This window comes from Ictidomys tridecemlineatus, chromosome 3 (assembly GCF_052094955.1).
Source record: "Ictidomys tridecemlineatus isolate mIctTri1 chromosome 3, mIctTri1.hap1, whole genome shotgun sequence".
Lineage (NCBI taxonomy): Eukaryota > Metazoa > Chordata > Mammalia > Rodentia > Sciuridae > Ictidomys > Ictidomys tridecemlineatus.
In genome coordinates this window covers 191,167,594-192,321,026 of record NC_135479.1, presented here as the reverse complement: position 1 = coordinate 192,321,026, position 1,153,433 = coordinate 191,167,594, and the positions used below count along the sequence as shown (strand labels likewise).

The window sequence follows — 1,153,433 nt, the reverse complement described above, 5'->3', positions numbered from 1 at the left end:
TTTCTAAAATTTGGAAAAATTACATAAATCCAATTTATAGATTTTTATTCATGCTACCTGAGATTCTTTCTTTAAGAGAAAACAGCGGAGAAGTCAAATGACGTTTCCATCTATGGCTACCAAATATAATTTTTTCCCATAAAATTTTGCATCTGTGTTGTTTGGGAACAAGTTACCGCAGACGTCTCTGAATTCACTGTTTTCATAAAGTTTGGAGTTCAACTTACCCACTGAATAGGCCTTTAGAGTTTAAAGGTGTCTAGATTATTTTAATGTAGTTGGCACTTGACTTGCATGGAAATTCAAATAAATATTCAATGCTGGGAGAAGAGAGCTCAACTCTACTTCCTGAGGCAGAAATGAGTTTGCTGCAATTCCTTCCTATGTATCAACTGCCTACACAAAGTCTGAGGACTAAAAATAAATGAATAAATTGCATCTCTTATCATTTATTTAAAGATAGGAGGTTATTAAATGATTTAATATCATTAATCTGTCAAGTACAGTCTTCTTCATTAAAGAGGGCACTATTTGTAACAACAAATTTATGGATTGAAAGCAGTAATGTGCATAAGTGTCCGCAGAAAAAAAGAATGAGAAAGTGTGGAACATGTAGAAATAGTTAAAAAAAAAATAGAATGTAGAGCAAAAGGTATACCTGAAGGGCCTCACACCTTACAGCAATTACCAATTCAGTCGCTTGACATTGCAAGTAAAAAGATAAGTGGTGGAGTATGTTCAAATCCATTCCTTCCATTTAATCATTTAGACATAATACCTGGGATGAGGTAAGTAGAGGATGAATAGACTTACTTCTCTTGCTCCCGCTTCATTCATTCACCCCACAATTTCTTTATTATAAACATGTGGAGGATAACAAAGAAAAGCTGAAGACTCCTGAACTCAAGGGTTTTCTAACATGGGGTAGGTTAAATCAATATGGAAAAGATCCCATAGAGGATTTGCAACAACCTGATGATTTGGATTTTAAAACTAGGTTATTTAAAACAGTTGTCTCCCAGTCTAATTATTTTGCAAATGATCTAAATGGTCATGACATCAGGGAAGGAAGATACAAAAGTAGAATTTCAAAATGGATGGATTAACAGCCAACCATTCCCTCTTTGGTCGTGTCTTCATTTATAAAACCAAATAGAGCAACCAGTGATGAATAATAAGAAATAGTGAACTTTAGTCAAAAGAAACACTTTAGCTGTCACTATATTTCTTCAGTTGTAACACTCATTATATCATTAATGCCATTTTGGTGTGTATTTCTGTCACTGCAACATAAGGCATTATGGTTATATAATTTAAAGGAATATATTTATATTAGTTTTGATGTGGAATTTTTACTTCCGTTTAGTATAATCAAAGGGAAAAGTAAAATTAAGGTGTTCTGAAGCTGTTGAACTATTGTTGCTTTGAAATGAAAAAATTGAGAAAATACAATATGCATTTTTGACCTCTAAGTTTTTCACACCAATTTCGTTTTTCAATCCTCTCCTACACGTATGCACTGCAGGACTTCTCTGATCTCCCCATAATTATTCTATATATTTTGTTGCTCTTAATACTCAGAATTTCTTAATCTGCTCTAGATCTGTTCCCTTGACATTTTGATCTCTTCTTCCTGGTCTCATCCTATTTTGAATTTGCCGTCAGCCTCATGATGTGTCCTGTTTTGTTTCCACCATTACCCTTCAGATGCTGACATATCTTCTCTTAGCCATTTCTCTTATGACTTTCAAACTGTTATTATCAACCTCGAGTCCTTTGATGTGTTGGAATTTTGGTCCTGTTTATTCATGTTTAGTTCAAACATAGTGTTAGGTGATTAACATGATTGTTGCAATTGAAAGCAATAATGCTCACTTGGAAAATCTTCCCATTAAACCTGGATATGGTGGGTATTATTTATGAATTTTTCATACTCATAGAAGCCAAGGTTATTTCTGACCTATATATTAGAATCAAAAAGAGTAGGTATGTAGTAACTCAGTCCAAAGACTTTTTTTTTTTCAAAATCTGAGTTTAAGTAGATTTTCTATTTTTCAAATCTTTTTTCTAAGTTACTTATTGCCATCCATCAATCCATTCATCCATCCATCTATTAAATATTTCTCTGTGTTAATTATTGTCCTAAATATCGACTGAAGGGTTAAGTCTTAGTTATGAAAGGCCATATGAGAAAAGTAAGACCACTGGAGCCTCTAAACCAACAGCAAAGGGGAATCTCCAAAGTGCCTTGATTAGGAAATGACGAGATAAAGTGGAAAATGGATTGGAAGAATTAAGTGTGAATATGTGGGGACCAGTGTGTGGTGGTTGTAAGAAACTAGGCAAGAGATGATACCTTGAACCAGGATGATAGTACCAGGAATGGATATAAGTTAGGGAATTTGCAAAAGATTTGGGCACATGTTGCAAAGAATTAAGGAATGATTTAATATTGAAGGTAAGGATGGAATTTATTATAATAATTATTATAAATTATAATACATTGCTGTTTTGAGTAATGGTGGTGCCATATACAGACATAGAGAACAGGAATATAATAAATTTAGGAGAAAGGCAAGCAGTGTAGATAAGGTATTCTGGGATATGTTTTTTTTTTTTTTTTTTTATTGGTGCTGGGGATTGAACCCAGGACCTTGTACATGTGAGGCAAGCACTCTATCAACTGAGCTATATCCCCAGCCCACATGTTGATTTTTATAGGCAAAAGTGGCTATGTCAAGCGGAAATACCAGTATAGGTAGAATAATATTTTCTTAAATTCAGGAGAGAGCTCTGGAATGAAGATTGAAATTTGGGATACATCAGTTTTCTGGTAGTTACTAGAGTCAGAGGAGTTAAGGAAATCTCACATAGAGAGAAATGTAGACTAAAAGCAACTTGCTGAACTGAATTTTATAGAAAATAACATTTAAGGACAGGAAAGGGATATTTCTCTCTCTCTCTCTCTCTCTCTCTCTCTCTCTCTCTCTCTCCACACACACACACACACACACACACACACACACACACACACACACACACACACCAAGAAACAAGCAAAAGAGGTGGGAATAAAACCAGGAGAATGAAATGTGATGAATGCAAAGGAAGACAATGTTTAAAAGGGAAGGAATAGATAATGTGTCAAACGCTTCCAAAAAATAAAGATTGTGCCTATTAGTTTTGGCAGCAGACAGACCGTTATTGACCTTGGAAAAGTAATTGGAGCAGAAGCCAGATTATTGTGGATGAAAGAATGAATGGAAAATAAGGAGACAGAGGCGATGAATATAAAGAAATCTTTCAAGATTATCTCTCAGTGGGAAAAAGAATTAGGAAAGTTACTAGACTAGAGTTGCCGAAATAGATTTAAAACTTTTATATTCTGATAAAAACTGGTGCCATAGAGAATTGTAGGAGCATAGTTTTTGTCACAAATGAGTAAGGATAACATTTTTTTTTCAGGTTGCATCTTCTTGACTCTGAACTTTTTTGGGTATCACTAATAGCCACAGTCTGGCCATCAGTTATGTTATTTCCAAAAATGAATCTTACTCATATTAAAGAATAAACGTGTCAATTGGTTTTTCAGAATATTGATTTTTATTAACAAGTTTTATTTTTAGGACAATGTTAGCTATGTAGAAAGATTGAGCTGGAACTACAGGAATTCCTGTATATTTTCTATTGCCCTCACAATTTCCCATCTTGTGAATATATTATGGTCTTTTAATGACGAATGAACCAATATGGATATATTATTATTAACTAAAATCCATAAGTATTTCAAATTTTCTTAGTTTTTACCTAATGATCATTTATACGTTAGGGTAAATTTTCCTTAATTTCCTCGTTGGTTTTAATAATTTCTAGCACATTCCTTGTTTTTGATGACCTTGGCAATTTTAGGGAGTACTGGTTAGGTATATTGCAGGATATCCTTCTACTGCAAGTTCATGATTTTCTCATTTTATTGGCATTAAAGGTTTGTTATTTTTATCATATTGTATCTAAGGCACAGATCACCTACCTGATTGATGAACATTGATGTTCATTTTGGTCACCTGGAAAAAAGAAATGAGTGGGTTACAGCCTTAACCTAATCAGTGAATTAATCCCTGGTGGGTTTAACTGAGTGGTAACTGGAGGCAGTGAGGAGTGACTTCTTTATCTACATTCACTTTTTTGCATATAGATTTACAACTGTGCCAGCACCATTTATTGAAAAACCTACTTTTTTGATTTATTTGCCTTTGCTCCTTTGTTGAAAGTTAGTTGGCTATACTCGAGTGGATCTATTTTTGGATTCTCTATTTTATTCTATTATATGTATTTATCGAAAATATTATGCTATATTGATTATTGTAGATATTATTTTAATATTATAATTATTATTAAGATTCTAAATCATGAAGTCAAGTAGTTTTAGTCCTCTTTTCTTCTTGAATGCAATGCTGGCTTTATTCTTTGAAAACATTAGAATTTTTTTGATATTCACAAAATAACTTGCCGGGACTTTGATTGATTCACTTGAAATCTATAGAACAATTTGAGAAGAATATTTCAATAATAGTTGAAATATGCATAAACGTGGACTATCTCTCCATTTGTTTGGATATTTCTTGATATATTTGATCTGAGTTTTATGGTTTTTTAAAATATAAATCCTTTATATATTTGTTAGATTTATTCCTTAGTATTTTTTAATTTTTGGTGCTAATATAAATGATATTGTGTTTTTACTTTACATTTCTATTGTTCATTGTTTGTGTATAGGAAAACAAATGATTTGCTTGTTAACTTTGTATCCTTCATACTTGTTATAATCATATATTTGTTCCAAGAGATTCTTTGGGATTTTTTGTACAGACAATAATGTCATCTCTAAACAAATGAAATTTTATTTCTTCATATTCAGTATATATTTCATTTTCACTTCTTATCTTATTGCACTTGCTAGAATTTCTAATATGATGTTGAATTGAGTTAGTATGGTTCCCAGTAGGAAAGTATCTAGTTTCTAACTATTGAGTATTATGTTAGCTATAGGTTGTTTATAGATATCCTTAAGCAAATCAAGGATGTTCCCTTCTGTAATTAATTTGCTGTGAGTTTTCATCATGAAATGGTTATATGTCAATATTTATTCTGAGTCAATTGATAGAATTAGAGAAATTTTTTCTTTAGTGTTTATAGAATTGATTATATTAATTTAATACAACATGTTGGGCCAATATTATATTCCTACAATAAATTTTATATAGTTATGATATATAATTCCTTTTATATGTTAATAGATTTGATTTGCTAATATTTTGTTGAGGAACTTTGCATCTATGTTTATGAGAAATATTGGTCTGTAGTTTTCCTTTCTTATAATGTTTTAATCTGGTTTTCTATTTATTTTTAATAGATATTTCATTATTTTTAAAAGTGCAATAAATTCTACTCTATTATATCCAATTCAATTTGATTTAATTTAATTCCACTCAATGTCACCATTAAGTAATGCAAAAAGAGATTGTTATGTACTGAATACGATTTAGAGATAGATAAAGCAAGTTCTAGATTTTTTGAGACTGATAATCATATTGAATGTGCTCCCTTAAAAGAGTAACTCTAGATCAAATTCATTAATGAAGAAATAAGTTCTTTAAAAAGCCATTTAACAAAGCCTTAGTAGACAAATAAATGTGCAAATCTACTCAAGAATATTTAGATTCTATCTATTTTGTTTTTTTTTCTGTATCCCCAAGAGCTAGGAAAACTCATGGTATATGCACATATTAAATAACTTTTTTCAAAATAAAGAAATTAATTATTAGAATATTCCTGAATGAAGTACTGCAACTGTTATTTTGAATCTGAACAGCTTTGACTGTCACAGAAATGTTTTTCAGTGCTATACTTGGCCATTTTTAAAATAATACTCATTATAATATTTTCTTTTCTTGTCACAACATTTTAACATTATTGCAATTGCTATCTGTAAATATTTTTAAAATTATGTTTTGATATATTTTTGATTAATTTTTAAAAAGTCATATATGAAATTAATTTTCTTTTAAAATTAGCCTATCTCCAAATCACAAAAAGAGATTTATTCCTATTTTGGTGATTTTCTCCTCTCAGCTCATGCACAATGTCCATGGTTCTCCTCTTCCTTCTCAGTAAAATAACTTGCAGAGTGCTAAGTCCAATTATGTCCATGACCTTTAGTCAAAAGAAAAGAAATTTTGTACAAATTTCTTTTCATTATGCCTCTACTTTTCTTTTAGTTACTTATAGTACACTGTTCACATTTGAAAATTTAGAAATTGACATGTGACTGGCACTACCAATAGAAATGATAATATTTTTCATGAGTTGGGTCAAATAAAATGTATCATTAGACTGGGTTTGCCCGTTTCTATTTACTTTTTTTGGAGAAATGCAGGGACTAGAAAATTTTTAATTATATAGATGGCTCACAATATATTTTTATTGGACTGCATTGAAGACTATTGAGAATATGTGGGATTGGTCTTTATTTATTTGTCATTGGAAATAAGCTAATTATGGATTTAAACTGCTCATAATGCATCTGCTCACTTTTTAGATGCCCAGAGAAAAGCATAAGCAGCTTGTCACCCAAACATTAATGTTTCCAACAGGCTTTTCCAGTGGTAGGAAGAGATGATAAAACAATTGGTTGAGTCCATTCTTCATGAAAGATATGACCATGATAATTAAAAAGACATATCTAAACAACATACCTGAGTCGTTGTTGATGCTCTAATTTATGCAGTTTTATTTCCTCTCACATGAGCATTATCTATTGTTGAAGTATACTCCTAAGTTTTCAATTGCATTAGATTTTGGGGTCACATTCAAGTTATCTAGTTCCATTTTTACTTTTTACTAGAGGGGATAGTTTCTATATTACTCTGTGAGCATTCTCACTATCCATACTATTAACTCTTGAACACTTGTAAATTATTTCTTTAGCTTTTATGTCAATGCCTTTCATATTCTATACACTATCACACAATTTCCTCAAAATTGTTTTTCTCTCAGCAAGTTTCTCTTGTGTAATTTATGCTTCATTTACATTTTCACATAAATAAAACACTAACTCATTCATCATTTTGATTGCTATCCTCTGGACTATTTCCTATATTTATACTCTTCTGAAATAGGGAAATCTCAGTATTTTTCTTTTTAAAAATAAGTACAGACAACCTCTTTTCCTCAGTCAGGTTATGGAGGCATGGGGTTACAGTTGCCATTTTTATCCCAAGTCTAGCTTACCAGTTACATTCAACACAAAGTCCAGTGTCAATAATGCTACAAATATTAGCATTACATTCTAAAAGGTTTATATGAAAACTCATCATGATTTTTCAACTTGGTATGGCAGCAATGCATCCTCTTTTACTGTGATGAAATAGTTGAAGTCTCTTCCTGAATCCACCTGTCTTGTGGCAAGAGGAATGGAGAATCCTACTAAATAATGATGTGGACACCTGGGTCAGTTTAGGGATTTGAACAGCTGAAGATTAAAGAACAATGATATCACTTTTTGGGTGCTGGAACCTAAGAAAACAAGAATTCTGTTAATATCTATCTGATTATTTTCTATTTGTAAAGGTAAGGCAATACCAGTCTTCCCTATGTGATACCACCCTTTTCACCTAGCAATTTTAGAGCTGTAAGTGGATGATGAAGATAAATCTCAGTACAAAAGGGCTTTAAAGACATTGACCCACATTTCAGTAGGAAACCAGTTCCAGGCTACACTGTAATTATAGGAGCTGTGCTGACAACACAAGCTCTAAGATAAAAAGGAGTTGTTTTTATTCAATCTAGGGTAAGGGCTGATGAGGACAGTGCTCTGCGCATGACCAGGACTAAGAGGGGAGCAGGGTAGGTAGGGGTGTGGCAGCTCTAAGATTCTAACGTTTCCTGTTTCTTCTTCATTTCTTCTGTCTTCCACTAAGAGATGAAATGAGAAATGGAGAGAAGATGGATCAATAAGAGGAAGTCTTAGGTAGCTTGTAGTCAAGAAATAAAAGGGAGACAAAATCATTATCAAAGTTTTTTTTTTTCTGTTTTGGATGTTTACTCACCTTATCTCAAATTCCTTTTCCTCAAAAACTGAATATTTTGTATTACCTTCTTCCCCTTGTAAATGGTACTTTTAATGGGTTGTGATTTAATGAATTGAGGGTTCCTGGAGTTCACCTTTGTAACCCATATATATTTTTTAAAAGGGTAAATTTTTTATTACCATATTAAAATTTTTATTTAAAAAGTTTTTATTTGTTCTTTTTAGATATACATGACAGTAAAGTGCATTTTATTATACATACATGGAGTATAACATTCTAATTAAGATTGCTTTTTTTGTGGTTGTACATGATGTAGAGTTTCACTGGTTGTGGATTCATATATGAACCTAGGAAAGATATGTCCAATTTGTTTTAATGTCTTTTTAATTCCCATTTTGCTCCCTTCCCTTAACTTCCCTTTGTCTAATCCACAGTGTAACACCTATTAAAAAACATGTTTCTTGAGACATTGACTTCACTGAAAAAATAATAAAATAAGAAACAGTAACTCAAGGTCATTTATGATAGATGAGTATTAAGAGAGTTAGCTAGTTCTCTTTACTGTAAAATTTCATTTGTTCCCCGACATGATACATGTATTGTAACTCTCCAAATGGGAGATCCAATATTCATCATTCAACAATATTATTAGCCTGAGAATTCTATTTAAAACAGTACTCCCAAGATCAAGGACTTTTTCGAAATATCTTTCATTATTATTATCATTTTCCACGTGTTAAAGGCTAGGCTTATTCTAAAACATAAATCTAAGAGTTCAAGAGAAAAAGAAAAAACACTTTACATTCTGGAACTTGTCCTGATGAAGTGAGAAATGGAGAGAAGATGGATCAATAGGAGGAAGTAATCTGCATTACTTCTATAAAACCAATGTAAGAATCTGTCTGCATTATCTATATTAACCAACTTAAGTGTTTGCCTATCTCATGCAAATCATCCTCTGTCATGTGAAAAGAAGATATTTCACCAAAATTTTACCTTATTCAAATTACTTCACTAGACTAATAAATATTTATGCTATAATATTTTATCTTCTGTTATATTTTACTTTTCATGTTTTTGCTACATATTATTATTATTGTTCTTTATTTCTAACAGCTCCATTTTCTAAGGCTTGATATTCTTTTGCATTGGCCATTGTGATGGAAAAGTGTAATTAAGGATTTTGGAGTAGATCACAACTGGGCTTAAATTTTAATTGCACAATTTGCTAGATGTGTGATCTTGGGCAAATCACAGAACTTCTGTGAACCAAAATGACGCAATGTCTGCTTGCTTCCTGTGTTACCATGCATTCCATTCAGATTAGAGCCAAGTGTTATTTTAATTTTCCATCCTGGAATCTTTTGATCTTGAGATTGAGATCTCCCCTCCTCTCTCACTCTCTTCCTTTCTCTATCTTTTCCTTCCCCTTCCCTCTCTTCCTTCTTTTCTTCCTTCCTTTTTTCATTTCTTTATTCATTCTGGTTATAGCAAATAAAACCTCAAGTATCCTTGGAGGATATCTTTTTCAATATTGCATTGAGTTTTCCCAACTACCAATCTACTTCATGAATCAAAGAATAAGGCCCTTTTTGCATTAAAGCCAATTATTTCGTTAATGTTGACAAGAAATCACAAATAAAACAGGCTGTGAGAATATTAGAAATTTAAAGAAATGTTGTTGTTATAGTTGTCCCTTTTCTAGAGATTCCAATTCTTTGGCTTTCTTTCTATCTGGAAGTCCACATTAGACCTCTGTGGTTAACTCTCATTTTAAAGACAGTGATCGTCATATTGCCCTCCTCCTGTTAATTCTACTCTAGGAATGAAGTGGCCTTTCTTACACATTATATTAGAGTAATGCAGGTAAATTTTGGTCAGTTCTTGCTTCTCGCAGGGAAATGGCATTCTTGAGATCCATTATGCCATGTCAAAGGAATGCTCCAAGCATTCTCTCTCTTCATGAGACCTCTCTTCATATACTCCTAATGCCTTCCATATGTATGTAGGTGTACACACACACACACACACACACACACACACACACACACATATATATATATATATATTTTTTTTTTTTTGTGGTGCTGGGGATAGAACCTAGGGTATTGTGCATGCAAGGCAAAAACTCTACCAACTGAACTATATCTCCAGCCCCCCCGTTTATACTTTTGAGACAGGTTTTTGCTAAGTTGCTTAGGGCCTTGCTAAGTTCCTAAAGCTGGCCTTGAATTTGCAGTCCTCCTGCATCAGTCTCGTGAGTTGCTGGGATTACAGTTATGTGCCACTATGACCAGCTGTCTCTCTCTCTTTTCTTCCTGGCTGTCATGAAGTGCACAGCTTTCTTGACATGTGCTCCCTCCATGATGTGCTGCCTTAGTACAGGCCCAAAAGAAATAGTATCAATTGACCATGGACTGAAACCTTCAAAACTGTGAGCCAAAATAAGCCTTTCCCTTAAGTTGCTCAGCTTAGGTATTTTGTACAGTAGCAGGAAGATGCCTAACACATTGTCTTAGTTTGTTTTTCTTCTGTTATAACAGAATACCTGAAATGTGACAATATATAAAGAAAAGAAATTTATTTCCCACAGTTTTGAATTTTGACAAATCCAAGAGCATGGTGTTTACATCTGGCAAGGGTTTTTATGCTACAGTAGCCCATGGTAAAAGACAGGCAAGTAAGTTCATGAGACAGAAAAATAAATTGGACTGAACTTTCTTCTTTTAGGGTAACAATCTTATAATAATGACATTTATTCAATCATGATTTATGATCTAATCACCTCTGAAAGACCCCACATTAAAATGACACAGTGACAGCTAAATTTCAGCATTAGTTTTGAGAGAACATTCAAACAATAGGAGTCACTAATTCCATGAACTGATACCTTAGGTTAATTCAGGTTATTGTTTTTCTCCAGTATACTTCTGACTGCTCTGACTCAGATTTTAACTATCCTAATCTAGGGAAGCTCATGCCTAGCACCTTTTCCTTATTTGTACTTTTTCTTCATTTTAACAAACATTGATTTTTTTCTGCTTCAGCTTATCATTTGCTTATAGTTTTTTATTCTCTTGGTTATATATTCTCCAAAGTGTCACTTGGCTTAAAATATAATTTTGGATTTTTGCTTTCTAAATTATAATCTTTGTACGTGTATGAGGTCTCCATGAATGACTCCCTCCACTTCTCATTAAAATCTCTTGAGCTTTGTAAGGCGGAAGCAATTTGATGAAATCAGCCCACATCCAGGGGTTGTTTCATCAATGCTCCTCACAGATTTTCCTACAATGGGCTCCAGCATGCTATGTTAAGCAGGTAGACAGCATCCTGATAAAAGGTCATATTTGATTGAGTAAAAACAAAACAAAAAAAAAGCTAGGGACTTGTTTATTCACACTCAGCTACATTTGAATGAAAAAGCTTGCATTCGGAAACTTGTCTGTGTTGTGCTTCCAGGGAGAGTTAGATATTCAAGTCTTTGCTCATTTGTGAAGATATTCTGCCTTTATGAAAATTCAGATAACAAAAGTTTTGCTTCCACTATTACAAAAATAAACATTAAAGGCAAGACACTCAAACCAATATTCATGCAAATATATTCTTTGCTGTATAGTTAGAATTTGGAATAATTTCATTATTCATGACAGTTTAGTAAGACCAAAATGGCAATATTGTTTAACTTTCCATTTTTTTATTGCACTAAACCACTTAGAAGTTATAGTTCAAATTGAGTTCAGAGAAATTAATAATTGAATGACTGTAATATTGTTAAATCTTCTGAAATTTTACATATTTTTATTTTTACTTGGCATATAGTAATTATACACATTTGTAGGTGCACAGTGATATTGCAATACATATAATATATAATGATCAAATCAGGGTAGTTGGCATATCTATCATCTCAGACCCTTTTGGCATTTTAAATTCAAATCTTCTGTGCTCACCTACCAGCAGAAGTTACTAGAATTGTATTTTTTTTTTTTTGAGTTGTTGATGCTGTTAACATGATGCATTCATTTTTCAGTATGAGGAAGAAGAGAAAAATGTCTTGGTCAAAATAACTAAGACGTATCTTTTAAATTTAGAATCCCCTGTGGTTTGGTCTTTAGACATCAATTTTGTTATCTTCAGTAACAGTCACTGAAATGGGAAAAATAAATGAGAAAAGGAAAGTGGAGGTAAAATAAGTAAAGTGAAAGAAAAGAAGTGAAAACATTAAGTGCCAGTTTGCAGACTCAGGTACCTCAGAGGGCTGTTGTAATTTGACTAAGAACCAAGGACATAGAAGAAAGGATGTCTGTGAGGACTCTGGACTCCAGCAAGTCCTGAAGGTGCCCAAAATCCTAGTGGACAAAGGAACAATAAAAGATGCTGTGGAGTCTGCAGAGGTACAGGAGTTTCTGCTCTTGCACATGCTTAATTTCTTTCTATCCCCCAACTACTATTGTAGTGCCTTCATATACCATGAGGATTTTGTTCTGGAGATAAAAGCACTACAGTTTCACAAAGAAAAATAATGTTATCACATTTCAAACTAGGGATCTTTATTTCAATAATTTTGTTTGAAAGTAAAACTAATATATTTGTACAGAACAGGGTAATTTTTTAATATAAATATAAGTATCAACAAGCAGGACAACAACTGATTGCTACAAACTTTCCCTTAGTCCTTGCAATATATATTTAATGTAATAATTTGTACCCATCTATTGCATGGAATATTTTCAATAACTTGGAGTAATGAATTTCACAAATTTTCTCTGCATTTTGAAAATTTTATCTTTTTAAATTCTATTTCCTTCAAACACCAGAAAGTTATCTAAGTCCAATATTTTAAGACTTGGCTTAGTAAAAGCCACACTTTCTGAAGGCATTCACATTTTTAGATAAAGATATTTAAATTATTTTTTTCATAAATAGACATATACTCATTATTCATCAAGGATGCCTTTCTAGGAGCATACCACCACAGTTTCTTTTTTTCTTGAGGTGTGGACTCTCAAGCTCCAAAGACAATGACTTGTGTTTTAGTACACAGCCTCCTTTTTGACTCAATCCTTTTTGTTTTAATCCTTGTTCATCAAAGTACTACCTTCTAGCAGCAGTATATGTGATTCACATATAATAGTGATTTTCTGATAGATTATCTTCCTTTTTTATCCAATTGAAGCTTCTCTACCACTCTTATGTTGTTTCATTGAACTTAGTAATTTTGTTTTTGCAATTTGTCATTTTCTTTTCTATATGAAAAAGCTTAACTGTAAATTGGGGCATTTCACAGTGTCTCCCCTCTTTTTTGACATCTAAACTGTATTCTCGAAGATCTTGTTATCACTGATGTCATGGAAATAAAATCACCTTCTATTATGATTCATTTCTTTCTTTTAAGGCTATTTATGAGACAGAAACTAATACAATTTTATACTTACACAAAACTTATAATAGGAAGTGTGAAGTATAACTCCAATGGTACAGCTTTTTTGAAACTATTTTAGTCCATGAATCATGAAGTTAAAACGTATTCCCCCCTCCATAAAAGAAAAAAAAAAAGGTTAATCATGAGAACTTTTTAGTCACAAAGACGAACAAAATGTATTTGCTCATGGATCACTTCCTGGTGATGCTGTCCAAGTGAAACCTGTATGTCTTTTGAAGTTTTCTTTTTTTTTTTTTTTCCTTTTCTTTTAGTGGTTGGCTTGGAGTTTTGGCAGTTAGTGTGAAAAATCCTCGTCTACATGTGAACACTTGGTAGATAATGACTATATATACTCTAAGAACAGACATAAAGTATGATTCCATCTAAATCTGTCACTGTAGATCATAATTAGTATAATTCTATATTGTTTTAGTTGCATTACGTCATTTGGTTTTAAAGCAAACAAAAGACTTCATCAGAAGAAAGATGTGCAAACGTCAGCAAAGCCTAAAGCAAATTTTCTATGCCTTAACCTTAAGGAAATCTTGCATGCACAAGTGTAGAAACTTTTTAGATAAAGCTAAAATAAAAAGGGCAAGCATCACATCTTTTCATGCAATTGAAATAAATGTGAAGAGCCCTTATTGTAAGCATTGTAACAAAAAGAGACATCATAGTGAAATGTATGGATTTCATTGAACATCTTCAGCATGCTAGACACGTCTGGAATATGCAGCACATAGCATCAAAGAAGAAGTTTAGAAACCACAGGAATTTGACTTTTTGGCTTGCTTTGCAATGCTTTTCATTTTCAAAAATGAAAAGAAACTGACATTGTGTTTCCAGGGAATTCCTGACTCCCTCGGATGGTATTTGGTATGGATCTTCAAGTGTGTCCTCACTACCTCTGGGTAAAGAAGCATCTCCTTTTAAGCAAAAGGCAAAATTCTGCAGTGGCATAATCATATTTTTCTTTGAATACTGATTTTGGGAATGGCTGTGTTCTTTTGGATTCTCCCACAGTCAGGGAATTTTTCCTTAGGCAACTTTGGATGGATCCATGCTGGGCTTTTGAGGTTTGAGCTTTAGCTCTGAAGAAGGGGTTGAAAAACAATCTTTTTTCATCACCAAGTGAAAGTGCAAAGAGATATTTTTGAGGAACAGAACCTAATTAGCCTAAGTGGAATTGGGCCAACTAAGCAGCATTAACAGGCTAACTGTGCCCCCAGCTCTTAGAGCATTCCAAAGATGGGCTCATTCTTGACTGTTGTAAATAAAGGGTAGAACATCTACAAAAGTCTAAAATGGGTAAATGGAAAACATAAAAAGAGAAAGAGTTCAATTCTCTCACAAATTAAAGATGACAACTAAAGCTGGATACCCTCCCCCTCCCCGCCCAATCTAAAAATCCATGTGACTAATTTTTCTAAGTAGACACTGGAATGGTCCTGCTGGGAACAGGACAGATAATATATGTAGCTGGCACTCTCAACCAAGAGCAGCTATTGTTCTATTTGGGGAATGGAAGCCAATCCCCTTTGTGACTTAAAGAAAAACTAAATTAGGGTGCATCTAAAAGCAACTGAAATGAGAAAGGGGGAAAAATATCTCATGTTACTGTGCAGTGTGCCAGCTGACCAAATGTAAAACAAAACAATCTCCCCTCCTCTTGCGGGGGGCGGGGGGGGGGACAAAAAACGAGAGAAAACAGAAAAGAAAAAAAAGAAAAAGAAAGAAACATGTCCTTGTGCTTTCTTGCTTTAGATATATTTCCAAGTTTTAATTTTAGATGTTATAATTCCCCAAAGCAGAAATGTTCTTTTGTAAGTGTCATTTTTATCTGTTTCTGTTAAGCCCTTTAACAAGAAATCAAGGAAAACTGTTGCTTAACAAAAGAAGGAAGGACCCAAATGATTGCTGACTGTAAGATTAAAGGTAGGATAAATACAGTAAATTTAGCTAAAGATGGGAAAGATTTCTTTGGTTACTAGAAAAAAAGTCTGAGAATAGAGCCTTTCAAAATATGACATCTGGAACTTACTAGGACTAAGTACTTGATGGAAAAAACTATCCAGATTTTTAAAGAAATCTTTCTACTCATAAGTTTTATTTTATTTTATTTTATTTTTACCAAATGAAATTTAACCCTGCTTGCTATTTTATTTTAGGTGAAAAGACAGTATAAGTTCTGGAGATAAAGTTGGATTTATATGTTTTTGGAACTCAAAGGCAGTTTTGATTTTAGCATCAGACTCTTTCAGATTTTGGCTCACCATGAGACAAATGACTCAGGGTGTTTGTTTTAGTTTTTAGCTGAATCACTTATATGTGAACTTGAAAGAGAGGGTCACTTTTTTGCAAGGACATTTTATATTGCAATATGGGCTAGTACAGGGAACATTGGGCTGCATATTGAAACAACTGGATTTGAATCCCCAGCTAAATGACATTGGAAAAATTACATAACTCTCTGGAAAATGATGATAATATTTGATTTCTTATGTCACATATTTATAGAACACAGTAACATCTATCATTTTAGTTGATACAATGAATTTGAGAAAACAACAAAGTCTATAAAAATTGTGTCAAGTATGGTAATATTTTCCTTGGCATGTGCTCTCTTCCTAATGCACTTGCTTTGTATTATGAATCACTATTAGAATTTCAATCTCATCTCTCTCGAGTTGTATTTAGATTTCACTGTAGGTTTATTAAATAATAATTACTATGTGTTGTTTATATGGTTGAGTTTTTTCCTCTTCACTTATTACTGTCATTAATTTCTGGTTTAATTTTAGAGATTCTTGATTCAATATGTCACACAACTAATTCCCTGAAACTATCCATTTTCCTACTTTACCAAAATGTATGGGAATCATGAATAAAAAAGGAGGCAAGGGAGCCTGATATGTAACCACTTAAGAATACTACTGTAGTTTGAATGTTGCCTCCAAAACTCAAGTTGAAATTTAATTGACGTTGTAAGTTTTGAGATGTGAGACCCTCAGAAGGTGATTAGGTCATGAATGGATTAAAACTAATATGGCAGGAATGGATTAGTCATACTGCAAGTGGGTCATTTAAAAGGGGAAAAATTCAGCTGCCCACCCCTTCTAGGATTTTCTCTTGCCATGTGATTTCCTTTCACCATATTATGATGCAGCCCTTTGATTTTGGACTTCCAATCTTCAAGAACCATAAAACACATAGATTTCTATTACTTACGGTATACCCAGTCTGTAGTGTTCTGTTATAGCTGCAGAAAATAGAGTAAGAGAAAATGAATATTTATTATTAAAATTGAGGATATTGAGGAGGGGCAGCCCTAGATGAAAGAGCATGTGTGAAAAATGGTGGCAGACCTGTTAAGAAACAGGTAATGGCTTGGGGCTGTGGAATTAAATAGCATTTTTGAATTATCTAGTAATATCAAGGAAGACATACTCCTTGAATCTTATGAAGGACATCTCTGATGAGAGATTTTTGCATTGACTTTTAACTTTCATTTGAGCCAAAGGTGTCATCCCTTGAAACAGTGTTTCTCAAACTTTAATGTATGTGCTAATCATGGGTGACCTTTTCAAAATGCACAATCTCATCACATGCTTTAGGGAAGTGGCTGGGCTAGAAAGCATTCAGTGTTTTTACTTTTTTATTTATTTTTACTTATTTTTTTTTAAAGAGAGAGTGAGAGTGAGTGAGAGAGAGACAATTTTTTTTTTTTTTAGTATTTATTTTTTTATTTTCAGCGGACACAACATCTTTGTTTGTATGTGGTGCTGAGGATGGAACCCCGACCGCATGCATGCCAGGTGAGCATGCTACCGCTTGAGCCACATCCCCAGCCCCGCATTCAGTGTTTTTAAAAACTTTCTCAGTGGAAGCTAAAGATGTCAGTTTTCAGGCAGCAATCTGAATAACTAGGTTGAATGTCAGTATACAGAAGGTCACTGATTCACAATGGTTGGACTTGTGATTTTTTGATATTATGAGGGTGGAAAGAAATACACAGTCAATAGAAAGCATACTTTGAATTTTGATATGTTTCTGGGCTAGCAGTTTGCAGAATGATACTCTCCTGTGATGCTGGGCAGTGGCAGTGAGCCAAAGCTTCCAGTCAGCCACATGATCTTGACATTCTAGAGTGTACTGTGTTGCTAAGCTACAATGCTCAGTAGATTAGGCATATTAAATGTATTTTTGACCTACAATATTTTCATTTCATGATGGGTTTAATGGTAGATATCCTTGTCATAAGCCGAAGAGCATCTGAGATTATTTTTCCTTCACAAATAACACTCCAGGAATAACTATGTTGTAGAAGTTGTGGGGATGAGAGCTTTGTCTCACCAACGATTTCATTTTTATAAAGCTTTCCTGAGGCGAAATTCACGCAGAACATAGTGACATTTTCAATATACAATTTGGCATTTTGACACGTTTACAACCACAAAACCATTATGACAGTAGAGATAATGAACATTTCTCTCAATGTCAGTGATTTCTCCTTGCCCCTTTGTAATGTATCCCCTTTTCTCCTTCCCTCCATTTCTGTGCACCCACTAATTTTCTGTCATTTTTAGATGGTTTTGCATTTTTTAGAATTTTATTTAAGTAGAATCATGTAATCTATTTGCCCATAATTTGGAAATTGAAATTTTGCTGCATTATTGGACACATTACTACTCTTCTTATTACTGACTCCCATTGAAGGAATAGACCCCAATGTATCTATCCATTCAGCTACCAATAAAAATTTATATCATTTCTAGTTTTTGACGATAACATATAAAAATTTATAAGCATTCATGAATGTGTATTTGTATGGATATATTCTTTTATTTTTCTAATTAAATGCCTAGGTGTAGAATGACTAAGTTGCATAATAGGTGTAGGCTTAGCTTTTAAACAAATAATCAAATTATCAAGATTTCAAGTGATTATATGATGTTAAGTTTTCACCAGCAACGTTGATAAATCCAGCTTCCTCTCCCTTCTTTCTTGTTGTTATTAATAGCATCCAATTTTGGGTTTTCTAGTGGGTAGGTAGTGGTACCTCAATGTGCTTTTAGTTTTTAATATTTCCCTGATGACTAATGATGTAGAACAGCTTTTTAAAAGTTTATTAGTCTTCATATAGCTTCCTTTACAAAGTATCCAAATCTTTTACCCATTTATGAGAACTGAGTTATTGATTGCTGAGCTACAACTTTTTGATGTACTCTAGATCTGTCTGTAAAGGGCCAGAAAGTGAATATATTTGACTTTATGGGCCATATGATTTCTATTGCAACTACTCAACAATGGCCTTTATCATGAAAACTGGCTGTGTACAGGCCATAAATGTATGAGCACAACTTTATTTACAAAAGCATATGGCATGCCAGCTTTGCTCATGGGCCTTGGTTTGCTAATTCCTGTTCTAGGTGGGAACACTTTGTCCAATATATGTTTCGCAAATATTTGTCCACATTCATGGATTGTCCTTTGATTTACTTAAAAATATTTCACCGAAGGGAAAAATTTTATATTTTTATTAAATTTTATTAAATTCAAAATATTAAAATCTGTAAGTCCTGATAATAGTGTTCTGTTTTAGAATCTTTGCCCAATACTCTTTTTTCCCCCCTGAGATATGAGGTAAGGTTTCCAACCCTACTGTTAAATGGACCTCCTATTGTTCCAGCACCATTTGTTAAAAAAATTATCTTTGTGCTATGAAATTACCTTGGTATTTTGTAAAAATTAACTTTATGCTTTTTTTTCAGAACTTTCTATCCAGTTTCAAAGATCTGTATTTAGTTTTTCACTCATCTAACATTAAGTTGACTATTTGGGATAAAAAATAAGTCCTCAAGATAGGAAGTTTTGTATTTCAACCTTGTTGTCCTTTACAACTTTTAGCAATCCTGGGGAATTTGTACTTCCATACAAATTTCCACAGTAAAAACATACTGGGATTTTCACTGGGATTTTTCAAATCTATAGATGCGATTCACAATATACAGCTCATGTGTCAAACCTAGCACATACTCTGTTCTCATGGGGTACTTTTTTATATATGTAAAGGGATATACCAAACAAACCAAACAAAAACCAGAATGTACAAATGAGACAATATATAGCCTGCAAAGCCTAAAATACTCTCTCTGGTCCTTTATAGAAAAAAATTGACAAATCACAGTCAACAGATCAAGCTGGGATGAATTTGTATTTTAATACAGTTCTATCTTCTGATTACTAAATGTGTTATATCTATTTATTTATTTGTCTTCTTTAATCCTACAAATGGTGTTTTGTAGATTTTACTGTATACAATTCATACAACTCATAAAATTTCAGTATTTTGTAGATTTTAGTGTATAAATCTTCCTTAAAGAGTATAAAACTTTATTCATAAAAATTTAATATTTTTGATGCTCTTGTAAATAGTATTTTTCTATTTTATTTTATGTGTTTCTTGATATATTATTAAAATATTTCATTTTTAATATTAAAATAGTCAAGTAATTTTGCTAAACTAATTAATTCCAGTCATTTCTTTAAAGATTATTTGACCTACCACAATTCCAGTTCCTAGTTTTGTAAAGTTTTTTAATTATGAGTTGATGTTGAATTTTGTAAGATGCTTTTTGTGTACTGAGAATATCATGTTTTTAAAAACTGAGTTTGTATTATGATGATTTACACTATTTGGTTTTCAAATACTAAACAGGACCTCATCCTTGAGATAAACTTCACTTAGCCATGATGTAATATATTTTTCAAAATAGCTAAATTCCATTCCCTAAAGATAAGTTAACAATATGTTTGCAACTTAATATTATTATATATAGTTCTTTTATTTTTGAAATTTCTTTGGTCTTGGTTATCAGGGTAGCCCTGGCCTCAGCATGAACTGAAAAATAAATTAGTGTTATTTTTCATTAAATGTCTGATAGAATTCATCATTGAAGTATTTTTAACAGTTTTATAGTTATACATAGTAGTTGGATTCATTTTGATAAAATTATGTATACATGGAATTTAATTTCCTCCATGTTGGTCCCTGTTGCTCCAATTTCCCTCCCTTCTCTCTCTCTATTTGCCTTTCTCTTTTCTACTGATATTCTTTAGGCTCATCTATTTTTTTTTGAGTGGTGTGATTTTATTTGTATGGTGTTGTTAAATCATTCTTCATTTTCTCCCTTTCCCATTCCTCCTTCCTCCATCTTGGTCTACTTCTATTTCACTGATCTTCTCTATAGCCGATGACATTTAGTTCTCCTTTTTTTTTTTTATCTTATTTTGTTCTAGCCTCTGCATATGAAAGAAAACATTCAACCCTTGATTTTCTGCGACTGGCTTATTTCACTTAGCATGATGTTCTCTATTTCCATTGGTTTACCAGCAAATGCCATAATTTCATTCTTCTTTATGGTTGAGCAAAACTCCATTGTGTATATATACCACATTTTCTTAATTCATTTATCTATTGAGGACATCTGGGCTGATTTTGTAACTTGACTATTAAGTATTATGATGCCATGAAGATTGATGGGGCTGAATCACTACAATATGCTGATTTTAGTTCTTTTTGAACTAAAGAGTAGGATAGCTGAGTCATCTGGTGGTTTTGTTCCTACTTTTTTTGCAGAATCTCCACAATGCTTCCATTGTGGTAATGCTAATTTGCAGTCCCACCAATAAGGTATGAATATTCCTTTACTAACACAACCTCATCAGCCTTTATTATTTGTATTTATAATAATTGCCATTGTCACTGGAAAGAGATGAAATATTGGTGTCGTTTTGATAGTATTTTCTTGATTGCTAAAGATGTTGAATGTTTTTTTTTCCACATATTTGTTCATCATTTGTGTTTCTTCTTTTGAAGAGTGTCTGTTTAGTTCTTTACCATTTATTGACTATGTTAGTTTTTCTTTGGTTTTAATCTTTTTGAGCTCTTCATGTATTCTGGATATTAAGTCTCTATCAGAGAAGTAGTTGGCAAATATTTCTCTTCCATTCTGTAACCTCTCTCTTTATGCTCTTAAGCTTTAATGGTACCTACCCCCATAGAATGAAGTGTTGATTTAAGCAGTTTGCAAAATTTCTGGTATAATTTCTAACTCTTTGATCCACTTTTGACTTGACATTTGTGTAGAGTGAGAGGGATCTAGTTTTATTCTTCTCCATATGTATACTAGTTTTCCCAGTACCATTTGTTAAAAAAGACTAACTTTTCTGCAACATGTATTTTTGGCATTTTTTTTTCAAGTATCAGACAATTGTAAGTATGTGAGTTTTTCTCTGTGTCTTCTACTCTATTTCATTTGTCTTCATGTCTATTTTGATGCAAATACCATGCTGTTTTTACTATGTCTCTGTAGTATAATTTGAAATTAGGTATTGTTATGCCTCCTGCATTGCTCTTCTTACTCAGGATTACTTTGGATATTCTGGGTCTTTTATTTTTTCAAATAGCTTTTAGGACTGTGTTTTCTAGTTTTGTAAATAATGTCATTGGGATTTTGAGGAGGAATACATTTAATGTCTATATTAATTTTTTTGGGAGGTGGGTGGGTACTGGGGATTGAACTCAGGGGCATTCGACCACTGAGCTACACCCTGAGCCCTATTTTGTGTTTTATTTAGAGACAGGGTTTCACTTAGTTGCTTAGCACCTTGCTTTGTTAAGGCTGGCTTCGAACTCTCGATCCTCCTGCTTCACCCTGCCAAACTGCTGGGATTACAGGTGTGCACCACCGTGCCGGACTGTCTATATTGCTTTTATCAGTATGGGCCCTTTTGACAATATTAGTTCTGCCTGTTCAAGGACATGGAGGTCTCTCCATCTTCTAAGATTTTCATCAATTTCCTTCTTCAGTGTTCTAGAGTTTTCATTGTAGAAATATTTCACCTCCTTGGTTAAATTGATTCCTAAGTACTTTATTTTGAGATTATTGTGAATGAGATAGTTTTCTTAATTTATTTCTCAGCAGCATCATTGTGGAATACAGGAAAGCTATTGATTTATGAATGTTGATCTTGTATGCTGCTACTTTGCTGAATTCCTTTATCAGCGTTAGAAGTCTTCTGCAGTTTTGTTGAGTCCTCTAGAGATAGGATCATATCATCAGCACAGAAATAGTTTGATTTCTTCCTTTGCTATTTATATGACTTTAATTTCCTTCCATTACTTGATTGCTCTGGCTACAATCTTGAGAACTATATTGAATATAAATCGTGAGAGTGCACAACTTGTATTGTTCCCAATTTTAGAGAAACTGCTTTCAATTTTCCTCCATTCAGTATAATAAGGGCTTTGGCCTTGTCATATATAGCTTTTATAATGTTGAGATAACTTCTTTCTTTCTCTTCCTAGTTTTTCCCACATTTTTATCATGAATGGTGCCACATTTTACTAAAGGCCTTTTTTGCATTTATTGAGATGATCATATGATTTTCATCCTTTGTTCTAGTTATGTGATGAATTATACTTATTAATTTGCATATGTTGAACCAATCTTTCATTCCTGGGATAAAATCCACTTGATTATAATATATTATTTTTTTGATGTTTCTTTGTGAATGTAGTTTGCTTATATTTTATTAAGAAATTTTGCATCTATGTTCATTAGAGATATTGGTCTGTAGTTTCTTTTGCTCAATGTGTCTTTGTCTGGGTGTCAGGGTTATACTGATAGAATATATTTGGAGTTATATCTCCCTTTCAATTTCATGTATTAATTAGAGAAATCCTGTGTTACTTCTTTTCTAAAGGTGTGTTAGAACTCAGTTGAGAATTCTTCTGGTCCTGGGCTTTTCTAGATTTTTAGTTGCTATTTCAATTTCTTACTTGATATTGATCTGATTAGGTCTTCAACTATATTTTTCTGGTTCAGTTTGGGCAGATTGTAGTTTATTGGAGTATAAATTTTCAAAATAGTTTCTAATGATGATCTGGATTTCATAAATGTATGTGGTGATATTTCCTTTTTATCTCTAATTTTATTTATTTGGGTCCTTTCTTTGTTTCTTTCTTTTGGTTAGTTTGGCTAAGGGCTGTCAAACTTATTTAACTTTTTGAAGAATCAACTCTTTGTTGTATTGATCCTGAATATTTGCTTTTATTCTCAAAAAAAATTTTTTTTCATTTGGGCTGTGGTCTTAATTATTATCTCCTATTTTCTGCTGATTTTGGAATTAGTTTGTTCTTTTCTTTGGCCTATTAGTTGGAGCCTAGCTTATTTATTGGGATCTCTCTATTGTTTTTTAAATGTGGGCATTTAATGCCATAAATTTTCCTCTTAGAACTGCTTTCATACTGTCCCAGAGATTTTAATATGTTGTATCTGTGTTCTTATTTGTTTCCAAGAATTTCTTACTTTATTCTCTCATTTCTTCTATAATCCATTCTTTATTTAAAATAGTATTTTCCATCTCCATGTGTCCATGTAATTTCTACTATTTTTCTTGCTGTTGTTTCATAGTTTCATTCCATTTTGGTCTGATAGGTTACATAGGATTATATCAATTTTAAAAATATTTAGTAAGACTTAATTGTGACCTAGAATATTGTGTGTTTTGGAAAAGCCTCCATGTGCTACTGAGAAGAAAATGAATTCATCTGTTTTGGTATGAGACATTTTGTAGATGTCTATTAGGTCTATTTGATTAATAGTATTATTTAGTTCAGAAATATCTTTATTCATTTTGTTTTGATAGTCTATTCATTTGTGATGAAAGTGTTTTGAAACCAACCAGTATTATCATATTTATGTCTATATGGGAATTAATGTCAAGCAGTTTTTTTTTAAATGTAAGCATTGTGCACTAATATATTTGGGATATATATATATATTTACTATCCTTATTTCTATTTGTTGGATTGTTTCCTTTACCAATATATAGAGGCATTTTAAAAATCTCTCCTCATTGTTTCTTGCAAATCTGCTTTGGCATGTATGAAATTAGCTACTCCTGCATGTTTTCTAACTCCATTTGCATGAAATGTGTTTTGTATCCTTTTACTTTCAATCTGTGGGTGTCTTTTTCTATGAGATGAGTCTCTTGTAGATTGTAGACAGCACAGAGTTAGATTTTGTTTTTGTTTCATTCTGCTAAACTGTATGCTTAAATTGAGGAGATAAGACCATTTACATTTTGTGTTATGGAATATGTTTGTAGTTTTTGGCCATTTTGGCTTGTTTGCTATATTTAATTTTGTTTTTATTTTCATCTTTGGTTTTTTTTTTTTTTTGCCTTTCTAGTGATCTTCATTTATTTGAGAGCTTTAGGGTTTGTTTTTGAGTTTCTCTCTGTGCAGTTTATCTTTGAGTATTCTTTGTAGTGCTTGCTTAGTAGTCAAGGATTCTTTTAGTTTATCTTTGTCTTGAAAATTTTTTATTTCTTCATAGATTTTGAATTATAGTTTTGTTGGATATAGCAATCTTGACTGGCACTTGTTTTTTAGGCTTTGATTATCTCATTCTGACCTTCCTTGATTTAGGGGTCAAAGTTGGAAAGTCAGAATTGAGCCTATTGCCAGAGGTGGTGGTGCATACTTGTAATCCCAGCAGCTTTGGATGTGGAGGCAGGAGGAGTGGAAGTTCAAAGCCAGCCTCAGCAAGGAGTGAGGCTCTATGCAACTTAGTGAGACCCTGTTTCAAAATAAAAAATGAAATGTGTTGGGGATACGAATCCATGTTTAAGCATCCCTGGTTTCAATTCCTGGTAAAACAAAACAAAACAAAACCTTATTGGTTTGCCTCTAAAATTGACCTGAAATTGTTCTCTTGCATAATTTTGTCCTTTGCATTATTAACCTTATTTTCCGTGTTAATCATTTTGATTATTATATGTCTTAGAAAAATTCTGTAAAATTATGTTTTGATTATTTCTATTTGGGGTCCTATGTGTCTCTTGAATGTAGATGTCTATCTTACTTCTGATATGGGAAAAAATTTTCTGTTACCATCTTCTTAAAGATATTATTAATGCCTTTAACCTGTATCCCATTATTCTCTTCTATCCCGATGACTCTCACATTTGTTCTCTTGATGCTGTCCCTGAGTTCTTGTATATTCTGATCATGGTCTCTTTTTGTATTTTCTTTATTGTAATTTGAGTATTCAAGTTCATACACCCTGTCTTCAAGATGCACATTTCTGTCGTTAAGGCCTAAGTTTTATTTTCTATGCAATTGAATCTCTTGGTAATGCTTTCAAGTGAATTTTTATTTGATTCACTGTGTCTTCCATTTCTAGGAGCTCTATTGGTTTATTTTCATTACTTCTATTTCTTTATTGATAGTCTTTTATTGCGTGTATTTACGAATTAATCCATTCCTTAGATGTTTTAGTTTGGTGAACATTTTAAAAATCAGTTTTTCAGTTTTTCATAGTCTTTCCTTAGAATTTTAATCACTTCCATATCCGTGTGATACTTTTTTTTTGAAATGGTGAAGTTTGAGGGAAACGTTGCTTTCTTATTACCTCATGTTTCCAAAGGCCTTTTGTGTGTAGTTATTTTATTTTATTTTAGTTCTGGGACTTCCTTTGTATGGGAGGGACTGAGAGGTGAACACAGGGGCACTTATTCACTAAGCCACATCCCTCCTCCCGTTTTTTTTTTTTTTTTTTTTTTGATGTACGAGTAGATGTCCAGGCGTGGAACCTGAGGTCCCCCTGTAGTTGGTCCTGCTTGGGGTCTGGTTATTGGTTTGGGGTTTTTGTCTCTCCTGTTCTTTGTATAGATATATTATTGAGGCTCAGGTGGGGCAAGATTGTGTGTGTGTGGGTAGGAGGGGACAAATTTGTTGTTACTTGGCTGAGTTGTATTGTTCAACTGCAGAATCTGTACTTTGTTTATGTGAGGTGTCCTGATCACTTTCCAGCACATCTTAGAGGAGGGGGGGGAGCTAGGAATAACATTAATGTTAGCAACAGGTATACAGCATTAAGATAAATGTCCAGAGTCTACTTGGACATCCACAACACTATTTGCCATCTGTATAGGAACTAGATCAGGCATTAAACAATATATGTCGTCCACTGTGTTAATAATAGCAACATGAATTGGGTAGGAATTACATAGACTATAATTCTATTAGATAGTAGGATTACAGTTTTTTAAGTGAAGAAAAAATATGATAGGAAAAGAAGAGAAAGTTTGAAATATTTAGAAAGTGAAAAGAAGAGAAGTGAAGATAAGCCAGAGATAGGCAGAAGATAACAGTTATAAAGGAGGGGTAAAAAAAATAACTAAAAGTAATAAAAAATGAAATAGAGGAAAAGGAGACAAAATTTTGGCTATTAGTGTGTAAAAAGAGTGAATAAGGGACAATAACAGGGGAAAAAACTAAGGCATGAAGTAACAAACAAATGTAAGATCAAAACAACTCAAACCCACACATAATTTTATAATTTTACTCTGCCTAAGTAAAACCAAGTCTAAATAAATAAACAGTAAAAGGGTCAAGAAAACAATTAAAATCAAAGCAAAATTATATGAAAAACTATATAAATATAAATATATATATATATATATATATATATATATAAACTCTTTGCAATGAGAACATACACACTATCTCACTGAACAAAAAAGAGTAATAAAATAAAATAAAATTTGAAAATTTTTTTCAAATTAAATTAAAATATTAGAAAGAATGAAGGTTGAACATGGGGGATTGATAAAAAATTATTAGTGAGAAATAAAAGGTTTGTTTCTCTTGAGGTGGACAAAACTATTGGGAAGGATGGATTTTCCATTCTTTGTATTTATTTTTGGACTTTGTAAACCTTGTATTAGGATGGGGTGTTGCTCCATCCAATTCTTTGTGTTCTTCACATAGTTGCCATTTGTTGTGGCTAGAAACCAAAGTTGATTAGCTCTCAACTTCCTGTCTACCAGTATAGGATGGGATAGAGTGGTGAATTCTGAAAAATTGTGTTCTCTTGTATTCGAGTTGTTTTAGTCAGTTTTTTCACTGCGGTGACCAAAAGACCTCAAACCATAGATGATCAACTCCATTCAGATCCTCAGGATCTGATGTAAGGCAGGACATCATGGCAACAAAGTGCTGGAGGGAAGGGACTCAGGACATGACCACCATGAGCACATCACCAATGATCCTCCTCCTCTAGCCACACTTTACTTGCCTATAGTTACCACCCACTTTGTCCCTATTAGGTGATTAATTCCCTGATGAGGTTAAGGCTCTTATAATCCAATCACTTGACCTTTAAATTTTCTTCTCACACATGAGATTTTAGGGGGACACTTGATATCTAAACCCGTAGCAGGAGTGCTGCAGAATTCTAAATTGGAAGTTCTAGTAGTTGGGATTTAATCTTGGCTGATGTTGGAAACTCCATTGATGGGTATTTGAGAGTTGTTTCATAGCCTCTGTTGCTGGTGAGATATTGAATTCTGCTAGATGCCTGGGTTCAGGTGTCATGGTTTAAATATTAGGCATCTCCAAAGTGTTCATGTGTGAGACAGGGCAAGAAGGTTTAGAGGTGAAATGATCGGATTATGGGAGCCTTAACTTTATCAGTAAATTAATCCCCTGATTGGAGTTAACTGGTTATTACCTGTAGGCAGGTGGGGTGTGACTGAAGGAGGTTGGTTATTGGGTCATGACTTTGAAGTGGAGGAGGAAAAAAAGACAGGCAATATAGATAATAAATAATTGGGTTCCATTGGGAAGGTGGGAGTCTGGTTGGAAAGGAAAGGAAAATCAAATGCTGCCCTTTCACCCTCCCCCTTCCCAAACTCTCCCCTCTCCTGCTCCAACTTCTCCCTTGGGTAACCTGTCTCAGGAATTGTTCCTCCGTGCAATGAATTGCAGAAGCTGTTAATTAATGCCTCCTAGGCTGCTACCTTCCTTGATCATTCTACCTTTGGCCCACAATTTGGTCAGGTACACAGTATGGAGAAAGGAAAGGGAGAACCTCTTATATGTAATTTTGTGTAACATTGAGGGTCTCCTTCCATTTCCATACAATTTCCCTTCTCTCTCCTTTGTGAGGGGAAAGGGGGGCAGAAACAAGGGAGAGAATTGAACAATAGCAGATGAGGTAGAGAGGGAAGATGGGAGGGGAGGGGAGGGGGGATAGTAGAGGATAGGAAAGGCAGCAGAATACAACAGTTACTAATATGGCGTTATGTAAAAATGTGAATGTGTAATTGATGTGATTCTGCAATTTGTATTTGGGGTAAAAATGGGAGTTCATAACCCACTTGAATCAAATATATGAAAGATGATATGTCATGAGCTTTTTAATGTTTTGAACAACCAATAAAAAAAAGGAAAGGGAGAAGAGGGCAAAAGAACAAAGAAAATCTAAAATTTATAAAAAGGGGAGAACATTCCCATTTTTTTGGATATCAATTCTGGGTCCCCTTCTCTGCAGAGTAGTTTGTTTCTATTCTGTAAATAAAACTGTTTTCTACACTTACCTTAGTGTTTCTCCAGTGTTCAACCTTTAAATTATATATATAATTTATATACACACACATATATACACACATATATATGTGTATATATATATATATATATATACACACACACACACATATATGTCTATCTACAACTAAAAAATATATATGTGTTGTAATTGGACACAGTACCTTTATTTTATTTGTTTATTTTTATGTGGTGCCAGGGATCAAACCCAGTGCCTCATGCATGCTAGGCAAGTGCTCTACCACTGAACTACAACCCCACGCCCCTCCAGTGTTCAATCTTAAACATCTGGGATCACCTCCTCATCACCAGTATTCTGTGATATGAACTTGGGGTATACATTTTGTCCCTGGTGAATGCAGTCTCTCTTTGCTTCCTGGTGTGATGTCCTGAGTAACTTTCTCCCACCATAATCTTCCCCCATGATGTTTAATCTCCACTGGAGCTCCAAGGAATGGAGTTGGCAGTCTATGAACTGAGATCTCTGAAACCATACGTCCCCAAATAAACTTTCTCTCCTTTAATTGTTCTTGTAAGGTCTTTTGGTCACAACAATGAAAAAGCTGACTAAATCAAGGGGTCTCTAGTAAATTCCATTTTTAGGGTGTAAGGTCATAGGTTGCACATTCATTGCTATGAATGTGATTTATCCAGGATCAGCCCTGGAGTACAGATGCAGTTTAGTACACTCTGACTAGTACTGGCATCTTCCCAATAGCTTTATTGGGGTGCCTGTAACAAAAGGAATTTTCTGTCCTCAGTTCCCCAAGCCTGGATTGTCTTAGGTGTAATTCTCATTGCACCTGTTTCAGTCACTCCGGTTCAGACACACTCTGGGACCTACAATAGATGAGTGCAGTGTTTGCTGGCAACTCATTTATGAGTTTCTGATCTCTGGCCTCTTCTCTTGGACATGCAACACTTACAAATGGCTGCCACACCAGCAACCCGGTTCCCACCAAACTATTTATCCATGGGCTGAGTGATTTTGGTTGCCTTTCACTTAACAATTTCCCCCCATTGATTCTGGGTCCATTAAGACCTGCCTCCCTTTCTATCCACAGGTTCTCTCAAGCCAGTTTTTTGTTTTGCTTTGTTTTCTGCCATGCTTCTCTCTCTCTGCCTGCATTACCCTCCCCTCATAGCCATTCATCTCTAACCTAGTATTTCTTACATTATGTTCAAAGTTTCTGACTTTCTGTATCTCTGTGGTGTCTTTTACTATTCAGTATTGAATTTCAGTGAGTTCCTTTAACACATCGTGGAGAAACAGTCTTCCTGTTCCTTAGGCCTGGTGCTAAGGAGCTGCTGGGAATGAATTTTTCCTTTAATCCTCCATCTTCTTTCTCCCCAGTAAAGTCTTATATATACCTGGATTTTATGTCTTGGGAATCTCATGATGTACAAATTCAATCTTTAAAGTAGACATAGAGCTATTGAGGTTATCCATTTCTTTCTGAATGAAGTGTGATAGTTTTTTTTTTAAAGTTTTGTTCATCTAAGCTGTTGAAATTATTTCTATGAAATTGTTCATAATATCCTCTTAATATTTTTTTTATTACATTGACTGTAGCATTTGTAGTAAGTCACCTTCTCTTATTTCTAATACTGCTAATATGCAGTTTTCCTCCTTATTTTCTGGCAAAAGATTTGTTAATTATTAATTTTATTGACCATCTCAAATAAAACCTGCTTTTTGGAAAAAAAATTGATTTTTCTCTGTGTGTGTGTAAGTGTTGTGCGTAAATGTGCACATGTTTGGGTTTCTATTTATTCTTTGATTGCATTATGCTTTTTTATCATTATTTTCTTTTTCTTCTTACTTTGACTATAATGTACTATTCTTTTTGTTGTGTGTGTGTGTGTGGAAGCATAGTACCTGTATTTTTCACTATTCTGCTTTTGTTCTACATACACTTAAAGAGAAATCTATGTCTCTAAAAACTGCATTTGTTGCATTTCACAAATTATGACATACCAAATTTTCATTTTTATGTAGTTTATATATTTTCTATTTCCCTCTGTGACTTCTTCTTTGAACCATCAATCTTTAATAAGTGTGCCATTTTGTTTCAAAAATACTCATGTATTTTTCTTTTTTTTCTGTTATTGATTTCTAATTGAATTTAATTGTGGTAAGACAATAATGTACTTGCACATTTTAAAGCTTTTTACATTTATTAAACTTGTATGCCTCATAGCATGGTCTAATTTGGTAAATGTTCCAAGTGTGTTCTAAAAGAATGCATTTTGTTTTACTTTTTATCTTCAGGAATTTGCTTGCTTTCATCTACTTTCCTGGACATGTGGAACATATTTTTAATAATTGTTTTAACCTTCTTATCTACCAGTGCTGTCACATGTGTCATTTCTGTGTCTGTTTGTACTAATTGATCTTTTCCCTAGCTTTTTGCATGTCTGGTATTTTTTAGTTATTTATTTTTGTTTGAATGTCACATGGTAAATTTTATATATGGTGTACTAAGGTACTTGTTTCCTTTTAGCATATTGTTTTGGACTTGACTTTGGAAAGCAATAGATTAATGGAAACAAAGTGATCCTTTCAGAGCACTGCTGGGGAACAAAGCAGTGCTCTTTAAGGATGCTACTTGATGCCCTATATGATAGGGAATTTTCTCTATCTGTATTGATCATGCTTATGCTCACAATGAAGGTTCAAGGGGAAAGCCTCTGATGACACGTGGGTTTCTCTTTGGATAGCGATCCCTTTCCAGTTGTCTGTCCAGAGAATTCTAGCTGCCTCAGTCTCCCTGAATTCTGTATCTAGCTTCTCAACTTAGGAACAATTATACTCTCTCTTTTCGGTTTTGTTTTCCTTGGCTGGAAACTCCCTTAGGCAACAAAATAGGCAACCTTAAAGCTCACCTTGTTTTTTTTCTCTTCTCTGAAAGGTCATTGTCCTGTACTATCTATTTATTGTCCAATATTGGAATATCATTGATTTTTACATATGGCTTTTTTTTTTTAATAGTTGAAGTCCATAATGCCTGGAGGCAGAAGTAAAAGCTGTTTTTTGTTTTTGTTTTTTTCCTTAAGTGCACTCTTAAACTAGACATAATGGCAAAGTTTGCTTCAGGTAGGTTCGATTTCAGAAGTATCAAGTGATCAGTCATTTTGGTTGTTGCTTTTGTGTGGCCAGGGCCAAACCTAAGGTCTTGCACATGTGCTATAATATTGAGCTACACTCCCCGTCCCTGACCAATCTTTTGTAATGCTATTATATATACCTCTTCAGCTCCTCTCAGAGTTTTGCCATGATATACCAGTTTGAGGAGACAGTAACCTGGGTTAAATCCAAATCCATGTCTATCCCTGTGGAGTTGGAGTCACTAGAGAAAAGCACAAGAAGTAGGACAATCTTTACTCTTTAAACTCCATAATCATTAATATCATATCTGTTAAGATAGAAGACTGTCATCAAGATTGTTAGAACATAAATCAGTTAACAGAACAATTTGAAAAGTGTTACATAATCTTTATCTTCATAACTGGACATAGCAAAATTCTTATAAGTGAATTCTATTTATGTTCACTTCAAATCTCCACATTTGCACAAAGCTTTGTAGGAGATATTTTCTTTTCTGGAAACCAGTTTATGGAACAAGGAGCTGTGAATATACGGACAGACCTCATTTTGGCAAATGAGATCCTGAGACTATCAGAAAAATTAGAAAAAGAGGTAAGGGCTGCAGTGAACTGGCAGGCAATCTTGGACCTATTGCCTCCATTGGCAGAGATTTGTTAGAAATGTGAGATCAAAGCTTAGCTATTGGCTTGGGGCAAAGCCTAATAGAGCTCACTAATGGAAAAATGAGCGAATGGGCTATGTTAAATACAGACACACACACAAAACATTAGATGTTCATTGAATTCTGATTTTTATTTATGCTGAGTTGTTACCAAAAATGGTAGAAAGCATTTAATGCTAATATATTAATTCCATTTCATTTCAGGTGGGATTGAGTCACAATTAACTTATTCAAAATGCATGTTTACATGTATACTACATTTCTTAACTCTTTTCTTCTCCTACATATTGACAACCCAAGCATACAATAATGCTGAGAAATATACTCCTAAGTAATACAAAGACTTTCAACAGCATTTAAGACAAAACAAAACAAGATCCTTTATTGAAGATAGAAATGGACTGAAATAATATAAATGGTGACTTATAACATGTGCTCACTTCTTTATTTGTTTTTTTTAGATTATGGTGTTTCATACAGATCTAATTGAACTAATATAACTTAAATTATAGTTACAAAATTTAAGGCAGAGAAAAGAAAATAGTTTTGAAATAGTTTTAAATTGAAGGAAGCATTAATTCTTATAAACTATAGTTATCAAATATTAGAGATTTTAGTCTCATTTTCTGTTGATTTTATTTCAATCTGTTGTTATATTAGATCTGATCTTTGATCATTGGTGCCTGAACTCAGGCAATATTGCAAAGTTCTCTTGAGGCAAAAGTTTATTAGAGAATCCAAGGAATTTTCATGGGTCAAGTAACATCAGGGTGGGCCCTGAGTGGAGCTGCTGTGGGAGGTCTCTTGTTCACTGAGGAAGATGTGAGCTATGATTTGCTACTTTTCATCCTCCAAGGAATTTTAATTTATTTACAATGTGATCTCATCCGTCACTGTAATATCTGGCAGGTAGTGCTGTTAGAACACAGCTGACCAATAACAGAATTTCTACTAAATAAATGTGTTGCAGCTGCAAAATGTTTAGTGACTCCTTGGCCACGGTCAGTTACTGAGTCAGCATAGGGTCAGAAATAGAAATAGAAAATTTAATAACTTATATATCTTCAATATTTTTGCAGGACACAGAAAAACATTTCATGAGATGAGCGACGGATGACACGCCATGTCTTGGTGTTTCCCACTTGATTGCATTAGCTTACCTTCATTGGTTTTTGCCTCAAGTTAATTTTACTTATTAGGTCTGTGAAGAACATGGCCATGTCCTTGGGGCTTCTGGACATGCACACCGAAACAGATCAATTATTTGAAATGTCACAGAATGAATACTACCAGAATAAGCTCCTTGGGAGAAGAAAAGTATCAAATAATTCAAAGTAATTTATAAAAATCTGCTTTCAGACAGTATAAGACCTGATACAAACTTCTTTGAAGGAGGTTAAACAGAGCTGCCAATATTATGGTCACATTTTCTCTTGTTTCATGCCTAGAGTAATGTTAAGTCAGCAGAGTTCAAGTATTTTCTCCAGTATTGGCAGAACAGTGTAAAAATAATGTAATTACTTATAAAGGGACATAATATAGAAAATTACTTTGATTCAGATCGCTCTAGCTTGTAAAATAGAAATTTATTACCACGAGAATAGTGGAATCTTTGCTGAGATTTCAATGGTTTTCTTTGAGTATTGAAAAATATTTTTTTAAAGTCAGATTCCAAATATTTTAATGTAAATGCATGTTAGGTATTATATGGATATGATCAAATTTCTGTTGTACTGCTACCAAACACATAAACAATGCCAGTTAAAGGAATTTTGAGCACCAATGTTACAGAAACTGCAAAGAAGAATTCTATGAACAATGTACATTAAAAAGTGGAGAGAAATATCAATTCAAATAAATTGCATGAGTATTAAGGAAAACTTAATTGTGTAGTTCCTGAATTAAAAATCATGCATTTATACAAACATAGGAGGAAAACGAATAATTTAAGTTCAATACATGAAAAACAAAATAGTTTAATCTCAAGATGAATCTAAACTTGTCATTATGATTAGAAACTGACCTTGATAAAATGCTAGACTTTGGATGTTAACATTAGATGTGTGATAAACACATTAAGATAATAACAATCTCTAGAGGAGATCAGCCTTTGTAACCCAGTGGGTGAAGCAAGAAAAACATTATAAACATGTGGTGTAAATGTAAGATATTTTTCTGTAAGATATATGAAACGGATGCATCTTTTTAGAGATCTCAGAAAAAGTTACCCAATCTAGATTAGTGTGAAAATGAAAAAGTCTCTGAAGGGGCCTTATCTAGAATGTATCTGGAAAAGTATGCAGGAAAATGGTCTGGCATGTTAAAAATAAACAGTAGTCTTAATTAGCAATGTGTTAGAGCATGTTGTAGGCTTTGACTAATGGGGCATGGAGTTGATGGATAAATGCTTTCCTATTTCATTTCCTGGGAGATTAATGGAAAAAATTTTCCTAATGTTCCTCAGAAAATGTGTTAGAATTGAGTTTTAGTCACCCATTTTGGCAACCAATGACCCACTCTTATATTTACCTTAATTCCTTCTCTGTTTCACTGAGTATTTTTCTCATTTTTGATTCCTAGGATCACTTCCCAAGTAAACTACCTGTATTCAAGCTTAGTATGAAGCTCTACTTTGGGGAAACTAGGATAAACATACTACTACAGGATTAAATAATCTATTCCTCTACCTTGACTCATGATTTTCTTCCCATTTGAAATAGAATTATCTGAGTATATTCTTCTTCTTCCTTTTCTTTTTCTCTTTCAACTTGATAGTTAACATTATTACTATAAATTCATCCACTGATTTTCCATATCACCTTAAAAGTACATTGATGTATTTATTTAGGAATTCCCAGTTTAGACAACATTGACTAACTTTTTATGTAAAATGAAAATACAGTATTCTAAAAACTCTTTTCTGCGTTGTTTTTGTTTCTACCTCCAAAACTACTAAATGGATGTTAAATTTTTCATTCTACTCTCCATGAATCTTCAATTTTTTGTATTTTTCCTTTCTTTTTTTTTTGATGTAATTTATAAGAGAATTCCCTGACTCTTGTCATTTACATTTCTACTTAAGCTTTTGGCTGTGTCATTTTTATATTCAGTCATTTAACTTTTGATCTGAAAATTATATATTTTTAAGCAGCAAAGTCAAAAAAGTTATTTTATAGTTTCTTTGTGATCTTTTCTGTGTATATCAACTTCTGGCTCCTGAAGAGCCTAGAACATAAGGCTGGTTGTTTAGCAAATAAAAAATGCAGGACCCCCATTCAAATCTGAACCTTAGGGAAACATCAAGTGACTTTTTTTGTAAGTATATCCAACATAATATTTGAGACATACTTAAATTTAAAAAAAAATTATTATTCATCTGAAACTCAGATGTAGCTCGGTGTTCTGTAACTGTTAATATTACTATTTGGAAAATACTAACATATAAATATTAATTTAATGATTTAATAAAAGTATATTTTTAATTTTTGTGAACTTTTTGTTTTCATATTTTTATGACTCCATCAGTCTTTTTTTTTTATGGAGTCAACATTCTCTTGATATAAATGGGGTTTTAAATAAAACAATCTCTGAAATTACTGTTTATTAAATTTAGGATCAGTTCAATTTATCCATCTTTCATCTCCTTCTACCTGTTAAATCCCTTTAAGTGTTTGGTGATCTTCTTTGCCTGTTTAGTAATTACACTCCTGAAGGACTATCTTGATTGGGATTGCGATGGCTTGCTATTGGCCATCATGCTGGTTCTGTTTCCCCAAAGTGCCCTTCCTTTAGAGTGTATTGACAAGGAGCTGACACCTCTCACATGAGCAGCAGGTGTAATTCTATTTAATTAATGAATGAGAGTGTCATTTAACAAAGATATTTAAATACCAGCAAGTTTTGAATTTCAAGTGGAAGATGATGCATTAGATTTGGATTTATTAATTCTGAGTAAACTATGTGTTACACTGCTACAGAATTTAATTAATCAACTGAAAATAAATTTGGAATTTGAAAGTTGCAGCTAGAGATAAAGATACTGAAATTGCTTATTTACAAAAGTAGATAAACTTGTGAGAAATCCCTTGATATTCTATCTTAATATTTTGAGTGTCAGTCACAGGATCCCAGACATCTATTCACATTTCCATGTCAAAATAAAAGAGCAAAAAACAAATACACATCTAAATATTTAGATGTGTTCTTGAAGTCATTGTTGTAGGGACAGATGAGGCAAGGCACCGAAGATAGCAGGAAACAGTTTTATTTGGCTGTAGGCAGGTTCAGAGGGCACAACTTTTGCTGTAATCAATCAATCTCCTGAACCCTGAGTTCAGGTAGTTTCAAAATTTTATACCCATTATGTAAGGGGAGGGGCTCAGAAGTTCACAATCTGGAGAAGTTCACATAAAAGCAGTTTTTTTCTTTCACTGTTCTGGGCAAGTTAACCCTTCAAGGACAGCACCTGAGAAGGGGAGAGCTTCTTCTCCTGTTTCTTTCCTCTTCCTGCCAGCTGTTACCATGGATACCAAATGATAACTTCTCTTATCTTAGAAATGGAGACATCTCTGTGAAGCTCCAGCTCAAGGCTACAGGCCTTGTTTATACATTTCTACAAAATACTATATTGGATACATGTTTGTGAAAAACTAGTAAGGGGGTGTCCAGCACCTGAAGTGCTGATTTCTTCCCGGCCAGTGGCCAAGACAGGGCAACACAAAAATAGGAAGTTTATCTACGTTGAACTCTTCTGTAGAGACTCTTTTGCTGACAGTTCTAAAATAAGCCATGGTGAAGATTTCTGGAGAAGCCAAATTAAGACTTTTCTGTGGAGAAAGGGAGTGTCACTATATCATGATTAGGGAACTGAATTAATCAGGGTCTCATTGTTGCATCACTAAACACATTTCTGCAACAGTGTTGTTTGATTAAATACTGAAATAAATACATTGATGTTCCTTGTTCAACAAAGTAGTTTAATTTCAGAAAATTTAAGAAGTACCAAATCAAGACAACTATGCCATGTATGCAATGTTGTTTTCTCCCCAGAGGTTTTTAATGATAATTTTTTCTTTCTTGATCTCAAATTATATTTCTTTGTATTTAATACAACAGTATTAAATACTTTTGTGGTTTTTTAGAATATAATGGTGGAAAAGGTGGCTAACTATCCATCAAAATTGATGCATACTCTCATGGTATAAAATGGTGGCTGTTCCTAGAGAAGTTTTATTTTTTGGCCTTCCTTGAACCTAGGTGAGACTCATAGATGGTCTGGAGTGTGAGGGAAGTGAGATGTTCTAGTTACATTTAAAGAAGAAATTGTGCTTCTCTTGTCCACCTAGAGCCAAGTAATGTTGATGAAGCCCTTGGGGCACAACAGAGTCACAATCTAGAGAAAGTCTGACTCCCTAAACAACATCATGATCAGCCTCTGCCAAGCAAGAGTACAAACCTGTGAAGGAGAAAGAGCCTTCAAGTATATTAAGCTGCTGAAATTTGGAATCTATTTATGGCTTCAGCCTAGCTTATCCTAAATAATACAACCTTCCTACTGGATACATTTCAGGTCTTGAGCAAGAAATCACAAGTTAGAACACAATTATTAGAGAAAGGTAAAATAATTTTAATAATTATTTAATAATTTAATTTCTGTGATGCTGAAGTAATTTTAAAAAGATAGCTTACAAATTATAAGATAACAAGACTGACTATTTTTTGAGAATTCTTTTTACCAGTATTTTGATCTGTGTTTGTGGAGTTCTGAGGATTACAAATTTCCTTTTCTACTGAGCAGTGATCTGCAAAGTGGAAAATAAAATAAATTGTAATAAATTTGGCCTTGCTAAATGTGATGTTTTTTTCTCAACTCTCCATAATATGGAATTAATTTTGAGGAATATCAAGTTTCTTGTTTTTGTTTTATTTTTTAAAATCTTAGAATGTTGTAAATATTTCACTGTGAAATAATATGGAAAAAAATTAAGGTCAAAAAAAAGGACATATCATGTAACTGTGCAAAATATCATAGAATTTAAATGAAAACAATTCCAGGGCCAGTAAAAATGGAATTCCTATAACTTTTGTGTGTGTATGTGTGTGTACTTGTGGATGCTGGTGCTTTTTCAGAGAGAGGAAATTATAACTCGTGGGTGGCAGTTTTAAGGAAAGAACAAAAGAATCCTACTTACAGTTGATTCTCTGAATTCACAAATGGATACCTCTTTTTAATCTCTTGTTGACTCCTTTGGGTATAAATCAGTTTTAAATACTCTATTTGTGGAGCAATATATTGTAATGCAGTGATTACCCTGTTTATGATCAATTGTATAAAAATCATTAGGATAAAAACAAAAGTCTACTCTTTTCAAGCATTTCAGTTACATGCTTTGGGTTCTACTATTGTCAATAAAAATTCTACCTTAAAAGGAAAGTCACTATAAAGATGCTATGAGCAGAGACTTGGGAATTTCATATTATACAGATATGGAAGAGGGAAGGTGCTCAGTCATGTTGATGGAATATTTTGCAAAATTACTTGCTGAGTAATGTCCATTCTGAAAGCAGAAGTAAAAATATTTGATAAAAGTTGATTTTCTTGTACACAGTTACCAGAAATAGTTAGTCTTTGGTTTATTATTATATGAATTATATTTTCTGAAAAGGGGGGTAGGAAAGGGGAGAGGAAGAAGTCATACTGTCTTATTAAGTCTTGAAATTTCAAATTAAAAATGAAGTTAATTCAATTTGCAGCATGATGAGTTTACAATGCATGACATATCTAGACAGAATTTTAGCTGTTTGGTTTTAAATTGGTCAGTTGAGAATGTTAATACTCTGTAAATTAAGAAAATTTCTGTCATGTAACATCTATTATTTTCTGATTATATATTATTTTATCATGATAAGACAAAGCTTCTACATGTCTATTTTTGTTTACCCTAAGCTTGTATGCCATACTACAGTGGCAAGTTGCTGATTGAATAAAAATATCTTTGATTCATCCTATGATGCAAAGGCTCTTCTGAGATACTTCCAGTTCACCCAGAATGATCTATAATAATATCAGGACCATCTACCACTACCAAACTTGGCCTTCAAGATGAGTATTTTCACTTCAGAATAGGATATAAGACAGTTTTGCTGTTCTTTCATCTTTTTCTTATTTGCAAGAACTCTTTTAAGTTAGCCAATACATATTTTGACAAAGAGGAGAAAGACAATGTGCTTAGATTTCCTTAAATTAAAACTTCAAATTTTTATTACAAAATTTCTTGTAGAGGAAAACTGTATCTCTCTCTCTCTCTCTCTCTCTCTCTCTCTCTCTCTCTCTCCCTCTCTCTCTCTCTCTCTCTGTACTGGGGATTAAACCCAGGGCCTGCCTTGGAAAATTGTATTTTTCTCATGTGAACATATGCCAATAATCCATTTGCTATCTTTATATCGATCAGGGTTTATCTCATAGATCACAAAAGAAAAGCACAACTCTGTCTTTTTATCCTCACTCACTAAACTGCATGTCTATTCTTATTTCTCTAAGTGTGCTAGAAAATCTGAGGGCAAATGGCTCAAACTAAGAAGTCACTTTTAAATCAATCTTCAAATAGCTTGAAAAAAATGCCCCACTAATTGTTCTATTAAGTGATTACCCCCTTTCCTGGAATTATTTAGCAAGATGCAGCTATGCCTCTCTCAGTGTATGCACATTATGTCAATGTGACTGATGGCAAACAACTTGCTTTGGCACACTCAAGTGTTTGCTATCTGTTTTTCCTGCAGTCTCTGGCAGTTTGTTATCTTGAACTTCATTTGTTAGCTTCCAAATGTAGAAGTGCCAAAAGCATGCTTGATATTATTTGTATATATATATATATATATATATATTTTAATTTCAAAAAGTGAAATAGGCTAACATGTGGAAAGCATTAATAAGAACATGACTTTAAAGATTTTATGGAAGCCAAGATTTGGGATTATTTATTTATTTATTTTGCAGTGCCAGGGATCAAACCCAGGACCTTGTATCTGCAAGGAAGTGCTCTACAACTGAGCTACCCCCACCAGCACCCACAAGCCAAGATGAAAGAGAACCAATGGAGGGTGGAACTGTAAAAATATTTTTTAATAAATAGAATGATTAAAGGAGGCAATAATGTCGAGAGAGAAATGTGTGCCTATTAATAATGCAGCATGGGCAATTTTCTTCAAGTAAGTCATCCTTTTAGAACTTTTTTTTTTGCTTCTTCATTGTTCAGTGCCAGAAGGGGCAGAAAGTGAAATATGTCTTATCAAATGTCTAGGCAATGTGATCATGTTTTCCACAATAGTCAGTGTAATTCTAAAACACAAATTCATATGATAGAAGATTTTTTTAACCTAATAGCTGCATAACTCTTATTATGCTATAAAACTTAATTTTATGTGTGTTTGAGGTATATAGCAATGGAATTAGTGTTAAGATACTCAATATTCTTTGCTCTATCTTTTGCTCTTATCTTCTTTATACTTTAATGAAACAAATAATCATTATGCTATTTGTTGCAATTTGAAGGCAATTAGTGAGACAGAGCTCTATATATCCATAGTGATGGAAAACATCATTTAGTCATTGCAATTCAGAATGGGAAGCAATCTTAGAAATATGAATATGTAAAATTTAATGCCAATTTAAAAATTAACAATGAACAAATTGGACTAGACAGAGAAGTTCATAGTTCAGTACACTTCTCCTAAAGGCAAATCACATGGAAAACAAAGATAATCAGATAGTTGATGGTAGGAATAGAATTGGAGTAAGGGGAGTTGGTGAGAAGATTTTAATTGCTAGTATTATAGAGCTATGGAAGTCTAGTGAATGCATTATGCCTAGGTTATGAATGGAATGTTACTGAACTTTACTGTGGAAAATTGACCTCCTTAATTTGATTAATGTTATCTGTAAACATGTATATTTCTTCCCATTTAGTCATGCCACTTTATTTAAAACTATTTTGTAATGATCTTATGTGTTCTTTGTTAGGTTAATTCTTGAATTCTTCATAAATGTGTTGTTATAATAATAGAATGCTATTTTTTCACTTTCTTTACTTATAGGGAACATAAAGAATGCTAATTTTTGTCTTATTTTCATAAGACAGCAAGTATATGAAACACTTTCTTTATTGCTAACATTGTTTCTGGTCATTCTGTTGTAATGTTTAGATAGATGATCTTGTCCTCTGCAAATAAAGATAGTTTTGCATTTTTCTTTACAATTTTTACAATGTCCTATATTTGCTTATAGGATTATCTGCATACTGGGCTTGTCACTTCCCACTTGTATTAGTTGGGGTCTAATCAGGAGAATGAAACTACATGATATTTTGAATTTAAAGATAATTTAAGGAAGAGACAATTCATATAGGAAATTATTGACAGGAAATTAGAGTAACAAGAGAACAATGACTAGTGGGAGTAGAAACATTCTTAAAAAAGTGGGGTAAGAAAGAATTATCTAAGAAAGGAAACATCTAGAAGATTCCTCCCACCTTAAGACTGATTGATATTGGCATTTTTTCCTTTTAACTCCCTTCTGTGATGCTAGAAGCAGATTTCCAGGAGAAATGCTACACCTGTACAGCTACCCAAGGGGACAGGGAGAAACTGCTCACAGTCAGTGCGATGTTGTCAATTGTTCCTTATAAATCCTCCAAAGAAGAAGCTGGTAGCCGCTATCCATGGAAAACTGCCATGTGCTACGGAGTATCACCAGAGCCATGTGCTACAGAAGCCACACAGGCTGTAGAATCTTGTTACTGTAGAAATGTGCTGAGTGAGTATGTTATAGGGGCCAATTCAGAGGAACCCACCAAAACCAGGAACAGAATGCCTTCTTCAGAGTATTTCAGACCTCCTACTGGCAAAACTTAACACTATGCTGGTTGCAAAGGAAGAATGGAAAGGGTCTTGGGCCTGAATCGTGTCCTCTGAAATACATGTTGAAGTCTCAACTCTTAGTACCTCAGAATAGCACTATATTCAGAGATAGAATCTTTAAAGAGGTAATTTAAAGCTAAATGAAGTCATTAGGATGGTCCCTAATCCAAGATGGCTGTGATCCTTATAAGAAGAGGAGACTAGAACATGCACAGAGGAAAGACCACGTGAAGAGACAAGGAGAAGATGGCATCTGCAAGCCAAGGAGAGAGGCCTTGGAGTGAAACCACCTCTGCAGACACCTTCGCATCAAACTTCTAGCCACCAGAATCAGGAGAAAATAAATTTTTATAATATAATCAACTCATTCAGTGGTAACTTGTTAAGGCAGCCCTAGAAAATGAATCCATAAGATATGTTGCCATACTGAATAGCAGGCAATGAAGTGCAGATTTGAAGCTGAGACATTCTAAATTGATAATTAACCCACCAGGCTTGTAAGCTTAGAAAAGTCTGAAAATTCCCTGAACCTGTTTTCTTATATGTGAAACTGGGATCCTGGACTTTTGAAGGCTCTTTTCAGACTCTTAAGGATCCCTCCCACTTTATCCCTGACCTGTCAACCTCTTAGAGAGGCACTTCTTTATTCATAGAAGCAGTTTTAACAACCTTTTGAATCATAAAAATCTGCTCATTTTATTACTTACAAACTCTATGGACTTTTAACAAGTTACTAAATTTCTGAACTTTGTATGGAAATTGGAGGTACACCTTTTTCGTCTTAGCCGCCGACATGCCATCCAGACTGAAGAAGACCCGGAAACTTCGGGGACACGTGAGCCATGGCCACGGCCGCATTGGCAAACACTGGAAGCACCCAGGAGGCCAGGGTAATGCTGGTGGCATGCATCACCACAGGATTAACTTCGACAAATATCACCCAGGTTACTTTGGGAAAGTTGGTATGAGGCATTACCACTTAAAGAGGAACCAGAGTTTCTGCCCAACTGTCAACCTTGATAAATTGTGGACATTGGTCAGTGAACAGACACGAGTAAATGCTGCCCAAAATAAGAGGGAGCTGCTCCCATAATTGATGTAGTCCGATCGGGTTACTACAAAGTTTTGGGGAAGGGAAAGCTCCCAAAGCTACCTGTCATCGTGAAGGCCAAATTCTTTAGCAGAAGAGCTGAGGAGAAGATTAAGGGTGTTGGGAGTGCCTGTGTTCTGGTGGCTTAAAGCCACCAAGAACTCTGGAGGTTCATTAAATGCTATCAAACACTTTTCCTTTGTGGTCTAAGTAGGTTTTTTGGCACCTCTACTTAAAACAAATCTCTACATACAACAACTTGTATGTCATATGTTAGGAACCTACTTTATAGGTCTTAGACACATGGAGGGGAATAGGCTTTCTAAAGTGAAAGTGAGAACTGTTGATGATTGAAATATGTTAAAAGGCCCACTGGTATTGTACAGTGAATTTTACAGCAAGTGTGAGTGTATCCTTCACTTTTGTATGGGGCATGATCTTAACAAGACTTTGATCAGTCACACTAAACAGTGACAGTGTTAAGGTGAGGGAGCACTTTGACTTACTTCCTGAGTGTAAGATTCCCCCCTACCCCAATCTGGCTTTCTCATATTGGACCAAACCAATCTAGTTACAACCAGAATATTCTGAATCAGAATCTTTAATCTGGATATATCAAAATGCATTGGATTCAGCAAAGCAACTGTAAAGGATCTTTATGTTCAAAAAAATAATCATGAAATTGTTAATTTTTTTAGTCTGAAGTATGGAGAAGACTGAAAAATCTTGAGGGCCAGAAACCAGATATGTGTTTTTTAGGGCTGGTATTTTGCTGTTGTAAAACCCATGACCAATATTTGCATCCTCATTGGTGTCAGGATAAATTATGATGTGTTAACAGCTTTATGGCTTTTCCTGAAATTTTGAACTTTTTTGGACCCAGAATGAAGCTTGCATCTAGGATCCTGAGCAAAGAAGTGTAAGATGTTATTTATAATACTGTATAATGTTTTTGTTAGTGGAAGTGACTCTCAGCCATATGGAATACCATGATTTTCTGTGAGACGGTGTTATAGAGAATATTGGAGATCAAATACAAAAAACAGGAGAGAAACTTGATTGGATAGACTTGGATAAGAATAGGAGACAATTGTAAGAGGTCAGGAATGTTTTTCAGTGGACCCTCTTAAAACTGGATTGTCTGGCTTTGCATCTTAATATTCTGATGGGAAAAGGTGGAAATACAGGCTCTGCATTATGGTCTTCTTGAGGGCTTCTAACATGGAACCTGAGACCAAGGAACTGCACCATTATAATTAGGAAAATGATTTCTACCCAAGAACTGCATGACTTTTGAAGCTCAATCTAATTCCTCCTCTTTAAAATTCAGTTAAAATTGCCTCCTGTGCACTTTGTATAAATAAAATGGAAAGCCTAAAAAAAAAAAAATGGAGGTACATGTACACACATAATATATATTAATAGTGATGATGTAAAGATGAAATCAAAGAATATATATGCATTTTACATCTATCTAACTATCTATATCTATCTATATGTATATATATGTATATACGTATATACATATATCTATATATAGAAGAGAGAGAGAGAGAGAGAGAGAGAGAGAGAGAGAGAGAGAGAGAGAGAGAGAGAGAGAAAATGTCTTAGTTCTGTGCTCAGTGCATAATGATTACTAGGTAAATTGTAGATATTATTATTTTTCTAATACCAGTATTTAAAAGGGTTACTCACATAGTATATAAAAGATGTGTTTCTTTTATATACGAAGGACTTCCTGATAGGAATCCTTCACTGGGTGAACTTCAAGAATACCAATTGCCAGAGTGTTTGTTTGTGTGTGTGTGTGTGTGTGTGTGTGTGTGTGTGTGTGTGGTGGTGGTGGTGGTGGTGGTAATATAGGCCCTGCTGTGGCAGCTACAAGCCAACCTACTGGTCCCTGCTGAGAAATGAGTGGTGGAATGACAGTGGGGAATGGGATGGTGAGCACTGGGTTGGCAAGCATGGCCCATGGCCACGTGGAGCCTGCCATGCATGTGTGGCAGGGCTGAAGCACAGTGGGACAACAGTGAGCCAGGGCAATCCAACCCATTTCTTAGGCAAGCGGCCACATGCACCAAATGGAGATGCTCATTGCAGAAGTGCACTTCAGCCTGGTCAGGTGACCTCAATCTCCTGCTTCCTGGTCTGCCAGAAGAAAATGGAAGTGTGGCAGACTTGAATGAAAGTTGGGACTCAAGAATTGACCAATAGCAGTAGTATGTTTCCAAACCCTGATTAGCATAAGTTTGGACCAATAGCAGTGAACCAAATGAAATATAAAACCCTAGACTAGGACACTTGGATAGAGAAAACCTGCTTATCAGGTTCCCACTTGCACTGTGAGAGTTATGTTTTGTTCTTCAATAAATTCTAGTGTTAACACTCACATATCCTGGCCTGTGGAGTTCATTCTTCCAATTTACAAGACAAGAACTCAGAAAGGAGAAATCCACAGTGAGCTGCTGGGGTCTGCTGCAATCCTAGATGGCATGATTTTCCATTAAGAGCTGCAACGCTTCCCTGCTGCAGAGGCCTGCAGCTTGTGTAGACCCCACTCGCCAGCAGAAGCAGTGAACGGAGTTTCATCTCAAAACTCTGGTTCAGTGGGGTAATAGGTTGTATCTACCTGGTACCTTTCCAGTTGTAAAAAGGTCCCTGTTGCTTGCAGTGAAGCAGTTGTGGATGCATGCACAGCAGCATGTTACTTTCTAGCATTAAATACAATAATAGATAACAGGCCAAATATTCTAGAAAGAAAGAAAAGTCCTGAGACACACATAAAAACGATTCAAAGAGTAGACCCTAAAAGAGTTAATAGTTAAGAAAATGTAGTTATTTAAAATTCCTGAGAAACGAACCAGTACCAGAGAGCAAGAAATCTATCAAGCCTCAACTTGTCTCCAGAAAGTCCCTAATTAAACCATGGAGTTGAAATCCGACAGGTATAAAGCAAAATCTAATTTTAATGACTTTATTAACCTCATAGCTTTTGTTTGGGGACAGTTCTAATATGGGCTTCCTCACCATTTCATAATTAAGGGTCTTTCTCCTTATGATAAAGTGATAGAAAGCATATTTTAAGACATATAACACCTAACAAGGTCTCAGTCAAGTGATCGTTTCAAGTTGAAGTTGTACGTTAGTGCTGAGGCATGAAGTTACCACTGGACTTTGTAACAGCAGAGCATGATGAGAACACATACCATTAGGTGTTGAGATTTCCAGGGCAAAATCAGTAGCACTGAAAAATTTGAAATTTTAAATGTAGCTGCTCATTTTGTCTCTCAAGGTACAGGCAGTCACACACACACACACACACACACACACACACACACACACGATTGACTCCTTGATGTCCTCTTAACCAACAAAGGTGATTCTGTTTATTTAGGGGGAAAAAAGTCAAGTAGAAAGGTCATTATGTTGTGTCTGTAGCTCTCACTCCTAATCTGTGAGTCTCATTTATAAGTACAGGGAAAAATCAATAATCCTTTTAAATTGCCTTGGATTCCAAGTGCAAAATGCTTTAACCACTGCACTGTGGTGACTTTGAGTCACTGTGAGGTATTATGCAATGTCTCACCAAGAATCCAAACTGTCTTCAATACCCATTAATTGCATTGCTGAATCTGTCTTGGCTGGTGAGAAATATGAATAATGCTGTCATTGTTTTCTGAAAGTTAAAATGTTTTATTCATCAGTTTCTTTCTTTTGGTCATTATCTGGACAGTTAATTTTCTATGAATTATAAATTTATATAAACTATTTGGAATTACTAAAATAGGGTAAGAAGCAGGTCTAGCAACACAAGGGTCAAAAAATCTTCAAGCTTTTAGTTTATGTTCTATTAATATTTACAAAGTACCATCCTTATATAAGGTTTTATGTGCTAACTGGAGCTGCTGCCTAGAAATAAATAATTTTCCTGCTTTCCAGAAACCCTGTCTAGCTAGAGAGAATGAGTTAAGAATACAGATGTCTACATTTTGAAGTTCTACGTAAATGCCATATGAGCAGAAGAAAAACATTGTACTCAACGTTCAAAGATTCAGGGGAGCTGTTTCAACATGTCATTTTGGAAAGTAGACAAACGACTTCCCACATCTTGAAGAATGGATAAAAAGGTGTAACACAGCAAGACCCTGTCCCCAACTCCCTACCCCACGGGGGGGGGGGAAGCTATGAAGAGGCAAAGAGATCATCATTTAGAGGCAAGTGAAATAATGAGTCAAAGTTATGGTAGGATAAACAGTTGATCTTCCAAGTTGGGACTGCAGATAGTAGCAGATGAATTTTAGAAGTAGTTAGCCAGATTACCATTTGTGAAGAGTTTTAAACATGTTGCTTTTCTGAGAAAATTAGTAACACAATCAAGGCACAAGGAAGTAGCGGAGCAAACAAAATTACTCTAACCAATATTGTTAGGGAAGAGAGCTAGGCAAGTAAAGACATAAAATGTAGGTTAAATATCTGATGCCTCAGATACAATAAAGCATGTAGTATAGGGATCAATTAAAGATTTAAGAGTCTCCTGGAACAAGTCAAACTTGGGTTCACATCCCATTTCTGCCATAAAATGTGCCAGTCTTGTAAGAATAGTGAATGAATGAATGAATAAATAAATAAATACCAACTATGTGCCAGACACTCCATTGGACCTTTCACATGTGCCATTTCTAATATTCGCTACAATTATTTAGAGAGGAATTGGTGACTCCATTATATAGGTTAGGAAACAAGGCACAGAGAGTATAAGAACTTGACAAATGTTGGGCAATTGACAAGGAGCAGAGTTAGAATTTGAGCCAACTATTGTTGGCTAAAATCTATGTTCATCCAACCACAGGCCTTGTCAATTTCAACTTTGCTTTTAGCTCCAGGACTTTATTATTATTACTTTACATTTAATTTCCTTATGAATAAAATAATGTCAAGCTTGTTAGTTTCTCAAAAACTAAATTAAAATGATTGAATCATGGTGCTCCATAAACCTACTTTTTAAAGACAGAAGTAATAAAGGACATTGTAAAGGAGAATCTATAAAACTTGTTTGAACAAAGATATTCAGTAAAGGTTACCATTTACCAGTGTCCAAGAAACCTTTTATTTTAGTTCCTATTTCCTCTTTGTGATTCACTTCAATTTCAAATTATTGTGCTCTTCCAAACTTTTTTTAGTCCCGTTGTTTCAGATTATATACTACATATCAAGCAATATACCCATATCATATATGAATATGAACATATGCATACTCTGCATCTGTGTATAGGTACACTCAAAGTTAATATTATGTACTGAAATACATAATATTTCAGTACATAATACTCTGTTAATATTATGTACTGAAAATCCCTTTCCACAGTGAAAGTTTGGTTAACACAAATTATTTTCTTTCCCAATTATTTATTTTCATATGCTTTGGAAATGGGATGTGGGAGTATTTTCAGGTGGTTCTGGTGGAAAATTAGATGCACACTCTTGAACAATATATTAAAGGTGTACATATCAACATGAAAATATTTTAAAATGAAGTGTTCATTTTAAAAGTGCAATTTATATAAGAAAAAATAATTTATATACATTAAAAATACATTTGCACCAAAAGCTCACATTTTGAAAGAACCCAAACCTTATATTTTTAAAGAACATACAGACAAAATTACTTTGAACTCATTAGAACATTTGCCTGTGTAGGGAGGGGAGAGGGCAGGGACTTTGGAAATATAATCAAATGAATAAATGCATCAATTGTGGATTTTTGTGGGTTAATATTTAAATATTGTAAAATGTGCCATGATCAATAAGCCCTAGGCCCCTTAAGTCCACTCAAAACTACTGGAAGTATGAGTTACTCTCAAAGAACTCTCAAAGAGGAGTGAATCCAACTCTGAATCAAAAAAATTTCCAAAAGATGGGAGGTATTTAGAAAGATGGTATTTGATTATCTAGGGATCAACCCTAAATGAGCAGGGAGGGTTAGGATAGAAAGCTCTTTCTTAGCACATTACTCTTATTGAATTCTCTAAACTACTTCCCTTTGAAGCAGTGGGCTCAGGAAAGAGAATAGTGAACTTTAGAATTAAGAATTACTGGATTTAAATTTCAAAATTTATTACTTGTCAGTTGTGAAATTCAGAGCATGATACTCAATCTTTTTAAACTTGAACATCTTCAGCTGTGAAATAGGCACTCTACTGGGTTTATGTGAGAGCTGAGTGAAACACTCGGGTGTCTAGTACAGGACTATGCTCATGATGGACAGGCAGATCAATGGCAGTTGCTATACTCCCTGTCTTTCCCTGACACTCCCCACTTAGATTATTAATTCAGCAGATATTGAATGAGACATTACTATGGGTTTTGCACTTGATATGTAAAAAAGAAGATGGTGTAAGCTGTGCCTTCAAAATGATTGCAGTGTAGAGGAGCAAACAGAATTAAATAAGAATTATAGGCTGAGAAATGCAATGATGAAGGTATAGACGGGGTGGTAGAAGGACAGAGAGGAAAGAACTTAGGTCAAGACACCATTGCTTAAAATAGAAGATATCTGAGTACTGTCATGTGGCTTTAGTAAGAGACAGCATGGAAATTTCCAGAAGAACATGTTTGTGTAAAGAAAATTGTCAAATTCCTGTTCCATTGTAGGATTTTAAAAAATTCTAATTGATAGAAATGCACAGTGATATGACAAAACTGCCTTTCTGACTTTCAAATCTAAGCCATTTCCAAAGTACATTTTTTAAAAATATCTTTTTTAGTTGTAGATGGACACAATATCTTCATTTATTTATTTTTATGTGATGCTGAGGGTTGAACCCAGGACCTCACACATGCAAGGAAGGTACCCTACCACTGAGCTACAGCCCCAGCCCTTGAAAGTACTTTTATCTATTTTTCTTAACTTTTTTTTTTTTTTAACTAATTTCACTCCATTTTTCTAGGAAACTCAATTGGCATTTGTGGAGCTAATATTGTTTTCTATGAAGTTAATATGACTTCCTTATAGGGACTTGAAATCTCTGGGTACTATTTTTTTAAAATTCTGATGAAATCTATGTTACCCATTGCTTTTTGTTAAGTGAATACTATCTTAAACATACACTCATATATTTGTGGTGTGTGTTGTGTGCATGTGTGTGTGTGTGTATGAGTGTATCACATGTATTTCAGCATATGATCTTTTTTCCCTGAAAAGGAAAAAAAAAGAAAGATTATGTTTGGACAGGCTGGTATAAACTGAATATGTGATAGTAATGTTGAAAATATTTTTCCTTTATAGCTTCTACTGAAATGGCAAGACTTTCCTGAAACAACATTTAGTGTTTGTTTTTAAAACAAACCCAGGGGTTTATTTTGTAAAAATGCTTGAATGTTTTTCATTCATCCCATATCCTTTTCAGGGTTGTTCTTTGCCAAAGGAAATATGATTAGGGAAGTTCAGGAAGAGTTCCGGTCAGCACTAAGACACAATAGTTATATCTTGTGTGGGATTCAAAAGAAAATGAGGAAATTTGTTTGGATACTTTGGAGGGAACAAACTATAACTCTTAAACTCTTGTAAATGATAAGGCAAACTTTTAAAAATATCCCAGTTCTCAAATTAATAACAATAAATTAAATTTAGTTCCAATGTTTCTTTTTTAAAAAAAGTAAGAAATCTATGTCCTTAAAGTTTTATAAAGCCCAGTGGCAATACTAAAGCTGGTATTGACAAAACACTTAAATAGATTTATTCCCTGTGTGTTCACTTTTGTGCTTCAAATAGTTTAAGATGTAGTGAACTCTGGGATTTTTTTCCCCCTCTCCTTGCTTTAAGTATTGACAGTGCTTGAAATAAAATATGTTTAAGATGAAACCTACAAGGATGAATTCCTATGGAGTCCCTCCTCCTGACTTCAGAACCATCAGAGTTTACAACTTGCTTTGAGGTTGGTAGAAATGCTGCACTTTGCAGAGATACACGGGCATAAAGTGGACAAGGTTAAGAAAGAAGGGTGTTGTTGCCAAGAATGAATGTCTGCCTTCAAAAGTACTGTCACACAAAAGACGAGATGAATATCTTCTCAGAGATATATTTAAGACCAGTCAAGTCACAAAGATTCTTATTTTCCACCGTCTCTTTGGAAACCTAACAACTAATAGTTCTGCATTTCTCCACCTGTGCAAAGTGAATATGAGCCGAGTGCAGATCAGAATTCCACTCTCAGGGTTCTACTTCAACAGTTAAGTTGATGTGAGCCTGTTAAATTTAGTAACTGAATGAAATACACTGAAAAAAAGCAGTTAGTAAAAAGTGGAAGAGAATGTTGAAAAGTCTCTGTTGTGGTTTGAAGATATTGTCTTTGGAACCTGGATTTGGAAAAGAAGGAAGATGTTTTTGTGACTTTACAAGAAAATAAATATTAATGATGTTGGCTACCTTAATAATGAAGATTAAGAATACGGCTCTGTGTGTATGCGTATTTGTTTCAGACAAATTATAAAGTTCACACCTTCACTGGAATGTCTGGATGTCCCAGCCAATGCCTGGCAAGTTTGGAAAGAAAGTTGGTGGCATGTTTCACCTTGGCTTTGTGTGCTCCTTTTGTATGTGCCACTGTTGAAATTTGGTCTTGGTGATTGGCTGCAAATATCTAACCAATTTTGCTTTAGAACACCAGTACCTGTGATACCAAATGGCAAACACTTAATACAGAATCAGTTTTTCAACCCCAAATAATACTTTATCCATAATCATTTGATAACATGGGTTATCACCTCATATAATTTCAGAAACACAGATGGTATTTCATTTGCATTTATTTTTCGTGTCTAAATATGCAATTTTGATGAGTAGACCATTCTAGTTGTAAGTTGGTGTGGATAATCCCCTTAAATGTTTTCTGTTGAAATTCGTCACTAATTTAAATGTATAGATATTATTTCAAAATTAAAGTACATTAATAATTAGTGATGATTAAAAAAATATATATATTTATAAAGGAATTAATAACTGTAACGTTCTAAAGGACAGCAATTAGAACATAATTTTTCCCATCTTATGAAAATGAAATAGAAGTAGAATTTCCAACCAAAACATAACCAATTAAATCCCCCCAAAATAGACTTTATGCAAATCAATTCTTTTATAGTTCTGAATATATGGGGACTAAAAATTTAAATACGAATTTGTGGCAATTATTTTATAAACTGCTCAACATTTTTAGTAGTGAACACGAAGAATCTTCACTGATATTTGCATAAGTTGGGGACCCAAACTACTACAAAGTTCCATAAGAAGAAATGATAGAAAGAATTTTCTTGATTTATATTCTGCTTTCACATAAGATCACTAGTAATAGTATTAAAATTATTATGTTTGTGGCTTATATATGGCACATAGAGTCTTGTTTTATTCTAGTTCAAAAGCAGATGAAATTCCATGCTTCTGCCTCACTTATTGCTTAGGGATTCCTGAGTCTTTTACAACATACACTATAGTTAATCTGCTCAAAAATATATTTTCAGCATGGAATGCTTTATAGAAAGTGTCAAGAATTTGTCACCAAAAATGTAACAATTATGGGGCTTTTTGTTGTTGCTGTTTACGCATATCAGTTAGTTGTTCACAGAATAATTACAACATACTATTATCAGATAGCTGCACTTAAGTTAAAGATACACTACATGACATATCAGACTATGTGTATGCTTTTTCAAGGACTTTTCTGTATGTGCTTTACATATATTTTTAGATGGAAGATTGCTAGACCATTATTTTTAAATAATAATAATTTGAAACTATGCCATGCAGATAATGATATGAACATAGCAAGATACAACCAACGGTTGCCTATGGAGTACAGTGGCTGGAACTTGCTTGTGAAGTAACAAAACTGTGCCATATTTCTTATATGTTACCTGTCCTAATGATCTACTTGTCAATCTTTTAATGAACTGATGCTAAAATTGGTATGATGGCAAAGAAAGTAAAGCCACAGAGAGAAATTTTAAAATAGTATTGCTATCTTCAAATTCAATTACACTGTTTCATTGCCACAATTCAAAATCTAAGATTCAAGGGCAGATATTTGCCAAAGATTGCATGGAGTTACATGTTCATGGGAAAAAAACCCTATTGGAAATAAAAATATAAATAAATGCTGTAATTTTAAATTTTATTTAGTAACTTCCTTATTGAGATGTAATTCATAGACCATGTCATTCACACATTTAAAGTGGGCACTTCAAAATGACTCATTGTAGTGTTTTGCAACAATCATTACAATTGATTTTAGAATTTTTAGTACCTCAACAAGAAATCTCACACTCCCTAACTGTCATACCAGGACACTATGCTTTCTCATGCCCCTGGTATATATTTCTGTCTCTTGATTTGAATATTCTGAACATTTCAAATAAATGGAAACATACCATAAATGGCCTTTTGTAACTAGCCCTTTTTACTTAGTATGTTTTCAAGATTTATTTATGTTGTAGCATGGACTATTACTTAATTTCTTTTTATTAATAAATAATATTCCATTGTATGGATATACCACATTTTGTTGATCTATTATCAGTTTGTGTACATTTGAATTGTTTTCACTCCTTGGTTATTATGCATAATGTTGTTATGAACATTTGTTTACAAGTTTTTGTGTGAACATATGCTTTCATTTTTCTTGGTTGTATACCTAAAAGTGGAATTGTTGGTCATATGGTAATTCTATCTTTAACATTTTGATAAGCTGTCAAAATATTTTCCACAGTGGCTGCACAATTTTGCAATTCCACCAACAATGTATGAGGGTTCCAATTTTTCTATCAACACTCCTTATTGTCTGTCTTCTTTATTCCAACTATCTTAGTAGGTGTGTTCTGTCTATATTCTGGATACAAGTCCCTTATTATATAAATGACTGTAAAATATTTTCTCACACTTTATGGGATGTCTTTTCATTTTATTGATTATTCCCTTTGATTTTAATTTTTTGTGGCTTACTTATGATGTCATATTTAGAAATGGTTTTATATACTAGGTAGCAAGATTTACTTCCATGTTCTCTTCTAAGGGTTTTGTAGTTCCTATGTCTATGAGTTAATTTAATGTATGGTATGAGGTGTTCTTAATCCTCATTTGGATATCCAGTTATCTCAGCATCAATAATTTTATAGTATTCTTTTGCTGTTGGATTATCTTGGCACCCTAGTCAAAACTGAATGGAAAATGAAAGTCAATTGTTAAACTTGACAAAATGGTTTTATTTCTGGAGTCAGTCCTACTCAATATATATATAAATGTATACTTATATTACAGTCTATTTCTTATTATAACTTTGTAGTAAGTTTCAAATCAGGAAAAATTAATGAGTGCTCCAATTTTATTCTTTTTTAAAGGCTGTTTTGCCTATTTTAAGTCCTTTGTCTTTTCATATGAATTTGAGGATTGAATTGTCAATTTTTGCAAAAAAAAGCAGTTAAGCAGTTGAAATTTGATAAAGACTTTATTAAATCTGTAGATGAATTTAAGAAATATTGAAAATTATGTTTCCTAAAAGCAAGTGAATTCTCCTTTATAACCCTAATATACTCAATAGAATCAGAAAATTAACATTAATAAGGTACTATTATATAATCCTCATACCTTCAAATTTTACCAGTTTTTCTAGTAATGTCCACAGAGTAAAAAATATTTATTTTCCAGTTCACAAACCAAGTCAGAATCACTATGTATTAAGATATTCATCTGTAGATTTCTTTCAAAGGTTCTTCCTCTTTCATGGCCCTTTAATTTCTTAAAAAAGATATAACTTTTCTATGAATTTTTAAATAATTTATTTCCAGTTAAGTACTTTTTTTGTAAATAGATTACAAAAGCAATGCAGTGCTCTTATCAGTACAACTAATTAGAAGGCAGAAAATTTATCCCACAATTGATGATGATAACTTTGACCCTTGTTTAATAAACAATCAGTAGAGTTCTTCACTTGAAAATAAAAAAAGAGTCTCAAACAAATTAACAATTAAATAAAAGTGTTTGCAGCAATCTACCGTGGGTCTACGTAAATATCCTGTTCCCTGTCAAATATTGACTACTGATATTAATATTTGTAATGATTCTATAGCAAGATAGCTTTCTCTTCATCTCTGTTTTATTTGAGGCGTTATAGTACATTATCATCATTATTACTATTATTATTATTATTTCGATGCTCAAAATTTTGCAGGTTATGCCAGTGGGGACCGTTTTGGTCAATTTCTGTGTTCTTTTGAAATATCTCCATTCGTCTTTGAATAGCTTTCTTAACTTTTTCTATGACAGAATAGTCTAAATTAATTTTATATTTTCTTAGCCCCTGCCACGGAATCAGCCATTTTCCAAAAAACAAAAACCAGAAAAGCAAAAAAAAATCTGGTTTATTTCATTGGAGGATGGATTTAGTAAACAAAATTAGAGACCAGGTATATTCATTACTGTCAGTGTGCCATCTTTTTAGGGCATCTTATAGAGCAGCTAGAAAATATATGTGTGTATATGCTCTATTTATATATCTTACTTATGTTAAAACCATACATTCATACAGATACCTCCAATTTACTTTAAACTTTCTCCCCTTTAATGTTTGTACCTTTTTAAATTCAGCATCAGAAACCTAATTACATCATTCTGAGTTTATTTATTTATTTGCTCAAACCTGGGTCTTTAATCTCATCATTCTTTGGGCTTTTATCTTGGCATCAGATTTACAAAGATGCTGGGTACACTAACCAAGTTCTCCCCTAGCTCCAAAGCCACTGATTCAGGCTACTGAGCAGCTGGATTCCCACAGGAAAAGAGATGGAAAGGAGTTACTTGGAACATTTTAAAGAGACATTTTTCATTAAAGACTCATAAAAGAAATTACCTTAGCATGAATGAAATGAGAAAAAGAGGACTATGAATTCTGAAATGATAGAGATTATTTCTTTTTTTTTTCCTTAGAGTGCCTCTGTAGAGTGAGTGAGAAAAATAAAGTCTAAAGAGAATTAGTCTTATGTCGATTCTATTAGTAAGAATCAAGAACAGGGTTTCTGAAAGTTGCTTGATCCCCATTAAGGCATGAACCTTGAAGAGAGGTGATAGATGAGAAGCCAGTCAGGTGGTGAAGATTGAGAGATGTCTGTGAGGAAAAAGAAATCGATGTCTTGACACTGAATGGGACGGTGGAAAGGTATCGGTAATGGGAAAAAGGTTAGGAGATACTGCGAATCAGAAATGAAACTGAGTTATTCCAAATAAAATGCTGTTTCTTGAGCACTCAAGTTTATGGATTGAAATTCACAACCACCACAATGGAAATGGTATGAGATAACCATACAAATGTAAAATAAGGGAAATAACTATTCAATGCCCTTAAAATCCACATAACTAAGATTTTTTTTTTTTTTTTTTTTTTTTTTTACAGCAAACTAGAGAGTGAAGGAAATCATTACTTGTCATAGCCTGGAGCAATTGGAAGATACTTTTTCGTTCACATTACTAAAAGGAAAGTTGATATCAAACTATAAAATACTCTCTTCTCTTGATGTTTTTATGCTTTCTTTCAAATTTAAGTAATTGCATTACATGGAAAGTTGTAATGGCAGATTTCTTTTTGCAATGATCTTTGCATTTGCAAGTCTTCGTTCTTCCTAAATTATAATTCTAGACTGAGTTCCCAGGTGAGAATCACCATCTTTTGACATCACCTTGATAAATGCTCCATATTATTCAAATCTCCTCTGTCTCTGTCAATATCGGGAACAAACACTGGACTGTAGAATCTATTTTTGTCAAACAAGCTTCTCATTTGCTTTTCTTGTCACAGCAGGTTATCTTAGCCTTCACTTTGCTGACTCTTCCTTTTCCTTCTCATTCTGCATAATGCACACACAACATGTTTCAGACTTTTCAGCAGTTACAGAATTTGAATCACAAAACAATATGAGAATGTGTGTTTGTATCTTTTTGCTTTGACCTAAATGTGCAGATTGGTTCCTTGCTGATCTGTATCAACCTTGTTTCCTTTACTCATGTAGTTCCTTCACCAAAAATGATGTTTTGCCTATCAAAGCTCCAAATGAACTTAAGGCTTCCCCAAGCTGTATATTCTGAAAGGACATTACAGATATTTTCTATGCTAATAAATTTCTTTTCTTTTTTCTTCATTGCAACTTGTATTGCTAATATAATGCTTAATACATTTCTTTATATAGATCATAATTACCTGGGGAAATAGAACCCTAGAAAGGCAAATTCCAGAAAAAAGGTAAACAAAGTTTTATGGTGTAACTCTTTGGAAAGGAGAATGACTTTTGTGTACTTTAACAAATGCTTTGATAAATAGGAAATGTCCAAGAAAGACCTAAAGAAACACATACATAATTGTAGAAATCCAAGAATGTATAATTGGAGCAAATCAAATTGTTTTGTCAAGAGCTAAATAGTAAATATGTTTGCTTCTAAGGGTCATACTCACTGTTGCAACTACTCAGCTCTACGGATGTAGTAGTATATTAAAACTATAGTCAATACACGAATAATTGTGAGTGGTGTGGCTGTTTCAATGAACTTTTAAATTTATATTTATACAAAAACAGATGGTGAGTAGAATCTGACTTCTGGCTAGTTGGCTGATCCCTGAGCTAGAAAACCTTCTTAAAGAGGAAAAGAAAGTACTAGCTGACTTTTCCATAAGAATGATTTCAATATATTATTCTATCATTTGAATCAGCTTCCAATTTCCCAATGGATAGTTCTAATATATGTCCTTTAGCTACTTCATATATACCATTCCTAAAACTAAATTGATTTTCTTAGCCAGGACAAGAGTCCTTTTACCTCAAATATTACATAATTTTGCCAGCAATTTAACTTCTAAATTCATGTGCTTCTTTATTTACTTATTCTTAATGCTTTTCTGAGTACTCTCAGTTCTAAGTGTCTGTTAATTATTGTTGGGAGAGAATTCTCCATGGATCCCTCCTTTCTGCACTGGTAAGTAGCGGCATTCAGTTTTATCTAGACTGTCTTTGCAACAAGTTGTGTACGGCAAATTGTCTTTCATGATAGAAAAAGGGTAGTGATTTTAAAGAAGAAAGCATGTTCATTTGTTGTCAAATACAAGATGAGGTCTCCCTTGAGGGCAAAGATCGAGCAGGTTTTCTTATAGCTCACTGTAAACAATTGGAGATACCTGATTGGATTTCTCAGTTGTGACACATGCCTGTTGTTTATGCAGCATCTGCTTGGGCCCAACTGTATAATTACCTAAATTTAGGTGTAAACATAAACCTGAAGTTTTGTTGCCTGCTGTGCCAAAAGTAATAAAGTCTTTTGTTTCTGGCCAGGAGTCTCATGTCTTCAGCAGCATCCACAAAACTGGCAAGCTAATTTGTTATAAATAAATGAAAATCTCAGATCCTTCACAATTCTTAATAGTCTTTGCCAATATTTATTCCCCCTATAAGGGTAAGTAACTAAAATCAATCCCGTTATTTAAATCTCATAACCTTGTGATTAGATACTGTTATTTCTCACATCAGCTTTATTCTTTCTCATTGTAGAAGCGCTTATTCTAAATTGTGGCACATGGCTGCTCCTATTTCTTGGGTTGAAACTTGTACTTTCTTCAACCAGACAGAATTTCTTTCCTCTGTTGAGTTTTTTAAAAAGAAAAATATTCTAGGGAGGAACACTTATTAACCCCATTTGGTCTGTACCTATTTATGGGCAAATAAACCCTGAGTGAAGGTTGGAGTGGGGCGGATACCAAGGTTACATGAGAACATGATGATCTTTCTGTACTTAATAGTGCTCTGGTCCAGTTGACTCATATTGTCTCATTGCTTATTTGCTCTGAAATTCAGAGGGAAAAGAAATTATTTAGAAAAGAAGAAATAACGTAATGTTTAAGGAAAAAGAGAAAATATGATATTTGCTCATAATCTTGTGCAATAATGAGTAGTATTTGTGGGTTCCAAAATTGTCACTGGTGAATCAGCAACCTGCAAAGCCTAACTTCTCTTTGGAAACTGACAAAGAAGGTGCTAGACATTTGAGCCTGGAAACAACGTTGAATGAACTCTGCTCTACCTTTCAAATATTGCTAAAAGGGTTACCCGCAAACTTGAGTAACTTCAACAACTGTGTTTAATTTTAGCTAGTGTAACATCCTCAGTTGTGGGGTTTGAGAGTGACCCAGTCCTCCTGCATGGAGATGTTTACCATGCTCTAACTCTGCTTTTCTGGATTTGATTTTAAAAAATAGAAAACATAACTGAAGCAGGTAGTAAAATACTGAAGGGAACTCTGAAAAAAAATTTATAGTATGAATTATTATGGAAAGCTAAAAAAACAGAAAAAAATTGTCCTTTAGTTTGTTGGTAGATTAAACAATATAAATATATTTTCTCACACACCTGGATGTAGAAGTCCAAGCTCAAAGTTTTGGCATGTTTGGTTTCTTTTGAGACTTCTCTCCTTGACTTACAGATAACTGCATTAATTTTTTTGTAGTTGTAGATGAACAGAGTGCCTTTGTTTTATTTGTTTATTTTTATGTGGTGTTAAGGATCAAACCCAGTGCTTCACACATGCTGGGCAAGTGCTCTGCCACTAAGCTACAGCCCCAACCTCTGACTGCCTTCTTGAAGTGTCATCACACAGTCTTTCTTATGTGCTCTAAAATCTCTAGTATCTCTGTGTGTTCAAAAAAAATTTTTTTAAATGAGAACACAAGTCATATTCGATTAAGGCCTACCCTAATTAGTTGTTATTTTAAATCGATTACCTATTTAAACTCCTACCTCCAGATACAGTCATATTCTGAAACACAAGGAGTTAGAAGTTCAAACTATGAATTTCAAAGGGACAAAATTCAGCAGTAATGCTTGGTGAAGAGACTTATTTTGAAGAAGAGGATTGTTGAAGGATTCTAATATTATTATATAAAAGTATCAATGTGTGCAGTTAATCACTTTTGTTGGTGAAAGGTGGGAACAGGCATGTAGTCTCATTGGGTATGATTTTCATTTTTACTCCTATTTGTAAATAATAATATTGCTAACATTTAAACACAAAAGCAATGATGTAACTAGTACTTGTGTTCTTAAACACCTGTTTTTTTCCCTTCATTATTCTATACTTTCTGAATTTAATTTTCTCAAGGTAAGACAAAACCTCAGAATATTTGCAAGCTAGGGCTTTTTAAAAATTTTAAATAATTAGAAGATAATAAATTTATTTTCTTAATGTTCCTAAAATTTTCTTTCTTAACTTTATATTCCAGACAATTTCATTTATTCCCTTTTATACCAATTTTGCTTCCTGCTCTTAAGACTTCCTGGAACAATTAGCTACAAGTTGAACATATCCTCTAGAATGTTATTCTGTTTAATTTTAGTCCGCAGCTTCCTTCTTGCTCAATAATGATTCTAGATTTTGTGAATTTACATTCTTTCATTTGCCCTGTAACACATTCCTAGCCTGTTTAAGTACTTAACTTCTTATTCTGCTACTTTCAGTCTTCATGGCTGGCCTTATACCCTTATGTTTTTTCAGAAAATAAAAGATATTGTATTATAATCACCTCTGTTTTATATCATATTTCAAACAAGTTCTGTTTGTACCTACTTCTTCCTTTTTGAAAAATTCATTTGAGGAAGACTTATTCAATTATTTTCTTACCCTGTTTTTTCCCTCTCATTTATACAGTGATGATGATGATGATGATGATGATGATGATGATTTTTTTTGCTTATTTGGGGTATTTGTTTTTCAAATTTATTTATTAATTTGCTTCTAGAGGTCAATCTCACCCTTCTAGAAGCAATAGAAGCAATCAGGCTCAATCTCTAAATATGCATGTATCTATCCACCCATCTAATATCTATAATTTGCATATTCATGGTCCTTATAGTTTCATGATATAGTCTAATAAGAATATAAAAATATTTTTAGCCATTCACAGATAAGCTTCTTAAAGAACTTCTTAAAGAGGGAGATGTATCAAGGTAAATGAAGGGGCGTAGAAGCAAAAAAATGTCCCTGGCAAGGAGAACTAAATATCACTATGGGTTGAACACAGTGATATCACTTACAGAATTGGAAGGCTATAAGAATACAAGATAGGGACTTCTGGTTCTGGAAAGAAACAAACACCTATAAAGGACTGATTTTCTGCAGAAGATGAAGTCATGAGTAACATTGCTAGAGAGGTGTATCTGGTAAACTTCTCAACACCAAGTTGTACAGATGAGAGTATTGTAAAATGTTGGGGTGATATACAGATACTCATTCATTAAGCTAGTTTCAGAATTTTTTCTATGAATAAGATCTTGTTGTTGGCTTCTAAAATAATGTATTAGAATATAATATAATTAGATAAATATTTAAAAAAAAGAATTAGTCTGATGCTTAGAATTTTCATCATGGCCTAAGAATAATAGCAATGAAATACTAAACTCAAAGAATACTAACATTACATAAGAATAAAATTAATAAAAAATCCAATTAGGATAAATTACTGTGCATGTAACCAGCACCATGGAAATGATACAGAAATATGTGACTGGATACCATTTTTTTTTTTTTGCTGTTGTTCTAATTGGTTGTATAAGACAGTAGAATGAATTTTCACACATAGTACATAAATGGAGCATAACTTCTCATTCTTCAGGTTGTACATGATGTAGAATCACACCAGTCATGTAATCATATATGTACATAGAGTAATAATGTCCACTGGATACCCATTTTTAATTGAATCAAATTGGTGAAATTTGGAATCCAATTGTAACATAGAAAATTAAACCTGAGTTAGGTGACCACTGTTAGAAGGAAGGACATGTGGACAAGAGTGTAGTGATTCACTTGAAGACTAAAAAAAGTGGAGTTTGCAGCACATGGATTTCAAGAATGTCTTTAATAATATTTACGAAGAAGAGTAGCTAATTCACAGGTGAATTTCTTTTAAGATCCAGCTTATTTCAAGGTTTTACATTTTCCTAAAGTTCCCTGTTCATTTGCTTTAGGGTAAAGTATTCATTTCTTAGCAAGTAAAAAAGCCTTGGCATAATTTTGTTCCTGGAGACATGGCTATTCTCACCCAGTCATATCATATGTTCTACATACACACATCCCAGGCTTAATGCACTGACTCTTGGGCAATTTTCTGTATATCTCTCATGTTACTTTTGCAGATAATGCAATTTCTCCTGAATATATTTCTCATGTCTTTCTTAGTTAATGCCTACTAATTTTTAACACTGAACAGAAAATCCAGGCTTAGAAACCTCCTTGATCCTTTAGTCTACCTAAGTGCACTCATTTAAGATCTCTTAAATTTTGTGTTTACCTCTGATATAACACATGGTGAATGATTTTTTTCCTGGTATTTTTTCTCACTAGACTATGAGATTCTTGAAGACATAGATATTGTTTTATTTTTCTCTGTGTTCCCAGTGCAGATTCAGATTCAGTAGATGTAGGGAGTGACCTGAGATGTTGCTTATCATCTTAAGCATTTACATTGAAAACTTTGTACTAGTTGAAAATGGTGAGCAGGAGGTAATGAATATTGTAAATTTCCAAGTAAGATATAAGCATGTCATTGGGTGTGGTGACACACATCTATAATCCTAGCAACTTGGAAGGCTGAGGCAGGCGGATCCTGAGTTTAAAGCCAGCCTCAGCAACTTAGAGAGTCCCCTAAGCACCTTAGCAAGACCCTGTCTCTAAATAAAATGTAAAAAAAAGGGCTAGGGATGAAGCTTTAAGCGTGTCAAATAATAAAGGTTAAAACATGTTGGTATGCAATAACAGTGAAATTTCGGGGATTTGTGGTAACAGATTTTCTAAAACATGACAAGTTATTTCAGTCAATATAATGAAATATGCATACAATTTAGTGGGCCTCTTTGTATTTTAAAAGCAATATATATGATTTCAATCACCCTTCTCCAACTCATTTATTTATCTGGACCAGCAAAGGGAACTATATTGATCAGAATTCCCAGATAATTCGTAAGTTCATAAAAATTAGAGAAGTATGGCCTAAGACCATATCAGGCAGTGAAGGCATGAGAGTCTTGAGATAAAACTAGATAAGTACATATAAATATCTCTATTCCATCCTCCAAAATCTTATTGTGTTCCCACCATGATCCCATAGTGCGAAATACTCAACAAGCTTAAGTAATTAACTGATATTTATAATAAACATTGTTGGTCCACAATATATCCTCTATGAATTCTTGAGATTGAAGATTCCTTCAAAATTTCCAACAGGACTTCTATACGTTTTAGATATAACTTTTGTTTTTTTTTTCTATATGCACATGACTAAGGCATTAAACCAAATATAGGGAATCTAACAATCTAGTTTGCCACAGCTCTTGATCTCTCTCCATCTGTGTTTCATCTAATGATTTGATTTGATGAATTGTAATGATATTCTTTGCCTTGGACTACTCATGTCTCATCCCCTATAACAAAGAACTACTCTCCCATATGCTTTGCTTATATTAATAATTCCATTCTAGATTTCCATTTTAAGGGTCTGATTCCTACAGCAATTTTCCTGAACCAATTACTGTTATGAGTCAAAAGCAAATACAGCAAATGTAAATCTCAAAGGGCCCCAGGAAAGTACATTCTAACTAGAATATTTTGAGAACAGTTACCACAGGGAACTCTCTGGTGAAGAAACTACTCACCCAGGTCATGTCCCCTTCTTTGAGGCAGCCCAATCCAATAATTGGTCAACAGATAGATATAAAGACCTGCCCCCATGCCACAATAGAGAACAACCCTGAAGAACAATCCAGCTGGGAAGTTAGTCATAGAATCAACAACTGAAGTCTTGGTCATGCTATCACCAATGTTCAAATTCTCCCTCAATCTGATTCTACTTCTTAATTTCAAAGTGGTTCATCTTGAGCATGTCCACACAAACTTTCAACCCCCAGTCTCAGTGTCTGTTTCCAAGGGTACTGATACTGTGGCAGCAAGTACCAACAGTGGTCAGAGCAGAGTGCTGATGGAATATCAGAGGAACATGGAATAGGCTGAGAAGTGAATAACCAAGTTTACTAACTTGCCTTATAATAAGCTATAGAAGCAGATTTTAACAGCTATTTTTATGTTCCTTAGTTACCTCTCTATTTCCCCCTTTAATTTTTTATAAAGTGGTAGGTAATAATTCAGATTTCAGGTGGGAAGTATGTACAAATTAATATGAACCCAGTGATTTGGCAGTTGATGGTGTTTGTATCCTCAGTGTGGGGAGTAAAATCCTTCTAAGATGATGATGGATGAGTAGATTAAAGGGGGAGAAAGGATGTTCTGTCTCAGGTACCTTTTGCTTTACCAGAGGATCTATTCTTCATCTTCCTCTATGTTATTTTCTGTCCAGAGAGGCTGATTTGCAACTTATATCAATAAACTTTCTTGTCCTCTGGTTTATGTTTGATTTCATACAAAGGGAGTTGCAAAGAAAATATGGAGGAGAAAGGAGAGGGAGATTGATTATTTCCTATCTTTATTCCTGTGGGAAACTTTTGGGTTAATTGTTTCTATTGAAATTTCTTTCCTCTCAAGGAAACCCTTTGGAACAGAGGGTGTTAAAAACTCTTCCAATACCTACTTACCAATACTTACAGTGTTCTTGTTCGGTTTGTATACTTGTGCTTTTGTAAGTAGGTTTTTGTTAAACTCTTCTTGAATTACTCTAATTTGAATATGTTTTCTATTTCTATCCTAACACAAGTGAAGATTAAAGAAAAAAAAATAAGAATTGCTCTGTGTCTCATTGCTTATTCTGCTTATCTTTTCAAGTACATTTTTCATTTTGGATATTTTAATGGTATTTAGGCAGCATTCCCAACATGTTCCAAGAATGTTTATAAAATCGATATCTTTCTTCAAGAATTCATATCTTTAGACAGATCCAAGAAATATCATAAATAGCCTTTGGATACTTCCAAAACATTTCCTCACTTCTTTGGGTCCAGATAACAAATTCAAATTGTGTGTTACAGTTAACATGGAGAATATTTTAAAATTAATGGCCAAAATTCTATTTTGCAAGTATTGTTCTTGATCATAGTTGTCCTCTATAATCTTTTAATCCAAAGCTTAAACATCTTAGGTAATTTTTTTCAGTTCTTAATATAAGTTAAAAAATACAAGTTAAAAAAATTAACAGGTTTTAAAACAGGGATTGCCCATTAATTTCAACTTAGATGTTTCTTTCTCTGAAAATTTAGTCATGCACAAATAATGTCATTTTCAGCTTGGAATTTTTCCCTGAACAATCTAGTTGACCTGGTAAATTATACTTACTTTTTAATTTTACATAAAATTTCTTCATTTACTTTACTCTTCATTAAGTTGACAACTTATTTTAATTTCTCCACTCCAAGTAGTGATAATATTTCATTACTTTTAGGTACATTTTACATGTTTGACAATTTTAGCATCTATTTTGAAATGATTTGTATTAAATCAGAGAATTTATGTTTTTTTTTATAATCACTGTATTGTTTAGGCCTAGGTTAATTAGTTGTCACATAGAGTCTTTCAGAGAATCATATTTTGTATGGGTTCTAATTTATATTTACTTAATGTTTTTGCTTATTTGTTCTTTACTCAGTCTCCCTTATTTCAGTGCTAGTAATTAAATGCATTTATATTTTCAGTGTGAGTGAAGCTTCATATTTTTTTAATTGAAAATCAATGTTTCCAGTAATAATTTTGACCAGAATTGATTTTAAAGACTGGTAATAAAACATTTAATAATAACTCAAAATATAACATGCAACTTCTGTACATTCTTTATTTATTTGAAATAGTTTTGATGTGTAATAAGATACTAAATTTTTACCATGTTCATTCAAAGGGAAATCTCAAACTTTCAGTTAGCTGGGTTTAGATCAAATCATTTTTATATGATTAAAATCATCCTTATCCCTGTGACATGACAGGGATACCTCAGTCATTTTTTAGAATTGCATCTAATAAACAGAGTAAAACAGAGATCTTGTTTTGCTTTTCTCAATTTCTTATTTTTAGGAGTTTAATTTAAATTCCAAACTGCATTGACCAGAGTTGAATCTCTACTAAGGAGATAGACACTGCAGGGATTTATTTAACCTGTTTCAGTTGTGGATCTGTTGAGAAAAATTGCATCATGTATCTTATAAAATTTATAATTGATCAGAAATTATAAATTTTTTAAATAAAAAACTTTGCAATGTTCTGTTTATAAATTTTCCATGAAACAAGAAATGAGCAAAAGTTTGCTCCCTTTCACAGTTTGCCGCTTTTAAACATTTAGGCAACACTTCTCTTTGAGATTTTCCTCTTCTAATTTTTCAAATTTTTTGCCCTTTTCTTGAGCTCTGCTTTTGCTTTTTTATTTTAGAACATATCAAAAATTAAATTTATTTTTAAGTGATACAGAAAATCATAAAAATTGTACCGAATGCGGCACTATGTAATGTTTTCATATTCGTATACATTTCTGCTTTTTAATATCTCAATCATGCCATCAACTGATATTCATTCTCAATATGAAAGGAATTAAAGTTAAATATAATTATATAGAAAATATATAAAATTTCAACTTCTTTTAATAAATATATTAAGTGCAAGTAAGAATAAAAATTAAATTATTTTTATTTGTGTAAAAATAATTTTTTTCTAAAAGTCAAAATATAATGGGAAATTTAAAATTAATAAGTATAAGAGATACAATATTTCAGTAAAGCTTGAAATGCTTTTGATTTCTGGAAAATTTATTTAAATTATATAAAAACATTTATTACAAATCTAAAGTGTTTATCATTAACTGGATTTCAATGACCATGTGACTGGAAATGTAAAAACATGCATTACTTTTATATTAAATCTATATCTACTTTACATAAAGTTTTTCAGCAGTAAATTATGAAATATTGTCAAATAGTTCCTTAATAATCTTTAGAACTGCCACAAATACAGCCTTAATTTATAAGTAACTCATACAAATTGAAATACAAAAGAAGAAAACTGATATGTGACATTAGTGAGAAACCATATTTTACAATAAAAAACATTTACTGAATTTAGGTATTTGAAAGATTTTTAAAGTTAATTAAATCATCTCCCCACCCCCTTTCTTGTGTATTTCTTTCATTCAAATAGTTCTAATATCCTATCCCCACCTTCAGAGGTAAGACAAACCACAGATCTCAACACCCCTGGAATTCAATTGCCTTTGTGTAGAGCACTATCTTATTCTATTTTGTTCTGCTATACCAGAAAACCCAAGACTTGGTAATTTATAAAAAGCATATTTATTTCTCATAGTTCTGGAGCCTTAGAGTCTGTGATCTAGGCACTGGCATCTGATAAGAGTTTCTTGTTGTATCCTCATCTGGAGTAAAGTGGAAGGAATAGAGAGGACACATTTCATATTCTCACATGGTAGAAAAGGAAGAACAATCGACTCACTACAGATTGTCTTCATGTAGCAGTAGCAGTGCATCCGTGAGGACAGAGCCTTTATAACTTGAACCCCTCTCACCAGGTCCCATTTTCCAACTCTGTTGCCTTGGGGATTAAATTTAAAACACATGAGTTATGGGGACATGTTTAGGACATAGCAAAAGCAAGTACATAGTGACATGATAGGAAATGTTTCCTGAAGTGTTTCGGGTTTCTGGTCTTTCAAAAGCTAAGTTTCTGGTCTTTCCTGAGTTCACGTCTGAGTTCTGTGTAAAGGAGATGCCCAGTGTCTTCTTTACAAGAGTGTTGTATAGAGCATGCTTGACAAAGGGCCTCTCTTCCCTACATGTGGTCTTTCCAATGTATGTTAGTCAGATGTTCCGGGCTGTGACCAAAATGCCTGACAAGAACAACTGAGAAGGGAAAAGATTTTATTTTGGTTCACATTTTCAGAGGCCTCGGTTCATGGTCTGCCAATTCCATTGCAGAAACATCATGACAGAAGGTTGTGGTATAAGAATGCTCAGCTCATGGCCCCCAGAAAGCAGGAAGTGAGAGAAAGAGAAAGAGAGAAATAGGATAGTCAAGGACAGAGTTTAATCCTCAAAGGCCTTCTTTCAGTGACCCACTTCCTCCAGCCTTGCCCCAACTGCCTACATTTACCATTCAGTAATCCACTCAACTAATTCATTCATGGATTAATCCATGATTAGGTTACAGCTCTCACAATCTAATCATTTCATCTCTGAACATTCCTACAAGCCAGTTCCTAAGGCTTCTGACCCCATATCAATGACCCTATTTCTTGGTATCAATTTTTGTCTTAGTCAGCTTTTCCAGGCTGTGGCCCAAATACCTGACAAGAACAATTTAGAGAAGGAAAGATATAATTTGGCTTAGAAGTCTCAGTCCATGGTTAGTTGATCCCATTGCAGAAAAATCATGGCAAAACACATGGGAGCTGGGAAGCAGAGAGAGAGAGAGATAGATGGACTAAAAAGGGCCAGGTACAAATATAGTCCCCAAGGACATTCCCCCAGTAACGTACATCTTCCAGCCATGACTAACCTACCTACAGTTATCACCCAGTAATCCAATAGAATTTTTAATCCATCAAATGGATTAGCCTATTGATAGGGTTAATGGCCTCACCATAGAATCCTTGCCTAAAAGTCCCACCTGTGGAACTTGCTGCATTGCCTGACACATGAGCTTTCTGGGGAACATTACAGATCTCAGCCATAATGCAAGGATATGATCATTTACATGTCCATAGACGTGTCGATGTATTTTCTTTCCTTAGCCTCTCTGTTACAAGCAATGCTACATTTATTATCTCTGTATTCTTGTAACATCCTGCTCTTACGCTGATCTAACTTTCTATTTAACTTTTCCCCCATCACCTCACCTAAGCCAAACTCAGAATACTCTAGCAAATTTCTCTTTTGCTCTTCTGTTTTTATGCTTACAAACTTCAACTGTCTTCTATAAGAAGATGATACCTGTATGCACGGCCTGAGCTTGACTATAACATTTCTAGTTGTCTGTTGAAAACCTCTTCTGCATATTATAGCTCTCCATAATACCCTAAAACTGACCACATTAAAGTCTTTAACAGGCTTTTCATTGCTGTGATTTTTTACATCTGTTAAAGGCACCACTAACATCCTGCTCTTGGAGTTCAGATGGCTCTTTACCCCTCTCACGTTCTTCATGTAATTTCCTAATATTGCTGCCTTTATTTATTTTATATATGTCCCCTTTCATCCACTGCCTTTTTCTCCTCACCCTGTACATAGTACTTCTTTACTGATTATTTTCTGAATATTGGTTTTCTGCTTAAAGAGGACTTACTTTATATGAAAACATGCTGTAAATCCCAAAATATTGGCCTTGACATTCAAGGAATGAATTTTGAAGATAATTCTGTACAAGTTAGACAATTTAACTTCTTAAAAATATTATTATACTCTTGCTTTTTAAAATTATTTTTTTAGTTCTTTCAAATGAAAGGTCACAACCTGGTGCGACATTATTAACAAATATAAACAAAAGTACAAATCTATATGCTAAACACTGCAAAATTAAATACTCTAAAAAGGAACATTTGTAAGGTGTTCATACTCTAATTTATGCTATTCGGAACAATCATTTAGTTTATATTCAACTCTCTTAGTGTGTTTAAACTGCCTTAATCAAATACCATAAGCTGGGAGGTTTAATCAACAGGTTTGTTTTCTCACAGTTCTGGAAAGTTCAAGATCAAATTTCCAGCCAATTTAGTTTCTGGCTAGGTTCTCTTCTTAGCTTGTAGATGATTATCTTTTTTCATGTACCATGTGCAGGAGGTGAAGAGAAGAGTGAGTTTCTTTGGTGTCTCTTTGGATAAGGACACAATTTCTTATCCCTACCCTTAATTTTTAAGTTCCCTACCCTCAATTATTTCCTTAGAAGTTTTATCTCTAACTATAATGAGCAAACAAAAATGGCATTATTAACTGGGCATTAGGGTTCAATGTACACAAGGGGGCCCACAGATATTCAGTCCAGAATAACTACTTATTACATTTTATATCTGTTCTGAAAAAATGTCTGCATTATAATTCAACACTTACTGTGTGGATTCTAAATTTTCTGAAATTCAGCAAAAAAGAAATAATTAAAAGGAGCTTTATGTAGACTTAAGTGTATGTGGATACCTAAGCAGCACAGTACAATACACCAATTCTGTATTGTACTGTGCTGCTTCTTCTAGTTTTTATTTCTGTTATAAAAGAAAACTTTTCAATTCAAACATATATAAGTTTAACAACAAAACTAAAAGCCATGGAAAAGGAAGTCATGACCAGAGGTAAAAACTGAATTGCATTAAAGGATTTTGACTTTTTAAAATTAAGCTATGGCATTTCAGAATTACATATTATACTATTTTAGAGTAGTGTTTCACAAGGGCTTTAGGAAACAATGACACTCCCTCCTGATTTAAATAGCATTCTCATTTCATATTTGAAGATTTATATGTATTTTCAAAATTCTACTGAATAAAAATTGCAAAACAACTGCTTTGACATTCAATGATTGCTTGTCTATTAGAAGCCTTTTTTGCAACGGTGCCCAGGACAAGAGAATTAATGTAAATATACTTCAAATAATTCCCCTTTATAATTCCCGAGGGTTCACAATAGAAAAAGATTATGAAAATAATATTAATGTTTATATTTCATCTATCTGATATTAAATGGAATAGCAGCACATATTTCATAATTCCAGCTGCATTATAAATTAATCTTTGACTATAAGTGTTTCTTAAATTTTTTTCTATCAACTCATAAAAATGAATGTCGTTTAAAAGAAAGAAAAGTTAAAGAGAAAAGGTAGGGGAAAAACTGTTATTTCTATGATTTACTAGAATTTCCTCATTTTAGGTGGTTTTCTTTTCCTCTATTTCTTATTCACAAAAGAAAACTTTTCCATTAAAATATGTTTTGACAATGTCTAGATGAAGAAACTTACTTGCTTAACAATATGACCTCAAAACTTTAAAAAACATAGTTAAGAGAATAAAATAAAAATTTTCATAAATAGAAAGAGTGTCAGTAAGTCTCTGCAAAAACACATTTGCAGAGACTAATTTATTTTAAATTACTGATAATTAATCTGATTATTTGATAGTACAAAATAAAATCCTGTAGTTCACCTCTTGCCATTTTTGTTTGCTCATTAAAGACCTGAGTGTATTATTTCGAGTGCCTCCCAACAAATAAACAAAGCATTTCATACTGCTGCTCTTGGTATCAGATTTACACCATAAATCTATAATTTAGAGCCAATAGTTGTGTTAAAATATTCATAGCTGTATTTCAACGAAAGAGAGTTTTAATGACGCATCTATTCAATCACAGCCCTCAAACTCCCTTTGTGTCATTTATTTTTATTTTTAAAAACTGAATTTTCACTGTACATTAAGAAATCTGAACAGGAGAATAAATACAAGTTAAGTGTAAGAATGTAACAGATCATATTGAGAGTGCTCAATTATTAAGAAAAAAGCTCTGTAATGAATATTTTAATATTCAAATTCCTTGAAGGTATTTTTTACTGAAGAAATTATTTTACCTTTAAGCTCAAATCCATTATTAATGACTACTTTGGAGGATTTTGCTACAGTAAAGTTTATCTCCAAGTGTTCTTTTAAAGAAGGTAAACTTTTGATAATTTATTAGTTTATTATTTATCATTTATATATTAAATTTTATTGGTCAAATTTATTACAAATTAGTGTTATATTTATGCTATCACTATGATTATATTCCATTTAAGAGTTTCCTTTAATTAACTTAGTACATTTATGTGGCTTTGAGCATAATATTTAAATTGTAAGTGATTTTAAAGACTTTAGATATGTTTATATTCTATCTTTGCTTTCTGTAATAATGTTTAATATTGATAAATAATCCAATCTAGTCCTAAAACCTTTATTATTTAAAAATAAAAAATAAAATAAATAATAGTTTAACTCCTGTATTAGAAAATTAACATTTAGAAGAAAGTGAGTAATAAACATATTAAAGACTCAGAAAATATTAAAGGGTATATTTATAAATCAAACCAAATTATTCATTGTAAATGAGAGAAGTCAAGAGTTCTTTTAAAAAAGTTTTACTGAAATATACAGTTGCAATGAAATTATATGAAAAAGAAACAATTCTATCCCTCATGCACCATTTTGAACAATGTGTGGAAATGTATAAAAACTGGAGGAGATTAAAAAGCCACATTCGACAATTTCTTTGAATTGGTTATATAATAGATAAATATATATTATTAAAATAAAATCAGGAAGGAATAGAAAACTAAATATAACAATAACCATAGAAGAATATATGTATATATATATGTGTGCATATATATATTTTATATATATATGTAAATATATATAACATTTATTTATTTATACATGTAAATCTGGAGAGGTTTCTAAATTGCATTTTTAAAGCTAGCATAATTCTAGCATCAAAACCTGCCAAACACTGCACAAATGAAAACACTGAACCTTAACAATCATACTTACAGAGAACAGAATAACCTTAAATGCTTTAGACATAAATTTCACTTCCACTAAAAGCATGTCCTGAGATACATGGTTGCATCTATTTGTAAATACGTCATTGAAAAGCATGATCTCAAAAATGCAAACATGCAGTAAATATATAAAAATTTATACATGTGTAAATGCTTAAAAATATAGAACATGCAAAATCTATAATGTATGTATGCATATATATGACAAGAATTTTCACATATGATTTTTTGTAATATAGAATTTAGGTGATTTTACTTATCAGTCATGCTTGAAATTCTTTGTACTTCTTTCTAATTTCTATTTATATCATAAATAAATGATTAATTCATACTCCAATTATGATGGTATTCGTCTTATAGAAAAATGTAACACAAATTCTTAGTTCACACAGCAACAAAATGTTATTTCACATCAGTTTTTTTGTTGTCTGTTTCTTGTTATGCCTCTCCAAGGACTCACTACTTGCTGGGCTTTGGAAAACTTTGTGCTACTATGTGCCTCAAGGTTTCTATAAGATAGAGGACAAGTAGAGCAGGAGAGAGTGGAATTACCAGTCACTCAAGGCTGTGGATGTCAAAGTAACAGTCCTGGTCACATCGCCCCTGGGCTCTTCATTGATAGTTATAACCCGCAGTTTTGTTTTCAGCCTTCACTAGGTGCTTGGGGAATGATATGCTGCCAGTTGTTTAATTTCACTCTCTTTGCTTCTCATAATTTCTATTTAAGGTGTCATTTATTTTCAATTTTCAGACATTACTTTAAATTTGAAATCAGCAAAATACATATAGCAAAATCCAAAAGAAATCCAAAGTTACTGAGTGACATATTATGAAAAGAAGCTTTCTTTCTAGTCCTGTTTCTAAGAAGTCCTGCATCTAGAAGCAGCTATACTTTTTGGTTTTGTATATCATTCTAGAGATCATGTCTAGCCCTACAGTCATGTGCATAAATATAACTCTCTGATAAAAATTAACATTAACATATTATACACATATTTGAACAATATATGTTGGTGATTTTCCAATATTATGCTATATAGAATTGTCTGAGTTTCAGTAATGACTGCTTACTATTTTATAGAATGGCTACATGGTAACCTAATTAGCTTATCCCTTATAATGAACATTCAGAAAAATGAACAGAGGATGTGAAAAAGCATACAATGTATGAAATATGGAAAAATGTCAAACAGTCATGATAAAAGATAGTATATTTTGTTAAAATAGAAATATGAAAGTGGGGTTAGGTAACAGCTAGTACATCATACATATTGTTGCTAGAAATATAAATAGGCAAAATCTTTATGAAAGTTTTGACCACAAATAAAATTTAAAATGATCTTAACTGTTTTTTTAGAGAGAGAGAGAGAAGAGAGAAAGAATTTTTTTAATATTTATTTTTCAGTTTTCGGCAGACATAACATCTTTATTTTATTTTTATGTGGTGCAGAAGATCGAACCCAGCGCCCCGTGCATGTCAGACAAGCACGTTACCGCTTGAGCCACCTCCCCAGCCCAAAAAATCACCATAACTTTTGACCCAACAATCTTATTCTAAATCATAGCTTAGAAATGAACTTGCACATGTGCACAAAGTTTACAAATCGTTACTCAGTGTAGCATAATTTGCAAGAAAAAAGATCAGATCATTTTTAATGTTTTTTAGGCAAGATTTTTAGTCCAAGTGATAAGACAGGAAAAAGAGAAACTAAATAAGACAACAGGACATTCTAATTAATTACTTTTACTCCGTGAAAGCATTTATGCTTAGGGGGGTTTGGCAGGGCAAAAATTTTCAATGCAGATGAAACAGCTTGGATTACATTACAGGAGAAATTAATGTATACTTTCCTGTTTCCTTATAATCTATGGTCTGCCAAATATGTATAAATGTGACACTTTAATTTCACCCAGAAAACTAGAAAATTCTCCCATTGAATAGCTTATAGCTATATTGACATAATTTAGGGGAGGGGAGAAAAGAAAAGGAAAAAGAAAGGTCATTAAAATAAGAAAACACAGCTGCTCTTAAACTCTCAGTTTTGTCACTGGTCTGGTATTGGCACACCACGGGATTCCCAATGGCTCCTACCAAGGGTCCATTTCAAACCTGATGTCTCCTTACTCTAGGTACCTGAGTCCTGCTAAAAACATCACTCTCTTGGGATTCCCAAGGAATCTTGCTTCTCCTTTTCCCTTTAAAGACTTGTGTGCCATTTGCTTATTTCAAAACTGAGTTTATGTGACCATTATTATTTGTGTGTGTGTATGTGTGTGTGTGTGTGTGTGTGTGTGTGTGTGTGTGTGTGTATGTGTGTGTTGCTGGGGATTGAGCCCAGGGCCTTGTGCATATGAGGGAAGCACTCTACCAACTGAGCTATATCCCCAGCCCACAACCATTATTATTATTATTATTATTTTTCCCAGAACTGAATTTCCTTGTTTATGCTTTTTAAAGTACTTTAAAAAGGACACAAGTCCCAAGGGGATTCTGGCACTAGTCTGACTCTAATGTAGAGTTTAATGTATAAACCTTTGTTTCATTTCCACATTGGTTGTTTGCTGGCCAAACTTTAAATAGATGACTAGATTCAGACCAACTCATTTAATTTTTCCATTCTAAAACCAGTAACTGATAATTAATTATATGTACTGTATTAGCAGAGCTTGGCAGTACAGAAACATATATCCTAATGATATTAGTTATGTGTTTCAACATGTTTTTTTTTCTAAATTTGAGGTTGTGTTTTGCTATGTCCATGGACCCTAGATAAGAGAGACTCTAAAACATAATTATTTTGACATGTTTTCAGTTAATTCATTAAATAATGCTGACCATTTTGTTTTGTAAATCAATCAACATACATATTAAGTGATAAATCCATCCATACATCATAGTTTGTTATGAAAAGCTGTTTTTGAAGGAAAGTCATAGAATATGGGTATATTACACTGTAGCTACCCACCTACTCAAAGACTCAGAGACAGCTCAGGAAATTTGGTAATGCAGTCTGACTCTGATGCAGAGTTTAAAGTATAAACCTCTGTTTCATTTCCATATTGGTTATTTGCTGGCCAAACTTTAAATAGATGACTAGATTCAGACCAACTCATTTAATTTTTCCATGTCCCTGGGCCTCTAATTGCACTTTCACAGATTTGAGCTTTGAGTATGAAATTTTAGACAATTATTTATGTCATAATAGATCACTATTATGAACTATTCTATGTCACAGGCAGGACACAGTGTACAGAACACTCCATTAGAGTGAAAGTCTGCTCACTGCTCATGATAATCGCAAAAGAACCCAAATGGGAATTAAATTGGCAGCACATATCTAGAAATAAGATAAGAAAGAATAAACAACTTTACCTCTTTTTTTCCATTGTTTTAAAATGAGTTTAATTTGAAGAATAAGTAAAACAAAAAGATTTAAAGATGAGGCTTAATTTTATAATAAACACATTAATTGTCCATGAGCATCTATGGATCAATAGGACACAATTTTTGTTTTCCCTTTCCTTCCAATCTTGAGAACTTACTATTTCGTCTTAGGAAGGAGGTTACTGGATCTTTATATTAACTGCAATCTGGAATCTAAATAAATTTGGCAGTGGGAGTAGATACAATATGTGGCATTCCAAAGTGTTGTGCTGACTCTGTATATCTGGCCTTTTGGGCACATATGACACCCAGATACAGACACAGCTGAGAAGCAGCAGGCAGAGCACTCCGTGTGCTGTGGCTAGAGTCACTTGGGATGTTTCTTGCTCATATGGCAGTGAGTGTGTATACATTTGAAGGGCGATGATAGATCAAACCATGAGTTATGACTATTTTTTAGTGTAAAACCTCTGCTTTAGCTAACCTTCTGGAACTATGACAATTTCCACTTCCAAGTCCCTGTTTGCATAATTATTTTTTACATAATATGTTTACGTAATTATTACTCTTTTTACCTCTGGAAACTTTTTGCCTCTTTTTATTGGCTCTTACTGGTTCCAATAGTACTTTCTGCCTGGTTATTATCATTAAATATCCAAGCTCAGGACCCTTGATTATCTGAATAAGGTACTGCATACTACTCATAATTTTTTTTATAAATTACAATTTTTATTTTACTCAAACAATTTAATGTAAATACATATGTGTGCTCTTGTGTGGATACGTGTGTACACATTCCATATATAAAAAAGGATTATTAACTGGCAAAAGAAAGCAAGTACAATTTCTACATATTTGTGCAGTTCCCCAATATTGTTACATGGTAAATAGGGGAGAAATAAGGCAAGGATTTATGTGGCATCCCAAAGTCCAAAATAAAGGTTGCAACTCTTCATGGTCAGACTTTGAAATTCATCCTTAAAACTTTACAAAACTTCAGAAATCATAATTTATTCAACAGATATTTATTTAGTCCTTATTTTAGACCAAGCATATCCTGGATGCTACAGATATTTCCATGAATAAAACAGAACAAAATAAAATATTGAAGGATATGTTTCAGTGTAATATGAACTAAGTCAGCAAATAATCCAATGTTCTAAGAAAAGAAAACCTGGCGCTCACTGACAAAGGGATCACAACAAACTAAAATGCTTTCTGAGTGCAAAGTAAATCAACAATGGCCAGAGGAAATTATAATACCAGGCACAACTATATAAATAGTTGCTGAAAATATTTTATTTGCTATGAATATTACTCCATTATTTTCATACAGATGCTTTCCCATAAGTTTTCCTTTTTATTTGTATTCTATATATCATGAACTAGTTGCACATACATGTATTTAACTTCAACTTGAGATCCCAGTGTCATCAAAAAGTGTTCAGTGTCCAAGATTTCACCCTATTTTCAGTTTCATAAATTCCTAAACGTTGGCAGAAACCTTGAATGTCTGAATCAGAGACAAGAGACCGTTTATTGCTCACAGAAATAGCTCTGGATTGGTCACAGTATTGTTCCCCAGTATTCTTCAAGCCCCAATTTCTACAGGGTGATATGATGAGAGTGAAGTATTGCCTTCTCATTGCATTGCAGGAAAGGAATACTGATATTAGAAATCCCAGATCATATAAAAAGGGCTCCCAGAAAACCCTATCTTTCTCAATCTAGAATGAAAATCTGTTCCAGAGAAGGAGGACATCTCTATCTTTACTATCCTAGAATGTAGGATAGTACATTCCAAACATTCTTGAAAATAGAATACAAATTAGCTGTTAAGATTGTTCGCATCTCTGATAACTTGCAAGAAATGTTTGAGACTTGTGAAGAATTATTACCCTCAAAATCAATATATAAGATAGAGGATGTGGAAAGGGAAAAAGGTCTCAGAAGAGTGAACATTATCCAAACAGTAAAAGGGACTTGTATCTTCTGGCGAGAGTTTTAGGATGTGATAAGTAGTACAAAATTTATCACATTCTATTTCCCAGGAGCATGATTCAAGTACTCCCTTTATTTGAATTTCAGGTATGGTCTAAATATACATATATATATGAAAAGTAGACAAGAGTTTGACTGTGATTTCTTTTTTTTCTCTGTTAATTTAGTTTAAAGTGAAACTGTTTTTTTTTTTTTTTTTTTTTTTTCCTGAAAGGACCATTCAGTTATGGCCCATCTTAGGATGGGCCACAAGAATAATTTACATGAGAGTTGGAAGGTGTTAATGAAGCAGTAGGCTTCACCTTCTGAAAGCCAGTGCAAGCCACCAGATACTGTTATAGCTTTCCTGTGATTTGGGGGATCTGCTAATTCATCTTGTCGGTATGTGGCCTCATCCAGGCTAACAAGCCCTCCAGATCTTACTAGATCTTTTGCTTTTGTATTTCCAAGTTCTGGAACAAATACATTATCAGCTCTGTGGCAAGGATACCAGGTTATCTTACAGTTCTCTTATGTTAGCCGAGAGGTTGTGAAAGTTAAATGTGAACTCTGGTTTATCCTCATGAGTTCCTGTTCATTTTGTGTTCCATTTTATCTCCGCTGTATTCTACTCTATTGAGTGTAGATTTCTCTTCCAGCTGCTGGTCCTGATAACCAACAATAAATCAGGTACATTAGCCAACACAGAGGCAACAGCTCTTTCACCAGCTCCCATTGTTGTGTAAATCTGATTCTGACAATAATTCCTTTTATTCTGTATTTCTCCTTTTTTGGAGTTTCTCTGACCACACCCTGATTGATCCAACTCCCAAATATATTTTAGGCTAAATTCTTAAAGTACTACTTATTATAATATTTCTCTTAATATGGAACATTAATTTTGTTTTCACTAACATTTGTAGATTTTTATTCTTAAATATTTGAAATAACAGTGTCATCTTTTTAATTTAAAAACAGAAGAACCAAGCTCGGTGGTGCAAGCCATAATTAAAAAAATATTTAGATTATTAATAAAGTAGTAATTATCCTTTGCCTCTATTTTTAACCTCCTTTTAATATATTTGTCCCTAAAATTGTATTTTACTTTATGGAGTATTTGGCGGAAAAAAATTTTCAAAATCAAATTACACAGCTTTATGTATTTCCCTGGCACGGACCACCAAAGATGCCAGTTCGTACCGATGAAGATAAAGAACTTAAATCACCAAGTCACAATGATTTTGATCATAGTAGAGCTAGGTTAAATAAATGAATAAAACATAAAAGCAATGCAACTTCCTTCCCAATACATACATGGAATCCCAGCAGCTCGGGAGGCTGAGACAGGAGGATTGTGAGATCAAAGGTGAGGTACTAAGCAACTCAGTGAGACTCTGTCTCTAATAAAATACAAAATTGGGCTAAAGATGAGGCTCAGTGGTTGAGTAGTTTTGAGTTCAATCTCTGGTACCCCCCCGCAAAACACACACACACACATTAAATAAGTAAATAAATAGAAACATAAGACATTAGGCATTTTCTGAAATAATTTCATGTTTTGTATTATTCCAAATATGGGAGGAATAAATATTTCTCATAAATAAACTAGGCCGACTGAGTAATAGCTAATACAACTGTGAATATATAATTGCTTGAAGATTTGAATATACTTAAATACTAAAAAGGACTTGAGTGAGTTATAGTATACAAGAATAAAATAAGGAAGAAAAGAGTAGGGAAGAGAAATGAACATAAAATGAAATAGCAAGGTGTGAAAAGAAATCATATTCCCTTAAATATATAATTAATTATCTTTCATTCTCTGATTCTACATCAAATATATGATAAGAATCACTCTCTTTATTAGTCATTGACTGTAATATGTGCATATGATTTTTTTTGGTCAAGTGTACAAACCGATATAGCTCATCTTTAAGCTATTCTGTACCTCTTCATCACCTCCTGTGTCCTCTGTAATTTTCTATGCTTTCAATACAAGTCATGGTCTTCCTTTCCTTATAATCTCTGACATCATCCTTTTATGCTATCTGAAATTAAATACACAACACACACACACATACACACAGACACACAATCATATTCAGGGAGATTTAAAATTTTGGAAAAAATTTTTAAAAATTATTAATAAAATGGTAATTATCATTTGTCTCTATTTTTACCTCTTTAAAATATATTTGTCCCTAAAATTGTATTTTACTTTATGGAGTATTTGGGGAAAATTTTTTTCAAAATCAAATTACACAGTTATCAAGCTTTGTATATTTCCCCGACACAGACCCCAAAGTATGCCAATTTGTACCAATGAAGATAAAGAACTTAATCACTAAGTCACAATGATTTTGATCATGGTGGAATTAGGTTAAATGAATCAATAAAACACAAAAGCAAGGCAACTTCCTTCTCAGCACCTACATGGAATCAATATGTTAACAAAAAGAAAAGAAAAGCAACACCCACTATAGATTTAAAAAGAAGGAATAACAAGAAGTGGATTGATAAAGAGCCTGAGAGAGAAATAGAAAAAAAAAAAAAAAAGCATGAGCAGTAAGACTAGTAAATTGTTCTCATTTATTCATATATGTAAAATGCTTCATTCATCCTAAGTACCATTTTGGGCTGAGGCTACTAATCAAAATAAAATTCATGCAAATATATGTACATGATTTGCAGATGATCCGTGGCCTCCAGGTTTCTGGAAGGTTGCCAGTATTGTCCTTGATAATGCAAACTTTGGGCCTTCCAAAGCTCGGAAATTGTTTTTTTGTTTGTTTGTTTTCTTTTCTTTGTTAGAGATGCAGGGGTCACAAGCAGGGTAAGGGCAGAGAGTAAGGCAGAAGGGATCCTACTACCCCAGTCACAGTCTTTCTAAGAGGTGTGCCCTCAAGTCTTCTCTGTTCGAAATGACAGTTCTGACCTCTGGAATATCTAATATTTCCAAATATTAAAGGGATCTATTCAGCACACCATCAGTGTAAAAGAATACATATTCTTTCATGGACAGGCATTTAAATTACATCTATTTAAAGACTATTATTTTCTTAGACATTTTAAATACAAAAAAAAAACCAATTGCATAATTTAAAATCTATCTCATAAAATGTTTCATGGGATAATGTTAGTTGGAACCAGGTTATCTTTCTTTTGCTCTAATGAAAAGATACTACCGCATAAGAAGTATAACTAGCCTGAAACCATGGTGCTGTGAGGAAGCCCACACTAGATACAGAGTGGCCACATTAAAGAGAATCCAGTCTCTAGACATTTGAGTAAAGGCTTATTTGTCCTTTTAGCCCCAGGCGAAGCAGCCCAGCTTCCAAGCTCAATGCTGCTAAGTGAATGACCACATGTAGAGCAAAGAGCCACCCAGCGAAGCCTAATAAGGCTAAGACACCTGAGAAATAATAAACCTTGGTTTTAAGCCACTAAGTTTTGGAGCGTTTTGTTGCATAGCAATAGATAATTAAAGCAGGAAGGAAGGCAAACATGTGGCAAAGCTTCATACAGATGATCGTGTTTAAGTGTTTAAGACTGCACTAGAATTATCTGGGCAAGTAAGTATAAAAAGACTGTAATAGCATGTTCAAAGGGTACATGTTCAAAGGGCGCAGAGGCAAGAATGAACCATGATACTATAGTATTGCCGAACCGCTCTGCTTATTTCCTTCAATAATTATAATGCGAGTTTTTCTTGTTACACACAAGAGTCTATTTTAGGTTTGAGGATTCAGTGGAACACAGTTCATCTTCAGTCTTTTGAAACGTAACATGCAAGTAGGGGTGAGAAATAAAGGTGAAAGAATAAATAAGATAATGTCAAACAGTAATGAACGCAGTCCAGGAATAACAAGGAGACACAAAGATCACATAGGCTTGTGTGTGTGTGCATATGTGTGTTTGTGTGTGTGAGAGGTAATTATTTTGAGAGAAGAGTTACAGAAACCTTACTATGGAAGTGACATTTAACCCACATTGTGAAGAGTAAGAACGAACCAACCTGTAGAAGAACACACTAGGGTAAGGAATGGTGAGTAGAAAAGCACTCTGTAAGATTGGGCATTTTCACAAAAAGGAGAGAATATTGGCATTGCTTGAGCAGAATAGTAGAGATAAGTGGCAAGATGAGGTGAGAGGGTAACGAGAGATTTATTTAAGCAATGCCTGTCAGGACATGGGAAGGAGTTTGTGTTTATTCTAATGGATATTGGAAATATGGAAGTCTATTAATTTTATATATCTCCCATAGCAAATTGCCATGAGTTTAGTGTCTTAAAGTGAGGTTAGAATCTGATACGTGTCTCAAAGGACCACATCAAGGTAATAGGAGGACTATGTTCCTTTCTGGGGTCTCTTGGGGAGCATCAGTTTCTTTTCCTCTCCCAGTTTCTGGAAACCACCTTGACTATGACTGCTTCCTCTACCTTTGAAGCCATCTGTGTAACACATTCTGATATCTCTGCCTCTGACTCTTCTTCCCATTTATCATTACACTGGGCCCACCCAGAGAAGGCAGGAAAATATTCTTGTCTCAAGGTCAGCTGATAAACAATCTTAATTCCATCTACAACCTGAATCCCCCTTTGCCATATAAACTGATCATATAGATCTTATTGGGAAAGGCTATGCTGCCTACAAACAGGTGGAAGTGGGAGTCATCATGAATATGTGCCACCAATACTGGGCTATGCCGATTTTCATGTTAAAGTTAATCTAATTTTTACTAGATTAACAGCATAATCAGAATTATACGTATATGTTTAAATTATATTTGTATATGTATTCAAATTATTATTTGACAATCAAAAATTGTGATTGAACAACTTTGGGTATGTTTTGTTAAAAAAGCAAAATTGGAAGTTTGTGAGATTCAGCATAACATAACATCATCATCATCTCTCTCTCTTTCTCTCATCTGGAGTTTTTCTCAGAAAACAAAGATTTTGGATATGATTTGTTAATATTTCACTGAGAAATTTTGCAATTTTGTTCTTTAGGGATACTTTCATAGTATCTATTTCTGCTCCTTGTGGGTGTGTGTGTGTGAGTGCATGCATGTACATGTGGTGTGCTAGGAATCAAACCCATGACCTCTTACATGCTAAACATGAGAATGCACATGTCTAACATACTGATTTAATTTCCTCTACATATATATCCAGTAGTGGGATTGCTGGATGTTGTGATAGTACTATTTTTAATTGTTTGAAGAACCTCCATACTTTTATCCGTAAAATATATACTAATTTACATTTCTAACCAACATTATGCAAGGGGTTCCTTTTTCTCTATGCACTTGTGTTTGTAATCTTTAGGTTTTTGATAATAGCCATTCTTAGGAGACTGAAGTGTTAACTCGTTGTGGTTTTGATTTGCATTTATCCAATGATTAGTAATGTTAATTATTTTTTCATACACTTATTTGTCAGTTGTATATGACTTCTTTTGAGAAATAGCTTTTTGAAGTATTGCCCATCTTTAAATTGGACCTTTTTTTAAATTTTTTTGTTGTTGTTTTTGGAGTTCCTTATATATTCTGGATTTTAATCTATTGTCAAATAAATAATTTACAAATATTTTTTTCTCTACCCAGTAGGCTGCCTCTTCACTCTGCTGATTATTTCCTTTGCAATGTAGAATGTTTTAAATTTGATTTAATCCTATTCACCTATATTTGCTTTTGTTTTCCATGTTTTTGTAGTCTTCCCAAATATTCTTGCTCATCCCAATGTCTGAAAATATTTTCCCTGTTTTCTTCTAATAGTTTAATTTTTTTAGGTCTTATATTTATGTCTTCAATTCACTTTGACTGAATTTTTATGACTGGTTAATAGTATCATGCTTTCTTCTTTGTTTTTCTTGCTCAAGATGACTTTGGCTATTTGATTATTTTTATGGTTTCATATAAATTTTAGGATTATTTTTAGTTCTTTGAAGAATGTTTTTGGTATGAGAATTAAAACTGGTAGACTGCTTTGGGTAGTGTGGATATTCTTTCAATTAATGACAATGGGATATTTTCCATTTTGTGTGTATTCTTCAGTTTCTTCTTTTGCAGTTTTCGTTGTAGAGATGTTTTACCTCTTTGGTTAAATATACTCATTTATTTATTTTGCTATTATAATGAATTGCTTTTTTGATTTCTATTTTAAATATTTATTAGCATGTAGTGATCCTGTTGATTTTTGTGTTGATTTTGTATGTTACAATCTGGTTGCATGTATTAGTTCTAATAATAATATAGTCTTTGGGGGCATTCTACACAGTTCTAATAGTTTATGGACTCTTTGGGGTTTTCTACACAAAAAATCTTGTCATCTATAAACAGTGACAATTTGACTTATTCCTTTCCAATTTGAATGCCCTGTATTTCTTTCTCTTATTGTGCTTTTTAGAAATTCCAATATTATGTTGAATAAAAGTATTACAAGTGAATATCCTTGTTTTGATCTAAATCTTAGGAAGCTTTTGGCTTTTCCCTATTTTGTATAACATTTTTACTGAATTGTTATGTGTGGTATTTCTTATGTTGAGACATGTTCCTTCAATATCTATTTTGTTCAGCATTTTTATCATCAAGGAATGTTGAATTTTATTAAATGTTTGTTCTGCATCTATTGAGATAATCATAAAGTTTTTGACTTCATTTTGTTGATGTGGCACATAAATATTGATTTTGATTTTTTTTGATACTGGGGATTAAACCAAAGGGCACCGAGATACATTTCCAGCCTTTTAAAATATTTTATTTGGAGACAGGTCTCTCTAAGTTGGTTTAGGGCTTTACTAAGTTGCTGAGGCTGGCTTTGAACTTGTGATCTCCTGCCTCTTGAGCAGCTGGGATTACAGTCATGTGCTATGCCTGGTTTGATTTTGACTTTTAATTTGCATTCTATTTTTTGATATAGGCATTTATTGCTACAAACTGCTCTTAATACTACTTTTACTGTATTTCTTGGATTTTCTTGTCCCATTGACTATTCAGTAGCATGTTATTTAATTTCCAGGTATTTGTATAATTCCCATAGTTCCTTGTGTTATATCTAATTTTATTCCATTGTGGTCAGAGAAGACACATGAAGCATTTTCAGTTTTTAAAAATTTGTCAAGACTTGTTTTGTTGTCTAACATATGTCAATCTTGGAGAGTGTTCCACGTACCAATTAGAAGAATGTGTATTCTGCAGCTGCCAGATGAAATGTTCTGTAAATGTCTGTTAAGTTTACTTAGTCTACAGTATAGTTTAACTCCAATTTTTCTGTGTTGATTTTATTACTGAATGATGTGTTCATTGACAAAAATGGTGTTCAATAATTCAGCTATTATTCTATTGGAGTCTATCTCTCCCTTTGGATTTAGTAGTATTTGCTTTACATATTTGTGTGGTCCAGTGTTGGGAACATATATATTTGTAATTATTATACTTTCTTGCTGAATTGATCCATGTGTAATTATATTATGACAGTTTTTATTTCTTTTTATATTATTTGACTTTAATCTTGTTTTATCTGATTCAAATATTGATAACTCCTGCTCACTTCATTTGTCTTTCATGTGAAATTTTATTTTCCCCTCTTTCATTTTCAGTATATGTGTCTTTATTGGTAAAGTGAGTTCCTCATAGGCTACATATAGTTGGGTCTTGTTTTTCATGCACTTGAATAGCCTGTATCTTTTAATTGGGGAATTTAATTCATTTACATTCAAGTTTTTTACCAATAAGTAAAAACATACTCCTGTTATTTTTGTTAGTTGTTTTCTGTTTGTTTTGAAAACTTTTGTTATTTTCTCCCTCTATTATTGTTAATCTTTGTGATTTTGTGGTTTTGTGTAATGATAAGTTTTGATTCTTTTTTTCTGGTTTGTGTATCCACTCTACCAGTAAATTTTATACCTTTCCATGTTTTCCTAATGGTAGTTACTATCACTTTACTTTTAGATGTAGGACTCCCTTGAGTTTTTTTCTGTAAGGTGAGTATAATAGTAATAAATTCCCTATGGTTTTGTCTAAAAAAATAATCTATTTCTACTCTGAAGGATTGCTTTGCTGAGTATAATATTTTTCACTGACAGGTTTTTTTCCCATTTGATTTATTTTTCTTTTAGCACTCTGACTATATTATCCCAACTTCTTCTTGTCTAAAAGGTTTCTACTGAGAAATATGTTATTAGCCTAATGTGGATTTCCCTTAAAATGACGTGATGTTTTTCTTTTGCTGCTTTTAGAATTCTCTGTCTTTGACTTTTGACAGCTTGATTATAGTGTGCCTTGGAGAGTACCTCTTTGGGTTATGTCTAATGGGAGTTCCATGACTTTCATGAATCTACATGTTCATATTTATATCAATACTTGGAAAGTTTTCAGTTATTATTTTTTAACGTATGGCTTCTTGGCCTTTTCATTATTTGTCTTTCTGGAACTCCTATAATGTTCACATTTGTTTGCTTCTATGTGTCACAATTCTATAGGTGCTTTTTTGTTCTTTTCCAATTTTTCTTTCTCTGAGTTAAGTAAAAATCATATCTTCAAAATCAGAAATTGTCTTCTGATTCATCTACCCTGTGCCTCTCAAGTGTATTTTAAAAAAATTCATTGAATTCTTAAGCTGAAAATTTTGTTTGGCTCTTTTTTTTAACTATGTATTTTTGTTTAATTGCTCATGTACATCATGAATTGGTTTCTCGACTCACTTAATTGTTTGTTTATATTCCTTCATATCTGTTGACCTCTCTCAAGACCTTTATTTTGAATTCCTTTTCAGGCATTCAATTTTTTTCCTTTTCTTTGGGGTCTTTCTAAAGGAGATTATTATGCTTCTTTGGGGGTGTCATGTATCCTTACTTTTGCACATTTCTTGCCTAAGGACATTGATATCTGTGTACCCAGAGCAACAATCACAATCACCTCTTTTAATTCAATGGAGATTTTGTTTGTTTGTTTCTATAAGGTAGCTGTCTTACTATGAATAGTACTTAGATGTTGGTTGGTTAGCTTTTATTCTGGGAGGACTAAATAGTGCAATCGCTAAGGTTTCTTTAGCTGTAATCCTCAAGCAATGCCTGCAGTTATATTGGTAGCCATGGCTTGTGACTACAGTGCATGGAGTAATTTTAATGGGGAATAGGACTGCCCACCTGGTTGTCTATCTGGCTGGAAGTAGTCAACTCCAACCAGAGGCTGGGTGGTGAACTCTCTAGTGAGTATGACTGTCTTTGTTTGGCTCTTGGGCTGAGCTCAGGTTTGGGTTGGTGATATGGACTGACTGGCTATGTGTTGTACTCCATGGGGAGGAGGGTTCACCATCTGTATTGCTATTGACTGGGCTCGGGCACACGTAGGCAATGTGGGTCAGCTGGCTGTCTGGCATGCTCAGCCTGGGAGTAGGGCTTTGCTGGATTTTAGGCTCAGCTAAGATATATGCAGATGTTACAGGCCAGAAATCTGTGTGGTAGACTCTCCAGGAGAATAAGGTTGATGTCTGGCTGGTTGTTGGGCCAGGCACAGGTACACATATGCTGCCTACTATGTTTTTTGCATTGTGCAAGTTTATGTGTTCCCCAGAGGATGGCATGCCACATGGCTTTCGAAACTATGGTTTCAGCATCTTAGCTTGACCTAGGCTCTGAGCATCCAGAGTTGTGATGTTGTAGTCCCCATATGAGAATGGAGATATTGCTACTGCTTCTTGCCCTCCAGGTGAGATACACTGCGTAGTGGGACTGTTTTTAAGACAGTGCTAAGCCATTTCTCTTACTCTGGGGTCATACGTCTGCATAAATCTGGGCTATTCTCCAAACAGTGTTTGGAGCAGAAATGGGAACAACTGGAGGTCTGCATCTTACTTTTTCCCTGTAAAAAGACATATTGGCTTAGAGATGATCTGGCTCAGGGAAAAATGTGGGAGACAAGGTGCCTCCTTTTCATCTCTACAGTGCTATCTTGAGTTTTTACACTCTACAGGAGTCTCCACACTTCTCTGCCAGTCTCCAGCATGCTTGCTCTATCACTCTAGTCAGAATACTGTGTGTGTGCCCAAGGTCTGCGGGGAGGTCAAGTAACAGGCAACTTCATTTGGCTATTTTGCTGATTTCATTTCCCAAGATTTAAATCGAAAAATCAAATGTTCATAGGAAGGAGTGAGACAGGCTCTCTCTGTGGTTATATTCCTCTCCTAAGGCATAATTTGACCACAAAAGTTTGCCTTCCAGTATTTTGATTCAGTATTATTAATTTTATGGATATTATATTACTATAACATGACTCGAATATTGGTAAGTATTTAAAAGAATCCTTGTTCTAATATTTTGTATAAACAGAGTCATTCAATATTAATGCTAGGGAATTTATTTATTTATTTAGCTTTGTAAAACTAATGATGACATATTAAAAAATCACATATAATGCATCAGAAATAATTTAACTGCATCATCAGTTTTTATATTTCAAGAAGTAAAACCAAGAATATACTTAGTTTGTCTATTGCTAAGAGTCACAGCCAAGTAATATGATGCATGGCATTTTTGGTTGAAAGGTGACACCAGCTAGCCATTGAGATGATATGATTATGTTAAGATTTGCATTCATATGAATATTGGACTCCTGCTGTTCACCTTGGCCTGCTACAGGACTCCTGGAGAGTTCCCTTTGGTTGGGGAAGTGCATTAGGAGGGAATTCAAGGGAGGAACTTCCTCGGGGGTTCTGGGAGAACGCCGCTTGTGTGTGGATTGGCAATCTTTCCAGGGCGTGTACGGGGCATTGGCGGCAGTTTCAAAAATAAAGTTTGTTCCTGCTTGAGTGGCTCGTGATTTTGTGCCCAGCCAGACTGCGGCAATTGGTGGCCCATACAGGGAGCACCTGAAGCTTGGAGGTGAGTAAAATTGCTCGCCCCTGAGGGAAGGTGAGAGAATGGATGACCATTGCAAAACAATGTGTTCTTGTTTTGATTTATTTTGTTTTTGTTTCAAGCTGCCTATCCCTAGAATTTTCTCAGGCAAACTGGGAAAAATGGTTGGCTCAAGGTTTGAAGTTGTTCGGCCCCTAAGAAAGAGAAAATTGATACAACTATTTTTTGTTTCATTCTGTTTCGTTTTGTTTTATGCTATCTTATTGGGTTGTGTTACCTTTATAGTAGATTAGAAACTAGTAAAAAACAAACTGAAAGACTGTTAAGTAAATTGTTAGAGGTCCATACTATGATCGAAAACATGTTAGGTCAAGCAAAAGAGAAGGTCTCTCGAGCTAGTCAGACAGAGGAAAATTTAAAGAAAGAAAGCTTAGAGAAAAAACAACCATCAGGTGGGGAATTACAACAGGAGGCTGCTACTAACTCCATTCTATCACCAGAGGGTGTAATTCAACCAACAGCTCCATCTACAGCTGAGTGGCCCTCAACTCCTGTAGTTGATGGACGGAATCCTGAGGCAGGACCCCAAAGATTAACATGCCCTGTACTTGAGTAGGCAGGAAGGCAACAAATTCACCGTGCTTTAGATTTCAAAACAGTGAAGCAATTAAAGGAGGCTGTAACAACCTATGGGCCGTAAGCACCCTTCACTGTGAGCATGGTCTAATCCATTACCAACTTAGACATGATGCCAGCAGATTGGGCTAACATGTGTCGATCTGTGCTAAATGGAGGACAATATTTGTTATGGAAGGTTGCCAATGAGGAATTTTCCATGGAGACAGCTAGGTGAAATGCAGCAGCCAGTTAGTCTCAAAGAAATCTAGATATGTTATTAGGAAAAGGACCTTATGAGGGTCAACGGCAACAAATTGAATATGATCCTGGCGTATATGCACAAATTGCTGTAGATGCGGTTAGGGCATGGAAAACTTTACAGGGGCATAGAGATTTACAAGGACAATTATCTAAGGTAATACAAGGAACCAATGAACCTTCACTGAATTTGTAGATAGGCTTATTCAAACAGCTTCTAGAATATTTGGGGATACAGAACAGGCAATGCCATTTATAAAACAACTGGCTTATGACCAAGCAAATCGTTGCTGCAGAGAGGTCATTAGACCATGGAGACATGAAGATTTAAACACATATATTAAATTATGTAGAGACATTAATGAACAAGGGCAAGTCTTGGCAGCGGTACAACAGGCTTTAGATGCCAGGCCAAAAACATGCTATAATTGTGATCAAACAGGACATTTTAAAAGGAGTTGCCCCATAGGAGGAGGGTTTAACAAAGCTAGGTATCAAAGGAATAGAATACCGGGTATTTGCCCACGATGTCATAGAGGGAGACATTGGGCTAATGAATGCCGTTCTCAAACCACCATAGAGGGTATTCCATTATCAAAAAATGGACAAGGACCAAGTGTTTACCCATGATATTGTGGAGAAAGGCATCAGGCTCCATTGCCAAAAAACGGACTGGAGGGCCCAATGCTCCGGGACCCAAAACCACAAATATACGGGGCAATGGAGGAACCCAGCAGCACCATAAAGGTAGTGCCCAGGACACATTATCCATTAAATCCCTCATCAGACAAAGTAGAGGGAGTGCAGGGTTGGACATCTGCGCCTCTTCCAGAGCAGTACTAACTCCAGAGATGGGAGTTCAAATCATTCCCACAGGAGTAAAAGGACCTCTTCCCCAAGGAACAGTAGGCTTATTATTGGGACACAGTTCTTCTACACTAAAAGGACTTATGATAAGGCCTGGGGTAATTGATCCCGATTATGAAGGTGAAATAAAAATTATAGCTAGTTCTCTAAGAGGTATATCAGTAATTTCACCAGGAGATAGAATAGCACAGTTATTAATAATACCCAGCCTACATGATAAACTTTCCAGTCGTACTGTAGAAAGAGGTTCCAGGGGATTAGGCTCCACAGGTGTAGATTGGGCTATGCTGTCTTTAAATTTAGATTCTCGCCCCATGCTAAAACTAAATATTCAAGGACATGAATTTAATGGGCTACTGGACACAGGTGCTGACCTTAGCATCATATCTCATCAAGAATGGCCATTACAAAAAGCCACTCAAACGCTTCAAGGCCTAGGAGTAGCGACTAATCCCCATAGAAGTGCAGTGGTATTAGACTGGAAGGATCCTGAAGTATGTGAAGGAACTATATAGCCCTATCATCTTCCTATAAATTTATGGGAACGAGATGTCCTAGATCAATTAGGTTTGATATTAACAAATAACATCAATCCTAACGTGCCCACTACGAGGGCTAGACAAGGCTTTAGGAAAGAAAAAAGATTAAGAGAACAAGAACAAGGTATAGCAGCACCAATTCAAATAGATCAAGGAATAAATAGACATGGATTGGATTTTCAAAAAGGGCCACTGAGACAATCAAAATTATTTGGAAATCAGAAAGACCAGTGTGGGTTCCTCAGTGGCCCCTAACTAAAGAAAAGATACAAGTAGCCCATGACCTGGTCAAACAACAATTAGCAGAGGGACATATACAACCTTCTGTATCTCCCCATAATACTCCCTTTTTTGTCATTAAAAAGAAATCTGGTAAATGGAGATTATTACAAGATTTAAGAGCCATTAATAATGAGATGATTATTATGGGACCTGCTCAATCAAGGATTCCCCAATTGTCTGCTTTACCAAAAACCTGGTATGTTTTAGCTATAGATATTAAAGATTGTTTTTTTTTCAATTTCAATTCATCCTGAGGATAGTCCACATTTTGCATTTACTATCCCTGCACTAAATCATGAAGGTCCTGATCAGAGATATGAATGGAAAGTACTCCCTCAAGGGATGGCTAACAGCCCAACTATGTGTCAAATTTATGTTAACAAAGCAATCCAGCCACTTAGAAATCAAAATCCTGGACTACAAATATTTCACTATATGGATGATGTGTTATTGGCACATAAAGATAAAAACACAGATAAAAAAAGCTACAAGGCCGTTATTATTGTCTTATGTGTTGTATGTTATGTATGCACTGTTTTGTGTTGCATATCAGTATGTGTGTATGTCCATATTTTTATATGAGGAGCGCTCATGAAAAAACGGATCCGAATTTTTTTTTATTCACGTGATTTAAGTGGTTTAATCTAATTAGGTAAACAGCTGTTAATGATTGTTTTCAAAGGTGGTTAACAGATCTGTTTGTTTACTTTCACTTTTCCTTTTCATTATATTTAATAATTCTGTTCAGGATAATGTCTCTTTAACATTGCCAGAATTCCCATCTCCATCCCAGTGCCGGTGAAGACTAAGAAAACCAAACTACAGCTTCTATGATAGCTACCACAGTAAACTGTATAAACTGATGCATCAATGAATATAACTCAACAAGTAATGCTCAATCAAGGATTTTGTTTATTTTGGGAGGAAATGGACATATTGATAGACTCTTCCACTTTGAACTGCCTGCAGAACTTGCCTGGACTATATATCAGTTGCATGCATTGTGAACTATCGTCTGCTGCAGTGAATTGTGGTACTGCTGGCATATTTTTGCTGATGGTGTCGCCAGTGATGCAATTTCCTTGCCAGCGCACCCCATGTTAATTGTGGTAATGCTGGCATCTTTGCTGATGGTGTCACCAGTGACGCAATTTTTCCAAAGGAGCTGTCAATTGGCTTGGTGTCGTGGCATTTCTGTATCTTCCTCCCTTCTACTAGTGATGGTCTAAATTTGGGGGCCAACAGAGGTGAGGCAAGAACCTCACCCCCCACTGGCACCAAGGTTAAATTTGGGGGCCAACAGGTGAGGCAAGAACCTCACCCCCCCATTGGTGCTTAGGCCTATCGACAAGCATGGCTGAATGCTGGACCGGTAGTCAGTGACGGGTTGATCTGGTTGCAGTGGATTCAACCTAAGACAGGAAACTGACGTGTAAAGGTCAGTTCTCCCATGACGGGTAAGAACCACATGTTGTATTGGACAACCTACCAGGCACGGTCCTAAGCCACATTGCTTGTTGTTTAATTAATCAGAAGGGGGGAGATGCTGAGGGCCATTACCAAGTAGGAATGACACAGCATCGAAATTTCCTTGCCAAGCGTACCCCATGTTGCTTAGAGGACATTTGATGGGACATTGCATGCTTTAATAAGGTGACCTTGCTCAAGGACCAAGGCGGATCCGGGTTTAGAGCTGATCAGGTTTGAGGAAGTAACCGGCTCCTTGAGTTTAAGGCGTTGCCAGTTTAAGATAATGGGTTTTAGGGAAGTTGGAAGTTGAAGATTATTGCTGGGATTAGGGTGTTCCTGCTGCTTGTTCCCATTGAGTTCTCGTGAGATTAAAATGGGATTTGGAGAGAGCCTCGTGAAGTAGGTGAATTGTGCGGGAGATGGCAGAACACGATTGCCCCTGGACCTGTGTGGAGGTGGTGTGAGAGCGGGAATAAAGAATTGCTGTTTGAACCTACAAAACTGTGAGTGCCTCGTGATTCTGGTGCCAAGCCGAGACATTGGCCTTTGGCACTATGTTATGCCACACTTACAAATTTATTAAAAAATTATAATCTAGAGATAGCAATAGATAAAGTACAATTAAATCTTCCAATTAATTATTTAGGAGTTCTATTATCCTCAACCATGGTCCGTCCACCAAAAATTCAAATACGAGTAGATCAACTCAAATCACTTAATGACTTTCAAAAGTTATTGGGAGACATAAATTGGATAAGGCCTTATTTAGGCATACCAACAGGAGAGCTAGGACCTTTATTTGATATCCTAAAAGGTCCATCAGATCCAAATTCGCCCCGCATGTTAACGCCTGCAGCAAGAAAGGCATTAAAAATCATTGAAACATATATGGAAAATATGCATTTGGATAGAATTGATATAAGTTTGCCTTTATTATTTATTGTACTACCAACAAAAATATTCCTACAGGAGTATTTTGGCAAGAAGGTCCATTATTGTGGATACATTTATCTTATTCTCCTAACACTATTCTTACTAGATATCCTGAGGCTGTAGGACAATTAATACTCAAAGGAATAAAAGCAGTAAAGGGAGTGTTTGGGATTTCTCCCAATAAAATTATTACTCCATATACTATGGATCAAATTGATGAGTTAGCTAATGAGTTAAATACTTGGATAATAATCATGTGTAAATCTAATGTTTCATTTGATAATCACTTACCATCTAATCCTTTGTTGTCTTTTTGGTCTAAGCATCCTGTAGTTTTTCCAAAAATGATAAGAAAAACCCCTATCATGAATGCTCCAAATATATTCACTGATGGGTCAAATAATGGTACAGCAGCAGTAGTTACCCTTGATCAAACTTTTACATTTTTAGTACCCAAACAATCAGCTCAAAAGGTAGAGCTTAATGCAGTATTACAAGCTTTTATGATGTTTAAAGATTCTGTATTTAATTTACTTTCTGATAGTCAGTACGTAGTTAATGCTATAGTATCCCTTGAAGATGCTGGTAGGATTTCCCCTTCTTCTACTGTTTTCTCTTTGTTTTCCACTATACAAAGTCTAATCTGGGACAGAAAAGATCCATTCTTTATAGGACATATCAGGGTACATACAGGATTGCCTGGAGCCCTTAGTTTGGGCAATGAATTAGCAGATAAATCTACACATGACATACATATTTTCTCCACAATAGAAGAAGCTATAAATTTTCATAAAAGGTTCCATGTCAATGCTAATACTTTACAAAAGCATTTTAAAATAACTAAAGAACAAGCCAGACATATAATAAAATAATGTCAAAATTGTGTGACATTTTTACCACAAGCTAATCTTGGAGTCAATCCTAGAGGACTGATACCTAACCATATTTGGCAGATGGACGTCACACACTTGCCAGAATCTGGAAAATTAAAATATTTGCATGTTACAGTTGATACTTCTTCTGGATTTTTGATGGGCTCCCTTCATGCTGGAGAAAAAAATAAAGATGTTATAGCTCATTTCTTACAAAATTTTGCCCCTGTGGGCATTCCAAAGCAGTTAAAAACAGATAATGGTCCTGATTATGCTTCTACCTCTTTTAAACAATTTTGCTCATCATTGAGCATTACTCACATAACAGGAATTCCATACAATCCACAGGGACAAGGCATAGTTGAAAGAGCTCATCAAACTATTAAAATGTACTTATTAAAACAAAAGGAGGGAATTGGAAAGGGGTATATATCCCCCAAAGATAAACTTAAAATAACCCTTTTTACTCTAAACTTTTAAAATTTGAATTCATCAGGGCTTAGTGCTGCGGAAAGACATTTGTATCCAAAAAATGTACATAAGCCCAAGGTACTTTGGAAGGATATTCTAACAGGACAATGGAAAGGTCCTGACCCAGTGATTGTCTGGAGTCGGGGCTCTGTTTGTGTTTTTCCACAGGGAGAACAGCAGCCTATTTGGATTCCAGAGAGATTAACCAAAACAATTTCTACAGACCAAAAAGAAGATGATTTGACTCAAATCCATAACAGCTGATATCCAGAACTCCAACTTGGCTATTCTTACATCTGCGACAGTGATTAACCAGGATGCTTTTTTCAATATCTATTTTATTATTGCTTTTTCCCACATCATAAAGTTCTATTTTATTTTTGAGCTCATACAGACCTGGTTAATGCTTTTCTGATCGGTTTTATTTTTTGACCATGGAGTTTTTAAACATTGCAATGGAGATTTCACCTAGGTAAAGCTACAAGGCCTTTACTATTGTCTTATGTGTTGTATGTTACGTGTGCAGACTTTTCTTTTGTGTTGTATGTGTGTATGTGCGTATGTCCATATATCATATATGAGCAGTGCTCATGAATAAATGGATCCGAATTTTTTTTATTATTCACGTGAATTTAATGGTTTAATTTAAATTGGGTAAACAGCTGTTGAGGATTGTTTTTATATGTGTACAAATAAGCAGGTTAACAGATGTGTTTGTTTACTTTCACCTTTCCTTTTCATTATATTTAATAATTCTGTTCAGGATAATGTAAATTGTTCAAAAAATTGTTTTCTTAGTACCTGTTGGAATGTTACATAATTTTTTTTAGCATCATTGTCAGAATTCCTATCTTCATCCCAGTGCCGGTGAAGACAAGATGAAACCAAACTATAGTTTCTTCGAAAGTTATCACAACAAACTGTATAAACTGATGCATCAATGAATAATAACTCAACAAGTAATTCTCAATCACTGAGTCGATTTATTTTGGGAGGAAATGGACATATTGATAGATTCCTCCGCTTTGAACTGCTTACAAAACTTGCCTGGACTATGTATCACTTTTATGCATTGTGAACTATCTGTTGATACAGCGAATTATGGTAGTGCTGGCGTATCTTTGCTGATGTGTCACCAGTGTTGCAATTTTTCCTAAAGAGCCGTCAATTGACTTGGTGTCCTGGCATTTCTGTATACTCCACCCTTCTACTAGTGATGGTCTAATTTGGGGGGCCAACAGAGGTGAGGCAAAGAACCTCACCCCCCCACACTGGTGCATAGGCCTATCCACAAGTATGGCTATATGCTGGACCGGTAGTCAGTGACGGGTATGATCCAATTGCAGTGGTATCAACCTAAGACAGGAGGCTGGTGCCTAGAGGTCAGTTTTCCGATGACAGGTAAGAACCATATGTTGAATTGGACAAACCTAACAGGCACGGTCCCTAGCCACATTGCTTGTTGCTTAATTAAACAGAAGGGGGAGATGCTAAGAGCCTCAGCCAAGTAATATGATGCATGGCATTTTTGGTTGAAAGGTGAAGCCAGCTAGCCATTGAAAAGATATGATTATGTTAAGATTTGCATTCATATGGATATTAAACTCCTGCTGTTCACCTTGGCCTGCTATGGGACTCCTGGAGAGTTCCCATTGGTTGGGGAAGTGCCTTAGGAGGGAATTCCGGGGGAGAAACTTCCTCAGGGGTTCCGGGAGAACACTGCGTGTGTGGATCGGCAATCTTTCCTGGGCGCGTATGGGGCACTGGTGGCAGTTTCAAAAATAAAGTTTGTTCCTGCTTGAGTGGCTCGTGATTTTGTGCCCAGCCAGACTGCGGCAGTCTATATTGTGTTTCACTTACAATACAAAAAGGGACTTGTCTTTAAATCCAAACTTGAGATTCCCAAGTTTGCTAATGTTCTTGATTTCCCAGAAAGTGATGATCATTATTAGGAAAGACTCTGTAAGTTGTAGAGTAGGTACAGACAAGTTTCTTAAATGGATTTTTGGGAATTATTTTCATACTGAACTTTTCATTTAATTGTGGACTTGCTTTAACTAATTAAATAAGATTTGTTTTCAAATGTGATAGTTCATACATAATTTTGTTTATCTAATTCTATCCTAGAAGTAAGTGGGTTTGTATCTTTGCAAATGACTAACTATTATATTATACCATGAAAAGTGAAGAAACTCAGAAAAGACATTTTGAGTATTTGATTATTCAAACATGTTGTGAATAGTTTCCCCAGAAAAATTGTGTTAATAATAAGCATTATTATTCTACACAAAAGTAAGTCTTTACTTCATAGGGTTATCATCTGTCTTAAATATCTCATAGAATAGCTTTCTTGAATTCTGAATGGTCAGGTAGAAGAAATTAACAAAGTAACAAATGTTTTATTTCAGTTTGTACAAATTTGTTTTGCAAAAATAGGTTTGGATAAAAATAAAAAAATAGGAAAAAGATATGCCCCATAGGGCCACCAGAAATTTAGAACTATAAACAATATCATCAGTATTTTACTTAAAAATGCCCATTATTCTTCCCCAGTCATTTTCATTTAATCCAAATTTAATTTTTGTCCCACCAGAATTCAAGGCAGAACTCTGCATGCAGGAAACCAACAGCTTCTCGACTAAAGATTTTGTATAGCTTGCTAAATATCTTCCTATGATGGCAACTTCAGTCTACCCTAAAGTTCTTTTAAGTAATAACCTACTCCTTTCAGTATCAAGACCAACTACATCTGATGATTCTTCACTGAGACTATCATCCCTTTGATCTTTCCTCCAAAGATGTTATTTCTTTGTAGTTCATATATCCTAAACCTTTAGGGTACTAAAGGGGCAGTGGGGTGGGGTGAAGCAGGAACCACCTGCTGATTATATGAATGAATGGCCTTGGATAATTCCATAAAAGTCACCAAAATCATGAGAACAGAAGTGACTGGAAAAACCTACTGGGCCAAAATCACTACTATTTTTTTCCAAAAGCATCAAGTTTACGATGAGTATGAGAACATATTATGAATACCAGGGCACTGGAAAACCTCCAGCATCTTCAAGTTATTCATTAAAATTCAGTGCCACCAACTGAAAAGGGTATTAAAAACCTGGAGAAAAATATTTTTAAAAAGCAGTTTGTTCTAGCACATTTTGTGCAGCCATGCATTGCATGTGAACACAAGAATACTTCAATTTATCTTTGCAGAATTTTACTATGAAATATGTTCATATTAATAATGACTTATACATAATTGACACAGAGGAAACTGAACTTTCTCTTTTATTTGACTGCCCTTCCTATACTGCTAGTTTCAAAAATAGAGTAGCTCTCTCTCCCAAGAGCATTGATCTAATTAGCATCCAGAGAATATACATGTTCTCTATCTCTAGTCACTTCCCTTTGGAAGGTAAATGAACAAATACTGCACCAATGAGAGGATGTAAAAGACATCTAAGCATTTATTATTTTGAACATCATGACTTGAGTTTGGGAAAGGCATTATGGAAAAGTTTGAGGAGAGGAAGTGAATCATTCTACCATGATATTGGCAGTAGTAATAGGTAAATTATTACAGTCTTGATTACAGATGCTGCTTGATTTCTCATGAGGTTAGTTTTCAATAGACACATTATGAATTGGAATAATACAATACGTTCACCACATTTAACCTATCAAACTTCCTAACAGCCTAAATGTGCTCAGAAGAGTTACATTAACCTATAGTGTTATAGTGCACAGTCATTTAACATAAAGACTATTTGGAGTTGAATAACTCTTTTTTTTTACAGTTCTTTTTTTTTTAAAAAAATTTATTGTTGGTTGTTCAAAACATTACATAGTTCTTGACATATCATATTTCACACTTTGATTCAAGTGGGTTATGAACTCCAATTTTTACCCCGTATACAGATTGCAGAATCACATCGGTTACACATCCACTGATTTACATATTGCCATACTAGTGTCTGGTGTATTCTGCTGCCTTTCCTATCCTTTACTATCCCCCCTTCCCTCCCCTCCCCTCCCCTCTTCTCTCTCTACCCCATCTACTGTAATTCATTTCTCCCCCTTGATTTTTTCCCTTTCCCCTCACTTCCTTTTGTATGCAATTTTGTATAACCCTGAGGGTCTCCTTCCATTTCCATGCAATTTCCCTTCTCTCTCCCTTTCCCTCCCACCTCTCATCCCTGTTTAATGTTAATCTTCTTCTCATGTTATTCTTCCCTACTCTGTTCTTAGTTACTCTCCTTATATAAAAGAATACATTTGGCATTTGTTTTTTAGGGATTGGCTAGCTTCACTTAGCATAATCTGCTCTAATGCCATCCATTTCCCTGCTAATTCTATGATTTTGTCATTTTTTAATGCAGAGTAATACTCCATTGTGTATAAATGCCACATTTTTTTTTTTATCCATTCGTCTATTGAAGGGCATCTAGGTTGGTTCCACAGTCTTGCTATTGTGAATTGTGCTTCTATGAACATCAATGTAGCAGTGTCCCTGTAGTATGCTCTTTTTAGGTCTTTAGGGAATAGACCGAGAAGGGGAATAGCTGGGTCAAATGGTGGTTCCATTCCTAGCTTTCCAAGAAATCTCCATACTGCTTTCCAAATTGGCTGCACCAATTTGCAGTCCCACCAACAATGAACAAGTGTACCCTTTTCCCCACATCCTCACCAGCACTTGTTGTTGTTTGACTTCATAATGGCTGCCAATCTTACTGGAGTGAGATGGTATCTTAGGGTAGTTTTGATTTGCATTTCTCTGACTGCTAGAGATGGTGAGCATTTTTTTATGTACTTGTTGATTGACTGTATGTCCTCCGCTGAGAAGTGTCTGTTCAGGTCCTTGGCCCATTTGTTGATTGGGTTATTTGTTTTCTTACTGTTTAATTTTTTGAGTTCTTTGTATACTCTGGATATTAGGGCTCTATCTGAAGTGTGAGGAGTAAAGATTTGTTACCAGGATGTAGGCTCCCTATTTACCTCTCTTATTGTTTCTTTTGCTGAGAAAAAACCTTTTTAGTTTGAGTAAGTCCCATTTGTTGATTCTAGTTCTTAACTCTTGTGCTATGGGTGTCCTATAGAGAAATTTGGAGCCCGACCCCACAGTATGTAGATCGTAGCCCACTTTTTCTTCTATCAGATGCCGTGTCTCTGATTTGATATCAAGCTCCTTGATCCGTTTTGAGTTAACTTTTGTGCATGGCGAGAGAAATGGATTCAGTTTCATTTTGTTACATATGGATTTCCAGTTTTCCCACCTCCATTGCATGCTTTTAGCCCCTTTATCATATATAAGAAAGTTGTAATTTTGTGGATTGGTTTCTGTGTCCTCTATTCTGTACCATTGGTCCACCCACCTGTTTTGGTACCAGTACCATGCTGTTTTTGTTACTATTGCTCTGTAGTATAGTTTGAAGTCTGGTATCGCTATACCGCCTGATTCACACTTCTTGCTTAGAGTTGTTTTTGCTATTCTGGGTCTTTTATTTTTCCATATGAATTTCATGATTGCTTTATCTATTTCTACAAGAAATAACATTGGGATTTTGATTGGTATTGCATTAAACCTATAGAGAATTTTTGGTACTATCGCCATTTTGATGATGTTGGTTCTGCCTATCCATGAACAGGGTATATTTTTCCATCTTCTAAGTTCTTCTTCTATTTCTCTCTTTAGGGTTCTGTAGTTTTCATTGTATAAGTCTTTCACCTCTTTTGTTAGGTCGATTCCCAAGTATTTTATTATTTTTTTTGAGGATATTATGAATGGAGTGGTTGTCCTCATTTCCATTTCAGAGGATTTGTCGCTGATATAAAGGAATGCCTTTGATTTATGTGTGTTGATTTTATATCCTGCCACTTTGCTGAATTCATTTATTAGCTCTAATAGTTTCTTTGTAGACCCTTTTGGGTCTGCTAGGTATAGAATCATGTCATTTGCAAATAGTGATAACTCTTGTAATTTATTGTACACAGTACTAAAAGTGAAAAACAGAATGGTTGTATGGGTACACTTTGGCACCATCATAAAGTAAAAACATAATTGTAGATTGAACCATTGTGAATTGGAGAATATCTATTAAAATAGAAGTAAGAGACTTTTATAATTTATTAACAAATAATTTATAAACACAATATGTTAGAATCTCAGTATTAAGGAAATCTGTTACCTTAGCAATTATTGAGAATAATATAGTATGTTCTTTAAATATATTAAACACTTCAAAATACACTTTTTTTTTATTGTTGGTCTTTCAAAACATTACATCTTTCTTAATATATCATGTTTCACAATTTGATTCAGAATGGTTATGAACTTCCATTATTACCCCGTATACAGATTGCTGAATCACATCGGTTACATCAGTTACATTTCCATTGATTTACACATTGCCATTCTAGTGTCTGATGAATTCTGCTCTCTAACCTATCATCTACTATCCCCCCACCCCTCCCCTCCCCTCCCCTCTTCTCTCTCGACCACCTCTACTGTAAAACATTTATTCCACTTGTGTACTTCTTCCTTACCCCTTACTTCCTCTTGTATGTAATTTTATAAAACCCTGAGGATCACCTTCCCTTTCCCTGCAGATTCCCTTCTCTCTCCCTTTCCCTCCCCCCCTCATCCCTATTTAATGTTAATCTTCTTCTCCTGCTCTTCATCCCTACTGTGTCCTTAGTTACTCCCCTTATATCAAAGAAGTCATTTGGCATTTATTTTTTAAGGATTGGCTAGCTTCACTTAGCATAATCTGCTCTAATGCCATCCTTTTCCCTCCAAATTCTATGATTTTGTCGTTTCTTAATGTAGAGTAATACTCCATTGTGTATAAATGCCACATTTTTTTTATCCATTCATCTATTGAAGGGCATCTAGGTTGGTTCCACAATCTTGCTATCGTGAATTGTGCTGCTATGAACATCGATGCAGCAGTGTCCCTGTAGCATGCTCTTTTTAAGTCTTTAGGGAATAGACCGAGAAGGGGAATAGCTGGGTCAAATGGTGGTTCCATTCCTAGCTTTCCAAGAAATCTCCATACTGCTTTCCAAATTGGCTGCACCAATTTGCAGTCCCACCAACAATGAACAAGTGTACCCTTTTCCCCACATCCTCTCCAGCACTTGTTGTTGTTGGACTTCATGATGGCTGCCAATCTTACTGGAGTGAGATGGTATCTTAGGGTAGTTTTGATTTGCATTTCTCTGACCGCTAGCGATGGTGAGCATTTTTTCATGTACTTGTTGATTGATTGTATGTCCTCCTCTGAGAAGTGTCTGTTCAGGTCCTTGGCCCATTTGTTGATTGGGTTATTTGTTGTCTTATTGTCTAATTTTTTGAGTTCTTTGTATACTCTGGATATTAGGGCTCTATCTGAAGTGTGTGGAGTAAAGATTTGTTACCAGGATGTAGGCTCCCTGTTTATCTCTCTTATTGTTTCTTTTGCTGAGAAAAAACTTTTTAGTTTTAGTAAGTCCCATTTGTTGATTCTAGCTGTTAACTCTTGTGCTATGGGTGTCCTATTGAGGAATTTGGAACCCGACCCCACAGTATGTAGATCATAGCCAACTCTTTCTTCTATCAGACGCCGTGTCTCTGATTTAATATCAAGCTCCTTGATCCACTTCAAAATACACTTTTAACAATCAGTCCTCTGTTGATATCAAAAGCTTTATTTAACTAATGATTTAGATCTAGGATTACACAAACTTATATAAACATATGATTGGATGACAAAGTTTTCAACTTTGGCTTTAAAATATTATCTTTTCATCATATAGGAATATAAATGTAATTTGTTGAATTTTACACTTTAATTGGAGAGATCATTTATTCATTGATTGAATTTAACACTAGCCCAAGATCTTAAAGTTAATTAATAATCTTTGAAACTACACTTAAATTGGTCATACAGAATAACACAATCAAAATTGATATCTAGTGTTTGTAAGAGATATAACCTTTTATAATTTTATTAAGGTGAAATAAATGGAATGACTAAGTTCATATGATTTGCAACCCTGTCTCCAGTTTCCAAGGTCTTTTAAAAGATATTAATGTTTATCATTCAATTTAGTTAACCTCACAAATGTTTAGATTCTCATAATCTTAGATAATTTCTGTAAGTAGTAATAATTATCTTTCCCATAAATCCAGCAGAGATAATTTATCAAACTTCAATGATTAGATTAGCAATAAAAAAAATAATTCTTAGGTTTTACACAAAATATACTTGCTGCAATCGATTGCAAAATTTGCCCAAAAACTCCTGTACTGTTATGGTTTAGATATGTGATGTCTCCCAAAAGCTCATGTGTGAGAAAATGCAAGAAGGTTTAGAGATGAAATGATTGGGTTATGAAAGCGTTAACCCAATCAGTGAATTAATTCCCTGATAGGGTTTAACTGAGTGGTAACCATAGGCAAGTAGAGTGTGTGGCTGAAGGAGGTAGATTGATGGGGGTGTGCCCTTTTGGGTCTATATTTTGTTTATGAAAGAAGCTCTGTCTTTCTCTGCTTTGTGATGTGATGCAGGGCTACTTTCCTCTGACACACTTTTCTACCATGATGTCCTGCCTTCTCTAGGGCCCTGAGGAATGGAGGTGGCTACCTAGGTCTGACACCTATTGGTACTTGTCAGATCTTTAGGTTACAACAGCAAAAATGCTAGCTAACCATACCTGTTCTACATTATCCCCTTTTTATATGACCTAGCAGCTCCATCCATTGAGAGGTAAGAGAATTTTCTGAACTTCTTGAATCTGGGATTAAGCACGTGGCCTGATTTGGGCAAAGGAACAAATTAAAAATGACATTAGCAGAGGCAAAATGGAACTTGATTTTTTTTTTCTGATATTGGGAATCTTGCCATCACTGAATGGGCCTATGATAACCTGCTAGTTGAACAGACATGGGGGCAAAGTCATTCCTGAAACTGATAGCCTGATTATGAATGAGGCTATCAGAAAACATAGAGTACCTGCCAAGCTGGCTCAGAGAAAAACAAACAATGCAACCCCAAGAAGCATAGACAATAATAAATATGTATTGCTTAAGGCAAACTGTTTAACACAACAAGGGCTAATATATAAAAACTGGTACTTGGAGTGGGACATTGCTACAGCGAAACCTAAAATATGTACTGAAAAATACTAAAATATGTATTATTGGCTTTGAATTCAGATAGTAGTTGGAGGCTGAAAAAACAGTAAAGAAAATGTTAGTGGAGAAAATGTCAGTAAATTTAGGAAAAATGGCAAGCAAAATTATGTCATAGTAAAATATTTGGCAAAACTCTAATCTGCAGAAACTTTAAAGATAGAAAATGTACCCAGTGAGCTTGTGAAACTAAGGAGATTTTATGGTATGACACCGAAAGTGCCAAAAATATAGTCATATATAATATTTGTGAAAACGAGAGAAGCTAAAAATATGAATTGTTTTATTTGCAAAGGTTTTAGAAGAAATAAAAATAAACCAGGATTTTCTGGATTGAAAATTTGTTTTTTTAATTTTCAGTCTCCTAAACTGGTTTCTATTCACAAAACAGACAATAGCCTTAGGGTAAGTATACAGTTGAAGGTTTGGCTATGAGACCATTCTTTAAGACTTCTAAAAGTGCTATGCTAGATGTAAGACTGCTCAGTAAAACAAATAGGTTCTGAACACTCTTAAGGACATTTTTTTTTAATAGCAGCCTACCACATCCAAAGTATAGAGATGCCTGATTTGAAAACAAACAAAAAAATTGGATGTGAATTATAGTAATAGCAAATTTTAGGAATTATATAGAATAGATATGAATCAGATTATAGGCAATCCATGAAGTTTTGAAGACCAATATACTAAATAATAAAAGCATACAGGCTGTACTAGAAAGAATTGTAATAGTTCAAAAAAAGAAAGATTTCTGAGTCTCCAACATTTTGTAGGCAGAAATAAGAGAATTCTGCATATTTTTAGGTAAAAAAAATTAAAAATCTTATAAGAAATCCTATACATAGAGCCAAGAATCTCAGAGGAAAACAAACAAGCAGATTCTTCTTAAGGAGTGAATATAAACACTACTCAAGGAACATTCATAGACCCAGAGTAGAGGATCTTTCAACATGTACCTGGATGAATTTCAGAATTGATTAGATCAAATACTTTTATGTGCCTCCTATTCTTGTCCTTTCTGATTAGAAACATCCAGTGCAATTATGTTGATACCATTTCATCCTATGTATTAGGTAGATTGACACTAGTTGACTTACCTTTTTAGTAAACAGAAGAGAAGCTGCATTGAATGAGTCATCCTATCTCTTGTAGAAACACCACCCAGAACCCGGACTTCAAGTCAGATTTCATAATTGAGTAAGTCTTTTGGAATCCTGGGAGAAGTAAGCACATTTTTCATATAGGAGGAATACTCTGTAGTCAGAAAGCAGTTTGTAGATTGCAAATTGAAAAAAATTGATTCAACATTCATGTCTGTCTGTCTATCTATCTATCTATCTATCTATCTATCTATCTATCTATCTATCTATCTGCCTACCTATCTATCTAGTTACCTATCTACCTACCTACCTTTCTATCTACTGATACATATTTCAACTTATTTTGTAGCTTTTCCTACCAAGAGAAGTCTATTTCTTTAATTCATCTCTTGAATCTAGGCTTGGTAATAAAACCTATTTTTACAATGACATTAACAAATATGACATAGAGGCTCCAAATGATTTGTTTACTTGAGTATGCTCTTATTTGCTGTACTTAGAATTCTACATGTGAACAAGCCTAGGCTATTCTGCTGAATGATTATAGCCAAATCATCTCCATTATGTAATGTGACATTCAGGCAACCACCTGAAGCTATCCTAGACTATCTATCTTCAGCTGTAACAGGCTTCAAAAAGGAACTGCTCAGACAATCTATAGAACCATATGAAATAATAACCTGTTGCTTGAAGCTACTAACTATTAGGGTGATTTGTGATACTTCAGAAGCTTATATATATATTATATTCTTCATTATGATAAGAATAAAGAGAAGATGGTGTAGTTCCTTTAAGCCAAACCAATTTAATTTATTGAAATATTTACCTTCATTAAATGGAGTGTTACACAAATGAAGATCACCTACAACTCTTCTGTTTATTTGCCAAATACTAGATATTCTAAAGAAATTTTCTCTAATTCATTTAATTACTGTTATTAAGCAAATGCACATTTCAAATATGATTTTGTGTTTTATGATCAACTGTATTATTATAGATTTTTTCCTGAATATTCAGAGAAGGGTCTTTTTGTTATAAGAAAAACAAATTTAAGACATAATATTTTCTCACTTATTTCCATTAAATTTGGTGGAAATAAATTATATAAACTATTCAGTTATTCATGGAAAGAAAATTGTATAGTGTAGTTTCCATTTGGAGGAAGGCAAAGATAAACCAATTTTTTTGGGGGTGAGAATCTAACACTCATACAATGAAATAACTTTATCAAACTTATGGTCCAATCTGGGAACTTTTGTGCTGTCTTTTCTCTCCAAACTATATCATTTTTCCTGGCATTAAAATTTGGGTATTTAGACTGATTTTAACTTTATAATCTAGAAAAATATGCATAAGGGGTTATGGTTAAGATGGTTTTCACCTATTTTTTTTTCCAGAAAGGAGAGAGACAGTTTACTAAAAGATGTTTTACAGGTTTCTTTGGTAGTAATTAACTGAATATCATTGAGTTTCACACAGGCTAACAAATCATCCCCATTCCGTTGACCTCCTTATGTTAATACACTCTCAGACTCCTCCATAAAAAGATTGACATCAAAGCAAGTCCCTTCACACTCTAAACCATGCCAAACCAGGTTCTATTTCTTTAATTATTTCCAAGTCTTTCTACATTTTAGGAATAGGTCTTCATGTTTTAAATAGATACCCCTATATTGCATGGAAATGCAATTCCCATGATCTTCAAAATTTTAAGAACTCTTTCAAAAGAAAATGGCATCAAGCCCAAAGCTAAGTCTCTTCCTTTGTGACAATGAAAAAGAAGTATGGGAAGGTACTTTTCACTATATACAGAAAAGTCTGCATATAGAAAGGTCCATGTATACAGATAAGTCATAGTACTTAGCAACTTAAGATGGATTGGTATAAAATGAGACAGAAAGGTTGAAACCAAATATGACTTCCATGTTCTTGACTTTAGTAACTTAGAGGAAATTTTCGGTTGTTATTCATGGAAAGAAAATACATGAAGAAGGGAAAGAGTTAAGGGGAGAACATTAAGAGTCAGTTTGGGACATGTTATATTTTTGATGCTTGTGATACATCAAAATAGAAACATCAGGTAGGGAAATGTATATATGAGTCTGGACCTCAGAAGCTCAGGGCTGGATATACAAATTTGTGAGACTATAATGCTAAGGGAATAGATAAGATAACTCAGGGATAGTTTAAGAACAGGCCATGACGAGGTTTGAAACTAAGCCCTCAGAAATTATTTGATATGAACTCACAGAAATACAAGAACTTAGATGCTTCTACATTTGTGTTTATGACAGTGACTTACTGAAAGGAATTTCAAAAGAGATGGAATATATGTACTAAGATCAGTCAATGATGACATGTTTATCACAATAGTATAAAGCCAAGAATAGTCTCAAGTTGAAGAATAATTAAGAAAATCATAAACATCTTATGATACATTGCAATTCAGGGTATAAAAATATTCCATTGTGGACCAATTTATTTTTGGTATGTGAAACTATATAACATAGGAGATGGAAGTATACTCTAACATCTTTAAGTATAATAAATTACTATTTAAAAATAAATATAGGTTAAACAATGGAATGGAAGTACACATCAGAACATTGAGTGTTTATTCCTTGGCAGTGAGACTAGAGATATATCTGTGCTTCCCACCCAGCCTCTATTTTGTAGTAAGGTTTTACTATAATAAGGACAATCACATTTGGAAAAACTGCTATCTGAAGAGTTCAAATAGAAAAATATAGGTTCTGCATTCCTAATCTGAAAATCCAAACTCTGAAATGTTTCAAAATTCAAAACATTCTTAGTGCTGACATGGTGCCACAAGTGAAAAATTATTTTATGAAACTTTATTTCATGCACAAAATTATTAAAATATTTTGCATAAAATTATCATCATACTCTGTGGATAAAGTATATGTGAAGCACAAATAAATTTCATGGTAATATCAAGCACTTTAGATAGGAATACTTACTATAATAACAACAATAACAACAACAGCATACTTAAGTATAATGAAGGACATGTGGGAGGAACTTTCTGTTAAAAATAGCATTATAAGTTGTTGAGTGTTTATTTTTTGTTGTGTTTTATACTATGCTTAATCCTTTATGTGATTTGCCTAAGGATCATATGAGATTGTTATTATTACTTTTTAACAGCTGAAAACATCAAAAGAGAGAAGTTAAATAATTTGACAAATATCAACGATTACTAAATAGGGGAGATGACATTTGCTTATAAGTTGGTCTGACCCCAGAAACAGTTCTTCTCAGATCTGGAACACAAATTTAGATGGAATACAAGTCACCCACCTTCTGAGGGTTACCTCAGTAGCCCAGGGAGGTAGAGATTGTTCGTTTGTCTTTACTTCTCCAGAAAAACTAGTTACACAAATACGCATCCATGTAGAAGTGATGACAACCACTCAGTACCACACCACTATTTAATTTTAAGCTTCTTTTTTTTACCTTCATCATAATTATTTTTCATATACAAAAATATATTAATGGATATGGACCAACCCAGTGATGACATAGGTTTTGAAGAAATGAGAAGCAGAGAAATGACATCAGAGATCATCTCATCTAACAGCTTCCTTTTTCCAAAGAGAATGCATAACCTAAAGTAAAATGTCTGGCTGATGTTGTTACCAGAAATAGAAATGAAGACTCCACCATCTTTGTCTGGGACTCTAACTATTTTCAGTGTAATTTGGGTAGTCATGAGATCTCCTCAGGGATCCACAAGGTCACACTCTTTCTGTAACAATGCTCATGTGTTATTTGCCTTTTCTGTCTCATTTTCTTATGAGTAACAGTGGGGTTTCCAAAAGCCACATTGTGTGTGACCTCACAACAAACTGAAGGCACAAGCAGACATGAGAATACAGCCAGACAGTTCAGGAGGCCAATGAGCAGATTGACAGAAATATAGAACAAGGCTACTCTTCTCACTAATGTCTTTTGTTTTGGAAATAGTATGTTTTCATGAAAAAGTATTGCATATGTTGAAATACAATATGCTTATTATTTTTATTTTAGTAAATGAATAAATAAACATTTCAAAATTTTCTTGGCTTTCATTTCTAATAAAAAATATTGATAGGTATAATCAACATGAATGTAATTTGGGGTGCTTTATAATTTTAAAAAATGTAAATCAGTCTTAAGGTCAAAAAGCTTGACATTTGCTATATTAAAAATATTTTTATTTAAAATATTCAAAAACTCTAAACCTAGTAGAAAAACAGTATCAATAATTCTTGCACTTAAAGTGTTTCAAACTATATATTCGAAAACTTTTTAAAAATATTTTTGCATTGGTGATCAAGACTCTCTTGCTATAATTTATCTGTCTGCAAATCATATATTTCAATGTTCAATCATGCTTTCATATGATTAAATTCAATTGCACATAAATGTATTCTTATTTTCCTACATAATATTTCAGCATAAAAAACAATTTTATAATCTAAGATAACTTCTCATCTTTATTACTAATTTAAATCATATTTCTTGAAGTTAAAGAAGCATATTGTTTTAAGAAAATTACATGTGTTCCCTTGGTGTTATGGCACACTTAAATATATGCTAATATTGCAGTGAGAATCGCTATTGGGTCTCTCTATACAGTACTGAAGGGAAAACAATTAAAACAGCTTTAGAATATCAATAATTTATGAGGGAAAAGTCTATTCCTACTGTACTACGTCTTAAAAAAAAATCCAAGTGAGACAAGAGGAAGCCCACTGAATTCTTCCCAGGAGAGCCTCTTTCCCTGTTCTTTACGAGGGAGTTCATTTCAAACAGCCCTTGGGCTTCTCAAGTAGCTGTATATTTCCCTATTCTTCATCCATCTACTCCAGCAACTTAGAAATAGAAATGAAGCTTTCACAAGAAGTCACTGGTCAAACAAACAAACAAACAAACACAAACAAACAACAACAACAAAAAACCAAGCAGACAGATAGATACACTCCTGGTGAATACCCTCTGGGTAGTACTGATTAGCCAGCATAGCACCTAGCACATTTCCCTCCATACAGAAAGATCCACTAGACAGCCATTTGGACTTTTCATCCCCACCTACATTTGATATATTTCATTCCTCCAGCTCTGCTTCTTAGCTCTTCCACTGGCTTGAAACCTGGGGTTTCCTAAATGATCACTAGGCCTGCTGCCATATTCGATTTTTAATAGGAATCTCTAAAGTGAACTATAATTTGAAAATACGTAATCAAGAACACTGTGGGATTCTCAGCTTTAGGCAATATGTTTTGTCGGGTAGAAGAAAGCTCTGGCAGACAGCAAACCCAGATCCTTGCGCCAGCTGTGCCCCTGACTTGCTCTATAATTTCAATCAAGTCATTCTTGCAGCCCTTGTCTGTCTGTTTCACTGGTGGAATCTACAGCCGTCCTGGCTGCCTGACTCCTTTAACAATGATCATGTGAGGATTAATGAGATGAAGGCTGTAGAGATATGTTTTCCCCTTGAGAAAAGACACTCTGAAAATAAAGGTATTAGAGAAAAGCTCTGGCTCTGGCTTTCAAGAACTCAGATTCCCAAGTCTCATGTTGTATGCATGTTTCCTAGCAATTAGGTCATTATTGCTTTTTCTCTTGTAATGAAAACAATACCCCTTTAAAAAAAAAAAGGGCCTCCTTTTGAAATTAAACAAAGAAAGCAAACTTTTCTTTTGTTTCTTTCATGTATGATGCATTTTTTTTTTTAGTATAAGCATATTGCATTATAGCATGAATTGGCAGCTTTACTCTCAAATACACTCCCATCTGCTGACTGGACCTCAGTTTTACATGCTCAATTGCACATTGTTTAATTGCCCATCTTTGCAAGTAGCATAAATATATTATACATTTATGAGTTTCTGTGTAAGTATTTGTATGCACATATAAACATGTATTGACCTCACTTTTATTGAGTTCTTCGCCTGTGAATTTTTAAAAACATGATCTTGTCTATGCATTTTAACAGAAATAGACCCCCTCGGGGTTTCTGTTTAAAACCATGCCCACAGGCATAGACTGAGGGGCATGCCTGCTATGATTTCACCTTCACATACTTCAAAAGAATGTGTGCATGCTTATGTTTGGGGAATGGATGATATAAGGTAAAGGGGGTTAGGAAGCAAATCCTTTGTGAATGTAAAATATTCCCTATTTATTCTTCAGCATCTAAATATCCAAATTCAATGCTTTTGTATGATTCTTTAATTTAAAATGCTGATTTCAACTGTATTTTATCACAGCCTGTTTACTTTGAGAGTATCTAATCATCAAATACCCTAGACACACTTTCTGTTATGCATCAATCTCTAAAAATGAAAAAAAAAAAGATAACTTGTTCATAACTCTACATTAAACAAAGCTTTTGAAGAAATTGCAAAGTATTGAAAAATGGGATGGAGCATGAATATTCCTTCCAAATAAGCCAACAAATTGCTTTCTGTGATGATCCGTGATGAGGAAACCTGCTGGCTGTGTGGTACTCAAGAGAGATTCCAACAGCTTCTTCTGAGTTGGGGAGATACTTGTTTCAATAGAGTTCACAAGCTAACAAGCTTGTCATATAGTAAAATATCCTAAATAAGCTTCACTGAAGTAAAATCTTTATACTTGATGTCTGGTACTTTATATCACGGAGAACTACTGGTCTGAAGATTGTTAGTTTTGAAATCTAAAGTAATGCATTACCCCACAGGGCCTCATCCACGCCGGTTAAAACAGATGTGGTATATTTGTTTCTGGAGTAGGCTCTGCTCTCATTTAAGGATTGAAGGTTAAGAAAAATAATACTTTTGGATTGATATTTCTGTTATATTTCAATATTAAATAAACATGCATGACTTCTAAGTGCCTGAAAATAAGAGTATTAATACAGGAACACTATTACAATCCAAAATGTGGATTAGCACTTTCTTCTGTTGCAAAGTGACATTATATTTTAATAAACAGTTATAATGGAAGATTAACAAAATTAAGAAATTTCTGAATTAGCTATATAAGATGAGATTCAATTTACCACAAATGTTCTAGCCAGAAAATAAATGCTACACATCAAAGCAACTATGAAGTTCACATTCGTTCATAGACCATGAAATGAATTCTATTGCTTAATGTTCCAAAGCTTTTAGAGTTTTTCTAAATACACTTAAAAATGGAATAATGGTGACATCATTTATATAAATTTGTGTTTCAAAAAGAGAAAGAAGAGATAAGTTTACACAAGTTGAATAACACATAAATTAAGTCTTCAGACCAAATCAGGACTAAATTACATGTATTTAGATGGAGTTTAAATTCTTTTTAAAAATCTTATGTTAATTTCATTAATAGAACATCTGGGTCAGAAGATGACAAATTTTAAATCTAATTTCCCTTTCTTATAGGAAAAACTTTCAGTAACTCATTTTACACATAAAAGCTTCTAAAATTTGTGATCTCCTATTTCTTGCCACACTGATGGAAATAAATCAGCCCTTGGAGGGAGGCATTCTAGTGGAAATAATGCAAGAGTGTCAAAAAAATAATGTGATTTATCTCAAAGGAAATGAAAACCAGGGATATTCTATTCTAAAACCTAAAAGGAAAATGAGTCATAGTCTCCCAGGGTTTACACTAGGCCATAGTAGTTATACAGGCAACGCTGAAAGTTAGCGTCCCAGAAACACCATGTAATCTCTTACTAGATAATGTGTTCCAGTAAAATGAATGGTAACCTTGGGAAGAGGTTTTACTTTTCTCTTCTTCTTCTTCTTTTTCTTTTATTATTTTTTTAAAAGATGAACACTTTTTTCTCTACTGCTTTCTTTTTTTAAGGAAAAACTTCAATTTGCTATATGAGTTTTACATTTTTCTCCTCAAAGATATTTTCTAGCATAATATATGCTTCTGATGAAGTTGACACTTGCTGTGGAAAAAGAAGACAATGACTTAGATTTCAAAAATAAGAATTACCAAGAAAAGAGAAACATGTCCTACAGTCAGTTTATAAGGCTTTCTGTATCTTACTTTGGTTTTAACCTGTGTATTTTATAATGTAAGAGTATATCTTAGGACCATCTCCATAAATTGCCTTGGGATCCACAAGAGTAAGGGCCTGGAAATCTTCAGAAAACAGAGAAGAAAGTAAATTTTGTAAACATGAGTTAAGTAAAGATCAAGCAGACATTTTTACAAAGTTCACAGCATTTGCTCAGTAAAAGATAAAGTTATAGAATTTAAAAGTTGCATCCAATGATGTCCTATGATGGTGAGGTTGATTTATGAAAGGCTTTTGCATAAGTTGAAGTGCTTTAAATATGTTATATATCAAATACTATGTTCTAGAAGTTGTTGGTGACTCTTCTGGACACCTAAGAATTTCTTTGACTGCTACAGATGCTGCTGTTTAGGGCTTGGGTAATTGGAGCCAATTTCTTTCAACCTTGGCATCCAGGAGATTGTTACAGGAATACAGAGGCGTCCTTTCTTGCCAAAAGGGTGGAATAGACCTTGTGGTGCAGTTTCTGTTCCAGATGTTCCCACAGTAACACACTAGAGCTACACTTTGTCTAAGGATACCAGTGCTTAACTTCTTTCCCCTTCCTTCTCCTGTTTTCTTTATTGCCTTATATAGTTTTCCTGGGAACATATTTATAAAAATCATTTGCATAAGAATTCCCATTATAGTTCTTCCTGGTCATCCTCTCTAAGACACATAAGAGCAAAATTGGCAAAGTTCTCTGGGTTCCAAATAAAAGAAGTTTCTAACTTTATAGTTCAAAGTAGCTCAACTATATATTACAATTTTAAAGCTGGAAATGACAATAAAAAATTTAATTAATAAAGAAACTAAGTCCCTGAAATGACTTATACAAGGTCACTCACCAATTTAGTGACCAAGGAAAGACTAGCACCCTGATAACTTAAATCTTAATCTAGTACCCATTTCATTTCAATGCCATAAGAACATTTTTCAAAGGCATTTCCTTTTTTGTCAATCCATTGTCAACAAATTGCTTATTTAGTCACTATTTTCTTACCTAGCTATGAAAATTCTTCTTTTTAATGAAAGACTCCAACATGTCAGCTTAATTAAAAAAAAGAAAAGAAAATCCTGTATTTTTCTTATAATAGAGAAGTTCTAGCTTTGGTCATTTCTGCAATAAGAATACTAAAAATAATAGTTAAAATTCATTAAAAGTTTAGTATAAATTGAGTCTTCTGCTAGTTTTGTTGCATGCTTTACACCAGTAATCCTTAGAATGACTTTGATGTGAGGGGAACTATTGTAATCTCCTCTTAAGACTAAGAAAATTGAGGTTCATAAATGAAAATAAACATGCAATTATACATGATAAAGCCAAGATAAAAGGCCAGATCTGGACTTATTTGGCTTTATAGCCTCCAGACTATTGCCTGTGTGCTGGCTGGGCTGTACATCCTGCAAAGTAGACTTGGTGAACTGCAAAAACACTCCCTTTAATTGTTCTCATTGATGTTAATTTACTGATGAAATTAACCAAAGAATATATGCCAACATGCTGTTTTAAAAAAGAGTGGAAACATCACATAGTGCCCCATTAATATATGCAACTTTTATGTTTTTGTATATCGGTTTTAAAAATAATTTAATTATAAATAAGTCATCATTATTTTGATAAAATGATTCAAGAGAAAATTTCTACCCTTTTTTCAATTTTTAATTGAACAGTGACAAATTAAATTTGCATATATTTATGGGTGAAAAGTGATGCTATGAGATGTGTATATGATGTGGAATAATTGAATCAAGCTAATTATCATATCCATCACCATAAATACTTGTCATTTATTCCTCCCGTCTAACTTGAATTTGTTAAGCTTTGAGGGGTATCTCCCCTGTCTCAACCCTCGCTCTGGTAATAAGCATTCTACTCTCTGTTTCCATGTGCTCCATTTTTTTTTAAGCTTCCACATATATAAGAAAATGTAGTATTGGTCTTTCTGAATTTGTACCTTTCTTGGGGTAAACTAGAACATACTATTTGGGCACTGATCTCAAAACTATTTGCTGTTGTCTTGCTATAAAGGAAACAATTAACCCTTGACTATTTCAGAACTGTAAGAGCTCCATGACACTATGATAGGCTAAAGTTTAAAACGTCGTCTGCCCCTGTCTTCTGATGTACCCAAATTTTCGACAATTTGGAGTTATGTATAATTTTAGAATTTTTTTCGTAACTGACAATGCAAATATGAAATATCTGTGAGTAAATAATGATGTGCCATATCTGTGTATTGAGTAAGAGGGACTATGGGTTGCAAAGGCTGGTACTGTCAGATTTATTTTTGTTCCATCAAGAGGGACCCTGTACTCTGACTAGTGAAATATTTTCCTCATTAGATTAAATTTTCTCATAATTTGAATATTAACTCATGTTTTATGACACTTTAGAATAAGGATTCATTTTATAAACAGAATAACAATATACAAGTTATTTAATTTTAATTTGAAATTAATAAACTAACAAATGACATAAAATTATTATTTATAAATTACATGAAATAATATCATATATTTCTTCATTCACCCTGATGGAAAATTCAAGATTAAAGGTTGAGATTCCTATAATCTGCATTCTTTTTTTTCCCTAGTTTTGACTCAGGAGGTTATGATTGAACTATTGTTACTTCACATTTTCTTTCCCTAAGTGATATAAACATTTTGTATCTTATAACTTTCCAATCACATGAATGTCTCTCTCTCTTTTTTTTTATTTAAAATACAACTCCAAACACCTATTTGTTTTTAATTAACATGAGAGGCTTCCATTCCCTGTGAATTTTAGCATTTGACTGACATTTGGGTTTTCTTTTATAATGCCCTGTTTCCATGTGGATGGTCTGCATGCCCACTTCAAGGTCCCAACACAATTATATTCACTTCCATGTGGCTGGCTTGTACTGGGGAATGAAGAATGAAATCTAATAGAGAAAGTATCTCTAGGATGACAGTCTAGCAGAAATAAATGTATCAAATAGTATTGTTAGTCTCATGAGGATTAGGAAAACAACAAAAAATCAAAATCATGTTGTCAACTCCAAAGGCCACTAACAATAGTTAATTTATGAAAGGTAGTAGATACAGGAAAATTGTAAGAGTGCAATCTGAATATATATCTTGTTCACATGACATCTGTATTGACCAGTATTTGAGAATCACTTTTCTCTAGAGAAACTGGTGTAAGTTGGCTGCACTTTAATTTTACAGGAATCATATTCAGTTTAAATTCAGTCACCCAGGACAGACATTTTCTGTTAGAAGGAATAACAACATCTCATCAACCATCATACTTACTATTCAACCTTAATTCAAACAGGTCTCCAATTGATCTGCATCATTTGCTGTAAAATTGGTTTAAATTTTGCCATGTCTACCACTCTAATCTAATTCTAAACCACTTAAGAAATATCCACTCTGGAATGTTTAATTGTAGTCTGAACTCTCAACTTTGAATTATAAGAATCAGATTATATCCCCCATTTTGATACAGACAGCCATAACTTTGTGGCAAGTCACTTAACCTCTTCAAGCTTTAACTTCTTAACTCATAAAATATATGAACTAAAATTATTACTCTTTTAGGTTTACCATTTTGTGATGATGGGTGTCTAAGACCCTTAATTTATGCAGCAATGAGATTATGGGATCTGTGTCCCTCTAAAACTAAAAAGAAACGAAGAGAGGCCAAGAAAAAATATTAAATTAAAATAAAATAATTTTACCCTAAAGAAAATGTTCCATGGTGTCCCTAGGCATGTTTTTATTAGTTTTCTTAGCAGTTTATGAATGTACCCCTGACTTTTAAATATTTTAACTCCTTAGTCTTCTTTAAACCTTATTTCCTGAACTTTGAAAGTTCAGATTTTATGGTGGTAACAACAGTGTTTTTGAAAGAAGATCAAGAAAAGCTAATTCATGAAGTAGTATTATTTGAGGCTACTATTCCTAATTTCAAACTAAATGAATACCAAGAGAAGACTATTATTCTTGAAAAACTATGCCTTTATTTGACTTAGTTTTTTTTTTTTTTTTTAATTCTTTATCTCTTGAAGCATATTGCTGTGTTTATGTCAGGGTTGCTTTCACTATGCCCAAGTACTTTTCAACTACATTTGGCTGAGGGTTGCTCTAGAATAATGCAGTTCTAAAGTTGTCTGTTTGCATATGGCTGCCTCAGGAGGGATTTGAAGGCTAAATTCATTGCGTTCATACAAAGATCATCCTGTGTTCACCCAAGACAACCCCGCATCCCTCCCTCAAGTGATTTTGAGGGTGCATTTAGAAAAGTCATTTTTTTTTCAGTGTCTCTTGATCTAATATTATATTGGAAGAAGAGGCGTTGTTTAGACACATAATCGTGTACTACTGACTGTTGCTACAAAAATGAGTTTAATCTCCGCACAATTTTCATTGCTTTCCTTTGAAATCTGGTGTTTATTGCAACAGAACTTCAGATTTTGCAACATGATAGTCTGAAAGACAGGCCAACACAGGCGGCTCTTTGGAAACGAGAGACCTGGTACTTCCAACAGCCAAAAAGCTGGCCAACCAGGGATGGAGGACAGATGCATCAGGTAGGTTGTGCTCACTTCCAAGACTCTTAATTCTTTAATACAGGATTTCTTTTGACAAATTATGGATGCAATTTTGTTGTGCTGATGTTGTTAATGTTGGTCTTTGTTTCTGCTAACCATACTCTCCTGGAAGAGACTTCACCATCTGGATGTGGTTTTTGTTTCTGTGAGAAAGAACTTTTGTGTCCTTGACATGTTACTAGTATAAATAAATTATATGAGGAGAAAGAACATAGATCAAGATGTTATATATTTCCAGGTCAAATTAGGACAACAACAAGTTATTTGATAATTACAATCAAGCATGAAACCACAAAAAAATGTATTTATTACAAAAACATTCATGGAACATTCTGGAATAACTGACGTGAGTTTGGAACACTCATATAGCCTCCTGCACACAACATGGACATCTGTAGGTTCAAAGGCAACTAAACATGAGTTTATGCACTGCCTAAATCAGTTTTATTTTAAGATCCAGATATTCTTGTTTCATTGTGTAAACAACTATGATATTAGGATACAAATCTGAAATCTGCAGCAAATTGTAACTGTTATGGTTTAGATATGAGGTGTCCCCAAAAAAACTCATGTGAGAGACAATGCAAGAAAGTTTAGATATAAAAAGATTAGGTTTTGAGAACCTTAACCTAATCAGTGCATTAATCCCCTGATGGGATTAACAGAGTGGTGACTATAGGCAGGTACAATGGCTAGAAAAGGTAGATTGGTGGGGGCATGTCTTTGGGGATTTAATTTTGTCTGTGCTAAGGGAATCTCTCTCTTTATCTCTGTCTTTGTCTCTCTCTCCCTATTTCCCCCTTGATGGTGTGATGTCCTGAGCTGATTTTCTCCTCTATACACTCTGCCATGATGTTCTATGTCACCTCAAGCCCTGAGGAATGGAGTTGGTTATCTGTGGAATGTGGCTTCTGAAACTGAGACTCCCAAATATACTTTTCCTCTTATAACTGTTCGTGCAGGTCTTTTGGTTAAAGCAATGAAAAAACTGACTAAAACAGTAACAAAAAAAACAAGCTAAAAAACAAGTCCAAAAATAATGTCATATAAATTTTTCTATTCTTTACTCTTTATTCTGCTGGCAATTTTTCTTGCCATAATTTATCTCTAAATACTGCTCAGTGTCTTATATGAACAATGGCTTTGTTTTGTTTTGTTTTGTTTCTAAATTTAAATATTAAATAGCCAGAAATAGAGATTTTCTCAAATAAGTCAATCAAATGATTCATATTGTTGTTTACATAAAAGGCATAATTTTACTGTTTTAAATGTGAAATAAAGACAAAGATATTAGATTAATATTGGTTAATACTTTAATTAAGCTTATTTCTGTACCTTTGTTCCAAGGAGCTAAATCCTGTTGGGATGTGATGAAGTTCTATTACTCCTTATTCGGCACATGAAATGATTGAGATGAGGTTTTTGAAAACTACTTGGATTTGACAATGGCTTCCAATCTTCTGCCATTAGAATTTATATTTTTCTTGCCTTAGGTAGTAAAGATAATATTGTAGCACTTAACTCTGTATTTGGGATATATTATCTTCCCTTTCTTTACTACTGGAATTTCAGAGTCATGGAGATGTCACAAAAATTAGTTGTGTCTTTCTCATATTCTGTAAATTAGAAAACCTAAATGATAGTCATCTGAAGCCACAAAATCCCCTTTTAAATTCCCCTATTAAAACTAGGAAACTAATCTGTCTTGTTGATATAGAATATTATTTAAATGATTTTATTATAATGTAAAAGTAATCTAGATCAAATAATATTACACAAAACATAACATGTACATACTGAAAAGTTTCTGTAAATATCACTATGTTTTCAGAGTTTTACTTATTTTAGAGTCTATTGACTCTATTGATAATTGCATTTCTCACTTTGCGGCCCAATAGTTTGTCCTGTCCTTGGATGTCGGGTCTTTGTAAACATACCTCAGCCCTTTGAGATCACTCTGAAAACAAGTTGTTCTGAACCTGAAGGGATTCTGGTCTAGTTAAGATGTTTGATCAAGAGTCAGGTAATATCGCCTACTAGAAGAAATTTTGGAAATAAGAGCAGATGCTATAATTAGGTTTTAATTCAGTGCCATAGACTATGCAGTCATTAAAATGATCTAGATAAAGGATATTGTATTCTTAATTGTATAGTCTAAATATCAATATCAGGTATTTGTCATTAGACTCTGTAGTCTGTAGAAGACTCTGCTTTTAAAATATACATAGTGATGGATCACTTAAATCCAGACAACAGGAGCCCTTAAAAGCAAGACAAACCACAAGGAATTATTTCCTCTCAGTTGAAAAAACCTTCGACCTCTTAACAAATCAGTAGATGGTATATTGTAATGATTTTTATATTAATTTAGTATCTCTACTATTGGAACCGGTTGCATTATCCATTAAGTAAAAAAATAAATAGGTCTCTCTAAAGACAGATTGCTCCATAGCATCATCTTAATGGATAATGAACCAACTCTTCAGTTATTTGGAATGTCAGCTAGGGATCAGTCAGGAATTAGTATATTTTGATTAGCTATGTTGCACATGAACAGTATAATTCATGGTAAGACAATAAAATTTGGACCAGTCTACATTTAGACATTTTATTATCTGTAGCTTGTGAAAATATGAAAAATTATAGTCTTCTTTAGTAAGTTCTGCTATAAATTATCAGAGTGATTATTATACAATAGATTTATTAACTGATATTTTCAGACTCTCCTTTTCACTCTAGAGGCATGAGAATATTGTATATTTTAAAAGTAGTAGGAAAAAACATGAAAACAAATAAAGGAAGAGGATAAATCTCTGAATATAGGGGAACTAAACTTTTAGGGACATTAAAACATAGGTTGTTATATTTCACAGGGATATATAATATGATATTCACATCAACATATCCTGAGAAACTGCACAAAGTCATATACTTTAGTGTATTAAAGATACTCCTTTCTCCTTTATCAAGCACTTTATAACAAAGAACTTCTGTGTCAAAAGAGTTTATCATTTGAACTTTGGATTGCATCAGGACAAGAGTGATGGGTGCCATGGTCAACAGTCATGCTGAGTACAGTTACATGTAACAGTCCAGAAAGGCAAAGGCTCACTTCAGTCAGGTGAGCCAATTAAACAAACAATTTCCCATTTTAGAGGTCAGAACAAGCAGCAAATGAACTGTACAAACACTGAACTTTGAGCAGTAGATAATGTATATTTTTGAATTTTATATTCATATGCTATTTTTACTAAATTAATTAGAAACCCAGTCTGAAGAACTTATAAACAAAAGGTGGTATGGAATTCAAGGTAAAGTATATCAGTATTAAAAATGAGTACACTTATTTAGAGACTCCAAGTAAGAGATGGATAATACCAGCTGTGAAAAAATATCCTTCAAGATAATAATTTATTTTTTAATCAATGCAGGGCTTATAAGGGATAGACCATGCATTATTTCCAGTCATTTTATTTTCTTTCTAGTTTATTACTGTAGATATTCATTGTTCAAATTTTTCTTCCAGGCACTACCTTAGCTCTGTCCTGCAGATTTTGATACATAGTGTCTTCATTACTGAAATGATAGTGATGTAAGAGTAGTAATCAACAATAGTGCTGTCAAGTGTTTGATAAAATCTAAATATTTATTATTGATGGAAACTCAACATAATTTGAAAAGATGAATAAAGTGGCGAAATATATTCATCTTAATCTAAAATCATTTTCACATTAGTCAATGCCAAGAAAAATCCAAAATTATGGTAATTTAACCACTCATAGTAGTATGTCAAAGTGTTTATTAAAATGTTGTCTTTGACAAACTTCTAAGAAACACGTGGTAGCTTTAGTTTGTAATTATTACCTAAAAGTAATATTGAACATTTTCCAGGTTTAAAATAATTTTCTTTTCTGTGAATATATTCTTACAACTTTTTATATTTTCTAATCAATGATTATAATTCTGAATTTGTAATGCTTTAATAAGTTCAATATAATTTAGATCAATTTTAATTTGTTTTCTGCATTTCCTCAATGGTGTATTTTGTTATGCTGATTTTTTTTAATTGATAGAAACTTATAAATTATATTTTAATGACTTCTGGGTAATTTTTGTTTGATTTAAAGTGAAATGTTGATTTGCTTCAAAAGACAATCAATGCCTCAGGAATATTAGTCAATGAAACTAGAAAACATGATGAGATTAAAAATATAATTTTTAATTATGCATTTAATTGTTAATTATACATTTAATTAAAAATTTTAGATGATAAGATAAAATTCTTTTTTATGGTTAGCTTTTTATTGATTTTATTTTTTTAAATACATGACAGTGGAATGCATTATAATTCTTATTACACATATAGAGCACAAATTTTATAACTTTGTATATAAAGTACGTTCATGCCAATTCATGTCTTTATGCACGTGAGAACATAAGGTTCTTATATTGATTACTGTATTAATAGTTTATACTTGGAGAATTTTGAAGAAACAATGGAGACATCAGAATGATAATATGCAGAAAGGTGCCTCACACAAAATTTGTGTTTGGAAGTCAATAACCATCATATATAACCTGTAAACTAGGTAGAAACTATAATAGAAGAAAACCCCCTGTACAAATCACTACTAAATAAAATAACTGAAAATAAGAAGAAATAAATACAATATATATAAAGGAAATTTTAAGATGTTACTCTGGGATGTGAGTTTTGATTAAATGGAACTGTGTACCACCATTTCCTTGTGGAGTAAGCCTCAATATCATTGAAAGAATTATGCCTTTACATTAATCTACATATATAAAACAACCCAAGTAAATACATGAAAAATTTAAAATTTATATAACAAAACAGGATATAAAAGTTGAATTGAATTGAAAACTGAAAGATCAATGAAGTGTGAATAGTACTATCATATACTTAAATTAATATGAAGCTAAAATATAAAAATCAGAGTAATGTTGAAGTTGTTGTACACCAATGGAAAGGAATATAAATTTAAAAGTAGATCTCTATATATTTTAAAATTTAGTACACAATAAGCTGTCATTTCTAATCAATAGATAAATAGGGTTATCAAAATTTGGTGTAGGGATAGTGACATGGCAACATTAAAAAAATTAATTTGACACTAAACCTTATATTTTGCCCCAAATAAAGTCCAAAATGGTGAAATTACTAAATTTATTAAAAAGAAAAAAAAACATGATTTGAAAAAATTTTATAAAGTTTCTTAAAAACATTGAATTCTAATAATAAATTTCAATTATTATGAAAAGTTCTGTTAATGGCAGCCACCCAAAAGAAAGTCAAAATGCAAATCAAAATTGAGAAAACATATTTTGAATTGCAAAATGTGTTTATACACATGAAGAAAAATTCAGAAAACCAGGTGAAAAATGGGGAAACGATATGAGCAGAAAAGAAAATACATGACTTATAAGTATGAAATTTTTTCAGTAATTTGCATATTAATTACAAAGCAGACCTATCCTATTTTATCACTTGTGCCTAGCAATTTGAGAAAGATTCAAAGTCCTGATTATTAACTACTTTGGAAAAGATACAGAAGAACAATTAGTTTCATATTATTTACATTGCTATATTTACATTGCTATAAGATTTACAATACTATAATTCCTCAGAAGATTAATTTGTTGATATTTACCAAAATTAATAACATGCATACCTTTGACCCAGCAATCCAGAACTTTATATTGTATATAAGTGTCTTAGTAGGAAAAATAACATATATACCCAGCTATATAGTGAAGACTTTTTTTTTTTTTAGTAAGGATCAAAAAAAGTTAAAACAATGTAAAGTTTCTTCACAGAGAATAGAAGGAAGGTATTACACAGTCATTTGAAAGCATAAGAGAAATTCTGATATACTGATAAAGAACTCCCAAGTTTGCTATTAAGTTGAGTGTATATATGCACAATGGAGTTTCACTCAGCCACAAAGAAGAATGAAATTATGCCATTTTCTGGTAAATAGATGTAACTGGAGAGCATCATGCTATGTGAAGTAACCCAAAATCAGAAAGTCAAGGGTTAAATATTTTCTCTTACATGTGGAAGCTAGACAAAAAGAAAAAAAAGGATTAAAAAAGGGAGGATCTCTTGAAATAGAAGGGAGACCAACAAAGTAGAGAAAGAGAATTAAGAGGTAGGGAGGGCACAAGGAAGTACTGGAGAATGAAATTAACAAAATTATTTTATGTCCACATGCTACCATAATAAATCTTGCTTTCATATGTAATTGCAATGCACTAATTTAAAACAATTATAACAGAAAGGAGAATATGCTAGAGTAGAGAAAGGGATTAGGGGATGGAAGAGGGGAGGGAAGTGTGGGGTACTGGGGAATGAGATTGATCAAATTATGTTATGTACATTATAAATACAGTATAATGAATCTCACAATTATGTATAATTATAATACAGCAATTTTTAAAAGTTACTCATTCAAACATCTAAAAGGTACTCAATTCACATGCAAATTCTATTTTGCTGCAAAGATTAAAAATTTCTATATGATATGATTGTGGGTAAATGGACATACACATTCCCCTAAACTGGTTGTATAGTTTCATATGATTACATCTAAATAAGATAATCAGGCCTATGATATTCACGTGGACAAGTAATGACTATCATCTCTGTGGCTACAAAGTGCCTATCTACTTCTTTTTTTTTCTGATTTAAATCAGTTTTAACTTTAATGTCAAAATACCTGACTATGTTTGGGATCTCAACATTTTAAAACCTACATTTGCACATATTTGACCAACAAGGTGATACATGAAAGAGTATTACAAAATAAAACAAATAAACAATTGCCTGTGTGGCCAAAGAAGAAATGAAATTTCTGTCCTTTCATCTTGGCATCTTTTGGTATAGGGGTTGGAGTCAATGACCTATCTCAATGTATATAGGGCTCCTTCAATCTTGCTGCAACAGGTGGTGAATAAGCTTTATCCTCCACGATTTCATCCTCTGAGTGCCTAGCATTAGCAAAGGATTCCTGAAAAACAGATCCTTCAGAAATCTCTCTCCTTTTATATATTCTAGGGACAGCCCTGATCATAATTTCTTCTTAGACTGGCATATTTCTTTAAAAAAATACAAATTTTCTTCCATTCTTTAAAATGTCAATTTTTATGTTATATAGCAAATTTATATCCACCCCATTTAAATGAACACTCCCTGTTTCTGGGCACATATAATGAAGATTTATAATGCCTGATATTATTGTTAAAAAATAAGACAATTCTAGGTTTTAATGACATAATTTACTACATGTGCACTAGTAGTATATTTTTAAATATAAGATCTTATCAGACTGCTTAAACTCATTTTCTTTTCTTTTTTTTTTTTAAAGAGAGAGTGAAAGAGGAGAGAGAGAGAGAGAGAATTTTTTTTAATAGTTATTTTTTAGTTCTCAGCGGACACAACATCTTTGTTGGTATGTGGTGCTGAGGATCGAACCCGGGCCGCACGCATGCCAGGCGAGCGCGCTACCGCTTGAGCCACATCCCCAGACCCTAAACTCATTTTCTGTTATTTAAAATTTATATGGTTTCCCAGCTAGGCATTACAAATTTCCTTTCATTATCTAATGGCCTGGAGAAATAGATGTAAAAAGTATGTATCCAAAAGTCTCTTCTAATTGGTTCTAGGCAAGAGAGTCTACTATGTGAAGGACTCATTATTCAAATTTTACTTACTTAAATCATACAAAACTCCCATGAGGTATATTACCCCTCCAAAGAAAATGGCAATCAAGGGGGCCAGGTTTGTGGCTCAGTGGTAGAGCGCTTGCCTAGTATAGATGAGGCACTGGGTTCAGTCCCCAGCACCACATAAAAGCAAACAAATAAAATAAAGGTATTGTGTCCATCTACAACAACAACAACAAAAAATTTAAAAAAAGAAAGAAAATAGCAATCAAATAAGTTACACAGCCAGTAGCAGCCACATACAAACTTAGGGTCAAGGTGTATGCATTCCAAGTGCATCATTATTTTACCTGGATTCTGGCATAGAATTTTGAAATCCTATTGCTAGTAGCTAAATTCCTGCTCTTTATTCTCTTCTTCCCTTTTCCCTTTCTTCCTTAATTCCTTTCTTTTTTGATTCCAAGGGAATAAACTAAACATTTTTTCATTGCCCAGTGAGTATTTGTATTTAAAAATTTACAGAATTTCTGCTACAAGTTTATTATTTGCCTACCTCAGATTGCCATGCTATTTGTAATAAAATTTCTATGCCTTTAGACAGGGTTGACATAGTCCTTTTTTAAGTGCTGGGGCTGAGATTATGATGGAATCAGGACATGAGTCCCAGTTGGAAAGAGACCTAATCCACTTCTGTCTTCATGATTAGGCTTAGCGATGTAACACAAAGACACAAAACAGGAATTCAGTTTGAAACAAGAGTTTGGGATGTGATGCCAGGGTCACTAGCATGTTATATTGTAACTGTTTACAGACACACAAAACCTGTAGACCAGAGGAGCAAGAGACCAGAGGAGTCTTTTCATGTAATAAAATTTCAGAAGTCTTACATTTTGAACCAATGTGTAGTTAGCTATTTTAGAAGGGTTAGAGTAACATGTGGCCATCTTCCATAAAGTGATATTTGTAATTTTCAAGATGCAATTTACTATTCCACATTTTAGAAAAGCAATTGCATTTCCCTCATATGCTACCTTGGCTTGACACTGAATCCCAGTGTAAATGAGTCCAAATCGTATTTATTTCAGGAGACTTTCCTGTTGATTGTTCCAGAATAATCTGTAGCGGTTTAACCAGAACACTTTCGATGGAACTGCTGGTCCCTTCAACTTATACACTGGGTCATTTCCTGATACTGTCTTTGCAAGGATCAATGAAACCAAATCCTGGCCAGAGATTTGTGTATTTACTAAGAATCCAGTCAAATTGAATCTAGCTCTTCTATTATTCCCATTTGATTGGAAAATGATTCCATGTTTTATTATTCATTCATGTAAGAATTATAAAGAAAATAAAAATACTAATGTAACAAATCAAGATATGAACACACACATACACACACACACACACACACACACACACACACACACACACACACACTTAATTCTCCAGGTAAATCCCAATCTGAATTTGAGTGTCATTTCATATATTTAAATTATATCCAACATGTGTTTGTCTTACCTTTCTTACTTTCTGTGATTCCAGTTATTCTACAAATCTCCTGATATTAAACTTTTTCTCTATAAGTGTCTCCCCGAAATACACAATGAAACTAAATTGCTCCCTGAGCTAATATACCCAGAGTATTCCATGCATTGCTTTTTGTATTTCCCTGTTGAGGCTATGGTTCTCACCTGCAATCTTTTGAAATGAGCTTCAGCTTCTCAATTTTTAAGCAATTATCCTTTGGAAAAACTATTTCTCTCAATTTAGATCTGTTACTCTATAATTTTTAGCCATTTGCAGGTTGGCTGTGTCTCAGATCTTCTAAGCAAATCAACAGGCCTATGAAATGGAATCCTTCCCAAGACAAATTCTTCAAGCTTATTCCACTCTTCCAAGCTCAGTTTATATAATTCTTTGCAATTGATCTTTTCCCAAGATCAGGCAGTGTTAGACAAAGAATAGTGCCCAATGGCCTCAATTCTTCCCCCATCCATTAATGGGGCTAGGTGAAAAGAGAGACAAAAATGAGAGGCAACACATCAGCTTAGATTCTAGTTTTGATATTGAAGTTGCTGTTCCTTAATTCTTGTAGGAGTAAGGATGCCACAGCTCCAATTGTGTGATGGACAAGATAGGCTCCTTTAGGGCATAAATTCTTTAAATTTATAAATATGTCATATAAAAGATGCTAAAATACAATGTATTTTATAAATCTTTTATAAACATTTATTAATGTTTATGAGAAAACATAAAATGGCCTTGACACTGGGTATAGAAAAATCAGGAGAGATGCTAGGACAGTTTTTATGACCTAGAGCTTCCCAACTTCCACTCTTCTTACTCTCTCTGACATAGAGTGGCACAATCAGCTGTGTACAGATGGAGCCAGTTTAAATTTTAGTATTGTGTGCTTACATTTACTCAAAAGATAGAAATTGAGGGCGACACCATCAAAATTAGGGGTCACTCATAATATTAACTTTGATGTTTAAGGCCTTTTCTGTCTCCATTTATCTGTCTCTCTTTATATCTGCAAAGTATACTTTCTCTGCTTACTATTCTCAAACACCATGATCAATTAAATACTTAAAATAACAAACTGTGAAAGGTGTTGTCATTATTTCTACTTTGCAGATGAAGTTAACGCACAGAAAAGTTAAATTTAATTCAATAATTCATAAACCTTGTAAGTAGTAGAAGCAGGTTTTAAACACAAATAGCATGATTCCAAACCTTGGGCTCTCAAATATTGCAATGTAGCTCCTCTAATAATTCATATTGATGTGTTCAGTGTACAACTTTATGTCTTGGAGGGCATAATAAGTGTTATGCATATCTATGGAATGAAAGTTGTGCTACTATGTTATCAAAGTTGAAAAGTCAATAATAGTGTCAATGCTGCAAAGAAAACAAAACCGATTTTAACTGATAATGAAGTATCAGTGGTTTGGATAATATTAAAGAGAAGAGCTTGGGGGCCTCTGATACACTATACAAAGAACTAGAAAAAAAATAGTGTCGCACACCAATAAGGTGGACAATGATTATGTATTCTAGGAAACTGGTATTAGAGATTGACTTCTTATTTTATTTTATTTTTATTTCTTGCAGTGTGCTTTTGACTGACAAGTATCTTTACACATCAACTTACTAATGCCATTGCATCTTCATTTTGGATCTTGCTATTGTTACCTGTCTAATAGCTTTGAATTTAACTCTAGAGGAAGATAGTTTACAGAACTAATGGTGACTTGGCAAGTCTACAGTGGGTAGACCATGGTAACCTTATGCCCTGTAGATTCCCTGGATCTTACAGTGGTTAGTGAAAAAAGGAAAAGAAGACCAGAAGAAATTGTAAGACTTCATTCTTCCATTTTTCCATAAGATACATTTCTACCAAGAAGAATGAGGCATAACTGAGATAACAGATAAATGGCACATACTACCTAAAATATAGTGCTTATTCTTACCATGCTCTAACCCTTCATATGCCAAAATATGGCTTTCATATATTTTCTAATCAAGTTTTTTTTTTAAAAAATGTAGACTACTTAGCTTTTTACATCTCACGTATAAGCCACACGGAAATAAGGAAGGCAGTGAGAAAATAAACAGAAGGAGAATTTTCACTTGAAAATTTTGCTATGGACATCTACCCTCTAGACGCATCAGTGCTGCCCTATTTTTTTAGGCAGCTGTTAGATATTCTACTGGCTCTGTAAAAGTAATTCATTCTTCCAAATTCTTAACATTGCAGTAAATCAAGGCAATAAAAGATAGACAACCTGGTGGGCAAGTGAATAGGTGATAGTGAATGGGAAATTTAAGATCATATGAAGATACAATTTGACAAAAGAGAACCTACGTCTTGCTTCTACCTGTGATGAAAAGTTAGGAAACTCTGAGATTTCCCCACTCCTTCAATCACCTGAGAACTTTTACAAAAAGGTTTATTTTAGCTCACAGTTTTGAAGGTTACAGTTCATGATTTTTTGGCCCTATTGTTTGTAGGCCTGTGATAAGGTACACATCATGGTGGGAGTATGTACTGGAGCAAAACTTCTCAACTCAGGTTTGGAGGGTGTAAGATAATGAGAAGGAGGGGCAGGAGTTCCTGTATCCTCTTTAAAGTCATGCTCTCAGTGACCTAAAGACTCCCTACTTGACTACTGCTCTTAAAGTTACCACCCTCTGCCAATAGAGCCATGGCGTAGGGATCAAACATTTAACACATGGACCTATGGAGGACACTTACACAAACCACAGAAATCACAATAGTTGAACACGTTAGGGAGAACTCTATCTAGGCAATGCCATTTTGAAACACACCTTCAATCTTAGAACAACTATCACCCTTCTGTCACTCTGACCCAGAACAATGAACAGCCTGACCTAAACCCCAGACAATACCCTCTAATGAGCATTGTTATCTGGAATTAAAATCTTGAGAAGCACCTTGTTCAATATGGAACAGTGATGACAACAAAGAATAGTGGCGACAACCACAAGAATCCTTCTCTGGCAACCCCATAGCAACAGCCAAACTGAAAAAAAAAAAACAATTCCACACTCCTTCACTCTCGTATAACTTCCCTGGGATATAAGTTAGGGATGGGCTCCAGTCTACTCTGGGACCCCATACACAGGTTTTCCTGAATAAACTTGTATACAGTTGAGCTCCTCTCCTATCTTCCTCTTTGGGTTCTTTTTTTTAAACAGAACACACAGCATATTTCCACCTTTATCTTAAGAAAGCTCTTAGGGAGGAGAAACATATTAAGTCCATTATAGCATCCTATGAGTAATGGCCAGGGACTATGAATATATTGGTACCTGGAAGAAGTAAGAATGAGCCTCAAGAAGAGGACACATCTATAAGAGCCTTGAATTGAAATGTAAAAAAATGCAGACCATTTACAGAGCAGGGTAAAGAAACCCAGTCAGGTTGAAAGTGTCCAGAAAGCATCAAAAGTAGGAGATCATCAAGTCAAAGAAACTTGATATTATTAAGTACTGTAGGAGATAAAGACATGGTGAAATGCTGCCCAGAAAGATTAGAGTTCTAGAGAACCACACAGATACTCAAAAATATGGAACCAAAGCACAAAGGGAATGGGGACAGATATACTCTAAACATTCTCTATGGGCTTGTTTTCTCCCTGATTTTGTTGCCTATCAACAAAGCAAACAGCAGTGATGCCTGAGTTTTGCAATTGATGGTGTTAGCCTTTGGGACAAAGCATGGGGCAGAGAAGGAGAGACAAAGTCTCTGGAGGGGACAAATGGAGAAAACCAGTACAGGGGAGAGGGAAGATAGAAGAGGTAGTATGTCAAAGATCATTTCTTACATTGAAACGCTCTAGTGGGCAGGAATCCAAACCTCATACGGACTTTACACCTAAGACAGAATTTCTTTTATTTTCCTTTCCTATTTTTTGTTTGTCTCTGTGTAGCAACTGCTTTTAAGTTCAAGTGACTACAGATATTTTAAAGAAGACCACATAGTCTTGAAGCATTTTCAAGGTTCTCCATTATTCTTGGATGAAAAGAAAAAATGTAGAGGAATCCTTGAAGAACATTTAATGGGTGGCCCCATCAGAATTAAGTCCCTGAAAATTTGCAAGAGCTGAAAAGTATTTGAAAGTACTTTTATACAGGCAAGTCTTTATAAAATAAATATGCAGGGTATTTAATTACAAGAATTTTACCTGTTTTACAATTGAAGCATGCAGAGATTTATTTAGAATCTTGATCCCCTTTGTACAATTGTAAAGTAATTAATATGATATTAATGATGAAAGAAGTGACTTACTCATCTCTGTTGAGGTGGGATATTTGTTTGAGTCTTCCCAATAATAGATGGGAATATATATGAGATATTTTTGAGGAAGTTAAATTTTAGATGTCAACTGAAACGTTGTTAGTCCGAAAGTCACTAATTTCAGAATTGCTTCAGTGACTTTATAGCAGTTATGAAATGTCATTTTGTTTCACATACGTTTAGCTATATACGGGGGGCATTCTTAATAGACTTTATTATGGAAAAAGGTACAACACTTGACTACTTACATAAATATAAACATAAGCTATTAAAATTTTATCTTACATTTTTAGGCATTAACAACTATGTTTACTTTTTAAAAAATCAAGTAAGACCAATTATATTAGGCTAATTACATTCATAGCAAAACTTGGAAACATTCCTAGTACAATCTCAAGAAAAAGAAGTGAGTGGGGGAGAAAGTGAGTTCTTGTAACTTAAGCTGGGTAATACTTCATATGTAATTATGTTTTCTATTTTTTAAATTTTTAAATTATGTTCACTGGTTAGCTCTGTAAATGATCAATACTGAGTTGGTTCTGTGAGCTGGGAAATAGAGAATGGTAAGCAAAGAGGGAGACAGCACACTCAAATGGGGAAACAGAAATGACTTTAATGAAGAGACGATTTTACAAACATATGGAGAGCACTGTGTGTAAGTAATGACTTACCATAAAGAAACTAATGACTAGTAATATCGGGAGGACTTTGTCACTCCTGAGACCAAAAGAAGGAAGAGTGGGAGCAGTTATTGAAAACTATGAGTGCTGTAACTGTAAGAGAGGTACATCTGCCAAGAGATGTCTTTTGGTTTGTGCAACACAGCTTTTGCTAACCCTCTGTACAGTAAGAAGACAGCCCAGAGAACAAATACTTCTCTCTCTCTTTCCTTTCACCTTCCTTGCTTCCCACAGAGATGAACCAACTAGAAGTGAAGAAGAAGGCAGCCAGCATGCTGAGATCTAAACAGCTCAGTCCCCTAGATAGAGAATCGGGTCAAAAAGACTGGAAAATTGTACAGAATGATCGGGGGAGGGGGGGAGGAATCTAAAACATACAGCACAAAATGGAAGCTTGGAAGCAAGGAGACTCAATGCTATTTTCTTAAAACATCTACTTGGCATAAAGTTTCTGTATGAGGTTATATCTCAAAGTAGAGATCACTATTTATATTTGTGATAAGTCGAGTAAGAGAGGGCTAAATCAATTTTTAAATTCAATTTAGCGTGAGTTGCAAAAGTTTGGTCTTTGGCTCTACAATGAAGATTGCTACATCATTCTATAATTAATTGTTATTTTATTCAAATCAACAACAACAAAACAAAAACCAACCAACCAAACAAACAAAAAACAAAGTGCAATGATCACCAAAGCGTGATGTTATATTAAGCAATAACGGTTGTGGAGCCACATACCAATTTCCCAAATTATAACTCAAGTCTCTAGGAAAATTCCATATCCTCCCCCTTGTAAATTCGAACACTCTAAGAGATAAGAAAAATCAAATATGATCAACTGATTATATTTTCAGGTTTAGATGCTGAGAAAGTTGAAAAAAAGAGGGGGGGGAGGCTCCATCTCTGTCATGAGATGTGGAGGCACTTATGAAATCAAATGAAAAAAAAACCCCAGAAAATATAATAAGTGTTTTTAGAATTTAGGAGAAGCAGGGAAGATGGTGTGTGTGTGTGGGGGGGGGGTGCACAAGAGGCTGTGAAAAGGAGCTTGCAAGGCAGTGGATCATGACCTAAATGTTACTTTGTGTGAAGGTCTGGAGTGCTTTGGGAGTTAGTGTCTAGAAGTTCAAGGCTTCTCAGAGTAGTGCTCTAAATATAGCAATTCCACAGAACCTGAAGAGTTACTGAAGATTTACAAACAAGGGGAGATGATTAGCACCTGGATGGTAAGTAAGGTTCAGCAGGAAGAGGGAATGTTGTAAGTTTGTCTCTAGGCCCTTCCTTGAGCCTAAGCTTTCATAGATCATTACATTTCCCTTATATTATAGTTTAGTTTTGAAGTGTCCCCCCAAAGCTCATGTGTTAGACAATGCAAAAGTATTTAGAAGTGAAGTAGTTGGGTTACAAGAGCATTAACCTAATCAGTGGATCATCCCCTGATAGGATAACGGGGTGGTAACTGAAGGCTGGTAGGATGTGGCTGGAGGAGGTGGGTCATTGGGGGCATGCCTTTGAGGTACGTATTTTGTATCTGATGAGGATCTCTCCTAATTCATTCATTCTCATTCTCTCTCTCTCTCTCTCTTTCTCTCTCTCTCTCTCTCTCTCTCTCTCTCTCTCTCTCTCTCCCCCCCCGCACCCCTTGCTGGTGCCATTCTCATAGGTGCTTTCCTCTACCACACTCTTCTGCCATGATGTTCTGCCTCCTCTCAGGCCCCAAAGAATTCATTCTGCTGACTAGAGACTAAGACCTCTGAAACTATGAACTCCCCAATAAACTTTTCCTCCTCTAATCGTTCTTGTAAGGTCTTTTGGTCACAGCAGTGAGGAAGATGACTAAAACACCTTCTAACTGGAGATAAGGAGGTCCTTTCTAGGACATTCCTGAGAGGAGTCAACAAATTAATCTACGTGTAGGAGTTCAGTCTTTTATTTGGCTTCTAGCTATATATTCAACCCACAAATATGAGTCCTGGATCTTTGTTCTTTGAGATAAGATCAGAAAAATAGAGCAGATATTGAGAAAAAAGGAGGTAAAAGATATTCCAGACTGGGATAAAAGATACTGGAGGTCAAATTTTTGTGAAGACACTCAGTCAATTCTGCTCTTGCTAATAATTCACATCAATTTCATGGAAAAAAAATGACCGCTGGCTTCATTTTCATATTAGGAAGGTATCAACCATATTGCAGGACCCCAGTCTATGGTTTGGAGCTTACTTAATACCTACTGGGTTCCACATCCCTCCCTAGCAATTGGGGATTCCCTTGCTTATTTTCTAGAAGATGTCATGGAAGAATCCAGTGGCTGAGATTTGAAGTTTCATTTTTTAGTCAGCACACCAGAATCCCAACCTAAGTGTTCTTTCATCTATAATTCCAGAAAAAGGTGATGGTTTGACTTTGGTGTAAACAAAGGAACGGCTGACCACAACAATTTTGTCCCAAGCAAAGACAGAAGATGGAAAAATTGGCAGAGGTGATAGAGCATGTAAAACTATATAGAGCCAAGGCAGTACAGAGGATACCTGAGGCCCCTGATTAAGGAATGGTCTTTTGCCAGTTACCACATAGGAGAAGCTACCATGAAATGACTAAAAGAAGCACGTGAAATCATATAACTAGGTGCCTGTCCTCAGAAATGAAGGGTGTGTGTGTGTGTGTGTGTGTGTGTGTGTGTGTGTGTGTGTATCTTTCTCTTTCTCAGTCTCTTCTTCCAGTAAGGACTACAATTTTATAAGTGCACAATATGTTCTTATGAATTGTAATGTGCTCAAATCTAGCGCTTGCTCATAAATTCTGCCAGATTATCAATTTGCTCCCCCTCTTCTGCTTTTACAAGTATTCCAAGATCTCTCACATTTTCTTTCCTCTGCCTAAAGTCGCTTTTAAGCAAAGACTAAGGTAGATGCCCTTTTGCTCATCTTGTCCAACTGTCATACCATTTGCCCTTTCTTCCTTATTCTGTGACTTTATTTTCTTCTGTTTGTAGATGGATCACCTGCCAATTCTGGAATGTGTCTAGTTTTAACTGGTCATTAATATGCCATTAAACCTATTTCTGGATATTATTTTATAGATAACTTCTAAAATAAAAAAAAATTAGTTGTTTTCAGCCATTTTGAATATATTTCAGTTTTTTTCTTAAACTATTCACAACTGGCAGATTATTTTTCATATCCACATTGGTTGACATATTCTAGTGTGACATTAAATTCTTATTATACACATTCATATATACAATGAACTCTATGTAATGTGAGACTTAATCTAAAATGTTAATTGACTTGAATGCACCACTTTTTTTTTTTTTTACTATTTTGCTTAAAAATTATGACTCACTTTTAAGTAAGTAGAAATAAGATTCAGTCAGAGATGTCCTTTAGGAGGAAATAGAGAATTCTAGATGGATCAACAAAGATTCTTATTCAGCATTATTCATTGTCCAGTAATTTAGCATGCATTCATTTCTGTAAAATGGGTATAATAATGCGATCTCCTTAAACATTGCAACATTTAATGATTATGTGCTTTTGCATAGTGTACATTCATAAATTAATAGGCTAATAATGCACTTTCTCAGTGTACTTCATAAAAGCACATTGTGAGCTAATTAAACAGAATGTAACTTGTGCTTTTGGGAGAAGTGTTATCTAAGTGTAAATTAGGGAGAGAAGTGGCAACTAAATGTATACAACATATCTATCACCACACATTTGAGTCTTAACTCTAATTACAGACTGGACATGTGAACCACAGCTTGTGGGAGATGCCCACTCCCCTCAGAAGACCCTTCTTCCAAGTCTCTAGAAGAAGGCTATTCACTTAACAACCAAAATTATTAGCAAACCATTTTCTGCTCAGAACAAAAGGTTAGGGGGGAAAAGACCTCTTTCAAAGCTATCATGTTGGCAGGATTTATGGTCATCTTTTTGTAGACAGTATCTGAACAACAAGTGTCATGAGAAATGGAGTTTATAATTTAGTTCTTTGGACAGAAGAAAATATTTTTATGGATTGATAACTCTACCCAGAAAGGGCATTTGCACCTGATGGAAGAGGAAAATTCTGCAGACAGATTTGTGCCTGTCTTCAAACCTTTCACCATCTGAATAACCCCTGAGGTTAAATAGCTGGTAGACATCTGTAGGCAGAAGTAAGAGAAATGAGATCATCAAGGAACGATATCGTGCTTACAACATGTGGCGAAATGAGTGGCTCTTCACCATCTGTTATTTGTGTGTGTATTTTATTATGTAAATGTTCGTACACACTGCATTCTAAACAAAGGAACATTACTTCCACTTTGTTGGTGCTGCCAAGCTTGCGTATGTGTCCTGGAAAAGAAAGTGGCAGACAGAAAATTCAGGGTTCATCTGGCCACTTGTGTCCCTGTCCTTTCACCAAGAGGGTGAGAGACTCTAAGAAGGTTTGATTCCTTTTCTACATCCTGTTAACAAATACAAAGCTTGACTGTGAATGGAAAACAATGTCTTAAATACTATAGTTAGGGTCCAAAGCTTCTTTTGCTGGCGTCCACGGGAAAAAGATACTAGAAGCTAGGATGCCCTGGGATGGTTCCAATGTACACTAGTGATAAATCCAGGCTAGAAAATAAATTTGGACAGAGGAAACAAGCTCTGTTCAATTTTCTCTCATCTGTTTAATTCTTGGCACACATCTCTGGGTCATGGGAAGGTTCTGGTGGACTGCTGTCATTGTCTCCCCCAAAACAAGAGGGGTGTGTGTGTGCATGTTTGGGAGGAATAAAACTAAGGAGATTTGGGTGTCACATATTCTGGTTTGAATTTTCATAAAATTACCAATTTAAATTGAAATGTAATTATCTTAACTGGCATCTTTTTGGCAGCCGCTTAAAAAAAAAATCCCTCGGCTTTACTGTACCAAGCAAAAGCCCAGAGGAGTCCTGACACTGGCCTTTAATCAAAAGCTGAAAAGACACAAAAGCTTTCAGATAATCTATGCCAAGCTATCTTGGACAGCATGGAATTGCCTGGAGCACCCTTCTGGTGGCATTTAAAACACCTGGTGCCCTTAGAAAAAAAATACATCTGCGTCTGCAATTTCTCCTTCTGTAATTCCCTTAAATCTTTCTCTCTCAACCCATTCTCCTATCTTTTAAAAGTAAGGATGCTGCAGTGACAGTAAAATAAAGTAATTTTATTTACCAAGAGAATGATACTTGTCATTGGCTATGCCTGGAGGTGACAGACTCAGGTGGCCATCTGCACAAACACTTCCTCACTGTTTATTTCATGTGGTTTAATATAATTAAACTATCATTGTGCTCATTGATTCAGCGCAAATTTTAATTTGATAATTGGGGAAAAGGTGTGCATTTGAAATGGAGGCAATTAATTGACACTTTAAATGCACTTGAACAGAAATAATTTGAGTTGCACTGTACTTAGCGGTGACTTATACTGTTGTGTTTATGCGAATTCTTTCATTTAGCTTCTATCATTAATGGATAGAGGTAAATAACATCCCTCAGTCTAAGTCTTTTTGATACTGGCAGTTTAATTCTGAAATTTGGAATTTTTTTTTTTTTGCTGCCACAAATAATCCCATTCATTTCAGTTACTGGCTTTTCTAAAATACAGGCATTCTAACTTTGAATAACAATCTAATCATTCATAACTAGCCTCACACATATGAAACATAATTATGCAGATTGTCACATAATTTTGTCAATACACAGCCTGATTCTCATTCTAACAAACACCTTGCACAAAGAAATAATGAAAATAACAAATACACATTTTTTTTTAATTTATAATACCCATCTTTCTCAAGATTTGAATAAAAGGAAGAAAAATAACTAGTTCTCACTTTCATTTTTTCTCCAATACCAGTTTTAGTTGAATTCCTTTCAAGGGAATTTATATATTTTGGTGATCTTACTGGAATTTAAAAAAGAGCCATATTTATGGATAAAGCAGATTTTTTTGTGTTAATTATCTTCCATCTGGAAACAAATATGCTTTCGTGTTTTTTTCAGACTTCAAGAACAAAAGCTAGTTTGTTTTAGCAACTTGAAAAACCCTCATCATTTTTATAAGAGCTCCTTTATTCACAGACCCTGAAATAAATACTTTTAATCAAAACTGAAGCAAATTTAATTTTATAAAACGTTTGCTACTACAGATTATACCTGCAGTAAATGTTACTTAATGAGATATGTTTGTTGTTTCTACATATGCTCTGAGAAGACTTGTTCTTAATGTGAAGGGTTGGAACAAATGCTTTGATTTACAGATGAAACTTTAAGCTCTAGTTTCAATCTATTATTCAATATTTTTAATATTCAGTGTAACCATGGATGAACCTAAGTAAGTTTTGGCAGGTCACTTCAGTTAAGCAACCACGCTCTTTTTATTAAAGATGGAAACCTCATTAAAATAGGCTCTGAGAAGACTTTGTAAACTCCAGCTTCAAATCAAGGTTGGCAAAAATGCTCCCCTAGATCTTTTCATATAAATGTGGTTCTCTTGGCACTTGAGAGTTTCTGAAAGAAATGCTAAAGAGCATAAAAAGGCAAAAATCAAAGAAAACAAACAAAAGAACACACACACATCCAGAAGCATTATTGACCCCAAAGTACATCTATTTCTCATAGCCTTTCTTTCTATTATCTACTTTCAGATAAAACTCTTCAGAAACACCTTTGATAAATCAGTTTATAATAGTGATAAAAGAATAAAGATTATCATCTTAAATGTAACTGTTAACCATTCTTAAGTAATGGATTATTAACACTGAACCCCATAAATATGGACAATGAAAACAATAATAAATGATAAAAATGAGTCCTTCATTACTTAGCAGAATTGAGCTCTTCTAAAAGATCAGAGAATTTTAAGGGTGAACAGAAACTGACAGATCAGTTGATCTGATAACTCAGTAAACATCAAAAGAGAATATAGGCCAGAGATTAAAAGCCTGTGCAAACTCTGCAACTGGTAAATGGACAGGACCAGAGCTGTACAACAGATGTGGGCACTTCCAGAAATGAAGGTTTATCCTATATTGCATTGTTTGTAACTTTAACATTCTTGATTTAAATGATATTAATACAACCTGACATAATCTTAATTAGTAAGTTCATTCATAACTAGGATAATTTGTATTGTTTTATTTTTACATTTTTGTAGAAAAGTTAATTTCAAAAGTTTAGATCCTAAAATAGCTACATTTTATCATTAAACAACAATCACTGAAAAATTGTTGATAATATCCCTTATATTGTGAATTCACCAATAATCTTTTTTTCTTCATCTATATTGTTTCTGATTATTGACTAATTCCCAAAATAGTCTTTTTGCCCCCAAGATTGTCTTTACAGTATTGAAAACTTGTTTTAAAGCGTATTAATTATATTTAAGCAGTACTTGGGTAATTGAAGCTATAAAATCCTCAATTCATTGCTAGCTAATAGATAATTTCCCTAAATTTCAGTCTGTAATATTAATACAATGATTATTCTTTTTAAAAATGAAGAATCAAGTCAGGTGATCAATATATATCCTATTAATGCTTATCAAAATGGTAAAGGTCATCTCTCATAAAAAACCCCTGAAATTCCTCATTTTTTTTCAGTTTTATTTATCAGAATTAACACCTAGTTCTGGTCTGGGTTTTTAGGGAATGAAAGCAAATATGATAGACTTAATCATTTCAAACTCATTGAGCAATTCACATACATATGTAAAACTGCCACAAAGTTAAAGAAAAGTGCAAGATAAAAATATAAAAGTAATTAAATGTGTTATATAATTAACAACAGGTGTTAAACTAATTGGATTTTCTTATCTATTGAATAATAGAAAATGTTTTTCTATATCTCAATTTTTGCTTGTTCAGACTAAATATCAAAATAATGGTTCCATGAAATATCAAAATGGTTCTATTAAATATTTTTTCTGTGCTTATTTTTTATTTTTATTTTTTTACCAGAACAGTATTAGACACAGAATATGGAATAAAATAAAGCACTGTAAGTTTATGCAAGGAACCTACAACTTAACAATTGTAACTGAGCTAGAAATGAAAAGTAAAGAGTTGGATCACTCATAATTGTAGGGAAACAATTGAGCAAGATATTTTGAGCTATGAGGATATTTGAAAGATAAGTAAGGAAGAGATAGATATGATTTAATATGAATTCAGTGCCTAGAACAAAACAGAAAGATATTGAATAGTCCATAAATTACCTGTTGGTATCAGTAGTAGTGAGTTTCATGCTATTATTTTAAATGTACTTTGGGGGAATATTTGGAATGAATCTTTTTCTAAAATGTGATATTTTCTCAGAAATCCAAATTTTATTTACGTAATAACTTCTTAAATTTGGAAAAACATTTGATATAGTCAGTAAATTATAATTCCATTTTTGATGTTAGAAACAACCTGCAAGTAAGCTGAAACAACTCATGTGGCCCCTGAAAGATAACTGGTATTCTTGTAAACATTCCCCTAATTTTAAAAACCTTGACATTTAAACAGCAGCTTCTACTTAGTTATACTATCGTCTCCCTCTTTCTGCGTATTAACGTTGGCCTGCCATTTTACAAGCTTTCCAAGTGTGTAGGAAATTTGGCTGTGTTAGCAGTTTTGTTTTAATATATTCTTGGAAATTTTATCTGGAGCAGTAGTGTGTGCTTTCAGCAAGTGGCTAAAATGGATGCAGATTTTCTAACTCCAAGGAGGTCATGCCTAATAATACCATCAATTGTTGAAAATTCATGTAACAGCAGGTTCTGATGTTACAGGAGATGCGGCATGTGATTTACCTTGCCATCTCTCTCCCACTTGTATACCCTAGTTTCACTGTGATAAAATCAGGAAGATCTCTAGGCACTGAAGCTACTCATGCCACTTTTGCAAGCCTTAATAATTACACTGGCAGCTTAGGTGCCTTATTAAACCAAGAGATGCAATGTGTGCATAATTCCTTTTCTAAAAAGATTGCCAGTGGCAAAGACAGATGCTCTGGAAAGAATCAAACAGTGAGCTGTGAAACTCCTCTAAACATGTGTTTGTCCATTTACCAGCATTTCTGCCATTATCAGAATATGTTTACTTGTAGTCTCAAGGATGGCTTTCTACAATAAATGCAAGGATAACATGCACTCTGCAGGTTGCAGGTTACATTTATGTAAGGTGTATGCTCTTCTCTAATTTTTGTGCTCAGCATCCAGTTCAGGGTTAAAGTGGCTTTCTACAGTACTACTTCTACCATTTATCTCTCAGTACATACATACATGTGCACACACACGCACACACGCACACACACACACTTCCAGAACAGTTTGCATATGAGTGAGATCAGTTTTTCTCGAACCTGGTTTCTCACCCCTGATCTATCTAACAAATCACACTGCTAGAAAACTGGCTTTTGTTTCTAGGGGGAGATATATTCTGTTGACCATGTGGTTAGAAGATAGGCACCCCAAGTTGCCACTTAAGTTAAAAGTATAAAAAGCTTAAACTGACCTAACATTTAAATTTTATTCCCCAAAAGTTTAGATTTAGTATGTTCAAGACTAAGAGGCAAAATAGTCTGAGATGAAAGCTATTGTTTTTGTCTTAATAGGAATGGGGTATTCTGTAGCTAACAGCACTTCTGTGAATTCCTACCTTACTTTTAGTAGAGGAATGTCATAGATATCATATTTCATCAGCAATGATGTCTTGATATGTTCTGTGAACAATTACAATATCTTTTCATCTCCCTTTTGTTATAAGAAAACTTTATAGTAAAAGCTTTTAGATATGTAGGAGGAGTGTGTAATCCAAGTCATCGAATCTAATAAGAAATTGTTTTGGCAAGTACAAAATACTCTCAAAATACATGGGTTTGGAGTTTCATATCTAATTGAAACCTTTTAATGTTGGAATAGATTTGTCCTTAAGAAAACACTGTCATACTTTTAAATAATTTGGGGAGGGGCTGCTTCAAGAAATATGCAACAGGTTTCTGTAGCATCAAAATTATGTTTATTTAAAAACAGAAATTCTGTTGTTCTGATGTTTTACCATAGAGACAGACCAAATGGAATTAGGGAATTATATGCATATCCACAAGAATTGAAAGGCTTTGAAAAATTGCTTGTGCAAAAGCTTTGTGAGGAGATATTAAGCCAAATAATTTAAAAATGCCTTAGAGTGTCAATATGTATAGGGGATTCTGATCCACATGTTGATGTATAGGGAATTCTGATCCACATGTTGCCAATTGTGGTTTTTTCTAAAGAATATAAGCCATCTGTGGAAAGCCTAGTTTGGGTTTTTATTTCACTATTAACTTAGACCATCCTGAGATCATCCGACACCACATTTCTAGGTTTTTCTATTGAGAAGAGCAACCTCTCTAGTTTTTTGGAAAAAAAAATATTCTCCAAACCTAATTTTGGAACTTTCATCTGTACATCAAGGCATGTGTTTTATTCTTGTTAAGCATGAAAATAACTTCTCTTTCTTCCAATGTGTTTATGTTTAGTAGAAATGACTCCTATACAGTTTAACCTTAGTAGACTATTTATAAGTATTAATAGAAAGTATCCTGTCTAAACATTAGCTTCAAAAGATATCATGAATGTAATAAATCATAATATACCACATGGTTCCAAACCATTATTTATTGTCAATAACAAGCAAAGAATAACAACAACAACAAGCAAAGATTGTTTTGGCACCATCTTTCAAATTGGATTTTTGTAAAACTAGGTCTCAAAGATGAAAAGAGTTATGAAGAAAGTTTGACGGATGTGTAGCAGTGTACCCTGATGTATAAAAATATACTTGATCCCCATTTGAACTTCATGTTCTATTTTTGATAATGTTTGATTTATTCTTTTTAAAAAATGATTCAAATATTTTGAATTTTTTGAAGACATATTGACCTATCTCAAGAACTCAAAGACTATTTAGTTTTTAGTTTTAATATCTAAGTACAGAATTTTTCGAGCTAAATATTATATGTAATATTAGGTAAATGTCAAATATTTTATTCATTCAAATGTCTAGTTATTGCAACATTATTTGGATAAGACATTTTTATCCCTTCTTGGAAAATATTTATATATTTTTTTGAAAATTATATTTTGGGTCTATTTCTAGACTCTATTATTTTCTATTTATCTATACATCTATTTTTCTCCAAAACTACATTCTTGCAATTAATATGTATTTATAGTAAGTCGTGAAATCAGATTACTTATGTTCTCAGTTTTTCCTCTTTTAGAAAAAGAACTTCATTATTCTTGTTCATTTGCATTTCCATATAAATTAGAGAATCAACTTGTCAATTTCTTCAAAAACCTGCTGGGATTTTGACTTAGATTTCATTAAAACTATAAATTCACTTGGGAAAAAAATAGATTTTTTAAACAATACCTACATAACCACATATAATTAGCAAAATTACAATATTAACAAAAATAAAATACTATAAAATTTATAGAATTAATTCGAGATTATGGATTAGATTTTAGGTGTTCCCCAAAAGGTTCATGTGTGAGACAATGAAAGAGGGCTTAGAGATGAAATGATTGGGTTATGAGTGTTTTAAATTAATCAGTGAATTAATCCCCTGGTAGGGGTTAACTGGAAGGTAACTATAGGCAAGTAGGGTGTGGCTGGAGGAGGTGGGTTATTGGGGGCGTGCCTTTAATGTTTACATTGTCCTTGTTGAGCAGAACTCTCTCTGCTTCCTAGAACCACGTCCCCAGCTGCTTTCCTCCATCATGCATTTCTGCCATGATGTTCTGCCTTATCCTGAGGAACGCAGTCAACTATCCATGGACTGAGACTTCTGAAACCATGAGACACAAAGAAATTTTCCTCCTCTAATTGTTCTAATTGTCTAGTCTTTCTGGTCACAGAAGTGAAAATCTGACTAAAACAAGTTCCACCTATTGCCCTTCCAATGTTCTCTTTTTGAACCATTATTCAATCCAGGGTCATACATTACATTTAGTTTGTTTCTCCTTAATCTCTCATTCTGAATGAACTCTTCAGTCTTTCATTGTCATTCATGTCTTTGACACCTTTGAAGAGTAATAGCTAGTTATTTTTTTTGTTTTGTTTTGTGTGATGTTTTTTCATGTTAAATTTAGGTTGTTGTTTTTAGTTAAAAAACAAAGCAAAACATAAATGATGCCGTACCCTTCTCAATGTATCATATCAGTAGGAAGCAAGTATCACTCTATCCTGTTTCTGGTAATGTTGACTATCAAATGGTTAAGGTATAGACTATTTTCTATCCCACAAAATTACTAATTTTTTGCGTTTTGAATTAATAAGTATATTGGGGTATTACCATTTTTTCAGATTGGAAGTTTTCTATCAATATATTTTTAAATTTAAGGATGCTTTTGTTTTCATTTCCAATAGACTCTTCATCCTATTCAGTGGAGTGTTTATTTCAAATATTGAAATTTTTGGTTCTAGGATTTCCAACCTTATCCTTCTATTCAACATTGTCACTGAGCATTATTGTAGCTGCTCCTTTAAGGTTCTTGTCTGCAAATTCAACATCTGCTAACCCCATCATTGTTGTCTGTTTATAGTCTTTTCCTTTGAGACTGTATCACATTTTCCTGGCTACTTGTATGTGAATAATATTGGACTATATCCTGGACATTCTGAGTATTAGATTGTGAAGAATCTGGATTCTGTTATATTGCTTCAAAAACTGTTGATGCTTTTGTTTTAGCAGGCAGATTCAAAGTGCAAACAAGCATGTCTGTGGTGTGCGGCAGTTTAGATCTCAGCTTAGTTTCTTGAACCACAGCTGTGAGTTGCTTTCTGCTTGTCCCATTCAATATGTGGTTTAGTGGTCAGTAGAGATTTGGGTTGAGTTAAGCCCAAGTCACTGGACTTCTACTCCTCTGGCTTTTCTTTCTGATGTTCTTATCGCACTCTCCAGTGACCCTGGCTGTCCTGTGCCTCTTGCCCTTTTTCCCCTTAGCTTGGGAAGGTTTTCTATCTGAGTTTGAAACATCTCTACACCCCTGCCTCTGTGACTGTGGCTTTCCCTGGGGAGAAAAAATGCCAAAAAAGGAACTCATTCTCTTCTGATTTGCCTTGGCTCTGCTCCCAAATCTGCATATCAGAATTTGCAGGTTTTATGTTTGTAATTTTTCCGTATTACAGCTGTATTTAGGAGGATTGTTTTGGTGGATGGGTATTTCTCCACTAACACGACTTAAGAAATGGTTTGGGGCTGGGGGTGTGGCTCAAGTGGTACCGCACTCACTTAGCAATGCATGAGGCACCGATTTTGCCTCAGCACCACATAAAAACAAAATAAAGATATTGTGTCCACCTAAAACTAAAAAATAAATATTAAAACAAACAAACAAAAGAAATGATTTGGAAACTGGAATTTGAATGGTGAAAGGATGTTGTCCTAAAAATAGTTCATGTGAAGAATAAAGTGCTTGAGAAGGAAGACAAAACTTCACTTATACAATACAGTGGCCTCTACTGGGTATCCTCCAACTCACAGTGAATGACTTAATTATTCCCAGCCAGTTCAGAGCTCCTGTTAGCAATGCTATTTTAGCACCTAAAAGCCATATTCATGCAATGCCACTTCTCTTTCATAGCCAGACTTTATTAGGAAATAACTGGACACTACCTAGTCTAGGTCTAAGTCACTTTCTTGAGAAATAATAATCAGCATTCTGGGAGCCTATCCTGTGTTTTAATTTCTACTCTATCTACTGTATCTCTCTTCTCTTCTTCTGCCACCATGTTAGAAGAATTTTTTTTTAAGTCTACCAAAAACAACAACAACAAAAAATACAATAAATGCACAGAAAAGCAGAATGGAGAATGGAGAAAGAGTTATTCAGTTGCCAATAGTCTTCTAGTGTTCCTTTCTGCCCTACCTGAAATCTGGCTGAATATTTTCCTTAACTAGCATTGGATATTCTTGTATTTTAACTAGAAATCCACACGATCTTATGTTGGCTTTTATAATGTTCAAGTTTATGAATATTGACTAACCCAAACGCTTTACATGTTACAGGCATTATGAAAAGGTTTCTATAACTATAATGATAGCATACACAAAACAAATGTGCCCGGGAATGTTAAAGTAGCCCAAGATGAACAGAAATTATTTATCATTTAAAGTGAGGTAATTTCTAAGTAATTATGATTAAATTACCATATAGATGTTAGATAAAGATCCTGTCTGTTAATTTGAATGTAATTAGAAGAAAATAGAAGCAAAATATCCTATAAGCTATGGATTTTTTCCGCACTTACTTAAGTTAATGCTAAATAAGATAATGCCCGTTAGGTATAAACTCTCTAAATGCAATATTTCTGTCTTCTCTTGGTGCTTATTCTCCACCTCTGGGTCAATCCCATTATTATAATTAAGTTTCTGCTTAATCAATTTTATTTCTGTACTTAATAGAAAGAGGCCATTTTTCTAGATGTTCTGTTTTCCCAATTATATAAGCACTAAGAAATCAATTGCTTAACAAAAGTTACAGTAATATGATTTGAACATGAATTACTCTCCAACAGAAAGACATAATGAGCCAGATGAAAAATAAGAACCTGTCTCCCCACCCCCCAAACAAATAAATAAATCTCAGCAAAGGCAAAGCTTGAGAACTCTTGGATTTGTCAAACATTTCATGGATCTTCCAAAACATTTTGGCAGGATAATTCCCTAAAGTGATTCATTATCCATCAATTCATATTTCAATGTCACTTAATATTTGTTGAATATTCACAACATGCTATCATTGCACAGCTGCTGAGAACATGCTTCTGTCTCTCAACCTCACACTGCATGTTTTTTAAAAGATGAAAAATAACATATATTTTAAAATTTGTTAAGAGGAGAAAATTGGTTTAAAAACAAATGAACACACACATATCCTTCAAGAATTCATTTTGATACCATTTTAGAAGATATTCATTGATTGTGAAGGCACAAAAGAGTGACCCTTATTTTCATTTATATATTTTTTTAACTTTTTTATTTATATACATATAAACTTATAAAAACATGAATATGTTTATATATAAATCTTATTTTCAATTAATTTTGATATTCCTCTTTTGTATTCATATATCCTTCAATTCTACTACTTCCAGAAAAAGTTTTAGTCACATCCTAATTTTGATACACTATCTAATTTTAAAGTTTCTGTTTAGGAGTACAGACAATTCCATTACTTAAATGCTAAAATTTTCCATCTGTTCTTATATTTGATTATTAAGTATTGCTTATATACTTTCATATTCCATTGTTTCCTTTAAAAGGAAGCTCTCAATTTCCACTTGTCCCATAAATAAACAAATCTCCCTCCCTTGGTTCAAGTATCTGCTCAAAAACACCTTTTCAGACCACATTATATGAAATAACATACATGCACTTCTCTCCACACCCTTAAATCCCAAGCTTTCATTTTTTTTCTTTCCTGATATAGTAGATTGTTTTAGCGTTTGTTTATTTACTATCTCCACCAACAATAATATTAAGATCCTAAAAAGGAAATTTAGAGTCTTATTTTTCTTCTTCTACCTACGCAGATCAGCATAGTGTGTGACACCTATAGGCTCTTTGTAAATATTGTTGAATTAATAAATAAATTCTCTAAGAAAAAGTATTTCAAAATGCAACCCCATGTGAAAATTGGCCTAGGTGCTATCTCCTACCACATATGGTATCCAAATTTATTCCTTTTTATTATACATGTGTCAACTATGTTTATTCTGGGGAAAATATCTTCTGCTTATATTCTGGTTAAAGTCTTCTTTGCCCAATTTTTTTTGGTAATTAATTTATTAAGCAAGCCTATTTTAAAAATATGCATGGTGATTTTTGAGTATAACATACAAATGAAAAAAGCACATAAGATCTCCTGCTAGTTTATGAAAATAAAAAAAACATACAAATGAAATTCTTTAAAAAAGCATTTAGATTGAAGAATTTAAATACTCACATATTTGTATCTGATGTAGTTTCTCTGATATTTTCATGTATTCCAGAAAACTTCAATTAATCTAAATACAAAAAAAATTAAGTTTTGAAAATATGTGTGTTAGTCAATTTTCCCTCATTGTAATGAAACACCTGAGATAAGTCAATTGAAAGGAAGAAAGATTTATTGTGGTTCATAGTTTCTGAGGTTTCAGTCTGTGGTCAGATGACTCAATTGTTTCTGAACCTGAGATGAGGTAGTGCATTGAGGCAGAAAGGCAGGGTGGGGGCAGAGCTGTTCACCTTATGACAGGAAGGAAAGTACAAGAAAGCGGAAAATTGAAAAAGGGGTAAAGGGCCAGGAAGAAAATATACCTTTCAAAAAATATATACCCTTTACAGAAGTACATTCCCAGTGACCTACTTCCTCCTACCAAGCTGTACCTCCTGACATTTCAGCCACCTCCCCAATAGCACCACAAGCCAGGGACAGATAATACGAGAGTTTTGGGGGGCAATTCCAGATCTAAACTAAAATAATGTTTAAATAAATTATCTTTTGGGGTTTTGTTGTATTTCATTGACTCGAAAATGAAATATAGAAACATTTTCACTATTACATGGTGACACTCTTATTTCCTCCTAATAAAAGTAGAGCACAAACAATATGAAATTCTGTAAAAAGCATAAGATGTTGGCTTTGGGGAAATAAATGAATTTATTGTATGGATTTCTATGAGATATAATTCATTCAGTATGGATCTAGAACATTTCACTATTTTTTCTATACTCTAATTAAAAAAAAGAAAGAGGGAATGATGATGTGGTATTTCATTGCTTTTCTTTGATTTCTTTCAAGTAAAAATTATGTACTTCAGTCCAAATTTTTTTTAAAAATGCAGCATTTACCAGTGTGCTTTACCAAGCCTAGCATATTTTAAAAGGAAGCATCAGTACTGAGCATCATAATTATTCAGAAATAGTCCAAACAGCTGCCTTTCTTTTTAATTCTTCCTTGGAATTTCTTTTCACATTTTGAAAGAAAGGTAGTGTGAAAAAAACCTTTTTTGATTGAAATTATGTATTTTTTTTCTAAGAGTGGACATGTAAGGGTTATTATCTAGCAGTAAAGAAAACAGATTCTCACTCTTTCCTCAGAGGAGTATAGAAAAATAATGAAAGTGCACGATAATGATATCAAATCATTTTTGTTTTCCTGAGAAAAGAGTGCTACTTTGCAATTGTCTTTTTCGCTAATAGAAATAAGTTAAGGTGATAGCATCTGGCTATTTTTTTTTCTATTAATTTTTTGACTGGGAAGTCTATCTAATCCATGGTAAACTGACCACAGATAAATATCGATGCTACATACTATCATAGCACCTTATTTATATAATTCCTGAGAACTTTCTTTGTTGAATTATATTGATCTATTTATGAGCTTCCTCCATATTATTCCAAGAACTTTTAGAAGGCAAGGGTCATGTTCATATGTTTTCTTATCAAGTACAAAAACAGAACCTACTTCCTGGGGTGTTTTAGTTAGCTTTTTCATTGCTATGATGGGAAAAACAATCTTAGAAAGGAAAAGTTTATTTGGGGGCTCATGGTTTCAGAGGTTTTAGTTCACAGATGGCCAACTCCATTGTTCTTGGCTTAAGGTGAGGCAGAACATCATGGTGGAAAGACATGGAGGAGGAAAGCAGCTCAAAAATTGGCATCAGGAAGCAGAAAGATACTCAGCTCAGTTTATAAAACCGGTACCACAAAGGCACCCCTCCCATAACCCATCTTCTCTAGCCACAACCTACTTGCCTGTAGCTACCACCCAGTTAATTCCTATCAGTGGATTAATGCACTGATCAGGTTAAAGCTTTCATAACCTAATCACTTCACCTCTAAATTTTCTTGTATTGTCTCACACATGAGCTTTTGGAGAACACCTCATATATAAACCATAATGGTGGTGTCACTGTATTAATTGTTGGGTGAAGCTGTTTATTTACATGTGTCTAATTAATAAGTGAATGCATTTAAAGGAAAAGTTTTATCTCAAAAATTTAGTTGTATCTGTTTTTTCAAAATATTTACCAACGTATACAATGATATTTATAAGCAAAATCAATCATTTATATATCTGTTATATTTTAGAAATAACCTAGATATTTTTTTCCAGAGAATTTGCCTTAAAGATAAACAAATAACTTACAAATTAATTTTCTCTTTATTTAAATAATGAAGTGTTAGGAAGTACCTTGGGCTGGAAATTTTTATAAAATGTTATTGTTATTTTGGCCAACTTGCTATGTGATTGTGTAAAATTAGTTAATTTCTCTAGATTTTTGCCTTACATTCTGAAAAATGGGAAGTGTGGTTTATGTTGCCTCTGTGATCCAATTTGATTTCAAGATTCTCACATTTAAATTTAATTTATCATTTATCTGCCACAAAATGATGCATTTCAACTCTAATTACTTCATAGTGACAAATTAAAATTCATGTCACAAACTGATTGTTAGAAACCACTATCTTCTCTAGATAATAATAAATGATAAACTACCCAAGTCTATGTCTATTTTGTTCCTATAAATCATGAGTAGTCAGCTTTGAAAAGTTAATAAAATTTCACCTGTAATTATAAGCAAAATGTTGAAACAAAGCTCAATATTACTGCGATTAATAGCTATTTATTGAGTACCTAAGTGATTAGGTCTGTTATGTGGCTTTTATATCTTTACCTGAATATTAACCAGTTTAAGGCAGATATTAACATTTCTTTTCCTCCAATTATAACCAATTATATATTTGGAAATCAAAAGTACAGAGAAGCACAATGACATTATCTACCTTATTCAAGCTTATCTAGCAAAAAAAAAAAATGTCCATGTAGAGACTAAAATCCTGTTTTTCTTTTCCTAAATTAAAAATAAAAATATGTCAGACAACATCATGAATCTACAAAAACATGTATGTCACATAGTTTGCTGATGTTTAAGAATAAATGATATTTATAAAAGCATCAGGCAAATCAACAATTGCAAAGTAATTATTCAAAATTTAAAATATAAAATAGAAAGCGAAGTCAAATTTTTAGCACTTGGGCCTTTAGGAGGCATTTAAGATACAAACCATAATAGATACTAATAGAAACTTCAGTGTGGATAAATGGGCATAAGAAGAGAATGGACAAGGAGAAATTCACAAAAGATAAAATTGACCAGAAATTTCTGTGCTATATTGAGTCCTTTTTCTATTGGTGATTGTTGAGTTTATAAGGAAACCAAATTGCCCTTTTTACTGTGTCATTTTCAATCTACAATTTAAGGAAAGCTACTTAATAAGAAAATTGCAAGATTGATCTCAGATTAAAATAATAAAATAATAGAAATACAAAAGAATTATAAGTATATGACCATATGGAAATTTAAGGTCTAGGAAGATGAAGTTCTTATAAAACAGCAAATGTTTTAATATGATTTTGGATTTATCATGTGGATCATTTGGGGAAACAAACAAACAAAAAAAAATCCTGGGAGTGTGACCGGTAGGAGTGAATGGTGGAGGTGATCCAGAATGGCAAATTTTATGTATTAACTTGACTGAACATACATTGAAGATTGTTTCTGCATGTGCCTGTGAGGATGCTTTTGGGTAAGAATAGCATTTAAATTGGTTAGTCCCAGTAAAGTGGATCCTCAGTGTGGTAAGCATCATCTAGTATGTTGAGGGCCTGAATAGAAGAAAAGCCAAAAGAAAGAGAAATTTTCCCCTTTATCACTATATTATTTGAGCTGAGACATCTCTTCTCTAGTCCGGGGCCTGGGATTTACATCTTCAGATCTACTGGGACTCAAACCTTCAAACAGGGACTAAATTATAGCTTTTGCTTTCCTGTTTCTCCACCCTGCAGACGGAAGAGTGTGGGACTTCTCTGCTTACATAATTATATGAGCCAATACCTTATCATAGATCTCTTTTTAACATATTTATGTTTATGGATGTTAGATGGATCAGCCACATGGATGTTTGAAAAACTCAGTATGTTGGGAGGACTTAGGAACAGAGGCATCATGTAAGTTAGGTGTAGAGAAGTCTTACGGAAACTTGGCCTGAAAGTTAGTAGATGGAGATATTGAGCTTCAAAGAGGAGGAGGATTATAAGGGGATGCAGAACTGATTGACTGGAAATCTCAACATGGTATCAATTAGGAAATGAACCCTATTTCTGGATCCTGTCCCATCTAACTTGTGAAGGGCTTATTTAGTCTCCAAATGAGAGTGATGAAGGGGAAGTATCTTTCAGAAATTAAGGCTTGGATCTGTATACGGGGTAAAAATGGGAGTTCATAACCCACTTGAATCAAATGTGTGAAATATGATATGTCAAGAACTATGTAATGTTTTGAACAACCAATAATAAAAATTAAAAAAAAAGAAATTAAGGCTTGGTAAAGACAAAGATGTGCTGAGCAGATTCTGAAGAGAATTGCCAAGAATGAGAAACAAGTCAGACATCACAAACATAATACTTTACCCTTTTGCTGCGAATGGATGTCCTTCACAGATATGAAAAGCTGTGGTGGAATAAAGTATATAATTTCTCATTTTTTTCTAGGATCTATCAAGCTTTATGAAATGGACCTGATAATTCCACATTAGTGCTATCTACTAAAGACATGAATGCTTAATATGGGACAACTACAACTCTGCATTTGCATGTGATCACCTGAAGAATAGTTTGTGTCAACAAGTGTTTTCCATTGCCAGTTTTGCTCTCCTTTAAAAATGTACCTCAACCTTCAATATGGACGAAAGGGGAACAGGAACAATTTTATCTGTCTATAAACAAAAACAGTTCTGAGTAGCAGTATGAGTCCTCCAAAGATGGACTATATGTCTTTATTTATTTATTTTAAAGAAAAGACATCACTAACATTTTAAGGGGAAAAATAACTAAAGATTTTAAAACCATGAATAAAAATCCTTACTGATTTTTTTTTTTTGCTTTCCTAATTCAATCCAGCAGTCTGTACCATTTTACATTTTCTTTTCCAGACCACAAGTTCTGCTAGAGTCTTATTCATCCATTCACATGTACTTACACTCAGATGTCGAATAATGCCATAAAGTAGTATCAAAAAATATATTACCACATGGGTTCAGTGACTTTTCTATATATTTATGTCAGTAAAAAATAAAACCAGCATATATATTTTAGAGTCAGTTATACTAAGTAAATCATAAGCATCATGAACCAAAAGAAGTCATTTTAAATGGTGAATATAGAAGCTAAATTTTTGGCTCACTCTTGCTATTATGATCCATTCTTACCATTATTATATATCTGTGTTGCCTTAAAAGTCGCCAAACTCTTTGGTTAAGTAAATAAAAACTATAGACCCAATTTAATGAGCCAGTTATCTGTCTACTGGATAGAAAGATAAGCAAAGTGTGGTGTCAGGTTAGGTTGCCAGCAAATATATTCTGTCAAGGAGAGGTGCATTCAGAATGCTTACTGGGGTATGAGAAAAGGGAAGGACTCGATAGAGGGATAATATAGGCAGCCATGTAATTATATGAGACCTTGACTAATATTAAAAAGCTTTGCCCTAGAAAAGTCTTTCAGAGTCACACCAAAATGGGGCAAAATGCAGAGGGAGACTGAATATATCATTGCATTTCCATGATTTCAAATGTATTCTTACATTGCTCATTCTTCTTTTCAGATTCTTCAGCCTTGTTTCTGTCAAACCCTTGTTTACTTTACCAGTCTTACAAAGGCTCATCTGTCTTCGTGGTGTCTTTGTCCATTTGGACAACTATAATAAAATGCAATGAACTATTAGAAAAATGAAAATCAAAACTACTCGAATATTTTTTCTCACTCTAGTCAGATTGGCAATTATCAATATAAGCAAGAATAAATGTAGGCAAGGATAAGAGCAAAAGGTAAACTCTTACATTGCTGGTGGGACTGCAAATTGGTGCAACCAATCTGGAAAGCAGTATGGAGATTCCTCAGAAAGTTTGCAATGGAACCACCATTTGACCCATCTATCCCACTCCTTGGTTTATACCCAAAGGACTTAAAATCAGCATTCTACAGTCACACCACCACATCAATGTATATAGCAGCTCAATTAATAGCCAAACTATGGAACCAACCTAGGTACTCTTAAACAGATGGATGGATAAAGAAAATGTGGTACATATACACAATGAAATATTACTCAGTCACACAGAAAAATAAAATTGTGGCATTTGCTGGGAAACAAACAGAACTGGAGACTATCATGCTAAGTAAAATAATCCAATCCCCCCAAAATGAAGCCTGAATGTTTTCTCTGATGTGTGGTTACTAATTCACAATAAGGGCAGTGGGGGGCTAGGGAAGAATAGATGTATTTTTTTGGGGGGGGGTGAAGGGAGGGGCAGGGATATGAGGGTAGGAAGGATAGTAGAATGCATCAGACATTATCACCCTATGTACATATATGACTACATGACAGGTGTAAGTCCACATCATGTACAAGCGGAAGAATGAGAAGTTATACTCCAGTTATGTATGATGTGTCAAAATGTGTTCTACTGTCACGCCTAACAAATTAAAACAATTTTAAAAATGCAATGAACTGGTGACTTATAAGCAACAGAAATTTATTGAGACAGTTTCAGAGGCTCAAAAGCCCAGATTCAGTGTCTGGCAAGGGCCCATTTTCTGGTTCATAGATGGTGCCTTCTAGCTGTGCTCTCACAAGGTGAAAAGGGGAACAAGTGCCTGTTTCATAAGGGCATTAATCCCATTCATAAGGTTCTACCTTCATGATGTAATTACTTCCCCCAAAGCTCCATCTCCTACCATCACCAAGCGTTATGATTTCTACATAAAATTTTGGGGATGACACAAACATTTAGACCATAGCTGTGGATTTCATAGAACACATGATGGTGATTCTCTTAGAGTTGTATATGAATTTTATATGGCATTTTTCCCCACCACAGGTACCTCCTGTAACCTAGGGTCTTTTCGGTTATATGTTCCATGTGGCAGTGCTGTTTAAACTGCTGTGGACTCCTTTCTTGCATTAGGGTTTTTGTGTCACTAGCAAATGTGTTGAAACAGTACTCTAAATGGTTAAGTTTGCTGCTTTCAGAAGGTAAAGAATCCCTAAAGCCCTATCAGTTATTTTATTGCTTCTGAATGGCAGAAGTTTTGAGAAATAATCATTTTTCTTTTATTTTTGGAGAAAATGTTTTTGTATTTTCTAATCCTCTGAAACACTAAAAACTTCACTGATGTGGAAAGTTCATGAGTCCTAGTAGGGTTTCTATCCTGCCGCCTTATGTGCATATGTCTTACCAAAACTCTAATGTACTTGTCAGTTTTCGCTCACCTGGTTTGATTAGCATGATTTAATCTATTTAGTGGACCAGTGTGATGTTTTCCAGATGTCCAGATGGTCTAGGTCCCTTTGGGGTATAAGTCAGAGTGAGGGAAAGTTAATATAGCTCTGGGTCAAGATTGAAAATGATGTTCTTCATTCCACATGGAAATGATCTGCTTCTGAGCCTCCTTCCTGACTGGGATGGAAGTCAAAGCAGGTGCAAAGCCAATGACCACATGCTGCAGCCAGAGTCTGTGTTAATCTACTCAAGCAAAAAAGACAGTGGCTGAAATTAAGAGTACTATTAGCTGGAGGTTGCCATAAGCCATGGTTATTTACTATGATGCATCTTGTGTTTTTTTTAAAGAGTGAATCCAGTGAATTAAATCATGATATGAAAGGAGCCACAACTCTTGCATACTTTAAATTTCTGAGTATGGGTTAATTTCTGCATTTCCCCTGAAATACAGTTACTATATATAGATTTTGATTTTCTACTGGGAAGAGGGCACAGTATTGGAAGTTTGCAGCTGGCTTTCTTAAGATAGTTCTCATACACATCAAGCCATCAAAATGAAGGTCGTGTTAAAAATGAACTATATCTATTCAAATTATATATTTAGAAGGTGGATAAATTACTAATGAATGAGACTATGGATCCAGTGAACTCACCGTAATACTGACATGGGCCAGGATTCCATATATCATCTTGACCCCTACTTCTAACAGGAGCCATGGTAGTACCCTGGATATCAACATCAATTCAGAATTAAGATATTTGATAATCTGAGCAAAAAGCCATAGGTCCCTTTTGAGAGAGACTGAATAAATTACTACTGAATATGTTTTCTGTGGTGTCCTATGCATTATGGATCTGATAAGAGATCTGGAATTGTGTTTGGGGCTTCTACTTCAGACTCACATAGCCTGATTCCTTAATCAATACCTACACTGCCTATAATTCTTGCTCATATTTCTAGGGATATTATGTCTTATTTACCATTCCTATAGGTTTGTTAATAACTCCCCTGGCTACTGACTCTTTTTTTCCTGCCTACTATTTCAATCTTGTCACTTAATGAAATGATTACATGTGCTGAGCTTCTGTTGGTCCATGCCACCATCAGTAAGGAAAATACTATTATCTTTATTACAATCAGGGAGTTTAGTTCTGCAACAGTATCACCTGCTTTTAACCTAGCTTACAGATGATTCTTCTCACACAGCTTCTCAACAATGCCAGTTCCCCTCTTATCAACTCACTCTTTAATGCTGTAACAAGGATTGCTGTAAGAAATGGAGTATTATCTTATTGCTCAACTCCAAAGTACACTGTTCTCTGGTGAGTTTTGTACCTTAGATACATATAGTTAGTTAGGTATTAACTACCACTCAGTTAATACCTGTCAGGAGATTAATTCATTAGATATCCATTCTAGCATGCTAGCTTTTCTGAGACTTTGACTCCTTTCTTTAATATTTGTCACAGTTTTTTGACCCCTCCACTGTATATTTATGAATCACTACTTTCTCCAAGTTTCCAGGGCCTTCCTTGTTGGTGGTGCTCTATTAAATCCTTTATTTCAGTAGCATGATCCTAAATTGATAATTTTTTCCTTATTCAACATCAGATTTTGTTCCTTGATCCAGAGCCGTTGGTATCTGGTGGTTCTCTTCTTCCTGGTCCTACCAGAAGATATTACTCAGATTTTGCAATAAATTCGGTGCAAAATCCTTTTCTTCCCTTGAAATGCATAGTGCCTTCCTCACTAGGTTGTGTTAGAATTTCTTCCTTGTTATGGATCTGGATTTCCAGGATATTATTGCAAAATAAACCTTGTCTTACAATATCTTTGGTTCATATGAGCCCTGTGCATGACCTGAAATCAGAGTCTGAGGGTGAGGGCAGTTTGTCTTCTAACATGGAGAGCAGGCTATTTCTGAAAGCAAATGTCAGGGGAATCTGGAGTTTTGAGGTTTTTCAAATGCTTTCATCCACTAATCCCTATTCTTTGTCTCAAGGCTCTGCTCCTTACAGAGCTAGAAATAAAACCCTTGCTGCTGAAGACCTTTCAGGATTGAGAAGTCAACACTGAAGCTCCTTTTTCATTTAAGTCCTGAGAATGGTTCTTCATTCTCTCTGCCCTCCAGCTGCCTGAGTTTAGAATCTCCTTAAATGCTACCAAAAATTACTTATTGTCTTTCATGCTCTGTGCCTTGAATTTCTCAGCCTGAGCTAGCATTATCTCTAATCAGTAAACTCCAAGGATAGTAATCTATTTCCATTGACTTTATTGTTTACTTCATACTTCACAAACCCTAGAGAAATTATCACAGGCAGTGCATTCTCTTCCATTTGAGTCATACCCTATTCATCATAAGTGAATACTTTAACATTAAAGCACTAATTACAACATCGTTCTATCTATACTCCACCATCCATTAGTATTGGTGTCCTCAGTACTGGTGAATCAATGAATAATCCAAATAGAAAATTTCAATTTTAACTATGCTCCCGAAGCTACCTCTGTAACCAATAATTTTAATTTAGAGGTTCTCTAGAAAAAAAAAAAACAACTATGAGCAGACTTATTGGTTAGTGGTTTCAGGATTTATATTTGGAATATAAAGTGAGTGAGGAAAGAAGTAATGAGCAAAGCATGCTGAGTATTTGTATCTTAGTCAGCCTTTTCACTGCTGCAACAAAAAGACCTGAGAAGAACAATATTAGAGGAGAAAAAGTTTATTTTGTGGTGGGAGGGGTCACAGTTTCAGAGGTCTTAGTCCGTAGATGGCTGACTCCATTATTTGGGGCCTGAAGTGAGGTGGAACATATGGCAGAAGAGTGTGTCAGAGGAACTGCTCAGGACATGGCACTAGAGAAAGGAAGAGAGACGGAGAGAGAGAGCATGCGCACAATAGAGACAGACAGACACATACACACTAAGCTAAGCTCACAAAATATATACCCCTAAGGCACACCTTCAATGACCCACCTCATCTAGCCATACCCTACCTGCCTATAGTATTAGGTATTAACTACCAATCAGTTAATACCTATCAGGAGATTAATTCACTGATTAGGTTAAGACTCTCATAACCCCATTATTCATCTCTGATTTTTCTTGCATTGTCTCATACATGAGCTTTTGGGGGAACACCTGATATCAAAACCATAACAGTATCACTAACTGTGAACTATACCTTGGACTGTGAGCATAACTTTGTGTGTGGCCATGGACCATGAACATTCCCTAGGGCCAAGGGCCACAAGATGGATGCTTGTGACTCATAGAAATACTCTGAGGAGGGGATCTGGGGAAGTTCCACATCATCCATTATATGTAATGATGAAAATGATTGATGTCCTCTACAATCCTACAATCATAGCAAAATAAGGATGATACTTTCATAGCAGGGTTGTTTTTCAACACTGTTCTATGATCATGTAATATAATGTATTTAATCATCAGAGCAATTTAAGAAGTTGTTATCACTAGACTCCCCATTTCCTGAAGGAGAAATTGAGGCATAGAGAGTTTGGGTAATATATCTTGAGATCACATAAATATTAAGAGATGGAGACAGGATCTAACCCCAGAAGTTGGAATCTAGTGAGTGAAAAAAAAAAGAAATGTGCATAAATATGTAAAATGTGAACCCATTTCTGTCCAAATCACATAAATATATAGATGAAAATATACTTTATATTAGGATGATATATGTGAAAAATAAACATTCTGTAATATCTATGTGTATTTATATATTTGCATATGTGTATGTACAATCACATGAGTTTGTAATAATGAGTTCTATTAGAGGAATGAAAGTAAAGAATTTTTTCTACTATTCACTTTAAAAAAATTTTAACATTAGCCTATTTTATCTTTGTCAAGAATCAACCAAAAGAAAATTATTCAACCCCACAATTTCAGACTGTATCGTCACTTGGTTATTTATGCAGTCTGCCTCACTTAATTCACCCAGGGCAAAGACATATTTACAGATATTAGAAATTTCTATACCAATTTCCTCCAAGTTTTGTTATGATTCTAACTTTTCTTCCCCCTCCCCCCATTTATCAGACCTTCTTATTTCAACTCTGAATTCCTATCCATGGGGATTTTATTTATTTATGAGCTCCTGTATTTACTGCATGATTCATAGTCACTAGTTTTCATTTTTCCATCTGAGCTAATCTGTACATGAATATAGGTCATGTGGATTTAACTTCTTTAGCTGAGAGGAGATCGATTGCAGTGCCATCTTAATGTCTTTTTCTCCATGGAGTTTGTGTATATTTTGAATGATTGCACCTGCCCACAATGCGGGTGAGGGATGTCTTTGCAGGGCCTTTGGAGTTATTACTCATGACTTGGTGCAGAACAAGAAGAGCTAAGGGGATTGTCAAAGGGGCAGAAGAGTGTGCAGCAGCTTTCTGTGGTTGAGGACTGGTGGAGAGAGTGCAATCCATTTACAAAATCAAATGCCAATGTAACCAGAACCCTCTGAGTTTAGTACTTATCTACTTGACCTTGCTGACACCTCATTATTGCAGTTTCCCATCTTTAAAGGGCATGTGCATTTGGTATCTATGATCTCACTTCCTCCTCTCTCTGTTCTCTATGACTTAAGTTAATATGCCTTTCTCCTGTGCTTCACACTTAGCCCATTAATTTTCCTTTAAGGAAATGCATAATCTATCACTTACCTCAGAAGAGGAAATGTAGCAGCAAAACAGAGCGAGAAGTGAAGGAGAATAAGAGGGTCCCTGAATGAATCTGAAAAAAGAGAAATATCTTAAACCTTTAAATTGGACAATATATTCCATTGGAGTTTTAAACCTCATAATGATAATTATTTGCAAAAAAAAAAAAATCTTGCCCAAAAGGAGCATAAACTTCAGAGCAGAATTAGTCTTTAGAATTTCTCTAATCAATTTATTTAATTTCATAGATGAGAAAAAATATAAAGAAAATTTAACCAAATCTCTCATAGTCACACAGTCTTACAAGAAAGTAGTTTTGTAATCTGGTGCATACATAAAATAGGATTGAGAACTGGCACAGTAAACATCTACTCACAGAGTAAATATCAGTGTCTTGGTTACATACCCATAAAGGCAGGAAGAATCCAGTAATCCTGTATAGACTGAGGCCCAGAAGATTCTTCCCAAGCCATCATGGCCACAGGCTTGTCTGTTGTTTCCATATTCTTTCTGGAAATTTCTGGTTCATAAAGACATTGTATCTCATATTTCCAGATTTAGTATGACTAATGTTAAAGAGTATTCTCTTCCACACACAATCTTTCCAAGTCTTCATTGGAAGGCATTTATTTTTATTGAGGTTCCTTTTTTCAGGGCAGGGGAAGACCAGAGTCCGGAGAGAGGGAGGTGAGCTGACTGTTTGTGAATAGTTTATTCTCAGTATATGCTTCTTAACTGTTAAAAAAAAAAAAGATGTTCTTTTAGGGAAGGTAAGTGAAAAATCACTAGATATTTTTTTCAAACTACATGTAGCTTTTCATGGGTAAGATGCATTATCTTCCAGAAGTATTTCTCAACTATGGCTACATATTAGACTCAACTAGAGAGTTCTAAAATAGTACATATGACCAGCAACACTTAGAGACAAATTAAATCAGATTCTCAAGGATGAGTTCTGGACACGAACATTTAATATTGAAGAGATTCACATGTACAACCAGAGTTGAGAATTTGAGAACCTCTTCCTGGAGTATCTTGGGTAAAATTCCTACCCAATATCATTGAAAATCCCAGTCATTTTATGCTTTCATTACTAACTGAAGAAAGTTGAAGCAGAAAAATTTGGATATGAAAACATACTATTTCTTCAAATATGAGGCAGAAGCCTGAAACAGAGCTAATACAGGGATGACCAGAATATGGAATTTGCTTCAGTATCACTATTAATGTGAGAGTGATATCAATGAATGAGTATTTCCCCCACATTTGTCAGAAATAGGATAAGTATTTCACAATTTTATTCTAATATCTAGAATTATTGTTGTGAGAAAGTGGCATGTCTATAAGTAAATTATAATTTTAGTTTCTTGAGTTTATAATATCACTGCTGAAATTGATAATAGTAAAAAAATGTGAATTAAAATCATTAACAGAAAATAGAAACATGACATGTTTAAAATTCACCTCTTGAGTGAGTACTTCCAAGTTTACTTTTTGCAGCCAGAATTACCCTGGTGGTATAGTGAGTGGTATAGTCAACTTAGAAAACAACATGGTAATATGTCTAAAAACTAAAAAATGGAATTATCAGTGAGCTTCTGGGTATATACCGCAAGATATTGAAAGTAGTAGGGCAAAATGATGTCTCCTCTCCCTTGTTAATTGAAGCATTATTTAAAATAATCAATGTATGAGAGCAACCTAAATGTTCATTAATAGATGAGTGAATACTTGTCTCTCCATTTTCAAATGAAGAATAGGTACATAAGGTAATATCACTCAGCCTTAAAAAAAAATTCTATCATTTGTGAGAACATGTGTAAACATAGATGACATTATGTTACATGAAATAAGCCAGGCACAGAGAGAGAAATACCATATTATCTCACTTATATTAGAATCTAAAAATATTGAAATAATAGCAGCAGAGAGTAGACTGGTGATTACCAGAGGCTAGGGGTGTGGTGAATGGGGAAAAAAGACATTAGGCAGAAAGTACAAAGTTTCACTTAGATAGCAAGGATAATGGGACTAGGGATGTAGCTCAGTGGTGGCTCCTTAGCATGCAAGAGATCATGGGTCCAAACTGTAGCACTACAAAAAAAAAAATACCTTCTGATACATTTTCATGTTCTATAACACAACATGTGATTAAAGTTAGTAATAATGTATTATATATTTCAAAATAGCTAAAAGAATTTTATATGATCTCACCATAGAGAAATGATAAATGTTTGAGGTGATAGATATGTTAATTACCCTAATTTGATCATTCTCTGATGTGTACACTCCAAGGGACATTTGTAATGTCTGGAGACATTTCGGATTTTCACACCTGAAGGAGAGAGGGTGGGTATTATTGGTGTTTAATTGGTAAAGGCCAGATGTGTTGCCAAATGCATTATAATACACAAAACATCCTCCCTCTCAAATCCCTAAAGTAATACCACTGTTTTTTTATGAACCCAAACAGAAATGCATCTTAGGTTTTCAACACATTGACTTGTGTTTCCTAAGTCACATAAGCATTCTTTCTGTCCTAAAAGGGAGGGTCCATCATGTATGCTGATGTCTACTGTAAATGGTCATGCTCAACAGACATCCAACCCCCTGTAGTGTATGAAACAAACGAACAAAAAATAAAGGATAAACCACGTTTCCCAGACTCTCTTGTGGCCAGAGTTCTGGATGTGATTTATCATCTTCTGAGAACATGAACCAGCTTGGAATTTTGATTTGAAACTGAGTTATGTCGTTAAGGAGCCAGGGTGTCAGAAATCCATTTTACTGATGCATACACTAGCAAGTGCAGGGTCATTATTGTGTCAGTATTGGTCTGGCAACAGCTTCCTGATTTCACACATAGTTTCCTGCTTTTATAGCTTCTGGATCAAGGCAGAGAGTGTAGCTCCCTTTATGGCCCAATTGTGCAATGTAGCCTAATGAATGATCCCTGAAAACTCAATAAGGAGTTGGGAGTTAGCCTTCTAATGATCTTATATGGCATTTAATGCCCATAAGTAAATCTCCTTTGTTTAAACTAACTGTAGTAGATTCTCTTCTTTGCAATTGAACACTCAATGATCAGACATAACAAAAAGACAGGGTGAGGAAGAAATGCTCACTTGATGTGGCCACAAAGAACCAATATAGATTCTTCAACTTTACAACTTCATTCTCAGATGCAAAATGATGTTGTGGGAACAATTTGGTACATTATTGTTATTTATGTCATTTCACAAATAAATTACAAACTTGAGTTGCTGCTTTTTCTTCTCCTTTTATTGTCTTCAAGTTGTTTTTAAATCTACTCAAAAGCCAGCTGGCTTAACCTTCAAAAAAAGCAAACTTCTTTCAACGTCTCAAGAAGTTTCTGAAGAACACAAATTTCTCTTTATTAAATCATGAGAGAGTATAACACAAATAAAGAAACTCATTTTAAGCATTACTGAAATATCAAATTATTGTTTATGTATTAAGTTGAATTAATATAAGATGAAGTAGTGATGGTTATGAATTTAAAAAGATTTCTTCAATTGAATATTATAATGTTTTAAAATTTACTTTTTTTATTTTTACTTTTTAAATTGAACACAATTTGCCCTTCTTTCTCTTCTTTTACTTTGCAATCCTCTCTCATCTTCCATTCTCTTTTGCTCATTTATGTAATTAATCAACACTCGTTGAGCACTGTGCTAGTTTTCAGAAATAAAGCAGCCACCTCTGCTCTCATGTAGCTCTCAGTGTAAAGAGGTAAGAAGGAAAGTTAGCACAAAAACGAATGTAAAAATGTTTACTATGCTTTTTTTTTTTTTTGAGATAAACGCCGTAAGAGAAAATAATTAGTTTTCAAAATGAATAGCAGAGTTTAGGGATATGCCAGATTTAGAAGAGTGGGTCAATAAAAATCCTGTCTGAAGAAGTAGCCTTTGAATTTAGAACTAACACATGAGAAGAATTGACCAGATGCAAAAGGAAAAAACCAGGATTGCAGAGCATACTCTGAAAGAAGATCAGTGTGGCTAGAGTTCAGTTAGTAAAGGAACAAATGGCTAAAAGAGCAGGCCGAAGAGACAGGTGTGGGCAAGAATATGTGGGAGTTGTTGATTTGTAAAGAATTTTCATTTTAGCTTAAGTATAAAAGGAAATTATCAAAGGTTTCTGGGGAGATCTGAGACATCATATGTACATGCTGAAAGATGGTGCTATTATGTAGACCACGAACTGGAAGGTGAGAGAACAGGATAGTCCTGCTTAGAGTTATTCCAGTACCTCCAGGAGACCAAGACAGCAGCAGCAGAGTTGAAGATGGGAAAGGTGGATTGAAGAATTTTGGGGAACCAGACTCAATAGGATCAGAAGCCAGGTTAGATATAGTGGGTGAGTTGTGATGGGTTGAATTGTGTTCCCCCAAACTGTGTGTTGAAGTTCTAACCCCCAGTACCTCAGAATGTGACCTTATTTGGAGGAGGATCTTCACAAATATAAACCTTACCTATTTTAAGCTGAGGTCATCAAATGTGGACCACTAATCCAAAATGGTTGGTGTCTTTCTAAAAAGAGGGAAACTTAGATAGGGACATAAAATCATAAGACAGAAGCCATGTGAAAATGGAAGCAGAGTTTGGAATAAGTTGCCATGGGGTCAAGGAATGTCAGAGACTATGGACATACCAGGAGCTAACGGACACAGGAAGGATTGTCTGCTACAAGATTCAGAAGAACCTAACCCTGAAGACACAAAACATTTCTACTTATGCTTTTTTTGTTTCATCTTTTCTGAATTCCTCTGGTCTGTAGGGATTCCTGCTGTTCTTGATGCTCTTTTGAACTGAAAAATTATCATCCTGATGTTCATGTGATAGAAACTGGGAACAGCAAAGACTGCTAACGCTGAGTTTTGCCTTCACTGTTTTAATTATGAAGTTCTTAACATGAATGTATAAATGACACATCAAAGACAGGAATATTAGTTTCTAAAATTCTTAATTGTATTCAGACACATAGCATATAACAGAAATTATTTTATAATGAGATAATAGCTGTTAAGTATTGTGTAAACATCAGGCATTATTAGTACAAAGTGGCAAAATGGTAATTAAATTTAAGTTTTTTCAGATGTAAAAATTTTCCATTTGTTCTTAACTCACTTATTTACTAACTGTGATTATGGAAATTTAATTTTTATCTTTACTATATTTTTTGTGAGAGGTAATCTAACTAGACTTCATTGCTACACTGGGCACATGGTAAAAACTAAAATATTATTATCAATATTTCTATTAATTGAATGGAATTGAAATAATTGTAGTTCTGGGGGACTATAATGGCAATACTAAATATATTAAATGTCTTTTGTTGCATTAGGTGAAGTTAGGAAGAGATCTTCAATATAAACTTCTATGTTTGCAATTGGTCTATTGTGGTTTGCAACTGATGTTTGTCAAGGTCTTTCGGGGGGGTGGCTGTGTCTGTGTGAATCTTTATTAGTAGCTCAGTTAATTGGTCTCATTCCAGTTATCTCTTTATAATTTTTTAAATTTTTTTCATTTATTATTCCATGTGTATTTATTATTTATTGCACTCTCCTTTTACACAAATTACTCATAAATTTTGATTATAGTTTTTTTTTTTTGGTACCAGGGATTGAATTCAGGGGCACTTGACCACTTAGCCACATCCCCAGCCCAATTTTTGTATTTTATTTAGAGACAGGATCTCACTGAGTTGCTTAACGCCTCATCATTGCTGAGGCTGGGTTTGAACTCAAGATCCTCTTCTCTCAGCCTCCCAAGCTGATGGGATTTCAGGTGTGCACCACCATAAAGTAATTATATTTAATTGCATTTTTCTATTCTTGGTTTGGGTCCATTTTTTTTTCTGCTTATTGCATTAGCAGGATTACTTTTTGCTCATTTATGGTTCTTATTTTTCCCATTTAAAAAAATTGATTCTTCCTTGCTGCCCATATATGTACTGGATTATTCTTTGGTCTGTGAAACTTTACAACATTCACCCAATTAAATTATCTCACATAGGTTAGTTTATTATTTCTCTATTCCCATTATTCCCATTACTCTATTTTTCTCTCTCATAACACTTTGTCATTATAGTTTAAAACTGTTAACGTATTTCATGAAAACTCACTGGTCTGCCTAACAACAACCATGATATATTACAGAAATTTCCCAAGGAATTTATGTGATTAAAATGTCTGAATAAAAATACTGGTTTGGTTGCTTTGAAACTGTACTAAGTTGGCAAATGCAGTCATTCTGAAATGAGACTATATTCCTACATCCAAATAAAAATAAATTGCTTCCTTCAGAAAACATCATTTCCCCCCCCTGTGGAATAAAAAGTATTATATATTCATGAATCCCCCAGCCTACCAAAACCAATGTAAAATGGATTTTGTGTACTTTTAAAATATACCCACTTAAAGTATTTAGTGGAATGATTTGTTTATCAATTTATCATTTAGAAGTTTGTGTCAATGATTTATTGTCTCACATGTCTGCTTTAAGACAGGCGAGCCATTCCTAGCTATCAACCTGAGGTCATCACCTAGAAATTCTGGTTCACCTCTTCTCTGAAGAATCTTTGGCCTGAGTAGTAAATAGCTTCCTGTCATAGGTACATTGAACAAAACTCACAGTGGAATTAAAAACATTTATCATTGCCCCTTTTTAATCATCAGATTTCCCATCCAGAAAGTTTGTTAAAAGATACAAGTGTTTTGCCTTACAAGTACTGCATGAAAATATTGCCCTTTTAAAAAATCATAATAAAAATAAATCCCCCCTTGGCCATTACCTCCAAGTTTGATTTTCTTTTTCTTACTTCACAACTGTGCCTAACATAACTACCTGCATGTATTCAGAATATATGTTTCCTATATATCTAGGCATTTCCATGCACATTTTATCCTTAAAGGACTACGGATATTTTTGTTTCTACTTTAGAATCAAAGAGTCCTCAAATAGTCTCTACCAACTCATATTGTCAGCAGCAATGTATGGAGGTTGATTTCCCTACAGTTTTTCCTTAGGTTTGATGATACCAAACTTTTAAAAGATCTCGCCAACTTAATTGATAAAATCCTGCCCTTCAGGACTTATTAGCATATCGTCATGTGTTAATTGGATATGTGTGCTTTTCTGTGACTTCGTGTTAACACACTGGACTCATGTTTGTGTTTTATCATTCTAATAAGGATCTGTAGGAGATACTAAGATCTTTTCTGCTCAGGGCATGGTATGCAGACCTGTGATGCTGCCCTGCTGGTTTATAACTAGCCTATAACCAGATAAACAAAGAAATTGAAAACAAACGGACTGAGTAATTTTATGGTTATTCAATCTCACATAAGAAAAAGATTTACATTTGATATGTCCTTTTAATTTTATTTTCCTGAGAATTAATTTCTTATTGCATTCAATAAATGTAATAAATGTAATGATTAATAAAGATCAAAAATAAAAAAATATGGCATCCTATCACAGAGAGTTTGAGAAGTATTGCTTTGGAAGTTTCAGCATCACAAATAATGCAAACAGTTTCCCTTGGTCTTTGCTTATCACTTAATTTTGTTGATGGCATATCAATGGAACTCAGGCTATTAATTTTGGTTTAGTCAATATATTCATATTTTTATTTATAACTTTTGCTCTTTTGTCTAATTTATTTTATTCCATCTCATATCATAAAAGCATTATGCTATATTTCCTTATAACACTAAAATATTTTGCTTCATATTTATTGAATTCATCTAGATTTTCAATTTTATGATGCTTTTGATGTAAGATTTAACTAATTTATTCAAATATTTAGGCAATTTTTCCAATACCATTTATTGAACAGTGTTTTTCTTTAATGATTTGAAACGTCATTTTTTCAAACACACAAAACATATAGGGTTTTTTCTGTTCAGTTTTATAGACTTGCTAGTCTATTTTTGCATTAGTAACATATTCATCCAAAAGGATGCTTTTACATATTTTCACATTTAGAAACATAGTTTCTGTGTTGTGTTCATTTTTAGATATGTATCAGGTCTTCCTAAAATTTTATCTCTTGTATGAAATTTGGAATCAACCTACAAAAATCTACAAAATACTATGGATATAGATTTTTATTACAAATAATTTTAATATCAATTAGGAACTTTTTCTATATTGACACTTCCATCTGTAAAGACATTATATATATTTTTTCATTTATTTGGGCATGATCATACCATCCATAAACTTTTATAATTTTTTTTAGGAGTGGATATTCTCTTTATAATTTTTAAATCTCTGTCCTATTTTTAATCACATTTCTTTCTTTTTCTTAATATCTTATTTAAGACTTTTCCTATTTTTCCTGATCAGATTATATAATATTTGTATTATCAATCTTAATATTTTGAAACAATGCAGTTTTGCATTTTGGTCATCATTAATATTTTAATTTCATAAACTTTAGCATTTTAAAAAATTTATTTTCTAAAAATTTACCCTGAGTTATATCTGCTATAATAAGTTGAATACTTTATTCATCACTTTAATAACTTCTTATAAGATATGTTCCTAAGTACTTTATATTTTCTGTTATTACTGTGAAAGTGATTATTTCTGCCTTACGTTGGCAGGACTTAGGAATGTTGTTGACTTATAATGTACACTTTAATCCTACTATATGGCCAAATTCACTTATTAGTCCTATTATAAATATGATTGTTTTACCTATCACAAATATTTATAATATTTAGAAAATCCTATTTTCAATATAATTATTTTTGTTTTTGCATTGACTAAGACCTTACATATAATAACTGATAAGAGTAATGATAAAAACTAGAATCCTGTTCTTGACATTAATAAGAAAATGCATAATGTTTTTTTTATTAGCTATTTGAGGCTTCCAATGAACAGACATGATCAGAATAAGCGAGTTTATCTTCCCTGTTTGCCAGGAGACATTCATTTGCTTTTTGTGGTTTGTTTTATTTTGGCTTGTTTCATTTGAAAGCTTATCAAGTTTTATTACTTCATTGCCTGTTAGTGAATATGGCTAGAATGTATGAAACAATTTTGTTCAATTTTACTTTGTGGCTTCCATTTATGACTCTATATTTGGTAATTATTATATATTGGTAAAGATTGTATATTATTTCAACTGAGTGAATATTACCTTTTGAGTTCAGGATTGTTTATTATTTAGGTTATTTAAAACCTCTTTTGTCTTGCTGGGTTTTGTCTTGTTTTGTCTCTTATTTTCTGGGGAAAGTATGTATATCTTTTCTATTGTGATTGTAAAAATGTTAATTTCAATCTTTGTTACATTCAAAAGTTTTCAGAATTGTTATTTTTTTTAAAATGAGTGGATCTCAGAATAAAATATTCCATTTTATATTCTTTAATGATTTTCATCTCAAATTTTGGTTTTCCAGTGTTAATGATGCCACATTATTATCATGTATACTTATGATGAAGAACTCAAACAAGAAATCAATTCTATTAAAGGCATTAATAATGTAGTACACAAGAGAAGTCAAGATTTGGTGACACGAAGGACTGTCTGAAAAGAATAAAGATGTGATTAAGAGTTTGATGACTCAAATATATAATGCCCCTTTTCAGAGATAAATGAAATGAGACTAATGTGTTCAGTTTTGTTGAAATTAAGATTGTGGCAAGATATTTCTACTAGGTCTTGCAAATGGAGTTTAGAACTCATTCACAAAAAATAAAACTCTAATTTAGAATTTCTTGAATTATTTTCAAGAATTCTTCAAGATCGTTCAAGAATTCCACCGATCCACCCCCGCCCACCTTTGCTCCTGTATCATTTAAATAAAGTGTCTAGACCTCAATAAAGAAGTATGATCAAAGGTAAGTTAGCTTGGACTTGTAGGGGAAGTTTTCCAATTTTTACCTACTTTTTTTTTTTTGGTACTAGTACTTTTCACAATTTAAACCTACTCTACTCGATTTAAGCAAACAAGGAAGAAGACAATTTGCTAACAGGGTTTTTTGGTCTTTAATGACGCAGGCATCATAGATGTTAACACAGTAAAAAAAAAAAAAAAGTCTAAGGGAAAATTGGATGGAGATAAAGCAGGGACAGAAACCAGATGGTAGTGGGTGAGCGACTGGAAAAAAGAAAACACATGCTTTGGATGTAAAGTCTTTCAAATAATTTTTTCAGTAAATAATTCTATCAGAAGCCAGAGGTAGTTATTGGAAGTCATAGGTCATGGTGTTTACTTTCAAGGAAAATGGAGAATGAATGAAGTAGTGCTGAGCAGAGTTAGAAGTCCAAATAATAGAGACAGAATTATGAAACAATGTAAATATGAGGTAAAATAGAATAAAAAATAAAAGGCAGAAAGAAGATAAACGAAAGGACAAGAGAACTATAACTTTAATTTAAAACTCTTGTTTTGAAATTCTTCTCACCCTTTCTTCCCAAGTCAGTTTTCTCCAGACCTGTCATTCCCCAATTTTGCAGAAATCTACAGATCTTCACACACAATGTTAATGTTACTGGAAATTCACCCACTTATGTGTGAAAATTGCCCTGCGCACTCACTATTAATTAACCCACTAGTTCCTGCATTTTTAGAATAGAGTGATCAAAGGAAGATATAAAACCTATAATATATTATCTATTGCTCAGATAATGGAGAAGATGTCAGCTTGCAGCTCTGGGAGTTGCCAGATCAGCATAAATTATTTTAGGATTACGAGAAGGACATCATCCTCACACCTTTCCCATGCCTATCCCTCATCAATTTTCTTGAAAGAAGAGCCCGAGAACCCTAAAAGTATCTCTCACTCTTGAAATGGTGTAGATTAGCCCTTTAATGTGTATTTCTTGATTTCCCCCAAAAATCTCTGTGCCTCAATATCCAAGGCACCTAGAAATTTCTTTCCGTGGTATTTGTCAAGGACCTTATCGTCCTGCTTTGAAATCCCCCTATCCAGGACCTCCTCAGATCCTCTGTGGTGACAAATAGATAAATACTTTTATGGAGCACAGTGAGAGAAGAGCAGAAGGCTAAGGACTAGCACTTGAGAATGGGGAAAAGAACTTATAATCAAGGTGACAGTGGAAAACAGAGAGGTCTGTGGGGAATTAGGATGATTGAATCACTTCTAAGTCAACAACTTCTCTCATTCATATTATCAGAGAAAACAAAATGAGTCAAAGTGTGTTGTGGGTAGGTAGCGACATCTCACAAAATCCTTTCAATCTCCCACTTTTCTTTCTTCATCCTTTTGCAACTTGGAATCCCCCACACGACCCTCATCTACTCAGTGTCATCCCCTATGCGTATGATGTCAATTTCCAGACAAGGAACAGCCCCTGAATACAGGCCAGGCCACAGTGAAGAATTTCTGGAGTCTAGGCGCAGATCAGGGAATAAGTCAGACTACAGAGATGAAAACCAATCAAAGAGAGGAAGGAGCCTTACCGGGAAGTAGTTTATAATCAAGTCACAGACTGGCTAACCATGTCACTGTTTAGAGATGATGCCAAGAAAATTGAAAAGCCAGGGGAAGAGAGAAAGAGCTTTTCAAGATGGGAGCCTAAAGAGGAACACTGAGTGAAAAAAGGAGCATTTGTTTTGTAAAGGGCACTTCGGACATGCAGACTGGGCCTCAAGGAGTTGCTGAAAGTTCGTTTTGGCTTGTTTACCTCTTTATTTCTTGCTACAAAAATTTCTTTTCAGTCTATCCTCTTTCTGTTCATAGTCCCCTACTATAATCTTAGCTCTGTATTAGAAAGGAAAAAAAAAAAAAAGAGGAGAGATTGTCTTACCTAGCAATATTTGTGATGCACTTCACCTTTTTTTACAGAGTAATTTGTAAATTTAAAGGAGTTTCCCACCCTTCTGCAAACTCAGATGAGTCTCTAATCAGTAGAATGTGTTGAAGAAAGTTGAGCAAAACTCTGGGTTGAATGTCAGTAAATTGGACCAGTTTACTTAGTGGTTTCAATTTAACTGTTTGGCTCAGAAATCTGCATTTTATCAGGTTAAGCCTTTTTCTAAATTTGCATTTCCTTTAGTTTCTTTTACTTTCTCCTTTATTCTTAGTAGATTTATTTATTTATTTATTTTGAATTTTCGCTTTTTTCTTGTTAAATAAAAAGGAAGGATGGAAAAGGATGGTTTGGGTTAGTCAGTTTTCCATTCTGTGACCAAAATACCTGACAATAACAAATTAATGGAAGAAAGATTTATTTTGTCTAATGGTTTCAGAGGATTCGGACTGTGGTCAACTAGCTCCTCGGCAGAGACAACATGGAAGAGAGGAAAGTTGCTCATTTCCTGGCAGCTGGAAGAAGAGAGATAGAGAAAAGAAGGGGCCAGGGACAAGATTTAGTCCCCACGGGCATGTCCCCAAAGACCTATTTCATTCATCCATGCCCACCTACTACATTTTCCACTGCCTCTCAGTAATCCATTCAAACTATTAATCCATCAAATGAATGAATCCACTGGTGAGGTTAGAACCCACATAACCCAGTCACTTCCTAGAGGCCCTGCATCTGCACATTGCTGCATTGAGGACCAAGTCTTCAACTCATGAGAATTTGGCAGACATTCCAGATCCAAACCAGAATATTTCTGGGTCTTTTGGCACATGACAACTGTATGCCTTGGAGGCTGTAATAAGGGAAAAATTAAGAGGACCAAGTCAACAATGGAAAGAGGGGAATCACACAGCCATCCTTCTGTGCCTATGAGGATCTCCCATGCAGACGTTTCTTCTTTCCTCATAAAGTTTCTGTATATTTATTTCTAAAACCTGGCTTGCTATAATAATATTTTAAGAACCTGGCTACAGGGTCCCACTAAAATAGAATCTCCAAAATTAGTTCTCAAAATGTGCATAGCTCCCAAGTTCTTCAGATGATGCTTGAACAGTCAGCAAGGAATACTGTACATGATACAGTGAGGTAAAAAACTCTACTGTAAATCATTCATGTTTCATATTTGCATTTCCTTCAAATTCTTTGAGCACTGGAAAAGATCCAACTTGCAGAACAGAAGCCTTCAATTATTTCACAAGGACTAGGAATTTCCCAAATAAAAAAAATTCTCCCTAACTGGTTTATCATGGACAAAAAAATTCCCCAAAATTGATGTTTTCTTCCATATTAATGTTCCAAATATATTGTCAAATATAATTTTGTCATTACAAAAAAAACCCAATTTATAATTTTGTTCTGATTTCAGAAGTGTTCCAAAGTGTTCCCTTTAGAAGATTCCTGACATATAATTCTATCTCCTATATATTTTTTTCAAAATATATTTATGTTTTAGTTGTCGTTGGACACAATAACTTAATTTTATTTATTTATTTTTATGTGGTGCTGAGGATCGAACCCAAGGCCTCGCATGTGATCGGCAAGTGCTCTACCGCTGAGCCACAACTCCAGCCCTATCTCTTATGTATTTTGAGGTATAATTTTTATACTGTGGAATCTATAAGTGTAGTTTTGACAAATGCATGTATTTCTAGATTATTTTACATAATGCATACATTTGTATTAACTACATCTATGAACATAAAACATATCAATCACCCCTGAAATTCTTTTCTGTCAATTAATCCCTAGAGACAACTGTTGTCTGATTTCTATCATGATAAATATATATGTTTTCTTCTATTTCATAAATTCATATAAATAGGATATTTTTGAATCATTCAAGTTCTTGTATATATCATTAGTTTTATTCTTTTTATTACTGAATATCATTCCATTGAATGAATACACAACTGTTCATCCTTTTTTTCTGTGGAGGAGCATATATATTGTTTCTAGGTTTGTGTTATGATGAACATTCTTCTAGAAACTTTTAGTTGACATATACTTTTACTTACTTCTGTAACTACCAAGGAATGGAATTACTAAGTCAAATTGTATATATCATACATTTAATTTTAGAGGGAATCACCAGACAACATTCCATTATCAAAGTATGAGAATTTTTGTTGTTTTATGTCATAGTTCATTCAGGCTGCTATAATAAAACACCTTAGACAGGGTTGCTTATAAACAAAAGATACTCATTTCTCACAATTCTGGAGAATAGGAAGTCTAAGATCAAGGCAACAACAGGTCTGGTGTTTGATGAGAGCTTGTTTCCTTATTTCCTTGTTCATAAATGGAACTTTCTACCTTATCCTCAGCCTGTGGAAGGAATAAAGGCACTCCCTGGGATCTTTTAGAAGGGCACTAATAACCTTCATGAGGCATCTACCCTCATGTCCTAACCACATCCTAACACTATCAAACTGACAATCATGCCTCCAAATACATGTTTGCAGGGATACAAACACTTATACCATAGCACTCCCAATAGCCAAATATTCAGGTGGCCAAACATTTTAATTATAACAATTCTAGTTTGTGTGTGTGGCTGGTGACTCAGTATAATTTCTGTCAAGCTTACCTTTGGTAGACCTTCCTTATTTTTCTTTGTAAGGCATCTCCTCATGTCTTATGCCTATTTAAATAATTTTGGTTTTTTGTTTACTGAGTTGTTCGAAGTCTTTATTTATCCTGGATACAGGTCCTTTGCCAGATACAAAGATTCTAAATATCTCCCCCAAGCAGTTGCTTGCCTTTCATTTAAAAAAAAAAGTTTGTGAATCAGCAACTTTTTAATTTTAAGTGAAATACAATCTTCTTCTCCTCACTTCTTTTTCTTTGTTTCTCTCGTTTTCCTTTCTTGTGATTTACTTACTCTGTGCTCTGAATATTTTAAAGAGCTTAAATATATCCATCAACAATTTCTTGTATAAGCTTCATAATTTTGGTGTGGACATTAATATATGGTCCACCTTAAACAAACTTTTTGTTGTATGGAATAAGGTATTAGTGTCCAACATTTTTCTATATGAATGCTTACTTTGACACCATTTTATGGAATTTTTTTTAAAAACACGATCTGATTATACATTTTGCATCTCTTTGTCAATCTCTCTTCCATTTCATTAAACCTATTTGTCCTTATGCCAATTTAAATTGTGTTGATTAATGTGCCTTATTCTGTCTTAAAATAATTAAATCCTCCAAATTTGACCTTGGCAAAATTATTTTAGATAATCTGAGTACTTATTATTTTCCTATATAATTTAGAAACCTCTTGTCTGGTTCCACCAAAAATAAATTATAACAATTTTAATGGGATAAACATATTTAACTCAAATATCTCCTTGAGAGATATTTCACATCCTGGCAATATTGTGCCTTATCCTTTATTAATCAATTTTCCCACTTATTTAGGTATTAATTTATTTTCAGCAAAGATTTTGAAGTTTTCTGTGTATTGGTGTTCCAGATCAGAAAGACAGATTAGTTTTCAGGAAGTTTATTGCAGACTGTTTTCTTGGGGGAAAAAAAATCTACTTGTGGTACAAGTGATAGAAGTAGGATTAATTAGAAGTTGGATTAACCTTCAATTTATAGCAAAGTTTATCAGTTCAACTGATAGGGACTTTAAAATCTGAGAAAGCCCTTTAAAGTCTTGAATTAAAGCAAAATGACTGAGCTTTTATGCCCCTGTATGAATCAACTGTTGGTTGCGTGTTGCACTGGGAAGGGGTATAGCCTTAGGTGGAATGGATCTCTTTACCTGAGGATAATTGGCAAAGAGAGCTCTTATCTGACAGCTTTCTGACAGCACCACTTCCAGAAGATAGGAAGATAATTCCTTCAGTGAGAAAGAGCTGGGGTGCTGGGTTCCTGGGCTACTATGGATTGTATCTACTCTATTTCATTCTTTGTGCCACTTGGATCCACTTACTTCACAGATTCCTGAAAAAAGATTCATGAGGATGCTGATGGCCCTCCTTAACTTCAATAAGCCACTCTGGATGTCAGTTAGTCAGCCTCTGTGTGGGGGTGCATGCATTTGTCAAGTAGATTCTATTGCCATACTTCTTGCTATAAAACAAGTCCTTTTGTTTCATGCAAAGTCTGTGCTTGCAGACCTGATATTGTAAGCACTTAGATATTCATGGTAGCTGATGGGGAAACAAAAAAGGCTACCTATAAAATAAATGTCAGTTGCAACTCTCATTTCATTATTCAAGGTGCACTAGTATCCCTAGCAGAAAGGATGGCGTCTAATGTGTTTAAATTTTTACCAAGTGGCTCTTGGATCATTTCATAGAATGGTAGCATACTCTGGGTTGAACATTGCTTTCTGCTTTTGGTAAATTGGACAATATATGTGTATTCAGCCTATTTTCATTTGCATTAATGTCATCATCATTATGATTGGATTTATGTCTTCCATCTTATTATTTGCTTTCCATAGTACATTTGTTCTTTATTTCTTTTTTTCATTCTCATTAAATAAATTGCCTTGGGTGGGATTATTTAAGTATCATTTCAATCTACTCTCTTATATTATCTAATTAAATATACCTCTTTCACTTTTAATTTTTCTGAGGCTGATAAGATTCATCGTTATTTTATCACTATCTATCTCAAAGTAATTTTCTGCTACTTCTTATATAAGAATCTAATGACAATATACTTCTTATTCTACTCTTCCCTTTTTGTGGTACTGTATCATACCATTTATTTCAAAATGTGTTATAAACCCCCAAATCTATTGTTATGTCTATTTGCTTTCAAGAGTAAATTATTTTTCAACTAAGAAATGTTAAAATTTTATACTTAATCATATAATAATTATTTCTACTCTTTTTAAAAATTATTTATTTTTTTAGTTATAGGTAGACACAATATCTTTATTTTATTTTTTTTTGTTGTTGTTGTTGTTGTTTTTGTTGTTTGTTTTCCTCAGGTCACTTTATTTTTTTTAAATTTTTTATATTTTTATTGGTTGTTCACAACATTACAAGGCTCTTGACATATCATATTTCATACATTAGATTGAAGTGGGTTATGAACTCCCAATTTTACCCCAAATGCAGATTGCAGAATCATGTCGGTTACACATCCACAATTTTACATAATGCCCAATCTTTATTTTATTTTTATGTGGTGCTGAGGATGGAACCTGGTGCCTCACACATGGTAGGCAAGCTCTCTATCTCTGAGTTACAACCCCATCCCCTATTTCTACTCTTTATTCCTACAATAAATTTGAGTTTCTATATGGTACTATTTATACAAAAGAACTTCCTTTTTCATTTATTGAATTTTAATCTATGGAAGATAAATTCTCTCAATGTTAACAAAAATGTTTTTATTTTCTATTTTTGTAGGTGTTTTTCAGTTTGTTGATTTTTACGTTGACTTTTTAAACTTCAGCATTTAAAGATCTTACTTCATTATCTTACAGAATGTATAGTTTCTTACATAAAAAAATTTAATTATATCACTTGTAAATTTTTTCCTGGATGTAATGCATCTTTTGTATATGGGTGTTTTTAAGATTGTTTGCTATACTTTTGAGTTTTAAACATTCAACAGTGATGTGCATAGGCATGCTTTTTTTTTTTTACTCTTTTTTATTGGTTGTTCAAAACATTACAAAGCTCTTGACATATCATATTTCATACATTAGATTCAAGTGGGTTATGAACTCCCATTTTTACCCCAAATACAGATTGCAGAATCACATCGGTTACACATCCACTTTTTCACATAATGCCGTACTAGTGTCTGATATATTCTGCTACCTCTCCTATCCTCTACTATCCCCCCTCCCCTCCCCTCCCATCTTCTCTCTCTACCCCATCTACTGTAATTCATTTCTCTCCTTGTTTTTTCCCCAATCCCCTCACAACCTCTTATATGTAATTTTGTATAACAATGAGGGTCTCCTTCCATTTCCATGCAATTTCCCTTTTCTCTCCCTTTCCCTCCCACCTCATGTTTCTGTTTAATGTTAATCTTTTCCTCCTGCTCTTCCTCCCTGCTCTGTTCTTAGTTGCTCTCATTATATCAAAGAAGACATTTGGCATTTGTTTTTTAGGGATTGGCTAGCTTCACTAAGCATAATCTGCTCTAATGCCATCCATTTCCCTGCAAATTCCATGATTTTGTCATTTTTTAGTGCTGAGTAATACTTCATTGTATATAACTGCCACATTTTTTTTATCCATTCATCTATTGAAGGGCATCTGGGTTGGTTCCACAGTCTAGCTATTGTGAATTGTGCTGCTATGAACATCAATGTGGCAGTATCCCTGTAGTATGCTCTTTTAAGGTCTTCAGGGAATAGCCCCAGAAGGGCAATAGCTGGGTCAAATGGTGGTTCCATTCCCAGCTTTCCCAGGAATCTCCATAGTGCTTTCCAAATTGGCCGCACCAATTTGCAGTCCCACCAGCAATGTAGAAGAGTACCCTTTTCCCCACATCCTCACCAGCACTTGTTGTTTGACTTCCTAATGGCTGCCAATCTTACTGGAGTGAGGTGGTATTTTAGGGTAGTTTTGATTTGCATTTCTCTGACTGCTAGAGAAGGTGAGCATTTTTTTATGTACTTGTTGATTGATTGTATGTCCTCCTCTGAGAAGTGTCTGTTCAGGTCCTTGGCCCATTTGTTGATGGGGTTATTTGCTCCTGGGAGCAGAAAACCAGTATAGGCATGCTTTCCTATGGGTTTATTATGGTATTTTGAGATTATTGAGTATGTGGGGTGTTAGCTTTAGGAATTTTTTTGCGCATATACACTTCTGCTTCATATTGTGCTATAGGTCACTAAGGTATTTTTGTTTTCATTAATTTACAGCTTTTGCTTCTATTTGGATAGTTTTTATAACCTGTCTTTAATTCATTGATCTTTTCTTCATTATGCCCAATCTGTGATTTTTTAAAAAAAATTCAGATACAATATTTTTCAGTTTTAAAACATGCTTTTCATAGTTGTCATTTTCCTACTGAGATTTTTCTGTTCACTTAGTATAACCATTTTTTCCTTTAATTTCTTCAACATATTTTCCATAGCTATTTCAAGATTCTTATCTCATAATGCTAATATCTATGAAACCAAGTTATATTCTCTGTACCGAGTGAATATTCTGTATTTTCTCCATTTATTCACATTTGATACTTTGTTTTGAGTGCTGCACACCATTGATGCTACACTGCAAGAATATTAATTATGTAATATCTTTTGAAATATGAAGTTTTGTTCTGGCAAGTTATTAATTTACACACAGATCAGCTTGATCTTGTCAAGATTTGAGTATGTCCACAATAGAACTACTCCTAAAATTTGGTCTTGTTGAAGTCTAAAGTAAAGTCTGTGGTTTTCAGAGATATTTATTTTTCTTATTGGTTGGAGCTCCAGTACTCTAAACCCTTTAGAATTTTCATTCAGTTTACATTCAGTGTCTATTCAGGTTTCTTACAGACCCCATGAAATCTCACAAACTAAGCATTTCATAATGCTTAGTAGGCTTCTGTTCTCCCTGATATTCTAACCCATGAATTTCAGTCACATTAGTAGTTTAAAATCCTCCTGAATGCAGATTAACTGCCTAGCAATATTATTGTTCAGTACTTCTCTCCACTTTTCTGTGACTCAGTTTAAAGAATATTCTAGGAAAGAAATTGAAACAAATGTGGCGCTAACCTGTCATATTTTCCTTTTATTTTTTTAAGGATCACAACTATGCAGTTTTTTTTGTTTAGTTCTAAGTGGACACAATACCTTTATTTTGTTTATTTATTTTTTTATTTGTTGCTGAGGATCAAACCCAATGTCTCACACCTATGAAGCAAAGGTTCTACCATGGAGGTACAACCCCAGACCCACAAGTATGCATTTTCTGTGCATGACACCACCATCTTATAGATGCTTATGGTGAAAAAGTAAGTCAAACAACTGTTATTCCATGACAATAACCAAAATTTATTTCCTTCTTCTATAAAAGAAAATAGACATCTTTGTATGTGGCTAATTCTTTTCCAAGCACTTTCACATGTATTATTCCAAACATCATCAAATGAATGAACACTAATAGTAATAAGAAATGAAAAAGAAAAGTTTTAAATTCTTTATTCTGGTAAAGGTATACTGAGAGCTTCATGAAGAGGTCATAGCATTATAGATAAAATGGAGGGCAAAATGGCTTGGTTGGGTAGAAGGTAGAGAAAGAATGATTGAAATAACTGAAAATGTTGAACTGAAAAGAGAGCCCTGAGAGGACATGTACTGACTGTTTTAAATATTTGAAGTTATCTTTTGCAGGCTGGGTGGTAAGTGTTTTCTGGTATGCTTTATAAAGAATCACTAAACATCATGGTTGATGTTCTAGCAAGGCAAATTTTTAACTCAACATAAGTAGGATTCTTTTCCTGTTACACACTTTGGAATCAAAGAACTTAAGGTTGTAGTGGGATTCACATGTTTTCTTGGTTCTAGGAAATGAATGTGTTTCTTGGGAAATAGAGAAGCAATTTATGCATCATCTGGGATAACATATCAGAAGAGCTTTAAGTTTAAACCCAAATCAAATTCATAAAAATGTGGTTCAATCACCCAACAAATGTTTCTTTAGTTCCTAGTATGTGAAAACCTCTTAGGAAATAATTTTATGCTGTAAAGAGGGTTTATTTTCAAACTATCACTTCACAAGAGATTTAGAGATTTCTCCACCTCCTTATTTGGATTTGTGGCTTCCTTTAAGATGTATTACAACTGAGAATATTTGGTATTCGCGTGCACACATGAGAGTGTGCACACATACACACACACATACACACTCAGAGAAAAAGCAAAAAAAAAAAAAAGGTAAACAAAGAAAATTAACAACTATTGATCTGGTATGGTCTTTGCAGGAATTTTCAAAAAAGCCTCAAGATTTCATAAAGTAAATTATTAGGACAAAAGATAATAAAAGAAAAGATCAGGGAAAACACAAAATGTTAGATAAAAAATTTCAATGTACTTTAAGGCTTCTGTCTCTCTCTCAGCTTAAGTGCTTGTGACTTAAGCCCAGAATAATCCACATAACATAATTGGGACAAATTTTCACAAAATAATCTTTCGAAAAGATTCCACCCTCTGTTACACTTTTCAAACAGTTATAGTTTTAAAAAGTTACCTCTTGAACTGCCATTAATAAATATACAGTATAATATAAAGCAAAATTTCTTGTAAGTTTGAAAATATTCAGATTAGTAAATTTGAACTTTTATAGCCTCACCAGACTTTGAGTACACATGAGATCATACACTTGTCTAAATTAAAAAGAAAGAACATTACCATTCTAACACATGTACTTTAACTTCCTATTCTGAAATGTTCTTCCATTTCTTGCCCATGTTTTAGGCAGAGCATTTTATCTTCTGATGAGTATTTCCTGCTCACCGGGTGAGGTGGATACCTTTTCTGTTCCATGCAACCCAGATGTAACATCTCATTTCTGAGGGGTGCCTCAATCTTGCCTGAAAAGTAGACCTCTGCCATTCCACCTGGTGGTGTACCATGCACTAGCACAAATTGATTCCACTGCATTTGTTCCTCTGTTGTTCTGGGTGGCAGAGATATTTCTTTCAATTTTTCCTTGAGCCCATGGGATCCTGTGATTCTGTGAAGATCATGGAGGATTTAGAGAAAAGTCCTCTCCTCTTTGTGAGATCTGAGCATAGTATCTTGAGCCCTGGTGTGTAATATTTAGTAAATTCATTCTTTTATGCTCTGAAGAGAGGAGTCTAAAAGTACACTTTTTAAATGGACTATGGAGAAACCTAAAATACACCTTTATAAATATATAGTAAAGAAGCTTAAAAGTATACTTTTTTCACAATACTATAGAGAAACATCAGAGTATACTTCATTTTCTTTTGGAAATTGTACTTCAACCCTTCTCTCTTTCTAATATATAGCTATGCATGCAAGTCCTTGGCCCTGCATTGGATTTTTACAAAAGCCATCTCACACTGCACTCAAAATCTCTATTCCTTTCTGACAATTAAGGTCTTATAACTTGGTCGAAGTCAGTATTGCAGGATTCATGTTACTCCAATAATAGATTTTTTTTCCCCAAGGAAGATTCTCACTTACCATGCAAATAGGTGCTTCTCAATGTCCTGGAGTAATGTAGACATGCCCTATAAGACAGGATATGGCATATAGTAACACTTTTGATGAAAGTTATGATATTTGTAAATCATTCCTAGAGATTTTGAATTTACTGATATACAATCAAAAATAATCTACACAGCATACAGAAGACTAAAATGTAAGAAAGATTTTGTGCTATGAATAAATCAAATAACAATGAATGATGGTATAAAAGTATCCTATGTACAAATTATGTAAACTGGATAAATACAAACTAAAATTCTACTAAGAAAATCTCTTAATAATGAATAAAAGCTATATTGGCTTAAACAAAGGTGTTGTTAAGATATAGTATGTTCAAATTTTACTATAGGAATAACAGAATCTCAACTCACATTCCTACCTACTGCCATGATTTATTCACAAATGTCATGGGGAGAATGTTGCTAGTACCAAGACAAACTTTCCTAAAAGGGAGTATATAACAGGAGTCATAAAGGGATTGAGACAACTTTCTCTTTACTCAGTCAGCACTTGCTTTAGAAGGTAATGGCAAAACACTGATGATATTCTAGAAAGGGGGAAAAAGGTGAATAAATCATGGCAGTAGGTAGGAATGTGATGTAACTGAAGGTGGGTAGGTTGTGGCTGGAGGATTTGGGTCATTGGGGACATGGCTTTGGGGTATATATTTTGTATTTGTCAAGTGCATTCTCTTTCTCTGTTTTCTGGTCATCATGTGAGCTGCGTTCCTTTACCACACTCTTCTGCCATGATGTTCTGCCTCACCTCAAGCCCTGAGGAATGGATCCAGCTGTCCATGGATTGAGACCTCTGAATAAGCCCCCAAATAAACTTTTCCTCTTCTACGTTTGATCTTGTTAGTTTTTTTTTTTTTTTAGTCCTCACATCAAAATAGCTGAATGAAACACTCTAGATAAAAAGAAAGAAAGACAAGGTCGCTTGCAATTAGTCATCAGGGCTATTTACAGGATTCTTGTACATCTCTCCTTTCCTGTCAATAAACAATTCCACATCCCTCCTTCTTGAAATAGATTTTGTCATATTTCCTTTTTTCTGTGTCACTCACATGAAATTATGTGCCAACTGGAGAATCCATCAACCTTAAAACATGAATGACTATGATAAGCAGAGTTTCCATGCTAACCTTCAAAAGGTAAGTGAAAGCTTAACTTGTGTTATTAAAAAGTCATTGAGATTTGTGTGTGTTTGTTAGTGCAGTGCAGTTTATCCCATCCTGACTAATATACTCACTAATGCAAATAAAAAACAAGTTTCTTTGTTATGATACTATTTAATGTACAATCTGTTATTGAAATCTTTTTTGTATGAGGAACACCATCTGGTATTAATTTGGGAAGCAGATATAGAAATTAGCAAGATTCAGTTTTTGTTTTGAACATGTTCAAAACTTATATTCAGTAGAGTCTTATCCTTAGTAGCAGGGCACATGTTACACGATTTTGGGCAATTCTATTCTGCATGAATGAGAAATAAAGCATACGAATCATCAAAGAGTAATTTATTCATGTGTGCATATGTGTATGTGGGTGGGTGGGGGAATAGGACATGTTTGTCCAGCAGCCGATTTCTTAAGTACAAAGCATAGCAAAGCTAAATTCAAATAGTCTACTATTCAAGGCATTTAACCCCCCAAAAAGCATGTGGCAGAAAATGTAACTAAAGTATAGCTATTTACTACAGCAAAATGATGCTATCATATAATAATAAAAAAAGAATAATTCTGGTCTGGTATTGCCTTTCCTTGTCATGCAGATTTGAGCTGTTAAGTAACTTCTATGTGACTTAATTCTTTAATCTGCAAAATAATAATAATGTCAGCATCTTGTAATATGAGCATTAAATGAACTAATACCTATAAAGTATTTAAGATAGTTACTGGCATATGGTAAATGTTTAGCGAAAGCAACCCATCATTTTTATTGGCCCTCATTATCTGATTATTTCTATTCTGGAGTTTCAACTAGTGAGTGTTTGGTTCCACAAACTTTGGGCTATTCCAGTACAAATGATAGGTAAAGCAGCTGATTTTGTTGAAACAACAACTTGTGATGTTAGGTCTAATAATTAAACAAGTATTTTTTCTTTATTTGCTTGCATGTATAGTTTCATTATCTTGGTTAGATGAAAATATGTATTGGCTTTCAGGAGAGGATTTTATCAGTCTAAGGGCAGGGAGAAGGTATTGGTGAAACCACTATCAGTAGTTGCTTTTTTTTTTTTTCAATTTTTATTCCTTCCTCTTTAATACATTATGCTTTTTTTGGTATTCATTCAGTGAAATTGGTTAAAATTCTTTCTCCTTATTCCCACTTACTTCCCCCAAATCCACTTGCTATTAAGCCCAGTTGTAAATGTGGTGCATCAATATGGATTTTCTTCATGTTTTTATGATGCTGACATGAACAAATGCTAAGAAGTTGAAACTGTCAAGTTTTTATGGACTTTGATTACATATTTTTAAGCCTTCCTTTCTGCTATATGATTCAAGCAGTGATATCTCTATTTTCTTTTACCATGTATAAAATAATTTTAACATTAAAAAAGACAGTGATTAGCATGGCTAAGCAGGCACCCTGGCTCTAAGGGATGAAGACATAAGAAAAATGAAATGTACAATTTAGATTTAGCCAGTAGTATTTTAGGAGTCATGGCTGTTTTTGTCAATGATTATTTGGGTAATAAATATCTTGTCTTCTCTTTTAACAAAGCCAGGCAGGCTTCTAAGTCAGACAGCCTGGTAAACAATAAAGAGTTTTAAAATACTCTTTGCTCTCTTAGGATTGTGAAAAGGAAAATAGAATCTAAATCATTGTATATATTTAGTTGAAGTCATACTACAGAAGACTATTATTTGAAGGAAGAAGGGATTCTCATAAAAGAAGGCAGATGGGTAGACAATTATTGGGATTGAGTAGAAGCTAATTTATGTAATATGAAACAGTAATATTTAGCAATGACACATTATCAAGATGTGCCTATCTTCTCTCCTCTTTCTAAATATTAGGCATGCATTTTAGTTTATATGCCTATTTAAAATTCTCTCATTTATTTACATGAATCCTAACCCCCTGCCCCACTATTTTTTTTAAGATCCACTCAAATGTGTTGCATGCTTGTGAATTATACCCCAAGTGTGACAGACGATGACTATTTGGAGGATGCCAAGTAGCAGTTGCCCTAGCAACAATAACCAGGGGATGCTTCTCAGAACTTCTGCCTCCTCTCTTCCCCATCATTTTCCCTGTTTTGAGAGTAAGATAACATGGTTTCCAGAATTAACTGAAGCTGGTTTCCACCCCTGGCATAATAAAAGAGAGGAAACTTAGAAATGTCTCTCTTTTTTTTGACTATCAGGAGAAATTCAGCATATCTCTGCAGTCAAGACTGAACAGAAGGGAACTCTGTGAAAGAGTTATAATATTAATAAATGCTCAATGGTAGGAGAATTAATTGTCAGAACTGCTACAGCAAACCACTAGTGAGGAATGAATAAAATTATTATTGAATTTCCACATGTAGGCGAAAATAAAAGTATGTAAATTGCATTGCAAGATGCTATATTCTATGAGAAGAAATTTCTGGTCTGTTCCACTGAATCTGATATGGCACATTTAATATATGGCAGATTTAATTTCACTATCTCAAGTGGAAAAAATCTAATAAATGGGAGTGTAACCTCGGTAGTGAGATGGAAAACTTTTAATTACCCATGACTTTATTGATATTTACATCCCTCCCCCAACCCAAATAAGTTATCAGACTAAAACAGAGAATGAAGTTTCAGGAAACCAGTTTGTTAAGAGGAGGAGAATAAATCTCTGTGAAGCAAATAGGCTTAAATTCAGGAAGCTCCATGATAGAACACCTTCTAAGGCCCTGCACCTAAAGCATTGGTAAATTTATTGATTTTATTTTTGACCTGATTCATTTCCCTACCCCTTATCCCTCCAATTACATAAGCTTTTAAATTCTACAAATTCTGGATCCACTTTTGAAGCAAAAGGGAAATGTAAATGAGTTATTAGACTATATATGATTGCTATTGTATCCTTTTGTATGTCATTCAGCCTTCTAAACTTGTCGTTCTATTTTGAATTCTTCTGTCTGATTTTCTGCTTTTCATTTGGGGGACATTATAGATCTTCCATCAGTCTCATGTGTTTGCATATTTAAACAACAACAAAAAGTATGTAGTTCGCAGACATTACTGTATATTCAAAACCATTTGCTTAAAATATGAGTAGAAAATGAAATGGCAGATAATACAAAACAATTGGGATAGACCAAGTTATTTTGAAACATTTAATTAATTACTAACATGGCTACCTGTAGTCTCTATGTGATTTTTAAGGGAAACATTAGATTTCTGACTAGAGGAAGATTTTGTAAAATCTTAACAATAAATGACATCAAATAGATGTTTAATGGAGGTTTCTTTAGAATTTTTTTCATAGCCTTTTAATCAGTAGTTTTTAAAATCTCATGTATGCCCATATTATACAATGAATATACTTATGATAGCTTAGTAATTTACATAAACTAGGATAAAAAATAAGATGCTAGAAAGTTTTAGTAATTATGTAAACCCAACACTTCATGGCAACACAGGAAGATTTTTGAAATATATAGTAAAATTTAATAGTTTTGTTCTCAAATTTTACTACAATTTAGCTTTCATATAAACATATCTGGTACTTCCATTTAATTGTGTTCTCTTGGACATAGGATCTTTATTTTAATTTTATACCCCCAAACCACGATACCTTGCACCCATCAGGTTTTGATGTTTACTTTTTTTGTTAAATCTGATATAATAAATATTTCAAGAATTCTTCTCTTAAATTCCATAGCTTACAGAGCTGATAATGAGAATCCCATAATAGACACAACTGAGAATTTTTTTTTTATCTTTACCAATATATGTGTATATATTAAAATATTTAATATGAATGCTTTAATATTTTATTTATTTAAAATGAAATATTTAAGAAAAGGTAGTATATTCACATAGTTCAAAATTAAAAAGGAAAAAAGAAAACGTGTGCACTGAAAAAAAAAACTATTCTACTTCTGAGATTGTTTTAGGCATGTACAAACAAAAGGTTTTTACATACTTTCTAGAATATTATACAAAATGTACAAAATTTTAACCTTATTACTTAACACTCCTGAACATATCATGAAATCTTAAAAATAAGTGATGTTTTTATTCTGTTTTGTGGCTACACTGGATTTTTAGATTTGTAGTAAAATTTATTGAACTGTTTTACTTAACTGAAGGATATTTAGATATTTTTCCAAACCTGTCTTGCAAAAAACAAAATTGCAATGCAGGTTTAATTTAGTTTTTTTTTTTTTAGAATTTCTTTTCTATAATAAATAGTTTTTTCTTAATAAGTAGTTTTTATCTCACATATGCCAATAATATTCAATGAATATATTCCATGATAGTTATACATCAAAATATTCTGTACAATTCATAGGCCAATTCATAGATCATATTACAATTTCTTGAGTTAAAATGTCATGATTTTAATTTTGATAGATATTGCCAGGCTGCCTTAAATTTTGTTTTACAGAGCATAAAACTATTTTGATCTCATTCCTTATAGTCAATAAAAATGTGAAATATTTATTTGTGCTTTTTGTTCATCATTTTTGTTATTGTGTAAATAGATAAATATAATAAATAAGAAAGGAATAAAAATGTTTAACTACAGACCTCCATGCTATAGTTTGCAAACTGCATAGCTTTTCTGTTAAATGGCACACAAAATTTGCTATAATGTATCTTATCATTGAATGAGAATGCACAGCCATTTTCAGGAATCTAAATTATTTTAAATATTCATTTTTAATTAAGCATCCATCAGTCTCTAATCCTAAAATGAATATCAATTTAAAATATCTTTTGTTCCTGTGCTGTGTACATTCTTTTTAGTAGTCACTAACACATAATTAAAATGTATGGCAGATTTGTAGTGCATCTGAGTGGTTTGTGTCAAAAAATGGATAGGTTTCACTGCATTTTTAAGGAGATTCGACTAATAGTGTTTAGGTTTACTGCTCTTGTGAACATTACAATATAAAGCACTCAGGGTGTCAGGGTCTATCTAGTCTTATTAATTATATTAACTTACTAGAAGCTCAATCGATTATCCATAAATTTGGTTTCATTCTGAGTGTGATGCTGTACTTCTGAGGTGTTGTCATATTAATTTGTGGGATTTGCATTGAGGAAACCATAGAAAGGGGTGTGGAGATTTAGGTAGCTGGGCTATAAGGGTCTTAGATTCCACTGGAAGACAAAAGGTCTTAGAACACGGAAAAAGACGGCAGAGCTGGTGCTTTACAGTGAACATGCTGCTTTAAAACCAATTTTGAGTTTCCTTTCTGCATTGTAACTCTTCAGTGACATCCTTAAAACTTCAGGTCAATTTGTTGAACCAGATACAATCTTAAGTAAACCATTGTAAGAACACCTATATATATATGTAGGGTGAAATTAATGAGAAAGAGATGGACAGAGATAATTGCTGAAGAATTTCAGGTAGTCAAAATTATTAAGAGGTCATAAGTAACCACTAGATATATAAGTAGAATCTATTCTGTGGGGATCTCAGAAACCACAGAGATGGGGTCTGGATTTCCTGCCTTCATGGGAATGGGACTCAGATTATTGCTAAATCGTAAGGGATAAATCCAAAAGACTGGAAAAGATGGGGGTAATTAAATGTGACTTTAAGCTATGCTGATATATATCTGTAACAAACCCTTAATGTTCAAGGGTGGTTCTTATTTCATATTTCATGCTTGCAGAATGCAATTCCAGAAAGTTACTGCTGTATGTTCATGTACATAAGTATCTTTTCCCTAACAATATCATAAATTTCTTAAAAATATTGATTAATTTCTATTCATTGTGCTTATATCTCATAATATTTAGTATGGCATTGATATTACAGCAATTAACATATATTTATGAAATGGATACTTTATTGATTCTTCTTTTTAGGATTTACATTGGCTATAATTACACAAAATGGGATCTCAAACATGTTTTCCATCTCCCTTTTTTTTTTGGAATATGGACTTTTTACTTCTGATGTGTTTGTTTTTCTTTCATTGACATCATCATTATAAACGTCTTGCTTCCTCAATAGCATCTGATTTTTCAAGTCCTTCTAAAGAACATCAAGAAAACTTTGAATTAAGTTCTTCTCTTCTGCTAAGATAAAGTCAACAATTCCCATCTCAAGTCTATGCTCATGCTTTACTTATAATTCATGAATACTTAAGTTTCTGTGTCAAATGACTGTCCAGCTATTTATACAAACATGAAGTATGAATATGGCTTAAATCTCTGAACAGAGCTACTACCAGCTGATACTTTAAAATATATATTTTTTCCCTCCAGAGGACCTTTATCTTAAAGTTTCAAATAAAACCCTAATTGGCTTCTTGGAAATGGGAAAGCCTACAGATTAACAAGTGTCAGGAATAGCAGTGAACAAATACACACATTTTACCCTCCTCGGTAGAATGTGCAGGATAAAGGAGGAGAGAAAGTAATGGGGGGCACAGTCCTTGTACACAAAATCTCCTCCTTGAGGAGAGCCCTGCTATAGATCAGAAATCCTGCCTGCTCCAGTCCATGAGTTGAGAGAACAACCCAGCTCTGAGGATGGGCATGCTAATTGCTTTTCCAATCATCTTCAAGCATAATGCAAGTGGTACTTCCAATCAGGCTGTGTATTTCAGGTGGCTACATCATTGTTTTGAGTAGTAAGTTCCCAGGATTGATAGCTGAGAAAAGCGGTGTTAAAAAAAAAAAAAATTAAAACTGGGAGGAGGGTGGTCGGGCTCTGCTCCTGCTTCTGCTTATGCACAACACGTTTCCTAAGACTGTGCAGCTGACGCTCAGCAGACTTTTAGTTTTTGTTCAGGTCTGGTTTTGATCTGCAGTGTTCAGGGATGAGCAATTCCTTTCAAGTTATTTGCAAACCTTGTCAAAGCCTGATTGCAGCATGACATTGATGACAGACTGATTATTACTTGTCTCAAAAAGCAGTGTAAGAACATATTGGCTTTCATGCAAACATCCAGCTTGTCATTAGCGTACAGTGCAAATGGCAGCGGTTTCATACCGGAATTCTAGAGGCATAGGCGAAGGAGTCATCTCTGTTTCTGTTGGTTCTGGGAGGATTTCAATAAAATCCTAGAGATAATTTTTTCTCAAGTTAAATTCCCACTGCTTTATGACAAATATCATGTTTTGAAACTTCATGGGTTATCTTGAGATCTTCTAGTAGATTAGACAGGAATAAATTAAAGATATATAAAATACTATTAAAATATCAATAACTATTTTTTCCAGTAAAGCAAAACTACTAAAACTTAGACATGAGTGCAGTAGGAAAGTTTTGCTTGCTTGGAAACTCTGTGTACTAAGTGTTGATAATTCTCAACCACTTGAGCTAAATCTAAAAAGATAAAAAAATTTAGTTACTTTACTAAATGAATTAGACATTAAAGTAGGTACTTATTCTTTTCAAACCACAGAAACTTAGTTGTACTAAAGACACGTATAAATTCTAAAATCCTATCCTCAAATTAAAAACTCTGTCTTTGCAATTTTATTCAAGAGCTATAAAATTCAACTACATGACTACTTAATACTTGGGAAAAAGTTACTGGCTGAAAAATTAAGGTATCTATGGCTAGTATATTGCATTGTTTTTCTTTTGCTATTTCTTGCTTTTATTGTTTAAAAAGTAAGAAGTTAATCTCATTAAACCAGAGCCACTCATTCCCAGATGTAACAATTAAAATTAACTTTTACAGAGCTGTCTTGATAAGATAATGGCATGTTTCAAGTTAATTTAAACTTCTAATTAAAAAATAGTATATATGTATATATATAGAGAGAGAGAGATATAAATCAGCATAGGTAAACAAATATTTAAAAAGAGAAATCTTTATCCAGGAGCAGATTCCAATTACCCTATCAAAGAAATTTATCACTGATATGCACTTATTTTTCATTGTCAACCAATTTTTTACATATATTGAAACAAAACTCAGTGTGGTATTCTTAACCATGCTTTACTCCTTATGGCAATATTGGAAGCTGAATGAATGGGACATCAGCATTGCCTCACTCAGAAATGAGTGCTTATGGCAACAAAAAGTATATGCAGAAAATTTCCTGGTAACCTTATTTATAATATCCTCAAACAGGAAACAACACAATTATCCAAACATAGAACAATGAATATGGTATATTAGTATAGTGGAATGTTTTCTTGGTATATATGTTCCATGTATGCACAAGTACTCATAAGTGAAAAAACAATAAAAATGCAAGTGAATTAATGATAACCTGTGAAAGTAGTATTTTTTAAAAAAGAAGCAAAATGCATGAATGATCACTTGACCAACTAGGATATCCAAAAGGTCAGTAACCACATGAAAAGGCAGTCAGAATCTTTTGTATTCAACTAAATTTCAATTTAAGCCACAGGAAACAACACTATACCAACAAGCAGAATGACAACATGATTAAAAGTCTGAAAATACCAAGTGCTGTAAGAATACAAGTCAGGTTTTCAAAAAGTATACAAATTCATATATTCCAAAACTCAGTCACCACTTTGTTTGGAAAAGTGTTTGATAGTATCTACAAAAGCAAAATATACACATAACCAATCTATTCTGAATCACGTACTTAATAGAAATGAGTATTTATGGCAACAAAAAGCAAGTGTAGGAAATTTTATTTCCTAATTATTCATCACACTCCCCAATTGGAAACAACCTTATTATTCATAAGCAGGATGGTAAGTATATCCACTGTGGTATACTTACATAATGGACTATTTTGTAACACTAAATATTAGAGTTATTAGTGATAATGTAGAAGAAAAGAAGTTTCTTCACAGAAATGAGAAATCAGATAGAAGGAAATTTTAGATCTAGTATTTTATTCATGTGAAGTGAGCAAACAATAGATTTTTTTTAAAGATTTATGAATCAATTGAAATATATGAAGTGTGAGAATTCTGTTTAGAGTAATAACTAGAAAAAAGAAAAACAAGTGATTAGGTGGGAATTTTATTACTTTATTATTTTTAGTCAATATGTATGTATATTAATATTTTAAAATTATAAAATATTTCAAATTCAAGGCTACTGAATGTGAACTAAAAGCTGCAAGGCACCCATTTTGCTAGTGTTGACATATTTGCAAGTCCTTAGAAATACAACAGAAGACAAAACCTGTCAGTCAAGGACTCAAATAGGCCTTGACTGAAAGTCTCACCTTCTAGCCTTGGTGAAGACCATTCCCTGCAATCCTGCAAAACAAGCATGTGCATTAGTCAGAGTGTGAGATTCAGTGGGGAGGACTTGGCAGAAGGACAAAAAGGAGTCTCCAAACTTCTTTGGAAAGTGTTTTGCCACTTATCCTAAAGCTTTAACTCTGCCAACTGGAGTCAGTGGGCTATTATAAATTTATATATGCATTTAATCTGCCTGGAGAATTTTTTTACTTATATGGTACATCAACATTTCAAAACAACCTTTTAAGATACAGAATCTTCCAAGAGGAAGGTTCTTTATCTGTGAGAGGCAGCTTTCCTTCTGAGGGACAGCAATGACTAGTTTGTTTGAGTACAAAACTGACAGTTGGGAAAGTCTGAAATATAATTCTGGCTTTTCTACTTCCTTAGGTTGGCCATACAGAATAAAAATGAACCTGTCAGGGAAGCAGAATTTTGGAGGAAATATAATATTCAAAAAAAAAAAAAGCTAAGAAACTCCAGTATAATAGGAATTGTGGAAATCCCTTGACCACTACAAGAGTTAAATTGTCAGATTAGATGAGGTTAGAAACGATTGGCAAAATGAGCATGTAGGCTTCATGAAGCACTGTGAAGAGAACTGAAGAATATTAGGATTTTGTAGGAAAAAAATAATAATTCTGTGGCATTATTTTGCCTTTATAATCTGAAATGAAAGTCATTTAAATTATTGCTAATGAGTGAATTTTTTTCTTATTCATGCAACAATGTAATAACATGAAAATCAAGTTCTTATAATTAACCTACTTTGTTGCAGTCTGGGAGAAGAATCATGGTCTCCGTAGGTGCCTTGGATAGATACAGTCCTTAGTTCAGGGTTCTACAGCTGTCTGAGAGAGAGGGAGATCACTAATGCTGGTTAGAGCACAAAACAATTGGTAAGTTCTTCTTGGAAAGCATCAGCTGCTTTTTAGTTTGACTTTCTGTGACTGGCAAAACTCACCATAGAGTCCAAGAAATTTATCACAAATCATATCTTATGGAAAATAAAACAAAAAGAAAAAGGAAACCAAGCTCTCAACAGGAAGCACATGGAAGATCAAGAGATTAAATGAAGGATAAGGTGAGTAGAAAGAGGTGACAGTAGACAGATTTGAATAAGAAGGAGATTGGGCTGTTGCATGATCTCAAATTCCTTGACCTATGTTTATGATTTTTTTTCCAAACTAATCTACATAGTAGAATTTCTTCTCAGTCAAGGTTATTAATTCCCATCTTTTTTATGGTTTCTAATCTCTAGTTGTGATCTAACTACTGGGCTTCAGAGCATACATCAAGCCATTTACATCTACATTCAGATTTTCTCAAAAGCATAATTTCAAATTCATGATGTCTAAACTGAATTCACATTTTAGCCAAACGTGTTCCTATTCCTACAGGGAATAGGCCTGACATCTACCCCAAAAGTGGAGAAACTCCTTCTCTTTTCCACCTTATCCTGCTTGAACCTACCTTCCCTCTATAACACAGGGGGGATTATAATTCATCATAAAAATTAAATGGAAAATGAAGCTTAAACGCTTCATTTGACATTAAAGCATTATGATATTCAAACTCTTTTTTAAGAATGCATAAACATACCTATGCACACATACATGCACGTGTTGATTTTTTGTGTGTATATGTGACATAGATTACATATATATGGAGAGAGAGAGAGAGAGAGAACACAAGTACAAGTATCCTATGATATACTAGCATACATACACATGCAAAGTTCAATTCATGGAAGAAAAGTAAATAAAATATCTAATCAAATTTCAAAAATGCAGTGCATGAGAAGATTCTCAAGGGAAAAGGAGTAAAAGGAGTATAGAGCCAGGCACAATTGTACACACCTGTAATATTAGAGGCTACGTAGCCTAAAGCAGGAGGTTTGCAAGTACAAAGCCAGCTTCAGCAATGTGGCAAGGCCCTACTTAATTTAGCAAGATCCTGTCTCAAAACAAAATGTAAAAAAGGACTGAGGAATGTTATTGGGATTTTGATTGGGATTGCATTGAAACTGTATTGTGCTTTTGGTAGTATGGTCATTTTGGCAATATTAATTCTGCCTCTGTAAGAACAAGGCAGATCTTTCCATCTTCTAAGGTCTTAATTTCTTTATTTAGTGTTCTGTAGTTTTCATTGTAGAGGTCTTTTACCTCTTTCATTAAGTTTATTCCCACTTTTTTTTTTTTTTGAGGCTATTGTAAATGGGGTGGTTTTCCTAGTTTCTCTTTCTGAGGATTTGTCATTGATGTACAGAAATGCCTTTGATTTATGGGTGTTGATTTTATATCCAACTACTTTGCTGAATTAATTTTTAGTTCTATAAGATTTCTGGTGGAATGTTTTGGGTCTTCTAGGTATAGAATCATATCCTCTGCAAATAGTGATAATTTGAGTTCTTCTTTTTCTATTTGTATCCCGTTAATTTCTTTAATCTGATTGTTCTGGCTAGAGTTTTAAAAACCATGATAAAAAGAAGAGGTGAAAGAGGGCTTCCCTGCCTTGTTCTAGTTTTTAAAGGGAATGCTTTCAATTTCTCTCCATTTAGAATGATGTTGGCCTGGGGCTTAGCATAGATGGCCTTTACAATGTTGAGGTATGTTCCTGATATCCCTAGTTTTTCTAGAGTTTTGAACATAAAGGGATGCTGTACTTTGTCAAATGCTTTCTCTGCATCTATTGAGATGATCAAATGACTTTTATCTTTGAGTCTATTGATGAACCCTACTTGATCATGGTGCACCATCTTTTTGATATGTTTTTGTATTCGATTTGCCAGAGTTTTATTGAGAATTTTTGTATCTATATTCATTAGAGATGAATGATCTAAAGTTTAAGAGACCCAGAAGAGCCAAAGCAATCCTTAGCAAGAAGAGTGAAGCTGGTTACATTACTATTCCAGACCTTAAACTATATTACAAAGCAATAGTAACAAAAACAGCATGGTATTGGCACCAAAATAGACCTGTAGAACAATAGTACAGAATAGAGGACACAGAGACTAACCCACATAACTACAGTTATCTTACACTAGACAAAGGTACAAAAACATACTTTGGAGAAAAGATAGCCTCTTCAAGAAATGGTGCTGGGAAAACTAGATATCCACATGTAACAAAATGAAATTAAACTTTTATCTCTCACCATGCACAAAACTCAACTCGAGGTGGATCAAGGACCTAGGAATTAAACCAAAGACCTTGTGACTAATGGAAAAAATATAGGCCCAAACCTCCATCATGTCAAATTAGGCCCCAACTTTCTTAGTAAGACACATATAGCACAAGAATTTAAACCAAGAATCAATAAATGAGATGGATTCAAGCTGAAAAGCTTCTTCTCAGCAAAAGAAACAATCAGTGAGGCGAATAGAGAGCCTAAGGCTTGGAAACAATTTTTTACTTGCATATCAGATAGATCAATAATCTTTAGGGTATATAAAGACCCCCAAAAACTAAACACCAAAAAAATAAATAAATAACCCAATCAATAAGTGGGCCGAGGAACTAAACAGACACTTCTCAGAAGAGGATATACAATCAATCAACAAATATATGAAAAATTACAGAATTAGAGAAAAAATTAGCAATTAGAGAAATGCAAATCAAAACTACTCCAAGATTTCACCTCACTCCAGTCAGAATGGCAGCTATTAAGAATACATACAACAATAAGTGTTGGCAAGGATGTGAGGAAAAAGACACACTCATACATTGCTGGTGGGACTGCAAAAATATGCAGCCAATCTGGAAAGCACTATGGAGATTCCTTGGAAAACTTGGGATGGAACCACCATTTGACCCAGCTATCTACATATTCCTTCATCTACATACAAAGGACATAAAAACAGCATATTACAGGGACACAGCCACATCAATGTTTATATCAACACAATTCACAATAGCTAATTGAAGAACCAACCCAGATGCCTTTCAGTAGATGAATAGATAGGGAAACTTTGGCATATATTCACAATGGAACATAACTAAGCATTAAAAGAGAATAAAATCATGGCATTTGCAGATAAAGCCGAATCTTTTCTTTGATATCAGAATGCTGACTCATAATGGTGATGGGGGAGGAGCATGGAAGGAATGGAGGAACTTTAGATGTAGGCAAAGGGGAGGGATACAAAGGGAGGGATCAAGAGAGTACGAATGATGGTGAAATGAGTTAGACATCATTATCCTAAATACATGTATGAAAACACGAATGGTGTGAAAATACTTTGTGTACAATCAGTGGCTTGAAAAATTGTACTCTCTATATATAATATAAAATGAATTGCATTCTGTCATCATGTATAACAAATTATAATAAATAAATAATTTAATAAAGAAAAAAAAAGTACTTGGAATGAGAATGTGGCTAGGCACCAGTGGTTAGGCACCCCTGAGTTCAATGCTTATATATATTCTTTTTCTGGCTTTGAGAGAGTAATCTCAAAAGAGACAAAAAAAAAAAAAAAAAAAAAGAGAGAGAAACAGCACTCAAGCCTGGACCAACTTTTGATACTTACGGCAACTTTTTATAGTCCGCAGTTTTTACAGCAGTGTTCAGTATTCTACATATGTGTCACTTGATCTACTGGGCATGGTGATCTTCTCATATGCGGCTGGGTCCCTTTTGCTACAATCCCAGAAAAATGGCAAAGCCAACACCCCAGGGAAATCATATAGGTGAGTTTCAGAGTTGGGCATTCTGTACATGCAAAACTATGGAAGTCTGTTTTTAAGCTTTAAAGGAAGACGGTAATGGAAGTAAGGTAAACCTGCTTCTTATTAAAGACAGAAAACATGGTTGGGAAACTTGGCCTTTCTTATTTTATCTAATTTAGAGTCTGCCTCTTATTTTTATTCTATATTCAAGGCTATTTAATTTGAAATCTTTGTGTAAACCTTATTAAATAATAATATGCTTGTATTTACATAAGTATACTTAAATTTTTTAACTATATCTCTTTTACATCACATAATCATTTTTAGAAAACATTTCCATAGAATCTTTTAAACACAAGTGCTGAGAATAACAATTTTAAAAACTCAATATATATCAATATATTTTATAAGTGTTTTAATATTTGCTAGCAAAGTCTTCTGACATATGATTGCGCCCATCATTGTAAATCTAAAGGTAGAAATAAGACAAAATCGCCTATGTGATTTCATTATTCTAAAGAATCTGAAAGAGCTTTCTTTATTTCCTCTTTTATTTAAAATATGCACCTAGTGGGTTTGGAGCCAATGTTAAAGTGTTCTGAAATTTGTAGTAGCAGAGTTGGAGTACACATACTCAAAAATAGACATCCAAACTACAAGTATAATATGCTGAAGCAATTACAGAGGAGAAATGGAGAATACAAATAATGCAGAAATTCCTTTGATAGCTAGTATCAATCCTGATATAAGAAGGGATTTCACCAAACACTGGGATATAGAGTGAAACATTAATGTTTGAATAGTAATAAAGAAATCATGAGCAGGTTAAAAATGTTGGCAGGTTAAATATCTAGTAGAATAAATGGGATACTGGAGTGTATCTGACAGAGAGCTTGAGAGAAGAAAAATAGGAGAAAGAAAATGTTTAATAGACTTGCCATAGATTCTAAATGAAATAAGATATCATATCCAAGCAGAAGGTCTGGAATACTAATATTTGGAGCAAGAAGAAGAAAAAAAGATTTCAGAGTAAGAATTTCAGAGTAGTTTGTCAGTTGGCTCTGCTCTTTATTTTTGTTCTTATTAGTTGTCATCTCACAAGCCCTCTCTTCTTTCTACAGCCTTAGGTTTCCTGCTGATGCCCTTGGGCACTGCCATTTGGAATGCCAACAGCTGATTGAGGCTTCACTGCTTCACTTTCTAATGATTCAGCAGGTATGAATTTTCCAATACATGAAATTGTCAGGTAAGTAGCATGAAAGTGAGGAGGATATCTTTGCATCAAACACCCCAGATAACAGAGAAGTCCTGCACTGAATTTTGGCAAGAGTTATACAAAAACAATGCATTATTGTCAGTATATTATATCCAGAGGTACATAGTGATGAATTTTTCCCCCCTATAGAAGTGATGTCAAATTAATCCTTTGGCTAAGTTGTTGCTAGGGCAGCAAACCTCTACCCTCTTAGGGATTTTGGCTGAGTTTGAGGATTAAACTGACAGATTACCAGAGGGAAAGCATACAGATTTACTTAAGTTTTATATGATACAAGTAAAGACCCAAAGAAGAGGCAGAACCTAAATGTTTTCATATTAGCTGGAACAAAGAGACAGTTGTGAAAAACTAACTAAACTATTTGGGGAGGAAAAGAAAGATAAGATTTATTTTAACAAGCCCTATTTGTACAGAATTTTCTGGGTCTCAATTTCCTGTCCTTGGTGATAAGAATGTTACTTTGGTATAAGAAGAACATCTCCCATATGACAGTTTTATCTCCTACTTTTAGGAAGAAAAATGGGAGGATTGGAGTGACATTTCTGTACCTCTTTATTTTTTAATTGCCTCAAGTCAAAATAATCCTAAACCAAAGTGGTATGTTTTGGTGAAGTATAGTCTGTCATGCTTTGGTGGTGTCTGCCAGGTTTTCCCGGGGTAATGTTATCTTTCCTCTAAAAACTCAGAAGCAATTTGTGGAGAGATTCTTTGAGACTCTGAAATGTCCTCTTATTCGGTGGATTTTAGAATCCCTTGTTTATTAATGCAGGATTCTTAACTCCATTTTAATATCTCTTGGCATTTTACTATAATGAAAAGAAAACTTGCTCTCTTTTTCTTTCTCTTTGTCTCTCTTCCTTTCTTTAATTCTGTGTGAACCTAGAGATTCTCATTTTACTGAGTTATAAATCATTGTCAAAATGGCCACAAGTCAGTAGAAGATCACGTAAAGCCTATGTCCTTCTGATATGCTCAGACCAGTTTTTGAGGACTTCCTTATTTTTCTGGACAAAAAGTTGTTCTATAAGCTTATTTTTATCTATCTATCATCTATCTATCTATCTATCTATCTATTTATCTATTTTACTAAGATGTACTAGAATCCAGCCATCCTTGATACTTCAAGTTCAAGGGAAATAAATTCTGTTGGCTCTTCTCTATTTCCCTCCTGTGTCCCAGCCTGCAGAATCATAAATCTGCCTTATATTTCTCCATCAACATGAAATAATTTCCACTCCATCTAAGCAGATTATTTAGAGAATCTGGAGGATGTTTGACAGCCTTCTTAGTTTTCTCAGAAGATGAGTACTTTCCATGGTCTCTCAGTCTTTGCTGTGGGAATTAGGAGTGAAGGTTGTTACACAACCTCATTCACAATGGCCTTCCTACTGGAAGGTTGGTAAAAAATCAATCAATTCAGCAGATTATTTGATTCAAGTGACCACATATAGAAGGAAGGAAGGAAGGGAGGGAGGAAGGGAGGAAAGAAGGAAGGAAAAAAGGTGGGCGGAAGTTACGTTGACCTTAAGATCCTAGCGGGACACTGGATTCATCTCAGATGGTTCACGCAAAATGTTTTTAATAGAGGAACAATATAGATTTCGATCAGGCTTGAGATAGCAAATAAGAGCTGGTGAGACACTCAAACACTAGTAAGATTAGAGAGACTTGACCACCCTATGGGCCAAATTACAGAAAAGACACAGCATCATGGTGGACCACTGAAATGAAGACCATCCAGGAGGACTCTCTGGTGAAGGCACTGGCCATAAAGGGACACAAAGTCACATTTGTGGCAAAGCAGAAAGGACAGGAAGAGGAAATGCATATCATTCTCTCCTGCCATCCTTTTCCTCCTGGTGATTGCATTGGCAAATCAAACTGGAGTTTGGCCTCCAGAGGACTGGGGACATGCAGTTCATAGGAATCCTTTCTGTGCTCCTAGAGAGGGTGGGGGTAGGGGAAATAGATCCAGCAGATAAAGCAAGAAGAGTGGATGCAAATGTTCAGCCCTCTTCTTATTGCCTGGTGACTCAGTGCAGTGTCATCTTCAACAAAGCTGTAGATGCTGAGTTTTCTTGTGCTTAATGCCGAAAAAAATACACATTTAATCCAGTTTAAAAATTCTTCTGTACAGAGGTAGAATCATATTTACTTTATTAGGAGGAGCTTGTACCTGTCTCCTGCTCATGACAAATCAAATTTCTTATTCCACTGAGAGAAAGTATGTCAGGTAGGTGAGGGGCTAGGCAGCCATAAACAAGTCTATATTCAGCTCACACAATCTAACCCTGTTAGAGACTATCAGTGAGTTTATTTTCAAGGGATTGAAGTTGATTATGAGAACAAAGAAGCAAAAGTCATACTATATAATAAAAATGGAAATTAGTTTAAATTCTCAATTCTGTTTCCTTCACCAATGAACAGAAAGTTCATGTTCTGAGCATCTGTTTGCAGAGACAGATCTATAGTTATGTTAGGGTAAATGAAAATAAACCCAGATAGGTTTCTAAACGGGTCATCCTCAAAACTGAAAACAAGTATCTCTGTTTCTTCATGGGCAGATTTTGGAACATGCTACTTGGGGTTTTCATGCAGGTTATGATTTCCTCATTTTTACAAGAACTATAAAATTACAGTGTTTTCCCATTATGTTTTCCCTTTCAAGCCTGGCTAGCAAGCTGTACTGATCTGGTGCCAATATTATATCCTGACACGCTGAAGGCCAAATGTCTGCATTTTAGAAAATTTAATTATAAAGAAAAGATTTTATAAAAAGCCTGCTACCGATAGAAATGTTTTCATTAAGTCTATTTTCATCCGATTATGAGCCAAAAGCAGCTTCCTTTCTCTCCGTGTCTTTTTCCTTCTTTTCCTGAACCATTTTGCTGCTGTGTTTGCAGCCCGGTGCTGCAGAGCTGCCGCTAGCACAGGAGACCAGGAAGCAGACGTGACCAGACACAAAGGTGATAAAGGCTCGTCTCATTTCAGTGTTCAACCAGAGTGGAATGCAAATAGCAAGCAGGGCATGACAAAAAATAAATTCGATCTTTAAAATCCTTCTTTTAATAATCTGAGATGGTATGGCAGCTCAGGTAAGGCATTTATATGAGTATAGGCTTTTTAGTTCAGCAAAATCCCCTTAAAAGCCTGATAAGAGGTAATATAATTTTGTCCCTTTAACATAAATGATATTTCTTCTGCTTTCACAGTGCCTTTTAAACAAACACATATGCACACCTATGTTTTTCTAATGACTTATTTTTAGTATATGACTTAATATCACATTTCCATTGCAAATGTTTTTGCTTATCTACTATTATAAGACATTGACCTGGGAGGTAGAAGTTTAAATATCAACAAGAAATTTATTTGTCCTCTGATAAATAAATGACAAGTGGCTTGAGACAAATAATCCACTACAATATTGCAAAATGCTTCTCTACAGCTAGGAATATAATATACATTGGAGTACCTAGAAAGAGGTACGTTGTTCTGCCTTTTGGAATTAAAGACTATTTTGAGATCACATGCATTAGAAGTGGATTTTGAAAAATAGTGAGGAAGGAATTTGGCAGATGTAATAGAAATATATCCCAGACAGAAGTTCAAATACATATTATTCTCTTCTGAGTTCCATTCAATGAGATTTGAGGACAAACATTGAGACATATATTGGTATTGACTTGGGTTTGAATTTTGACCCAGATTTGGGTCAGCTGGTTGCTAAAAACTAGTGTTCTAATATCTGGAAATAATACTCAGATGATTAAATGGCACAACCTGTATAAGTGCAAAGTACCTGAGAGTCCTTTGCAAGCTGTAGCTTGGTATAATGTGATTAATACAGCTTTGGGAATCAGATCACCCTGATTAAATCTCTCTCATACTTACCCCTGAGTGAGCTCAGGCAAGTAGACTAACTTCTGAATGATGGGCTTCTCACTTGTAAGGTGAACACAGTGGAGCTTAGCAGCACTGTTGGAAAGATTAGAAGTACCGAAGGTGAGGCTTCTGGCTCACTGTGTAATCCATAGTGCTGCTCCATAAATGAGCAGTAGAAAATGGTGCAGAAAGGAAAACTTATTTATCCTATATCATGAGGCAAGGAAGGAGAGTGATACTATAATTGTATAAATATTTGCCTATTTCATTTTCTAATTTAATTGTAAATATTTGCCTAATTCATTTTTTAAGGAACCCACAAGCTTCTGCTGCTTTTTAAAAATAATATTTTACAAACCCCAATACTTCTGAGATAGCATTAACATCTGCCCTCTGTATCCCACAGTTTGTGGGCAAGATGATAGTGAACAGTTATTAAGTGTCAAGCAGAGGGTAAAGACGGGGCAGGGGGAGAGATGTAGACAGAAACAAGTGTTTGTTTTTACTATTCTAGAACCTTTATCCCCTATGCTCACCTTCAACAGAACAGGTTACTGACATAAGAATGTAATGGTTATGATATAACATGTTCTGAAACATTCATCTGAGATAGATTCAAACAGGGTGAGAATCTCTCTAGCATTTCCTTCTAGGAGCAGATTTCTTTGTCTCCTGTCACTATGCTCAAGCTGAGCATGTCAGCCACAGCAGAGGGAGATTTGTGATCTGAATCTCAGGCTTGAAGTTGTTTACTGTTGAGTATATTCAAGCATCATTGCATTTTCTTCTCTCTTTTTTAATGCTACTGGCAATCTGATGGCTTTAAGCATCTCTGTCCAAATGGAATCTTTTTTGCTTTGTTCTGCCTTCTCTGTGCCTCAGACACATGGCCACCTGGCATATGCTGTGTGTTCTCTGTGCAGAGACTGCCAGCAAGCAAACAAAGCCCATGTGGACACGCATGGGCAAAGCAGCCCCGGTGGCTGGGAATTCAGTCAACCCACTGGTCATTTGGTCAAACATTCAAATCAGATGGTGTCTTTGACTGAACTAACTGTAGGAACAGCAGAGCCTATCATGGATAGAGAAAAGAAGGGTAGCAATTCACAAGTTTCCTTTCAATGCTCCATATCACTGACAGACAATCTCCCAATGAATCTGATATTTTAAAAATTCAAATTAGATAATTATTGGCCAAAGCTATGTAATTACTTTAGAATTTACAGAGTAAAGAGAAGAAAAAAATCAAAATGGTTGTTTTAAAAGACAGTCCCCATCTCTCCTTAGAAATTACGAGGATTTTAAAAAAGCTAATAGATATTCTGTATATAAAAGGCAGTATTCAAGATCAGTATATTCCAGGTGGTTCTCTATATATCTAAGTTATAATAAACACCAATTTGGGAAAAAAAGGAAAAAACCTGCAAATAGAAGTAGCTACCAGGACTTTTTAAAGTGGTAAGCCACACACATTTTTTGCATTCTTTTTCTCTTGAGGTGATACTGTATGAAGCACAACTTGTTTTCCACAAAGCAAAAACATAATTAAAAGAGCATAAAAGATTCAGTGTCTTAATTTCTTGGTTTTCTAAATTTATATTTCACTCCTTAAAAAAATAAGTTTAGTATTTTTTGAAACTTCAGTTGCACAATCATTTGTATTTTTACTAAGAATAATTTGTTGGCAAACAGTTATCTCAATAAGTTTAGCATTAATCAGTGTATTTACAGTTATAATGAGATAGTGATTCCTCAAGCCAGCATTTTCCTTTCATCCATGTACAGTTTGGTTATACAACAGGGGTCACTGAACTCTAAGAACACATTGAAGCTAAGGGCTGTAGTTTCAGATCTTCAAAAGGCTCATTACATACATTTGATTAGTGACTAGCCTTCATAAGACAAACCACAGATAAGTCTAATATAGCCATAGATAAGTCTAACATGAACTGTAGCCTCATTAACTACCCAGCTGTGGTCAGAGCAATTCAATTTTTGTTAACTACCCAAAATAAATCATACCTTTATTGATTGTTTAGGTTTCAGAATGGATAATGAAGAGCCCTACCTGCAGTAATTTAACTGTCTTATATAAGGAAAGCAAATTAATGACACAAGATAATAGATGAAAGGTGCACAATCAATGGATTCTTTGGCTCATCTCTTCCCTTTTCTCATTTCCCCTACCTTGGTTTTCTCTAATCAGATACAAGATTATTAGATTGTGTCTTCTAAAAATTTATGTAATATGAATTGCAGTTATCCAAGTTCAGGCTGTCAAAACAAATTTTCTATACAACATCTGTATCCTTCTATTTAATTTCTTGACCTCAAGTTTGCCAGAATATAAATGTTAATGTCTATATCTATATTTGTTTCTATATCTTCAGATATACCAATATTATCTATTTATGCTTTAACATGTCCATATTTTCCAGAGGAAAAAATTATATGTGAATGCCCATGTTTTTCTAAGTCATCTTTCCTACATAGTTTATTATAGATTCTTCCCTATCAGAATGTGTGTATGTATATGTGTGTGTGTGTGTGTATAGCAACAATCCTTCAATATATCAATTTTAAACATGAAATATGAAATTACATTCTTTAATTGGACATTTATGATCTTCACCAATCTATTCTTCAAGGTGACATTCCTACCATGCTTAATATGGTTCTTTTTCTTACACTTATACTCTCTTAAACTGGCTCCTTATACTCAGAAATTATTTTTTTATCTTCCTGTTATTGATCACATGATGCCATATGCTAAGCATTTTCTGTCTTCCATTTCCATATTTGCTAATTGAATGCATTCTTCTGTGTCTGGCTGAAGTACAACTTATACCACAAAATCTTTCCTGATTTTCTTTTTTTTTTTTTTTTAAAAAAAAACTTTCTCTCAAATCAAACATAATAGAGCCATAGCATTTCCACATGCTATCTTGTGTTATTACTTTGTCATTGTATTTTTTTATTCAATTGAGAACCTACAATGTATCTAGCATTGCACTAAGAACTACATATATAAGGATGGAAAACATAACTCATATTATCACTACCATCAAGAAGTTCATAAGCTAGTGACAAGAGACATGATAATAGTGTGATTTCATATTGATAGGTATTGAAAATATAGAACACTAGAACTTACATAGAAAATGGCTATATTATAGTCTGGGACATTATAAAGTATATTACAGAGGAAAATACATTTGGACTAAAAACAAGGATGAACAGAAATTAAAAGTGAATCAGCCACAGGATATAGAGTGGTGTGTCATGGGACATTCCAGACAGTGTACCTGCAAAGGTACACATTTAAATACATATTTGAGGACAATCAAATAGCTCAAGTGGCTGGAACTTACATTGCAAGAAGACAAGTAATGAGAGCTAATATAGGGGAGGAACTTAGGAGTGCGAACTAGCTTACCTTGTATGTTTATCAGTAAGGAATATTATCAGATGTTCCTACTGGAAATGCCATTTTGAAGAAGTTATAGAACAAAGGGAAACAGTCAAACGGTTATTGGTTGGGAGGATGAGATTAGCTTCTTAACTCAAATGTGGGTAGTAAGGATAGGAAAGAAAGCAGAAGAAAAATTTATAAAGATTGCTTACATACATTCTGTCTCATTGGAGAGGGAAATGACTACAAAACAGGAGGCACAGGTTTGGGAAGTAGAATGGGAATAGCTACAAACTGGAAGATTTGGTCTAATCATTTTTCCGGATGTTTGTATATAGATTGTGTGGTCTACTCACAGAGTATTTTTGTTCCTTCGGGATAGAATCACTAGCTTTTTTTTTTTTCTTTTATTTCCTGTGTATTTACATTGCACGTAATCTATAGTCCTGTGGTGTGTCATAGGACATACCACAACTGTTCCATCTGGCAGTTTAGGGGACCTTGGTTTCAAAACAGACCATCTCTCCAATTTCAGCAGCAAAAAGAGTTGATGTGTCTATCACCTTCAGCCTTTGGACTTTCTGATGAACTTCGTGGCTGGCATGAAGGTATTCCTGTCTCTTATAATGTGGGAATTCCAGGGGCTTTTGCTAATTTATGTGTTATTAAGTGAAATAAAATAACTTGTTAGTGATCAGTGATGATTTTACTAAGTCAGGTCATTAATTTCTGGATCCCAGGTAATAGGAGGTACTGAGTAATTTTGAGGAATAAAAACATTAATGTAGCAATTTCTTAAAGATTAGGTCACTTATGAAATCCTAGGGAGTTTAAACCTGAGGTTAAATTCAAAGTCCCTTAAAAATGTATATTATATGGTGGAATGTGATGGACATTATTATCCAAAGTACATCTATGAAGACATGAATTGATGTGAATATACAAAGTATATTCAGATACGAAAAACTGTGCTCTATATGTGTAATAAGAATTGTAGTGCATTCCACAGTCATATAGACATAAAAAATTAATTAAAAATTCATATCATAAACATTTCTCACATAAATATTATTTGAGCAACAAAACTAGGACAGTGTTAAATTGAGATGATAATATCAGTGTGTCATATTGAGGCAGAAAATAAAGAAGTATTGGGAGTATGTCCAGCACAATATTTTTTTTTCAATTTGAGTACATCTCAGAATAACATCATAATTAATTAATAAATCTAATATATTTAATATTTTTAAGCCCAGATCAACTATTCTTGTGTTTCTGGTATCCTTTAGAAAAGTGATTAGTTTTATTTTTTATTCAATTCCTACCCAGTTTTAATAGCACTTTAAAATAATATTTTAATTTCAGTAGTTATCAGGAATAAAAACAATTTTTAATTGGTCAGATTTAAGTTTCCCAAAAATAACTTATACAAATCACAATGGTTTATGACATGTTTTCCTACAAAGCCACTTATCCAAATAAAGATATTTTCTAGTTCAGTTTTACAATTTGTCAGAATACTGAGGATAAGACAAAGGAAATACAATTTCACAATTTGAAGGGCTTTTGTCTTAGTGAGAGTCTTACATAAACTTGAGAGAAGGACAAATAATTTGATAAATCATTATTGTAGTGTCACAGTTTAGGAATTATTTGTAATAACATTATTCTAATTTGGATGTAGTTGTAATAGGCTTATACACAGGAATGATATGGTCATTTAACACAATACAAAAGAGGAGAGAGGACAAATATAAAAAAATTAAATATATTTGTGTATCATTTGTGTGCCACAAGGAAACACAAATATATCATAATGGAAAATTAAGAAGAGTAAATATTCAAAATAGGTGATATCCATGATAATTGAGGATAATTAGAAAAGAATTCCTCCCAGTAGCTATGCCCAAACTTCTGTTGGCTCACATGATAAAGCAGCTGTTTCAGCTCTATTGAGAAATGAGATGAAGTTTTTATTACCCTGAATGAATCTTGCTTTAAATAACATCATCCTTTTTTGGCTAAAATTTTCTGTGTCTTGGATTTTAGGGAATTATACAGTTTCACAGGAGATATTATTTTTTTAAAAAAAATCACAAAACACACATTCTCATATATGGGGAACAAAGATAATATATGAATTTGAAGTTGTATGGGAGTAGGACTATGTGGGACCATTTATTTAGGGATTGCTGATTCATGCCACAGTACAGGAGTAAAACATATACCATTTCTTAAATGAGAAAACCACAGTTCAGGAAAATCCCTGTGGAAAACAAAGTTCATTTAGATTTATGAAAGAAGAAATGTAGAAAGACACTCTACCAAAAATGGCACACCAGGTGGACACAGCCACTGTTTCCAGAGGATATATGGAGACTGTACCAATTTCAATCAAGCTTTCAAGGAGCTTCCTCAATCTGCATTTTGAGGCAAGGCTATTCATGAAAGTCACAGATATGCTTTTCTTTTTTTTGCTATTAAGGGAAATACCTGAGTATCAAATTTCCCTTTGTAGAGAAATAAAAAATTATTTTCTGAGGCCATGAAAATATTTTCATTGTATAACTGATTCTCTTTGGGTAAGGCTGCTGTAGACAACAAAAACTTTGCCTACTGGGATTATTTTTCTCATTTTCTCAACTGCATCAAGGCAGGAGAATTTAGAAGTTGTTATCCTTTAAGATACCTGCACCTAACCGGCCACCTCCTACCTTTTTCTCATGTCAGTCAAAATAAAACCATATCTGAACAAATATTAATACATGAGCACCGTTTATGTATATGAAGGTTGTCAAGAAAGTAAGTGGGATCTTACACTCAGGAGGCAATTCCATAAATGGTAGAGAGGCACAGAGTTTAGGTGCATAACTGTAAGACTCATGTAAGTCATATTATGTCATAGATTGCTATTTGACTGAAGCTAAGGAATATTTCTCAATTTTAATTGAACTCCCTTATGAGAAACAGAAAATTTTCTGGAGTTCACGCAAAAGTCTAACTACAATCTTCAACAGAATAAAGGTGATCATTATAGTTTACATTAAATGTATATATGAAATGTATTATTAACTTTTATTATTTCTCTGATGACTTAAACAATAGCTTGGGATTCATTTTTTAGTGAATTTTCTTATAGTTACTTCATTTAAACTCCTCTGAAAGCATGCTCTCTGATATTTATTCTTTACATGATTTGAATTTTATAATTTTGGAATTGGGAAAAACAGTTATTCATTATTTGTGTCTATCAGAGAAGCAGCAGAAAGAAGTGCTGATAAAAAGGTTGAATAATGGCTAGACTCCAAAACTATTTTCCTAGGATACAGTTTGGTGAACACTGTATTAAATCACAGACTCACAGAATATTAAAGGAAAAAAAAATTGAAGATCACCTAATCCAACCCCATCATTTTTACAGATCAGGAAATAAGCTGAAGGGATTAAGTGGCTCATGTACAGTCACCAGTAAATTAGTAACTGAACCTGAACCAAAATCCAAACATTCTATCTCATGGCCCAATGTGTTTGCCCAAATAATGCTAGTTTTCTAAATGGTGTATTTTAATGGTGTACAAAGGTACTATAATCACATGATTCAAAATGTATAAAAGGCATAAAGTGAAAAGTGGATTGTTCACTCCTTGCCTCTTGCAACTACTCACTATCCCCTTCCTTCAAGACTCCCTTATTGTAATAATGGCCCTCAAAATGTTGCTCAAAATCATCATCTCGTTGAAGTCTCACAGCTTTCGAGAGCTTTTTCATTCCTGTGAACAAAGACTTGACAAGAACAATATAGAGCAGGTAGTTTCAGAGGTTCAGTCCACGGTCCACCTGCTCCATAATTCTGGATCAAGGTGAGGCAGAAAATCTTGGAAAGGTGTGGAAGAGGAAAGCAGCTCAGGAAGGAGAGAGACAGTGCTCTGCTCAGCAGGGACAAAATATAAACATCAAAGTCATGCCCCCAGCAATCTAGTTCCTTCAGCCACACCCTAGTTGCCTATGATTACCCCACAGGTTTCTTCTCCCATAATCCAACCATTTTGTCTCTGGAAATTCTTGCATCATCTCACACATGAACTTTTGGAGGACACTTCATGTCTAAAACATAATGCCCACTAATACTTAAAATCAAAACCTGTGCCTTCAGCACTCTCTATCTCATTTACTTATTTTAATCTTTTCATCAAAGCAATAATATCCTGTCATATCATATATCTTGCTTCTTTTCTCACTCATTGTTTATCTGTTCACACTAGAACACAAGACACATGGAGGAAAGGGTCTTGTTTACATCTTAATTTTATATTCCCAGGGTTTAATGGGATCTAAATAAATATTTGCTGGACTGAATTAAATCAAATATAATGAATTTGAACTAGTGGGTGTTTAGTATATTACTTCTTAAATATTCTATGATTTCTACTTTCTGACATAATGTTCCGATGTTACGTACATGGACATAACTATTATATCATCATGGAGAACTACACCTTATATAGTTGTGACATTCTCCTCTTACATCTGCTATAGTTTGGATCTGGAGTGTCCCTCAAACCCCACATGCTAAATTCTTGGCTGCCAATCTGAAGTGCTATTGAGAGGTGGAACCCTTAGGAGGAACTGCCTGGTAGAAGGAAATTAGGTCACTGAGAGTGTGCCCTTGAAGGGAATATTGGGATACCAGCTCCTTCTCTCTCTTTGCTTCCAAGTCAGCATGAGGGGAGTGGCTTTGTTCCACCTGTACTCCCCACAATAAAGTTCTGCCCTGCCACGGGCTAAAAAGCAATGAAGCCCACCAACAATGGACTGAAACCTCTGAAACTGTAAGCCGAAATAAGGCTTCCTCTCTTTAAATGATTATTTCAGAGGTATTTTGTCACAGTGATAGAAAATTGATTAACAGAATACATGTTAATTCATGTTTTCACAAGTTCTGTCTTAGTTCATGAAGTCATGATACTGAATCTTTTTAGTTTTCATTAATGTCTACTCTGACCCATTCCTCTTTCATTGCCTTTTCATTTACTTATTTGATTTTATTTAAATTTTAATTTGTTACATTAGACAACAAAATGCATTATTATTCATATTACACATATAGAACACAATTTTTCATATCTCTAGTTGTACACAAAGTAGAGTCACATCTTTTGTGTCTTCATACATGTACTTAGGGTACATAACATTCCACCGCTAACTTTGTTATGTTTTCTGGGCTTTGTGTATGTGTGCATGCGTGTGTGTGTGCACGCGCGCATGGCATTTACTGCTTAAAATATCTATTGGGTTTTTACTATTGCTATAATTATTATTATCTTAATACCTTTTTGAGGGGGACTAGGGTTTGAAACCAGGGACTCACACTTCCTAAGCAAACACTCTACTACCAAGCTATACCCTCACCCTTTTGTTTTATTTTATTTTAAAGACAGAATCTCAGGACTGCAAATTAATGCGACCACTCTGGAAGAGAGTATGGAGATTTCTCAAAAATCTACGAATAGAACTACCATAGCACCCATCTATCCTGCTCCTTAACATATATCCAAGAGATCTAAAATCATCATAGTAGGGATACAGCCACATCCAGGTTTACAACAGCACAATTCACAATAGCTAAGCTACGGAACAAAACTAGATGCCCTTCAACAGATGAATGGATAAAGAAAATGTGGCATATATATATACACAATGTAGTATTATTCATTCAAAAGAAAAGTGAAATTAAGTAATTTGCTCATAAATGGATGAAACTGGAGACTATTATGCTAAATGAAATAAGCCAGACCCAGAAGGTCAATAATCAAATATTTTCTCTGGTATGCCGAAGATATTCTAAAATAAGAGGACAGATAAATACGAGGTATATGAGGTGGTGGGGGCAGGGAGAGAGAGAGAGAGAGAGAGAGAGAGAGAGAGAGAGAAGAAATGGGATATGGAGATGGGGTGGTATTCCACCATAATAAAAGCAATGTCAGGGGAGCAGAAGAAGGGGATTGAGGGGGAGGAAGGAGGGAAAAGATAAGGGAAAAACAGTGGAATGAATCTGTCCTACCATTCCTATACTACAGTAAGTCTCACCATTATGTGTATCTACAAGACATTTTTTTTTAAAAAAGCAAATGTAAGTAAGTAGCAGAAAGATCAGTAGAGTAGAGGAAAGAGAACAGGGGAAGGAAGAGAGGGGGAGGCTAGGGTAAGAACTAAAGACTGAATTGGAAATAATTGTATTCTATCTGTGCTTTTATAATGATGTCAAAATTAACCCCAAATGTTATGTATAGCTAATACAAACCAATAAACAAAATACAGAATCTTCCTGAGTTACCCAGGCTGATGTCAAACTTACCACCCTCCTGCCTCAACCTCCCATATGTCTGGGAATATAGGGGAGCACAACCAAATGAACCAGATAAAAATCTTTAATTTACTCATATTCACAAAGACACCAACCTAGCTAGCACCTCTATTTTGCTGTTGGTTTAGATAGTGTCTATCACTTCCCTTCAATAATACCACTGGTTCCTCTGTCTTCCTTGTCCTCTCTTCAATACTGCCATTATTACTCTTTATCTTTGCACTATTCAAAATGATGATTTATTTTACTTGAAAATTTTGCCATATTTAAGTTGCAGGATTTTCCAGAGGGGATAATCAGCAAAAACTGCTATATAGCCAATTCTATTTCTCATTTACCCAGATAAATTTTTGTGTTGTTTCTAATATAAGAGGTTGTAAAATTGATGAGAAAATAAATTAAACAAATTAGGGAAATTGGTAACTAATGAGTATTGATTGTCTACTGCTTCTATAATGAATTGCCATAAACTTAGAGACTTAAAGCAAATTTAGTCCCACAGTTCTGGAGGTCAGAAGTCCAAAAGAAATCCATACAGTCTAAGTTCAAGATTTTAACAAGGCTGGCTCCTAAGGGGAGCTCTAAGTTACAATCTCTTTCCATGTCTTTTCCAGACTATAGTCTGTCTGTATTCCTGGGCCCATGGACCCTCTGACATCCTCAAATCCAGCAGAGCAGCATTGTCAAATCTCTTTCTTTGCTCCTCTTATCAGGCCACCTTCTCTGACTCTGACTGAGTCTTCTGTCTCTGTTTTATAAGGACCTTTGTAATCACACCCAGATGAACTAAGATAATCCCTTCATCTGAAAATATTCAATTTTATCACACCCACAAAGATACTTTTGCAACACAGGGTGAAATATTCGCAGATACTAAGAAGTAGGATGTGGAGACCTTTGGGTGGGTGGGGGCATTATTCATACTAAAAATGGAAAAACAGTTAGTGAAATTTCCACTTACTTCAAATAGAAAAATAAAAATAAAATCTAGGCAATGATTCTATGTAGAATGGAAAGCAGTAAAATGTGATTTCAGGCAGTGTCAGAAGCATATTTTGGTGACTTTTAGCAATAAGTGACAATGTACTGAAATAAATGAGCTTACAGAGGTGAGGGATCATTTCAGTGCTGACATAGAAGGCAAGTGGTACTTGCCCTTTTCAGCCTCTACCTTGACTGTGATATCATGCCTGGCTAGTTTGTTCACTGCCTCGAGGTGGTTATAACTATTTATATCTATAGACTTGCTTCATGAAACTAAGCTGCCCCAGCCAACATGGAGATTGTTGAGAATTAGAGGTTATTGTTTTGCATTATTGTGGCAATAATTGAAAATATATGCAGTTGGCTCCTTATCCAACTAAGTGCAGACTGAAAATAGTGGGGAAATTGTGTATGCACTGAACATGTACAGACCTTTATCTTGTTATTATTCCATAAAAATTCAGTGATCATTAGGGTAAGTGAAGTAAGCCAGGCACAAGAAAGACAAGTTCCTCATGGTCTTGCTCATATGTGGAATATAAAAAAGTTGATCTCATAAAAATTGAGAGTAGAATAGCAGTTACCGGAGGCTGGGGAGAATAGTTGGAAGAAGAGATGGAGAAAGATAGATCAATGGGAACTAAATTATAGTGAGTTAGGAATAGAAAGTACTATACAGTTCAAAAAGCTCAAAGAAATGATTTTGAAATATTTACCATAAGGAAATGATACATATTTGAAGAGATATGTTCAATCTGACTTAAACACAACACAATACATTACATGTATAGAAATATCACATTAACTTGTATAATATGTATAATTTTATTTTTGTACATCAGTTAAAATAAATTTAAAAATAAAAATACAGTATAACAACTATTTACATAGAATTTATATACATTAGTTTCTATAAGTGATCTAGAGATGATTTAAAGTATATAGAAGTATATGTGTAGGTTATTGACAAACACGTCATCATTTTAAATAAGGGGATTGAGCATATATGAACTTGGGTGTCTGTAGACATTCCAGGAATAAATTTCATATGAATATGAAGAAAAGACTGTAAAGATAATATTACAAATAGGTATTTCATATATTTGCCTTTTCTCACTTTTATATTATTATTTCCTTTGGTTCCCAGATATTTCAGATGAGACAATCAGAAAATTAGTCTTCTATGAGTCTATTATAGTTTTTCTTTTATTATTTCTTTATTATCAGGAATACGCATTTGAATTCTCTAACTTCACTGTGTCACATTTATCTTGCAAATATATTCCATGCTTTCTGCCAGTTCTTGTGTCATGTTTTGACCATTCTTTCTTACTTAGTTCTTTTCTTCCTTGTGTATTTGTTTTAAGAAGTTCTCTTGGGAATAAAATTCCCAGTTTCTTGCATGTTTAAAGCAATTACCTGTAACTTTATATTTCAGTATGTCTTCTCTACATATAAAATTTGTAGTTTGTGCTTTCAACATATTAGTTCACTGGCTTTTGGTGTTGAAATTCCTGTGGAGAAATTCAAGACCAACTTGATTTGTTTTTCCCTTTACAAGTGCCTTGATATTTTTGACACTGTGATATCTTTAATATACAATATTTTTTACTGTCTTGGCTTGCTTTAGTTCACGTTTCTATGGCTCAATGTGTTCCTTTTAGTTATTGAAAGCTGTCTTCTTTTTTTGATTTTTTTTTTTTTTGGTGGCAAAAGACATATAGCAAAGTTTATTATTTTAATCATTTTATATTGTATAGCTCAGTGGCATTAAGTATGTTTACATCATTGTATGCTCCTCAGCAGCCTCTATCTGTAGAACTTTTTCATCTTCCCTACCTGAAGCTCTGTACCCATGAAACGAGAACTTCCCATTCTCTTTTCCCTGCACCCCTGGCAACCACCCTCCACCATTCTACTTTCTATTTCTAGAAATTTGACTCATTTAGCTATAGCAAATAAGTGGAATTACACCATATTTGTCCTTTTGCAATCTGTTACGAATTTTTAAAAATATACCTTAAATATATTATTTTTTTTTGTTTATTCTGGTTTGCTTTCTTCAATAGGCCTCCAACTATGCACATAGAATCATGCATACCTAATTTAAATTGCTAACATTTTAAATAATTTTAAAATCTTTTTTTTTCCATTTTTTTCTTTTATATTCTCTGTTTTACTTACCTCATTTTTCTAGTGACAATTCTTCTTTATTTCAGATTTCTCTGTATTTATGTGATTTTTTTTTCTCCTTTTCTGAGGTGAGACAGCTCACATTACAGCTCACATATTTTCTTGACATCTCTTGGCTGAGTTCTTTATTTGTGTTTCTAGTCTAATGTCATGGAAGCTTGTGTTTCATGAGGTTGTTTTTCTCAATTCATGCTGAAATATTTGTTCACACTTCTCATAGGCACTATGGTCACGTTTTTACTTGGCATTGTGCTTTATGTTTCATATGTATATTTCCTTATATAGTTTCTGTTCCACTTTGATTTGTATTTACTCCCCAGTGAATGTATGCAATTTTCCTGGGCCAATTATTTTCATAAGATTGCTATAGGTTAGATATTCTAGAGTATTTTCTAGATTTTAAAATCCAAATTTTTCTCTCTTTTTCTAACAAATATCTATATAGATTGATTCTTGCTAAAATACCTTTTCTAGGGCAGTGTGTGTGTGTGTGTGTGTGTGTGTGTGTGTGTGTGTGTGTGTGTCCCGCCTCTGGTTCTTTCATCTAAATTACTTTGAGTAGGGCTGGGGACAGCCTTGCCATCAGAGCTGCTCAGACCAGTTCCATTCCTGTTAATGCAAAAAGAAATATAATTTCACAATTCACAGTGAGCCACTCACTTTCAGGAAATATACTTTTGCTAGTACTTTCTGAAACATGCTGCCACTGAGCAATTTTATAACTCATATTATTCCTTGCAATTTCTGCTGTGTAGCTTCTGTTCAATGTATACATTTAAATTTTGCATTCTAGTTTACTTGAAAATGCAGTGACAGTGAGTTTTATTATCATCGTGGCTCTTGCATGATTTCTAAAAAGGGAAAAGGAAAAGATGCTGACTTAGGCAAGGAAATTCCCTTAATAGCTTCTTATCTGAGCTCCAAAAAGTAATATAAGTTTCAAGTAGAGAAATAAATAACCCTCATGTTGTGTTATAACCTATTTGAGGTTAGGTTCCATGATATTATCCGTAGAGTGATTCATGCATCACTTCTTACATTATCTTTGTATTTATCTTTTTACTTATCCTTGTTTCCCACAGAGTGTTTACAATAATATCATTATAAGGGCTTAACCAATATTTGTTGGAATCTAGTAGATGAATGAATAGTGAATTTTATATATCAAAATAATGGTGTAATTTTTATGCTCATCATAGACAAGATATGAGAATTCTCTACCTACCTGAGTCTTCTGAACACTCAATTAACCCTTCCTAATCAGTTAACACTGTATCTATGCAGTTATTTCTTAATTGATTTTTGTTTGATGGTAAGGCAATAATTTTAAATATGACTCTTGGTGGACTGTACATTTCAACAGCAGTGCTGACATACAAGGATATCTCCTGTGTACTACCTCGTCATTATATAATTAATTCAATGTACTGAAAAATTTAAAACAAGGATATAGTAAATGTTCTATATTTGGGTCAGAGAATTAACACAATGTTTTATTCATAGTATTTGAATTTATCTGTTTCTTTCACCTAGTTCAATAGTTTATCAGGATTCACACTACTGACATAAGCTGGTCAATAAAGATTTGGAACTCTTTAATATTTTCTCAGTAGGACATAGTATGTCTGTCCTTTTGATAGACTATGTCCCCAGTAGTAAAACAGTTGTTTTAAAAAACTTTTTAGCATTATTGCTTTATCTTTATGTGCCATCCAAAACTGACATGACATTAGAGAGGCAATTTGTGTAATTACAAAGAGTTTTGCAATCTCTGGATTTATACTGATATGTAATCTTCTCAAGATGAAATAAAAGCCCTTGGTTAGTATGCTGGTTAAGAAGATGTTAATTTCAATTATTAGCCAGTATAGACTCACCCTATTGAGCATGAATACTGTATTTTGTATTAATTATCTTAACTTAATTCTTTTTATTAATCTAAATACTTAACAAATGGGATCATATCTGCAATTAATTTTTTAAGAAGCTTTGTAGAGGTTTATCATCATTCCCCATTGAATTTTATTATAGCAAACATGAAACAAAAGCATCTTACATTTTTCACCTTTGCATATTTAAAAAAGTTAAATTTCTGTTTAAGAATAAAACTAAAATATTTCATTGATGAAAGCTGGTAACATCCATTCTTAAATGATTTTAAGTATTTGTTATTCCTAGGACATTTAAAATATCAAATATAAAGTCATTATTTGATTTATCTCCATCTAAGAAAAAATATAGTTTTTTTTCTCATATTTCATTTCACCATAAAGAGAAAAATACATACACACACACATCGACAAACATATCTATGTCTTTTTGTAACTCTATCTTTTTATTTATAGCTGAGCTCAAAAGTAATATAAATTTAAAATTGGGAAACTAGTAGTGCAAATATTTTAACAGAAAGTATTAGAGGTCAGGTTTCACAATTTATATTTTTGTTCTATAAAATCTTACCATATGTACATGGATATATAAATTTCATATTAACTGTAATCTTTGAAAAATTTAGAGTTAGCAGGATTTTAGTATCCTTCTCCCTCTACATTATGATCATTAGAATGGCTCTTGCTTACAAGAATAATCAACTTGTAACATGGTTTACAATAATTTCCACCTCCAGGATTTGACAACCTTGATAATTCCTTCCCCTTGAGAGGGATGGAAGTTCCTACTCATTTTAATGAATAGAATACTGTAGAGGTGATGAGATGGTACTTACAAAATTAAGTTTTTAAAAAAATTTTCCATTCCTTTGTTAGTGTCCCCCATCCCATTATTCCTGCTGGGGAAAGAAAGCTTTCTGTTATCCGTGACCCTGGGAAAGGCACCTACAGTATGAAGAATGAGACCCTCAATCCATCAGGCTTTAGGGAATCAGAACATTCTGGTGACCATTCCAGTGAGCTTAGAAGCAGATTTTGGCTCTAGGATGTGACCTTAGACGTGGACGGCCCACTTGAGCCACTGGTGCTCACTTAAATTGTGCCCAGATTCCTGACCCACAGCAACTATGAGATAATAAATGTCTTTATTTTAAGCCACTGATTTTTGAGGAGCGACTTGTTATACAGCCGTGGACAATTAATATAATTACTAATAATCTCCTTAAGTTAAATAATTCTTCTGACATAAGATTAAAAATTAACTTTTCCAAGTTTTATAGACAAGTGTTTTTTTTCACAAATATAAAATTAAATGGGTCATCTTTTTAAAACATTGACAGTTTAACAATGTATTTTATTAGATAAAATTTAGAAGTTAATAAAATGAAAGGGCAAGCCTATCTTTTAGCCCTTAAGATTTTTAGAAGCTATTTCAGAATATATACTTTTTCACAGGATGTGCAGCTAACTTTAAAACTAGACCAATGCAAGAGAAAAATAGCTCTTTACTATTTAATTGATAAGCTTCATATTTGTATATACAGCTACTTATTGAACATCTCTACTTGAATGTTTCAAAGTCATTTTACACATTTTTATAAAAATCTTTTCCAAACCTGCCCCTCTTCTGTGTTTTCTCTCCTAGTGAACATCTCCCTCATGCCTCTATTTTTATACACCAGAAAGTGAGGAGTTAGCTTTCATTAATCCCTATATTAGGGAAATAGGTTAAGTTCTGGAACAATCCCTAATTTAGTATAAGCTAAACAACAAAGAAGCAGATTTCTCTTTCAGATGTTTTCAAATTAAGTTGATCCCAGCCTCTTGGGGCTATCAGTCCTGCTCTCTTCTGCCAGGAAATCCGTTTGTGGTTTCAAGGCAGTTGTTCAAATGCTCGTCATCTATGAGTAGGAAAAGGGAAAGGACAGGCAATAGAATGTATAGTCCAAGCTGGGGCATGCATCACCACTGCTCACATGCCACTGGCCACAGCTTAGTCAGGAGAAAACATCAACTTGCAAGGAATGTGTAATCTGAGAAATATAATCTTTAGTTGGTTAACCATGATCCTAGCTAAAATGGAATGGGGCAGTGTAGTTTGAGTTTAAGATTACAAAGTGTTGGGATAGATTTCCTGGGTTCAAATTCCTGCTCTACCACTTATCAGCTGTGTGATCTCAGACAAGTTATTTTTGTTTCTCTGTGTAATAGATTCCTCATATGGAAAATGTGCACAATCCAATCTGCATCATGGGTGTCTATTTATAGGGTTTTTAGAAATGTGCTTGGTGTACTTCAGTGTTTTCAGGTTACAAGGAATGCTACTAAAGCAGGAGATCGTGGATATTCGTGAAAAGGAAGAAGTCCATTTTCAGTCCCTTATTTATTTTCTATATTTAATCCATAACCAAGTTTTGTTGATTTTTGTCCCTCCAACTTCTTTCACTCTACCCTAAAATATGCTTTTGACAATGTAAGATTATTTGAAAACAGAAGGATTAGCATGTTATTCTCAATCTTCATGATTTCTCATAACCTCTCATTGTATTTATTAAAAGAATCGAAGGAAAGAAGAGATGATGGTTGATAGAAGGAAGGGAAGGAGGGGAAGAAGGAAGGAAGAGAGAAAGGGAGGCAGGCATATAGGATCTTTCTCATGACCTGCAAGGATCTGAATGTACAGCCCTTGCCTAAATCTGGGGCTCCCCATTCTCCTGCCTCTCAACACTCTATCCCCAAATGTCTCTTTTAGTTTATTATACAGATATACAATGTTGCCTGCTTGCACATATCCTTTTCCCTTCCTGGAACATGCCCACTCTTCCTTCAACTGATACTTTTTTTTTTGAGATACAAATTAATTATCACTTTCTCTCTCAAATGTTAATTACCACCTGTGTAAGTACAGGTAGATCAACTATATGTCTCAAAATAATGTGATACCTTAGTTTTTTATCATTTAAATTTATTATTGAGATTTTTTAAAAAGTATTTGTTTCTCTTACTATATTGGAAACTTCTTAAAGATAGTGATTGGGTCTATTTTCTTGTTTTCCAAAAGGATCTCTGACTTCTAACATGTACCTTGGCACTTAATAAGCACTCAAGAAATACTTGTGTGGAAGCAATGAATCTCTTTGGGAAAAAATTATGTTATATTAATGATGAAAACTAATACAAATTAGCTGCTGAGAACCGACTCAGGGGTGTCAGTATGCAAGAGCCAAAGGTGTTACTTAAGGCAAACAATGAATAATGAAAATGACTCAACAAAAACTTTGTCATCATAATTGCACTATGGCTTTTAAACCATTTCTCCATTGAGCAATAAATGAGTGGTAATTATAAGATATGTGCCTTATTAAAATACAGAGCATTTCTCTTTGTATTTAGTAGAAAGTTTATGAATATAGAGAAGAGTAGAAAGTGCAATGAACACTCATATACCCATTACCAGTATCAACAATCATCATAATTTTGCATCGATCCATGTATCTTTATTGAGGGGTGCATTTGAAAGCAAATCTCTTAAATATTTTACTGTGTTTCTTTAAAATAGCAACAAAATCACCAACTTATATAACCATATGACATTAGCACATATAAAAAAATTATTCTATCCCTAGGCAATATCTAATACTCAGTTAATAGTCAGATTTCCTCTTTTGTTTAATTTTTTTTACACAATTCAAGATCCAAATAATCTATACTCTTTATACTTATATTTATTATGAAAATAATAATATTTAAAAATAAAATAATAAAAGTTTTATTTATATTTACTGACAGATTTCACAACTTATGTCTTTGTAACAGACTGGTTGGAATATATAGATTATTTACTTGATTTTTACTAACTACAACCATATCAAAATAAAATGGCTACAAATTTTTAAAATACCAGCTATTAACAATTGGAACCTGGGCTGGGGATATAGCCCAAAGGTAGAGCACTTGCCTATCATGCTCAAGACCCTGAATTCAATTCCCAGTACTGAAAAAAGAAACAAAACAAAAGACAAAAAACAAACAAACAAACAAACCAAACAATTGGAACCTGTGTCCTTTTTCTTTGACTTTGCCTTGACAAATAAACATGGAAGAAAGGCTATAGTGTGCCAGATTTGGGGCTCAAGTCTTAAGAAACTGGAAGCTTCCAACTTTTCTCTTGGCATATTGTCTTTGCAAATCCTGAGCTAGTATGTAAGAAATCTGACTGCGCTGAGGCCACCATTATGGAGACTCTGTACACAGGTACTTGAATCCCTGCTGAACCCAGCATTGCTGCCTTCCCAAACTAGACATCAAACATGAGTGAAGCTATCTTGGAGCCTCCAGACAAGTCCAGTCACCAACCAAATAGCATCGGAAAAGTATGTTTCAGAAGAACCACCACCTGAGCTATAACTAAATTTTTCATTGTGAAGTTTTAGACAATGCTTATTTACACCACATAGTTTCAGGATAATTTGTTAAGTAGAAATAGCTACCAGGAATCTAAAAGAAAATATAGTTTCTCAGATCTGCCTTGAAGTTTCTAAACCTTGTTTACTAAAAGTACTAGGTCATAATTTGCCTAAAATTTACTATACACGTTTAGTAGGACTCATTAATATAATTCAAGAATATAATTATTGAACTATGCCTTTTTCTTTTTTTTTTCAATCCAGAAAATCTCTCTCAATACCTTACTTTGGAATGAAGTACTAGTTAGTTTAGTCAACCACATCTTTTGCCAATAATATGCAGGTTTCTCCCTTTGTTTCCAAGTTTAACAGAGCTGTACTTTAAATATATATCTGAGTGAACAGCTTATAGAAGTACCCACTCAGATAAGGGTAAGAGAGAGATGGAGGAAAATAAATGTAAGACAAGAAGACATTAACTCTGTGGCAATTAGCTTCTACATTGCTTTCTGTTCCTAGATACCCTGTACAGGCTTCTGTTTGCTTTAGCATACAGAGTTTAACTAATTTCATCTTTTGGATAAGTTTTCTTAAGTCTATTAGAGAAAAATAAATAATTCTAAAATTCAAATTTTTAAAACAAATTTCCCCAAGAACAGCTAAATTCTTGTCTAAGGGCTAAAGTGTGAAAAAACTAGTCAAATAGATTTCTTTTTATGGCTCTGTGTCCAGGAAGTGATATTTCAAATCAAAGAGATGTTTCACAATTTCTAAATCTGTATAGTGTATTCTACTGAGAAGATATTTAGGTACTGTTAAGCATCCTCTGATTCTGGTCAGAATTTTTACTTCAGTATCTCTAGAAACACAAACATATAAAACTTTTCTTCCTAATGTTTCCTTGGGAGTATAGTTTTTTTCCTATAAGTATCTAAAAGTTTTCCTCAAGCAGTTGCTATAGAAGAAATAATCACATATAATAATTTTGAGAGCAAATGAAATCTTTTTGGGTCAAAATACATTGTGAATCCTTCTTTTATAGTACTCATTTTTCTCATCTTCAAGTACTATCTCCTAAATTTCCAACATCTTTTTCCCTTTTTGTTTCTTTGCCTTTTAAATAACTTCATGAATCTGATGACCAACTCTAAGTCCCGTAACCAGAGTATCTGGTTCTTGTTGAAACAGACAAGAATAAATTTCTCTTTGGAGTGATCAAAGGGACAGAGCAGTTGGCAAATTTCAAAGCATGATTATGGGTTAAACATTTTTTCCTTTTCCTTCTGAGGCCAACTGCTAAAAGAATTCATTGGCTAAGAAAGTCTTGGTTACTTTTCTTGGATAGGTTTGTGTTTTAATTTTATTTATCGGGACAGTAATAGAATGAGATTCTTTCTTGTGGTTGACAAACAATAAATTTCAAATCTACATGTCAATGCAGAATGAAAACATTAAAACATATAGGGAATTTTCCAGAAACCAAATGGCTGGTGTTTCACTGAGGTATCCACAGTTAGAAACCACAACCGAAAGCTCTGTGGCTATTCCCAGCCAACAGCAAGTGCTAACAGGTTTTCTCTCCAAATGTTCCTCATAAAAGACAAATATAGGGCACTTCATAATTGTATATCCCTGTGTGCCTTCTAAGAAACATCTGGAAATCTGGGACTTTTGTATTGTGGTACTTCAAATGGCAAGCAATATTGTAAACTTTTTATAGAAAGTGTAAAACATTGTCCATACCATCTTCGGGATGAGTGATTTTCAATTGTCCGATGTGCTGCCTCCTGTTTATGCTTAGTACTCAATTTGATGTACTTTATAAGGTTATTCAAAAGAGAGGTCTTGAATATCTGTGCATATATCAAAGCTCCTCTAAAGAGTTAAAACTAATTATTAGAACTAAATAATAAAAATAACTATTATTATTATTAAAAACATTTTTTATAATAATGATTACAGGAAAATGTTGAAAGAGATAGGAGAAATAATTTATGGATATAGGTTTCTTCATATTCAGTTTGCTACTTTGCAGTGAGCAGTGGCTGGGTATGTTTCTTCAGGGAGCTGGTCCTTACTAACATTATATAATGATACCTAGCAGATTGATCCAGACTTTTAAAACTAGGAATTGCTCTCTGCTACATAAGCCACCAGCCAAAAAGAGATAATACGTGAGCATTACTCAGTATCAGCAGACTCTATCCACGTTTCCTTATCTAATTAGAATTCTTATTAGCATTTTATTTTTCCCCAAAGTTAAAGTGGAATAAGAAGTAGGAAAAAGGGAGGAGGGTGACTAATGAACTATAAAGGTGCCTTTATGGTTTAGTCAAATAAAATCTAATCTTATAACAAAAATTTAAGGTTTCTAGATCTTTGGGGATCACTGTAATTGAAACATAAGACTTAGAGTGACATTATATAGCATGAGAGATAGAGCATCATTGAGATTAAAAAATAACGGGAATGAAATATTTTAAAATATCTTTAGAAAAAAATGATTAGAGAAAGAGAAGTTCATGACTTTAAAAAAAAGTCACCTTAAAATAAACTATCCTGCTTGTAGAATTATCCACCTATCTGTTTAATACCAACACATGGGTCCATTGTACAACATTCCCCTGAAAGAGAAGGATTTAAAAAAAAAATTAGGATTAGAAAAGAAACCAGCCTAAAATAAATTAGAAATTTAAAGTTGATAAATTGAGTATCAAATTTTATTTGAAAGTAAATAAATAAATAAATAAAAGTATTGATTCAATAGTCAAATAATGAATGATAGGGTTTACATAAAGCATATAAAACAGTATAAAAAGAAAAAATTACTATAATGAGATGTTTACCTATTTCCTTAATTTCAAAATCAGTGAGAATTTTAAAATTATACATAATGGTACTATTTTTAAAAATTACATTAATTTTTGTCTATAAAATATAGGTAGCCACTTATCTGCATCTGGACAAATAAGGATTGGTCCTGGAGACAGTGAATAAGTAGACCAGAGAGTGTAACAAGTCAGGTGGTCAGCACAGGTGATCATTCATACCACCAGGTGAGGAAAGGTTTCAACTCTTAGCAAGAAGGACTATACAGACTCTAACAAAATCACGATTCTTACAATTGAAACTCCTGAATAAATATCACCATTATTGCAAAATGTTAATAAAAATTGGTGAAGGCAATAATAGACTAGGGCTGGGGTTGTGGCTCAGCGACAGAGAGCTCGCCTCCCATGAGCGAGGCCCTGGGTTCGATCCTCGGCACCACATAAAAATAAATAAATAAAATAAAGGTATTGTGTCCAACTACAACTAAAAAGTAAGTATTTTAAAAAAATAATAGACTAATATGAACATCATTTGAGCAGCCGCTGAAAGCTGTGGCAGTGCTCTGGCCTGTCACAGAAACAAGTAAAAGCAGTTGTCACTTTAATGCTTTGGTCTGATTAGTAGGGAAGGTAGCTGAGTATATGAGGTATTCTGGGAAGCAGTTTTTATGGTAGCAGCAGCTTTGAATTTTCTTGGAGTACACTACTTGGAAAGGATCACATGGCCAATAATGGATATAGGTTTCTTCATATTCAGTTTGCAGTTTCTTGGAGTACACTACTTGGAAAGGATCACATGGCCAATCAGTATGATATGTCATTTATAAAACATTTTCATCAAGTCCTGCCACATAATAGGTACCCAGTGTTTAATTCCTTTCTCTTCTTTATATACAGTCATTCCTTGATATCCCCAGGCAATAGGTTATAGGAATCCTCTATAGATAACAAAATGTTCAATTCCTTCAAATAAATGGTACAATGTATATATACACACACACACATATATATATATATATATATACATATATATATTTCCAAGCAAGTCACCTGATTTTATGATCCATAATTTCCTCATAAAAAATCATGACAACAGCTTATTCATGGTGCCTTTTCCAGAAATCAAGTATGTGGCAATTTTTGAGGCACCTCAAAAATATAATTAGAAATCGTGAGTGAAAATGCTTAGTGATTCTCCCAGGAAGGATTCAGGGATTCACTTTAAAATTAACATTGCTTGCATTGTGTCTTTAAAGTGTCTTCTTGCCTCTGTAGGATTTTATATAATCTGAAGTGCAGGCAAAAAAGGAAAAATAATGACCTAACAGCAAAATGGCATTTAAGCTTAGCTCCATTACATTACTTAAGGTTCCTTTAAGAATAATAGGCACCAAAATAGGACAAAACCACCTCGACATTAAGGGATCATACAATATTCATTACCCTGGCTAAAATAATGCATAATGGAAGCATTCAGCACTTTTTACACCACTACACTTTCAGTTTGGCTGATAGCTTTGAGCCATTGCCTATGCAAGTGTACCAACTTTGAAGTAGATAACACGCATTACTAAACCATTATCTGTGTATCTGTATAAGCCACCCATTTTTTTGTAAGATCTACTAGCATTGGGCTTAGATATTTCAATGAAATTAACCATTTTGAGTCCTACTCCATGTCATTTTTTGAAATACCAAAATATAGTGCCCTTTTACTTTAAAAACAAAGAAATGAATTGGGAAAATGACTATGTTGGCAACATCCTTTGGGTCACTAAATAATGACCAGGGCATATCTTCAATGTTATCTGATATTAAACATAGGGGAAAAAAATTCTCCAAATAATTTGATCCTATTTCTCTAATATATAATGAAAGAAAGAAAATAATAATAGAAGAAACAAGCAAAATGAAATGCATTAAACCATGTTGCTACCTTGTATAAAGAAAACCAGGGCTGGGGCTGTAGCTCATTGATAGAGCACTTGCCTCATATGAGTGAGATGCTGGGTTCGATCCTCAGCACCACATAAAAATAAATAAAGATTAAAAAAATCACACAAAAAGTAAATATTGATGACTATTTTCTTCTTAAAATAAAAAATCCATAAAGTGCACTAACATTGCTTTTATATTTTGTCACTTTTGAGTAAACTTTTTCAATAACTTCAGAAACCCAAAAGCTTGAAACTATCCTTGGAACAGGTTCTGGCATATCAAATACCCCTGGGTCTGGGTCCTACTTCTCAGCAGGGGCAACACTGAGAGGGTTTTGATCTGGCTTTTATCTTTTTTTAACTTAACGTAGCCCACGCTTTCTCTGAACATTGTATAATGAAATGGAAGCAGAGGGAATCAAGATGAAGAGCAGAGGCTTCTTGGCCAAACCAGCAGAATAAGACTATGTGGAGATGTTGGTGAAACCAATAGCCAACAGCACTTAGAAAAATGACCAAGAGTGGGCACAAAGCAGTTGAGATCGGTCATTTCAGGATCCTGATCTATGAATGTGAATGTGAGCTTCTCTCTCTCTCTCTCTCTCTCTCTCTCTCTCTCTCTCTCTCTCTCTCTCTCTCTCTCTCTCTCTCCTCTCTTCGTGTGTGTGTGTGTGTGTGTGTGTGTGTGTGTGAATCTGTGTGTCTTATCAGGATTAGGTTAACTCCTTTTACAAGTAAATAAAACCATAGCTTGGAAAACCAAAAAATTTTAAATATGTAGAATGTAATATTCAAAGACAACTTAAACTAGAGAAGACTTTTGTTCTCAATTAAAAAAAAAAAAAACCTAAGCAATTCAAGCAGAGGACCATATGAAGAAAAGCAAATTTTACCAGAAATTGACAGGGTAGCATGTTGTTTAGTTATTGTTCTAGAATCAGGAGGAGTTAGATTCTAGTAATTGCTAGCAGATAGTAAAGATATGAATTTTTTTTTTTTTTGGTATGGGAGATTGAACCCAGGGGCAATTTGGCACAAAGTTACATCCCCAGCCCTTTTTATTTTTTATTTTGAGACAGGATCTCACTTAGTTGCTTTGAATTTCACTAATTTGCTCAGTCTGGCCTTGAATTTGCAATCCTCCTGTATCAGCCTCTCAAGCCACTGGATTATAGGCATATGCCACTGTGACTGACTGTGATATATATTTTTAATAGAATATCAAAATTTCTGACAAGATTACACTCTTCAATCCTAAATTTTTCTTCTTTTATTACAAAATTAATATCAGGCCCTACACTTTCACAAAGGCTAAATTTGTGTTGGTTCAAGAAACCTCAAATTCATGACTCCTAATATGGAGTACAACATTACCAAATTATGTAAAGAATCCTTCAGAGGCTTCATGAGAAACACTGCTTAAATGATAATGTCAAAATATGAAAGAATGAAAACTCTTGGCTGAATTCAATTGAAACATGCTGATATGTTTATTGAGCAAACACTTAAGTGACTCCTTTCTCCATACAAACCTTTATATTCAACTCTGCAAAACCGTACATCACAAAATGACACTGGGTCTCCAGAGTTTAACTTGAAGTATTCAGATTTCAGGTATTAAGTCACAGAATGTTGTAGTTCACTGTAAAGTTTTAGATTGCAGGGTCATTTTTATAAGTATCCATTTTGTATCTTAAATAGTTTCCAATCAAATTAAACATTCTTCGGAAGATCTTATGCTACAGAGCAAAACATTAATTGTTGAAAAATTACTTCCTAGAAGGGAGGCTGAGAAAGCGCTGATATTAGTGCAATGTTTATTGAGATAATGTAATAAGATCATCTTTATAGTAGTGTATTTTACTTCTACATTCACAACTTTGTGTAGTTAATACACACGCACATACATACATATGCGTATTTGTGGTGTTCTGTATGTTCTACTGAAGTGATTTTTATTAAATGTCCTGAAGATGTTTCCATTTACTTTAGATAATTTTATCTTATATGACTCTGATTTCATGAATATCTCAGTTTCTGAAATTCAGAGAATCCATTCAGATCTTCTATTAACCTTTCCACTAGAAAGTTCTTTCTGTAGTCCAGCTGGAATTTATCTTGTCTATAATTTCAGCATCCCCGTTTGGTCCTCTGTTTTAGTCTTCAGAGTCTCAATTGGAATCTGAATCCTCACACTGCTCAGGAACACGTTCTAAATCCTAACACTCTTTATGAGCAAGGGCATTCTTATTTATGTGTAACTTGATATTCTTTTGATGAAAGTGAAGTCAATCTTTGGCTCTCTTCTTAAAGAATCTAAAACAAAGGGGCCATCAAATACACTCTCTGCTGGATTGCCCAAACTATTATGTATGATGGAGTAAACTCCCATCAGTAGGCATGGAGATCACCTGGAATGTCCAGATGGTTCCTCAGAATGGAGGTTTTCAAAAGACCATTGCTAGACATATGTGTCTGGTTAAATGTTTAACCTTCATGGTCTTTAATCATGTAGCATTATGTGAAATGCCACTGGCTGAATGGCTTGATGGAGTGTTTTGAGGCTGTACAGTTTCCAGTCTCCTGACCACCACCAGAAGCCTTGCAGCCACTGGGAACATGGTCCCTACAGTCTGAATGGCTTGTTCCAATAGGTCTATGAGAAAAGAGAGCAGATGGGAGTCAGCCATTACATTGTGTTGCATGGGCACAACGAGTGGGGTGATCCCACAAACGTGCAGGGTATCAATACTAGAAAAGACAAGTACCATTAGGACAGGAGAAATGACAGAAGAAGGGTCATCCTATTCCATTTTGTCCCTTAATATTGATAATCTCAAAATATTTTTTTTAATTTTCTGAGGGTAAAAGTTATATCAGTATCATATCATGAAAGTTCACACATCACCAGTACTGATAAAAACAATGAGGATGTAAAAACCTGTAATTGTTCATGTCAAAAGTAAGGTTACCATAGGAGACATTTGAATCAGCATCTCTGAGATGTAGTTCAGACTCTATCATCTACCCCTGTGAGCTGGAGCAACTGTCTGAACTTCTCCGAACTTCAGTATTCTCATCTGTAAAGTGAGAATAATTTCAGGGTTGTAGAGAGAATTAGAGAAGCCGCATAAAAGACTTATCCCAGTTCCAGAAACCTGTGAACACTCCATAAAGAGAGCTATTATTAATTATTTATTAGGAAAATAAGCATACTGTGCTCCTGAGGAATTTTTCTGTAGCGGCAGAACATGACCTAGGATCCTTCTGTGTGTGTAACTGACTTGTCCTGAACAGGGTGCTGATTTGGGTCATATCAGTATTTATCTGACATGAAGTTTTTCTGGCTCTGATTTATTTTTATTTTTTTTTAAGTTGGTCACCAAATGTCCCTGTGATATTTCTGAGGAGGACAGGCTTGATGGAAACATCTCTTGCTTGCTGTTTAAAGTCATTATTCTACCTAAGTGGAAGCAGATGAGCCCTTTCTTGAATTTATTGAGGGTCAGCCTCTTTGTTGTTGTTGCTGAGACTCTGGGAAGAGAGCGATACATGGAGCAGTGCTGGCCAATTTGGCAGCATGCTTTTTCAGCCCACTTGGCTGTGCACAGTATTCTGTCTGAGTTTGGGAAGATCCGTCTGCTTTTTTCTTTTGTAGAGAGGCTATGAGAAATGAGGCAATGGATTTGCCTTATACAACAGCCTGGAAAAATAGGCCATGGCCTAACAAATAATGAGAGTTACATGGCCTCCTTCCAGAGAGTTGCTAGCTGGAGACTGGAGGACAGGTTGAGACGCCTTCTGATAGATTTTGCACTAATTGTCTTCTTCCCTTCAAGAAGTCTGTTTAAAGTAACAGGCAGGGAATAGGTAGGGAAGATGTGAATCCTTGTAGAGTATGATATCCTTTTAAGAAGGATCATTATTATACAGCTGTTGAGGGCGCAGGTCAAGTCACACATCCAAAGCACAACAGTAAATCATACAACTTTCCTATGTGGCAGTGAAGTGTGGTACAGTATAGTTTTGCCCAGGCACAAATGCTTCTCATTTGAGACTGGCCTAAACCTTCTCCTCATCATAGAGCCTTAAATGACCATATAATATTCTGTTTTGCTATGTTTATAGCTACACAAAACCATTTGTTCTTGTTGGTTCTGCCTGTTCCAGATTACTTGGATATTTTGTTCTTTGTTGTTTTCTTTTTCAGTAAGGAAGCCTCAGGCATGAAACTGACCGGGTGTTTCTCATCCAGCACTCGGTCCACCTTTACACACACACACACACACACACACACACACACACACACACACACACACACCATTTTGATGGTCTTTCCCAATGATGCCGTCTCTATCGGGCACTCTTTGTCATCTTGGTTGAGAATTTGAGGAATGGGAGAAGGTGGAATATCATCAGTATTGAGAGAGGCTGAAATGATGACTCAGCATCTGTACCAAGAGTATTGCTCTGAAAGAGATATGGTCCTCTTGTTCCCTGACTAACAAGTAGAATTTCTGTGTTCCCTTGTACTTCCTTCACTTAACTCCTTGACTGCCTGCGTTGATTGTGATGGCTACGGACAGAATCGCCATCTCTTCATCTCAGAATAATGTTCCCCCGAGCTGCTATATGGGGGCTATTCATAGATAAGAGCAATAATGAGCCCAGCAGCATTGCTTCCTTTTCTGTATTCTGTGACATTCTCATCTCAGCCGACTGCGTCTGGCAGCCGCACAATGAGGCCCTGCGTGTGTCAGAGAGATGGATGGTATCTGCAGTGTCTGCTGCTCAGCACCGACTCTCTGAGCTCCCGCTGAACTTACCTCGGGGATGTTGGCTTCTATGCCATTGAATTAGAAAGGCCCCCTCCCCCTCCTAAGAAATGTCTTATTCGCTCTCAATACAAAATACCTTAATGGAAATAATGACACACGTTAGATATTTGATGGATAGCACATTGTACTTTCATCCTCCCTATTCCCCACTATAGAACTTTATGTTTTTTTTTTTTTTTGGTCTCATTGTTCTGTTGTTATTTTTTCAAAGCTAAAACAAAGAGGCCAGTGGTGTGGCTTGTAGTGTTTTATATGCTTTAAGAAATACATTTCTGCTTGAGAATCAAGATATCCTCAATTGGAATTGAGAAAAATAAATTAAGACATTAATGAAAATTTGTTCCTTTATCAGGGCAGCAGCCTGTGAATTTTGAGAATGTCTGCTCTGATCTAAACTGACTGGTTTTTGTTTCAGCATGAAATCAGTTCTAAATCATACTCAAATGTGCCATGTGGGGGTTTTGGTAATGGCTTATTAGAAAGCATCTCAATATTCCAAAGATCATGCAGGTATATCTGAAACCAAAGAACTGGCAAAATGACTGTTTCCTAGGGCTGCGTCTAAGGTCATCTAACCTGTGCCATTTCAGAGGACCTTGCACTGAGATGGTGCAGTTTAGTACTCTAATCATCATCTGTAAGTTTTTAATAATCTGTGACCAGAGGATCCAAATATTCACTTTGTACTTGGCTCAGCAAATTTTGTAGATAGTCCTCTTGCCGAGACTTGCTGTAATCCTTTGTAAATAATAACTGGATTTGAGAATGGGACCTTTCTCCCCAGTTTTGATGTAGGTACAATCAAGGCAGATGTCAGGATGTCAAAGTGAGCATGAAGCAGCCTACCCATCCCACATGAAGGGCTCTACTGGAAGTGGATGTGAGAAATTGTTCAATGTCCTGGATCTCTCAGCCACCTTGAGAAATAAAAAAAGAAAAAAAGAATTAGAAAAGATTTATGAAGATGCCTTACAGACTGTCCTTTTTTTTTAATGGAAGATAAGGACACAAATGATTTATACTTGATTTATAGCTGAGAAAGCAACAATGGACTGTGACGTAGATCCATCTTATACTTGGAAAATGTTGAAGGGAAGACTGGGGATAGAATGGGGGAATCAAAGGGAAATGATCTAATGATAATGGATTAGAATTGGCTATGGACCATCAGGAAGACAGCCTTGGTATGGAACTACCTTTGGGATACGGAAGATAGAATCTGGGGACATGAAGAGACTCCAGAGGAAGGATATTCATCTTGTAAATGAGAGCTGAGGCCAGACTCTTAAGACCCTGGAACAGAGATGAATTATCTAGGAACAAGAGAATCATGAGTTAATAGCTAAAGAGAATATTCAAGGGACCCCCTCAAGCGGTCATCTTAGTCAATTTGGGCAACCATCACAAATAACTATAGACAGGATGGCTTCAACAACAAACATTTATTTCACATAGTTCTGGAAGCTTCTCAAGTCCTGATCTAAGACCTGGGTTCCAGTAAGGTCAGATTCTCTGCTTTCCAATTTGCAGATGGCCATCCTCACACTTACTCCTTATATGGTGGAGAGAGAGCTATGGGCTTCTTATTTCTTTATGTGGGCCCTAATCTGGCTATGAAAGCTATACCCTTGTAATGTCATCTGAACCTAAAAACATCCTAAAGTCTCCACCTCCAAATATCATCAAATGTGGAATTAAGCTTTAAAACATAATGTGGAATTTGTATTAATATTTAGTGTACAGCAGAAACCATGATGTCATCATTATTGTCTGTATGGCTCTTCCCAAACCTTCAACATTCTTAGAGAACCAGAAAACATGAAGCCACCTAGGAATTCCCTCTCCTCACTCTGTCCAACTTTGATCCTGAATTGCGACTGAGGAATGGGTGAAATGGGGAGCTGCTATGGGGACAGAGGGTAGCTGTTACACTATTGTAAATTCCAGTCTGAAAGAGGTGCCAGCTGCTTGAGGGGTTGAGTTACATGTTCAATCAGCTTTGGAGTTTCCAGTTTTATATAAAACTAAACAGTCTGTAGACTGGGTTGAGCACGTTTTTTCAATTTAAAGTAATACCTGGATCTCTTTTTACCTGCTAATGAAAAGAAAAGTAAGGGAAGCTGCCTGAGGGTCCCCTCCAGGGACAGCAGGTTATATCTGTTTCAATATCCCATCACACTTTATTCCGTGATCACAGTGCATGCGCTTCATGCTTATTGACATATTGATCACATCCTTATTATTCAATCTGCCCAATGTCTTAAACAAAATAAAAATTAAGAATTATGGAAATGAGAAAAAATAAGGAACAGAGAAATTGAGACTCTAGCAAATTAAAAAATTATAGAATTTGAATACAGGTTTGAAAGTTTCTCCAGATTTGTTCTCATAATCATTAGACTGATTCTCTCTCCTTAATTGGAAAAAACACTATTAAATACTAACTCTATACCAGGAATAGTACTAATGGTTTCACATATATTACATTATTTTTGCCTTACATAAATCATGAGCTAAGTTCTATTCCTGTAACTATAAAAGGAAGATGAGGATTATAGGGCTTAATTAACTAGTTAGTAAATAGTCTGAAATCACAAGAGTAGCTTTTATATGCCTGATCTCAAAATTTGTGGAATTCATTAACAGAGAAAGTGTGATGAAGAGAAAATATGTGAGAAACAGGGAGGGGAGGGACGAGGAAAGGAAGGGGGAGGGGAAAAGACATAGAAAAAAAAGAGAGAAACTGATTCTATCTGGTTTTCTGTCCAAGTCAGATATTTGCTAAAACAAAGTATATAAAGAGGTCCTAAATTTAGTCAAGTTTTCATTGCTGTGATGAAAATATCTGACAAAACAACTTAGAGGAGGAAAGGTTTATTTTGACTGACAGTTTCAGAGGTGCAGCCAATGATCAGCTGACTGCATTGCACTGACTGGGTCTAAGGTGAGGCAGAACACGGTGGAAGAAGAGACTGGTGGAGGAAAGCTGCTTAGATTTTGACAGCCAGGAAACAGAGAGAAAAAGCAATGTCCCAGTGACAAAATATAACCCTCAAAGCATACACCCTCTGACCTACTTACTCCAACCATGCCCAACCTGCTTACAGGTATCACCCCCAACAGTAATCCTTTCAAATTATTATTCATCAAAGGCTCTCATAATCTAATCATTTCACTTGTGAACATTCCTTCATTGTCTCACTCATGAGCTTTTTGGGGACATCTCATATCCAAACCATTAGAATCCTTCTGGTTGTGTAGCCTATAATAAGTACCCAAACCAACAAAATTATTAGCTAGACATGCTCCCACCAAGGGGTTACCAAGCATCTAGAAAGAGAAAAGTAATATTCATGACACTCTTATCCAATAATGAAGTGACTACTACAAGTTATTTACTCTATACAGGGAGATACTTTTTCCAATTTCCAGAATATTTGGAGAAGCTTTCATGGCAAGGTGAGTCATTAATAATAATTTTATTTTAATAATTCAAAAAGCAAAAAGAAAAGCCTCTAATGTAAGGATGGTAATAAAAGCAAAATCACGGAATTTGAAATAAGTGTGACATAAAAAGGAAAAGGCAGGGAAAGAATCATCCTTTTAGAAAGAGTCTGTTTATTCAAAAAGAATGAAACACATTGTGGCTACATTATTTATACAAAAACTTGAAGTCAGGTATGCGAATAGGCAGTGATAGAAAATGAGAGTCCTTTGAAAATTCTTCATCAGGTAATTAAGCAATGAAACTTGTGATTTAGAAATATTTGCCTGAGGGATATGCAGGCCAGACTGGAGTAAAATTGAGGATACAGACAGTGAGAGAGTGGTATAGTTGTCTTGGTATAAAACATCATCTCATTAAAGGATGACAAGGGTAGAATTAACCTAGAATACACACACACACAAACACACCCCCAACTCACACACAGAGTTGTCCCTCAGTGTCTTCAAGGATTGTTCCAGGACCCCTCATAGATTCCCAAATTCACGTATGGCTAAGTCCCTTATAATATAGTATGGCATGGTATCTGCATAAAGCATTCGCACATCACCCTGTATAGCTCAAGTCATCTCTAGGTTATTTATAGTACCTAATATTATATAAATGGAATTAAGTAGCTATTAAACTGTATTGCTTTTATCTACATTATTTTATTGTTTACTGGGTTTTTTTTTTCAAATTTTTAAGGCACAGTTTGTTTTTTTTTTAATTCATTGATGCTGAACCCATAGAGGCAGAGGGCCAGCTGTACACATATATATTACAGGTATGTATATATCTACAAACTAAAGAGAAGAACTAAAGCCCTGAAATAATGTTTTCATCATTGTATATATTGCATAATGCAAGTTCATAGTTCTCTAAGCTGAAAATAAAAGCAAAGAACACAGCAAATTTCAAATACCTATAGTAATGTACAGAAAAAAAATATTGTGATACTGGGAAGGAAAGAAGTGGTGGTGGAATTAACAGCAACTTAATCAGATTGTGCTTTCTTTTAAAACATGATATCTCTATATGGAGAAAATTTTGTCTTTTCTTTTTTTCTGAATGCTTTAAAATGAGCACACAATTCTAGTTTGTTACTTCTATACTTATACACGTTGAAATAGTCAAAGAAAATCCTATGATTATGCTGAACACTTGTTTTATAAATTCCCTAACATTCTTCCTGGAGTTGAAACACTAAATTATTAAAATCATTGAAAGCTTTATTGAAAAATATCAGGATGCTATGGAATAAGGAACAATGAGACAGGGAAGGGACTTTTAACTTGCCCACACTTCATCTTATAATATCTTGATAATAAGCTCTGATATACTCTTGGAGGAAGGGTAGGAGTGGAGGAAGGAAGGGAAGTGAAGCATTGATGTGGTGCATTTATCAAATCTCTAACTGGCGATATCCATATCATGGTTTGTATCTGAGCTGTTGGCAATGGAGGAAATGTATGTAAGAATGGCTCTATGGATCAGCCAATAAAGTTCAATTCGCCCTCTCTGTCCTTTCTGTTCTCACTAGCTACTTAGAGAGCACACATGTGTGTATTATGGGCACTGTCTGGTCTCTCAAATAATATCACTCATCTTGACTCATTTCAATTTGGAAAAAAGTTATTAAAAAGTAAGATCCATGAGGTCCCACATTTTGAACATGATGTTTGAGCCAATCAGAATTTTTTCAAAAAGGAACATCATTTTAGCAAGAGTTAAAACTGCCTGAGTGACATTTCTGAAAACTCTGATTGTAACTCAACCATTGACTAAATCTTTTACCAATTCAGGATCATGTTTGTGTGGGCAACATATTTTATTCCAGGTATAAATCCAGGAATAAATTCAACTGCATGTCCGTTATATCCACAGGTTGCACCTCACTAATAACTTACATAAGAACAGACAAACAAGTGAAAGGGAGAACACAAATTCACATCTGACTATAGAGATATATTTCTATTTCATTATTTCAAATAAATTATAATTCATGAGATTGAAATCAAATATTCCTGAGAGAACTAAAAATATTATCATAATGTTTTTTCTGGTCAAAAGCCCAAGTAGACTTGCACAGCTGTGTGGTTGAAAAGCATTCAAAGACTCTCAACAGGCATGCTTCAATAAGACATCCTACTGTTCTAGAAAATGCCTCAAGAGAAAGGTCAATTTTAAAGAAATCATTCAAAGGAATATGTCACACTTTAAAGAAATTTCTCTGGGATCCTAGGTAACCTGACTTCGTCCCTTCTGATTTGAATCTGCTTCGGATTAGAGACACTAAACAAGTGGATGTGAAGGAAAGGGCGATTTGAGCTTTATTGGCTGATAAACAGTCAGTCACTAGAAGTATAATTATAAAATTCTAGGTAAAGAATTACATGTTTCTTTACCTAGAAGGAAAAAAATTCTGCATTACCCAAAATTATAATAGCAGAGACAAAACTTTAAAAATGATGTTCAGATTAAGAAAAGTCATTCTAACAGATTTCACCTAGCATAAATGTCTGTGTATTCATTCAGATTGTTGTGTGCATCATATATTCATTCCTATTTATTGCTGAATAGTATTTTGTGGCATAATATACCATAACTAATCACTCAGCAAAAAAATTTTGTTCTTTTCACTAAGGTTTTGGTATTATAAATAATGCTGCTATAAGCATTTTCATTAAAGTTTCTACATGGAAAAAAAGTCATTCTAATATTATAAGATCCTATTTTATTTTTTATCTAGTATTGTATGCATATATATTATGCACATAAATATATTATTTTATTGATTTGTTTGATTAAACCTTTATTGAGTATCCAACACACATCCACATTTTGCTTGGTGATGACCACCTAATGTTGGATATGGAAAGTCTTAATCTCTAAACTTTGTGGTCTCCCTAATGGTATTCTCAAGATGAACAGGAATAGTATTTTTAACAGAGGCCAGAAAATCAAATGGCTTGTCCAGACTTTAGAACTAATGAGTATCCAAGACATTCTTATTCCTAGCTCAGAGTTCTGGTCAATACACTGACATTTCCCAAATTGTGTTCCACCATGGATAGTTCACAAAAATAACTTTCTGTTGCCAAAGAGCATTAGAGACATTTTCGATTATATCTTGTTCTGAGAAATTTAAAACACACATAAACACATTAAATATTCCTAGAAGTACTTCCGTTAAGGAAGATTTTTTTTTAACTCAGTGACTTTCAAACTATTAACCTCTCATGGTCTGTAGTTTTTGAGTACAACACACCACAGTCATGCATTCAAGGACTAAGCTTGTGAGTACATTTGCTTAGTTCCTAATTGAAAGAAAGTCAAACCCAGTTGGCCTCCCTGCCTGGCAGGTTTTTTTTTTTTTTTTTTCTGGATTTGAGCTCATTTTCATCAGAATTCAGTATTGGGTAAACTTGAAAACATCAAAGTGACTGTTATGATTTGAATCTGGAATGTTTTCCAAAAGCTCATGTATTGAAACCATGGATTCCAATGCAGCAAGGTTCAGACATGGGGCTTTGATGCCATGATTAGATCACGAGAGCTCTGACCTCATCAGGCATTGATAACTAGATGGACTCCTAGCTGGTTGGAGGAAGTAGGTCACTGGGGCATACCCCAGAAAGGGTTATTTTCTTCTCAATCCCTTGCTCCTGCCCTCTGTGTGCTAACCTGCCAGGAGCTGAGCAGTTTTCTCTGCCACAGCCTTCCTCCAAGCCTTACCTCAGGTGCAAAGAAAAGAAGCAGGTTGACCATAAATTCAAAACTGTGAAATCATATGTTTTCTCTTCTAGGTTGTTCTTGTCAGGTATAATTGATCACAGTGACAAAATGCTGACTAATAGAGTACATAAACTACTCTGCATTTTTCCAGAATTTTCTTTGTCTCTTTAGGAAAAAAAACCAAGTCTCTAAAAATTAGGTTTAATATTTCTAATGTTTAATGCTTTATAGGGAATTTGATTCTTCAAATATTACATGGTGACACAGTATTTTATAACCACACCAACAATACTCAACCTTCTAGAAAGGAATTCCTCAAACTAATTACATTTGGGTTTCATTGTCTTCTGGGTGGCTGAGAGGAACCAGTGACTCCTGTGATGTAGCACTCTGTCTCACTGCACATAACTTTGTTCCCCACACCCTTCATGATATTGTTGCCATAAAGTCTTTATCAAAGCACCCCCATGACAACCCATATCACAGTTTGGCCTAAATATTGAAAAGTGCCGTACCCATTGAGTCTTGCTATAGCAACATTTTTATATAGTGTAATATTTATTTAATTTATGAAATTGCTCATTTTCTTTCAAAAATTAAATAGTGGTAATTAAACTAGAGTCCACAACCATACTGCATTCTTTAAGATTTCAACATACATCCTTTGAAAAAAAAAAACTTGAGGAAAAATCTGATCTACTTATTGAACCTATTGAATATGCCATTCATTTGAAAAACATTATGTGATCAAACACTATGAAATACTCAGTATATGCAGTAACAGAAACTTAAGAGTGAACAACATAGAAAGGGAAACCTTAAAGCCCTGGAGCCCAGGGTTAAAGAGTGTGCATTGACCACGAAGAAAAAGACCTAAATTTGTAGCTCAGATGTGCTGCGGGTGAGGCAAACAATGTTGAGTAATTTTCTTAAAAGATTTTGAACCCCAGTTTTCTTATTTGTAAAGAGTGATATGAATATAACTTTGTTTGCCTCAGAAATACTAGGAAAGTATGTGTACTCATTTAAGACATTTTGTAATTTAAAATTTGTCATACTCTGAAAGTCACTGGCACTCAGTTAAATAAGGAAAAGCAAGCAGCTTGATTAAATTACTCCATGAAGTTATTTTAGTTCTTGATTCTTGAAGAGATAATGGAAAATTATTAGTAGAGGGACATATGTTAGGAATGGCTATCCTTTGGTAGCTAGAGCAAAAAAGACAAAACTATGAATTATTTACACAATAGGAGAGTATTTCTTGCACGTGTCATATATTCTGCCTAAGTCAGCAAAAGCTTCTGTTGCATATAAGCCCTAAGGGCCTGGCTGATGCCCAAAGCTAGCAAATAATGAATTTAGTGAAAGAAAAAAAATGCTGATAATAAGTATATAAAATAAATTATGTAAAATATTGTTTATGTTACCTTTATATTATTTTAACAATATAAATAATGTATATAAATATTTTAATTTGGATATTACATTATTATATTTGGGCAATTGTGCCTGCATATAACCTATAAATAAAAATAAATGTATTATGGCTACTAGTTCAAATTTTTGATATGAATGAACTTTCATTGACCAAAATATTTAAATACCATTGATATAATGAACATATTGAGTAAATTGAATTAAAATCACATTGTATTTTTGCATACTCGTATAGGCATATGTGTGTGCATATGTATAGAACAACATTTGCAATATTAAGTAAGATTTCTCCCTACTTCCACAATTGTCCATTTTCTAATGTTGATTTCCCTACTGCAATCTTTCTCTTTTCCTGCAGGGACAGAAACAGTCAGGGAAGAAAAGAACAGTGGCATGCTTATATATCCATCCCTGAAAGGAACTGATTTCTAATCCCCTTCTGGACAGGAGCAACTGCTAATAACAGAGCAATTGAACCCCCAGGTATTTGCAGAAAAAGAGGATGTGTACAGTCCTTCATGGATGTGGCTTTTGCTGTAGTCAACTCTTAGCATACTCTTCCTCTAATCTACTAATAACCAGTATAGTGAAGGGCAGAACAAATCACTGAAATATTATCATTTTATTCTGGGTGGGAAAGTATAAAGAAGACTTATAACATCCCAGCATCTGTTAGCAGGACACAGGGAACAGTGGTATTATGTGATGAGGATTTAAGGATCCCATAGAATACTCCTGATTCCAGACTGCACATGAGGTGCTAAATATTCCCTGAGCTCTCTGAAGTGTTGCAGAGGTAACTGAGACACCTGGGATACTGAATGTGCCACAGAAAATGGAAAGAAGGAACAAACCAGCTGTGATTTGTGACCTAGGGGAACAAGGGCCAGAAGGAACACCTGGTTTCTCATTGTGTGTTAACATTGATAGAAATATTGAAAACCACATGGGTTTTCCTCCACAATCCCAAAGCTTCAATATTTAAGCCCACTGGAATTTAGACACAACCCTAGAGGAAACATCAATACTTTACCAAAAAAAAAAAAAAAAGGAGATTAGATTTTCACCACCTGGAGGAATAGGGCCTCAGAAAAAACTGAGTTGTTATAAAAACAAAACCATATACTTTCCACATGTAAATTTGTGAATAAGAGTCACATTCTATGGGTACATGGGTGAAAGTGTGAATAGAAAATTTGATGACTAAAGAGAAGAATGAGAGAGACAAAAAAAAGAAATAGATTAACAGAGTAAGTATATGCATAGGCACAGAGCAATGATTCAATAAGTGTACATATTAGGTACATACCCATTGTAAAAATGTTGAGGTTACAGAAAAGAGCACGTATACTTTCTGTACTCAAGGGACACATGGTTTAATGCTGAGGTTTCAGTTTCCTCATAATTGTATTATTAAGTATGCTTTAAAAAATTGAGTAGTGAGAACAATTGACTTTGAAGTGGTCAAAACAGTTTCCAAACAATGGTGATACTGAAGTTGTCCCTTGCTGCGTGAGGAGTTTTCCAGGCTAAAAAAAGAGGGAAAAGGCACAAAAGCAGAGTATGTGCCTTTTCCAATATGCAAATCAAAAAGATAGAGAAGGGGATATTTGCACAACCAAAGTATTGTCAGTGTAGCAGAACTCAGAGGGATAGCTGCATATCCTGGGATGTTTCATATATTCTGGACTATAGAACACTTCGAATGCATCACGCACGCATTGAAAACCACAACCCGAATAATCTACTCACAGTTGGGAAGATTGCCATATCATTTACAAACTCTTTATAAATAGCTGGCTCTTGGGGTGTAGAGACATGTTGCTTCAAATGCTTAGTACTTTACATTGCCTACTCTTCTGAATTCAACAAAATGTTTTTTTCTTTAGCCATTTGTTCCAAAGTATTTCCATTTATAAGCAAGCAACTTGCATTCTAAATATTTTAGTCATTTAATTTCACCACTTGATTTTATATGCTAATTGACCTTACTAAGAGATCACCAGCTCTCAGAAAATATATTTCATAAAGAACATTCTATTTCTAAGACAAATAGTGATAACCTATTGGTAGTTATTTTCCCCACAGATGAAAGGGATCATTCTAGATGACTGCAATAATAGCTGTTTAAAGTAAATATTATCAATACAAAATGTTAAGGTGTTTTATAACCTCAAAATAAATATTATATAGATCAGTAGCAACAACAACAATGGTATGCGTGTACATGCACACACACACACATACACACACAGACACACGCATGCAAAATTTTCAATATCCAAAAGAATTTTCAGATAAATTATCTGATTTTCTTTGGAAAGTTTTCATTGAGGCCAATTATCTTGAATATTTGCAGTTTAAAGAGTTTAAGGGAATGTCACAAATCATCATGATTATGACCATCAATTTGTCTTGGAGCAAGAAATTCATATGGGTCTCTGGCACCAAAGAAAATTTTGCAAAATGTATGTTGTCTGGATGTCAGGACTTCTTACTCAGCTTTCAGATAATTGTAGTAGAAAGTCTAAATGGTAGAACGAACTCAGCCAGAAGGGTGAGAGACACTTTGCCCTCCCCAATATGCTCTTCCTCTCAGCTATCATCCAGATTCAAGCTGATTCAGGTCAAGTTCATTAAGAATATCTTTCTGAAGCCTGGATCTTCCTGGCCTAGAAAATCTGCCATTCTTGGACACCTGGTTTCCTTCCATATCAGGATTTAGCATTAAGAATATGTCCAAGGGTTCACAAGAAGCAGAACAGATTGTTATTTGCAATTTGTTAATTATTTCCACTGATTTTTTGTTTCATTGACATGAATATTTGAGAGGCACTTTGGATAATTTTAAAGTACTTTAGCTGAGAGAAGCTTCACTACCTCAAAGGAATGGACTTAAGTGATAGGGAATGTACTAAATACGTCCTTCTATAGTTCTGAATTTAACTGTGAGCATCGTAAGATAAATTGATAACAAATAAGTGGAAGCAGAAGTCTTGAATAATTAATTATAATTAATAGCACTTTGCAAGAAACAATAGTTTTTTATTTTTCATATATGAGATTATATATAAAATTGCTCCAGCATATGGAAATACAAAATGTCTAAATCCACATCATGGGAGATTTCTCTGGTGAAACTGGAGATGAAATATAATTCTCAGGAAAAACAAAAACATGACTTTCTGGTTTAAAGTGGACTTGTCACTGTAAGGATGTCCCTCCAAAGGCCAATATTGCAGCCATATCTTTCTATGTGGTCTTCAAAAAGGGATCAAGAATATCACATTTTATAAGCTTCCAATTTTTATTGAGTATAACATTCCAAAGTAATAATTATAGGGGAAGACTGCATTAAAACAACAGCTAAGTATCAAATCAACAATGTCTCTTTAAAAATCACTGCTCAGAGCCTGTGACTTCAACAGAAAAACTATCGATGGACAGCATTTTTTCCATTTACAGGATAAGACTTTCAAATGAAAACCAGTGAACCAATTATCCTAGCTTCAGCATGTATGGGGGAAACTGCCCGTCATATTTCCCAGGTCCAGGCCAAGTGTACAAATGGAGGCACACATATATCACATCTAAACATTGAAAAGTTGTATTTATGGAAAAGCAACTATTAAATAAAATAATTTATTATATTACTTGAATAACAGAAAACTAGAAATCTGTTATGGAAAACCTGTTAGCCAAACATCAGTGATTGTTAAATTGAATTGTTAGTGTGCATGGATGAGTATTTTGTTGATGCACTTAAGCTCTCTTATAAAATAAGCATATACAATACATACGTTATTATATATGTTTTCCATAAACTTATTTGTGCCTTGTTTCAGGAAAAACATGCACTATGCCACTATAAAGATGTTCACATAATTTGTGTTCTAATGATATTTAATGATGTGATGAACTAAAATAATGGCATTTAATTATTTTAGAGTTTACAATATTTGAATGCTTTTTCAGTAAGAAATATTCATTAAGGCAAATATAAATATGAAATGAAATCTAATTTTCTTTCACATGTGTTGCAGAAAGTTGTTTTTCCCGAAAAGCATTCAATATTATATACTAAAAATTGAAAGTCAGGATATAAAGTAAAATGAACTAATATTAATTTTAATTCTACATGATTTATACAGCTGAATTTTTATTAAACATTAGTAAAATAATAATAAATTATTTTATAAAAATAAAAATATTCACAAGTAATCCAGAGAACTGATATCATCAAAACATTCCTTACACTTTAAATAAGACTATAGCAAATATCATGCTCCTCAGTGAATATACTCGAACTACAATTTTGAACTCTGAGAAATAACATTCTATTATGTAAGAAATTCCCATAGTCATTCTTTTTGAGAATTTGACAAGTTCCTTTGTTCTTAAATGCTTCAATAATCAAATCCCCTCCATGCTGAGTCATAGGCATTTTCTATGACACCAACCCCGTGAATTTGAGTCTTGGCTTTGGATATAGAGCATAGAGAAAGCATTACCAAGCAGCATTTTCTTACAGCCTAAATACCATACAGTCAACACAACAGATGTTTGAACTTGCAGGTCATGTTGTGACAGAAGAGAAGGCAGAGTTATACACGTGTTCCTTTTTTTGGTGGTGGTGGGGTTGTACCTAGGTTTGAACTCAGGGGCACTCAACCACTAAGCCATATCCCCAGCCCTACTTTGTATTTTATTTAGAGACAGGGTCTCACTGAGTTGCTTTGCGCCTGGCCATTGCTGAGGCTGGCTGTGAACTCATGATCCTCCTTCCTCAACCTCCTGAGCCACTGGGATTACAGGTGTGCACCACAGTGCCTAGCACATGTGTTCTTTAATAATCTTGTATTTCATGTGTATTTGTAATATATGGTTCACTAAAGCACTGGGAAAGGACCACTTTTGCCTATGTTGAAAAGCTGCAATGTTTGTGGCACTTGCAGTTTTAGCATTTATTAGATGAATATGTCAGACTTTTCTTATGCATCTATAAAGGTTTTCTCAGCCACGCTTTTCCAGAGATTGTGACTGTTCTTCCATTAAAATCATTATGACAATAAGCTATATACAGGCTTCAAGGACTTCACAGGGAAGGAAATAGCTCAACCTTGCCCCCTTTTCTGGTGCATTCCTATTGATGATAAGGCATAAAATGCCAGGGAATCCTATAGACATCCTTGCTTTTCCATTACAAAAATAAACGTGGGAACACATGAGCCCTTTAATAACTCTTGTCCTTCCATGGGGAGTCCTGAGATTTATTCATTATAAATCTCTTCAAAGAATGGTCCAGAAAAATTACAGAACAGTTCCATGGGCTGATCACAAAGTGCTGATCAGCTCAATAGCCCTACCTAATATTGACTCTTTTCTTTCCCAGTCTCAGTCCCTCTTCTCTAACTCCTACTTCCTGACTTCACACTCTCTAATAATTTTTTTTGAATGAAACCTTTATCTCAGACTCTGCTTTCAGGGGAATCCAGGTTAAGAAAATATGGTATCTTAGGCAAATGAACTCCTCTGTGTCTCAATTTCCTGTTGTGGGAATGGGTAATAATAGTATTTATTCCTTAGAGTGACCACACTGATAAAATTCTTTCATACATAAAACACTTAGAACATTTCCTGACACACAGAGCAGAACCTGAAACAAAGATTTGTGTTCCAATCACTTTTAGATCATCTATTCCCTGTCACAGAATTTATTCAAATAGAAGTCAATGTTCTTGGTTTCATGACTATTTTTGCTTCATCTACATATGTTGAGCATAAATCTTGGGCCAGACATTATGATATATACTGGAGATTTCGATAAAGAACATAATTCTTTTAAAAATGTATTCGTAGCTTTCTGGAAGAGACATAAAAATTTAAAAAAAACCCAATAGATAGAGAATAATGAATACTGACAAAGCTTTCAGGAAGTCAGACACCATAAATGAGAGATTTGAAAACTCCTTTTAGATGAAACCATAATTTAGCTAAATTTTGAAGGACACATAATAGTTACCTGGGATAAGTAAAACACTGGAAGCATTTTAGAGAGAAAGCAATGGATGTACAACATTCAGGAGGCTTGGAAAAGAAGGGTACATTCAGGAGTTAAGGCAGTGCTACATTGTATATGCATGGTGGGGAGGAGAAACAGATGAAACCCAAAAGTATACACATGAAAACTTGTATGTTTCATCCTATGACTCCTTTTTCTTTTTTCTTTCCTGAAGACACTAAGGAGCTATAGAAGAAATGTAGACAGAAGAGACTTTTGGAAGAAGTCACTGATTGTTGGTAGAATGAACAAAAGGTTAATTCAGCAGGTTAGTACAAAAAGTGACCTGACTTCAGCATGAGATAGAAGTAGTGGAAAAGAGGAATTGAGTGATTTGAATTTTATTATGAGTGTAGATATAGATAAACAAATAGATGATAGATAGTACTAATTTATTTAAATATGTATGGTGATTACAAAACGGTGGATTGAAAAAATTCTACATAGTTCTCAGGTCTTGGATTCAAGAGGTGATGGACGGTGATACAAATAATATAAGGTATACCTGAAGAAGAGTCGTGTTTGGAGAACACATAAGGAATTTAATTTTGAATGTATTGAATTAGAGAAGTCTGTGTGATTAGCAAGACTAGAAACTAGAACTCCAGAGCATAGAAGGTAAGCTGTTGTATGGAATCTCCAGTGTAAGAAACATGAAGAGAGTACTAGAAGTTAAAAAAAGAAAAATACCATCAGGGACTTTGAAGATTTGTTTTCTCAAAAATTGTATAAATGTATTAACATTAAACTAAATGTAAATAAACCCTAATTGTTTAATTTTTTTACCCAATGTTTTCCAATAAAAACACTTAGAACCAATTTGCTTTGTTTCATAAGTCTTTTCTAACATTCCATAGGGTCAGGAAAAGGAACAATTTCAAAGTGTCAGTAGATAATTATCTCTGTACCCACCAAGAGCAAAAAACGATAAGAACAGTTGAGAGTTTCCAGGCATGTGGTACGTAGTAGAATTAGTGGTTAATAGTAGATGTCATATGTAATGACTTACTTAAAATAATCTGAGGTAGCAAACGTTCTGTGGAAACTACATAGATTTTTAGAAAAGGCTTTGTGATCATCAACTTTGTGTCACCATGACCAAATTCCTGACATAGCTTAGAAGAAGAGATTGATTTTGGCTCACAGTTTCAGTCTATGGTCGGTTGGCTCTATTTGGGGCTTTAGTGAGGCAGAACATTATGGTGGGAAGACATGGTGTTTGTGGAAGCCAGGAAAGGAGAGAGAAAAGAGACGAGAGAAAAGAGGAGAGAGGAGAGAAGAAAGAGGAGAGAGTAAAGAGGACAGAGGACAGAGAAGAGAGAAGATAGAAGAAAGGAGAGAGAGAGGACTGAAAGGGCCAGGGCCAAGGGCATGCCCCAATGACCTAATTCCTTCAATCCTGTCCCATCTATCTATAGTACCCACTGCCTCCTGGCATTCAAATTAGCTATCAATGGATTAATCTATTTATAAAGTCAGAGCCACCCTGATCAAATCACTCCCCCCAAGCCTTCAGCACATTGTACTTGGGTGAAACTTCATATCCCAACTCTAATAGGCATCTCAGGAAGTGATCTTTAAGCTAAAAATCTAGAAAATGAGGAAGCCCAACCATGCAAAACCAAAAGAATGTCGCCTAGAGAGAGGTTATGTAGAACATGGAACTACTAAAGCACACACTATTTTATGGAAATTATTCCTTTGTCCCAAAGGAAATGCTTAGAAACCAAATGATTTCTGTTGCATGTCTTCAAGGAACTGAAGCCAAGTGCTCAAATATGAAATTCATCTTCTTAATCACATTCAAGAATTGAATGCTTGGGCAAAATACTAACCTAGAACTAAATCACTAGGCTTTGGTTAATTATGAAAATCTCAAAATTCCACAGATGATAGCATAAAAATTACCCATGGTCTTCATTAGGGTAACTTGTGGTACCCATTAGGCTACTGAAATGTCTCGACTGTCTGAAGAAACACACATTAAATATATTTTAAGACATACAATTTCATTTCCCAGGGCATATGCCATAGATTTCATTTAGTTTGTATCAAAACCAGAGGGCTATTATCAAATGAAAATAAAACTGTATGACCTATATAAATTCTGACTCATTTATATGTGCAGTTTGAAAAAATTAAATACATCTACTACAGCCACAAGTTCATGGCAGTCAAACTTGGCTCTGTGAAAATGTAAAGTTACTGAACTGCCATTTTCTTTGGCAGGGTGGGATAAGCTTTAATATAAATACAAGTAAATATTCCTCTAAATTAATTATTAACTAACTAATCATTAATTAGGTAATATTTCCATCTAACCACTGGCTATTTTCAAAGTAAATCTATTTTCACTGAATTTTCTACACCCAAATGCCATAGTCACCAAAATAACTGAAAATAATTGAGGAAAGATAACAATGGTAAAACATTCATATACATATACATCAACATGCCTCTAAACAGCAGCATGATGCAGTATGCATTATGTACTCTTTTGGTTTCTATTGCCAGCTATTATATTCAAATACATATAAAACTTAAGTAGTTCATTTGAATATTTGTTGAAGGGATTACTAACATAAAAAATAAATAATTATATACCTCAAACAGCTTTCAATCTAATAAACTTAATTTAGAGTTCTTGGGCCAAATTATTGTAGTTTTAACAAAAGATGGACTAGTCTCCCCAGAATATAAATACCTAATTAGTAATATCAATCTTTTTTAGAAACAAATTCAATATATTTGCTTTCATATTGGTCATGTGACTGAAACATTGAAAATATCAAATTAAATTAATTTATTAATCTGAAGTTTGGAGGAAAACAGAATGGAAATCCATCATAAGGATGGTTACAGATAAGTAAACATTAATTAATCTGCACCTTAGACTTTCCCATTACAAGAAGCAGTTGTAATATCTATTTTACAGAAAAATCTTGAATACCTATTCCATCTATCAAGACTAGTTTATTATGCATTTTATTATATGTACATTTTTTTTTTGCTTAGAAATTTCTTCCATAACCTAGAGAAGTTTTAGGTTAGATATTCATTCTTTATTCTTACCAATTCCCAATCATCTTTAGATTCCTTCTGTTTTCCCAATAACATTCTCCTACTTTTTGTTGTTGTTGTTGTTGTTTTGAATGACAATTCCTTCCCTTACAGCTTTAGGTAATACTTCCATAATACCTAATGCATTCTGTTCTTTACATATGTTAATTGGCATGCATGTAATATATAACACATGTAATCATTTACATATATGTAAATCACAGAGAGATGCATTTTATAATTTTTGAGGTCTTAAAAGGCAAATACATTATTATTATCCTTATTTTAAGGATGGGAAAACTGAGGAAGAGGTATTTTGAATGTCTGGCCCAAAGGTACCCAAATAACAAGTGGTGAAAGAGGGCTTTGACCCACAGGCACTATGGCTCATGAGTCTATGCTCCTAGTCATTGCATTCTACTGCTTCTTCCTGACTCTTGTGATTGCATATTTTATTGCAATATTATCCTTTATATCACTATCTCCTCTCCAATGGAATTTCATAGTAAAAACTACCATCTTTTCTGTCATTGCATCTGCAGAGCCAATTATGCTCTCTGGAGTCTTGTATATATTGAAAAATATTATTTGAATAAATGAATTCATAATCTGGACTTAAAAAAAATTCCTTGCTAAAGGAATGAGCTTCTTAAATCTCCATAAAAAAGTGAAATTTATTAACATGATAATACTATCAAGATAAAGTTTGGATCCTGGAAACTTCAAAATTTCTATTATATGCAATGGTGATTAACTGATGATTAATTTCTATAAATGTAATTAAATATGACAGAAGGAAAAGTGTGTTTGTCAGATAAGCACTGTTTTCTATTCTTTCAGAAAATTTTGTGATATCTTTGGGTTACATTTTCAGTCTGGCACCAGCTCTAACTTTTCTTAAATTCACCATCAGTATAAATTTGTCTTAAATTCACCATCAGTATAAACTCTTCTCAAGAAAATACACTCTATTTCCTACTACCACCAGACAGATTGCTTTTTCCTCTTCTCCTATTGTTATTTTCTCAGCAGGTTATGGCTGGAATTTTGTTGTTCTCATGTGTGATGTGGGTGTCTGCTTCCCAAACCAGTTGTTTGTTCTTACTCATTCAGTCATAGGTTATCTGCTTAGTTTTTCATCATCGTTCATGTACTGCATATGGCCTCTTCAGATGAATTATAGGTCTTCTCAATTATCAGTTCTTCATTATGGGGAATCTTTAGAAAAAAATAGCAGGAGCTGAACTAGAGAGGATAGCATGAGTGTGTTGTCATGTGACATCAAGTTCTGGTTCATATTATATGGCCATCAAGTGTCAGTAACCACAGTTTCCTTTATCCCTTTTCAGTACATGATGTTGTTTATTTTTCAGGAAATAAATCATTCTGTAAGTATGTCTTCCACACAAAATATGTTGGATGACTACTTCATTTTCTCTACTTTCTCTCTCCTTTCTGTTTCTGCTGATTGAATTAAAGAAAAATGATTCAATTGTATCAGTGTGCTTTCATCTACACTAAAACTTCTGATGGTCTCCAAGTACATACTATTGCATGGTAGAGTCTGTCAATGATAGATGGGGAAGGCTTGACCTGAGGCAACATCACCAAGTCACAGTCAAATATGCAATGGGCCATGGGGTGCAAATTGAGTATTTGGTTGAGAAGAACTGTATAGTGAATCTGTAATTTACAAAGCTTGTATGAATTCCTAGCAGGATTATATAATAAATCCTATGTAATGGCTTCTTTTAGCATTAGCTTTTTAGTCATAAAATTAAGAATGCTCTTTGTAAGTCATTTAGAAAACGTGGAAAAGTATAAAAGAAAAAATTAAAAAGACCCACAGTTCTACTATCCCTAAATAATATGTTAATATATATTTTCAAATAATTGTGTGCATATATACAAATGATTAAGACCTGCATATTTTTATTATTTATTTTCTTTACTTAATATTATCAATAAATTCCAAAAGTATTAAGTATTCTTCTAAAATATAATTAAGAAGCTGCAAAGTATTCATGATATAGGCTGCCTATACACTAAAAATAACTAAACTCCATATTTGTGTTTATTTGGTCAATGTAGTAAATTCTCAATTCTTGAACATGATTTTTAAATAACTACCATAATTTGCATATTAAATGCATCTGATGTCCCAACCCCATGCATGCCCCAGGCCTCACCATTGATTTCAGCAACAACCACAGAAGTGTCATTTTGGCTTCAACTAACTGTAAGCAATTAGCAGTTCTCCTCTCACTACGTGTCCAAGAATGCTTGGGCATTGGCACTAATCTGTGCAAATTGCAAGGGGAGTTCAATGAAAGTGGAGAACAAAGGTAATGCCTGCCCAGTAGCCCTCCAACAATGAGCTCTAAGCCCTCATGGTGAATATAGTTTTTGGTTGATACTCGAAAGAAAAACTCTGTGAAACAATCTACAGTCTCTTGAGGTGATCTCAAGTGGGATCAAGCCTCAGTTGCCCCATGCAATGAATGATCTTGATGACAAATGTTTACTGTAGCTCTTTCTCTTCCTCTCAATCTCTCCTGTCCTTGATATTTGCACCTTGGTATCTCCACAAAAACACAAGGAGAAGAACCAGTAATTTATTTAGTGTCCTTTTGTAATTCTTTATGCTAATTAATAATTACTTCCATTAGATATATTGCTATCATTGCTGAGTTGAGATGACAAAGACTATGATTATCTCCATAGGTATATAAAGGCATTAGATAAAATTCAGCATCTTTAATGGTAAAAACATTGAATAAATTAGGTACAGAAAGAAGTCATCTCAACATAATATAATATTCATAATTAGCTTCTAGCTAAAGTTATACTGAGTGGGGGAAAGCCAACAGTTTTCTAAGATCTAAAATAAGACAAGGATGCAAACCTTCTATTTAATATATTCTTCTTTTATTCAACCTAGTACTGGAAATCCTAGCCACAGCAATTAGACAAGAGGAAGAACTAAAGGGCATCCAAATTGGAAAAGAGGAAGATATCACTGTTGGCAGATGACAACCTTATACATTAAAAAACCCCAAAGTTTCCACCAAAACACTACAACAACTAATAAACTAATTCAGAAAAGTTGCAGGATACAAAATCAACATATAAAAACCATTAGCATTGCTATTTGACAATACATAATTATCTGAAATAGAAATTAAGAAAGCAATCCCATGCACAAATTTACAAAAATAAATAAATAAATAAGAATACTCATGAATAAATGTAACCAAAGATGTGGAAGATCCTGCAAATGAAAACTTCAGGACATTGAGAAAGAAACTAAAGAGGAAACACACACACACACACACACACACACAAACACACATTATCTCAGATTTGTGGATGAGAAGAATCAATACTGATAGAATGTTCACACTACTCCAATGAAATCTAATCTACATATGCAATGCAATCGATTTCAAAATACCATATGCATTCTTCAGAGAACTAGAAATAAAATCCTAAAATTTATATAAAACCATACAATTTTTGAGCAAAAAGTAAAAGCTAGAAGAATTATATCACCTGTTTTCAAAATGATTAGTAAATCTAGAGTAATCAAAAGAGCCTAGTTCAGTGGAACAGAATAGAGACTGCCTGTGCAGCTACAGCTGATTGGTTTTTATAAAGATGTTAAGAACATGCGTTGGAAGACAGTATTTTAAATGAATGGTCTAAGAAACCTGGATACCCATATATAGAAGAATGAAACTTTGTCTATGTTTGCTTTTATTTCCTGTGCTTTTAAAGTCTTGTCTAAAAAAAAATCTTAAAACATTTCCCTTGTTTCCTTATAATAGTTTCTAGTTTTTGTTTTATTATTTAAGTCCCTAGTTCATTTTAAATCTAATTTAAATAACATTAAACTAAAGAATTTCTAAGGTGAAATTTAAACTTAAAACAAGAATTTTAATCCTTACTGTACATTGATAAATTTTGCAACAGAAAAGTATCCATTGCCTCATTATCATGTTTATCCTGAATGAATTTACTTTTACTATTAAAATTTGTTTTAGAAATTCTTTATATTCTGTATTTATTAAGCCACTAGCTATTTTATTATCTTTGGGGTAATCTTTAATCTTAGAAATACCATTCAAGAATGATATATTTGTTAGCCAAACTCCATAAAAGAGCATTTTATTTCAATGAAATGTCTTTCTCAAGCAAGAATTTCATTGACCTTTTGGGCTTAAATGTAACTAAATTTCTCAGAAAGAGTTAAATGCTGTAGAACAGTTATCAATATTTCATTTCCACTCTTTGAAAAATCAGTAGCTTTCACTGTTATTTACAGACATCTCTTTGTAGAGTTGTCCATTTACTAATTTGTAATCATTTTCAATTTGATTTGACAGTATAATCTCCCTGTGAAATCTATTCAAGAGAAAGATAGTTATTTGAATATCTATATAAATGCCATGCTTTCTTTGCCTATAGAGGCTTAACCTAATCATCCTCCTGAGAGTTCAGGTACAACACCATAATTTTTAATCCACCTGCTGTGGCTCACATTCAGTGGTCCTGTGATTACATCATGGCTCCAAAGTGATAAGCTGTTTCTTAAAGTCTAGTTCAGAAAACCATATGGCAGCTGCCACTGGATCTCAAAGTTAATAGGAACCTTTCTCTAAGAAAACGACTATTTATACTTGAAGGAGAATTCATCTGTATATACTATCTTAGGATTTCTTGAGCCTGATTTTAATTTTTATCCTTATTGTTTCCAGCTTTTTATTTTGCAGAAATTATATGCAACTTTAAGTAAACTATATAAAAATGAAATTGTTCTTTATTCACATTAATAGTTTATATATGCATAATAACACACTTGGACAAACAACTACATTCAACTGTGTTCATGATTATGTGTTTTTGAGTTCTTTTTATGGCATCCTTTAAATGGTTATTAGGATAGTCAATAATTGACTGCATAGTTAACATTTTTTTTTATTTATATATATTCTCATCCTCACAAGGATTTAATACGTCCAAGTATATAGGTATAAATAGAATTTTTTTTTAAAAAAAATATATAAACAAGGCAAAGAGAAAAATGTAAGTATGTCACCCACAATGGTGAATATATGTACTAGGACCAGAATATGGTGTCATTAAAGCAAAGAAGAAAAGGTGCTTCAAGAAGTAAGGAGCAGTAAAATTACTCAAAGTCTATACTGATAGAGAATTTTTACCTGAATTTAGCATCATGTAAATTGTAAGTGACCTTGGTAAGAGCAGCAGAAATACCATCATGGATCATACTTGGTGTAGGCGAAAAAGCAAATTGGAATTAAGAAAGACAGTAAACAGATAATTTTGATTAGGGTTAGAGCAAGATAGGGATATAGCTGAAAGGTAGTATAGGTATATCTAGATTTTATTTTAATAATTTGGTACGTATTACAGTATGTTCATATAAATGCCAATACTATAAAATTAATTCTTTTAGTTACCTGCCATAAAAATCAAGGACATACTTCCAAAAAATTATTGAAGAAGACAAAAATATTATTTGATTCTACTGATAAGGAATTTGATATGTAATATCAAAAAAAGGTAAATTATTTCATTGCAGTTAACTTGAGATACTCAGTAAAATAATTAGGACAATCTAGTGTTAGTTCACTTTTTCTCACTGTGAATAAAATACCTAACAAGAGCCACTTAGTGGAGGAAATTTATTTTTACTCATAGTTTCAGAGGTTCATTCCATGGTCAGATGACTCCATTGCTCTTGGCCCAAGATAAAGCAGGACGTCATGGTGGACAAGCATGCTGGAGGAAATCTACATCATTCATGGTGGTCAGGAAGCAGAGGGAGAGTGGTAAGAGTCATGATCTCAATGACCAACCTCCTTCAGCTATGCCCCACCTGCCTACAGTTACCACAAGATCAGTCCATTCAAATCATTCGTCCATCAAATGGATTAGTTCACTGATTAGGTTATAGCCCTCATAATCTAGTCATTTCACCTCGGAACATTCCAGCATTACACAGGAGCTTCTGGGGGGACATCTTTTATCCAAACCATAACAGAATTTTTCCCATAATAAACAGTGACAGAAGTTATCAATCTAGTGTTTTTCTAACTACAAATATTCCAGTTTAAATCCAACTGCATTCTCTTATGGTCCATTGGATCCAATAAAAGGCTACCCACCCTGTAACACCTCATCCTAGAAGTTCGCCTGAGGACCATGGATAAAGAATCAAAGACTTCTGTGCTTTAGAGAGTGAACTTGAATTAAAATATCCACAGTCTAGCCTGTGGTTTTGTCTTCTTTTTTTTTTCCTCTAACACTTTCCTTTCACACTCTATGTTTAAAATATACTAAAAAGCTGTGGAATGCCCTTGCCTTCATGCAGTCAGTAAATTCAGACTCAAGATTATTTATAAATATAAATAAATATTATTCCTGAATCAGTTTCTTCTATTCCTTAGCATAATGGCCTACTCTACCTGTGTTACTCAGCTTTCTGTCGTTATAACAAATGCCCCAAAATAGTCAATTTCCAAAAAGTAAAAGTTGATTCTGGCCACCATTGTTGGCACCATTGCTTTGACCTGTGGCAAAAAAACAAACAAACAAACAAAAAAAAAACCAACCAACCAACCAACCAACAAACAAAACCCCTGTGTTATGGTGGGAGTACATGACAGAGCAAAAGACCTTCTACTGGGACTCACTATTTAGTTTCCATTACCTCCCAATAGTGTCAAGCTGGGAAACCAGGCTTTTAATATGTGGACCTTTGGAAGGAATTTCAGATAAAAAAAACTATAGCACTATCAAATGTTTGTATGTTATTCATACTCATAATTTCTATCATAGAAATGTAAGGAAAGGGAGAAAAAAGCCTTTTATAATCTGTCTCTCATTTCCAGACTGGAATCTCCTCTTAACTAGGATCACATGTTATGTATGCCTGTGTTCCCTGAACTCATATATCACAACATTAAAAATATTAGTAAAAGAAGTAAAAGAGCTAATGAAGCCCCATTGAGGCACTTCTAAGATATTATAAGGATATCATATTCTTATCATTTTAGGCATCCAATATCTTCCTATTGAATCCATTAAATAAGTTTACCTACCCACTTAATTCTTCCCTGTATTCTCAGCAAAATTTTTTATCATTTATTTTTGATTTAAAATAATTAATTTTATAGTCTTTTTGTTAGTTTGATCTACTCATTTCTTTAATGTTTTTATTTTCTTGTAAGTGTGCACTATGAAAGATGATACACATTTGTGTTTGATGACTATCTTTTAATATATTTTAAACATTAACTTAGTTATTAATTACCATATTCATTCATGAGGAAATAGAAAAGTATGCAAAATGCTCTGAGATGTCTTTTGAATGGTGGACTTAATCAGGAGCATCTGGTGATCCCATCTCAGGACCAGGGTTAAATTGCTATTAAAATACCTGAAAACTAGTTAAACAGCACTTGAAACTGAAGGACTGACTTAGGAAACAGAAAACATTCCATATATATGTGAGAAATCACTGCCTTCACAAATCCAGAAGAAAGGTGAGGTAATGGGATTATTTGGGAAGAAAAACTAAATGAAACTTAATATGGTAAGAACATATGAAAGAACTATATTACAAATGTAATGTAAATAATATAAGTCACTAAACACCACGAAAAGAAGGTTAATAAAGTTTTCTTTAGTCATTTAAAGCAATTTTAAATAAAGACGGACACTTGGTGACAGGCATAAACCAAAATGGAGATACTGATGACAAAGCAACTGTGGGAGCTCATGCCGTGGTGATGTTCCATGATAAAGGGGACACTTCCAAGGGTGGGCATCTGATTTCATTCCTGCTCATAGGAAAAATTAGATGGGCTTTGAATGGTAGAAAGAAACCTTAAGGAAACAATCACAAGTGATGAAATTGAATTCCCTTCCCTCAGGGAAGGGAACAGAAATGTCAGCAAGATTTAGAAAATTAACTTTAGAAAGCTAATTGTGTCAAGTTAGAAAACTAGCACAATGAATTCTTGGGTTTCTCTTAGAAAATGGAGTTAAAGGAGGTTGACTATCAAAAATAACAAAGTTCTGCTCACTCAAAACCAAATCACAGCAGGATATTTGAATGTCAAGAAAGAAAAAAAAGAAGCCAGAATGATTAAACCCAGAACTTCAGATGAAGTTGAAAGGCAAATGAGAAGATCACACAGTTATGTTTAGGAAGAATATTACAAAAAGGACTATTTAGAACAAATTAAGTACCCAGTGATCAGCAAAAAGATATTTAAAGAGAAATTCTGTTTTAGATGTGTGTAAAGACACAATTAAGATGACACATAAATTTTCTTCATTTATTCATCCCACAGATGCTTATTAAGAGCCTGCACTGTGTAAAGCATCATATTAGGAACTGGACGTTCTCCCAACAGACAATACCTCTCCCTTGTGATCTTACATTCTTAAAATATAAGTATATCATAAAGGTTCACTAAAATGTCTTCCAACTAGCTCCTGATGTTTTTGTATTCGGATCAATTCTGTACACTTTCTACATATGTATTTTTGGTAATTATGATTCATGTCAATTCAAAATGATACATAACCTTTGGACAAAATCCTCTGTGAAATCTAATTACTCAGGAAAAACTAACGCATTTTAGAATAAGATGCACTAAAAGGTTGAAATGCAAACATTTCTTACTGTTTTTGTCATTATTCACTTAGATTATTGAGACATAATGGACACTAATTTCCCTTCAAAATATCTGCTCCTTTCTTCCTAAGAGTATTCTAATTTTTTTTTCAAGTAATCATTACCCTGCAAAAAATGCACACAGAGCTAAATATCTCCATGAGGTAAATCCACTCTCTGTCCAGGAAGAGACAAATGATTCAAGGATAATCCCATTCCCCCCACCAGAGACTGGCTCAGAATGTACACACCACCCAATTTTGGTTTATGAAGTAATTTTTAATAGAGGCTTCAATTTTTATTGTAGTTGTTCTAATTAGTTATATATGACAGTAGAATGTACTTTCCAATTTGTTTTTGAATATTTAAGTGAAACTATTGATAACACACTTGTAATCATACAAAAGGGGAAATAAATACACAAAAGGGAAAATCCTACTTTTAATCTTGTCCCTGATAATATGGAAGGCCCATTTTTTAAAAAGCCTTATTTTAAGAGTTTTGGGGGTTTCTTTCTTCTCCTCTATCACTTAGTTGCATTTTAAAAATCATAACTAACATGAGAAGGTCATGATTGCTTAGTTGAACAGTTTTCTAGGTGATTTAGAATTGATTGGTGTTCTATTTAACAGGCTCTTCTTCAATAATTTTACTCATACTTCCCAAATATTTACTAGGTCTCCAATGACTCAGACCTGGGCCAGATCTCAAGTTTCAGACTTTTACCATCAACTGTTTCTCTGAGAGTCAAATGCATGTCTTACTCATGCAGCAAAACTTAAAATATCTCCAAATGAGTCTATTATCTTTCTTTCCCAAGTCTAACATGCTACCATGGTTTCCTACCATGGTTTATAATACAGCACTTTCATCCTGTAGGTTGACTAGTCAGAAACTGTCACCATCCTATAGATTAACTAACCAGTCAGAAATCAGTGCCTCAGCGTCCTCTCTCACTTATGCCTGAAACAGATCGGCTACAAAGACTATGGTTTCTAAATTCAAATTATTTTTCCAATAAATCCACTCTCATTTCCCTTTCAGAAACTTTTGATTTTTGTTCAGGAATTTGTACATTTCTCTGGATTTTACATTAGTGATCTAGTTTGGCTTTTCCACCTCTTCTCTCTTCCTCATGCTACAATCAAGTTATTTTTTTTTATTAGGACTGATGGGTGTTTGTAGGTACCAGAAAATTGGCAGAACATCAAGGACATCCATGATCTGACATTTTTATACATTTTCCAGTCTTGACCCTTGTTATAGTTTCCCTTATGCTGCTATGCTATAATTAGTCCAGGACATTCAACATTTTCAGAGCATTCTTTCTCTCTTTTCCTTTTTCATAATGTGGGACATCTTTCCTTAGTTGTCTACCTGTTGAAATACCATACATACTAAAATATCAGCACAAATTTCATCTCACTTAGACATTTTTCTGATTTCCAAGGAGAGTCATTTTTTCTACTTGACATTATTATCAGGATTGTTTGGGGTTCAATCAGACACTTATCTGTCTTTTGTGGCACTGAAATGAAATACATACTGAACATGAATCATCAATGTATGGTTATTCAGTGAACAACCTAGCTGATTCTTAGAAATACATATTTGATTCTTATAAGTATGAAAATAATGCTTGCTCCATAGGCAACATTACAGTAGTATTTTTATTTATTTATTCATTAGTTAGTTTATTTATTTATTTTTGGTACTGGAGATTGAATCCAGAGTTACTCAACCACTGAGCCATATCCCCAGCCCTTTTTATATTTTATTTAGAGACAGGGTCTTGTTAAGTTGCTGAGGGTGGTTTTGAACTTGAGGTCCTCCTGCCTCAGCCTCCCAAGCCACTGGGATTACAGGTGTGCACCACTGCGCCCATTTTACAGTAGACATTTTAATCCCACTTTGCATTGTGTTAATACCAAGAAGAAAGGTGAGACAAAAATAATCAAGAAGTAGAAAACACCAGGAAAGGACAATTTCAAAGATCAAGGGTAATTTAATCTTATGATTACAACAGATGGAATGAGACCCAAATTGGACTCTCTCATTCAGCTCCACAGTTCAACTGTTCTATTAGAAAATATTTCCACAAAATCAGCACCTTCCATTCCACTGCCATAGCACAGGCCTCATGGTAAGAATTTGGTATCCTTATTTCAGTTTATCTCTTTTTTTTCCTAAAGCCAAGATCCCAAGTTCAATCCTTGTGACCTTCCAAATATTTGGCATAGCTCAAAAGAGGGTATAGAAAGGACTGATACTAGAAAATTAAAATAAATATTTATCAATTGCATATGACTTACATTGTTATTTGTTTGTGTACTTATCCATTCCTCTCCTTCAATAAACATGAAACATTTTTTAACAAAACGATTTTAGCTATTTTCTGCAGAACCCTTAGCACCTAGGACAGGTGTTGTTCTATGGGGAATCCCACAAGTAAATACCAATGAGTTACAATATCTTAGTCCAAGCTTGATTCAGAAGGAATGTTTTTTACTGATATCTTCTAAATACTACTTGCATATTACTAACCCAAACTGACATTTCCCTCATATTGTCTTCCTCATAGTTAGATGTGTCTATATGTCAACATTGTGGTCAGTGAAAAGTCTCATGATTTGGGGGACAAAGTTTATACCAGGGGAAGACCCCTCTTGTGTTAGTCAGCTTTGTATCATTATGACAAAAACATCTGGAGAAAATAATTTAGAGGAAGAAAGGTTTATCTCGGTTTATGGCTTCAGGGGTTTAGTTCATGGTCAGCAAGCTCCTAGGCAGAGACATTATGGCAGAAGGCCTTGGTGGAGGAAAGCTGTTTAGCGCATGTAAGCCAGGAAGCAAAGACACAGAGAAAGGGTACTGGGACATTTGTACTCCCCAAGGTTGTACCCACCAGTGACCTACTTCCTCCAGCTTATAGTTATCACCCAGTAGTCCATTCAAACTATTAATTCATCGGGTGGTATACGACAGTGATGAAGTTACAGCCCTCATGATCCAATCCTTTCAGCTCTGAACCTTGCAGCATTGCCTGATACATGAGTTTCTGGGGGACATTGCAGATCTAAACCAAAATGCACTCTATGATCACTTTTCCCTCCTGCTGGCTTGGAGCTCACAAGGGTTGAAATTCTTAGCCCTTGGAGGTTTGGTGGGTAGAATTCTGGGAGTTCATGAACTTGGATGTGAACAAATTACATTTTTATTTTAACTGCCTCTGAAATTTAGCATTTCTTTCACATATGAGGGCAGTCAACAAACTCAAGTACTTCTGTGACAGATACCTCAAAATGCAGCTTACTTTCATCTCTCTTTTCAAAATTATGTTGATTACAACTATGCTGCTAGATATAGTGAAAGCACATATTACCATACCATAGATTAATTTTATATACATTTATGTATAAATTATGTCAGGTAATTATTTTCCTTTCTAACCCTAAATATTTTGCTTTATGTATTTGAAGACATTATACTCAAAAAGGTCTTTAGGCTTTATCAGAACGAAAGATGTGTCCATGGCTCAAAAGCAGGAAAATGAAGAACCCTAAGCATGTAGTCACAAGAAGAAAGGAGCATAGGCCCCCATATTACTAAAGCAGGAGAGCTGTCAGTTGAAAAGTAGACTTTTCCTTAAATAATTAAGGGTACGAAAAATAAATTTCGATTTATTATATATTAGCTAATACAGATTATTCTATCAAAACTCTCACATTATACTACAACATTTTCTCTTTATGCAGTAAAACAGAATGAAGACAAAAGAATTAGAAAATACCAAGATGCTTCAAAGAATTATATGGAATAAATAAAGAAAAAGCAAAACACTCACAGAAGTATTCTAACTGTTCAAAGGCTAGCTGACTTTGGCCTGATTTATTACAATTACATTTGTATAATAAGATTCCTTCTAATTAATAACAGCTTCCATATTATTAGGCTTCTGAGAACTTCAGTCATTAATTCTCATTTATAGTTAGAATGATAGATTTTGTTTCTGTTACAAGAGGATAAGAATGGTTCTCTCTACTTCAGTTGTCATTTAAACAGCTCTAGCATTTGATGACATGCATCCAAATGGCAGTTTTAGCACTTTTTGCTGATATTAAACATGCAAATATATTGTCAAAGTTGTATAGCCTTTCATATCCTTTGTTTATGCACAGCTAAGCCAGATGAAGCATTTTTAGTTCTCTTTTTCTTTCAAATGTTTTAAGTTGGCCACAGTTCCCAAAAAAACAGATGTGATTCATTCTGAACAAGACTTAAACATTTAAATTTCACATGAGTTTAGAGGCCACTAAAGTCATGGAAGAAGCATTTCATGACTTATAAACACAATTCATTCTGGGCAAGTGACCAGTTGGGGTGATAAGGGCAAGAGAAATAGCTGAGCACTTAGAGTGAACTATGCTTGGCCAGACTGAAAACTAAATTCACAATTATTCACATTGTTATGTAATTGCTTTTTTGATTAGTCTCTCTTTCTCCAGCCTCCTCTTTAAGGGTCATCCTATGTTTTTACACAAAGTCCAAAAATCAGTCACATATTTAGGCACTTATTTATTTTTCTTTCTGACTTTGTGTATTGTTCTCTCATCACCCATCTGCCAGGCCTGCTTTATCCTACAAGACTCAGACTTTTAGAATTTAAAGGCAATAAATTTAAAACTGAATAATTTTAAAATGCCAATATACATAGGGTTTATTGTGTGGAGGTATGTGAAATTAAAACTAAACAGATGTGTATGTAGCTTTGTGTGTATGTACATTTTTAAATGAACAATTTTATAACTGAGCAATTTATTTTTTTTAAAAAAATTATCATATTATAAAATTGTCCAAATTTTACATTCAGGGGAAAAAATGACTCTAAGTCTCTAAAATATTATATCACTGTTATCTTTCTTCAAAATTAATAGGGCATAGCTTAGGTTTTTGATCAGGAATTGTTAAAAATTTCTTAGCTGCATTAAGATAAATTCAGTGTATTAATTAGAAAGTTCGTATAAAAGAAATTACCTATAGCAATTTTTTTACTCAAGTAAGTATTTTAATAATAAAGTCATATATAGAAACAAATTTTGGAGACATTTAATCTACTAATTTAATAGTATTTATAAATCCAGTTGTATACTTATTAGTGCAAGGCTGTGATCCATGGTCATGGGAATTTTATCATGACAACTGTCCATATTATGGAAACCCATTTCTTCATGGTAAAAATGCATATTCTCCAGTCAAAAAATTTATCTTACAACATAGATTATGCTTGTTAGGTAAATGTTTTTCTGAATTCTGAATTTTTCCTGACACAGAACAATGCACATCTGGGATATGGTTAAAGAGCAGCAGCCACAATCATACCTTGACTGGTAAACTGATTTGACCTCACAGTCCTGGGTTATGGATCCCATGAATGGTACTAGACTAAAGCTTCATTGAAATAGCTGTCCTTGTCATTTCTTCATATCATTAAAATATGAATAAAGAGCTAATTCACCAATTAAATGAGAAATAAAACATAGTAGGGCTATTTCTATGATTAAAATCTCATCTAATTAACATGAGGAAAAATTAGAACTGAAACACTGAAGGATCTTATTATTTTTAGAACTAAAAGAAAACTGTGAACCTCTCATTTAGAATTATTTGGCAGTCACAGCTCTTGCTATATATTTAGAAAACCTTCTTTGTAAAGAATCTGGTTAGTCCACAAATTCACATGAATGCAGAGTACATTCTTAGCAAGAATGAAAAGTTTTCATTATAATTTGAAAATATCTGAAGTAAGATTTGTTCCTACCCATCTATCCTCCTAATTCACTGTCAGAAACAATGGCAAATACTGCAACTAATTTAGAGTTTATTACTCCAGTAAGGCACCAAACAGAATGGATTTAAATTAAATGTGAATAAAGGGAAAGAACATGTTAAAGTATTAGTTATAAGTCCAACCTTGTATGTTAAAACTATTGGCTCTAACCTATTTAAGAAATTTATATAAATAAACAAGTATAAATAAAATTGAATTTGAAAATGACCAGGAAACAGTCCTGATAGTTGGGATAATATATAAAAGACTTTAACAGATGATTACCTTGTTTTTAACTTCTTCTCTTGTATCTTGTCATTGTAACTTACTAGAAAAAAATTCCATTTAGATATTGACATCTTAAATATTGTTATATCTAACACTAACTTTGCATCGCCTATAATGGTTTTATAAACATTTGTTGATCATTTTCCATTCTTTTTTTCCAATATTTTTATGGCATCTGTTTCCTTCATTTTTTTTCATCTGGTGATTTGAAAATTATATATCTTATTTCTCTTCTGAATAAAAATATTTACCACAAGCACAGTTTTACATCATTATCTATAATTTACAATTATTAATAACCTCTTTTCAAATAAGGCAAAATTTCATCAGGTTTTCACTTGCCTCCTATTCCACTCTACACATGCTGACATCCATGCTGAAATCATCTGGCTTTTTAGTTCCAGTGGTATTAAATACAAGTTGTATTTGTTTCGTTGTTTAACATTTTTCTTCTATTCCAAGTCATCTTCCTTTAATTTTTTTTTTAATTGCTTACTTCATCTTGTTTCGTTTTGTTCTAAGAAAGCTTTTAGAGAGGCCTCTCAGCTCCCCACCCTCTTTCTTTTCTATGTTTTGATTCCAAACTTGAAATGTCCAGAAATCATCCTTTTATCTGATAGCCAATGTTCTATGACTTTAAAACAGTACTTTAAAACGAAATGCAATGTCGAAACACGTGTGTATGCCTTAAGATCAACGAGGTCTCTAGAATTTTCATAATCATCGGGAGACCCTTCCAAAACCCAAGTATATGAATTATAATAAAGAAAACTGGGATTAAACACAGAAAACATCCTTAAAGTGCTCAGCCTAAATGGTTGGTTCTATAATGTTAAGAAAGGCACTAGACTTATAAGTCTGTACTTCTTTATTTGAAAAACAGATCATTTCAAACTTGATTTTCTCTAATATTCTTTATAAATCTAAAATACAATCTAGTTATTGGGGAGTATGTTACATTGTATTAAATATTATTTTATTTTATTTTTTTATTGGATGTTCAAAACATTACAAAACTCTTGACATATCATATTTCATACATTAGATTCAAGTGGGTTATGAACTCCCATTTTTACCCCAAATACTGATTGCAGAATCACATCCGTTACACATCCACATTTTTACATAATGCCATATTAGTGTCTGATGTATTCTGCTACCTTTCCTATCCTCTACTATCCCCCCTCCCCTCCCCTCCCATCTTCTCTCTCTACCCCATCTACTGTAATTCATTTCTCTCCTTGTTTTTTTTTTCCCATTCCCCTCACAACCTCTTATATGTAATTTTGTATAACAATGAGGGTCTCCCTCCATTTCCATGCAATTTCCCTTTTCTCTCCCTTTCCTTCCCACCTCATGTCTCTGTTTAATGTTAATCTTTTCTTCCTGCTCTTCCTCCCTGCTCTGTTCTTAGTTGCTCTCATTATATTAAACAAGACATTTGGTATTTGTTTTTTTGGGATTGGCTAGCTTCACTAAGCATAATCTGCTCTAGTGCCATTCATTTCCCTGAAAATTCCATGATTTTGTCATTTTTTAGTGCTGCGTAATACTCCATGATGTATAAATGCTACATTTTTTTTTTATCCATTCATCTATTGAAGGGTATCTGGGTTGGTTCCACAGTCTAGCAATTGTGAATTGTGCTGCTATGAACATTGATGTGGCAGTATCCCTGTAGTACACTCTTTTAAATATTATTTTATCTGGATGTCTAAAACTGGACCTGCTCTGGTTTAATAACGTTTCTATGATTTGATAGCACAGAATATAAAAAGCACAATAATAGGGGCTGGGGATGTGGCTCAAGGAGTAACGCACTCGCCTGGCATGCGTGCGGCCAGGTTCCATCCTCAGTACCACATACAAAGATGTTGTGTCCACCGAAAACTACTACTACTACTACTACTACTACTAATAATAATAATAAAATTCTCTCTCTCTCTCTCTCTCTCTTTAAAAAAAAGATGTTATGTCCACTGAAAACTGAAAAATAAATATTAAAAAATACTCTCTATCTCTCTCTCTAAAACAGCACAATAATAAAAAAATAAGGAAGATATAGTGGCACTTAATATATTTACACAATATGGATTTATTATAAATCGTCAAAAGATTCTATGTATCCCAAACAACTTTTTATTGTGTGCATGTGTGTGTGTGTGTATTAGAATCCATTGGAGAGTACATTGTATGTCTGTCCTTATATACATTAAATATCAGTCTATAAAACCAGACTAAAAATAAATCTTAATTGTTAAATAAGGTAAAAGCAGGGAATAATTACATTGAAAATCTTTTATTATAAAGGTAATTTCACATTAATTTTTCCCTTAAAAAGTAGCTAAAGGCATTGAGCTGAATGAAAAAACAGAGAAACTTCTTTTACCAGATTCCTTGTTGATCTGTGTATAATGCTGAAGTAAAACCACTCATCATCAGGATTAGTTCTAACAACATCTGCAGAAATCAAAGGAGAGGATGATGTGACAATTCTTTTAAACACATCCATCAGTGTCATCTGTTTCTTCTTGTTATGTCTTTCCTTTTCAAATATTTCCTTCAAATAAATTAGCTTTGTTCCATGAAACCCATGCAATTGTTACTGCGCTCTCAACTGTCATTACAATAGACAACCTCTTCCCTGTTACATAGATTGGGCTACCAAGTCAACACCAACCCTTCATTGTTAGCCCTTCTGAGAATGGAAAATGGAAAATACCTCTCAATTCATTTAAAATACAGAAGACATTATGTGATCTCTAAATCAAAATGATATAACAACCATCTTGTCAGACACAGTGGTACATGCTTGTAATCCCAGCAGCTAAGGAGGCTGAGGCAGGAGGATCTGAAGTTCAAGGCCAACCTCAGCAAAAATGAGGTGCTAAGCAACTCAGTGAGACCCTGTCTCTAAATAAAACACAAAATAGGGCTGGGAACGTGGCTCAGTGATTGAATGCCTTTGAATTCAATCCCCAGTGCCAAAAAAATAAAACAAACAAATAAATAAAAAGAACAATCTCATTACCCTGTTGTACATCCACCTTGTTCTTCATCTTATTCTTCTGGTTCCATAGGGCAAACATTTCAGTTCTTAATTTTTACAATTAATTATTTAATTATTACAACATCATGCTACAGTTTAATGGATAGTTGTATCAGTTAGCTTAATTGTTGCTCTGCCCAAAAGACCTGACAAAAATAACATAGGATGAGGGAAAATTTATTTGGGGCTCATGGTTTCAGAGGTGATGTTCTAAAATGGTTGACTCTGTAGCTCTGGGCTGGAGGTGATGGAGATCATGATGGCAAAAAGGTAGGGAATAGGAAAGCAGCTCAGAATGTGGCAATCAGGAAGCAGAGAGAGCTCTCCTCACCAGGGAGAAAATATAAACCACAAAGGCATGCCTCCAATAACCCATCTCCTCTGGCCACCCCTACCTATCATCAGTTACCACCCAGTCACTTCCTATCAGTGAAATAATCCACAAATTACAACTTTCGAAATCTAACCATTTTAACTCTGAACCTTCTTGCATTGTCTCTCACATGAGTTTTTGGGGAATACCACAGATCCAAACCATACCAATAGTCATTTTTAAAGTAATGTTTACAAATCTAATACTTAATACTTCTAACATGTGGATTCCTGAGAGTTAACTTCTATTATCATCTATTTTGTGGATTGAAAAAATGTAAAATAACAGACACTGAGTCCTAAATATAATAGGAAAATGTTAAACATATGTTTGGTATTCCTTATAATTCACAATATAAATAGAAATATATCAATGAAAGCTAAAAAATTTCAGCTTAAACTTGTGTCACAATTGGCCAGGTCACTTTAAAAGAGAATGTCAAATGTTTGCGTCTGTATTCATTGATCTGCTTGAATCATATTAAAAAGAAAAGAATACATTTTTGTTAGGATAAACTTTAAGAAAATATAATATATTCAGCAATATTATGTGGAATGAGCATCTTGGGAGCAGAGAGAACATGTAACCACTAGCATGTGTTGTCTGCTATAACTTAGAACTACATGAAAAAAATGGTGCAGGTTTTTTTTTATTGGTTGTTCAAAACATTACAAAGCTCTTGACATATCATATTTCATACATTTGATTCAAGTGGGTTAGGAACTCCCATTTTTACCCCAAATACAGATTGCAGAATCACATTGGTTACACATCCACGTTTTTACATAATACCATATTAGTGACTGTTGTATTCTGCTACCTTTCCTATCCTCTACTATCCCCCCTCCCCTCCCCTCCCATCTTCGCTCTCTACCCCATCTGCTATAATTCAATTCTCTCCCTTGTTGTTTTTTCCCTTTCCCCTCACAACCTCTTATATGTAATTTTGTATAACAATGAGGGTCTCCTTCCATTTCCATGCAATTTCCCTTCTCTCTCCCTTTCCCTCCTACCTCTCGTCTCTGTTTAATGTTAATCTTTTCCTCATGCTCTTCCTCCCTGCTCTGTTCTTAGTTGCTCTCCTTATATCAAAGAAGACATTTGGCATTTGTTCTTTAGGGATTGGCTACCTTCACGTAGCATAATCTTCTCTAATGCCATCCATTTCCCTGCAAATTCCATGATTTGTCATTTTTTAGTGCTGCAGAATACTCCATTGTGTATAAATGCCACATTTTTAATCCATTCACCTATTGAAGGGCATCTAGGTTGGTTCCACAGTCTAGCTATTGTGAATTGTGCTGCTATGAACATCAATGTGGCAGTATCCCTGTAGTACGCTCTTTTAAGGTCTTCAGGGAATAGTCCAAGAAGGGCAATAGCTGGGTCAAATGGTGGTTCCATTCCCAGCTTTCCCAGGAATCTCCATACTGCTTTCCAAATTGGCCCCACCAATTTGCAGTCCCACCAGCAATGTACAAGTGTACCCTTTTCCCAACATCCTCACCAGCACTTGTTGTTGTTTGACTTCATAATGGCTGCCAATCTTACTGGAGTGAGATGGTATCTAAGGGTGGTTTTGATTTGCATTTCTCTGACTGCTAGAGATGGTGAGCATTTTTTCATGTACTTGTTGATTGATTGTATGTCCTCCTCTGAGAAGTGTCTGTTCAGGTCCTTGGCCCATTTGTTGATTGGGTTATTTGTTATCTTATTGTCTAATTTTTTGAGTTCTTTATTTACTCTCGATATTAGGGCTCTATCTGAAGTGTGAGGAGTAAAAATTTGTTCCCAGGATGTAGGCTCCCTATTTACCTCTCTTATTGTTTCTCTTGATGAGAAAAAACTTTTTAGTTTGAGTAAGTCCCATTTGTTGATTCTTGTTATTAACTCTTGGGCTATGGGCATCCTATTAAGGAATTTGGAGCCCGACCCCACAATATGTAGATCAGAGCCAACTTTTTCTTCTATCAGATGCAGAGTCTCTGATTTGATATCAAGCTCATTGATCCATTTTGAGTTAACTTTTGTGCATGGCGAGAGAAAGGGAGTCAGTTTCATTTTGTTGCATATGGATTTCCAGTTTTCTCAGCACCATTTGTTGAAGATGCTATCCTTCCTCCATTGCATGCTTTTAGCCCCTTTATCAAATATAAGAAAGTTGTAATTTTGTGGATTGGTCTCTGTGTCCTCTATTCTGTACCATTGGTCCACCTGCCTGTTTTGGTACCAGTACCATGCTGTTTTTCTTACTATTGCTCTGTAGTATAGTTTGAAATCTGGTATTGCTATACTGCCTGATTCACATTTCCTGCTTAGAATTGCTTTTGCTATTCTGGGTCTTTTGTTTTTCCATATGAATTTCATGATTGCTTTATCTATTTATACAAGAAATAACATTGGGATTTTGATTGGCATTGCATTAAACCTATAGAGAACTTTTGGTAATATCGCCATTTTGATGATGTTAGTTCTGCCTATCCATGAACAGGGTATATTTTCCCATCTTCTAAGATCTTCTTCTATTTCTCTCTTTAGGGTTCTGTAGTTTTCATTGTATAAATCTTTCACCTCTTTTTTTTTAGGTTGATTCTCAAGTATTTTTTTTTTTTTAGGATATTGTAAATGGGGTGGTTGTCCTCATTTCCATTTCAGAGGATTTGTCGCTGATATACAGGAATGCCTTTGATTTATGCATGTTGATTTTATATCCTGCCACTTTGCTAAATTCATTTATTAGCTCTAGTAGTTTCTTTGTAGACCCTTTTGGGTCTGTTAGATATAGTATCATATCATTCGAAAATAGTGATAATTTAAGTTCTTCTTTTCCTATTTTTATGCCTTTAATTTCTTTTGTCGGTCTAATTGCTCTGGCTAGTATTTTGAGAACTAAATTGAATAGAAGTGGTGAGAGAGGGCATCCCTGTCTTGTTCCAGATTTTAGAGGGAATGCCTTCAGTTTTTCTCCATTTAGAATGATGCTAGCCTAAGGCTTAGCATTTATAGCTTTTACAATGTTGAGGTAAGTTCCTGTATTCCCTAGTTTTTCTAGTGTTTTGAACATAAAGGGATGCTGTACTTTGTCGAATGCTTTTTCTGCATCTATGGAGATGATCATGTGGTTCTTATCTTTAAGTCTATTGATGTGGTGAATAACATTTAACTACCCATTCTCCTTATGTATTTGAAGCAATGCATACTAGAAAATAATTTCAAACTGAAATCATAATCCTATAGTCAATTTCTGTCTCCCTTAAACTAAATAATCTATTGCCAAATACACTTAGTTACTTAACTTGGGTCTTTAGAAGCTAGTAAATTCAGAGGAAATATTTAAATTCTTCAACTTAAATTTTCCCTTTGTGTCTGTACCCAATTAATAATACAAATCCCAGTCTTAAACCAGAGTGTAATTTTCTGTGCAGTCTGTAATAGCAAGTCTCCAAATAGCAGGTACAGAATCATCTCTGCTTTGTTGACAGACTTAATTGAATATGCTCAATATTAAATTAAAAAATTAAAAGTATAATTCCCTTCACCTTGCAGTGATGTTTTAAATTTAATTACATGAACCAAAGAATAAAAAACAATCAGCCTCTTCATACATTAGAAGTTTTTTTCCACCAGTGCCCTCCATTCATTAAGAATCATGTCACGTATTTTTAAGTGTTTAGAGAATTTTCCTTTCATCAGTTCATGACTCGATAATGTAAAAATTCTGTTTGTCTCCTTTTCACAAAATTTAGTTTAGTATCTACATTTAAATAAAAAATATCAAGTCAACTTACTCTGTGCTAGACTATTGTACAAGATAGAACAGACTAGAAGTGAAGGAAAATATCTCCTGCTTTTTGTGGTGTCACACAGCTGAGGTTCTAGACTATGTGATGTTTTGTTTTCCCGTAGGACCAGAACTCTCATTTCATCTGGGATGTGCTTCCTTTTCAAGACAGAGGATAACATCTTTTGCCTTTTGTGTTATTTATTTTAATGTTTTTAAAATTTTAAAAGTGCAACCAATGTATATGCTTTTAACATGCATTAAATTGTGTTTAACAAAATCCATCAATCTCCTGTCTTTCCCATCCTTGATTTCTAGTGTTGGTCATCAAAGACAGTTGCCTTCAACAATAGATTTGGTGAAGAAAGTTGATAAATTCACTTTGAGGTATATTTGATTTGTCTAAATAGAAATGTCCAACAAATAGTTGAAGATATGGGTCTGAAGTTTAGGAGAGAAAGCTTGGATATACATACCACTTTGGGAATTGTCAATATGTAGGTGATATTTAAAGCTATGAAAATAATATCTCAGAGACTGATCATTTAATATATAAGAGCCCTTTGCAAAAGTATGACATAAATGTAATACATTTTTTAGAGAATAAGTAGGTCTAATGGTGGTAATAAGATGCTTGGTAACAAACCTTGGACACCTTGAAAGCCAAGAGCCTAAAGCAGTAAGAACACAGGAAACGAACTGGGTCAAGATCATGGCTCAAGAAAGGGAAGCAGGAGCAGAATAAAGAGGGAAAGAAACTGATTCAAACCTGAGGTTTCTTAAGACCAAGTCTTGCAGCAGTTCAAAATTTGAAAACAGGGGTTTGAGGGTAATGATTCCTTGCAGATTTTTGCTGAATGACCCATGGAATTTTATATGGACATGTCCAAAACAGAGTGTTTTTTTTCACAATGGCAAAAATTAATTCTGATCAAATCATATCAGGATATATCTCACTTCACAATTGCCCTGGGCAGCTAGGAAAGATAAAATTGGTAATATTTAAGTTCTTGTCAATGCCTCCTTGCACTTTATAAGATTAATTTGCATGTAGTACTACAATTACTCATCAGACATGGCTTATTAAATTGAATTAGTAAACACATAACAATCTTCAAAGAGATGGATTATTTGTAGATTTTAGGTGAAATAAGCTTAAAGCAAAAGTTGGCATTTGTTTCTCTCAACAGACCCATTACTAGAGTGACTTTCTGGTGACACATTTTCTCTGGTTTAGCCATCTTACACTTGCACAATATTCATTAACAACTATGACCACACAAGAATTAGAATTCCTGTCACAAAAGCTGTTATCAGAAACTTGATAATGGCTTTGGGTTTAGCATTCCACTACTCATCATATACCCAGGGACTTAAAGCAATGACTTTTGACCCAAGTAATTTTCTTCTAAGATGAAAGTGAATTGGATGGTGAAGACAGGACAGAGATCACTAAAGAATTTCAATTACATTCTCAGGCTTAAAAAGTATTTTAAATCATGTTTTCCCTACTTATGATATAGGCAGCAGTTAAATTATTTAGAAAGGTTTCCAAAGTAAATGTTCCTAATAGAATAAAAAAGCTATGCTTTTTGTGTGTTCTTGTCACTGACTTATTCAAATGTCCCAGACAAGACTTTTGAGACAAGTTTTAGCTGCACCTCTTTGGATGAAGTAAGCACATTGTAATTTAACACATCCAAGTCATAAAACTCACTGTTTTGTATGCTCTTAACACACGCTCATGAGCAGAATGCATTCTCAACTACACATTTGCTCTACATTCATTGATAAAAGATGCATTTGCTGGAATTAAATAAATTTAGCGACCTGATAAATACACAAAATATTCTTTGGTTTTACAAAATGCACACTCCAGTTTGGAACCCACTCTAGGCTAATGGGTGGTCTAAGTTCCCCTTATAACCACTTGGCTCAAACTCTAATCCTCATTTTCCCTCCCTATTATGGATAAATAAGAAAAACTTAAGCTATATAGGGCCAAAGATTCATTCAATTTTCATGTGTGTGAAGGAAGCAGCTCAGATCCTAGTTTAATATGAAATTTTTTATCCATCTTTTCTCTTTTTAATCTTTACTTCTTTCTTTCCCATTATTTTCTAGGCCACAGGTCACTTTTTATTAACTCTTCATCTCCTTCCTGTATTCTTGCCTCATGAACATTGAGTACATTTTAATATTAGCACAAAATGGAATCCTTTTATGTTAACAATTGCTTGACAAGTACCCTTTATGTATCTGGAAGTAAAATCTAACTGAAAGTTTTTTTTTTTTTTTTTTTTTTTTAAGGCAGGGAAGGGAATAAATAACTTGTGAGCAGGAGTCAGGGGTAGCAGAGACACCAATGTTCCTTATTTAAGATACTTTCATTTCTCTTCAGTATAGATGGTCTTGGGTCCATGATTCCTATATGTGAATCTGAATCCTGTAAGCCAGGCTTATCTCTCTGCAGCTCAGCTGCTAGATGGTTACCTGGTTTTGCTCAATCTGCAATTATAGCATTATTAACCCAGTTTATCCTCAGACTCAATTGTGACTTACTCTTTCCCAACTGTAGGTAGTTTCTTGACTTGCTGTTTGTTTTATATTCTTTTGCATAAATCTGAGTATGATTTTCCTGGGTAAGGAATGTTTTCTTATTAGGAATCATGGACTTTGTATTCCCATTCATTCTGCATCTTAGAGTGATTGGCCATGAAGTTACCTATTCTTTATAATGTTTTTAAAAGTGTTTGCTTCTAAAAAAATGCTTTTGAGACCAAGTTCATATAGCTGTAATTATACAGAAGATAAAATGATAGAATATTGGATATATTTGTATTGATGTATATTGGATATTCTGTACATTTAGGAGTGAGGAGAACTCAGCTATAGTTTAGTTCTTTGTGCCTATTTCTTCAGCATTAAATAGATTATAGTAATTTTTTCACTGCCTCAAACTTACATTGAGCTATATTGCATTAATAGTTCTAATTCTTAACTCCTCACTGTATCCGTGCCCTATGCTGTGTGATCTTGCTGTCCTTTCCAAAACAGAAAAGAAGTATATTTTCCCTCCTTTTCATTTTAATGTGGTCATGAACCTTGCTTTGTTCCAGAGAATGATTTGGAAATTAAGATGCCTCTCATGAACTTAGACATAAAAAAAAAAAGCCGTATATATGTCAGTGTTTTGCAATTATCCACATAGATTTCTATAACCTCAGAAGCTGTGGAGATTTCTCCCAGCCAGCAAGAAAAAATCAGTTCTGCAGTGGGCATTAGCTTGGTGCCTCTAATTCAATTTGATTGTGATACTATCTATCCAGAGATAACATCAAATCTCAGAGGTTGAAGGCTCAGTCCCCAAAACTGCCTCACCCTACTTCAGATGCCAAACACAAGATCCAAGTGTTTTACCTGTGTTTTTGACCAACTGATAACAGAATACCTTATTTTATTCCCCTTAAATTTATTGTGCTTCACCAGTGCTTCAGTTTTTACAAATTAAGATTTGTGGCAAACCTGTATCAAGCAAGTCTATGGGCATTATTTTTCAAATAGCGTATACCTGCATTAAGTCTCTGTGTCACATATTGCTAATTATCACAATATTCTAATCACAAATTCATGATCTATGATCAGGGATCTTTTGATGCTAGTATTGTAATTGTCTTGGAGCATCACAAGCTGTGTCCATATAAGACCACACACTTAATAAATGTGTGTTTTCTAACTCTTCTACTGACTGATCACTCCACCATCTCTCTACTACTTTAGGTTCCCTAGTGGCTGAAATTGAAATTAGGCCTGTTAATGACTTAACAGTGGACTCTAAGCATCCACGTGAAAGGAAAAGTCCTGCACCTCTCACTTTAAAAGTGAGAAATTATTCATATTATTGAGGAGGATGTGTCGAAAGTTGAGATAAAAGATAATTGTCTGCTGCCCAGTGGTTAGCCAAGTTGATAACACACACAAAAAAAAATGTTCTGGAATGAAACTAAAAGGCTACCCACTGTGAGCACATGAATAGTAAGAAAGAAAAACTGCTTTATTGCTGACTCGGAGAAGGTTTTATTGGTCAGTGCAGAAGATCAAACCAGATCTTCACTTTCTTCAGCTAAAACTTTATCGAGAACAAGGCTCTTAACTCCCTTCAATTCTATGAAGGCTGAGAGATGTAAAGAATCTTCAACTGAAACATTGGAAGCTAGAAGAGGTCAGCTCATAAGGAAAGAAGAAGCCTTCAAACATCAAAATGCACAGGGAAACAAGTGAGGATGGAGAGCCGCAGCCATTTCTCCAGAACATCCAGCTAAGATAATAGGTGAAAGTGACTTCACTAAACAAGGTGTTCATTTAGACAAAACAACTTTGTAATGAAAGAGGATGACTTCTAGGACTTGCATAGCTACAGAAGACAAGTCAATGCCTGGCTTCAAAGTTTCAAAGGACACATGGGCTCTCTTTTTAGGGTCTCATACCACTGGTGATCTTAACTTGAAGCCAATGTTCAGTTACCATTCAGAAAATCCTAATGCCTTTTAAGAATTATACTAAATCTACTCTTCCTGTGCTATATAAATGGAACAGCAAAGATTGAGTGAGAACACATCTGTTTACAACATGGCTTATTGAGTATTTTAAGCCCAATGATGAGCACTGTGGCCCATTAGAAAATGTTTCTTGCAAAATTTAGTGCTCATTGACAATGCATCTGTCATTCAAGAGCTCCAATGGAGATGCAATGAGATTAATGCTGTTTTTATGGTTGCTAACACAGCATCCATGCTGTAGCCCATATATCCAGGAGTAATTATGAATTTCAAGTCTTAGTACTTATAAAAATATATTTTGAGGTTGGGGTTGTGGCTCATTGATAAAGTGCTTGCCTCACGTGTGTGAGGCACTGGGTTCAATTCTCAACATTGCAAATAATAAATGAATAAAATAAAGGTCCATCAACAAGCAAAAATATATTTAAAATAAATAAAGAAAAATAACTATATTTTGTAAGACTATAGCTGCCACTCATATTATTCCTCTGATGAATTTGGGCAAAGTAAACTGCAAAACCTCTGGAAAAACACATCCTTTTAGATGCCAGTAAGAGCATCCATAATGAAGGGCAAAATATGCACAGGAACAGGAGTTTGGAAAAGCTGGATGATTTTGAGGGGTTCAAGATTTCCATGACGGAAGGAACTGCAGAAGTGGCAGAAATAACAAGAAAAGTAGAATCGCATTTGGAGTCTGAAGATATGACTGAATTCCTGTCATCTCATGAAGAATTGTTCCTCACTGAAGAGCAAAGACAGTGGGTTTTTGAAACAGAACCTGCTCCTGGTGAAGTGACAACCGAGGATTTTGAATATTACTGATACTCAGTTACTATAGCAAGCAGAAGAAGTGAGACAATTGACTTCACTTCTGGAAGAAGTTCTACTACGGCTAAAATATTATCAAACAGCATTGCACATGACAGAAATTATTTGTGAAAGGAAGGGTCAACTGATGTGGTAAACTCCCCTGTTGTCTTATTTTGACAAATTACTACAACCACAATTACCTTTCAATGGCAGCATTAAATGATGGCAAATGAATAGCCATCTTTTAAAGGACCACAAATTGGAATTTAAAAAATTCTTTAGTCTGCTCTGAAAATATTTGTTCATCATATACCAGGTGTTAAACACTATTCTTGAATAGGAGGAAAAATAATGAACCACATGAATGTCACTCCCTCATGTAAGAGCAGATCATAGAACATAGTGATTGCAGTAAACTCATACATTATCAAATGCTACAGTTTCCAGTACTCGCTAGTACTGTGAGGAAAAATAAAACAGGCTAGAAGAAGAGATAATGCTGGATTCAGGCACTGTATTTTAGATAGTTTCACAAGGAGGGGATTGTTCAGCAAATGCCCAAAAGTTTTGCAAGAAGATAATATTGTATAGTTGTTGGAAAATGTCCCAAGAAGAGATAAGTAATTTTTGTAGTCCCTGAAGGGAATAGTAAGACAAACTCCAGAAGTGTGGGGAGAGTCAGAAAAGAATATTAACTTATGTTTTCAGAAAAAGTAGGGGAAACTGGGAAACTTTAACTTAAATTTGAGAAGAATAAATTGAAGCATTTTTAACAAGGCAATGACAATACATATTCTCTAACATTATTCTTCTGCCAATGCCTGCTATATGAAAAATGATCTGTAATGGGGCCAGAGTTTTATAAAGAGATTTGCCACACTGTAGTTTTGGCAAGGGGAAGGAGGTTAGAAGTTAGAAAAGTGTTTGCGGTGATATTGGTGATGGAAAGAAATCATCTTAGGAGTGTATATTCTGAAGATAGTTAGGGCTTGTTAATGTATTAAATATAAAAGCAATTGATTGAAAAAAGTTAAGAATGAATCTTGATGTATTTATTTACACAATGGATGAATGTTGGTGAATGATGGTGCCAATTAGTAGATTCGGGGACAGAGATGTACAGAGTTGGTATTGAGTATATTTAGAATCAAGGGGGATGTATACAGTAGGATGGCATATAAAAGTCTAGAATAAAATAAAGAGTTCTGATTAGAAAAATAAATCTGGAAGTCATTTGCATGTGCATGCAGTTGCACTGGATCAGGTCACAAGGCACTGAATGAGGAAATAGAAGAAAAAGGAAAAAGGAAACCCTAAGGTATTTCAATATTTTGAGGATGGAAAAAAGAGTATGAAAAGAAGGGAAGGGAACGGCTAGTGTGTAAATGTGTATACTTATGTGTATATGTGAATATTATTCTAGAAACCAAATGAAGAACATGTTTCATATGCTACTAAGAGATGGAGCAAGATAAGGGCTGATATCTGAACATTGTATTTTTCAAAAGGAACACCATATTTAACTTAATATATGTGAATTCAGAAGTATAATGAGTATGAAAACCCAATTTTAGTGGAAAAATGAATAAGAGGAAACAAGTAGAAAAAAGTAAAAACAAAAATATTTGTAGTGTTATAAAAATTTTGCTATTATTAAGGAGGTCAAGCAAATTGGAACCTGGAGCACATGTTGTATCAAGATATTTTTTGGGTTTTTATGTTTTGTTTTTGTTTCTGTTTTTTTTTTTTTTTTTTTTTTTTTTTTTACCAGAGATTGAACCTAAGGCTCTCAACCACTGATCCATACCCCCAGCACTATTTATTAATTTATTTGTTTTGTTTGTTTGTTTTATTTTGAGACAGGTCCTCACTAATTTACTGATGCTGGCTTTGAATTCATGATCCTCCTGCCTCAGTCTTCCTAGCCAATGGAATTACAGATGTATGTCACCACACCTGGCTGTTTTTCTTTTTAATGATGGATAGTGGATATTTCTTGGTTGTAAAAGCTTTATAAGTATTAATTCACTTAATAATATCAACCATCTGATTTGGAAGATAGAAAAAACTATTATTTTTATTTATAAATAAGAAATTTTAGGGAGGGAGAAGTAATTTTATAAAGCATGTCCAGATAATAAGCAGCAAATCTAGAAAGTTTATCCAAGTGATTCCGATTCTATTGCTCAATACTACAATGTTGTACTATCTTTCAAAAACTTTGTGTGTGTGTGTGTGTGTGTGTGCAATTTTGAGCTAATTATAAAGATATAGTAGATAGGAAAAGATAGATAAAATAGATGATTTAGGAAACATAAATAGTGACTTAGACAATTCTTTTGTAGGAAAGAGGATGTTAAAGTCAAGTGCACAAGTGGAGGGCTCAGCTTTAGGAGGAGGGCAGCTCATGTACTACAGAGAGGTCAATATACACAAGAATGGAGAGTTTGTTTCCTCCTAGCTGCTTTTGTCTTTAAGGGAATAAAAACTGAAGTTGTCAGCTAAAAGAAAATCAATTTTTTGAGAATGGAGCATAAAGGTTTTAAAGAATCATTTAAGAAATAAGAAAAGTAATAGTAACACTTTTACCAAACCCTAAGGACCATCTGAGAGTTCTGAAATTTTGTGTGTGTGTGTGTGTGTGTGTGTGTGTGTGTGTAAAGAGGGAACAATAGCAGAGCTTCCTGTCTTTTCCCACTTCTTCAATGTGTTTGTGTTTTGTAGAAAGTTCAGCTTAACCTTTGGTGGAATTTATTTTCAACAAATACGATGGAGGAAAGTCTGTGTTGAGGTTCGAAGGCCAAGGGTGCTCATAGTGACGGAAAAATTGACTTCAGTTGGGTGAAGAGGAGAAAAATGACATTAGATGGCTGATGATGAAAAAGTGAGAGGATGATCAATGGTTTGGCAGTTTTAAAGAGCCTGAAAGATTGTTGGAATGGAACAATAGAGACCTGGAATGATAAAAACCCATGATCAGAGAGGAGGTAAAACTGCAAATATCCAGTTAATGTCAAGTTTCAGGGTCTGATTAAAGAACCCTGTGCTTTAAGTGAGTTTTAGAAAACAACATTACTGAAAGTGAGGTCAAGAAATTAAGCAGGCTAGGTATTACATTAAATTCCTATTTGGAATTTGATATTTCAAAGAATGATAACAAATGTAGTTTTAGGAAAGGAAGATCATGAACCCATTGCTAAAACATTCTATGAATGAGAAAGAATGGAGATTTGAAAAACATCCACACATGGAAAGATAATGATAGGTATAGCTAATAGCATGTGCTTCAATATAGCTAAGTTGATTGAGAGACAAGAATAGACAAATATTCCAGATGCAGCAATGATAAGCAAAGACCATACCACCTCTAACCTATCTCATTTGTAGAATGATAGAGAAAAATCGTTCTTTGCTTAAGAGATCTTCAGGGAAAGAAGTGACCTTGAAAATAGCTGTTTCAATTAGAACAAGTAAGTGAAGTGAATTCTCAAAGAAGATGGTGAGTAGACAAGCAATTTTGCTGATGACTTAAAGGCCTTTCTCAGGTGCTTTAATGAAAGTGTTCACAACATTAGGAGGTGTGGAATACTGGGTTGCATTAGTGAAGGAATGAAGAGAGACTTTAGGTATAAGTGGTAAGATGAAGATGGATAACTTTTGGAGACTGGCTGACTTCTAGTGATCAATTATATAAACATGATATAGGGCTTAATGGAATTATTCCTACTGTTTTCTTTGGGGAAGATGAAGAATCAATATTTATCATAACCTCCTTAGGATCAGTCTTCTAGGCTATGGTAAAGTGGTTTACGGAAAACAACATGGTAGAATAATTCTCACCTGATGCATCTTTTGCTGAGTTATAGCTCCAGTTTTGAGTGCCTGAATCTCTATAAGAAAACTTTTCTTATATCCAACTCCAGTTCTTCAGGCTTCCACTAACTTAAGCGGATAGGGGTTGTATATAAGGATGAAATTGATACTGCTATTACTTGGATATGGTTTGAGTGTCCCCCAGGAGTTCATATGTTGAAATTTAATCCTCACTGTGAGATATAAGAGGGTGGGAATTTGATCAGTCTATGGAATTTGGAGATAGGATCTTTGGGAGGCAATTAGGATCGCATAAGTTATTCAGGGAAGATCCCCCATTATTAAATTCAAGTGGCTGTATAAGGAGAGAGAGACCAAAGTATAACCATACATGTGTCCCTATGCCTTGTCATGAGACATTTTGCACTGCCCTGAGACTCTGCTAGTCAGAAGTTCATTTCCATATACAGATCCTGGGGCTTGATTCCTGGAACTACAAGTTAAAATAATCCACTTTTCTTATGAAATTTTCCAGCTGTGAGTATTTTGTTATACTAATGAAAAGTGGACCAATTCAGATACATTTTCTATAAAAACTCCAACTCACCAATCTAAAACTGGCTGCCAAGACACTGATATAAATGTACAGTTAAATCAAATGGGACTCTCCACAATTTACCTTATTAGGCATAAAGTCAGGTCAAAGGGTTAGAAACATAAATGGGAAATTCTCTACCTCATGATGAAGCTCCATCTTTTCTTTTTCTTTTATAATTACAGTTGTCTCAATGTTCTTTTTTAAAGATCAGATTTAAACTAGAAGACAGACACTGTTAGAGTCTGTAAACAAGTCAAGATGGTGCCTGGCATATTGCAGAGGGAGTGGTTTGTGAAGTAACGCCAGTGAGCCATTAAGTGTGGAAATTCCTTATTGGTTGACTGCTGTATCTAGTTTACGTTAATTAAGATAAGCTGTGTGGAATGTATATATACCCCTTCTGTCCTACAATAAAGGGCTCCCACTCCTGCTGTATCAATCTACACAAGTTGCTCGTCACCCCTCAGTTATTTTGCTGCAGCCGGACTGCGGCAAGACATCTGAAAGTGAAGATTAAATTTTGATATGTGGTTCATATGAAGAGCTAAAAAACTGGCTTACAACCATATTTAGTGCTGCTTGTAGATAGCAAAGCATGTGAACTACTGACAAACACTTCCCATACTGTTTTGAGTTAAAAGATCAATGTAATGTTCACATGTATAAAGTTCATCAAATTGAATTTTAAATATATTATATAAAATCTTTGAGTCTTGAAATAGGCTTATTTCAATATAGTTTAATTAACTGAAGGCAAAGAATGACCAACAACATGTAAAGACTTCTCAGAAGAAAAGTCTCATCATATTGTTAAAGGGTATGATTCAAGGTCAAAGTTATTCTATTTGAAGAGAGTACATTATAAAAATCTATAGTCCAAAGAAGTTATTTTAATGCATTTATGAAAATTAAGATGTCCTTAGGACAACTTTATTACTCATAAATAAAAATTAAATAGAAGAGTAAAGGGACTTTTTGACATATTCACCACTTTTAGAAGGAGCCTGATCAGTCTCAATGTTTTCAGATGTTAAAAAGTCACCTGTAACTTTCTATTATACTTAGAATTTTTTTTAAAACACAAGCTCTTGACAACTAATGGAAACTCTAAATTTCTTTTTTAATTTTTTTCTTTAAATATGACAGCAGAATGCATTAAAATTTTTAATATTGAGAACAATTTTTCATATCTCTGGTTGTATACAAAGTATATTCACACCAATTCATGTCTTCATACATGTACTTTGGATAATAACATCTATCACATTCCACCATCATTTCTAACCCCATGCACTCTCCCTTCCCCTCCCACCCCTCTGCCCTATCTAGAGCATGCACAAAACTCAACTCAAAATGGATCAAGGACTTTGGAAAAAAAAAAAAAACAGAGACCCTGCGTCTAATAGAAGAAAAAGTAGACCCTAATCTTCATCAAGATTGGGGATTAGGCCTTATTAGTCTTATTAAAGAAGATGGGATTAGGCCCCATCTTCTTTAATAAGACTCTTTTGGCACAAGAATTAAAATCAAGAATCAGTAAATGGGATGGACTCAAATTAAAATGTTTCTTCTCAGCAAAAGAAACAATCTGTCAGGCAAATAGAGAGCCTACATCATGAAAGCAAATTTTTACCCCTCACACATCAGATAGAGCATTGATCTCTAGGGTATATAAAGAACTCAAAAAGTTAAACACCAAAAAAACCAAATAACCCAATCAATGAATGGGCCAAGAAACTGAACAGACACTTCTCAGAAGATGATATATAATCAATCAACAAATATATTTTTTAAAAAGTCCATTATCGCTAGCAATTAGAGAAATGCAAATCAAAACCACTCTAAGATTTTATCTCACTCCAGACAGAATGGTAGCTATTATGAATAAAAACAATTATAAGTGTTGGCAAGAATGAGGGGAAAAGGTACACTCATACACTGCTGGTGGGACCACAAATTGGTGCAGCCAATATGGAAAGCAGTATGGAGATTTCTTGGAAAACTGGGAATGGAACCACCATTCAACACAGCTATCCCTCTTTTTGAACTATATCAAAGGAATTTGAAACTGCATACTACAGAGACACAGCCATATCAATGTTTATAGCAGCACAATTCACAATAGCTAAACTGTGGAACCAACCTAGATGCCCTTCAATAGATGAATGGATTTTTTAAAAATGTGGCATATATACACAAAGGAACATTACTCAGCAATAAAAGAGAATAAAATCATGGCATTTGTGGGTAAATGGATGGAGTTAGAGAAGATAATGCTAAGTGAAGTTAGCCAATCCCAAAAAATCAAATGCCAAATGTTTTCTCTGATATAAGAAGGCTGATCCATAGTGCAGTAGGAAGAGGGAGCATAGGAAGAATAGATGAACTCTCAATTTCTTAAAAGTAGGGATGTAGAAAATAATATCTATTTAAGGATTATAGCATACTTCATAATGAAAGGTAGAGTGCTATTGTTTTTTTTTAATGAAAGACCTGATAACATAGTCAGAGAATCCAGGTGTAAACTGTTAAATATTTCTCCACACTTATGCAATTGGTTTATATGGTTCTGTTAGTGCAGCTTATTGAAGTGTCATATAAACACTGGATGAGTTGTTTCTTATAATTTAATTCACACATTCTAAGTTCCAAAATTCTTTCTCTCCAGAAACGTATCCAATTTCTTATGCTGAAAATGATTCAATATAAATGGCCATGCTCTTATTCTTTAGTATCAACAAGAAAATTTTACCTGAAAAGCAAAATTTTAACATTTAGGGTATGGTGTTGGTGTATATGTGAGCTCGTGTGTAATTTGATGACAGTTTCTCATTTCTCAAGCAGCTTATTTTCTTAAGAATTACATCTATCATCTACCATTTGCATTGTTGGATAAATATTTTATTATCAAAACTAAAATTAACCCCTCAGTGTATGAACATGAATGATTAAAAAAAGCCTATAAATGATGTAGTCAGTGTACTTTGTATGGAGGAATTAAATTATCTTTGTTTGCCAGTCACTAAAAAGAAAAGAAGATGAAAGTAGAAAATAAATAAAGGGGCATTGGCCTCAGAGTGTCCACTAGTCCACATTGATAAATGAAACTATACATGTAATTTCATGTCCTGAGAGAATCAGAGGAATGAGTTTTTATAGGCATTTTCTAGCACTGGAAACTTTCTTAAAATTACAAATAAACATGTGGAAAATTACAAATTAGGGTATAAAGTGCAACCAAGGTAAATATATTATTACAAAATGATGTCATTTTATTTAATTTGTAACTTTATTAAAAGTTTTTCCTTTGCCTTATCATTTGAATGTAGAGTCCTTATGATTACTCTTTCTACATTTTCATCCTTTCTCTAGATGTATCTACAATAATAACTAAGAAAATAAGGGAAAACCTATTTCCAGCTACACAAAATTTACCTAGCCAGTTATTGAATTATTACATAGATGTAAGTTAAATTTTCACTTGATTTTAGAAGTCAACATATATTTGATTTTGTCTAATCCATAAAATAATTTGAATAACTGGAATATACAATAGTCAAAATATTTGTGTCTTATAGACATGGCTTGCTTGGATGATTGGAAAATGTAAAAAAAATATGAATGTAAAACATTCTTTAGTCACAGGTGCCATGTTTAACACTAGTAATGCAACAATGAAATATGGAAAAAAACTTCATAAAATTTCTTCCTTAACAATTTCACAATCCTGTGAAGAAGAACAATAGGCAATTAAAACACAGAATTATGTTAGGAAATTCATACATATTATATGGCGCAGCGCGGCTGGCTGGGCAAAATAACCCGGGGGTGACAAGCAACTTGTGTAGATTGATACAGCAGGAGTGTGAGCCCTTTATTGTAGGACAACAGAGGTGTTTATACATTCCACACAGCTTATCTTAATTAGCATAAACTAGATACAGCAGTCAACCAATAAGGAATCTCCTCACTTAATGGCTTGCTGGTTGTTACTTCACAAACCACTCCCTCTGGCATTTTGCCAGGCGCCATCCAGACTTGTTTACAGACCCTAACATTTCTCTGGCAAAATGCCAGGTGCCACCCTGACTTGTTTACAGACTCTAACAATTATAGAGAACCACAAAGAAGTATCTATTTCAAACTGGAAGGTGGTGGGTCTGGAGCCAAGATATCATGGTCAAGTTGAACTCTTAATGAAATTAAAGAAACAGGTGTCATTTGAGAGGCAACTGGTAATGTTGACAAAATTAAACTTTTAAGCATTAGAGACCTGGAGGTGAGAAAAGTCTTAAACAGTTACTCAAACTAGGTGAATGGATCTAGAGCACTATGTATGAAGATTTGAGAGGCAGAAAATATTTGAAGAAATAGCCAAACATGTTACAGCAATGAACAAATGAAAGCCAATATAATATTTTAAACATTTATGGGAGGAATAAGGTAGTGAAGACATTGATCAACTTGATCATATTTGCATTTAGAATAATATAATGAACTCTCTGGAAGTTGATTAGAGATTGGAAGAATTGAAAAGGTCATTTTGAAGAGATGTGGTTGGCAGAATTCCCAATGACACAGAATTACCCTTTCCCTTTCAGAATCTCTAGTCCATGTGTGGAGGTTAAACTCTAAATATGATTAGACATTGCTTCCCTAATGATATTCTGTTATATGACAAGAGGTTTTGGAGATATAATTAAATTTCCAAATCATCTGACTTTCCTATATGGAAATTATCCTGGGTGGACTGGACCTAGTCAGAGAGTCCTTTCGGCTAATTTGAAGATCAGCATAATTCAGTGGGAGAGAAATACCATGTTGCTGGCTTTGAAGATGAAGGAGACTACTGGACAAGGAATGCAGGTGGCTTCTAGGACTTGAAAGAGGCTTCTGGATAATAAGCAGCAAAGAAAAAAGAACCTCAGCCCTCAATGCATGAAACTTCATCCTGTCCAAATTGTATGCCCTTAGAAGGCAATCCCAAGGTCCACAGAAGAACACAGCCCAGGTGAGACCATAATAATTAGCCTTGTGAGATCCTTAGCGGAGAACCCAATGATGCCCAATCCTTATTTCTTGGCTATAGAACAATAAGATAATAAATGGGCATTTTGTATGGATAAATTTGTGAATACTTATATACAGAGTTATAAAAAACTGTGCTGTGATGAATAATTATGAATGTAATTCATTCCACTATTGCCATGTCTGTAAGAAATAAATTTAAAAAAATAAATAAAGAAAGAAAAATAAAATAAAATACTATTTCTAAGTATATAAAAACTTTTATTATCTTAGCTCATAAACCTGAATTATTTATCACCACATTCATTTTTATAGTTTTTTTTTATTTTAAAGATAAGCTTTATTTTTCCTAGAAAAAAATATTTCAAGGATTCTTCCTGTTATTATTAAGTTACCTTTAAAGTTAATACTTATTTTTAATTCATGATATTATAAAAATGAGTCTTTCTTTTTAGATGGGCGCCCATTCTTATGTATCATCACAAAACTCATTTCCACTGTAAAATGAGAAATACATGCTCAATTATTATAAACACCAGAAAATTTGAACTACAGAGAAAAATTAACTTTTTAAAAATTTTTGCTTATTTTTGTTGCATTTTATAAATATTTACAATTGCAATTATTATGATTATAGAAATTTTATACATGGGATGTTTACCATAACAATTTATATATATATATATAATTAATATTAAATATTTTTGTTTTACAAGTAAAGCTGTTTACTGAAATGTTACAGAATCCTATTAAATAATAGCCTCAAGGGTTATGTTCTAATGTTTATATTATAGTGATGGTTTATATTATAGTGATGAAGCAATGTTTATCTATCAGATAGTTTTCCTGGTTACCTTTAAATTACTACTGTCATACTACTCTAAGACAGCAGGAGCATATTATTCTAAAATGCTATTTCTTGGGTTTCCATTATAATAAGACTTTCCTTTATCATAGTTATTTATTATTATTACACAATTTCTATCCTCCACCAAATACTTTCATTTGGGCATTGCCAGCAAAAGAAATTTGTCTTGAGTGTAGCATGTACTTTAATTTCATGCCAAATAAAGTTTCATTCTGTGAATATATCTGATATATCTTTATACCTGGGAAATAAAACCATTATTAGAATTTATTATCCTAAAGAGATATTAGGCAAGAGATTTGGAACTAAGTAATAAAAACATGAAAAAATCTGGAAGGATAATATCTTAAATATGTGATTAAATATCACATTTATTTTTCTTTTTACTTTTGAGGAGAATGTGCTTTTAGTTTGTTACTTTATTCACCATAATTCATTTTATCAGTGGACTGTCACTGTACTCAGACATCTGGAACTCATCACATTGAAGAATTGCCAGGGCTCAGAACCAATAAATGAGGGTTTACTCTGAAGAATAAACATTAAGAATATGATCCTAGCTTTGTTATAGTAATTATGTGATGGAAAATATTTGGTCTTAGATCTTTATAATATCTTGCTGCCTGAAAAATTGTTATTGCCACTCTCTTGAAACCTTAAACAACATCATCTATCATTTAACTGAAAAATCCAATTTGTATGGATTTTTAAAAAAAACTCCAAAAGATTGTGTAAATGATAGCTAATGATGCCTTTCCCACCCCCAAAGTGTGAATAATATGGTATAAAACTTTAACCACAAGTTTTGAGAGAGACTCCACATAATTAACTTCTAAAAGTTTGGCCTCAATACTTCAGAAAACCACTTAAAACAAGAGAGCTTTTTAACTGCTCTCGACAGAATTCCATTCTGCTTTTATCTTTGAAGAGGATTTCCCTATAATTCTAGCAGTTCAGCCAGATTGTTTGCACATGACTGAGCAGAAATAACATATATTTTTTTATATCAGCATATTTAATATCACAGGTTCTTCAATGTACTGACACAATGTTGGCAGTATTAACAATGTAGACACCATTAGCTTTTAAAAGATCCATAATTGAAAAGTCAGACTGCAGAAAAATGTCATCTTGTGTGTACTATGCTAAGGGAATAAAGCTTTGCATAAGGGCAAATAAAACCTCAATTATGGCTGCAGTTGACTCTATAGGCACTCAGCTGCATTCAGCCTGAGCGTGCTGCTTGGTGTTTCCATCTCTGATGGAGATTTTCTCCTAAATTCTGAAAAACAGTTCATTCTCCATCTTCCTTGCTCTTTAGAAACCAGCTAGGTTAGAAAGCTATAGATTTACATAGTGGGTTTACAAATAGTATGTTTTAAAGTTTTGTGAGTCTCTAAAAATAATTTTACAGATTTCTTCTAGAAGCAGAATTCTTGGCACAATGTATTAATTACTTTTTGATTCAGTTATAGATGATCTTTAATTTCCATGTTAAAATTATATATTTTAATAAAGTCATAAATACAAAAATATTCTAAACAAGAAAAATTGCTTTGAAGTAAATATTCATTTCTTATTTCCTTTCTCTTCCTTTCCTCCCACCCCCGTTCTCTTTTTATTCATATTCCACTCCTGTATCTTACCTATACCTTATGATTTGGAGGTGGGTGGTAAAGGGAAACAAAGGTTTTTGAAATTCAGTAAAATAAACTGACACACCACAGATTTAAAGTTATTCTATCTGTGCTCTGTAGGCAATCCAGCTTAGAGAGATTTAAGACTAAACCTAAGTAGCTATTTTGGTTCACACCAGCTGTCTTGGGGCAAGCATGGTCTCCAGTGGGAGGTAGCTTTATGCTGGGATGGGGTTGAGCCAGCTCATGGCTCAGGTGTACAGTATGATCTTTGCTATTAATTTCACTCTATATGATACTAGTGTAGACTTGAAAAATTATATGACCATGTCTTTTGACTGCCAAGTCTCCCTTTAATTATATCTGAAAAAGCAAGGATGACAAAACAAGGAAGTTTACAAGAATGACGACTGACATGTGAAGTTAAGTAATGTGTGTATATATATAAAGAAGCTTTTGCAAATAAAAATTATAATATATAAATAAGATATGGAATTACTTTGCTGTGTACTTTAGAGTAATTTAATAAACACTTGAATTTGACTAACCTCTGAGCTAAATGATTTGGGGGTAAAACTAATAATGGGAACAAAAATTCTAGAGTCAGACTGCTTGGGTTTGAACCCCAGCTGTCCCACTTAATCACTGTTTGTATCTTTGACTAAGAGACATTTTGGCACCTTCTATTCCTCAAATTTAAAAGGGTAATGATAATTCCCATCAAGTCAAAGGTAATGATCACTCCTATTTTATGATTGGTTCTGAAGATTCAATGACTAGTTCATCTAAAATAGGAGTTTTTTACTGGGGATGATTCTCATCCACACACCCCCACCAACTTCCAGTCAAGGTAACATTTAGCCATATTTAAAAATTCTTGGGCTACTCATAAATGGTGTGTGTGTGTGTATGTGTGTGTGTGTGTGTGTGTGTGTGTGTGTGTCTGTGTGTCTGTGTGTGTGTCTGTGTGTGTGTTTGCATGGGATGAAACTGGGACCTACTAGAGAGAGCCCAAGGTGCAGCTGCACATCTTACAATGCATAGGACAACACCTGCAACAAAATCCTTCCATCCAACTTTCAGCAGCAATGAGGTTAAGAAACTCTATTATAAGTCTTATTATGGTTTTGATGTTTGGTGTTCCACAAAAGTTCATGTTGAAAGACAAAGCAAGGAAGTTTAAAGTGAAATGATTAAATTATAAGAGACTTAACTAATCAGTTCATGAATCCCCTCATAGGGATTAATTGGGTAGTAACTACAGGCAGGTAGGGTGTGGCTGGAGGAGGTGGATCCCTGGGTTTATGCTATTGGGATTTCTATTTTGTCCTCTTTCTCTGTTTCCTGGTGCCATGTCCCCAGCTGCTTTTCTCTGTCACACTCTTCGACCATGACATCCCGCCTTACTTCAATCCCCAAGTAATGGTGTTGACTATGGACCGAGACCTCTGAAACCATGAGTCCCCAAATAAGCTTTTTTTCCCATAACTATTAGTGTCAGATCCTTCAGTCACAGCAGCAAAAAAAAAGGTGACTAAAACAAGTTAGTGCCTCTATTGAAGCAGTATCTCCATTTTTTAACACTAAAAATGTTAAATATTATTTGAAAAAATATTAAATTGTATTTATTTTGACTTAAAAGACACAAACTTTTTTATTACTTTTCAATTTTTCCATTGCTTCTATATTTCATATTTTCCTGTGAGAGTTAAATCTTACATAGACCACCATTTCTTAAGCAGCTAAATCAAAATTTTGAAACATTTTTTAAAAAATCACATTTCCTCTGAGAAATGCATTCCCACAACACTAGATAGTGGACTTAAGTTTAGTAACTGCTGTCTCTTTTTTTTTTCCTACCCAGACCCTTTAAACTCTATATGCTTTCACAACAAAAAGAATTCAGCATATTTTTAATTTTAATTAAATTAATATTTAATTTCACAGGCTTCTTGCTGACATACAAATAAAGAAATGAGAAAGCTGGGTTGAGAATAAAGGCAAATGGTACCTACATACAATAAATTTACCTTACAGGTTGTCTGGCCCATTTTCATGTCTGTGAATTAGATGAGACTAGGTACTTTATAATGAAAAGAGGCTTTTTTTAGCTTACAGTTTTGTAAGCTAAAATACCAAATAGCATTATACTGGTTCTGGCGAGGGCTTCATTGGTTTCATCACATCATGGCAGATGGCATCATTGTGAGACTGTGTGTAAGAGGGAGAGAGAACATGGGAGACAGTGCCAGACAGTGGGGATAGGCTGGTCTTTCTCTTTCATAGCAACCCATTCTCATAGGAACTAAATCACATTTTGAGATCCATTACCACCTCCTAGGCCCCAACTCTTAAAGGTTCTATATCAGCTCCCAACATTGCCACCAAAAGGGTCAAGTTTCAACACATGATCTTCTGAGGGACAAACCCAAATCATATCTGAACCACAACCACATGAAACAAATGATTGAAAAAAAAATGTCTTCTTTATAAGGGATACAAGGGACAGAAACTGACTCAGGTCTAAGCTGAAAGAAATAAGTGAAAGGAGATCTGATTACCTGCACAATATACAGAGACATATAAACAAGGAAGCCAGATTCTCATCTTGAGAGTTGTCTGGTTAGGATGCCCCCACTCCACACGCTGCTGTCGTGAATATCGCTTTCTCAGAACATGTGAGGCCACAACTGCTGTATTGTCAAACACAACTAACTCTTGATCATACTGATAATCTGGATTATCAGTCCCAGACTAGGTCAAAAGCTCCTGTTTGTTTTTGTTTTTTTTTTTTTACAGCAACCAGATGTCAGAATATCTGCCCATTATACTTTCAGAAAGGAGGTATCATAAAATAGTACAGTGAAGGCTCTTAATAGATGAGAATTTCAAGAAGAGCTGGTCTAAATACCTGGGGATTCAATGCTACAGCTACAGTGAAGTTTGGGGGAGTGTCAGTCAGTGTATAGCTTTTGTTGATTCCTTCAATGAGTGATGTGGGACTTTCTCAAAGAGTGTATGAAGGAGTTGTGATTTTCATGGATTGTATTTTTAAATTACAGAGTTTCCATTTTAAAAATTTGTATTGCTGCTTGTAGGTCTGTGGACACAAGCCAACATGTGTGAATATATACATATGTATGTGTGTGTGTTTGTGTGTGTGTGTGTGTGTGTGTGTGTGTGTGTGTGTGTAACTTTTAAGGGCCTAGGTTATTTGTTAAATGGGAATTTCATATTTGATGAAAGGTTGTCAGATTTTGGCTAACCATTTGAAGATACAAACGTGCACAAACTGCTGACTCAGAGAAATAAAAGGAAGGAGGACCAGAAGACAGTACTAAAATGTTATTTTCTTTGTCTGTGTAATCTCAGTACACAAAAGCCTAAATTTAAAATTTTTACTGACTGTAAAATTTATATAGTACATTGCTAACAGATGTAATTGTTGGACAGATAACATGCTCATAAACCATTTTTTTAAACTTGAAAATGTGTCTCCAGGCAATAGTATCTGTGCCGATAGCCAAGGGTGTACATGCCTATCATTAGTCTCACTGGTAATGTTGACATGACCTTTGCATGACACTTAGCTGAGTTTGGCAAGACTAAGTGAAGGCTAGCATTCAAACTGCGGTTCCAAAGGGAAATTCTCCTGGATAGGTGACTATCACAACTCCCCTTAGAAGAAGAGCAGTAAGATCAAGTTTGTCTGATGGGATTTGAAGGGGCAAGGTCTGTTTTTGACATACAAATTCCAATCCATGAAGGCTTTTAGTTGGGTTTCTTCATTTTGTGATTCGAAAATTTCCTAATGCTGAAAGCATTTTATATTCTACCATTTGTGCAATGCTTATATATTGGCGAGCTATTGCTGGTTCTCCATAACTAATTAGATGTTTTAACAATTATAGTCTCCTGGTATTTGTTTTTCTCAATTTTATGTTCTTAAATATTGTATACATTTTACATACTCTTCTCTTATTATGCCAATATCTGTTATGCTAAATTTGTTTCCTCTTACTTCTTTTGTTTCCTAATTATGGTAACTTGTTTTTTGTATTTGGCATTTGTTAGTAATTAAGACTAGTTTCTGTTTTTAATAATTGAAAACTGGGCAAAGAGATTAAGGATTTCCAGACTATTCAAGTTACCTCAATTAATACCAAAGGCTGCAACAACCCAAAACTTATTAATTTCTCAACTTGAGAGGCTCTGACCTGCTCAGGTGGTCTAATGAACAAGTCAAGCCTATGCTTTTGTGTTCAGGAAACAGCATTTACCCCATCCAGAGCTGCAGTTGAGGCTTACAGCTCTCTGTCTGGTTCTATCTTTTAGAACACTTGTTTTAATCAAGACTCTCATTGTCAGATGTTCCTAGCCTTATGCAGGACCCAGGCTTAGCTGCCTGCCTTATGAGAACCCACAGGAATTAGTTACTAATTTCTACAAAACTCAAGTTTTCTGATAATAGAATTTGCTCTCGGGACAATCATAACTTCCATTTACTACTTTGATTCCAGCTCAAGAGGGGTATGTATGTGTGTGTGTGTATGTGTGTGTGTGTAAATGAGAACATGGCTTGGGTACCAGAAAATTGGGCTTGTACTTTAGATTTCAGGGAACAAATTAATTTAATATCAATTAGTAGTATCAGATTAATTGTGATACTTCAATCTTCCATGTATTACTTACTTTATGACTACTCGATCTATTTGCAGTTAGAGAGGCCAATAATAGTTACTCCCAATGAACTCACATTATTTATTCAAGTGGTTTCTTTATGTTTTTTGCTGTATATCTGCTGATGCTATAAACTTTTGTATGTAGAAATTCATCTGCTAGAATTTTGCTGTGGATTTTCCCTTACCCATCGCCATGGTCTGAACACTTGTGCTCCCTTAATAATTTTTGCATTGATGTCCTAATAGTAGTAGGAGGTAGGGCCTTTGGGAGATGATTAAATCATGAGGGTGGAGCCCTTATGAATGGGATTAGTGTCCCTCAAAAAGAGACCCAAGGGAGCTCATTAGCCCTTTACACCACATGGAAACACAGTGAGAAGTTGCCGTCCATGACTCAAGAAAATGGCCCTATCTCATACTGAATATACATTTGATCTTACACTTCCCGTCTCTAGAAATGTAAAAAAGAACTTCCAGCTTCTTTAAGGCATCCAGTCTAAAATATTTTGTTATAGCTGACTAGATTAAGACATTTTTATACAGTAATATATTTTATGCTATTTAGTACTTTTTGCCCTTGAATTTTCTTTGTCTGATATTGATGTTGTGACTCCTGGTTTATTTTTGTTTTTTTTGTTAGTCTATATTCTTATCATTTGTTTCTCAGTGCAAGTCAGTTTGGTTTAGATGATCCTCCGTACACACAATACAAATAAATATTTATAATGATCCAAAGAAAATTGTTAACCTTTTAACAAATGAGCTGTTATTTGCATTTTTTAAAAAATCAAGATGTTCTGTTTTAGTTAACTTTTCACAAATATAGCTTTTCAAATAAATTCTTACTATATGAGTAAATTGATTGTGATTTCCCTTCACCCCACATGTTATTTACCCTTTTGTTTGTATATTATTTTAGCTTTTTGTATAGCAATGTACTATGCTGTGTATGGGCTTTTTTTTTTTTCCCTAATGATTATCTTTAAAATCAGATTTAGGTTTTGTGGAATTTAAAGTTTACACAAGTAGGAAAAAAATGTTTGTTTTAGGAAGAGGAATAGAAAGTAATTAAGTAAAATTAACTCTCCAAGTCTATGGGAAAAAAACAAACAAACAAAAAAAACCAAGGAGCCTTATAATTTAAGCTTCATTAACTTCATTTTCAATACAGTAGAGTTTATTTCTTGTCTTCTTAATAACAGACTAATTTTTTATGTTAGGCAGGGTTTATGAACCCCTATAATAAGCAATGATATGTTTAAACTTGCTTCTTTCTCCCTCTTTTCTTTTCCTATCAATTAATTTTAGTTGATTATTGATTAATTTTATCATTTTTTATTTTTTCATATTTTATATTTAGGTTTTAGCCATAAACAAGAAAAATACTGTACTTAAATTACTAATACCTTCCTATTCCTTGGTTATTATTTTTTAAAATGGATTATTATTATTTATATCATCACTCTTGACCTATCTATTTTATCTGGATCAATATTTAAGTTTAGTCTTGTGGTCATTATCAATGCTCTTGATTCTTTTTTGTTGTTGTTGTTGTTACATGTTTCACTTGTTTTTCTTCTGGGTTACAAATTATAATTGGATTCAAATTACATATGAATCACACTTTCTGTGATCTTTACAATTTTTATTTATTTTATAATTTTTTGATCGATTATAAATTTTATATCCCTTTTCTTTCTTTTTTCTTCCCTGAGTTCTCTTTGTTTTGGCTTCTTTTTTTGTGTGTACTTTACCTGAATTGAAGTGAGTGCTTTTGTCTTGTGTTATATATTTGCAGAAATTTGTGGAAGGCAAAGGCCAGAAACATACTGTGAGCAATATTTCTATTAAGGCAAGAACTGTTTCTTCTTAGCTAGGTTAATAAATCAAATGAGTTCCGTGAACTAATACCATCTTCCCCTACCCTTGGTCCAGCCAATCAAGGTTGGCATTTGTGGGGTTGCTCAGAATTCAGTCCCTCTCACCCCCTCTTGCTTCAGTAACATATGTTTTACAAAATATGGAAGAAATGTGTTATATTGCTGAGTCTTTGAAATCAGTTTAATTAGAGGGACTCTTTCAAATACTGATTCTTTTATAAACAGAAAGTATTGGATTTGCACTTTAGACATATAACTATCATATGAAATTGTATGATGAGAAGATTTTTTTTTTCATTTCTGAGATCTGTAGATGTAGGTACCCTCTTTTACCATCTTCTTACACTTCATTTGGTGAGTAAATTGATCGTGATTTCCCTTCACCCCACTTTGTGTTTTACCATTTAATATATATATATATATATCCTTGTTTTGTTGAATATAAATTTTGTACATTTTTATTTTCATCTTTGTTGGTTTGGGTCCATTTCTAAGAGTATAAGGGGGAAATCATTATTTATCTCTATCATGTTATGATCATTTACTTTCTATCCATTATATAAAATAAGAATATTCACCATGAGAAAAGGTGTTCACAAAACATTTATTTGTTTTCTTGAACTTAATAGTAGGGTCCGAGTAAAAGCTAAGGAAATTTCTTATCCTGTCATTGCTATGGTTTATATACAAGGTGACCCCAAAAAGGTCATTTGTGGAACAATGCAAGAATGTTCAGTAGTGAAATGGTTGGATCCTGAGAGTTGTAACTTAATCATGAGGTTAATCCCCTGAGGTGGATTAATCCACTAATGTGGATTAACTGGGTGGTAACTGGGTAGGTGGGGTCCGGCGGCTGGAGGTCATTGGAAGCAAGACTTTGAAGTTTCTATTTTCCCTGGTGAACAATGCTCTCTTTCTGCTTCCTGGTTGCCATGTCCTGAGTTGCCTTCCTCTGCTGTACCCTTCCACCATGATTTCTGCCTGACCTGTGCCTAGAGCAATGGAGCTGGCTGACCATGGACTGAACTTCTGAAGTTGAACCAAAAGAAACCTTTCTTCTCTACATTGTTCTTGTCAGGTCTTTTGTCCATAGCAACAACAACAATGACAACAACAACACAAGTGACTAAAATAATAATTTTCCATTATGTTCTACACATACACATCACAAGGAACTTATTTAGTGGGTTAACCTGGAAGAAAAATAGCTCATGCTAGTACTGGATTTTTATCTACACCATCACTATTCTACGAATGCATCTCAAACGAGAATTTAAAAGGAGACCAATTTTTCCACCACTCACCAATAATAATTTTTTCTAAGGTACTAGGAGCTTTTGTGCCCAATCAAAATTTATGGGCTCTATCACTATATCAGGACTGTGAGAGACATGGTAACAAAATATTTATAAGTATTTATCCATTTGTGGATAAAAGAATCATTAGTTAATGTTGTTACATTTTGATGACTATATATTCAATGGGTCAAAGCCAAAGAACTAAAAGGGAAGACATAGGAAGAGACAGTCAAAAATGAGGGGAAAATGGTAATATGTCTTGGAATCAGGGGAAAAAAAAAACAAGTGAATGGAATGAAAAATGAATGAATTGATCAATAGAAAGACTGAGAATAAGGCCACCTGGTGGTCCAGATGTGGAAAGCTTAATTAATGGATAATGACAGTTGTGGACAAGATGATAAAAAGCTGTGATTCTAAAAGATTACTCAGAAGCAAAAACTTTGATAACTCATTTTTTAAAAGATCAAAATGACAGAAATGTTTTCTTTAGAAGTTTTACCAAGATTTCTCACATGAGTTAATAGAATTTAGTGTTGTTCCTTGTATGTTTGTAGAACTTTAAATCAGTAGTGATGACTTTGATTTCATACAAGTTGCATTAGAGATCACGGTGGGATGTCCAAATGTTGACTTTCCTGTGACTTTTAGATAAAATTAAATTGCTTTTGCTTGATTTAGAGTTAAAATAATCAAGGTCTTTCTATGGAAGTTGTGAATGTCTATTGGAAATAGAAAGTTTTAGCAAGTGTGGCTCTAGAAAACAGTAGAATAAAAAGACTCAGGACAGCCAATGTCTATTGCTTATTTTTAGGGGTAAAGGAATCCTCTTTTTTAAATATGTTTGGAGTTTGGGATGCCCAAACTCCAAATGCCCAAGATTTTCTGAATTTTAGCTCTGAACATTAATGTACAATATTTCTCACTACTTAGTCAATCAAGTGAAAGCCATTCAATGTTGCTTATTAAAATTTTTATTACAAAAGCCCTACTTGTTTATTATAAGTAAAAATAGAACACAGATTACCCAAGTGGAGAAAAGGTCTAAAACCCCTATTTATTTTTGTTACCTACTTGGTTAATCAATTGTTCACAGTGGCATTGTTTTAGCCAATAGTATGCAAAAATAATTTTAGCAACTGAATTCTCAGAACACTTAATATAACATATTTTTAGGTGCTTTTGGGAATAACTTTCTGTGGAGCATCATAAAGATGGATAAAACAAGAACAACATCATTTTGAGAGTTGGAAGTACTGTAACAAGTTTTGTTGTAATTCTACTACCAAGGCTTGATTTGTATAATTAATTACTAGTGATGATACTAGTACTTGGATAAAAAATGATACTTGGTCTCATAAATCTGCTAACTTCATACTACAAACAAATTTTAAAAACAGCTGGTATCTCTTCCTCTCAATTATAAATTTTTCACAGAAAACAGTTTTAATGTTTTTACTTGAAATTTCCTCTTGTCAGTGATTTGAGCCTTTTCATACCAGGATTTTATTTTTATTTTGCACTAAGATTTGCAAAAACTCATGCTGGAGTCAATTTACATTGCTTTTAGACTTTGCAAGAGGCTCAACACATTATCTGAGGCAATTTCAATAGTAAGTAAAAAAGAAAGGAGAATATGGTCCTTATGATAGATAGTGGGTTTCATTAGAATATAACTGCTATTATTTTACATTTAATGAAAAGTAGTTTGCTTCTGATAAGTGAAAGGTGCTTAATAAAGTCATATGTAATTTACCACCATTATTCAAATAGGACCATGCTGGGAAGAAAATACCAAAACCACCCACTGGTTGGAAGACCTCCCAACTCTGCATCTGTCAGTGTTTGTGAAAGTAAAAATGCCAATGATTCCTTTGTCTCTTTCTACTAATTTCAGGTACATACCATAATTTACAGGGATAGTCTACACTTTGTGTAGTGCTAGACAAAGAATCATGTAAGCAGAAGAATGTATATTTTCCTTGTATTTTGATCCAAACAATCACCTTTATTTTTAACAGAAATATCACTTAGCTAATGAAGAGCACTCCATAATTAGTGAAAAAAATGGTGAAAAACATTCCACATACTTTTACTTCTTTAATGAACATTTTATTTCAAAACAATTTTAGATTTGCAGAAAAATTGCAAAGGTATTCAAAGAGTTGTAGTGTACCCCTCAGCCAATTTTCCTTATGGTTAACATCTTAGGTTTTTATAGTGCAGTTGTCAAAATGATGATATTAATATTGGTATGTTACTGTTAATTTCTTACATAAACTCCAGGTTAATTTGGATTGCATCAGTTTTTAATTCCATGATTTTTTCTCTGTGTTCCCGGATCCAATTTAGGATACCACATTGCATTTAATTGTCCAATTACACTATTCTTCTCTTGTTTGTGAATATTTCTGAGTCTCTTTTTTTATGAGTTTGACTGTTTTGAGTAGAAATTTCCAGGTATCTTATAGCATGTTTCCCTACCTGGGGATGTTTTGTATTTTTCTCATGATGAGCTGAGATTGAAGATTTTAAAAAATGCCAAAGAGGTGAAACATATTTTTTGTCACAACATAGTAGTTATTACATGCTATTAACATGAAATCACTAGCATTGTTAACTTTATCATTCAGATAAGGTTATATTTGCTGGGTTTTTCAACTAAAGTGATATTACTGTCTCCACTCCCTGTTCAGTTCTTTGGAAGCAAGTCATTAAGTCTAGCCCACCTTCAGATGCAGGGCCCGGGGTGGAAATTAAACTCCACCACCTGCCAGGGCAATTGCCTACTTATATTATTTGCAATTCTTCTGTAAGAAAAACTATTTTCTCCTCTTTTTACTTAATAATCATTATTTTATATCTTATATATTCATTTATAATCTAATGATAAATTCCTGTTTTATTCCTAGAGTAATTCATATCTGGTATTTTTAGGTAATGAGTGGTATATAAAGCCAGGTGCTTTGGTGCACACTTGTAATCTGAGGAAGGAAGATTAAAAATTCGAGGCTAGTCTCAGAAATTTAGCAAGGCCCGCAGAAACTCAATGAGACTCTGTGTCAAAATTTAAAAAAAAAAAGGACTGGAGATGTAGCTCACAGGTTAAGCAAAGCATGTTCAATCCTTGGTATAATAAATAATAATAATTTTTTAAATGATATGTACAAACCAAGATGTGGGCTCTAGTTGCACTTGTGGCTACTGGAATATCATTGCTTAAAGACTCTCTTAGCACAAAGGGTTAGGATATGGATGTACAACAATCAACGAATATACCTTTTTTTATATTTGTTTCCATGCACATTCATTTGTATATATATTAAATTCAACCTGAGTGAGTGCATACTGATGTTTCTAACTCTAATCCAGAACAAGAGGTTAAATTGTAACTTTCCCTTCTTTCCCTCTTTTTAATGTGTAACCTCCCTCTGACAATGAGAAAACTGGCTTACCTCTCTATCTTCCCTTTACTTATTCAATTCTCATACCCTCTTGGGAAGCACATTTACCAACTAAAGTACAGTTTATGACAGTTTCTTTTGTCCTTATCTTAAAATATCAAGCAAAACATAGTTTACCAAACTTCTGTCAGCTTCATCTTTTTTTTTTTGTACCTACTCTCATCGGTGAAGTTATTTCATGTATTTTTTTATTGTTGGTCGTTCAAAACATTACATAGTTCTTAATACATCATATTTCACAGTTTGATTCAAGTGGGTTATGAACTCCCAACTTTACCCTGTATACAGATTGCTGTATCACATCAGTTACCCTTCCATTGATTGACATATTGCCTTTCTAGTGTCTGATGTATTCTGCTATCTGTCCTATTCTCTACTATCCTCCCTCCCCTCCCCTCCCCTCCCCTCCCCTTTTCTCTCTCTACCCCTTCTACTGTAAATCATTTCTTCCATTTATATTATCTTGTCTTACCCCTCCTTTCCTCTTATATATCATTTTGTATAACCCTGAGGATCGCCTTCCATTTCCATGCAATTTCCCTTCTCACTCCCTTTCCCTCCCACCTCTCATCCCTGTTTAATGTAAATCTTCTTCTCAAGCTCTTCGTCCCTACCCTGTCCTTGTTTACTCCCCTTATATCAAAGGGGTCATTTGGTATTTGTTTTTTAAAGATTGACTAGCTTCACTTAGCATAATCTGCTCTAATGCCATCCATTTCCCTCCAAATTCTATGATTTTGTCATTTTTTAATGCAGAGTAATACTCCATTGTGTATAAATGCCACATTTTTTTTATCCATTCATCTATTGAAGGGCATCTAGGCTGATTCCATAATCTTGCTATAGTGAATTGTGCTGCTATGAACATAGATTCATTTGTCACTGTCTGCATCCTGAGATACCCCAACATCCTTGTTGATGTTTCTTTTTTCGTTTTTCCTGCTCTTTCTTTTATGCATTAAAGTCTCTGTAATGCAAAGTTCTATGTATTTTAAAAAATTCATATGATAATGTCCACCAGTATTGTACAGAGTAGTGTCTTTCATCCTAAAAATATTTCACTGTGAGTACCATTTGTAGCCAATAAGTTCTTGTTTCCCCAAGGCCTAGCAACTGCTAATATATTTTTCATTCCTATAGGTTTTGCCTTACCAGAATGTCATATAAATGCATCAATATACTATGTAGCCTTTTGGATATGGTTTTCTTCATTTAGTAAAATGCATTTAGGCATTTATTCATGTTACTAATAGCATGCTTTTCTCATTATTCAGTAGTATTACATTGTGTAGATATACCAGTTTGTTTATTAATGGCCATGTTGAAGAATATTTGGCTGTTTTTAATTTTTAGTGATTATGAATAAAGTTGCTAAAAACATTCATATACACATTTTGAGTGGCCATAAACTTTTTAATCACTTTATTGCTGGGTGGTTTGCCAAGTCTGTGTTTGAATATGTAGGAAACTGCCAAACATCTTCCAAAGTGGCCATACCATTATTCATTACCACCAGCAATAAATGAGAGTTCCTCTTCCTCTATGCCACTGGTAACATTTGATATCAGCAGTTTTTTAGCCATTCCAGTAAATATGTGTTGCTATGTCATTATGGTTTTAGCTTGCTTTCCCTTAATGACAAGCTTGTCATTTGTACATCTTCTTATTCAGATTTTTTGCTTTTATGTAAATTAGATTGTTTGTTTTCTCATTGCTGAGTTTTTAATGCTGGTTATATAGTCTGATATGCAGTTTGCAAATATTTGCTCAATATATTTTAGTAGTGCCTTTACCAGAACAAATTGTTTTTAATTTTGAATAGAACAATGTTACAGAACAGAAGACACAGAGACAGACCCACCCATCTACAGTTATCTGACCCTTAACAAAAGAGCCAAAAATATACATCGGAGAAAAGACAGCCTTTTAAAACAAATGGTACTGGGAAAACTGGTTATCCATATGTAGAAGAAGGAAATTAGACTCTTATCTCTCACCATGCATTTAAATCAACTTAAAATCAATCAAAGACCTAAGAAGTAGATCAGAAACTCCTAGAAAAAACATAGGGTCAACACTCCAGCATATAGCCACTGGCAACAATTTTCTCAATAGGACCGCTAAAGCTCAAGAAATGAAGCCAAAATTTGATAAATGGGATGGCATCAAATTAAAAAGCTTCAACACAGCAAAGGAATCAGTTAGGAATGTGAAGATGGACCCTACAGAATAGAAGAAAAATCTTTACTAGTTACTCTTCTGATAGAGGATTAATATCTATAATATACAAAGAATTCAAAAAACTTAACACAGAAAAACAAGTACCCAAATAATAAATGGGAAGATGAACTAAACATACACTTCTCCAAAGAAGAAATACAAACGGCCTACCTATACATTAAAAAAATCCAACATTGTGAGCAATTAGAGAAATGCAAACCAAAACATTGAAATTTCTTTTCACACCAGGTAGAATGGCAGACATCAAAAATAACAACAACAATGAATGTTGAAGAAGATGTGGAGAAAAAGGAACAACTCTTGGTGGAACTTTAAATTAGTACAACTACTATGGAAATCAGTGTGAAGTTCCCTCAAAAGACTAGGCATGACCCAGCTACACCACTTCTCAGTATCATTAAGTAAGATGAATTAAAGTCATCTGACTACAGTGATACATGCATACTTATGTTTATAGTAGTACAATTCACAATAGCCAAACTATAAAACCAGTCTAGGTATCCATCAACAGATGAATGGATAAAGAAAATGTAATACATATACACAATGAATTTTAATTTAGCCATGAAGAATAATGGAATTATGTCATTTGCAAGAAAATGAATGAAACTTGAAACCATGATTTTTAAGCAAAGTAAGTCAAATTCAGAAGGTCAAGGGTAATATGTTTCTCTCTATGTGAAAGCTAGAGAGGAAAAGGTAAAAGAAAACAAAGGTGCAGGGTGATCACATGAAAAGCAAAGGGAGATAAGTAGAAGAGAGGAAAGGGACCAGGGGATGAGAGGAGGGGAGAGAGAGGAAGGGGAAGTGTGGTGGGGAAGGGATATTGGCCAAATTCTATTGTTATATTTTGTGCTTATATGAATATGTAACAATAAATCTCAGTATTATGTACATCAATAATGTACCAGTAAAAAAAAAGTGGAGAAGAAAAAATGCTTTCAGTATTGTACACTTTCAGATTTAAAATAACATCATTACATTAGGCTTCAGCACTAAGCATGCCTGCCAGTCAGAATTCTCTTAAAATGACTGGTCTATCTCAGGATCAATGTTGATCGCCTGTTTTAAATTAAAATGTGGACATTTTGACTTGGAACTTGATCTTCTGCATTTGGTAAGAATCAAAAGAATTATGATTCTTATAGTTGAGACCATGAACTCATAATTCACCTTTGTCATCCAGAATCCTCTCTCGATATTGTCATAATAGACATTAGCATTTCCTAATGATTTGCCTTATACAGCCAGCTGAATTCTTCTTGAAATCACTAACACACCTTGTCCAAAACTAATGCCCTCAGCAACCTCCAAGAGATATCTCATAGCTAGTTATCTATTGCTTGTTCCTTGTAAGACATTTGCCAAATTTTATAGTACTCATTAGCTATAATAATGACCTACTTTGCATCACTTCTGTGAACAACTCATCCTAACTTATAAAACTACATTTCTTTAAGAATGCAGCTGAAGAGAATAAGGAAAGCACCAAAAACCATAATCAACAGAACAAAAAACTTGACCTTACAGAAGAGCACGAGGCAATCCAGGTCCTCTAGATCCTCTCTCAGACTGTTTCCTTATGGCAGGAACAAGGTCAGGCATGGTTTCAGCTCTACATGTTTGCAGCTTTCTCTTCAAGGGGGTCAAGAGCTACTATCCTTTACTTCCAACTTAGAAAATTTCTGGGAACTAAACTGGACTATTCCACATGCTTATCTTTTAGAATATTCAATGTTTGTTTGACATGCTGTATTATATCAGAAGCAACCTACATTGTTTGACAATCTAAAATCCTGGAAAGAAAAAGGGACACCATGGTTGGCAACCCCAATATGAATGCATGCATGCAGACAGAAATCCTCCCAAAGTTGTCTTGTGCTGTTAGTTCAGGATAAAGATTGTAAAGCTTTCTTGGTGACTCAAAACACATGTTATAATAATAATTGTCATTATTACTACAACTTCTTCTACTAATACTGATATATTTTATTATGTGTGCTGGGCAACCACGGAGCTCGTTATTGTGGTTGGTAGAATAGGATCCCGTTATGAAGCTTTACATTTGCAAGAATTATTCTTTTTACATAAACTAGATCATATTCTTCACAACACTTTGAGGTAGGTATTAATTATCATCACTCTTTGTTTATAAATAAAACTAAGATAATTCAGTTGCTTGCCCCATTCATCATCAAAGTATAGTTTGTCATGGTCAAGCAAATTAGACTATACTCCAGATATTCATTGGAGGAATTACAAAAGAGAAACAATCTTTCTCTCTAGATTTTGGGTTAAGAGAATATAATCTAGACATATAAACCATCTTTATTTTGAGTTCTGGAGGATCTTTCTGAAAATGGATCAAATACACACAGGGGAAAGTAAAGTGAGTAGTCAGATAGATAGGGTGCCAAAAGAATTTCATTTGTGTCCTCAGATCTAGAATTTAATTTCTACAAAAATATTTGGGCTTAAGCTAAAATAACAACAACAATAAAAAATGAATTGTGTTTTTTCCTATAAAATTGACAAAATTCAACCTTATAAACACTTGTCAAAGGGGTCGTTCTTTGCCACTTCTTTAATTCTTCACTATCTCTGTCTTTTCTCCCCTCACCAATAATTCAATACTTTGGGGATCATAAATAATGTTCCTTATAAAATAGCCAGTTTTCTAATATTCTGTTCCAGGTTAAATGTGGAGAGTCAGGAAAAGGACAGATGACAAGTTTCCTCAACAAACCTCTGTGCTATACCCTTTTTGATTTTAGATGGTCTACTTCAGATAAAAATTGTGACCATTTGTTCAGGATTTTATTGAAAAGAGGGATATAAATCTACTTAAGAAATTCTGACATTTTATGCCAAGTTTTCTTTAAATTCAGCTTTATTGAGCACATGAAACCCAAAGAATCTTCAAGTCACTTTTGATCTACTTTTTGAGGCATAAGAAAGTTTGCCAACTCCAGCACCATCCTGAGGTAAAGTATCACCCTTGTAACTCAACCCACCTCAACCGAAGTTCTATTCCAAGATCTCCTTCCCCAACATAATTTGTGGTATTAATTTTTTCCTCATATTTGTTTTGGTTATAGATGACAGAAAGCCATCTCAAACAAAAATAATTTTATTAGTGTAAATGGCTTGAAAAGACACTAGAAAACTGAACAATTAATTTATATATATTTCCTCTCTCTCTCTCTCTCTCTCTCTCTCTCTCTCTTTCTCTCTCTCTCTCTTTCTCTTTCTCTTTCTCTCTGTGTGTGTGTGTCCTTTAACCTTTGTATATATGTCTGTAAGTTCTTTTCTCCTCTCCACTTGCATCTCTTATCATTAATTCTTTTTTCGAAGTGTGATTTTTCATGTGTCACTAAATGTGAACACAGGTGGCTCCAGCATTTGAACTTAAACCTCAAAAACAAAAACTACACCTTCAAAAGCAATGCAAGTAATTCAAATAAGGAATTCCAATTACTTTATCCGAGTCAAGTTGGCCACAATTTGTACTAATCATGATGTTTTGATGGTGTATGTTTCAGATTAGGTCTCATATATTCTCTTATGTTTGGGGAGAGACACTTAGAAATATGACTGACATTCCCAAGTTAGGTGGAGACAGGTAAAGTAGACTAAAAGCAAGGAAGATCTGCTCTAGACAGAAAATAGAGAAATTCTTAAACAGATAAAAAAATCAGGGATGTTCTAATTTGTCACACATTCTTTGTAATTTTATGGATTATCTGTGTGAAGTTGGTATTTGTGAAAGAAAAGGTTAAACTAGTCATGTAAATCTCAAAATGCAAAAGATTTTCCTTCAGAATGGAAAAATTTACCCCCCAAAATTCAAACGTAAAATAAAAAATAATTTCCTTATGAAATATTTTGTTTGGCTATAATATATTGATAATTGTGAAAATGAATCATCTAACTAACCCTGACGAAACATGGATGCTAGGTGATGTAACACATGCCTATACACTGGTGAGAGGAAAGCATGTGTACGTGTGTGTGTGTGTGTGTGTGTGTGTGTGTGTGTATGAGTGATTATATAATTATAATGTACTATAATTATGTATTGTAATGGGATTAGTTGCTATATTCTTATCCATGAACACAAGGGATTACCATTTTAATTAAAAATATATACAAGAAAAATAAGTATGTAAATAATCACAAAAGTGATAATTTTAAAAAGTAATTTTGAGTTATTTTCAAAGTCTGAAAATATTCTATATTTAAGACATTCCTGTGTTAAACAGAGAGATAGTCCTGTGTGGACTTAAGAACAGTAGTAAACACAAGTCATTTGGATGTCTACAAATTAATTCTTTGGGAGATTATATAAGAGAACATACTTTTGAAGTGAATTGAAAAGAAATCCATACTAAGCAACGTATTATATGAGTACTGGAATTTATGAATTATATTAAAATTGAGCCAAGTACTTTTCTTAAGATACCCAGAAATCCATATAATCATACTATTAGATATTCTCAGTCATTGGAGAGCAGTTTTTGTGTCACACAATCAACAAAGTATTTTTTATTATTATTATGTTAGATCTCACATGGGAAAAAATGTTCAGGATATTGTAGGTCATATACCAGGTATAAGAGAAGATAAATGAACTGTGGTTGTCTTCCAGTTAAAAAGACAAAATATAGATGCAGGAAAGCTGTCACACTGATCAACCCCCAGACATGTAATGCCCGGATGTGGGTACATTGCAAACTGCCCAAGAATGAGGAAAGGAGGCCTTTTTGTAATTGGTAGATGTAGAATGAACACAAAAGACGTGGACTCCTCAGAAATAAGGCCACATGGAACAAAAGCATATTAAAACCAAATAGAGGGCTGGGGTTGTGGCTTAGCTCTAGAGAGCTCACCTAGCACATGCGAGGCCCTGGGTTCAATACTCGGCACCACATAAAAATAAATAAATAAAATAAAGGTATTATGTTCAACTACAACTAAAAAGTAAATATTTAAAACAAAATATCTTTTAATTTTCTTCAATAATAGGTATAAAATAAACAATGTTCTCTATATTGCTAAGGTATTTTTACCAGCTTATTTGAGGAATGAAAACATGTCCTGACACATTCTAAGATGTACTTTTTGTTTATCATTACCTGAATTAGATAGAGTTGTCCTTTATCTATGCCTGTGATTAAAATAGGACTAGTAAGTAAATATTATGCCAAGGTTAACTCATAAATTAATTAAAATTTCGAAAAAAGAAACATGAATATTATTTAACATATTGTTGGATCTCCGGAGAATACATTTTCTCTTGGAAATAAGAAAACAAGAACCAATTAAAATGACATTCAATTTTTCTACTTCAGACCTCTGTTAACATAATAATGATCCATTAACAATGTACAGATATAATACTTAATTTCAAACCTAGAAATCATTAATATATCTAAGAAAGAAAGAACAAAGAAGGTCAGTAGGATTTGATTGTCATGCAATGCCCTCAATTGAATTTAAAGAAACATTAATTCCCCGGAGAGTGCACAAATGTATTAAATGCCTAAACAATTTCATTAATCTTAAAATACCCTAACAATTTATTTAATCTACAGTCTTGATAACAAAGGTAATTTCAGATGTACTATAGATTTTTTTACAGTGTACCAAATAAAAGTGTGTTTAATTAGAAATTCAACTGGAAAAATAAACTGACTTTTGAAAATGTCCCAGAATCATTGAAAAACATAGAAGGAATGTGAAGAGGGTCAATTAAAGCATCCTATATCTTTTGATATACATTTTTAATCCAAGATTGCAAAGAAAAGTTCTGTTAGATTAGAAAAAAATCCATCAACTGAAATTTTATTTTTAGTGTTACTAAGTTTTGAACATGATGAATTTTAAAACAAATATGTTCTCTTAAAGGGCAGAATTTGGTAAAAATCATAGAAGAAAAAGCTCAGGAAGCAAAGGCAGGGTTATGAATTAAAATGGGGCAAGAAAAATTCTATTTTCCACTTTTGAAGATGGGTAACTTCCTGTTGGTTAGCTAGTGAATGCTAGAGTACCATGTAACTGTGAATTTCCAAATCAAGACAATTTTACTTACTTTCATGCTTTCTAAGAAATATATTTGTACTTTTTTCCCCCTAGTAACCAGGATATTGAGGACTTCTCACAGACACTTTTATTGTCAAACTTCTGATTTTGAAAAAGGAATCATCATGCTGACATATATCATGAGGATATAACAGCAGATATTTGCTCTTCATCTTAGGATTATTATTCATTCTTAAAGTATGTAGCTGGGTTGATCCTGACAAAATCATACATGTTTGGAAATTGATTTCTATTAAGGTTCCCCATTTTTTCCTCCCTGCCCCCTCTCCCCATTCTCCTTCCTCTATTCTATTCATCTATTTAGTTTTTGTTGGTTCTTTCTACTTATACCTAAAAGTAAAATACCCTTTAGTATATTTATATATGCACATAACATGGTTTTTAAAAATTCATTCTGCATTCCACCCCTTTATTGTCCCTCCCCATTTCCTCTCAATTTCTTACTACCCCACTGATTTTACCTACAGATTTATGGTATCAGATTCTCCCCTCCTTCTTACTCTTATTTTCCTCCATAACTTACATATATGAGAGAGAACTTTCTTTCTACCCTTGATTTTCTGAGTCTGGCTTATTTTACTTGGCATGGTGTTCTCCTTTTCCATCCATTTACCAGCAAATGCTATAATTTTATTCTTCTTTATTGCTGAGTAAAACTCCATTGTGTACATATACCATATTTTCTTAATCCATTCATCCATTGATGGTTATCTGGTCTTGTTTCATATTTTGGTTATTGTGAACAGTGCTGCTATAAACATTGAGGTGGCCGTATCACTGTAATATGCTGATTTTAGATCTTTTGGATAAATAGCAAAGAGTAGGATAACTGGGACATATGGTAGTTCCAGTCCTACTTTTGTGAGGTATCTCTATACTGCTTTCCAGAGTGGTTGTAACTAGACTGCAGTCCCACCAACAATGTACGAGTTTACCTCACTAGAATCTATTATTATTTGTGTTCTTGATAATTGCTGTTCTTTCTGGAGCAAGATGAAATCTCAGTTAGTTTTGATTAGTGTTTCCCTTATTGCTAGAGATGTTGAATGTTTTTTTCATATATTTGTTGGTCATTTGTGTTTCTTCTTTTAAGAAGTGTCTGTTTGGTTCTTTTGACCATTTTTGATTGTCACCATGTTTTTGAGCTCAGTTTATTATAGCGGCTTAATAATCAACATATGAACACTTATTTATCTATCTGGACACTTGGGTTCTTTCCAGTTTTAGGTGATTATATGTTTAGTTTTCTTTAAAACCTTACACATATCTGATGATATGTAGATGAGTTCAATTTTGATATAGACCTAGGACTTAATTATTGAGTCATGGAATAAGCATATTCTTAGCTTTAGTAGATTTTTAATGTATTTTAAGAAGTGGTTATTCCAATAGAGACTCCCAAGAATACCCAGAGAAAGTTTGTCCTCATCAACTTGATGCTGAGTATGACTGTCAATGGATACTTTTGAATTCTCTTGTTAGCATCTTTCTACATGTCCTTCTGTTTTCTTTTGTGAACTGCTTTGTATTCTTTTGGGAACTGCTCTTTAAAGTGTTAAGTTCATTTATTGAAATTGAGTTGTTGATGTGCTCCTTATTGATTTGTGTTTTTCAGTATATTCTATACCTAAGTTTTATCATTTATAAAATTACCCCAAGTAGTCTTACTTATATTGGGGCTTGCTTTTCTTTTGCCCTCATGATAATCACTTTTTTAATTAAATTATTTATTTATACTATTTTGTTATGCACGATGGCAGAATGCAATTCACTTCATATTACACATACAGAGCACAAATTTTCAAGTCACTGATTATACACAAATGATTTTCACACCATTCGTGTCTTCATATATGTACTTAGAGTAATGATGTCTAACTCATTCCACCATCATTCCAACCCCCTTGCGCCCTTCATTCCCCTCCCTCCCCTTTTTCCTATCTAAAGTTCCTTCATTCCTCTCATACTCCGCCCCCCCCTACTCCTCCACCATCACCATTATGAATCAGCATCCTCATATCAAAGAAAACATTCCATTCAGCCTTTGGTTTTGGGGGGATTGGTTTGCTTCACTTAGCATTATATTCTCCAACTCCATCCATTTACCTGCAAATGCCATGATTTTATTCTCTTTTAATGCTGAGTAATGTTCCAGCATGTTGGATGTTTCCCTATCCATTCATCTACTGAAGGGCAACTGCGTTGGTTCTACAATTTAGCTATTGTGAATTGTGCTGCTATAAACATTGATGTGGCTGTGTCCTTGAAGTAGGCTGTTTTTTAAGTCCTTTTGGTATAAATGGAGGAGTGGGATAGTTGGGTCAAATGGTAGCTCCATTCCAAGTTTTCTAAGGAATCTCTATACTGCTTTCCAGATTAGCTGCACCAATTTTCAGTCCCACAAGCAATGTATGAGTGTGCCTTTTCCCCCACATCCTCACCAACACTTATTGTTCTTTGTATGCTTGATAGCTGCCATTCTGACTGGAGTAAGATGAAATCTTAGAGTGGTTTTGATTTGCATTTCTCTAATTGCTAGAGATGTTGAACATTTTCTCCATACATTTATTGATTGAATGTATATCCTCTTCTCAGAAGTGTCTGTTCAGTTCCTTGGCCCATTCATTGATTGGATTATTTGTTCTTTTGTTGTTAAGATTTTTGAGTTCTTTATATATTCTAGAAATTAGTGCTCTGATGTGCTTGTGATAAAGATTTGCTCACATTCTGTATGCTCTCTAATAACTTCCATGATTTTTTTTTACAAATAAGAAGCTTTTTAATTTGAATCCATCCCATTTATTGATTCTTGGTTTTAATTCTTATGCTAAAGAAATCTTATTAAGGAAGATAGGGCCTAATCCTACATAATGGAGATCTGGTCTTACTCTTCCATTAGGCACAAAGTCTCTGGTTTAATTCCTAGGTCCTTGATCCACTTTGAGCATTCCTTAGCAAGAAGAGTGAAGCTGGTGCCATTACTATTCCAGACCTTAAACTATACTACAAAGCATTAATATCAAAAACTGCATGTTATTGGCACCAAAATAGACCTGTAGATCAATGGTATAGAATAGAGGACACAGACTAATTCACATAAGTACAGTTTTCTTATATTAGACAAAGGCATCAAAAACTTACATTAGAGAAAATATAGCCTCTTCAACAAATGGTGCTGGGAAAACTAGAAATCTACATGTAAAAAAAATGAAATTAAAACTCTATCTCTCACCATGCACAAAACTCAACTCAAAGGGGACCAAATACAATTACTTTTGATAGGTAGTTTTCCATTTTAACAAAGTCCAAGAGATTAAGAGCAACATAATTATTTGAAATCCCAAACTGAGAACAATATTGTCTTAGAAGATTCATTATGTGGCTTTTCATATATTGGAATTTCAATCTAATTCAAATTCATACTTTGCTTCAAGATCAATAGGATTTTATTACACATTTTAAAATTATTATTTAATTTATCCTGCTCCATTATTGAAAATATTCCACAGATTTCATTGTACTGGGAACTCTATAATGAATCAGTTTAATATATACATGTGAATCTGGTTTTTCTATTCTAATGCATTTATCTATCTTTACTAATATTACACTATTTTAATTATTATAACTTCATAATAACCATTAATATTTGAAGAAGCATCCCAAATTAGTCCTCCAAGATAGACTGCTATTTTGCATTTCTCTATAAATTGTAAAATCAGCTTGACAATTTCTACCCAAAATATTCTCAGCATTTTGATTAGTATTATATTATAGGTCTAGTTATTGGGAAAATCTGAAATCTTAATGATATTGAATTATTCAATTCATGAGATGATAGATATAGTTATTTATTTAGATCCATATTGTCTTGTAATAGTTTTATAATTTTTATAATATAATTTTTTATAATTTTTGCACAATATTTTAACACATTTTGTAAACTGTCCTCCCATGTACATTTTTTGTTGTTGCTGCTGCTACTATTTGATGTGGTTTCTTTTATTTTTTCTTGCTGATGTTTAAAAATGCAATTGGTTTATAAATATTGTCATTTGAGGTGGTAAGAGAAATCCTTAGAACTTTGCCCACTATATAATAAGTGCTAAATACATGACACCTATTGCTATACTTTTATTTGAACTTATTCTGTTGTTCTTTTTAAAAAGATCTTCTTAAGACTTAGATCCTTAGCTCATTGATTTCAAGTATTTTATATCTCCAGCCTAAGCATTCAAGTATATGTATTTCTAAGATAAGAATTACTAATATTTTTTGTCTGCTTTGTGTACTTATGTTTTTATGTCATGACATTTATTTGTCATGTAATATTTAATGTAATTTATTTATTTAGTTATTTGTCTCAACAAATCAGAAATTAAAGCTCTATAAAGTCAGGTGTTCAAATATGTGAATCTTTATCCCCAACATGCAGAACTGTGACTGGCATAGTAAACTATAAATAAATATTTGTTTAATCAATGAATCCCTCATTTTATCCATATGGAACTTTTGTTTTTATTTTCACAAATGTTCATGTGTTCTATTTACAAGAGACTCATGAAAAATTGAAGGATTCAGTCTGGAAATGTTAATTGCTGCATTTGAGTTGTTAACATTTATTGCAACTGCTATTTTTAAAATTTTATTTCTACCAAGTTCTTACTGTAAACAAGTTGTCCCCATTCTCTATATTTGATATCACTTGCATTTGACTTCTTAGAAATGATTATTATTCTTTATTCCCTATTTTTTTTGTTGGCTTGGATTTTATGTATTGTTCCCACTTTAAATGTTTTTCCAGGAAGTGTCTCTACATACTGCCATCTCAAATATATTAATACTAGTAATCGTGTTCTAGTATTCTTCTAAACAATTCCAAGCAATGGGTCTTCTCTTATTTTCCTCCAGGTTGATTTTACCTACTTTAATTCCTTTTTATCTACCTATGATACAATACTAATTATATTATTCTATACAGTTAGTATTTAGACTTACTCACCTATTTAATTCTACTTAAGATATCTCCCTTCTCTCTTTAGCTTCCTGGTTATCTCTCTTTCCTTTCCTATTCTCCATATCCTTTCTCTGGGCTCCATTCTAAATTACTTCTTTAAAACATTTTTAGTTCATTAATTCTTTTCAACCATAATTTTTTTTTTAAAGAGAGAGTGAGAGAGGAGAGAGAGAGAGAGAGAGAGAGAGAATTTTTAATATTTATTTTTCAGTTCTCGGCAGACACAACATCTTTGTTGGTATGTGGTGCTGAGGATCGAACCCGGGTCGCACGCATGCCAGGAGAGCGTGCTACTGCTTGAGCCACCTCCCCAGCCCTCAACCATAATTAATAAACTGTTTAACCTATTAAATTTTCCTTTCAATTATGCTTTTCAGCTCTGGGTTCTAACATTTCCTTTACAAATTTACTAGTTCTTGATGAAAACTAACCAGTCTATTGTTAATGTGATAATATTAAAAGGAAAAAATTTATATTCTGTATTCAGCAATTCAATTTTATCAGTTTTGTGGGTAGAATCTTGTCTTCTGTTCACAAACTTAGTTCTTTTCAGTGCATAATGTCATATCTGTCTTGGATTTTCTCAATCTGCAATAGTTTTCTGAGTATATTCCTTGGAATGTTAATTGTCAATTATTTTGGAAAGAGAGAGGAACGTGGAATAAATATAGCCACATTTCTGCAATTTTTGTCTTTGTCTTAGTAGTATTCTTGTACCAATCCAAAACTTTTAACTAAACCACATTCTGAGGTATTTGGGGTCATTTAGGGACTATACATCCAGGCTGCAAACCCACACGAGAGCCAGTTTGTGATTACAAATTCCACGTTTGAATTAAATAATCGTCTTCAACATTTTGGGATCATAATTAGTGCTTCCCTATTTTGTCTTACTGTATCAGGTGCACTTTGGTTAATTTATAAAGTTTCTATTTCACCCTTACACAGATCAAGTGGCTTATAGGTCCTCAGCCTTTTGAGGGAGTTTCTTGTTCAAATATGACACCTTGGTAGGCCCAAAGAATGCATAAGTTCCCACAGTTTGATAAAATCATTCAAAGTGAATGCTTTTATCAAATTGTGGGAACTGGATACCACTCTCTCCTCACTTATTCTTGACAAAAGTATTTTGAAATCATTTTATAGTTCATGAAGTCTTTAAAACATATGTTATGAGAGATTTTCAGATGTGGATTTATATAAATGTCAAACAGTCATTGTGTAATCCTTTTCTTTCCACTTCTGCAGGAACTGGAAAAGGATGCCCCTGGGAGAGAAAGAGAGTGTGTCAAATCTCCATGCAAATGTGCTAAGGCTGTATCTTCTGCAAAGCAGCAAATTATATTTGCTAGTAGGAGGGTTCTTATTTATGGAATTCTGTTAGTAGGACAGACTTGGTTGTCTAGAACTGCCTATCATAAGCAAACTTAGAATCTATGGAATTATGTGGCATGGAAAACAAAAATGTCACTTAAACTATGTAACACTATGAATAAAAAATGGGAATATTTTGGGCTGGGGATATAGCTCAGTTGGTAGAATGCTTGCCTCACATGCCCAAGGACCTGGGTTTAATCCCCAGCACCACACACACATACACACACACACAGAAACACTTCATGATCCAAAATGTCTCCTACTATACACAGCGCAAAGGAGATTTATAAATTAATCAAAGTGCACTTGATATAGTAGACAAAACAGGAAAGCACTAATTATGGTTCCATATCTTCCTCTTCTTTGCTGGAAATTTATAATTAATTTCATCCATAAAATAATTAGTAAAAATTTGATATCGGGCATGAATTTTGATTCACCTGAGTCTATTTTGAGAATATGTACTCATGTGTTACTGCAAGGTGTTTTGGTGACATGGTTAATCTGGTACCTAGTCCACAATATTGTGAAAATGGAAATCCCAGGATACTAAATCACTTTTTTTTTAAAACAGATATAGAACTTTTTGTTGAATTTTTACTCCCAAAATATATTTTAATCCCCTGGAGTTGTACTAAAAACATTTTGAAATTGTCTATACAGCACTGTGCTGTATTACACGGGCAGTGGCCTCATATGTCTTGAGATCCTGTAAGTGTACTTTATGATGCTAGCATGGGACAACACTGACTCATGACACATTTCTCAGCTGCATCCTTGTGGTGGACATGAGGCTGCACTTTTCAGAAAAAACATAATGATTTTTAAAAAGGAAAAAGAAAAACCAAAACTACCTAAATATCTTCACAAGCCACGTTATATAATATATGACATTTAATATATACAAATTCTATACAAAAATAAAATTCAATTTAAAACTGAATTATGGGCTCTACCTCAACGAGGTAATCAAGGTTAATATCAAGAGTGATACATCATGTTGGTATTTATGTGACTTTGATATGATTTGCTGGGACAGGCACTTATCTCTGTGGAATTCCAAGACACATAATGCCAGTCTAATTGAAAGAAACCCAACAGACAATTCCCAATTGAGGGGTGGTCTACAAAATAGTTAATAATATTCCTCAAAATCATCTAATACAATGAAATCCTAAAAACAAACTGTTCCAATCAGGAGGAGCCTAAGAAGACCTGATGATAAAATGTAATATGTATCCTGCAAGGGGTCCTGGAACAGAAAAAAAGACATGAGGGAAAGTCTAGATAAAGTATGGATCTCAGTAATGCTGTATTAATATTAGCTCATAAACTGTGATAAATGTACCATATTAATATAAGATATTAAAAATATAATGTAAGATATTAATAATAGGGGAAACTGGCTATGGAATATAATAGAACTCTGTACATTATTGAAAATGTTTCTGTAAATCTCAGGCTACTGTAATGTGAAAAATTTGATTTTACATTAAAATACATTAATTAATGTCTAATAGAAGAAATTTCATTTTTATTGTTGCAGATAAGCAGTTATGTTGTTTTAATTTTTGTCCAATGGAGAATTTATGGGTTGGTTCCTGTATGCTAACTTAGTAATCATTAATTTGGATGCTTCCACAAGTTTTAATAGCTCCTGATCATTTGGGGTAATTTCAATTATTATATACAACTCAGCTACTAAAGGAAACTCATGTGCACACTAGAGTGTTTTTCTCTTCCCCAGACTCAGAGTTACAGAGATCTAACTTCATCCAAGTAATACCATATTAAGACACATGAAAATAGAGCAGAACACTTTGACCTGATTCTGTCATCCAAGCCTCAACTGCATCTGAGTTCCTGCCTTCCCAACAGAGAAGTATATAGTTCTCAGGCAGTTCTAAGGCGCCACTAATCTCTTTCCAACTCTACGAAAGCATTGGTTCTATTTTATCATATACTTTAAACCTCTTCTCTTCCAAAGCATCAATCCACAGTATTAACTAGGTAAATAATTATTCAAGCCCAGTGAAACTGCAGACTATCAAGCCCATAAGAGAAACCCTAAATATTTCTATATTTTATGTTTTATATACTGTGTCAGGGTTAGATAAATTAAACTACAAAAACATCCTGAATTCAGAGCCACCTTAGAATTTCAAATTATATTCAAGAGATACTGCATTTAGATCTTAAAATATGAGACATCTTTTTACTTCCTGCATTAATTTGCAGAAAGTGAAATATTTTCACAAGAGTTCTTTTTACAAACTACTTGGAAGAATTTTGCTCTAAGATTTTTTTTTTTTTTTGTGTGTGTGTGTGTGTGTGTGCATCGATGGCTCTTGAGATTCCTCCAGAAAATGGATTTATATTTTGTGTTGTATTTATTTTCAACAAAGGAAGAATTCATCATAGTCCTGGTGGAGGGTTTCTCAACCTCACCACTATTAACATTTTGGGTCTGGTCTTATTGTAGGGTCTCTATTAGGCATTGTGGAATGTTTAGCTCCCAATAGGTGCTAGAAGCAACCCCTCTCTAGTTAAGACACCCAAAAAAATATCTCCAGATGTTTTCAAATGTCTTGGGGCAGGAGAAGGGAGCAGAATCAACCTCCCTTGAGAATTACTTGTCTCATTAACTATCAGAATTCAACAGTATTGAAAGTGCTGAAATATTTTTATTAGGCTTTGAGAAACAATATATTCTATTCTTGACATGCAAGAAAGATACCTAAATAATATCCTTTATTAGATGAGCCTTTGTTAAAGACTCTCTGAATCCTTGTGTGCCATAAAAGCTCCAGAATTTCGTAGAGTGAGACACAAGAGACAGCAAGTTAGTTAGAAAGAGGCCTGTTCAACCTCTTTAGTTTGCTAGTGAACCTCTTCCTCAGAGCGATGTATATTAGAAAAAGCTATGTGGATTAGAGGTTAGCTTCATACTCCAACAATAAACCTCAACATCACCCATGTCCCTTTCTACTCCCCCAAAACCATGCTTTGGCTCAGCTCTGGTAACTGAGGTTAATAACTTGGAGCAGCTATGACCCACAGGAACACAGCCACACCCATCATTTTCCATATGCTCTGTGGCTACCTTCTTGCTCCTACCACAGATTTCTGTAGTATGAGAGATGATGGTCCACAAAGCCTAAAATATATACTATCTGTCCCTATACAGAAACAAATTGACAAGCCCTGTTTTAAGGCTTAAAATCTGTCAATTATTTGAACTGTCCAACCTAAGCCTTTGATCCCGTGCATTGCATCACAACCAAAATAGCAGCAGCCACATTGGTAAAAGCATCTGATTCTTTAAAAATCATGCCAGGGGAAGGATTAGTTTAGACACTGCCCTTATCCTCACAAGAATAAGCAGCCTGCCACTTCATATCCAAAGACAATTTTTACACCTGTGCTTATTCCGTCTTTCCATAGGCTCAGCAATTCTAATACTTGTTACTTTTTATTGTAAGTTTTCTTCCTCAGGGTCATAGGGTTATTCCTGCCATTTGTGGGAATGAAGTGAGAGACAGAAGGCACCTAAGATCCAGTTTACTGTTACTGCGTATGTTTATTTTCCTTAGGAAGGATTGGTGGGTAGAGAGATGCTAATGATCTGGGTGTAGGGACACTCTTCTTCTGCAGAATGAGTGGCCACTCTTGACACTTTTCTCCACTGCTTTAATTTTGTTCTACTTTTGTTGTTTGTTTCTTGGTTTATTTGTTTAAAAGGAAAGAATGTCCTTCTGAAAACTTTGTCTAGCAAGTCTGTAACATTTCAATTTTGTTTGTTTCTTTTCCCTAACCATCATCCCTCTGGGATGGTTTTCCTATTGCTACTAGCACTGTTACTATCTTTCTCTTGAGGTTTAAGCTATGCTCTTCAAGATGAGATTTTTTTTTAAAAGTTCCAGTCAAATGTTTAAGGTTTAAAAAACAGAACATGTAGATGACACTTGATTATTTGTAGTCACATGATATGGTGGAAGAGACACTGGGGAATGGAGATATACAATCAAACACAGTTTACTCTGTAGAGTATGACACTAAGATGTTTTCATTGTACTAGAAATAATCGTGTTAAGATATAGTGGCAAGCTTGTAATCCTATTTGTGTTCATTTCCAAAATGACTAAATTGGAAATATTAAGACTAGATTCAATATCAAAAGCCTGTTTGCATGCAATATTTACTTCCACCTATATTTTGTGTTTTTCCTATGATTTAAAAAGCTGCTGAGAGTATCATTACAGTGCTGGTGCTTAAAGAATATTTGCAATGGAAGAACTGTATACTTTTGCTGCTGCCTTTGTCATCATCTGTCCCTTTCCACCTTTGTGTGCCTAAGGGAGATAACTCTGTAGTCATTGTGGACTAGCACATCACCAGCAAAGATCAGGGCTCCTCAGTGTGGTTCTCACTCAGAGCCAAGATTTCATTCACCTTTGGAACAGATTCTTGCTAAATATAAACTTGAGTCTTCTTTGTATTTCTTTACAAAAGGGTTCGAATTTATATAAAATATAGAAACTTTTGCTACTAATACTGTTTTTCAATTGCGGTCAACATCTAAATAAGCTCCACTTTTGAAGTAGAAAGAAATGCCTCTAAATGATACTACTGTGTGCAGCCTACTTGAAAATATGCACTTCTAAATGAGTGTAGAGACCCGTTATAACTTTCAGAAAATGGTTCATAGGAGGGAGAGGAGAACATAATGAGTTTGAGGAAGAAGCTGAAGAAATGTAAACTATTGGGGAGGAGTTTTAAATGTGCAGAGTTGATTTTCCAAAGATTATCTTGGAATAACTTTGAAGGAGGAAGATGGAGAAGAAAAAAAAAGAATACTAGAGATAAGCTTATTTATCATCCTGCTCCAAAAACCAGTGAATTTCCATTTTTGTGGAAGAAAGATCCAGCTCTCATCCTATATTTAACTCATAGTTTGCTACCTAACTTTGGAATTGACCACCCCTTCCTCTTAATCATCATTGCCATGCCTGTTTCTGAAATTCAGTTCACTCTACTATACCTTCACTTCCCCTCTGGAATGTTCTCTCTTCTGTCCCTTACTCTCCAGGCTCCTTCTCAAGCCTCCTATTATTTATGAAATCTTTCCAGCTATATCCTGGCCTAGCTCTCCCGTCTCTAAACTTGCATACTAAACCATTTCATAATCATTCCGTTTGTGCTTTTGGACATCTGTTTAATTGCTCTGTTGAACTAAGTTGTAATATTTTTGTGTATTCATGATTTCCCTCCCTAGAAAGAACAGTAACTGTTACAAAGGAGAGCATCATGTCATTATTTTGTGATTATAAACCTGTGCACAGGGAATCTAGTAAAAGCACATGGAAAGACAAGATGTTATATACCATTGTTTTCTAGTCACTTCTAGGAAAGTTGGACTACCCAGCCACAGTTTCTGGTCAGCTCATTACATAAAATTCAGTATGTCAGTGCTCAATGATATTATAGGAAGTTGAATTGTTGCCCCCCAAAGGTATGTACACCTGGAACTTTAGAATAAAAAACTTGTTTGGAATAAGAATCTCTGTAGATACAATGAAGAAATGCCAGAAGCCACCAGATACTGGAAGAGGTGAGGAGGAGTCTCCTTGAGAGAATTCAGATGGAGTGTGGCCCTACTAACTACTCCATTTCAACATTGGGCCTCCAGAACATGAGAGAATAAATTTTAATTTCTGAAGATGTTAAAAGTATCACACAGAAATACAGATGCTACAAAATCTGTTTTATACTATGACTAGAAAGAAATAACATGTATTAAATTAGCACTCAATAACTTACTATTTTGCAAAAACAGGGGATTCAGATGCCACTATCATTACAAATAATCTGTGCAGCACAACAATAAAATAAGTGTCCCATTACTGACTGTGATGGATAAGTTTGGTCATCAACTTGACTGGATTGAGAGATGCCTAGAAAATTGGTAAAGCTCACTTCTGCCTGTGTATGTGAGGGTGTTTCCAGAGATGACTGGTGAGTGTATCAGTGAACTGAGTGGGGAAGACCCTCCTTGGACATGGGCAGCATCATCCAATAGTCTGGGTCCAGATGGAACAAAAAGTAGACAGAGGAAAGCTCATGATGCTGTGTCACACTTCTTGAGCAGGAATATTTTTTCCTTCTTCTATTTTATTTTATTGGCTGCTGCTATTGCCTGTGGACATCGGACTTCATATTCTTCATGCTCTGAATATAAACTTGTTCCAGTAACTTTCCAAGGGGCTTCAGGTATTCAGACTCTTACTGGGGCTGCATTGTTAATCCCTCTTGTTCTGAGGTTTTCAGCTTCTTGGACTTTGAAGCTTCTGGTTTCTAAGGCTTTCCAGGCTACATATAGCTAGTGGGGGATTATTCAGCCTCAGATCATGTAAAAATAATCTAATATCTATATCAATATAGATAAATATATATACATATATGTATGCATTCTGTTTATTTTTTTGCTCTGTAGAACCCAAATACATTGAATCTTAAGACCCATTAAAACAATAAATTTATAGTTGTATTACAGAACCTGGAACCCAGTGTATGATCCTCAGCAGATCATGACAATCTCAGCAAGTTTAGAAGAAACAGACTGGAATTCAAGAAGACTGAGAAGAACGGATGTACTGATTGAATCAGAGTTCTAAAGAGGGAACTCTGCAGAAAAAGAATGCCAGATATCTTAATGAGGCTCCTTGAGACTTATCAGAATAATAAGATGAATTTGCATAGGCCAAAATCCCCCAAGAATAAGCAAAACTTGTCTGGGAGCTGGCAAGTGAGTAGTAACAAGAACTCACATGGGGCAGAGGATCTTTTGAGTTTGCTCCAGCCAGAATGGAGTCCTCACTGATCCCTCTCCAAATTCAATAGAGCTATCAAAAAACAAAACAAAACAAAACAAACAAACAAACAAAAACACATCTTAGTAGGAAAGCTAAATGTACTTAAAGCCTACTCTAGGCATATCTAAAGAAAAGTAAAACCAGACCTCGGAAGCAAGCAAGATGAACTATTAAGTAATATTTGTTTTCTAGAACAAAGGCTACCAATCTTTAAGGGAAGACAGAAATTAGTACAAATCAGCACTGTAAATTAAACATATCTAGCATCCATTCATAAACTATTGACAAGCTAAGAAAAGGAATATTAAATACATAACTAGAGAAAAATTAACCAAGAGAAACAGAAAATAAACGATATAGATGATGGAATTAGAATACAAACAGCTACTAAAACAGCTACTATAGTTTTGTCTCATTATCTAAGAAAATATTTAGACATAATGTGAAGAGAGTAAACATTTTTAAAAGAACACAATGAATGTCTAGAAATGGAAGATAAAATGTTTGACATAAAAAATTTTACAGTACAGGATGAAGAACAGATTAGACACTGCAGAAAAAAAGATAGGTGAACTTTTAAGAATATCAAAACTATTCAAAATGAAACATAGACAGTGAAAAAAATTTAAATGAATTTCAATGGCCTGTGGGATAATATAAAGCAATATAAAGGCTGCAAAATTGCAGTCCCAAAAATGAGTGGTGGCAAAGCAAATATTTGAGAATCAATGAACAAATTTTACTAATTTAGAAAAAAATAAATATACAGAATGTTCAATGACTCCTAAGCAGGAAAACTACAAAGACAAATCTACTGAGGGATAATGCATATGTCAATAATATCAGGAATGAAAAAAAGGAGCATCAATTTAAATTCTACTTAAAATAAAAAGACAATAAGGAAATACTATGCCCAGTTTTAAGCCAAAGCATTAAAAAAACAAAGGAAATGAAAAATTCTTTGAAAAGTTAAAAAGTACTCAACTGACTCAAGAAGAAATAAAAATAGAAAATATGAATGACCTTACATAAATTAAAAATTGGGACAATAGTTTTAAAATGATGTCACAAAGAAATCTCTACATCAGATGGCTTCAATAGTAAATTTTATCACACATTTAAGGGAAAATATTCCCAGTACTGTGCAAACTATTCCAGAAAATTAAAGTAGAGTGAAAGATTTCTTAATTCATTTTATGAAGCTAGCATTTTCATGATTGAAAATGATATTAAAGGAAACGTATAGACAAATATTCCTCATGAATTTAGGCAGAAAAATTGTGAACAAATATTGGCAGATTAATCCTGCAAATCTTTTAAAAAAGAAATATAATCATATGGAGCCTTTCAAAAAAAATACAGTTAATTTAACTTTGAATATAAATCATTATAATTCACCACACTAGTAGAATAAAGAAGAATCCTAAGATCATTTTGAAAAAAAGCATATGATAAAATCCAACAAGTATGTGTGATAAAATATTTCAGTAAATTAGTGATAGAAAGAAACATTCTTAATTTGATAAGCAGAATCTATTTTTTAAAAAAACAAAAAGAAAACCTACACTTAACATCATACTTGAGTAAAAGGCTATTTTCTCCCTAACATCAAGAACAAGGAAAAGATCTTTGATGCAACTCTCCTAATCAACCTTGTAGTGAAGTTCAATAAAGGAAAATAGGGATTAAAAGACAAATGTGACAGTAAGAAGTAAAGCTATTGTGGTTACCAAATAACATGATCCATCTAGAAGCTCCTAATGAATTTACATGAAAATCCACTAGAACTAATGAGTGAGAATAGCAAAATTTTACAAGAAAGGATCAATATAAAAATCAACTAGATTTTTATGTACTAATAATAGAATAAACAATAGGAAATTATCTTTTTAAATTATTTACTTGTATGTAAACCATGAAAGACTTAAAACTTAACAAATTATAAGACCTGCATACAGTAAACTATGAAATTTTGGTGGGAAATTAAAGAAAATCCAAATAAACAGAGAATGATACTATGTCTATAGATAAGTGTACTCAATATTACAAGTTACCATTTCTCCCTAAATTAATCAATAGAGTCCATAGAATTCATTCAAAACTAGCAGGCTATATTTTGGGGGGAAATTCAGAATTTAATGTAAAGAGGAAATACAAAGGACTCAGGAAAAACAATTTGACAAAAGAACAATGTTGGAATTCTTAAATTTGATTTCAAGATTTTTTATAAATCTGCAGTAATTTAGATCATAATATTGGTGCAAAGACACATAAAAACAAATGGAACAGAATTAATAGTTCAAAAGTAGATCATTAATATTTGGTCATTTTATTTTGGATATAATAATCTAAACAAAATAACTTAATAGAGAAAGGTATTTTCCACAAATGGTGCTGGAAAAAATAATCAGAAGTTTACATCAATAAAGAAAAAAGCAAACAAACATTAAACCCTACTTCAAATTATGCAGAAAAATTAATTTAGAATAGATCATTGACATTGAAAACTAAAACTGAAATTACAAAACTTATTGGATGAAAATTTATTTTGATTTTGACATAGCAATGTGGTATTTTCATATAGTTTAAAAAGCATTAATCATAGCAGAAAAAATATACTTCACTGAATATAAAATTACTCTTCAATAGATAGTGTAAAAAATGAAAATGCAAACCACAATCTGAGAAACAATACTTATAATACACACATAAGAAAAAGATATTCCAAATAAAGAACTCATATGACTGTATGATTGAAAGTAAAGCAATTTAAATGCCAATCTAGTTAAACAGATTCTTCACAAAAGAAGATATACAAATGACTTCTAAATACATGCTTATAATAATTAGTCCTGCTTAAGCATCAGTGAAACACATACTAAAATTAAAAGGAGTACTTTATACAGGCACTAAATGACTACAATTAAACTGACTGAAAAATAACTGGTTTTTGTGGAGATATAGAACTACTGGAACTCTTATACATTGTACATTGTTGGGAGAGTTGAAAAGATACAATCACTTTAGAAAGCACTTTAGGAAATTTCTTGTAAGATGAAGCATACAATTTTTGTATGACCTTGCAATTTCACTCAAGGTAAATGAAATATATGCCACACAAGAAAGTTAGTGTTTGAAGGTTCTTAGAAACTTTGCTTTTTTGTTCCTAAGTGGTTCTAATTTAAATGAACCCAAATTTCTATGTGTAGCTGAGTGGATAAAGAAATTTGAATATATTTATAAATGAAATTATACTACTTTGTACATAGCTTCTAAAATTGTTCTTAAAGATCCCAGCTTCCTAAACGGAAGGTACTAGGGAATGAGATTGCTTCAATTATGTTATCTGCATGTATGAATATGAAATACTAAATCTCACTATTATGTATTAATTATAATGCACCCATTAAAAAAGGAAAAGGAAAGATCCTAGCTTCCCAATGTTCATGTCTGTGTGATCCCTCCCTTTGAATAATTTCTTTATAATAAATAAAATATTTGATTGTTGAGGGACATCAGTTAAATAGGTGGTAGCATCTTGTGAGCAGATGCTGCATCTAATAAAGTCAATTGCTACCCCCCAAGAGATTCACATGGCAACAAACTGAACAGCCACCTAGTATCTGAGGCCATCATTTCAGCAACCCAAAAGTAACTGAATGCTGTCAACAATCATATCAAGTGAGGCTGCAAGGGAACTCTTCTTTTAGATGATGCCTTTGTCTGGGCTTGCAGGCTTGTGAGCAGCCTTGAATCAGAGAATTCACATAAGCTATTCACAGATTTCTGACCCACAGAAACTGAGATATAAAATGTTTCTTTTTTTTAAGACACCAAATTGCAGGTAATTTGTTAGGAAGTAGTAAATAACTATTTCCTACACTCACCAACAAAAAAGAACAATCTTATGACATATATTCATTTTATACTGGTGTATAACAAATCACTATAAACTTATCAACTTGAAATAATGCCCATTTATCGTATCACAGTTCTGTGGGTCAGAAGTCTGGGTGAGACAGAACTGAGTTCTCTGCTCACTTCTCACCAGGCTTAATTCAAGATGTTGGCCAGCATTGCAATTTAATCTGAGGTTCAGGGTCCTTTCCTAAATTCATATTGTTGTTAACAGAATTCAGCTCCTGATAGTTGTGACATACGGAAGTCCCAGCTTTCTTGAAGGCAATCAACACAGGTTGTTCTCGGTTTCTAAAGGTACCTTGGGTTCCTTGCAACATGACCTTTTCTAAAAGACGGAAGTTTTCTCTGTAAGAGCCGTTATAGTTCAGATCTGAAATGTCCTTCAAAGGTTCACGTGCTGACGACTTGGTCCTGGACTGGTGACACTCTACTGTTGAGAGATGGTGGAAACTTTAGAAGGTGGGGCCTAGTTGGAAGACGTGGGCCACTGGGTTTGTGCCTTTGTAGAGTAGATTTTGTTCCCGGCCCCTGATCCCTGCCATGCCCTCCGCATCATGATATTCTGCGACCACAGGCCCAGAAACAATGGAATCAAGTGATCATGCACCAAAACCTCTGAAACCATGAGCCAAAATAAAACTTTCCTTCCTTTTCTGTTTTGCTTGGTACTGGGGATTGAACTCAGGGGTCTTAACCACTGAGCCATATCCCCATCCCTTTTAATATTTTATTTAGATACAGTGTCTTGCTGAGTTGCTTAGGATTTAGGCTGAGGCTGGCTTTGAACTCATGATCCTCCTGCCCCAGCCTCCAGATCTGTTAGGATTATAGGTGTGCATCAAAACTTTCCTTCTTTATGTTGTTTTTCTCATGTATTTTTGTCACAGCAACTGAATGCTAACAAAAGCCACAGAACTTCTCCCAGTCTTCAAATATCTCTAAATTCTTAAGCCCAGCTCACCCAGGTGGGGAGAAAATCCCTAAGTTAAAGTAAACAACGTGATTCTGCAATCTGCATTTGGGGTAAAAATTGGGAGTTCATAACCCACTTCAATCTAATGTATGAAATATGATATGTCAAGAGCTTTGTAATGTTGTGAACAACCAATTAAAAAAAAAGTGTTGGTGAGGATGTTGGGGAAAAGGTACACTCATATATTGCTGGTGGGACTGCAAATTGGTGCAGCTAATCTGGAAAGCAGTATGGAGATTTCTTGGAAAATTGGGAATGGAATCAAAAAAGAAAAAAAAATAAAATAAAATAAAGTAAACTTACTAGGAATCTTAGTTTTACCTGAAGAAACACTTTACAAAACCACCTAGATTAGTGTTTGTCTAAATAACACAAAGAAGATATGTAGAGCAGCAAGCAAGAATCTTGGGTGTAATCTTAGAATTCTGGCTATCATAAAATTCTGCCTGCAGATAAATTTCAAGAAACATTATGCTAAGTGAAGCAAGCATAATTTAATATGTTTAATTAAAAGCTGTGTGGACCAGCGTGGGGCATTATGTGGAAAGGGGCCTATTCCAGCACTTTGATACAGATGCTGGTTAAATAGGTTTATAATTTTATCAGAACTCATCAGACTATATGTTTACAGTGTACCCTGTATTCTATACAAAGTGTGCCCCAGTAAGTTCATTAGGAATAAATAAAATGAGTCATCCTTCTGGTCTTTATATCAACGTTCCCTTCTAAATTTGATACCAGGATATCAAACTGCACAAACCAAATCTTAACCAGAAACCTAGCTGCAGAGGAGTCTAACAAATGCAATTTTACTTTTATATTCCAAACTTCACATTTAAAAAAAAAGAAGAAGGAGGAGAGAGTAGAAGGTAGAACTAAACCAGGTTCTTCAGTTTGTAAATGCTTTTTCCTCATACCTTCATTATATTACTTCAGTCAGAATTAATGAATCAAACACACACAAGTATACACATGCACATGTGTACAAATACATATATATACCCAAACCCCATGGACAAACACTGTGCTCAAAAGAAATATAATTTGTATATTGAGAGCTGCATATAATAGGGAGTTCTGTTTGTTAGTACATAGATGAGATTTCATTCTCTCTGTATTCTTCCATAAGCTACGAGACAACAGGCCTGGTTTCTTGTCCTTAAGTTCAATAACCAGAGACAATACTACTATGAATAAATACCATTTACAGAGATCATCATTTCAGTTTTAAAATTGTGTTCCATTGTTGAAAATTAGGGATGAACTTATTCTGCAATCATACGATTCTTAATGGGAAATTTAAAACTGAGTTATATACAGATCCTGTAGAAACCTTTAAAATAATGGATTTTTTAAAATGTTAGAATCTGCTAAACTTATATAGCATTGATTTCTTCAGTAATGTCTATTTGAATAACAGGGGTGGAGTGGGAAGGGCATGAATCAATTATTCTCAAGGCCAAATAACCCTCTGGGATTAAAGAAGGGGTGTTTTCTACTCAAGAGCATGTGCACTTAATTACAAAAAAAAATAAAATAAAATATACAAATTAATGAAAAATTTTCAGCACATCTGGGAAAGATTTTCAGATGACGAGTTGCAGGAGCATACCACTGAGAACCACTGACACAATAAATTATATAAATAGGACAAAGAGCAAGATTTAAGCAAATTGTCTATGTTCATTGATTGTGTCTGCATTATGTATCACACCCAGAGAGAAAAAAATTAATTAAAGCAATATTATGTGAAAGATGTTACTTATTTGATTTTTGCTAAACCTAGGCAGAAAAATCACAATTGCATTTATCAACTGGTGTCCACAAAAATTACATCTCTGTCTTTAAGACAACTTTCCTGGAACCTTCTACCCTAGGCTTTAGGAAAAACTAACAAAGAAACAAACAAAATTATCTGATGCCATATGCCATTCAAGGCAACTCCCTTGCACTATGAGCTGAGATAGAATTATTGTAGTCGAGTGGTTTTAGGCATGCATGAATCTCACCAGACTTGGAAAATCATACACTACCTTTTTCCCTGGAGGGCAAATGTATCAGGACTGTGTTCAGTTTCAAGAAAAGCTATCAAACAGTGAGTTCAATAAGTAAGAAGTTTATTTGTCTCATGCAACAACAAGTCCATGAACAGCAAGATCAGGATTAGTACTGAGGCTCAAAGTCATCAAGGTCCAGGTTTCTTCTGTATTCTTATTAAAACCAACTGTTAAATGTGGTTTTAATACTCATGATTGCAAGATGATTGCTCCTCCGTGAATCCATCTGGGAGGGAAGCAGAGGGACCAAAGGACCATTCCAGTGAGTTTATCTCTTTGTAAAGCTTTCCTGGAAGCTCCATCCAGTGGCTTTCCTTGATTTTTATTATTGATCAGAACTTCTTCACATGACTACCCCTATTTGCATTGGAGGCTACCAGGGTCTTAGTGGGCCATATTTCTACTTTATGGGCATGGTTGTGAAATAAGAAATGGAAAGTGGATACTGAGTAGGCATCAGGCAGTATCTGCCATTGCTAGTAATTATCACTGATAAGGTCTCCTGCCTTGGCACAACTTCCTCCACATAACCCTTCAAATCACATGCATTTGTGTTCCCTCATTTTTCTCCCTTACATTCAGCTTCAGCAAATATCCCAGTTAGACCCACTCCCTGATAAGGTAAGCATATCCATTGAGGAATACAACAGTAGTATCATTTTCTTAGGTTTCTATATCTTGAAATAACATACTGAAAATCTCTGATTTTCAATTTGAAATTGTTAGTCTGACTTGAAATAAAAAGATTTGCCTAGCAGTCTTAACTAGCCTTGCAACATTTTTACAGAATTGATCAGAGATTAATATTCAATTCAACTGAATGTATTTTCATCAATATTTATTGATCATTAACAATGTGCTGGGCCCTGTGCTAAAGATAGCAAGAAAAAAGACTAAGCGTGTTCCTTTAGGTAACTGACTACCTGATACAAAACACAGACGTGTGAGCACAACAAAAACAGAGGGAGACATGAGCACAAATTAGAGGCTAACAAGTGGAAGAAGACTTAGTTTTATTAGGAGAAGGCACAAGGAAGATAAAAGTGTGACACTCAAACTGGGTGAGTCAAAGTTAGGATAAGTTTCCATGTCTGCTGATTCTCAGTCTAGCACATTTTCCACATTCTACATAAAACTAAATACACTAGAATAAAGTGTAAATAAATATTAATATAATATATACCTATAATATTGTTAGGAATTGCTTAATTATGAATACATTCTGAGAAATGCATTGTTAGATGATTTTATCGATGTGTGAACATCATACTGGCCAGGTATGATGTATAAATTTTGTGTAAGTATGTTACATCACCTATATAGTATAGCCCAGTAATGATATATACCATCATACATGTTCATAATCCACTGATATGTTGTTATATGGAGCATGACCATGTAATATAATAAATTTTAAAGTGTCAGTGAGAAACATACTTTCAATCACACTTTGAGTCCATTTATGAATAAGAATATAACCCAAAGTATTGGTCTGAATTTTGATGAATATTTGGACTACTGCTTCAGTTCACCCAAAATAGATTCTGTTATCTTCAGAGTTTGCTGTAACTTTCATAAATATAGAATATCTCACACTATGTTTGCACCTGAGGAAAAACAAACAGCAAAAGGTTTTAATAATTCCAGAAATTGTTGTTCACAAAATATGCTACACTTTTTCATGATGATATTGACAATGAAATTCCTATTTCTTTTCTTCACTAGGTATTTAAGAATAAGATTTTTTTTTATGTTAAAACTGACTCTACCATACCATAATGTTCTAAAACACAAGTGTGTTGTATCACTGTGGTTAGACTTGACCATCAAGATTCACCTTTTTGAAGGTTTATATGACCATTAACAGAGTTGCAGGGAGTTGGGTGGATTTCATAACAGTCTTTAAGGATTGTGAGTTAGGACAGTGTTTGAGTCAGCTTGTTCACTGCTGCAACTTAAAGACCTGAACAGAACAATTGTAGAGGAGGAAAAGTTTATTTAAGGGCTCATGGTTTCAGAGGTCTCAGTCCATACACAACCAACTCCATCATGGAAGAAGTATGGCAGAGGGAACAGTTCACATGATGATCAGAAGCAGAGAGAGAGTGCTCTCCACTTGCCACATAGAAATATATACCCCAATGGGCTGGGGCTGTAGATCAGTGGCGCTTGCCTACCATGTGTGAGGTACTAGGTTCGATCCTCAACACCACATTAAAAAAAATAAAATAAAATAAAGGAATTCTGTCCATCTACAACTACAAAATTTTTTTTAAAAAAGCATTAAAAAAAGAAGTATATACCCCAAAGCCACACCCCCAATGCCCCACCTGCCTTCAGTTAACACTCAGTTAATCTCATCAGAAATTAATTCACTCATTGGATTAAGGCTCTTGTAACCAAATCATTTCTTTGCACTTTCTTGCATTGTCTCACACTGGAGATTATGGGAGAGACCTTACATCTAAACCATAATAGACAAGTTTCCCTTCCCCAAACACTTGTCGTTTCATTAACACCTTCTACTCCAGGTGCCTTACCCCAAACTCAATGCTATTTGCTATAAGAACATTGAACATTTAGAAGAAGTTATTAAAGTTCTTTTTAATATGTTTTTTCTTTAATTCTCACAACATCCCTGTACGGTTGAATGGGCCGTACAGTTTTACATATGGGTTCATGAAGTTGAATTTGCTAAAGTCACATAGCTACAAAATGATAAAGCCAAGCCTCAAAACCTGTCTTCCCCACCTGATCTCAATGCCTTTTCCAGTACTTCACATTATTCCCTACTAGTTGGCTCAGGATGCACTGTGTGGAGCATAGCATTTTTTAATTGCTAAACAGGTATTTTCTCTGTAATCTCACCCAAAAAGGTAAACAGTTCTACTAGATTATCTTTAAAGCACACAACAGCACCAATAAGCTTCCACTTCATAATTTTACATTTGCAAAGTTTTCTTTTCCAATCAGCCTTTTCAAAAGTTCCTACTACTTTAAATATAAAATGCACTTTAATAATCCAGGTGTCTTTATTAAGAATCTAATTATGTTCCCAGTGCTTTATGAAGAACAGGGCAAACAAGCATAAGTTTCTGCCTTCTAGAAAATTACAGTTTATTTCACTAATGTCAGCATCAAGGTGACAGCAGTTTTTTATAAACATTGTGTCCTTAATGTCTAGAAGGTGCCTGATACTTCATATTTTAAAATAAGCAAATACATATAACATATAAGTGAATATTGAAGACTAAAGATATAATAGATATAACTGCATAGAAACTAAGGCAGCAATATAAGATAGTGTAAAATGGAAAATTAGTAAAATCTGAGCCCAGATGCCTAAATCATATCCAAGAAGGGAGTCAGCAATATACTTAGGATGCTTAAAAATCCCCTGAAGGTGTTCATAGTCATTATGGAGAGAAGCCACACCTCCTTTGAACAGCTGTACATCAAGAATCTTAAACTTTGAGTCACTTAAAATTTTTAGAAAAATTTCCACAAATATTAATATGAGCTCACAGGCATGATAAGTAAATCTCAGACTGATGCATTTGCATGAAAGTAATACCTTCTGAGTTTATGGAGCTAGAAGAGAATTAGGACCTGAAGAAAAGAAAAAGAAGATCTCTGGTCAAAGGAAAAGAGCACAATTTAGAAGTAACTCAGAGTATTATTTTACCCAAAGTTAGTACAAATTTCTGGATTTGGATGAAGAGAAAACTATGATAAATCTCCCCTGTATATTAAATGAAGTGACATGGGTTTGGATACTTACTGAAAGTTTTATAAAAACTACTCATTATTTTCATTTCTCATTATGGTTTAATCATTCTCAATAAATTCTGTTTGTCTTCAAAATATTAGGCTTTACATGTGTTTTCAGAGATAGATTCTTAATTTAAACAAACCTTCCCTGCCTATTATGAGTGGGCATGTTTCTCAAGATGTTGTCTCAGAAGCTGTGACATTAGATAAAATTTACTGAGAATTTTCTTTATATCAGGTAGAAAATGACACTGAGGCACAGTGGACTTGCCCACGCCTCCATAACCAGTACGCGCTGGGTCAGATTCTGAACCCAGGAGGTCTGGCTCCAAAGCCGGTGCTCTAAAGCCAGAGCTGGTTCTCTAGGGTTTGTTTGTGACTAGGTCTAGTAGTTGTGATGCAGAGATAGTCAAGTTTTATTTATGTGATTGTATTTTGCCTTCTTGATGGAATTTCCATGATGTGTGTTTAACTCCAGATTGATTTCCCCTTGCCATGAACATGAATGGTTTTGTGTTGCACAATGTCAACAGTTGTTGCATACCTAGAAATACAATTTCATTACCTACCTGCCATCAGCAAAAAGGTGGAATCTATGATGGAGAAACATGGAGAGTCATGTGCTACATAATAACCTTGGTGTCAACATAACTCATATACAACTTTAGTCCCACAAAATTGTACTACAGTGTAGGTTTATAGTAGGCTTTCCATCCAGGTTTGGGTAAATTCATTCTATGATCCTTAGACAACAGAATCACCTAATGATTCATTTATGTCTATATCTCCAATAGTTAAGGTATAAGACTATCTGCATGAAATCTCAAAATTCCACCCTGAAGGGGATAGGATAGAAGGTGATTAATAAAACTCTAGCTTGACTTTTCAATCTTTTAGGGAAATCTCAGAAAAATAAGAACATCATGGTGGTCACCTATAGAAAATTGGTATAAATTTGTTAAACTGCAAATTTAGGAGATTAAGATGAGTCCTTCAACAAAGTAATAACCAATGAAACAGAAAGAAAAGAGGCATGAAGAATTAAAAGTCATAAGAGTTTAAGAGTTTAATTAAAAGTTTAATTAAAGAGTTTAATTAAAAGTCATAAGAGTTTTCAACCAAGTTGTTCTTTAAGCCTGCACCTCCTATCAATGGCTTTTATTATGAGTTTCATCTTGTTAAAATATACATTGCTAGGTGTCATCCCCAGATTTCCTGATCCAATGGATTTGAGATTGGGCCCAAGAATATACAATGCTAACAATTTTCCAGATGAATATTGATGCTACTGATGCAGGGACCACACTTTGAAAATCAATTCTCTATAGTGATTGTTCTCAGTGCATATACAACACTGCAGATAAATGTTTACATCTAAAATGTCTACATTTGTCAAGATTATGCCTTTGAAAGGAGAATATATGCCAGAGAGAAAAGGGTGGGGTTACTAAATCCAGCTGCAAAACAAAAACTGAAAAATCCATCACTTGGAAAATCTATTCATGGTTATGTCCATCTGCTCTAAAATATTAAGTATTTTCCAAAATTTTCTTTTGCTCCTGGCCTATCATCAGCCCTGTTCTGGTCACTGTGGTCTGAGGTATGACCTACTCTACCTGATTAGAAAGGTCTGATTCCCTCCCCTCCACCTAGGGGTAGGCCAGTTCTACCCACACCATATAGAGTCACCTAAGAGTGGAAGAGGTGGATTTCACAGGGAATGAAGATGGGGGAGTGGGAGAATAAGGGTTGTTAATTCCACAATTCCTGCAATAGACATGTTTAATTCTGAGCATTTGGCCCAGTATACCCCAAACTAATTTGATCATGGGTCTCCTTTGTCTAATAACCTCAACATTGTTGCTGCACAGACTGTAGTATGGGAAGTTGCTTATGATCTACTGATGTTCCACAAGACAAAAACTCCTGAGTTTTAGATAACTAGAGGATTGGGTTGACCCAACCTCCGGAGTCAGTCACCTTGGAACATGAGTAGCCTTATTCAAAGTTCCAATCCTCTAGCTGACCCCATGTCTTATTCTATTCAGGATGTTATAACAAAATATCAGACTGGTGGTTTATGAACAACAGAAAGAGGCTGAGAATTCCAAGGTCAAGATCCAACAGATTCAGTATCTGGTGAAGATCTTCTTCCTCATAGCTGAGTTCTTATTCTAAATTTAATGGCGAAAAAGGCAAGGGGCTCTCTTGGACTTCTCTATAAGGACATGAATCCCATTCATTGAGTGTGCTGTCCCTATGACTGAATAACTTCTCAAAGGCCCCACTTCTTAATAACATCATCTTGGGGATGAGGATTTCAACAAACAAATTTTGTTGAAGTTAAATGTTCAGACCATAGCTTTATGATATGTAGAAATATTATTCTCTTTATTTTCCTGGACATAAAAAAGGTTGAAAAACATTGCACTAGTAAAAACATAAAGTATCACAAGGATAAAAATAGACCATGTATTTTCCAATTAATACTATCATGATCTAAGTGAAAACAACCACTTGAAATTAGGTGCAGCCTTGAAGGATACACTGTTACTCAAGTCAGGTAGATAGTAAGTTTCTTATAGAAGTGGGTTCTACATTCAAAGAAAGTAGAAAGAAGAAGGAAAAGTGGATAAAGAGGCCTTTGGGCACTAGGTCTTTCCTGTTTCAACCATGATCACCCCTATTTAGACCTGAGTGATGGAGATTTGCTTCTTTCTATTTTGCTTACAATGTTTGCTTAAGGTCAAAGTCCAGTAGGTACAAAAAGTTTGCAAAACATCATCTTCAGAACAGGCCTATCCCAAAACTCCTTTATTGTAGATGTGCCACCATTCTCTATAGGAATTCAGAGATATTTTTTAGTTAAACGAACAACAACAACAACAACAAACAAGCTAATGTTATATGAACCTTGTATCTTAAAATCCTCTTTTGTGAAAAATGCAGGGAATAAACTCATTGGGACTGAATTTTTGGTGTAGTTATGGTGCAATGGTTTAGTTAGTTTTAAAGACACAGATTTAACTAAAGCTCGGAAATGAACTTGTCATCTCCTCCTGGCTCACAAGAGCCCAAGCAGGGCATATCATGCATTGGTTTGAGACAATTCTGGCAATAGTCCAGTTTAAAAAAAAAAAAATGTATGCCAGATTCATGCTCAATTATCTTCAATCTTTTAAAATATTTTCTGAATAAAAAATTTTTAAAATGAGGGGACATCTTATAATAAAGATAACCAACAACATTTTGGAGAAATATTAGCTTTTATATACATTACTCCAGAATCACACAAAGATGATTTTAAAAGCCAAGTTTGGGAGTGAGACATACAGTTCTGGGTCTGCAACAAATTCTGACAAGATTTCACACACTGTCAGAGAGGTTCTTTTCTTTTGCCTGGCTTCCCTGCCGTGGAGAGGGGACAGAGCCAATGCCCCAACCTCCCTGCACTTTGGGAGCCACTTTGACCCAATTCCAGAAGCCCAAGGGCTGTCCTTAATTAGCATTGTAATTTATATTGCACAATTATGCAAACTGGGTACATAAACAAAATTATCCTTTCAGTTTGGCTTTGCTACCCAAGAAATGCAAAGCCAGTTAAAGATAAGAATAAAGAAAACAGAATACATTTACTTTAATGCAATGCACCATTTCTTAATTTATCCATTCTTTTGTTTTACTCTTTCACCTTGCACTTGGGGTTTTAAATTTTTTTCTTTTGCCCTAGTTTGCTTTTTCTTTTATGCCATTTTTTTTCTTTCTTTATCTATACTTGGCTCTTTTCCTTGAGAAATTTTCCATCTCATTAATTCTCCTGCAGGGATTCATAACTCTTTGGGCCAGGCCTTTGTGTTTTGATATAATTACTATCTCTCTGTAGTTTCCTTTTTCTTTTTTGCTCCTAGATTCTCTCCTTTCTGCTGGCATTCCGTTCCATTTTGTTCTGTTTTCTCGAGTTAGTTTGACTTCCTTGTGTAGCTCTATGATACTCCTTGCCAGATATCTAGCAAACGCCCTCAGGATCCAATCATGGTTTTTTTTTTTTTTTTTTTTTTTTTTTTTTTTTTTGTAAGAAAGCTGAAAATAAGCATGGCAAATAACAGAGCTTAGGAGATATGAAATTTTAAAACACAAAGCCCAGCAAAATCAAACTGGAAGCCAGTGCCTAGAGGTAATAGACAGTATTCAATAGGTATAATTTGCCAGGCAATCAATCAATAAATCAGCATAGCAAAGATAATTTTATGATATTGGATATTCCAATTGCCAGCCCTTTTGAACAGCCTTAAACTTATAAGGGAAATCAGGAAATCTAAAATACTGAAAACTAGCAGAAAATAAAACCTCCTCAATAGAGCTGGCTTTGCAACCAGAGTGGCTAGTGTGATTGACAATATTTGAGACTGGCTGCTGAGGGGATTTCTAACAGAGGTGCTTGAACAGAATGGTGAGAACAGAACTGTGTATTTCTTTATCTGCCCAGAACCATAGCTCCCAAGGGCAAATACTCCTTTTTATTCTACAGCCCTCTGGCTGCAGCAAAAGCCATCAAATTAAAACATAACCCAAGGGGTACTCCTCCCAACTTGGGCAAATCATAGAACCCTCCCTCTGGCTATAACATTTTCCATTTTGAATAACATTCAAATGCCTTGTAGGGCCTCCCAAGCATATTTTTAAGTCTTTGTCTGTCTTTCTGCCTCTGACTCATCTCCTACTTTTCTCCCATTCCCTAACCAAGTTCCAGCCATTCTGACAATATAATGTTCTCACATATTTGCTTTTGTACCTTTCATCTTCTCTGTCTCACTGGTCTGTCTTCTTTGATATATATATATATTTTTTTTTCTTTTTTAAAAATGTTTTGGTGGAGATGGAAGGACCTGGGTCTTCCTGCTTGCTAGATAAGCACTGTTCCTCTGAGGTATAGCCCTGGCATTTTTTGATTTTTTTTTTTGATGGCTTCCCTTTGTCATTTATCGTCATTTCTCTCTATTCAGGTGTCATTTAAAAAATAATTTTTGCATCTCTAACTAATGTCAACCTCTATCTTCCATCCTATTGCTTCTATGTATTATTGTTTTAATTTATTACTATTTAAAATTTGTTCACATATTCATTTTATATGTGTGTTCCTTCTCAGCTATTTATCATGTATTTCAATTTATTGATTGCCTATCTCTCCTCACTAGTACATAAGATCTTGTCTCTGTGGCTCACTGCTAAATTCCCAGTACTCAGGACAATGTAAGACACAAAGCATTCTCGAAATACTCATATCTTCAGTGCATGAATTCACAATTACTATAAAATGGGCAATGACCTAAACCTGGTCAGTTTCTCATTTCCTTTATTGTGAATTTTGTAATTGAAGTGGGTCAAGTCCTTCTGGACTAAATGATTTTCAATCTTGTAAACCAAAGTGAGCAGGCAAGGGTGGATGGTAGAGGAGAGAATTGGTAGGTGGTAGGAATAAGGTACTGGTAGGAGCAGAGGTGGGAACCAAGTATTGCTTGTGTTTATCCACTGTTTCAGATGTGACTGATGCTCCCTGCAATGTTGCTATGAAACCCCTTAGGGACTTTCTGTGGTCTTAGCTTTTTTTTTTTTTTTAAGCTAATGTGAATTGGGTTTCCAGACTTTACCATAACGTAAAATCTAACGATATAAAACAATATTATAATGTTATGCTTAAGAACTTAAAATCAAGGAGAGAATTAGGGTTTGAATCAAGATTTTGCTATTTATTATGTGTATCATGGAGGGTCCATTTCTTAATCTCTTCAAATTCTAGACTCCTTATCCAAAAAGTGGAGGTAGGTTTGGGATGGGTGGGCAGATGAGAAGAAGAAACTATAGGAAAGGGTGAAAAGCAAATAATAGAAACTATCTGATTAGGCACATTAGAAAGATTAAGTGTAGTTATACATAGAAAGTTCTTAAGCATAATGCCTGATATACACTAAGTTACTAATTAAGGAATTAAGGTAAACCTGTTTACCTTCCTCTATGAAAAGCTATGCTTATCAATTTCTTTTAGATATCTAGGGTGGTGGCATTTGTGAATGACCAAAGTATTTGATGCTAAGAAATTGGGGAAATGATGATACAGACTGATCCTCTTCAAGGGTAGGTTGGCAAGTCCCAGGTATCCCAGCATACAGAAAGAAAAGTATATTTACAAGATGAGGTTCTGGACAAATAGCTCATCCTTCCTCCTTGCTGTAGACAGCTTTTTTGCTGCTTTGACTAAGAGATCTGACCAGAACAATTTTAAAGGTGGAAAAGTTTATTTGCAGGCTCATGGTTTTAGAGGTCTTTGTCCTTAAAGGCTGGCTCCATTCCCGGGGGCTTGAGGTGAAGCAGAACATTATGGCAGAAAGAGTATGGTGGAGGGAAGCAGCTCACATGATGATCAGAAACAGAAAGAATCTCCAATTGCGGTAGAAGTACATACCCCAAAGCCACGCTTCTAATTCCACTTCCTCCTGCCACACTCTACCACTTCAGGTACCACTCAGTTAATCCCTATCAGGGGATTAATTCATTGATTGGGTTAAGACTCCCACAACCCAATCATTTCTCCTCTGACCCTGCTTTTCCTCTGACACAAGAGTTTCTGGGGGACACCTTACATCCAAACCCTAACACTCCTCCTCTTGGTAATGGGCCACTTTGCCTATTCTAGAATATGGATTTTTTATAATCAGAATAAAAGAGCTGTACATGAAGCTGGAGAAGGGCTTGGACTAGAGCAACTTTTGTGAATGAGGTTTGAGATACCAGTTTGCTGCTCCTGTGGTATAGACCTGTATTCTAATGTCTAGTCTGACAAGTTCCTATAAGTCAGCTCCACTGTCTCCATATTAATAAACTGGATAAGCTATAATAATTGAGTGTGGTGGGAGGGATGTCTCAGGAGAAAAGCATGTCCCAAGGCTAATCAGGCTGAAATTCAAAGAGGAAACCCCATAGCTTAAAACTCCCAGTCAGGATGAAAATCTTGATACTTTTGTACTCAAACTCCTTCTCCTGATGTTCATATTCCTTCCATATATGTTCACATTCCTTCTATATAAAATATAGTTTAATCTATACTTTAATACCAAATCACTATTGATTTTTTTAACTTTTTAAAACTCATAAGTCTGCTTTCCTAATGATGTTCATATTCTTATTCGGTTTTCTAAATATATTGCCACTATTACATAAATTTACCTATATGTTTGTTCACTCTTGTGTTCCTGACCCCTGCACAATGCCTGGAACATCATATACTCTTAGGAATTCTGGTTAAGAAACCATTGCAGTAAGACATGAGAAAAAAATTAACCCCTGAATGAATTGAAATTTCAATCCCCATAATACACATTGCTTCTATAAGTACATGTTACCACCACGCACTTTACCAATCAAGATTATGGTAAACGCACAGAGTGTATTCCATCATGATGGCCTAATCTCTACACAGACAAAACCACATAAAGATACACAAATGGGAATGAAAACTTTATTATTTCCCATGTGTTAATACTCTTGGGATGTGAGATGCTTTTCTGGATACTTGGAAAATGATCCTAGGAAAGAGAGCTTTTTTGCGACTAGGATGACTACGTCAAAATGATTCAAAAACACTTATATTATTGCAGTAACCATTTCATAATTTCTGACATGCAGTTGAGTGGAGTGTTCATCTTTATTTTAGCGTGAGGACAGAGAGAGAAGAGTAGGTCAAAGCACTCAGCTACAATCATCATGGAAAAACAAATTATAATCCAATTTTTCCAAATTAAGAATTTAGTCTATTTTATAAACTCTCTTTTACAAGAACATTTGTTAAGTTATATCCCTCATATTAGGATCACACAGTATTTTCTTTATTATCAAGCATGATTACTATATACTTTTCCTGATTTTATGGAGACTTAGACATTTGAGTTCGGAATATTAATCACATTAATCTAATTTAAAGGTTATCTGAATAGAGCTAAGAAATTATTGTCTCTAAAAATGATCTTTAAATATCAATTATAAGTATAATAATTATGATGCTTGATTTGAAATAAGAGACAATTAAAGAAGAACTCATATTTCAATTTTAGTGGCATTTTATCATAGGTATCTTTGTAAATATACTATGAAATGATAAATTGGCAAAACCATCCAAGATATGGTTAACATTACTTTGTAAGGACAGGCAGCAATCATCTATTTTATATAGGAAAACAAATAATCTTGATTCCACTGATTTTTAATGCAAAATTTGATAGACTTAATTTATTTAGTAAACATAATGTCTCCTTCAAAAGAGATGAAGTCTAAGATAAGACTAGATTAGCTTCATGTAGTTGAAACCTATAATTACTTTTGGCCTGTTCCTTGGTAGGTAAATTACAAACCTGATAATATCTGTTCATTTTTATTATTCATAGTGGTGTTCTTAATCATATTATATCTATGCTCAATGTATCTTATAGGCAAACAGCCTTCCTTATCTTGAGGATAGGTTCTCCATATTTCCAATGATATAATATAGCTTTATTAGAAAAAAAAACCAAATAGAATAAATTCTTGGACTTTCTTCACCTTACAGAAAATAATGTAAGTTAAGTGTCTTTTCTGGATTTTCACATAGTTTTCAAATGGTGCTCCTGCACTAGTAGCATCAGTGTCACTTGGGAATACTTAAAACATACATTCTCAGGATCCACCCAACCCCTCTGAATGAGAAACTCTGAGGCTGGGGCCGAGTCATCTTTGCTTTACCAAACCTTCTATGTGATTATGTTCCATTCTGGAGTTTAAGGATCTCTGACATAATAATAGTACCCTTCCCCAAATGCACTTGTTTTATTATATTTAGAAAACATTTTTTTTTCTGAATTAAAAGAAAAAAATTCCCAGGAAGTTCATGTTCTCTCCAGCATAAATAATCAGGGTACCAATCAACCTATTATATTTTTCCATTTCAAGCAAAGATTCATGACTGGTTTGCATCATTTTTCAATGCACACTGAAGTGATCATTAATTCCTTACATTTGCTTTCAAAAATTCTTTCAAGCAGCAGTGTTAGATTTCACGTGTACTTTACTTACCTCATTGAGATAATGTTACTATAATGATCTCACTTATATGTTGCATAATTAGGTCTAATGTCTTTCTAATGAGATACACCATGTTATTTGGAACCAGCTGTTCTATCATAGATGGCAAAGGACATTCTATGCTAAATTCACCAAGACACCTCAAAATAATAAAATGGTTATTTTATAAAAATATTTTTATTTCTTTTCTTTAAAAATCTAGCTGTTTCTGAGTTGATATTAAGATTCCCATATCTGAAGGATTAAGGGAGTTAGCTGGTTTGGGCAGGGAACATAATATGTAAAAATTTTTGGTATGGGATAATAAAGATTCTCAGTTATTATGAAAAAAATAACAAAACAATATACTATACAATGCTCTAACCTTGCATTTCTACACTTACATAACAGGTAAAAAATTTATATTATAATTTAGTAATCTTTTTCATATGAGGAATACATTCATTTTTAATAAGAAAGAGCAAGTGGCCTTAGGAATGTGGAAGTTATTTTGTCAGTAATTGCTTATGTCTGCTCATAAATATGAGACGGAAGTTAAGCAGACATATATATCAACGGAGTATGTTTCATGGGTAATTCTTCACATAAAAATACCTATGTGCATTTTTAATATAGACAAATGAATACACGATAGACATGTAGATATACAAAGTGAACTGCATGGGGGCCATAGCCATTAGTTTACATTCAATGGTATTCTCATCTCCCTGCTCAGTGTAAATACATAAGCATTTATCTAAACTGTATTTGCTTGTTAATGAAACCTGAGCATACAGCATTTTATGAAAGTGTGGTGAATTAATGGATAGGATTACCTCACCCCCTTACATCCTGAGTCTTTACAGAAGAGGAAATTAAGGGAGACAAACTGAACTGTGATGCTCAGGGACTCCCTTGATTCTGCCTGTCACCATTTGTAAGCCGGCTCAAGGCCTCAGGGGAGTCTGGCTGTTCTAGCCTTCCTCAGCCAGCCAGACGGTAACGGCCCACTGCTTTTATTCATTACCCTGAATGTAATGCACTAAATTTAACAAGTAACACACTCAGCGGGAATTTATTGGCCTTTTGCAGCATGATTGCAAGGTGGGATATGGATATGGATTCCAATTACTGTTGACACCCAGATAAGAAGAACAAAACCTGTATATAATTATTAATCAAAGTTGATATTTTAGGGAAATGAAAATAAATAAATATCTTAGTCTTTTTTGAAGCAAGCCTCAGGTTTAAAGGACTCTCCCAGTTACAAAACAGGAACATTCTAATTAAGTACAGCAATAATAAAATAGCAACACATAAAGGCAAAGTAGTCTTATGAAGCAACAATTTTCATGGAGAAGATATACAATAGAAAGAAAGCTAACAAATTTCAGAGACTCATGTGTAATATGTAAATAAATGGCCAAATAATAATCTTTAAATCAAGATTTAATATTATAATTAAAAAGAATAATACATGGAATAATGTTATTCTGGAAGGTAACTGTGCACATAGATCTATTAAAATGTGGTAGAAGTGATTTGTCTAAAATGTATTATGGTTTCCAAAGCTATAATTTGGAATTAACCTGATAATGTAAACTAAACATTGTTGGCATATAGGTATTTATGATGAACTTCACAAAGTCCTTAGCTTGCAACAACAAAATGTGAGAAGGAAATGGAATTATTGAGTCACTTCAGGCAAAGGTTTGTTGCTATGATTTGATTTATTTATAAAGGCCATAGAAACACAATAAGTATAAAGGCATAGAAGAGAGAGAACATGATTTCATTTTACCACACTATATGGGAATGAAAAATGTTGAATATATTATATGAAAGCAAAAGGGAACCTCACCTTCTCCATGATTAACCCAAATAATCAACTTAAATTATTGCAATAATAGCAGCATGAATCACCATGAAAGGCTTAAACCTTCCTGTTACACAGCTTCACATTCTGGTTTTAATAATTACTACCTCTTTGACCTTAAGCCACTACTTTAATCTCTCTTAGCCAGTTTTCACAAGAGTAAAATAGGTATGATTATAGTAGCTACATGTATTAGCACACTAAAATAAAATAATATTGATATTTAATATTGTGCTGCACACCCAAGTAAATATTCTATCAATATTAGTGATCTTATGTTATTCTGTACAAATTAACCTACTATTAAAATTCATTAATCCAGCTAGAAAATGTCATCATCTTTCTTTACAATTATGCTTCAGTATAAATTTAAACTAAAATATTTAAATGAAGAGAAGGAATATTTGGATCACTTTCAACTTGAGACCCATAGCTTTTTGGCACTGAGTTGCCACATAACTGTGTGAAGTTACATTTCTAATACTCAGTATTCCTAATACATAATATTGTTCTAAAGATACATGCTTTTGAAGACACATGGAAAAAATTAAGAAAATAAATATATGTGTGTGTATGTGTATGTATATGTATATATATATATATATATATATATATATATAGAGAGAGAGAGAGAGAGAGAGAGAGAGAGAAATCAGAGCATCAAATAAGACCATCAAACAAGCAGATATTAATTTATAAGGGATCTACAGAGTAACCCTTCTATTTAGTCATTGTTGTGGTTTGGATATGAAGTATGCCCCCCAAAAGCTCATGTTGTAATGCATGAGGTGACTATGAGAGCTGTAACATAATCAGTGGATTGAATCATTTGAGGGACTGATATTTTGAAAGGACTGCTATACTGGGTGGTGACTGCACTGGGTGGAAAGTGGTGTGTGGCTGGAGAAATAAGTCACTTGCGGGCTTGTCCTTAGGTTTATATTTTGTCTCTGGCTCCTCACACTTCCTCTCTGCTTCTTGGCTATAATGAAGTAAGCAGCTTTTACCACTATGCCCTTCCATCAGGATGTTCTGCTGCACCTCAAGCCCAGAGCGATGGAGTTGGCCTACCATGGACTGAACCTCTGAAACCATGAGCCAAAATAAACTATCTCCTATAACTTGTTATTGTTGGGTAAATCACAATAACAAAAAACTGAGTAACACAGTCATCAGTGCAATTCCTCTGGGTGTCATTCCTATTATATAGTAAATAAAATCAATGGTGAAACATGTTAATTATTTTTCTCAAGACACAGAATTAATAGTTAGAGAGCAGAAGCCTCACTTACCTGGGTCAAAGTGACCATATGTCCTTGTTCTATCTAACATAGTAACCAACTTCAGTAAGTGAGAAGATAAAGGCAGCTAACTGTATTTGTGTGTGTGTTCAGTGTGTGTCTGTGTGTATGTGTGTGTGTAAAAGATGTATGTGGTTGACAATGATAGATGATGTACCATGTGGGTTTTAAATAGAGTAGGTAAATGAAAATCATCTGTGTTATGAGATGGTTTATTCTGCCTTTCCAAAAATAATGTAGACTTTGCCTAATTAATGCCTTCTTAAATAATTGGAATAACGAGATAAAATTATCAACATAAGTATGAAGAAGTATTTCTATGACACTGTCACCTCCTGAAGCTTTGGGGGTTCAGTCTTCAAAAGGCCCATTAAAACCCAAAGAAGAAGTTAAGTAACATGAATTTTATTTAACTTAAGGAATCTCAGCATAATAACAAAATAATCAGTTAAACTGAATAATTAATCAAATCTATCAAAGAGTATCATATTATAAATAGGAATCTTCTGAATTTTTTTACCTTTAATTCTGCCATTGCACAAGAACAGTTTTACTCCACAATACATAGAATCTTCATATAAAACTGTTCATACAACTTACAGTTAAGACCTTATTTTTTGAATCTGAGACCATGAATAATATCTTTTTTTAAAAAAAATAGAAGAAATTAATTCAAATCATACTTTAAGCAGACTTATGCTTACATTGTAGTAAATTTACTCCTTCAATCATTCTAAGTATCTCCATTGCCCAGTTCTCTGCTATCACTGAGGACTTAGCACTGAATCAGGTAGATGATATTCAGTCCTTTAGCAGGAGAGAGATGAAATTGTCATACAATTACAATTTCGGTCAGGGTGTTGTCTAGAATGGAAGCCCATATGAAGATTTAAACCTTCTCTGGGCAGAAGGGCAGAAGTGTCTCAGTGGGAAATAAATTCACATTTGATAACTCATTTAGTCCTCACATCAGTCAGATCAGTATACTACAACTGCCCCTTTCACAGATAAGAAAACTGAGGAACAAAGGCATTAAATACCTTAAGAAATCATACAGCTGGTAAAAAGTATATCCAAGATCCAAACCTAGGCCATCTAAATTTGGATTCCTCTCTTAACCACTGTTTCATAAAAGTTCACGTGCATTTGAGAAGGAATAATGGAGATACACTCCAGATAGAAAGGCACATGGGAAGAATCTGAGGGAGAGAAAATGTCCTTGCTCTAGGCCAGAACAGCACTGTCCTACAGGAATGTGAGGAATCACATATGAAATTTTAAATTTTCTAGTAAGCAAATTTTTGAAAAATTAAAAAGAAACAGAAAAGTACAGCCACCCTGAAACAGAATTTCACAGTCTCTTGCAATATAAAATTCAATTAACCTATGACACAAAAATAGACACATGAGCATTTATACCAGATAGATGAAGACTCATGTTCACACACACACACACAAAAAAAAAACCACACAAATGTACTTACTCATTATAGCAATGTTTTATTCATAATAGTAGTATTACAAAATAACCAAATCTGGAATCAACTAGGGTGTTCTTCAACATGTAAGTAGTTGAATAAAACTGGTACATCTGTACCATGGAAAACTACATAAGGAACTATTCTGCATTTTGATGTGGTAGTGAACATATAAACCTACACTTATAATAAAATTATATTGTACAATAAAAACACATACAAACACATACAGACACATATAAAAACATAGTGCAATTAAAACTGGAAAATTACATATAAGATTGTGTCACTATCAATATCCTAGTAGCATTATTTTAACTATGCCTATGCAAGACATTACCATCTGGAAAAATTGGATAAAAGGTACACAAAATCTCTCTGTATTATTTCTTACAACTATTTAGAATTATTTCAAAAACATTATAAGAAAAATGTACATGAATTTATTTTTATCTTACTAAATAATATAAAAATTATTGAGATAATTTTACATTTCACACTGTCTATTTGAACCAGCTAAATCCATATTCTCAATAGGTACATATGGCTTTTGGGTCCATACTGGACAGCACAGGTGTTGCAGAACACAAGCTCAAGAGGTAAGTGGAAGCTTGACAGTAGTCATGGGTCAGTTTGCAGAGATAGCACTTGTCACACCTGGTTTGCAAGTTCTGATGTTAATTGTAAGCTCCCATGTTTTCTCTCTCAATCAGTCTTCTACCACAGTACTGGATTCCTTGCTTTTTCTGAAAAATGCCAAGCACACTCCAAACTCAGAAACCTTGTTCTTGCTGTTTTCTCCACCCGGAGTTCTAATCCCTAGACATGTCCCCAACATGCTCCTACACTAGGAATTGTCCTTTCTCAGCTGTCTGTCACAAAGTCTTTTCTAAACAACTTACATAAAATAGCAAATGTTACCCTTCACCAATATCCTCTATTATTCATGGTGCTATGTTCACTTTTTCCAAGAGCACTTATACCATCAAACATTCTACATATTTACTCACTTGTTTATTTGTCAGTCTCCCATAGAAGGCAGGAATTTTTTTAAATATTTTTTTTAGTTGTCAATAGACCTTTAATTTATTTATTTATTTATATGTGGTGCTGATAATCAAACCCAGTGCCTCACATATGCTAGGCAAATGTTCTACCACTGAGCTACAATCCCAGAAGGCAGGAATTTTGTCTGCATTATCTAGACTTTTTTCCCAGGGTCTGGAACAGTTCTTGGTGCAGAAAATACATTTAATGAACAGTTGCTGAATGAATTCTCTGATGAATTAATAAATCATGTTTAATTCTTTCACAATTCTCAAAATGCTTCAAATAAAATCTACATGCATTTTCCTTGAATTCAAAAGGTGACATAGTGAATTTCAGAAATTGAGCAAAATCTCCTGGGTTCTTAAAGTACAAAATACGGAAGCAATCTTTTTGCATACCATTAAGGTCAACAAGACACTTTTAATGCAAATATTATATTTTTGGCTAAAGTTTTATTTCTTAACATGGCCATTTATTGTGGAGAACTCTTATCTCTGATACAAGACAATATTTTTTTAACTTAACATTTTTTCTAAAGTCATGAATAACTTGTTTATATCTTTTAAAATTCACTTTTGTAACAAGTAAATTCATTTAGAAATTTTGAAATAATGTACTTATTATTCTCAAAAGTGCCATCCAAACTCTGCTGGTACTCTGCAGCCCTAGTGACATTACTTTTTTAGAAAAGCATTCTCCCAATAATACCAATTAGATTTTTCTCTCTCAGTCTTCCATCATTATACCAGCTATATATTCAACACCTATTCCAGTTTGCTTATATCAAAGATATTTATGAAAATATTTTCACTCCAGGAAGGCAGAAACTGTCTTTTTCCCTCTCAGTCACTAGCATAATGCTTTGCACTTCCCAGTTGGACTTCAATAAATATTTGATGAATTTCAATTGAATTCAAGATTTTTTTAAAATAATATGCACAGATTTTATAGGCAATCATTGCTTAAGATATCTCTTAAACACAAACTCAGACTGCCCAGTATTTTTTCACAGGAAAAAAACACTAATATTAAGCTCCTATGATGCACTAATAATTTTATATGCGATATCATTTAGCCTCTACAAAAATAAGAAATGAGCATTACTGATAACATGGTATCTATGAGGAAATTGAAGATTAAAAAGAATATATAATACTTCTAAGTTCCAATGACTGCAAACATCAGGGCTTTCTAAGTATTCCGATGCCAAAGTATTAAATATTATTTAACACCTTCTAGTGGGAATTCAGTATTTCAATATAGACATAGCTTCTGAAGACAAACAAGAGGAGTTATATATATTTTAAAAAGAAAACTGATAAGTTAGAGATCATTTAGGGAAATATGTGAAGATATGTTGAGCTTCTAAAACTATATCTCATGTAAGATGATAAATGATACTTCACAGAAAGAAAATTGGCCTCACTATAACAGGTTGAGCCTGTGTACCTGGCTCCTGGGAGGTAGCCACTGAACCCTTGAACTTTCCCAAGTGATAGGAATGTCTTTGATATTTATTGTGGGCCCTTTGGACAATCTAGTATAATACTTACTCACTTTACACCTATGTAATTAAACCCAAATAAAGATGAAACTCTAGATCCCAGGTGAGCTTCCCCAGTTGCCAATAGCCCATGTGTATGTGTCACACAAAAGCATGTGTTGGAAACCAAATCACATCTGCAACAGTGTTGGGAGATAGGCCTAATGAGATGTGAACAGGCCATGAGGGTGGTGTCAATGGAGTGACATCATTGTGGGAGTGGGTTCATTATAAAAGGGGGAGTTCAGCCACCTTTTCTCTCTTTCTCTCCCCACTCTTTTCCTTCCCCTTACCCTCTTGCCTTTCTGCCTTCTGCCATGGGATGATGCAGCAAAAAGGCCCTTACCAGACACTGGCTCCTCAGTCGGGGCTTCCCAGCCTCTGAAACTGTAAGAAATATATTTATACATATTATAAATAGCTCTCAGTCTGTGGGATTCTATTCCTGTAGCACAACAGAGGCCAAGACATATGTGATCCCACATAAACTGAAAGGGGAGCACACTCTGAAGACAATAGACTCACATTTGGAGTCTTTCCAACCTTTGTACCATGTGTCTTCCTTTGGGTGATTATCTGTATTATTTCCTTCTCATAAATGGAACTGTGGGCATAATAAGTTTTGGTAAGTTCTGAGTCTCATTGAAAACTGAAGACTGTTTTTGAAAACCCCAACTTGCAGGTGATGTCAGAAGTAACAGTGGTCTTGTGTGGACTCCTTCCTATAACTCTGTGATTGGACTAATTTACTACAGTCTGGCTAAAAATATCTCAGGTGAACTTTGTGATCTTAAGAACTGTATCCTTAAGTCCATGTACATGCATAATAGTTATGCCATAATTTTAAGATTCTTGAAAATTTATTATAGTAAATTAATGGTTTGTAGGATAGATGAGCATGAAAACTAACCTTCAATATGACTGTCATGTCATCATATTTGGTATTGCTCCAAAGACAAAATTTGGCTCAGTATATGAAAAACCTTTTCAAAAATTAGAGCTATCTGAAGATGTCATTGGCTGTGTATAAAATGCTCCACCTTAGAAAATATTAATTCTATTTCTAAAAGTTTCCAGGCTTCCAGGAGAAAGCAACTGGTCTTTAAAGTATCATAATTCTAAGATTCTACAATTTTGTTATTTGTTCAACATTTCAACTAGCAAACACCCCTTACATGTGTAATAGGTCAAGTTCTCAGATTTGAAACTTACAAAGATCTATTAGTTTTGTTTTACTTAAAAATACCAAATCACTTCAGGCATGTTGGCACATGCCTGTAATCCCAGTGGCTCAGGAGGCTGAGTCAAGTGGGCCATGAGTTCAAAGCGAGCCTCAGCAACCTAGCAAGGTCTTAAGCAACTTAGCAAGACACTGCCTCAAAATAAAATAAAAAAAGAGTTGGAACTGTGGCTCAGTGGTTAAGTTCCCCTGTGTTCAATCCCCGGTATCCACCCCCCCAAGAATGATCATTTTCAATACACAATCCAATTCACTGGTCATGCATAATTTTTAAAAAATAGAAGAAAAGAGGGCTCTAAGAGAATATTTAAACTTCTGAAGTGGTGGCTTCCTTCCTAGGTGACATCCTCCTATATAAATTTTCATCATTATCAGGATTATACTAAGTGATGCTTACTTTCAAGTATCAACAGAGAATATGCTTTTTTTTCTGATAAACTACTTTGTCATCAATATAGAATTCTGATAATGTACAATGAGAATAAGCATTGTTACAACTCAACCAAATTATAGAAAAACCTTTTCAAATGAATCATAAATGGATATTTAAAAATCTATAACTGTCACATAAGAACATAAACTGCACACATGACAACAATTGAATTTAATGCAAAATATATTTACTTGCATATTCAAAAAAGAAATTTATCTCATGAAACTTGTTTTCATACTACAATTACACTGAATGCTGTCAACATAAACAGCTGCTGAAATACACCTTCTTAGGCTTTATGAGTAACTGCCATGACTCTCTACTTAACTGAATTTAAAGTTATTGAGTAAATCTCTCAGAACCTGGGTTTAATTAAACCAATAAAAAGTAGCCTGCTCCCTCATATAAGCTGCATTTCACCAATTTCTGCTAATTTTCTAATCAGTATTGTCAGAGTAAGCAACACAAAATCACCTACTTTAATATAGCTAATTTCATGGGTCTGAGATGTTATGAAATATGAAATTAAAAAAAAATAAGAATCTCCTCCAATAAGTTATTACATTCCAAAATACATAAGAAACTCAGTAACAAAACATAATTAAAAATGAAATAGAAATTTGAACGAATGCTTCTTTAAAGAAGACAAACACATAGCTAACAGGTATTTGAAAAACTTTTAATAACACTAGTCATTAGGGAAATGCAAATCAAAACTACAAGGAAATACTACCTCAAGCCTGTCAGGATATGGATTATCAACAAACTAGAGAGGAAAAGTTTTGGTGAGGATGAGGAGAAATGGCAATACTTCTTTACTGTTGGTAATACAACATGGTGGAGCTGCCATGGAAAACAGGTGAAGGTTCCTTCCAAAACTGTGAATAATTCTATCATATGAGAATCAGCAATACCTCTGCTGGGAATTTATTGAAAAGAATTGAAATCAGAATTTTTAAGGGATATTACTCTCATGTTCATCGAAGCATTATTACTAACAGCCAAGATGTGGAAACAACCTAAATGTCCATCAAAAAAAAAAATAGATAAATAATGAAATGTGGTATAAATGATGGAATATTAGCCCACCAAAAAAGGAAGAATATTTTTCAATAAACAATACTGATGACTCCATCACTGAAAGACAATGACTACATGGCTTACCTAGGTGAGGAACAAAAAATGGTAAAATTTGTGGAAGCAATGAGTGGAATAGCAGTTGCCATCCTCTGTGGGTAGGAAGAAATGAGGAGTTACTATCCAACACACATAACATTTCAGATAAGCTAAATGAATAAGCCCTAGAAATCCACAGTGCAACATTTTGTCTATAGCCAATGACTATGTATTTTACACTTAAAAATCTGTTAAGTGGGTTGATAATGTTGTTTTCACCACAATAAAATAATATTTTAAATAAAATTTCCTGTCATATGATAAGTATAACAATCTCTGATTCAATTTTGTTCAGATTATCTTATTGCCATTGTTCTGTAGAAATTAAAAACTCAGTTATTTATGGCTGTTCTTGTCTGTTTTTACAACAACTTCAAACTTTTGTCCTAAAATCTCAGTCTTCTCTAGATTCCTAATAGTGAAAAGTTTAATATTACTTGATAGAATAATTTTAAAATCACATATAAGATGAAAGAGCTTAATTAACACATAGAAAAATGTATTCAAAATGTTAATCAGCTATAACAAGCAATATGTCGAAAAAAAAAGCAATATATCTCTATTCTTACTTTGGGACAAAAGCAATAGGCAAACAGAAATAGAAAAAGTAGGTCTTAGACTCCCATATTTCAGTTTGTGGATTTATATAACTCTTCCTGGAAAACCTTTTCAATTCCTGATGTGGAATTAAAATAGATTCAAAGAACCTCAGGTCTAGAAAAGAACTCATTAACCTACAATTCAGCTCTCCGAGTCAAAATAAGATATTCTCCAAGTGTTTCAAAATAGAAAAGAGGTCTAATTCTAGTGATGCATTGTTGAATAATTGGAATATTTGTACAAAAACCATAGTGTTGAATAAAACACATCCATATAAAAACTATAATAAAGCATGCATATAAAAACTATAATTTTATTAGCCTCAATAAATAGTGAAAAATGTATTCTAATATCTGACAAGTGATATATATGAGATTAGAGTTCTGTCATAATGAGCTAGCTAACTATAAATTATAAACCACTAATTTTTACAAGTTTTTTTTAAATAACAAGAATCAAAAAGGCAGTAACCATAAGGTGACTTTTTAAAGCCATACATTTCTCAAAATAATAATATGTACTTTTTTTCCATTTCCAAGAATATACTTATATTTATTGTGCTTTGCAAGGAAAATTGGCTTTTCATATTGTGTCTTCATATTTTTACCTTAATTCTGTTTTCCAGGACAGTGATAGAAATGCTTCACTTTCTTGGAGTAGGTGTGAATGGTTCATTTCATGCCATAATAAGATAATTCCAATGTTTTGACTTGTCCCTCTAATCTTGTTTGTATTGGTCTTCCCTGTGGGTCTTCCCTTATATCAGAAATTCTGGTCACCAAGAAGTCTGGTTCTGATACAACATTGCTCATTTTTTATTCTAAAAATGACATAAGATTATTGCAAAGTAGATAAATTCTGAATATATACTTGATTCAAAGCCACTTCCTGTGGAATTTTTTCAGAATTTAATCCAATTTCAGACATGTGAGTGGAATGATCCATAGCTGATATTCACTAGTGGGATGCTCTGGAACTTTCTCAGTAGAATCACTAGAGATTGAAGTGCTACTTTTGAAATATCATAAAATAATAACATATTAAAATTGAACATATGATCTTGAAATGTTTAACTCCTAGATAAAGTAACTATAACATATACTTACAAAATCACAAACTTTCTCCTACATCACATAATAAAGACAGGCTTTCTATGTGCTTCTTCCTAGGATGTGAACAATAATGTTTGTTATGGTATAGATATTAGGTGTCCCCTTCCCCCAAAGTTGATATGTAAGACAATGAAAGAATGTTTTGGGGGCTGGGATTGTGGCTCAGTGGTAGAGTGCTTGCCTAGCATGCATGAGGCACTGGGTTTGACCCTCAGCACCACATAAAAAATAAAGATATTGTGTCTACCTAAAACTAAAACATTAAAAAAAAGAATGTTTTGGGGTAAAATGATTAGATCATGAGAGTTGTAACCTCATTGGTGAATTAATTCACTGATATGGATTGATAGAATGGTAACTAGTTACAGGAATGGTGTGGCTGGAGGAGGTGGGTCTGGGGGTCTTGCCTTTGGGTTTGTATTTTGTCCCTGGTGAACAGAGCTGTTTCTCTGCTTACTGGTTGCCATATTCTGAGATGATTTCCTCTGCTGTGTCTTTTCACCTTGATGTACTGACCCACCCCAGGTACAGAGCTGTGGAATTAGTGGCCATGGAGTGGAACTTGGAAATCATGAGTCAAAATAAAAATTTTCGCCTATAACTTGTCAGGTCTTTTGTTCACAGCAATGAAAAGGCTGATTAAAACATTATTTATGAATGAATCTTGGTAAAATGAGAAAAAATAAGGACACCTGACTAAAACATTTAACCAATCTAATTTTTAGTTTACAGGAAATAAAGGGAAAGAAGAACAGGTCTAATGACACTGACACGGAAGGAATGCAATCAGCAAAAATCAGGATGAGAGAGATTAAAGGACAAATGACCCGGTTTCATCAGCAAATAATTTGCAGTGAATTAGAAAAAAGAGGAAACCTGTAGATTGAATGTAACTTTAGAAACAAGCCAAACAAATGTCACATGTGGACCTTGTTTGAATCCTTATTCAAACAAGCTAATTATACAAAGGAAAATGAGATAATCCCAAAATGTGTAGATTTATATGATATTTAGTTATGTTATGGATGTATTATAAATATTTGTAGGTGTAATAATGCCATCCTGGTTTCAATAACAGTGCTTATCTTTTAAAGATACATACTAAAAAATCTATAAGATGCTTGAATATTATAGGATGCCTGGATTTGCTTTAAAATCATCCAGGAAGTTAAGAATAGTAGGTATAGAGAAAACAGATTAGACATAATTTAATAAAAATTAAATCACTGAACCTCTATGTGTAATAATTACAGAGAGATTCATTATTCATAATTTGTATATATTTGGATATATATATACACATAATAAAAGTTTTTAAAATGCCTTTTTAAAATATATTTTCATTAATATTAGCACAAGCAGAAAATCAAAAGAAAATATAGCAAAATGCATACAGAATAATTCATTGAGACAGAGAAAACTCAACCCACTCAGAATGCTTGGAAGGTCAGGAAGGATTCTGAATTGGGTGTGGCTGAGGTGTTGCACTGATAAAATGTATATTCTAGAACAAAGCCCTCAGAAAGCAGAGCATTACAAGTGCTACAAAACCAACTGTATTTGAATTATATACCAATGAAAGCACAGAGAGAAAAATTAATATCAGAAGGTAGAAAGAAATATACCCCTTCTTACTTTACATCATGGACCCAACTCTTAGTTGTACTTCTGACAGATGTGCAGACAGCTTTATAGATTAAAGGGGATGGGTGGAGGAGACTGGAGGGTAAATAGGTCAAAACTCACATGGGTAGAATTCGAAGCAGCATATATTAGCTGTTTCTCCCAAACACGGAGGGTTTAGAACTAAAACTGCATTTTCATCACTTTCAAGATCCATATGTTTTTTCATTCGTTTCTTTCAGATCTATGTGCAATTTGTCTCAAACCTCTGTCAATATTTTGCCCATTATTTCACCAGTTTTGTACAACTGGCCTAGAACTATACTGCATGTGGCCACATAACATAAGGCATTCATGCTATTCACTCAAATTGAATGTTTGCCTTTAGACTTGAGTGAAACCTTTGCCCTGCTGTTGGCCCATTCCTGGTCTTGAACTCATTGGAGTGGGTTTGTTTGGATTATAGTCAGTTTGAACCTCCTTTTCAATCAATAATTGAACTATGCTCCTAAGATGCATTCTGTTTAACATTGAGGGAAAATAACACAGCTTGACCCTTGTGAAGTGTTATGAAGAGCTGCAGTCAAGTGGAACCTTTTTTTCCCTTTTTTTTTTTTTTTTTTGGGTCTGGTTGAAGTATTTCATTGCTATCTTAACCTTGAGCTGGGCAGAATTGTGAATAGTACATAAAACTCCTTTATCTTGGTTGCTTCAATGTTAAGAGGCCTTATTAACAGGAAAATGCTTAAACTGGATTGAGTCTGTAGCTAAACATTTAATTTTAATGCTTATAATAACTTAAACTAAGAAGGTAATAGCTACCATTTCCTGGGTATCCATTTTAGCCAGACACTAAGCTCCAAGGTGTATACATAGTATTACATTTGTATAGTTCCTCTGTAATTATTGGCATTGAAAAAGATTATCCAGCCAGTTGCTCTCATCAAGTTCACCACTCTTGTCCGACATTGCAAGGGCAGTGAGCAGAGTTACGAGAGAGACCTTAAATAGTATCCAGGGGTGGGCTGGAGCCAGCTTATACGAATTCAGATTATGTTTTCACAACTCAATATTAAGTGACGTCATGTTGGGAATTTAAAATGGCCATGGTGAATTTATATTACAGAAATCACTAAATATATTTTCCCCACCTCAGAGAGGTACTTGTTAAATTTTTGCCTCCATTGTATGCATCCCTCATCAGTTCTCCAAGAAGAAATTTTGTCATGGGGAATACCTGACCTGGCCCTATAACTGCCCTTGCAGGGAAGTACAAAACTAGGAATTAACTTGATATGAATAGGGGAAAGGAAAAAGATCAACTTCATATGCTGCTCACAGGTTCCACTTACATGCTCAGCTCTCTAGCCAGCCCCCAACTGGTTTCATTTCTTGAAAGAAGCCAGTTAGGAAACCATGATCCTTCAGGAATTTTCTCGATAATTGGGAGGATTTGGTGGTTAGCTGACTATGATTTGTGGGCTAAATCTTACCAATTCCTATCTTAAGAAATAACATTTTCTTGGGACACAGCCATGCCCCTTTCTTTATGTGTGTCTAGAACTGCTTTCACACCTCAACAGAAGTGCAGAGTAGTTGGTACAGACTGTATGGCTAAAAACATCCAAAAATACTTACTAACTGGATTTTTACAGAAAACAAGTTTCCATGAAGACAAGGATGGCGATGTGTTTGGTATATGGAGGATGCCTTCTTTTGGATTCAGTTCATATAACAACAAGATGAGAATAAACCAAATTTCTTTGTCTTACCTTAATTTGATGGAAGGAGCTGAAGAAATATAAACTATGCCTTTAAATTATATCCTGTGTATTCACCCAACCTCATTATGTTGGGAAAGATTCACTATGTCAGAAAAATATTCATGTCTTAGTTTCTCTTAGATTGGGACACTCAAACATTCTACTTAAACCTCTTTATTCAGTTATTCATTAAGTCATGTATTATTTGCACAAATATTTATTAGAGGCCTAGTCAGGCCCAGCTTATTAGGCTCTAGGCACTAGGGATATATCCAATGAATAATCAGAGGTCTGGATCAGAATTCATATTTTAGTGGGAAAGAGTGACATATTTGTTTGTCTTTTTTGTCTAAAATAACATTGAGAAGGGATAAGCACTATAAAGAAAACTTAAAGCAGGAAAGGTGTTGGAAATGAACAGGGTACTCTAAAGATGTTCAAGTAAAGCATCCTTAAGGAGTTGACATTTGAGCAGAGGGGAGAATAAAGGAGTAAGACAAGTGTTTCTGGAAGAGAGTGCAGAAAGAACTAAAACTCTCTAGCAAGCATATGCTTACTGGTTGAGGAAAGGGAAGGTAGGGAGCCAAAGAGAAGAAGTATAGGTATAGAAGATGATGTCAGCTAGATAGGTGAGGGCAAGGTCATATAGTGCTTTTAAGCACAGTAAGGATTTAAGGAAGTATTATTCTAATGACATAGAAAGCCAATGAACAGTTATGAGGAAGGTGCTGACTTGACGCAATTTGCATTTTAGTATAGCACTCTTATCTCCTCTATGTAGTAGAGACTACAGTGGGTAATAAAGGAAAAAAAAAACAGTTGCAGTGTGTTGCAATCATGCAGACAAGAGATACCTCATGTGTGTAGGAATAAAAAGTTATCAGGAATCATGAGAAAGCAGTTAAAGGAATTTTTTAACAGAAAATTCTTGTCAACTTCCTAAGTCTTTTTTTCTAATCAAATGCTAACTTAGTTCTTATTGTATGGAATATAGAATAGGGAAGAATTTATACATTCAACAAATGTTTATTGATCATCAGTAAGAGAATGTGTCTTTGTATTCAGATTATAAACTCTGAAAAATAACGGCAACAATTGTGTTCCTTACATCAACCAGCTCCTTCTCTTACTTAATAGAACCTCTTCTCATCCTGACCTCAGACCTCTCTATGGCTTTCTATCCATGGGGCTCATTTGGTGCAAAAACTGAGGCTGCTGCCATTGAGATGTTCTTCTTTTCTTGAGATTGAGAATGGAAGGAATGGATTGAAATAGAATACAGTCTAAGTGGTGCATGCAATATACATATACAATTGTCAAATGTTCTAATCTTCCAATTAACAAAATTCACTTATCACTATTAAAATTGGTGATTCTCTATCTGAAACAGCTGTGAAATTTCTTTAATTTATATTTATATTTAAATATTTATATTTAATATGGCTAACTACCCCTTGTTGCTTTCTTATCCCTCTATTAAGGTTTTTGGCAATATTCACCAACATTTTCAAACAAGTTTCTTTGAGGATCTTTCCCATTGCTTGACATACAAGGACATATATCTTCTTTCTCCAAGCCCACAGCTCTTTGCGTTGCCATGGGTATTGTGAATTTCACGTCTATTCCAAAAGTTGAGGTAATTCTTTGTTCTAAACAAAGGGCAGATCTTTGAACTGATTGAAATCTTCCAAATATAACCTGAAAAAGGTACCTGGTTTTCCAAACCAATAACATGCAAGCCCTGAGTGAACATTTTGTCATTTTAGTAGAATGGTGGTGGTATTCCCTGTCACATGGGTCTGCTGTCACTCCAAATGAAAACTTTCAATGTCAGATAAATTCAGGATATATAAATATATAGAGAGGGGCATGAATGTACTGGTAGGCAGTTCTCAAAACTGCAAATAAAAAAGTACCAAACTGGTCTGGGGTTGTGGCTCAGCAGTAAGAAGCTCACCTAGCACATGCAAGGTGCTGGGTTCGATCCTCAGCACCTATTTAAAAATAAATAAATAAATAAAGGTATTGTGTCCAACTACAACTAAAAAAAAAATTTAAAAGTTTTATTCCTAGAATAAAGTTTTTGAAATCTGAATACTGTCAGTTCCAAAATGAAACAGAGGACACATCAAGGTGACTTAAAATTTTATTAAAGAAGGTAAATATAATGACTATAAAAATTTTTTTATGTTGTGCAGAAAATGTGTAAATATCATATTTTTGATATAGTTTTAATTTTGAAAATATCCAATACCTACAATCTTGATCACATTTTCCTTAATGCAATCATTGGAGAAAAAAAATAAAAATGAAGACTTGGTAATCCTCCCCAAGGTGTGGATGAGCTGCATTGGACTTCTTCTATCTCACTAGCCAGTCTAAGGAGTATGCCTGGGGAGCTTGGAAGGGTTAAAGTTTTGTCTGTGACACTGAAATTGAGGCCAGCTGTAGGTCATATTCACGTCCCAGTCACAGGAAAATGAACCTGTGAGACAGAACCTAATTATCTGCTAAACCAAAAGCCAGTCTCAGTTCAATAACTTACGACAGAGCTAGCAGCCAGATATAGTGTTACCATGGCAACTTTGGAAAAAGCTCCACTGTGGTTGAGAATAAGGAGGAAGGGAAGGAGACTGTAACCCTAAATGTGCTGTAGCCGTTTGATCTCGGACAAGTGGGTTTGTCTAGAAAACCAGGTTATACTATACATGCCTACCCTTGTCTATCCACTTAAATTATCTCCTACAATTCCTGAAAAGGAATATGCAATTAAAATGTTCTTTGGGCTGAAAAATGATTCATTTGTTAACTGCTAAATGGGAATTGATTTTAAAGAAAAAAATTATAAGCTTCCTCTTTCTCCTCCTCCATGACATCCCCAAATACAGACAAAATAGGACACAAAGGGTGGGAATTCTAGAATACCTCATCATTGTAATGAATGAGGTTTGTGTCTATGAAATTCACTGTCTTTCTATTTTCCTTTCTTTCCAAATGCCGAGATATTTTTGAGGCAAAACTTTTGGGAATTGAAGTAGTGTTTACTTTTCCAAATGTTAGGAGTAGAACTGAAGAGTAGGGGAGAGATTTTTTTTTTTTTTTTTTTGTGAACTCTGCCTAAAATTTCAAGTGAATTAATTTCCTGGGATATTGAGTTAAGAAGAATCAAGCATTAGAGGGAGGTAAGCCCTGCCAGATTGGTCATTTTTCTTCTTGTCATTTCATCTTTGTAGCTGTTTCTGGAAGGACACTGGGTTTCTGAATTTTGGAATTGAGAGGGCTTTATGCACATACATATTTTAGAAGCCAGTTACCATGAGTACTGTGAAAATAGCATCTCAGTAAAAATATTAGCAGAAGGAGAAACAAGAGTTTACTACAGTCATTTTACTTAAAGGTAGAATTCAGAAATATATTCCTGTGTTTTTTAAAATCATTCCCAACGGAGACCAATCATGCTAAAGCTTGTCAGTTACAATTATTGGATCTCAATGTATTTGACAATTTTAATATGTCATTAATGATGTAATAAGACACATGTAGCACATAATATTATCGCTTAGGTTTGCTAGCTCTTATAATGCCAAAATTGAATCTCTTAGACTTCTATGTATAAATATATAGATATAGTAGTGTATTTATGTATAACCTATAAACACATTTTGTTTGAAGTAAGGAGAGGAAGAAATGTGGAGATGAATAATATCCTTTTCATATGTATGAATAACTTTGTGGTGATGCAAATGAGAAAACACAAAATGGAAAGTAGGGTTCTTCTAGCAGAAATATGACTAATAATATAACATAAAATTTGTCAATAAAGTCACTTGTGAATTTATTTACCTGTAAATTTTCTTTAAGATATCACATCTTTTAAAAATGTTTTACTTTCACCTATTATATTACATGTTGAGTATATAATTATGCAAATATGGAAACCCACCACTTAAAATCCCTGTAAAGTATCATGATAAATGAAAGGGAATTTTAGGATTTTAAGAAGATAAAGGGTGTCCTGTAGAAGGCAAAGGGACCGAAAAGCAACACCACAAGGCAAAATGAATTTTCTGATTAATTTCCAGGTAGGAGTAACCTAACCTCTGCTCATGACCCTAACTTAATTCCTTTTTAAGTAAATGGAAGCCAGAAGGTATATCCCTTTCTAAGACAGATGTTTCCGAGATCTGATTACTAAAAGGCTTGTGAAGATGCCAACTAAAAGGACAAAATCTAATACACCGTTTGGATCCTGTTACTCCCAATATAAATTCTTCTCTTAATCTTTCTACTTATATGAATTAATTAGTTAGGAAAGAAAATGAAGCAATTTTATCGGAAAAAGAAACATCTGAAAGAGCTATTGATTCAAATGCTTTTTACATGTTAGCCTTATCACACGTGATTAGCTTGCAGATATGAGATTTGTAATGATGCAAAGCACCAAATTTCACTGGATTCTCTGTTCCACTTGAATTCCCAGGAAGGATATGAGAGGCACTAACAAAGAAATCATACTGTTTTTCTCACAATGTTTTAAATCCATGATTTGGAAGAGCTATGCCATGACCTTACCTATCACAGTCTGCCTTTAACTATGCCATCACTGCTCATTTTCTTTAACATCAGAGCCAGTATTTCCTATATGTTTGTGTACTTTGTTTATTTCTATTGAGGATCCTAAATCTATAAGTGAGAATGGTGTGAAGCATAAGCTTCATCCAACATAAAGGCATTGATATGTGCAATTAACATGAAACAAATACAATTCAAAAAATATAGCTGAAAATAATTTTGCAATTTAAAATAATCAGCTTGACATATGAAAGATATATAATGTGTCTGTTGACTGAGCTAATAAATAAAAGGAACTCTTAAGGACCAAGAACTTGGTCATCTACAAAAAGACAAAAGGAGAAGAAGTAATCTTGAAAGAAATTTAGAAAATGGAAGACTAAACCCTAGGCTACCCTTGGGTAAATTACTAAGAAAAAATGTCCAGATTTTTAAAGGTTCTTAATTCAACCACTAAGAAGGAAATACAAAAGCTAATCTAGAAACATGGTTGTGATTATTGGATCTATCATTTTATCATGGACTAAGAATATATGAGGACTTAGTATATGATAAAGGTAGAGTTAGATATCTCTGATTTCTACTTTCTCCTTATTAAAGTGAGCACTAGTTTCTTGTCTTAATTAACTTCTGATAATACGCATCAGATTTGTTGGTCTTTTTTAAGTTTTTTTTTTTTTTTTTAGTTGTAGATGGACATAACACCTTTATTTTATTTATTTTTATGTGGTGCTGAAGATCGAACCCAGTTCCTCAAACATTCAAGGCAAGTGCTCTGCCACTGAACCACAATCCCAGCCCAGGATGTTGGTCTTTGGATATTGAAAAATGTAAGAAACTTTCCTCATAAGTTAAACCAAATAATTTTGCTCTTAGAAAGCTCAACTTGCTGACTAAATCCCTATATTTGGCTGGTGCTTTGGACCCTTTGAAACTTGATAGAATCTTCCATTTTTGTTAGTTAACCACCGATACCTCTTGCAGAGGTGGGAAACTTTTCCAGATCTCTTCCACAGTCGGCTAAAGAAGAATTTGATAAGTTAGGGGATTGGGGGAATGGTTGAGAGTACAAATGTATACAGTTCTTTCCAATTGTCATTCCTATAATCATATACAAACCTGCCTCTCCCATCTTCCAGTGGAAGGGACTATATTCCTTATGTCTTCATTTATGTGGTATCTGTTACCCCACTACCTACCCCCAGGGATGAAAACAAGGAATGTCACTCACCTATACCAAATTTTCTTCTTTCTCTCTGGCAGATGAGTCTGTTCACTCTTTCAGCCTAGGAAGTTTCATGGTGCTTTGTGTTATATGAAACTGCCTCTAGATCATATCTTATACTTTTCTCTTTTTTAAAGTTAACATTTATAAATTCCAAGATTCAGGCCCATATGATTAGGCTAATATTTCTGTCCATGCACTTTAGAAGTTAAAAGTAAAACCATTTCAGTTGGGCACAGTGCCACATACTGTAATCCCAATGGCTGGGGAGGCTGAGGCAGGAGGATTGTGAGTTCAAAGGCCAGCCTCAGTAACTTAGGGAGGCCCTAAACAATTTAGCAAGACTCTGTCTCTAAATAAAACATAATAAAGGGCTGGGAATGTGGCTCAGTGGGTAAAGTGCCACTGAGTTCAATCCCTGGTATAATCAATCAATTGATTGATTGATTGATTGATTGATTTTTTAAAAATTAAAATTAAAACATTTTATTCTCAAGATCCCATTTTTCCAAATCAGAGTAGTTTGAGATAATTTATTTTCTATAAATTCAAGAAAAAAATAATAATCTACTCGGTATTTCAAGTCTTCTGTTGACTATGTTTGCTTTTTTTAATAAATATTTTTATTTGTCGATGGACACAATAATTCATTTTTGGGGAATTGCTTATTTATTTTTTAATGTGGTGCTAGGATGGAACCCAGTGCTTCACAGGTGCTAGGCAAATGCTCTACAACTGAGCCACAACCCTAGCCCTTTACAATGTTCTTGATGACTTCCTCCTCCCCACTACAGCAATAAACCATTGAGCAAATGATTATAATTTTGGAAGGTAATAATCTTGGTGTAAATTTCAGATATTAGGATTCAATTAATCTTTTGGCTCTGTTTATTCTATCTTCTAAGTTTTTCTTTGATCTCTCCTGGTCTTTCTGATTCTACTGGCACCGTTTGCACACAAGCCATTGTCATCTATCCCAGTTAATATCCCAGGGGGATCATTATTATATAATTATATGAGACTTTATTTACCATTAGAGTACTGCTTATATCAGGTAAGAAAAAGGTGGAAAAAAATCTATACCTGTGAGCTGATCCATCAAACATACTTTAGTTAAAAAAAAGATGTAATGCACATATTATAAAATGATACACGAGAAATTTAATTATTAAATCTAATACTTAACAATTAAAAAGGAAATTACAAGCTGGGTATGGTGGCATATGTTGGTAATTTCAGGGGCTTGAGAAGCTGAGGCAGGAGGATCACAAATTCAAAGCCTGCCTCGGTAACTTAACAAGACCCTGTCTCAAATAAAAAAATAAAAAGAACTGGGGTTATGGCTCTCAGCTCAATTTCTGGTATAAAAAAAGGAAATTACAAATGATTATGAAAAAAATAAATATTAAGTGCATGTACATGATGAAAGAGTGAGAATAAATGATTACATCCTGAATGGAAAGAGGATTCATTTCCTGTGTGATTAAATTAATAATTGTTTTTGTTTTTCTATTTATCTGGAATTTCACATTTCATGATTTTATAAAATGAACAATCTGTTATCATTGTGCAGTAAGAGTTTAATTTGCTTTGTAAACAAACTAGTTTTCTTTAGATAATGTGAAAATATATTAAATTGAGCCAAGTTAGCTTGAGACTAGTAAGGTTAATAATATTGGACTAGTAGGTTTAAGTCCATTTGTGACCACAAGCACTATCTTTTCAGTTGCATATGAAAGAATTCAGTATTTTCATGATTTCAATCACCTAAAAGTGAACAACTCTGTGGAAATCCAATGGTCATCTTAAGATTACCTTAGAAATGGAAGTCATTCAAAAGACAGCAATAAGACAGACACTGAATAGATTTCTGGTTTCAAAAGTGTTCAACTATGTTTCTAGGAAAATGATTTCCAAAGCTATGTAATCACCTCTAAATTCCCCACTATTTCTTTTTATCTTCCTACAGTTTCACATTCATACTATGTGTGTAAGTCAGCAGACTGTTATGGTAATAAAACGCCAGAAGTAATAAGCTTATAAAAAGGAAAAGTTTGTTGGCTTTTTTCTACAACACTATCTGCAGTTGTAGTCCATAGTCAGTTGACCCTGTTGCTTTTGGACCTGTGGAAAGTCACCATATCATGGTGGTAGTGCTTGGTGGAACTAAGCTGCTCACCTCAAGTCATTGCACAAAAAAAGGAAGAAGAGGGGACAAAGGGCTGGATACCACTCTCTCCTCTTTAAAAACAGCACCTCCAGTGATCTGAAGAACTGCCACTAGGCTCTACCTCCAAAGGGTTCCTTTATCACCCACAGCACTAAGCCTGGACCAAATCTTTAACACATGAGCCTTCAGAAGATATTCCATCCAAATTAGAGCACCATGCATGTAATTTCTAGAATCCCAAAGCATTGTGTTTATATTTCTTTAATGGATCTGTTATGTTCTGAATTTATACTTTTTTGGCTCTCTTATTTTCTCATAAGAATATACTATACCAAAAGGAAGAAATTCTAAGTTCATTATGTATTCCCAACCTACCTTAGAATTTATATTTTGTATATATTAGGAATTAATGGATGAATAGGTAGAAGGATGAATATAAAATTTAAGAGTTGTAGTGTCCTGTCTATAACTATTTACAATTTCTCTTGTTCGTGGGACTGTATAAAACAATCAACTTAATAATTAAAGAGTATTCCTATTTACACGAATGAATTAAAACAATTTTGATGGCAAATAATGAAGATGAAGAGGAATCACTACCAGGAATCATGGTAATAATTCCAAATTTGATAAAACAGAGAGCAGTAATGCCCAAATTCTCCATTAATATTGTGCTTTGGAGACCTAAGACTTCTCTAAGTTTAGATCACTTTTAGCGAGAGAGCAAACAAAAATACTAAGTATGTGTAATTTTCTTCTTCTATGTCTTTTGAAGAAACTAGGGTATTCCCTTAAAGATAGAAGACAAGACAGAGTAAATTTTAAATTTTAAGTATTGAATACCAAGCTCCTAAAAGCCCTAAAAGAATTTCTTTTCACACTAGCAAACTGTGTAGTTACTTCTATTACTTGGGTATAATGGCCAAAATCTCATGAAGTTTAATATCTGAACCTACCTAACATAATTCAGTGCTTGTTATTCTACACTGGTAGTAGAATAGTTAAAACTTAATGCTTGAAACCTTCTTTTGGTATGCTAGAACATAAAAATTCAAATACTTTTCAGATTTTTAGGGTTGAGACCTGCTTAATTGATTTCAAAATCACTCAATATTGGACATGATTTATTATTAGATAATCAACAGTTAATCTGAATATATGTGTACATAACTTCTATTTTTAAGTCATAGATCATTTCACAAAAGTTTTGCAAAACTGAACAACAATTCCTGCTATTACCAACTTTATGCCAACAATGTATCATGGTTAAAATAAAATCTGGCTTACTAGTGATTTTTTCTTACTTAAAATTTTTAAAAATCAATTTCTCTATATTAAGGATGAAGATGGAAGTAAGAATATGGTTTTGCAGCTCAAAGAACTCACAATATAAAACTCAAATAATTCTCTGCTGATCATGAAATCTCAAACAAGGTTCAAGAAGACACAAGAAAAGGCTTGAAGTAGTAACCTAAGATTTGTGAAATGAAATTGATTTCCATTCTAATCAGGTCTTTTACTGTTCTTGAAAATGTCAAGGTGTTAGCCTTGGCCATTATGAGACTATGATTTATAGTTGAGACAAAGTGATAGTACCAGCTGACTGTCTGGAGCCATGGTATGGTGTCTGGGAAGGCTGCTGATGATAGCCATCACTTTTCATAGCCAATCAGCATCACTTAACTAAGACCCAGGTCCTTTTTCCTCCATCTTGATAAGGGACAGATAAAATACAATCTAGAAGATTTTCTTTGTGGGAAATAAACAAGCATTATGAAGGGAAGGAGGTATCATCCTTCACAGAATAAATTACAAACATTATTTATGCCAATCTGTATTTCAGCCCTTTGGGAACACATATTCATGAGAGGAACATAAACTGATGTTCCAAATACGACAACTTATTTTAATATACTGGAAACCACAGAATAATTTTATAATTTGATTAATTAGTGAGAAGAATGGTGAATGTTAAAATATATTTTCAAACTCTCTAAATTATATTTATAGCTTCTCATCTGCATCATAAAACAAAATGTTTTACATTAGAATCATTACTTACAACAAATTAATCTTTTTGTCATAAAGAAAGAACCCTGGGTAGTAGTTATTGATAGTGAAATGCTATAACTGCTAGGGCATCACCATAATAAACAAAAGTGCTAAAAAGGAAAGGATAAGGTACAAAATTCTAGCATCCTAGCCATATAATTGTAGCCATCATATATACATATATACATCTTTCACACACACATTCATTACCAGGGCCTTATTCTGTTAATCTTCTTGTAGTTCACTGGGTGTCTAATTATTGTAAACCTGGTTTGGACAGAGAAGTGGATTCACCAATGGGCATGTGATCCAAACAGAGCCAATCAGAGCCTTTCTGATCACTGAAATTTATGTTTGGGTAAAACAAACCCTTCTCCCTTCTAGAATCTCAAACTTCAGGAATGATGTGTGATGTAAGTCTAGAGTTAACCGAGGCTGTCATTTTTTTTCCACCACACAGCGAGAGTCACCTAAGAATGAGGCCAACACAGTAGAGAAAGAGGGACAGGAAGTGACATTGAATGGGAGACACAGGGGCAGAAAGGATATAGAGGACTTGGGGAGGCGGAAAATGGATGAATTAAGGAATGAACACTTATTTTGAGTGAATGAAATACATTTATGAATTGGTGAATTCCATGTGTCTTTAATTGTCAAATAGCATCTCTCCCCAGAACCAATAACGATGATCACTAAGCAATTTCATGCTTCTGGGTTCATTATGACTTGCAATCCCTGATGACATAATATCTATGTAAATTCCCAAAGCTTAAGAAAAACTTTCTAGGAATTCCATCCCTGAGTCAAGGCCATATTAACCTAAAATGAACTTTATAAACAGTTCTTTATGTCAACATAGAGACCAACAAAATAAATATTCTTACAGATGTGATTATTCCAGATGCGCATGCTTTGTAAGTAGGTAAATAAAGGACAAATAGAATTTTCTTACTCAATAAATCAGCGATAAAGTTGGGATCACTTTTTTAATCTCTCAAATTTATAATCATATAGTCTTATTATTCATTGCAATTTGCTTTTTCAGTTACTTCATTATGCTTTTTAAAATATTTAAATTAGGGCTGGGGATGTGGCTCAAGCAGTAGCGCGCTCGATTGGTGTTCGATTCTCAGCACCACATACCAACAAAGATGTTGTGTCTGCTAATAAATAATAAATATTAAAATTCTCTCTCTCTCTCTCTCTCCCTCTCTCTTTAAAAAATAAAATAAAATAAAATATTTAAATTATAATGTTGAATTTGTTGAAATAAACTGGGAATAACATATAAGCTGGATATTTTTCTTCCAAAATAGGTTGAGTACCTTTGTTATCAAATGTCCAATTGCTAAAAAAATATATTCTCTCTTTGTCCTATAGATATATTTGGTTGATTTTAGTCAGTTCACTAGATGGTCCTCACTAGAGACATCCTTTGGGGGAGAAAACACACTCTCTCTCTCTCTCTCTCTCTCTCTCACACACACACACACACACACACACACACACACACACACACACACACACTTTTTTTAAACATAAGATACAATTCCTCTGAGATTCTATTAATCATTTTTCCTCTCTAATTGAAAAAGTCACCACATACATGAGAGTACGAATTTCATTCTTCTAAAAAGAACCTTAAAAGTTGACATTTCTTTGAACAATTGTTTCAGAAATCCTTTTTTAAGTACATTTTCATTTTCTGGCATGCCTTGAATTGAATTCTAAACTTTCTGCTGCTTGTCCTCTAAGCCCCTCTGGTGAATTTAAATAGGCTTCCCTATATATTTAGTACATTCAAGAATTCTTTGTTGCAGGGCCTACTCTGCTTTATTATTAGAGGGCTGTCTCGGAAGTCCAGCAGCCAGTTTGTTTTCTGCCATTAATAAAAAAGTCTACTTTTTTTTCCACTTCTTTGAAGAAGTTGAAAAGGCTCCATGTTGGGTACAGGGGGGCCAGGAAGAGAGGGAGAAATGGAGGGAACCAACTGTGGTGTAATCCTCCAACAAAAAATACTGTCTAATATGGAGAACTCCCCCAGGTTTACAAATGCCAAGGCTGGGCTTTGAGTGTGATGTATAACAGAGTAATAACTTGGACCCAGACTGATCCTCCCTAAGATTATGAAGAAATCTGTGAGAAAGACATTGCACTTTAAAATGCTTCAAAGTCAAACACCTCAGTTGGCTAGTGTTTCTTACTGAAGATGTTCAGAAGCTGGGAAAACAATCACAATATAAATCTATAATTTGTTACACTTCATTTATATGTCTACAAAAATACATAGAAGGACTTCGAGGAAGACCTACTAATTTGGATATATGAAATATTTATGTTGACTCATGGCCTGAGGAAAGCTCTTTCGAAGTCTAGGAAAGATGATGCCAAGTTACTTGATGCTCACAAAATATCAGACACCTGCCCACAGAGAGGGAGAAACTTCTTTGAAAAGAGGAATGGTTAAATCTTCTCACATAAAAGAACCCAGAACACCCCATAACCTTATAGGACCCAGACAAAACCCAGAATTTATTGTGCATACTTACTTGACGCAAAATATGTAGTCGATGATTACTGTTACACATATTTTGATTGTTAAGGAATTAATTATGAAGGTAACAAACTTAAAATCACATTACTTATATCAACAATAAAAAATTAATTTACTCTAACAGATTTTTTCACTTTTAAATTATCCATAAAATATGCATGGAATTACCTTATATAAAAAAATGAAACAATTTAATCTTAAATTAATTAATCTCATTTACCCTCAAGTTACCTGATTTCAAACTCCCACAAGTAAAATATTATATACAAGTTAATACTAGCTGGTAATGCACTTCATCTGATAAAGCTACACTGAGCATAAAGAGAGGTAGGGAAAAGTAACAATCAATGAAATTGAAGCTAACTTAATGAAAAAATCACGTGGATGATTTTATCAAGATGCCTCAATTTTTACACTGTTTCTAATAAAACTACTTAAGAAATGAAGATATATGTATGTGTGTATGTGTATATGTATATATGAATAAACCCTTGTGCACCTGGTCACTGATAAATAAGAATACTAACTGTGAAGATGACACACAGATAATAATAGCAACTAAGTTTCTGAAAACTAAAAATATCTTTGCAAAGCTACACAAAAAACACTATTTTTCAAATGTTTACAAATGCCCAGGATTTTTTTTTAAATTTCTCTAAATTAGGAACTTTGTTTTCCTTTTCCAAATGCAGTTACTAAGGGATCAGTGGGATTTGAGTGCTAAGTTAAATGTCTAGTAAGAAATTAAACAAAAGAATCCAAGCAATCAAAATGATGCCTGCATTTGCTGCCCACAGAAATGTAGACTGCACTGCATGTGTAAATGGCAAGAAAATTTGGGCGTTAGCTAACCCTTTATGTCCTGCTTTTCTCAAAATTCACCCAATCATGACAGCTTGTAAAACCATTTACATATTTAAGGTGCATTAGACCAAGTTCAGATATGTTTACCAGCATGTCCATTTGAAGAAGAGTTTAAGGTAGAATGTACCTTTTCCAATTTCATAAGTAATTAATTTGGATTGTAATTCCCCTGAGATACTTATTCCTCTTCTAGACATTATTAATGTAGTCTAATGTTTGAATGATTTAAGAATATCTCTACTCTCTTCTGTGGCTTCACTGGAATCCTGAAGTGTTTAGGACTTTTAAATTGAGAAAGATATTGATCCCATGAAATATAATCATACTTAGATTTGGCAAAATTCCATAGTAGCTTTCTTGATGGATCCTAAAAGGCGTTCAAGAATGTCATTTTGGAAAATTGATGTTTTCCTTAAAGAGATGTAAAGTTAAAAGCATGAATATCACAATATTATAAGAGTAACACAAAAGAGACAAAAGAAAAAGTAATATTTCATTGGTCTTTGGTAGATGTTTAAGTTGAATAATGAATTTTGTTTTTAAAAGGAACTCAAAAGTTCACAGTAAATAAGCAAACAATATGAGAAATAAAAAGAATCAAGCGGGGGGGTGGTATAGTTATATAAAACAGTGATTTGCTATTTCAAAATTAAAATGTACAAATAAGCTGGTGTCAGAGAGGAGGTGATTCCTCATTTCCACCGCATTGAGCAAGCTCACATCGGCAGCAGACAGCTCTTAATGTATGCGTCTGGCTCTGGCTGTCCTCCCAACCAAGAAGCCATGGAATTGTTAATATCACTGCTTTTTTTGTATGCAACACACATCATTTTCTCGCTCTTTGTTGTAGATCTCCCTTTTATTTTAAGCTTAGTATGATCTGATTTTCCAAATCATATTATAAAGCCCCCAAACAAACAATATTATCCTGTCACAGCTGAAACAGAAGTGCAGAGAAAGTGGCATCTGTCTGTACACATACAGTATAAAGTAGCTTATATAAACCCAGTTACTCACTTATGTCTACACACACCTTTATGGACTAAGAGGAAAGCTTTATCAATAATACTCTCACAAAAGACAATTTACATAGCAAAGTTACATAGAGAGGTTCAAAGAATGCAATAAAGAAAACATACATAGTTTGCATGTTTACAGGAAAAATGAACAAACGTTGCACTCTAAATTCAGCTTTGCTGTATTTCTTTTATGGAACATAAGTAAATATATAATATGTGTGATTCATAAATATGATAACAAAAAGAAACTGTTTGCATTTAAAATATTCTGTATCTCATATTACTATAACCAATAAACATCTATCCCTTACCTTATTTTATAACCAAACTGAAAGAACATCTTATTCATATTTTGTATGATCATGTTAAAAACAAGTGTCAGTAAACATATACTGTATGTGATTGTTGTATAACAGGTAGTTGCTGATCCATTGTGTGAACAATGCTAGTAAATGTTTCTGTATGCATGTACATACACAGAAAGTTATTTGTAACTGAAAAAGTTTTGGCTTTTAAAAATGTTCATTTGCAAGAAGAGATAAAAAGAAGTAAAAGAAATATTTCTAAGGATCTTTACAGGTTATACTGTTTCCTTTCATTTGGAGTTTTAAAACATGTTTATACAAACACGTGCACACTGAAAATTTCAGAGTTTCTAGATAAATTAAATAGGTGATATAAACAAAAAAATCGAACCATGTATAGAGTAGATACATGGTTAATAATATTCTTGTGCCTTGTAGAGATAAGGACTCTCTTCACAATATTGTATTAATTTTTAAGTAATATAACTTTATAGGTGATTTGTGTTTTGTGATATTTTAAACACAAGTAATTCTATCAAATTCAAGAAAAAAATGAATAAAGACTCCATACAGTATTCTAAAATACAGTCATACATTTATTTTAACAATGCAGAAAATAATTTATGCTACCAATGTAAAGTAGTGGAGTTAAAAGAAGAAAGTCACTTTCTTTCTTCTTAATTGGAAAGTCTCTCATTTTCATTTTAAATCATGATATTTGTAATGTAACACTATTGTAACATTTTTTAATAGATTCAGTATACTGATTTGTCTCAAAAAAATACACATTTAAGGTGTCAATGACCAATAAATGTCCAAATGTGACATATTAGTTATGGTTGGAATACTTACTGCTAATAAAACTAAAATTCTTAGTAAACTGAAACTATGCAGTTCACATTCAGTTGTCAGAGGAGCCGGGACAGTTTGACTTCATAGGTGGGGTTCACTGCTTTATCTCACACAGGTCCTTGACACACCCACACACAAAGTAAAATGTGAAAACCAAAAGGTGCCATATTTTCCTAAATTTTTGAGGACAACTCTCATTCTTGGGCTCTTTAAACAAGGGAATTTCTGATACATTTAAAGTATTTTGTTTGGGTTAAAGACTGAGGAAAACTCTGGCAATAAATACCAAATATAAACAGCATTTTCCTTAAATCGGTAGTAAAATCTAATAGGGTCAGTAAAAAAGACTGTAAATCATTTTATTTCTAGGCCTCAAGCATCAGAGCTGTAGATTACATATTCCGAGCCATAGTTGTATGAAGACATAACAAGATTGATTTAAGTAGCCAATGTATATAATTCTATGCAAATGAAAAAAAAGTTATAAATATAAACAATTCTCTTCATTAACTAAGGAGATATTCTCTTACACAAACCACTTAAAATACACCAAAAGAAGCATTTAAAACCACTCGTATTTTAATTCTGCCTCTTACATAGATATCTACTCTGTTGCTTTCCTATGGTCTTTATAAAACAAATAGCTATTTCAGTGTAACTGTGTAATCACTTTAGACTACAGTTTCTGACAACAGTATTTTGGGGGGGAGTCATGGTGAAAACATTGCTGATTATAAAGAAATGCATTGTTCTTTTCTCCTAGGCAGGATCTAGGTATGTTCTTTTGTTCTGCTGGTAACTGCAGACAATCAATAAGGTCCAAAGCTGCTGGTTCCCCTCCGCCTAGGTCCCAAGAGCCTGACTTGTGATGTTACTAAAATACCTCACAAGTTAGGGTCTCAGGGACTAGGAAAAGTCTGGTTTGATGCAGTAGAATTCTTCTTCCAGTAATAAGGATGGTTTAGAATTACAGTTGGGTTCGGTTAGACTTTTTCCTCTAAACACTAATTAAAATACATAAGTAGACATATAAACGATAAGTAAAGGATGAGGTGACTAATCACGATGACCATTTACAGCCTAATTCCACACCTTCAAATAATGAAGAATATGAAAAACAATGCAGACAATGAACAGTTAAGAGCCATTCCATTAGATTCAAAGAAAGAGACTAAAAATGGGTTAAAATCTGCTGCTAGCCGATCTGTACAGCAACACCATAGCCACTATTGCATTAAAGAAGGGTTATATGCCAGTTAATGGAACCCTAATTGAAATTTTGCTTTCCATTACACTTCTATACATCACAACTGTTAAGGTGGGCCCAGGACATATAACCCTCTAAATCTGATTTACACATATACCGTTGCAGTTAAGAATCAAACAAAAACTTTTTTGCATGTCATAATTTAATACCTCTGAAGCTCAATTTTTTTCATTAAATCTCCAAACTACCCAGACAACAAATATTTCCATGCATACTCTGTAGTTATTTGAGCAATGCCACTTAATAAACATGTAACTTAAAATCCTGGCAACATCATAAGAAAGAAAAATGATTCTATTTCTTGAATAACTACATTATAATGCTCGATACTCTTGAAAACACACAATCTCAATCCAGTATATTCACTGAATTTCCTCCGATCTTTTAGCCTTGTTTGTGGTTCGAGAACAGAATTTGTACTTTAGGAATGATCCAAGGCTTAGTAGCACAGAACGCAGGGTAAAACAATCGGACCAGCCATAACATAAAAGTCCTGGCCACAGAAGTAGAATCTGGTTCTTCTGAAGTGGTTGATCTTAAAAGGGAAAAGAGGAGGAAAACAAAACAAAACAAAACAAAACAAAACGGAAAGAATTAGAATGTTTTCCTGTAGAACAGGTGAATCATCCATTTCCAAGTTAGCTGCAAGGAAAGCTATGCTGAACAAAATATTTGCTAACTGGCCCCCCCTCCTCCACCCTAGTACCACACCCCTTTCCAACCACCACCCCCCACCCCTGTCCAGATCTTTACTTTGCCTTGTAAGACTTTAAATATTCTGCTCCATGATGTAATGCATCATTATATAAGATCTCTTTCTGTTTATCATTTGATTTTCCATACTGAATTAGTTATGACTTAAAATAAATAGTTTAAAAAATCAAAAACATGAAAACAAAAAAAGCAGCATTCACAAAAAGCCAAAAAATAAAACAGTCCTTAGATATAAGTCCATGCTTTTCCTTAACACTGAATATGGCTTTACAATTTTTGACCATAGCATTACACCAATTATTAGAATGAAAAATCTCACCCCTCCATAAATATGACATTAACATAATTATACCACCCCCATCACGGAGACCCATCCTCCTTAGGGAATACATCTGATGCTCCAAAGATGGAAATCAGTCAGATTTTAGTTGCTCTCCAACGTACCTTTGCTTCTCACTGACTGACTGGCTTTTACCCTCCACGCACTCACACGCCACCCCCTCCCCTCGGCTAGACACGGATGCCCGAGCGAGCACGCGCGCGCACACAGGCATACAGACACACGGCGAGAGGCGAGGCAAAGCATCTGATGCTGACTCAGAGCGCTTCTGTGTGCAGGGGGTGGCAGCGGCTGGTATTTTCACTGCGCTCATCATTAACATTAACTCACAGTCTAGCATCCACCCTCTCCCAGACCTGCTGGACTGCAGCATTTGCATGACGCTGTCACTCTAGCCTTTGCAGGTCAGATGATGGGAGGGGAAAAGAAAGAAAGGAAAGGAGAGAAAAGAAAAGAAAAGAAAAAAGCCTCAAGGTTCTCATAAAATGCCTTCATTTCTTCCAGGGTTTCCTTATTTTTCCACCTTTCTACTTCCTCTGTGGCTGTTTCTCAGTTGTTTGACATCTTTCCGGAAGAAAATGTCTTGTACTTCAATGAGCCAGTCGTCAGCTGGCCCTCCCCTCCCCTCGTGCTGGCATCCCCACCCCTTTCCCCTGCTAATCAATAAGACAGATCTCCGAAGGCAGTTGTGGAAACAGGCTCTGACACAGTCTTATCCTGGATCCCCTACCTCAGAAGCAGGCAGACAGACTCACACGTGATAAAAATAATGTAGCAATTCTTTAACAGCCCTAGACTTTACGCCTTCATTTTTTTTACCCCTTGGCTAAAGAAAGAGCAAAAGAGTCTTTTCATTTCTATATGAAGCCCCCCAAAATAGCCCAAGAGATACATGAGTGAGGCCAATCTGTTCAGAGCTATCATTTCTAGTAATAATAATAATAACAATAATAATAATAAACAGCTATGATTTTAATAAAAGTAATTGCTTCATATTTTTATTAGCTGTGCTCTCATTTCACAGGAATTATAAAACTAGCCAGATTCTGAATCATCAATATGATTTAAACTGTGTTGAAATCCTAAATTGCTGGAATGAAACCAACTAACAGAATATTAGTCTATTTCAATTTTTTAAAAATGACTTAAAAATTACAGCACATAACTGTGTTCGTGAATATGGAAAAGTCTTGGAGATTGAGACATTGTTTGCAGGCTATAAATATTAATGATTGGATATGTATGTCTAAATAAAATATGGATTCTTGTACATATGTAGGAACAATCTCCTATATGCATTATTACAGAGGAAAGTAAAATATTTGACTAAACACAGTCATGTTTATGCTGGTGTCTCACAACACACAAGGCAGTAAACAGGTTTTTACCCAGTTCCTTTGTTCTTCAATTGCTCCCTGTAATGACAGAGTGTGGTAAACTGCCTACCTTTCCTTTCTACATGAGCAGTATTTCTGAATTACTTGCCAGACAGAACTAGCCATTGGTGACTGCAGCAAACACGAAATACATACAAAGAGAAGCAAAGCATGCAGTCCTCAAGCCAACACTAATGCTGCCCGTGCTGTAGATATTTCAGTTTACTCTCACAGACAGATCCCAGCATGCAGTGCGGCACTGCAGGACCAACTAAGGTAGCAGTTTGGCAACAGATCTGTGGCAACAAAGTGGAGAGCAACCATTCGCAGAGGCTCCAAAGAAAACATCCCACAGCCCACAAAGAGATAGAAGCATCTGTAGTAGAATGTGTATCTCTGGAATCAGCTCCTACAGGCTCCTGATTTGAAAGAAAAAGGAAAAGGAAACAGGCATGGGAGGGGGACCTCAAACACAAAAACAAAAAGAGAGAAAAAAACAAAGTGGGCACCACCTGGAAGTGTGGAGCTAAGTTCATACTCTCATGAGAAAGAGAAAGGCAGGAAGGAAAAGAATTAAGAGTGAGGGAAAAAAGAAAACACAGAAATGGGAAGAGGGAGGGAAAGCATGAGGAAGGGGAAGAAAGGAACAGCTAGGGAAGAATCACTAAGCATGAATCAACAAATATGATACGAAATTGAACTCCAGAAACCGAAGACTGAGGACAAATGTTCAAGCCTGGAATCCAATAGAAACTAAAACAAAAATTAACCCATGCACAGCATAGCGTAAAATACTTATTGTCAGTAATAGTGAGATGCCTGCTGAATTCTTCCTGTCCTACGTGTGTGTTAAATTGATTATCTCTTAATCTCTCATCGCTCAGACCCATCTTTTATTTTATTTTTACTTTTTTTCCCCCTTAACTCTCCCGCATCTGTAACCTTTATTTATATTATTTTTTTTTCTAGACAGTTGCCCACAATACTCTGGATAAATTAATGTCATGACCTCACTATGGCTATCAGACATAAAATGTCGACTATTTTAATAATTGAACATGCGCTTACAGCCACTGCCTACTGATATGCCGGCTCTCTGGACTGCCTCCATGAGCACCTCACTCCCAGCTCTTCGAATCAGGAACAACAGATGCAAATACAACTCCCCCCACCCATCACTGCCATTATTTTATTTTTTTTTATTACACACAAAGACAATCACACATGACTTTACAGAAGGATAAAAATGTTAACTGAGGAGTTTAAAAACAAAACAAAAGAAATACAGGTTTGAAGAGAAATAATAATTATGATTGAATAGCCCTACATGTAAAATATTTATATCCAAACGGGTTAGCCAGTTCCAAGTGCCCAGGCTTCTCTCAGGACATCCTTTAGGGCCAATAAGAAGGCAGACTTGAATAAATCAATATTTATTTCAAAGGAGATGTTATAAATCAGTGCAGTTACCACTGTCATAAATACAAATTTGTCTTTTAAGTCTCAACTTCTAATCATTAATGCTAACATATTCCTAAATCAGACTTTATTCTTTGACTATGGTGAAAATATTTACAAAGCAAAATTTTGACTCTGTTTTACATTTAATTTAAATAATGCAATATATGCATAGTCTTGCTAGATCAACTATTTGTACACAATATTGTAGATTTGTTAACTTTAAAAGAATAGTCAATATAGGGCTGAATGCACAGGAAATGACATATTCAGTAAAGGAACAACCACTCTGAAGTACTTTCATGCCACCTGTCTTCTTACTTCCAAGACAGGAATCCTTTATTTCTTACAAACATTTGAAATCAGTGTGATTATATCAATCATATTTAAAGTCATGGGTAAAATGTGGGATGATGAGGATGGAGGACAAAATATGATCCACAGTTCAACATTTATGGATGTACAGAATATATTATTATCTGTACAATATTTTCTTTGCTTTACCTAACCTGTATTCTCCAATAAGCTGCAAACAGCTAAATACATTAAAGATTAAAGTGAAAAAAAAACTAAAATGAATTTCCTCTGTTTCCCTAGCCATATTTCAAGTGTATAGCAGTATATATGGTAGGTGACTACTACATTGGACAATATAGATATAAAACACAGCCAACTTTGCAGAAAGTTTTATAGGACAATGCTGACTTAAACTGTTATTGTAAAAAGCTGTATAGCATAACTGGTCATTGGATCCCAAGATTTCTCTTCCAATCTATGTTAAAAGAATAATACTGTGTTGACTTATTTGGAGATCTAAAATACAGAATTGGCTGAAGAGCAACTTGTGCTTTTATTACAAACTGGTTTGAAATATACAAGATTGCTTAAGGGGGGGGCTACATAAAAACTTTCAGATAGTTGATTTTTAAAAATCAAAAAACACTAAAGCTACTCATGTGAAAGTCTCTAAGTACATCTGAGATGCTTATTTCTCTAGCCTTTCCAGAAATGACAGCCACACTCTTTTCAGTGCCAAACAATTTATATTACACATATCTGCTTCCCATAAAGAAAGTATGTAATAGCAATGTGAACAGCAAAAATTTAGAGCAAAAAGTCCTTCTGAACAGGTCCTATTAATGTAAGAAAGGAAGAACAATTAGGAACATAAATAAACATGGTTAAACCTTTTTTCTTTCTTACTTAATTTTAAGAGAAAAGAAAGAATAAAGGGCAGGGAGACAAGGGTCAGACCTCAATAAACTGAGATAGTCTTATTAAGAAATTTCCTGTGAAATAAAACACTGGGAAAGTAAAAAAAAAAAACAAAAACCAAAAAACACAAAACAGAAGTATATGTATGTGCACATGTGTGTGCACAAGCATGGGTATACAAAAATGTGTACACACCTATATACCTTGGTATGATAATTTGAACTACAAATCAGAATCTAGAACCAATTATTTTAAGCAAAGTTAAACTAAAGGAAAACATCAATGTACATGAGCTATTGCTTTAAAAATTTTATGGTAAATGAAACAGCTAGATTTTTAAGTAGGAAAAAAATCTGACCTACATATTATTTTAGAATTTTATTATTTGGACTAGAAGATGATTCAGTGTTTAACGCCACACTTTATGACTGGGATGCTAAAGGTTTATTTGTCAATATGAAATTATTATTTTTTTTTATCGTTTGATTTAAATGTAGAGCATTATGACTACCGCAGGAAAATACAGGGATTTCTCTTCCTTTTAGGAATGATCTGGCAGGTGAATCTAACCTTCATTCTTGTATTCAGTAATGCAAAGAGAGCAACTGTAACTCACTGTAGCAACCTCTTTTTCTCCAGCCTTCCCAGCTGGTCCTTCTTTCCTTTTCCCTTTCTCTCCTCTTTGGTGCTCTCCTGGAAGTATGCAACCCATTTTCTGATCCAGACTGCCATCAAGTTCCACCAGGCTACCACTTTCAAAGCCACACCAGGAAGAGAAGTCTGGAGGACAGCAAGTCCAAGAAATGAATCAGGAGCAAAAACATTGACTTGTGGGAGGTCTTGAAGGGACTGTGTTGTTCACTTTGTGGGGCAGTCATGCACAGGCACAAACAGCTCTGGAGGATGCTGGTGAAAGTTTCTTTCAGGGAAAAGGCGGGGCATGATAATGAGGGGCAATTTTGAGACCACAGAAAATTAAGGCAAAACAAATTATATTAAAATATGGAAGACTACTTTTCAATAGTTCACAGGATTATACATACAAATAATAGATTGTTTTTGCTATGTTTATCTACTTTCTAACAGGTGAGAGGGTTTTTAAGACAGGATACAAGTGAGAAGGTTTTAAATGATACCAAATAATTTCAGAGTTCTGATTGTACTTACAGTTGGATTGTTATGTCACAGGATTGAGAACTATTTATTTTAGGCTAAGAACTATAGAAAAAATATTATTTTCTGTATGGTATTATACAAAACACCTTGAAAAAAAGTAAGGAAGTAGAAAGGCAACCGATCTAAGATGCAGAAAAACTGACTCTAGGGCCAGTTCTGTAATTAATAAAGTTTATGATCTTAGATAAAGAATTTAAGTTTTGGAATTTTAGTTCTCTTATCTTTAAAATTAGGAGAGAGGAGTAGGTTATCACCAATGCCCAATTTAGTCTTCACATTTTGTGCAATGGAAGGGCATTATAATTGAAACCAATAATCTATTATTTAGAAAAATGCTTACCTAATTGTCTCATTTAATGCTCACAATAACTGTTTCATAGTATATAGTCCAAAAAAGAAAGAGAATTCTTTTGCTGATGGACTAATAACTGAATATCCAATATTGACTACAGAATATGGCAATATCAAAATTTTATATAAGATCTTTCATTTCATGTGGATTAGCCTATTTACATTTAAATTTTCACTTATTTGAAAAAAGTATGAAATGTTTTTATTTTATAACTAGAGAGATAATAATTTTCTAGAGTTTAAAAATTGTATATACACTGATATAGTACATGCAATGAGAATAACTTATTATTTCCTTGGATAACTGTGTATTTGAGTTAAAAAATACAGTATTCACTGATATAATAGACCTTTTTTTTGCTTTAAATTGCATTTTTTAAATGTCAGGATAAAATAGCTCAGTTTATTAAACGTCCTGAAATAGATTTTACATATTTTGAATAACAAAGAAATCAGAAAGTCAGGTGAATCATATGTTAAAAAAAATATGTCAGCTATCAAAAACTTTCTTTTTTTTTAGAATACTCATTTTTAAATGTTGCTTAATTGAAGTATAACAAGTTATTAATGAAGTTATTCTGATTGTGCATAATCACTTTTATTCTAGATTTTCTAAATTTTCTTCAATGAAAAATATGTTAATTTGTGGAGTTTTTGACTGTAAAGAAAATTTTTTTATTTACTGAATATGTCAGGTAGGAATGATGCACACCATAAAAAAACAACAGTAAATTACTTTAAATCAAAAGGTGTTTTTCCTTATGGATACTTTTGTTTCCTGATTTTTTTCCTATAAAGATAATTCATACACATTCTAATATTGAATTTCATTTTGCTTTCTCTATGGTTAGGTTCAGAAATTGTTTCATGGTTAATACACTCTTAGAGGTATAAATACTAGGAGGCAATTTTAACTCTTAGAAAACATATTCTTTGATGAAGAATGACACTATACCATACTCTCAAACTCTATTGTTCATGTTTTCAATCTAGTTTGAAGAGGCTTCCCTTTCATGAGGCTAGTGGAAAATGCTTCTAAGCATTGTAAACATTATTTAAATATTTCTGAACAGTGAAGGTTCAAGTGCATACAGCATTCTCAAGCTTTCTTCCTATTTTTCCAATCAATTGTATTGATTTTGTTAAGGGTTAGAGGGTGTACATTCATTGATCAAGGAAATAGCCTGACAAAGAAAAGAGTCTGCCAATTCAAGAGAGATCAATCCTACCTTTATCTCTTTTGGATACCTTATGGTTATTTATTTGGTATCACTAAGTTTTATAATATATTTGTCAGTTTAAGAAAGAAAATTGATCAAGAAAAGTCTATTTTGGAAAATATGAGACATTCATGGGTATTTCTCTGCACTGAGTTGCAAGTGAACTTTGGTGGACATTGTTACACCTGATCAAGGGTTTGGCCTCATTTTCAAGTTTCCTGAAGAATTTGGTCCCTTTTCAGATTGTGTATAATGTTATTTTTTTTTTTTTGCCCCAAATAATGGGTTTGTTAGAAAGCAACATCTACTTGAGATAATGGAAATGAAAACATATGTAGCCATCTTTTCCAGAGCCACTATTCATTTCCTTTAATGCCTCAATGGAACTGGTTGAGCTACAAAGAACTCAATTGATTCTGACAGCTCTCTAACTTAAAGACACTGAATGACCCAGCCTGTGCTAGCTCAGAAAATATAATGCAAATGATCAAAAAAAAAAAAAACCTCATGCAATATTATATTAGTATCCTTAAGACACTGCATATTCCACATATTAGCACCTTTGACTTTTCAAAACCATGAAAAGTTACATGTTTTTCCAAGCTGTCTATAAAGTTTATTTAGATAATAAAGGCAATATTCATAAATTCAAAACTCTCATGCCCTGAGGAGTCAAAAAGTACATCAAGTCTTTTTGTAGTAATGCTGGATTTTAGTTTTTTATTGAAAAAATTAATTAATTTATCTATTATGTTCCACGAGCCATAATTCATTCAGGAAAAGGGTTAAATTAGAATTTTTGCTCAGAAACTTTACTACTATAAACACTGAATTTAAGAAAAAATGTATTCTCACTCCCTTGCCTGACAAAGACATGTTTCAAGTACATATTAAGCAAAAGAAAACTGCTTTTCAATTACTAAATGCAGTGCTCAGTAGGACAGAAAACGTACTGCTTCTCTTAAATGCTAGACCTTTAAAACATTTGCTGGATGACAGCATGATAAAAAATACAATTTCTTTAGTAAAGAATTAAAGCTGAATATGCAACATTTCTTAGGAGCATTGAATAAGTCTATTTGTCCAGCTTACTTTGCAAAGACTGTGTAGAAAACAGCACCATAAACAGTTTCAGTCCCCACACAAGGGCTAAACAAAGAGTCCTCTTTCTAGCCATCTAATCGGGTAATTTATTTTTTCAACCATCACATAAATCGAAACACAGCTGTAACCAATGACTTGCAGATCCAGTTCCCAGCCAGCTGGAATCAGTTCTGCTGAAACAGCAAGATTTTTACATTGTTCACTTCTGTACATCTGGAGAAATCATTGAGGTTCAAAGGTGACCAGAAAAGCTCTTTAAATAAATTCAACCGACAGTGAGGATTTGCCTAAGGATCTACAAACTCTACATTCACTTCTACAGAATGTTCATGTCATGAAATAGGGACTTTTTCCACCCTCATCCATACAGACCTCATGAGTTGTATTAAGCATTTACATGCTCATTTCTTTCTAACAACTTGCTTAGGTTTCTTCAAAATTTTTTCCTAGGAGTATTGCTAACTAGTTGTTTTATACTAAAATGCTAGTACATGCAGAAACATCAGCCATAAAAACCTATAACAAAATGAGATATAGTACTAGAAATGTACCTACTCATCTCTCAAGTTTAATCCTGTTTATCTAATATAATCTTCTATTTAGATAAAGTGAAGGAGAAATACTCTGAGAAAGAAAGGAGACTGGAATACCTCCATCAAACAAGGCAGGAAAATTCTTCAAGAAGCTAGAACCCTAGGAGGAACAAATGTGATTTAGGAATGTTCCACATGCTGTCTTGCAGGGAGGAGACTTCAGCACAAGGAGAGAAACCCAGAAGCAGCATCTACTTTACTCTACCTTAGAAGCATATAACTGAACACGGGAGAGATTACCACTCTATAAAACAAAAGCTAAAGCCCTCAATGCTTAATGTAAAGAGCCCACCATAAGCGAAATAAGCCAATCTCACAAAACTAAAGGCGAATGTTTTCTCAAATATGTGGATGCTAATTCACAATAAGGTGGAGGGTGGGGGGACTAGGGAAGAATAATGTTACCTTAGATTAGGTAGATGGAAGTGATGGGAGGGAAGGGGTAGGAATTGGGGGATAGGAAAGATAGAAGAATGAAACAAACATTATTACTGCATGTATATATGTGACTACATTACCAATATGATTCTGCAACATGTACACTTAGAAGAATGATAAATTATATCCCATCTATGTATATCAAAGTGCATAAGTGCATTCTATTGTCATGTATAACAAATTAAAACAAATTAATTTTAAAAAAATAACAAATTAAAACCCAGAAAAGCAACTGTATTCTTGGTATATTCATCCTTGGTATATGCAGGACATGTCAATTCAAACATCATTTTCTTCACAAGAGCCATTAAAAAGATATTTTCATCTTGGGGTTGAGGGATATAGCTCAGTGGTAGGGCCCTGGCCAACCATGTGCCAGGCCCTGAGTTTGATCTTGAGCACCATGAAAATTTTTTTTAAAATTATCTTGGGTCAGGTGAGGTGGCGCACACCTGAAATCCCAGCACTTGGGAGGCTGAAACAGGGTGATTGAGAGTTCAAAACCAGCATAGCAATGGCCAGAAGCTGAGCAACTCAGTGAGACCCTGTCTCTAATAAAATACAAAATTGGGCTGGGGATGTGCTCAGTGGGGCTGTGGCCCCCCAAAAAAACATTATCTTGGGAAAATGAGTATATATTTCAGGCAAACTTCTCAAGCCAGTTTTTATTGTGTTTACAAACAACATACAAATTACAAATATACTTTTCTTTTTCTTTAGTTAAATCAATAGACAAGGAGACAAGATATGTTCATTATTTAAGCATGATACTCCAATCTTGGCTATTTTTATTACACTGATCAACAATCCTTAGGAACTGTATCACTAAATGTAAAAGAGTGAAGCAATAAATAGTAATAAAGTACTGAAGGACAGATGATGATCACACAACAAGTAGAGATTCCTCATTAGATACTAAATTCACATAAGGTATTTACATTTTGTGTTAGTCAGCTTTTCATCACTGTGTCCAAAGAGCCTGACCAGAACTTAGAGGAGGAAAGCTTTATTTGGGTTCGCTGTTTCAGAAGTTTCAGTCCAGGTTCAGCCAGTGCCATTGCTTTGGGACCAAGGTGAGGTAGAACATCATGGCAAAAGGTGCAAAGGAAAGGTGCTCTCCCGGCAGCCAGGAAGCAAAGAGAAAGAACTTGCAAGGAGCCAGGGATAAAATATAAACCCAAAGGCACTCCCTCCCCCATTGACCGACTTTCACTAGCCACACCCTACCTGCCTACACCTATTACCCAGTAAAGTAGGCCTTTCAGATTAATCGATTAAGTTACAGTTCTCATAAGCTAATAATTTCACATATTGCTATATTTTCTCACAAGGTTTTGGAGGACACCTTACAGTCAAGTCATAACAAGTTCATTTTTGTGTTAAACGTGATTCGTTTTTATGTCAGCTACAGTGTGTGTGTGTGTGTGTGTGTGTGTGTGTGTGTGTGTGTTATGTAGAAACATGGTCTGGAGTAGTTAGAAACATTACCTAAAAAACAATGAAGCTCTCAACGTGCTAGGATTACCTTTAATAATTTTAGGGTAACAGGGAAATTAAGCTTTGGGTAACCTAAAGGCGGGAGCTCTATATTCCTGCACATCACTAGTTATTAGCTGGATATGAATTCTAAAGGAAACCACATAATCTTATGTTCCAGATACCACAGAGATTAAGGATTTCTTTGGTGAACAATTTCAAAAATTCTAAAAAAAATATATGCTTATACTATTGTTTCCTGAAATGTAAAATTCCAGATTTGTCTTCCCCCAATTTCATCAGTTTGGGGATGAATTTAAAAACAAACAAACAAAAACCCCACAAAACCCTTCTCCTTTTCAGAATATGAAACAAGCAATCCAGAAATAAGCAGTGTCTAGTAGCTAACTTGATGAGTAGAGGGGAAGCTGAAGTTATGGAGAAAAAAGAATGTGAATGGGCATAGCTTAATTTTATGAATATTTTAGATAAAATCAAGCAACCAGGAAAATGTATCATTGCTTTAAAATGTAACTAAAATTAGGCAACTGCCACATTCTATTATCTACTGTAATACTAAAGTAGTCCTTATCAGTAAATTCACACCACAGAATTTTCAAAATTATTTATAAAATTTTAATTATTTTAATTCACATGGATTCTATAATCCTATAGTTCTCTGATATCTATATATTTGTACAGATTTATAATACTGCTGAAACATCTGTAACATAATATATTTACATATATACACATTTATATACATATTTACTACATTTGTAAGATTAAAAAAATACTCAAAAATTTTTGTTCTATGATAAAAAGTTAACTGTACCAATAGAAGTTGAAGGCATTTCACAAATACTTGCTCAGAAAATTCAAACAAAAAATGACTTCGATTATAACTTTAGCTGAGAGAAAATAAGGGGGAATGCTATTCCCATTACAAAATAACATCTCTTGTGTTTTCATAACAGATGATATTCTGTGATTTTCTCAGTTACTATTGAAATTTCACAAGCTAGTTCCATGCTTAAATTGGTATTTTAAAGTTTGTTAATTTTTTAGTCAAATTTCTTTCCTCATAATTTCTCTGGACTTCAACTTATAAAATAAACTTTAATATGTAATCCATGGAACATTGGCCTTAAGAACTTTATAGAACACTGTTGTATCTGTTTCAACATAAGCTTATTAAAGACTAAAAAGATGTTCCAGGCTTTATTCTATAAAAGTTAAGACTAGGTTTCTTATCTACTTTTATGCTAGTAGACTGAGGGAGAATGGTCAAAATAGGCAATTATTCCATGTTTATTTGTGAGCATATGTTACTCTTTATTATTCAGTCTATTAATATTAGTTTGATTCCAAGTACTAGAAAAATATGGTATTTGGTATTTGATTAATATAGCAAATCCACATCAATCATATTACATATGAATCTTTGTGATAATAGTTTTTATTACTTAGGGCTAGGTGTTAGAAGAACAACTTAAATTTGTAACATATGTGATTTCAATATGATTACCATTAAACTAGCCTAAAGAATTGTATTTGATTGTGATTACATAAATTCTTTTTAATTCTAATAATTCATTAAAGTAGCATTTATTTATAACAGTTATTTTATATGCATATTTTGCTTGTAAGGATTACAAATCTCCATTGGAAACTGTAGAATTTTACATATTTAAAACTGATTTGAAATTTGGTAATAGAATGGTAAGAAAAATACTCATTCAGAGAAGGGTAGAAAGTCCAGTTTTCTTGTATAAAAATTAACATGAAGAGAATTCTGTGAAGTGGGGTTGGAGAAGTAACATGGGGTGAAAGAAAATACGATTCTTAACACATATTCTAGAGTCTTCCAGACACAAAGAAAATTATGCCCATATAATTGTACCCATAAGCCTTCTATCCATACAATTTAAATAAAACAGTAATTCCAAATTAGGATTGCACAAGAACTAATTTGTCCCCTTTCTATTTATAGAAAAAATATACAACATCTAACCAGGTTTATTTTCTTCCATTTCTGATAAAAGTGAACTGGATCTTGCAAAATAATAGTGGATTTATCTTTGAAGTTTAAGTTCACCATTGCATAAGAGCAGGATTAAAGATTTCTCAAAGACTAACTTGGACAGTTTTAAAACTCAATGGGTTTTCATTTCCAAACTGTGGCAAGGCTAGTTATTTCTCTACCAAATGGATTCTTGGTGATATTCACTCAATAAAAATACCAAGTGAAATGAATCAGGATATTTTAAAATACTAAAATCATAGCAAGACATTTTGAGCAATTGGATTACCAAATGTACTGACTGTGTCAGATGGTGTATAACCACTGTCCATTTTAGATAGCTTTTTTCCAGGGGTAGCAGGGGTTCATCAGAGTCTCTATCTCAAGAAGGAGCAAGCCAGTAGTTTGGGTATAAATTTTCTGGGGAAAATTATGTGTGCATGTATGTATTTTTGTGTATGTATATATGTATGAATGTGTGTATATATGTGCATTTAAGATATACAGGGATTGAAACTACAAAATTTTATGATAGGTGATTATAAAAATAACTCATTGAGTAATTTTCTGTAAAAAATGGTCTATAAGTTTGTAAACATATGAGGAAATCTGAAATCTATAAGAGGTTTCTTTGCCTTTGGAGGCCTAATTAATATTAGGTATCAATGGCTAAAGTTATACAACAGATTGTTAAAAAATATTTTAATTAGATTAAAACTAAAAAATCTTTCACGATCAGCTAATATTATATTTGGGTCAAATTTCAGCCTCTTATTTCCCTCATTGTTGCTATCCTTATAATTATTCACTTTTAAAGAACTAAGATTTCTTCCTTTGCAAAGGGAATAAATGAAATGTTAGTTTTGAAATCTCTTGAGTCCTTTTTCTTCCCAGAGGATCAAAAGGGCTTCCAAATATACCATGTCAATCAATGAATTTATATTTCTTCCTCTTAAATTAGTAAAAACTTCACAAAATGTTGCAGGCATGGTTGTAAGTAAGGATAAAGCACATAAACTAAATAATAGACAATGTCCATGAACTAGGCTAGACAAAAAAAAAAAAAAAAATTGTACCCATAGCCTTCTATCCATACAGATAATTAAAATGGAGGAGAGGGATTTTGTGTCACGTAGCCCAATACATTTTGTCTTTTTAAAAATCAATCTCATGTAAAAGAAAATTCAGTAAATAAAAATGAGAAAATAATACATAGTTGGGCACTTTGAATGGCACATACCTGTCAAGAGTTACATGAGGTTATTTGCAAAAATTTCAGTCACTCTTGAATTTAACTTGATATATATATTTTGTATGTGTTCCCTGTGTACAAGAGAGACTAAATTGCTAAAGTATAACTGAAATGAGAGGAGAAACAGCTTCTATTCTCAAAAAGTTTAATATATACTGGAGAAGTCAGACCCAGCAGGCACGTGGAAAAAGTAAAGCACTCTATGAAGAACAGGTGCTATGAGAACACAGGGAAGAGTCAGTTGTAGACTGAGTGCTTTGTGGAAGACTTAGAGCAAGGACTCCAGTTGAATTGAGCTTTGAAGGATGAGAAAAAGGTGGAGGAGGCAAGACATCTAGTCTGTGGTCTGAGCAGAAGCAAAGGCTGACAGGTAAGGATTCATATTTGGGAAATGATCAGGCTAGAGAACCAAAAAATGTTGGTCTATGCAAATAAAAATGTCACTAGGTAAACCAACCAAGCTACTCTGTTCGGGCTGGGTGACAGAGGGTATTTAATGTGGTATACTAGAAATTAATAATTCTGGCAAAAATTAGCCATGAAAATCTTTCTGAGTAGCGGTTTTAGTGTACTAATAACAAAAAATACCAGTATAAAGATCCACAACAATGCTAACAATTAGAATTTATTTAAAACCTAATCCCTACCTGGATCTGTATATATACTTTATCATCACAATGATCCCATTAGGTAAACAGTATAATTATTTCCAAATTATTGAAAGGAATCTGAGATTCAAAGATGTTAAGGAATGTACCCAATGGGATATATTTAATGATGACCTCATTCCAAAGTTCATTCCTTTCCAAAGGGTTTTGTCACATTACCATTCAAAACTCAATCAGCTTCTCAAAGCACACTACTGCACATGTGTCACTACACAAAAGCATAAACAGTCTCTGTCATGTCAGGAAGGACCCTATACAGAACCTCCAAGAAGGCCCAGAGATTCCAGAAGTTCCTTTGTGTCTGGAGTATTTTGGAAGTGTGACTCCATCACAAGTGTGTCTGATCTCAAAGTTCATGTTTTTTCCTTTGTCACATGCTACTGTTTGTCTAATTAATAATTTAAGTATCTGTAAAAATTTTCATTTGGGGAGTATAGCATAATTTGCCTGTTTCCCAAATGTTGAGACTCCTAGGGGTTCCAAATTGCAATTCTGTATGTACAGTGTTAAATTGAATACCTATCACCATGTGACATATTCCTCCATTTGAATTTTCTCCTTTGCATGATGGTGCAGAAGAGGGATGGTTAAAATGATTAAAAATGGCTGAATAACTGGCCTAACTGAATAATTGATGGTCTAGAGACATCTTGCTAGGAGCCACTGCAAAGTATTACATTCATATGGAAATTGGGCTCCTACTGTTCACTTAGGCCCATTTGGGGACTCAAGTTACAAGACTCCTGGAGAGTTCCCATTGGTTGGGGAAGGATGGTAGGAGGGTGTTCCGGGGGAAGTGGAGCCCCCCGGGTCCGGTAGGGACACACGTGTGTGGGTGTGTGGACCGGCTTGTTAGGGGGACGCACACGGCCTCTCACAAAATAAAACTTTGTTTCAGTTCCATCTGGCTTGTGTTTTTGTGCTCAGCCGGATTGCAGCATCGCAAGCCGGCGTGCACTGACAGCGACCCGCGAAAGCGCCCAGCAGGAAGGCAGCAGGTGAAAACAGCAGCGGGCAGAAGCGGAGCCAAGGCTCACGCGGGCCCCGCCGTCCAGCCTGCAGCATTTTGGTGGCCCTTGTACGGGGAACGCCCAAAATTTATAGGTGAGTGATATCGCTCGCCCCTAAGGAAAGGCGACAGAATGGGTATTTTTGTTTTGATTTATTCTGCTTTTATTTCAGGCTCTCTAGCCTTACAATTTTTTCAGGCGAATTGGGAAAAATGGTTGGCTCAAGGTTTTAAGTTATTCGGCCCTGAGAAAGAAAAAATTGATATAATCATTTTTCTCCTCTCCGTTTCTGTTTCATTCTGTTTTGGCTTTCTTCTATCCTACCTTATTGGGTTACGTTACCTTTATAGTAGATTAGAATCTAGTAAAAAACAAACCGAAAGACTGTTAAGTAAATTGTTAGAGGTCCAGGCTATGGCAGAAAACTTATTAGGTCAAGCAAAACAAAAGGTCCCTCAAGCTAGTCAGACAGAAGAAAAATTGAAGAAGGCAAGCTTAGGGAAAAAACGACCCTCAGATAGGGAGGCTAGTACTAACTCCGTTCCATCACCAGAGGGCGTAATTCAACCAACAGCTTCACCTGTAGCTGAGCAGCCCTCAGTTTCCATAGGTGATGAACAGAATCCTGAGGCAGGACCCCAAAAGTTAGCATGCCCTGTAGTTGAGCGGGGAGAAGAAAGGGAACGAGTTTACCGTGCCTTAGATTTCAAAATAGTAAAGCAATTAAAGGAAGCTGTACAAACCTACGGGCCTGCGGCTCCCTTTACTGTCAGAATGGTCGAATCTATTACCAGCTGGGACTTAACACCAGAAGATTGGGCTAGCGTGTGTCACTCTGTGCTAAATGGAGGACAATATTTATTATGGAAAATTGCCAATGAGGAATTTTGCAGGGAGACAGCTAGGCGAAATGCAGCAGCAGGTTATCCTGAAAGAGATTCTCAAATGCTATTGGGGAAAGGACCTTATGAGGGTCAGAGGCAACAGATTAGATATGATCCTGGCGTATACGCTCAGATCACTATGAATGCAATTAAGGCATGGAAAACTTTGAAGGGACAAGGGGATTTACAAGGTCAACTATCTAAGATAACACAAGGAGTTAATGAGCCCTACGCTGACTTTGTAGCTAGACTTATTGAAACAGCCTCTAAGACATTTGAAAATACAGAACAGGCAATGCCATTTATAAAACAACTGGCTTATGACCAAGCAAATCGTTGCTGCAAAGAGGTCATTAGACCGTGGAAACATGGAGATTTAAACACATATATTAAATTATGTAGCGACATTGATGAACAAGGACAAGTCATGGCAGCTGAAGTAAAACAGGCTTTAGATACCAAACCAAAAACATGCTATAATTGCAATCAGAAAGGACATTTTAAAAGAAATTGCCCCATAGGAGGAGGGTTTAACAAAGCTAGGTATCAAAGGAGTAGAATCCCGGGTATTTGCCCACGATGCCATAGAGGGAGACATTGGGCTAATGAATGCCGTTCTCAAACCACCATAGAGGGTATTCCGTTATCAAAAAATGGACAAAGACCAAGTGTCTACCCACAATATCGTGGAGAAAGGTATCAGGCCCCGTTGTCAAAAAACGAATTGGAGGGCCCAATGCCCCGGGGCCCAAAGCCACAAATATACGGGGCAATGGAGGAACCCAGCAGCACCATCAAGGTAGTGCCCAGGACGCACTATCCATCAGATCCCTCATCAGACAAACTAGAGGGAGCGCAGGGTTGGACATCTGTGCCTCTGCCAGAGCAGTATTAACTCCAGAGATGGGAGTTCAAATCATTCCCACAGGAATAAAAGGACCTCTTCCCCAAGGAACAGTAGGCTTATTATTAGGACGCAGTTCTTCTACACTAAAAGGACTTATGATAAGTCCTGGGGTAATTGATCCCGATTATGAGGGTGAAATAAAAATTATAGCCAGTTCTCCAAGAGGTATATCCGTAATTTCATCAGGAGATAGAATAGCACAGTTATTAATAATACCCAGCCTACATGATGAATTTTCCAGTTGTAATGTAGAAAGAGGTTCCAAGGGATTAGGCTCCACAGGTGTAGATTGGGCTATGCTTTCTTTAAATTTAGATTCTCGCCCAATGCTAAAATTAAATATTCAAGGACATGATTTTAATGGGCTGCTGGACACAGGTGCTGACCTCAGCATCATATCTCGTCAGGAATGGCCAAAGCACTGGCCATTGCAACAAGCCACTCAAACGCTTCGAGGCCTAGGAGTGGCAACTAACCCCCATAGAAGTGCTATGGTATTAGATTGGAGGGATCCTGAAGGATGTGAAGGAACTATACAGCCTTATGTATTGGACCATCTTCCCATAAATTTATGGGGACGGGATGTCCTAGATCAATTAGGATTGACATTAACAAATAACGTCAATTCTAACGCGCCCACTAGTAGGGCTAAACAAGGCTTTAGAAAAGAAAAAGGATTAAGGAAACAAGATCAAGATATGATAGCACCAATTCAAATAGATCAAGAAATAAATAAACATGGATTGGGTTTTCAAAAAGGGCCACTGAGACAATCAAAATTACATGGAAATCAGAAAGACCAGTGTGGGTTCCTCAGTGGCCCCTGACTAAAGAAAAGATACAAGTAGCCCACGATCTGGTCAAACAACAATTAGCGGAAGGACATTTACAACCTTCCGTATCTCCCCATAATACTCCCATTTTTGTCATTAAAAAGAAATCTGGTAAATGGAGATTATTACAAGATTTAAGAGCCATTAATAATGAGATGGTTATTATGGGACCTGCTCAATCAGGGATTCCCCAATTGTCTGCTTTACCAAAAACCTGGCATGTGTTAACTATAGATATTAAGGATTGTTTCTTTTCAATTCCAATTCATCCCGAGGATAGTCCACATTTTGCATTTACTATCCCTGCACTAAATCATGAAGGTCCTGATCAGAGATATGAGTGGAAAGTTTTACCCCAGGGGATGGCGAACAGCCCGACTATGTGTCAAATTTATGTTAATAAAGCAATCCAGCCACTTAGAAATCAAAATCCTGAACTACAAATATTTCACTATATGGATGATGTGTTATTAGCACATAAAGATAAGAACACATTGCTAGAATGTTATGCCACACTTACAAACTTACTAAAAAATTATAATCTAGACATAGCAATAGATAAAGTACAATTAAATTTTCCAATTAATTATTTAGGAGTTTTATTATCCTCAACCATGGTCCGTCCACCAAAAATTCAAATACGAGTAGATCAACTCAAATCACTTAATGACTTTCAAAAATTATTGGGAGACATAAACTGGATAAGGCCTTACCTAGGCATACCAACAGGAGAATTAGGACCCTTATTTGATATCCTAAAAGGTCCATCAGATCCAAATTCACCCCGCATGTTAACGCCTGAAGCAAGAAAGGCATTAAAAATCATTGAAACATATATGGAAAATATGCATTTGGATAGAATTGATATAAGTTTGCCTTTATTATTTATTGTACTACCAACAAAAAATATTCCTACAGGAGTATTTTGGCAAGAAGGTCCATTATTGTGGATACATTTATCGTATTCCCCTAATACTATTCTTACTAGATATCCTGAGGCTGTAGGACAATTAATACTCAAAGGGATAAAAGCAGCGAAGGGAGTGTTTGGGATTTCTCCCAATAAAATTATTACTCCATATACTATGGATCAAATTGATGAGTTAGCTAATGAGTTAAATACTTGGGCAATAATCATGTGTAAATCTAGTGTCTCATTTGATAATCACTTGCCATCTAATCCCTTGTTGTCCTTTTGGTCTAAGCATCCTGTAGTTTTTCCTAAAATGACAAAAAAAAACCCTATCATGAATGCTCCAAATATATTCACTGATGGGTCAAACAATGGTACAGCAGCGGTAGTTACCCCTGATCAAACTTTTACATTTTTAGTACCCAAACAATCAGCTCAAAAGGTAGAGCTCAATGCAGTATTACAAGCTTTTATGATGTTCAAAGATTCTGTATTTAATTTATTCTCTGATAGCCAGTATGTAGTTAATGCTATAGCATCCCTTGAAGATGCTGGTAGGATTTCTCCTTCCTCTACTGTTTTCTCTTTGTTTTCTGCTATACAAACTCTAATCTGGGACAGAAAAGATCCATTCTTTATTGGACATATCAGGGCACATACAGGGTTGCCTGGAGCCCTTAGTTTGGGTAATGAACTAGCAGATAAATCTACACATGACATACATATTTTCTCCACAATAGAAGAAGCTATAAATTTTCATAAAAGGTTCCATGTCAATGCTAATACCTTACAAAAACGTTTTAAAATAACTAAGGAACAAGCCAGACATATAATAAAACAATGTCAAAATTGTGTGACATTTTTACCACAAGTTAATCTTGGAGTCAATCCTAGAGGACTGATACCTAACCATATTTGGCAGATGGACGTTACACACTTGCCAGAATTTGGAAAATTAAAATATTTACATGTTACAGTTGATACTTCTTCTGGATTTTTAATGGGCTCCCTTCATGCCGGAGAAAAAACTAAAGATGTTATAGCTCATTGCTTACAAAATTTTGCCACTGTGGGTGTTCCTAAACAGTTAAAAACTGATAACGCTCCTGGTTATACGTCTAACTCTTTTAAACAATTTTGCTCATCATTTGGCATTACTCATATAACAGGAATCCCATACAATCCACAGGGTCAAGGCATAGTTGAAAGAGCTCATCAAACTATTAAAATGTACTTATTAAAACAAAAGGAAGGAATTGGAAAAGGGTATATATCCCCCAAAGATAAACTTAAAATAACCCTTTTTACTCTAAACTTTCTAAATTTGGATTCATCAGGACTTAGTGCTGCGGAAAGACATATGTATCCGAAAAATGTACATAAGCCTAAGGTACTTTGGAAAGATATTCTAACAGGACAATGGAAAGGTCCGGACCCAGTAATAGTCTGGAGTCGGGGCTCCGTCTGTGTTTTTCCACAGGAGGAACAGCAACCAATTTGGATTCCAGAGAGATTAACTAAAACAATTTCTACAGAAAAAGAAGATGATTTGACTCAAATCCATAACAGCTGATATCCAGAGCTCCAGCTTGGCTATTCTTACATCTACAACAGTGATTTACCACGGTGCCTTTTTCAATATCTATTTTATTATTACATTTTTCCCACATCATAAGGTTCTATTTTATTTATTTATTTATTTTCTCTTTCTTTTTGAGCTCATACAAACCTAGGTTAATGTTTTTCTGATCAGTTTTATTTTTTGACTGTGTTTTATTTTTTTTTAACTGTAAAGTTTTTAAACATTGCAATGGAGATTTCACCTAGGTATAGCTACAAGGCCTTTATTTACTATTGTCCTATATGTTCTATGTTATGTATGCACTGTTTTGTGTTGTATGTCTGTATGTGTGTATGTCCATATTTCATTTATAAGGAGCGCTCATGTATAAATAGATATAAATGGATCCAAAAAAAAAAAAAAAAAAAAAAAAAAAAAAAAAAAAAATCACGTGACTTATATGGTTTAATTTAAATTAGGTAAACAGCTGTTATAAATTTTGCTTTTAAAGGTGGTTAACAGATCTGTTTGTTTACTTTCACCTTTCCTTTTCATTATATTTAACAATTCTGTTCAAGATAATGTCTCTTTAGCACCATGGCCAGAATTCCCATCTCCATCCCAATGCCGGTGAAGACTAAGATAAAACCAAACTACAACTTCTATGATAGCTATCACAGTAAACTATATAAACTGATACATCAATCAATATAACTCAATAAGTATCCTCAATCAAGGACTTAATTTACTTTGGGAGAAAATGGACATATTGACAGACTCCTCCACTTTGAACTGCTCAATCAAGGACTTAATTTACTTTGGGAGGAAATGGACATATTGATAGACTCCTCCACTTTGAACTGCTTACACAACTTGCCTGGACTATGTATCACCTGTATGCATTGTGCTCTATTTGTTGATACAGTGAATTATGGTAGTGCTGAAATATCTTAGCTGCTGTGTCACCAGTGTTACTGTTCTTCCTAAGGAGCCGTCAATTGGCTTGGTGTCGTGGCATTTCTGTATCTTCCTCCCTTCTACTAGTGATGGTCTAAAACTTGGGGGCCAACAGAGGTGAGGCAAGAACCTCACCCCCCCACTGGCACCAAAGTTAAATTTGGGGGCCAACAGAGGTGAGGCAAGAACCTCACCCCCCCACTGGTGCTTAGGCCTATCCACAAGCATGGCTATGCTAGACCGGTAGTCAGTGACGGGTTGATCTGATTACAGTGGATTCAACCTAAGACAGGAAACTGACGTGTAAAAGTCAGTTCTCCCATGACGGGTAAGAACCACATGTTAAATTGGACAACCTACCAGGCACGGTCCCTAGCCACATTGCCATTGCTTAATTAAACAGAAGGGGGCAGATGCTAGGAGCCACTGCAAAGTATTACATTCATATGGAAATTGGGCTCCTACTGTTCACTTAGGCCCATTTGGGGACTCAAGTTACAAGACTCCTGGAGAGTTCCCATTGGTTGGGGAAGGATGGTAGGAGGGTGTTCCGGGGGAAGTGGAGCCCCCCGGGTCCGGTAGGGACACACGTGTGTGGGTGTGTGGACCGGCTTGTTAGGGGGACGCACACGGCCTCTCACAAAATAAAACTTTGTTTCAGTTCCATCTGGCTTGTGTTTTTGTGCTCAGCCGGATTGCAGCATCGCAAGCCGGCGTGCACTGACAGCGACCCGCGAAAGCGCCCAGCAGGAAGGCAGCAGGTGAAAACAGCAGCGGGCAGAAGCGGAGCCAAGGCTCACGCGGGCCCCGCCGTCCAGCCTGCAGCAACATCTTCCACTTTTATTTAAATTTTGCAATATATCAGATACAGAACTGTAATATTTTCATATGACTTCATTAAAGCCATTGCTTGTAAGTTTCATTCATTCATTTTTACATTGATTTATTATTCATTTTGTTGCCCAACTATTTCTGATCTAACTATACATTATATGACTGAAAATTCCAGTAGAGTTTTCTTTATCCATTGTCCTGTTAGAGCAGCCATTGAATAACATTCAAAGGATTTATCAACAAAATTATTCTATTCTCACCCATGTGGATTACTCAAGTTACATGATAAAGTGGAACATTTAGCAATACACTGGTATATCTGGTCCAGAGGAAGATGGGGTCATTTGGTGGATCATCAAAGTCTGTATCAAATCTTCCATGAGAGTTCTGTTGAAATAAAATCTATCAGCTTAGAGGCTTCAATTAGCATTCATTCCATTCATACTTCTGGCAGTATTTTAGATGTTTAAAAATAAACACTTTAATTGAAGAAAAGGAAACACAAGTATATCATAGGGCAATTATTTTGCAGAGGTCTAAATTAAATTTGAAAAGCGCAGCACTCCTAATTTCAGAATTTAGCATATTAAAGAGAAGCAAATAAAATAAAATGCTGAAACTTAGAAACTCTGAGTTCTAACTTTGTCTCTGCTATGTTCATTGTGCAAGTACAAAGAAGATACATAACACATCAAGATTTGGGGTTCTTCATGTGAAAAGCATTTAAGGTACCACTTAAGAACAGAAGGTCAATTTTGCAACTGTAAGCCCAGTGCAAACCAACCAACCAACAAACAAAAAATGGCATATAAATGTAGGATAATATCCATGCAACAGATGGACTCGGGGTTATTTGACCTGCTACTTTTGATGCACAGTTTGTTAAATAAGGAAATAATAATAATTTATGCCTCCAAAAAGTTTTAGACTTAAAAAGCCAATGGAGAATACAAAAGACACTTTAGAATCCACAGACAAGGTGACCTCATAATCAGTTTTAAAATATTTACTTGCACATAGATACCCCAAATGCATCAATTTATGGAAAACAGGAGGCAAAAGGAGAAGTCAGGGAAATGGATTATTTATGGGTCCTTTTGCTGATTTATTCCACACACTATTGTCTTTCACTGCCACAAGTAGCAGCACAGATTTCCTATGGCAGGAGAAGATTCTTTAGGTGCCTTCTCAAATAATCCCAAACAGTTTTAAGGGAACCTGACTTGTGACTGCAACAATTTATCCCAACCTCAGTTATCCAATTTTTATAACTGCAAACTGAGAATACATACACATATAGCTTGGATTCATTTTTAAATCCTCCTTCTCCCTATATTTGTTATTTTTTAAAATATCTAATAAATAGGATGAAGAAATATAAAAGGCACATTTCCATTTCTGACAATCCCTAATCCCCTGTTCTGGCAGCAGTGAGGATATTTAAAAATATTTTCCCCAATATTCTAGATAATGCCCCTGAATAGACTTCTGTTAACTAAAATAAAATTTCCGAAAGATGTGCCACATAGTTCAGATGTGAAAGTATTTAACTGAGGTGTATTTCTTACAGAGAAGGAAAACACATTGGATATTGCATGAAGTAGAAGCATACATTACATCAACAAAGGAGCAACAGCCATAAAATAAAGTCCAGCTTATTTGAAAACAAAATAAAAATTAAAAAAAATGTTTGCTCATCAAAAATCTTTTCACAAAAAGGCTATCTTGAACAAGTTACAGAAGCAGACCCTTCAAACAAAGAAGTAGAATTTGACTGCCCAAATTTTCATGACACCTACCTATGCCATGTCTACAATTCTTTGTAATCCAGGTACTTTACAGCTTTGATATCTCAAGTTTGGAGTTTTTTGTTCGTTTATTCAAAATGATTTGCTTGACAAACACTGAAGTTAAGAATTTAAAGAAATCCTATAAATTTTCTTAGGGATTTAGCACAAACTGTGTTAGATACTATTTTTAAAAATATGCAGATGAGAAAGAAAAGTCACAGAACAGTCTGTTCTTGAGGAAAAAAAAAACAATGCAACGTAATAATAATTTTAAAAAGATGAGATTCCTAAGAGCTTCAGGACTTAACATATGGGGTTCACACATGTTTCTATCATATTCATCACTCTCCTGTTTCACTGACTTGATGATATCCTCTTGCTCATAGAATGTACTGGACAACTTCTATATGCCCTATTACTCATCCCTTGGGTAGATGTGTTGTCCTTGTTCCCAAGCACGTACCCAAGCCATGGAATAACAGGAATCCTTGACCAGATGCATAGACCTGTATTTCTATCTACATTCATGATGCTTTTTGCCACCGATCTCATAATTCTCATTGGCTTTTAATCAAACATTAAAATGGTTCACTCACTAAATCTGGTGATTTTGTGACAGCCTCTTTTTTCTTGGGGACTTTAGTGATTACTTCAAAAAAACACCTTTTTAATTTTGCACAGTTGTCTGCATTTGAAGTTTAGATGGCACAAGTGTAGTTGATGTTTTGTTAACATATTATAGCATTTTAAACAATACACTGGACCTCGTTCTCAAACAACAATACGCCTCAATTTTTTTCCCTCTTTCTGAATGCAATTCATTACATATTTTTTGTTAAAAAACAAATAAACAAAGCCTTTATACTCTCTTCCAGAGGACTAAGAGCTCTAAGGAAAATAATTTGAATAAGAAAGAACTAGGCACAGAATCAAGCTTCACAAATGTAGTAACAAATTAGAGTTCTAGGTCACAATAACTCTGATCATGAAAGAAAATTCCTATACCCTAAGGTCTGGTTATCAGAGAACATAGCTTAGTTCTGAGTTAAGAGAACAAAACATGGAAGACTACGGACTGGGAACTATATTTGGAATTAACAATAATTTGCTTTCAGAAAAATTATTAAGGGAGGACTTAAATCATTTCTGACATTTTTAAAAATTTTGAAGAATGAACCTAATTCATGGATGGCTTAAATACTATGTGCTTCTATGGAAAGGAAATATAACAAGGCTAATATCACGAGGCTGTCTTCTCTCCTCCATAGTGAAAATAACAAATGAAAAAGAAAATGCTGTCAATGATGAAGAAAGGTAACATGATTAGGAGGAATGCCAACTGTCCATAGTTCAAAAAGCATCACTCCAACTGTGTTGGTACAACCTGTGAACTCAACAAAGATGTAAGAACCATTACTTGATGTAAAGTCTTTTTTTCTGGTCCAAGTATCTGCCAAGTATATGCCTAAACTTTTGGTCTAAGAATGGACTGATTTCTGGTACTGCCATCTAAAGGACAGCTGAGGGAGAAAGGAATATGTCTAATGAAATGAATAGTATAGGTAGAACCATACACAGTCTAAAAAGTCTGTGTTTTTAAAAATCTATTATATCAGCAATCTAAATAGGTCTATGTCATTGAACTTAACATAAAATAAAGGAATTCAAGTTACAAACATTGTATGAAATAAATTCATTAATATCAGGAAAATATATTCTTCTTCAAAAGCACAATAACCTGGCATTTTAGATCTCTTCACTGGTGATATGACATGAATTTTGGCTGTTCTCCTAAATATGAATATTCCTGAGAAAAAATGGGATGAAATAATTTAAGCCATTCCAAAGATAACCATTTCATCTTTCCTCTGAATATGTTTACACATATAATAAATGTAAAGAATAGAACTATATAATTATTTGCATGTTAACATTTTTGAAGAATTAGATATGCCAGTCATATGAATATGGCTATTCATAGATTTTCAGAATTAAGAATGTTTTACTTGTGTAAGTAGAATTAATTACAAAGAATGTCTGATTTTTTTTTTTAAAAAGGTAAGCATTGTGCAGACAAAACAAATCAGTAAATAAACAACATGAAAGTAACTCACTAGCAAAAGGGACAGAATATGTAATAGTCTATTTCATTTTGAAAACCCATCATTTCCCTGTAAATAGATAATGCATGTCAAATTACCTATTCAAAAATCTCAGAATAACACGAAGTAATTGAAGTAATTTTTTTTTTGCCCAAAATCTATGACTCAAAAGATAGTGAGTAGAAAATTTTTCATACCTGGGTGTGGTACTTGTGGAATTCAAAATAAGTATTATGTGTTCAAATACAAAGGATTTATTATACCAGTGTATTCTTGTGGTCCTCACTAGCCCTTACATAAGCAGGACTTATTTCATATAAGGACTTCCTTCTTGTTTCTTGTATTCACTTAGTTTCAGTTAAGCCTATTAGACAGATACAAAGGGAAAAAATGTGCCTGTAATCAGATCTTTACCCCCAAATCTAGCAGAAGGAGAATGTATACAGGCAACAGTTTTTGAGGCATTAAAAGTAGCAGCCTCAGGATGGATAAACACAGACTAGGAGAGTTCACACTACATATTGTGAAGCGCTAATTGAAGAATGTTTATCTGGCACAAGAGACACCCCTTTTTTGTACATTCCATAAGATGGTGGTGTCATGTTTACATGCCTATGCCACCTTGCAGCAATGCATTCTTCAAAACAATTTCTAAACACTTTTAATTACTTTTCTTCCAATGCTATTCTGGATTCCTGAATACTTAATCTATGTTCTAGAAGCCTGGGTGCTGACAGCATATTACAAACAGATTAAAAGCTGTTTTAAAATACTGAAAATCAGACATCATATATAAACTGATTTGACTGCAAAAGTTGGCCATGCATGCCCATGTGTTGTTCAATCACCCAACGGGAAGAAGGGTGGTAAAATTTTAAATTGTTTTATGTGTGATAGAAATCCTGATGCCCTTTCTTTCATACAACCAAACAAGAAAATTAGCAGGGAAATTAATCCAAGTCAAATATAAAAGCAAGAAATCCAGGTAAATGTACAAAGAGAAGTTTTCTTCTCCATGAAAAACTTCCATATGCAATGCTGATGATATTACAATTAATCATTTAAAGGAAGAGTTTTTGCTGTTGATGCAAATATCGATGATATTAGCCAGTGAGAAGAAGAGGACAACAATTTATGTTAAAGTTTGATTGAATGGTCTCTGAATAAGTAAGTCCCTTAGGCCCTGAAGAATTGGAAACCCTGAAAAATATGATGGCCTTTATTAATCTTAATAATTCAAAGTAAAGTTTTATTTATTTTTACAGTATCTTATTAAACTTGATTTAAGGTAAACTGAATGAAAGTTGCTAGGTTTAGAAAAGTTTTAAAATAATTATTTAAAAATGCAATCCATACATCGTTTTCTATTTCTAAAATATTAATGTTAGTTTTTACAAAAGTAGTCTAAAGGACAGAGAACTAGGTACGATGGATATATATCTTAAATTGACAAAATTTGGATTCTCTCTGCCTAACAATTTCTTTGAGAAAATGAAAATAAACAAACCTGTTTTTTTGGCAAGTGACAAAGACGACTGTAAACCTATAAAATACCATAGTATGTAGCAAACAATTCGGAATCTAAAAAGGAAACAAAACTCTAGAAACCTGTTCCCCTACATTTTCTGTAACAATTTTTAAATAAAAAATGCTCACTGATAACTTAAAATGATAATTGAGTAGGATCCATAATAAAATTAAAGGAAATATCTTCTATTTGATGAAAGGAACTAAGAGTTTTAAAATATACATTTTATGAATTTAGGATACAGAAATATTTGGCCATAGACATTTGACAGTATAAGATGCAACTACTACTCAAATAACTCTATCCTGTTTCTACTTAATAGTTATGTGCTTTTGGAGACATAGTTTTAGGTATAGGTTGAGGTATTTATTATTATTCTAAATTTTACGTGTACTTCATTATTTTCATTTTTGAACACATACAGTAACTCTTTTGAAGCTTAAATTATGGTATGTAGAACAGATAGAATAAGATTATCAATCTCCTTGTTTCTCAGTTTACCTCTTCTATCTATATTATTTTTCAAAAAGTTAACAAATTCTGAGCCAGAGACAGTGGTGCATACCTATGATCAGAAGGCTGAGGCAGAAGGATCACAGGTTCAAGGCCAACTACAACAATATCTCCAGTATCCAAAAAAAAAAAAAATCTCTTTCCAATTCCCAACTCCCAGCACAAGGGGGAATCTGGTAGAAAATCAAGTAAAAAGTGGTAAAATTTAGGGCAGGGGGCACATGGGGAGATAAAGAACAAGCACTGTTGTGGATGGCCTGCAGGGAATATAGGACACTAACAAGACCTATGGGTTTCAACATCAAAATGTTACCTAGAATTTTGCAGATATATTTTCTCCTAACTCTGGATGCCTCTCCCCTGACTGACAGAAGTAGATATATTCTCACTGGAGATCTTGTACTATAATTGAGTATATCTTTGGAAGAAAATTATTAAAGGACAGGAGTCAATTTATTCTATCTGAGCATGATAAAAATCACAAATGGCAGGCATTTGAAGAAAAAGAAAGGAAGGAAGGAAGGAAGGAAGGAAGGAAGGAAGGAAGGAAGGAAGGAAGGAAGGAAGGAAGGAAGGCCCAGAATATGTAGCTTTATTTTTAGGAAATGACCACCCAGCTAATACTAATATATTTTCCAATAAGAAGACTGCTTAAAGAAACATAACTATTTGGGGAAAAGTTTGTTTCATGCTTTTGGTCTCATAAATCTAACACGTTTGACCATAAGTATCGCACATGAAGGATGATGAACTAGAGAGGAATGCCTTAAAAATCTGACTCAACTAGAATTGTCAATTTACCCTCAAATAAAATGATATAACAGGGAGTGAGAAAAACCATTTATTTAAAAATATTGAAATATATCTAAAAAGAGAGGTTTAAAAGCAAAACTGAAATAGGCCCACAGTTTGTTCTGTGGGAAACACACGCTCTGTACTTCCTACATCTATAATTTTGAAGAGAGGAATTCTTAAAAGCAAAATGACCTCTTTAAGTTAATATTGATCATTATAACTAAATGTTGAGTTAGACTCTCCCTAGAATATGAAGCTTTTACATTAATAAATTAAAAAATAAAAAAGTAGATTCATAATTAAATCATAGTAAACAGATAATAACAGATTTCCCTATCATTATCTCGCTTTCTTACACTAGAAATTTTAGCTACATGGGGCCAGTTCTTAATTTCACTTATCAAAATTTTACAATGAAATATATTTGATATTGATATAAAATCATTGAGAGCAAGTCATTTCCAGACATACATACAGACTTCTAGGGTCCCCAGAGAAGAATCTATAGATACTTAGATGGCAGTAAAAGCTAAGGACATGGTACAGGTACAGTTAGGCCACTTTGTTGACTCACTGCGGATGCTCAGCAAGGGTGGAATGGGTTTCCTAACACACTTATTTATATGCAGTAAATGGATGGTTTATGATCACTGGTAGGTTCAAGGCTTTTTGTCTATTGACCCCATTCACATCACCAGACCACAGATAGGTGTAGCTTTCATCCTGGATTAAGCACCTCCCCTCCATTCTTACACTGAAAAACAGGAGCGGTCATTTGAGGAGGATCAGATGGAATTTAACTGAAGAATTACAAAGTGACCAGAAGAAAAAAAAAAAAAGCATTTAGCGAATTCTGGAGTTTTTCCACATGGGCTACTGCATCTTTTCCTGCTGCCCTTTCCACTGCCTCTATCTGCACTTTTTAGGTACATACATTTTCCCCTCTAACAATGGCGTTGTGACTTTCCCTTAAGTACAAGAGAAAGGGTACAGTCAGCTTGGAGCAACAAGACAACTCCTAAGAAGCATCTCAGTTTCTCCCTCCTTCTAATTTTTGCACACTGTGGCTTGAGGTGGGAGCCACTGGGCTGGGCAGTAGCCAGTGTCAGCGGGGGAGGTGCGCCTGGAATGTGTTGAATGTGCATTCCTCACATGCCTGAGCGGGGTGACTGTCCCCTTGCTGGCTTCCACTCATTTTCATTGGTTTGGTTGCTTCAGAAGGGAACAGGCCCTACTTTTAAATACTCAGTGGGCTCCCTAGCTATTAATTACTGAATACTGCTGGCACTTAGGTTTTAGGGATTAGGCTTTAAAAACAAGCTTCATTTCATCCTCCCTGGGTTTAGGTTTTTTTTTTCATCTGTTGGTTTGTTTACTCCATTTTTAATCTAGAGAATGAAGTCCTCAGATGGGAGTCCTTTCTCCTCCTGTTTGAAGCCTTTAAGCCATGAGCAAGCCATACTGCTTAAGGGTGGAGATATACATGTTAACCCGGCAAGTTCCCATTAAAAAAAAAAAAAAAAAAGGCAGGAAACCCTGTCATTTGCAAAAACAAACAGGTACTTGGAAGACATTATTTTCAGTGAAATAAGTCAGGCACAAAAAGACAAGCACAATGACACCCGAATATGGAATCTAAAAAGTTTATCTCAGAAGTTGAGAGGTTACTCGCGACTTTATAATAGAGAGTGGGGAGAAAGGAGCCTGGCTCCATGGCGCATGCCTAAAATCCCAGCGCCAGTATGAGTACAATGCTCTAGTTTGATAGGCAGAAGCGTTGTGGTGTTCTAGGACACAACAGGGTGAATGTAATTAACAATAGTGAATTCTATAGGGTTTTGAATGTACTCACCATAAAGGAATGATAAAACTTTAAGGTGATGGATTTGCTAATTACCCTAAGTTGATCACACACACCTCTCTCTCTTTTTCTCTCTCCTCTCTCTCTCTCTCTCTCTCTCTCTCTCTATATATATATATATATATATATATATGAAACATCACATTGTACCTCATGAATATATACAAGTATTATGTATAATTAAATTTAAAAAATTAAAAAATAGAAAGTCTAAAAACAAATCAATAAATTTTTTTTAAAACTCCATAAAGAAGGCAAAGTCCTTCCTTTGGGAAGCTCATTTCCTGGTATGCTCATAGCTTGTTCTTTATTACCTTTCCAAATGGAAATGGACTCATGTTGTTTATTGACATTACTTATTTTTATTCACTCAGTAAAATATTTTTAATTGCCATTATTAAATACCATAATTTTCCATGGCTATTTCCTCTTCTCTGAAGAATAATTGAAAAATTATGACAAGTGAAATAAATCTATTCTTCCAGTCAACCAGTTTTCTTTAAAAGATTTTTTTTTTTTTAAACAGCAGATGAGCTGCTACTCAAAACTCAGGCACACAGCTGCTTTCTAGAACAGTCTTGCAAGTTCCTGACTCACCCTAAGACATCTTCATGCCATATTGCACTCCTACCCTAGTTCTTCCACTCATCTATTCTTGCCATGTGCCTACGATAATTCTCTTTTGAGAAACCTCTTGGGATTCCAAAGTTATATAAATGACAATAATAATGATTTTTTCCATGCAATCCATTTAAAACTATTGTGGATTAGGTTCTATACAGACTTTTGTTTGATATTCAAATTAATGTATAATATGAGCAATAATGAAAACTAGTTTTGAAATAGTATTGCAATATTTAAACTTTCATTAATCTGCATAGGTCTCTGCCTACCTTTTTCTGAGCTAGGGTGATTATACACTAAACAATCAGACATAGAAGGGTATTAAAAGAAAATTAAAACATAACAGAGCAATTTCACATGCACAGTCATTTATTACTTCTTTAGAAATCCCACAGCATAGAGTACATTGTTCTGTCAAAGCCCTTATGGCATTGTATTATAATCACTGTTTACAGTCTCTCTCTCTCTGTGACTGAGGCACAGAGCTTCAGGAGATCTTAACTTATTTATCTTTGGATCCTCAGCTCTGACATAATGTCTGACATGTAGAAGATGCTCAGCATAAATCTAGTGAATACAACAATAAGTGAGGAAAGAGGATGAGGAAAGAGGGATGCTCTCACTGCCATTAATAGGGTCTAACCTCCGCCTGCCTGTCATAAGGGTGAAAAAAGAGTTGTAAAGAGCCTTAAAACAGAACTTACTGTGTCTATTATAAACAATAAAACAGGGCCTAGATAACTTTAGTGTCCTTTTGCTCAGAGTTGGTTACTCTGTGAAACGCAGCTAGACCATTGGACACTTGGTTCCTGTCTAAGTTGAGCATCCAGTGGGAAATGATGTCTCAGATGTTAAGAAGCAAAATGGGGGCGCCCTCCCAGAGACTCCAGGAGGCAGGGAGGACTCTTAAGAGAATGTGATACCTAAGACCTAAGGGGTGCCAGGTAAATATTTGAGGCAATGAAACAGGAAATGAGAAGCCGTGGAGGGAAGAGCTACTTCATGAAGCAATGTGTCTAAGGGTAGTTTCTTAAATTCCTCATGTTTTAGTCTTGTTCCAAAGGTTATGCAACAATACTTTTGTAATATTCTATGGTTTGTCTCTATCCAAACTGTACAGAAAAATATCTAACTTATTTTTTTCTTTCATCATGTAGGATGCTGTCTATTTAAACTTAGATTTCCAAAAATCAACTAAATTTAATAACTGTATTATCACTTTCATGATATAGTGTATGCTCTATCAAAGGAAAGAGCAGAAAGCTATCTTCATGTTAAGGAAAAAACTTAATAATACTCTTGAACATTCCACATACTACTAAATAAATTTTAAAAATCTGAAAGTATTTTACTGCTGAATAGTTTCTCTTCTCACTAATTATTGGTATTATGTGGCTTCCTGAAGGTAAAAATAATACTTTCTGCAGAGAGTATTGAGAGAATTAGTCGTTTAATGAATATTTGTCACACTGTATTGCTATTTTTGATTAGTCATCACACATTGCATATCCTATTAGCACTTATATTTTGTATGATTCAAACACCATGATAGTGTTAAGCATATTTTATGCTCAGAAATGGAGATATTAAGCCATACTCTGAGATCAATCACCTTCAAACATTGACTTCTTGAAAAGAGTAAGTGAGTTTTGCATGAGTAAACCAGAAAATCCAGGTTTGATTATTGGCATGGCCAAAGACTAGCTCCGTGGCTTGAGGCAGTCATTTAATTGCTATTTGATTTAATGATCATCTTCATTCTACCATTTATACTTTAAACAACATGGAAACAGCATTTTAAAGAGCCTTCAGTGGACATTATTTACAAAATAAAGACATAAAGTTTATTTAAGTATGATAACGCTAGAAGGCAAAATTAAAAAAGATAAAAGAAAAGAATACCTTCACAACCTTATTATTGCCTTGCTTTTTAGGGCTTTAATTTTGGACTAAGTACCAAATTTCCATGAGCACTATTTGCACTACAAGTCCTGTGCAAATTCTCTGGTTGGATCATTGCTTACGTTATAACCATCCCAAATATCAATATTTAAAATAGACTGTGGCAACATCAATAGAGGAAGAAAGAATTAAAAACAAACAACAACAACAAAAACAACAAAACTTTAATGGATCCAAATGTCCAACCTATTGGGGGAAAATTAGATAGAAAGAGTAATGATATTATTGTGAGATCCTTAGGTGTTTTTCTAGAATATGGATTTGCAACCTATGTTTAAAAGAACAATATCATGGACTGAAGGGAAGAAATGAGTTATGGGATAATTCTCTATAAATCCAAAAGTTGATTTTGCTTTGTTTGGCTCATTAATATCGTATTTGTTGTTCTCTATGAAAAAAGCATCTAGTGGAGGAACCTTCTGCCATTTCTACTTCCTGAAAAACAGAATTTCTAATTACCTTGGAGGATGTACATGGTTTCAGACCATACATTTATTATACAAATAATTATTTTACCATGTTCAAATTTCCTAATGATAAGAAAGCGTCTATTTTCATCAAATTGGTTTCCCTTATGCTCCTTAAGTGCAAAGACACCCATCTGGGCCTGAAGATAATGATGCCATGAAATGGAAATCTAAGTTTAGGCTATAGTCAGGGCAGTCTTCCACTAAAAATAAGTGGCCATTTAAATGCTACCATATCTTGTTTTGCAAATCTGTCCTCACACAGCAAATTATCATTTTTGGTATAAGAGTTAGTCATAAAATTCTCCATTAGTGGTTGGTAATGGCCCATAATATTACATGTTTTAGAAAGTGCACTTGGAATAAAATGCTGGAAATGATGGCCATATAAGGGATATTAATGTTTATATGATATAAACTTTTAGGGACAGATTTTCTTTTTTTATTGACAACTGCCAGCACAGAATATTTTCCACTTTTGAAAGTACCTTAGGACAAGGTACTTTGGTAGGACACTGGGAGAAATGTTAGGTTTCTCTCATAGATGCAAAATAGCTTGCTTTAATCTCAGGTAGTCTCACTGAGCAACAAGAGGCATAGAAGCACCATCATATAAGAGAGGAATTCTGAAATCAAGCAAAGCCTTAGTTTCCTCATCTGTAAGACAAGAATCCTAAGGCAACAAGCATGAAAATTGTCTGCAGATGATAAAATCAGCACAACTAGGGCACTAAAGTTGAAACAATCAGTTGTTGGACAAAAAACAGAACCACTGGATTTGATGTCAAAGACAGAAGATCTCTTGCGATGATCTACTTTATTTAGAGAAAAAAAAAATACTGCTTCAGCTTTAATTTCCCTTAGTCTTCCTCAGGAGGGATTTGCCTTATAGGGAAGGCAATTGCATTATAGAGCCACAGAAGTTCTACAATCTTACAAAGATCAGCTTTATTTGGACCATTTCTAGATGTTCAAAAAATTAAGAAATATTTTTAATTAGTGAATTTATAGAAATATATAAAGTTTGGATGAAAGTAAGCAAAGAATACTAATCTAGAATTCAGAAGTTTGGCCAAAAGTAGTTCCAAGTGCTTCATTTATTGTAGAAATAACCATCACAGTGAGTCCATCCTGAGTCAATCATTGTTGATACTAAACCAATTAGGCAGTCAGAGTTCTCTACTCTTTGGAAGTTCACAGACTACTGACAAAGCAGATTTGATATATATTTGTGAGATTATTGAACAAATAATCCCACAAAAATATATCATCAATCAGTTTAAATTTCAGTTTTCTTTGTTATTAAATGAGGATGTTGAGTAAATGATTGCCAAAGTCCTTTTCACTCATAATACTTATGACTGATTTTTCTAAAGATGATAATCTAAGAAGTGAGACAGAAGAGAGAGAGAAAGAGAGAGAGAGAGAGAGAGAGAGAGAGAGAGAGAGAGAGAGAGAGAGAGATCAATTTAAAAAATAAGAGAATGGAAATTCCAGAGCATGCAGCTTTGACATTATATATTACATCTTAATGTGAATATAAAGGATAAACACATCTTGAAGATTAAATGTAATTTTGCCAGAGATAAAAGTAATTAAGAAACTTTTAGACAGAGGAACAAAACAAGCAAAAATTTTCATATTAATGTTTATCATATTACATAGCTTCCCCTTATTATCATTTCTGTAGCAGGAAATTTGTAACAATTAAAATTTTCCCACTTCATTTAATACTGCAAGAGCTCTATGCCATATTAAAGAGAAATGAGGTTTACACACAGCCCTTCCAGCTACAAAATGATATAGCCACATTTGTGTATTGGTTGCCTCCCTTTACAAGTACCTTGTGCCAAAGTACCTTGATTTCCGCCATTAAACAACGCTGCAATGAACTATTTTGGACATGGATCCCTAGGATGAGTGATATATTAAAGGGTAGTGATGTACAGGTAAAGGTAGGACCAGGAGATGGAGGGATAACCTGAGGGTAATTTATGCTGGTACATTGGAAGCAGATTGTACAGTTCTTGCATGTCCTACAGAGGAATACAAGCTTTATTGATAAGCAAGATTATAAAACTTTTGCAAGACACACACTACTCTTTGAATAAGAAAGTATACAGAGGGGAAGAAGCTTAAAAAGGTTAAAGAAAGAGTTATAAATGAAGATCAAAATGTAATATTGTGCAACTAAGTAAAAATCTAATTTAGACATATAGGGCAATTTTTAAACATCTAAATACTTTACACTATGGTTTACTTTAAATGTCAATGTAAATAATATAATACCTATATTACTCTCAAATCTGTTATTAAACAGTTGGAAGATAATAACATTGGACACTTATTTACTCATACATTTATTCATTTGAAAATACTGAGCTACTTCTACATGTAGAATCATAAAATCACAGATTATTGTGTAACAAAGAATTTCAATCATGTGCTACATAATAATGTTTCCAACAATGATGAATCACATATATGATGGTGCTGAAATGATATGGCATAAGTCTGTAGTGGGCTATGCCATCTAGGTTTGTATAAGTATACCCTGTGAGGTTCACATAACAATAAAATTACCTAACAATCTCTCACAATATATCCCAATTTTCAAGTGATACATGATGGAACAGTAAAGTTAAAACATGATACATTCAGGAACAGTAAAGTTAAATTTCTCAGTATTGAGGAAATGAATGGGGCTCTTAGCCCCCAAAAAAGTCAGGTCAAACAAACTGACTCTCGTATGCCTTTTTCACTTTAGCCAAAATGGTGGGAGGAAACTATAAACATATTCTGAACACTCACTGTAAGATGTTCAGGCCAGTTATTTAAGTTCTTGTTTAATTCTTATCACAAAAATAACATTCTGTGACTATAATGATCCCTATTACAGAGGAAGAACTCAAGTCTCTGAAAAGATTGATGTAACAACTGAATTTTTGTTCCAGTCTTAACTTGCAACTATATGACTTTGAAAGCAATCTCTTATCTTTACAAGTGTACATTCTTCTAAATAAAAGAGGAGGAATGGGGCCAAGTTTGCATAACATTGAATAAAAAGGTCCATCGTATGTGAAGATGTGGACAAGCATGTATATGCCTGGTGTGGCTTCATGGGTGACACTGTGAAAGACTGCAGGCTTGTGAATCTCTGCTCAAGTCTTCAAGAACAGAGACTGATAAGCATGGAGAGAAGATCCAGCTGCAGAGCTCAGCCTTGGGAGGGTCTGAGCAAAATGGGAAAGGATGGGAGTCACTGAGCTGGGAACAGCTAAGATGGTCAGGAAGGAAGAAATCCAGCTGTGAGAAGGGTGTTACATATACTGTGTGTTGCACACTGTATGAACATGATGAGGTGGAGTGTAAAATTGTGACTTGGTTATAGGGCAAAGAGATATATCATGGATTATGTGTTAAAGATTAATCTTATATGGTAAAAAATATTTTAAAAACTTACAAAGATTGTAAACTAATTGATAGCAACTAATCATGTGAAAGACAAGTGATGTTTTAACTAAAGAAGTAAAATTGCTTTATCTGGAATGCTCATTTTCTGAAAAACTTTCCCTTGAGAAGAACTCACCCTTAGAATATCATAGAATTTATAGAATTTACCAGATAATGTATGTCTTTTTTTTAAATTAGGGATTGAACGCAGGGATGCTTTCCCCTGAGCTGAATTTCAGATGAGTAATGAAAACAACTTGACATTTTGTACATATTAGAATTAAAAAGTTAATCAATGTTGAGCTAAAATTCTAATTTAAATGGGAGACTTGTATTTTTATTTGGTAAATTTGGTAGCTCTATATCCAAAGTCCATGCTTTTTAGTGAAACTATCTAGGCCAAGAAAAGTTTCTCTTCTTTGCTCCCAATTATCCACCAAATCCTAAAGGCCATAGCACTTTAAAAGCTAGCAGTAATTAGCTGTTGAAAATGGTCAAGGTCACTATCCTACTCCCTAAATATCTAAAAGCTCTACCAATGGCATAATTGTTAAGGATCAAAAAAGGTAAAAGTGCTATTTCCTGGAGAGTATTTAGGCCTTCATCTACACCCTAAGGAAATGGATGTATTTTCTGTAGATTTGTGAACAGGATGCTAGTGATCATATATGTGTTATTATGCCAGTAAACTTAAATGTCTATTTGTCTTCCTCTCGGTATATTATCCTAGTTGGGAAAACCATTCATTATCCTGACCTAGTACTCATTCAGCCTGAAGAAAATAGAGAAAAGAACCATCTTTAAAACTTCACCAACTTCTGATCCCACTTTACAAACCTCCGGTCCACTACCTGAAATGAAAATTGGTTATAATAAAATTACTGAATATGTTTTCACTGGAGTAGCATGGAAAGCCGACTTTAATTTTCACAGATTTTAAAAATTAAACATGAAAGTTAGTGACTTACCCATTTTTCTGTGAGAACGGTTTAATGTAATCAATCCTGTTGAACAGCCATGGTACACACACCTAGCTCATATGGAAATAACTGGCTTTGTATAAAACAAGAGAAGGAATACAAATAGAAAAAAAAAATTTTTTTTCAGACTGATTTGTTTTCCTATGGCATTACCTGACCAAAATGGTGACCAAACTTGGCAAGATATTAATATATTAATTACAATGTAGCCAATACCTTCCTGTTTCATAAGAACTAAAATGTACATTTCTGTAGCTACTGTAATTAATTGATTTAATTAATTCAGCCATTTATTTATTTAGTAAATATAATGCCCTTACTTTCGACCTGTGGCTAGATCTGAAAAGGGAATTCTCATACAGATACGAAAAAACACACTTAACAAAGAATTAAACAATAAAAATACAAACAAGATCTAGAATCCCAGAGACAGAGGAGATAGGCAAAAAGAAGAATTACAAGATTGAGAGAGAGAAAGAGAGAAAGACAGAGAGAAACTGAGACATAGACATTAACATTCTTTCCCTGGGAAATGAACAGATGAAGATTACTTTGCCACTTCTTCCTTGGAAGTACGCTTATAAAACTTCCTGTAAAGAAGTTAAATGGCTTAATTTTCCATTTATGAGAATGCTGATGCCCTTTTTTTCTTACATTATGTATTTTTATTTTCTCAGCATTTTAGAGAAGTCTAATAGGAGAGGATTATTATTCCTATTTTAGAGATAGGAAAACCAAAACTTTAGCAATTTATCATTTCACTCTATTTGCATATACATAGTAGTCACAAGATTGCTTATGTATTCAAACTAAGCATGATCCAAAAAGGAAAAAAAAAAAAGATTAACTTAGAGACATGAAGAGTAACTATAATTTTAGAAGGAAAAACTCAGACTTATTTTCCACCATGACCTGACACAAAAGAATATCCAAAATGTGGTCTATTCAAAACAGCAAATTCAGTCAGCAATACTGTGATGTTTAGAAGGCAAGTGGGAGGTCTCAGAAAAACAACACTCTCAAAAAAAAATAAATAAATAACCCATCACCACCTGCCAAAGTTTTCTTTGGCCAGCTCTGCAAGATATAAAAGTGTGTATATATATATATATATATATATATATATATATATCACTTCTGCAGTACTGACATGTGAGACCTTGAATAAATAAAAATAGTCATTCCACTCATTATCTACTAGACACCATACTTGCTAAATGTCATATACATATAATCTTTTAATACTCAAAGAATCTTGTAATACTGGTGTTATAATTTCCACTTTATAGATATATGGATGGAGATCAGAAAGCACTGATGGAAAGGTCAGCTTTTGTCATCACGTTTTTTATAAATCCAGGGAAGCTGACTCCAGAACTGGGGTTCAATCCCTGTATTCCTGGGAAGTGGGGAATAGTCAATTCTGTAGTCACAATTTGGTGTGCAATACAGGGCAGGCTATTTGGAGGAGAAGTGGCTTTTCTGAGGCCTCTGAAATCATACCATAAACAGGATGCCAACTGTAATGGGTGCCATAAAATGGATGCTTCTTGGAAGTGGGTTAAATCTGAATAACCTTGAGAACTTTTTCAAACTACACTCAGCTCCCGCTCCACTTTCCCCTCCTGCTTCAAGCTATCAAGCAATGAGGTTAAGAACCACTCCTCAGCAAGGATCAGTGGCACATGCCTGGGATCTCAGCAGCTCGGAGGCTGAGGCAGGAGGATTTTGAGTTCAAAGCCAGCCTCAGCAAAAGTGAGGCACTAAAGCAACTCAGTCACATCCCATTTCTAAATAAAATACAAAATAAGGCTGGGGATGTGGCTTAATGGTCGAGTGTCCCTGAGTTCAATCCCTAATACAACATCCACCCTCTCCCAAAAAAGATTCACTCTTCAAAGAGGTCCTAAAATCCAGACAAGGAAGAGAATAATCAACAAAGAGTCACCTTCATGTAATTAGAGGAGAGGGGAAGAAAAGTGCACTTTTTTTGAGTCCTCCATTATGTGGAGAATGAAGTAGATCTTTCCAAATATTAGCCAGTTAAGTAGTCTGTGAGCAAGGTTTACTGTATTCTCATTTTTCAATTACTTAGGACCTTAAAAAAGAAGCAACCGTGACATAGAAGACTAAGAGATGGTACCCAGTGCTTCTATTTATCCTTACGTCAATTCTTTTTACCATGCTGAACTGGTAAATTCTCTGTTAGAAGCAAACATATTTGCTGTTTTCAGAAAAGTTTGACAACTTTATGCTATTCTACGTTTCTGAAAAAACAGAACACATTTAAAACTCATTGAACTTTTATTGTAATGGATCACCAAATTGAAACACTGGTCTAGAAATAGCCTCTAAGAAGCACAGGAAGGATTGGCCAGTTGGACCAGGGAAGCTGCGCTCTTATTTCAAAAGAAGCAACACTAATCCTACTTTTGAAATTTATGGTTTCTATAGCATTCAAGTTGCTGAGCTTCTGTCACCTGACGTACCAAATAAAGGTAGTTGAAATCAAATGTTTTGGTGGAAGACTCGTCCATTCCAGTCCTAAGAGTTACCATTTTTGTGGTTGTAGGGAATTTCTAAACATAACTTCCTCATCATGATTTTCTGATTTTTTAAAAGATAACTGAAACTATTACATTATAAGCTATCCTACCTAATGTGTAGATTTATAGTTGACAAACAAAAATATTAGTTAAAAATATTAGTTAAAAAGGGAAACACAGATACTTTATTTTTTAAAAAATGCATAAAGCACAATTTTCTAACTTTTCCCCCCAATATTTTCACAAGACAAGTCTTTTCATAGAGGGTAGAAGTGGTGACTGTCTTTTAGATTTCATAAAACCACACTTATAAGACACTATTTTAAGGAGTCCAAGTAATTCAGAAAAAAGAAAATAAAGTACTCATAGCAAACTAAAAATGGCTCAATCTATCTTTTCATGATTTGTCCAATATTTTACAGTTAAATGGTCAAACTTAATATGACAGTGATTTGACTATTCAATTTTACTGGATCCTTCTGAAGAATTAAACTAATCTCCTCTTTCTCAATATTTGTTGCGTAAGTTTAATTAGATTATGGATATATTATTATTTAAATTGCATATATTATATACATCATATTTTAAATTTACATATTTATTTACTATAAATTATATAATTTGAAATATATGTGGATGGGTAAATAGGTGATAGATTTATAGTATTTATAAGAGAAGTCTTTTAATTGTATCAGAGTTGGCTACTGAGCTAACTTCTGAAACTTCAAAAAAGTATTAAACAGCAACTTTATGGAGTTATTTTTAACTTTTTCAGAAAAATATGAATTCTTCTGGAAATTTGACAAGACTTGGGAAGTGGGATATGTTCTCGGAAAAAATAACATAGCCATTTAAAGTGTATTTTCACTAATGCCCCAGAGGATCAACAAGTTTATTCTACAGTTCCTGTGATCCCAAATTAAGATTTTTTTTTTTTGGTCAATATGAAAAGCAGTGCCATTACTTACTTTCTAATTAAATTCATGTTAAATTGAATGCTACAGATGGAGTTGTAAACCTCCATAGTTTCTAGTATTTTATTTAGTTGTCTGATCATTTTGAGTAGTTTTAAAAATTCTATCCAAGTAAATCCATTATTGATAGAAGAATAATAAACAAAAATAATAATAAAGTACAAATAAAACAACCATCGATTCCAAATTAATTCGAATTTCCTAAACCATTCTTTCTCAAATCTTGGTTCAACTACAAAGTAAGTACTTACTCTTCAGTCATTCACTCCTTTACAGATTTTCTGATATTCTGAACAGATGCCCAGTATGCTAAATTCAAGTGAGCTATGTTCTAGGACAAAGTCCAATACATTATTTACAAGTCACATAAATTAATTTAAATGTATTTAAATTTTAATTAGTCACAATGCAAAATTTCATCCTAGAGTTATACTAATTATAATAGACACATTTCAAGTGCTCAATAGCCACATGTAGCCAACCAGTGGCTACTGTTTTAGATCATAGAAAGAGAACATTTCCATCACTCAAGAAATTTCTGGAACAACCAAGTTAGTATTTCTACTCCCATCAAGTGATTTATCATTACTAATATAAATATTATTCTTTGCAATGCTGAGGATTGAACCCAGGGCCCTGCAAATGGTAGGCAAGTGCTCTAACAGAACTCCATGCTTGTCCTCTATAAAGTGATTTATATGCTTATGGGGAAACTTGCTCACAAACAAGTTTTTGCCAGTTAAGTTTATATGAATTTGTGTATGTTAATTAAATATTATGCATTCCAACTGAAATGTGATTGTAAAAAAATTGAGAGATGTTGTTCCACATCCCAGAGTTGAAAATTTTGGAAAGACAATACTATTCATTCACTTTGAAAAATACTACAGAATTAGCTGTAGGTAAGGCTATTTTATAAGATTAGCAAAACACAAAGAATTCTGCTCTGCTCTTTCTTTGAATCGGATTTATATTTAAAGACATTCATGAAGCAACGCAAAATTAGAAATCATAAATGATATATTATGGGATCTACAGAAAAGAACACTAGTACGATCTATAATCAGCAACCCAAGCACAAAAATAGTTCTTAGCTTAGAAAAATATGGGCAAATACCTATATAATCAACTTTCAGGTGCACTGGCATACTCCTATAATCCCAGCCACCCAGAAGACTGAGACAGGAGAATTGCAAGTTCAAAGCTGGCCTTAGCCACTAGTAAAACCCTAAGCAATTTAATGACACACTGTTTCAAAATAAAAAGAATTGGGGGTGTAGCTCATTGGTAAAGCACTCCTGAGTTCAATCCTCATTTACCCCCCCTCAATTTTAAAAATTAAAAAATATATATAAAACATATATATGAACATTTAAAATGTAAAGAAAATGTGCTATATGTTTGTCCTGAATTTTAAGATTAATTTCTTCAAAAATGTTTATGGATTAATTGGTCAACTGCTGATCTCAATTATATTAAACAGGAAGGATTGTACTATACACAGTCAAATTATAAACCCATATAATGTTTTTTATTTCTAGAAATTTAGTATTCTCATAATTAGTTTTATCATTTCTACTTTCCAAATTTAAATTTATTGAAATAAATTATATTGAAAATTTATGGACAGAAACCTGATCTAATTTTACGTTTATACAGAAAGGGTCTCTTAATTGTAAAATGGTAATATATAATTAACAAAAATAGCAGCATTACTTTACTCTTGAACTTTACACAGTTGTCTAGGAGTCAGAATTTATATAAAGATGAGAATACTTGAATGCTGTTTTTAATGAATTTAACCTTTTGATTTCTTTTGCCTTGAAAATGCTCTATATCCATCTATATATAACATTAATTACTTGAGGAATAAGAATTTGAAGTATTTCATTTTCCTATCTTTTTTGTTAGAGCTTTATATTGTATTTCATTTTCTTATATTGAGGTTTAGATGCAAATGGGAAACCTAAACTATATACTACTATTAATGGTATTACAATCACCACTACTATATTTATTTCATTAAAATAGCATCAAAATAATATTGCAACTACAAAGTATTGCTTTACCAATTAATATGTTTCATTAATCAATTAAATTTAAGGATATATTTAAAATACCATGGACCATACATGTCTATTTTAAATAACAGCATCAGAATATACTATGTGAGAAATTATCTTTTTAATGCACCATAGAATCACTTGAAAATAACATAAATAATCCAAATTACCTTGTGCTACAATGAGAAAAAGTGTTGTTAGGTTTATCAAAACAACAGATTATTTATTTAGTTATTTTTTCCTATGTGATGCCCTCAATCAGAAATGAAAAATTGAAGCTGGGCGTGGTGGTGCACGCCTGTAATCCCCTGGCTAGGGAGGCTGAGGCAGGAGGATCGAAAGTTCAAAGCCATCCTCAGCAAAAGTGAGACATTAAGCAAAAAGTGAGGCATCAATGAGACCCTGTCTCTAAATAAATACAAAATAGAGCTGGGGATGTGGCCCAGTGGTTGAGTGCCCTGGAGTTCAATCCCAGCACACACACTCCCACCCAATTAAAAAAAAAAAAAAGGAAAAAAGAAATGGAAACTTGGTTGCCTTTGGGGGCTGAATTGATACTGATGGACACAACCATTTCGGAATATCTTAAAGGATGAATACACTTTCTTTGGTCTACCAAGATCCCCATTATTTCCCCTTGCAGGACCTGAAGTTATTTCAGATTATGATCCCTGCTGGGAAGTTCTACATAATGATATCTTGTATACATCATGGGAGTGATAGGGGAGTTCATGGACAAATGAATGCTGAAGTTGGAGCTAGTTGGTTATAGTTATCACTTTACATTACTTTTTATTCTCCCAAGCAACATAATGTTAACAAGCTGACCAATTCATAGTTTTACCCTTTTGTTTAAGTCACATCACTAACTGTGAAGCCATATTCTCTTACCCTGGAGAGGGCTCTGGAAAGGGGAAATATATTGGGAAGGAAGTAGGATTAGATAATGTTCTCTCTCTGCCTAGAGGAATAAGAGTGCAATTATACGTGGTAAGAAGTAATTCATGGAAAGAGTTCATTTTAAATAATCTGAATTATAAATCATATTTAGTCCAAAGATAAATTACAGAATTTTATAGTTTTTCAAAATCAAATATCATCCTTCAATTTCAATTTTTTTAAAATCTGTTTTAATGAAACATAAAGTGGAAAACTACCTAAAAACCTATTAATTGCAATGATAGAATATTTTTTCTTCAATATTTCATCGACCTAAATAGAAATCTAGGTTATGACCATAACTACAAGATGGACATTGTCAGAAACATTAAACAATGTGGGCTTCAGTTTGGTCATCTCAAAAATGAGTTAGATGATTCTTAACATCCATATTTCTATTTTATTTTTATTTTAGATCAAACACTATCAAGTTCCCATGGAATAAAGATAAATATAACTTATACATCTTACAATCCAACTTTACTGTGTATTGCTAATGCATGTAAAAAGTTAACTAGAAACACAGATTGCATGTGACTGAAGTCAAATGAATGCTCTGAGTTCAGAGATAAGAGAAATATAATTGGAATTTAAGAAGCATCAAATATAGAGGAGAAATAAATGTATACATTTTATCTCCATAGCATAGAGCAAGGTAAAATTGAAAGTACGTATAATTTAAAATATTAAAAAAGCATCAATTTCTATTAAATTCTAAACTTTAAAGATGCAAAGGAGTACTTCAATATACCATTGCTCCATTAGATCACACAGTGTTGTGTTTTCAACAAAAATTTTTTTTCATTTACCAAAGAGGGCCTGAATCAATCCTAAAAGCTAAATGTTATAGTAGGAGATGTCAGTGTGAAAAGGAAATGTCTTTCTGTATCCAATGGGCTTAGATTAATTAAAACAATAGTAATTAGTTTTATAAGGCACCTCCAAATGGCACATCACAGTCTTAATCAAGACTGGCCTGTAGACCTATTAGATGTTGTTAGAATGCTCCTAATATTATAATGTATTCCAGAGAGTCAGGAAATATCTCAGATAACACAGAGCTTTACTGCTGAATCTAAGGTTATTGTAAGTGTAAATATCCTCAACATGCTCATTAATAACCTCAAGTTCAACTGAATACAACAGGCCAAGATTCAGGGGGAAAAAAAAAAGCTATCTGCATTACAAGAAGTACAAAGGTATGTCACAGTCCCTTAGGACACTTTCAATTAATTGAAGTCAAACAAATCTCTGTGGGAATGAAAGTTGTGAGGGCTTTGAGGATTCCAAACTGAGAAAAATATCTCTTCAGGAATCAGGAAAGGCTTTGTGAACATGATATCGTCATGATAAAAATCATGACCCTTACAGGTAGAAGTTTTGCTTAGGTAGTAAGTAAGAATTAAAGTAAGAAATAAATCATTCTTCTAGTATGTCAGTATTTTCACCTAATGATCATTCAAAGGCATTCCCAAAAGACAAATTAGGGTCCTAATGTAAGTACAGACAAGGTCAGTTAACCCCAAGAGTTAGTCCTATGTGCTGAGGCAGAGAAACCAAACACAAGTGTGGGCTAATGCTCAGGGTGACAGAGTCCTGCATCATATCATTTGGGAATCACCTATGCTCATGAGTCAGCATTTGATAATAGTAAGAGGAACTAAATGATTATTTACAGAAAATGACTCATTTATTCTAATAACATAGTTCATGTGCTGCTGGATTGTTTTCAAGAAGATTCGTTCCAATTGTCAAGTAATTTATCTGACTCCCTCATAGTTATTTCGGCCAATTTAGTTCACAATATAATGAACTAATACTGTGAATTAAAATGAACTTTTCTCAGGAGACTCAATCTATAACTTTGCACTTGGTTTTACTTTTCTTTCTTCTACCCTTCCTTTGCCCTCTAACTTTTCTTTTCCTATCCCATAAAGAATTTAAGGTAAATCAATGACTATAAACATAAAAATGTATCCAATTTAGTTCTTCAAAATAATTATTGATAAAGTATAATTCACTGATATTTAATGATTTTTTTTGAATTTTTACATTTCCTCTGATACCAAATGTAGAAACTTTATTCTACAGTGAAACTTGATCACTTGTAATTTCTTGTATATTTTTGTTTTATTTATTTATTTACTTTATGTGGTGCTGAGGATCGAACCCAGTGCCTCACACATGCCAGGCAAACACTCTAACCCTGAGCCACAACCCCAACCCTCACTTGTAATTTCTAAGGAAATTACTCAATCTGGATAGTTGATCTTCCACAATTGTCAACCCTCTAAATGTACAATGTTTCTAATTGATTTCTTAGATACAATTTAACTTTTTCTAATTGATAATAGCAATGGTCCAAGATCTTGATTTCTTTAAATAAATAAAATTTTATATATTTATCATTTGTCATTTATTCCCAAAGACATAGTAAGCTAAGTAGTAACCAAAGTCAGCTCAGCAAAATTTCTTATAAATCAAAGCAAAAGCATGATTCTCCTGTGTCTCACCATTCAGAGAAGTTTTAATAATATTCTTCATTGATGCTATGTCCTCTGCTTTTTAGAATTCTTATGATTTCTGTTTTACTAATAGTGAATCATGGCTATGTCTTCATTATTCTTCAGTTTTTCTTCAATAATACCAGTTCACTTTACATAGCATACAAAAGAGACCATAATTCTATTATTTTGTTATTCTATTTTTTATAAGATTACACTAAAGTTGCACATCATAGCTGACCTTTGTAATACACTTAACCCTTAATGAAAATTGGCATTTATTTGCAATAGTATTCTATTTGGCCAATCAATTTGTATGGATTTGGTCTCCATTCACTCATTCAATAAATATACACATTATACTGGGACACTTAAATATATCCATATCCATATCCATCTATCTATTTGAACACATAGAAAGGGGATCTTAGGCTCCAAAGGGCTAACTAATTGCAAAGATAACTTGTGCAACACTCTGTTGTCTAATTCTCCCACCTTTGTGTTAAACTGTCACCATAAGACAGAATGCAATTTCTCTCTGCCATGAGTCACTTGTCCTTTTCTTTCTTTATGTATTATTATTATTTTATTGTTATTTTAGCCTGTGTTATCTATCTCTTTTTCATTGCTTCTTGATTAGTTTTTGCAAAGGTTTTTCTTTCATAGACATTAACAGTCTTATTAGTCAAATAATTTTACTTGAAATAATTGATACTCAGCTTTTCAAGGCTCACACATTCTACATACTAGGGGTTTACAAGTTCCTTGTTTGCTACTACCATTGTTAACAAGTTTCAGATAATGAGATATTTGAATGAGTATTCTAGAAAGCTTATCTCTACATAGCCAAACACACACACACACACACACACACACACACACACACACACACAATCTCTGCATCTCTGCTTATGTATGCCATGTTTCATGTTTGGAGTTAATAAATTCAAGTTCTAAGGTCAAAACTACTAAATTCTATAGCTGAAAGATGATCTATGTAAGATATCCTTATTACATTATTATGCCACACATTGATGCTAAAGTTGATAGCAAACTGATAGATTCTAAAAAGATCCATTTGCTTTATAATATGAAGAATATTGTAAGTTGCCTTTCATTTAAATAAAAATAGGTTCAAAATTTCAAATTGTATTTTATATACTTATGTATTATTAATTTCTTGGCATCTTTCTAGTTAGTTTTACTGGTTTATTCAACAGATACAGCTGTACAAAAATAAAAAGTAGAAGATGAGAAGAAAACACAAAATACAAAAATCTGATTTTTAAAGATCATATTATTAAATGAGACCTCAAGTAAAATCTTTAGTTGAAATTGTTGCTAAAATAATAAAAATTCATCTAGAAATAAAGGTATTGATACGTTCAAAAGAAATATACATTATGTAAATTTAAGATTATAATTCTAATGAACTACTTAGTAAAATAAATTTGTTTTTTTCATTGCAAAGAAAAAAAATGTACTCCAAAATTTTAAATTGTATGTCTAGCATGAGTCAACACAGAAAAAAAATCAAGTTTACACATATTAGTGATGCAGAGCAGTCTGGGAATTAAATTTGCAATTTTAGGATGAATACAGATTTTTGAGCACTATTGTAAGTCATTCAAATAATAAATTGAAACTCATCACAAATGAGATCTTAAACTCCATTCATTCATCCAATAAATATTTTTTCTTACTATGTGTAAAACATTACAGGTGGATACAATGAAAAATAAGACATGGACTTTGCCCTCAAGGGGCTTACAGTCTAGTATGGAAAAAAATAAACAAGCACATAAATAGCCATAACATAATGCAGAAAGTGATGTGTCATAAGAAAAACTCAAATAATATTCTATGGGAGTTATTAATACCAGAAGACTTTTGTTTGTAATCTATATTGTGTAGCCAATAAAAGTAAACCAATGATTATAGTTTGTAAATTAAATGCTGAATTTTGTGACTCTATGAATGAAAAAAGGCTTCAATATTAACACAGTTTAAATCACCATTCACCAGTTCTTAAAAATGTTTGATCATAGGGTAATAACCCATTAGAAATACCATTTTCCATTGCTTATAAATAGATGCAAATGGAATGGGATAGCCATTAGAAGTGAAATGATCATTTAAATGAAATAAAGGTTCAAATCAATTGTATAAAATACTCATGACACATTACTTTCTTGCATAGAAATTGGCTCGGTCAGATTAAAGTGATGAAGAATTCCTCGATGGCTCAAGTGTGCTCCAAGGAAAGCTAGAAGGTTGTACAGTTAACTCCCAGGGTGTAACTCTAAACCATACAACCTACTACCTCAACCCGGATGCACACAGCTTCCAATGTTTCTTCAAACTCCTTATCATATCTTCAGTCAGCTCCTCCAAATATGGCAGCCATATACCTAAAGGCTTGGCAAGGGTGCAGGTATGATTCTAGCATTTTACCAATAAATTTAAAATGTGTCTCATAGGACTATTCTAACCTCTTGGACTTCTAGCATTGGTTACCCAAAATGTCTTTTGACATTTCTCCTGTCATAGCAATTAATGATATTAAAACTCAGTAGCATTCTGTCTCATGTTTGAGAAGTAGGCTCAACAATAATATATAAATCCATTTATAGTCTTTAGTTTTCTTGCTGAAGTTGAGGTTAGTACTGAGGTTTCTGAACAGGATCTATTCAGATCTTGTTTCAAAACCTGCTATTAAAAAAAAATGCAATGTTTTTAAGCAGTTTACTGTACTTGGAATTGAACTTGAAAGGTTGTGCTATAAATGCTTCCAAGTGGCCAACAATTAAAGCCTGCCTTATAAGACAGAGGAGATTAATATACCAATGACAAGCAAAGGAATAGTAAGTATTTGAAGAGTATTTAATAAACTGGAGTTTAACAGGAATTTACTGATATATCATTAAACAGCATTGTGTATAGTATTTTGTCAGATGACCACACTGACACAGACCCATAGAAGCGAGCTTGTGCGGTCCATTTCACCACAAGATCGGATCTACGGGTTTATGCCAATGGGCAACATCTCTAATGGGCCCCCTATCAATGTAGAATTTGTTGTACATATCTAATGCAATTAGAAAAATAATACTACTGGTCTTTTGTATAAATGTTTTAAACACTGAACTCTAAGGATGCATATTTCAAGTTAAAGGCCTTCATAAATATGCTAAACTACATAGAGGTTTATATACATGAGGATTAAAAAATAGTTTATTGAATGATTTTTCCCAGATTGCTTTTGTTTTAATAGTGAATATTTTGAAATCTAACTATTCTAATTATTGATGAGTTTTAAGGGAAAAAAAAGAATCCATACATGCATATATAAACTATGCAATTGTGATGCTGGAAAGTAGTATTCTGAGCCTACAATTAAAATCAAATTAACTATTAAGTTAATTGTATATGAGCTAGAGTGCTTCTTTTAATTCTTACAAAGCACTAGTTACTAGTTTTAAGAGATTAGTAACATGAGTTTCTCATAAAGCAAGTAAGATCTTGTTGACTAGGTAGAGAACACACAAAATTATTATAAATCCTAAATATATACATATGTATGTACAACTGGAACGAAACTAAAATTTACAATATTTGGATAAATTAGCATTCGAAAACTAAAGTCAATGACTCGTTAACATCACTGCTATTTCGTATTAACTAACGTTTATACTCCAGATGCATTAGATCAATGAGAATATCTTGTCTCTTAAACAAAATACATTTAATTTTATTTTCTAAAAAAATATATATTTAAAACAAAATATATGCCTACATACAACTGTCAACAGGTTGGACAAAAATAAATTGCTTCCCAAAATTGTTTTAAATCACTAGATGACAAGTAAACACACAAATGAATATAAAGCCAGTCACATACACATTTTTTTTAAGATGCTAAGCTCAACTGCAACAAAATTACAAGTTGTATAATCATTAATTGTTTCACTCCTCTGTGCATTTTGCTTTTCTTAATTATACCTTCACTGTAAAAAATAATACTGCACAGTAATTATTTTATGATTTTGCATGTTTTGAAATAAACATAATACATTGTATTTTATAGACTATAAAGATAATTTGGATCTACATAATTTTTCACCATTATTTACTTTCAAATTGTTCCCATGCTTATTAAAAACTATTGTAAATGGTAATTGTGCATTCACTTTTGTTAAAAGTATTTCAACATGTATTTATAAATTTAGATGTGAAAAAAGGCAATATTGGTTTCAGGTTTTATCACTTAAGAATGTGTATTTGGTTTTACTATCTTACTAGCTCATGTAAAAAAGATAAAAAGCACAATTTTATTCCTTCCCCCCAGATTTCACTTTCTCTTGTATGGTACAACAAATGAAAAAAATACAATTTTCCATTTTCTTAAGTAGCTTTCTATTCAACCGTATTGCACCTATATTATATGAATGGATATACAGATATACATTCAAAGTGATGTAAACTGGACATTGAGTACAAATTGAGGCAAAAAAAAATATTTTTCATGAAGACAGATATTATAAATTCTCAAATGAAAATCATCAGTGAAAATTCAAACAGCTCGATTCACAAAGAATACGAAAAGAATTCTTAAGAACTAAACACAGTTAAGAGAATTTTGTTGCTTCTTCAAAAAATTATCAATTAATTGCTCTTTTGCTTTTTGTTTTTACCTGAGATGGTTTTCTCCTATGATCACTTTCTTCACTTCTCATATCCATTTTAAGTTTTTCCCTAAAACAACCACAAAAGGAGAAATATCAGACAACTGCTATCTAGGAAGAGCACCAGAGTGGATGGTGGGAATGAAGGTAGACGATCAAGAAGAAAACACAGTATCTCAATGGCAAAACCTTTTCAAGTATTAAAAAAAAAAAAAGGCTTGAAGACTGAGGGCCCCACCCAAGGCTACTCATATGACATATAATGTGGTTTTAGAGTTTGCATTTGTGCATTTGCCTGGGTTGGTGGTGTGTTCACAGTAACAGTTGTGAAAGTGAAAGGAGATGGCTGTTAAAGAGGCGACTAGGTTTTGCACAAAGAGGTAGTAAAAGCTGAAAAGAGATTTGGATTTGGCATGGAGCTTAATAAGATAATTAAGAGTGTAGAGATTAATGGCTCCTAAAAATAACATTTAAAATAATGTTTTTTTTAACTAAAAGATCTTGAACCATAAAGACAGTTTTATCAATATTAATTAAGCTTTTGAAAGTTGGTTTTCCATTAGCTGAGGCAGCACACAGGAACAAGAGCTGTTTTGTAAATAATCAGTGAACAATAAGCAATAAACCTGATAAAACATTTTATTTAAAGGTTATCAGTAGGTGAGGTTCGTGTAATTTCCCATAATTCTTTGTAGGATTACAAAAAAGACAGAATTCATCAGTTCTGCAATATTTCTCTTTGCTTACCTTACATGTTTTAGAATAATATGATTTTAAAAGCATAATGTTTTACCTAAAGTTTATTTTTTATGGAAAAGATCATAGCATCCATCCTTAATATGCAAATTATAGTCTACATTGATATACAGTGTATACTTCAAAAGCATTATCTCTTTTTAAACATTTTTTACATGTTTAAAAATAATTTTTTTATCAAAATTAAAGTGATATGCATCTGCTAATCCTTTCACATCAAACCAGGCAAAACTACAGTTTGTTATAAAATGCTTAAATTGCTAGGAATTTACTTCTGCAAACAGATGATTAATTAGAATACAATGCATTTATCTGTTGAGCCAATACGTTGCTTTAAACTTAAGACAAGTTAGTTAGTATGTACTTTCTCCACTAAAATATCTACTAGATATTTCCAGCATTCTGTGTAACTGCTCTAGGACAAATACTTCTTTTAAAATGTATTTTAAAATACAGTGTTATTAAGGAACAAGCTTCTTTTCTACCTAGCTACTGAGAACATGATCTTTTCATCCCTATTTCTATTCGACTGAAATCCTTGTAGATAATTTAACTATAACTTCCCTCAAACAAATATTATTTGTCAGTATTTTAATACATATCCCAGTCTGATCTTTTTTAGTTCAAAAGTTTCTTCATTCACCTTACAAATTATAAATCCCATGAAAGACTTTTTACATTTTTACCAACAAGGTCTAAACACTTATTTTTCTTAGCAGAAACTAATACTGGACACAAAAAGCATACTTAACATGTTAATGTCTTTCTAAAACTTTGGTGTATAACAAAAGAAAAACATTTTCAGAGATTTATCTATTTTTACTTTAGTTTCTATTCTAATCAAGATTAGAGCAAGAGAGTAAAAGAAAAAAAAGTTTAGAGTAAAGTGTGTGATGAGTTAAATGAGAGTAAACGGAAAGTTCAAGGATCCCTTTTTAAAACAGTAGGTTTAAGAAGAAACAACAACAAAAAAGTTATACCTGATATGAAAGGTGCGATTTCACCAAGAGCAATGTATTGTTAAATATGCCATATTTTTTGAAATCATAAAAATAAAGAAGGCTCATTTGATTATGTTGCCTTAAAAGCTGCTTTACCAAGCCCGAAGTCTCTGTAGTTATACAAGCCAATGTTTGCTTTTTTTTTTTTTTTTTTTGATTTGTTTTGGTTTGGATTTTTGTTTGTTTTTGTTTTTGTTTTTTTGAGTAGGAGTCTTTCATATATTTTTTTTTCAAAACTCTTGCATGAAGTAAGACAATTTTTTTTCTTCAGGGCTCCTGTTATTTCTTAGCAAAGAAGGACGAGAGTGCTTGTCTTCTTTCTCTTCCTTCTCTGTATTCCAGGCACAAAGCACTGCGCAGAAGCTGCACCAATCCTTGCCGTCACTGGCAGCAGAATGGTAGAAGGTGGGAGAGACCAGGAATCCTTCCGGGCTGTGCTGACTTTAGAAATGAGGACTGCACACGTTTCTCTCCCGAACCAAAGGGGTGAAAAGGCAGGATGCCAGTTTGCTACACGGCTGCAATGATCTCATGCTCACTGCTGCTGTCGTCCTGTTTGCCCAGTTCAAATGCCTGTTCATTATAAACCAAAAAAATAAATAAATAAATAACCCAACTACTTGGATTCCTCAGCAAGCAGAAAGGGTATTAACATAAAAAAAAAATCAGCAGGGAAAAGACAAAAAACAAAAAGCACACAAAATTTTAGAATTCACTTGTTATGCCTCAATATTCTGTTATTATTTTTCTTTTTTGTTTTTTTTTTCCTCCCTTCTCTCTCTTTTTAGAGATAAGCAGCAGAATTTATCAGGCGTGAAAGGGACAGCCTCCTGGTGGCCTGCCAAAAACCCAGAATAAAGGCGAAGTTGTGCTTCAAAGCTCAGTTGCTTGCTGAGTCTGGCTAAAGTCAAGTATTAAGATCCACCATTTTCTGAGCCATGCTAGAAAAGAAGAAAAAAGTCAGGACCGTTGCTGCTTTCCAAGTCTCCGTTGGCACCATCACAAAATCTCAGTCGTAAGGTCACATGATTCTCTGCCAAATGTAGAGTGCATTCCCATCAACCATTCTGCTGATACTGCGAAGGCAGCTATTGTCTCCTTTAGACCCAAAGTTCAGCCCACTCTTCATTGAATTAGCTGAAAAACGCATCACCTTTGGGGGCTGGGAGTCATGGAAACGTCTACCTGGCAAGCTGCCCACTTTTTCTGCCCATCAACCAGAGATGGAATTGTGCTGCCTAATGCAATGATGACTTGGAATGTGAAGAGTCGTCCAAAGTGAATCTGATTCTTGCAACGCCTGTTTCGTTTGCACAGAAAATCCTGGCTTCTTGTAGTTAAGAGGGGGGAAAAATCTTTCCTACCCAAAGTGGCAAATAAAGGTCTGAACATGCCTACTCTGCAACTTTATTTCTTCACACACCCAAATGGTTCCCAAATGAAAAGACGGGAATGCCCCGAAAGTTTTCTGTGTAAAAGGCATCCCTTCTTCTGTCTCCTTTTCCTCACAAGTGAATGCAAAGCCTGGAATGTTTGTTTTAGTCTCTCACTTTAAGATTTAAAAAAAAAAAAATTCCTTGAGTTGTCTTCTTGCTTCTTATTACTTTTTGATTTTTATCTAGCACTACTTTTGCACTACATGGCCACCAATATCCACTAGCAACAGTGGGTATGCATTATTGCTGCAGTCTACAACAAAGTGGTCCCCGGAGAGGGCCAGTTGTCTCTTCAACCACACAAAACCCTGGGTCCTGGTAATCCTCATCAGTACCTAGCACACAGCTGCTGTGCAAGTTTGCTGAGATTGACACATGGGAGAAGTGTTCTTTCTGTTTCTTCACTGGCTACAGTTTGTCTGTGTGGCATGAAAGATGCCTTTGAAAGATGCAGGGAGTATACCAACAGCTCTTAGGCAATAAAATAAAATGGTTCCCCCTCCCCAGTGAGTTTCCATTCCAGCATGCAATGAAAGTTCCCATGTACAAACATTTCCACACTTTCTAACAAAAGTGGAGTGAATTAAATCTTTCACAATTTCATTAAGCAGAATCTAAAGCCAAGAAGGAAAGCAAGTATTGTTAATATTTAAGCCAAATACACTGAATAGTTCTAAAAAGAACCATGTTCTACTCTATTAAAAAATGTTTTTGTGATAATTGATGAATTTTTTTTTCAGAAGAATAAATGGCTTTTCAGAAAAGTTTAAAAGTACATTCAGTGTCTTTCCAAAGTGATGAATTAATGAGGAATTACCTTTCCTCATATATACAAGCATACATTGAACAATACATGACAAAGTTTAAAAAGATAATCAAACCATGACATGCCCAATGAAAGCAAATAATATGAAGTTTTCCGAGATCTAGAAAAAGTATTTCTAAAAACAGTCTATGGTCTTTTGTATGCCATGTCCCTCAGTTCTCTTTCAAGTGAGAAAAGCTCACTACTAAACCAAAGTGTTATAGGTCATGAAAGAATATTTATTGGAGATAAACTCCTCAAGAAACAAACTGGTAGAAATTGGAACAAAGAAGTTAAATGGATATTAAAATATAAATTACAGATGGAGAATTTTTCTGTCCAAAGTTTTAACTTTTTAATACAAAATTCATTAATTAGTGAATATTGTATGATTCTCTCCTAATTAAAAAATGAATTAAAAAGAAACAGGAAACTTTTGCTCCCGAGAAGATGTAATACACATAAGATTTTCATAATCCTCCCACTAGGTTCAACTAAAATCCCTGGATATTAGATATGAATAAATATAAGGAAAACACTGAAAGATAAAGAGAAGTTGATAAACAATCTATGGGGTTGCATGACCCAAGAAATAGCTTGGTGGTGATTTATTTCAATTTTCTTTTGCCACAGATATCCTACACTTCAAGCTGAAAAAGGCTGCAACCCAGAAATGCCAAATGTTATAGAAAAATAAATAAATAATAAACTAAAATTCCAACAAAAGCCTGTTCCTTTTAGTCAAGGGACCAAGAAAGGGGCATCCTACAAAGACAGAAAATTCTAATCCAATACCACACAAGGAACTGTGGGCCCATTTCAACCCACACCTGAAAATGTCAAGCAGGGAGCCTTGAGGCTGACTCTTGTTGAGCTAAAACTAGGTGACCCAAATCCACACCTTCCCCACTCAGACATGGTATGGCCTAAGTCCAAGTAGGGAGCGAGGACATTTATCCCCATAGCAGGGGTGTGGAGTGTTAAACAACAAGTTCCCTTCCTTTTTATGCACTGTCGGCGAAGCCTACAAGAGGAGCCTGGGCCCCACTCCCAACTCAAAAATAAAGAGACGTCTCTCTAGACCCGCCTCCCCACTGAAGTGATATTAGAGGATGATTTGTAGAGAATCTCGATGTTAGAAACTGTCCAGCAATAACAAGGCTACCCCTCTATTCCTGGGCACCCGAGTTCATGGAGGCTACCATAGTAGTCCCTCCTACAAAGGAAGTTAACAAAATACTTCCAACCAGGGAGGTGTCAGTAGAGAACTATCCAGGAACAGAAACTGTCACCCTCATCTCTGAGTGACTAGGAACTCTTGCATTTCAGTGTCAGTGGGGGCCAATCAGAGAAACCCTAGACTTGTTTTACTTCTGGCAATGATGAAGTGGCCTATCCCCGCCCCCCCCCACCTCTGCTGGAGTGAAATGAAAGGAATCCAGGTACAAGAGAAGATTTAAATAAGAATGAGAATCTCATACATAATACCCACAATGTCCAGATTTCAATTAGAAATTATTTTTGATGCAAAAAATAACCAGGAAGATCTCAAACTGAATTTTTAAGAAAGACAAGTAATACAGACACCAAGATAATAGAGCTATTAGTATTATCTCACAAAGATTTTAAAGCATCCATCTCATTGAAAATGTCTTAATGAGCAACTATGGATATGGTTGAAGTAAAACCATTAAAAAATATTAGCAAAGGAATAAATGATAAAAAGAATAATCAGATAGAAATTTTAGATCAAAAAATTACAAAAAAAATTGATATTTTGAATGGATGTACTCAACTGAAAAGGAAAGACAGCAAAGAGTTAGAAGATAAAACTAAATAAATGACCCAATCTGGTACAGAAACAAAATATACTTAAAAAAAGGTAAACAGACATAATTAACTGTGGAACTATGATAAAAGATCAAACATTTGTGTCATTATTACTTCCAAAACAAAAGGAGAAATAGAATGGTCTTTTAAAATGCCTAAAGAAATAACTGCTGGAAAATTCCTAAATTTAGCAAAAGACATATATATTCAAGAACCTATGCAAGTGCAAACCCAATGAAATCTATACCAAAACCAATGACAATCAAATGTATTTAAATTAAAGACAAAAAAAAATCTTGAAAGGAGCAAGAAGATAGTACAACCTTACCTAATGTGGAAAAATAAGTGTGATAGTGGGGTTTTTACAGGAAACCACACAGGCCAAAATAAAGGGGCACAACACTTTCACATGCTGAAAGAAAAAACTGTCAAGCCAGAATCTTATATCCATGGATAAGATACTTTAGAAGTGAAAAAGAAATCAGGATATTTTTAGTTCAAAAAAACTAACAGAATTTTTCTCCAGCAAACCTACCCTAAAAGAATGACTAGGGAGTTGTCAACACAATTGATAACAGAAGGAAACATGGAACTTTATAAAGGAAAAAAGAATGCCATAACCACATATATGGTTAAATATAAGAGATTTTCCTTCTCTGAAATTTTCTAAATCATGTTTGATGGTAGAAACAAAAAATGTAGCACTGTCTGATGTGGGCCTAAACATAAACATAGAAAATATTTAAGACAATTATATTATAAATATATTAGTAAAGATACAAAAATCGAAGTTAGGTACTTTAACAGAATTGGCAAAATGAAGACATAGGATGACTATCAAAGTTGTAATTTATGTAATGTAAAGCATAAAGCAATCACTAATAACATGTTGGATTTGGCCTTGATTTCCTTAAGAAGACTCTTATAATGCAAAAAATAAAATCAAGAATCAATAAATGGGATGGATTCAAACTGAAGAGCTTCTTCTCAGCAAAAGAAACAATCAGGTGAACAGAGAGCATCCAGAATGGGTGCAAATTTTTACTACATGCACATCAGAGAGTGCACTAATCTCTAGGATATATAAAGAGCTTAAAAAACTTAACATCAAATAAAAATCCAAACAACCCAATCAGTAAATGGGTCAAAGAACTGAACAGACACTTCTCAGAAAATGATATGCAATCTACCAACAAACATATGAAAAAATGTTCAACATCTCTAGCAATTAGAGAATTGCAAATCAAAACTACTCTAAGATTTCATCTCACTCCAGTCAGAATGGCAGCTATTAAGAATACAAACAACAATAAGTGTTGGCGAAGATGTGCGGAGAAAGGCACATTCATACCTTGCTGGTGGGACTACAAATTGGTGCAACAAATATGGAAAGCAGTATGGAGATTCCTTGGAAAACTTGGAATGGAACCACCATTTGATCCAGCTATCCCACTCCTTGGTCTATACCCAAAGGACTTAAAAACAGCATAATACACAGCCACATCAATGTTTATAGCAGCAAAATTCATTATAGCTAAATTGTGAAACCAACTTAGATGCCCTTAAGTAGATGAATGGATAAAGAAAATGTGGTATATATACACAACGGAATATTACTCAGCATTAAAAGAGAATAAAATCATGGCTCTTGCAGGTAAATGGATGGAGTTGGAGAATGCTAAGTGAAGTAAGCCAATTCCAAAAACCAAAGGCTGAATGTTTTCTCAGATATGAGGATGCTCATCCATAATGGAGATGTGGGGGTAGAGCATGGAAGGAATGGAGGAACTTTAGAAAGGGAAAAGGGGAGGAAGGGGAAGGGAGGGAGCATGCAGGTAGGAAAGATGGTAGAATGAGATAGACAGCATTACCCTAAATTCATGTATAAATACATGAATGGTATGACCCTACTTTGTGAATAACCAACCCTAAGTTCATGTATAAAGACGTGAATGTTATTACTCTACTTTGTGAATAAACAGAGACATGAAAAATTGTACTCTATATATGTATTCTGCTGTCATGTGTAACAAATTAGAGTAAATAAATCAACTAAATTTTAAAAAATACACTGAAAATATTATTTATATAAAAGTTCTTAAAATTCCAACACATTGTCAGGAGAGAGAGAGAAATCAGCAGGAGAGAGAAATTGGAACAATAAAAACAAAGAAAATAAATGGGAAAAAAGGTGGATTAAAACAAAAAAATTTTGAATAAATGCAAATTGTATGAATAATATGCATTATATTAATATTACTAATTAAACAGCAGACATTTACACAATGAATTAAAGCACATGGCCCAATTATATGCTCTCTACAATGAACTCAAATATAACAATATATATAGGTTGAAAATGAAAGGATGGGAAAAATACATAACAACCAAAGAAATAAGGGGTGCTTGTATTAATATCAAGTAAAATAAACATTAAAATAAATAAATACAAGGAATAGATATGTCATATAATGACAAATGGAACAATACAAAGCAAAAGACACAACAACCCTGTCTGTATAAGCACCAAACAAAATAGCTTCAAAGTGCATAGAGTAAAAACTAGTGAAACACAGAAGGAAAAAAGTTCATAGTGAGAGTTGTATACATTTGTCAACAAGTGACAGGAAAAAAATAACAGAAAAATAATAAGGTGTAGAACTCAACAAATCATCAATCAATAGGGTCTGACTGACATTTATAAAATGCACCACCAAACAACAGTGGATTGCACATTGTTTTCAAGTGCCAGAAACATATTTCAATATAAGCCCTATCCTGGCAAGTAAGGCAAGTCTCAACTAATTAAAAATAATTGAAATCACACAAAAGGTGTTTACTTACCACAGTGCAATTAACAAAAAATCAAATACAAAAAGGTACTAGGAAAATCTTCAAACACTTAGAAATGATTCAACACATCAAAATAACCCATAGGTCTAAGAGGAGGTCTCAAATGAAAAATAAATACATTGGAAAGGCTGAAAATGAAAATACAATTAAAAAAAAAAGTGGGAGACAGCTACATCAGTGCTCAGAGGGAAATTAATAGTACTATATACACACATTAAAAAAGAGTGAAAATCTTAAACCCATAATCAAAACTCCAATATCAAAAGCCAATAACAATATAAGCAAGATAAATCTAACATAGATAAGAGAGGAAAGGGAATACGTGCACAAACAATTGAAGTTGAAAACAAACAAAAAAAATAGGAAAAATCAGTAAAACAAGGATTTGTTTCTCTGGAAAGATTAATAAAATTGATAAACCTACAGCAAGACAAGACTGGCAAAAAAAAAAAAGAGGAAATCCAAATTATTACTATTGGACATGAAATAGAAGATGTCACTAGAGTCCCTACAAATAATATTATATTGTTTGCTTTTTATGTGTGGTACTGAGTGTGGAACCCAAGGGTATTCTACTATTGACCTACATCCCCACATTTTATTTTTTTTTATTTTGAGACAGATCCCCATAAAGTTGATTAGGGCCTCCCTTAGTTGCTGAAGCTATTCTTCAACTTGTAATCCTCCTGCCTCAGCCTCCAAAGCTGCTGGGATTACAGGCATGTGCCACTGTGCCCAGCCAGGTATCAAAAAATAATATGGGAAAATTACAAACTATCCTAGGTATAAATTGAATATCTTAGTTGAAATGGATCAAATCTTCAAAAATAAAATAATAATAAAGAAATGACCCAATATAGTACAGAAACTTATCCACTATGAAATAGATCATTTGAGTAGTCCTATAACTGTGAAGAAGTTGAATCTGTATTTTAACTTCCTCAAAAAGAAATCTATAGGCCAAATTGTTTCACTGGATAATTCTAACACATATTTAAAAGCTTAACAACAATGCTATACAATGTTTCTAAGAAAATAAAAGACAATGATATAACTTCCAGTTCACATTCTGAAGCAGAAATTTGACTTGTGGGTATTTATCCACAAGAAATGAATATTTATATTCATGCACAATTCTGAACAATTATAAAAGTTTTTTTTTTCCCAAAATAACTCTAAACTCAAAAATGACCCAGATGTCTTCTAACTAATGAGTGTTTAAACAAATTGTGGTACATCCATTCAGACTACTTAGCTGTAACAAGGAACAAACTATTGATACACTTACTAGTCAGAATTATTTCAGGATAATTATTTTGGATGAAAAGAGCCAATCCCCAAAGGTATCCAATATGATTCCATTTTGCCATTTTAGAAATGACAAAATTATAAAAATGGAAAACAGGTAAACTGTTGAGGGGTTATGGTCAGGGTGGGAGTGAGAGAAAAGTAGGTATGACTATAAAAAAGCAACAATCCTTATAGTGATGGAAATACTCTGTCTTAACCATACAGATGTTAATATTTCTTTTGTAATATTGTACTATAGTTTTCAAGATATTGCCATTGAGAAAAGTTGGTTAAAGAATACATCATACCTCTGTTTCATTTCTTTTTTTTTTAAAGAGAGAGAGAGAGAGAGAGAGAGAGAGAGAGAGAGAGAATTTTAATATTTATTTTTTAGTTTTAGGTGGACACAACATCTTTGTTTGTATGTGGTGCTGAGGATTGAACCCAGACCGCACACATGCCAGGCGACCGTGCTATCGCTTGAGCCACATCCCCAGCCCTCTGTTTAATTTCTTACAACTGTGTATGGGTCTATAGCTATAGCTATCTCAGACTAAACAGTCTAATTTTGTAAAGTAACAAATAGACCAAGGTCACTGCTTTTATTGGTTATTTGCAACTGCTTGTGTTACTATAAAGAAAAACTCAAATGGAAAAACTGGAAGGTGCCTGCTAGTTTATTTGGTCTGAAGTTGCAGAGTAGTCGTTAATAAACTATGATTTGATCAGCTAGGAAAACCAAGTTAGAGAGTGTTCTAAATGAGGAAAGAGAAACATTCCCCAATGGCTACATAATAAATGTCTCACATGCTATATGTCATATGGGCTGTGTCCCAATTGCTCAACTCTGCTGCTGCAACATAAAAACCATCAAAGAAAATATGTAAATGAAAGAGTATGGTGTAGTTCCAATAAAACTTTATTTATACACAACAAAATTTCATCAATTTTCACATTACAAAATATGTTCTTAAATTTTTTTTTTCAAACATACATCAGTGTAAAAACCATTCTTTGTAACTCTCCAAAAAACAGGTCATAGATTTGACCCATGAAGTGTAGTTTACTGACTTCTGAGATAAATTACTTCTTGGAATCTTTTATTGTCCCATCATTCAGTTTTGCTTCTTTTTTATGTTCTTCTTAACCATCTCCATTTACAAAATTGTTAACTGCTCCCATTTAGAAATTCCCCCTCAATGTTCTTCTTTATCAATACCGTTTATGGGTTAAACAGAATTTTTATTGTTAAAATGTGGAGCTGGTGATAAACTAGAAAATCAGATAAAGTCATCTACCCAAGATCATCTATTGTTTAAATTTCTTCGTAATTTTAGTGAGAAATGCTATTGGTTTTTCAGGGCTTCTTTGATTCTACATGCCTTAAAAATCATTAAAAGAGCAAATTACATGAGGTGAATCAGTTGAAAGATTCAGAAATATTCAGACCAGAAAAAAAAAAGAATGTAAGAAATTGTGTTATGTTATGGTTGTAGAAGGTGCTTGCATAATGGTGGCTGGAGGGACAGAGTTAGTATGGAAAGCAAGAAAAAAAATCAGCTGAAGCAATAATATGGAGATGAAAATTAAAGCAAATCAGGAAAAATACAACGATTTTTTCCAGCACAAAGAGAAATTTAAAAGCAAAACCTAGATGTAAGGATAAGAATAGTAGGTGATAATATTTTTGAAGTCATAGTTCTTCACTAAGGTCCTGTGGATAAAAGGTGGGCTTCTAAAGGAATTGTTATTTTTGTGAAACATAATGGTTTCTTTTTATAATGCTTAAAGACATAACTGGCATTTAAAATCGTATAATAAAGACCACTTTTGAGTCTTCAGAAAATATTTACTGGGATTACTTTTAAAAAGTAAAATGAGTAGAGAAAGAACAACTCCATTTCTTTGATTATTTTTATACTATAAAAAATTAAATTGCTCAATTTTTTTTACTCCTATGATCAATTCAACACCAACAGTCATTAAGATATTATGATCAGCATCTTTTTTTTATCAGATGGGAGCTGATATAAACACTACAATTGGAATGAGAAATTTTAAATAAATGCAACTTCCTAAAATATCAACTGTAGAATAAGGTTTTGTCATTCTTGACATGGGTTAATCTGTATACTTAAAATTCATACTAAAAAATATTTAGAATGTAGATATGAATACAACAATAATGATATTTCAGAGCACCCCTGAAGTATAGATATGGTGCTAAGCAATTTATGTAAATCAATTTGGTTGTTAAGTTTAAAATTAGTTTCTGTTATCCAACTATTATGATCATGAAGATAGTCATACAACTATGATCTTGCTAGTATAACACTTTCCATCATGCACTGAGGAAAAGAATGGTAACACAAATGTTTTAAGTGGCTTAGGGTTTTAATCAATACTTTTGCAGTAACCGTGGAATTGAAAATTTCAATTTTACCTTTCCAAATTAGAGAAGCAACATAATACATAAATTACCATACATAGGTATTTACTATAATTTTTTAGAATGCCTCTTTTGCTACCTGAGTGTATCTGGACATTCTCAGACCTACAGACAGCCCTAAAGTAAGCAGCAGATTCTTTGGGGGCTTTGGCTGGTTTAAGAATTAAGGGTAATGAGATCATACCCTGAGACCATATAAACAAGATAATAATGGTCTGAAATAAACTGATCTAAAAATTTTAAAAATGAAGCCAATACATTAAAAATGCATGTCACATATACTCTCTTTCCATGAGATTCCAAATAAAGTCTGGAGCTACATTGATTTAGAAGAGATAAATCATTTCATGCTTAAAATTAACAAATTTGAATAAATATGTTATAGACAAGTAAAACTGTATGCTGCCTTATTAATTTAACTTTAAGAATAGCATTTATGTTAACTATGATAATATTTTATTTACTGGTTCCTATTCTAAGTAAGGGTCACATACTACACATAGCTGTCTTGAAAGTCTGTCATCTTTTTTAACCTAAGAGTTATGCCTAATGTAAACTCAGATTTCAAAGAGAATGAGGGCTACAAGAACCTCCATTTGGCAAAATGGAAGTTTCTGTTATGAGCTAAGTAACTAAGCCATAAATATACAAGACATTCCATTCCACTTAATGGAAAGTACCTTCAGGGCCTTCTTGACTTGGTATCAAATATATGCATGAGTTTGTCAAATGCTCACCTGAAATAAATGGTAAGTCCATTGGGAGGAAGTGGAGCATGAGCCAGTCAAGTCAATCAATTCAAGAGCCTATCTCAGGTCTGAGGCAGTAATTGGGGTATTAGTTTCAGGATCTCCCCAGGAATACCAAAATCTATGTATGCGCAATGCCTTATACAAAAAGGTGTAGTATTTGCATATAACCTACACATATTCTCTCATGCACTGTAAATCACCCCTAGACTACTTATAATACCTAATATAATGCAAACATTATGCAAATGGTTGTTATACTGCATTGTTTATGGAGTAATAAGAAAAAAGTCTGCACCTATTCAGTATAGATGCAATTTTTACTTTTTAGAATTTTCAATCTATGGTTGGTTGAATCAGTAAATATGGTATCTATGAATATGAATGTCTCATTCCACCACAGAGTTGGGCATGAACTTTTGAATTTGAGGATAGCTCTTTAACATATCCTCTTAGCTATTGGATTATTTACTAAATATTTCTCTGAAATCAGAAGGTGATTAGGCAATGTCTAAGTAATATAAGAAATCTTAAAAAATCAAAAAACAATGGTTAATTAATGCCAACTGGAAAGTCAGAAGTAATCAATTCTATATCCCACTATGGTGTCTATGTGCACTTGTATTTCTTATTCTTTTTTTTTTAACCCCAATACTGGTGAACCCAAGGGCACTCAACTACTGAGCTACATCTCAGTCCTTTTCATTTTTGTATTAAAGACAGAATCTTGCTAAGTTGCTGAGGGTCTTAATAAAGTTTCCCAGACTTGTCTTAAACTTTCCTTGAAGGCCCATACAGTGTTTCAAATATAGAGTTTGATTGCTTACCCCTAAGTTAGAGTCTTTGCTTTTTTACATTTTATATGACACATTATATAATGTATTTCTTTATTGTTATTTTTAATTTCACTGGTTTCATTTAGTTTTCTTTCTTTATTTCTATTAGAATGTCAACCTTCTCCTATCAGGGCCTTTGCCAACTATGCATTTGCTGATTTAAATCTTATGCAGCCTAGAAAAAAAGATAATGAAGCAATTAGAATAGTGTCAATGTTGCCTTCATTCCTATAATATTTAATGAATAATCAGTACTGTATATGTGCAAATTGCTATGCAAGAGATAATCCCTTGTCTTCCAAAAGCTTAAGATGGGAAGAAATGGTAAAATGTCAAAAAGTTTTTTAACATAAAGCCAAATATTTTTTTTCCAACACATTATGACAGTTAAGCCATATGAACTTTTAAAAATATAAAGTGGTATTCATGACTGAGAACATGTATAAAGAGAAGGTTGGGTAAGAATGGATGAAAACAAAACTTAGAACTGCTTTATGTACATTGAGAGACTGGCATTTAAAAATCAAGAACAACTCAACATTTCAAAATTTATTATACATTTTGAGCATTATAAAAATCACATACTCTTTGGGATGTATATTGCAAGGTTTTGTCTGACATTCCAGTGTGATAGTATTTAGATGGCATCCAATGAAGTAAATTTTTAGTGTAGTATCTAGAGTAGTATAATCCACTTTTGGAAAAATATAGAAATAAAAGTAAAAATTCTCAGGCACAATACACATACATTAACAAAATCATTATCAAATGTTTTTTGATCATATAATTTAAATATACTACAAGGCAGATTGTGCACCTTCACCACGTTGTTGAAATAAATTTCTAATGAACAAAGTCCCTATTTGTTAGTACAATATATTTTCTTATTATTTGAGAATGGAAAATGATGTGAAGAGAAGCATGTGTGTGTAATTACAGTTAAATATAACATTTTATATTTTAATTCAGTTTAAAAGAAAAGAATATATTTATGTTTGTTATTTTAGTATACTGAAGAGTGAAAGCTAGTTAGCTAAACTAAAAATAAAATCTAGATATGTTGAGTCTATACTTTGGTTTAAAAAATAATCTAACAACTTAAAATAAAAATTGTTTTAGCAAACATATCTTTGACTACTGCCAGAGTTGGGGTCAGAGTTGACTATTTAATCGCATTTTCTTTAGTTTACAAACAATACATTAATACTCACTGTATTTAACTGCAGGTTTTTTTAGTCTGAAAATTGTGCCCACTAGAAGATAAATTTTCAAGGTGTGAAGAAATATCCAGCTGTACCACTCATTGGTATTTACCCCAAATTATTTAAGTCAGTATACTGTAGAAATGCATGCCTACCTGTATTTATAGCAGCACAATTCAGAGTAGCCAAGTTATAGAACCAGGTGTGGTGTCTGTCAACAGATGAATGGGTCAAAAAAAGTTGTATATATGCACCATGAAGTTTTATTTAGCCATAAAGTCATTTGCAGAAAAATGGATGTAACTGGAGAGCATGGTGTTAATTGAAACAAGCTGGACTCAGAAAATCAAAGGGTTTTAAGTTTTCCCTAATATGTGGAAACTAGAGAAAATGAAAAAATAAAAAGGATCTCATGAAAATAGAAAAGAGATAAGTAAGGAAAAAAATCAGCAGGAGGGAAGAGGAAAGGTAGTAGGGAATTAAATTGATAAAATTATGTTGTGCACAGGTATAAACATGCCACACTAAAAATCTAACTATTTTATATAATTATTATGCACAAGTTAAAAATGAAAAAATTCAGACCAAAAAATTATAAAACACAGACACACACACACACACACACACACACACATACACACACACAATCTTTATGTCATAAGGCCCTGGTTCATTTACTGAGATAAATTTTAACAGAGGCTGGAAAACTGTATGGAGGGATCCTATAGAAAAGATTGTGCAGTTGAGACTGAGGGTAGGACCAGTTAACCTGAGGACCTTTCTGTGTTGTAACCCTGGATAAATCATTTAATCCACCTGTATGCACTTTCCTCTCCTTTCAATAGGAACAAAGGCAATAATTACCTCATTGGGTTGTTGAAAAGATTAAATAAATAAATTTGCCCAAAGGGAATAGAACATGTCTAGTACACAGCAAGAATTAAATAATATGAGCTATTAGAGTCTCTTTTTTTAAGCCTCAGAGCTTTACACACAATTGAAAATATTTATTAACAAAATGCTATCTAGCAAAATTTCCCAGAAGCATTCTATATAAAGGTCAATGATGCTGCCATTATGGTAGGTTTATATCATGCTATATTTTATATATATTATGTCATTAAACATCTTTAAACATTAAGCAAGACAGGTGCTATTATTCTCTTCTATGGACTAATAAACTGAAGGTCAGAGTGATTAAAATACTTAAGGAGTATATCCTTGATACAAAACTGAGGAACCCAGTTCATTTGATTCCTATCCAAGAGTTAGGTTTGTTCACTATGCATCTTCATGCTGATTTTTAGAAAAAGAACATCTGCTTGTTGCATTTTTTTTCCTTTCTGTCTATTCCATTTCTCTTTCTCCACAACCCTTTTCACTCATTCTCCTACCCAGCTGCTTCCTGAAGGTAGGAGGAAGAGGAGGATGCACACAAAATACTTATTATTTTTCCTGAAAAATTGTACCGAATATTGCTAGTCTAGTTTCAAACACACTGTACTTTTTTTGGCAGGAAGGATAAAATTCACTGAAAATCAGTAAATAATTTTGAGTTTGGTGAAAGCTTGATTATGTGGACTAAATATGTCTTTTACGTGGAAGAACAAGAAGAATGCTTTGGAGTTCTGCTGTGTGATAAGTTCTGGGAAATCATTCAGTAAGAATTCAGGGTGAATTCAATTCTATCAACATCATTAATAGACCTATCAAAAAATGTTCTTTGTGATCATTTTCCACAAAAAGGACCACTTTTAAAAAGTATTACTTGTAGATATTCCTATATAATTCTGAACTTACCCAATGAAATTTTATTCCTTTCAAATATAGTCAAATCACTTTTGTTCATAATTTCTCCAAAGATCAAACTGATCTATAAAAAATAATGAGGCTGCATGTATTTTTAAAGAGGAATTACATTAACTTAGATATATGTGACTCTCAGATTTCACTCATCTCCAACCATTTATCTATTTTAAATGGAAAATTGGGGCAGAGATATAAATTTAATCAATATCTGGATACAAACTCAGTTGTTTTGGGGTTTGTTTTTGTTTTTTTTTGTAAACCACAAATAACATGCAGGATTCTTAAAGATTTTCAAACAAAATTTCCACTTTAACTTGATTAAATAAATCTTTATTTATTTAACATATACAGTGTTGTCTGATATTTCCTTTGTAAAAAACATTTTAGTTAATCTGCAACACAATCTCATTTAAGGCAAATTAGAAGCCTAGGAAAGCCAAAAGAAAACATACAATTATCCTATAAGACTGCACTGCATTTATTTAAATAGTAATTGCAACTTAGTATTTTAATGGAAAATTGTGAATCTGGGGTAATTATCAGAGCATTTTTCTTTCCTAGGGGAATAACCACTCTGTTCGAATCTGTATTAATTCAAGATGACTGAAGACATATGGAGTTTAGATAAAATGTATTCTTGCACTTGGTGGTGATCATGAAACCTCATATTTAGACAAAATGCCATGTGTGTTAAAGTATTATGACAAGTATAGGAATTTTAGGGCTCAAACCATGAAATAAATATAATTTAGTCTATTGTTTTAATATTTGAAATTCAGTTATATTCAGTCATATACTTCAGGCAAATTAAATAAGAAAGGTAAATAAGACAAAATTAATTATTAGAAACTTTCTTAATATAGGGCAAAAGACCAGGAGAAAATCACATTGGAAAAGGACCCAAGCAGTAATATTTTATAACTTATTTTCATAAGGAGAGATTTCTATAGGTTTTAAACCATGTTAATGGTTTTGTACTGACATAACATATTCCTTTGCTTTAAAAAGAATAAACACATGTTTTCAACCAACTAAATCTTCCTGTCTATATTATTTGCTGGAAAAAAAACTATTTGGGGGATCAGAATCCCATACTGGTAAGCATTTTATTTATTTATATTTGGATGAATATTTAACCAAAACGTTTTAGAAGTGAAGGAGGCGTTAGCTTCTTGCATCAGAGTGTTAACTCCATGAGGGCAAGGATAGCTGTTATGTCACCAGTACTTTAAAGAATGCCTGGCAACAAAAGTCATACTGTATAATTATTAGTCAGATCCTTGAATACTTAGCTGTTCTCACTTCCATAAACCACTTAATTTTTCAAGACAGCTCTTCTGCTTGCAAAGCATTATAGTTTTACAATAAAATTTAAACTGAATAATATCTTCATTGACTAAAATAACATTCTGAAAGAAATTGTCAAATGTGGGATTTGCTTTTAAAGACACATATAAGAGACACATATAAATAAATATATGTAAAAAAGCATTGTAAAAAATTTGCTAATATAGTTGTAGTCATTTATGTTCAAAGTTATAATTGCAACAATGAAAACATATTCACGACTTTTTTCTCTATAGCTTGTAATAAATAGAAAAATACCAAACTGCTTCTGATAGGTCTAAACAAATAAAACAGTATTTCCACTTGTAATACCATTTATTGATAGTTTTTTTTTAAGAAAACATAATTTAAGAATAAATTCTCTCTTCTTCATTAGTAATACACTACTCTAAAACCTTAATACAAATAACTTGATCACCTATAGTTTTGATGAGTGTTTCCTAAACTTAAATTTGTTAGACCGCATTTATATGGGATTCCCTATCCACTTATGGGAAACTCTGTGATAAAGTCAAACATTGAAGAGTTGAAGTGCATTGTGAATTCCCAAAGAGATTCACACAGAGTCTGAAAGACATACTTGACTACAGAACATTTTTTTCAAGAAATAAAATATCTTATTAGACTAATGTTACATAGTTCAGTTTATCATTAATGATAATGAATAAATAAAATGAATTACTTCTGCAAATATGTGTATTTTCAATTTGGCCTTTCCATTATGGTATGTAGATATTTCCAAGCAAAACATTTCTTTATAATCATGATTTTTATGATTACAATATGGCAGATATCATGGGAACCATCCACACTTAAAAATTTAGGAAACCATTGGGAAAAACCACTATACTATGTAACTACATTGATTATCAATAAATTTACAATTATTTACCATAATGCACCTATACAGTAAGTCATACTTTTTGTTTTTGTTTTTTCCTTTTTGTCTTACATTGGCCATTTAATTCTTCCCCTTTTTATTTTTCTTGGGGTATGACTTCCCTACAAAATAATTAGCAGAAAGCAAAATGAAGTCGGTCCCATTTGGAGAGACTGGGTTCTCTTAGTCTGAAAGGGTGGGTAAAATTTTGAGGTTAGTGGTAAAGAATCTCATTTATCTGGGGATCTAAGCTATGCCACATGATCTAGTTTTTATCTGACACAAATTTGATATTTTGACCTTCCATCTGCCTTCTCCTCTCCTTCGTCTTATTTCACAGTTGATTCAGAACTCACAGTAGGCTGTAGGGTGCTGATCAGACTCCTTAAAGGCACTTGCAATCAGCTGGACATAGTGGGGCATGGTGGCACACATCTGTAATCCTAGAGGCGTGAGAGGCTGAGGCAGAGAAGATCACCAAGTTCAAAGCCAGCCTTGGCAATGTAGTGAGTCCCTAAGTAACTTAGAAAAATCCTATCTCAAAATAAAAAATGCAAATGGCTAGAATGTTGCTCAGTGGTTAAACACCAGTGGGTTCAATCCCTGGTGCTAAAAAATAAATTAATAAACAAACAAACAAAAATCCTTGCAAAAATATCAAGATTTGAAAATATGAAAATGACAAGTATTTTGTTTGCCTTGTAATTTGAAATAGGTTCAAATTGTGATTACAAATATTTAGTTCTCAATGTGTCCTTTGAGGCCACAGGACATTTTCTATGTGTTGTTCACAGCATACTGAGTGCATAGTTAATGCTTTCTTCATACATGAACATTTTTGACACATCATTAACAAACAGATACTGTGTAGAGTTAAAGATCTATTTCCAGGCTTGCTGTTGAATTTCCTTTCTCTTGGCCCAGTTTCCTTATGGTCAGTGGCATGCAGTTATGAGATAGTTGGCCTGTGTTTGAACTGTAGTCTGTGACCCAGCAAAAGAGCAAAACTCATTGGCCCACACAGGGAACAAACCCAGGCTTTGGCCTCATTAGCTCCATGAGTCAACCAACTGAGCTAATTAACCACAGATGCACAATTATCATGCTGAGTCTATTTCTTGAAGAATTACAATATAGGTTGACAAATATTATCAAAATGCACTAGAATAAATTTGGATGAACTCTATTAACTATGTTTGTAAGTAAAAAATTCTCATTGCTTTCTTTTTTTAGAAATCAGAATATCATTGTGGTAACTAAATGCAAAAAAAAAAATTAGTCCAAAATAAAATATATATTGATGTCACCCTCCTACTCATGTCGTATACTCCACTAACAACTGTATGTCAAATATCCAGTGGCACTCTTAAGCTCTCCTATGGACATCTGATAGTAGATGGTTGCAACATTTATGATCAGTTGCCTTTGATTTCATTACTGGGTTCTTGTATTTATGAAGCAGTCCCTTAATGTCTCTCTAAAGATCTTCCTATCTTTACCCACTGACCACCTTTTACTTCTGTATTTGCATTGTCTCTTCCTATTATACTGAAATACTATAATGAAATCTGTACTCTCTTGAAAAAGAAACTGTAAAATTAAAGAAGTACAGTAAAATGATTTTCCAATAAAAATTATTACTGCCAGAGTGTCCTGAGAATTCATATCTAAGTAATCTGAGATCAGTAGAAACAAATGAACAAAACCAAAACAAAATATAAAGGGTTTGCTCCATTATCCTGAGGCTACTTGGATGATCTATATTATAGGTAATCAAAAGTAAAAGATGCCTTGACTTCCTATTTTTCTCTGCTTATAAGACAATATTTGTTCCTTTTTGAGCTTAAAAATTACATATGATTCTTTGTCTGACATTCTCTAAATAAAAATTAAATCCTAATATAAAATGTCTAACTTGTGAAATTTAAGTATTTCTCAAAAGACCTTTTTTATATATTTTTGGTTTTCTTATGAAAATAAATTCTTTACATGAAGAATTTTCAGGTAAACTTTAAGCTCATATTTAGAGTAATAACTTTAAGTTCCTGATTTAAATCTATACCAAGTCAATTTGTAATAATTCAGCATAATTGGTGTTTTTAAAAATTGACCTATCTCAAGGGTTTATGTAAAAAAAAGAAACTTTATTTGAATTTTCCTTTTCATATGCTATAATCTGGTACAGTCAATTCTTGGTCTTTGTATTTTCACCTGACAGTTTAAATATGCTTTATACTTGCCTGCTCAAGAGCATTCATTTTATGAAACAGTCACCCAAACTATCAAAATATGTATTTAATGTTGCTGTGCTATTTATGCATCATTTGCTATTTTCAGTGTTTATACGAGCCTCTTTACCCCGAGTGTCCTGGCACTAGTTTACTTCTTCCATTTCATGAACTCATCTAAACTATTTACAACTTTTCTCCTCATCATCATAAACAAAGAAGCCTTTTCTTTTTTCTTTAAGCATCAATTCTTACATTGATGATTATGCTTTAATTATCATTATATCTGCAAGAAACTGATAGACAAATTGGCCCCAAACTAAGCACTCCCAAATAGTTTAAATCTGTATCCCCCGATCAAGCTTTGTTAGGTATTTTAGAACCCCGGGTGATTAGGCTACCTGTCAGGATCATACCAAAGACAGAACACATTTTTTTTTTCTATAGGCAAGTTCAACTCAGAAAGAGAAGCTTTATCCTTTCCTGTAAAAAATGAAAGTGCTATATTGCCCAGAGCAAATTCCTAGAGATTTTTAAATATGGGTCTCTAGTGTCTTTCTAAAATAGAAATTGCAACCACAAGGTTAAAAGAGCCCTACTTGATTCATTAAATAATATTCACACAATATTTTACTTATGTCTCTAGAATATCTCTCCTTGATTGACAACAGAGATAATTTGATTACAGAAGCATAACCCATAAATATCTATTACGTTAAAAAACATTCTTTTCAAGTTGGTATAACTGGAAAAATAGCCTAAAGAATACACAGAGACTGGATATAAGGTTGTCCAAGGAGAAAAAAAACATATTAAAAATAATCTTTTTTTTTTGGATAGTTTATTTGAATCACTTAATTATCAGATCATGGATATGAAGGAATCAGTTGTTCAAATGACAGGACAAATGGAATTGACCAGAATGTTATTGATGCAATTTATGTGATATTCACATATGAAAATCATCCTATGTTTATTTTCTTAGGTTAGAGGCCATAAAGCAAAATGCAATAGTTGAAATTCTTTAATTAGTACAATTGTAAAAACAAGCAAATGACAGAACACTGCTTGCAATTACAAAATATGTCTCCACTTTTCGATGAGAAGGAATGAAATTTTCCATTTTGTGGAAAGAATTATCATGCTTATATTGCCATCTCATAAATGACCTCTAAATGGCATTACAATTGTTATGCACAGTATGAGTCAAAACTTTTAAAACAGGAAATGCATGTTTTTATCATTCACGAGAGATTTATTCCAGCATCAAATATGTCCTCATGAAATTTGCTGTTCATTTAATGTGGAGCCTGTGCCCTGACAATGTAGAGAATTAGAAAAAAATTCAACAGAATTCATTGACATAGAACTCAAAAAGAAATCCTGTTCATTTGACTCTTTGCCATCTTTTCTGGCAACTAGTTTCCCTTCCTTACAACACATGGTAGATTGTTTCAGTGGCTCAGTAGATGGCATTAATAAGGGGATAGAACCCCATATGTACCAGTTACCTTCTGTTTGACACAGAGCTTTCAGTTCCAGGCTTCAAATGGGTCACTAATCCTTGTCAACAATCTCAAAAGTGCCAGCTTTTGTTGATAATGGAGATGGACTGGGAGTGTGTGTCTGTCTCAGCAAATTCTACTGCCACGGATGGAAAACAATTCAAAGTGCATGCTCTTAGCGGATCTGTAATACTGTGTACTAATGTCTTTATATAGGCAGAACAATGTGGGTTTTTAATAAGGCCTTTAACTGAGAGATAAGGAATACATTAGTGGTAACATATTTTTTTTTTCTTGCACAGAACTAAACCAACAACCATGAGAGCAAACATGTGGGTTACTTATAAGATTAAAATATAGATATACAGTGTTATTGTAAATTAAATGCCTCAGGTATCCTCTCCTTTTATTCCTCTCTAATTGCTACCACCTGAAGCTAAGAGCTTATCACTCATTTCACACCTGCATTACTGGAAACGTTTCCTAGGAACTTTTATGGCTCCAGGCTGCTCCACACCTTGCACCCTCATTCACCATATATTGCATAGTACTTCTGGGCCAGTCCATTTGAAATGCTGCTTTCATTATCTTATAACTCTGCTTAAAGATCGATTCCGAGTCCCTATTTCAGACCACACTGAAGGTAAACCTCTCAATCTAGATGTCAAAGCCACACATAAACTGTTTCCTTCATTCTCAAGTAAACATCTTTCCTGGCAACCTCAGACTCACCTTGCCATTCCATCTCATTAAAGGTTATACCCACTGGGAACTGCAATCTTTCACTCAGGAGATTCCGAATATAAAAAATGCCCTCCACTCTGAGTTGGCTCACTAAAGAAGTTCTTCATGGTCTTCAATATTATAAACCTGATCCAGCCACCAGCCACTTGCTCATGATTGCTATCATCATGAATCCCCATCTCTGCTCAGTGACTATATCCCCAATAACACATGCCAGTTGATGTCTTTTTATTATTTAAGATTGTTTCATATGTTTTAGAGACATCCCCATAGTTATATCAAAACTTGGTTGAGAAGTACTATGTTAATTACTTTAGTAACTTTTACTATGACAAATGATCTAAAATACAGCAGCAGCAGTAAAAAGTTGTTGATCAGTGGTAGTGCATTTCCATAAGCAATAAAAAATCAGAGCATTATATTCCTACCTACTACTGAACTCACAAAGTATTTTTCTTTCTTTTCCAGTAATGGAAGTCATTTTCAAATTATAACCCCAAAAAGGTTTTTTTTTGCCTTGAAAGTTTATACTCGTTTATATACTATAGAAGGTAAAATTCTTACAACTTTTGAGTTTCTAGATATGTAGGTAATACAATGTTTCAGAACCATCAGAAGATATGTAAATAACTTGATTTCTGTGTACTTCAAAGTGCATACCTATCCCTGCTAAAAAATGTAGAAACTAAATCCCACACATCACATGCGATTAAAAGTTTTTGCTATTTACTCAAAAATTAGCATAACAATATTAATAAGTACAAGGGAACTTGGCAACAAGTGTACCATTAATAATTCTTTATTAAAGTATTGTTTTTGGTTTGCTGAAGAATTGTATGCTGTTTCTGATTCTTTTTTTTCTTTTAAACCAAATAAGCTAGCAGTTAAAGTTCTTCAAGCTCTGTGGTCAGTAAAAAGTGCCACATTCCTCAGTGGTGATCAATTCTTTTTAAACTGCACTAATGGGTATTAGATAGATCTAACTACTTTGAAAGTCTTTTGTCATTTTATAAGAAATTCAATGTATTATTTTGCCTGTACATTTCCTTAAATGTTATGTACAATTCTAGAAATTAGTTACCATTGGATTTTTTGTAGACTTTTATTAAAGAAGTGATCTTCTAAAGCCAGAAGTTATAGCACTTCTAATTTTGTAATTACTACTTTAAAAACATAGAAGTCACTTGTAAATTATGCCAACCAAACAAAACAGCAAGAAAGAGTCCAATGGTAGCTCCCCTAGATGGATTTTCAATTTTTCTGGATCTTATTTTTTCTTGTGTCCACATGGCTCTATCCTGTCCTGTCATGCATAATAATCTAATTTGCATATCCCAATACTTTTGGAATATACCAAAAGTATATATTTCTATAGAAGCCTTTTTCTGTGTGTGTGTGTGTGTGTGTGTGTGTGTGTGTATGTACTTACATGTAAACATGTACATAATCACACATAACCTTTGAAGAGTGGGGTATAATAAATAATGATATTAATATGGTTAATATTAACAACATTGATAATGATAATGTTTTGGAAATATTGATGGTGTTGATATTAATATTTTATTAATATATTGAGATGCCTAGGTATTCTGAAGAAATGCAGCTTAAGAGATTGTTCAAAACATATAGAAGTGGGAAAATATGAGAGCTCATAGAAATGAAATAAAAAGGTCAAAGTCATGAAATGTATTTTTCTGGTGCATACAAGGCAAGAGGAGAGCTGTGATGATTGGTTTATTTATTTATAAGTGGCATTGTAGCTTTGGAGGATTGTTTTCAGATTATCTTATGATATTTTCCTCAGTTCAAAATCAAATAAAGCAGTTTCAAAACCAACAACAACAAAAGGAATACTGTGATTCATCAAATCACAGTTATGTTACTACCTAGGAAAAACTCACTACAACCAATAAAGCAAAAGTCCACCTATCTAATATATATGTATTTTTTAATCTTTTCAAATTATTCTCAGTGTTACATTTAAAATCTTGTTATTTTTCCTGCCCTTATTTTTTTATAGTAACTCTTATTTCTATCTTAATGTTAAAGAGAGGAGAAGTTGTCTGAATATTTGCTTCTGTTGCTTTGAGAAAAATCTGAACATAATGATGTAGTGCCTAAAAGACCCCTTTCTTAACCTCTGTCAGCTCAGCAGCCTTCAGTGAAAGCCAAGTTCAGTAATAGGAAGGCATCCATTTCCGTGGACTTGACTACACCCGAATCATTCCTTGATAAACTAAACATACTGGTGCCTGAAACTCAGATTGACTTGGTATAGTAATGAGTCAATTTTTTCCCCCAAAAAATATTGTACATAATTTTATTCATGAATTCCATTTTGTGAACTCTTTTTCATAGTCTCCTCACACTAAGAAGGGCAATGTTTAGTTTGTCTTAAGAACACAGTTACCATTTTCAAGTGTCAAAGCAGAGTCTTAGCCAAAAGACACTGTCCTTTGAGATGAGTAAGTGCCGGCCTTGCTGCCAGTGTCTGCATGAATGCCCTGTTCATTCTGAAAAGTTTTTTATTTGCTCTTCTCTAGTTAGCTGGCATCCTCTACCCTGCATAAGAAAGACATTTCTATGATTAAAGCACATATGCTTATGGCAAAAATACAGTACCAATCCAAAGTGAAAAATTAAAATATTTTTGGAAGATTATGTGTTATTTTGTTTTTGGCTATAGAAAAAAAAAAGTCTGTTTAACTAAAGTGTTGATGAAATACACTGTGTGGTCTGAAGTACTGTGGTTTGATGCCACCTAGCCAGATGGGTTTCTATTGTACTTAAGTTCTCAGACTTTTCTGTATTCCACCACTCCTTAATATTCCTTGGTCTAGTAAAGCAAGAGTAATTCATAGTGATATGACATAAAGCACTAGAAACATGTCATTTAAAGATGAAAACAGTCACTTCTCTTAGAAATAGGGAAGGATTCTAATAATGAACATTTGTCAAAAGATATATGTAGATAGATAGATAAACAACACACCAAATTGCTAAGGAGAATCACAAGAGAGTGAATCTGTGCTGAGAACATTCCTTCAACTTTTATCTAATACAGTTTCATAAAGGAAGCAAGTGGAAGAGAGGAAGATGGTTCTGAGAAAGTTACACAGCTTCGTATATGTGTGCTTATTCCAAACAGACAAAAGTGCTAGGTGGTTAGGAGGTGGAAACATTAGATTCAAGTTTGAAGATACAGGAGAAGAGGAAGGAAAAAGAAGGTTATGCAGAAAAAGAAAAATTAAAAGAGAACAGAGATTAAAATAGTAATAAAAGTGGGAGACAGGTTGATTAAAAAGAGAAATGCTATTCTGAAGAAAACAAAAAGGCTTATAACACAGTACCTAGTTTTTGCAACTTTCATTTTGTTTTAAATGGGAGTTGCAGAGAAAAATTGAGGTTGGAACTGCTGAAAAGCGAACTATGAGGCTGAGGATTTAATTTCAGACTCAGCTTTTCCCCATTTTCTAGCATGGAGGTTTTCTTTTTTTCTTTTTTTTTTTAAAAAGAGTCTTTGATCTTTTGCCTTAACAAGTCTGGTCAATATGTAAAGAATCAAAATTGTGAGTGCTAATGCCTCTATTTTGTTAAATCAAGTATTAAACACTGTGCTATCTGTGTGGTCCAAAGATTATTGGAATTGAACCTTGTGACTGAGGTGTTTGAAAACTCTGGAAATAAAGTGCTTAACCAGGAGGCCTAAGTAATTACTGACTAGAAGGGCATTTTATTTATTTTAGATGAATTAAAATGAATAGTATTAAAAAAAATCAATTCCTTCCAGCAAAGAGTTCTAATCAGTAATTTTGTTTAGATAATTCAGTATATGGTTTGAGAATTTTTATTTATTCTAGTTTTCATACTAGATCCATCTAAACCAGTAGTTATGCTTTATTTTAGTCCATATCACAACTTAATAAACACTTCAAGAACTTCAAATTCTACATAGACTAGAGTAATAGCAAGTTTATTTTAGAATTACTTAAAATAAAAAGATAGGAAGAATTTTAAAATTCCTGCTTGATTTCTTATAAACAGCTTTTATAATTTACCCATTACTGGTTATTAAAAGAAGAACTAGGACAATTTGCTGATTACTAGATATAAATTCTATGGTAAATAAGATATAAATACATTTATATGTATAAATGTTACTATATACATAGGGAAGAGTTAAGTGACTTAATATATGGAAGAAAAAAATCCTTGATTTACTTTCTAGCTTAAAGTTATACTTCTTTATAAACAATGTCAATATAACTGATTATCAAATCAATTGGGGTGTCTATTTATTAGTTATTACTTGTAAATTGGGTGCATATCTTGATTATTATGTTTTTTCCTTGGAAAAAAACATGTGTGGCTAGAGAGAAGGCAGACTATCATAATGAAAACACAGCCTGGCATGGTGGTGCATGCCTATAATCTCAGAAGCTCCGGTGGCTGAGGCAGGAAAATTGAGAGTTCAAAGCCAACCTCAGCAACTTAGCAAGGCCTAAGCAACTCAGCAAGACCCTGTCTCTAAAAAGATACAAAAAAGGGCTAAGGATGTGTCTCAGTAGTTGAGTGCCCCTCAACTACTGAGACAGAAGAAGGAGAAGGAGAAGAAGGAGAAGGAGAAGAAGGAGAAGGAGAAGAAGAGTAGTAGTAGTAGTAGTAGTAGTAGTAGTAGTAGTAGTAGTAGCACAAGAATGCTATAGAAACAAGTAGGGTTTAATGACTAAACTACTTTTTGGTGAGTTATGCAGAGCTAATTTGCATAAGTTTTGAATTAAACACACATATAGATCACAACTGTCTTATGTCAATTATTCTAAATAATATTTTATTGGTGCAAATATTTATATATCTGTAAGCTGTTTTGCAAAGTCTCAGCAACCAAACTTTATAAACATTTCTGAAAAGTTCTGGATATATAGACCTGGGGTTGTCTTAAAACATGAAAATTTAAAGGAATCTTATGCTTTGTAATTAAAACTTATGACAGTAGGTCATGCTTTCAAAGGTCTTTTGAAATGTTATTATGGGGACTTTTCAGGTACAATGTATCCCCAGAACATGAGAAAAGAAAACCTAATATGATATTAGATAGGGATTTCACATGAACATCAGGGAATATTTACCAAATATGAAACTGTTAAATAGGATTTCAATTTGTAGCAACATAAGAATAAAGTTATAGGGGAAAGGGACTGAAAACTATGCTAGCTAGACACAATTACTGGGTGTATGATTAAGAATTGAGAAATTTGGCTGGGGATGTGGTTCAAGCGGTAACATGCTTGCCTGGCATGCGTGGGGCGCTGGGTTTGATCTTCAGCACCACATAAAAATAAATAAAAATGTTGTGTCCCCTGAAAACTGAAAAATAAATATTAAAAATTCTCTCTCTCTCTCTCTAAAAAAAAATATTTAAAAAAAAAGAATTGAGAAATTTAGTGAGGAGAAAGGAAATTGGGACCAGCTGTAAAAGGTAAAGTTCTCTGGACCAGGAACTTGGAATTTATTTTGTGGATAATCAGGCATCATTGATATTCTCTGCACAAAGTGGCCCTAAGTGCACTATGGGGACAGCATCATGGGAGTAGCAGGTTAGAAGTGTTATGCAGAAAGACTGGAAGCAAGAAGACTATTGCAAAGTGATGTCAACATTTACAAAGGTTTACCAACCAATTAGTATAGATGAAAGAAATCTAGTTTAAAAAGAAAAATTAAAATATTTTAAGCCTATCTAGCACATGTTAAATATCAAAGGAGTTTTCAGTATTGGAAAGAGAAAGGTGAATTTGGAATTTTTACAAATTTCTCATGGTTTTATATATATATATATATGTATACATATATACATAGATATAATATGTATATACATGATACTGATTCATTTTCGTATAAAGGGTAAGTTTTTACAAAGAGAATATTTACTTAATGCAAGTAATATTTAAAAGTGTTCTTAAAATTTTTATTTTCCTTCATGCATACAGAAATTTCTAATTTCAACCCTGAGATAACAAAACTTTATATTCTAATATGTTCTTATCAACAAAACTATCAACTTAAAAAATATTCATGTAATTCTAAACTGGAAAGACAGAATTTGTAATTGAATTTAAGGAGTGGTTTGTTTTTAGACACTAAATTTAAATATGTTCTATAAAAAAAGGTATATAGCCTCTCATCAAAAGTAGATTAGAGCAATATTAAAATAAGTAAAGACTCCTTTTAATTAAATATTGCATCAAGAAACTCATAAAAATACCAGTCTAGGATGACATATTTCTTCATAATCATAAATATTCATGCAAACAAGCACATTGTCCCACCTTCCACAAAAACAACATGTGGAGGCTTAAAATATAGGAAGGGAGTTCATTTTAGGTTTTACTTTTTAAAAATCTCAAGAGTTTTTAAAAATGTTATCTTTTGGCAGAATTCCAAATGTAGTTGACATTCCTTGACCACACAGGCTAGAGCTATATGTGGTTTCTTTTTTTTTTTTTTAAAGAGAGAGAGAGAGAGAGAGAGAGAGAGAGAGAGAGAGAGAGAGAGAGAGAGAGAGAGAGAGAGAATTTTTTTAATATTTATTTTTTAGTTCTGGGCGGACACAACATCTTTGTTGGTATGTGGTGCTGAGGATCGAACCCGGGCTGCACGCATGCCAGGCGAGTGCGCTACCGCTTGAGCCACATCCCCAGCCCTATATGTGGTTTCTTCTGGTCAAGAAAATATCACACCAAAGAGAGAAAAGGGATGGGACATGAAGGGGAATCAGAGGTGGATACTGGGAAGGGTCTTACCCATCCAATATGCTCATTAATAATAACTGATGCTCAAGTTATTTCAAATGATCATACATTCCATTTTTTATAAGAATTTTTTTAAAAAATGTAGAGTTTGAATATGAGTATAAATTCTACAAAAGACAAAGTCTTTTAACTGCTTATTTACTACTTGAACTTAAATAAGGATTTTACAATGACAAATATGATTTATGATGAAAGTGAGACATTTTCTGACAGCATAAATTAGAAAATAGCTATTATCAAATTAAGTTATTAGGTTTTTTCCCCTCCGGTTTTGATAAAAGTTCATAGATTTGTTTAGATAATTTCACAACAAAGATGAAATATAGTAAAACCTGAGTAATAACAAATCCTTAAAAACCTCAAGGCTATAGAATTGAGTCATATTTGTGATATTCAGCCCTACTAACATTGATTCCACAGAGAACTTACTAATGCTTATGGGTCTAATTAAAAATCAAATATTTGCTTAACTAAAATATTGGCCTAAAATACATTTTATAATATTTAATAGCTGCCTAAAATCTATTAAAATCTCAAAGAGGGGGAAAATGCCCATGTCAGACTATGTTTCTTTCTGTGGTCCTTTAACTCAATTTAGTTTTATAGTGTGGAAAAAAATCACTCCTTTTATCAATTATGCTAATTCATATGATGACATTAAACACAAAAGGAGTAGAACAATATGTTATTAAGGTCATATTTGATTTCTTTTTACTCCCATTCATTTTTTATGTCAGGACTTTCCTTCTGATGAGCTAAAGCAGGCAAATATTGCTGTATTGGGTGAAATCACTGAAAACTTCACACTTTGGAAAGATTATTCTTCAGACTAGTTGAGTACTACAAAATCATATGGAACAAAAATTAAAAACCAGATAGGAGAAAATAGACATATTTGATCATGTTATTGTGCTCATTTTGAACAGTACTGGTTGAACATTTTGAGTCAAAGTTTAAAGTGCATTTTCTAAAGATAAGATTTACAGAAATACAAAAACATTAAGGTTTTGATGCTCTTTAATCTTAGAAAGTTTTTTTCCTAAATGTTTCTTTGTTTTTCAAAATACAGGGCATATATAGAAGAAATCATTTCATGTTGATATTCAAAGATATTAAGATTAGGAGTGAGACTTTTGTCACACCAGTCTTGTGTTTATAATTTTTTTATAATCTTCTGAATCACTATGGTTTCAATTTCTGTTCACTCCCTGCTTTAAAGATATTATTATACTATCCCATTTACACCAATGAAATAACTTAGTTTTTATACTGACTACTTCCAATTGCTACTTCCATCTTAGGTTTCTCCAAAGGACTGGATTTGTCTGATATTCCCCCAAACCTGTTCTTAATCACACCTCCATCTACCCTGGCTTTCTTGCAAACCATTGGGAGCTCTCCAAGATTTCCAGCTTATGTTAACTTCCCACATATGAGTGGTGAAGTCCTGTCAAATTGTTATCTAAAATATATCTTGCATGACCTTCTCAGCTGTATCTTCTCACTCTTTTCTTGGATCACTCTCCTGTTCTTTGACCTTTCCTGCTTGATCAATTTACATAGTTTTCTCAGTTTAAAAACTTTCTCAGTTTTAAAAACTTGCAGAGATCATTCAAAAATGTAAATCTGGTCCACTCATGCCAATTCTTAAATTTACTCATTTATTCTGCCCTGTCTTTAAAATTTGGTTCAAAGTTATTAGCATTGCATGCAAAACTATTGTGGCATAGCAGGGGCTTATTTATCTTCACTTCCCTTACTTGCCCTCTACACTCAAAACTCACAATATCATTGTTCCTCAAGTGTATTTTTCTTGCAATTGTTATTTGTTTGTGATGCCTGGAAGCACCTTAACCATTTAGTCAATCTGCCTGACTCTTGAAATCTCCTCCTTTTCATACCATCTTTTAGAAGCCATACCTGAATATTTTGTCCCAATTTAGTAATAAGAAACTCTCCTTCATGTTATGAGATCTGTGCACGTCCCTTTTGGGATAGATTATGTGATTTATGATTACTGAGTTTTCAAAGACCAGTACAATATCTAATATATAGTGTAAGATCAAACCCATTGATTATGTCTATACAGGAATAAACACACAAATAGATGAAAATAAGTTATGGGGGCTATTTAAACACCTTAAGAACTTTGCCCGTTAAATGTTTCTGAAATGTTTCTAAATGTTTTTAAATGCTTAATTTAGGTTTATGTGTTTTGGATTCTATACATTTTACATATTTAAAAGAAATGGACTACTAAAAGTTGACATTCACTGACTCTACAAGGGCAGGTGTGAATCACATAAATTTTGTCAACCTCTTTCACAAAAGATGATCCCAAAAGGTAAAGTGAGTTAGGCATAATTTATTTATGCACTATCTTAACATCCTGAATTTTCTATAACTAAGTTGAAAAACATTAATAAGTATGTATTTTGGGTTAAATCTTAGGATTTGATGGTTGTGATGTTAAGGTGTCCATTTGGTTGAAACCCTTAGATCTGGGGTTGTAATGGAAAATCTCAGGGTGTGCTTGGAGGATGGATGGATAAGTCTTCTCTTCCTATTGACACTAATCAAATTTGAGTTTCTCTGGAGGTGCTTGAATTGCTTAAATTGGTGCTGCAGGATATATACAAAACTGACTACCATGTATGAAAGGTTTAAGAGTATACTTGGTCCCTTTGCACATCTTGTATCAAGAGATGTTCAATGGTCATTACTGAAAGGATTGAATCACTGAATTTTGCTATAAGAAAGGATGAAGAAGTAACCAACCTATCACTCAGATAGTGAGGTGAAAACTGGCTAACGTTTTCCCTTTGCTCAGCAAACTACTCTCTAAATATAGAGGCTTACAAAATGTTAGTTCTGTGAATTATAAAGTATGTTTTAAATGTTTTTTTTTTCTTGGAAGCACCAAAAAAGGAAGTGAATTTTCCTTTCTAATAATAGCAGAACAGAGAAATATGCCCAAAGCAAGGCAAAGCAGAAGAATAAGACAATTACAAGGGTAAATCAGGCACAAAGGTGGTTTCTGCCTCAATAATCCAGGTAATTGAAACCAAAGCAGGTTCAGGCATGTAACTGGCAGTTTTCCTATTTGCTTTGGTAGTAGAGACACATGATGTTTTCACAAGTCTGGAACCAGTTTTAAGCTACAGCATTCTTCTCTATTTGTGGTACATTTTGAAATATGGAATGAATTACTGGAGTTTCAAATGGCATATTCAAGCAATAAATTAATTTGACAGCAATAAGTTAATGAGAGAGTGAAGCTTTTACATGACTCTGTGCAGACCAAACTGGCACAGAGAACTCTTGCTGTATATGCATACATACATACAAAAGCACATACACACTTTTCTCTAGTTTTGACCTTTTCTCTTTCTCAAAAGGAATCTCAAATTTAATGCTGAAAAACTGTTTCCTTTTTATGTTCCTGCCTACTTTCCAAATAGTTCTTGTCCCACCATGTACCTCAGTTTCATTTAGTGGATCATCCATCCAGGAACACAAGTCGAAAACTCTGGGCTTTCACTCTTTCCCTTCGTACTCAGTTTACCTCTCCCCCTCAACTATTCAGTAATTCCTGAGAAGTTCCCCTGATTGGATTTTTCAAATGTCTCATCAATCATTCACCAATACCTCTCCCTATTCTTCCTCTCTTCCTTTATTGTTCTGTGTTAAGGCTTTATCTTTCTTGTCAAGATTGGGGAAATAACATCTGAATTAGTATCACCATGTCTGCCCTACCTCCCGCAGAAACCAGTAACCTACAGTCAAACTACAACTAAAACCACAATGTCACATTCCCTTTACCTGAAGATAAAGCCAAGAGTCCTCGCATTGCTGAGGCAGATCTTCATTACCTGGTTTCTTCTTTTGTTTCTATTCTCAACCCATCATCCCTATCAGACAGTTCCTACCCCACCACCAGGAACCATAGATCTGTCCCTGTTCCTCCTCACCAGGTTGGTTTATGTTTCTACATCTCTGCTTAGTTCTTTTCTCTTGATTTATTTTTATGTCTAATTTGTCAGCTAATATTAATAAATTACACTGTTCTTTTATTCAATAAATATTTATTAAGTATCCACAATATATAGCACCTGGATTGAACTCTGATTTTCAAGTTGCAGCAGAAATGATGCCCATGACAGAAACCATCATGGGCATCATTTCTGCCCCAAGAAGGCTTGGAGGCAGGTCTATGCCCTTTCCTCTGTGAATACACCAATATCTCAAATGACCCACATCATAATCATGGTTGCTTTTATCTTACCCAAAACAGTAAGATCATTCAAGAGCAAGTTCTCATGTTTTATTCTTGTATTTATTTCCTAAGCCCAGAGAATTATGATGGTTGTTTAAGAAATTTACTTTAAATTAAGCTTAGTGTTGAGATTGAAGGCTGCTAATGTAGATTAAATTTGTAGCAATAATATATTTCCCTCCTTTCAGGTTTTTTTCCTGTTATTATGCTCATTCCAGTCTTTCATCATTTTTCATATTCTATCTATGTCTATTCCCCCTTGACTTAAATCTTTGGAAAGCTGTGCACAGACTGTCACCTAGATGTGATAATAGTATCACTGGTCACTGTCTTGGTCATAGCAGCTCATTAGTGTTCTGCCACAGTGGGAATTCTGGGCTTCTGCTGGTTCATGGAAAGAATGCATTCTAAAAAGAAAGGAAGAACAAGGGAATGTTCTATAGAGGAAAGTGCTACTAGAACCAATGTTTTGGGGTGAAATTAAATCAAAAGTAGGAGGAATCAAGATTACTCTGTATTGAAACCATGATTTCTACTGTCACTTGAGGCTCCTGGGGAAGAAGTGGAATATACATTGGTTTTAGACCTGACAGCCTTCCTCCATACCCTCAGATACACCAGAGAAGAAGGAAATAGGATAAGCACTTAGTATAGGATGCTTGTTTTCTAGGTAAGAAACTTAAAGATAAGAACAAGTTCACCCAGGTCTATGAGCTGACATTCCTGAACACAACTTCCAAACTGGTACACATAGGCACATGTGAACACATATGCATATCCGTGTATACACAGAGCATATATGAACAGACATGTAAGCATACATGCAGAGAAAACCTTAAACACAAATGTACTGACACATTTGACAGTACAAACACAAGTCCATGTACAAGAGCACACATATACACGTACACGCATGCTTACATTTTATTACGTGTAAATTTTTCATTTCTCTACTTTATAATCTAGACACATCCTGCTCATTCTTCAGGTTCTAAGCCAAGTCCCAACATGGTCTAACTCATATTTCTACCATTTTACTTTCGTCATTCTAAAGCCATGGAAAATAATTACAAACTGTGATAAATTATGACATTTAAAATTTTTCAACTAATTTTTGATCAATAATTATGGAGAAGACCATCCAAATTAATAGTCAAGAGAAGTGTAATAAAATGACAGATAAAAAGTCACTTCTGAAGTGTTTTATTGAGCAAAAATAACTTTATTAAAAAGTTCCTAACTTTTTAATCCAGTTTCTCTTCATTTGTCACAATGATCCAGAAGCAAGCAGTCCATACACCAGGTTTTGAGGAACACTGCTCTAAAGAACTACCATTATTTTACACAATGGCTAGAAGACACATGCCCACTAAACAGATTAAAGAATGACCTCACTGCTGATAGGAGACATAGACTCTCATTATTAGAGTTGTTTTTTTCTATCTTAAATATGTGCAATATTTAAAAACATAGCTAAGCTATTTTTAGCATAAGCTAAATGATTCAGTTTGTTTTGCAGCAGACATTTTCAGTCACTAATTCATTCCTTAATTAGCATTTATTGACCACCATCCTATGCCAGACAATCCTACATGCTGGGATTCAAATTTGCATATGATATGGTCTCTGCATAAGATTCAAATTAAATTCATTTTATAAAATAATTGGTATGTAATCTTCAAAAATATCAAGGTCATGCAAGTCAAGGAAAGTCTGTGGAACTTTTCTACATTAATGAAGACTAATAAAATATGAATACCAAACAGGGAACTTCAATTGGAAATAAATTCTTATACTGTAAAGTACATTAATTGGAATTTATTTGGACAACTGATGAAACTTGAGCAGGACGTGAGCATTAGATAGTAGCAATGTATCAGTGTTATTTTCCATCAATTCAGCCTACCATAATATGATAGTATAGCTTAGGTGGCTTCAGCAAGAGGAACTTACTTCTTGTAGTTTGGGAGGTTATAAAATCCATGATCATGACTCCATCATATTAGATTCCCCAGTGAAGATACTCTTCTTGGTTGCAGATTATGGCATTCTTGGTGTGTCCACACATTGTGGAGAGACACAATTAGCTCTCTGGTGTCTCTTTTTCTAAGGATACCAATCCCATTACCAGGGCTTCAGTCTTGTGATCTTATGTACACCTAATCACCTCTAAAAATGGTGAAAGGTCCCTCCTCCAAATGCTATCACATTGGGTTAAGGGATTCAATATATCAATTTCAGGGCAGAGGATACAATTCTGTTCATTTTACCTGATACTGTTGTTGTTGCTGTTGTTATTTTGATGCTATGAAAAATATCCTGTTTGTAGTTGAGATAAAGTAGTTAAGAAAGTTTTCTCTACTTGTATTAGTCAGTTTTTTTTTATCACTGTGACCAAAAGACCCCAAAAGAATAGTTAGAGTAAGAAAAGTTTATATATGAGGCATAATATCATGGCAAAAGGTGTTACAGAGGAAAGCAGTTTAGGACATGACAACCAAGAAGCAGAGAGAAGGTTTGCTCACCAGGGACAAAATATAAATCTCAAAGTCATGCCCCATAACCTACCTCCTCTACCCACACCCTACCTGCCTACAGATTCTGCCCAGTTAATACATCTACCTGGATTAATACATTGATTAGATTATTGTTGTTTTAACTCAATCATTTTAGCTCAGGAAATTCTTGCATTGTCTACCACTCAAACTTTGGGAGGGATACTTCATATTTAAATCATAACAATGCTATACTTGAAAATCATTTTTAAGTTTATGGGCTTTGGAAAGGATGATTAAAGATATTATTTTTGGCCTCAAGATTCTACTAATGGAGAGAAACATGTTTATAATGTAAGTAAATACCTCTGAATGCAGTGAAATATGTGGTGGTATAAAAAATAATTGAAATAGAAGAGGCAAAGGTGAATCTGCCCAAAAGTAAAGCAGGAGAGATCTATAAAAGAAAGTCAATCTTAAACATGACAAAATATAAGAAATAACCCAGGGAAGGGCCTGTGGACCCTGATTATTCAATAGGGATCATGTAACAAAATTTGCATTTTATTTTCCCAGCCATTTAACTTCCTATCGATCCATTATCTTTATCCACCATTTCCCTTTCGAGATTAATACAAGCAAAAGATTTGCAGGAAATTTGAATAAAGGGAAAAGATGGTAATAAATTACTATCATAAAACAGGTAAAAATACATTTAACAACACCTCCTTAGGTTATTTTATCACTTTTCACTTCTCCTTTTTCTCTGTTTTCTAAAATTCAAAGATAAGGTTTATCTGGTAAGTCTCTAAGATTTGTTGCTATTAGTGAGGTCCTTCCTAAAATATTATGTGAAGTTCCTAACTGTGGATGGCACACAAGAGTGAGAATGTTCTATTATTTCCTTATTTATCCTAGAACTCTATGGTTTTTATTGATTGAACAAATATGGATGAAAAATCCAGGCAAAGGTGGCAAATTGCCTGCATATGTCATGGCTTGACTCAATATGGTTTTCTTTGTTTCTTTTAAAATTTTAAGATAATATTCAAAACCATGCTATTTCACATAAACATTTCAATATTCATCTTACCAAACGTTCGGATATTGTGGTCACTGGTATGTATAGTTGTTTAGAAAATTTGACTAGAACTAGAAGTTGCCTTTGTAGCCCATATATTGATCATAGGATCAACTCTCTTATTCCAATCCTGTGCGTTGGCTGATATGTGCTCTGGTACACTTATTTTTGTTGCATACATAGACCCTAGAGGGACTTTGTAGGCCTAGCCAAATAGATGGCAATGAAGTGACCAGAGACCTGAAAATGAAGACATTGCAAAGGTGTGCATTTCAAATGATAAGATTCAAACTCTAGGTTTGGAATGGTCAGCAATGAGCTAAAAAGTAGTAACAATAAAGAAGGAAGGAAGGAAGGAAGGAAGGAAGGAAGGGAGGGAGGGAGGGAGGGAGGGAGGGAGGGAGGAAGGAAGGAAGGAAGGAAGGAAGGAAGGAAGGAAGGAAGGAAGGAAGGAAGGGAGGGAGGGAGGAGAAAAGGAGTGAAGGAGGAAGGAGCGGAGGGAGGAAGGAAGAAATTGAATTAGTCAATCAGTAAAGACTGATCAAGGTCCTTCCTTCCTTCCCAATAACTTATTCAGTTGAAAAAATAGATGAAATCAGCATTGGAGATAGTGACTTGTACAAGTCAGATGAAAAGAAAACCCATTATGCACTTAGGCAAAATGCATTTAGCTTCAAAGAGACTTTTTTCCCCCTTAATTCCTATGGTTTTTTTTTTTTTCTATATAGGAAACTAAAATTGGGAGATCTGTTCACCATGTTTTAAATTTACATTACCAATTAAAACAGACTAAGGTGGATCAGAGATTCTTTCAAGCATGAATCAAACTAATAACAACTCTACTTTTTCTGGTTGAGATAATATCAAAGATCCAAACAGCATGAATACCAATTTGCATTATACAAAGTACCAAAAATAACACTTCCTTTATTCTGACAGAATTCACATAAAGAGTTGTTCCATTTATTTGTTACTACTCTTTTGTAAATAAATATTGATATTTTAATCCACAGAGCCAACCTTATTATAGTATTAACCATAATAACAATGTCTTACATGTTATTATACATGAAAGGAGACACGGTGTTTTTATCTTTAGATCCACATGAAATAATGTAAATTCAAGTTCAACACATACAAATAATATTTTTTTCCTAAATTCATAAACATTTTTCTGGGATACTTAGCTTCTAAATATGATATTCAAGTATGAATTTGAGCATGAAAACTACAAAGAATCATCAAAATTCAATTCAAAATAACTTCTATTGTATATTGAAAACCATAGATTGCATTATATGTGCCTAATCCATCTGGACAATTGTTTATGATTTACTCCAGGGATAATAGAAAGCCAGAGAGTGGCACCTTGTAGAATTTTTGTAAGACTTAGCAGTTTTAGTTGATTACTCCCTTTTCTCACATTTCAATTCAATTTAATTGAACAAATATTTGCTCTGCATATCTGCATATATTAGCTTCAGAGATGAATAATACATAGTCATTACCCTCCAGGGGTTAACAGCCTAGTGGGAAAAGAAAAATAAATACAAAATGAATTTTTATATGTGACAAGACAAGATGAATGAGATGATCTATTTTTTTCCCTGAAGTGCTATGGTGGGGTAAGATAAGTGGTTAAGAGCTGCAATGAACTAAAGAGTGCTTAAATGTCATGGAAGCAGCTGTCATTTGGGGTGAATCTTAAAGACATGGGTAGACTTGCAACTTTACACACCTGTAACAAACCTGCATGAACACTAACATTGTTATTTCTTTCTTTTGATTTTTCTGTATTTATTTGTTATTTTTTTCCCTGACCACTGCTGTGCACTTACGAATACTATTTTCTGTGCCTCATTACTGTTACACTTTTTCTTCATTCCTTAATTTCTTGATTCAGTGTACACAGGGTAATTATACTTTTTGTATGTCTGCCAAAAGTGTAATTAAGGTAGGCCTCTTTTGTTCTATTTTAAAGTTCTACTTTCTAAAAATTGATGTCTGTGTATATGCAAAAGGAATCTGTTTTTTAAATTTTGAATTATTTAAACAACAAACATATTTATGCTGTAACAGTACAAAGTATCTATCATCTGTTTCCCCACTCTAAAAATTACATTCTTATTCCAATGATTAATTTTTAGAAAACATAAAAGATCATAAACTATCTGCAGATATGTTGAAATTCTTGTACAACCAATTTGCAACGAAAAGGGACAGTGAAAAAACCTAAGCTTACATCAAAGCAGAATTCTAATTTTATTAGAAATAAGGCCTAAAGAAATAGTTTTCCCAAATAAGCAGCAAGGCTGAATATACCCAGAACATCAGTAATAGTCACCTAAAGATGAAAGGCAACAAGTGTGACAAATTTGGGCAATCTACTTAACATTTTTCAAAGCATCAGTAACTGGAAATATTATTATTTTTTCTTTGAAAGTACAGCAGACAACATATAAAGATTAAATAGAATCTTGAAACCTTGGCTGTTCATCAGAAAACGATTCAATGCTTCATCACAAAAGCATCTATAGACTAGAACCAAAATAAAACAGCTAGAAAAATAAAGAACTTCTATGGCTTCTGCAATTGAAATACATCCACAAATACAACCACACCAAACTGCTCAAGGTGTTCTTGCCCATTAGTGATCTGTAATTCAGTCCAGTCCTCTGTAATTCAACCAGATAACCGAAACTGGGATAGTCTGTCCACATCAGAGACAGGATTCATTTTATAGTCTTTTTTTTTTTTTAACTTGATCCTCATTTCAGTTCAATGAGTAGACAAGAATGATGTTATTATATGTACTTTACAGATGAGCAAACAGTATCATAGAAGTGCCATGATTTGCCAGCCATGAATATCCTAAGCAGAGAGAAAACTATTTTCTACAAACACAGCAATCCTAAGAGTTCATCCACCAAGGTGTAAATAAATGCCACCTGTCTTGTCATTTTTACTGGGACTTTCTGACTCCTGCCCCACCTTTAGTTTTTGTGATGCTGTCGGTTTGTTTTAGTCATATGTCTCTAATCTGTACTATTCTCCTCTTTCAGGCTGGAGCAATCTGTCCTGAATTAGAAAAGAGGTGCTAGAATGTGGGAGTGGTAGTTGACCTACATCTGAACAATTTGCATATGATTCACCACAATTAAACAATTTGGTTTGAAATAGCTACAATTAAGTTATTATCAGAGAAGTATTTACTAGACTATAAAATCTAAATTTATCTTCACATACGCCCTTACCAAGAAAAGGGCCACATTTTCTGCACTTTTAAGTAAAGCAAATACTGAAGAAAATTCCTCCAAATTAGCGTTTATGTTGTTAAATTATTGACAGTTAATTATATGTATGGTTATTTGAGTTATTTCCTTAAAAATTATGGGTTTAGAATAGCAAAAAGAAAGCATGAAACTATGGTAAACAAGAGATCCTCATTTTCTAACCATCTCTATATAATATAAATTACATATAATACACCAAGCTATCATAAAATTATGAAGAAGGTAATGTAAAAATGTAAAAATATGAAAAGGAAAATTTTGTCTATATTAAAACATCAACTTATGGTATGCATGAAAGACTCAAACTGACCAATAACTGTGTTGGATGATTTCAAGTTTAAGTAAGTAGATACAATATACACTCAGTCAGAATAAGTAGCATCAATGGGATGGTTTTGAAACAGTTAAAACAAATTAGACATTTTATAATCAGAAATAGCTTCTTTTCCCTACCTTAATGGGTGTGTAAAATGTTCTCTGATTGGTTGTAAAGGATGCCCTGCAAAAGAAATAGACAATAGATGACACAGAGAATAATAAACCACAAGGACTGCTTAACATTTTCAACAATGTGAGAGTAGGTGGTTTACTTGCTGGGTGTCCATAACTGTGGGAAGGCTCCTCTGTTCCCTCCTCATATGTACATGAGGTTGACAGTGCTCACTGTGACAAAGGGCACAAGCTTTAGAATAAAAGCATTATATGTGGATTGAGCATTTTTGTGGTCTGTGGAAAATGAATATAGTGAGTAGGATTCTGTTGTTCACAACTATTAACCAATTTAGTAATTTTACTACTGACAGTTGGTAAAGGGGCAAAGCAAAAAGGAAAATCACATCATATTGCTAAAATGATTTTAAAAAAACCCTAATGAGCAACCAATATGAAAACAAATAATTCCAGATCAAACAACATCTTTTTATATCATTAAAAGTATAGGTACAAAAATTGTTATTCATTTTGTGGATATGATAAAATTTTGGTTCTGAGTGATCCAAATCCTACATTTTAGGGATTGCATAGAGTTATGATCTGGCATAGGGACTTGCTATCAGGAAAATTTTGTGTCCTTCATTTAGACAGAACTAGTTTTGGGACTAGAAGATAATTTAAAAGTCAACTGGTCCAACGGCCTTGCTGCACAGATAAGCAAAGTGAAGTCACTCAGCAAGGTCATGGCAGAGCTAGGGGTAAAATGCCCATCTCCTGGCTTCATGCTCATTCCACAGCATTAAGTTGTTTGATTCTTTGGAACTTCCAAGACTGAAAAGAAGTGGAGGGAAATATGAGTATGGTTCTGGTGAGTTTCATCCACTGAATGAAACTTCAACTTTTTGTCCAAATGAGCGATCCATACCATCAACATTTACTCTATCTACCTCATTCAAAACTCCTTTCCTTGGTGAAGAGAGACAACAAAGAATCAGATGATAGGATTCTGGTCATAAGCTGCTTACAAGTCAATGAGAGAATGGGGGGGGGGGACAGTTAAGAGGAAAGCAAATGCTCTGCAAAGCTGGCAATAACACAAGTAGCTGGATCTGAAAGAAGCCACGCAGTAGTCCTTCACATAAAATCTGTTTTCTGGGCCAATTTTAAACAAAGAAAATCTACCATTTGTTCTGTAACATGTGCTTCTCCATTCTAAATTGGTCTGTACTATTACAAGCAATAATGTTGCTCCCCGACTAGACTTTGTACATTTTTAAAAATATAGCCCTGTGATTCTTAACTAACAACATACAATTTTGGTAACAATTAATTGTTTCTTATAAATGCTTTCAAATGGCACACAATAACCCTTGTCTCAAGTCTGTTTTGCTATATTCACATAGTAACCTTTATGTTTTCAGACAGCGCAATAACAGAATCAACATCACCTAAGCCTAGATTTCACTGCTACACTATCAAGACCAAGAATTCTAAAATAGGAGCTGAGCACAATAGCTGTGAGAATATCTTCCTGTGCTATAATCTTAGAAAAGGCTTGTGTGTGCCACTTTGGAAGATCAGAATGTCAGTCATATGCATCTTCCCTTGCTGGACAATCTCAATGATTAATTCATGTTTCCTTTGCAGAATGTCAAAGGATGAATGTAGTAAGTTTAAAAGTCAGATCAGATATAAAAAAGACATTGCATAAAAATGTTTTTTAATTGTAAGATGTAAATAACTAGAAAGTTAGAGGTGCACCCAGCTAGAAGACCTAGCATCTGTAAGGACATAAAACACAATATAACAATAAGATATAGTTGCTGGATTTTATTACTCAAAATTTTCAATTCGGCTTAAACTAAAAAAGAATGTTGAGACAAATATTTTTATATGCCAATGTTTAAACAAAAAGTTTGTAGAATGAATTACAAGGAAATGTGTTCTATGAAATAACAGCAATAGATAAAGAATGAGATATGTTTACTATTTTCTATAAGAAGACATATGATCAGAGTTCAGCAGTATTTATTTTATAGGTGTGTAAATTTATACATACCATATTGTAGGTGGACACAATTATGTTTTATGCCAGAGAATACACTAAACACTTAAATACATACATATAATACATTATGTACTTTATGTTCTCAAAAACATTTGATTAGATAGGAGGATTTCAGCTTTTTGCTACCTCCAAAATCTAAATTATGATAAATAAACACATCTGCAAGTTTCAAAGTGGCATACATTGTGCAGATTACTGTCAATTGAAGGCAAAAATGCCACAATACAGAAGAAAAATTTTTGCAGAGTTGGTGAAAGACAAAGAAGAAATAAATCAAGTTGCTAGTGTTTAATATAAATTAATTAGGAACTCTGATTCACTACTCTCCTCTTCCACTGAAGGGAGCATTAACATGCTGGCAAAACCACGTTGAAAATCTCCTATTTTAGGAAAATGTAGTTTGACCAAGAGAATTTAAAATACCCTGTAAATGTATTCAAGATTTCCTTCCAAAAGGCTTCAGTTCTTTTATCAGATTAAGAGGTCACAACAAGTTTGCATTTTACAAAGAGGAAGTTGCTCAGAGCATTTAAAGAACAGGAGTAAAATTAAATCTTAGCATTTCTTCCAAAAGTACACAAAAACAAGCCAAATTCAAAATGTCTGTACACGTCTGACAAGATAAGCATGCTCTTTATAATGAGCATATGAGAATTTTGCTTCACGTACTTATTAAATCAAATTTATTTTATCAAAGTTTAAAACATAGTAGCATCCACAGGTCTACTGAGTAAAAGAACTTGAAGACTGCCTAGATAAGCCCTTTAATTTTCCAAAGACATAAATGAATGAAGATGAATTTTATAACATTTTGAGTTAAGCATAATTTTAGAGCCACACCATGTTTCATTTTGATTTTCCACAAGGCTGAGTTTTGTCATTTTAGGAATAATGATCATGAAAACTCTCCCAATGTTTTAGTTATGAGATTTACTTTTCAGCTCTTCTTTTAAATTCAAATCAAGTAATATCTTCTAATAGTATGTTTTGATTTCAAAACCTATTTTTCTATTTAATCTATAGAAAAATTTATACCCATTAAAAATTAAAAATAATAAAATTCTCACATTAATTATTTAAAAAGCATAAATTGTTTATAAGAAATAAATATACTTTTCCTCCTAGCCTTGTAGACACTCCATTTTCTCTTATATATTCTACAATTTTAATAACCTAAGTCTATGCTTCAAATCTAAGTCCAGGTTAGGGTTAGGGTTCTTGTTAAGTCTCTTAGCTTTGGTTTCTTTATCAGGAAGATGTGGTTTAATTAATAGCCTACAGATTCTTCTCACCAAAGGATATGAGACCTAAAGCTTTTATAGTGTTACTGAATAACCATCTTCATTTTCTAATAATCAGAATATGGTCTAAATCATTCAAGTCCACTCTGACCTGTCAGAAACCACAGCTTCCTTTTGTGGTGTTAGCAGCGTTGTGAATAGAAGGATTCCAACAGTAACTTCATGCCCAAGGAATTTGATAAGGCCTTTTTCCCACAAAGGCTCCATTGGACACTGATATTACTTGCTTTCTGCCAAAAGACCTGCTGTACAGATTGATCTCAAGTGATTCGTTTTTTCCAAGTGACAGTTGGAACATGCCCATTAGGATGGTTCTAGAAGTGTTCTCAAGCAACTTGTAGAAGCCCAGCTGAGGTCTTGTCAGCTGATCTGAGAAGAGCATAGAGTGCGCATTCCATAGACAGATTGTTAGATTGTCACGTCCAATACCTTCCTGGAATAAAAATCTCCATTCAGGCTAAGTATGGTGTGCTTTCAAATCACAAAGATTCAGAAAGGGTAATTTTTAGCTATATTTATTTTACACTTGACAGAGTAAATTTAACATTATTTGCTAAAAATACAAATACTCCTACCTTTTGAAATGTATTTTCTCTTGGGTACAATTAATTTATTATTTTAAATTCTCTTGGTCAAAACTTCATTTTCCTAAAATAGGAGATTTCCCATGTGGTTTTGGCATAATACTTTATTATGAAAAATTTACCAGCTTTTGTGTTGGAAAATACAAAACAGTTAATTTTCATTGAAAACATCAAAAATATTACAGTCAAAGTAAAAAACATTCTTGCTCTTACTAGTGTGTTTATACTTCCCAAAGTAATTAACAAACTTAAATAAAAATATAACATTGATGGAAGTAAGAACTATGAAGAGATACAATGTAGGGAAATGAAACAAAAGGTGGGTTATGTTTCTAAATGAACTGGGAAAATTAGGAAGACTAAGGATTTTAAAAGTGACTATACTGCTTCCTGAAGGCTATCAGCTATCACCTTGATTCTGTTATTTTGGAAATTTGAGACTGAGATTCCCCTTTATGTCATCATGTGAACTTTTTATAACATGAGATAACAACATACCTCATTCAGTTTTTTATGACACTTGCATTTGATTGTAAAATATCTGAAAAAAAATATAAGCAGAGATCTGATTTTAAGTACATAGTGATTAAAGAAAAGTATCCAGAATGAACTTAATGAGTTTCATCTAGCTTTGGATACTATCCTGGGTCATTTACATATGTTAGATAAAGACTGTAAGGAGAAAAGGCAGTGTCTAGCCACATTCCTCCTGCTCCCCTATTACTGATAACCTAAAGAAAAAACAAGGTTCCTTTATCATGAGGTCAAGTCTTTCAATCTTTAACACTAACATAATAATTTCAACAATTTAAGATTCTGCAATGTTCTAAATGTTTCAAGATATTATTCCCTAATTACTTATTGATACAAGTATTACTAAAAAATGAAGGCAGAAAGGTTAAATAATCATTTATGGAACTTCATCTAATTGTTAGTGAGAAAGATGGTACCAAGTCTTAAGTTTGCAGACTCTGAATCCATTTCTTTTTCTATTATATCATAGTGTCTCAAAATTCAATTTAAAAGAGTGAGAGAGGGGATTCCCAAATCAGAAATGCAATCCTGTTTTTCCCCCCTTAAGGTTGATTCTATATAGTAACAAATAAAATAATCAAAAATCAAGTGCCCTAATTTTCTAAACTTAGCAACCCTATTATTACTAATTTGGGGCTATAAATGGTTATCCTTGATACAATTCTGACAATGTTTTAGTATTGGCCTAAAAATATATACGATGCAGCTACTTGTTTATATTACCTATGATAGTCTAAAAACATATGTCAATATTAGTTTATGAACATATAAGTTAAAAATATAAATAGTGAAATTTGTGACTGGAAAAGAAAGTTAGTAGTATAAAATGGAAGATAAACTCTAGTTAATATTGACCCATAAAGTAACTCCTAGGTTTTTTTATATTATCCCTCGATACTCCAATATTTCATTTTTTTTAAAAAAAAAACAATTTTATTTTTATTTAGCACTCCAGATGTGTTGTAACAACACTTCACTATTCGACCATAAAAGCTACAAGGGCATAAAAGGGATTTATAAATCATCTGCCTGCAATGATCAAACTGGCAATTAAAAAAGAAATTAGGTATTTACTGGCCTTTTCTTCCCTTCTTCAGCATTCATCTATGTTAAAGTCTGTATAAAATGATTTTTCATAGTATGATAAACTGAGTTTTAGATCCTCCAAAGATCAAGATGTAAAAGCCCATCATATTTTGGGATAATTACTCTTATTTCAGGATAAAGATAAGATAATATACATAGTTCCCATTGCTGTTACTTATATACAATTTAAGTTGTCACCAAATTTATGCCTAGGTACAATAAATTGATAGAAAACACTGGAGTAACTTGGTTGCCCCATTTCCTATGTAACTAAAAAGAATGAATCAATAACCAAGTTTGATTAATACCCACTGCAAACAATGGGTTCCATTTGTCTCTGAGAAGTGTATCAATTAAGTTTTGTGGAAAATGACAAAACATCAAGACAATGATGTCAAATCAATAGGAAATATCAAAGTCAGAGGCAATTGCTCAAAAGAAGATCTTAAATCAATTTTTTTTTTTAATTGGATGGTATTCAGACTGGGGGTGCCACTCAGCAGTAGTATGTTTGCCTAGAATGTGTGATGCTCTGTGTTCGATCCCCAGGACTGCAAAAATTAAAACTATAAATGAACTGGATAGCATCCAGTATTCTCATAAATTCTCATCAACAGTTAATCTTTATGACTTCATTGGGTTCTCTGCAGTAACAAATAACTGAGAGCAAGTTTCTTGGACAAGCGGCATGTACCACCTCCAAAATATGAAGTTTACTAATCATTCACACTTAAAATTTAAATCTTCTTTTCAAAAAACGTTTTACTAAGGTTTCAATTCTAAAATGTACTTGGAAGGGGTGCTTTTGTTCTTTTTTGTTTTAGCAATTAAAAAGGCATGATTCTGTTCTTGATTCTGTCCTTGGCCCATGACTTCTTTACCCTGAAATACTAGGAGCCACAAATTTGGAAAAAGATCACACAAATATTGTGAAGAAATCTCAAAATATCTAGCTCATAAATTAATATATAAATGACAGCAAAAATTTCACTTGTCTTTGCACTTCAAGTTCACTAAGTGGAAAGACCAATCCAGTTTTGTCAAAAATCTCTGCATGCAAACTTAGCAGAGAGTCTGGCAAATGGTAGATACTACTTTAACATTTCTTGAATGAAAATGCAAATTCAATTACTTATTTCACCTGAAAGGCCTACCTAACTGTCATTGCTAAACCAGATTCTTCAAGAATCCTATAGATACCAACCCCTCTCCCACTGACTGCAAATCTATGCCTTATAAAATTATTTTTAAATATTCCAAAATTCAAAAGTACAGAAGAAATAATAAAACAGGTTCTAAGTATCCAACAAAGATTTAATTGGTATTTCCAATTTTCCATGCTTGCTTCAGTTATCTTTTTCTATACTTCTATATATAAAAAAAAGTAGAATATAGCTCACTTATCTCATTTCATTCAAGTGTCTTCTCAGAGGTCAAGCATCTTCCCTTGCCACTCAATCTAAAATAGCATCACTCTATAACCTTTGCATTTTCTTGTTCTATTCATTATCTTTCTTAGAATTTATTATTGCCTAACATGTTATATATTTGTTTGCTAATTTTATTTGTTAAAACCTGTCTGCTTTTCAGATTATAAGCTGCTTGCTGAATAACCATTTTAGCCTAAGTTCTACCCACTGCATTCCATTTCCTTGCCACCCAACTCCAAATCAGCAATAGTCTGAAATTGGCATGTATATTTTCACAAATATAATCATGCAACACATGCATGATATAAAATTTAGAAATATATTCTTATACATATATATTTTAAGAATGCATATGCATACAGGTGGGTCAATTCTGTTTGATTATTATGCCTACATACCACTCAAGAAACACTAGTGGATGAATTAGTTGAGCTGCAACATAATTTAGAAGCGATTCCTATCTATATTTCCTCACATGATAATGCAGACTTACTAAGGCCAGGAATCAGTCATATCCTTGGCCAGATTTTTCTTCTTCATTTTCCTAAAAATGAAACTGGTTTGCCTGGCTAACATGAGACAAAGATAACAGGGTACTATTTTTATTTGCTACATGGTTATTTTCTCCCCATATTTTTTTTATACTTTAGAGAGCCTTCCATTCATCTCTATGAGTTGGCCTGTACACATATTGTTTTATATTTTAAGACAAAAATTATTTTAACATGTTCCAAGTCTAGTAATTATATTCAGGCACTAAAGAGAAAATGACTTGATGCTATTTATTGATGTTTCCCTGAATGAAGTAGAAATATTTCAAATTGCTCTCTCATGATTCTCAAAGACATTTCATGAAAAAATAAGTTCCTGTATATGGAAGTTCCTGCTCAAAAGCTCATCTTATTGGATCAAATTATAGAGCATTTGTATTTTTAAACTGAATCCTTTTTCTTCTGAATTCATTTTCCTCCTGAACAATATGTATAAACACCACACACACACACACACACACACACACACACACACACACACACACACACTAAAAGCTCAACTATTGATCAAGAATTGCAACTCAGACAATTTGGAAATCCCCATATTAGGCAAAAATCATTTCTGTTTTTCTTTACAAAATCCAGAAAAGGAGTCTTGTTAAAGAACTCAGTTCCCCAGCCAATATGTAAGAGTGCTGGCCCCACATTTTCTTCTAGTATGTGCAGGATTTCTGGTCTAACTCCTAGGTCTTTGATCCACTTTGAGTTGAGTTTTGTACAGTGTGAGAGATGGGGGTTAAATTGTAGTCTATCACATATGGATTTCCAATTTTCTCAGTATCATTTGAAGACGCTATCTTTTCTCCAACATTTGTTTTTGGTACTTTTGTCTATTATGGGATAACTACATTTATGTGGGTTTGTCTCTGTCTTCTATTCTGTTCCATTGGTGTTCATGCTTGTTTTGGTGCCAATACGATGCTCTATTTGTTACTACAGTTCTGTAGTATAATTTATGGTCTGGTGTTTTGATGCCTACTGCTTGCTTTTCTCACTAACGATTGCTTTGGCTATTCTGGTTCTCTTATTTTCTAAATGAATTTCATGACTTTTTTTTCTATGAAGAATGTCATTGTATTTTGATTGAAATTTCATTGAATTGGTACTATGGCCATTTTGAGAATATTAATTCTGCTTATCCAAGAACATGGGAGGTCTTTACATTTTCTAAGGTCTTCCTCAATTTCTTTCTTTAGTGTTCTATATTTTTCATTATAGAGGTTCTTCACTACTTCCATGAGATTGATTTCCAAGTATTTATTTATTTATTTATTTTGAGGCTATTGTGAATGGGATGGTTTTCCTAATTTCACTTTCACCTTTCTGTATATATACAAAGAATCTAAAATCAGCATACTACAATGACACAGTCACATCAATGTGATTAGCAGCACAATTCACAAAAGCTAAATTATGAGTCCATCCTAGGTGAGTTTCAACAGATGAATGGATAAAGAAAATGTGATATATATATATATATATATATATATATATATATATATATATATTTTTTCAGAGTATTACTCAGCCATTAATAAGAATTACTTTATGACATTTTCCAGGAAATGGATAGATCTGGTGGCTATCTTGCTAAATGAAATAAGTCAATCCTCCCAAAAAACAAAGGCTGAATGCTTCTTCTGATATGTGAAAGCCAACCCACAATAAGGTATGTGTGTGGGGTGGAAAGAATAGAATTTAAGTAGATTAGACAAAGATGAATGGAGGGAAGAGATGGATAGAAAAATTAAAGACAGTGGAGAGAATGTTAATAACTTTCCTCTGTACATATATGAATAAATTACAATGAATCTCCCCATAGTGTACATTCACAAGAATTAGGGATCCTAAATAGAATAAGATATATTCCATGCTTGTATAATTATATAAAAATTAATTCCACTGTTATATATAACTAAAACAAACAAAATCCAGATAAGAAAAAGTTCAGGAAAACTTAGGAAAAAAATTGAAAATACATTGATATATAAATGTGGATATAGAATATTTCTCTAGAACATAGAGATCTTATACCTACTTTCACAACAGTAAAATTATATCCTCATTTTATGACCAAGAAGACCAGAAAAACAACATGAATTATGCTATAAAAGTTTCTTGAAACAGTTTTATGAGATATTTCTCAACAAATAAAAGCAAAGCACATTTCTTGATGAATAAATAATATTTATATTGCAAATAATCAAGCCACTATACTTGTTTTTTAATTGCAACATGGGCAAGAACAAAAAAATAAAACATGTAGATCTGAAGTATGATATATGAAAATAATTCATGACAAAAGAAAACAGAACTTAAGACACTTAGAATCAATTTAAAAATTGTTTCATTCACTTGTAGGTAACAGTCATGATTTTTTAAATGCATAATTTTCTTTGGATAATATACTTAGTGTGCCCATGCTTTACAGAGTCTGGAAGTCAGTCCCCTAGCAACCTAGCTATACAAATTAATTACATCAACAGCAGGTGGACTGTAATAGGTTGAAGAGTGAACATTGGGAGTTTTTGAATTTTGCTTTAAGAAAAGACATACACCTCTCTTCCCTAGACTTATATTTTCTCGAATATTTTTTAAGTTAACTATTCTTAAACAGTGTTTGGTTATATGCCAGTTACTATCCAAATTGTTTCTATATTGCAACTGATAATGAAAATATGTTTCAAGGCACCTAGTAAGTGGGTTAGACATATACACAACTGGAAAAATGATTTAAGTGGGATAAGTGAGTATACATAAGAACAATGCTATATATTGACAGATATGAACAGGTTATTACAGGGGTGTGAATTAGAGTCCTTCTATCTTTCTGTCCTATTAGAGTCAGGAAGAAGGTGATAACATGGCTGATTTCATGAAAAGGATAAGAATTAACTGGAATTGGAAACAGCTAAAAGTTGCAGTGTGATAAGAAAGCACCCAAAGGAAACAGTTTAAGGAAAGACTGAGAAGAAATAGCACAACATAAAAAAGAAACTATTGTCATTGAAATATTACATAGAATATAAGGCAGGGGTGGCTAAAAAGAAATGAGAAAAATCCAAATAAGATGAGATCACAGACTACCGTGTGTTGTACTAAAGGGTCCACCTGAATTAGTATAGCAGATGATTTTTTCTTATTTGCCAAACCTTAGTCAGTGTCACTTGGTGGCTTCGTTTCTGTTTTAAAAAACCATGGACTTAATAAAATAGAATATATTAGTTGATTACTGTGTGATGCCACCCTCTTGAGTGGTCATTTTCTTGGTCCTGAGCCATGGGGGACTTAGGCCTTCCCATGGGAATAATTCTCCCGTTCCTGTGTGTAGACTGTCCCGTGTGTGAGATCTCTGTCCTTGCGCTACTAGTGGGACAGCTCTGGTAGCTCAGGAGTTGGGAATTGGACAGCCCACTCCCTGTCTTATTTGGAAAAGAACATTCCATGGAAAACCATATAAATAAAGCAAGCATGGGCACCCTCTCTCTTTCCAGTGTGGAAGCTTTATCTGTAAGATCAGAGAGCTGTCCTGCCCCCACTTTCTAAAATTACTTTCTCTTTCCTGTGGTTTCTTCACCATGTTCCCTTTCTTAGCTTTTACTCCACAGCCAGCCCACTACATATAGTGGAACCCTAAATTCCACTGTCTGCGCGGGACATGGGTGAGAGATTGCCAGTATTTTTAACAGATGCAAAACTGGGTGCTTGTGGCATTGATGCTGTATTTACCACTTCTGCTATGCATGGTTGATGTGCCTTCAGTGTATTTGTTGGGAACTATGTAAGATTTTTCTACAGTGTAGGTTATTTAGGTAAGACTTGGGATACTGAAAAACAGTAAGAGGGCTTTAGTAATTCAGAAGAGACATTTGAGTCAAAATTAAGGCCAGAAGTTTGGAAAGTGGAGAGAAAGCACCCAAACAAAGAAACAGTGGTGCATAAAGAAGAAATTACTATCATTGAAGTATAATAGTTCAGATGAGAATACTGCCCAAGGCAGTGGGATTACACAGGGAGAGGAAGGAAAGTTTCAAGGAATAGTTAGGAGGGTAATAGTAGAAGGGGTCAGATATGAGTAAACAGGGTTAGTTAAGCAGGAGTCAATAATAACTCTCAAATTTCAGTTTGGAACACTGGTTCATTCCGACATCATCATCTCAGATAGATGTTTTAAGAGCAACAAATATTAAGAAGAAAATCCTGAGACATGGTTTGGAGATTTGAGACACATACTGGTAAACTATAAGCTACCTAGAAGGCAGTGGAGAGATGGTTCAGGTAAGAAGTCACTTTGTTGGAATAAAAATCGCAAGAACTATGAGCATACTAGTAACATACTAGTAACTGAGCTCATCTAGAAACAGTGTTTAGATTTAGGGGAGAATGACTCCACCAAGAATAGATAATAAAATGTTCATAAGAGAAAGGAGAGAGGAGGAAGGATGAAAGATGAGAAGGGAAAAAGGAGACTCACAGAGACTGAGACAAACAGTACTAAGTTAAATGCATCAGACCAGTCTAACAATGGAAGGACTAAATATGCTCCTTGGGGTTAACAATCATGAGCTTTTGGGGTGAATTTATAAGGTAAGAGAATAATTTCAACAATACATATTATAACAAGAAAATATATGTGTGTGTATATATATGTATATACGTATATAGTTTTTCTTAAGTTTATTAAAGAAAAGACTATTTCTTTACACATGAAATACAAATAAAATATTAATGTGAAAATAGGCTGTCTTATGATGTTTTAGATATGCAGAGAGATAAGTATGATTATTATACATTTCTTTATTTATTTAAAAAATTGTTATTTATTTCATTATCATTGCCTTTGGAAAATGACTTTCTAAATTATCCAAAGATGCATACAGAGTATATTAATTTATATCATTTAAATAATTTCCATTAGGAGTTTGAGATATTTTATATTATAAAAATTCTCTTTTATATCTTTGGGATATTTTTTTAAACATGGGTAAGACATTTAGGGCGTACATTTTTTATAAGGTGTGATCACAGGTAAAAATGTGAGAAGTGAGGCAGGTTGAGCTTTCCTCTACATCCAAATCTCCTAAAACAACGAATCACTGTTATTAAGAGTGGGTGCTCTGAATATTTTGCTTGAAAGTGAGTCTTCCAAGTAAAAGGGGCATTTGTAGCACGACTGTGAGAAGAAAACCCTGAAAGGTTGTTTCTGATCCAGGATCATGAAGAAGTCTTCTAAAGACTCATGCCAAGGCCCACTCCAGACCTATCGAGAAAGTATCCAGGAATGGTTTGGGGCATATGCACCTTGCAAATGCTCTCTAGGTGATTCTGATGTGAACATGTAGGGAAGAATCACTGTCCTACATGGGACTAAAGATTACTCCACGTGTACAAGCACAGGCGCCTTAGGATAGCCTACCACAATAAAATGCCATAAGGTCAATAGAATTATTATCCTGGAGTTCTTTCATCCACCGTAAAACTGAAATTTTCTTCACCTCGACAAGAGCCACAAGGTGGCCAATAGAGTTATACATGTTTTTGACTTTTCTATTAAAAAACTAAAAGGGATCCCAGGAGCACCTAGTTCTGTTGGTTTCAGTTACTGTTTCTAAAATATCGGTTGGTTTATGATTTCCCTAGTTTTCCAGACAAATAAAGGTTAAGATATAACAGAACAAATGTAACAGAACAAATCACAAAACTTTTTAGATACCTAAATTTAGCTATTTAGAAACATTATAACCATATGTACTACACCAAAGCATATGGTTACACAATTTCCATAAGAATAATAATGGATATCACATGAATTTATTGATTTAAAATGGCCAAAGGACTTGAATAGTTTTTCATTATGTATGTCTCTTAGCCACACTTCCTTTTTTAAGTAACAGAAGGGAACATGAGATGGGTAGGAATGAACATTCATCTGCATTTTCCCTTCTTCCTTCTTTAACTTGCTCACTTACACTCTGTTACAGTTTAGATATAATACCCTCTCAAAGGTGTGTGTGTGTTAACACAACAATGCTGAGAGGTAAAATGATTAGATTATGATAGCTACAACCTTCATCAGTGAATTCATACATTTCATGGATTTGGGACTAATTTAGGTAGGTAATCTGTGGCTGGAGGGAGTAGGTCACTGGGAGTGTGCCCTTATGAACTGTTATGTTGTCCCTAAATCCTCTCTTTCTACTTTCTGGCTGCCATCAGCTGGGAAGCTTTCTATGACATGCCTTTCTGCCATGTTTGTTCTCCTCAGACCCAGAGCAATGGAAATGAACCTTAGACTGAACTTCTAAAACTGTGAGACCCCCTAATTTTTCCTCCTCTAAGGATGGTCTTTTCAGGTATTCAGCTGCAGTAATGAAAAGCTGATTAACACACTCTCTCTCCATGGAATGAATTCAAATGTGGCTAATTACTAGCACGTTCTTGGAAGCCATAGGCAAAATGTGGGTGTGTGTGCATGTATGTGCACACACAGGTGTACTGGAATATATCTTTCTTTTTGGTAAATGGAAGCTATAATCTGGTAATTTCAAATTAGATACACTGTTCACAGTGTAATTACATGAGAGAGAAAGATATGGTGAGGAGAGAGATCTCAGATATTGGTGTTTGGAAAGAGAAGGTGCTAGAGAAGAAAAATAGGCAAATTATATTGTGTGGATGCACCAGAATGTGAAAATAGATCGCACTGTTGTATATAATTATAATGTACCAATAAAATATATAAATATTTTTTAATTGATATATTTAAAAATTTGGAAATATTTTCTCCAATACAGTATCTTAGTTATTTTTAACTATGTCTAATCTGCACACTGTTTAATTCTTTCCCTACAGCTAACAAGAAATGGATCATATTTATATTGTAGATGCCATCAGGAAATGGCCAACAGGAATCCGTGAGAGCTTGTACAGGGCGATACGTACTAATCTAAGAAGTATTTCTCTTTTTGCCTGTTTGTAAATTACATGAAGAGAAGAAGGTTGTGGAGTTTTTCAAAATAATTCCCCTATTTCTGCTTCAGGAACACCTATCCCACAAATATTCCCTAAAAATTACTGTTCTAAGGAATCCAATTCCTCCCTGAATCATCTGTTTTCCATACAAATTTATCTAAGACATTGAATAATTCTCTCCTTGGTGCTCTTGGTCTTGGTCAAAGTCATCATTGTAAAATAGAAATTAGAGAAAAAAATAATCTGAGTAAATTTTAGACTTTGATCAGGAAAAGGGAAGGTTTATATTCCCTTAAACATGTGAATTGTGTTCTCTAATGAAAAGAGAATAAAAAGTAAATATGAAATTTCAGGAGGATGAATGTAAGTTTGCAAAAAACTGAGATTTGCATATAGATTTTAGATAGTTAGTAGTCCAGATCCACCTTTCTGTGCACCCCATTCCTGATTCTCTAATCTTTCAGCTTCTTAATACAACTTGCTTCCTCTAAGCCTGGACCTTTGCACAGTTTATTCCATTTTTCCAATAATCACTCAACCCATTTAATCACCTTGCAGAAGCTTCTTGACTAAATATTATGTGAAAGGCAGATATCTACACATCAAGGATATATTAGTGAAAAAGGAGAGACACCTCTGCTATCAAGTACCTATATTCTATAAGGTATGGTGCAATTACTTCAGAATTGCACCACCTTGGCACTATTTGTATTTTGGCCTACACAATTCTTTCTTGTGGGGGCCTACCTGGTGCACTGTAGGATGCTGAGCAGCAACCCTGGCCTCTATCCATCAGATGCCAGTATCTCTCCCCTAGTTATGGCAAGTCAAATTATCTCCAGGCATTGCCAATTGTCCTCTGGAGACAGGGGAGGCACAATTACACTGAGTTGAGAAGCCCCAGGTTCCTTGTGAGTCATTATAATACTTATAATTTTATATCATTTAGTGATTATTAAATACTATCTTCTCCCCCATAGAATGCACAAAACTTTTATTTTTCCTCACCATGGTATTTTTAGCTTCTAGAATAACAACAGTACATAGTAGGCACTTAAGTAAATTTTTGTTGAGGTGACTGATTATATCAACAGGCAAACAACTCTACCCTCAAATCTGGGTTAGATGTTTTTGGTTACTACATTAACTCTATTTAGCCTTCGGCATTCTTATTATAATGTATCATAATTGCCTGATTTTTTTATCTGTCTCTTCTTCATCTCTCATCACCATATGGAACATTCATTGAGGGAGGAGAAGACACCAGAGGCCTTTTCATATTCTCATTTCCTGGCCCAGCACCTAACAGATAAGTATCTAATGAGAAGATGTATGAATATCAACACTAATAATTACTAAGCATTCAATATGTGACAGACTATGTACATCCCATTTCATCTTCACTTGAAACTTGCAAGGCAATGATATAATCTCATATTTCCAAAGACTAAGAGACTGAAATGCAGAGATTAAGTAACATGGTTCAGGCACAAATAGTCTGAACTTTTCAAAGTCTGATTCCAAAACCCAAAGCATCACTCTTACTGCAAAAGTGAACATTTTTTGATTTGTCTATGACAACCAATAAGTAAGTGAATTAGGAAATGATAAATGTAGAGCAACTGAACTTGTTTTCAAATCAGAGATGAATAATACTTCAAAATACTATCTGGGCCCAAGCTGCTATGGAGAAACAAGAAATCACTCTGTGGATTAGATGGCATCCTATCACCTAAATTTTGGGAGTGGCTAAAATTCTGTTTGAAGACTAAAATATGGTACACAGACACTGAAAAGAAATGTCAATATGTTTCAAAATTGAGTTAGCTAATATCCCATACCATATACCATTATAATGTGGAATAAATGGTAAATTTTAAATAAAAAGTTTTTAAATTTTAAGGCATTTATTTTCAACCACTTCAATAAGCTTAGATTTTAAGAAATAACATGATTTAGAATGCAGTTCTCAACAAACCGTCAAAAATTCACTGATTATAGTGTAATCATTAATTTATGCTATGTTGACATTACCTTGTGCGCAATTATATTTTTCTTATTAAATGCTTTTAAAATTATTTTTAATTCTTCTTATTCACCTCTATTCCAGCCAGAGTGTTAGATAATGTCCTTCTTCAGGAAATCAATGTAAATCTCTGAGATGACCAGAGGCTGGGAAAGAAGTTGGAATCCGTCTTAATTTCTCAGATCATGGGTTGTTGTTTTTTTTTTTTATACAAAATGAAGTTTACTATTTTATATAGATGATGCCTGAGAAAAATGGGGTGACTTAAGGGATATTGGATTAACAATCTTTCCAAGGCAGTCTTGGTTTTGTGCCATCATTATATTTATTAATGTTCTTTTTTCTTGAAATCTAAGCATTTGATTTTATAACTGGTTTTGCAAATACTATAGGACATTTGTTCTCATTATTTATGTGGCATAAGTTTTGCAATTTTATTTCCCCAAAATTGATGACCCTATTTAAAAGTAACCTAAGTCTCCCACCAGAAATGTCTTTATAAAACTAAAATTCTTCTAACTTGAGATCATATCTATAAGAGAGTTTCTGTGTCCTCTGAAGGGAGGTTTCCCCCTTTTGCAAAATTAAATTTTACTGTAATTAAAATTTACTGTAATGGACTCATTGTTCCAGTTCTATTATTTTATTAACTGATTATCTGCTCAAATTTTTTCATTTACATACAATGCCTGTGGATTTCTATTTGCATCTGTGCCAAATGCACCTATGCCAAATGCAAGGATAAATATATCCTGATACCCTTTTCCCATTAGAAAGTAGTGCTGGTACTGTCTAGAGTCTACACAATTCCTTTATTATTTATTAGCATTTATGCATGTAAGATCTTAAATTGGTTAACTTTTCAAAATATTAATCTTATTTCTCAACTTAAAATATAAGCCATCAAGGTCAGAAACCTTGTTATATTTCCTTTTATCTTAACAACACTCAGCACTAATGAATGTAGTTAGTGCTCAGTAATTATTTGTTAATAAGATTAGCTAATTTGATCATAAACTGATTTAACAAAAATGAGCTTAAACTATCCCACTTAAGGTCAGAATTAATATAATTAAAACATTGCATTGTTTGCTACAAACAAGTTCAATTTCACTCAAATAATTAAAACAAACCTAATAAATTCCAAATACATTGAAATCCAAATCCAAAGCTCAATTCCAAATACACTGGGATCCAAATTCATTTTTGCCAAAACACACTATTTTAAGGACATGAGAGAAAGTGTAAGATGGAAAATGAAAAAGTCTGAAATTCACGACCTTCAGTTCTCCCTGAATGGGCTTGGCAGCCACAATGGCAGGATGGAATTCCATCCTCGTCAATTCTATTCAAGGAAGAACACTCTACTAGGATCCCTTCAGGAGCTTTTTGCAAAAATTATGGTGAAACTAATGTCTGATTTTCTTCTCACCGTAAATTCAAACAAAATATTTCTCTTTTTGGATCTCTTTTCTTACTTGGTATAAAAATTTCAGAGAAAATGTTAAAAAGGGAAAAATAAATCTTTAAATTCAGAGAAAGATAAGCATTATCATATTATTGTTAAGCTCTCATGTTCCTTCATCTTGTGTACATGTGAGCATGTACACACGCACACACACACACACACCATACTGTAGTTATTTGAAATATTTCTATATTTGAGAACTTATATACAGATATATGTATACATTTATTTAATATATATTAGCAATATTTTGCTTTGGGTAACTATCTGGATTGCAGGCTAGAAAAGGAGAAAATTTAGGAATCTACTTAATACAAATACTACAAAAATGCTGTTTTGTTGACATATGAATATATCTATCTTAGTCTCTATATCTTCTCCAATGGTGAACTACAGAAAAAAGATGAGAGTCCATAATCCCCAAATCTTGTATTTGTCACATGCTTAATAGATCTGCTTTCTCATTTATGTATTGAGTAAATTGTTATAAAAGAATAAGTTTGCATTCATACCCTAATGGAAAGCAAACTGAGGAAAATATAAGGGAGAGAAAATTCTGAATCAAATTTGTATTTAAAATTTAGCCAGTAGAAATTCTGGGGATGTGTCTAAGAGAGTGGTTGCCTGGTATGTGTGAAGCCCTAATTCTGATCCCCAGCACCCCAAAGAAAACAAAAATTAACTGGTAAAATGTAAATAATTGTTTAGTATATAGATATATTTTTTGAATATGTAAATACATAAATTTTTTTGTGTTCCAAGAATAATGCCAGTTAGACAGGTTATATAACTGCTATGCCTTGAATCAGCTACTTCTAATTTTTCTTTGATATATATTCTGAAAAAAATAAAACCAACCTGAAAGCTCTCCTCTCTGGAGGAGTCCTTGGTGGTTACTTGGTTCAAGCCCTTAGTTTAGAAATGAAGAAACTGAGGTTCAAACAGTTAAACTGACTCATTTGAAATTGAAATAGAAATCCATCTGTGGCTTCCATTTCTAATAAATAGGTCTGCTTGGCAATTCTTTAAATAGTGGTGTTATTTACAGCATCCCTTCACTGAAAGTGATGTCTTTGGTCTGCCTGGCAACTTGTTTTCCAGAGTCATAGGGTTTCACCAGTGCTAACCCCTGTCTGCAGTCTTTGCTTTGTTCCTGTGCCCATTCTTCAAAGGCTTGCTCAAATGCTACTCCTTTTTAATGATGTCTTCTTTGGTCATCCCAGCTGGAAGCGATCTCTACCCCCTCTGATCTACTGGAGCAATTATCACATTCTGCCTTGTAATTCAACATGGCTTAGTGGAAGTGAATGGCTGATGGACTTTGGATTTAAGCAGATAGGGGTTCAAATTTTGATTTTGCTCCTCACACACAAATAAAACTTGGACATGTTATTCGGCTTCTCTGAGTCATAGTTAAGGATAATTATAATGATCTTAACTGTATTTGTTTTTACCATTCCTGAAAATAGAGTAACTGAATATATTAATGAGTAGATAAGCTCTAAATAAATATTTACTAAGTATCTTCAACATATTAAAGCCTGAAATAAAAATTCAAATGTCACATGGTGACTTACGTGACTCTATTTTCTATCTCCCCAAATAGAACATTCATATCTTAGTGGTAGATATCATCATACGGTGTTTTATCTTACATGGTGCTATAATAGGTATTTGAGAAGTAGTTAAAATGAATGAACGAAGAAGTGAATGAAAAATCAAATTGATTATTATTCTTGTTGGAAATTTGACTGGCAAGTTGTCAGAGAAAGTGTTGTAAACTGTTTAATGGCTAAGTACACAAGAATGAACTATTTTTATTACTAATGTTAATTTATCTAAAAATGAAAAAAAGCTCTTGTTCTCTAGATATAATGAATTTACGTCTTTTTACCAAGAAATATACATGTGATTCATTAATACGTTGCATGTGAAATTTTATTAAGATTAAGCTTTTATTAAAATTATGTGGAATGAATAACATCAATATAAATATATATGAAGTCTGTAAAAAACTGCTTCACCAATGGGAGGAAATGTGATTTCTACTATTAAATGCATTCACGATTTCTTCTCATTTCAGCAATCATAACTCCTTCAATACCCAAAGCCATCTAATAAGTATGGATAAATTACAAATGTCTGCCACAGCAAGGCACAGTGCTTTGCATATTTAAATAGTTCAACACTCAAACCCCACACTGTAACTCAGTACAGTCAACATAAGCGGATTCATCTTTATGATAGGTTTTATTCTCTAAAAGGGTTAATGCTCAAAGAATCCTTTGTTTTGTGACAAGTATAACGTGAGGACCCTCAAAACCCTGATTTATCATTGCTCCTTTTTTTTTCTTTCTTTCCTGGCATTATTTTTTAAGTACTTGCAATCCATATTGGATAAAAAAAAAAAAAAGACATTTGAGGTCGAGAGCTGTGGAGGTTCAGGGTGGGAGGGAGAAGGCTATTTTGAATCTTGTGACAGTGAGGTTTCGTTCACTAAGGAGCTCTCTGTGGGTTTCTGGCATTGTAAGTGTTTTGTCTGCTTGCAAGCGAGCAGCTGATGGATGGGGAAAATGTTCATTGATTTGTAGTGCCTGCATTGCAGCCAACCAGCACGAGAATGAGGAGGCACCATCATGAATCTCTCAACTATGCATATTTATATGCAGCTGCTGTACTTCTGAACCTCTAGTGAATACAAAGTACTTGTGTGGCCACCAGTTCACACAATGCCGTCCTGCCGCATGCTCTGATTTAACTACTGTATGGAAGAATAGACTTGGGGGTGGCTTGATGGGATATAGAAAGGAGAGGTAAGCATGGAGGCAGAAAAGACCCTTGCACAATTCCTTTTTCTTAGATAGTCAAGGGAATGAAATGAATGTGGGAACAAGTAGGGACCATTCTAATAAATGCTTTCCGTGCTTGAATCTCAAGTTCCAAAATTGATTAATGGAAACTAAATCCTTTTAAAGATGGTGTTTTCAGTGAGTAAAGCTTTGGGACTACATGATAATGATGTGGTTAAAATATGCTAGCACCATTGAAACAATCGTAGTACCAAGCCATGTATATGAGAAAGTCCTTGCCTTGGGTAAACCATAGCTTCAGTACAGAGAAACAGATGAGATGCTATACTTGGGAGTGGGCGGGGGTAATGGGTGAAGAGAAATAAAGAATCTTTAATAGCACTGGAAAGAAAAATTAAAATTAAGTAAAGTGCAGAATATGAGGCTGTTTTTAAAAAAACAGATCAAAGAGCATTCATTTTAGAATGGAAATGGAGCAGGAGGAGGAGTTTGGAAGCATAATAGCTATAGGGAGAGATTTGAGAGCTGATAGCTCAGAAGAAATAAAGAAGTCTCATGAACAGGAAAATAAAATTCAGGGAATGAAAGAAATGAAAAAAGAAAGATAGCAAATGTAAGAATCCTCTCTTTCAAAGAACATAATCTTCACTTGAGATATATAGATAGATATTTAGAATTATAGATGTAAAAGCTTTATAAAAATAACCCAATTTTATTGAATTGCAAAGTTTTGAAGCATGATAAATTTGCAAAGTTGGATATTTTTACATTTGTTAAGTAATGTTCATTTTCCTTGCATTTAAAATGAAAAAACTAAGGAGAAAAGAGAGGAATGGGGGGGAAATGTTTGGGAAACTAAAAATCATAGAGAATTAATACCTACTACGAAATTGTTTTCATTCATATAGTTCTGAAGACCAAATTCAGTTAAATGCTATCAACAATAGTCCAACAGAACACATGAGAAAAGTTTATTTTAATATAAGATTAGGGCTCAGCTCTAACCTAAGCTGTATCAAAGAAACATCAAATTAAATTCAATATCTGGGTACAGTTTGATTCTATTATCAAAAATAAGCTTTATACTTTTCCACATAGAGTTAAATCACTAATTCAGACCAAATTGCATCTGCTCTTTAGACAAGAATATAAAATGGCCTTCTTCCAAATAATTCTGAGTTTTCTAGGCAGGGTGTCAAACCTTATCTCCCAAGGGTTTAGGGAAGATGGATTAAATCTTGAAAGTTATAATGCCAGAGCATATTCAATGTTGATGTTATATTCTAGTCATACTGTATTATTAAACACATCCAGATTTTTTAAACAATACAAAAAAAAAAGACTCAAAATTGATTAGGAGTTTCACCCTTCTGGCACATGAAACACTTACCCTGCAATACAGTAATACTAGACTCTGGGCTAGTAATGTACTCCACCCAGTGGTGTGTCAGAGTAAAAATGGCTTTTATAAAGGCTAAACCTGACCTAATTTCCTTCTATTTTTTGGCTTTAGAGTTACAAAATGGTAGATAAATACTTGAAATATAACGTGAACTTTACTCATTATAATGACAAAATGTGATAAATATATTCCTATTTTGAAAAGATCACGTCTTCCAATTTTTAAATTAAAAATAACTACAATCTTTAATGCAACTCTCATATAAGGATTATAAATAAATTTATTAATCTTCATACACACATTTTGCTAAAAGTGAGTTTCTGAGGTCATTTAAGAACACACTAAGTTCCTATCTGTTCAACTAAGACCTAGTAAATGCCACTTTCCTAATACTTTTGAATTATGTCCATAAAGAAACTAAATCTGAATATTAAGCAAAAAAAAAAAAATGGCAAGCCGAACCACCATGAATATGATCATGACTTAGGACAGTTCTCCTTAGTTTTACTTCACTACATGTTTATGATTCTCACCAGAATAGCTTTATCAATCCTGTTGCAATATCTAAATTTTGTTTGCTTATGCCCATATTCTAGATAGCAAAGAACAGAGGAAATACAATGAAATTTTTCTTTTGTGTTATCGTTATCATGATCAATGACCAGATAGGCATGAAAAATATTGTGGCTTGGATCAATGATATTCTGAGATCAGGTCTCCTCCAGAAAATTATATTGTAAAAATTCTAATTGTGATTTTCTTCTTACAAAAATTGAGCAAAACCAACAACAATTCCTGAAAACAAATAAAAATTAACTAAATTACGATTGGAATTTTCAATGCTGGGCTGAAATTGTCCCCTATTAAACAGGGAGTCATTCAATGTTTCCATTTACTAGATAAAATGTAGGGAAAAAAATCCTTCTGGCTATGTGGCCAAGTTTGAAGAAAAAATAATATCAATTAGATAAAAATGTGGTGGGAAATACCTGCTGGACTATGTTAAAAGATCCCTTACTATTCTTATTCCAAATCTGCCATTAAGTAGTTACTTGACATTAGGAAAATTACAATAATCCTGAACCAAAACTTCTTCACATGAAAATGATGTTGTTATATTATGCACATGTATGAGTATGTAAGAACAAATGCTATCATTACACACAAATATAAAGCACGAATAAAAATATAGATGAAGATTAAATATATACTACTTAAGTTGACTTAATTTCATTGCCAAGGAAGAAGAGGGGATGATTATTTTGTTTACTTTATGAGCCTTCTGACAATCTTCCTATGAAAATGTTCCTATCCATAGACCCAAAATGATTTGTGTATAATTTTAAGGTTCTGAAAATCCCTTGACACACTTTTCATAGACTCCTAAGGAGACCAGGAATTCCATGGAAAGCAGCTCTGCATAATTACTTATTTGTATATCAATTCAGTAAAAGTGTCAAAGATGTGGTCTATTAGAAAATAGACGACATCTTTAATTTTGTTCCTCAAGCATGGTAACTGGTACAGAGTTGGTACCCAATATATTGGGGGTATATAAATGTTTTCTTAACATTGTTTTAAAGTCAAAATTTTGAGCTAGGTACTTTAATATCATAATTTGTTTTTATTGATTTGAATTAAAATGGCAAAAGTAGAAACTAGAAGCCACATTAATATATACCTAATTCAATCAATCAGATGTTTCTACAGTTCGTTTAAACAAGAAGAAAACATTGGAGAAACAGTGATGTGTATTTAAACAGAGAGAAACTGGCACTTTTACTGAATTTTATATTTTCACCTCTTATTTATGTAATGTATATGCTTCACAATTTTACCATTAAGAGCATAATTACTCCATCACCATCTCGTGGAATACAAGTTTTTCTTGTGAAACATGTTTAATAAAAGGCAATGTAAAATAATTAATTTTTGTTCATTAAAGACTTGTCTCATGTACTGCTTATGACATCATCTATTTATAATATCATGTTTATAGTAAAACCACTGTGAATCTCATTAGATACAAAGTCACGTTGTTTACAACAGTGTGGAAAACCAGATACAAACTAAGTCCATTTTGAAGTAGCTCCAAATTATACTGGACTTAGATACAACAAGGTTCCAAAGATGTTCCTCAAATTGAGTTGAACCTTCCTCATTCAGGGGGCCTGCAGAGTTGCTACTACTATTGTCATATATTATACCATATATGACATGATCAAAGCAGATTTTCAAAGATTCAGCTTGACCAAAGAGAGAAGACATGCTCAAAAACAGGTATGAAATGGAGAAGTGTAACATTGGATAAGTAACCAAATTTTTTTGATTACTGGTTCTGCAGATGCAAAATGTCTAGTAGCAATAATTTTAAATGTCATCATCATAAAGGCAAAGTGGATAGTTATATTCCCGATACAAAGTAAATACTGAATACATAGTAACTGCTGATAGTACTCAGAATTATGATAACAATCACACAACCACTTAAGTATAATCACATCAGAGCTTAGAGTCATTAAAATTTTCTTTTCCTGCATAAGAAACAAAACAAAACAAAAAACAACCATTAAACTCTACTTCTAGTACACAGTGTTTCTTATCAATCTGCAACACCTATTAACCAAACTAATGCTTAAAAAATTATTATGCATGACCAAGTTTAATCCCAAAGTTGCTTAAAGCTATATTCAATAACTTTCTGTCTACAGTGTTTGTTTCTAAAGGAAGTTATAGGAATAAACAAGCCTTTGTAACAAATACAATTAAAAATAATTACTCCCTTAAATAAAAGTACTGTTTATAAAAATATGGCACAATAATATTAATATAAGTATTAATACATGGTAATAATATATTAACTAATTAATATAGTATTAATATAAGTATCTGCTTTCTTTGAACTAGGGTCTTATCTCAATGACCTTGCTTCAGATCAATATTTAAGCAAATCATTGTCTAGTTGCTAGTTATAACTGCTGAGCAATGTACCAGGGCATTTTTGGCATCGTGAAAACCCTAAAATGAATGCAGTTATGTTGTATATATTACTAAAAGGCATCTGTTAAATTGCAAAACTTCTGTACTTTAACTAATTTAAAAATATGTATAGAGATTCATGATTATCTCTTGAGTGAAATAATTTTCCTTTGTTTTACTCATAGTAAAGAATTATAATAAAATAGTACTTAGACATTTCATATCCTTTCAAAATATAGAAATAAATGTATCTTTTCATTTGTTTAATATTAACATCTATTATGCATCACTTTCTTTTTTCTTAAAGTTTCTGAATTGCAGTAGATACTGACAAGATTTGCTTTACTTTCAATGAATTAAGTTATTTTCATTGCATAAAAACAATGTTAAAAATTCTTTCACAGAAAGTTTGGAAGATATGAACATTAGCAGAGGTTCAGAAGATAGGAACATTACCAGAGGATATAAAATGACTCACAGATAAACTCCAACTGCGTCATGCTCCAGGGCAATAATAATTCGGTCATTTTTCAAATTAGTCTAATTCTCCTGCCTTTTGCTTTGCCCCCAATAACATGAGGTAAGGAGTTTTAAAATAAAAACAGGAAGCTCTATATATTCGTACACAGTATGAAGGAAAAATCAGGGTTATATTTTTATCTAATTTGAAAATTAGTTTTCAAATTAGATAAAAATATAAGAAAACTTTCTGATTAATTGAGACGAATTCAAACTTTTTCCTCAGCCTCTAGTCATCTTAGATTCACACAGAAGACTTGAGCATTTTCTGAACACTCTGTCTCTATTTATCACCGAAAAAAATAAGATGAACCCTTTAACTAGCTACCCCAGAATAATTTTGTAGAAATGGATGCCAATGTGAAACATAAATGCACAGGATCAGTCTTAAAGGACCTAGGACTAACCTCTGAATGACTACACCGAATCTATTTTGCAATTGAAGGAGATGATAAATAATTCACTTACCAGCTTCATAGAGAAAGTAGCAGCCAAATGCAACACAGACAGTGAAACAACCTGTCCTTATCCTTTGTGTTTTGTGGAGAATTACAGGCATGAGATGTTTTCATTTGTCGGTTTGTTCAGTTATTGGATGAGACTTTAGCCTAACAATTTTTGTGACCTAGGCTCTGAGACTTTGGCAAAAACAACTAACAACCTTAGAACAAAGACTTCATAATATTGTTCTACCTGACTTTATAAACTGATGTCAGTATTTTCAAAGTCTATGAAAATCCCAAGATATTAGGGCTGGACTTTTAATATTTCTGTTCCTTGAATAAATTAAATGATTATAATTTTGTTACATATTTTTCCAAATAACCTCTTTTCATGTTCTTTATATTTTCCTCCTCACTCAGTCTTTAATAAATGTCCAGTTATTTATGGTATATATATTTTTTAATTTTTTGAACAAATTTGTTAATAACATCTTTTAGTTCTATTTCAAGGAGTTATTTCAAATGTTGGTGCAGCTCCTCTGACTTCTTTTGTCTGGGATACTAAGAGTCAAAGGTTTAGAAAATCATTCTATTTATATAGGAGAGACAATTCATATTCTCTATTGCCAACCGAAACAATTTTTAAATGTTGAAAATGTTGCATGACCATAAGGTTAAAGTACCAGAAGACCAAAAAGTGGACACTCAAGAGCAGAACATCAAAACGTTCAAATATGTGTGAATAAAAAAGCAATCTCTTGATATTTTTATGAACCTATAGTAAACTTGCTTAGAAGAAAAAGTCAAGAAAGTAATTTTATTTACAATTGCTACAGTAAATAAATAAAGAAATACACAAATATCAACCAACCCTAGGAATAAATTTAACCACCAATAATGACGTCTACAAAAAAAATTACAAAACATTGATAAAAGAAACTGAAAAAAGATACAAAAGAAAAAAGACCTCCCATGTTCATGGATTAGAAGAATTAATATTGTTAAAACATCCATATTAACCAAAGTGTTTTACAATTTCAATGATATCTCCATCAAAATACCAATGGCATTGTTAGAGAGATAGAAAAAAAAATCCTAAAATTCATATGGAAGGACAAAAGGCCCTAGCTATTTCAAACAATTATAAACAGAAAGAATAAAGCTGGAGACATCACAATACCTGACCTCATGTTATGGGGCTATGGTAACCAAGACAGTGTGGTATTGTCATAAAAATCAACATATCAACAAATGAAACATAATGAGAGATATTGAAAAGAAATCCACACATCTACAGCCAATTAGTTCTGGGGAAAAAAAACACTTTGGAGTAAGGGCAGTCTCTTCTATAATTGAAGCTGGGAAAACTGGATATCTATATACTGAAGAAAGAAATTTGCCACCTACTCTCACTATGTCCAAAAACAACTCAAATGGATCAAATGTCTAAATGTAAGACTTGAAACTATGAAACTACTAGAAGACAACATAGGAGAAATACTTCAATACATTGATGTGGGCAATGACTTTTCTGGATAAGAGCCAAAAAGTACATCAACAAAATTCAAAATTGACAAATGTGACTATATTAAACTAAAAAATGTTCTCAAAGGGAAAGAAACAAAGGAAAGGAGTGAAGAGACAGCTTTTAGAAAGAGAAAAATATTTTCAAACTGTTCTTTGCCACAAAATTAATGTACAGAATACATAAGAAACTCAAAAAACTCAACAACAACAAAATGATCCAGTCAAAAATAGACAAATAATCTATGTAGGCATCTCTTAAAAGAAGAAATAAAATGATCAACATGTATATGAAAAAAATGCTCACTATCACTAGCCACTGGAGAAATGCAAATCAATACCACAATAAAATATATTTCACCCCAGTCAGAATGGCCACTATTAAGAAGACAAAAAACAAATACAGAGAAGGATGGAGAGCAAAGGAAAGTCATATGCTTCCAGTTGGGAATGTAAAGTAATAGAACCATTATGGAGAACATCATAGAGGTTCCTCAGAAAAACTAAAAACAGAACTACCATGAGATCCAACCATTCCACTTCTGGGTATATAGCCAAAGGAAATGAAAGCATTATCTTGAAAAAATGCCTCATCTTCCATGTTTATTGCAGCACTATTTACAATAGCCAAGATATGAATCAACTTAGATGTCTATTGATGGATAGAAATAATGGATAAAGACGCTACCTCACATTATATTGTGTGTGAATACGTATTTTTATTATGGTTGAAAAAACATACATACTCACACACAATATAATGTGGATGAATTGGGAGAATGTCAAGTGAAATAAGGCAGACACAGAAGGACAAACCTGTTCGCTCTCACATGTGGATGACAAAAGATTTGATCTCAGAGTAAAAGAAAGTAGAATAGTAATTATTAGAGGCTAAGAACTAGGGTGAGAGGAAATGAGAAAATCTGAATAACAGATACCAAAATATAGATAGAGGAGGAATAAGTTCCAGTATTCTACATAACGTAGTTCACAATAACCCACTACATATTTTATGTCGCACTAGAAGAAAGGGGCTCAATGGTTCCAAATATAAAGAAAAGATAAGAAGTCCACATCCAGTAGTGTACACCAAAATAAACTCCAAACAAACTGGGGATCTAAATGTACAACTGAGACTACACAAGCATTAAAAAATATATATGAATGTGAACCATGGCATAGCAAAAACCTTTCTAAATATGAATCAAAATTCAGAAGGAATACAAAAAGAGACTGATACATTGGACTACATAAAATATACAAAAATCTTCAGGATAAAGTGTGCAAAATCAAAAAGACAACCGGAGAGAAAACTGGAAGAAAACATTCACAATCTTTAACACAGGAATTTTAGATGTATATATATATATATATATACGTACATATATATATGTATATATGCATATCTCTCCATAATATATTAATAACTTTTAAAAATTGAGTATTTAGCACCAAAAAACATAAAAATTGGAAAAACATGAGCAAACTTTCTTATAATAAAAAAGTGGATATAAGGAAATGAATTGCTCAATTTTACAAAAGGTACACAGAGAAGAGAAAACAGATGTCAGAGAAAGTGATGAACAACAGGGAGTAGGAGAGAAAACGGTGAGAAGGAGAAAATGGGAACATGGATTAAATCAAGTAGCGAGAACAAGACTTTTTTGAGAACAGCTATTTTTTAATAGTTTCTTGTCTTAGAATCACAGTGATGTCCATATGTCCCCCAAATTTAAAAATAAACTAAAATAATAAAGTTGAGTGGAATAGGAATAGCCACCATGAGCTTCATTGTATATGAATAATATAACCACATTGAATGGGATGGAGAAGAAAATAATGAACTATGGTAAAATTGGTGGAAACTAGGAGATAGGGCCTACTTGGAGGAAATACTTCACTGGAGGTGTGCCTTGGAAGGGTTTATCTTGTCCCCAGCCCCTTCCTTTCTTTCTCTCTTTCCTCCATTGTATGAGCAGCTTTGCCTCTCCATGCCCTTCTTCCATGATGTTCTGCCTCATCTTAGGCAAACTATGAGCTACAATAAGTGTTTTCTCTTTTAAGCTTATTTATTTCAAATATTTTTGTCACAGCAATGGCAAGATGTTTATCACAAGGATTAAACATGTGAGTGATAAAGTGAGAAGCTGGAATAAACTCTATTAGATTGGAATCAGAGATATCAGTATTAACTCACAGTGAATATATTTACAAAGACAAATAAAAGTAAATATGAGTATCTATACCTGGATTTGTATGAATACGTGTTCTCTGACTCAATTGACTAAGAGGACCTAGAAGCAACAATACGTTAGTAGTTATAAATAGAACTAGAACCCAGATCTTATATTCTAAATGCCATTGTCCAATAAAGGAAATAGAACAACTTGGACAATGTCCTTCCTCAGGGGCTTAAAAAAATAAACCTCCCAGAGGCAGAAGCTGGAAAATTTAAACAACAAAGAGTACATAATGATTATATTGGATTATAACCCCTAAAATATATAAATAAGTGTCCATACTGTTGCAAATATATACAATTGAATTAAAAGATAAGGTGAGGGGACATATCTTCCTTTAGAAGAGTTTTAATTAGTAAATATAGAAGGAATGAAGGACATACAAAATCACATTAAGGAAACACAATAGTAACAATTGTAACAGACAAGATTACCATTAGGTGTTAAAGTCAATGGGGAAAAAAACAGCATATTTGCATAGAATATCCTCCGAAAAATATTCATTACAAAGGGAAAATAGCAATCCACGTGGGAAGTCCACACCTTACCCAAGCACTGAAGGTTAACATCACAAATATAAGATATATTGACATAAACACCCCCATTTAATATACTGAGCAGGGAATATCAGTCATTTGTGTCCCAAATGCACATTTTCAAGATACTCATAAGAAAAATCAAAGCTAAATTGAGGAACTCTTAAAAAATAATTAACTGGTACTCATCAAAACTATCAAGGTCATAAAAAATAAGACTATAAAATACTAAGGAGTCAAAGAGATCTAACAACAAAAGGAAAAGTGGGATCCAAAATAATTTCCTGATTCTAATAATGGTACTATAGTTAGGTAATTGCTACCACTAGTGGAAACTAACTAAAGGGAATGTAAAAATTCTATATTATTTACAAAATTTCTCTAAGGGTTTATAATTATTTAAAAAAGATTAAACAACAGCCTTTTAGAAATCAAGAATTTACTTTGGACATGACACTGTAGTTCTTTTACTAACAGATGTGACTTGAGTATGTCATTCTGGTCTATTGGGATTCAGTCATCACATTTATTCAATGCACACATTTATTCAATAAGATAATTGAATAAGATATATTCTAATGATTTTATTGTACCCTAGTATTCCATTATTTAGGAACATTTGAGGAAGAGTTCAGTACAATTCTTTATCATCTTAACTTCTCTTAATACACTATTCATACTATTCAGGATATTTTATTTAAGTTATCCAAATTAATAACTTCCAAAATAAACTCATTTCATTCCCAATTCCAGTGCTTCTTTTCTTTGTTATTTACTTTTGTGTGGCTAAAGAAGGCAACAAAAAGCATAAAATACTATTTGATATCACTTATCAGTTCACTGTAAATATATTATTGTTCTAAAAGACTTGGTTTAATGCTTATAAGATCAATCAGCTTTTCATAGGATGCCAACTGTGAAAAGCATAATAGAAGGTGGTGGGAATACAGAAATGAATAAGAAACAGTCCCAGCTGTAAGGAGCTGACAATTTAGCCTGAGAGCAGACATGTATGTAAATGATATTTGTAAGTCAATGTGAGAAGCATTAGATAGAGATATGTACCATCCAAGAAAAGAACAATCAGCACTGCCTGGGGGAGTAAGGAAAGATTTTTTCAAAGGAGATGTCAGAGTATAGGAGGCCCAGCATGCATTTTTCAGGTGGGAAAGGAAGGGAAGAAATTTTCATGCATATAGAACAATATGTGCAAATGTACACAGTTGTGAAAACTGGTGAGAGATTCACAGCAATTGAACCCTATTCTATAGAATAGTGAAAAGAGTCTGCAGTATAAGCTGAGTTGGAAGAACTGTCCAATTTATCACTTTCTAATTCTTATCCTCCTTACAGCTCTCTTTGTTGATACCATGATTCATCTTACAACACAATATATACATACATACACACACACACACAAAAAAAAAAAACAAACACTGCAAGATCTATCCCAGTCAAGATCTGTCTTGACTCTGCAGGCAACAACAACAACAAAAACACTCTTGATTTTCATGTCTAGTTTTATTTCTTAAAATTCACATGTAAACATCTTCTATACCTGAGATGCTGGATGTACATAAAAGTAATAGTATTTACAGTGGAGATGATTAAGTGGGAGAAAAGTACAGCCAAAAATAATTTTTTTAAAATAATAATATTTCTGAAATAATGTCTTCCCACCCCCTTTCTCTCTCTACACACACACACACACACACACACACACACACACACACACACACCCTTAATCTTCATCACTTTCAAGAGTACATTGACAGAGATGTGAGTTGGTTTGTCCTTAGAGGAAAGACCCTGGGAAACAGTGAGCATTACTTACAGGGCAGCTCCCTTACGTCATTTATTAAACCAAAATATAAAATATTTTCAGAGTTTGTTAGGTAGCAGGAAGGTTGGCCAGATTTTGTATAGACTATTTTCTCATCCATACCACTGGGATAAAAAATAAATTGTGCTTGGCCAATTCACATTCCTTCCAAGGAAGTATTTTTGTCTTTAATTTGCTCACTGTGCATATTTCATGCTAAAATAATTTTTTAAAGAGCTATATATAAATCCATACATAAAACTATCAATAATAAACTATATGTAATCATTAAACTATGTTCAATACTAGATTGAGTCCAAGATTTGAAATTCAATTAGAAAATTTTCTTGAGTATCTGAAGCTGAAATGAACTATTTAAAAATAGACATCCTGAGGAGTTCTTCATTTGTAATAGAAAATATAAAGTAATTTCAATAAATAGGAATAGTAAAATCATTATTCTGAATTCCATGCCAATGATTAAAATACTAAGATACCCATTTGTCTTCATTTAAAATTTTTATTAGTGTATTATAGTTATACATAATATTGGGGTTCATTTTGACATAATCATACAAGCACAGAGTATAATTTGCTCCAATTAAGCCCCCATTACTTCCTCTCTCACTCCCCTCCTCCCAACCCCTGTTCCTTTTCCTCTATCTACTAGTCTTCCTTCTACTTATTTATAGATGTTTTAAAATTAGTGCTTTATAGATATGCATAAAAGTGAAATTCACTGTGGTATATTCATATATGTACATAGGATGGTTGAAACAGTTTTGGGAAAAGGGAGGAACAGTGGAATAAAATCCGCTTTTTTTTTTTTTAGAGAGTTGAAGCTTTACCAAAGATGAAATTGGTCATGTCATGAAAGACATTTATTTTTAGGTCTCAAATATAACTCAAAAACAACTCTGTGTTCATGTAATATCACAACTGCAATTAGATAAAGAGCAGTCATAGAAAGCCAAAGTTCAGATCAAACAATTCGCATGATTTTCAAAAACTGCATGCTGGCTAGGCACAGTGGCACACTCTGTAATCCTAGTGGCTCAGGAGGCTAAGGCAGGAGGATCCAGAGTTCAAACCAGCCTCAGCAACAGTGAGGTGCAAAGGAATTCAGTGAGACCATATCTCTAAATAAAATACAAAATAGGGTTGGGGATGTGGATCAGTGGCTAAGTGCTCCTGAGTTCAATCTCTGGTACCATTCTCCCTGTCCCCCCCGCCCACAAAAAAACTGCATGCATTAGTCACATAATAATAATAATGTCATTATTTTAACTATAATCTAGAAATGTCATCATTCTGGGTAATATCATTGAAGCAATTTTCTTTGCTTAAAACATGGATGACTTTTGATGAACAATGTTCTCCCCAATAGCACATTTAAACTATGTTTAGTATTTTAATATCCAAATGTGACAATCCAGGATAATATTATAAGGAGAAAGTTTGGATAGTGACTTTTGTAGATGTTCAATACTGGGAAGCTTTATTTTTCTGTTTTCATCATTTTATTTCATTTTTACCAGCATATACAATTTCTAAGATTCTATCCCTCCCCACTATCCATTATTTTTAACTCTCACTTTAGTTATAAATTATAATATTCTATTTAAACGCATCATTTACCATATTTTACCAACACTACCAGCAAAAATAATTTAAAACCAAACTCAACCAGTTTTTAAAACTATCTTTCAATGCATTGTTCTGGTATTTGGATAGTGAGTTCAAACAATCTATTTCTTATTATATTGGAGTTGTAGCTATTGCTATTTTTAAAATAGAATAAACATTTTTTTTTTGGTACTGGGAATGAAACCCATTGACACCCTAGTTCTGACTACACCCCAGCCCTTTGTTTCTTGAGATAGGTTCTAAGCAGTCTAGTTTACCTTGAAGCTATAATGCTCCTGCCTCAGCTTTTCATGTAGCTGGTATTATAAACCCATGCCACTGCTCCCAGCAATAATTCTTTATAGAGTAGATGACTATGAAAAAAACAGTTATTGAAAGGATGATAATTTTGTTTCCTTTTTTAGCTGAACTCTTTTAAAAAAATTAAACATACAACAAAACCACAGCAAAGAATTTCTGTTATAGTAACTATACAGTCAGTTTTTCTTTTCAATCTTAAATTTTTAAGCTTGGAGAAATAAACCATGTAGTGAATTTCTGAAATTAATAAGCTGTGGTTTTGGTCAAGAATGACTATTGAGGCCCAATGATGGCTTATAGGTATAGATCCAATGCTTTTATCTTTATTATTGTTTGTAGTGGTTTTATTTTAAAGGACAGAGTGTTGGGAGAGTTTAGATTATTCAATATGGCAAGTTTAAAAACACTCAATTCTAGGTAATGTGTCCTGTCCTTCAAAAGGCCATCAATTTCTCTCTCAATTTTATCTTTCACTTATGTCCATAAACCTCCTAAGATCTTTCAGAATCTTTCTGCAAAGTTACTGTGAGCCATTGCAGGAGCTCATGTGTTCATGTGTTGTAACTTACAAAACTACACCAAGTGATATTTCCTCATGGAAAGTTCCTCCAAGTTCAGTTCAGTATTGTGCCAGCGCTATTCAATGTGCAAGCTGGAGGAAGAAACCAATGTTACACCCTCAAGGAAATTATAGTTACCAGCTCTAGTGGATCCTCTCCTTCAGTTTACATTCATTTTCATCTCTCTTCATATTACTTCCTTCTTACCTCAAAACGTCCTAATTGATTGATTTAAAATTATCTCCTCTTTCTTATAGAACCCACAAAGCCATGAGTTTGTTTCTTAAGCTAAATTCATGTTCCATTTTACCATGCTCTGATATACTCCCAAACAAAAATTACAAATGATTTTGGGAGTATGGAAATGTGAGAATTATGTGTGCCAAGTTGCAAAAGCAAGTCAGAATATTTTAGATAATTGGCAAAAACAAAGTAATATATATATATTTTTTAAAACTTCAGACCATCACAGTTTAAGATCATATAAATAAACTTCAAAACAAGTGAAACTTCATTACAATTTAAGCACTCTCCCTAATAGAATGGATCTAAAATGACTTTTTAATATCTGTGACAATTTCTTCAAGTTGTACTTAATTAACATAAATGAAAGCATTGTCTATGAAGAACATTGAAAGCTAGATGACCCAGGTAAGGCCTGGGGACATTTTTATTGTGGTAGCATCTTGCTTATTAGAGGCAGAGATCCTGTTCTGAGAGAAGGTATTGTCTCTATTGTCAAAAATGACAAGTTCCTGTCTATAAGGGGCACAATGGAGGAAGTCATAATTTTTCTGTATAGAAAATTTGTTTTTCTACACAAAGCTAGAACTAGACTCTGACTAATTTTCTCACTCATAGTGGAGGAAAAACCCAGAAGGAAGAGATGGAAGGAGCAATCGAATGAAACTGGAAGGGTGTGATTTGGAAACATTATAAAATATTTTTGCCACTACATATTTTAATTTGGGAGGGAAGGAGACCAACATAAAAATGTAATACTCTTTGCAAACAGACAAAAAGTAACCTCTCTGTAATGTTTATATAAGTATTTCAGAATGAACTCTAATTGGCTGTGGGGAATTCTTGCAAAGGACAAGGTATTTAAATGAAATCTGGAATAACAGGTAACGATAACCACTGCAGATTAACGAGTATTTACCATATGGTGGGCACTCTTGCAATTCTTTTAACACTTAATCTTTACCAGAAGTCTATGACATTGGCCCAAAAGGTCTGCAATTCCAAATCAAAATCATTATGAAATGTAAGACTTTTCAAGTTCATAACCAATTAATTTTGAATCAAAAGTAACATGCACTATTTATTTACTCACTTTAGGGTTAATATTCATATAGATCAATGCAGAAACAATATTTCTTTGATTACAAGTTGCCAGTTCAGACCCTGCTAGGAGTATTATATAAAACATGGTGTAATCCATTCTACTACTTTCCTAGAAGTCAAACAAATCTAAATTCTAGAACATATTCCATCCACAAGACTTTAATACTAACACTCCAAACAATTGAGTAACTTGCCCAAACTCACAGAGTTAATACAAATTCAAAAGGAGAATTCTTCTAGACAGAGAAAATGAGAAATGAGAATGTTTATGATAGTAGTATGAACTAAAATAGGCATTAATATGATGTGTGGGGAAAAACAAAACAAAGAAGAGGCTTCCTGTATCTCTAAATCACGGAAACTACTATGAGCAGAAAGGAGATCAGAAAGATCTGAGTCTCTGGTGAACTGTGGAATTAGGATATGCTTATTCAAATGACAGTCATAATGATTTCTAGAAAAGTAGAGCCCTGATCTTAATTTTGGAAACTAAGAAGGCACAGTATAATTGAAGAAGTAAAGAGAAACTTGGGGATCAACTATATATTACAATATTCTAGCTGTAGTACTTTGGTATACAAGATGAACAATGGAAATCTGTCTAGGAAATCACCTTAACCCTGTATGAATAGAAATTTAATTTCCTGGTGAGACATGGTTAGAGGATTGCTTTGAGAATAAAGTGGCACTTAGTACTGACATTACATTGGATGGGTAGTATACAAATGTTCTTAGGAATTGTAGATCCATGGAAGGATATCTTTTCATCCTTTTTTTAAAAAAAAAATTAAAAATACCCGTACTGTTTACAAGGCCCTCTACTACATATTTATTTGTTTACTGAGGTCAAGAATTCTGGGAATTCTTTGTTGTACTTCAGCACTTTAGTTTCTTAAACCTGATTGTGTTAACTTAATCTACCATTCTATCACCAAATCACTTTCATTTTGCAAAGCATTATTTATTTGCTTATATATTTTTTAAAATTTTCTCTTATTTGATATGTTCAAATTTATGTCTTTGGTTAGATCTCTAAGACAAGAGAAGAAATATGAATGTACATTATTAAGGCTTATATTTTAAGAAAAAAATTGAGAGAATGAAAACATTGATGGTTTCAGTATTTGCAAGGCAAAAGATCTCAGAGTGCAGAAACTTCAACTTTGGTTTAAAACTGTGTAGGTCAGATACTGTGATCTCCACTAACAGATATTTATCTTGAGAGGGCCTATCCTGATGCTAAAATGGATGTATTGTACAAATATTTTCCACACTGGAAACTCCTAACATTTTTTTTAAGTACAGATTAAAACAGAGCACCAAAAGAGTATTTATTTAGTTATTTATTTAGAGATTTTTTTTTGGTACTGGAGATTGAACCTAAAGTTCTCAACTATTGAACCATAACCCCTGCACACCTTTTTTTTTTTTTTTTTTTAAGACAGAGTCTCACTAAGTTGCTTTGGGCCTCACTAAGTAACTGAGGCTGGTTTTGAACTCAGTCCTTTTGCCTCAGCCTCCTGAGCTGCTGGGATGACAGGCATACACACAATGGCACTCAGCTCTAAAAAAGAGATTTTTTAGGTAAGGCAAGATAGACTGATACTAATACATCTTAATAAAAAAGTTGCTTAATTTGACTTTGGAATTCTGTCTTATGTGTAAACAGCTGAATTCAGCTCAGGAGTTGTTCCAAATGTAGGCCTTTACATAAAAGAAAACAATTAAGCTAAATGCTGATTTCCTTTCCAAATTTTAAAGATCATACCAGGTTTCATCTGGTGCTCCTTTCCCTTAATTTACTAAATAATAGAACTAGGGTGGGAAGGAGAAAGATTAATTGTGAGCATCATTCAGCTTTCTATGGTGAACAAAGTAATCCTTTATTCCAGAAAGGAAAACCAAGAAAACAAGATGATTGATTTCAGAAACAGGAGATTCCAGAATGTATATTTCATCTTCTCCCAAATGGATCTTGAATTTTAAACTAATCTCTTTTTCTTATGTGAACTTGAGCTATAAAAAGTAAAGTGGATTCTTTGAAGTGTTGCCCTAGTTTAATTAATATACTTAGAGAAAATGTAAATGGACGATTAGGCTGGTGAACTCTTTAGGGAATGTTGGTTTAAGTAAATAATGAAGCATTACTTTTCAATATTCTTAGAAACCTATCTGTTTTCTGTTGTGACTTTCCTGATGCTAAGATGTTGAATACTTGGTGCTTCATTAAGTGACATTATCCTAGAGAAGAACAGTATCTCAAGGAACATGGTTCCTTTCCCATTTCATTCATGCACTCCCACACTTGAGTTAAGCTCTATAAATCTTTATTTAATTGGAAGAGATCTTATTGATGTTCCTTTATTTAACAAACACTATGGAATAAGTTCCTTTATAATTACCAGTTAACAGATAAGGAAGAGTAAAGAATGTAAATGTTAAAGACCTGATAACTAGTAAGCAGTAGAGGGGAGATTTGATCTGATACCAATGTTCATTCTTTTCATAATTCTCAACTATAACTCCAAGAGGCAGTAGTAGCTGTTAGTGTTATTTTTAAAAGTATTCTTGCTATTATGGCTGGGCCTGGTAGAGCATACCTGTAATCCCAGCAGCTCAAGAGGCTGAGGCAAGAAGATCCAGAGTTCAAAGCCAGCCTCAGCAACAGTGAGGTGCTAAGTAACTCAGTGAGACTCCTGTCTCTAAATACAATACAAAAAGAGGGGCTGAGGATGTGGCCCCTGAGCTCAATCTCCAATGCCAAAAACAAAAAACAAAACAAAACAAAAAATTGTTAGCTTAAAACTATCTTTAATTTCTTTCTTTTGTGTTTTTGGGGGGCGAGGGGGGGCAGTTTGGGCTTTAAATATACACTTTGCTTTCTCCATACTCCTAAGTGTGTATTTGTTAGTAACTAAAGTGATTTTAACTGAATATTCCTGATGATTAGATAGAACTTTTCTGGTGATATATTGTCACATAGAAAAGGCAAAGGCAAAGGCTTGAATGTCAAAATCATAAAACTATAAATGAAAGAGTTATATTATTAAGTCAAAGGGGAAGGAACCTTTAGGACTAGAAATCTCCTGCTCCATTTTATTACACTAATTAAAAGGGGTTATACCCACCTACTAATGCTTAAAACATTTCTGTGTGCATTTTTTAAAAACACTAAAGTTTCTTAATAATAATAAAAAATATGTATATGTGTTCATTTGACATCCTAAATGTCAAAAATAAAATTCTTATTTTTATGAAGATATGGTTTTATATAATATCTTAAAAATATTTAAAGAAATAACTAAATACATAATACGCAATTATGTTTTCAAAAAGAAAATAAACCTTGATACAATACAAGGAGTCCAAATATAAGTTGGTATGGTTTTGATGCCTCAGTTATTGACTTTTTTTGTGTGTGTGTGTGTGCCAGGAATTGAGCCTAGGGGTACTTAACCACTGAGATACATCTCTAGCCCTTTTTATTTTTTATTCTTAGGGCGTATCTAAGTTGTGGAGGCTGGCTTTGAACTCGTGATTCTCCTGCCTCAGTCTCAAGAGTCCGCTGGAATTTATAGACATGTGCCACTGTGCCCAGCTTATTAAAAGATTTTTAAACTGTATTAGAAACTAAATTGTTAGTTCCTTGGTGACATGCTTCATTCTTTCATGGACCAGTTATAACCACAATGATAATAAGTTACCACATATAGTAATCATCAGAAATTTTTATTTTTGTTGATTGATAGTATTATAAAATGAACCTCAGTGTGATTTCTCTGAATATTTCAGTTTTAATTAAATGTGCTCCAAAACTTTAAGAATCTTTTAATCTCTAAGGAAATGACCCATGTTGAGAGGGGGCTATCCAGTCAGTCACATTCATTTACTAGGATAATTAAAACAATCATAATGATTTTTCATTCAATGTATATTTATTGAGCACCTGTCACATGTCATGTCCTACTATGCAACAGAAGCAGGAATTAGGTACCAGATGCATTATCAGGGTAGATTTCAAACACAATATCAGTTGATGACTTTGTTGAATTAGTTACCTTTTCCAACAGGCTCATAAGCAATTAGAGGTATGCTTTTCATTAAAAATTTCTCTAAGATTTGTGCTTTTTATTAAGTAAAGTACATGATTTTTAAAACATTATTTGCTTGGTTAATTTAATTTAGCCTATTTTATATTTTTAACATGCCGGTTCATTTCTGTTTAATATTCTCCACCAAGTTATAATCTTCATAGGCACAGCAATACTCACAAATGTGTTTTTAATAGAAGTATAGAAATGTGTATTCACTACCTAGAAGAGAGCCAAAATCTGACTAACAGCTCTGATTTTAATTCTTCCAGGGAGGATGTGTATTACTATAATATATAGACATTCTATCACATTATCTTTTCTTTTCTTGTGTGTCATTGCTATTTCACATCCATCAAAAATGAGTAGAATGAAATAGATAAATTTTGTAACATTTCCTTTTAAGAGTGTTTGATTTTATTGGTGATCAAAATAAATTTTAAGCCATAAAAGATTAATATATAGAGACTATCCCATACTTTTTGCATTAACTTTTAACACAATTCAATTTAGTCATGCATCACAATGGAATACTATTTTGCATCAATGAGCATCCCAAACTACAATGAAGAACTAGTTCTGCAGGGGAGGAGAACAATATTCCACACATGGTAATTTTCTTAGTGGGGGTTGGGAATTGTTATGGCCATATTCATCAGAATTGCCATTTGCTTTTATATAAGCTAAGCTTTCTTACAAAAAAGACAAGGTAAATCAAGTAAATATCAAATGCATCTTTTTCCTTAAAAATAAAACTTATTGATAAATTATTGTTATAGCTAGGAAGTTATTATAGACAGTAAGCCTTATGCAGTTGTAACAGATTAAAATTGGTTAAATATTTTGTACTTTATCACTACACAATTATTTAAGACAAAAGAAAGATGTTTCATTCTTTGATTTATTATAGTTAAATATAAATTTATTTTCTCTTACTAATAAATAAAACAATAAATATGAGAATAAATGATCAATGTACTACTTGTTATTCTTTATCAAACAAAAGGATGAAAAAATAGTATTTTCAGAATATAAATGTCAATGTTTCCAAATAATAATACATAAAAGTCAAATATATTGTTGTTCTTCCCTAGGAATCTTTGTACATTCACCAAAAATAGCCTGAGACTTACAATAAGGTAGATAAGAAAACAATCTCCTGGAACAAAATTCATTTCATATTTATATACAAACATATATATATTAAATATACATTCACATATATTTATATACATATGTGATAGTTTTGCTTCTATCTCTGCAAGCATGCTAGTTCTATGAATTATACTTATTTCTTTATGATCATGGTTTCTTTTTACAGCAGTTGTATTAAAGCATACAAAAAGAATTTAAAAAAACAGAAGACTAATAACTAGTATGGTATTTTAAAAATAAAATTCCTTATTTATTATAGCAAAAAAAATGACTTGTGTTAACTGAGGAGAAAAAGAAATAATAATGCTTCTCATGAAAAGTTTGAGTCTTTCTTAATAAGGATATGGATATGGAGTTGACATATTCAGTCAAGGATACCTCAATGGAGTTGCTTTAAAAATATCCTGAAGTAATCTACAGTGGTTTCCTTCCTGATCTCTACCTAGTTCTGCTGAATTCAGTGTAAATAAACATTTTCTTTTTAAAAATCAGCTTCTTCCTCTAAGTTGACTAAGCTGTGAACCTGACCTTACTACAAAGTGAGATCTGACCTACTCCAACCATTTTCACGGGTCAGTAAAGATCAACTGATGCAAGATGACATGTAGAGTTAAAGATGATAGTACTTTGAAGTCAACTATATTTTCACAAAACCAAAGCTACAGAGAGTAGTAGTATGACAAACAGCTATTTTTCAAATGTCCACATTAGTTTGTTTATTCAGAAGCCTTCAGACATTGCACACATTTAAAAATGTACTTAATAGCTAAGATAAAATTACAGGAAAAAACGCATTTCAGAAAGTGAGTCTTCCCTTCCTATTAGATGCAAATACATCTAATTAGGCAGAAGCACAGCAGTGGAATTTTGTTGTGTCCATTACATGTTTAAATTGTGAATAGGCCATCTATGAATTCATCTGAGGGGGAAGCTTTACTGCCAGCTGGTGTCAGAAATGAAATAGTTATCAGGCATTGTACGGTTGTCAAAAATAATAGCAAGGTTTAAGCATCATTGACCTTGGCCAAATTTGACTGGTTATTTAAAAACAAAAATACTAGGAAGTGGTGTTACTAGTTTTTAGAAGTAATAGGGTCTTTAAAATACAATTCCCAACAAAACTACAAAAGCAAATTGCTTACTATTTATTGTTGATAAATTTACAGATTTTAAGGAAATTTTGTAGTATAACAAATGTAAAAATATCAGTTTTAAAAAATATTTTAAGAAATATCATTAAGCATATACTCTTATGTGGGTTGTCGTTATCTGCCAAGATGGAATCTGTGGTCATAAAAGAGTGAAAAAAAATTTGTGCAAGACATCACTCAATCTTTACTTAACATAGGTTACTAATTATTTCACTGCTTGGGGTACAGGAGTATGATGTCTTCTCTCTTTTAATTTGTGCATTATGTGGAAGTGCTTTGTAAATTATGTTTAACATACCACTTTAATATTATTTATTTCATTTAAAGCAGTTGCTTATTAGCAAGTGTGAATAAAACCCAGATGACAATTCCAGATTGTTTATCAATACAGCCAATTTAATAAACATATTAATTAGCACTTGGGTAATGCACTTGATAGAAGCTAGTAAATAAATTCAGTAGGTGAGCATCTTAAACTAACTCAATAGGTTAAGAGCATCTAAATAAATCTTATTTTTCTACAATAAAGACTTTTTCAATTTTTATTAGTTATGTTTCTGTTTTCCTAGTGGAGTCAATCATCTTAAATTTGAACATTGTCACATGTACTGTGGTATTGTCTAAAATGTCACAGAATATAATATGAAAATTACTTTCTCAGCTCACTCCCATTACTTTACAACAAATCCTTATCCCTATTGTCAAAATATTGGGTCATATATTTTGCTCATATCATAAATGGATTTATAAGGTTAAATATGTTAGGATCATTTGAAATTGTTCCATATGAAAGACATCAGGTTAATTATTTTGATTTATAATAGAAAATGTCTGAATTCCAGAAGTTAAAGAAAAATAAGAAATTGACCATTAAGTTAAAAAAACGAATATTTTGACCAACCTATATTTATAGTTACACACATATACTAAATAATGAGAACAAAGAAATGATAACTAAAAGGTTAATATTTTAAGTAATAATTATTCAATATCTACTTAGAATAATTCATATTAATCCTCTTTTCCAGAAACTATTTCCATTAATAACCCAGAAATACCGACTCTTTACTTTACCTGCTTCAAATATGAACAAATTTTGATTAGCAGAGGCCACAATATCATATAGCCTGTAGTGCTATAATTAAAACAATCATATTTGAATATTTCATCTATTACAGAGAAAGCAATCATATTTGAATATCTCATTTATTATAGAGAAACAGGATATCATATTTTGGGTACCAGAACTACATTACTACATTTGAAAAATTATGTGTAACAATAACCAGAAACAACCTAAAAATGTAGTAACATAGTAGAATGAATAAATAAATAATGAAATAATCACACAGAGAAATACTACAAAGTAAAAAAAAAAAAAGAACCACCTAGTGATATATGCAATATGGAGATTCACAGACAAAATATTCATAAAATAAGCCAGGTAAAATACATATATACTGTGTGATTCTATTTATATGAAATAAAAAGCTGATAAACTATAATGACAGATGTCAAGTGGGCATGAGTTCTCTGGGATGCTGGAAAATTTTATATTTTGATATTGGAGGTAATTAAACATGTATATGCATATGATCACATATGTACATATGTGTAAAACATTAATCCTACTGCATGTTTTAAAATATTTTAAATTTTCTTACATTCTCTTAAAAAAATTCCAAGGATCATCTATAATTTTTCAGAAAGAATGCTAAGTAGGTATTCTTTAAAAATGCATTAAAATATAATTATCAGATTATTATGATTATTAGATTATGTATTAGAATATATAAAGTCAAAGATGAAATTATAAACTAGGAACTCTTAGCAGTATAGCTTTACAGAAACAATAATTCATTGGCAGGTTTATAACCAATTATATTCAATTGATACATGTAATTGATTTATATGTAATGATATACATAAATTATAAATAATAGATACACGTGTGTGTGTGTGTGTGTATTAGTCTTTTCCACATTGTCAATTAAGGCCCCTTGTGTTATGTTTCTGTACTGATGAACTTATTAAAAAAAAAAAGAGAGAATATTTTCTAGCTATCACAAATGGCTATACAGGACCAAGCACCTTATGTAGAGGAAGGAATGTAAAACTGGAAGGAAGATCTGTGATCAAAGCCATCTCTCTAAGCAAAAATGTTATTATCATGAACAAAAAGGCCAATTGTGGCTCAAATGTCACCATTTTCTCCTGCATAAAATAAGGGAGTTGGAGAAATAACATTCAATGAACACAGTTCTGTGATCAATGAGTCAATGGATGAGTGCTAGAAAAGTGATTTTGAATCAAACTGTTCAATGACCATCAAACTAGCTTGAATTAGAATAGCCAGCATTATGAGAAACAATAACAAAAAAATAAGAAATTTACAAGATGTATTTTATGTCATATCTTCATTTATCTTTTAGTTTATTTCTATCAACAGAGGCTAGAAATCTAATTTTTAAAAATAGTCACCAACAACTGGTGTATAACACCATTTTCTAGAAGCACATCATATGGAAAAATTCTAAATTTTAGAGTAAACACATACCATGGCCTAGTGGGAAACACCTGTTTCAGAGCAGTTAAGAGCTTCAGGCAGGAGTCTGAGATTTGTTTCTGTGGGATTCCATAATAGAGCACAGCATGGCTGGTGTAGGTGGGCATGGTTAAAATTCACTGAATGTCTTCAATTTTTTATCTCTTCATCTATAATAATACCTATGCCAACAAAATAAATTTATGCAATTTTATGACAGAGATGTCATCCTCCCATTATGCTATTCCATGGTTATTATTTTGAAACACTGATGTGCCAAGAAACCTCACATTAGAAATGCAATCCTTGGGATTGGTATGATTACATGACTGGTGTAACTCTACATCATGTACAACCAGAAGAATAGGAAATTATGCTCCATTTATGTATGATGTGTCAATTGCATTCTACTGTCCTGTAAACTAATTAGAACAAATTAAAAAAAAAAGAAATGCAATACTTGTTCATAGATATTTTTCAAGAGAAAAACTGCCTATGACCAGAATTGCTTTGTTGGTCACTGGCTCTTGCTTAACTTAGAATAAAAATACTTCAAGAAAACTACCGTATGAAGGGTCTGCAACTCACCTCCATTCTCTACATACTGGTGGTTGATTTCAATATTTTTAGAATCCTTGTTTCTTCAATTGTTAGAAATAGAGAGAAAGGTAAAGAGTCAGATCAAGATAGAAGAGGAGTAGAAGTTGGAGGATTATATTTGACTAGGAATTTAAGAACTTTTACCTATATAAGCTCAGAGATTTATCATCATTGATCCATAAGTATTTCAATGTCAATTTGCTTTTCTAAGAGTATTAATGATACAGTTTCTAAAACTTGACCTCAGAATATCTTGGATCTCATGGTCCATGATTATCAAATATGCAGTGCAACAGGTAATAGTACAGGCACCATTAGCACAACTCCAAAACCTGAGATAATTAATTACGCACTCTAAGCTTCCCATTGTACAATGAGATACTGTCATCTTCCCCACCTTTCATGGTTGTGGGGCAGCTTATTATTGAAATACTAGTGGATTGATTATGATAAATCCCTGGGCTCACATAAGGTAAAAGAGTTTTAATTCCCTGATCCAGTACAGTCTCCCTCTTTCCACTCTCCTCCTTTTATTATTACCATGCCTCCCAGAAGAGTCTTAGGAAAGCTTGATTATTCTTAGCTGCATAGAGTCTATTTCAAGTCCAAAGAAATTTGGTTCCTTAACCAGATTCTTCATCTTTCACAATCATATTAATGACAATAGTTTGTTGTTATTGGGTGCTTAAGTAGCTTGAAATAAAATATGTGAATTTAAAAAAAAAGTTGATTTTCCAGAAATACAGGTTCAAGGTTGCTATGGCTTGTATAAGAGCTCTCCATTTGTTAGAAGTTTGGTCTCCAGAGTGTCACGACTGAGAGGAAGGAGAACCTTCAGAAATTAGGGCTTAATAGGAGGTCCTTAGGTTTTCAGGAATGTACTCTTGGAGGAATTTTGAGATCCCAAGTCCTTCCTCTTTCTCTCACTTTGCTTTCTGATCATGAGGTGAATAAGTTTGTTGTGTGCTCCTACCCTGACATGCTGCCTTATCACAGGCTCAAAGGAAAGGGAACAGTCAATCATGGACTATAATCTTTAAAACCATAAGCCAAATGACCTTTTGTCCTTATGATTTCATTAATTCAGGTATTTTGTCATAGAGATGGAACTCTGACTAATGCAATGGTCATTGTTTATAATCTAACCTGCAAAAAGTGTTGACCAGTGTTCCACATTTAAAAAAAAATTATTTACAACTTACTCTTGATGTTTTCCTTAACATTATGTAAAGAAAATATAAAAAGTTCCCTCTCTCAAATGTACAATCACTCACTCTCTCTCACACACACCCACACACACACACACCCCCAAAATCACTCCACTTTATGAACATTCACATACATATTCTTTTTCCAACTATATCAGAATAATTTTGTGTGCTATCAGGAAGTATATAATATAAATAGAATAAAGATTGGTTCTATACAAACAATATGAAATTTTATAAACCTATCATAAGTTTTGTTCAGTTATAATTTCCAATATTTCAATGATTCTACTACTACCTAAATAGAAATTGTCTTAGTAATCATAAGCATTAATTCTCTTCATCTGGTAAATCTAGTAATGATATTTCCAATCCAATTTAAAAACCATTAAGATGTAGTGACTCTTAAACCCATTATAATTTAGCTCATTTTTGCAAAATGTTGTTGAGAAGAAAACAGCTGTGCATTTGAACATCTGGAAATTACTTTTAATTGCACTTTTCTCAAGTGAGAAAGGAGACATTCTACCTGCAAAACGTTATTTGTATATCTAAGCCTCACAAGTGCTACTAAACACTTTTGCTTTATATATAATTTCATTTTAGGCAACACAATCTCATCTTATTATCAATACAGAACTCTATGTGTTTTGTGATTTTGACCTTCAGTAGGGATTTTTATTATTTATTTTATGTTCTTTTTAGTTATAAATGACAGTAGAGTATAATTTGGCATATTTATACAAATCTGGAGTACATCTTATTTGAGTAGGTTTTAAGATGGAAAATGGAAATTTTAAGATATTTGATTACTGTTATTTACTCGTTTAAAAGTAGAGAATAAATTTCACAGATAGACAAGCCTCATTCTAAAAGTTGAAAATATTCAAAAAATATTGCATCCATATTTGGAGAACAAATTTCATAGGTAGAGAAGGCTCATTCTGAAAGTTGAAGTATGTAAATAGTATTACATTTACATTTAATGATTTGGATATTGAAAATTTAAATAAACAGTAATAGGAGGTAGCTTAACAGCTTACATTTTATCTAAGACCTATTTATTCAATAAATCAGTCCTTGATCTTGAATCAGGAATATTGAACTACTGATTACTAAAATCAATTACTGCCTTCTAGTAGCAAATTCAGTTTCCAAATTAAATTTGTTGGCATGAAAATATGTCAATAGAAAATGGTATCATTCTGTAAATATTCTGAACTGATTATAACTGTTTTGTCTGCCAAAAGTACAACTCATTCTTTGTTTCTATATCACCGTTGATTCATTTCCTGACAACTGAAGATGTTTTAGAAGTAGCTAAGTCACACATCAGTAAGAATTTCTTATGTACTTTTCAAATGTTCAGCTACCTTAATGTATATTAAATTGGCTACTGATTAAAACAAACAAACAAACAAACAAAAAACCTCTGTAGAGAACATTTTTGAGTGGAACCTAGGAAAAGGGAAGAAAGAATATGAAATCAGGTTAGAAAGCCATAGCATAGGCAATAGTATATACCCCAAATTTTGAAAAACTGCTGTACCATCAAAGTCCTCACATCTAGATTACCTAATGAAGAAAGTAATTGAAAATCGTTATTTTAATGCTTTTAGGGCTTGGGACATAGCTCAGTGGTTGAGCACTTGCCTAGCATGCAGCAGGCATGGCAAAAGAAAAAAGAAAAAAGAAAAGAATGTTTTTAAAAAGTAATTTGTGAGTAACCTGTCAAGTATAATCTGAATAAAAGAAAAACCAATCTCTCAATTTGGATTGCAGAACAACTGCTTCTATCATTGTTTAAATATTTTTGACACAGCATGTATATTGACATATACAAAAAACACAATTTATTAACTCACAAGTAAAATAGGCATATTCTTCAATTTTTAGCAACATGACCTTTCATACACAACTGTCCATTCTTCAGGAAAGTGCCCAGTTTAAGGCAAAATGAAAAACTAATTATCTTTGCTAAGGCTGAGTTAGCTTGGTTATTATGCTGATTTGTCCAACTGAATGAGCTGACCTACCCAAACTATGATTTTTTTTAAAAAAAATCATTATACATAAAAGAACATTGCTTCTGCCAAAAAAATCCCATCACAGAGCCTCCAGTGAACAAGAATGAGTGTGTTCTGCTGTGACTTCTCTTTTCCTGTAGAAATATCTGGGATTAGTGATATGGAGCACTGAAACAAGACAGGGATTTAAATAAGGAAAATGACTGTAGGTACCTGAAACACCATGGAGCCTACAAACTGGACCAACATCATCTCATTGCCACTTTCCCTGTAGTTCTTCATGAAGAGTAAATGAAAGCCTATCTCAGAGCCCACTGTATATCTTTCCAGTGTGTTGTTTATGTAGGATACCAAGTTGCAATTAGTTGCCATAAAAATACACCATGCAATTAATCTCAATCTTATTCTCTATTTTCGCTTTAAAACTGAAGTCCACAGAAATCCCATATATTCCTCACATTTATATAAAATTCAACTAAAACAATCCACTCCTTTCATATTCTTTGAAAATAGTAAAGAAGTAGGTGGTCTTGTGAAAGAAAAAAAAATTGGAAATATTTTCAGACATTCTCCCTTTATATATTGACCTCGTGTCAGTGAGAAAAATGGAAAGTAAGACACTGACTGCTTGGTTTCACACTAGTTTTAAAGAGATGTTAGGTAACATTTCAATAATTGCAATGTAGAGACAATGATAGATTTAGAAAATATTCATTTTTAAGCAAATTGAAAACTCAATTTTTTTCTAAAAGTTAATAAACCTTTAAACTCTATAATAATCAAATATTTAGAATCACTCCATCAACATGTCAATGACCTCTAATTTATGTCAAATAATCTAGTGCTTTAAATTATCCAAATCATCAGATTTGTTAAAATTGTTTCTCACTGATTCATATATTGACTCTGAATAAGAAACTTAAAGTTTTTTCCAGACTAATATGAAATAAGAATAAATTTAGAGGCAATCATCAGACTTTTTATCTTAATGTTCGCAAGACAGATGTCTCAGAAACATAGGTCAACAAATACTCCTGAACACATAAATAAAGAAAAGGAAAAAAAATCTTATAGCATGAAAAAGAGGACCTTTGCAGATCTCTTCATCTTGAGAGAAGAGTATGTAGCATGTCAGAAATCATCATTGTTTAAATATATAATAAGTGAGGTTACTTATAAAATGAACTCTACCATATTTAAAAATGCTATTAATCAGCAATATTTACTTTATGATAATTTAAAAATTAAATCAATCTAAAGTAAAAAAAATTGCAACAAGTGAAAATCAATCCTTCTTTATTTGAAAAAGACTTAAAATCAGAGAACATTCTTTGCATTCAATAGTGATTATTTTTAAATCAAGGCACATTTTAAAAATTATTTGGCTGTCTAATCTATAGTCATATATTAGCTGCTTGGAAATATGTCTGTTGTTTACCCAATAAAAGAATAAAATTCGATAGTTAATGCTATAGGGAAAGTCTGATAAATCCTATAAATATTCAATTAATGCTCTAATGTTTTAGGATTTATTGTACTAATGAACTGACAAAATGTTACTATCAAGAGTTTATGCAAAATGCATTACCTTTTTTATTTTAGTCATACTTTCTCTAAAACAACAAAGGTTGGCATCTTAACATGCTTTTCTTATCTGCTTCTGTTACTGCAAATCCAAGATCATCTTGCCCATACTAATCTTTTATGGCCGAGGTCACTGAAGTTGTGCCAAAATTCAATAATGATGTTCAATCTAATGTAGCAATGCACTTATCTCATTGCTGGAATGTAGACCATTTAGAGCAAAGCACTTCATTGAAATGATGAAATGCTCACCTAAAATGCCCTCTTGTAAACATTTCTCACACATTAAAAATTGTAGATAAAATACTGCAGTGTTAAAGCTTGCTCTTCAACACAGAATAAAAGTTGATAATTATTTAATGCCTCTTTTAATTGGGGGAAAGAAAGTATTTTATGTGCCTGATGTATAATTGAAGGAAACAAAAAACCTTCTCACATTAAAAAACGATAAAGGTCCTTAATTTAAATTGACAACCACAAATGAATTTAACTTTTTCTGAGAGTGAACTTTGCACATTGTAAAATGGTATCAGTTTTAAAAAAGAAAATGAGAAAAATAATGAATGAAAAATCATTTTACTCTTCACAAATACGAAAAAATCAACAAACATTAAATTTTTTTAAGGAAATCCGTTTCTGAATATTAGTCTTAAAAATGTTAACAGAGAAAATGTAATCAGGAAAACTAGCTGATAATTCAGACAAAAGCCTACACTATGGAAATACTCAGTTTCAACTCATGGGCCCAGCAAATGAAAGTAACTTTGTTAGCTATTACAATACAGAATTTAACTTAAATTGTTCTCAATGCTTACTTAATTCTACCTCAAATCAAAAATATTTTCAGTAATCATGTATGCAATTGTTTTTTCTGAACCCACAAACTAATGTATAAATGTATTCTAAGAAAGCTCTATTTTTAGTTGCATTTACTTTGCTATGGCCTGTAATTAACAATAATAACAACAACAAAAACCTATAATTTTCAGTTGAAATATTTCTCAATAAATTTTAGAGAAATATTCTGCAGTTTCAAGTGATAAGTAAAATGATTGATTCAAAGTAATCAAAAATAAAAACAGAATTGGAGCGAAAATTAGAAAGGAAATAGAATTCAAAATAATTTTTAGGTGCGAATTGTGCTAAATAAAACAAACTATCTTATTTTTCCTGCACCTGTTTCATGATAGTAAATGTAAAGTGTTTTGTTTTTATTCCAGATATTGAAATATCTACCTATGTTAACATCTTTTTAATTAAAACAAAGATTATATTAGGTGAGAATTCAACTGTGAACTCACAAAGAGAACCTATCCAGGTAAATTTCTATTTAAAGCCATTCATAACTTCTATGGATTTTAATATTGACCAATATGATAATTTCAAATACTCCTTGCCTCAATCCCACTAATAGCAAGTTGTATTCAGTATCATAATTCTGTCCACTTTACTATAAAAATTTATATATGTAATTAAATTATGAATTTATGTACACACATTTAAATTGACCTGAAGGGAATCAAGATGCATTTTCTAACACATAAAGTTAATTTTCAGTTTGTTCTATTACTCAAATTAGCAATATTTTCATATACAGTGATAAATATATTATAAACATACCTGTTAAGGTAGATTTCTCTTAAAGGATAATACATTTGGCTTTCAACAATATTTTAAAGAGAAACATGACTAATTTTAAGTAAAAGATAAAGTTGTACTCTAGATTATAATAGGCACATAAGGCCGAATTCGTATTTAGGATAATCATAAGAGGATTTCTTTAAAAAGAACAGAGCAACTGGATTTTACTTTTCTACTTTGAACCGAATTATCCTGCAGTTGTACTTATGTTTAATGTGTAAAGATATTGCTAAAAATAGCTACACAAAACACAAAGTTGTTAATATCTAATTACTATAATATTTCATTGCAACTTTTGAATTTAACTCTTCAAACACTGGAGTATAAAATAATGTATTTATTTACTTGACAAAATTCAGTTACAGTAGTATCAAAGTTAGCAATAGTTTCAAAAATTAGGTGTAAGTGACTTTGAACTTCTGAATTTCTTTTATGAAAAATCATCATTTTATTGCAAGACGGTAAATATAATTATTTGAAGTTATTCGCTCAGGTTCACATACCAAACATTTCTATTAAAACATTTGTTAGAAATAATATCAAGGAGTTAACTATTTTTTAAACAAAGGTTAACTTTTTTTTTTCAAATCTCAAACGCCATGACGTTTCAACATAAACAGAAACTCCATATAAGAAAATGTTAAGCTTAATTGTGCGCACAAAGAAACTTCTAGAAAACTTCATTACTTACTGTTCACTGAGTATTACTTACAGAGATTAACAGTTTTAAGAATTCATCTGTTATTTATCCCGAAGTGTTTTGAAAAACCTTTTCACACTGTATGCTTCTCAATGAGATGATCACCCCTACTCTGGTCTGCTGAGAAAAACAAAAAATCGATGAATCTTCTTCTTTAAGACTGTTCTTGTTCTAATGTAATTTAGGTGGCAACAAGCAAGGAATTCATAATGATAAAAGCAACAATGTGAGAAAAAATTTTAAATGCTTGTTTCATATTTACTGTATAAAGTCATTTTGACATGCCTACACAACTGGTTGTGGCAGCTTTCAGACATGATTTCTAATCAAAAAAAAAAAAAAAAAAAAAAAATTCTCCAGGTTCTTTAGAGAAAGCTTGCCGCTGGGAAGTTGATTTTGGCCAAGAGCCAAAATCATGTGCAAAGGGGCCTCATTACAGATTCATGGCAGCCTTCAGCACTAACAAAAAATGTGACCCAACAAGCTACATCAGCGACTAAAATTAAAAAGTAAGAGACAAAGACAACTTGCTTAATATTCCTTCTAAAGCAACATTAAACTTTTTTTTGGTAATTAAACCCTTGTTAGTCTAATGCAGTGTTCCTCTGTCCTTAAATGATTGTACAATTACTCTTTAAAACTTGTTAATTTCCCTTCTAAGTAACACTTTCTTTCTGTGACAGTTTACAAAGATTTCGCTATATAATAAAACTCTATGTGCACTGTAATCGGTTGAACAGCAGAAAACAGAATCGTAAAAATGCAGACTACAGTGTTCCTTTAAGACTTAAACAAACAAACAAAAAAAAAATAAGCAAACAATAGTCAGCCTATTTTAAACTTCTACAGAAGTGAACAAGCACCCTCTAAACTTACATCGATTGTGACTAACCAGTTCCACTGCCCAAATTTCCCCCCAAAAGGAGATTTGATACATAGCCTTACCTAGATGTCTTCTGGCTTTTCTGCAGATCAAAAGTTTCCTGCCTAAGCACACAGATATTCTTTCACGAACCATAAAGGCCCTTTTATGAATCCAGTACTGTAACAGGCTTGCTTTCCACACCACATTGAGAGCCCTGTGCGTCAGCTCTCAAGATAAAAAACATCGCTAATTCACAATTAGTGGGAGAGGTTGTCTACTAAAGAATTTATCTTAACGAAAGAAGGAAAAAAAGAAGCCTTCTCTCTCTCTCTCTCTCTCTCTCTCTCTCTCTCTCTCTCTCTCTCTCTCTCTCTCTCTCTCTCTCTCTTTCACTTTTTTTTTTTTTTTTTTTGAAATAGCAAAGAGGGTGCGGTCAGATGTTAGGTTTTGCCTGAGAAAAGGGCCCTACACGGCACTAGTACCTAAATACTAGCAGAAGCTGCCTGGGAAGGGAGCCAATGGAAGGACTTTGTTTGACCCAGCTGCCAATCTCCCCTGAAGCCGTGCGCCAGACTAAACACTCACACTATTTTAACTCAAATCAGGCTACAGCAGCTGTTTGCTTTCCGGCTCTGAGCTCTGCACCCACCATGGCCTGCGTAGTTCACCCGCGAGCTTTGCTAGCTGCCTGGCTGAAATCTGTTCCGGGGTGGGATTTGTCATTGGAAAGAAAATTTTAACCCTATTCCTCATGGTAAAGGGAGACTGTGTGGTGCTCAGCATTTGGATCTGGTCACTCAAGGATAATTTGATCATCTTTTAAGAGTGATGTTTTATATCATGGAGATTTCGGATTTGAAGGTAACAAATCTTCCTCATTTCTTTGAAAATTCGTTCTTGAACTCTTCTGACGTATTAAAATTAACTCTTAAATAGTCCATGTGTGCAGCAATAACAAGGCCCCTTCGATACACCTCTAAGGACAAAGATGGCACACCTTCACCCCAACCCGAACTTCACCACAACAAGAGCAAAAGGTGGTATGACAGAAAGGAAGAGTCTCACATCATTCTAGGAGTTAATACAGTCCCTTGAATGCCCTGGAACTTTCCTTCAGACCCAACACCTAAGCACACAAGAAGTTTGTTATCCTTATATGAAACAAGGCACAAGCCATGCAATTTATCCTCCCTGTTTCTAAGCCTACTTAGTTATTAGCCTGAGTATAGAAATAACCTTCTGAATTGTAAAATAGGAAAACACAACCATTAGTGGTATAAAGTGAAGAAGAAACTCGAAAGAAATTCGAGGAAATACCATTTAGGTAATAATCAGACTTATCTGTAATGGGGGAAAGAGATCTGATAACTAAGATCTTATGGCACAACAAATAAGAACCACACACTGTGCATGAGGAGAATTCAACATGTGGAAGAGAGAGAAACTGTGAGGAATATGATGACATGGATCATAACCACATACTTTTACTCTTGACCAATTGCCTACTTATTGCAATAGGGTGGTGGGGGAATCCATCATCTTTCTATTTATAGATTTTAGTTCCTGTTCTTGTACTAGTGCCATGTAGGGCCCTTTTCTCAGGCAAACCCTACCTGACATTAGTTTTTTAACCTCATTTTAATCTGTGATGAGCAAAGACGGAGTGTCTCTGAAATATTTTAAAGTGTGTCCACCATTTTTTTCTGACAGTGGTTTCTTCTGCTTTAAGAAGAGAGTTTATGCTATTTCTACTCTTGTCCCAAATTAGAATTCTGTTTTCTTATCTTAGAAAGTAGAAATCAAAATTACATAAGTTGTAATTTTATAATAAAATGTTATTTCCTCAACTAGGAAGTGGCAAAGATGATTACAGAGATGATGAGCTATTAGATTTTTCTGGGTGCGCTTGAAGTGAAAGACCCAGTTCATTACAAATGCATGTCATGGAGACATTGCATAGTAGGTGAATTACTATCTTTATTTTGAAAGTAATACACATATATATCCAAAATATTCTCATTGGATCTGCCTTTATATGTAGCAGTGTGTGGTTTGAGGCTCATAGTTCTTAAAGAATAAATGAAACGATCGGAAATCATTTCTTTTGTACCCTTTTCATTCAATCCAAGAAAAAAAAATTCCACTATGCTTATGTAAACTGTCTATATAATCACTCATTACTACTACACAATTTAAATCACCATCATTCGCTATTGCTACATGTATCTCTGTAGTCCCTATAGAATGACAGAATGGCAGTTGCGTAGTGACTTTTGATGTTCTTAGCAACTCTTTCCCTTAAACTGCTTTCCTATCTTGTTCTCAGACGTTTCATGTACAATTGCAGTGAGCTTACATCATTAATGCTGTGGGTTATGGCATCCTTCTCCAAATTCACATGTTGAAGTTCTCTCAGTACCTCAGAATGTGATGATGTGGAGATAGGGTTTTTTCAAACAAGTAATTAAGTTAAAAGAGGCCATTAGTGTGGGCCCTAATCCAATATGACTGTGTCCTTATAAGAAGAGACAAGGAAACAATAGAAATGAAATGAAGACCAAGTGAAAACACAGGGAGGAAATGGCCATCTGTAAAGCTTGGAGAAGGGCTCAGAAGAAACCAGTCCTGCCAACATCTTGTTCTTGGACTTCAAGCCTCCAGAATTGTGAGGGAAAAAAAATTCTCTTGTTTAAGCCACCTAATCAATAGTATCTGTTCTTTTTAGTCAACCTACATAATGGCTAAGTTAAAAGAGAAGAAACTATCCTTCCATTAGAATACAATTCATTTCTATATTGAACTGCCTCTATACTCAAGTGTTTAATTTTACCTAAGAGAATGTGTGGAGAAAGTATACCTTTCTCACATTTTCCAGAAAGGAGGGAAACATGTCTTAATATGCACAGACTTTGAAATAATTGTAGGATTTGTTTTTCCTTTAGGATAATCAAAAATGGTAGTGACTTTTGATGATGCAACCCAGTCTTCATGCACACACATTTTAAAATAAAGATCTGGTGACAGATAAAATTTCTACCTGAATAATTGGGAACAACAAAGGTCAGTCTTTATAATTAAAAGGTTTTACAGTAACCTATGCAAAGGTAAAAGATTTTAACAGAAGAAGGAAAGAAATGTGAACACCTTGCAAGGAAGTCTAGATAAAGAAAAATGAAGTAGATAAGGTCATCAAGATAAAAACAAGTCAAGGGTTAATTATGATATATAAATCCAGCTGTTTCATGACTGGATTCAATTTATAGTTAATATTAATTTGAAATCATTTCTCTGTGTTTTTTGTATATTGTCACCAAACAAAAAGGTGAAAAACGATTATAATATGATATTGACTTTTCTGTAAGAGTCAATGAAATTTCCATGGAAAGTTAGTAGTGTTTGAAAGAAGAAAAGAGGCCAATGACAAACACCTGTCCAGAAGATGTAGGAAAAGGTGATTGAAAGTGCTATTGGGGTATAGTTTTCCCAGCAGCAAGGTCCACCAGCCGCCATATACATGGGAGCATTCACTTCTTCATCTTATGATTCACCTATCTTCTCAAATATTCTTTTTCATGCTGATCATGAGTGGGGCAGTGGACTGTGTTGTATGCTATTAAAAAACACAGCCTCTGTTCTCATGTTCTTGGTAAACTAGGAAACAAATTGAGAGCAAAACAGGTTCAAAAGAGAAAAGCAGTGTGTTCGCTGAACACTTCAGAATACTGAGGTGGCTATATAAATGTTACCTAATGTTAAGAAAATATTGATAATTAGCACATACTTCGAATACTTACAACAATCAAATTACTGTAAAAGATGCTATCATGAACGATGCCATATTTTTGTTATAGTACAGCTACCCATTGTCAGTCTTAAAATGCCTAAAAATATATCATGGTGTACATGAAATTACAATTGTTAGTGTTTCTTTTTTTTTTTTTAAGAGAACACTTTATTATTTCCCATACTAGTTAAACCCAAAAAAAGACTAGCAATATCTGTTGAAATTCTAACCTTTCTAAATAAAATCCAAGGTAGAATCTTTATGCATGAAATATATGAAAACCCATTTCCACTACAAAGGACACCAAAGTGGCTTCCACTTGAAGGACAGTGCACTAATAATAACACAGTACTATGAAAACCTGCTTCTCAATATGAATACACAAAAAGCATTGAGGAATAATTTCAAAAAAAATGTGAAATGTAAGTTGAATGCACTCATGAAACAACACAAATTATTATAAAGAAAATAGTCTTCAATGACTGAGTCAATATTTTTCACAAATATAATATGCAAAATTAAAATAAAACATAAGGATCAATGTCAAAATAGAAATATGCCTTACTTTTTACTTGTGATAGCAAATGAAGATATACACAGATACATAAACATACATATAAAATACAGTACATTGAAATAATAGAAGTTATGTAATCTTACTAATCTCCCCCCCCCCCATACCAGGAATTGAACTTCTGGGACACTTGATCACTGAGCCACATCTCCAGCCTTATTTTGTATTTTATTTAGAGACAGCATCTCACTAAGCTGCTTAGCACCTTGCTTTTGCTGAGGCTGGCTTTGAACTCGTGATCCTCTTGCCTCAGCCTCCCAAGTGTCTAGGATTAGAGTCCTGCACCACTGTGCCCAGCTTATAGGCTTACTAATCTTAGCAAAATTTTTTAAAGTCTTCATACTCTCATAGTTTTTTTTTTTAAAAAACCATTGTCTGCTTCAATCTATTTTTCTGAATCTATAAATATGCTTTTTTGAAGGAATATTTGAAGGTAACTATATATTTTATCAAATATATTTTGTATTTTCAGAAGAATTAAGAACAATCTAAACATACATAGGAGGAATAGATATGAATAGTCACGTTTACAAATAAACTAAATTATTAAAACTCTTCCCCAGACTCAAAGTTTCATAGACATAAGGAAGAATACACATCAATTCCTCTATAACTCCTCCAAAAAAATTAAAAGTAAAGGGCACTTCCTAAAGCAGTGAGTAAACCCAGAATTACGTTAATGCCAAAACTACCTAAAGAAATTACAAAAAAGGAACTGTATAGACTGATATCTTTTGAGAAGATAGATGAAAATTCCGCAGAAAAGCATTAATATGTCAAATAATGTATAAATGAATTTTACACTAAGAACAAGTGATTTTTATTCCAGGTATGTAAGGCTGGCTCAACATTGGAAAATCAAATTAATGTTTGAAAATTGATTAATTAATCAATTCACTATATATACATACTAAAAATGAAAATCATATGATCATATCAACTGATAAGAAAGATAAAACATTTGAAATAATCTAACACTTTGTTATGAAAAAATCCTTAAGCAAACTATCAATAGAAGGTACTTTCCTCAAATTGAAGAACATCCACAAAAATTCTACACCTACCATCATACCTAATGGTGATGTAACACATGTTTTCCCCATATGACGGAGAATATAAAAAGGATGTTCCCTTTCTACACTCTTATTCAACATCAGTTAAAGACAAGAAGCGTAACAAAAATATAAAATTTGGAAAGGAATTCTGAAATTGTTTATATTCACAGAGATCTGATCTGTATAGAAAATTCTAAAGAAATTACAAAAACAAAAAACAAAAAAACAACCACAAAAAACACAGGTATAACAAAGTTGCAGGAGCAAGGTTAGCATACAGAAATCAATTGCTTTTCTTTTTAGCAGCAGTAATTGCTTGAAACTTAAATTTTAAAAATATCATTTATAATAATATTAAAAAGTGAAATACTTAGGTATAAATATGATCTACATTAGATGTGTAATACAGCACATATATGTGAAAACCTACAAACACCAATAAGAAAAAGAATCAAGGAAGCTCTAAATAAATACATATTCTTCTTTTGTGGCTGAATGGGCCTTGAACCAGAAACACCATGATAGCAACGAATGCACCTAACATCTAGATCTTGATTGCTAAAACCATGCTCTAGTAAAAGGAACTAATGCTTCTTAGAGAAATGCTTAATTCTAGCACTTCACAAGAATATTCAAGGATGAACTTGAAGCCTCTAGAAATAATCAGCAAGTAAATGATGAGAAATAAGTAAAATAAAGCAAAACATTGGTGGGATAGATCAAAGGGATATATTGACAACTCCAAGATGCCTCAATGGCTACAACTGGAACAATTTGAACAACATAGGTCATATTGAATTATGACCTAAAGTACAAAATAAATATCCATGACACACACTTCCATTTTTAAGGAGCTGGAGCATAATTTTCCACTCTTTAAGTGTGGACCAAGCAGAATGACTTCCTTCCAAAGAATTCAATTTTGAAAGAGAAATTTTGTAACTTTACAGTGGTCCTCCTTCTAAAGATGCAAAAAATATCAGATAAAGTCCAATTATAGGATATATTACAGTTGATGAGTAAACATCAAAACTGTCAAGGTCACTAGAAACAAGGAAAGTCTAAGAAACAGTCATAAAACAAGAACAGCCTAAGGAGACATCACTATTACATGGGATCCTGGAACAACAACAACAAAAAGGCAGTGAGGAAATCCTAATAAAGTGTGAACTGTTGTGGTTTATAATAATGTATTAATTGTGCTTTATTAATGTGACAAATATATTGTAGTACTGTAATGAGAAACTAGATGTGGGGTATATAGGAACTCTATCTTGAACTGTTTTAGTAGTAGTTTTATAAATATAAAATTGTACTAAAATCGAGCCAGGCGTGGTGGTACACACCCGTAATCCCAGCAATAGTAGAGTTTGAGGCAGGAGGATTATTAGTTGAGTTCAGCTTAGGCAACTTAGTGAGACCCTGTCTCAAAATAAAATAAATAAAAATCAAAAGGCCTGGGAATGTGACTCAGTAGGCAGAGTACCCCTCAGTTTAATTCCCAATACAAAAACATAATAATAATTAGTAAAATTAAAAGTTTCTCAAAACATAAACTTACAGACTTTCAAAAAAAAACAACAAAAAACAAAATGATTAAATACTTCATGGGTACATTACCCAAACATTTTCTCAAGTGTGCAAGTAATGTCTAGAGCGTAATTCCTGAAAAATTACATTACAGGTAACAGAATAATATATTATATTATATTACAGGTAATAGATTATATTACAGGTAATAGAATAATAAAACTATTCCCTTATTTCCTCCTAAAGTGTTTTTCTTGGTCTTATTTTTTCCTTCTCATGAACTTGACTTTCAAGTCTTTTAAATGTAAATGTTGCTAAGATGCTCTCCTTTCCCCCAACTTTTCTCACTGTACTTCCCTTGCTTGACATCTCACTGATGCTGACATCAGTTGATGACTTCTCATCTTTAGTACAGACCCTTTTATAAGTGCCCACACTCTATTTTCTAAATGCTCATAGACACCCCTTCTCCATTCATAAAACCCCAATCAGTCTTTTCCCTTTTCTGTTTAACAGGCAGCCATTGCCTCACGCACACCGGAATCAGAAGACACCCCAAGATATCTAAACACTTTCTGGGTAAAACACTGGAACAAGCAGAAAAGCATGAAAAGGTCAAGTTCTCAAGTGGAGAAAAAGTTAGTAGTAACTTTTTGGTTAAAACATGAAGATAGTGATAAAATGTATTGAAATGAAGACTGGGTTCTCTCAGAAAGAAGGTATAGATGGCAGATTCCCATTTTTAGCTGGCTGGTCCATGTACCACAGCATTTTTTGCCACACCATAAAACAAACATGTTATGCTTCAAATTTATAATCTTCCGAAGAAATTGAAATACTCAATATCAGGAACCAAAATTCCATTACAGTTCTCATGTGTCTAGTCTATACTTCACAAGTCCCATGTGAAACATAAAGCAAGGAATGTTGATAAGGTTTTAGAAATAAAACCTTATGTCTGCAAAAACATGATTAATACGTTCACCTTTTTTTGTGCAATACTCTAAGATATAATGAATCTTGATTTATAAGGAAAACCAGTACCATATAAAATTGGAGAGATACGCAGGGATAAACCGATAACCTTTAATTGTCCTCTTAAAGAAGGTGGCATCTCTACTCTCACAAATATCACCACGAATAAATGGGAACAGCCATTAGTGACATGGGTCAAAGTACAAAGTATGCTTTTTTTTTTTTTTCCCCTTGGGAGTTTCCCCCTCCAGCCCCCAAGCATTCAGCACCCTCCTGCTGCCCTCAGGCAATTCCAACTTGCTGAAATCCTCCTCTTTTTCCTTCTCCAGAAATGGTTTGGTCCATTGAAATAAAACTTCTAGTCAGTTCCACTTTTCAGTCAAATCTCCAATTTCCTTAGGCTGGCTGATTTTGGCAGATCCTAAGCAAAATGTTAATCTGATAATCTGATTAAATTAATGCAATGTAAATTGTAAATGGCTAATATCCTAAATTTCTGAGAGAATCTGAGTACTTGACAATCTAATTTGTAGAAGATAACAAAGGAAATGTATTGAACTAGAAACCTGAGTGTCCTGGTCACACTAAAATTCCTTTTTCTGCCCCTTCTCCTCCATTCTTCTTTCTTTTCTTCCTTCCTTCCTTTCTTCCTTCTTCCCATCCCTTATTTCTCCCTTCCCTCCTTCTTTCTTTCCTCTGGAGATGGTTTATAAGATCTGGCAGGCTGTGCGGAGGTTATATGCAAATATTACATCACTTTGTGTAAAGGACTTTAACATCCAGATACCAGGAGACAAGAATTTAAGAAATTTGTTCAGGATCACACAGTAGATAAACTTTATTTAAGGGCAACTGTAAGAACACATAAAAAAAAATGCACAATCTACTCCTCCAAGAATATATACATGTATATGCTTTTTTAAATTAAGTTACATGTGAATATTGATACCATTTCATGCTTAATCTTTAGCAGAAAGCATGGGATCAGCACGTGGAAATTAGACTAACCTTGAAATACCACTATGCATGGAAAATTCTGAGGGTATCTTGCATTAGCTTGGAAGAAAGCTGTTTTTTGGAATATTATAGAAAGCAATAAAAAGTAGAATTACTTCCAGGCCACTTTGTCTAAGAGGCAATCCACAGAAGTAGAGGTATCAAAGTCAAGCTTTGCCAGGCTTGTGGGTGACACACTCAGAGAAAACGGTAAACTGATCAGATAGAGACAAATTGAGAATACTGACTTTGAGAATCCTAACCAGTATCTGAAAGAGAGTGAGTTCTCTAATCACTATAAAATAGAAGAGAACAATACAATACAAATTTATGTTATAATAAAGCTTTATGTCATCTAAGAACATAATCCAAGTCAATAATATTTTGTTTTATTACTATCAAATAAATCATTTAGGACATTCCAATAAACATTGCTAAAAAGTATGTCACCACCAAGTAGCAGGTCATGCAGGGGAAACATTTGAACATTTGCTCAACAAATATTGTAGCAGACGGTTTTAAAAAGTCTGTTTTAAACTTGTTGAGGTTAAAACAATCTAGTAATACAGATGTATTATTATAAAGCATAAAATAAAGATACTTTTCATTTATTTCTCTGTCATTCTGTTCTTCTAATATAAAACTATAAACCTGGGGTGTTTGCAAGAATTTTTCGATGAATGAACAAATAATACTCACTTGCACTGTTTTGTAAAAGAAACATACTAAAATTATGTTTCTGCCTATGTGCGTATGTGGCTTTAACTTTATTGACATAGTTTTTCCTATAGTAAAAGGGATATTACAATTGATATTATGTTATAACTTGATTCTCTTTGATTTTTTCAAACTATGTCATATAACACTTTCCAAGTGAGAACATTCAGTCCTCCATACTTCTTTAGAATACTTAACTTGTGGTATCCTAAGTCATTTAACTCTTCTAGAATACCTGGTCTTTTCCTCAGGCTGGATTTTTTACACATTTATGTACATTTTATTAGTAATTAGAGATCTACGCTCTTACTCTTACTATTGCTCTTTAATTTCTGTAGAAACTCAACCTATGTCTTGTGTGTTTAATCATGGAAACAGTGTATATTTATTCTCTATTATCCAGCAGAAATAAAATACTGAAGACTTGGAAAAGTTACTTTGTCCCATTACTTCTCATACATTTCACACTGCATGTTTGAGGGGGTAACAAAGTACATCTGAAGCCAAGTGGCTGAGTTTAAAATACCCTGTGGACCATAGTTAAGTATGTAAAAGTTTAATAAACTTAAATTTCCAGTTACTCTGGCCAAAAGTTTATGTTTAAGAAATATTAACTGGCCATCTTAAAAGTAAATTCTAGGCATTGGATGGGTGGTTAGGCAAAGCATTTCTCTGAGGATTCTAAGGAAAAAGGAAACTTGCTGGCATCAGAGTGAATGGGGTCATCCAAACAACAGCAACTACATTTCCATCTCTTTCTACTTATCCCCCTTGGCACTAACGAGACCCCTGTGTACAGAGAAATTTTGCAGCTGGGGAGAAGAGACAAGCATCTGACTAAGAAATAACACCACAACTCAGAACAACTTTTGGCCTTCTACGTTGATCTTATTAAATTTCAACTGTTTCTTCTGGAAAAATGATTCACTAGAGAAAAAAAAAATACTACGAAAAAGACTTCTGGTGCCATGAATAAAGCTAACAGCCTCAAATATCTTTCAGGTGGAGAACATATTCACCATTCACCATCAAATTGAGACATGAGCTGGTATGGGAAGCTTCCTTGGGCTTATGTAGAAACCAGCGTCATCTCCCTCACTCCCCCACCAAAAGAATTGCCAAAGTACCTAAACCATTTCTTTATAACAGATATGTTTAAATAAAAAGAGAAAATTATTTATCAATTGGTATAGACACAGGGTGAGAACCTTTATAAATAGTATTCAGGGAAACAAAATATGTTGCTGGAATAATAAAGTAAAAATACCATACTAAGTAAACATGGAGGCAGGAAAGCCATGTCTCTGCATTAGCAGGGATGGAGGTATTGTGTAGGAAGCAAAGCAAATCAGTTTTAGAGTTTCCATCAAAGTAAAATAAATGTGTATTTAATTTATAATATTATATATACACAAATACATATATACAAAATTTATATATATATATATATATATATTTTTATATATGACTGGGTGAAAACTGGTTTTCTATTTGTAACTGTGAGCAAAAGCAATCAATAAAACAAAAAATAAAACAAAAACAAATATAAAAAAACCCTGGAGATGATAGAGATTGATATTCATATTATAGGGGTTGATATTAACAGAATATATTAAAAAATGAATGTCTTTCAAAATTATACATTTAGTCACAAAAGCTATTTTAAGAGTTTGCATAAAGATTATAAAACCAACACAAATGGAGATTTATATATTATACATATAAATGTACATAAAAATATATTTTTAAATTTCCAAGAATGACTACTCAAATTCAGTTCATGTTTTAGAAACTTACAATTGGGAAATATTGGTGCTGGGGATGAAATTTAGTGGTAGTTTTGTGCAAAGCCCTAAATTCAGCCCCTGTACCAGAAGAAGGAGGATGAGGAGAAGGAGAAGGAGGGGGAGGGAGGAAAAGACAGAAATGTACCATAAAAATGTTCTGAATAGTTTTTATCCAGTGAAGAACATTATTAATTTAAAAGGAAACACAAGGTACAATTTTTTACAGCTAACACCACTTGTGATATGAATGAAAATAAACATACTAAAATTCTATACTTTCTTCAGAATCTTTGTATTAATCACATCTGTTCTGAAGTTGTAAAACCATATTAGGTAAAAATTTTTTGTCACCAGTATACCTGAAAAGCTGATTAAATTCACTAACCATCTCCACTGACTCCAGAATTAAAGGACTACACATACAACATATATTGCATGTATTTCCAAAATGATTACTGTGTATCTTATATAGAATTTACTCTCTGATCTCAACTTAAGAACTTCTAGTTTAGAAGAAAGACGCTAGCTAAATAAAGTGAGACCTACTAGTTATTTCTGAAATTGGATGAATATGAGGAAATATAGCTTGTACCTCCATGGCACTGTAAACATAGACCACTCTCCTGGTAACTTGGAGGGGTGACATGGCAGTGAGGAGCAGAGTAGACAGACAACTGTGTGACTCTACTCATGTACCAGAAAGAACTTTGCATTATTCTTCTGTTATTTTTCCTCTACATTCTCTATCTATCACTCATTTTGGGGGAGACCCTACAGATGGCATTTTGCATAGTGTAAGAAGTGAAAAGAACCCTTACTTAATAAATATAGTTCTAAAATTCACTTAGAACCAAGACACTAGAGATTCTTATAAACTATGTAAAACAAACCTACTTTTGTACATGTTTTTAAAAAGCCCTTTAAATCAAAATCTATCTACTCAACTGTTGCATATGTATATTAAACAGTCTGAGGAACCTAAATTAATAACCACTTTCAAGAGATGGTAGTCATGACTTGCTGTTAAAACCAGTATTGTAATCCTAGATGTTATATTAAGAAACTGCGGCTGTAGGAGAAAAAATACACAAAGCTATCTTAAATTTGCCCTGATTAAAACTCACAGTAAAAATTACCTGAGATAGGTGAGAGCCAAGTGTATTTTACATCAAGTTTATCAAAATAAGCTTATAAGAGTAGATCAATTTTGATATAATTGGGTAATTTGTCAGAACTGCTTATGATACAGACTACCATAAATATGCATTTCACATGAATGCAACTGACAAATGACAGCTGCTCAATGGAACCCCCAAAACTCGGTTCCACTGGTCTATATGAAAGTCACTTACCACATTCTATATTTCATTCTTTGTTCAAATCTTGACACTGAGAGTTGTCTTAATCTCCGAAACAGCTCCTGAAAAATAAAGATTATAAGTGTCTGCATTTATTTGTATGCATACAAATATTTTCCCAAAATAACAGTCAGCATTTTAGATATTTTCAACCTTTGCTGTTAAGACAAAGATCCAGAAACTATCAGCAAATTTGTAGATTTTTTTTTTTTTAAGAACTGAATATTTTTTCACTGAATGTTTTCAGGGATTAAAATGTGTCTATACTCATCTTTGAAAAGTTTTAAATTCGCATTTGTACTTTTGTCCCTAGGGTTAACATCTGTGTGGTTGTTGTTGTTGTTTCTGTTTTTAAGGACTTATTTGAGGTGCCAAGAGGTCCTAATTAGATAAAAACAAACAAACATGAATTACATTTCAGAACTCAAGTGTCAGAACAGGTACCCATTGATTACTAATAGGAGCACAGAAAGTCACCAACAGGTAATTTCCGCCTGCCTCAGCATATTTTAGTATGTTAGAACAATTTTATTAAATAACTACCCAATATATTAGTCTGATGGAAAATGCATTAGTTTGTTCTAGTTTTTCCTACCCCTTATTTTATAAATGAAAGAATGAATATATGGATGCATTTTTAAAAATGCCAAATGATCACTCTGTTACGGAGTATACCATTATCATCCTTAGGAGGATCATGCTGTTTGCAGGGCTGATCAAATAGAACAAGAAACTAGAGGTGATTTGTTTCTGCTCAATTTACAAATCAATATAGAAAAAAAGGTATGGGGCTAGTTTCTGAAGTCCAGAAACATCATTTGAGGGATTTACAATCCATTGAGGAAAACAATACGGACATCTACAACTAATGATAAAACATGACACAATGATATTAATTAGGAACAGGACACTCCTCTCATTCTTTTTAAGTTGAACAGGGTAGGTATCACTGAGGTATAATTTAAACTGTACATGAATGAAATGTTACTATGTTCAAACATGGAGCAAGAGAGAGGGAAAAATATTGAGATGAAGAAAATAGCATGGTTAGCGAGCAAAGAAAAAAGTGGGATGGAAGAACCCAATGAGAGAATTTAACCACACTCCAAGTGAGAGATCACAGTAGGAGAAAGAAGCTCATGTTTATAAGGAAAATTTTAATGACTTTAGATTAGTGGTTAATTGAGTTGGAATAACTATGGAAAATTCAGAACTGGAACTCAGGATGGATATCCACATTAGATGTGAAGATTGAATCATGTGCATGGGGTGGTAACAAAAGTTTTAGGAGCCTTAGAGAGCATATATAAAGCAGGTTAGAGAAAACAAAAATGAGAAGAAACAGTCAAAGAAGAAGAAAGGGAACTGAAAGAGTGTGTTTCAGATACCATGAGGTTAGAGTTTCATGAAGGGAGTGGCCAACATCTTCAAATGATGCATGTAGTTAACAGATCGGCTTCATACCAAGTTGAGCGCAGTCTTTGAGGGAACAGTTTCATTGAGATTGTAGGGAAACAAACCAGATTACAGATTGTTTAGGATGAATGAGTCAATGCAGAAAGTATTCCAAATGAGAAGGGCAATTACTGAAAAATCAGGCATCAGAGGTGGGGAGGCAGCTCTGGAGTAGAGAGCTTGCTGAGCATATGCAGTGTGAAGAAAGGAAGGAAAGAAGAAGGAAGGAAGGAAGGAAGGAAGGAAGGAAGGAAGGAGAAAAAGAGAGAGAGCACAAGAGAGAGCATATCCAGGACATTTTTCAGAAAGTCATATTGAAAAGTGAAGAAAAAGAAGGCAAATACATGAAAGAATGTTTAAACTATCAATTTAAATTTGGCATATTTTAATGTGATTTTTCTGTGATATTCATTGGAGAGGTGCATCAATCAAATGAGATTTTTCAGCCAGGAAAATTAAGAGATATCCTTGAACAACTAAGTTTCAGTATCTTAATAATCTCCAGGTTATTAAGAAAGAACACAGGTAATATGTGTGTTTTGAGAAAACTGCATTCATATTTTTAAAATATTTTTGATAAAATATGTGTTTTCATATTAAGTGGCTTACCAAGCTCTGAAATACAATCTCATAAATCTTTTAAAAAGGACAAAGCACCAGCAAAAAATAAAAATAACATATTTTCTACTTCTAAAAATTCTCTAAAATATGAACTCTTATCACAGGAAAAATAAAATATGATTTAACACAGCACTTGGGAAAATAAATGTTTTCCACTCTAACAATCCTCACAAATATTCCTGAAAATATTATTACATTTCTGAAAGATATGTAGCTGCTCATATATCAGACAAGCTGAAATTGACAATTCTAAAAAAATATTATCTAGTACTCTTCATTAATGTCAAGGTCATGATGGGAATGAAAGACTGAGGCTATGTCAAATTTGAGGACTGAGGTGATGTAGCATTGGATTCCGGGTCAGATTCTGATGCAAAAAAAAAAAAAATTATATAACTGAGGACACTTGAGGAGGTCTATAGATTAGTTAATAAATTTTTTTCAATTAATCATCTGGATTCTACAAATAGTTGTGTAAGAAGTTAATATTTGGGAAAGATGGATGAAAACTATAAGGGAATTTTGTACTGTTTAAAAAGATATTTTGGTAAACCTGAAATTATTTAAAAGTGAAAAGGTTTACTAAATGCTTTATAGCTATAAAAGGAAATTTAGTGAAGAGTCATATATGCAGGGAATAAGAGAACAAAAGTAGACTATGTACTTGTCGGGACCATGATGTTTTTCTTTTTTAAAACATGGCCATAACCAAGTGAAAATAAAGAAATACAACAAGAATACCTGGTCTTAAATAAATTCCCCATTTACAGGTATAAATTAATTAAGAAAATAAACTAATAAAAACTCAGAATATAAGTCTTCCGTCTCCATTTTCATGTTATTCTCTCAGTATAAAGAGGTTGCCAAGGCCAGTTTTCAAGTTGCTTCTCATTCAATGTTGAGCATCTCCTCTATGAACAATACTTAATCATAAGGCAAATGTAGCCTCTGGTTATGAAAATGTTGGATTATTATACCTGTGTCCCATTAACAGTACTTCATAGGCTGCATAATGACAAAGAGGCAAGCAAAATAAAAGAATGAGGAGATATCTGGATTTAGCATCCATAAGACTGGACCAAAAGCTGTCACATGGAGAAAAGGAGGAAGGATAGGAGACAGGCAGAGTTATTTGAAGGTACCAGAGAATTCTGATGTGTACTCCTTGAGGCATAAAGGAGTTGGTCACCTCAAGTAGAGAGAAAATCCTAAGCAGAGGCATAAGACTAGAAAATGACAGAGTTGTTCTGATGACCCAACTCAAAAAAAATAAATAAATAAGGAAGAGCTCCAAGGGTGGAATTTCATTGAGTGATAGGATGTGAGGAAGACAGGTTTAAGGAGCCTTGGAGCTTCCAGCAAATTATGTGCTGCAAGTAAACACCAATGTCTCCCACACTGAAGGCCAGTTATATTAAATGCTGTTCAATCCATTACAGTTTACCAATTCAGTGAATTTCCACAGAATCCAAAGGATAAAGTACATATTTTAGGTGCTGTTACCAAAATGGTGTTGACTAATTACCAAGAAACTGGATCTTAAACCAATTGCCATCTGCCTGCCCACTTCTAATAGGTAAATAATTGAGGATCATGGACAAGTATCAATTGTCCACGGAAATTTTGTAAAGTGAAAAATCCCTGTTAATTTGATAAAAATATCATTTTAGCAGCACTTTCTAAGTTATTTTAGCAGCATTTGCCCATAAAACAATAGTCCCAGAATATGTTAGCTGGTCTGATGTCAAAAAGTATTCTCTCATTAAGTTTATTAAACACTGGGATAAGCAAGATTAATCAGATTATTTGCTATAAGAGATTTCAGAACTTTAAGAACACTAATGAAAAATATAATATTTAATAGGGGAGATGAGATGCACTGTGATACAACACCAAAAGAGATCTAATAGCTCAGCTGTCCAGAGAACACACACATTGGAAAACAATGAGGAAAATGTGTATTTGCTTGGCCTCATTTTAAGTATATCAGTCAATGGTATAGCTTAACAAAATGTCTATGAGGAAAGAGGAAATGTCTCTAAAATAATTTGATTTTTGTGTACCTATTGTTGTTCTTTTAACTTTTTCAACAAATGTCATCTATTGGAAAATGTCTTGGAAAATGTCTCTTCTTTTAAGACAGAAATTGTTAGGGGAAAAAGCATGATTCCAATCTCTCTGGGCAAAAAAATGCTATTGTGTCAACTGGAAAGCTGAATTTTATTCATATAATAATATAGTTGAATCATTTGAAATGATCAGTTAAATGATGATGTTGATACGAAAATAAAAGAAGCACAGTAATAGAAAATCAAGAATGTTAATCACTAGATAAATAGTCAAGGAAACAAAAATGCAAGAAATGCAGAAGTAGTTTGCTATGCATTTCACAGACCTATAGGTCCTATTACAAGGCAACCATACTCTATAACAATATAATGTCAGCACTTTGAAATTAGTTCATAATTTGGGGTACCAGGATCTAAAAAGAGTGGAGATTTGCCAAATATATTATGATTCTGTAGTATGTAAATGTTCAGCAGAAAGAATACATTGACCAAAAACATTAATATGTTAAATTTGATTTCAAAATGCCAATACATAGTCATCAGATTGTTTTATTAAGAAGTTAATATTATGTGATAGTTCTAAGGATATTGAAATTAAAGCTATTTCTCATATCTGCTGTCATATTTCTTCATCACACATATGTTAGCTAAGGTTTTCTTGGCATTTTCATTAGGCTATTTACATAATTATAATCATTTTTGTTTTACAATCATCTCAATCAACAAATGGTGAGATTATATGTTCTCAAGTGGATGATCATAATTGCTAGACATGTGGCAGACACAAAATACTCTTAAGGGAAAACATCATGTATATCTCAATACAATATTTGTTTTGAGGATTTATAAGCTCTCAAAAAATACCCTTTTTCTAGCAGAGTTCTATAATCAGGTCTTCCCTCATAAATAATCACTGACTTGACTGTGATATTCACTCTCTCTAGAATGTGAAATGCTATAAGAGTATGAGAGTCCTAGGCAATGACTGGAATTGACTGCTCCTGCTCCTAATAAGAATGCAACTAATATCACTCAACTTTCTCCAGGTTGTTATTGCGTTTTTTTCTTTCACCAGCTCTGTGAATCTTTATTCTCCATGATAACAAGCGAATTCATGAGGAAAAAAAAATTGTCACAGTATCTAAAGTTTTCAGTAAAGTTTGATGAACAGAATAGACTAATAGTTGATTTCAAAAATATAGGAATTCTTAAATGCAGTATTATTTTCAGTTCAAAAGTAATGAGCTTACTTAAAAAAAAGTTGTCTTTTTTCTTATTCAAACAATGAGTGCTTCTTGTTCAATATTCCTTATATCTTGAGAGGTAAGTGCCAGCTTGAGTGAACAGCTACCACACATGAAGGAAATGATTCTATTCCAATGCCTGAATGTTTTTTCCCCCAGATGCAGATATGGCCAGGCCCTCAGGTCTTCCAAGTTATTACTCAAGAGTGTCTCCTCAGTAACCTCTCATTGACAACCCTACCTATAATTTTAACCACCTTGACATTTCTGTCCCCTCCACCTGCTTTATTTTCAGAGATATAATTTTATAGAAAAATTTAGAGATACAATTATTAAATTATGAGCACTATAACCTAATCAGTAACCCTAGTTTGAAAGGTCTAACTGGATGGAAACTATAGGCAGGTAAGCATCTGGCAGGAGGAAGTGAAGCACTGAGAGTATGCCCCAGAAAGGTTCGTCTTCCCTGTGGTCCCTTCCCCTTTCTTTCTCTGCTTCTAGGCCTCCAGGTACGGAGAAGCTTCCCTCTGCCATGTTGTCCTGCCTCTCCTTGAGCCCCTAGAGTCAGCCATCATGGACTAAATCTCTGAAACTTTGGGCCCAAATAAGCTTTTCTGACTCTAAATTGCTTTTGTTAGATATTTTGGTCACAGCAATGATTAGCTGACTAACATAGTCCCTGACACCTACCAGATGCTACATGAATAGTTGCTGAATGAATGAATCATGACTATTATTAAAAAAAATCTCTTTTAGGGGCTGAGGTTGTAGCTCAGCAGTAAAGCTCTTGCCTAGCATGTGCTAGGCACTGGTTTTGATCCTCAGCACCACATAAAAATAAATAATAAAATAAAGGTATTGTGTCCAGTAAAACTAAAAAAAATATATACATATATATAATTTGGTCAAGTGCACCAACTAGCAGGATTGTCTGTACAGATAGAAGAGCTTTATATATATATATATATATATATATATATATATATATATATATATATATATACATACACACGCACACAAATATAGCACTAACTAGCAGAATTGTCTGTAAGCTCTTCTATCTGTACAGACAATTTTGCTAGTTGGTGCAATATATATACATATATATATATTATTAATAATAATATTATTATATATATTAAGCTCTTCTATCTGTACAGACAATTCTGCTAGTTGGTGCACTTCACCAAATAATTGTCTACTCAGAACTTTGTAATCGTTCAGTAGCAGTGATTAAATGCTGACATAAGTGGATGCCGAAATATTGGACAATCAATAAAATGTCATAAAATATGTTATATGATGAGCAAATATTCATGCAACATATAAAAACAACTTTGAAAGAAGAAAACTTCAGCCAGCCATGGTGGCAGAGGTCTATAATCCCAGTTACTTGGAAGACTGAGGTGGGAGGATCAGAAGTTTGAGGCCAGACTCTGCAATTTAGTGAAACCTTGTTTCAAAATAGAAAATAAAACGGTTTGGGGATATATAGCTCAGTGGTAGAAAAACCCTGATTTTGACACCCAGTACCACAAAGAAAAATTTAAAAAGCTTTTAAAAAGTACAGTAAAATAAGATGGATATAGGAAGAAAATACCAACATCTGTTTCTCATCTATATCTCCTTAAATTTTATAATCTTATCTATATCACTTTAAATTTTATAGATTTATGTTTTGTTTTTCCAACCTTTTTTTTTTAACTACAAATCCCAATGGGCACACTCAATATGGTCAGGCCTAATTATCTCATTGTTTACCTAGGATTTAAATTTGATTTTATTTTATGGCCCTTTCTTTTGACCTTTGGAAAATCTCCCAGAAGACAAGGCCATAGACAGTATTGCTCTGCAGCACCTATTCTGCAGTAAATTCATGGCCAAAGCTTATTACATGTGTACATGCTAACAGGTTGTTTGATTCACAAAAGCCATCATATTTGATTATAACAGAAATAGGAATCAAATATGGTATAATTTCATATACACCATCTGTACCCATACAAACAGGTTGCTGTAACCTTAAAGCCAACTAGCTATTGAGACTAATATTAAGATAAGAGACTAGCAAATTAAGCACTTATTCTGAAATGATGTATCATTTAGGGTATCATGACAGTTTAATTTAAAAGTTGAAGGAAAAGTCACCTTGTACAAAGGACGTACGGATGGATATGAAACCAAATGCACTATCACAACTGTCAAAAATTAGGAAATTTATACTTAATATCATTAATATTTGTACAATATGACATTTATCAATGTCAAGCATTTGGGTCATTTTAAATTGTTTATTTTTAAAAGTCTGTATTGTATATTTATCTAAATTCTGTATAACCATACTGTGAAAAACTCTCAGACATTTTTACTTACAAAAAGCCCTTAAAGATAAATATTTTTTGAAAAGAAGGAAAATATTTGCACTACTCTGATTACGTCAACTCTTACTCTGAGAATGGTTAAAATTTAGTACTCAAAATTATAGATTAAGATTAGATTGTTCAAGAGATGTTCATGGTAATTCTCAAATCTATGAATTTTTTCATTCATGTTTTTTTCCTCAACATTTATTGAGTCTTTTCCATTCCTAGGCTGAAAATTTCAGGCCAATGAGTCAAATGTGTGATATCTGTGGCACAGATTAAGCATGATTATATTGGAATCCTAAGGGTACTCTTGTTTTGTTTTTTACTGACAGTAAAAATTCCTACAGTGATTAAAATACACGAAATGTGACAGATCACAAGAGGCATACTTCTTGTTCTTATGAAAGAATGTATGAAGTTCAATGTCCAAAGAGCAAGAACATATAGTTCTCTGTAATAATGTACTTGTTTGTGGAATCACATCAGGATGGTTATAAAATGGCTGTTACTTCTCTCTTTCATTAAAAACAGTCTGTACCAATTAAATACAAAACATGAAGGGAATATGCTTGCTTTAAAAACTTATCCCTTTAGGATAACACTGTTGAGAATAATCTGAACATTGTTCAAGGCTACAGTATTCTCACAATAAATGAGAGAAATCAAAATAAAATTGTAAGAACATTTATCCATAGCAAAAAAAAATGCACACCAAATCATAAAAGAGATAGTAGTATAAAAGCTACTCTTAAACTATGACTAATTTGAGAAATCTTGTGACTATTTAAAATATGTAAAACATCTTGAATGTTAGTTAAGCAATCAGTAAAATGCCAAGAATTTAGATATTCAGAGATTTTTAGATGCTTAACATTTTTATTGGTGTGTTTAAAGGGTTTTGTATTAAGAATTGTTTTTTGTTATTGTTGTTTGTTTTGTATTGGGGATTGAACTCAGAGGCACTCAATCACTGAGCCCCATCCCCAGCCTTACTTTGTATTCTATTTGGAGACATGGTCTCACTGACTTGCTTAGTGTCTTGCCATTGCTGAGACTAGCTTTGAACTCACCGTCCTCTTGCCTCAATATCCCAAGCCACTGGAATTACAGGCATGTGTCACTGCACTTGGCTAAGTAATGCACTTTTAAAGGCTAAAAATAAAATGAATTGAGCTATATAAAGCTTTAAGTCATTCTGAAATATAATATCCATACATAAAAATTTACTTAACACAAGTTTAATTATAATTCAATTTTCAAGCAGTTTACTAAGTTTCATTAAAATGCTACTTTGATATTTACTATAGCTTGGATAAGGGTCGTCCCCCAAAAGTCCACATGTTAAAGGCTTGATACTCTGCCCAAGGTGCTACCGGAACCCCTGCAAAATACCTAAAAGCAGTGAGTCCACCTGATCATGGACTAGAACCTCTTAAACTATGAGCAAAAATAAAGCTTTTCTCTTTGTAAGTTGATTATCTTAGGTGTTTGTTTTATTCATGGAAGGGTGACTAGCATAAGTCTCTGAATGGGATTGCATTCAGGTGACACATTAATGTCTGATCTTCTAATTTAGAATAAAAGTATGATATGTCTTTTGATATTTTAATAGATTATATATTCATCTCAACTTTCAACATAAAAAATATAAAAGTCAAACAACAAAAAGTTAGTCTATCTAAAAAGAAGACACTTTGAGAAACCAAGAAAATGAAGTATAATCCAAAAAAATTTCACAGAAATCCTATGGACAGATAATCATTTGAAACTGCCTCTGTCACGAACAGGAGGAAGAGTATGTTGGGAAAGAAAAGGAAAGTTAAAAGGGGTGATGTTAAATATTAGATCATACTTATGCACTCCAGAAATAATAATAAACTGACTTAGATAAATCTGTTCTAATTCCAGGTAAATAATTAAAAGAAACTTGTTTTGATACCCCAAACCTTTTTTTCTCCCAATTAGAAAGGTAGCACTTGTAATTTCTTCATATTTTGAAACTCAGCGAAAACAACTCTTGCCAGGCACAGTGGTAAATACCTGTAATCCCAGTGGCTGGGGAGGCTGAGGCAGGAGGATAGCAAGTTCAAATCCAGTCTTAGCAAAAGCGAGGTGCTAAGCAACAAAGTGAGGCCCTGTTTCTAAATAAAATACAAAATAGGGTTTGGTTGTGGATTAGTGGTTGAGTGCCCCTGAGTTAAATCCCTAGTACATCCCCGCCAAAAAAATATCCTCTTAATAATGTATATATAATGGTAGAAGCTCAGGTGAGATAGAATCCATTGGTGTGTGTTTGATCCATCTTTTGAAGGAGAACATAGAACAGTTATTTAGAAAGCAAATAATCTACCACTTGGGATTCATTCTTTCATAAAGAAAAAGAAATCCTCTACTTGAACATTTGTATTTGCATTTCTTTGCTTAAAGTTCTAGCATCTTTATACTTATTAAAATTGGCTAACCTTAAAAATAATTTATAGTTTGTTTTACCAACTACCAATTTACAATGTATATTTTTTTTCTTGTAATCATTTAATAACCACAAAAATATACTATAGAAAAAAATTATTTTAATATAGACCAATAAAAGTACAATATATAATTGCATAAATACATTTCCAAAGACTAGAGTTAAAATGTTTAGTCAAAAATTATTCTTAAAAACTGATACATTTAGTAAATATGAATTTTCACTTTCTTAAAAAATACTTCATAAGCAAAGTATGAAATATGCATTATTATTAATAACTTTCCCACAAACAACTGTTCTAAATTCTATGTAGCCAAGTTCTTAATTTATGGAAAATAAATAAAAAGAATCTTTCAAATTTTTTCTACTGGATATTGTTCAGTGGTATCATCTTCAAAACATATTGTTATTCATAGTGTATATTTCTGAAATGATCACTTCAATGTGAAAAAGCTGTTTTTAATTAGTGAATATGATATTTGGTGAAGAGGCTATCATTTACAAATTACAAAATTGTGGATTTTCCCACATTCAATTGTCAACAAAGAAACCAGTCTTTTTGTTTTGCTGGGTGTCCAGGATACAAAGACATAAGACAAAATATCCCCATGAGACCACCTGGCACTTATTTCTTTAATATCTCTTGTTTAAGACATGGCAGCCATTAAACCTGAGACACCACAGTGCACTCCACATTAAATGCACCATCTTCCAACAATTGTTTTCAAAGAGAAGGGTCCTTACTATAAAATGAGCACTCCTGTGGAGCAGAAAGCTCAACTGCTAAGAGCAACCAGGTCCTCTGAACTGAAAAGATTTCAGTTTAGAAACAAGAAGTTAAAAGAAATGCTTCTTAATAGTTACTCCCCAAAAGCAGGACTGTTTAATAATAATACAAAAATAACAGGGATAAGTTGGAAACTTTGTTTAAAATAACGTTTAGCTCTTTGAGTTTTTGTGTCTTCACTTAGTAACAATACCCTAAGTATAAGTCATTAGAGATTATCTGGGTTTTGTATTACCTTCTTGCAGGCAAAATAGTTACGACAGTACCTGACCTGTATTAAGCTCTTTTGTATGTGCGTTTATGTGTGTGTGTGTGTGGGGGGGGTGGTCCAGGAATTAAACCCTGAGGTGCTTAACCACTGAGCCACATCCCCAACCCTTTAACTTGTTTAAAGACAGGGTCTTCCTAAGTTGCTGAGGGCCTCTCTAAGTTGCTTAGGCTGGCTTTGAACTTGTGATCCTCCTGCCTTAGCCTTCCAGGTTGCTAGGATTATAGGTGCGCACCACCATGCCTGACTAATGTTATTACAAGATGCTCCTCAACTTACAATAGTATCATGACCTAATAAGCCCATTATGAGCTGAAAAAAAACATTAAGTTGAAAATGTGCTTAATGCACTGAACTTGCATCAAAATCTAGCAACCCAGGACCCTGCAGCTCTTGAGGGTTTCCCCTTGTGATCAAAGCCTATTGGGAGCAACAGCTCCTTCTTGCCACCCAGCACCATCAAAGAGGATTCTACTGAATTTTGCTAGCCAGGGAAAAGATCAGAATTCAAAAAAGCATTTCTACCGAATGCATATTCCTTGCTTACCATCAATGTTAAAGAATAATGAGTCAAACCATCAAAAGTCAAAGACCTTCTTTATTATTTTATGACAGGTAATATCAGATTGAGAACATTTTAATAAAAGTGAAAAGATAAAAATCTTTGATTGTGTTCTATGTCCTAAACTAGTTGTAAAAAGATTTGCATGGACATAAATCATCCAGATGGAAGTCATTTACTCTCTGGTTATACTCTTAAATGATGTAGGAAGATTTTTCAATTAGAATATGGAGACATTTTTCCCCTCCAATTTTCCAGGGAGGTTATAAAGTCTGCCCTCCCATTTCCATCACCACTTCTGTCCTGGGCCTCTAACAGCTGCTGGAGAGAGAGTTAGAAAGCTCTAAAAAAAGAGACAGTCCTCTTTAAATTGCACATGAATGATTTTTGCCCACTAGTTAACAGAAATGAAATGCAGCAAATAAACAAAGTAATACAATCTATATGCTTTCAGCAAGTGCATTCATAGAGAATTTTCTGCAATTCATGCATCAAATACATTAAATTCCTTGCAAACAGTTCCACAGAGAACACTGTGGATGAAGGACTGGCACTGGGCAGAGCAAGAAGACCAATTTGAGACACAGGAAAAGCCTATCATACAAGGTTTCATACAGAAAGAGGAAATAATGCTTGTTTTGTTTCTTCATAGTTTCTGGTTAATATTTTATCATTATCCTAAATGGAAAAATTAGTAGGAAATATCAGGACCACACAGAGGTAATGTAGCTTTAAAATAATGTTAATTAAAATTTTTTAACTATTTAGAAAAACATAAATAACTTAAACCATAGACCTTTTTCCTCTCAGCTAATCTTTTCTGTTTGTAAGAAGCCCCACCTCAATGACATTTTCTATAGTGGGGTTCAGAATATTCAAACAAAACAAAGAATTCCTCTTGTAGATGCTGATGAATGTATTCCAGGAGAAGTAAGTGGCATGTTCACCAGAACTCCTAATTCAACAATGCTTCAACAAAAGCAGGTTTTTAGTGTCAAATAACATCATCAAAAGCAGCTTTTGTGAACAGTGTTGGGAAAATTCATCGTAATGCTACTGAGAACACCCATTCTTAATAATTTGATAAGTGTAATATCCTTGGAAGTATACATAAACCAAAACTGTGAATATAAAGATAGAAGACATATGCAGAACTATTAAAATCTCTGAAAATATTCTGCAAAAACAAATTATTATTACATAAGTTGTCACTTTGTGTTTGTAGTGGGTAGACAAAACAAAAATGGGACAGAAAGCCAAGAGAAAACAGATTTGCTGAGAGAACTAGGATGTTCCAGGAAATGCATTTGAAATTGGTAGCCACCGTGAGTTGGAGGCAGGGGCAGATGTGGCTGCTCTGAATTGCACTCATAGGAGTCCAGCCCAGAGGCACGTCCACTGCTGGATTCGGAGAGGAAGACATGCCTCTCTTGACATACGCATGCCTTCAGCAAGGTTAAATAGAACTCCTTTGGAAAAGTATCCTATAAATTCCCAAGAAAATCAATGGCTCTTGGTCAGTATCTTCAAGAATTTCAGTCATATGTCTGGATTCTAATTGTTTACTTAATTCTCTTTTTATCAAATCAGAATAAGAGCTCTCTCAGGTTAGAATAAAATTTTAATCATTTTAACAATTCTCAAGCCTTATAACAATACCTATTAGACACTATTCAGTCAAATTTTGTTTTATTATTTGGTTAGGAATGACTTATTTTATTCATTCTCTCCCTTAGAACATCTTATAATTATATTCTTTGTTCCTATTGTATTGCAACCACTACAGACTATATCTGAATTATGTAGAATAAACATGTTCAAGGACCCTTCGTTACCCAGTCTCTTTCAGACTTCATCTCTAAATTTTATGCCATTATGTGTGCTGTACTTCCTGGCTCCAGGTTGCAGTTTGTGGCCAGTTGGGATCAACAAAGTCATGCATCTAGAAATGGTTATCACATTTTCTCTCTTAAATATTTAAACCTCTTAATTTCTAAATTTGAGGTGATACAAAATAAAGAAAATAATACACGATAGCAGAGTTGTTGATAAATCTTCAAATTATGGGTTTGAAGTCAGAACAGTACCTTTTTCTCAAAAACTAGAATGACATTGAATGAAATGGCCCACCTGTTGTGATGCTAGCATTGAGCTATTTGTGCTATGAAAAGTGAGCCTTGGGAGAGGAGGCTGAGAACAACCATCAGTCTAACAAAATCAAAGGTGAAATATTCTTAAATATTTTAGTACATGTGCACATGTAGACTATTCATATATTTCAATCATATATATGCATACATATATGCATTTTATAAATATCTGTGTGTTTGTACACATATATGCTTTATATAGTGAAATCGGCAAGAATATATTGGGTCAACACTTGGAAGAATATTTAAGTAAGTCTAGAGAGAATCAAAATAGGGTAAATGAAGTAAGACAAAGGAATGCTATCTCCAAAAATGTACCAGCAAGGAAACAGTTAGAAGCATAGGTAAGACTTGGTCTACTGAATGACTTTTTAAACTTTATTCTGTATTCTTGACCCACAGTTTGAGAGGTAGCTTGGAGGCAGGACTCTTGAGAGGCTATGGATGTCCCTGACTGTTGATGCTGGACTGCTTCCTTTGTTTAGGACACTGTGGCTTTCTCAGAGGTGGTGAAGGAGGAAACCCACTAAAGAGCAGGAATGGAAAGTAGTTGAGTCCAGCAAACGCTGGAGTCTCAGATGTGGTGCTGGCAGGCCACCATCTGTGGGCTCCGTGGTGAGAGGGTTGGAGTGCCAGTCTGTCGAAAAGGGAGCTCAGAAATCGCCTCTGGTGCAGGCCATGGCAGGATATCCTGTGTTTCAAATGGCAACCTCCTGAGGTTTCACCAATGGGCAGTAAACAAAGAGGGAAAATTCTTTCTTATCTGTTTACTGCAATTTTTATACTTAAAATTACCAGATTTTGTTTTGAATCATGAGAACGAATCACTTAACGTAATTGCAAACAAAATATCTGTTTGAAATTCAGAGCTTAATCTCTATGGCAGGGGGTAACCTTATTTAGCAGCACAAATTATATCTAAATATGGAAAAAGACAGGTGGTCATTGCAGAAAATTATACTGAAATATCATTTTCCTTTGGCTGACAGAGCAAGCTCTTTGAAAGTGTGAGTGAGATGGGCAGTTATCAGGGAAAGGTTGTTTGGGGACAGTAAGAAGACAAGAATACAACGATACTTTTTAGAGCCAATGAATAGGGTCTAGTCTTTGCTTTATACTATTTTGAATCTTTGGTTACCTCATAATTCACAGGTATTCCAAATCATTTTTTGTGTGTGTCTAAACAATTGGTTTTGGAGAGGAATTTTAAATCTTTTCAAAAGAACTTTAACCTTTATATACTGTCACCCTATTAATATAGCAAATAAACTCAGAAACAGTAAAATTCAAACTTACAAGTATATACTACTAGAAAAAATCTAAATGAAGCATTAATAAAAATAAATTAATGGAACAGTGTAAACCAGAATAAAAAGTTAAATTTTTAAAAATGCTTTGTCCAAATGTTAGTGGAAAAAGATAATTTCAAAGAATCAGGGAGTCTCCTTTTGTTTTTAGCTTAAGATAATTTTTTGGCAACTTTGTTAATCCATTTAGTCATTTTTTGAGAGTAGTTAAACTGAATGATAGTACAAATATAGTAGGTGGTACAAATTTATATTGAATACAGCTTTTAAAATGAAGAGTAAATATTAATTGTTAAGAAATTCATTTACACAAAATAAATACATCCCAAAGTTCTTTTTTTTCTTGAATAGAATTTTCTATATGTTCTTTTTTTAATCCCTCAAGTGAAATGGTAGATTGTTCAATTTTGAGTCCTTCATTACTTTATATTCTATAAATGTTACAATTAAAACCTTAAAATTGCAAAAACAGACATTGATTCTGGTTTTACTATATTTGTTTACACAGTAGGATAATCTTGAACAACTTTCCATGGCCAATATTTCTGATCAGAAGAATTGCTTATTATCCTTCACAAATATTCTTAAGACAGCAAAAATAATTTGATAGATATTTCTGAATCAATGCTAGTAGCGTTATGTCTCCATTATGAATAAGGTGCTCATTAGATTTGGCAGAGAAGGCACCTAATACTTGGTGATTCAAAGTCATTCAAAGAATCAGTTTGAAACTATCACTATTCCTTTTATTAAAAAGAAAAATGTTAATAGGCAATGGGACCACTTAAAACATATTTAAAAACTGACTTAAATTTGAGTAGGGAGGAGATCATTTTTATAGCACTATTCCCTGAACATTTATGTTGTAGGTCTTAGCTACATTAATTATCTGTGATTGCAGGGATGTCCCTGCCTCCTTGGAATTCAGTTTATTCAAAATGAAAGAGTTGGGTCAAACTGTGTCTAGCTTTCTCTTACTCTCATCAGCAAAGGCCATATTAAGGATCCAGTTCTTACACAGGATTCTATAGGACCAGAAGGATTTCAATACATCAAAAATGATTTTTCTTATGATGTTTATCATGTTGATTTCTAGTTGCAGAACTTTTCAAAGAACAGTTATTAAAAGATCATCCCAAATATGTTGCCAAGAAAGAATAGGTCACAATGTGATTCCTTCTCAATATCTGAATGTTTCTACCACCACTAGCTTAAAGGAAATTTCTGCAATAATTAAACTCCTTTACTCACTCACTATGCCATGAACACACATCATCCTTTATGGTATCCTTAATGATTCAGTCATTCCAGGACATCTCTCTGGAATGCACCTCTCTTGCCTCATTTCACCTGTTTATTCAAACACTTCTTCCTCTGTAAAGTTGTCTTAAATGTATATGCCAATTGTCTACTTATCATCTCCTCGTGGCTTCTGTTGCCTTTGGGATACAATTCCATCTCTACAGTGTGACATCCACAGCTCTCTGAGACGTGGTTCCTGCCTTTAGCTTCATTTATTAATGCATTTTAACAGTCAGTTAATATTAACTTATGTGCATTGGGCCAAAATAATGAATCAGACAGGCAAAGGCCTTGTCATTATGGAATTTGTATTCTAGTGAGAAAAAAATGGATACAATAGGCAAGTGGACAAATATGTTGATAATTTCTGATAATGGTAAGAAGAAAATAAAACAGGGAGGGATGGATCAAGGAAGATCTCTTTGAGGATGGCATATTTCAACAAAGTCTAAATGACTAGAGGATGTCAGCCAAGTCAGAATCCGGTGGAAAAACACTGTGGGCAGGGACAGCATATGCCATGAGCAGGTATGAACTTGGACTCTACAAAAAGGAAGGTCACTGTGACTAGGTTTGTATGCCAGGTCAGACATATATTGCAGATGGGCTCAGAGAAATATGCATAGCTGGAGCAAGAGGGTCCTTATTAGCTTTACTATATATAGTTTTAAGTGACTATTTTAGCTGCTATGTGGAGAATGCATATCAATGTTATAAAAATAGAAGTTAGGATAGAGGTCACTGCACAAATGACTTCCAGTCACTCTTAAATATCCCCTCTTTGCCCTGCATACATCTTTCAGAGCAGCTTTACAACTGACTGCTATAGAAGATTTGAAAATAAAATTGTTTTATGGGTAAAGATAGTGCTCTGAGAAATGATGTCCTCACAATGTGGTAATCAAAGGAGACAAATATTCTAAAAATATAGCAATGTATTGGTTTTGTGAAATGCAGCATTCATTAATTCCTATCATTCATTCACCTATAAAATATTGATTAAAATCTTATGTAGCAAGCACAGTATTATTTTTCTGGGATTACAGAAGTATAATTATTAACAATAGCTAAGTAACAAAACATTTGCTAAATATACAGAATATTTAGTACCTATTAAACAGCACAACACTTTGTATATATTAATTTATTATAGCTCTATGAATTCTATATTACATACTTTCCTGTGATCACTCAGCTAGTACCTGCTGAAACAGAGTTTTGAATCCACAGAGTTCAGCTTCAGAACCTACTCATCATGTACTCTCTACATTATCTTTGGAAAATAAAATAAACATTGCCTCATTTTTGGAAACTGTTATCTGGCCATTAAGATAACTATCAGGTAAAATTATAAAGAAACAAAGTATAAGGTAATGATCATGGATTTTGCATGATTGATTTTTTATAATCTAACACATTGACATTCCTTCCATTAATTTCAGTGAGTTAAAAAAAAAGATACAAAGACATGAGAGAAATGAATTCAGTGATTTGTTTGAGAAAACACCAATGAAAGAAGAATATCATGACATAGAGTAAAGAACTGGAAACAGAATTGTTCCTTAAGAATTGAAGACTGGGGCTGGGGTTATAGTTAAGTGGTAGAGTAGTTGCCTAGCATGCATGAGGCACTGGTTTTGATTCCCAGCACCACACACACAAAAATTAAATATATAAAATAAAGGTATTGTGTCCATATACAACTATTTTTTTTTTTGGAAAAAAAATGGAAGACTGAACAAATTCGGAGATAGAGCAGAAGTGGCAGATTCTAACGTAAGAAGAAAACACAGGGTAGGCATGGTCTAACTAGAAGGAAAGAAATTATACATGGGCTAGGAAAGAAGATTTTATAAACTAGGATTTGAAGCAAAGAGGAAGAAGAATAACCAGACACAAGATGAGGTAAAAAGTAAGGACAGAAATAACTCACCTTATATGGGACGTGGAATTGTGCATAACAAAGAACACTAAATGCTATTGAAGCTCTGGATAGATATGTCATCTATTCTTTGCTGAAACAAGACTGGAAGATGATGTCAGAATTCTACTACTTATAATTTGTCATTAGAATATTTGCACATAAGCATTATGTGAATTAAATGTGACGGAACTTGCCATCACATATGTTCAGCTATTCTCATTTCATTCTGAGATTATCAAAATACCTTTAGGCATTGCCAAATTAAAAGTCAATCTAATCACAAGATGCCAGATTCCTTCTATCAACATTGGGGCCAAGTTAGAAAACAATGGTGTTTTAGAAGGGATTATTCTAGTATGCAGAAACACTTGCCAGTCTCCTAGGACTTGAGGTAACTTAATATGCCTCTTGTGCCTAATAGATATAGACTCAACATCTGGATATCCACAGCTCAAAGACAACTGTGAAGTTATGAATGAACAAATGAAGTCAGAGAAGAGACTGAGAGTGAGAAAGCTACCAGAATCCATAAACCACTGTAATCAGTGAGACGGGCACAGCGGTGTCTGAGTGCTCATCACTCCGCTGGGGTTGGGTGTCACGCATCATCGTCAAGAACAGGTGTTGGCATCACTCACAGCTCATTCATCATTAGGCTGCAGCAGTGTTAACATATGCTGCATTAGTGCTAATCGTGTTTGTTTTCACAATCAACGTTGATCTGCCCTTCATCATGCCAAAGAGATGAATGTACACTGAGAAGAAGCAAACCTAGAGTTTCATATTATTTACTTAACACAGGTTCCTGTTCTCCCTTCCCCACCACACCCCTGGGAAAATTTCCATTTGCAAGATTTGTGTTTTCACAAGATTTCAAATTTAAGATTTTTCAGATAATTTAAAAGTAGAGATGAGGCATTTTTAAAAAGCATTTTACATGACATAAACTTATTAGAGAACTCCTAGTTAAACCCTTAAATTCTGATATTGATTTTATGTCATTGATTTAACTGTAGATCACTTAATCAATGGTATTCTATTTAACAGACTATTTAGAGATTAGGATTTAAAGACAGTTAAATGTGAATTATAGACAGTCAGTCTTGTGGTTTGATTGCTAAAGTGTAAGATCAGAATAAAAATGTTTAGCATTTTAAGAAAATTAGGAAGCGTATTTTGTAATCAGACCAATAGCGCAATATACCACAGATAATTATTGATTGGTCTCTGTCTGACTTTACTAAAAGACTCAAATGCAGAAGATCACCCTTTTCGTATAGCTGTGATTTTCATTAAACCTATCATTTGACTTCAGCTTAACAAATGAGAATTTGTTAATTAGTTCATTCAGGAGCTCTAATTCCCAATTTGCATACCAACTGTTTGTTCTTAAACGGATTTCCTAAAATGTGTAGAGAATGTTTCTTCTTAAATATTTGTAGTTTTTACATTCTTTTTCTTACGTTGACAAAAGTTTTGCTAAGTAAAAATAAATTTTAATGCAAACTCAAATAATAATGTAATTATTTCTAAATGTAGGAGTAAGCAATTGAGGCTGTACAACCAGGAAATTTTATCTGGTAGATAATTTATTGATGCTATTTAAGTTGTGTTTTATTCTGATAGAAGCGTGGTACACATACTCTGACTAGGGTTGTATCATAGTTCTCATTTTGCTTCTTTTGGATCTTTCTCATTGTGCTATTTTTTTTTTTCCTTAAGTCTGGCTTGAACTCCATACTTTGTGGCTTTGGTATCTTTCAGATCTGTGTTTATAGTCAGTTTAGTGTCTTGCTACTCTATTTGTCCTATGCACTGGTATAATTTGTTGTTGAGATGGAGAATTGCTTATTTGATTAAAATTTAGGTTCTTGAACTTTGCCTTTTCTGTTATTTTTTCTCAATTAGTTCCTTTATTTTATATCCCAATTTTATTAGAATTATCCTCCCTCCTTATTTTTATTTTACTTACTCTTGCTGACTGTGATCTTGAATCTTGTAGTTAGGTTCACCAACGATTTGTGCACTTAAATCATTTTTTATCTTTCACTAAAATTTTAAATAAAATCACTTCAGTAGAGCCATCGTCTTGTTATTTGATCGTATATTATAAAGATTTGAATTCACTTTTAGAGAGTAAACCTGGAATGCTGATTAGGCACATATACTTTTTTGGAACCAGTTGATTGAGTTTCAAATTCTGGTCTTTCCACTACTGCTAATGAACAATGCTTACAACATTAAAAGCCTATCATGAAAGGTATTTGCTGAGCTTTGAGTTTTCTGAATTAACTACTATTATTTACCTAATTTTTCTAGTATGAAATATTTATCTTTTCTTTTTATTTGGTACTGGGAATTGAACACAAGGGCACTTGGCCACTGCCCAAGTGGTCCCAACCCTATTTTGTATTTTATTTAGAGATAGGGTCTCACTGAGTTGCTTAGTGCCTCGGTTTTGCTGAGGCTGCCTTTGAATTGGCCATCCTCCTATCTCAGCATCCAGAGCTACTGGGATTACAGGCATGTGCCACCATGCCCCACATGAAATATGTATCTTTAAGCTACTTCTTTGTGTTCATGTGCACACACATGAACACACACATTTGTCTACTATTCACAGTGTCTTGAAGGTAACCGTCTAGGAATTCAATAGACTGTTAAATTCCAGGGGTCTCTCTGTCAATAATCTAATACAATCAATGTAGTACACATAAGAACACTTCCGTCAGCAAAAAGCCACATATACAACAGTGGTACCGTAAGATTAAACCACTTTATGATGTGGTAGCCACCTTAGTTTGTATAATAGCACTTTGTGATGCTCATACAATGGTGAAACTCCAGAAGAATGCATCTCTCAGAACATATCCTAGAGTTAAGTGGTGTGCGACTGTTCTTCACCTTGTTATACCTGAAGATCCTTAACTTGCAGTGCCAGAGACTTGAGCTTTGCTTAATGAGCCTCAGTACTTTCAGGAAATATCACTTAGGCTAATAGAAATGAAGCACGGGATACTGGGTAGTAGACCCAATACACTCTGTCTCTGGCCCCCTAACAATTCCTCATAGGACTCAATACAAGATTTGTAGCATCCAGGAGACAAAAATGCCTATTAACAACAACATGGTTGGGATTAAATCAAGGGTGATACACTGAGGAGCATGTTTGTTAATACACTTTCTAAACATTCAGATATCAACAAATTCAGGGCAATTGGGTACATGTAACTTTTATTCAACCAGTTTTTTTATGAAAATTTAAATTTTAGAACCTACTGACACATATCATAGCTCTTTATACAAATGTTCAAATATGGCTGTAATTGATAGTCACTTACTCCCTGCAGTACAACCATGCCCAAATTAAACCTGAATAATAATGCACTGTCTGGGCTTCATACTGTTTATGATTACCACCACAAGAAAAATGCTATGTTTATATGAAATGAAAAATAAGTCATGTCACTACATTGAGACTGAGCCATTCTATCCCACAGCTCTTTGAATTAAATAAAAAACCCCTGCCTTTAGCAAAATTAATACAAATCACATTATATGATGGTAACCTTGTCCTCTTCACTTAATATGCACTATAAAAATAATAATTAATACCTTAAAAAGAAATTTATCCCCTGGGTGATTGATTTTCTTTTGTTATTTTGAAAATACACTTCCATTGCAAGACTATTACCTCCCTGAGTGTGTGGAGTGTGGAACCAGGGCTAGTTCATCCCTGTAATCAGAGTGATCTATAATCAATAAGTAGCAATTGTCCCGGTGAAAGAGAGAAGAAAAGCACACAGGTTCCCAGAAAAATCTCAATGGTCACTAACTTCTCTTTATTTATTTACTTATTTATTTATATATTTCTGTTGTTGTTGTTGTAGATGAACACAATACCTTTATTTTATTTACTTATTTATTTATATGGTGCTGAGGAGGAACCCAGTGACTTATTAGGCGAACACTCTGTCACTGAGCCACAATCCCAGTCCAGTCACTATCTTCTTATTATGGATATTGCCACAGCAATATGTGTTACTATATATATTTTTATTTGTTTTTCTAGTTGCCCCACCTTCATGATTTCACATTATTCTGTTATCCACAAAACATGGAAATATAAAGTATGACTTTGACTTGTTAAAAAAAACGCTGTCCTAAGAATGTCACCTGTGTGTTCGAGATTTATAAACAGATTTAATATGAGTTAACTGAAATTTTACCTTACAAAAAGGTTGGAAGGCCGCCTAGGTCTTTCATTTCAATGTGTTTGGTATTATTTCTCTTCTGGTTCCTTCCTTAGAATCACCATATTTCATAGTAGCATAGAGAAAAATTGAGTAATCAGAAAGTGGCATAATATCTTGGTAGTAAGAGTTGACAGAAAGAAAAGCAATTGTCAGTTCAACATTTCCTTGTGTTGAAGTTGACATCTTTGACAATAGTCTTTAACACTGTATCATTATGCTAAAACTAAACTTAATGTTTTCTTATTTTTATTCTATCATTTATTTTTATTTTACATTAACATCATTTTTCCTTCTGGGGAGTTTGATATTAGTAATTTGTATCATACACTTCATCATATTGCCCCTAGGCTTGCAGTCACTGGGATATGAAAAGCCATCCTTCCAATTTAGATAATAGGAAATAGAGACAGAAATATTGACATAGTTTTAAAATATATATTATCTTTAATTTTTACTACAAACTTCTGCAACTGAAGCAGCACAGTATTCCCAAAGATGAAGAAAGAGAGAATTTGGACTAATTTTCACCTTTATATTGTGCATTATACATGTATACTTGAGCCATGGGAAAATACTTATTTTTTTTATGGTTTTATTTATTTTTTATTTATTTTTTCTTTTTTTATTAGTTGTTCAAAACATTACAAAGCTCTTGACATATCATATTTCATACATTTGATTCAAGCAGATTATGAACTCCCATTTTTACTCCATATACATATTGCAGATTCACATCAGTTACACATACACTTTTTTACATATCGCCATACTAGTGTCTGTTGTATTCTGCTGCCCTTCCTATCCTCTACTATCCCCCCTCCATCTTCTGGTTAATCATTTTATTTTTTTTAACTTGTTTTTTCAATAAACTGCAATTTGCTAACATAAATATCAGTATCTAGAAAGTTAATTTGGTTACATTGTTTGACTTAAGAGAATAGTGGAAAAAATATAAATATATATATAATTTATATGTGTATTAAATACATACATATATATATATATATATATATGTATATATATACATATATATATATACACATATGCATATATATAAAATAGATGTCCATGGAAAAACCTTTGGTGGATACGACAAACATGCTACAAGATAGGAGGAGAAGGAAAAAGAGAAGGAAGAGAGAAAAAGGGAAATAAAGGAAGAAAAGGAGAAAGGAAGGGAGGGAAACAAAATTACTTTTCAGATTACAGTTTTTCTCAGGTCCCATTTTTGTAGTATACTTTTAGAATACCTGGAAGTCTTCATAAAATTAAGTTGAAATATTTATTGTTTTGATCTGTGTTCCTTTATATGTCAAAGGTCATTCCCTAGGGATATTCTATGTTGCATGCCAAACAAACCGTATAAAGAAAGAACCTTTTATAAAACATATGTGTAGAAGTTTCATAAACCAACTATACAACATAAAAAATTATTTATGTTAAAAGAAACTTAATAGTTAAAGAAAAATGATTTTAGACAGCTAGAAAGCCTGGCTTGAGGAAGTAACCGCTTAAGCTAAAGCCGACCCAGAAAAATGATTTTAATATATCCAGCATAACTACATATTTATTTCATTTTCCTAAGTACTAATGAAAATATCAAATATTTAAATAGAAATGTTTTATTGAATCTTAGAAAATCCCATTCTGCATTTAGGAAACAACTTAAAAACTGTTTTTCTTATTAACTGCTGAATTATACTATCTTTAACATTTGAAAATTATTTATGGCAATTACAGATTTGACTATGTCCTTCTTCTAATTAAAATACCTGATGTCTCTAAAACTAAAAAAACACAATTTCTTTGGTACTGCTGTTAATCTCATTTTCCAAAGCTTTTTTTGGATAAGATGGAATCACCAATATGAAATTAATCTTAAGAAAAAAATTAGAAGCAAAACTCAGAGTGGAGCCAAAACTAATGTAAGTGAGTCCTCTCTCTTGCACTCAATCTTCCCTAAGTGTTCTGCCAGTGCACTTGCAATATGTATATTCAATTACTATCGAGGGATTGTAAATTATGTGACACATTTTGAGTGGTCTAATGTCCACTAGGGAAATGAGAGATGCTGCAATGATTTCCATTTGCTCATTTACTTTGATCTCAAACAACCAGTGACCAAACTTTCTGCTTGAAAGATTTTAACTGATATATCTTAAATAAAAAAAGATTATCTGCAAGTATGTAATTTTTTTTCACATGGCTTTTCAATTTGGTACCTTCCTGAGAGTGTCACCAAATTCCTAATGCTTGAGTTATGACCAGTAAATGGTATGGAAATTCTTTCATTTTTCTTTATGAAACTGGAAAAGACTTCCTACAGTCCTTTCTCTACATGAGGAGTATGTTCAGGGCTTTGGGGATTTGTATCATAGAAAGTCTTGGACTTGAGGGAGGTAAAGATGAAGCTGCCTGGCGGGCCCAAGGGTTTTGTTCATCCCGAGGATAAAGTAAAAGGCAACCATCAGCCTTGATGACGAGGTTTCTTGATTTTTCTCTTAGAAAGCTATTAGGACCCAGCTGTTTGATTGCCTTTTCCATGCAGAGACCACAGGGAACACTTGTACAGCTAACACTTTGTACAAAACATTACTCTAGTTCTAAATTTGACAATCCATGAGTCATGGATCCAACACTTCTGGGACATAAATCTTTGAGTCTCAAGGCTTAACACAAATTTTGAATTATATGTTTTGCGTATGAACAATGCCTGCCTTGAGCTAAAAATTGAGAGCTTTTGTGCAAGGCATTCTAAATTCTTTGTTGTCTATGCCAATAATACTCTTTAAGAAAATCAAAATCACCATTTCCAAAGAGATTATAAAAGAGCTGAAATGAAGCTGAATGATTGTCAAGTTCAACACTATCATTTTATAACTGAGAACATTCAGAATCCTGAATTGATTTGTTCAAAGTTGTATTATATTATAATGCTTCAATGTCAGATTTACTCAGAATAAGTAATTCCTAACTTCCCATCCACTAATCTACCTATCAGCAGCTCTAAGAGTAGTCAAGAATGCCTCAAGGTTATTAGTGTGTTTTTAGCATTATTAAATTGTTCCTGCTTGAAATTAAGGTTTACTTTGAATCAATTTGAATTTTTTAAAAACTACCCATTGGAAAATAAGTTGCTAGGATGATCAAGATTAAGAGTTCAACTAAATTTAATCAAACTAGGTAAGACTTTTTGGTTGAATGAGCAGCAATCAATGATTTTATTAAGATAATTAGGAAAGTTTTTTATTTATACAATAATGATGATTTATGTTCAATCCATGGCACCACAATCATTAACTATTATCAATGACAAAGTCTTCCTGTAATTTAAATAGTGCACATCAATTAGAAGGGCAGTCTCTTCTTCCTACCCACTTGCAAATGGATAGGGAATACTTCTACAGCTAACACTGAACTTGCTTTAGATACTCCATGTATCTTTGTGGATTTGTATCATAGGAAGTCTTGGACTTGGGGGAGTCTTGGACTTTTATTATTCAGAAAATAATAGACCTGTGGTAACATTTTGATACCATATTAAAATATTTTCATATTTTAATTTACCCATAGAATAAAATGGGGTCTTTATATTTCTGGTATTTCATAATAGCCATTCCTACATTTTTTTGCTTATTTTTAAGATGTCAGTCATCCAGCTCATTCGATAAAAGGAAAAAGTAAAATATATATTTTTTTAAATATGAAATTCTCATTTAAGAAGAGGCATTTAAATTTCTTCTTGGCATATGAGGATTGTTATATCTATAATTTCTCATTTTTAGGATTCATTAAAATGATAGTTTTCTATTATAATGTATTGAACTAAACATAAGTCATACTATCTTCCTTTGTAAAACTCACCATAATAAAAAAATCATGAACTCTTGAAATTGTTACAAAATTCAGAACACAAAAGTAATAAAATAATTTCAAACTGGTATTCTTGTAAATTATGTACCAAGTATTTTACATTTGTATTTTACACATTCATTTTAACTTACTTAAAGAATTTTTTTTAGTTTACTTTGAAGTTGAACATTTGACAAAAGCTTTTAAGATCTAGAAAATACTGAATACCTTTTAAATCTGAATATTCATAATATTCATGATTTCATTTATAAATTTATACCAGTTTAAATATAAATACGTTTGGATTCTAAATATATTTTTCTTCTCAAGATAGTACTTTGGAGTTTGGGTCTATTTCTTAGTTTAGGCAAAGTTTAGTCTAGCAAGTATAGTAAACTAGGAAAAGGGTTATTTAAAACTAGTATACTAATTAATGGATTCAGATTTTACAGAACATACAAATATGTATGGTGAAATAAATCTTTCACAAATGAACATTCTATAAACTGGTGGCAAAGAAGCTTATTCAAAATGCTCAAATATATTTAGCAGTTTGACGTAAAATATACCACAATAACATGCTTTGCAATATTAAACACTTCATTAAATGGTTGAGTTCTGGGTTCCTTCCAATGTTCTAATTGGCACTGTTCCTGTTTTCTTCATTTATTTCAGCCACCTGACAGTACTTGCCAAAATCCCTAAGTTTAAGTGTCTGTGACTCAGAATCAATCTAGATTTGAACATACTTATTACCACCTTTAGTTTATGGTGTTAATTGAATTATTAATTTCCTAAATGTACTTTTTTTTACATAAAGATATACTAACACATAGTGTTAGTGGTTTAAGGAAACCTAAAAGGAAACACTATGTCTTAACCTTATTTCTACCTCAAAAACATAAAAATGATAAACAGCAACACTATTGTCCTCAAGGTTCACTCATTCACACAAACATCACCAATAGGACTTTAAACAAATAAAGAAATCATTTATTCTCATCTTCCTGCCAAAACTGGAGTCTTTGTTTATATTACCTGAGGCTATAGAAAGGCAGAGAAATGTTCTCCCAAAAGAGAAAGAATCATTATCTGGAATATTTCCCTTACTCAAGGAAAACTCTGATACCTTTAAATCATCAAGATGTTCTTTCAAGACTCCATAAGATTCACATCCTACTATTACTTTCAATTGGGTAGAAGAAAAACAGACTCTTGTCATATGTCTTAACAACCTTCCTTTGTCTAATACACATCACCTACATGTGTATGCACACAAGCACACACTCAAAGATGAGGACTTCAGGGACACACTCTTGCTTGCTTAAAATTCAATGACACAAAAGATTGTACTCACTTTAATGAGTGAGTTATTTATAAATGTGGGGCATAATTCCATTGGTGGAGGTTATCCTTACAAGACACAGTGATAAAAGAGAGATCACTGGTTGTTTTTAGAAAATGATTATATTATAAAATTCATAATATGCAAAAATTTATATGAAATATATCTTTTAAATAAAAGGTAACAATTTTCTATTTACATTACTATTTTAATCTCAAATCTTCTACCCAATCAACCAATGATTATCATATTCCTTCACAATCAAAAGGGTACCTTTGCCTCCAATTGACACCATACTATTCACATGGTCTTAAAAAGCTAATGCTTAATTCATATTTTCCAAATGAATAAATATCCATGATCAAACTCCAACAAAATAGAAAAAAAAAAAAGATGGGATAGAGTGGGATCTGGTGCCCTGGGAGCTACAAACCAAACATCCAAAACTGACTAGAGCCAAATTGTTTTGGAAAACCAGCATTATAAGATTCCAAAAAAAAAAAAAAATCAAAGTGTTTTTTACAGGAGAATTTTCAAGCTTTACAAGAATTCAATCTGTCCTCGTGTATGCAAACTTCTATTGAATGCATATGGAGGGTCAAGCACAGAAAGAACATAAATACACTTATGGAAATAATTAATAAAATGAATCTAAACATTTTTAAATTACTTAAGGGTATAGGCTGCCAAGCACAGTTCAAATCATCAAATTCAATATTTTGGGAAAATATTATTAAAACAGATCAAAAAATAGGTGGGTAAAATATTGCAGTTTGTAAAACAAGTCCTATTAAAATTTATATATTTGTAAGCAGGATTACTCAGATGTCCTTGAGATACACATAAAAATACACATTCCCAATGGATTCCATATGCTGTTCCACACTAATTACAGATGTAGTTCTATTTACACAAAACTAAATAAGATGTCTCATTAGCATTAGATTAAATTCAGGGTAAAACCAATCTTAGTCTTCTTTCCTTTTTTACAACTATGTAACATACTTCCATTCTTCAAAGACATTCATTTACGACATAAAAGAACTCCTAAAGTACTATTACTTCCCATCTTAAATGAACAGTGTTCTCAAAAGTCAGTGGATTGTTGAATACACATGACTAAAGCTCAAACCAACTGGTAGTTTTCAAAAAGGAGACAGTTATCCCACAGAGTTAAAAAATAAATTGTTGAGCTTTCATTTAACGTAAATAAAATTTAAATTCAGGTTAAGCATTACTCTAGAATTATTAAATATAACTTTTTCTATGTTTTTAGAGAAATGTCTAGCTGACATTTCTCTAAGTTTCTGAGGTTGGCTTTGAACTCAAAATCCTCCTGCCTCAGCCTCCTGAGCCACTGGGATTACAGGCATCTTCAACTGTGCCCTGCTCCCCTGCTCCCAGTATACTCTTTCTTTTTAAAAATTAATTAATTAATTAATTTGTTATACATGACAGCAGAATGCATTTCAATTCATAGTACACATATGGAGCACAATTTTGCATTATTCTGGCTGGACACAAAGTAGAGTCATACCATTTGTGTCTTCATGTTAAATATAACTTTCAAATGAATTACCACATTTTTTTCAGTCAACCAGTGAGTTTATCTTTACTTTTTAAACATACATCTGAAATTCCTTGTCTCTAAGTCCTCTAATACAATATGTCATAGTTGAATATATTTATTAATTCTTCATCTTCCGAATACTCATTTTAAATTTAAAGACAATACATATGCATGTAAGATTCCAAAGTAACATAAGACAATAAGTTAAAATGTTTATGAAAATGCTTATGATCTAACAATTCAAAATTCAAATTGTTTGAATGTTAGTTTAAAAATATTGACAATTTCTTTGTAGCCCATTGCACAATATTGCTTGTTCTTATATAAACAGATACTCTATATAGGTTTTCCTTTAATACACTTAATTATGTATGTTACCATATGTCTTGTCATGAGGAGATATGGTCACATAGGTGCTTATCGAAATATTTGTGCATTTGTGCATGTGCATACTCATCTGCCACACACACACACTTAACACATATATGTAAAAAGTATAGAATACTGAGGTTCTCATTTCGCTATGAAAATCTGTACCTTTATAGGATCAAAACAAATAAAGTCTCAGAATATTTTTTAAGTGTGCAAATGGGGTCCACATATTCCCTGCATGAACTTTATGCACAAATAATGAGGAAATTTATTTGAAAGTACTTTTGAAATACAGTTATGACTACAAACTAACTGGAAAATGCTAGGTACATTTTTCAATCCTGGACTTCAATATTCAACATCTAATACCTAATAATGGAAAAGAAGGGAAAAATCATGAGCACTCTTAACAGCCACTGCCCCCCACACACACTGGATTAAATTTAAGGGCCAAAATACATGAAGCTAAAGATTCTCTCAGACATATACTGTGCTTTTCCATTGATAAATCAATAGCAAAACAGCTAGATTATTTACCAATGATCTTTTCACTACAGAGAGGCCTATTACAGATATGAATATTAGGATGGAGGTAGTGAAGGTTATGCATGTGGCTTGGGAGGAGCTTCTTATACTTATTTTTACCTTAGTTGGGGAGAACTAAGGGATGGTAGGGATAGATGTGTATTGCACAGGAAAACACAACTAAAAGAATAAATATTGAAAACAATGTCATTGGGTTGTATGTCTACATCAAAATGAAGATAGAAGGTAGGGGGAATGGCCTTGAATAACTTCAGTAAGATAATTCTAAATCTTACCACTATTTTGGATAGTTTGTTATAAATTCACATTGGATTATGAAAATATGAAATAATGGCACAAATCTTAGTATAAATAATTTTGAAATCTGCTTTTCACAATTGTCTATTTGGTAACACTGAAATTATTTTATATATAAAAAAGACTTTTTTCACAGATCAACTTACTATTTTCCAAGCCTAATAATAATAATCAGATTTAGTTTATGGTTTCCAATATTGGAATATTGGTTTATGGTTTCCAATGTTGTTTATGAAAAAGTTCAAGTATATATCTCTACCATGGACCTATGTCCTAAATTCCAAACTCCAGCCTAGAGTTGTGGTGCACACCTGTAATCACAAAGCTCAGAAGTCTGAGCCTGGAAGAAAGTTCAAAGCCAGCTTCAGCAACTTAATGAGGCCCTTAAACAACTTAGTGTGACTCTGTCTCTAAATAAAATATTAAAAAGGACCGGGGATGTGGCTCAATGGTTAAGCACCCCTGGATTCAATCCCTGGTAGCAAAAAAAAAAAAAAAAAAAAAAAAAAAGAGTTTCAAACTCCAAATAGAATGTCAACCAAAAACTGCCAAATATCCTAATATGTCCAAATCTGGATCATAACCCATTTCCAATACTCCCACCAAACCTGCTCAACCATATCCGCCCTTAGCTTAGATGACTGCAACTCTGTATTCCTGTTGAGCTAAAAAGTTTGTTATCATTCCGAATTCTGCCCAATGCATTAGCAACATTTTGAATTCTATCTTCAACATTTATCACTTTTCAACACTTTTAACAAGCTGGGTCAATGTACCATTATTATCTGACATGTTGTTTATGGAATTGACTTTCCCACAGGTCTTCCTACTTCTACAGTTGTTTTCCTTTTTATTCTTAACCAAAGTTATGTTATTTAAATGTAAATCATATCATGTCAGGTCTGTATGCAAAACTTCTAATTAGTGTACCAGTTATTTCAAAATAATCAAATCCTTGAATTGACTTTGAGCCTTACAAAGAATCACCTTGTTACCTTCCTCATTTTCTCTCTTGTAGCCTTCTTTTACTTTCTCTTCTGCCCCCATAACTATCCTCTTGTGTCTGTACAAACTCATCAGTATCATTTTTCTAATCATGGCACAGGTATTTTTATAAAATGTACATCACTGGTAAACTGCTTTTTCTCAAAAAAAGGAGCTCATCCCCTAGAAAAATTGATTGGTTTGACCATTCTTGATGAACAGTTAGGAATCACTGGAATGAGGTCAAATCAAATTTTAAATAAAAATGCTAATAGTACTAATTTAGAAAATGGAATTTCTGCATTTTTGCTTTATTTACAAATACAGTTATTCAATAATTAAATTATTTATGTATTAAGTCAATAGGGTTTATCATCTTATTAGATAATGTTACCAAAAGTATCTGAACTTTATATATAAACAAATGTATTATCCACAATGCCATTATCATACTTTTAACTCAACTTATTTACTAAAATTTCTATTTAGTAAAGATACAATGAGACTTGTAAAATAAAAGTAGTGGAGAGATTCTAAAAAGTTTGAGAACAAATTAAATGAAACCAATCTCTTATGTAACTTCAGAAGCATTTATAAACAATTTAACCAATTATTCAGATTAGAATCTTACAACCTCCAATCATACAGCTAGTACATCTAGTCAATTATTTTAACCTTAGGATCTCTTTATACCAACAATAGAGCATTTCATTTTTATGGCGCCTACCTAATAATTAAGTTCCACTTTATGTGACATAAGAAATAAATACAAATGAAGAAGAAAATGTAAATATATCATATTACTTGTACCAGAGTAGTAATATGAACCTTCCTGGCCATATACACTGGGCTTTCTTGAAGCTCTTAAAAAATTTAACCTCTGAAACAGTAATTTCCCTTATAAATATTACTAATCCATTCTTAAGAAGTAGAAATATACACTTATATTCCCATGTGTTCACCCAAGTGTTATTTGTTATAGTGTCAACTGGAAATCAAGTTAATGTATTCAACAATTTGAGAATGATAAAATAGGGGTTACAGACCATTAAATATTCAATTATGTAGTCATTAAAATAGAATTTTGGGCAGTGTCCAACAATATTTGAGTAATTGTGTTAAGACCAAAAGGTTAATATATGTCTGAATTTTTCTATCTTGCCTAAATATGAATAATATCTTCTGTCACAACTGTAATTGACTCATATAAAATTTAGATGAAACTTTATTTTAGAGTTGATGCTAACTAAGCTTTAGCATGGTTGGGAAGGAGTGAATTATTGGACAGGTAAGAAGGACATAAATTTGGGGGGGAGGCAGAGGTAGACTGCTCTGGGTTGAAATTATGTCCCTTTTCCTCAAAAACACATATTTTGAGTCACATACCTCATACCACTTAGCTTCCTACTTCAGAAAATGAATGAAGAATTCTAAATTATTGAAACATACCTTGACCATGTATCTACAATGGTAGCATTTTATGACTATTGTATATATGACAAGGAAATGAAAATAATATGAGCATTATAGGCTAATTACCATCCATAAACATTTTATTGGAAAATCTCATATTATAAAGCAGTAATGAATATTAAATAGCAAAATAAACACAAGAAAATTCCAGGACTTGTGAGCTATAATAAATGGGGATAGTCATAAAAAAGGAAGCATTGAAAAAGCCCCGATTATTTATTCATTTTATAGTTATATATTATATTCATCAGAATTATTTCTGGAGGGAAAAAGTTTTCATTTTAAAACAGGCAACATCTTGACATAGAAAGCAAAGGAGGGGAGGAAATGGGGCAATACTGGAGATTGGAATGGAGAAAACTATGTATATGCACTTATGACTATGTCAAAATGAACCAACTATCATGTATAACTATAATGTACTAAAAATATAAAAAATAATTATTAATCTATCAATCAATGAATTTATTCAGCTATGTGAAAGTAGCCCTATTTTATATTAAATTGTTTCATTAACCTTCATAGATTTTTTTATATACTGGTATACTATGATGCTACTACTTGCATGAAGTTGATATCATTAAACTGAATTTCCAATGAAATTAATTAAACAACTAATCAATTAAGTTTTATAGTAAGTTAAATAGAACCATATTAATTTAATTAAGCAGACAGAATTAAGAGCAACTTAGGAGTAAGATTCATTAGGCTGATTAATTCTGATCAAGGGCTTGAGAAAGAGTTCAAGGACGTCATCATTTTTTAACTCAGTTGTTTCTCAACTATGAAGCCTAGATGTAGGCTTCATAGTTGAGAAACAACTGAGTTAAAAACAAAAGGAGGGCAGGTTTGTGGGGGCAGGTGGTCAGTTCAAGTTTGGACATGGATGGTTACTTCAGAATTAATATTTTGCAAGAAAAGTGGGAACTCATACAAAGTGTAGAGAAAAAAAGTGTAAAGCATGTCCACCAGTTCCTCAGTGAGGAAGACCCTAAAGTATGCTTTGACTTATGACAAATGCATTGTTAAATATAGTTCATTTTGCTAATTGAAATTTTAATTACTGCAAAACAGCTCTTTTATCTAACAAAATTCTTTAATTTAACCTCCCCTGAAATTTATTTCAATTGGGTAGTGTGCAAAGTGCAGTCCAGAGACTACAGAGGGGCTTGAGGGGCTAGACAAATCTTCTATTAAAATTTTGTGCTTTGAATATTATAACTTTAAATAACTTTGAAATATTTTAACAATATGAAGGCTCTCTCAAGGCTTATATATGAAAGACACCTTCCTGACAAATTAATAAAAGGAAAGCTAGTACAGTGTGATTGTCTAGAGTCAAGTTTATGCTGCCATCTTCGTAGAGCATACAACATCTGGTAAATGTGTCATCGAGTAGTACATATCCACTCTTCTGAATCTGAAACAAAGCCAGTGCCCTCCTGTCCATCTGCTAACTAGGAATATGAAAGCAAAACCTCTCCTGCATGCCAGTGGCAACAAAGGCTCAGAAACTTTTGTCCTGGGCTAGCTTCATTCTGAAGAATGAAGAGGACCTATAAAAACCTTCTTTAACAGGTTCAGTGTCCAATGTAAACTTTACGATTTATTTTCCTGATCTAATATACTATGCTGGTTCATTTCTTTTCCTTTCCATTCTGTTTTTGCTTTTAATTTTTTTCCCAACAGTCCTATTTTTGCATTCTATTGCTTCTGATAATAAACTTAAACCCTAAGATAGAGAGAAACATATGCCATACCAAATATTACTTCCCCTAGCAATATTGGTAGAAGAAGAAAAGAGGAAAAGCCTGTATTAGCATTGCCCCCAGAGAGTCCCTCCCTGGGCCTGACAATATGAACACCTGGACAAAACTTATCTATGGTAGAAGAGAATGAGATGGTCCCATAAGGTGAAGTAAGGGAAATGGACAGAGATATAAACTGGGGAAGATCTGAGTTTTCAATGTCGTCTACTCTGAGATTCTCGTTTTCCTTTGAATAATCTAAGCTAATCTTCATAATTTGAAGAGATATTTTGTTTCCAAGGCCCAGATTCCCACCCGTGACTGTATACTCTCTTTTGACATAAACTGAGTTCTGATTCAGCCATCTAATCTCTAAGTGATCTAATCTCTCAAAAACTTAATTTTTCCTGTCTAAAGGAGGAATACAATTTCCTACTACAGAGACTTGTAGGAATCAGAACAGATAATGCTTATGGAAACATTTTGAAAACTTCACAGTACTAGAGAAATGTCAATTCATATTATAAAATTATAAACCATATTAAGTTATGCCATCTCTGAATCTTTTAATTAAGTTACTACAAAATTTAATCAACATGTTTTAGTCAATAATATCTCAGAAAAGTTATACATAAGAGTCAATTCAAATGTCAGGCGGCAGCTTTTAATCTAAATTAAAATAAATAATCTTGGTGAAATAAATCAGCCTTTCTTCAATAACAATGATGATGATCACTAAGATAAAATTAGCTTACATTTCAAATAACACTTTAAATTTTCAAAATCATTTCACATATTTTACCTTATTTAGCATATTTCAATGTCTTGGGAAATGGATTACATTTATTTTTCTAGTTAATGTCAATCTACTTTACTGTGAAAATTTTAGTAATAAGTATTCTAGATGACAAAGCTTTATGCAGTTTATTACAAAGCTCACAAAAATGGTAAATATGGAATATTTATTCAAATTTTCTTTTGAATCCCTTCTTTTCACCTATATTAAAGACTGTTTAATATCACAGAATATTGGTATATTCTCCATATTCATGAAAATAAAATTAAGAGTAACTACTCACTCTAAAGGTAGGATTGCACATGTATATACAGCTCTTTATTATTAACATGAAATAAAATTCCATACAGCATAAATATTTATGTATTTAATCATTTCCTACTAAACCTGACACTATAAGATGATATTTATACATTTACATGCTCAACCTCATGTTTATTTTTATTTATGTTGGCAGATACTTGACAGCTGAAACTATAGTGATTAATCATACAATAAGTCAGTAGATACTTATTATTACTAAATATTATGATTTAGTTTACAGCTCTAAATATTATATTTGCAATTAATACTTACAAATAATAAAATGTCAGTAAATGCTGCAGAGCCCACTATGATTAGAGATGATTGGAGGTTGAAGAAATTTTTTTGTATGAATCAAAAAGCTGAATTATTTACTCTAACAATGTAATATTTTATGGGGGTCATGAAAAAATTTTAATTGAATCACTTTGACTAATAACATTAAATTTATATAAATCTTCATAGAAGGAAGTCAGAAGAAAAAATCAGACAACTGAACACTGTGAACAAAAAATATATTAGGATATGAGCAAAGGGACAGGAACTATTATAGCAAAGCTATGAAATTAAATGTATATGTTTTATGAATTTACATGGTGATAAATCTGATCGCTATATAAGCCCCTAGCAATTCTAAAATAGTTTGCCTAAGCCAGTTCCTTATAGCCAATAACATTTCTCAGAAATAACTCCTTTCCACATTTATATAAATCACAGAGGCTTATTTTATGAGGACACATAATCAGGCAAAATAAAATGTTACATAAAATGGGAAAAAACTATGATTTTTTTAAAGAAGTGTGTTACTTAATGAGCCATGGCAGAGTAATTCTTTTATCATGGCTTAAAATTAAACAGACATAAGCATAGCTGGTGATTTATATTTCCCCTTATTTGACTTTTTATACATACGCAATATTATTTTTAGGCTCATCTGTATTCATGTTAGTTAGATTGCAATTTAAAGTCTGGAAGGTTTGATTTCATTAAATATTTTTTGCTTCAATCAAAAAGTCTGTACACACATGAATATTTCAAAACCAGTATCCATTTATTTTAAGACTTTCAACATTCAATTATTAAGTATTATAGTGAGGAAAATGTACAAACAAGATCTAACAGAAAAATTCTTAAACAAGTTTATTGAAGAAGCTGGACTTAGGAAGGAACTAAAGCCCCAAATGAATTAATTTTATTTTTTACCACTCTCTTTCACACATGCTACTATGAATCCACATGTTTTGTTCATGGAAAAAAAATCTTGGGAAGGATTCCTACCATTGGTAGAAATTGTTAGGCATTTTAATTTGCCACATTAACACTTTTATCTCTTCTAACTAGACTTGACACGTTTAGAAAGTGTAAAGGAAATAAAAAAGAAAAGAGTATGCATAATCCTTTCTTTCCACAATTCATACCATAATCACCCCCACTCCCTGCCACTGTGCTGGCTCACGGATAGAGAAATAGGGAACTTAAGGTGCAAAGACGGCATTACTTAATGCAGCTATAACTTGAATTGGTACCCTTTCTCATTGGATGTTTCTGTGAGCTATTGTGGACAATGACTACCCTTTTCAAGATAAAACAGCCACCTGATTTTCTCTAGTGTCCAATCTGACAGGTTAGGATACATCTTTAGAATGTGTAGGCCACTGTATCATTCTCAGATTTGTGGGCCTTGTTAAAAAGTCTAGTTTACCATAAAAAGTCCCACTAGCATCCTATACTCTCTCAATTTTGTATTTGAAGAGACTACATTAGGGAACCAACATTTTTTAAAAAAACATTTATAGTTTTTATTCTTGCAAAAGGAGAATACAAGCCAAGGTGGCACACATTCATGATTTGGTGTCTTTTCAAACTACAAACACATCGCAATGTAAAAGGTGTGAACAAAAACAATCCCATAGACATATCCAGCCTCAAAACATGATGAAATCTCAATGAAAACCAGAAAAGAAATGCAAACAGCAACTGAGGCTAAAGGTTTAAGTCCACAGTTTGAAAGTGTTACAGTCCCAATATGAAGTATCCCACTGAAAAGGCCATGTTAATTCAGGAATATCTAGAGGTGGAATATTAGATTTATGAGTGTGTAAACCATTTTGGTGAATTAATCCATTTGACGGATCAATAATTTGAAAGGGTGGTAATTTAGGAAGGTAGGTGTGGCTGGTGGTAGGTCACAGAGGGGTGTGCTGTTGGAGATTATATTTTGCCATGGTTCCATTGTTCTTCCTCTCTTGAATTCTAGGTTGCTGTAAATGACAGCTTTCCTCCACCATGATGTTTTTGCCTCCTTACAGATCCAGATTAATGGAGCTGGCTGACAATGGACTGAACCTCTGAAAACCTGAACCCAAAATAAATTCTTACTCCTCTAAGCTGTATTTGTCAGGTATTTTTATCACAGTCATAAAGATCTGACTAACATAGAAAGTGAACAAATGTGGTCTTTTCAGCCCCTTATGGGAAAAGAGTGAGTTAAAACGTTTCCCATGAGTTAGTAGACCTGAAGCAGCTCTGCTCTCTGCTTGAAACCAGGGACAGGTAAAGCTCCCTTGTTGACTGAAAGGTTAAGAAAGAAAAATAAATAACAATAGCACAAAATACTCACAGTTGAAGCTATTTGGGGAGTTAGCTTTACAAAAGGACCAGGGCTTAAGTACAGATTGTTTCTAACCAGTAATTAAACCAACCTACCCAAAAGCTCTGTGACAGGAATAATGCATCTCCAAACTAAATACGGATGAGGCAATAGGCAAGACAACTACAAAAACACTCACAGATGGTTGAAGAGAGAGTCTCATAGTTTGGATTATCACTCAGAATAAGTCTTTAAACCTAAATACCTGAACAAATGGTCTAGTATACAGAGGGAAATAACAAGCAGCAATCTTAAAATTGGAACTATAGTTTACTTTAAATTCATCTTACAAAAAAGTAAGTGTGCTTAGTATACAATCATGTCCACTTTAAAAGCATGTATCAGCAGATATGGACAAAAATCAGGTGATATGAAAAACAAGCAATGATAAATCTTAGAAATTAATAATTGTCATTAAGATATAAGCCTCAATAGATAAGAAATAATATAGAGTGGATACTGGCTAAAGAGAGAAATACTGAATTGGATGATAATATTCAACAACTCACCAAGTTTTACAGGTAAATTTCACCATCTCTTCAGTTCTCTGTTACCACAAAAATGTTTTATAGATTAAAAAGAAAGTAGGAAAGCTGTTAAATTTACTTCATCAACTTCACATAAATTTGATAATAGGACCAATAAGAACTTTATGATAAAAATTCATAACTCAATCTCCATGAACATATGTGAAAAAACTTACACAGATATTAGTCATTAAAGTAAAAAATATGTTTATGTTTTAACAACATAAAATTTTTGTAGGGAAAAACAAAGGATTGCCCTGGATGTGAAAGGCAACTTCATTCTCACATAATCTAATCTTACCATTTATAAATTAGCAGATTATAGCTATCAGCCATCTATAATCACAGTAGAGTGATGATTAAAAATTTATTCATGGGAAACAATCTGTTACAACAAGTATCAAAAGAAATGTCTTTAAATTTCCTTTTTTTTGCCCCCAAAACCCATACTCTTCCTATCCTTTTGCCTGCACAAGTATCAAAAGAAATGTCTTTAAATTTCCTTTTTTTTGCCCCCAAAACCCATACTCTTCCTATCCTTTTGCCTGCTTTATTTCAGTCGATGAAACATAATCATACAATGTGATATATATTTTACTTAGTTAATACATCTTTCTCTACTAGAATATAAACTAGAACATGCTGTTTGGTATATTCATTGTTGTGTCTTTCATACCAACAAGTATCTCTAGCATTCCTTAGTACCCTCTTCCTGATCCAGCTGTCTTATGTTCAATAAGATAATGCTACTGAGAGTGAGACCAGACTCTTCATTGCTTTTTTTGAAACAAAGAAAATGCATAAATAAAGAAAAAACATTAGAAATTGTTTACATTCCTAAATTATAATAAAGGTTATAATCTGTGGAACAAAACAATGAAAAACAGGGATTTCGATTAAATGTCATGTTATTTAAATTTTATAGTAATTAATTTTTATTTTATTTTTCAAAAAAATCTGTAGATATTAAAACTTTTTTAAAGAAAGTTTCCTTCACTACAAGTAGTTTAAGAAGTACCATATTAGACAACACAGAACATTGTGTTACTTTTAATTTCTTAGTTTCCACACTAGACATTTGGAGCAAAAGTAAAATCAATCTCTCTATCTCTCTCTCTCTCTCTCTCTCTCTCTCTCTCTCTCGCTCTTTTCCCATATTAAAGAAATTTAATTGGGAGACCATTAGACTGAGATAGCTCCAGCACCGTGGGCCTCTTTTGTAAGCAAATAGAAACTCAGCTCACTGTAACTGGCCATATTTTAAGTCAGTCACAAATTTAACTAGGGACTTTCCACTGGAATGGTCCAAAAAAAGGCTACTATTTCTCTTAACCAATCAAATATTTTTCTTTGCCTTGCTTCTGAATTTACCCTATAAAAAATTTCCCCTCCTCCTGCCCTTTGTCAGAGTCTCAAACCACTTGCAATCTAGAGCAGCTGAGTTCATGAATTAGTAATGCCTGAATAAACTCTTCAATATTTTTATTAGAGCCTTATAGTTATACATAGTAGTTGGGTTCACATGGACAAAATCTTGCATGCACGAACTTGATTTCAGTCTCCATATTCCCTTGCTTCCCCACCTCTCTCCTCCACCTCTCTCCCTCTATTCTCCTTTTTCTACTCTACTTATATTCATTTATCTCATTTCTTTATTTTATTTATTTTTTAAAGAAAGAGAGAGAGAGCATTTTTTAATATTTATTTTTTAGTTTTCGGTGGACACAACATCTTTATTTTATTTGTTTGTGGTGCTGAGGATCGAACCCAGGGCCCCACGCATGCCAGGCGAGCACCCTACCGCTTGAGCCACATCCCCAGCCCTCATTATTTTTTATTGGTTCTTTGTATTATACATAAAGGTGAAAGTCCCTGTGGTATATTTTTATATGCACATAACTATGACAGCTCAGATATATAAATTCATTCCGCATTTTCTAACCTTTCTTGTCATTCCTCCCTCCCTTTCATCTCCTTCATCTCCTCCACTGATCGGCCCTATATCTTTAAGATATGTGATCCTCCCCTCTTTCTTTCCATTATTTTGCTCTAGCTTCCATATAAGAGAGGAAAAACTCAAACCTTCATTTCTGAGACTGGCTTTTTCAGTAGCATGATGAAATCCTAAATATTTTATGTGCCTCAACTTACCAGCTAGTACCTTTGCACATAACACAAATTTGTAAAAATATGAATAGGGGTGATTTCTACCTTATTTTAGGATCATCTTATTCAAATAAAAATGTAAAATTATTTCCAATAACTTTTATAATATATGTAAAAGACATTGGTGTGGGTAGATTCCACTGAACTTCACTGTGTAACCAGAAGGTTGATCTCATTATTAGAATTAGAAAACCAGGAGCAATAGAATTTTAAAAGGAAAAAGACCTATTTTATTTTATGATTTAAATGAAAATAATGGTATATTAAAATAAACATTAGAAATCCTGTGAAGTATGTGAAAATTATACCCAACAAAACACTATCAAAAGAAGTGGGGAAGTCTTCACTTGCAAAGATTTATGGTGCAGTAATATAGCTGTTTAGGGGGACTGATTTTGTGCCATTAATATCAATTCCTAAAAGTTATTTTGGGTTGCATTGTGAAGCGAAGAGTTTTAGTAATGGAAATACTTAAACATAAATGGAAGACTCCATGTCTTTGGGTGAAAGTGTTGACTAAATGCTATTTTAAGGCCCTTTCAAGTCTGAGCTCTTATGAACTATATAAGGACTGAATGAATGATAATGGATAAATTGGATGATAGCTAGAATTTGCTGTCCAGTCATATTAAAAATCAGCATGGTACTAGAAGATAACTACAATTTAGAAAAAGAAACAAGAGAAGGCAGCTGGCATTTATTAGGATTCTACTCTACCACATATGGAGATTTTTTTTTTTTTGAGACTTCTAGCAGTCTGGCAATGTAGATATATCCTATTTTCTAGTTGAGAAAAATGAGGCTAGGTACTTCCTTATCAATGGAGATATTTACCTAAGACCCCTATTGCATGTTTGAAACCAAGGATAATACTGAACCCCATATACACTATAGGTTTTCCTATTCATTCTTATCATAGATCTTTGAAAACTCAGCATATGGTGTTTCTTTCCTTACTAAACTTGAGAACTTTTAACTATTCACTTAAAGGAATTCAGCTTACTGTTTCTATTTTACATGCTTGAATTGTTAGCATCATTACTCTTGCTTTTGGGGGCCAATAGAATAAGACCTACCTACCTGAACACAAGGGCTGTGACAGTGTAAAAGTCAATCTGATTATCAAGGTGTCTAACTAAGTAACTAACAGGTTCTGTAGCATATGCAGCTTGGATACCTTGTACAGAGATAACTCCTCCTAATGGGGTAGAGCAAGACAGCAAGAGATTTAATCACACTACTCAGAATGGCACACAATTTAAAACTTAAAAATTATTTATTTCTAAAATTTTCCACTCAGAAAAATATTTAAACTTTTTCTTAGAGAATGTAACTGTTCATTCAAACATACTCAATGTGATTCTAAAACAGAGATTAAGTTTTAAACAATAATAACCTAAAATGGTTGGTATTAAAGCCAGAGTAAGAAAAAACTAATGGAAGCAATGTCACATGTGAGGAATCTTGGTGCAATAAATTGATCATGTAATCATGATAGCTGAGAAGAGATGAAGGATAGAAAAACAATCTCAATTGTATAGCATAACTGTTTCATGTTCTGAGAAAACATATAACTAAGAAAACTGAAAACACAAAGATGCTGACAGAATTTGAATGACCCAGGAGCTCAAGATCTTATAATATAATGGAATTGTTTACTTTAAAATGCAACTTGAAATGTAAAATTTCAAACTACCTAAACAGATAATTCACTTATCATCTTGAATACTAAAACCTGCCTTGAGTCTTGGGCCTCTGAATTAAAACCTCATTTAACTGAAGATACTATCCTGGCCAATACAGTATGACTTCTAATGATGACTTCAGGAAATGCACTTCAACAAGGATATATTCTTCTAAGCATTGGCCATAGTGAAATACCTGAGAAATTAGTACTTTAGTCTCACAAATAAATAAAAATGAAGAACATCTTAGAAAAGAACTTTTAACAACTATCTTATTTTTGTGCCACAGATTTTGCTGGATTTCTCCAAAATTGTAGCTTATTCTCCTCTAATGCATACAATCTATTCAACTGTCACTTACCTATCCTATTTTGGGTTCTGTTACTTCTTAGCTAAGGCCCATAAAATACTCATAGTAAGTTTTTTTTTCCTAGTCAAAAGTAGAATTAATCTTATTAAAATATTCTTTATAATTCTGTGTTACAAAATTTAGAAGAAAGACTAATATTGTCATTTTACCATCACTGTTAAATTCTAGGAGCACTATTTATTTACACTCATTATAAATTGATTCTGGAAATGGAATCTGCTATATATTTAATATCAGTGTAAATACTGAAAGAAAACTCAATTTCCCAGGTCTTTCCCTGTGAGACTGAAAGTCAAAATTTCTGAGAAAGTCATATTCCTCAGTGTCATTACTAAACAAAATCAGAAAATAACAAGAAATTATTAGTAGAACATTCTTGGAAATATTTAGATAAAAAAACTAACAATTATACAACATAAGCACATTGAAGCCCTTCTTTTTCCTTTGAAATGGTGTAAATTAAAAATCATATCCCCATCTAAGCAAAATTTGCCTTAATACAATATAATTTTCAGATTCCTAAAAATGCATGTATAAACATTGTTTGCACTTTATACTGAACAGAAAATAAACTATCAAAATTTATGAGAGCCATCAAAAACATGTCAATTATATTTGGGAGGTATGTTGTATACTTGGAAAACTAAGCACTCCTTATCTTTATGTGGGCTTGCCTTTAACACAATACTAACCATGAGCATCTTAGTACTTACAAAGAGATACTGCTTCATAGTATTTATCAAAATAATTTATAAAAAGTCATTTGACAAACTGAATTTATTCCTCCTCAGTGCACATCAACATTTATCAATAGAAAAATGTATATTTATTTTATTAAAGTTAATATCTATGTAAGACATCTTTTGTTTCATTTTCAAACAGAATAAAAACAGTAATTATAAAATTCAAATTTGAAATTGTTCAGTTAATCACTCAGACAAAAATTTCTATATTTCCTAGGCAATTACTCCTGAATTAGGCTTTAAATGAAATCATACCAAAAGACTGAAAAATTATTGGGAAGTAACCATCTTGTGGCTATGACAAGAAACAAAAAGGTTTTCAAAAGATAAAATTTTATGCATAAAATGAGAGAGATAATAATTTATCTTTTATGGATGAAAGAAACATAAATGTGTAGAACCATTTAAAAAGAAAGTGAAGAAAAAGATTTTGTTGTTATGGCTTATTATTGCTATCTATTTAGGCTGAAAACTTCCCAACTTTTAAAATCTGGTCTTCTTACCTCCAGATTGTTTAAAAATTATGGAAATCTTAAGGTAAATGCTAGTTAAAATAACTCTGTCCTAAGGAACTCTCTGGGATGAGAAGAATATTCTATACTTCTTCATCCCTCAATGAGATAGTCAAAAGCCTCAAGGGGCTATTGAATATTTAAAATGCAGAGAGTACAACTAAGAAACTAAATTTTAAGTTTTATTTAATTTGAGTCTATTTAAATTTGATATTCACATATGGCTAGTATTGTAGATATGGGTTATAAAGCTTTCTATTTCTGTTCCTTGGTTCCTTCTAGGTCTCTGATATTTTCAAGGGAGTATAGTCAGAAAGAGTGGAAATTTAAGTGGCCCAAGGACAGCATTTTTCTAACTTAAATACATGATGAAATTTATCTTCACATTGAATTCCAGATAACCCTGAAGTGGATTAATGTGATCTTACAGAAATCAATTATAGACCCAGGACAGACCAAAATCAGGTGGAACTTTTGCATATTTGAGTGCTCTCAAAACAGTATTCCCCTCAACAGGATCCCCCAAGACTAGTGAGACTGTTCATATTTCCTAAGGCCTGTTTCTCTTGTGCAATTTCATGGTGGACAAATGGAATTGTCTTTCCTCTGCTCCTACATAGCTGAGATTTCTACCCAATTGTTAGTGATGTTCTTGGGCATCTGTGCTAGGATGTCATTGTCTCCAGTGAGACTTGTTACCACTTCTACTTCTCTTCCCCATGGTTGTAAACAAACCAATTCTCACCTTGGCTATATTTTTTCATGTTTTGCTTTTAAAAATATTCTCTCCTTGCCATTATAACCTCCTCTCCTGGTATCAATTGTTAACTCCACCCTAATCTCAACTCCAACTTTTTCCATAGTTCTGGGCCAGGATTTCTAACAGCTACACCTTTCACTCTGAATGCCTCATCAACAGTTCCAATTTGAAGCCTTTCATTAAAACTTCACTCACTCCAACAACTACAGCAACAATAGCAACACCACCACAAAACCCTTTAATAGTCGCTTCCTATTTCATAAATGACTCTAGTCACCCATAATCAAAATTCAAAGTATCTTTGACTCACTCCTTTCCATTAAAGTGCCTAAATTAAAAACTCATATTCAGGAAATGGTAGAGATACATTTCATCCCTGATGCTACCATTTACTGCATAATGTAGGTATATTGCTAAAATAGTCCAGACTTTAAGTCTTCAAAACACATACACACACACACACACACACACACACACACACACACACACACACACAATGAATTACATTGATACAGATAGTTCTAAGTACTTAATGGTAATTAACACATTTCATCATTACAACAATTCTATGAAATAGATACTACCATTATTTTTTTCTATAGATGAGAAAATGGAAAAACAGAGTTTAATAAATTGCCAAAAGTCAAACTAATAAGTAGCTGACATTCAAACCCAGACAGTCTGGCTCCAAGACTGTAACCACCATATGCACTATCTTCCTAATAAAAAACTTGACCTCATAATTTGTTGTGAGGATAAAAATAATGTCTTAAAATACTTGTCAATATTTGCTGCTATTATCATCATAAATTTCTATATTACAAAAGTCAGAAGTAACTTTCAAACATAAATTCCTATAGCACTTACTCTTACATCACATGAATTATACACTGCTTTTTATTATAGTACTTGTCAAATCTTGTCTTACTACACTATGTGGGTAATAAACTGTTTGAAGCAAGGGGTGGGGTATAAAACTAAATGTTCAATAAATATTAGTAGAATTAATATATGTCAAGGACTTTTAAAATTTATTATTGGTACTCATATCCATTTCACAATCTCTTAGAGTCTGGTCTTTAGTTACATTATAGTTTTTGGATGTGTGCTCACTGTGACAATTCACGCTTCAGTTTTTGATATCTTTGCTTGAACCCATGCTCCCTATAACACACTATTTTCAAGTTCTCATTTACATGTTTGTGAGCCTGGCCTACTCCTATCGCCTTCTACATTCTACCTCTGACCTTGGTCTCAGCTTCCCAGTACAATTTTTCTGTCCATACTTGTTCTAGAATGTGCTGGAGGCCTCAAGGATTACATGCACATGCCATGCTTAAAGATTATCTGCACAGGCAACTAGATTGTATGCTAGGAACTTGTGTGGAGTTCCTGGGAAAACATCACTATGTTGGAATGCTATTTCCATAGTTTCCAAGGAGGTAGATTTTTTTTTATTATTTTTTAAATCAACAGGGAGGAACTGAGCTCTTCTTTAAGAAAGACTGCTTTTTATGTTTTTAAATGATACTCCCAATTCTCAAAAGCAATTATGAAATGAAAAGTTATTTTCAATATTTACATTAAAATGCTGCTTAACAAACAATGTGTATAATATGGATCAATTGATGCACGCAAAAAATGTGTACATGTGCAGAAGAATATATGTTCTGTATCAAAATATGTATAGTTTATATTCAAAACAGAGATTATGAATAATTTACTTCTATTTATCTGTCTTCTTCATGTTTTATAATAAACATTTATTATTTGTACAACAAAGACATTATTTAAATATCTGTTGAGTGACAACATTTTCATTAATGCTTTTTTATTGTCTCCAGTGCCGCATTATTAGCAACATCTGGCAGCATTTTGTATCAGTAATCTGAAAAACTAAGTTTCTCTTGCATGTTTTATTTCTTAACATTTTACCTAAAGTTTATTTCTCAATCTAATTTTTTATTATTTCATTTTGGCATCAGTTATGCAGATCATTGGTGATTAAAATGGATGCTTTTAAAGTATTCTAAATTTCAAGGACAGTATTTGTTCAATTTTTAGTCAATTCTACATCTTTCTTAGGCAACTAGGTTTTGCTACAGCCGTTAGCTAAAACAAGTTTTACTGTACACACGCAGGGCAGGCTTTTTACATGGTCTATCCAAAAGACAGAATGCTCTTAAAAACAAGCTAGGTCATTTTGTTTTTACGGTCTTTTTAAAGAACAAAGTTGCCATTTCCTTTGGAGGAAAAATAAACTTTCAGGTGGCATGTAGCAATTAACAAAACAAATGACATGGTGTCTATGTACCAATAATGCAAAAAAAAAAAAATCTAACCCCATAAAGAAGTATGAAAACAAACTTTAATAAACTTTTATACAATAAATGTTCTCTTTAAACCATTGCTTACTAGCATGTTAGTACAGCAACACAGTTATACATGTACCCATATAAAATCAAACCGGTTTGTTTTCTATAGTGAGGTCATGCTGATGGGTGGAGTTTCAGCCCAGAGCACTGACCAAACATGAATAATTTTAGAAGGAGCTATTGATGGTGAAAATCTTCCTGGGTTTTCATGAAGACAACCTTGGTGGACAGAAACAAAAGAGACTGTACCAAAGTTTAGATGATCTGGAACATGAAGGCAGGCAATGAAAGCACTGCTTGAACATATTTATGTCAGGAAAAATGTCTATGAAGAAAAAAAAATTTAAATGGGATATTCAAAATTGTGTGGGTGGGGGAAATAACTCAGTAGTAGAGCACTTGCCCAGCATGGATGGAGCCCTTCGTTCAGTCCACAAAACCACACTCACTCACAAATTATGTTAACATGGTTATGTCTCTCTGTGGTGTTATTGTAAGAGGTTTGCAGTTCACCTCTTGCTACCAGCTTCACCACTGGCACTCTTTGATCTAGGGATTAAGACTAGTGCTATCTAATCTGTAGAAATTACGGGGATCTGCAGCCTAGAACTGCTGAACTGAGGCTTCTGAAAGAAGTCTGACATTAAATAGCTTTAAATGCATCCAAGAATTTTTATCTTACAATAAAGTGTGGATTAATGTATTCTATGCCATAATTTTTTAAATAAGCTCATACACTAAATATCTAATATGAAGAAAGCACAAGGGTGTCAATACTTGGTTTATAACTATTCCATAATATGCAGCAGAGTGGCTTAGAGTTAGAAGACCCAGTGTTCAACTCTCACTGTGTCACTTTTTAACATCATAACTTTGCTGGTCACAATGTTTGCTTAAGTTGGAAATTTTTAACATTGAATTTTGTCATTAGTATTTTGGAGGGGTTGATGAGAAGGTGAAATAGTCAAATATGAAAATGTTCATTAAACTGAAAATGTGTATATAGTAAATAGTTGGTGATATTATTGATCCTATTTCTCTGATAGTAGTTAAGGAAAGTGAAGAAGTGGTTATCTAGAATTTAGACTTGTGTCTAAACTATTTTAACACATTTATATTTGGATCACAAAGCTCATTTTTGTGATTGCATATTTATAGTGCAGCATTTAGTTGAATTTCTTATTATTTACATCAAATTTCTGTCTCTACATCTTGAAAATTCAAACAACAATGCCACCAGAAAAAGCAATAATCACCACCCATTACTATGTGTCTGAGATGATGATTGATGCTCTAAGTTCTTCAGTATTTCCACAATGACCAGCTAAGACATTGCTATGGATTATGTTCCCCTCTTCTAAATTAATATGTTTAATTCTGCCCCCCACACACACAAGTGGTGTTATTAGGAGGTGGGGGTCTTTGGCAGGCAGTTAGGTCATAAGTGTGGTACCTCATGAATGAGATTTGGACCTTTCTACCATGTTTGGGACGGCACAGCAAGAAAACACCATCTATGATCCAGGAAGCTAGCCCTGACCAGACACTAAATCTGCTAACTCCTTGATCTTGCACTTTGCTACTTCCAACAATGTGAGCAATAAATTTCTCTTGTTTATAAGCTACCCGGTTTATGTCATTTTTATATAGAAGCCCAAACAGACTAAGATAGATGTTGAGTGCTAGTGCTAATTAACTTTGCTGGAAGCACACATAGAGTTGCTCATTTGCCTCACTTTCCACATTATTTTTCTGACTCTATCAATTCTTATCTTTTCTATTTTTGTGTAATTAATTATATGGTTACTAAGAACCACCTTATGTTGCATGATTCCTAGGATCTTGTTAACTTTTATTTATTTATTTATTTATTTGGTATGAAGGATTGGATCAACAGGTGCTTAACCACTGAGCATACCCCCAGCACTTTTTTTGAGAAAGGGTTTCACTGAGTTGCAGAGGCTGGTTTTGAACATGCCATTCCCCTGCCTCAGTCTCTTGAACCACTGGGATTACATGGATAGGCCACCATACCTGGCTTGTCAGCTTTTTTTTAGAATTTTTTTTTATTGTGATACAAATACATACAAAACATATTATAACATTTCTCATTTTGGGCTATTGTCAGATACTCATATAACTAGAATCCTAAAGTATCTGTCCCTGTGTTTCTGGTAAACTTTACTTAGACTCATATCCTTGAGGCTCATCCTTGCTATACCATGTATTAGAATTTCATTCGAATTTCATTCCTTCCTTAAGGCTGAAGAAATACCCCAGTATTGTGAATATACCACAATTTTTTTTTCCCAAAGAACATTTGGGTTACTTCAACATTTTGGCCATTGTGAATAATGCTGCTATGAGCACAGGTGTATAAGTATTCTATTTAAATTATCCTATTAAATTATTACATATCCTGAATGCTAGCCTTTTGTTGTTATAACAGGATATTGGAATTGCATCTGTTAGGAATAGGATTCAATAATTTCTTCCTTGACCCCTTTAATAACACCAGCTTGAATTCCATCATCTAATAAAATTTAAAAATGTTATTTCTTAACTGTATTATGCTACTCACACTACAAAGATTTCACTGGCTTATAGTCAGTCTTCTCTCTACCATACTTGCAATTTAGAAGCTGAGATAGTGTCTGAACTACATGGTTATAAAAATTACTTTCATTACAAAACACACTATGACTTATCTTTAATATACATTGAAAGTTTGAAAAGATTTCAAATTTCAGAGAAAAGAGGAATTTTCAGAAAGAGAATCAATATGCTATGTCTGAATTGATAGCATGCATAAATAGCCACTAGCATCAATTTTAGCTAATAACAGTAATTCTGATTCTAATGTGTAATGCAAATTTTAGATTTTTTTTTAATAAGGGCAAAATTGTTTAATGAACAATTTGAAAAAGATGACCTATCACCCTCTGATATTTAGTATATGTTTCAAAAAACAAGAACAATTCTAACCACAATTCACAAAAAAAGTAACCACAACCACAATTATCAAAATCAGAAAGTTAATACTGATGTTAACTCATATGTTAACCTTAATAGGTTGCCTGGTTCTCTGCAATTCACAAACAATAGAGATCAAACATTGCTACAATTCAGGCAAAGCTTAGATTACGAGAATCAGAATTAGGAACCATCTACTAACATAAGCCAAGTGACTAATTTCTTTCAGAAGCAGCATCTAAGTGAACTCTTTTATCCAACCATAGTTCTAAACACTTCTGTATTTTGCAGAAAAACTTTGTGAATATGAATAATATTTCACACATTTTTACGATTTAGCATGCCACTAAGGAATGTAACAGAACTCATAAATATGTAAAAATATTTACAGGAGAAGAATGACATGACAGAATTCAAATATATAAAATATAGTTTGTTCTAATAATTTAGAAAGCAATGGGTATTTTCATGGCCTATTTTCTCTGCAATAGGCTTAAAACACTATTAAATTTATCTGGAGTCCTTGCCCTTTTATGTCCTCATAGTTTACATGTGCTGCTGCATGATGTGAAATTGATGCTGAATTTGATGTATTTCCCTTCTATTCCAGGCCTGGTTCCAGGTAATACAAAAAGGCAAAAGTAAATAACCCCAGCATTTCTTTAATATCATATTTTTTCTCTTCCCCACACTCAACTGAATTTTATTACAGAATAATTCACAGACTTCTTATTTATTTTATCCTTCATTGAAACTTCAAGGTAACACATTTCATGGATTCATATATTATATTGCTTTTATGGAAATGTCAAAATTCTCTCTTCATTGAAGTCAAGTTTCTAGAGTGTGAGTATTTTAGATTTGTGCCCTGAAATTTACTCTGTGACACTTATTGGTGATGCTAACATTTGCTGGACTCTAAGTGCTACATATTCTACTAAATAATTTACACATTCAGTTTTAACTATTTAAAATTGTGGATGCTTGTTTTTAATCTAATGAGAGCAATTTCATAAGGTCATCCTGAGATATTTAGCTCAAATACTCCTCCTCAGAGAACCACAAAAAGCTGCTATGACTGATACTTTACAGTGACAAAACTGAAGCTCTGAGCTGTTTAACGTCCTGCCCAAAGTTACTCACATAGTAAGCAAAAAACAAACAAGTAAATAAAGGCTATTTTACGCTAAAAGCTACTGAATGGGCTACTTTATTCCATTTTAACAAGATAATGTACAGAGAAGTGTACTCCATGGGCATTTGCTTCCTCTCTGGATTCCTTTCCTTTGACAACATACTGAAGGATTATAGTTACTCAAAGTATGGCCTGATCATAAACCACATCATAGCATCACCTAAGAACTCTTAAACACACAGACTCTCAGGCTCTATTCCAGGCATACTGAATCTGAATCTGCATTTTTAACAAGATTCCCATGTTACTGTGTTTATATACTCTTTGAGAAAAAAAAATGATGCATTTTAAATTTTGGAGATTTAATGAGCATATGAAAAACAACCTACATTCAAATATGTAAAAAGAAGATAACTGTACAGGTTATAAAAGTGTCATGGTTCAAGGAATCTCACTGTGTTCTGTGAGATAATATCTTATTTGTAATTTTAGTTCTTTTCAAAATGAATCATAGGTGCATGAATCCCTCTGGGTTGTCTCCACACATATCCCTTTAACTCATGCAGTAAAATAGATGTCTATTATGATTCCATCTCCATGAGATTGTGATACAGATAGGCACAAACTCCAGCTTTCCCTTTACTTATGGAACCTTAAGACCTTAGACAACAGTCCCTAACATAGTGACATGAATTATTTCTTGCCACTAGATGGCAGTAACGGCAATTTAATAATACAAAGCAAGTGCTAGCTTGCCACAGGCCCCTCAAACAATGACTCTTTGAGGGTGAGGGTTTCAGGAACTGTTGGTTTTAATACAGGGAGCAATGACCTAGTGACAAATTAGAGAACAGTTTTCTCTATTGAAATCTATGTTTAAATTTTGTTTTGCATGGTTTTGAAGATTAAAAACAGTCTTGTTTTCCTATTTCTTCCTTGTGGCTTTAAGAATCAGCTCTTATGAAAAATTTTTACTGGCAAATTTGGAAATAGGTATTTATTAAAATAAGGTACTTTGTTAGCATAACTATCTAAATCATTTAATTACTGCAAGTTTTAAGGAGGTCTTTATATTCTTTCTCTATAAAAGACCACTCATTTATAATTTCTAAATGAATATTGTCAAGATTTTCATGAAAAAAAATTACATTTCAGGTCGATAAATTCATATTTTAAGTTTTTTTCCTAATAAATATTTAAGAACACAATATGCAAATACCCTATGAAATTATAATAAAATGCTAAAAATCTTTTAGCACATATAAATGAAGTTCTATTGACATTCTATTAAGTGTTTAAATACTACTTTTTGCTTATAGAATGTTTTCATATAAATATTTAACAATTATCTTAAAGAAAGGAGGAGGAAGAAGTTTATAAATCAAAATATAAGTTCCTTTGTGTATATAATTATGCAATCTTATTGTCTTAACATTCTAAGTTATTAGAAATATATTTTAACATTGATCAGAAATGACCTACAATGACCTATGTTAAAAACTTAAAGCTAGACCAGTGCTTCTCAATCTAACTGTGGCAATTTGTCATAAACTACTACTTTTAAATTTATAATACAAATCTAGGGAATATAAGTTTTAAAAACTTCAAATCATCCCTATTGCTTGAATCAACAGACACAGAATAATTGAGTCAAATATTGATACAATTTTCTAAATGCTTGTCCTCAATTTTTGTATTTATGTTTTCTGCTTGGCATCAGGCAGTTCTCAGAAGGTCCTTGCCCCTGTGCCGCATTCAAGTAGCACTACTGGACACTCTTTCCCAGCAGAACGGAACTGCATCTTGCTAGGGAGTGAGTTGAGTTCTACAGCAATCCACAGCTACCAAAAACCGGTAAGACCAGTCAGTTTATGCTGGGAAAGGTCCGACTTAAAGAGTTTCTTGACTAATTTAGCAATGATAGGAATATTTATTTCTTTTAAATTTCATTTCTTTGGTCATCCAATCATAGAGCTGTTTTGCACTTGGGTGCATGAGAGTATTTATATTTAAGCTAGGTTTACTGAAGCATGAGATGGGAGCCCACAGCAGATTTTTTTTTTTTTTCCCAGCTGGGACTGCTTCAAGTGCTTGCCACAGAGAGTCTTTCACCACTAGTTTACATCCTTCTCTCTGCATCTACCTCCCCAACCAATGGCCCTACTTTCTTCACTGGAGTTGTGCAGATGACCACGGTCAGAGCTAGAAGTTAAATAATGGTCATTTATACTATAAGAAAGAAAACCACAAAGTCAGCTCACACCGTCTAGCAGCTTCTAGACATCAGTTGAGCCACATATGCCCCAGGACAAATGGCCAAACAGCTCTTCCAATAGGCGCTTCAACACTAAGCCAGTGGCAAAGGGGCCTCAGTTTACAAGTTTGTGTATCAGATATTAATTCTGTCTGGACATTGAGACATTGATTTTCTATGAGACAGTTATTTAATTTCAAGATCATTCCATAAAAGATGTATGAATGAACATATATTGAATATGGACACATACATATTGTTTGACATGTGTCAAGCTAAAGCTAACTTTCCCAACACGGATTTTTACATCAAATGACTTCAGCATGAGCTTTTATCAGTTGATTTTATGTAATTTACCTGAGAACAGCTCTAATTTCAGCATTAGATTATTTCACATTTGACCCCAATTTATCATTAAACTGGAAATGTTTCCTAAAACACAAATCTGCATGAAACCATTTTATAGTGAAGAACATTACTAATAACTTTTATGATTTTAAATGTATTTTTCTATAGCTTTCTTCTAATTTAATACATAAAATGGGATATATGTTGAAATTACAGTTTGCTTATGCATCAGATAGGCGAATATGCCAAAATTTCTAAAAGTATATAAATTTAAATACCAGACATAAAATAGAAAACTGGAATGCTTTATCTGTATTAATATTTCTCCATTTGACTTAATCATTTATTTTTGTTATAAAGAAGTATACTTAAAAATATCAATTAGTATTTGAAACTCAAGCTAAATTAGCACTATTCATCACACTACCAAACAAAAAAAAAGAAAAAAGAAAAACCAGAAAAACATCACCCCATAATAAAAACCAAACAATAACAATAACCAAAACACTACCTAATTCTGTACCATATGAACCTTTTATAAAGAAAGCAGTCCTATGGAAACCAAAGAAGCAAGTAATTATTTGAGTTCATAAAATCTATTTTCCAATTTTCTTTATACTTCCAAACTAACATTTAATGACTATATGATTGATTACAAAAGTTTTCAGTAATATAATTATTTTTAGGTGCATATGTGCAGTCAGCAACATTTTTTTGCAAAATCTTTATATTTTTCAAAATAATCATACATATTTATATTGTTTTAAAGTTTAATGTGCTTCTGTTCATGTGGTAATCCATGGATTTCAAAGAGTTCAAGAACTATTATGAAGGGATATACACACACACACACACACACACTTGTGTGTGTGTGTGTGTGTGTGTGTGTGTGTCCCCAATTAGGGTTGAGCACTAAAAGAACACATAAGAAAGATGATACTAAACAGAACACATTCCATTCTAAAGGATAGCCAATGCTAGAAAAGCAAACTTATAGTGAAAATATACATTGGAGGACAAAAATAATCAGAGGGAGAAAACTTGATTAGGAATTAAGTTTTTCAAATAGAAGTAATACAAACAGGTTTACTAAACTATTATTTTTTAAATTTGGGTTTTAATTATAAGATATGCAACAATTTTAAAATGAATAAAACATTAGATGTCATGCATATTCTTAAACAATTCTATGTGACGCAGTATTCTCTAAAATTCTGTACTTTATGTTTAACAAGGAAAGTATAGTTGTAAAACATTTGAGGGGACCATCCTTTTGCTTAAGGGTATCACTTATGACTTTGTATTAAGACAATGATGACAATAATGACAAAGGAAAAGAGGTTAATAGTCATGATTTATGAAGAACTTACTATATTCCAACATTGTTTAAAAGATTCTATGCATATTATTATAATCTGCTGTGAGGATTAAATAAACCATGAACCAAATGTTATGATATTTATATCATTGTGTCTAAGAGCACACAAATCCACTTTTCTGAAAACTTCAAGAAGTGTTCAACTATTTTCCCACCTTTCTCCTAGCCTGTTTCTTCATACAGCAGAGTAAACTCTTAAAAATGTTTATCAATTCACAGCTTGACCAAAAGCCTGCAATGGCTTCCCATTTTACTTTAAAAGAAGAAGTCAATATTCTCGATATGCTGACCAAGAGCTAACATGGCCTTACCCCAACATATTGGTCTCTTTGGTATTGTTCAGATTTGCCACATTGCTCTCTCCTTGAAAACTTGATCCTGATCCTTTCCTCCACCTGGGGTGTTCTTTCCTAGATTGTACACCAGAGAGTCCTTTCCCTTGTTTTAGATCTCTTCTTAGACACTACCAACTCAAAAAACTCTTCCCTACTCCAAAATAAAGGAAACTTTCCCCCAGACTCTTATTCAACTTTTTATTCACAAAATATTTGACACTATCAAAAATAGTATGATGTTTTTAATTTTGTTTCATGTTTTTTTAAATATCTAGTCCTCCCTTGCACCTGCCCCCAGATCTACCATTAGAATGTTGCTGGTACTTGTGTTTGCTACTATATATAATCTGAACCCATAGAAAAGTACTTGGTGTTTACTAAGTGTTCAATAAATATTTATAGTTGAATTGGATTATTCTGATCAACTTTCCAACTTTCTCTTCATGCTTCAGTTGAGTTAAATCTGCTTGATCCATATTGTTTACATGGAATCTAGGCTCAATGATAACCACATAACACACACACACACACACACACACACACACAATACACACATAGACTTTTATAAACTTACTTTGAAAAGCATCTCAAAAGAACAATTGAGCTTTGTTGAACTATTGTGTTACAATTTAAATTTCATAAAAGAAAAATCTTTTACCTATGAAAAATTAAAGAAGTAGAAAGTCTATCCACATGGTAGGTACATCAGTATAATATAAGAAATATATAATTATATAGTATATCATATCAATATTAGAATATAATGTATATGTGTATAATGAATAAATAAATCAGATATTTGAAGTACATTAAGAACTATTTTATATAATACAGTTTTTTGAAGACCTATATCATTCTAAAGAAACTGTTGATAATGTTTTCATTAAGCAATATTATTTATTCTCAAATATGATTTTACTATGTCTAGTTTCTTTAAAAATTTATTCATTTGCATAAGTCCAGGTTTTTATTTTGCTCTCGTTATCTCTAATCTTAATCAATGGACAACCCCAAATACTTTCATAAACATTGGTGGAAGGTTACAAAATCTATACCCTAACCTCTTCCATCCTATTGATACCCATGATTTTATAATGTGTTTTTCCCCATTAAATGTGCTTTCTGAATAATGCAACCATTGTGCTACAGCAAAACAGCATGTATTCTGCAGCAGGAATCAAAGATAATTTTAGAGATGGATAACACAAAATCACAAACGGACCAGTGAAAGAATATTGTCTGCTGAATTACAATTCATATCATAAATCTTTATTTCCTGCTTTAGCACATGTATCAGAATGATTTTCAAGTGGCTATCAGATGTGGAACTAAAAAATCACTAAGACTTACTGTTTAGAGCAATATTGGTACCTCTACTTTAGGCTACAGAAGGACAATGAATACACAGATAATGATTATTAATCATGCTCTTTCATTAAAAGTCAGCATGCTATAATAAGAAATATAATGTATATGAACCTGAAAGAATATCTATGATAAAGAACCTCAAGAGCTACGTGTTTGGTAGTTTGTCTATGAAAACAAAGCACATAAGCAAAAACATGCCTTCTTTGACAAAAGAGATGTCCAAATGTATATCTGTGTTTTCTGAAGTTGAAGGCTTTCATGAGTGAGATGGAGGGGCACATGTCACACACTGACACTGGCCACCTCAGGGAGGGGAGGAGTGAAGGAGGAAATGATGAACAACTTTCTCCTTGTATGTGTCTGTTTTGAGTTTCACAGAGTATTACTTTAACCATAATTCCATGTAATTATATGTATTTAAATGTCTATATGTACTTACATAATTTATTTATATATGCTTATATAATTTACTTAAATGAATTCTAATTATATTTCACATAATATACAATTACATATCTATAAAGTATTTAATGATATATTATTATACACCCATATAATTTTTGTACACATACACACACACTTGAATTCACCAGTTGTTTTCAATTTAACGTAGCTTTTCTCTTTAATTTTTCAGGCTATATCAAGTGTACTATTTAATCATCTGTCTTTGGGTAAGAAGTGTTATCAACAATAAGTACATTTTAATTTCAGCAAAGAACATAAATCTGTTTCATTAAAGTAGTACTTTATGAAAATACTGCTTAATAATTTAGCCAAAGCACCCATTTTTAATTATTGTAGTAAGTAATAAGAAAAGTACAATATTTCTACTTTGCATCTGATGAATGCAATTTCAGGAGAAAATATATAGCTAATTAAAAATCTTACTATAACTAAAAAACATATTAGGAGTCCTGGTTTGGAAAGAATAATGGATGGTAATATATAAAGATTAGATGTGAGTGTATTGCATCTAACAGAGGTCATCTAACTTCAGTAGAGAAACAAAGAACTGTTACCACATCTATTTCATTTGGTTTAATAAGTAGATACCCTAACTGACAAAAGTTTAAATTCAGCAAAAGTGTTATCATTTTCAACACAGTAGAAACAAGTATGTGATTGTTATAATAACATTGAATTTGTAAACATTTGCACCAAAAGGGAAAAAAAAAATCTGTAAGGGTAAAGAAAAGGGACACTGAATTAGAAGGGAAATACTTTTGTTGACTTTTCTCAAAACTGGGCCTGTACTGCAGCTTGCCAACTCCAAAAATTAATAACCAAAAAAGTTGAGTTAAAAACATTTTGGCCTCACATGAAAATGTGATTTGAGAATAGGGCTTCTATTCACATTGTATTCCCTACATTAACTTACATAATTAGAAAGACCAAATAAATCATCAAGTGACATATGGAATGTTATAGGGCAACATTAAAATATAATGCCTTTCAAATAAGTATGACTTACTCTTATTTCAGAGTTCTCCCATTACAATGCCATTTTAATGATCAATAACCTGAAAGAAAAGGAAATAAGATATGATCATTCTTAAAAATTTCCATGAACTAACACACTCTCAAGTCATTCACATTGCATTTATTCTAAAATTTTAAAAAACATAATAAAACTAAAGCATCATTATTAAAAATGGAATGTATAAGGGACTTAAAAGTTTCATCTTAGCATCTATCCATTGAAACCATTTTTTCTATGATAAAAGTAGCTACCCTTTTAGATTATTCAAAAACCATTGCACCATATGAGCAATATCAATAAAGTATTTTACCAGAAATAATTAATTCAAGTCATCACAGGACTGATTTTTAAGTTTGGAAATATATAATTCCTAAACAATGAAATTCAAGTCCAGCCACAGTTATGTGTATTAAAGTCAAATTATACTTTGCTAGTGTTATTGTTGTTTACAAAATGCAAAAAAAAAAATTTTAGAGACAAAAGACTGGCATATGGGTGAACATAAAAAATACCATAAATTATTTTTAATGTCTATAAATTTATAAACATTTCTTAAGTCATAGGGATCATTAGTGAAATGTTACTTTAAAATATAATTTTATATGAAATGTTAATATATCATTATAAAGTCTAATGTCTAAAGTTAAAATACTTAAGACACTATTTCAATTTCTTCAGAAATGTTTTAAAATAAATCATTTCATATCCTTTGCTTGCAATTCTTTATTAACCAATCTTATTTGCACTCCTATCCATTCACAAATTATTTATCCATAAGCATAAATAAAAGAATTTGAAATAAGGTTAAGATTGTGGAGAACATATGCTTACTGATGGTATTTTACAAATCATATTCCAAAACTGTCAGAAGCTACAAATATTAAGAAAATGATTGATGGGCTAGTCCAGTTTTTCAAACAGGAGAATATTAATATAAGCAGTAGAAAGAATATTTTCCTCTGTTGACCTAGTTCATTCATAGTTGGCAAAATATTTGGAAACTAAAACATTAAGGAGAGCTTGTCCTCTTTCCAGACCATGAATATGCAGAAAGAAGAAAGCAGAATTGGAAATTATAGCTTAATGCTTCAAGATTTTCATTTTAAGCTGACTTTGTCTATTTTCTAATTAAAAATTCTACATGTTTCATAAATAAACATATATGTAATATATATTTGTTAAAATTAACAATATGTATAATATACATATATGTATTTTTTAAAAAGAAATAATACTTGATTCATTTAAAAGTGAAATAAACTACTTAAATTGTTGAAAATAAGCTCATATAAGCTGTTAAAAATCAAATTTGAATGAATCTGCATTTATTAAATAAAGTAATATAAGCTTCTAGCCAGTTTTATGGTTTCTGTATCCCTAATGGAACATAAATGAAAATAAACAAAAGTCTTTAATTAATTGTTGGTGCCTATAATTTTCTGTAAATTTCCCCAGTTAGTAGAGTCTATAGTACATTAGTTTATCTTTAATTTCCACACTAGAAAAAGTTAGTTAAGATTTGAAGAAACCTAATCACGATCCACTCTATTAACTAATATTTCCTTTTCAATAGTTTTTACTATTATATATGCCAGGGGCAACTGTGGCAAACGTTTAAAATTTCCAAATATTGCCCTGTGAAATAACACGTGGGAGCCTTAACACGTATAAAAGATTGTTAGAAATAATTTCTCATTGATGAGACAAGTAATGATTGAGCAGAAATATTGGGCAACCAAGTCCCACTTGTGTGACTGAAGAATAAGAAACCCCAGTTTAAGGCTAAGAATCTTGCATCTTCAAGATAGCACACTCGATCTAGAGTCTCTTTGACTTGTTACCCAGCCCTCAGTGTGTAGGAGGGCCCTTTGCCTGTTACTGTTTGAAGGCTGATTGAATTTGCAGCAAAACTTTCCAAGGTGGCATCCCCAAAAGAGAATAATGACTACCTCTAGGTTATTGGAAAAGGCTGTTTGTTTTTGTACCTGAGTAGTAAAAATTTTTATATTTGCAAAAAAGTCAGTCTGTAACTCATTGTTTGTTTTTACTTAAACCACCTGGTAGTGAGGTTGTATGAGAAGTGACATTTAACTCTTACTGGCTCATTGCCAATGGTCAAAATATGAACAATATTGTTAATTTACGATATCATCCTATTAAAGAGGTGAACTGAACTCTGGTTCAGGTTATTCAGTTTTGCCAGAGAAAGTAATGATCAGTGAGGATGATTTAGATTATGCTGTGGACTTAAAATAACAAAATACCAGTGGACTTAAAATAACAAAAGAGCCTCCTTGACACTATATGTCTATTACAGGCTAGCATGGCCTCTCTGCTTATGGTAGCAAGTAAGATAAGCAGTATAACATGGCAACTCCATCTCAAATATGCAGAGCAATGAAAGAAAACCAACAATTAAATGCTCTGGCCCTCAGCATAACACTTAACTGGCCACTACTCAGTTTCTAGCTCCATATGAATCACAGAGGGCTAGGAAATGAAGTGCATTTCTCTCATGTGCCCAGAACAGGGGAGAATCAGAAATACTTACTGTTTAAATTATGTAGGAATTCAGTACCTATAATTTAAACTGAATGTTTCTGCTTTGACTGGACTATCCTAAAGTGAAAGTATATCCTAAAATTATACTTTTTTTCCCCCAAGAGAAAAACAATTAAATTTGGTTTTGCTATTTAACTAAGGTTGAAATCTATATGACTGAAATTTACGCTAACTCAAACATCCTAGAATATGAGCAGGCCAATTTAAATATATAAATGATATTTAAAAAATCATTATTTTGCAATGGGAGATCCTTCTTAAAGAATGGAAATATATTTACAGATTTCAACACAAATGGCCAAATCTTTATGTGCATACTAATGACAATGAGTCATTATGAGTTAAATGGAGATTTATGGATCCTGAATTAATATTATGATTTACTATATCTGTTATTCAAGTACAAAAAAAATCTACATTTTATAGTACACACATTTAATTCTGAAGCAGCAAGTGCTTGGTTCCTGGGATTACATTTTGAGAAGGAATCTGGATGGTTGGCTCCAAGTAGCAAGGATCGTAAGCATGAACTGAATTGGAGGAAGATTAAGTAGGGGTTTTACCAGTATATGGCAAATTTTACTTAGTTGTCAAAATTATATTATTAATAAATGCATGAAGAGAATATTTGACTCAGTAGTCTCAAGAACATAGGATAAGATAACGATGCAGTGATACAGCCTCCCTGTGACACATGGAAATCTTGAAAAACTGATACACTGTGGGGCCCATTTCAAATCATACCATTCTCTTTATAGATGGTTCTTAACTTGGTAGTTCCTATCCAGGCTCATGTATCCAACTTCTTCCTCAGTAGTTACAATTGGATAGACCAAAAAGGTCAATCTTTATTCATGCAAGGTCATATTCTTTATACTCATTCCCAAAATGCCTCTCCTGAAAGCTTTTCCATCTTTATTAATTCCTTTAGCCACTCAGACCAAAAACCTAGGAACCATACTTGATTCCCCCTTTTCCCTGCTGTTTAATTAAGAATTCTTTTTTGTTTTTCAATCACTCAGCAAAGCTATATTTTCTTTAAAGATTCCTTCCAGACTCAGGCTGCTTCCTGTCACCTCCTTCATTACCAACCTTGTCTAAACCACAGTATTCTCTCATATGGACAGCTGTAATACCTTCCTAAAGGTCTCTTCAGAGATGTGCAGGTCAATGTTTATAAAGAGCTTTATTTTAAAATAATAATAAAATGTTTTGATGTTATAAAAAAATAGAAAGAAAAAGGAAAAAGGTAGAAGGAAGAGAAGAATGATTAAGGAAAAGAAAGAAGGAGATAAGAGAGAAAGAAGAAGGAAGAGGAGAAAAAAGGGGGAAAATAAAAGATGGAAGGGAAAGAAGGAAGGAGAAAGAAAAGGAGGGATGAGTGAAGGGAGGGAGGAAGTAGGGAAGGCATATAGGCAGGCAGACAGACAGGCAAGAGGAAAGGGAAAAGAAAGAACAGAAAGCTTCCAACCACTGCAGAATCTCAGGTCGTAAGCACTCACACCATGGCTAACTGAGTCCCAATGGCATGATCTGGAAAGAGAGGAGCACAGTGGTGTCTAGTGAGTTGAGAGGAGTGAGTCCCAACACCATAATGGTTCTTCCTTCTTTCACAGTTTATATAACCTTTTCATCATGACACAGCAGCCAGTGACATCTGTGTCTGAAGATGCACTCCTCGACCAAAAGCCTACCAGAGATGTTTACCAATCCACTCAGAATAAGATCTCAAGTCTAGGTATGTGCCCAGTACTCTCCCTTACTTCCTCCTGGGCTTCGAATAAATAGCACCTAATCAGGGAACGCTGTCCTGAACATCAGACATAAAATGGCACAATGACCTTCACTCTTCAATCCTTCAGCTTACTTTATGGTTCTTTATAGCACATTTTACCACCTGACATTTATACAGAGTTATTATTATCAATATTTATTAGTGTCTGTCTCCTTAAGGACACAACTATTGGTTCACAGCTATCTCCCAGTTCCTATAACATTTTTTGTCACATAATAAAGTAATAAAATCTTATTGACTAAAGAGACATACAGTACACAAGCAAATAAGCAAAGAAGGCGATTTGGGGCAATGAAAAGTTCCACAAAGCAAGGAAAGGAGGATGGGGAGTGATCTCATGGTGGGGGCAGCATGGGCCTGTGGATGGCGGATAGCTCAGATTAGAATGACAGTGTAACTAGTATAGTCTGACATGAAAAATAAATTAATTGCAGGATAAAAGAGTACAGCAGCTTTTCAGATGATTTAAGGGTCTTAGAAAAAATTAAAACAAATTAGATTGTTAAGACGTGTTCTCAAAAACCATACACTGAATTCTGGAATGATAAAATAAACAAAAAAAATTACATTTCATTTAAAGGAGAAGGGAAAGAGGCAGAAAGTTCACCCCTGCTAGTTCCCATTCCAAGTTTTCAATTGGGAAGCATATTATAGAATTCAAGGAGAAACCCTTATACCTATACAAAACTTGACACTTCTAAAGTTTACATTTTTAAATGTATTTATCATAGTTATCTTGTTCATAACCTTTGAAAACAAGCAGGACTTATTAATCCCATCATGAAAAGAAAGAACAGAAGACGCACAGAAGGTAATACCTTTGCAAACATGAAAAGGCTAGCAAGTTAGCGAACCAGGCTAGAAGCCATTGTCCTCACATACTCTGTGACATTGTGTCCATCCTGATATGATGCCTCCATGAAAATTGGGGAAAGGTTACTTGGAGCTCACCAATCTGCTCTATATGAACTCAGAACCCCCGGGATAATTAATTTATATTTAAATCCCACAGAATTAAAGATAGTCTTTGCATGCAGGGCAGGAAGGCCAAGAGTAGCAATAACTTTCAAAGATTCCTTACTGATTCCACATTAAGTCTAGTTGGCAGTTTTAAGACCTTCTGCCCATCCCAGACCATTTGCCCAAGTCTCTGAACAGGAACAAAAGCAAAGGGAGGGGAAGGCATAATTTTTCCCTGCTGCAATATCTTCCTACCTTCTTGTTCCTCACATTTGTTTTCGTCACAATTTAGCCATCTTTTAAAAAGTTTCCTGAAAACCTCCAATCAGCTGTGATTTCTTTCTTTAAAGTCTTTCTTATGAAAGATTCCTATCTTGCTTAGTATTATAATTAGTTGAAGGAATGTTAAATGTCGCATTTCTCCAAAAGAAATATCAATTATTTGAGAAAAAAGAAGACAGTTCTTTCAGTATCTTCTTCAATTCTGTAATCTGTTTGCAGAGAATCTACCACATAGTGGAGAATCAGTAAATATTTGTGGAATTTAATGCAATTGGTTCAAAGAAAAAAAATATAACCTACAGACTGGTGTTTCCAACACATTATTTAAGGGAGAAGGAAAAGATATGGAAGATGCATGAAATTGATACAGGAAATTATTTGAGAGAATGGAGAAAATAAAAATAAATGGAAGAAGTCAGTTGTGTCAGTAGCAGCTGGCACAATGCAGTCCACATTAGCTACAGAGTAAATGTCTGAGAAATGAATAAATGAATGAATGCACAAAGAGAATATAAGATGATAAAGAACTTTTGAAATACAACCTCAAAAGTAAGTCTATCATTTTAAGCCAAATGGGCAGATTCCAAGAGAAACTGGGTTTTTGGTATAAAATATGCTATTCAAGGGATGAGAGGAAATATAGCCTTCATTACCTCCCATATTCTTTTGTTGTAATACATATTCCTAATTACATTAATTTGAAGCACAGAACAATTCTGTGAGTGGGCAGAAAGAAGAAACATGTTCCCACTCACTTACAGATAAGAAGCAGGATCTGAAAGCTTAAGTCTCTAGGTTAAGATCTGAATCAGGGGCAATGTCAAAACTTGAACCAAGATCCTCCAACTCCTTGACATTCTATCTCTGACCCACAGGCTAGCAGCACTGTCTCCTTTTAGGGTTTTGATAGAAATACTCAATCGCAGTCTCCTCCCCAGACTTGAATCAGAATTTGAATATTAATAATACCCTTAGATGCCTCCAATTTGAAGGAATATTAAAGTTAACTGCTTTTGCTGACATAAAACTGGATATAAATTGACTGCTTTCAAATATATACATATCACACTCCCACACATATACGATATATTTATAACAAAAAAGAACCATCATATGGAAATGTTATCTTTATTTAGTAATATTGAGTATTATTATAACATTATTATATTCTATAAATATAACTCATTATGACACAAATAATATAATATCCAATTTTATTACATGACATTATATTTTATATAAAATGTATAATAATAAATACGCATTGGAAAGGAATATAGTTTAGGTCCATGAATATAACCTTTGAATAAAAAAATATATAAAGGAATAAACCTTCTTTTAATTAAAGCAAAATTGAGCAGTCTGGTAGGAATTGAAGACAGTGTATTCAATCATTTCTATGAGAAATAAGAATACAAAAGGGAACACAAAGTAATACAGCAAACGGAATAGTTGGTATCCATCTGTAAAATTGAAGTATTGAGAGATGCTTATTTTAACACATGTTAACAATGGGGATGGGGGGAGGTCTGCATATACACATAAACATACACAATAGCTACCCAGAATGGATTTGATGCTCAACAAAAATAGGAAGGATGTGACATGCTAATCAAGGAAAATTGCTTTGGGTGATCTTATGTTACAGTAATAATAAATAATAATGTTTGGAAGTCAGAGCAATATGGAGCCTAAACATAGCTTCTTATTATCAAACACATTCTTTATCTTTCAAATAAATAAAATGGACAGGGGTGGGAAAGTCATTTCTCCTTTCAGAAGGGAGATGATGTTTTTATTATACATTTTTTAACATTCAGGTAAAGAATTTTTTAAAAAGTGGTTAAAAGGTCAGAACTGAGTTTCACTCAATTACCAAAGGTTTCCAATGTGAGGATTTGTGCATATATTTAAATTTATACTCATTTCTATCTACTTATTATTTTTTCACCTAAGTAAATTGGAAAGGTGGCATATAAAGTCACCTTTATATGTCAATATAAATTGAGAATATTAATTGAGCTAGTTCTCTAATGGTAAGTAAAATTTTCTAGCAAAATTTTAAAAAATCTATTTTGTGTTATCAAAAGGGAGATGGTTTCTTTAAAAGTCGAAAAAGACAATTTTCTATTTAAAATTGAAAGACAATAATGCTTATAAATGTAAATTTAGATCAAAAATCAAAATTATTTTTTAAATGCCCGACATCAAATAAATCTTTGAAAACCTGCTATGTGTAAATATTATGCATTAATGTACTCTTAAATTTTGGGAATAGTATTTGAATGAAGGAAAAGTTCCAGGTTTCATGGCAGAAGGAAGAGAATTTGCTGGTGCTGAAATTGTGTACATATTTCCAAAGTTATTGAAGTAATATAAAACCTTTTACAATTTATGTTGACTTCAAAGTTTTCAAAAATATAATATTAGCATGTTCAAATGATTTTTTCCAACTACAAAAACATTTTATGCAATGAGTATTCAAACACATATCCCACACACGCACATGGGTACACAATATCATCTAAGCCTGTGGGAGTTTCCTTCGTATTTAGGATTGATTGAATTTGTCTTACAAAAATTGTGCAGGATCCTCTGAGGACCTAGACTCTCTGTGAAATACTTCATTATGCTTAAAAGCACAATGCAGGGTTCTGTAATCATCTTACTTACTCTTTATTTAGACTTTGTGAAGGATGGTATCCTTAGAATCCTGGCGGTCATGTTCATAACTGTATTTGTGACCATGAAGCCATTTGTGATATAGCAACACCTGTGATGTGATGAGAGTGGAAACTAGGAACTATATGAGATTATGGGATTAAGTTGGATAATTCTGGTAATTCATAATGTACATGTACATTTGATTTAAAGTAAAAAGAATTATATTCAGATGATTTTCTCTCATAGCAAAAAATTCAAGGTGCTTTCTTCTCACATTTGACTGTGGGGTCCACAAAGAAAGATTATATGTTAGTTATGTTTCATAGCAACATACTTGGCCAAAAACATACTCAGATTAATTAACCAATTTGTGGGATATCTTGTTTGGGAAGGTAAACTAAAACCACAATAAAAATCTCCCATGTATTATCACAAAGTAGACTGCCGAGTTTCTACAAAACATGTCACCATAGAATGTCTTGTTTCAAGTTATAAGACCACAATGGAATCCACACAGAATTCTGCTATTTATTATTTAGCCAAATATATGTATACTTATAATCAACTTATATTTAGAGATTTTTGCCTATAACCTATTCATAGGTATTTAGTAGATAAAGATCAGTTGGGAATTAAGTGACTTATCGTGTCAAAAATGTGCATTTCAGTTTCTCTACTAGTTACTCAATTTCTTTTTTTTTCCTAACAATCTCATCCCAGATGCCAAGCAAGTTAATACTCCTGAGAAAATGAATAAAATTAAATGACATGTAGTACAAAAGTCTACACTGCAGATATTCTTTGTATCAGTATAAAAAATCAGAGGTGACAGAGTGAAGCTGAGTTAGAGACACAGTCAAGGAATGTCTAGCAATTTCCAGAATCCTGATGTCAGGATTCACTTAGGTGTGATTAGGCAGCTGTATATCAGAGTACATAAGTGTTTTGATTAAAGATGTATAGAGGGGAAAAATATGTTTATCCAGATAAGTTAGAGACATTATATAAACTATATGAATTGTTGATAAAATAGCTATTTACAAAAACAATTGCTGCTTTTTTGTAGTGTTATACATAGAACTCGGGGCCTCACATAGTCATGACAAGTGCTATACCACTGAGCTACATCCTAATCCTAGACAGTTTGATGAATGGAAAATCACTAAACTCATAGATCTCTTAGTGGTCATAACTTACCTACAAAGAGGCATTCAGAGAGGAAATTTGGTAACGGTGTGCTTGTAAATGTTTAACAACCAATCAAAACAAAAATAGAAAGAGAGAAAAGCAAAAACCCTAATTTCTCATTTGCTAGTTCTATGGTGCAGATACTTCTGCTATAGTTGATTTCAAGATCAGAAAATGTTATCATTGAAGGTGGAGTTTTGGAAAATATAGTTAAAATCCTTTTATTCAACCTAGTTTAAGCCAGCTTCAGCTCATCATGAAATTTGATCATATTGTTAATAAATAGTTTATGAAAAAGTTGGTTAAACAATTTCTAAAATATAATTCCCTTCTTAGGAATACTCTATACACATCGGTCTTTTGAAAGCTCCAAAACTTTTGTACATAAGAAAGCTATTGTAATATAGGAAATCTACATCTAAGGCAGCATCCCTTGCACATTTATTTGACTCCTGGAATTTTTTCCCAGAAATATAAAAATACATTTGAGAATAATGTTTACCAGGTTCCTATTTAGGAAATATGCCTGTAGACACACACTTCTAGTCTCAGAACACATAGTTGGCTTTTAGTAATCATTACTGATTACTCTCTGTTTATAAAGAAAAAGGCTTAAAATAATATACAAGTAAATAGAGGAGAGTCTGCCCTGACTTTCATGCAATTAGATAATTGGTGTAAACACATGTTTCATAACTTATTAGGGAGATATTTACTGAGCACATACTATATTCAAAGCACAATCCCAACACTAAGGCACTGGAAATTTTCAGTCTCTTTGTTATAAGGGGAAATACTCTTCAGGCAAGAGTGGGGTGAGGGCAAAGCACAATAATTACTCTGAAATTTAATTCAAAGAAATATTTAAATATAATTTAACCTTTTGTATGAGTGGAATTTTTGTTTCAAATTACATACAGTTGTAGATATTAACCAGCCATTTAATAAATCAGATAGAAAGAAACTTTTTGAGGAAAAAACTGTCACTTCCTCTAGATATTTAATATTAAATGTTCTTATCTGCATATTACTAAGTTAAAGTAATAGCATCATAATAACTATCAATCTGCCTGTATAAGAATGTTTCCAAGTGTTATGTAGTTATGTGTGCCCAAATTTGCAAGTTAGTATAATTTATGTTCACATATAAATATTCATGAAACCAAATATGTTTTTGAAAAACAAAGAAGCAAGACTAGGCTAAATGTTAACTCGGAAGAAATAAAAACAGTTCAACTGTCTGTCTGATTTTATGGCATAGCTTCATTTTACTTTGACCCTCAACTCACAAATAATCCAAGGAATATATAAGCCTTAGTGTATTTTGTTTTTGCTTTGTTTCCCTTTGGAGAATTGACAGGTAATATTTTCCACTGAAGAAATATCTGGCACTTGACCTTTGGCAGAAAGTAAGATATGTTGTTACATCAGAGCAACTCTGATGTTTAATTATATTAGTATTATGTAAATTATTTAAAGATACTAGAATAGCTTAAGATAGTATGTTCATGGATTTTACTAACATAAAAACTATTATTATACTAAAATAGTGACACTCCAGTAGTTCATTTTCTATACCATGTTTTTCTCACTATTCAATAAAAGAAACTAATATATTTGAATACACTCAAAGAAATAAAACAACATTCATATGTTTAGCCTGGAACCCATGTTTACCCAGGTCAAAACTAGGTACCACCATGGAGGAATGCGCCAGAATATAATTTTCTGGTTTCTCGATTGAAAGCATAAAATTGTTGCTATCGTGATCACAAACACTTAATTGCTTTTGCAAACCTACGAGAAAATTTTCCTTCAAGGTAAGTATTTGAAATGAATATCTACACACAACAAGACCATATGGTACTCATTTATAATGAAATACCCAGCTTGTTATATGAGTAGAATTTTTGTTACAAACTACATACAGCATGCACATATTACTCAGTCACCTAATACCTCAGTTATAGAGAATCTTTTCAAGAAAGGAAAATGTCATTTTTCCTTAAGTGTTCAATATTAAAAATACTTTTGATAAATAAATTTAATGAAAAGGTTTTTTTAATGCCTTGTCTTTTGGATCATCCTATGTTTTTTTTGTTCCATGATTTTCATGATATACTTGCAAACAAAAACTGCTTGAAGGATAAATTGCATGGACCATCTATAGTTAATTAGACATAGTTGAAAGATAACCAAATCTGTGCTCTTTTCACATTGAGTTGTGGTACATTGTCAGAGGAATGTTAATTGTACTTGTCTGCATTATGTATGGTTATTATAGTAGATCTTTCCTCAATATTATAGAAGATGATACACTTTACATTTGTTAAACTTTTATTCAGATAGTATTAGCTGCTAGCATGTAATATTACAGATTCAATTTTAAAGCTAAACTTCTTTCAGAAAAGCAAATAACTTTATATTTGAATCTATAGTCTCATGTATCAAGCATTGAATAAAATACAAAGGCATGAAGTAAGAACAGAATTATTATCAGAGGCTATTGATTTTTACTACAGATCTGAATTTCCCATAAGCATATTTTCAAAAGCAGAGGATACCTTACTCTTTCCTAAAATAGTAACACCATACCAAGGAAGTTTCTCACTAGGAGATCTAATCATGGAAATGAACATTAAAAATAGGAACATGTTGGGCAGGACACCAAAGAGAATCAGGTCAGCAAAATTCATAAGAACATATATCTGTATTACAATCCGGCCAAAAAGGAAAATATTTTTAAACGCTGCTATCTATAGTAAAGCTATATTAACAATAGGCTGTATGGTCTTGCCAAGGGGAGGTATCTTGACCCTTGACCTCTGTTCCCATAAAAGCCTGAGAAATGAAAACCATGTTTATCATCGCTGTTTTGTTTTATACAAATTTACTCTGTATTTAAACTTGTATAAGGAAAAAAAAATTCTATTCTGAAATAGCCCAAGTCTGGTTCTTAACAGTCATGTGACCTTTTTTTTTCTGCCAGCCATGTGCTCCGTATCATTTTACTCTGAAATAACTATGCGGATTTCAGCTCAACCTGCCTTTGCTTATAATGCATGACATACCCCGTGAGGGAGCCTGAGAACAGACTCCCTTGAAAAGCAAGGTTCTCATAGTTGGCCTGTAACCATGGAAGCAGATGCCGTTTTCTTCTTACCCTGCTTACCTCTTTGCAGCCTCGAGCTGCTCCCTATTGTTAAAAGGGGTACGCCTTGATTTTTCTTCATCATGACCGAACTTGCCTCTTCTTCAAAAGGCATGATGCTGCAGGTCATTGGTCTAGACTGTTTGCACGGTCCAGAGAACAGCCTTGATGTAACCCTTGCTCCGTCTGAGCCACACCACCAGCCGTGCATCTGCAGACTGTAGGGGGACATTGGAGATCTGTATTTGAAAAGAAGTCTGTCTGATTTTGCCATTGTGCCTTTTCACTCATCGATCGAATGAATATCGAACCTTCTGTCGTTGCATGTGTGAAATAGATAGCTTAGCAAGCACTTTTGTGCCCAACCTGTGCAGTGGGCCAAGAGGTTTTCCTTTCAGTCTCAAGAATTTTTTCTTCAGACTTTATGAATTTCGTGTTAGCTTAAATCATTTATATGCCTTTATCACACTGTTACTGTTTCAGTGACTTCCTCAGCAGACTTTCTCTTGGTGCTAGAGCATTTTCTTTCCTGTCAATTGTTTGTTTTCTTTTGTAGCTTTTTAAGGTCTTTGAACTTCACTCGTTTCTGACTACAAGTGGCTTAACTTTTACTGTACCCTATGAAGCCAAAAAGTTGAGGTGTCCTTCTAAGGAGTTGGTGCAGTTATGTCTATCATTTAACAGGCTTAATTCCTGAAAGGTGAACTTGAACTGCCTCGAGGTAATTTCAGTGATTTGTAAGAGTAAGTAAATCAAATAATCACATTGATTTTAAGCTAAACAAAACTGTTTGATAACCTCTGTTTAAAGGAAATATTTCTTCTTTGTTTTTGCCCCTTTAACTGTTTGTGAAAATATTCTGAAACATTGAAATATACTTAAAAGCACATAAATGTATTGTGGTTTCTGAAAGGCACATAAAGTCACTGTGATTTAGTATGCTAAATAAATATCATTTACTTGTCACATATCTCTGATGGTATGATTTAATTAGAAAATAAACAATATGAAAATGTTTAGATTTAATTTCTTAATACAATTAGAATTCACTGATTGTTATCAATAACCAATGTTAATAATAAGCAATAGCAACTATACCACCTGCTAATTCTAAAATGTCTTTTACTATGTCCTTACAAAATCAGAACAACTTCAAAATGCCTCATCTGCTTATCTTCAGTATATTACTTGAAAGCATTGTTAGTGCCACCAGGTTTTGTTTTGCTGAGTTTCATTTTAAGAAGCCAGTATTTCATACTTTAAGGCATACATATTTTCTCTAATTGCCACAGGCAAAGGGGAGGTCCACAGCAGAATAAAGAAGGTTATTGTGACAGATGAAACATAATTCACAATGAGCACTCTTTTCATCCAGCCTTAAGTAGCAGAGGATTACTCGCAAGCTGAATTTTGTGGCAGAATGTATCAGCTGGTCTTATTAATGTACAAAGACAGAGCAAAGGCAGAAAAACCTATTTCTCCAGCTGGGTGGTGGTTATTTCCTGCGTGTCTGTTTAGGGATCTTATTTTGTTCTACCTAAGATAGAAGAATGCTGTCCAGAAGAGAGTCGAAACGCAGGGAGCAGGTGGGGAGGGTAGAAAATCAGAAACCTAAAGCAATAAAAGTTGTGATTTTCTCTACTAGATCATGATAAATGATGAGTTAATATCTTTCTACATTCTTTGGCATGCCTATGAAATAAAGACATACTTTTTTTCAACAAACATATGAGCTGCAAAAGTAGGTAAATTTTATTTCATAAATTTTGTTTATTTTCTCTAGATGATTTTGGTCTCTTTCATGTTCTTCATTACAAATAGTTTATTAGATTTCCAGATGAGGGTTTAATATCAAACTTCAGTTAAATAGGTATTGTGCTTATTTGAATATTTTACTTGCTTTCAATGGTTTGTTTCACTTTTAATGAAGGATTTTATTTGATCTTTGTAACACTTTTATATTTAAATACAAATGATTTTTTTTCTTTCTATCTTTAATGAGTTCAGATTTTAAATTAACTTAGGCAAAAAAAGTATACTTGATAAATATCTGTGCATAATAAAAGCATCCCAGATTATAAAATCCATTATAGTGCATTTGTTTTAAATAGATTTTTATTTATATTAACTATTTGCATTCAACTATTCCTGGAAATCATTTGCTTTTGATTGTCTAAGACTCCATAGGAGCTACAGTGGAAGTAGTTTTCTGTCTGTAAAAGGGAGAGTATGCAGCCGACCTGTCTGCCAGTGCACCTACTGTTACAGAACTTGCAACGCAATGTTCTTTCTCTACTATGTTATTGTCAGTCATGCTTTGTTATTCCAAAAAGGTTAAAAAAATCTAAATTCTAAATGAGATCTTTCTCAATTTATTGGATCTATTTCATATTTCAAATATTGTAATGAATAATTCAAATGCACTGGATTTATTTAAGTATTCCCTTAAAGAAAGCATAAAGACTATAATCCATAAATACTTGTTATATATTTTTTCTTAAAGCACAGTAATGTGGCTCTTTTGATATATAAATTATGCAACTCACATCACTGAAAAGAATCTCTTTTTTATATTGGTTTTGTTGCTAAAAATTTAATAAAATATTTAATAAACTTCTTTCATTTTAAAATTTAACAGTTTACATTATTACTGCCTTACTGACTTATTTCTATTAACTGATTTTTCATTTCTCTTTTTGCTGTAATTGAATTCTTTATGTTCAAAAAGTAGTAATTTAGAAATAAAAAGTATGATTATTTCACAATTTCAGAAAACATAAAAACTCATGATTATAATCTATTTTGGGATAAAAATAATTTTCCTCTGCTCCTCTACAAAAACACTGAATTAATACATACATATGTCTGAGAAATGTTTTCAAAATATTATTTTATATGTCTTAGTTAATAAAATAATAGATAATTTCAAAAGAAAAGTATAAAGATAAATATGTAGACAGATATATATGGTAATTATTGCCAGATTATCTGCAGAGACTTTTTATTTGCAGTTTTCATGTCGTTCCTAATAATTATGGGAACAAGCCTCTGTGCATGCCTTTGCACTTGGTAAAATTTTCTAGTGTTGCTGTTATTTCATGATTATTATTTTATATAATTCCTTTGAAACAACCATGTAATTTATTATTGGAAAATATGAATGACTGAAGTGATAATTTTAGCTAACCAGAAGGGGAAAAATTTAAGAATGAAGAAGTTGTTGTAGAAATTGTTTCAGCATTGTGGTTCATAGTACAATGTTTTAAATAATAGGTATTGTTTTACTCAGAGTTGAACTTGGGATCAAACAAAGCATGTTGAATGTTTATATCTAAAAGTAAAATTTACTTGCAATCAATGAACATTTTAAAATATGGGGAAATAACTTTCTGAATCTGAGAGTGATATTTAGTACTATGATTGCATGTCAGTTTTATTTTTAAAATAATATTTTACAACCTAAAAATGATGTCACCATATTGTTTTTTTTTAATTAAACTGAACACTACTCAACATGCTACTGCAAAAATAATAAAATAGAGGCCAGACTATTTTTATTTTCACATATGATCTTTGCAGTCAGCTACTGTTTCATCCAAAATTTATTTCCTGTGTTTCAGGCCAGAACATTTCTCATATTGCTGTCTCCTTCACTCTCCCTAAAACACATTTTGCTATAAACTTCTGCACCAATGACTAGGAACAACTCAAATAGCAGTAGCAGTTCAGGAAGCAACCCTGTGAATGTAAAAAATCACAGACTTTGATTTTATAAGACAAGTTGGATAGGAGTCAAAATTGCCACATGCGGTGTGAAAAAATGCCACCCTGGTGTGAACAAAAGGTTTAAAATGGAGTCAAGAAGCGTGCAAGCTCGATGTCTAAGCTTTTCCTGTGAATTGTCTGCCACAACCTGCAGGGTATCAAGTGGGCTGGGAAGAATAGAGAGCTCTTGGAAGCTACAACTGAGAAACATTGGGAGTCAAATGTGTTAGTTTTTTTTTTTTTTTTTTTTTTTTAGTTTTTTGTTTTGTTTTGTTTTGTTTTTATTTTGTTTCATTTTGTTTTGTCTCATTTAGGCATCATTACACTACACTGTTTTACCCAAAACATAAAACAAATTAAAATAAAGTCACATAATGTGTGAAGAAACTGTTGCTTACAAATGAATTGTTAGGTTTTCTTTTTTTTTTTTTTGCATTCTTTATTTATAGCAAAGTGAAGTTACCAATTGCATTTTATGTTCTAAATTTCTTCTTATGTAAACTTCAGTTTATTTACAAAAGGGTGAATAGGAAATGAGATTCAAAGTTCTGAATACTAGAATTTAAAAAAAATGTAATTATCCTTCTCATGTATGTTTTTCTTCTTAATTATCATGAAAAGATAGAGGAAAAAGAATAACAGTTCAATATTGAACAAACATTATTGTAACAAACATTTCATTTCTTATCAAATAATATAATAATTGTGAATTCAGCAGAAATGGCACTTTAGAAAAAAATGCTACTATGTTAATTAAATACATTAATATTTCACCTTTCTGAATATTTTACAATTTAAACATTTATACTGACAAAAATATTTGTTAGCCACAAATAATCTTGGTAAGTCCAAAGTTAAACCATTTTCATTGGCCTATATAAATAAAAAAAGGCAAGTCAATTTTAAGGACAATTAAAATGCATACCATTGTGTCACTCCAATAATCTTAATATGTTTATAAGGCACTATTCTATGAATGCTAATTACATGATAAATTATGAATTGCATTTAAAGAAAGTAATATTTCCTAGGTGATTGTGAGCTAATCAATACAACACATCTAAATGCAACAAGAAACATCTCTGATGAGCATTGAAAAGACCCTTAAACTTTGAAGCAGTTTTATTACATTTGCATCTTATCTCTTATTAAGGATTGGGTCTAAAGCCAGCAAATCCCATTGGTTATGAATGCAGGTCAAGGCAGGAACATTTTTCTATTTACTCTTTGTAACACTGGATAGAAATCAATCTGTTACTTTCATTACAACCACACAATCAATTCCATTTAAAGAATAATACAACAGCCAAGTCCAAGGACAATATGGATCTTTGGAAAAAGCTCATACCATTTGCAGGGCTCTATTTGATACAGCTCCCTGTAAATTGTTTTCTTTCTAATTAGTGTACATGGTCATTAAAGAAAACATACCTAAACTGATATTGCAACATAAAATCCAACCAAAAATTAAGAGTGTAATCTCCATTAAAGTAGTATTTTTTAAAAATCATGCAATTAAAACAATAAAAACCTTAGCAGGAAGACATCTCTCACATTAACTCTAATGGGATTAAGACATGATTATAAGCCATTTTTATTTCAAGAAAAATTTACAGACACCAAAAATTCTACTTTGAAATTATCATATTAAGTCCTTTATTTTGAATTCCTCTTCCTCTCATATCTCAATGAATGAGTTTATTCAGATTTAATTTATCTTGCCTCAAAATTAACAAAATTTTTGATGTTGAGTTTTCTTGTAAATGGTATATCTCAGTCCACAAAAGAAATATACCCATTGTTTACTCCACTTACACATCAGAGAACCATCATTTGAAATCATTCTTAAATATCAAATAAAACATAATCTTCATATTTGTAAACTATTTAATAGCACAAGATAAACCACTGTGTACTAACATGTACAGTTGAATGGCTTCAAAGTCCCTTTATTTTATTTTTTCACCAGATTTATTAAGGTATAATTAACAACAAATATATATATATGTATATATATACATATATATATATATATAATTTTGTAAGTCCAAAGTTAAACCATCCTCATTGGCTTATGTAAATAAAAAAAGACAATTCAATTTTAAGGACAATAAAAATACATACCATTGTGTCACTCCAATAATCTTAATATGTTTATAAGGCACTATTCTATGAATGCTAATTACAAGATAAATTATGAATTGCATTTAAAAATTGCATTCAAATAATTATATATATGTATATATACATATATATAATTTTATTTCATTTTGTTTTGTCTCATAATGTTGTTGTTGTTTTACCCAAAACATAAAACAAATGAAAATAAAGTCACATCATGTGTGAAGAAACTGTTACTTACAAATGAATTTCATATAACCCTGAAATTTCAGAGTTTGGAAAAGTTTTCTACCTTTAGAAATATATAATTCAAAATTTTATTTCAACATTTCATGCTTTCTTCAAAGCATTATGACACCACATTTCTCTGTTATCACTGAATAATACTGTAATTATTGTTAATGAAATTCTCTTTCTAGTGACAAGAAGTAAACTGAGTTTAATTCAAGTATAGCCTATAAGGACATGAAGGTACCCTCACATGTCCTGTGTTGGCTAAAATAATTCTGAACGGAAAGAATGTGTTTTTACTATATTTCTTGAATCTGTAAGTAATGGGTAATGAGCCCAATGCCAAACCCTTCAGATAGATGGTTGGTGCCCAGAAGACATCTAGAAGACATACTCCTATACATGCCTCCAGAACTCAATTTCTGATGGCCTTGCACACTTTAGACATGGCAGCTATTCAGATGTCTTCTTTGCAATGGCCTCCCCAACAAAGAGCTTCTAAGTCTATTCCTGCTTCCTCTGATCTCCCTGCCAGGCCATACTCTTCAGACTGGGCAGATACCATCTCAAAACTGACTTGCACAAATCATGTTCTGGACCGCAATGAACTTAGAGCATATTTGGTATGTGGAGGTCAGAGATAAATAGGGCAAGTCTCTGACAGCAACTCAGATGACACAGAGTGGGCCAGGACAGTGAGAGTCATGTTGGCATAAATGTCAGCTTGGACCATTCATCATGCAATCACTTAAAAAGCCAAAAGGTTATTTCGAGTAAGCGGACCACAACTTAAAGGAAAGATTGGTGCTACTTTAATTTTACACACAGGCAAGCAAACCAAAAGACCTTCTGTGCTGATTTTAACAAGTTTATTTTATCATTTTTTAACTGCCATGCTATTTTAAATGTCTCTAAAATTAAAAAAATACAGTCTTTAAACTTGCATCCCTGACATGGTGTTTCACATTTTCTTAATTTTAGGTTTTGTATGCAACCCCAACACATATCTTTTCAGATCAAAGATAAACTTCCTGAAAATTCAGAAATGAATTCTATCAAAAGAATCCTATCAAAGTTTGTCTGGAATGCCAGGATTTCCTAAAGGATAATCTGAAATCACTGGCTGTATTTCTTTAGTTTCTTAATTTTTCTGTAACATTAAAAAATAAGAATGAAATGTGATTTATTTTTCTTCTCTAAATTAAATTTGTTCATGGATACTCCGTTTTTATATATCAAAGATATAAAACAATACTTTTCAAAATAAAAAATAAAATGGGCTGGGATGTTAACTCAGCAGTAAAGTGTCCCTGGGTTCAATCCACAGTAATATATATAAAAGACTTTATAAACAATATTTCATTTATCCCCAAATCATAGGCCCATGGTTAATGTAGTTATAATGTCTAAGTAGGCAATAAAAACTTTGTAAACTTTCATTGCTATCTTGGAATGTAAGTGAAACCCAGTCTATGAACTATACCATTTGCTAATCAAAGAAAATATATTGCACTGTGGTTTGGAGGGGAAAATCTATCTTAATAATTTTTCAAAGCCAACTTGAAAAGCCAAATCATTGCTAGTTCCCCAGTAAGTGGACTCACATGTCTCAATCTCTATTGAATAATTTAAAAATGCAATATAGACCTTGGTAATATTAGGCTTTGCTATTTAAAGCCAATGCACTTCAATTGTGTATGCAGATGGTCCCAACTAAAATTTGAGTTTTAATTTTTCCACTTTAACACGGAGAGAAAGTGACGTGAATTGAGTAGAAACTGGACTGTAAATTTTGATTTTTTTTATCTTTTTCTGGGGAAACCATGTGTAGTACCATACTATGTTGTAACACAGGCATTAGCAGAGAGCTAAAACTCCCAAACAACCTCTAAGCTGTGTTGTTCGGTAGATTGGGTGTGTTAAATGTATCTCTCTCTTAATGATATTCTCAACTTACGATGGACTTATGGAAAAACCCCATCTTAAGTTGAGGAGCATGTACATTTGATTGTGAAACAGTATTTTGAAAATGGAAAACCATAGATCCCTACGCTCATATTTACTTAAAGCAAAAGTTGAGTAAAAGTTGGACATGAAGGTATTACTTGAGAGCATTATTTTGTTTCCCATATTCAGACCCAAAAATTTTTTTAAAGTGTATATATTCTAAAAGATGAATATTGAAACTTGCAATGAATTGTCAACTGTTGTTTGTGGATATGAAACATTTAATAGAGCTGTATTCTCAAAAAGGCATTTCCTACAATGAGGCAGATATTGAGAATATTTTATACCAATCAGTCCTTTGGTCTGAAATCCATTCATTCATTCAACTGAAATTTCTTTATTGCCTCTGGGTTTTCCCAGGTTTTCAGAGAATTTATTGTTCAATAGAATATTTGTTGCACGTCTATTTGGCAGTTTTCAGGTGCTAAAATTGTATTCACAAATATTTTTAAATGATTATAGGATTATGTGCTATGATGGAAAATAACAAGAGGCACAAGAAAGAGTTCTCACATGGATGGGATGGTCAGGAAAGTCTAAGAGGAAAGGTCTTCAGAAGGCAAAACATGAAATCAGTTTGAAAAATGAGAACATGGGAAGAAGACCAGGTAGAGAGACTGCACTAGAGGTAGTAGCTTGGTCTAGGGTCCCAAGGCAGGCAGTTACTCAGCATATTAGAAGTCATTAAGAGGAAACCATCATGGCTGGAGCAAACCAGAAAGCAGAGAGGCCAGCTTGGATGGATCTGCTCACCCTCAAGGACTTACAAGTCATAAGGAAGAGTTTCTTTCTTATTCTCAGGGCAGGGGACACCTCCAGAGGATATCATTCAAGATTAGTGGGAATCTCTTTTTAATCTCTTCTGGATTCTAAGATAATTAATTACAACCAAACATATTAGACAGCAGTTCTTAATACTATAAAGCAAATAAAAACCCTGGCATTATTTCATAAATAATTCAGGTTTCTATTATTGTATATTTGGGATATTAATTTATTCATTTTGTCCTCAGACACTGATGAAACAACTTTCTCCCCCCCCCCCAAAAAAAAACAATGCTAACTTCAGTTACTTCTGCTAGGAATATATGATTCTAGAAGCCAATACATGGGACCATTCTCTATCAAGAACAGGTGTGTCCCCTGACTGTGTACCTACTCATGTAGCAAAATAATACATCAATGAGATTATTTTATTTAATTTTGTCTTCTATTTAAATATTCAACTGAAATTTTTAAGGATATCATAATATACATTTGAATACTTGACTCAAGTATTATCTGTTTATTAATAACTGAATGAGCTTGATAGCACATTTATAGCTTGCTTCCTTGCATTGCAATGAAATATTGTACTATGTCCTACTTAATAAACAGGAATATTTACAATTAAAGTTAGTGAGAATTTGCAAAAATTAACCATTCAGATCTGTTTTAGGAAGCTAAAATGGGTTCATTAAAAGCAAAAGGACGGGGCTGGGATTGTGGCTCTAGTAGTAGAGTGCTTGCCCAGGGTTTGATCCTCAGCACCACATAAAAATAAATAAATAAATAAAATAAAAGTACTGTGTCCAACTACAATGAAAAAATAAATATTTTTTAAAAAGGAGCAAAAAAATATTTTTAAAAATGAGCAAATCTCTAAAGCCTGGAAAAGCACGTGGGATCATTCTTAGTAGACTGTGGCCAAAGTTATAAGCTACATTATAAAGTGTCTCTGCTGACTGAGATACTAAATCTAAAATTTTTTTTCAGCCTCTTATAAAACCATCACAGCACTATCTATTCTAGATTTTAGATTGTATGATTAATACTAGCATGTTTTAAACTTACCATACAAGTATTATAGTGACTTAATATATAATACTATATAAAATATAAAACATATATTATATTTTATCTGGGGAGTTCTTTTTAGTAATCTTCTCCCCAAACCCATATTCAGTATCTCACTCTTTTTGAAAGAATAATGTACAGTTAGACCCCTTCTTCCTGGAGGTTTATATTTAAGCATGCATAAGATGAAAACAAGGCTGAAGGAAATGCTTAATACTCAAAGGTATAAAAATTTTAAGAATGTTGACAGAGCACATTTCATAAATGTATTAAACAGCTTGGTTTTCATTTAATAGTTTTTTTGATATGGCTCATCTTTATGAATAGATACTGAAATGCCCTTTCAATGTTTAATTTGATAAATCTAATTTAAAAACAGAGTTAAAGTTGTTCATATATAAAATCTTATTTATCTTATGTACATATCAGTGCATTATGTTAAAATTGTTCAATTGGAATAGTACTATTTAAAAGATAATAAATTATAAAGTAGATTTTGAGAAACCTTGCCGGACTTTCAAAGGATGTGTCTCTGAACACATTGAAACTGTACAAGACTTCGAATAAGTCCTTCTGAAGAAGATTTATTTAGGGACCACTATCCCTACCCTTTTCTCAATTTTAAGAAAAGAATTTTCTGTAAGACCACTTGAGAGCTGGAGTTGGGAGATAAGAGCAGAAGTGAGTTTGAAGCCTGCCTGGACAATATAAATGACACACTTGGATTATCTAGGTGCTTTAGCTTCAGATCAAAGGAGAGTCTCCTAAAATATTGATATTTGCTTGAATTTCCAGAGTTTATTCGTGCAAAGAACACATTAATATAGCCTGTTGGGCCAGCAGTGACAAGCATGAAAAGAGGCTGTCTATTGAAACACCTGGGACAAAGGATGGACACCATAGAGAGAGTCCTTTGAAATGGATCCTGAAAATCTCAAGCTGAGGATGGCACAGGAATGACAGGAAACTTCATTACTCAGGCACAGGATTTTCAGCTGATGTTACCAGAGGGACTACTGATGTACACCCAAAGCACCTTAGCAGATTTAGACTACTACCCACACTGAAGAGTGAGAAGCACACTGAAGATAGTAGCATTAAAATGAGAACTCCCCGATACTCTCTCTTCTCCCTATTGCAGCTTGGATAGTGTGAAGTACAAATTGCCTTTAAGAAGATGCTGGAGGATAAATGAAAAAGTCTGAGGTAGTGGCAAAGAGAAGTTTCCACATTCTGTTTCTAGGGCCAAGGACATCTTGCATGCAGCGGATCCCATCTGGGTGAAAAGAGAAATAAGCTGAGAGAGATGAGTAGTAACTGATTGATGTGAGACTTCTGGGCCTTTTTTTCTTTTTCTTTTTTAAAGGAGAGTTTCCAATCAGTGTGCTATGAAAAGACTTTGGAAGATGTTAAGAGGGGAGTGACATGATCAGAGTTGAAAATGTTGAGTTTGATTTCTCTGTGAGGATGAGGTTGGAGAAGAGAAGGATAAAATCCAGGCAGAACAGTTGGGGTGTTATTGGAATAGTTTTGGTGTGAGAGAAAAAGCCATACTCTGGGTTGGTAGCAGTTAAGAACACAGAGTGAGATGATTTAAAAATATATTTGTGAGGTAAAAGTAGCAGTACTCATAGATGAACTGGGTTTGAGAAATTACAGAGGTGTAAAGGATGAGAGCTAGGGTTTTGGCTTGAGCCACGGGGTGGATGGGGGTGTTTAACAAAGGAACACACTGAAATGAGGCTGGAGGTCCAAATGGAGTTTAACGATGGTTGACAGGTCAAAAACTCAGTATCTCAGAAATTCTCTATAAATGAATTTAGAAGTCCTCCTTCCTTTTCCAGAACTGTTGATCACTCCTTCCAGAATCTAGAGACATGAATAACATCCTTAACAATGTCAAAGAATTTCTATCAGTCCTTAATTGCCTACTCATCTGTTTATCTTCTATTTTTAACCATTTCCTTGATGTTGTTACCATTGATAACGGAAACTCACATTTTATTCACAGCAATCCTCTTTCTCTGTTATGTTTTAAATGTGTGTGTGTGTGTGTGTGTGTGTGTGTGTGTGTGTTTGACAATTGCTATTACTTACAAACATTTGTGTCAGCTATATTGGGTCAAAATTGTTTGTTGGAATCCAAAATAAATAACACAAAAGGAGAACATGATAAAGTACTGAGATCATTTGCAGAAGGTTGTGTTAATAGTCATTGGCTAACACTGTAGAGTATAATCCATCATATTAGTTCTCACTGTCTGAAAGCTTAAAATAGCATTCAGAGCATATAAACAGTAGGTTACAACTTTTTGCTATATATGTGCATTTTTTTTATAAAAATAAGATTGAGAGGCCAATAGAATTAATATCGATCAACAGTACCAGTGTTAATTTCTAGGTTTTGATAACTAGACTATGATTACATAATATATTGACATTAGGAAAGAAGGTGAAGGGTATATGGAAATACTAGGCACTCTTTTTGTAACTTTTCTGTAGGTTTAATAATTATCTCAAGATACAAGCTGGGGGCTAGAGGTAGAATGCTTGCCTAGCATGCATGAGGTCCTGGGTTCAATCCCTGGCACCATAATAAGTAAATACATAGTTTTCAAAAATCAGAACTGCAATTGTACATTTTAAAGGGTATATGTATATAAAATATCTAAAATAGAAAGGTATTCAAATATAAGCATGAAAGTGTTATTATTTATTGTTATGTGTTTGTTCTTAAATACATGAGTTCATTTATATTTACAAATCAAACTGACTGCATTATAAAATATAAAATAAGTGTGTAAATACATGACCATACAGAATGTCTTGGAGTTTAATAAACAAATAAGAATGAATATCATCTTAACTAGTTGTAAAAGAGCTAAGAATTGACAATAAATCTGAATGAAAATTTGCTTATGTTATAGCCCAGTTTCCAGGTGCTCTTAATAAAAAAAAAATACTTAATAAAAAAATACAGAGGTCTAAACAGCTCTTTTAGTTTTACCAAATCTGTTCATCATTTCACCATTTTTGTAAACAGTAAGTCCTCATTGCTTCTCTAAGGCCCTACATGAGAGCATCCTCCTCAACTCCCTCCTCACTCTCCTGTACCCATTCTTTTATGTAAGGCACACCACTTTAGGCATAATAAAACTGATAGTATTTAAAAGCCTTCAGAAGGAAATATATTACCCTTAAAACATAGAAACACAGAAAAAAAGATCACACCCAGCTAGATTCTAGTCCACCTCATGCCTCTTTTGTACCTTGCCAACCAGGATCACACCCTTCCTGTCTGTCTGTGTCCCCTTCACTCCTGCCAATGTGGATTGTCTACTGTGCCCTAAAGAGCGGCTTGACCCTTCCATCCTGGTCTATGTTCATGTTATTTCCCTTGAGATAATTTTTTTTCTCTCACTCATTCAGAACACTGGAATATTACATTAACGTGACAGAGGGGTCTTGCCCTCTAAAAGAGGTTAGCTTTGCTAAAGCTTCTGAAGGCTCCCAATGAAATTGCCCATTTCTACTTCTCTCTTGGTCTACCTGTCAAATATGTAGACTTTTTTCTTGGACTTGACTTCTTTGTTATTATGATATTTTTATTACTGTAATCTATGGAATAGCAATTCATAGATTCATATTGTGCTCCCAGATGTGGCTTTCACAAGGTCTAAATGTTTGCATTTATTTTTCTGCAGTTTGCAATGCCCAACAGTACGGTGGATGCTCAGTAAAAATTATTAGAATTAAGTTGAATGCAGATGGCATTCTTTAAAAAAGCAGACAAAGGTTAAGCATTCCTAATCTGGAAATCTGAAATCTTAAGTGCTTCAAAATATGCAATTTTGAGTGCTAAACTAATGATGCAAATAGAAAATTCCACACCATGTAACTTTTTTTGTGCACAAATTCTTATAAGTATTTTATAAAATTACCTTCAGTCTATATATATAATGCATACATGAAACATAAGTGAATTTTATGTTTAGAATTTGGGTCTCATCCCCAAGATATTGCATTATGTATATGCACATGTTCCAAATTTTGAAAAAAAAATCAAAATTTAAAAGACTTCTGGTCCCAAGTAATTTTAATAAGGGACACTTAACCCATATAATTCAAATTCAGCTCCTGATCATTATCTCCATTTCCCAGCTTTTCTTCCTTACTGCAGCAAGTTTATCAAGCTATTACTTCAGTCTTCAAATACTGATAAGCATGTTTCTTGGATACATTTTTTAGAGTTTAGATCAATAATCATTAGCAAAATAAAGCTAAATATGACATAACTATAATTTTTTTCTCATTGTAGAAACCATGTCTTTTTTATTCTGCATGCTGTTCCAAGTTATCAGTTGAAGAAAGGTATAGCTGAGCTTTGTCAATATTCAGTTCACTTTCCTCAGACTCCTGTTTTGTCCTCTTATTCATTATCTAATACTTACAGCACCACTGCATGTGGTTGCTTGGGCTGTACCCTATAAAAGGGAGACCCAGGGAGATGAGTGAAACTCCAATACAGGCCAGGCTCTGATGACCAAGCTATGAGTCCAATTACATATGCAAGGGTGGGTGCATCATCTGCCAAGAAGAAAGGGCACCTTTTATAATTCACACAAAGTGCAAGTGGGGATTCATCTAGTCAATGAGCTTTAATATATTATATAGGGAAACTTTTCAATAATGAAACTCTTAATGGGTTTTTTTTAGTCCAATTTTGTTGATAGGAGTGCAATTGTCATCTAAGTGAATTTCAGCATAGAAACAGTGGAGAATTCAATGAATTAAACATGCACATTCTCCCTAGAAATTATAAAAAGATGCATTAAGTCATTGGATCGATTTCTTTTCCAATGTAATGTTTTGTTCTGTTTTGTTTTTTTAGATTTTTTTTATTGTTTTGTCCCATATGAGTTTAAACTATTTAAGCCATGGTTCTTATTCCATTTCCCAGGGGTTAATATTCAAGAGTATTCTAGGAGTCCCTAATAGTAAGTTGAAAGGTGGATTTTTTAATTTTATTCTTCTTTGATAAAATAGACTCAGTGGAATCTAGGGCATTGAATTATTACTCTTATATTCCCTATCAAAAATATTAGTACAATCAGTGAATATTTTCTGTTGGCCAACTATTGATTATGTTCTTAATGTTCATCATCTCTTATCTCCACAAACCAGCCTGACAGCATTATTCTCATTTTTTTAGGAGAAAACTTTGGTGTTTAGTAATTTCCTCAAGTGGAGAAAGTAAATGTGTATAAATGTGTGTGATCTAGATGCTTCTGGTAACAGAACAATGTCTCACTCCTTTAGATAATGTTTCACAAAGTACTGTCCATTTTCTTTAATAAATTCTTTCAAAAATTACTTATCAACTATTTCTTTGGTGCTCTGCATTCTCCTAGATTCTCAGGATGTATCTCCAGATTTTAAAGAGACAATATCTTTGCTATTAGGTATTAGCATGTATTATGATATGAATAGATCCAGATAAAGAGAAAAAAAAGTAATGAGTTGGAAGTATTAATTGGGACATCACAGAATCACTTTCTGAGGAAGTGATGTTTTAGTAATGGTCTGATATAATAAGAAGAAAGCCAGGAAGGTTCAGGTTCTCAAGCAGATAAAATAAGTAAGTGTAGAGCCCTTAGGCTACAAACCAAGGCATGTTAGAGGAACTTCTTGACGGTCAACCTACTAAGATGGGATACTCAAGGGGAGAATGAATAGTGGGAGTTGAAATCAGAAACTCAAGCTGAAGTCCCATGATGCAAGCTCAAGTAGGCAAGGGTAGGGAGTTGAAATGTTCCTCTAATGAGAAACTATAAATGGGTTCTACCTAATTTACATTTTTGAAAAATAACCCCAATTGATTTGAGGAAGATTATCTCTAGGGGGAGAAGAATAGAAGCAGAAATGGCAGTTAGGAAACTAGCTGATGACAGTATTTCAAGAAAAAGTGGCAAGTCCTGGAGGTTGGGAGAAGTGGTTATACCAGACAGAGCTGAAAGTCAGGTTCGAAGGACTTAGATGAAATGTTGGTTGAAAAACAAGAAGGATCCAAGATGACACCTAGATTTTACACTTCAGGTACTAGACAGAAGTTGGTGCCATTTACTGAGACAGGGCAATTCGAGAAAAGCAAGATTTTAGGAGTGGGGGGGGGGCAAGAAATTAGGAGTTCTGGAACATTTTCAGCTATATCAGGAAAGACCTAGGAGGCACTTATAGACACTTCCCATGAATGCATATGAGATATGGAAAAAAAAAAAACTACATATGCATGCATTTACCCTCCTGATCAACATGCAAATACTGAAGTTTCCTTAATGTTTTATATCATAGCTACATATTTATTCTTTGAGACACAGTTTGATTTGATCATCAAACCAGTTATTAAGATGAGAGTACAATTTTTCAATGAATGTTAATTTTCTTTTTGACCTGTGATGTCCAAAGGCAATCTTTAGTGGGTCCGTTTCCCCCATCTGAAATGAATACTTTCTCATGTTCCTACAGTTAGGAACAGAGATAAGCATTTTTCTCGGATATTTTTCTTTGCTAGTTTATCTGTCTCCTTCTTTCAGAACCATTTTTAAAAACATATTTCCTCCAAAAATCTTTCTCTGGTTGCTTCAAGTCACATAGGAAAAACAACCTAAATCCTGAAATTCTAAAGAGGATAACATTTGTTTCACTTTCTTAATACTTAGAACCAACTTACAATTTTAGTTTTTCTTTTATTTGTAGGTCTTTTCTACCTAGCATTATTTTAAGTTGCTCAAGGTAAGAAGGGATGAATTTTGCATACTCATTGCTAAATATTATGCGCACACAATAAGACTATGATTAATTTCTGTTGATTGAAAAAAAAAAGAAAGCCTACCTACCAAAATTCACAAAGGTTATAAAATAGTATTATTGAATGGGGACTTTTGCATATATTTGTAAAATCATACACTGCTAATTCTGGAACCAGTATTATAGGTAATCTAATTCAACTTCATTTTGCATTTGAAACTTCTTTGGGTGCTATGGTTTGGATGTGCTTTATATGCTAATGGCTCATGTGTTAAAAGCTTGGTCCCTGATGTGGCAATATTAAGAGGTGGTGGGACCTATAAGAGGTGAAAAATAGTAGAAAGTCATTGCCAGTCCATTTCTGCACTTAGTAACAGAAAACCATCTATAACACTAGGTAAACTACTGCTTGCTAAGACAAAAACAACAAATGAATAAACAAATGAAATGCTGTGGCTTGGATATGGTTTACATCTTCCACAGGTTCATGTGCTTGAAGTTTGGTTCCCAGTGTGGGGTGTTAGAAACTTTAAGAGGTAAAGCCTACTTGAATGCAGTTAAGTCATTGGGCACACCCTCTGAAGGAGTTAATGTTGTTCTCCAAGGATCACACTTAATTTTTCAAAATATGAATTATTAGAAGAAGAAAAAGCTTCGCTCATAGTCCAATCTCTTCCTCTTGCACACACTCCTACAGTGATGCTATCTGTCATGTGCTGACATAGCCAGAAGGCCCTCATCAGAAGCCAAACAAATGGGCCCACCCAATCTTGGATTTTCAGCCTCCAAAATAATAAGATAAGTAATCCTTCACTTTTTTAATACACTATCCAGCCTCAGGTGTTTTGTCATAGCAACAGAAAACATACTAAGATGGGATTGAAACATACATGTGTGTCTAACAGTGACATGTTTTGCTTTTAACTAGTTTGGTGTTTTGGGGGAATCTTACTTTGTTCAGTTTTTTGTTTGTTTGTTTGTTTTGAACTATACCAAATATTTCCATGATTTATTTTATATGTAAAAAGTGTTAATTTACATAAATACAAAATTGGGGGAAGATAATATATAGTCCAGTATAAATGAAACTTTCCACTAACCAAATTGAGAATTCCTTTCCAGTTGACTGAAAATTCAAGTGATAATCATTAGGATTAAGGTATACTGTTTATTTTACTTTTATAATCTATAAGTGTCATACAGACACTAATATGGTTTCTTAAATTGCCTATTCTGGAAAGAAAATCTTTTGAAAGGCTAATAAATATATATTTCCACTTATGCAATACAGTTTTCTCTTTCTCTGTCAGTGAGTGTCCTATTAACTTGAATTTGTGAAAATTAATTAATTCTTGAGCTGGGGTTATGGTTCAGTGGTAGAGCACTTGCCTAGCATGTTGGAAGCCCTGGGTTTGATCCTCAGCACCACATAAATATAAATAAAATAAAGGTATTGTGTACAACTACAACTAAAAAATAAATATTTTTTTTTAAAAAAAGAAAGTATTCTCTAGAATTTCTTTACCCTTAGATAGATAACCAAATAGGTTTTCTGAAAAACAGAGACCTAGAATACTTTGACCCAATTGAGGTGCAGATTAAAACAATGAGTCTTTCTCTTTTTAAACCTGCTTGAGTGCAAAAACAGCAGTAACACTCTAACACAACAGGAAATGAGCCAAGAAGTTCATGTGTATATTTCAAGATATCTCTAACTATGAACAGAAACATCAAAATTATTTTTTTCCAAGTCACTGTTGAAAACAGAATGGCCTCATTTCTGTCCCTTCTATTCCATGGTCCAACTTGTCCAGGTTATTCCACTTTGCTTTCCTTCCCTTTTGATTCAATCTGTTAAGAGTCAGTCTTCTAGAATGCTTGCTGTGTTTGGTGTTGAGAAACAAATTCGGTTCAATACTCAACTAAGTAATTTAAGTGAACAGTCAAACTGCTGATATTCTGTTCATTAACGACTAAAATCAAAACAAGCAAGCAGACAAATAACTGTATATAGGATAAAATTAGATTTTGGTGAGAAATAAGGGATGAGATTTCAGTGAATATATAATGAGAATGTTTGTCAGCATGAAAAATTTGTCATTTTGCATATCTTTTTAAATGTGTGTGATTCTGGGTACATCTTATATTCTTAGCATAGTATCACTTAAACTTCCACTATCAAAATGGTTTATCAAATTTTTCCATGTTCCAGACCTCAAGAAACCCTTATAAAGAATTGCTCAGTGAATAGCTTGGTCGTACCTTTTTTCAATATAAAAACCATGAGAATATTGATTTTAATTTTAATCACTTAATAAGTGCTCTGAGGGGAAACAGAAAAAGAGGGTCCCTCTTTCCTTTCTCTGAAATAACAGTATGCCATGAAGATAATCAGAACATGATTTTGAAACTTTCAAATTCCTCTTTTTGCTCAGAGGAATGAAAAATTAACACCTCTGTACTTGGGAAGATGAAATGTAAATCATCTCATGATGAAAACATCTTCAAATATGACATAAAGTTTCTGATTCTTTCCACAAATATAAGTTGACTTCTTCAAGTACACCAGGCACTGTGGAAAGAAAGATGAATCAAGACAAGGAATTCTCCTTGAAAATTTCAAGATAAAACAAGTGGGTTGACTATGGCATCTAGATTTTTCCATAGGGAAAAGGCATTTCCTGAACTTTCTCTGTGATTTCTTGGTAATTTTCCTGGGCCAAGGATCTTCAACTATGAATACATAAAGTGTGTATTCACTAAAGTGATATCAAACCTAATACTCCAACGCTGTGATCCCAAAGTGTTGCTAAGACAATTAGAGAGGAAGAGATAAGGAAAGTATATAAACAGAAAAGAGAGGGAAAGAGGATGAGAATGAGCCAATGAATTTCACTGAATTAGTCTTGGTTGGAGAATGTCAGCGTGAAAAATTTGTCATTGAAGTTGTCTTAAACTGGAACCTTAACAAACATTTATTGACAAAGAGTTTAATGCCCCACCGCCATCTATTTGAGATATGTGGTAGTAGACTATTGAAGAAGGATCTTAAACCAAGTTGATATGGCCCAAAAGCCATGTAGAAAGGACAGTGTTTTATTTTGTTGTTGTTGTTGTTGTTGTTGTTTTGTGTGTGTGTGTGTTTTTAAGAACACGAAGAAAATGACAGAGAAATGAAGGAAAGCAGGTATTCAACAAAATTCTGAATTCTACAGATAATAAACACAAAGTGTTTGTAAAAATTATTATGAGCTTTATATGATTTATAAACTTGAAATTGATCATACCTGGCATGCAACACAATACCTAGAACATCATGTTAATTCAACAGTAGATGTAGAATGTACGTTTAAATGTTAAAGAGAAGAAACTGTTAGTATCTAAGGATGGCACCATCCTTCAAATCCCTTTGATGAACAGAAGAAAATGGAGAAGAATATAGCAGCATGTTGTTTCCTGAGAATATTCAGTATTGAGTTTGCATGACTATTTGAATAATCTTTGAGCATCTGAAATTCTTTTTTTTTACAATATGCTTACATTCTTATTAGAAAGCTAGACTGTAAAGAGATGCAAAGTATCAACAACAAGGTTTTCAACATCATCTGAAGTTAGCAAAATATTTTTTAAAAGAAAATAATACATAAGGAGTAACCAATACCTAACTATCTTAGAAAATTCCATGACAACATTTCTTCTAGAATTTAAGGGAGGCAATATTGCCGCAAATATTAGATTATGAGTGTTCTTGGAATTGAATGTTGGAAGTCATAGTTTATAAAATAAGGTCCCAAACTAGGATTCTATATTTCTGTGAACTTTATAAATTTTAATTAACATTTGAAGCCTACCTTGTAGACTATTTTAAATTTCATCAGCTATAAAGTGTAGTACATCTTAGAAAGTTGTTTTTGAGTAACATCTCCTGAATTCAAGGGAGTGAAGAAGCATCCCACCCCAGATAAGACTCAAACTACCTTTGAAGGTATAAGAATGAGTCAACATGCCACCATGATTCCTGTTCTATTGAGAAAATGATGATTAGTGTCTTGGATACCAAGAAGTGCCATATGCACATTTTATGATGAGTGATTTGTGTTAAATCTTCAAAAGCATAAATGAATTTATTACCAAGTAATTCTAGGGAGTCCACAATGATTGTGGGAAACAGAAGAAATATGGTAATTCATTACATCTTCAACCAAAGTATTAGTAGCTTTCAGCAAGAATGCATGAAGCAGTCTTAGGACACACAAAGTAGACAACTGAGAGAGAGAGAGAGAGAGAGAGAGAGAGAGAGAGAGAGAGAGAGAGAGAGAGCGAGCGCACACGAGCGCAAAATTTAAGATAAAACCTTTCCTTTATCAGAGATAGCCCATGTTTTTGTTTTTGATCATGGAACAAAAATCCTTTATTTTTTATCTATCCCTTATATATGCATTTTTAAAGAGGTATTAGTTATACATTGATTTATATTTGAAGTAAGCTTTGATTCATGAAGACAGAATTCTTTAAATAGCCTATTTTAAAAAATGCATGACTTTAGAACCAAACTAATCAAAGAAAATCAAAAAAAGGAAGAAAGATCCCAACTCATAGCTCTACATTTTATTTTCCACAGCACTTATAAGGCTATACATGCACCAATGTTTTCCTAACTTATTCAAGTGAGTTACAATGTGAGTTATCCATTAAAGAATAAAGTCTCATGATAATAATTCATATCCATGTGTCCTTAAACCTTTGTAAAATCAGTTAATATTTGCTTTAACCAACTGCTGACATTTAATTTTAGGATGAAAGCATGATAGTTATAACTTTGTCCACGCTCAGATTAAGACCTGATCTACAGAGTTCCTTTCATAAATGAAATTTTAGGAAAAAAATGTTAGTGAACAATTGGAAATTTGTTTACTGAAATTCCACACATATTGGTAAATTCACTCCTGTGAATTAGATCTAGAAAATTTTTGACCTACAGTGCAGGGCCCAAGTGTGCTATTTTTCATTGCTTACATTCCTTTCCCAAATGACTGCACATACTGATTATAGGACCAAATTACTCAGTGTCAAAACCATAAAGGGGGATTCAGGATGAAATAAAATGTGTTTGATGCTTCCCATGTGCCAAGTACATAGGATAAGCATGAAGTAGGGATTTCCATATTCTTAGTCTCATATTTCTCACAGTAATTGTGTTTATAATTTGCAGATAATAAACTTCAGGCTTAAAGAGCATTCTGATCCAAAGTCACATACAAATAATACAGAAGCTTTGAAATTAGTATATTTGTCTTATATTAAAGATTTTAAAAATATTTTTGTAACTTTTTTTTAAATTTTGGACTAAGAATCAGCAGTCATAACCTTGGTTAAAAAATGAGGAGTCCTCAATTTGAATCTGGCATTGTTTGGGGAGGAAACAAAATTGTTTATTTAGCATTACTTACTATTATGATATCTGTTTTCAGTTCTTAATATCTTTTCATAAAATCACTTTTCTTACATAAGTTCCTCATTTTATTGCTTCTCAAATCTATGGATTCCTGATGTAACATTGGCAGCAAATAGAGGTAGTGATAGACTTCAGAAAAAAACATGTCATGAAAAGAAAGGAAGAGAATTATTCAGGCCTGGATTTCAATGGTTTGCTCAAGATAGCATATTTCTTGACGGTATAGGCAATAACAAGGAGGATTCATTTATTTACTAAAAAAAATACATTACCTACAATTTTCATCTTAGCAGCTTTAAAATCTATTTGCAAAAAGGTCAACCTAGAATTAGAGACCCATGAAAAAATAGAAGGTAATTTCTCATTATTACAAACTTCAAATATGGCACCAGTGTACTTCAAGTCTTTTGTGTGTGTGTGTGTGTGTGTTTGTGTGTGTGTGTGTGTGTTTGTGTGTGTGTGTGTGTGTGTGTGTGTGTGGTTTATTTTTACTTATCTTAGTCTGGTTGAAGGATGATGTTAGCTCATAAGTCTTTGAAAATAATAAACAAGAATTAAACTACTTTAAATTTTAATAACCATCTCATACATCAACAGATGTATATTCTGTATATATGAAAATATAAACATGGCATGTTTGACATTTTGGAGCATCCTTGGAGAGACATTGATTTGTAATTCAGATCACATAGCATCTTTGATTTCTCCCACTTGCCTATGCCCTTTCCCCCACCCCTTCCCCCAAAATAAAACACAAAAGCTTTATCTGCAATGGATGGAGAGTAACCCAGGAATCTGTGCAGAGACTATCCATCACATTTCTGTCTTAATTGAATGACACCAGAATGAGATCGATAAAATGTAACAAGAGACAGCTTTGCATTTCCACACTCACTTATTCCCCCTCTCCATTACTCTCAGCCACCACCGTGACCAGAAAGCCAAAGCATAGAACATGAACCCTGCTGCCAGACAAGCTGTTAGGATATGAATAAACTTGTCGGGGAAATAACAAAACTTATAAACATTAGAAAGGAGATGTGGCGACAAAAGGTTATTAAAGGAGCATTGAATAGTCTTCTATAAAAAAGCAATTTCATAGATGTATTCTCATTTCTAAATAACCTCTTCCATTGCAATGTTTCAGTTAAATAATCTCAGCAGTTCTCCCCATGCCCCCAAGATTTCTTGAGTCTGTGTCAATGGCTGGTTCAAACACAGATGTGGTGACATCTCAGCTCAAACCTGCAAGTCCTACTATAAATGCAATAAATGCAGGGCAGCTGTGATGCACATATGTCCAAGGTTCCCGAGATCTCCAATGCATTATTGATAACCTCATCACTTTGCTAAAAGCAAATGCTGACATTGTTTTAATCTCAACCTTCTCCTGAAAAGCTCTGGCTTTGCCTGGGAATCGATCACAGGAAGAAGTAAAACCAGAGAGCAAAATTGCACAAGTAAAAATAATCGTTAAGAATCACCTGCATCCACTATGTTAACCAAAATCACATGCCCTGATTGGGTGTTTTTATACCTTTGACATTTTCAATGTGGTCATACTTTAGGCTCTCTGTCATAATAATTCACTTAACACTTCACCTCTTGAGCTTGTTAGAAGTGATTGCTAGAACAAAAGTTGTATTATAAAATAAAAATAAGCCTTCAAAATAGTATTTTAGAGCCATATTGTTTTCTTGTTTTTAGCAAATATTATCTATATAATTTTCAATTTAATTAGGCATAGATGATTACTCTGTTTCCACATGGCTTCTTTACATTGATATATAACTCTTCATGGTAGAATAGCTAGCTATAGAAATATTGTATATAGCTTACTCCTTTGTTATTTTAAATAATAGTATAAGACTGTCACTATTACATTGTAGTACATGTTAGTATCTTTAAAAGTAGTAACTAATTTTAAATTTTAGATATTACATTAAATTTATTTCAAAAAATGATGCATTGAATAGTATGAAAAAAATAGTAGTTCAAAGAAAGAAATAGAAGCCTATACAAAGCATGGTTTATAACATAAATTTTTCTATGTTTATATTTGAAGAGAAAATCTTAAGTAAATATCCCTGCTATTAAAAATAAAAAAAAACATGAAGAGAATACTCATAGAAATGAATACTCATAAGAAAATATTATTTTCTGCGATGGTGGAAGGCTAGGTAATTTATAAAACAGCTTCAAGATACTCCTGGATTCTAGAGCAAATGAACTTGCAGTTCAGTCATTATTTATGAATAAAAACAAGTGGTCACGTGGCACAAAGGAGAAAACATACACAATTTGGTTTTACCTGCAGATACCAGGCACTTGAAGCAGACATTGATGGTTACCTGCCCAGGTAAGACACATGGCAGGCATTAATAAACCTGTTCCATCCACCTTTTATTTGCTGAAGTCTGTGTTTGATGTCACATAAATTTTCCCAAATTTCAGATCATGACATTACCCAAGATAGAATTAAAGCTCAAGAAAAACTGAATATAATAAAAAGAGTAGTACCCGTCTCTGTACATATACCTATACCTCTATTGTAAGACATAAAAATTCTTAGTGAATTCTAAGATCCATAAAAACTAAAGCATCTCAAGACTTATCATATTGTTCTATTTATGGTGTATGCTTTTCAATCCAGTCATTGCTCACTTTCCCAAGGGCTGCAAGAGTTTAACTCCTAGGAAAAGAAAAGTTTAATTGAATGTGGAACTCATTTAAGCAACTTGAAACTATCTTGGAATGAAGCTGTTCTACCTCTAATCACTTTTTATTTTGTTTATTACCATTTGCTTTAGTTGGTGGGCAGTCTGTTTAGCAGTACAAAAAAAAATTGAGGCTATTTCAGCTCTGTGTGTCACTTTAAAAAGAAAGATGAAAATATAAAAATGACACTAGAGTTTGATAACACCAAAATGGGGTCTATTGCTCTGAATGTGTGTGCACCTCCCATTTGGGAAGTTGATTAACACCAAGGATGCCACGTGGGTCAGAGCCCAGGAGATGCATGCAACTGCTCCATAGAGTGAGTTCACACAAAGAATATGCTTGGGGCTTGAGGGGTGGTGGTTGTTGTTGTTGATGTTATTGCATGTGGGCTGTTCTTAATTTTTAAAATAGGACTATGGCTAATTAGGGGTGTTGGCACAGTGCTGTCTGATGAAGAAACTGATTACAATTATAAAAGACTTCTGGGGCCAACACGGTAAAAGACACGAACTACTACTCATGCTGGTCCCAGTGGTGTCTGTATGGTTGTCAATATGATTATGTGAGGAGCAGAAAAGGTTTTTTTTTTCCATATAGGATTCAAATGCCCATGGATATGACACATAGTTTTACTAGTGTCCGACTTCTATTCTTGTGTTTTTCTTGAAATTAGAATATTAAAAAATGAAAAGCTCCGTCTAATTATACTTTGCAGAGTCTGATATGGTAGGCAGATGAATAACAGAAAAATTCTCTTCTCGAAGTAACTTTTATACTTCATCCCCCTTAATACCCAAACTCATTTGCAAACTACTTTTCATATTCTATATGTTTGAAACTAACAAAAATTATATTGTATAAACACCAATAAGAAGAAAAAAAAAGTGCAACCTAAATTATGCTTTGGGGAATTTATTTTGCAGAGGAAAAGAAAGAAAAAGAAAGAGGGAAAGAAAGAGAAGGAGGGAGGAGGGAGAGAAAGAAAGAAGGAGAAAATAATTTAAAAACTAAATTTTGTTTAATTCTATAGAGTAACTTAATGAAATGCAACAGCTAAACATAGTTTATGTTTGAGTTTTGTTCTCTCAAGAATATTCTTCATTTAGATGTGCACTTATTACAACATCTTACAAAAGAATCTGAATGGGTATTCAAATAACTGTTGTAATCAAAAGATTCTTTTCTCAAGGAAACAACCAGAGATTTTTATACTTATTTTTGCATTGCTTTGGGCATTTTAAAATGTGGCCCCCCATCCCTGAAGCTACTGAATTGTTCTGGTTTTATACAGTGTAGAACAATCCTGCAATAATGAAACATTTCAACTTTGCACAAAAGGTGAAGCTTTCCATTTGAAGTTTTTCTTTAACAGGAAAAAAAAATAGAGAAAATGGGCTGACAGCTTTAGAGAATTCAAACAATCCCCCTTGCCAAGATACGTATTTCATGAGTTTTCTCTAATTTCAGATTTGGTGCATATGTTTCTTACTAACAATGAATGCTTTCAATTTCAAAGTTCAGTTTCTTCTTTCCCTGCTCAAACCAATCTTCACCTTTTTAATAGGCAAATATTTTCCTAATCGCTTCATAAAAACTTTTTTTCCAGATGATTGTGAGGTACTCAGTGCTAAGTTATACATATGGATGCATTTAAAACAAACTGAATGGGTTGTACACTGTAAATTGGTACTTGATTGGAAAAAGTCTCTTGGAATAAGGAAAAGCAGCAAGAATAATTTGAAAGAATACTTTAAAGTGTTAAAAAACTTTTTAACTTATAAAGTCATAAAAATCACATGGGATCAGTCCAAGAATTCTTTTAAGGAACAAAATGAGCAAAATAGTATTGTCTTGTAATGTTTCAATGGGATGGGTAGCATTGTGATATTTTCTTATACTGGCATTAAATCTCACTCCAAAAAATAGAACATTTTCCCATTTTTCTCTCTTCATAACCTATTGTTTTTAATTGAATGATATACTCTTTTCTGTGATTAAAAAAAATGTACAATACCAGGTTTTATGCTCTCAACTATGTGTATATATTTTTATTTGAAATACAGTGCTTCAAAAATTCTTGTGGGTCAAAACCAAACAGAAAAAAAAAATCCTGAAAAACAAGAGCCAAAAATACTCCATATTTTATGAGAATCAATTTTATCATCAGGAATGAAGAAAAAGACAATCTATTTTAGCCCCTCACAAAAGCACTTTCAGTACTATTAATTTTGAAGCTGCCTAGGCAAAGAGAATAATGAAATGCATATGCCTAAGCAATTGAAATTTATAATTGTAGTATTTAAAAGATGATTCCAGTAGGATTCCTTCCAAATCAGGAAAAACAGTTGATACTTCAAGAAATCAATTGCACCTATAATGAAATTTGCTTCAGTGTCAATGTTTTAATTTGTAACAGGTTGTTAAAAAGAATTGTTTAACTATAAACAGAAACATTTTATCTTACACAGACTTCTTAAAAAGTTGCACTTGATATTCTTTACCACTGACTCAATATAGAAGGTAAAATACAGAAAGTGATTGAGCCAATATAGCAAAGATCCTAATTAGTATCATGCTATAGAAAAACAATGAAGTGATTTTTGTCACCAATTACTGACAATTAGTGTACGCACAACAGTTAATTTCATGGAAATAAAACCAATATAAAATGAAAGGAACAAAACCCATCATAATTAATGGCATTTGCCTGCATTCCTCAACTGGCTCGCTCTTTAATGAACCATAAAAGTTGAAGCAACTTGAACAGCTAAACACATATGCAAAATGCAAAGGTTTGTGCATGCAAATTCTCCAGTTTTTAAGCATCTGTGGACACATGTAAGCCAGCAACAGATTTATGTATATTAAGTTTTTATCCCCTAAACCTAAAGATATGCTTCTAGACTGTGTTAAACAATAATATCTACTGTATTAGGTTACAGAGAAATAGTTGTGAGAGCTTATTAGTTTTCTAGTGTAATGCTTGCAGAAACTGAATGGTCAGTAATTGTAGAAATGTAATATTAATATTTCCTAGTTCACCTTGCTCTTTTATCTCAAAGTTTCCTCCCCCCTTACTTCTTGCCTGATTTTTCTAAGGTAATACTTCTTATGTGCTCCTGAGCACGGTGATGTCCAAGCTTGTGACCTCAAGTCAGTTTCATCTCAGGCATTAACTCTGCCACAAGTTTTAGAGTTGCAGTATCACAATGTATCATCAAGTCAAATCAAGCTTTAAAACATTTTTTTTTTCTGGCTTCTCTTACAGCTAGGAAGTACTCATTTTTGCAAGAAAACTACCAGCTGACCAAGTAAAAACAATACAAGGCCCATGAAATCTAAAGCTAAACTTGAGAAAATGTGCCCTCATAAATATTTTCCCCATTCCAACAAGTTCAGAAAACAAAACTCAAAACCTAACAAAACATCTCTATAGACTATTGCTTCAGGAATAATTGATTTTAAAACTTGAGGTACACAAATAAACATTTTAGAGGTTTTTTGGCTGTGCAGAGATAAGATCCTCTCTAGGGAGACGACTAGAAACTGCTGGGCTCCTTTGTGCAGACTTCTGGAATGTGCTTGCTTTTCATTTCTTTCTTTGTGTCTGGCACACTGGCCTCACAGGCAGTGTCTTAAGCCACGCAGGGTCAGGGCAAACAGAGAACTGCATTCATGGACAGATCAAGTTTATGTGAGAATCTGCTCCTCCGCTGCCCTCAATCTCCATATGAATTGTTAATAAAATCTCAGCCTGAAAGCTCATCACCCCAACAGTGGGGAAGTCATGCAGAGAATCCTCTCGTTCAGAAAAACAAGATTTCTTTATCTTTTTCATCCTTCGCCAGCATTCGTGGGAATTCTGCCATGTAACCTCCTCCTGAACCAACCCGCACCCCCGCCCAACACCCCACTCGCTTCTGCAACTCTCAGGGTTACACCTGATCATCAGGAAAAGCAGGGAGCCCAAAGACAAAAGAAACATTCTGACACCCATAGCAAATCCACCACAACATCCACTTTGCCTCTACCGTACTCCACTGCTGTAAAAACCTTCAGGCAAAAGGAAATATCAATGCTTATTTTTTTTTCCCAGTTTGTGTCAAACAGCTGGAAAGACTTTCCCATAGCTTTATGACACCACATGAACTACAGAGGCACAGATATAATAAAAGGTCACATATAAAGCGAAGAACAGAGTCCTACCCTAATTAACTTGATATCTCCATGCAAATACTGGACAGGAACAAGCCCCGGTGTGTGTTGCAGGCAATCTTGCATGTATCTTCTAACCTTGCTACAGTCTAGCTGGGCCTCTTCTTTCCTCTGCTTTTGCTTCTTGCAAACTGTTTTAATATCGAACGCTTTTCAGAGGGATGGGCTGATGAACGAAAACATGAATTTCCTGCTTGCCCTTTAAGGTGGGTTAAAGGGGGTGCTAGCAATCAATTACAGAACAAAAGAACAATAACAAAAAAATGACTTAAGCTACACAGTGAATGTGTTACATTCTTTGCAGTCTTTTTTTTTTCAAACTCAGTGTTTCATTTATATTTGCCTTGATCATGAATAGTAAATAATATCTCTTCACTTAAAAAAATGAAAGTTTACCCAATAGCTCCTGAAGGGAATCTATTTTCAACTGTCTTTAAATACACTTCCAATTTCAACTTAATAATGATTTTAACAAGGAGCTAAAAAGTTTGAAATTTCATCTGCATTTATGCTTCAGCTTTTCAGATTGCCTTAACACACCCTGATCTAGTTTCAAAATAAGCAGTTATATTTTCCATTCTAATTAACATTCTAATTCTACTGAATCTGTTTTACCATTTTATTTTGGTGAATAGAACAATAGTAACTTTTAAACTTTGCACACAAATGGTGCCAAGTTATCCTCCATTAAACTCTTCTTTCCTACAGCTGCGTATGTCAAAGAAAGTTGAATACTGTTTAAAAATAATATTTCTAAAGTATACCTGAATAAATCTAATTTGATTCAAATATAATGCAACTCTGGATCACCATGTATCTAGAAATGTTCTTAGGAAATCTTTGAGAAGACAGAAATACACAAACACACATACAACTCTCACATATAGACAGTTACTCTCTAAAAAACAACAAAAAATAAGAAGAAGAAGAAAGAAAGAAAGAAAGAAAGATGGGGGGGGCAAAGTAAACACCCAAGGTGACTTCTTAACCACTCACACAATAAAGCCATCATATAAACATATTTCACTCAATTTATCTAAAACAAAGTTACTATTATAAATGGCTTAGGCATTTGCTCTACAGCCATAGATATCAATTTTAGTTTGTGAATTACAAGAATCAGTAGTTCTAAGAATTCTCTTCCACAAAATTTAAGTCACAGAAGTTTGACAAACGTTCCTAACACTGGAAATTTAGTTTTATACTCAGCATCCCATTACTTCATGGAATTCTACTTAGTCTTAAAATTTAGAAATTCATCAAATTTACATTGGAAAGATAGTTACAATATAAAGTTCAATAATATCTGTTAGCATTGATATAAATTATTATTATAATTAACATGCATTATACTGTTTTTGAAAGCATAGAATTATATGGTTCTTCAAACATAACTAAACTAAGTAATCTCTAAATACTGACAAAAGTCAGTAAATTAATAAATGTCAAATGCATACTTGCAAAGTCATACAAATAAGTGAAAAGAGTTATTTTAGAAAATAGAAAGTGATCCAAAACATATATTGCTCTTATGTGAAATCATTAACCAATAAGCTAGTTTTAGAACAAGGAATTTAACATTTAACTAGGGCTATATGGAACTCAATAATTTTTATTCATAAGACTTGTGTGTTACTGAATTATATCACCTCAAAACCTTCAGGATAATGGCTTAATTTCACTGAAGGCAAACAAAAAAAAAAGTTGTATTTTAGCAGAGAATCTGTATTGCCAAACCACAATTCCTATTGTGATGAATATTTTCTGAGAAGTAAAAATGAATGGTTTGGTCCATTTCCTTAGTTTGTTTTTCAAAATGTGTATTTTCAAAACATGAGTATGTTTCTAGAGTGGAGTTCTGCTTTATCTTTCTAAGGAATGTGTCCCATTCATTTCTGAGAGGATCACTGGTCCACAACTGGGTGAAGGAGGAGGCAGAGTCGAATGTGAATGCTGCTGGAAGGATTGAGACATGGAAACAGATAGTACCTTCTCCTCTGCCTGAAATTCTGTGAACCTCAAAGAGAAGACCTACCCCCAAGAAAGAGCTTGGAAGTGGGAAAGACATAAGCTATAGAGAACTTTATCTGGACATGTATAAATGAATTCAGAATATTAGATATAAAAGTGGTTCTATGATATGGGGTTAAGGATTTTAGAGTGTTTCCAATAAACCTAGGGAAGAGTTGATGCTTCCATATTATTGTGGACTGAATATTATGACCCCCTATCCCACCACCACATTTGTATGATTAAATGCTAGCCCCCGTCTCTACCCCTCCATGTAGCTGTAATTAGGAATGGAGCCTCCATGGAGGTAATTAAGGTTAAGTGTAATCATAAGGGTGGGACTCTGCCCTAATTGTACTGGTGTTCTTATAAGAAGAGATACTAGAGAGCTTGCTCTTTTTCTTCACACACGCACAGGTTGAGAAAGGGCATGTGGGGATATTAGGAGAACACTCTGTCTTCAAGCCTGGAATAGAGCCTTCACCACAAAATAGAAGTCTTTGATCATGGATTTCTGGCTTCCAAAATAGTGAGAAATTAGATTTCTGTTGTTTAAGCCACCCAATCTGTGGTATTCTGTGTAGAAGTTTGAGAAGACTAATATTAACACAGCTTAAGATTAGCAATAACAATAGCAAATTGGAATAAATCCACATCTGCATTTGAAGGCCATCTCTGTTTTACCTATTACCTCCTACTTGTGCAGAGCTGGGTAAAAGGGACAAAAATCTTAATCTGTAGCTCTCCTTCTGTTATAAAATTTAAAAATTTACCTGCTAGATAAGTATAGGTGTGTCTTTAACTAGAATTATTGATTACATACTTGAGTCAGTGAGAATAATAGTTAATTTGTCACATAGCCATTTTCTTTCTAAACACCTGTTTGAGGAAAAAGAAACAAACCATAGTGCAACAATGAAAAGTATGGATTCTAGAGTAATGTCTAGATGCAGATTGAGCTTTAGCCACTGATCTGCTCTTTGACTCTATATGTACCTTAGATTCAGTTTCTTGAGATATAAAATGGCAATAATACCAAAAGGTTGTAAATTGTAGATGTTTCAAATAAAGCAGTACAAGTTTTGATCAGGATTCTGACCATCATCATGGTCAGCATTATCCCACTTCTCTAAGCTCCTTAAATTACTTTCAGTTGAATGAATAAACTCCATACCCTCCTAGAATGATCTTCACAGAATGATTGTTTTAATATGTTGCCTGAAAATGTCATCAAAGATCAACATGAGAAACAGCAATCTCTTGACCTGATGCTAACTTATTCCTAAGTATTTTACTCATTAAATTGTCCTCTAAAAGTGACTGGTAATGAGTCCTCTTCTCAGATCACAAAGACACGTGTATGTTTTTCTGTACACGTTTGGTTTGCCTTCTGGTTTTTGGCATATTATGCTGTGTGGACTGCACTGGTAGTCTCCCAATTTTTATCCCCTTCAAACTTTTCCTCTTTCATTTCTTTTTGTATTGCTCTTTCAGGAGGGTTCACATTTGGAAAGTCATATATTTAGGAAGATAGATTTAGAGAGTCAACGGCAATTTAAACCACAGGACTCTGGGACCTGGCTGTGTGGTAGGAAGACAGCATGGCTACTTAATAGCTGTGTGATTTTGGGCAAGTTAATAATCGTTCCTGGTTTCCTCATTCCTAATATAGGGGTAATCTCAAAGGATTAGGATGAAAATTAAGTGAGTTACCACACATTTGCCAGAGGAGTGCTTGGAAAATGTTAGCAACTTAATATATACTAGCTGCTATTAATCCTGTGTCTAAATAGGCACTGAACATAGGAAAAAGTCTAGCTTTATAAGACAAGAAAATTTTGACTGAACATAATAGATACAAAGAAATATAAAACTATGGGTTTTGCCCTCAAATTTATCAAATTTTAATTGGTAAAATAAATCCACTTAGTAAAGCATTTAAAAAAGAAAACTAGAAATGTTCTACTCAAACAGTGGTTTGTAAGTTACTTCTGGTGTTTTGTTAATAAACCAATCCAGTAATGAGAAACAACATTCTATTTGCTTAAAATGGATATTCAAGAAAAGTTAAGGATTTTTCAAAGAAATTTTGAAAAGTTATTTGAGCCATATGACTATGTAGTTATTGAAGTATAATATTTGTCAAAAATACATTATATATCTTCAGATTCTGTGTAATATTTTGAAGCCAATTAAGGACTCCATAGAGACATTTAACAGCTCATGCTCTATCTCTAGCCCTGAAATTTGTCTTTCCAATTATTATATATTTCTTTAAAACTCATAATGAAGATTTAATAAGTGTGATCCACCCTTGCCATCATGTTATATGTGAATTACATAAAATGTCAAACAAAACATATAAAATCTTAGCCTATTTCATATTCATATTTTTGTGGTGTACACCATGGAAGAGAATTTCAAATGAGAATTCAAGAGCTAGTTTAATTATGTTTATATTATAAGAAGAATTAAGAATAATTTTTCCAAATTAAAATTTTATAACTGAATCAAAATGACTAAAACTATGCATCAAAAGTTTTTAGCATTACATAACTGATATCCTTGCTATAGTTCTCCAAGTAATCATTCTCTAACTTGTAATATAAATGTTATTTTATTCAACACTTCTCAGAAATGTACATATCTGTCAATGGAATTGAAGTAGTCTATGAGTAGCATCAAAAGCTACACCACACATAATCAACACATAATTCATCATATATTTATTTATTTTTCTAATTTTTTATACATGACAGCAGAATGCATTTCAATTCACAGTACTTTTTTTCACACTGGTAAACTAAATTTCATAACTTTTTTCCTTGGTTAAAAAATAATCTCAAATTATTTTAGGAATATTTTGAGCATGACAGTTCCCAGCACATATTTGTCAAGGATGCCACCCTTGTCTTGTTTTCTTTTAATATGGATGTGGTTCTGTCACATGCATCTTTCTTACTCAGGTCTATTTAACCCTGGAAATATTTCCTCTTCACAGAGTCCCAACGCTTCGAATCTGGTTCAGTTTTTCAAGAATAATTGAGAATCAGGTCATAGAGAGCTCAAGTAGAGATCTAGTCAGTTCTATTTGGTTCTCTTCTGCAAAACGCACTCTCCTACATTTCTCACAACTATGGTGCTTTGCAAGGTCTACACATAGTTAGAGGGTGCTGGGGAAAAAAAAACATTCTTCAGACAAAATAAAGTCAGAATTTTTAGATCATGGTGGGAAAACATGTCTTATTGACAATGAGGAATATTCATTATCTTTGTGAAGTATGAAACTTGCTAAAATGTGGGTAATATATGTATTAAGAATAACAGTTTGTGATATAACTCAGTATCATTATTACTAAAATTCAACAATATACATAAAATATACCAGTTAAAGTAGAATTCTAGAAATAAAAGAATATACCCATTTCATGGAAAATACAAATTAAATTATGTTTAATTTAGCAAGAATTATTAGCAAATGAAAACATAATTAAATACTATTATCAGATATTCACAGCTAACATAGGGCACCTATATTATTCTGAGAACTGTTGCTTATATATCATATTATTTATCTGCTGATTATTATATGTATATTATATGCTGGGTAAATTACTTAACCTCTAGGAAAAGAAATAAACATGGTAAGATCTTTGCCTTCAGGAGGGAACTACTATTTTTTCCATAGTAATAGATGAGAAAACCGGAATCTATAGAGGTTAAGTGACTTGATTCATATCACAGAGCAAGTAAGAAGTAGAGGCAAGGAAATAATCCATTGTGCCTGACCCCTCCTCCCTCAGCCAAAAAAAAAAAACCTGCAAAAAACAAAAAAACAAAAAACCACAACAACACCTCTTACGTAAACTGACTACTAAGAGGTAAGAATGCTAATCTCAAATCAACCTCCTTTGCTTTTCTACATCAAGATCTTGGACATTTATTCATTTTTCTCTCTTTATTCACACTCTTTCTATCTCTCTTCTTCCCAACTGTGTGTGTGTGTGTGTGTGTGTGTGTGTGTGTGTGTGTGTTCCCCTGTATTTTCTTTAAAAGGTTCGGAAATTTGGCAAGGCTAGAAAATTACTTGAAATAAAAATCTTTTCATTCTATTGAAAGCATAATAGCTCCTAAAATTTCTTACTTTTACAAATAACTTTAAGGCAATGTTCTAAAAAGACCATAAAGGGTTTTTTAGAAATTATAGTATTTTTAGAATGAAGGGCAATGATATTTGAACAAGAAGCAATGTAATTATCCATTAAAAATCTTTTTCTTTCAATATATGAAGTTTTTAGTCAAGAAAATCCTTAATTTTAATTATAACAATTCTAAACAATCTTAACAAGAACATTCCCCAAATGCCTTTTAATAGGAAGTATCTGTTTGCTGATAAAACACCATCAAATACTAGTCTACATTTAAGGAATCTGATAACAGGATCCACTGTTGTGAAGATACTATTGGTGGCAGAGCACAGAGCAAGGAATATCTCACTGTAGTCTAGGTTCTAACAAATGATTGGTAGTAGAATGGGTGTTTTTCTCTAACAGTGTTAAATTTTACCATTGAGATATTATTCCATGAAGTCAGAATTTTTAGATCATGGTGGGAAAAGTGTTGCTATGAGATTCAAATGATATTCAAGGTCAATGTTATTTAAGTCAGAAATGTGCGTGGTAAGGGACTTAAAACAGAACTGGAGGAAAAAGATAAAGACCTGTCACACAAGATGAACCTAAATACAATCTTCCTAAGGACATGCAGCAATCTAAAGGCTTCTACTTATTCCTTTTTCTGCCCTTTTTCTCTTTATTTACTGATATTTAGGGAAATAGTACATTTTCTTCACATTTATTATCTCATTCTATACTTTCAAATAGTTCTTTGTAAAAACATTTGTTGTTACAATTTTATGGTCAGATGTGCATTCTAATTTTTATTGCTTATGTTATTTTTACTAAAAGATGTATTTTATCTTAATTACTTTACAGAGATATGTTCAATTTTATGTTATCACCTGCTTTTTAGTAACCATTACTTATAACACATTTATAGTGTTTGTACATGATTTTTAAAAACAATATAGATGAAATAGATGAAATGTATCAGCATTTCCCATTCTCAGTCATTTAAAATAATGTTTAACTGTCTTTTAGTAGGCATATCTCTGATAATCTAATCATTAACACTGTATTCTAACAAACCGCCAAAAACTAGGCTGGAATACTTTTCTCAGCCATCATGTTTCCAAACATGTAAAACATCACTTATTTATTGCCCAGGTGCCCAAGTTTGCCAGCCTGAAAAACTTAACGAGACCCTGTCTCCAAATAAAAAATAAGAAAAAGGCTAAGGATGTAGCTTAGTGGCAGAGCACCCCAAAGCTCTATAGCTAGTACCTCAACAAATTAATTATTGCTATAAATTGTCTTGTTTTATTTTTTGATCACTAGTCACATGTATTGGACATGTGAAATATGAATTCTAGAAACAAAATATTTAGAAAATTTAATTCATGGGTTACTATGATTCAAATGCTTCTTTCCAAAGTTCAGATATTAAAAATTGAATGACCAGTGTGATAGTTTAAAGAGGTGGGAACTTTTACAGTTGATTAGGGATGGAGACCCCCTTCTTTCACGAATATGATTAAGTTCCTAATAAAAGAAGCTTCAGAGATGAGAAGTGTAAGAAACCAATTTATCCATCTCTGCCTGGACAGAATTTTAGGGCCCTGGCCAAACTGGCTTGTCTTCAGGGTTGGACTAAAGCAGCTGTGAGGAAATACAGAATGACTACACCAGAAGGCAGAGGCCAAGAGAGAGACCACTGAAGGTGAAGGCCCAAGAAAAACTTGTGAATGAGTCCTGGAATTGTTATGTTACCATTAAGAGCTCACCATAGTGGTGACTGCAACACACCTCAAAAACCCAAAGGTTTGTCTCAACTACACATTTATTTTACCTGAGGCTTACCATTAAAATTTGTGATAATCATAGCTTTCTTAGTAGTTTAACCATATGTTATGTGTACAGACTAACTCGTTGTTCAACCAACAACTACCTATGGGACTTTAGATCTTACCAATGTATTCTATTTACAAATCTATAATATAGCAATGGTAATAGCTCTCAGCCCATGAGGAATTTGTAAGACTACATGACAATTATGTAAGCTATTTTAAACAATGCCTGACACAGTCTATGTTCACTCAATGTCAGATTCTCTCTATATATTGTTCTATAAATTACTTTCATTCTTAGTTATTGAAAATGGCTAATTATGCATAAGCTCTCAATATTCAAATATTTCTATAGGATAATTAATGTATTAGGCCTCTGTAGTTTTTAATGATCTTGTTTCTATGGCACATGATTCTCAAATGATAGAGAAGCTGTGTTCACAAAATTATCATCTCACATTGATGACAATGTTAAATTGTTCTCTTATCTGTGGTACTCTATAATCACACACAATTTGACTTATACAACTTCACAGTTTTAAAGCAGGTTTAAATGGCAAACACATAAGACATGAACCATAGAGTATCATCTATCTTAGAGTTACATATTTTTATAAGAAATTTTCTTAAGATTTTGTAAACCAGATCACAAAAAGAAAGAATTCGGAAGAGATTCTCATACCGGTACTGTGCAATAAATCATCAAAGATTATTCCTCCCATGGGAAAATGGAAGATCTAATGAACTCTAAAAAGAGTGAAACTCTAAAAAGAATTATATTTTTTTTTCTACATTTTTCCTATCTTCATTTTCTGGCATGTGTATTTTAGAGTGTAAGAAGATTATTTGTCTATAATGGAGTTTTGTTGGTCTTGTTATTAATGAGCACTAATTAAATTTCATCAGATAGTCACAATTCCAATTAGGAAGATTATAATACAGTTCAGAAGAAAAGTTATTTCTCCCTGTCTTCCTTGAGGACTATAATCTCAGGTGAGATGTATGAATAGATTTAAACTCGATATATCAGCAATATTTTAAACCATATATATTGTAACATTTCAAGGAGAAATTCAAGATCAAATTTAATTACTCTTATTGAAATACTTTCTACAAGGATTTCAATCCCAATTTGAAATCAAACATTGTTATCTTCTTCTGAGTTTGCAGTTGACCTAGAAACTAATATGGATATGTGCCTAATTTCTCCTATTCAACTTATTATATTCTTCATCATTTTTCTCTAGAGAACAAAAAGTACCTCTTATAAAGTTTTCTCTTCATTCAAATCCACAAATTAGTGCATTTCTTGCCTAAGAAATTATGATATCTTAATAAAAAAAGCAACTTTCTACCTAATTTTTAAGACACAAAATCTATTTAGGTATAAAATACATGATAATATTTCCATTAACTATTTTGGGAAAGATGGATCATCATAAATGTATGAAATGCTCTAATTCTCTTATAGTAAAAGTAAAATGAAATACTATTTTTTTTCTTAGCAAATGCTACACTCCTATTAGTGATGAGATTTAAGAGGTTGTCATTTTCAATGAAAATACCAATTCTGTACCTTTTTTTAAAAAAAAATTTAAACATTGGCACATAAATCTTTCAAGGTCCATGATTTTTAGGAATATAAAATATATATTTTTAGAAATATAAAAAAACTGAGTAGTGACTATAATAAGATATTTGATCAGTAATTATATAATAATATACTTTATATAAGAAGGTCATTACAATTTAAAGATATGCAAATGTAAGAAAACAAAACAGAATATAATCATATTAATAAACTAAACATTGCACATTACAAGTTAATTGCACTTTCAAAAAACTCAATCCAAGGAGCATATTTGGCTCTTTGGCATTTAGGATTATTTCATGTTGATTATCTGACTATGTAAATATGCTGATAGTGTGTATGCCAAAAGCTCAGGGACTGGTGGTAGACCTGGGCTATAAGTAAACCTTTTTTTTTTTTAATTTGAAGACTGATATTTAGAAGGCTAAAGCAAACACAGTATGTACTTTTCTATGGAAATACACATTCCTTGGAATCTTTACAGGTCTACTTTTTAAAGATACATTTGATTTTCATTTGGGAAATAATACCAAAAAAGAAAATCATCCGCTTTGACTTGTTCTTCAGGTATTCTACTCTCCTTCTGTCATGACTCAAATGATCCCCAAAGGGCCAGCCTCTCAAGGAAGTCTAGATTCATGCCTGGTTTGCTCACAACTGTAAACTCTGCACACAACAGAGCTTTTAAAGGGTATTCAACAAATATTTTTTAATGAAGTTAAAAGGAAAACATTAAATGAATGGCAGAATTTATTTTAAACACCTTTATAAACATATCTCATGCATGATAAGTAACATGGATATGGATATGTATGTAAAGCATCAATAAAAATAAGTATTTCTTAAATCACTCAGATTTCTGCAAATTTGTACCAGAGTAGAAAGTGAGAGATTTGGGATTTAGTGCTCAGAGATATGAATTCAAACTCCTGTGCTGGAATTAAGGCATCAGTTCCTTAAATATGTCTGGGTTTAAGCATCCTCATCTGCCAAGAGGAGCTCAATTAATCTCCCCGTTATAGTATAGTTCCAGAATGTTCCCCCAAAGATCATGAGTTAAAGGCTTGGTTCCCAGTACAGCAGTGTTCAGAGATGGGAGGTGATTGGATCATGAAGGCTCTTACCCCACCAATGAACTAATTACCTGATGGAGTCAGAACTTTAATAACTACTGGCAGGAGGTACAAACTTTAGGAAGTAAGACCTGGTTGGAAGAAGGTCACTAGGACATGTCTTTGAAGGGTGTATTTTGTATCTAACCCCTTCCTTGCTTTCTCTCTCTTTGCTTTGTAAGCACCATGAGGTGAGCAGCTTTGCTCTACCGAATGCCCCTGCCATGATGTGCTGCCTCATCACAGACCTAGAAATAATGGAGTTCAGTAACCATGGACTGAAACTTCTGAAAACATGAGCCAAAATAAATCTTTCCTCTTTTAAGATCATTTATCTTAAGTATTTTATCACAGTAATGGAAAGCTGACTAACACACACCTTTAGAGAGCTCCTGACACGATTTCAAAATGTGAAATCCACTTAAAATGTAGGTTCTTTCTTCTTCACATTATTATCTTATATACCCTCATTAATTTTTAAAGAAATGTCTAGCATCCAAGATTTTCAACAAAAATAACTGCCAAAATCAGTACAAAATTTGATTTCAAACAGAATTTTTAACAAACTGGGATAGGTTTTAGAATATTATTTTATCCAACTCTATGACTATAAATAGGCAATGCTTAAACCAGCTACAAAATAAAATCCTTTGAAGATATACAAATAATCATTCCATGTCTGCCCTTTATATGCCTAAAAATAACTTCCTACATTTTAAATCACTTCATTGGTTATATACACTGACATAAATCTCATGTATGCAATCATTCTACTCAAATAAAAATAATAATAAATTTGAAAATAACAATAATTAATCACTTCTTTCCCCCACTGTTGGAAAACCCCAAATCTGCTGAGTGGAAATGTTTGTTTTCTCTTGATAGTATGAACTGTATATACTTGATAGCATTCATTGAAACAGGTCAATCTCTCCTTAGGTTTTAAATCAGTTGGCTCCCAAGTGATCAAGCAAATTGGTAAGGTAATATTAGTTCAAATTAGTAAGGTCCCTTTATTTGCTAATTTATTTGAGTTGAGTTTATTCTGATTTATTTTGGCAAGATGACACTGCCTCAGTTATAACCTAAAGGTTATAAGACAACAGAGACCATCTAATGTACAATGTTCAAATCATTCCAACATAAACCTGTTTGATTTTAAAATGAAGACTGCCTTCTTTGTTTTAATATCTTTGGACTATAACTGTCATAGAATACTTTCAGTTGGTTCTTTTAATTTAAGTCTATATAGTGACCATGACCTGGAAGCTAAATCCTTGAGATTTGTCTTTTTCAATCACAATTGTTCTTAGAAATCTAAATCTTCCAACTACTGGAGGTCAATGAAATTACAACCAGGCATCAATGTAAAAGTCTTCAAGGGTTCCCCCAACCTTTATTCAGGATATATTTTGAGGCCTCATGATATAGCAGAAATCTTTGACACACATAAGAAATTACTATGTTTGGATATAAGGTTTCACCCAAAACATCCTGTGCTAATTCAGGAATGTTTGGAGACAAAATGAGTAGACTATGAGAGCTGTGACCTAATTGGTCCACCCTTGTTTGAACGGAGTAGGTGGTAACTATAGGGAGATAGGGCATGGCTAGAGGAGGAGAGGCATGGTGGCATGGCCTAGAAAGAAAGGTACCTCTTCCCTGTGGCCCCTTCCTCTGTCCATCTCTCTCTGCTTCTTCACCCCACCATGAGGTAAGCAGTGCCCTTTGGCCCACCTTGGGCTAAAGCTATGGAGTGAGCTATTTATGAACAGAGACCTCCAAAATTGTGAGCCCCAAATAAACTTTTCCTTCTCTAAGTTTTTCTTTCAGGTATTTTGGTCACAATGATTCAAAATTTGACTGAAAAAGGAATTTTTCTGACACCAAAGAGTTGAAAACTACTACTGACATTTCGTAGTTTCCAAAATATACAAATAATCCCAGAAATTACAGGCTATAAATAGGATAGACAATAAGATAGAAGGACTCTTAGGTTTCAAATGTCTTTATGGAGCAAATTCACCTACCTATCTGCTCTAGACCACGTACCTTCTTTCAGACATTTATGTGAAATACAAGTAAATTTCTACCTTGTCTGATCAACTCACTGTGGGTGTCTTTGTTACTCTTGCTTAAGGTAGTATGAAGTATACGTTCTGATACTGTAAGTTGAGCTTTCTAGCAGAGAGAATTTTCATCTCCATTTCCAGCTCCAAATTCCTGCACCATAGTGTTTGCAAAACTAGAGACATTTCATTCTTTCTTCACTTGGAAAATTTGTACTTCAAGCTCAAATATTACATCCTCTGAGAAAACTTCCTCAGCTCATTCAGATAGTCTTTTTTTAAAATCTACTGAGCTCTTGGAGGACCAGTTATTTAATAAAGAGTCCTAAGATTTAATTTTAGAAGAAACAGTCTCAGAAAGTTTAAGAAGGGTGAACTTTGTTTACTACAAAATAAATAAGACTTTGTGCTGTAGGGGACACATAACTGACTTAATAGTCAAGAAAACTGGGTATTATTACAAGTTGGGCAAGCTGGGAAAAAAAAACACAACCCCATCCCTTAATCTTTAATTTTTCTATTATGAGACATAATATTAATGGTAGTAATCCATGAAAATCAAGTACAACCCAACTATTTACCTGAACAAAAATAAAGCCAAACAATATAGAAAATATACTTGCCAATTAATCTCTCAAGGTTGAGGTACTTACATGCATTAGATTATCTTATAAAGAAAGATTTAGAATAAGATAAAGAAAATAATTCTAAGTTAAGAAGTTTATGATTTAAGTTGAATACTAACATATGATTAGTCCTTACAGCAAGAAAAGTTAAAAACAAACCGATAAGATTTGTATTATATTTGCACAAAATAAAAAGACAAATAAGCAAGCAATAATAGATTTTAAAAAAATATTCTGGTCTTTATCAAGTTGAAATAGCTATGAATAACATAGTATTAGACTTAAAGGAGAAATATTGTTTCATAAAAGTATACAGATATGGCTGTCCATTCAGAAAAGCATTTTGTTCATCCTTCATTGACTCTTGAGATCTATGCAGGAGTAAATCTTAAACATGTATTTGCCTAAATGAGAAAATGAGACTATGCCTTGAAAGAAAGTCATGCCTTAAAATGACAGTTTGAAAGCAAGAAAAATCTGCAAAAAGTAAAAGCTGTTATCATGAGACCTTTATTTATTCTGTATGGGGGTAACAATAGAAATTTAACAACCTGAAAGACTAAATAAAATCCAAAAGTTAGGGATGAGATATATAATTTCTTAATGGTTTCCTCACTTGGTGTGATCAGTTAACTTTTAACAACTTAGTATCACATGATGGATGGAAACTGAAGGAAGCCTGATATGAAGTCCAACATCTCTGTATTGGGGGAGCTTGGGTTGAATAAGTTGTTCCTCTTATGAAACACATTGCTTTGTTTTAAAGGTGTTTTGATTGCTGTCACCATTTGCATTTCATGTCTTCTTATTAGGATGCATGGGGGATTTCTAATCCTAATTTCAAGAAAAGGTGTTCATCTTCTGTGATTCGTTTACCCTTAGTTTTATGGATACTCTAAACTGAGAATTTGCCTTAAAGTGTTGGCTGCTAGAGGAAAAAAAAAATGACCTTTTGCCTTTTTTTTTTTTTTTTGAAGGAGTATTTATCATGATGTTTTAGCCAGGCTTATTCTTAGTGTTTCTGGTTTTGTTTCATTTTGTTTTGTTTTAGGGTACTTTTTTTTTCTTCTTTTTACACTTTATCTTTGTTTCTTTCCCTATATGAAAGGTGAAGAATGAATAAGGAACACATTCATCCAAGTTTAAAAGGCAAATCTGTGTCCAAAACTGGAGTGTTCTGTCTCCAAGTCACGTGCTCAGATCTTCCCTACATTATTCATCATTCTTATTTTAAAATGGATAACTTTAACTCTGTGCCATTGAAAGTTGTAAGAATGATTTATCCTTTATCAAAAGAAAAATCCATTTTGAAGAAAATGTTTTTTTAAAATTCTGTGCCTTATTTCAAATTTCAAATCTGATGAATGAATAATTAATGATTATTTAACATTTTGGAGAGATTTGTGTCAAGCATTGCATCAGTTGCATCAGTTGCATTATTTTTAGTCTTCTCAAACTCTGCAGACAATAATATTATTCTCACTTTTACAGATGAACAAACCGAGTCTCAGCAAGACTAAGTACCTTGCTCACAGACATAAAGCCATACAGTCGTGTTGGAGGTTGACCCACCTCCCAACACCACACTCAGAGACCCTACCTAATATTATCAGTTTGCGCTTACACATGGGAACACTCATTAGGAATGGCTAGTATTTAATGATGTTAACGTTCTAATATTCCTAAAGACTTCTTCCAAAGACAGAAGGCTTTAAGCCTATATACAATGAAACATTGATTAAAACCGAAAATATTTCTTCCAGAGTCCATAGTTCAGTCTAAAGTTTCAGATTCAGTAAATTTTAAAATTCTATTAAAAATAAATTGCATAGGGAAAATAAATAGTATCACTTTCTAAACTAACCTCATTTTCTAAACAGGCTAAAAAGTTAAAAGAGGCTTCAACATCCACATTTGCAAACACTATCTAATACATCTAGATAAAACTATGTCTAGTATTACTCACACTTTACACATTTTTATATAAGCACTTCCAACAGACTACAGCATGTTTTAAAGGTGGAAATAAAATCACAAACCTTGGAAAGAAGGATTTTATTACCCATCTATAAAATTCAAGTTTACAAGAGAGCTGGAATATATTTATGCTACAGTAATTTGATCATGCATAAAAGGGGTGACACACTCAGTGGCTCACATTACTTTAATTAAAAACTTGCACAGGGTTACCTCAGGTTGGAGCAAAGCACAGAAATGGAAGTCACAAGGGGAGATTTATATTCTTGATATTACCACTAACAGGAATGCTGCATAATATAAAGATTGGTTTATTTCTGTGTCAGAAAGCAATCAATATAAACTAAATGTGTGATGTGCAGTGCTTTTATTAGAGGGAGGGAATTTCATTACCCATTCATAAAATTCCTTTCAGGTTGACCCAGTAGTTCCCATTCAATGATTTCCACAAACCTATGAAATTTTATCTCAAATGTATCAATGCATGTAGCAATGAAGTGCATTTTAAAGAAAAATACATGCCAGGAGTCTCCTAATAAGAACTATATTTTACAAATTATCAGAAAATATAGACAGAGGCCTGGGGAAGGTGTGTTGATTAAGGGAATTTGGTTGGAAGCACTCCTGCAAATGATCAGAATGTCACCCTCTAATGTGCAAACCAGACCAAGAAGGAGGGAAAAGAAAGCACAAATAGATTTGACTACTGAAAAACAATTATCAAAATAAGAAAAGTTAGTCTTTACCCAGACTCACTGATAGTTGGAGTAACTTACACTCAGATGAATGCTTTACTCAAATGGTGCTTTACCATTTTTCACAATAATTTCATTAATTCATTGATTCTTATAGCAAACCTCAGGGTCGCAAAATACTAACAATATCATCCCCATTTTACAATATGGAAACAAGTTCCAAGAGACTGAGATGCCCCCCACCCCACCCCCACCAGCTCCCTTAGTGCAAAATTGCAAATGATTAGGAGATCATCAAACCCAGAGTTTCTATTTCAGCTTGAGAACACTTTCCAAATAACATACTATCGCATCAACATAGTCTAGTGTCTAAAGTCTCCTCTAAAAAGAGGAGACTTGGTAATAAAAAATAAAAATTTTACCAACCTTTATCACTTTGTGGTATGCAATTTTAAAGACTTTATTTTTCAAGAAACTTATGGAGGGTCCAATATACTAAAAAACAAAACAGTCTAGATATCTGATAGTGAAACGAATTAGAATATGCATAAAGATAATATTTACTATTAATAACAATTAAGAGTTTTTAACACATAATATGATGATATTTTGCAGTTATCCAGTTAAGTTACAGTGAATTAAGATTAGTCAAGCTTCTTGATTGCTTAGAATTAGAAACTGATGGACAATCATGCATTGCACTTGATTTATTTCCTGCATTTAAGTCAATTCCAAATACAAAACTCTTACATTCTTGTCCTGACATCCCACCACCTAGTTTGACTTGTGCAAAATACTGGGACAAAAAATAATTCAAAAGTAACCATTCTCATGAAGTAAAAATATATTGATAAAAAAGTCAGACATATCTCAGTTCATTGATATATTAATGGCAAGTTAACAAGAGGCATTTCATAGAAACATTGAGAATGGTTGTTTCCAAAAACATTTTACATTTATTTTACTACTTCTATTTCTAAAATTTACCCCATACTATTTTCTTTTAGCCCAAATTTTACTTCAAAATGAAGAAAATTTATTAATATTTCATTTTATGAATACTAATTCTACTACCACTACCAATTCTATCAAATCTACTATGAATTCTTTTTGACATTAGACCACATTGATAAAATAATATGGTATATGGAAAAGGGGTGGAAATAACACACATTATTAACTTTCCTTTTCAAGCATCAATGTATATAGAACCTTCTGAGGGCTTCACTTGTACAAAGGGATTTAACTTTTCTATAAGTAATACATTTTAAAATTATATATATATATATACATATTCATCTTAGACAATTTTATAAAACTCTCACAATTATAATGCAACTTATTTAGCCCATCAAAAAAATAAACATAATTTTATTGATTAAAAAGCAACAGATAGAAACATCTGATCATTGACTCTTAAAACTCTGCCTCATTATTTGGCAGAAGATTAAGCCAGAATACAAGCCAATGTGGCCAAAATCCATCAGATGTTTTCATAGAATGTAATGCACTAATGAATTCCATCCTCATGGAAAATTCCATTTCATTTTATAAGGTTCAAAATTTGTTTCCTAAAAGAATGTAAATATTATTGGTGCTATTGACTAACAGGCAGAACATAGTTCCACATTATGAAAACAACTGGTTCAATTCTTTTTTTTTCTTGAAAATACCATGTCTTGACAATAGTATATTCTACAATGATTTGCTTCTCTTAATTTTTAAATAATTATATTTTTAAAAATTAGATTCTGAAATACAAAAAAATAAACTATCCATACCATGCATATTGTATTATTCAGAATTAGCCACCAATAATCTCAGCATATTTTGTAAGCATTCTAATAAGACTTCTTTTTTAAAAAAATTGGGAGTTATGCCCACTGTAAAAACAAAACAAAACAAAAATAAGAAAACAAAAACAAGCCTCAACAAATGATTAGTTGGGAAATCAAGAGTGTGCCATAATTTTTTAAGCATCTAAAATTCTCATACAGAAAAAAAAACTAGAATTGATATTGAGGCTACTTCATTTGGGGCACCATTCTATACATATATGTGGCTATATGTATAGATGGTCCATGATGTCTTCATGAATATTGAATCATTATACATATTAGTTTTTTCATATATTAAATTTAAGAGTGTAACAAAAGAACAAAATCAAAATGATACTAAAAATTATAAATTTATAATATTTCTTTACTGGAAATACATGATTCCTTTAAATACCTTTCATTTAAGAAGCTAAAAAAATATTAAGAAGGGAATTCATTCTTTCTCTAAAACTTCATGTTTAAGGATATGATGCAGTAGAATTCTATGAAAAATCTTCATATTTCACCTTAGCAGTTCATATATGTCCCCATCTTATCTCCTCCTATTTTCTAAATATGAATGTGAATATTCTTTTCTAGTTTAAGCATTTAATCACTTCTTTCACAACATTATTACCTTTGACTTCTAAGTATTAGTTTATATTTAAATAACTGTAAGGCTTACCATTATGCTTTTTCTTTGCTTACTTTTTCTGCACTCTCCATTTTGATTCTACTACTAATTGACTTGATTTTATATCTTAAAGTTTTGGGGAGTGAACACACCATGTCTACTATATTTAATTTCAAAATAATGTATTAAAAGTAAATTCTATGCTGATAGTTCTAATTTTATATATTTATTTGAAAATTAGGTAAGGTAATAAGGGAACTGTTTTCAATATCAGAGCTTTGTTTCTCATTTTCAATTTAAAGAAGACATGCAACAAAATTACTAAATCAAAATGAGCTTTACTTAAATGATAGATTTGTTTTTCAACAGATGTGCTAACTTGCCAAGTTGGAGGATAAGAAAAACAAGTCTAGAATTATACCAAAAAAGCAGGAACTCCTGCATTTGTCACAGCTGATTTGAGAAGTTTGTCATCTTAACAAACTGCTTTTTTCAAATGCTGCCCACAGTAACTTAACACAAGAACAGGTGACAGATCCTACCCCAGCTAGAGAAAAATGTCCCTCAATTGAATTTTCACTTACTTACAAAGGGTGATTATGCCAATCTAATGATCATATATTGGACCCCTGGTACTAAGTAAGCAAGCATGTGCTGTGACTTAGCAGGGTCCTCACTAAATTTCACAGCTCTGATTTTAAAATTATATAATCTGGTTCTAATTGTATTATGGTTTTCACAAGCTATATGACACTCTCAGAAACTATCCAGCAACATGATAGTCACATTAAAGCTCACGATGAAATAACATGTCTGACAAAATGAATAAGCTGTGACAAAACAACTCATTGGAAAATGTCACATTGCACTTAAGAATCACCTATCATCAGACATGTTTAGTACCCAGGAGGCTAGTGGTATTGCCGGAAGAACATTCTTAACCCAGAATAATCAGATTTCTCTGGAAGCAGCTTTCAGAATAAGCTTTTAAACTGTCATAATTATAAGCAAAAACTTACTTTTAGATATAGTAGCATTGAAAAATAGGCCCTTTCAAAATAAATAATTATGGAAATAGCGTATAGAAGTAAGGTACTCTGAAAGTTTTCAAGGTAATTTAAAAATATGGAATTTCCCTAACTTTACAATAATAGAATAATAAATAATCATCAATATTCTTATCACTAAGGATATGGGAGTTGGGGAGCACAATGTGGGGAGCAAGAGTGGTTCTTGTTCTCAAGGGAGAGAGAGCATTGGTCTCTGAGAGGACCAAAGGCAAAATCCACAAATCCAGTCTCACTTAATCCATCTTTAAAATGTCGATAAGGGAGATTGCTGCCATGTGAATCATAAAATTTAGGGGTGTGTGCTTAGGCATGAGAAGCAAAGTTATGTACCAAAACTGGACGGGCAGAGGAGGTATGAAGAACTTGGCCTTTGCATGGTTCTATAAAGAATTTGTGCAGTGACAGTTCACACAAACACTCACATACAAGCTTGATTCAATGTCCAATATTTTGAGTACAATAAATCAGGCCACTATTTAGAAATTGATCAACCTATTATATATGTTGTAATGACAGGCAGAACTGCCATTCCATCTATGTTTTAATGCAGTTGGGTTAAGAAAGACAAAAACTGAACATATTAATACTGCTAATACAAATATTAGCTATATTCTAAAGCATATGTAGTAAGTAGGAATCTAGGAAATCTGTTAATAATTATGTCCTAAAATATTCCCCTAGTCCCTACATTCTTGGCCAGCAGAACAATTTAGAACTAAGCAATGACAATTTTAATTATTTCTAAATATCTAATTTTTAAAATAGGAACAATAAAAGATGGTCCAGATTAATTTGAATATTAATAGCATGTGAATTCAAGGCTAAAAAGCTGCATTGGAATTTTTATGAGGGATTTGTTCCCTAGTAAGAAATCCATTAAGCCTTATGAAGTTTGTCTCTTTCTTTTAAATGGTATCCTAAAAGTAAATTTTAAAAAAGCTTATTTTATTTTTTCAAATACTTTTCAAAGATGACTTGTGAGTTAAGAAGTTACTTATTCATATTTGAAAATACTTTTCTGGGTTAAATTTTATAGCCTGAGCACTTCTGCTGCAGAATATATGTCATAGCACCATAGTCAGTCTCCCATGTACTTTTCCTTATCTCTCCTGCTTTTAGAGAATACATTCAGCTTTAACAGCAGCTCTGTTAGCCTTTGACTTGGGCAATCATTCAACAAGGGCCTGACAACTGAACCTCTGACTTAAAGAAAAGCCTTTCACAAGCTAATTCAGTGAATTCTTCAGTTTTTTTTTTTTTTTTCAGATTTGTAAGTGGGTTGGTTGGAGACATAGAAATTTGGTTACTGCATCAATCTACTTTTCCACATACTTTGTATTTCTAAATAGGGCTTAATTGACTGTCCAAGATACATTAAAAAGGTTTTCACTTAACTTATTTAATATTTCCATTTGGATACACTATCTCTTTCCCTTAAATGTCTCAGAAGCAAGGAAGGTCACCTTTAGAGAATCAAGATTCATCCTTTTCTGGTCATACACTTTCCAAGTACAGATTTCTAATGTACAGAGACAATCAAATCAACTCAACAAGGCCATCTGGAGTTTGAAACCACTGAATAACCAAGTAACTGCTAAATGTATTAGTCTCGCCCTCTGAATGGCATGTCCCCTTGTGTCACCATGCTGAGTACTCAGGGACATATCCACCCCATAATTTGAGACATCTAAGCCTTCAGGCGAGAAGTAGATAGAAAGCAAATGAAGTTTAAAATACAGAAAATTGATTAGAAATAGAATTGAATTAACACCTAGAAATTAGATTTCTTATTTAATTATTTCATTTAGTTTTCATTTTCCTTCAATTACTTTGCAATCTTTTGTAATAAATGAAACCAAATCATAGAGTTAAGAAGCTTAAGGCTTCTCTTTTTTTTATAACATTAGCCAGTAGCATAAACTAGAAATGTAAAAATACCTGGTAAACTATTATCTTTTTTGGACAATTTAATTACAGTTTGAAGAAGAACCAATTAAATGAAAGTGATTTTATAAAGACTCTGAATTTCTTCAATTTTTAATGTAAAGAAAATACAAAATGGTCTAAAAATTGTTTCTGAGGGAAATGTGTTTTAATAAATCAATATCAAATGACATGTAAAATGCTGTTATTAATGTTACCATAATTCAGGCTCTTGGAATTGATGTATTTAAACATGTCTTTATACTGAAAATATTAACTAGACAGCTTTAAGTATATACAGTGAGACAAACATGATGTTTAAGAAAAGAAATAGAAGTAGTAAGCAATATGGTAAAAGTATCATGAACACTGGTATAGTCAAGAATGATGGAAGCATATTAGATACTGTAGGCAATGTATCATCTGAGATTATATGCAAAGAAAGATTTTTGGTATCTAATTAAAAAACATTGGTAATCAAGACTTTTGCTCACATGGGACCAATATCTGAATTGAAAGCCTGAATAGGAAGAGGTAGAGGGTTGCTCTTAAACCTACCTCTGTGTGTGTTTGAACATGTTAGAGGAGAGGATGGATTATGAGCCTTAAGGCTGAAATCAGTTAAGTATGAACCTGCTATAGGAACTCATTGGTGGCAAGGACAAAGATGAAATGTCATCCTCACAATGCCTTCCTTTGTCAAGTACTCCTGGGGCCAAGAATTCTCTTATTAATTCACTTCATCAGATTTAGGGTCAGAGATTTGGGATGTAGTAATTCCTAAAAGATAATGTCCCAAGTGATGACAAGTGACTAACTCTACAGTTACCTGTTACTCACTCTGTCCATCTCACAATCTTAAGACATGACGTAGCGTCACCATTAACAGCTCCTTCATTAACACTCTCCTCTACTAGAAATTCCCTGCATCGCTGCTACTACAAACCATATACACAATCCCCCAGATGAGAAGTGCTGCCTTAATGTATGGAGTTCTTTTACCATGGGGGGAAAAAAAAAAGATTCAGAGTAGACTCCTGGAGAAAAGCAGTCAATTTCATGGACATTATTGGTGAGCAGTACTGGTACGCTATCAAAACAGACTTATTTTTTCCTTTATTCTGAATTATTTCATATGCTTATTTCCATGTATAATTATCTGTTTTGTATTTTATAACTTCCATATGATGACATACTGAAAATACTCTACTACCATACTTCAACAAAATATTTAGAAGAAACTCAAAGGTATTTTTATTTAATGTCACATTCTTAAGCAATATCCCACAACAAAAGGTAATGGCCTTGTATTATCAACAGTTCTCTCTATAAGAGCTACAATATCACAGGATAAATCATGGCAAATAATATTTGCAAAATTTAGATAATATTTCCTGACAATTTTGCCCACAGTTAGGTTTCATAATGCTTAAATTTAACTATGAAAGAAAAAACTACTGGCAGAATATTTTTAATAAATACTCAGGCCTTAATTTACAAAAATATTTTTTTCTCTGACAGGCTAGAATATTTTGTGCAGTGCTCCAATTCATTTAAAAACTATATCTTGTGACAATTTGTAAGGAATATAAACATTGGATATTAGAGCCAGTTTATTTCTAGACACACTCTGATTTTAAGGATATCTAAGTAAACCTAAGAGAAGGACCTGCCGCAAAGGATGAATTCCGTGTTCCCATCAAGCCTTCCAACAAAGCAAAACAAATTCTGTTTAATCTGTGGAGGAATGAACAGTTACATGTGTAATGAAAAATAACTGATTGAATTCTTTTCTCAACCTATTCTGAAATCTTGGCTTTCAATGAAATTAACAAATGTGACATTTTAAGGGCAATAATAGATGACAACTTCCCTACTGTGTTAACAGCCATGTTGGTGCATCTCATGTCTATGAAGCCTAAGCTTGAATCACAAAACTTTCTATTTTTAATTCATTAATTGTCATCCAGAACAGTGGCACTATAGCATACAGATGATGTGGTCCCAAAGTCAATTTGTGAAAATATAACTTTTAAACACTTCACCTAATAAAAATGATAGGGACAACATACTTGCAAACATCTCATTCATTGCAAGTCTTTATCCTGGCAAATGTCCCAGACAAATAAGTTGTATTAGTATTAAAACTAGAAACAAAAAAAGAGAAATTTTTAAAAATAAAGAATTTATCCATATTTATAAAAATAAAGAATTAACTAATTGATTCTCCACAACTAGCTGTAAAAAGAAATTAAAACACAGGAACATAAAAGGTTTATTTTGGTGTTTTGTTTGGTTGCTTGGATTGTCTGGCTTCAAATAAGCCATACTTCATCTTTTAAAGACAACTATTGTCACAAAAATACAGGGAGAAAACTTGTTTGTAATGTCATACAAAATTATTGAAGAGATATCAGTCATTTCCCAAATGACTAATTTTTGATAAAAATTATTAAGATAAAGTAATATCACATGTCATGATATTCAGATATGCATTCACGCATCATCAGAATGAAACAGTCTTCAAAGTGATTTTTGATGACTTTATGTCCTATAAGCAAAAAAAATGCTAATAATAATTGGTATGTTTGTGACTTCTATGTTTATTGGTGTAGAAATATGCAACTTAAAGGAAAAAAAACCTGTGATAACAATAAACTCACTTAAAGGAACCAAGTACGTCCATCAAGTCTCACAACCTGACAGTAAATCAGGAGATCTGTGTAGTACAGAGCCAAAGATGCCTTACAAGGCCTTCAGCTAGATTCCCTCCAGTCTGAACAAATTTGCTTCCTGGAAGCAAGAGATGGACTTTAAGAGCACATGCCAGGAGTCCATTACTCTCTATTAGAATTTAAGGGAACGTGGGAAGGGAAAATTATTTTATTTATCCTTGAAAATATATATTCCCCAATATGAGACAGTCCACATATTTAAATATTAATTCCAAATGTTATATTTTTAGTCTCAGTGGTTAAAAGGTTTGCAAATGCAATGACAAAATGCTACTCAATTGTAAGTTGTACTTTAAAGCTATGTGTTATGCCCATACTTCACAGTGACAGATATAATTCACATGGCAAGCTAGGAATTCAAATTATTTTTATTGTTTTATCCTTGAGGGATCAGTAAGCATCAGTGAAGTTTAGAAATGTGTCCCCTACCTCAATGAAGCTGATAATTCTCTATTTTAAATGATCTATTTAAGTGGAGGCAAACTTAGAAAACAGCAGATCTCTAAAGCATTATACTTGATTATACTTGAATCATTTTAATGCTAATGTTATGTATATCTAAACTAAGAAATAATGTGGTAATTCTTTGGTTTCTTTTGGCATAATTTGAATGATTTGAATTTTTCTCCAAATATTAACATTCTCAATATTTTAAAAATCATGTAAAAAGATATAATATATAATTTTGTTGGGGACTCAGAAATAATTTCATATATTTTAGTTGATTTTTATCATAAAGTATATGTACTAATTTAATTTTCAAGATTTTTTTTTGTCTTTTTCTTTTTAGAGAGAGTGAGAGAGGAGAGAGAGAGAGAATTTTTAATATTTATTTTTTAGTTCTCGGCGGACACAACATCTTTGTTGGTATGTGGTGCTGAGGATCGAACCCGGGCCGCACGCATGCTAGGCGAGCATGCTACCGCTTGAGCCACATCCCCAGCCCCTCAAGATTTTGACATATAATAACATAAATCTCAGTGGCATGGCACTTGGAAGTAACTTAACATGTTTTTAAATTGAACCAGTATATTAATTCACATTAGACCCACAAATGCACCAGAGCTTCTGATAGATTTCAATACTAGGCCTAGCATGCACAAGTATTCCAAATTTCATGGAGATAATACTTTATAATTTTAATCATAATTTGAATTAGTTATAGCACATTGTTAAATCTCTCTGGATGGTATCCTAAAAGTGATCATTAATAATTAAACTTATATAAAAGATAATCTATGCCATCTATTATCTGATGCAACTCTATATTAAAAAAGCTGAAATAAGTGCAATATTAAAAATAACCTATTATTTTTTGATTGGACACATGGGGATGGTAAGTATTAGTAATACCTAAATATACAAAAGCATGTAGTGGGCTTTATTCTTGGTCAGTACAATTTTTTAAAATATCTTTATTTTTTTAATTTTATTTTTCCTGTTGCTTCTATATCTTTGCCCCACAGTTTCTTATTATTTTGCTTAGTAGATTTCAATGTAAAATCTATTATGAGTGATTTTTCTATCTCCAGATCCCCTTGTACCTATTCATACCACTAATGGACATATTCATATATAGGTATACATGTGTCATGAAAACAAGTATGTGAGATTAGAATCCCATGTTGCAGCATATATCACATTAAAACTTTCATTATCTTCAAATACATTTACATGAGCTACATGTAAATACAGAATATTCTGGATACTTTTAATAATTATTTCCAAAAATATAAGAAGTTCTAAGGGTTGAATGTCTTGCAGTAAAGATTCCATTTTGGTCTCAATTACTGACACAAGTTTGTAGAAATATATATTTCCTTCCTCTATCTTGTATTAAGGTAACGTTCAGAATCATGAATGAAGTGGAAGCTTGTTACAAAGTTGAACTGAAATTTATAAACATTTTATAGCTCTCTTAGATAAAAATGCACTATATGTAAAGTAGCCTCAAGACAACAGAGGTGGTACTCTATGGTTTTATATATAGTAATACCATATATTTTGGAATAACAAGTTCTTTGGGGTAAAGATTTGGTTTATTTTTTTGTTTATATGCACAGGAATTGGATAAATAAGTCAGATTTTCTTAATTTATTGTTCTTGAAAGTGAGTGGAGATTTCTGTAAGTATAGAATGCAATTGGCTTGTTCATATATGATTGCTTTCACAGTAGGACTGGTACTGTGTAGAGATCCACAGGTTAATGAGAAGATCTTTGCCTACCCCCACATCTTATTACTTTCTCATTCCCTCAGACTTTAGTGAGATTTCTCCTGAAGGAATACAGATCTCAAATTTTTCTACAGTCAGTTAGAAGATCCACAGGTATTAAAGATAATATTACCTTTCTACAATGCATACCACCTTGACAGAGAGTGAGATCGTGTATGTGTTTACTGGGGATTGAACCCAGGGGCTCTCTACCAACAGCTACATTCTCAGTCCTTTTTAAATTTTTTTTTTTACTTTGAGACAGCCTTGACCTTGTAATCCTCCTGCCTCAGCCTCCCAAATAACAGGGATTACAGATGTGTGTGGCATTAGCGGATAGTGGGATCTTTAGCACTCTATATAAATTGAGATTAAGAGCAGTTTGACAAAGCTATTCTTGTTCACTTGGTCTCCAATACCCTAGTGGATACTTCTAACTCATCAAGCTGCTACATATTATATTGCCTAGAGCTTTAGGGTTAATGCAACTCCTAATGCTTCCTTATGAGTCTGAGAAATGGTTTAGCATTAGTTAATGACAATTAGTTGAAAAAAAATAGCTATGGATATTCTACTACAATGATAAGGGAGCTTTAAAATTAAACACCAAAAATCCTTTTTTTCTAATTGTAGTTTGAAAGACACAGGAAAAGCTATTCACTTGTATACATGATATGGCTCTTTTCCAGCCTTATTGTATTCCCTAAAGCCCCATGTGAGAAAATTGGGGAAATCAGGAATCAGCACAAATATATGTACTAGAAAAGTGATCTAAAATGTGTTCTAATGAAAATGCTTGCCACTTCTGGCACAAATGACAATTGTATAATATGTAAACTACTACATAAACAATGATTTATTTTGAAGGAAACATATAGTATAAATACACATATCTGCTGAGGGCCATTGCCAAGTAGGAATGACTCATCGAAATCTCCTTGCCAGCGTACCCCATGCTGCTTAGAGGACATTCAATGGGACATCGCATGTATGCTTTAGTAAGGTGACCTTGCTCAAAGACCAGGGCGGATCCGGGTTTAGAGCTGATCAGGTTTGAGGAAGTTTCCCCGCTCCTTGAGTTTAAGGCGTTCCGGGTTTAAGACAAGTTTAGGGGCATTCCCGGTTTAAGACAATAGGGGTTTTAGGGAAGTTGGAGGTTGAAGATTATTGCTGCTGGGATTAGGGTGTTCCTGCTGCTTGTTCCCGTTGAGTTCTCCGTGAGATTCAAATGGGATTTGAAAAAAGCCTCGTGGAATAGGTGAATTGGACTGGCAGAACTTGGATTTCCCCAGAACCTGTTTGTGTAGAGGCCGGTGTGAATTCGGGAATAAAAGATTGCTGTTTGAATCTACAAGGTGTGTAGTGGCTCGTGATTCTGTGCCAAGCTGAGACATTGGCACATATCTATATGTATATGCATATGTGGAAACATACAGTATTTCTGAGAAAAGATGATATAAAATATGGCAAAGAAGTTTAACTCTTATGTTGGAAGACTGGAGCTCTGCGCAAATAATAAAACACATGCCATCTAAGTAAGAGGAAAGAAAAAATAAAAATTAATCAAAGAAATGACTCTCTTAGGGTCTCACTAAGTTACTTAGGGCCTTGCTAAATTGCTGATGCTAATCATGAACTTGCAATCCTCCTGTCTCAGCCTCCTCTGTTGCTGGGATTACAGGCATGAGCCACTACACTCAGCTGAATTCCAGCTTTTAATATAAAGTATATATTTTTCTAGGATAAGAAATGATCATTAAGGTAACTAAACTATGGTATCAAAGTAATAGCTTGGATTAATTCTGACCAAGTCTCCATAAACATAAGGCTGCGAGAAATGTCTCAGGCTTGCCAAGGGGACACTGTCAGTAGACACTGAAACTTCCCATTCTAGGCCACCTCCCTTGCCTCTCACTCGAGAGTACTCCGGCAAAATTTTAATTTGGAGGTATAAACACTGACTAGAGCTGTGAGGAGAAAAGGCAGCCACAGGTTTCCACTACCTCAGGATGTTTTTACCTGTCTGTGGAAAGGGATAAAATATCAGGGCCACTCAGAAGCAGAGCAGTTGTCACTTCAGGACTTGCTCAAATTCAGTCATAAATTTAAACTGATAGGAATTGGTGCAGAGGTTAGTTACACAGTGGTCACCTTCTTGCTGCCCACTCCCTAAATGAAATTGCCAATCATTACATCTTTAACAGTTTCTGTGGGTTTGGCATCATCTACCATCCCCTTACACTCCAAGAGTAACTCAAGGTTTTCACTTTCCCCATTCTCCTCTTTCAATAGATGATTAGCAATTAGCACCTCTTTAATTGTCATACAGGATGCCAGGGACACCATGAAGATTCATGACTATCTCAACACAGCCTATCAGTTATGGATACTCCGATTTAGGTAGAGGGGGATATCCCTTCCCAAATCTAAAGACAGTCTTGCTTTTTGACCAATATTTCTTTCCTTTCTTCCTGGACAGTATGACCCAAGAATGTGGGGTCAAAAAACACAGCAATCATATACCACATCAAAGAGCAAGCATAAGGGTAAAAGCCTCCAGCAAAGACCAAGGAGCAGAAAGAAGAAGAGCCTAGAGAATATTCTTTCACCCTGGATCAGCCCTGTGACCTAATCTTGGCTTTTTTTTTTGTGGTGTGAGACAAGTAAATATGCTCTCAGGACTTCCTCTCTGTGGTAGGGACTTCTGCTCCTTGCACATGAATCTTAACTAATAGATTGACTGTTTTAAAGCATGAGTTAAAATGGCTTTGGGGGATTTTCTAGAATACCATATATACCCAGCATGTATGCTAAAGAGGGAACCCATCTACAGGACAAGTTTATTTAATATTTTCTGAGGAATCTTTATTTAACCCTTAAAACATTATGTATCTACAATGGTTTACTTCTACATGCTGTGATCATAACTTCTAAACCCCAAAGAAGGACATTTTATCTGATTTTTTTCTTCCATGATGGAAGTCTAGAAGATACAGTTTAAGTGAAAGAAGTATTTAAACTTTGGGGGACATTTCAATTGCTTGTGGTACAAGCAGGAAAGAATGATCAAATTCTGAATCACCTCACCAAGTCTAAAGTCACACATTCTAAAATAGCATCAGAGAATGATCCAAAAATCTGACAGAAAGTCTGGTGCTGAGGGTGAAGAACATGGTAGTCACTGATCTGATTTTGAAGATATTACCCTCTCAGAAATAATATGTGATATTGAGAGAGTCCAGAATTCTTTTGAATATTTTTTGCTAAATATATAAATTAAAGTGCATGCCTAAACACAAATACTATGAATAATATTTTTTTAAAATGTATTATGTGGATTACCCATATTAGAATTACACAAGGTTGCTGCAAAGAAATGTAAATCCACAGCCCCTAGCCCCAAGAAATGTAAACTCAAAAGACACATTCAAGATACATTTAAACTTTGAGTTTCTAAGGATGGGACTCATGATTCTGGTTTCAGAATTTCTACCATAAATATCAGTAGATTTATCTACATTTCTTGATTTATTGTTAAGGGTTGAGTTCCAACAATTTCTTAGAATGTTTAGTATAAACCTTGAAACTTGTGTCAAACTAAGATCAATTTCCTTCATATTTAATTTGATTATTGGTATCCCCAGGAATCAGGGGCCTAATTCATTATCTTATCAAAGATATATTCATCCATGATATATTGGTGGCATAGTAAGTTTAGTTTCTTCATGATATTCTTCTTTTAATCCATACGGATTTTTTGTTTTAAATTTCATCTTAGTTGAGTTTTATGAGGGCAAGAACACTAATATGATTGTAAAATGAGAGGTATTTCAAAAAAGGAGACGATTTAGTAGTTCCATCATGTTTTTCCATTTACATCACTAGCAATGTAGATCTTTCTTGAGCTAAAGCATGTTATAGAGAGAAAGTAAAGCAAAGAAATTCATTTTAGGTCTTTCTATAAAATATGCATGTAAACATTGAAAAGACTGCAAGATTTTCCAATGGACTGAATTTTGTGTGTGTATCTCTTAAAACCTTATATGTGGAAATAGCTAATACCAATATGATGGTACCAATGGGGCCTTTGGAAAGTGATTAGGTCATGAAGGTGAATCCCCATGATAAGATTAGTGCTCTTAGCAAAAGAGACCAGAGAACTCTCTACATCTCTGACCACTGTGTGCAGATAAAGTGAGAAGACAGAAGTCTGCAACCTGAGAGAGGGTTCTCACCAGAGCACCACCATGTTGGCACCCTGATCTTGAACTTCCCAGCCTCCAGAACAAGATAGAAACTTCTATTGTATATAAACCATCCAATCTGTGGTGTTGATTGCACTTTCTTTTAGCAGGATGAACTAGACAAATTGATAGAGAAGAGCAAAACAAACAGGAAATTAAAGTTTGTGATAACTGCATATAGGAATTAGAAACAAATACTGGTAAACATTAAAAAATTAGCAAATGAAAATCATGGGGAAAAATGTTTCATCTTAGTTATATATTTTAAAAAGTGATGACTTTTTAAAATTTCCAGTTGACTGAAACAATACCTTTTTCACAAGAATTTTTGGCTTTAAAACTGGTTTCTGTCTTAAATGGTAGCATAGTCCACTGATTGAACTGTCCCAGAAATGTCTTTGTCTATTCAATGCATCAGTTGGATAGCCTCACATTATTCATTAAAAATTATTAATAGGATGGGATATAGATCTAGTCTGCCCTCAGATTAAGATAACATGGCTTTTATACTAAATGTTTCAGTGGAAGGACATTGTTATGCATTATTGACATTTTTGTTATATGATATTCATCTAAATAAATCAAGTGATTGAACAAAGATAAATGGACACTCTGCAAGCTCACTTGATGATATTAATATTTATACTAAAAGATACTATAAAGAAAATTGGAAGGGAGACAAATTATAAAAGTGGTTGGAAAAATTTTATCTTGAAAAAACATTACAGAATGAAACTAATAGAACAAATTAAGTACATTACATTTAATTACAGAAAATAAGCAGTGCATAACTATTTAAAAGTGACAATAAGAAAACAATTCCAGATATTGATGAGTGACAAAAGTAATAATACTAGATATAGAAATTCTAGTGTAAAATAGAAAATGTTTTAAAAGCTACCTCATCACAAATATACTTTGCCATAGTTAGATATAAAATTTCACCTTTTGTTAAAAAAAAAACCTTGAAATGTTTCCATAGAGCCTAATATGACAAATCCCTTAGGAAATCATGCATATAAGGCATAATAAAATACTACAAATGTGCCAGATATAGTGGTGCCTACCTGTAATCCCAGCAGCTCAGGAGGCTGAGGCATGAGAATCACAAGTTTAAAGCCAGCCTCAGCAACTGAGTGAGACCCCATTTCAAAATAAAAACTTAAAAGTGCCAGAGAATGTGGCTCAGTGATTAAGTTTTCCTGGGTTCAGTCCGAAGTTAAAATAATAACAACAACAATAGCACAATGTATTTATAATTTGAAAATAAATATCTGAATACCTAATAGAATTAAATAAATTATGCCTCAAGTCATCCCTGCCCTGCTTGAACATCAATAAAAAAATTAAGAAGTTTCTTGATAGATATTTAATTGCTCTTGAATCAGCCTTGCAATAAACATTGTATATAACATTAACCATGTCCTTGCTCTTGAAAGCTGGTACAAAATGATATGTCTTCAGGAAAGGAATGACAACAATAAAAATAAAACACAGAAATACATTATTAATTCAAATTAATGTCTCCACAAATAAAGGCATTGCTTTTAATTGAATAATGAAATTTTTTTATCCTTGAACATAAAGTCTGATCCTCTAAAATCCATACAAAATGCATTTACCTGCGATCTTTGCTTCTGAAGAATATGATTGAAAAGAATTTTGTCCCAATCTATACACTGATTTTCATAGCACTGAAACCTGCACTAACATGATAAAACTGTTAAAATAGGGATTTTTATATTTCATTTCATTTGCAACTCAGAATATCAGACTTTATATATTGTAAGAGTAATATAATGGATGGCCCTTAAGTAATTTTACTTTCAAAATAAAAAAAAATTAAAGGATCAATGATTAGGGTACATGTACATACCAAATTCAGTTACTAATTACATTTTTTTATATCCTCTGTAATAATTTTAAAAATTTTAATGTTATAGTTTGTCATCTGGAATTCTAAAAAGACACTGATATTTTGTTTATCTCTTCCTCTGATTTTCAGATGCAAAATCTAAGGGTTAAGTGACATGTGTACAGTTGATATATCTAGATAGGGCAGCTCACATATTTAGCTGGGCAATGGGATATAACCAAACTAGTCTTTGGCGTGTGAATCTTCTAATTTTATTTTACAGATAATTTTTTATTCTGTTAAGTATGTATGATTTACTTTATTATTTTATATAAAATTATTAGTAGCAAAAGCACAACATTTTACAAGTAATAGAAGAATTTGAAAGCTAAACATTTTCAAAAAATTTACTTATGTAACACTATTTTTTAATGATATTTACTAACTTTTACACAGAACAGAAAGGATGTATTAGGAAAATTACAAATTTTCAGCCAAAAGAGAGAGAGAGAGAGAGAGAGAGAGAGAGAGAGAGAGAGAGAGAGAGAGAAAGAGAAAGTTCTAGGTATTTGCTAATTTCCTTTTAAAAGTGCATTCCTGGGGCAGGGGTGCCTGGAGTTGTGGCTCAGTGGTAGAGCTCTTGCCTAGTATGTGTGAGGCACTGGGTTTGATTCTCAGCACCACATAAAAATAAATAAATAAATAAAGGTCACCAACAACCAATAAAATATTTTTTTAAAAGTGTATGCCTTAAAATTATACTAAATATATTGTTTATCTTTCAAAACAGAAATAGATTTTTATATTAATCAGTAAATAGAACCAAATGGGGGAGGGTAATTTTCCCCTAAAACCTAAGTTGTCTATAAACACAGTAAGCTGTTCCTATATAAGCTTATTAAATGGTTCAGATGGTTCAGAACCATCCTTGCTGGCAAGGATCTTATCATGGAAACTACTTGCCAACACTTCCAAGGTTAGTAGATTGAACCCACCTTTAAAAAAGCTTGCTTTTCATTGAGTTCTTTAATGCTTTACTATAAATGAACTTCTTTAAGAAGACACAAGAAATTATAATTACATGAAGAATATCTAATAATAGCAGAAAGAATATCCTAATTCTTATGGCTGGAAAGAAATTTTTTTAAGTGAGAAGCTAAATTTAAGAACAAAATCTCCAAATGTTGCAATAACACTCCCTCCCTTTATTGCAATAATAGCATAAGGTATAGATTCAAATAGATTTATATTCAAAATTAGTTTGCAGATAGAAAAGAAAAAATAACTACAATATCATTAATTTTTAATTTTTTTAAATAAAGGGCATTAAAATACCAGTATCTCACTAACATCTCAACAGATGTTTTATACTTTTTTAAAAAAAAATCTCTCTGTTAAATGTATGACTTTTTATTTCTTCACCCATTGGAGAAATGTCAGAAAAAGAATTAAAGAAAGGTAGGTTTTATAGACATAAATTAAAATATAAAATCAGCATGTCTAATTCACATAGAACAATATCTTTTGAACAACAACAAAAAGAAAAACCCAAACCACAAAACTGTGTAACTGAACATGAAGCTTGCATCTGATTCATTGTGTAAACACTAAATAATTGAACTAAAAAAATTAACTTCACTTAGTAAAAATCTGAATTTTGAGAACTTTTTTCTTTCTAGATGTGATAATTTAAATTTGTGCTTTATGACAAAAACAGTATTTAATCTTTGAAAAGTTAAAAAGATGTGAGAAAAAATCATGCAAATATGTTTACAATTTGTTAATAGATGGCTTCATTGGAAAATACAACATGTTTGTTATAGAATTCTACTTCAAAGTGGTGTTTTACCTCTTAATTGCAATTATTTAATCAACAAATAACAATCCATGGGGATGAAAATATAAAGCATACTTATAGTTAAAAGTTCTAACTTATATTAAAAGAGAGTTTTATTTTATATAATTAGTACTTCTCTCATGGTGGCAGTATTTCCATTATCACCAACAACCAATAAAATATATTTTTAAAAGTGTATGCCTTAAAATTATACTAATATATATTGTTTATCTTTCAAAATAGAAAGAATGAGAGTAAAATTCTTAAAGCAGTCAATAATTGTATAATAATCCATCTCTAATTTCTCTTAAATGTTTGTTGAAAATGTGTTTCTAAAGAATAAGATTAGTCACAAGTCTAATTTTCATATGTACCAAAACAAATATTGCAAATGCTCATGTAATTCTTTTCTTTCTCTAGAAAAAAAAACCTGTCTAGCTAAAATTTGAGGAAACTATATGAATTAGGCCCTATGTCCTTAATGTTTCCTATGTTCTTAAGAATAATTTTTTTCATAACTAACCAAATATAAATTTTTAGTTAGACTCATTTCAAAAACATATCAGTAGAGTTTACATTTGCACTGGAAACAATTAAAGGTGTAACTTTATAACAGAACAGCAGAGATTCAGAATTTTTATCTTAATTTTCAAGAAAGAACTTTTCTTCATGCAAGGATAACTTGTTTTTTAGTTATTCCTTATGCCATTTGTGCATCACTCAGAAGTATAATATGAATCACACCAATCAATGTTAATATTATAAAGCTAATAAATCTGCAAGTCTCAAAAAGACAGGAAATGCAACAACATAGCCTATGTATTGCTAGAAAACTAAAGCCTGAGGTAAAAATTCTCTCAATATTTATTCTGGATATTTAACACACTTTTATAATTTGCTTGAGGCATATGATTTTGTTCAAAAATATTATAGAGGAAACTATTTCAGCCAGGAGCCATAATAACTGCTCATATGTTCAAACAGGTTCACAAGAATGAATGTAAATAAATGCAGGTCTTCCAAATACCTTTTGCACTCTAATAAATATTTATCCTTGTGTTTTGTGATAAGGTCTACTGCTTGCTATCTCACTAAGGGCAGGGGGCCAGGGCACCTCCAAGAGGGTCGATAGACCAAGGTTGTAGACTGGGTGTTTCTGTAAGAAAACATTTAATTAAGATCCTTTCTGATTTTGCATCTCCCTCTGTGTTGATGAAAAGGCTAGCTAAAAGAAGAAAAAGGCCCCCCCCCCACTGTCTGTAAACAGGATAGAACAAACACCCTGCAGCTCCGAAGCAAGGAAACACAGGCCCCCCTGCTGGCTAGTAATGGGAGGAAGTTATCTCCTACAGTCTTCAGAGATAAGTCCAAGAAAGGCACAGAGGTACAAGAATCAGGCACCTCAAGAAGAAAGAGGAAACAGGGTTAATCCATTCACCAGGGCTTGTTTCACTGTGTTATAATGCAGTCAGATTGCCTAGGGAAAAAAATATTTGGGACTTCATATTTCAAAAGTCATAGATAGATGTTGGATTTCTAAAGTGGGAGAGGGGCAGAATCCTATATCAAAGACCTACTTTTCTGCACCCAACAGTGAATGTTATGTGGTGTATTTATGAAAATGTTTTTTCATAGAATTTCAAGTATAAAAGTTCATAACAAACCAGTATATTAAATCATGTTCTTTAATGAAGACAAGCTGATGTATTCCACATGCTCCAAAATGTCCAATTTTTTAAAGAAAAAGTTTGGCAGCCCGATTTAAACCATGCTCTTTTTGTGGAACTAGAATACGGTTCTTATGAAAAACCTGATTCATCCTTCATTGGACAGCTTCTTTACAAAGTCATAGAAAAGGAGTTTTAAAAACATGATACATGATAAGTCTTTCCAATCATATTTGCTTCCATGAGGCTTTTAAATATAATCTCTGAATTTTAAGTCTGTGTTCATAGATAATAAATTATAAATCATATATTTTCCATTATATCTTCTGACCTATTCCTATTTTAAATAAATAAATGGCAGATTCCCAGTGTAGTATAGTTGCAGTCATAACTCTCTCAATGAGCTCACCTTTGGATTTTTAAAACTTTCCTTCTGTCCCTTTAAAAACTGCTCATTAGCAGGTGATTCTTGTGTCTTTATATCATCGGTTGAAACACTGGAACTTCAACCAAAGTTAAATCTTACTAGGGAACAACATTACTCCCAAAAATATAATCTTTGGTGCCCTGGTGGCAGTGACTTGGCAATGATATAATTTCCTAACAAAAATCTAAAGATGGGCTGTGGATAGGAATATATTTTAAACACCAAAACAATGTCTAAAGAACATCCATTACTTATAGGATGCCAACAGATGATGACAGTAATAAATGTCTACATGTAAAACTAAGAAACTATGCTTATTGTGAATTAGAGACTATGGTTTGAATGTGTCCCTCAAAGTTCATGTGTTGAAACATTATCCCTAGTGCCACAATGCTGAAAGGAGGGACCTTTAGGATGTGATTGGTCATGAGGGCTATGTGGGACATTCTGACTAGCAACTTCTCTCTCCAAGAAAGGACAATAATAATACTCTTCCTTCCTAACGGCACATTCTGCTGCCCAGGAAGAAACATATGTTTGTCATTCCAGATCATTCAGATTCTTAAAAGGTTCTTACTCAGCAAAAGACTTTGGTGAGACTCAAGGACTTGTTCACAAATTATTCCATTGTCCTTGCTTCCCAGATTGATAAGAATTTACCTTCTCACTTCCTTTTGAATTAGATGTCCCATGTGATGTGTGTTGAGAGTCAGTGAACTGCTCAGTGTCTTTCTCATTGCCACATAAGTCAATATGATGCTTCCATTAGCCTGAGCTCTGCATAACTACAAAATGCAGAAAACTCCTTGCTGCATAGCATGAGTAAAAATCGAACCCTTGCTGAGTTAAGCCAATGGAATGCGGAGATGGCTTATTACTGTAGCAGAAACCAAAATATTCTGACTTAGAAAATACATGCACTCCCTAAGTTCACACATATAAAGGTTATGCCCAAAGAACTAAAACTAAATATCTTATGCAGACATAAAAAAGAATTTGTGTCAACATGGATGGAACTGGAAAACATTAAGTTCAAGTGAAATAAACCAGTCAGAGAAAGACAAGTACTGTATTCTCATTCACATGTTGAAGTCTAAAAGTTGATTTCATAGAAGTAGAGAGTAGAATACTAGTTACTGGAGGCTAGAAAAGGCAGAAATAAAGGGGTGGCAGAGGTAGATTAGATAATAAGTATCAAAATACCAGTACATGGGAATAAATTCTCATGTTCTGTAGCATAATATGGTAACTATACTTCAGCACAATTTATTGTATATTTTATAAAGAACTATAGGAGACACATTGAAATTTGCCAACACAAAGAAAGAATAAATTTTGCTGGGAGTGGTGGTGCATGCCTGTAATCTCAGCAGCTCTGGAGACTGAAGCAGGAAGATTGTGAGTTCAAAACCAGCCTCCATAATTTAGTAAGGTGCTAAGCAATTTAGTGAGCTCCTGTCTCAAAAATAAGGCATAAAACAGGCTAGGGATGTGACTCAGTGGTTAAGTGTCCCTGCATTCAACCCCTGGTACTAAATAAATACATAATAATAATAAATATTTTAGGGGATTAAAATGCTAATTACCCTAATTTAATCAATATGTGTTTCAAATATGTATTATCACATATATTCCAAAAATATGTGTAATTATTATATATCAAATAAAATTTAAAAGGAAAAAAATGTATGACATAAATATAAAATTTTTCTTGCCACACTTTGCCTTATAGAGACAGACTGTGATGATGTCTTTGTCTCAGATAATCCACTTCTAGACCTACAATTCTATCTACCATCATAAGTATTCTAAATTTTTCTATTAACCACTCATTTCATAACAGGAAGACTAAAGGATAAATTAATGACACAAATATTGTTACACAGAAGAAAAAAATGGATACTGCCCAAACTGTTTATCCTGAAGCAAATCTATATTAAAATTATATAAAAATTTCAGTCATAATGAAATGTCTCTTTTTGGCAGTGCTAAGGATTGAACCAGACAATGCCCAACTACTGAGAAGCATCCTCAGCCCTTTCTATTTTATTTTGAAAGAGGGTCTCAGTAACTGCTGAGGCTATCCTCAGACTTGTGATTCTCCTGCCTCAGCCTCCCAAATCACTGGGATTACAATTATGTGCCAATGCACCCAGCATAAACTCATGCTAAAGTAAAGTTGACCTAAAAAAGAAAATTTGAAGATGTCCACATTAAATCCCATGTTCAAAAGACAAACACACATTAGTCAAATGACCCTCTATCAGATATGTGAAAATGTTATGCCAATGACATATCCTATAAAATTTAAATATCTGGAAAAATATATCCATTTGTTAACCTTTAATAAGATGATAACTGTTTTAAAGTCCCGAATTTAGGTTGAATTTATTAGTTTTTGTAGACTTCTACCAGTCTTTGCTCAAAATGAACCATAATTTACCCCAACCAACAATGTTTGTGCGGTACCTCATATCATGCTGTTGAAAGTTAAAAAAATGAACCATAATTTACCCCACAATTGTGCTTTTATGGTGTGTTTTAGTCAAGAAGCATGTGCACAAGGCTGTTCATCTATATCTGCACAGGATATTTGGGAATACTTCCTTTACTGAACTTCTGGCATAATTATACACCCCTAGGCTTTCAGTGTATACCAGCCTTATGATTCAGTGAATTAAACATTGAATTAAATGCACTGAATTAAACAATGAGAAGCACTATTTTTGAGACCCTACCATATATGGAGCACATTGATGAGGGCTGGAGCAGAGGCTCTGACTGCTGGATCCATGTTAGACTCACTTGGGGATATTATTCTTTATATGCCATGAATATTGGGTATGATGCTCTCAAAAAAACCTACCTAATATATCAATATTATCTTAAATTGTATTTGCAGAAACCTGCTGTTTCGTAACAGGAACCATCTCAACATTTAAAGCAAAAATGATTATTTACACCTGCCTCATGAACTGGAATTGATTTTTTTTAATTTCCTAAGAGAAAAAGAATCTCTTGACAGTAAGCAAGTCCATTGAGAATGTTATTTGGCTCATCAATAGTTAACAAATCAATGCAACCATAGTACATTCCACCTAGTTTCCTTAATTATAGAAATGACCAAAATAATCTATCAACCACTGAGTTCAAAGACTTTGTCATTGACAATTGTCCTGAGGGGGCTGTGACCTAAGAAACAGATTGGGGTTTGGTTGGTGGAAGAAGATGCAAGACACAGTTAGGATAGTAGACATGCTTTATTCAATAGTGCCCCTGGACATTAGCCAACCCCAGCTTCAGCTTCAGTCCCCAGCCAGTTCCATTTTAGCCCTTCCCTCTCAGCCTATTTCCTTCCTTCGTCCCTTTATATATACAGGCCAAACAAAGAAGTCACACTGCCAAGAGGTTACATCAATGGGCACATGCTCACAAGTTAATGTTTATGACCTTGAAAACATATCTTGCCTTGACTAACCACAACATAGTGGATTCCAGGCCCTGGCTACACTAAAAACATAACATAGCCCACCAGAAGGAAGCCTAACTATAGCCATTTTGGGGCCTGCCCGACCAACAATGTTTGTGCAGTACGTCATATCATGCTGTTGAAAGTTAATACACCTTGACATTTGGAAAAAGATGATAGAGATCAAGTTGTTAAAAATTTAAAAGAAAAATTGTCAAGTCTTAACATTAGGTTCAAAACTTTTAACTGTAAGACATGTCAAGGAAAATCTGTCTTGGCTGCTGTTTATATCATGAAGACAAGGTGAAAGGCTCCAATCTCTATTTGAGCCAAGTTTTGTGAGAGAGCTGCTAAATTGATTCATTCCAGTATGAATCTCTCCACCCTGAGTCTTCCATGACATCCTTATGACAATTTCTAACCAGTTCAGCCCTACTTTTCGAGCTTAATAACCAAGTATACAATTTTATGCTTTAAAAAAAACACTCAAAACTACATATTTATAAATACTTCCATATCAGTATCTCAGGAAAAAATCATAATAATATAGGCGTGGAGATAAATTATTTAGTGTGATGTATATACAACCAATTTTGTTTCAAGTTGGAATGATCTATTAGTATCAAACATTTACAATTTACTGTGTCTCTTAAATTTCTACTCAGAACTCAAACCACTGTCTATTTTAGTTCAGATTTGAGGGCATTAAGTCTCAGATTATTAATTAGTTCTAACTACAGTTCTGAATAAGAACCTGATATTTCAGGTCTCAACATCCAAAAAACACAGTTTAGAATAGGTCATATCTAAGTCACACATACAGATTCCATTGCTATGACACTCCCTTAATGAAAAACTTCAATGGCTTCTGTAAGTTATCAAACTAAACAACATCTCCTGGGTCTTATCCATCTAGGAAACAATAAGCTTCTGCTTATTTTGTTTTCTTTTTTTTTCAATATTGATCAGCCAACTTTGGTTGAATACCCATCAATATCAGGAAGTAGTTCAAATAAGAAGTCATAATATATAGTAAGTAAGCATAAATAGATTCAGGGGAATTGGAAAAAAATGTGGCTAACAAATTGAAAAAGAGAAACTTGGTATAATGTTGTGAAGAAAAGTGAATGACATGTTGAGAAGTTTGGGCTTTTTCTTCTAAACAATGCAAAGTCATTAAAGCTTTGGAATCAATGATTATCATGATTATATATAAATTTTATGAGAATTCAGGTGGCACAGTGGGTGACAGACAAGAAGAAGGAATAAGGAATATATAAATCATTAGGGGCTTATAGAAAAACTATGGAGCATATTTTGTACTTTTGAAAGTAAAAGAATACATATAGAGGTAAAGAGAGGTTTTGGATAGATGTAAATTCCTAATCAATAGAACCTTAATAAAGTTTGATTAAGGACAGGACAAAGCATATAAAATTTAAATTTTATATAGCATATAAAATTACAATTTTAATTCAATAAAGATGACTTATTAAGAGCTCATTTCTACTAGAAAGTAATATTAGACATCAACCAGGATAGGAAATGCAGGAGGAGCAGGTTGGCAATAAAGACTGAGCTAATAAAGGTTTGGGTGTCTTTAGGTCATCAAATAAAAGTTCTACTAAAACCAATTGGAGATACTCAGTCTCAGAAGAGTTCAAAAAAATGATTAAAATCTCTTCAGTTTGCTGGTTAAAGGTTCTATCTATCTTAGGGAAATAGAATTTTCCAGTTCTTAGTACAGTTGATTTTCAATAAATATTTGATATGTAGCTGAATAAATGCTGTATGTCAAATTCTGGCAGAAATTTTTCATGCCTTTTATAAACTAGAGCAAATTTTTTAAAATAAGAGGGAGGGGTGAACATAGTAACTCATCTGACAAGAAAATGATTATTATATTTTACATTTGAGAAGTTATTGTCACAAAAGGATTGAGAAAGAAATCTGAAGGGACAACCATTCTGGATGACAGAAAAGTAGAAGATGGTGAAAACAGCTTTGGAAAAGAACAAGAACACCAAATGCTTCCTTCTAAGACAGGAAAAATATTTCTAAAGCTGAGATTCATAAGAGTGGAAATGCCATATCTGAACAGATACCTAATTCTTATCTCTGGCGCTAATCTTTCCTCATACTACAGTTGATCTTCTACACTCCCCAAATATTCATCTTCCTATATAAAATTACTCATATAAATCACCAAATTTTATTTGGTGACTTTATACCAAGTATATAAATCCAAATTAATCACTTAGGCATTGAAAGAATTTGCAAAAACTACCCTCATCTGTGTCCATTAGATAAATTATAAGAATAAAGAATTTGAATAATATAATAATTTATGCTCAATTAATGGAACTATCTTCAAAGTAGGACATGACATGAACTACATATTGTTTTTGAATGTTATATTCAAATCCTATTTGAACAATACAAAATACACTTAGAAATAAAAATCAGAAATAAAAAAGGAAAATAAGAAATAAGAATAGGCTCTCAGCAGAATTAATAAATGAGAAAAAATAGCAAGCAAGCAAATAATTTCACTTCATAGTTTTTTAAAGAATCAATAAAATATGAAATTGCTGACCTACATAATAAATGAAAATAAGGAAAAATGCATAAAAATTAGAAATTATAGGAAGTTTACCAAACATATTCAGCAATTATTTTATAAACCACAAGACTGTTATTTATAAATATATGCTAGTAAAAGGAAAAGCTTAATAAAATTGGCAATATAGTACTCCAGAAAATGTCATAATGAAAATTAACTCAATATTTAAGTAGAACTTCTACAAATTTCAAATAAAAATTAGTAAAATTATTTAAAAAATTTAAATATCACCTTACAGCCTAATTATTTTGCTAGTGAGATTTTTTTCCCAAAATAATCACTCCACATACATTTGCAAAGTTTCCAATGTGACTATCACCTTCTTTAATACCAAAAAATAAGTACTAAAATAAAATGAGCAAGAAAACATACTATATGTCATTCTCACTTTGGAACACCTTTCAAAATCACAAGTAAATAAAAAGGAATTCAATTAAAGTATGTAATAAAAGACCAGCTATGCAAGGATAACATACTACTAGCAAATCAATTGATCAAAGATGAAAACCAAATCATAAGAATAAAATGTATGTATTTATATAGTTCAAGATTTCTAGAACATCCACAGGCATATTTGATAATTTATTTTATAAAGAACAGGGTAACAGAAAAAGAGTAAGAATCATACAAATAGTCAATGCAATACTTAAATGACAATCATCTAAGTCATTCCTAATAATTAGGAAGAAAAAAGGTTTATTCACAGTCATTTTATGTTGATCTGAAAGCCATCATCAAGGCAATAAGTATTGAACTTAAAGTTTAAAATCATGAGAGTGAAAAGGAAAAGATAAAATAGTCTCTAAAATTTTCTATTGGCAAATAATATGGTTTTCTACCCAGAAACACAAAAGAACCATCTGAAGAATAACCAAAATGAATAAAAACCTAAATGAAATGTTAAGATTAAAAAATTGCACAAATTAGTATTATTTTTCTGATTTCACACACAAAAAACAATTTGAATGTAGTAAATAATTTTGCAATATCTAACACTTATGGGCTAGGCCCTGTTATAAGCACTTTACCCATATCAATTCAGTTAATCCTCAAGGCAACCCTGTCAGCCAGGTATGCCTTATTAGCTCTTGCAGATGAGAAAGGAAAGGCAAAGGATTTGGCCAAAGTCATACAGAAAACAAGTGGCAGCCAACTGCATAGTTAGTGTGAGACGGAGGAGGTGAACACACATTTTATATCATCGTCAATCTAATTTCTTAAATTCCTATACTAGACTGTATTTTTTATATTGAAAATATTCAGCAATATGTATATAAAGGGTTAACTAGTTATGCCAAGTTTGGAGAATAATGATATTTTATTCCTGTTTATATCCATTCATTGGGAACATGATAAGTAATAAGAAAAATGTAATAAATGTAATTTTGAAGCTCTTTGCTTGGGTCATGAACTTAGAGAAAAATCAGTGTGTTAGATACTTCCCTTTTATTCAACAGCATTAAAGGACTTCACATCCATTTTGTTGATACCGGGACTGTCACAAATTTAAGCAGGAAGTTTCAAGGGTGATAGTACTCAGTTACTGCCAAGTGATTATACACAAGAATAAAAATGATTTAGCCGTTTCTACCTCAAAACTGAAGAAAGAAACTCTTAATGAAGATGATTGCCAAAGTAAAATTGAATCAGTTTACCAAAGTATGAAATGTATGAGGGTACTGAATTTGATAACATTTAAAACATAGATAATTACATATCTGTTAAAGCCCATCAGATAGGATTTTATAATTTTCGCATAAGAAAAAAAATCACACAATTATCTGGTGAGAGAACTCCATATGTAAATTTTTACATATAATCCTTCCTACAAAATGCTTGCTAAATATATTTGCTGGTAGCAGATAAGTTAATTTTGCAACACATCAGAGGAAAGTGATAAATAATTCACAGGATTACATGTGATAGATTCACCTTTTAGGGTAATAATTTAATAAGTAAAAAGAAAATCTAGTGATTCCATTTTTTCTTATAAAAAGAACTGAAACATAAATGAGGACCAGTAATTCAGTTTTCTTGTTTCAGTTCTCAGAAAGATGCATTAACTACTAATAAACAAATAGGGTGAAATTATAAGTAGTTCCACTCACCATTTGAAGAGAATGCTTGGAATTTCATGTGGACTATTATCCCAGTAAAGTTCCTGAAGATCTAAAATATGAGTATGATTGAAGGGGATTAATAGAACATACTTTATATACAATTTTGCAATATGTTAATTCCATATGATCTTTATCTTATACTTATTCCAGACTTTCATGAACGTACATTCAGACTCATGATTTTCATTTAATACAAATATCATTTAAACTCAGGAAGTAACATATCTTCTATTTATTCACACACTACCTTTAGTGCTAGAAGCTCCCCTCCAGCTTGCCTACCATCAACCTCAACCCTGACCTGCAGGAACCACACTGTGCAGTTAAAAGAAATAATCCACTCTGAACTCTGACTGATACTTCTCTTAAACCAAATCAAGAAACTGCACCACCGGGTTCTTATTTTTTAATGGTACTTGGAAAACTTTTTGTGGGAAAATTGCTTTATAATATTTCCATGTGATACGAGGGGATTTATATCCTAAAATTGTTTCAGTCCACATACTAGGGAACCTAATTTATAAGTTTAGCAATTATATAACCTATGGAAGTATATTTATTCGCATGTAATGATTATGTTTATTTCATATTATAATAATAGTATAAGTACCAAATGCTTTTATAAAACCATTTTTTAAAAATCCTATTTTTTTTTAAAGATGAGGAAAAAAAAGTTCAAGGAAAGAGATATGAGGCAGCTAAGATTTTAGCTTAGAAGCAGTTCTGTGACCAGATGCAAAGTCTCAGGCTTCAGCTCTTGCTTTTTCCAGGGGATCATTTTAAAGCACAGTGTCGAAGTTCTGATTCTTACCAGGCATTGACTGGAGCACTGGGGATTCAGCAGGAAACAAGAGATAAAGAGCCTGGTTTCATGAAGCTTAATTCTAATGAACTTGGTTCATGAAAATATTGAATATATTTTTCATCAGTATAATTAATATGCATGATAATTTAACCAAGACACCAAGATTTCAGAATGCAATTGTAGGATGAGGGAAGCCTGGTTTTCAATGACTCTCCTTTCTTTAACACACACTTGGCCCACAAAGTGCTAAATTAACATTTAAATATCTTTGACCTGTAGATGAACATTTTGTGCAAAGATGACACTTTCAAAAATTGAAAGAAACAATTATTTTTCCATTGAATGCTTTAAAAGGACTCTTATATTTGCTTACTGATTTGAATCTGTGTCAACTTCCAGGCTCAGTGTGAAGCTTAGGAACATGCTGTAGAGATTAAAAGTTCACATGTACAAATGAGTAAATAGATTCCACATGGAAGAGCAAAATGAAGACCTTGAGATAGACCCATTCTGCAAATCATTTCTTAACTACTGTTCCACATTTGGCAGAGTTTGCAAAATACAATGAGATGGTTTAAAATTAAAAGATTGAATTTCTGTACTACTAGAACATATTTCTTTCCTCATTTTTATGCCTCCTACCAAATAAGATATAACTACATTGTTCTTTAGTTGCATTACATTCATGACTTTGGAAATATCACTTTAGAATGATTTTCACATGAGGCAATTGGGATTTTTTCTGCATTAAAAAAAATATGAGCTGAAGTCTTGAAGACTAAAGCCCAAAACAATGCACTAAACATAAGGCTAGATTGCCAAGTCCTATCTAAAATTACAGTTTTATCTATAATTATAATGATTAAAATAAAGACATGTAGAATGTTACTAAGTATAATGTGATTATTGGTTAGATTTCTTGTGAGAGGTGGTCCAAAGTTTGTGAATTTTGATACTGTCTCAATAAAATTAGGTATACCTCTGTTTTAGCAGTCAATTTCCAGATCCCTATAAACTCTCTGAGTATGACATTCAGCAAACTGAATTTGTGACTAGATTTTACCAAGAAGAGTCAGTTTTTAGACTAGATCCATCAGGGAAGGCCTGTTGTTGCTTCATCAGAAAGAGGTAATTAACTCAGCACTTGACCCATGGTCACATACTGGTTATCCATAGAACTAAATCTGGAGAATGCCCCTTAACTAATGAAATTAATTAAGAATCTTTTCTGTGTCATAGTTAAGTTAGAAAGTGTTTCATTCTTTTTGTCTCATATATGTGGGACATAAAAGCATTTTTGACAGATGTCATAAAAATGCAAATATATATATATACTAATTGTTAAATGTTACTATGCATATATGTATTTTGCTATATGAAACATTCATTAGAAATGTTTGAACTTGAAATATATGTTTTCTGTTTCTACTTATCAACTTCATTATATAAAGACACTATCTGTATCATCTTCTCAAAAGTATGACATTAAGAAATCATAACTAATCATATCACCAAGATTTGTACCCATTGTCTTTAGTCACTTTTATCCTACTTCATTGGAAAAAAATTTTGTCCAGTAGATGAGACATACTACAGGTTTTTATCAACTACCTACTACATCTAGAATCAAATTTAACCCATTCTAAAGAAACACTCAGAACATATTGTCTTATGATCCTGTTTTTAACCACTGCAATTATATAAATCTTGGTTGTGAGATTTGGGTTTTTAAAAAATATCAAATATTGATATGTCCCTTTCTCATTCTATTTTTTTACTTTTCAATTTTACTCTGATTCATTTCCATGAAATGTCAAACATGGTATTTTAATAGAGTGTGTGTGTGTGTGTGTGTGTGTGTGTGTGTGTGAGTGTGTTGAGAGAGAGAGAGAGAGAGAGAGAGAGAGAGAGAGAGAGATACTGGGGATTGAAGCCAAGGTGCTCTACAATTGAGGTCTACCCTCAGCCCTTTTTATTTTTCATTTTATTTTGAGATAGGGTCTCACTAAATTGCCCAGGCTGGCCGAGAACTTGTGATCCTCCTGCCTCAAACTTCCCAAGTCACTGGGATTACAAGCATGCTCCAACAGTGCCCAGCATCTTTTCATAGTTTTATTTTACTTGTTGCTTGGAATTCAGGAGTCAAATAAAACACAAATGATAGAAACATTAGTTAACTCTCATTCATTTCAAATAAGGCATTATCAAGAAATCAAATGCTCCTGATATAAACAAGCCACTTTGATGAGGAATATATTTCCATAAACTTGCCAGTTATCATATTTTAAACAGTTTTCTAAACTGTTTTCATAATGTATTTGCTATTCTAGGGTTAAAAGAAAGGACAAAGAAGAAAAAAATTAATGGGGGAAGAAAACTCTAATAATGATGACGAAAGAATTTACCACATGTCCATTGAGAGGCATTGAAGAGTTTAAACAGGGGCGGGGGCATGACTTGATTTACCTCCTTATGACATTATACTGGCTGCTCAGTGGAGAACAGATGGGAGAGTAGGAATTGGGCAACTCTAGAGAGGGAGAAAAGTTGAAAGGCTACAGTTGTGGTCCAGGCATAACATACTGGTACATTCAATTAGGATGGAGGGAAGCTGAAGCAACCCAGATGTCTGAAAAATGAACTGTGGAAAAGAAAATAAAGGACAGCTTACTTTGGTGAGCTTGCAGTCTTCTTGTCCTTTTAAATTTTTCTGCAGGTTACTGTGCCTATTTTTTCTCTTCCTCCTCTCATCATTTGACTTTGAGTTTACCAATATTCTATTTCTTAAGTGCTGATGACCAACACATCTCTATCTCCAATTCAGTAAATACATCCAGTGCCATATTCTGACCTCCAGGCCCAATATTTAAAGACCTACTTGGTACCTCCACTTGGTCAGCATATGTAAACTTCAAACAAAATGCATCTTAACATTGAACACTAAACACTCCTTACGTTTTCTCCAAAAGCTCCTTTTTATTCCTATTGTTGAATAGCCTCAGCATTCACCCACTAACTTAAAACAGATGCCTGGGTATTAACCTATACTAATTTGCATTTTCCACTTTGACCAAATTTGACATCGATCCAGACTTGTCAATATTATTTTGTTCATATCCTACATCAACTCCTTTCCTCTCTTTTCCACTCCTCTCCTTGCCTCTCCATCCCTGCCACTCTGGCTTTATTTCATGTCTCAGTGTAACCCAGATAAATCATTTAATGCCTCTTATTGTGTGCAATCCCTATTCATGCTTCGTATTGCTGCCAAAAGTCTCTTTCTAAAATGTACAGCTCAGTTGCTCTCCTGCTGAAAACCCTTTAAAAGATCTCTACTGCCATGGTCTGCAGCAGGGGATTTCTGTGGTGCCCAAAATCTGGCCTGTCCTTGCACCTGATCTTTGGTCATCTCTCTCATCACAATCTATTTACAAGCTTTAGCCATAGCATGTACCAGAAAACTTGCTTCATGTCTTTCTCTCCTCTCAACAGCTTCATGTCAGAAATATGTCCCCTTCCCTGTCCATGAAAAATTCTATTCCTGTACATCCAGTTTCTGATGGTGTTTCCTCTGATAAAGAAATCTTCCCAAGACTAGCAGGAGGCATTCTTTTTGGTAATTTTACTGTGTTGTACAATGTTTTCACACAACAATGTAAACACAAGAGAATTCATCAATTTCACACCTCTAACCTCAGCATGTTGCTCTTTTCTTGATAACCCCACAACATGGTCAGAGATTCAATGCATTATTGATGATAGTCTAGAATGAATACAGGAAAACCATGAATTAATGAATAAATGATTTATCCCAAAGTCCTACTAAAAACACTTACACAACTAAATAATTGTTAAAAATCCTCATCCCATTTTAAAGTAAAGCCCACTAAAAACAACACAGCTATGTCATATACATGGTCTTGTATATGAAGAACAAAGTGTCAACACAGGGCAAATCTATTAGGCCAACTATTGACAGACATAAGCCATTTTATGGACTTTGGCTAGAGGTAAACTTACAAAACAATTCCAAGTTAAAACTCTAAGCTTCAGAATTTAGGGAGAAGGAAAGCAACAAATATTAGCTGCATACTCAACTTAAATTCAGTTGGCAGTATTTCTTGATATAGCTTAAAGATGTCACATCTCATCACCAAAACTCACCATCAACAAAGCATATGAATTGCTTCAGGTCATCTGCAAATAGTGATTTTTAAAAACATATGTAATATTATTCGTGTAGTTGCATTAGAACTACTCTTATCCAGAGGTACAGATGAAAATGATTTTCTCTGGAAACCTAGATTATTTTATTATTTTTCCATGTTGCCTAGAAAAATAATTCTCATACTAGTGCATATGAGGAATCTCAGACCATAAAATATGGTCAGACATATCTAAATCAGAAAGCTATCACACTCTAGCTGTGAGATTTAGATTTGATGATCTTACTCTGTTTATTTTGATATTGCTACAATAATTACCTTTTAGGCTTTTTAGTTTTTAAAAGGCATAGCAAAACCAGGTGCTGTGGCACACACCTATAATCCCAGAGGCTTGGGAAGCTGAGGCAAGAAGATTTTTGAGTTCAAAGCCAGCCTCAGCAAAAGCAAAAAGCTAAGCAACTAAGTGAGACCCCATCTCTAAATAAAATAGGGCTGGGGATATGCTCAGTGGTTGAGCACCCCTGAGTTCAGTTCCCAGTACACCCCCTAAAAAAGTCTCATAGCAGTATATTAACTCATGTTCTTGTGAGATTCAAGTAATACACATGCATTAAAATAAAAGTATTTTCCTCTTCACTTTTCCCCAATTTTAATTCTTTCCCAGAAGTATTTACTATACATTATTGAACTATGGGACACATTTATATGCATGATATTTAACACATATGTGACATTAAATGTATTACTTTAGGTATTACATATCTTCTTCATAATGAACTTAGAGACATTGTTGATTGATAGAAATATAAACTGTGAAGAAAATTGTTGAGGGCAATTTTAAAATTTAAATTTTAACTAACAATTCACTTCTGTAAAAGGCAGCATAACCAGTGATGTTTATTATAGGGCTATTTGTGATTTAAATGAAACTATTCTAAATGTAGTATATTTACATCCCTATAAGTTATTTTATATTTTTTCCTATGGAAGTATTAATTCAGCTTTATTCCCAAGCTTACTTCCTAAGAATAAGTAGAGTGAGACCATGTTTGTAATGGTAAATTTTTAAGTGGCAGAAAAAAACTCAAGGTAATGAGATTTGTTGGTAAGTTTCAGATTTTAAAGAAAAGGAGAATTTTTTTTTTCTTAGACTCTCCTTCCCCTAAGAAAGTAGTGACAAAGCATGAGTTTGGCAATAGACCAAAGGAGGTAAAATTTTTTAGCTTCAGTTTCCCAAAGTCAAAGTGTAATAATATAGATGATGAATATTAAAATACTTAGCATGAATAACTAACTGTTCATTAAATGTGCTTTTAAATGATAATGACATTTTTTCCCGCAAAAATTTTTTGATGAATTTAACTAAATTCTGATCATCTCAGCTCTTTAATACAAACCAATTTAATTTACAAGACAAATAAGTTCTATTTATTTAATAGAACAGTAGGTCTTGGATAAAAATAATAATTTATTAAATAAGACTACACTTTAAAAATATATAAGTATCAGTAACAAAAAGAAATCTCTTTTGACATGATGTTAATTTTAATTTACTGTTCAGCATTAATGTATTTTTAAAAGGCAAAATAATTTACTTCAAAATAAATATTTAATCTTCTTAAAGTAATACAAAGAGAATCTTATTGAAAAGTCAAATTGTTCTTTATTCTTAATAATTTGTAATACAGTTGCCATTCAATCATTTATTTCTTTCTGTATTTTATATTTATTATCATACTATAAAATAAAATACTTATAGAATATGGGCTTCTCCTTTTTATCTCTTTTCCTAGTGCATATTTATCATGGAGGGTGCCAAATAAATCTGAAACGATGAAAGACAAATATTGGTGTTTTGACTACATTACCGTAACCTCCAACAGGAAATGAAACAGAAAAGAAGATTATAGTAGGAATTTTAATGGCAAAATTTTTGTTACTACTTCGCTTTTACACTTCCTTCATTCACCATCTTAAGATACGTATCTTCTGCGCAGATATAGGAGGGAATTCAATGGTGAATAGGGGAGAATGAGGGTCCTGACTCTTTGTAAATAGGCAAGATCATAGTCTGCCTTATATTAAATAACACAGAGGTTAAAAGAAGACTTAGGAATTTAAATATCTGGGCCCTGTTATTCCCTACCTACCTAAGCCAGTCTTTATCTATAGAAAGTATGGGCAAGGAGCTGATTGAAGACCAAACCATATAGTGACTGGCACTACTGCATACCAAGGCAAAGCAGAGAAGGTGCCAAGTTATTAAAATACAATTAATGAAATGAAAGTAAGAACACTAAGTATAAAATATGAAAATGAAAGAGAAAAATTTCTAAACATTAACAAAAAGAACTTAATAATAGAAAATAGTTCATAAATCTGTTCAGAAACATGATATAAATATTTTTTTCATCTCTCTGGTTGTATACAAAGTATATTCACATCAATTTGTGTTTTCATACATGTACTTTGGATATAAATACTTTTAAAAATTCACCTCAAACAGAATAATAGAGGAGAAAGGGCAAAATAACTCACTTAAAAGAAATCAAAGAAGAGGAAACAATTATTCTGTAATGAAGGATAAATTCACAATCTTATCCATTAATGATAGTTTCAAATATTGTGCTTTCATCAAAAATATTATTTAATCTACTCATATTCTCTTCAGAGATGAAAGAGAAAAACTTATCGTGACACATTATTTTTTCAAAATCAGATTGAACAAACCTATTCTAAGATGACTTTTCACATAAATTATCTTGTGCAATTCTCTCAACACCCCACCTGGATAGGAATCATTAGTTTCATTTTACCGTTGAATAAATGCTGGTTCCGAGGGTAAAGACTAGCCCAGAGAGCCTGACACAACATTTTAGAGCTGGAATTTGAATTCTCATAGGATGACCTCAGATTTAATACTTTGTATTACATCACAGTTGCTTTAAAAGTTTTGTAACAAGAATGTCAAAAGAATGAAAATAAGTACCATACTCATAGTTTCAGTTAGCTTTTACTGATCAACAAAAATATTCTGGTTAGATATTTTAGGACAGTATATTTTATGCTAATTCACAATAAGGTAGGGGGCACTAGGGAAGAATAGGGTTACCTTAGATTAGACAGAGGGAAGTGATGGGAAGGGACAGGAGGGTATATGGGGATAGGAAAGATAGTAGAACAAAACAGACATTATTACTGTATGTATATATGTGACTACATGACCAATATGATTCTGCAACATGTACACTCAGAAAAATGAAATTATATCTCATCTATATATGATATATCAAAGTGCATAAATGCATTCTAATGTCATGTGTAACATTAAAACAAATTAAAAAATTTTAAAAAAATATATAATGAAGAACACCTAGTAAACCTGGTCACATAAAGTTACAAGATATTACATAGTATACTTGTGGCAGTGTAGGTAAGTGACTCTGCAAAGAGCTCTTCATTGTAGTGTTATTAAGATTGTTTATTGTTGGGATGCTTTGTTTAAAGAGTGCAGCTTTGCAATTAAGTAGCAATCAGGCACTTAAAAGACAAGCTGATCTCAGTGCTGTATTTATACAAGGCGGACAAAGATTGCGTTTTCCATTTTGTGGTCTGGACACCTGGTACACCAACTCCAGCAACAGTCAGCATAATTGAAACCATCTTTCAAGTGTCTGTCATGCAAACAAGATTTAGGATTTTGAAAACTATCTTATGAAAAGAGATAAGTTTTTTTTTCATATCACTATTATGAGTGCCAACATTTCTGTCTTTAGTTGATTTGTTCTTGAGGCTGTTTCTATAATTTTTTTAAAAAATAGTTTTCCACTTAATAAAATACTTTGTGTTGGCAAAAGCTAATTATGTTATGCACAAGCCACAGAGATAATTATAGTTCATCTAGACATTCTTAATCTGTATTAGTGGAAACATGCTACAGAGTGATGAGAAACTCACATACCATTATCCAATCTCAACAGCTGCTCAGTTAATCTTGCCATAATGAAATCTAAGTCATTATCCCATTGTTTCTAACCTACCACGCTCTTCTGCATTTCTGCTGATTTAGAAATATATCTATATTTTGTCATGGGGACTATTTAAGCCTTTGCACTATGATTAATGTGTTTCACTAAGTTAAGTGCGTTTCTTTTCTGACATAATTCAAGATTGCACTGTGTACACATTTGTAAATAAATGTAACATGCATTTGCTGAACATTGACTGCGTCCTTAGTATCAAAGGAACACGGGGACCTGGAGCATTACAGAATCTGCTACATGTTCACACCAGCCACCAAAATATTTTTAACATCATACAGTAGTATGGCAATTTGTTGCAATAAATACACCAATATTGAAAAAAAAATCTGCTAAAGAGAAAATAATTTCAATTACTATATAATATGTCTGATTTCCCATACCTCTTGATTTGCCTAACTTACTAAAATGTGGCAATAACATGTCAAGGTTATAATAATTATTATAAATGATTATCAGGGGCTTGGGCTGTAACTCAGTGGTAGAGCACTTACCTAGCATGTGTGAGACACTGGGTTCAATCCTCAAGCACCACATAAAAATAAATAAATAAAATATAAAGACATTGTATCCATCTACAACTAAAAATTTTTTAAAAGATTATTAGTGCTGTAGAAATCATGTCTATTTTGAGCAATATTAAGTCCTTACGAACCCTAGCTTAGCAGTTTGTCCAGCTGGATTTCACTTCTTTCAAATGTTGTTTTCCTGCCATTTTCATTGGAACTTTCCTCCATAATTGAACAAATCTAACAACTAGATTGTATTTCCTGATGCTTATTGAACTGGAAATAGTTACCTTAAATCTACAAGACTGAAAATTAATTTTGCTTTGTTTTAGCAATCTGGGAGAGTCAACAGTGATTTGTAAATTTGCTGTGAATAATAATCTTGTTCTTATCTGTGAAGTGTCACAGTTATTGCAACCATTTCTGAATGATGACAATGTTATTGTTTTTGACAAGGGATAAATTACAAAAGAGTAGCTAAAACATTTACTGTTTCCCAGATACATTAGGACACTTCAGTCCTCCCTCTGTGAGGTGAAAAAGTACAGGTGAAAGAAACAGAAAACATATCCTACTACTAAGAGTTGAAAAAGGCTAAGAAAACAAACCAATCACACTCACACATATACTCATCCTAATTTATAATTTTCACTGGTGACTTAATAGATATTTTAGATGGGGAATCCTTGGCAAAGTTTAATTGCTCTTATTTTAATGTGTGTCTATGATTCTTAATGGAAATGTTTTATATGATTATGAATACTTACAATTTATTTACAATTGTTCAAATAACGACTATATGAAATTTACCCTATTTTACATATCAAGTCCTTATACCTACCCAACATGTCTCACAAAAGATTTAACTTGTAATTACACACACAAACATGGCTGTAGAAGTTTTTTTTTTTTTTACTCATTTTCTACTGTTGTCTTTTTAAAAATTGTTGCCTCATTTAAATGATAAGTTATTTATAATTGGTCCTTTTTTAACACTGTCCTGCAGAGTAGGAGAAATAGTGACGAGGAATCCCTGGGCAGGAGTTGGGGGTGAGGGGTTTTACCTGCAATTGTATACTATTTTCAAATCAGTAGGAGTTATGCTTCATTTTCTCCACACACACAAAACAAGGTATTTTGTTGTGGTTTTGTGAGCTCAGGCAACAAACTTTAATAAGAACATCTGACTTTACACATTTCCAGCCTAACCTTCAAGTCTCAAATTCTTATGAGGTAAATTTGAAAAACTATCAAAATCCAAGCCCAAGAAATTTGAAAAAAATCATTTATGGATGGTTTTAAATAACATGGTATCATATAAAATAACTTCAATGTCGGGGGAGAAAAATAAGACAAAATAGGCGCTGAGAATTATGTCAGCAGAGTCAGGCTATTGCGGTACGAATGTATTGGAGTATCCTAAGAAGGAAACAGATTTTATATTCTTACTCTATATGCCAAAACATGAAGTAATTTGGATCCCTAACTCACACTGTGAGGTGTACAGAATGATTGTCATGGATGAAAAATGAAAATTCAGTTTCATGATGTTCTGATTATGAATCTGTCATTTTCCCTCTTTATTTAAGGTCTCCCCACCCTCTGAATACCATCCCTGGATAGGAACTAATAAATGTAACACCAGACACTTTTAGTATGTCCAGGCCTCTCTTTTCAATGCTTTGAGAATTTATATCCATTATTATAAGGAAAGCTGCATCTTAGATCAAAGCATTTCAAGAGCACATGAATATTACTCATTACAACTGAAATCCATTTGAAGTCATATGATTAGATGAGATCTTTATAACTAATGCACTTTTATTTGAATTCTTATACTGCACTCTATTTCCAATTGTTCTAAATTTAACAATTAAACATTACATATAATGTGCTTCATAGAATATAATTTTTCTGAAAGTTGGAATAATTTAAAGTAAATTGTCAATCTGAAAGTTACATGCTAATTATAATGCCACGGTATCATCGCAATATTGTTATCTCTTTGTGGGAATGGATGAAAATCTTTTGTTTTCACATTAGCTGGGGTGAGGCTATCTTCTTGAAGAACTAACATCCTCTGTAGATAATGGAAAGTATTCTTAGGGCAGAAGAATACCTGGAAACCAGGCTTCAAGTATTCTATATCAACACAATTTGATGTTTTACAGCTGGTCAATTATTGCTAAAAGGTTTAATGGGAATACAAGAGGCTATTTTACTCCTTAAACCTTTGAACATTTCCCCTGCATCATAGAAATGGGGAAAAGTGGCCCTCAAAATCATGTTCCTAGAGTGGCTTTGATGTGACGTTTTTGAATATGCAGAGTAGACACACGTGCCACTTCAGAAGCACTCGCTTTTCTTAAGTGAAGTCTAGATATTTAGAAAGACTCTTGAAGGCTGCAAAGTCTGAGAGATTTATTTATCTTTCTGTGTAATTTCAAAAATATCTATGCCCTGATAATAAGTCCAGAAGAGAGTGTTGAATGAGGACATGAGCTGTATAATTTCTGGTCAAGGGAAAGCACTTTCAAAGGATTGTCTAAAGATTTAATAGGGAAGGGTAGTTAGAGGCAGTGAGGTTGTCATTCAGGTTATTTCTTGTTCAGAAATTGTTTTGTTTTGTTTTTTTTACAATGTGCTAACACACCGCTACAACAGAAGATATTTCCACTGTGCTTCTCTTCACACTTCTCTTCTCTTCTTTGTTTTCTGACAAACCCAGAAAAAGTTTTTGTCTTGGTATACTTTAACAGTCTCTTAGTTTATGAGATCAACTAGAAACAACCTTTGGAAATCAAATAATAACCAAGAATTAGTAATAGAGAACACTCATCAGGAAAATACAAAACTACTAGATTATTCAGTATAAAATATTCTCAGCCTTTAAAAACCTACATTTTCAAATGTTTTGCCTCTCTGTACCATCCCCACAGCGCCAGATGAAGTAGCTCCCTGACACTCCCATTTCTAACTTTTGTCCACTCTCCTTGTTCTGTTTCTTCCTCAAGCACATGCCACAGATTTTTAAGCGATGCTTTAACTATAAATAGTACAGTGGCCCTAAAATGTGTTTCAGCCATCTTTATCTCTGCACCTATCATAGAGTCTCATCTCCTGTCACTTCTCCTGCTGTCCCCTCTACCTCTGCTTGATGACAAGTCCTTCCTATGCTTGAACCCTGTTCTACAATTGCCTCTTCCGAAAAATATTCCTTTGTAAAAATTTTTTTATCCCTCTCTTATGGAACATAATAAATCTGACCCTGTACTACGAGTAACTTATAAGTAGTTCTACTCCTTAACTACTAAGAATTTTGAGGGTAGCAAGTATGTCTTAGTTATACCTGTACCATCTCAGTGCCTGGCTCAGAGCTCAGTACCTACAACATAAGTGTGTTATATGAAGAAGTGATTGTAGCACTTCTGGGGGACACAATTAGATGATATTTCCTAGATTCACTTGAACAATTATGGTCAAGTGGCTGAGTTGTGAAGAATATGTGGATGGGGTCTGTGTTTTTCTCCAGGTCAGTATCACAGAATCCTACCATGTGTAGACTTAGACTTCAAAACTGGAAAAGGTAAGGGTGATGTTGGTGGATCTGCAAAATGGAAAGCACCTGAGTCCTTGCATCAATGTGTAGAAAGGTATTGGAAGGCATGCCTCATGGAACTGGGATCTGAACAAGTTCTGAACTTCAAAGATGCAGCAGCCTTAAATAGTACATCACGTTACATCTCCTTACTAACACAGCAAGTCAGCTGATTTGCCATATCACTACAATGCAGGATGACAAATAATGGAATAATGTCATTAATGTAATTTATGCATATATATATGTATGTATTTATTCATATGTGACCACCAAACATAATTTCCCATTTTCTTTCTATGTATTAACAATCTCAAAGAGGTATTTAAAATTTAACAAACTAGCATATAGTCACTAGAGAAAATATTTCTGTATAACTTTCTAAATTTTTACATTTTTTGTAGTTTTTTTACATTTTTCTTACCTATACTTGATTTAACAGGAATAATTTTTAGGAATTTCCTGTTTTATAAAGCCTTTATAAAACAATAAGGCTTTATAAAGCAATAAGTTCAATTTTCAAAGAAATAAGAGTTTGCTTCATTTTTGTAATTGTCTTTCATCTGTATCTAATTTTTAATTTTTTTAAGAGAGAGAGAGAAAGAGAGAGAGAGAGAGAGAGAGAGAGAGAGAGAATTTTTTAATATTTATTTTTTAGTTTTTCAGCAGACACAACAATTTTGTTTGTATGTGGTGCTGAGGATCGAACCAGACCGCACGCATGCCAAGCGAGCTACCACTTGAGCCACATCCCCAGCCCTGTATCTAAGTTTTAATTAAATTTCACAAAATCCTATAAACAACTACCAAAAATAAGTTTGGGAACAAAGGTAATTGATGCTAGTACATTTACTATTTGAATTGATTATATTTATTGTCAACTTTGTACATATTTATGCATTCACTTTTGCCTTGTTTCTATGCTCTGAGTCCCAGCCAAATAAGTGAACCACCCTGTTGTGTTGAGGTTAAATTAATACTTTTTTTTCAGGAAATGTAGCTAATATATCAACTTTTTAATTGAACTTCTGTGAAAGGTAGCTTGTCAGAAGACATCAGCATGTTTCACTTTCATTTTGATGGCTATATGAGTTACTGATCCAGAGAAAATAACCTGCACTATTATTGCAGGTAAAAAGAAGCTGAAATTATTTTCTTACCTTTTTTGTGGTTTATTAAAACAAGTGTGAGCTATACATTTCAGCCATGCTTATTTTAAGTGATAAATATACAGGCTTAATCTGTGTCCTTCAGTCTCCAATTGCCTGAAGAACTTGCTTTTGTCTTTCTCATTACTCTTCACAGACATTGGAAAATAAGTTCATCTCGGCTCTCAGGCACCAGCTTCTTTTCTGGATTCCCTGTTGTACTAGTCAGCTGCTTGTTGCTATAACAAAACATTTGAGGTTAGGTGCAGTGGTGCATGCCTGTGATCCCAACATCTCAGGAGGCTGACATAGGAGGACCACAAGTTCAAACCCAGCCTTAGCAAAAAGTAAGGCACTAAGCAACTCAGTGCAATCCTGTCCCTAAATAAAACACAAAATAGGGCTCTGGGGATGTGGCTCAGTTGTTGAGTGCCTCTGAGTTCAGTCCCCAGTACAAAAAACAAAAACAAAAACAAAACAAACAAACAAAAAAAAACACTTGAGGCATCTGACTTTATTTTATTTTAAAAAGACATTTATTAAGCTCAAAGTTTTGGAGGCTGAATGGCACAGTACCTGCATCATTTAGTTCTAGTGAGGACTCTCTCAGACCTAACACATCATGGAAGATGGCAATGATGGATAGTATGGTGGGAGCATGTGCAGCGGTAAGCAATCACATCTTGGTATATGATGCTAGAGGGTCTAGTGCAGTCAGATGTAGACTTTCGCTCAGGAACTACCCTAATTCCTACTGTTTGACAGACATCCTTCTAGGCTCCACCTCTTAAAGGTCCCATCAGATCTCACAATGTTATATTGACAAGACCAAGACTCCAACACAAGGACCCTTGGGAGATCAGCCACATCCAAACCATAGCACCTGTTTCTTCAGAGTTATGCATCCCATCTGGACATTTTCAACAGCACACCAATTTATTTCCTCTTGTTTAGAAATTTTATTTTTACACTTTTTCTTTTTCATTATCAATCTCAGTTCAAATTCCAACTTCACTTCATGCTGTCCTGTGCCAGATGACTATACCTTGTCCATTACCCTTGCACCTCACTATGACTGGGGCTGTTACCATTCAATGTCAGTCCTCGTATTCAGTCCTCTTCCCTGTTTCAAACTGACTCCTTGTCCTCCAATGTCTTGTTCCTCTCTTAGAAACAAGAAGCCAGTGAGCCACTGGATCAATAAACTTTATCCTTTGAACTGATTGAGGCTAAAATTGTCAGTTGTAGGTCTTATCAAGGTATTCAGAAGTATTCCAACTAATCACTCTCTTCTCCCTCTGTAAATCCTACTAGGAGATGAGCTCCCAGTTCTATCCATCTTTCTTGGGTTCTTAGAATTTCTATACTCATTCTGTCCTTGAAGAGATAAAATTAAACCTTTGGGTGTAAAAATTATATATTCCTGGATTTAAAGTTTCTGTAATAGAACTTTTACCAATTTGGTGAAAATTTATATGAACTGAAGGTCTCTGGCTTGTATTTTGTATATAACTAAAGTCATACTTATTCCTTAAATTCTGTCCCCCAGAGTATGTTATTTCTATTTTCCCTGCTCTCATTTATGGATGGGTTTGCTGGAATGTCACTACTTTCACTGACATGGACATCTCATCTTTTTTCCAATGCTGATCCAACCCCCATGTTTCTATTTGGACCTCAGTTTCTCCATTTGAATATCATTACTCCACAGGGATATGCTACATCTGTATGAAATCAGTCTCTGGACCTTCACACTAGCATTAAATCCATTTGACTAGACTTTTAAATGCCTATCTATATGCCCTAAACCTTCCTAGCATACAAGGTCAGGCAGGAGCTTTGCTCTTAAATATACTATTTGTTCTTAAACACATTGTTCATTATCAATATATACAGAATGTTCTTGCCTTGCTTTGCACTTCCATAACATTCATTTAGTAACACTTTGTATTCTGAATGAGTATTTTTACATTCTGTTTTTTTTTTTCTGAGAGGGGTTAAAGAAGCTCCATTTGTTAACCTTCTCTAATGCCACTTAAGCAACTGGAGAGCAGCTGTTATGTCAGATACTTCTCTCCAGGTCCCAAAGCACCTGCAGAGTGGATGAAAAGTGATTAATGATATTAGAAGTCTTGGATTGCTGACAGGCAATAAATAGTATTACCCTTCCTAAAACAAATTAAACCATAGGTTAATCTCAAAGAAGTTAATATAGACTAATAGTCATTATTGAAAAAAATTAAAATAAATGGGATATAGAATCATTAAAAACAATAGTGACACTTTATGCAAGATGAAGTAGAAGAAAATAAGACTAGAACTTCTTGACAGCAGCAGCTCTGTCTTAGTTTTCTGAGCATCCTGGTGTCTAGCAAGGGTCAAGGAAAATTAAATGCTCCAAAACTAATAAATGCAAAATTTTCTCTATTCAAATGAAATAATGAATTAGAAAAGCATTAAATAATATCAATACAGTCAAATTTTCCTTAAAGAAGACAATACTTTGAAATTTCATCTTTCAAAAATAATTAATATTTAAAATAAAAATTCCAACTTACATATTCTGGTTCCTCTTTTTATATGGTGCTTTGCTGAATTTTTAAACCATAGAATTACTTTTTTTCTTCTTCTAATTTGAAGTATTTCAATAACATTCTAGTAAAATAGGAAATGTAATATTCCATAGTGCATGCATATATTTATACCTATATATGTATGTATATGTATATAAGTATGTACATATGTATGCAATGTATTTTAAGATCAATCTTGCTTTTCTAAATTTGTTTATGACTAGCGATTTTTAATCTAATAAATAATTGAATTCGCTTACAAATATAGAGCAGTGATTAAAAGGTTAATAACATTGATCATTCTCCTATCCACAGAAGAATATAATTTGAAATGTTGATTAAAGTGCTCTAAACCTATATGATTTGGGCCATAATTTCTGTGACATTTTACCCTATGTAATTTCTAGTGTGTAAATACTACAAATGAATATTGATTGCAAAAACTCTTGTTAAATTGTGGTGTGATACCCTGCTTTCAAGAACATATGAAATCTAATCTTACTTATTTGCATCCGACTGACAGGTAAATATTGATTGAGAAGAAAAGAACAATGAGAAAACCAATTATCACTGGTTATAGGACATCAAAATTTAACATTGAAAAGACTGATGTCAAAATACAATATATTCAGTGTCAAGATTTGAAATTTTTACCTCTTCTTTATTGAGAGATATTTTATAGTAACTGGAGAAAAATTTTTGCTCAGAGGAGGACAGTTGTCATCATGGGCGAATATAAGAGAAACTCAAAGCACCACCAAAGAGCACTGCCAGCAGATAATGACAGAAGACTTTCAAAGAGCTGAAGGAAAACAGGAGTCTCACTTGAAAGTAGCAAAGTATAAAACCTAAATGCAGAAATCAGCTATTCTAGAAAGGAAGGTAAAAAAGCCCCAAAGAACAAGTTAACACAACTGGAAAGTCAGACAAAAAATCGTAAAAACACATTTGTTTCCTTAGAGAAGAAGCAAACTAACAAATAATAAATAACGATGTTTTAAAAAATAGAGGATGGGCTTGCTTGAAAGCGAGTGAACAGCAAAAACAACAGTAACACTTGCAAAGGTCTAAATTTGATATATTTTAGAGTAATCCAAGAACCATCAAACTATTAGAAACCATGAATATTTTATATAAAAAGATGAAAGCTAAAAGGCTTGAAAGAGTCGAAAATGGCATGATGTCAAGATGTTATCCTCAAAAGGTAAAAATACTCTGGCTGTACTTTCCCTACATCTGATGTCATTCTTGATAAAAAGATTTGAATAAAAGTGGGAACATGCAAATATTCCAATAGAATAAAAAATGAAAAAAATTAGAATCACATTAGCAAGAAAAATATATTATTCCAAGAAGGCTGAGTGCTCTATGATGCAATATTTATGGATGAATGGAATATAAAAGGTTATATTTATGATGCTAAATGAGCTGTATCTGTAAATAGTTTTAAAAATCATGTATTTTTCAGAAATAACCATTTCCCTAGTTGTTAAATGAAGTAAAACTAGTAAGTTCACTAGGGACTGAAAGATGTTAGAAAACACAAATGGTAGAATAGGAATTAAGTAAGATTTCAATTTCTTAATATATTTATGATCTGTCTTCCTAACTTCATAAGTGTGACAATGAATTTACAACCCTACAAAACAAACTCACATGATGAAAACAAGAAAGTTAACTAAATCAAAATTTGGTGATCTGAGAATTGGCTTAGTGGTTGTGCCCATGTCCAGCATGTACCAGGCCCTCCCTGGGTTTAAACTCCAGCACTAGAAAGTAAACAACAAAAAAAATTTTTTTAAACATCAAATTGAAGAAATATCTCCAAAAACTTATTTTTTTTGATACTGGCTTAAACATTTCTCAACCACCTACAAACTGTCCAGTCAACATCTGGAACTGGGGTATGTGGTTCCCTAGTCATTTCTCTTCCAAAGGATCATGTCTTTCCTGTGTGGAACAGGCACTATGTGGCATGACCCGAACCCTCTCATTCCCACCTTCTCTTATTTAACACAGGTATCCTTCCACTACACACACCCAGAGAGTACAGGCATAGGGGCAATTCTATGATGCCCTTCTTTTTTCCTAGATCTGGGTGTTTCATATTTGCAAGAGATTTTCCACAAAAACTCCACACCTTTATAATTTTCAACAAGAACCGGTTCTAAACACACAACACTTACTTAGGTACTTTCCTAACTTCTTACTTAGGAAATAATTAAGTCATAAAAGAGCCATCTACAACTGTATCCATTGTTCCCTTCCAGCAAGAGCACCTCAAAACTTCATCCCCTCATGCATTGCTTTTTTCATGTAAGCCAAAAGCATGGCCCTAACCTTGTTAAAAAATAACTCTCCTTTGACTTAAACTCTGAAACTCCTCCTAATGAGCATCTTCCCTTGTCCAATATTCTAGACTTATAGCTCAACTGTAATTCTTCCCCAAAGAGGGAGATTGCATTATTTTGTCTTTAAAATAATTCTTCCCAGTTTTTTTTTAATTTTTAAATTTGTTGTATTCAATATATCATGTTCTTTTTCTTTTTTTATTTGTTTTAATTAGTTACACATGACACTACACTGACCTTGACATATCATACATTTGAATCATACAGGGATAAAATATCTCATTTTTCTGAGTATACAGGTTGCAGAATCACATTGGTCATGCATTCACATATATACACACAGTAATAATAATGTCTGTTTCATTCTACTATCCTTCCTATCTCCCCAATCCCTCCCCTCCTCTCCCATCACTTCTCTCTACCTAATCTAAGGTAGTGCTATTCTTTTTTTTTTCCCTCACATCTTCTACATGTATTTTGTTTAACAACGAGGGTCTCCTTCCACCATCCATGCAATTCCCTTTCTCCCTCCCTTGCCCTCCCACCCCTCTGCAGTTTTTTTTTAAATCATAAAAAAAATAGAACTTCTCTGACTCTTCTATCTGAAATCACATTCTCTATTATTCATTGTTCTTTTTGGTGCTCATTACTTCTTAATATAGAATCACACATTTGTTTGATAACTTTGGAGTGCTTATCTCTTTTGTCCAGATTGTAAGTTTTTGCTGATAGTTTTTTAAAAATGTTTATATCCTATATCCCTTTCACATAGAATACTGACCAAATATTGTAGCTGCTCAATAAATATTTGTGAAGTGAATATATGAAACCTATCTGGTCACTCATTTTTTTTTTAATGTAAAAAGTTGGTTTGGCAATTGCTGGCTGTTCACATAAAACTCATTCTCCTCCTTCCAAATTGCAAGGCTTCCCATCTAGAAACCACATTTACCAGCTTCTTTCAGCACCAAGTGTGGTTATGTAACTAAACATAAATATATAGAAAAGAAAATGAGCCAAATTTCAGATACAGAGCCTATTTTTAAGTTGAAGACAGCCTGCAAATTATACGTGGAATTTCTATTAGTTTTTTCTAGATTGTCTTCAACTTAAAGACAGACTATTATTTCTGAAATTTCGCTCCTTTTCTCTTCATGTGTGAACTCAGCAATACTTGCACCCCAAAAGGCAACATATGAAGGGGTGATAGAGCAACAACGTAGAGAGAACCTGGGTTTCTAAGTAACTTTGATGAACATAATGTTCCTATTAGCATCATTAGTGCACAGATAGCCTGGACTGTTACATGAAAGAAATAAAACACTATTCTATTTAAGGGATTTAATCTTGGAATCTTTTCCTTATGGCAACTAAGCCTTTCACACATGTGGCTTCCATGGATCTCTCTGCCTAACCACTTTTTCTCTATCTTTTTTGGAACTGTGTGTCTTCCTCTACCTGCTCCTTAAATGTTAATTTTCTCAAGGGTTGTTTCCTGGTCAACTCCTGTTTTTCATTTTTAATTCTTGAAACTTTCAATCAACAAATGTTTAGAACTCTTTCCTCAAAATATTGCGTATAAACGCCAGTAGTTTACAGACAACCCTGAATACTTTTTTTTTTTTGAATGCTCTAAGAAAAGCAATGATAAACAGACTAAGAAATATTTTGAGGGGTGGCACCTAGTAAACTACTATTTATGTGCCAGTATACTTTTATCTCTGAATAGAGACAAAATCTGACCTGCTGAGAGTCTCATTTAATACTTTAAGTAGGGCCCCTCTGTCCTGAGATTCCAAACCAGGCTTTCTCAGGAATGAGCCAGGACCTGACTCCACAGCCTTTCGGTCATTTGCTACACCTAGTACTTGGTGCTCCATCCAGTTTGCACTTTTTGCAGGTTCTCAACCTTACCATGTTCAGTTTCACAACATTTTGCATGCCCTTTCTATTGCCTGAAGCATTCCCCAAGCTCATCTGGCTATCTTTCCACACCTGGAACATGCCTCCCCCTGAAACTTAAATACCCAGGCCATCGGCTACAGCTACACTAATGCTCTTTTATTGTCAGACTGAACCCACTGTATGTTCATTGCTGTTTAATTCTCACCTTCCACCTCATGAAAAATTGGAGATGACTTGACTTGTTCACTTTTACATCCCCAATACCTATTCCCAAGGTGCCCAACATGCAGCAGGCTCTTAATGTGCAGTTTCTTCAATTTTGAGTTCGCTAAGTTGTCAACACTGTATGGAAAACTCAATATTTAAAATTTAGATATTTAAAAAAACTATGGCATAGAATAAACTGTATTTCCTTAATGCATTATTCTCAAGGGTTATGAAGAATATTAATTGTTTCACTTAAAAAGAAATATATCTCCTCTGAATTCCCATAGCGTCTTATAACTCAACATCAGATATGAGAAAAAGCATTTAGTGGTTAGGCTCTGTTCCATGTTCATGTGTTCATCCCTCGTGGTATGTAGCACAGTTCCTTGTGCACCTTTAAATATTTTAAGATTTACAACACTGTTTAAAATGAGGGTGTTGTAAGATCTATGTTTTTATTTGCTTAATCATCAAAAAATACACCCTGAATAGGTGCCTGTGGTCAAGGGAGTGAATGGGATGACAAACAAGGACCGGAGAGAAATTTTTACTCTGCCCATTTCTGTATTTATGACTTAAACATTATGAAAATTCCATTTTTAAAAATAATTAAAATTTTAAAAACCTTCTTTAAAAGAAAAGTGCAAAAAAAAAACATTTTAAAAGCATTGACTATTTAAGGAATATTTAAGGGATCGCCTGAGATAAATTATTTGAAACATATGTAACAGATGAAGCATTTACATCCAGAATATATAGCAAATGCCAAAACGCCAATGAAAAAAACGATAAACAACCTAATAGGAAAATTGGCAAAGGTATAAGGAAGCAATTAACTGAAGAGGATACTTGCATGTTTAATAAATAAAGATGTGTTCCCATTAGAAAAATGAATTGAGTACTATATTCTGTACGTAACTAAAGGATCCTTGGCTCACTTAATTTCAGAGATTCTTAAAAGTCTTTTTGGGTTCATTAGCAATTAAAATATGCCAATTTCAAAAACTTTTAAGAGCTATTTTATCCAATAGATAAAAGTTAACACACTGAGCAATACTGAAGGTTGGAAAGGATGTGGGCAAAAGGGTACTCTAGTAATTGCTGATGGAAACAGAATTTGTACAGCAGCACCCTTGGAGAGTAATTTCAGTATTTTGGAGAGTGACTTGGAGAGTGGTAAAATTGAGACCAGCACATACCTCATAACACAGAAATTCCACTTTTTCGTTTAGACCGTAAGAAAAATTCAATACATGTCCATAAGGAGACATAAACCATTGTGTTCTTTGCAACACTGTTTGAAATAGCAAACACCTGGAAACAACTTAAATTTCTCTTGGCACCCACTGCAGATGCTCTTGGTGTTCTCATATGCCCTTGTCACTCACATTTCCCTCGCACATTGCGTGTGTTTTACTGCAAGCACCTGCCACCCTGCCTGAGGGTGTTCTCTAGCCACCAACAAGCTTGGACTGCCTGAAGGTGGGCTAGGACTCTGGCGTTAATGGCCACAGAGTAACCCTTAACTGCTGACAGATGGTATTGGATGCACACCTCAGCTTCCATGACCACAAGTAATACAACCCTGAAGCAGAAATACCACTTTCTCAGTCACATGACAAGAAATGTGCGGAACTGATCAGAGAAACGATTAGAAATAGAAATGGTTAATCGTGGAATGAATCTTTCACAAAGTTTACATGTTCAGGATCAAAAAAAATAGAAGACAAACTCCACACTCTGTTTCTGTTTTGTAAAACCAGGTAGATGATGGACCCAGATACCTCCTCTTGCCAGGAGATGGTAGCGTGGATTTGGACACGTTGTCTATGAAGTGCCTGTGGTAACTGGATATGTGGATTTAAATTTTGGGAACCAGCAACAGGCTACAGTTTGGCTTATCATGATATCTGAGGTTATGATGAATGAGATGACAAAGGGGAGAAGATAGAAGAAAAGGCAGTCTCAGAAGGAGCATTGAATATTTAAGGAATACTTAAGGAATGAGCAGAAGACAAACCTACAAAAAGAAATAAAGACACAATGTGGTAGAGTGAAGCCCAACAGTGTAAAAAAATAAAATAAAATATTTATCTTATAAATGTTCTACTCAGGGTCATATTGACAATAAGTTCTTAGAAACTTCGTTTTCAAATTCTGATTATATTCAATTTACTACAGCTGCTTCTAAATCTTCATCCTCATCTTTCTTTCTTCTAATTTTTTATTAAATTTTCTGAATCTCATCTCACCCAGCCAATCATACACTCTGTTGACATTATAAATTTAAACTCTGGATCATCAAAACAGACATTCTTAAAAGATTATAAATTATCTACAAAACAAGAGCATCTGAAACACAAATACCCCTGACCATTACAGAAATCCATCCCTGCTTGATATACATTATTGTGAATCAAGAAAAAAGCATGTTTTTGTGACACTTTTCTTTTCTACTCTTCTACCCATATTAGGTCGCATATACATTTTTTTAAAACTATGCCTAAAGGGTCATTTGGAAGAATTCTTGTTTTACTGAGATTGTCTGAATTATGTTCATTTATTCTTTTTAAGGTACATGATAGTATAGCAACACAAGCCCACCTGTTAGACATGTGAACTAGTGCACTGGACTTTCATCTTTAGAAATCTGATTTAGATATTAAAATATGACAACTTTGCATTCATGCAGAATACAAGAGGCAAGTTTATTTGATTTTCCAATTGCTTTTATTTAAAAAAATGATTGAGAGCATCTAGTTTGGATTTTTTGTTGCTTTTCCCCTACCTCTAGAATGCACACACCTATATGTTTAAGCACAGGATTAAATACTTTCCACACGTTGCCCCCGTCAATGCTTCCAACAGCCCTTGGAAATAAGCATTGCTATCAATATGTTTCATGGGAAGAAATGATGCTTTTAGGAAATGGAAGACTTTGATTTAAGGTGACACAGTTCATAAGTGAGTCAGAATTTGAAGCCATGTTTTTTGATTCCAAACTTTATGGTTTCAGGAACTCTTGTCAAGGTGGCACTGCAAAAATACAGCTTGAGTGCTTTCCTTTTGCTTCCAACATATTGTAATAATAGATATATTTTTAAAGGGATAATGTTAAAGAAAGATGATGCTCAAAACAAGATAAAAGTTCAGAGAGAGAACATAAACACAAAATGAAGTGCACCATGCCAGCTGCTCTTTGAATTGAGAAGGAAGCAACTCTTCAAGGTCACTGGGATACCTACTACAGGTATTAGTACCTGTCCCACAGGTACTAATAACCAGGGCCAGCTTTACCGATTAAAACCTGAGGGTAAAATAACAGGAAGCTGAGTATAACTTCCATCTGCCAGAGTCCCGATTTACCTGGGGTTGCTTTCATAAAGAGGCCAGACCCAGAAGCCATAATTTCACACCCAGAACCTGAGTCAAACTGCCTTTTGACTAGATCTCTCACAGCCTCATTATCAGAGAGTCTGGACCTGGAACAGAGAGGGTCAAGGCCAATTCTAAGACTACAAGACTGGATATAGCGACTAGCAACAAAAGATTAAGAAGTTTTAAAAACCCCTTTCACTCAAGATGAGCCAGGAAACCAAAATCCCAAGACATGACAGAATAATATAAAAGGATCACAAAAAAATTAGAAGAGTCAATGACATTTTCCAGATGACATTAATGTCACAGAGGAATTTTATAATGACCTCAAAATAAGCATGTTAGGATCCTCAAGGAAACAAAATAAGAAATCACCTATATAGCATGAGGAAAAAAATAGAAATGAAACAAAAATGGTTATGAGAAAGGAATCAAAATTCTAGAAAAGTGAAAATATAGTTAAAAATATAAATTCTAGAATGGATATTGTAAAAAAAAAAAAAGGCCTTAGTAAATTGGAAGATATCTCTGAGTAATTCAACAAAAGTACAATGTAAGTAGATGTATATGATAGTATGAAAGAGCTGGGCATGGTGGTACATGCCTATAATCCCAGCAGCTCAGGAGGCTGAGGCAGGAGGATTGAGAATTCAAAGCCAACCTTAGCAAAACTGAGGTGCTAAACAACTCAACTGAAGCCTATCTCTAAGTCAAATACAAAAAAAGGCTGGAGATGTGGCTCAGTGGTTGAGTGCCCATGAGTTCAATCCCTGATACCAAAATAATAATAATAATAATAATAATAGGGAATATGTGTGATACATTGTGAAACTTTAACATAACATCTACTGGGGAATTCCAGGACAAGAGATTACAGCCAATGTTAAAAGAAGGAATGATTGAAAAGAAAATTCTTGGGTTTTCTACAATTTAAGAAAGATACAAGTTCTAGGATCAAAGTGTCATGGAAGATGAACAAACTCTATACTTTCTTCCCAGTAAGGAGAATAATTAACACTGCTGCTCTCTAAGGAAGTCTTTTGAGGAAGGTAGAGTTTAATCCTACAGATTCTGCTCTATTTTCTGAAGGAATAAATAATCTTTGAAATAAATTGATCAATGTCATTGAAACAGAAATACAATTGCATGGAAATAACAGAGCAGACACAAGTTTATAGCAACAGATGTCTATTTTACAAGTGTACACACAGAAACTGGGATTTAGTGACCGCTAGAATTAAGAAATCAATCACACAGTTTCCTAGGCTTAGCATATGTCCAGGCTACTCTGTCACTTTCCATGTGAACTCATTTGTGCGTCTAAGTGCCCACACACCTACACATACACCACTCTGGTGGACATAAGATGGACAATTTGCTTCAACATGGGAGCAAATACATTTGAAAAGAAATGACTTGGCATCCATGACAGATATTACTTCTGTAGCAAGGGCTTGGTACTACTCTTCACATCATTGGTGAAGCATATTTCCCCCCTCATTTTATTTAGAATTCTAGTCAGAAGATCCTTTTCCTTTAGCTTCATTTAATCTATATAGGTCTTTAAAAGCAAGTATGGGGCTAAGAAGGAAGGATGTTGCTTCAAGATATTAGAGGTATAAATAAGGATATGTGTTTATGAGTGCATGTGAATATGTATGCTTATATGTAAATAAAAGGTCACTATATATAAATTTGTGAACACACATTTACTGTTTCCTGTTAATGAAATGCACAAACACCTGTGGGAAATTAGCCTTACATAAAAAGACATATACCTTCTTAAAATCATGGTATTAAAATATCACTGTGGTTGATTTCAGTTTTTAAAAGCAGTCTTCATCTCAGTAACCAACCAACAAGTAAACACAAACAGTAAAGCTAGAAGATGGAAGTTTAAGATTAAAAGTTAGGCATGGGGGTAAGAAAGGTGGTGGAATGAGATGGACATCATTACCCTAGGTTCATAAAGACAGGAATGGAGTAACTCTATTTTGTCTACAATCAGAAAAATGAACAGTTGTCCTCCATCTGTGTACAATGAATTGAAATGCATTCTGTAGTCACATAAAACAAATTAGAACAAATCAATATTTTTTTTTTAAAAAAAAAGATTAAATATTAGGAACACTAAGAAGCAGATCTACTGTTTGTCACAATTCTGGTAATTCCATTAGAGAGAACTTCACTCTTGTAGCTCCTCCCATCACACAGTAACTTCCTGAGTTGAGGTTGGACTTTATAGCCAAGAAAAATAATAAAGTTCCCCTTAATTTCAGGTCTCTAACTAGGTAAGGGGTAAACATTTTTGTTGTTGCTGTTGTTTTGCAATCTTGATTTTCAAAGACTGATGTCTTAGCAGAGCCTGTCAAATCCTCAGCTGCATCTTAATATTTCTTTTATGGAGATACATTAAAAGAACGACAAAACAATTATATGTCCTTTCTTGACCATTCACATTAAGAGTCTAACAAAAGACCTTATTAAAAACACTTGGATTTTGAGAAGAACAACATTTTTAAAAGTTCAAAAGGTGCATATAAATGAACAGCTTCTCTCTTAAAAATAAACGTTTTCACCTCTCTGCAACACTAATAAACAACTAGACACTGTGACTGTGGGTAAGAAAGAATGAATATTAACAGGTGAGGAGGACATAATGAACTTGTTCTTCTAGACAAAGCCTTGTCAGTCACATTTTACAATTGTTGAAGGAAGCATGAATCTAATCAGAAATAGTTCTAAAATATCTTTCTTATACATAGTTTCTGTAGAAAAGTCAAGACCATGACTTAGTTCTGCCAACAGATAGGTTTCCGTAAATTTTACAAAAGAGCTAAGTATTCCTTCAAAATTACCTTATAACTGAAATCACATTCACTCTTCCTTAAACATTTTCCTCCCTTTATTTTGTTTTATAGCCGCACAATTACTCCAAGAAACTTTCAGTTTATGAATTAACTTTAGCAAACAAAAGTTATAAATCTAAAAATATAACGAGGCTTCTGTAGTGAATTTTACTTCTGAAATCAGTATACAAAATTTGTATTACACAGTTGCTCTTCCAAAGTTTAAATGCATATGAAACAAACAGTAAAACCTTAAACCTCTGTGTTTTACCAAATCAGTGGTGTGAAAGACACATTTTTTTTTTCAGTTCATTTCATTTGGTAACATCTAATGCAGTCCTCTTGTTAATAAAACTTTTTAAACAAAAGTCAATCACAGCGATAATATTTTGGCACTTATTAAAACTGCAATGCTGAATTTGCAGTTTTATAAAGAAAAACATTTGTCTTCTACTAACATTTCTAGGAATACTCCCTGTAGACTCTGACTTTTATTTTTTAACAAGAAGCACATTTAAAATAGGATTCTAAATACGATTAAAATAGGAATTTAGCACAATTTACTCTCTGAAGTATTATTTTTTTTTTACCAGAAAACATGAGCTTACTAACTTGCAAAATATTTGCACTGAAATTAAAACGACTGAAGTATTATTTCAATGTGATTTCTTTTTTCTAAATATGTGCAAAGTTTCTACAATGAAATGTGAGCAAACAAGACAAAAAGAAACAAAAGAAGCTTGCATGCTGCTGCCCCAAAGAAATTTAAACAATCCTCTGCCAGGAATAATACACATAAACCACAAGAAGGGAAGTGTTGGAATCAAAACACACTTATTTTTAATATGTAAAGATGCACTTTTTTTTTCTCCTATTTTATGTTAAAAATAAGAGGGCACACCAGTGAGTCTTGCTGGCAGGCAGATAACACACAGGCCCTGACCCTTTCACTGGCCAGGAATTCTCACACAAAGCTCTTTTCATACACTCTGTGCTGTATATTCCTGAGATAAGGCAGCAAAACATGAAGCCGTGGACAAGTGACACAAAGTCGGACTAAATGAAATGTTTACAAATATTCTGTCACACTGGTGTTCCTTCCTCATCTACTCCACACATGATTTGCCTAAAACAATATTGATTCAGGTTGAAGAGAAGCATGATTTAAACAAAAGGACAATTTTAAGAAAAATGACAGAGGACAATACAAACACCGAACTTCTCTGTTCCTATCGCCAAGTTTCATGTGAAATCAAGCAGAAACAAAGCCATATCACCTAAGAACTTCCTAAGTAGTGCTACTGCTGCAATTTCCCTCAAAGCACAACAAATTTAACTTGTTTGACAACACAGAAAGTATATTTTAAGTAATATCTTAAATCTGCACTCACCATGCGAAAGCAACAGTTGCGTAGAGTAAAAGTGTGCTATTTTCTGCCCCTGTTCCATTTCAGTTTTGCCTATAGTTGTCCAACACCCAAAAGCCCAGAGCTGCCACCCAGAGGCCCCTTCCACAAGCTGGCTTATTTGCCTGTCAATCTGAGTGCCGGCTTCTGTATTATGCAGCTGTGCACTTTGCTGAAGTTCTAATATAATTTCCATATGCTTCCCACCGCCTGAAGTAGGTGATTTGTTCTTTCGATTCAATGAATACTCAAAATCACTTTCAGGTAACTCCTGCAGGATCAAGTTTTAAGTTGTTCACCGTCAAGTTAAAGAGTTCTCAGTAAGAAGTGGGTGGAGAGAAGCAAGCTCACTACAAGGGAATTCAGGGTGTAATCAGAACGCAGAGACTTCCTCTCTTTTTTCCTTCCTTGCTAGGCTGAGCTGCTAGTGCCTCTTTCACAGAACTTAGGAATGTACAGGGAGGACGCAAAGAGGCCCTGCCAGACAAGCCTTTCTCAATCAATTAGCTTGCAGCCATTACTTGTGACCTTAGGTCACACAGCATAAGTGTGTGGGGTGTGCCTTCAGGGGTCCCAAGGCTACTTACTACAGCTTAGAGACCCAAAACCAAGCACACTGAACTCCAGAAACATTTTTAATAGAAAATGTGCTAAAGATATGAAAAATACCAAAGGTAAAATTCCAAGTATCTTTTAATAGTAGCTATTATTTAATTCACTGACTTCTATTTTTTTCTCTTAAAAATCCAGAATGATATTTCCCATGTTGGATCAAAGAATATTTACAACAAATCAGCAAAGCATTTCTTTTGTATTCAGTATCAACTAGAAAATATAGAATTGACAGACTAAGAAATATATTTGTATATGATATTATTATATATATGATACATATAATATCACTTGGGTTCTAAAGTTTTTTTAAAGAATACTCACTTATAATATTTAACTGCAAAGTTGAACACTTATAAACAAAGTTATCTATGCCTAAGAAACTAAAAATGACATTACTTTGGGAAATCATTTTTAAAGTGTAGGAATACTTAGGAATAGCTATGTTAAACTCTTTAAAGATCACATGCTATCTTATTATCACAATTCCCCTTAAAATATTATACATTAAGTTTCCGTGTTCCTCAAAATGCTTTAAAAATAATAGCCACCATTATTTTCAATTAATCTATGACAAAAAAAATCAGGTAATTTTACTTCAAATCAAATCCATTCTTCTGAATAATAAAACCCAATTAAGAAGCATATGCTTTACTAGTGATTGGATTAGACAATTTTCCCACCCCCAAATGGCCATCACTCAGATGGATTTGCCACATTCACATTTTCTCCCATTTGTTGGGTGATACCACAAGCTGTCCAAGGCAATCGTCTGATTCTGTACTATGCAGGAATGGCTAGCTTCCATATGGATGCTGAACTTGGAATTTCCATCTCATTAGCCTTTACTTAGCAAATTGAATTATCCTCAAATCAGGCATTATTTGACATAAATAAAATAGATGAACCAAAAAAAATCCAAAAATGAATAAGCCAAGTGATAGAAAATAGTGACCAAATCAAAATAATTTGGGTGTTAATGTCAATTTTGAAAATGGCAATAATAGAGAATGTCATAATAAATGTTAAAAGCAGTTTCTAGCAGGGGAGAAGTCATTGAGAGGTTTGGAATAAACACATGGAAGCCACTTCTAAATAAAATTTAAAAATAAAGAATAATAATTATTTGACATCTTTTAGTGATTCAAATCAATTAAGACTTTCAGATATTGAAAACAGGCATCATTGAAAAACACTTTGGGCTCTTTAGCTAACAGATATGTAGAAAATCAAGAAATTTAATTACTGCTAAAAGAATAATACGTCTTCAGAAATGTCTACATTTCAGTGTCATCTAGTCATTCTAAGTTGCATTTTCATAGGTCACCAAGAACACACTTGTTTTTCTGTTTCTTTCGTTCAAGATGAACAACCTAGAGTGAACCAGGCCCCCGGCCTTCCACAGTAGAGGTGTGCAATCATATATGTTCAGCATCTGGCAGAATTTGGCCTCCATTGTAACAGAGCTTCTGCAGGCACAAAACAAAGAACTTTCTGATAAATGCAGAAAGGCCACTAAAAGCTACATGAAACAAAACATGCACCAGCACTTGAAAGGCTTTCAGTGACTTCCTAGTCTATAATGTACTTTTATGGCCACAGACATTCCTGAATTGCACATAGGTTATGAAAATAACTCCCTTTGGAATAGTCTGGTGCCTCACATTGAAATGATCACCACCAGGATGCTGCTGAAGATCAGTTTGTCAATTTGACTCACCTGAGTTTCCATCATCATTTTATGAGGAAAACTCCGCTACTTTAGGTGCTGTCATAATTTAATCAAATGTTGCATATCATTTTCTGCTAAATTAATCTAATTTGAAAAATATCTCAATAGCCTAGATAATTTTGCCACCAAAACCCTATCACTTGTATTTAGAGATGCCAAATTAGAATAAATAGAAAAAATTAAAAATTAATTTCAATTAAAAAGTGATTCCAGGGGACAGGAAGCAACATGTATATATGAAACTATAAACATAATTTCTAAGGATTATATAATAACAAAAAAATTGGCTATTTATGTCATGTTGATATTTTCTATTCTAATTATATAATATATACATACATTTATCCTTAATCATCTGCAATGCTTTGAAAGAGAGTCACTTTGTTTTGCTTTGGTTTGGTTTATGGTACTGGGGACTGAATCTAAAGGTGTTCTGCTCTGCTTCTGAGTTACATCCAAAAGTAATTTTTTTTTTGAGACAGTCTCCATAAGTTGTCAAAACTGGCCTCAGACTTACAATCCCCCTGCCTCAGCCTCCCAAGCTGCTGAGCTTACAGGTTATGTGCCACTGAGTCTAGCCAAGAGTCACTTTTAGACAGAGGAAGAGACAAACTCAAATAAAAGGCTTGAAAAATATTGTTGTCAAACTAGGGCTACTGCTCAGTGATAAAGCTCTTACTTAGCATGTTTGAAGCCCTGGTTTGATCCCTAATACTGAAAAAAAAAAAAAAACCAAAGTAGAAAATCATCTGTTTTTCCAAGACATGTTTAGTAATCCACAGACTTAATTTGATCTTAATAATATTTTTTAAACTACAATCTTCAACAATCTTTAAAATGAATATTAATAGGGGCAATCTATTTATCACTGTTCAACCTAATGATGTTGACTAAGAAAAGCAACAGGTAGCCTCCAACACTGTGGATAGGATAGTGCTGTCAACCTGGAAGCTAAAAAAGTATTTTAATATTCCTTTACTAACTACAATACAGATTGATGGACCTGTTCTAAGAAAAGTCTGGATTGTCATAGTTATATTGTGTAGATATAGAAGGTGCCTTTATTATTACCATCTCATTCTACTTGGTTATTAGAACCTGAAAACAGGGAGAAATGTTATGCAGCACATTGTATTCCCTAAAATTAGTAAAACAATGTATAAGGTAGCAGACGTAGAAAGATGTTAGAGAGAGGCACATATTAGGAGCTTTAGCTTTTTCATGCTTGTGAAACAAGGTTAGGAATTAAGAAGACTACCTTACTTTAGGGAGGAAAGTTAAACTGTTTGCATGCTCCCAGTCTAGATGGGCAGTCTGCACACAAACATCACCTAGCAGGAATAATGTAGGGAGATGAGACCAGCAAGAAGAGAATGGTAAGGAAACACAAAGTGCTATCTGGCTGTGAACATGACATTGGACAGATTAGGTTAATCCAGAGATTTGAGCAAATAGAAAAACAAATATAAAATGAGGGATTGTAGCAAAATATAGGATAAGAATATTATCAAAAGGAGAGTAGTAGGGCTAGCTCAGTGGTAAAGTGCTTTCCCAGCATCCATGAGTCACTGGGTTTGATCCTCAGCACCACATAAAAATAAATAATGAAGTAAAAGTAAATTTTTTTTTAAAAAAATGAGAGCCGTAAATGTATCATCTATTAAAATAGGCAAAAACAGGCATTTTAAATAAAATTAATTAATAAATAAAAACCCTGTTTTACAGGAAAAGAAGAAGATAATGGATTAAAATAATACAAGACTATGAAATAAAATGACTTACTTTAAAAATAAAAGAACAAGGATTACAGTGGATAAATAAAAAATAATGTAAGAATGAGAAAGAGTACTTTAAAAATTATAATAGTAAAATACATGATAAAAAATTAGAAATTTTTATAATCTATGACAATATAGGTGATCTCAATGGAAAAATATTAAAATATTTAATTTAACACATTTTTAAAATTTAAGATGTCACAAAGCACAAGGGAAATCTGAATGCCTATTGTAAAAGAGAAATTATTTATAAAAATATGAAAAATTCCATCCAACACAGTTAATTCAGACAAGCTTTTGTGTATTTTAATAAAACATGGATAATGAAGGGGTACATATTATTCAAAGAAGAAATGAACCAAAACTTTTTCCTCTTATTTTATATCTTTAATATCCAAAGTGGGCTCTTCTGTGATAATAGCATACATCAGTTAGGAGTATATAAATTAAGCTGGACCTGGTGTCACACCCCTGTAATCCCATGGACTGGAGAGGCTAAGACAGGAGGTTTCTAAGTTTGAGGCCAGCTTCACCAACTTATTGAGGTCCTAAATAACTCAGTGACATTCTGTCTCAAAATAAAATACAAAAAGGCCTGGGTTTGTGGCTTAGTAGCTGAACAACACTGGGTTCAATCTTGTGTACCAAAAAAAAAGAGTATATAAATTGAAACAAGATTTCCAGGAAGCAATTCATATTTATGTTCTAAAATTCTTGTGGTTTTTATTTATCTATTCATTGAACAAGTATATATCACTTAATATGTGACAGGCACTATTTAAGACACTGAGGATAAAGTATTTAACAAAACAGATGGAAATTGCTGCCTCGTTTATCTTATATTCTAAGAGGAAGAAATGCGATTGACCATTAAGAAAACAAACAATTCAGAACGAGGGGATATGACATATTAGATAGATGCTCAGGAAAATGTCTCTGATGCGGTGACATTTGAGCATTTATCTGAGTTTATTCTGAGAGTCCAATATGATAACATATGGGAGAAAAGCCCTTTCAGAGAGAAAGACACTTACCCAGAGACCCAGAGATGGGGAGCGATTCCCAGGAATCTTATACCAAAATTCTTTCATTGTAACTGCCCACAAAACTGGAAATGGAATAGACCAATTCTTGTGCTCTATTATATTTTATCCATGTAGTGATTATTTAAGAGTCAGGAGATGTGAACTTTAAGTAAGTAAAAACAGGAAGGAAAAAAAAAAACACTTCAGTTTCCACAGCATATATACTAAAATTAGAATGATACAGAAAACATTATTGTGACCCCTGTGCAAGGATAACATGCAAATTGGTGAAGCATTCCATATATATATATATATATATATATATATATATATCAACAAATAAACAAACAACAAATCCCAGTTTCATACAATGTATGACTCCAGACAATGTATGAGTCTGATTTTGTAAAAAAAAAAAAAAAAAAAAAAACAAATACAAAAATCAAGTGTCAAAATGTTGATAGCAATTGCCATTTTTGTATGATAGAATCATAGATTTTTGCTTTTCTTTCTAAAATTAATAAAAAACACTTAAATGTATTTTTAACAAAAGGAAAACATTAATCCAAAGGAGAAGTAGCTGTTACAGCTTAGATATATTATCAACCACATCAATTTTTTTATCACAAATCTTGAAGCACTCATCTTATTTGAGGGTATTTACTCTCCAAAGTCTAGCTAGACAGTACTTAGCAGGATTCTTTCCAAATAAAATTCTTTGCAAGTTTCTTCACTACTCTGTTTCTTTACTCCTGTCCTGTTATGCAGACCCAGAGGAAAGGTTTTAAAATACATATATAAAACCATGTTCATGGATGCAGTAAGCCTTTGTTTCTGCTTTGAGAGCATATGGCAAGAGTCATCTTTTTCAATCAGTGACAAATGCCCTCCCACAGCATCTACTACTGTGACCCTTAATTAGATTTTCCCAGACCATCTAAAATAACTCATGTCTGAGACCCTCCCTGTCTGGATGGGTCCCAAAGGATTGAGGCAACAGCAGGAGAGCAAGAAAGTATCTTACTACAGCTCAGAATGTGGGTGGACAAACGGGGTAAACAAGTAGGGAATTCAATGAGATCACTTAAAAAAAAAAAATAAAAGCAAAAAATGAAGGAAATAGAAACAAGAAGGAAGCAAACAGATAAAAACTACACAGTGCAGTGAGCTTGGTCACCAGTAAAAAGTGGAAGCTGAGCCAGGACTCATAATGCACAGGCAAAAATCTTACTCTCAGGAATTAAGAAGACAGGTGGGTGAAAAGGACCCAGTTCAACATCTTCTGTTATTTGTATAAATATATAAAGAATGCAGTCTGGGTGCTGTCCTTTAAAGATCTTTGTAAAACAGAAAACACAGATATAAAGGAAGCAAATATGGAGATGAGAGATAGGGAGAGGGGAACTTACATAATTTTTAAAGTTTTTACAAAGATTAGAACGAGAGTTTGGAAGGAAGAGAGGGCATAGCTCATGAAGGGCTGGCATGGAAAGCCTTCTTGTGAATGGCTGTGGAGGGCGTTGCTAGGTCCATTTAAGTAGACACTTTACAGCACAATGAAGAAGATCTTACACCCTGGAGGTAATGGCACATAGGGTTGGAAAAGCTGCAGTGGGTGGAAAGTATTAGTTTGATTCAGATAGAAGTAAAGAAATGAAGTAAAATGCACCAGAATGGAGAAAAGGCACACATGGGGGAAAGTAAAAACATAGGCTGCCTGTCTTGCATAGAAGAGGTAAAAGCTCAGGTCTGGTCCTAGGAAGCTGTTTTTAAGGAGCAAGTGTGCATTCCTCAAGGGAGGATCTTTTGTAAGGCCAGAGCTAAACTGGAATCCTGTTTTTGATCATCCTTGGAATGATGCATGGTCCCCACACTGTAAACAGACTCCATCCATTCAAGTCATTGCTGCAGCTGTCAGGTGGCTACATCTACCTGGGCCCCAGAAAAAGCCTTAGGAAGGTAGAGTGGTAACAAATTCAATCAAGACAAATAAATTAGAGGCTTAATTAGAGGCAAAGTGTGGTCAAATATGTAATAGCCACATAAAATAAAAGAGTCCAGCCAAGAACAAGAGCCAAGAGAACTGTCTTTGAGATCAACTGAGTCTTACATGAGCAGAAAGTGAAAAACATGTTACATGCTGCAGCTTGAGAAGTATGGAAAGTTCAGCCTCCCCAGTCAATTTTCCCTTTACACCCTCCTCGTTTCCAAAAGTCTCCTCGATTTTGGAGCCAAAAATCTTATGGTAGCAAGGTTATATTTATATGGGTAAAATATTGGTCCTGAAAACTCCTACACAAAATAGAGTATATGTGAGGATTATATTTACCTCCTATTACCAGGTTTTAGATAAGGATATATGGGACTACCTAGGAGAAATTCTCCATCAAAGGTTATTGCCAAGAAAGGCAAGCTTACCAGAATCAGAGCCACAGAATTTGAGTTAATACTCTCAAACCACTGATTCTCAGGCCAGCCTGGTTATACTGCTGAGACTGTGTAGACCTATGCTGTTACTGAAATACTACCTATCAAGTTAGAAAAACCTAAAGAGTTAAATCTTGGGCAGCATACTGCTTTCCTGATTCTACATCCAAATGGTCAGAACTAAACTTACAGTTAACAGAACAAATAAAGTGCTATGATTCTAATTCTAAAATTTTCAATAAAGAGCTGTTTTTCGGATCTTAGTTGCTATTTAATTTGATTGGGTAATTGTTTTCTTGTTTGCCATTTTGCCCCCATTCATGGTCAAATTCATTAACTTTAAAGCTTTTAGAGAAACAAAATTGATTCTAACGACAACATGTGATCAGAAAAGTATATAAATATCTAAGCTAAAACAATTTGGAAGCTATTACATAGATTATACTTTACAAAATTAATTCTTTTCCTGTTTCCTTTGATTCAGGGGAAAAAAAGAAGTTAAGGAAAAAAAAATGTCACAGGACACTTGTAAACATAGAGACCAGGCATAAAGCTTTGTATGAAAGTTTTGTATGAAAGATATTTAGAGGAAAAAAGAGAAGGCAATGCTAACCAGAGGGTTCCATTGGCTGCTTCCCTCACACCTCACTTCTTGCTGGACTGGTTACACCAGCAACTCTACCAGCAATTGTGAAGCAAATCAGGAGCCATTTTCTTTCGGGTGTACTTGAATTTTCTTAAGGCATCTCTGGTGTTGGGAGACCCCTGCTGCCGCAACCTGTTTCTGTGCCTCCCTTCTTTTCTAATTCTTTTTTTCTGAGAGCACTCATCTCAGGTATCATCTGCTCTGTCCCTGTCCAGACCTGGTTGGGTTCCTCTCCCTGGCATCCCTTGCACTCTGTGATTTTTGCATTACACTTAAAACTTCCACTTGATGGTGAAAAATTTCATTGCTCTGCCAGTGTTGCTCAGATTTATTTCTTGATCTCATTCTCCCAGCAGCTCTGTTTTGACTTGGTTCACTTTCATCGACTGTTCTCTTATGAAAGCCCCCTCCCTGATTTCCTAGCTTCTCTTAAGCAGTGCAGCAATCACAATTCATTTTGACCTTCCTTTCAAAAAGTCTAGTAGTACCATGCCATCTTTCTGCTAATACCCCTATTTACCCTCATTTCTAAAATAATAAAAATATAAGCTCCTTACTACTCATGCTTAAACACACGAAACCCATCATAATTTGATGTATTCTCTTAGTATTTACCAATCAGTGTATGTTTGGAGACCACAGAATACCAATTAATGGTGAGCTCATGAAACGCAGCAAAACTGTTTCATTCATTCATGTATTACCCAAATTCATCACATTGTCTCATTTTGGATAGGTTTACTAGATTATTGGAAAAGAAAAGGAAAGAAAGGAAAATAAAAGATCAATTCTACAGGAGACAATGCCATGAAAAGAGGAGAGGAATAAATGAAGACACTGTTACAATTTTATATCTGGGAAAAAAAACCGTACTTCTTTTTTTTTCATTTTTTAAAAAAATTTATATATGACAGTGGAATGCATTATAATTCTTATTATACACATAGAGCACAATGTTTCATGTCTCTGGTTGTATACATAGTATATTCACACCAATTTATGTCTTCATACCTGTATTTTGGATAACAATGATCATCACATTCCACCATCATTAATAACCCCATGCCCCCCCTCTTCTCCTCCAACCCCTCTGCACTATCTAAAGTTCGTCTATTCCTCCCATGCTCCTTCTCCCTACCCCACCATGAATCAGCCTCTTTATATCAGAGAAAACATTCAGCATTTGGTTATTTGGGATTGGTTAACTTCACTTAGCATTATCTTCTCAACTCCATCCATTTACAGCAAATGCCATGATTTTGTTCTCTTTTATTGCTGAGTAAAATTCCATTGTATATATATGCCACATTTTTTTTATCCATTCATCTGTTGAAGGGCATCTATGTTGGTTCCATAGTTTAGTTATTGTGAATTGTGCTGCTATAAACATTGATGTGGCTGTGTCCCTGTAGCATGCTGTTTTTAAATCCTTTGGGTATATACCAAGGAGAGGGATAGTTGGGTCAAATGGTGGTTCCATTCCCAGATTTCCAATAAATCTCCATACTACTTTCCATATTGGCTGCACCAATTTGCAGTTCCACCATCAGTGTACGAGTGTACCTTTTTCCCCACATCCTTGCCAACACTTATTGTTGTCTGTCTTCATAATAGCTGCCATTCTGACTGGAGTGAGATGAAATCTTAGAATGGTTTTGATTTGCTTTATCTAATTGCTAGAGATAATGAGTATTTGTTGTTTGATTATATGTCATCTGTGAAGTATCTGTTCAGGTCCTTGGCCCACTTATTGATTCGGTTTAACTTTTTGAGTTCTTTATATACCCTAGAGATTAGTGCTCTATCTGATATGTGAGGGATAAAGATTTGTTCCTAAGATGTAGGCTCTCTATTCACCTCACAGATTAAAACACCTATACTTCTAAAGTAGACACCATACTTACAGCAAGGAAAAAGTTCTGAAAAACAATATCTGTCACTGAAGAATAAAAGGATTTCAATTTTGAGAAGGTGAAATAAGTGTATTTCTGCCTCTTTCTCCTTTCAAAAACAACATCACAAAACATAATGAAGAAAAAGAAACTCAGTACAAATTGTGCTTTTTCCTTGTGGTGCAATAACAAATTCCCACAAACTTAATGGCTTACAACAACAGAAATTCTCCTACTATTCCAAAGGGCAGAAGTTTAACATCTGCTTCACTGGAGCAAAATCAAGTTTTTGGCAGGGCCATGCTTTCCCTGGAGGCTCCAGAGGAAAACCTTCTCCTTGCCTCTCCTAGCTTCCGGTGGCCCCTGTATTTCATGGCATCCACTGACTTGTGGCCATGTTACTCCAGTCTCTGCCTGTATCTTCAAAACACCTTTCCTCTACTGTATCAAACCTCTCTTTACCCCACACTTACGACAGCACTTAGGACTCACCTGGCTAATCCATGAAAATTTCTTTATCTTAAAATCCCTAACTGAATTATATCTATAAAGATTTTTTTCCCAAATAAGATAATATCCACAGTTTCTAGGTATGGGAAACCTGGACATATTTTTAGGAGTCATTATCAACCTACATACAAACTCAAATATTTACTAAAATTGGAAGACTTTTATAACTCCAAACCTCCATATGTGAAGGCAGCCAGAGGATGGAAAAGTATCATTTGCCTTTGCAAGATGGAAGAAACAAAAACTAAATGTAAATAGGAGTCAGTGATGAAAAAATTTAAAAGCATATCCACACAGTAGTATCCAAGGAAAAGTTTTGATATTGGGACATTCAGGTATTGTCCAAGGTGGAGTTGAGGCCAGAAATTCAAAACAGAGTTTTAGAAGTGCTAAGAGGAGTATTGGGCACTCTTTATGATTACCTGTTCACTCTAAAGGAATTGGTGATCTCTTCATCCACAAAGGAAATTGGAGATTTCATCTTTGGAGAACTTGAGCCAGAGTCAGCACAATCTATAACACAAAAGGGACCAAAAATTGACATAGAGAACTAAGATACCCTTGCTAAATTTGGTGTTCAAATCTCCAAATAGAAGATGAAGAATTCCTCTCTGGAGTAAATAACTGTCATAGTGGAAAATAACCTCAGATACATATATTCATGTGTCCTGCTCTTGAAGAGAAGCCAACTGCAAAGAGAAACCTACCCACTGCACAGAGATTCCCATGAGATACTTAGAGCCTCATTCAGAAATGTGATTGGACAATCAAGGATCATCATTGGTAAGCCATCAAGGAGAAAACAGAAATCAAAATAAGTGAAGAGAAAGAAAGAGATCAGAGAACCAGAGAATATGCAATGAGAGGAACGTTTCAAGGAAATAATAATAATAAAGACCCCAAATATGAGAAAAATATTTTCTTGGTGAAATAAGATGGATGCCATAAAAAGATTAACAAGCAAAGAACAAGAAAGAAAATTTAAGGAAAGTGCCAAAACAAGATAATGACAAGTAAATGGACAAAAAGAAAAAATTAAAAACAGAACAGAAAAGTGTCTTTTTATATGCTTATTAATGGAAGTAATTCAACACTTTACACATAGAAATGCAAGAAATGGAGATTAAAGAACATACCAGAAAATAAATTATTAAGGAGATAATACAAGGACAGTTCTCATAATTGACAACCTAAATCTTCAGATTGATAAGGACAATTAAGTGGATCCACAGAAACAATGAAGAAAGACCACAATAGGACACATTCTGATAAAACTCAGGGTATGGAGGGAAAAAAAGGATCTCAGAAGTTTAGAGGGAGAATATAGGAGATAAACCATCTGGCTTCGAAATGACCTTGGCCTTCTCAACAAAAGTGAAAGCTGTAAGATTATGGGAGACCACTCTTAAAATTCCAAGCAAATATTATTTTCATCATAAGAAACGAAAAGTGTTTGAGGTGATAAGTACATTTAATCTGATTCAAACATTACACAATGTATATGTGTATCAAAAGATTACATGAAACTCCATTAGGATGTACAAATTTTATTTTTTTTGTGTATCAAAACACAAATTTTAAAAAGAAAATTATTTTCAATCTCTAAATCTATGCCCAGCCAATGACTCAATCAAATATGAAGATAGAATAAATATATTTCCTAATGTGCAAGACTATAAAATACTTATTGCCTTTGGAGACTTTCTCAAGATATTACCAAAACACACATGCCAAAAAAGAAGCAGGCAGGCTCTCGGTTGATGAATCGTGGGGTGTTGTATGTGTGTTATTTAAAATTACAGAAGTAAAGATTCAAATTGTTTGTCATTCTGTGGTTGTATCAAAGGCTTTATTTATTTAATTATTAGTCTTTAAACTTATTTGAATTGCAAAAATATGTACACATATTAATGAAAGCAAAAGTCATTTTTAAAGAAATACTTGGTTTATTTAACCTATTCCTCTTTCCTTTGTTTAGAATTCTAATAAGACAAATCAAATAGCTTATATCCTCTTATATCCATTAAAATATTTCCACAAAAGTAGATTACATTATTAGTATAACTTTATTAAATTATTGAATGAATGCATAGGAGAATGTTTTAGTAAAACATTGTGCTTTTTTCTCAGAATTGAAGTGATTGAAATGTTTATTTTTTTAAAACGCATGCATTAAATTTGATAGTAAACAGATTTTTTTTGAAGGAATCATAGGTCAAACTTGAAGAGAAAATTTATTTTACAAAGGGCATTTGTACTCCTAAAAATCATCTTATTATTTTTATCTGGTTTTCATAATATCAAATTGTCACTAAGTGAAGCACCGGTTGGACATTGCTATTTATTCCCATCTTTACATCACCATGAGAAATATAAAGAAACTGCTGGAGAGAAAAAAATGTTAATTTGTGAATTCAGAACTGGCCCTCATTCAAAAGCTTCTATAGGTAATGTTAATGCTGATTTAATTGACTTGTTAAGAATAAGATCTTATTTATCCCCTTTAACTTTAAAACAAATCTAAATTCAGAATAATATTTTTTAGAGTATAGTGGCCCTTCAAAAATAATCTTTCTACCAAACACACAGAGAACAAAGTACAAGGGGGGTTGACACAACAGGATGAGATTCTCCATTATTATTTCTGGAAGACTTCCTAGTCTGATGTTTTTCCTTCTGCCATTCTTAGAGAAAGATTGACCACAACAGGTCAATCTAAGTCCTACTTATTTCCTCGGGAATAAGGGTCAGGCAACATGCAGTATCCTTGGGAAAGTGGCCCAAAATGACCTAAATGGCCATCTCAGTAAGACATCAGGAAGCAAAACTGTTTCCATTGACACCAACATAATGAAAACAAAATGCTCTAGAGAACTATGTGCTTCTGAATCATAGTTTGTAAAAATATCACACATGCTGTGTTTTGACCACCCAAGAGAAATCAAAATCACTGTATCCCTCTGCATGTGTCTTTGTCCTACTGATGTTTATAATTCTAAAATCAGGAGCAATGGGTGGGACCATCTCTGTTCCTGGGACAGGATCAGTCAATATCTGGTAAGGCAATGTTAGAAAAATGTTTTAAAATGCTCCCTTTGTTCTGAACCTGCTATGGGAATTCATGGTATGCGACATCAAAGGAGTCAATTCAGGTCACCTCTGTTGGATGTAGCTATGTGGGTGTGTGGATTAAGCACATTCAAGCTGGAGACTCACAGAATTCTGTTCCCATCTGGCATCTTCTCAATTTATCTAAAGGTGGTCTTTATTGATGGTCAAAGGAGAGGGCTCAGACCACTTTGAGGATATAATAGTTCTGAGAAAAATGGATTATATTGGCCAAATATTTTATTTCCCCCAAGAAATGACCAATAAAAAGGAAGACTCCAATCTTAGTAGCTAAAAGAAGAATTTCTGAGAAAATTTCTGTTCACCGTGAAATACATGAGAAATCAAGCTTCTCAGGAATAGGTAAAGGATATACAGAAGTGAACCATACACTCCTGATTTAGTTACTAGAGAAGCTCAACACTACTAGGATGTAGCATGGCAGGATATTGTTTCCATTGTGAGCAAGACGATGAACCATCCAACAGTTACATCTGTCTATCCTCTAAATTGTAAGACCCTCAGAGGAAAGAGAGGGACATTTTTCTGCATGAATTCAAATCTTTTATCCTACAACTGATAAAAGTGCAAAGAAATTAAAACATGGTAGTTTACTCAAAAACAATGGAAAACTTACTTGTGCAAAGTGAGAAACAGGTAAGGATAAAAACCAAAATTTTGTTGCTTGAATGCAGCTTCCATTTTAATCATTCTGATCCTTCCTTCAGATATATCTTCCCTCAGTCATGCCCACAACTTAATTTTCAATTTTCTTCCAACCCTAATTGTTGTGTCATGTACTTTCCACCTACAAAATCTTGCCCCTCTTTGAAGGCTCCACTCAAGTCTCACCTCCTTGGCAACAATTACTCTGACCATACCAGTCCATGGTGGTATTTGTTTATTGAGTTCACCTGTGTCCCTCTCTCAGCAGTTGCATTAAGCTATCCTGAGATGTTATGTGTGTATGTATCTGTGTTTGTGTAAACCAGTGCCTTATCTCCTTTTTTACAGTATTCCCCACAAGACCAAACCCCATCCTTCCCATTTTGTTTTAATTACCTACAGTTGTCACTTTAATCTGACAAAATTAATACCTAAGGGTTGAAAAAAGAAACAACATATTTTTTTTCATTTGGCATAAGTAATATTAAAAGAACCCTGCTTGCCTTATAATGTATTTTAGATAGAGATTTAAACTGAATTTGGGAAGAAATATTATCCAATCACTAAAGGCTTTTTTTTCAATTGTTTAGGAATTTAGTTTAGAAATAAAATAATAAACAATCTATGGGCAATATTTATGGAACAGCTTCTAAATTACTTGTCAGTAATTCTACAAGTTACCTCAATATTTATAGACTCAGTAAAGATTTTCTTTGTAATTTACTCCTCTACACAAGAATGAGATGGGTCTGGAAATTATTGTTAGACATATTATTTCATTTTAATTTTTTAAAACTGGATTGCTTTTTAATGATATCAAATTCAAAGTAATTTATCAAACTTTGGCATTCTTAAGCTTGACTAAATTTAATTCAAAGTCTATGTATGTTTTTGAAGATTCTTTTTTCCCAATGAAGGTTTAAATAGTCTGAGAAAAATGGGTATTATCCTTTAGGAGAACACAAAACTGTATAAACTAAGAAATATTGTCAACTATGCACAGAATAAAATACATTAAATAGAAATTAAACTTGGAAAGCATAAAAAAGTCATTTACTCTTTTGATCAACTTGAAAATACAATGAAATTTGCTAAAAGAGCCTTCACTGGTCATATGGATATTTTCTTTTTTGCTTTCAAGGAAAGTGCACGGTTTCCAATTACAAATAAACATACATTTTTTACACTGTTTTAAAATAAATAAACATTGGGGAAAAACACTGTAAAGGAGAACCTTGCATTTGACTTTCATAAAGTCTTAGATGAAGATTTGAGATATGGGATAGTTGCCTAAAAGATAAAAATGCTCATTATAGAGTACTTGCTGTCAAAAGGTAGGAGAATTAAATAGCTGCACATATAGGGAAATTCACCTCAATGCAAAAATCAGCTTTGGTGCAAAAGAAAGATAAGTTTGAATCTACCTTCTGTTGTTTTCCACCAGAGACACTGTGGGAAAGTTGCTTAAATTCAGTTCAACATAGCAGATATATAATCTTATTTGGAAGGAAAAAAAACCTCACATATCCAGATAATGATAAATAGAGAAGAGAAGATTTTTATGGATCTCTGGAAGAGGAAACAATTGGAACAGTAAGAAAGTGTATGGAGAATGTAAAAGCATGAATCCAGCAATGTGGAGGAATACACATAGTCTTGGAAAGATGAGTCTTGGTGGGAGGAAGGCTTATGTGAAAATGTAATTATAGATGCATAGATCTAAGCTGAGGCCTGCAGCATGAATTCCAGGTGGAAGAATGGGGATATCTTGGGAAGCCAATGCAACCCTATAAGCAGAGCAAAAGGAATGAACTTGCCCAAAGGCAAATGGTGATGTTCCTATAAAATTCAATTATTGTAATAAAATACTGCAACTATGAAGACTTTCTTATTGGAAATGCAAGTTCCTTTCGGTAATTGCAATAAATACTAACTTTCATTCAACTTTAAAATGAGTTTTTATATAAGAATATTCCTTAACAAGTATCACTACATTTTGCCTTACAAAAATGTAAACAAAGCAACAAACACTTCTCTAACTATTTGTAAGCATACAGAATTTGGACCAGGCACAAAATAGAAATGCATATTATATGTCTGATACTGCATAAAATCACTAGGGTTTGGGAAACAGAGCAGATCACTAAAAACACCATAATGGATTTTTAATGGCTCTCCATGGAACTCTTCAGATACAATGAAATCTCTATGTAATGACAATAAATTGCACATATTACACTTATTATTCAGTAAGAATTCATTTTATTTACCTGCAACATTTTCTAAAAGGGCCTCTAGGCATGCTGCTTTGTCTATTTTCCTTCTCTCTCACAACTTTACCCTACTTAAGATAATGTGTCTTTTCTGTTTTTTGTTATATGACACATCTATTATTATCCCATAGTGCATATGTTAGACTTGTTGGTCTGTTCTGTTTCCAATGATGATTTTAGCTCCGGTGTGTGTGTGTGGGTGGGGGAGGTTGGGGGGGGAATTTCAGTATTTATGATATATAAAACTAAAGTGCCTAAGGATCGACCCAATACTGGAATGCTGTATATTTTGAAGAACTAGGAAAAAGATAATTTATTTTTACTGAAAGCTTATTAAAAGCTCAATTTAGATGAACAACTACAACATGGAATAAATACAATATAATAAATCTTAACCTTTCTTTCATTAATGCCCTGAAATGCTTAATTTGATTAAAGGAGGTAGAGAAGCTACTTTCATAAAATAATGAAAATTTTCTTGATGATATCTTAAATAATATTTTTATTACTGAAAATATTTCAATTCTAAGTGACCATGGCAAGTCAGCAAAATGAAAAAAATGAAATCATCACAGACTTTTTGTTTGGTCATTTTTTTTTTCATTCTGATTTTTAATCTTATTTTATTTTATTATTTATTTATTTGTGGTGCTAGGAATCATCCCAATTCCTTGCACATAGTAATAAAATGCTCTACCATTAAGTCACACCTCTAGCTCCTCACTCTGATTTTTACATCCTAGATCATTTTTAGGATATCTTGCATTTTTCAGGGATTTCCTTTTTAAATTTTTTAAATATTTACTTTATGTATAATCAAAACAAATCTGAAAAAGAGACCATGGTCAAGGGTGAAGACATAAATGTTTGTTCTAGTAGAAGAGGCAATGGTTTCCCAAATGTCTCATTTAGATGAAGTGAGGGCCAACTTGGTTTCAGAACTCTTATCCCAGTCTAGAATTGGATCTTTTAAGCCAGTTTATGCTTACAAATAGTTAAAGATATCCAAAACTCTAAAACTTAACTGAACCTCCATCCAGTCTTCACAAATTACAAAGGAAGTCTAAATCTTAATCTAGAGAAGACTTGTGAAGATCCATAAAGCCTTAGAAAAATAAAATCTATAAAGTAGCATTAATAAAAAAGGTTTTTTTTGTTTCAAATTAGAGTATGTTGAGATAAAGGACTAACTGAATATTGTTTGTACTGCTAGACCTAAAACACGCACTTGAGAGAATGTGTTTGAAAGAATGTAGAAAGCAGATATAGGGAGAAAAGTTACCATGTGAAGACTACAACATAAAAGATACTCAAGTAATAATTCTGGCATAGAACAAAAAGTAGTGATATAGCACTATCTGAATGGGAGCTTTGAATATGTCTTTAGATATAGTTATTGAATCTTATCAAAATATAGGTATTGGCAAAGAGAGAATATGTAGAAGAGTTAGAGACCAAGAATATTTCAAAAAGAAGCCTCATCACTGATGGGGTGAGAGAGAAGGCACCAGGAGGGAGGAAGAGATTGGACCAAGTGCTTCCACTATAGGATAATTGCATCAATGTACATTCTAATGTAGGTCAGGTTTCATTCTGTATTAACTCTTATTCTTCCAACACACTTAGGAAAGAGGGTGTCAGTACCTCCAAAGATTAGCTGCGGAACACTTAAGGACCTTGATCAAGATTGCAGGGGTAAAACCAAGACTTGAACCTCAGTCATCTGGATCCAGTATTCTCACTGCTGATGTTTCCTGGTTCTCTATGTCATTCCTACTTTTATTTATAAAATTGGTTATCTTTATGTGCCTTTAAGATTTGTGTTAGGTGTGAACAACACCTGAATCCATATAGTGGGTCTTCATGTCTAAAAATTGAAGGATTGGAGAGGAGTTGGGGCCAGGGCTAGAGAGAGAGGGATGACAATGTCTGGAATGTTGAAGAGGATTAACATTTGACAAGGCCTACTCAATAAGGTCAATGCTACAGTTTAAACATCATAAATTAGGTACTGAAAGTAAATGATTTAGAAGGTAAAGACATTTTCTTTTGTTATTGGTACATGGGTGAAAAAACTGGAAAAGTTCTCTTAAAAAATAAGCAGACACATAACAAATTGGAGTCATCTCACACTCCCTTTATTGATAAAATGCTCCCCTTTATTTACAGTATATGAAGGTGGAAAGACTCACAAGGTGAAGTTTAAACTACTTAGCCTGGTATTAAAGAATATCTTGGTAATTTTGCCCCAGCACCTTTCCAGCCTCACCTCTTTGATCTGTGACCTCTCTCTACAATAAATATGTTCAAACATTCCATAAACCAGTATACCTCCTCTGTTCAAATGTGCCTTTAAAACTCCATGTGTTGTTGGAATGCTATCTCAGCTTGAACATCCAGTACTTTAAATAGTCTCATGACTCCTCCAAGGAAAGTTTTTCCTACTTCCTCTTCATAGTTCTATATGTGTGGATTTTTTAAAAAGATATATTACAATATATACTTCTTTATAATTCTAGTATTATATCCTAATTGTTTCCCCCTAGTACATGCATCTTAATCATTGAACAAATATGTGTTGAGTCCCTATTATGTACCAGGCACATTCTAAACTCCATAAATCGGGGACTATTTGTCATTTTGCTACTTTGTAGGAAAGGAGGAGGTTATTCTCTTTTGCTTTGTTCACTGCCAACACTCAGTAGCCATTAATTAAACAGTTAAATTAAACCATACTGTAGAGTCTCAATGAACATCCTAGTCAATAAATAATCATTAAAAAATAACATATTACTTTAGAGAAAATAATTAATATGCAAAAAGAATATATAAGTAAAAGACCTTTCCATTTGACAGGGTCTCAAATCCAGAACTTTTATAATGTTAATTAGATAGAGATTAATGAGAATACCATTTTGCCTAACATTGGAATGTTTTATAATAACAACATGAAGCAGTTCTAAGAAATCTGTCTTTGATTAACAAGAGTTCACATTAAACTTCTATGTCTCCTTTTATTCCCCTTTTCTCCAAATTTATGGAAACCCAACTCCGTATAATAGAATTTCACATGTATGTATATAAATGTATACACATGCATATTTAGTATCCTCCTTCTGGGAAACCAGTATTTCTACTGCTTTTTGTGGGGGGGGAAGTCTCTAAAACATCATTGTTTAATAGTTGATTATGATTAATTTATTACATTCTTCTTTGATGTGGTGTATTCTACTCATGATTAATGTGTTTATCTGTTAAAAGTATTAAAAGAAAGTTTAGGCAGGCAAGTCTAAAGTGTGTTCTGCTTATTAATAAATCATTTCTTCTTCACGTTTTTCTGCCTGGGTTTGTTTACATTTTGAAGCAAAATCAACATTCTTTCATTCAAAAAATAATAGCACTTTGCCAACTGCCAATTTAATTTTCAATCACTTTAAAAGAAGGGAGGACAGGTTTCTGAAGGATTACAAGCATTGAGTGTGGGGAAAGAAACAACCATCCTTTGACTTCTGTTAAGTCTTTGAATCACACAACCAGAAACAGAATGGTTACAGATTATTTGTCTATGGGAGGTCTGATTTTAAATATCTACAATTGAACCTAGAGCTAAATAGCAGCTAAGCAAAGTGTAGGTAAGTAGAAGGATAGAAGTCAAAGGGGCAGACTCCTTATGTATGGGCATTGCTGGCTATTTGTGACTTTCCATTTCAGTGATCCAACTTCCATTATTCCCACTCAGAAGAAGCTGTCTCTCGCTCTAGTCACTGAGACCCCTTCCCTTATCCAATCACCTAGTCTTTATTACATTATTTTTTAAGCCAGTATTTATATTATTTTTTAGTACTTGCTGAAAATAGACAGCAAGTTTCCTCCTGCGCTGCTTGAAACCTGCCCTGGCACCATTTCTTAAAACAAATCACAGTGTCCTTCCAGTCTAATAGGCAACCTGCAATTTTAAAAACAAATTCAGCTGCAAACGTTCTTAAAACATCTTACTAGGTTACTTTTCTGTCTTACGTCACCCAGGTTTCCAGAAATCTACTCAAAATGCCTAATGAGGCAATAAATTCCTTTATTGACTGTTCAGAATGTGGAAACAAATTGGAGTGACTCACTCAGGCCTTTTCTTAACTCTCTTATTCAGCAAAACAGTTTATTTTACTGAAAGAATGGAAAAAAAAAGAGCTGACAATATAAAATTAACTAAATAGTCCCACCCTCTTTCATGCCTCCAGGACATTTAGAAGGGTCTTTTCACAAGAGTATATATTACAGCTTAACAGAGATTGTAAAAGAGCAAAATCTCAATTTATTTATTATCCTTGTGAAAATACTTACCATGTTTGGCTTTTCACTTATGATTTATTAGCTCCAATGTATTTTTTTAAATTAAGAGTTTTCTTGCTTTGTTTTTGTTGGTTTTATAAGTTTGTTTTGTCTGAAAGTGCAATATTGCTATTAGCCATTACCCACTTTTAAATTGACTGATTTGGGAGGTGATCTAAAAAGCAAGTCTTGTTTATAATACTTTATAAATGATTTTTTTTAAAAAAATTAGAGGAAAGAGAAAGTGGCACCAAAAATTTATATTTCTCTCTGTTTTGTTTTAAAAATATTGAAATATTTGTATCCTCTGAGCATATGCCAAATGATATGGATAAAGGTACTGAAAAATTACTTTGGGGATTAAAATGTTAAAGACTACATGCAGAAAATAATTTATTTAAATGAACATAATGAAAATATACCCAGAAAGCAATATCTTTACAGTTGAAAGTGAACTTTAAGTACCTTTATCTCAAATTCTTTAACTTACAGATATTTTAAGGAATAATAAAGTGATCAAGGAATTTAGCACACAACACTGGAAAGTTGGTACCTGGCACCAGATATGGAACCCCCATCTCCTAATCTCCCCAGGATGAGGGGTTGGTTCCAACACTACTTTCCTGTTTTACTTTTCATTGTTTAACCTGAAAATACAAGATAATGCACTCATTCATAAAAAAAGAATAGTAATAAAAACTCTTAAAGGCGGTGAGATGGGAAGAAATCCTCTATGTCCTAAAATGTAGGGAGTCAGCTTTTTTATTTTTTCTTTAAACACATTGGCCTTCCTCAGGGTTAAAAATAGTGTTTCATCTTCCCCTTTTCTCTTCTTTTTAATTCTGACTCTTACCAAATGCCTGCTAGAAATTCCGAATGCTGTTAAAATATGAATATGGGAAGGAAGTGAAAATAACACCAAGCAGCCATTATAATTTAGCTACTAGGATGCTGGAACTCAGTACTGAATTTTGATTTGTAAAATATTTTTTTTGATTTGTTGGAATTCCTCAAAGATAGGAGATACCAAGAGAAAATCAAGGTAGTTAACACTGGGAGACAATAAAATTCCTAGCTATTTATTTTGAATTTTTGAAATAGGATGTTAATTTTTAATCTTTATGGAATACATTGGGATTTATGTTCACACATACAATTAACACTTATCATAGAATCACAAATGGTTAAACTAGAAGAAATTTTAATTACGACCTAACTTTAAAACCTTCATTTTATAGAAAATGCCTTGGAAAATAGTTTATTTTAATGGCATTTAACAATTATTTTAATGGCATTTAACTAAACAAACTGAATATTGTTTTAGCCAATGCTGTGGCTCTTCCCCAGTAGGCAGTTTTTTACATGTAAAAGGGGAAACTTAAATATTCTTAAATCAATAACCCAGTTTTCAAAAATAAAATAAGCTGGGTAAGGTGGTGCATGACTGTATCCCAGTGAGTCTGAAGGCTAAAATAAGAGGATTGCACGTTTGAGGCTAGTCTCAGCAAATTAGTGAGGTCCTCAGTAATTTAGAGAGGCCCTGTCTTAAAATAAAATAAATAAATAAATAAAAAGGAGTGAAGATGGGGCTGGGGTTGTGGCTCAGTGGTAGAGCACTCGCCTAGTACATGTGAGACACCGGGTTTGATTCTTAGCCCCACATAAATAAATGAATAAATGAAACAAAGTTCTATCAACAACTAAAAAAAAAATATTTTAAAACAAGGATTGAGGATGTAACTCAATGGTTAAGCATCCCTGGGGTAAAATCCCCAGTGGGAGCAACGGGGAGAGTGTAAATATGTAAATATAAAAATTAGTTAATTCTATACAAGGCCATTGTTGACAAAAAGCACTTTTCTAAGCAGCAGTAAAGCTACAGAAAATTTCACTTATCACTACATATCACTACCACAAATAAGTTTTACTCAATGAGCGCGAATGGGCAGACTCATTTCACTCATGCAACACTATAGAGATATTGCAAACATATTGCAGCTTTCATTCTCTTTTTTAACTTGCTTTTGTGAAGATTTCAAAATCCAAGTTACAGGGAATTACAAATAATGAGTCATACTAAAAAATATAATTAGTCTGGGAATTACAAATAATAAGTCATACTAAAAAATATCATTACTCTTTCTGAAAAGAAATGGATTTATTTTTAATAATTAAACTGGAAAAATAGAATTTTTAAATGCATTTCTTACTATACTAGATTGTCATTGGTGGGTGGGGGGGATGCTACCTGAGTGAATTTTACTTACAAACTATTTGGGGTACTCTGAACTCGTTTCTGTACACACACTATTTTCTCAAGTAACCTGGAGCTAAAAATGAACTGAAAATGTAGACTTCATGAGAAGTCCTACCCAAAATTCTGATAAGAATATTCCTGTTATACCTCTTTATATCTTTTTAAATTCTAACACTAGTCAGAAACTTCTTGAATCAGTTAAATAGATGATTATTTAAATTTATTACAAAGGTAACCATTATACGGATAATTCCTATTATTCCCAAGTTTCTCTTCCCCTGAAGGAGCATCTCATTGTCAAGAGGGTATTTGATTTGTTAGTTTGTTTTAATATATGGGTCCAGAAGCCAAAGGGGAAAAAAAAAACTTAAAATAAGAAAATGTGGCTTTTTGTTACAAATTTTCAGGAAGAAGTTGTAATGAAGTAAGATACTTCACCCTTCTGAGTATCACTTTACATGCTTATTTTACTAGAGTGTTTTTGATTTGATAATCTCTAGTTTACTCTTTACATAATCATATTCTCAATAACAATTCACCTCAAAAATGATACATGGTATACAGTTTGCTGAAGGCCATTTTAAATTGCTTTATTGATAGGAGAACTAGGGTGGGTTTTATCTGGTAATGTGAATGCAAAATTCACTTTTCTGCTTCTCTAATGGTCTATAATCATAAGTAGCAATGGTTTGAGTTAAAGAATACCCGTGTACGAATTGAAGGATTTTCTTCTATAATGAACTAGCAAATGTAGTATAAGAGAAGGCATTTCAATGGGGAAAGAGATCTGAATTTATTTTATATTTTTTAAACTGAAGTTTTTTTTCTGTGTTTTAATCAGGTTTTGTGTTGCTGTGACCAAAATATTTGACAAGAACAACTTAAGAGGAGGAAAAGTGTCTTCTGGTTCACAGTTTCAGAAGTTCTGTCCATTGTTGGCCAGTTCCATAGCTCTGGACACCTGATGAGGCAGAATCTGGAGGAAAGGGGTGGTGGAGGAAAGCAGCTCAAGGAATGGCAACCGGGAAGCACAGAGATTGTGCTCTGCTCACCAAGGATAAATATAATCCTCAAAGGCATGCCTCCTACTTCCTCTAATCACACCCTCCCTGCCTACAGTTACCACCTAGTTAATCTATATCAATGGATTAATCCACTAATCAGGTTCCATCTCTAATAATCTAATCATTTCCCCTCTCATTGTTTGAGAGAACAACTCATATCTAAACCATACCACTTTGGTACCTAATCCAATTGATAGGACATTAAAAAAATTAAATTTACATTTGCTGGTTCTCTAATGAAGTTGTAATGGATATTTCCTGGGATATTATGTCAGTTCCTCTTCCCTTGGAAATTGCTTATAGAGGACACAGGGGTGGGTCCCTGAGAATCACATGATGTCATCTCCCTAAATCATAGGTGACTTGACTTAGCTGGACACTTGACTCATACTGGATTAATCAAAACTCTTTCTCCAAAGAATTTAAAATCGAGGCTGAAAAAATTTCTTTTCAACTTAGTTCAGCTCTTTGGAAATAAATGCAAACTCATGACTGTAGAGTGACCCTTGTCTAACTGCTCTGAGGACTGGAATCAGTGGTCTGGCCTAGGAACAAAGATGAGATGGGAACACAGGCAGAAGCAGAGATGGAAGAAGGAGAAAGCATTTCAGCAGGCATTACAGATGTAGTTCATTTCTCCTACAGAGCAAAGAGCTTTCTTGCTAATAAGTTGCAAGAGACAGTCCAGCAGCCATTTAACAAATGGATTTTTGGTTTCAGCTAGCTCACATTGGCTTTTTTTATTTGTGGGGAAAAAAACACAGCCCTAATTAAGTCCAGGATATTTTAGACATTTTGCTAAAATCATCTGTACAGACTTCCAAAAGAAAGAAGTCTCAGAATCATCAATGTGAAATAAGTTATATGAAAAGCATGATCTGTACTGTTTATAAAAATATGCTTACAAGATAGAAGATAAACAAATCTTTATGTATTAGAAACATAGGTAGTATCATCTAAGTAATGGTTAAATTTTGAAAACGTACTGTATTTTGTTTCACCCAAGAATTTTTATAGCCTTACTAACTTTAAACACAGTTCACTTTTAATCTTTAATATGCTAAAATTATTAATTCCTGTTTCATGTTTTTTCATACTATCTTCTAGAAAAAAAAAAAGACCTTTCTACTCTCAGCCCTTGGGTAAACATAACGTTTCACTGTATAATTTCTAAGGCATGTTTTAATTAGCTTACCTACCCTTTACATCACATCTTGATTTTTAAGAGTTCTGTGAAGCAATGAAAAGAGGATAATATTGCCATAGATCAAGGCACCTCATTCATTAACTTTTAAAATATCACCTCATTTATTTATTCTTCCTCTGGAGTTTCTTTTTTGATAAGTAGCAATTTTATTAAACATCCATTTAAGTGAAATGAGAAAGAATGACAAACTTTGTTCCAATACAAATAAAAACGATATTCTTACATCTAAATTTACTTTAGCCAGGAACATTATAGTGTAATCACTACATCTGTGTTTTGTATATATATAGGGAGTGGGAGGAATACTACCGGCTTTTAAATTTACAGTGCACCAAATAGCTAATACAGATTTTGGCCATGTGGGAAAACTTTGATGAAATTACCCTGTCCAAGAGAACAAAACGAGTAAAATCATTGAGGCAGACCAACATATTTGAAAGGTGAAGGCAGACTTCAAGCCATCTGCAAGAAAAGAATCCAGTTAACAAATGAAATTCATTAAAAGGAACAGTGCATGTTGTCTTGTAATTGGGTATCAGTTTGAAGCTTTAACAAAAAATAGAAACATCATATACTTCAAACAAAAGGATAGCTGCCAGAACAGTCAATACACTCCCCTATAAGTGTCATTTCTCTTGAAACTGTAAACATTCTGGGGAAGTGTTTGAGAAAAGACTAGCATAAGAAAAAATATAACATAAAAATCTTTAGACTTTTAGACATCATCATTTCTAGCAAAATATCCAATTCACAAACATGGGGAAATCAATGTCCTATAAGACTTATGAGAAGAGTCTAAGAAAAACACTTTCTATTATTGAGACATGATAAAATGCCATACATATTATCATATTCCAATGATTTTTTTAATCTATCATGTTTCTCAATATATATTGAGCATCCCATATTCAAAATACCTGGGACTAGAAGTGTCTTCAATTTGGAATTTTTCTGATTTTTTAATATTTACATATACACAAAATATATTAAGGACGGGATCCAATTCTAAGCACAAAACTCATATTTCATATACACTTTATACATATAGCCAGAAAGTGATTTTTACACAATATTTTTTGTGCACTTGTATTTTGACTGCAAAACTTCATGTGAGGTTGGATATGGGTTTTTCCACTTGTGATATCATATTGACACATAAGATATTTCAGATTTAGGAGCATTTTGGATTTTAGATTCTCACATTAGAGAAGCTCCATCTATAATAGGAAAATGAAATCTAAAATCAGAAATTCATGAATCCTTTTCCTCAGAAATTTTAAAACTATCTCTTCTAACTAGTCATCAGGTCATATCTTTTCAAGTTAAAATATTATGAAGTTTCCAGTGTACACCCTTCAGAAATATATATAAGAAGAATGATTTAAGGACATATGAGCCCCAAGTTCTCAGGACAATCATCTTTTCTCTTCGCTAGAAAGTCCTCATTTCTCTTTTACTTAATAGGACATATGGGAGATTTTTCACACTGACTTACCTTTTACAACTGACTAAAAAACTTCTCCAAACTGTCTACATTTTCCTTTTCTGTTCATCTATAAATAATAATGAGCTATTCAATCAGAAAGAAGAAAAACCTACCAGCTTTCCCCATGTTCTTGAGATTGTCTTTTGAATTTCAGCTAACTTGCCCACTTTTACATGTGGCTAGTTTGATTTATAAAACTTTGAAAACATAGTTTTGATCAAAGACAACAACCAAATATGTTTCTTCTTCCAGCATTTCTTCACCTATTGGAGAAAGATCACATTGATGCTCCAAAGAAAGCTATGAACTCAAACATTTGCAAACAGTGTATTTTATTGTATTGAGAATTTATTCCTTTCACATAAAAATTATTATTTTAGTTTTTACTTTCAATGCAAAATTTAACAAAATGCATACTTCCTGGAAAGCTTATTGAATGAATTCTAATTGGAAAAAAATGGACAAAAATGAATAATTATTTCTTCCCAGGAGCAGGGTTTCTCAAATTTGGCTGCACTTTGGAACTACCTGGGGAGCTTTTAAAAATTGTGTGGCCTGGGATCTATAATCAAAGGCTTATATTTATTTGGTCTGTGGTGACATTGGCATTAGGGTTTTTCAATTCTCCCCAGGTATTCTCATGTTCAGCCACAGATGGAAAACACTGACCAGGAATACAGATTAGTGCTAGGTTATACTAATCTTTAAACTAATTTGGAAAATTTCATTGATAATAAACAAGATTAGGAATTATTTCATACCATTATATAGTTACTGATGTGTTCGTATTAAAAGAAAAAATCAAACATTAAAAAAATTGTGTCAAGTAGGATTAGTATAGTCAATCCTTATAAATTCTTTAATGACACAATACGGAATAAGATATTTAATAAGTCCAACATATACACTGGTGAATAAACCTAAATTTCAGAAGCATGGCTACATTTAACTTACACTAATTCTCTTTTGTTCTCTTTGAGAGATGATGGGAGGAAATCTCGTTTATTTTTGACATTTGAATTCTCCTACGTATTAACTGTTCCTCAAGAACCAAGTGGAATTATCTGGGGTGAACAAAAACATAATTTCAGAATTATAGAATGAGAAATGACAACTGAGATACCTTGATTATTATGCTTCTTTCTGAAATTAATGTCTACATTATTATACTTTAGTGATGAAATAAGGGCAATGAATATGCCTGGAATTAGAAGATATCTGGATAGTATTTATTTCATAGAAAAAGAAATAGGTTATACATTATGCAAATGAATCAGGGTATATAATACTATATAGGACTATTTCCCTAGTTCCACACAATGAACTCTATGCCAGAGAGAAATGTTAGTATTTATATATATATATATATATATATAATTTATATAAATTATATATATGTATATATTATATACAAATTTTTATATATTATATATATTATATCTTACAAAATTATAATCTATAAAATTTATATACATAAAAACCCATAATATATTTACTAATGTGGAAAGAGATCCAGGATATAATAATTCATTTTTTAAAATTATAGAAAAAGTATTTATAGTTTTCACCTCTTAAAAAATGTGAGAAAACAACATATTTATGTTTATTTATATTGAAAAATTTGGATGTATACAATCAACCAATAAAATGATGGTGGGATGTCTCTGCACATATTTTTTATATAGTTTTAGTCTTGAGTAATTGAACTGTATTATTTTTTATGAAAATAAACTAAAACTAACAAATAATATGAATATTCATGTTGATATTTTGGGATTTTATACTAAGTACTTCTGTAATAATATTAAAAAATTCTAATAAAAAAGAAAATAATAAATATTTAATATATAAGAAGGTTTTAACAAATTATCTTATACAAGAGAATGCTATGCAAATTTTAAAAAGATATTGTGGTTAAGTTTGTGACCTAAAAAGGATGTTGTATTAGCTTTTTGTTATTGTGATAACTAATAAAACTCAGATAAACAGCTTGTAAGAAGAAAAGGTTTATTTTGGTTCATGGCTCCAGCAGTTGGAGTCCATGGTTGCTTGACCTGTTGCTCTGTGTTGTGACTGCAGACTCCCCTAGAGGGAGCATGTGGTAAGACAGGCCTATTCCTTTCAACAGCCATAGAAGCAAGAGAGGGAGGCTAAAGGGTTGGAATCTCAATAATCCCTTCAAGAGAACAACCCAAGGGACCCAATTCCTTCCCCTGGGCACCACCTGTTAAAGTTTCCAATACCTCCAATAGCACCACTGCTTGTGAGCATGCCTTTAAGTCAGGAACTTATGGAGAGACACTTATCCAACCATAGCAGATTTTTATCACAAATTATAAAGTTAAAAAGAAATACATGATATGATACTTCAAATACCATCAACAATTTTTCCCTAGGATATGGCAATAGATTCGAGGTTTATATTATTTTTGCTTGATGTGCTATGCCCAGAACATCCTTGACTGGTTCATTATCTGCTGGAATTTACCCTTAGCTGTCCTCTTCCTGAAGTGACCAGGACTTTTACTGAATCTTATTCTTTCCTCACTTAGATTGTGGAAAAGCTTTGAGCTGCAAGAGCACTAAACAAAATCTTAGGAAACACCATTTTAGGCTCAGAGGAAAATCTAGATAATTTCACCTAATGTCTTCCTTTTAAAAATAAGACCCTTATTTTTGTGAATTTTGTCCAAGTACTTAAATGGAAACTCCAGGATGAGAGTGGAGAAATGTGAGGTTGGCAGGTGAGCACTCAGGACAAAGTGCTGGTAATAAATACACAGAACAGAATGGGGAGTAGATTGACTTTCAGGATTTAATCTCCCTCATTTCTTTGCTCAATTTCTCATCTTGGGAGCTACCACCATAACCACTTTGGTACAAGATGAGATTTAAAATCTTTGTATGAATTAGGAGTTTAGAAGAGGTTTTCATAGCAGCAGAGAAATCGATAGTCAAGTCCGTTGTGGCCGTGAAATGTGTACACCAATGTTTTGACTTTTCTCCGGTCAGTCACTTGACCCCTAGTTTCTTTTCAAAGCTAACTCTGAACTCTGAGTTAGGAAATATGATAGTCAAATAAATGAAGCAGTCACCATGTTAACTTTTCTGACCAATGACCAATTAGGGAGAGTTAAAAGCTAAACAATATTATGGTATAAAATGTCCTACAAGTTATAAAAGTATTCTTGCAGGGATGCTTTAATAAGCTTTCAATAAAAGCTTTCAATAAAATTCTGTATCTCCTGAAGACTGATTTTTCAAATGTGAAAAAGATTCCTATTCTTTGTTCACAATACAAAGTCAAATTTGAGTTTCATACAATTATTCTCAGAAATTACTTAGTAATTTGACTATAAAATAATGAAACAGAATTTCTCCTTAGAAACAAATTGGCTCTGAGACAAATTCTTTAAAAGGAATTGAAAAACCATCAGCCTCACCCAGATGAGTATGTTTCCTACAGTAAATGTAGAATAGTGCTTGTTTGGTATGTAAAGACCAAAAAAGTGATCTGCCTCATTAACTATAAACTTAAGCACATGAAAATCACCAGAGAGCTTATTAAGACAGAAATGACTGGATCCTATGTTCTGGAGTTTCTGCTTTAATAAATCTCAGGTGCACTGCAAGAATTTGCTTTCCAGAAGTTTCTAAATGATGCTGACCTGCTGCTATGGGTACATTTTGAGAATCATTGCTTTAGAACAGTTTTATACTGTAGTCTACACAGATATATTTTCAGAGGATTTTAAATTTCAATAGCAATTACTTAATTTTGTTTTTTAATTTTCATCAACTACTAAAGGTATAGTACCTTGAGCACTTTTTATCCCAATGGCCATGTTTGCAAGAATTTATATTTGTGTGTACAATCATGTAAGTGCTAAATGATTTTTTTTTACAGTTAATTTCTTGGACAATGTTTCTCAGACTGTGTTGTTACATGTATAATAGTGGACCTATGAGTCCAATTTTGGGAGTACTGGCATGCTTAGGATATAAGCAGAAATACAAATTAATCTGTTTGACAAAAAATAATTTTCAGAAAAATCTCCCCTTATATATGTATAGATTTTTTTTCTAATAGAGAATAATGTAGCATTTAAGGTCAAGGCCCCTAGAGAAACAAACTCATTTAGAACACTTTAGGTGAAGAGAATTAAGCTGGGGATGACTAAAGGAACTAGCCCAAGGACCCTCACTGCTTTCTCCTGCCTGGTCCACAGGGAGCAGAAGAAATTTGTCAATAATTTCAAGTACAGGGGCTGGGGTTGTGGCTCAGAGGTGGAGCACTTGCCTAGCATACATGAGACACTGGATTCAATCCTCAGCACCACATAAAAAATAATAATTTCAAATACAGATATTTGTACCTTTTTGTTTTCATTTGGTGGATCTTAGCAGGTTTGAAACTCTTATTATAATCATTCCATTTTTTCCCCCAGAATTACCAAATAAGGATAACATGTCTATACTTACATGTTTAAAAGGAAATGGTCATTACAGAAGTAATGCATCACAACATTAAGGAATGAGACAGTGGAATGATTCTGACATAAAGAAGTAATGCATCACAACATTAAGGAATGAGACAGTGGAATGATTCTGACATAACTTTCCTGTGTACATATATGAATACACTACACTGAATCTCTACTTCATGTACAACCATAAGACTGGTTAGAATAAGATGTACTCCCTGTTTGTATAAATAAGTCAAATTATACTCCACTATCATGTATAACTAAAAAGAACAACAACAACAAAAAGAATCCGTTCAGATTTTACCATTACTCCCATATTTTATCTTGGAAGGGTGAGAACCTTCCTGTTCCCATTCCCTCATCCATGAGCCCATCAACATGGTATAGTAAACCTAAGTCTTTGACAAGTATCTTCCCTGTTCCTCAGATGTGTTAAGAAAGAAAATAAAGTTCACAAAATTTAACCTACTTGCTAATGATCAAAAGTGATTGTCTCCAATCATTCAGTGAGCAATATGTCCAGAAATAACTTCATGTTTAAACTCTTCTCTAATCTACATGTTTGGGAATTGGAGTGTGAAAGATAATGCACATTTTCACAATTAATAATCTCAAATTATACATACATATTGCATTGAGATGTTGATATGTTTGCAAATAAATCTTTTACAATATGACCTTACCTAATTCAAAGGTGTAAGATAATTTTTCTTGCAGGATTATAAAGGAACTCTAAGATTTTACTAAGCCTTAAACTTATATTTAGTGAACACAAACTATGTACCAGAAACTAGTCTTTGAAGCTTTATGTGTCTTATTCCACCTAACAATCATGAGAAGTACCTGCTCCTTTATCAACATTTTACAAATGGACACACACATGTGAGACAGCAAGGTTATATAACATAACTTGTACAATGACACACAGCTAGATCACAGCTGGAATCTAGACCTAGGCATTCAGAAAGGCTCCAGCCAATTTTAATTGCCAACCAAACACTCCAGGGCCAGTAAACAAGAATGTGCTGATTAAAGGTAAATCTTATCCATGACCACAAAGAATATTTAAGGTTTCAGGGATAGTTAGCTAAATTATAGATGTCATAGAGTATGATTCAGACACTGAACATTAGTTGGCACAGCTATATATTGATGGAATGATGTCCAAGAATCAGCAAGAAAAAAATAAAAAAGAGCAAAACAGATTATGAACCACTACATAGACTAGGTCCTGTTTTAATGAAGATATATGACAGCTATTTGAACAAAGCAGAATACTAGGATGACACTGGATTCTTACCTTCTTCCCTATTTTTCTGAATTTTTGATATTTTTCAAATTGTTTTATAATTAGGATATATTTTTTTAAAAGAAAAGGTTCTCTAGTTATGTGTATATAAAAATAATATCTAACATTTGTTGAGCATTTACTGTGTACAAGGCAATGATTTTGGAGTTGTTCATAAAGAATCTCATTTAATCCACATATAAGAAAAGAAAACAAAACAAAAAATGAGGTGAGTCTTGTTAGCTTTCCCATTTTACAGATATAAAAGTTGAGGCCTAGAAAGATTTCATAATCTCTCGATGGAATTCATGTGCTAACAACCTAAATACCAAGAAAATGTTCTGAGATACCATGATACAAAGTTCATCTACAAATGCCCTGCTATTCCTTACAACATTTCTTCTCAGGATCCTCAGTATTATAATCAGATGGGACCTTAAAATTTTAGAGTAAAACCATTCATTCAAACCCCAAACTACCAAATGTTAATTCTGATGAAATTAAGCCACATTTATGTTCAAAATGTTGATGATGAATAGGGGTTAATCAAAAGTTTTTTAAAAATGTGGATGAAAGAATTTAAGTCTGCAGACCTCAAAATGGAAAATTGTTTCCCAACATTTAGAAAACTAATTCAGCTGTGTTTTTGCATTTAAATAAGGAATGTGTTCAGTACAAATGATGCTCTCTATCTAGTTTGTTTACCACCTAGAAATTTAGAAAATAGACCCAGTGACATGTTCTCTGATTTCCTTCCTTTGTCCATCAGATTTTTCCAAGCCATAGAAATAAATATAATTTCATTTCTGTATGAGTTTATCATTCAAGTTTCCTACTGACAAGCTGCTACACAAAATCTCTCCCTCACTCTCTAGCTCTGAATTTTCACTCTTCCTTTGCCTATTAAGTCTCAGTGGGAGGCTGCACTGTAATTGCAGGGTAACTATGCAATACCTAAGCCCATCTCAGCACCTTGGGTTCTGATAATCAACTACTAAAAGATTTAAAAGGTTTCTTGCTACTCTTTTACAATAACAAATCTCTTCTAAAAGAAATAGAAATATACAACTCTACAACCATCTTTTTTATTATTCTTTTTCTCCCTTACGATTTGGCTCACTCCACTGAGGTTTCTCCCATACTTTTCTTGTCCTGGTTGCTGTGGGGAAGGGGGCAATCAGAGTGCAGAAACATTAGACTGACCCATACCATTCACAGCAGGTAGATGATGGACAGCTGGGCCGGCATTCAAAAGCATCCCAGCTTTCCCCCAGTCTTTGCTGAATCTCTGATTTAAATATAAATATGTAAAAATAACACCCCATATCTTTAATACAATTCTCAGGCAATAGCACTAAAAAGTACAGATTATATAGTTTTCCAGTGATTTAAAAAAATTAAATTAAATTAATAGAACTGTAGATGCTGGGAAGGTGGGCAGTAAAGCTGCCTTTGGTGGGATACAATTGTTTCAAACACTTGCCTCTGACTTCATTCTTTAATGAACATCTCTGGAATCAGTAATTACTGTGGGAACACATCTTTAGAGCTATTCTCAAAGAGCAAAATTGGCAGAGGTTGGTTTTATAAAGTTCACAAAATGAATGGTGCCTTATTGCCATAAACAAAGGGATTTTTTAACAACCAGCTTTAAAATACCCAGCGAATTACTGATAAGTGCATCAGTGAATAAAGATAAGTCTTTAACTGACAAGAAAATGAAGGATTAGGTTGATAGTGCATCATAGCAATATGCTATGAATTCAAACTTTAGGCCTTCTTACCATTTGAACTAAATAATTTAAAAGCTTTTTTTTTTTTAAATGTCTATTTCTTCTGCAACTTTTCTGTTTAAAATTTCCTAAAATGTGCACAAATAATATTCGGTTCCAACATGAATTCTCCGAGTGACTATTATGTCCCCATAACTATATCTGAGGTGACATATACTGATTTCCTAATGTTACCTTTGAAACTTGAGGGATATTTATAAAATACACCTGTCTACTAAATGTATCAGAGTAAAATTAATTGTACTTTTAAGTCCAAAATAGTTTTTGTGTTTTTAATTTCTGATGTGAAGATTAAAATATTTATAAAGACAATTTTTTCTCCTTGATAATAGATTTTTTGAGATATATTTTTAACCAAGATAAGAAAAACAGTGATCAAAATAAAAATTACAAATAACAGAAACTTCAAGAAAACCAAAGAAGGATCTACATTCAACTTCAGAGGTGAGTATATAGGTTTTGTGTTTTTTTTCCCCTTCAGAATGAGTAAATAGAACTAATCTACTGACAATGTTTTGACATTCATTCTTTCTTGAGTAGTGCAGTAATCCCTTGGTATCTTCAGAGAACTGGTTTCAATACAAATTCTGTGGATGCTCACGTTCCTTTTATAAAATGGCATAGTATTTGCATATAACAGTGCACATCCTCCCATATACTTTAAATCTCTTTTAGGTTATTACTTATAATACCTAATGTAATACAAATGCCATGTAAATTGTTTTTATACTGTATTATTTAGGGAATAAGGACAAGACAAAAAGGCTGTATGTGTTCAATACAAATGCAATTTTTTTTTCTTTTGTGGTACTGCAAATGGGACCCAGGAGCACTCAACCACTGAGAGGCACCTCCAGCCCTTTTTATTTTTTATTTTGAGACAGAGTTCTGCTATGTTGCTTAGGGCATTGCTAAGATACTGAGGCTGGTCTGAAACTTACAGTCCTGCTGCCTTAGCTTCCCAAGGGGCTGGAGATTAGAGGTGTGAGCCACCACGTCCTGAACAAATGCAGGTTTTTGGAAGATTATTTTTGATCTGTGATAGGTTATATATGCAGGGCCAACTATACTATTTCTTTTTATCATGGAAACACTGAGAATAATAGATCTTCACCAAGGAGACATACTTTTATTGTCTTATATGCCAAAGGCCAATGAAATATCTTCTCATATTAAAATGAATTTCTCCAGCAAAAAGACATCTAAAATTCCAGGATAAAAATTAATTAAAATGACGGTTTCTCTTAAGCAGGAAAGACCTCAGAATTAAGAAACCAAAGGAAGAAACAAAGGCAGACAGGTAGATTGAATTTGCAGTTCCTGGATGGATAACCACAGAAACAAGGAGATACAAGGTGTTGAGAGTGAGCCATGTTTTAAGAATTTGCTTCCTAAAACAAAAGGTCTTAAGGACAAAGCTTCCTAGAGATTGTACACTTAGAACCTGGAGGAAAACCTACCATGTGATGAGAAAATATCTTTACTAGGAATATCTTTCTTACATTTCATATTATCCCTATAATATAATTTAATTCACACAATTTCTATATTCTCTGAAATGGAAACTAAATAATCCATAATATTCAGCTGCTTTTCATAGTCCAATATTTTAAGAAGTACTCTACACTCTTTTCCTATTGAATAAATATAATACACTGGGATATAGAGAATGTGTTGTGATTTTTTTCCTTAATTTTGTTTTAATTCTTTTCTAGTACTTTAAAGCTTTGACTACTTTTTTTAAAAAAAATCAGTCACATAAATATTATATATTTCTTACACATATAACACAATATCTTTTTCTAAGTTTTTAAAATATAATATTTTATATATATATATATATATTTCAGTTTCAGTTTCCCTTTAGGAAATTTCACTTTTAATTCCAAATAAGCCTTTTTGTCATGGAAGTTTTTAAAGTGAGATGAATCATCTTGAACAACTATATTTGAGATACCAACTGGACACAGTGGGATACAGTGCATTTATATGCAAATATCTTTTAGTTTCTTTTTCCTAGCATCTATATATTTTTAAAAAGAAGAAAAAAAAACAATAGTCAAGGAAAAAAAAGGGAAGAAAGCTCAGAAAAGTAATGATGCACATGTATTGAGAACTTACTGGGCTGTAGCCGTGTGCAAAGAAGCCCTGTGCTGAGAACTACCATCTCCTTTTTACCACACTACAATTTCAGGAGGCAGTTTTTCCCAGTTTATATACAAGAAAACTGAGGGAATGAATACTTGGCCAATTCCTCAGACTGCTAGCAGCAGTGAGGTCAAGTTTTAAATCCACATTTATTTGATTTACCCACTAAGTGCCAGGTACTAAGCTAGCCACAACCACATGCTAACTTCCTTACTGAAGATGAAAACAAAAGCCATCTTATCAGATTTCAGCATATCACTCAGAACTCAAGAAAACCACAACAGAGCATTTGGGCCAAGAGGTTTGCCATGGCACCCGGAAATGCTGTTGTTATTGCTGCTAGAATGATAAAATGCTTTTCAAGTAGAAAATAGTAACATGCAACCACCTCACACACAAGAGACAGTGTATCATATTACTCATTAAAATGAACTCTATAATTAACACATGATTTTCACTTATTTATAATTGACCTTTCTCCATTTAAAATAATTTGAAAAGTAAAAGTAAAGTGCCACACTATGCAAATAGTATATAATAATTTAGTAAAACTGCATAACATTAAATAGAAAATACAATATTCTAAAACCTGGCTAATGCTAATATATTTATGAATTGAAGACTGTTTTTATATCAGCACATAATGCAGCACTAAAATAAACAGTTGGCTCTTTTTATTGGCAAATATTCTTCCAAATAAGAAACAACAGGATAAAAGACATTTCAATGTAAACAATTCACTTTCATCAAATGTGTAGGAAATTATTACAAACAGAAATATTAATGTTGGATAAGAAGACAAAAGTTCATATCTTAATGACAGAGGTGTGTCCAAAAAATAGTAAAATCACTGAAGAAAGTCTTTTCAAATTTTGGTAAAAAGACCTCAATACATGATACGCTACAGTAAATAGCCATTCAATAAGACAACAGGACCATAGTTAGAAAACAGGAAAACAAGAACTGACTCATTAGGACAATAAGCATCATTTACACAGCATAATATTAATAATAAGTGGTCTTGATGTGGTTAAAATTTTAACTTCATATTTTACCATCTCTCACATTAAAAAGTATACTAAATTGTGCATAAAAAAGTTAAATGTTGAAATATTTTGTTTCTTCCCCACCACTATGTGGTCATGGTAAAGGTTTTACAAAGTAGCCTAAATCTGGATATATGTTGAAAATAGTTCCAAGAGAATCTTCTGTTGAACTCCATGTGAAATGTAAGAGGAGAACTGTCAAGGATAATCCCCAAGTAATTTGGAGTAAAAAAGTAGAAGGACAATTTGTTTAGAAGGAAAAGATCTGAGGATAAAAATTAGGAGTTTGATTTTTTTACACTGCACACTGGAAGTATCTATTAAAGATCTATGTGGAGAAATTGAAAAAGCATGTTTGATGCAAATTTAGACATTTAAGAGTTGATTTCTAGAATCCAAAATGAAAATAAATTATTTGGGCATCATGTGCTAATTGGTGATATTTAAAGTCATACTTAAAAACCAAGATACTGGGCTGGGGATATGGCTCAAGCAGTAACATGCTCGCCTGGCATGCATGGGGCGCTGCGTTCCATCCTCAGCACCACATAAAAATAAAATAAAGATGTTGTGTCCACCAAAACCTGAAAAATAAATATTAAAAAACTCTCTCTCTCTCTCTAAAAAAAATAAGATACTGATAAATTCATAAAAGGAATAAGCAAAGTGAAGACAAAAGATCTAAGGATTTTGCCCTGAGATTCTCCAGCATTATTAAAAAGTCAAGATTCTCCAGCATTTTTATTAATAATAATATGGCAGTAAATTATTTGATAATTGACCCAATTATCAAATGAATGGAGGGGCCAATGAGGTGGGAGAAAATCCACAGTAAAAACCCAGAAGTCAAGTAAAGAAAGGATTCAAGAATAGGATGTGGTATACTGTGTCAAATGTTGTTTGAGTAAGATGAGAACTGAGAATTGACCACTGCGTTTTGCAATAAAGAGGTCATTGGTGATTCTGACAAGAGCTATTTCAGTGGAAGTTTGGTGACCAAATCCTGCTGGAAATGGATTCAAGGGAGAATTGGAGGAAAGAAATTGTAAGCTGAGTCAGGAAAACATTTGTGCATTCTTCCCTGAAAGACCAGAGAAATAGGTATAGGTAAATGACCATATGAGATCAAGGGAGTCCTTATTATTGTGAGATTTGATAAATACAGAATATTCCTATGTTATTGGCAATGATCCAACAGGAAATGGGGAAATTAGTGATGAAGCAGAGAGATGGGACAATTAGGGAACTACTTATGAATAAAGAAATAAGATGACTAGATCTAGCACACAAGTAGGAGTAGCCTTAGATAAAGACATGAACATTGGCCAGATACATTGGTGAACACCTATAATTCCAGCAATTTGGGAGGATCACAATTTTCAAGCCAACCTCAGGAACTTAATGAAACACTGCTTCAAAATAAAATAAAAAGAACTGGGGATTTATTTCATTGGTAAAACACCTGGGTTCAATCTCCATTATAAAAAAAAAATATATGTAAAAGCCAGGAGTACATAGTTCAGTAGCAGAGCACTTGCCTAGCATGAATGAGGTCCTGTGTCCAATACCCAGTACCAAATTAAACAAATAAATATTTTTCTAAAAAATCAACAATATAGTATTATAACCACACTATCATGAAGAAAGGTCAAGGGCACAGAGGCAGGGAATTTCAATGAGAATGAAATAGATCCATACAGCATTTATTTTTGAAAGGGTGATGATGGGACAACACTAACTCACGGATCATTGTCATAAAATAGTTTGGCTCGGGGCAGTGATGGGAATGCTGTAATAAATGACAATAATATCATAAAATTGAGAGTAAGAATTATTTTTAAAAGTGTGAGACTAGTTAGCAAAATGGGAATAATTATTCCTTCTATGCACAGGCTTTACCAAAATAAATTCCAAGAATATTTAAAAATTGGAACGTCTAAAATCAAACAACAACTTATTTACAAACTAATAGAGAATTAACTCTTCTGCAGATATTTGATGAAAAACACTTTCATATGTTATAAATGTTGCAGTATAAGTGAAAAAAGCAGAATACAAAATTGAGTTTACTATAAATATACTTATGTGGTCTGTAATTGCTTAGATACAGAGTTTCCAACAACTGGAATTCTGTAGCTCAGGTTTCAGTTGGTTTCTACTTTCTGGTTCACAAATTTGTGAAATATTTAAGCCTAAGAAAGTTTACTCTCTTCTAAGTTACTGTTTTCCATAAACTGCTAATTTCTCTTTGGCTGTCATACAAGTAAAATGGATTATTTAAGTTATCCTAGGTTGGGGTTTTAGGTAAAGTAAAGAAGAGAACCACTCACCAAAGAAAACTTCTCATTCACAACACAAAAGGAATTGATCCTTTGCATTTTCTGATTCTATTTCTAATTCCTCCAAATATGTGAGAGCTTCTTATTAAAGGTGCTAGCTGAAAAAAAGGAAGAAAACAAGAAATAAACACATTAAAATGATAATGTTCATATTTGCTTTAGAGAGGAGGAGTTATGATGTGGCTAAGGTTTGTATTTTTACACTTTACTGTTGAGATGTTCTTTAGCAAAGAATATAAAATTTGAGAATCATTTAGTTCCTATAAGTCCCTGAAAATAAAACATGTTAATGAGTATAGGTCAGAGTTAGATTTTACTCTTCTAATGTATTTGTTTCTTTTAAACATTCTTATATTACTGTTTCATTCCCATCTTGTTTGGCATTAATTCTAATGTACCTGGAGTCAGATCAAGATTGAGATTGAATCCTAGATCTACTGAACATCAATTGTGAGTATTCATTTGGTCAAAGGGAAATAACTGTATCATGCAGTTATTTCAACAAACTTGAGAAGATAAAGTGAGATAATAAAAATAAGGTGTGAAACATTTATGTTTTGCTAAACACCATGATGCATGCCTTTTGGTTATTTTTACACTAAAATATTAACCAGGAGAAACAGCAGTTTCCATTTATAGTTCAAATCTGTTAGGCTTTTTTGAAGAGCAAGACTCAGTTTGGGAATCATGTCCAAAAGGCAAATGCCAAAATGAGAAATGTTTAGAGTGAAATTGAGTGTATTTACAGTTTTAAATTTTCAACAATTTATCATAGAATAATTAAAATTACTGAGATTATAGCTTTATAAAAGAAGACCAGCATCTTTTATAACAATGATACATAAATAAAATATACATACATATATCACAACTATTTCCAGATTAACTAATCATTAATCATTAATCAACAAAAACTGAACATTTTTATTGGCTACATTTTAAAAATGGTACATTCAAAATTGTTCTGTATGTGTAATAAGAATTGTGATGCATTCTGCTATCATGTATTTAAAAAATAAAACCAATAAAAAATAATTGCACACCCTATATATATATTCATTCCTATAAATATTTTTAAAGTATAACCATCCAATACTTAAGTATTTATGTGTATAATACCTAATTTATGATACTCAATATAAGAGAAAGCTCCAAAAATTGAGGAAATAAGAAAGTCTTTTAGTCCCAAAGCAATACGCCATTTATTATTAACTTTCTTTCTGTTCTACACACACATATACATATTTATATTCATAATACACACATACATACATATGTTAACATCCTGGTAGACATGATGAACATACAATTTTATATGTTGTATTTTTACTCATTTAAGTCATAAACTCTTTGACATATTTATGTGTCTACTACATTTTTTCTTTTAGGCACAATATAAGTTATTTTCCTTCCCTCAAATGGAACACTATCAAATAACAATCCAAAAGCTTTTCTTATCTAGGAAGTCTGTCAAAATAAATACATTTCCCAAGGAAAAATGACAGATGAATTTGGGAAATACAACACAAGTCTGCTGTACCTCACTCCAAACAGACACGATTAGGAGACTGGAAAACGATGCTTTAGAATATTTCCATTAAATTCCATACTGTCCACAGTGCCTAGTGAAAAGAAGAATTTCTTCCAATGTTTCTTAATACTGTTTAAACAAATTGATTTTGGTCAGTTCTCAGGAGGAGGATTGGGAGAGATCTTTCAATTTTTATAAGAGCTTACAAGGGATAGTTCTCTATTTTTCTTGCATGACCTTCCTAGAAACAAAGTTTCAATGAAACCTTCACTTTTTCTTTATAATATGCTAAGTATTCTATCCCCAAAACAAAGGATATTTTGCCAAGCCTCCTATATTTTCTATATTCTCAAACAATTCTTTCCACCTTTTAGAACATATTTGCTTATGTTCTAAACAAGGTGTTCTTATTTCCAACAAGGTGACAGCAAAACAAAATTTCTAATGTAGGTTTGCCATTTGGTAGATTACCTAGAAGCAGACTCAGTGTTACGATTAGCAGCTCAAGTGATTTATAGGCATGACTGTAAGGAAAATGGAGAGGAATTTAGGGGAGTCTATAAGAAACCATAAGACAAGATGTGGATATGATCCTGGAGAAAGCAGAGAGAGAGGAAAGGTAGTTTGGTTGGAAGCATCTTAGACAGCAGTGCAGTTCTAAAAATTTGGCAGTTTGTTACAGAGTCCTTTAGTCAAAGCTGCCTGTACATCAACGAGAGAACAGCCTTCATTAATATTTCAATTGCCTTCAAGCATTGATTACAAGCAGTCTGTGGGAAGCCAAGTGCAAAAGCAGTGGTGAAATTAAGAAGCAGCCACTGAGATTCTCAATAGACTATGCCACCTACCGTCCAAGGCACACTTACATACTCTCACATCAATGTATGCCAGTCTCTAGATGCCTTCATTTCGAGTGCAAATTCATTCCCAGTTTAACCAATTAACATTTCTATATACTTATAAAATAAGGTCTAGATCTAAGTCAAAACATTGGATAACAACGAGTTAATTTCAACATGATGATTCCAACAAGAGGAACAAATTAGGGCCTCACATATGTATTACTGGGCATAGTCACATGAATTATGCATATGATAGAGAATAGTGAAGAATTTGAGACTCTGAACAAAAGAACTAGAATTCGTTTCCCATACCCCGCCCCTGGAAAAAGAATCCTACAATTATATGCTCAATGAGATCAAGGTAAGAAAATAAGCTTTTCTTATCATTAGCAGATTTAATTCTAAAAAGTTATGCATAATTTTATTTAATGAGTCCAAATTAACACTATAAAATTGAGTTCTGCTCTAGCACACAAATCAGAGAGATTTAATAATTGAAAATTGAATATTTTCAGATTGCTGCAGAGAAGCACAGCACAAATACAGAGCAACAGAGAATGAGTATATATAATTTGAAGAAAAGGCATAAATTGCCTGATAGCTTCAATTTTTTATGGTATCCATCAGTCAAATCAAGGGTCAGCAAACTATGACTTGTGAGCCAAAGTCAGCCTGAGCCTGTTTTTTTTTATAAAGTTTTATTCAAACAAAGCCACATCCAATTATTTACATGATATTGGTAGTTGCTTTTGTTATTCAATGGTGGTCTTGAGTATGTGTCCCAAAAGCCTGAAATAATTACCATTTTGACCCTTTATAGAAAAAGTTTACAGATCTCTGAACTGCCGTTAAAGCACCATTACATACACACAAATAATTGTCTTCATCACTTTTACCTACACAGTACATGGAGCTTTATTTTGAATTTGAAAGATAAAGCAAAAAGATTCAAAATGTGCAATTAATATATTTATTTATTTATAGTGCAACATATATATATATATATATATATATATATATATATATATATAGAGAGAGAGAGAGAGAGAGAGAGAGAGAGAGAGAGAGTGTCTCTATCACCAGATAACCAGATGAGGGAGATATCATCATTTTCCATTTTTCCACTACAAAAACTGAGTCACCATGAGTTAAGTGATTTCCAAAGGTAACAGAGTTGGTATGACAATCTTTAAACCAGACACAACAGTTTCTCAGTCTGTGCTTTTGATTTCTATTCTATACCTCAGAAAAAGAGATCCTTCATTCCAAGAAAAAAAATTATGTGATTCATTTTTTTAAAATAGGCAAAGAGATGATGATGCGGCTCAGGGTAAAACACTTGCCTAGTGTACATGAGGCCCTGGCTTCAATCCCCAGCACTGCAAAGATAAATTAAATAAATATAAAAACAATATGAAACAATAACATACCCTTGGTTGTTAATGATAGTGATGCAAAAAAAAATCAAAATTTTTAGAAACATAGCTTTTATTTTTTCATATTTTTTTGGTGCATTATATTTGTACATAATGGTGAGAATTGTTGTTATATATCAATTTATGCACACAGTAGAAAAATATAATTTAGTGAATATCATTCTCCTGTATCCTATTTTCCTCCCTTTCTGTTTCCCATCCCCACTCTGGCCACTTTACTCTTGTATTCGTCCTTTGATTTTCATGAGATTCTCCCACAAATTCTTTCCTTTTTTCCTCTTTATCTCCCACATATAAGCAAAAACAAGACGCTTGACTTTCTGAGTTTGGTTTGTTTTGCTTAACATTCTGTTCTCAAGTTCCATCATCCATTTTCTTGCAAATTACATAATTTCATTCTTCTTTATGGATGAATAAAACTCCATTGTGTATATACTCTTTATCCATTCATCCATTAACAAACATCTAGGATGGTTCCATAGTTTAACTATTGTGAATTGTGCTGCTATAAACATAGGTTTACATGCATCGATGTAGTATGCTGACTTTAATTCTTTAGGATAGATACCAAGAAGTGGTATAGCTAGGTCATACGGTAATTCCATTCCTTGTTTATTAACAAAGTTCCATGTTAATTTCCACAGTGGTTGAAGCAACTTATAATCCCATCAACAGTGTAAAAGCATTACTTTTTCTCCATATCCTCTCCAGCATTTATTAATGTTTATATTCTTGATGATTGCCAGTCTTACTGGAGTGAAATAAAATCTCAGTGTAGTTTTGATTTTCATTTCCCTAATTTCTAGCAATGTTGAACAGTTTTTCAAACGTTTGTTGGACATTTGTATTTCTTTTGAGAAGTGATTGTTTAGTTCCTTTGCCAATTTATTTATTTGAATTTTGATGATATATTTATCTATTCTGGATATTATTCCACTGTCAGAATAGTAACTAGCAGACTTTCTTCCATTCTGTAGGTTCATTCCTAATGTTTTATTTGCTGTGCAAAAGCTTTCTTAATTTGATTCAGTCCCAGTTATTAACTCTTGGCATTATTTCCTGAAGTTTAGGGGTCCTATTTAGAAAGTCATTGCCTATAAATCTATATGTTGGAGGGTTGACCCTATGATTTCTTCTAAGACTTGAATAGTTTCTGGTTTAATTCCTCAGTTTTTGATCCATTCTGAACTAACTTTTGTGCAAGGTGAGACATAAGGATCTAGTCTCTTCCACATACAGATAACCAGCTTTCCCAGCACCATTTATTTTAAAAAGCTGAGGATGTTCGGATAAAGGTACACTCATACATTGTTGGTGGGACTGCAAATTGGTGCAGCCAATATGGAAAGCAGTATGGAGATTCCTTAGAAATCTGGAAATGGAACCCTCATTTGACCCAGCTATCTCTCTCCTTGGTCTATACCCAAAGGACTTAAAATCAGCATACTACAGGGACACAGCCACATCAATGTTTATAGCAGCACAATTCACAATAGCTAAAATGTGGTACCAACCTAGATACCATTCAGTAGATGAATGGATAAAAATAATGTGGCATATATACACAATGGAATTTTACTCAGCAATAAAAGAGAATAAAATCATAGCATTTGCAGGTAAATGGATGGCATTAGAGAAGATAATGCTAAGTGAAGTTAGCCAATACCAAAAAACCAAATGCCAAATGTTTTCTCTGATATAAGGAGGCATATTCATAGTGGGGTAGTGGGGGGGGGCATGGGAGGAATAGAGGAACTCTAGATAGGATGGAGGGGTGGGAGGGGGCAGGGGGTTATATATGATGGTAGAATGTGATGATCATTATTATCCAAAGTACAGGTATGAAGACACGAATTGGTATCAATATACTGTGTATACAATCAGAGATATGAAAAATTGTGCTGTATATGTGTAATAAGAATTGCAATGCATTTCACTGTCATTTGTTTTTAAAAAAATCAATAAAAAAGCTAAAAAATAAAAATAAATATATTTTTAAAAAGCTGTCTTTTCTCCAATGTATATATATATTTTTAGCAGATTCATCAAGAATGAAATGACTATCTATGTGGGCTTGTCTCTCTTCTATATCTTTGGTCTATGTATTTGTTTTTAAGCAAGTATCATTCAGTTTTTGTTAGCATAGTTCAAAAGTATAATTTGAAGTCAGAGATTGCAGTACCTTCAGCATTACTTTTTTTGGCTTAGAATTATTTGGGTTATTCTTGTTTTTTTATTCTACTAAATGAATTTTAGGACTGATTTTTTTCTACTTCTGTGAAGAATATCATTGATATTGTAAAAGGACTTACATTTAATATGTATGTTGCTTTAGTACTATGCCATTTTAGCAATATTAATTCTGTCTATGCACAAACATGGGAGATCTTTCCATCTTCTAGTGTCTTCTTTGGTTTCTTTCTTCAGTGTCAATCAGTTTTCATTACAGAAGTCTTTCACCTCCTTGGTTAGATTTATTCTTAGGGTTTTGTTTTGGTTTGTTTTTTTAGGCTATGATGAAAGAGGTTGTTTAACTGGTTTCTTTTTTATTATTGGCATATAAGAAAGCTATTTATTTCTGTATGTTGATTTTATAACTTGCTATTTTTTTCTGAATTTATTAACTCTAGCAGTTTTATGATAGAGCTTTTGGTATGTTCTAAGTATAGGATCATTTCATCTACAAACAGTGATCATTTTGACTTTTTAAAATTTCTTTTATTTCCTTCCCTTGCCTAATGATTCTGGATAAAATTCTAGTACTACATTGAATAGAATTGGTGAAAATGGACATTCTTGTCTTGTTTGGATTTTTAAAAAATACTTTCAGATTCCCCCCATTCATTAAGATGTTGGTTTGGGGTTTGTTGTATATAACATTTATGATGTTGAGGTAGGTTTATTCTATCCCTAGTTTCTTTGGTGTTTATGAATGGATGATGAATTTTGTCAAAGTTCTTCTTTGCATTTGTTTTATTGAGATGACTATGTGATGTTTGTCCTTATTTCTATATATGTGGTGAATTACATTTATTGATTTGTATATGTTAAAAAATTCCTGCATCCCTGTGATGCAACCAACTTGGTCATTATGTATACTCTTCTTAACACATTGCTGGATACAATTTGCTGCTATTATTAAGAATTTTTGCATTTATGTCTATAAGGAATATTGGTCTATTGTTTTCTTTCCTTCATGTGTTCTCATCATGTGTTTGGGTGAGTGTGATACTGACTTTATATAATGAATTTGGAAGAATTCCATCACTTTCCATTTCATGGAGTAATTTGAGGAGTGATGGCATTGGTTCTTAGTTTAAAATCTCATAAAATTCAGCTGAGAATCCATCTAGTTCTGGGCTTTTCATTTTTGGAAGGCTTTTTACTCCTGTTTCTTTCTCATTGTCTTTTCTTTTTTTTAAAACCTGACTTGCCCCTGTGACTTTTGCTGTTTCTATGGCCTTTTTACTCCTTCTTAATCTAAGTAGCCTAAATTAACTCTTTGCGTCTATGACTTCAGTAGAGACTATGACGTGTGTAAGCTCAATGACCTGCATAACTTCTTTATTTGGAATAGTCTCTAATGCTTGCCTAGCACCTATGACCTACCTAGCCTCTGTGACCTACATAGCCTCTATGACATACATAGTGTCTACAACCTGAGTAGCAAAAATGACCTCATTAGCCTGTATGACCTGCAAGTCTTTGTGGCCTGCATATGCCCAGTTATTCTGTGAAGCCTCTTTGGCCTGAGCTGTCTCAATGACTTGCAAAGCCTGTAGGAACTGAGAAGCATTTGTGATCAAGTAGCTTTATGAGCTCTGTAACTTCTGTGACTAAGTAACCACTGTGATCTGCCTCCCTCTATAGACTTAGTCAACTCATTACTGGTGTAGACTCTATGACCTGTGTTGCATCTGTGCCTTGCATTGCCTCTAACACTTGCATAGGATCTATGACACGAGTAGCCAAAATGACATTTGTAGCCACTATCACCTGTGTAGCCTTTATGATCTGCACAGCCTCTATGACCTGAGAAGCCCTTATGATCTCTGCATAGAATCTATGTACTTAGTAGCCTCTATTGTTTGTGATCTCACTAAAATATGAATAGCCTCAAAGGCATGAGCAGCCAAAATTACCTTAGCAACCAGCAGAACATTAGTAGCTTCTATGACCTTCACAGCTTCTTTGACCTGAGTAGCATCTATAACTTGAAGAGGCTATAGGAACTGCATAGCCTTATGTCATGCATAGTCTTTATGACCTGCATAATCTAAGGTCCACAGTCATGCAGTGGCCTGCTTATATTTATACCCTTCGAATCCTATATGACCTGAGTAGTCTCTATGACTGTACAGCCTCAAGGACCCAGGTACCCCTCTGACTGCGTAGCCACTATCCCATTGCTGTTTATTGATCTTTCTAGGTTTCTATGTCCTCTTAATTCAATTTTCAAAGGTTATATGTATCTATAAATGCAACCATTTCTTACTGGTTTTCCAATTTTATGGAGTATAAGTTTTCAAATTGGTCCCTAATGATCCTCTGGGTTTTTATGATGTTTGTGGTGATTTCTCCTTTTGCATCTCTAATTTATTCATTTGTTTTATGTCTTTTTCTTTTGATTAGTTTGACTAAGTGCTTTTCAATCTTGTTTATCTTTTCAAAGAACTAACTATGTGTTTCATTGAGCCTCATGTTATTTTTTTAATCTCAATTTCATGCTTGATCTTAATTATTTTGTTCCTTCTATGGTTTGGGAATTAGTTTTTTCTTCTATGGTTTGGGAATTAGTTTTTTCTTGTTTTTCATCATTAAGTTGTTTATTTGGGATCTTTCTGATCTTCTTATGTAGATACTTGTAGCTATAAATGTACCTCTTAATACCACCTTCAGAGTGTCCCAGAAGTTTGGGTTTTGTTTTTTAATCACTATTTTAAATTGATTCTAAGAATTTTTAAATTTTTCCCTTATTTCTTCTATCGAAGTTTCATCATTCAAAAGTGTATTGTTTAATCTCCATGTGTTTATGTAGGATGTTTTTGGTGTTGATTTCTAAATTCATTTCATTATGATCAGAAAAGATTCAAGGAATTATGAGATTTTTTTTTTCATATTGCTAAGAGTGGGCTTATGAGCTAAAATATGATCTCCTTTGGAGAAGGTTTCATGAGAACCTGATAAGAAAATGTATTCAGCTGTTGTTAGAAGAAATAGTCTGTAGATTTCTGTTGAGTACATTTGATTTATAATTTTTTTAGGTTGGAAGAGTCTGAGTTTGTATGTGGATGACTTATGTATTCATGAGATAAGTATGTTGAAATTACCCAGTTTTATTGTACTGGATTCTTAGGCTTTAATTTGAATGGTGTCCATTTTGTGTAACTGGGTGCACTAACATTTGGGGCATAAATACTTACCATCATTATACCTTCTTGTTGGAGTTTTACCTTTACCAGTATGAAGTAACATTCTTTGTCTCTTCTGATTAGTATTTGTCTTAAAAGTCCACATTTTGTATATAAGAAGAGCTATTCCAACATGCTTTGGGCTTCCATTTGTATGGTATATCAATTTCTAATTTCTTACCTTCAGTTTGTGGCTATATGCCTAAAAAGTGAGTCTTTTGTAAACAGTACATAGTTGGTAATCTGCTAATTCATTCTGCCAGCCTAAATCTTGTAACTGGAGAGTTGAGACCATTTACATCAATGTTTTTAATAGACAAATTTTTATAATAACTGCAATTTTCACTTATTTCTAATATTTAATCTGATTCTGTTACTCATTTGCTTAGCTACGCTTCAAATGAGATATGTCCATTTGTTATTTTGGGGGTTTCTTTTTGATTTCTCTTTGCTAAGAATTTCTTTGAGTGTTTTCTGTAATGTTGGCCCAATAGTCAAGAATTATTTTAGTTTATGCTTATCTTGGAAGGTTTTTACTTCTCTATTGATTCTTAAGGATAGGTTTGTTGGATATAGCAATCTTGAGTGAAAGTTATTTTCTTTCATGGCTTAAAACATCTTTTCAAGACTTCCTGGTTTTTGAGGCATGTGCTATGAAATTGGAAGTAATTTTGATTAGCTTGCCACTAAATGTGACCTTATGTTTTTCTGTGAGGTTTTAAAAATCTATTCTGGTTATGTATGTTAGGGATTCTACTGTAATGTGTGGTAGAGAGTTCATTTTTTGATCTTGTCTATTTGTGGTTCTGATTGCCTCCTGTATCTAGAAGTCCTTCTCATTCTCAAGGTATGTAAAATTTTCTATTATTATTTCCCTGCAGAGGTTATCCATTCCAGTCTGCATCTCACAGCCCTCTTCAGTTCCAATGATTCTTAAGTTTGGTCTCTTAATGTTGTCCCAGAGTTCTTGTATATTTGGGTTATGGTTACTTACCCATCTTTTTTGATACTTTCTGAATGTTCAAGACTGACCACTTAGTATTCTAGCCCTTAGATTCTGTCTTCAGCATGGTCTATTGTATTTGAGACATTTTCAACTAAACATTTTATTTGATTTATTGTGTCTTTCATTTCCATGATTTCTATGTGGTTATTTTTCAACATCTGTTTCTCCTTATTGAATTTCACATTCATATCCTGTTCTGACTTCCTTAATTCACTCAGCTCTTTTTCTATGATCTCTTGGAATTCATTCATCATTTTTATAATCACTCTTTTGAATTCTTTATCTGATATTTTATCCACTTCAATATCTTTGGAGTCAGTTGTGGATGAATTATGAACTTTAGGTGTCATGTTACTGTCTCTTTTCATATTTCTTGCATTCCTCTGTTGGGTTTAATGCATTTGTTGGGACAGATTCTCTTTGACTCTTATGTGTAGAACTTTTTAGGGAGTTTTTTTTTTAACCAAAATATTCAAGATTGATCTAGATTGAGACTCCTCATATATGTGATATCTACAACTTTTTGTTTGTTTAATTTTTGCTGTAGGAGTAGATTTCCTTGAATAGGACTTGAGGGTTCACCCCCACCACATATCTATTTTCACTTGCAAACTAGTTGTTAGTTTAATGCTTTTGGGTTTTTTGTTGTTGTTGTTTTTGTCTCTTCTATTCTTTGTATTAAATTATAGCTGAAGTTTGAGTGTATTTAATGAGTTTGGTAAATTTGTTTCTGCAAGAAGGTGAACTGTCTTTTGTCTGGGTCTAGTTTAGCAACAATCTCTACCCTGTGAATCTGTAGTGTTTTTCTAGACTTCTAGCACCTCAGAAAAAAGGGGGAAACAAATAATAACAACAATTGAAATGAACAATATACAGCATTAAAATAAATACATAGTGTCTACTATAACATCTATGACACTGATTAAGTCATCAATTTCCAACAGCAAAAACAAATAACTGTGAACTAGATCTAGCATTAGAGTAAAAAGCACATGTTGTTTATGTTATTCATAGAGCTAATAATTGCAACAACATGAATAGTGTGTAGGATTTATATAAACCAATGGTTCTAAAAATGGTAAAAGTTCAGTTTATTAAGAGAAAAGAAAATAATATAGGAAGATAGAAAGAAGTTTACAATGTTCAAAAATATGAACAGAGGGAATGCAAAAGATATACAGCAAGTGATAGCTGTAAAGAAAAAATATAGATATAACAAAGCAAAGGGAAAAAAATTGGCTTTTAATGGGAGAAAAGAGAAAGAAAGATAACTATAAAAACAAAAACAAAAGTAAACATAAAATTCTAACCTTCAAAAGCTAAGGCAAGGTAAAACAACTATTGCAAGAAATGCTAGACATGAGAAAAAAAGAAAATGTGTGTGAGTGTGAGTGTGAGTGTGTGTGTGTGTGTGTGTGTGTGTGTGTGTGTGAGCATGTGTGTTCACAAACCAATCAGCACAGCAAGAACACCAACTGTCTCTACTGAGGTGATCAAAACTGTCACTGAGGATACATCATCACTATCCATGTGGCCCTTTACTTCTTTCTGTTTCTTCTTGGGCTATGTATTGAGAATGAGAGAGATATAGAGATAGAATGTCCACATATGCATGCAAACACATGTGCACAAGGGCTGGAGGTGTTAACTCCTTTATGTTTTTTCTGTTCCTTACAGAGCTGCCAGCTGGAGTGGCCTAAAAGTGAAACTGGTGGCAATAGCTCTCATTTCCCTTTCTACCTGTAAAAGGTAAATCACAATGGAAAGTATTGTCAGTTGGAGTTTCATCTGCAGAGAAACTCCCAGGGTGGAGCTGCTGCAGAATTCTAGAAGGGAAGTTTTGGTGGTTGGGGCTTAGTTCTATCTAACTTAGGGGCTTTGTTGGACTGTATCTTCTCTGCAGAGATTAGACCAAGACACTCTAGAGTCAGGTAGATGCCGATCATTACAGGGCTTCTGGATCTCAGGAGCCTTCCAAGAATTCTGAATAGGTGCCAGGAAAGTCAGCCCTCCACAATCTCATAAAATCTACTGTCCACAAATACTCCTTTCTCAGACCTAGTCCCATAGTGTATCTAGACTGTCTGTTCAGTTTCCCAGCCCGCCTCAGCTGGTCATGTGAGTCTAGATTCAAAGGAAAAGTGAATTGCACACTCCTCAATTTTTCTGACTTAAATTTACCTAAGTACAGTACCTTTCACTCACATTCTGTTACGGGCACCTAAGCCACACAGTAGACACTTTCCAGGACAAAATGGCAATGATTGCTGTGTTCTCCTGGGTTCCCACAGCAACAATACAGCATGGTGGTCTCTGGTGGCTCCTATCTCAGCACTCAGTTGTCAGATGAGAAACACAAAACACATTTTAAACACCAGTTCATGGTACAGCCTCTGAACACCTAAGATCAGGATATTTTTCTGATATACAGATTTTTCCATGCCAATTGGTCTGTTATGTTTTTCTCTCTATTTATGCCATTCCTCTCCTCTGTAGTTGATTGCTGCTGCTGCCACTGCTGCTCCAATGTACCCTTTCTTGTTCTTTGTTCAATGCACCCAAATTTGAGACTCAAAGAGACTGTCTATTATTAAATTTTAGTGAATTCTCTCTTTCACCCATCTCAATGAAAAGCAGTACTTCTATTGCTTGAATTCTGAGTCACAGAGCAACTGAAACATAGTCTTTAGTATCTAACATAAGGTAAATTTACAATCTGGAGAGTATCTCTGAGACTATAGGTAAGATTAACTACCAACTAGTTACAAATACATTATGCTACTAAATGCAATTTATGTGAAAACAGGCCTGAGATCTACCATAAAATTTTGTTCAAGAAGCATCTTAAAGCAAAAGTTGAATACCCCTCCAATTGAATATAGACATAATATATATATATGATGAGATATATCTATAATCCAGTGCATAAGTTTCTGGGTCAAAGTCATGAACTTGGATGCTTGAATGCTCTAACATTCATTGCATTTGAGAATTACACCTATTAAATAGGAGAACCGATTCATTTTGGCATTGTATTAATGATTAATTCAAATGATCTTAAACTTTATCTCCTGGGTTATAGAGATATATAGCTGGGGAATATACACTTGCAAGGTCACAAGGAAAGCATATTGTACAGTATGGCTTGCAAACTTGCTTTGTGACCTTAGTTCTCCCCAAACTTCTATTCTTCTTCTCTTATAAAATGAAGGTCATATGCCCAGAAAGATACTCAGGAATATAAATAGGAACAGAATTAATGAGTCTCCAAATCCCTCAGTTTACAATGATTCCCAGAGAGATGCCAGTCAATGAAAGATTGGTTATGCTATGACAACAAACAAGTCCCAGATCTGAGAGTCTTGAAACAACAAAGGCTCATCTCACAATGAGCAAATAATTTTCTTCCTGTTTGTACAACCCTGAGATATACTTGCTTCCATCTTGCACCTTGAAGTCTTAAGGTCGCTTTTTTCTTCTTTGCAAATGCCAGATATCATTGAAAACTAAACCTGGTTCATTCAACTCCCACAGACTGGAAATGACAAACATCTCTTACATCAACATCCTGCTTTTGTCACATAATCCCAACATAACCACAGGGGATGCCTGAAAAATGTTGGTGAGCACAAGGTATATTTAATTAACATTAATAATCTCTTCTAGAACAGTTGAATGAATATGTTCAAGATAATGTATGTAACACACACCAAATTCAAGACTGAAACTAAGGAAAACTTACTTCCCAGTCTAACACTCCCTCCACAAAAAAATGTAAGGTTGAAATGCTAATAACTCGAAAGCCTTTGAAACTGGCAAAGGGACAATTCTTTCTTGTTATAACAACTTGCATTTTATTGTGACTTCTTAAATGAAAAAACCAGAAAGTTATTTTTTCTATTTTAGAGAAATTATATACCTAATTAGTTTCTAGATAAGTCTATATTTATCTATTTCACATTATTGCAGAAGCTCCATTACAGAAGATGTTGTATTATGGTTCTTGTTTTAGAAGAGTTTATTGAAGACAAAATACAGATTATTTCAATTTGACATTCCTTTCTCTTTAAGTAGTCTTAAGCCTGGGAATCCCCTGTGCAAATGGGATGTGCCAATAGGTTGAGCTACAAGTATGGAGATTTCTCAGTTTTATTTGGAAAAAAGATTTCTAAAATTTTCTAAGTTAAGATGTTTGCCTTTTTAAAGAGTCTTCCTTTAAAACCAGGATGAAAGAATAAATCCAAATCTCTTTTGGTGACTGTTTGCTTCTACTAACGTGTTCTTGGCTCTGATGGTTTATGTTAGAAGCCAGAGAATCAATTCAGTCTACTAGACATTTTGAGAAAATATGTTATCCAAAATCTGGGTTATAATAAAATCCCGAGTTGATCCCATGACTTGGCCATACCTTTATTTTTTTTTTTTTTGCAAGTAAAGTTTTTTATATAACCATAATAAAGAGTAAAATAAGACAAGAAAATAATTACTTTTCAGTTTACCATATGGGTATGTTGGGAGGTCTCTCTACCTTTAGAAAACCTAGGTTCCTCATCCTCTCTTTAATCCAGCCAGGAAAATAAGTAGTCAGGTGCCCACAAGTGGTGAATGTAATGGATCTTTCCATTTCCCACAGTCAATCACCATTCATTGTCTCCATCTCAATGATGATTGCAATCTTGAAAGCAGTAGGTAGGTATTTTATGAGATGCAACTCTCCCACACTCACAAAATTGTTGGTTAATACCTTCCTGTTCCTTTTCTTTCAAGACCAGGTCATTCAATACAAAGACCATGAGCTCTTTTTGTTCAAGTTTGTTTCTCTATATGTGAAAAATAGTTCTATCAATCTATCTTCTGACGGACATGCTAAAATACATAGCATGTATGCATTTACTCAACATACTATTCTAATTTTTTTATGCAATGAAAGAAGTGCTTTCATTTAAGTTTTTGGTAATCTGAGATAATTCCATGTCAATAAAATCGGGATTTGCTAATAAAAACTTGAACTGATAAAATTTTGATCGCAATGCCTTTTGTTTGATCATTTCCATATGACAAGACTGAACTTAAGGCTAAAGTGTTTCTTATTCATCTGTGAATTTCTTATGCATAGAACCCTAGAGTCTTGATTAGTTTTGGTAAATTGAGAAGCCTCAATAAACTTTATTGGCACAATAGGCAGTTCTTGGTCTATAAAGATAATAATATCTACTCATTATTTAATTCTGAAGCAGTATTAAAATATGAAATAAATAAATTTGCCAACATGACTAGTTCTACTTGCTTCAAGATAAATTTAAAATTTACAAGGTCAAATGTAATTTAAAAATTCAAATACAAAAGATATAAAGTATGTATAATTCTAAGCTTATTGATATAAACTAAACTAATAGAATGCTAGAAGTAAAATCAATCATTGAAAGTTTCTAGTTCTTTCCATTTGAAGAAAGTAAAGTACAGGAAAGAGAATATCCCGAACACACAGAATCTAAAACTCTGGGCAGGTTGAATATGAAAATTGGTGCTTTATATTTACCCCTATTGTTTTCATTTAAATGTAATGAAATATATATAAAAAACTGTATTCACACGTTGCCAGATGTCATTAATTTTAATTTATGTCACCACATAAGGTATTAATAAACAACTCTCAACAAAAATATTTGAGGAATTTATTGAGCTTGTTTGAATTTTGGATTGCAATACTTCAGAAGTTCAATTTTAAAAATCATAAGTATGAAATATTCATTGTAGTAAACAGAATTACAAGAAACTGATTCAAGAGGTGATTTGTTCTTGGCTTATGAGTGGTAAATATAAAATTCTACAATATTTATGAATTTTTTTGCCAACTTTAAATTGTGTAGTCTTTAATGGAATGAACAGTCACATATTCATTTTTTTCTTCATTTGATTCTAAGATTATAAACATTGTGGTAATGTTGATTTTTCATTTGTCTAATTTTTATACACAAGTCCTGCACTTATAACTGCATTATTTTTGGCATAATCTTATACAGATATCAGGGACTTTTGGTGATGATTCTGGGTAAAAATCAAAGTATCTGAAGCCAGGGTCTTGAGAATTAAATGAAAGAAAAGCTTATATCTTCTACCTACAATAGCACTACTTTGAGTTTGTTTTATATTTATCTTTGCTACCCAACTTAAGACTCTAAGAAACCAAATAATCTTCTTTAATATGAAATAAATATTTGGAAAACAAAAGAACTTAAATCATTGGATTTTTTCTATAAGGATCATGAACCACACTTTTCATCTTTAGTGTAAATAATATAGTTATATACCCTCATCCTTCCTTTACAAAAGGATAATATGCATTATTTTAAACTAATATTCAGTAATATTAAACTGGCAAACTTTTTGATAATAAAAGACTTAAAATTTAAGTATATGGTCTCTACAACCTATGATCATGTGATATTAAAAAGACTTTTAATAGCATATGGATTAAAATATTTCCTGAACTCACCAGAATAGTTGCTTATTTTTAAATCAATGGCTTTCCATAATATAGAGCTAAATATAAACAGTAGTTACATTTATATAATCAAATATTTCTCACTATTGCTTTGGAAACATACAGAGTAACTATCATTTTGTAATATAAGAATAAAGAGAAGAAATATTCAAGAACATAATATGAAACAGTACAATAAATAAAAATTTCTTTATATTCTGATTACAAAACCTTCTGAAATTGTCTTTGACTAGATATGTGTTCCAATGCAAAAAGACATAACAGTCTTCCACACAAAAGAATTATTTTCTAACTCAAGAAAACCACATTTTTCATGAAAATCACTGGCCTGTCTCAAGGTTTAATTGAAACCAAATGAAGTCTAGTAAAACTAATCAAAACCAAACAAGCCCTTGGGCTATGTGAAGGACTTACAGCTAGCAGGTTTCATTTCGAGTTACAGTTCTCAAAGATTTGGTTAGAGCACTCCAAAATCAAATTTAAAATGTTGCCATGCTCTGTGAACTAGACATAAAATATTCTTCCAGGATTTCTATGAATGGCTAATTACAAATGCAACCTCATTACCTATAGAGTTATACTCTGACTATTAAGAAAGGTGAACAATGTTGGATTAATTCATAGAAAGTAATTGATAGTAAGGAATTAACCTTTCCAATATTAAAACATACATGCTAGATTAACATTACAAATTAAATAGAAATTTCAGGAAATCTCTCAAAAACATGATTGTATAATTTGAAGAAATTGTTCCACATAATTTGGAATCTCAAAAGTAATGCATGAAAGAGATAGAAATCCTTGCAATGAGGAGGGGAAGAAAACACCCCAAATTCAGGGTACTGGGGGGGCTGAAAAGTCACTCGACCCACAATTTCTTGCACTTACTTTTCTTACTACAAAACGAGAATCATTATCTGATAACATACATATTTCTCAGATGTAGTCTGTAAAGTAGAATGCAAATGAAAGTTATTGTGAAAACACAAAGCAGACATTAATAAATATTAGAAATAAGGACAGAAAAAAATGACCGCTTTCAAATCATTGGTTCCCTAATTAGAATTTTCTCTTTGCATTTGAAGATATACAAAGAATTGATGGAGGAATCTGGACATGTCTTATTTCATGTAAAATATCCCCCTGAGAAATCTGTGTCTTAGGAAAATACCTATTCAGTATTTCAACAACCAGAATAGTGAGTAGTGTGGCCCTTTGCTGAATAGAACACAAACGTCACATATAAAAGTGATTTAAAAGATTTGGTGTTGCAATTCTGAATAGACCCAAGGACCATTTTTCATTTCATATACTTGGGCTCCTGCCAGGCCACTTTCAAAATTATGGAGTGTTAAAAAAACAAATCGACGTAAAATATAACAGCACTGTCCTAGGGGAAAATCAAAAGGAAAATTTTCTTTCAGGCAATTAGATAACCTACATTTTTGACAAAGCAAAGAAATACATTTGAGATGAATAGTAAAGTTTATTATGAACACTATGATGTTGTTTAATCAATTTTTCTGGTTAACTGAGGATATGTAATATAATTGTCACTCTTATTTATAATTCTAAACTGCTAGCAATTAAAATAATTCAATAGTACATCTGATTACTTTCTTATATTAGTGAGTTAGTATTTAGTGCCTAAACTTTTGGTAATTTAGAATAAGCTAATTACCATTATGGCTACCTTATGGCTAGATTTTTCACTAGTTATCTTCTGATTTCTAATGGCTTAAATAAATTTAAACTTCTAAATAGTCACTACAACAGTGTGCTCAAACTCAACTTCATTTGCACATAAAAATGCTTTGACTTTCTGAAAATCATTGAACCAAAAATTAAATAAACATACACAAAACTCTAAATATTTTACTGGAAAAAATACACATTAAGTTCATAAAGTGTGATCTTTTGGGTGAATGCAGAATATTAACTTGTTCAATAGTTTCATTTGATCTTAGATTATCTTAGTTAATGACTTTTGAATTCATTGTCATTAGAGGTATTGGGCCTATCTCCTAGTTTGCATAGGGTCGAAGGAAAACAGTCATATGTTGTATTCATTTTATTAAGGTTCACTTTTGTTGATGAGAAATTATACTGACACTAAATATTAGAGAATATTAGGACATTCTGCTTCTGCTAATGATGACCTGGGTAATACAGACTGTTGTTGTTGAGAACCATTCAGAATAGTTCAATAAACTATTAAAAAGAATCTTCTTCAATGCATCAAATAACATACAAATATAAATGAAGAATTACTGGGATGAGATCCAGAAACTGGGAATTCATAAAACCATACCCACTACTTAAGGCTATTTTTGGACTGGGAGGTACTTACTAAATGTGAAGAAAGAACTGAGAAACAGCTGCATTTGGCAGTTTTACAGGAATCAAAACACAAAGTGTGGTATTGGAGGCCCTAAAAGGTTGGCTATCTTGCATTTAGAAGTACTCTTTACATTAAGATTACAACGTCAAATTATTTTTCCCTAAGTGTACAGGTGAACCAGAAATAAATGAGCCAATGTACATGCACACAGCTCAACTACATGTTATAGTGGCCTAGACAGTGTTTCATCATGAAATTAAAAACATCTATAATTTCTGTCATCTCTGGTCTAGAAAAAGCAAACCAAGATTTTCTGTGTAAAAAGATAATTTTTTACTGGACCCCCAAACTTTTCTAAATGTTTTCTCAAAAACAATGTCTACCCTACAATCAATGATAACTAAGAACTCAGGGGAAATGCACCATTTATAAAATTTATCGAGACAGACCCATGGAGACATTATACATTATAATTATTAACAATAATTATAACATAACAATGCTTAGAAATTTTTAAAAGATAAGAACCATGCCTGAAAAACAGTATTTTCATGTGACGTGGTGTATTTGCAAAACAACCAAACAAAATGTAGAGAACTGGAAAAGCGTAACAATCAAAATAAGAAAAAATTAGACACAATGAAGAAACTATAATGAACTTAAAAATACTTAAGAGATCACAAGAACAAAGTGTAGTGAGACAAAATAGAATATAAAAATTGGTGAAAAAAGCCATATATTATGGCTACAGTAAGAAAATCTAACAAATATTTGATTGAAGTATTAGAAAAAAGGTAAAAAGAAGAGAGCATAGACAATATTTAAAGAGACAGTGATTGAGAATTTTCTAGAATTAAAAAAGATATTAATATACAAATTGAAAAATCTACTGAAAGCCAAACAAGAAAAAAATGAACATATTATAGTAAAACTCAAAAACTACAGATAAAGAGGTAATCTTAAAAATCTATCTATTCATATAATACATACCTATTTGTATAAAAATAGACAAATCTACTCATATAAAGATAGATAGAAATGGAGAAGGGGGAGGAAAAAAGATTACTTACTTTGCAAATGTTAAGAGCTGACTTATCAACTGAAAGTCAGGGGATATTAAAATAATTTCTTCAGCAGAGTGAAATAAAATTACAATTAAGGATTTCATAACTTATAAAAAAGTCTCTTGCAAATCAAAAATTGTTTTTCAAACAAACAAAAACTAAAGAGATTTCACAACCAAGACCTATATTAAAGGTAATTCTGAATTGCATACCTCAGACTAAAGGAAAATAATCGAAATCCCAAATGGAAACTCATAAAGGCAAGGAGAAAGGAATAAAGAAAAGGGATGAAAATGTGAATAAATCTAATAAACATCACCTCATGAAGCCTTAGTGTAGTTTATAAAAATATGTGGAATTAAATATCTCATATAGTATAATCAATTCCAAACTGATTATATGCATACCACACACATATATAAAATTTAAAGGCCAAACAACGAAGTTCTTCAAAGATAATGCAAGAGGATATGAATAGTACCTCAAAGTAAAAAAAAGGTTTGTAAATAGTCCCCCAAACAGCACTAACCATTAAAGATTGACTAACTTGATCATATTAAAATTAAGGCATGCTCTTTGCCAGTAGGCACCATTAAGATAGTGAAAAGGTAAGCTCACTGAGAGGGAGGAGATATTTATTAATCCACAGGACTAACAATGGCTCATATGTGGAATAATATACAGTGAACTTCTAAAAGTCAGTAAGGAAACATCACAAAAATATTTTTACATATGAAGGAGAGTTTAACAAGCATTTTACAAGCTGGATAACCATGTAGCCCATAAGCAAGCTAAAAGATACTCAACCTCCCTCATAAGAACATTTCTAATTGAAAACACAAGGAGTTACTACACCCACTGACACAACATGTTGGCCAGGATGTGAAGTAATAGGCATTCTCATATGCAAATAGCTGGGCATGTTTTAATAAAGACAAAGATCACTAAAAACTGCATTTCCTCTCCTACTCCTAGCTAAATAGCCAACAAACTATGTGCATATGTGAAGGCTTATATAAGAATGCTTCTAATAATGTTATTTTAAATAAACATAAACTAAAAATATACATAACAATGCAACTGACATACACCACAGTACCTAACAGATATGAACATGAACTAACAGCTGCTATACACAGCAACATGGAATAATCTCACAAACATAAATATTAAATGAAATAAGCCGGTCACAAAGAAACTTGAAAACCAGGCAAAATTAACTTTGGTGTTAGAAGTCAGAACAGTGATTATATATGAGGGTGTGTGGGGTGGGGGCACAGTGGTGACTAATAAGAGGCCAAGTAGGACTACTTTAGGTCTGTTTCTCTGTGTAGTTTGTTTTGTTTTGTCTTGTTATAGTTTTCTTTCATTTTGTTTGTTTATATTGGTGATGTTGACATAAGTGTTGTCATTTTGTAACAATTCATGGGTCTGTACATTTATGAGGCATGTGTTTTCTGTATGTGTGTATTTACTTTAATAATTTTTAAACATTGTGGGGCATGATGGTGCACATCTGCAATCCCTATTTGAGAGGCTGAGGCAGGAGAATTGCTATTCAAGTTCAGCTTATGCAATTTAGCAAGATCTTCTCAATTAAATAAAAAGGTCTGGGGCTGTAGTTCCACAGTTGAGTGCATTTCTAGTATGCATGAGGCCCTGGGTTCAGTCTCTAGTACTGCAGTAATTACAATAAATATAGTAATAATGATGGTAATAAATATTACATATATTATATATAGTAATATATCATGGAAATATATAATTAAAATGCTAAAATACATGTCATCAAAAACTCAAAGAATAGTACAGAACTTTTTGTCTGCTTTAGAATGTTCTGAGAAACTTTGAAGAAATCAATATTTATATTTTTAAATTCAGAAATTAGGAAAAGGGACTACATTCTACATCTCATTGTGTGAGCCTATCATAACCTTGATATAATACCAAAAGAAGAAAATGCAACATGAAAAATTACATCACTTTCATTCATAGATGCAAAAACTCAAATCAAAACTTCTGCAAAACAAAACCAAGAATACATAACATGCAAATATATGATTACCAAGGCATACAATGTTGGGTTACACTGGAAATATCACAGTAAAATTTGCAACATTGATATTTTAAAGTGAATAATTATTTTACTAGTTCATATAGTACAGGGAAAATATTTATTAAAATTCAACATCTATGATTAAAATAAAACTTAACAAATTACACACAGGATGACAAATCCTTCAATCTAACCAAGAGTAACTATAAGATAAACTTTCTACAATCATCTTTAATGCTAAATCTACAACAGTAAGACAAACACAAAACAAAGATACCCACCCTCACTATTATTATTTAATATGTCAGTACCATACTGCTAACCACTAATACTTACAGATTATACAATTTCTTCTTATATAGAAAATGAAAACAATCTACAAATTGTTGGAATTAATAAAAATTTAAAAATCTCATTCTTTACAAAATCAGTGTAATAATAATCAATTTCATTTTTAAATATCAGCCACAAAAAATATCTCTATAAGGTATAACTTACCAGAGTATCAAAAAATAGTTGATAGTGGAAAAAAAATGAAAGAGAATATTTAATAATTCTAAAAAGCAAACTCTATGTGTATATTAGTTTATTGAGAGAAATTAATGATGTGAATGGAGAGATATGTCATGGTTTGAAAAATTCAATATTATGAATATGTCAGTTTTCACAAATTAGAACTTAATGTAATGCTGATAAACTCCACAACATAGTTTTCAACTGTTCTGTGGATTCTAAAATGAAAATAAAAATTACCAAAGTCATTGATAAGCATTTTTGTATGCAAATAAAATGAGAGGACTTGCTCAGCTTGTATGAAAACTTACCATAAAATATATTAAGATATATAGGATTAGCGCAAGGAACAGATAAAGATCAAAAGAAAAGAATAAAAGTCCCTGGAACAAACAGATAACATCTAGATGTCCTGTACAATGGGGAAAGATCTATCTTCACAATGTACATTGTTGGGACAATTTTTTATGCTTTACCTATTATTTTGGGGATATAGTTTCCACATGTCTTAATGAAAATGGTTTTTATAGAATATCCTTAGCCAATGCCTGCATTTCAGTTATTCTCATTTTCTTAAAATGGCTCTTTAACTCTGTGAAAATCAGGCAAACACTCCATAACTATGTCAATAATAACCAATTATGTAATTTTCAAAGGACAGAATGTTTGGAAAATCATGATGATTTCAACTGTTATAGATTATTGCTACAAAGTTATTTATTTGTAAAAATATTTTATATGTACAGTCTAAAAACTGACCAATGAACGAAAAACTATTTCAAAAATAATTTTACCCTTTTACCCACAACTTAGTCTTATGGAAAGAAAGCTATATTAAACACTGCATGCCAACTCCTCTTTCCAAAACATTATTATAAGGAAACCTGAAGGAACACCTCAAAGTTACTTTTCAATAAAACTCATTTTAATGCTTTGTTTACAAGTTTTATAAAGACATAATTTTGAATTATTGTTAATAATATTAGTTCTTCTTAAAAACATAATGTATTGAGCCTTAAAATGAATATGTATTAGAAATGCAAATTTTGAAAAACTATATTTCCATCATATGAACATTAAATTCTATGTTTGGTGATTCAGTTACTAGTAGCTTTGAGTAAAGTGTATATATATATATATATATATATATATATATATAATTTGCATATATATACATATTTGTTTCACTTTAATTAGTCTTTTTTCCTAAATTTTTGTTATATCAAAATGTCAAAATTTAGTAAGCTTAGGAAAGAAGCAAACTTTCTCAATCATACTGAAACAGAATGTGGACCTATTTTCAAATATGTACATTTCTGTATTATTAACCCCCTTTAAGTAGGTTGTGATTTTGTATTTTCCAAATTTATATTACTTAAACTATGTAAAAAGGTAATAATCCTACTAAAATTTATTGAAAATTTAAATTCAGATACTATTTAAATTATAACAAAAGATTTGCTAAGGAGTTGTTGATATTAGAAGTGGTGATTGCAAGTATTATGCCCTACTTTTAGGAAAGAAATACTGTTCGGGCTCTCTTCGCATTACAGAATTAGCACAGAAATCTGCTTCCAATTAAAGAAACTGTGGGAGAACCCAGCTGTATTTAGGATTTGGCAAATGTATTACATTGTGCTCCAAATGCTTTGGTTTCAGTAAGCCTATAAAGTATTTTCTCAACTTTAAAGCACATGTACAGAGGATCTGTTAGCTTTGCCCTCCAGTTATAATGATGAGAAATTTTAGTATTCAATGTCTGCAATATTTTTGTATCTTTAACACACACAAAGCGGTGAAAAAGACTTTTCATGAGGTCACCTGTGTAAACTAAAGAATTTATATCTTGGTGTCAGAGCATTTTAAAAATGGTTCACTTTGGTGTAGAACCAAGAAGTAAAGTCTTGCCAATGTCTGATGGCACTCAGGCTACAAGTGGTTTGGAATTAGTTTGCAATATAAAAGCCAAGCAAACAAGGAGGTTGTTTCAGGATAGTTTTAAAGTTCCCACAACCATTTCTCATGTCCTGTGCAATAACATTTTGAAAACTGTTTCTAAAGCACAATTTGTTATGGGAAAAAATGTTTTCTGGGGATATTAAATCAGATTTAAAGGATATGAAAATTAGAAAGGCATTTGAAATTAGAATGAGTAGAATAAAAATAGTATGGAAAACTGACTAAATTTAACCTAGAGGAATTTTAAAAAGAACATCATAATGTAAGAGCCACCTTCAGAATTTACATGATCTATTTCCCCTTGAAAATAAAATAGATCAGAATTTTTTTTGATTCTTGTTTGTTTGTTTCATTAACTCACACAATAATAATCATGTTCCAATTTTAGTTCTAAAAAGTTCTAGAAAGACAAAGTGAAAGAAAAGAAAAAGGGGAAATCATACTTTTAATGTCATACTTCCTAGATTTAAAAGATCATTTGCAAGAAGGAATAATGTCTTTTCTCTCTTGAGAGATAGTAGAGTAAAATAATGCAATTAGAAATTAGTAACTTACTATATGCCAGGTACTATTATGTAATTAGTGGATTTAATCTTTCTGACATCCCTATGATATAGGTACTACTATTACCAACATTTTACACATGCAAGAAAGTGAGACACAGGTAAATTAAATAGAAGATTAAACAGCTATTGCATTGCATCTCTAGAATTCATATCCAGGCATAATGCCTTGATAAATTGTCCCTTTAACCACCACACTATGTGATATCAAGAAGCATGACAAAAATCAGGTATCTCTAACTTAAATGACAGCTTAAATTAGCATAAATAGGTTGCCACTTATTAAGTTGTAGAACTTCCAAGATTTGAATTGTTCTATTGAAAATTCAATTTTTCTGATGTGTAAAATATCAACTATGGCATAGAATTATTTCTATTTTAGAAAGATTAAAGTTCCTGGAACATATTAAATGCTCAGCACATGACAGTTCCCACAGAAACAAAATTTTCATCTGCTTATTTTTCATAGCTCAGTTATCAAGTGATTCAGGATCCCTAGTTAAACCTAGAATAGCGAAGATATTTACCTCCTCTTCCTTTAAAAATATTCATTAAGATGCCTGTGAAAGAGTTAAAAAGGGGGTGGACAAGGTTACCCACGAGAACAAAGAAACAGCAGTGGAGAAAGCAGTAGATAGATTTCAATAAGAACACTGGAAAAAACGGTAAACAAGTGATAAAAGGAAACATATAAGAGAAACTTGTAATCAAGATACCTGAAAGCATATAAAAACCAAAGAATATTAATATGCACTTCATACTAAGAAAAGACTAATATGGGACCACATAAACCAAGAAGACAGAGAGTGGATAACACTGAAAATAGGGAGACTGAAAGTTGTTAGGAAAATCAGATTCTTATATGCCTGCTGTATTTCCACATAAACATGATTAGTTCTCACTTCTCTCCATCAAATGTAGACATACCCCATACCAAAGATAAACTACAAGGACCCTGAGACACTGCACAGAGTAGAAAGCCTGGGTGCCATCTGAAAACAGATTAAATACAACTTTACTGGACAAATAGTGGAATTCAGCCTCCATACTACCACTACAAATCTTGTTCTTTGCTAGACTTTGAAAAAGTGCCTGCCATGCTTATTACATCAAAACCAGAAAGTAAGGATTCATCTCTTAAAACTTTGACATTCAAGGAACAGTATGTAGTTTTCTGATAGTTAAAGTCAGGTATCTGATTTTATCCCTATCCAACTATTCTAAATAAAGCTCTTAATACAGTGAACATTCATAGCTGAAAAGCTAGTTACCAGTAAACACAAAAATTAAAAGTAGCATTGTATAATTATGGATTCAGTAGCTCCAACTTACTCCTGTCTGATAGATCTTTCACACAGCTACATCTATGCTACTTTATTAAGCCCTTGAAATGTAACTACTGGAACTGAGATACTGAATATTAATTAAGCTGCTTAGTTTTTCTTAATTTACAGCTAAGTAAACACATATAGTTTTGGGTTACTATATAGGAAAGTACAGCTCCAGAGTAAATCATTAGATGAGCCAAAATGGTTGTGTTTATTGACTGCTCATTGCCACTTTGAAAAGAGAAATGAGTTTAGCAATAGTGAGTCCATTTGAAAGAAGAGGCAGAAGAAAGTAAAGTTTTGCTAATATGTGTGTGTGTGTGTGTGTATACATACATACACATATGTGTGTGTATATATATCTCTTCTAATTTATTGCCTTTATTTATATTGATTTGAGGTAATTTGAAGCCTGATTAAAATAGGAAGACTGAAGTTGGTAAGAAAATCAGTTAGATTCTTACATGCCTGCTCTATCTCCACATAAATGTGTGTGTGTGTGTGTGTGTGTGTGTGTGTATGTGTCTTTTAACTTATTGGCTTTAATTTATTTTAATTTATATTGATTTGAGGTTATTTGAAGTCTCACTTAGTTTGGAAAAACTAACCAATTTCTGAATCAGGGTCCCCAAGCCCTCTGTGTTGCATTCCAATATATTCTCACCTGAAAAATCAATTTAAAAGATTTTTTCTCCCTCTCTAGTTTCAGATGGCTTTAGAATTGCTTTCATTAAGATGATCTTTTCAGTGGGTTACATACATCTCTTACACTCTATTTTCACTCCCCTGACAATACTTTCATTTGGATGTTTTCTATTGGTCTGTCTTCAGTTTTATTCTCCTTATTTTTTCCAATCTATTTAAATGCATACATTGATGTTTTAATTTCAAATATGGTATCACCTTTTAAAATACTGAATATCCACCGAAATCTTTTCATAGACAGTTCTGTATTAAAATTTTATATTGTTTTATTTCTACATTTTATCAATTTTCATTAACATTTTGATTTGAATTAAAGTTTTTATGTTACCTCAAGCATCTAGATCATCTGTAGGTCTGCTTTGATTATTTATTTTCTCTCTTGATTAACAATTATATTTTTTCTACCTCTTTAAATGTCTAGTAATTTTTATTATATGTTGGATATTGTCATTGAAGAACCATATACTCCATATGAAGCTTTTATTTGAGAGTGTTCTGCCTTTATCTTTGTTAGATACATTTAATGAGCAGCTGATGGTCCCAACTAATTAGACACTGAATTCTGGTCATAGTTTCAAAAGACTCAATTTGCTTCTGATTAACCCCTACTCTTTTGGCATGATTAACCCCTACTCTTTTGGCATGGCCTCTCTTAAGGTTTGACAGAGATTCTGCCTCTGTTAAAAGGATTTCTCCTTATCCCTGATGGATTTGTAAATGAAGCTCATAGGTTCCAAGGTCAACTCTTCAGCCACTCACTTGACCTTCAAATGCTGGCACTATTCATTCAGGGGTAGATTAGCTGTGTGTTTGAGTAAGCCATCCTCTCTTTGGTTTTTTAGTTTTTCTCAATATCCATAGGTCATCAGAAAATTTCACTTTGCCTTTTGACCTAGATTCTCAACCATTCTGTTGCCCTAGATCTTAGCCATGTGTTAGAATTTTCTCTAGTTTACAGTTTGTCATTCCAGTTTTCAGTAAAAACTCATAGTGTTGTTGATTTACTTTTTCCTCAGTAGAATCCCTGTGCTTAGGCTGATCTTGTTTTTCACCTCATTCAGAATTGGTGAGTGCCTTTAGAGGGTTTTAAGAAGCCAATTACAAGTGAAAGGGGGTGAGTGGGGGAAGAAGCCAATGTTTTTCAGATGACCTCAGAATGATTCTGCTTTCTCTAATATCTAGTTCTTCTTGTATTATTGTTTCTTTACAAATATAATTTTTGTAATATGTCTCGCTTTTTATGGTAGCTGTAATGCCATGTATAGGTTACGACTAGCATAGGGCTAGTAAATAAATAAGAAATTGAAGGTTTTATATGTATGATGGAATGATTTTTTTGCTTGCACTTACTTACATAAGGAACTAAGATTATTACATTTTTTAAGGAAGCTGTCTTTTCAAAGAAACTACAAATTTTCAAAAAGTCTATATCATTGTAGTCACAGTCACTTCCAGATCTCTAAATCTAAAGAGCAGAAAAAAGACTGTGAAATCAGTGTTTTTTCCAAAGAGTACACTTTCTTTCTAACACTTACCTGAAATGTGTCCATGAAAAGTACATAAAATGAACTAACAAAAAACCAACAACTTCCAAGAAAGAAAAGCCAGGAGTCATCAAGGACAATAGAAACAAAAAAATAATTATCTCCTGACAGCTGAATAGTGATTGTCAATTTAGAAAGATCTGCACTTTCTGCTCAACATGTTTTCATTACTTTAATAAACCAATAACTTTATCTTGCATAATAATCTTGGTTCTTAAAAAAATAAGGTATAAGTATGATATCCTGCCTCATAAAACTAGAGTGTGTTTATGAGGCTGGAAAAGTAGTGATTAATAAATCACATTTTAGTTTATATATTGCCTAATAACAATTGGATTTAATTAATCTAAAAGAGTCTTATACATCCTTTGAGCTGTATCTAGTAACTCAAAAATATTGAATCATCTTAGGTCCCAGAGTATGTATAAAATGAATCAAAAAATATGAAGTGACTCATAGCTAAGGGAGAATGATATTTGTCAACTCACATCCATTCTCTTATTCTATTCTTTTAATAACAAACCCCCAAAGATTCAATTGAAAGCAAGGCAGGTAGGAAAGACATATACATAGGAAACCACCTCCTGAATGTGAGAAATGGTATATGTCACTGCTGGTAACATTGATGACTTTCCTTCTCTGTAGGACTGTAGATGGAGTGGTGAGGTTGACTTTGCAGACAAGGCAGACTCTCAAGTGGATGCAGTGTAATAATTTAAAAAACCTTGAGATGCTGGATGATCTCAAGGGACAGAGTTTCTCTATTGATCCAATCCTTGCTTCCTGTCATGCAACCACAACAGATTTTCATCTTGATCTTTTATACCAGAGAGTGACATAAGGCTTATATCTTGCTTTATCATTTATCCTTTTAGTCCCCATTAAAGCAGTGAAAACAATGTTCTACTTAAAACATAAGCCCTGTAGAACTGTATATCTTTTAAAATATGTGCAATTTATATTGATACAAACTGCAATTTTATTTTGTAAGAAAAAAATAGAAATGTTGGCCTGAAATAATTTTGAAGACATCAAATATTTCTAAATTATACCTAGATATATTTGGCCTAGCAAATCACACTAATGTAATTTATGCTTGGAGAGATATATTTCACAAGCACTTTCACATGCGCCTGCTTTAATGTGCATAAAATTATGTATTAAGAATTACAATATTCATGCATACTCAAGACTGATGATAATCTTATAAGAATTATTTATTGAAGACTATCTAGGCTTCAATAGCTTGCAAAGGTAGTATGATGAAAGAACACAAGACGCAGAATTCCAAAACAATGAATGAGTCCTAACTGCACCCGTTCCTGCCCCATCAGCAGTGCGTCCAAATACAAGTTATAGATTCTTTGAACCTATCTCCTTATCTATGTGCATTAACATATCTTTCATTTTTAATAAGACAACATCAATTAGGTTCAAATGAAATAATATAGAGAGAAGCAATTTATGAAGTGTAGCAAATCAAACACGTAAACTTTAAAAAAGAAAGGAATAGGCACTCGACAGGTAATATGCCAAACTTGTGCCTTTCATAATGGAGTACTTTTAGAACAGACATAAGACAGAATCTATGACAGAACAAGAATAAGCAGTACATAAGCTTTAAACAATTAATTTTTACTCTTAGAACTCTAAGAGTAAAAATTAATTGTTTAAATTCAGATAAAAGATTAAAAACCCATATATTCTGAAATTAACAATTGTATTATAACAAGGGCTCCTCAAATTAGTTCTTCTCTTCTGCCTCTCCTTTGCCCTTCCACCCCTAACCCTTAGGCAGAAGAAAGTCCCACCTAGACATTAAACTGCTAGACCTTCTTTAGATTCACAGAACTCAGATACCCTTTATAATATCTTCCTTAGTACTAGCTCCAGGAAGTAGACATCCACTGGAATGTTCTGGAATAGGCACATTCTCACTGATGAACACCTCATGTAGTCTGCAACCTCACCATCTCATTCCCTCCCCCATAAAACCCCTGAAAAATAGGGCCTTGCTGAGCTAGCTCTGCTATCTTCTTCAGGGTCTCCTTGAATAAATCGGACTCTGTCCTGCCAAGACCAGTATCCTGAATATTGATTCACCAATGGAACAACTGAATACATTAACAATATAAAATCAAGTAGTTCTTGTTTCTCAAAAAAACATTTCATTGAACACAGGGTTATATATTCCAGGATTGGGGGTTTATTGGGAGATCAGTTACCTGTAACTGATGTTAAAATTAGCGAGAAAGAATAACCTGTTAGAAAACAACTTTTCAACAACTAAAAGTGCTCCTTTAATTAGCCAAGGTAACTCTGGAGTTAGAGATTTAGATACCTTCTAGAGATTATTTTTCCTTCTGTGTGATGAATATGTAAACATGGAGAGACTAATAGCTTTAGACTGTTGGCAATAACTATGAAAAGCATCTTTCTTTATGGTTACATGATACTCTTAATATAAGTAAGGGCACAATAATAATTGGAAATAAGAAAGCAAAAGTAAAGATGATATTTGGTTCCTTATTAAACAGAAACATGTAGGTTGCATTAAAAACAAAGTATATATTGAATAGATGGAAATGTCCTTCTCCTAAAAACCACCCAAGATATAATCCCTAAAGTAATATCTTCATTACTTTAGGAGGCAAATCCAAATAATGAACCAAAATACTTTAATGGCAGAACTCAAATGGACAGAAATTACTTTTTCCAAATATATTTTCTAAATTAAGTAATAGTCACTGCGTTTTTCTCAGGCCTTAAAAATTATAAACTGTAATAGATAATGCAAAGAAAGTCTTTGCATATTAATTTTTAAAGCTGTTGTTCCATAAAATAGACTTATGTCCAATAACCAAGTTGTTTTCAGGTAATTTTAGTCATAGGTACAGTAAATATATCATTAGTCTTTAATTCTTTCTGCACTTACTCATTCCTGATTTTAATTAGCTTGGTAGTTAAGTTTGATTTCTTCTTAATAGAAAATCATGGAAAAGAATATTAATAAGATTTATTTTTTTTCTTTTAAATATTTTTAGATCTCAAATTTTTAAACATTGGACCCTGAACAAGTACATTTGCATTATGACAAATGACACTACCACATTTACTAAACTACAAAATGGCTGTTCTAATTTCATTAGAAATCTTTTGTTGATACTACTAGTGTATTTTTCTCTCACATCACAGGATTTCCTTCCTTTCCCTTTTCTTCCCTTTCCTTTCCTCTCTTCTCCTCCTCTTTCTCTTCTTCCTTCCTTCCTTTTTTCCCTCCTTTCCTTCTATAAAAAATGGTATAGCCAATGAATAGTAAGAGACAAAAAAATAGAAGAATTTTTATCCATGAATATAAACTTCCATTTTTCTCTAACAAGCCATGCCTAATTTTCTAACAAATGCCCTCAGTTCTGACTTCAAAAATTATCCCAATTTACTCATATCTTTTATCTCACAAACTCCATGTGTTCTACTTTAATAGAACACATGGCTTTTTCAACCATCAAGATGGTTTGCCTAAATACATGCTGTCTTAATTTAGTAGGGTTTCCATAGAAGAATATAACAAACTAAGTGGATTTAACAACAGAAATTTCATTTTCTTACAGGTCTGGAGGCTGGAAATTCAAAATCAGTAGCAGTGCTGGGTTCTTCTGAGATCACTTTGGCTTTCAGATAGCCAAATTGTGCTGCCTCTTAAGGTCCTTCCTGTATACAAATGCCTCTCTGGTATATCCTTTATGAATCTGAATCTCCTTTTATAAGGAGACTAGTCAGATTGTTATTAGGGACAACTCTAAGAACCCATTTTCACTTAGTTACTACCTTAAAGGCCATATCTCTAAATGTATTCACATTCTGATATTCTGGGAGTTAGGGCTTCAGCATAAGAATTTGTGGAGAATACAACTTGAGTCCAAAACTCAGTGTGTGTGTGTGTTTGTGTGTGTGTGTGTGTGTGTGTGTGTTCCCTTATATAATATGGTATAGTATTTTATAGTATTTGCATATAACTTTTGAACATCCTCCTGTTTATCTTAAATCAGCTCTAGATTATTCATGATAAAAAATATAATGTTTGGGCTGGGGATGTGGCTCAAGAGGTAGTGCACTCACCTGGCATGCGTGCGGCCCAACTTCGATCCTCAGCACCACATACAAACAAAGATGTTGTGTCCGTCGAAAACTAAAAAATAAATATTAAAAATTCTCTCTCTTTCTCTCTCCCTCTCTCTCTCACTCTCTCTTTAAAAAAATATATAATGTAAATGCTATGAAAATAATTGTTATGCTGTTTATTTAGGTAATGACAAGAAAAAAGTCATTATCTCCTTAGTTTATATATATGTATAGAATAAATATATATTAATAAAGTTTATATAACTCATCCAAAAAAAAGAAGTTAAAATAAAAAAACACACAGTAGACAACTTTGTTGTAGAGCTAAAGTTCATAGGAATTCATAGTCATATTACCCAAAGCCAGGAAAATTTTCAACTTTTCTTGGCTGATGCTGGCTTTAAACACATTTCAAAAGGTGGGGGGGGCATTAAATGGCATTAAAAGTAAGAAACTTATAGTTGAAACAAATTTTGCAGATTCAGAGGCTTAGGAATTCCTGTTATATAGGGAAAATGTTGTGTGGTAGAAGCTGATTGGTTGATTTTACAATAACATGACGAACATACCTATATAATAAAATGAGTCCCAAAGCCATGGTTTTAAATAAGTTTACATATGAAGGTAAAGGTTTTTTCTTGTCATTATTACCTAAATGATATTGTATAACAATTATTTTCATAGCATATCCATTGTATTTTATATAATAAGTAACCTAGAGATGATTTAAAATAAATAGGAGGATGTGCATAAGTTACATGCAAATACTATACCATGCTATATAAGGGATTAAAGCATCTGAGGGTTTGCTATTTGCAAAGGTCCTGTAACTGATCCCTCATAGGTAGTAGTTACAAACTTATTTTTTAAAAAGGACGCTTGTTTATTGTAAGAGTTGAAACATGACAGCTAGAGCATGGCCTTGTTTGACCTCAGCCAATAGCCTATATTCCTGCATCTCAAAATTTTAACCATTCTTCACATGCACATGGTCATAGTTTGGATATAAAGTATCCATCAAAGACACATGTGTTGAAGGCTTTGTCCCCCATGCAGCCGTGTTCACAAGTAGGGCTTTTGGGAAGTGTTGGATCATGAGGGTTCTGACCTCATCAATGAATTAATCCATTGAGAGTGAATGGACAACTGGGAAGCGGTGAAAACAAAAGGCAGGCGGGGCACGATTGGAAGAAGTCAGTCACTGGGGGAATGCCCTGGAGAGGTATTTATCCATCTTTCTGCTTCCTGGCTGCCATGAGCTGAGCAGCATTTCTTTACCACCGCAGGCCCAGGGATATGGAATTAGTGGATCATGGACTGAAACGTCTGAAACCATGTACCAAAAAGAAAAAAAAAAAAAGTTTCCAGTTTGTAGAAAACATGACTGACACATGTTTTTGAATTACCACAATATGCCTTAAGGATAGATTTTAGTGCTAAATAAATTTTACCAAGTATGTGAATTTGTAATATAAACCTGTGAATAATGAGGGTCAACTCATGTGTGTGTGCATGTGCATGGGCTCCTCCCTAATTTCACCTTCATCTCTGCTTCTATGGTTCATATTCAACACAACCACCAGAAAAATTCTAAAATGTATACCAGTTAATGTCACTCTTCAAGACCCCCAGAATAGGAGTCAACATACCAATAGTGGACTATGGAACCCTTTGCAGTAGGACCCTGGTTGCTTCTTTGGGTCCATTTTAGTATCTCTCCCCCCCGTGTCCATACTGTTCCTTGTGAATACTTACCTTGCTGAGCCCTCTTGGGGCCTGTTCTTATGTTTCTCATCTCCATAAAATCCTCTTCCTCAGAATAGCATGACTCTTTCTCTGACTCCTGTTAAATATCTGATTAAAGAGATTTAGTCTTTCCAAACTATCTGGTTTGAAATAGTCCCTCACTCCAATCCCTTTCCTTTGTCCTTGCTTTACTTTTCTTCACTGCATGCATCCATATCTGTTTCATTATTTTTTACACAAACATATAGAGATCATCATTCTTCCTCCCCTTTGCTCCATGAAGGCAGAGATTTCCATAGTTGTATTCCTAAGTGCCTGGCCTATTATGGGTCCTTAATAAATATTTGCTGAATAAATGACTGAAGGAATGAGCTGTGTTAAACTAATTTTTATTTTTATTTTTTATTTATATATGACAGCAGAATGTATTGCAATTCTTATTACCCATATAGAGCAAAGTAGAATAACATCATTCGTATCTTCATACATGTACTTGGGGTAATGATGATAATCACATTCCACCATCATTAATAACCCCATGCCCCCTGCCTTCCCCTCCAACCCCTCTGCCCTATCTAGAGTTTGTCTGTTCCTCCCATGCTCCTGCTCCCTATTCCACTATGAGTCACCTCCTTATATCAAAGAAAACATTCGGCATTTGGTTCTTTGATATTGACTAACTTCACTTAGCATTATCTTCTCTAACTCTCTCCATTTACTTGCAAATGCCATGAAATGTACTAATTTATATAAAATATGCAAACAGAAATTTCATCTAAATTCATCTTGGGTTTTAAGGTTTGTTTAGATCAATCAAATTCCTTTTGAGTTAAGATTAAAAAATAGGCAAGTTATGAAAGATGGCTATAAAATATTTAGTGAGTAGGTACAAAAGTTTTGGATTAACGTTAAACTGCCTAGGAAAGATTTTAGGTTTTATCTGAATATTACAGATCGATTCATGTTTCAGTCAACTACTTTGCCACTGTGACAAAATGACCTGTCAAGAAAAATGTTAGAAAAGGAAAGTTGATTTGGGGCTTATGATTTCATAGTTCTCAGTCCATAGACGGCCAACTCTATTGTTCTGGGCCCGAAATGAGGCAGAGCATCATGAAGGAAAGATATGGAGGAGGAAAACAGCTCAGGACTTGACAACTGCAGAACAAATAAAGCCATTTCCATCTGCCAGAGAAAAAATATTACCCCAAAAGCACATCTGCATCTGAGTGGCAAATGCCTGTATTCCTAATGACTCTGGAGGCTGAGGCAAGAGGATCGCAGATTCAAAGCCAGCTTTAGCAACAGTGAGATGCTTAGCAACTCAGTGAGACCCTGTCTCTAAATAAAGTACAAATTAGGGCTGAGGATGTGACTCAGTGGCGGAATGAGTTAATCCCCAGTAAAGAAAAAAAAAAAAAGTACACATTCAGTGACCTACCTCCTCCAGCCACACTCAACTTACCTTTAATCACTATCAGTTAAACCATTCAAGTGGATTAATGCACTGATTAGGTGTAGGCTATCAAAACCTAGTCATTACATCTCTAAACTTTCTTGTGTTATCTCATTTATGAGCCTTTGGAGGACACCTCATATCTTAAATATAACACCTCACGTTCCTCTTTTCTGTCATTTTAGGAAAATAACACCTTCCAAAAATCTTCATTTCTATAATCAGTAAATCAAGTAAGGAGTCTCCCAGTTTTTCATTTTAATTAATAAATATAATTCTTATTTCTTACTCATCAAAGCACAAATTAATGAATCAATTCCTTAGACTTTTGGAAAAAATATTTTGCAAAGATGACATTTAAAATGAGATATCCATTATGTTTTATTCTAACATTGTATTTTATAAAACCATCTTGTTAAACATCTTGACTGAAGTTTCCACTCAATAAAATTGATAACACCTGTAATCCTAGCAACTCTCTAGGCTAAAGCAAAGAACCTCAAGTTAAAGAACAACCTCGGTAATTTAGCAAACTCTGCTTCAAAATTTAAAAAATTTTAAAAAGGACTTATGTTGTAGTTCAGTGCTAGAGTGTCTGCTTAGCAAATGTAAGGTCCTGGTTTCAACCCTCAGTGTAAGAAAGTACTTTATTTTGTTCATTATATATCATTGAAAATCTAAAAGGTTGAAAAATTATTCAATAAAAATGTACAGTTCTACCAACTGAACTTTGAAATTAAGGAAAGCAAATTAAGATGAAGAAGATCATCTGCTGATTTTGACAATTTGCTATACTGAAAATTGAATGAAACAATTGGATCAAGTGAAAGCACATTATAGAAACAAAATTTAAAAAAGTAGAGGAGATGATAGCACTAATTTTGATCATCTTTTAGCTGATTAAGTAATAAAGAGAGAAATTTTGTGGTAAAAGTAAAATACCATCTTAGGTTTTATGTTATTCAAGAAAGACAATTCAGTCATTCATTTCTTAATGATGATTCAACAATGTGTGAAAAAAAAAGATAAAGATACTGAAGATAATTTTTTTGCTCTTTTTAGTTATATATGACAATACAATCTATTTTGGTATATTTGTACAAGCATGGAATATATCTTATTCTAATTAGGATCCCAGTCATTAACTGCCTGTGCACTAGGTAGTGTGCTTATATGACTGAAAGAGAAAACTGTTACTTGCCCCATTAATTAGTATGGAAATTTGGGCTAAGAGAAGTATAATGACTTATACAGAGGAATGAAGACAGGACTTTGAACTAGGCTCCATCACCTCAGAGACAAGGTCTCTCTCTAGTGCATCCTGCACCCATCCCTCTGTGCATCAGCTTTGTGCTTGATGTCAAGCACAGGAGGATTATAGAGTTAAAAATCCTGATTTCAAAACAATTTTATGGGAATATAATAGTCATTTTTATTAAAACTTTAGGAAGGTATTAAAATATATTCTTGTGAACAAGATTGGGTAGTGTCCACTTAATAAGAAAATAGTTAAAACAGCAAAGATATCTCTCAATTTATTTGTGTCTGTTTTAATTCTTTGGTCAGTGTTTCATACTTTGGTCAGTGTTTCAGGGTACAGATCTTTCACCACCCCTCTGGTTAAATTTATTCTTGGGTATTTTATCCTTTTTGATGTTATCATAAATGGAGCTGTTTCTTGATTTCTGTTTTGTAGTTTTTGTTGTAAAGAAACACAATTGATTTTTGCAGGTTGATTTCGTGTGTTGCACTTTTATGGAATTTATTGATTAGTTCTAATGTTGTTTTTTCTTATAAAGTCTTTAGGGTTTTCTAAGGAAGGACAATGTCATCTTCAAATAAGGATATTTTTGGTTTCTTATTTGAATAGAATTCAAATTGATGTTGTTAAAATATCTATCCTATCCAAAGTGACAAGTAAATTCAACACAATCCCTATCAAAATCCCAAGGACATTTTCCACAGATAGAGGAAACACAATTCTAAAGTTCATGTGGAACAACAAATAACCTAAAATTATTAAAGCACTCTTGAGAAATAAAAACAGAGTTGGGAGCATCACAGTGTCTGATTTTGAATTTTATTAAAAGCTATCAGAATCTGACAGTGTGGTATATACATAAAAACAGACATGTAGACCAAAGGAACAGAAAAGAGAGCCCTGGAATTAGCCCAAGAATATTCAAATTTCAATACAGGACCAAGAAAACCCAAGTGTTCAAGAAAGGTGACTTTATTCAATAAATGATGTTGAGAAAACTGGACAGCCACATTTAAAAGAATGAACTTTAACCCTTATATTACACAATACACAAAAATCAACTCAAAATAGATTAGAGACCTAAACATAGCCCTGATGCCATAAAAAAAATACCTAGAATAAAATCTAGGGGGAAAAGCTCTTTTGCATTAACCTCAGAAAGAATATTTTGGATATCACACCAAAAGCTCAGGTCAAAAAATATATATATATTTTTTGTAATATATATATATTACAAAGCTCTGCAAACAAAGCAAAGGAAACCATCAACAAAATGAAAAGATACCCTAAGAATTGAGAAAAATATCTATGAACTTTATAGCTGAGAAGAGGTTAATATTCAAACACATAAAGCATTCATATAACTCATTAACAATTAAAAAATTCAAATGACCTAATTTAAAAATGGGAAAAGAACTTGAACAGATCTTTCACCAAATAAGATAAAAACGACCAACAGGTATGTAAAAGGGTACTCAATATCACCAATAACCAGTGAAACATAAATTCAAACCACAATTAGTAATCACATCATACCTTTTAGGATGACTGTTATCATAAATGAGATAACAATGTGTGAGAAGATGTGGAGTCACTGGTACAGCCCTTATGGCAAACAATATGGTTTCTCCAAAAGAATAAAACCATATGGCCCAGAAACTCCTTGCAAAGGAAGGGAAATCAGCAACTTGTAAAATCTGTTCTCCCTGTTCACTATGTCATTATTCATAGTAACCAAGATATGGAAATAACATATATTAACAGATGAATGGATAAATAAAATGTAGGCTCTATCTCTATTTATGTATATATGCATTATATATATCATATTATATACATTATATATAATATTTCCGTCATATATATAATATTTCCCCTATTCATATATACTTTATATATAATATTCTATATATAATATATATACATATGTAAAATATTCTCTTTCTCTTTAGAACTCGTAAAGCCATAATTCAGAACTGAGTCATGGAAGAAACTACTGCCTCTCCTATGATAATAAGTAACCGGGGAATTTGGCAAGCTTCTACATAGGCTAACTGCAGACCACAACAAAACTGATGGAATTTGTTAGCGACTGAGGTTGGTACACTGACAAGGTTATAGTGGCATTACCGATAGGAAGTTACTTCTAATGCTTCTGGATGTAGGATGTGTCTTATTTGCTATATCATATACAACATCAAATAAATGAATCTGGTTCCTGGGAACAAACAACAATAGGACTTTATTCTTCTTTCAGAACTTTTTCTATTGCTCATTTCTTCTCCTCTCTGTTCATCTGTGTTCCTCTTTGCTACAATCTGATGTTTCTGTCTCCACTCTACCTATATGAAGCAATAACTTTTGACAATTCTTGAATTTTACATGTCCCAATTCAGGCCACAATTTCAAAGACAAAAAGAAGGCTTCCGATCGGTTATGGTGCTCATCACTGATGTATTAATGAAAGTTACATGGAGAGCACTAATATGGTTTACCAAAATGCTAACAAGAACATGGAAGAGTAGAATGATAGATGTAGTAAAAATATAGATATCTGCTATAATGACATTTATCAAAAAGTTCTCAATATCATTTATCAAAACCAAAGACTTTGGACATAAATTTCAGCATGTTTCAAATAGAAATATTTTTTAAAAAAGATTGAAAGTGGACTTGCATTTTTCTGATATTACCTAAGTCCCTTTTGATAAGGATTCTTCATGATTCCAAGTTCAAAACTAGCAACACTGTCTAAGATACAGGCAGAGATTCCTGGTATAAAGAATATGTCTTTAAAAAGTAGCAGATATGAAATTAATACCCATAAATCAATTGCATTCCTATACCTTATGGACGAATCAATGAAAAGAAAACTTAGAAAAACTATCCCATTCACCATAGCCTCAAAAAAATAAACTATCTGAGAACCAATCTAACAAAAGTGGTGAAAGATCTCTACAATGGAAACTACAGAACACCAAAGACAAAAATTAGATAGAAAGATCTTTCATGTTCTTGGATAGGCAGAATTAATATTATTAAAATGACCATATTAATAAAAATGCTATACTTATTTAATGCAATTCCTATTAAAATTCCAATGATATTTTTCATAGAAATAGAAAAAGTCTTGAAATTTACTTGGAAAAATAAGAGGCCCAGAAAAGCCAAATAAATCCTTATAGAAAAAAGTGAAGCAGGAGACATCATAATATCAGACCTTAAATTATACTACAGAGCTATAGTAACAAAAATGGCATGGTACTGGCACTAAAACAGACATGAATACCAATGGTACAGAATAGAGAACACAGGGATAAACCCACATACATACAGTTATCTCCCAATAGACAAAGGCACCATAAAGATACATTGGAGAAAAGATAGACTCTTTAACAAATGGTGCTGAGGAAACTGGAAATCCATATGTAGCAAAACAAAATTAAACCCCTGTCTCTCACCCTACACAAAACTCAACTCAAAGTGGATCAAAGATCTAGGTATTAGACCAGAGACCATACATCTACTAGAATAAAATGTAGGCCCAACTCTCCATCATGTTGGCTTAGGAACTAAATTCCTTAACAAGTCTTCTATAACACAAGAAATAAAATCGAGAATCAATAAATGGACCAGGCACAGTAGCACAGGCCTATAGTTCCAGCATCTGAGACGGGAGGATTGTGAATTCAAAGCAAGCCTCAGCGAAAGCAAGGCACTAAGCAATTCAGTAAAACCCTATCTCTAAATGAAATACAAAACAGGGCAGGGGATGTGGCTCAGTGGTCAAGTGCCCCTGAGATCAATCCCTGATACTCCCTCAAAAATAATTAATAAATGGGATGGTATCAAACTGTAAAGCTTCTTTGTAGAAAAGGAAATAATCAAAAATGAGAAGAGACACCCTCCAGAATGGGAAAAAATCTTTGCCACCTGCCCCTCAGATAGAGCATTAATTTCCATTATATATAAGGAATTCAAAACACTTAATACCAAAAAAACCCTTTTAACACAATCAATAAATGGGTAAAGGAACTGAACAGGCACTTCACAGAAGAAGAAATATGATTGGTCAACAAATATATGAAAAATGTTCAACATCTCTAACAATTCACGAAATGCAAATTAACACTACACTGCAATTTCATCTCACTCTAATCAGAATGGCAATTATCAATAATACAAGTAGCAATAAATGTGAGCAAGGGTGTGGAGAAAAAGGTACACTACACATTGCTGGTTGGACTGCAAATGAGTCCAATCCCTCTGGAAAGCAGTATGGAGATTCCTCAGAAAACTTAGAATGGAACCACTATATCCCACTCCTTGGTTTATACCCAAAGGACTTAAAATCATCATACTATTGTGATGCAGCCACTCAGATTTTATAGCAATTCAATTCAAAATACCTAAGCTATGCAAACAAACTAGGTGCCCTTTGGCAGATGAATTAATAAAGAAAATATGATATATATACACAATGAAATATTAATCAGCCATAAAGAAGAATGAAATTATGGTATTTGCTGGTAAATTAGAATGAAAAAAATTGGAGAATAGCATGCTAAGTGAAATAAGCCAATTCCCCAAAACGAAAGCCTGAATGTTCTTTCTGACATGTGAATGCTAACACACAATAATCAGGGGAGGGAAGAATAGAAGTTCATTGGATTAGATAAAGGAGAATGAAGGGAAGAGAAAGGAATGGGAATAGGAAGGACAGTAGAATGAAGCAGACAAAAGTTTTCTATGTTCATGTATGAATATACGACCAGTGTAACTACACATCATGTACAACCACAAGAATGGGAAGTTATACTCCATATATGTTTAATATGTCAAAATACACTCTACTGTCATGTATGTCCAAAAATAATTAAGAGTAGTATTCCTATACCTTTGTTTTAGTCTACTTTTTCACTGCTGAAACTAAAGGACTCAACCAAAACAACTGTAAAGGAGGAAAGGTTCATTTAGGGGCTTACAGTTTCAGAGGTCATAGTCCACAGAAGGCTGGCTCTATTCCCTGGGGTTCTAGGTGAAGTAGAACATCATGGTAGAAGAGTGTAACAGAGGGAAGCTGCTCACACAGCCATCAGGAAGCAAAGAGACTCCACTCTCCAGATGCAAACTATATACCTCATAGCCCCATCCCCAATTAACCACTTCCTCCAGCCACACCCCACCTGACTCCAATTACTACTCAGCTAATCCCATTAGGGACTGATTCATTAATTAGTTTAATCAATCACAACCCAATTATTTCTCCTCTGAACCTCCATGCATTTTCTCACATGTGAGCTATTGAGGACACCTCATATCCAAACCATAAAACAACCTTTCCAAGAAAGAAAAATTGAAACCATCATTTGAAATAGAACTTTAAAGACAGATAGGGTATCCATGCAATAAATTATTTTAATTAATGTAGGGAACTTATAAAGCTTTTTCCAAAATATATTTCAGTTTTTCACTCCTATTTTCAAATTTCCTCATTGTATCTGAGTTTATTCCCAGTGGGTCATTTTAAGAAAGATACATCACTTATATCAAGGATGAGTTCAGGGACTGAATAACAAGATGCAAAGATTAAACCCAAACCATTATAAATTGTTGTCTGCTTTTCTTTGATTAAAAAAAAAGCACTAGGAAAAAACCCTATTGTTCTCTAAATTATTTCAGAAGAGACAACACTCACAGCTGATACTAAGAAAAATGAATAACTGATGGCTTTAGGAAATCTATCTCCACATCTGGTATATGTTGGTATCTCTGAAAGTTGGAGTCATTGTACACCTATCTGCATTCAAATGCTGACCTAACATGTAGTTAATGTGAAGCCATTTTCTTTTAGTGTTGAAGCTGATATAAAATAGATCCAATAGTAAAAGCAAAAAAGTTCAACAGCCAGTTCAAATATCCTAGAAAGGAAGTTTTTCTAACCAATCCCATACCAATTACACCTACTAGATTGTTTAATCAACCACAGTGATGAATCTACCTTGAAGCTGACTCTAGTGTGTTCTCAAATTTAATGGCGCCTACCTGTGCAGCTCAGATGCCCATCTCACCAGTTTTCAGAATATCTTCTATTGACACCTAAAGCTTTCAGGTACTCAGTTATTACCTATTAGATTCTACCATGCTGAATCTTGTCTAGTAAATAAAAATACACTCCTGCCAGATGTCAAGCAGATCTAGACCAAAGGAGTGTGATGTTCTCCTTTAAACAAAGCAGCACATAATAAACACAGTTTATTTCACTATATTTTATGGCATATAGTAAAATGACTAAAATGTGAACGAACCTCTGTCTCTGAAATAACTGTCTTTTCAATTTCAAAGGAAAATTATCACAAGCATTATTTATTTATAGTTAACACATAAAATGACATCTTAAGTAGAAGTAGGAAATACTTTTATGGATTTATTTATCCTATAGAAAACTAATGACAAACTACTGAGAAACATTTCTGTGACATGCTTATACAGATAAACTTTAGCTTCTAGTTCCTATTTAAAATATCATTTTAAAAACTGGGCATACAGAGTCATTATATGTAAAAAGTAATGCCAAAAATAAATAAAAGCAACCAATGAACCTGGTAATACAAAATTCAAGGGCAATACAAATTTTAATAGTGAGTTTGCTAAGATACATTTTAATAACAATGCATCAAATTTTGATTTTGCCAAATAAAAAATTCAAAGCTCCAAGCAAATATTCTTGATACATGAAGATGTCATAGAAATAAATTTGATTATATGGTTTCCTTGAACAATTCTATCTAACAATTACTTTCTCTAAACATTTGAACTTATGAATAAAATCAGCATCACTGAGTAATATTTATTCTGAAGATAAATATTTCTTAATAAATTTCAAAGAATAATTTGTACTCATTCCACAAATATATCCTGAGTACCTATTCTATATTAGATGTTGGTCATAACATGGTACATAAACAGAATAAACATATTTCCTAGTCTTTTATAGAAAGAAAAAATATGTATTAAATATTTATATGTGTAATACACATGCTACATGTGTGTGTGTTGTGTGTGTAGAAAGAAAAGTTTTTAATGAAACTTTTGTTTCAGGCATGTGAGCATTTCTTAGTGTTCGTGTATACTGGATGAAAACACAGAATTCATTTTCTACTGTGATTACATCAAACACATAAAAGCTAATGACCCAATAAATGAATGTGGCTGGATGTGTCTGTAGGAGCCCATCATGAGAATTAGACATATTAAGAATTTCAGACCGCCTGGGTGTGGGGGTGCACCCCCATAATCCCAGCCAATCAGGAAGCCAAAACAAGATGATCACAAGTTCAAAGCCAACCTTAGCAATTTAGCAAGACCCTGTTTCAAAATAAAAAATTAAAATGTATGGAGGCTGAGGACGTAGCTCAGTGGTATAGTGCCCCTTGGTTCAGTTCCAAGTACCAAATAATAATAATAAAAGAATGTCAGGCAGCCACCAAGTGTTTCTAAGCAGCAGGCAATTTCATGATCAGATTTTCCTTCATAAAACATCCTTTGTCTGTTGTGTGAAGAATGATTGTGGAACGCAGCAGATAAAGAGATAACAACTGGGAAATTATACTCCAGGCTGGGAAAGGTAGAAGATTTACAGAGCAGAGTGAGAAAGAGCTCCAGGATGAAGTTCCAGGCAAACTGTGGTAGATAAACACCAGATAAACTTGGGATATGGAGATGAAAGGACCACATTAGGGACATCACACATATACACACTGCTCAGAAACGGATCAGGAGAGCAAAGAAGAAAATCAGAAAGTAAAAAAGGAAGACAAATGTAAAATCTGTAGCATCACACCTTCCAACTCTCTTTCAGGTAGACTATTATGGAAATGAGCCACGGTAAAAGCCTATCATTGTATACGTGTAATAATAATTATTAGCTGTGGAATAAGCTCAGCAAGAGAATCCTTTTCAACTCAGTCAGAAACTACCTATTTTGAATTGCTGTGGAAAATATAAACCCCTTTGTTCTGTGTAGAGAGAGTAGCCACCACAGCTTTGGCCATCGCCCTGTCCATTACAGACAGATACACACAGTGAAAAGTGTGGCTCCCCAGACAGTTTGGGGGAAACAGCAGTGTGAATAACCACTGCTATTTTCACAGTTAGGGTTAGGGTTAGGGTTAGGGTTAGGGTGGGAAAATCCTGAAGTTTACTCTTATCTTTCTTTGAAAAGAAAATTCAAGGAAAGGCAAGGACCCCAGGCCTTCCTAACTGGAATGAAGAGGATCATTAAGAGGTTGATCTTTCCAAAAATAACAATAGGTTTCAGCATTTCAGATAGAAGGTGTCATGTTTTAAAAACCACGAAGCACAACCACAATAACAATTCAAATGAAAAGTAATTTAGACTCAATGACAAATTTGAATCAACGTATAACCAAATAATATGTGCAGGATATTTTAGCTAACAAAGTTATAAGATTGATTTATTCATGAGTAGCTCAGACTTCAGATTCTGAAGAGAAATTCTGTGGGTTTATTCTCTGTTTATTTGTGTGACTTCAGGGGATTTACTCTGTATTTCTAAGTCTCAGTTTCTCCATCTTTAAAATAGACATAAAATTGTTCTTTTGTCACAGTTTGTTTTAAGAACTACATGAAGTTCAATCATAAACATACACTCTAGAACTGGGAACATAGGTAAACACTCAGTAGAAACCATTATTTGTAGTATTAAAGTTATCGCTGAAATATAATATGACATTTGTCATATTCTTATTTATTCATACTCATAAAGACTCCATTATTACAAAGAGAGATAATGTAGTGGTTAATTTGATGTGTCATCTTGGCTGGCTTAAGAAACACCCAGATAGCAGGTAACATAATTTCTGTGAGTATCTGTGAGATGTTTTTGGAAGAGATTAGCATTGGAATCAGCAGACTACTGAATGAAGGTTTATCCTCACCAATGTGGACGGACTTTATCCCAAACTTTGAATGTCGGGTAGAATAAAAAAGCAAAGGAAGGGCTGTGAATTCTAGTTTTCTTTCCTTGGGCTGGTAATCCATATCTCCTGCACTCAGACAATAGTGTTTCCTGATTTCCTGGACTTCACACACTAAAATCTGTTTCAGCAGTCTCCTGCTTCTCAGGCCTTTGACTTCAGACTAGGATTTATATCATCAGCTCCTCTGATTCTAATACTTTCTGACAAAGACTGAAAAACACTACTGGTTTTCCTGATTCTCCAGCTTATGAGTGACAGATAACAGGACTTGGCCTCCATAATTGCATAAACCAATTCCCATAATTAATCTCTTTCCCTCCCTATCTATCGATCCATCCATTCCACTATCCATTTATTCCATTGGTTCTGTTTCTATGGAGAATAAAGACTAAGGGCTAGGGTTGTGGTTCATGGTAGAGTGCTTGCTTAGCATAGGTGAAGCCCTGGGTTCAATCCTCAGCACTACATAAAAAATAAATGAATAAAATAAAGCTACCAAAAAAAAAGTTACCTTATTTTTAAAAAATTTAAAAAAGACTAAGACAGCTAAAAAAAAAACGTTTTTTTAAAAATCCAGATAGATTTAGTAGGTATGAATTATGATAACAGCATAATAAGTAATATCACTTTTCTAAATTATTTTTTAAAACGAAACTTCAAATTTACTATAGCTGAGTCTGTATGAAGTCCAAAATTATTTCATTTCTGGGGCTTTCCCCATATTCCCTGAGATCATTAAAGATCATATAAACATCTCTGGCCTGTCTGGTCCAGAAGTTTGGGAGGGCCATTTTCCTCAGACATAATAATCAACATTGCCAATGCTTCTTGCCCAGACCTACCTAGAAGCAGGAAAAGCTGTCACTTTTGTACTAAGCTCAGCCTTGGAGGTCATCAAAGTCAGGCACCTACGTTGTTAACCTCATACTGGTTCTGCCATCTCTGTGATGCCCTATTTTTAGCTGCTAGCTATTGCTTCCAAAAACCTAAAAGCCTTTTGTCCACCAGCCCAGAGAAATTTCTATTCTTCATCCCAATACTAGTATTTTTATTCTTTAAATCTGGAAGATTTATCCACTCCCACTCCGTGGCAATAGAAACTCATTAAGAAATTCAAAATCAGAATTTGTTTGTGGCTTTCTCCCAGGTGGTCCATTCTGCCCCCAAATTCCTTTGCTTTATTTGCTTGTTTATTCTAGGTTCCCCACCCCACTATGTTGAAACTAAAAAAAAAAAAAAAATGGTAACTTTTCCCTGGGAGCAAGAAGCTAATCTGACACCCACCTAAAATGAGATGGGGACGAAAAATATCATTCCTTTCCTTCTTAGAAGATAACAATATCAAAATACAATTTAATTTATAAAAGGTTGTTCTGTATATTTTTTTAGTAAAGTCACTGTACTGAAAAGATAGTAATTGAAAATTTTATTTTAAAATATCAATTTTAAGGCTTTTGAAAACATCACACTCATGTGAAATGAAGTAGTTACAAGAATGAAGAGATACAGCATATATATCAGCACTTATGCATTATAAAGCATCACTCATAATAATAACATGAATACAGTAGTCTTCAGCATATCAGATTCTCCAAGGACTTTTGCATCTGACCAAGAATTAAAGAACTGAATTTACCCTCTCAAATTAAAGGACTAGAAAACCATCTCATATATGTTACAGCAGTCTTCATACAGGAAGTGTAGAAGTACGATTCATGGAAGGGAAAAATTTAAGGTGAGTTTAAATTTATTAGAATTTACTGAATGGAAGTGGTTTTCAAACTGCAGAGCAGGGAGAGAAAGCCCAGATAGAGCCTGGAAGTATGTCTGATTTTAAAACCAGAGACTAACACTTAAAAAAATTCAAAGAAGCTACAATTTATAGAAGGAGCTACATACCAAGACAGAAATGGAGATTTGCAAAGGAGAGCGCTTTGAGTCTTTGACTGAGTATTGATACGTACATGCATGATTAGAAACTGAGAAAGAAACATCAGAAAGAATCAGGAAGAACAATTCTTAGAACTCAAGAGGACTAGAATAAGTTGTGATTCTACCAGTCAGAGCAAAAGACTTCATGATACACATATTGGGTAAAATCCTCAGAAGAACATGACTTTAGCAAGGGTAACATATTCGACATATTGTTCTAAGAATAAAATATCCAAGATAGCTTAAAAATATGCCTAGGTAAAATCCAACTAATTCTAAATTACTTAACTCTTTCAAAATAAAAATTTATACTACTCAAAGGACCACAACAAAATACAACCACAAGCAAAATAAAAAGAACAATATTTGGCAACTGCTGGAACTAAGTCATGTTCCTCCCCACAAGTTGATATAATGAAATCCCAACCACCAGTGTGACTAAATTTAGAGATAGGATTTCTGTAGAGGTGATTAAAGTTAAACAACATCATGGATGAGAACCCTGATCCAATTGGACTGGTGTCCCCATAAAAGGAGAAGACACCAGAAACCTTTCTTAGTCTTTGACCTCCCTTCACACACACACACACACACACACACACACACACACACACACACACACACACTCACACACTCACACATGCATCAGAAGAGGTCCTCTTGGCACAAAGAAAGAAGGCAGATATCTACAAGCCATGAAGGGTCCTTACTAAGATACAAGGTGGAATCTAAGACTTTTACCCTCCAGAACTCTGAAAAACTAAATTTCTACTGCTGAAGCCATCTAATCTATGGTATTTTTTTATGACAGTCTATACAATAACATAGCTTCCAATAATAAAAAAAATGCCAGGTACTTTAGAAAGCAAGAAAATATGACCATAAAAAGTGAAATAGAAACTAGCTCATAAATTACAGGAATTTTAACATTTAGAGAATTAATTCTAAATAGATGCTATAGATATAGTCAATATTCTGTAGAAATTAAAAAATGAAAAAAGACCTATACCAAGATAAATTGGAGGTATTTTAAAAATACAAATAGCATTTCTGGAGATGGAAGGAAATCTACCTAAAAAGAAAATACAGTGTAGATTAACAATGAATCATAAAAGAGAAGAAAAGATCGGTGCAATTAAAGATACAGCTATAGAAATTATATAAAATGTCTCATGGCCAGAGAAAAAAGACCCGGGAAAGAAATTAACATACAGTTTGGCTTACATGTAATTGGAATGCTAGGAAGAGCCAGAGGGAACAAAAAAAAAAAAAAGAAAAGCTTTTTTGAAGAAATAAAGGCCCAAATATTTTGAAAAGTTACAAAGCCACAAATCCAAAGTTGAATAAAATAACATTGAAATGTAACAAAATCAAATTGCTGAAAATCACTGCTAAAGTTAAATATTTAAAAACTAGCCATAGGAGGGAAATACATTATTCACTTAGAAATGAAGAATTATAATAAACTTCTCTTCAGAAATTATTTAAGCCTTACATAATGAGGAAAAAATTTTAAGGTGAGAAAAAGAAATTACCAACCTATAATTTTTACCCAGTGAAAATCTCTTCAAAACTAAGATGAAATTGAGACTGTTTTATTCCCAGAAAAAAGAACACTGATGGAAACAATCCCTAGCAGAACAGCACTAAGAAGAAAATTGGTATGGTTTGGATCTGGAATGTCTCCCAAAGGCTCCTGTGTTGAAGATGTGTTCCCCAACACAGCCATGTCCACAAGTGGGGCTTTGGGGCAAATGTTTGGATCCTGAGGGTTCTGACCTTATCAGTGGATTAATCCACTGATTGCTAAATGGACTACTAAGAGGTGGTGGTACCTATAGGCAGGTGGTGTGTGGTTGGAGAAAGTAGGTCATGAAGGACATGCCCTTGGAGACTGTATCTGGTTCCTGGCTCCTTTCTCTCTTATCAGCTGTAATAAACTGAACATCTTTCCTTTGTCACACATATCTACCATGATTTTCTGCTACCCTAGGCCCAGAGCAATGGAACTGGCCCCTATGGACTGAAGATTATGAAACCATGAGCCAAAGTAAATCTTTCCTATAATAAATTGTTTTTGTCAGGTATTTTGATCACAGTGACAAAAATATGACTGGCCCAATGAATTTGAGGCAGAAGGAAAATGATACTAGATAAAATCGGTATTACACAAAGAAATAAAGAGTATTGGAAGTGGAAATCAGATGGATAATTATAAAAATTTTGTCTGTAAAAAGCAATTGAAGTCTGGTAATGTAGCTTAGTGGTATAGAGCTTACCTAGCATGTGCAAGACCCTGGGTTCAATTCCCTGCACCTAATCAATCAATCAATCAATCAATCAATCAATAAGATACTTTAAAAACATATTGTGGTGCCTGTAGTACATGGAGAAACACAATTTTCCCCATAAGTCACACAAATAATGGCAAATTTGGAAATAGAAGTAGCTGTTATAAGGTTTTGACAATGCACATGAGGTGGTATAACATTATTGGAAAGCATAGTGCTATAAGATAAAGATGTATATTATAAACCCTACAGCAACCCACAAAAGAAAAAAGAAGCAAAATAATAGTGAAAATAAAATGAATTCTTTTTAAAAAATCAAAAGAAGGAAAGGGAAAAAATGAACTAGAGAATTGATGAGACAAGTAGAAAAAAATGTCAATAAAGATATAAGCCCAATTGTAGTAAAAATTACTTGTAAATTGGTTGAACATCTCAAAATCAATGAAAAAGCAAAAACTGTCAGAGTGAATGAAAAAGAAATACTCAACTATGACATTGTCGAGAAGAAATATATTTTAAATATAAAGACATATAGATTAAAAGCACAAGGATAAAAATAAATATACCAAACAAAAAATTTTAAAAGGAAGTCATATATTCATATTGAAATCAAGTTTATAATAAGGTATATAACACAAAGAGAACAAACTCTCCTTTATATGATGAACAAGTTCAGTGCATCTAATAAGTGGCATAGTGGTCATGAATGTGTGAACAAACTTGATTGTGGTAATCATTACATAATATGCACATATTTAAATAGTCATTTCAGCCTCTTTCAGTGTTTGATCTTTATCATTGATATTAATAAAGGGATCAATTTATCAGCATGAATTAAAAACCTAATGTGAATACACTAATACTAGAGCTTTAAAATACATAAAGATAACTACATAGAAATTAAAGGAGAAATACATAGATACAAAATTATAATTGGATATATGAACACTTCTCCCTCAAAAATTGATAGAAAAAGCAGGGAGAAAATCAGCAAGAGTGTATAAGACCTGAACAACAAATTGATCAGTCTCAATAAATTTAAGAAAATTGAAATCATACTAAATTCTCTGACCACAATATAATTAATTTTGAAGTCAATAATATTTAGAAATACTGATATGTGAAATTAAATTAAAATATTTCAAGATAAAACATGAGTACAAGAAGAAATTAGATAAATTTAAGGAGAATGAACATGTAACATAAAATACATGGGATGCAAACCACATAATAAAGCAATAACTAGACTGATTCATAATCAAGAGAAAAATACATAAATAATCAATACCAATAATAAAAGAATGGACACATATACAAGCCCCACAGACATTAAAATGATAAAGGATATATTATGGAAAATTATATATTTATTGACGTCCTGGATGAAATGCACTAACTCCTTGAGAGAAATAAACTGCAGATACTTCCTTCACAAGGAAAGAAAAAGTATAAGTCTTATAGCTATTAAGGAAATTGACAACAGAATTGAATTCTTTCTCACAAAAAAAGTTGAATGCTAGATGACATTGGTGAATCTACAAAATATTTAAGGAATAATACCAGTTTTACACAGTGCTTCCAAAAAACAGAAGAGGAATGTACTTGCCAACCTGCTTTTATAAGACCAAAATTACTTAGTATGAAAGTCAAAAAAGGAAAAAGATGATATTTAAATAAATGAAAATAAATATAAGTTTTATAGTATATATACTACATATATATATAGTTTTGTTCCACATAAGCAGTATATGGAATAGACTAATATGTCTCTTGAACATAGACACAAAAACCCCAAACTAAATAAACATTTAACAATGTATAAAAACAAACAGTACATTATGCCAATACTATTAAGGTTATTTTCTTACTCACTAAACCATGTAATCCACCATATTATCACATTTTTCAAAAAGCATACACTTATTTTAACAGATGTGGAATAAGGCATTTGATTACTTCAACTCCCAATTATATTAAAGATGACCTTCAAACTCTAAGGTGAAAGGAAACCCTCAACCTAATAAAAATATCCCCTCAAACCTTGCAGCTAACATCATTCCTGTGAAAATCTAAATGCTTTCCTCTTAAGATTGGATCAAGGTAAAGAGGATTATTCTCACCGCTTTTATTCATCAATGCACTGAAAGTCCTTCATGGTACAGTAAGGCTAAAACAATACTATGAATAAGCAAATAAATAAATGCCACACATATTAAACAGGAAAACAATGAAACTGACTTTTTTTATAGATGACTTCATCATTTATGCAGAAAATTCAAAGAAATTTGTAATAACTTGAACTAAAGAAGTTTAGTAAATTTACAGAATTCAAGGAATAAATGCAAAATCAGTTATGTTTCTATATATTACCAACAAACAACTAAATACTGAAATTAAGATGTTTTCTACTATAGTATCAACAAATATGAAACAAATAGAGATGTTATACCTTACTAAAATGCATGATTTTATCTACATTGAAATCTCCAAACTATAGCTGTTAAAGAACAGCTACAAAAATAAAGAAGGAAACCATGTTCACAAATTAGAAGATACAACACTGTATCTTTGTTTTATATGAATGTTTTAGATTTCTCCATATATATATATATAAAGCTATATAGCTTTATATATATGTATGTATATATATATATATATATATATATATATATATATCTTTATAAAAATCCCAATAAAAAATTCAGCAGGAATTTATCTAGAAATTGTCAAGTTGATTTCAAAATGAAATAACCAGGCCTAGAACCTACAATAAGCCACAATTTTGGAAAAAGACAATGTTGAAAATTTACTCATTTCAAGACTTATTATAAAGCCAAGATTATTAAAACATTGCAGTATTGGTCTAACAATCAACATGTAAATCTATACTACAGAAAAGGACATCAACAGATCACCTACTGACTTTTATGGGAAAGCACCTAGCTTATTCAACAAGGAAATTAGACTTGTCAACAAATGGCATTACAACAAATAGATCTATTTATTCAAAAAATAAAAAATGAAACTTGACCCTGACTCAACATCACACACAAAAATTAACTTGAAATTTTTATAGATATATTATAACTAAAATTTTACAGCATATAGAAGAAAATATTAGAAAACATCTTAGTGATATTCGACTAGGCAAAAAAATTTTAGGTAGGACACAAAAAGTACAAACTTTTAGATCACAAATTGTTAATTTGGACTTCAATGGAATTAAAAGTTGATTTGACTTTGTATTTTGAGCATCTGGGGATTGAACCTCACACATGCTAGTTGAGTGCTCTACCACTAAGCTCCAATCCAGTCCTTTAAAAAAAAAATAAAACTCACTTGTAGATGGACACAATAACTTTATTTCATTTATTTATTTGTTTTCTTATGTGGTGCTGAGAATCAAATCCAGTGCCTCTCACATGTTAGGCAAGCGCTCTGCCACTGAGCTACAACCCCAGCCCCCAATCTAGTCCTTTTTATTTAATTTTGAAAAAGTATTTTGCTAAGTTGCCCAGGCTGGCCTCAAAGTTTTTTTTTAAATATTAATTTATTTTTAGTTGTAGTTGGACACAATATATTTATTTTATTTATTTATTTTTATGTGATGCTGAGGATTGAACCCAGGGTCTCATACATGTGAGGCGAGCGCTCTACCGCTGAGCCACAACCCCAGCCCTCAAAGTTTTGATGAGAGTAAAAGTTTTTTACTTTGCATGATACCTTCAAAATTCATCCATATCATTGAGGATATTAAATTAAATGTTTTATTAGAGTGAGGAAATAAAATGACATTCTATAAACTGATAGTCAACACCTGTAAACATACAGATGATAAATGATTTACATCATATCTACTTAAATGACTCCTAAAACTTTATAGGAAGAAGATATGATAAAAATGAACAAAAGATTTGACAGGTGCATCTCTCAAGATGCACAAGTGGACAATAAGCACAGAAAAAGATGCTGAAAGTATTAGTTCTTAGGAGAAAACAAATTAAAGCCACTATGAGATCACACTATACACACATTAGAAGGGCTACTTTTAAAAACATGATTAACATTACCAAGTGCTGGGGAGGCTGTACAGCAACTGGAATAGCACTTACAAAAGGTTTTAACAGTTACTAAAAAAATTAACCATAAACTTAACATTCAACATAGCAAATCCATTCCTATTCATTTATTATTCATTTTATTTACAATAAATAAAAGCGTGCTCACACAAAGACTTAAACTTGAATATTTACATATGCTTTGTTCATAATAGTCCCCAACTGGAAATAATCTTAATGTCCATCAACATGTCAGATATCCATTTAACACAGAACACTACTCAGCTATATATAGGAATAAATTACTGATAAACTCAATGATATGGATGAATGTTGAAAGCTTCATGCTGAGTAAAAAATCCAGACACAAATGTATGTATGAATCCCTGATATGAAGTCGTAGAAAATTCAAAATTCATAATCTGCTTTCAGTGACAAGAGTGTAAATCAACAGCTGCCGAGGTTGAGGTTGGGTGCTGAACACTGACTACAAAGTACACAAGAGAACCCTTCAATGTGAGAGAAATGTTCTCTGTCATGGCTTTGGTTTCATGGCTCTACGTATTTGTCAAAGCAACAGACTGTATACTAAAAACTTGATTATTTTATTGTATGTAAACAATAAAATTGATTTTAAAAAACATTTATTTAAGTGACTACATTTAAACATTATAGTCCCCTCTATCATTATTTAATTATAGAATCAAAGTTCAACCTTGGTTATATGGCTATTAATAGAAGAAACAGAGTTACTCCCATTCATGTTACTTACTACTGAATTTGAATCTAAATAAAATGCTTAAGTGAATGCCTCCTATAGCATAAGGAGAAAACAACAAAAACAAAGAAAGCCAATCCCAGCAGCTGGGGAGGTTAAGGCAAGAGCATCCTGAGTTCAAAGCTAGCTTCAACAACTTAGCAAGGCCCTAAGCAACTTAAGACCCTGTCACAAAATTAAACATAAAAAGGGCTGGGATGTGGCTCAGCAGTTAAGTGCTCCTATTTTCAATCTCCAGGACCAAGAAATAAATAAGTAAAATAAAACCCTTGTAATTCATTTGAGATAAATCCTATTTCTTCCTTCCCCAATGAACCACCTTAGTCCTATATCTTTGTAATCATTTATATCATTTTTTTCTGTCAGCATTATAAGCATTATATCATTATCAACCCACATCTATGTATATGTGTGTATACATATATGTATACACACATATATAGTATAATATATAAAGAATTTTGCAACTTTCCAAATTTCTCTAATTTTATTAATAGTATACCAAGACTTCCTTTCCTTTTAACTCTATAGTTGATAAATTTTTTAAAACTTTGTTTTGACTTCCTCTTTTTATACAAATCAGAATATGAGTTAAAAAGTACAAAACAGAAAGGAAATAATTTTCCATTCGTAAAAATCCTGGTAGGTTATTAAAAGATTGTACTGGAATGTTTAACACAAAGGATACAGAATCTGTTTATAACATGCTGTTGCTCCTTAGTCTGGATAAACAGGCCAGTTTTAGTTCTCCTATCAATTGCCCCATAAATTCCATTCATTAGAATTACCTTTCTTGAAGTTAACCTGTCAAACTAAGGTATTCACCTCATCTTCCAAGAGCAGGCTGCTCAGTTCCCAGGAAACCTAAGTTATGCTGTTATCTGAAGTGTCAGAGCAAAGAACTTCAAAGGCAGACAGCTGCAGAACACATCCTCACAGCTCCTTGATCTCTGGATTGGAGTGTGGACATATATCTTTAAATTGTCTAAGGGGAAATATAGAGTTTACTTTTGAAATATTTAAAGGCAATTTGTTCTGATAAAGGTGAAATGGGAGACTGTTAGTCCAAGAGAGAATGTCAACTGAATGTGGCTAAATGCTCACATGTTGAACTTCAACCTGGACCAGTTTTGACAAATATTTATTAAATATATGCTGCAACTATTATATAGGGAAAAAAATATAAAACTGTTTATCAAAAATAGCTCTCATTTGGAAATAAATGCTGAAATAGGTAAGGATGAAATGAAATAGTATCTGGATTTACTTTGAAATAATAAAATAATTAGAAATGGATAGGAAAGAATGTGCCACTAGACCATGTTTGTTTGAACAGGGTTAATAGTTAACATGCTGTTGTAATATACTATTACCTACTTTTGATGTGTTCAACATTTGCCATGAGAAAAAGTAAAATACTACTAATGAAAGCCACCTTCAAAAGTCATTTTTATGTCTACCAGACAAAAACTAAATTACTTACTGGAAACCAGACCATATTTTTAATTTGATACACTTTTATAAACATGATGATTAGGTTCCTGAACCAATCCACAAGAACCTATACATTTTACTTTTACTAACCACCATGCTCAGTTATGTGTTTAAGAATCATTTGTGGGCTGGCTTGTGTAATTACATCTCATATAATGTCATACTCATGTGTTAATATGTTCCACAGAACTGAGAAAAAGGAAATTTAGCTGTCACATATATGTTTTCTGACTTATCATCAATCAGTTTGGCCTGGTAGATACATATCATCATAATGTCATTCTTCTTTATGGCTGAGTAATACTCCATTGTGTATATATACACATTTTCTTTATTCATTCATATAGGTTGGCTCCATAGTATGGCTTTTATAAATTATGCTGCTATAAACATTGATGTGGCTGCATCACTGTAGTTTGTTGATTTTAAATCTTTTGGTTATAAACTGAGGAATGGGATAGCTGGGTCATACGGTGGTTCCATTCCTGGTATTTTGAGGAATTGCCATACTGCTTCTCTAGTGGTTGCACCAATCTGCAGTCCCACCAGCAATGTTTGAATGTACCTTTATCCCCACATTCTTGCCAACATTTATTGTTACTTGTACTCTTGGTAATTACCTCCGAATGGAGTTGAAATGTCAATGTAGTTTTAGCTTGCATTTCCCAGTAAGTGGATGGAAACGAGAGACTATCATGCTAAGTGAAATAAACCAGCCCTCCAAAGTCAAAGTTCAAATGTTTTCTCTGATATACAAAAGGTCATCCAAAATGGGGCACAGGGTTGGGGGCACAGAAGAAAGAGTAGATACAGTGGCATAGTTGAAGGGGAATGAAAAGAAGGATGTAGGGATAATGAGAGACAGTGGAATGAATCTGACTTAACTTTCCTTTTTACATGTATGAATATAACATATATGAAACTCTCATGTATACCTATAAGACACTCATATAAAAAAAAAGAAAACTATAAGTAAATAGATCAGTAGAGAGAAGGGAACAGTGGTGGGGAGAAGAGGGAAGGGACCGAAGAAGTACTAGGTACTGAATTAGAACGACATATATTCCATGCTTTTCTAATTATGTCAAAATAGATCCTAATGTTACATATAACTTAAAAGAACAAACAAAAAAGATATCATTCTATTCACTACCATCCCTGAGTAAAAGGGGACAATATTAAGAACTGCAGTGAGACAGCAGGCATAAACTGACACCTTGGCCCCAAGCAAACCAGCATATATATTTGGCATGTCTATAAGGCAAAATACTTATTTTCTTTATGTTGAAAGAGATTATGTGCCTTTAAAACTTAATGATTATTTTTTTTCTTAGATCCACAACATTATTACTTTATAAAATAAAAACTTAGAACTCTAAAATTATCAACTGATCTTTCAAACCATAAACTATAAAAGAGTAGAGGTTTTTCCTTCTTGTATTATAAAGATTGACACATTATATTTGGTGAGTAAAATAATAAGGTTCTAAATGATTACCTTTAGTCAAATTAGAAACAAAATGTCTAATTATATGACTTTCTTATTTTTAAGTAATGACCTGTCTCACTCTATACCTGTTTGAAAGAATCTCAGCTATGACAACTACTGAGTCAGAAAAATAAAACTGAACAAAATAAAATCAAACTTCATACATTCCCTAGATTAGTCAAGAAAGACCAGGTTACAAAGACAGGGTGACAAAGGAATCCTGAAATTTCAGTGACTGGTGACATAAAATATTTCCCCTTCACTTACTATTCAGCATATTCCACTTAACCTTCCTTCTCTTCAATACAGCAAATTTACAAGCAGCATCTTGGGAATCCAGGGTGTTTCTGCCTTGGTCTCTGTCATCTCCCTACAGAGCTCCCTCATCACTATAGCAGGAGAACAAGGAGAGTGGCACTCTTGCCTCTCAGAGTCCAGGAAGTGAGGGACTTCTGACCACTCGTGATTTGCCACAACTAGTTATATGGCGCCACCTAACTACTTGCTTGGGGGCTAATATTTCTTCTCTTCCTTTGTATTCAAGAGAAAAAAAAATAAAATAGGATTTGGTTACTAGAGGTGAATTTTTTTCAGAAAGACCTGGAAGGTTTTCAACCAAAGTGATACAGTAACATTTGTGAGAATTTATTGTCCATCATCCTCCACAGCAATAGGATGATATCTCAAATACCTTAAGTTAAATAAATGATTTACAGAGAAAAGGCTTAAAACAAATGACTGAAGGGAGCCCGTTATGACAGTAGGGTTCATGAAATTGATCTAAATAAAATGTTTCAAGTTATAATTCCACTCTCTCTTTCTGCTTTTATACATGAAAAGAGGCAAAAATCTCATCACAGTCCTTTCTGAAAAGTATTCTTTATGTGTTTAAAAATGGTCATTCAGTTTCCTCTTCCTTCTGTTAAACATTTCAAATAGTCACTTAAGGTTCGTTCATTATAAACCTCTTCCAAGGAGAAAAATATCTTTATAATCTATGATTCACTGTACTAACTATATTAAATTAAAATGATAGAGGACTAATGTATGGGAAAATGTACTTAAAGACCTAAAGATATGATTAAGAAAATTTGAGGTAATGACTTAGATGAAAAGATAACTACTTCTCATACATTTAGTGGTATTGTGAGTTTTTAATAATGTGGTAATTTAAAAACTCACTGTACTATTTATTCATAACAGATGACGAAATAATCATCTTTGGACTTCTAATTTTTGAATTTTCTCTGATATTTATAATGTAATGTAATACAGATAAGCCACTTACATTCCTTTCTCACTTTATACTAATCTTAATAATCAAAATCAGATTCTCTATTTCACAATGCATTAGAAAAAGATTGTATCTAGTCGATAAAATTGAGCTAACGAGGTAGAAACTTCTATTTAAAGTTATCTTTTATTTTATTTTAAGGTCTACATAATTGACAGTCTAAACAATTCTAAATGTCTCTCCCACAACTTCTTAAGAAAGTCAACTGGGGCAGATATGGTTACATTAACCAAGTTTTCTGCCATGTGACTCTGACCTGAAGAGCAAGAATTATCCCTCAAGGCAAAGGTGACTATGTGTTCAGTTAGTTGTTTGCTGGGTTAATTTTGATAGTAAAATGGGAAGTTATTACTAATTTCATCTGGAAAACAGACATAACCTGGGAATTTTTTATAGTAATGTGTAATGTCTTCAACAGGATCCAACCAACCATCTTGAAGGGAACATAGAGACTACTTGTAAAGAATGATCTGTGTAAGATGATGACAAGTTGACACAATTAGTTCTTCTCTCCTGGGAAATAAAAATAAGTAGTTCAACCCCAAAAGAGGAACAGGACCAACTTCCAAGGGGATCAGTGTTTGGATGAGGTTACTGTTAAATTTAGGAGACTATTGAATCCATCTATGCATTCTGTTCCCTCCATGAAGTACCCTACCTTTAAACATATGAGCTTAGACAGCTTCCTAATACTGCAAAGTTAATAGTATATCTAATGCAATTGACTGTCAATCAATTACCATTGCACTGGAATTTCACTGCCTTGGAAGAGAATTGGTGTTATGAGTTTGGAAAGAAAAACAACCAAGTCATTGTTATCTTTGAGTTAAAGATTAGGTTTACAATGAAGTTAGAAAATCAAGGGTACATTATTAACAAATGTAGATACTATTATTAATATTTTCATTGAATATCATGCAATGTTAAGAAATTCCCACATCTTGTGCAAATAATATTTCATCAGGCATCATTAAGATTGGGCTCATGGTTCGAGAATATCTTGAAAACAGGATAAGTAAAAGAAAATAAATGGAAATGATATAAAAGAATTTAAAAGTATAACATAATAAAATAAAATTCTTTGAAATTTGTGAAAGTAGTCTAAATATGGGCTTAAATATTGGACTGACATTGTCAAGATCAAAACTATTAAAACAAAGATTTAATCTACTGCCATCTAGTGGGAGATAATTTCTGTTTATTAATTAGCTGCTGACCACAAAAAAAAAAAAAAAGAAAAAAAGAAAAGAAAAGAAAAGAAAAAAGTAAATAAAAACAACAACAAATAATCTAATTTTCATTTAAGGAATCTAAACAATTGCCTGCTCCAGTGGTTTCAATTTCATGGAGTCTGGGTCTGACAGTACCTGAAGACCCAACTGAAGTGCATAAGGCTTTTAGTTTCTCCCTCTAAACCAATCAGAATATTGTACTTTTGTCTGTTTTAGATTTTGGACTTCTGAATTGATTTAATTTTAATAAAGGATTCTACCTTTGAAAGGAAGAAAACAATGTTGAAAGACCTGCTCTGGTCTCATGCCCATTGTAATATAAAAGAAAAAGACAATAAAATGGTCTTCCAATGTCACACAAGTAACTAGTGGCATAGTCAGCAGGAGAACTGATATCTTCTTATTCCTGTTCCCATAGAAATACTTTTGGGGTGACAAACAGACTTTGAGTCCAGTGTTCTTTGTTTAATGGCACAAAGACCTTTTTTCACTTAAAAATTGATTATTTCCTCCATAGTTATTGAAACTAACCTGATCCTACTATGTCCCTCATACCTTTAGAAACCCAGTTGGGGACAGAATCACAAAATAAACATGTGGAAATGAGTTCCTAACTCCAAATGGTAAATATATTATGTCAAACACACAGGAGAGTTCGTCTAGAGCTCCCTAAAAACAATAATGAAAAGTAACTTGTGAATTGTGAGGCGTATTCCCTTAGTTTTATTTAATTTTACAGATGAGAAAGACATCCCACAGCACTTAAAAAAAGAAAAAAAGAAAAACTATCCCTTTTTAACATCATTTTATGTTTTCTAAAACCTAACACATCAATTCTGACAGGTTGCAGAGAAGTTATACTACTTGTGCCAAGTTAGTTTGTTTGCCAAGCTCTCCTGATCTCCTGTTCAGCAATAGAATGGTAAGAAATTTAAGAGGAAGCAGGTTTATGGGACACGATTGCTATTGTTTTGTTTTTTGAGTTGTCATTTTTGAATGCTAGGAGAAAAAATCTGATTAAAAGAGAAACAGTGATACAGGAGAAAGAATCATTAATGGAACACGGAGAGAGGAGATGCCACTCCCCAGGAGCAAGCAAGAGTATCTGTGACTTTGATATGCCTCACTTGAATTTATCACAACACAAATATTTTTGATAGATGACACTAAATACTATTTAATGTACAGTTTTCCTATATCATCTAATATAATGTGAAAATTTTTAATTCTAAAAATTCAGTTATTTTCTATATCTACCTTATAAATTCCTTCTTTTTTCTTTTTTTTTTTGAGAAACTCATATTTTTTTTTCAAATTATTTGTTCTAATTAGTTATCCATGACAGTAAAATGCATTTTGACACATCATACATAAATGGAGTATAACTTCTCATTTCTCTGGTTGTACATAATGTAGAGTTACACAGGTCATAAAATCATATTATGCATATAGAGTAATAATGTCTGATTTATTTCACTATCATTCCTACTCCCATACCCCTCCCCTCCCTTTACTCCCCTCTGTCTAGTCCAAAGTACCTCTATTCTTCCCCACCCTGCTTATTGTAAATTACCATCTGCATATCAGAGAAAACTCATCCTTTCGTTCTTTGGGATTGGCTTATTGCTTAGCATAATATTCTTCAGTTCCATCCATTTACTGAAAATGCCATAATTTCATTCTTTTTTTCATTCTCATATTTTTTTAAGTTAGCCAATCCCCCAAAACCAAGTGCCAAATGTTTTCTCTGATATAAGGAGGCTGATTCATACTGAGGCAGAGAGGGTGAGCATAGGAGGAATAGAGAAACTCTAGATAGGGCAGAGGTGAGAGGGGAGAGGAGGAGGCATGGGGTTAGAAATGATGGTGGAATGTGATGGACATTATTATCCAAAGTACATGTATGAAGACACAAATTGGTGTGAATATACTTTGTATACAACCAGAGATATGAAAAATTGTGCTCTATATGTGTAATATGAATTATAATGCATTCCACTGTCATATATAAATTAAAAAATTAGTTAAAAAATTTTAAAAAGAATATGAGTTTCCTATTTTATTATTAATTCAAATGTACAACACTCATGTGCTTAAATATGATATTGTTGCTTTCAGTGTTAAAAAACAAGATACTCAATGGTTCATCAAATGACACTTTAATATTATTCAAAAGGTGTATGAATTTTTAAATAGAGTTTGTGTAACCATGTTAATTTAAATAGAATAAAATAGCCAAGGATTTTCATTTTCTTTCATATAACTTTTGAATTTTTAAAATTAATAATTGAGAAAATATTACTTTTATAATTAGAATTCTTTTTAAAAATCTAAATTAAAAAAGAATCATGGTTCTTTTTCTAAGTCTGCCACAAACTTCTCTGTGAACTTAGGCAAGTCAAATTTCATTTCTATTTCAATCTTCCTGTGCACATTTGAAAAATAAGGGAATTAAGTGATTATCTTCAGTCTATTTCAAACTCTAAATAGTTCTGAGTTTATGATATGATCATTCTCATTCTGAATAAGTATGACTTAGTATATAAATTGTTGATTATTTCTTTTATGCTCATAATTCTTTAAAATGTTAGATATTCATAGCCTTTATGATGAAACAAATAACAAGACAGGGTGCTTCTACAGAAGAGCAGTAATTTGAAAAGCTCCAGGATGCATTTTAAAAAATGAATTACTTATCTTGGTAGAAAATGACAATAACCTGTCCTTCTCAGACAGGGAAAAATATTTTCAATGACAACATAGTGATCTTTTTATGTACATTTAAATGTTAGTTAGAAAACAGGCAGATATCAAAACTACTAGAATTTTGGTTTCCTGAGCTGCTTTTTACTAAACTGAAATATAAAAATCATAGGCAACTAGCACCATCAACTCCAGAAAGGCCTAATATGTAAAGTAAGCTAACAGATGAGAGAGAGAGGAACATACCCACAAGGAATTTATAGCATAAAGTTGACCTACATCATGGAACAGAACAGTTCCCTCCCCAAATCCCCCTATACACACTGCTGGGGATTAAATTCAGGAAACTCAGGGCTCATGCATGCTAGGTAAGCACTCTATCACATCCCCAACCCATGGATCAGTCTTAATAAGAACAGACTGGCTATAAAATGAAGCCTTCCTTTTTTTCAGAGCAATTTGCAAAAGAGAGCAAAATCTCACCAGTATAACTTAGGACAGTAGTTTCTCATTATTCATAGTTTCACTTTCCATAGTTTCAGTTACAGATGATCAGCTTTAACTCAAATATACTAAATGAAAAATTCAGAAATGAACAATTCATAAATTTTAAAGTGAATTCCATTGTGAGTAGCATGATGAAATCTCATGCCATACCACTTTATCCTACCCAAGATGCGAATCATGCCTATGTTCAGTGTATCCACGTTGTATACACTACCTACCCCTTATACACTTAGTAGCCATCTTGATTACCAGGACAACCGTTGAATTTTCACAATGCTTGTGTGCAAATAACCCTTATTTTACTTAATCATGGCTCAAAAGCACAAGAGTAATAATGCTGGCCATTTCATTACAGTATATTATTATAAATGTTCTATTATATTATTGCTAATCCTTTACCAAGGCTACATTATAAATGTAATTTTATCATAGATACAGAAATATAGGGAAAATATAGGATATTTACGATTTGAAATCTGCAATTTCAGGGATTCACTGGGGTCTTTGTATTAACCTAGGACAATAGGGGACTACTGTAAACATATAATATTCTGTCAAGGACATCGAGACAACACGTCACTTTGTCTATTAGCTTTACTTCTGTGTTCTTCAGTGCATACAGTAATGATTGGCACATACATAGTACTCAAACAATCTTTGTTAAATGGATTAGCATTCTGGACTCTTTCCTGCTATAAGTACTAATGAAATCTCATGCCTAAGTGTGAGAGTGTAAATCAACAATTATTCATTGCATGTCTAACATGTGTCAGCAGAATTGTCTATCATAGAGTAACTATATTTTCAAAATCCAAACTGAGGTTAACATCTATAAAATCTAAAGATGCTCATGAAAACCATACGTAAGAATATCTGAAAATGTAGTTTTATCACAAAATTCAGGAATTAATGCTTATAATATAAAGTGGTCACATAATTAATAAGCTAAAATGGGTCATTATTGAAAATGAACGAGGGAACAATCAGAAATTACCCTGGTACATCAGGAAAAACTAGAAATGTCCCTGGGGAAATATGATAATGGTCCCTCAAATAGCCAATCTGCTGAAGTCTTCATAAAGAATGGATATGTTTTACAATGGGAACAACCCCTTCTAGAAAATCAAATTACAGAAGTAAAAAATAATTGAAATAAGCTTAATAAAAGTTTTAAAGAATCTGAAATCAGCATGATGGAAAGGTAATAGAAAAACCTAATTCCATTGCAAAATGAATAGCTTTTAAGAATAGAAAAGCTAAATAGTTTCTAATGCACATCAATAGATATCCAAAACTACCTCTGGTAATATTTAATAGGATATTAGACAATGCTGCTTAATAAAAGGGGGGATCAGGAATTAATAAAAGACCATATTACTATAAGATAGACAACGTGTAATTTCTTTGCTTTGCTTACATGCATGGTTCAACCAATCACTATACCTATAAGATATTTTGACAAAATTGTTTAATCACCATTTTCATTATTGACATTATAAAAAAGCACAGAAGGGCTTGAAAGAAGTAATGCCGATCTTAATAGACAAGACAAAATTATAAAATCAGTACATAAAATCTCAGATATAATGCTATTGTATATTATTTCTTTTCTCTAATGATATCACAATTAGTTGTGTCATTACTATTGATCTAAAAACTATATACCTTTGAACATCCTTTTGCCTCAACAAAATTAGAAATCCTTGTTATTCTCTTCTCTTCTCTACTCAAATATGTCCAACTCTGAGAGAGAGTTAGAGGTAGAAGTAGGAGGGGTATGTGTGTGTGTGTGTGTGTGTGTGAGAGAGAGAGAGAGAGAGAGAGAGAGAGAGAGAGAGAGAGAGAGAGAGAAATAGGAGGGGAGGAGAGAGAGGGGAGACCTCCTATACTTCTTTTTTTTTAAATGCAAATGTCTTTAGTCTCAGTCATTACCTGGTTAAGGATAGAAAGCAATCTGATTCAATTAATTTGCTTTCATAATCCCCTGAAACCAGTTGAACTAATGGGAGTTTTGATTAGAAATGTAAATAAAAGCAATTTTGTCATTCTCTATTCTATAGAACATGTAATACAAGAGTTTATCTCCTCAGAGGCTAGCATTTTATTGAAATCCTATTGCTCTCATTGACATTTAAACACATTTGAACAGGCTTTACAAAGCCTATAGAAGAGGAAAAACCAAAGGTTACTTCACAGGTTCTCTTATTCCACATGATTATCTTTCTTGGGAACTAATTCCCATTTTATAATACAAAAAGTGAAGCTTACAGCAGTTATACGGGGTTCTGAGCCAGGTCTGTTTCCTGAACAGAATTCTTTTTTTTTTTTTTTCTTCCTAGATAAAATGGAGATTGCTATAGTAAAGTCCATTTGTAACAAGTATCTGCTTTTTGAATATTAGATGCTTAAATTGTAGGTTAACCTTTTGTACAGAATGCCACTTATGAGGGGTGTAGCCTCTGCTCATTCTAGATTATCCTGTTTGAAATATTAGCTTTATTGTGGGGCTCTGAGAAAAACGAGAATAGTGGTTTTGGGAACATTTACCTCTGACTTAAGACATCTCTTTTGTTTTTTGTTTTTTCCTAATATAGCCAAATACTAATGGAGGAAAAAGTAGAATCAATGAATTAAATAATATTAGTTGACTATAACTATGAAACTATACCAAATCTTTAAAAGAGTATTCAGTCTTTTAAAACAACCTTTTAGATAAAACCAAAATTTTATGGGATAAAATGAATGATTTTTATAAATTGGTTTGTTCAAATAAAAGGAAAAGCTGAAGAGGTAGATTAATAAATAGAAGCATAAATACAAGCATGAACACATCGCTATTATAGTATAAACTAAAACTGCATTAATATTTGTTTAAATTTTCTCTCCTCTAACCCAGACTCCCAAACATTCATCTTTATAGCACCATCCTTTGTAAAAATGCACCAAATCTTTATAATCTTGTAAGGTAGGTTCTACTGTGTAGATGAGAAAACTGAGGAACAGAAAAGTTATATAACTTGTCCAAGATTTTGTATCTCATCTAAAGTTTTGGAGTCCAGATTCAGAACCAGGCATTTGGTTCTAACCCATGTGCTCCTAACACTTCTATATGGTCATGTAGAGTTAAGTGCTCATTGAGTAGTAATTGACACAGTTTTCCAAGTTATTTGTCATGGTTTTCATTGTGTAAAAAATAAACATTCTGAAAATATAGACCTTAAATACTTGAGCAGTGATATACTTTCCTGGTAAGTTCAAAAAGCAGCAAAAGAAACTGCTCTATTGACCTTGATTCTTGCCCGCAAAGAGGAAATTTTTAGTAATATAAAAGTAAAAGACTATTGGGAGAAAAAAAAAATTACCAAGTTCTAAGCAAGGGAGGAAGATAAAGGGCACAAGCAAAATCACAACATGACCCTGAAAACTGCTAATGAGGTCTTTGCACCACATCCACTGACCTTGTGTCTCCTGAACACAGAGGGTGGCCTTGCCTCATCCTGGCCTCCTTAGAACTTCCAGGAGCACTATCTTGAGTTTTAGGTATCAAGAGGACAGAACCACAGATAAATTGGGATAAACTCAAATGAGAATCATTTGCTCCAAAACTATCACTTTTCTAGACTTTTTTCTAAGAAAGGACCATAAATTATGTAACAAAACTAAACATTTTAATTGTACATATATATTGATGTAGAGGATTGCATGATGAACATCAATAAAAATATTGAAGCTGGAGCTCATAAAACATTTTTAATGACTACACATTTTCTAATATATTGTTAAATGTATAGCATATTTGAAGAATAAATATTTTTAAAATTAAGGAAAGTAACTGAACACTGATTCATCCTAGAAAATAAGAAACTGTCCACACTTGTGTCTTCTCATTTGCTTTCCCAAAAGTAAACTGATGCTCTTAAAATCAACAACTTGTTGACTATGCCCTTAGTCCTGACTACAACATAAAAGCTAGATAATCTAGCATTAGGTTTAGGATTTATTTTCACGTATTCAGCAACTTCAAGATTCTTCTCTTTTGACATCCCATAAATTGCAATGAGTTCTAGACATGGATTGTGCAACCAGGACTACATTACCTTAAGCGTCTGCTTAGTCAGAGTCTAATGAGACTGGTAAGTGACATTCTGTATTTGCCAAAACAATGAGGATTGGTTTTCTAATAATATAGTTAGTAGAGTTAATAAGGAAATATCTAGAGGAAAGAGGAAATGAAATATTTTCTAATAATCATTTAGTAATTCAGATTTACAAAGATATTTTAATAATAGCATGACCTTGTGTTCAATTTGAATTTTACTGTTTTGAGTTGCCTTTCTGTGCATTACCTTCAGTGATCTGAATTACATAATTACTAAAACACAAGGAAAATTTTGACCTACCTACTATCAAATTGTGGTATAAAATACCAAGGTACAAATCTATAACATCTTTAAAAATGAGCAAGATAAATTCTTTATGAATGTTTTATATATGGCAAAACTTTTTACTGTTCCTATAGTCAAACATAAAATCCTGATTATTTAATTTGGGTATAATGATGAGAAATATGGACTTTCAAGTCAGAATCCTTGGTTTAAATTCCACCTTTGGTGCTTATTAGTCACGTGACTTTAGGAGGTTGCATAACTTTTGGAACCTCAATTTTCTCATCTGTAATATGAGGACAATAGTAATAACACCAATGGATTGATTTGAGAATTAGATGAAATAATATTTTATACTACATGGTATGGCATGTGGCATATAGCTTATCCTCAGTTTAGCCATTAATCCATTCTTTTATTCCTCTTCTTGCGTCAACCAGGCATAGAGCAATGTTGTTGGTCACTAAAAAATATGTTATAAGTACATGAAAGTATTCATTAAACACCTCAATGTATTTGATACTGCTCTTGATATTGACCACATCTTAAGAGTGAAATAAAAAAATGCCCAAAATATGCAAACTTTTTAGTTCAATGTCATCTATTCTCTTACCAGTTCACAAATAGTTAATCTGTCCCTTGCCTAATAGTTTTGTAGTATAGACAAAGTTCCAGTATTTATCCTAACTTTCCTAATTTAAGAATTACTTTTAGAATAAATTATTTTTTGGAATTATTTTGGTATAGCCATAGATTGGGATATTTTAAAAAAATGCCAACAAGTGAGGTACTATTTCTATCATTATTTCTATTTCACTTGGCACTAGTTCAATAAGCTTAAAATTTTCATTCAGATGCCATATTTCAAACCATAATGTAAAGAAACATTTTTCTTTATTTAATATGTTTTACATTTACTCAGTCACTTTCTGAATTCTTAAATATTTTTCTGTATAGAAGATGCTGGAAAGACTCCTACTATTTTTATTTTCTTTGAAAAGTATTTGTCTCTAAATGAGCACAAGTTAACTTTCAGTATTTACAAGGTTCAGAATTTATTTTTAAACTTTGGGGTAGAACTAAATACATCATTATTAAGATAACTGGAGACTTGAGCAAAATTTATAATAAGGTCATGGATATCAGCACAAGTAAGATTCAGAAAGAAAATAAGGACAAACTGACCACAACTAAATCTATGTAACCAATCCTGTAATTTTAGGTTGGTTAAATGAGATTCACTGCAAAGTTAATCTAAATATCAGGTTTCCAATAGAAACCTAGAATTATTTTAATGAATATTAATATAAATTTTGAGTTATTAATAACTGATTTTATTATTGTAGGATAATGGGAAAAATACACCTCAGTTAGGTCTAGCCTCCTTTTCTTTTTCCACTTATAAAGTGAAAAGGCCCACATACAATATTGGATTACATAAGTGAATGCAATTTTTATTAGTACTATAAAATTAGTACTATGTGAAGATTATTTGGTAGAATAAAAAATATAGTGATCAAAGCTTTGTGAATTCTAGACACTACTCTCAGCTATCCCGGGGACTTGAACATATGTATTTGGGGCAAGACACTTTTCTTCTCTAAGACTTGTAAAACATAAACTTTATCTGATTTCCAACTCTAAAATTTCTATTCTTCCAGATATAAAAGTAAACTTGTAGGGGAAAACAGTTTGAAGTAGAATTCTTATAACTTGTAGGGGAAAACAGTTTGAAGTAGAATTCTTAATATCTAAAAACAATTTGAAAAATTATTAACAAGAATATCACTGTTTGCCAAGAAATTAGTCTCAACATAGAAGTAGTAGCCCAAATTAAACTTATATAGATAAGTAATATAAAATCAACCCTATGTGGGCATTATGGTATCAGATTATATTTTGAAATCTCTACAAATGTACTCTTAAAAGATTATTATTCTGGTTTACAGGTTAAAATACATATATCAATTAGAACACTAAGAATAAAACTCAAGATTCCATATATTCTGATTTATTATGTTTTGTAGCACATTTCAAAGTCCAACATTAATTGCTTAACTCTTCCAAGTAATGAATTCTTCCATATCATTAACAGTAGAGCTGGATACTGTAATTTGCTTATCATGGTTGCTTTGCAGTTAATCTGCATGAATTTCATTTAAGTTTTAAAACACCAAACTGAGTTAGCTTAATTCAATATTTGAAAAATGAAATGATTCACATTTTCCTACAACAGTTTATTCAAAAAAAGCAATGAACATTTATTCTAAGCTTTAGTATGAAGAACTATTAAAATGAAAGGCATAGCATTGATAAGGGAAAGCTGACATCAACTGGTACTTGGTGGTAATAGTTGACAACATAATAGCAATCTGTGGAATTTGCATAACTCTTTCTCTGCAATTTACAAAATACTTACCACTCAGTAATTAAAATATGGATTTAAAATTTGGGAGCGTAATTTATGATTCTAAGAGCTGGAAGAGGAGGGTGAATTCAACGTGCTCTCTCTCTCTCCAAGGGGCTTTCAGCCTAGTGGCACTGATAATGCCCACATGGAGCCCCACAGTTAATACTGGCTGCCACAGATGCAATAATGGAGGTGGGAAGAGAAGGGTGGAGAAGTGAGTGATGATGGCCAAGACAATTTGGAAAGATTTCACAGAGGAGGGAATATTTAACCTAGTCCTTGAAGCAAAGAAGAATTTCAGCTGTTAAAAAAAACGGGAGGGTACTCCATACAGAGAATATGTCAGTGCTGGCAGCGTAATTAATTTTTGCAGGTAAGGAAAAACAGAGCAAACTAAGTGATTTGATCAAGGTAATAGTGAGAGAAAGAATCAGAGCCATTACTGGAATTAACCCCTGGTTCAGAATGGTTTCTGCTACATATCACATTGCCTCCTTCCAGAGGTGAGATAATTCCTCTACCTTCACAGCGATCTCCACCCCCTATTTATCCCTCCATGTTGCCACACCCTTTAGAGGACTTAGCTAGGATGTCCACAGGCAAACAGAGGCAGCCATGTCTTCATAAAACACATAAGATTCCAGCTGTGTCTAAAAATCAAACACACACATCTAGGTGTATTTTTGATCCCCTTTCCTCCCCATTCTCCATCATTTCAAAGGAAGGGGAGTTTGCACTGTCGCCACATGGCATGCTCAATAAAATTTTGATCCATTCCTTTAAATCTTCCATTTTTCTACTTCGGTTTGTCAAGTGTTCGTAATTCTAAGAAGTCGTAATTCATAACGTGGGGGAGGTTGCAGATTTTTGGCTCGGGAGGTTGTGCAGATGTTATTCCTTAAGGAAGAGGATCGTGATTGCCTATGTGAGTAATGGCTGCGAGTCGGCTAGAAGCCAAAAGTTCTCTTATACCAGAATGTATAAACCATTCTCCTACTGAAAGAAGGCCCCCAGTAGGATAATATATTATTACACATGATTCAAATTACAGGATCTGCAGCAGGGGAGCTCGTGACTGATTCAGGACAGTCGCCCCCTGAATACTGATGATGGGATGATGGAATGCCTCATGAATTAAAAGGGCCGTGGTTTCTCATCTAAATCCTTCATATGCTTTAAAAAGTGACTATGCCTATCATTATACTCTTTAAGCTTCTTAAACCAATCATGCACTGTTATAAAACCCTCGTCGATGTTTTTAGCATTCCATGTCTTTGTACAATTATATTCAAAGCATTCTTTTTTTAAAAAAAAAAATAGACAATGAAACTTTACCTTCCCTGCTAGAAAACTGTATCCCTTTAATGCCAATAATGCAATAAAGATACGACTTAATAGAAAGCGCATGAAGTATGACCCAGTTTCACTCTTTGGGATTTTATAAAGCGACCTGAAATCTTCACATGCCACATGTTCCAGCTTCTTTAAGTTATCTATAGAACAAATGACTTTATCCCTGACAAACTAAACACAAATGTACAAGACAAAATTGCGTTTCCAGAGGTTTTTCTGTAGATAAATGAACTCATCCGTGACTATTATTTCATGTGGTCTACTTTGGTTATATAACAATTCCATAAATTTGCTAAGAGTATTACATTATGAATGGCGATCAGGCATTTTTATAGAAATGCTAAGGCAGATGTTAAATATTATGCATTTTGAAAAGCAAACTGCTTTGCTGCAACATATTCTGAAATAATATGTAAGCTGGGTCCCTCAAGTTCTTTTCAAACTGGTTCTTGTGTTCAGTATTTCTAGTAAATGGATGCAAATCAGGTGCATTGTGCTGAGATGGGAAGGGGGAGATTTGTCCAGAAATGACCTCAGTTCTATTCATTAATAAAATGACATGTTGGCTGAGAGCAGTGAAGAATGAAATATAACAAGAGTGAACTTTCCTCCATGTGACAGATGCACATAAGCACTCCTTGGATAAAGCACTGTATGTAAAATGGCCACTGCAACATAAAACCTGGAAACATTAAAGTAAGCTCTCTGATGCAGATTGTTTGGAAAAACTGCAACTTCCATGGCAATGTGCCCCCTTATTCTCTGTTACCTTGTACAGTTCTAAATTCCAACTTGGATAAAAGCATGTATTTAGAAATAGGGGGATCGAATAAAATAAACAAAGGTTAAATTTTTTCTAAGAGATAATTTTGCAAGGTCAAAACAAAATAAAATTATACTCAGATTCACTTCCAGTGGCTGCAGACACCAACTGGGGTGGGGGGAGAGAAAAGTAAAAGGTATCTGAGAGAATGTAGCCACATTTTTGCATAGCGGTTTAAATTATGCCAGCAGAATAATTAATGGAAGGACCTGATATGGGGGGGGGGTAACAGGAAAGGGGGAAGGCTATGTTAAACAAAGTTCATTACTGCATGATGTAAATGAGTTTCTCACCAGTGATGTCACTGATTGGCTGAGCTGCAGAGCTGGCTTCGAGCATGGCCGGATTGGCTGCTAGCTCTTCTGGTGCCTGCCTGCTTGGGCAGCGGTTGAACCAGATACTTTCTGTCTCCCTTGTTGTCGTTTGAAGCAAATCTTGTTCAGCCCAGCTGTGTCTCCATAGTAGTGGCACCCTAAGAGAGAGTCTCCCTCCTGCTTCCCACAGCTCGTCTGTGAGGCGGTCGCTGCTGTGAAATACCAGCCCTTGGCACCAAGCCCAGACAGCGTTCTCAGATCCATCTATAACACACACATACAAAAAGAAAAATAAAAAAAAAAAAAAGCAGTTCTTTCATCTGAATTGCATCCTAAGGAGGATTAAGAAGGCTTCTATTGCTACTGATTTGTGTTCTTTCAATTTGATGGTTAAAATAGTTTTTGAAATACAGTATCTTCTCATCTGCAGTAGAATACCACTAGTTAAAATTGGTTAAAAAGATAGGGGGGAATCCCCCTTTCCCATGTTTACCTTGATTACAGAAAAATAATTCTTCAGTTTCCTCCTAAGCACCGTAACTGATGTTTTTGGTCCCCTACCAGAATTTTAAACTCTCACCAGATTTCTAATTACAGCCAAGTCATTATTTTCAAGTTAAGACATGGGATCTTAATTAGCATTCTTTTTTAGCTATGCAAAATGAGACAGGGCATGAAACAGAAACAATCTATGGAGAGGCAGAAAGAGAGAAAGAAAAAAATCTGTGCAGCTTTTACAGTTGAGCTGACACCCCCTTCTTCCCCGCTCTCCCTCCACCCCCCCTTGCAAAAAAGAATGCAGTCATATGAACTTTACCAGACAATGGAGTACCTACAGGCTCTCCCCTAGACAAGTCCTTTATAACCAGCCAGTGCTATGTGCTGCAGACAGTGGCCAATCGGCAGGCTCCTTTCTGCAGCAGGGACACAATAGGTGCATTGGCCACACTGTCCTCCTAGACCCTGACAGCAGTTCAGGTTCATTTATTGTACACTGGAAGGCACATATGTCTTTAATATTCACTGTGAAATTATCAGTGCGGCTGCCTTTATTTCACCATAATTACACCAACCTAATTACCGCGCACAAGCTGCAATAACACTGTTTGCACAGAGTGGCGCATAGGCATGCATGCCGTAAAAATATGCATGAACATGCTTGCTTATTTCAATAATAAAATCCACCAATTATTTCCTTCCCAGAGCTTAATGCTTTCTTCAGAATACTTCAGTGGATGTAGCCATCATTTTTCCCCTTTGAAAGAAAAAAACTATGTGTGTGTGTGTTTAATTTAAATATTATTCTAGTCATTTATTGGGGAGAGCGATGGGGGTGGAACTTAGTCAGCAAATAAAAGGTTATTAAGGACTTAAGGCATTTTTCCCGTATCACTAGGCATCAGAATGAAGAAAAAAGTGAATCTGCACGCATCACCTTAGCCATGCTCAGATGCCGATTTATTTTCAGTCCAACTCTCATGAGCATCTGCATATGCCTCATTTATGTCTTTTCATGTTACATAATTATGGCATGCCTTGCAACACTGGTTCAAAATGCTTGAAAAATTAATTTTTTCTTTATAATATATATATATATATATATATAAGAAAAACAGAGTTGGACACAGTAGTGTAACTGCCTGCATTTTCTTATTTTATGCATGTTGCATTTACATATTCATGGACAGAATAGCTGTTATGACCACTGATTCTGCAGCAGGAGATGAAAAGGCATGATCCAGCATACAGATGTATTAATTTCTAGGGGAAGAATGGCAGCATATCATGACCAGCAAGAGATGTTTTGGGGTTTCAGTTGGGGGCACCTCATTGTATAATAAAGGATATGGGTAGACGACCTTCCAAAACATATGTAAGTAAATGAACTCAGAAAGTAAAACCAATTTGTTTTGTTCATAGCCATTTCATCCACATTGTAATGAAATAAGCATTTTGAAATGGAGACTTTCAGGTCGGATCTTTGAAGGTAAATTGCATTTGTTTATGCCTATTTACAATATCATAAAATGGGATGTGCTTGGAAGCTCTATATTTTCTCAATATTTTATGATTTTCATATTTCTTATTCCAAACCAAAATGCTAAACATAAAGAACCAATTATTGCCTGAGGTAGAATTTCACCAATGTTTACCTGTATTTATTGGTGTGTTTTGTTTTTTAGCTCACAATTCTATAATCAGGAATGAAATTCATGCTTACAATAGGCATGTTAGGAGGAACTGTACAGATGCATGTATATAACATGCAATGTACTCATACCTGAGAGAAAATCCCAACAGTTTTTCATCATTATATACATTATATTTTCATCTTTTTAATTTTTGAAAATTTTCTATCAAAAAATGCATTCAAATTGATTGTAATTCTATAAGCATTTTTTAAAAGCATAGTTCTTCTGTCTATGCTTTCCAAAATTAAGTATTGAAAGAAGGGATGGGGAAATAATTTCTAACTAGGCTAAGAGATCCCAAAGCTCAATCATAAAAAACACAAATAATATAAGGAAACACTGCATGTTTATTATCGAACTGATAAAACATCCAAAATCAAAGATATAAATTAGTTACTTAATAAATAAGATGCTTCTTCCCTAGGTGACTGCAAAAAATGTTCAGACAAAAGCAAAACTCAAGTAACTATGTGCCTTACTCTTTTTGAGATTTTCCTGTCAGAGGCCAGAATTTCTGAATCTTTGATAAAATCTTGAAAATTTACCAGTAATAAAATTATATTATATAACCTCAGTCTTCTCTCTCTCTCTCTCTCTCTCTCTCTCTCTCTCTCTTCTCTCTCTCTCCCTCTCTTTCTCACATACACACACACACACACACACACACACACATAATTGTACATATATACAGATGGCTATCCTTTTTCTTCAAAAGAATGTCCTGTTCTTCTGCTAGTCATCTCAATTATTTGATCTCACATTGCTTCATAAAAGCTTTTAAAAAATCAAATAAGTCATAATGAGTTGCTAGTGGTCTGTTTTGCTAAATAAAAATAGAGATCAAACTCATATTACATGGATTTGGATTCCACAAACACATAAAATGTGCTTGGAAATTTTACTAGTATACTAAAAATTTTACTAGATATATTTTTATAAACAAAGTTAATGGATGGTCCATATCTGACCTGCTTAAGCAAAGAGGTATTTATAAGCAAAAGAACATTATAAATAAGGGAGGCCTTCCTAGTTCCTCTAATTTATTAAACCAAACAAGTTAGTCTTCCTACTTAGAAACATTCTGTCGTTGGTTGAGTTGTTAGATGTTCTTGAAAACAATATTGTGGGGTTTTTTTTAATAGTATTTCCTTAACAGGATTTACTATTCCTATCCAATTGCAACTATTCCAAACACAAGTTGCAAAGTATGAGAGTTTAATATACAACTCAAATCTGAAATAATTTCACAATGAAATCTTATTTGGAACCATTTTACTAGAGGAATTAGGCCTAACCTAACCTGTACTATAGGCAGGTTAATTTTAGATATGACATCTAAAGAAAATTAGTGACTAGTTTGCACATTTCAACCAATCATCCTGCCATTCTTTATTAAAATACAGTTCTGACCTGCTGCTGTCAGGGTATTTCTAATTGGTTGAGCTTTACTATAGATAAGGAATTGATGACCTCCCTTCATAAGATCAAAGACATGCATTTATGAGATAAGTGTACGGAGAATATAAGTGCCATCTGTGTTCCCAGGATGGAGGAAAGCAAACTTCTTTACCAAGATCAAAAGCATAACCTTAGATTTATAATCACGATGATCTCACCCAAAGAGTTAAGTCAGCACAAATTGGCTGTAAGAATGTGAAAAGCAGCCAATCATGTTAACTTTATAAATAATACAATGCATTCTATAAGAAGAGCCAACTTGGAAAGAGATGCAAAACCAATAAATTAAAAAACAACTTGTCAGTCTCCTGAATGAATCATTCTTTAAAAAAAATTTAAAAAGTGGAAAATATTCATAGTGTAATTAACATCAAGGAATCACTGTTTATATCTCTGTCTATGCAATGCAGTGACAAGCATTCAGAAGATAAAACAAGATGCAGTTCATCATCACATGGCTCTCAATATTTGGCAGCTTTTGTGCCCATAGATTCACAGCTTAAGTTTCAGTGTCTATATTTTAAATTCCAAATGTGCAACTCTTGAGCTCTTTAATAATGATCATCTTTTATGGGATATAAGAAGCATAACATTTTAAAAGTTGCTGCTGATAGTTTAGTCCATCCACGTTCTGTTTCCAAAAGATTCTTTTCATTGCATAGTTATGGTTGATTCTATTTATATTGGACTCAAAAAGGTTAGTAATACATCCCCTATGAGGAAAATCACAATACACTTCAGTTTTAGAGACTGGTTTTTCTTTCAAAATTCCCTGTTCTTTTTCCCCCATAAGATAGGCTTGTTTATGTGGTTGATATACATTTTCAAAATTTCCAGTTTGTTAATTAGGGTTGCTTTTTAAAGGCATACATCATAAGTACAAAAAAATCATGAGATCTAAATATTCAATTGAAAAAGAAAAGTTTCACAACAACTTGAACAGTCAAGGAGAAATGAAAAATTTCACAAAAAAATTGAATAGCCAAAGAGAAATATTCTATTAGAAAAAAACAGTCATAGTTTTCAGCAACTGTTAACATAATAGTCTATAATCACTATTATTTATTCTCTGATATACAAGGAGAAGCAGAAAACTTGGAAAGAAGAATAGAAGACCTTCAACTGAAAAATTGCCACCAAGCATCTAAAATTATTTCATGTTTTTCGGTAATGAAAAAAAAATTTAAGATTCAGAAAGAACTGAAAGAAATGTTCTACTTGAGATAAGGGATATGTCCAGAATTATATTAAGCAATTGTTACTAAATCAGTGATTAATAAGAAAGTTGTCAGATTGCATCTCATAATCTGCATGCAACAAAGGAAAAATTATTCACACAAACAGAACAGATGTGCAAAGGGCACAGTACTTCTTTATTAATTAAATATGATCTGATTTTCTTCATAATTCTGTTTTCAGTGGTAGTTAGGGGTACAAATGGGGAATTTAAATTGGCCCGTAAATTTATCTCATTACTTTTGGTTTCAACTGTTGTCTTTTGAGTTATTCCTTCTGTGGTAGATAGAATAATAGTGCTCCAAAATTGTCCTCATCCCTACCCCCAGAAACCTATATTATGTTACATATGGCAAAAGAACTAGGATCCTGAAGGAATTAAGCTTGCTAATCAGCTGATATTAAAATAATGAGATAATCCTAAATTATCTGAATGTGTTCAACATAATTGCTTGGGTCTTTAAAAGTGGAGAAAAGAAACAGCAAGGGAGTTTCAGGAATTTGTAACTACTTCTAAGATAAAAGAGATGCTAGGACAAGAGAGATGCAATATTGCTGGCATTTCACATGGAGCAAGAATTCCATAACAAGAAAGGTAGGTAGTGTTTAGAAACTGGAAAAGGAAAGGAAATGGATCCTCTCCTAGAGTCTCCAGAAAGGAACACAGTTTTTCCAGTGCCTTAACTTCAACCTGATGAGACTCATTTTTGACGTCCAAACTCAAGAAATTTAATAAATTTATGTTACTGTGAACTACTAAATTTGTGTTAATTTGTTTCAATAGCCATAGAAAACCAGTAAACAGTATCTTTTGATGAATGAAGGCTTTAGGACAAATACTTCTTCTCCAAAATGTTGAGGGAAAGATACAGACTTAGAGATTATATGAGACCACATGCCAAATTTTGCCCTTGACAATCTGTGCTTTGAATGTTGCTTTGTCTAAACCCCTATGTACCATCTACTGAGCTAGGGTATCTGATCCCACGGTTGGAGAATTTTGTTAGTTCCCAAAGCTGTGATCCATGTATCTGACTACATTTTTTTTTTTAAACCAGGCACAATATTCTCATGCTCCTTAACCTCTTAATTCCAGCTTTAGGCTCTGTTGGAAAACCAACCATTCAACACCAAGGCATTATCTAGCAGGGTATATGGGAATCCCTGCAGCTTCTGCAAACTGTGTGGTCATGATGGATTACTAGATTACCACTAGTCTTTGTTTTCTTGATACTTCATTCAAAGATTGCTAAAATCCTCTGTGCTGTTCTGGCATAAATATGACTATGGGGCATTCAAAGAAGATAACATATCTTTTTTCAATCCATGTCCAGTCATTCTCTGTGGCTCTGGGAAGTGTCTTCTGCCCTTGCCCCACAATTAGCACTACCAAAATTATCTAGTGGTACATTTAAGTAAACCCTCCCTCATACTGTAGATATTTCCTTTTATATCATATCTTCTTCCTTCATAAGATAGCACCCCTTGATTATCTTTCTTTATGGAGGCCAAATGGTATAATGGCCATAGAATAACTTGGCAAACATATTTTTCAGAGATTAAAAAGAATTAGTTTGTTATTTACAAAAATACTATGCCCTTGGACTTCTGGTTAAAATGGCAAACTTGATTCCCAAATCTTACTAACACTGTAGCTGTTCTTTTTCTTAAAGTGGTTAGCAGAAGGAACAAAGAAAAAACATTTTTTTGAAAATAGAGAACAGTCAAATGATTAATGACTGTTCTATTAAATCTAAGAAAATTAGAATCTAAGCTAGCAGTAGATAAAGTGGGATAGAGAGTAGAAAAATTAAGAGAATTCTTTACTATGCTTATAAATAACTTACTCCAGGTTTGTGCACAAATTATCCTCCTGCATTACAAAGGAATACTGAAGGCTTATTATCTAAAACAGGTAAAACAGTGGAGGACAGAATTACATACCTTAAAAAGGAGATTAAGGTTAATATATACATTGTAGATACTGAGGTTCTTCCCCAACCATCTTCTTCCCTAAATTAATTGTAAAAATGCTACCTTTCCTATCCTCACTCTCCAGAAGTAGCACTGAAAGACTTTATACAGAAATATGACTTTAAAAAATTTTTATCATTTAGAAGTGATGGCTACCTATACAACAACATTTATCATCTACTTCTATAATTTTTTTCTCTTGAAAATGGCAACTCAGCAGGGAACTATATTTCTTTTCATCACCCTATAAATATGCTAAGCAGAACTTAATGAAAGATTCTGGTGGGAATTCAAAATACCAGAATAAAAAGAGGAACGTGAACTGTACTCATAGACTTCAGAGGAAAATGAGGACTCCATTGGGAAATGGACTAAAGGCCACTCAAGTTAAATACTGGTAAATAAGTTGGCTACATTTTGCCCATGTTCTGAGACTTTGTGTGAGACTGAATTTAAAAGGGATGGACTAATTAAACTGGCAGAGGAAATTTCAAGGCAGAACAGCACTCAAACTCTGACATGGCTGTTATCCAGTTTTACTATGAGAACCAGGAGCAGAAAACAGAGCTAAATGATTGTAAAAACTTGGACTTTGTCAAGAAAACTGAATGTAAAGCTGGGGCAAAGAAAGATGTGCTTATTGAAGAGAATATAGCCCCTAAAGAAATGTTAAGTACTTTGCACAGAGATAAAGGGAAAGATAGCTTGAGGGCATCTCAGGAATTTATAAGACCATACCCATTTTAGGCTCCAAGATGTAGAAGAAAAAATTCCTTTGAGAAGAGATCATGAGGGCGGCTTAGGCAAAAAGTTGCTAAAAAGTTGTTTAAAAGTTGTTTTACCATGCTGAGTCATGCAGGCACTTAGAGGCTGCTACAGCCTTGATTGCAGAGGGCCCAAGTATTGTGCAAACCAGTGACAGACCTTGGCATCATCCACTGAATGTTGGTTCTACAGGAATTAGGAAAGCCTCCATGGAGATGTCAAAAAAAATAAATAAATAAAAAGGCCTGTGAGGCCAAGAAAAGTGTATCAGTGTCAGAATCCCCAAGTGCATGAAGCTATGAATGTGAAGCCAAAGCTAGAATGAAGATCCCAGGAACTAAAAGATGTCAGTAATGTGTACTATCTGATAAGAAAATCTGCTGGCTGCAAAACCATGCTAAGTTGGTGCTCATTGCTGACAAGGTCAAAGAGGCAAAGCTGCATAAGCTCTGTGGAAATATCATCTTACAGCTATATGTTCGAGATGTTGTATGCAGAATAAAAAGACAAATGGGACCTGTTTGCCCAGCCAGCCCTCTTCCTCCTTTTTGGAATGGAAATATTTATTTTGTACCATTATTTATTGGATATATGGGATCTGTTTTTTATTTTTATAGGAGCTCACAGTCAAGAGTTTGCTTTGAGTTTCAGAGGAAACTTTAGCCTGGACTTTTTGGCAATGTTAAAACTGTTGAGACTATGAGACTCTTAGAGATGAACTAAATGTATTTTGCATTGTGAGACAGACATGAGCCTTTGGGGACCAGGGTCAGAATGTTATGGTTTGTATATGAAGTATCCCACACAACAGCTCCTGTGGATGTAGGAATTTTGAGAGGCAAAGTGATTTGAGTTGTGAGAAGTGTAACTTAATTAGTTCATCCTAGTTTGAATGGACTAACTGGGTGATAACTTCAGGTGGGTGGGCCACAGTTGGAGAAAGTGGGTGACTGGTGGCATGCCATGGAAGGATGAATTTTCCCTTTGACTCTTTTGTCTCCCCAACTTCTACTTCCTAACTCTCACCATAATCTGATCCTCCATTGGGGTCTTCTCCCATGATCTGCTCCCTCACCTTGGGCCCTAAAAATGGAGTTGGTCATCCATGGAATGATACCTCTGCAACTGTGAGCTCCACATAAACTTTTTCTCCTCTAAGTTTTTGTCAGGTAGTTTGATCATAGCAATGAAAAAGCTAACTGTAACATGGGGATTAGGACATCCAAAATTCAAACAATAGAGGTACTGGGAAGGAAAGAGATAATACTAGTAAAGTAAGAAATGATATAATTCAAAATTACATTCTGCAATTAAGTAAGATGAGTCTTCAGAAAAGGTTTCTGAATGTCAAATAAATGAATATGGAGTCACACTATAGTATGTTATAATTTAAAAACACTTAGTAGGAACTTCTATTTCTGGCAGTGGATAGAGTAGTTGGCATTGACAAATGTGTCTTCTGAAAACAGTTATGCAGTAAATTGAATAAAATGTTAAAATTAACTCCTTGAAAGCTGTGGAGTACAATACACACAAGTAAGCACTGAAGGAACATGAACCTTGAGAAAAGATAAGCATGTGTCAGTCAGTTCTGTATTTACCTGTTTTGTTTTGTTTTTAAATATAAGTAGAAAATACATATTGACTAAAGAGTTAGAAATCAAGGTTGGAACTGACAGAATAGGTGAAACTTGAGGGGAATGATTATAGGGAGGAGAAAACAACAGATGTCAGAATCACTGACAGACATCTATGCTATGCATGTACATGTACACGGTAAGAATTCAGGAAACCAAAATGGAAATCAGCAACTGGGAAATGGGAAAATCAAAACATAGATTTCAGCCAAGAAGTGGTATCAGTATGGTAGAAATGTGAAGGTCCACTTCTTAGAACTTAAGACCTCCTCCAAGAGATATGATCAAGAAATGTAACTAAAGTTTTATGTTTGTTTGTTTGTTTCCTTAACTAAGATTAAAATAAAATAAGCAGGGCTGAGGCTGTGGTTCAGAGGTAGAGAGCTCTCCTGCCATGTGTGAGGCACTGGGTTCAATCCTTAGCATCACATAAAAATAAAATGAAGATATTGTATCCACCTATAACTAAAAATAAATATTTAAAAAATTAAAAATAAAATAAAATAAGCATAATAAATCCTAAAACTAGTCTTGACCAGACCTTGGTGATATATGCTGTTTGATTTTTTTATTCCAAATTTCCTGAATTATAAGGCTGTTTTTAAAACAGATAAGACAAAACATTTGTACTTGATTCAGCTGTAGAGTTAACGTAGAGGTGCTCCAAAGTAACTGTGATATTTTCATGATATTAGGAAAAATATAGAGACTTCACCAGAGATAAAACATCTGCTAAAAAAAGGATAAAAACAGAAATTCTAGAACAAAACAAAATAAAAACAATAATAGAACTACAGAGAACATGTGTTTTGTTTAATAACATACCAGAAACCAGGGGCCAGAAGATCACTGAACTGAAAAGCAAGTCACAAAATTAGAAAGAATGGTGAGAATAAGGGACATATGGGAACTGTAAAATCACCTAAGGTAAGTGGAATAGGACTTCCACAAATTGTGTGGAGAATGAGAATTGGGCAAAAGCATTATTTGAGGACATTCTGATCAAGTATTTTCCAAAGGTGAAAGAAAGCAACTTATGAATTCAAGAAACTGCACAAATTCAGCAGAAGAAACATTCAGTTACATTACAGTCTAACCATTAAAAACCAAAACTGAAAGAAATTTTTAACAGCAAGGGGATTAAAAAAAAATCACTTTCAATGTTGCACCAATAAGAATTACAGCTGACTTTTTAACTGAAATAGTGAAAACCAAAAGATGATGGAATGCATATTTAAAGTGCTGGAAAAAAGAGGAGAAAAATTGCTGTTAGAATATTCTTAGTTACTCTACTTATATCAAAGAAGACATTTGGAATTTGGTTTTTAGGGATTGGCTAGCTTCACTTAGCATAATCTGCTCTAATGCCATCCATTTCCCTGCAAATTCCATGATTTTGTCATTTTTTAATGCAATTAATACTCTATTGTGTATAAATGCCACATTTTTTTATCCATTCATCTATTGAAGTGCATCTAGGTTGCTTCCACAGTCTTGCTATTGTGAATTGTGCTGCTATGAACATCAATGTAGCAGTGTCCCTGTAATATGCTCTTTTTAGGTCTTTAGGGAATAGACCGAGAAGGGGAATAGCTGAGTCAAATGGTGGTTCCATTCCCAGCTTTCCAAGAAATCTCCATACTGCTTTCCAAATTGACTGCACCAATTTGCAGTCCCACCAGCAATGTACAAGTGTACCCTTGAGTAACTAAGAACAGAGTAGGGAGGAAGAGCATGAGAAGAAGATTAACATTAAACAGGGACGAGAGGTGGGAGGGAAAGGGAGAGAGAAGGGAAACTGCATGGAAATGGAAGGAGACCCTCATAGTTATACAAAATTACATACAAGAGGAAGTAAGGGGAAAGGGAGAAAATAAAACAAGGGGGAGAAATGAATTACAGTAGATGGGGTAGAGAGAGATGGGAGGGGAGGGGAGGGGAGGGGGGATAGTAGAGGATAGGAAAGGCAGCAGAATACAACAGACACTAGTATGGCAATATGTAAATCAATGGAAGTGTAACTGATGTGATTCTGCAGTCAGTATAAGGGGTAAAAATGGGAATTCATAACCCACTTGAATCACAGTGTGAAATATGATATGTCAAGAACTATGTAATGTTTTGAACAACCAACAATAAAAATTTAAAAAAAAGAATATTCTATCTGGGAAAAATGACTTCAAAAATTGAAGTCAAATTAAATACAATTTCAGTTGTACAAAAGACTTTACTACTGGTACATATATTCTTGTAGAAATATTAAAGGGAGTTTTTGAAGGAAAATGTCACTAATTGAAGCATCAGGAAGAGTAGTACGTGAGCAATGATAAAAGTACCAATGATGGTTAGGATTTAGAACATTTCTTAAGTAAAATATCTGGCAACAATACCAAAAGGAAGACAGCATAAACAGAGTTAAACTGTGATAAGAATCTTGCTTCAGTAGAGAGGTTGTAATGGTACTAAATTCATCTAGACTATAAAAAGTTAGAAACAATATTGTGATTTGTAGGATAATCTCTAAATAGTATAAGAATAAAAAACTAAAATGCTAATTGAAACTTAAATGTGATAAACTTCTTTATTTACACAAAGAAAAAGAAAGAATAATAAACAAATGAAATAACTGGAAAACAATTTATAATTATTGATTTTTAAATCAAGTAGTCATTAATCAAGTGTCTCAGTTACTACTTTAAATTTACATGCATATCCAGGTGTGGTGGCACATGCCTATAATCCCAATGGCTCAGGAGGCTGAGGCAGGAGGAGCACAAATTCAAAGCTAGCCTCAGCAACTTAGTGAGGCCCTAAGCAATTTACTGAGATTTTTTCTCACTAAAATATAAAAAGGGCTGGGGATGTTGCTCAATGTTTAAACACCCTAGGTTCAGTCCTCAGTACCCCACCCCCCAAAAACAATTTTCATGCATAATATTCAACTAAAGATTTTCATACTAAATATAAAAATATTATTGGACTATATGCTGTTCATAAGAGTCAAATTAAAAGTCTAGAGATAAACCAAAAGTAAAAGAATGTAGGAAAAACCCCAAATAATACATTTAAAAAGACTAGTGAGACAATAATGATATATCAGCAAAAGTAAAATTTATCATAAGGAGCATTATGAAAGACAAATGGAACATATTAAAGCAAGACACTTTTTAAAATGATAAACAGGTTAGTTCATCAGGAAGACATAAAAAGTCTAAATTTATATTACTATCAGTTTTATATTATTTATAGAAAAAAAATGGACACTTCTTTCAGAAAGATGATCTTAACAACAAACTTAACCAATATTACTTTATCAATATAAAGACAGCACTTCAATATCAAGTCAGCATACACTTGTCACTTTCCCTATTACATATTAAATATTATTTTCATGATAAAAGCAAAATTAAACTAGAAATTGATAACCAGATGAATAGTTATAAAAATAATTTTAAAGTTCCAAATAATTTCAAACAATACATTTTTAAATTAACCTATGAGTCAAAGAAAGCAAAAATGAAAATTGGAAAATATTTTAACTACATAGAAATATATATGACTTTAAAAATTTGTGAAACGCATGTAAGTGTGAGCAGTGTTTCAACAATATTTACACATTTAATTAAGAATGAAAACAATGTAAGTGTTGGTGAGGATATGGGGGGAAAAGGCACATTCATATGTTGCTTGTGGGACTACAAATTGGTGTAGGCAATTTGGAAAGCAGTGTGGAGAATCCTTGGAAAACTGGGAATGGAACCACCATTTGACTCAGATATCCCATTCCTGGGTATATACCCAAATGACTTAAAACAGCAATATTACAGGAACACAGTCACATCAATGTTTATAGCAGCACAATTTACAATAGCTGTGGAACCAACCTATATGCCCTTCTGTAGATGAATGAATAAAGAAAATGTGTATATATACACAATGGAATATTATTCAGCATTAAAAGAGAATACAATCATGGCATTTGCAGGTAAATGGATGGAGCTGGAGAATATAATGCTAAGTGAAATTAGCCAATCCCCCCCAAAAATATGCCAAATAATTTCTCTGATTTAAGGATGCTGATTCATAATATGCTGGGGGCATGGGGGATGGGAGGACTAATGAACTCTAGATAAGGCAAAGGGGGAAAGGGGAGGAAAGAAAAGGGAAGGGAGGGGGCATAGGGGTAGGAAAGATGGTAGAATGAGATGGTCATCATTACTCTAAGTACATGTATGAAGACATGAAGGATATGACTCTATTTTGTGTACAACCAGAGATATGAAATATTATGCTCTATATGTGTAATATGAATTGTTGTGCATTCTGTTGTCATATATAACAAATTCAAATTTTAAAAAATTTAAAAAGTATTTAGCCTGAAAAAAGAATATTTACACATTTAAATGAATGTATTAAACAAGAAGACATTAAAATAAGAAGCTAGAAAACTAAAAACAAATTAATACCAATGAAAATAGGAAAAATATTAAATGCAAAAATCAATAAAATGAAAGCAATTATGAAAAAGAAAAACTCAATACAGAAGAAGGTTTGTTTTTTGAAAATAATTTAAAATTAATAAGTCCCTAACAAAACTGAGCATGAAAAAGGAGAAAGAAGATAACACCAATATTAACAATGAATAAAAGAAAAAAGTTAGAAATATGAATGACATTAAAAAGTATATAGAAGAGGGGTTGTGTTGTGGTTCAGTGGTAGTACGCTCACCTCGCATGCATGAGGCACTAGGTTTGATCCTCAGCACCACATAAAAATAAGATAAAGGTATTTGTGCTCCTACAAGTAATATATATATTTATATATATAAAGTATATAGAAAAAAATAAAAACAACATTACACCAACAACTGGAAACTTACATGAAATAGACTAATTCTTTAAAAACACAACTTGACACAAAATTGATACAAAAGGAAACAAAATATGAGTACAAAAAAAAAAAAAACGTATGAGCTGAACATGTATTCAGCAAACTGAATCTGAACCAATAACTTCCCTAGGGGGAAAAAAAAGTCCCCAAACCAAATTATTTCATCGATAAACTTTTTCAAAAATTTAGGTTATGTATAATACCAGTTTTATAATAAATAATTTGAAAACTAGAGAAAGTCGGAAGAATTCCAAACTGATTTTGTAGTTTGGCCTAAGTCTGACACCAAACCTGACAAAGATTTTATATGCACACAAAGCAAAAAGTACAGAACAATTCTCATAAACATAGAAGCAGAATTCTTAAGTAAAACTTAACACATTGCAGTCTTTATATAAATAGACTATATACCATGACCAACCAAATTTTATCATATAATTAAAATATTTGCTTAATATTTTAAAACATCAATATAATTTACCTCATTAAATAATAAAGAATGACCTTTCTAGTAGATGCGGAAAAGCATTGATCAACTTAAACATCTATTCAAGATAAAATTCTCATCAAATGAGTAACTACTAAAACATAAAATAAATACCATGATTATTAAATGCAAAATATTGAATATTTCCCCCTTAATTCAGGAACAAAGATAAATATTCCCATTATTAGCACTTATGCTCAAAATTGTATTCAAATTCTCAGCAGGTGGAATAAGGCAGAAAGAAAACAAACAATATAAATATCTCAAAATTGTTCTTAGTGAGGATGTTAGAACAAATTGATACCACTGCTCTTTAATACTCTACATAAAAATTAATTTTAGGCCTAAAATGGAAAGATAAAACAAGGAAGTTTAAAACAATAATAACAAAAAACATTGCAGATTTTCTTCATGACCTTGAGGTATTTACACATTTCTTAAACAGTAACCAGTGATTAGTCAAAAGAAAGGACTAGTAAATTATGCTGCATAAAATTAGAGGCATATATTCGCCAAAATATATACCATTTTATAATACCATTAATAGAGTATAAAGGCAAATGTGACAGATTGATTGTGTTAATGCCTCCAATATTTTGTACTTTGCCATGATACCTTTCAATCTCATTAAGGTAGAGTCTGTTGCCAACTTTGATTTTGTATTTGACTTTCTTCTTTGCTTTGACCAACAGGAGGTCATCAGATGTGATAGACAGCTAGAGAAGCTTAAAAAGGCTCAGTCTTTAAAAAGTTTCAGGTTTTGATCTTCTGTAGTGATCATGAGACGATGGTTCTCAGGCAGCCTGCTGGTAGTAGAATCATGTGAAGACAGAGCTAAGCTGCTGCAGTTCAACCAGAAATGATCATCAGTCAATAGGTAACTATCCCAAACATGTGATTTAGTCAAGCCAGAAACAGCAGAGTTTCCTTGTTTACTCACAGATAACTATAAATGCATGGGAGAGTCCAGCTGAAGTCATCTGAAACTTTAACTCTTCAGCTAATGATGCTATGGCCTTGATTTTTGCTATTGACAATCAGCATTCATGGCAATAGATAATTGATATAGCAAAAAACATAATGCAAGAAAATATTTGCAATAATTAAGAATATACAAAGAGGTCATATTCAAAGTATAAAAAGAACTCCTAAACAAAAAATAGGGAGAAAATACAGACAAACCAATAATATAGAACATTCAGTTCACAGAAGAGATATTCAAATGGCCAATTAACATGTGAAAATAGGTCAACGTCATCGCTCACCAAGGATATAAAAATTAAAACCAAAATGAGATACTACTATTCGGCCACTAGAATTGCAAAAGTTAAGATTAATAATACTGAATGTTTTTAAGAATGTGGATCAATCAAGACTCTTATTCTTTTTTTGTTGGGTTATAAATTGGAAAACCCACTTCAAAAAACTCTCTAGGATCTCCTAATGCTAATGCAAACGTGTATCTACCCAATGATCTCATAATCTACTTCCAGGTATATATTCTACTGAAAAAAAATTGTACTTTTAACCAGAAAACAAGCATTATAATATTTGGGAAATAACCTCAAAATTTAATTAATGGTAAAACTGGCAAAAAAAAATGCTGAACAACAATGAAAATGAATAAACTTTGTGTTCAATAATGAAAACAAAACACTGAGCTGAAGGAGTCAGTCTCAAAAAATAAATACACTGCATGATTCCATTTACATGAAGCTTAAGAATAAGCATAACTTGTTCTTAGTAATAGAAGTGAAATCACTATTTAACTTTGGAGGAGAAGGATATTAACCAAAAATGGTACAAGAGTACCCCTGGGTTCAGTAAAGGGTTTATGTCTGAATCTGGGTAATAGTTATATAGGTGAGCATATGTGTGAAAATTTATCAAGATGCATACATACTTAAAATATAGACAATAAACTATATGAATATACATATATGTTACTAACGGATATAATTTTTTCAATCTAGCGAAAGATAAGCTTCATCAAAATGAAAGAGAAAATCCAGAAGAAGAAAATACAAGATGTGAGTGTAAGGAGTCCAAACGCAGAAGAGAGGTTAATGAATCTCCAGACTGCACTATGACAGTTGTACTCTAACAGAGGCAGCAAACCCAGACCAGCGCTGTATGACCCAACAGATAAAGACACTGAGAACATGCGTCACAGAAATCTCTCCTGCCACTCTTCTATTTTCTTATACTTGGTAATAGTGGTGGTGTGAAGCTTGTTTTGATATGGGTTGATGAAAATTTTGCTCTCCCTTTTCTACCCTGTTGCCAGATCAGTTGAATATCCTTTTTAACCCCACAACACTGCCCTGCTCTGACCTTCTCCTGAAAACTGAAGTAGGCCTGTCTGAACTTAGAAAAAACAAATAGATTCATATCCCTTCCAGTGGTTCATATTCCTGACAGGTGTTCAGTAATCAGGCCAGAAATAGCTTCTTCTACAATGAGAAAAATAATCTCTAGCATTATAAAATCACAATTTATTATGTGTAATAAAACTCAATCCCAACTTATGTAATTTTAATACAAATCAATAACAACTTTCCAAAAATAAAGATTCAGCAAATACCATCTTTAAATACACTATGATTTGTAAGTAAAAGTGAATAAGAAATATTAAAAAAATAAATTATGTAGACTTCTTTCTTTGTACTCATCTGTTTTCTGTGAACTAGAGTAGAATTTTAAACACGTAGAGAATTTCTTCACAGTACTTACAAAATTAGACCATCTTGAACTCTACCTAAAAAAACACATAACAACCAAACAATACCATTCAAATAGTAAAAGGAAATTAAGTTATCTGTGTAGAAAAATATTAACAAAATTTTCTTAAATGGAAATTAAAAACACACCACAGAACATGATAATATGTGTGTATACTATATTTATAAACATTATTTTAAAAATATCTGGGAGAATACCAATCAATGAGTTCAGAGTACCTACTTACTCCTTATTAAGTGAGTTGAGGAAAGGAATAAGAATGTTTTTCTTAGCTGCATTTTTAATAACAAACATAACTAAGTAAAAATATCAAAAATGAATGGTACCAAGATATGACCATTTAGCTATGGGGTGCCAAATGTACAGGTATATACAAATATTTGGTTTATCCATTTATTTTTTCCATATGGTTTCCTTATGGTTAAGACTCGTAGATACATTCTCAGTTAATATTAATTAGTGTTAAAATATGTAGCATCCCCTTTCAATATGGAGTCATGTAGATGAGTTTTTCCCAAAAAATCATATTATTTCTCCCTAAAATAATTAGCTGAGTATTTTTCAGGTAGAAATTTAATAATAAAAAAAAGCTCAAAGTAATCAAGTAGGAAAAGCACAAGCTTGGAACATCCTATATTGGATTGTTGTGATGATGAAATGAAGCATCAAGTCAAAATATCTTCCTGTGTCCAGCCCAACATTTATATGACATATAGCATTTCCCTCAACTTCCTTGATAAGCAATATTTTAATCCAAATAGCAATTAGGACAAAATCTCTTTTTTCTATTTTTTGTAATTTAGAATTTTGAAGGTCCATATATCATGGTGGTAGAGAGGTATAACCAAATGCTGAGAAGATTTTTTAAGTCTTTTTAGAATTAAAAAATAAGAATATGCATCGATCCTTTCCATGAATTCCTCCAAGACAGAGGTATGTCAAGGAAAAGATGCAAATCTGGCCTTTGAATTGAGAGCATCCCATCAATGTTACAGAAAATGTATGGCTCTCACCGGAGTCAGCAAGGTGGGATTGAATCAAAACCCAGTGCCAGGCAATTAAGCTTTCATGTATTCATGTAATGAAACTATGCCCTACGTAAGATAAACTCACAGCATTATATGGTAAACAGTTATGTGTGAGAGTTATACAACTTTTCTTTTGTTTCACCTGTTGGGACTTGGGTTCCTACCTTTTGACAGGCAGGAGAGGACCCGCAATTGTTGGCAGCCTCTCCCTTCCAGCAATAGCCATTCAGGCTACTTTGCCTAAGAGACATGAGACCCCTGATCTTTCCTCTTTTGAGAGGAGGAGAGCCCTTATCTTTCTTCTTCACTAGGATTTATTAAGGAGAGGAGGTTTGCAACCTCATGAAGCCCATCACTGTCTATAATAAGTCTTCTCCAAGGGAGAAACCACTGGCTTCACTCTCCCCACAACCAGAAAAATTTTTGATCAGCCAAATTAACTTTTATTTCAACTACTCTCTCCAGAAGGTAACTCTACATTAAGTTAGACTTTTAAAAAGCAAAGTCCCTGAAAACATGTTGGAGTCTCTGATGTGCCTTCATGAATCTCAGAAATTTTTCTTCTTTAAGAGCCAATGGGAAAACTCTACATCAGGGGAAGCAATAGAACACAGAAAGAAAAGAAAAAAAAATTTTATCTCTTATGCTATACCAAAACAAGCTCGAACTGACCTCTTCATTTCTTGAATGTGAAATAGAAATACACTTTTTTCTTATTTAAGGTACAGTGATTAATTGGATTTTTTCTATTACTCATATTCAATGCTAATACAAACATATTTTGCATTTCATATACAAGTTTAAACTTCCATGTGATTAAATATGAATATTTTATTGGCAATATACAATATTTTTCATAAGCAGAGGAATTCTACAATGTCAGCTAAACTGTAAATACATCAAGGGAGCATTTTTATAAGAAATCAAAAGGAAGTTTCTAGGTAAAGCTGGATTTAAGAAGGTTAAATATAAATTCATAATATTTTCTTATTACTACAATAACTGAAGTAAAATTCCAATCTATTTACAATTTCAAGGGATTGATCAAAAAATTAGCGCACAAACATTGAGTGAAGACAAGTGAAAATGGAGAAACTCCTTCAGAAGATTTTACATGGATTTTATCTATCTCCTTGATAAAGACAAACCTAATTTATGTTTTACATATATGCATTAAAAATTATGATTAAAATTTTTAAAGAAAAGGCATGACTGAAATTATATATTTACATATATATATATATATATATCATCTAGCAAGATATTTAATACATACTGCCTTTTATACTCAAATTATGAGGTCATAAAAGAAAAAAATCTATATGTTAAGTTGTTAACTTAGTACACATGTATGCTTAGAATCCCTGAAACCAACTATTTCTATACCCAGATTATTAGGTACTGTAAAAACACACACACAAAAGCACTTCACTGAAACATATATTATTCCAAAGTTAAATCTATATACATAATGGAATTGTTTCTGGTGTATATTTATCCCAATTCTATTCATTCCAGTTTCACTGCATCATGGGAGGAGAACAGCTGGTTACTATCTTCTTTATGAGGTTTAATTTTATCACTACATGTAATATATTTTATACATGTGAATATATATATTTAGAGTATTTGTTAAAGATGTACTTTTGCAGGCTGGGGATGTGGCTCAAGCGGTAGCGCGCTCGCCTGGCATGCATGCAGCCAGGGTTCGATCCTCAGCACCACATACAAAGATGTTGTGTTCCCCGAAAACTAAAAAATAAATATTAAAAATTCTCTCTCTCTCTCACTCTCTCTTAAAAAAAGATGTACTTTTGCTTCCCTAAAAATAAATTCTTCAAATATTACACTGACATATGAGTTTTAAAGGCAAACAATAGAGAAAATTATACTTAAGAGAAAATGTAATAAAATAACATAATTATTTCATAGAAGCAAACTTACAGCAAGGTAAAGAAAAAAAATCCCATGTTATAAATCAACTTGCATAAACCCAATATCTGACTCTGGCACTGACATACATTTACAACAGGAGAAACAGAATTATAAAATGAGTATAATGGACATTCGCTACCTGCCTCTACCTTACAAAGAAAAAATGTTCTGAAAGCTCATCTGAAAGCTGATTACTCAAAACTCAGAGCACACTTTTGTTGTTTTTTCCCTCACATTTTATTACATTTCAAGCTTTCTACAAAGTTGAATGAATTTCAACATTAAATAAACATATCCCACCTGCCAAACATTGTGTCAATAGCATCTTATTATATAATAGCTATATTTTACATCACAATATAATTACATACATTTTCCTTCTAATAGCAGGATGCTATTCTAGATCACATAAATTAGATAAGCTTTCAGAGTAGCACTGATTTACATTAAGTTGTTTTCCCTAAGATCCAATTAAGTACTGGTATTGGGTTTTATAAGTAAAGACTGAGAAAACAAAGCAAGTAGAAGAACTACATTTGGTTTTTGTTGTTGTTTGCTTTTGTAGCTCTGGGTGGGGATTGAACCCAGGGTCTCATGAATGCTAGGCATGCATTCTATTACTGAGCTACATGCCCAACACTGCAAACAGAAGAAATAAACCACTCAACACCATCACCAAACACACTAAAATACAAACACACTTTTTAAAAGTGCTGGCCATGAAAGTCAGGGCTTTGAGCAGGCTAAGTAAATGCTGTACCACTGAGATACACCCTCAGTTCCAATACAATTTTAAATGCAATTTTATTTTATCTTACATAGATTTCATGGATTTTTATATAATGTAATGACACTATATCTTAAAATTTTCATAAAATTATATATTTTTATCATTTAAATAAGTAATTAACAGATATCTTTATAGCATATATGAATTCATGTACCAAAAATTTACTTAAACATCATTCATTCACTTCTAATGTAACATTTAGGGAATTTTCATTTCTTGCTATCATAAAAATGTTGCAATTTATTATTCTATATGTTAATTTTTCTCCCTTATTCATTTTCCCTTAAATTCTCAGAAATAAAATTATTGTGTCAATGGGAGAAAATTTTATTTACTCAATTCTTAGTGTATATTAATAAACACTACAATTTTATCTATCAATAAACATCCACTTTGGATATTAAAGGATAGGAAGAAAAAATGACAACTTCCCTTCAATTTAAGAACTGGCTCTTTCTCATTTTAACAAGTTTTTACTTTTTAATATTTCTTTATTTTGGGAGAGCTACTAATCCAAAAACAGTGTGTTTTTGAGATGCACAGTGAAAGTAAAATTATGGAGTAAGTACATCGTGCTACATATAGATAGAGTGAAGGATAGGAGATGACCATTATCTACACTAAATCCACATGTCACAAGAGATATCTTAAGCTAAATAATATTTAATTCTAATGCTGTAAATTTTCATCTGACTTAAGGTCCACTGAGGAGTTAATAAAATTGTGAAACACTGAAAATATAGAAAAGTTGAAAGAAACTTATGACAGCTTTTAGTGCATGCTACAATGTGAGAGTTGTATAAGAGTGAAAAGAAGAATTAAAGAGGATCTGAAATAAACTATTGGGTGAGAAATAAAATTTTGAAAAGTATCTAGCAGACTCAATGCTAGAGAAAGCAGAGAAACATTGAAAGCTGTTCGAAGTTAGCCCTACTAGGACTTTCATAACATTTAGATCTTTGCCATTGATCCTGCAACAGTCTGCACCTATGATTGAAATCCATGTTGCTTGCATGGTAGAAAACATTTCTTCAAATTCATTAATAAAAAGCATTCTGGGTCCTGAACACCCAAATTCAATTACAAGGTCATAAAGCAACTTTTGAAAATCCTTTGAATGACTGCCATCAAAGAAATAGAAAGTTTATTTCATATCCAGCTCAGTAAAAAGATTTTTATCCCATCTCAGTGCCACAAATGCAGTCTCAAAATAAAATATGACATCATGAAATGTTACATTACTTTCTGGACACTGCCTGTATATGTAGATCCTCAACCCTATGACACATCATTAGAATTTAACTAATTAAATTCACTACCTAAAAATCTATTTCTTGTTTTAAATTTTATGACTATATTACACTGAAGGGCTATTAAACCCCCGACTCCATGTGCTGTTTTTTTCCTATTCTTAATGGAAATTCTTATCAACTCCTTAATCTTGTTATTCTTTAGTTAATCGTATTAGTATGCTAGGATGTTAAATTGAAGGGTCCCTGCTCAACTGCTCAAACATTATATTTTCACCAAGTTGACAGATTAATTTCCAAGAAAAAAACATTAGTAAGAGTCTCCTCCCTGCTATTAATGTGACATATGAAATAAAAATAATTTGTAACAGCTGGTGCAAGATCTTTCTGGGTAATACTTAAGGACAATGCTCAGTGAAACATGAACCCATATTATTGCAATGGAGTAAGGTCTGCTTTACAAAGTTTGAGGTAACTTTTGGAGAATTATCACATCAATACAATGGAATGTATAGAAATGAAGAGGAGTTGATTTTAGCCAACTCCTGTAAGAAAGAGAATGGAAACAAGAGAAGTAACTAACAGGATAATAAGATATTTGCTACACTTCAATTATTATTGCCTTTTTTCTACAAATCCTTGCTACTTTGATAAAAATCAATTTAATTTTACATTATAGTTGAAAATTACTAGACACAGTAGTTTATTTCAAAGAAATATTAGAAATGCATTTGCTAATACTTTGAAAAATCACTTGACCCTTTCAATTGGACACTGAAACTATTTACAGATCAACTTATATGATAGCTAATATTTGCTTTTAAAATAATTCAGCATAGGGAAATTGAGAGGAGTAGAAGTCAAATTAGCCCGTGTTCATAATTGTAGGATTAACAGACATAAAGATATAAAAATATCTGTTAATTCTTCTATCTCAGATATGTGCTCATCATCTGAAAATAGAACCTTTTATTTATAGGAAGCATCTGTATAGAATTTATTCAAACCACCCACTATTGGTGTGTCCCCTCAAATTCACATATTGCAGCCTGATCCCCATTGTGATGCTATGTGACTGTGGAACCTTTGAGAGACCATTAAGGCATGAGGGTGGAGCCTTTTGAGTAGGATTAGTGCCCTTATAAATACTCCACAGAGTTCCTTGTATAAGAAAAAAATTAACTGTGCTGAGGATTAAATCCAGGGCCTAACACATGCTAAGCAAGTGTTCTACCACTGAGTCATACTCCCAGTCCTTATAAGTTTTTTGAGTCATATTTATGAAACAGAAAATGTGCCCTCACCAGTCACCAGTTTTGTAGGAGAACTGATCTTGTACTTTATGATCTTCAGAAATTTGAAAAATAGTTTTGTTGTTTTTGAGCAACCAAAGTTATGGTGTTTTATTATTCCTAAATAAACTAGTACATTACCTCTAATGATAGCATATGTAACATAATATATGTGGAGAGAGAATTAAAGAAAGGAAATATTTCATTTCCTAATATAACAAGAAAACATTTATCAATAAATCAATTTCAAAGATAAAAAAGAAAAACTAAAATGTCATCCAGATCAAAATATGAACCTAGAGATCAATGGTAAAATTTTAGAAGTAGTTGGAAGTGTAGGAATTCTCTGTTCTGATTCTTTCCAAGCATACTCTATCCAAGTATCACAAAGTGAATTTTATTTCACATAGGCAGCATGACTTTTTGTTGATTTGTTATTAAGCATATATTACATGACATTCACAATACTGGCTGCTGAGGGTTCCAATAGGAGAAGAATAAAACCATTCCCTTTTGCGTGGGAGACAGATCTTCAAACAAATAGTTCCAGTACACACAGTCAGTAACTAACATAGCAGAGTTATGAATAACACCATGGGAGGAGAGAGAAGAAACACCTAATTCTTCATGGCTGGAACAATTATGACAGGACTGAGACTACAACACATAATTTTTCATCCTGGTTTTTGTCAGAAATCACTTGGTTTAGGAAAAAAAATTCTATTCAAATAAGATTTTTTAAAAATGTGTATCCTAAGGATACAATTGTAGAAAATATAAAAAATTATCAGACAGCAACTATATGGCTTCATTCCAGATTATGTAGAGAAGAAATCTTATACATTAACATCACTTCACCCTCAAATACTTTGCTATGGGACAGAGAAAAATGTCTATAAGCACTAAGGGCTGGCCCTTTTGGACTATGGGTGAGATGTGGTCTCTCAGAGTTCTTTAATGGTGATTATCTCTTAGTGAGAGGGTGTTACCACTATTTTCTTGGTGAATGAGTTAAGGCAATTAACACAACACTAACATATAGCTTTCTGAAAAGGCTAAAAAGGAAAACTTTTTAATTGGTAATATTGTTATACCATGCTTAAAGGGTGTTGTTTTGGGGGGGGAAATGCAAGTAATGAAGCACCATAACTTAATAGAGAGATATATTGTCCTTTCTTGTTTGTTTATCAAAGACAGGCTGGTTGATACTTTCTCAAAGATAATACAAAACAAAACAAAGGCATCAATATCAACAAAAACAATGGCAGCACAGACACAGGAATAAAGTTCAACTCTTTTTAGTGAAATTTCCTCAACCATTTCTTAGCATTAATAAAGAGCTAAAAATCAGTTCTATACTTCACATTTCTTTTTTTTTTTTCAAACAAGAAAAAATATGTATTATTTTTCATGAAACAACATGAAGCTACACATGTGACTGAAGGGAGAGAAAGCAGTATTAGTTTCCTTCACAAGGTCATTCAGGGCTGATATCTTCAGGACAGAGCTTCTATATGAGTTCTAGGCAGTATTTGCACATTTCTTAAGCATACAATGATTTTCAAAAAAGAAAGGAATTACCAACTGTGCCTATACAGTTGATTTCAACAAAATAAAACTTGTGAGCAAGCAAGGGTTAAAAAGAAAGTAATTAAAATCAAATATATTTTATTTTCTTTCCCAGGAGCAGTGTGGTTGACATTTTCCTGATTCTTCATACTATAAAAGATATATTCTAAAATAGTTTGCAGCAATAACGAGACCACAGGAGAGATTATATGTGCAAATAAAAATACAAAAACAAAAAAAGACTTGCATAAAAGGAATTGAAAAGAATCTCATGTTGGGGAAGAGATACCTCCAAAACATTGACTAGCCATAAAGAGTTATGAACATATGAAAATAAAGTAATTTTACCTGTAGTTTTTTCTCATTTGTTCCTCACTTTTCATTCTATTTATTTTCACAATTACTATGATTTGCAAGATAAGCCATTAAAACAAATCAAACTAGGTTTAAAAAGGACATCAAAAATTCTGAACACCAGTGAAAGATTAGAGATAAATAATTATTTACATATATCAGTTTACGTAAGTTTCAGAAAGTCATATAGGCAAATCATGAAAGGAAATTTGGGGAATAAAAGAAACTTATGAAAAACCCTATGCCAAAAATTAACTGAAAAGATCAAATAGAATAAAAAGGGAAACCTCTTTAATATTGAACCTAGAGAAGTACTTAAACCATGTGCCACAAACATAAAAGGAATTTTATCAAATATCAAGCAATTTTCATCAAGCTAACACAAATAATATAATCTAAAACACACCCTTTCTTCTCAGGAAAGCATTTTAATTTTATTTTAAATAATTGGAGAGAATTCCAGTGAAGTACACTAATACCTCACCACTTGGAAAAATAAAAGAAAGGATAGAGAAGAAAAAAAGAAAGGACATCATGCATGATAGGAGAGAGACAGGTACCACTTTTCTCACCATTAATCAACAGCTTTCCAAGGGTGTTGCAGATGAGGACAATATGCATATCAGTCTGGAGTCCTAGCAGGAGGCTGGATTTGGTCCATAAATGGATACCTAGAGAGGAAGAAAAGGTGAGGTGGATTGTGTAGTAGGGTTTGGAATTATGCTGAAGTCTAAAGTCACAGAAACAACTGACGTGGGGTCCATTCCTATTGCAGATCAAGAGCAACAAATGATATCAGGAAGAATGTGTGGAGGCTTTTTTAAAAATGCATACATTTTGAGTTTTTTTCTCTCTACTACATTCACTGAAATAATTGGAATCCAGAGTTTTTCCAAAATGAAATAGATAGTGCAAAACCAGGGACATCAGAGGACAATAGTTTCTATGAACATAGAAAAAGAGTTTTCAAAGACCAGTTTCTTTAACCATGAAAACTGATGACTGCACTTTGTCCTCATGTCCCATAGCTGCAGAATAATTGAGAAGTATACCCCAGTGATCTCCAAGGAATAAGCAAAATAGATACAGAGACTGAGTAGCATGACTACATTAATTCTGGATAGACCAAGGTCCCAATTAGATATGTACAAACAGAAAAATAGTAGAAACTATACATGACTTCTACAAATGAAGAAGTAAAGACATCAACAAATAGCTTGTCCTGCTAATGATATTCCAGAATCAAATGGCGGTTTTACCGTCAGCATTTTTTTTTCATTAATTCTGATGCCAAAAAACACTATGTAGTCACTAAAGACAGCCACCCTTTAGAGACATGGCAACATAAATCCTCAAGAGTAGCTAAGCTCAAAATGTATGTTTGAGGAAAAGGGGCTTAACAACACCGTTTTTCCTTAGAAATAACCAATCAGAGCTACTCCGAGAATTGTTTCTTGACAATAATTGCCTGTCTGGGAATACAATAAGTCCATTCCCATTTCAAAGTTTCAAAGGAAAGTTGTCTGTGAGGTAAATTGGAGAGATAAAGGGAAGGGAGATTTTTACAGTGAGTCTTATATCAACTTCAACATGGTATCCTAAAACTGATTACTGGGAGATGGGGGGCTTAATAGAGTGAATATCCCATAGAGATCAAGATCTAGTCTATCCCCCTACATTATGACCTTAGATTCAAAACCAATCACTAGAATCTTCTCTGATGCAGTGGCTTCCTTGGCCACTATGTGAGATAGGCAAGGGAACCAAGATCTGGGCATTGGCACTACTCACCAGGTACCCAAGTCATTCTTACTTCCTACTCATTGTAGAAATATACTGAACCTCCTTGAGTAATATTGTACCCCATTTCCCTGTATCTTCTCTTAAGGGAGTCTCAAATACATAATAAAAGAGATATTATTTCATATATGGAACTGTTATCTGAAAAGAACAAACAGAGGGGTAGAGGGTGCATGCAGTTGTAAATATTGAGGCAGGATTGAGGAAAATAACGACACTTTGGATTATACAGCTATAGCAGAAGCCATATTCTCTATGTGTCCAAAGAGTATGACTTTACATATTAAGATGTATTCAAAAAACAGAAGAAATTATAAATGTAACTTCTTTGATTTTTAATGAAGTTCAATATATTAAGGATCTTTTATGAATAAGATGGGAAAAGGAGACAAATATCTCCAAGAAAGGCTTTGCAAGACCTAGGATAAAGAATTTAAGGATAAAGGATATTCAACTCAGTAAGAAAAAAAACTATTAAAAAGAGGGCAAAAAGCTTGTGTAGGCACTTCACAAAAGAATATATCAAAAAGGTGATTAAATATATAAAATTTGCTAAACACTCTCAATGACTGAAGGGAAACACCATAATAAAGTATTATCACACACTTAAAAAAATTTCTAACATAAAGGAGATGAACAGTAAAGAAGTAGAGCAATAGGAATGTTCATACACTACATAATGAAGGGTATCAATATGACAGTGCAATGATATTAAAAATCAATTACTTCATTGATATAATTTATCAATGCTATGTATTCATATAACCTATGATTCAATAGTTTCATCCCTGGGAAGTTACACATATACAAAATAAGACATTTAGAGAAGTGCAGAGATTTATTCATAATGGCCCCAAACTGAAACAAAAGAAATCTCCATCAACAGAAGGGATAAATTTATGCAACGAGACTAGATACCGCTGAAAATAAGCAAACAATCGCTACATTAAGAAATCTCACAACTGTAATATTAAGCAAAAATTATGAGATACAAAATAGGATACATTGTATAATTCTATCTATGTGAAGTTCAAAAATAGGCAACATTAATCTATGACAATAGAGATCAAAGTATTTGCTGCCTTTCAGAGGTGGTTCTACAGGATTATACATGTATAAAGACTCACCACCTGACACATAAGATTTGGGAACTTCACTGTAAACTATGCCAAACTTAATTAGAAAATCAAGAAAATTTATACAAGTAAAAAATAAATTATGTTAGAAGAACAAAAAAAAAATGACCAGAGAAGCAGAAAAGCTTAAAATCAATATTGCAGAAAAATAATTCCATAGAATCAAATCCTCCATAATATATATAGTAGGGAACAAAAATGAAGCCATAAAAGAATCTATGAGAAGATAAGAAATATGGAAGGAACATAATGATGATCCAATCACAAGATAATTATGGTTTTTTTGGGGGAAAAAAAAGAACAAGTAGAATTGTGAAAATTGCCAAATATATAACAGATGGAATCTTGTTGAAATGACAACATGAATCTTCAAATCAAAAGCATTCATTGTGTGGTCAGCAAAATTAGAAAGTACAAAGGACCTAGTAAGATTAGTAGAGTAGTAAATTTTACGGAGAAATTAAGGATTTTTACAAGCTTCTGCTCTTCAGCATTACTCACCAGAAGTCTACATTCATTCTTGCTCCTCCACAGAAACACAGCAGAACAAAAAGATGAAGGACAGGAATCAAGCAAGTGCCAGACTCCCCTATATTCAGTATAACACACCAGACCAAGATTGAAGGGTACTTGTGCCAGTTGACATTTGCTTAGTAAAGCAACAGAAAGTTTCAAATACACAGGAAAATAGACACTATCTTCATCTTTCCCTTTTCATAGGATGGGAGGATGACCATCTGCAATCCAAGTATGGGTCTAAATACAGAACTAACGATTTTATAAATGGACTTAAAAATTTATCTATAACAGTTTGGTGTATGGAATTGCTAGTTGGGATTATAATAAGAGTTTAGGTAAATTGCAGAAGATTTTTAGTTTAGTTTATGTTTAATGTAATTTTTTTTAAATTCTACATGTGGATTTTGGTGTGGAGGGTCAGTGGGTAAGGGGTGGGAAGGAAAATGAGCACATTGCAACTCTGTGTATAGGACACAGATCCATCTTACTTTTAAGAAATTTGATTTCCAGTATTAAAGACAGCAGAAGTTGTTCCACAGGTATTTGCAGCAGATGGTAATTTTCTGGGATGGTCCATAGGTTTTGTAACTTGAGAGTAACCTCTATTTAATGAGAAACTTTGTGACTTGTAGAAGAAAGGAAATGACATCTTCTTACCTGCACTTTGTAATGGTCAATTTTATGTGTCAGTTTGACAGCCCAGAGATGTCCAACTATCTGGTACCATGTAACATATTTTATGTTATATAAAATTTAATGTGCAAAATAATAATTTTAATCTAATAAATTTACTCACTCATCTCAGAGCATATCAACAAAATCCATTATGTGGAAGGAGAAAGAATAAGAGAAAATATAAGTGTGCTAATTGTATGAAATTCAAAGAGTAAATTTTAATACTGTCCCTAATATGATGTTTATTCATAAAACCATCCAGAGGAAGAGTCCCTATCTCTTGACTAAAAAAAAAAATAAAAAATGAAATGAAAGTCATGGTCTTTACAGAAGCAGCTTTAGGTCCTGTCTAGCCCTAAGCCAGTCACCATAGCCAGAGAGTTGATACACACTAATGGCTTAAGCCTGGACTCTCTTTCACTAAAACAAATATTGCTGCCTAGAACGTAGGATATGCTTCTTGACTGGGGCTATTGTTTGTTAAGTGTGGGGGTTAGAGTCAATATGATATATAACAGTTCTTTCATTCCCAAGTTAAGAAACAAAACAAAAAAAAATCAAACACAGGTAATAGATACACAGACAGGGGGAAATGTCAGCCCTTTGACTCATTGGCTGAGCAGGGAACATGGTTTAGATTACATCCAAGGAGTATGCTAACATTTCAGACAAATATTTCTGGAGATCCTTGCTGATGCAAAGCCTGCACCACTCAGTTGGTCTCCTGCCTCCTTGCCAAGGGGGAGAAAGTCTAATAAGAAGAAAAAAAGACTGAGTGACAGCGATTCGTTTCTTCTTGCAACTCATTATTAATTATCACTCTATTTCCACAGGAAGGACAGAGAGTGAGGAACCGGAAGGGTTACTCCTCATGAAACCTCTCCAGGTGAAAAAACATAGCCAAGAACTGCAAGATTCTTCACTCTCCTCCCTGCCAACAATGATGATTAGTTTGGATAAGGGCCTACTCCTCCACAGCCACATGGTTGGTAAATCTGAAGTCTTTTTCACAATGTGTATGGAGAGAATCAATGTCAAGGAATCGACTGACTCCATCTACCATGAACAGCATGAGAATATAACAGAAACTTCTTGAAAAACATGGCGACACACGCTTCTTACTTAGCTCTCCCCACCAAACCTGACTAAAGTGGCGCTCACATAGTTTTTTAAAACAATGAAAGCATTAAGTCACAAGGATGATGAAAGCTACAAAGGAGATAAAAGCCCGCTAATGAGGGCAATAAAACTTTGAAGACTGGCATATGAATGGAATAACAGGAATACAAAGGTAAGTGCCTTCTTGGGAAGTAGCCAATTTAAGGAGACTGACTTATGTCATAAACTTTTAGAAAGGCTCAGAACTGAAGATGCCCATTGTATCCACAAAAATTTGGCATGTATGGCTCGAGATAAAACAGAAAGACTAGTAGAAAGTCCAAAATGAAAATATCAGGACTGCTGATGTCATTTTGAGGCTATGGAACAATATTGTATTCAGCTCCAAGATTTCTGGAGAACCTGAGCCATAGAGCAGAGAAACATCTGGCAAAGACAAGAGGCTAGAATGTAAAAGAAGAAATAAATAAAAGTTTGTATGCTAAATTATGAGAACACTCCTCTAAGCTCTGTCAGTACCCTGACAACTACATCAGGCAGGAGAATATTACACAGACTGACCAACTAATAAGAAATGATGTACATTCCTTTCTAATCACCCTTCATTCAGGAAGGCTTTCCAAAGCAAAAATTCCTACAAGCACTTTCGTTAACTCTGAGATATGAATAGATTGGAAGAGGCCATTAAACATTTGGGCAAACATCTAACTTTTTTCCCTTCCTCTTCATTTTAGAGTTTGAAAAAATGGCGTGTGAGATTAAGTAGAGTGACAGAATAATCTATCATGATCTTGAAGGTTTACACAGAAATTGCATAATTGTTCAAAAGGACATCACATAGTATACAATCTTAAAAATATGTAAAAATAAGATAATCCCAATAAGTACCTTGAAAACTTATTTGCTCAAAGCCAACATTTATAGATAAAAATGGAAATGAACTTCTGACATGTCATGATGAACAGTGTACCCTGAAGCAGCTGTGAACATGTTCAGGAAATGCAAATAATTTTCATGAAATCCTACTATATTACATGTAGTTAAGTCCATGAATAAGACAAGAGAAAAATAAAATACTCAACAGCATTATTGAATAAGAAAGACACTTTTTAAAATATTTTATTTTTTAGTTGTAGTTGGACACAACACACTTGTTTCACTTGTTTATTTTTATGTGGTGCTGAGGATTGAACCCAGGGTCTCGCATATGCCAGGCAAGATCTATCACTGAGCCACAACCCCAGCCCCAAGAAAAAATTTAAATTTTTTTTTATATTTTAATTTTTAGTTATATTTGGACACAATACCTTTATTTTATTTATTTAGTCCTATATGGTGCCGAGAATCAAACCCAGAGCCTTGCATTTGCTAGGCAAGCACTTTACCGCTGAGCTACAACCCCAGCCCAAGAAAGACATTTTTAAAAAACTCATCATACTACTGATTAAGTTTATAATCGTAATATAAAAACTGGAATGACAACTACATAGAACCTACTTCACAAAAATTCTAAGCTTTATTGTAGAGACATTATATTTGAATAAACAGACACATAATGCCACGACACATGACTAAATCAGTCAGGGTCACTCCAGGTGAATTTGGGTTGGCATGAAATGATTACACACAGACACATAAAGTACCTTTTTCTTAGGGTCCAGGGATGGCCCCTGGCCCCCAGCTCCCACAAGGAAGTGAGAGAGGCAGACAAAAGAGAAGAGGAGCACGTTCTGAAGCCCAATTTATTGAGGGGAGCTTTTGACAGAACATTCCATCCAAAGAAGGCAAGGGGTAATATTACAAAGGAACAAGAATGCAGTCCACTCCATTTGGGTAATGCCCACTCCCAAAGCCTTACTCCCCTGCTGAGTGAAGATGGAGATCCACCTGTTTCTGGGCACAGGGAAGCCAGTCTTCACATTTCCATTGTTCAAAGCTAGGAGACGCTCAGCTCCTATGTGGCAGCTCCTGACATATAACACAGTGGCGTGTCCCAAATGATATAAATGGTTATCAAAATCTCCAACAGATGAATGGATAAAGAAAACGTGACACAGATACACAATGGAATATTACTCAGCCATAAGGAAGAATGAAACTATGGCATTTTCCAGTAAATAGGTGCAACTGGAGACAATCAAGCTAAGTGAAACAAGCCAATCCCCAAAACCAAAGGCTGAATGTTCTATCTGCTATGCAGATGCTAACACACAATAACATGCAGTAGGGAGGGAAGAACAGAAGTTTATTGAAGTAGACAAAGGGGAATGAAAGGAAGAGAAGGAGACTGGGAGTAGAAAAGACAGTAGAATGAATCAGACATTGCTTTCCTATATTCATATATGAATATACCACCAGTGAAACGCCATATCATGTACAACCACAAAAATGGGATCCTAATTAGCATAAGTTATATTCCACGTATGTATAATATGTTAAAATATACTCTACTGTCATATATATCTAAAAAGAACAAATTTTTAAAAATGGGAAAAAAAAGCATATGTATTTCTTGGACAATGGCATTCTGATGATGAATTGTATTTAGGTTATTAGTTAATAAAAATATTTCTTAATAGCTTCAAAAAATAATGAAAAACTAGGGTTAAAATGTTAAAATGGATGTGAAATAATAAATAAACAGTGTAGCACAAAAATCAACCCCATTATCTTATACCAAAAGGATGTGCCAATAAAATGACAAAAAAAAATGAATGTTTAGCCTACTGTGGAGCACTGTGAAGGGGCACATTTTTTAATTTTTGAACTAAGAAAAAAGGCATTTCCAAATCCAAATATAAATATTACTATATAAAATTTTGATATTTTTAAATCTTTATTTATTTATTTATTAGTTGTAGATGGACCCAATACTTTTATTTTATTTATTTATGTTTATGTGGCACTGAGGATCAAACCCAGTGTGTCACACATGCTAGTCAAGTATTCCACCACTGAGTTAAAATCCCATCCCCCTAAATTTTTAAATTTTAACACAAATAAAAATTCACAAGAATTTTAAAATCTAGAGCAAGTTGAACAAAAAAACCTAAAATTTAACTATAATTATTATTTTACAAATTAAAATCAGGAATGCATTTCGGAAACCTCATGTACAAATAATTCATAAAATAATGTTATTTTAATAAACAAATGTTGAAACATTAAGACTAAATCATATCTCAATGTAAAGTATAAACAGTAATATAATTGCTTACTAGGATAGTCAAATTAAATGATTCATGCTTTGGCAGAAAGCACTTCTTTTTAAATTGGCACAATCAAGAGAAAACAAACATGTTCTTTTGTAAGAATGACACAAAAAATCATGAAGGATTTTACTAAAAAAAATACATAAAAAGAAGCAAAATTCAAATTCATTTGTAAAAATTACTATAATCTTAATGGAGCAATTCATCAAGACATGAGATAATTTGGCACTTCCTGCAACTGCAGAAAGATTTCCTAGCATGAATTCATATCAATACAATCATATTTACCACTTATATTGTAAGTATTAGGCACTAGCAGTATGAAAATTAACTAAATAAAATATAATGACAATAAATATATTCTTCTAATTTCCAGGAGCTTATAATCAGCTGTGAGTTTAGAAGAGGGAACGATAAAAAATTTAAAAATATTTAAATTAAATATAATACAAAACACTAGAGAATAACAGAACAGATATACAAACTATATCATGAGATATAAATTACTTAAGATATATTTTTTGGAAAAAATTGGCATTTCCTATAAACTATAAATGTTTAGAACCTTTAATTCAGAAATTTTCCTTCTTGAAATTTAGTCCAAGGAAATAAATTAAAAAAGAGAAAGTAAATCATAATGAATTAATTTGTTCTTTGCAAGTTTATTATTTAGGCAGGAAGTTATGGGGTGTTCCTTTGAAAATTGCTTACATTTTATAATATAATGAAGACCTTAGCAGCCGGTGTATAATTTTGACATATTTAGAGAAAAATTGACATACATAATTTTAGAATATAATTTAAAAGTATGCATTGGGGGAAAAAATCTGAAAGGAAATAGCATACTTGAAATGCATATGCTAGGATCCAGGGTGTTTATCATTTATATTCAACATTTTATTGTTTGCCAAAAATATAGACTTTCCCTGGGCAAATGTTCTCTGGAGCTGTTTAATGCTATTGGAGTCTTTAATAATTAAGACAATGTAAACAAGAAGATGTAGAACCCTTGGTAATACAAAATTTAGAACCCGACTGTTCCAATTTCAAGCGTAGGGAATGATTTACATTTTAACACTTTAACCAGTTAACTGCTGAAAAGCTAGTATCAGAGAAAACAGTTAATAGGAGGACTTCAGGACTGTGGCCAGCCCACAGGAGTCCCATGAAGTTGGACTCCTCTCTCTCAATCTTTTCTAATCTGGATTTGGATTGGAGGATTGAATTTAATCTAATATTAAAGAATTAGAAGCAACATGGCTTTGTCAAATCATGTGGGAAAGAGGAAGAAGTGGAACACCAAATCAGATGTTGTGTATTTAGAAGAGAAACAATTTGTATAAATTTTATTTTTAATAAGATATTAATTCAAAATTTACTATGAATAACCTGAGTACCAGACAACAGCATTAGCATCACTATACCCAGAAACCTTTACCCCCTCCTGATTAATTCATTCCAAAAGCAGATACAATCCCTTTCCTTAAACATCTTCCACCCCACTCCACTCAGGAGAGTTGAGCGAAATTACAAAGAAAACTTCAAGAGTTCACAGTATATTTCCCAAAGCACTAGGGAGTTCCATGTTTAACAACTCACAGTAAGTATATTTAGTCCAATCTAAACTTCCTTCACAAGAAAACCATTTTTCTATTTTCTCAAGGAAACAACTAAAATTAAAACTCAACTCAATTACATGATTCACTCAACTTATATTACTAAATGCAAGCATTCAACATCCTGTTAGTAAACTGAAGTGATCTTTCACTCTTTTACAAGACAAAAGATAATAAGTAATTTAGTTGTGTGTAATTAAAGGTCCATCTTATTTTTTTCTAAGTCAGACAGTCTCAGATCACAAAGAAAATGAACTTCAGGAAAAACGGACAATTGAATTTTCATGTGATAGAAGAGGAAAACATCATTCCACATTGAAGTGACTGAGGAGAAAGGACTTACAAACTTATTTCCTGCTTTGTTGATTCAGAGAACCACGCTCAGTACAGAGTGAAGGTTTAAAATGCCCAGAGGAATATAACATGTGGTGCAGGTAGAAATTCAGGCTGCTAGCTGGCTACAGATGTATTATCTATTAACCTGAAATATTTGGGTTATGACCAGTGGCCCACCTCAACTCCCGCTTCATTGTATCACTTGGAGTTCAGGACTTGGTCTGCCAGGCCTAGGAGGATGCCATCAGTTAAGCTAGAACTGTTTCAGGAACTTAGCCTACCATAGATCGTATGACATTCCCTGAATCGTAGATTCCAAATTTCAATCATTGCTCCACAATGTTTAAAAAGCTATGCTTCACAGCTCACAGTAAAAGACTGGTGTCTATGTGACAAATTTGCTGTGCACAAGTCCTAGAGTGGAACAGGATGCAAGATATGAGAGTGTCTTGCAAACTTATGGGATGTAGTATAACTGCTCTTGAGAGAGAGTTCCTGGAAGATATTTTTTCTTTGCTAAAATACTCTTTCTTTGCTTTGGACAGCCTGGTATTGCTTCAACAATATTCCTACTAATAAGAAGTCTATATGGAGGAGGGCAGAATCAAATGTTTAGAAAGAAACTGGCTCCAAAGCCCTTCTTGCTCTGGACTTCCAAGCACAGGAGCCCCAAAACAGTGATATTCAAAATATGAAATGATATGACTTTTATGATATGTATGTGTATATATTGTATCAACGAACAATCAACTGTTCACATATATATGCATACACAATGAAACTCCCTATTCAATGATACTATATCATAATTCACAGTACACCAAACCATTCTAATAACTTCCAAATTGTTTCTTAATTTGTAGGAAATGTCATGATCATCTTTTGATGTAACTGCCTACAGTTAAATAATGCCTCTGTTTGAGTCAATTTAACATAAGTCATAATTTAACATGTTAACATCTTCCAAAATTTTCTTGTAAAATTGTTTTTTATTATGTAAAAAAGTCTAAAGAAGTAAAGATTTTTCTTCACACACAAACAAGAATCCATTATTCTGCATTTTCTCTACATTCTTGCTAAACTAACAAAAAATTATATTTAAAATATCTCTAGCATGTAATCCTCTGAGTTTTGCATATTAAATATGTGCATTAATAATTCATGAGATTATTAATTGGAGGATCATGTTTATTTAGCCCAGTTTTACTGGTTTTTATTAATTTTCAAACCACAAATATAAAATTACTAGGAAACATTTGGATTTTATAAAATGATAGAATCAATTTTTAAAAAATTTCACTTGTGACATCAGCTTTATGCAATTTATCAGTAGTTGCAATAGTTTTTCATTGAAGTTATTTTGCTTTAAAACTTGCATCCCTGTATTTCTATATCTTCCCTTTCCCAGCTTTCTTTATTTAGTTTTATAAATTTAATATTTTTTCACCCATTAAACTAATCTTACACATTAATAAAACTTTTTTTCATGTAAAGTTGAAAAAATAGTGAAAACTGTAAGACTATCACAATTCTAACAAAATTCTAACCAATTCTAACCAATTTCACATTTCAAATTATTCATTATTCCCATTTTAAAAGTTCTATGAGAGTAAATATTCAAGATTTGATAGAATTTCTGAACATCTTTGTTTCTCTAGTGGCAGAGGTTGACATTAGAGGTAAAAATACACTTCTAATTTTCATCATCTTAATACTCAGTGTGTCACTTAATTCTCTATCTTGTTTATATAAATTGTGAGGATAAGTATAAAGTCCACCAAGAAAAGAATTTAATGATGTGTTTTTTAATATCTTCAATGGCCTTATCCAAAAGTAATTGAATATAGCAATGTAGTTCCACATTAAAACAACCAGAAATTTTTATAAAATTTGGCTGAAACTCCAGTATTTGTCCTTTATCTTACAAGGATACAACTGTATGTAAATATATCACTTTCATGCAAACATTTCTCTTTTAATTTCTGTTTCTTGAGCACCAGTAAAGATCAATATGTTATTATTTCAGATACTTTCTCCAGTTCCATGATTAATGAGAACTGTAAACTATTTTCAGTCTTTAATTTCACACTTTAATAATTAATCACTCATAGTGAGAAACAATTGAAGCGTAATCAATGACAAATGAAATCTATTGTTTTATGCATTTTGTCAAGATGGTAGATGAGATCAAAAAGGGTTTCCAAAAGTAAACATACTTTCTAACAGGTGGACTCATATTTCAGACTGCAAAATAATCACATTTTAGTATTATTATTTTTGTGAATACTATTAATATTTTATATCTAGAAGTAATTGAATATTTCTAACATAAAATACATAAAGTTCTGGTGGTGCTTTCTAAATATTATTATATACTTTATTGAGATCCTTTAAAAATATTTTGAAAGTTTATAGTATTTTAGATGTTTCATTATTGGAAACTTATTGAGGTGATATTATGTGAAACTGAAATGACAATTGATGATTTTTCCCCTTTGAAGGTTTGCAATTTTTTTTTATTTAAATCATTAGTTTTAATGGAGTATGACAAATATTCCAATGAAATACATGTGTAAAGTGCTTTCAATTTTCATTGACACAAAATGTTAGCATTCTGAATGCTCAAAAACAATGGTATGCTACTTACAAGTCTGCTGAAATACTTATTAATTTTTTATTCAATAATACAAATGCCTTGTTTCATTTTGTATTATTTTTTACATATTATCAAAACATAGTCCAGGATTCCCCAGGTTTTTTCCTGGTATCAGAAGATAATCTAGGGGCACTCTTATTTCATAAAAATCTTTGCTGTGCTCCCCCAAATTCTAAAGACTGGCCTTTATAACACCAGACATCATCACTCTTCAAACTGTCACTAGACCAATAAATTCCTCAAATGCAGTATATATGTGTTTTTAAGCAATGACAATTCATTAAAGGTCAATGTATAATGCTGAATCTCCTAAAACATAGTACACTTTTTAGAGAATGTACTTGTTACCTATCATGACACAGTTCTATCTATATTAGGTAGGATTGCAAATACTTCAGATCTCATTATAAAAAGAGGATTACATAATGATAACATTGTGTAACAATTGACTTGTATATATATATATATAGATATATCTTATCTCTCTTTCTCTCTCTCTCTCTCTCTCTCTATATATATATATATATATATATATATATATATATTTGATTTTGTTAATGGTTTTAGTACTTGACCACTTCCTGTATCCATGTGCTTTGGCCATGTAACTTTGTAGTTTCATTCTACTTGACTATGGGCTCACCAAGCGATCTACTTAGGTAAATGTGATACTAATAATTGTGATGCAAGTAGGGTATACATATGGTTGAATACATGCTTCTCATCTGCCTTCATCATGAGAACATACTTGGGCTCACCTACAAGATGAGAGACATGGAACAGAGTTGAGCTTCTCCTGTAATCAATGAAAATGTATTTAAATTTTTAAAAAATTAGTATCACTCTCTTGGTATAAATTAGCTATACATTACCTCAACCAGTAAGACTCATAATTTAATACTGCTTGAATGGGTTTTCTGTTTCTATAGCCAAAGACAACATAAATGATGCAATCTGTTCTTTCATTTTGTATACAGGGAGAAAGGATTGAGTGATGGCAACACTTCAAAGTCTCACAAGGATAATGGCCAACACTGTGTTTGTACTTCTTGCACATCTGCTTGACCCAGAAGCAAATTTTCCAATTTGAATATAATTAGCTTCTCTTCTGGCTTTCTGTTCTGAGCCAAGAATGATCACATGACTCTTAACAACTAAGAATAGTCACAATCACTGAGATCAACATTCAATGCAGTCATGAAGTCATTATTATAAATTTGATAGTTACTAAGTTAAAAATATCAGAAGATGGCTTTAACAGAATTTTTTCAAAATTATCTAACAAATTGGAAATTAAAACCTGCGTGCAATTTCTAGCCTTTTTTTTAAGAGAAAATAAGCCTGATGATATTATCCCAATTTGAGAAAAACTGGGGGCAAAAAAATCAATATTAAATGTGACTTATTTAAATGAAATGACATCCAATTGGTTACTGCTTTATCAGAACAAGAGGCCAATGGCTTTGAAAATTAGCACTGAAATTATAAAGAAGCATCTATTATCTTTTATTAAACTAGCAAAAACTTACAAATAAGATAACCTTGGAAGATGAAGATAGCAAATCCATTGACATCGCAAACTTTTTCAATACTTTTGGAAAACAATTTATCAATATGAATTTTGAGTCTTAAAAATGTTTAATTTGGGGCTGGGGTTGTGCTCAGTGGTAGAGCGCTCACCTAGCAAGTTCAAGACCCTGGGTTCAATCCTCAGCACCACATAAAAATAAACAAAATAAAGGTGCTATGTACAACTAAAAATAAATATTTTTTAAAAAATGTTTATAGTTTTGGCCAGATAGATGGTATCAGTTTGTTTTACTGTGAAATATCAATACCCCCAAATATGGGCAAAATGCCAATTTATTACTATTCTTTTACCTGAGTAGTTCTGGTCATGCTGGGCACGCTTGTGCTTCTGCATCAGTGGCTATTCAGACAGGTGGCCCTGCTTTAGTAGTTGGCTGAAAATCAGCAGAAGCAAAAGGGGCCAATGATCTACGTGACTCTCAATAACCAGAAACTGACTTAATTGCTGCTAGAAGGATTCCAAGAATCAGAACAGAAACTTCTAGGCCTCTTGAAACCAAGGCTTAGAACTGGGACAGTCATTACTTCTGCTGCATTTAGTTTGTCAGAGTTGGTCACAAGTTCTGATTCAAGCAGTAGAGGTATGGATTTCACTTCTTGATGGGGAAAGTTACAACGTAATAATACAAATGGTTCTGGATGAGGGAATTTGGAGAATTTGGCCAATTTTGCAAACTACTACTTACATTCTGACCGTATCTTCTAATAAATTTTACATAGGGGGTCTAGGGAGACCTAATGCACAGAAATTCATAGCAGTAAAATTAGAAGAAACAGCATTTCCAAATCTTTTTTTTTAATTATTATTAGAGTCTTATACATTATTATAGTTTGGGTTCATCCAGACAAAATCATACATGCATGGAATTTTATTCCAGTTCATGATCCCCGCCTGTCCCCTCTCCCTTCTCCCTCCTGTCCTCCCTCCCCTCCACAGTTCTTCTTTTTCTACTTTGCTAGTAAAAGACTTCCTTTCACTCCTTTATTTATTTATATTTGATTGATTCTTTATATTTATACATAAGTAAAATTCACTGTGGTATATTTTCAAAACAGAATCTGATGATCCTCTGGATTTCAGAAGGGTCTGTGGTGGTATCTTATTATTCATCTACAAATTGATTGATTTAGATCTTCTTTGTTTTGGTTAGTTTGGCTAGGGGTGCATCAATCTTATTTCACTTTCAAACAACCAACTCTTTCTTGCATTAATTCTGTGTATTTTTTTATTCTCAATTTTATTAATTTCATCTCTGATCTTAGTTATTTCCTGTCTTCTACTGATTTTGGAACTAGTTTAATTTTTTTAATCCATTCTGCTAATCTTTGTTTTCTATTTGGGGAATTGAGACCATGAACATTTAGTGTTAGTATGTGTATGTGTGATTTCCTGCCATTTTGATTTTTTGCTATATTTAATACATTCTTGATTCTCATTAAGTAGATTACTCTTCTATTGATCTTCCTATATTAAGAGCTTTGGGGTTTGTTTTTGAGTTCCTTTTTGTTCAGTTTAATCTTTGAGTATTCTTTGCAGTACTGGCTTGGTGGTCATAAATTATTTTAGCTTATTCTTTTCATTGAAAGTTTTTATTTCTTCTTAAATTTGAAACTGAACTTTGTTGGTTATAGTAACCTTGACAAGCAGTTTTTTTCTTTTAAAGCTTGGAATATCTCATTTCAGTCCCTCCTTGGTTTTAGGTTTGAATTGAGAAATCATATGTGAGACTTATTGGTTTGCCTCTAAATGTGACCTGATATTTCTCTCTTGAAGCTTTTAATATTATTTTCTTATTTTCTGGTTAGGCATTTTTATTATGATGTGTCTTGGAGAATTTCTCATTGGACTAGGTGTATTTGGGGTCCTTTATGTCTCCTGTATGTGGATGTCTATCTCATTTCTGATATGGGAAACATCATTTTCTCTATCTCTCTGAATTCTTAGTGCCTTTAGCTTGTATATTCATGTTCTCTTCTATCCCAATGATTCTCAGGTTTGGTCTCTTGATGTTGTCCCAGATTTATTCAATTCTGATCATGTTCTACCATTTTTTTTCCTTTTACTGAAGTTCCGCTTTAAAGGCTTAAGTTCTTTTTTCTACACAATCTATTAGTGATGCTTTCAAGTGAATTTTTAATTTCATTGATTGTGTCTTTTATTTCTAGATGTTATGATTAGTTTCTTTTCAATGTTTCTTTTTCTCCTGTATTTGCTCTCTTAATTCATTCCCTAGATCTTCTTTTAGTTCATTGAACATTTTAATAATTAGTTTTTTTATGATTTTTCTCTGAAATTTCCTCCACTTCAATATCAGAGGGATACTTCACTAGCAGATTGTGAATTTGGAGACATTTGTTTGCCTTTATCTTCATGTTTTCAGAGGTCTCAGACTTGAGCATCAATTGAGGTTAATAGTTTTTCCTTCTTTTTATGCATGCCTTTCTGTGTACGATTATCTTATTTGTTCTGGGATTTCTCTCTGTTTTGATATATGAGTAAATTTTAAGAGATAGAACCCAAGGTCCCTTTCTGTCTTTCTTCTTCTTCTTTTTTTAAAAAAAAATCAATTCTTTGAGTTGGAGTAATGCTAAGACTCAGGTGGAGCTTGATTGTGTGTGGGGTGAGATTCACTTTGGGGTCCTTTCACTGTTGCTTGGTTGAATGTACATATTTCTCAACAATAGGCTCTCTACTCTGTGATTGTGAAGTGTCCCAATATCTCTCCAGTCTGTCTTAGAAGCAGAAAGGAGCCAGGAATGACAGTAATGTCAGCAACAGATATACAGCCTTAAGATAAATGTCTGTAGGGGATAGGAAAGGTAGCAGAATACAACAATTACTTATTGGGCATTATGTAAAATTGTGGATGTGTAACCGACGTGATTCTGCAATCTGCATTTGGGGTAAAATTGGGAGTTCATAACCCACTTCAATCTAATGTATGAAATATGATATGTCAAGAGCTTTGTAATGTTGTGAACAACCAATAAAAAATAAATAAATAAATAAAACAGCACAAAAAAAAAAAGATAAATGTCTGATGTTTACTCTGACATCTATAACACTAATTGCCACCTATATGGGAATGGTAGGGTCAGCTTTTAACAACAGTATCAACAACGAAAACTACAAACTAGATCAGGCATTTAAGAGCAGATGTTTACTATGTTGCCCATTGTATTAATAATTATAACAACTTGAATAGGGTAGGAATTACATAATCTACATAACTTCTATTATATATTTATTGGCATTACAGTTTCTTAAGTAAGAGAAAATAGGGAAGAAAGGCAAGAGAAAGTTTTCAGTGTTGGAAAAGTGATAGAAGGAGAGACATGACATAGGAAGCAGATGTCAGCTTTAAAGAAGAAGAAACAATAAGTTCATAATAAGTAATGAACAGAAGAAAGGAGGAGAGAACACAAAATATTGCCAGTTATTGGGGAAGAAAGTGAAGAAAGGGAGATAGGAGGGCCCAGAACCTAAGAATAAACGAACCAGCATAAAGAAATCTAAGAATAAATGTAAGATTGAAAAAACTTCAACCCTCATATAATTCTGCCCCACCCAAGTCTAATCCAGGCTAAACAAAGCACAGTGCAGGAAAGAGCTATTAATGCACAAATAATGTTATATGTGTGTGCGTGTGTGTGTGCGCTAGCATATACATAAATATTGATATTGCAATATATCCTTGCAGCAAGAGTATATTCAACCACACATGTTCACTTACATACACACAAAATCAGGCATAATAAAAAAAGTAAATAATATAATATGAAAAAAAATGGTGTCTGAAAATAACTAAAAAAACAAAATTTGAAAAGAGTGAAGAATGCCTATAATCCCAGCAGCTCAGGAGGCAGGGGCAGGAGGATCGTGAATTCAAAGACAATCTCAGCAAAAGTGAGGTGCAAAGCAACTCAGTGAGACCCTGTCTCTAAATGAAATACAAAATACAGCTGGGGATGTGGCTCAGTGGTCAAGTGCCCCTGAGTTCAAACCCTTATACCCACCCCCAAAAAATATTGAAGAATGAGAATATGGAAGAAAAAAGAAATAAGGAAAAATAAAAAGAGAAAAAGAAGAAGAAAGTAAAATCTTAATGATAGAAGGTTGTTTCTGCTGTGATGCTCAAATCTGTTGCCAAGGATGGATTTTCAGTCTCTATTTTTGGCTCTGTTTTCTTGTCTGCAATCCTTGTGTTCCTCACCTAGCTGCAAGCTGGGTCTTTCAGCTCTCAGCTTCAATCTCCCAGTACTGATGAACTGAGTAATCCTGTTGTAGTGGGGGTGATTCAGAGTTCTAGATTGGAGTTTCCAGTTTTGGGGGTTTGGACTTCGGTGGATTTTGGAACTCTGTTGATGGGTATTTGAGATTTGGTCCACAGCCCCCATTGTTGTGAAGCTTCCAATTTCTGCTGGGCTTCTGGACCTCTGAGGCTTCCAGAAAATCTATTTTTAGGGGCTAGGGACCCAGCCTCCACAGGTTTCACCTTCAGTACTATGGATGTGCATTACCAGGTATCCATCCTGTCGTGCAAGTATTTGGCCATAGTGAGAAAGCTTTGCAATAGCTCTTCTGAGGTGCCAGCTGTTATGGGATTTTTCTCACTTGGGATCCAGAGGCTGAATGATCCAGGTAAAACGTTCTTTGTGCTTTTTCAGTCTCTCTGCTTCAAGCACCCTCCAGGGATTATTTTGTTGTTGGCTGCTAACTTTCTTTGTGGGTTTCCATTATGGTGTAGAGATGAGGTATCTCCCACAAGCTCATATGTAAAAAAAAATTCAAAAAAAGATAGAGGTGAAATGATTGAGTTATGAGAGTCTTAATGTAATAAGTGGATTAATCCCCCGATTAACTGGGTGGTAACAACAGGCAGCTGGGGAGTGGCTGGTGGAGGTGGGTCATTGGGAGCATGACTCTGGGGTTCATATTTTGTCCTTGGTTAGAAGATAAGTCGTGTGCTCTCTGACCCTTCCCTTCTCTTTCCTGGTATAGTGTCCTGGGCTGCTTTCCTCTCCCATGCCCTTCTGCCATGGTCTGTCTTTGCCTCACCTCTTGAACAGAGCGATGAAGACAACTTTTCCTATTCTAAAATCTTTCTTGTCAGGTCTTTTGGTCACCACAGTGAAAAAGCTGACTAAAACAGTTCCCAATTTCCCAGTATCACAAGCTCACAGTTGTGCAAGTTTTGAGGGTACAGCTTTCAGTGCCTGGAAACATGTTCCTCACAGGTGAGCATGCTGTGTGCCTGCGGAGGGCTTTCTGCCCCCTGGAAGGTTCACCACCTCCATGGAAGGTTTCACCCAAGTGGACAGCTTTGGATTTGTTTTCACTGAGATGCTTCCCCTTCCAACTCTGGATCTGTTAATATCGGTCTTCTATAAACCACGGGCTTCCCTACATCAATTTTTCTTTAATTTTGAGTTTATTCATCTGCCGGCCACTTGTCTCTTCACTCCCTGATCAGCTCTGCTGAAGCCAGGGCTGATGGGTCCCTATTGTTTTTTATGCTCATGTTACCAAGTTTCTATAGCTCTATGAATTTTTTTTTTTTTTACAGTTCAGTATTTTGTTTCAGTGAGGTCCCTTTGCTACTCACCTCGCTGAGGAGCAATCATCAGGTTTATAAGTCTGGTGCTGAGGAGGTGCTAGGCTGGGCTTCCTGTCTCTAATCGACCATCTCCCCCCAGCTCACACACTCTTAAGGAAATAATTATATATGTTATGACAGTTTTCTTTGTGAAGCAAAATTGAAATACTATTTTAAATATTAGGAATAAATGCTTTTGTTATACTATACATTTGAAAAACAAAAAAAGAATGGTGTGAAACAGTAAGATTAAAGCTAAATCAAACATTTTGAAAGTGAGCATATCAAAATGTGCCTATCAAAATATCTCATTTGGGAGACTATACACTTATTGATCTACATGTTTTTTTTTCCTGAATTTCATTTTTATTGAACATGGATATCACTTACAATATTGGACATAAAGTGATTAAATGGCGATACTTCCTCAGCTATTCTTTTGGAGAACATTTTGATGATCATACATGGAAATTAAGGGAACATTTCAGAATTCTGGAGGTACGTTTTTCAATATCTTTTTCAAGTAGGAAGTAACAAGTATCAGTTGGAACACTATACCATATGAGAATAAAGCAAACAGAAAGAGCACAGGTTAAGACATTGTGCATTATGGATATAAGGGTAGAGAACTTCAGTAGAGAAGATCTACAGTATTCATTGAAAGCATAAGCAAAATCTCATAGCTATTAGCTGGTAAAGACTTATTGCTCTAAGCTCTACACTGAAGGAAATAAGCAAAGACAAAAATTCTTTCATCCAGTAACTAGGGTCTTTAAGCCAAAGACTGAATCACATTCAGCCCAGAGTAAATCACATAAATTAATAGTAGAGAAAAAATTAGAACAACAGAAAGACTTCAGCTATACCTATTAAGAATTATTTTTTTAAAATGCTTCTTCACATCAAAGGAAACAATAAATAATGGGAAAAGAGAACCTACAGAATGGGAGAAAATCTTTTCCACCTGAACCTCAGATAGAGCATTAATTGCCAGGATATATAAAGAATTTTAAAAACTTAACACCCAAAAAAATGCCACCCAAATAACCCAATCAATGAATGGGCAAAGGAACTCAACAGACACTTCACAGAAGAAGAAATAAAATTGGTCAACAAATACATGAAAAAAAATGTTTAAAACCTCTAGCAATTAGAGAAATGCAAATTAAAACAGCACTGAGATTTCATCTCACTCCAGTCAGAATGGCAATTATCAAGAATACCAGTAACAATAAATGTTGGCAATGATACAAGGGAAAAGGTACAATCATACATTGCTGGTGGGACTATAAATTGGTGTAACCACTCTGGTAAGCAGTATGGAGAATCCTCGGAAAACTTGTAATGGAACCACCATTTGACATCCCACTCCTCAGTCTATACCCAAAGAACTTAAAATCAGTATATTACAGTGACACAGCCAAATCAATGTTTATAGCAGCTCAACTCACAATAGCTAAACTATGGAACAAGCCTGGATGCCCCTCAACATATGAATGGATGAAGAAAATATCTCTACACAAACAAATAATACTCAGGTGTAAAGAGAAATGAAATTATGGCATTTTCTGGTGAATAGATGCAACTAGAGAATATCATACTATGTGAAATAAACCAATCCCCCAAAATCAAAAGCCAAATATTCTTGCTAACTCACAATAAGGCAAAGGGGGTAGTACTTTGGATTGGACAAAGGGGAATGAAGGGAACGGAGGAGGAATGAGAATAGGAAAGATAATGGAATGAATTAGACATTACTTCCTATGTTCATGTATGCACACAATGATTTCTCATTATGTACGAACAGAAGAACAGGAGTTGTACTCCATGTATGTATAATATGTCAAAATACATTCTACTGTCATGAAAAACTAAAAAGAACAAATAATAAGAATAAATAAGAAATAATTATTAACCTATGCCATGAGAATAATATAAAATTGTAAATATATGCTTAATATTTTGCTGAATATAAATAGCATATAGAGTAATTTGCAAGTGTCATCAACAACAAGTTAGGAACTCATGAGGCTGTAGAGGGTAAAGAATAGTAGAGCCGCAGCTTTGCTATTGTGTGCCCATTACAATAAATAATTGTATGCTAAGAACATCTTTTTATTTCTTCCCTGTCTACATGTTCTGTCATGTTTATAATGGTGAAGAAAATGACCCTCAGGATTCTTTCTAGTATAAAATTTTACAATTTGATAATTCACAGTTGATGGGTGGGCTCAGAACACATTGGGTCTTATAGAGACATGTCACTCCTCCCTCATTGGCAACCAGTAGAGTCCTCAGACCAGAAACAGGTGACTCCTACTTCCCAGTTAGAGGCCTTCTTATACATAGCATTGATCTTTATGTTCTAAAATTCCGAATAGCTGTAGTAATTATGACAAATTAACCCATGCCAATTCATGGTTTTCCCAACAGCAGGGCAAAAGTAATTAAGAACGTCACAATCACAATGAGGATTGTGGCGATTTAGTACAGCAGCAATAGGAAACTGATGAACATTTTCAGAATCATAACTGTGAGTTGTTGAAGTGCATATATCATCTACATATATACTTTCATTCTTTTTAGGCCTTTGAAATGGACTGAGCTAAATTATGTAATCTGAGTAATATTTCAACCTAAGGTACAGTATTAGAAAGAATTTAGCCTGTTTTGTATTCCCCTGAATGAAATTTATTTGCTAAGGAAAAGTTACCGAAAAAAGTAATAAAACTCTTCAGAATTCAGAGAAGCACAAAGCAAACGAAAAATTCAGAAAGCAGAGAGAGAGAAGGAAAGAGACCATAAGGAAGATCCACCCTTCAGGGCACACTGACGGTGACCCATCTTCTCCAGCCACCCCAAGTCTCTCTGAAGTTACCACCCAGTTAATCCACTCACATTAGAATGAACTGATTAGGTTGCAGCTCTTTGAATCTAAACATTTCACATCCGAATATCCCTGTATTAACATAGGAGTTTTGGGAGGACACCTTATATCCAAACCCTAACAGTTAACTTTATAAATGATACCATTTCTTAAAACAAAAAGAGAAAAAACTTTGTACAACTGATTTTTGTGCCTATTGAAATAAACAAGATTGAAATACTGACCCTTCTTCTCACTACATCGATATTTGATGTGCTCTAAATAAATTTTCCCAAGAAAGAATTTTTGTTCATTATGAAATTTTGACTTTACAATGTCAACATAAATTTACCCATTATATAAAAGTTACTGAACAGGAGAAAAAGAACTGTTAAAGTGATTTTGGTAAATTTTCACATTCATTCTGTTTGCTGAAGTAGAAAGGACTTCAGATCCATATCATATCCTAGACTGGATCTTTTTACTTTTTGTGTTTTTTATCAGAAACAGATGTAGGAAGGAATGTGTGGAAGAGAAGGATAAAAACAAAGGTGAGAGGAGGAATCTAATCTAATCTAATTCTTTGATGCCATAAGAAATAAGTTTGATTCTGTAAGAATTGGAAGCCATTAAGAATTTTTAATAAGGTGTAGCATGACATTTAGTTCTAGTAAGTACTCTAAAATAATAAGGATACAGCAGAGAAGAATGATAACAGAATCGTGGGCAGAGTCATATGAGATATGGAGAAGTTCTAAACTAGTAGCAGAGGAATGGGAACTAAAGACAAACATTGGGTAAATTAAAATAGCAGACTTAACTAAATGATTACTGATTCACACTGGGAAGTAAGAGCAAGAAGGAGAGAGCTGTTTGTCTTTTTTGACTTTGAGTGGCTATTTGCAAAGGCTCACTGACTTAGAAATACAAAAGTCAGAAAAAAGGGTCAAAAACTGAAGGGTGGAAACAAGAGTTTAATTTGGCAAAGTAAGATTGTAAATACCTGTAAATAGCTAGCTATGAAATCTCGTATACAAAGAACTTTATAGAGAGAGGCTGAGCATGAAACATAGATTTTACAATTATAGTTGATCAATAATACCTCGAGAAAGGGTGATATTGGTAGGATGGTTGTATGATTGTAATTACATGCAATAACAACAGCTTTAATGATAAATACTAGGAGAGTAGATTTTAAAAGGAGAGAGAATAGAAGGAAAGCAAACAGAGGAGGCTGAGGAATATTCAGAGGAGTAAAAAAATACAGAACACCATGTTGTTCTAGGAGCCAAGGAAGAAGAAAATGTCAAAAAAAGAAACTATTCAATGCTGCCCAACAGAAAGAAGCCAGATATAACAGAACTTACACAGAATTCATTAAATAAACTTTCCATATGTTCATAACATAAAGTTTTCTGATATATTAAGTATCGTGGTAACTATTTAAGCAGAAATATTTTATTTCTATTTCAAAAAATATTATATAGCATTTTTACCCCAACGTTAACTCTTTTTTTTTAACTAATCATTATGATTTTGCTTCTCTAGAGATGCTTATGCAACTGCCAATGGTGAGTGAAAACTATAGGACAAATGCTATGAAGCATTTCATAAGTTTACACAACCCGAGGAAAGGAACTAACATGGAAAATGAAGTGACCAGTGTTCTATTGGAAATTAAAACCAAGAAACCCAATAGTGGGCAGTAGGAGACAATGTTGAAGAGCTGAGCAACAGGACCACCAATGGTCCTATTGGCCAAAGAGGAATGGAAATACCAAGCACTACGACCACTGAGCCCCAAAGAAAGTTGCAGAAGCCAGAAAACCTGACCTATTCTTAAGGAGGTTCCATGTCCAGGCCCTAAAGAATCTGTCTTTGGGTCAACCTAAAAAAAAGAGGTGAAAGAACTCTATAATGAAAACTACAGAAAAATAAAGAAAGAAAATTGAAGAGGACCACAGAAAATGGAAAGGTCTCCCATGTTCTTGGATAGGCAGAATCGATATTATTAAAATGGCCATACTACCAAATCTGTACAGATTTTACAAAATTCCTATAAAGATCTCAATAATGTTATACACAGAAATAGAAAATTCAATTGTGAAATTCATTTGAAAAAATAAGAGCCAAAGCAATCCTTAGCATGAAAACTGATTGCAGGAGGCATCACAAAACCAGGCATCACAATTAGGCTACAGAGTTATAGTAACAAAGATAGCATGGTATTGGCACCACAACAGACATGAAGACCATTGGAACAAAATAGAAATCAAAGACAAATAATACATAAACACAGTTATCTCATCCTAGACAAAGGCACCATAAACATACTTTGGAGAAAAGATAGCCTCTACAACGAATGGTGCTGGGAAAACTGTAAAATCCACATGTAATAGAGTGAAATTGAACCCCTTTATTTCACCATGCACAAAATTCAATTCAAAGTAGATCAAGGACTGAGGCATTAGACCAGAGACCATGCACTTATTAGAAAAAAAAATTAGGCCTGACATGACAGCTTGGGAACCAAATCCCTCAACAAGACTCCTAAAACAAAAAGTAATACCAGAGTCAATAGATGAGATGGATCAAACTGAAAAGCTTCTTCACAGCAAAGGAAATATTCAAAAATCTGAACAGAGTTCCTACAAATTGTGATTAAAATCTTCACCACCTCAGATAAGGCATCAATGTCCAGTATATAGGAAGAACTCAAAAAACTTAACACCAGAAAAATAAATAATAAGTGGGTAAAGGAACTAAACAAACACTTCACCAAAGAAGAAATATGCTTGGTCAACAAATCTATGAAAAAAATATACAACATCTCTAGCATTTAGATAAATATATATTAAAACTATACTGAAATTTCATCTCTCTCCAGTCAGAATGGCAGTTATAAAGAATTCAAGTAATAATAGATGTTGGTGAGGATGTTGGGATAAGGGTAAAATCATTCATTGCTGGTGATACTGCAAATTTGTGTCGCCCCTCTGGAAAGCAGTATGGAGATTCCTCAGAAAACTTGTAATGGAACCACGATTTGATTCAGTTATCCTACTCCTCAGTCTATACACAAAGGACTTTAAAAACACCATACTACCGTGATGCAGCCACATCCATGTTTATAGCGGTTCAACTCACAATAGCCAAGCTATGAAAATAATCCTGCAATGGATGAATGATTAAAGAAAATGTGATATATATCAGAGAGAGAGAGAGAGAGAGAGAGAGAGAGAGAGAGAGAGAGAGAGAGAGACATACACAGACACACACACAAGGGAATATTACTAAGCCATAAATAAGAATGAAATTATGGCATTTGCTGATAAATGAATGGAACTGGAGAACATCATGCTAAGTGAAATAAGCCAATCCCCCCAAACCAAAAGCTGAATGTTCTGACTTGTGAATGTTAACCCAAAACAAGGGAGGTTGGAGAAGGGAATAATAGAAATCCATTGGCTTAGACAAAGGTAAATGAAGAGAAGCAAGGTGGGAGAGGAATAGGAAACACAGTAGAATTAATTGGTCATAACTTTTCTAGCCTTGTATTTTTATACATGACCAGGCTAAGTCCACATCACGAATGACCACAAGAGTGGGAATCTAAATAGATTAAGTTATACTCTACTTATATACATTCTGCCAAAATACATCCTATAGTTACATATTGTTATATATAACTAAAAATAAAAAATAAAAGAATCCCCTTTGACTTTGAGCTAACTTGAATGCATCTATTCTTTGAAGCCAAATCTTAGAGATAAAAACCAGCAGTGAAAGGTCACAGGCAGGGAAAATAATTTCCAGGAAAGAAACTACCAAATGAATAATCAAACTCATTAAATACAGGAAAACTATCCAGAGAAGGTCATATACGAGCTAAGCCTTAGATACAGGATACTGAACTATCTATCCAGCCCTTTGGTTGTACCAATATATTTGTCTTTAACATGGGCATTTGAAAGTCTTGACACCAGGCATATAATTTTCAATTAATAGTACTCTGTATTTATAAGCTTGATAAGTATATTTATATCAAAGATATGAAAGTATGAAAATTTGTCACAAAAACTTTTTGATAGTATATAAAATGGTTTTGTAATAAATAATTTTAAAGCATTGATGTAACACTTAAAATATATTTAAATAAAAATTAAAACCCAGTAATAAAGATGGCTTCTATTATTCCTTCAGTGCTGCAGTTCATAAAACATATATTTTTGACATGATAAATCATCCATATCTAACTTAATGTTGTAACCAACATTTTACTCCACTAGAGACACAAAAAAGAGCAAAAATGTTCCCCAACCTAACCTTTTTAAAAACATATGCTATTAATGTAGTATCCTTTGTCCCAGATTTTGAAAACAATCAAATGAACTAAAAGTTCTTAGTTTAAGTCAATTTATTTTTTAAATTCCATGTGGCTTGTAAGATCATATGCCATTAAAAATATTTCAAAAGCTAGGACAAATAACTGCATAAACAGAAGGACTTATAACGTAAATCCTTAAGTTTCTCTCCAGTAATGTCATTACTAGGAAGGACAGTAAGAGTATCCCAAAAGGATTCTAAAAGATATTATATCACATTCAAAAAGCAGAAGTAATTTATTCTTTCTCAGGAAGCCTTAGCCAAGAATGTAGTACCCAAATATGATGGCATAGTGGAGAAGCAGTACTGGTTTAATTTAGATGTGATTTATGTGCTACATCATCAGGAACAGATAAACCTGCATAATAAGCAGCATATGTTGGTCTTAACAAAGCATGTGGATTCTGTTATATGAAAAGCAAATGTTCAAGTAACAAAATTAATATTAATGTGTTCTGTAAAATCAAAGTGAAGAGTAACTTTTGGTGGAGCTGAGTAATCACAGATCCTTCTCTAGGCCAAATCCCATTTACTTCACATGAGGAAGGGACCTAGTAGTCTCCAGTATTTAATTTCACGGGTCTAATACTCACAACCAAGTTTTGTATACATCATGCATAAGGCTCCTCTATGAGAAAAATAAGATGTACAAAAATTGCAATTACAATTTATCATGTCAAAAAGAAAACTGGAATTATAGAGAAAATAAGCATCTTCACTGAGAAATTCTTCCAAATGATATTCATAATCACTCTTTATTATAGTTATCTTACTTCATTTTGGAATATTCAGCTTCCAAGATCATAAGAAACAACAGCAAGCCAGGAAAGAAGTTCCAATTCAGGAAAAGGGTGGCACGAGAGTGTCCAGTTCTGCCTGGGGCCTTTGCAACTGGAGACACATTTGTAATCATTTTAAACCCCTGAAAATTAAAAATGAATGCTTAAAAAATACTCTGTTGCTACACCAAAGGCCAAATTCCCTGAAATCCCATATTATAAACTCACTTTTGATTTCTGGAATCACATTTACTCATATGCTTATATATCATATGCATATTTTTTCATATTTACTGCACCCTCTTAGGGTCTGCCAAGGTCTGCCATTCTCTTTCTCATTCTGTGTACTAATATAAAGAAAAGTCATCAAGATACCACTTCTCCCACAGAGAACACATGGAAAGTTCCCTTTTTACTTTTTATAAAATTACTCCTCCTACTATGGGCTTTCAGCCAACCTGCTTATAATCAAGTGCTACCATATCGATATTCCTGAAATACTCAGAAATCAGTGTGTTCCTTTAATATTAACCTGTATTTTTATCTTAAAAAAATATCAGACTGAACTGCCTTGGGGCTCTCTGTAGTTTTGTCCAACAGAGAAATTTTAAGCATATTGCTGTGGTCTACATGTTTGTATTCACCCATCCCAAATTCATATATTGAAACCTGAACACCAATGTAATGGTATTAGTAAGCAGGGCCTTTGGAAGATGATTAGGAAATGAGGGAAGTGTCCTTATGTTTGCATTAGTATTAAAAATAAGCCCCAGAAAAGGAGGTATCATCAATGAACCAGGAAATAGGTCCTCCTCAAGAGGCACAGAATATGCTAGGGCTTTGACTTGAATTTTCCAGCCTTTAGAACTGTGAAAAATAAATTACTATTGTTTATGGTATTTCATGACAGTTACCTGAACAGACTAAGACATATAGATGTGGCTTTCTCTATCATCAAATCACACAAATAAATCCCCTAGCTCAAAGACTCAACATTTTGTTATCTTTCCCCTCAGGTAAGCACAAATGGTAGAAAAAATTAAAAAAAAAAATTAAACTGAGACACTACTTAAAGTTTCCTATGCTTAGTTTTTAATTTTATTTTGTTTTTCTTTGTTTGTTTGAAGGTACTGAGGATTCAACACAGAGGTGCTTTACCACTGAACTACAACCCCACTCCCTTTTTAAAAAAAAAAAATTATTCTAGGGCCTGGGGCTGTAGCTCAGTGATAAAGCACTTGCTTCGCATGTGTGAGGCACTGGGTTTGATCCTTAACACTACATAAAAATAAATAAAGATACTGTATGTTCATCTACAACTAAATAAGTTTTGTTCTGATTAGGTATGACAGCAGAATGCATTTTGATTCATTGTTGTACACAAATGGAGCACAGCTTTTCATTTCTCTGGTTGTACACAATGTAGAGTTCCGCCATATGTACAGACACACATGTACCTAGGGTAATGATGTCCATCTCATTCTATCATCTTTTCTGCCCCATGCACTATCTCCTCTTCTCTCTCCCCCTTCGCTCAATCAAAGTTACTCCATTCTTCCAATGCCCCCTCCCATTCTGGATCAGCATTCATTTATCAGAGAGAACATTCAACCTTTGGGGTTTTGGGGGATTGGCTAACTTCTCGTAGCATGATATTCTCCAACTCCATCCATTTACCTTCAAATGTCATAATTTTATTCACTTTTAATATTGAGTAATATTCCATTGTATATATACATCATAGTTTTTACCCATTCATCTATTGAAGGGCATCTAGGTTGGTTACACAGTTTAGCTATTGTGAATTGAGCTGCTATAAACATTTATCTGTCACTATAGTATTAATTTTTATTTTGAGATAGGGTTTCACTAAGATGCTGAAAGTCTCAGTAAGTTGCTGAGGCTGGCCTGAACTTGTGATTCAGAGTCACTGGGCTTATAAGCCTGAACCAGTGTTTAGTCAGAAAAAAAGTAGCTACTAGCTTAAAAGACATGGTTTTAAATAGTTCCATTATACCAAGTGATTCTTTTAAGTGAGGTTGTTCAAGATTTTAAGAATCCAAAATACTACTACTACTCAAGCCCTCTGTCTATAGCCCAGTTACTGATAATGTTGTCTTCTTTTCTTAAATACTTTATTTTTCTTCTTTCTAATAATTATTTTAGAAAAATAAAGTATAAGGAAACAAAGATAGTTTGTGATTCTTTACCCAGATAGAACCATTTTTAATTCTTTTGATTTATAAACTTTCATAGTGTGCTTGAATGTATCAAAAAGGTGAGCATATATTTGAATTACCATTTCTTTCTACTTATTATGTATCATCAGACTCACAACTAATAAGAGCATTTATACATCATTTTTAATGACTTCACATGATTTTATTGTAGACTATTGCACAATTTTTAAATTGGCAAGTGAGGATGATTCCAATTTTTCCCTATTAAAAATAATGTTATAAATGACAATGTATGATTATGTGTGAAAACATGTTGGTGAACAAGTCCCATCACTTCATCTTTAGAATTGAAACTGCTTGAGGCTGGGGATGTGGCTCAAGCGGTAGCGCGCTCGCCTGGCGTGCATGAGGCCCGGGTTCGATCCTCAGCACCACATACAAACAAAGATGTTGTGTCCGCCGATAACTGAAAAATAAATATTAAAATTCTCTCTCTCTCCTCTCTCTCTCCCTCTCTCACTCTATCTTTAAAAAAAAAAAAAAAGAATTGAAACTACTTAGTCAAAGAGTGAGCATACTTTAAATGTGAACTGTTTTGTCAAACTGCCTTCCAACCAATAGTAATTGAGTATGTACTGTTGCCCTAACTCCTATTCATCAAATACATGCTTCTTATGTTCTGGAGAGTGTACTGGATACTCAATAAGGAAATATTGGAGAAAAAAATACCAGTTGCGACCAATTCCTGCCGAGCTCAAGGTTTAGTAATAGGATACATACATAATTTATAAGTAATGTTACAAATAACAAAGTTCTATCCATTTCTGCATAGTGGATAAAGAAAGATAAATTATATTTATTAAACATGTTATATACTACCTCACTTTCTGGTACTATGAATCTGGTACTAAGAACTTAAGTACCTTTTATAGGGTTGGCTGTTCTAGTTTTCATTCAGTAACATCTAGCTTTGTGGTCTTGTTCAATTGAATTTCTCTAAAACTCAATTTCCTCTTCTTTTATAATGAGGATAAGATGAATTTCAGGATTATAGCCAGGAAGGACTGGATTAAATGAGAGTTCTTGCAAAGCATTTTATAAACAGAAATACTTTCTTCCATATTCTACTTAAAATTCCTGAATGCCCCTCAGGCACAACTGGTAAGGTAAAACATCACTTCATGAAATGAAGATGTCTCTAATGTTTTCTTCTCATTTACTCTTTATGGATTCTTTAGTTATTTTTATGAAGAATCAACTGTCGTCTTAAAGATGTACCATAGTCCTGCACTTGACTTTGAACATCTAAAGAAGTTACTATAAATTGAGATCCTGAAATTATATAAAGTACATTTTTTAAAATGTCTCTAGAAAATGAGCAATTAGCACATATGTCATTATTTAAGGGCAAAAAGAACAGATCCTAGTCAGTAGAGCCAAGTAAGTTACTGGTACAGAGTCTTGAGATAAATAAACATCTCTTAATGACTTCAATTTTAGCACTTTTCATTTATGTAAATATATAAAAAGTCGTAAGTGATGTATTCTGGGCCTCTCAAGTAATATATTAGACTAAATCATTTTTTCCATTAATTATTCCAGCGATTGCTTATAGACCACAGCACAGCTGGTGTTTGCTTTTCTATTTAACTTTGATAGAGTTTCTAAATAAAAATAAGTGTGCTCCATTTTGGTGTCTTTTTTTTTTTTAGCTAAACGGAAAGATTTGGTAGAGAAAAACAGAAGTATTAATTTGTATTTATGCTTTTAATATTCAGTTTAATCAGCTAAAATTTTTTATTTGAGTTTTAGAATACGGATAAAATACCTCTCAAAGTGAAACGATCTCAATCACTTTAAATGTATAAAAATGCTGCTCATTAAACACATAAAGATGCTGAGAAATTATTTGTTCAAAAAAATGAAGCAATAATGATGAACCCAAAAAAATGGAGTGCTAATATCTTAAAACATTAGCCATCTGACCACTTTTCCTCTTAACTTTTTTTTGCCCCTGAGCCCATGGTATGTTGCTTTAATGGGTTCACCAATTGTCTCTATCATTCAAATCCTTTTAACAAAGGGATTATTATCAATGCAATAAGTATTACATTGAGAATTTGTAGATGCCATGAAAATTGGAAAGGAATTATCTACCTCAGAAGAAAATATATACAAATGACTTGCACTTTCATGATTTAAAGAATAAAAAATAATAAAGCTTTTGTGGATTGCTATAATCATTGGCATTTATATGTGATTTTTAAAACTATTTATAAAATCATATTGCAAAGCTTGGTATGCACTTTCCTTTTCTCACATGAAGGGATCTTTAGAAAGTCTCTCTGACCAGAAGAGAACTATATTATCCAGTTGTAGTACTCAATCCTTTTCTAGAAATGAAACACCAACCTTGCAAATACAGAGTCAGTGAATTCACTATTCTGTGGGGTTCAAAGGCCAGAAGCTCGGTGGACAAAAAGAAAGGAAAAAAAATTTTAAAGAAAGAAATGAAATGAAATGAAATGAAATGAAAAGGAAAGGAAGAGATTTATTTTCTGTGTCATATTGCCCTGCAGCGACTTCAAAATCGGGTCCATTTCCAGTCGCATAAGATGTAAAATGCAATACTTGCATCAAGTGGATTTTTGAGTGGGTTGTTTATTTCCATATGTTTCATATTTATGGGTAGGTCAAGTGCAAGATCTGAGCCAACTTGAGAGAGAAAGAGAGAAAGATGGCATTTTCTAAAGAAAAGAGCCAAGTCTAAAAAAGAAAATAAGAGAACATTAGCAAATTTAACTGAAAGGCTTGGGGATGCCAATGTTTCTTCATAGTCCAGGCAGTTTTGTGTGCAAAATTTTAATTTGAAAACATGAAAATTTGATAATCTTTACACAGTTACATACAGCATTTGTTATGGTTTAGATATGAGGTGTCCCCCAAAAGCTCCAGTGTGAGATACAATAGGAAACCTATTGTAAAATTGATTTGATAATTAATGTGAAAAAGTTTAGAGGTAAAATGATTGAGCTATGAGAGGCTTTACATGAATCCACTTGAATGGATTAACTGAAGGGTAACTATAGGTAGGTGGAGTGTGGCTAGAGGAGATGGGTCACTGGGGGTAAGCCTTTAGGATATATATTTTGTCTCTGGAGAGTGGAGCTATCTCTTTCTGCTTCCTGGTGTCATGTTCTGAGCTGCTTTCCTCCTCCACACCTTTTCTTCTTGATGTCCTGCCTTACCTTGTACCCAGAGCCATGGAGCCAGCTGTCTATGGACTGGGACCTCTGAAACCATGAGCCCTCCAATAAACCATTCTTTCTCTAATTGTTCTTGTCAGATCTTTTGGTCACAGTAGTAAAAAAAGCTGGCTAAAACAGCATTGTTAGAAATGACAGTTTTTGTAAACAAAAATTATATGTTGTTGTATATTTTCTAACAAATACATCACAGTTCCATATTACCTTTCCAATTTGGTTTCCTATAAAACAAAGTTTCACTTCCAAAGTTCTCCTTCAGTGAACACTGTTCTTAGCACTCCCGTTTATCTTTCTTGTGGAACTTCATTTTTCATCAAAGTTTGTAACAATAATTAGTCAGAAAAATAAATATTCCAATACAGTTACAAAGATGATAAAGTTTCTTGACTCATCACCACACATTAAACTTATGCATAACTTACATTAACTGCTCATTTATGTCCTTAGAACTGGTTTAATAAGTGAATGCTTTATTTCCCAAATGTAAACACTGTTGTTTGTTCAGATTCTTATAAAATATTTAACAAGTAAGTCTTATGTCCTTAGGTAAAAATAAATTAACTTGGAAAATGAGTCCAGCCTAATTAAATCAGGTGCCATGTAGATTTCTTCCATAATTATAGAAGAAAAACAATATCTTGTACTAAAAAAAATACATATGACATTAACTAATCTTTGGGGGGTATTTAATGTTAAAATAAGGATATGTTCAGACTAATAATTTACCTCTCAGATTTAAGTTGTTAAAGATATGAAATACAGTTTTAAGGGATCAGAATGTACTGAACAAGAACTATCTGCTTTCTCCTAGCTTGAACTTGTATTTAAAATCTTTATTCTGAGCAGCCTTTCGTATTTATGTTAGCATTTACCTGGAATTAATCCCAAGTGTGTTTTTTGAAATAGGAAACCTATTGTAAAATTGATTTGATAATTAACTCTAAATATCAATATCTTAGTACAACAAAAAATCTCTTCTTGCACATAATATTTATCTTAAATGAACAAAGTTTTCTTTTCTTAAAAAAAAAAATTCTTTGTAGTGTTTTGGACACCTGAATTGAAGGTGACTTCACTATCTTCTGATAGTCACCACCATCTACAGGGCATAGAGAGCTGAGAAATATCATAGCTAGAAAGTTTATTGGCAAGTTATGTACCCTTCTATTCACTAAATGTTCAGTGCATTCTTTTTCTCACGTATAACACACACCCATACCTTTTCATGAGAGATAACCTGAAGCCCATCCTGTCAGTGGATGAATCTCAAAATTTACATATCCAGGGTAAATGCCATAACCCCAGTGGTGCACAGTGGTTTCTATTGGTCTGGAGACCTATAAATGGTTAAAGACCATGTCAGTCTAGGATTGTGGTTTCTCTGGTAGTATATTTCTCTCAAAAACTTAAGAGGCTTCTTCTGTTCCCAGTCTGTTCCAGATTCCAGAAACCACACCCACACTTACCTAGTTCTCAAATCTCCTAGAGCCCTTTTCCTTTTCCCTCAACCCTATGTAACTGTCTCTCGATTTGATGGTGACTGTCTGAAAGCTTACTGTATTAAGGTGAGGAGTCCTCACTTTTAAAACTTTCTCTGCCTTAAGAAGGTTAATCCAGCAATCAACTGAAAGGTTTTATTGAATATTTGTTGCCTGAAGTCTCTGTAAAATTCCTTCATTTATGCTTTGGGGTCTAGAAGCAGCTGGCTTTCTCCTACTGTAGGGATTCACATTTCCATATTCTCTTTGTTTCTTCCCATCTCTACTTGTGAACCAGAAGATTCTTTCCTGAATTCATCTTTGTTTTGTAACATGTTGCCAAACATAGCCAATACTTTGTTAAACTATGGTTCTACTCCTCCCCACCTTTTTACTGTAAGATAAAAGTTACCTAGGCTTGTGGTCTTCCTTCCAAGTTTTTACTGTATTTAGCTTCACCAAATGTTTTATGGCTATATAACATGAAATTTTTTTCTTTGTGTGCTTCAGGATCAATTTTTCTCACTGCCTATCCACTGCCCATCAAGGACACATAAATAATAGAAACCCTATTTCAAACACTTATTTCTGTGTGAGAACAGACAACAAGTTATACTTGGTAACAAATTAACAAAAGAATCTCAGTGGCTACCCACAATACAGGTGATTTCTTTTTCATATAATGTACAATTTACCAGGGAATTCACCTCCATATTGTCATGCAGAGAATCAAGCTTTTGGTCATTTCACTCTCTTTAACTTTGCCATCTCAACCTGGGGCTCTATTGGTAGCCAGATCAAGGGAAACTTAAAATTACACTTAAATATCTTAGATGGGAAATGATACATGGCACTTCCTCTTACAGGCTTAGTCTACAAATTAGATGCATGGTCTTGCCTAATGACATGAGAGGCTGGAAAGCCCTTACATGTTCCTAAAAATTAGAGGAAATTTGGAGAATACTGACCTCGATTTCTCTGTATGCCCATTACTCACAATGTTTGGACAAACATAGAAACATAGATAAGTTACAGTAATTTATTTGATTATCACTGTGGTGAAGAAACATTTGTCAAACCAGGTATTGGATTACATTATGAACATGAATGGAAAGAAGTTCAATCCATTCCTTTAATTATGAAAATACTTATAACTAATCATCTACAAAAGAAAAGTATATAACAATCCAATTGGCTCTTAATTTTTAAAAAGTCAAGAACTCCTTCCAATACTACATAGAAGAACAGATTATTGAACAAAAAGCAATGTCTTTTTTTACCTTTCTTCCTTGGTGGATTAAGTAGTTTTCTGGGGAAATCTATTAAAGACCAGTTGCAAGCATATACTACTAGCCATATGGCTGTCCACACCTTCTGAGGAGTCCATGATTCTGATAGTTCTTGTATGCAAATACAAGAAAATAGCATCTTTGAACTGTCAGTAGAGTCATTAAAAATTTGGGGAGAAATAAAAACTTGAAAATTCAACTAAGAAATAAGAATCATTTCCAATATCTTCTCTACTATTATAAATAAATTGAGACCAAGATTAATGAAGAGGTTCGTATATAATAAGTCCTTTTTTCTCTTTTTGAAGTTTTCTTTGTTCCCTGATCACAAAAGTAACTCATGATTGCTGCTACAAAGAAAAAATTTAAAAGCAACAGTAACCCTCAATGCTGGCACAATTAGAGATTACTACAGTTGACATCATCACCAATATTTTTTCATATTTATATATGCGTGTGTTCTCCAAACAGGACTGTTGAACAAATTAATTTTTGTTTGCTCTATTTCATTTAACATAACCACCCATATTAATGTACATAAATAAAAATGAGCTCTTTCACTTAACCACATTGCATTCCACTGGAACGATGTACCATAAATTATTTATATAATCTTCTACTGATGGACATTTAGGTTGCAAAATTATTTTCAGTATTATACATTTTAACATGGGCATCTCAATACATGTATGTGAGTTTACCCTATTATTCCCCTTAAAATAAGTTTCTAGAAATGTAATTTCAACCTTAAAGAATCTCTAAATTTAATGTTTTATATTATATTTAAAAATTACCCTTTGGAAAAGTTGTAAAAATTTACTGAGATCAATATAAAACAATTAAATATATTATAGTACTTCCATGGACTGAAATACCATGTTGAAAAAAAATTAATGATATGGAAAACTACATACAGGACTAAATCAAACAAGATGAAAGATTTAGTGAAGTATGTTAATAATATGATAGCTTACTATTTATAATATATACATATATAACATATCTGAGGAGGCTCCATGGTAGGGAGTATCACAACTAGAGAAAGGTAATTTAGAGTAGATCTTGAAAAAATTTTTTATCCTCTGTTATAGTTGTTAAAACTTCTAAAGTTTCTACACATTTTATTTGTAATCTGAAAAATGATGCTAAAAAATCCAAAGTCATAAAACTGAAGAAACTTCACATATTTTATAGCTCACTTCATGTTAGATGTACCATCATAAGACCAGAAAGCCCCTAAAGTTGCTCTAATCTGGAATGTTTAAACATATGGGGCTGAAATACATTTGCCCGACAAAGAACTTGTTTTTAACTCTCGAAAACTCTTCCTGCCTAACAGCAAGCAGAATAGAACCTTCTCTTCCTCACTGAGAAAGCAAATAAAAAGCAAAGCTGTGAGGTCTCTGAAAACAGATTGGAAAACCGTTCCCAAGCTATAAGTCCCTGGCTGCAGGCATTTTGGAAAGCATTTTGGAGGCGAACAAACCATTAATAAAGACTCAATACTTACAGTGACCTTTGAGCAATTCCAGATGTAGACATGGAGGTTTTTCCACAAATCTGAAAGAGGCTGCCACAAGAAATGACAGTTCACAACCGGCTTGCATGAGGCTAGAATTGCAAGGGACACAGAAAAAGACTCAGCAGAAATGAAACAACACAAAAAGAATCCAGATTCTTGACCAAACAGAACCAAAGATTTATTCTCTCCAAAAGGTTTCACCAGTTCCTTAAGTGAAGAAGAAAATGTTGTTTTGTATTTTCTGGATGTAATCACGGGTTTAATCTGTAACCAGCCTTTATCAAATACTTATTCCCATCTATCACTAAGCTAATATGTTATACTGAGTAACTAATTTAATCCTCACCCAAAACCAACATGGTAGAGACTATTATTCACATTTTATGATTAGAAAAGTAAGGGAAAGACACTTAGGTAGTTTGGCTAAGATCATTTATTTAGAATAGAGCTCTCAAACTTCTTAAAGGGGCAGTGAATAAATATTTTAAACTCACTGGACATGAGATCTTGATCACAAATACTTAACTCTGCTCCTACTTACTGGAAAAGTATCTATAGACCATATTTAATATTTAAATGAAGGAACGTGGCTATGTTGCCAAATGGGAATTGGGTCCATAAGAATGGTTTGCCAAACTCTGACTTGAAAAACAGTAATGCAAAATTCAAACTCAAAATTCAAACCTTGAATAAATAAACTACCATACAACAAGAGATAACAATAACAAGATAAATGTGTCACTCTTTGTGATGTGGATTCACTCAGTCTAAAATATTAATTTGGTTCTCTATATACTTCTGTTCAAAATAATCTCACTAGTCAATGTGAATTTTCACTGATTGTGTGATTTGGTGGGCAAAAAAATTTGTCTGCCCAAGTGACACTAGCAAAGTAGGGATTATTCTTAGCAGAATGTGGATTTAGCAACAGTATTTCAGAACACATGTACAGATTTGAAATCTGGATGGTTCTCAGACTTTTAAAATGTAAGAGGTAAGAAGGGGATTATTGAGTTCTTTTTTAATACAGAAATGTTTAATTTGACAAGTCTTACCGTCTGTATTTTTTCTTAATTTCAAAATTTTTGTCACTTTATAAATTTGTCTATAAATATAATCATATGAGACAATATATTTGTATCCAGATTAAGTGGTTTAAAATCCAAAGTACTAGGGAAATATATTTTAATCACATTTAATTTTCCTTGTATTTATAGAGATGAAAAATAATCAGTAGATCGAGTCGGTTATTCCATATTTGTATAGTAGTCATCACCAGAATTAGAGAGACACACTCGAATACAAGTTATGTATGAACACTAAAATCATTGATAAGTTATCTGATCTATAGGCAAGAGAAAGAAGAGTCATAAAATTTAAACTCTCAGTTTTAACTGTGTTAAGTACGCAAATCAAAATTTCTAAATCTGAGTCCTCCACAGGAAAATGGCAATCAGATTTTCTGCTAATTTACCAGGGTTACTGTGAAAGCTATGTGAAAAAAAAAATCACAAATTATCTTATAAATGCAAAGTATAGCTTCATTAAGTTAGTGTTCTAAGACTTAGTCTATTCTTATTAAGAAAAATATCTTATTTTATTTGTTTATTTGTTTTATTCTGTTTTTCTCTCTTCCCTTTACAGATATGTAATTCCTTTTACCAAAAACAAAGTAAAAAAAGAGTCCCGGAGTTCGGAATCTTCACTATTCCATCCTTGTGAAAAAAGCAAAATCAACTTATAATTCAATTACCATTTCTGTTTTCAGGATCTTGTAAAATGTTATTTATCATGTGTAATCACCTACATAAGATAGTCATTTCTAAATATTCTGTCTACTGGATTCCTACTATAGCTTCTTTAAATTCTCTAGGACTGAAAAGCAAACAATAATATGCTTGGAATACCAGGTATCTGTAATAAGTAGTTTATACAAGTAGTTGACTAGAATTTTGACTAGGTTTCTAAGAAATATTGTAAGGATATAGTAGTAGAGGGCTTTATTTATTTATTTATTTATTTTGCAAAAGTTTGTTAGCCCATCTTTTGGGAAGGATTACACTCTCTACTCACTGGGGTGAGTCTTGGTCATATGCTTGTGAAACGTGAGAGATGACATGTGTTACTGGCAAGCAGAAAATTTAAGAATCACAATCTAGTTTGCCAGGTTCTTTCTTCTCCTGCTTTATTAAAGCAAAATATTCCAGATAAGGGTTACGCCATCAGCCTGTGGTCCAGAGTGAGGACTGCCTGGGACAGCACCAAGACCAGCTTATGACACCACAGAGCAAGAGCGAGAAGTGAGGTGTTGCTGCTGTTAGTCCCTGACATTTGAGGTCCAGTTACACTTTGTACTTGACCCCTTAATTAGAGTAATGAAAAAGGAAAGCAATAGAAAATATTTCATGCATTCAGAAAGGAAAAAAAGGCATTTAAATGCTTCCTATGTGTTAATACTATTACTTATAACAGAATATAAGGCCAGCTTTTGTCTACACTAACGACAAAACATTGTATGAAATTCAGAATCCAAGAAGGAATTTTTAATTTATTTATTAGGTAGGAAAGGAGATAGCAAAAAAAAAAATCACATCCAGAAACACATTAGTTATTATTTAGAGATCATCAATAGATGATCTATTGATGATCTCTAAATAATAGCTAATTATTATCTTATTCTATAGGAACTTTTTCTTTTCTTCAAATAAACTATGAAGTTATTTACAATAAAAACAGAAATGACTCAAAACATATTAGCAAAACTCAACAGATTTCTGAAATTCAGAGACTACTAATATATGTAGCATGTCTTTGTGTAGAAGCTAGGTCTTCATAACACATAGATCCTACCAGAATCTCTGTTTTTCAATTAAAAGTAAATTGTATTTTGAATCACAAAATCTTTAATATCTGGTTCAGTGCATGAAATATATAATTTCAGTGATAATGAGATACTCTGCAATTTAAGAAACGATCAACCCAGTGTCAGGGATACCCTGCCCTCTACTGTCAGCATCAAAATTTTGCATGTATTACTAAATAGTTAGGAAATCATTTCATTTAAAATCTGATTTTTCCCTCTACACATTAGTGTTTAAACATTCTGTTTCTATTCTATTAGCTGTTTTCTTAGAAAATTTAATATGATTTCTTATTTACACTGTACAGATAATCAATCTCTTTAAACTATTTCTGAATAGTTAAAGGAACTCAAAATGCTTCATTTAATCTGTTATTTCTCAATTTATATTCTCTTACTGTTTTGTATATATTTTTATTGATTTTATTCTATTAACTAGAAAATGTTATAATTGTCTTACTTCATGTTATACAGATATTTTCTGTGTTTTCTGCTCACCATGTCTTCTCAGACTTTGTTTTGATATCAGTTCATTTGTAATGCAAGTCTTCTGCTGAGAAATGATCTCCATTATTATCTATCTGCAAAAGTCTTTAGTTTGCCCTTCTTCTTTAAAGTTTCAGTGATACAGAGTATAGATCTATATCATTTGCTTTCCTTCACTAATTAAGCATAGTATTGTTCTGTCTGAAGCTTGCATGTTACTGTCAATTCCATTCACCTGTCCTCACTAGCTGGTTTTTCTGACTGGCTGGCTTAGCAGTTGTCCAAAATTTACCACTCCAAAAGCCCCACAGTCTATTCTAGTCAAGCTTTTGGTAATACCAATTTGGTTAAGTTTTCCACTGCTTTGCCAGGAAATATCCTTTTTATTGACTTTCTACTTCACTTATGTTGTAAGTTCCACAATTTTGCATGAGTTCTCTGTATCTGTCATTTGCTTATAACCTCTAGAGTTTTCCTACAAACGTGATCTCTAAAAGGTAGTTTCAAACATATGCAGATTTATAATGTATGATTTATGTCATCTGCACCTATGTCAATGAACAGAAGATATGTTCATGCACCACAATGTAATATTTCACACTATCATGACTCTGAATATGTACCAATAGTGTCCTTGCACAGAGATACTGAAAACTTTAAAAATCATACTATTTTTGTAGTAAAAAAAGAGCTATCTTTCAATGAGTTAAGCTTATTTGTAAATAACATGCATGTTCTACCATCTATTTTAACATTATATTGTAGTAAAATACATTTTTATTTTTAGACAAATAAATTTTAATAAACTATATGGAATTTCTTTTTCATATCTTCTGAAATGTATGTGCCAGTAATGTCAAAAACATTAGCAGTACTTATAAATTGAAAGGTTCTATTAAGAAGTCATTCACTTTACAGTAGAGTTAGCTTTGTCTTTTGGACACTCTAGATATTTTTCAGCATCTTACAGATAATTCAAGAAAGATCTGAAAAAAAATGCAAAAATAGTGTTTCTACTTACTAAATATGTTACTACTCCATTTTTTTAAAGAGAGAGAGAGAGAGAATTTTTAATATTTATTTTTTAGTTCTCGGTGGACACAACATCTTTGTTGGTATGTGGTGCTGAGGATCGAACCCGGGCCGCACGCATGCCAGACGAGTGCGCTACCGCTTGAGCCACATTCCCAGCCCCTGTTACTACTCTATTAACATTATGTACCAACCAATATACAAATATGTTGATGAAATCTGCACTAGTCAGAGTACTCTCATAAATTTAGCAAAATTTATTTTAGACCTGTTACAGGCTTGGTACTCTCATAGGTGCAAATGCCAGAGTGGTGAACAGGAAGATCTGCTCTGAAGTCAAATATTGTAGTCTCTTCTGAAAGATGACCAAATATTAAGTCAATATAGAAATATTGAAAAGTATGAGGAGTGCTCAGACAGAACAAGCATAGTACACCTTGTGAGCACTTAATTTCAGAAACATTTTGAAAAGATGAAGGCTCTTAGGATTTGGCTTCAGAAAGAACCCCGAAAAGCATATGTTTCATTTCTTAGCCCTGAGAATCACATCATAACTCATTTGTTCTTCCTGCATTACTTGAAATCCTAGATGGACATTAAAAATAGTTCATAAAAAATTAAAACTTATTAAAAATGCTAGTGATGATTTACAAACAAAGCTTAGTATGGATAGTTGCAAGTCAATACAGTCTTGAAAGGGCATCTCCTGTGATGGATGTATTCACTCAAAGAACAGATTATTGGAGCTTCAGTGAATCATACAAATATATCCAGGTTCCCTGAAATCAAGAGAGAGTGCAAAGAAAGCAGCTAAGGACAGGCAGAAGATTATATATGAGCTAAATATACTTTTAAAAGTATTGTACTAGCTTAAAATTTAATTTGCTGTAACATGAAATAGCACAAATTTATGAAATATCATGTTGCAAGGTTATCATGATTAGAGATTCATTTCAATAAATGTTTTAAGTGCAATAACCTAGTAGGCATCATCCTACAATAAATTAGAATGACCCATTTTATTTTTGTTTGTCTTTTCTTTCTTGTCATAGGATGCTTAAGGTAAAAGTGGACAGTGCATATATTCACCCTTAGAGGTACATGGTGACATGTTTGGGTGTTCACCAACTTGGTATGAAAATATAGCTTACTTACTTGGCACATAAGGTTTAGTTAATTTTATATAATTGAAAACATTTAGATAGGTTTTATGTAGAATGCACACATTAGCGAATATATGACTACATGGTTGGCTTATGTTTGTGGTGGGCCATTTCTAGCTGTAGCCTTATTTTGGATGTATATAATGATAGCCTATTTGGGAGTAGAACTAGAACTAGTACTAGACCAGATTCAGAAGCTCTGGGTTTGAGGATCACTACTCCTCTAAGTCCATGCCTTTGGACAATACCCTACACCTCAGGGCTCAATAGTCACAGTGTCCAAATCTCTAAACTGGCATCTTTGAAACCATTCAAACTTTAACATTCTGGGTTTCTGTGTAATTTCTGTTAACATTGATTTAGTCTCAAGAGCACAAGTGTATCTTCTCAACAAAAATTTGAGAACTGCAGTGTATAATAGACTATGTTTATTCGCTGCTTGTGTACATTCAAGGAATTTGTATCATTGTAGTCCCTAAGAGCGCCAGAACTGGTAAATGAAACATGCATGTATATAAATTTCTATGCCCAATATTGTTTGTAATTAATTAGCCCCTAATGTAATGTTTACTTTGCATCAATAGTAGGAATATATCATATTCTTATTCTGCCATTCAGATAGCAAGTTCTGTTGCTTTTTGATTGATCTCTACATTGGCTTTACAAAAAACCAAGTGATCAATTTTATTTATTCTTCTGTGAAGAATTGTGTGTTCAATTCCTTAGCCCATTTATTGACTGGGCTACTTGTTGTTGTTGTTGTTGTTGATGTTTGGTGCTAAGTTATTTTGAGTTCTTTATATATCCTGGAGATTAGTGCTTTATCTGAGGTGCATGTAGTAAAGATTTTCTCAGCACCATTTATTGATTAGGCTATCTTTTCTCCAGTGAATGTTTTCGGTGCCTTTGTCTAGTATGAGATAACAATATTTATGTAGGTTTGACTCTATGTCTTGTATTTTGTATCACTGGTCTACATGTATAAAATTTTCATCATCTCTAGCAATTAGATAAATGCAAATTAAAACTACTAAGATTTAATCTCACATAGTAAGAATGGTAATTATCAAGAATACAAGCAATGATAGGTGTTGGCGAGGAAAAATACACTCATACATTGCTGGTGGGACTGCAAATTAGTGCAACCATTATGGAAAGAAGTATGGAGATTCCTCAGAAAACTGGGAATGGAACCACCATTTGACCCAGCTATCTCACTCCTTGGTTTATGCCAAAGGACTTAAAATCAGCATACTATAGTAACACAGCCACATCAATGCTTATAGCAGCACAATTCACAATAGCTAAATTACGGAACTAACCTAGATGCCCTTCAATAAGTGAGTGGATAAAGAAAATATGGTACATATACATAATGGAATATTAGTCACAAAGAAGAATTAAATTATGGCATTTATTGGTAAATGGATAGAACTAGAAAATATCATGCTAAGTGAAATGAGCCAATCCCCTCAAAACAAAGGTTTTATCAGCACCGTTTATTAATTAGGCTATCTCTGATAAGTGGATGCTGATCCATAGTGGGGGAAAGGGTAGGAAGAATGGAGGAACTTTGGATTGTGCAGAGGGGAGTAAAGGGACGGTTGGGGCTGTTGGGATGGGAAGGACAGTAGAATGAGAAAGACATTATTACCCTATATATACGTATGATTATACTACTGGTATAAGCCAAGAGAATGAGAAGTTGTGCTCTATTCATGTACAATAGCAAAAATGCATTCTATTGTCATGTATAACTGATTAGAACAAACTAAAAAATTAAAATAAAAACAAAAATAACCAAGTGATACTTGGGTTCAGAAAGCTTTTACCTCTATAACTTCAGACAAAACACTGAATTAAATTTCTTAAATATAAAATTAGAATTAAAAGAATCCTTCTTATTGTTACTTTCACAGCCACTAGTGGAAAAGGAAAATAAAAATATAGAATGAAGCACTGAATCTCAAAACAAGAGTAGGAAATATTATCATTTTATTAATACAAAACCACATGTGTCATTTTCATGTTAAGCATTTATTAGTAGTAAGTTGGCACATGAATTATTGGTAAGGAAATTGTTCATGAAGAAATGGCCTTTAAAATAAATCTTGTGTTTAGGAGTATACGGAGAGAAAGGTGGAAGACAGCTCCCCAAGGGAAGAGCAGTCTGAGCTTTTAAGTATGAATTAAAAAAAAAAAAAATCTCCCCTCGTTTCACCTCTTTACTGAGGGCCAGATTATTCTGTGAACTGAGCTCATTCCAGGCAATGAACATTATAGCAAAAGTTAACAGGGCCAATTTCTACCACCACAAAAATTTTAAGACAAATAATCACCATAAAGAAAATAATCATGAACCCTGGCCTACTGCCCATGCCGGGTTGAGTTTTTAAACCAGGCTACTCAAAATAATTCTGTACAGTTTGATCAAGTCCTTAACATTCATCACTTCAGTGGCTTTAACTTTTTACTGTGATCCCCCCAAAAAATATATTATGCATCATAGCCCAGAGTAGATTATTAAAATAGAAAAATTAAGTTTCATAAAAAATCATCTATCTTTATTACATGCTGCACACTCTGGTATTTTGTATTTGCTTTTGACTCTTTTTAAAAGTTATTGTTTCAGGGCCAGCTAATTGATTTTGCAACACATACCATATTATGAGCACAGTTGAAAACAAAGGGAAAAACAGGTTTCCCTGAAAATGAAGAATAAAAGGAAAAAATTGAAATAGAGTAGATAACAAAAAAAAGAAAAGGGTCAATGGACACTACAGAGAAAAGGAATCCTAGCATTTTGAGATGAATATCACCAACCAGAGGAAAATATTATCAACTAGAAGAGAAAAAATATATAAGAAAATTGTCAGAGTGAGGTTTGAAAGATTCCAATAAGCTTAAATATGTTTTCCCATATATCTAACAACTAACAACTTCACAGATAAACCATTGTATACATTAGACACATAAACTATGTACAAATCACAGTCTAGATGAAAGCCAAGCTACTCCTATGATTTTAAAAATTATTGCATATTAATTTTTGTACAACATGGAGAAATTTTATTATTTACAATCATAGGAATTAAGATTAATCATCCATTTCAGTTAACAACTCTGAGAAGTAAAAAGATTTCATTATAATTTAAAATTTTCTATGTGTTCAACTGGCACTGAATTCATCAGTTTAGCCAACAACTGTGCAAACAGCAAAGACCTCATAGTTGAAGAACATCATTTTGTGTCTGAATCTCGCTTTTACCACTTCTGTAAAAAGGATAAGTGACAAAATGTGACAGAAACACTTTGTAAATCAAGATTCTGTAGCTAATCTTCAACCAATTACAGCACCATTATATTTTCATAATTATATAGAGTTACAGCAACTTTTCCATAGATGAGTCCATTTATAATTCACATCTGTTCCTCTTTTTTTTCCAAACCACCTCTATAAATATCTTTTCACCTCCTTTCCCCACTGCCATAGTTCACACAGAATAGACATCTTACCCGTCTGTTACTTCATCAGAAATCTCCTTTTCTGATATGCAAGGATTCAGTCACCATCATCTCAAAATCTACCATAATGGAAAAAAATGTTTATTATTAGATGATGTTTTGAACTTAATGTCAATTCTTGTTATTAGTGAAGTTTTTCTTCTGAAGGCTGAAATTTTGTATAAATGCCTTGTATTTTGCTATCTGCATTATTAGCTATTTTCAAGTTGCTCCACTTCCTGACTTCTCACTGCTAGTTTTAGATTAGTTTTAATTGTGTGATCTGCACTATCAACTGAATGGGACGTCCATATGGGTAAGAACTTTTGTTGTTCAACAGTTTAAACAAGGTGCATAAAACAGGGCTGGGACATAGTTGGTATTAAATAATTATTTATAGAATAAGTCAAGAAAAGTTTCACCTTTGACTTTACTGACCCCTTTCATCTTTTTCCTTTTAAGCTTGTGCCTAATCTGTGGATTAGTAATCTCTAAATCCTCTTCCAACCGTAGAATGCTATGTTGCTGATACGAAAAACATATATTCAGGTCATTTGATGATTCCTTACTTGATTCACCCAAGCAAAGTAAATTCATTAACTGCTCTTCCACTTAACAGTGCTCCATTATTGCTTATAATATTAACATATACACAACAACTTTTCCAAAATTAGACTAAGGTTTCATCAAGGATAATATGTGTTTTTACCTCTTTCTTCATAAGCACTTATAATATATTAGAGTGTTTGGTATATTATATGTCACAGTGTTAGTTACTCAATAAATATTTTCTGATATGAATGATTGAGATTTCTATGATACTGCTTTCAGAGCTATAGAAGAAAGAATACTTCTTTTGAATTTTTAAAATGTCTAGCTGAAGAGCATATGTTGTAGGGTACCATCTTTATAGAGGGTGAAGAAGGAGGTGCCTTTTTAGGTTTTTCATTATTCCTCAATCTTAAAACCTATGCAACAGATTTTTTTCTATAGGATATTTTCCTTTTGAGAAATGCAAAAGTTATCATGTCCTATTCTGACTGTTAGATATCTCATTTAAAAGGACAGGAACAGCTGGGCACAGGGGTACACATCTGTGATCTCAGTAGTTCAGAAGACTGAGACAGGAGAATAGAAAGTTCAAAGCTAGACTCAGCAAAAGCGAGGTGCTAAGCCCTTCATACAAAATAGTGCTGGCACATGAAAAGAAACTATGCAACATATTTACAAACATTAAAAAAAAATAGGGCTGGCGACGTGGCTCAGTGGTCCAGTGCTCCCGGGTTAAATCCCCAGAACTCCCCCACCAAAAAAAGGACAGAAACATAACTAAGTCTGCCCAGATAAGTGAGAACAAATTTTAAAAGTTCCCAGAAGTAGATACTATCTGAATTCCACATTTCAATATTCTATTTAAATAACAATTTTTCAAAGAAAAATAAGGAAATAGTTATCCTAAGCATTTAAGCTATATACTCTAAATCACTGTTTAAAGAAAATAAAGAGAAAAATATAATTTATCTTTCCCATATTTTATAGGTAAATTATAATTATACAAAGTGGAGAGATTCACTGTCACATATTTGTACATGCACACAGTTTAACAATATAATTTGGTTAAGATCATTCCCAGTATCTTCCCTTCCTCCGCTCTTCTCCCTCCCAGTAAAGTAATTCCTTTCCTTCGCTTTACTCGATTTGTCTCCCTTTGATTTTCATGAGATTTCCCCTATTTCTTTTCCTTTTTCCTCTTCAGCTACCACATATGAAAGAAAACATATGACCCCTGACTTTCTCAGTTTAACTTATTTTGATTAACATAAATGTTCTCAAGTTCCATTTATTTTCCCATAAATGACAGAATCTTTATGGCTGAATAAAATTCCACTGTGAATATATATACCACCTTTTCGTTATCCATTTGCCCATTGATGGACACCTAAACTGATTCCATAGTTTGACTATTGTGAATTGTGCTGTTATAAACATGGGTATTCATATATCCCTGTAGTATAATGACTTTAGCGTTTCAGAATAAATACTGAGGAGTGGTATTTCTGAGTAACATGGTGGTGCCATTGCTAGTCTTTTGAGGAAGCTCCATACTAATTTTCATGGTGATTTTACTCATTTATAATTCTGCCAGCACTGCAAAGTGTTTTTTTTCCCTCAACATTCTCTTCAATATTTATTATTGTTTGCATTCATGATGGCTGTTATTCTAATTGGAGTGAGATAAAATCTCAGTGTACTTTTGATTTTCATTTCCCTAAATGTTAAAAATATTGAACATTTTTTCATATATTCACTGGCCTTTTATATTTCTTCTTTTGGGAAATGTGTGCTGAGTTCATTTGTCCATTTATGTATTAGGTCATTTGCTTTTTAGATGTTAAGTTTTTTGAGTTCTTTTCTGAATAATAATCTTCTATCAAATAGAGTAGTTAGCAGAGATTTTCTTTCATTCTCTATGCTCTCTCTCAGATTCTTTATTGTGTCTTTGCTGAATAGAAATTTATGAATTTGATGGTATCCCATTTATTAATTTGTAGGATTATTTCCTGAGCTTTAAGAATACTATCAAGGAAGTGTTTGCCTGTGTGTGTATGTTGGCGTTTTGATCCTACATTTTCTTCTAGGAGTTGCATAGTTTCTGGTCATTCATTCATTTTGATTTGATTTTTGTGCTGGGTGATTGATAAGGGTCTAGTCTCATTCTGCTACGTATGAACAATCAGCACTAACTGGTTAAAAGGCTGGGATTTTTGTTTTTGCTTTTTTTTTTTTCCTTCAATGAGTGCTTCTGGCATCTCTGTCAACATCAGATGAGTATCTGTGTGAGTTTGTTCTAGTGTCTTTTATTCTGTTCCATTGGTCTATGTATCGGTTTTATGCCAATACATGCATTCTTTACCACTGTATCTCTGTACTATAATTTGAAGTCAAGTACTCTAATGACTCCAGGATTGCTTTTTACCTTAGGACTGTTTTGGCTATTCTGTGTCTTTTATTTGTTCAAACAAATTTGAGAATTTTTTTTCTAATTCTATGAAAAATGTAAAGGATCCCCACACAGATGGAGACTGTGAGTCTGTATGTTACTTTTGGTAATATGGATATTTTAACAATAATAATTCTTTCCATTCATGAACATGGGAGGTATTTCCACCTTCTAGTATCTTTTTTAAACTTTTTTCTGCAGTATTCTTCGTACTACTAGGGATTTTTTTTTTTCTGTTTTGATTTTTGTGGCTATTGCGAATGGTATTTTGTTTTCTTGAATTCTTTCTCAGCAGATTCATTATTGGTGTACAGGAAAGTTTTTGATGTTTTAATATTGATTTCATAACCTGCTATTTTGCAAATTTTGTTTATTAGTTCTAGTAGTCTTCTGGTGGACTTTTTGATCTTCTTAGTATAGTATCATATAATTTGTAATCAGTGATCGTTTGACTTCTTCCTTCCCCATTGTTAATCCTTTTCTTCCTTCTTTTGACTAATTGCATTGGCTAGAATTTGTAGTACTATACTGACTAGAAGTTGAGAGTGGACCTCCTATTTTGTTCTGGATTTTAAAGGAAATGCTTTCAATTTGTCCCCATTCACTATGATTTTGGCTTTGGGTTTATTGTATATAGCCTATAAGACGTTCAGATAGGTTTTATCTATATCTAATTTCTTCGGTGTTCTGGACCCAGAAGAATTCAAGCAAGAGACGCTACCAACGAATACAGCCATCTCAGGCTCAGTCCTAAAGTGTAATCATAACCCCCCTCTTCAGTCTTCCAGTGCCGTCAGCTGATCATGTGAACTACCGGACTCAAAGAGAGGCAAGATAACCTCCCCTCTGCATCTCTTACTTGAACCCTCCTGGGTTCAATCTTCATTATGCCTGTTTTAATTACATTCTGTTTGTACACCTATGTGTTTTAGTCAAATTTTGGGCACCATGACTAAAACACCTAACAAGAACAACTTCGAAACTTAAAGGAGGAAAATTTTATTTGGGGCTCATGGTTTGTGGATCTAAGATGAGGCAGCACATCATGGGGTAGGCGAAGAAAGCTGTTCAACTCATGGAGTGGTCAGAAAGTTGAGAGGGGGGTATCCACAGAAAGAGCAATCCTTCCAGGACATGCCCCCCAGTAACCTACTTCCAACCAGCCTCATCCCACTTGCCTACAGCTACTACCCAGTAGTTCATTCAAACTAGGATGGACTGATTAGGTTTCAGCTCCAATGATTCCATCATTTCACTTCTGAATATCTCTGGCCTCCTGAAGATGTGTACTTGTGTCAGCCGCTTGGAAAAATGTACTTTTCAAACACCAGCTCACTGGGCAGCCTCTGGATCAACTAAGTTCAGACTGCTTTTCTGTTCCTCAGATTTTTCTGTGCCAAATTGGTTCATTCTGTTTCTCTGTGCTATCCGTCCTCTCTGTGGTGAACCAACACTGCTACTGCCAACACCACAACGTTTGGCTTCAATGTACTCTTTTGCCCTTTCTTCAATGCACCAAATTTCTGGGTATCTAAGAGTACCTGGATGTATGATATTAAATTTCAGAATTCCATCTTTTACTCACTTCATGGAGAAATATTACTCCCGCTGTTTCAATTTGGAGCCATGAATAACTGGAAATGCAGGCTTCTTCCAATCTTCCCTCAAGGATGTCTAAAGAAAAATATTTGTATAACAAATATCTAAAACAATCTTCATTTGACTTACATGTCTAATCTTAGGAAAGGAAAAGAAAATTTATGTACTTAGTTTAATTATATATCTACACTATGAATTCATAGTTCATTACTCATTGAAGTAAAAAATATTCCTTTACAAAATAAAGTTCAAACTTTGAGTTTATGAACTTTTCCTTTCTTAAAACTTACTTGGTATATATACAAAATTAAATTCATTCACAATATAAATCTTCTTTGAAAATGAAAATATTCTACTTTCTTTGAAGCAAGAATCAGAATTCATTTAGATCTTTTAACACCATAAGAGCAAGTATTGATTCACCTTAATTATATGCTGTAGATATATTCAAAAAGTAGAAAACTCAATTATAATACTGACAGTACTCACATATAAGCATATTTTTAAGTTAAATGAAGATTTTTCCTGGATGTATATTTTTCTGGGGATTGTACCCAATGCTTTGAGCATTTGCTACCTCCCAACCCAAAAAAGATCTGTTGGTGTTTGTTTATAATTTGCACTTGAAGTCAAAATAAAGGCTAAATAAGGCTTTTTTTCTTTCAATATAATTTTTTTACATTTTAAATAGTCATTACTTGTGAGGCAGAATTTTAGGTTTTTAGTTACAACTGGGGAATGATTAAATCAAACATCTATAAAAATGAAGCTACATTTTCATTGGAGGGATGATTTATATATTTCTCAAAGCACTATTTTCTCAATTTTCCAGAATGATAAGTTTCCTGGAAAGTTGGATCTTAGTCCATTTTTTTGTTGTTGCTATAACAAATTACCTGAGATTGGGTTATTTATAAAGAAAAAAGTTTATTTGGCTCACAATTCTGGAGATTGGGAAGTTCAAGGGCATTGTAGTAATTTCTGGCAAACATTTTTATAATGTACACTAACATGGTGGTAATGTAGAAAGGCAAGTGGGCACATGTGGAAGAGACAAAACACAAGGGATGGGTTTACTTTTGAATAACCCACTTTCATGGTAACTAATCAAGTCCTGTAAGTGAGAATTCATTCACTCCCACGAGAAAGATATAAATCCTTTTAATGATACAATCACCTCTTAAAAGGCCCACTTCCCAGCACTGTGACAAGGACAATCAAATTTCAACTTGAGTTTTGGAGGGTAAAAACCTTACCACAACATGTGACTTAATCAGTCAGGGTCACTCCAGGTGAATTGGGTTGGCACTGAGTAATCACACAGAGACAGAGAAAATGCCTTTCTCTTGGTTTTCAGGGGAGTGTAGCCCAGTCTCAATGAACGACGCCCACTCCCAGAGCTTCATTCCTCTGCCAAGTGGAGATGAGATCCACCTGCTTCCGAGCACAACAGAAACTAGTCTCACACCTCCATGGCTCAAGGCTACGGGTGCCCAGCTCCTATGTGGCCGCTTTGGACACTATCTTGCAATAGTTTCCATCTGAAAACCTCTATGCAGTTTTCTTCTGAAGGTAGGTACCTCCGTCGCTCCTTGAGAAAGTCTTGAGAAGGTCTCCCAAGACCAGTCCACTCTCCAATCTACTCACAGGGTTTACAATTATTTATCAAGCAATTTCTAATGCCATGTATCAGGCACTGTGTGGAGCGTCGGAGTTTTTAAGATGACAATTCTGGTTTCCTTCCATGAGTAACTAATAGATAAGCAATAAATAAATAAAAGAAATGCTTACTAGAGCATGAGAAGGGTGCTAGGTGCATGATCCAAGTGTTGCAGGGCCTGAAACATTCAGTTTGTGGAACCATCTGTTATGGTTTAGATTAGATGTCCCCCAAAAGCTCATGTGTGAGAAAACACAAGAAAGTTTAGAGATGAAATGATTGGTAAGAGGTTTAACCTAAGCCATACATTAATACCCTGATTGGGATTATTCTGGTGGTAACTATAAGCAGGTAGGTGTGGTGAGGAGAGTCTCTCTCTCTCTGATTCCTGGTACCGTATTCCCAGCTGCTTCCATCAGCAGCACCCTTCTGCCATGATGTTTTGCCTCATCTTGAGACCTGAGGAATGGAGCCAGGCATATGGACTGAGCTCTTTGAAACCGTGAACCCCCAAATAAACAGTTCCTTCTCTATGTCAGGTCCTCTGGTCACAGCAGCGAAAAAGCTGACTAAAAACATCATCTTTACCAAATAAACATACAAATAGAAACTTAAGCATGTACTTTAACATGTAGAATGAATGAATAAATCATGAAAAATACAAAAGCTAAAATTATAATAAACATCATAAATTCACTACTTCAATCTTTTCTCTAGTATAATTTAATACACTTTTCAAATTATTGATATTTTAGAAAATTTTCATTTTCTGATTATGATGAAAACATTTATAATTGTTATCCAACTTGGGAAGATTTTTTTTTTAATCAAGTTTCTTTCAGATAAATAAGACTTCAGATTTTTCAGATGTTCCTGTGCATTCACTGCCTCACATACTCTGAATTGATATTTATTAGCAGGTTTATCAGAGATATCTTCTTTGCTTTGGTGTCATTAAGAGTTTCACGTTATGTTTATCAAAGTCAATAATCATGTCCAATCAGAAATAATTGAATTCTTTCTCTAGCAAATTCAGATAACTTATTTTCTCCTTAAATTTGATTATCTAACAATTTTATTACTATTCATTCCTTTGCCCTGGAGAAATATAAAAATATTCTCCCCCCCATCCCCACCCTTCTCTTTCCCCTTTCTTTCCCTCCCTCCCTCATTTTCTCTTCCCCATCTACCTTTTTCAATGAGTTACTCTTTTGGGTCTGATTTGAACTCGATTTTGTTATGATTTGCTTCCCAGTGTCAGAAAATTTTTAGTTGACTTTATTCCTAATGTTCTTTTGATTTTGTTTCATATTCTATTTTAATATGAATCTTTACCATTGCTAAACATAAATTTCCCAATCAAGTCTCTATGTCTCCCTGGAATCAAAGTATTCCCTAAAGTATTTCCCTAATGCAATTCTAAAATGGCTTCCCCTAATCTTCAGCCAAAAATGCTCTAGTGACTTGCAAAGAATGAAAGAAGGACTCAAATCATAACTCACTGTAGTTGAACTACCTTTTGCTTCACAGAAAAATACACATTTATTCAGTGGAAAAGTGGAAAGGAAAACTGCCTGGGTGAGATCAAGGACAGTGTCATAGGGCACATGAATGTTGAGCTAACTCTTAGGAACGGCAGTGTTCACAAGGTGGGGAAGACTGTGCAAGTACTTGGGCCAAAGCTCAAAGCCCCACAACTCTAACCAAAAACCCAAGGTTCTGACCATGACATCACCATCTCTCTCTTCCAGTTAGTTCTCCAATGTCCCTATTTCCCAACCTCCATCTACTCATATACAGTAGCAATTATGGCTATTAAAACTCAAAGACAGTTAATCCATGTGAAACACAAATTTTTCATGAAAATAGAATCAAAGCATTTTTAGATTTTCTGGTTTATAAAAGAAAAGATCATGAGAAGTATATATTTGAAGAATATAAAAACATGACGGACACGTTCATCTTTAAGTCCAGGTTGAACCAAAAAGAGTTTCCTTTTTGGTTTCCCACTGAATAAAATATTGTATTCCTTTTTCCAAATATGATTCCTTCAGGAAAAAGGAATACAATATTTTATTCAGTGGGCTTCATCATCCTAATGACAGACCAGGAATTTCAAGAAAGATTTTTACCAAATGAAATTATAGTTCATAGGTTCTAGTCCACAATCTTCGTGATAAACATCAGAGAAAGGAACTGACAGCCTCTTTACCAAAGTGGTCCTATTACAACCAGAGATTCCTGAATTAGTAGAGCTTTTAAAATTTTAAAAGATTCTTGGAAAAAATAGATGTTAATAGCTTATCCCACAGCTTAGACACATGGTACCTGCATATATTTGCTCTTGATTTATATGATGGTTCATTTTAGTTATCAACTTAAGTATTTGGCCACATATTATTTTGTGTCTGTCTATGAAGATGTTTTGGAAGCTGTGGAAAGCAGATTTTCCCCAAACATGGGTGGACCTTATCCATTCAGTTGAAAGAATGAGAAGAACAAAAAGGTCCATCTTCCCATGAGTAAGAAGGAAGTACTCCTGCCAGACTGCTTAAGCTGGAAAATTAATTTTTTTTCTTTCTGTATTCACAGTTAAACTGAAACTGACTTTTCTTGGGTTTTGGGCCTGCTGGGTTTTGAATTGGAAATACACCAAAGATAGTTCTGAATCTCCAGTTTGAGGACTGGGGGTCTTGGGACTTCTCAACCTCTAAACCAAATCATTAGAATACGGAACTCACTCTCTCTCTCTCTCTCTCTCTCTCTCTCTCTCTCTCTCTCACACACACACACACATACACACACACACCAAATACCTATACATCCAGTGGCCCATTGAAGTTGATATATAAAATTAACCATCACACCAATCAAAAGTGAAAATATATAGGTAGCATGTATTTGTGTCTAAGTTGTGGGATTGTATCTGCATGTGTATATCCTGTTGATTCTGTTTCTCCAGATCACTCTGATTTAAACAACTAGATAAAAACAAGATAAAGAATTCCACTTAAGGGCTGGGATTGTGGCTCAGCGGTAGAGCACTCACCTAGCACGAGCGGGGCCTGGGTTCGATCATCAGCACCACATAAAAATAAAGGTATTGTGTTGTGTCCATCTACACCTAAAAAATAAATATTAAAAAAAAAAGAATTCCACTTAAAAAAAGAATCCTATTGAATAGTTATAAAGAGAATGTTAAAATTAATATACCTAAATACTTATCCTAGTCTGTATAAGTGGCATTTGACAGTTCAGATATGGCAGAAAGGAACTAAGGCAAAATCCATCAAGAAACATACAATCATGGATGTTAAAGCTGGTTACTTTGCAGATAAAGAAACTGAAATGCGGCAAGACATTTCACCAAGACATTCTGCAAATAAGTGGCAGAACTATCCATAGCGCATCTTTTTTTGAATTTTAGTGTAGTGTTCTATCCTTCAGGCTAAGATTCCAAATTCACATTTAATTCTTCCCACAAATCAGCAGCATAATATGTAAAATGATCTCTGAAGCTAACTCATACTCCCCACTTCATTTATTATTCACCAATCCTTTCATGAGTATGTATGGATGAATCATAGAAGTCTTTGGCCTAGCCAAGGAGTATGCATACGCCCTAGAGAGAGACCTGACAGTGAAGGTCATGAGAAAAAATCAGAATGTGTCTCCTTTGTGAGGGTCAGGCATAGAAAACCTCTTGTTGTCCTCTGTGAGATGGAAAGGGAGTAAACATTGAGCTGGTGCCAAGGAACTCAAATGCGAAGAGGGTGTGGGAAGAAATGACAAGGTCTATAGGGAGAAATTAAGCTGGTATCCTCCTCAAATCTTCCCACTTCCAGAGGGGCCTCTGGTGACCTGAACTTGCCATTCTCAAAGCTAACACTGTCATTGTGCAGAAGCACAAAAGTTTGCTCCAACGAACTTTCTGAATATTCTGGTATGAGACCCTCATAGCAAAACAAGTAACTAATTTTTGATACATTTCACCACTAACCCTACTCAATTTTGACATCCTTGCAAGTCTTTACTCAATATTTAATGATACACATTGGCTTGGGGGGAAAAAAAAAGAAAAGACACTGTAGATTATTTTTGCAAAACACATCTGCCTGCTAAAGAAAAATGTGTGGAAAGAAAATCAAGGCATTGATTCAAATTTCCCCGGATATCTTTGAAAGCCAGCTGGAAAAAAAAAATCATTTCAAAGAATACATTCCAATTTCTTAGAAGGCAAATAAAATAGTCATTTAGTAAGTCTTTATAATAACTAGCTACATTTTAAATCAAATCTGTAATAAAAGTTTTATTTATATAATTGATATATTTAATATATTTTTCTCTCCTTTGATGTGGAGCAAAAGTTTATTAGTTTAAGTTATTTTATATTTTTATAGTTGCTAAATGTTTTACTCTCTCCTTGGTCAGAAATACAACACCTACCACCCAATTTATAATTATTCCTATAGGAAAAATCAATCTTTTTGAAAATGAAATAAGTCATGACAATTTTCATAAGAATTCTCTACTGAAAAGCAAGGATGGCATGTTATGTGCCTCTACTAATAGAAAGGACCAGAGGGGGCAATATCTTAGTGTTTATATAGGATAAATCTATCAAGTTATAGGAGTCCTTGCATAGATCCATTTGTTTGGTCAGAACAAGCCCCATGTTTCTAAGTAGATTTCATAGATTTCCAGGCGCTGCTGAGAGGCAGTGCTACTTACCCACAGACAGGTCAATATCTGGATTACCCATATGAAGTATCTGACATATTCTCTGTCCAGTAAACTGTGAGCTCTAGGACATAATAGGACAGTAAGCTACTGGTGCACCTAACTGCATGCATGCTTCTGATGTTTCTCTCTTTGGCAATGGAGGAAGGATAAATGGGGGTGGGCTTGCAAATGAAATGAATTGCTTGTTCTGAATGGTGGTGAGATATCCAAGCACAGAAACAATTTTCTTAGGAATAATATGAAGAACAAACTAGAGTTCATATACTAGATATTTTTCCAGAAGACTAGGTAGCTTAAAAGGGGTCAGTAATACCTGAATGTCTATTTTTTGACCTACTATTGTCATGAAGCCAGACAACATGAATATATCCATCATAAAATTGTGACTTAAAAAATTAGACTCCTCTCAAACTTTCTTTCACACCTGATGCTAACTTCCATTCCTGCCTATCATACGAACTACTCAATGGAACCAGTCTATCAGTTTCTTGACAGGAGTCATAAAAATCTGACAGTGGAAATTGCTTGCTAAGTGAAATTACAAATTTTGCAAAAGATGTGGGACTTCATGAGTTCTGTGTTAGTGATTTTGGAGAACTGCTTGTACTGTGTGTGCAGTAGATGACAATGAAAATTCAGGTGACTTACTGAATTTAACAATTGAAGAAAAACGATTGAGTCAGAAGTCAATGACAAAAAAATCAAAAGATTAAAGGAATATTTGGGGGAAAGTTAAGAAAATTTCATTTTTTTTTTCAAAGATGACTCTCCTAATAATTATAAAAGTCAAATATAAAATTCCACTATGTCTTCCAAAATAAGTCTCTGATCTGTTATTTTTTTCAAGGCTGTAATTATTGAAAGAATTAATTCTTCCAGAATATTATTTCCATTCCTATTGTGATCCAGTTGAACTGCAGACACCTGACTTACCAAATAGCCCATCTCTAGACAGACTCCATGTTTTCAGTTTCCTCATCCCAAACTGGAGAGCAGTTTCTCTTATGAAAATGAAATAGAACCATAAATTTATTCTGTAGCCTCAAAAGGGATTCACTCTACCAGTGATTTGCCATATAATACCAGGTTGAAGGAAGGAACCAAAATATCAATGTGAAAGTTAAGAGAGAGATACATATTTAAAAACTATATTTATTTTTATATTTATTTGCAACTTTACCAAGCAAGCAAAAAAATATTTTTGCAGCATTATAGTAGTAAATGTTACCACAAAAAATAAACCAATAAAATCTTTTTGTAGGTGAAAATGTAATAAACTGCCAGGTACAGTGGTGCACACCTGTAACCCTAGTGACTCAAAAGGATGAGGAAGAAGGATCCCAAGTTCAAGGCCAGCTTCAGCAATTTAGCAAGGCCCCAAGGAACTTAGTAAAACCCTGTCTCAAAAATAAATAAATAAATAAATAAAAAGGCATGGCTCAATTGTTAACCTCTTCTGGGTTCAATTTCTGGTACCAAAAACAAAATAACAAAAGAAAGAAAGAAAAATGTAATAAAGCAATTTTTAGAGTGTTTATTGTAATCAGAAATAAGTGAATTGGGGATGGTTTTTGAGAAGCATTTGTTTAGAAAAATTAAAAAAAATATATTGGTCACCATAAACAGACAAGATATACTATAAAAATAAGAGGGAAAAATAATAAAATCCATTAGATTATTTGACACTTGACTTAAACTATTCACTCTAATATTTTCCCCTAATGAAACAACAACTGAACTGTTTTAAATGTGATAGATCCATTTGGACATGCTCCTAGCCTTCCTCCTATAAACAGGTCAAGGCCCCAGAACTGACTCCTTATCTGATAAATAAGGGTGGCCAAAGCAGAGGCAAACACAACACACCCTCTTCACAAGTCCAATCTATGTTTAAGAAACCACAGAATCTAAATCAAGGTATGCATTTACATTGATCTTAACTGTATTTATAAAAGCAAAGCATAGTAATTTCTTTGATTCTACAACTTACTCAGAGCTCAGAGAGGCTTCTGTAAAAGTCAGCTGTCATAATTGTTCATTTATTTGGGTAAGCAGTTTAACATTTTTATTGAGATCTTGGAACTTATGATATATAGATATACTTTTATCTTTCTTTTACTGAAATCATTACTCATGCTAGAAATAGTCCAGGATTTTAGCAACAAAATTTCAAAGCTGGAGAGACTTTAGAAATCATCCAGTAAAGACACTGAATAGAAGCTAAGGCTCAGAACACCAGAGTATAACTCATGATCACAGAGTGGCATTGCAAAAAAAAAAATGGAAGACTGAAAAATTTGGATACCTGAATACCTGTATTCAAATCAATAATCCATCAATTATAACTATGAGATATTGAGCAAATCACTTAATCCCAAGGAAGATAACCTTGATTTAGCTAAAGTAACTAATTTATTTGTCAACTTTGGTTTATCCCTCTGCAAAACTGGGACAATAATATCAAGCTTCAAGGTTGATTGACAGAAATACAGATGATGTATTAAAGTGCTTTTAAAATGTTAGCTGCTTTTTTAACCTACCAGGAGGGATTTCAGAAATCCTGAAGCTCAGCCCTTTTGCTCTTGCTAACAGTATGATGTCAATGTGAGCTTTAAATCGTATTGATACTTTTAAAAATTCCTTTAGTAAAAGTCCTATTTTTGAGCACTATCCTTCAACAGTGACCTAATTAGGCTTAGATCATTGTTTGACATGGAGTGAACCTCAACATTAGACTCAGGTTGCTATTGGAAAAGTAAGGCAAATAATTCAAGAAATGTCACATCCTGTGGCTCTAGATTTAAGAGACTCAGTGTTTATTAATATAAAAAAGGTTTTAAAAAAATCCTGCAGTAAGGAAATCTGTTTATACTAGTTTATCCACTGTTTCTTTGGCACATTTAACAAATAGTATTTATTAATACCTCCAAAGACTTATGCTACCTTAACAACCTCCATCCCCAAAATTGTATATGAAACTGTTGCTAAAGGTAAAAAGTTAAACTAAATGCTATGGAAAACTCAAATACAAGGGTTTTAGTTCCTTCTAAGCGTTACTTAAATAAAATATTAATTCAATTTATTTATTTTTACTTTGAAAAATTCACAACAGGAAGAGGGAGGGTAGAGAAGAGGGAAGAACTTGCTGAAATTTGGGTAAAAGGGCTTGATCTAGGGTTGATGGAAATCTTTTGAAACTAAAAGTGGTAATGTGGCACAACATTGAGAATATACCAGATGCCACTGAAATTTTACTTTTAATGGCTTACTTTATGAGTATATCTCCTTAATAAATTATTTTTAAAATTTTACACATGGATAACAGGTTCTGTTTCACAATACTGAAGCTTAAATATTTCAAGTTGTGTATAAGAAACCAACACAAAATTTTACAGAATTAAAACATAATACCAAATCAAAGGGCAAGTTTTTTTTTTTTAATGATCTCTAATATGTCTGTATTTGTAAGGCTAAAAATCAATATTTTCTTTAAGCTCTGAAATTACAGATGCTATATTAAAGTCAATACTGTAAAAAGAGGTATTTTCTACAGGTAGCTGATATTTTACAGGCAGATTACTAACCATCACAAAACACATATTGACAGAGATTGACTGTCGCTGCTGTAACTTAATCTCAGCATTCTGGTGATCTCAAATCTCTAGAGTCTCGCTTCATGGTTTATGATACAGTTACATCACAATCCCTCAATAGAATTACAGCTTTGTCACTAATCTCTCCCTATCAGTTATCCTGTGAGGAAGGAAGCTGGGAGGCCCCACTAGAAATAGGCAATGGCATGAATGATTGCATTCAGTCTCTTTCCACAACAATATCTGTAAGTCTGGAAGTGATAAATGGCACCCAAGTTATAAATGAGCAACAAGGTCAGTAGCACCAGGCAGCCAAGAGTTCAAAGAAGAGTCACAATTCTGACGGGTTCAAGAAAAGGCCACATACTGCTGGCATGCCTCACCAGAGATAAATCCTCAGAGATGCCTTACTGCAATTACAAAACAGAATTAGAAAAGCCTCTTAGAGAAGAGCCAAGATTTTTGTCCAGGATTTGAACAAAGAGCATTGATGATCCCCAAAAATAAAAATAAAAGTCATTTTTTTCCAGAAGAAAAAAAAAAAGTCAAATTCAATAAGATTTTCTAACCAGTCAAGAATCCTAGTGGAAAATATCTTCTAAATGTTAAATAGTTCTTTGACACTAAAAGACATGTAACTGAATAACACTATTTTTCTTGATCGGCTCTTTAGAATCATATACATATATCTGTAAAGAATCCAGAATAGAATCGGATTTCTCTAGAAATGTTTAGGCTGTATCTTCATCCTTTTATAAACTTAAGCAAACTGTACAAAACATAAATGTGGTATCATCTAATAAGCTTAAATATACAACTCATCTAACAATATAATAAGTAAAAGCTACTCACACAATTTTATAATGAGAGCATCACCTGAGAAATCCCCTTGTTTGCACTTCCCATAATGGAGATCCTGAAATACTGAGACTCCTTCCCAAGGTGTTCTGTCAGTGATCATCCTGGTAATCAGCAGATCTGGATTTAAATGACTGAGCCCCTGAAGCCTACTCCTGTCTTCTTTCCACTAAATAAAAGCTTCTTCCCTCAGTAGATGGCTATTGTCAATCTTATAAAATGTAGGTTTCCCCTTGAATAGGCTACAGTCCTCAGGCTTTCATGCTGTATGCATTTTCCTAAATTTCAATATTCCTTTTTACTACTCATTTACTTATTCATGAGGATTAAGTTTAATTCTGCCATATTAAAAAATTTGCTAGCCAATTGTAATGCAAAGCTTGGAAAAAATACAAGAAGGAACAGGCACTGCAGACATCACTACTCCTCACAGAAAGAGGCCTTACACCAAAGAAATTTGAAGATATTGGAAGAGCATCCCTCACTTTCTACTTCTCACAAGGAGAGCTGAGATCTTCTTGTGACAGTCATGGAGATTTTCCTCCTTATCTTTGAGCAGTTATAGGGAAGGATAAAAATCACTGCACCATGTCTCTATGAGTTAATAAAAGTTAGGGTAATAATCTTCCCTTCAAACAATATAAAACATGTATTATCTTAAAAAAATTGCTCATAGCACATTGCTATGGGATTTTAAAATGCTTTTTTTAAAATATATTTTTAAGGTTCAAGTTGATGCCGAATTTTTGAAAGCAGGACACTTATGAGAAAAAAATATATTATATTGAAATTGTATAAAACTGTATTTGGTGATAATGAAGAACACAGGAGTTGTTGATATGCAAATCGATGGATAATCAAAAAATTGCTTATCTCTAAAGACTATTTTTATATGCAATTATTGTGAGCATGTCCATTATTCTGGAAATACTTCAAATATTAGAATTTTACCACAAAGTTTTGAAGGTTCATATTCTTCTTTGTGCTCTGTATCTGCCTCTATATCACCTTGCAACTCACCTTGACTGCACTTCTCAGACCAGTATTGTGATCATTCCCAAAGAATTTCTGCAAACTTGATGACTCATACCTCTTCTGAATATGCATAATAATGGTTTTGCTTAAAAAGTGCCTGTCTTCTCACTATGAAAAATGTGGGGGGTTGGGGAGAAGTGGTTATTTCAGTCAACCACATAATTAAGAAGTCTAGAATATGAAATTGAGATTTTTTTTTTTTTTTTTATTGTTGGTCGTTCAAAACCTTACACAGTTCTTAATACATCATATTTCACAGTTTGATTCAAGCGGGTTATGAACTCCCAACTTTACCCCATATACAGATTGCTGTATCACATCAGTTACCCTTCCATTGATTCACATATTGCCTTTCTAGTGTCTGATGTATTCATAATTAAGAAGTCTAGAATATGAAATTGAGATTTTTTAAAATAAATTTTAAAAAGTACGTTACCATAGAATCATAAAGTTGTACTCTGATGAGAATAAGACCAATAGAAAATGCAATCCCTGAAGTGTTTCATGTAGATTCTAGAAAAATTGTAATTCAAGGGCAATCCTTCTATAACCCCATTCAACTGGCTCCACTCTTCCTTATGCTAGAATGTTCTAAATATATTTTAATCAATTTTTTAAAAAAATTAGTATAAGATTCAACTCACTTTTTTCCTGTTGCTAATTTTTAAAGTAAAATGAGTTTTCATGTCTTTAATTCATGTAATAATTAATCACACCCTTGGTCAGAATAGAAATAAAATAAAGTGGACCTCAAATGCCCTTATACTTATTTATTTATTTATTTATTTGCAGCTTTTCTTCTATTTGGACAGGTTCCTTCATGAGTATGCCAAATGTAGAAGTATCACCACTTCTTTACCAAACAAATTGTTCACATTAATCAACATGCTATGTGCATTGCTATGCCTTTCCTGCTAAGCACCCTTTAGCTCTTCTCACTCAAGTGTTACAGCAAGGAGCTGCCTTTAGTCCTTGCTAAGCCAGCAACCTTGGGTTTCATTGTGGGAATGATCACTAATACAGATATTAACTTGGCCAAAAGAATTTTTAACTTAATCAAGACTAAAATTGCAATGAGAACATTGAAGCACAAACATTGCTTGCAATTGGCTGGAGCTGAGAGACTTTTTTAAACCTGTGGTGGATTTTATTGTTATAATGGTCTTTACCATAATGAAATTTAGTGCATTACCAGGAAAAAGCAAAGCTCTGTGTAGGGCTCTGCTTATATTTCAAAACACGTTAGCATGAAGCTACAGTCAGATCTAATAATAGAAATGAACTTACCTAAAGATGCATTGATTTTTATATTAGGTCATGTTGAGAATTTACAAAGAACATCTAGTCCATGAAACAAAAATCCTCTTGAGAATAGCATTGATTGCAAGAAGTGTAATATTAGAAAAATGGAAATCCTTTCCTCCTGGAATGGTGCACATTCATATAATGGATTAAGAGCACTATGTAGTTTAGAAAAGGTCATCTTTCAGATAAATGATAAATTTGATGAATTTCAGCAGATTTAATCATCCCTTGAGATTTGATCAAAACAACAATTGGAGTAAGAAATGGATATAAGAAAACGATGTAAGAAAACATCCATCTCACCTGTATAATTTGCTAATTAAAAACAAGGTTAATTTATTTAGTTTCTGAATTTATAAATACTATTTTTCTTACCATGCATCTGTTCAATAAAATTCCTCACAAAAGAAATTCCTATCATTTTAGTACACACCGTAATCACTGGATAGCTTCAAACAAGGCCAGGAAATTCTGTCTTACACAAAATACCTGGTAAAAAAAAAAGAAAAAGAAAATTAAGACAATGCCTGATTATGTCCTTCACAAAATTCAGAGACACTCCCTAAGTTCTTATTTTGTATGTGTGTGGATATAAAAAGCAGTTTTCACCAAGGTAGATATTTTAATGCATCTTAATGTGTATTTTTAAAAAATATTAGGTTAGTTTTCATTTCTGTGAGAGCTTGTCACTCTTGAGTATTTTCCTTATCTATAAGGATGATCTGGCTCTCCTTTTTCTCTTTCTTCCCACATGAACTTGATATTATTCATCCATAATAAATTATGATATTCATACAAATAACTAGGGTGAAAAGTTGAAGTTTCTAACACATGGAAGTGATAAAAGTGTGAGGAGATAAAAATGCTACTTACCCTGATTTGATCCCTATGTATTATATAAATGTGTATTAATTCAACTATTGTACTGAACCTATAAACCTATGCCAATATGTATTAATCAATTTTTAAAAAAAAATTAGTATAAGATTCAACTCACTTTTTTCCTATTGCTAATTTTTAAAATAAAATGAGTTTTCATGTCTTAAAAAAATAAAGAATATGCCTTGCTGTCTTTCCCTGCTCTTTGGCACTATGGATTCTTCTGTTGTTGTTTTCTTCAAGGGATTGAGCTTATAGGGAGTCCTGAGTTCCTCTGCTTACCCTTCTCATTTTTATCTAGATCAAGGCAGGTACACTAGAGCATGTAGACCAGATATTGTGCTTGCGCCTGTTTTTCAGCTACTCTCAGGCTAAGAATGTGTTTAATGTTTTTAAAGTATTGAGGGGGGAAAAAGGAAGAATAGAAGAAAGGAAATCAGGAGGGAGATGTAAAGGAGACTACAGCAAAGTTACTGTATGGCTCTTTCCAGAAAAAAAAGTTTGCTACCTTCTAAGTTTTGGATCAATATTTTCCTTTGTTGTCACTTTGCTGCTCACTTTGGATTTTCCTCCCAGTAATTTTTCTTAAATTTTTCTAATTTAACCTGGACATGGAAGGGAGTTTCCATTTTTCAGTATGAGAGTTTGAGGGTCTAGATGGTCCCCAAGCACCACCAGCAAATATGTCTTGAGAAATCCTTCCAGCTTTGACTGTTGTTCTCAGATCATGACACTTTCTATTTGGTTTTTCTTTCTTTATATTTATGAAATATCCAGGGAGAGTCAAAATGTAGGCTACTACCTACAACTTTCCAAAATTTCAGATTCTTTCTTTTTAACTCAATGATGAAGAGGACCTGGAAGGAAGAACACTTTTTTCATTTGTTCAATAAATGCATATTAGCTTGATTTATGGCTTCTTTCTAACTTGTCTCCAAATATTAAATTACTTTTTTCATATGTTAGTAAAGTCAATCAAAAAATTAATTTTAGTTTATGTACCAGTCTACACACTAAAACTAAATTCCCCTAAGAGAAAGTAGAATGCTTCTACTGGGGAAATTATTTCTCTCCTTCAATAACATCCACTCTCAGAAAATGTAAGCTCTTTTTCTCTTTTCGTTTCAGAATCAGTTCTCAAAGATGAAGCACAATTTGAACACTCATAATTAAATTTATTTTGTGAGAATGATGGAGTATTTTCCATTGGACCAATCCATCCAAGGATAACCATTCAACATTTCAGACAAATATAACTCTGAGGAAACTGGAGAGAAATCAAGAACAAAAGAAACTGAAAAGTGTTTGACTTTTTCTTGAAAGAAAGGATTAAACCAGTAAAATCTGTATTTTTATAGCTTTTTTTTTTTCTGAGTACATCCATCAACCAACACCTAGGATAGGAGGATAAAGAAGATGGAAAGAGCAAAGAAAGTAAACTACAGAAAAGAGAGTCCTCGAATCTGCATCTAAAGGCTCCCCTAAAGCTTAGCTGATTCCTGGAAATGCTCAAGGAGGGAAGTGGGAGTGGGAGTGGATTTCAAGATTATCTGTCAAACTCAAAGCAGGAAAGCTAGAAGAAATGTAGTTCATGTTGGTATCTGCCAATTAATTGTAGGGGAAACAGAGTGTGGAGTTTAAATATGGTCAAGTTAACTGCCAGCTAGAACAAAAAAACAATACTCTGTGGAAGATTCCGGAATCCAGAGTCTCTTGGAAGAAAATTAAGATAATGGGCCAACATCTCATCTCAACCTAGATTCTGGAATAATCCAATAATAGTTATAAAATGTATTATAAATGTGTGCAAAGACTTAAGGAAGGAGAGCAATATAATGAAGTGGAGGGAATCTCAACAGAGAAAGAGAAAATGGAAAACAGAATCAAATGTAATATCTAGGACTAGAGTCTTTACTACTTGAGAAAGTAACTGGATAAACATAGTAGATTGCAAATGACAGAAAATGGTTTAACTAATCATTAATATCCTTATGGATATTAAAATCTAAACATTATTGATGAATGTTGTCAGCTATTAGGAAAGGTCTTTATCTTTCTATATACCCAGTCTTGATGTCTACACAGCAACCACTCACCCTCATAACATGAGCAGATTACCTAGAACACTTAAGCAGTCAGTGAGGCAGAAAGGTATTTCATATAAATCCATCTCAGACTTAGGACTTGAAAGCATGACAATAAGAATTAATCTAAGTTAGAAGAACATAATTCTTAAAGCAAAAGTCTAGCAATTAGCATTTTCAAATTAATTTTTAACTTCTTTCAATATGTGGAAGTTTACCTAAGGAATTCCCCTAATACCTCACCATTTACTTATTCCATAACTTTGGTGAGGACCTAGAACATTCCAGATCTTAAGATGTGCCCTACTGGAGATACAAGACAAATGATAAATCTCCTCTAATCTCGAAAATTATTTATTATCTAGGTAATAGTTTTTAATGTGCATGTAACTATGCAAAAAACCATTTAGGATATGACAAGTAACAGAAAAACAAAGGAACCAGGGAATTGTGGAAGTTAAGAGAAGGGAATGTTCCTTCTAGGGCATTTGTCTACAGACCATCTTTTAAAAATGAAAAGATCAGTGATTTAGGAGGAAAATGTAGAAGGATCTCAAGTTCGAGGTTGCCACAGCAAATTAAGGAGACTCTGTCTAGAAAAAAAAATGAATAAAAATATAAAGAGCTGGGGATGTAGCTCAGTGTTACAGCACACCTGGATTCAATTGCCAGTACCAAGAAAGAAAGAAAGGCCAGGGTGGGGGCGGGGAAGGAAGGAAGGAAGGAAGGAAGGAAGGAAGGAAGGAAGGAAGGAAGGAAGGGATAGATTAAAGAAAGATTAAGTCATGCGGTTTTGACTGGGGAATGTGTTTATATATAAGTTTATGCAGGGTTTTCTAGTGCAGAAGTTTGTGCCAATAAATGTTCTCAAGTCAGATTGCAGAATTCTAAAGCATTCTCTATCTTATACAATAATTATTCTACCAAGGCTTTTCAAATTATGCAATTTGAATTTTATGTGAGTTCAATCAATCTGTTTTCATATTCAGTCACCATGAAACCTCACTAAAACCAAAGAATTAGGTCTTAATCAACAGCATATCCAAGAAATCCCTTGATTATAAATAAGAAAAAAAATCATACAAAACTATGAAACTTATCTAAGCTTATCAAGTGAGTGGAAACTGAACTGATATTAAGACTTCCATGTGTCTGGTTTAATTGGAAAGTAATCTACTTAATATTACTCTTTCATGTAGAAGTCTATTCTTTGCAAAAGACTGTACTACATACTACAGAAAAAGAAAAGCTTCTATTATTCTATTCATGTAAAACACATGAATACAAAAAACATGGACCTCAGTTATGCCTGAATGAGATTTATGCATTTATCAGTACAATGTAATAAATATCCCTGGTTATTCAGAAAGAGGAAATATTCTTCCTGTACTGTTGCCTAGGATGGATCCCTTTCTTTGGAAGTACTGTTCCTCTTTTGCAGCACTTTTTTTTTTATTGGTTGCTCAAGACAATACAATGATCTTGACATATCATACATTTGATTCAAATGGGGTATGAATTCTTATTTTTACATGACTACAGATTTCAGGAACACATTTTTAGATTTCAGGTTATACAGCCACGTTTATACATACAGCCATACTAGTGTCTGTACAGCACTTCTTAGATGGTATTATACTTGCGTATTTGACTTGCTTTGATGATACAGTAAGATATTAAGGTCAAAAACAAAGCCATCACCTCTTTTTTTCCCTCTCAGAACCTGAGAAGTACTTTAGTGTTTCATTATTCAATAAATATTTCATTAAAAGAATAAAAAATAGTAACTTTCAATCATTTTTATCATAAACTATTTTTAAAAAGTGTCATTATATCCATAGAGATGACAAAGCTATAGAATAGAATGTCCTAAAAAAGATCAACCCTCTTTTTTCCCCCTCAACCTGTTCTATTCTAAAGCATCTTAAAATCTAAACTGTTGTTAAAATATATATGCTACATGAGTGATCTATAATTTATTTTGATAGTAGGTCCCAAAGCTCAATTAAACATTGTAATATTTTAAATATTTAATCTATATTCTACTATTAAATCTAATTTCTGTGTAATTTAAAATACCTCAATATAATTTCTCTTAGAAAAATGTTCACCCTTTCTCTTAATAGAAATAGGAACTTTTCATGTAATGGAAGCTATTTTTATAAGTTTCCATGTGCACCTTAAAATTTTAAATAAAGCTTATTGTGTCTTTCCCCTTTAATCATTTCTTTCTATTGCACAAAGGTAAGTGGAAGCAAAACCAGAAATTGAATATCCTAATTCTAAATCCTGTGTTCTGCTTTTCACTTTACAGCAAATATCAGCTCTAAAGACAGTCTCAATTATAACAGATGGACCTGGCCCATGCTAGAAAGTGTATTCCAGGGTGGAAATGGCCCAGTTTACTGAATTAAAAACTCTCCTGATAGAACCATAAAGTTTACCCTTCAAATCCTAGTAAAATTTCAGTGAATAAATATATTTTGTATTCAATCATTTGTAAAGATGCACCTCTAAACAGTTTGTGTATTCAGCTTGTATTTTCCTTCAAAATTGCATTTCCTGAATAGAATGCATTTATCACATATTTTTTTCCTCTATAGAATCACAATCTTTCAGGAAAAAAATATTCATTTTAAAAATTTAATACTATGTTAATTAAATATTACTCTGTTTCGAAAGTAACATAAGATTTGGCATAAAGAACAAAAGCACATGAAAACATTCTAGCAATGTGAGGATAACATTGAATTATTAATCAAACCTACTGGTTATATAAAAATCATAAAAGAGAATGTTATACTTTTTGTAATGTTGATTATCACTGATAATTATAATATTATTGTGGAAACAAATTGATGCACAATATTCATCAGGGAGTAAAAATCTCATATCAATATGTGGCATTAATACATTTATAGAAAGGGTTAGAGAAATGATTGCAGTATGCTAGGAGATGGGATGGCTGAGGGAGACAATTCTCAGTATTTCTCATCAAATAACCACTCCCCAGCATTGACCTGCTTAGATGCCAGTCTCTAGAGAATTATAAATCATGGAAGGGCCCTGGAATGTATTGGAGAAAAACCTTCACTCTCCATTGGTTTAAGACTGATAAGTAGGTCATGAAAATTCCAGAACCGTACATATAGTATAATGACAGAAGCACAGCATCTCCATGTAGAAAGGAGACTTGCAAATCCACCCAAATTATAAGGAGAAAGTTTTAAAGGCTAGCATGTCTCAGGAACATTCCATTGTCACCACTCAGACTGTAGAATATACTTTGTTGAACTAACTCCAATTATAAAGAGAAATCATGCAGATGATCCTGCTGGCAGAGGATAGGAGGAATAATCTGGAATTAGGGGACAAATAATTCACATTAAATAATATTTTATGTCCCAAGGTGATTTTTCTCAAACTTCATCCCTTCAGGATACACACTGTGAAAAAGAAAACAATAATGTAGATTTTTTGTTGTTGTTGTTACTTAGGTATATTCCTTCATGTGCCATGCTTTTCAAGATGCTTATATTTAGCCAAATTGGATGCTGTCCATGATTTAGCTGTTTCCATCTGAGAAAAGACCAGCAACAATAAAGAACTTATGGATTAAATATTCAATGAAAATTAAGAATTTGAGTTATCAATCCAAATTTAAAAACAAAGATGGGACTCCCTAAAAATCTTAACTTTCAAAGTGTTATCTAATGAGCCACATGAATTTTTGTTTTTTTATTGAAACTCTGGAGTAAGGACAATGATTTCAAAGAAACTAATTTTGGGCTTATGTAGGAGTTGCCCCAGCAGTTCCCAGTTTGCTTGGCAGTAAGATTTCACATATCCATATAGAACTCAGAAACCTGGCACTATGAAGTACTAGAATCACAGCTTATATGAGACAAGGAGGAGAGAAATACAGGCCATAGTGGTACTTCCAGACAGAAAACTAAGAAGGTTCCTAAAACTTTACAGCATGATGATTTAATGTGAAGCTTTTGATGTTAATTTCAATTGAAGTGAAATAATTATACACTAGAAGAATAACAATATGCTAATGAGCTAAAATAATACTGTAGCTGAAGACTGATGAAATGTCAAAGGACACTAAATAAAATAGTGAAATCTCAATTTTATGATTCTAAAAGTGCAAGCCAAGTAAAGATCACTTTAACCTTCATCTCTTTTATCCAGCTATATCCCTCACAGACCAAGAAGCCACACCTTCTGTCCCTTATTGATGAAAAAGAGCAAGTTCAGCTCAGTTCAAATGAGGAATTTATTCAAAAAGTTCAGGGTATGCATATATAACTGAGTAGATTTAGCTAAATGCCTTATATTTCTGTATCTAAAACATTATACACTGAATGACTATAAAGATTAACAGGAAAAACAATTGAAAATTATACAATTTCATGAACATGTATGCAGAGAGATTTAAAATCTTTGGGATAAAATGCTTATTCACTAAAAGAAATCAAAATGCCATTAATAGTTACAATGTCACCTGAGGAATAATATGATTTTTTAGAGCTGGAATGTTTCTTTATATTAATAAAATCTTCTACTGCAATTTTAATTATTAATTTAATTCCATGTCTCCAAGGAATAGCGAAAGTCATTCTGAATAAATATAAGTTTGAAAGTAAATAAAAGTATAAATCCCAAAGTAAAAAGTAAAAAATAAATAGATAAATCTCTATATAAACCTCTGTGCCACATCGTGGCAGTCAGCTTTGTATTACATTAAAAAATACCTCAGGTAAATCAACTTATAAACAAAGAGTTATTTTTGCTCACAGTTCTAGAAACTTCAGTATATGGGCAGTTGATTCTGACTTGTCTTTGGGCCTGTGATGAGACAGCACATCATGGTGGGAGCATATGGCAGAGGAAGTTGCTCACCTCATGGCAGCAAGGAAGCAATAGAAGGAGAAGGGTACTGGGGTACCAGTATCCCCTTCAAGTGTCCAATATCCCCCCAACAAACATAATTCTTCCCATTAGGCCCTATCTCATAGGGGTTCTACCTTCCAATAGTGTCAGAATCCAGGGACCACGCCTTTAACACATGGGCCTTTGGAGAACATTCCAGAGCTAAACTATAGGACACAGTGACATAAATTTTCAAAAAAAAAGAAGAAGAAGAACTTTTAAGATTGGGATTTTAAACATCTGACCTAACCATCAAATCTATTTTAATACTGTACTAAAAATACCAGTTTCTTTTTGCTATCTGCCCAATTATTATACATGACAACATTTACTTGACAATATGAATGATGTTGGGTAAAATATTTAATTCTAAAATTATTTTGTAGCACTTCAGGGCCATCCCAAAAATAGATCTTATCTCTAGAACCTTCTTAATATAAGACAATCATTTCCTACTACGTTTTTACCTTAACCCTTAACCCCAAGTCCATCCTATTTTATCTTGGCCTGAACTAGTGCATTTCCTTACCTTTCACATGTAAAGTAAAATGCTCCTGTATGTTTAAATACCTTGCATAAACTCTTTCTTCTTACCTTAATTTTTTTTATTGTATTTTGGCTTTGCCCTGAGTGTACCATTTTATCTACAAAAAAAAAAACCCAAAAAACACAACAACAACATGTGTATAATTGCAAAACACAATGTGAACCAAATAATCTCTCCTATCCCTGTAGAAGAACTGCATAAATATGGACAGAAAAAAATTTAAAGGACCAATCTTTTGAGTATTCATACTATGGGCACACCCCCTACTACTTGTAATTCAAAATGTATCTGATGGTGATAATGATGATGACAGTTGAACAGGAAGGAAAGAGATATCTGTCTTCTTAATGATCTTAATATCTCCTCATCTATCTTTCCCCAAAGAGGAAGCACAGTATCCCCCAGAAAGAGATAAAATTAGTCTCCATTCAAAGCTGACTAGAGTCCAAGTATAGGGATAAAATCATGATCTAGAGACCTGACACATGCCATATATTTTTCAAGAATATCCAATCATACACTAACACAAGGATAAATCCCGGTTTCCCTTAATATTTTCCTAGCCCCTCTCTTCCACTTTCAAAGGTATCTGCTGATATGCAGTAGAGATGAAGTAGACTTGATCTCTTTGTCTGGTGGTTGAAGATAGGAGGTTTTTCCATTGGAGACTGCAGCTTGAGCCAAGTATCTGAAGGGAAGCATCTCTCACACTGAGAATTCACTTTCTTCAAGTAATCAACTTGACATATTAAATTTTTTTTCAACTGAAGTAAAACCTCCAAAATGACCTCAACAAATTCTTCTCCCTTGTTTGCACATACTACTTTTCACTTGAAAAAGTAAAGCTCATTTTCTATACCTTTAAATCTCATGTTGGCACTAGCTTCAGTCAATAAAAAGCAGCAGCAGTGGTGACATTCTGGGACATCTAAACTGAGGGATTAAAAGAAATGGCAGCTTTTGTTTAAAACCTTGAGAAGTTCAAGTTAAATGGAGAACCATGGGGACTTCTTATCTGGAACCCAGACTGAGCCAACAACAATTGCCATCCACTGAGAAGGTCACCTTGTGTATTACTTGCCATTCAAGCCTCCAGGGGCTGCACATCAATCTTGGGATGAGAAAACACAATTCAGAAGAATCCAGTCAACCACCTAGTTGTGAGAGCCAATAAAACTGGTGGCTATTTTAAGTCACTGTATTTTAGAATGGCTTAATATAATTTTGACATAATACTTTGGAAAGTTAGTTTATTAAATGCATAAATGAGATATTTTTCATTAATTACTATGAATATATGCATAACGTTCATCCCAAATAAATTATTAAATCGATGTACAATTTTGTATATTGAAAATAATTAATTTATGTTTCTTACTCTATAATGGAGAACATATTTATGTTTAGGAATTGTTAATGCCTAACAATTGGTTGAAATTTCAGGAAAGACCAGTAACTAACATTCCTCTTAGCTGCCCATGTTCTGAACCAATAGAAAATAAGCAAAGGAGTGAGCCCCCAAAGACCAAAACAAGAGACAATACTGAATAAGTGATCACTGTATTCCAGAGTACTGAATAAAATTTCAAATCCCCAATATTAGATAGATTTACTTTTTCAGTCACAGACATCTCTGGACTTACAAGTTACATAGCACTTTGAAGGAGAATATAAACTACCAGTTTACAAAAAATAAAGGATTTTGATAACATATCTCTAGGTTCTTCTTTCAAATTCACCAGAGAATGTCCTTCTCCCTCCTCTAAGAGAGAATAAAAAAAAAAAAAGCATAGATAGTATAGGAATGTTATGGTAATAAACCTGCCCTGCCTAATTAGGGAAAAATCACCAGAAGTAGGAAAGATACAGTATATTCCAATATCTATCTGCTATTGTTCTTTGAGTCAGATTAAATGACAAAATGAGGATGAATCAATGGACTTTCATCATCAATGGAAGATCTAGGGCCACGAACCTTTTATCAATGTAACAAAAAGGAAAACTGAATAAAATTAAAAACCATACTTTTTGATGGGGTTATCAAAGAACAGTGAGTGCATGAAAGCCTTGAAGAACCATTTTCAGAGAAAAGGAGCCTCTCATAGATGACCAGAGAGCTCTACCAGTATCAGTGAGCTACAGAACAAGTTCAAGAACTCTAATATACATACGAATGTGAAGGGGGGAGAGAAAAACAGTTGTAGAAATAACGGTCACATTTCACAGTTTGATTGAAACTTTAAACCCTTAGATCCAACAGCTCAAAGCACTCCACAAACAAGAAACCAAAGAAAAATTTATCAAACAACATCAGAATCAAATTTCTTAAAACTAGTGATAAAAATGAAATTTTAAAACAGCCAGAGGGAGAAAAAAGTCTTTATTACATCCAGAAGAACAAAGTTAAAGATAACATCAGATTATGTCAGAATCAATGTAAGTTAGAAGACAGTAGACGGACACCTTTAAGTACTGAAAGATCAAATGGTCAGCCTAGAAATTTATACCCAGTGAGAATATGTTTCAAAAATGCTGAAACAATTTATCACCAGCTGCCTGTACTATGAGAATTGTTACAGAAGTCCTTTAGACAGAAGAAAAGCAATACCAGTTGAAAACACAACTACCCAAAAGAATGAAGAGTATTGCAAATGGAAGTTATGGCATAAATACAAAATAATTTTTATTTATTATTCTCATTTATATCACTTTACAAAATAATTGATTGTATAAAAGACTGACCCAGCCCCTTGGTAATTTGACCAATATCTCTTGTCTACATTCTGAGTAAAAATAAAAATACTAATGCCCTACAAATAATTTACATTGATGACTTATAAAGCTGGGTTAGTTTATCAATAAGGAATAAAATTAGCTAGAAGGGAGGGGGGAAGTATCCCAAATCACAGCAGGTAAATGAATATTTAGTTACCCCACGTGGAAAGAAGTCTACAGGTACAGAAGTACTGAAATTAGGCCAGTCAAAAAAAATTCTTTTTAGTTGTAAATGAACACAATAACTTTATTTATTTATTTTTATGTGGTGCTGAGAATGGAACTCAGTAATTCACATGGGCTAGGCAAACGCTCTACCACTGAGTCATAACCCCAGCCCCTAGGTGAGTCTAATCTTGATATCGAAGTTCAAAGCTCTTTCCATCTTTTTATTTTTTTATCTTTAGGTTAGCGAGTTGATTTTTACTCATCCATGTAAAAAAAAGCATGTGTACTCATTCTGCAAAAAATGGGTATTACAGTTCCAATAGCCACGTTCATGTCTTACACAATTAAAGGGAAAAGGAGGGTAACATCAAATATAACTTTTCAATTCATCATAGCATTTGCCCAGACTCCCCAATTTTCCTGATTGTCTGATTTGGTTATATGATCTCTCTTAGATATAGTAGGGCCTATGTGATAGTGTGATACACATTATATAATGATTGTCACAATTAAATTAACACATCCTTCTCCACCCATGTCACACCCATGTCCCCCAACTTGTTCATATCATAACTTAAATCTTGTACTCAGTGACCAAGATATCACTACTTCCCTACCCATTTCCAGCTGCTGGAAACCACTTTACATCTATGAGTTGTTTTTTTTTTTTCAGATTCCACATGTAAGTTGAATTTTACAGTATTAGTTTTGTTGGTTTTTTTTGTTGTTGTTGTTGTTTTGTTTTTCTGTCTGGCTTATTTCACTGACCACAATGTTCTTCAGTTTCATTCCTGCTGTAAATGGCAGGTTTCCACTTTTTTCCCCCTCTCAAATATCATATTTATTTAACATTTACCTCTGCCTGCCAGGCTTATCAGTGTATTTCAGGGCAGGGTTTAACATTGTAGAAGAATGAACTGGGTTTTCTGCTTCAGGCTGATGTTCCCAGGACTGCCTATCCTGCACTGAAAAATATCTACTTCTTTTCTCCTCTCAATGCCTCAGACTAAAGTTGTCCCAAACTGAACTCCCTTCTGCTTTGTCTCCTTGCTGCCTGCTTAGGCCTCACCATGATCTGCTGTCTGGCAAGTCACAGAGTCTATTTAATTCTACCCCCAAACAATTCTTTTCCTCACACTCCCATGTGATCTAGCTCTGCCTGTCAGCTATCCTGTGACAGTCTCCTCCTCCAGGCCCCTTCACCAACCCTATCAAGACCTACCTACTATTGGCATGTTCCTTTTTTTTTTCTTTATTTGTTCTGATTAGTCATACATAACAGCAAAAATGCATTTCAACTCATTGTACACAAATGGAGCCCAACTCTCATTCCTCTGGCTGTACACAATGCACACCATTTGTGCAATCATACATGTACATAGGGTAATAATGTCCATCTCATTCCACCATCCTTTCTACCCCTCCCCTCATTCCCCTCTGCCTAGTCCAAAGTTCCTCCATTCTTCCCTAGCCTCCCCTCCTCCTGCATTATATCAGCATATGCATACTAGAGAAAAAAATTGGCCTTTGGTTTTTGGGAATTAGCTTATTTCGCTTAGCATGATATTCTCCAACTCCATCCATTTACCTGCAAATGTATATTTTTATTCTCTTTTTTTTATCCTGAGTAATATTCCATATATACCACATTTTCTTTATCCATTCATCTGTTGAAGGGTATCTAGGTTGGTTTCATAACTTAGTTATTGTAAATTGAGCTGCTATAAACATTGATAGAATTCCATTTTTTAAATGATAAATAATATTCCATTGTGTATATATGCTACTTTTTGTTTATCCTTTAATCTGTTGATGAATGCTTGAGTTTATCTTGGCTATTATGAAAAATGGTGCAATAAATACAGGATTGCAGATAGCTTCTAAGATATAGAATTTATTTCCTATATCTATTGCTAGACCCGATAGTAGTTTTATTTTTAATTTTTTGAAGAATCTTCGTACCATTTTCCATAATGGATATTCCAATGTAACTGCCATCAACAATATGCAACAGTATGCAAATATTCCCTTTCTCCATAACCTTGCCAATTCTTATCTCTCAGTTTTATAATAGTCATCCTTACAATTCTGACATCTTATGTTTTTTATTTTACTTTTTTCATAATTAACAAGGTTAGACATATTTTTATGAACTTTTGTTATTTGTATGTTTTCTTTGAAGAAATTTCTATACAGGTTCTTTGCTCCTTTTAAAATATTTGTTATTTAAAATTTTAACTGATACAGAAAAACAAAACTTTTATATATTTTTGGGTATCTGTGCTATCTTTATACATTTATATATTGTTTAATGCTTAAAACAGGTAAAATATACTTACCTCCTTAAAAAATTAACATTTCTTTATGGTAAAAACATTGAAATCCCTTTATTCTAGCCTTTTGAAATATAGAGTGAATAAATATACAAATGAATAAATTATTTCCACTTTTTTGACATTTAAAACCTGGATATTCTGTTTTAATTTTTTAAAATTTATTTACTTATTCTAATTTGGTATATATGACAGTAGAATGCATTTTGATTCATTGTACACAATTGCAACACAACTTTTCATTTATCTGGTTGTACACGTTGTAGCATTGCACCATATGTGCAGTCATACATGTACCTAGGGTAATGATGTTCATTTCATCCTACCATCTTTCCTCCCCCCATCCTCCATCCCCATTTCTCCCTCCCATTTGCCCAATCAAAGTTCCTCCATTTTTCCCAAAAATCAGTATGGAGATTCCTTAGAAAACTTGGAATGGAACCACCATTTGACCCAGCTATCCCACTCCTTCGTCTATACCCAAAGGACTTAAAATCAACATATTATAGTAATGCAGCCACATCAATGTTTATTGCAGCTCAATTCACAATAGCTAAATTGTGAAACCAACCTAAATTCCCTTCAGTAGATGAATGGATAAAGAAACTGTGGTATATATACACAATGAAATATTACTCAGCATTAAGAGAATAAAATCATGACATTTGCAGGTAAATGGTTGGTGTTGGAGAATATCATGCTAAGCGAAGTAAGCCAATCCCAAAAAACCAAAGGCTGAATGTCCTCTTTATTTGTTTTTAAATTCTGGTTGCTTGGTTGATTTTGAGTCATATGAACTCCTTGTTTATTTTGCATATAAACCCATATAAGTTTTATGGTATTCAAATATTTTCTCCCATTGTGTAGTTTGCATTTTAATTTTGGTGAAGAAACCATTTAGTTTGAAGTAAATCCACTTACTGTGCTTGCTTTTGTTGGGTATGCTTTTGGTTGTCATATCCAAAGGAATCATTGTCAATACTAAGATTAAGGAGCTGTTTCCCCTCTGTTCTCTTTTAAAACAAAGAAAAACTGTTTTCTCATCTAGAGGTTAGAGTCCTATGAATTTAGAGAACTGACATTACATACATTCAAGCCCTTCAAACTGAATATAGTGACCCTATCAGAAAAATTTCTGTGGGGCTAGGTGTCAAGGGCGGGCTGTACCCCTCTCTCTTACCTTTCAAGTCTATATCCCACACTGTCCTCTGCAGAGCAAAACTGTATCAGTGATTCATTTGTAACAATATGTATCTAGTAATTTCTCTAGAATAGGGATAGATCATACTGAGCCATCAGGACATGGCTTTTTACAAACAGAACACAGAAATTCAACTTGGGGAAAGGGGTATAACCTATGATCAATTATGAAAGCATGGACCTCCCTCCCCCTTTAGCCTACTTAATACCTACCACTAACTCATTGGCTAGTTAACCCAAATACCATTCAATTAAGTGAATTTATTTGAGATCCTGGGAAATGCTGGAAACATACTAATAAGTCAATATCCCTTCTTGTTCCCCTTGTGTATTTTTAAAATTAAATAATTGTCTTTTTCCTATTATTTGTGTTCCATGACTACCTGCTACATTTAATCATTGCTAGTACACTAATTTGTTTATCTTAAACATCACTTGGTGTTTGTCAAAACACCAAATAATTTGTAGTAAAATGCATAGCATTTTGTATGTGCATGACAACCTGAAAGATACATTTACAACAATTAAAGTATTTATTTTCCCTTTGCCTGGTAAGGAATGTATTGATTCACATACAAATGCTTTTGTAACTTGCAGAAACCATTAGTGAATGAATAAAGAGAAGGATTTCTGATGTTCCTGAAACTTAACTCACATCATGGCCTTTCCATATCACAATTAAAGCAATCTTTGGGACTATAAGCCAACTGGAAAAGAACCAGACTGGAAATATAATAACCCCAGGAGAGGAGACCCAGAGCAGGAAGCTAGAGGCAGAATAGTTTTGGCTAATGCCATGTTCAATCATCTGCTAGATTAAGTTTTGGACAGGGCAGTTAAATGGAAAAAAAAATATGTGAGGCAGAAACTTGCTCATTATAGAGGTGCGAGTTGACTAAAAACAGAGTAATGCTACTCAATAATTATCGCCTTTACCCCTAATATCCCCTCCAAAATTTACACACATCTAAGAACAAATGGATATCTTTCTTTTTTTTTTATTGTTGGTTGTTCAAAACATTACATAGTTCTTGACATATCATATTTCACACTTTGATTCAAGTGGGTTATGAACTCCCATTTTTACCCCATATACAGATTGCAGCATCACATCGGTTACACATCCACTGTTTTACATATTGCTATACTAGTGCCTGTTGTATTCTGCTGCCTTTCCTATTCTCTACTATTCCCCATCCCCTTCCCTCCCCTCCCATCTTCTCTCTCTACCCCATCTACTGTAATTCATTTCTCCCCCTTGTTTTTTTTTCCCCTTTCCTCTCACTTCATCTTGTATGTAATTTTGTATAACCATGAGGGTCTCCTTCCATTTCCACGCAATTTCCCTTCCCTCTCCTTTTCCCTCCCACCTCTCACCCCTGTTTAATGTTAATCTTCTTATGCTCTTCCTCTCAACTCTGTTCATTAAAGTCTTTGGCCATAATATGAACAAGCAAAGAGCCCAGGAAATGTACCCCAGGACAAAGCTCTAAAAACAGACACTGAAAATCTTCACTTTGCTTGATGATGTTTTTCTCCTCCCAGATCCTCCTCTTCCTTACAATCCTTCCAGGCTACCAAGAAATATTCTCTTTTTTTTTTCACACCAAAAACAAATGTCTTAAAGTACTTATAAAAAAGAAGGGAAAAGTGTACTTTTTTTTGTTCTATCTCTATAAATGTCTATATGCATTCATATTTTGTCTCTAAAATTCTTTGTAACACACATGAAAGTAAACCAAACAGCATTCAAAAAGTATTTTAAGGTCAATACAGTGAAAATTTCTCCCAAACATACTAGGGTATTAACCACTTACATATTAAATCAATTCTGACACCATATTAAAAGAGGGAAATGGCACATTTTCAAATGACAAGATTTAGACTAAATATTTACATTCATATAGTAACATTGGGGAACTCTAAAACATTTTTGGAAAAATAGCCTACTGCAGGAAAGAGCTAGAAATTAATGTCATCAAGAGTTGTACACAGCAGGCTCCCTGTCACTAAACTGCCATTATTATACCTCTGTTTTCTCTGTCTTCTTATTCTGTTATTAGTCCTAAAATTAAGTTCTGGTCTCTCCCCTGCTTAGTACTTCATGCCCACCCCTATAACCTTTCACCACTAAAGACCAAATCCCTGTCCTGAACCTTATCAGCAATGGAGACTTACTGCTCAGACAAGTCAATTTTTCAAATGATGACCATCTGTCCACTTGGCTCTTGGTATTCTGGTTTACTCAGCACTGATGGGATTGGAAAATGTTTTTTTTTTTTTTTTGTATTACATTAGAGCTCAACCCATCTCATATACTGAGCACCCCCTCACCCGCCAACCAAACACACAATTTATCATCCCTTTACCATCAGTGAGTATAATTGAGTTATTTACCGATGTCAGCTTGTCCCAGAAAATTGGTATTGTACAACTCTTTAGCTCCCTTATGATCTGTTCTCCTGTATCCAGAAAGATGACTTGTGTTGACTTGTGTTGAAGTATGAGTTACCACAAGCATGACATTGTGGTAGACAGAATTCTAAAGATGTACCCTACAAGACGCCAATCTACTGGTTACTCAAAACACTAATCTATACATTTTTAGCACATAGGTACACATAGTAAGATTATTGTAAAGATATTCCTATTCTTACTTACTCAATCAACACTTCTATGTTGTATTTGACTAATTTTTTTTACTCAAAAAATAACCCCTTTTTGTATTTGACTAATTTTTTGGAGCAGCTCATAGAATTCGGGGAATTACATATGTTTAATTCATTTTAAGTGATATTGCCAAAGATTTGCATAAACAAGCATATAAAAGAAATGCATAAGAAAAGGCACATGGGAGGCGTGTGGAGTTTCCACAGGGCATGCCACCCTCTAAGAACCTCCATATGCTCATCTGTCCAGAAGTCCTTAGAACACAGTCCTTTGGGATTTTATGAAAGTTTCATTACAGAGGCATGATTAATTAAGTCACTGGTCATTGTTTTTTCAACTCAATCTTCAATCCTTCTTCCCTCTTCATATACCAGTGGTATAGAACTAAAACTTCCACCCTGTGATCATAGCTTGATCTTTCTGGTCACCATATCCCCTCCTTGGGAACTATCTCAGGAACCTAGCCACCAGAGAGCTTATGAACAAACAAAAGACATATTCTTATCACTCTGGGATTTCAACGATATTATCAATCATGTCAGGAACCAAGGAAGAAGACCAGATACATATTTCATAGTATCGCAGCTATTTATCAGTTTACTTTAAGTAAGGAGCTTGTTCTGGATTACCTGGATAGACATAATGTAATCCCATGATCACATCCAAGCAGAAGAAAAAAGCAGGAGAATAAGCAAAATGGAAGGAAAATGGGATGGAGAAAAAAGAAGAGGAAACCAGAGAGATTATAATCGTGCAAAGGATTTGACTTCCTGTTGTTGCTGCTTTTAGACTTAGGGCCCACTTGCAAGGACCTGAGAAGGTCCTGTAGAAGCTAAGAACAAACCCTAGCTGACAGACAGCAAGAAAATGGAATTGGGTCCTATATCCATAAGGAACTAGATTCTATCAAAAACCTGAAAGATATCAGAGGCGGTTGATTCTTCCTCAGAAGCTTCAGAAAAAAGCCCAAATCGTTGACGTGATCACTTTCTTGATTCCAGTCTTGTGAGACCTGGAGCAAAGAAATCAACTAAATAATTCTGAACTTGGGGGTTATGAACAGAAGAACTATAAGTCTGTTGTGTTTTAATCATTGACTGTGGTAATTTGTCATGGCCATAGGAAGCTACCACAGAAACAGTTCACTCATACAAACTTTTTTGTGTGTGAAAAGTTTTTTCTTAGGAAAATGATACCTCTGGTTAAGGTTAACATCAATATTCTTTTTTAGTAGCACTTTTTATACCCATAAGAGTTTATATTTTTTTATAATTCTACCACTTTATGAGTAGAAAATGGTTATTTTCTTCATTTATCTGCATCCAGAAATCTTCAACAGATACAAAGGGTTCCTGCCAATGGAACTATCCTGGTCTCTACAGAATAAAGTCTAAACAATTTGATAGGGCACATGCGTTCAACTTCTGGCTTCTCTTCTTGGGATTCACCTGACCCCTAAAATCCAGCCATACATGAAACTGCTTTTTAAGCATGTCATTTCCTTTCGTTCTTTTGAAATTTGGAACTTAGAGTTCAATAACCCAAGAATGACTTTTTCCTCTGTCTGGAAAATACCTTCTCCAGGTATCCAGCTCTCAGTCACCTTCAAGTCTTTGCCATTTGTCACAGTTAGAGCTTTAAAGGACCTCTACCCTGACCGCTCTGTGGAACATTACGAACTATACTCTTTTTATTCTAAATCACCCTATTCCTGCACAATTTCTATTCCCTAACACTCAGAAAGTTCTAATATAACATATTAGTCATTGATTATACTTTCTGGGAACATTATATGTATTGGGTATTCTTTCTCTTCCTCTAGTAAAATCTCTACAAAAAAAAAAAAATGTGACTTTCTATCCATTTTGTTTACTAGGTGAACCCCAGCACTCAAAGCAGTGCCTGACTCAGAGTAAGTAAATCCTTTGTAAATAATGAATCTTATCAAGACCAACTATTTTTAATACATATTTTGTAGCATCAACACCAGTTGATGTCCGCAACAAGCCACCTTGCTCAGCTTAGGAAGTGAGCCTAGGATCTTCTCAATTGTCAAATGTCTAGTATATCCAGTCTTCTTCTGGGACTATTCTGGAGAGATGGGAAGCACTGCAATATAGGTATTGCTGAATGAGAGTCAACCATGCATATATAATATGCAGCCCAAAATGATCATCTTTCTAATTATTGAAAAAGAATCGGACAATTTGTAAGTCTCACCTTTATAATTATTTCCCCAACTCTCTTTATGTTCACAAAAAAAGGCATAAAAAATGTTATACTTAATTGGATGCAACTTTTATTACTCTCCTTGCAGCATTCCTCTCTTCCTGATAAACTTTTAAAAACATGGATGAAATTATTCCTTGTCTTTTCATTTAAAACTATTTTTTATCTTAATTCATATGCCAGGAATGTAGGGATAAAAAGTAATAAAAATTAGAGAAAGCTTTCTTTCTCATTATTATACATATAAGTTATTTACTTTGAGGTATTCTATAACACTTTCTAGTTGCTTATTTATTATTCAAAGGTGTACCTAAAAGAAAAAAGTTTGCCAACAGCTATGAAGTGCCTACAAAGCCATATATAGCTTCCCACATATACCACCAAGGCCACAAATTGATATTTATAATAGTTCAAAACTTTAATGGGATTTTTCTGAGATATTTGGCTGGAAAAAGTACCAAGACTGCTTCTGACAAGGAGCTAGTATGCTTACTGGTAAAGAAATTCTAGGTCATGCTGGCATTGAACAACTTGCTTGAGCTTGCCCATCATTTAGTAGGTTCCAGTTTGCCAACTTTACAAAGGAAAGGTTTATTAAGGAAAAAGTTCAGCCTCTCCTTCTTTAGCCTTCTGTATCTTGTCCAAAAGTGTTTTGCCAAAGCCAAAGTTTTAAGGGCTGGGCTCAATTTCTCCATTTTAAATAGGGACCACAAATAAAACTGTCAGCCATTAAGAATAAATGTAGTGAGCTTCTTGCCCAAAGTGGTAGACTCAGTCTGGCCAGCAATGCCAGAGCAAATATATCCATAGGCCTCATTCAATGACTGACAAACTTTGACTTGATCCCAACAACAGCAAGTGGAAAAAATCAGTCCTCAAATCACCTCATTGTGGCTTTGCATGTTTTTAAGTTATGCCTGCTGCTGCAACCTAAATAACAGCTATTTCAGACCTGTTTTATTCCCAACATTCCTAAAGTGGATCTAATTCACATCATTTCACATTTTGAAAGACAACAAGCAAACCTACCATTTCTCTTTAAAGCTGGAAGAACAGCAGGTATACAGGGAGTTTGAAATCCAATGTTCAGGCATGTAGAAAGAGGGAAATGGAAATGTATTTTAAAACTCTGTGAACAATAATTCCTCTTAAAAGATGTTCAAATTTACTCAATAAATTTCAATTTTAAAGGTACTCTTGACAGTCTGAAAAATATGTATTATTTGCTCCAAGGACACTTCAAGTAAACAATTTCTATGTATTTCTAAAGTATGATTTCTATGTAATTTCTAAAGTATGATTTCTATGTATTTCTAAAGTATGATTTCTATGTAATTTCTAAAGTATGATTTTGCATCTTCTAAGATAGTTGCTGTGAACATTAATATTAGAATTATCTCTGATACCCAGGCTCTGCTCCCAACCAATTAAACTAAAAGCGGGATCAAGATGACTCTAAAGTTCCATAAGACTTTTAAACTAAGTTCTATAGTCTACAAACAAAGGGATGATAAAAGGAATTTTGAGAAAAATGTTTTCCAAAACAGTATCTCCTGAAACGCTTCTTAACATACAACTAGACCTACCATGTGCCAGACTCTGTGGAAGAACTTGGGAAATGTATAATTAAACAGTAATGCAGTAATCTTTATCATCAGTAATTTAGGGAAGAGAATGTGTGTGATTATGTAAAGGTGTATTAGTTGGTTTTCCATTAGTGTGACAAAATACATGAAATAAATCAATTCAGAAGAGGAAAGGTTTATTTTGGCTCACGGTTGCAAAGCTTTCAGTTCAGGATTGGATGATTCCAATGCTTTTAGTCTTGTGGCAAAGCAGAAACATTATGACAGAGGGCATGGTGGAGGAAAGCTACTGACCTTGTGGAAACCAGGAAGCAGAGAGAAAAAAAAGGTGGGGGTCAAAGACAAAATATGCCATGTCTCCAGTGACCCACCTTCTCCAACAAAGCCCCACCTCCTAATGTTTCCACCCCCCCACACAATAGAGCTAACAGCTAGATACCATACCTATATATAACACATGGGTCTACTGGGGAACATTTCATGTCCAAATTTTAACAAAAGGTTTTAGCAGAGTTCTGTGAAAAACAACTGAGAACAAAATATTTATACTAAATCCTAAATTATAACCTTAGCCTTCTTAAATAAATTTAATCAAGTTATAAGGTAAAGGAAGCTCATGTTTCTCATTGCATCATCAAGAAAAAGAGGTTCATCAAAGCTCAAGAACAAAACAAAATCCTCAGAGACTAGATCACAGTGTTGGAGAACTGGGTGAAATTTTTAGTAGTAAATTGAATTGGTACAAATAAAATCCTGATATGTCATTTTATTGTCCTCTTCTAGTCAGTTGTCTTCACACCAAATGGTGATTTCTCTTCACCTTCTTTGTTGTGTTAAGCGAGAGCATGGAACATCTTTTAAATAGTTGGTACTTCCAATTTCACAAGAATTGACAATATACATAACTTGGTATAGTCCTGTACAAAGTTATCTCTACAAATACTAGTTTAAATAGCTGCATTTTGGAGCTGGAGGTGTATTTCAATGGTAGAGCACTCGCTTAGTATGCACAAGGCCCTGTTTTCAATCCCAAGCACTACAAAGGGAAAAAAAGTTAAATAGCTGCATTCTATCCAATTTATTTACTCTAGACCATTTTAATATTGTCCTCTTGTAACAGTAGGATATAGCAGTATTCCTATAATGTCCTTTTAATATTATAATTAATAGGCTTTTCCAATTGAATTTCCCACATATTTTGCTTTTCAAGGCTTTTTTATATCAGTGGCAATGCCCAGTAGAGCAATGGAGAATCCTAGTAGGCACAGTAATGTTCCACAACTATCTCATGGAATAAAGTAGCAGTAGAAGGACACGGAGGTACCAGGAACTGTGTGGTGGGGAACACAAGAGGGCATATTAGGAACAAATGGAGTAACCACTAAATATTCTCAGATATAACTTTGGTGTAATTTAAGCAAGATTTGAAGTTTTGTAAAGAAGGCAAAGACAAAAATCAGAAAAAAATGAAGAAGCTACCATAGTCTTGTTTGTACTCACAGGTAAAGGAGATCTGGAAATTCTTGAATTTAATGAAAGTTTCATTTTTATAAGCAGGAAATTTAACATCTACACTATATACTGTAATTCCAGTTATGTTAGAGAATTTGGGAGGATATTTTCAAACTTTAATGATAGAAAAGGCATGGTTAATTGTGGATATCTATGGGTAGGGGGGATTATGAGTGATTTTAGGGATTTGAGGGTTTTTTGCTTAATTTTATTATCTATCATTTTATAATGAATATTCACTTTTCTAATAAGTTAAAACATTAAAATTATCAAAATTTTATAAATGTAAAAAATTGATTTGTATACTAGATATCTGTGGTTTAAGAAAAGATAGTTGAAGTTTCATTATCTGAGATAATTGTTTGGCATAAGCCATAACAGTCTGGTAAGTAGTATGGTCAAACATAAAAACAGGTATGGTATTTTTTTGTGTTGAACATGAAAATTTTAAAAAATAATCAACCAATCTATTGGTTAATATTTTTTCACTCTAATCTTCTTTGGTCATTCTTGCCTATGTCATGAGACATTGCACTTATTACTATCATTGATAGTAACAACAAAGGACTTGAGATCTCTTAATTCTGTGACCAAATCCTAGCCTTACCTCAACTTGCCAGCACACTCATTTATCAAAAGAGAGTAGGTAGGATGAGTAGGAAATGATTTTTTTATGTCATACTTTGTAAAGGTAGAGTAAAAAGTCCATTGATCTATTCACTTATCTCTTTTAAAAAAAACCAACAGAATTTCATAGTATGCTTGCACTACAACCCATCTCCACCTATTAAATTTAATGTACTACAATGATTTTTAATGAGTAAAAAAAACAATTTTTAATGAGTATTAACAAGGGGTTGACATATTCAACTACTTATTTGCAAGAATTACACAAAAGAAATGCCATATCTTGACAATTTTCATCAAAATTTATGGGGTTTTGTTTGTTTGTTTTGTTTTTTTTTTTTACTTTTTGAGCACATATTGAAGGTTTTGCAACATTCACAACTCAATGCATTTCTTAAGGGAGGAGAAAAACACATGATTAGATGACAGTACCACCAACAATAACAATCTCCCAGGACCTTTAGAACATAGGTGGGTATTAAGTGGCAGAATGTAGAGGTAAATGTCACTTATCAACATAACAGCATAAATTGATTACTACTAAATTTGTTTTCCTCCTTTCTGTTGGATATTCTCTGAAATGGGGTGCTATCATATCAGATTCAGTAGAATGAAATTGTCCATTTAAGAAGAGTATTTAGTGAGAATTTAATTTAGTTGATTTTATTATATAGATAGGTAAATTAAAGTACACCTAAAATGACACCATAGATTTATAATATGCCTCACCATTCTGGTGATTGACGTTATCTTATATACAAGTTTCAAGGGTATTGTTCTGACCTCTACAATGCTGAAATCGAGTTTCTAGGATGGCATTCACAACAACTTCACACTGTCCCCATAGTGAAAGCCGTCACTGTCATCATTTTCATCCTCCTCTTCATTAGCATCACATCATCATCATGATCATGCTGATTACACCAAATAAAGTAAAACCAGGAGCCACCATATTACTTTTGGCTTATGACCCCCTCCTACCATGGAAGGTCAGCACTTTAAGAAGTTATCCCCAAAATTAAAGACAGAAAATAACACTGAAAATAGCTAGAATTTTTAATTATTTCATATATGTGTTAGGTTTTCATTGCTGTGACCAAAATACCTGATAAGAATGTTGAGGAAAAAAGATTCATTTTGGCTCACAGTTCCAGAGAATTCAGTCCATGTTTGGCCAACTCCATTCTTTGGGCCTGAAACAAGGCAGAACATCATGATGGAAGCCATGGCAGAACAATGCTTCTCAGCTCTTGGCAGCTGGAAGGAAGAGAGAGAAAGAGGAAGGGAGGAAGGGGCAGTGAAAAAGATAAACCCTTCTGGGGATACATATTTTACATACATTTTATTTCTATTGCTTATTAAAAATTAAAAAGTCATATTGCAGTTCCTCCCTCTATGACCCTGCATAGAATTTTTGAACATTATCATTATCAGCTAACTATTAGTAAAACAACTGCTTATCTGAAAACAAACCTGTGGAGTTAGACATATAAAAATGTTGGAAAAGGATAAGCAATTCATCCTAGTATTAAAAATAAAAATGGGCAAGTACAAATAGAAAGAAGAAAAAAATTGTGAAGAATTGCTGAAGCTCGGTTATAAGCAAACTGTAGAGGTGGAAAATAAATGTTGCCAACAGAATTGAATGTTCTATAGCCATAAGAAATTTTATTGAGCCATATTTTTAATCAAATCCAAGAGCAAAATATGTGCCCATGAGTTATATTCCAATAGTGATAAGTCACTATAGTGGCAGGTATTTGGAGAAGAGCTATAATTACAATCTAAAACATAACAGTCACCTACAAAAACTGGCCTTTGTTATTTAATTTTGACATACATCACACTTATCTTTCAAACTATGCCCATTATTACAAAAATGGGAAAATAGGATATACCTCTTATAAAGGGCTAGAATAGAGCTGCGTTGAATCTTCTAGAACGGTAATATTAAATGAATCTCTGTTAAAGAGACTGATGGACAAGAAAGAGTCAATCAAGAATACACAGGTAGAAAAGTAACAAGAAGATGGTAAATAACTGAAACAAAGAATATTGAAATGGTTCGATAATAGGCACATCAAGAAACCAGCCCTTCTTTTGATTCAAGAATACTAAATGACAGTGCAGCTAACTCACAACAATGGGGTAGAGTAGAAGAATAGAAGTACTTTGGATTATATAAAGGGGAGTGAGGGAAGCGAGGGGGAATGAGAATAGAACAGATAGTAGAAGAAATCTGACATTACTTTCCTATGGACAAATATGAACACACAACCAATGTAACTCAATATCATGTACAACCAGAATGGGAAGTTACACTCCATATATGTATAAATTATCAAAATACATTCTACTGTCATGTATAACTAATAAGAACAATTTTTTTTTAAAAAAGAAAGTTATTACTGAAATTAGTTCAGAGGTTATGAATCTTATTTTCACACAACAAAGGAAATTTGTTCACTAAAATATGTCTCCCATAGTCATTGCAATGTGTTGAAAGAACACAAAAAAGGAAGATGGCTAATGAGGAAAATAAAACGAAGCAGTCATTCTTTCTAACTGAATATCAAATAAAGAGCTTACTTGAAATTCCTATACACTGTGAGCTATTGTTCTTTAATATTTCCTTTTCTCACAGTTTTAAGAGGTTTTAATTTTAATAAAATTTATATAGGTGTGCAAGCATTATCACAATCTGGTTTTAAAACAATTCCTTTAATCCAAAATCGTTGCTCATGTCAGTTAACAATCAATACATACTTCTTCCTCACCCCAAGCAAATAATAATCTGATTTATGTCTCCATGGTTTTGCTTTTTCTGGAATTTCATTTAAGTGGAATCACACATTATATGGTCTTCTGTGCCTGACTTCTTTGATTTAGCATTTTTTGTTCTTTTGAAGTTTGTACAGGTTGTTCTACCCATCAGTGCTTTGGTCCTTTTTATTGCCAGATAATTAAATATCATATGTATATACAGCATTCCGTTTACCTGCTTAATAGTTCTTGAACATTCAATTTGTTCATTCTTGGGGTGGTATAAATAAATTCTTCCATTAAAAATTCACATGCAGTTCTTTTTTGGGCAGATACTAAGAAGTGGAATTATAGGGTCTTATGATAAATTTAGATGGGATGTTTAAGAAATAGCCCAAATTATTTTCCAAAGTGGCTTTGCCATTTTATAGTCCCATCAGAAACATATCCATGATAAAACTTGGTAGCATCAAGCATTTTGATTATATCCATATTTGTGGTATTGAGTAGGGTGATTTTAATTTCTGTTTTCTTAATGATTGATGTTGTTGAACATCATGTTCTTTCCTTAACATTTTTTATGTCTCCTTTGGTAAAATGGCTACTTAAATATTTTACCATGAGTTGATTTTTCTGATGGTTATTGAGCTGTAAAATTTTAATATATTTTCTCTAAAACTGTGGTTTGACTTTTCAACTTCTTAATAGAGTCATTTAAAAGATCATCAGTTTTTACTTTTGTTCAAGTCCAAATTATTGGGTTTCTTCAATTTAGTGATGCTTTTGGCATTGTATCTAGGAAATCTTTCCTTAACTCAAGGTCATAAAGATTCTCTCCTGTTTTATTCTAGAGGAGTAATAGCTTTATCAGTGCATGTAGGTCTATGGTCAAACACCATCCAGTTGAATAACATTGGCATATTATCAGAAAACAATTAACATATGTGATATCATCAAGATGGAAAAAAAACTGATACTTAATCTATGAACTCAACATAACCTACATAATATCCTAATGTTTTTCCTTTTTAGAGTTTGATATTGAAATTTACCAGTATACATATAAAACATTTTATTATTTATACTTTTCTGATAAACTCTGTCAGCAGGGCTTTTATTAGGCAAGTGCAATTTAATGGTATGTTTCTGGAAAGATATTCTTTGAGGACAAAAGTGATGCATTCTAAATTGCTAAACATACATGAAACCCCTTAATACAAAGATTCGTGAAACATACTATGCAACTAAAATCATAACTTGGAACTTATGTGTGTTTTTAAGAGAATTCTAGCAAAAATCCCTGTTTTTTACAAAGAACAACATCTTTATATATGTCTGTAGTATTTTGCAATTTATTTTTTCCAAGTGTAACATTTTATTTACTAAGAAATCAGAATTTAAGATTGATGGAAAAGAGATTTTTCCAAAATCCATTGTACAATCCAACATAAAGTACACTCTACTTCTTCCCTATTTTCCAACATTTTAATTCAAAACATTGAAATAAAAACTATTGAGACTGAACTGAAGTTAAAGACTAAATGAAGGATGGGTGTATGATTGATAACATTGTAGCCTCTTTTTTGGTCATCATTGGTTTAATTCAGCCTCTTGTACAAGAAGGGCATTCAGATAAATACCATAAAATAAAATTGCTGGGTCCTATGGTAGTAACATGTTTAGTTTCATAAGAAACTGCTAAACCATTTTAAATAGTGGTTATACCATTTCACATTTTCACCAACAATGTAAGAGTGATCCTGTTTCAACAAATCCTCATCAGTATTTGATGATGTTACCATAATTTTAATTTTAGCCATTCTGAAGGGAATGTACTGATATCTAGTTTGGGTATTCATCTGCACCTGATGGCTAATCATGTAGAACATCTTTTCATGTGCTTATTTGCTGTCCTTACATGCTCACTAGTGAATTGTATGTATCTTTTGTCCATTTTTTTTTCTTTTTTTTAATTGGTTGTTCACAACATTACAAAGCTCTTGACATATCATATTTCAAACATTAGATTGAAGTGGGTTATGAACTCCCAATTTTACCCCAAATGCAGATTGCAGAATCACATCGGTTACACATCCACAATTTTACATAATGCCCAATTAGTAATTGTTGTATTCTGCTACCTTTCCTATCCCCTACTATCCCCCCTCCCCTCCCCTCACATCTTCTCTCTCTACCCCATCTACTGTAATTCATTTCTCTCCTTGTTTATTTTCCCATTCCCCTCACAACCTCTTATATGTAATTTTGTATAGCAATGAGGGTCTCCCTTCCTTTCCATGCAATTTCCCTTTTCTCTCCCTTTCCCTCCCATCTCATGTCTCTGTTTAATGTTAATCTTTTCTTCCTGCTCTTCCTCACTGCTCTGTTCATAGTTGTTCTCATTATATCAAAGAAGACATTTGGTATTTGTTTTTTAGGGATTGACTAGCTTCACTAAGCATAATCTACTCTAGTGCCATCCATTTCCCTGCAAATCTTTTGTCCATTTTTGAATTAGTTATTTGTTACTGTTGAGTATGATAATTCTTTATATATTCTAGATACTGATCCTTTGTTGGATATGTGGTTTGCAAACATTTTTGCCAATCTATAGCTTGTCTTTTCATCTTAATAAAGTTTTTAACACAGAAAAAATTTTCAATGTCAAGGAGCTCCGTTTATCAGTTCTTCTTTTTATGAGTCATGATTTCGGTATCAAACTTAAGAACTTTTTATTTAATTTTAGGTCCTGAAATTTTTTTTTCTTTCTTCTGTGCCTATATGTGCTTTGAGGGATCAAATCCAGGACCTGTGCTTGCTAGGCCACTGCTCTACGGCTGAACTATATCCCCAGTACCTTATATGTGTTTTTTTTTTCTGAAGATTTTATAGTGATCTATTTGACTTAATTTTTGCATAAGCTGTGAGGTTCAGATTGAGGTTCAATTTTTTTCCTGTGAATTTCCAATGTTATAGCACCATTTGTTGGAAAGACTTTGTCCACAATTTTTTTTTTGTCTTTTCCAATAGTAAGTTGCACTTATTTGTGTGAGCCTCTTCCTGATCTCTCTTTTTTGTTCTTGTGACTAAGGCCCTACAAGTAGCACACTATCTTGATGACTGCACCTCCACAGTGGCCTTAGAATCAAATGAAGTCATTCATTATTTTATTTTTTTCTTACGAGATTATTTAGCTATTCCAAGCTGCTTGTGCTTCCCCATGTAAATTTGAGAATAAGCTTATTGAAGATTTTACTAGGAATTATATCAATTTGTATTAAGTTGGGTAAATTGATATTTTTTTTTATTTTTTAAAAATAGCTTTAATGAATTTGTAGACCAGTGGTATAGAATAGAGGACACAGAGACAAACCCACAGTTATCTTACATTTAACAAAGGTGCCAAAAACACACATTGCAGAAAAGGTAGCCTCTTCAACAAATGGTGCTAGGAAAACTGGAAATCCATATGCGACAAAATGAAATTAAGCCCCTATCTCTTACCATGCACAAAACTCAACTCAAAGTGGATCAAGGACCTAGGAATTAAACCAGAGACCCTGCACCTATGAGAAGAAAAAGTAGGCCAAAATCTCCATCATGTTGAATTAGGCACTGACTTCCTTAACAAGATCCTATAGCACAAGAATTAAAATCGAGAATCAATACATGGGATGGTTTCAAACTAAAAAGCTTCTTCTTTTTAGTTTGTAAAAGAAACAATCAGTGAGGTGAACAGAGAGCCTACATTTTGGGAGCAAATTTCTACCACACACACATCAGACAGAGCACTAATCTCTAGGATACATAAAGAACTCAAAAATCTTAACACCAAAAAACCAAATAACCCAATCAGTAAATTATCCAAGAAACCAAACAGACACTTCTCAGAAAATGATAAACAACCAATCGACAAATATGTTAAAAAATGTTCAACATATCTAGCAATTAGAGAAATGCAAATCAAAACTACTCTAAGATTTCATCTCATTCTAGTCAGAATGGCAGCTATTAAGAATATGAACAACAATAAGTGTTGGCAAGGATGTGGGGGAAAAGGCACATTCACACATTGCTGGTAGAACTGCAAATTGGTGCAACCAATATGGAAAGCAGAATGGAGATTCCTTGGAAAACTTGGAATGAAACCACCATTTGACCCAACTATCCCACTTCTCAGTCTATACCCAAAAGACTTAAAAACAGCATACTTCAGGGACACAGCCATATCAGTGTTTATAGCAGCATAATTTATACTAGCTAAACTGTGGAACAAACCTAGATGCCCTTCAATGGATGAATTAATAAAGAAAATTTGGTATATATACACAATGGAATATTACTCAGCATTAAAAGAAAATAAAATCACGGAATTTGCAGGTAAGTGGATGGAGTTGAAGAATATAATGCTGAGTGAAGTAAACCAATCCCAAAAAACCAAATGTCAAATCTTTTCTTTGATATAAGAATGGTGATCCATAGTGGGGATGGGGAGGAACGTGGGAGAAATACAGGAACCTAGCTAGATAGGGCACAGGGGAGGGAGGGGAATGGAGGGGGCTTTGGGGTAGCAAAGACAGTGAAATGAGATGGACATTATTACCCTAAGTATGTGTATAAAGGCACAAATGTTGTGAATCTACTTTATGTACAACTAGAGACATGAATATAGAGCACTGTATGTGTACTATGAATTGAAATGCATTCTGCTGTCATATATACCAAATTAGAATTTTAAAAACAGCTTTAATGAAATATAATTTATAAAACATACCATTTACTTATATAAAGTGTACAATCAAATGGTTTTCAGTATAATCATAGAGCTGCAACCATTATGACACTCTGTTTTATATCATTTTCATCATCCCAAAGAAAGCCTGTACCAATTAGAAGTTATTGCTGCATTTCTTGTCGGGTGCAGGTAATAATTAATATACTTTCTGTCTCGAGACTCTCCATTCTAGAAATTTCATACATATAGAGTAAGACAGTATGTGGTCCTTGTCACTAGCTACTTTAATTTCTCATAATGTTTTCAAGATTCACTCATGTTGTAGTATGTATCATACCATGTCTCTTTTTATGGCTGAAAAGTATTCCATTGTATAGATATACCACATTTAATTTATTCACTCATCTTTATTTCTTTTTTACAAAATTGCTGTTCAGTTCTCATGAGAACTAGATATGATTAAAAACATGCAGTCTCTTTTTATATTAGTATTCTTTTAATTCGGCCTCTTGTACAATAAGGGCATTCAGATAAATACCATAAAGTAACATTGCTAGATCCTATGATAATTAGATATTTAGTAGACCTATGGAAGAGTGCTGCTTTCTAAATTGCTAACCATACATGAGACTCCTCAGTTCTAAAATTCAACCAACAAGGTTATGGGAAGTGACTTAAATTTGACTGAGGCAATTGCTTTTTTTATATACTTTGGTGATTCTCTTTATATTTTGCCTGAGTTTTAGTTTCAGAACAGCACATATTATTTTGCATGTTTTTGTTCTGTTCTTTCTAAATAGGTCATCTCTGTTAACAAAGTCTAATGCTTTCATTAGTTTTATAAAAGTACTTTCCTAACTAAGTTTTGGGTTGAAAATGATTGTGAAAAATATTTTCTTACACTCTCCCATTGTATTATGAGAAAAACATTCTTATTGATAGTTGAAGTAACAGAAAATAGAATATCCACTAATCTTTCAATGAGCACTTAGTTACCTGCCTCATCTGCATGGATTATTTTCATTGTCTGTCAATATGTGTTCATTGTCTTTCACTAAATCCTGAATGGCCTTAAAAAACACATTAGCACCCACTCTTCTATCTTCTTACCCATTACAAACTGCCATGTGAAGTCAATGATCCTTTATGTTTATGTTTATTAAACACCAAATAATTTGCCCAGCTTTGAACACTTGGGTTGGAAGGAGTAATTTTCAAGAAGAATGTTTTCAAAGGCAGCAGGACTAAAAGGGCTCAGCAACAACCTGATGAGGGGAGCAAGAGTTCCTCTGTTATCTGGACCCTCAGAACCCCTTCCCTTTCCTTAAGCTGTAGAAACACACACAGCCATGTTGCTCTCACTTACTCCAGTTTAAGGAAAGAAAACCAAGCTACAAAAACAAGTGGAGATTGGACTTGGCAGTGAAGCCTTTTGGAAAGAGATGAGTTGAGAATCAGAGGACCTGGATTCAGTTTTCCACTCATCAGGATTTTGTGACTACAAATAAGTTATGTTTTTATTTCTTTATCATAAAATGATGAAAAAAGACTATAAAAAGCATATGTGGAGATTTTTTTAAAGGAACTAAAGAACTAAACAGACCTTTCTCAAAAGAAGGAAACTAAATGATCATCAAAATTATGAAAAAAATGTTCAACATCCCTATCAATCAGGAAAACACAAAAAACTACACTAATATTTCACCTCACTCCAGTCAGAATGGCAATCATCAAGAATTCAAATAATAATTCACACTGGCAAAGATAGAAGGAAAATGCACATTCATATATTGTTGGTGTGATTGCAAATCAGTACAACCACTCTGGAAAGCAGTATGGAGATTCCTCAAAAAACTAGAAATGCCCAGATATGCTACTCTTTGTATATTCCAAAAGAACTAAAATCAGCATATTATAGTGATACAGCCATAGTAATGTTTATAGCAGCACAACTCACAACAGCCAAGATATGGAACCATTTCAGGTACCCATCAATAATGAATGGATTTAAGCAATGTGGTATATATACATGATGAATTTCTACTCAGCCATAAAAAAAAATGAAATTAAGAGTCTGCAGGTAAGTTGATAGAACTGGAGAACATCATGTTAAGTGAAATAAGCCAGACTCATAAAATCAACGGTCAAACATTTTCTGTCATATGTATGTGGAAGCTAGAGCAAAGGCAGGGGATAGTAAGGATAAAGATAGAAGAAAAATCAGTGGAGTGGAAAGAGATAGAGGGGAGGGGGCAGGGACAGGAAAGGGGGAGAAATGTGAAGTGAATTTGAAAAAATTATGCTACACACATGTATAAATATAACACATTGAATTCCATCTTTATGTACATCTATACAACACTAATTAAAAATAAACAAATGAGTAGAAAGAAGACCAGTACAGTAAAGGAAAGGGAATAGGGGAATTGAGGAGAGTAGGGAAAGTGGGGAGGGTGGACCGAGGACTGAAATTGAGTAAAATTAAATTCAACGCATGCATGATTATGTAAAAAATGAAACCTACAATTACATATAATTATAATGTGCTAATAATGAATAAAATAAGAAATACTTCCAAAAGTATCTTAAAGTCTAAATAAAGACTGAATTAATTTAATTAATAATAATTAACAATAATTATTGAGTTATTATAATTACCCAAAACAGAATAAGGACAGACTTTTTAGCTTATTTCTCTAAATTTGATTAAGAATCAAATATGGTTTTTTAGTCTCAAGGCAAGTTTGCTCGGTCCAAAAAGCTTTATACTTTTTCTCAAAAAGAAAATAAATTACCAAAAACAAATAAAAAAGGTTCTAAAAGACATTAGTTCTTAGATATCAAATCACCTTTGAAAACAAGGATTTGATAACACATCAAAGTATTCAGAACTTAGGTGGTTAAATTCTGTCAATGATTTACACCGATAGGATTGGAACTTTCAGGGAAGGCAAATATTGAACATATTTCATGCTGCGTTTCTGGGGTGTATTTAAAATTATAGTAATGTGCCCAGACTGTATAAAACAAGTTAGAGAATAATTTTTCAAAATGCCACTAAAAAAATGCTATAATTATGATTAGCCCTAAAATATCAATTAAGTAGTGTGTTAGCAACCCATCCCTGTGACAAAATACCTGAGATAAATCAACTTAAAGAAAGAAAAGTCTATTTTGGCTCACAGTTTCAGAGGTTTCAGTCCATAGTCATTTGATTCCACTGTTTCTGGGACAGTGCTGAGATAGAACATCTAGGTAACAAGCACAGATGGAGCAAAACTGCTCACCTCATGGTGGCCAGGAAGCAGAAAGAGAAAGAAAGGGGGGAAATATATATATATATATATATATATATAAATATATATAAATATAAATATAAATACATATATATATGTATTTATACTTATATTTACATTTATATTTATATATAATGTTATGTATAACATATATACACATAATATATAACATAATATATAATATATATTAAGCAATTTCTACAAATTCTCATTTTTTAAAAAAATGAGAGTAAACAGCTCAGCAGAAAAATAAAACTACAGTATCAGTCTTTAGATAATGTGGGCAAAACTCAGAGGCTCCCTTCAGCCCTGCTTTGACTTAATGTAAATATATATATATATATATATATATACACATACATATACATATATATGCATTTTTATATACACACATGTGCATATATATATAAATCATGTTATGTTATATATATATAAAACAATTTCCATTTTCCTTCTTTTCTTGACCAAAGACTATAAAATATCATGTACTTATTGACCATTCCTTCTTTAATATTAATAATAACATAATCACAAAGATCACCTTATTCCATTTTCATAACTATTTAAGGAAGAAATTGAGGGTTTAGAATCTTTAATTTGAGTTTGCCCATCCTATACAGGCAGAGGCACAATATTGTCTTCAGGAAGAACTTAAGTGACATGAAGTCAAAGCAGGGCTGAAGGGAGCCTCTGAGTTTGCCCACACTATCTAAAGACTGATACTATAGTTTTAGTTTTCTACGGAGCTGTTTACTGTTTCATTTAAAAAAAAAAAAAAAAGGAGAATTTGTAGAAATTTCATGGAAAAGAGTATACTGCAACTTTAAAAAAGAGGGTGGGTAAAATGTCACTTATGGGAACCAGACACTGTAATAAAGAATCAGAGTACAAAAATCCAGAAAATAAAAAACAATTTCAGTGCTTAACTCAAACATCATAATATATCTTTTACCACAGTAATTACATAAACTGAAATCATAATCTAATTTTGTCTAATTATACCCTACAATTTAAGACACAATTATAATTGAATTTATGCCATGGTTAAGTGATTACAATTCTACCTTACAGTACATCATCTATACTACTCTGAAGCACTTATTCTAAATCAATTTTAACTGCATATAACAAAACAAAATTCTTATTTATGCAATCTTCCTCAAGTAAGTGAGTTAAATAATACCTGGAAAGTATTTAATAAAATACCAAAATGTAGGATATTGAAACAATTGCTTAAATGTATATTTTTTATTATGCCACTGAATAACAGCCTTTAAAAATAATTTTTAAAAATACACAAAGCACCTTTTCAGTTACTTAACCAAAATTAACATCTAACCAAAATTAGCAAAGGCATCATTTTTATTAATTTTCTATAACATATCCACTGGTGTCAAAGAAGGAAGGAAACTAATATTTCTGGCATCTGACACTTTAAGAAGTTTTCAAATACTTTTTCATTTAGTCCTTCTAAAATTGTATGAATCTGGTTATTATTTTTATTTTAAAAATGAAGAAGAGGACACATAAGCAATTTTCCTATGTAAATTACAGGGCAGTGATTCAAATTCATTTAGTTCCAAGAAATGTTATGGCAAAAGCGCTGAGAAAGTGTGGTAGAAAGCAAATTATAAAGTTACATAATTTTATGTGCTTTCCCAATTTTTATGAATCATTTTCAGAGTATGTATCACAGAACCTAAATGCGGGCCAATAGACAATTTTCCAAGCATTGGTTTATTTCAGAATTAATTCAGTGTAAGAAATAACTGACCAACCACAAGAATGGGAAGTTATACTCCATGTATGTATATTATGCCAAAATACACTCTACTGTCATGTATATCTAAAAAGAATTTTTAAAAAATAAACAACTGACCATCACATACAAATAACAATCTCTTGAAATGATGGTTTGTATTGTTTTGCCATTGAAACTACTTCAATCTAGATCAGTTTTCAACAACAGAGACTTTATGAATTCTCTTTTTATTGTTTAATTAACAACTTTATGTTTTTATTTATTCTAGTTATACATGACAATAGAATAAATAAATTTCTCACTCTTCTCACTGTACATGACGTAGAGTTATATTGGTTTATGTAATTATGTATGCATATAGGGTAATAATGTTTGATTCATTCTATTTACAATTCCTACCCCCATACCTCCTCCCGTACCTTCACTCCCCTCTGTCTAACCGAAGTACCTCTATTCTTCCCTAGCACCTCCTTATTGTGAATTAGTATAATTAACAATTTTATTGCCATAACGATAATGATCTAAAAATCATTCATTATTTGCTCAAACACCAGGATGGCACTCTAATCTCAATGCCCATATTTCTTTGGACTTAAGCTCCACTCTGTACATTTCTTGTACAGGCTAATAGAAACACAAAGACCAACACAGTATTTAATTGATGAGTTCACCCAAAGTGAAAGCAAACAATATGAAACTATACCATAAGATTGAAGTTTCCTAAAAGACAAAAAGTTCCTAGGAGAATTTATTTACCTTGGAAATTAAGAAATTCTAAATGAGTCATAATAGTGGTTTCAGTTATGAAAGCATTTGTTCTCATAACAATCCTCAGTTCTTTGAATTTTTATCATAAACAGAAAGTGAACATCCTGATTTTCACCACAAAAAAAATATTGATGATTTCTTTCTAAATAAGAAATACCATCTGCAATCACGATTATCAAATAATGAATGCTAGGAAATTACCTTTTCCTGAAGATGCAATAATGTGTTTTAAGTCAACCTAAAATCAAGATGCTAGTATGCAACTTGTACTGTAATAAAATCATTTCAATGACAATGAACTTTGTTTTATCACAAATGATATAAGCTGTTTCAAACACTTCTCAACAGTTCCAATAAGATGTGAGACCTTTATTCACATGCAAATCTGTAACACATATTTTCAAGCTCAATCTACAATTCTAGGAATACCTTTTAGACCTTAATGCCAGTGCAAAGAGAATTTCTATATTGCCAACTCCATTTAGTTCTGCAATTTTGTGCAAGTAATCTATAATGCAATGGCATGCTAAAAGGTAAATACTAAGAAAATAGTTTAACAGAATTTTATAAATGCATTCCAAATTATGAATATTCTCAATTAAAATTATATTATTCTGGACCGACATCTATAACTGGTAGCTAGTCTCTGTGTAAAATGACATTTCCTAAGATGAAATAATTAAAGATCTCTTTTTAGGTCTGCATTTATAGAATATCTGTAATCAATTATCAAAATAGGAAGACTAACTTTGAACCTCAGTTATACAAAAACTTGGTCCTTCTTCCAAAATTCAACTCTTCTTATTAGTAAGTCTATATTACAAAAGTTTACTTAATTATTATATTTAATTATTGCTATATAACTATTTATAATGTCCTGGAATTTTTCTCCTGGCCTGTAAAATATGAAAAATTTACGATCTGAAATGTTTTGACACAAAAAGTTTGGTGACCTTTCTTGTTTTTTTTTTTATATTGGTTTTCTGATTTGTAATTTATCCATATCAAATACTTTTTCTAATTTCTAATTAATATCATGACATTTTTATTTCAAGATAAATGCATGATATTTACATTTCAAATAGAGTCTGATGGCCACATACCTATCTAAACTTATTTTAGACCTGAAAAAGAGGGCATGAGGTGGGAAAAATCAAGAAAATTAATGAGAACCCACTGTACATTTTATTTGTTTTAGAAGAGAATGAATAGAAAGGAAAGAAAGAAAAATGGGCTAGAAAAATCAAGTAAGCAAGGTTAACGATATTAGGAATTTAATTTGTCTGGGTCCAGGAGAAAAACAATGAGTATTAAAAAAAAAAAAAAGTTGAGATTATAAAGGGATTTAAACAGAGATATCAACAGGAAGGGAGTTAGAATTACTGAAGTTTTTTATTTGAAAATGCTTTAGAATTTATATAGTTTTAAAATAAAACATAAGGTAATAAATCACCTCAGAACTTGCATTATGTCTATCTTATCGCTGACTGAAAACACTTCAGCAAACAGTTCTCTGTAACCAACGCATAACAGAACTAAAGAAAACCTCACTAATGTAATCAATATAACCCAAAATAACCCTTCAAAAGACTATAAGCAAGCTTAGGAGTTTTCTTTGTTCATTGAGACTATTCTTGAGTATTATAGCTCTACTTTAATTAGGAAGTAAATTCAGTCGTTTATTTTGATATATTAGATGACAGTATCATCATTCGACAATTTCAGATTATAGGATGATAACTCAGGTCTTCCTTTTCTTATAAAGTCACTAATGCCATCATGGGGGTCCCATGCTTATGACCTTATCTATTTCTCCTTACTTTGCAACAGCCTCACTTGTATGCATTTGGGGATAAAATTTCCAACATACAAAATATCAGAGGACACATAAAAACTATACTACTGTTGCCCGATAATAGATGAAGAACAGACGTACAAAAAGACTTATAAATGAACATTTATAACAATTTTATTCAAAATAATAGCTTGAAACAATACAAATGCTCACCAACTGTTGAACAGATAAACAAATAATGATATACATATACAACAGAATATCACCTAGAAATTAAAAGAATCAAACTCAATCTAATCTTAAATTGTGCTCTCAGTAGAATCCAAGCACAGAAACAGAAGTGTATATGTTACCTGCTTCCATTCACATGAAATCTGAAAATAGGCAAAACTGATGGACAGTTGCAATGCACATTAATGTCTAATTGAGGTTAGGAGGAGATGGGGAGGAAATAACTGCAAAGGGACAGCAGGAAACTTTTTTGAATGATGACAAGACTCTGTATCTTTGTTGCTTTGGTGTTCTCACCAATATATGTTTTTGTCAAAACTCATAAAATGTGGACAAACTATAAGAGCAATTTATTCTATAAAAATTATTCCTGACAAAAAAATGTTTTCAAAAACTGCATTAGCAACAAAGTATAAAGTTAATGACACATGTTTTCTTAGAGCTGGAAAATTATGTCATAGTTCTAGAATACCTTTCATTTCCCATCCCATTTTTTCCCCCTCCTGGAACTGGGAATGGAGTCCATGGGCACTCTGCCACTGAGATATAACCCCAGTTCTGTTTATTTTATTTTATTTTGGGACAGGGTCTCTCTGAGCTACAGAGGCTGGCCTGAAACGTGATTCTCCTGCCTTAGCCTTCCAAGTAGCTAGTATTACAGGCATCTGACTCCTTTCCCCTCTTATAAAATCATTAGCTTTGTTTTTTCTGTTTTCCAGAGTTTTAAATGTTGTTAAGCCTTAGTTTAGAGGAAAAAGCAACAGTGCTAAGGACCCAATAGCCTCTGTTGATTGGCAATGCTTTCTTCTGCAGCTTTGACTTAGGAAGGACAAAAAGAGGATTTGAGAACAAAAAGACGCCCAAATCACAAAGAAAAAGGATTATTTTATAATCATGGAAACATACAACAAACAGAACTGGTTTTAAACTTCTCTAATCCATCAATGACCATTATATAGCAATGGTAATACGAGAATATGAACCCGTTTTAAACCTAATTATTCATGACAATGCACTTCAGTACACATCAACAGCCTATAAGAAAAAGAATATAGGACTGATGTCACTTTATTTCTGCTTCTATGAGCTACAAAAAACATGCATTTAAAATAGACTTTAACCCACCCCTGACTCTAGGATCTACACAAACCCAGTCTTTCTAAAGATTGTCAACTTGCTTTGTTCTATGTGACTATGCTAATCAACATAGCTCTCCTTTAGTTAAGCCATAATTTTGGCTTTGAAGTTGCAGAAATTGACAAGTTGTCTTATCTTTTGGCAATTTTCAGATTCTCTTTTACGGTTGGAGAAAGTGAGAAATAATAAATATAAAGATTTTGTTTTTAACATAACTAACAAATCTAGTAGAAAAATAAATATCCTTAGTAGAAATAAGGATAATAAAAATAAAGTAAAAATAAAAATTAAAATAGTAAACAAACAGTAGAAAATAAATATTACTACCATGTCTAGGATATTTCTGACTCCAGGGTTTACATATATACACATGCACATATACATATACACACAATTGACATGAGATTTCAAATGATAGTAGATGGCTATATAAATTAGTTTCATGGTGATTCTGGATACATTTGTGTGTGCGTGTGGTGCTTAGGATTGAGCCCAGGGCCTTGTGCAGGTGAGGCAAGCACTCTACTAACTGAGCTCATCCTCAGACCCCTCATGGTTATTCTGAATTTTACTTAGGCATTAAGGATTCAAAGATAATAATCTAATTCCTAACGTCATGGGGATCACAGAGCAGTGAAGGAGACATGCAGGTAAGAAATAATAGCAAAATGCTATGATAAACAGAAAGCAACTGTTTGTGCTCTACATCCATTGCTCATTAGCAGTATAAATGCTGTTACCTTTATTTCCCTCTCAAAGTTTCAGTTTTCTTATCCATAAAATGCACTTAATAAAACATGCTTGGAAGTATTACTGGGGAGTTCAAGGATTCATAACGTAGTATAAAAATAAAAAAAAACAGTGAAACCAAAATAGTTGCTATTCTTATATCTTCACCATCATTCCTCCCAATAAAATAGGCAGTAAATGGTTTATCAGCAGGCACAAGAGCATGGCTGCACTTGTTTTTAAAAGTTGAAATATGGAATAGATACCATGCATAGATCTCTTGCATTATTACCATTAGTTATAGGACACATACTCTCCATCAGGCACTTTGTTATATTAATATATTACTTAATTTAATTCTTACATTAATCCTAAGAGTTAGGTAGTTCAATATTGCTATTTTATAGATAAGGAAACTGGACTACAGAAAGTTTTTATAACTTGCTTCAAATCACAGAGCAATTAATATCACACATAGGAGTTGAACCTGAATTTGGGAGTTTATATTCCTATTCATTATGCAATAAGGAATGTCCATACATTCAGTTATATGACAACTTTATATAATATTTATGATAATTAAGTATCTTAAAATCCAATGAAGTCATTTGGAAGACTAGTTTACATAAAGAGATAAACCTTAAGAGAACCTTTATTACTTTTGCAATGAGTTAAACAGATATGTGCAACTGATACAAAAGAGTATAAAAATTCAGATGGGCCTAATATAATTTTATTTTTTATTACTGAGCGTATTTTCTATTAACCAGCTGCCAAGCAGTCAGATTATAAAAATCTAAATACCCATTAAATAGAATTATCACTGGGTTTCAAATGCTGGGGATGGGGGTATATTCTGGGCACCTCACCCTGATATTATGATCTAAACATATGGCATATTCTGGCATCTGCTAAGAAATCCCATATTTCATTTTTGTCCATGACTTTCTGTCCAAACAAGTCATTGGTAAGTCATCCAAAATGACCTTCAGGGTTTTTTTTCTATCTAGGTTAACTCCTATGAGATCTTGCTCCTGTTTCTCATTTCAGAGTTGGAACGTTACAGGAAGAAAGACTATATTTGCCATTTTTTCTTTGTTGTTCTTAGTTTTAGAGGATCTATGCACTTCTCAGGTCCCTCCTGGGAGTGAAGAAAGTGTCTTTGTCACAAGGTGAGCAGAGAAGGCTTTGCACCTAAATCCAACTTGACTTTTTCCTTGACCAATATCCAGTCCTCCCTTGTTGAGAGGTGTGGCTCTATGTCTGACAGGGCTACACCTTTTAGGAATAATTCAGATCTGAGCATTATTTCTTTTGAAATAATTTGCACCACCCTTCCAGGTCGGACCCCCAAACCTCCCCCACACACTCCTCTTGGTTTCTTGCACTTCTGTTGTCATGATACAGACAATAAAACCCTAAAGATTATGGAATTATAGAAGCTGAAAATGACCTTCCTTCCTGAATACTAGAATGGAAAGCCACTGTCCGAAAACCCACACAGGCTTTTATAGACCAAGAAATAAACTTCTCTTTTTGTGCAGCCATTACTAGAATTGGGTCTGTCTGCTAATACTGGCTAGTGTATCTTAATTAGCGTACTAACCTGTCTAAAAGATAGGATAAAGATTGCCATTCTGAAAAACTGATGACTGCCCGAAAGATGCATGGCCAAGGAAGCACAGTGACCCCTTACATGCTAATTTCCCAACTGTCTAGTGGTTATGAAGGCCCCCCTCACCTCAATGAGGAGACCCGCAGTCCCTCCTCTCCAAGGGACTCCCATTATTTATTCACTTGTCCTTCCTCATAGTATACCTTTCCTTTCCCAGCTCCAGAAATATTTATTAGTCTGGTGAACAAACAGGGAGTTTTGAGTTACTCGTTCTTTTTAAATCCGTTGAGGAACTAAAGTACCATTAATTGAATGTTTTGGAAATAAGAACATAATGCTCTAGCTGATTAACTGGGAGAAAAGCAAAGATGGGGGTCTCTGTTAATATTGCAGAATATTACCCCATATTGATAGTTATCTGTCAAATGGACTGAGAACACAAGAACTGAATTACTTCTCTTTTAGGTCTCAATTGTCAGCTGAAGTCCTACCCACAATTTGGGGAACTGTAGTACTTGAAAATGATTATTAGCTTTTTCAGAGTGAGGGATTTAGGAAATCCACAAAAGTTGATTAAATACCTAGTACCAATTGCTATTCTAGGTGATGAAGAAATTTTACAGAAGACTAATAATCTCTGTTTTTTTTCCCCAAAATGCAAATACCCAATGGAGGTACACTCCCTCTTTCCAGCATACTGAGATCATAGAACTTGACCATTGCCAAGCGACCATCATTCTCCACAGATGTTTCCATAAGGTTACTGGTGGACTTTGCTATGTGTGAAAAAAAATGGGTGTAGTCCTCCTTGTAATGCTACTAGACAGCACTTAGTACCCTACGACTTTTTAGGTTCCAGAACTTATTAAAAGTTATGAACTTATAACTGTTTTATCCCATCACTCTCTGAAGAGAGTATTCACAAGGAAAAAGTCAACTGCCTCAAATTCTTCCAGAGCCTGCCTCACTCCTTAAACTGGACCAAAAGAGCACATATTTAAACTGTAGACTTAGCACATGCTTGGATAAATTAAAGCTTCCTGATTAAACATGCAAAGTAAAGTTCAACACTGATCCCAGGTGATACGTTGGGTGTTAAGTTTCCCGAAAAATATTTTTACCGGTTTCTCAATCATGATTCTATCTTGGCTTTAAACATCAGTTCATATTGTACAAAGTCTCACCCCAGCTGGGTAAGCTGAGAAAGCAGGAAAATAAAGTCAGATATAATTTTATGTAATAAATATGGGAACTGTGACTTCAATATGAGAATACTGGAGAACTGAAGTATTGGGGATTTTTAGGTTTCTTGGGAATTTTCTTCTCCCAAACACAACTCGATTTGTATGGATTGGAATATTTTAAGATTATAAACTGTGGGTTAAAATAAAATCTCAGGGCTAAAAGTTTAGTTAAATCACAAAGTTCTATCTCAAATGCAATTTCTGGTAACACAAAGCTTTATATTGCTTGTACTGAAATCATACTGAGAGAAGTTTGCACATGGATCAAGAAAAAAGAAAACAAGTAAGTGGCACTTGCTTATTACATATTTACGGACAGGGAGTCACACTGGTGCTGGTTCTGCCCAGCACTTAGGAATCCTAGGGAAAGGTTCAAAGAACCACTACTCTTGCTTCAGCTACTTACTTTCCAAAGATTTTCATATTCATGCTTCTTCATCCTGAGGAAGGGCATGGGGTAAGTCTGAGTATTTTGGGATTGTGTGTTGATGGCTGGGAAAGGCTATTGTGGGAACATGCTGGTTACAACTGCCAAAGTGCACAGCAGTCTTCACATATTTAGTCAAATAAATACCTATGTGCCTGCCACACACCCTGCCTTTGGTGGTGTTTGTTTGTTTCTTTGAGTATTTTAGTAACTTCCTCTCATCCCACTGTTTTCAAGCTTTATCTTCTTTTAAGACCTTTACTATTGATCATGAAAAAATATCATTCTTAATTTGAAGAAATGTAAGAGAGGTGCTTCCCCTTCTTTTTTCCCCACTTAGTATAGCTGAAAACTTAGATATAATATATAAACCAAAATAAGAAGGCTCTGAAGGGTAGAAAGAAGGAAAATTGGCTAAGGACTGTGGGCCCAAGGAGTGATGCTATGATGAAGTTCTTGGGGATTCTTTCTGTCTCATATATCCCAGACTTGAGCCAAACAAAGAAACAAATTAAAAAAAATTAAAAATAAAGAAAAAATAAAGAAAACCAACAAAAAACAGCTATCAGGAAAGTTAATACTTATGGACACTAATGCCTCAGTGAAAGCTTGTTTTCCTCTACCCAAAATACCTAAAAAGTGTTGACAGTGTTAAACAGTAGCAGCTCAACTCCAAGTCAGTAGCATGGAAAACACTATGGCCCCACATCCTTCAGGTCAACAAATGCTGAGCGGGAATTTTCACATGGCCAACTTATAAAGGCATCCCCTCCATGCCTGACTCCTGCTGGCACAGAAGGCTGGGTGGAGAGCTGGTAAGTCTATTTCCATCAAGTATTATTGAATCCCATGCTACTTTGAAGTGTACATGGAGACCGTAGCCTGGACTTCCACTCCCATGCTGCAGTAATAAAACCTCATTTCCCTTCCACATTTCAGTGTATCAGAAAAGGACTAATGGATGGTCAGGACTTTCACCATTGCCCACAGAGGTGTGAAGCAACCAATACCCTTGCCCACAATGTTGGTGGAAGCAACAAAGAAGTAATAGGAAAGCATTCCAGCCATGGACGAGTCAGCAAGGTAAGCTTAAATTCTTACCTCCACTCAGAAGTAATAAAGTAAAAGGCCAAAGTCAAGGGAGTAACCTGGACTTCCACTCACTTGGCAGTGATGAAGAGGGGTTCCCACATCCCTCACCAGCATTAGGGGAGGTCTGCTAAAAAGATTCCTCTAAGATCCAGTTGCAAAACACAATACCCCGAATGTCCAGCATATAATCACAAATCACTCATCATACTAAGAACTAAGAAAATCTCAACGAATCAATACATACCAATATCATGTATTGGCACAGATGTGGAATTATTTGATAAGAATTTAGTGATCATTATTATATGAAATATTTATTATAAATGTTGGTTTCTCAGTAAAATGAGGCAGCTCAACTAAAATAGATCTAATAAATTTTAATTCCCATTTGAGGGATATATTTATAAAATGGTCACTAAGGAAGCTAATGATAGCAACAAATAACAGCTTTATAAAATGAGACTAGCACTGGGCATGATGGCACCTGTAATAATACCTCTAATCCCAGTGGCTCATAGGCTGAGGCAGGAGGATCCCGAATTCAAAGCCAGCCTCAAAAAAACTGAGGTGCTAAGAAACTCAGTCAGACCCTGTCTCTAAGTATAATACAAAATAGGTCTGGGGATGTGGCTCAGTGGTCAAGTGCCCTGAGTTCAATCCCCCTAACCCTCCGCCCTAAAATGAGACTGAAATATATGTTAAAAATTTTAAAATTAGGGAAATAAAACATCTATGTTCTATTTTATCTATATAACTGGGTTATGGCTTAGGGTTCCTTTTTCCACGAACATTTGTTTTTATGTTTTACTTCACTATTCTTCACAATCCCTGAACATACATCCCATAATCATTTATATAAGAGCTGACATAACTAATTTCTTATAAATTAAATTTTGAAATATTGTCAGACATGATTATGGATATTAGACAAGTTGAGCCATCCAACTTAAAAGATAAATAATCAAAACCCTATTTGTTCTAAACTATGTTCCTTTCTTAAAGAGTTCTTAGTAGCTAGTTCCTTGAAAAATGAGCCCAAATGATTTTGATAGTCTTTAGGATACCATTTCACTACAAATACTGTCTCTCTGTTAAGTCAATTTTTATTGAGTATTTATGAGATAATGGCACGATTCAAAAGCAATACAAGCTTTTTTATAGAATTTTTTTCCTCTGAGATAAGGCTATAAAAGTTCTTATAAACCTCTTCACTCTTAAAAGCTAGAAGTAGAAGAACCCAGTGGAGTTTCAAAACCATCAATATCTTCAATTGCATAGACATTTGTCTTAACACAATATTTTCCAGCTCTTTTCTATTCTCAAGAGGAGAGCAATTGCAGATGACTAACATTTCCATTTTAAATAAATGCTAAAAGACAAATTTAATTTATCACGTTCCATTTTTTTTAAGTTTATTTGGATGTATGTGAAACTGAGGGATGGCTTTTGTTGGCAAAAAGGGGGTTCAGTTTCAATATTAAAATAAAGGAAGCTGTTTTTCTTTTACGTGGCAACTCTGACACGTTACCGTGCTTGTAAGGAATTTTTCTTTGTCCTGTAAAAGAAATAGAACCATCTGACTGTATTGTAAATTACAGTTCTTAAAAATTGCTCAAAACACAGAAAATCAAACTTTTCTACCCTGGGCTCTAAAGTATTGAGGTAGAATACACAGATTATGATTCTTTGAAAATTACAAAACCACAAAAATGTAGGAAGTAGGAAATTACTTACAAGCAAAATGAAGCTAGTATTTATAGTAATTAAAAGATGAGGAGTTTGGGGTGTGTATGTGTGTGGGAGAGATCTAAATTACTTAATTATATAATAGCTCTATTATAGAAACTTAAAAACAGTTAAGTACTAAATGACTGATGGTCTGCTTTATAGCATCTATGACATCCACCCTTTCAGCTATAAAATTTAGACAGAAATAGAGATCCAAACACTTCAGTTTTACTGATGCTGTATTTTCCTTTCTGCTTAAATTACAAATTGATTGTGAACAATTGGAAAACATGGAAATAATATTTAAAAACTTCTAGACCTTTTAAAATTAAAGTTGAGAAATGGTTAAACCATTTTAGTAGATAAACTTTAGAGATCTTAGCAAATAAGTACAATTATATAAAATATCTTTTATGATTTTTAGGATTAGGTTATATTTCTGTGTAATACCCTGTGGAATAGTAAGCCATTGTTTCAATTTAATTCTTCTCTGGTTGGTTCTGCAGCCACTACAAAGTATACCCTAGACAATAATTATTCAAAATATTACAAGGGTAGTATGCAATGCCAGGATTTCTGCAGATATGCCTAAGGAGTAACAGCTTTAAGAAGTTCTAATAATGTTCAGACTCACTTGGGAAAGGATTGTTTTTCCTCTAGATGACATCTAGAATCTTATGTTATAGTAAACACCTATAAGTCACAGCAAGTTACAGAGTATATGGAATTGGCCTACCTGATGAATTCTGCAATGTCATTTCAAAAGCTTTTAAGAACAATTTTCCCAAACATAAGGAAAAATTTTATGGGAGTTAAGTGACAGTATAAAAAATAAAGTAAAAGTAGAAATCCTTCTAGAATGGCTTTTTCATACTCTTTTAGTTTACAATGTATTATACATGCAACCTCAACGGATAGCCCATTTATTTCTATGTGATCATGTTGGATGCAATAAAATTTCACATCTTAGATGATTCAGCAATACCCAAAAGTCAGCTTACTCCTAACTATGCAAATACAATCTGAACTCAATTTTTAAGAAACCACAGATTTTTTTCCCCCCTTAGGGAATGGACTGTTTGTGGCCAGGATGTTTCTTTTGTAAGAAAAATCATTCTCCAACAAGTATTTTCACAAACTAAAACAGAATTCTGAAACTTTCCCTGCATAAATGTACCTAAATATTTCAAAGGCATATTCCCAAATGAAACATGCACTATTCTCTTGTTGATGTAGTTTAACAACTATAGGAAGCCATAAACAAAATTCTACCCAAGGACTGGTTTCCCTTGTTGGAAGAATCAATGGAGTCCAAGTCTTGCAAATCCCTTGCTTTCACACACGGAAAAAAAAAAAGCAATTTCACCTACCTTGTGACAAGTATCAATTTATTGCCTTGCAGCTTCCAATCCACCTTCCACTGTCCTGCTAGTGATATTGAAAACGAACTTTGTAAATATTCCTCCCTTGTCAAATGGTACAATGTTAAGTGCCGTCAGCAGGTGGCTCCAGAGGACACTGCAGGGGAAAAGGGCTCCTGTCCAGTGTTTTCCTCTGCTTAGTTTTGTGATGCACAACATCCAGGAGTGCAGCACTTGCACGCTGCCCCCACCCTCACCCCAATGAGTTCTGCTGCTTGGCACAGTGGTCTCATGGGCAACTTCCCTGGCACTGTAGAGGGCAGCTTCCCAGCAAACCCCATGAAGCAACACTTCCTGATGGTCATTTTTCCAAGCATCCCAAAAGATGACTTCCTATCAGTTTCTGCTGGCAGTGTACCTCAGAGAACTTCTCTATTATCAGTTGGCCATGACCATGACCCACAGTCTCTCAAAGGGCAAAGAGGAGTACCTCTTCCAGATTTGTTCCTTCCTGGGATATTTTATCTTAGACCTAAGGTTCTTGCATTTTTAATATCTGCTATTTCAGTATTTTTAGAGTACTTTGTTCCCTTGGTAGGTATTGTGGGTAGGTCATTAATACTAATCATTTAAGTTAAACTTTCTGTATTAAAAATTATAACAGGATTCCTGTTCTCCTGATTGATCCCTGAATGATACATATCTGCAGCTTAAAATTCAATAATAACAATTCAAGCAAAATAATGTTTAAAAAAATCATGATATAAAAATGAGAAACCTAAAATATTCACAAATGGTAGTCCCTTCTTACTGAAGTTGAAAGTAGAAGGTATTTACCAAGGCTGGGTAGGAAAGAAAGTAGGGGAAAGGTCAATCATTGTGTACTAAGTTACAGTTACATAAAACAAGAAGTTCTGGTGTGCTACTATACAGCAGGGTGACTATAGAAGACAATAATGAACACTATACTTCAAAAAGATGGAAGAGAAGAAATTGAAAGTTTTCACTGTAAAGAAATGATTAAATTTTAAGGGAATAGATTTAAACACTACACAATATATACATGCACCAAATTTTCATGTTACCCTACTAATATGTATAATTTTTATGCTTATATCATTTAAATTTAATTTAAATGTAAATAAAAAATAAAATATGGTCCCACAACTTTTCTTTAAGTAGACACTATTCTTTAATATCTACTTTCTAGCTACATAAATATACCATCTAAAAGAATACATATTATTAAACTAAGGTGTTTATCTCCGTTTGAAAGGAAATTTCCCATAGTGAAAATATTTCTCAAATATCCACACAGGTACTGATCAATAAAAAGGCCAAAAGAAATGCAATCAAATGTGTGCCATTAAATAGAAACAAATTTGTATGCACATTAGATTACATAATTTAAAGCACTTCTGAATTTACCAGAATGGAAGGAAAGCCACTCCCTATCAATTCAAAACACAAAGAATGAAGATATTTAGAGATATTAAGGATCATTTTTGGCCTTATTAGAGTAATATAAGATTTAATGTTTTCTTTTATAATTTTCCTATTTAAATATACCCTTCTTTCCTCCTCCATGTGTAGAATTCCCTCAACGAATCAGAACTTAACTGTCATAACTTTTTATAGATTTAAGGTTATTGATTTGCAAGCAAAAGACACTTATGACTACTAAATTCAGCAAATGTGAAATTCATTTTCATAGTATTTTATAGCTTATGAAATTGGCAGGAAGTCTGGAGAACCAGTCTCAGAAAAGGCCTGGAATAAGAGCGCCTCTAAAGCTCCAGGCAGCAAACATTACTTGATCTTTCTGTCAAGGACAACTGCAGGAAGTAATAAGCTCCAGACACTCTTCAGCCCATAAGTCCCTCTACTCAAAAACCAAAGTCCTTGGAAGGCAAGCCCAATTCCTCCAGCTTAGGTCATATAGCCATTTCTTGCTTAGAAGAGAACAAAGCACTGTTATTTTCTGTGCCACCAAAATAACACAAAATGGGAGAGCCAACTAAACCTAATGGAACTACAGTAATGTTAGGTGAAGTGGAATGTAAGGATACTTGAAGGTCAGAAAACTTTTCCCACTGTATATACCATTTAAGTCAAGTCTCTCATTCCTTTAGCACCCACATAATAAGTAAATAAGAGATGAATTACAGAGAAAAAGAATTGATTGCAATGGTTCAACATCTGACAAATTTAGTCTCTTGAGGATACTAGGTTAAAAGAGGAACATAGAAACTCCAAAAGAGATGGAAGGGACAAGCCTTCTCTGTATGTCCTCTAATGAACTCATAGTGGAGTACTGTCAACCTTCATGCCATCACACCAAAAATATCAGATGAGATGTGGTATCTGTTGCTAGAAAGTTCTCTCATTTTAAAAAGAAAAATGGAGGTCTGGTGATATCTCCCTTTACTGCCTTTAGGATCCACTCATAAAAAAGATGCTCAAATGGTCTTGAGGAGTCACTATCAGAGCCATTAGTTTCCTATGGCTTTGAAACAAATTAGCAAAAATTTAGTGGCATCATAAAATATATATATATTTTCCTCATGGCTTTGGAGGCCAGAAGTTCACCATCAAGCTTCAATGAGCTGAAGTCAAGGGACACACAGGATTTGCTCACCACAAAGACTCAAGAGGAGAATCCATTTCTTGTATCGTCTATCTTTCAGTGATTGTTGGCATTTCTTTACTGTGGAAACATCATTCTACTCCCTGTATCCATCCTCATATGACCTTTCCCTTTTTTGTTATCTCTGTCTTGATATCCTCCTGTTTTCTCTTTTAAGTACTCATGTGATGGTATCTAAAACCCAAACTGGGGAAATCCAGGAAAATCTCCAGTATCAAGATTCTAAATTTAGTCAAATCTGTAGAAATTGTTTCCATTATAAGAAAACATTAATATGTCCCATGGATTAAGATCCCCTATCTTTGAGTGATTATCATTTGGTCTGAATGAAACTTTGCATTTCCCTTTGGGAGAAGGAAAATGTATTCTATACCTGAAAAAATTAGAAGGATTGACTACGAAGCAGCCACCCAAAAAAGGGATACAATTCCCTAGCCCTAGTAGCATCTGGTTGAAGCCACATGACTAGGGTGTGTCCAATGAAACAGTAGTGGAAGCGACTGACGTGTGACATACTGGCCAAATACTTCAAGAAACTAGCTTGCTTTCTCAAGAGCATATTTCCTCTCTGCTAGTTGGATTAAGACTATGATAAGGAGAAGATGGAAGGGGAGGGGAAGGGAGTAGGGATAGTAGAGGATAGGAAAGGCAGCAGAATACAACAGACACTAGTATGGCAGTATGTAAAAACGTGGATGTGTAACCGATGTGATTCTGCAATCTATATATGGGGAAAAAATAGGAGTTCATAACCCACTTGAATCAAATGTATGAAACATGATATGTCAAGAGCTATGTAATGTTTTGAACAACTAATAATAAATAAATAAATAAAATTTGAGTACTTGGGCATACAAAAAAAAAGACTATGATAAGGAAATCACTGAGACACTAAATGAAGATACTAGAAGAAACATATCTGTCTATGTGTCCCAAATGGGAAAAAAAAAAAAAGAAAAAGGAAACACACACCTGAAGACCTCATAGTGAACATGGAAACACCAAAGATATAGATAATGAAATCATTAGATAGAAAAGACAGAATTACAAAGGCACGATAGATTAGTGACCAATTGATGATAAATAATCTGATAGAATTTCAACAAGGGAAATCATCAGACAGTAGAAAATGTGAAAATTTCAACAGAAAATATGTATCAACCAAGAGTGTGTATCCACTCAAACACTATTTCTGTAATAAGAGTGAAGTAAAGGCATCTTCCGAAAGCAAATATCTGTAAACTTATAATTTTGAAAAGAGAAATTTCAGAACTGGTAACAGAATGACAGAAGAAATATAGGACAAATGTATACATAAATAAATGGAAATTTTTCTGCATAATTATGATATCTAATCTGGGATGTTTTAAAAAACAAATAGAACCAAAATAAAATCTAGAGTACAATAGTTGCAAGGCCAGTAAATTTTAGCAAAGTGCCAAACATTAAAGTTGAGCATACATTTTTAAATATTTTTAAATTGTTGATGGACCTTTATTTTATTCATTTATTTATATGTGGTGCTAAGAATCAAAACCAGTGCCCCATACATGAAGCAAGTGCTCTCCCACTGAACCACAACCTCAGACCTACCATATATTTTTAAACTTAGATTCTACCACAACCAGCAAAGACTTGGTTGTGGATGTCGACTGAAATAAATAAACAAGAAAACTATTTACAAAATATATTTATCTTCATTTAACAAGGTAATTCAGCAGTCAACCAATTAAGAAACCTTAAAACTGAAAGTGAAGTACCACCTTACACCTATTATTTGGCTAGATTTATACCTCCTTTATCGGTTTATGCCCAGCTGAACCTTTGTTCAAACGTATTCTCTGTCCCAATCAGTGCTAGGTGGACACAGGAACCTCACATAACAGTCTGCAGCAAATTATCCTGAGAGGCAGGAAGTGCAATGTTACTCTTGTCTGGTGGACATTCCAGATATATGCTTATCAGGACCTGAGCATATTTTTATCTTAGGATTAATTCCAGTCTATGCAGACACCCAGTAAGTGTTGGGGGCAACTCTGAAAAATCACACTGTGTTTCTGGCTGGGGAAGCAAAAATAGTGATGCTAGGAAAATGCCACAGAAGTAAGGAAAAAACTTGGGAAGGAAAAGCAGAGAAAGAATTCCATACCACATCTCTGACTCCTGAACACAGGAAAAGTGGCTCCCTCCTCTCTGATATTCCTCTGTCCCAATTACAGCACCTCAGCCACAACATGTACTCTAGCTACCCAGGATTTTGGTTCTATTTGTTTTTAAACATCCCAAATTAGATATAATCATACTTAACTTAAGTAAAAATTTCTATATATTTTTATGTAGGTTTCATTTGTTCTGTATTTCTTGTTCTTTCTTTATTCCCATATTAGCCCCCTAGTCTTTTCCATAGGTCCTTTCTATATGCAGGCCAAACAAAGAAGGCACACTGCCTACAGGTTACGCCACAAGCAAATGTTTTTGTTGTTGTTGTTTTGGATTTTTTTTAATATTTATTTTTTAATTGTAGTTGAACACAATACCTTTATTTAATTTATTTTTTTATGTGGTGCTGAGGATCGAACCCAGGGCCTTGCACGTGCTAGGCGAGCATTCCACCACTGAGCCACAACCCCAGCCCAACAAGCAAATGTTTATGACTTTGAGCACCTACACTGAATCAGAGTGTTTCTGACAGTGACCTCACACTATAAAATAGCCAATTCATGGCCTTGACTATATTCTAAAAATATAACACAGCCCACTGGAAGCATCAATGAGGGAACCTAACTATAGTCATTTTGTATCCCAAGAGGCCCTGTCACAATTTTGGCCTCCTGATGCCACTGCAGACCACCTTGAACAAAGTCACATAGAATGTTTACTAAAGATGCAATAGCTTGGGCCCTGCCTCTGACCTAATCTTTTTGTTGTATTCCAGAACTACATTCTACAGAGTTCTTTTCTTTTCTTTTTTTTTTTTTTAACGTGGTACTGGGGATTGAACCCAGGGGTGTTCTAACACTGAGCTACATCCTATTCTTTTATTTTCTACTTTGAGACAGGGTGTTACTTAGTTCCTGAGGGTCTCCTAAATTGCTGAAACTAGGCTTGTATTTGAAAGCCTCTGCTTCAGCCTCCCACATCCCTGGAATTACAAGCATCCACCAGCATCCTCCCACCTCCACTGTTTGCTCTTTCATTTTTAAATAAAGGACAGATTTAGAATATTTGCACTAAGGCAAGAAACCAAAAAGAAGATGCAAGTGTCGGCTGGAGTTTTAGTTGCTAGGGCTGCCATAACCAAATACCACAGAGGGCAGTTTAAACAACTTAAATTTACTTTCTCTTAATTCTGGAGAGGAGGCATCCAAGGTCAGTGTGAGAAAGATTATTTATCTCTCAGGCTTCTCTTCTTGTCTTATAGATGACTATCTTCTCCCTGTGTCTTCACATAATTCTTCATTTCTGCATGTCTACATCCAAATTTCCTCTTCCTGTAATGTTACTACTTACATTGCATTAGGGCCCATTCTACTGACCTCATTTCATCTTAATTACACCTTTAAAGACTCTTCTCTCTAAACACTGAGGGTTACAACTTCAAAATATAAATTTTGGGGTCGGATGAACACAGTGTGGCCCAAATCACCAGAGGTGATTGGTCTTGGTGCTCAAAAAGAAATATCATTATTTTCATCTATTGGAGGCGATTGAGTATTTAGAGTTAAACTTGAAGACCTCCTAGAGAACACTCAGGAAATGCCTCTTCAAACTATTCAATCATGATAAAGATAAGGTACAATTTTTTAGGGAACATCATTCTTACTGTCAACATTTCTGAGATTGTCATCGCTTCTGTCTTTTTAATGTCCTGGGTATGAGACATTTCCTAACATTTAATGAGACATCTCAGAATTTTTCAAAAACCATCCTTTTTTATTTAATATTGTCTCAACTTCTTAGTTTTCAGAGGAAAAAAAGAAGCAAAGTATAATATTCTTTAACTTCTTTAATGGATGTTTAAAATGAGTGAAATATTTATAACTTTTTCAAAGGAATTTGTAGCTACTAAAGATCAACTCATGGAGAGCACACATCTTCCAAATCCAGGCTACTGAAGTACCACAAGCCCTAGATTACTAGAACAATAGATCTCACAATGCAAACATCATATCTCTGGAGTGCAGGGAGAAGCTAATTATTTAAACTTAAATAGTATCACATTTATTAAAAATGCATTTAGCAAACATTTTATTGTATACTTCTCTCCTACTTTAAAGCAAGCATTTCAGTGGTCACAAAAGTAAACAAAAACAAATACACACTAATCTGTGAGCCCTACCTTCAAAGGATTCAGAAATGTAGGACCTGTCTTACATTTAACACCCATTCTTTCTTCATATCTAGAATATAGAAGTTAAAAAAAAATCAGGGGATTTTTTTTTTCTGTAAGTCTTTTGGTCATCTTGTTTCTAAGTAATTGTAATTAGTAGTACTTCATAAAAGAACAAAACCTTTTACTTAGTAAATAGTTTCTGGGAAAAATGTCAATTGAAAAAATATGTAAGAATTAAGGATCTTAAAACAGTGTCAACCCAGTAAAAGGAAAGCAGCTTTGAAAATAAAATCGCATATATTTTAGCAAGTATATTAGTACTTTCTTCTTTTCCTACATTATTAAAAAAAAAAAAGAAAAAAAAAGGCCCTATTCCCAAAATACAGTATTATGACACCACCTACTGGGAATTTAGAAGACAACAGTCAAGTTACCTCAATGTAACTATCCTTTCTTTAACTATAAGCATTTTTTAAAATTATCAATAAAGTGATTAAAAGAATTGGTAACATATACACACTGATGATGGCACAGATAAAATTGGCAATATTATTAGTAAATTTTAATTTGAAGGAGTCCTCTAGTTTAACCATTTACCTTCACTATTTTGGGCAAATACTATTAATCAACATTGACCTACTTTGGATTCATAAAATTGATGATATACTTTATTAAGCAAAATACTCATTTACTAGTACTAACCTATAAGGAGAGATAATTGCTTGGAAGATGAATTTTGTTCTAATTTTTCATCAATTAGAAAAATTAGAAAAATTTTCATGGCAGGTTGTCTGTGGCGCAGGTTGAGTCCTCTGGAAACAGAGATGAGATCAATAGGCCCCTGTGGAAGGAATGGGGAAAGCTAGGGTTGGGTAGGGAAGAAAAGAACAACTGTGATGATTGAAACTGTGGCCAACCTGGAGGGGAGCTCTGAGGGAAATATGGCCCTGAACTGAGCCAAAATGGCCTGACTTACTTCTTACATGCATAGGTCCCTGATGTGCTTGCAAGAGGGGTATTTTAGTCAGCATTTTTGCAGTGGTGCCTAAAAGACCTGACTAGAATGGAGAAAAGTTTGTTAGGGGGAAAGTTTTTTGGGGGGCTCACCATTTCAGAGGTCTTAGTCCATAGACAGCTCCATTCCTTGGGGCCGAAATGAGGCAGAACATCAGGAAGGAAGAAAGTGTGGTAGAGCCGCTCACATGATGATCAGAAAGCAGAGAGACTCCACTCACCCAAATATATATTTGCCTTCCAAAAAGAACATCCTCTAGTGCCCACCTCCTCCAGGCATACCACACCTGCCCTCGGTTAATCCCTATCAGGGATTAATTCACTGACAGGTTAAGGCTCCTATAACCCAATCATTTCATGTCTGAATGTTCTTGCACTGTCTAACATATGAGCTTCTGGGGAGCAATAACAGTTATACTATGACAAAGGGTATACCTTGAATGACCTTCTGCAGCAAAGGCCAACACAAAAGAAGCTTCCAGCCACAAGAGCTCCCTTCAAAGTATCTGCAAGATACCTCTCCAAATCCATGATATTAGAGAGAGGACCTCAAGTTAACTTAAGGTCATGTTTCTGCAAGACTTACTAACTTATAAACATGATCATATCTATTATTTCAGTTCTTCTAAATTCTTCCTTCACTATGCAGAATTGCCCTCAAAGTTGTGGTGAATTCTTTTATAACATTTACATCTGAAAGAATTCTTTATGTAAATTCTACAAATTTTTATTTCCATCTTTGGTTATGGCTGATATTTAGTTAATTAAAGCACCATATTCCTTAGGACCAACATCTTCTCATTTTTATTTTCAACATTTCTGGCTGTACTTGACCCATGAAAGATTTGGATTTGCTACTGCGAGGTGACTGTTATCATTCCCAACCTACAGTCACAGTTTTTAAAAGTTCTCAATTCCTTATTTGAGATGTTCAGACCATGTATGCAACATCCACTCTAGCCTCAAACCCACATATCCAGATATTAAGCTCATGGTTGAGAATTATAGAGTCTATCATAAAAAAGACAACTTTCATATTTAATGTCTTCTTTGTGAAGATTTTCACTCTTTTTTCCTCATAGTTTTGGCCTTTATGAACATAGTTTTATGTTTTTTCCATGCTTTTTGGTATGAATTAAATTTTATGGACCCAAAAATTCAATTTACAGTGGGAGGAAAAGCTACTAAATGAAAAAATGTAAAATTCTGTAAGAAAGTTAATATTTTCTTAGAACATTAAAATAATAAAAATTGAAAATGTATGACAAATGCCAACAAATGTCATTAAAATATTTTCTTATATTTTTTTGGCTGGACTCCTTCATGTGTTAATGATTCTCTAATTTTCCCTAAGGGGAAACTAGAAAAGTAATTTAGTCCTCCTTTTAGCAGACTTCATCAAAATGGATTCAGGATTTTTTTATTCTCAGCCTTGAGAATATTACTTTCTCCCAGCTTAAGCAATGTGTTAAAACTGTTTTAATATTTTAAGAATCTCATCAATGGGTGTGTTCCCTGGCTGCATGGTCAGCTATGCTGATGCACATAGCCCCAGTGAGCCCTTGAAGCCTTGCCAGTGTGCCTTTGCTCCCCGCCCCCCAACAACCCTTGTCAAGATTGCCTTCTCTTCCAATTTTTCTTAACACTATTCCACATGGTAACCATTTCCTACATTAAGAAAAACTAAGAGACAACAGATTTTCCAACTTCCTTCGCTGTTCTTTTTTCTTATGGGTTTTCTTCCAACATATGACACGCTACAGGTTCTTACAAGTCAGGCATGGGCTCTCTACATCATTTTTTTTTGCACATGATAATGAATCCCATTGGCTACACATGGATCTCAGAGCTGAGGGTTCTCAAGTCTATATTCCTATGGGACAATTCTAAACACCCAATTCTAACTGCAATTTCAAAGTTACATATGGAAAATTAAAACATGAAATCACACAGAGGACTAACAGATGTCACTTTTAAACCATACACCTTTCTACCCCAGTAAAAGTGATCACTATGCTGTGATAATCTTTTTCTTATTGTTTAAATTTAGTTTCATGTTCCATGAGTGTTTTCTTGTGTATTTTGGCTTTACCTGGGGTTTTGGAACATTAAATAAATTTAACTCTTCTATATAAGCTTTTGTCTTGCTTCTTTAGCTCATTATAAGATTCACTCATCTTAATGATAGATGCAGCTGTGGTTTGCTCCTTTTTGATGCTGCATAATATTCCATTAAATAAATGACATAATTTATCATTCACTGTTGGATATTTATTTCTAGTATTTGCTAATATGAACAATTCTTGAAGATTTTGTACATTATAACTGAGACACATATACACACATTTATACCCATAGAATAATGTTTTATTAACTTTATTATTTATTTAGTTAGTGCTAGGGACTGAATACAGGGGTGCTTAACTACTAAGCTACATCCCTAGACATTTTTTAATATTTTATCTAGAGACAAGGCTTTGCTAATTTGCTCAGTGCCTCACTAAGTTGCTGAGGCATCTTTGAACTCACAGTCCTCCTGTCTCAGTCTCTAGAGCCACTGGGATTACAGGAATGTGCCACTATGCCCTGAATGTTCTATTAACTTTATTTTATTTTTTAAAATAAAGCTAAGCACCTCTCTAAAGTGGTTGCATGGTTGCACTAATTTACATACCCATCAATGAGTGTTCCCACTGATACATACACATTCTCACCAACACTTGTCATTGGCAAAAGTTAAATTTTGCCAATCTTATATGTGTTTGGTGATACCTCCTTGGAGTTTTAATTTGCATCTCTTGATTGCGAATAAGGCTGAGCACCATTCCTTGTTTATCAGTCATTTGGGTATTTTTTCTGTCTGTTAAAGTCTACTTACTTACTGTATTATCAGCCATTTCTGCAATGATTTAAATGCACTGACATAAATGTGATATTTTTTTCTGCTTGTGGTTTTTACTCTGCTACCTCCTTTCACCTTTTAATCTTGCCAAAGTATTTCAAAAATATCATAGCTGCCCTGTAGTTTGGCTCCACCCATTCTTTTATGGCTTATGAAAATGCCTTCTTAAATTTTGCTGAGCATGATGTTGGTAAGTTTTTCTGTGGCTAGATTATTTGTTGTTATTTATAAAATGATCTGGAAACATTTCAGAAAATATGTCATATGATATCACCTAGCTCTATTCTTTATTTAATTTTGTTGTTAGTGTACTGTCTTTTTGCACATTGCAAATATCCTCACTCCATAAACTGGCTTTTATTTTTATCATTTTAGAGATTCATTTTTTAAAATATAGCCAAAGGTATTGAAAATTTTCTTCATGTGCAATTTTTTTTTCCTGTGAGAAGAAATTCGTTGCTTTTCCAAGATCTCAGAGACACTCCCCTGTGCTATCTTCTAAGAGATTTATAGATTTCTGTGATTTAATCATCATGGAGTAGCTGGTATCTGAATAACTTTCCTGCCATAAATAACCATAAAACTGGACATAAATATACAAAGCAACTCTTTTCAGTTGGACCATGGATAGTGCAAAGTTGTAATACTTCAAAGCAGGGAAGGGACCCAGGTAAGACTGCTTTCTGAAGACATTTTGAAAAGAGAGGGTAAGGGAAGTTCAAGACAAATAAAGAGCAAATGTCTTACTGGGTGAAACTTCTAGGACTTATAAAAGGAGCCTGAAGTTCCAGAACATTATTCTTAAGCAAATTTTATTCTTATAAGAAACTATCTAAATTTCTAAGAAATTCTAGGACTACTAAGAAAAAAAAACCACATTTCCACCACTTTTTAAAATAACCCAAAAAACAGCCCTTGTTAGTCCAAATTTTAACTCTATGTGTTAATCTGGAAATATGGGCAGAGTATTATTTTCATGATTAGTGTAAGGTTTAGGAAAAGTTATAATTAGTACATATTTCCTTACAGGACTTACACTTGAGATTTAAGGATGATAGCCTCTAAAATGAACGGCAGTAAAAAAATGGAGTACTATTTCACTTAAAATATATTATTTATGCTATGAACATTTTTGTTGACATACCATTTTTAAATTAATATTTTTCAATTAAAATTTTAAAACTTTGTTTTAATTTCTAAAATGGTAAACATCAAAAGACATAGCCTTCTTGGAAAACAAAACTTCTTGGAATTCTAATTCTAATTTTTTTTAATATTTAGTTTTTAGTTGTAGGTGGACACACAATATCTTTATTTTATATTTATGTGGCGCTGAGGATCAAACCCAGTGCCTCACATGTGCTATGTGAGCACTCTACCAATGAGCCACAACCCCAGCCCCTAAATAATTTTTGAGTGTGTAAATGTTCTGAGACCAAAAAGTCACAGAGCTGATATTCTATACTGACAACACTCAATTAGAGAACATGGTGGGAGGGGGGGCTCATCGATAAACACTACAAAAACATTAAAACACATTAAGATACTTAAAAGAAAACAGAAAAATAATTTGAAAATTCTGCTTAGAGACATAGAACAGAAAGACAATATTCTTTTTGGATAGGAATATTCAGTATTATAAAAGCACCACAATTTCTCTGTTTCATGTCCATCTCTGTAGCCAATGTAATTATAATCCAAATGTTAGAGATTCATTTGAAGATTACATCATTCTAAAGTTCATCTGTAAAGCAGCACAGAAAATTCTAAAAGAAAATGGGCAATAAGAGTGCATGTGTAGGAGAGTAATACTCAAATTATCAGATATAAAAATGTATACTGGTTATAAAACAATTTCTTTTGTGTGTGTGTGTGTGTGTGTGTGTGTGTGTGTGTGTTGCTGGGGATTGAACCCAGGGCCTTGTGCATGCAAGGCAAGCATTCTACCAACTGAGCTATATCCTCAGCCCTAAAACAAATATTTTAAACCAATGTTATAACAATATGAAGCAACGTGAGTGATGGCAGCTAAAAGACAAAAAGACAAATGGAAGTGAACAGAGTATAAATATTAAATATAAAAATTATTATAAGTCAAGGCTAGACTTGTAATTTTATAAGTAGTACTATGATAACAGGAGAAAATGTTGATCTTTACCTCATCCTTTAAATTGAAAACCTGCATTAAAGATTTACATTAAAATGAAATCACAGAAATATTAGATTTTACAGGTGAATATTTTTATACTTAGTGAAGGGAAATTTATTTTAAATATTATATCAAAAGCAGAAATTATAAAGCAAATCAATATTACATGAATTTGAGTAATAAAGCAACAAAAAGGAAATTTAAAATGGAGAGTGGAAAAAATTTTCAATATGTATAATAAAGTAGTAATAATTCCTAAGATGAGTTACTGCAAATTTACAGACATGAACACCTAAAAGAAAAATATAGTGTATAAACAGAAAACACAAACAGTCTATGAGCATACAGAAATATACTGATGAAAAATAAAAAGTATGATGCAAAAAAATAGACTTTTGAATGTTACTGAAAAATATTAAATACAATAATATTCTGTATTATTATTATGTATTATTGATAGAATAAAGACAGTCTCTTACACTCTGGTAGCAATGGAAACTGGAACAGGTTTGGTGGTGGTCATTTGACAATGTAGTTTAAAATTTTAAATATGTATATTCAGTGATCTAGACAAAATTATACATTTAAAAATATAGCAGAAAGACAAAGCATAGACATAAAAACACGCAGACATGTATAGCAGCCTACATTGTATATCCACAAATATATATATATATAATACCTTCTCCTTTTAATTGAAGGCTTTCTAGCAGAAGAGTTAGATCTAGGCACATTTTCTTGGATGTCCAGATCTATTACAAAGTTTCTTATGACATCATTTAGATACAGTTGTACATGTCTTTAGTATCCACATGCATATAAAGATGCTTAAAGAAATCAACACAAAAATGTTTATCATTGCTTAAATCTAGACAGATACAAGGATTTGGATTATTTGGTCTCATTAAATTTGTTTTTACATACTAACAGATTGTATGGCACATGGAAGGCATTCATTAAGTGTATGAATCAATGGATGAGCATGAATTCGTGATTATATGTATTTCCTCCACTGTCTTTGGAAAAAAAAAATAACTAAAAGGGCTGGGAGTGCAGCTCAAAGGCAATGCATCTGCCCAGCATGTGTGAGGCCCTAGGTTGCACACATCCCCAACACTGCAAAAATAAAACAAAATAAAGTAAAATAAAGCACTCAATGAAATCATTAAAAGTCTCATTTGATAGAAAAGGATTACAAGATTTCAATCAGAACTAGAATACTTCTGAGAATCCCAGAGTTAGTTTCTGGAAATTCCTGTTTATTTAGAGCTTTAGGGGTTAAATTCTTTAGATAAAAAAAAGATATCTATAAGGAAGCCAATGAGTTCATTCTTCACTTAATTTTTTCTCAGCTCTAATTCTGTCCTTCTGTCCTCTACCCTGTAATGCTGGGTGCTGGGCTGGGACTTTACAAACATTTCCCAATTACCTTGGTGCCTTCCTATTTTAGTTACTGATAACAACAAGAAGGAAGAAGAAAAAAGCAAACAAGTTCTACATCTCTGTCTTGATTATTAATGTTGTCCTGATAGTAGTATCAGGAGTGACATCATGCATAATGCTCTCTGGGTTACCTTCTAATGTCTCAGTACCCACATGTCCTCCGTACCTCATATGGGCTTCCTTTATTGGACATGTGCTGATAAAGGTGCTGACCAGGATTCAGAGTAGCCCAAAGAGGACTATTTCAGAAAGTCAAAGGCCCCGAAAACCAGCATCAAGAGCAGTGAACAGTGACAAATTGTAAAAAACCTGACATACTAAAGTGGTTAATGGCAGGATCAAGACAGAAACAAATGTTGAAGGCTAATTTGTTCCAGTTATCACTTCAGAGTGTGAAAGTTAAAAGGATATTAATACAAAGATGCCATATCCACAAGGGTCTGGGGCACGTAGATTTCCCACATAATTTCCTGTTATATTGAAATATTCTGAAATATGCTGTCTGCTGTTGTAGACAATAGTCACACAAGGGTACTGAGCATGTAAAATAGGGCTAGTAGGACTAAAAAACAGAATTCTCTATTCCATTTGATTTAATTAGCTAGTGGCTACTAAATTAAGAGTGCAGGTCTAGGGTGACTTGCAGAGCTGGAGAAGTGGCAAAAGTGCACCTCCTGCAACAGAGGTGCTGAGGTTATAAAAACAAGAGATGGGGCTGGGTGTGGTGGCACATGCCTGTAATGCCAGGGACTTGGGAGGGTGAGGCAGGAGGATCTCAAGTTTCAGGTCAGCCTCAGCAACTTAGTGAGACCCTGTCTCAAAATTTTAAAAGGGGGGTAGGGATAGGGATGTGGCTCAGTGGTTAAACACCCCTGTTTTTTTTTTTTTTTTTTTGTTGTTGTTTCTTTGTTTGTTTTGTTTTTGTTTGTTTCTTCTGGTACTGATTTAATACCCAGTACCAGAAGCAAAATATATATATATATATATATATATATATATATATATATATATATATATATATAATTAACCCAAGAAATAGGATCTCTCCTTCTACAGGAGCTCAGTCCACTAGGCACTGTGAAATATTATTCTTCCAACAGTTGGAAGACAGATTAAACAGGCAAGAGCAAAGACAGAGACAGATTCAATAGTTCAAACTGAGTGAGAGACCTCACAGCTGTACTAGTGAGGAGGTATTTTAAAAATCTATCTAGTCCATATTGGTAATCAAAGGATAATTTAAAAATTTTTAAAATTCTCATTTTCAGATTATTATATCATTCACCAAGAGAATATTTGGGGGAAGTAATGAATTCAGTTTGGAAGTGTAACGTTTAAAGTGTCTCTGAAACATTCCCAGTATAAAGAACTGGAAATATTTACCAATCCAGAACAAGAAATTTTTGGTTAGAAAATATTGATGGGAGAGTTATGTAGGCAGTATGGGCAGACAATTTTGTAGACAAGACCATCTAGGAGAGGTGAAAAGAGTAAGAAAGGGGCCAAATACTGTGCCTTGAGCAACAATGGTAATATTTAAGTAGTAGAAAGAAAAGGAAACAAGAATGAATGCAGGCAGCAATTAGTTCTATAGAAAATGTTCTATATGGAGAGAGACACTTAACCTTGAAAGAATCTTCCAAAGTAATTTATATTGTAACCTCCATTTTATAAATGAAGAAACTGAGACACAGTAAGTTAAATCATCCTCTCAAGGCTCATCAGAGCAAGTAAGTCTAAGAGAAAGAGTCTGAATCCAGGGACTCTACTTCCAGAGTCCAGAGCCCATGCTCATGACCCATCCATTCAGGAGATGGAGAAAGAGACGAAAAAAAGAGAAGAGAGGGCGAGAGAGCATCAATATGGACTAAAAAATACCGGTGTATAGCTTTGGCTACAGTACAAGCCAAAATGGGTATGCTGTACAGATACGGAGGTAGTAAAACAATTTTAAGTCCTCTGCGTCTCATGTAAGAAATGGTTGTAATAGGAAAAGCAAATCCATCCACCCGACTTGAGCTTGGCTCAGTCACAGACTTTCAGATTAAGGCCACTGGTAGGCACATAAATTAAAATTGGAAGGGCAACTACTTAATTCACTGTTCTTCCTGAACCAGTTCCTTTTAAATAAGGCTTTGAAGAACATACATGAGGCTAATGGTGGAACAATCATCAGGAGTCAGAGGACGGACACTAAAGCAGGAGGGTTACAAGTTCTAGGCCAGGTTTGGCAACTTAGCAGAACCTATCTCAAAATTTGAAAAAGGTTGGGGATGTTGCCCAGTGGTAAAGCACCTCTGGGTTCAATTTCTAAATCTGTAGGACCAAACAAACAAACATGAGAGGAAACCTCCTCGTCATGCCTTGATGTATATAACCAGGGATATGAACATTAGTCTAGCTTTCTAGATTCCTGGAAAAAAAAAAAAGACAAACATAATGTAAAGGTTTTGGACAACTATAGGGTGAAAAAGAGTGGGATTTTTGGATTATTTCTGAAGAGCAAACATAACCTCAAAATAATGACTGTATTTTAATTAAATGTCTAAGTTCACTATATACATTTCCCCTTTATTTGTATTTTCTTCATAATATTGGGTTATCAACAATGGCCAACCCTGACTACATTCTGGTTAATGAATAATTAACTGTAAATTTACAGGTAGGGAGGTGCAAAAGTGAAAGAAGACCATACTTAATTTTCACAATTTTCTTGATAAGGCAAAGAAAGGATCACCCAGTGTTACAGCAGCTGACTGAATAAGAGGTTGTGGATGGTAGTGAAGATCTGAAATAGTCCTTAAGAATAGTACAGGGCTGGGGTTGTGGTTTAGTGGTACAGCTTGCCTAACACATGTGAGGCACTGGGTTCGATCTTCAGCACTACATAAAACTAAATAAGTAAAATAATGGTATTGTGTCCATCTACAACTAAAAAATTAAAAAAGATGATGATTAAGAGTAATACATGGAGCCAGGCATAGTGGCACACGCATGGAATCCCAGCAGCTCAGGAGGCTGAACAGGAGAGGATCGCGAGTTAGTGATGCACTAAACAACTCAGTGAGACCCAGTCTCTAGATAAAATACAAAATAAGGTTAGGAATATGACTTGCTGGGTGGTTGTGTGCATCTGAGTTTAATCCCAATACCTCCCCCACTCCAAAAAAAAGAAGAGTATGGCATGTGTGCATTCAACTGTATATAGTTCCTCCGTGATGACTCATTTATTTTTATTATTTTCAGTGTTATATACTCTATTTTTTAAAAAATTGTTGGTCGAACCAAAACAAAACAATGCTGGAAAGTACTGAAAAGAAAGGGAGAAATGATCTGTAAAAAAATACGGTTACTTCATTTTTGTAAATAACTCTCTCCCCTACCAATTTTCACTAAAACAAAAATAATAACAAACAACCCACCCCCATTTATGTGTGTATGAGTAAAGCGTGGGATGAAAAAGGGCCATGGAATAAGACACTTGCAAAACATAAACATCCATGGTATGCTGTTAGGTGAGACAGATGAAATAGACTCAAAATTCAACATGGATTATTTTCATTCATTCAACAACAATCTATTCAATGAAAATACCGAGTAATATAAGAGAATTGTGAGCAATTTATAATTTTTATTGCTATAATTTTAAGTGAAAGTTTTTTAAAAAGAGAAGAACTACAGATATTTGTACTACATCTTAAGGCAAAAAGAGAAGATACTAACAATCCCACTCTTACTCTGGGTAGAAGGTATATAAATTGTAGTGTTGTAGACTGATGACACACCACAATTCATGTTGATATCCCAAACCGCAATGTGAGTGTTTTTGATGGACCTTTATGGATGCAATTAAGATTAAACAGGGTCTTAGTGGTGGAGCCCTAGTTCATAGGAACTAGTGTCCCTCTGAAAAGAGGAGGACATGTCATAGATGTGTGCACAGAGAGGGTCAGTGGAGGGCATAGGAAGAAGGCCACTATCTACAAGCTAAGAGAGACCTTGGGAGAAATCAAACCTGCTAACGCCTTGATCTTGGACATTCAGACTCAAAAACCAACAAAAATAAACTTCTGTTATTTAAGTCACTACCTCTGTAGTATTTTGTTATAACATCCCTAGCAGACTACTATGTGCACTTTGGGTGAAGTTATCATGACCACAACAAAAAGTATTTAATCTATCTAACAATGTAAAGCAAAATAAAAAGTAAAACTGCACAAGATTATTCCCGTTCACCACCCTCCAAACATCCAAGTTTTTGTATATTGGGGGATGAGGGTAGGACTTATAAGCAAGTCAAATTCTGAATAACAAAACAAAGATATTAAACTTCTGGAGAACTAAATAAAAGAGAAGGAAAAATTTACCTCTTAGTTAAATGTAAACCAAAGCAAAAAAGAAAAAAAAGAAAAATTTCAAGTCACTTTGAAAACAGAAGTGAGAGAAATGTGGAAAAGCTTCCAATAAAGAATCCCAGGTGACTGGAAATTAAACAGCATAACTTTAAGGTGTACAAAATGCGACCAACAGTTTTAACTAGTGCAGTGGCTCTCAAATTTTAGCAAATGTTACAATCATGTCAAAGATTTACGACACACATAACTTAGAAGAGTTTCTGAATTCAGTCCTTAGATGGTGCTCAAGAATGGTCAATTCTGACATGTTTCTAGATTCCACACGCTGCTGGTTCTAGAAACTGCAGTTGGAGAAATACTAATTTAGTTTAACTATGAACTGTATTTTAATAAATATGATAAATATTAAGTGGTCATAGTGTTAAGGTTCACTTATGGCTACTGTTCCTTTCAACTGTGTGTTTATTAGAAGTTCCTACTGGTCTCAATTCTATCTACATAAATTCTATCCTGAACTATTTCAAAATTAATTTTTGAGGAGTAGGAAGAGAGTACTGCAATGACCAAAATGAGAATCATTTAAATTAAAATCAAACTTGCCACTGACAATAGTTCTATGAGGTTCCAATTCTTAAAAATCACTAGCTCTAAGTTATATTTAACTCAGTAAATTATATATAAAGAAATTTACCAACATAAATCTTAAGACTAGATTAAAAGTCAATATAAAAAGAAGATGTGGGCAAAGGTCATTTCTTTAAATAAGTTGTTTTGAAATAAGTTCTAGTACTTTTTTTTTTAAGTACAAAGTAAACACAGTAACAATACTTACCATCAGTGCAAGGGCCATATGATTCCCTGAATGTGCCTTTGAAGGAATGATTTCCATGTGGTATGGGAACACCTTTGTGTCTGATAGTCAATTGTATACACAAACAAAAACAACTCAACCATTGTGGTAGAGTGTTATAAAATATCGAAGCTACTTTACAAAAGCTATAATGATACATATGAAGTTTCTATACTTTTAAAAAGAATTGAAAACCAATGCAATATTCTCTTCAGTAGAGAGCCTAAATTCTACATTTTGATAGCTACAATATGCAAAATCTAATTTTATAACAGGAATAAAAGCAACTTCTTGTCATTACACATTAGCTATACAATGATACCTTTATAAAAAGTACCATGATAGATTATTATTTTTTTCTTCCTCTTCTATCCAGGATCTTTTGTGAGAGGCACTTTATAAAAAGTACTAGATTTTTCGACGCTATAACAAACATAGACATAGCGTAATGATATATTTTACTATGCTAACAAAGTATCATAAGAAATTTTTATAAATTCAAAAATAGGTTGTTGGTAACATCATTACCTTTAAAGCATTGATTTGACTTTCATTCACAATATTATTTCATTAATCTTAAACATCAGTTCCGTCTATAAAATATTCTACAGCTTTTTCCTTTTTGAAAATTAAGTAAATAAAAGCAGTTTAGATACTCGTGACTTCTAATTAAACAATATCAACTTCATTTCACAGCATTGATTAGCAGAGAACATTTTCAATTAAAGTGATATACAATTTACAAAAATAGAATGATTATATAATGCAAAACATTGTACTCCATTATGTAGAATATACATGTGAATATGTGTGTGTTTGTGTGTGTGTACACATATTTCTTTTTTAAGTTTCACAAATAGCCCTTATTCAAGTACTCTTTCAGGTTTCTCTTGAAATAATTACTTTGCTATATTATTTGTAAATACATAAAAAAACAAAAGGCTAATCTAAGAAAGATTAAGTTTCAGTGTACATAGACTTAAAAAATCGGCTGCTCACTTTAGTGAAAACCTGACTAAATTCATAACAAGTTTAGGTGCCATCCTAAGTTCAACAACTTAGTAAAAAATATAGAAATATTGTAAGTGTCAAATACCTAGTAATTTTCCAGTATGATACCATTATAGCAAAATAAAAAGACTGTACTAACCTACATCACCCAATCTTAATTCCCAGACAAAATTCAATTATATATTATAGCTAAAACAATGAACTAATATACAATATACCTGCTTACAAACACATAGGTAGCCATAAATAAAACTTTATTCTTTAATTTCATTTACAAGCTACCAAATATTATGTATCGTACACAAGTGCTGAACACTTAAAATGGCTGTCGTCATGGAAGAATCCAGACTGAATGGAAAGCTGCTGGACAAAGAAATGAGCAAAGTAACACTGTAACAGAAAGGTGGCAAAAGCAGTTTTGCCATAATAAAATCAGATTTATAATTATACATCAGTTCTGGTTAAAACAAAGTCTGAGTGCCATGCGATTCTCAGCTTTATTATTTTCAGTCTGGCTAAAGTCTGTATAGTCATTTTGTCTTTTGCAGTTATTAAAATTAAAAAAGTTAAAAACTATAGCAGCAACAAGCAAACCCTGTGACAGGAAGGCAAGGGTTAAGAACTAAAAAAAGTTTATACAGTGTGTTTAGGGAAAGTGTGTGTGCAGTTTATCTTCCATCAGCAGGAGTTCGACTGAGGGACAACATGATTCGGGCAAAGCGCTCACAGAGTTCATGTGTGGAATAGGAAGGTAACTTTGGTGGCTCATGGAAACCTTTAATCTCCGTAGAACAGTCAAGCAGTTTTGGCAGAAAATCGGTGAGCTTTTCTTGGAGGTTTGCTGCAACACAAAAAATCAGATGTATCAAAACACTGAGAAAAATTATCAAAAGAATATCAGCAATTATGATTATGTAGCAGAGGCCAGTTGATGTTTCATTTTGAAATATGTAAAATTAGTTGCCATTTTGTGGAAGAGATAAAATATAAATGGAAACAGCAATATGAACAGTTTAATTGGTAAATAGGGAAAAACCAGTAATGATGGGAATATAAGAATATTAAAGAATGTAAAATAGCAAGAATAAATATCTTATTTTAAATTCTTTTAATCCTAGCAACTCAGGTACTCATCAGTATTGTGTAAACTTACATTCCATTTCTTGTCCAAGGTACGAACACCATCGATTCCTCATATCTTCCACAGCAAGTATATCTTTCTCTTCCATTTCATCCACCAGGAGCAGGGGTAAAAATGGAACAATAAATTCATTCATGATAATCAAACCATTGTTTACTTCTCGATCCTCTCCAGATTCGAACAGTTCTGCAGCTTGCTCATTTAATTTCTTAATGCAATGAAAAAAAGAACAAGAGCTTTATTTCCTTTCTAATTAAATAAAATACTTGTGTTAACACTAAAACAACACAATAGGTATTTCACAAACAGTATTGAACAAATAGTAATCAAGAAAAACAACCTATTCCAGTACTGATAAATCTCTTTAGAAAAAAAAAATGTGCATATGATAGCAATAGAAATCAAAATAAAAAGCAGTAAATATAAAAATTTTTTAAAGTATATGTTCATCTTATATTACCTCAATCATCATTATTATAAAGGCCATTTTAAGAGATTTAGACTACATATTAATTTGAAAACTCATCATTATCTCTTATTTAAAGGTCAAATAAATATATACTATTATATTCATTGGTTTAAAAATGGAAAATAATTATTTTTTCCTTCAACAAGTTTTTGCTGTGTACACACCATATTCTACAAACTTCTCTACATACAGGGATACCCAAGGATTGTCAATTACTGCCAAAATTATTTTTTGAAAACAAACCTAATGATGGTAAACTTAATGAAACTTATACTGACTGAAACTGATAAGCATGCCGTGACGGGTAGGCTTCCTCACAGTCTGCCACCAAGAAGTGCTGTCAGCCTGGCACTTCCATCTGCCTCTCCTCCATATCTAAGGCACAATAAATCCATCTTCATTTTCTGTTGTTTACATTCCAGGACTTTTCACTTGGTGTCTCTTTGACCTGAATGACATTCGCCCTTCTCTACATTTATTCAAGGAGATCCAGATCAGTGTTTATCTATCTCTTAAAATTCTTTTGAACAATTCCAGACATCTCCTTTTGCAAATGCAAATACATATGAGGAATATAAAAATTATTTGTGTATGTATGTTACCAGATGATGGAGTTCTCTAAGGAAAGAAATTGTGTCTTACTTATCTCTGTATCCCTTAGAACTTGATACTCAGTAAATATACAATGTGAAAAAACTTGAAATGAACACTCCTGACCCAGTTTCATCTAAATCCCTATATAAAGTAACTAAGTGTAACCGCTTTACTATTAAAAATGAAAAGAGAAACATTTATCATTTTTTGAATATTTTAAGAACAATCATTTGGGTTGCATTTTTATTTAAAATCAGCTATAATAAAAACATTTCCATAGCCCCCAAATTCATTGTTCTAAGTTAAAAATTGCTCTAATACATTCAATGCATGTCTCTATGTACTTATATAAAACTCTGAATGCTTTTTAAGCTAAAATATATTTAATTCAAGTGTTCTTTCTCAGGGGAATATTTAAAAGCCCTTGAAACTGGTCAATTAATATTCTCAGGACTAGGGATAAGCACAGTTGTAGGTGTGAGGTCCTAGTTTTGATTCCCAGAGCCATAATAATAAATTACAATAACACCATCCCCAACTGACATAAAATCATCAACAATTTAAGTTTGAAAATGGACTCAAATGCAGCAAAAATCAGCTAAATAGTAACATTGTAAATTGCTAATATTCCTATTCAAATATTTTAACTACACACTACAATTAGTTTAAGCTGTGTGATTCTATTGAAAGAAAGCATTTCAACAGAAGACTAGTTTAAGTTTTTAAAGTACACTTAATCTATTTAATAAACCTATTGTGGGTTCAAAAAATATACACTCCTTGAACATCTTTGTCTCTCTGTTTTGAAAAAGAAAAAAAATACAACTTAGGAATTCACAATACAGATCAGAATGATGTATGATGTCAGTAATTAGTTAACTCAGTGAAATCTTAATAATAAAATTTTAATGGAATTTTTTATTTTCTAAAGGAAGGCTAGATGATTTAAGGAGCATCAATAAAGTACTCCAGACATTAGAAGTTAAATAAACTGGTGTAAAAAGAATTCTTTAAAGTAACTTTTGAAGTTTGTAATAATATTTTCAGCACTTATTAAAAATATTTAGGAGAAAAAACTACTAAATCCAGATGCAAAAAAAAAGAAAAATATTTCACAGTGAATTCTTTGCCATTATATACAAGTATACCATTTATAAAATCTCAGAACATCGATACTTTGTTTTCTAACATTTTTTTCCTTAAGATCTAAGCAGTCCTTCCTTGCCCACCAAAAACAGGAGTGGTAGTGTGATGATGAAATCTAACACACATGAAAACAATGTAATCTCATGTTAGGAACATTTCTGGCTTAACACCTGAATACCTGAAACTACAGAAGAAGGATAATGAACTTTTGCCACCTTAAGGGAACAGATCCAGTGTATAGAAACATCATTGTGGTTATTACCCTGCCAGGATTTAGTCAATCACTTACATGTGAGTCAAGAAAACTTGCCCAAGGAAAGACAAAATCATAAACATACACTGAACATTGAACTTACTAGTAAACATTCTCTTCTATAATGTGATATCAACTCTTCATCATGTCCTCTGTATGGGCCCTTAGACAAGAGCTCTTTGTTATTCTGATAAGCACAAATAAGGAACAGCAAGGAATCTATATAACTTAAAAATTAAAAACAAACATTGTATTAGCATTTCATTTTATTAAAATTTTTTATTCTACTTTGTTATATAAGACACAGCAGAATGCATTAACAATCATATTATACATATTGAGCACAATTTTTCATATCTCTGGTTGTATAGAAAGTATATTCACACCATCCATGTCTTCATACATGTACTTAGGGTAATGATGTTTAGCATTTCATATTTGTAAAGAAAAAAGTCAATTATAATTACAAAACAATTTAAATATATGCTTAAACCATACACTGTATGCCCTAGAAAATCTCTTAAGCAACAGCAACACATGACATATCTGTTTTCAAATAAAAAAAAATAGAATGTAGAAATTAATAAAAGTTCAGAGACGAGGCCATAGCTGACGAAATCAGCACCAAGTCTTTCTGATATTTATTTCTCTCTCTTTTTCTGGTACTGGAAATTGAACCCAAGAGCACTCAGCCACTGAACCACATCCCCAACCTTTTTAATTTTTATTTTGAGACAGATTCTTGCTAAGTTGCTTAGGGCCTTGCTAAGTTCCAGAGGCTGGCTTTGAACTTTTGATTCTCCTGTTTCCTAAAACACTGGGATTATAGGTGTGAGCCACCAGGCCCAGCTTATTTTTCTGATGTCTTCTATTTAGACTCAAAATTATGACTGATATGAAAGCTAACAATCTACTTATTTAACAACACAGCATCGGTTTTCTCTGTGAAGGACGGATTGGGATCTTTTGTTTCAAAATCACAAATATCCCCTGGTATATGTAGTGATTGATTGTCAAGTTTTCTGTATGTACATACACAGTTCTAGTTGTTGAGAAACATGTAGAAGACAGAAGAAAGAATATCCAAAGGCAACACAGGAAATGGAAAGAGAGAAAGGTTCTTCTAAATCTGGGAAATCTACTGGGATAAAATAAAAAGAATACTGTAAATAACACAAAAGGCTGATGAGGCAAAGTCTATGTGTTATGTATAAGCCTAGAATTCAAGAAGTTTAAACTAGGCTTGAAAAAAAAAGGGAAAATGTTTAACAGAGTATTGTGTTTTTATTGTCTTAACATGTTCAAAGAAAAACAGTCATATGTTTGTATAACTGAAATGTGAAAGATAGCTTTGAATCATTTTTGTCCAGTCATGAATGTTATCTTTTCACAAATTAGTGTAAAAGAAAATAACATCCTAAAAGAAGGAAATATGTAAAAGATTTATTTTTAAACTCTATATTGCCAATCAATGTTACTATTTATTATTTGCTTTCTGTGCTCAGATATGAAATAAATTATTTTCATACTCAATTACTAAGAGTAAAATTTGAAAACTAATATACACATTTATGACAAATCATATTACACATATGAAACCATCATGATAAGTTTTCAACATTTTTTAAAAAATGCTTTTTTCCTAAGAATTTGAGAAAACCTGAGTATGAAATTTTATTTTGAAATGATATGACTATGTTAATAAACATATTCTCAACTAAAGATTTTGTTTTATTAATGAAAAAAGGAAGTACTAATATAAAATATTTTTATTCTATTAAATTGTGGTGGTTGGTTGTTTAATAAATAACTGGTTCTTTTATCTTTCCTTTTATACCCATAATACTTGCTATTAAAAAGTCTCTCCTGAATGATATTAATATCTGGCTTTACAGACCTGTGTCATCACTCTGAGAATAGTTCTAAAATTATGATCTTTGTACAATTCTTCATGGAGAGGACAAAATGTTTAAACATTTTATCAATTTTAAATGCTTATGAATATATAAAAATTCGAAATAAAATTCAGCAGTCCAATTACTAATTCTTTTTATAAAATAAGACCATGTAACAATACACCTGTAATTCTAGCAATTCAGGAGGCTGACACAATTTTGAGGCCAGCCTGAGTGACCTAGCAAGACCCAGTCTCAAAATAAAAATTATAAAAGATGAGGAATTTTATTCATTGGCAAAATGCCCAATCAGACCTGGGTTCTATCCCCAGAAGAAGAAGAACAACAACAACAACAACAATAACAAAAAGACTGGTAAACTCGGTTCCTAAAACCATTTACTCCAATACGCACAGAACTGACAAAGACTCATCAACAAGTATTTAATTGCAGAGTTTCAATTCATTAAAAATAGGTTTGACACAACCTTTTGGCAATATTTTATATACCACTAGTTATGGTAACATTATTTAAGAAAGTCATAAGGCTAATATTTCTCCTAAAAACATACCATACTATTTGACATCATTAAAAATTTCTAATTGATAATCCCAATCTAACAAACATTGACTTGATGAACAAATACATATTTGAGAACTATCAAGCAAATTATGAAATTTAAACATTCTTCAAAGTTATATCTTTGAATGTCTTTTACCAAAGTTATATCTTTGAATGTCTTTTACCAAACTTTAAGAAGCCCAACAGACTTTGAGAAACTAAGGTAGAAGCTATGCGACTGGCTACAAAATGATATTTTTACTTTTTAATTAATTAAAAAGTAATTAATTAGATAATTAATTAATTTGTTATTATGAGACAGGATCTTGCTACATTGAGCAGGTTGGTCTTAAATACTGAGGCTCAAGCAATCTTCCTGTCTTAACACACTTTTTGTGCATATTTCACAAAATTATATAAGAATATATGGGTGTCCATATTTAAATTTTCTCTCCCTTGTTAGTTGAATGACCTTGATAAGATTTTTGTAGAGCCTTGGTTCTTTATCTGTAAAACTGCAATGTTTTTTTGACCTTAGACACTATACAATTTTAAGACTATATTACTATTTTGCTCATATAAGCACAAAACTCAAGAGATACTGAGTGTAAATATTCTTATCAAAGAAATAAAATCTAAACTCAGTAAATAAATGGGGCTATTAATCAAAACAGCTGTCTATATCAATGAGCAAAATGAATTATTTTATAAACAACACAGTAACTAGGACCTTAATAATTCTTATTTATTTAAACACAATGTTGTGTAAAACACTGCTTTTCCTTTTGAATGTGAACTCTTAATACTGTGATAACTGTAAAAATGCCAGCACTGTACTCTAGAAGAGCACTACCCAACAGAACTCTCCATGATGGCAAACTGTTGTATTGTGTTGGACAACAGAGCAGCTACCAGCAAAATTTAGCTGCTAAACATTAGAAATGTGGATGGTATGACTGAGAAACAGAATTTTTACTTTTAATAATTTTAATTAATTTAAATTGTGACACACAGTTGGTCACAATTTATACTAGATATAAATGTCCATCTTTTCAATAAATAAATAAATCGTTACCTCAGTGGAGACTTCTTACACTTTATTAAAACAAGAAACAACTCAATGTTCTTTTTCCTTTGCCACAATAATACACTCTATTGAAACTATAGTACTTAAAAAAAAAATCTCTAGTCCAATTAATGTTAAAGATATAAATCAAAAAAGTATGTGGAGAAATAAGTAAATGCAACCTAGTAAATAAATGGCACAGTAAGTCAAAATTCATCCTGACTCTTAATGATAATTAAAATAATAGTATTATATAAGTAGAAGTTATTTTATTTTAAATTTAAGTGAATATTAATTTAAAATGTGTTTACAGTCACATTACTTACAAGTTTTCTACAGATATATTTTTTATGGTACCTGAGAATTAAAATATTGGAACCAGCATCTCTGACTTAAGTCAAGATCAGACTCATAATATGAAAAAGCATAGTGACTTCTGGGTAATACTAGGGAACAGAAAGGTTTCTCTGCAGGGCTACCAGCTCTTTCAGTCCCCCACAAAGTTTTGGGGTTTTGATTTAATCCCCTTTCACCCTAAATTTTAAGTACAGTATCTCAGAGCTAATAAAAACAATGACACTAATGCCAACTCCAGAGATTTGATTTGTTTATTTAATTATTTATTTAGAGAGAGAGAGAAAGAGAGTTTTTAATATATTTTTTTTAAAGTTTTCAATGGACACAACATCTTTATTTTACTTTTATGTGGTGCTGAGGATCAAACCCAGCACCCCGCGAGTGCCGGGTGAGCGCGCTATTTCTTGAGCCACATCCCCAGCCCTAGAGACTTGATTTAAATGGAAAATATATTTTATAGTTATTTGAGAGCCCTAAGTATTGTATTTGCAATTTTTCTGCAATAAAAATTATTCTTAATAAAAAGTTTTTGAAAAATGTACACTATGACCAGGCATAGTGGTGCATGCCTGTAATCCTAGTGGCTTGGGAGGATGAGGCAGGAAGATCATGAGTTCAAAGCCAGCCTCAGCAATTTAGCAAGGAACTAAGCAACTCAAAGAGACCCTGTCTCTAAATAAAATACAAAAAAGGGTTGGGGAAATGGCTCAGTAGTTAAGTGCCCCTGGGTTTAATCCCTGGTACCCCTCCCCCCCAAAATAAACAAAGTATACTATGAATAAATCTTTCCTGAGATAAATCTTTTCCTATTTGTGCACTTTGCCTTACCTTTCTCTTTGAAAATTTTCTAATCCAATTATAAGATACATAGTTGTTTCCCTAAATTTCTTATAATCCTGATGCCACTCCTGTAGGTGAAAGAACAAATTAAAAATATAAACACTAAGACTGAAAATTAAAATAAAATTGTTCATAAAGTAACAAACTATTCTGTTTGAGTTAAGAGAAATAAAGAATTCAGGAGAAAAATGATGTAAATCACACTTCACTTTCCAATGAACACATACAGTAATATGTATATAATAACAAATGAACACAATACATATAAAAATTATTAAGTATGAATAGGAAATAAACATCTTTGAACTTCTGTCCATGTTGACATCTACACAGCTTTATACATGTATAAGTGAAATGGATTTCTTATATAAAATTAAGAAATTCAATTTTAGTTTTTTCCCAGTCATTGATTTGCTTGCCATCTCATAAGTGTGTCCACTTATGGGTGAATTTGTTTTTCAATCCTGGAGTCTGTCCTATTATTCTAATTTACCTATTTTTATGCTAATATTATAGTTATAACAGTTATTAAGATAGTATGTTCAGATTTCTAAATAAGCCTTTCCACACTCTTCCTCAATAAAGTCTCAGAATAGGATTTCTGTCTTACCATAAATTTTTCCCATTAGATTATTAAGCTCCATAAAACAACTTGCTGGAATTTTCATAGGAACTACACTGAATCTATAAAGCATTGGGAAAAACTGACATTTTTACAAATCAGTTTTCCAAATATCTTATGTGCTTCCATTTATTTACTTAGGTCTCTAATTTTCCACAAAAGTTTTGTAATTTTTCTCTGCAGATTTCATGCACATATTTTGTTAAATTTATTTCGAAGTATTCATTTCAGGTAAGAATAAAAACATTTCAGTGAACTTTATGATCTTGATGCCATTGTAAATGGTTATTTTTATAAATTTCATTTTCTGATTATTTGCTACAGGTATATGAACATCAAATTAATATGTAAAGTAGATTTGTGTTGCAAAGTTGTTTTGTGGTAATAAATTTCTGTGGATTTTGTTCTAATTTCTGAGTACAAAAATATGCAAATAATGACTGTTTCTTCTTTTTCAATGTTTTACTTTTTGCTTGGTTTTGTTGTCTTTCTGTATTTTTCCTGATCACAAAATATAAGCATTCAGTGTTCACAATTTGTATTTGTTATAGTTTTGGGTTTATTTTTACTTTTAGTGAATTTAACTATGCACTTGCAAGTGAATTAAAGTAGTTACCATACATTCAAAGTTAGCTAGGGGTTTTCATCAAAAATAGTGTTTTTCTGGATCTTCCTCTTCTCTGCTAATGTGGAAAATCATATTAATTATTTAGAGGAATCTAAACTAACAAAGTTTATAAATGGGACCAAATATTAATCAAAGACACATAGGAAAGCAATTTAAAATCACTAGACTTATAAATAAAAAGTCAGCAGATAGTTAAATTTAAAAGGTTGAAGAAATTTCAGGTCCCTGAATTCGTCAATTACAATAAAAATATCTTATATATTGTTTTTTTGTTTTTTTTTTTTTTTTTGGCAGCACTGGGGATTGAGTCCATGACCTTGCACATGCTAAAACAAGTGTTCTCTATTACAAAGCTATACTATCAGACCAAAAACATAATTTTTAAAGCCAAAGTTAATATAGAGAGGATTTTGTACACAAATTCCATAATCAATCACAGAAGGGAGTGTATGTGTACACTCTCACACACAGCACTGTCTCACAATGACAAATACATATGGCATATGACTAAAATGAAACTTTAACTTTTCCCAAAATATGTGACAAAGTAAACTGAAAGAAAAAAATACTGCACACTGTCAGTCTGTCAGGGTAGTATAGCAGTCAAGAGTACAATTTCTATTACACAAGTTGTGAACTTGTAGCTATGAAAATATGAGGCAGGCTATTTTACTATTCTATGCCTTATTTTCTCATATGTAAAATAATAATAAGAATACAATCTCTCTCATGGTGTTCCTGTCTGGATTAAATCAGTTTACATATGCAAATGGATCAAAAGATATAAAAGAGGTAATAAAAAAATTGCAAAACTAACAATGCAATTTGCCACTTGTTTTTAAACTAGAAAAGCTCATCTTAAAAGTAACTGAGAATTAGTATTAAAATCCAAGAGGGCATAAAACAAAAAACTTCCCTTTTGTTTTTAAACTTTTGGATCTACATGTCATTATATCAAAGTAATTCTACAATTATTTATAGAAGTACTAATAATTTTGGCATTGACTCAGACATTTAATTTTTTATCATACATAATGAACTGAAATGAAATGAAAAGAATATCAGTAAAATACATGACACCTAAATCTAAATCAACCTTTCAAAACACCACATTACCTCATATTCCTCCAAGTTTACTTCTTCAGGTTTTATCATTTCTAGTTTGGCTTGAGCAACTTTCATTATGTTGTGACACCTTCAAATGAAAGTAATATATTGCTAAATCAAAAGCAAAATCCATAAAAACTAAAAAAAATATGTGCTAAATGACACAGAACTACCAAACATGTATAAAAATAAAATCCATTTTCACTTGAGGAAATAACCTTTAAAGTGAAAAGTGTGGCTTTTGAATCAATGTTGGATCACTACAAAGTAGAAAGCATCAATAATTTTAATTCAAAGTTACTGTGTTATATTTACATATCGCTTATTTAAATGCAGTTTGCCTGTGGAAAAATGAAACTTGGTTTTTATAATGTTTATATTTAAGCAAGCTGAAGAGACACTGTACCTTCTTTTTTTCCCCTAAATGGCAGTATTCTTTTAAAAATGAACCTATTATTTCAGGTGAGAATAAAAACATTTCAATAGACTTTCTGATCAGAATCAATACTAAAGAAATCGCCACAAAATATATTTAGTACATAAGATGCATCTAATTCTCGTCTTTCAAGCACAAGAAAGATCAAGTTGTCCAAACAGACTGACTACTTGGGATTCCCAAAGAGAGATAATTGCAAAAGATTGTAAAGTTAATGTAATTAACCCATAAACTCCTTCCCCAAAGTCAACAGCACATTGTAACATAGGACATTGACAGCTTAGATAATAAGGGTCAGAATCATTAAGTTTTTTACAGTTGAATATAACAATTTTAAGTGATTCACATACTACTACTAATATAAATCGCAATAGCTAACATTCATTGAACTAGATATGTTTAAAACCATCTAGTTAATTTTTTCACTTAATTCTAATTTTCACAGCAGACAAAATATGAGGCAACAATTGATCCTAGGTACTTTGTTTCTCCTCATATCGTCCTCTGATACACTTTTATAATTCAGCATTTCCAAGATATTCATAAAAGGATAATCATCTACTTCAGAATTAAATTGTAATTACATTAAAAGAGCATAAATGTTTCCATAAAGTAACTTTTAATACCTTAGGCCTTTATTTAGGTTTAAATTTATTGTAGTAGCATTCATTCTAATTAGATAAAATTTTAATTTTCAACATTAGCAATTTTATAAACATTTCTATGAGAACATAATTTTGGGTGAATCAAATTAAGTTAACCATTCAAAGCCCTTTTCATATGTTAATGAGTGCTTTAATTACTGTATTTATATACAAAACTAAAACTTTCCCCAGTGATTCTCACAGAGGAGTGATTCTCACAGAATGATTTTGCTCCCCAGTGGTTAGTTGGGAATATCTTAAGATATTTAATGCTTTTGTAATCTAGGGGTACTACTGGCATCTAGCAGGTAGAAGTCAGGGATATTGCCAGATATCTTAGAAATCACAGGACAGCCTGAACAACAAAATTATCTAACCTAACACGCCCATGGTGTAAAAGTTGAGAAATCATGTTTTTTTCCTAAAATACTGAGTCACATAAGGATTGTGATTTCTTGATATACAATTAAAATATACTAAAATTACCAAATTATTTTCAGTTCAAACTTTAAAGGGCCATGATTATAGACTAAAATTTTAGAGAAATTATAAAGCAACCATCCAAATTAGCAGAGATCAAATCTTGTGGTAGATTTATTAAAATGAGTTCACATGTGCATAAAATAAACATATAAAAATTGCACTAGGGGTCTACAACAAAACAAGGATAATTCTAGCACATGAATAAAATATTTTATTTTCATATTACCTTTCATCAAAACTCAAATTTCTGTCTCCAAATTGTTCCAACAATGTTTTCTCAATGATCTTCTTTGGCGCCTGGTTCTGGATGAAGTAGACCACTACGTGATGCAGACGATAATCTGTTTCTGGTGGGGTGTCTTCTTGGGCCAACTTAACCAACCTTGAATACTCCAATTTAATTGCCTAGAAAATGCAACAAAATGATCTTTTTGGTCAATCATGATAGTTAAATTTCTTCGATATTACGTTTTAAATTTTTATTGCAAATGCCTTTTTCCCTTTAATGTGCTACAAAATAAGACAATTTATCAAAGAACACTGTCCCACATTACATACTTCCAAAGTTTTGTGAATGACTGGCCACATAGGCCATATGTATTCTTGCTATATCTACACACAGCAGTAATAAAAAAAAAATTTAAGCTTATGATGTGACTGATTTTGTAAACTGTATTAAGAGCTGGTCAAAGTATATTACAGGCATCATAAGGTGGACATGCTAAGTTTTCTTATTCTGTTTTATCTTTCTAGCATCAGTCTGCATATCCAAATTCTATGATACACAGCTCCCCAAAACACCTATATCTGAAAGAAAATGGCTGGCTCTCAAGTGCATAGAAATTCTACTACAACCACATTTTAGCTAAATAGTCCACAAATAAAGAATAAAATATCAAATCATTAACATTCATTTGTTACCACAAAGTGATTTCCTTGTTGCAACAATAGCTATTGAATTTTATTAGCATAGTAATAATGATTCTATACTGTGAACACTTTTATTACCTTGATGCTTGGTTTTTCTTTATAGACACAAATACTTCAGAATTTATATGTAATTATAAAAATCAAATATTCATTAAAATTCACTGATATTTGTTATTTTTCATCATAATTACATGTTTCCACATATGAGCAAAATCTGGAAAATATTTGACTCTATAAATCTATTTATAGATTTATATTTTTATAGATTTACACACCAAATACTGCTGAAGCCCATGTGATTAAAGAGAACTTTCATAAAATTCATTTATATTAGGATAATATCTAAATTTATTCTATTAACCATAAAGTATTTTGTTCTACATGCAAGACACATTACAAAAACTCCACTTTATTACAAAATTTTTGCTTTTATATACATGCCTTTCTTAACTAATTCTTGGCCATCCAGAGGTTATTATCTATGTGGCCATACTTTATTGAAAGAAGAAAGAAGAAAAAGTAACATACATTAAATAAAATAGCCTAATTATATTATACTTCACTAAGGGGAAGTCCTTTCTATACAGCAAAGTATTATAAATAGAATGAAATAAGTATTTTTCAAAGAAGGAAAATTTGACCTTTCTTCCCAAGATATACGTGTCATTCCAAAGTCTTACTTCTTGTGGTTAAAAAACATGTAGATAATCAAAGGATCATCATTGTATGACTAATTTCACACATAAGCTTGCTTTGAACTTTAAAATATATTATCCCATGGAAAGGGATAAAAGAGCACATGTTCAATTAATAAAGTATATTGAATTTGAGAAAAAAATGTGAAACATAGATTTCAGTAACCATTCATTATTGTTATTATGGCTCTGAGACAATGACTGTTATAAACTAGTAGAAGACTTTTAGAAGAATAAATGTTTCAGATGTCATTCATGTGTTTGGTCAGAATTGGGTTTGTATTGAGTCTCCTAAAATAATATTGATTTACACGTGAGGAATTAAAACATAACCCTCCCTATATTCCCCTTTCAAATAGAAGTATGATTTTTATAGCAGATTTTATTAGTGAAATAAAATATATAACCTCTTGTAATTTATGTTTACCTCTTGATTTTGTTCAATATAAGATTCTATAAATTTTCAAAATGAATCCTAAATTTGGTCACAGAACATTTCAATTTACAGTTACCAGTAGGGATGTGAGCCATTTTCAAACACACAAATACACACACACTTTTGCAAGAATAAAGACATTTCTCAACTACTTTTTTTTATATATAAATTTCCTTGTTAAAAAATTTTAGAGCTTTTAAAATAAACTTGAATCTATTCAACTTCTGAACTGATGCTCCATGTTGTTACATTTTATAGGGCTCAATACAATCAGTATTATGAATAAAGTTAACATTATGATAAATTACTTCTACCTACTTTTTTATTATTCTGTTCTAAAATCATATTTGTCATATTTTCTGCTACCTACAATGATAATTATTTTAAGATAATTACTACAGAGACTGCTGATGATACCCTTACAACATGAAATATGATACTGGTCATTAAGTAATAGAACAGCAGTGCATTTCCTTTTTTAACTCTTACACCAGGTTTTAATAAGATGCAGTGTTACCTGATGAATCTTATTTTTCATTACTCTACAACATGGACCTCCTTCTACCTAGGTCAGGTTCCCTAACCCCAACTCGCCAGGCAAATGCATAACTGTCTTTGTTTCTCAGGTGCCCTGTGCATATGATGTCTTTTCTTATTCATTCCCCATATATCTACACATGACCCATTCAATAAAACTCAGTGAAGCCACTTTTAATTCTAAAGATGCAACTTTCTATCTACTATTTTCTATTTTTCTAAATCATAATATAAAATCATATTCTAAATGTACTTCTTACAGGATTTATTTTAATGTAACTATACTCAAATATTAGAAACCATTATACAAACACAGCTCATTCTGATAGCAGTAAGATCTAATAAATTGACTAGATTAAGTTTCAGAAAGCCAGGTACACCAATTATTAATTAACTGCAAAATAAAACAAAGAACACATTCCTTTAAGTCTTAATATTTTTATCTGTAAAATAATTAAGGAAGAATACATATATTATGTGTGTAGCATTTTTTTTTAAATTAACAGTATACCAAGACATGAAAAGAAAATCTAATTCATATTTAAAATTCCTAAAGGTTAAAATCATAAGTTATTTTCTCTGAATATAATAAAATAAAAATAATTAAAAATAAAGGTAAACACTTAGAACTTTAAAAATAGTATTTTAAATTCTTTTTGGCCAAAGAGAATTTTGGAATAAAATTTATATTTACGTTATGAATATAAAGTGTCAAAACCTATAGAATTTATGATTAAAAAAATCCCAACTTGAATGAAATAAAATTTATTTGAAAAATTTAGAAAAAGAGAAAATAAACCAAAATAAAGTAGGAGAAATAAAAATGATGTGATATTTTGATAGCCAAATGCTTTTTCTTTGCAGAAAGATAAAAAGATAAATGGAAGAGCAATAAGGAAAATAAAATTCAACAACAGAAAGAAGAAAGGTAATACCACAAAATCTAGAAAAAAGGTTTTAAAATATATTAAAGAATAACACACATGATTCTGTCAATAAAATATAGTATCTTTTAAAAATAAATTGAATTGCTTTTAGTACAAAACTGAAGAGATGGAGCAAAACTGCAGAAGAACTTTAAAAGTACCTTACACTGAGACAATCAGGCCCACACTGCTTTAGAGCTGCACTATTATGTCAGATCTTCAAAGACCAGATGATGTCTATGATACCTAAACTCACCTAGAGCCTGAAAAAAGAAGGGAAGGAAGAAAGGGAAGAAGGAAGGAATCCTCTGCAATGACTATACGCTACTATAATTCAGGTATCAAAATTGATGAATATTTTTTAAAAATATACATCAATTTTTTTCTATATACACAGTCATCAAGTCATATCTATTTCTGGTAAAGAAACTGCACAGAATACAAAAATATGCAGTAATAAATAATTTTACAATGATTTTTAAAAGATGGATCAAAATTAAGATAATTTACCTTACAAGCTGCCAGAGAAAACTGCTCAGCATTTCAATAGATGCATTACATGTGCTGTGTGTGTGCGCACGCACGTGTGTGTGTGTGTGTGTGTGTGAGAGAGAGAGAGAGAGAGAGAGAGAGAGAGAGAGATGGATAGATAGATAGATAGATAGATAGATAGATAGATAGATAGATGGATGCTGGGTAGATGTATTAAAACCCGTAGAATATAATACCAATCAATTTGAAAGAAAACCCCACACCACAAATTTGACAAAATGTTTTTAAAGTTATAAAGGTAATCTAGAAGAAACCTATACTATCTGTCCCTTATACTTAATAATAAAACAACAGAGGGCTGGGGTTGTGGCTCAGAGGTACAATGCTCATCTAGCATGAATGAGGCACTGGATTAAATTCTCAGCACCACATAAAGTAAAATAATAAAGACACTGTGTCCACCAATAATTTAAAAATAATAAATAAAAAATAATAAAACAATAGAGACATTCTCATTAAAATTAAAAATAGACAAAGATTCAGTTACCATTATTTCAATATTGGGAATATGTTCTAAAACTTCTGGCCAACATAATAAAACCAGAAATGATATAATAAATAAATTTAATGCAAAAATAATTACTGGGAAATTTGAATGAAATCAAGAGATATGAATAAAACAACTAGATATTGTATATAAAATTATTCTTCCTATTACCTACACTTTCAGTAACTTTATAGGAAAAGTAGGAGCAAATGACCCAATTCATAAAGGCAAAAACTATAAAAGTACATCTAGAATATATCTAGAAAAAAATTACAAGGATAGAAGACCTAGTAAGATCTATATCTAGATCTTGTACATTGAAAAATAAATTGAAAAACTATAAGACCATTATGACAGAAAACTATAAAACCTTCCTAAATGATATAACCACATGACAGAAGTAAAAAGACATATCATATTCCTTTTGTGAGATAACCAAAATACTAAAAATATAATTTTCCACACTATCCTAAGTAAATGGATATCTATAATGCAAGTACAATCAATTTCTAAAAGGATTTGGGGAGGTTCATGATGACTGATTCTAAAAATCATCAAAAAAGACCATCAAAATTAAATAAATAAATTTTGATAGGAGATTATACTTTATGTCATTTTATCAAACCACCAACAATAGGAATAAAAATATCAGCGTAACTATTTGAAGGTAATTTGAGTCTTGTCAACACTTAAAATTTGCAAGCACTTTAACTCACTAATCCTTGCTATGTTCACAAGTATTCAATAATATAACTATAAAAATATTCACAATAATTTTGGAAATGATCCAGACATCCAGCCACAAAGTAGTTAATGATAAATTTAATAACAGCTAATCTTTTTCAAGTATTAATTATGTGACATACTTGCTAATGAGTCCCATGTGGATTATTTAATTCTTAAGACAATTTCTCATTTATAAATGAAAAATCTGGCTCTGATAATTTAATAAATTGCCTAGGTCACATAGCTATTAAGAGATAAATCTAGGATTTAAACTTAGTATAAAGCCAAAAGTACAGCCCCTGCTGTAATAGCCAGTCTGGGACAGAGTTTCCTAACCTTGAGCATGAATAAATTAGAGGTGTGTTGAAATACTGATTCATCACCCTGTTCAGATGCCAGGAGCTGCTAGGTACATCACTGTTAGACATATATTACCATTTTTGTCATAACACAAAAAAACTGCAATTATCAAAAACAATATTTAAACACGTTACTTACACTAAACTCAATCAAATAATGAGATAAATCTACTAATTCTGATATGAATAATCACTCACCATATTATATGAAAAAAAACTCAAGTAAAAGAAGCAAACAGAAGAACATATTTTTCATGTATATTTTCATGTATAAATATATAGATGAATGTTTAAATTTAAGTGCATCTTGTCTGTCTATACCTAACTATCTAAGAGGATATACAGGAATCAGTTCAATAGAAGTGAGCTGTGGGGGAGCTGGGTTGTAGCTCAGTAGAGTGTTTGCCTATCATGTGTGAGGCCCTGGATTCAATCCTCAGCACCACATAAAAATAAATAAATAAAATAAAGATATTGTGTCCATCTACAACTAAAAATTAAAAAAAGAAAGAAGTGAGGTAAGGAGTGGGAATTAGGAAGTGAGAGAAAACCACTGTACTCTACGTCTTGGTGTATACATTATTAATTTAAATGTCACTTTTTCTAAGCCTTCTATTTTCTCTATATGCTCTTCCCCCTTCAAATTGCTTCTTCTTCATACTGATTACAATTCTAATTAATGTTTGCTTTCCTACTAGAAAAGATGATTCATTAGGCAGAAACTCAGTCCATAATTATTCCAGTTATATCCACTGGAGTTAGGAGAGAGTTTTGCATATTTTTATGTCCATCAACAGTAGATTGGGAAAAAATCATAGTATAGCCAGAAAATGAAAGACCATAACAAGAACAAACAAATTGCAATTATATCCAATTAAGCAGATGAAGCTCCAAACGTGTTAAGTAATCGCAGTCAGATCGACAGGACCTGACTCTAAATATATAAAAGTCAACAAGAAAACTCATTTATGTTGTTAGTAGTCCCAATATATACTACTTCTGGGTAGAAACAAAGTAGTTATAGGAAGGTGAAACAAAGATAGCTTTAAGAGCACTGCTAAGATTCTTCTTCTTGGCCTGAATGATGGTTTCATGGCCTAAGTTCACTCCATGACAATTCATTGAGTGTATATTACAAACTATATACTTTTCACCATGCCTTTTACTCTAATAAAGGTTATATCAACTGGGGACAATTATGAAACATTAAAATAACAAGAAAAAAAGTTTTATAATACAGAACCGTTATTACATCATTAAAACACTAAGGATGCTATAATAGGTATAGACAAAAAATTTCAAAAAGGAAATTTTCATTGTCTTTCAAGGTGTAATCCAGTGACTATCACCCTGCTACCTCTACTCCTGGATACATACACACAACAAGTACTTTAAAAAATATTCCTTTTTTATTTTCTTGCTCCTATTTTTGCTTATTATAATAGCTTTATATTCTGTTTTCTGGATTTCATTTACTTCACAGAATTTTCTCTTTCAACCACTACTATTATGCGGTGTTTTCTATTTATAGTGAAAATGTAAATATAAAGTCAAACCAAGAGGACAAGGTAAATGTAGTCCAGTCTCTTGGTCTTCTGTTGTTGTTTATTCTTCCAAGTCAGCTGCCTATGAATTCTTTCATATTGTATGTTTACACATTGTGTGTTTACAAGGGTGGACTTACATGAGGGAGTGGCTTGTAGGTAAAAGAGTCCTTCGGATTGGGTTGGTAATTCCCCCTAAGTCCAGATCTTTTTCATCAGAGATAAGCTGAGAGTTTCATCAGATGATTATATAATTATCTATCACACACAGCATTACAAACTTGTCTGATCATAATGCATAAGGAGATCCACAGTTAGAAGTACTTAAACATGCCCAATATTTAAAGGTTTCTCTCAAAGAGTTAATGTAAAATAAATCTGAAAACTTTTTTTCAGTTATGTGACAGAACAGATATTAAAAAATTTTCCTTCAATTTATAATAACCCAAACCTTAAAGGAATAATAATAATAATAATAATAATAATAATCATGCTATATGTAATTTATGAAACTAGGAAGGCAGCAGTAGCTATCACAGGTTAGATAATGTGCTGTGTACATACTCTGTTAATCCTGAATGTTGATGATGATTAGAATTAATTGCCAAGAAAACACAGAAAGCTTAAATACACCAATAACTTGGGGAAAAAAACAACCAACAAACAAAAATGTTAAAAGATCCACCACCAAAAAGGTGGGGATGAGTGGGTGGGTTCTCTGATTTTATGACTTAAGTTCTAACCTACTTTTTTGCAAAGATAATTCCTATGCTAACCACATCACAGTATAAAAAGAAAAGCTTCCAAATTAATTTATTAAACAAATATAACCATAATAACGAATCTGAAAAAGATAACCCAAAGGTAAAAAAAGACCAAATTCATTAATATGCAATGTAGAAAGTCCAAATAAAATGCTATTGAGCTAAATTTAAAATGTGTACATTTGAATTCATAAATAAAAGTGTAGTAAAGAAAGTGTTCTAAACAATGAAGAAAATTTATATAATGTTGGATGAGAATATACCATTTAATATGGCAATTAAATTCCAAAATCCATAACAAGGAGAAAGATTTAAAAACATAAAAATTTTAAACTTCTTTATGGAAAGTTATTGTAAACTAATTCAAATAGAAGTGGCAGACTGGGGTAAAACACAGGATGGGTGTCCACAGAGAAGATGATATGTAATCAATGAAAGTATATTTGTACAGCATGGAATACTGCAAGTAATAAAGATAATGCAGTAAACATGCTATCTTAATTTAAGAGCTCATAATATAGTTGAGTGATATAAATTATAAAATAATATGAAGAGTAAAATCTACATTAAAAATAAGATCAAGGATATTTTTCTATACATAAATAAAGAGTACATTTATGTTGTTAAAACCAAATGGAAAAGGCAAGAAAGGATGCACTGTGCCTAGCATAGTAATAACAGGGCAGTTGCAAACACTGCCATTTAATTTCATTTTAGTCAGGTACATCTTGGTGAATGATTGAACTTCACATATTGTTTTTTTGCATGACAAGTTTTTTTAAAAAATGATATCAGCTAGAATTTTCTAAATGCTAATTATTTACTTTTATTAAAAAACATTAATTAAAATTAAATAATTGTATTAATTAACCACAGAAAGTATTTACATAAATTACACAAAAATGCATTCTTCAATTACAGAAGGGTAAAAATGTACAGAGATGTTATAAACATACATAATACTAAAGAAAGATTAAATTATTAATAACTTAACTAATATTATAGTTATTAAGTTAAGCCATGCAGGAGATCAAAATGTTCCAACTCAGATATATTTCTTTAGCCTATTTCAAGACAGCTATTTAGAGGGGCTGCTGACACAGGAATAGCTCAGAAGACTTGTTCTGTTGTGGAAGAGATCTGCATCTGCAGCAAAAGCAAAGAGCTGATACAAACAGGCTCTCGCTGAACCCCCCTATCTGCCTGAGAAAGATGGTTTCACTGGAGGAAGATACTGGAATATGACCTCTAGCCTAGGCAGATTACTCTAGGCACTCTTGCTGAAAAATTTTATTTGCACAATAGCAGAACCCTGGTTCACCTTGCTCCTTTCCTCAATCTCACACAGCTTGTACCTCACAAAGCTGTCACCTCCCCCTCTGTTTTGGGGGTTCAAAATGCTACTTATGTTTCAACCTTCTGACCCTTCCTTTGAGACTTATGCTTTGTGTATGACTCACTTCTTCCTATACCTTAATATATTTGCATGCTCTTTTTCCTGTTAATCCATTTCCAGTTTATTTCATGTTAAAATTATTAAAACATACAAAAGAGAAAACTGAAAAATTTCCCTATATACGTATAAAATAGCTAACTTTGGAGGTTGGATATGGTATTGGAAATTTTTAACAACTGAATTAAAAAACAAAAACGTCCTATCAGAAAACCTTTAACACATACTTGTTTCCACCTCCATCTGTACCTGGACTAAAACAATGGCATAAAAAGTAAAGCTAGTAATAATAGCAATAATAGTGATATTATAAGGTTAAATTTTAATAATTTGATATCTAATTTAATAATTTAATTTAAATAATTATATTGCATATTTATTTATTTTTATTTTATATATGGCAGCAGAATGCATTATAATTCTTATTACACATATAGAGCACAATTTTTCATATCTCTGGTTGTATACAGAGTATATTAACACCAATTCATGTCTTCATACACTTGCTTTTGATAATAATGATCATCATATTCCACCACCATTAATTACCCCATGCCCCCTCCCTTCCCCTCCCACCCCTCTGCCCTAAAGTTCCCTCTATTTCCTCCCATGCTCCCTCTTCCTATCCCACTATGAATCAGCCTCCTTATGAGCCTTTAGTATCAACCAAATACTACTTTAATTTATAAACTTGTTTAGAATTCATAATGAGCAAACAGAATAGAGTTATTATTATTATCTCCATTTAACACCTATGGAAATAGATATAGAAAGGTTGAATAATTTGCCCAGGATCAAAGCAGTGGGACAAGCCTTTGATCCAGGGCAATTTGATTCCTAATATCAAGCTTTACACTATGTTCTTTCTAATGTATGTTCCAGATATTCTTATAAGTGACTTTTCAACAGACTGAAAGTAGGTTAAGGGAATGTCACTGTGGTAAGGAGAGTCCTTAGTGAGTCAATCCTGATGAAGGACAATAGATCCACATGCTAAAGCTGTGACTGAAATTTCAAACTCTACTCAAATTTTGCAAATGACTTGAAAATTCTTACCTCAGAATGACTGAAGCTTATTAACCATGGTATTTAATTTGGAGTAAATGCTAAAAATTGTGATACACCTAACAGTTTCTTAAAGAAAACTCCTCTGATGAGTCCTTAATCTCACACACTTGCTTCTTATTTTCTTTATAGCTCATTTTCCTTACTGCACCACCAAAATCAGAAACTAAGCAAACCCATTGAAAAGTATAACATATAGAAAATACAAAGGAAAAGATGTCAAGTGAATCCTCAGGGTGATACTGAAAAGGAGGTCTCAGTGACGAAGTATGCACCAGGACTTCAAGAAAACCAGTGCAGGGGGCTGGGGATGTGGCTTGAGCTCGCCTGGCACGAGTGCGGCCCGAATTCGATCCTCAGCACCACATACAAAGATGTCGTGTCTGCCGAAAACTAAAAAATAAATATTAAAAAAAATTCTCTCTCATAAAAAAAAAAAAAAAGAAAAAGAAAAGAAAAAGAAAACCAGTGCAGGCAGAAGCATGTCATAAAGCACCAGAAAAAGTTTCTCCAAGAAGATGAAACTGATACAGGCAGAGTGAAGAGATCTAATGAACTGATAGAGATGAATCAGTGGTAGACACAGAAAACTAAGCAACCCAAAATAGAAACAACTCACTCTAAGAAAAATGAAAGCTAAGGAAAAAAGATTAAAAGGAAAGTAATAATGTTTATGACTGCTCAATTCTGTGTAGCACATATAGTAAAAAAAAAAAAAAAAAAAAATGTTCAATCAATGCTCTCTCTCTCCTGCCTGTCTTCCTCAACCATTCTCAACAAGGTGATCAACTTCTCCTGGGATCAGTTTGCCTAGAACTTTTGAAATTTAGCACTTCAAGTCCTCTACTCCAGAAAACCCTTAAGTCATAGGCCTATCAGGAGTTGGGCACCCTAAATCCTAATAAATAAAAAAGTACTTATTGCTATAGAGCTACTATGTATATGGCTTCTGTATGGTATGCTGAAAGGGAAAAAAAAAAACTTTTTAAAGACCAGACTAAATCATGGCAAAGTACTAAATATTAAAGGAAAGTTTTAGATTCATAATGTCAAAAAAAAAAAGTAGTTTACTATAGTGACTTACACTTCAACAAAAAAAATATTTCTTAAAAAGCATTAAAAAGGAAGAAGTAAAAACTTGGAAAACTTTTGGTAAATTAAATAAAAAGACAAAACATACATGGTGTTTCCATCTTCAAAAATGTAAAAGAAAATAACACTGGAAGCAAAACATCATAAAACTCCAATTTAAGAGTGAAAAACGTGGTCATGAAAGATGGCGTTAGATTGGTAGTCTCATGTGTTCTGAACTCACTAAATATTAAAGATTAATTACAGAAAAAATAAAAAAACAAACACAAAAAGATACTAAATGAACAGATCATGTTAGAAAAAATTAAATGAAGAAAGCAATTAGTACCAAAATATAATAAAATTAAAGAAAAAAAATGTAACGTTGACAAATAGTATGAACAATCAAGAAAAAATAAACTACTGTCAAAAGCAATCACTCAGTTCTGATAATTGCTCATCAATACCCTTATTCCATTCAAATATAAATACAATTCAAATTTTTGTGGCAATGAATCAGAGACATAGTATAAGGGTAACCCAGGTAAAATGCTTTGATTTTCTTGAATTATCTGGATTAAAAGCAAAAGAATCTTGGATTCATGCATACACGAAGAAACCCCCAGAGTATCAGTCATGGCTAAGAAAGCAAGAGAGAAATTAAACAGGAAATAAAATTTAATTCAAAAAAATAAAACATTTTAAGAAGTTTAATTTAAAAAAAGAGAAAAGAAAATGAAAATGTAATTGTACCTTAAAGAACCCTGCTTCAGGACCACACCTGTCATATACATTCCTGGATTTACCTATTGCCATTATAACACCTTGCATGTTCGGTGTCATCATGATCTGCCACAGGGATTCAAAGAATTTTTGAAAATTAACACAAAGAAATTAAAAACCAAAACAATTTCTTTACATGCAAGGTAAAACTCCTTTCTTTTTCAGTACTTATAAATTATGTGCTGCATGTTTAAATTAGTGGATATGATGTGCATGTAAGCATCTTTCAGAATCATCTGTACAGGGCACAGCTGGCTGCCTCAGTGTCCATGCAAACTGCAAAAAGGCATCATCCTCTCCAAACTGAATTTCAAAGAGGTACTCTTCTGAAGAAACTAATTAGAAAAATGTGCTGCTCTATGAGAAAACCATTCAGAAAAAAGCAACACCTCTTTTTTTGTTTCTTAAAAAAAGATGCTTCTTCTCCAAGGCTTGGTGAGTTTAGGAAGAACTCAATTTTAATCCCACTTCTGCCCCTTGGCACATCTGTACCACCTGTACATCTGTAAACAGCAGCCCTGTACAAGTTATTTTTAATAGTTCCAAGATACATGCACTGTTAAAATGTCACTCCAACAAATTAAAAAACAAAATAAACAAAACATGACTCTGCCAAAACATAAGCACTTGCACAAGAAAACAGTGTTAATGATTAATCACAACTCTTAAATGCCAGAAGAATCCTTCTGCCATTTAGGTGCCTGATCAAGAAATTAACATTTTATCATTAAAAACATGGCAGTTTTCATAATTTTTAAGATCCAACATAGAAATAAAATAGTTATTTGGAGAACTAGGGTTGTAGGTCAGTGGTAGAGCACTCACCTAGCAAGTGTGAGGCACTGGGTTCAATTCTAAGTACCACATATAAATAAAATAAAGGTACATTGACAACTAAAAAAATTTTTTTAAAAAAATAGTTAACTGGAACAATGTGCACTATTAAGTACTGAGTATTTGTTTTCAGTACAGCTTATTATTCTTAGCTGTTTATATTTGTAAATATCTGCAAAATGAAAACTCAGTGCTCCACTAAAGCTATCTTAGAGCAATCAAGAGATTGTAGCTATTACCTTTGATTCACTGAACCTATTACTCATAGTTTTATTTTGGATTGTACATCAAGAGTTGCAATATATCTAACATCACCTGTTAGAGAAAATCCTCTGACCAGTTCCCATCTCACAAACTACTAATTATTCTTTTTATGGCCATGTTTTCTTACATTGACACAGTGATATTATTGTCTTTATGATACTTCTAATTTTGGGGATTAACTGTTACATAATAGTAATTATAACCTTGGAGTAAGTCTGCAAAAAAAGTTACTTGGAATAGAACATTTAATACGTACTCAATTTTCATGCACACGCATAAAAACTAACAACAGAATCAAAATATTTTGTTGTTTTTTTTTTCTAAATCACTTCACCTCCCCTATAAGCAAGGTCTCCTTTGCCATTACTATTCAGTAGCAGTTGCACTGGTGCTACTTAAAACAAAACAATTTTAAGAACCTTAAGAGAAGAGTGGAAAAGGGATGAAAATAATCTTTTGAATCTGATTCTGAAGAACACCATCATAAGAAATAAAAATGCCTCCAGACTATTGACATCTGAAAAAAAACTAGGTAGATAAGAATAATCAATGAGGAGATAGAGAAAAAATAACAAGGGGTGCCAAAGTGTGTAAGACACTGTGAGGCAATCATTCCACTCACAGTTATAGGGAGAGGGTATGGTGGCAAAAATACCAATTATCCAACTTGCAATCATGCTGCAGGATTTTCAGGTAGATAATGGTGGGCAAAATATAATAAGTTATTAAAGTAAAACAGAAAAGAAAAATAGAAGTTATTTTAAGTGCAAAAATTTTAATATAATTAAACCTTATTAATTTATCAACCTGAGAGTAAAAGGATTCTATTTCTGCAGAAAAAAATCGACTCCAAAAACATGTTTCTTGTATATTCTCTATATGTTCTACTTAAATTTTCATTTGACTCCAAAATTCTGTTAGTAAATGATAAAGCAGTTTCACACCACAGGTGGCAAAACTGTATGTTACGCAGCAACAGACATAGTGTGCAGGTATAGGCATGCCTAAAATACTTGTATTAAACAGCAAAAAGTAATAAGTTAGGGTGGTGCAGAGTACTGTCATAAAGGTACCTCATCATCATACCCCCCCTCCTTTGATTCAATCATGAATTTCCCTACGTGAGGAATCGCCACCTCTACAACTCGCTGGCTAGAAGGTAGTTGGCTTGTGGTATTTTCAGATTTCTGCAGAAGAAAATCATTGGTATGAGCATTAGAAAAGAGAGCAATAGAAACACAAAGCTGAAATTCATAGATTCTTCACTCTTTTAACAAGGCCGACATTTGCTAGATTTAATAAAATCAACCAAAACTAAAAATGAGAAGCAAAGTTTTAAATTAAATAGTAACACAAAAATCTCCAGTCTTTCCCAAACATTTAAAACTAGCTTTTTCACAAAGTACTTTCAACTCTAAGTACTTAAAAGTGATAAATATATAAAAATAATACTCAAGTTGTATTTCCTACTTTTGCTTGTTTGGCTGAAATAAAACAATTCATTAACTCCAAAAAGTTTTGCTTGCTATAAAAACAAGATTATGATCTTCTCTAAACCCAGCAGAGTTTCTAAGGTATTCTCCTTATGGTTTACCTTTCTAATAATTGATTGTATATAAAGTTAATTGCCCTATTCTGATGTGGTTAAACTCACTCTGTCCAACCTAGTATGTTTGAGTGTCCAACAAATTCTTGATATATGTACATCTTAAGTGTCCAAGGAATTGTTGAAACTAAGGACAAGTTGCTAGAAAGTAATAATCATTTTTAACAACTCAATCACATTTATTCCTTTTTATCTTTTCATTGTTAATAAATTCTATGCATCCCACTAATTCATACTAACAGAATGTCAGTGTGAAATTTAGAATAGTCCACTCAAAACCAAGATTCATTAAAAATACTATTTGGATTTTACATAGTCTTATTTTATTGAAAGACTGAAAACTGGCATATCCACTATTTATTAAGAAGCAAATGTCAAAAAAAGAAATGTGCCTGAAAGCAGCTTATTTAAGTAATTTCAATTTACATTGGGTTTTCCTAAGCAAAGAAAAACCTAAGAATAATAAGGCATTTTACTTTCATTTGAAGTACAGGCAAATTTTGGTGAGATAAACATTTTCTGACTTTCTAGAAGTATAAAATTCTGAAACAGTTTAATTAAACAATAAAACAAAACTAATGACCAAGACCATTACTGCCTCTTTCATAAAAAATGTTGTTTCATTTTTAGAAAATGTTTCCTTACTTCTCAGAATCCTCAACTTTTCAAGAAGAAATAAGCAACCTACATTGCTGCTGTGATCAGGAGATAATAGTCAGCTAACCCAAACCCTAGTGTATAAGTTGTTTTACAAACTACAATTATTACCAATATTATACTATTTTATTATATGCTTGAAGTTATTTGAATAATTATAACTCAATATTACTACCATATATAATCTATAGAGATATGCTCAAAATCAAGAATTTTTGGTTCTTCTAGAATATGAGAAGAATTTTGCTGGGTCTCCATTCACAAGAGTGAAACATAATCAGGTAGAGTAAGAAATCTGTACGGAGTTTGTGATGATTAATTCCCATTAGCAAACCAATCCCAAAAAAAAAAAAAACACATAACTATCTTAAGTACAGAAATACAAACTTAAAGCAAATATCAACTGGGAAATGTATTACTTAGAATTCTGGTCATTATAAAACAACATATTACCTTATAAGGAAAAAACTGCAGTAGGGGTTTTAGAAGGATTTCCTGTTAAAGAGTTTCAATAGCATAATGCTGATAAAAGTCAAACAAGGGAAGAAACTTTAGCAGCATAAAATAATTCACTACCATTTATCAAATTTAAATTTACTAAAGTACTATAAATATTTTTTCATATAAGGAATTAAGGGTTCACTGAAACAAAGTACATGTTGATCTTTCTCTATTATTTTCAGACCTCAAATGAACACATAAAGAAAGGCTAAACTTGAAAAGTTAAAAATCAAATATCTCAGTCAATAAAGGGCAAAAATAATTAAAATATAAAAACTTTTATTAATTTCTTGAAATCTATTAACTATAAGACTTTTCAAAAGGGATTTCATCTGAAGGGTGGTTAAAAAGATATAGAACTATAATAATATGAACATATTAATTAATATGTCATCCCTTTCAGCAATTCAACTATGGGGAATCTAAGGAAATATAGCTGGAAATAGGAACAAAATTGTGTTTTTACAGCCTATTTACAATAATATAAAAGTAGAAACAAACACACAGTGGAAGAATGGATTAAGAAAACAATTTACTCAGTGGAATAACACTCAGCAGTGCGTTTTTTTTTTTTTTTAAATGCATTTGTAACAGAAGGAAATGATTATGTTACAAGGTTAGGTGGATGAAAGAAAAAAAGGCAAGATACAAAATTTCATATGAAGTCACAATTCAACTACAAAACTAAGCCCCAAAATTATGTTTAAAAATAAGAGTGAAAAAAAAAAAACAAATAAGCAAGTGAGGGGAAAAAAAATCATATACTTAAAAGCCCAATCACTGACTTTCAGCAGTAAGTGGGACTATGCATGATTCTTTCTTAGAGTCTATTTTTTATAATTTTTAAAATATCCTGAAGTAGTCCATGTAAAATTAAGGACATTGTTCTAGAAACAAACTGTCTAAACATTTGGAGACTGTCTACAGTTTCTGGAATTCTAAGCTTTCCTGGGAATTTTCTTATTCTAAGGCTGGAACTTAATATGTTGTAAAATGGCTAGAACTGAAGTAACAGAAGGAACTTTCGAGTCTACTGGATGATATGCCAGGAGCTGTAAAATGTTCTTCATTAACTCTATAATCACCCCCACTTTATGGAGAACTGAGACTTAGAGAAATTAAGCAAATTTTCAAGGTTGAAATAGTAGTAAAAAAAATGATCAGTATTTAAAAACCCAAAAACACCTGATCCCAAAGTTTGAAGACTCTTAATTTGGTTTCTAATATATACTAAATTTAAATGTGAAAAATACATTATGGATGACCATGAGACCAACAACCACACTTCTGATAGCCAACACTAACAAATTTTTAGATGTGCTGGAGGATCAAATAGACAGTGGGACGAACTCTACATGCTACCCAGAAGATAAGGTAGATAAATATTCATGCTGTTTTTCTATCATAATCACTTACTACCATCCTCTTTTTTAAAGTAGAGATAATGCAGTAGATTGCTAGTTTATGATTCCCACAGTAATCAAAATTTAAGTGCTGATTTCTGTGAATTTAAATTACAGATGATTAGTCAAACTAAAAAAAAATGACTCTACATTAAGCTAAGTAATGATTTTAAGTTTTCTGATAGTAGCTAAAAGGATGACATTTATTAACTCTATTTTAGGTTTTAACAAATCAAAGTTTGTAGCAAGAGCCTTATTAGTTATTATTATTTTTTTAAATACAGGGCAAAAATATTTTTCCTTTGTATTTCTTTCTTTCTTTTTCCTTTCCTTTTCTCATTTCCCCAAGAAGCATAATTCCCAGATCCATTAAGCAAAGTATTTCCCAAGAAAAGATTAAACATTAGCAGATGTTGATCTTAAGTTTACTGATAGCCTCTAAAGCATCTGAAAAATTTGGAAATATAAAAAAATCTATTATACTTAATGTACTTTTAAATGGTAAGATGATATTAATACATTTTCAAATTGTAAATAAATTCTGATTATTTAGTTCATGAAAACACAACTGACATAATACTTTATTTACTGGACATTTTAGTTAAGTGAGGTCATATCATATTGAAGGTCTCATGATAGGTTATTGTTCAGACTGAGCTCACTCACTGAGAAAACTATGTATTGAAAATTATGGATTTTCCTGCTATTTTTAGTTTTACAGGAGAGAATTCTTCAAATACTTAAAGGAGCCACCATAAAATGTACATTAGTACTCTTTACATTTCCTAGTTAAGTAAAGGATCAATGACTACAGAAATTCAATGCTTTTGTAGTACCAAACAGCATTCCTCAGGAGGTCATATTTACTGATAAAATAACAAAACACCACTATGCTCAATTGAGTGTTATAAAAAGAGAAACTTGAAAACACAAAATAATGACAATTGTTTCACAGGATACTCTGTAACTATGCACAAACTTCTTGGAACATCATATTTATCCTGATAATAGTGCTCTAATCTACAGTATGTAGTAGTCTTACTACAAACACATTTCATGGAACAATGGAATTTATATCATAAATTTCCAACTATTTAAATGTAAGTAGATTACAGATGGAGGGAAGGGAAAGGCACTGGAGAAAGAGTTGTTGCTTTTGTTAAGTTCCAAGTCAAATGGACAATTTTGTCTATGATTATGATTCTTCATAATTTGACAGGTAGAAACTTAACAGAAAAGCATCCTTAAAAGAATAAGCTAAGGAAATTACATCCCAGGGGTCAGGCGACTTGTCCCCGGTTCAGACACCATAGCAGAGCCGGAAGTGGCCTTCTCTCCTGGCTCGGGCCGCTTTCAATTGCACTGGAGGAAATGTTGTGAGCCTGGCTATGTTCAGAGAGCCAAAAGAAAAGTTCTTACCGACTGCAAAACTGTTTCAGGACTTTTATCTTCATGCTCATGTGATGCCTTGGTAATTATTCGAATAGTTTCTTCTTTCAAGTGCTTTGAGAAATCACTTCTTGATGGCTGCTCTAGATATTCTGGTTCTCCTGCTTGTGCTTCATGAGAAAAGAATCAATTGTATATCTAATATGAATCACAGAGTCTAAACTAGGTTGAATGTGTTATTTATATCTAATAACCAAATTTTAGTCTTCTATTTAAAATAAAATACATCCTCCAATATATAGCACTTCCCCCAAAAAATTTACCCAAAAAACCCCAAAATGACACAAAACCAAAAAACCAGAGTACCAAAAGTACTGAAATAATTATACAGAAAGCACTCACTACAGTTGTAAGTTAAGAAATTCACAGTACATTTTTCTGGAATGAGAAGTACCAAAACCTCATTCTGGAAAAATCTCCAGCATTTTATAAAACAAAAACAAATAAACAAACAAACTTTCTTTTGGTTTGTACAACAATCCTGGGCTGGCTTTCCATGGAAGATAAAACATCTTTTCATACACCTACCTGACAAAATCCTAACCCTGAACAAACCTAACCTATTTTTTCTGAACCTGACCCTGGCAGCTGAGTACTAGAAAGAAAAGCAAGCACAAATTGGCAAACTAGTGGTAATATAATTCACGACTTCAAATACCATCCACGTAAACACTTTCAAAGTCATCTCTAACTCCTACCTATCTTTTGAGCTCCAGACCCACAAATCCAACAACACTCTTAATATCTACTGGGTATTTCATAGCTAATCTCCAAATTCACATATGACCTAGGAGAATAAAGCTATCAGTGGAGCTTCTGTCCCTGTCTCAAACGTCACCTTGTGTCCTTTGCTCACAAGGTCCACATGTGAGCCTTTTTTTCTTTCCCTAGTACACTGAAGGAGAAGTTTACCTTCCAACATTTGGAATTCTCCACATATTCTTCCCTCTGCCTTTAGGCTCACACACACTCTTACACTTCTCATATAGTAACTTTTGCTTAAATAACAATTCTGTATGGAAGTGTGGCTGGACTACAACAGCCCCCCACCACAGCAGGATTTCTCAGCCTCAGCATTGTTGAGATTTTCATTCAGATAACTTTGTGGTGTGAAGGATTGTCCTGTGGACCCCAGCATCTATGCACTTGGTGCCTCTAATACTGTTCCCTTCTCTCAAAGTATGACAACCAAAAATGTCTCCTGCCTCGTAAAATGTCTACTCAATGACAAAATCATTCCCAGGTGGAAACCATTGCTCTGAAGAAAATTAAACTTTCCTTTTAAGTATCATTTACCACAATCATAACATTATTATTATTATTATTATTATTATTATTTATTATATTTGTTTAAAGTCCACATGCCCTGCTAAACTGGAAGAATCACATGAGCAGAGATGCCATCTTCTTTTTGTACTCCTAATTCTTCAATGTCTAGCATAAAATAGGAACATTATAATGGAATGAATGAATCAATAAGTTAGTGAATGGATATAAAGAATAAGAAGGTACTGTAATCTTTTCATATTGGTGATAAGAGTCCTTGTCAATTACCTTATAAAACATAATAGGGCTACTGTCATCCTCCCTAATGCTCTTTAAATTCAGAAATCAAAGGGAAATATTAATCACAAAGGAGTACTACTACGATGTGAAGATATATGCGGGCCATTCATGTGACCAATAATTTTAATTAAAGCATTTAACTATGTGCCAGGCACAGGGAATGTGAATATGACAAAAGAGCCAATCTCATCTCCAACAAGTTTCAGTCAATGTGGAGAAAGTCACTAACCAAATAATCACAGATATAAATTGAAGCAATATTTTGACAATACATTAAGGAACAAAATCAGGGTAGAGTGGTATGTTTGGGCAATTTAGTTAGTGGGTATGTTTGGGCAATTTGGTTAGTGGGATACAGGTTAAAGTGACCTTTAAAAGCTGAAGGATACATGAGTTGTTTCACAAGAGAGAAGAACAAAAAGGCCAAGGAATGAGCATGAGCTGAATCTAGAATGGGTGGTAGGGCTGGAATACAGTGTCTGAGTGGAGACATGGCAATAGATGACACAGGTAGAGCAAAAACATCAATAGCCTTGATGTCATGTAAAGTGTTGAGAGTTAATAGGAAGTGAGCTAAGTATTAAATATAATGGCAACATGATAAATTAAAAAAAAAACTTCTGGAGGTAAAGTGTAGCTCAGATGGAGAATTCTTGTTCAGTATGCATAAGATCTTGGGCTCAATCTTCAACACAAGTTAAAAACAAAAACAAAAACAAACCTCTGGTTACAATGTGAAGAATGGATTAGAGAGGAGAGTAAAATTCGAGGTCAGTAATGGAACATGGGGATATTAGAGCAATATGTAAGAAAAATGACTGTACTTCTAGATAGCAGAGCTCTAAAAGTAGAAAACAGTGGCTAAGTTCAAGACATATTTTGGACACAAAGGATTAAAAGCTACACATTAAGATGATTCTAAATTTTTGGCATAAATAACTTGGATGCGATAACTAACACTATTAAAAAACAAAATAAAACACCAGAGGTGGTGTTATAAGTTAGAAATGAGTAGACATGAGGTGTCCCCCCAAAAGTTCCTGTTGTAAGACAACACAAGAAAGTTTAGAAGTAAAACAATTGGGTTATGACAGTTTTAACCCAATCAGTATACTAATCCCCTGATAGGGATTAACTGGGTGCTAATTGTAGGCAGATAGGATGTAGCTGGAGGAGATGTAGCTGTAGTAAAGAGAGCTCTCTGACTCCTAATCATCATGTCTGGAGCCACTTCCCTCCACCACACTCTTTTGTCACGATGTTCTTGGAGCCCTGAGGAATGGAGCCAGCTGACTATGGACTAAGAAATTGCAAGCTACAAATAAACTTTCCTCCTCTAAACTTGTTTTTGTAAGGTCTTTTGGTCACAGTTGTGTTGTGAGAAGCTGAAAATAAGTGGGAATGCATAAATGTGTACAACAAAGGAGAAACACTGAAGAAGTTAAATGTCCTCATATATGAACAGTACCTGACTTTGGACTGACTGCAACACACTCTATGCCCCTGCACAATGGGCAAGGTAAGGCAAATCTTAGGTACCACCAGTTTAGCAGTGCATCTGCTTATAGAAGGTTTCATTACAATCAAATTGTATTTGATTAACACAGTGAAATCCACCTATGTCACCAGGGCCCAACGTTTTCTTCCACAAACAAGATTGAGTCCAAAATCCTTATAAGTAATATCAAATTATTTTACCCAAATGCCACATAGAACTATTTTTTCTAGAGCTTTCCCTGTGTATATACTTCCCAGGGAACTGATCTGAATGCTGCTAGAGCCCACAGTATGTAAACCTACACAGATTTAGCACTCAGAGGTTGAAATCAGAAACCCAAACTACACATCCAGTTTACTGAACCTGTGCCATTTTCTGTACTGTGCTAGGTTTTTACATACTTCATTCATTTTAAGAAATCCCCAGAAGAATCAGATAAATATACTCTATTATAATACAAGTTGCTAAATGAAATAATAGCTATGCATAAGGCCCTATAAAAGAACTATAGCCCCAATACACACACTTGGGATGGTGTGGCATGCTAACAAAGACTCTCCAGAAGAAATGCCAGCTGAGAGGCTCTTGAAGAATTTGTTGAGAGGATTATCTGGGAGATGTGAAAAAAGACAATTCCAAGCAGAAGGAACAGAATAAGCAAAACCACTGTAAGGGCAGATGAGAGATTAATAAAATCTCTGCAACTAAGGAGCCTTTCCGGTGGTAAGAAAGCTAAAATATAAATAAAATAAAGAGTGCTATAATAAATTTGGTAGCAGGAATGGATTGGGGTGACCTAAAAGACAAAGTCTATGGGATATGTAGATGATCTTAAAGAATGGGCAAATATTGATGATACAAGGAAATTTTTAAGATGAAGCATACTTTATAAGTAATCCCATGTTGATAAAAAGCATGTAGGAAAAATGATAAGTAATCTGATTAAGATGAAATATAAAGTACTCATAGGGAAGTATTCTTGGAAGAATAACAGGAATCAGATGATAATCAAGTTCCTCATTTTAAAAAAAAGTTTTGTCATCATTTTATCAAATCAAAAGAGTAAAAATATATTTACCGTAACAAACAAATAAAATGAGGTCAATTAAAAGCTCTTTCCACTATCCAGAGACAAATGGGCTCCTATCTGTTTCAGGTCCTACCTGTTTCCAGACATTTTATATATATATATATTTTAATGAAAAAGAACTATTTGGTATACATGGCTTTTAACTTAAATAACCAGCATTTTCATATCAATATAATGTTTTTGGTTCTGGATGAAGGTTTCATACAACTAAAACTTCAACATAACATTTAAATAACTTCTATTTCATTGTTAACAGCAGCAAGACAAAAATGATTGGCTTTTCCTATATAAACACACACAATCATTTTTATTTATTTATAACTATTATAAAAACCTCACCCTTGCAGGCCTAAATAAATGGTAGGAACTTAATAAAGAGACCATGCTGTTTTTTGCATCTACTTTATGGTCTCAATGGCACTTTATATACTAACTAACTTAATTTAATGTCTTGTTCAAACTACAAATGGGAAGACAGGTGTTGACAACTTTTGCAACACTCATTTTTCTTAATTCCTGGAAATTTTCTTGACTCCCTACCTGCTACAAATTTCTAATGCATTAATTTCACCATGAGTGACCAACTCTCTATGGAGGTATATAACATAACCCAAAATATCTTCTCAAATCATTTGTTCCATGAGTGGCACCCTGAGACTTCAAATAAGTGGCATCCAAGTAAGAGATTTTCCAGACAGGTTGTGTAACAGCAGTGTTATTCACTTGAGTTGCTGTTACAAAAGGCAGGGCCTTCTGAGAGCACTCTTAGCTGCTTACTTGGAGTACCTTCATATCAGAGATTAAAGGGGTTTGGGGAGATTATTACTTGTGTGTATTACCTAAGTATGATCTTCAACATTTTACCAAGTGGTAAAACTCAACCATCAATTAGCTTTCCATTAAATGTAAGAATATGCTCTTGATCAACTGTAAGAAAAAAAGTAACATCTCAATTACCTTTTAAAAGTACTTATTTCTTGATTTTCTAAAGAGTCATTATAATCACATTGTAGGAGATTTCAGGAAGATTATTTGGCAGATATGTAGACCACCCATTCTAGAAACATATTGAAAATCAATAATTCCCTAAAAGCAGCCAGTAGAGAGCCATACTAGGCTGCATTGATTCACAGGTGGAACTTTTAGGACTTCACATTCCTGGGTACCACTCTAAATACAATCTCTGGGGTATAAAGAATACAGATTTAAGAACAGTAGTTGTACTTAAAATTACTTCTGAATAGAGAGCTACATCCTCCTACACACTTCAACAGCCTCTCACTGTAAATCACTTTGGCTATCCCCCTGAGATCGTGCATTCTCCAACAATGAGGACCATGCCTAGGACATCCTTGTTGGACTCCACAGGGAAAGAACTCAGTTTAGAAAGGAACTCAGGGCATCTACCATAGGTAGATGAGATACTGACGATATTTTGTTTCTACCTGGTTTTACCCTTAAGGAACTAAATGTACTTGTCTAGAAAAAAGCTTTTTTTTTTTTTAGACAGTGTTCATAGAAGTCCTAAAGTCAATTTTGCCTCTCATCTCTAAATAAATTCATGAAACTTTATGGTACACATTTCATATCAATCTTAACTATTTTTATCTTATTTTTCATGTCAGTTTCTTGTTTTTCTTTTTCATAATCTGGGTATGCTATATATACTGTAACTACTCCAAATACTTTTGGTTAAGATAGGAACAACACAAGTAAACTAATAATTCCAAAAAATGTTCTTCTCTCCTTCAGAATAATCTCTCTTGTATATAATTACACCTACAGTCATGTTGCTTTACCAGAGAATAACCTCTGAATTATCTGAAGATTTTTAATAAATACAAATTCCAGATCTTCCCTCCAGAGATTCTGATTCATTCCATAAGTCTTAGGTGGAGAGTACTGAATCTACTCAGAGAAAACTCCAATTGGTAATTTTTATATGTACACCCATGGCAAAGAACTGCTGCCCAGAAAGATACATAAAAGTATTCAGCTAAGATTTTCTTTGCAGTAAACAGATTGTGGCAGGTGGCATGAAATAAAAAAATAACATGTTACCGAAACTTTTATTGCAGTTTCGGGAAGTGATGAATGGTACTGTAGAATTAATGCCAATGGACTTCCTGGCCATGTGAGCAGAAGAGAAAAATACTGATTTGATTAATATATATTATAATATAATTATTTGGAATGTCATTCAGTAGAAATTGGATTTTAATTGGTTCTTCTGTTACAGCTTTACTGAGAAGATTTTTCAGGGAAATAAGGAAAATTTTATGAATAAGATTTCCTTGAATTATTAGTCATAGTGTAAACCTGAAAGATGTCAACTATAGGTTCTCTCTTAGATGCTGGAAGCATTCAAGCAGATTAAGCAAATTACCTACTTTGAAAAATAAGAAAAGAAATAGGAAGAAGACGGCAAAAGCATTCAAGTAAAATTTCTCTACTAAGGAGATAAATGATTCTAGTGAAATATTACATTTATTCAATTGTATATGCTAAACTCCCCTGAAATAGAGGATGAATTAATTAATTAATATGATAGCAAAGATAATATAGTAATAAAATAAATTTTCTAAAAGCAATCTCACTTTCTACATCTCAAACTTGGTTCATTCTACTTCTACCAAATCAAACAAAATGCATATTTCATCCAGAAGCCATAATGCTTCCTGTAGAGGTAGTACTGCCACTGTTTTCTAAACCCTTGGTCTGTTAGATTATTTTATATGACTTGAGCATTTATCTTTTAGCTATTTTGGTTCCTCTCAGAAATATATCTGCCTTCAATCAAAAGCTAATTTCAGCAGTAAAAGAGACATAAAAACATATGCCAAAAATTAGTACTGAATTTAAAAAAAATAACAAAACACCATGCAAAGTATATGGTGGGAAGTACTGATCATGAAAAAAAGGTGTGGGGCACATGAATATGGCTTTTTACACCAGAGAAAATAAAATTACAACTATAAAAGGTAAAACAAGGCAGGTCCTTATCAAATAGGGATATTTGGGGGAATATATATTAGTTTGACTCCATAATGGAGTTGAGTGACAGTAGAAATAAAATGTGTTAACCCTAAATATGGAGACTAACAACTAACAGACAAAATGAAAAGCAGAAGGCTATGCAGAATTTAACATTTTGCTTTCACAAAATATAGATGAACCAGGAATAAAGTAGATCAAGCAATGAATAATGCATTCACTATGCCTGAGGTCTTAGGGACTACTAGCACACAGTTTAATTATGTAGCCTTTTCCTCCTACTAAGAGCAAGTTGAGAAAAATCACATGTGAATTGCCTTAAGGGAAGAACAACACAAAAACTCCATCTTGGGCAATTCTAGACAATGGTCTATGAAGGATATGAACAGAAGACCAATATAATGTCACAAAGGGATGGAATTGGGTTAAAAATGAAAGGAACTGATTTGAACCAAAAAACTCTTTTGTTCATGAACTGAAATTGATAAAATCATGAACTGAAATAGATTTCTATGCATGCATGAGTTTGTCTGGATGAACACAAATACTATGTATAACCAAAGAGCTCTAATAAAATAAAATAACCTCTTGATATCTCCTGAATCTACATCGTTGTGGACACATGGAGCATTGCCTGCTCTGTGTGGCAGCTGTGGATGTCTGGGAAGAAAGTAAAATCCTACATAACCATAGAGTCTTCCCAGTGGTGACACTCAAGTACACTATGTGATGTTTAAGTATCCAAATGTGGGTATCTTTGTTGGCATAATATCATTACCTGGGTCTTTTTTAAAATTCTGAACTATCTGCCTAAAATCAAAATCAGTGACTCAACTATTCAATTTATAATTTTAAAAAGTCAAGAATGTGAACAGATTTGTGCATGCCTAAATACCATAATGTGGTATTGCAAGTTTTTCACTAAAAAAACAATTCCACCTAACTCTCTAAATGATAATTCTGAAACCCACCTACATAATGCTGCATGTAAATCAGTCTATTTAAAAAAATGAAATAAAAAAAACCCTGAAATGCTTCCTTAAAAAATAAAACACTCAGATCTTGCAACAACAACAAAGGTTATTAAGAAAATATCCACTCAATGTGATAGGAAAAATGAGAGAGAGATAAATTTGAGAAAATTACCTAGGTTTAATTCATATCTTCTCATTTCCCCAATGACTACAGAGAACTAGCACTTCTCTATAGCAGGAAATAATCCTAACCTAAACTATATTACAACTCTGTGATGATTAAATTGACTTTTTAAAAGGATCTAAAGATTTCCAACTTTACTGGAACACATTTTCTTTATTTTTGCTGTGTTTCTTTTCAGTATTTTATTGATTTCATCAGCTAATGTTTGAGAATAGCTGTGCTTTCTGTGGTAATGGGGATTAAATCCAGGGATGCTCTACTACTGAGCTACATCCCTAGCTCTTTTTTGAGACAGGGTTTCTCTAAGTTGCCAAAATTGCAATCCTCCTGCCTCAGCCTCCCAAGTCACTGGTATAGACTTACACCACGATGCCTGTCAAGAATGACATTTTTTAGTATTTAAATTTATCTCTGTTTTATAGGTCTATATGTTTTTTAAATTTGGAACAAAGTAAACAGTTTATTTTGTCTAACTTTGTTTTTAATTTAAGTAATTTCTAAAATAAAATATCCTGTATTAAGGGTGCTATTTCAATACTACATAAAATATATATGGATATACTAATAGTGTAATTCTCTAAAATCCGAAATTATTAGAGTTCATTCTTCTAATAGATTTAGTGAACTGGCTGCATTGCTTGCTTATTTCACAGCTTTTCTTGCTTCTTGCTAAGAGACTAGCTCACTCAAAGTAGGCAGAGTAGTTAGAAAGTCAGCAGAATCATCACACGTATGTTGAAAAAGGTCTACATGCAAACAATGATGCCTGGCCAATGGGTAATTAAGATGTTACCTGTGGTTATTACTGACTGCTGGAATTTCAGATAATTTCTACTGGCTTCTTCATACTTAAAAGTTTAAGGATTTTTTTTAAATTCAATAAGCATATCTTATTTTTATAACACAATAATAAAAATGTAAGTTTGCTGATAATAAAATACAACTTAATAAAAATGGACAAACCTGTTGTCGCAGAAGACTCAGACTCCCTCAGTTTCTGAGATGCTAAAAGCTTTTCCTGTAAAGCTTTCTGGGCAAGTTGTGCATCCCATTCCTCAAGTTCTTTTTCAAATCGCTGGTTGTCTTCCTCAACAAAATCTCTCAAATCTGGTGGTAATGTTTCTATTCCAACAAGTGCCTGCCCAGTTTCTTTATTAAACTCCTCTGCAAATCATATTTCAAAAACTAGTATAAAATTAAGAGTTAAAGAAAAATGCAAAGCTCCAAATAAAGTTATATACTACATATTATTTTAAATGGAACATATACTATGTATTATTACAGTACACCCTATCAATATAATTTAATTTTTATAAAAATTCCAAATGCTTTTCAGAAAAAACAATGATACAAATATTTGATAAGTCATTTAGGTAATTCTGTCACTTGTTTTTACTCTGAAGAGAAAATTTTTTACTACTCCAACTGAGGTTTTTATTTCAGAAAATACCAGATGTTTGATTACTTGTGAAGTAAAACTTTTCAAAGTAACTCACAATTTTATGAGGCTCAAAATAAAACTAAAATTATCTTTCATCTGAAGCAGTAATACATAGTAATAAAAATACACAATTATAAAACCTAATAAATATAACAAGATATTTTAAAACATTATATAAATACTATTTAAAAGACTCACTCGACCTCTACTATGCACACAAACAAAATAAACTTCACATTTTCAGCTATAAGTGGACTGCTTGTTTTTGCTGAAAGTTTAAAAACAAAAGTTGATTTTATCAACTTCAACAAAATGTTTTCTATATGCAGAGCTCATATTAGAAACAAAAAGATTAAGGTATGGTAAGCCATGGACTCTAACTCTGAGCAGATCAGAGCAAAGACAGGTATAATACACAAGAATAAAAGGCCAATGTAAGCATGCTAGGATAGTACAAGGAGAGGTACTTCCTGGCAGGTTAAGAAAAACTACAGAGATGACACCTGAATTGAAATCTTGACAGAGGAGTAAGAATGAGGCAAAAGAAAAATGAAGAACACTACTGGCAAAAAATAAAACACTTAAGAACACAGAGATATAAATGTGTGGAGTGGTTTGATGTGAGCTGAATACAGAAAGTAACTCAAATATCAGTGAAGTACATGAAGTTCAAAATGAACGAAGGTGATAATTGAAGTTGGAAAGACTGACAGGGGCCAGAAAATAGGCCTTCTGTTAGGCTAAGGAGTTTAAATGAGTTAGTTAAGTGGGCGTAATCATTAAAAGATTTCTAGAAAGGAGAAAAAAAGTCAGATTTACATTTCATAGTCAACTCTTAAGTACGAAATGTATGCCAGCTCTCAGTTCTGGACAATAACTTTTCAATTCCAGCTTTCTCACTTCCAATTACCTAATCATGGAACATCACCCTCTGTGTCAATTAATAATTACAGCACAGGACAGAGTCCCACTGAAGTGCCACTTATTTAAAACTATATACTACACTATATATTTTATACTCTTACCTTGTATTAAGAATTGTGCCTTATCGTTTATATACATTAAACAGTATGCACTGGCATTTCTATAACCACCAAAAGAGTCCCTCACTAATTCTTCCCATGAGGATTTTGTCACAGCAATATCATTGTACTTCATCCACCTGCTTTCATGATGATCAAAAATATATGCCCAGTAGTGCCCAGCATTAGCTTGGCCTTCATGAACTAAAACAGCATGTAAGCGATAAGGAACCTAAAAAAAGGAAAAAAAAAAAAGTTAAACTGCAACTATTAGTAGTCTAATAATACCACATTCCATGAAACCAAAAACTACCAATTTGAGAGGAAGCATGGATGCACATTTTTCTAATAGGTTAGAATTACAATCTTGAATTTAAAAAATATTAAACTATAAACTCACAAAAGAGGGAAATTAAAAAAGCTAAAGATACGTAAAATGTGTTGTTGCATATGAGAATGATTATCTGAAACTTTCAAAATACATTTGTTGTGTAGGTATTTGTTGATCTATTTATTTTTCTTGAATATAGAACTCAGGATGAAGTTTTCTATATAATACATGATTTTTCCAAAACTTCATAACTGGTGGCTAGCAAAATAAATTATATACTATATGCCAGAAGTTAAAATGCTTTGAGCTTTAGGGTTTCTCAACACATCCTGTATCCTTAAAACAATCACATATTTTTTCCTATAGAACTTTTCAAAAAAATTGAGATCTTTTGAAACTTTTTGATAAATTGTATTGTAAAACTATAAAATGTGTAAGCAGTAAGTTCAGAATAATACAACTTAATGGAGAAAACCTGTTATATAATTTGTCATGAAATTTTTCCCATTCATTTGTAATTAAAAAATGTACATCGTTTAGCCTTTTTGTTATTTTATAATAAAATTTATAACAAAACATGTAACAAAGAATTTAATTAAGATAAATAATGTAAACATAACTTAAAATACACGTAAGTAATTTTGATAATGATTACTAGCTAAAAATTTCACTTACTTGTATCATGGATTTGTCAGAGTACATCAGTTCAATTGTTCGATGGATTCTGGATATGCTTTCCTGCAAATCTAATGAGGCAAGGTGACATTTAGTGATTAACATCAAGTGTATTTCTACTGAAAATTATAATACCAGGATGAAAGTTTACCTATAAACATATTAGAGAAAAAAGTAAAATTTCTGAAACATTTCATAAAATGTTACTATCTGGATCTGTGTAAAATGAGATATAGTTCTCTTTCATAAAAGATATGTCACAAATGCACAGGGAAAAACCAAAGCAAATGTATTATCTAGAAAATTTGCAGAGCTGATACAACCAAAGTTTGTTTTTCAACATAAAAGAAGGACTCAATAAAAATTAAAGCTAACTCCCCCTTAAATACTAAAATGAAATAACTTAACAATAAAAGAAAATAACTTCACCACAATTCATGCACATATATATTAAGTGAATAAAAACCCACTAAAATCACCAATGGGAATATAATTATGGGGCTCTCATTTCCAATTATTTCTATTTACAGTAAAAAATAATTCTATAAAACTACTCTGATATAAGAATGTTCATAACTATGTTTTCCATAATAATTTTTAAAACTCAAGATAATCTAAATATCTATGTTATTAGGGAAATGGCTAAACTAAAGCGTAATCACAACATACTGGAAATATATTCAAAAGAATCAGGAAGAAACCATGAAAAATCAAAGAAAATACTAGAAACTTTAGAGCAGAGAAAGACCTGTCTTTACCTGATAGAAAACCCAGGAACCATAAATAAAGCAGAAGACCCTGCAAACACACACCCATAACTTCAAAAACCATATATTGTCAAAACAAAACAAACAAGAATCAGTATAAAAAAGGGCAAATGATAAATCGGGATTATCTACAGCCTACATTCTAGGCAAAAAGTTAATATCTGTAATACATTAAATTTTCTAAATACTAAGAAAAAGGTAAATGGCTCAATATAAAAAAAAAAATAGGCAAATGGGGATGGGGACATAGTTCAGTGGTAAGTCCTTGTCCATCTTCAGAACTACCAAAAAAAGGAAATGACCTAAGTAATTCACAGAAAAATATGAATATTCAGCTTCGTTCATAATTAAGGAAATACACATCAAGACACTGATGTACCACATTTTCCACTCCTAGACTACCACAGATTAAAAGTCCCCAGGGTTTGGGAGGGCACTGAGAGACAGGCTTTCTCACACACAGCTTGATTCAGTGTTTTGAAGAGACAATCTTGAATCATCAGTATTTAAGATATACACACTTTGAACCACAAATGGCACATTTATATAGTACTTACAGAAGTATATAAATATATGTGTGAAAAGCCAGCAATATATCATTATGAAAATTAAATAAATTATATCAATGTGTTGGGGTTCTAGTAAGTAGTTAAAAAAATACTGTTAACATCTACTATCAATAGAGATGAGAGGAAACAAATACCTGAGGAACCACAGTATTATACCTCATAATACGAATTTTCCTCATACTCCTCAAATCTACCATAGCTTTCTTCTTCTTCAAGGGAACCTGCTTGTCTTTGCCTTTATTTAAAGTATAATGTTCAGTACTCAAACTATTATGAACCACAGAAACCCTTCCTGATTCCTTTTTCACCTATCACTGACCTGCATGTGTCACCTGTCTCCAAGGATTATTTTAAGTACCCTCATTTCTTCTCCAACAGTGCCACTACTTGGTATAAAAAGCTTCCAAACTTTCACCCTTAAGAATATGATCTTACAGAAACAGCCTGCCATGCCCAAGTGGAGAATTATCCAATGCCTAGCACAGTGTTCAAGAATATTGTGTTTACTTAATATTTGTTAGCAAGTTCAAATATTTAAAAATTCCCCCATATAGAAATACTAAGGAAAAAAATATTTACAGCACTAATGCTAATTGTTAGTCACCATCATTTACGCTCTATTATATTGGATCACTTATTCACATATTGTCTACAGAGTGTCAAGTTGGTCATATAGAATCCAACAATCAATGTGTTCAATATAATTTCAACCTATAGTATTAAACAGTAGTTCCTATTTTCTTTTAATTTTAAGAGATTGATTAATTAGCATAAAATTGGGAGCCAATAAAAGGATATTATGTTTTGACATAAGGAAAATATACAATAAATAAAATCCCCCATGAAACATAAACAATATGATTTCATTAAAAATCAAAAGTCTATGTTAAAAATAAGGAGATAATTTCAGAATAAAGATGAGTTTCTTCAAAGAAAAGATAGATTGCAGTCTAACACATACACACACACAGAGCACCATCCTTATTTTTCCTATTTTGCTACATGCCAGTTAAACTATGTTCTACACTGGCACTGGGTTCACAGATCATATCTTCAGTAGAGAGGAGATTCAAAATGAAAATTCACATTTCTAACTCTTAAGCCTAGAGAAAACTTCTTTATCACTTGAACCTGTTCATTATGCAAACATCAGGTGAAATATAAACTCTGTCATTGTACGACATTTCACCAATAGAGTAGCTGTGAATACCAGTTTGATATAAATTTAGAACACTAAACTAGAAAATCATCCCATCTGCTATGTCATTAATCAGTTATCTGAGGAAACTCGTGGTCCCTGTGAATTTGATATTACGATCATAAAAATGGGAAGGCAAACTAAGTTATCTGACATAAAATCTCTTCTAGAAAAAAAATGACTATAATATTTAAATATGAATTCCACAAGTGATTTCCCTTCTCAATTTAATATTTTACATATTCATCTGAGGTGACATTAGCTACACTACAAGAAGCTTCTTACCTCTTGTGTCATTTTCTATTTCTGTCCTCCAGCGATGTAAACAGCTTTCCAGCACAGAAAGTTCTTCTTCTGTTATATGCCTTGGTGCTGGATGCATGGGCAAATCTGGAGGTATCCGAGACTGAGTGAACGGTTTGTGTATTACTGACCTCGATGAAACTGCAGAAACTGATGGAGGGGATGTGCTGGGCAGTTCTGAAGAAGGAACTCCCTGTAGTTCTGTTGTGCTGTATTTTGAAAGCATAAAATATTTCTCATTTAGTCTTCAAACTAAAGCACTAGACAACATACAGCACTGAGTTACCCTATAATTTCAAAAAGAACAGATCATAGAAAAGAAATACATGGATTGATGTATTCTGATGAGATTTGTAATGCATGAGGACTCCGTTATTATAAAGTTAAAATTAACATTACAGTAAAAATGGCTTACTCACATTTAAGAAGAAAAAGAAAACTAATGCATGCTGAAATTAAAAAGATCTTCTCTTTCTAAAATTTATCAGCTTATGTTACACTAATAAATTTTAATTTAAAGGCATTATTTTGAATGGCTGACAAACAGTTGAAACTTACATAACTCATACCAAATCAATGTACAATATAATTCTGAACATTAAAAAAAAAACTATGAAAAGTTTAATTTGGAAGCATAAACTCTACTAAAATACTGAAATAAGAATGCTCCCAGAAGACATAAAATCTTCTAAGTAAGTTAGAGCACACATTTTCTAAAACCTTCCTTCCATCAGTTGCATGTAATACAGGCAAACAGCTGCCAGATTCACAAAGGAAACTTCACCTTGATGATGTCTGTGATGGTGTGGAACCACTAGGTGGGGAACTAGCATCGATGTCATCGACAGGAGAAGTGCAGACAGGTTTACTTGAGGCAAATTCCAATGCATATTGCAGAACATCCACCAAGGGGAATCGTTTGGGACCCGAACCATAACTTAAATATCTGTTACATAAAATATATGAAGGCTTTTATTTTTATAGAGAGCACATATGGATTTTTAAAAAGAATTCTTACAAAATATGATATAATACTTCAAAAACTCTCAACAAGGAAATTAATTTGCTTTCAAATGAAGAAGGCAAAACTGATTATGCATTCAAGAAGAAAACATAATCAGATGTTCCTCAAAGGAAGAAACAAAAGCTGATTAAGATAGAAGGAAACAAAATCTGACTGAGACTGAAGTATGTATATACTGTTATAACTTACAAACACCAGTCTAAATTGTATCTGAACAGGAAGATAGAAACTGAGAATTCCATCTCCAAACACCATTTGAATCTCTCAAAATGGTTACTGATACTTTGTAAGAATACAAATTATAATAAGATGTGTTATTTTTGTACAAAAAATTTAGGCTTCAATTTGCAAAATAAAACTAAAGTAAGGGAATAAAGATCAGGTCAGAAGTTGCAAAGGGGAATCTCTCAGGCCACATTTTAGTCTATATATTTTTGATTCACCCATTTGCAGAAAGTTCAACAGTCTAGATGCTGGCTTCTTTTGGAAATAATGTGAAGCACTACACAATAATGAAACTCCATTTACACAAGGCATGGCCCACCGGTACTAGAAAGCACTTGTTTTGCCTATCTCAGGAGTGCTGTTTGGGATTCCCTCACCACAACCTTAATCCTCACCTGGCTCCCTCCTTCATGAAGCTTCTAAAAGGCCCTGACAGTTATTTGAGTTTGCATCCTGTGTGTTGAGAGGAAAAACTTACGTGCTATTCATTTTAATAGAAAGCTCAAAAGTAATGTCTAGTTTCATGCTCAATACTAGATTAATGAAACTTCACTTCTACTTTCAACACCACAGGCATTACCTCTTGACAATGAGATATTTAACATCAAATGCTAGAACAATGTTCTATAGTCGACTATAGGTTATTTCTAGTTTTGAACAAAACTCAAAACTAAACCTTTCAAGCAATATATCAATCCAGAATGATGAATTACTCCTACATTTACAATAAAAAATCTAGACAGTCAACAAATATGTAATTTCCCATAGTTAAAATTTCATATAGGTTAAAGTACCTTTCTAGTCTTTGTTGTAATACTGTGAGGTAATCTTTAAGTCTCTTGATTTCTTCTCTCTTAATTCTTGTTATTTCTCTGTTTCTATGCATGTATCTATCAGGGAAAAAAATTATTAACTACTTTCAAAAATGATTTTTGAAATTATTTAACAATTATTACAAATTAGTCTCAAATATCTTGGAAGCAGAAACAATCTTCAGTCTAAACATCACAAAGAAGAATCAATTCATTTGAAATTTACAATAAAATATCAGATAATACAAAAGTGCTTTCTAAAATTCAAACAGAATTTTAGGATTACAAAAATAACTTCATTTTTAAATTTCCTTATAAAATTATTCCCAGTAACTTTTCTAATATAACATGAGCTCTAAATTTTTCTTGTTAAATGGTATTAGACATATCATGCAAAAGATTTATTCTAAGAAAATAAATATTTTTTCCTATAAAAACAATAAATTCTTCATTTGCTTATTAAAACTATTAAGAAGCTAAGTCATGTTGTACAGTAAACAATACCTGTCCAAATATAAAACCTGAGGAAATTCTAATTTGTTGTGAATTTTTTCTGGTCTTCCCAATGCTTGATTAAATTCAAATCTTGATAATTCAAATGTTAACACAGGTGGTAGTTCTGTAAACCAATGCTGAAAGACAACAAAACAAACAAAAAACTTCATATTACGTTTCTGTTTTTTCCACTGAAATTTTAGACAAAGCAAATTGACACTAACATTTTTATGCACACCATCACACCTCTGACATCACAAAGAACTAAGTACAAAATTTAGTTTAAACTCAACTTCTTCCTAAGTTTTCCACACCTTTTAAAAATTCCAAGAGTGGGTATTACTCATAATCAGTAAAGAGAAAAATCTTCTATCAACCATCTTTCTTCCAACATAATTCATTACATTAGAAATTCTAACCCAAAGAAAAAAACAATGGTTAAAATCAAAACAAGTCTTCCATCTTTAGCAGTATATTGAAAGTATTATACTTTATTCACCCACAATGTCAATTGATAGCTATTGAATGAAACATAAAATTCATTCAAATTTTTCATTCTATTTTAATGCTAAATAGAATTCCATTGTGTGTGTGTATGTGTGTGTGTGTGTGTGTGTGTGTGTGTATATCACATTTTCATTATCCATTCATCTACTGAAAGGCATCCACAGTTTAGCTATTGTGAATTATGCTGCTATAAACATTGATATGGCTGTGTCCCTGTAGCATGCTGTTTTTAAGTCCTGTGGGTACAGACTGAGGAGTGGGATAGCTGGATCAAATGGTGGTTCCATTCTGAGTTTTCCAAGGAATCTCCATACTGCTTTCTACATTAGCTGCACCAGTTTGTAGTCCCACCTGCAATAAATGATTCTGCCTTTCCCCCCACATCCTTACCAACTCTTATTGTTGTTTGTATTCTTAACAGCTGATCTTATGACTGAAGTGAAATGAAATCTTAAGAGTAGTATCAATTTGCATTTCTCTATTTGCTAGAGATGTTGAATATTTCTTCATATATTTGTTGACTGATTGTATATAATCTTCTGAGAAGTGTCTGTTCAATTTCTTGGCCCATTTATTGATTGGGTTATTTGTTCTTTTGGTATCGTATATAACAAATTAGAATAAAAACAATTCAACCAAATTTCATATAAAATTTGTTTTATATAATGGTTTCAAGTTTTATATAAACATATTATTTACATAAAGAGAAAGAAAATTTATTTATTTATCTAATATATAACAGAAATTTATTTGTTTAATATATATATTATTTATTTAGTATATATTAAATATATAACAATATATTTAATATATATTTATGTATTAAATATATATTTATTTAATATATAAATATATGATATATACTTATTTAATATATAATAAATTTATTTATTTAATATAGTATGAATATTTAATTAATGTGAAATATATTTAATAAATAAATTATTTATTATAATATAATATAATTTATTTATTTAATATATTTATTCATTTAATATACACTTATTTATTTATTTAATACATAATTTATTTAATATATAACAGAAGAATGCATTATAATTCTTATCACTTATATAGAGCACAATTTTTCCTATCTCTGGTTATATACATAATATATTCACACCAATTTGTGTGTTCATACATGTACTTTGGATAATAAGGATCATCACATACAACCATCATTAATTATCCCATACCCCCTCGCTTCCCCTGCAACCCCTCTGCCCTATCTAGAGTTTGTCTATTCCTCCCATACTACCTCTCCCCATCCCACTATGAATTAGCTTCCTTCAAAGAAAACATTCAGCATTTGTTTTGGGGGGATTGGCTAACTTCACTTAGCATTATCTTCTCTAACTCCATCCATTTACCTGCAAATGCCATGATTTTATTCTCTTTTATTACTGAGTAAATTCCATTGTGTATATATGCCACTTTTTTTTTTTATCCATTCATCATCTATTGAAGGGCAGCTAGGTTGGTTCCAAAATTTAGCTCTTGTGAATTGAGCTGCTAAAAAATTGATATGGCTGTGTCCCTTTAGTATGCTGTTTTTAAGTCCTTTGAGTATAGACCGAGGAGAGGGATAGCTGGGTCAAATGGTGGTTCCATTTTCAATTTTCCAAAGGAAATTTTTAAAACTTGCAAATCAAGAAATACAGAAGTAAAGCATCATGTAACAAATATTTTTGAATCACTTATTTCTATAAGCCTTGCAATATGCTACTATAAAAAGAAATTGCTGCATATATTTTACCATGTATGATGATTTCAAGTGGCACAAAATACCACCACACATCCATCAATAAACTAAGAACATATTAACTTAAATTTGAATATCTAAAAACAGGAAATGATGCACACCTGGCAATCTGAAATGACTCAAATCTGAAAAGTTACTTTTTAAAATTAAAGCTAATAAAATAAATGATTATTCAATATTATTTCTCCCTACAAAATTGCAACTAATTAACTGAACTGAGATTTCCTGAATTGAATATAGGTTATTTTTTACCCAAAGTCAAGATTTAAGAAATTTCCTATAAGGATAGTACCTAAAATGAAGTAGATAAATATTGTGAAAGATCTAATATTAAAAACATTTCAAGTTTAAAATTTGACAAGAAAGTGTTTTACTTATTTTGATCTTCCTTGTCACTGTCAAGAATGTTTGAGTTACTTCATATTCACAACCATTAAAATTTTAAAACACTACCTCATATATCTCATAAATAAAAGTTTTGAACTCTTAGCATAATATTCCATACTCAATTTTATGATATTCATGCAAGTCTACTTCAAGAACTGTTACTTTCACATTTTATCATATTTTAAGTGTTACCATTAAAATTGAATAGTTACACATTTTAATTCATGTGAATCTACAATGACTTAGAGAAAATAAAATGACCCAAATTGTGGCAAGTTGTTCTCTAAGACATGAAGTCTAGGAAACATAATTAGCTTCTATATCTCACACAAAAGGATGTAATAGTTTGTTATGAAAGCATTTCCTCATCAATAAATGGGATGGTATCAGCCAAAAATTTCTTCATAGCAAAGGAAACAATCAAGAGTATAAAGAGAGTGCCTACAGAATGGCAGAAAATCTTTGCCACCTGTACTACATAACCTCATCAATAAATGGGCAAAAGGATTAAACAGACAATTCATAGAAAAAGAAATACAATCAGTCAACAAATATATGAAAAAATGTTCAATATATCTAGCAATTAGAGAAATGCAAATCAAAACTGCACTAAGAGTCCACCTCACTCCAGTCAGAATGGCAATTATCAAGAATATAAGCAACAATAAATGTTGATGAAGATATTGGGGAGGAAAAGTACACTCATACATTGCTGGTGGAACTGCAAATTGGTGCAACTTCTCTGGAAAGCAGTATAGAGATTCCTCAGAACACCTGGAATGGAATCACCATTGGACCCAGATATTCCACTCCACTATACCAAAGGACTTAAAATCATCATACTAGAGCAACGCAACCACACCAATGTTTACAGCAGCTCAACTCACAATAGCTGTTAGGGAACCAATCTAGGTACCCTTCAACAGATTAATGGATAAAGAAAATGTGGAATATTAGTCATTAAAAAACAACTATGATTTTTGCTGGTGAATGGATGGAACTGGAGAATATTATGCTAGTGAAATAAGCCAACGCCTCCCCATTTAAAAAAAAAAGGGGGCTGCATGTTCTCTCTGATATGTGGATGCTAACACACAACACGGTAGGGGATAAGAATAGCAATTCATTGGATTAGACAAAGGGGGGTGAAGGGAAGGGAGGGAGGATGGGTACAGGAAAAAGAGTAGAATGAATCGGACATAACTTTCCTACCCTTATATCAGAATACATGACCAATGTAACTCCACATCATGTACAACCACAAGAATGGGATCCTAATTAGAATTAGCTATACTCTATGTATGTAGAGTATGTCAAAATATACTCTACTGTAATATATATCTGAAAAGAACAAATTAAAAATTAAAAAAAATTTAAATTAGAAAAGCAGCTTGTGAGTACAGCCATGCTCAGCATAACTATGTTTTTGTCAGTGATGGGCTGCATATATGAGAGTGGTTCTGTAAGATCATAATAGAACTTAAAACTTCCTGTCACCTCATGATGTCCTAGAGCAAGGCACTGCTGATACATCTGTAGTCCAAACTGGTATGAACAAACCTGCATTGCTAGTCAATTAAACTATACCATATATAACTATGTACAGAACATAATACTTGATGACAATAAATGTTACTCACTTCTGTATTTACTACACTAGTTTTTATAATTATTTTAGAGTATATTTCCTCTACTTATTTAAATAAAATAAAATAAACCCTTTACTGCAAAACAGTATGTCATATTATTCTGGCAGCACCCTCAAGTACCACATTTATCTCAGATATCTCATTTTATTGTGTCTCTTGATTCATGGTACAAGAAGCCATGACAAGTGATTGATCTAGACCATGCAGGTTTGTGTAGGTGTGCTATTATTCATATAATAACAAAATTCCTAAGGATAAATTTCTCAGAATGTGTCACCAGAGTTAAGAGACACAGGGCTGTAGTTATATTTCATATAACCATTTTTAACTCATTCAGTAAGCTTATTTAGTATATCATTCCAGAAATTTAAAATTCATAACCCACTGAATGTTTTAACTTAAGCAATTTTAGACACTGGAGTACTTCCTATATTAGTCGTCTGCAGCCACTTCAACAAAAAAAGATTTCTGTGTGTTTGTCAAAGTAAAATCACCCTTTAGGAAATATTAAGTAAGAAGAAAAAGCTATTATTCACAGGAATTATACCAATTTAAAATAGTCCATAATTTTGAATAATTAAAATTATTTAAAAATTCAACACAATTAATATTAAAATTTTAAATTTTATTTAAATATTTTGGTTTGAATATTTTTCTTGGTTTGAGTATGTGGTATTAAGAAAGATCAATGGTTTCATGAAGAAATAAAATACTTTGAAGAGATAATGAAATATAAACTAATTAAATATTAATAAAAAAGATAGTAAAGCCGGGCGTGGTGGCACACACCAATAATCCCAACAGTTCAAGAGGCTGAGGCAGAAGGGTTGCAAGTTCAAAGCTAGCCTCAGCAATGGTGAGGCGCTAAGCAACTCAGTGAGACCCTGTCTCAAAATAAAACATAAAACAGGGCTTGTGATTCTGTGGTCGAGTGCCTAGGAAGTCAATCCCTGGTACCAAAAATAGACTTCAGATTCTATGTAAAAATAATCAATTTTTATTTAAAAAATATAAATATGTGAGGAAGATTATTTAACAATAGAACATAGTATATTGCACATAAAAACTACTCTGCCAATATAAGGAAAAATGCCGTCCATGGCCTCATGCCACAAACTCATTACCCTTTTATTTAACAGAAAATAGGTAAGATTTCTGGGGATCTATTTTCTTTTTTCCACAATGAGAACTGCAAAAGCTATGAATTTAAATTTCTGGAATGATATACTAAATAAACTTACTGAATAAGTTAAAAATGGTTATATGCAATACAACTACAGCCATGTGTCCCTCACACATTCTGAGAAATTTATTGTCTAAAATTGTCTAAACCTACAATTTAGACAAATGCCATTTATTCTCAAAGAAACAAGAACCCAAGTCTTTCTTAAGTAAACAGAGATATTATTACTTGATATTTAATTATTAAACACCTGCCTATTCAGTATAAAGACCTTAGATTCTTTTTGCTAAGCATGAGACCCTATCTGCAGTCACCACATTACCCACTAAGGATACAATAGTGAACCACAGAGATAAAACATCTATACACTCGTGCATGGAATTTATATCTAGACAACTATCCATCACTGTTTCACTCTGTAGCACAAGGACTGATTGCCAGGCACATGATCTGCACTTTGTTTTCTATTATAGTGTCAACACTCCCCAACAGATAAAATATGTGAATGGATAGATACAGAGATGGTGCTGAAGAAAGATAAAGAAAGGTGGAGAGAAACAGACCAGGGGAGACAAGAGATGGTGCTGAAGAAAGATAAAGAAAGGTGGAGAGAAACAGACCAGGGGAGACAAATAAAAGATTTATGTTATTTTTTTTAATTACTTCTTTCTTGAGAAAGTAAGTTTTTCCATTAGACTTTATGCAATCAGCAATTTTATAAAAAACGAAGTATTTCCTATGTATGCCTGAATAAATGCCAACAATATTTGATAATAGTAATATACACCTCTATAAAAATCTACCCTAATATCAATGTTTTTCTTTTTTAACTTGTAGGACTACCTTGAGTAAAAAATATATATATATATATATATATATATGTAAAGATGGATTTTTAACAACAAAATAAATTTATTGAGATAAGTTTAAGTGATTCATAGTTGAAATTGTGAAATAATTTCCACATATGTCTAAGTTACCAAAATTAAACCCACACACATTTTTTTCTGAGTATTTTCTCCATTATTAGTAATTGTTAGAACCTTAAATTGTGCTTTATGTCATTTTAAGAAAGACCTGGAGAAGTATGGAGATACTAAAAGTGCTAAGCTCACCTCTTGGCCTGATTTTCCTGAATTCTCTGAATGTAGAGACTCAATTTCTCCTTCAATCATTGCAGCTTCTAGGCACTCGTGCAGATCTTTGAACCCATTGACCTGAAGTGGATACTGACCAAACATTTCAGTGTTTTCAAATTTTTTACCTATAGAAAGGAGAAAAGTTAATTAAATTTATCTCGTCAACACAGTTTTTCAGCTACTAAAGTAAATGTATATACGAAATCTTTACCTGTAAAAATGATTTGATTATATTACAGAAAATAAAGAATTATTATAAATTTTCCTATAGGTTATACATATATACATGTACACACACAATATGTATAAACTCTTGTAAAAAGTACCATCTCAGGGCAAGAAACTATAAATATTGAGCATACACATAGCAGTGAGGAAGAGATAGGGTCCTGAGTTGAAGAAACTCTGTTTTGTTTGAAGGATACTATATATGTTAATTGTTCATATACTATAAGCCAATTATTGCTTATTATTATAGATATTATTAAAAATATAGAGGCTGAGTGTTATGAGAGGGTATAGAAGGAGAGCTAACCTAGTCCTAGCAGGTAGAGGAAAGACGTTGTTGGCAACGTGACTTTAAGCTTCCACAGTGAGTGGAAGTTAGCCAGGCCAGAGTGGGGTAGACGGCTAGCAAGTATTCTTGTCCAGGGAATAATCATGGCAAAGACTTTAAAGCTATAGAGAACTTGCCTACTTAAGGAACCAAAGCAAAGCCAGTACAGCTTGGGAAAATAAGAGGATAGCAATGAAAAATTCAGTAGGCTTAAAATTTACAAGGTTGCATAGTCCTACTAAGAAATTTTTTCACTGTATTCAGAATATATTGAGAAGTCATTGAACAGTTAAATATAGGAATAACAGAATCAGATCTATGTCTTGAAATACCTTTCTAGCCTCTTTGCCATGTGGGTAACAGACCATTAGGAGACAACTGCAGAATCCACACAGAAATAAAGGTATGTAGATTAGGTATTGACTTAACCAATTGGCTTGTAAAATGGGAAAGAAGACAGGAGAATACGGAATTTATCAATAATGACACTTAGATTCCTAGCATGAAGAATCAGATTGATTTTATGAGCTAAAAGCAACACTACCAAAGGGAGAACAACAGCAACAAAAAACAAAGCTTTAACAGTTGTTTTGAAGCAGTCATGGAAATCACTGATTCAGAATGGTCCATTGAGACTTTAATGTGAAAGGAGAGCTGAATATATGAATCTTATATAATTAACAGTCTTGTCTGAAGATATGAATAGCTGGAGAGGTGTTTACTGACTATAAATCAAGGCAGTGGATGCAACTGCTTAAGAATGACATAGCAAGAAAATAGGAACTAAGCTGAGTCCCAAGGACTTTAGATACACAGACAAACTATAAGCATGGCTTAAGAAGTACCTTATGTAGAACATCAATAACCATAGATCCCTTTTAGAGAAGCTGTGAGCTCAAGAGCTAAAGCAGAAAGGACTGAGTAAATGAGAAGTAAACAGGGAAGCAAACATCATTCTTAAGTAGCTTAACTCCAAATAGGAATGAAAGGTGATTCTGGGGAAAAAAGTATGAGAAGGAACTCTTCTTCTTTTGTTTTTAATGGTAAGATATGAGATATCAGAATGTATATAAATACTGATAATAAAGACAGAGAAGACGAAGAAGTGAAAGATACTAAGAAAAAGTGAGATTACAGAGTAAAGTCTAAGAGAAAGCATAGAGATGGAATTCTAAACACATATAACAATGTTCTTTATATAAAACAATATTTCCTTTATTATTTGGTGAGACAGATAAAAAGAGTATGGTAGAGGTGGTGATGAATCCTGAAGCTCTTGTATCTGGGGCAGTGGTTAAGAAATACGATACAAAATAACAAACAGATATAAACTCAGAGCCTTGAGTAGAACCCATTTTAATTACGTTTCATCAGTTTTACAGTAAATCCTTGAAATCTGAGGTGATACATTTCTAAGAAAATGAAGAGAAAGGTGAGTGGAAAGGAGGTAAGTGGAAAAGATGAAAATAGTTACTGCAGAAAACAGGACAGAGATCAGTGATTACACAAAGCCAATAACATTGCCAGGTGGGGTTGCAGATATGAGACCACTGAAGCTCAGTTCGCTCTCCAAGGCACCTTGTCTAAGGTTTCACTTCTGCACAATCACTACAAATCCATGCTCTGTTTTAACTGACTAGCAGTTGACTTTTACACAGCAACATTAAGTACTCAGTACCTGAAGAGAAAATATAAATAGTTTAATGAGGGTCAGAGAATAATCAGGGACCACAAAGGAGTGGAGGTAAGACCGTTTTAGGTGCCTACAAGAGTGATCTTTTTTTTTTTTTTTAGGTGCTCAAAACATTACAATGATCTTGACATATCATACACTTGATTCAAATGGGGTATGAATTCTTATTTTTCCACGTGTATAGATAGACAAGGAAGGAAGTGAAGTAAGTACGGACCAGGGCCAAGAGGAATGGAATGCAAAGGTCAATGAACTAGAAGTTCTCAAAACACTGAGGAAGGTTTGCAGTGGAAGTGTTTTAGCAAACAAACCCAAAATCACCCGGAAGGAGAAGCAATGGTCCAAAATAAAGCTTTAGGGAAATAACAATGTAAAAATGATGTAATAGTGTAAAAATGATAAGAAAAATGCTCTATAAGTAAACTATCTTTTAAGCAACTTACTGATACCAAGTACAAAAATTTCAATACTGATTGACAAACTAAGCATTCTAAAAACAATGACTTTTTGTTTTGTTTTGTTTTGTTTTTTACTGTGCTGAGAATTGCAGTCTTCCACTGAATTATTTACTTATTCCCAGAACTTTTTATTTCTATTTTGTGACAGGGTCTCACTGTTAAGGCTGGCCTCAAACTTGGGATCCTCCTGCATCAGCCTCCTAAGTTGCTGGGATTATAGGCATGTGCAACCACATTGGGCTTAATAACAATCAGTTGTAAGACCTAATGTAACACAAGTAGAAGTACTCACATAGCATATTAGATACAGTGCCCAGTCTCAATCTGATTGAACCTATTCACCGCTGCAGATAGTGTTCTACTTCATATAAAATCAGAATAGTGTAACTGTAATAGTGTAAAATATTTCACTTTATATAAATTTATATAATAAACATTAGCATTTGAAGTAGACAAAAGTGTTCTAATGTTCTAACAATGTTCTCAATCTAGCCCTTTAAATGCCTGACTAAAAGCTGACTTAGTAACTTCCTTTTATGCCTAATTATCAACTTTAAACATAATTTCATGGGAATCTACTACTTAAGAATGTGAAGGAAAAACAATTGTCCAAATTTTATACTTTGGGTGATCCAGAAAAACTAACTTTCAAAAGTTGATGGCCTGGGTGATATGAGAAAAACCATTTTTGAAGAGTAGTTTTTCCCTTATGGTTTGGGACTTAAAGATATATCTAAATGAGTCTGATTCCTTTACCTTTTTTAAGAAAACCAGCTACTCCCAAATTTTAAGGAATAGGTTATCTAGCATAGAATGAATATTAACATTCTTAACATATTTTTCAAAAAACAGAATTCAATCCTTTCTTGTTTTTTTAAAGAGAGAGAGAGAGAGAGAGAGAAAATTTTTAATATTTATTTTTTAGTTTTCGGTGGACACAACATCTTTGTATGTGGTGCTGAGGATCAAACTTAGGCCGCACGCATGCCAGGCGAGCACGCTACCGCTTGAGCCACATCCCCAGCCCTGAATCCTTTCTTGAAAATTAGAATCTAAATAATTTCATAATCACTCAGAAAATGAGAATCCTGCAACACTCTATGCTAAGTTGCTAAATTCAGCTTTCAATATTAAAAAAAATTTAAAAAGGAAAACTTAAAAACTGAGCATCATACCAAGCCTGGCATTCAACTCCATTACATGCTACATATACCTTACCTAAAATGCTTAGGATCAGAAGTGTTTTCAATTTTGGAATATTGAAATATATGTACCTTTTCTTTCAATTCTGTGCTCTGTGTAAAAATGATTGGTAGGAGCTATATAAAAGAGACTTTCAGACAGTAAGTAAAATTAAAAGTAAAAATCATTCCACAAATAAAGAGTCACTATCAAGACAATCAAACTAATGGATAACAACATCTCTTTTATTTAATAAAAAGCAAACATGTAACTGTACCTTCAAGGACTCCCACGGCTAGGAATCTTCCATAGAACAATTCTACCATAGGGTTCTTTGGCTTCTCTTCATCCCTAAAGCATATTAAAAAATACAAAAGTACTTATAATTTTTGTATCTACAAATAATAGAGAAAACATTAAAATACATGACAAGATGATAACATTTCATTTATGAGGCTATCACCACACATGGCTCTGTTATTTATCATATGACCTTAGGCAAAGTACTTAAATTTATTCTTCCATTTCTTCTCTCAACTAAGAACCTCATGATACTGTTATAGGGGATAATAAGAGCTACTGCATGAAACAAATTTAGAAGATAACCTGATAGCCTGTGTTCATGAAGAGCTTCCTCATTCTGTTGTCACACATTTCAGTCTTGCAATTTATGACTAAAATATAAGGTTACGTAGACTTCTTGGGAAGTCTTTTAATCAGTACAGATTTCTACCAAATTTTAGAAAGTTCTTTCTACATATACATAAAACAGTGCATATAATCTAAAAACAATGGCTCTTACCAAGGAAGGACAAAAACACCATATCAGTCAGAGGAACTCAAAGCTACCTCATCCTTTTCTCAAGTTTCATGTTGCTAGCAAATTAGTCTTTTGTTAATTTCCCAAATTTTTTAACATGTGAGGTTTGTTTTTATTTTTATTTTTGCTTGAAACAAAAAAAAATTAACAATTTTTAAATTAACTTTTTAGGTTTGTACTATATGGCCCTGAAAGACAAAGTTGGTCTTGGCCTTACTGTATAAAATGTGTGTTGTAGTCGCATATACAAAATTATTCATTAATTATGTATTTAAATGAATACAACTGACTTGTGAAGCACTGTTTTTGAAAAGGGCGGGGGGATACTGTGTGCCTCTGGGTAAATGCATTATATGGGTCATCATTTAATATTTAGAATAATGGTAGTAAATCCTTCACTTAATCCTTACAATAATTGAATTAGCACTGGTTGATCTTTAGTGCTATTCAAAATACTTGGTGGGCTCTTCCCTTTCAGGTAAATGTAAACGTACCACCTGTATATTTTAATCATTTATATGTAGCCATGAACATAAAAGTATACATATTTGTTTCTTTTTCTTCATTTTTAGCATTTTTTAGGATAGTTATTATTCCTTGTCTTGTCTTTTAAGAATTAGTGTTTTTGTTTATTTTGGTTTTCTTTTGTTCACTCCTCTTTTCTATTTTGTCCCACAAACAGTAAGATTCTCTTCTTCCCTCTTTCTCTCTTTGTTCTTTTTCTATTTTTTTCTCTTCCTTCTATACTCATCACTTGCTACACCTCTTCTGCATTCTCTCTATTCACATTTTGGACATTCTAAACTTTCTTTTACCTCCCTATCACACCTTACTTTCTTTTAATGAACTGTATTTTTTAAAAATTTATTTATTACTTTTAGTTGTAGTTGGACACAATGCTTTTTTAATTTTATTTATTAATCTTTATGTGGTACTGAGGATCGAACCCAGGGCCTCCCAGGTGCTAGGCAAGCATTCTACTGCTGAGCCACAATCCCAGCTCATGAACTGTATTTTTAGAACAATTTGGTTTATATAACTCCTGCCCAAGCATTCATGCTGTTGCAGTTACTATAAATAGTGTTAGGAGAACTGGTTATCCATATGTAAAAAAATGAAAATAGACCCTTATCTCTTACCCTGAACAAAAATCAACTTGAAATTGATCAAAGACCTAGGAATTATACTAGAAACCATAAAATTCCTAGAAGAGAATACAGATAGGGTCAACACTTCACCATAAAGATGCAGACAACAATTTTCTCAATAGGACCCCTGAAGATCAGGAAATAATGCCAAGAGTTAATCAATGCAATGGTATCAAGTTAAAAAGTTTCTACATTGCAAAGAAAACAATTAGGAATGTGAAAAGAGAACCTATGTAATGGAAGAAAATCTTTGCTAGCTATTCTTCTGACAGACAATTCACATCTAGAATATATAAAGAATTCAAAAAACAGCATTTAAAAAAAACCCAATTAGTAAAAAGGGCAATGAACTAAACACACACTTCTCTAAAGAAACATAAATGGCCAATGAATCTCCCTATAATCAGAATGGCAACCATCAAGAATGCAAACAGCAAACCCTGCATGGTGGCATATGCCAATAATCCCAGCAGTTCAGAGGGTGAGGCAGGAGGACTGAAAGTTCAAGGCCAGCCTCAGCAATTTAGTGAAGCCCTAAGCAACTTAAGGACACCTGTCTCAAAATGTTTTTAAAAAGGCAGGAAGAGGCTGAGGATGCAGCTCAGTGGTAAAGTGCCCCTAAGTTCAATCTGCAATATTATAAAAATAAAAATAACAATAATAAATGCTGGAGAAGATGTGGAGAAAAAGGAAAACTTTTACACTGCTGTTGGGATTATAAATTAGTACAATCACTATGGAAGTCAGTATGGACGTTCCTCAAAAGACTAGGAATAGAACCAATAGACCTAGCAATACCACTCCCTCATCTTTATCCTAAAAAATTAAAGTCACCATACTATAGTGATATATGCATATCCATGTTTATAGCAGCAGAATTCACAATAGCCCAACTATGGAACCAGCCTAAGAGTCTGGCAATAGATAAATGGATTAAGAAAATGCAATATATACACACAATGAAATTTTACTCAGCCATAAAGAAAAATGAAATTATGTAATTTGCAAGAAAATGGATGGTTTTGTGTTATACATTATGTTATACAAAATAAGCCAAACTAAGAAAGTCAACGTTCATGTTTTCTCTCATTTGTGAAAGCTAGAGAGGAGACAGAAAAAGAAAGATGGCTAGGCATCTCATGACAATCAAAGGGACATTGGGAGAACAGAGGAAAGGGAGGAAAAGGAAGGGAAGGGAAGGGAATGGAAAGGAAAGGGAGGGGAGGGGAGGGGAAATAATAAAAAATGATATTTGTCAAATTACACTCTGATATTGTGTGAATGTAGGAATACGTAACATCAAATCCCACCATTATGTACAACATAATCCCAATACGCACAAACTTAAAAATATGGGGAAAAAGGGTGACGAGGACCCAAAAATACATCACAAAAAGTAAACAGATAAGGAAGCAAGATCTGAACAATCAAAATACACTTACCCCTTCAGATGGAATAAGAGTTCAGAAACAGTAAATTGGAAGCAATAGACACAAAAAGCAACTGGGAAGTCATGTACTGGAGAAAGGACACTTTATAAAATACTAACAGAAAATGTGGTAAGATCTGAGAGTAAAAAACTATGAGTTCCAGGGTAAAACATTCAAAGAAGTACTGAGAGTACCTCAAGGAGATTCAGTTATCATAGATGGGAACACAGGTACTATTCATACTCTTAGTGGAACATGTGCAAGGATTTTTAACATTAGATCTCTAAGGAAAAGTATAAGAAACGTGAGCTTTAAGCCAGAGTAAATAACCACAGAGTAATTCTATACAAGGTTGTCTTCTTGGTCTAACAGTACAGTAACCCTGGTGGAATTCACCAACCAAGAGAGGTGAAGACAGACAGAGTGTGTCTGAATACTAGATAATTTGGATATCCGAACTCAGATTTCACTAACCTTAATTATGAAGTACCTAACAAAAGAATAGGTATAAGCAAGGAAAAAGCCAAAGTATAAGCAAGAATCAAAGTCAAAGAACAAGAAGATCTTCATATCCACCAAGAAGGGATTGTTCTGCATGATACAGCTGTCAAAAATTTAAGCCAAGTCTGCCTAAAAGAAAGGAGAAAAACAAGTGTGCATGCACACGCGCGCACACACAAACCATACACATATTCATACACACACATATATAAGATATATAAATGTAGCTATACATATATACACTTACAAACTGTAACACATACACATACACCCAGAAAAAGGTGTAACAGAAAGAAATATACTCCAAGCTTAGTACATTCAGAATGTAAGGAAAACATATATCAAAGAGATAATGATCTTCATGGGATGCTGGGAGTTAGGTTTCAGAAACAGCAAAAGCAAATTCAGTTCAGGAATCTTACGGGGAGATTTTCCAGATGAAACTAAAATAAAAGAGAAGACAGATCAACCTCAGAGGGAGGGTTCACAGGCCCAAACAATTGCACAGCAGTACTGGTAGCCATCATGGCACAAAAATGAGTTATCAGACAAAGTGTTCATTCATTGCAGCAATGACAAAGGACAAACTGGAGCTCCCAAGGAAAATGCAACTTAAGAGTTTCATGGACAAAAATGAAGGACACTTACTGGTCCAAATTGCCACATCATAAACTTCTAAATAGTCTAGAAGGAAAGTAGAACTCAAATGCCATATTACGTGATAGACAATGTGCAATGAGTGGAATTTTGTCACCTCAGATATTATATACTTGGAACCAGATTATTCTCTTGAGTAACTTCTTACAATTTAGTTTAAGTTAAGAGAGCTGTCTGCTGTCAACTGGCCTTCAATGACTAGCATCCTGATGGAAGTGAAATTAACACAATTGTCTGAGCTAAGTTTCTGCTACAATCTTTGGTAACAAGGTAAGAGACTAGGGTTAATCATATGCATTCTAACAATGCCCTAAAATCTAAAATTAAGGCACATGTCTGAAATGTAAATTTAAGGTATGTGCAATTCAACATGTGAAGCACAGAAGGACTACATATGTATAAATGATTACAGGCTTCAGATTAAAATCAAAACTCTGTTCAGGCATAGAATGACATGCTTATGGCTAAGATGATACAAAATAAGAAGCTGAGAAATGAGTTATCTTCTTTATGTGACTTGCAATTATAGGGCAAAATACTCTGATTTCTAAGTATAACTTCTCAAATTTTACATTAAAAAAGGGATGTGATATGGAAGCTTAGTATTTCCATGGATTTTGGCAGCAAAGTGGGGGAGCATCTACATTAAAGTTCAGAAACATCTCTTCGTTATTAATACTGCATGACGAGAATATCTTGAACCTTAATCTCATTGCATATCATGTTACCATGAACTTTACTGGGCTGTAAGAGTATCCATAATTTGAAAACAGGAAAAAAGAAACAGAAGAGAAGTTTAAGCATGGGATTTCTCTCTGTGTTCTACATATTCTACGTATAACTAAATCTGATAAAGTTCGTGTCAGAGCCTGTGATGACAATCTAAATAGTCCACTGGTGTTCCAAGAAAAAAAAAATTAAGGAACAAACGGTTGAGATTTGGAGAATGGCCTAATGAGGGTAGGGACAGGTTTGCCCTAAAAGTACTGACTTCTCTTTCAAGGAGGCCAGTAAAATACTTTAAATAACCAAGGTTTTAATAGTTAAACCTAATGGATAAAGAATAAGTAGTAGAGGATACTGAGGAGAAAGTTTATACTCCTGTACACAGGTTGCCATTTGAAAAAACTTTATCAGAGTAAAGTCTTTTTAATTTCTCCACCATTAACCCATTACTTTACCACTACTCCTTATGACAAATGATCTTTGAATCTAAGAAAAAGAACTGAGTATGTAAGACTGGCTCTCTCAAGAACCACTTTGTAGCTCTTCCTGACAAAATTCTGATCTTATATTGGAAAATGAAAGCAACTCAAAATTTGCAATAAATTCCAGTTTATCAATAATACAGATAATATTGGGACTTCGACAAGTTTATCTTGGTTTCCTGTTTCTTTGTTGACATGGAATACAAATGAGAAAAAGTCAAGTCCTATTCATTCACCTCCTAAATTCCCATCACTAAACTTTATGGTAACTTACGTCTCCTCTTCAGCTTTCATTTGGAAGGCATCTTCTAACCAATCTAATAATTTGTGTGTAAACTCGCTCACATCTTGCTGTGGAAAGAAAAAAGTCTTGTTGATATTTTAGCCTACTAATAAAAATAATAACTTTTGCAACATAAAACCTATAGCCAGTCACTGAAATGTATAATACCAATTCCTCACAAAAGTATCACCAATTCCAATGAACACTGGTAATTTAACATTTAAGGGTATGAAATCATAACTTGAGGGAAAAAACACAATCATTGTTACTAGGTTTCAATTTAGGAGAAAAAAATACATATGTGTGTATGGATGTATACACACATATACACACACACATAAAAGCATGCCCAATGGAACTTCGAAGTGAGTCTTTGTAAAATGAAACTCATATTACCAAAGGTTCTTCATTTTATAAAGCATCTTAGAAATAAGAACTTGTGCTTCTTAAGAATTCAGTTTTTTAATTCAACTAATACATACAACTTTTTAAAGCCACAGCCACCTGTACTAGAAGACGTGTTTACTTCAAGAAATTAAGTCCAACTAACCACTAACAAGAGTTCATGATCCTATGAACTTCAAACTGATACTCCATTCAGATCCAGTACATATGTCAATTTTGACACCTCTTTCTTTGATCCTTGCTCTCCTAACATCGAAAAGTAAGAATATGTGGTGGCAGATGTACTAATCTACTACCATAACTCTTTGAACAACATTAGCTGGAAGACAGAGGAACAAGTTCACAAAGAACATAAGGGAAGAAAATAAAACAACCCTACTAAGACTGCACAAAAACAGATGAATCAGCACAGGGCACCTGCCTTTACTTATCTAAACAGCCTCAACTATAAAATGAACTATCATATATTTTTCCAGCTAGTCTTTTCGAAGAGAGTCTAGGTCAATATATTGACCTGAAAAATATTGGCACTAACATCTAGAAGTTAACTGTTTAAGTAAATTGCTCCAGAAACACAGAGAAGGCTAGCTACACTACCACAAAAATCCAGTTACATACATTCACATCATATACAGTGGCCAGAGAATTATATAATTGTTTAAAACCTCAGAATAAGGAATATGGGTCTTTGTAGGTATAATTAAGAATCTCAAGATGAGATAATGGTAGTAAGAGTAGATTCTAAATCATTGGATTTTTAGAATGGATATTCCTGTGAGAAATAGAAGACATGACACAGACCCTCCAGGTAAAAGGACATTCAAAGACAGACAGAAACTGAAGCTATCCTGCCACAACCCAAGGGACACCAGGAGTCACCCGGAATTGGTAGAGGCAAGGAAGGATTTCCCCCTAGAACTGCTGCAGGGTACATGGCTCTGCCAGAACCTTTATTTGGGATCTCTGGCCTCTATAATGAAATAACAATTTTCCTTTTTCTTTCTTTCTTTCTTTTTTTTTTTTTAAAGCCACCGATTTCTGATGATTTATTAGAGCAGTCCTAGGAAACTAATCTAACCCTTAAAACAATGTCCATAATTTTCTATAACTTTACTTATCTTGACAATTATATTAACAAGGAATGAAACAGTTTCCTATTTTTCTCAAGTCTTTTGGTAGAAGTGAATCCCCTTTTTAGCAATCAATCTAACTTTCACCAAAAGAAAATAAAACTAGATCTTTATTATTTCATTATTAGTACTTGTAAACTAAAACAAAAGAATGATTAAAATTGACAGTACTACTGCATACCCAAAAGGTCTCCCATAAAGACCCTTAAATATTTCAAAATATGTAATTTAAACATTTAGGAAAAATGTGAAATTCAAGTATATATTCACTTATTCAAAATAAGGATGATGTACATGTCACTATAGATGTATTCCACTTAGTCATTATATATACTTCACAGTCAAGAGTTTAAGGGAACAGAAGAGAATCAAACCTCTATCAACTTGAACTGATATGCCTCTACTTTAAAAGAGATAAAAGAATCAACAGGGAGAAAACTAATCAGTCAACTCAAAGCAAAAACATTCATACTGCAGCATTCAGGAGCATGTAACAGCAGAGCTAACTGTTTCCATTTGGACTCTTAACTCAAACTGGAAAGCCCCAACTATGTATGGTTCAAAAAGTGTGTATGCTGTGTCATCTTTAAATATGAAAAGACACTCAAATACTATACATATCTGTGGAAAGCATCAGCAAAGAAGGAAGTAAACAAATAAACAAGGAAAACAAGGGAAAAAGTTAATTCCGGATAAAAAAGAATTTAATAGAATTAATCTGTAATGTGTCAAAATGTAACTATATATTAAAAGTCACTGGAGAAGAAAGTATACATACTAAAAAAGAAAAGAATGCAACTGAAATAAAGGAATGAATGAATACATAAGTAAAAAATATTCAGAAGAAGTGTCCTTAAAATGGAAGTTTGGGATCAGATCCAGCCATTTCTTTTGGCTTCTGTGTTATGTGCATGTAACATGAGAGTACATAACACAGTACATAACACAGATGAAATGATGCTGAACCAAACAGGTCACCGTTAGAAATGGTTTCAAAAAAGAAAAAATCAACAGAAGAAAACTGGATGTGAGACCCTTTTTGTCTGCTTATAATTGCCATACAAGGTGTTATTTTAAAAAGATGTAGAGGGTGTCAACAGGCCAAGCCGGCAGGCAGACTACAAACACAGTAACAGAATTTCTCAGAGCCTGTCTCCAAATTCCCTTTCCACACATTGACACAGACATAGATCCAAGGACTATAAAAAGTACACTACAAAAAAAAAAAAAAAAAAGTGGCTTTTTAAGCCTCTTCTCGATATTATTTAATCATCTGCCTTTTGCTTCAGCACTACTATCTTTTTCAATGCTTGTTACCCCTACCACCTTTTCATTTCTTTTTGTTTTCCTTAATTGCTCTGACTTCTCAATGTGAGAAAATATTGTTTTTTTCCAGATATTTTATATTTCTACATGAAAAATCCTCCATAGTATTTTTAACAAATGGATAAATAGCTACTATGATAACACTATTTAAACCATGAAAAACAATAAGAAGTCAAGTTCTTTCAAAAACATTTTCTGAGTAAAGAAGAATTAATCTCCTAACAGCAAAAACAGCAACATCAAAAGCATGTATACTATAGTGACACTGGGTTGTCACAAATTTGTTGAGATTATTTTAATCACAGGTGAACATTCTTCATTTTATCCACTGTTTTCCCTTATCATCTTCAATTATAAAATAAATCACAACTTCACTTTTCTTGACACTTTCAAGATCACTTTCCTTTGGTTAATTTAAAAGTAAATCTTCCAAATAAACCATGTTTTAAATGACTCCAGGTTATTTGTAATAAAGCTGAACAACCAATTCTAAGTTATTACATATTCTAGTAAAAACTGCTGAGGGACAGATCAGCTTAAATAAAACAGTACAAGAAATCTACCTGCTGTGAGTCATTTGACTTGAAGGCATCCTTAAGAATTTCAACTGCTCTTGATGGATCAACGTATTTCCTTTTGGTACCAACAAGAAGTGCAAATAGATATCTCAGCTCACACATAAAAGGCAAATTCCGATGTTCCTATTGGGGAAAAAAAATAAGAATCTAAAACCTTAGTGAAGATTAGCAAAATCTTTATAAGTAAACAAATATGTTATAGTAACCAAAATTAGACTAACTAATAAAGATCAGGCATAAATCCAGCATTCTCTATCATATTGAAAGAATAGTTTTGTTACCATCTACAGGACTCAAAGGAGCCACGCATGTAACAGCAGAGGGCCTAGGCTAGGCTCATGATTTCAGAATAAATGCCACATATTCATAGCAAATCATGTCATTACCCAGCCAAGAATATCCTCCTCATTCAAGTCTGTTTATTATAATCCTTCCCATTCATCTAGGCCCAGCTGGTGATGGCAAGAGCAACAGTAACAGCCAGCATTCAATGAGTGCTCACTACATGCCAGGCGCTGCTCTGAGTGCTTTTCCCCAATGCAACCAAATAAGCAAAAACCCCTCCTCCTCTATGAAGCCTTTCTAGACGCTTCCAAATTAACAATTCCTGCAAATTCCATATCTACTGAAATGAACACCCTCCACTAAAAATCACCACTGCCACTGCTGTGTGATGATCCTAATTATTACACTACTATTAGAACCCTTATTAGCAATTTAATAAATATTGTTATTCACATTTATTATTTTATATTTTATAAAGTTGCTATACTTATTTTATAACTGAATTACTAAGTATCATGTTTAAAATGATTTAATTGTAATTATAATTTTTGATTTAATTTTTTAACAACTACAGTATTAACCTAATGATTAATTTAAGTCAGACCTTTATATGCGGTTAATATATTACCTTCCTGGCAGTCCTTGAAATCTTACTTTCATTCTATATAAGATTCTAAGCTTCTCAAAGATTTCAATATCTCTTCCACAGTTTGCTGCTATACATAGCAAGCATTTAATTCTCACTGATTAAACCAAACATTCCATGAAAAATAAAAAATACTATCAATCACTAACAATTTTTCTTAAAACTTTTATTTTGTTTATTTTTTTATGTGGTGCTAAGGATTGAACCCAATGCTGCACACATGCTAGGCAGTGCTATACCACTGAACTACAACTGCAGCCCCAGTCACTAACAATTCATTGTTAAACAAGATAAAAGCATGTAATTCACATAAGGTAGTAAAATGAGTCATAATAGATAAGACAAACAATTGTTACAATATTTAGTTCTTGAAGTAGCAATTTTAATACATAAAGCTTGAATATACTACTTAAATCTAAAAGAAAAAATTTCCATGTTTACATAAGAAACATTCCGCAGGGAGGAAGAGCAAGAGGAAAAGATTAACATTAAACAGAGACATGAGGTGGGAGGGAAAGGGAGAGAAAAGGGAAATAGAATGGAAATGGAAGGAGACCCTCATTGTTATATAAAATTACATATAAGAGGTTTTGAGGGGAATGGGAAAAAAAACCAAGGAGAGAAATGAATTACAGTAGATGGGGTAGAGAGAGAAGATGGGAGGGGAGGGGAAGGGGGATAGTAGAGAATAGGAAAGGTAGCAGAATACAACAGTTACTAATATGGCATTATGTAAAAATGTGGATGTGTAACTGATGTGATTCTGCAATCTGTATTTGAGGTAAAAATGGGAGTTCATACCCACTTGAATCTAATATATGAAATATGATACGTCAAGAGCTTTGTAATGTTTTGAACAACCAATTAAAAAAAAGAAACATTCCAACATTACAAAATTATAGGGGTGTATCTTTGTATAGTTACTGCCTAGAATAATATAATTCATATGGAAATAACTGCTCTCCAAATTGCAACTAAAAAAAAAAAACTTCTAAAAAATAGGTGAAAGGGAATAAAATTCATTCCAAATACTTATCTCTTCATCCAAAAACTACACGCCATTAAATTAATCACAAAGTACACTAATTTTGACATAAAAGTGTTAAGTTCTGAGAAACATAGTTTTTCATTTAAATATAATAAATTTCATCATCAACAATAAAGATTAAGTATTTCTAAATAAGAAAACCAATCCATGGTTTGCCTCTGATACTTGCTAATTTCTCATCAACTACCCTATATAAGTTTGAAAAATAATTTTATTGAATTGAAACAAAATTATTTCCCAAAAAAACCTTCGTTTTCTGACATTAATTTCTTCATCTTTCAGTGATATCTGCATATCTTTTATCATGAAGCATTTACTCAAGACATATCAGTTTTTAAGTGACATTTCTTATCAAGTCATAAAGAAAGCAATGATTTTTGAAAATGTAGAGAAATTCTGCTGAGGAGCTTATCTGGAAAGTAAAATAGCTTTAACATATTGAAACATTTTTGTCTCAGTCAATTCCCACAGCTAGAAAATCCTTCTCAAGTTTCAAAAGGCAAAAATATAAATGAAGTCAAGAGCAGCTAATTTGGTAAATTATGAAAACATCAATAGAAACCATTTGAACACAACTTTTAGCCTTCGTTTTTTAAAAACAGGTTTCTTAAATCATGACTGATGTATAATACGCTCTGTACATTATCAAGCAGAGAAATCTCCAAACTTCATTCATGTATGTGTTCATGAAATCATCGCCACAATTCCAAGACAGTACACCTGCCTATCCATCACCCTCCAAAATTTCTTCATCCCTGTCATTCACTCATCAATTCCATGTGAACAGAGTCATTTCTATTTTATAGGAATTTATACACATGAAATTAAATGCTATATATTTGTTTTAGGCATGTTTCTTTCAATCAGCTAATTATTTTGAGCCTCATCCATATGATTGTTTGCATTAGTAATTCAATACATTTTCCTGCTGTGTAGTATTAAATTATGGGGATATATATCACAACTAATTGATCTATCAGCCTCTTCAACTGCTAGAGATACTGATACACACGTTTTTGTGTGGGTATATATTCTTCCGTTTTCCCTTAATGAAAACCTGAAGGGAAATGAGTGGGTTGATATATTCTTCCATTTTCCCTTAATGAAAACCTGAAGGGAAATGAGTGGGTTGTATGGCTGATAGCTATCAAACTGTTTTCCATGGAGTTCTAGCTCTGCATTCTATCAACACTTGAATTTGAGCTATCTTATATTTTTGTTTCTTCAAGTGGGTACACAGTGGCATCTGCAGCTTATTCTGTATTCTTTTAATGACTAGCAATGTTGATCATTTATTTCATGTAGTTTTCTACTCTCTGCATATCTTTATCATGAAGTATTTATTCAAATATTTTCCTCAAAAAATTCATCAATAATTATTGGTTTTATAAATGATTTTTCTCCCACTGTGTGGCATGGCATGCCTTTTAATTTTGCATAAATCTTTCAAAACTTAAATTAATTTTGATGCCAATTTATCTTTTTTTTTTCTTTTAGGATAAATGCCTTCTTATTGTTCTACTTAAAAAATCCTTGCTTAATCTAAAGACATTAAAATTTTATCCTGTTTTTGTCAAGAATTTTTTTTTTTATAAGTTTTCGGTGGACACAACATCTTTATTTTACTTTTATGTGGTACTAAGGATCGAACCCAGAGCCCCGCAAATGCCAGGCAAGTGTGGTACCGCTTGAGCCACATCCCCAGCCCCATTGTCAGAATTTTTATGGTTTAAGTTCTTATTTTTAAGAATACAATATACTCCACTATGGATTATATTAGGGTCATTGAAAATCATTTTATGTATTTTTTTTCTCAGTAAATTATTCTGGTAACTTTGACTAACATCTATTTACCCGTGGGTGGGTCTATTTCCAGGCTTTGTTCTGCTCCACTGATCTTTGTTATTATATTCTGGCCAATAGCACAGTATGGTGATAAGTAATCCCTCCAATATTTTATTTACTTTTATAAATTGTTACTGCTTTTATATATATTGAAATTTCCATACGTATCTAGAATCAATCAGCTAATTTCTATTAAAAAGGATGATGGGATTATGACTGAGCTTGCATGAAATCTACAGATTAACCTCAGGATAACTGAAACGGTAATTCTTTTATTCATTTAATTTTTCTCAATAATATTCTGGCATTTTAAGTTCACAGGTCTTTCCTGTTCATATTTGGGCAAATTTCTCCCTAAGTTTTTCATATTTCACATATCACTGTACAGAAGTATTTTTTAATTTAAATTTCCAATTATATGTTACTGGTACACAAAAATACAAATGATTTTGTATGTTGACCTTGTACTGTTTGACTTTATTTCTTGTCCTTGGTAAGAAAAATATATATTTTCTTTTTTTGTAAAGTACTTAGAATTTTCAACATAAATAATCCAACCATATAGACAGTTTTGATTTCTTACTTCCAATCTCCATGCTTATTTCTTTTCTTATTGTATGGCACTGGTTCAGAATTCCAGTCTAAAAATTTAAATTGAAGACTGACATCTTGATTGTTGGAGAAAAGCATTCAGTTTCACCATAAAGTATTATATTACATGTAGATTTTTTTTGTAATTGGGCTTTGTCAGGAGGAGGAAGTTCTTTTCTTTTTCCTAGTTTTAGGTAGACTGCATCATAAGTAAGTGCTAGCTTTTGTCAAATCCTTTTTCTTCATCTATTGAGAAGATTGTATCATTTTCATTCTTCAGTCTGTTAATATGGTGAATTAAACTGACTGATTTTTAAACAGAAAAACCAATTTTGCATTCTCATATAAACCCCTCTTTCTCATGAGATATTATACTTTACATATACTGCAGGATTCAATTTGCCAAAACTTTGCCACTTTTTTTCCATATTCATGAACAATACTGATTCTCAGTTTTCTCTTCCTAAAATATATTTTTCTACTTTTGATTTCAGGATAATACTAGGCTCCCATAATCTGTTGGGAAGCTTTATCTCTTCTTCAGTTTTCTGTAAAACTTTATAGAGAACTGGTATATCTCTAGTAAGATTATTTAGCTGTTACCAATGATTGAACCTAGGGGTGCTTAATCACTGAGCCACATCCCTGTGCCTTTTTTATTTTGAAACAGGATCTCACTAAATTGCTTAGGGACTCACTAGGTTTCTGAGGCTGGGTTTGAACTCGGAGATCCTCCTGTCTCAGCCTCCCAAGCTGCTGGGATTAGGCATGTACCATAGTACTCTCGGCAACTGTGAGATTTTTTCAGTATGATATAGGGTTATCCCATGCTTTTCATTTCTTCATCAGCAAATTTCAATGGATTGTGGCATTCGAGGTCCTTCTCTTGTTGATAGTAATGCATTATTCTGTGTTTTGTATGGATAATGTAATGACATCCTACTTTTCCATTCCTTTTTTGTCATTTACATATTATTCTGCCTTGTTCTTAGTCTATCTAAAAGCTCATCAACTTTACCAATCTTCTCAAAAAGCAGCTTTGGATTCTTTAATTTTTTTCTACTGTTTTTCTGATAGGGTGATTTCTACTCTTTTATTATTTTCTTTTACATCGAACTTGTAAAACACTCAGTCCCTATTACTTTGTCATAGTTAAAGACAGGAAATCCCAGAATGCCTCCTTTTTTTGTAAAATTAAGGAACACAGTATTGAACTCAACTAAACACCTTCCCTTCTCTTATAATGATTACCTTCACATGGTGAAAAGTGAGGAAAACATTGTTTATTTGGAAACATTTGCCCTAAATCAAGACGTAAATAATACAGGCTAAAAATTAGTAAGCTTTTAGCTCCTTGCACAATAATTTCCACTAAATATTAAGGAGTTAAGTATACTTGTTTTCTCAATATTTAATGTTTTACCATCAGTTTGTAACATTTTATGCCAAAAGAGCACTGAAGTGGAGAAGAATGATTGCACTAAGAATCTATATTATTTTTTGGTCACCTCATGATTACCTTATAGTTCAAATGAATATGAATGTATAATAGAGTTTCAATTTCTGTAAGCAATAGGCATATCCACCTTAAGTATTGACTGATTTCCAAATACACTAATGATCTTTTCTTCTCACTTAAGATATACATAATATTTGTGGCAAGCTTTAATAGCCAACAAAAGAAATCCTCTTAGCAATGCACAGGAATGACATCTCTCTGATTTGATTAAATTAATTCTAAGTGCATTCATATCTTAACATTTGTTTTATATGTAGTTTTCACTGTAGTAGTAGTAAACATTTTATGAATTAGAAACAAATTCACTATTAAATAAAAAGTGACAAAAGTTACACTGACACCTTTTTAAAAACAGTCTTTAATCACCTCAAGTGAATGTACCACAAATCAGTAATTAATAACTACCTATAATTATCACATTTGCTTCAAAGGTAGCAAATTGTAGTGTGTCCTGTTGTCATGCCAGATTAAAAAATAACTTCATTTATGGAACCATCTTATATAAATTAGTGTCTTTCAGAGAATGAAGTATTTCAACTCTCTAAGCCAAAGAGACACCAGCAGATTCTGATCGTTCCATTGCAAGAAGCAAACTTCTCTAGAAAGAGGCTGAACATACATTTTCCCACCATGTGCTGAACAGGTTCATAACCTCACAACTAGCTCTGGTATGTAACATGGATATAATGATTACTTCTTATATAAGATGACAAACCAACATCATCCTACCATGAAAATAAAATAAAGCTCTGTAAACTATAAAATCCAGGAAATAAAAGGTAAAGAAGACATGTAAAAATAAATTAGTAGAAATAGTAATTCTAAACAACTCTATACAAATTATATGTATATATACTTCAAGTGAAACATGAGAGCTGTAAATATTAACAAACAACTGTGATAAAGGGAGGCAATAGTCCAAAAAGTTACATGTAAAAACTGTAATGACAGACAGGTTTGCTTAATTTCTCTGGCAGTGTGATCATTTGCCAAGTGGTCTTAATTCCCTGTTCAAAATTATTTATCAGGCTGATACTTTACAGCCCAGAGATGACAGCCTGAAAAGTTGGCTGTAAATCAAGTTCTATTCCCTCTAGTGTACATAACAAATGTTTCACATACTTTGCAGGAAAAGTGGTTTTAAAAATTAAACACTAAAAGGAAAACATAATTTATTAATTTATAACTACCATAGCAGTTCAAACAAAGTTCAGCACTTTACTGAAGTCTAAAACTTTACCTTCTTTGCCTGAATCCAGTGCATTTCAGGACTAGGGGCTCTTTATAGCAAGATCACTAAAGCCCAGCACTTAAGCACATCATCACCACAGTCAATATTCTGTCTATTAAATATGAATGTCTTCTTGCAAATCAGTCCTATCTTTTTAATTTCTATTTTTTAAAAAATTACTATCAACTCATAATTGCTAATACCTAATACACTTACTGTATAACAGGCACTTTTATGCCTTTTATATGTTTTACCTCATTTAATCCCCAGAGCAACTCCATGAAATAAGTACTGTTATTATTACACTCTGTAGAAGAAAGTGCACAGAGAGAACAAGTGACTTGCCTTAGGTCCACAGCTAGAAGCCAGGCAAGGTAACTCCAATATCATGTTCTCTTATTTTGTATTGCCTAATATTAACTTCAAAAAACAAACAAAAAAAAGAAAGTAAAGATTTGTACTGCAAAGTTTAAAATTTATTTTTTAAAGAACTCAAAAAACAACTGAAAAGAAAATTTGATTTTCACACAATTTTTCAAGAAAAAACTGATGAAAGATCTTAAATTATCAATTATACCCTATTAAGTTTATTGAAATTTGACAATCTGAAAAATTAGAAAAAGTTAATAAACTGACCAAAAAAAATGGCATTTAACTGTTGACGTATAGGAGAAGAAAAAGTCATATTTACAATATACTAACAAAGGATGCTAAGTTATTATGGTAGAAATTAATGAGTTGACATTCAAATTCCAACAGTTTCAGATCTGATGAAGCAAATAAATGCCCCAAAGCAATAATAAATGATAGAATATAAAAAAGCACAGGTACTCTGTTTTAAGATCTTTTATAATTTTACCTTTTGGTTTCGGGGTAAATCTTGAGCATTTGATGGAGGTTTGTAATTCAGAACTAATCTTCTAAATTCCAAAAGATTGAATAATGACTGAAAAAGAACAATTTAAGATAGGAGAAATTCTATAAATAGAATTGTAAAATTGGTGTCAAAAGACTTATTTTTGACAACTCTACTGCTAATATACAACTGTTGCAACTAGCATAAGGTAACCTATTTTCTCCCTGAGAAAGTCTCATTTCTTATATTCTGATATACTTGATAATTAGCAATATTTAATCTACTGTGAATCAAAAAACTATTCAAGTACAATGTAAAAAAATATTTAAAGCTGTTATTACTATATATATATATTACTATATATATGTGTACATATATATGTGTGTATATATATGAATATGTATATATATATATATATATATATATATATATATAGAGAGAGAGAGAGAGAGAGAGAGAGAGAGAGAGAGAGAAGTTTCCTCAAAATAAAAGATACACAATAAATAAAGAAACTTTGTAGACGGTTCTATGTTCGTTAAGAATTACCTAGAAAACCTGAGTACAAACAAATTTATTCCACAGATGCTAGGTGACAGACACACAAAAAGATGTATATTATCTCTATGCCCAAGAAAGGAGGAAAACTCATAAATTTAACAATAGAAATATAACTCCGTGGTACTGATCATTCTGAGAGTATAATGAGAACAGATGCAAAATGTTCATAAAAGGAGGAGTATTCAACAGCTCTTTATGACCCATCATTATGTCATCTTAATAAACATTTATTTAACAATGATTTTTTAAAAATGGAAAGTATCAGCATTATACCAAATAAATTCACATTATTTTTTATAAAATTTTTAATTGTAGATGTTTTACTAACATGAGTAAATTGTCTTATAACATAAACTATATTTCTTTCTTGAGTCACAATTTTTTAAGTTTGAAAATTACTGTACATAAAATCATGTATAGAATTTTATAAAAGATGAATTAGCCTATTTGATAGAATATAAGGTAGCGGCACAAATCAAAGGAAAAACAAACAGTTGGTTATTGGAAAAACTGGATCACTACATATAAGTAAATGGAGCTAGACAAATGGATGGACTAAAGACCAAAATATGAAAGATAAAACCAGTTTCTGATAGCAGAAACTATAGAAAAATATTTGACCATCTTGTAATCTGGAAGGATTTCTTAATTAAACATTATGAATACGTGAAATAAATAATTCATTTTTTCTCTTTGAAATGAGGTTGTCCAGACTGGTCTCAAACTCCTTGTCTCGAGTGATCTCCCACCTCAGCCTCCTTAGCAGCTAGGTCCAGGTGCTTACCACCATTTTTAGCTTATTTATTCATTCTTTTAATAAATATTTAAAGCACACTGCTGTGGTTTGGATATGAGGTGTTCCCCAAAATTTCCTGTTTTATTGTTGGGATGTTCAGAGGTGAAATGATAAGGTTGTGAGAACTGTAACCTACTTAGTGGATTAATTCATTTGATGGATTAATAATTTGGAAGGACTATTTGTACTAGGTGATGGTTAACTACAAGCAGATGGGGAGTAGCTGGAGGAAGTGGGTCACTATGGAATGTGCCTTTGGGGTTTACATTTCCTCCCTCCCTCCCTGCTTCCTAGATACCATGAAGTGAGCAGAATTCCTCCATTATACCCTTCTACCATTATATTCTGCCTCATCTCAGGCCTAAACAAAGGAGCCAGAAGACCATGGACTGAACTTCTGAAACCATGAGCCCAAAACAAACTTTTCCCCCATAAATTGTTTTTGTCAATTATTTAGATCATTGCAACAAAAAACTAACATAAGCTGGAGACTAGGAACAGCAGAGAATAAAAAAATATGTAGTCTCTGCCCTTGTGAAGATTATAATCTTAAAACTGCATGTTAAAACAATGACACTGTATGTTATAAAGGAGAAGGGATATGAATACAGAAACAATAGATCAAGATCATGTAAAAGTAATTAGAGCAAATTTTAAAAAACAAAAAAATCTTAAAAAAAAGATGAGAATCTTTGAGAAAAGGCAGGATTTTAAAGCTGATAGGTGAGGAGAAGTTTGAAAGAGACTTAAGTATGAACAATAAAAAAAATCAGAAGAGAAAGGGGAAGAGAAAAAGCAAGGTTTTCAACCATTGGCTGTGTATCACAATAACGTGTGAAGCTTTATTTATTTTATTTTTTTAATTTTTAACTTGTGGAACTTTAAAAAATGCCATTTTCGGGGATATCTCGGTAAAGATTTAAAGTACTAAAAAAGACTCTGATGTATCATCAAATAATCAATGGCGTATCTCAAGGACAAGATATGCAATGTCACTGAAGTAAGGCAGGAGATAACCCTTGGCAATGAGGGAGTCACCTTTTCTGTACAGTGATGAAGAAAGAAGAGGTGCAATGAGAATGGGAGGGAGAGGCAAAGTATGAACTATCCTTCCAAGGAATTTAAAAAGGAAAGATACTGGCAAAATAGGAGTATTCTAACACTACTTTGATATTCTGAGCTCCCACTGGAGAACATTTTCCTTGTTTCTGAACACCGTTAGAATTTTGTTTGGTGTAGCTCTGAAGAACATTTCAGCCTCTGCTTCATAGAAAATGGTACATTCTTCACTTCTGAAGATTTCTACTGAGCCAGAAATCTAAATGGCCATTTATTTTTTTCCAGCACTTTAAAGACATCATTTCTGTTGAAAATTCAGTTGGTGACATTGGCTCCTTTATAGACATGTTGGAACTTTTTCTATCTCATTACTCTGTGATTTTCTCTTTGTATCTTTTTTTTCCTGTTTTATTATGATGTACATTGGTGCAGTATTCTTTGTTTCTACTATTTGGTTCCTGTTGCTTCCTGAAGCTATGGTTTGATCTCTCTTTCAGGTTTAGAATATTCTCAGTCATCTTCTCTTCAAATATTATGTTTTCATTGTGCCTTCTACTCTCCCTCTGGAACTACATTATGTTTGTACTATTCATTACGTCCAATATCGCTCTTATCTTTATTTCATGGGTTTATTCTGAAAATATTCTTCAGACCAATTGTCTAGTTAATTAATACTCTCTTTAGCTGCACCTGATATACACTGTTCAATTCACCCATTGATTTATTTCCTATATTATAATTTTCTATTCTAAACTGTCTATTTTGTTAGTTTTTTAGTTTAATGTCAAAATTCTCAATCTTGTTTTTAATTCTTTGATGATAGTAAGTACATTATTATAACTAACAATCTTCTGGTTTTCACATAAGTATATTTCTATCATCCAACTTTTTCTTTTTATTCTCCCTTATTTTCTGGTATGGCTGGTTTCAGTGCTAAATATTGCATGCAAAAACTCAAAATATTACATAATATCTTCCAACACAGAATTTTACATTTGCTTCTAAAAGCTAGACTGGACTCACTTGCAATCCCAAATTACCTTAATTTGATAAAGTCTGCGATTATTTGAAGCTGTATGATTCAGAAACTAAAAAGCCTAAATACTCTCAGTTTTCAGTTAATTGAAGGCTCTCCACTTTAAGAATTCTAACTGAAAGTCTGAGGTGTTCACTAAAAGTCCAAATCTGTGAAAAATTTAGCTTATCATCTACTCGGCAGCAACTTCTGGAAATGCCTTAAAGATCAGGTCAGTCAAAATCAACTGAGTGGATACTGTATCATTTTCAAAATTTGTAGAAAATATACCAAAGAGTAACTATTTAAAACTTGTTATGGAACTATATTGGGAGAAAAAACAAAAAATAATAGTAGGCAAGTGAAATAAAAGAACTAACTGCTCATCTGCCTCAGTAGAAAACCAAGTCAATTAGAAAAGTGAAGATAACAGAAGAAAACAAGACTGGCTATAGATGCTTTCAAGAAGCAAAGGGCTATGAGATAGCAAGATCTGGGGCTATTCCAATGTGTCAGACAATATTAGCATGCGCTGACATTTAACATAGCCCAGCTGTGCCTTCTGCTCTCAGGATGCTTGTACTTCAGTGGATCAGGAATTACATGACTTATAAAGCTGGAGTTATGTGATTCACCTAGTGTTATATGATAAACCTGGAGTTATGGTTATTTGGATATGCTTTACTATCTACCCTGCAATCCTTTCTAAATACAGTCTCCTAGGTACAATCCTTCTTTACTATCTACCCTACAATCCTTTCTAAATACAATCTTCTAGATACAATCCTTCTTTACTATCTACCCTACAATCCTTCTAAGTATAAGAGACTTTACTATGTGCCAACACATCTACAATAGGGGTAAACTGAGACTAACTTGGGCAAACTGAGAGGCATGAACACCTTACTTCTGGGCATCTCAGAGGGATCCAAATGAGACAGGTGCTAAAGTCATCAAGAGAATCCACACTACTTAACTAAACACCCCAGAACTAGGGAGGACAATACACCTCTAAATGCCTATCTCTGATACACTAGTGAGAGAAGTAGGTATAATTTGTATTTTCTACATACATAAAAGTTCCAGTTGAACAGAACAAAAACAATTTTGACTAGATAGGGGTTTGATAGCCAAACTGAAATGACAAAAATATTACTAGAACCCAAAGATTTAAGACCATTCTCAGTACAATCTCCAGTTTGTTTGTACTCCCTTTCTGACATTGTTTCCCTATTCTAAAACTTTGGTACCAGTAGCTAAGGAATAAGTATATAAAGTTATATGTTTTGTAGCCTACTCCAGCTACCTACTTGGAAGTTAGAGGTTTATATTTCCATTAAACATCTGGAATTGGTAAATATACTCACAAGGAAAAGAATACCTAGTGTTTCATATAAGTCCTGCCAACTAAGTAAGTTCCACCCAAGAAAATTCTATAAAATCAAACTTTACTATCCAAATCATAATTTGGAACAAATTCCAAGTCTTCAGAAATCAAAACAAATAAATACTAATGCAAGTTTTCTGCTCAATTTCCCTTTAGTAAGTGAAGATTTCCATTTATGATAAGCTGTCACATCTCTTTATATCTGAGAATAATGTGAAAAAAGAAAAAAAGATACAGTTACTGAAGAAAAATAAAGATACTTAAAATAGTATGAGTTTAAAAAAAAAAAAAACTTCAAGTGATCTAGATAAATTTTTATGGCCCACCCATAATTTTTCTAAAATCTGACACTTAATGTTTTTCCAGGTTCCCAAAACTCACTATATTTTTAGGGCACTGTAACCCAAACTTAATAAAAGATTACTTCTTCTATGTGCTGAAATTTATCACAAAAATAAAGAATATCAATTACCTATACTTGCCTTTTAGATAAAACTTTAAAGCTAGTAAAATTATCAGTTTTAATAAACTCGCAGGTAAGAAGAAAAGCAATGTTTTTCTAGTCCATTCCCTCCAACCAAAACAAGAACAAAAAAAACCCACCAAAATTTGAAATGTAAAACAAAATCTAAGGTAAAAATAAATGGATTACTCTACCAAGTGTGAAAGAAGACAGTGGAAAGTGTTTATCCTAAAAAATAAAAGGAGATTGTTCCTAAATCTATTATTAATAATTTAATTATCACCTCAAGAAGGACTTTCCTATAAATATGATATTTGAGAAATCCCTATTCTAACTAATGTATATTGATTGTTTGTAAGTATTTTCTTTTCTCTTGTACTTTTTAAAAAAAAACTTCTAATCACTGAGCCTCAACTATTGGCTATTAATTGCACTGGGAAAACAACCATTTGTCAAATACAGGCAGTAAAACATATTCATAAATAATCAGATCACAGCCTTAAAACTATATTTCATGTTTTAAAATGAATTTTTAAACTATGAAATGTACAAAACCTTAATAAAAAAAGAACAAAAATTCTCATTAGGAACTCTAAAAAATAAGATACAATTCAATGTCTAAAAATAAACAAAAATTTTAAGAATACAAAAAATTAAATATACGCAACTACTCAAGAGATTGTTTTAAGTTTTGTAATCTTATTATCAATACCAACAGAGAATGGTAAAAAATTATGACAACTGTCATTATCAGAAAAAAAAGTTTTTAAAAAATCAAAGTAATCAGGTAAATACATTATAAAGAAAATTTTTCAAAATTGAGAAAATCATGGATGTCTACACATACAAATATCTTGTATTTTAGAAAAAGTTACAGAACTTTACTAAGGGTAAAGTTTTACTACAGGTTTTCTAAGTTTAAAAGAAAACATGTTATTCTTGATTTATTGTTATTTATTTTTCACATTTTACATTTTTTATGCTCTGCTAATATGCACTGAAAATAACTTATTTGTAAATCTATGCCAACCTCAAATAAAATACCTCTTCATATTGAAAAAAATTATTTAAATGAGTAAAATACTATGAATAACAGTTTCCCAGTATATCCAAATAAATCCAACCAGACCCACAAAAGCCAGTTGTAGGTATCTTGATTGTAATGCTTCCCTAAATCTGCAAAGAAATATATACAAAAAATTTTCTTCCCTCCCCTACAGCGATTCCTAAGATCAAGGATGGAGAAGTACATAAGTAGTAGTCTACTGCTGAAGCTCTACATTGGGTCTGGGGATGTAGCAAGTTTGAGAGCACTTGCCAAGCATGCAGGAGGCACTGGGTTTGATCCCACCACCAAAAGAGAAACACACACACACACACACACACACACACACACTCTCACACACACACACACACACACACACACACACACAAACTCACAGAGTGGAGAGAAGTGAAGGGATACTACAATCCCCAAACTAATTTACAGACAAGAGCATATTAAAACCTTGCTTTCCCTTGTGTTTAACACAATCTAAAAGAACATAACCCCAGCCCACTTTCAGTTCTATCATGGCCACCAAAAAAAAGAAATGAATAAAAGATACTTACCTGAATAACAGCACTAAACCAACAAGTATTGCCAACATTTTTTAGCCCAACAGGAGCTTTGTCCTGCCTTTTTCTATCATAAGGGTTTCGAGAATCTCTCCAAACTTCTGTAGGGGTCCTCTTCAAACATGCTTTATTTTCTGCTATGCTGGCTTCAAGAACTCTTAAGCAAAGAGAGAAGATGATTTAAAAAAAAAAAAAAAAGGTATTATATAATCTATAGCCTAAGCAAAAGCATAATACCATAAACTTTTAAGCATTTTGATGCTACTCAAACTCTGGATAATGTGCCTGGGGAAGTAACAGTTTTGCTAACTTTACTCAGGAAAGGTTAGTTTTCTTGAAAAGGCATAGTGGTGGCAATGCCAACAGACCACGTGCAGATTTTTTTTTCCCCAAGATAAAGAAAATTTCAAACTCAAAAAGATAGTACTATGCAACAAAAAGCATATTATATTGTGTTTCAAAAAATTAATGGCTTAACACCTGAGCAATCACTGAACTAAAGTACATATTTACAATATAATAATAACTTTTTATAACAATTAATCTGAATCATCACAAAAATAAAAACTAACCAAACTACACTTTTACCTCTCTATTAAAAAAAAGATAAATGAGATAAATTATCATGTTCCTTTCAGCTCTAAAAATCTCTAACTCTGTGACAGCTAAATAAAGAAAAAGAAAACATGTGGTCACTTATTAACCCAAAAGTTACTTATTAACCTTTCCAAAATAAACTCACCTATGGAATATGTTAAATGCAGTTCAGCTAGGCAAAAGCAATGCTACTCTTTCTTTAATGATGTCTTTCTTGCTTGTAAGGATGCAACAATGTATCTACAACCATGCCTAATTTCCACATACAAACTAAACATCTGTATACTCCAGAAGTGTGTTACTATTCTAATAAATATAAATAACATTAAAGGGTCTCAAGCTATTTTGTGTTAATTACAAAAACTCAGCAAAAATTAGTTTTTCCGACTTTTTTGGATTCTCCAGAAAACTTCATTCACTCTTCAGTCATCTTTACCTAAAGAGATTTTGTCTCATCCAAATAAGTGTCAAAATAATATACTTTTATATCTAACAGTGGTATTTACAACATGACATTAAATAGTAGGATTCCAAAGTTATCTTTAATTGGAATAACTTATGTAAACATGGAACAAAGTCTCTAAAAATGAATAAAACATTAAAAAATGGGTAACTAACTATATGTTAAAATGTAAAGATTAAACTAAACACATTTATTTTAAAAACGAATTTACATTTCCATCATATTTAAGATGCTCAACATTAGCAGCAGTACTCTTGGCCCCCAAATCAACTTTTACTTCCAACTCCAGACCCCAGACTTTTTTAACAAAAGACAACAGAAGTCCTGTGGAGGTATTTAGATGAATTGGGACAAAAGAAAATTAGAATATACCTAGAATATCCACAGATACCAGAAAGCACATTTTCAAGAACACAGGGTGAGATAAAAAGCCAAAGAACCAACCTCAGAAAAAAAAAGTTTGGGTCAAATTGTGTAGTTCAACATAATAAACACAAAAATAATAATAATCAACCAGAACAAGGTGAATTTGTACACAGAAACTAGTTTATGTTCAAAAGAGAAAAGTTAATGCACGGTATACAAAAATAACTGTAATACAAATGACTTTTGTATTTAGAAAGTGTATTTCACTTTTTTATTGACTTTTATTAATGGAAGTGTTTCCACTGAAAATTTTGGTTTCTTTTTTAACATATACATATGTATACATAAAATAAATCTATTTGTATTCTGGGAAATAGAAGTGAATGAACAAAAACATGCAGGAAATTCCTGAAATCAAGACAAACAATACCACAAGCAGGAAAGTACAACTAATACCAGTGATCATACATGAGACAGATAGAGTGCCCAATAATTGATTAGCATTGGTGGACATATGAAATAACCATTTAAAAGGAGAATTCTAAAACATATTCTAAAAATATAGACTGGTCAAAATATAGGAAAATTAAGTTTAATCTTGAATCTCCTATTAGATAAACTTCCACTACTCTATTCTAACTACTAATTATAATAAAGTATTAGCAAAAAACAAATCTTCTAAATGCCAACAGATGAGATCACACATATAATGAAGAAATCTATATACAAAAAATTTATATATATATTTTATATATTTATATATATAATTTATATATTATAAATATTTAAATATATATTTTATATATATATATATATATATATATATAATATACAGGTCATATATACATTAGTTATAGAAAATATGAGGGACAGAATTTCTGTGAAATAAACCCAATCTGCAAAACTTAAAATTTATATATGAATTACAGAAAGTAATAATAGAATGGAACTCAGTCTAAGATGAAATTGAGCAAAACTCGGTCTTATATTTTTTACAAGCATCAACAACCCAATCAAAAGCTACAACCTAGACTGCCCGGTGATCAAGTTTTTTCTTTTAATTCCAGATCTGGTTAAGATTACTAAGTCCCAGGAAGTTTTCTAAAACCATCTCAGATACAGTTAATTATCTTGTCTCCTTCTTGTGAACTTCTCCCCACCCCACTCCACTCCCCCCCCAAAAAATATATGGGATATACAAACAACAAACAGTGCAATGTGAATATTACATTAAATAATGAGATTATGTGTAAGCTCTTTAGTTCCCTTGCCTACACTCTTCTCCCACTGGGTCATGGAAGAATGTATGGCTTCAAATGTACTTTCTAAGATTACCAAGCAGCTTTCCTAAACTGTGTTATACTGTTCTGCAAAGAAAGTTGGAAGAAAAAGGAGGATAGTGATATAAACCAAGACACCACCTTCCTAGCATTCCTACATAATAAGTTCTTTACAGAGGTCAAATTAGGTACAAAATGTATTAGCCATTTGACTGGGGATGGAGAGATGCTTATAATTGCTCACTGCTCCTCAAAATCACCTAAGATTCAAAAATAAAATAATGCCCATTTCCTAAACCATATTTATATTTGACATAGATATTATTAATATTGCTCAATTTAGTCACAAGCTTATTATTCATTATAACAAAAACATGGGTTTTAAAGAAATAGGCTTATTATAATATTTCTTAGCTACCCCATAAGATAGAATTATGGTTCTCAATGTTTTCTTGGTGAAAGAAAACACCACTAAGTACATAAAAGAAGAAAGCCATAATTCTGTGATCTCCTTGACTTAAAGCTTTTAACACATTCACTTCTGTGTTCCAGCATAATCTTACTATATGCTTCAGCAGGCTTCCTCCTATCACCTCTCCTGGTTCCTAAAGGACTTTAAAAACACTACACCAAAAGTATCTATTAATCAAGGAGTATCTCCCATTAGCATCTGAAAGACAGAAACAGGGATTTCTTTACCTCTAGACCACATATGATAACTAGAAGAAAGTAAGTTAGCTTGATTTTTTTTCTTTTAAAATTAAAAGCCAAACCTCTTTGCCCATGTGGTATTCTATTTCCAAGATTTTCACGTTCTATAACCCAGTTACTTTCAACATAAATACAAACTTTTATGAAGTGAAGTCCTACATAGGAGTTCCTTCCCTGGTCTTACCAGTGATACTTCCCAGTATAATGTATGCAATAGCTAGATTTCAGGCATTATAACTGACAAAGGGGAGAAAATAAATGTTGTAAATCCTAGAGAATTCAGAGAAAGCCAATAATAAAATGTAACATTCTGAGAGACAAACTCATCATTCACAAATAAAAAATCCAACCCCCACAAACATCACCTGCTTTCTTATTTTCTCAACACTGGTTGTGACCTTGACATCAATAGTAGAACAAGACAACAAAACATTTTGCTGTCTCTTTTTCTCTCACAGTGAAGTTAAAAATATCTCACTGCAGCTTATCTAAGACGCTTGGTGAAGCATTACACTCACTGAAAAGCATGCATCATTTAAGCTGCAAAAATCAATCAAAAATTTTAAAAGGAATTAAGGAAAGAAGAAAGAGAAAAACAAAAGGTAGAAACGATTTAAAAGAAATAATAAAGTAAAAACTTGTATTCTGATTAAGATCACACTAAACCCATAAATCAATTCAAGAAAAAGTGATGTGTTTTACAAAGATTGGGTTCTTCAAAATCCCCTGTACATTCTTGAATGTATTTCAATGATATTTAATAATTTTTCTTATGCTTTTCAGCAGAAGCCAGAGCCTAGCACATGCTGGACAAGCACTCTACCATTGAACCACATCCTCAACACAATAATTTCCTTCTTGAAAGTGCTTGCATATTTTTTATTATATTTACTTCTGATCTTTAAAAGATGTGGGGTGGAGGGGTAATCAGGATTGCCTAGATCTTTTTTATTTTTTATTTTAGTCAGGGTCTTGCTAAATTACTTAGGGTCTTGATAATTTGCTAATCAATATTAATTTGAACTTGGTGATCCTCCTGCCTCAACTAGGATTACAGGTGTGGACCACCATATTCAGCTTTTAAAAGATTTATGAGTTATAAATGATATCTGAAAACAGAAAGGAATATATAAATATATACACATATGTATATATTTTAATATAAAACTCAAAAATCATGTGAATGAAATCACATAATAGCTACTCTCTAATGTCGAGTTTCTTTCTCACATTTTTTTAAGGATTCCTTCATATTTTTACACATAGTAGGAAACTATTTTCCATAGACTGCTTAGAATTCCATCATGTAAATATACCAGCATTGCTTAGCATTCTGTTCTTATAATATTTGTTTATTTCCAGGTTTTAATTACTATAAAAAAATCTACTATAATTCTTTCTCATAGATCTATATTTAAGAGTGGAAAATGTTGAGTTTTAAAATAGCATATGTTGAAAGTCATTTAAACTCCACATTTCCCAAAATGCCACCATTACATATTCCTACCAGCAGTAGATGAGAGCTCTAGATGACCTGCATGTGCTGTCGGTCAGCCGTTTATACTGTGACAAAAATACCTGACAAAAACAACTTAGAGGAGGAAAAGTTTATTTTGAGCTCATAGCTTCAGAGGTTCTCTCTCTGTTAGGCCAAGTCCATCACTCTTGGCCTGATGTAAGGCAGAATATCAAGGCAGAAGAGTGTGGCAGAGGAAAATTGCTTAGCTCCTGGCAGCCACGAAGCAGGGAGAGAGAGAGAGAGGAGCCCGGAATAAAATACAATCCTCAAGGACATACCCCCAGTGACCTACTTCCTCTAGCCATGCCCAATCTGCATACAATTAGCACCCAGTTGTCCATTCTAATTATTAACCTATCAAATGGATTAATCCACCGATGAGGTTACAGTTCTCATGACTGAATCATTTCATCTCTGATACTGGATATCCTATTTCTAACAGCTGAGCTTTTCCAAACCATAACATGCTCTAATACTTGGTATTGCCGGCCTTTGATTTTAGCAATAGTGATGAATACATTATGGTGACGGTTCTCTAATGACATGACTAGAAGTAAACTTCTGATTGAGCTTGTACCATCCAGATCATCACTTACGTTGTAATTTATCATGGTCCAAACAAGGAGATGTTCCACATTCATATACTAAGTACAAATCAAGGGACTCTTTCTGAAAAAGAGGCAATCACATGGGACATTGACTCCTGTCTAAAGCTGACACTAATTAGTGTCTCTTGTGGTGAGGGAGGTCAGAATGCTTAAGGATGGCTCCTTCCCACTCCTGAGGAGACTACTTCACAACTTTGACCCTTCTTCTTGGCGCCATTAAGGGTACCTCACTGTTGCTGACTGACACTTGTCAAATTACAGTGCTGTTTTTCCAGACTGATCTGCAACTCCAGTCACAGTTTTGTGGCTTCTGAAATCAATGTCATATTTTTTTTTTTTTTACTTTTCCAGACCATCTGCATGAAGCATCCTTAATCATAAAACAAACTAAAAAACGGGCTGATAGTATTCAGTGAGGCTTCCATGCTCCCTCCCAGCTACAGGTAGCTGGTATTATTGAGCACTAGGAGGATCCTCAAAAATCAGTTTAACTCTGCCTCTCACCTACTCATAGTCCATACACCTTAAGACAATAATACCTAACAGTTGCTTCCTAGGCAAAAATAAGAAACAGAAGAGTTTAAAAGACCTATTTTAACAATAGAATTACCCCTGATTATTCCTGGACATGATACTTTTTTTCTTTCCATAATGGTAACCGTAGTCTGTCCTGGTTGTTAAATATTACAAGGTAGCTTCCAGACCAACTTAATTTCAGGTCATATATCTGGACTCTTCTTTTTGGTCTGAAAGTGCTTAGTGCATAAAAAAAATGTTCCCTCAGTTGAGTGCACAGCTCACTCAATTCCTCTTCAGTAAACCATGTGGTCAAAGTGGGAGGCACAAAGAGTCCCTATAAATTTTATAAAAATATTTTTACTCCTCATATACTTGGTACCTATAGATAAAAGGTGAGATGCTACTAGAGGATGATTGTGGGAAAAAATAAAATCATAGTAACCACTGGAAAGGGATACAATGATGTTGCAACTACCACAATGTGGTAATTCAAGATGGGAACAGAGAGGACATTAATAATCTTTTTCTTTCAGAACTGCTTGTCCAAAAAGAAGAAAGAGCCCTGGCAAAACTCTCCCACATTGCTTCACTGAGTACAGAATTGTAACAGATTTTATTTTTTGTAATTTTCTTTCCACTCAACAAAAATCATTTTATTATTTTCAGTAGTCCATTATTGTTGTTTAAATGTCTGGTTTTTGTCATTTTCATGGTTGCTACTTTGGGGATAATCCTGTTTTCTTCCTCTGAATACTTTCAAGTTTTCTCAGTTCTGAATGTTTCAGAGTACCACTATAATAAATCTAGATAGGAGCTTCTTTCAGTTTTCCTAATTAGGATTTATTGTACTTTGTGAAATTAGATTGTTGTCATTTTAATATCTGTAAATTTCTCAGTGATTACTTCTTTATATTTTGCTTCAGGCCCATGCTCTCCTTTCGATGCACCAATTACTGTTAGACATACACTATTCTCCATGTCTTTTAAGTTTTTCCTATAGTTTCCATCTTTTTAGACATATGTGTTTAAAGTGGTTACAATTTCTTCTTATATACCTTCTAGCCTTCTGATGTGTTCTTCAGCCATTTCTGTTATTAAAGCTAAGTTCTGGTTTTATTTTACTTTATTTATTCTAATTTTCACTTCAAAAATATATTTTTTCTGGAGTTTTTCAAATGTGTTAGGTCATATTTTTACATTTTTCAAAATTTCCTTAGAAAATTAAAGCATCGGTCACACTATCTGAGTACATGGGTAAATTTTCCCTGCCTCTTGTTTCTATTAATTCTCATACTGACTTTTTTCCATGTATGTTTGGTAATTTGGGCAGGTAATGCTTTTAGAGCTCCAAAAGTTATTAGAGGGTATCTTTGGGGTCTAGGACAAAGACACCTAGAAAGAAAATGTATTTTTGATACTGCCAGGACCTAGAGAAAATACCACTTAAAATTAAATTCCCAAAATTGTGATTTATTGTATCACTAAAGTGACACAAATTTGTGAGAGACCAACTTTGCACGTGACTGAGTCACTCCCTGGCTGGATGATTGAGGCTTCAGGTGGCAGATGCCGCTAGATGTCCGGCCCTTCTTGGGTTCCAGGGAAGTTGTCTTCCTGCATGGGCATGCCTTCCTACAGCCCCATGGGTGGAGCTATGCTCACCTGTTTCTTTGTAATATTACCCCTTGCCTTGTTTGGAATAGAATGTTCCATGGAAACACCTTTTGTGTGTCCCCTTATCTTACTGTGCCCTTGGGTGTGGACTACCTAGATGTCAGTCAACCTGCTGACATCAGACATCATGAAGCTAGACTCAGCCCCCTGAAACCTGACCCCTTGCCTCATCTGAATAGCTTCTCTTCAATAAAAGGGGTCAGCATGTAGTTGCGGGCTTTCTCTCTCTCTCTCTCTTTCTGTGGACCCTTAAGGTCAGAGGAGCAGTCACAGCAACCTCAAAGAAAAAGGTATTTCTGTCTCTTGTGTGGTTATTTCACACAGCCCAGTTAGCCCAGTTCCCCTGGAGTGACGCCTAAGTGTTTTAGTCACAAACAAAACCTGGCACAAATTTTAGCTATAAAAATCACAGTAGAAGTTGTCAGGGGCAAATTCCATCAAGCGCACCCCTCAAAGCTATGGAGAATATCTTTGTACTGTGCTTGTGGTTACTGAGGGAAGGACTACTTCTGATTTACCCTTACTGGGAATATGTCATCCTTTGACATGCAATTGAACAAGAGAAATAATCTCCTATTAAGCTGTCCATCTTATTTTCAAAATGGCCTCTGACTTCTTTTTCCTCCACTCAACAATGATTCTAAAGCAAAGTTTAATTTTACAGATACAAGGCAAATTCCATCAAGTCAAAAAGTGACTTTCAGTGTTCTGCACTTATTTCTTCAGATTTCTGCTTTCACTGATTTGAGTCCTTGATATTGGTCGTTCCTTAATAAATCATAATATATTTTTAAAAATTCAAAAATATTTTATATCCAACAGAAACCATATTGTTTCTTTCCAAAAGAAAAATCTGTCCAAGTACCCTAGTCCACCATTTCTTAAAAGTTGGAGGTTTGCTCTTTGCAATAATTTTATAGAAAGCTAGCCCTGCCTTCTACCAAGCTATTTTAAAGTCATGCATGAAAAGCCATCTTCACAAGGATTATGCCATTGACAAAAACCAGTGCTAATGTAGTATATTAGTAAATTTCAACTGCCTATAGTCCACTTTATGCCCTAGCAATATACTATGAGCTTGACGAGGTTTTCCCTCCAAGGATTGAAAGCTTGGGCCCTCATATCGTAACGTTGAGAAGTTGGGTGAACCTTTAAAAGCTAGGGCATAGGAGAGGGTCCTTAGATCACCAGGAACATTTTTCCTCACAAGAGACTGAGGGACCCCAGTTTCTCTCTCAGGCTCTCCAATCTGGATACGTGATCTCTCACTCCGTGTACCTCCCACACTGATGGCTTCTGCTTAAAGAGTATATTAAAATTTAAAAGACTAAAAATGAAAAAGAATATTCTCTTAAGGAGTTTTTTTTCCCAATTTGTCAAAATTAGTATTCAAACAAAATATATATTGATACGACTTAATATCAATTAGGAAGTCTTAATTCCTTTTACTTTTATTATGTACAACAGTATGCCACGTAACATCATTTTGGTCAATGACAGATCACGTATTTAACAATAATGAGATTATAATGAAGATGAATAATTCCTACTGCCTCGTGATCAGGTAGCCACTGTAATGCCATAACACAAGCACTACATGTGTGTGGTAACTCTGGTGTAAACAAACCAATTGCACTGCCAATCCCATAAAGATCTAGTAGATACAATTATATACAATTCATAATTCTTGATAACAATGACTATGATAGTGTTTTATATATTTATTATACTATATATTTTATTGTTATTTTATAATGTACTTCAATGTAAAAGAAATTTTTACTGTGAAACAGTATGTTCCATTAGGTTGACAGCAGCCTCATACTTTTCATATTTACTACACCTCTGGATTGCATCAAGAAGCCATACTGAGTGGTTGACCTTTACCATCTAGGTTTGTGTAAGTATAATCCATGATGTACACACAGTCTAATGAAATTGCCTAATGATGAGTTTCTCAGAACCTATCTCCACAGTTAACTAGTACATGACAACAATTAGCATATGTTACTTGAGAAAACAAGACATAGAACTAATTCTAAACTGGTATATAAGTTTTCAGACTTTTTCATATTTGAATGCTAATATAAAGTCATGTAACCAAAAATATACATATATGTATTTTATAACCTCTTTCACATAATAATCTTCAAATATATCCTCCGCACCTAAGGGAAAACAACTATATTTCTCCAAGTTTAAGTCCTGTCAAGTTCTACAACTATTCAAAGCAATTATTTAATGCAATCAATTTTTAAAAGATAAAGCCAAATTTATTTAATTTTTCAAATCCTTCACAAAATAAGCAAAATTAAAATGGACAAAGATAGTCTATGTCCTTTTTGGTTTTCATTTAAAATTACCAGCACTAAAAATTAGTCACACTAGAGAGGGGAACAAGGAATTTTAAGTCTTTAGATCTCAAGATAATGTCTTACACAAAGTAATTTCCAAAGAAACATGTAGACATTAAAAGCATTACCAAAAAAATAATTAAGTGTTTGCTAAATACAACAGCATTTTGAAACATCTCCTGCCATACAATAATCTCAGATTATTTATTAAAAATTATATTACTGATATCATGCCAAGGGTAATTATCTAAGAAAGCTGGTATGCTGTGCTACTAATAACTGTACTATAATAAAAAGAACAATGGAGCCGTACGACCCTTCTTATGAACTTGTCTTTGGAAACTCATTTAACTTATTGAAAGCAAAATGTCTTCTTCAAAAAAATACCACTGTTTCAAAATAGCTGCTTAGAGAGTTATAGTTAGTTATAATTTAAGTTTTTCCTTTTTTTAAATAAGCACTGCTTAGTGATAAAACCAAATTTATTTATTTAATCCTTAGGTTAAGCAAATTGTTTCGAGCTAAAAAATTATATGTATTAATGAAAAACACATTTTATCACACATCTTAGAACCCTATTTCATATATATATATATATATACACACACACACACACACACACACACACACCACTATGATAGTTGTATATATGTACATACAACTTTAAATATATATATCATAATATGTCAAGAGCTTTGTAATGTTGTGAACAACCAATAAAAAAAATAAAAATAAAAATAAATTTAATTTAATTTAAAAATAATAATAAAATAAATAAATATATATATATCATAGAATATATATAAATATATATATAAAATATATATGAAAACATACTATCAGAGTACAGATCAGAGGTTGGCAATCTACTGCGTGTGATATATCTAGCTTGCTGATTATTTATATAAATCAAGATTTATTGAAAAACAGTCAACTTTATTATATTATACATTAGCTATGGTTGCTTTTGCAATACAACACCCAAGTTGAGTAGTTGTGACAGACACCATATGGCCAACAAAGCCAAAAATATTTACTATTGGCTCATACAGGAAAAGTCTGCTGACCCTGGCTATAAATTATTAAAGTTGAATTAGGCAGTATACTCAAAAGGGATTTAGGGAAAGAAAAAAAATTTAAAAAGAACATTTAAATATATCTAAATGTAATGCTGCATAATGGCATTCCAAAATCTTAGAAATCTAAGTTCAAATGCCAACAGGACTATAATATGAAAAGTTTACATAAAACATAAAAATAACACAGAAGCATATTAATGATTTATTTACAATAAAGATTATCAAAGCAAATTATTACTTGTTATATATATTATTTTAATAATCTACTTTACACAGATTATGTTTTACCTGCTAATGGCTTGCTCCTCATCAGTTATTCCAGTCTCCCTGAATGCCCTGTTTGATTCCGCCAAACTCAAGGCAATTGCTCTCTGAAGATCATCTTTATCATCTCCAGTGAGATCAATCACATCTGAAAAGCAAAATTGTCTTTCTCAAAATTAAAAGTCATACAAAATTAAAAGTAATTCTTATCAAGAAGATTTCATACCTAATATACCCTTTTAAACCAAAGTCATCACCAACTTAATTCTATTTATTTTATAGGAAGAACTTATATAAAAAGAACACAAATACATTTTTAACTTATACTTGGTAACTTAATGTTCTCATCTATAAAACAAACCTAAAGTAGTAGGAGCAGAAATATCTTTCACTACAGAAGAATCTCAGAATTTATTATGAAGTTTCTCACTAAACACTAGTAGGCAGAAAGACTGCTGAGAACGTATTCTTTGAGGATGATTTCTTCATCAACAAAAATTGAAATCAGCACAAACACGTCTATTTTCTCTGAAGTTAACCAAATTACATACATATTAATTCTGTCGATATTACCATCTACGAATCATCTATTCAATTATAACAACTAAGTCCTCAAAAACTTGTTTCAGATATTAATTAACCATAAATAGGTGTAGGGGTGTGTGTGTGTGTGTGTGTGTGTGGTTGTACACGCACATGTGTGCACACGCTTTAAAGTTGGAAACAATGTGCCAAACCGTCAACAGTGGTTAACTCTATTGAAAAGAGTCACTGGAGAAGAATGTGCAAGGAGCTTTCAATTTTGTGTTTTAAGCACATCTGAGCCACATGAATTATTTAATAAATATGCAGCTCTTTTATTTAAAATGAGATTTTCATTTCACCAAAACAAATATATAAGTGAATGAATATTCACCTTCTAACAAGTGAAAGCCTTGATGCTACATGTATTAATTCTTTTTCCAAAGAATAAAAGCTACAATTATTATCACTTTCAGTAAAAGTACTTTTAATCCATTTCCCCCAAATGCACTGGTCAATTAGAATAAGCAAATAAAAAATACTCCCATTATCATTTAAACAATGATAGAAATAAATATGAAAGGAAAAAAGAATGAAGTATATCATATTTGTGTGGTTGTGATTATGCTTATCTGTGTTTTGCATTCATTTTGCATGTTTGTATTTTAAACATTTTTAAAATTTATTTTCTTGATATTTACATAGAATTTTACAAGAGACAAAAGGGAAAGCATGGAAGAAGTTACCTTCATTTTACCATCTGGCAATAGTAATGTGTATGTGTGCAAGTATGTCTATGTATTTTCTACATTTAATGAGGAAAAAAAATAATATATACTGATGGTTCCAAAAGTGTACTTCTATTATTACCCAGTTTTTTTTTTCCAAACAGCATTTTACAAAGAATATTTAAAATAGTAGAAGAAATAGCTGGCCATTAGAAGGTGGTGTTTTTTTCCAAATGTCCTTAAAGAATAAAACCTCATGAAAATAAAGGGCTTCCTAAAATTCAATCAAGTAAAATGTAGAATACAACAAAGTAATTGAAATGATGTAACACTTTACCTATGCCAATAGGCCAAAGGTTTCATGAATCTGGCTTCAAGATCCATATTCACCCAGACCAGAGCTAAAAATCGAAGCAGATATCCAGTCTAGCTTAAATACTGATGAAGCAAGGAAGAGTTACGAAATGCATTATGAAAAAGAGAGCTACTATGTTGCTTATTAAAATGCCTAGAATATGGGTAAGTAAAGAGAAAATCATGTACAGGAAACTCAAAGAGAAGTAGAAATATCAGTTTTAGGGATATGATCAATTAGTACTCAGACTCCATTCTCAACCTTCTAGTGCACTTTCTTTTTTATTTTATTTTTTGGGGGAGGTGGAGAGTAGAGGGATGGTGTTGCACTTAAGTTGCTTAGGACCTCACTAAGTTGCTGAGACTGAGGCTGGCTTTGAACTTACCACCCTGAACTTGCCTTAGCCACTGAGTCACTGAGATTACAGGTGGGTACCACAGCACCCAGCTAGTTTAGAATATTTTCTTTAACAACAAAAAATGAATAAATTAAAAAAGTATACCTTCCCTATTCACCTGCAATTAAGATTTGGGAAAAGATTTAGGTTACATTAATTGGATGCACTAACACGAGATCTGAAAGGCAGAAGCAAAAGTACAGCCATTATTTTGCAGCTTCAGGCTGTTTTCTTCAACATTATTTGACAGTTGTAGGCTTTTCCACAGTAGCATTCCTATATCCAATTTACAGCTTCAACAATGTCAAGTGAGTAGAAGTGGCAACCAGACTTGGCATTCCTCAGTGGTAGTTACCTAATCCTGGCTTTCTGTTTCCTAGGCTACAGCTGCAGAAGTTAGTTATTTACTTGAACAAGCAGTCCTAGTGGCTGTCTTCCTAACTGTGACACAAGGAACAGCTTCTCTGGCTGGTCAATCCCACATGGAGCTGGAAGTCATTTCAGAAAACTGAGATACAAATCCCTCTCTCCAGTTCTTCCAGTGATTTGTTAGTAATGTAATCCCCTGCATTAAATTCCTGCTTTGAAAGTACCTACAATTTTTAGTGCTTCATGACTGACAAACCAAATGACAGCAGAAACTCATTTAGAAATAGCAAAAACCTATACTAATAGCTTTTCATGACTCACCAATTACAATCCAAGCAACACAGAAGGAAAAACAAGACTAGATTCTTTAACCAATTTCATAAATGTGATAGTTGAAACTCTGAGAAATGAAGTACTTTATCATGACAGAGAATGGTGCATAGGCTTCCAATTTATATCTTCTAACTTTTAAACCCAATAGTCTTTCTACCTTACTAGCAGTTCTCCAAATGTGGTCCATTGATCCTTGGTGTCCCAGGGTCCCCGTGACACTTTAAGGAAGGAATGGGAGTTCCTTAAGTAAACAGAATACTAAAAATAATACTAAAATGTTATGTGGCTATATTTGTACTGATAATGCTGAACAATAGTGGGTAAAACTACTTCACCTTAGCATAAATCAAGGAAGCAGCACCGGGTTATGGGAGTATGTGGAAATAACTTTGTATTACTCAGAAATGAGCACACTTACTGTTTAAAAATAAATACACAAATGTCAGTTTCTCTTAAGAATTACAACCTTAATAAAAAGACAAAAGGAATTTTCCTAAATCTCTAACTTTGATTTATGTGGGTTTTTTTAATTCCACACGAACAAATATTAAAGATGCATAAAGTACTTTGGGCTGGTATATGCAAAGTATGTATGCTGTTGCTATAGGAAAATGGAGCATACAAAAACGAGTACAATTGCAAACTGAACAGTTGTTTTGAGAGAGACAGATATTTAAAAAGGGGGCTGAAGCTGGAGCTCAGTGGTAGAGCACTTGCCTAGCATGTGTGAGGCACTGGGTTAGATCCTCAGGACCACATAAAAATAAAAATAATAATAATAATAAATGAAGATATTGTGTCCATCTACAACTGAAATTTTTAAAAATTAAGATATTAAAAAAATAGACCATCAGAAGAATAGGAATATCTTTCAGAAAAAATGCAGGAATGTTCAACAGATGGGAAATGAAAATACTGCCATCATTAACCTCATTCATTCAGCTTCAGATTGCATTCTCACTATTCATTTCATAGGTCAAACATACTCCTGCCTCAGGCCCTGGCCTGCGATGAACTTCTCTCAGATAGCCATGAGGTTTTCCCTTCCTCACATCACTTAGGTATCTGTACCAATGTGACCTTATCCAAGAGACATTCCCTAACCACAAGACCTAAAATAGTACATCTTATGCTCAACCCATAACCACACCCCTCTAATATCTCTTTGCCCAGCTCTGTTGTTCTTTGTGAACGTTCTACTACCAGATATTTCTTGTTTAATGTCTTTCTCCTATGTAAACACATTTTAATTGCCTATCAAAATATCTATAATATGTATCAGGTAACCGATAAGTATGTATTAGACAAATAAAGGTTAATAGCTAGATTATGGAACAGAAATAAAAACTAATGGGTTATCTGTACAGTGGCATTAATAAGAAGACTTGAGAATATAACCTCTAGTCATACAAATATTTTAAGAGAGGATAAATAAGGTATTGTTTTAAATAATACAAGAATAAAGATATAAACAATATGAAATTTGTTTCTCACTCACTGTTGCCTCCCTATCATAACTGATCAGCTTCCTTAAGATATTCCTACTTTTTTACTCTTCTCACTGCTAAATTCAGATTATCTAAAACAGTATTGCCTAAAAGAACTTTCTGTGATGTTGGAATGTACTATTTTACATGTACTGCTACTAGTATTAAAAATTTAATACTAGTGTGGGGAACAAAATTTCAATATTATTTAATTTTAATAGCCACATGTGACTAGTGACAACTAAACTGAATAGCTCTACTGTAGAAAAATTTAGTTGTTTTCAATGATAGCTGCTAAAATTAAAATAGCAGCATCATAAGACAAGTAAGGAAAGAAAGCGAAATGAGCTTCAAGAGAACCATTCCAGAATTGTGTCATTATTATTATTACTATGATTTTCAACTTGGAGTGAAAAAAAATGGAAGTAAATATTCCATGTTCGTCAACAACAAGTACAAAGGCCCATGATTCTCATTCTATCCTAAAACTAAAGAAAGATAAAGTGGGCAAATCAGTTCAAGACCAGACTGGGAAAACTGAGTAAGACTGCTGAGGGCCATTACCAAGTAGGAATGACGCATCGAAATTTCCTTGCCAAGCGTACCCCATGCTGCTTAGAGGACATTTGATGGAACATTGCATGCATGCTTTAATAAGGTGACCTTGCTCAAGGACCAAGGCGGATTCGGGTTTAGAGCTGATCAGGTTTGAGGAAGTAACCGGCTCCTTGAGTTTAAGGCGTTGCCAGTTTAAGATAATGGGTTTTAGGGAAGTTGGCGGTTGAAGATTATTGCCGGGATTAGGGTGTTCCTGCTGCTTGTTCCCGTTGAGTTCTCGTGAGATTAAAATGGGATTTGGAGAGAGCCTCGTGGAGTAGGTTGTTGGTGCGGGAGACGGGAGAACGTGTTTGCCCCTGGACCTGTGTGGAGGCGGTGTGAGAGCTGGAATAAAGAATTGCTGTTTGAACCTACAAAGCTGTGAGTGCCTCGTGATTCTGGTGCCAAGCCGAGACATTGGCCTTGGCATAAGACCTAGTCTCAAAAACAGAAAGATGGAAAATTTAGAAAGTTTTACAAGTCATTCTACAGTTCACATCTAATAGAATGTACTTAATCAGTCTGAAGCACCTAATCACATCTAATAAAGTAACTTTCAGGCCCAGGGTTGTAGTTCAGTGGAAGGGCCTTGCCTAGTATGTGTGAGGCACTGGGTTTAATTCTTAGCACCACATATAAATAAATAAAATAATGGTCCATCAACAGTAAAAAATATTTTTAAAATAAGTAACTTTCGTATCCTTTAGCATCTTATTAAAAGATTAACCTTGACTGTTGGCAAATCATCAGAACAGTTTTATACTTCAGAAATTTCCATGAAAAGAGATAATTTTCACTGCATATTTTTTTTTCTATATGAAGTGACTTGTTTAACAAATTTGGTAAATGGAAAAAATATCAGTGTTCAATAATAAAAATCTTTAACTGCTTGATGTAAATGATTATCCTCAGTAGAGATATGAACACTAGAACTGGATCTATTTATTACTTGTGCTTTAAATCATTATTTTTACGGTCAACCAATGGAACCATAACCAGAATTCTAGGTTAAAGCCTCCAGGTTTCCCTCACATTGAATGTAATCTTTTAAACAAATAAAGTTCTTTAGGGTGAAAAATACAAAGAATTTAAATTTTTGAAGGGTCTACCACTTAACATTGATTCCAGTGTATTACAAAAACACACTGTTTCTCTAAAATTTAAGTCAATTATGTGGCATTACTTTTGTGTTAAAATTACCTACCCAAATCCCTCTTATCTTTTAATCCATATTTTGATTGCTCAATTGTAGTACATCTTGTTCTGGAGGGCATATATTGTTTTTTTCCTGTTTTAAAAAAGTTCAAAAGAATTTAATGGTCATGAAATAAAGACTATTTCTATCAGATTTCAAATTGGGCAAAAGCCTTGTATGGTCATGTCTGTGACAAGAGTTTGCCGGGACACAAAACCTTCACAGAATTTCTGTTCTCACTATTAATTACACCCATAATACTCAACACCCTGTAATCAACCTCATTTCCATTAGTACCTTACTATAAAATTCCAACATAATTTTATTCCCAATGTAAGCTGGGAGCAGGAGATACTCATTGAATAAATCTGCATTATCCAGTCTGAACAGGAGATCCAAGCAATGAAAAAGAGTTCCCCAAGATTTGTGTGAAATATGTTAATTATATTACAAATGAATTGTATCTTTTCCTAGAATCCAACACAACACAGAAATACAACACAGAATGTTACCAAAATAATATAAAGATGCTGGATGCAATACTTCTAAACTCCTCAGTATGCAATATATAAGATTTCCTTGAAATATATCCTTTCTTTCTCTAAAATGAAAGATAATAATGAGTTTAAAAGGCGTAAGATTGTTTTACTAACAACTGAAAACGTAAAACGTAATTACTTCTTCAATATTAAATGAAAGCTGACAAATGTAAGTGGCCTTCAAATCAAGTGACATAATTTACAAATTTCCTTTGATCTATTAAGATAGGTATAAATAAAAGTTTCTCCACAATCCCCAAATATGACTTTCAGGAAATATTGAATCAAAAACTAAAGTTTTCAAACTGGGAATGTAGCTCAGTGGCAGAGCACTTGCCTAGCATTCATGAGGCCCTGGGTTGGATCCCAAATACAGGGGTGGGGGTGGCGGGGGGACTAAATTTTTCTAGTCACCAAAGAAACAAGTTTCATTCCTTCTAAAAGAGACACTGATTTGTAAATAGTTTTATTCCAACAACAAGGAAGCATATTATTCAGTATACAGAATATTTATTTGAAATTAACAGATGTTTTTACAGCACTGCTACCAACAGATGGCATGCTTTCAGTCAGTCACCATGATCTACTTATTCTTTAGCCTTGACTATAAGAGAGATTTTATACTAGAAGAAAGAAAAAACTTACTGAAATTAAAACCCTGCCACACCTAAAAGAATTAATGGCTAACTTTCAAATAACATGTTTCACATAAGTTTGAGAAAATGCTCACAAGAAAGGTTTTTTTTAACCAGAACAGTCCCTTGAGAACCTCTTCACACACTGATCATTCTATTACTCTACATCCCATCAGCACCTTCTGTAGATTTTTAATAGATGCTGCATTTAAATATATATTTATTTGTAACTATATCCTATCTTTCCATCCAATATGTAAATCTCACTAATACTTCTAAGAAATAAAAATGCACACACACGAAAATACGTTATTAGTTCTCCACAGTAAGTGCATAGCAATTTAGAACTGTATTCTGATAATGCTTAAACAGTTACTAAATCAAAATATTTCCTAAAGACAGCTATACTCCTTAGAATTTTATAAAACATGGTATTATATGTTAAATGGAAAAGTATTATAATTCTGTAAGAGATCTTTTTCCAGTTTGACACTAATACTATAATACAATCACCATATTAAGGTGCTATAAGCTCGCTTCCCAATAATCTTAAAACAACTTTATGAATGTACTTATCCCAATTGGCATCCTGGCTAGAAGGATAACATATTTTAACACACACACACACACACACACACACACACACACACACACACACACGCACGAGCAAGCAACTTACTCAAATATGGAAATCAGCTGAGATAAAATCAGAAAATCCATTTCTCTACCTTTTATTTTCGGTGGAAAATAAAATTACTTAATGAAGATTTTTCAAGAGATACATATATCAGAGAAAAAAACTAATTATCAGAAAATGAAACACATGCCTTTTGAAGGTTGTCTTCTTTTAGAGGTGCCTATTCACTTTTTTTTTTTTTGTCCTCTAAAACAGTTTCACTATTTCTTATCCAAAGTTTGGAAGTGGTATTTAGTACTTGGCTTATGCAATATTTTCTCACTTTTATATAACAAGTAACATATCTTCTTTTGTTCATGAAATTCTTATACTTTGAATTTTCCCTTTAAAACATATATTCTATTTATGTCACAAATTGTACCATCTATAGTAAGAGTTCACAGCTATCTTTCTAAAATCTTTTTATATTTTCAACTAAAACACTAAGTGCTGTTTAATTTCCTGTTTGCTTTACTTTAACCAGAAGTCGTCCTTTTATTTTACTTTTTTTTTTTTTTTTTGCTATCCCTAAGTCCCAGAACCTAGAGAGAAATGAGGCATTATTCGGATACTAATTCCTCTTTTATTATTATCATTTCGTTTTTTCCAACTTTTTACAGCAAACTTCTCAATCATATTTTCTTTCATTGTTTTTAAAAGAGACTTTCTACAAATACTACAAAAAAATAATTCAATGAACATGTATGAACACCAACAATGTTCAAGCAAATAATTTTGAAATAATAGTATTCATTAGACAGAAACATGTTCTGGATGATGCAGAAAAATTTGATATAACCTTGAGGCCAGAGAAGCAGCAAGCAGCAAGCATCTTTACTTTAACTATCTCAAGACCAGAAGAAATTAGGCTAAGGAGGAAAAAGTTAAAAGAAATTTCTGACAGAAGGAAGAGCAAGCACAGAGACAAAGAAATTAAATGGCTCTGGGTGTATGCAAAATTCAAACCATTATTATTATGACAATGTAAAATAGGAGGACAAAACAGCAAAAAAAAAAAAAAAAATGAGGCTGGAGTTTACATGGGGCCAAGTCACAGTTTATCTCAAACTGGGACACAGCACCTGGGTCTCTCACATATGCAAAACTTTTCCCATCATCTATTAACTGTGTGAGATAGGATAGAATGAGTGGTTTCCTAACTTTCGCTAAGTGTAAAAATAAAATCAGAAGTTCTCTTTGAACACATGTTACTAATCAAACTTCTCAAACCCATATGCTTAAAAATAAATGCTTACATTACGTATATGCATGGAATAGGTAATGTATATTGGACAGGAATGACATGGTATGACTCATATTTTAAAAGGTTGACTCTGTCTGTATATTAAGAACAGACTACAAGTGAGAAAAGGCAGGAGCAGGGAGTCCATCATAACTATCATATTAAATGTGGGACATGACAGATAGAGGATGAGGATGATTCTAAGATTTGAAGCCTAAGCAACTAGAAGAATGAAGTCCTATGTAAAATCTTCCATAGATGCCTACTTATGTATGTATGTATACCTGTATCCCCAAAATACCCCTTCCCAAGTTTTTATTTTGTCTTTAGTTCTTTCATTTGCTTTGAAGTAAGAGGGGATTTTGTTCAAGGGCAATAAGCCTATTCCCCCAATCTTTATTTGGGGGAGGCAGGGAGAAGAGAGAAGGGAAATTCTGAATAATAAAAACTACAAATAATCAGAAATAATAGTTTATCTTCAAAAGAAATACCAAAGCTGCTATTGACACTTAAAATTTACAAAACAAATGGCTATTTCTATTTAAAATTCTAGAATTTTTCCTTTTTATGAGTATAATACCTGTAGCTGTTCTATATTTCAAAACAATGGATACTATAAGAAATGTTTCTGAAATGATCTATAACAAATAAAATCTAATGTAGCTAAAAATACATATATTTCTTTCAACTATATGAAAAAAGGTTAAATTTTTTGGTTTTATTGTTGTTCTCCATCTCTGCTTTAGAAAAATTAATATCTTATCAAAGAAAAAGTCTCAATACATTTCTATTAAAATATTAAGGAAAAAAAGGATACTTACTTGTATCTGCTTGGCTTCCCACACTAATGTATCTATCATTGCCAGGAAGTGCTGTTTGGTAGTAAGTTGTCTCCTCCTGCTGAGGGGTCTTGGCATTCTTTGCAGTAAGGAAAGCCACTGCTAATTCCAAGTTTCCATTACTATCCTTCAAATAGCAAGATAAGAATACCCAATGTTTTAGAATAATTCTATACACTGTCAACAGATTTATGTGATTTTCTCCATAAAAACTAATAACTTTAGAGCAAGAATCACTTTGATTAGAGAGCAGTCTACACATTATTCCACAGTACAAATTCTTCACCCATCAAGTACACTATATAAATAGGAATTTTCTTTTTAATAATTAAAACTACAAATATAGTGTAAAAAAATCAATTCTCTAATTTTTTAATTTGCAATTACTCTCATATCTGCTAAACAAAACTCAATCACAAATTCATACTTTTAAACAAAAGAATAAATTGATTTTTTTCTGAAGCTTGTCACAAAGGAATAAAAATAATATACTACTTTTGCAAATAAGAACAAAAAAAAGATATTTGCCATAATTTGAGTATTAGAATAAACACCTAGAGGTAAACTTAAACAAAATGTCAAGGGTGTATAGAAAAAAAAACAGCAAAAGGTATAGCAGCTTGATTCACAACTCCTGAACAGAAATAACAGTGCTACCAAGAAAACAATCTTCCCAAATATATATACAAATTTTCCTTAATTTTCATGAAAAGCATAACTAGACAAAATATTATAAAATTCATTAGTCATGATGGTGCTAGAATAACTAAGAATTTTTAGAGCAAAAAAAAATAATGAGAAGAGACTTGCCCACTGGACTCTTTATATTCTCTACATGGTTAATATAACACTAGGTCTAAGAGATTAAAAGAACATAAGAAACTAAATGATACTCTCGCTGTAACAGAAGGCCAGAACATGGAAGGCATAAGAACTTCAGCATATACATGTTTGTAACAGGAAGCCAGTGGACAGCAATAACATGGTATGACTCATATTTTAAAAGGTTGACTCTGTCTATATATAAAGAACAGAGTACAGGTGAGAAAGGGCAGGAGCAGGGAATCCACCATAACTATCATATTAAATGTGGGACATGACAGAAGGAGGATCAGGATGATTCTAAGATTTAAAGCCTAAGCAACTAAAAGAATTAAGTCACTCAAACCCACCCAACTCCAATTCTAACAATCAGTGAGGAAAGTAAGAGTGCAATATGAAAAGCATCAGCGCTTTAAAATGTTACCTTCATGACCACTGTAAGAGTTTTAAGTGACTCATTTAAAATAAGGGCATGAAATATTCTATTGTTAAACAAGTAAACTAATCATAAAATAAACTGTAACACTGGTGACTGATATTTATGGAGCATTTATCATGTGCCAAGAAATATGCTAAGCATTTTTCATGTACTATATCATAATTAAAAAAAAACTATATACAGTAGAAATTTCACAGGATCATTTACTTTGTACAATTAAAAATAAAATCTCAAAGTGCTGAAATCAATCAGTGACATCATGTTTCCCAAAAGTAAACAACTTGTATATTAAGAGAATCAACTTATTTTAAACACTTTACAAATTTATAACAGCAATTAAGGTTTAAGTACACTGCCTACCTCTCTTGCCCCTATCACCATAAGTGAAACAAAAGAATGTAAAAAAACAAAAACAAAAACAAAACCTATGTTCACACAACTTACATCAAAAGAAATGTAGATATGACTTAATTTGATCTATAGTTTAAAAAAAAAAAGTGATTCTCCAAATTTATCCCAGCAAAGTTACAGGCTAACAGCTTCAGGCTCTGTGGTATATTGAGAAAGGCACTTTCTGAAAATAGACATGGAATGATTTAGCCATGGTATTTATCAGAATAAAGAAAGGACTGGCAATCATCTAAATGTCATAATCATGAAAATTAAAATGTGATGTTTCAGCTTCCTCTCCAAATACTCACAATGGCTTCGATAATCCCTGAGTTGACGAACTAAACAGTAATGTTCATCATTTTTCTAATGGGGAAATAAGTTGAAGCAAAAATCCTTTAGAAAAAGAATCAGAAAGTCACATGTGGCACCATGGACCAGGTTGCTGTGGCTTCTAGTCCACATTCCTCCACACACTGGCTGTGAAATCTTGGGCATGGTATTTTAACCGGTTTCCTCATCTTCAAAAGGGGAATGAAAATAGTTATTATGAGGATGAGTTAGCCCACATAAAGTACTTAAGACAACGCCTGCTGCTATTAACTTTTAATAAGTCTTAGATATTATCATTTTCATTATGATGATTTCTATTATAATCATCTAAAAGATAGAATGTTTTCAGAACATGGCCCAGGATCAAGAATTGCGTAACTGATTTTGTCTCATGAAGTAAGTTCCAAAGGACTGGGAAGCAATGTGTGACTACAGTAACTAAACGCCACACTGCTGCTAGCCTTCAGCAGCAATATACAAATGAGCTTAAAACACAGTTCTATTTCTAGAATATCTTTCATTCACTTGATCTTTTTCAATGTGAATTATCCATGTGATTTGACTCATCCCAGCATCTGTGTGGAGATGAGGATTTATTTAAGATATAGCCAAAAAGATGTATTTTATTTGTTGCACATACTACTGAGGTCTGAATTAAATATTCTTAAGAAGCAAATAGAAGAAATATATATTTCTCCTTCTTGGGAGGGAAAAAATGTAAGTTTGACCCTCTAATAATTCTCTGTTTTTCCCTTCTCCTCCACCTTTTTCTCTAATCAGTCTCACCCTGAATCCCATTAAATTCTGAAATCATGTCTCTTGCATAAAATCATCTATTAACCTTAAAATTCACATCCCACTATTTTTCAAGAAAAGCATGTCATATAGAGAGAATTTATCTATCACTCCAAGATATCATGGAAACATTAGATTTATGAAAGCTAACATGCTCAAAATTTGTAGCGTCTTAACTGCGACTATTAAGTTATGAGTGTAAATTTTTCCATCTCTGTTACCACCTACATGGTATAACTAAAAAACAACTTTCAAACACAGTACACAGAAGAAATGAGGGCATACCACAACTGCATGTCATGAAACAGGGCCATACCTTCAAGGCTTGCTGCAGTATCTGGGCATCGTTAATCCCAGTAATTTCCCTCAGTTGATTCAAAAATGTCTGTTGGTGCTAGAGAAAATAAAAAAGCAGAATCATTATACTATGAACTTCTTTTTTGTATGAAATATACAAAAAGAAAATTTTAAGACTTTCTATTTAAATAAAAAAGCAGAAAAGAATAGAACTCAAGAGAAACTGAACTAACTTCATTCTGTTAGAAAGAATGAACCATGCAATGGATAGTCATTATTAAATTCTTGTGGTTCTGGTATTGGAATTTTACATTAATCTCCAAGAAGTCTTACAGAATTAACAATTTGGGTTCCATTCTTCAACTCTTTATTTATGCCTCCAACAAGAAAAGGAGCAATCCACATGTTGGATAAGCCTGAGATCAACACCTAGAATGTTGGAAAAGATATGCTCTTGACAGGCTATGCACTAAGTGGGTTATTAAAACAGAAGGGTCCTGAGTTCTATTTAAAGGAAATAAAGATCATTTCATTCTCCAATCTGACATAAAACATCCTAACTTGAGTTGATTTTCCCCATTTGTTTCAGTTGTCTTCATATTTTATATAATTGATTATATTCTATTGGGGACAAAAATAGATCAATAGCATTCCATTATCAAACTCTTTAATGACCTTCCCTAAATAAAAACCATATTCCTCCCTTCGTACATCTTTGTATTCTTTAAACAAATTCTCTAAAACTATTTTTAAAAGCACCATGAAATAAAGCACAAAACCATAATAAGGAAAATAAGACTACAATGACTTCAGATCCACAAAAACATTTCTTGAAAATGTTTTACATTTTACCTCAGTACTAATTCAGTCAAGAATCATTAATGGACACTAAACTAGAGGATGAAAGTCTGATGAGGAAAAGAATATTTACTTAGTACAAACTACAAAGGGAGAAGAGTAAGGGTATAGTGGAAAACCTGATGGTCACCACCTTAGCAAAGATATCAAAGTTAATATTAACAATAACGGGACAAAACGCTAGTGTACCTCCTGACAGACACACTGTGATGGTCCTGACGAAAATGTGTAACATGAATCTAACCTTAGACAACACCAACTGAGAATCACTATGCAAAATAATTGTTCTATTATCTTTAAAAATATCTATGCCACCAAAGACAAAGAGTGAGTCTCCACATTAAAGGAGACACTACAATCCTGGTAAAACCAAATACAACGTGGGAAGCTGACTTATTTCATACTAAATGTTACAGAGGACATTACTGGACAGTTGGGGAAATATAAACAGGACTGCTGAATAATGACACTGAGTTAATATTAGATTCCTGAATTTGAGATTTAAGCAGTTTGCATTCAGATTTGTTGATGTCTGAATTGTAAAATATCCATTTCAACACAAACTTCACAACTTATATACATAACATAGACATTAAGAAATCAAAAGTCTTAAAGAACTACAAAATGAAATGAGAGATTTCATCAATTAACCCTTAATTTAAAAGGTTTCAATTAAATCTTTAAGTGAAATATATATATACAAAAATCCTATTATCAGTTAGAAACTATATGTACCAGAATGTCATCAAAATGGAAGCTTCAATAATCTGGAGATTTTTGTTTTTCTAACATCAAAAGACGAGCAGTGAGCCAGTCCAGAAACTGATAAGGACACCCAACAGGATCAAGCATTCAAGCTCATCAGTCTTTCCACTCCAGTATCCTTCTGTGTGACATTCATCAGTATGTCTGTCACTACGTGGTCCTCCTTCAGCACCCTACATAAGTTCTAGGTAGGATGCACGGAAGGACAAGGAACAAAAGGTGTTTACCAAATGAACCTGCCTTCTTTAACAGCCCTTGCCTAAACACTTTCACTTAAAGCCTTGCTACCTGAGCAGAACAAAGTTTCATGGCACGCACAGCTGCAGAGGAGGTTGGGAAATGAATTTTCAACTAGGCAAAAAAACTGCCTTGAAAATGAAATCAGGGCTCAGTTAACTTAAAAAGACAGGGAAAAAAATGTATACTGGAAAGGCATTAGCAGTGTCTACCATGCCATCAAAGAAATTCACTTCCATAAAAATCATATTAGAGTTAAAATAACCAAGATTATTAAATAATACATAATGAAACACACAAGCAAAATCATATAAAATGCCAAAAAGTATCATAACAGTGGAATGGAAAAATCAAATTTGTGCTGGGATATAGCCCGGTTGGTTGATTGACTAGTATGCCAAGATCTTAGTTTCGATCCCTAGCACCAACAATTTTAAAAAAAGAAAAGAAAATTAACAGAGTTGAAAGATGAGAAAAATAAAATTCCATGTAAATCTATCAACTTCTCTACTTTCATCTAAATAACTAACAATGGGATCATGAACATATCATGCAATATCCAACGTTACAAGTTAAAGACATATAAAAATATTCCAGAAATTCTTTTTATCTAATTCAGTGTCTTAGTTTAGTGAACATAACATATTTAAGGAACTGTACAAGCCTGCTTGCAATCTTACCACTACCAGCAATTCGAACCACTTTTTTTTAAGCAATGTATTATTTTCATTAACTGTGAATTATTCAATCATGGATCTGGGAAAGATTACTGAATATCTCAAGGAAATGATTCATTTGTACAAATGTTGATGGCTATTATTTATAAGGCTGGAAAAATAGAAACAACATAAAAGTTCTTCCACTAAGGAACCAAGTTTTAAAATCTGAATCTGTATAATTAACTGATAAGCTTTTTAATAATATGGATTCCAAGAAGCCCTCCAAAATTTTTGATTCCAGGAGATAAGTAGCTCCATATGATTTTGATGCAAATGGACCTACAAATGATTCACATTAAGCAAGAAGTAGATTTTTAAATGATGAATCTAACCTTGTGAAAGCATCCGGCAATACCAACTTAGGAACATAGCAAAATGATTGTTCTGTTATCTTTAAAAATAAGTAATTTCATATATACTTTATGTAGAAACTTATCTCTACACAATCAATTAAGCTAAAATGGTAGAATAAAAATAGTATATAAACACACTCATGACTAAAATGTAGACATAGATGTAAAGCCAGAAAAGACTCCCAATTCTTCTACACCATTGCTACTTTTTACTTTCTTATAATATTATAAGACATATTTCCTACAGCACTGAAGATGGACATTGATCAATGGCATGTCAGGGGATAGCATACAAAAGCAGACATGAAATGTAACTGCATGATCGGGACTACCCTCTTGAACTTCTGCAACTTTAAGAAGATCGGTAGATAAGTCAGTACCCTGGAAAAATGAGACAGATGTAGATAAGTCACTCAGCCAACCAGCAAATTTTTGAACATGCTATAGTATTTCACTATGCAATTGAGTTTTGAGGTAGTCTGTTATACCAATAGTTAGCTGATAGAGAGTACAGTAAAAATTCTGATTATTTTCTGTAGAGAAGCAAAGTCTTTGAAATGTTGTTTTAGTTTTTTTGGTGTTTTATCTTTACCTATAAGGTCAAGCAGAAACTAGGAAAAAAACTCAAGTGTATCTCTAGCTTGGTTTATGTTTTCAAAAACTTTGAAACTAAAACAATGAAAAGGTTGGGGAAGGAGAGAAGTCTGTGTGGGACAGACAAAAGGTTAAAAAAAAATACTGAGCTAAATTGGCAAGAAATGGGAAAGAGAACAAGAGATGAGCAATGAGAAAAATTCTGTTATTAGCATCTTCTGCTGCGTTTTTCCTGTCTTTTAAAACCTGTGTCTTTGTTTCCTAAAATTATGGTGTTTCTGTTGTTGTTGCCGCTGCAGCTATTGTCTCTGTCTTTCAAAGACTTTACCTTCCCATTTACCAAAATTCTAGTCTTTCAAATATCCAGATTCTTACCTAGAAACATACTTCATATGGATTATCCCCTTTAACAAGCAATTTCAGATCCACAGTGAAACCAATCCAATACACTCACATCTTTAGAGATCCTTTACTGTGCTCAAAAGCCCTCCTTGTACAGATTTCTTATCTACTAAAGCAGGAGGAGGTAGGTTCAACCTATTCTCACTTTTGGACTGAGAAGGACAAGATATAATGTCTATAGGGTGTTCGTTCAGTTACTTGCAAATGCCACAAAAATCAATAAGCAAACAAGTCAAGACTATTTAATGGCCTTCAGATCCCTTCCTCAATGTTACTTTTACTATCCAATGACATCTCAATGACATCCTTAACTTCCTACTAAGTGCAAAAGACAGTATACGGACTTCAAGGATAAGGAAACAGGCATTTCAATATAAATTAAGAATCAGAAGGTTTTACAGAAATTCTTTTCTTCCCCAGTTGATCCTACCTAAGTTGAGTCTTTTTAAAATGTTTCAGTAAAAAATACAGAATATTTAACATTGGAATAACTTTTTAAGGATGAAGTGGATTACTGGCTTAATTCAAGGAAAGGAAACAAGCATTTATTACACTCTTGTAGTTCAGGACTGTTTTAAAGGCTTCCAGTATATAATCTCATATCACTCATAGCCTCATGCACGCGCATGCGTGTAACACACACATCCTCCAGGAAGTTACTCACATTTTAGAGCTATAGAGACTTCAAGAGATTAGTAAATGCAGAGACAGGGAAGAAACTAGGTCTTTCAAATTTCATAGCCCATATCCTTCCCTATTTTCTTGACTCTATGATCAAAGATTCAGTGAAAAATGAAAACTACGTACAAAAATCCACTGATATGTTGACATAAAGCACTTAGACAATGTACAAAAAAAAAAAAAAAAACTGAAGCACTCCAAAGCCGGAAGAAAAAGATTTCTACCTTTGAGGGGAAATAAAGGGCAACTCTTAGAAAGACCTCAAAAAAATATTTTTAAATTTTCTAAGAATAAAGAAAAAAAAACTCAACTTGATAGAAAATTCCAAAGCATTCTTAAACTTCAGAATAGGTACTAACTGGCAGGCATTTCTAAGTTACCTATCAATGAGAGGATTAATTCATTTATTGACTTTAAAGTGAGCAACCAATCATTGTAGCTGGGCTTGGTGGCTCATGCCTGGGATCCCAGAGGCTCAGGAGGCTGAAGTAAGAGAATTACAAGTTTGAGGCCAGTCCCAGCAACTTAGTGAGACCCTGTCTCAAAATAAGAAATAGAAAGGGTCACACAACACTAAATTGCTTTAGTTCATGTTTCCTTACCATCACAAAAAATTTATAAAATTCACTAACAGAAAATTTCAAGTACATAACATGTCCTCTGTAATGGCAAAGAGAAATTTCCCTTCTACTCTGAAGTTTTGCTAGAATAACCTGATAAAAACAAGCTAAATTAGAGGGGAAAAGGCAAACCAATTAATTAACTAGCAAAAGAGGAAAATTTTGTCAGGCACTTGAGGCAGAGGATCATAAGATCAAGGAAAGCCTCAGCAATTTAGCAAGACCCTGTCTCAAAAAATAAAAAGGGCTGGGGATGTAGCTCAGTGTAAGGCACCCCTGAGAAATTTGCAGCAGAAGGGAAAAACCACAGGTGGATGATCACCCACCTAGCCCAACATGATTTAGAACCTTACATGTACCCCTTTATAAAATAAGGGGAAAGAATGAGGATGTCAGGTGAATTAGTAAATGGTTTTTAGGGGAAATCAATGGGCTTGGAGAACACACTATGACCTGAAACAAACTCTGGACCCCAGAACAAGGAATTATAAATGATTCTCTATGGGACTGAAATAGAGGACACTGGGGTGCGACAAAAGTCAGTCCAGGCATGATGACAGACTTCAGTCTTCTGCAGTATGAGTTTAAGTCTTTTCTGGTTAAAATGACAATATGAAGACTGGGGCAATTCTCCTCCTCTGGCAGATCCAGTCAAGTAGATAAGATTTGAAGAAAGCCTCTCCCCACAACAAGAAAGAGAGAAAAAAGATCAGAGGGACTTGGATTCTGAAGCAGTTCTAAAGGCTTCTCAGCACGTAAAAGTACATGTCTTTGGTGTTTTGTCTTTCTGAGCCACAACATCTTCATTTTTTAAGTCCAAATCTGCCTCTAACCTTCTATAAGCAAAATACTAACAATAACGATAACAATAATAATAATACAATAAATAAGAAACCCATAATTTCCTGAAGCTTGCTTTTTTTCCTAATCTGTAATTTTAATCTTTTATTTCTCTTCACACATAACATTCTATAACTTCTATGAGGAATTTCTCCATATTATAATTCTTTTCATAGCTTACTGGGCCCTCCTCAAATATTAAGGGTCTGCATGCCAGAGTCTCCACTTCCATCTCTTATTTTGTACTTCTTTTTCCCAGTTTTCTTTTTCTAACTTTAATGGGGAGTTTACAAAATTTCATTCTCCTCTCTAACACAAGGGTCTTTGCACATTAAGGTGCCCTCTACAAAGGTTACAGGTTTTCTTGGAACTTAATCACAAATTACAATAATATAATACAGTATGGTTAACCACCCATGATGGTAAGTCCAAAGAAGAAAAGGATTATTTCATTTACTACTCTACTCCTAGTATGTAGTGCAGTACTTGGCACATGGCAGGTTCAATCAACATTAACTGAATAAATTAACATTGCAAAGTTTACAGAGGTAAACTCAGCTAAGTCAGATCACAGGGCTTGCGCTCATCCACAGAAAAGAGGCACCAATTATTGGGTGAGAATAAGAAGCATACAAACATCAGGACAACTAAATAAGCTAATTTCCTTACTCTTCTGGATTCAAGAATAATACATAAGTTGGGTCCACTTACTAAGGAAACTTTCTATATTTTCCTAAATTCTACAATCTAGAATTTCAGATGGTTTAATTTGTTAATTCTGGTACTATTGATCCTACTTGAAGGTGAATACACAGTATTATAGAAATTTCCTACAGCAAATGTTAATAAGGCAAACTGAGGAGCAATAAAAAATTTAGAGCATTTATTTGAGCAAGAATCAATTCCTGATTAAGAGAGGGAAATCCCTAGTTATATCAGTTTGTTAGAAGCTTCTGATTAACTTACCTTAAATTTTGTTTTTCTTGAACATAGGCATTTATAAGAAAAAGATTAAGTTAAGCTTCACTTATGTTTGCAAATTAAGTAAGGTTTCAGTCATATATGAGGCCTAACAAGTTTTGCCTGTTCAGAGATTCTTTAAGCCTGGCGTCCATTTTAATGTATTTTAACCCAAATAATTGACATCATAATCCCATGAATGGTTCAGGCATGCCATATTTTCTGCTGTCACAGGGAGAAGATTTTCTCAACCTTTTTGAATTAACAGCACTTCAGCATTAAAAATAGTCACATACCTCTGTGGGCACATAAATCTGAAGGTACACTTTCTTATTCTTTACCCTTTCTATTTAGGCTTAGAATTGCCAGAAAGTTTAAATTCCAGAAGTCTCTCTCTCTCTGTTTTCATGGAATACTACAGCTATAAACAATATTGGATTCAAGTAATCCAAAAGTAAAAAAATTAAAATACCTAAGAAAATAAATGTGATAATTTACAGCAAATTGCTAATAAAGAGAAATGGACATAAATGCTCCTGAAAAAAAATGTTGGTTTGCATTCTCCCCCACCCAAGAGCTCTTACCACTATCTGTCAGGAACCCTATTATCCACCTCTGCAATATGTCCATGACCCTCATTGGATTCCTCAGATAAAAGAAATAAATCATAAAAACTCTAAATGCAATTCTCTACCCCAAAATATTATTATACAGCAAGTATAACCTAAGCTCATACATAATAAAATACATTTTGGAGCAAAATCAGAACCGTAAACAAAGAAACATTGTTTCTATGGGAACATGCAATTTTTATTCCAAAAACTCAACCAGCAAAATCTTTTAGAACAGTCTGATTTTAAATTAGAGCACCTATAGTCTCCAAAATATGTAGGTAAACAAAAATTTTTGTGAATAGGATTATATTTTGGAACTACCACATCTGCACCTTAAATAAAATGTTAGCTTCTTCTTGATGGTAACAGATTCCTAATACAGCTGTTTTGTCCAATTAAGTGTTTTATGTATCTCTAGTGTCTATACTTAAAATCTCCTAATTAATTTGCAGTCCAAAAATAAACTTTCTTATACCGATGAAACAAACATACTTTACTAGAACTTTCAAATTAAAATGCTATGATTCCTAGCATCTGTATATGTCACAGATTATTTCTTAGAGCAAATACAATTTTGGGTCATGCTAATTAAATACCACATACTATTAGAAACACCATTCTTCTAGATATAATTCTAGGTTTAATAAAGCAAAGCTCTACACCACTGTATTTTCCAGACCCATAAAAGCACTATTTTTTGGAATGTCCCAGCCTGTCGCACCTTAGCAAATTACTCCCCCATCCAATGGGTTACATTACAACCTCTGTACCAAAAATGAAATCTCAAGACTTAGCACTTCAGGATGTCCCTCTAATATATTCTTTCTTTTACTGTCCAGAGTTTTATTTATCCATTAGTAGGCAGTCACCTGTTAGTAGTTAATATTTCTTTATATTAAGATGTCCTGTTCTAAAGTTTTGGGGGTTTTTTTGTTTTTTGTTTTTTGAGTGTGTCCTGAGTGGACTCTAACTGATAGAACTTCCTTAAAAGTAATTTTTGTATTTTAACAATATTAAAGATGCGATACTGTACTTAAGAAAGTAAACCTTAAAAACAATTAGGAAGGTAAAATGTAACCATATATGCTGAGCTTTATCCTAGAATATCATTTACTGAGCACATGAAGAGCACACAAAGTATTGGCAATTTGATTAAAAAATTGATTATTAAATCACTGGCCACTAATGATTGAACACAATGTGCTGACTCTTCCTGTACAGGTTGGGGAGGGGTTGAAAGTTCTAACTCTCTAAGCACTTAGTTTTTCTGGCAAACAGCCCCCATCCAGAAGCTGTGGAAGCTTTCTTCTCTTTATTCTCCCAGGAGTCATTCCCTCGCAAATAAAACATGGTAACTTCTAAGGGCTTTAGGAGTTCTATGCCAGGAATCAGGTAAAAGACTAGATTTTTTTTTTTTAATTAGACCACATCCAGCCACATAAAGTTACATATAATTAATGGAAGGCACCAAATCCCTATTCTTACAACTTTCTTAGTTTGTAGAGATCCCTTCAGTCTGCCTATGGACCTTCCAACAGCAACTATTATCTCCTCCAGGATACCTCTTCAGTTCTTTGGTTTCTTTAATCCCACCTATAAATATTTCACTTCACTTCTAATTATTATGCACATTTTGGGTTCACATTACCACTAAACTATAAGCTTTTTGAGTACTGTTTATTTCTCAAACTGATTAAAATAAAGAAAAAATGTCAGCGAATACATGAACATGATACTGACCAACTAAGAACCTAATGATAATGTATAATAGGAAACTGAGAGCCTGAACCTAGAGTTAGTGTGAAGGTATAACATTAAATTTATTTTGAATATACAAACTTGACAGTAGTAAACATATATGATTAAGAAAATATAAAATTTCTTAAAAGATGAAACTTGCAAAGTGAAAAGCAGAAAATTAGACTAAATCTTAGAAAATTCACACAATTAAGGAGAAACAAATAAGTCAAACCTACAAAGTCAAGAATTGTTAAGTTTTCTTTCACATGTGGAAGCCAGAGAGAAAAAAAGCGGGGGGGGGGGGGGGAGAAGGTTTGGGATGGAGGAATCTCATGAAAATAGAAGGGAGACTAGTAAAATAGAAAAGGGACCAAAGGAAGGGGGGAAGGGAGGTGCATGCAAAGAAACAAGCCTTATTATATTGTTATATTGTTTCATGAACAACTGTGTAACAAAAAATTCTACAGTTATGTATAATTATTATGAACAGTTTAGAAGAAGCAGAAACATACACATTAATAACCAAATTCCACCATGCTGGAGAGCTCATATGTAACTGGCTTAAATATGCCTACTTTCAGTTACAGTTTAAATGTATGTGCTTAAAGAGAAGAAGCTGACAGATTTCTTGCCCAACAACTAGGCCTATTGACAACAGCTCACTACCTCTCAACTTTGTGTTTATAATAAGTTTTCTTTTTCTCTTTTTTTTTTTTTTTTTTTTCTGTAGCGGGGATTGAACTCAGGGACTTCAAGTTCTAAAAAACTGGCAGTATACCTTCAAAGGTTTAAAACCTTCAACACAACAAAGTAGAACAACCTTCCAGGAGGTAGCAATAATTACAACACAATTACTACTCCAGTATAATCACACTGTCTCTTGATGTCTGCAAAGTTATCCTCTGCACAGCAGGACCTGGCTCTCCTGATTCACAGCCATTCAGATATGTCCACAAAGTAAGGAACTCACTAATTCTAATAAATATTTATTTGGCACTAACTTGAAAGTAAGCTATAACATTAGCTCTTTTTTACAGCAAGTATATCCCACTTGATACTAAATCCCAGAACCCATTTGGCACAAGGCTCTGCTTAAGACACACTATGAGAACTACAGACATACTGAGCTACAGGGAAAACGATAAAAGGAAAAGTTTCAAACTATGATCAAAACTTAGGGGTACATCTCTGACGCTTTTCCAACAAAAAAGTCAAGAACACAACACTAAGATAATAGTTATCAACAGAGTACTAGGGTCACAGATGTAGTATGGATAATAAAATCAATAAAATTTACTCCCAAAACTTTAATAACATAGTACAAGAATATTCTGAGACATATATATTCATTTCCTTAACTAAAGTCATAAATGCTGAATCATCTTCTGTCAAATTAAGATTAACATTATTATTTTGAATTTTTCTACTTTTTTTGCTTCAGTTACCTCTAATTTATTAGTTGGTGTTTGGCTTTACTGCCTAATAAAATGAACATAGAAAATTTATGCCTACTTTGTTTTTAGGCAAGTTTCAGTAAAACTATAATAAAAAATTTTACTTCAAGAGAAACAATACCGGAGACAATTTTTCCTTTGAAATGGTCCCACTTTAAGGATAAAAATTACTATAATCAGGTGGAATGTTAACAGAAGAGAAACTGTTCAGTAAAATTGCTGGTTCTCTAGGAGGGAGAAATAAATTTGGACACCTACTCAAACAATACACAAAAATCATCCAAGTAGACTAATTAAAGAATGAAAAAAGAAAATGAGCAAAAGATTAGGATAATAAATGAGAATATCTTTCTGATTCAGACATGGAAGTTCCAAAAATGAAGAGAACGAGTAATATATAAGACTAAATTGAAACTAAAAACTCCTTAAGAAAGGTGCAGTGCCAAGTAAGAAGTTCCAACAATCTGAAGCTGAATCAGGAGGCTCACTTGAACCCAGGAGTTAGAGGCCAGCACAGGCAGCATAAGAAGACTCTAAATAAAAATTAAGTAAATAAATAGTTTTAAGAACTAAATAACATCATAAAGAGAGAAAAATGCATCCAGAAATAGGAAAATATATTTGCTAAACATAAATAAAAGTAATGCTATGGTTTGGATCCCCAAATGCCCCTGTGTTAAATGATGAGTTCCCCAACCCATGGTGCTATTGGGAAGTTGTAGAACCTTTAAGAGGTGGAGCCTAAGGGGAGGAAGTTAAATCACTAAGGATGTGCCCTTGAAAAGGAATATTGAGACTCTCCAACCCTTTTCCCGCCTTTTTTTTTTTTTTTTGGCTTCCCAGCTTCCAAGAGGTAAGCTGCTTCCTTCACAATGTGCTCTGCCATGATGTACTGCCTTACCACAGGCCCAAAAGCAACAAAGCCAGGTATCCATGATATGAGACTTCCAAAATTAAACCCTTCTTCTTTTATTAACTTTATTATCTCAGGTATTTTGTTATAATAAAAGAAAACTAATCCAAGTAGTATCTAAACTACAAAGAACCTCTTCAAATCAGAAATAAAAAGGTAAATAACCCAAAAGGAGGAAGAAAAATGAACTGGAGAAATAAATGTGAATTTCACAGAAAAGAATCACAATAGTCTTCAAACACAAAAAGCTAATCAAATAGTTTATCAACAGTAGAATGGTTAAGATGGAGTACATATAAAAGTGTAAATGAACTATCACTCAAAAAGTTTTAACAAAATACTAGTAATGCAGGAACAAAGGAAACTTTAACCTAATAAAAGGCATCTTTAAAAACAAAAAAAATGTGGCCAGGCACTGTGGTGTACCCGGAAATCCCAATGGCTCAGGAGGTTGAGGCAGGAGGATTACAAGTCCACAATCAGCCTCAGCAACGAGAGAGGCCATAAACAACTTAGTGAGAACCTGTCAAAAAATAAAAAACAGGGCTGGGGATGTGGCTCAGTGATTAAGCTCTCCTGGATTCAAAGCTGGTACAAAAAAAAAAAAACTGGAAGGGGGTGTCTAAGATCAAAAACTATAAGAATAAGTCAGCTGAGTCACACGTCACAAAAGGAAGCCTAATAAACCAAAATCAACTATATTCTACATAGAAGAAAAGAACAATTGGATGTAAAACTAAACAAAAAAGCCAAAAATGAACTCCAACATGCAAAAACCTATAAACTATATTAAGAAATTAAAGAAAACCTAAATAAATGGAGCAATATAGCATGTTCTTGGATTAAAAGACTACAACATTGTTAAGGCATCTATCCACTCAAAACTGACTTAGCTATTAAACACAGTCACATTCAAAAATCCCAGCTGCCTCCTTGTCCCACCGCACAAAGTACTTCAGAGTTTTATACAGAAATGCAAAAGACTAAGAATAGTCAAAACAATTTTTTTAATAAGATCAAAATTGAAGAACTTCACTTACCAATTCTAAGACCCATTTCAAAACCACAGTAATCAAGACAGTATGGTATAACATAAGGATAGAAAAGAACAAACTGCAAAAACAGACCCTCTCATACATGGTCAGTTCATCTTTCATAAAGATATCAATGTAATTCAATCATGAAAGGGCCATCTTTTCAGAAGGTGCTAGAATGACTGAATGTACATATAAAATAAATAAACCTTGATTCTTATACCTCAGAATACACACAAAAATAAATTCCAAATGGATCACAGATTTAAATATAAAAGCTATAACTTCTAGAAGGAAAAAAAAAGTTCAAAAAAGCTAAGTTAATGTATTAATCATAATGGAGATAAAATGGTAAACTAAACATCAGTATTTAAATATTTCTAATGGAGGCCAGGTGTGGTGGTATACTCACCTATAATCCCAGGGACTCAGGAGGGCACTCAGCAATTAAGCAAAAACACGGCTCCCAAATAAAAACTAAAAAGGTCTAGGGGTGCAGCTTAGTGGTAAAGTGCCCCTGGTCTCAATCCCAGTACTGTAAAAATAAATGAATAACCAGGTAAATATTTTTAACTCAAAGAAACTAGTAATAAAATTAAGAAAGGACACACATTGGGAAAAAATAATTGCAAATTGCATATATTTGACAAAAGATCCAAAAAAATATATAAAGAATTCCTAAAACCCAGTAGCAAGAAAGTATACTACCCAATTAAGAAATTGGCAAATGAGCAAGGCAATGGTAATACAGGCCTGTAATCCTAGTGACTGAGGCAAGAGGATCACAAGTTCAAGACCAGCCGCAGCAATTTAGCAAAGCTCTAAGCAATTTAGCAAAACCCTGCCTAAAAATAAAAAATAGACAAAAAGGGATAGTGGGGATGTGGTTCAGTGGTTAAGCACACCTGGGTTCAATCCCCAAAAAAGAAAATTGTAAAGAAAATGGCAAATGATCTGAATATGTTTAAAAGAATACATAATAGTCAAAGAGTAAAAAACAAGTGTGTTCTAGTACCTTTGCAAATGTACCCCAGATGGCCTCCTACTCCCCCTCCTCCTCCACCAAAGAAGATCCTCCTTAGAAGCCCAAGGTAGAAGGAACAGCACCAAAAAAAGAAGACAAGGTTGGAGGGGGTGGGGGTTGGGAGTGTCCCTGAAGCAGGTAACCCTCCTCCCCTTGGCTATTATTAAACTCAGAGAACTCTGTCTACTGTTCCAGTTGTGGAAAGAATGAAGCACATATCACATAGCGTGGAATGTGTAGGAGGCCATTTACTTTCAACCCAAAACTACAGATCCTTAAGTCTGCCCATATCATCCCCAAGAAGGTCAAGAACAACACATCAGCAACACCAAATCCCACCTATGTTCACAGTGTCTGTGGACCATAACCTCACAGTAGGACTTGAGAGGGCTGCTCTAAGGCTGGCATTCCCAGACACCTGGGCCCCCTACCCACCTTATACCACAAACCTTCAAAGCTGACCCAGGCCAGATCCTGTGCTGCTTTCACTTCCCTAGCCACAGCTCTCTACATGCTCAAGGGCAATGGTGCCCTCCCTTTGATGCCACCCAGAAAAGATAGAAATACTATCAGTTCTGTGGTTTCGTCAGTGGCTTCAAGTGCTGCCCCACTGGGGGAAAAGCCTGGAAGTCAGTTCTGGGAATCTGTGTGTTGCGAAGCAGCCCACTGATCCTAGGTGGTCTGTGCAGAGCTGTTTCTTCACTCCAAAGACTGAGAATTTTTAAATCTGAGATGGTGGACTGGCTTCTAGTTTCCTTTCCAGCCTCTTCCTCAGCCCTACCCTGCTGCAAAGCCTTTCTCCAAGGCCTCATGGAACGACTTCTGGGCTCTGAGACACCCAGGCCTACCTCAGAGGCCTCAGAGGAAGAAGGAGAAAACAGCAGACCTCTGGTCCAAACTTGTTTGTGCAGCTCCACTTCAAGCAAATGAGACATCTGATTTAGCCTGTATTCTGTATTCTGACAGGAGTTCAGACATATAAACGTTTAGAAATGTACATGTACAACTGGTTCTCATATTAGTGTTACCATAGCACAGGTTCCAGCCACTAATGGTACATTTTCCTGACCCTCTGTCCACACCTCTCCCCCACACATCTATCCTGTTTCACTGAGTGCCTAGTTTTCACTTTTGCAGTTCCTATTCTTCAGCAATGACCCTTTTTATCAGGTGTTAGTTTTTTGAAAAATAAACCGAAGAAAAAATTCTGCAATTTTGAGAACATATTAGCACCTGGCTTTTACCTCTAGCAAAATCTTTAACATTTTTACCAGTTTCAGAATATGTAACTTTATTTTTACATATATTTAAGAACATAAAACTGGGTAACATATGAGAAGCAAAAAGTTTCCAAAAAATAGTCACTAAACACATGAAAAGACAAAACCAATAGTCATTAAGGGAATACAAATATCACTAGGCTCACTAAATGGCTAAAGTATAATAGAGGGACAACACAAGTTTTGACCAAAAAAAAGTAGACCAACTAGAATTCTCATATACTATTAATGAGAATGTGTAATGATACAATCACCTTGCATGTAACGTAGCAATATCTTAGAACAATTCTACTCCTATGATTTGCCCAAGAAAACTGTAAATATATCTACTCGAAAACCTGTTTAGCTGGGCACAGTGGTGCACAGCAGTAATTCCAGTGGCTGTGGGGGGAGAGGGGGTGCTGAGGTAGGAGGATCAAAGCCAAAAGTTCAAAGCCAGACTCAGCAAAAGCCAGGCGTTAAGCAACTTAATGAGACCCTATCTCTAAATAAAATACAAAATGGGGCTGTGGATGGGGCTCAGTGGTTGAATGCTCCTGAGTTTAATCCCCAAAAGAAAACAAAACAAAAAAACTGTTTACGAATGTATATGTAAAACAAACAAACAAAAATCCACATATGTACATGTAACAATATTATATGAGAGTAAAAAACTGGAAACAACCGAGAAGTTCATTGATAAGTATATGTATATACAGATGTGGAAATATTCATAAAATATGACTCAGCACCAACATCAAAAAAAGCTATTGGGGCTAAGGATATAGCTCAGTTGGCAGAGTGCTTGCCTTGCAGGCACAAGGCCATGAGTTCAATCCCAACACCACAAAAAAATATATATATATATATTGATACATGAAATGAATCATAGCTGAATCTCAAAAATATTTTAATGAGTAAATTAATCCAGATACAAAAAATAAAAGGAAGAAATAAGTGCTCAACTCCAAGTATGTGAAAACCTACAATGGCCTAAACTAACCTATCCAACATCATAGCTTAGCATAGCCTACATTAAATGTGCTCAGAACATTTACATTAGGCTACAAGGGCAAGACCATCTAACATAAAGTCTGTGTTATAATAAAATACTGATTATCTCATGCAATATATTGAATACATGTATCAAAAAAAAAAAAAAAACACTATCAACACAATACACAGTGAAGTACTACTTAGTGGTCAGTTGCTGACTGGGAGCTGTAGCCCACTGCTAATGCCCAGAATTTTAAAAGAATACCCTACAGCATATTCTTACCCTGGAAAAAAAGATTCCAAATCAGAATTCAAAGTACAGTTTCTACTGAATCCATATCACTTTCACACTGAAAATCAGGGAATGTCTGCATTGTGTAATTCAACCCTAAAGTCCCCTGCAGTCAATTTATACAAGTGCTAAAAAGGCAACTTCATCTTTAAGAATAGAATGAATTTCAAACCGTGTTCCTCAAACTTTAAATGCTGAGCAATCATCTAAAATTCTTATTAAGAATGCTATAGTCCAAGCTGGGAACAGTGACACACACCCCTATAGAATCCCAGTCATGGGAAGCTGAGGGAGGAAGATAGGAAGTTCCATGACAGCCTGAGCAAATTAGCAATGTCCTAAGGGTCTCCAAATAAAAAGGGGTAGGGATTTAGTTCAGTGCTAAACTGCCTCTAGGTTCAATTCCCAATATAAAAAATAATAATAATGATAAAGAATGCTACAATCCAACCCTCAAAGTCTTGAAACAATAGATCTGAGATGAGGCGCAGAAGAAATATAAACTTTCAGCAAGCACTACAGACAATGAAGGTAGTCCACAAAAACCACACTGAAAGAAATTCTCATATAAACCTATATTAACAAGATAAAAGAAAACACTGCTGCATATTTAAAATATTTAGCAACTTTCAAAGGACCCAAAGACCAAAAATAAAGCAGAATATTCATAAAAGTGGAGTTAATTAAAGGGAAAAAGAGAAAAAAACCTAAAAAATCATTTATTATTATATAAAACAAGAAATCATGCAGGAGAATATTCTTGGAAATTAAAACAACTCTGCCAAAATAATAAAAAGGTTTATCACTTTTTAAATTCAATTTCCACAAATTCAACTTTTACAGGAGCTACTTTACCCATATTTACATGTGACATTCCTAACCTGGCTTTCACAAGCCACATCTAGTTCATAGTACATAACACAAATCAATGATTATATAATTAGGAAAAAGGCAGGCCAGTGCTGTACTGCAGGTCATTGCTTATGGCAAGTCTATGACATTGGAGAACACTGTACTACCCTTATTCAGGACAGAAATCCTTATCAGGACAGAAAGCCTGGGGAAGAAAATAAGGGAGGAGCAATGATAATCTTAAAAAATAAATAAATAAATTTTTAAAAAAGAGTACCTTGCCTGACCTTACAGTACCCAGGAAAACAGAGAAATGGCTGGCAAACCAGCTCTCTCCCCTCCATCAAAAGGTATCCAGAGTAAAAGCTGTCACAAGGGTCATCAGGATCCAAAGAACAGAACATGCAAGCATCAAAATGTAAAATACTACAATATCTTTTAGTTCTTTAGGAATAGAATTCACTTTATAAGTTGGTACAACTTACACATGTAAACTTTTTAGAAGTACACTAGGTACAAAAGTAGTGAACTGCCCTTTAAATCTGTAATAGCATGATAGCCATTATCAACACATCTAATCAAATTCATTAATGATTGTTAGGTAATGTAAGACAAATGAAATTATAGGTACAAAAACTGGAAATCTCACAATCTATTCATGAGATCTCATCTCTAAAAAAATTTATAATTATCTCTGAAAAAAGTACTGGAAAACTTTAGCAAGGTGGTTAAATCTATTTGTATATGCCAATAAAACAATTTTTTTAAAGCATCACATAAATGGTTATCAGAAATTATTAACTCTCTAGGAGAAATGATGTATAAGAATCTTTTAAGTAAACGTATAAATAATGTAAGAGATATTAATGAAAAAATAAACAAAAGTAGATGTGTACCCATTCACGGACAAAAAGACTTAACAGCATAATGATGTTAATGATTCCAAACTGATACAGAGAAACCAGTAAAATCAAACCAGAACAAAACAATATTTTTCAGAGAACTTGGTAAGATTATTTTAAAATTTCAAATGAAAAGTAAAGTGCCATGGCAACTGTGAAGAAGAGGAACAAAGAAATTACATTTCAAGTATTAGTGATTACTATGAAGCAGTAACAATGAAAGCCAGTTGATATTCACAGAATGAGTGATAACAGTCTAGAATTTTAAAAAAATAAAATAAAGAAGAAGAAAAAAAAACAGCAGGCTGATATTCATAAAATTAATAATGGCACAGAAAGCCCAGAAAAAAAAGAAGTATTTTATGTGAAAATTTGTGTAAGAAGAAGACATGTCAATTTAGTAAGAAAGAGCATTAATTTTTCAGTGCAGGAAAATTTTAAAAAAGAATTTTTTTCATGATATACGTATAGTAAAAATCAAATTGCATCCCTACCTCACACCATATACAAATTCAAGTGCAAATAAAATAAAGGCCTAAAATGTTACAAATATAATTTTGTTAGTAGGAAATAAGGAAGTATACCTTCTAGATTTTGTGATGGGAAGCTTTTAAAGGTGAAGTTAAAACATCTAGAATGAAAAATATAGACCTTTAGAAATTGATCTACATACAATAACTAAGAAATCAAAGGGAGAATGAAAATAGGATTCAAAATGATGACAATCTAAATGAAAGTAGAGGGATGATAGCCAGATATGGTGGCATATGACAGTTAAAACCAGCTGCTGGGGAGGCACTGAAGCAGGAGGATTGCAAGTTGGAAGCCAGCCTCAGCAAATTAGGAAGGCCCTATCTCAAAATGAAATAAAAAGGCTAGGTATATAACTCAGTGACAGAATGCTTGCCTAATATGTTCAAGCCCTAGATTCTAATCCCTATAGATAAAAAAAGAAAAAGAAAGAAAGAAAGAAAAGAAAGAGATGGAGAAATGGAATTGAAGAAACAAAACAGTTACATAGAGGTTAACATCAAAGTCCTATGGAGTTGGAAAAGATAACCCTAAAGGAAGTTAGCCAATCCCAAAAAAACAAATGCCAAATGTTTTCTCTGATATAAGGAAGCTGACTCATGGTGGGGTAGGGAGGGGGAGCATGGGAGGAATAGATGAATTCTAGATAGGGAAGAGGATTGAGAGGGAATGCGAGGGGGCAGGGGATTAGAAAGGGCAGTGGAATATGATGGACATCATTATCCAAAGTACATATATGAAGACTCAAATTGGGTGTCAACATACTTTATATATATAAAAAGATATATGAAAAATTGTGGTATATATGTGTAATAAGAATTGTAATGCAAAAAATAAAACACCAAAGTACATGTATAAAGGCATGAATTGGTGTGAACATACTCTATATACAAAGATATGAAAAACTGTAGTCTATGTGTGTAATAAGAATTGTAATACATTCCGCTGTCATGTATTTAAAAAAATAAAAATTAAATCAATAAAACTAAAAAAAAAAATCAAAGTCCTAGCTTTTGTTTTTAGTGGGTTCATGTGTCTTTATTAAAAATAAGCAACTTAATAAATAATTCATTTTGAAAACCTATTTGCATGAACAACTGAATATTACACAACTGTTACAGTTAACACTTCTGTATAATTTTGAATCAACTAAAAATGAATATTATAATATGAAAAAGTATCTGACCACATACAGTGGAAACATATAGAACTGGAATTACACATATAATACTCTGGGTGGACCATCAAACCAAACGCTATCCTAGCCCATGGAGCAAAAATGGAAAGAATAAAATCATAAAAATCTAAAGCAAGGAAGAAAGATAAAGGGTGTCCAAAATTCAAATAATGCAGTTTTAGAAGAAGAGAAAAAGAAACAGGATAGAAGTAATATTTAAATATACATATAGCTTTTTCCTAAAAAGTATACCAAAACTTTTAAGTTAAAATTTCTATATAGAATTACTGAAAAATACACATAGCAACATATGCTGGTGAAATTTTTAAACTCTAAAACCAAAGAGGAAATTTTACAAACCTACAGAGTTCATTTATCTACAAAACAAGAAAAGCCAACTGACCTCAAACCATCAATCAAACAGTATTGAAAATACAAGCAAAAAAAAAAAAAGAATTGTAGAATTGTCAAAGTATCTTATTTATACAAACAAGCTAGTTACCAATAATGTATCTGTAACAATTAAGAAAATTCATCACAGAACTACAACTCCATATCGGTCCAACAAAAGCAGTAGTATGGTAGAAAAACATGCTCAAATGTCCTATCTGACTGGGGGCAGGGAAAGTAGTTATTAATTTTTATGCTCATAAAAAGTATTTAACATTTAAAAGGCAGAAATAAAGAAAGAATGTAAAAGGATTGGTAGAGGTGGTAATAAGAAAACTTGACCAATCCATCAAAACTGAAAGGAGAAGTAAGGCTATAAAAAAGGAAAATCACATGATAACTAAAGCTTAAATTTATCTTATATTACATATGTGAATGACTAAATTCTTAAAGACTAAAACACAATTTTGGGTTAGATGCATTAGAAATACAATGAGTAATAAATGGATCACATTAAAAGTAGAGATGTCAAGATTTCTTTTATCAAGATCTCATATTAAAAGATGAAGAAAAAATGTGAAATATTCAAATAACACTGTGTTTACTTCATATATAAATATTTAGAATTTGAACTCTCAGAAAATGCATGGCCTTTCCATATGTTCATTAGAAGCTCATGTACTTGGTCATAAGAAAATGTTAATAAATTTCTACAACTATTACAAATCAGATTCTCCAAACCCAGTAAAGCAAAAATGAAGATCAACAACAAAATGAGTACTTCAAAAACTCCATCTTGAAAATTAAACCAAAAATAAAATTTAAATCACCTTGTAAGTAAAAAAAAAGTAAAATCCAAACAAGTTATAAACAGAAATCTGCAGCCCAAAAGGTGTTTCAATATTAACTATAATGATAAACTCATTAAATGCTGAGTCCAAGTTCTAATGAAAGAAACAATAAACAACAAAAACAAAAGGGTGAGATAAGACAAAAACAAAAATTAATGTTATAAGACAAAACAACTGATAAACCAAACAAAAGACTGGATTTTGGAAAGGCTAATAAAATAGAACAGCACCTGGCAAACATTATTGAGACCAAAACAGACAGGAATAAAAAAGGATATAGCTCTACATATACACAGTTTTATTTAAAAGAAAACTACAGACCAATAAACATGGAAATATAAATGAAAAATTCCTAGCTAGATTTTCTGAAACTTTAAAACATTTTTTAAAATCTTACTCTGAAAGAGATAAGAAATCTTAAAGATAATAAAATAAAATCTGGAAAGCTTATCTAGAATTTGCTCTAAATAAGCTCAGCCCTGAAGATTCATCAAATCCCCAAAGTAACAAATGCTTTAGTTTAGCCATAACATTAACCAATTTTAACTAGTTCAACTGAGTCCTACACTAAATAATCCCCAGTGCAGAGAAAACAAAAGCTTTCTAATAAGATTCTTTATCCTAAGAGCCTATATGAAACAGAGTAAATCTTAAAACCAATCTCATTAAAGAACACACACACAAAGTTCCAGGACAAATTTGAGTATATTAAGTTTGGAAATACATTAAAACAATAAGGCATAAAGACCAAACTGAGTTTTATTAGAAACTAAAGGATAGTTGAAGCAATATAGAGTCAAGCAAGGGCTTGTGACTCTAATGTCCCTGAGTTTCAGTACTATGGCTAAAATGTTACTTTAATTCTCTAAACTCCACTACTACAAGAAGGAGTGTCACTTCATAGATTAATGGAAAGATTAAATAAAACATTTCCAAGATTCTTCGAACAGTGCCTTTCAATTATTACACAATAAATATTCATACATGTTAATCTAGAATTATAGTTTTATTTTATTGACATAAAATATAACATCATTCCTAAAAGGGGAAAAAAAAAGGCATTTGATAGAGTCCACATCTAAATCTGATTTCAAAACGTTCAGAAAACATGGGCATACAGTATAAGGAAATATCCATATTGTGATTAAATAATATATAACAGAACTAATATTAATCCTAGTAGTATCATATAATCTTAGCTAAACCATAAAAATAAAATAAATAAAAAATATGAATAAGGGCTGGGGTTGTAGCTCAGTGGTAGAGAGCTTGCCTTGCATACATGAGGCCCTGAGTTCAATCCTCAGCACTACATAAAACTAAATAAATAAAAATAAAGATATTGTGTCCATCAACAACTAGAAAAATATTTTTAAAATAGGAATAATGACAAGAAGAGATCAAGATGACATACTGAAAAAAATTTTAAATTTATTAGAACTGATAAGAATTAATTAAGGACAGTTATGTGTTAGTAATATAAAGAAAATCAAAATTAGGAAAAAAAAAGGGAAGGCATACGAAAGGAATATGCAGCTAAAACATTGTACCTTTCTTCAGTTATATTAGTAACAATATAACCAGTTATTTCACAGAGGTTCTCTCTTTTCTGTAACATTGAGGAACTATTAAATGTTGAATGATAAATATACTGTATACCTTGATAACCTTTGATGATAATCTAAAATACATGTCCCTTTAAAAGAAATTCACTGTCTATACTATTTTTCAAGTTTTGTTTTAACACTGAATTTGACTAATCTGCAACATCCTTCCCACCTAACTCCCACTATTCACATAGTCAGTGAAAGCTGATTGTATAGATCCCAAAGATATCTTGCCTCCACACTTTACAATTTATCCTCCCTATACAGAATAAACACTTGTATAAGTAACCCCAGGATCTAAAGTAGTTGCTCATGTCTAATCATACTAACTTTAAGGCATTAAAAGAAGATTTAAAGGTATTTAATGATTTCACCAAGGTCATTGAAGGGTGATTTAGACTAACCCACATCCTGTCTTCACTTCCCCTGCCTATTTTTCTATCATGAATGCAGTTTCAAGTTTTCCTTGTTTCTAAATATTTAAATCTCTAAGGAAAGTACTATACTTGCATTCCTTTTAGAACCTATTAACGCATTACTTCATTGATGAATTATTTGCTGAGTCCTACTATGTGCAAAATACAATTCTAAGCTCTACAGTGACACAATATAGGCAAGTTATCTATAGGAATATTATATTTTATTCAACTCAGAAGGATGCTGTCTGTAAACCTACCCCACCCACTTCATCTATAAGTTAACATGGTTCCTGGGAGGAAACTTCCTATTGCTGCTCTGAAGAATCTTCATTTGGAACTTGAATATATGTTACACATTTCTGATCCTACACTTGGGTAAATGCCAAGCACAACAACTAAAGATACATATCAAAGACCAAAGTTAACAAAGGATTTAACTGTACTTGATTCTGCTGCCAACTTCACTTCACCTGTAACATCTAAACCTCAGAAAAGCAGCCCTCTGCAGTGTTACTACATCTCTTAGTTCCCTGACTTATCCAAACATCAGCAATCAAGCAAAGAACACAGGAAGGGGAAAAGACAGCCCTTTGTCTTTTCATGTTACACAGTGACAAGCTACTATTTAGATAAATAAAAGACCTAAGAAGGTTTTGGGTAGTGCTGCTTTTTGAAAACATTATTAATCTAACATACCTCTGCAATAAAAGAAAAAAAAATCTTGAAAATGTGGGAAATTGTTCCAACTACCATAATGCAACTATTTCCTTAAAATTTACAAGCACATCAGCATACCCATGATCTTAAGGAAAGCAGAAAACTAAAATCTGGCTATGCAACATACCCTAGACACCTCTCCTTTTACTGATAATTCATAAAGTTTCTAAGTGAAAATAAAGTTTCACTTTTGTTTCTTCTAAAGTATGAATTCACTTCCTAGTTACTGGCTTGAAGTCTACTTCCTAGTTCTTAACTTGATGTATTTAAATCTGTTAGCTTACTTGAGGTAGGTGGTTTCAAATATTTTTAATCATATAAATATTTTTAAATATTTATACGAGTAACAAAGTAATAGTGTATTGACATGAAAAACAAATTCATGTCTTCAGAAACCTCATGGAATGTAACAATATTATGCTGATCTAAGAAATTTCCTCAGTATAAATAAAATGATCTAAAACACATATACACATATATAACATATTAAAAAATAACATCACCATTTTAAAAAAATAGTAAAAATATTTTCAAACTGATAATATTTTGAATTAACGACTACTCCTTTTGTGTAAGGAGGATGGGCTCATTAAACTAGGAACTTGGACATGATAATCAAGATCACATTCATTAGTTTGATTTTTTAATTTTATTTGTTCTAATTAGTTACACATGACAGCAGAATGCATTTTGAATCATTGTACACAAATGGAGCACTATTTTTCACTTCTCTGGTTGTACACGCTGCAGAGTCACACCATTCACGTAATCATACTTGATTGTACAATTTTATGCATGCACCTCTGGCAAGGAAGTCAGCGTCAATTGACTATGCTAAAGAAGATATTTAGTCAAAATCAATTTTTAAAAAATCTCAGAACTTCTTGCCATTGTTCAAGCTTAAGATATATGAAAAATATGAGCCACTTTTCCCATTTTGAAACTAACAAATCTTAATATTCAACACTGAAGACTATTATAAACAAAATGATACAAAGTCTATTAGCTATTGCTTACTATTCATATAACCACAGGATCTTCCCCTAAGTCTTAACTCATCTCACATGCTCAATATCAAATACTAAATATTAAGGTTTTTCTAAACAGAATATGATTAGCAGGTAAACTGTTTTAAACTCCCATCATCATATCTTGAATTATTTCACTGTAATAAACTGCAGGCTACAATAATAATCTCCATTCACCAGTAACATCAATTAACATGAGTCTCAAAAACAATGTTCCCAAAGTGCCAAAAATAACAATGTACTATCCTTGCGTTCCAAAATTCTTGACCATCTTCAATTACCTCTATAGTATCATAAAATTCTAAAAACAATCTCAATGCAAAAATTTAGCAAGCTGTGAGTGTATAAATAGTCTACTTAAACACAATAGTTCTTGTAAAGTCAAACACAGGTAAAATACGAACTACTGCATGCCAAAACTACAAAAGGGTGGGGCATTCATTACTCAGGCAGATAAACCAAACAGCTTCAGTCATTCACAGTAAACTTAATTATCCCCACAATTCCAAGACTACTAAGCCAATGTTTCCCGATTGTCCAAAACGCTTTCACACGAATGGGAAATAAATCAAGTCATGGACAACTACTCTTCGGGATATGGTGCAAGCCATGATAGTGCACTTAAGATTCTGAAAGCAAAATCTAAAATAGCAGGATGAGCTCATGATTCACTATAAGATCTGATGCATCAATAAACTTTTTTTTAATTCTCACATAAATGAGTGACCATTTGAATTTGTAACTGATGCAAGTGTAAAGGGTGAACGACAGAACAAGGTCAAACTTAGGGGACAAAAGATTCCTGGAATAACATAGCCAGAAAGGTTTCCTTTCTTAAGAGACAGTTTCAACATTCAAGAAAAGAAAAGAAAACCACCCAAACCCTCTACTTGTACACAGAGTTCACCTGATCAGTCAATGTACCTGCCCAAAAAGGGTAAGCAATTCAATTTTAGTGATCTTTTTTTGCAGAATAGCAGGCCTGGAATCCTACTACCTTCGAAATATAAACTGTGCTCAAAAGGGATGACAACTGGTATTCTCAGAAAGAAAGAAGAAGAGAGGAGTAGGGAAGAATAAAGTTTAATTAAGAAGCCGTGCGGAGCACTGTAGGAATGTGAGGGTCACTCTCAATACCTGGCACCGTCTGTTACGGGAAAACAATCGGCAGAAGGAAGTGGATTGAAACCCGCAAACTACACCCCTCTTCCACACGCAGCTTGGCACTGACTGAGCGCGAGGCCCCCAAAGAGAGGGGTTGGAGTGGTGAGTGGCGGAGGAGGAAGCCCGGGGCAGCTGAGGCCCGGGCGGCCGCCGGCGGCAAGGCCGGGGAGTGCCGGGCGGCGGCGGGAGAGGCCAGCACGTCGGAAGGAGGAGCGGGGCCGCGCAGGGCCAGCTCGTCGGCTCGCCTCACCTTCTGCGCCGCGCTCTGCTGCAGCACATTCTGCTCCACGGTCATGGCCCCCGCGGCGGCAGCGTCCGGTTCCTCGCGCCTTTGCCGGCCCTGGCTGCCGAGGTCCGCCGAACTCCAGGGAGCGGCGCAGACGGCCGGGGTGGACAGCGCCCCCACCAGCCAGGCGCGAAGGCGATGGCGGCCGGCGTGCACCGGCACCGCGGGCAGGCGGCGAGGCGCGGGCTGCGAGGGCCACCGCGGCAGCCCCACGTCTCCGCGCGGCCCGCCTCAGCGCGGCTTGTCCGCGGCGGCCCGGGCCATGGGCAGGCGGCGGGCGGCGGGGCGCGGGAGGGCGCGAGCAAGCCGGGCCGCGTCACGCGTTCGCGCGCTCCTTCGCCGGCGGCTCGTGGGCCACTGCGGGGAAGGGAGCAAGGGGACGGAGGGAGCGGCCGGCCGGAATGGCGCTGTCCTCCTCCCTCCGCGACTCCTCCTCCCCTCCCCTCCCCCAACCGCCGTCACCGCCCCCGCCGGGTAGCTCCTCCCCCGCAGAGCCCCGCCCGCCGGCCTCCCTAACCCTACATTGTGACCCGCGGGGTGGTAGGGCGGGGCGGGGACGCCGCGGAGCCCCGCCCCGCACGGGCCAGGCACTCCCGGGTGCAGCAAGGCGGCTGGGCGGGCAGGCGGGGCCCCGGAGCCACCCTTGGGGCAGGTGGCGCTACTCCCGCACTAGGCTTGGCGAAGCCCGGAGAGGCAACGGGAGGGCTGCGCTGCTACCTGCGCCCAGGATTCCTTGGCTCGCGCTCTTTCCCACCGCCTCCCAGACAAACATATCCCTCCCTACCTGTACTGTACCTAAACCTCACAGGGTCCTGAACTCTGGCTGCTGCTTCGGTCACGAGTCTCCACCCGCCACCTTTCTAGGAATTTCCCAATCACTGAACTTGCCAAAGGAGAAAAGTGAAAAAGCGAAGGGCTGACACAAATCTTTGTGCTGGATGTACTTTTCTCCTTAACTAATCATTACATACATGAGAATTGATAGTTTGCGTCTACTTCACGTATTTGCCAATCATTGCTAGGCACTGCAAAAATAAGGTTTATTAACCTAATATTTCATTTAAACAAAAGGGTCTGACAGCAAACAGCATTATAAAAGTACCACTACCTAGATGATACATAATTCTAATATCCCAGCTGCCAAATTAAGCAAACAGTTACTATGCATGGAATACTCTATTGTATATGGGATGGTAAGGTAAACCTAACAATGAGAAAGCAATCTGAAGTCACAAAAATATCGAATTGCACCAGCTAATTAGAGGAAAAAAGTAAGGATGCAGTCATAGGAAAGGAAGAAAAGGAAGAATTACTAGTGCACACTGTCACAAATATAATATGGAACCAAACTCGTGTGTAATTTTTAACTTAGTGAAGGACCCATAAAATATTACCTGACTTTATTATAACATAGTAATTATTAACATAGTAATTATTAAAGGCTTTGTAACACTTTGATCTGCACCTTAGATGTCTTCAACCACCTTTTTTGGTCTTTCCTTTGAGTCCTCACATTTATTTATTCGTTCATTTTGACAAATTGCAAATTTTATTTAATTGATATCCTATAACCTTGCTAGAAAAACTTAAGTTGTTAAATGGTTGGAAGCAATGAATTTTAGAAATAATGCAACACTTCTGATTCAAACCATCAAATTATGAGAACACTGAGATCCAAAGAGTTATCTATTTAAAAACGTGCTTTAGAGCCCATTTTTAATCATTAATATACCAAAAGTTTTTCTTTTCCTAGTTTATCAACTAACCTCATGTTTTTCCATATTATAGTTTTTTTAGAAAATCAGTGGCTTCCATTTAAGAAATTAAATTTAACATGAAAATCTAGTACTTTGATTTTAAAAAGATATTACCAGATACTAAAGTTTAATTTAAAGAATTTGGCAACATATGTCCCCCCAAGTTCAATTCTTTAGTGTAAGTATTTTTTTTAATATCTTACTAGCACTTAAGAGAGAATTATCAAATGAAAGCTTTCTATAGGGTAGACATATTTGCAACTTAGATAATCCATTTTCAGCTTACTTCTGATGGTTTCCTGCTTACTCAGTAATAACTAAGTACTGTTAATTGTTCATATTGTAGGATTTTGAGGAGAAAATTTCAAATCTTCTCATAAATATGCATTTTTAGAAAACTTAAAATTGATATAAATAATCACAGGACAGAAATTTGAGAAATTCAGGTGAATTAGCACACAAAAACCATCACTATTACTCGTGAACTCATTTTCAAAATTTGTCCCCATGGTCAATTTTGCTGTTTGAGTCAGCTTTAATATACATAGCTGGTGGAATTACATATTCTCGTTATATTATTCAATAACTCCTAAATTGTTACATTATTTTGTTTGTTGACACTTAGGTAAAATCATAAAGAGACAGAATTCATGTACATTTTAAAAGTTAGTTTTTAACCCTGCTGTGGTTTGAAAGTGTCTCCCAAAAAGAATGCAACTTTAATCTCCAATGCAACAATGTAAAGTGGGGCCTAATGTCAGGTGACTGACATCAAAAAACGTGTTTTAGAGCCCATTTTTAATCATTTAAATAAATAGAACCACCAAAAAAAATATAACCCAAGTCATTCTCTCACCAGTAGATCTCTAATCTCATGAATTAATACTGTCACCAAAAGAGTGTAAAGTATAGTAAAAATGGGTTTCTTAAACCTGGTCCTCCATCTTGGACTTACCAACTATACAACTATAAGCCAATACTTTTCTGCTCCATGTATAATTGACCAGTGTTTTTTGATACTATACAACAACACAAAAGAGGCTAAGACAAACCTCAATTCTATTTTATATACCATTATTCTAACAATATTCAGTATTTTTTTATATTAGCTAAGGAAATTGGTGTTCTACAAAATCCATTTCTAGACATTAAAATTGTACTAATTTGCCAAAACGTATTTGTAAGACATTAATAATAGAGAAAAGTTCAATTCATGTGATATATTTGTACCACTCCCATGACACAAGTATTATTAAATCTACTTAAATAAGGATTAGAATTATTTTTCTCCTTTATGTATACTGATGTTCTAGAATACTTTTATTTCTACCAATAACGAAACAATAAGCCCTCAAAGAGGAAGATTCTATGATGTCAAAATCACACTATTCCATTATAGGGAAATTTAATTTTTTTTTAGTTCTGAAAGATGAAAGTTCAAGATCAGAATTCCAACAGGGTTGGTTTCCCACATCTCCTTTCTCCTAACCTCTTGATGCCTCTTCACATAATTTCACCCTCTGTGCATGTACACTTATGGTATCTCTTCATATAATATATCATATTATGTTCCACCTATACAGCCCCATTTTAACTTAATTTTCTCTTTTAATACTTTATCTGAAAATACATTTATATTCTGAAATACTGGGGATATGGATTTTAGGGGAACATAATTCAGCACAGAATACTCATATTTAATCCATTTCTCTTATTTCTATACTTCATACCTTCATGCCTTCAAATATCCTTTTCTTCTGCCATATCCCATAACCTATTAGATTGGTAAGAAATGCATTAACACATTAAAGGATAGTAGCCCTAGACATTTTTTGCCAATATTATACTTCCAATTGGAGTGTTTTCAGGAGAAGATAGGGGTTTGTGAATCAAAAATAAAATGTAGTCTTACGTGAATTTTTGCTTTTCAAGGTACACTCAGAAAGCATCACTTGCATTCCCTTACCTTTGATAAGCCCAAGTCATTCTCTCACACAGAAGATGGGTTAGCAACCTCAACCCTTTCCTCTATTCCTACTCAAAAGGCAAAGTCTCCCCTTTTACAGGATCAGGCTCAAATCTCCCTGAACTTATCTTGTGATACATTTGTACAGAGAAAACCACATAGGACAGATTTGTTGATTTCCTAAATCTGCCTTACTGGGAAGACCTGAAATGGGGGAAGGCCAGGCTGTTGAGAGATAGAACCACCAAAGAAATATAACCTAAGAAGATGCCACTTAAGGAAGGGAGAGAACAAGAAAAAGATAACTTTACTCCCCCCCCCATCTTCCAATGGCTCACCTATGCCTCTTGTTGGCCAGATCCATTCTGAAGCTGGGTGGCTCGAAAGCAAGGGTATACAGGCATAGTCCTCTCCATGATTCAGAGCACAACAATGGAAACTCATGTAATGAATCTTATATCTAAGAGAATTATGTATAAGGCTTAAATAACTTGCCCAAGATCACAGAGCTAGCAGTTCCTATTCTGTTCTTCAGGATTTGTGTATAGGTAAGGAATATGAGCTCTGAATATGGAGAAAGAATTCTTGGATCATTGGTGGCATGAATAAAATAGTCAGACCCCACCCCTTTTTCTTCCTCTCTCTCTTTATGCTTCCTCTTCACCATGAGGTGAGCAGTACCTCCACCACATGCTCTACCCATGATGTACTGCCTCACCACAAAAGAAATGGATCCGACTGACTATGGACTGAAACTTCCACAACTGTGAGTCAAAATAAACTCTCCTTAAGTTGATTTTGTTATGTATTTTACATAGATTAAAAAGCTGACTAACACAGCCACAAATTAAATATATGACAAGTGTGTCATCAATCCAAACTCAGAAACTATAAAAGAAAAAAAGGAGTTTAGCTGAAGTCTTAGAAATGGAAATTTAGGAAACACCAATTTAGATAGCTGTAATCAGTATTTCAGAGAAAGTGAGGAAGGAGGTAACTTATTAGGAAAATAGTCTTGATTTATTATAAAGCAATAAAAATTATTTTGTGAGAAAACTTTGGTTAGAGATGAGAAGAGCTCCTTTGTGACAAGAGCTATGTGACTAATAAAAGATACAGAAAAGAATGTGCATACTTAGTAAAAATGTCCATAAACAAGAGTCTGATAACCTCTTTTTAAAATTTTTTTTGTAGTTGTAGATGCTTTTGCTTATCTATATGTGGTGCTAAGGATCAAACCCAATGCCTCACACATGCTAGGCAAGTGTTCTGCCACTGAGCCACAGTCCCATCCCTAATAATCTCTTGATATGCATCTGTAGTATCTGTTGGGGGGGGGGGGTGGTGGTAATTATCTGTTCTAGGTGCTTGTGGCCAGGCAAACTAACCTATGTACCAAAGTTTCCAGACAGCATTTGGAATCATGCAGAAATCCTGCTTCCTGGTGGACTCCTGATTCCATTTTGAAAAGTTTCTTCAATGTTTTTTCATCATGATTTTTTTCTTTTATTTTCACAAATATGAACAAGTTCTTGCTATTTAGAAATAATTACTAGTGCTTCCTTGTGGTCGATGAGCTGATAAGTATTGGGGTTTAGGACACACCAACACAAACTATAAGAAACCAGAATACAACATCTCAAAATATTTTATTTTGGCATGCTTTGAATTATTTGAGAAACTTCAGAAACTGTCTAATTGTAGGAGAAATTTATACATCTAAAGGAAATCTACATTAGTATAGTATCTTTATCAGAGAAAGGGCGGTTCCAAAGGAAACTCTATAAACTGATTTTTTTAGTCTGCTTCAGTGTCACTGTGACCAAAATACCTGAAAAAGACAACTTTTAGGAGGTAAAATTTATTTGAGGCTCACAGTTTCAGAGGGTCTCAGTCCTTAGATGTTCAATTCCATTGATCTGGGCCGAGGTGAAACAGAACATCATAAGAAACTGCTCATCTCACGGCATGGATAGGAATAAGAGAGAGGAGGGAAAAGCCACAAGGAAAAGCACACAGTGGCCTACCTCCTCCAGCCATGCCCCACCTGCTTACAGTTATCAAATAAGAATGAACTGATTAGGTTACAGATCTCATACTGTATCATTTTACCTCTGAATATTCTTGCATTAACAGGAGTTTTAGGGGGACACTTTATATCTAAACCATAACATTCTTCCCCTGACCCCCCAAAATGCATGTCCATCTCACAACGGCAAAATGCATTTGGTTAATATTTAAGAGTCTCATAGTCTTAACAGTTTCAGCATTACCAAAAAGTCTAAGTCTAAAGTCTCATCTGAAACTTAAGGCAGACACTTTGCTATGAGCCCCTGCAAAAATCAAAAGTGAGTTACATATATCCAGTATAGAGTAACCACAGGGTAATTATTCCCAGGATGAATAGGGACATAGAAAGAAGGGATAGGTCAAAGCAAGATGGAAACCAGCTGGAAAAACTGGTCCAGTAACTCTGCCTATAACTCTGTGTAAAGCATCTAGAAAAATGGTGGTGAGATGTTATTTGCATAACAACCTGATCACTACTGTCCTTTGGTCTTGATGGTTTAAGAGCATATAGGCTTTCTTTTTGCCTGGTACCATCCACATCTCAGCAGATAGTTCACATAACTGGCATCTCTTAAATCCTGGGGTTTTCTAGGCACAGTGGCACATGCCTGTAATCCCAGCAGCTTGGGAGGCTGAGGCAGGAGAATCACAAGTTCAAAGCCATCCTCAGCAAAAGTGAGGTGCTAAACAACTCTAAATAAAATACAAAATAAGGCTGGTAATATGGCTCAGTGCTTGAGTGCCCCTGAGTTCAATCCCTAGTACCCACCCCAATAAAATCCTGGGGTTTATATTCCATCTTTGACTTCACTTTCACAGCTTCACATATCACCTTCTCAGGGGCAGCCCACAGAGATTGCATGGCCTCCCAAGTCTTCCTTTGAAAGCTCAGTGAAAGACCCCTTAATTCCAGCATTTTGCATTCCTGCAGAATCAACACCACATAGATGATGCCAAGAACTGCCACCAGATTGAGCAATACCTCGTTCCCTGGTATCATGGCTGCAGCCGCGTTGAAGTGTCTGCATTTCTCTGCATTGTGAAACAACTTCCTAGGCTTCCCAGTGCAAGATTTTGCTGTGAGTGGTCTTACCAATTACTGAGATGCCTTCAAAGCATCTTTCCTAGTGCTCTGTGCAAAGGACTTAGCACCTCTTTAGGGACTATAATCTCTTCAACAAGCACAATTTACCTGACCCCAGCTTCACAAGCACCTTTTCTATAAACTGCACATTTTTATAATCCTTTTAGTTCTGATTTCTGCTCCCAATTCTCACAGTAAACCTGGCTAAAATCTACCAGCATTATTATTGCCACTGACTGAATGTTGTGTTATCTGCATAACAAGATATCCTTTTTTCACCCTACATTTCTATCCCTGACCCTCCCATGACTTGTGTTGCCACCACCTCCAGACATCCCATGGCCGTTCCTTTCTGTGACTTAGCATGCTAAGCCAGTTTCAATCATATCAGTCTGTATCAACTCAATCCAGATGATTGAAGTCTCTTGTTGTGGGAAATACTATCTCAGGTACTCCTAATTAAATATGGGTTTTCACTAGTTAATCTATCTTTTGTCAATTTAGTTTTGAGCCCAAAGAACCTAGAAGGGTAATAGAGAAGTCTTTTTTTTTTTTGCCAACCTACTAAAGTTAAAAATCATTAGATGTGCACCAAAATAATTATTCAACTGGTATTCAATACCCTAATTCTAGGAAAACAAGGCAAGAAACAGAGTTAAGTGAGGTCAGTTGAAAAGTCTGCCAGTCTAAGAAGGGACTGTTCTACTGACATTTGTTTTACAGCTTATATTAATATATCAGCTCATATACAAAAGAATATGCTCAGTAATTTCTAGGCAGCTACTTCAGTTTCAGACCCTTCATGATTACTTGTATTGGTTTTGGATAGTAAAAAAGATGCAAAATTTCCTTATAAATGTCTTTAATTTTAAAAAATGTGAATGAGATACAGGAATCAAATTAATTTAGGGAAAATTGTACTTTAGGCATATAGAAACAAAAAATCTTAAACGTTAGGCAGAAAAGTTAATAATTTTTAGATTATTTATAATGACATTTGTATGCTTGAGTGCTCACTAAGTATATATATATAACAAAAGTATATAACAAAAAAGTAAAACAAGTTTTTAAAATCTCCTTTCCTACTTTCTTGGTTTTCAGAAAATGTTTTTAGTATGATTAATATACATAATATCATTTATAATATGATACATTAATATCATAATCTACTACTGTCTGTTTTGTTTGGTCTGTTTTTTTCATCAAGAAGAAAACATGGATTTTTTTATGCAAAGGTTTGTTGGATGATTCTGTTCAAATCTACCAACTGAAAAATACCTTACAGTTTGAGCTATCATATTACAGCAGTTCCCACTTATCCACAGATAATATAATCCATGAAGTGCAGTACATGCCTAAAACCTCAGATAGTATTGAAACCTACATACAATTTGTTTTTTCTATACATGTCTAGGACGAAGTTTAATGTATAAATGAGGCACAATAAGAGATTAACTGTATCTAATGACAAAATTTAACAATTACAGCAGGGTACCATAATAAAAGTCATAAAAGTGCTCTCTCAAAATATCTTATTGTATCTTTGCCTTTTCACTTAGAGGAAGCTTCTCTTGGGCAGATTTTAATTGCCACAATTATTACACTTTCTCTTTGGTATCATTATTAATAACATAAGGGTTACTTGACATAGGCACTATGATGCCAGCAGAGTTGATTGTGATAATCAAGGTAGCCCCACTAAGTGACTAATGGGAAGGTAGCACATACAGTGTAGATGCATTAGACAAAGGAATGATTCACATCCTGGGCAGGGCAGAACAAGGTGGTGGAAATGGCACACAATTTTAAACTTATGAATTTTGTATTTTTGGAAAATTCTATTTAATATTTTATACCATAGTTGACTGCAGGTAACTTAAATCACAGAGGGGAAAACCACCGATAAGGGGAACTATGGGAATAATACTGTATAAATACAAGTAGAATATCATATTTTAATATTAGATATCATGACTTGCAATTTCAGATTTTCCCTCAAAGATTAGCCTTGCTGTCAGGTAAGTTGGGATGGATATTCTACATTCTATTTTGAGGGACATATGGGAAATAGTCTGTGATACATTGAAATCCAGCTACTATTTTTTGTGCATTTACTGTATGCCAGGACCTGTGCTAAGCACTTTACACTTATTACTTAATCCTAATCCTATGAAGTTAGAATTATTATACTCTTTTTGCAGAGATAGAAGCTGTGGTTTATAGCTTAAGTAAATTGCCCAAAGACACACAACCAAAACCCATTAAGCAAGTTTGAATCTGGTAGGAGGTTTATGAGAATACAAGCCTTTTTTCTTGAGCACCCAATATGGTAAACCAGCCATTCTCAAAGCATGTTTGATAGGTCCTCAAAACCTTTTCAAGAGGTTGGCAAAATTCAACCTTTCTCAACTTTATGTCTGTTTGCTGCCAGATTTTCTTTCTATATTCCAACCCAAACAACATGTGGCAACAGATTGAAAGTAGGGACAGATTAGAAAATTCCATTATTTTCTTGCACAGCAAGTACATAGTCATGATAAAGTTTATACCTACTATAATGCATCCAGCATATATCTGTTGAATAAATAAAAGATCCCAGATCCTTTACTCCTCGTGTGCTGTCAGCTCTGGCATATGCTGACTTAAAAGAGTATAATGGATTTTGCAACAGCATCTCATTTGCCATCATTATGAATCTGAAAAGGCATATTGTGGCATTTACATAGCACTAGCTTATACAGATATTTGTCAGGAGAGCAATACAGATGAAGGTGACTTGCATCAATTCTTACTCTAAGAACTTTAGACTCCATCTTCAACTTTTTTTTAATCTTCAAAGAATAAGTAATGTAATGCAAATTCTTTTTCACATGACATGCTAAGATTAACTTCCAAAAACAGAAAAACAAACATGAGTTCTATTAGAATTCCAAAAGAACAAAAATTTTGCCAAAGGAATGGAAATTTTGTCCACATCTTATATATGACATGTCCATTTAAGGAAAACCAATAGCCCCTTCTTATTGACTCTTTCAAGTTTCAGGACCATGGACAAAGACCAAAAAGAAATCTATCTCTACCCACAAGAGGCCTGCAGCCTGGTGGTAAGATGTCCAGAGAATCAGTGTCATTAGGCACATGCTTCTGAGGAAACCAGAAATAAGATGTGCCTAATTCTGCCTAAATTTTACAGTCTTTGCTCTGACACAGTTCAAAATCTGGCAGGAAAAGAGTTAACAATATAAGATGTTAATAAGCAAATTTATCTACAAATTACTGTAATTCAGAGAAAGGAGAAACAAGACCAGTGGGGGGGACGTGGTGGGGGGGGGGCAAAGTTTCACAGAGAAGGTGACATCAGGTTTAGGCTATGGTAGAGAAAGAATGAAATGAAAGTAACTGATAGCATGAGCCACAAGTCTCAGACTAAAACTTGGCCTTTCCTTTGTCTTTGCTTCACAGAAACTTGAAGTAAATAATCATGAACATATTGTATTATTTTGAACAATATACATATCATAAGCAGGAAGTCCTTACCCAGAGTCTTTGCAACAATCAGGTAAGGAAATAGGTTTTCTTTTTCTTTCTTTCATTCATTCTTTTTTCTTTTCTTTTTTTTTTTAAAGAAACCCTTGAGAATGACAATCCCACCTCTTGAACATTGCAGAATCCTCATTCCACTAAGATGGAATTAAATTCTCCACAGCTGTGTACACAAAAGCTACTACAGGGAACCTGGGAAGTCTCCAGAACCATTTGGTATTATAGCTAGCTTGCTTGCTTGCTTTTTTTTTCCTTTTCTTTTCTTTTTCAGTACTAGAAATCAAACCCAGTGCCTCACACATACTATTTAAGTGCTCTGTCACTGGGCGGTAACTCCAGACTTTTTAATTTTATTTTAAGATAGAGTCCTGCTAAGTTGCTCAGACTGGCATCAAACTTTGAATCTTCCTGCCTCAGCCTTCTGAATAACTGGGATGGCAGGCATGCAACACCACACACAGTTGTGTTTTTTAAAATTTTTTTTATTTGTTTGATTATTTATACATGAAGTATAATGCACTTTATTACATCATATATAATAGAATATAATTTCTCATTCTTCTGGTTGTACCTAATATAGAATCACACCAGTTGTACAGTTATACATGTACCTTGGGTAATAATATCTGATTCATTCTACTGTCCTTCCTATCCCCATATTTCCATACTTCTATACCCTCCCTCTTTCACTCCCCTATACCTAATCTAATGTCATTCTATTATTCCCTAACACTCTCCGTTATGAATTTATTACTCAGCCTTAAAGAAGGATGAAATTATTGCATTTGCTGGTAAGTGGATGGAGCTGGAGAATATCATGCTAAGCAAAATAAGCCAATCCCCCCCAAAACACACTCAGTTTTGTTTTGCATCTTTCTTATGTAACCATTGCCAAAAGCTACCCTGTACTTGGCCATTGAGTAGTCTTACTCTGTGTTCTCTATTTCTATGCTTTTATTTGAAGTCCTTCCTGAAACTCACATCTGCTACACATTTTTTTTCAATTGTACTAACAAATTAATCTTGTTTCTAGAATATGCCAGCATTTTGTAGAGGATGAGTTGGTCGTCGTATTTTGAGGTAGGTCATATCACCATCTGAACACCATGTTTGGGCAATTGGCTATTATCTGATTTTTGGTAAGAGACAGGGTTCCATGTACTGCTGGGAAGTCAAACGTGACAGATACTGGATCTTTCAGATCCCCACAATGAACTCAGCCAATCATGGGCTCCCCAAGCTCAGTGAATCTTAAGCTTGTGAGTCAAACAAAAAAGAGAGATAATTTAGAGTTCATTCTGGTGGTTAGAATGTTGGTAGTGGGAAACAGCAGTCATAAAGTTTCCATGAGCACATCAGAGTCCAGTCAAGGATGTAGGAACACACTACTCTGGCTGCTAATAGTCATCTTTTTGGCTGGAGTTCTAAATTCTCACACATTTTCCAAGGCAGGTTCTCAATCCCTCCTTTTTCTCTGTAAGCTGCCAAGTAAGTTTCCAACACACTTCCCTCTTAAAGGAAGAATTGATTTCTGTCATATATAAAAAACAAAACCCAAGTGGCCCATTTTTTTTCTGGAGAAATTGGATATAGAATGCAATTGTATTCTGTAGTACTTCTAACTGGACAATTTCTATGGGAAATACATTCTAAGAAAGTGCTAAGCCGGGTGATAGGTGACAGTAACCCAAAGGGAGAATATCTTATAACTGAATATGAAACAAGATATGTGAGTAGCTCACATGAACCTCCAAGCCCAAGAAAACATACTTTCACCAGACTATGCAATGCTAAATCTTGCTAATTATGACTGTAATAGGGTTGGTTAATTGACATAACTTGTTTTCTGGCTGGGATTAGTTAGTTAGAAAATGGAATAAAATTGGCACGTAGAAAAAGTAGATTGTTAGCAGAAGGATTGACTAGAAAAAGAACCTGGCTAGGAGCTGGGAACACTGTTGCACACCTTTAATCCCAGGGCTTGGGAGGCTAAAAGCCAATCAATAATCATAATTCCAGGAAAAATAAAATAATTAATTAAATAAAGAAAATAAAGAAAAAAGAGAGAAAGTGAGAGAGACACCTAAGCCACTATTAAAAGGAATTCATCCTTCATTAAATTATCCATTGAAAGAACATTTGACCAACGTCTGTGCACTGAGTGAGTGAAGGCAGACAAACAGAACCAATCAGCTGGAGCCCAGTTATGTACAATATATATGGTTGACCTTGATACTAGAATGGGTCTGAATTGCATGCCTGTGTCAAAAAGAAGGAAGTGGTGGGACACCAGATCTTCATGGATGCCCTGCATACCCTGAATAAGTGCATCATGTTAGGCACATACCTGTGGGAACCACGTGACTGTGCCATATCTATTGCCCTAGAGATAGGGACCTCTCTGAAATGTAACCTGCCTCCTGGACTTGCTAATCACACATCCCCAAACCTGAGCTCTTAGCTTTAGATTTTGTCATTTGCCCCTACAGTTATCTAGAGTTCAATTAATTTATTATCTGGGCCTACAAAATACACAAGATGGTGAAATACATTGTTGGCACTGTCTTTTGGCCTGGCAAAATTGAAAGTGAAAGTCTGAATAATCTTATAATCCTGTTGTGTTGGAATTTACTTCCAAAAACTTTTCCTCATCATAATGTGAGCTAATAGGAGATAGACAGTCATGCTTCTATTCTATCCTGTCAACCAGGAAGCATAATACCTGCTCTTCTACCATGTGCTTCTTGAGTTGGGAAGATAAATTATATTATCCTTCTCTTAAGAGAAGGATGTAAGTGCCAAATGCAAGTTGTAGGTCATGCAAATTCAATTGCCTCAGCCAGATCCCAGAGATTCTGATTCAGTGGAGCTGGGTCCTCAGCATCCATACAGGCTGCATTTTAGTATCTAATATATGCATAGGAGACAAATTTTAAAACTTCAAAAGAATATACAGATGATAATATTTCTTCCATCTAAGTTTTTTGTTTCCCTCCAAAGGGACAATTATTTTTTTGCAACTTTTTTCTATCCTTGAAGTTATATTCTGTTTATGTATTGATAAACAATATCTAAAAGAGCATTATATACACTTCATTCTTAGCTTTTTTTCTATTTAGTAGAATATATTAGAGATAATTTTCTGTCATTATAAATATACTCAGAACATTTCAATATATTTAAAACACTTAAAATTCTTCACATCATGTATAAATTTCTTCCAATATTCTATAGGAGGAGTTCTGTGTTAGAACCAAAAGTCTGTCAGAAGATACCATCTAATCCAATTCTCTTTATCCTTACCACCAAATTTATCTACCAATCTAAATTAACATTTTTTTGGCATTTAAAAAAAGAGTTTCTATGGAACCAATTGGGGATGTTTGTCCTAATTAACTAAACCCGAGGATCCAGGAAATAACTATATCTTATAAAACTTTATTTAACCTTCTTGTTATTTCCACTTTGGATATTAGTCATGCAAACAGTTAACAGAATTGCAAAGGATTTTGTTTGCACATATTTGTACTAAGACTCTAAACTATATGCTTCTTAAAGACTTGGTACTAATTTATTATGTAAGATAATAGATATAAGCAAAAGAACAACAAAAAGAAAACATACTGATAGTTAAAAATTTAAACTTGAAAAAGTTCTCACTTTCCTCTTGAAAATATTATTTTATTCAAGAGTATAGAACCAAGCAAAAGTTTGAGCCCTTTTAATCTTCCAAATAGTTTTTTTTAAAAATGTTTTAAAATTTTTATTAATACAAATTATTTTTACAGAATAATGGGCTACATTGTGGCATATTTGTACATGAATATCATATATTTTGATCATTTTCACACACTCTCCCATTACCCTCTTCTTCTTCTCCCTGCCCCACCCCAGCCCCCTTTCTTTTCTTTCATAATATCCCTTCTATTTCATATTGTACCTTTTTTTTCTTCCTAGATTCCACATTTGCTATAAAACCAGTGATACCCGTCTTTTGTCATTTAGTTTTCTTAAAAACAACTAGTTTTATTGCCTGCCCAACTTTGACCAAAATTAACATGGAAACGACTTTACACTGAATAGGTTGAAAATGATTAAACACACACACACACACTGAAAACTCATATCTGAGAATCTCCAACTTGTGGTTCCAAATATGGGAACAGTAAACTATTTTCTATCTTACCCTAGTTAGAATTTATCCTGCAGAAGTACTTTGCTGTTTAAATATTAATTAAATGTGTTTAAATATTAAATAGAAAACCTCTCTGCTACTAAACCTGCACTAAAACAAATTGGAATTAGTCTCTGAGTTTCAATATTGCTGTTGTCTTTTGGAATAACTGAGAAAAGAAAACTTAATAAATGGTAAAAATTACTGCATTTAGGGTTGTCCTTGAAGCCAGCAATAAGATATATATATGTCATATTGATACCTAAGAGTCCAGGGAATTTTACATATTCTTATTCTTCAACTCAACCAAATAAAAGCTTAATAGCATTTTGGGGATGAAGCTCAGTGGCAAAGTGCTTGCCTAGCTTCTGCACATCACTGGGTCCCATTCACAGCAGCACAAAAAAGAAGAAGAAAAAGGAGGGGGGCAGAGAGGAGAAAATAGAGGAGGAGGAAGGCTTCATAGTGCAGTTCCTGAGTTTTACACTAAGTGGTTGTAAATTTTACATAGCTGGAAAAAAATAGTCTTCTCTCTTTGGAAGTGAAACCATATTTCAATTTTTTTGTTTTTTGTTATTTTGACCTTATCTGACATGAAGTGTTTGTTTACAAAAAGTCTATTGATTGAATTTTCAAAATTTAGTAGTTGCCTTTAAGATTTTGGATAAAACAGCATACTAATAGTTGCTTACTTTTCCACATCTTAATTTGTTGTTGTTGTTGTTGTTTTGCTAATCCTATTAAGGTTATAAATGTATTTCTTACTCTTTCTTTTAGAATGTATGTTTCATAAATGCCCTACATTTAATCATACTGTGAGTCATAGAATATGAATAAATCACAGGGCTAGAAATAGAATTTTACTTGTTCAGTACAATTCAAAAGGAACTTGAACACTCTCAAAATTTTAATTGAAGTCTATGCTAATTCCAGAATGGAAGGGGTCTGGTCTGCAACTATATAATTTTCTAACACTTAGATTGTTCTCATTTTTAAGATAGTTATAACTTTTTTTAATAATGCTCTCATGCTGCAAGGCATTCCATTTTATTGACATACATTCAAATATATATGTATATCCTATATTTTTAAATGGGAATTAATTTGTAAATCTTTCTACTGCCTATCAAAATTTCCAGGCATGTCAAGCTTTTTAAAGCTTAAATTGACTTTTATAATGTGGCAGAAATATTTCCCTTTTGTTTGATACTACATTAGAGATAATGATTAATGATGCTTTTAGAAATGGAGCTCTTTTTCCTAGGAACTCTAACATATTGAAATCCATTATATAAAAATATGCAACACAGCTCCGTGGTAGAGCATGTGCTTAGCATTCATGAGGCCCTGGGTTTGATGACTAGCACCATCAGAAAATAAACCTTTTATTTTGAGCCAGAATAAACCTTTTCTATTGATAGTTGATTGTCTCAATCATTTGTTACAGTAATGAAAAGCTGACTGGCACATATGCCATGCATACTTAGCTCTTTGCCTATAGGATAAAAGCTTTTATTCTTAATTCTATGACAGATGAAGAAGTGCCCAAACTAGACAAGAATGTAGCATTATGAGGATTATTTTTTTGTTTTTTGGCATCCCCCAATTTTTCTTAGTTACATTATAAGCTTAAAGTTAGAGTTGATGCTGGTGACAACATTAGTTTGCTAGATACTGCAAGAAAAAGGTAGGAGTAAAGAAAGCAAAAGGGGAGAAAGAGTATTTAAATTAGGAAGTATTTAAAGAAGAAATACACAAAGATTCCTAATGCAAAATGAGGGTTTTACTTTAATTTCTGCCATTTGGGATATGATGTGTGTACCTTCTCCCTTTCTCTGAAAAATCTTCAATAAGCCGTTTCTTAGTACTACTTGACAGAGTTTTGAGTGCTTTGTGGGAAACTCCACAAAGTGCTTGACACAACCTCCAAGGAGGTGAGGAGTCAAGACTAGATGGGTCCAAGAGCCTCCAGGAATGAGGATAAGTGATTCACAGCTTATCCTGCAACCCTCTTCTCATCCCACATTAACTTAGAAGGCACATGTCACCTGAAGTCACTGCTAAGATTGTGAGTCTGTGATGTTAATCATTGTTGTAATGACATTTTATCCCCAATTTTCCTCTTACTTAAGACTTCACATCAAAGCTAGTTTCATCCCTTCTCCTGCCTGTCTAGCTACTAGAACTAAATTAATATCAAGTGATTGGACAGCCACGAAGTGCTCAGAAGTTATTTTGAATATCGGTTCCCTATTTCCTCTTTGGCAACTCTAAAATTCTCCTCTATGAAGAAACTGTTAGAATAAAAATGAATAGAGATGTAGATTCATGTGTTCCCTCACCATAAAAGTTTCTGCTGCTTAATTTACTCTGTTCTTGTGTATAATATGCTAGATTTAAGACAAGTAATGAAACAGCCACAAAAGAAGAGGGAATGGTCAGGTTGGCTCAGCTCACCAGGGACATCTGCTTCAGAGCATGTATATGGAGTTACTTTTCTGTTCATCCCTTTGGTGAAAAGTAAAAGGGCAATGTTTGGGTGATTGCTACTTTCATTTTTGACAGCTCTATAAAAAGAATAGCCAACTCCCATGTTGAATGAAACAAAAATAAGTTAGCTACTGATATATGTCATCAGAGATAAGAAACCCAGCTTCAAGGTAAAGTTTTCAAACATAAATGAGCATACACAGCTCCTGGGAACTCTGTAAAAATCTAAATTGAGTATGTCTAGGGCTGGGGCAGAGGCCCTGAATTACTAACAATATCACCAGTGCTACAATTCTTCTATCAATGGATCCCACTTTAAATAGCAGTATTCTGGAGTCAAATTACTGGGTTCAAGTTCTAGTTCTGCTACCAATCTGGTGATGTTGGGCAATATGATATCAGCATGCTTGATTTCCTCATCTGTAAAATGAAAATTATAGTATTCCCACATGCATGAGAGAATTAGTAACATTACTGTATAACTGAGAAGAGTACCTGGCACATGGTGGGTGCTCAATAAATATTTACTGAATGAATTATTTAGCAGCAGAACAGCAGAGAGAGGAAAAAAAAAGAGGGTCTTTGCCTTTGAACCCTATGCTTTTCTGTCTACCCACAGCATTCATCTGCCCTTTCGGCTTCTAACTTGATACTGTTTATTGTCTTTGAGTCTTTGAGTCAATCCTAATTAAGATACAAAAGAACAAAATAGAAAGTTTCTGCAGAAGATAATGAGGAGTCCTTTTTTTTCCACCTAATCGTCAAGGAAATGATCAGATTTACATTAAGAAAATAACTCAGAACCCTTGGGAGAGAGAAGGAGCAAAACTAAGGATGGAAATATAAGTGTAGAGACTATTACATTAGATCAGAGAAGAGACAAGAGAAACTGAGATAGGTGTAGAAAGGGGTGTGAAAGGGATAAAATACACACACAATTAAGGAGACTGATATTATGTGAGTTAGCAGGCACAATTGATATTTAGGAAGAAGTTTGAGAGGAAGGCCCCCCAATTTCTACCTTAGGTAAAAAGAGGGATCTTAGGAAACATTCTCAGAAGAAGAAAATAAAAGAGAAAGAATAAGTAATGGAAGAGGATAGATAAAGCAGCATGGGAATAAGACGGTAATATGACTAATTTTGGACAAACTAAAAGTGAATGTGGAGATGTATACTCATAGGCAATTAGAAGCCACATCTGGAACTGAGAAGGCATATATGTTGACCATGAACGTTTGAAAGTTATCAGTATTTGTAGATTTAGATGCCAAATGTAAATGAAGGTACAAACTGTAAGAAGAACTGGACACCAACTAGAGGCCATGAAGAAGACTCGGAAAGAACAATGGGAAAGGTAGGATCAAAGCCAAAAGAGAGGAATGGCAGAAGACTGGAGAGCAGAGTGCTTTAGCTATGAGGGAATGATCTCTGGGGCCAAGTTCCACAAAACAATGTCTCCACTCCTGGAAACCAGTTCCTCTTCCATGACTCATTGAGTCTGTCGACACTGCACTATTATTCTAATCTCTCAGGGCCAAGTCTACTATCTTTGTTTTGACTCATCCTGTTTCCTCATTCTCTGTAATCAAGGCATTAAGATACCCATCCCTACTTTGATGGTCTTAAATACCATACTTTTTTCTTTCTCTCTAAGCCTGATTTTACATCTAGTTCCAAACAGTCCTAAACGACACAGAAACTTTCTACATGTTACAGCAAGGCTCAGTTTCCTGAAACACCTTTTTCATCATGCCATATTTGTTTGCTTCCATACTTTACAGTAAATATTTTTTAAATTGTAAAATCTGGAACTGAGAAGGCATATATGTTGACCATGAACGTTTGAAAGACTATTACATTAGACCAGAGTTTGCTTTCCTTAGAATCATAAGCATATGTGTATCTCAGGAAGCTCCTATCCATCTAAGTTATATTTATGTACTTGAGTCTTAGAAAACACCTGAGAGAAACTAACACCAAATTTCAGATGATGATTACTTCTGCTAAGGGCAGAAACAGTTACAAATATGCAAAGGAGGAGTGAAGGAGGTTTCTCAACCGTATTAACAATTTTTACTTCTTAAGCTAAGAAATAGGATCCTTGGCTTAAGTTTCTGTATATTTAAATAATACCAAAAACCTTTAAGAAATAATTTATAAAGAATTCATCCTGAGGGTCTTGGGTTATGGCTCCGTGGGAGAGCACTTGCCTCTCACATTTAAGGCCCTGGGTTCAATCCTCAGCACCACATAAAAATAAATAAATAAATAAATAAAGTTTTTTTTTAAAAAAAGAATGCATCCTGAGGTCCAAGTGTTTAAGGTCTTCTCATTTTGGGCCTCTGATCCGTGTCTCATTGATATTCTCTTCTGGGTCTCTTTCTTCTTCATTGTCCAAAATGGTCTTTGTCAAGTGCATTTGTTTGGCTTCCTTCTGTCACAATGTCTGCCTGTCAGAATACTTCTCCCCCAGTTAAGATTTCCTTTTCAGATTTTTGGCAGTCCTTTAACTTCAGGAAACTTTGCTGCTGATTTGTATTGGATATGATCTCTCTGTCCTCCAAAATCCTGTGTGTGTGTGTATAAGACATATTTTTCCATTTGTGGGATATTTTTCATGCTATATGGTTCAGTAGCTCTAACCTTTCCTGCATATTAAAATTCTCTAGGGAGTTCTTCAAAAGTACTGGTGCCTAGGATCCCCTGGCTCAAACAGTTCTAACAGCCTGACAGTTTTAAAAAAGCTTACAAAATGATTGTGATACCACATTAAGTGATTATGCCCAAAGGCAGATGCCACTCCTTCTTGGCATCTCTACATCTGCATAAAATTTCACACAGATGAGTATTGTTGTATGTGACATATGTGATTATGAGCTTAAATACCAATTAGAATTAAATGAGCTGAAAGAATTGGAAAAGCTAATAATTTCAAGAAACTTCTGAATTCTTGATGAGGTATGTTATAACAACAACAACAAAAAAATCCACTTAGCAGGAACTTGACCTTCCAGAGTTCAGTGTCATGAATATTTGGAAGCACGTTACCTAAATGCTCAAATATGAACAGCTGGACTGAAATTGACACTGACAGGAGTGACACAAAATACTGGAGTCCAAGGAGGTAAGGCCATAAATTAGAGCTCTTAGTTCCAATGTTTGACAGCTGATTCTTAGTCCCAGAAAGGATCAAATTAACAGTAGATGAGTGTAAAAATTATAGCATGAAGAATGTAGGGTGTTTATTAAAAAGATGTTAAAAATTGCTAAAGGCTATGCAAATAGTAAGTAAAATGTAGATTATCTAATTCTCCCAATTAAATCATAACTGTATATAACGTGTGTGCTGCATTACTCTTTAAGTGATCAAATGGCCTTTGAATGACAGTTGTACCAAAATTATATATTTCTATTTGTAACGGTCTCAAAACCAAGAATTAGATTCTTAACCAATTTTTTTTAAATTGGTTGTTCACAACATTACAAAGCTCTTGACATATCATATTTCATACATTAAATTGAAGTGGGTTATGAACTCCCAATTTTACCCCAAATGCAGATTGCAGATTCACGTCGTCTTAACCAATTTTTCACCCAAACTAGGTCCTTTGCCTTCTCAGAATCATGGAGCCAATAAATAAGCCTGAACATTAATTGAACAGTAAAGAAAGGTTTGTTCTTGGCCAAATAGAAGAAGCAGGTAGATAGGACCACACATTACTTGTGAAAGTTAAGGAAGTCATAGAGAATTAAAGAAATGGAGGGGAGGCATAGGGTAATAATGGGAAAAATATTATTCTTGTCTTTTCTGGGAATAAGTGGAGATTTTCCAGGAATTTAGATGCCTCCTCTTTTCCTTGGCATGGCAATTGTTAATAGTCATGGCACAGGGATAGGAGTGTCATTTCCATACAGATAGGATTATAATGAAGTTAGAGGTTGTGTGGCAGTCCCTCTGCAGTCATGTTAGATCCAACTGGTCTTGGCTAGCCCATTGAAGAGAGACTTCTGGTCTTCAGGCATCTTGTCCTTAAAGATAAATAAGGTCAGGGCAGTTAAGCTAGGTCACATAGGCAGTGCACTGGTAACAAGCAAGATGGTTATTTATAAGTAGCATCTCAACAGAAAACAGAATTGAATCTAACTCCTCAGAAAGGAAAATGTGTAGGTATACCAGATAACGATTAACGTATCTCCCAATCCTTAGATCCTTTCACTAAATTACTTCTATTGACCTATCTTCAAGCTCACTGACTCTGTCTAGAGCCTTGCTAAGTCTATTGAAGAGTCCATATTTCATCATTCTTTATTTCCCTTAACAGTGTTTTTTATTTATTGCCATTTCCTTTTTGATTCTTTCTTAGATTTTCCATTTCTCCTGCTTACATTATACATCTTGTTATCAATTTTTGCCTCCAAAGATTGGGTTCTTGTTCCCTCTTGGAATTGTGGGAACAATAAGAAGACCAACCTCTGATTAAGCAGTGAAGAGGCCATTTATTCTTGGCCAAGAATAGGATAAATGGGAGATAAACTTGCAAATAAAATTTCCATCCGTTGGGGTGTCAGGAGGATATAGATATTGAGTAAAAGAAATGAGGGGGAACTGAACACAGTGGGACATGCCTGTAATCTCAGAAACTCGAGAGGCTGAGGTAGGAGAACTGCAAGTTCAAGGCTTACCTTGGCAACTAAGACCCTGAGCAAATTAAGGAGATCCTATCTCAAAATAAAAATGAGAAGAACTGGAAATGTATGTAGCTCAGTGAACAAGTGTCTCTGGGTTTAATTCCCAGCACCAAAAACCAGAAAAACAAACAAATCCCCAAACAAACAAACAAACAAAAAACAATAAAAAGAAACACATACATACATATACACACTCACACACAAAAGGAAGGGGTAGGCTAATAGAAGGGAGAAATACCCAAATACTCTTGTCTTTTATTATAAGGAATCTAGAGGCTGTGTGGTGGTCACTTGGGTAGCCCTCTTAAACCCAACTGCTTTAAGCTAGCCCATCTGAAGAGGGAATTCTGGCCTTCAGGCATCCAGTCTTCAAATATAAATAAATTTAGGGTGGAGCAAAAATTCAGCTAGGTCACCTACGCAATTCAAGACTGAGGCAGAATAATTATGCAGTTTTGAACACTGTCTACTTTTTCCCTTAGAATCTTTGATACATTAATTAAAATTAAATTTCCTGCTGATAATTTCAAAATATGTATAACATATGAATCTAGTATATTCACATGGTGCTTTGTTAGAACATCCAGTTGCAGCCAGCTAGATGAGTAGCATTTATTCTTTCCACAGTGCTTTGTTCCATACCGGTCACCACAGGGTTTTATAGGTTAGGCCACATAAATACTGACATCACGAGTTTGCTTTGTCTAGTTGTATGACCAGCATTCTGGGAAACAGCGGCCTTGGCATAGGTGTAAGACAGCCAATTCTACAGATAACACTAGGTTGTCCTAGATTCTAGTGTTCTTTAAGATAATACTTATCTGGACATTTCAGTCCAGCCCACTCTCATTGTTCCTTTGACTTGGCTAAGTTCTTGGAAACAGCAAAGCATGTTTCAAGGACAGCTTTTTACTGTCCTTTTCTCATTAAGGACAACACAGGAGGTTTTTCTCATTTGAACTTCTTCATAATAATTTGTTACCTTATTGCATAGTCCAGGTCAACTATGGGCCAAAGATGGGACACTTGGTCTAAGGCTGTGATTTCTGTTGGCAAGTATCAAGAAGCAAGATGTCTGAGTAGGACTCAATCAACTTGGTGGTTTCTTGAATTACTTTTAAGTAGCTTAAATAGAAGTAAGTTGAAATTGGGCTATATGCTTACATGGATAAAACTTTAATATTCTCTCAATGAAAGAGGAAAACTTTGCCAACTGTCCTAGTATATGCTTGTGACTCCTGAGTATTGAGATGAGACAGGAGAATTGCACATTCAAGGCCAGTCTGAGAAACCTAGCAAGGCCCTCAGGAACTCAGTGAAACCCTGTCTCAAAATAAAAAAAACAGAAAGGACTAGAGATGTAACTCAGTGGTAAATTGTCCTCGGGTTCAATATTCTGTACAGGCCTCCCAAAATATAGGGAGGATATAGTTCACAAAGATGGAAACTAATTAGTATTCCTCAGTTGTCTCAATCAAATAAAACTCTGATGAAGTGCCCTAACCACTTTATCTATCTGAGAATCATTGGGATACATATCTGACTTGCTCAAGAGGAGTTTTTGAGATTTCCCTTATTGTAAACTCGCATACTGTCACAAGTAATTCACACATTCTCCTCTCTACAAATATGGCAAATACCTCCTACCTCCAACACTTCCTCCTTGCTCTTCTTTTTTCTTTCTTTCTTTTTTTTTTTTGGTACTGGGGATTGAACTCAGGGGCACTTAACACTGAGCCACATCTCCACCCCTTTTTTATATTTTACTTTGAGACAGGATCTCACTAAGATGCTTAGGCCCTCACCAAATTGCTAAGGTTGGCTTTGAACTCGCGATCCTTCTGCCTGAGCTTCTGGAGACACTAGGGTTACAGGCATGTGTCACCATGCCCAGCATTGCTCTTCATTCTTAACTAATGCTTCTTATATCATGGGAAAAAAAGTTTTCAAATCTGCCACCTTACATCTGCCTTCACCTAACCTATATTCCTTCCTATAATACAAATCAATGGGCTGTCCTTGTTCCTGAGCCTAACTAATCCTCTAGTATTCTGACTTTCATCACCTCTATCAGTCCAGTTCAATGATTTCGTTCCTGTAACTGTGTTCTCCTTTTCCATGTTAAAAATAAAATGGCAACGTACACCTTGATTCTACATCTCCTTTAATTCCATCTTCCATTTCTCTGCTCCCTTTTATAGCTAAACCTCTTGAAAAGAATTGCCTATAATTCCCCTCTTCCCTTGCTGTCCTGAAACTACTAATCCGTCTCCTGTCCCTTTCCCTCTATAAAATCAGTTTGTTCAAGGTCACCAGGGCTTCCATGAGGCCAAATCCAATAGTTAATTCTCAGTCCTGATATTGCCTAACCTATAAACAACTTTTGAATCTATGACAACTTTTGACACAAATGATCATTCCTCTTGAAAACTCTTTTCTCTATGCCAAAACCGTCCTGATTCTTGATTCTTCTTCTATCTCACAATCCACTCCTTACCAGTCCCTTTGCTGCAGGTTTTGCCTTAACCTTATTATCTCTAAATGGTTTGCTCTGAAACTTCTTCTTTTTTCTTATATATATTTTCTTTCTAGTTCTGTGAATTTCATGACATCTTTAATGAATTATAAAATTAGTATCCACCTAGTTAAACAACTCCATGTGGACATCTACAAGCCCCTCAAACATACATTGGCCAGAATTGAACTCAGATAAACCTGTCCTTCCCCAAATCTTTTCATTATGTACATTTGGGTATTATTATATGCCAAGTAATGATGATTCATGCTGAAAACAAAAAGCTGGCTTAAATTATTTTAATATTTTTAAAAAATTTTACTTTCAGTAGATTCATCAGTGTCTCTTGGTTTTAGAGTTAAAAGAAAATCTGCTAGTATGACAATTCTTGTGACCCTAAAATAAGAGAAATTTTAGGTAAAGACTCAGTTCACACTTAAAAATTTACATGATTTTTAAAAAACAAATTTTAAACATTAAAATTTATTTTATTTCAAAATTATAAAATATTTAAAATAAAATTTTAATAGTTGAAAAATAAATATATATACTATTTATACTATGCAATTTCTCTTATTTTAGGGTGATGAGAATAATCCTATTAGTGTAAATGTTCTTTTTCTTTTTAAATCAAGAGATTCTATTTAGTCATTTGCAAGACAATTTGAGCAATGTATGGTAGTGGGTCTAGAAGAGAAGTGCTTTCCAGAGACCTGACAATGTGCTGTGACATGGGGTATAGAGATCCAGCTTGACCCTCCTGTAACATCTTAAGTGATAACTGTGCCAAGAATGTGTCTGAGGCCTTTGGTGTTAGTTTGACACAAATCAGGTACATCCCAGTCTGAAAGCCAACTCTGTCCTGATCACCATTTAGAACCCCTTCCTCTTACCCAAGTTTGCTACTATCCTTGATCACATTTCCGTCCATAAGTACACCCAGAGATGATTACATTCCGAGTACCCTGCATTGGTCAGGCTCTTTCTTCCTTTCAGTACGTACCAATGGTATGTGTGGAATCCAACATTTTATACTAGATTTTCTCAGAACATGTTATAAAGGGTCAGAGCCTGGCTCTGGGGAAGTGATTTGGTCTGTAGGCTTCAGGTGAAGTCAAGATTCAGGTTCTAGAATTCAGCTTAATGCAGGCGACCAAACCCTTTGGAGTTGCCTGCAGCTTTTTAGTAAAAGCACTGAAGGTGAAAATGTATTTCTTATAGTATGACAATTCTTATAATCCTAAAGGAAGAAAAAGTTTAGATGACAAAGACCCAGTTCACACTGGGAAAATTGTATCAGATTCTTAAAACAAACTTTTAACTATATACATTATTTAAATATTAAGATTGTAACATAAATTAATTTTTCAGAAAAACCCCAATGGTGATATTGCCTTCATAGAATATAATCTTAATGAGGAAAATATTTTGATGGCTATGGTGACAAATCTCAAAGCAGTAGCAACACCAGCCCCAACTACAAGAAACTTACCAAAGGATTAAATCTTGCCACCACTGATGCTGTGGCTTCACCCACAACTATCACTGGAGCTCAAGACCTAACCTCTGTCCCTGCTTTGGCTCCAATTTCTGCACTTGTGCCTAACAGTGCAGCATCAAGGATGGTATCTTCTGCACCATACCTACATCTTGCAGAAAATCCAGCAGGATACCAGAGATTGCTCACCAAAACAAACTGACACCATTAAGAGATTCTTAGTGCAAACATTTTAAAGATGCAACAAGAATATTTATGACAGATCAACCTTTAAGAATATTTTCAATGAGATCATGTCAATGGGCTATGAACAGGAACAAGAATTACAGCTCTTAGAGCTTTTATCTACATCCCTGACAGAGCAGTATTTTTTTCTTTACTTTTACCACATATTTAAATGTTTTATTCTAATAGATCTATAGATATATAAATATAATATGCAAGTTTTAGAGCAGTTTTTGGTTTAAAGAATAATTAGGAGAAATTTCTTATATGTCCCTTCTCCCTTGTTCCCACTGTTGTTGTTATTGTTATTATTATTATTAATGTCTTGAATTGTGGGGGCACATTTGTTACAATTCATGAACCAATATGATATGCTGATTATTGCTAACTAAAATCTGTAGAAAATCTTTGATTTTCATGTATCCTGTTGGTCAATGTACATTTCTGAGGCCAAAGAAGAAACTCAACAGTCACTTCCTCTGTGTTTAATCCTTTTCTCAGAAGAATCATGCTTACCAGCAAGTTGTGAGTTCAAATTTTTTTTATGCTAAGTGGATTAAAATCTAACCAAAATATTTTAAAATCAGGTTTCTGATATTTATAACCTTTTTTCCTTTATAAAATAAGGACATATGACAATTAAAATCATTAACATTAGAATTCTCCAAAAAGGAAGACAGAATATCTAGGTGCTTTTATTATATCAAGAGGATACAAACAGTCTTTTCAAAATGTTGGGAAATACAGCTAGGAATGTACTTTGAAAAAGATAAAATCAACATTTTTATGCTATTTTAAAAATAAAATCTGAATACTAAGTAAAATCATTTGAATATTCTTTTAGTTATATAAATGTAATATGCAATAGTCTACTTACTTTCTCTTATATCTTGTATAGGTATTTGAAATTTACCATTCTGTGAATATAATTCTCAGCTGTTTTCCAAACTGAATTCTCTCCAAAGCTTCTCCATACCAATAAGTAGAAGTGCTATTCATCTTTACTTTTACTGACTTATAAAAGCACTTTATTAAACCTTTGTCACATATTTGTAGCAAGCAATTCCCTAGGTTTTTGTTTGTGTTTCAATTTTATTTGTGGTATTTCTAACATGCCAAGGGGTGTTAGTTTTATATTATCACATCTATCAACACTTTCCTTTATTTGTTATTGGCTTCATGTTTAGAAAAAACACTTCTAAGCCAAGAATATAGCAATATTTGCCTGTACTATTTAGAATTCAATTTGAACATTCGGTTTTCTGCTATATATCACAAGAATTTTTTGGCCTTAGTCAATAGTTGATTCAAACTCCTCTCTGGGGTTCTTTTTAATTTAAGACTATTCAAGTCCAGAGTCACTGTTTTAAATCAGGGATGTGGTGATTGTGGTGGTGAGGATAGCAGGGGAGGTGGTAACCACTTGTTGGTAGAAGTGATGGTCACAGTGATGGTGGTGTTTGTGGTGGTGGTAGTAGAGGTGATGATAATGGTGATGATGTAGTGGAGCTGGTGGGGGACTATAATGGTAGTGGTGGTGACACATGAGAACATTCTAGAGTTCTCATTTGAATCATCAGGGAATAACTGAGAATTTCCAAAATCTCATGTGGAAAGACATGATAATCCATTAAGTATTTATTACACACTCTGAGGCAATAAAAACTAATGTTTATTGATGAATTTTAAGTAGGATGAAATTTTTGAATGTGCTCCAATGATACTTTGAATTATTGTGGTGCTTTGCATAGTGATCATTCCTTTTGCCTCAACAAATTGTTTTGGTGATAAGTTTTAAAAGTGATTTCATTTGTTATTATGGATCTTAAAAGATCTGAGCACTTTAAAATAAACATTAGCACTATTAAATTTTAAACCATATTTAAAATTCCAAAGATGTCTTTTTTAGTTATAGTATTTAATACTACATTGGTAAGGGTGTTAAATTGCTGAAAGTGTTTTAGATTTCACCCTAAGTATAATTATATGTCAAAAGTTATGGCTTTAGAATTTTCTGTTGTCTCTATACACATGCCAACTTTTGCAAACATCAGTAAGTTTCTCTCTGAGATAAATAATTTTTAACAACATAATTTGATTATTTTTCTTCATTTAAAGGCCATCTAAAATAAAACATGAAAAATATAGGACATATTTATCCTAAATAGCTGAAATTCAGAGAATGGGAAAAAAAACTGCTCATATGAGATCTGGTACCTGCCAATCTCTAGTTCAGATTTGCAGTTGTCTTTCTCACCTCTCTTGAATTGACAAAAGACCATTCTCAAAGAACAACAAGTTTCTTTTTATATTGCCTGTGCAGTATATTGCCTTTCCTAATTGTACCTTAAGCAACTTGCAGCCCAGGTAGAATTTACCATACTTGCTCTGGTTGTGAGTAGGAATTTAGAAAATGGGAAAAAGAATCATTACTACTGTCCAAGGAGTAAAACTTATATCAGAAAACAAAAATTAAGGAGACACGAAAAAGAAGTAAACCCTTGATGATGCTAGCTGGGCCCTTATCCCAGTTCAGAGGACCTGATGAAGACTCATCTCTTGCAGGGGCTGTGAAAGCTCATGATGTCTCTGGCTTGCTAGATGAGTGCTTCTCAACCTCTGCACCAGGGACATTTTGAGCTGGATAGTTTTCTGTTGTGGGGGTTGTCTGTCCTGTTTGCTGTAGAATGTTTAGCATCATTCAGTCCTTTAAGCATGGATAATAGTAGCACCCCCTTTCTTGGTCATAACTATCAAAGATGTCTTCAGAAATTTTGTCTGTAGGGGACAAAATAGTGCTCTCTCATCTCTTCTATATTAGGAACCAAATCTCTATCAAGAGGTATATACATGGATCTGTTTTAGACATATCACAGAAATGGCTTATTTGGGTTTTTTTAGTGCTTCAGAAAATATAATTAGAATCATCAGACTCAATATAACTAAATTTACTGTGTTATAGGCTGAATTATGTCTCTCCAAAATTCATGTTAACATTCTACCCCCAATATCTTAGAATATGATTCTGCTTGGGCATAGGACCATCAGAGAGGTAATTAAGATCTTTAAGTTAGGTTATCACCCAATATAATTCTCGTCTTTTTAAGAAGAGAAAATTAGGATATAGTGGGACAAGCATGTCAAGACACAGGGAGAATATAGACATTCAAACACTGAGAGAAGCTTCAGAAAAATATTTATTTTTTTCTATTTTTTAAGCCACTCAGCCTGTTGTACTTTGTAGTGACAACCCTAGAAAACTAATGTGTACTGTAAAAGACAGGCAAAAAGAAAACAAAGAAAGTAAGGAAAAAAATTGTTTCTTCAACAGTTGGGCCTCTTATGGTAAAGTGTCCTTTCCATTGAGCTGTGATTCTAATGTTTGCATGCAGACATTTTTCTTTTAACAATAATCATAAATGTGGTGTCTAGAGATGATATATTCAAATGCAGCTTAGAAATACCATGAACCATATTATAAGAGAAATTTAAGAAATTTTCAAAGTCTATGTTGAATAGAGGCAATTTTTAACATTACAGTTGATTCTAGAATCAAGGCCTCATCTAAAAGTTGACTCTCATAAATTACGAAAATCTCAGTTTGAAATAGATGTAAAAATGAATGCATATAAAATATGTTGGTACGTAAGTCTTTAAATGCAAAAAGTGTTGGCCAGTGTTTTTATAAAATATTGAATTATCTGGAGCATTTAAAATGAGGACTTCTATAAAATAAATGTAAATTACACATTTGAGAGAATATATCCATTAGGCATAGTATTTTTCATCTCTAGTCTGATTGCTACATTTCTGTAGATTTCATGTCAACATGTAAATACTAATTTGACTATTTTATATTCACTTACAAGTTGTGACTAGAAAGTCAAGTTTCAGTAGCATCTGTGGACTAACTGTCTAATCATCCAAGGACTGCTTCTCTTCCACCCCAGGGCTGAACACCTCACACTGAATTCCCTCACACTGAATCCCTCCCCTGTGCACAGCTTTCTGGAGTCCCAACAGCCTTGACCATTTAATCGATTCAATCTGGAGGTACTTGTTTTGGCTAGCTCTGTGTAAGCACTTATTTTTCTTATGAAAATGAATTATTATTTCAAAACCACCCTTTGTGTGGGCAGAGGGCTGTGGTAGAAGCTTGTAAGTAATAAAATATTTCTCAACAGCAGGGAAATGTTCATGACTTTTTAAAAGATGTTTTCTATTTAGAAAAAAAATCAACTTCAGTCATTTGAGAGGAAATAGAGATGGTAGTTTATTTGATGTTGATAATTTAATTTTTTTCTTCTGGAAATTACCACTAATTGCAAAAAAAATATATAAAATGGGAACTGTATTCAAATATTGTTAGTTTCTTTTGATTATTCCTATGCTATTCATTAAGCACTTCAAAGTGAGGTTCATAACCACAATTACTTTTTACCCTCTCCTCTCTACAGCATTGTGCTGTTCCCACACTCTTATTGGCAACATTTTTTTTTTTTCAAATCAAGCTGGGCATTTTGGCTTTCACAGAGCAGCAATAACAGAAATGTCTGGGAGAAAATGTAACCGAGGACATGCATATATCATCATGTTTCTCACATTCCATTCTTTATAACAAAATTGTTTATAACCTCTGTAGGCTTTCCTTTATTTTTCTAATAACAATAGCAGCCCTCTGAAGCAATTCTTGTATATTTAAAGCAAACATGCTCAGGTTGCATCCTATTCCAGTGTATTCTAAGACACATTTCAGTGGTGCTGAGGATGAACCCAGGGCCACATGTATCTAATCACTGCTTTGCCACTGAGCTGTACCTCCAGACCTCGAATCATTTTTAAACATGTTATATATTTTCTTTAATTACTTCTCAAATAAAAACAAGTTGCCTGAGTCCACTCAAACTACTGTAACCAAATGCCACCGACTGGTAAATTTATAAACAACAGAAATGTATTGCTTATCATTCTGAAGGCTGTAAAGTCCAAGACCTAGTCACCAGATTTGATGTCTGACTGGGACTTCTACTCATCTTCATAGATGGTATCTTCTTGCTATATGCTCACCTGACATAGGATGACAAAGCTCGCTGGGACCTCTTTTATAAGGGCACTAATCTTATTTTTGAGGGTGAAACCGATATGACTGAATCATCTCCCAACGTTCCCACCTCTTAATATCATTGCATTGGGGATTAGGTTTCAACATATGAATTGTGGGAGTACACAGACATTTAGACTATAACAAAAGTACATAAATATTCATTAGAAGATTGATTCTTACTAGAGGGATACAAGAAGCAGCTATGATGCAGGACTGACCAGTTAGCTGGGAGGAAATTGGAATTTTGTCATCCCAGAAGACAGAGTAGAGCATTTCCAGAAGGGTTAGCAGCCCTGTTAGCTCTGTCTGAAGATGTTCATTCGGTTTCAATGAAGCTGGTTTTTGTCTTTGTGAGAGCATTTCTAGGCAGGGTCATGCAGCCTTTCAGAACCCGGATAGCTGAGGGATGAACATAGAATATTAGAAAGTAGAAAAAGGCAGGTATAAATATTCCTTTTGAGAGGTTAGGCACAGAATGAAAGAAAAGAGGTGGCATCAATAGAAAGGAGATGTGAGGCTGGAAGAGCAACTACAGAATCCTTAAAATGGGAGTCATGAAAGACCTTGTTTAAACACAGGAGCCAGAAGAGTGGGAAAGATTAAAGACTCAAGTGGAGAAGAGTATCACTGATGCGGGAAGACCTCAGTGCAGGAGTGGATGGGATCAGATGGGATTTATTTTCACAAGGAGAGAAACCCAGCACCGTTGTAACAGAAGTGAGGAAGTGTTACGAAGTGACAGAGATAAAATTGGAATGTGTCTGCAGCATATATATCAGGGCTGCACATTTGTACACATTTTTATTTACCGTTCTCAAATTCCTGACTTCTTCCACGTATACATATACTCTAAGCTATCCTTCCATATGTAGTGCAAACATCATCTCTCCAAAGCCTTCCTTGACACATCCCATCTGCCTTGACAGATTCTCCTTGTGCTCCCAGAAGTTCCCTATTCACTGTTTTGTTTGTGCTTCTATGATAGCTGTTTACATGTCAGTCCCACTTCTAGATTGCAAGCACTGTGAAGGTTGGAGTTTATCTGATTTGCCTTTATGTATTAGACCCTAATCTGTATGAGAAACTCCATCTGAATTTGTTAAATCAAAGATCCCTTCTGGGGATGGGGTTGTGGTTCAGTGGTAGAGTGCTTGCCTAGCAAGGACTGGGTTCGATTCTCAGCACCACATTAAAAAAAATAAAGATATTGTGTCCATCTACAGCTAAGAATATTTTTTTAAAAAATCCCCTCTGCTTAGTGGAGATGAATTGTCCTAAGCCATTCTCCTTTGAACTCCTGTGAGTGGCAGGTGTTGGGATGGAGTTGATCTCCCCATCATTTCTTGCTGTGAGATTCTGCTCCTGGCTTGACTCTCAGTTCCTTCTAATCATCTTTACCCTGCAGCTGTTGTTCTCTTTGAGCTTGGCTTTCCTCCAGGCTCAGTGAATATTGCTTCACTTACCCTCTTCCTTCATTCCAAAAAGTCACCCTGCAAAACAGATTTTTCACTAAATGTTAAGGCTCAATGGAGGAATACAAAAAATGTTCAGAATGGAAATAGTCCTAAAATGAAGCATTAAAAACTACAATAAAAATCAGTTTATAGACTCAGTGACAATCTAGCCCTACTACAGAGATACTTGCTGGGCATCTTTCTCATGAGAGTGGGCTGCCTCCTTTTTCAAGCGCTGTCCTTTCTTTTTCTCCTACCAAAATCATCTTTCTAATTTTTCTCCCACTTGATGGCCCTCCTTGCTAGCACTGAGGTAGGCAGAATAATGGTCCCCAAAGATATCCATGTCCTAATCCTCAGATCTTGTGAAATGTTATTTTATACGGTAAAGGAGAATTAGGGTTGAAGATGGAATAAAGGTTGCTAATCCCCTGACCTTATACTCGGGGGATTATCCAATAAGATCTGATGTAATTACACTGGCCTTTAAAGTAAAGAGGAAGGCAGTAGTATCAGAGAAATGTGATGTGAGAAAGCTTTGACAGGCATGCTTGGTTGGAAAAAGGACGGAACTACAAAACAAGGAATGTGGGAAAGCTCTAGAACCTGGAAAAATCCAGGAAATGCATTCTCCATTCGATCTTCCAGAAAGCAACTCAGTCCTACTGATGTCTTAATTTAGTCCACTGAGACCCATGCTGCACTTCTAATAATCATAATTAATATATTATTATTATTTGGTATTGGAGACTGAGCTCAGGGGTGCTTTACCACGGAGCTACATCTCTAGTCCCTTTTATTTATATTTTTAAGTTCTGAGACAGGATCTCACTAAGTTGCTGAGGCTGGCTTTGAACTTTCAATCTTCTGGTGCCAGCCTCCATAATTGCTGAGTTTAGAGGCATGGGTTACTGTGCCCAGCTGTAGTTCTGATTTATAGACTGTAAGATAACACATATTTTTTGCTTTAATCCAGTATATTTGTAATAATTGATTAAAGCAGCAAATAGAATACTAACACAAGGGCCAAGACAACAACCCTCTAATTCCTTTTACTTTATGATATGAAATATCTTAATTCTGTTGACTCGAAATCTGCTCCAGCCTAAGTTCTGGGAACTTCCTTTGCCAAATTAAAAAAGACATTTTAAAAAGTTTTCTTTATAAAGCAGCCATTTATTCCTAACACAAATAAAAACTACTTCTGCCATGCTCAAGTTCTCTTGCAATATTTAACAATTTTTTTCATTTCCATCATAAGTACATTATTTAATGAATGATTCTAGAATTACCATTATTTAGTAGGTCTAGATGGAGGTTTAATGAAACTGTTTCTGTTGATCATTTCAAGTCACTGGGGGCTTTGAAGGTCATGCAGAATCTAATACTTGATATCTATGTTTTTATAAGTTTAACATATCCAAAGCACATAATCACAAAAATCTTAGCTTACATAGCAAAGAGAAAATTCTTTTATTATATGGAATTTAAAAGTTCTTTATGACACAACCTTAAAATTATGAATTCCACTTGCAATTGCGGATGGCATCATTAAACAAGTCAATTTTAATGGCTCTGTAATCATAACAAACTCTGTGCTTCTCCTAAGTGTGTATGTATTTCAAGCAAGCATATGCTTCAAAACAGGTTTCTGCCAGGTAATTGTAAGAGCTTGTTTCTCTGTATGCCAGAAAGAGGTAGGATATATGGAATATATGCCATTAGCCAGTTTTCTTTCACATTGTTAACCTGGCATGAGAAGGGTTCTAAGCCTGCAGTAGAATGCTTACTTTTGCTAGTCTTTATAGACAGCATGATGTGGGAACAACACATCAGTAAATCTGATCCTGCTATCTTGTCTTTAAAAAAATACCAGTAGCTCCTCAACAACAACTGTAAGATCCCACACCCCCTGGTCTATCTCCTACCTAATTCTACAATCTCATTTGTTCCAATCCCTGTTCCCAGTCCTTCATCTCTCACCACACTGCTATTTTTTCAACCTGCCATTCTGCCTCCCACTTCAGGCCAGTGTTCATCTCTTTTCTTCCCTAAACTACAATTCTCCACAAAATACTCATTTTATTTAATTTCAAATTAATTTTCCAGTATTAACTCAAAAGTCACATTCTCAACAAAAATTTAACTTCTCAGACTAACTCATGTATTCTTGCAATATAGCCTCATAGTTTCTTTAATTACACTTATCACAGTTCATAATTACACACTTGTGTGATTGTCTGATCATATTCTCTCCATAGATGACTATATGTTTAATGGAAGAATGTCTTTGTTTCTCACCATTGTATCTATATTGTCTAGTACAGAATACATTTGATAAATATTGACAAATAAATGAATGCAAATTTCCCTTTTTAATGTGATAGATTAAATAACCAGCTGGAGAATCAAAGACATATTTTTCATAGAAAAATGACTGCCTTAAAATGGAATCATAGAAAAAACATTTTTATTTATCAATAACCAGTACTATATAAACTGGCCAATTCTCATCTGTATTGCCTGTTCATTTGTTTGTTTGTTTGTTTTAATTCCTCACCAGGTATACATGCCAGGTGTTGGGAGTGTAGATATAGACCTAGGTGGGCTCTTCTCTTTGGGAAGCTGAGCCCAGTGAATAGCACCTGTTTGTGCAAAGCTGCAAGAGGTTTATGCAGTTTTCATGGGTCTCTAAGTCTATGAGTACAATGGAGACTATGCAGTCAGGGTGTGGTTAGCATCTGATACATGTCATTTCCAGGAAGAAGACCTGTGTGAACTGTCTACTCAATGCTTTAAACAATAGGGTGGATAAATATGATTCCATTGCAATGAAGCAAGACAGCCTTTTGCCAATTGCTCTCTCAGTAAGGGTTGTTTGCAGATTCAACAATGATCAGAATCTGTGTTATGTAATAGCTCAAAGAAAAATAGTACCTACATACCTCATAATACTCAAACTATGATGTTTCCCTTATAATTGGATTTGAACACAAGGCAGTTATTCTGATGTTTTCTTTAAGCTCACAAAAAATAATTTTGTCTATTTTTAAGATTTTCTACGTAATAAAAATATAAGCATTAAATAATTTAAAATGAAAATCTGATGTTTTCCATCTTAGTCTTAAAGAAATTCTCTTACTCTGCAGTCAAAAGGTATTTGATGAAACTTCAGGGTTTCACCAAATGAAACAGAAAAAGAAAATGATAATAATTTTAAAGATTCATCCATAAAACATATATTTGAGTTCCCCTTTTCTATTAGGTGTGTTTTCTAGGGAAAAAATTCTCATATTCAGAGAGGATAAATTCATTTATGATTCCATTAAGGGATAAAGAAGATACATAATGTGACAAGATAATGACAGATTGTGATATATATTATGAAGACAACGGTATATTCAGACAGTGACAGGGAAAGCTTGTCTGGGAAGGAGATGTTTGAGCTGAGCCCTAAATGATAAGGAGGAACATATTTTGCAGAAAAACTGGAGTTGAGCTAGGAGACAAATAATGCAGAGGGCCCAAGCAGAGTCCATTTTGGTATATCAGAAGGACAGAAAGCTACAGAGGGAAGTTGTGGTCAGAT

At 33.4% G+C, this 1,153,433-nt stretch overlaps 1 protein-coding gene, 4 long non-coding RNA genes, 1 other non-coding gene and 1 pseudogene across 18 annotated transcripts; 3 read left to right on the top strand and 4 right to left on the bottom strand.

The window, feature by feature from the left end:
- Window positions 1-43,434: 43,434 nt before the first annotated feature.
- On the top strand, window positions 43,435-43,947 carry LOC101961054 (large ribosomal subunit protein uL15 pseudogene; annotated as a pseudogene).
- A 136,300-nt stretch (window positions 43,948-180,247) lies between these two features.
- On the bottom strand, window positions 180,248-184,151 carry LOC120890363 (uncharacterized). The gene is made up of 3 exons (XR_005734549.2): window positions 183,829-184,151; window positions 183,040-183,086; window positions 180,248-182,563 (listed from the first exon to the last, which is right to left on the bottom strand). It is a non-coding gene; the product is annotated as an uncharacterized LOC120890363 (long non-coding RNA).
- Window positions 184,152-228,737: 44,586 nt separating this feature from the next.
- Window positions 228,738-234,350, bottom strand: LOC120890362 (uncharacterized). Its single transcript, XR_005734548.2, has 2 exons — window positions 233,306-234,350; window positions 228,738-233,026 (listed from the first exon to the last, which is right to left on the bottom strand). It is a non-coding gene; the product is annotated as an uncharacterized LOC120890362 (long non-coding RNA).
- Window positions 234,351-346,632: 112,282 nt separating this feature from the next.
- Window positions 346,633-824,738, bottom strand: LOC120890358 (uncharacterized). Of its 7 annotated transcripts, XR_013436969.1 has the most exons (14): window positions 824,623-824,738; window positions 823,785-824,069; window positions 750,343-750,449; window positions 721,286-721,376; window positions 681,295-681,355; window positions 594,858-594,906; window positions 535,735-535,802; window positions 522,112-522,216; window positions 469,270-469,315; window positions 428,876-429,469; window positions 427,149-427,209; window positions 353,280-353,492; window positions 352,061-352,125; window positions 346,633-349,610 (listed from the first exon to the last, which is right to left on the bottom strand). It is a non-coding gene; the product is annotated as an uncharacterized LOC120890358 (long non-coding RNA). The 7 variants fall into 7 exon arrangements; XR_013436971.1 differs by lacking the exon at window positions 721,286-721,376 and having other exon boundaries at window positions 824,623-824,711; XR_013436972.1 differs by lacking the exons at window positions 721,286-721,376; window positions 750,343-750,449; window positions 823,785-824,069; window positions 824,623-824,738 and adding an exon at window positions 710,227-710,572.
- LOC120890360 (uncharacterized) lies at window positions 608,773-622,801 on the top strand. The gene is made up of 2 exons (XR_005734546.2): window positions 608,773-609,209; window positions 618,224-622,801. It is a non-coding gene; the product is annotated as an uncharacterized LOC120890360 (long non-coding RNA).
- Window positions 715,587-715,695, top strand: LOC120890470 (U6 spliceosomal RNA). Its single transcript, XR_005734684.1, has one exon. It is a non-coding gene; the product is annotated as a U6 spliceosomal RNA (small nuclear RNA).
- A 158,699-nt stretch (window positions 824,739-983,437) lies between the features above and the next one.
- On the bottom strand, window positions 983,438-1,117,710 carry Usp25 (ubiquitin specific peptidase 25). Of its 7 annotated transcripts, XM_078044480.1 has the most exons (26): window positions 1,117,239-1,117,709; window positions 1,091,015-1,091,092; window positions 1,087,902-1,088,046; window positions 1,078,029-1,078,152; window positions 1,066,565-1,066,727; window positions 1,059,679-1,059,765; window positions 1,051,640-1,051,777; window positions 1,048,207-1,048,283; window positions 1,042,446-1,042,519; window positions 1,038,256-1,038,404; window positions 1,031,662-1,031,789; window positions 1,031,140-1,031,235; window positions 1,029,881-1,030,042; window positions 1,029,079-1,029,305; window positions 1,026,260-1,026,330; window positions 1,025,257-1,025,485; window positions 1,023,754-1,023,954; window positions 1,014,455-1,014,594; window positions 1,009,942-1,010,055; window positions 1,007,741-1,007,836; window positions 995,669-995,847; window positions 993,889-993,967; window positions 991,511-991,590; window positions 986,907-987,030; window positions 984,354-984,549; window positions 983,438-984,041 (listed from the first exon to the last, which is right to left on the bottom strand). In XM_078044480.1, exons 1-26 carry the CDS (start codon window positions 1,117,281-1,117,283, stop codon window positions 983,869-983,871), a joined length of 3,375 nt encoding a protein of 1,124 aa, XP_077900606.1. In that variant the 5' UTR covers window positions 1,117,284-1,117,709; the 3' UTR covers window positions 983,438-983,868. The 7 variants fall into 7 exon arrangements, with proteins under 7 accessions (XP_077900606.1, XP_077900600.1, XP_077900601.1 ...); XM_078044474.1 differs by lacking the exons at window positions 1,007,741-1,007,836; window positions 1,009,942-1,010,055 and adding an exon at window positions 1,046,490-1,046,510 and having other exon boundaries at window positions 1,117,239-1,117,707; XM_078044478.1 differs by lacking the exons at window positions 983,438-984,041; window positions 1,007,741-1,007,836; window positions 1,009,942-1,010,055 and adding exons at window positions 985,089-985,185; window positions 1,046,490-1,046,510 and having other exon boundaries at window positions 984,355-984,549; window positions 1,117,239-1,117,710.
- Between the last annotated feature and the right edge of the window lie 35,723 nt (window positions 1,117,711-1,153,433).

Bases quoted from the DNA above. Each gene is read 5' to 3' on its own strand.
- Usp25 (XM_078044480.1), bottom strand. From the start codon at position 1,117,283: ATGACCGTGGAGCAGAATGTGCTGCAGCAGAGCGCGGCGCAGAAG. The intron at 1,091,093-1,117,238 runs GTGAGGCGAGCC...TATTTTCTCTAG, and splicing joins AGCAGAGCGCGGCGCAGAAG to CACCAACAGACATTTTTGAA. The intron at 1,088,047-1,091,014 runs GTATGGCCCTGT...TGCTATTTGAAG, and splicing joins TACTGCAGCAAGCCTTGAAG to GATAGTAATGGAAACTTGGA.